This window comes from Rhinolophus sinicus, linkage group LG09, assembly GCF_036562045.2.
Source record: "Rhinolophus sinicus isolate RSC01 linkage group LG09, ASM3656204v1, whole genome shotgun sequence".
Taxonomy (NCBI): domain Eukaryota; kingdom Metazoa; phylum Chordata; class Mammalia; order Chiroptera; family Rhinolophidae; genus Rhinolophus; species Rhinolophus sinicus.
The window spans coordinates 5,612,939-6,766,371 of NC_133758.1; the positions used below are offsets into that span (position 1 = coordinate 5,612,939).

The window sequence follows — 1,153,433 nt, forward strand, 5'->3', positions numbered from 1 at the left end:
AATTAGGCTTTGTTGTTTGAATGCCTCCCTCATCGTTACCACTATTTATATAGCACCTAGATAAGCTCACATACTTTACCCATTGCCATAAAATTATTTTTAAAAAGCAAATGTGCTTTGTGCTATAGATGCTTTCTGTACCTTTCTGTTTTGTATTCTTCCTGAGCAGTAATAGTCATCCCACATATGTTATTTCCACTTCTGGCTAATTACAATTTCTGGTTCCTATAATCCAAATAGTGTTGCTAATATTTTTTATTTCCAATTCTCTGAAAGTTTTAAAAGAATTTTAAAGATTTTTATTGACTTCACAGCTACTTGGTGTTCCAACTATAATAGTAAATCCTCAGTTAGGGGGTTAGCGGGATTTATAAATGCCTAACTTCTTAGTTGTGACAGAAGAAAAACAGCCAATTTAAAGGTTTTAGTGTCATAATGGAAAAACAGACTATGCATCATTATTTACCTAGGGGCTACTAGGCAACCAACCAAATTTCTGTTTTACAGTAAAAATTTCAGAGGAAGTTTTTATTATGGTAAAGACTTCTATGCACAAGATGCTATAAGATTTCTTTCTGGTCTAGTTTTTTCAAAGTTGAAGTTTGCAACCTATTATATATTAGTACCTATAAATTCCAAGAGGACAGAAGTCCTTGTTTCTTTTTCAGTGTAGCCACTTTGGAAAAGAGTCTAGTAGTTACTCAAAAAGTCAAACACAGAGTTACCATATGACCCAACAATTCCCCTCATAGGCATATACCTAAGAAAACTGAAAACATATGTCCATACAAAAATTTGTACATGAATGTTCATAGCAGCATTATTCATAATAGCCAAAAAGTGGAAATAACGCAAATGTCCATCAATTGATAACCAGGTAAGCAAAGTGTTGTATATCCATGCAATGGAATATTATTCGGCCATAAAAAGGAATGAAGCACTGATACCAAGCACATGGATGAACCTTGAAAACATTATGCTGAGTGAAAGAAGCCACCCACAAACGGGAGCGTATTGCGTGATTCCTCTTATATGGAGTGTCCAGAATAGGCAAATCCATGGAGCCAGAAAGTAGGTTAGTGGCTGCCAGGGGATGGGGGAAGATGAAGTTGGAGTGACGTGGGGTTTGGGCGGGAGCGCGGATGAAGTTCTGATATAAGATGGTGCTTATTATACAACCTCGTGACTGTGCTAAAACCACCTAACTGCTCATGGACGTGGGGTTTGGGCGGGAGCCGTGATGAAGTTCTGATATTAGATGGTGCTTATTATACAACCTCGTGACTGTGCTAAAACCACCTAACTGCTCACAGTAAAAGGGTGAATATCATGGCATGTGAACTAAGTGTCATAATTCAAAATATATTTTTCAAAAAATTTAAATGAGATCAGCAAAAAATAATCCTGCCCATTGCATTACAAGGAGGGAAGCATTAAATGGTGGTTAAGAACTTTCTTAAATTATGAACTCCTAGATTTCGAGGGCAAGGATTATGTCTTATTCATGTTTGGAAGCCCAGCAGCTATTATGCTTCCTAGCCTGTATACTATACCCTCTGCATCAGTTAAGACACTTCCCATTATCAGTTAAGGAAAATGCAACTCAAATTCACCTAAATAATAGAAGAATTATTAGTCCATGTGACTGAGGAAGTCCATACTTCTTAGACTTCAGGTAAGGTTGGCCCATCAAGGACCCAACTTCTCTCCATATCTCAATTCTGCTCTTTGGACAACTTTGACCTCTGACGAGATTCCTTCTTGCTTCCAGTAGTTTCTAGAGCTACAAGCTTCCTCGTTTACTTGTCATCCAGGAAGTGATAACTGTTGTTCTTTCTTGGGCTGACTTGGGTCTAGCACCATAACAAAATGAATCGCTGAATCCAACAGGACAGGGCCAGAGAGCAAAGCAAGAGCCCAGAGCTGAGCGGCAAAGCCGAGGTCGTTTCCTTGCTGGGAAAAGAGAGCCACTCACTCAGAAAGCGACTGAAAGAAAAAGGGACAGATATACAGCAATAAAGAGGTATTTATTCCACAGTAGCAGAAAGTGTAGACTAAGTGTTGAGTATTTGTGGCTGTGAGGGATTGAAATTCCTCCTTTTGGTGGGTCATTTTTAAAAATTATGTGACAAAATGCAGGCGTGGTTTTCCAAAAGGTCTCAGGTGAGCTACTTCAGACTCTTTCTGCCTCTTACAGGAGGCGCTTTCCTCTGTAAGATTAGGGCTAGGCAATTATGAATATTTTTTTAAAAAATGGTGAGCACGTGTTGTTTGAAATCAATGAGGTTCCACCCCTGGATGGTAGGTGGGGTCAATCCCACCAACAGGACTTTTCTGTGAGAAAGAGGAGTGAAGAGATGGTTGTTGGAGAAGTAACCATGTGTGCTGTGCTCTCCGAATTCATTCACCCAATGAGTAAGAAAGGCAAGAGGACATTAAGTCTGACCTTTGACAGCAGCTCACCAAGGAAGAGAAGTACACGAAGACAGGACCGCGTTGCACGGAGAGTCCTCAATCTCTTGGAAAGAGACCAGTTTTGTAGGCAAGAGACCAGTTAAAAATGTGCTAGTTTTAGCTTCAGTGACTTACCTACTAATATTCCCCCGTCCTTCTCACATTTAGAGATCTGCAACTTAACACAAAAATGACTGAAATGCTGTCAAGTAGCGAGATAAGTCTTCACTTGCTCAACTGGGAGTCCACTTCGCAGGGAAGACTCTGTGTTGGGAACAGCAGAGAAAACCCCAGAGCAAAAGCCTTTCTCAAGGAAAATCGTCCAGAGCAGCTCCCAAAGCACCGAAGTTTCACCAGCAAAAGGGGCATCAACTACCAACATTTTCGGTCTCCTCGTTCTGCAATGGCCATCTTGCTTCCTGTGTCCAACACTTTTGCCAAATTTAAAACTGATTTCTCAATTACTGAATTTTTAAAAGCCGGTGGACAAGTACACTAAGTAAGAGTTTACAAATGTGTTCTCAACTGTAAGACAAGGCCATTGTTCAACAAACGTCAGAATACAAGTTTCAGAGTCAAAAAGAAGAAATCCTGTCTCTGCAGCTCACTGGCCTTGTGACTGGAGCAAATCGCCCAAACGCTCTCCTGTCCCCTTAAAATGGTGGCGACAACATCCTCCTAATAGAGTCACATTGAAAATCAACTGAAATAATGCCTGTAAACCACACAGCCTAGTGCCTAGAAAAATCACTCAATAAATACTTGTTGCTATATTGTCATTATGATTATTCATAGGAAATGTGTTCCACACACCGAAATGCAACCATTTATGTATTTAAACATTACTTAATATCCCCATGACTCTAAAATGTATACATCTGAAAAATGAAGCAGAGCTTCCTTCATCTATCAGATGCAAAGATTGAGGACAGAGGTGTGTGTACCTATACAGATAAATCTGTAGCAGGAACAAAAAACAAATTCCCTCGTATCAATGGTCTATACAACCTAAAACTGCCAAATTATGGGAACACATTCGCAGAGCAAGAGAGAATGCATTGACTAACTCCATTGTTTAACTGATGTAACTATCAAGGCCCTGAACATCAATAGAGGGCAGAAATCAGGCCAATTATTATATTTAATGATCTAGCTACTTAAAGTAGATCTTGTAGCCTCCTCATAAAAGCATAAAAGTAATAATAATAAGCAATAAGCAAATATATATATATAAAACTGTATTTAAATTATAATACTCAATATATACCAATAACATAAGATGAATACAAATTATGTCTGACTTCTGCAATTACAAGAGGTGCTCAAAGTGGTTACCATCAGCGTAATTTTAATACAGTTTTTTTTGTTTCTTAAAATGTGTAGACAGGGAGCCAGCCCGGTGGCTCAGGCGGTTAGAGCTCCGTGCTCCTAACTCCTAAGGCTGCCGGTCCGATTCCCACATGGGCCAGTGGGCTCTCAACCACAAGGTTGCCAGTTTAATTCCTTGAGTCCCACAAGGGATGGTGGGCTGCGCCCCTGCAACTAAGATTGAACATGGCACCTTGAGCTGAGCTGCCCCTGAGCTCCTGGATGACTCAGTTGTCGGTTGGAGCGCATCCTCTCAACTACAAGGTTGCCGGTTCAACTCCCACAGGGGATGGTGGGCTGTGCCCCCTGCAACTAGCAACGGCAACTGGACCTGGAGCTGAGCTGTGCCCTCCACAACTAAGACTGAAAGGACAACAACTTGACTTGGAAAAAAGGCCTGGAAGTACACACTGTTCCCCAATAAAAGTCCTATCCTATTCCCTTTCCCCAATAAAATCTTTTTTTTTAAAAATGTGTATACGTTTTGTTGGCACCAATGTGCCTGCTGATGCTGGACCACAAAAGACTGCCACGTGCATTTGAAAGCCAACCAGAAAGCTCCCTCTCCCCTCCCCACTCCCCGCTCCCCACTCCTACCTCCACAGCTCTTCCAAAAGTCCTACCCTAAGAGAACGTCCCAGCCAAGTAGGACACTAATCAATCAAACCTGTCTTAAGACTTCTTCCTTTTATGCTATAAAACTCACTGTCCTTCCAAGTCCTTTGAGTCTCTAGCAGAAGGAATGCAATAATCGCTGACACCCTTACTACAGACGCTTCCTGACTTAGGATGGGTCGACTTATGATTTACCCGCTTTATGATGGTGCAAAAGCAATACGCGTGCAGGAGAAACCATACTTGGAATTTTGAATTGTGATCTTTTTCCGGGCCCGTGAGATGCAGCCCAATACTCTCTCGTGATGCTGGGCCGTGGCTGTGAGCTCCAGCTCCCAGGCTGCCAGGCGATCCCGTGGGTAAACAAGTGCACTGTGTTGCCAGCATTTTATGGATACTGTGTGTTGTGTTTTGGCATCCCATCATGTCTACAAAACGCTCAGCTGCGACTCCCGCTTCTGGTGAGAAGAGGAAGGCAGTTACTCTTGAGATGGGACTGTGGGTAAAGGAAGTGTTCTGAGCACGTGAAAGGGGGGCTGGGCTCAGCTCTGGTGTTACTATGTTGGGTGCATTAAATGCTTTTTTTGACTTATGATATTTTTAACTTACATGGGTGGAAGGGAATGAAACCCCATTGTTAGTCGAGGAGCATCTGTACAGAAAACTCTGAGTAAACAGGCTTTGATGAACTCTGTAGGTGGCCTTCAACCTTTCAATAATCCTCAACTTCCAGCTCCACATGGTTAGTTAACATCAGTTGTGACAACTCCTCAAAATCAGATATGGCACCTGTATTTGTTTTTCCCTAAAATTCCACACTCCTTTGTGCAGTTTACTTTCAGAAGAAAAGGGGAGGAAGTTACAGGTAGCTTGCACAGAACCCAAGGTGCCTCCTTGGGCGTGTCTTGCTTAGGAAGGTCTGTAATGTGTGTCTCCTGGGGAAAACGTTGAAGATTGCTGAATATTCAACTTTAATTCTACCTCAGTGTGTTAGTCAATGCATTGCCCTCCCCACAGTAATGGTTGTGTATTAACATTGTGAAACAGCGGCCTGAATGATCCAAGACTGAGTCACTCCAGCAGACTCAATAAAAACTATTGCATTGGTCCATCTGTCTTGATTCAATCGCTCCCATCCCATCTGACCTCAGCTACTCATTCTGCAGGAGTAATTCAAGCCTGCTCTCATCATACCAAATCAAACAGATTAAACTCCCCTTGAAATTCTTACAGTTACAAGCCTTAGAAAGAAGGAAAGAAAGGGAGGAGGAGGGGAGAAAAACAGGAAAGGAGAAAGAAGGAAAAAAGGAAGAGAAACCTGTTTTAGAGTCTTGCTGAAAATGAAGAGGGACATGACCAAAGATCCTGACAGGGATATAGCCTCCACATTTTAATTTGAAAGATGACAGTCAGAATGGCATATGACACTGGTCAGTTTCTCTCTCTTGCACACCCCATCACATTTCTCAGCGTTTACACAGAATTGCTGCTGTGCTTCATGTATACTTTTTCTCCAAAGTTCCTAACAGATACTTGTGAACCATCACTCAATTCTGAATCAACAAAGCTTTTACAAAAACAAAGACCTAACAATGCAATGCCCAGTCAGTGCGGTGGTCCTTTCTGTCATTTGAAATAAGGTGTTGGAGTTTCACTGTTGGTATGAGATTATGAAATCCAATAGGAGGCATCAGCTCAATACAAGCAACGCCTTTCTGACATGTTATTTGGAACTGGCTGCCTTACGAGATCACAGTGTCTTGTCTTTAGATGTCCATACAAAGAATCTAGAGGGGGTCTACTGGGATCCCTACAGGTCGGAAGTTAGAAGAGGTGACTTCTCTAAGTCTTTCCAACTTGAAAATTTGAATAAGGTTTCTAAGACAAAACATAAATACAGAAAAAGAAGGAAAGAATGGGGGTGGGGAAGTTAGGAGAAAAAATATGTTCCCATTATATTATCATGATTGAAAAAGGCTGCCCCCCTTGAGTCCACTGGTTTGGAATGCCTGTTACACTTTCGGTTCCCAGAATAAGAACCTTGGGCTGCTGATGCAATTGGGCTGTGCATACAGCATCTCTGTGGCTCTGTTTGAATACATTGTTGACCTGTGGCCTATGACACCATCAGGAGTGTTCCCACAGACCCCGCCAGACAGCTGGGTCAGGCACAGCACAAAATGGGCCACCTGGTGACTCAGAAGTTATTCCTCAGCCTTAAGCTCAAATCGTCTCCAGCTCGGGTCAGGGCTGAGGGCTAGATCCAAACAGGAAGCCAGGAGGTTCAGGCCCTGAAGCAGGGAGCACAGCACCCCCAGGATAAATCTAAGAACCCTCTGACAATCCAGTGACTTCTGTCCTCCTAAACGCACTTATCATCCAAACGAACTTTCTCTTCCTCACCAAAAAATGGGAATAGATGTAAAACTATGCACATAAAACAAGAAAACAAACTTCAGTGCTGCTCAGAAGTAAACATGAAGGAGACGGCTACTGTTGCTTAGTCGCAAAAGAAAATAAAGTGGGAGATTCATTTCTGACATCTAATCATTTTTACTTATATTTACTACGGCAATAGATGTTGAAAGCAGTGACTAACAAATGAAACACACACGATAATTGGCCTGCCTGTGAAGGGTGTGGTGTCACTGCTAGTGGTTTCGGCAATATCCTTTCCCTATTTGATCCTCACGCAGAGAATTTCAATGTTTACAGGAATGGCCATATGTCCAGGTAAAAACCTACAGTCTACCACACTCTCTTATAGCTAAAGGTGTCAGGGGCACATGGTTTGGGGCAACCAGATGTATGTTTACTGGGGTTTCTGGAAATGTCCCCACCTTCATACAGCCTTCTCCTTCCTCCTTCATCTTCTTCATTCCTGGAATGCTGACATCATTCTTAGATGCTCAGTAACTACTGAGCATGAAAGACAGCAAAACAGAAACATAAAATGAGCCTGGCCTGGGAGCCACTGCACTGGCCCTGAAACGACCACCTCCATGCTTTTTGCAAGAAAAAATAAACCCCTTATTAGTTTAATAGTAACCAAGTTTCTGTCACTCTCAGTGAAAGCAATCCCAAGTAGAGAGTGTAGATCAAGAAACACCAACATTGTCCAAACTTCTCTGGGTTTTATTCACATCAAACTGTTCCCTTTGTTTTTAGATGAAAGAGAAAGACGTGCCGGTGGCCTTCACTGCAACCACCTGACCCATGAGGAGGAAGACAGGTTTGGGGTCCTGTCATTGTGATGGCAAAGGTGAAACTAAACGATAGTGACTTCATCACACTTCTCTTCCAAGATGAGCTACCAAATTCAGTATCTTATTGACTACAACAAAAACAAAGAGAAATGTCCCTGATAATGATGCCAGTATATGTTTCCTATATTCTTGTCAATAGGAAACTATTAGAAAATTAATGCATCGGTTGATTGTATTGTATGTTGTCTGACCACATGGTTATCCCACACCATTCTTCAACTATTTAGAGCCAACAAAACACAAATTTCAACATAAAATCAGAGAAATCAATGTAAAAGCAAGGAAATAATTTAAAAGGAGAGACCCATGTATTTCAGATGGACTCCAGCTATCAATGGACCTACACCAAATGTGCTTTGGACAGAAAACTTACAGTCCAGGCACCTTTGGTCATTCAGCGCCCAGAAATGACAGTTTTCACATCCAGTTCCTAGAATTAGAAGCGTTAGCCTTTTCACTGCTCATCCCTCATTTACCAAATCAGTAGTATTAATGGTTGCCTGTCTCCTTCACTTGGCAGTGACAAGAAATGGATCGAAGCCAGTATGATTTCCCCCCTCTATCCCTCAGCCTGCACAGTTTTGTAGTGCTGTACTGAGCAAACTTCAAAGCAATTTAAATAGACATGTTTATCCACTCATGTACAGGAGCTGATTACCTTTCCAAAATTGTATAAGAAAGTTCGGAACCCCATTCTTCCATCCTAGGCAGAACTGTCAACTGTCGCGATGGTGAGTTTGTCAGAGTCCATCTCCAAGCCTTTGGAAAACGTTGGCAGGCAATGATTTCTGTGAACGGAGTAGAAAGGGAAGAAAGAAATAGAGCCAGTCAGTTGTGACAAAAGCTTTGGTTGCTGATTCCCCCTCCGTCTCCTTGCCCACCTTCCAAAGTAATTACTGTAAAAGGAAGGTGCTCCCTTGTCCCGTGACCCTTGCATCTCAGAGGCCATGAGACCCCCTTCTGCCCAAATGGACGGTAGAGGGACTTCTGGGAATGATTTCTGTTTCTGGATAAAAGGAGAAAGAAGGCATGTTCTTTCCTCTTGCCATCATGACAGACCCCCTACTTCTGCAGTTGTACAAGGTCAGGTAAAGATTTGCTGTCTGTAGGTGTGGTAACCATTCAATGACCATGAAGCAACAAAACTACAGACACAAACTAAATGTGCTACTATAGAGAGTGAAAGAAAAGGAAGAACACGGCACCCCCATGACCATGACATGACATAAAGTCACCAACACACCTGGAAACACCGACCTCTAAACATCTTACTGAGTTTACAATAAATGTCCTTTCTTAAGAGGTAGATTGTTCCACCCAGTCTAGTATTCTACATCTAATAAAAGCACATACTGACTCAGATTTAGTATTGGGATCTACAAAGTCATAGGGGTTCTGAAAATATAAGATCAAAGTAACTCAAGAACAATGCAACAGTAACAGGCAAACCCTTGAATAACCAGTCTAAAACAGCTTGTTCATTCATGGAAATATTTACCTGGCAGAGTAAGAATCAGCTGGAACAATTCCAAGACTCCTCTGCCTCCAGGTCAATTTAGAATAAATGCCAGACTTCTCTGAAAGGAATTTCAAAAACACCCCGTTCATTGAGAAAGTGCTTACACATCTTGGGTCTTACAGGCCCAGACATAAGACCAAGGACATTATGAGAATTGTTTCTTGTATTTATAGAGCAAACCTCTCTGGAGAGATTGACAATGTCATTTTGTTTTAATAATAATTAATCTTTGCAATATCCTGGTGGGGATGAGGAGGGATAAAGGATAATTGCTGCAGTTTTAGAGGGGAAAGGATACAAAGAACATGAAAGGAAGTGACTACCTTTAAACCATAGCCAAAATGTAGCCCCATGTAGAACAGCCAGTAAACCAGCCGAGGTTGGATTCCAGAGGTCTTAAATGCCATCTAGCCTCTGTCCCTCAGGCACTTTCCTGATGATGACACAGCACATGATCCAAGAGAGCTGCTCAGCCCTTGCACCTCGCAGGAATGAGGCTAGGACACAGACAGAACACAGATGGAAAAGGCAAGTCTAACCAGCTCATTCACTTCACTGTAATTAATGCACCCTACCCATTTTCTTACTTCTAAACCTTTGGGATAAAAAGAAAAAAAAACAGAAAAGGAGAACAAAAGTATAAGGAAAGTGACAATACAAAGGAATACACAAGAACTCTTAAAAGTCAGAGAGATTTTCAAGTAATGTCCTCAAAGCAAGCAAAAATGGAATAAATAGGAACAGCAGAGAGGGAAGAAATATTTTAGAACTATATTAAGTACTACTATTTGAGAGTTCACTGAGACTGAGTCAGCATGTTATTTTCATTTGTTAATAAGGCTTACTACAACTCTTTCAAAATATGTGAGGTGGCTTGAAATAAAATCTACAGAAACCAGAGGGCCTTTAAAATACAAATAATACTGCCCGGGTACAAATCCTTGGCCACATGACATAACCTCTCACGGCCTCAAGTTTACCGATCAAGTTTACCATAGGATTAGCGTTTCCAGGTGGGAGTTCCTGCTGGTTCTCAGGAATTCTTTTTCCACTTTCCTGATCCCGAATCCTGAGAAAAGTTGGTCGGGAAATCGGGAAAATTGGCTTCTTGTACCCCGGTGGTTGGTAGTATCAGCCATCACTTTGTGGAAATGATTCATCATGGAGAACAGAAAAGAGTTTATATCTCAGGATTCGGGAACAGGAAAGTGGAAAAAAATTCCTGAGAATGGGCGGGAATTCCCGCCTGGAAACCCTACATGGGATCAATGATGGCACCAGCCTCAAAGGGCTCTTACCTCATTTAAGGGTAATTTTTCAGAGGAAGCTCAGAGAACACCAAGCAGGATAGATGCCAAAACACGAAAACAAAAACATACACCTACACATATCATTTTCAAACTACAGAGAATCACAGACAAAGAGAAAATCCTGCAAGAAGCTGAGGGGTGGGACGATTCCCCTTACCTACAGAGAAACAAAGATAATTATATCTCACTTCTTAGAAATCATGGAGCAGGAAGAGAGTAAAGAGGCAGATCTAAAGTACTGGGAGAAAACACTCCACCCAACTAGAATTCTGTACCTGGAGAAATTATCCTTCGAAAGTGAAAATGAAATAAAGACTTTCTCAGACAAACCAAGTTTGAGGAAATATGTTACCCACACACCGGCCTTGCAAGAAATGTTAAAAGGAGTTCTTTAAAGAGAAGGAAAATAATCTAAACCAAAAACTCAGATCTACGTAAAGGAAGAAAGAGCATCAAAGAAGGAATAAGAGAAGGCAAAATAAAAAGTTTTCTTTTTTTTATTCTTAATTGCTCTAACAGGTAACAGTTTGTTCAAAATATTGATAGCAATAATTTATCCAATTACATATGCTTATGTATAGACATGTGCTGATGTATGAAATAAATGACAGCAATGATACAAGGGACAGAAGAGAAGAATTAGGACTATTTTGTTTTTATAAGGCACTCACACTGTCAGTGAAATGATGTAGTGTCATTAAAGGCGGACTTGAGTAAGTTGTAAGTATATACTGTAAACTCTAGGTCAATCACTCAAAAAAAAGAATAATCACTATGCTACGGAGAGAAAATGGAATCATACACAATGTTCAATTAAAAACAAAAAAGTCTGATAAGGAGAAGACAAACACAGGAACAAAAAAAAAGGTTAACAGTCATAAATATGGTAGGTACTAATCCAACTGTATCAATAATCACTTTGAATATCAACGGTCTAAATGCATCCAGTAAGAGATTGTTGGAGTGTGTAATTGTTTATTATTATTAGAAGAATTGAATAACACAATTACCAGATAGTTTTTAACAATATTCACATATATATGTATTTAATATAAACATTTGGGAGATTTAAAGAACTGATCATATCTTAGGACACTAAGAACATTTCAATAAATTATAAAAATTATGTGACATAAAACATTCTCTGGCCATAGTGCAATAAGTAACCAATTAATCATTTTTAATTGGTAAAATTTAAACCCCCTGCCTCCCCACTCCAATCAGCCACCACTGAGTAAGACATCTTGTTTTATGGGGCTGGGGCATTGGTTATTGGTGGTCATTTTTCCTGCCATGCATATGTGAGAAAATTTCCTCTTTTCTTTTCTAAGTAAGATAGTAGGTCTGAAGGTCCTTGAGTTCTGGATTCCTTGCCTAGAGAGGAGCTAACATATTTGTGAGCCACATTTGGGGAGATGAGTCTTGTTCTGAGGGTGAGAAGAATGTGGCCCTTCCTGGGGGGCTGGTTGAGGGTTTCTGTAGGTGGATGACATGGGCTGCAGGCTGGCTCCTCCACCCCCAGTAGAGACCTGAGCACTCTGGGTTTTGGAGCTTCAGCCGAGATCCACAAGCACCAATGTGATGTCGCTGTGGAAGCCACCATTACAAATTGCCTTCTAATAAAATATTGCTGTAGACATCTATTGTTACATAACAACCTACGCCAAAGCTTTACATTGTGGACTTAGGACAAAACCCAGTTGAATATATCTCATTCTTTGTGGGTCTGGAACGTGGGTAGGGATCAGCTGGCTGATACTTCTGTCCTGTGTGGGGTTGGCAAGGATGAAGGACGACGCTGCATTCAACGGGCAGATGGGCTGCCTGGAGAGCACATGGCTTCATGCACAGGAAGCCTTTGCCCAGGCAAGGACGGCTCAAGAACCAGCATAGCTGGGTCTGCTGAATGGAGCACATGTGACCTCCCAGCACCCAGCACGGCGACGGCAGTGTAGTCAGGCATCGTACCTGCTGGCTCAGGATTCCAGGACTGAATAAGGCAGAAGCAGCATGGTCGTTCCATCCACGCATGGGCCACTGTGAGCTGCACCTTCCCCAAAAGATTGAGGGACGACTTCGAGCTGATGGGTCCTGGAGAAACACACTGTTCCCCAATGTTCCCCAATGAAAAGAAAAAAATTGCAAACACTGCAATTTCTTTTGTACCAACCTAATACTAACATGTCTTAAAAAAATGGTTTTACTCTACTCTCCTCACATTTAATGGTTGGGTTCTATAAACTATGCTGGGTTGGAAATCTTTCTCCCCAACTCCAAAGTGATGTTGAGATTAGAGTGAGGATGGTGTGAAGAGTAGTCTACACGGCATCCTGTCGCAATGGAGTAACAGAGAAGGACAATTGTGAAGGGGAGTTAGCCAGTTAAGCAGAGTCCACCACAAGCATGTTCTCAAGCAGATGACTGTTAGAGTAGACATGGTACTGGAGGATCTGGGAAATGATTCCCTTAAACTAGCCATGCCCGCATATTTTAGGAGTTTTCATGCACTTACCCTCTAGACTTTCATACCCTTAGCCCAATTTGAAGACTGCAATTCTAAAGAATCAACTCTTCCTGGAAGTGAGAGACCCAAGGGGTAGAGAGACATAAAACCCCTGGCTTTCTCACTCTCTTTTTTACTTACCATCCCTCAGGACCAAAAACAAAGAGCTTTAGATATTTCTTCTGTATCACACTCTCCCTCCATCCTAGAGAACAGAGGTAACAGCAGCTGAATGACCTCTTTGTGATTCTGATGTTCAAAAACTCAAACTGGTCTAGTCTAGAATACTCAACTGTAATGATCAATGGTCACGGTTTTCCTTTCTTATTTTTTCCTTGTAAATTTATATTGGAAACTTGGTCCCCTTTGCTACATAGGAAGAATTTTGAAGCTATATAACATTATAGATTGTTTTTAAAGATTTTTTTTTTTAAGATTCATGATTAAGAATTCAAGATAAGGAAGAAAAACTTCTAATCACCCAAACCTTTACTATGAACAATTTTGGCATACTTGCCTGCTAATGAAAATTTATTTCTAATTGTAGCAACATTTTAAAGTAATCAAGTCCTAGACACTGGATATTATGGCAATGTTATAACCTATTTTCCAAGTTTTTATAATCTCTTTGTGGAAACCAGAGTTATACAGTGAATATTTAAATAGTCTATGATTAACTGCTAAAATGAGGGCTATAAACATCCAATAATCAATTCAGTATCACGAAGGACCTAGGCTATTAGGAAATTGGCTCCAGAACTTTATCCTGTGATCTATTTAGATAAAAATAAAATTTATTACCGTGTTTTCCTGAAAGTAAGACCTAGATGGACAATCAGCTCCAATGCGTCTTTTGGAGAAAAAATTAATATAAGACACGGTCTTATTTTAATATAAGACCCGGTATAATATAATATAATATAATATAATATAATATAATATAATATAATATAATATAATATAATAAATATAATATAATATAATAAATATAATATAATATAATATAATATAATATAATATAATATAATATAATATAATATAATATAATAATATAATACCGGGTCTTATATTATTGCTCCAAAAGACACATTGGAGCTGATTGTCCGGCTAGGTCTTATTTTCAGGGAAACACAGTAAGCTGTAAGTTTGTGAGATACGCAATTGAAAAAGTCATACTAAAATTCAAACGGATTACTTTAATATATATTCAACTTCTGAGTCCAAGCATATTCATTTCTAGCACAAGTTCTGAATAAAAACAAACATGATTATTAAAGCGGAATTTTTACCTTAAATAGTCTATGAGGCTAACATGGAAATGAAATCTGAAAAAAACAGTACATGTATTTCTTTGACCCAGAATTTCACTTCAGAGTTTTTAATTATTTGAAGTTTTAGACTTAGGCATCATGCATTTTAACTTCCTCTGAGAACAACAGAAAGAGACTCCCACCCTGTAGCCTTATCACCCAGCTCCTATAGAAAAATCCTTCCAACTGAAACAGGTTAACCTCAAAGTTAAAATCCAAGATTCTATCAATTAATGATGCAGTTTAGCAAGTTAGTAGTTGATAAATGTTAGTTAATGGAGTTAGATGAACTCTTGCATGCCTTGAACTAGTAACTCAAATTATTTACTTAGTTAAATGCAGAATTTAATTTAATCTTCCCTTCACATGGCAAAAAGAGACAGCATGAAAAGCTACAAATGAGTAGAAATAAATGTGTAGGTATTCCAGTATATAAAGCCAAACAGAAAAAGAAAAAAAAAAAAAAAAAACAGTACCTTGTTCAAATTGTTCTGAAAACTCAAGTTCAGATTTCCCCTTCTAGTTGACACTGGCTGAATTTCTGGATTCCACCAATTGTCTTTAAATTCTAAACAGTGAAAAACTACTTCCTCGGACACAGTGGAAAAGGAAAAAAAGTATTGATTTGTAAGTTTGCCTTGTGCTTTGCCATTTTTTTTCTCATTAAAATGGCTTCGTTTGGAGATCCAGGAGGAAAAGCAGTGCTGTACCAAAGGAAAGAGGTTGTAGATTTTTACTTTTAATGGAATAGTTTGAGCAATTTAAATGTCCTTTTACCTTTAATTTATTCACGTGAAGACTGGATGAGTGTGTGTGTGTGTGCGCACGTGCACATGTGCACTGGAAACCTTTCCCTCCTCTGGGCTGGGCTTTCTGATCCACACGCAGCAGCCCCTCCAGGGAGCCCACTGGCTCAGCACACCCACCATCGCTCCACCTTGTAGAATGACCCTATGAAGGGGTCGATGAGGATCAAAATGTGTTTGACAAACAACGGTGTAAGTTTGTCAAGTCCAGCTTTTACACAATTCTTGAGGCCTGACCATTCTTCCCACAATTTCGCATTCCCACCGCCAGGAGCAGACGGATTAAGCAGGACATTAAATGTAGTCAGTGCTGCCAGCTGACACCAGCTCTGGAACATCAGAACGTCACGTTATTTGGATTCTATTCAAGTCACAATTTGTGATACTCTGAACAAGGTCATTTTAAAATTTATCTTTGAATTAGCTAGGATGAAAAAAGGACCTGTTAAAAAGTAGAACAAAATTTTCAAGTGAATGTTTCACCCAATGTGGTGTTTTAAGAACTTTAAAGTGTATCATTAAAATCCAGTGGATGTGAGAAATCATTCTAATCTATGAATTTCTAAATGACTTCTACACAATGCACTTTGATAACCTGGTTCCAGATCTATGGAATACCATTAATGTTTTTCGAAATGTCACGATCCAAACTTTTTTCACCCTAATCTTCGTTTAGTGAGGTTTTATGACTGTTAATGTCAATGAGCTTTGTTCAGAGGCTCTGCCAACTGCTCCAGCCTTCATGTGGGAGGCACAAGGATATTAGCAACACCAGCGGCTTCCTAGTTTATTCGATGTCTCCCACAAATGACACTTCGCTTATCCCTTTTTACTAAAACTTGCTAGTCCCTACCCTCCACGCTCTGCCCAGTTTATGGGATATCCAGAAATAATCTAGTTCACCCTGTACTAAATAAAATCTGCATCCGGGTATTAAATAGACTACAAAGCAGATCTTGTGAACGAAATTTTTATTTACACACTGTATCTAGAAGCAGATACATAAATTCTTATACAATTAATTTCCAAAAATGTGCAAGAAATTACTATAATTTGTTTACAAACCAAAACACGTATTAAAATCAATGGACTTTGGATACTTCATTCTGTGGTGTTCTCAGTACAAATGGTACACACCTGATTTGAAACATACAGAAAAAATGTAAACTACAGCAATCTGGATTGCAAGTATTAATTTCATGGCACTCCAACGACTATAAAATTTCTTTAACCCAACATGGATATTTATTACAAAACGTTGTAAGAATTCTTCATTTCTGGAGTTTGGGATCACTTTTCAGAAACAGCAACTACACATTTGCCATGTTGTGACTAATAAAAAGGATGTTTATAAAAAACCTTCCTTACAGGATTAAAAAAGTATTCAAAGAAACCAAATTTGTGATTACTAGCGTACCAATACTTTATTTTAGAATTTTAAAGTTATTTATGGAACTGGTGATTGTTCCTTATTAGAGTTTTCAACGAAACTGTCTATTGCTGGTAGTGATTTCATTTTCAAATTAAGACTTCACATTCAATGAAAAGCCATTGAGATTGAAAATATATGACTTGAATCATTCATAAAGTATCTCTCGTATACAATGTGAAATGCACAATGATTAACACTGGTGTTTCCAAAAGCACTGCTAAAAAGATATTTAGACTTGTAGCATGAGCAGAAAACACTGCGTAAAACCTATGGAAGATTTTAGTAACTTTTATCCTGTTTCAGTAATACTGGCTCAGAAATTATAATGTATACTTCGCTTTATTTCCTATACGCCAACGATTTAGCCTTTTGGCATGATTTTCTTCAATAGCAAGATGGTTGCCCTGTGTAGCTGGTTTCCTTAAAAACTATTTTAAGTTCTATGATCATTTCCTGTGATATAATATTTTTGTCCTTCTAAATCTTCAGATTATTGCACCAAGTAGAAAGAGAGCAGTTTTCCTTAGAAAGAGAAAGAGGGAGATATTTTTAAAGTACTTTCCATGCTGTCTTTTTATAAAAATGCATAGTGTCCTAGTAAGCCTGGAAATAGCTTCTGGCCTCCGTCATGTTTTGTGATGAAATAGTTGATAAAAACAAAACAAAACTCTGATTCATTTATTATGGCAAAAGGATAAAACTTTCCTGTCTTCTTTTTCTTGCCTTGAGCTCAGATTTTCAGAAGCACATATTTAAAAATCATTCACAAGTCGTGTCCCTGTCACCTAAGCCACGGTTCAACAGAATCCAGAAATTTACCCAAATTGTATCTAGACCGAGGTGCAAGATGAAGGTTTACCTCTTTTTCCGGGAACTTTTCCATTTTCACCCCGGTCTCAGTGCCCTAGAAAGCCAATCGTCACATTACATTCTGCTGCCCACGCCAAACGGTCCTCTCTACGCAAAAGCAGAAACTATCACAACATTCCTTTGCTTGTAAATAATTTCTTGGCAAATACTTTTTATTTTTATCGATACACTATCAGACCCTAGCCATTTCAAATTGGATTAGACTAGGACATTTTGCTTTAAAACCTTTAATAGTCCGAATATACAAATGCACATGGATTTTGGCTTTCTAAATTAGAACAGTATCAAGACTTGCCCTCCATAAAAACACAAAACACCATTTTAAAAACATTCGGATGAAAATCAGAATAATCTTAACTGGAAACTAAAAGGCTAGATCTTCAACACATTTCCATGAGGAAAACGTGGGGGACAGGCTACGCCCACATGCTGAACCGGGGCTTGGGGGTTTGGGGCAGTCCAAAGACCTCTGTGCACCATGGTCTCGCAAAGCGTACATGTAAATGCTTCTAGAAACACGGAGAAGCCATCTCAACACCTATTATTAATACACAGTGACTCTGTGACAATACCTGCCATCTAATATAGATGCACAGGGGCTTGTAACTCACCCTAGATATATTTTAAATTGTTTAAAAATAAATAGTTTTGCAAAAAAATAGTTTAAATGTCTTGCATTAATTTGATAGGTTTACAACTCTGTAATAGTTCTTAATCCAAATAGCTTATAGTGAACACTTAAATTATATTATTACAGTATACTCAATATTCCATCTTATTAGGTGAAAACATCAGAAAGTGAAAGAGGAGTCTCTGTAACAAGGTACAGTCAACATTCCACCAAAATTAAGTACCTTTTCCCCTTGAAGTCAAAATACCATATGATAATTGTGGCATTGTGCCTTTTCTTGTTAATCCTCAGTTCCAACCTCAAATAAACAAAGAGAGAGAAAAATAGGGATACTGGTAAGTGTGAACAAAAACAGCCATTAAGTTTGACCTATGACCTTTACTCTTATTCTTAAATGGAGGTAAGAGCTACTAGGAAAACTGAGTGGCAAAGGAAGAAATGTCTTAAATTATATATTTCATCTGAGATGGAAACATTTTCCTTTGAAACGGTATAGCTGGAAACATTTTCTGGTTGGGACAATCCTAAAATACTACACTAAAGAATTGGGGAGTAAATACTACATTTCAAAACAACTGAAAACTATGGGGATAACACCTCCCTCCCCCAAAAAAAAGGACTGAATCAAAAAGATAAAATAACTAATGATGCCAATTTACTTAAGACTTAGCTATATTAAAAAATAAACAAATAGAAAACCTATTTTTAAACGGTAGTATGTATGATAGGCAATAAGACTTCCATGTATGATATGGTTTTAATATTTTTCTTACATGGTGTTCCACAATTTCCACAATTTTTCAGCTGAAGTCATTGGGTTTGTTTTGTGTTTTTTTTCAGTGGGATGAATATAGAGTCAAATCTAGCACATCTTAACAGTGACTACAAAAAGAAAAATATAAATCCAACTTCAAAACAATGTTTTCTTTCTATTCAAATTTAAGTTAGAACTTTATATAAACTTTAATGTTTCAAGAGAATCTAGTCCATTTATGAAAATCAGCTCTACATCAAATTTACCCAAGAAAATGTTGACTAAGCTAAAGAAATCACAGATAAAATATTTTACCAAAGGAAAATATAGATAACACAAAAAATTGCTATCACAGGAAACTATGATCATCTAGTATTTCTTTAATAATAGTTCTAGTTCCATAGGTCTTTATATGTTATGCCAATTTGTAGCAGAGCTAAATGACAGAAAAGGCAACAATTTCTAAATTGGTGGTATACATCTCTTTACAATTTTTTAATGTAAGGCCATTTATTAAAACAGACAAACCACAAGATGAAAATGAAGGCAACAAAAAAATTCAACTTTCCACAACCAGAAAAAAAAAATTAATAAGAAAACAGCACAATTTTAAAAAGAATTTAGAAATGAGTGTTGTAAGAGATACGTGGCAGATCTGCATTCCATGACCCAAGATGATGTCAACTCATAATGCTAAATAAATCTCCCTAAAGTTGAAATTAAAAATCATTTTCAGTGTATGTGTAAATTCTGTGTTTTATCACACGGGTATGTTTACTCAACACTATCTTTGAAAATATGGGCCATTTAAAGAGACATAACAATTTTCATTCTATAAGTTTCAGTCAACTTTACTTAGGGTTGAATACACATGAAATGTGCTTTTGATGCATAAAAATCACAGTGGATAGCAGCAAAGGACGGGGAGGGAGGTTAAGGAGAATCTGACAATTCACATTGTGATTATTCTGCACGACGATGAAAGAGAATGCACACGTCTAAAACCTCAAGACTTCCCTTTTTAAAGAACCAAAATAAACCCAAGACACCTTGCCAACGTTTCCCCGCCCCGAAACAAACCGATTACTCTTTCACACAAAAAACCGAAATAGTATGGCAGCAAAAGATTTTGATAGCGATGAAAGTTTGTAAACTGTATTTCAATCTCTTTTTCTTATTCCCAAAGTGCAAGATGCAGGGTTCTCATCATCTTTCAGTAGTGCTTCTCCTGTAAATAATCCTTCATTTTGTTTGGCAAAGGCAGTTTCTGAATGAGGTCTATCCGGGTGTACTGACGGATAACAAAACGACACAGGTACTGCAGAGAGCGCACCTGCATGAACCGCGACACCGGGTTGGTCAGCCGCACCGGGTAGGTTGCAGACCCAGGCAACCGAGACCTGGAATAACAGAAAGCTCCATTTTCAGAGTCCCTGATTGAATGCTCAATTAGATCAACTATAGACGTATGTCCTTCCACGTCTGGCTGTTCGTAAAAGCTAAACCTACCATTTGAATGTTCAATTCTAGTGTGAAGTGTTTTGCCATGGGAGCGAAAGCTCAAGCTTAAAAGGTAACGGTCATCAGAACTATCCCGCACAAGGAAAGAACCATCTGGCACACTGGCTAGCTTCCCTTCTGCCTCCCAGCGTGTGATTGGTCCCCAGTACCATCCTTGTTTCGCAAGTTTTTTCAGCTCCTCTGTAAGGCTTGTCACAACCATGGGCCCACTACTCTGCACTGAGTCATAAACTCTTGCAACCCCAGGGGCAGAGTTAGGATCAAAATTCAAATGACAGCGCACACTTTCGGCCACGTGGGCATCTGTGCCGGTGAGCCCACTGAAGTTCCTTTGGCTCTGATTCGTCTGCATTGGAGGTAGCAACGGAGAGAGTGGAGGGACGTCATCGCGACTCGCTCTGGGGCTCTGCAGCATGACTCCCGTGGTGCCGATCAACAAGCCGTTCACCGACTGGTCCACGAAGATCTCGGGGGCCACGACAAGGTCCTGGTCCCCCTGAGTCTCGTCCTCGGGGAAGGAGCCGCCGCCCACCGGGGCAGGGACTGCAGAGACCTCCATGGGAGAGGAGCTGTCCAGACAGTAGCTGCGCGAGCCTTCCAGAGGGTACATCCCCTCGTCTAAAGGCACAGTGTACTGGATGTAGTCCTGAGGCATAAGTCCAAAGACGACAGGCACATGTTCCTCGAGGTGGAGGTGCAGGTCCCCACTGGGGGACTCGGAGCTCTTCAGTGAGTGGCCTGGCTCTGGGCACACACTCTCAGACTGAAGGTCGTGGAAGTCCTTGCGGACCCCGTTCAGTGCCGGGCTGGGGCTGGCGGAGTGAACCAGGGCTTTGACTCTCACCTCCATCTTGATGCACGTCTCCTCGGAGTTGGTGGGCCGCAGGGGCCACGGCGTGGGGCTGTAGTGATGGGTGCGGAGGGAGGTGGACCGCATGGGCCTCTGAGCTCTCACGTCCTTAAAGACCAGCGGTGCCGAGGAGGACGAGAAGGTGTCCTCGTCGGCGGAGCTCCCAGGCGGGGCGCTGCCCTTGCCCTTGTGCTTCTGCTTGGCAGACAGCCGTCTCTTTAACGTACCCATGAGGCTTTCACTTTTGGAGCGCGTTTTCCCACCTTTTTCATCTTCACTGTGGATATCGCAGCTGGTCATCTCTTTCCCGTAGCAGCTACCAAATAAGGAGTCATCTTTTCCAAAATCACTGGCCAGTGAGGGCTGTTGCACTACCATGAAATCCGTTTCTTCTTTACTTTTATTCAAGTTGAAAGACTTCCGGAAGGTCTTCAGACTAATTTTCTTCATTATGACTAATTCCCTAATCCAAGGCGGTCAATTTCTCTCTGGAATATCAGCCTCAAACATCCGGGCAGGCTGCATGTAATGCTGCATCTACGTATTTCTCCAGCTTCATTTACCCTTTGGAGCCATTTTCTAAAAAGAAACAAAATAAATTTTTTAAAAACGGCACATGAACAAAATCTCCACAAAAGTTTTACTTTACTCAGTTTTAAGCCCTTAGCGTCTGAACAAGGACATCTAAGTACGTACCCCTAAGAGGGTCAGTTAACTCACCGGTTTTTTCCATTTCACCCAGACGGTGCGTCACTGCCTAATACGTGATCAGCATTGGACAAATATTGGAGAATGCCTGAAGCACACACCCTAACCTCCCTGTTTTCTTTTTGCACCTGCCTTTGGTCTTCTCCTTAGTTATCAGTCAGAGTGCCCGGCTTTCCTTGCACGCCTCTTCAGCACTAACCCACGCAGGGCCCAGCCACCAGTCTGCATCCCACGAACAGCAACCACTCCAAGGAGGCACTACGCTGAAGTGGGACAGTAACAAGTCCGGCTGATCCCTCAACAACTTGTACACATTTTTAAAAACGTAAACATCTGTACAAATGAATAAAAAGCATTCCACAATCTGTGATAAGGTATCTGGCTAAAGCCTAGCCATGTCCCTCTAGCCCTGCGAGTTCACTGAGAATAGAGGCCATTCACCTTCACATCCCCAGAGCTTGGGTGCAGCTTGGGAGGCGGCGGGGGGGAGGAGAGGGAGAGAGAGAACGCTTGCAGCTGGAACACCGTCATGGCTGGGGCTCTCCCATAACAACTAGGTATGTCTAGTGGAGATCTATTTGGAAGAAGATTATGACGCATATTTCCAGAATTGTTATGTCTTCCTCTTCTTTGCAATTTCCCATGGCAAATTTTTACTTCTGTATCGAGAAATATAATTTCTAAACTTTTTCCATCACTGAAATGATAGGATTTCAATTCTGTAGACTTTCTGAAAGTCATTTCTGAGGAAAAATGTTGGCCTCATTGATGACAGGAATGACTGCTCTGCAAAAACGTTGTGCTTAAACTACGCCGACTTTCTTCCCTCCGTGGTCATTTTCTGCAGCTGTGCAATCATGGAAGTATAATGTCATAACAAGTTCATTAGCCTGAACTTGAGCAAAGTAAAACGAAGACCAGGAGTCTGATCCCCACCCACCAGTTAAGCACCACTCAGTTTTTTGGCGAAAGACAACAGCTCTCACCTTGATGACATTCATTAATTCACTACGCATTTACGAAGCGCCTACTACATACCCAGCTCTGCACATGCGGATTTTATAATAAAGTGTTTCTGGCTTCATACTTCAGCAGGAGAGAGAGCGATCTATGAATGGATATATTGCAATACAAACCCATTAAGAATGTAGTGATTACCAGACGGTGGGAGTTAGGAGGAGAGAGAGATCTTACCAATGTTTACTTCAGTTATAGACAGGATTTGCTTCCTCTGTAGACAGAACCTACATGCAATCATCTGTACTAAAAACCATTCAGATCAGACAACCTATTAGGGGATCAGTAGTATCATTTCCATAAAGGAAGAAGCAATTTTAAAAAGTCTTAGCTATCATGTAGTACGTTTTTGATCAAGTTGTAAGAAATAAAATAAATATAAATATTTGGAGCACGAGTTATTTTAAATGTTATTGTGTATCAGATGACCTCACTATGCATGTACTATTATCTTCTACGCAACATAAAGATGTAACATTTAAGTTATCAACACAGACTATTTGTTTGAAAAAACATGGCCATTCATTAACATGAAGGAGATAATACAATGACAATATACTTTACCTAGCGAGTCACTGCTCCTAAGTAGACAGTGTGGGTTTTGCACTCAAAGTACAAGAGATCCCAATCTAATGTCTTTAGACAAGAATAAGACGCCATACACTGTGGTTGTGATAAGTACATTTGTAAAGGTAAAACCATCATGTAATGGAATTTAGATATTTTGCTGATACATGAATAACATGAATTACTACCTGCCATTAGAAAGCAGCTTATATAAAATGTAAGTAAAATAATCAGTTCACTTGGGAATAACAATACCTATAAAATTATGTTGAAATTTTAAAGTCAACAGAAAAAAATAAACAGAAATAGTAGGAGACAAGGAAGTAAATAAATAATATAGTGAAAATGAACACATTGGCTTTCTGGTAAAAATCTGTACAAGGTATTTCTGTCATGTGCGCCAGACCTGGGAGCCTGTGGCTGAGCAAGCCCCGGAGCCTCACCACTGTGTCCCACCCCCCGAGTGGCCAATCCTGGAGGTGTCAAGCAAGACTTTCCACAACTTACCACACTGAGCATTTACATACTAACTTCGTATCAATTTGCTTTTCTACAGAAATATTTTAGGAAGGTATATCATCTTCATGAAAACCTGCACATTGCATGTTCAAACACCTTCATAATAAAATGAAGCTTTTAAAATGTTTGCAAGTCAGTGACAAATTCTGCTGCAACTAAATGATGATCTAAAGTAATATAAAACCATTGTGTAATGTTACAAATATGTCTATCATGGAAATATTTGTAGAAATCATTGTGAACAAAGAAAACACCATCACACACAGAAGCAGACCCATGTATACATGGAAACCTGAAGACAGAAGCCAGGCCAATGGAAAAATTGATACTAGTTAATAGATGGTGCCAAGACAACTGGTTACATATCTGGAAAAATAATAAAAGTGGATTCCATACCTCACACCATAAATGAAAATAAGTTATATGTATATTAAAGATCTAACTGTGAAAATCTTAAGTTTAGTTAGAATAAAATATAAAATTATCTTTACAACTTTTTTAAACAAGGCACAGAAAGTATAAACAATAAAACTTCAGATCAAAAGATGCCACAAAGGGACTGAGATTTCATGTGTTAAACTCTTTTGTGAAGCTGGGAAAAACAGGACAACCTAAGTACAACAAAAGCTTCATTAACTTTTCTTAATCAGAGAGAACTTTGAAGCACAATTCTTCGTAGTAGTAGAAACTAGTAGTATTTGTTTGTCTTAACAGGCTGAAAATGGTGAACTGAAGGGTAATAAAACCTCTGTGTACTAAGTGATAATTTTCTGGCTCATTAGCAATGAATCCAATTTTGTCCACCAAAAACTGGGCATCAATTCACACAGAGCTTAAGAAAACTTAATTACCAATGTCCATAAAACTGAAGCACGTGAGTAAAAGAGAAAACAAACATGTTTAGTCCCAATAACAGAGATGTTGCAAAGAAAGTATTATTTATAATAATCGAAAATCAGCAAATTCTTGACAAACTAGATCAACGGATCAATAGCTGGAACAGCTTATATGTGGTCGGTCTGGAGTGTCACCCCAGCATCTCTACTACTCAAGTGCATAAATCAACCTAAAGCTGCACCTACAGGTCAGGCCCAGCTAACTCTCCAGGAATGGTACAAAATGTGAGTTCAGTTTCTATCTTAATTACAAAGGCTTTGATTTTCCTGTTGGTACCTGGGTTATGCTATTTCCTCCTCCTGATAAATGGTCTTTTCCTCTTTCTTAATCCACCTTTGAGGGCATTCCTTAAAAAAGATAACACTTCCTCCTGAAATCTGCTCTGCTCACCCAGCCAAAAGGGAGTTCTCTCTCCCTTCTCTGGACTCCAAATACTCAATCTGCACCGCTTCAACAGTGTGTCACATAGTGACTTACAACTAACTGACTGCGGTCTAGTCATATCTCCCCAACCAGATGGTGATACTGAAAATGTCTTATTCATTTTTATATTCCTAACCAGGAAATACCATTAGATCCTTAATATATATTGCTAAAATTTTTTGATACCAAATAAATATTCCTTGACTATCAAGTAAAATGAATAGATAGGAAAATCCACGTTGTACAAAACTGGCTAAATCTCTTCTCATTAAAATGAAGCAATCTGTCTCCTATAAAACTCAAAAGTTATTATTACAATTGATCAAGGATTGACAATTCCATCTAAAAAGGTCACACATGAAACACTTGCTTATCAGTTAACACACCATCTATTCCCATCCTTTCACATGGTATGTGTTCAGCCATGTAAACACTACCAAAGTTCTACCCAATAAATACCAGGAAAGAGAAGGAAATATATTAAATAACCACCTCCCCCCCAAATACTTAGTACTATGTAGTTGTGTAAGTACATCTAAAAGTAAAAATGATCTTTGATCCCCAAAGTTGAAGATGGATGAAGAGCATAATGGCACTACCTCCACCCGGGACGCGCTGGCATCAGGCACCAACCGAAACAGAAGCCTGCACTAAGTATCCGAATATTACGGTAAATGCTACAGACTGTAATTTCTGCTTATCAGCCATTTTTCATAAAGCCCTCTACTGCCCTTTTTCTGCTCCGTTTGTAAAGTATTTTACTAAATCCAAGAGGGGTTAAGACATTTGATGCAAAACCAAGAGATAAGATATTGCAGGCTCCAAGACAGGTCAAAGAAATGACAGGAAAATGCTGGACAGAGACAATCTGATAAAGTATTCTTAAGCAGTAAATCCTGACATGACGAAAGACTACAAGCTGTGGTATAAATCAGACCAGATTATAAATAAAGACATAGGGGAGGACACGGTGATTTGTGACTTTGCTTCCGAATTGCCCCTACCCGCTGAATGATAGGGGGGGGGGGCAAAAGCTATGAGCAGCTCTTAGAGTCCCTGTGAACCCCTGAACTCACAGCCTGAACAGTCTGTGTTCTTTTCTCATCCATCACTGTCCGATCCTCAAAGCAGTCTTGACCCAAAAGGTCTATCTTCAGAGAAAACTTAGTAAGTGGGAAGAACGCTCCTTGGTAACAGAACGCAACAGCCCTTGCCATCAAGGATCACCATTTCCTGGGACAGGTCGTCTGGGCAGCGCAGACACAAAACCAGTAAACCAAGGAGGACGTGATGACTGGTCATTGAGACAGACCCATGAAGAAGAAGGTGATCGGAGAATATTGGGGTCCCTACTCTAGATTCCATGAACACCTAAGAGCCCTCCTTGGCCTCTCTGACGAGCCAGTATTCAGGCCGACGCGGACTGGAGAGAAGGAGCCAGTCATGCAAAGGGAAGGCTGAGGTGGAGACGTGTACAGAAGCCCTGAAGGAGGAACCTGCAGATGCAAACACTGAGAAGCCCGATGAGCCTGAAGCCTGGGTGTGAAGGGCGAGTGGGGCACACGACGGCCAACTTACGGTATTGGGTCTGATGCCAAGGGCAATGAGAATTAAAAGGTTTTCAGTATCAACACGGTCTAGTTTACAAGCACACTTCCCAGTTTTGAGCCCACACATCCTCTTCAATACCAGGAATATAACTCTGATGACCACCCCCCCACCCCGAAACCCTTGTTTAAAAAAAAGACGTAGAATTCCTTAATAAAATGTAAAATGTTAAAACAATCACTAGGTGAGTACTACTCAAGTTTCCTTAACAGGCCACAGGCCTCTTAAATCTTTCTAACAATGGTTGGGTTGAGATCAAGTTCAACATAGACTCACTGGAGAGGCTCAAACATGAGGCAACTGAGTATGAAAATTTTATTCATACCTGATTCCCACTTGCAAGTAATTCTCCATAATGCCCCAGTTTTGTGCTATAATTTTAGTGACACTAAAGTAATGTTCCACTTCAATTAGAATTATTAACCGGTTGCAATATGACAGTTGGTAGGAGACAGTTGTAGGTGCAGACCCTTCCGGCATACTCGTCATTACATTAGACGTGTGTGTGTGTGTGTGTGTGTGTGTGTGTGTGTGTAGACACTGACAATGCAGCTAGGAATACATACAGACGCATCTCAGGGTTGGGTGGAAAACATACGGAGCACACGCGACACACAGCAAGCCCAGGCTTAGGGGTCCCTAATTAGGTAAGCTCTGAGAAGTAGCTACAGCAGCTGAAGACCCAGAGTGTGATGTGGGAAGCAGGTCTGAATGCGACGAGTACAGTGGAGGCTCTGGCAGCCCATCAGAAGGCAAGAGCCTCATCTGCTGCCCATATCTCTCTGGTCTTTCTCAAATCCAGCAGCCAAACTTCAGGAAGAGTAAAACTCCCAGTAGCTTTCCATGGCACTCAGTGAAGAGCCGGTCTTCACAGAGGTCTGTAAGGAAGCCCTCCTACAAAGGCCCACGGGGCCCCCATGATGGAGCTGTACCGTCCCGACACCAGTGTGCCCTTCCGTCTCCACTGCCTCCGTGAGGCGCTGACAAAACCGCAACATGCTGCCATTCAGGCTTGTGCCGGCTGCCAGTGTCACACAGCTAATCCCCTCACTTCCCTCAAGTCTTTGCTCAACTGTCACTTTCCCAAGGAGACCTGCCCTGACCGGGCCATTGAAGCTGCAGCACTAACCCTCTCACCGTGTTGTATTACTTTTTCCTAGCATACAATAGGGCTTTCTGATTTATTATGTTCTTTGTCTTCCTCCCCCTTTATATTAAAGAATTTAAGCTTTACAAAAGCAGGATTTTAACTGTGCTTTAGCCACTGATGTGTCCCAAGAGTCTAGGAGCGTCCCAAGGGCGTCGAGGTGCTCAGAAATTATGAATAACTGAATTTTAGACATGCGATCCCATCGGCACAGTGATGAGATACCCTGCCCACCTCACCTCCCTCACTCCCCGCCTCGCCTCAAGGAATAACTTGTGGTCATTTAGGATAAAGTCACGAAAGGCCTTACCATGCACGGCCCGGAAGGCTCTCTACTTGGTGGTGTCTGCTCCAGTCACACTGCAAGCATTCATCTTCACGTTCTCCTAACACGCAACTTTTTAACACACTGGCCCTTTAATCTGAAATGAGTCCCTTTTCATTCTTCTCTGATTAACCGGTTCAGACCTCAGCTCACCTGTCAGTCCCTCCCCGGCCACACCCTGCTCCTCCTGCGCAGGTGACACTCCCAAGCGCAGGCTCGGAGAAGACCGCGGACCTGTGCCGCCTAGAACTTCCATCAGCAGGTGTGCTCAGGCCTGTCTGTATCACTACTGGACTGTAATCTACATGAAATCAGAGACTGTCAACTTTTTTTCTCACGTTTTACCCCCAACACCTAGCTCATACCTGGCCCAAAAAAGGTACTCAGTGAGCACGTGCTGAATGAAAACAGAGTGAGTGGAATGAGAAGAACACTGCGCCACAACGACAGGTGACCTACCTGCACCTGGGGTCCACGTGGTGCTGCTCCCCACTACTGAATTCACTTCAGAGAATGAGATTGATAACCACAGGAAAAGTACCTGGTAATTATCTACTGCATAATTATACTTTTTTCAACCACCAATCCACATGCAACTCAATACTAACATTAAATAAACAAAATTCAACTCTAGACCTTAGAAACCATAAGTTCTATTAGGCCATATGGTCTTCTATCTCTTCCCTTCATTTTCTAGGCAAAGATTACTCTGGAATTTTTAAGAGTATCTGTTTTTCTGTTGCACTTCCAAAAATATATGCCATCTTTTTATAGGATTACCATCTGTCTCCTCATGCCTAAGTAAATGTTCTGAATTAGTTTTACTGCTTTTCTAATTGTAAAATTTTAAGTTTACACATATACTTGGAAATGTGTATAAAGGTTCAAGGGAAAGGTTTTAGACATGAATGTTTTATTCATATGGGTAGCAGGTAACATCTTCAAGTAATTTTAAAATCTCTTTTTTAAGAAGTGATTGGATGGAGCCACGCCTGTCACTGTAACACCTAATGAAAAACTTTCTGACAACATCAAACTACTTAACTTTCAATGAATAAAACAGCTTATTATCATTTTACAAGTGAGGAAACTGGGTCTCAGAGAGAATAAAATCTGCCCAACCAAGTTAAATAATTTGCCACCAGGAAACAGCAAGTCCAGAATCTGAACCTGGCTGCTACCCCCAAAACTCACATCCTCCCACTGTACAAGCTGCTTGCCGGTCGGTCTACTGCTTAAATCAGTGGCTCCCAAACGTTCTGGACTCAGCACCCCTTTAACCTCTTACAAATGACTGAAGACCATAAAAAGATCTAAGTGGGTTATACCTGTTGAAATTTATCCTATTAGAAATTAAAACTTCTAAATATTTTGTAGGAGACAAAAATATTTAATTGCTAATTCATTTAAAAATGACAATATACTCATTACACGTTAACATGAAAAATAAATATATCTTCTCAGACAATAAAAATTCACTGTGGCAGGGCAGATGGCTCAGCTGGTTAGAGCGCGAGCGCTCAACAACAAGGTTGCCGGTTCAATTCCCGCATGGGATGGTGGGCTGCACTGCCTGCAACTAAAGATTGTAAACGGCGACTGGACTTAGAGCTGAGCTGTGCCCTCCACAACTAGATTGAAGGACAACGACTTGGAGCTGATGGGCCCTGGAGAAACACACTGTTCCCCAATATTCCCCAATAAAATTAAAAAAATTAAAAATTCACTGTGAGAAGTGGTCGTGTTTTACCTCATTGTACATCTTTTTTCTGCCTGACAGAAACAGGTGGACTCTCAGGTCTGCCTCTGCTTTCAATCTGTTCCAATATGTTGTTTCAGTTAAAGCATAAGAAGCAACTTCAACCTCCTACAGATATATAGTTAGGAACCGGAGGAACGTTTTATGCAATAACCTTTTCACATGAGTGTGGACATTTTCCTGTGATACCACACAAAAAATCAACAAGTGACAGTGTCTTAAAAGTTAGCTGCACTGAGAAATCTGAGACCATATTAAGAATTTTACTTTGAAAGTTACTACTTTCAAATCCATTAGTCTAGCTTGCATTTTGAATGAATCTTTTCCGCATGCCTGTTTCTGTAACATCACATACCATGTCCCCCGAAAATAAGACCTAACTGGAAAACAAGCCGTAGCATGATTTTTCAGGATGACATCCCCTGAACATAAGTTCTAATGCGTCTTTTGGAGCAAAAATTAATATCAGACCCAGTCTTATTTTCGGGGAAACACGGTATTAGTTATTTCATTATACAATATGAAAAGCTTACATTTGTTATATTACCACCAATCTCATTAGAACTGGGAAGCAGTTCAGCTGACAGTATAGATATAAGCTTTCCACAATCCTAATTTGTGCTTGAAAGCTTGAATTTATCATTGGCATCAATACTGTCAGTGAAGTGACAGGCTTACTTTGATCATTTATGAGATAATAACTACTAAAAACTCAAGCTGAACAACCATAGTTTGTCAATTGTTTCTTTAGGTAAAAGCAGTGTTTCATGAAAAAGTAGCTATCTCAGCTAGCAACTCAAACAATGACACAAGTTCCCTCTTGAGACACCTTTCTTTGGTATGTGATGGAAACTGCTTTCTACACACTTCCATTTCTGCATAAAGATTTTGAAAAGATGTGTATCCAGCGTCAAGATTTAATACAATAAATAATTTTTACAGCTTTATCAATGACATTCTTCAATGTAATTAGAACGTTCTTTTTACAAGTGCTTGGAGGTAAAGAGCACATGACTATCGTGGAGATTTACTACTGTTACAGCTAGTGCCTTGTTAGTGGTCAGACATCATCGGTTTTATCCATCACTGCTTGTGTACCCTCAGTGACAACGGCTACACAGTGGAAAAGGCGAATAATGTTTTAGCATTATTATGTTTTAGCATTCAAGAGGATCCAGAGACCACACTCTGAAAACTGCTAGCTTAAATAATCTGTGAAGACAGTTTAAAAGAACAAACAGAAAGATTTTTAATGTAAGAAAAGCATCCATATAAAAAATTAGCAAGACAGCTCTGTTTACGGTGGCCAAGACAAGGAAACCAAAATGTCCTTTGGTAGATGAATGGATAAAGAAGTTGTGGTGTATATACACAATGGAATACTATTCGGTGGTAAGAAAAGATGAAATAGTACCATTTGTAACAACATGGATGGATCTTGAGATTATACTGCTAAGCGAAATAAGTCAGATAGAAAAAGCAGAGAACCATGTGATTTCACTTATATGTGGTATATAAACCAAAAACAACAAAACAACAAGACAAATGAAGGAACAAAAACTCAGACACAGACAACAGTTTAGGGGTTACCAGAGGGCAAAGGGGGAGGGGGACTCTAGAAGATGGTAAACAGGGTCAAATATATGCTGATAGAAAGAGAACTGACTCTGGGTGGTGAACACATAATGTGAGATGTGAATGATGCATTACCGAATCGTACACCTGAAATCTATGTAACTTTACTAACAATTGTCACCCCAGTAAAATTTGAAAAGAGAAAAAGTTAGCAAGGGAGATGCTGTCGCTGTGTCCTTCTGCACTAAAGGTCGCACTGCCAGTTTCTGAGCCAGATTTGAGCCCTGGTTCGTGCCCTCCCCTTTCAGTTCCCTGGATCCTACTCCAGTGTCCCCAAACCTGCCAGTACACTATTGCCGTTACCTTCATGAAAAAGGAAAAATAAAGAACAGACACTAAAGCCTTTTCAGAAAAGAAGTAGAAAGGAGGGAAAGGTAAAGACCCTACAATGAAAAAGAAAAGGGCAATGGCCAACATGACATGAAATATGATAGAATTTAGGGCCCAATGTTTGTCACGCCAATAAACAGGAATGGGATAAACTATTAGGGGGGAAAAAAGATGTTCAGATCTGGTTTTAAAAACCCAATCATACTATACGGAAATGCCACACTAAAACCAACTGTTCCAGAAAGTCAAAACTACCACAAAATCTCTATTAGCTGTCCTCTCTACAGCGTGCCTGTGAGTCTCTTCTTTTATCAGTGAATTGTATCCAGTTGTATTCTACTGGAGACGAGAAACATCATGGGTCTCGGTCACTTGTTATAACAATTCCTGGGCGTGGCTGGTGCTCCTCCAAACTTTTCTAAATTTATGGCATGATTTAAACATGCAAACAAATAAGTATATATTTTTAAAGTTCTTGCTATAAAAACAGTTAAGTGATTTGTAAACACCAAATAAATGCAGATGGCTAAAAAAATTTTCTGTGGAATTAGGTGTGGCAAAACCACTCTAAAAGACAAGAAAAACATTACTTAAAAAAAAAAAAAAAAAAAACACCACCACCTAGGCCTTTGCACAAAAATTGTTTTGCAAATATGCTTAACTTCTAACTCTACTTAAAAGAAGAGCCAAGCTAGAAATCATACTGGTGGGAGGAAACAATTCCAGGTGCATCCCAGGATTGCTAGCATGGCTGTATATCTGTAAACTTAGTAATATATCATAGATCAAACAAGCAAAATCGTATTATCACAGCTACCACACACACAAACACACAAAATTCAAACATCAATTCTTGAACCCCTCCCTAAAAAACTGTAAAATACATGATACACGAAACAAAATTAAGAGCCATAAATAATGAAGAAATGCTGAAAACCAGCAATAAGGATGCCAATTATCAATACCATTAATTAGCACTATTTTCAACATATAAGCCAGTTAATTAGACAAGAGTAAGAAATAAGTATAAATATTGGAAAGGAGGAGACATAACTGTCATGTAACTGAACAACTATCAGGAAAAAAAAAAAGAGAAAGAACCTGGTCAAGGAACTGATTATAAAATTTATAGGTAAAAATCACTTAGTAATTATTTTTAAAAAGCTGGTAGGAAACTATAATAAAAGACATTGTATTTATAATAGTTTCAAGAAAGATTGAATTTAAAAATGTTCAAAACTACATGAAAAACTTGAAAACTCCTCAGCAGATCATCAGTGTTCTGGGGGGCAGGGGAGGAGAAAGAGAAAGAGAGAGAGAGAGACCTTGCTGTTAGATAAAACAATTCAATCCCTGTCAAAATACAAACTCAAGATTCCAATAAAACATCAACAATGGTTTTGCAAGAAACCTGACAAAATGACAGAAGCTAAGTTTGACATATAAACAATGAAAAGAGTAAAAAAGAAAATTCTAAAGCACAAATGAGGAACAATGAACTGTACAAAATATTAAAACATACTGCAACAGCTTATACTGGAGGGGGGAAAAGACTAGAAAGTCAAGAAATAAACCAAGATACGTATCAAAAGAGGACGTGACTAAGGACATACTGCACTAGTGCAGGACAGACGGATTCTTCAAGAAATGATGACGAGTGAGCTGGATAACCATTTGGGAGTGGAAGGGAAAGCAAGGCTTGTACTTTACTACATGAAAATAAACTCCAGGAGGATCAAATATGCAAACATTTTTAAAAGTTGGGAAAAAATATTTAAAAACAAATCTTGCACTGCAGAAAGTCTTTCTATACATAACATAAAACCTTGAATCCATAAAGGAAAAGATCAATTGAGTCTAACACAAAATTTATAAATTTCTAGGTAGCCAAAAAATGGCATAAAGCCAAAAGATAAACTGGAGAAAAACTGCAAATACCTATGACAACATAGTCTACGCTCTTAGAAATCAGTGAGAAAGGCACATAACCCTAAGAGCAAACGGGCAAAATGTACAAATAGTTCACACAAAAAGAATGACAGAAGAAAGACAGAGAACAAGCGAGAGAGGGAGAAAACTAATTCCAGTGACCAATGAACACCCTAGAAGGTTTTCAACTCGTTAATCTCTTAGAAAGCAACGGAATTTGGGGGTGAGGGGAACTGCTCTAAATCTTGGGTGTGGTGGTGGTTGCATGACTCAATGCACTTGGATAAACTCAACAGCAACCTATAAAGGGTGAGTTTCACTGTATGGAAACTGGGCCTCAACTTTAAAACCACTGAAAAGGAAATTCAAAACAAAACAAGGTATGTTTAGCCGATGAGTGTGAAAAGTGCAATCAGTAACAAGGTTGGCACGGGTGAGGAACTGGGCACTCATAACTAATTGTTGAACTGTAAACTGGGACAATTTGTGGAGGATTATTTGAAAATACTTATTAAAATTTTAAATTTGCATATGCTTTAACCAAGTAACATGCGACTAGGAACTTGCCTTTGGGATACATACTCACTCACACGGAGAACAAGGACAGAAGGAAAACGAGGTGCCCACAGCGCTCATTTTTGAACAGGCTCATGTTACTGGATCATCTCCCTAGTACTGGCCTACGCCTGGTAAAGACAGACCACACACAGGCCAAGTAGGTGCTGGGCCCCCTCTGAGGCCATCTGAATACAGCGCGTCTCAGGGAACCCTGACAACCCTGCAATTCACTGCTATGCACGAAGAAGTGGACCACAGAGGGAGCACTCCTCTGGAACCCGAATGCGTGAGTTCTCGGATATCCCAGCTCCACCGTTTAACATTGTGTGATCTTAGAAATAACAGTATCGATCACTCAAGTTAGCTGTGAGGTTAAAATGGGTTAATACCTGTATGTGATGTCCTTTAAGAACCGCCTAGCACGTAGTAGGCTATGTAGGTGCTAGTGGAACAGCAGTAGTAATATTCCCATTGTATAGATGGGGAAACTGAGGCAGGGATTAATGCTCTTGCCTAACATCACACAACTGATTCTATACAACGAGCCCACTCAATCAGTACCCTAGACTTTTACTGCATAATTCATTTTGGTAAAAATGTGGAATTAACCTAAATATTAGGAAATGACAGTAACACACATCAAAAACCAGTAGTCTAGTTTAGTAAGCTATAATCCATCCATACAATGAAATGTTATGCAGATAAAGGAAGAGGTCCAAGATACATTACTGGAAAAAGGCAAGCTACAAAACGGAATGCAAATATGGTCCCATTTGTGTATATATTTGTATGCCTAAATATGTAGAGTAAATGTGTCAAAGAATATCCAAATACAGTGATTACACCTGCAGTGAACAGGAAGAGGGACCGGGGGCCCAGGAGACATATATTTTCTATGCTAGGTCTCTCTGTAACCATTGAACACGTTTTACTTTACTACAAAACAACCGCCCTACCACACTTACAGAAGAAAACAGGCAGTCCAGGTACAAGCACCTGTCTGTTTCAGCCACCTGGAATCAGGAAAGGCAGGATTCTGACGCCCTCGGGGTCAGAGGTCTCCACCGCTTTCCTAATCCTTCGCCCTAAACCTTCCCACTGTTCGCCATGCTTCTAGCTTCTGACCTGACGATGTCAAGTCATCCCCTCCACACCTGCCTGACTCCAGGGACCTCACTTCCCTTCCACAACCCAGACTCTTCTGCTGGCTCAGCTCCCTGTGGGCACCGAGGACGAACACCGTATCCAAACAAATACCTGACCCCTAACAACCCCGGCATCCGCAGTCACCCCATACAGCAGGTGTTCTCATCACGCACTGCGCTTTCTGTACATTTGCTTACCTTCCGCCCACCTACTCGCCTGCCTCTCCTGTCTTATCACTCCAGGTCATAGTCCTGTCTTGACACTGATAAAACACTCCAGTTCCTTGAAAAGCCTAAGGAGACAGCTGCAGAGCCATAGTGAAAACACGGGCATGAAAGATGAAGTCCTTAAACTATCCTCAAGGACCCTGGATGCTAGCACAGAATATGAGGAAGCAAACATTTGCAGAAGACTATGGAAGAGAAGGGCTGTAAAAGAAAGATGTTTAGGGTGAACCATCATTTGGAGGAGATGCCTGTCACACCAGGAAGGGGGCAGGTGTCCTGCCACTGTGGCTACTACTTCTGTAGCTACTACCACCATGCCCACCGCCACCCATGCAAACGTCACCGTGTACATACTAAAAAATGCACATTAATCTTGAATCCGCCCAAGAACTCTATTTGGAGTGTACTATCTTTAGCTGCATTTTAAAGAGAAAACTAACCCTTAGAAGCTCAACCATTTGCCCAAAGTCACAAAGGAGGCTGCCGAGTAACAGACACAGAGCGGACCCCCTTGGCACACGACCCAGAAACTGCAGGTTCCCCGTCTGCGTTACTGTAACATGGGCCTGGGAGGACTGAGCCCAGTGACTCAGGGCACGGATCCTGGAGCCACGCTGCCTGAGTTCAGACCACAGCCACCGTCTCCCCACGGTCCCATCCACGCCTCAGTTTCCTCATGTGAAAAAGGGAATAAAAAAAGTATGTACTAAGGGGGATTCACTGTGGCGTGATGGAACAAAAGGCCGATAAATCCTCTCTGCAAAACACAACTCTAAAGCCGGGCCAAACTGTCCAAAGCAACCATGCCAGCACTTTGGAGACAAACAGCATCCACTGAGAAACTCATTCATGAAAGCCACTGAACTTGGGGACTTCATTAAAATTCCAAACTTTTGTGCTCCAAACTGCATCATTAAGAGAAAGACAAGCCCCACACTGAGAGGAAATACTTGCATATCTCATATCTGATACAGGATTTGTTCCCAGAACATAAAAACCTCTTACAACTGGATTATACGACAAATAATCCGATTTCTTAAATGGGCAAAGGACTTGAATAGACCTTTTACCAAATTTAAACATACAAATGACTACTGAGCACATGAAAAGGGACTTGCTAGTACCTACTGGTCATCAGGAAAATGTAAATTTAAACCACAGTGAGACACTACTATATACCCATCAGAGTGACAAAATCTGGTGTTAGCAAGAAGGTAGGAAAACTGAACCACTCAGACATTGCTGGTGGGAATGCAAAGTCAGTTGGCTTTCAATCAACATTTTTCTTTTTTTCTTATGTGGAAAAATGATTTAAATGCATGGTCCAATATGTAGAACAAAAACACTTAAGAATACGGCAGGTACATTTCAGATTTCTAGAAATCCCTCCACATCAGCTCACACAGACCTACTTTCCTTTTTCTCCAGCTATAGATAGTACTTGTGTCTTGATGTTTTATCCTTTTTGTGGTATCTTGAGGAACAGAAGTTTCTCGTTTTATTTTAGTCAAATTTGTCAGTCTTCCTTTCTTGTTTGCCCTTCTATTGTCTTAAGAATTCCTCTGACACTTGAAAGCATATATTCTCCTGTATTTCCTATAAAAGTACTGAAGTTGTGCTTTTCACATGTAAGTCCTTCATTAATCTAGTAATAACTTATGTGTGAGGCAGGAATTAATATGCATTTTTCCACAAAAACAACCAATTGGCTCAACGTATTTCCAGAAAAATACTGATCCCCATAAGACTCAAAGATATGCAAATTAAAATAGTAATGATTTTTCACAAGTGAAATCAGCAAAGATTTTTCTAAATAGTCATTACATGAAAATGTCTTAATCTAGTTGTAAAAATATAACTTGGTTATATATGCAACTCTTAAAAATATTCATACTCTGACCCAATAATGCTGTTTACAAATCTTAAAAGAAATAATATGAAACCAAAGTATAAAGTCCCCTGCATTACTGTATATGATAAAAAATAAATTTAACTTTTAAATATCAAAAGAATCCTAATTTCTAACTGTATGACAATTGTAAACAAAATTCTGGCACATCTGCACAATGGAACTTTAGGGAACCACTAAAACTGATATTTATCCAGAGCTATAAATAACATGGGGGAAAATTTCATATTGTTCATTTGTTAAGTGTAAAAACACAGGAAACAAAATTGTATGTAAAGTATGGTCTTGATTATGTAGAAAGAATAGGGAGGAAAACAGCAGAAATGTCAACTGGATTGCAGAAATTTTTGCAAGTATCATTATCAATACTTTAGTTTCAAAATATTCTATAATAAACATGGATGTTTTTATAATAGAATCTGTGAACTTGTTTGTTCTTAAGGTATTTTTTAAAGAGAATGCCTAAGTAAATCCATTAGGTTAAAGCAAAATACAAGACCTTTTCTTGGCTTTCAGTTAAGCCATGACAGCCAAACAAAAATATAAATTAAAAGATAAGAGTATTGTATTACTTTTATTTGATTAGAACCTAGACAGCCTTCTCTTTTCTCCTCACTCCAGCCAAAATAGCTTTTTGTACATCTGACATTTTGTTTGGTGGGGCTGAAATAGTCAAAGTCTAAAAGACAAGAATAATAACCCCACCAACTTTTCATGGTCCCTTTTTCCTTCCTTACTTCCCTTATTTTCCACAATTAATCATAATCATTCTCTAGCACATACCCTTAATCCCCTTCCCTCACTCTCACGCCGAAAAACTCTTGGCAAAACCACAACATTGGTTAAATCCAACTCTGCCTATGCCACGCCTGTACCCGTCCTTACAGGGGAATGTGGCTGGAGAAACACATCACCGCTGATTGGCTCCCTTTACAGTCGAGCAGGAACTTCAGGTGGAGCCCTAATGCTGCCTGCAAATCACACGCCAGTTCCCTGATCCATTCGCGCTCTCACTGTCCTGGCTGACCATTTCACATCTTTCCTCATACCTGTAACACTTACTCCCCCATCCTCCATCCTCCATCTCAGCTGCTAGCCCAGCTTCCTGTTTCACTGAGAAAATTAAAAAGATCACAAGACAACGTCCAACTCCAACACCACTTGTTCTGACATGGTGACACTGGCCTCCACGTCTGTTTCCGTCCTGTTACTGCACAGACGCACGTGCCTTTCCAAAGGCTCCCCTCCCAGTGTGTACCTGGTCATCACCTCCCAACGACTGGCCCCTCTCCTCGACAACTCCTAAAAATGTCATTTCTCACGTGTAAACACATTCCTGGACCCCTTTCCCACCAGCTGTGGGTGGGGAAAGAGGTCCCACGTCTTTAATCCCGCTGCAGCAGAACACTTGAGGAGAGGCATGCATCCGCGAGACCTACAGTTCTGTGTGGGGGAATCCCACCCTGGAGACCTACTGCACCACGCTGCAGACGCTGTAACGTCCACACTGCGATGCAGCACCGATTCTCAGTCCCCACGTCGGCGCTCCAGCAGCAGCGTCGACACAGCGGATCACTCCTCAGCCTGCCTCCACATCTCATGTGGGGGCTCCCCAGCTCCGGACTTTGGTTATTTCTTCTCCATCTCCTCGTGCCTCTGAGCAACTTCACTTGTTCGCAGGCATGTCATCCACTCCCAAATCTCTCTCTCTTTACTTACCCTACTGATAGTCAACTCCCTTCCTGACACTGCCACGTTGTTCTCATAGATGTCCCAGAAGTGACATGTTCAAAACAAAACTCTGGGTCTTGCCCTTCCCATGGCCGCACCTGCTCTTGTCATCTTTCCCACTTCCATTTACGGCCACTCCATTCATTCAACTGCTCCGATAACCAGTGGCTCCTCTCGTCCTGTCACAGTCCACATCCAGCACATGACGAAATCCCAGTCTCAGCTATTTTCAAAATACATGCAGAATCCAATCATGTTTTGCCACCGCACTGGTCCAAGCTTTCCTGCATCGGCCTCCTCGTTACTTCCATTCTTTTCTCAGCTTGGCAGTGGTGCTCAGGGAACTGGCACAAACGCTGACACCCTGGCTACTGACAGTATCCTGAAGAAGGTCCTTTATGTCTGACTCAGGAGCATCATGTCTTGTGGCAGCAACCAAGTAACTGATTCAGGCTAAGCAGTTAGTCTGCACATAGGGTAAAATCTGCGCTGCTTCACCTTCGAGACAACTACATGCAAATAAGAATAACTGAAACATAGTGAGGGCAACAGAATCACTTGGACTTCTTTTAGGACCTCTGGATCTTACCCCAATAAGCTTTATTTTGAAAAGCAATATGAATACTTGTATGGTTACAGGTGGATAAAGAAGTTTAACGATAACCAAGTAAAGAAAAATGGATTTAAAGCTGTCACACAATTTAAAATGTAATAAATTAACAATGAGTTTATAACTACAGCAAAAGCACTAATAAATTTTGAAGTGATTCACTCCCACTGTGTAGGCTATTGACATAAAAATATAGAGTAGGCAGCACTGAGTCTGCTGTGTGACCCTGAGTCTCCTAAGTCTGTTTTCCCATACACAGGCTGAGTTCTCAAACACATCCAGCTCTAAAAGTACCTGATTCAATGAAAATAAAAATACGCAGATACTTAGAAATTTAACCTGCAGAGAACTTTCACACGAGCATTTCTAAGCATCTTTTCCGATGTGTTCAATACATTCCTATTAAATTGAATATGAAACAAATGTTCATAAACTCATTTAAATGTCAATGACGCTGGCTTATACGAATTAATGAAATAAACTCACTCCTTAATTTCCTAATTTAGATTTTTAACATGTTAGATTTAAAAAGTAGTACACCTACGTAAATCATCACTGTCTTTATATATATGCATATTAAATTTTTAATGTATATATTTTTCCACCATTCTAGGCACTTGCGAATATTTTAGCTAAAAAGGTAGCATATGCCATAAACAACCTCACTACTTTCACTGCCTATGAGAAATGACCTCACTGTTTAAACTATCAAGTAAGTAAGATCCTTTGAGAATTTCTCACAAATGCTGATGATTAAGTGTGACCCAAAGATCTGTTTGCTGTTTTGTTTCCATCCTGCGGCGGGGATGCTGTATGGAATAGTGCAATGCTGAAGTTCCTGCACTGCTTTTCATTCAACATTTTGAGTGATTTGTTTATACACATAATCTCTTCAATATGTGGAACGACTAAATCAAAATTTTTTAACTTCTAAAGGCAACATGCACATAAAAATAACTGAAACTTGACGCAATTGCTTTGAATGCTCTCAGCCTTTAGATCTTAACACAAAAGCTCCAAATGAAAAGCAGTTTATCAGTTATTCAAATGCTTTTGCACAGAACATATAAGAGTTGTTCATTCAGTTTGCGTTAGAGAATATGAGCTGTCAAGAGAAAAGATCTTTCCTCGTGTTCTGTAAGTGCACTGAAATTAAGAACAGCAGATTTAGGATACAAACATAATCCACCTAAGATTTAGTAAATGTATATTAAGAGCAAAACATAAACCTCATTCACTGATCTTTAGAGACAAGGTGGATCCTGGAGAGCAGTAATTATTCAAATTTCCTAACACAGCCCCAGTGAGCAAATAATGCAAAAGCTTACAAAATGGGAAACATTACATGCACAGTAAAATAACGGTCAGAAGTAATCACTTAGAGCTGGCCAAACATGGGATCACTTCATGATTTTAAAATGATCCAACTTAAACCAATTTGTGTTACCCACTACAGATCAGCAAGCATTTCATATCTAAGTCACACGCAGCTCAGTGATATAGATGTGCTTTCGTGACAACACTAACTGAAAACCTTTATTTAAAGAAAAAATAAACAGGGATTCCCCCAAAGTAAAAGGTTTTCATATTCACTGATGCTAGCAAAACAAACAAAAACTATTAAAAAGAACAAAATAACTTTGGATGAGCTTCTTATGAAACACTTCTTTATCGCCTCTATTCAAAAAAAAAACCCAGGGCAATGAAAACTGGAAAGCAAGTGACAGAAGATAACAATAGTGTTAACTGGCTTAGAAAACCTGGAGAAAGCTGAACTCTAACCCTCGTGGAGGGAAGGCAAAATAAAAAAAAAAACAAGTCTTAAGAAAAGGTATCACAAATCTGAAACAAGAGTCATATGCTATTTATTTTTAAAAGTGGGGAGGGAACAGTTAGAAAACAAAAACTCCTAGTCAAAATTAAAAATTCAAAAGAAAAACAGAACCCCGCCCCCCTGCAAGAAAAGAACAAAAAGGCTGAGTTAAGAAAAAGCTAAAAAAATTAAATTTTATGATCAAGTCAGGAGGTCCAACATCCAACAAAGAGCTTCAGTCAGGAAAAGAAAAAAATTTAAGGGGAAGTAACTATAAAAAAAAAAGTTTTAATTTTCCCAGAATTGAACAATACAAGTTTATAGATTAAAAAGGATCCAAGAAATCTCAGTATGTCCAAAGGAGAAAAAAAAATCAGGCACATCACGGTAAAAGTTTAGAATTTAGGAGATAATACAAAAGTACTATAAAGCTTCCAGGAAGAGAAAAAATTACATATAAATGATTGGCATGCGGATGGCAACTGACTTAGCAGCAGCAATAAAAGCTGAAAGCTGGTGAAGCAATGCCTTCAAAATTCCAACAGGAAATTACTTTCAACATGGCACACAATCTGGTCAATGACTTCTCGTGTGCTTCCATCTTTCTCCACGTCCTTGCAGGGGAGTAAGACTGGTTCTGGCCAAAGCACTGTGAGCCAAATTGATGTGTCGCTTCTGCTCCAAATATTTAAGTGCCAGCCTGTGACCTGTCAGCTTTCTTTGCATGTGCTGTGGAAACCTGGAGCCACAGGGTGACAGGAGGGGGGAAGTGAAGGTAAAAGCAGACTGGAGCCAAAGGAAGACACCAGAGGATCCCCAGGCTCACAGCAGATTTGACAGCAAGAAATAAAGCTTTCCTTCCGTACTGAGATTTCGGAGTTTCTCTGCCACTGCAGCATAACCTACCCTATGCTGATTAAACAGTAACCTAGGATTCTACACAGCCAGACTAGAAATCAAATATTTAGAATACAGATGTTTTGTGGCACGCAAGGCCACACACACACACACACGAAACTCCCCATCACCTGTCTAGGAAGTTAGTAGGTGAATGAGCTCCATCAAATCAAGGAAGTAAACTAAGAAACAGAAAACAGGCAACCCCACTTACGAGAGGAAAAGAATCTCTAGGTTGATGATATACATAACTCCTGTTGTTCAGCCTGTTTGACATAACGTCCCTGCCATCTATGCCTCTTCCCAGTCACATACAGGTCACCCTCCAAGAGCCAGCTCAACTGTGACATCCTCCATGAAGACACAAATCCAAACTCCCTAGCTCCCAGGAGTAAATGAAAACATCTTGCGTCAATGTCAAGAAGGGTAACACACACCGGACTCCATTCTGAAATCTGTACTGTGGTATGTGACTTTGGGCCGATTACGTAACCACTCAGTCTCAATTTCCTCATCACCTGTGTGAAAATGAAGCTGGTTAATAATCAGAAGGGTCCTTCTAATTCTACAATGCAGTAATTCTGCAAATGTACAAAACCACCAAAATACTAAGACAATTCTGTTTGGTACATGCTTGCATATTATGACAGTCTGTGATACTTAGTACTAATGTTATTGTGTGTGTGTGTGTATTTTCACTTTAAAAGCAATGTCAATAGACAAAAATGACTATTGTTAAAGGGATATTATTTCCTTTAAAACCAAAATTAAGCTTTAATAACAAACACTTTCATTATTACAAACACCAAAACAAAATTCACAAAAGGAAAACCATACAAAGTAGCAAGTCTACCAGAAACAATTTATCTTACTTTAAAAGTGTATTAACCCTGCTGCTTCCACTGTCCAGCCTGTTACTGGTGTGGCCAGAATAACAACTAGCACTACCAGTATAAGCAGCGCCAAGTCACAGGCTATCTGGAGAACTTCGTGCGTGCACCTCTTCTAAACAGTTCTAAAGAACAACACGAAACTCCTAAAATTGTTTTGGACGAAAACTTTATCTAATAGGAACCATATATTCCTCTGCCTTCTGAAAAAAATACTTTAAACACAAGTGTGTATATTAAATATTATCTCAAATTGCCACTAAAGTGCTGTATATAGACAGAGGCCTCTTCAGATAACCCAATTTACCTGTTGGGAGATTTCAGGAAGGCATAGTGACACCTTCAGGGTTTCATGATGCTCAGATGACTGTTTGTCTCCCAGACCTTCAGAGGGTCAGTTTTGTCTTCTTTCTTCTCCTCTACTCGATAGTCTGCTCCCAGGGACAATGGGATAGCCACTGCTCCCCAAACATAGTCTCCAAGTGTGATGCCCTTTTAATAATTTTAAGAAAAAATTTCAGTGTGATAGTTGTTAAGAATGATAAAACAATATTAAAACAGTATGAAAACAAGAACATGGGCCTTGCAAGGCCAGATGTGGTACCTTTTTGTTTCTAGATCTCCCAGCAACCGAATGCAGTGACCCAGTGCCAAGCGACCCGATCCCTGTTCACTGCAACCATCTGCAATCCTCACACGTCTAGTGGCTGGTCCCATAAATACTTCTGTCGACTCCCCTTCTCTCCCCTCTTTTACTTCCAGTTTTCTTGTCTCGTTGGTCTCTCACCCTTCCCTCACAAACGGCTTAATTAACAAGAAAAACCAAGTCTTACAGAGACATTGCTGATAAACCAGAATATTCCTTTTAACTGATCACAGTGTAAACTAATTGTTATCATACTATTAGTACGTGTTATATTCCAGGCACTGAACTCATTCACCTACATGCACTATCTCATTTAATTTTCACACCAATGCTGAGAAAGGCATGAGTTTACAGAAAAAGGAAACAAGATTTAGAGATTATTTTAAAAACCTACCCTATGACTTTCTGCAGAACCAGGCAGAAACCTGGCAGCCCCAAGGTAAAGAGCTTGCATTTTACTTTAAACAAAATATATACTCTCAATAACTGTCAAGCGGATTATTAGCCCTCCTTTAGCCCCATATAAGGAATAAGACTCAGAGGGGATATAAAATGTGTCCAAGGTCACAAAGCTAGTAGTGTACCCTCTTTCCTAAAGATCTAACACGTCCCAAACGTCCTGTGTGTGCAACGCGAGAACTGAAATCTTAAATGACTTTACCTAAGTATGTCTATTCTTGAAACATCAACAAGACCAACAGTCACCTAAATACAACTCCCAAATAAGTAAAATTAGATGTTTGTATGAATCCCCAAAGACACTAAATTTAAAGTAAAATGTGCCCTCAGTCCTCAAGCCTTCACTACGTATTAGCTAAACCAACATGCTATACGGCGTAATAAATTAGCCATAAAAAACATTAATGACAATTTCACTCTCGGTACAATTCAAAACATGTCCCACTGCTGTTTCTATTTTACCCCCTGCACAACTCTTCGGATCAATCTAGTCATACAAAAAAGTTTCTCCTTTTTATGACATATACTAGCATTACAAGTTCCTCCCCTGCAGAAGGAATAATTTTACAAAGGTACTCAGGCACCACAGATGCAGCATTCCCTAAACTGGAAGGAAGAGGTTAGGGACGAGGATAGAGAGCTGACATAGACAATCTTCACTTCCAATAACAGACGCCAGAAGATGAACTCAACTCTAGGTCACTTACTATCTACCCTTGTAAAGGATTAGTTCTATTAGGTTATCAGTAACATGGGGTTTTGACCTCATACTTCGACACGGGTGTGTGTGTGTTTGTGTATCAACCCATTTCACAAGACTGCATATTTCGAAGGGAATAATAACAGTAATCGCCACAAACTCAGACATGGACATAAACATTTCCTTTTTTCAGAGTATATTATGACATTCAAATAAGATGACACAACTACTTCTATGAGTAAAATAAAAGATACTACTAGTAACACAAGTTTCCCAAAAACCGACCACAGTGAAGAAAACTACCAGTTTTCTGAGAAGCAATGTTACATAACAAGACAGTCCTAAGATACTTGCTTCTGTTCCCTAAAATGAGAGCCATTAAAAGGAACACTGAGGGCGGTAAAATGAGCAGGAATCCAGTCAGTACAGTGGAGCTTTTCCTCCCAGGTCACAGCACAGCCCAGGTTGGCTGCTGCCCAGGTCAATAGCACCCAAACCCCTTCTATGTGGCTCCCTCCCTGCTAGGTGCTGCTGAAAGGGCACCAGGTGACACCTGGGGGTGTGCCCCTGGATCCTGTGGGGGTCACGTTTAAGGCCTGCCAGTATTCCCTTTAAAAGATGGGGAAGCCCTCCACAACTAGACTGAAACTACTACTTTACTAGGAGCTGATGGGTCCTGGAAAAACACACTTAAAACAAATAAAAATTTTAAAAAAAAAGGGGGGCAGGGGAAGGGCACTGTACTTCCCATCAACTCAGAAGGTATTCAACGATCCTAAGAAAGGCTAAGAAGGGAAAATGTGTTTTGAAGAGTTGCACAAGGGAGCCCCCAAACAGGTCAGGTTCAGGTGAGTAACCTGTCTGACCCTTTCCCAGGCGGAACAGTGCAAAGCACCTGCCGAACCCAGTCAGTTCTTCTAAGACTCCTGATTGTCCCCCATCAGTGAGCCGGCTTTCCCAAAGAGAGCAAGAAAACATTAGGGACACTGTTGGAACCAATGGGGTGAGGCCACCTATTCCATTTACAGCTGGAGACTCGAAACCATATCCAGGCCAGGTGATGCAGCACTTGACGAAGGAGAAAGCACAGGGAAAGTATGTGTCACAGGCCACGTTCTGGGCTTTTACCTGTGAAACTTGGCCACCAATGCCACTCATGTTTTTAAGTAACGCTGACTCTCCAGAGCACTAAATATTCCATTTACAATTCATTCATTCCAGTAAGCCGGGCGTATTTCACGTTGTGGTATTTGGTGGGTTAAAAAAAAAAAAAGTCAAGCTAAATGTATGAACCTCTTGTGGTTGAGAACACCTCGGAGATTTCACGTTGAAGTAAGTAGATGGCTGTTTACCTTGGTTGGTATAATTATGTTTTTACTCCAAGGCACACATCCAACGAGAACTGTCTTTGGGAAACGTTCTGGGCCCATTCACACGACTGCTGACTACTATGTCCTCACACCAGCAACAGCCTCATCCAGGGCAGGACGTTCAAGAGGCCTGGGCTGACCTGAATTCCACGCGATGGATTTCATCCCGGAAGCCTGAGTTCTACCTCCCATTCCCACCTGGTCCTTAATTCCACAGCGTGGGGCCGCGAACCCCCAACTGCACGTTCCCACTACACGTGAAGTTGGCACACAGACGGGTGCACACATTCCAAGTTTTGTGGCAGGACCTGCACTGAGCAATGTCAATAGTTCTGCTACACTGAGCCACCACGGTGTCCCTGAAGTTGCCAACTCCTGAAACAAACTGAGAATCAAGGCCTGTCTCGGTTCCAGGGCCATGTGAGACGCCACCGTCCCCACACCCGGCCGTGCACGGAAATTCACCCCCGCAGCACCTCCCGCCGAGAGCAGGCTGCGGGCCCGGCGGCCGCGACCTCCGACTGGGACGGGGACGCCGCGGACGCGGCCGGGGCCCTGCCGAGCGCCGCCCGCCGGCCCCTGGCCCCGGGCCCGGGGGGTCCGAGGCTGCCGAGCGGCGGGCGGTGGAGCCGCGCAGGCCCCGCGCCGCCGCCCCAGGCCGCGCCGAGCCTCGGCCTCTCCTCGGCGGGCTGCGGGCAACAAAGGCGGCGGCCCGGGCCCGGCGCGGCGCGCGTGGCCGGGAGGCCGAGGGGCCCGGCGGCGGCGGAAGCAGGCCTCGGCCCTGCCCGGCGACTCCAGGCCCCGGCGGCCCGGACGCCGCTCCCCGCCCGCCGGCCCGGCCCCCGCCCGCGGACCCGCAGAGGCGGCGCCGGGCCTCGCGCCGCCAGGACCCTCGCCTGCAGCCGGGCGGCCTCCCGGCCCAGCCCGCGCCGGATCCGGCCCCGCCGCCCCGAGGGGAAGAGCGCCCCGCGGCCGGCGGCCCGGTCACCGAGGAAGGCGCAGGGAGCCCCGCGCAGCCCCGGCCCCCGACTCCGCTGCACGGACGCTCACCCGGCAGCCGCCGCTCCGCTTCCTCGCCCAGCGCCGGCGCGAATACGGCGCTCGGCCGTCCTCTCCCGCAACTCCTCCTCCCGCCGCCTTCCTCCTCCTCCCGAGGGGCGCGACTGCGGAGGAGCCGAGCGGGCCGCCCCGCGCCCAACACTCGGCCCGCGGCGCAGGCGGGCGTCCGGGCGCGGAGGCGGGGGGCGGGGACGTGCGCAGGGGGCGGGGGCGGGAATGTGCGGGCGGGTCGGGAACGTGCGGTTGGGGGCGAGGACGTCCTGGCGGGGGGAGACGGGGGCGTCCGGGCGTTCGGGGATGGGGGGCGGGGGCGTCCGGGGACGGGGCGGGGGCGTCCGCGGGCCGCGATGTCCGGGGGCCTCCAGGGTCGGGGGCGCCCCCCGCGGAGGCGGGTGCGGTGGGCCAGGGGCCGGTCCGGGTCCCCCTCCCGCAGGCCGCTTCCCCTGCGCTAGTCGTCCCCTTCTGCTCCCCTCTTCGGGGGCCCTGGCTCACGCGGGAAGGACAGTCCCCCCGGGCCTCTGGCGCCGGCGACCCCGGTCTGTCCCTGCGGGAGGGAGAGACCGGGGACTACCCAGCACGCACGCGGGAGCAGGGCCGCCGTGGAGAAGCCCTTCCCCGAGCCTCCTCGGGCTTAATCGTAGCATTTGCTTGTTGAAAGGAAACTTACTGTTTCAAGCCTTCTACTTTTCCGTTTAAGCCCTTTTTAGCCCTTTTCACTACGGCCTGTGCGGCGGAGTTACAAGGAAGTGTGATGTGAAGTTGCTGTGTGATAACTTCACTCGTTTCTTTGGGACTTGGCTGAAGGTGCTACTAATGTGTCGCAATAACAGCAAATTTGATTTTTGTCCATGAAAATCAACAGGAAATTTTATTTCTCTTTTGATGAAAAGCGATTAGAGGTAAGTATGAAAATCTAACGTAAGCATTGTGGACTTGAAAAGTTGTGTGTCTTGAATAGTATGGACCTTTTAAAAAAGGAAACCAATAGGCTAGGGGTAAAAAAGTCTGTAAGTTGTTCACGTGTGAATTTATATCTGAATTTATACTATACTTCAAAGCTGCTGGTTAAGAAAAGTTTAGGTTGGTGAACACACAATGTGGTGAATAGATGCTGTATTACAGAATTGTACACTTGAAACCTGTGTAATTTTACTAACCGTTGTCGCCCCAATACATTTTAATTAAAAAAAGAAAGAAGAAAAGTTTAGGTAATCGATCTTAATTCTGACAAATGTCTGATAGACCATACTTACCTAAACACAAAATCTAGTTTCATAATTTAAAAATTGGATTGTGTGACTGAATAGTATATATAAGGTCGATGTCATTTGTCGTGTGATTCGCCAGACCACTGTCATCTTCAGTTTATAATTTGTTAATAAATCTCACCATTACTGTTAACCGTGATTTAAATGCAACTCAATTCACAAATAACTACTGTGTTTCCCTGAAAATAAAACCTAACCGGAAAATAATCCCTAGCATGATTTTTCAGCTGAAAATAAGCTCTAATGCAACTTTTGGAGCAAAAATTAATATAAGACCCAGTCTTATTTTTGAGAAATATGGTAATCACAGAGAATGTAGACTAAAACAGAATGGTCAGAAAGGTTAGTGGTAAGAGATAGTAATTCAGAAAGAAACAAACTTTGCAACCCCACGACCTCTTCTTTTAAGCCCTGACAGCAGAACCATGGGACTGATGGGAGTATCAGGGACACCAGTGTCCCCTTACCTGATCTCGAGACTAGGAGGAGGAGCTTCCACAGACTAAGCTAGCAATGGGCTGAGCTTAGTAGGAGACACGAAGAGGACCCTTGGCTTCTGAGTCTGGCAGAGCTGGTCTGGCATCTCTGCTTCGACAATTCATGTAGTTGTGTAACTGTAACCAAATTTCTCAGTTTCTACTTTCGAAGAAAGAGGGGTAGGGTGGGAGGGGGGGCTTGATATTACCTGTACCAAAACACTGTGAAAGAATGCACAAAAACTACTTAACCTGGAGCTGGTCCATAATGATTATTATTACTAGGTAATGTATATTTTAGGGGCCAGGCATTGCATTAAGCTCTTTAGTATATATTATCTCCTTTAATTTTAACAATAATCTATCTATAAAATCAGTATTATCATCCCCCACATTACAGATGAGGAAACAGGCTCCTTGTATATAAGTATAAGCAGCTCCTATGGGGCAGAGCTGGAATTCAGACTTAGGTTTCTATCATTCCAGAATATGGGCTCTTAACCACTAAACTCAAATAACAGTGATAAGGATATAATAATACAGCAACAACTTTAGTGTAGATATACTAGTGGCTAGATTCACGATTAAAATCTCCAGGCTTGGGGCGACCCGTTAACTCACTTGGTTAGAGCACGGTGCTCTTAACAAGGTTGTCGGTTCGATCCCCACATGGGCCACTGTGAGCAGCGCCCTCCACAACTAGATTGAAACAACCACTTGACTTGGAGTTGATGGGTCCTGGAAAAACACACTTAAATAAAAGTTGGAAAAAAAAAATCTCTAGGCTTGGCTGAGTTCCAAACACTCCTTGGCTATAGACATGTGTTCTCATGGCTGTCCATTTTCCAACCCTTTTATCAGCAATTCAATCTCCCTTTGGGGAAATTTTATCTTTGCTCCACCCACACCCAACACAGCTGAAAGGATTGCCTGTGGATGAGACTAACCCTGGACTCTGATCCTTGAGCAAGAGATGCAAACATGGATGTGGAAGAGAGAGGGGACCAAATCCACCAGACTGTTCTTGGTGCCAGTCCCCAAGAGTCTTATAAACCTTGTTTTGCTCGAGATAATCAATTTCTGTTATATACAACCACAAGTGCTGTCTGATACACTTGCTGAACCATGGGGATGGTAAAGGGTCCTATTGAAAGTACCTGGGCCGGCCCGGTGGCTCAGGTGGTTGGAGGTCCGTGCTCCTAACGCCAAAGACTGCCGGTTCAATTTCCACATGGGCCAGTGGGCTCTTAACCACAAGGTTGCTCGTTCATCCCCGCAAGGGATGGTGGGCTGCGCCCCCTGCAACTAACAACAGCAACTGGACCAGGAGCCAAACTGCGCCCTCCACAACGACGATTGAAAAGACAACTTGGAAAAAATCCTGGAAGTACACACTGTTGCCCAGTAAAGTCCTGTTCCCCTTCCCCAATAAAATCTTAAAAAAAAAAAAAAAAAGTACCCTAAGAAGGGCAGTGAAGCACAGTTCTCTTCCTCCTAACGTCATAGATTATAGAGCCAGAAAGAGCCTTAACAACCATCCTGAACATCCTCATTTTAGAGCGGAGGAAACAGACTCAGAGATCATGTGATGCCCAAGGTGACAAAGTTAAAAGCAGCTGAGTCATGACTTGAACTGCTATCTCCCCAATTCAAGTCTGGCTTGATTTCTTGTATTAAATGTCTTCCCTTCCTCCAGAAGGAGAAAAGAGAGGAGCCCAGACTTGAGAAAACTGAGTGGAAACAGGATGGATACAGTGGGTAGCCTAGCTACCTTGTCCTGACATTTCTATTCAAAGCTCCCTCAGGGCCCCTGGGGAAACCTGCCAAGCAAGCAAAATTCCACAGCCTCCACTTCTCCCTGGCCTTTCCATTGCCCTTGGCTGCCTCCCTTCTCCTGTCTGCGGATCACAAGCCATCCACCCATTCAAACTTCCCTGTTTGGTACACGTACTGGGTTGAGGAGTGTGCCCAAAGATTGATGTCCTCCTGGAACCTCCGACTATGACCTTGTGTGGAAGTGGGGTCTTTGCAGATATAATTAAGTTGGTTATGAGGCATACTGGAGTAGAGTGGGACCTGGATCCAGTATGACTGGTGTCTTTATAAAAGGAAAAGAGAACAGAGACAGACATGTAGCAGGAAGACCGTGTAAAGACTCGGAGAACACCACGAAGGTAGAGATTGTGGTGATGCATCCCCAAGCCAAGGAATGACAAGGACAGCCACCAACACCAGAAGCTAGGAGGGGCCAGGAAGGATCCTCCCCTATAGAGCCTTCAGAGAGAGCCTGGCCCTACCAACACCTTGACCTTGGACTCTAGCCTCCAGAACCATCAGAGCACCGATTGCTATTGTGTTAAGCACCCAGTTTGTGGTGCTCTGTGGTGGCAGCCATAGGGAACTAACAGTTCTCAGAGGCCTGCCTGCGCCCCTAGCCACACCCCTCCCACCCCAAGTGCCATTTCTCTGTAATGAAGTCTCCTCCCAATCAAAGCTTCTCTGCAGTTTCCCAGTTACTAGTGTCACCATAGTTTTTGCCCAGGACGATACCAGGTTATAACTGTTGTTCTGGCACCAATATTAATAGTTCTACCTTTCATCTCCAAATTGTTCCAGTTCAAATAATAAATTCTGTGTTCACTCTGCCTTCCACCTAGAGTGTAAAATGTTGACTCAGTTACGTGGTATTCACAGCTCTCCAAGAGTTGGACCCTACCTGCTTCCCCATCTTCACAATCCACTGCTTTCTTCCTTATATTACATTTCACCGGGCCAAGCTGGGTAACTTCATCTCCACACAATCCTGGCCCTGTGCCTCAGTTCATGTTTTTCTCCCTGTCTAGAATGTTCTTCCATCTCACCCCCACCCTCTAGATTGTGTCTATAATATATTAAAAATCTCATCCATCATCAGTCAAGGTTCGGATCCGCCCCATCAGAGCTGACGTTGTCCTACTTAGAAACCCCACCGAGGTGAGCCTCCTTCAGAGCACGCTGCATGCTCTGCCCTGATGGCTGCAATCCGCCCCTCCCCTCCTTTGAATGCAGATGCTTTATTCATCTTTGTGTTGTGCACGCTAGGGACTCCACATGTTTGATGCATAAATGTGAATATGCCATTCCTCTCTCCATCTATTCAAAAGGAGCCTGGTGATAAATGGGCTTTCACAGTGGTCAGAGATCCACTTTGAGAGGAAGGGTGGCTGGTTTGTCTTTTGGGAAGTGAAAAGTACCTGATTTCCAGGTATTAGGAAGGGGAAATGTGCTATTTCCATCAGCAGTGCGCCTCTACTAGCTGACAACCTGCAGTCAAAGGAATGATGCCTACCTCCCAGAACAATGCGCTCTGAGGATTTGTAAGACCTGGCACAAGGTGTGTGCGTACCTGCTTGTTTACTCAGAAAGGTGGCAAGACAAGAGTCTCTGGTACCTCAGGCCCAGCTTCACACTCTAGTAACATTTCAGATCAAAGATTTTTATCTGCAGACAATTAAAAACCTCACTCTTGTCTGCCTTCTCTCTTCCAGGATCCAGGCCTCTGACGGCTTCGGCGCCTTTCACTATGTAAGGTCACCCTGTTTACTTAGGGCACAGCAATCCTGCCAGTACCCGTGTATGAGGAGTTCATGGCAGGTGTTTGCCTCTTCTGGAAACTTAGGAGGAGGTATGTCATAGCGTAGAGAATAACATTACATACCCCCCCCCCCCCGCCCCCTTAACTCAACAAGGGAAGAGAGTATTGGAATTCTTCCCTCCAACTGGCAGAGAGCCAGAGCTCCCGTGGCCCCCCGAGGGTGGCCTTGAACTACCCTCTCTTCCCAGCAGGACTGCTACCTGGGTAGAACCCCATTTCTCAAAGTTCCCTTTTTTATGGTAAGATGGAGTGAGTTGTCAGCTCACTGAGTTCAAAAGCGAGGACTCCCTAGCAGGGTCAGCATTTACAGATAAAACAAATTTCTACCCGTGCTTGTGATTCTAAAGCAACAGGAAGGCCTGACAATTTAGATAAAAAGAAGAAAGGAGGTATATTACCTCCTACGGCATCGACTAAAACTCCATATCAGAGTTTTGTTCCTTTAGGTTCAGAATTATTAAAGTACAAATAGCTCGCTGGAAGCAATAGCACTTTTAGGTGTCATGAGTTGTTCATTACCCCAGGATCATGTATTCCTATCATATTGTTATTTGAGTCTAGCATCATTTTTAACTTTTTATATCTAAGTGTTCCCCAGCTGGCCTGTGCAATTTCATTCCGAGAGTTTCTTTGTAATTTTGATTTTAAATTCAATTTACAATTCATTGTAGATTGCAATGTTATAAATGGTCATTGGATTCCCAGATTAGCTCCTCTACCCAATAATTGGATAATACAATTAAATTATACTGCTAGAGTGAATATTAAATCTTTCTAGTGATCCAACATGGGATCCCTGCTGGAAATAGGGATAGCTTTGTGTGAAAGCTATTCCACTGCATTAGTGGTAGGCTCTTCAGAAATGACTAGCAATTGGCAACCAGGGGGTTCAATCAGAACTATTAACACACCAGGTTTCAGCCCCCATGAGGCGGGGTTTGGGAGGGTATCAGAGCCTCAGATAAGTAAACTGCCTGGAGCTGGCCTGCAGTCTAAGCAGGGAATCTGAAGTAGGGGCTCACAGAAAAGTCAAAGTTGAGAGGAAATTTCCCTTTGGAGCCCCCAGTGTAAGTACTGTTGTGGGTTGAATTGTACCACCCAAAAGATATGTTGAAATCCTAACCACCATACCTTTGAGTGGGACTTTATTTGGAATTATGCTCTTTGCAGATGTAATCAACTTAAAATGAGGTCATACTGGATTGAGCAGGCCCTAGTCACTGACTGATTCCTTAAAAGAGGAATATTTGTCAAAGACACACAGGGAGAATGGCCTAAGAAGATGGAGGCAGAGATTGGAGGGCTGCAGCTACAAGCAAAGGCATGCCAAGAACTGCTAACAGCCACTAGACGCTGGAAGAGGCAGGGAAGAATTCTCCCCTGTAACCTTCTGAGGGAGTGTGGCCCTGCGACACTTTGATTTCAGATGTCTATCTTCCAGAACTGCCAGAGAATATATTTCTGTTGTTTTAAGCCGCTCAGTTAGTGGTACTTTATTACAGCAGCCCCAGGAAATGAACACCGCTGGCTTAGCATGCCATCTCATTTAAGAAGGCAGAAACCCAATCAGTAGACTGGTGACACTCATGGAGTAACATTGCAGCTTTCATTTATTAATGGTCAACAAGTATGGATTGAGCATCTTCTATGTTCCAAGCATTGTTCTAGGTGCAGGGTGTAAGGGGATGAGCAGAGGAGATCAGGTTACCTGCCCGGAAAGAGATTAATTTAATAGGAATAGAGAAGAAAGGGGAGGGAAGAGGCAACATCAAATTATTAAGTCAAGGAACAAAAATTATAAATATGCTGTGGAGGAAAGAGGGGGATGAGGTAAATAGTAACTGGGGGAGGGGTTTGTGGCACTTACGTGACTTAATCCAGTAAGGCCACTATGAGGAAGTGACTTGAGGGATTGAGGATGAGACAACAGTGCAAAGGTTTGGGCGGGGAAGCATTCTAGGAAAATCTCTGAGTTGTGACAGAACTTGTCATATTTGAGGAAGAAAGAAAACAGGTATGGCTGGGACACGTGGAAAGTAATGAGTAGTTAGGAGATGAAGTCATAATGGAGCAGGGCCAAGTCATTTCAGGCCTTATCAGTAAAAGGAGTTTCAGTCTTATTCTAAGAGTGAAGGGAAGTAAGAAGTATTTTAATCAGGAGATGATGCGAACTAGTTTACGTTTTTAAAAGATCTCTTTTTTTGCCTGAATGGAGAATGGATTTTAGTAGAACAAATTTGGAAGTAAAGGGAGGAGGTAGGAGCCCAGGGGAGAGGTGATAGCAGTTTGAGCCAGGGTAGAGGTCATAGAAGTAAAGTGAATGGATTTCGTTGGAGTTAAAAGTTTAACAAGTGAGTACAGCACTTTAAGAGCAAGGTGAAGAACTTGTGATTGTAAAACGTATCTAGAAGTTCTTTGACACTCCTTTTTGTGTGTCTCCTTCCCTTGAATCCTAGCTGACTATTATAATTCATCTTATACCCACAAAATGCATACACATTTATTTAAGTTTTATGTGACACGTGAGCCTTCATAAAAGAAATAAGATCTGAGGAACTGTTTAAACCTGAGTGTTTTCATACTAGGTTTGATGAAGAGTGGAAAGTTGTGGGAAAATACGATAGGACAAAGTTTGAGTTAAGTGTAGTAAACTGAGGAAACTTAGCAAAGTGGTTTCAGATTCCCGTCTGTGTCCATTTGTCTTTGGAGGTAAGGATGTTCTTTTTCTCCGGATATAAAAAGAAGTTTGATCTGCTTCATAGGTAGGTCAGAAAGTCTTTCCTAGTTTTTATGACCTGCTTCAGGGAAAAGTCAGACACTCCTTCCTGCACATCAAATTCCTTCAGCCTGAACTTTTCAATATGTTGGGGTGCCATATTTTGAGGTAACATGTCCTGAGCTTCATCAATAAAAATCCAATTCCCTTTATTTGTTTCACTGTTATTTTTTAGAGCATAGTAACCCAAAAGATAGAAGAAGAAAAACTTCTCATCTCTTTAAGTTCTGTCACTGAGGCATGCAAATTAAACTGACAAAAGACCAATTAACAGAAGAAAAGGCATGTAAATTTTTTTTATTGATGTTGGTATTTTATGTGCACAGGGGCTTCACAGAAAAAAAAGTGAAAACTGAGGCAGCCAGTTGGTTAGAGTGCAGTGCTCTTAACAACAAGGTTGCCGGTTCGATCCCCACATGGGCCACTGTGAGCTGCGCCCTCCACAACCAGATTTAAACAACTATGTGACTTGGAGCTGATGGAAATAAAAGTTAAAAAAAAAAAAGTGAAAACCCAAGAAAGCAATTAGACTTGGGGGGGGCTTATATACAATTTCAAGAGAGGGTGACAAATTACAGACAAGTGACTAGACAAAGGAAAAGGGTGTTTGGGTTCCAGGGGCAGTAACCGGTGGGAAAGTGACTAGGAAATGTATGGTAATTAAAGGTTGTTTAGTAAGATTTGTTACGCAGACTCATCTCAGTTTTCCTGGACAGGGGAACACCTTTATAAATGGAAATTTATGTCACCTATATGCCCTGCTTTTAGACAGAAAGCAGGATGGCAGAGAGCTCTACTTGTGTCTGCTCTTGTTTCCCAATTGCCTTCAGCTCAAAATTATCAGTATGCCAACTTGGCATGTTTTGGAGAGGCATACACTGATCCCCTTCACAAGCTAAACACTGCTGGATCGGCAACAATTATTTTAGGGTGGTTGTCTTTGAATTTACCGTTCAGCTACATTCTTAAGAATGAAACTAATTACAGATTACGAAGTACCTTAATTGTGCCAAAAGTCAGATTTATCTCATTAGAGGAAAAACTACTGTAAAGGGGCAGACATTGCACCTGTAATAATGTAGTGTTACATCAGCTAATGAGCAACCCAAGACAGATATATAGAATGTAAACAGTGATGCTTACCACCAATCAATGATTATTAAAGCTTGAGTATAATTTATATATAAACTAGTTTTTCTCTTTTCGATTAACAGCAGACATCTTTGGAAAGCGTGAGATTTGTGCTAGGCCAAGACAAAACATTGGTCATTCCCATGTCTTGTTGCATACCAATAACAAACATACCTGTGGTATTGGTGTGTGTGAATTTCCTATGGGAATCACATGGCAGCAAAAGACTTGCGCTCCAAAGGCACTCTCTTTGAAAGAAGTCCTGTGAAAGCATTTTCAGTGAATGGCTTTCTTGCCAGGACCCATTTTAATGTCCCAGTTGGCTCAGAGTTTTGGCAGAGGTTGGGAACAATAGGTGCTAAGCACCCTTGTATTAAGTGCTAAACTACGCCAGACTTGCAAAAGCAGTGGCTCCAAAACCTGTTTTGCTTGAATTAGCCAACCCGCCTAGCTTCAGGGTACACAGGAAAGGAGGCTGTGTGGCCCGTACTCCAAGGAGGTAGAGAATGAGTTGTTTCCTCCCCATTTTAAGCCAGAGGATGGGAAGCTTCAAGAAAACCAGAGGGAGAACTTCACCTATGCCCTCAGCATTTGAATTGTGGGGGCCAGATGTCAGGCTCACACAGGAAAATGCTGAAAAATAGAGACTGATTAGAGCTGCCCTGATCCGGCGGCAGAACGGAGACAGGCCGGCACCTGGCATGGGGGAGGCCCAGCAGACCTGTGGGCTCTGTGTACCTGCAGACCTGCGCTGGGGCTCTGTGAGGAAGACCATATGGTGATAGGTTCTGAGACGACTCCAATAGGGAGAGGAGAGTGGGCTTACCTCTGAATACAGGAAAGACAGCTGGGGATTTATAGCCAACCAGCAGAGTGAGGGGAGGTCAGTGGATGGAAAATCACTAAGAGGAGACGGGAAAGGGAGGAGGATTCTTGCTAAACCATCACCCTCTTGCTAGGAGACTCGAGTAGCCTGGAGAAGGCCACATGGGCAGGAATGGAGGCCTCCTGCCAATACAGGCACTGCGTGTGTGAGCCATCTGGAAACCCTAGCCCCAGATAAGCCTTTAAATGACAGCAGCCCAGCCCACACCTTGAATGAAACTCTAAAAGTGACTCCAAACCAGAGCCACCCAACTAAGCTGCTTCTGAATTCTGAACAGCCCAAAGAAACTGTTCCATACTATGTGTTTAGTGTTTCAAAGCCCACTACTGTAACCGAAGGCCAAAGGAGTCCAGGGCTCGTGCTGCCTGTGCCACTCAGCCAATAGACCAAACAGGAGCTGGCTCGTAGAATAAGCGTTTATTATCAGAGCACCAGTGGTCCAAGAGGGCAGCGGGTAAACACCTCAGAAAAATTGCCTTCCATTCTTAGACCAGCTGGGAGTATTTAAGGGAAAATCAGGGCATTCTCCCAGAGGCAGCGTGTCCTCATTTCATGACGCCCCTGTGTCATCGTATCTCTTATGGGGCCAGTGGTCTGGGAATGGTGGGGGAGTAACCAGGGGAAATGCTAAGTGATAGAGTTTGTAATTAGCAAGCATCTACAAGGTGATCTTCTAAGATAAGGAGCGGGAACCAGGACAGGGCATCTGAGAGGCGTTCTGAGCTCAGCCAACAAGGGTGTGAAGCCATCCGGGTGGGAGGGTGGGGGGGCAGGGCATCCCGGAAGCATTCTGAGTACAAGGGGCCCAGCTGGGCCCTGCTTCACCACCTTTGTTATGCAGTACTAGATAACGAATATCCCCCATTTTACAAGTGAGGAGAGAGTTTAAATAGCTTGCCCAGTGTCCTGCAGCTAACAGTGGCAAAGTCAGGATTTGCTCTCACACCACTGGGTGAGCACCCCTCCATTACACACTGGGCCTCTGCCCCTTAAAGAAAGTGAGGCGTGATGGTCAGAATGGGGAGGAACAGGAGTTCCATGTGGCCAACAGGTGCATGAGTATGCCCAATTTTCTTCCCCCAGAATTTTAGAGACTATTTTTAGAGGAGTTTTAAGTTCACAGTGACCAGAAAGTACTGATGTGTCGCGTCCCACGCTACAAGGGTTGTGGGGAGCGCAGAGGGTGGAGCAGGGTTAAAGACAGTAGCTGAGAGTAGTCTGCAAGTAGGGCCAAGGGACTCCAGCCTCAAGGACTGAGCCCCGCCCGAATCGGGCCTAGCATTAGCTTTTATTAGTTAGGTGAGGATAAAGCTTGTCAATCTCAAGATCTGTGAATTCCATACATCATAATAAGAAACTGATTCAAGCCAATCACCCTTGCCTGCAGGCAGCTGAACCATAAGTCTCAGGATGCATGTTCTTCCCTAAGGGACAAAACCTTTATGTATATGAATAGATGGTGAGCACATCATTGAATCTCTTCCTTTGCAGGTTGTGGGAAGGAATGCACAGGGGAAGGTGGGGGGCTGAGCCCACTTCTGTGAACCCCGTGGATTCTCTTGTTGGTCCTCACGCAACTGCGCCTGACTTGAGTTGTCCCCCGCGTGGGGAATCTTACTCATCATTGGCTAACCAGCCATCGTTCTGGGACCAAACAGGGAGACAGAAGGTGCAAGCACAAAGATAAAGCAAAGTCCCTGAAAAGATCCATCTCACAGACTCTCCTTTCTTTAGGGGCAGGTACGAGGAGACAGACGGGTGGGCTGCTGTGTGGCAGCACTGATGGTTATTTTGTAACTATCAAGTCTTTGCATGAATTTGAATGTATTCAGAAACAGATGAAAATTGAATATTTTATAATAAAGATTCTTCTGTGCTCGCTTCATTAATTTGTGTGTGTGTATGGAAGGAACATATTTCTTATACCCTGATTTGCCTCTATTCTCCATTAATATTAACTTGTATTAAAATTTAATTGGTAATAGACTAGATGTTTCATTTGAACAACATAATGAACTATTAACATTTTAAGAAAATAACATCCGACACCCACTGGTGAGGGTTCAAAATACGTAAACTGCTTAATATCTTAACCCCATGTCCTCATAGAAAGAAACCATACACTCTGACCATATCCTTGCTCTCTTTCCATTTTCTCTTTAAACCAGAATAATCCCCTTGCCATGTCCATGGTAACGGTATGTTGTAGGGAAGATATGCAACAATTACATGAAAAAGGGATGGGGGATCAAACCAGTTTTCAATGCTATCTCATTCCTAAACTTTTGATCAAGAGGACCTGGGGATAACTGGAAGGTGAATCCAGGTTTAGCTGTATATTAGCAGTTATCACAGCAAGTTAAGTGCTGAGTCAGCCACCTGCATCTTTCCCATCTCCTTGTATTACCTCTAGGTGGTCATCATGAAAAAATGTGACTTCAAATGAGACCCAGAAGCAGGAGAGGCTGGGCACCAATTTAGGAAAAGCACTTGGCAAAAGACAGTTCTTCATTATGTAGGAAATAGATGAATGCCTACCAATAAATACCTATTTGAATATTACACCTTCATTGGCATATAGTGTATACTTCATTCTAATAGCAAACTAATAACGTCTGTTAAAAACAGTGAATGAGCAATTTTGACTGAGATCTAGAATAGTTTTCTAATAGATTCTTCCTTTAAAATATTGCTGAGTGTACATGTAAACTCAGGAAGAATCTGGCGCCTCCAGGATTTAACTTGAAAAGAGAAAGCAACAAAAGACCTAGGGAGCTATTAAGGAAACATTGGCGTGATTCAGATTTCCTTCTGTCACTAACTATTTTCAGGTTCAGTTTTGTTTGAAAACAATTCTCCGGAGATGCTGGTGCAGACAACAGCAGTCCAAGTACTTAGCTCTCCTTTCCAGAGGACTCGGTGGATCCCTGGGGGTCATCGCCCGAAATAGAGTATCTCTCCTCCTCTGAGTTCCTGGAAAAAATTAAATGGCAGCGGGATAGACATTTATTCCCGACAACTGGCTGGAGTGTAGGTAAGTCTTTATTTCCAGATGGTGCAGAGAAATAGGCTTACTTTTAGATAGGTCGAGGGGTAGGCCCACCATGTGTTCATGCAAAAGTTGAAGAATCAGACAAAGAGATCTAAATAGAAGATTCTTCCTACCTTGGCCCATGGGTTATCCCACAGCCTTCCTGAGAGAAGGGCCACAGACCCTTTAACGTTTTACTTCTGCTGTCATACCAACAAGCAAGGAAAGGCCCCAATATCAAACCTGTGCTTTAACATGGCAAACATTTTACCCTAAAACATTTGTAAAGCAGTTGTAAAGCAGCACACAACTCAGACATTCTCTGTGCAATGAAATTAATTCTCTTTATATTTTCTAGAACTTATTTACTGCTTCTTGTTTATTATACACCTTGATATTCCTTCTTATTTTGAAAGAAGAGGTGAAGATTTATATAATAAAGATAAAGAAATACAAATGCAGGTTTAAATAACAGCTAATTGTCAGAAATCCTATGATTAAATATTTTAGCATTAAAGTGTGCATTTAGAATGACCTATTGTCGCAACATGTTTTGTTTGAATATTTATTTTACTTTAAATTAGGAAATAGAAGTAGCTAAAAGATATTTTCCTCCCTACTGTTATTTATGACATTTAGTATTTTACATCAGGGGCTCTTAAATCAATTATCGGATCAATTACCTGATATTACATTTTTTAAAATTCTATTTTGTAATTCAAGACTGTTACCAGAATGAAGTATTTCCTAAGTAATTACTCCAAGAGAGGAAAGAAAAATTGCAATTTTTTTTACACTAATTCATACTTTATAAGGCAAGACCAGGGCTTTCCTGTTATTTTTTTTTAACTAAAAATAAAAGAATAGTAGGCAAAATTGTGGCAATTCCTTTCAGTTTATGAAATTAGTGGAAATACACTGTAAAGTTGACATTCAGTCCTAGTTAAATTAATTGATACTCATAGCTTAGCTATGAGAAACTCAAGTAGGTTGTAGAAAGCCTTACATGGAATCTTCTTCTTTTAGTGTTTCTTTAAAAAAGAGTCAAATATTTGTCCAAGAGTAGTAATTAAATTATCAGTGTCGGAATAAAAATTCCAAACCTTAACAATTTGGAAAGAGGCCAAATGGTGTTTTGTTTTGTTTTCTGGTGGGTGGGTGTAGAGTGGGGTTTTTTTTAGAGTATAAATTAAAACTATAGTCTGTAAAGTATCTCCCAAAGCCACCCAGGGTCACAAAAATCCAGATTATCTTTCAAGAAAAAATTCTTTCTCATCCTATGTGTGGGGGCAGAGCCCCAGAAAGTAGTTTCCAGGCTCTTGGCCTCACGTAGAAAGATGCTGGCTCAGGTAGTAAATGGCCATCAACTGTGATGGGATGGCCATCAGCTGTGGCTAGTTGGCCGTCAGCTGTAACCAGTGAGCCATTGGCCACTAATATAACTGCTGTGGCTACGCTAGGAGAGAAAGAGAAGAGAAGAATGGGGGCTAGCAAGAAGATGGCGGCTGGGCTGGCAAGTGTGGATGGCGGTTTGTGGACAGTGTGGATCCAGCCTCCAGTGAGAGTATAGTGCCGCCAGAGAGAATATAGTGGTATGACTCCCCTACCTATGGCTCCGTGGGTGTTCCTTTTTGGCCTCACCATATCCTGCGTTCTTGTATGGGGAGCGGGACCAGAGACCCCGCAGGGTCTCCCGCATGACACTATGGCAGTATTAATAATTTCTTGTTATTGGAAATATAGCCAGATTACACAAAATACCACTTAGTGATTAATACATAAATAGAAAACCCCACCACTAAATTAGAAAAAAATAAAAACAAAAAAATCTTTATCTCAAGGTTCAAGACATTCAACAATTCAACGATTCAAGTTTCATTTCATGAATATCTGCAAGATGTCACGGACAGAGGAAACTGGCTTCATTTTAACCACGGTTAAAAATTCCTGAGAGAATGTCTAGAAAAAAAAAAATTCTCTAAAGCCCTTCCCAGGGCTGGCATCATGTGCTTGGGACCAGTGCAGCTGCCCAGGTTCCCACAGTCAAAGGGTCCCACAATGTGGCTTAGTGCTCCACTGTGGAATTCTGAGTCTGTCTGCTTGAATTAGTTTTGTATGTGAAGTCCCATGGGACAATGGAGCATGATCTGGGGGCTTGGAGCCTCAGATCCCACCAGTCAGGTTCTAAGTCACCTGGTCTAGGCCCCTGGCCCCGGGACCCACCTGTTTGCCCCCTCCTGGCTGCCTAGCGTCCACCTGGGCATTGATGTGGGAGAAGGGACAGGCTAGATGTACATGCGCTCAGCATCTCGGTGTGAGCCTTGGCGAAAGCTGCCGCCACCTCGGGCCGGCAACATCATGGCTCCTCCAGGGTGATGGACAGGGTGAGGCCCTTCCCCTCCCTCCTTCCAGGTACCTAGTGTGGGGAATGAGCCAGGAGAGCAGTTTCCAGGCTCTCCGCCTCACGTGGAAAGGTGCTGGCTCCGGTAGTAGATGGCCATCAGCTGTGACTAGTTGGCCATCAGCTGTAACCAGTTAGCCATTGGCCACTGATACAACTGCCGAGACTGAGCTAGCAAGCGCAGATTGCGGCAAATGCGGTGAGCAAGCGGGTTGTGGATTGCGGATCGTGTTGATCCTACTTCTTGGCCGCCAGCGAGACTGGGGTGCAGGAAGACCCCTTGTTGGGGTACTGGCAGATGTTTGCTTTTGTGTCTCAACCAGCTGCCATTGAGAATATAGTGGTATGACTCCCCCATCTATGGCTCCATTGGTGTTCTTTTTTGGCCTCACCATATCCTGCGTTCTTGTCCGGGGAGCGGGAGCTGAGACCCTGCATGACACAAGTGTGCGTCCTTTGGTGGGAGCTATAGTATCTTGGGTAGGGGCAGCAGGCCCATGGGCAGGAGAGATGCTGCCTTGGTTTCTTTGCCCCCAGCCCATGCAAGGCTTGTTGGTTTGATGGTGGGGTCGGGTGGGGTGAGGAGAGCTGTGGAGGGAGCTGGCAGTTGGTGGGTTGCACGTGCACCACGCAGGGCGTGGGGAGCACCTGTGAGGGTCTGCACTTGCTCTGCAAGTGTCCTGGTACTGAGGGAACATGACATTAAATAGCAAACAAAAACCACCGTGTTGGGTAGAGGGACAGACCCTTAGGAACGATTACCTTTTGAGTAATTTAGCATTTCCCAGAAACAACAATCATTATGTGAATCTGTTTGGCTGGCCACCTAGGTCGTATCAGCAAACGTCCTTTTAAAATAAAAGTCTGCTATTGAAAGAGCCGTTTTGTTTCAGATTGACCACTTGTGCTGCTTACTCTGTTTTCCTCTCATATCCACTCCCCTCCCTGTCTGCTCAGTGATGTGTTCTATTCTAGGACGCTGCCCTCCATGGAGGCATCCTGTGGGCTTCCATCTGCCGGTGTCCGAGTAAGTCCAGCTGTGTTAGGAAACTGTGTGAGTGGAGATGGGGAGCAGCGAGAAGTCAGGGCGCTTGACCCCTGCCCCCTCCCTGAGGGGCTGCAGCTTGGACACAGCCTGCCTTCCTTGGCTCTAGGTCTTGTAGTGATGCCTCTCAGCCATGACTCCTCACTGGAGCTGTTCCCTCCTTCTGCCCAATGCAGCCACTTCGGGTGGGAATGGCTTCCCACTGTCGCTAGTTCTGGTATCACCATCCCTTGTTAGTCCTTAGCTCTTCTCACCAGTCTGTGCACTGTCCCTTTCTCAAACTTTCTGAGGTTAAGCCCTTTGGGTCTGCCTTCTGTTTCTGCCAGCACTTTGATTGATACAGCAACCCCTTCTTCACAGCAGGCAGATGGATGCGATTCAGATTTGTAGCTTGGAGGAGTTTCATTGGAGCATACGTTTTACAACTGGGTTGTCATTTCATTTCTGGGTAATCCCTAAGTGTCAGCTAGTGGCCTGGCAATATGCTAAATTGGCTAGGCTGGACAACGTGTCTCAGAATTCTTGGCCCTGTATATTTCTAGCTAGGGTGGGCCACAGAGACATTTGAGAAGGGAAAGTGGAGTCACAATTGTATTGCTCTTATGCTGCTCGTGTATCAGTGGAGAAGCGCAGGTATTGTGGCAGCCGACGCATGTTGTCATTTACCTGCCAGCTCACCTGGTCTGTGTCGGCAGTACCTGGGCCTGGACCTGCTCCACCACACCCCCACCCCCACCCTCATTGCCATTCTCTGATGCCTGGGCCAGGAGTGTGTTTGGCTCTAAGAGGAAAAGTGCCAGCTTCCCCTGCAGGGCACCGTATCACCAACCAACGTTGGAAGTGATGAGAGACTCTCCGGTCTGTCTTTGTGGGCTCCCCTTCAGGCTCAGTGATGAGAGACTCTCTGGTCTGTCTTTGTGGGCTCCCCTTCAGGCTCAGGGTTTTCAGTTTTCCTTATTCTCCTCCATGTTTCACCGTTTTCCCTTCCTGCCTCTGGCCCTGCAGTCTGAAGGTCAAACACTAAACGGAAAGACTCCAGCCTGACAGAGACTGCCTAACCAGTTCCCATGATTGTGTAAGGTCAAGCCTTATATCAGTATCTGTATGATAACACACGTAGTGGTTCTGTGTCTCCAGGAAAACCCTCACGTAGTTAGTTATACCATCATTTTTTTATCTTCCCATATATACAAAGCATGTTAAAATACTTTATCTTCTTTATTAGTGCTATTTCAACTATAATTTCAGAGCCTCATTACCTTCTCAAATATCTTAGAAATAACACTGTGAAATCGTATTCTCATTGAGAACGTAATTAACTAATTCGTATCAATCTGGATGCCAGCTTTGAGGTCCCTAGCTTCCTCACAGAGGTTAAGATTTGGAAATTAAACTAAAATTCAAATGAGCTATTTTTGTTATTTCTCAAACTATTATATGATTATTAGGTTTGTAAAATTATTTTTAAAATCACTAACTTATAAATTTTAAGTGATCTGTATATTTCATTTATCCATATTAATTCCATTCTTTCTCTCTCTCTTTTTTTCTTTGGTTTACCGAAGCCTAAATTGGTCAGAAAATGGTGTTATTTATTCATTTATTAAACTACTTCTAGTAAACTGCCTTCATTCCAGTGTTTTGTCAATGGAAGGTAAAGATCTTCTTTCATTGGCCAATAAAAATTCCTCCACATAAGCTCTTTTCAGATTGTGACATTTGTTGCAAACACACAAATTTTCCATATTCTTCTTATAGATTTTTTTTCACATATTTGAACTCATTATTATGTCACCCATGTCCTCTGTGTGTGTGAAACAAAGTGTCCTAATTAGTCTACTTGTGTGTGTGTTCTCGAAGTGGCTACGTGCTTGTTTTCTTTCTTATTTTGGAATTTATTCTTCGAAGATTCATGCATAGAACATGTTCCCTATCTGATATCCATATCTGATAGAAAATGAGACATAACATTAGGTAATAACTCTCAGAACAATTATGTGAGGACTTTCTTTTCTATGAATGCCTCTCTTTTTGTGGATCATGTAATATTGTGGATTGTATACAAACATTTTTATATTATAAAAGGGAAAAAGTTTATTTTCATAAAGATAAGGATAATAAACATGACCAGTATATCTAAGAATCACCAGACCTTTTGTTTATTTCCAAAAAAAAGGGAAAAAAACAAAATCTTAATTTATCAATTTGTGAATTTAACACAATATTGAGTTATCGAATATAACACAGTAAATATTTAGAAAACAATTATACTTCACAGGCCTTTTATATTCACCAGCCTGAAAAATATTATTTAACATAACCAGTAAAATATGACTTTCTTTACTATGCAAGCTCCCTCTAAGATAAATAAGAACATTCATATTAATAAGAATATGCATTATCTTATTTAATTAAATGCCATTCACATCTGAAGAAGATAATGGACTCGGGTAATATTAGACCATTATAGAAACTAAGCCAAGACTTTCTTCTAATTTAAAAAAATTATTTTCTAAATCAAATACTCATATTGGCACAGTTTTCATTTTAGTTAAAAATGATTTATTTTAAAAGTAATTGGCACAGACCTGGACAGTGTTCTAGTCCACTAATTTTATAGTCCTGGGGAGCTCACTATAAATGAGTGAAAAGCATGATCAGAAAACCTGAGCCAGAACTTTGTTTGTAATGAACATAAAGTGTGTTTAGATGGCGTGAGGGGAGAGAAGGGAAATAAACTCATAGAAAGGTCATATGAAATTAACATTAAACTTTCCATAGTAAAATATATTGTTTATAATTTACTACCAACAAATTGGTTTCATTTGTATGATATATATTCCATAATTTTCTAAACTATAGGTTATCATGATAAACAATACCAAAACCATACTAATTACCTAGATTTAAAAACAGTCACTGAAAAAGAAGCAGACAATTTCTGTTTTGTTTTCAATGGGGAGAGAAAGGAAGAGATCAATGTATGCATTTGATTTAGAAAATAATTTTTTAAATTAGAAGAAAGTCTTGGCTCAGTTTGTATTTTATTTGTTGCTTGATGTGACAATTGGACATCTGGGGGTAAAAAGATAGATATTTCAACAGAAGATGAAAATTACCAAGTAATATTTAGATCCAGAATTCCTAATGGAAATCCTATAAATGAAGGTAAGTTTCAAATTTCCTTTTCAGGAAAACAAAAGAATTAAATAATCCTCTTTTAAAGAGGATTTTAAAAAACTTACTTTTGAATTGATATTATTTGACTTCAGTGTTTTCTATTTTGTAACAATGAAATGATCCTCTTACATATTGTGATAATATTGAGCATATTCTTTTCTTTGGATTAGATGACCAGCATTCTGGTCCATATCAAGTTATTTATATATTCACTGTCAATTCCCCCAAACTTAATTATGAATGTCTGCTCTTTAAGTGTGTTAATACCTTAAAAAAAAAAAGTAAGTGCATCAGTCCGAGTGTATTTATATGTCTCTAAAATTTTGACTGCATTCCTTACTCTGTTGGTTTTCAGCAACAGTAAGTCACAAGAGAAGTTTTGGGTGTTTCACTACTGACTGATTTTCCTGCATGAATTCGAAGACAAAGACGGCGCTGATTTAGATCTAGGAAAATGTATTGCCAGAAACACTTCTTCAGTTTTCTAAGTCTATACAAAAATAGTCATTGGACTTTTTCTCACTCATATTTTAATTTTATGAAGTAATGTTATGTCGACTCTACAGCATGAATTTTTCAAGCCAGAATATAACTTGGAATGCTAAAATTTTAACACAGACCAATCTATTTTTTGGATTGCCTGCCATGAAATTACTGAGTGATCCCTTTGGTTGGACCTTGTTAATTGATTCCTCCTCACTCTGTTTAGATAGATTTATAGACCTATCAGACATCACATAAAGCTAGTGATGGAGAAATGTTATTGAATGTGGCTGTACAGCACTGTTACAAACTAATATTAAAATTTTAAAAGCAGGTTTGGAGAATTGGACTGACTTGAACAATTTTTTTTTTCCTTTAGAAAATTGCAAACCCTTGAAGGTAATGAGAACTTGTTAAAAATATATAACAATTAAATGTAAGAGATGCATTAAAAATACAAACAAAAGGTTCTCTTTTGAAACTAATCATTCTTATTGCCACTGATTATATTTTCACACTTCTACAAAAGTCATCCATGGTCAGAGCACAGTAGAAATTTAGAAAATTTTAAATAAGCCAGTCTTACAATTTAATATTTTATCGGAAGTTTAAAATAATTCTCCCTGAACATATTTCATGTTTACTTTTTAGAAAGATCTCTTTTTACATTGATAAATGAATGGCTTGATATTCAGCAGTCTGTGAACTCCTTGGAAAAGAAGCCAGAGTCATAAGACTATGGCATGGTTTCACTAAAAACAAGTGATGTCACACTAACCATATTTCTTTTTCAGACAGTGTGACCAAAGGGGTAATTCAGGGACATGCTATAGATTTAGGGTATTTAGACTTCAGCAAAGCATTAGACAAGGTCTCTCATATGATATCTTTGAGGATTCAGTGGAGAACTGTTAGCAAGAGCCAAGAACGGTTTGACAGACTGAGCTCTGGATGAATGATCAGAATGAACAGATGTCAAAGGATCATAATCAAGGCAAGCTATGTCTTTGGCCCTTTGCTGATCAAATTTATTAATGACTTGGATAAAAATATAGAGCCCTTTACATTTATACTTAGTATAAAAAATGGAATAGAAAGATCTGGACAACTGGGTTGAATTTTCTAAGATGGAATTTAACACAAGTTCTTGATACTTGGTCTTAAAAAAATTGAACAAGTGTGGTTGGAGGAAATGTAGCTCAGCAATTTTAGTGAAGATATGATTCGACAGTAAGATGTGACCTTAGCAAAACTATGCTGACTTTGGGCTGTATTACTGTATAACAATCATGTGCGGTTTGAAGAAGGCAATTGTCTCAATCCATTCATCACACCCCACTAAGAAACTATATTTTCTGAGTGTAAATTGGAGCTTATTCAAAAGACAGTGACCAGAATGGTGCAGGAATTCCAAAGCACGTGATATGAGAAACAGCTAAAGAAATGGGAATGTTTTAATTGGTAGACAAGAAGACAGAGGGACTCTAAAACCATGGCTTTAAAACATTGGAAGGATGGTGAAGAACAGAAGGATTAGACTTGTGCAAATCCCAAAGGTGTAACAAACCATAGAGAAGAGGAAACGTTCTTTGTCCAGATCAATATTAGCTTATAAATGTAGGATTGATGGAATTTGAAAGTCACCATTTTGCAAGTGCCATTGAAATCATTGACTCAGACAGGGATAATCAATGGATGCTAAAACCAGGAAGAGAAAGGTTGGTGAGAAACAGGGAATTCACATGGTGTCAATGTAACAACCCGCAGGTGACATTCTGCTTATAATGCTTGTTTTAAAACCACATTTTCATTCCAGTGTGATTAATATACTAGGAGACAGTGTGAGCATACCACAAATTTCACACTTGCTTATGCACGAGTTCATTCACCAGAGTCATCCGGACATTCACAGGCAAACTTCAGGTCTTTTCAGGAGAAAATGCCTTATTTATATAGTGTTAATGTATTCTTTAACAATTTAACATGTGTAAAACTGTGCGACCATTTTATTGGGTTTCTTTATTTCCCCTAGTGCTTTTGCGTGTGTGTGTGTGTGTCACTGATGAAGATTTTGTAATTCATGTCTCTGCCCCATTTTCATCATAAACCCTGTAGCTTTTATTTCACAATTTTGCATAGCTGATGATTTCTAGGAGCACATTTTTTGAGTCATAAATGACTCACATTACTTCTTCATCACACTCTTTAAAAGTACCTGCAACAGAGCGATCTTTCTCTGCCTTATATGGAATGTCTTACGGTAATCTGATATTATATACTTCAAGGCATGCAATCTGAAGTACACACATCACCTATAAAATAGCTGGAAATATGTAAATGGAATCGAATCAAGCTTTTACACTTATACAAAATTGAATATATATTTTTACATTCACATACAAGATTGGCATAGAATTTTCAGTTAGTACAAATATTACATTTCATTTGAAAACAAAAAACTAAAATAAAACCAGCTATAAAAAGTGTTTGCAGAAAATCAAAGAAATTTCAAAATAGTATTAGGGAATGATTATTAATTGTCTTAGGTAGGATAATGGTATTGTGATTATACAGGAGAATATCCTTTTTTAGATGCATGTTGAAATGAAGTAAAATGTCATGATGTGTGCAGTGTGGTGATTCACTGTACTATTATTTAACATTTGTTTTAAAATTTTAACAATAAATAGTTGAAAAAATTAATAAAACAACCCAAAAGGTGAATGAGTGTTGGAAAGTAGCTATTATTGATAATGGCATTTCAGGTGAAATATAATTTTTGTGGTCTACTCCTATTTGAAATTTCCATGTAAATTTTGAATGTTATATACAGAGGGTGCCAAAAAAATGTATACACATTTTAAGAAAGGAAAAACCTGCATTGATTGTAATACTCAATATATATCGATAACAAAAGATGAATACAAGTCACGTCTGACTTCTGCAGTGACAAGAGGTGCTCAAAGTGGTTCCCATCAGCATCCATACACTTCTGCTTAAGGCGAACTACTGCTTGAGCATAGATAACATCTCTTAACAAGTGTATACATTTTTTTGCACCCCCGTATACATTCAATTTTGTTTTCTGGAAACAAACTAGACTCATTACTGTTAAGTCAATACGTGCCTGGTATTAAAATGTATAGCTTCCCCTCATTGAACAATGGGCTTCAGAACATTGTGTTGAAAGGCAGTAAAGAAACTATTTCTTCATGTGAAACCTAGGATGATAAAGCAATACAAAGTGAGAAGGGTATTCTGAGGAACTACAGCATTGGTGTGAAAATGAGCAAATGCTTTTAGAGACAATTTGTTAAAGTAAAACAAAGAACGAATCTATGAATATGTTTGTACAAAATAAGAGAAGAATTGAGGAGTCGTGGCCTGCTGCTCTTCTCTTGGGCAACAATACATGTCTTGCCCCCAGCTGCTCTGCTCCAAGTTACCTCCCTCTCAAGTGAGATTACTGTATATCAGAGAAAAACGACTGTTTATCTTAAGTAAAAACATCTTCATGTTGTTAATAATATGGATTCTTTTTGAAGGAGCAAAATAAGACAATGTCATTTGGGAAATGTACTAGTTATGTGGCCTATATCATACAAATCTGATTTTACTCTTGCTTTAGCTTTGAAACCATGTGTGATAAACTATAATCACATCACAGTCACCTGTGATTTTTATTACAGCTCTTAACCACTGGTAGGGCTTTGCTTTTTCCATACTTTGGCTTCTTTTCAAATTGTTAATCGTTTACATTTTCTCTATCAATTAACGGAAAGTAGACTTCTGTTTACATAAATCTAAAACAATTTAAATATGAGATCTCCCAGTCTTGAAAGTTGATGACCAATCTAGTCAAAATTAGAAAACAAATTGTTCCATTCTAATTTTTACTCAGAACAAAATATTCACGTAATTCACTTGACTTCTGTCTCATGGAGTCCAGATTGGGCTGTGATTAAGGGAGTGACAAGTGATGCCTGGTTCTGGTTGTGTCTGAGGCCAGGGTGGGACCTTGAAGGGGAGACAATTAGGTGAGTTCATCGAAAAGCCACGGGGAGAGCATTCCACGAACTGACATCTTGGGGATGAATCTTCTTCACATTGTTGAGTGCCAAGGTATGTGTCTTATTTTTAAGTAACAAATGACTTATCTCTTGCTCCCTAAAATCTGTAATTCCTGGAACTCTGACATCTCAGTTATATAATAAAAGATAGATGACCATATTTTATAGTTTCTTGATTTCAAGTTTGAAGCCATCGCTAGGTCCTCCCAGGGCCTAAATCCTCTGTTTTAGAGGGACCCATTGTTGGAGCAGTGCATGGGAAAATAAAGAGGTTGATTCAATTTTTTTCCACCTCTTCTCTCCATTGGTTACTGCTAAATTGATCGGCACATACACTCACTCTACATTCTCCCCCCAAATTTCTGAAGCAAAAGAGGAAACAATTTCCCCTTTGCCTTTTTGTGGCCTTTCTTTTTCCTCAAGGGAGCCTTAGAAATTTATTTAACTAGATTCCAGCTGGACAAAATTGATGGTTGAGAAAAGAAGGAAGCACATAATATGATTATGTGTGCCCCAATACTTCCTAGAAATAGCCCTGTGTACAAAATTCCCCTAAGGAGATGTCTTGCTGCTGTGTAATCCACAGAACATCTTATAATTATACAACCATTTATTCCTTTTCCTGTTTCCAATTCCACTGATTGACTTATCTAATAGTGCCATTAAAACCCACATATCATTTTTCACCATTAATCAGTTATTCATGAGTTTTATCCATCTCTGAAGTATATTCATCAAGAAAAAGAGCCTCAATTTGCATTTTAATTGACCAATGTACAGTGGTATATGGTAATACAAATGGTGATTTCTGGTTAAGTAGAAGCTTATGCTTAGTAAGATTAAAATGATCTTTATGTTGTAGTTCTCTATACGATTTTCATAAATGCATTCAAGTAAAAAGTAGGGATTGCTTGCATGCTGAACTGGTTTTACCAATAGTCATACAACCGGGGTTGCCCGATAAAATATAGGAGTCCCCACTGAATTTGAATTTCAGGAAAACAACAGACAATTTTGCATATAAGTATGAATACAATATTTGGGACATATCTATAGTAAAAATATTCATAGTTTATCAGCCCCTAATGTAGTTCTGATGTCCAACTAGATTTGGAACCACTGGCCACTATCTAATTTCTGTGTCCTCCTCTCAATAAAATATTGGACTATTGGCTAGATAGAAATTACAGCAAAGGCTGCAGGGTCAGATAAAAAGAATTCTGTGGAAATCTTCCTGTATGATATTATGGGAAGGTGGGTGTTGCAAAAAGGAAATGGTAGGCTCGGAAATCATGATTTTTTTTATGTAGTACATTTTTGGCATAAAAGTGTCTGAGTACTGGGCCGGCCTGGTGGTTCAGGCAGTTAGAGTTCCATGCTCCTAACTCCGAAGGCTGCTGGTTCGATTCCCACATGGGCCAGTGGGCTCTCAACCACAAGTTTGCCAGTTCAATTCCTTGACTCCTGCAAGGGATGGTGGGCAGCGCCCCTTGCAACTAAGATTGAACACGGCACCTTGAGCTGAGCTGCCTCCCGGATGGCTGAGCTGCCGCTGAGCTCCCGGATGGCTCAGTTGGTTGGAGCGTGTCCTCTCAACTTCAAGGTTGTGGGTTCAACTCCGCAAGGGATGGTGGGCTGTGTCCCATTTACCTAGCAACGGCAACTGGACCTGGAGCTAAGCTGCGCCCCCATTTACTAAGACTTGAAGCTGAGCGGCACCCTCCACAACTAAGATTGAAAGGACAACAACTTGACTTGGGGAAAAAAAAAAGTCCTGGAAGTACACACCGTTCCCCAATAAGGTCCTGTTCCCTTTCCCCAATAAAATCTTAAAAAAAAAAAAAATGGTTATAAAAAATAAAATTGAGTACTTTTTTTTATAGAGTACTGTGCACATTTAATAGATATTGATAGTTATATCAACAATCTACCTGTGATCCCAAGCAATGTATTACAGCTGATGATACATACAATACAGCTTTTTAAGTTAAATAAATGATTATTTTTAAATGCACTCCCATACTTAAAATATACACATGGAAAACCATTGATATAAATTCATTTCATTTTTATGTCTATCATCTATCTATCTACCTATCAATCATCTATCTATCTATGTCTATCTCTACATATCTATATCATGTTTGTAAAAACAAAGAAAAGCACTAATTGCCAGAATACCTTAACACAATCACTATGTTAAAAAATATTGACTTACATTAATTTTTAATACGTTATCCTTAAATAAAGTTTCTTAAGTCTTTGCTGATTTTTTTTAATTCTGAAAAAGACCAATACATTTCATTTTTCTGTATGCTGATTTTTCTATAGATCAACTACAATGTTTGGAAAGCATTTTTCTACTAAGTAAAAAAATAGGTACACTTCTGTTGTTACCATTTCCACCCACTAAAACAACATTCCATTGCCACTTAAAAAACATCATATTTTTTCCCAAAAAACATTGTCTGAAATTCCTGTGACATTTTTCCTTTTTATTTTTTTAAATTCTTTGCTACAGTGGCAGTGAGTGAATATTATGCTGTACACCTTTGTTTTATGTAGATCACAATTAAGTATTGAGAAAAATAATTTTGAATAAGCAAAGAAATAAAGCACCAAGTATTTTATTTGTAAACACAATTAAATCATGTGTGAGCTTTTGCTTCTGGATCTAGGAAAGGTAAACAGGACAATTCCTCTCACAATGATGAGGCAGATTCCATCAAGTTTTCCTGGGTGGCCGAGTTAGTGAACAATGTCATTTCTTGGTATTCATTGTTACCACTGGTTTTCACACAAATTCAAACAGCTGTGTTATTTGGAATTCCTTCAAGCTTGGCCAATGTGTTGCTTTGTATTGGAATGCCCTACAAATCTCTGTAAAGAAATCTTTCATTATTAAACAGAGAATAAAGCCTTTAAAAAAATTACTTCAAAAGTTTCAATAAGACTATTTTTCATTTGTTTCTGGCTGCAATCTGAACATCAGAGTAAGCAGCTCATTAATTTGCAAGTTTTCCATTGTCTGTGAATGAGGAGTCCTCTACCGCTTTTGTTTTTATAAGCCTTTAACTTCACACTGACTGTGGTCTCTACCACACCCTCAGTTTTTAGTAACAAAGACACACCTTTGAAAAGTATGCAGGATGTACTGTCATTTTTTCCTTGTTGTAAAATCTTACCATTGCGCAGGCTGTTTAAGCAATTGACTAAAGCTGTAGTGAATAAATAATAATTTCTTGTTTATTCTCATGAAAGAGCAGTTGTTGAAAAAAGCTGTAAACGTTCAAATAGGAATCGCACTTTCCCAAATACCTTCATTCACTTATTGAACATGGCCTTCAAAGAGATTTTTATCTCAGATTAAATTTTGTTTCCTAACAAATTGGAGTTAAGATGGCCAGGAGGCAGGGTTTACAAACTGAATTTACAGAGTTTTATTTTATTTTATTTATTTATTATTTTTAGGTTTTGCTAAATGTCCTACCCACTTGTTTCTTTAACCCAGAGAGAACAGGCAGGATGTACGTTGTGCCTAAGGGGAGATGTCCCGGGATTCACGGGTTCTCCAAACCAGCGGAATACCCCTAACCCTCTGCTTCAGGCAGGGAGAGACAGTGCCCCTTCTCATCCATGTTACTGATTCTTCTGTGGGAACTAAAAAAATTACCACTTTTGTTCCCACCTTCTAAGTTCTAGCTGGGCTAATGATCAGATTAACAGAGAGAGATTAACAGGAGAAAATCAAGTTTTAATATATGCACATGGGGAATTCACATAAGCATGAAAATTCCCAAGACAGTGAGGCAACATGAATATATATGACATTTTTTGACAAAGGAGAAGGGTGGGGGAGGAGCATTAGATTTCAGAAGTGGTTGCAGAAAAGCAGAACATACCTGGGGGAAATTTTTTTGTTGTTAGACCATTCAGACACAGTGAGACACAGAGGGTATCTTGCTTACAGGCCTGGAGTCTTCCTGACTAATGCTAGCTAGGGTGAAGATTCTTAAGGTGGTCAAGCCCAGGCTCCCTTCCTGAAGCAGGTTTTTCTGTTTGAATCTCTTGGGCAGGAAAGGGGAGGTGTTTAAAGCTTCTTTTTGAGTCTTGTTCTTAATAAACAGCTTAAAAATCAATATCCTCAAAAGCAGCTTCAGGGTGGCAAAACTTTGGTTCCCTTCACCTTCCAACAGTTACACACACATATACACACACAGCAGAAGAAAGATTACAAAACTTAGAAAAACCCCAGAAACTATGCAGTATTGATATTCATTCAAACAGATTTATGTGATATTCGTTAGTCAGGCTCTTAGGCACTTAGGACCCAAAGTAGAGAAAATACAGACAGGCAGTTAAAATACACAGTGATTAAGTCTTATTAGACAGCATGCATCTACTTGGCAACTCTACATAATGCACTTTTTTTTTTTTTTCCACTATGTGTTACCGAATTTAACTTGCTTCCGGAAGAAGGATAACAGTTTCCAAGTGAAAGGTGGTTTTTCTGCAGTAAAATAAACACTCTAGCACAACAGGATTCCCTGCCCAAACTGATAAATACTTCCAAGTGAAAAAAGTAGTTTAATGGAATCACTGAAACTTGAAAAAGAAGGTCATTATCTTTCCTGAAATACTTAGGAATAGCCAATGATGCAACACTGTTTTGAGAGACAGCTTTTCCATAAGGATCAACACCTTGTTCATTCCCTTATTACTTTGCGTGAAGAAAGGTGAATAAGCCATGAAAAGCTTGTCTGAAAATAGCCACAGAATTTTAGTGACTGCGATTGGGAAATACCAGGGTTTCGGTTCTTTAATGCAAAGTCACACTGCGTAAACTATCGACGTGGCCACGAAGGGACTTATACATCATTTGATACACATTTACTCACTTTTTAAATCTTAAAGTCATTTTCCCTCTCTTGGGTTGTTTTCCATGATTTTTTTCAAACCTGAAAATATAATCATTGTGGAGAAAGCAATAGTACTTTAACCACATTGTCAAAAACAATGCGAATTCTTCCTACACTTATTTTTGTAAGATCTTTGAACTTCGGGAACTCTCATGCCTGTTTTGTTGATAGGTAGAAGCTGATCCTTGCTTTTTCTGGTGAAGGCAGAAAAACTGCCTTGGAGTTGTGAAAAGTACCACGAGTGGCCTAGACTTAGATTACTCAACGTCAAGGATAGATGTTGTTACCAGACACGGGCATAGTTTTATTCATTTTCCATCTTGGTGATTGACTTTCACTTCAGACCTAGTACTGACTTTAATTAAAAGAATCATGATAGGCATGGTCATGAAGTGTGGAATTGGAATATTCTCCAATGTGAAGAGGAAGGGGCGTCTTAATTTCATGTTATTCATGCGGAAGAGAAGTGCTACATCCATGAAAATAAGTGAACACGCTTAGCTTCTTTTGTGACATGCTGTGGAATATGACGCCAGTGTGCAATATGGTGGACCCACATTTGGGAGCCATCAAAAGGGTGAGATGTGCGGGACCTGACTGGTACTCCTGGCTTTGCCACTAACTCTGTGACCGTGAGGGGTTACTTCTTGCTGGATCTCAGGTTTTTCTTGTAAAACAGAAAAGGCATTGGATTAGATAACTTCCAAAGGTTTTCAGTTCTAAAATTTTAGGCTTTTACATTCTCTCAGGAGTCTGCACGACTCTTCCATTGTGCCTTTTGCTGACTCCAGCCAGTTGCTCAGCATTTGCAGCCCACCACTGCTCATTAGAAACGATATACTGATTTTTGTATGCACTCCCTAATCAATAGAAGGGTATCTCTGTGGGGGTGGGTCAGCAAAAGAGAGATAGTTGGGGGTGGTGTCTCTAAGAGCTCCAGCAGAACAAATGAGCAAGTGACCGAAAGAGATGGACAGTAAGAATGCAATAGAAATGGTGCTTCTCTCTCTCACCTTGATTTCCAAGCAAACTTGGAGTGAATTCCAAATAATAACTTTTCCCTTGTCATTGTGACATCCTTCCATTCATTCACTTACTCATCCATTCAACACATTGTACTATGTGTCAGGTATAGTGGTTGATACTAGAGATGGATCAAAGGTTTATCTAGCTTCCGGACATGGCAGACCTGTGAGAGGGTTCAATTCATGAGTAATAACCAACACCTAACAATACGTAGCAATTGAATCCTGAGCAGAGAGTAAATTGACAGCTGTGGGGAAATTGGACACAGCAGGTTACATTAGGAATTTGAGGGGCATAGAAGGAATATCTCTGGAAAGACCTCTAGCGTGAGGCTGGATTGGACACTGTCAGGATAGGTGCAGAGAGTGGTATGGCTTTACTGACCTGGAAAAGTGCTTTAACTTTTTATGTGACCCTCTGTATATTCTTTAAACAGTCTTTGAACATGTTATCTAAATGAATAACATGATAGGCTCATTAAGACAAGATGCAAAGTGTCATGCGGGAGACCCTGCTCGCTGCGCCATGTGTCGTGCGGGGAGTCCGGTGGGGTCTCTGCTCCCGCTCCCCACAAGAGAACACAGGACATGGTAAGGCCAAAAAGGAACACCCACAGAGCCATAGGTAGGGGAGCCACACCACCACATTCTCTCTGGCGGCATCCGCCTCTCTGCAATTCGCTCTTGCTAGCTCAGCCATCATCTTCTTGCTAGCCCCCATTTTCTGCTAGCATAGCCACAGCAGTTATATTAGTGGCCAATGGCTCACTGGTTACAGCTGACGGCCAACTAGCCACAGCTGATGGCCATCCAATCACAGTTGATGGCCATTTACTACCTGAGCCAGCACCTTTCCACGTGAGGCCGAGAGCCTGGAAACTGCTTTTTGGGGGTCTGTCCCCACACAGAGATTAAACCACGGATATACCATTACAAAATCTGCAAATGTTACACCTCAATCTGAAAGCAGGTCAGTGATTATATCAAACATAAAAAGGATAAATGCACATGAGGGATCGAGCTAAAATCTGAGATTTTACTGAACTCTAAGTTCCACTGAGGCAGGAGCAGTAACTTATTTATGTCTGTATCTCTTCAAAAAGAAGTTTTGAATGGGCCAGTTGCTAAATACATACTGATTGTTATTTCAAATGTATAAAATAGTTAAAATCTGGACATGTATCTTTCAAAAATATTTTCACAAATAAACCATGTATCATTCCTAATTATATTCTTTGTGAGAAGAATTTCTCTTGCTATAGTAAGCAATTCTTGCATATTCTTCTACTACCACAGACTTTAAAAGATGTTATTATTTTAGTTACCAGCTATATAATACCAAAGAATATTATGTTGATATTAATAGCATTACTTTGAAAACATTTTATAGTATGCAGTAAATAGATCTTCGTGGCCAATCCTATGTTTCACTTCAATATTATGATGCAAACCTGCTTTACATTAAAACAGGGAAGATGTTACCTCAGTGAGTAGTGGGTTTTTCCCAACTCTGTGGTCTCATTTAAATTGTCCGATGTCTGCTTTTCTATGTCCAGGCTCTGTTGTAACAAGTCATACAGAGTACATTAAGCTTTATTAACATTGCGTATTTCTGATTAATTATTAAAACTTCCATATAGTCATGAATTTCCACTGATATTCAGAAACAATTCAAGCTGTACCCTCTGTGATGAATGATGTTGGTGTATTTCCCTTGATAGTTAAACTTAGCTTTGCTCTTCAGAAGTAACTAAACACAACCAGTATAAAATATATCTTGAATGGGACTCATTTTAAATCATAGTTGAAGTATTTTAGTAGGAGGATGGAACGGAGGACAGAATTTACAGCCAAGTTTATACCCCATGGGATAGAGATACAAATTTACATGGCAATACATGAGAGTGAGCCTTCTTAGGTTTGTAGGGAATGGGGCAGTAACTAGAGGTTTAATGTTTAGAAATATCATTATATCCTAGGAGGAATCACCCAATAAACCTTTCTGAAAGCCTGGTAACCCCCGTCCCATGAACGCCACTGCTCCCTGCTAACTGGAATAGGCTCTTTGCTGCTGACCACTGCTTCTTGCTAGAAAGACTACGCCCCATAGTGTAGCTAGAGGACAATTCTAGTCTACTAATTTAACCACCACTTCTTTGGAGAATGGTGTCACTTGGCACAACACCTTTGAGACTTATTGGAAAAGTGCAGTTTCCGGGCAGTGGGGTCTTCATTTACTGAACCACTCTGGCACCTTCCTTATTGAACTATGCTGTTCTTTGGTATTGTGAGGTTTTTCAGCCAAACCTATTGATGTGTGTTCATTTAGACAAATTGTCTACTAAGCACCTGCTTTCCTGAGAAAGGATCTTATTACTAAAACACAGCTAGTTCTTGCCAAGAAGAGGGCTTACATTTCTTTGGCTGGCTTGATGCTTTATCAGACTGCCTGTTTGGTCTTTGTGGTCCTTGTGCTGAGTCCAAATGTCTTCCTTCTCCTTTTGTTCTGGGAAGGTCCTGCTGTGAATCGCTCTCCATCATCCCTCTCGGAAGCTGGACCCTGCTGTGCCAAGCTCGGCATCTAGATTGTGCTCTGATAGGAGTTCAATTGTTCTAGTTCCTGCCTCCATCTCAGGGGAGTCATTTGGGCCAAAGGACATCCAAAGACTTGCAGTCCACACCTCCTCCTCCCCCACTGCTGTCAGCAAACACTGTATCCTTTTACTGCTTCTATTCTGACCATCCCTCTCCCTGCCTCATTAAAGGAATCCCACTGGAAGCAGTGAAGCCAGGACCAGCACAGTCAGGGATTGTACCACAATCCGTTCCTTTGTTCCAAGGACAGCTAGTGCCAACACTGCCTCTTAAAATTGGAAATACTCCCACAGGGGAAGTCACCTGAAACTCAAAATACCTTAGTTAGAAAGAGAAGCAGAATCTACTACAGCTAACTCCGTGACCTTGGGCTTGAAGCCGCACGTCTTCAGATCCCAGTTTCCACCTCTGAAAAACGTGACAGTGGACTAGATGTGTTTATTTTCTGCAGGTTGATGGAGTGCTTTGGGAATCTGATGAAAGCCACGGACTTTCTCCTTAGAATAGTGCTCTTGTGCAGATAAAAAAAGATTATATACAAAAGCTGGGAATGATGGACAACTGGGAGGTTCATGCTCACTTGGGTGAAAATAAAAAAATAAACAAGCAAACAAAACCGTGAATGGGATCTCTAAATTCATTTTGCAGCCTTACATTCTGTGATTCCAACCTCTTCATCCAGGTTCTTGACCTGTTCTGAAGGTCCTCAGTACTGATATGTCCCTCATGCCTCATTCCTGTGTGATGCTGCCGCATGTTTGTTTCTCCATTTGTTTACTGTAAACGGTCATATTTGGGCAAAATCATGAAACTGTGATGAGACAGTACAAGGCCCTATCATTGCCCCTTTTTGTTTTCACTTTTGAAATGTATGTCTCTTTTTAAAAAATTATTTAAAAAGTTGTGGGAAAGTATACATTAAAAAAAGTTTACCATCTTAACCATTAAGTGTACAGCTCCGTGGCATACATCCATTCACATTGTTGTGTAACCATCACCACCATCCATCTCTAGAGCTTTTTCGTCTTCCCAAATTGAAATTCTGTACCCATTAAGCAATAACTCCTCATCTGTTCAGCTTTTGGCAAACACTTTCTGTCTCTGTAAATTTGATTAGGTACCTCACATAAGTGGAATCATATAGTATTTGTCTTTCTATGTCTGGCTTTACTTACCATAATGTCTTCAAGGTTCATTCATGTTGCAATATGTGCGAAAATTTCATTCCTTTTTAAGGCTGACTAATATTTCATTGTATATATGAGCCACATTTTGTTTATTCATCCATTCATGGACACTTGGGTTGCTTCTACATGTTGGCTATTGTCAATAATGCTGCTATGAACAGTGTGTACAAATAACTGTTCAAGCCCCTGCTTTTGTTTATTTGGGGATTCAGAAGTAGGATTGCTGGATCATGTGGTAATTCAATGCTTAATTTTTTGAGGAACTGCCATGCTATGTTCCATAGCGGCTGCACCATTGTACATTCCCACCAATAGCACAAAAGTATGTCAATTTCTCCACATCTTCGTCAACACTTGTTATTTTCATTTAGGTCTTTGATCCATTTTGAGTTAATTTTTTATATGATGCGAGGTATGGATCCAAATTTATTCTTTGCATGTGGATACCCAGTTGTCCCATTTGTAGAACAAGACTATTCTTCTGTCACTGAATTATCTTGGCACACTGTTTGCCAATCAATTGACTGTAAATGTGATTGTTTCTGGACTTTGAAGTCTATTCCATTAGTCTATATGTCTGTCCTTAGGCCAATACCACACAATGTTGAATATTGTAGTTTTGTAATAGGTTTAAAATCAGGAAGTGAGCTTTCAACTTTGGTCTTTCTGAAGATTGTTTTGGCTAGTCTGATTCCCTTGATTTCCAAATGTATATAATATTAATATTTCCAGATGGATAAAGTTATCAATTTATTTTGAAAGGCAGCTGGGTATTTGATAGGGATTGCTTTAAATCTGTAGATCAATTTGGGAGTATTGCTGTCTTAATAATACAAAAATCTTCCAATCCACGATGATGTTTTGTAATTTTCAGTGTAGAAATATTTCATTTATTGTGCTAAATTTATTCCTAAGTATTTTAGTCTTTTTGATGTTATTGTAAATGGAATTATTTTTCTTATTTTTGGATTGTTTATCGCTAGTGTACAGAAACAGAATTAATTTTGCACATTGATTTTGTAATTTGCAACCTTGTTCAAGTCTTTTCTTTGCTCTAATAATTTCTTTGTGGATCCCTTAGGATTTTCTATATATAAAGTAATCTCAACTGCAAATAGAAATCGGTTTATTCTTCCTGTCTAATCTGGATGTCTTTTATTATTGTTTTCTTGCCTGACGACCCTGAATAAAACTTCCAGTACAGTGTTGAGCAGAAATGGTGATGGCAGACACCCTTGTACACTTCTCCACAGCTATAATTAAGACCCTTATTTACTAAACTGTGCAAAGAGAACAGATTTCAAATTCATGTTCCTGTGCTATTCGAAATGGGACATGAATATACCTTGTTTCAATCCTTCCACTTTAAAAGAGCATCAAATGTTTATTAACTTCCTAGTATTCCTAGTATTAACTTCCTGGTATTGGGCAGATAAATTAGAATTTTATAATTTCCTTAGAAATGAAATATTATGTAAATTCACGGGACAATGTTATGAAGTATGATTAGGAAAATTCCTAAGTGGGGAACAAAACCTTGGGCCACAACCATTTTCCCTTGTTAGAGATCAGAATTATTAAAAATCATGATCTTTATTTTGAAATAAGACAGGCTGTGGTCCAGGTGACTTTCTGGGAAAGCACACAAAATGTTTGCCTGCCCTCGGGGACCATGAATAACTTCCACACATCTATTGGATTGATCCCCCTTTGTTTAGGAAACCTGCTAGCGTGTTCTTTTTATACATTGTCTTCATAAATAAATTAGTATCCCAATTAAATGTACAAGTAGCTTATAAAAGGATTTCCTCCTTGGGCCAATAATTTCTTCCTTCTGAAAAATGAGGAAGAAAGGGTCAGAGCAGTCCCTTTTTTGGCTGGAAATTTTGCCTGGATAGGCCGCACAAAGGCTGTAGCGCTTCTGCCTTTGACGGCTCTCAGGCTCTCACTAACCTACGTGCAAGGCCGTTTCTGGGCCCCAGAATCCCTCCCACGAAGGGAGGGGCTACTACCTGTGGCTACACTTGCAACCAGTACTGAGATGTGGTTGGACATTGCGTTTGATTCCTAGAAAGAGGGTTATTTTAGTTCTTTCCGGCTACTATAACAAAATACCACAGACTGAGTGCTCTATGAACAACAGACATTAACTTCTCACAGTTCTAGAGGCTGAGAAGCTCAAGATCAAGGTGCCAGCAGATTCAGTATCTGGTGAGGACCTGCTTCCCAGTTCATAGATGGCTGTCTCTTTTCCGTGTCCTCAGATGGCAGAAGTGGGGAGGGAACTCTTTGAGGTCCCTTTTATAAGAGCACTAATCTCATTCATGAGGGCTCTACCCTCCTGACTTAATTACCCCCAAAAGGCCCACCTCCTAATACCAATGGGGATTAAATTTTAACATATGAATTCTGGGCGAGGGGGTGGGGGTGGGTGGGGCAGAAACATTCAGTCTTTAGCAAAGAGGCATTAAGTTTGACAGACTCTAAAAACAGCTATTATTTTTAGTAACTACCTACTATGGAGGTTTGGGATAAGTGCAACTAAGATTGAAAAGTGCTTTCTCTAAGTTATCTCCTTTGATCCTCAAACAATCCTATCCATAGGCAGTTTTATTAATCCCAGTTCTACTTGTAGAAGCTGAGGTTAGGGGCAGCCAGATGGCTCAGTTGCTTAGAGTGCAAGCTCTGAATAACAGGGTTGCCTGTTCATTCCCACACGGGTCAGTAAGCTGCACCCTGCGCAACTAAATTGAAGACAACGAGCTGCCACTGAGCTGCTGGAGGGGTGGCCAGATGGCTCAGTTGGTTAGAGGGTGGGAAGCTCTGAACAAAAGGGTTGCCGGTTCAATTCCCACCAAGGGATGGTGGGCTGCACCCTCTGCAACTAAGATTGAAAATAGGGACTGGACTTGGAGCTGAGCTGCGCCCTCCACAACTAGATGGAAGGACAACGACTTGGAGCTGATGGGCCCTGGAGAAACACACTGTGCCCCAATAAAATTAAAAAAAAAAAAAAAGAAGCTGAGGCTTAGAGGTTATAGAGGCATTGTTTTTTTTTTTTTTGGTTTTTTTTCCCCCCGTACCCAAGTTTCTTCCATTTTCTGTTACTACCACCCCTTTCCTTAACAGAACTATTCTGTGCAACTCCCTGAACTTCTGGCATGGGTCAGAGTGTGAACAAGTAACCTAGGATCAGGTAATCTCCTAATGATGATTCTGATGGGGACTTTACCGTGGATTTTACATCCAGGTGTTGAGAGGGAAGCTTTTTCCTTCTAGGGTCATTACATGGAAAGAGGAAGCCTGGACCGCAATCCTCTCTTCCCCTACAGCTTGGGAGAATCCGGCCAGTACTGCAAGAGAATGAGACAAACACTGAGAGAAGCAAAACCAAGACACTGAGAAAAAGAATACTGATATTTTTGGAGTCTCTGAGGCCAGATCCTTTCCTAGAGTGAGATGATAACTCATTTTTGCTTACCTGTTTGAGTTAGACCTTTATCATTCGCAAGAAAAAAGTTAGCTTACACACACGAAATTGAGAAGGTTGCAAAGCTAGTGTTAAATCTATGGCTGTCTGGCTCCAAAGTTTGTGCTCTATTCAGTATCTTGTTTAGCTTACAGGGCTATGAGGCAGATATTTCACATTAGTCAAGTAACAGAATTAAAGGGTATGAAATGCCTATGATGTCAACTCATAAAACTACTGTCCATAACCCCAAATATTAAAATTCATGTCCAAATTATGAGGAAGAGCAAAAACGCACGACTTCTCCAAGAGAAAATAAGGCATTATTTTTCTCTTAGAATAAAACACCACAGATAGTAATATGAGTTCTTAGGTCAGAAAGATAAGACAGTCAAGATAAAACGGGTAGGAGCCAAGGGGGCAGCCCTTTGACTCCCCAGGGTAACTGAGTATTTCCTGTGACTTGGGGCCAAAATATCTTCATCTAATCTGAATGATCTGACACAGCAGACTGAGTGGATGACTGCCAGTGATTTATGGATCTAAGAGGTTGAAGAGTGATTGAGAATGACTAAGAATGTTACAAGGAAAATTAAGGTTAAGTCCCGAATCCAGCACTTACTAGTTGATAGGACCTTGGGTGACTCACTTCTTTGAGATTTTAAGTTCCCGTTTGTTTTTGCAAAATAGAAATGGGAACAGCTGCCTTGACATCCCATTCCCAGGGAGATTGAAAAGATCAGTGAGATAGAATGTTCTATAAAATGCAAAATACGTTACACATTCAATTTTCTCATTGTTACTCTCCCATTGCTCAGAATTTTTTCTCTATTTATTCAGATCAACCGCAGTGCAAAAGTCAACTGTGGTGCGTTCAAATACTAATTCAAACCCTCCCCCACACTTTACTCTTTCTAAAGTCCCCTTGTTTCTCTTCTGTTCACTTCCTTCCTTCCCTCTCCGCCCACTCCCATGCTTGACTTTGCAGGTACATGTCTCAGTTAGAGGGTAAGTCATTCAGTAACGCGGAAAGGGGGCATCAAAACCAAACCACACCCCCCAAAATTCTGCATTCTAGATTGTGAAGCCCTGGGACCTCAGAATGCAGATCGGCAGGGTCACAAACGAATCCCTCGCAGAGCGAGGATGAAGCGCCGGACGGGGGCGTCTGACACCGCGCAGGACCCCGCGCTCCGACCCGGGAACCCCAGACAGGCGGGCGCGGCGGCGGGGCCGGAATTCCGGGAAGGGAGCACGGCTGCGCCAAGACTTCAACTCCCGACGTGCACGGCGGCTAAAACGGGCTGTACCTCTGTTCGTCTCATTCCGGTTCTCAGTTCAGAAACTTCTGTCTAGTAACTGCGTGGTCGTAATTATAGAGAGACAATAAGCTCCTCTCGCGGCGCGGGGGCCGGGCACAGCTCACGGAACGCCACTCACGCGTTGGGTGGTTCGCCCCGGCTTCGCGGAACCCGCTGTCCGCCTGTCCGTGTTTCCGGGGGGACATTAATTGTGGCCGACGCTGTGGCGCGGCAGTTTAATTCTCCGGCGACGGCGGCTGATGAAGCGGGAAGAGATGGTCCTGACTGGGCTCATCAGGAAACTCGGTAACTCGGAGTTGCCCCTCGCGGCGTCGCTCCGTGTCCTGTCCACTTGCTGAGCGTGGACGTGTCACTTTTCCGAGTCTGGGCCACCCCAGTTTCTCGTCCTGGCTTCTCCAGGGCAGCTCCTGGGGACCCATCTCGGACTGGGTGTCAACTCCACCGGTCGCATCCCGAGTGCACAGGGCTTTGCCAGTGGGAACAAATTGGTTTATCTCCCTCTTAACCCCGCCCTCGCCTCGAGCGTGAATGACGGTTTGTAGGGTGAACGCCGGCGGCCGTGTCTTCGGGGCCGGGAGGTAGCTGTGCGCCGCGTGTCTCTGACAGGTCACCCGCTGGCGGAGATCCGGGCCCGCGCCCTCGCGAGTGTCCTCTGCAAGGCCGAGCACGGCCTGGTCCGCGACGCCGATCTCATTCAGGACAGGCTGCTTTTCCTCCATCTGCTGGAATGGTTCAATTTCCCGTCGGTGCCAATGAAAGCAGAGGCTCTGAGCCTGTTGAGCAGACTGGTCAAGGTAGGATCATTCCGAAGTAAATACTCCGAGGAACGAGTGCTTCTTAGTCATTTAATTGTAGCATTTGTTGAAAACTCAATTAAAGAAAATTTTTTTTTAAAACAACTGGGGAAGTTGAAAATTCATTTGGGTGTTTGAATGCCCATCGTTTCCCTCGTATGTGACGTTGAATCTCATGTCGTCTGTGCGCTGAAGTGACCCAGAAGCTCCGAGTCCAGGTTTGTTCTGGTTTTTGGAATCATCATTGGAGGCGAATATTTGTCCTTCTGTTTTTTCTTTGTGTTCTGTTATATGCATGTTGAAAATTAAATGTGTCTATGAAAGAGAACACGTGTAAAGAAAATGTTACAGACCATGATTAATAACTAGCATAAGTGTGTTACATTGCTTTTCCCTTATCTGTATTTCAGATTTATGTTCTTCAGCCTGTCTTGAGAATAGTTGGTTGTCAGATGTCAGAGGTCAAAGCAAATTTAACCTTTCAGAACTATAAATTGCTACTCAGTCGTAGGTGATTATTACTTTGACATTCTTTGGTTGGAGGAGAGGATAGGCTGAGTGTCACTGGAGAGAAGTGATCTTTTTAATAATAAAAGTACGAATCGATAGTGTGCATTTCTATTGTTCAGTTTCTGGGCTTTTCTCTCATAAATGTTATCAAATGTTTCATGTATGTCTGTATAATCTATGTCCTATTCATGAAAGTTCTTTACTTTTGGGTATATCAGCACAAGATTTATTTTTTATAAAGGAACGTCTGGTATACCAAAAGCAATGTTTGTGTTTTGGTTGCAGTAACATAAAGTCTAGAGATTTCGATATTCATAGTTATGCTCAGGACTCTCCTCTGCTTATTTCAGTATCCCCCTGCTGTCCAGCATTTAGTTGATCTTGGTGCTGTTGAATTCTTGTCTAAGCTTCGTGCTAATGTGGAGCCAAATCTACAGGCTGAAATTGATGGCATCCTGGATGGACTCTTTATTCTTCCTTCGGAAGTTCCTGCACTGTGTTCTGCATCTTACCAAACGAATCAAACTGGTAACTCTGCAATCAATCTGATGCATTGGTTAAAATATAAATGTATTGGTTCTATTGATTAATTGTTTTAAAATAATTCAAAAACTCAAGCGAAAACATTAATATTTGAAAAGAATAAATTTTACTTTTATAAAATAATAATATAGTAATACGTATATATTTTTCAGAATTGCTACAACCACCAGAAATCTTAACGGGATATTTTCCTCAAGACAAAAGTAGTTTCCAGCAGACGGAAGTGCCTCCACGGCCAGTGGGTATGTATATGTAGGGACGTAGGTCTGTTGACCTGGTAAGTCAGAAATGAATGTAATTTTCCTCATTGTGTAGCTATACTGTGGTCAAACTCACATGCCTCAGCACTGAACTAAATGTTTCCATTTCCTCAAATTTAAGACATAGAGTCTAAGTGGTAAAATGTTGTTATTCGAAGTGCATTTGAGCAACCACCTAGGTGTGTGGAAATGGTGGCAGCAGTACTTAGTGCTTAGTCAACGCAGATTCTTTGTCAGGAGCTGTGCTGTGCAGTCTGCATTTGTCATCTCATTCTCCAGTTCACTCAGTATACTGCCCGTCCAGTCACTGGAGCCAAAGACTCAGGGGCATTTTCGTTTCTTCATTTGTACCCCAACATCCTGTCGATTCTAGAGTTCCGATTTAAGAGATCTCATGCAGTTCTTTCCGTGCGTGGCTGTGTCCGGCCTGCGCTCACATGCCGCTTCCTTAAAGGGAGCTTCCTGAGAACTCTAGCCAGTGATCACCGTCTGTGTTTAGTTTGCTTCCTAACACACACCGCGATCTGAAGTTACATATTTGCTTCTTGTTTCCCTCATTGTAAGCTTAGTGATAGCTGCAAACACTGCTTTATCCCCCGTGTGCAGAACAAGGTCAAAAAGGACTTAGGTACTCAGTATACCTTCTTTGAATAAGTGAGATTGATAGTATCAGTATCCCCATTTTACTGTTGGGGAAACCGAGGCTTAGAAAGGGTGAAACCTTTCTCCTAGGGGCTGCAGGTAGGCAATGGTTAAGTAAGCACACACTTCACGTTTTATTGCCTGCGAAGTTGAAATGAACAGGTTGTGTCCAGGGTACATCTGCTGATGTCAGGGATTGGATTTAATTCACATCGGAAGCCCTCTGTTATTAAACATTTTTTAGAAACTGTCAGGTTGAATAAGCATAAGAAAGACCAGAAAGCTTGTTCAGCTATTAAAATGCTCTGTCTTTCCTTTCTGGAAAAGTTTTGTGAGGCTTTGGTTTTGAGACAGTAGTTCTTTGTGTATGTGGCCGAGAGGCTTCCCTGAGTGACAGTGAGAGATTTCTGAAGGGAGCGAGTATCTCCAGGGATGGGAATGTAGGTATTGGAGTGAAGCTGTTGAAAACAGTACGGACATGTGAGATGGTAATGCTTTGTTCTGAGTTGCAACTTGTGGATTGGTGCTATGGCTTGTTTGGAACACACCTCTATGTGTGCACCATAAACCTGCCCTTCCCTCCATGCCTCTTGCTTCGCCCTTAGAAAGGAAAGCTTGCTTTTATGTTAGCATTTTGGAAAGAAGCCACTGTGCTGTATTTGGGAAGTTAATAGTACTGTTATCTGAATTTAACGATACTGTGCTCTTTTCAAAGCATTTGTCAGAAAGACTGTCATTTCGAAGGGCTTATGTAGGTGCTATTTCTCAGTGTTGCCACCTTAACTTGTGCAATCTAAGATGTGTTAAAATGCTAAGAGAGTAGACTTTCAGTGTTCTTACCATAAGAAAAAGGTGGTAGTTATGTGAGAGGACGGAGATGTTGACTAACTACTGTGATAATCATTTTGTGGTATGTGATGAATCAAATCATCGGGTTGTACATCTTCAACTTATACAATGTTATATGTCAGATATATCTCAATAAACCGGGGGGGGGGGAAGGGAGGTGTGTGGAAAACCTGTTAAAATGTAATGTGAACAGTAGTCATTTAAGATTGTGTTGATTTCTCTTAAATTTGGTGCACTGATGTTTGATCTTCAGCCTCATGGTCTTCAAGTCATCGTCAAAGAATTATAAACATCTAACACCATTTAGGATATTTGAACATGACTAATTAAATATAGTGTATGATTATGTTTGTATCATTTTTAATTTCTCCAGTTAAAGATCTCCAAATGCCAGTTCCTTTTATGTTAAATTTAAGCTCTGTGTTCTGGTCCACCAGTAAAATAGAAAATGTAATTGAAACTCTAGATGTTATTCAATACTGGTTTGTGTTGAATGCTTTTCTTCTCATAATAATATGTGAGTTCTGTTTAAATTGAGAACAAAGAGCTCTGTTATTTATCCTGTGAGGGAATATATGTGCAGCTCACTTGTTTCGAACATTTTAGTTACTGTACGAGGTAACTTTATTTGGGGACTTGTTTTAAAGCAGAAGCCTTACTGTTAGCATTCTGTGTCTGTGAACAGTGTCTTCTTTGATGGAGTAAGTTTTGCTCTTCCATTAACAGTGAGTCAAACTGTGAAGTGTTTGAAGTTTTCTACGTTTCCTTGGCTACCTCTGACCACCACTGACAGACACGTTCTCTCCTCTAATGAAAGGTACGGTACCTGATGTATTTCAGGTATTTGGGTCCATTGATAGCCATTAAATCTGGTTGTTAATTGTATACATTTTCACCAGTCAAAAAGATACTAAGTGGCTGTGAAAGGTAGTGATGGGAAGATGGGAATGATTTTCAGTATTTCAAGGCAGGCCAGAAAATTTGTTTGCCTTAATCAGGTCACACATGGAGTTTCTTTTCTGTGGTTGGAATCTTATGTGCTCATTGGTGACATGAGTCATCTCTTACCAGAGTCTCTGATTGGCCATTGCGATGCCTTTCCTTAAGAAAAGTGGAAAAATTAAACATAAATGCAGTATTTTTAGTAGACAGTACATTTTAAAACATGGGTTCTGTGATCAGGTTGGGACCTGTGATCTTACGTAATGGATGTTAGTTGGTTATTAGCCCCCAAAGTAGATAGTGGATTTATAGAAGTTTAGAGAGTGTCTAAATGTCTAGTTTCATTTTTTTGCTGAAACTTTTAATTTATGTGAATGCCACAACAAATGAGTGTGTCTTTTTTTGGTGAGAATCTGGAAAATAAAGAGCAACTTGCGAGAGGTAGGGCCAGAGACGGGGGAGGCTGCTGAATGGTTTTTGATGGCGGCACTTCCGAGGGCTCAGTACATTCTCTTGGAGCAACATCCGGAAGAGGTGGCATGTACATGGGGGAGGGGCAGGGCGGACACAGTGGGTCAGTGTGAGTCAGTCCCTGAGGGAGACGTGCTCTGTGGTGCACTCCGTGGTGGCGGGTGGTGGCTGGTGGGTAGTGGACTGGAGCTGGGCTGAGGCAGGGGGTTCAGTGTCTTGGGTGGGGGATGAACAACTGCTATGCCCCTAGTAGGGCAGTATTGAGGGGTGTCCCAGTGTAATTTACCCAGAATAGGGAAGAACAGTAAGGAATCTAATTCCTAGGATTTTACTCTATACTTACTAAGATTTTTTTCTGGTTTATTTCCTAACTCGTTTGGTGGATTCCATTGGATTCTGTGATAGTTTCTGGGCGGCCACGTGGTCCCTGTTCTCGAGGAGGCTCTAATGGGGGGATACAGAGTGAACATGCAGTTACCATGGTACCAAATACACGCTAGGCCTGTGGAAGAAGCACCTACCCCAGAGTTGTTTATTGATTAGGGAAGAGATCTAGGAAGGCTTCCTGGGGAAGGGATGTCTCAGCTGAGACCCGAAGGAGCTGGACAGAGTCATCACGCCACTCGGTTACTTGGAATCTGGTCCAGGGAAACCCTGCAAATGAATATACTATGTTTTGTAGCTCGCTGAGAAGTAGTAACCACACTTTAATCTGGAACACCTGTGAACTATTAAAGGACGTCATCATGCAAGATTTTCCTGCTGAGATTTTCCTTCAAAGGCCAAAAATCGTTCAGGTGTGTATCGTCTGTAATTGTTTTCAGTTTTGAAATAGAGAACTTTTTGCAAGGAAACAAACTTGCATTGTAGGTGTCCTCGGGCAGGAAATGTGAACTACCATATTTAAAACTGAAGTATTGGGTCATTTAAACCATGCTTATTCTCTAACTTACTTGGGAAGTGGTAGTTCTGACGGGAGGTGGTCTCACTGGACACAGGCAATCCAGTTGTACCCCTGGAATTGACCGTTTCTGGGTCACCTCAAGGGGGAAGAGACTTGAGAGATTGAGGTTGGGCAGCAGTAACCCCTCTGAACATTAAGAGTAGCATCTGTGTGTGTCTGGCACGCGTATGGCCCGGTGCTGGCGGCTGTGGAAGAACCAGATGGTGGTTCTGAGCAGCAGAGCTGGATTCCTTGCAGTCTAGTCTGCGGCTGATACGTAGAGCCGTTGGGACCCAGGGTCGGGGATGGGGCATATCCACAGCATCTGGCAGGGCTCAGCGCCCTGGCTCTGCCATCACAGCACTGAAAAGCGTGCCAGTGAGTGGCAGGTGAGTCCACAGGTGGCCGTTGTCAGTGCTGTTACTAAAATGTAGCTGTCTGCGATGCAGAAGCCTTGATGTGATTTCTGAAAAGTACTTGAGACTTAATGTCTCCAATGGGAACTAATTCCTGTGTTCTCAGAAGAGGTCCTCACCTAACAGATTGGAATATATGCAACACTGCTGTTGTATTTAAATTGTATCTTGTTTTGACCCGTCTTCTTGCATGATGCTAAATCGTCTCTGTTTCTTATGTCTTATAAAATTTGGCAACTTGCTTGCGTTCTTACGCTGCACACTCTTCTCTGAAGCCCAGCCTTCTTTCCCTGATGGTGGTCACTGCTCTCGTTCACTTCAGAGTCTCTTCCTTCTGCTGAAACTGGCCTTCGGAGGAGACGGGAAACATCGCCTGGCCCTGCAGTCAGCGTCCTGCCTGCAGCAGCTGTGCGCCTATTTGAGAAACAGACTTAACTTCCACCGAGACCCAGGGTTTTTCTCTAGTAAACAAGGTATTGATGTTTATTTATTTGTCACTGGCGATGTTTCCAGATTCTTCTGAGAGCCCTGTTACACTTACTGTATATGACTTTTCACAAGGCAAATTCCCCATTCCTTGATGTAATCAAATTATCATCTTTGAAAACAAACTGCATGACAGAACCACTCGTGATCCAACCCCCCTGCCCCCCTCTCTTTTTGATAAGAGACATCTGTAAGGGGTTTATCTTTTTCCTCCATGCATACATAGTGCTGGAAGTTAGGGACTAGGATTCTCAATCCAGCTATTTATGTGGGATTTGGGCTATGTCAGCAAGTTATATGTTATGTTAATAAGTTGCTTTAGTTGAAAAATACCAATTTGTATTGTATGAAAATGATGTAACTTGTGATGCTGTTAATATTGTATGGTCACAGGACCCCACTTTTCAGGGAAAAAGCACCACCTAATGGCCACATCGAGCACTATGCTTTCCTTGTCAAACCTGTTTATAATTTAGGGCTTCTGTGCACTTACACAGTATGCATTGAAAGTTGGATATTAAATTACAGGGATTTGTGATCATGCTTCACAGTTAATCGCTGTTCTGTTGCGAGTTTCTGATCCTATGCAACTTGAATATTTATGCTTCACATTAGCTTTATTACAGATCTTAGGGTGTGGGGTTTCCTCATTGTCCTTGAGATGTAGCATTCTGCAAATGCCTGGTAACAGAGAGCTTCCAGGGACCCCATACTTCATCAGAAAAAGAGTTATAATGTTGATAAAAATAGATTAAATCTCTGAAGATTTCTCCAGGAATTAAATATTTATCACCTACTAGATGCCAGTTTTGGGGGGGTATAACACAGAACAAAACTGGGATGAGGTTCCAGCCTTTATGAACTTACATTTTAGAAACTTGGGACAGGTAATAAACAAATTTGTTCAGATAAGGAGAAGTGAATGAAGGAAATGAAGGATGGCTGACAACATGACCAGGGAAACGTGGCTTGCGTGGATAGGAAGGTCAGGGAAAGCCTGTCCGAGCAGATCTGAAGGGTGAGAAGGCACCACCCACTTGAAGAGCTGCAGGAGGAGTCTTCCAGGAGGTCAGGGCCTCAGCAATGAGGGAGACATGCTTGAGGAACAGAAGTTAGGCCGGTGTGAGTGGAGAGTAGTAAACCGGGGGTGAGGGGCGGTGTAGAGAGGGCAATGAGGGGAGATCAGAGAGGTCCCGGGCCAGAGTGCACTGGGACTTGTAGGTCTCGGTAGGACTTGGTATTTTCTTTGAAGTGCAGTGAGAAGCTCTTGGAGAGTTGGTTTTTTTGCCTTTGTTTTACCTAATTAAATGCCTTTATTTTACCTACTTAAAAAAATTATGGTAAAATATACCTAACAAAATATGTCATTGTAACCATTTTTAATGTGCAATTTGGTGGCATTAATTGCATTCACACTGTTGCACAACCATAACCATTATCTGTTTGCCAACTTTTTTCACCACTACAGAAACTGTAACCATTAAGCAGTACTTACTCCCCATTGTTCCTTCCCCTGCAGCCGTGATAACCTCTAATCTGCTTCCTGTCTCTAAATTTGTCTATTCTGGGTACCTCATACAGGTGGAATCGTATAATATTTGCCTTTTTATGTCTGGCTTATTTTACTTAGCGCAATGTTTTCAAGGTTCTTCTATGTTGTAGCACATGTCAGAACTTCACTGCTTTTTATAGTTGAATAGTGTTCCATTGTATGTCCATTCCACATTTTGTTTATTCATTTATGTGTCGGTGGGCACTTACGTTGTTCCCACCTTTTGGTTGTTGTGAATAATGCTTCAGTGAACACTGACATATCTGTTTAAGCTCTTGTTTTCCATTCTTTTGGGTATGTACCTAAGAGTAGAATTGTTGGGTCAGATGTTAATTCTGTGATGAGCTGAGGAACTGCTACACTGTTTTCCACAGTGGCTGCACCGTTTTACAGTCCCACCAGCAATGTATGAGGCTTCGAATCTCTCCACATCCTTACCAACACTGCTGCTTTTCCTTTTTTTAATCACTGTCATCCTAGGCGTTGTGAAGTGGTCTCTCATTGTGGTTTTGATTAGCATTTCACTAATGACTACTAATTAATAACTAGTTATTCCCTAGTGACTTTTCATGTTGGCTTGTTGGCCATTCATATATCATCTTTGAAAAAATGGCTATTAAAGTCCCTTTGCCCATTTTTCAATTGGGTTTTTTTTTTTGTTGTTGTTGCTGTTGTTGAGTTTTAGGAGTTTATATATCGTGGATATTATTAAATTCTCATCAGATGTATGATTTATAAATACTTTCTCTTCTTGTGTAGGTTGTCACTTTCTTGATGTCTTTTGATGTATGGAAGTTTTTAATTTTGAGGAAGTCCATTTCTGTATGTTTTCTTTAGTTGTTTGTGCCTTTGGTGTCATATCTAAGAACCCAAGGTCATGAAGATTTACTCCTATAGTTTCCTCTAAGAGATTTATTATTTTAACTGTCCTTTAGATTATTGATCCGTTTTGAGTTAAGTTTTGCGTATGGTTTGAGGTTGGGTTTCCTGCATTGTCAGTCTCTACTGTATAAGCAAGTAGTATTGGCTAGAAGGTTCTGTATAATCGGGTTACTTAAATGTAAAGCTAAACGTGCTAAGTGAATACGTGCAGAAAAGGTTGACCTTTACTTTTACTTTTACTGCTATAGAAGCACTTCTACTCTCTTAATATCTTTGGAAATACTACATAATCAGTAATCTGTCTCTATTAAGGGATAACATTCTTCTTTTTTCTTTTCCTAGACACAGTTTCTCAAAATTCTTCTGTGTCTTATTGTCATGAAGCCAGAGTTACTCGCCATTCTCAGAATCCTTCTCCTGGGAGCAGCAGCCCCCGGCCGTCTGTGGTTGGACGCACAGGCCAGCGACCCAGAGGAGATGGCCAGGATTGGGATGCAGCGTCTTCCAGGTGACCAGACAAGCCTCGTTAACTTGTATGTGTGTGTTTTAATTTCCGACGGAGATCATTATTTTTCTGTCTTCTCTTTTGAAACATTACCACAGGTTTCGGCCTTGTGTTAAATCTGTGGCTTTCATATTTTGTTGGCCATGATCCTCACTCAGCAAGAAGTAAATATTACATTGTAACTCAGTCCCCAGTACACAGACACATACTCTGTATATGTGTGTGTGCACGTGTGTGTACGTGTATGTGTACCTGCCTGTGCCTGTGAATGTGTGTCCACCAAAACAAAATGTTCACAAAATAGTACTGATTCCGTGTGCTATGCAGAGAGTGGCATTTTCTGTCCATTCTATTTCATTAAAAAAGGAATGATGATTCTGACCCACTAAATTGTTTTTACCAGATCCAAGTGGAATGTGATTTAGTTTAAAATTATAGCTTTAAGTGATAGATACATTTTGATAATATTTTAAACTCATTTTTGTAAGTCTAATCATAATTTAAATGCATCAGTGTTTACTATTAAAGGGAATGATTGGAGAATCTGTAAAACAAAGACTCCTTCAAAGTGTACAATTGATGGTATTTATTTGTTTGTGTAAATGCAGATTTTCTTAAAGGGATTGGCATGGTGTTTGTTACCATATCCTTAGGCTACAAGCATTTTAGCATCGCTCCTCTCCGTGGTGTCATTCTAATAAACGTCTGTTGGCTCGATCCTTTCCCTGTGACATTGCTGAAAACTAACCCTGAGTCATGCTTCCTGTCGCGTGGCGTCAGACCAGGTGCTGTCCTGCTTTATCTCCTTTAGTCGTCCTCATACCCTGTGGTGGGCCTGGTGATGATGATGATGACGATGATGGTTTCCCAGGCAGACTTGAGGTTTGGAGTGGCCACGAGCCTTACCCCAGTTTGCACAGTTGGTAAAGAGCAGGGCGCGCTGTGGACAGAAGGATCTGAAGCCCGTCTCCTAGTCCTTCTGTGGTAGCTGCTGTGCATCGGGCCTGGCTTTTCTCTTGCGTCTTAGAAAGCCTTCCTCCCTCACTCGACGTTCTAGCCAGTGTGCTGCCTGCTTGTGACTTTTCACACCTGAGTGAACAACTTCCATACGGGGCCTTTCAGAATTTCAGAGAAGCTTGGCTCATTTCCATATTATGTGGTACTTGGTATATGAAAAAGGAAGAAATGACAAAACATATTAAATTTTGGGAATGCTACCTGTTCGATAGCGTTAGGGTATCTCTGTGACTCAGCTTCAATTGTGGATGACATCAAAAGTCAATATTTTAGGTTCTTGGTAAATGTGAGGTTCCTGCTTTTCGGTAGCACTTTTATCCCCACCCCACCACTTTATATACAAGGGGAAATATTTTTATGAAGAAAGCCAAGAAGGATGGGGTGTTTCATTTTTTGGTGTATTTTCCAAATCATTATGTGATGTTGAAGGTATTAAATATTAAATAAAGTAATCCATTTCTCATCATGTTTTTTCTGGCATTTTCTAGCATTCTTCATGTGTTAACATTGCCTTGTTTGGAACATTTGGTGAGAGTCACTGCAGGGTGGTTAGTGCTAATGTTGACCGCTGCATAGGAATGCTGGCACATGCTGAGAACATCAGTCTGAAAAGCAAAATAGAAATGCATTTTTGGTTTCCTTTAGAATTTGGAGCCCTCTTCATGGTTTTAATCTCATAAATTCGTCAGGGTTTCTGCAGATCTGGCCAGAATTGTCATAGGAAGCAGTCTAGCTATGTCCACCACGAGGCTTGCACTGCACCAGGCTGCAGATGCAGGGAACGTGCATGTGGGCTGTTTCTGTGTCCGAGGGTTGTCATTGTATCTTTCGCAGTGGGAGCAGCAGTCACGCTCACGTGAACTCTAGGATCTCAGTCCCTTCACCCTTGGAGATGACGCACATAGACCTTCCGGAGCTGGAAACCGAGGACACCCTGCAACTGCAATTCCAGCAGCTCAGCCTCCCCCAGTTCTGTGTCTCCGTCCTGGAAGCAGCAGTCCCTCTCTTAACAGGTGAGTTGTTTTGGACGTCATAGTTCTTTTTACATAATTTGTGTTTGTTTTGCAGTTTCTAGGATTCTTTTTTTCACCATCTGTGTTAGGACCTTTCGGATGTGTATTCCCTTATCTGTTGGGTTACCAGTTCCTAAGAACCTAACATGGTGTTTAATTTAATCTCTTAGTGAAACGTGGGCGCTGTGGAACGCTGTTCACATTGAGTTGTTCTCCGCCCCGTCCATTTATGGCTTTTTCTGCACAGGCCTCACTCACGTCTGTGTGGCTGTTTTAAATGGAAGCACTGAAAAGTCAGTGCAACTCCAGAAAGTGAGAGAAGGTGGATCGACATGAGTAGACCAGGATAAAAAAGGCTGGCCTTTGCTCTTTAGAAACTTTTTGAGTTGCTCATTCTTCCTACTCGGTTGTTACTTAAGCTATGAAACATGTTAAAAACGAGGCTACAACTGAATTCTTACTTTTGCAGTAATTTTTCTTAACAAAATTAAAAAAACTGGAACGTTTTACATTTTCTTTCAAATGTGCCAGGTAAAGTAGCAAAGCTGTACTTCACTATTCACTGGGTTATCGTTGTAATGTTAGTAAAGAGGATTAAGAAAGGTAGCACAGTGGCCGATGCCCGGCAGCCTGGAAATCAAACAACGGTTACCATGTGTTGTGTTTCTGCTGTGCGCGGCTCTTGTACGTGGTTTCGTGGGCATTATTTGATGCACTCCTCACACCAACCCATTTTATCCTTCCATCAGTGATGGTTACTGCTTTTATTCCCATTTTACGAATGAGGAAACTGAGGCTTAGCATTTTGAAGGTAAAGAAGATAGAAATGCAAAATAAATGAGTTTTGTCTTTTTTTTTTTGTTTATACTGGCTGAGTTAAAAATGCATTGAATGGGCATGGTTCTTTTAAGTCCCGCTTGAGGGACATGTATATGTATACATATATATATATTATATATGTTTGTCAGCATGGTGTACTGAGAAGAATGTTTTTAGATTTAATGATTTTGCATTTAACCTTTTCTTAATTTGCTGTAAAAAGTCAGATTGATAATTATAAAGCTGTACCTTGGTACATTAAATTTTCTAAATGTTCTCTTGCCCTTTTGTAGTAAATTATTGCATAATTTGTAATTGTTCAAAAGTCATAAGCGATTTCTAAAAGAACTTTCTCCAGCTGCTCTAATGACACAATTAATTTGGAGCCTTCTGATCGGGTAGTTTATTTTACTTTTATTCATTAGAAATTGACCTTTGTATGTGGAACAGGAAGGTCTTGATTGAATGTTCACCTCACTTAGAATTGGGGACCGTGTTATGCCTTTGTCACTCTGTCTGTGTAGAGAAAGGAGACGGCTCTGGGGGTGCAACTGAGCAGTTTCTTTTGGATTTTTTTTAGAGCTGAAGGTGAGTATAGGCTTGAGAACCCATTTCACATGGAATTTCCTGACGTTTCTTCAGCAAATGCCAGTATGGATATTTATACTTTAGTCGCTCCAGTCCCAGCTTAACTTCCCAGGCAGTTCCTGTGTGAGAAAATACTCGTTTATAATGAGACTTAAGCCTTCAGTACGAAATAGGAAATTCTTAGAATGCATTTTCTGACTGACCTGGTGCTTTGTCACATACGAGTATTATATGTAATGTGGATGGTCTCTGAAAAATTATTTTAATTTGTCTTAGATTATTGCTACTCTTCTATTTTTTTTTTCTAAGTGTGTTTTTCCAGGACCCATCAGCTCCAAGTCATATAGTTGTTTCAATCTAGCTGTGGAGGGCGCAGCTCACAGTGGCCCATGTGGGGATCGAATCAGCAACCTTGCTGTTAAGAGCACCGCGCTCTAACCAACTGAGCTAACCGGCCACCCTGCTACTCTCGAGCGTCTTTCCCACTTATGAGCACATTTGATTTGCTGTAGTTAAATACTGTTGTGATCAGAACGAAATCTTTAATGGTAGTTGTAGACTGTGACTTCCCTATTCATCTCTTTCAACAATTCTAAAAACATCAAAAAAAATGAAAAGAAATAGGAATTGGGGGGTGTGACTAGAGGATTGAGCCGTGTGATATTCAGCTGTGTATTTGAAAGTTCACTTTTTTTTCTTTTCTCTCCCGTTTGTTTTCCTAGGTAGTAGACAGATGATAATACGAGTTCTGGAATTGCTTGCAGAGGATGTGATCCTTATTGGTGAAGCAATTTCAGCAGATATCTGGGATGACAACAGCCTTTTTGCTATAGATATGGTGAGAGTCCATGTTCTCCTTGGGATGTGGGTAATAGCTTTACATTTCATTTTACTTTGGTTCTTTTAAGGTTGTATCATTGTCTCATTAGCTTTTAAAAGCTTTCTGTCTTTTAGACACAGTATATCCCAAGCTTATTTTGTATGTAGTCTGGAACGGGCCATTTTTTCAGAGAGTCTGGTTACTTTCAGTGGGGGAATGCATATCAAGACTAAAACGGGCCATTATAGCTGCTTTTAGTTACTGTTATATCATTCTTTCCTTCTCATAATAGAACTAGAAAATATGTATTTTTAAAGAGTTGTGAGTCTAAATTGCTATTTCTCTGATCGTAAACTTGTAGTTTTTTGGTTGTACTTGTACTGTCGCTGATAGAAAGTCTTTGATTTTAGCAATATCAACATAAATACTTATTAGCTTTACCCTCAGGATACATTAAGTAGTTTCAGAATAGCAATATTAATATTAGTATAGTCCATAACTAATAAAGTTCAAGATTTCCCTGCAGTTCTTTATGACTTAGAGTAAATCTCACTAAGAATATACAGTCAAAACGCTGTGTCTTAAACTCCTTGGAAGAATTCTTTTCTATGTTACCAACACAACATACAATATACAGTCAGATTTATTTCCGTTTATTTTCACTTTTGGGAATTGTTTTCTCTTCAGAGAACTAACGTAGAGATGTCTGTCTGCCATTCTGTTCTTTCCATTTTTATTTTACTTTCTGCAAATGTGAGCAAATAAGTGTGTAGATTCTTATTCCCTCTCCCACGTCTTACATAAAAGGTGGTATGCCATATACAGTTTTGCACCTTGTTTTTACAACCCAAAAATGCATCCTGTATGTGTGGAATAATAGGTATGAGATTATTCCATGTCCATATGTGGAGATCGTTAAGTCTCCTTTATAGGCTGCAAGTGCTTCATTTTGTGTTTATTCACCCAGTCTCCTATTGATGGACGTAATTGCAGATATAAATTATCTGAAATGAAAAATGTGCATGTATCATTTCATACAAGTGTGTCTAGGGTAGACTTTTTTATTTTTTTATTTTTATTGGGGAATATTGAGGAACAGTGTGTTTTTCCAGGATCTATGCGCTTCAAGTCAAATCGTCCTTTTCAATCTAGTTGTGGAGGGCGCAGCTCACTGGCCCATGTGGGAATTGAACCGGTGACCTGGGTGTTATGAGCACTGTGCTTTAACCAACTGAGCCAACTGGCCGACCCTAGGGTAGATTTTTAAAAGTGGGATTTCTGTATCAAAACATAAGTATTTTTAATTGTATATATTGTCACAGTCTCTTGTACAGTTATACTATTTCAGTTACTCACCAGAAGTTTATTAGAATGTGCTTTCTTCTACGGAGTCAGCAGTAGGGTTTATAGTCAAACCTCACATTTTTGCCATTCTGATAAGTGAGATAATTGTATGTCAATGTAGTATTAATTTGCACTTCTCCAATTTTAGTATATGTGTTGCCGAAGCAAGCACTAATTTGCACTTCTCAATGAGTAAAGTTGAACACCTTTTTTGTAACTCTAAGGTCCATTTTCATTTCTTTTTTTCTAAATTGTCCAAGTCTTTATCCATTTTTTTCTTGGGTCATTGATTGGTCATTTGTTCTCCTTCTTGATTTCTAAGAGCTCTTTATATATTAAGGACATTAGCTTTCTGAAACAAGTTGCAATTTTTCCCCTGGTAGTTTTCTTGTTTGTTTGTTTTTTACTCTCCTAATGATACTTTTGGTCATGCAGAAGCTTTTATTTATTTATTTTTATGTAGCTGGATTTATCAGTTACTTTCTTTTTAAACACTTGGTTCTGGATTTTGAATCATTGTTACAAAGATACTCTTTACACTTTGGGAAAAATGTGCTGTATCTTTCCATTTTTTGAAGTCTTGATTTTTTTGTCTCAGGAATATTTTCTTCATATAGCTTTTGCAATATTTCATATTGTTCATTCATATTTGTGTATATAAAGGTATTTATGTGGGCATTTAATGGCTTTATTGATGTATAATTGACATATACAAAGCTGCATATGTTTTTTAAAGTTTTTAGATACATTTTGACAATGGGTACACCCAGGATATAGATTAATTTGCATTTTTCTAGAATTTGATATGAATGAACTCATTGTTTGTATGCTTTTTTGTCTCATTATTTTCCTTTCAGTATGATTACTTTGAGATATAGCCATGTTGCATTTATTAGTGGTTCATTTTATTGCTTGATGGCCTTGTTCTTTGCTATTGGTATTTCACTAGGGAAGATATTTTTGGAAAATATGGCATTGTATTTTATTTTTTTTGAAGTGTTTTGATATGTAATATTTTGCATGAGTAATTAACACATGTACAAGAGCCTCAGGGATATTATATTACAACACAATATTTAAGAAATCTGTGACCTATTAGAGTATGTCTCCATGGAATTGTAAATCAAATCCTTTTTTACATTTAAATACATCTTAAATCATTTGTCATTTTATATATGTTATTTTGAAATTACCATCAGATAGACTTGCTTTCATTGGCGAACTGGTGTTCTGTCTCTTAATGTAAATTGGTGACTTATCCCCCTTCCTCTCTCCCTTCCATTGTCAGAGAAGTGGAAGCAAAATTTATTTAGTCATAAAAATATATCTTGACTCTCATGATTTTCTAAATTTTTTCTCTTTATGTTGTTTTGATCTAGGTCTGTCTGTGTTTTATTAAACTTTGTTATAGGCTGCCTGAAATCCCTGTGAATAGAGATTAGAACATGAAAAATAAACAAAATACTGATGTTTACCTGATACCAGTACCCATGTGTGAAAAACTCAAACTTTTTTTTTTTTTAATTTTATTGGAATATCGGGGAACAGTATGTTTCTCCAGGGCCCATCAGCTCCAAGTCAAGTTGTTGTCCTTCAATCTGATTGTGGAGGGTGCAGCTCAGCTCCAAGTCCAATCACCATTTTCAATCTTTAGCTGCAGGGGGCACAGCCCACCATCCCATGCGGGAATTGAACCGGCAACCTTGTTGAGAGCTCGCGCTCTAACCAACTGAGCCATCCGGCCGCCTCCAAACTTTTTTTTAATAACACAAATTTCTTGAGAAGAGAAACAAATTAAATATTTTATCATAGGTATATTGTTTCAAGTCTTTCAATTTCTTTATCTATAAAAGAGGGATGATATTTCTTAATCTTAGTTTCTCTGTAGTCCTTAAGGTTATTACACTATTTTTTAGTACTTTTAGAAGATTTTCACATATTGAAGGTTTTCAACAAGTGATTTTTTCCTTAGAAGTGTGAAGACTGTTTTATCAGTTGCTTCTTAAATTAACTTAAATTTTCTTGGCCAGAACATTTATCTGTAAAAGTTAGTCATTCACTTTTAACTTTTGGCTGCTGATCTTTTATGATTCAATGAATTATTTTTACTTTAAAGGTTAAATCTGTGGTACAAGTGCCAATTGGTATGTTAGAAATGTTAAATAAAGCAGTACTGCTTGAAATTGTTTTTGATTTACTTTTACTTGTTTAAAAGAATAAATGCCTCCTAGAAAAAAATCTCATTATGTTGACTATATATCAATAAAAAGAAACAAATAGAATTTCTTACTATTGCCAAGTTTAAAAAGAAAGAACCAGAATTTTTGGTGAGTCATTAAAGGGACAAAATAGTAAGTGTGGTGTTACCAGTTCAGAAATTAAATACCTGAGCATATAGAATCAAATCTCTAGATATTTCAAAATACTCCTATTTCCCCGAAAATAAGACCTGGCTGGATAATCAGCTCTAATGCATCTTTTGGAGCAAAAATTAATGTAAGACCTGGTCTTATTTTTACTATAATATAAAATTGATATAAGACCGGGTTTTATGTTATATTTAAGACCCCGTCTTATATTAATTTTTGCTCCAAAAGACGCATTAGAACTGATTGTCCGGCTAGGTCTTATTTTTGGGGAAACAGGGTAATAACAATCACGTCTGGAACTCTTAACTCAGTTTGTGTAAGCATAGTCAAAGAAATCCACCCCCCAACTAAATATTTTTTTATTTCACTCGACGTAAATAAAATAAAAAATATTTTTACTGAAATTTTTATATTTTGTTAACATATTTATTGGTAAACGCTTGTGAAAGTTAGGTTGACCTGACGTACGTCACTGCTTCTTTGCTTCCCTATGAGATCAAGTCTGGTGTTTCCTTGTTCACATGGTAAGTTAGGTTCAAGGAGGCAGAATCTTCAACCGTGCACATAACCCCAGACTCCTGGGGCCATGTTCTATTCATTTTTTTGCCTTCTCTCTGTCACTCCTGTCATTAAAATGTCATGAAAAGCAGCCTTTTTATCTTCTTTATGACTCGCTGCTTCTAAATTTCCAGTTGACCTGCTGTGAGCTGGTAACTTAGAAACCAGGCATGTTGGAAGAATTGCTGGTTGGAGGTCAAGTGGGGCCCAGAGGGTTGGAAAGCATCTAGAGGAAGGGCTTTGTATCCAGTAAGGGTGATTGGACTAGATTGCGAGTTTATAATTGGGTGAATGGGATCTCTAACTAGCATACGCCTTCCCTCCTATTGCCACAGTCCAGAGTTAATTTAGTTCACCATTGTTTGATTGCCTGTTATATGGTAGGCACTGGGGATACAAGGTGAATAAGCGGCAGTTTTCACTCTTGTGGGAGATACTTCTATTGTGACATGAGTAAAACAGATGGAAGCATAGAGGAAGGATAAACAGTCATACTTTAAATATAGCGCTTACTGTGTGATAAACATCAAGCGCTGTGTTTATGAGGTCATTTAATCATGACCCTGTAAGGCAGATGACCCATTTATAGATGAGGCAGTGGAGACACAGGTTCTTTTTCAAGGTCACTGCTATGTTTTTAATTACGTTTTATTGCCAAGGATGCTTGAAAACACTCCCAACGTGGGATCTCAGGGAGGGCTTTTTGTATGTCATGACGGAACTGAGTTTTATGTTATGATTATGACTTGGCTAAGCAAATAACGGTAAGCTTTCTGATCTAGCAGATGGGAGGAGAATGAGAAGGGGGAGTGGGTAGTGGTGGCTGGTGGTGAAGCGTAGGGCTAGTGGGGGATGCAAACAACTGGAGCACGACCTGTGCTAGAGCTAGAAACGATGAGAGAGGCGGCTGGGCTTGACAAGGCTCTGCTTTCTCTCCTGCACATGGTGCTGAGGAGCTTGGCCATCCGCTGGTGCTCTGAGGGCAGGGTCTGGTGAGGTTTGCACTTGCTACAGCATGGGCTGCAGTGTGTGGGGCGGGGGTGCGGCGTGTGAGGCTGGAAACATATGGGGGAGAGCCTGTGCCAGTCGCTTTACAGAATCACAGTCTGTTTTGTAATGTGCAGATAGTGGAGAAATTATGTTTTTACTATAAATTCTGTTTCATTGGGAATATTTAGGTAATATGATATTTTAATTCTGTACCTTCTTTTGTAAAAGCTGTGAATATTCTCTGAAAACTGCCACCCTCATCAACTACTTCACAGGAGTTTAAACATTTTTCAGCACAATGAATTAAAACTGGACCACTTACTATTTTTTGATCCTTTCTTTTCTTAAAACATGGAAAAACAAACCCACTTTTATTTGGCTTAGAAATAGTAAAAATCACAAGACTGATTCACATAATACTAGTTCTTCCTCTTCATACTATTTTGAGAAACACTCAGTTCATCATTAGAATCAGCAAGGTTATTTGAAATAATTTCATAAGTACACAGACCTAGTAAAAGCCCTGCAATACTGAGACCTTAAATCTATTCATTGCTTTAGATTGTGAATTGTCCAAGTTCATCTTGAGTAACAGAGATATGTTGTTGTAGTTATATAAAAATATTATTTTAATGAAGAAATACTGTGGAAGAATTGCCTGTCAATATAACTGTCACTGTGTTTCTAAATTGTTTTCTCTAACCCAGTAGTTATTAGTATAATGGCTATTAAATTTTTCTGTTTTAATTTTGTACAGGTTGCCCTACTTTTTTTTGGTTTACATTTTTATTTTTATTTCCTTGGGATCAGAGAATATAGCCTTAATATATATATTGAAGTTTTCTTTGCAGTTAGGTAAATGGTTAGTTTTTGTCAATGGCTTTGGAAACTTGAGGAGTTGCATTCTTTGAAATGTTCAAAGTTTATATCTATTTTATTAATTAGGTTCGAAAAGACTGAGTTAAAACTGGTAAAATCCATGTTCATTTCAATAACAGGTCTTACTTGATGTTGTGTGTTATTCGGTCCACAAAGACTCATTCATAATGGGTCTTTTCTCTTAATTATGCATTTCGTCAATAGAAAATGACCTGCTTTATCCAATTTTTTTGCCCCGAATTATTAAATTATTATTCACATTTCATAGATGTTTTGTTAGTATTTCACTACACATTTAATTTTTAACCTTTTATGCACAAAGATGATTTCCCGTAATTTTGACCGTAGTTATCCTAATGGATGTGAAGTGGTGTCTCATTGTGTCTTTGATCCTTGATGTGATTTTGATAGGGCTCCTCCTACCTTTTAGGTTTGCTTCCTGTAGGTTTATCCTTGAATACAAAAATTTCTGGCAGACACTCGCTTTGCATCCTTAGTTTACAGGTTAGATCCCATTTTTATTTCCATGTGTGTTCAATGGAAAGGTGAGAGTGAGAACTCCAGTGCTCTTTCTGTTCTAGTATCGCACTGGTGCTGTCCTTTTACCAGCTAGTTTATGAAGCATGTCAGCATATCTAGGCTATATTTTGGTCTATACTGTTATGACTTGCAAGTTAGTCTACAACACTTTAGCTTTTTCTTTATTTTTTATGCCTTTCAATTTAAAAGTATAACTTCTGTTTAAGTAGTAAGTTATCTAGAAATTCATGATGAAACAACCTTAATACTTGACGAGAGAGAACTTATACAATTTGATATTTAATTGCTTTTTATTTATTTGACTTTCCCTGTTTCATCTCTTTAGTAATTTGGGGATCATTTTGAGGGCAGGGGTCATGTCTTGTATGTATTAGTATGGGTTTTTCCTGTTATACCTGCCACTCACTGTGTTAAACATACAGTAAGCTTAATAAATATTTGATTGAGAGATTTACATGTAAATGTTTAAAATTGGAACAATTCAACACAGGAAACTAGGAGAAATTTATGGTTCACTAAGCTTTTGTATTTTGTTTATTTCTATTCATTATTAGAAGTCATATTAAATACTTAAAAACTGTTAGTTTTTTAAAAAAATTTAGGTATGCTTATTATTCTTTTGTACTTTTAAAATTATCGTAGCAGGTATTGGCTATTCTTATAGAGAGAATAAAATTGTATTTTGGTTTGTTTTTGTTATTTAATGATAATATTCAAAATTTGTTCTCCAGGACCTTTACCTACTGGCCCCTAAAATTGGTTGTTTTCCTGTTTGGTGTTTAAATGTTTGCAGAAAGAGAAACTGCTCATGGTGTTGGGGTCCCTTGGAGAAGCCATGTGCCACCACAAAAGCAGTGTGAGTTTGGAACACCCAGAGGCATTGCTGGTTCACCACAGGACGGCCTTTGTCAGCATTTCTCTGTTGGCTGTTCGGCTGCTGCAGACGCTTCTCCCGGTGGAAAAGGTAAGGCAGGTGATGTTACTTACTTGTAGTTTACTGAATGTTACAGTAAGTGCTCTGTTGTAAATTCCTTCTGATCATTTCACAGTGTACAAAGATTACATTGGAAATGTGGAAGTTGATAAATGACTAACATTTTTAACAAATCATTTGATAGGGAGAAACAATTCTGTAAAGTTTTTTTTTTTAGTTTTTTTTTTTTAGGAACTTTAAAAAATTGTAATGTAACATATATTTAGAAAGAAACGCAGTTCAATGTATTTTTACTCAGTGAATATATCTGTGTTTAAAAAGTGACACCCCCTAGAACGTGAAATAGACTATTACTGGCGTTTCAAATGCCCCTTCCCATACCTTACCTCTCCTTCCTCTCTCAGGGTGAATTCTTTCTTTCTAACTTCTGTCACCAAAGATCATTTGTCTGTTTTTGAACATTATACAAATGGAACTATAAAGTTTGTACTCACACAAGACATATATTTTTTTTTGAGATTCATCACTTTTATTGCTTGTAGCAGTTGTTTATTTTTATTGCAAAATATTATTCCATTAGATGACTTTATCTTAAAGGTGATTTTAATAGGTGTAAATAATTCTTTAAAATTGTCTTATTGACTGTATTTTTAAATGTAGATTATGTCTCTGAATTTGAATGTTAGTAGTAAAAATATGTGAAATGACAAGTGTTTGGTAGTATACTTATTCCAAAAAGAAAGGTGTGGCATGCTTACATTACTGCAACTAAAGAACTCTTTCCTGTGCATTTTGTTGCCCTTTGTTGTAGCCATTTGCCCTTTTGTTTCCTAGGATTCTGCAGAGCGTATAGTCTAAATTCCATTTTTTAAAAAAATTTTATTGGGAAACAGTGTGTTGTTTCTCCAGGGCCCATCAGCTCCAAGTCGTTGTCCTTCAATCTGTTTGTGGAGGGCACAGCTCAGCTCCAAGTCCAGGTGCCGTTTTCAATCTTTAGTTGCAGGGGGCGCAGCCCACCATTCCATGAGGGCATTGAACTGGCAACCTTGTTGTTGAGACCTCCTGCTCTACCCAACAGCCACCTGGCTGCCCTAAACTCCACCTTTTAATAACAGTTACATATGAAATATTATCAGGTCATCTGAGAAAACAAGGATAAAACATTAAGTTTTAAATACAGTATTTTGCTTTAGGGAAAATTACATTTATGTTAATTTAAATTTTTAACTTTTATTCATTGTTCATGTTTTTGAAGAATTTTTCTATTTTAAGGAGTGATATTTGTCAAGGCATAAGCATTATAAATTGAAGAGTTCTAGTCATATAAGACAGGAATTCCACTTAAAATATAGGTTTTTCAGTTTACATAGTAATATGTAACTGAAACATAATAATATATAACTGAAAAATTAGTCGTGCTAATTAGTAGTGCTACAATAACTTGTTATTTTGTATTACAAATGATCCAATTATCTATAGGTTGAAGTATTGATGGAAAACTTATCTATTGTATCATGTAGCTTATTTATTGCTTTTTTGAAAAACTTTTTATTTATTTTAAGTGTGTTTTCCCAGGACCCATCAGCACCAAGTCAAGTAGTGTTTTCAGTCTAGTTGTGGAAGGCGCAGCTCACAGTGGCCCATGTGGGGATCGAACTAGCAACCTTGTTATAAGAGCACCAGGCTCTAACCAACTGAGTTAACAGGCTCCACCTATTACTTTTTTGATTTTAGATTTTTTTTCATCTATGTGATTATTTGGATAGGAATCAGTTATATAGAAATCAATAATTTATTTTATTTTGACTTACTTTAGTGTTAGAACAATGTAAAGTCAATTCTCCATACTTTTTTTTTTTAAGGTAGTTATTATTTATTTACTTATTTTTGTTTTTGAAGGCAAATCAGTATCTGTAATCTTTGGTAGCTCTTTTAAATATATAACTCGGAAATTCATTAGAATAATAGATAAGGTCATTGAAAAGATTGTAATTAAGGTATTGGTTTATAATGATTATGATTGCTAAACTTGATTAACTTTAAAATGAGATCTAAACAAAAATGCTATTCCATTGCTGTTAAATTTCTCCTTCAGTTTATATAAATACATGGTTATGCTGCCCTCTGCCTGTTGCTAACCCACCAAAAATTGAAGTAGAATTTGGACTGTGAATTTTCTACCATGAAAGTGGTTTTTAAATATTTGAATTGCCACTTATCAAATATGTCATTTGGATGGTGGAAAATGATAATATGAATCTATGTGGAGATTTCTTGAGTTTGAAAGTGACTTTGAAGGCCTGTTCTGAAAGTGATAATTACTGACTTTAAATGATTTTGGAGAATACCCATATACAGGTGAAAATAGTGCATTGGTAATATTATAAATGTTATGGTTGGATAAACCAAATTGATAAAACAAATGAAGGGAACTTTATTTGGGGGAAACATCTGGGAATTAAGGGGTGAAAATACGGGTCCTGTGCTGGAAGCAGGATCCCAGGGCGTCATCCAGGAGTCTCTGTGACCCTTTATTAAAAAAGAAAGAAATGGGCCGGCCGGGTCGCTCAGGCGGTTAGAGCTCCATGCTCCTAACTCCGAAGGCTGCTGGTTCGATTCCCACATGGGCCAGTGGGCTCTCAACCACAAGGTTGCCGGTTCAACTCCCGCAAGGGATGGTGGGCTGCGCCCCCTGCAATTAGCAATGGCGGCTGGACCTGGGGCTGGGCTGCACCCTCTACAGCTAAGATTGAAAGGACAACAACTTGACTTGGAAAATAGTCCTGGAAGTACACACTGTTCCCCAATAAAGTCCTGTTCCCCTTCCCCAATTAAAAAAAAAGAAAAAAAAGAAAGAAACAAACCAAACAGTCTTCCAGTTTAAATCAATTGATTTAAGGTTATAAAAGATACAATATTTCATTTGGGCCTGTTGATTTTATACTAATTAAGGGTCAGTCTTCTCTGATGTTCTAGAGCTGTTTTAAACATTATGTTCAATTTCCCCTTTCCCCTCTAAAATACAAACAAAACCAAATAAATCAATTTCTGTTCAAATCAATCTTTAGTTATACTTGATTATTATTCAATTCAATGTGTAGTTATTAAGCCCTGGGTCACATGTTCAGCTGTGGTGAGGAGCTGTTCCTGTCCTCAGGAGTTTATTGCATTTTTTGGCGATTTGTGTGCCTATGTACCAAATACTTGGAGAAAAAGGCCTGTAACTTAAATTCAGCAGCAGAGATATGAACAGGATGCACAACCTCGGGGGAGAGAGTTCTGGGTGTTGGTGTGGGGAAGAATGAAGTGTCCTGTATCCCAGGCTTTGGGAAAGAGTTGAAATTCGCATTTGAGATATTCTGGGCAGAGAAAAATCGCAGTGAACAAGAGCATGCAGATAGATGATGTGTTGGGGAAGAGAATTTTCTTTGGAAAAGCATAGACTTTGTGATAGAGAATTACTAATAAAGTTGAACTACATTAAGATTATAGTCTACCATGTTTATTTAAAACTGTTTTTCTAAAACAAATTTAACAAATTTTTTTTTTTTTTTTAAATTTATCAAGGCAAGCCACTTTATACCAGAGACTCTGTCAGCAGCGTTGTTTCTTGTTTCTTTGGACATGCCTATTTCTTTGGAGTATCCAAATATTCATGATGCTGTTGTGGCCTATTTGGAACAGCTGAATTCTGAAAACTACAGTATTTATAAACGAACTGCCGAGGCCGTTTATTCAATTGAATGTACTTGTAACTTCCTGTCTGATGTTGGGAAGGAGGTAAAACGTTTTGTTAATGTTTCTTTTACGTTCCTTTGATAAAATATTTAGAAAATTTAACCTATACTCTTCAAATTGATGGACAGACAACTGTTGAATTGTTAGAGATGGGATACCTTATTACAGAGTGGGTTAATTATCAGATTAAAGACTAGGATTTGTATAACAGTAAAATGAAGACTTCAGATTAATGAGTAGTATATATTTGTGAGGCCAGTGATATTAAAAACAGCAGTAATTATCGGTGTCATAATATTTTACAGGGAGTTCTCTTCTTCGAAGTGGCTTACTGTGTATGAATAGAGTGACAATTGATATAAACAGAATTATAAGGGCCATTGCTTACTTATTGACACATCTTTCTTTTATCATTTTATAGGCCCTTATTTACTCACACACAAAGCCTGATTTTTAAAATTAAAGTTATGATTTTTAAAATTAAAATTAGAGATTGTAGGATAGTAGGGTGACTTTAGGTGCAATATTGTAGCAATAATTATGCATAATTCTTTATTCCTTTTAGAGCTACTGTTAGGATATTATTTAGTATGTTATCAATGAAAGGCTTAATGAGTCCTAAACATTGACTACAATAGTTGTTTACTGTCTGAAAATACCAAAATGGGCCCTGAAAATCTTGAAAAATTGGGGACAAAATGATTACTCCTCTTGTCCTCTACATGGAGTCTATCTGAACCTCATATTTCTAATTTGCCTTTATTTACTCACTTTTTCTTTTTGCCACATCTTGATGCCACTGATTTCTTGTTTCTTTCATGATAGAATTTTGAATTGTCTTTAAGTTGAATTCTTCCTGTGTCATTCTGCATTGTCAATTACATATATGATTGTCCTTAGAAAATGTCAGGATGTTAGAAAGGGGAAATGGATCATACAAACCTGAGCCCTGTCTTGAGCTATAGTTAATGGGGAGGTAGGGCTACACATACGTAGTCAAAGGATCAGGCCACTTGGTAGTAACTGAAGCTTCTTAGAGGTAAATAATAGCACATTTTCCTTCCTGAGCTGACATCTTTAGTTTGCTTGTTGAAAAAGTGGATTTAAGCAAATGTGAACAATCTCAGGATCTCTGAATGATCTAATTTCTTGAAGCTGCTTAGTTAGCTGTAGAGAATTTTGTTGTACATGAACTTGACATTTACCGTTTTATTCTTTTTTAGGGAGAGAAGAATCTCTTAGAATTAGTGGAGCTGGCCGACCAAGCCTTGCGTAGCTTTTCTTATCATCAGCATTTCCCCCTAATAAAGGAAATCATCTGCATTTGTTCAAAGATGTAATATTTTTTTTCTTAATATGATTATGTGCTTTCAATCCACAGTTGGGAATTGCATATGTGAAGGGCCAACTTAAGTTACAGGCAGATTTTCGACTGAGTGGGTTGTGGGTGACTCTAACCCCTGAATTGTTCAAGGGTCAGCAGTGTTATTATAGCATGTGTCTGTGTGTGTGTGTGTGTGTGAATTTAGGAGCAGTGAAATTCAAATTGGTCTTAAATTTTATTATGATTATATTTTAATTTAAATTTGTATGTGTCTGACCTTCCAACTGTACATGTACACATGCACTAGAACAGTTAACTGTTTTATTCAAGAGTAAACTTTAAAAATGTCATGCCTCTAATCAAAATGAATTATCCTTGGATTTTTATACTTTTGTTTTGGTATGCATTCAAGCCAAGTATTCAAGAACATTTGATTATTTACTTATCTTTTAATTGATAAACCCCCTGCTCCTGGCAATTACATTCTACTCTCTGCTTCTATGGATTTGACTGTTTTAGATCCACATATAAGTGAGATCATGCATTGTTTATTTTTCTGTGTCTGGCCTATTTTACTTGGCACCCTGTCCTCTGGTTTCATTCATGTTACAAATAAAAGGATTTCCTTTATTTTTTTATTTTTTAAGGCTGAATAATATTCCATTGTGTGTACACACATATTTTCTTAATCACCCATGGATGGACACATGGGTTGTTTCCATATCTTGGCTATTGTGAATAGTGCTGCAGTGAACATGGGGGTGCAAGTATCCCTTCAATATCCTGATTTCATTTCCTTTGGATATGTACCCAGAAGTAGGATTGCTAGATCACATCATTCTATTTTTAATTTTTTGAGGAACCTTCATATGTTTTCCATAATGACTATACCAGTTTACATACTAGACATTGATTTAAAAAAATTTTTTTTTTTGTACCCTTTGAGAGAATAGTCTCAGCCTTGAAACAAGTGTGTGCTTGGGTAAATAGTAATATTGGGTGAGTTACATAATATCACAGTCGGAGAAACTGGAATAGGAAGAAATCCCTTCTAGTATGCTTTTCAACGTCTTTTGTGTAGTAACTTCCTTGCCTTAGAGGTATTGGATATTTTTTCTTTTCACCAGCTCAAAATCTGCACAGGCTAGTCCATTACTACAAGGAGAAAGTCAGAAGGTGTTTCTACGTATGTTGTCTCACCCATTGCTACAAGTGAAAGTTGAAACTTACAACTGCTGTTTGGAAATTATTAAGGTGAGTTCTTTTTTTTGTTTTTTTTTTAAACTAACTGAATTCTCTTCTTATAACTCCAAAATTAAATTACTTGACCTTTTGGATGAGATATAAGAACTGTTACCATAAAAACAGGTGGTAATTATTAGTCAACTCTGAGAAACTTCTATTAAATTCCCTTAGTAAGTCTAGCAATTGAGTTGCTTTATTAGAAGTTTTATTAAGAATTACATTTATGTTGTGTTATTTAATGATGGAAAAATTGTAAGTAAAAGTTGACTTCTACCAGGTATTCAAAAGTGATCTCTATGCTCAGGAAAAGTTTTAGATTATTATGTATTAAATTTTATAGTTTCAGGTCTGTTTTCTTAGTAATGTTTTTCTTTTTCTTTTGAAACATATTTTCTGTGTTTTTAAATTATAAAATATTTCATTGTAGAATAGTACATTGAATATTAACTGTTTCAATATTGAAAAGAACATTGTACATGGGACAATATTGAAAATTATATATGTTCCTATGTACTCTTGAAATTGTCTTGTATTTAATACTCTTGTAAGTACTAGCTATATACAACAAATGTTTACATTTTGCCATTTTTACTTCTGATCCTTTTTTGTTCAGAGAAATAAAAAATATTGCAGTTATAACTGAATCTTCTTTCTCTTCCTTCTTCCTTCTTCTACCAAGATAACCGCCCTTATAAAGTTGGTGTTTACCCTTTCCATCCATTGTTTTATAGATTTTTTACTATATATGCATGTCTTTATATGTAATATATATTATTGTTTTGTCTTTTAAAAAAAGGGATTTTTTTCACACTGTGCATACGTTTTTGCTGCCTATTCCTTTCATTTAATAGGATTTGATATTTACCTAGGTCATTTACCTTAACTACTCTTTAGTTTGAATATACTTCCTTTATTGATAAATATTTAGGTTCAATCTACTTTTTACTGAAATAAATTTTTCAATATTTTCAATGACAGTCTGTGAGTAATGGTATATGTGTTTGAAAATGTTTTGATTTTCCGTTACTCTTGAATGATAGTATAGCTGGTTATAGAATTATAGATTGGCTGCTATTTTCCCTTAGCACTTTGTTGATACTGCTTTGTCCTTGTTCAGCTTCTATCATTGTTGAGAAGTCTGCTATCAGTTAAATTATGATTTCTTATATATTTTTTCCTATTTGCTTTTAAGATCTTTTACTTGTCTCTGGTCTTCTGCAGTTTTATTGAGATGTTTCTTTGTATAAATTTTTATTTTTAATTTACCTTGTTTAGTACTCTTTAATCTGAAGACTCACGTCTGCCTTCATTTTTGGATAATTCTCAGTCATGATTATTTCTCTTAACCTTGCTATTTTCTCCCAGTGGAACTCTCGTTTGATCTGTCAGAAGACCTTTTTATTTTACCCTTTGTATCTTTTAATCCCTCTTTTATATTTTCCAGATCTTTTTTTGTTTTGTTTGGATGGGATTCCTCAGTGCTGTCATTCAGTACACAATTTATTTCCTCAGCTATGTTTAATGCTTTTTAAAAATTGTGGTAAAATATACATAACATACAATTTACCATTTTAACCCTTTTTAAGTGTAGAGTTAAGCGGCATTAAGTACATTCACACTGTTGTGCAACCATCAACATTATTCATCTCCAGAACTTTTCAATTTTCCGAAATTGAAACTGTACCCATTAAACAATAGCTCCTCATTCCCCCTTTCCCCAGGTACTGACAACCACCATTCTCCTTTTTATCTGAATTTGACTATTATAGGTATCTCATCTAAGTAGAATCATATAATTCTGCCTTTTTGTGTCTGGTTTATTTCACTTAACATAATATCTTCAAGGTTCATCCATGTTATAGCATAGATTAGAATTGCATTTCATTTTAAGGCTGAATAATATTCTGTTGTATTAGGTTGGTGCAAAAGTAATTGTGGTTCAGAAGGTTAAAAATAATTGCAAAAAACGCAATTACTTTTGCACCACCCTAATATGTATATACCGCATTTTGTTTATCCATTCATCTGTTGGTGGACATGGGTTATTTCCATCTTTTGGGTATTGTGAACAATGCTTCTGTGAACATGGGTGCACAAATATCTGTTTGAGTTCCTGCTCTAATTCTTTTGAGTATATAGTTTATGTTATTTATTTCTTTTATGTCATTATGAACAACTTTAAGATAGTTGATTGTCTCAGCAGTTTGGTTATTTAACTTATCAAAACTCTGCTTGTTGGCAGAAAGTAACATAATGCATATCTCATATAGACTCAAAAATGGTTAGGTAGGAGAATCTTTTCTTCCTCTTGAGGTAAAAGAAAAGTTTCAGTGAAGTCAGAAGTAAAATTGGAATTGAATTATAAACAGAAGATAGGAATTCTTTCAAAAAAATCAGTGACACTGATTTTTAAAAACTTTTTGTTTTGTTTTATAGGAATGTTTAGGTGTCCATACTGTCGCTAAACCTGTGTCTTCACTTTGTAATGGAATTCATTTTCTACTCCACCCAAAAGTTCTGTATGAAATCTCTGCATTCGGCATTCAAGAGCCCAGAAATGAGGTATGGCTTGTTTAAAGTAAGTGCCAAAAAGTGCATAATTCTTTAGATACTCAGCTAAATCAAGGTAATATCCTAATATAATTAGATAATATGATGAGAAATGGAAAAGAAACCTGTCTTTGATGCATGGGTTTAGTTGAGGTGTTTTTTTTATTTAAGGAAAATAAATGTTAAAGAAAATGTGAGACTCAAAATACAGGGCATATTGTTCTCAAAGAATTCAGATAAAACTGTTTACTTATGTTTTTCACCTAAGATGTAGAAAACTATACGGTAATTATAATAATCAGTTTATGTCATTGAGTAACATTTTTATTCAGTAAAGAATATACCTTAAAGGTAAAAAAAGGAAACCATGAAGTGGGGAGAGACTGGTTGAGAGCAGGATGTAAGCTGGTGCTACGGCAATATGAACATTTGAAAGAACAGATGTTAATTATGGCAGCTTTCCGGATTTTGTATGGTGTTCCAGGTACGGAAGGTGACTTGGTGGGACCCCTTGTTCTGTTGGTTATTCTGTGTCGTTCCACAGGTGAATGCTGCCGCCAAGGCCATCCTGCTGTACCTGCTGCAGGGACGGTTGGTGATGACGGCTCCGACCTGGAACAAGTTCATTGAGGCTCTCTGTCCCGTCGTTCCTGTGCTGCAGGTACTTCTGCCGTTCCTTGGCTATAACGCCATTTATTCTTGGTGAGTGTGATGGGTGTAAGTGCAGCAAACAGCGGAGCTGTCCTGTTGGGGGAGAAGCTGTGAAGGCACCCTGGGAAAGTGCACAGGAAGTGGATGGCTGTCATGTTTCTGGCAGGAGGTTAGACCGGGAAAGCTCATTTGTGTGCACCTGTATATCAGCTACGTGCACCGTTAGCTTTGCCCGAAAGCCTTCATACAAGGCTGAGTTCTGCTTTCCCCAGTCGCTGCTAAGTCACACCCAGTCATCTGGGCGTGCGGTTAAGGAGTGTGCGCAGGCATTTCGCAGTGACTGGGAGAAGTAGAACTCAACCTTGTATGAAGGCTTTCGGGCAACGCTGTGGACACAGGTCTGCACATGTGGGAAGTACCTCAGCTCGGGAAGGTGCCACCTCTAGAATCTTGGAAAATAGAAAAATTGGCAAGTGTCAAGAGAGTTGGCATGTTTTCCTGAAGTGCTTCATTATTATTTTCTAAATACAATTGTAGGTAGGCTTCGTGTAGGTTATTTTGAAAAGTGACTTTTCAACTAAATTGAGAGAAATTTATGAGTTACGTGACAATTGAATGAAAGTCTTATTTTCAAGTTAAGAAGTTAAGAAATAATGTATCAGATCAAACGGTGTTTTGTGTTTGTGTGAACTGTTAGGGCTACGCTGACACAGAAGACCCTTTGGGTAACTGCATTCTGCTTCTAAGCAAAGCGAGTTCGGAGGGAGGCGAGGGGCTTCTCCCCTGTACCGCCCACTTCAAGTCCCTGCTGCGACTCCTGCTAGTGAAGAAGCCATCGTAAGTACAGCAGCGTCTTCTGAGTGTGAGAGAGTCTAAGAAGGTGCAGCATGGCCGTTGTGTCAACCTGCGCCAGCGGGGCTGCAGGCGGTAAAGGAACGTGAGTCTCCACTGTGAGACCAGAGGACACCAGTGTGTGAGGTTGTAAACAGATCCAGGGGCTTCGAACGTTTCCTGCCACGTGGCTGCGTCTTCCAGCCCAGTTGTCAGATCAGAGTGAGTTCCAGCAGGGCTCAGTGCAGTTCAGGAGTGTTGTGGGCAGGCGGAGAGCCAGGAGGCAAACAGATTGCGGAATTGTATTAGAGCGTTCGTCTCGCTCTTCTCTAGAAATTGTTAGCCTCCTGAGGGATCCTTTTCTAAATGTTTGTTCTGAAAATTAAGTTTTTCCTAAAAGCGTAGTGGACCAGTTGCCTCCTGCCCCAGAGGACGCAGGTAGTTTAATCTCGTTTGGCTTGTCCTCTTATTTGAGGACACTGCAAAAGTGTCCTTTCCGCCACCATTAGCGTAATGTAAGCATCGTTTTAACTAAAAGAAAAGGAGAAGCATGTTGTCTTCCTCTCTCTCTGTCAGTGCAGCATGAATGTTCTGTGTTACTCTCTTTAGGTTAACAGTGGTTAGGTTTTCCCTCACTGAGAAGAGCAAAAAAGCTGAGAGTCAAGACGGAGAAGCAGTGACGAAGAGGAAGAGTCAGTTGCAAAGGCTAGAGGAGCACGCAGCTGTTCCTGTGACAGGGGGCAATTTTGTTCTCCCAGTCCTCACATCAGGGTAGCACAGTAGCTTATTTATAAGTAGATGATCAGACTGAAAAAAAGAAGTAGGAGGAAAGAAAATAAAATCTTAAGAGAATGGGAGGAGGAAAGCTGAAAGGAGAGAGTGTACAAGCCTCTGTCGCGTAGAGTTCAGTTATGGGGCCGCAGGAAGCAGCAGGCCAGGTGGAGAGAGTGCGCCTCGGGGCCTGGCCCACACAGCTCCCGGAGGCCTGGGTGGCATCCTCAGCGAGGTGCCTCTGCAGTGCGTCCTACCTGAAATTTGGTGATTGAGTACAGTAGAAGTTAATTTCCTGTTCACCTTTGGGGGCCCAAGGTCTCCAGGTAAATACAGACGTGGTTATCAGGCAGGACGTTCCAGGGACTTGGAGATCCCCTCCCAGGAGCTGAGGGCGAGGCCAGACCTCTCTTTGGCACGGCTCTGTTACACAGAACTAGGACAACATGAATTCCGTCTTTGTTTTCATTATTTGATTAATTCTTCCCCATCCCACCCGACCATAAACTCCATTACACAGGAACCCTGTCCATTGGCTAATCTTTACATCCTCAGTACTGCAGAGACTACCTGGGACATAAATATGCTCAAAACATAGTCGTGGAAAGAAGTAAGTTTAAAGGAGTAACCGGCCTCTGGTGCCTTAGGCTAAACCTAAAAAGACTAAATTTGCATTCAGTGGAGGAGATGCATAAATACATACTTTCCATATCCCACTCTACCTGTCTTACTGGGGTGGTGGCTGTCCCTAAACTGACAACCTCAGATTTTAGTACTGATAGCTTTGGCTTATAAGGAAAGGCACAACGGAAGAGCATTATGTAGGTATTAGCTGTTCTCAGCTTGCAGGAGGTAACAGCAAATGGGGGAGGGAGTTTGCCTGACTTCCCACACCATCTTGGAGTAAATGTTAGTCCTCTGAAGTTGATATTAACAATATTATAGTAAATTACTGCTTAGATTTCGGCCACACTTATCAAGTATCTACTGTGTACCTAGGAGCCGTGGTTGGCTGTGGGAACAGAGCGGAGGCACTGCCCTTCCTGAACTGGGCGTGTAATTCAGAAGAGAAAGCTTATCAGTTATACTGATAAGTCATTGCAGTAAAGCGAGATCAGTGTTGTCATAGGGCGACTTCACAACAGTGTTATGATAGGCTGACAGGACACTGCAAGGTGACCCAGCCGTGGCTGTGTGTGGGGGGGCCCTCCCTGGGCATCCAGCTTTTAATTGTTGTCTTATAAGTGGCAGTTAAAAACCAGAACTTGGATTATCTCTTAAAATTTGCTCAGTTTCCATGTAGTTCGAGAACCTGTCAGAGGAGTGATAGGTGACTGGTTCTCTCAGTAGCTTCCAGCACAGTGCCCTTTGTCCACTTGATGGGTTTTTCGTTTTTCTCTCATTGTCTGATGTCATGCAGTATTTAATTTTTTTTTGAAATCTCCCACCTTTCACTCAACTGACCTTAGTCCTGATCCATTCCAGATAAAATAGAATTTCGATGGGAATCAAAAGTATTTCCATTTTCCTATTTGAGGGAATCTACTTGATCTCCAGTGTAACATTTTAATACATTGTTGTGATATCACACTTTAGTTATCAGTGTGATTACTGGCCTGGAGGTTTGGCCTCATGTTTAGACTCTGTTCATGGGCCGGTGGTAATTCTCATGACTGATACAGAGCATTAGACTGAGTGAGGAGTTATACTTTGGTTTGCAGGTTGGCTTCCTGAATTTCACTCTCTTTACTTGTAATTATTGAGTAATCTTTATTCCTGATGCTTATTTGTAAACATAAACTGAATGAATCATTATAGTTATACACTAAATGTTTTCATAGAAAAGTGAAATCTTACCAGTAATGTCAGTATAAGCATGGCTAATTATTGTGTTGCTATATAATAGTTTGTTGTGATTATAGGGCTTTCTAATTTATAGACATTTGTATGTTATAGAATGGTGACTTACATCTTTGTTTCTTCAGGGTCCGTTCGCTGGCATTAAAGCTTCTAGCATGTCATCTCACAGGGGAAGAAGGGGCTGATAGAAAGCGCCCTTCAATCGATGCCCGAATTCTCTCCCGAGTTACTAATTTATTTATTGTGAAAAAACCTATTGAACTCAAATTGGATGACAGAAGAGAACTGATCATTAAGGTGACTGTGACTTTTGAGTTTGTACTGTGTGGTTGTTTGATACATTTGTACATCGCGTACCTTACGTTTCCTCCTTCAGTGGGTGTATGCACCAGGGAGGGAGAGCAGTGGTCGCTTCAAGTGTGGTTATTCATGACTAGTTGGAAATTGTGCTCTGACCCTGTTTGGCTTCTGGGTACACTTATGTGTGGAACAGCTATTACTTGAGTGCCTGCTCTGTAACAGGCAGGATGTCCCTTTTCACTTAGTATATATGTTGGACATGCAATTAATTTGAACAGTATCTGAGGTTCAACATAAAGCTAACCTAGTGGGAAGAAATTCTGTGATGACTCTTAAAAATACCTATCCCTCACATAAAACTATTGGGGATTCTTCTTGTTCTTATGTTGGAAATTGCCTATAACAGCAAAAAAGGAAAGGTTTCCTATGATAAAAATTTTCAGCCTCTTCATTATGAGTGGAAAACAAGACTACGCTGGCAAAGGCAGGTTCTCTTTTAGGTGCAGACCAGCCCCCCAGCCTGTGGCAGTACTGTGGAGCCTCATGGGACACAGTGGATTTTTAAGAATGGGAAACACATTCAGTGCGCTTCTACCTCGATGTTTGGGGCCATGTGACAGCCTTGGCAGGAAGCCTGCAGAACCTTCCCCCGGCCACATACCAGGTCCTGTTGGGGACTCCCTGAGCGCTATGCACTGGTCGTCACTTCTGTGCTCTGTGTGTGGTAGAGAGGAAGGCGGGGAGGGGCTGTTCTAGAACTGCCTTGTGAGTCCATGTGAGGGCCAGCAGATAGCAGTGGGGCCCAGAAAGGAGCAGTGTGGTCTTTGTTCTCTTCTCCACTTGGCCCCCGAGTTTTGCCACCTCAGCCTCTGTCCTGGCATGAACTGACAGTCAGGGACTGGTACTGGGGGTGGCTAGGTGGCCCTGCTGGCATCATGTCCCAGAGATCTGCCTGCTGCGAGGTCTGTAAGAGGGAGGAAAGCGAGAGCGCCAAGGCTGTTCCAGCTGGCAGCTTCTGGGAGCCGCAGAAAGTCCCGAGTCACATGTCTGGTTGCTGGTCTCAGGGTTGCATGGTACTTATTACCTGCGGATGTTTCCCATGAAACTGTGTGTAGGTGGCTAATGGCTTAGGAATGACCTCCTAGTAAAAATATACATCAGCAGAGGCTCATTTGACAGGATGGCTCTTTGTTTTAGGTCCTAACTTCCTCCCTGACCTAGCACATCATTGTTGCAAGTTTATATGTAAATATATCAGTTACTTAAATAAGTTAACTTTTTGAACTTTTCTTCTTAGGGTATGAACTGTAAAATTTTATTGGGAAATTGGAAGTAGATGAAAAAAATTTATTTTGTTTTTGATTTCCAGTTGGAGACTGTTGAAAAGGTGTATGAAATCTTTATCTCAGATGACGTTGACCTTGTTTTGAGAAAATCGGCTGCAGAACAGTTAGCTGTGATTATGCAAGGTAATGTCTTCTAAAACAATGGCTGCCTTGTTGATAATGGGATTTTAGATTGCTGTGTAGTAGTATCAGGTGGGCGAGCCAGGTTTTGTGGGCCAGAGCTGGCCTGTGGCCAGTCTTTCTTATAGCTCTTGAGTTAAGAATGGTTTTTACATTTTTAAAGAGATTTGTTAAAAAAACAAAAACAAAGAATATACTACAAAGACCATCTATGGCCAGGAGAGCTTAACCCGTTTATTATCTAGATCTTTACAGAAAAAATGTGTGGACTCCTGGTCTACATTATCATTATTTGAGCTGTAGAATGCCATTTGATAGAATTATCTTCCTTCTAAAATATTGATACAATTCTAACAGGAAATTGCATATTCCTTTCTCAGTTTACCTAGTACATGTTTTCAGTTTGTTCCTTCTTGCTTAGAGAAATCAATCAAACAATACTTTGTGGGTGGGTAGAATAAAAAGAATGTACTATAACTATGTATTTCCTTTAAAGGCTTATTTTTAAAAACACCTTGTAAAACATACTGTTAACTTTGTAGTGTTGTTACTCCCTAGGCTGCCATTCTTTGGGTTAGTTTTTTATTTTTCCCTATATGTGATATATGTAATTTATCTTTACTATTTGAGAGAAATGATAGCTTTGTACTTACATAAAAAGATTTTTTTCTAACTTGGAAGATGGGGCATGGTTAACTTTTCTATCCTAGAATTAGTGGAAACTGGAATGAGAGAATAATTTGAAAAAGTATATGCAATATGTTTTTGGCTTTGGTAACAATAATACAGACTACAGACAGTAAGGCTCTAGAAAATGTGGAGAGCCTTGGCTCAAAAAATAAAAGAATTGTTTTAGGAAATATTCTTTCAGTGTTGTTAACATTTCAAAAGTGCAATGTATACCTTCGGTATGTACTACACTGGGGGGGCAGGGGAAACTTCTTTTGTTAAAAGTGGCAGCTAAAGGTAGTTACAGTGATAGTTTCTAATTCAATATGAGTATGTACATTTGCATATGTTTTTCTTAACTTATGTATTCACTGGGAATATAGGAGAACAAATTAAGAAAATTTGTCTGCAAGTTTTTAAATACTTGTAACTAATCCATAAGCAACTAGAGTATTTGGAGCCAGTAATATCGAGAGAGAGTGAGAGTGAGAGAGCGGGAGAGAGAGAGAGTTAGTTTATGTCTTAGTCTGTTCGGGCTTCTATACTGGAATACCATAGACGGGGTGGTTTATAAACAACAGAAATTTATTTCTCCTAGTTCTGGAGCCTGAAGGCCAAGATCAAGGTGCCAGTAGTTTTGGTGTCTGCTGAGGGCCTACTTCTCCCTGGAAAAGATGGAGAAGGGGCAGGAAAGCTCTTCAGGGTCTCTTTTCTAAGGGCACTAATCTCATTCACAAGGACTCCACTCTTATGACCCAATCACCTCCCAAAGGCCCCGCCTCCTGTACTACCACAGTGGAAATTAGGTTTCTACATGTGAATTTTGGGGAGACATAAACATTCAGTCCATAGCAATGTGCAAATACACGTATGTGCTTATAAAAAGAATTCAATTCTTCAGAAGTATATAGAGTATGTTATAATCCCCGCCCTTTTTTTTGCTACTGACAGTTTGAGGTTAGCGATCTTTTAGTAATAGAAAAATGATCATGTTGCAAGTCATATGTGTATTTACACATTAACTGAAGAATTCTAAACATTTTGAGGTGATGGATTTAGAGAAGAGAATTGTTAATGAAACAATGTAAAGAAAGTAATTTGTCATATACAAACAAAAGGATTCATCTGTATACATAAAATTCTAGTACTTTTCAGAGTCTGAACTAGTTCATTTTTCTTTTTTAACAGTTTTATTTTTTACATTATAAGAGTATGATGTGCTTGTTACTTAAAAGTTTTCAAGTTGTTTAGATGTATATTAGGTAAAAAGTTTAAAGTTTCATCTTCTAATTTCAGCATCAGGTATAACTATTTTTAATAGTTTGAAAATCATGTGGATATCTGTTCTGTATTCTTAAAACAACAGAAAATGTTCTTTAACCTTTAGTAACTTTTTTTGTCTACAGATATTAAAATGCATGCTGTGGTGAAAAAGTTACGCTTAATTGACAAGATAATTGAGTATTTAAATGAATGTGTGGGTCAGGATGGTGAGGTAAGACTAATGTGTATTTTTACAGATTGGTATTTTTTTTAAATCAGATCTGAAAGTGAATTCAGCTGAATTTGGGTAAGTACTTGGCAGTTTAAATCCTGAATGACACCCAGTGCCTTGTTCATTTTTTTATTTCTAAGAGTAGGGTCTCTGTAAAGCAAAACTAATCTTAACGTTTCTATAAAATATGTAGCAGAAGTATATACAAAGCTTATTTTCAGTGAAAAATTCTTAACATTTATTTGCATTTTTGTTTCACATAGTTTTGATAAAAAGCATAAAATTTAGGATAAAAGTATAATACGAATGTAATGTACAGACATTATAGCATATTTTATCTCGCCTTAGAACGGATGACAATCAAATAATGGTGTTTTCCCCTCCTGGCCAGGTCGTGGAATGTTTAGTACAGCCGAGCCTCACGCTCCTGAGGAAAGTTCTTTGTGGTGACCCCAGCCTGCGTGTTTCCCTCTCACAACAGTCTTCTCTCCTGAGCCTGTTATTCAGAGGTGAACAAAACACATTCTTCTAATGCAGTCAGTCTTGAGCTTTAAGTGTTCTTCTTTACCTGTAGCTAATATTTATTTCCATTTTCCTAACAGAATAGCAAAGATTTTAGTCACTAAAAAGCCATTGCAATAGAAAATGTTTCCCACTTTTGTGGCAGTTTCCTGCCAGTCCTCTTACTGAGTAGACCTTTGAGCTGAGAAAGGCTGAAGCCCCATTGTTCTTTGTGCCTCAGTGGAACTAGTTTGGTGCTCAGTTAACTGTTATCTGTAAAGAGGAAAGCTGCAGCTGCCGTCATTACTGCCTTCTCTCTAGCATATTTCCTCATTCTTGTTTTGTTTGTGCCTCTATGTCCTGACCCTTTGGTATGATACCTGATTCTGTTGTTAAACTGGCCCAGAGTAGACCCAATCTGTGAGGAGTGGGGACTGGACCAAAGTGAATGACTCTGAGCATTCATTTATTTACTACATTTTGTGAAGTGTGATTTTTTTTTTTTTTTTAAACCTATTGTGGTTTGGCTATAATTTAATAATTTGTTAAGATGGAAAAATTCCGTGCAATTTTGTTATTCTTTTCTTTTGACTATTCTCAATAGAAAGCTTGGTAACATTTTTTGCTATTGTCTTTCCTAGAAGTTTAGGCCACTGCTTTTAAATATTCTGTAAGGGACCTCTTATTCTGTAAGGGACAAGGGTCTCAATAGGCTTAACCTTATCAATTGTCAGATATGTGAGAGCTAAATGATATACTCGCATGGTCCGGAATATTTTCAGAATATGGATTAGAACATAGTGATTTTATTTAAGCATCTTCTTCTAATGGTTTCTGCTTGCCAAGTGAACAGGACACAGTTTATTTAAGAGCATTGGTAAAGCTCCAAACCAGGTAAAGTTCTACAGACTTAGTGCGTTCCGGCTCGTAACATTTTGAATAGAGTGTAAAATTTTGTAATTATTTTATAGGTCGATCTGGAAGAGTAGCAGCTTTCAGTATCTGGTTTTCTTTAATCCTGTGAATAATTGCTTCTTAGGAGCACCTGCTAGAGTCAGAGCTTCCTTCCTGAGGCACCATCATTTGTCCTTTGGGTATTTAACAATTTTTCTATCTCCTTGATGTTTGCAAAAATTAGTGAGTCTGAAAATGGGTTTCAGTATCTCTCATTAATGGATTTAGTTTTAGGGTAAATTTAGTTAGTTTGTTTGTTGTTCTTTTCCCCTAAAAGGAAGTGTTTAATGAGCCCAGTGCTTGCCAGAAAAAGGGCCGTGTCCTGGGGCATGAAGCCCATTCCAGCAGCAGCAGCAGGGCTGGATGCAGAAGACAGTGTGTTCCCCCAAATTAGCTTTCAGCCAGGTGCTCACCCAGGAAAATACATTCCTTGGGAAACATTTATTGGGCACATACCGTGTGTTAGGGGCAACATTAGACCCTTGGGATAGTTTGATGAGCCTGGTAAGTGACCCTCGTGGAGACTGAAAAATAACTACGTAATGCAGTGTAATAATAATACCTATAATAGTGGAATTCATGACCCAGTGGAAGTGCTCCTGAGTAGACTGGGTGGTGGGGAAACATCAGAGAATGCTTCCGGGAAATGTGACATCTAAGCTGGAATTTCAGAAATGAAATACAAGAGAAAAGTAAGAAATTTAATTTGCTTTTAGTGACTTACAGGATTTCTTTTGTAACATAAATATAAACCCTATGCCTGATTTTATGTGAATATTTTCTTCCAACTTTTCTATCTTTTAAAATGTATTTATTATATCTTTAAATATTTTATGGAAATATATAAAGCTTTTCTGTTACAGCAGCTGGGGTTTTCATGAGGCTCTGAAAGGAGGGCCTACTCCGATTCCAAGTTCCAAATTCCAAATATGCTTCTGTACTTTGTCCTACTATGTTTGTAGTGTTGTTTAAAAAGCATCTTTAATCTCCTTCAAATTGATTTTGGTATATAGTGTAAGGCAGGGATCTGAATCTATTTTTTCCATATTGTAGGCAATTGTATTGCAATAATTTCATATGTATTTGGACATACGGCTCATTCTGTTTCCACTGATATGAAATGTGTATGTACATTATTACAATTTCGTACATGTATCTGTTTCTTTATTTTTGATTTCATTGCTATTTTTAATTATGCCAATGACATAATGATGTGTTCCTTTCCTTGCAGTTAGGAAAAATACCTTCTTTCAAAACTAATTTTTTTGTGGCTTCCCCGTATTTGCTAACTGTGTTATGTTGTCATTCCTGCATGATTGGTGTAATCACCATACGTGTTTGGTTAGAATTTCTTAAGTTTCAAGCACTGAGAAACTGGCACTGGGAATGTTACAGACAGAGGTGAAAACTGAGGCTTATTAATGTCAAGGATTTGACCAGGCCGCTTAGCTGAATGGGAAGTGGTTGGTACCCACACTGTGTGTATTAGTTTAGACAACTTTCCTTTCCCATCAGCTCGTTGTAATAAACAGGACATACAAACCGAAACGGCATCACCAGTACAAACTCGTTTTAAAGTCAGTCCCAAGTTCTAGGATTATATGTATAGGAAAGGGCAGATATTATGAAATAAGGAGAGCTTTTAGTGAGCGAACTTTAGCTAGTTAGATGACTTGGCAAATCCTTCCTAGATGCTGGGTGAGTGTGCGTCTCTGGTGAACTGAAACCAGGCGGTATCTGGTGAGTGGGTCTGTGTCCTCTGGGCCTCACAGCCTCACCCACACCCACGGGTCAGCAGCTCTGTGTGTCACAAGCCCGTCCAATGATTCACATGCATTTGGAAATTTGAGAGCCACTGTTTTAGTGATGTCAGTTTACCTGGGTTAATGAGCATGGCGTCCCTTCCCTTCGAGTTAAGATATTTGAAATTGGAAGTTCATTCTTTCTGGAGGTAAAAATATTCCATAAAGTTATGCTTCTTTTTATTTCCCAGTTTCTTTGATATTTCACGAGGATTGTACCGTCGTGACTGAGGTCGGAGCATTATTTTGCCTACTTTTATTTGATGAAGTATCAAGAATGGATATGTGGTGAGCTCTAAAACTTAAAACATTTTTTACTCTCAATTATTTAGCTGAGGTTTCTGATACAATCTTACATGACGCATGGAAATCTCTGACTTATGCAGCTTATGCTTTCTAAGGTAGATACACCACGATATGATTTTTGGTTGAGTACGTAGCATTGAAAAGCCCATTGGCTGAAAAAGTCATCCTGAACTTGTATTTTTGAACATTACTAAGTACAAATTTAAACATTGCAGTAATTTTTGTCAGTAATACATTTTTCATCCATACTCTCAAGTTTGCATGCATTTTTCTTTAATATCTTATTTAAAAAAACCTTTAGGAAGATGGTTAGGATAACAATGCCTGATTTACAGTGACCATGAGCAGGGTCAGTGAGGGCAGCAAACACGTTACACGTTATGACTGTAGTAAATGGTACCGCCAGTTGCAACTCGTGATTTGAGTTTCAGTCAGGGGAGTGAAGCAAGTTGTATTTGTTGGACAAAGCTCTGGTCCACTAAGTTGTTTCTTTCCTTTTGTGTGTGTATGTGTGTTTTTTTTTCTTTCTTTCATGAAACAGGTCTGTTAATCCTCCCAGTAAACCTTCTTCACCATCAGTCTTCAGTTTGCCTGTTTCAGTTTTTAGAAGGTAACATTTATTTCTTTGATTTTCTTGAAAGTAAACTATTGTTATGGAAATGGATGTCAGAATCTATAATTTGTGACAGTTTTTGTGTAGCATTTAAACCACATGACTTGTAGTGTTTTAATGCCTCCTCCTAGTGGTGTTTTGCAGATTTCAGTGGGTGTATGTCTCCACCACCAAGTGTTTATTTTGGTATTGTTTGCGTCTACAGAAAAGTTGGAAGAACTACACATGAGCACCGGCATATATCCTCATCCCAGAATCAGCAGTTGTTAACTCATGGGCCTTTTTTCTGTCTCTCTCTCAATATACCTATTTATTTATATATATTTTTTTCTCCTGACTCATTGGAAAATAAGTTACAGACATAATTTTACTGTCTTCCTCATTATTCTAGCATGTACCTGCTTAAATCTTAAATTAAGGTACATTTTTCCCACATAACCACTATACTATGCAGGATTTCATGTAAGAAGATTAAAAATAATTCTGTAACATGATTCAGTTTCACCTGTTCTACCCCAACTATTCTGTATAGATTTTTTAAAAAAATTCAGGATCCAGTCAAGGTCCTGAATTGCATTTGGTTTCCATCTCTTTTTAGACTTTTGAAAAAGTGAATTGTTTTTAGTGAAGTATAACACACACAAAGTATAAAAATCGTAAGAGTATTGTTGATAAATTTTTCCAAAGAAATCCACGCATGTAGCTACTATACAGATTAAGATACAGACTCTTACTAGCATTCCAGGAACCCTTTCATACTTCTTTATTACTTTCTACCATTGCCAGAGGTAATTCTATTTTAATTTTTGTTACTGTACATTATTTTTGCCGGCTTTTGGGCTTTATAAATGGATTATACTTTTGTATTTGGTTTCTTCTGCTCACTTGGAGAGATTTTGTGTCATCTCATGAAGCAGTAGTCGGTTCATTGTCATGGCTGCGTAGTGTCCAGTGTAGGAATGGACAGCCCTGCTTTACCGTTCGTCCTGTCACGGATGAACCTGTGCTTTGTTTCCGGTTTGGAGCTAAAGCAAACAAATGACTAAGAGCATCCTCGACACACAGGGTCAGAGAGTATTTCTCTGTGTAGTAGATGCTTCCACAGTCTTCCAAGTGGCTGTGCTGCTTTGAATCACAGCAGCTGTGTGACAGCACCAGTACCAGCTGCTCTACCCTCACCAGCCCTGGTGTTTGCATCACCCACTCTGTTTTTCTTTGTGTAAGAACGTCCGTAACAGCTTTATGTACAGTCATCATAAGCTAGAAACATCCCCATGTCCAACAACAGGGAGAACTGATAAATGAACGGTGCTATGTTCATACAACGAATTACTACACAACCTTTAAAAACTACTCGTCTCACAGCGGCATGAGTTTGATAGACATAATGTTGACTGAAGGAAGCCACAAAAGAAACATACATTTCCATTTACTTAAAGTTCCTCAGCAGATCAATTGATCCATGGTGAGAGAAGTCAGAATAGTAGTTACCTCTTGGAGGAACGTGAAGAGAGTAATAGACAAGAAAAGGAGACAAAGAAACTTTCTGAAGAGACGGAAATGTCCTGTATTTTATTCTGGGTGGTGGTTACACGTGAATACATATATAATATAAAAATTCATCAGGCTGTCCACTTAAAATCTGTGTAAAATCTTAAGAAAACGGATTAATTTAAAAATAACATTTCATTGCTTGGCAGATATGTTACATGCAGTGTAATCATTTTCATTGCTTATAATATTCTATTGTTAGACTATACCACAGTTTGTTCATTCTCCTGTCAAAGGGTATTTGGGTTGATTCTGGGTTTTCGCCCTTATTTGCACTCCTGCAAACATTACTGTATGTGTCTCTTGGTATATGCGTGGGAGACTTCCTCTTGGATATATTCCTTGGTTGTAGACATGGCCCGCTCTTCATCGTCTTCAGGTTTGGCTAATAAAACTCACACGACGACAGGAGGTTATGCTGGGGATGAGATGCCACGTGTGGGTGCTGCAGCTGCCTTGGCTGAGAAGCCCCATGCCCAGTAGAAAACGTGACCCCAGTGAGTGTCCAGGGCCCACGGGCCGCGTCTCCAGAGTACAGCACTGAGGGGTGCTCCGCTGTGGCCTCCCAGTGCATTTACACGGCTCCCATACCTCTCAGGCAACACGCACGGCCATTCTCATTGAGCAAAGCAGCTTAGTGACCTTGTCCACATCCATATCTGTTTGGTCGTCCCGGGGGAAAGAGCAGAGAGTTAGTGCAAGACCGTATCTGTCCCCAGGGGGAGTAAAGGGTTTTGCTATTGCTTCACACACTGTGATGCTGTCATTTTTATAATCGCTGCCCATCTGGTGGATGTGCACTGGTTCTGGTACCCTTTGCTTGTTATTATTTTCTTCCTTCTGTGTTCTTTAGGCTTAATTTGTAGTTTATTTTCTAACTTATTAAAGGATTGACTGTTGATTGATAGTCTTACCTCTTTCCATTTAGTGCAAGTCCTTCCAAGTAGGCGTCTGTCTTGTCCTTTTGTCATAGCCCCATGAATTTTTCCGTACTTTCTTGCTTTCTGGGACTAAGAGATGTCCAAGGTTCACCTTTGATTTCTCGGTCTCAGACCTAGCATTAACCATTTCTCTAAGGAGCCCTGGTTACATTTGTGGATAATTCTAATTTTTAAAAAAATTTATTGGGGTGACATGTGTTAATAAAATTACATAGATTTCAAGTGTACAATCTATAATACATCATCCGTATATTGCATTGTGTGCTCACCACCTAAAGCCGAGTCTCCTTCCATCACCCTTTACTCTTTCTACCTTCCCTCTTCCCCCTTTCCCTCTGGTAACCACTATATTGGTGTCTGAAAATTCCAATTTTTAAAAAGTATTATCTTTTAAATTATGCATCCTGATCTGTAGATAGAACTCTACCTTAGCCTTGTTTATTGAGATGCATGAAATGGAAAAGCACACTAAATTTGCCCATAGAAATCTTTAATATTTAACATTAGTCACAAATGTGTGAATTAGGGGTTTGGGATATATTTTATTAACAATATTCCTCTTTAACATTTGAACATACTAGTAGGCATTGCTGTCCTGTTAAACACTGTTAAATTAATTTTGACTGGTTTAAAAGATATGGCTATTAAATCTGTTCTTGGATCAGAACATGTTTCTGGGTTCTCTTGGTGACACATAGTGATCAAGCTTAGTGATCATGCAACTGTGGTACCATGTGAAAATAGTAACTTGTGCTTCTGTCACTAAGTGATGCAGTGAACATAGGCAATTCATTTAGCCTCTGTTAGACTCATTTTCATTTTCTGTAAAATGGGTACCTTGTTGCTATGCCATGTAACTGAATGAATGATAAACAACATACAGTGTTTGGTATAAAGTGGGCATTCATGTTTTAGCTGAACACCTTTCACTGTAGCTGTGGGTCTTGGTTTCAAGGGGCATTAGTCATCTCGGCAAACAACTCTAGTACAACGTAGAATATGGTAGGTCCTCAGGTAAGAGTTAATAAAGTATTTTGGGGAGTTTAATGGATGACAAAAGAATAGTTGAAATAGTATATAAATAAAGCATGATCACTATTCAAAATAGGAACCATGAGAGATCTTTGCATATTAGCGAATGGGAGGCATAGAACTAGCCCGCATTGTGGCTCATCCTTTTGAGTAGCATTTAAAAATTTAACAGTTGGTAATTGTTTTATACATTTTCTTTAGGTATCACCTGCCAGTCCATGTACTTGGCCACCATGCTGTGAGTCCTTACGCCATAGTTTTGCCGTTATCCGCTGATTGTTTGGCCTTGAAGCCCGTCTCAGATATGCTGAGAATAGCTTGGAACCTATCATGGTATCACGGGAGTGACAACCTGTTGAAGCAAATGAGCTCCGAAACGAAAATCCAAGAGTAAGCTCTTACGTATAGTAGTTGAAAAAGCATTCACATTTAACTAGTTATAACTAATTAATTAGGTTTTATTTTTCCTTTAGGTCAAGTAATTTTTTTTTTTTTTACTTATCTGATTCTGTTTTTGCACTGAAGATTATAATTTTTACTTTGTTTTAAAGATAACATGTGTTCATTACTTTTTAAAAACTCTCACACAAGGAAATTAAAAAACAGTTCACCTATACTATTTTAGAGATTATATAATGTTTAGTTAGTTAATAGATATAAATCACTAGGAAGAATGCTTTGGGTTACAGTAAAAGGTCAGTAACTATATGTACGAGTGTTATCATAACCGTGATGATAATGCTGATTACTTCTGAATATCTTAATAGTCTAACCTGTCAGTACTTTCTTATTAGGATGAAAATTATATCTGTGCAACCAGGAAAATGTCAGTATAAACTCTTAAGAGGTTGGTGTAAAAGCCTCATATTGACAGGTATACACTTAATATTGACTCTTTGGCTATGAGTCAACCTTTAATTAAAAGAAAATGGAGATGAAACAATTTTTGGGCAAGAGCTTATAAATAAAATTGAGCTTTTACTTAAGTAGCTTCATGTTCCTTTCTTTTTTTCTATTTGTTTAGATTTTTAGATGCGTTGACATTATCCTCAGAGGACACCCTTGCTCTGAAGGTGACACACACAGCCAGTGGGCTGAAGGACTGTCTCCAGGCCATTGTGCAGGCTGCAGCCCACAGGGAAGTGAGGGCTGCTGTCACAAGGATGAGTTTTTATTTTCTGAATGACAGATTGTCTCTAAAGGGTGGCACTGGCCCGTGTGGCGTTACCTTGCAGTCCCTGGCTTGGCACACCACACTGAACAGGTCAGTGTAAGTGCACGTCTGCCAGTTTCAAAGACCCAGATTGAATTGTGTTTGGGTTCGTCTCCATACCTTTGACCATAGGAGTGTGTGTTCTTACTGTTGATATCATGAGAGAAATGTTTTTATAGAAAGAAAAACCCCACGATTTTTATTACCTCTAATAACTATCTAATAACAGCAAAAGAGAACAATTTTAACTTAATCTCTGCATTTTGGAAGGAATTATTAATAAACATAACATTTAAAAAATATCCTACCGTGGAAGCTTTTATAAAGGTAAATGACTAGGATAAGACATGAATGAGCAAACTGAAAGTTTATTTTTGTTCGTATTACAAACGACCCAGGACAGCAGTAGATTGGCTAGCAGGCTCGGTGCACCTGCAGCAGACTGTTTTGTTTTGCTTTTGTTTTTATTCCATAAATAAATCCTCTCATTTTTCTTTTTACTTTGCATTTCATGAAGCTGATTACCACGGGGAGGTGCATTAGTAGCTATGGAAAAGACTCTAGCTTGTCCCGAGCAGCAGAGGCCTGTTGCCTTTGAAACAGATAAGACTGATACGCAGGGGTTGGCAGCAGTGTTACATTTTAGTCTTCATGTAACTCTGTTATAAAATGGGTAACTTTCTTATTAAACAGAAAGTGTGCAGTTTTCAAAATTCAAGGTTAAATGAGTTTCCGAAATGTTAACGCATTGATTTAGGTGAGCTCTCACAATTTAGATGTCTGACTTGGCTTTTCCAGTGGTGGGCTGGAGCCAGCCACCAGAGAGCTGGTGGTTAAATTGTCAGGAATTTTGAAAGTTAGTTGGTTTACACAGAGCCGTTCTTTAAAACTAAATTATGTGAACTTACAATTAAATGATATGAAAATAAAGGTAATGATTATGCAAACATTGTTATTCCTAATTATTTTACAACTCTGTACTCTCCAGGTTGCTTGTATCTGTTATATAGCTGTGTTGCAGAACTGCTATGTAACTGTGCTACTGAGCATCTCTCCACAACTCTGTCACATTGGGGCTTGCAGTCGGCCATGGGGGTATTTACACGATGGGAATTGGCAAACAGCAAATCAGCACCCCGTTCCTCAGTGGTGTTAAATATTTATCAACATACCATAGCACTCTAAGAGCTAGAAACCATAGTTTTTGTCTTCTTTATTGTAGGTTTTTACAAGTGCTTCCTGCTTGCACTGAGGATGAGAAACTGCTAATAGATATCATACATTTTTTAAATAAGTTATTGAAGGAACAAAGAAAAAATTCATCAGTGGAACTTCTAACCTGGCTTCTAGAATTACTTCTTCGACATGTAAGTGTCATTGAGGAATTTGGGTTTTAGGTTTGATGAGTGGTTTATTTGAAAATCATTAATGCTACATTATGGAAAGGATCCTTTTTATATAACGTGTGCTGAGTAAAGTAGTCCTCGTGTTGTAAGAGATAGCTCATAGCAACATGGCCTTGCTGGGATCGTGACTAGGTTTATTACTGAAAATCTACGGAATGAATGAGACCGTCTGTCTGGGTGCTTAACAAAACCTATTATTCTGTGTGTGAGTTTTCTGCTGCAACTGTATTTTTAAGTGGGGACCTTGGGATGCGGGAAGTACAGATAGGCACGTGGAGAGGAGGGGGAGCAAGGCAGATGGAGGAGTGAGGGGTATATGATGGGCAGTGGGAAGGAGTCAAACGGTGCTCAGGCTGCCGTGGCCGTTACTGTAGTATAGTACTTACCCTTCCAGCCCCCACTCCTCTCAGCGGTTTTAGCTGGCTTTGTTCTAAGAAAGTTGCTAAGCAGCTAGCTCGCTATCTACTGTTGGTCTGTTTTTGTGTGTGTGAATACCATATGTATTTACTGAATCTTGCAAAGATAAACCTTTGTACAAGTGATCATGAAAAAAACCCAGCCTGAGCACTGAAATATTATTAAAAGAATCTCTGAAGCTTTTCCTAAAGAAAACCAGGTGACTTACTGGGGGAAGATTTAGGAACTTTCTGTTACGAAAATTTTGTTTATGTGTTTTACCAAAATATTCATTTATTACAAACATTTTAATTCTTAGGCATTTTAGGAATTTGTTGTACCTCTAATCTATATTTTAATGTAATAATACTTTGTTCATATGTAGAATAACCTAGAAGTAGTGAGTTTGAGTACTTTTTTTACAGAATGGTTTTTTCGGTGGCAGTTCATAGAGTGAGGCCATAACTTTTTGGTGGGAGGCTATTCTGAACGACACTGCGTTTGTCTCTTTTCTGGCCGCCTGTCTCAGGCACGTGCACACTTAGAGTCCATGGTTGGCATTGCATACCCTCCTGTTGTAGGTTGCTGGTGGATGGAGAGCTGGATGCGATGAGTGGTACCTGTGTGCTTGAAGAAAATGAGCCATCATTACAGAAATGGCTGCCTTTGGGAGGTTAGCAGTGACAAAACAGTGGGCCAAGTAGTTGGCGTAAAATTAGGATTGACTACCACTGTCTGAAGACAAAACCTTCAGACTTAATTAAGCACTTGAGATTATTAGCCATCAGTAGAGACATCTGTTCCACTCTCTACTGTTCTTGAGGAATGGCAAGTCATCCCCTATCTTAGACGTGATGTTGCTAAGGTTCCAAATGTTAATTAACATGTTATCAAGGGGACATGTCTCAGCAATTTACAAGCAAAAACAAGTTATGACTAGAATGAGATTCTTTGGAGGAGTCTTAATTTTAGGTATATACATACTGCGTCAATATATTCATGTAGAAATCAGTAGCTTCTATTTAATTTTTTATCTGTGTATCAAAGTGAATAATTCTGGGTAGTAAAATTATATTTTACCAACATAGGATTTGCATTAAAAGAAGCTTGTTCATTTTGTCAGTGTTATAGGAATTGGAGGGAGTGTGGGCGGGTGTAAGTCAGCTTTTAGCTTTGTGAGGCTATAGAATATCCGTTTTTATGATTTTATTAAGTGTGTATGTTGGTTGTTTCATTCATGTATGAAACATGGAAGTTGTAGTTGTGTTTCGCATAATTTTACTTGATCCAAATGAGGCAGTTCTTGTTCAAGATGAAAGGAAAAGCTGGAAAAACAAAGCTGCTTGGGTGTGAAACAGTAATGTAAGTTAAAAGCAAAACATCTCTCCCCAATACTTTGCAAAGGCTCTCAAATATATTATTTGTAATTGTGTGTGCCTGATTGAAGTATAACGCTACATACTACATAATGTAAACACTTGGAATTTTCTTCCCATTTTTTTCATTTCTTTTCCCGAAAGAGAACGTGGTTATTTTTGAGTTGAGTTCTTTAGGTGAAGGATTTTGAAACAGCAGTGATAAAATTTTGGCTTTATCTCTCTTTATATGTTGTAATATGCACTACTGATGTGACATAATGCTGGAGAGAGAATATTAACTAGCTTTGAAATAAAATGGTTCTGAGATGAAGTCCTTGCTCTGCTCATTCTTATGGCTTTGGACAAATTACTTAACCTCTTTAGAAACCTTCATTTGCCCATGTGTAAAATAAGAAAATGCGAATCGTCTAGTTTAATCAAAAAGTTACATGAGATCTTTTCTTTCTCTTTTTAGCACTCTGCCTGTGCCATTATGACGGTTAATATTCCGTGTATCAGTCGATGCTGGGGGTTAATATAATGTTTTCTATTCTAAATATTATTAGAAATAATCATACCACATTTTTAAAAATGGAAAACAGGAAAAATTTTAAATAGCATTAGTTTTATTTGTATCTTAGGCTATCAAGTTGGCAAAGATTACGAGTCATAATCAATCCTCAGCCTTGATTGGATGCTGTGGGCCTTGTCACACCCTGCTTAGCTGTGTGTGTTAGTACACGTTTGGCAGGGACAGTTCAGCACTATATGTTGACAGCATTAAACTGTTACCATGTTTCAATGTAGTCATTTCATTGCTTAGAAATTACACAGGACCTAGTCGGACTTGAGCGCATTGCTGCAGCTCAGTGAAATCGGAAGTCACTGATTACCCAGTGGCTGGTGTGGGACATCCTCATGGTTGCACAGCAGTCAGGTATTAAAATGTTTTTGAAGAACTACTGATCATAACTTTAAGGAAGAAATGGGTATAGTGGGTTTTTTTCACTAGATCTCAGTTTTGTTAAAAATGTAGAATTACATTATGTTTATTTATACTCACACACGTAGAAAGAGGATTGTGTACCAGTATACTGAAAGCTGCCATCTCGGTGAGGTGCGATTATGGGCGTTTTGTTTTCTCATTGTGTGTCTCTGTGTTTTCCATCGTTTTCTGTATCATATATGCTTTCCTTTTGTTGAGGTGACATATGACGCACCTTTTGAGTTTAGAACTCTCCATTAATGCAGTAGAGATCCACACCTACTAGTTAGGTAATAAAATTCTCAATTAATCCAGACCATGATTAGCAATAAAAACCTGTATTGGGAACAAAGTATAGCTCAATTGAGAGTAAATATATTTTTTTACCAATTTCATTTTCTTAGAGTCCAAACCCACTATTAGACCTGCTGGTTCTGACAGAGCCACAGGCACGAGAGGAAACAGATGACATCCGGACTGCTGTCAGGCAACAGCTCCAGAAAGAACTGATTGCTCTTTTCAGCACCTTGCTGCTCAGTTTCACGGCCGTTACTGACAGGTACCCTTGTGTCTTGGAAGGTTCTGGGACAGCGATAGAACTGAGTTTTCTTTTGATTTCCAAAGAGTTTTACTTTTCAGTTGCTTCAAATGAAGAGGAGGAAAGACTTGAATACTGATCAGTTGTGGGGTCTGTTTCTGACGTGGCCTGTTTGCAGTTTCACACACAGCATTTTGTTGTTCTCTAGGCTTTAGTTCTTGGTCCTCTCTGAAGTCTCTTCATAGTTACCTGAGTAGTCATATCCATTTCTATGACTGCACAGACTAGTTTTGCGTTAATGAGTTTTAGATGTATATCTGTGGTTCTGACTTCTTTTTTTTTTTTTAGGTTTTAAAATTAGATAAAATCTCTATGTTTTAACCATTGATGTCTTTTGGTATTTTCACTGTGTTGTGCAACTATCACTATTTAATTCCAGAACGTTTTCATTACCCCAAAAAGAAACCGTGTCCATTAACACGTTGCGTACGGATCACGAGAATCTTCACAAGGGATTTAAACCCACCGTATGCAACGTGTTAAGCAGTCCCTCCCTAGTTACCTGTTATCCAGGCCCCTGACGACCAGGAATCTTCTTCCTGTGTTTATGGATTTGGCAGTTCTGGAAATTTTATATGAATGGAATCAAACAATATATGGCCTTTTGCGTCTGACTCTTTTCACATGACATCGTGTTCAAGGTCCATCTGTGTTGTAGCACATACCAGTGCTTATTTCTTCCTATGACTGAATGTAATCCCATGTGTGGATAGACCACATTTTGATTATTCATTTATCTCTTGGTGGACGTTTGAGTCGTTTCCCCCTTTGACTATTTTGAATAGTGCTGCTATGAACATTCATGTACAGGTGTTTGTGTGAACATGTTTTCTGTTCTCGCGTATATACCTAGGACTGGAACTGTTAATTCATGTTGTCACTCTGTGTTTCATTTTTGAGGAAGAGCCAAACTTTTATCCACAGCATTTATACCATTTTATTTGTTTGTTTGTTTGTTTATTTTTAAAGAAGGTGCAGCTTACAGTGGCCCTTGTGGGGATCGAACCAGCAACCATGGTGTTATCAGCACCACGCTCTAACCAACTGAGCTAACTGGCCACCCCTGTTTATACCATTTTGCATTCCCACCAACAATGTATGAGTATTCTAATTTCTCCATATCCTTACCAAGGCTTGTTGTTATTAAGTCTTTAGAGAAATCATCTATTCCAGTCCTTTTCCTATTTTTGAACTGGGTTTTTTGTTGTTATTAATGAGTTTCTTTAAATACTCTGGACATTATTAATGCTTTATCAAATATATGATTTGCAAAATTTTTTCTAATTCTGTAGGTTGTCTTTCACTCTCTTGATAGTGTCTTTTGATGCACAAAAGTTCTTTATTTGATGAGGTCTTCCTGTGCTTAAATCCCAAGACTGTGCTGGAGGGGAAGACCTGATCCCACACACATGACATTTTAAACAAACTGAAGTGTCAAAACAGCCCTGATTCAGCTCAACACCTGACTGGATCCAGAAGATCAGCCCCTAACCCAAGTGTTAGGACCAATGGGCAAGCCATTTCTGTGAGAAATTATTAGGTACTTCATGCTCAGTAGCTCTTTTATACAAATGTTTGATAGACAGTCACAAATGAAGAGAATTGTGAAGAAGCAGGACCTCATCTCCCATGATTAAGAGAAAAAAGTCACTAGAAACAGATCCACAAATGTCAAATATGAGAACTTTAAAACTACCATTATAAATAATGATATTTTAAATAATAAATATAATAGTAGAGGGAAAGATGGGCAGGATTAATAAAAATATGGAGAATATCAGCAGCAGAGAAATAGAGGCTGGAAAAACTAAATGCCAATTGTATAACTAGAGATACAATTTCTAAAGTAAACAATCGCATTGGCTTAACAGTAGACTAGACACAGTAAAAGAGAGAATTAGTGAATTCAGAATACAAGTCAGTACAAATTTCACTAGAGAGGGACCCCTGGGAGTCTTCCGTGGTATTGAGAATGTTTCATATCTTGTTATGCTTGTAATGCTTGTAATACGCTTGATTACATGATTATATACATATGTAAGTGATCATGTAGTGTGCACATAAAATTTGTGAATTTTGCTGCATGCAAATTATGCCTCAGTAAAGTTCTGAAGACAAGAACAAAGCGAACCCAAGGATATTAGAGTCTGTGCATCTGGACCTAGAATGTGTAAGAATCTCCTCTGGGAGATTGTTAAAATATTAACATCAGTTGCTCAGGAATCTGCATATTAAATAAGCATTGGCCTAGACTTTGAGAAATGATGATGTGCACTATTCTTTAGGTGAGTTTTGATGTCAAGGAAAGGAATGTGTGAGACACCTTTCATGTGTTGGTCAAGAGCAGTTAGGATTTTTGGTTGTTTTAGGGTAGAAGATATGTATGTATGCTTATAGGTTGTTGGTCAGGTTCCTATTGTAAGGGGAAATTAGAGGAAAAAGAGGTGGAAGGAAGAAGAGGCAGGTAGGTAGGTAAGAGGAGAGAGAGAGAGCAAATGAGGGGCGGGGAAGAGATGTATATGGAGGAGAGACAGAATTGAGCAGTGCATTAGAAAAGAGCATGGGATAAAGACAAATATGGGACAAGATAGGTCAGGGAGTTAACTTCTGATAATTTCATTTTTCTCTGAGATGGAAGGCAAGGCCATTTGCCAAGAGGGGACGTTGCATGGGGATGAAAACAAGGTGGTTGTGGAGCTTGGGGAAAGTTTGCAGGGACCAGGAGCGGGAACTCATTACAGATATGCCAGAGTTTAACTGAGGTTGGCGGTTAGACATCGCAGTAGCACCAAAGCCTTTGGTTGTATGGTTATTCTCCTGTGGTGATTAAGGTAAGAAGAGCAGAAAATGAGACTGATTTGTATATTAATATATGTATATTACATGTTTTAAACTAAGAACATTTTTAGTGGTATTAATTAGATTACTTTGTTCTTGACCTGTGAGATACATGAATTTATATAAGCATTTCTAAAACTTGAAAAGTCTCTGGATGACAGGTATATAAAAATTATGATCCCTAAATATCATATATCTATACACTTTTAATATTGGGTTGAAATAGGTAATAATATAGTCAGTAGTTACCAGTTTTGGAGTCTAAAGATCTGTAAAACTGAAGAAGTTTTAGATTTTATTCAGTATTTTATTATATAATGATATCACTTCTTCCAGGCATTACATCTTTGGATCCATGCCTAGCTACTTAATTTCAGAAATTTTGTTTTCTAATAGAATATGTCTCTTGATTGTTCTGACAGTTTTGTATAAATTGTGTGTCAAACTCATTAAAATCTTTCTTTTCCTTTTATTTTAGCTTTCTGAAAGAAAATATATTTTAGCCAATTAAAAATTCATTTTTTAATGATACTGAATGATTAAAGTATAGGTTTAATACATGCCAATTAAACTCACTTATAATATGCATTTAATTTTTCATTCCAACTCCAGTATCCATTTATGTAGTTTTTCAATGCAATTATTATTGGTATTTTACATCATATACCCAAGATGGTGTTTTAACTGTGTTTTTTTTTTAAAGTTCTGCCTGAGATGGAGTATCCTCTGCCTTTTCCCCTAGATGATACTTTTCTGATTCAGGAAGTTGTTAGGAATCCTCTACTGCCATTAAGACAACCACCCATGAAGCCCCTCCGCTTGTTCTGTGGTTGATTCTTTCCTCCTTTACATATGCAGGAAATGCTTGGAACTCTTTTACGTTTTCCAAACGCAGCTGGCTCTGAAGCTGCTCCAGTGTCTGAGAGTCACGGATGCTCCTCACTTCTATGGCCTGCCTTCCCTCCAGAGGACCTTACGTGGGATGGCTCACCTCACAGCACTTCCGGGGTGGAGCTCACATTCTCCTCTCACGAAGCCACTGGAAGTTTGTGTGAAGTACTTGTCAGGGCTCCTGGAGGTAAGGAACGATAACCAGTGACGATAGCAACGATAATAACCACCCCAAAGATAGTTGTTTTCTGTTTATTGCTTGCTTCCTGTGTGCCAGGCACACGTGCATTATTATATGACTGTATTTAATGTAGGTTATTAGTCAGTGTGTATGTGACCCATCATAATGGTTAAATGTTTTAACGATTTTTAATGTAAGATCACTTACGATGTACTCATTTTCAGGAAAAATAGACTAAGGCTTACATTTAAGGCTTCTCATTAGGGTAGTTTGTTCTTTTACTTACATTGTTTAACAGTTTTATTTGTGAAATACAACACATATTATGCGGGAAATCCATAAAATGTAAACACATAGCTCAATCACTTATCACACTGTGATTCCCATATGACCACCCCCAGCCCAAACTGAACATAACCAGCACCTACCAACCTCTGCTCCTCTCCTGAAGGGTTTTAGTATGTGAGTTTTATGCTAATCACTTCTTGGCATTACTTAGTAGTTTTACCATTTAATTTTGTGTCTGTATAAACAACAATTGCTAATTTGTTTGATTTTGTAAAGTGGAATCGCATGTCTGGCTCCGGTCAGCCTCATGCTTATCAGAGCTGTTCACTTTGCTGCCTGTAGGTGGAGTTAGTTTAATGTCATTTTTGTGGAGTATTTCCTACTCCAATGTTAAAGGACATTCGGTTTTTCTTTTTCTTCCAGTTTAGAGTGGTTTTGGATGTTGCCGCCGTGAACATTCTTGTCTCTCAGTGAAATGAAGTTTTGTAATTTTGTTTTCAAACTATTGTTGATCTGTGGAAATACACTCAGTTTTCATACATTAACATGTACCAACAATCCTTGTTTCCACAAAGCAAAGGCTTTAATTTTTCACTTTTCAATATGCTCTTTATGGTAGTTTTTTCAGTTAGTTAAACAAAAATCAAATTTAGGAAGTTTAACTCTGGTCCTAGCTTGCTAAGATTTTTTTAAATCATAAATATGTATCGCTTTTTCTGTATCTTTTAAAATAATTAGATGATTTTTCCTCCATCATTGCATTAAGATGATGGATTTTAAAATGTTAACTTTGCATTTCTGGAAAAATTTCAACTAGGCTGTGATGTATTATTCCTTTTACATATTAACAATTTTGTTTGTTAATATATTAAGACCTATTTTCTTATGCAAATAATGTTTTTGGAATTATTGCATCTTGTTTTCTTACAACACTTTTGTTAGGTTTTAATATCAAAAATCATTCCACTCTTATATGTATATTATTTTCTCTTTTTCTTTATATAACGTTTTTCGTCTTTGGAAGAGTTTATTTGAGTTGGTCTTATTTCTTAAATGTTTAGGAGAATTAGATGGTGAAGCAATCTAGTCATGGAGTTTTCTTTTTAGGAAGATTGTAAATGAGTTGAATTTTTAAAATCTAGAATTATTCAGATTTTAAGTTTTTTTGTGTCAGTCTTAGTAAGTTACATTTTTCTTGAATTTTACCTGAATTTTCAAATTCATTGCCCTAAAATTATTCGTCAGATCATCTGATTTTCAAAATATGTGTTAGATTTGTAGTGAGGTGCCACTTCATTCCAGACATTAATTATTTCTTCTCTGTTTTGTTGATTGGTTTTACGAGTGGCTTACAAGTCTTTTCAGAAAATGAGCCTTTGGCTTTGTAGATCCCTTCCTTAATGTTTTCCCTTGTTTTATTAATTTCTGCTTGTACTACTTCTCATTTTGATTTAGTTTATGGCTCTTTTCCTAGCATTTTACGGTGAAGTCTTCATTGATTTTTTTTTTTTTTTTTTTAGCTTTTCTCAAATACCCATTTTCAGCTCTAACTGAAATGGATGACATTAACTTTACACCTCACATTCTAAGGATGACATTAACTTTACGCCTCACATTCTGATATGCCCCATTTCCATCATCATTTAGTCGGGTGTGTTTTCAGTATGGTGTTATAAGTGTAACAAAGATGGGGTTCTGTAAGAGAGCAGCTTTGCCGCAGGGCCCTGCCAGTCTCACATGTATGCACGCAGTCCACAGAGGCCCAGCTAACTGCAGCGTGTCTAAGTCTTGGCAGAACTTTCTGTGATCCTTCTGGAACATGAGAGGCTTGCGAGGAAGTGCTACAAAGCCTTTTCTCGTTTGCTTCACGCTCTAGTAGGAAGTCTGTCATGAGCCTGTTTCCTTTGCTTCCTGGGTTCTGATTGGCAGGGAGGAGGTGGGTGCTTTCTGCCTCACTCTCTTGGGGGACAGCTGCAGGAGTGCCCTACCATCTATGTTGCTGCACAACGGACACTGGGAGCTGGCACCTTTGGCTGCGCTTGCTTTGCTGTAATGAACTGTCTCAATCTAAACATGGCTGCTTGTTTCCTTACTGCTTGCTTGGGTTCAGTGACAGCCAGTGATTGAATGACAGAGAGGGACTGGTAACTGTGTTAGGACTTCAGGAAAGGCTCTTGGAGGAGGTGGGGTAGAGATAGGTTCTGAAAGATAAAGGGACTGATCAGTAGTGATGGGTGTTCCAGTCATGGGATGATTTACCAAAAGTATCGATAACTTCCTGTCCTTGTCATGCTGCACGTTCCCACTTGCCATCAAGCCTTCTCTGTTCCTACCAGATTATCCTTCAGAAACAAACCTTTCAGTTCAAACATCCTTTTTCTAGTGTGTAAGACTCTTTATAATCTTGTATTTTGAGTCTTAATCTCCATTTTAATTTTTTTTCATATCTCTTGAAGTTTCAGTTATATTTGGATATTCTCATTATATAAAAAAGCTTATTTAAAGATATATTTCCTTCATATAGTTCCTTTTCTTTATTTGGGGGAGGGATTGACAATCTCTACACAAAGTTTAAGATCTCTCTGATTCATTTACCTTCCTTTAGTAAGCCTTGTTTTATACTTTCAGACATAGACACTCAGGATATATTACTTGACTGACTCACCTCTTCTATAGATGATGTACCTGCGGCAGCTAGGATGTACCACTGTTATGGTGCTTGATACGTTGTATTCTTATTTTGTTTTTATGAATTGAGTGATTAGAATCTGAGCTTGTAAGAATCATCTTTGGATCATTGCCACTGTCCCATAGCTCCTCATTAGCCTAGCACAGTGATTTGAACGTGGTAGACAGATAACAAATTTTAATTTGTATTGTCTTACATATGGTTTTTAAATTAGAATACGGTTTAAATAACTAAAATGTGACATAAATGAGTATAAATTATATGTGTTTAATTTTTGTGCTTTCATTATTAAATCTTGCTTTGGGTGATGTTTTTATATTCAGCTATAAATCATGCTTCAGATGATATTATCTAGAATTTCTTCCCCAGATTACATCTTGCTTTTTAAGATTTCAAAATTCTAAAAACTCGTAGCTGAACTATAAAATTTAATATGAATTTTAGTGTAGCTACTCTAATGAAGTGAATTTTTTTTCTCCTGAATAATTATGAATACTGAAAAAGGGCATACTGTCAGTATATTAATTAGTTATCCCATGCTTCCAGATGTCTGTGATCAGAAATGTATGAAGTTTTAGAATGGATATTAGCTAAAGATGTAATATTTTTTTAAAAAGCCAGGTCCTCTAATACATTTAAAATATAAATCAATTTACAAGTACCTAATTTATAGCATTTGTTGTTACTGATGGAAATGTGTCAAATCAGATATGGGGGCTAGAAAAAGTTGACAACTAATGATTTAAATAAACGTATACTTAAATACGGATTAGAAATCTAAGATTGCTCAGAAGTGGGAAAAATGTTCATTTACATTTAAACCATAATTCTAGAAAATCTAGCCTAACCCTGGTAGTCAATAAGAGTTTTATATAACTAATCATTTCTAAGTATACTTTTCAACAAGATATTTGTAAACTCTTTTACTAAAAGGATACTATAATATTTGAAGAATGTTATGAGCATATTCTAAATCACAAAAATCTTCTAGGAGGACAGCACACATCTTTTGTATAAATTGCAATGGGAAAACATTTTAAACTAAGAATATTTTAATTGTGGTAAAATAACATAGCATAAAATTTACCATCTTAACCATTTTTAAATGTATAAACTGAGAATCTTATATACTGGGATACTTTCAATTCAGACGAGTCAGTAGAAAGTAATATATTTATCCTTATTTATCCCTCAGAGTAAAGCCACCATGAAATTGTTTACACTTGTTTTGCAGGTCATTACTTCTTTTTATGTGGAACGAGGAGGAAATGCCATGTCCTTCATGGGGAAAGGTGTCACCAAGAGCACGATTCTTTGCTTGCTTCACTTATCCCATGAGATGATGGCCCAGGACCAGAGCTCGGTGAGAGCGCCAAAGGCCGCCTGTCTTCCGAACAGTTGCTAGAAAAGGAATGTGCGATGTCTAACACATTTCAAGTTTGCTATGTGAAAATGTCTCTTTGGACTTTTCTTTTCAGGAGACAAAAATGATTTTTCACAAAGACAGTTCTTAGAAGTTGTATATTACACAACTCTGAATTTTATTTGAAATTTATTTTGATTGAAATCTGCATTGTAGGCTACAGTTTTTTCTAAATCTGATCTGGAAAATAGCTGTTTTGAAGAAAAAGCGTTATATTTAACTTTTTAATAAGAAGTTGAGACTTTCGTTTGCCTTGGTTTGGCTAAATAATGAATTATAACCAAGTCTTAAGTACATTTTTACTTTGCTTGGATTTTTAAAAATTCAGAGTTATTTAAAACTCCCTGTGTTTTATCCTTAGAAACTTACTGTGTTTCTGTTTCCTTTTTGTGTGTTCTAGGAGTGGATGTCACTTTGGTTCTTGCCTTTGGGTAGTCACAGTGAAGAGCATGCTCCTGCTCAACAAGGGTTGGCCTGGTTGATTCCGTTATGGGTCGATCGAGACCCAGAGGTCAGTGTGAAGAAAAATCGAGTCCATTATGTGTAGATTACACAACAAATGAAACAAAACATATATGCAGATACATGTTCATAGTCTCCGAAACGAGATTATTTTAGTGACTCTCCCTTAAGCTCTATTTACCCCCTTGGGCTGCCATAACAAATAGACTTGGGGTGGGGGACTTGAATGACAAAAATTTATTTTCTCACAGTTCTGGAGGCTCGAAGTCTGAGATCAAGATGTCACCATGGTTAGGTTCTAGTGGGCGCTCTTGTTCTGGCTTTTAGTCGGCCACCTTCTCAATGTAGCCCGTGTCACCTTTCCCCTCTTCCTATTCTTACAGGGCCACCAATCCTATTGGATCAGGACCCCACCTGTATGGCCTCATTCAAGTCTTTGACCTAAAAACCCTAACCTCAGATACTGTCTCATTGAGGGTTAGGGCTTCAGTGTGTGGATTTTGGGGGACACAATTCATTTATAGCACCCTCTCTTCAGTCAGACTCCTTAGAATACAGATTAAAAATAGAAAAAGAGAAAGATTATAGAATCACTTTTTTGAAAGGACAGTGATAAATTACTGGAAAAGCCCAGCCTTTTTCAAACAATTTAGGACAGCTGCCAAGTGACATTTGAGCGTCATTTAGTAGAATAATACCATTACAGTGCAGTTTTATATTATTAATGAATTTTCCAGTTTTAGCCATTTGTGCACCAGTTTTTCTTTCTGTTTTTTCTTTCTTTTTTTTAAACAAACCACTTTTTGGGGTATGATTGACATGCAAAAAGCTGTACATATTTAAGCTTGGAGATAAGTATGCACCCCTGAAACCATCACTGCAATGAATGCCATAAACAATATCCTTCACTTCCAAAAGTTTCCTTCTGCCTTCTTTATTTATTTGTTTATTTTTGTGATTAAAACACTTAACATAGCATCTTCTCGCTGAGCAAATTTTTAAGTACCTAATATAGTACTGTTAACTGTATACACAGTCCATTAATTTCTAAGCAAGAAATGATTAGATCCTATTATAATAAAGCTTGATTTGTAGAAATGTTTCATTTGAACCTAGAGGTTACAATCTCCAGACAGATTGAATTTGGACTTGTTGCTTGACTATATTATGACTACATTATTTTTTGTTTTCTTATAGCAATAGTGAAACTCTATTTTGGTATCAGAATTCAGAAGTTTACCAAAATGCATAGCTTGAGCAGCTGTGGCACTATGCAAATATATTATACCATGCCAATCTTATTTGAAACATTTGTTTTACTTTAAAATAATTTTTGGGATAATGCTAAATGTTTTATAGAAAGATAATTCCATTACTTCCTTTTGAAAATAAGTTTCAAAAAAGTTAAAACCATTTGCAAGAAATACTGAAAAATTCAGAACAAAATGATAGATATTCTCTTTAAAAATGAGGAATGAACAGGAATAAAAAGATATATAAGCACTCTATGCTTTCCATAGAAAAAAAGCTTGTGAGGTATAATTTTTATAGCTGATTTTGACTTTTTGTGACGTTTGCTTTTATTTAACTTTTTTATTTTCTCTACTATTGCTTTCTTGAATTGTGGAATAGAATTTTGTTCATTAATACACTTACAGGACACTGTTTTCTATTACTGTTTTTTATAATTTAGGATCATCAAGACAATCTCATTAGAGTATGATTTTTATATACCATAATCATTAATAATTTATGTTAGGAAATCCGATTCTTTGACATGACAGCCTTTTCTTTCACTTGGACAGGTGAGGTTCACGTCCCTGGGATTAGGATCAGCACTGACCACCCTTGAATCTGGCTGTGCGGCCTTGGCGAACAGTTGTCAGAACATTTCGGGTGGGCTCTGGGGAACTGTGGTGAACATCCTCCTGGACCAGTGGGAATGCAGCATGGTGCGCCGGGAGGTATGCCTGTGTGCCTCCCACCGACTTCCTCTCTCCCCTGGAAATCCCTGGGAGGGGCCTCATAAACCACCCCACGCCCTGTTCAACATGGTGGACTGGCCACTGCCCTTTGTCTCTTCTGCCTGCAAAAAACCCAAATAAAATGGTGGTAGGGAATTGCAAAGGTATTCACAGTAAGTACTAGCGTGCTTTATTCTGATAAGGTTAAAGCAGAATTTGGTGTATTTTAATATGAGCCCTTCTCTTTTATTACACGTTGAAAAGTAGTTCACAGAAAAAAAATCTTTTACATTACCTCAATATTTATCAGTCTCTAATGCTTATAAAGCTTTAGTTAAGATAAGGGGCTGTCCAAATACTCTATAGTATTTATCACGTGCCGTGTAAAAGGAAAAGTAAACCCTATTCTAATTCTTTTATCAAAGTCATGAGTGATACAAATAGTTTTAAAAACAGTAATTAAACCATGCTTGGAGTCATATAAAAGACAACAGCAGATTCTGGGCCAACGTTAGCCACTTCCCGGTTCAAAATACAAAGGCTGTGTTTGTTTTTTAATGCAGTGCTTGAAATTGTAGTATCCTCCTGATTGACCAACTTTAAAGTTTATCTGTTGACTTCCAGTTAAGATGGTTGAAAATTTCACTCTCTTTGGATCCCTTGTTACCTGTTATTTTCCCATTATATTACAATCTTTCACTAAATAGACAGTGTTCGTACTTTTTATGATTATTTGATTTGGTCATCTTTAGGACCTAGGAGGTTTAGTGGAACATTTGTGTTTTATATTTCTAGTTAGCAAATATTTTTATTTCAGAGGCCTTTGTATGAGAGAGGGAGAAAAACGGGGAGAGAGAGAGAGAGAGAGAGAGAAGGAGTGTGTGTGTGGTCTGTAGGGGACGATAGCAACATAAAAATGTGTTTCCTAAATGCTACCAGACAGTTTATATTTTACACATCAGTTTTGGAAAAACAGAATTCTGAAGTAGGAAGAACTATACTTCCTGATGAAATAATTTGTCTTGTTAGGTCCTTACCTAACAAGAAGTGCAGTTTGGCCGTTCTCATAATGACGTGTCAGCGTGGGCAGTTGGCCAGTGATGTGTTTTCATTAAATTATAATATATTGGTTATTTCAGAGATGACAGCAAGATGGCAGTATTGACTTTTGTTTTTTAAATATATTTCAGGCTGCGTTCATTCTTCAGAATCTCCTTGTAATTCCAATGCCTTCAGTAATTATAAAGGATTATACTTGGCAGGTGGGTGACTTTAAACAATTATCAGCCTAGATTTTTAAGATTAATTGATGATAAATTGAGATTAATTATGATTAATTTGAGTTTAATTGAGTGTATATATATATTTAATTACTGATTAAATTTTATACAGGGCAACAGGATCTCTTAAAAGAAAATCTAGGAATTTTTTTTATGCTTGATCAGATTTATAAATTCATCTCTGTAGTGTTCAAAATAATTTTAAGTGGAATTAGTAATAGCTGACATGGTGTTTACTATATACTAGGTGCTCTTCTAGGAGCTTAACAAGTATTAGCTGTGTAACTGATTGTGAACCATTATTATCCTCATTTTGTAGCTAAAGAAACTCTAGTACAGAGGGTTTAAATGGTTTGCCCTGAATCACACACCTTTGCTGTCACCCTGGGCAGTCTCTCCTTTACCCATTCACTGTGTTGCCTCTCTAATTTAATAATAACAAATGTGCTTATGGTTAAATATGCATTGATACTGGCATATTTTTTCCTTTTCTGGGTTAGTGCACAGTTCAGGTGATAATTAATCTTTCTTTGGTTCCTAGTGGATTAATGTTTTGTTTCACGTTCTGACTATCAAGTCTCGTGGTACTTTTAACAGCCTGCTACTTGTTAGATGATTTGGAGGATAGAAAAGTGCTCTCCCTGGGGAGATGAGAGGCGTGTGTTTTCCCTACCCCGTTTCCTGTCCATCGATCCTCATCCTGTATGTGTGTGTATTTATCCCACTGTTGTATCTCACTCCCCAGGGTCCTAGATAAATCAGAGGTTTCTGTTCAGATTTTCTTTAGAGTGTGTCGTTGGAGGACCGTCTGAATCCAGTGGACGTGCAGTGAAAGCAGCCTGTCAGGCATTCCCCTGCAGCATGAACCCAGGTGGTCGTCAAGGCCGGATCTTACTTAGCTCTGGGAAGGTTCACTTTTCCAAACTTTTCCAAACCCAGGGCATCTCCGTCAGTTACTGAAAACCCCAGGCCACTTATCCACAGGTTCCTCTAATTTGTTCAACATTGCCTTCTGATCATGATTGCTTATTCACAGTCTGTGTTGTAATACAACCATCGGAGACAAAACCGGAAGGCGTACACAGGATTAATATTTATATTAACAATGTGGTAGTTTTGCTGCCTGTTATCCAATAGCTAAATCTTAAAACATGTTGTTTTTGGCTCGTATACAAATCATTGCTACTCCCCTTACTAAACTACTGACACTTGTATACGCTAAGCTTGGTGATGTACTGCCAACGAATGTTGTATTATTCAAGTAAATGGAATGTAAAGGCAAGGTACTAAGATCTGTGGGTTCTGGGAAAGCTCTTGGGACACGACACCATGGAACCACGTGTAGATGCTCATATTCTCGTGCAAGTTAAAGACTGTACAGCTCCTTCGTGTTGCTGCCGACATGCTTACTGCAGCTCGTGGCTTTGGTTCATCTCCAGTTGTTCATCCAGAATTAATTTTCTACTAAAAAGTTGATCTAAGTGAGCTTTTGGAGTCTTCTGCTTTGCCTGTTGGCCAGAATAAAAAATGTTTGAGAACTTCTGTCACCCCACACAGCACTTGATGATGCTGATGACACTTTTGCTAATCTGAAGCACAATTAGAAAAATAAGTCTACTCGTTTAAAGTGTTTTTTAATAAATTTAGATTTTCTTTCCTTTTTTTTGTGCTCTTTGTAGTTATTTTTTGTTTTTAAGTGTCCTCACTTAGCAGTATAAATAACTGGTAACCTAGTATTTGTCCCCCAATTTTGAAACACATTTAGTGAAACTTTAAATCCCAAAGTGGAAGCAGCTGCTGTAAGAAGGGAGAATGGTAGTCCTCAGAGCTAGGTAATGGGATTTTATCCTCGCTAGGAAGTTGTGACCTTTGCCAGTTTATACAGCTAGAAAGAAGGTGCTACATATCCAGTACTCTAAAATTGAAACTATCTTTGGTGGAACGATGAAAACTCTTATTCTACACAATGTTTCATTAACTTACCTCGGTGGCCATTTCCCAGTATTTTGGAGGACATAGCAGGAAGTAGCACCAGTATCTATGAGCCTTGTAAATATTTTATTTGGTTGAGGTAGATATTTGATGAACGGTTTTACAGAGAATTGCTGTTAACTGCTTTGCACAGTTTCGGTGCTGAGTCTAAATCGATGTCCTCTGTACTCATGTCCCTTGTCCCATGGGGCACTCTGCAGTCTCTTCTTCGTGACTACCCTTCCCACTTCTTCCCCCATGCACACCTCCATCTGTGTCACTGTCTGGGACTGTACTTCTCGGTGGTAATAATTTGTATATATAAACTATGAGTTAGGTAATTTACATATGGGTTTTCTTTTATTGTTGAGTGCTAGAAGTTTACAGGTTTCCTATCCAATGTGGCTCTTCTCCTATTTATGCTATTTTTGCTTTATTCCTGGTTCCAGTGTTGTCATACCTTTGTTTTTCTTTCTTTCATCCCTGCTGTACTTTTTCAGTCGTGTTATGATTTACCTTTCCTCATAATAGGCCCTAAATCTTTTCTGGAACAAGGTGTGACATAAGTCATTTAAAACTTTTAAAAATTAAAAAAAAATATATTTATTAAAAATGTTTAGCTGCTATAATCCACCCTACTCTTCCTCTTCTTTGAAAGGCACTAGCATTTAGTGTCTACACCATTAAAGTGGTTCCTTTTCATGTATTACCTTTGCGGCCTTTTTTCTTACCATTTAATTTAATCTTTCTAAGTAGAATGTATGTTTCAGGACCATATCTTTAATATGTTTTGTGTTTCTCTCAGCCCCACCGCAGAGAAGATAGCGCTCCATCAGTCTTTGCTAATGCCTGAAAGTGTGCAAAGCATTCCATTTAGCCCATTAGTCTTTAGATGTTGCTAAGTAAATAAAGTTAAAAACCGGGTCCTAATTTTTGTAGTAGCACAATCCCCCATTTACTTTTTCATGGATGCCGAAACGTATTCGAGGTGGGTGATCCTGGAGAGTAGGGGCCGGTAAAAGCCTGTCGTGCCATCGCCTCCCTTGGTGCCAGCGTCCCTAATGGGGGCCTGGAGACCAGGCTCCTGCTGCCCGAGAACCAGCTCTGGTGTCTCAGCCCGTGGTCACCACAGATCTTTTCTATTCGGGGCACTTTGTCCAGAGTGGTGTTTATAAATATCGGTCTTTCTTCGTTCAAGGCTCTGTTCCTCTATCCGGGAGAAAAAGCAGAGACATTGTCTAAGAGACCCTGTACTGTGTCATGTGACCCACCAGCCCAGAGTCTTTTTAAATCGGTTTCCCACAGTCTGACATGGATTCAGTACTGCTGGGTTTCGTTTGGGGACCATTGTCACAAGTCCAGGTCCCTGCAACTTTAGCAACCAGCGTAGAATTTTAGAGTTGCTTATACAAGGAGTCTGTTGGTTAGATAGGAATTATCTGTGTAGTTTGTTTCAGTTCATTTCTCTAAACCTTTGTTGAGTACCTGAGTATTGGGGACTCACCTATCAGATTTAATGCTCTAGGGCTCACGGTGTGTGGGGCAAGACAAACATGCCCAGGGACCATCACTACACTGTTTCAGTGTGATGGTAGTAGTTTACGTGCAGCTTTTGTTTATGAAAATTGTATCGAAAATTGTATCACATTTAAATGTAAAGGTAATTTCATGCATTTAAGTAATACAGTGAGTTGTCAGTTTGTGATGTAAATATACTTGTTTGTGCTTTATTTAGTTCCTTTTCATGTTTGTTATAGTATTTTGACTTGGCACATGTATTTTTTTTAATGTTATTTTGAAAAAAATTAGACTTATGAAAAAGTTATAGAAACAGTACAATTTTTATATACCCTTCACTCAGATTGCCCAAATGTTATAATTTTACCAAATTTGCTTTAGCTCTAATACCTTTTTTCGGAACTGTTTCAGTTGCAGACATAACACTTTTTTTCCCCATAAACACTTAAGTATGAGTTTCTTGAAAACAAGGACATTTTCTTACAAAATCACCATATAATTATCAAAGCTAGGAAATTACTCAAATTTTTCTGATTGTACCACTGCTGTCCTTTATATAATAGAAAAAGGGAAAAAAAAAAAAAGCCCCAGTCAGAATCTAGGATCCGATACAAGAATGTATATATGGTTTCTTTCATCTAAAATAGTTCCTAAATCTCTAACATTTATGACCTCAGCATTTTTGAGGTGTGCATGCTATTTAAATAGTTTCCGTAATATGCTTTTAATTAGGTTCTTCTGTTTCCTCATGGTTAGAGTCAGGTTATGCATTTTTGGCAGGTGCATTCTTCTTAGTGCATCATATGGGGAGACATGCTATGTCTCTGTCCTATCACTGGTGATACTAGCTTTGCTTACTTGGTTCAGGTAAAGCCTGCCTGTTTTCGTCATTGTGGAGCTATAGCTTTTCCTGTGCAGGGAGACACTTGGAGACTAAATATCTATTTCTCATCAACCTTCTTTCACTAGTTTTAACTTCCATTCATGATTCTTGTCTGAAACAATTATTATAGAATGATTGTCAAATGGTGATTTTCTAATTCCATCGTTTCTTCTATATTTATTACATTTTACTGTAAGGAAGAGCTTTCTGTTCTTCCCCCTTTATTTATTTATTCACTCTTTAAATTTACACTAGTATGGACTCAAGAAAACTTAGTTTGTTTCATGAGTTAGAATCTGTTTTCTATTATTATTTATTTCCATGTTCAGATTGTTCCAGATTTAGCGAGGAGGAGCCATCGTGCAGACGTGTGTCCTTGTAGCATGTCTTCATCAGTCTTGGAGCATTTCCTTGCTGTCTGGCATAGCAGGGTGTCCTGGACGGCCCCAGTCCCAGCCTGGATCAGACGTTTTCTCACAGCCCTGATTTCTCTCAGTGCAGAATGGTCCGGAATGAGAGCTGGGGCCTAGAAATGCTCATTGTACTGGGGTCACTGTGTCCATGCACTCCCACTGGCCTCGGCTTCGAACTGTCTGCATGTGTGTGTGTCTGTGTTGACTCATTTATAGTGATACGTCATTTTCACGTTTGATGTGATAATTACCAATGAATATTTTTCACCTTTTGATGTGTTCATCGTGAATCATCATGAGTATTGATTTCACAAAACAATAAATACTTGGTGTCTGAGAAGCAATATCATTTTAACTACATTCGTAATTTGTATGTAGTTAAGGATTTTTTCTGTAACTAGTGTCATTTTCCCCCCTATGTCTGGATTACATTACAGCATTTAAAAACTTGGTTATATTATCAAAGTATTTCTTTTTTGTTCTTGAAAATATTAATTTATTCTTCTTAAATGTAATTTTCATTTTGCTTCTAGTGTCTTTTGAATCATAAGCTAATGGCTATATTAGTACTCTGACACTAGGAGTAAAATACATGTTTGAAAATTAACATTATAGCTTATTGCATCCTTGAGAACAATATTTTAAAATTAATTGGAGTGTTCTATGACCTACTTAATTTGCTGTTTTCTTTGCAAATTTGTAATGATTTGAAGAGTTTCCTTTCTTTGTACACTGTCCTCCTCAGCTCTCCCTGGCAGTTTTGTGGGTGATCTGGCAGCCGCAGCACTCACCTGAGGGCAAAGCTGGTAAGGATGGAGACATCTTGAGACAGTAATTAGACCATGCTTATTTCCCCACTACGCTGGGAGACAGCCCCTTCCATTCCTGACAGTTGCGGAGTGGAGCCTGGCATGGGCGTGAAGGACTTCATTGTTCCGGCCCTGGGACCATTAGTCATCTGTGCAAAGCTTGAGTCAGACCATCTTTTGTGCATATGCTGGGCTCGGCTGCGCTGCCATAAGTCAGGCTCTGGTGCTAATAGGCTGTTGCCAGTAGGAAGCTTGGGCATGTGGAGAGTGGGGATCCAGGTTTCATGCTTAGTTAAAAGAAATCAAATAAAAAATAAATAATAGATAATGGTTATGCAGTATGTACATAGTCCAGATCATGTGGTTTTCTTGGAGAAGTTGAAAATATTTTGAATGGATTTTCTGAATTTTTAAAAGAAATTATTTTTTTTGAGTAATAAATACATATGGTTACAAAAGCTCATATAGCTTATAATGAAATTCACTACCCCTCTGCATTCACAGAGACGGATTTTGATTCTTCATTATGTTTGCAATAATATGTTTGCTCCTTTACTGTGTCCATATGTCGTATTTATCTCGTTTAAACAATGTCCTGCCAATATCGTTGTTACCTTTCTTAGTTTCTCCACTGGTCATCCCTGCTGTTTCTGCTCATGTTCTCTGGGGATCTTATCTCTTGGCTCTTCGTTTACAAGATAAGATGTGGCTAAGCTGTTGCTATCCTTTCATCATATCTCCTCCCCTCTCTGCTCATCTTTGCCAGTTTTATTCTCACTTTTACTTTGCGAAGGCTGAGTACATTCACATTCTCTTCCGCAGCCTCCATTTATCTACAGAGAGGTTGATTCTAAAAAGTGAAAACCAGCAGTTCCCTACAGAGCCATTTGGTGGGCTGCGTTACACTGTTATTTCTGCTTCCTGGACCTTGAGCCCTCTGGCACGCAGATGGAGAGTCCTGGTATTTATGTGTATATATGTGCACGCATGCATGCGTGTGTGTGTATTAAAAATTTTAATTTGGGTGATTTTTTTCCCTTAGAGTTTCTATTTATTTTTTCTTGCATTCTTAATCCATATTCTATCTCAAGCTTTTCTAAGCCCTAAAGCATCCTTTCTCTTTAGTTAGAATTTCATTTCCTAGTAATCATTCTCAAAATAAGTGTATTTCTACCTTGAAACAAATGCAGGAGTGATAAGCTTCTGGAGTTCTTGCATATTTGAAAATGTATTCAACTTCAGTGAATTGATAGTTTGAGCCAGTTACCAGGTATTAGATTGAAATTGTTCCTTATGAGAATTTTGCTCCATTGTCTTCTGACTTTCTGTCCTGCTGCTGAGAAGTTGGATACCTATCTGCTTCTTACCTCTTCATGGCTCACTTTTTCTTTTGCCATATTGTCTTTCTCTATGATGTTCTAGAATTTTGTGATTATGTGCCAGTCTTCATTTCTCTTGCTTGACATTCATTAAGCTCATTAACTTAAAAGATGGATTTTAGACGACAGTGGGTTTGCATCCCCTGTCCTTTTAGCAGATGGTGTAACCATCAGCCTTTGCAGGCCTTTGTGGAATAAAGAATCAGCAGATTTAAGAGCTTTTGAAGAGCTTGTTTTTGACAGTTTACATTCCTTCGTCTATTTTTCTTAAACCCTTGTGAATTTTGGACTGTGGCTGTAACTCATCCAGAAAGCAATTCTATAGACAATTTTGCAAATGTAAAAGTTCTGAATAATTTCATATAATCTATGTAATAAAATATTTTCACATTCTTCTAGGCATATTATGAAATATATTTAGAAAACTAGTGTTGCACTACTTTGTTTCACAATTTTATTTTATTGATTTTCTGAGGTTTGTTCGGTAGTGGGAGGTAAGCTAGTAAACTTAGCGGAAAGATTTATAATTCTCATCTTGTGGTGAATTCCTTCCCTGAATTATAACAAGGAGGGCTTGAATTTGTGGTGTTCGGCAACTATTGCGAGTCTCTTGTGTGTTTGACATGTTTTATACGTTTAGGGATGTTGTAAGTGGCTGCAAAGATAGGACGTTTTGAAGCTGTGACTGTTAGAATTGCTCGGAGGTTGTGCATGGCTTACTTCATCCTGGGTAATTAGCTAAGGTGATGCAGGAAAGGGCCCCGCTGCCTGGAACATAATAATTGGGAGCACGCAACCCTGTTCTCCTGTCCTTCTCTCTGTTTCACCTGCTTCTTCTAGACCTCAGCATTGCAAGTTACACAGTGACCATCACGTGCTGGCTGCCCGGGAAGTAGTCTTATTTCTTCTTAAATATGTAAATTCCTCTACTTATAAGGAGTGCGCTCACAGTATTGGATAGGTTTATTAGAACAGAACAGTAACATTCAAAACCATTAAAGGTATTTAATATTAATTTTAATGATAGTATCTTTGAAAAGAGGGTTAACGGAAATAATCGTATTAATGTAATTCTACCTTTAACTTGTAAATTATTTTATCTTCCTGGATAGTAAGTTTTAATGCTCATCTTTCCTTGGTGACGAGGAGGCATGAAAGTAGAGACACATACACAAATCTGACAGTTAATGATAAATTTTGAATATGTTTTGATCATACCTTTCCTGTTGGCACTTAGATTTCTGTTTTCTATCTTTTACTTTTCTCTCCCTTATGATCTGTCTTAAAATCTTTATTTTCCAAGAAATAGAAATATTTATAAGTATTTGGGATTATTTGCAAACTTGAAACTAATCCTGTTGCTTGACTTTTTAACCATTGGATAGTCCAAGAAAAGTAGTGACTAGCAGTGCAAATAGTTATTTGAAGAAAAGTACAAAGAGGTTAAAATTGAGTAATGGCAGATTCTTTTCAACCTCTTGGTGGAAAGTGTGTCTGATGTGCATGCATTGTGGGCGTTTCCTTTGCAGAGTTCATTTGGTGGGAAGTTAAGTGACAGACAGACTTGGATATTGATGAGCCTTTACATCTTATCTAGCTTGTTGATAGGTATAAAATACTTCTGAATATAATTACTTAGACTACAATATTTCAGATATTTTAATACTTATTGTTCTGTGTAGGTTACAAAATATTGCTTTTATTGTGTTTGTGGCTCAAGTATGTAATTACTTGTTTAAAAGCTGTACCATTTCATAGAAAAATTTAAAACTAAACGGCCCCTCGGGAGACAGATCAGCCTCTGCCTTGAGTGGATTTTTAGGCTCAAAGCCCTAGGGTCCTGTGAGATAATGCCCTCATCAGGCTGCTGCCAGTGTAGAGGCCGGAGGCAGGTGAAGGGGGTCTGGGGGCTTTGGAGCTCCCATGGGTCTTTGCGAGGGAATTCCGTCATGAATCACCGTGTCTCTCTTTTTCTTCCTCCTTCCTATAGGGCCCCTGCGTGCATGACGAGGACTCTGGCCTGTCGCTCGTGGGAAAACCCGCCCTTCAGGCGCTTTTCTATCACTGCCGTTTTTATGAACATTTGAATCAGATGGTAAAACATTGTTACCTGGGACGGTATACATTTGATTTGAGTTGTTCTGCTCTTAATGCAACTTCAGAAGGCAGTGATTTAAATGGTAAGTACATTATATTTACATTTCAAAAAGATGTAACATTTTTTTAAACAGTTAAAGAGACCCATGTGTTTGTTACAAAATATTTGAAAAATAGTGGCAAGTGCGTAGGACAAGCGTTCAGCCCTAGTCCCACTACCCAGAGGTTACCTTGGCTGACTCAGGTGTATTTTCTTCCAGTCTTCGTTCTCTGTGTAGCTTTTGTTTGTTTTGCATAATTGTGTTCACATCTTACGTACATTTTCACTAAACATTGCCTAAGCACTTTTCTAGGTTATAAATTCTTCATGGAAACCATTTTTGAAATCATATAAATGTTTCATAAGTTATTTCATGCCCTTCAGCAAAGTTCTATAGTTTTGTTCTCTATTATTATCTTGAACTTTGGGAAGGTTCCTCCTAGGCAATCAAGAATGAGAGAATGAGACCTTTTCCTACTAAATTTTCTAATTGTTTTGCTAATGAAAAGTTGTTTGTATTTGTCATGTTACTCATTTGTCAAAATATCTTGCTGAAACCTTTTAATTTCTATTTTGGAGTCCCTTGGATTTCCCAAGTATGAGATCTTAGCACATATAATAATAATTATGTCTTATAATAATTGATAATAATTTAATAAAAATAAATTGAATTTTAAAATTAATTTTTAAAGTAATTATTAAAAATCTTGATGTTATTTCACACTTACAGAAAAAGCACAAGAATAGTACAGAGAATTCCCAAATGTTCACATTTTACTATTTTTGCCCCTCCGTGCCATGTGTATGTATGCATATGTGTATGTGTGTATAAATAAAGTTTATTTATGTGCACATATCTGTATGTATATATTTTTGTGAACTGTTAAAGAGTAAATTGCAGACATTAAATTCCTTTACTTTGAAATATGTAAGTGTAAATTTCTAATTCACTTTTCTCCTTACTTCTTGGAGGAAAATGACATTTGATAAACTGTTTGAACATTCTGAATAACTGCCCCTATTAGGAAAGGGACCCATTTAATCGTTTGTCTGCGTTATTCAGAGCATGAACCAACAGCATTGAAATCTGCTGTGAGCTTGTTAGAAATGCACATTTATGGCCCCTACGCTGGTTTGGGGGAAATGAATTTCTGGGAATAGGACCCAGGAACTGTTTTCACAAGCTGTGTGGTTCTCATGCACGTTAGTGTTTGGGGGCTGATGCTCTTGAAGAATTGCGTAAGAGTAAGCTAAAGCACAGTCAACTAATTGTCATTAAACTTTTTGTGAAACAAATTTTATATATGAATTAAGAAAATAAAAATTAGCAAACCTCTTGCCGTAGTTCTTAATTGGTTTCAAGTAATGAGTGTTTTTTCTGTTAATGTTACAGTACCCAGGAGACTATTCATGCTGACAGTTTTCCTGTTGTCACAGGTTTAGATGACTCATTCAAGTTTTGGAGGGCTCCATCGAGGATGTCCAATCAAGATCCAGCTCCAAGTTCTCTCTCCACCTCGGAGACAATGGTACTTCCAAAGAATTCATAGTGCTTCATGGTGAATCTGACAGTTTCAGTCCACACAGTGGAGAGATGAGAATGGACAGGAAGCCTAAGGTCCGCTGATAATGGCTGTGATCTACTTCAAGTGCTGTCTGCAGAACTAGGGCCTCCCTTGCTGGTACCGTCAACCAAATATCCTTTCAGACGGGTTTTCAACCTCGTCCCTACCTTTTTGGATAGACTCAACAGTTAAAAATGTTTATCAGTAGTAGTAGAAGAAGAAAACAGATCTCATGTGGTTAATGTTTGATTACCCTGAAATTTTGCTTAAGGACAAGGCACTTTGGAGAAAGTTCCCATTTCAGTGATTCCACTATGGTACCGATGCACACGCTTCTAATTCTACAGCGTCAGATAGAAAGCTCTTGATTATGTGAAACACCTGAAATTCATGTGTCTCTGCTTGTCTTTTTTTCTCCTTTTTCTTTTCATTCATAAGTTACTTTGTTCTGAAAAGTTTGAGACACTGAGTATTTGTAAATTATAACTGATACCTGGTTTCATTCGTTTTACAAGGTATAAAATCGTTCCTTCTCAACTGGGAAACATTACTCAAGTGTGAAGTGTTTTTGGAACATTGTTACTGTGTTGTAGAAGCTATTAGGAAGGCACCCCTGCTTCCAGGAGCAAAAATAGAGGAGAATAAAGAATATACAGCCGTTAATTAGACGCACTTACTACAGCTTCTCAAGAGGCTGGTACTTTTTGCTACAGTTCTAAGAGTCTTTATTTTTTTCTAGACTCAGAAGAGTTTTTGAACATTCTAAATAAATACAATGTTTTATTTTGAGTGCTTGAAACTTTATTTGGAAAGATAGAATCATTACTCCAGTTCCACTAGATGTCATGCTTTCCTTTCCAAGCTAGAAACAGTATATATCTTTGTCTCAGTAAGAGAAATAATGATATGATTAAGTGCAGAAAGGAATGCTGGTTATTTAGTTCACAGAAGGACAGTATTAACATATGCTTAAAAGTAATTCTTGGATTACCTTGTTTGTTTAAGGGGCTATTGACTAACCTGGAAATCTTTACATTCTTCAATTCTTTGCTTATAGTAGGCACTCAGGAGAAAGCAATTGCTGTAATTAACTCCAAGCTATCTTAGCTATTTTGTAGATATCAAGTTGTATTTATCCTATACAAGAAGACTGAAGTACAAAAAGAAAAAGCAAACAGAACTTTTGTATTTCTTTATAATAATATATAAATATTATAGATGAGGATACTAGATTTTCCAAGAAAAACTTTGGAAATGTTATTTCTTGTAATCATTATTAAAATAGAAGCACCTCTATTAATGTAGATGTCTTTAATTTGTGTTAGGATGTCACATACACTTTTAGAAATATACTAATGAAATCTGGTTTTTTTTTTGGAATTGTTATATATATAGTTTTATGTAAGATTTATTTTTTGTAGTTCCTCAAAAGACTAGTATTATCTATTAGAATTTTTATAGTCAACTCTTTTTTTCTTTTTTTTTGGATTCCAAACAGAGTAGTTTTGGCAGTGGTGGCTTCACCAAATTCACCAAATTGGTGACTTTTAGTTACAAAAGTAGTCTAATTACACCAGTTCTACTAATTGTCAGTGTTTTCCTTTTTGTGCCAGAGATACTATGTACCTTTGTCCCAACAGGAGAAAAATGTAGAGAATTTATTTATTATACCAGTATTACTTCTAACCTCAACTGTCAGTACCCAGACCAACTAAACTTTCTCAGGTATAAGAAAATGTTGAAATTACAAATTGAGCTATCAGTTGAGTGGATGTAAGTTTCCTAATGCACTCATCTGTTTATTTATATAATTATTTTGTGTATCTCTTAGAATTGAGAAAAGATGCAATTTGTTGAGTGGTTTGTTTGTTTTTCTATTTTGTCTTTCCAAGGAAAGCATTATGTTTTGATTTGCGTCCTGTCATCCCTTGTGCTGGATCATTATCCATTCTCTGCTGCAGATGCCACCATAGGGACTTTAATGGTCTATCTAATGAATATTGTTCAGTTGTTTGGCAAGCTCGGCATGGATTGCCACTGGTATGTTTTGTCAATTACAAATAGAGTAAGGAGTGTCATTGTCACCTTGGGGGCATTGCCCTTATAAAGAAGCTCTTCAGAGGCCTCCATTCAACCGAATCTCTCCTTCCCCAGTAGGGTCAGGCATTAGTTGTTTTCCTCCTGAAATCTCATTTCCGGTTCTCAGAACCCCCAGACTAGTTTATGCCCAGCACATACCAGTGTGCAGTGACAGCTCTGTGACCAAAATGTGGTCTTTTAAAAAATACATTAAGAGAGAACAAAGGAAGAAAATAAGGATTTGTACTATGGAAAAAGGTAGGGTACAAATCTACTCACATACTTAAAACATGGCAAAATATAGGGTATGAAAAGTTTCTGAGGGATTTGAGATGGGGATCAGCCAGGAGAGCTGTCTGTTTTTGGATATGAAGAGGTAAGCTATAATAGCTATAAAGACCTAAAGCTATTTCAGCAGAGTAACATGGCATGAAACATTACAATGGACACTTGATTGGTGGTAGCTGAAAGTTTGTTATAGAATGGAGAGTAGGTTGAGGACAGTTATGGCAAGGATGGATCTAAGAGGCTTTTACAAGGGAAAGTAGTTTTTTGTTGTTTGGTTTTTTGTTTTCTTTATTAGTTTCAGGTGTACAAAACAATGCAATAGACATTTCACCCCTCACAAAGTGATAATCTCCCATCCCCCAATCTATTGCCCTCTGACATCGTATATGTCTATTAAAATTCCATTGGCTCTATTATTCCCTATGCTGTACTCAGTATCCTGTGACTGTATATAATAAATTATAGTTGACATTCAATATTATTCAACCTTAGCTTCAGAAGTACAGTGCAGTGGTCAGAAATCTACACCGTCCCTGAAGTGGTCTCCCTAATAAGACATGTGCCCATCTGACACCCTACAAAATCTTTACAACATTATTGGTTATATTCCCCAGATGGTTACTAGAAGGGAAGAGTGTGGGGATGAGGGAGAAGGGGAAGGGATTAGACAGCATACATTGGTAACTACAATATTGCCACGGGGATATGAAAGGGAAAGTAGTTTTGACGTAGGGGTCAGCGATAGGGCCTGCACAGACCTCTGGTGTGGTGACCCCAGGAAATCCTGGGGAGATGGCAGTTTGCATGAGAATGGAGAGAGAGAAAGACAATGATGTATTTGTTTAAATAAATTTCAACTGCCTACAGATTACCTGGGATCTAAGAACCTGCGTATTTTAGTTAAAAGGAACATCAAGTGAGATTCTAGTTCCTAAGTGTTGGTAATACAGGCCCGTGGGCTGTAGTACAGTGAAAATTCACAAGTGATTTGTTTTTGGTATGAAACCTCAATGTCAGTCTATTAATAAAGCTTAGGTATTGATGTTTCGTGATATCTCAATTTTTTTTTTTCTAATATAATTTTTTTGTATGTGACATTAGAATGAATATGACGGCAGATAAGAATAGGATATTATTCTGTTCCATGTGCATAGCACATGCTATTTTATAAATATTATTTAAAAAATTATTAGAAGGAGCAAATAATATATTTTTTTTTGTTTTTTTCTGTATTTGGTACTCACTTTGGTAAGTGTGAAGCTTTCCAAACTGAGTTACTATAGATTGATAGCAGTTTCTGTCAAGTGCAAAGATTTAAAGAAGCCTACCAAAACATTTTGAACTAGATTTCAACAATAATATTCTGCAGGAACTGTAACTGAAGTAAAATGGGTTTGAGTCTCATTATATATTTGTACTAAAATATACTTTCTTAATTTGGATAAAAATCAATCGTTTCATATAGTAAATGTTAATGTGTGGAGAGAGCCGGCATCTTGGCCATTAGAGCTCAGATGACAACACGCGCTGCTTTGCTGTGACCTTCAGCCCCTGTGACCTGCCACAGATGGGTTCAGTCCAACCTGCACCATTTGAGGGCGGTGCCCTGTCACACATGGAGAAACCGTGTCTTAGAGCACTTCCTGTGTGGCCTGAGATCACAAAGCCAATAGGGGTGGGATAGGACCAGCACTAGGAAACGCGTTCTCTTAAGTTAGTGCAGTACAGCTGAGGGACCCAGGGCAGCGTCCCGGTCATAAACGGCTGCCTGTGAGTAAGCGATCTTAGCCTTAGGCAGGCGAGAAGCTTCTGTCATCATCTGCTCCTTCCTTCAGTGGTGTTTTTCTGAGCTTGTTTTAAATTTTATAGTGTACACAATCTAATTTGAATCATGAATCTGTACACCTAAAGTGATTTGAACTTCTTGTTACAATTTGGTTACAATTAAGGATTATAAGTTGTGAAGCATACCTAAAATCCCCTAGAAACTTCTTATACCTTCTTTTTGCTATGTGTTAAAAATGTGAGTAGATTTTATTCTTTTTTTTTTTATACCACAAATCCTCATTTTCTTCCTTTGTTCTCTTTTAATTAAAAAAAAAAAATCAAACAGCCTGTTTAGGCACCAATACTGTTTCTGATGAAAGAGGATGGAAGGTATTATAAAATCATTCTGACAAATAAAATATGCAACTCCTAAATTAACTTTCAAAATACTTTAAAGTATCTAGTGAACTCTTTTGTTTCTGCAAGGCAGAATACAAAGAAAATTATCTCTGAACATTTGATGTAGTTTGTTTAGATGAAAGAAAAAAAATTTTAAACTCAAATTCTACTTTGATGTGGTAAATGACTTTGCTACTTCCCGCTATTTCAAAGCAACTCTTAAAATTATAACTGCATATTTTACAATGAAGCATGATTTAGAAAGCTTCTTTAGTTATCAAATCTATAAACACATTGACAAAAAGGTTATCTTTTTTAGTTTTTATGAGCAAAATTGGAGTCTGTTTTAAGATAGTAGCTTGAAGTAATGTCAGTATCAATCTATCTGCACTAACAGGCTTTTTTTTGCCTTCTGTAATACCAGGAGGTATTGATAAGGCTCAGTGTTATTTGTCTGATCAAGGGAACATAAATTGAAAATCTCAGGATGTATCCTGTGACATATGTGAAAGTGAGGGAAAAATCTAGATTGCGGTTTTGCTCTGGGTCCGTTTTGATGAGTAGAGCAGATGATAGAACAGGACTTAGACTCATTGTTACAGAAGGACAACCGTCGCCCCGCACACGGGGCTTCGTACTTTCTGTGGGGTAGAGAGCAAATGAGAATGTGTATTCTCCGCTGTGGGGAAGAGAAGGGATGACTGAACATGCTCAGTTTGCTCTTAAACAGCCAACCCCACGTCCTCCACCTGGTAATGAGGCTGGAACTCAGTCTCGCTGAAGTTTCTCCACGGAAGGAGGAGACTGGGGGGAAAGAAGCATGTCCTCTCGAACAAGGCTGGCCAGCATTCTGCAGGCGTGTCTGAGGGCCTCCTCTGATTGGAGGAAGTTTGTGCTGTCACGATTACAGCCCTGGTCTCAGAATCCTAATTAGAGTTTACATTTGGGCAGGTCCCTTACTTGTCGTCCTTACCTCTAAATGAGGACGTGGACTGGATCAGGTCTTGTCTACCTGTGGCTTTGGACACTCATTTGAACCTCCGCCTTCCAGCAGTTAATACTTGAATTTCAAAATTGACTAGTTGTTACCTGGATTTCAAGGTGACAAGTAACAGATTTACAAATTAATGCGTATTGTTAAATATAATTAAATACATATCCACTGAAGATTATTTTCAGGCAAACAAGGATTTGAGCATAGAACTAGAGTTCAGTTTAATATTTTTGTCTTATTAAAATATACTAATATAGCAAATTAAAAAATATGGATGGCTCGTAGAAATATAAATCACACATAATCAATTTTTAAAACAATACATTACTATATAAAGAAGTCCTTCCGTTATCTCAACCATGTGGGGTAGGTTGTAATACAACTATTAGGTGCTTTCTAGAATCCTATCTTCTAAATTTGTGTATCCCTTCATTGGACTGTAAAGGGAAATCACAACTTTTCTTAATGCTTGACCTTCGGTCACGAATCACAACTTTGCTTTCTTCTGACAAGCCAGGTTTCTCATGGGCCCTTAAACACTTCTCTTCCTGCTTTAGATGCTGTCTCTGTTTTTATCAGTAGTGAAGACTGCTCATGTGTTTGTCATTTGAAAGGATGCTCCCTGAAAAGATAAAGGATTCCAGCCTCATTGTCTTAAATTTTCTTGTACAAGCAAAGGAGCTTGGGTGGCAGGAGCAAAGTATATTAGTGAGCTCCTGCAGAGCTTGTGCTAGCCATCTGGGTGTATGATTGTAAAATTATCTGCATGTCTGTTGGCTGCTTATCTATCTATCTATCTATCTATCTATCTATCTATCTATCTATCCAATATATATATTTATAGATCTCTTATAGCCAATCATAAGCAAATATAATTAAAAAAGAAAATTTTAGGTTTTTTTTCTATTATGTGGATCTAATATTATATAAAATAAGGCGTATATAATACATTCCTGCTTATGAGTTATTTATTTAGACCGAAATTTATCTAGGTTTAGTTTTTAGATGAGTTTATATACTTAGCTTACTTTTTTGGCTACACTTTCCTATCACTTATTTCTTGTTATTGTAGCGTGTACTTTAAGCGGTGAGAGATGATTATAATAGGCCTTAAGCTGAAAGAGGGGATTTGAAAAGCTGTCTATTAATTTCATCTCCCATTTTCTTGAAATTTATATTCTTTTTACTATCAGAAACTACAAATGAAAATAACCTTGGTTTTTGCTTTCATTCTATTATATCAATCTAAGATACCCTACTTTAAGTATTGGGATAAATATGCAATCTATACAAATATTATGCGCAGTATAGTATCTGAGTTTGTGTGGGATTGATTCAAAAATTCATTTGACAGCCCCTGCTGTGGCACCCGCTGACCTGGACCTTACCCAGGTGTGGGAAGTTCATGCCATCTCAGAGAAAACAAACTGATGGTAAGAAAGAGAGTGATATCGCCCCTCTAGATAAGGTATTTTTTCACAGAGGAGGTGCCCAACCCATCAGTTTGGGTTTTTGCAGTTTTAGGAGCCCACACAGTCTGCTCATCTATAAACCTGTAGCGAGACTGTGTTTGCCTTCTACAGAATTTCTGTTGTGTTACATGTTTTAAAAAATGTTGCATTCTGCAGTGTCAGCATATTGCTTATTTTTTTAAACACTTCTTTTGCGATATGGGGAGAAGTAGAGAAACATTTTTTAATAGTGCTGTTAATTTTTTCAAAGGCACTATTAAAATTTGTGTTTGCTGTTTGAAACTTTAAAAAACTCTTATTAGGCGTCATGAAATGCAAGAAATTTATCCAAAGAAAATGAAAACATTAGCTTGAAAAGATAGCTGCACCCCCATGTTTATTGCAGCATTACTTATAATAGCCAAGATATGAAAACAACCTGTGTCCATCGAGGAATTAATGGATAAAGAAAATGTAATATATACATACGATGGAATGTGATTCAGCCCTAAAAAATGAAATCTTGCCATCTGTAACAATATGGATAGACCGAGAGGATATTATGTTGAGTGAAATAAGTCAGACAGAGAAAGACAAATACCATGTGATGTCTCTTATTTGTGGAGCCTAAAAATGAATGAATGAATGAATGAATGAATAAACTAATAAGCTCATAAAAAATAAAATGAAAAATATCTCAAGGACACAGTGAATGATAGTTAAAAGTAGTATATTTTAGCTATTCAACATTTGGGTAATAAAATAGGCCTTATTGGGACCTTAATATCCTTAGTGGGTTTCAAGTTAGAACGTCACTCCTTTGAGTTACTGCTTTACATAAACTTAACATACCCTATAAGAAGAAGTAGAAAATGCCATTCAAAAACTATTATAACTATCAAGATATGGGATGTTTTCCAGTTAGACTAACGGGTATGGTTTTGTTATAAACCTGTTTAGGGATATCTTTCTTGTGTATGTATTAGTTGTGTTTCATTTTCCATGTAACACTGAGTGATTGTTGTGAGTAAAGTAATTGTTTTGCTGATCCGTAGGTGACGCCTTCATCCGGGAGTGCAGAGTTTTCACCCCTTGCGCCCTCAGCAGCACCTCGCCCTGAAGTCTCACATGACCAGTTTGTGGCTCAAGGTATTCTTTTAGGAGACATTTTTCTTTCAAAACGGAAAATGACAAGTCGGTCCAGACAGATATTTTGAAAGAACAAAATTAAATAAGTCACAGACTAAAATGTCTAGATAAGAACAAAATGAAATGTCATGGAACATGATAGAATAAATTAGAATAAATATATCAGAAAGTAACAAAACAAATCCTCTTAACTAATAAACAGGAATTTGGCCCATAGATAAGTAGTCTGATTGCCATATGGTTCTTTATCAGTTAAGCATAGATATTTGGTGTTTGAATTGGGGAACTGATGGATATTAGTTAACTTCATTTTCTCCCCTCTTTTGGGAAAACACTTCAATTTACCATGGTAGTCCACTTGAAACTGAAGAGAATTTGGTCCTGAGTATTTTTCAAAAGCTATGCTTCCATTTTAAAGTACACAGAACGTATTGAGTATTTATTTTATTACAAATACATGATGAGTCGTGTAGGATTTATTTTTATTAATGGCAGTATATAAATTTTACACTTTGCATTAGGGACTGCTGTATTAGGGACTGCTTCCAACTCTATTATGCTTACACCCACACAAACACACACATACACCCCCCCACACACACACACTTGTATTTGAAGGTTACAACATAGTATTCAATTTCTAACTGTAAGGAATAGACTATCTAAAAAGAAGGTAATTTTAAACACTGAAGTATAAGCATCTACAGAGAAAGTGCTTTCTGAAACTTCAGAAATACTTGCTTCATTAAGTCTTTACTCTGAATTTTCATTACAATATTCCATACCTTCCTAAACAATGTCCCATTTTAGTTTTTAGTAATTTACATTGACAATATGCAGAAGTGTTTAATTGTGAAAGTACTTACTCCATTCTCTTAAGAACAAAAGGAGCAAACTCAGATTGTTTAAATAGCTGCAGACACAGAGCATGAAATGAAATTTGGTAACAAATTTCAGGAACATTTATCTCTAGAGGTATGTTACATTATTCTTTTTTGAACAGCTTTATTGAGATATAACTCACATACCACACAACTCAGCCATTTAAGGGTAAAAACCAATTCATTAGTTTTTAGAGTTGCACAACCACCACCACAATCAGTGTTAGAACATTTCATCACCCCAAAACGAAACCCTGTACCCTAATTAGTAGTCACTCCTCGTCCACCCCATTCTCCTCAGCCCTAAGCAATCACTAATCTACTTTTCCTCTTTATAGATTTGACTGTTTTGGACATTTTGTATGAATGGAATCATACATTCTTTTGTGGCTGGCTCTTTCACTTTACATGTTTTCAAGATTCATCCATGTTGTAGCATATAGCAGTACTTCATTTCTTTTTATTGCTAAATAATATTCCACTGCATGGATGGACCGCATGTTATTTACCCATTCATCAGTGATGGGCATTTGGATTTTTTTTTTTTTTACTTTTTGGCTATTATGAATAATTTATGAATATCTATGTACAGATTTTTGTGTATATACACTTCTGTGGGGTTTTTTGTTTTTATTACTCTTGAATTTATTTTATTGTCAAGGATTATACTTAGAATGTATATTTATGCACAGTTTTACTGATTATCATTTTATTGTGTGTATTTGATAAAAAAAAAAAAGACTTTTAGTCTTTTTGTTGAACCTGCCAAACGTCTTTGAACAGTGCTGGAAAGCGTTAAATATATGCTGTCGATGAGCCTTAAGGCTAGCGTGAGTTTGTTGTCTTGTGAGACGTCTTTCTGAATTCTCTCTCTTTACAGTAACATTTAGATGGAATTATTTTTGGTGATAATGAGATTTTAGTTCTCTCTGCTGGAACATCTAGCAGGCTTTCCCAGGGAAGCTGGTTACTCCTTTCTCATCTTATTCCGTTAATTCTTGATTAACTCGGGAATCATCACGTCCCAAAGCGATTTAAAACAGGATAAGAAGAATTTTCTCTCGCATGTACATTAGGGCCACTTTAGACATCCAACTTTTCATTTTGAAATTTAGTTTCTAACTTTTATAAAAGAAAAATTCCTTTATAAGAGAACCTTTCACAGGGTTTCTCATGATCTATAAAGCTACATTTGATTTACAAAGTTGAATCATTACAAAATAAAAATGTTAGTATATCTGAATACTATACATAGAAGTAACTGGGATCATTCTCTCCAGATAAAATATAAAAATTATATTGAATGTATTGAATGACTTTGAATTTCCTCAATGCTGTGCTCTTCCCCCTTTACTGGTATTCTTTCCTTCTATGTGGTTGCCCTAGAAATGCTGAAGACATGTAATACATATTGTGTGAATAGTATTTACATTTTTTCCTTAAAACCATTTGAACTACTTCTGTGGAATTACCTAAATTGGACTTTCCCAGTTTAATTTGGTTTCAAATATCAACTCTTTCTTGACAATATATATCCCAATGTGCCCCCCCCCCCCGCCAAGGTAATTCATTAATTACAGAGGGAAAGTGATCATTTACAATGGAGAAGCGTAGTAGACAGCACAGGAATCAGATGGTCAAGGTGACCACCACCAGCAGTGGGACAGATAGAGCTGATCATGTGGAGACACCAAACATCACACGTTCTACAAAGCAACTGGCCTGTGTTCTTCACAGAATATCAGGGTGCTGAACCACAAAGCAAGTGTGAGGAACCTTCCAGTTTAGAACCCATAGAGACAGGGCAGCATGATGCAAAGTGTGATCCTGAATTGGAGCCAAACAAGAAAGAGACCTTTTTTGCTTTGCTATAAAGGGCAGTAGTGGGACAATATCCAGCATTTGGAAAAGGTCCATAGATTAGATAAGGCCACTGCATCCGTGTTAATTGCCTAGTTTTGGTAATTGTACTGTGATTATAAAAGACAGTCCCTATTTAGGAGATTAACTTAGGGTAAAAGGGGCATTAAACTGCAACTTACAAATAGTTCATAAGAAGGTAGGTAGGTAGCTAAAATGGGGTAAAATACTAATATTTCGGGATCTGGGTGAAGATATGTGGGAATTCTTTGTACTTTTTGTAAGTCACAATTTATTCAAAATACAATATTTCTTTAAAAGAGACGTGAGGAGTGAGGGTCATGAAGGAAGGTCTGAGGCAGAGCAGCTCTCGTTAGCAATCCCCTGCTGTCTTCTAGGAAAGGCCCACAGTCCCTATCTTCAATTCTAATACCAGAATCTTGAAGACTGAAAGTTTTCTCAAACTCCCTCGGTAGTAACCCTTGCCCACACCGGAAGACATTGGGCTGCAACACCTGACCAATACTGGTTTGGTTGCTTTTGCTTCTTTGGTCATCCTCTTACTGTGGTTGTGCGTATGCTACACTGCAGAAATACTGATTGTGCTGTGGGGAGTTGCCCAAGATCGCATTGGAGGTATTCATTAATGTATGTGCTATGTGCACCTTAGTATTTTTCTCAAATCCGAAAACATTTTGAATTCTGACTGGCCCCCAGAGTTTCAGAAGAAGGATTGTGGACCGTCTGTTTGTTCCTCAGTGTCTGAATGCTTGAGACACAAAACTGTGCTCTGCCCTTTTTGTCTTGGTGTTGGCACTTGCACCCGAGGCAGACACACACATGTGCACGTACGCCGGCACATGTGCACACACACAGACATGTAGTGGAGGACGGGGCGTCCAGCTCCTGGCCACAGGGTTGAGATGAGGCGAGCACTCCGGGAATTGCCCAGCCGTCTCTTGTGGGCACGGCCAGGGTCTTGCCTCTGATTGTCAGCACTCGGGAATATTGTATGTAACCACGAGGTAAAAGCATAGTGACGTGTGTACGCTCATCTTCAACACTAGGTCAGCACGAAACTGCGTGTCCACGGCTTGCTCACGACCCGTGCCTGGCTGCTCCTCTGCCCAGACAGTGTGTCCTGGTCACCCCGCCTCTCCTTTCCGCCGTGTGCAGCCTCCTCGACAGCCTCTTGGTGGTCGCCCCAGGAGACACAGCAAATGCTGTCCGGCACGCGCGGCTGGTGGAGCGTCTGTGCAGGTAAGACGAGTGCTCCCAGAGGCATGGCGTGGACAGGCCCCGGTCACCTCCAGGTGTGCTGGTCTAGCCTTGTGCTGACTCACTGCACGGCAGGCTTGGCTCTGCCACAATCGTCTCGACAGCTTTTATTTCAGATCTGTGAAATTGCTTGTATTGGTTTGCTGTGTTGACTGGTAAGGCAGAGGTTCTAAACCTCATTTGTCCTGCCACTCACTTAGGGACTGTTCAGTCCCCTTGTTCATCCCAAACGGAAGTGAAGGAGTTTGGGGATTTATCTCCGTCGTGGTCATACCAGAATTATGTCCATGATTGAAAAATAAGTTAAAAAATTCATTTGGAGTTACTTAGTTATGGGAGACTGAGCTTTTTATTGCAACGTATTCTGGTAAAATTTAGGGAAATCATGATTGGGTTCTTTCAGTGTCTAATGTGAATAAGCCTCTGACATAACTCTTTCTGATTTTGTCATTGATGGTATGCTGTAGTAAAAAAGGCCTTAGATACTGAATTCCGTCCAACTAAGGTCTGGTTATAGGTCATTCACTCACTCGTGTTACAGTCCTGGGAAAGTTAACTTTAATTTCGGGAGTGTCACTGGTAACACCTACTTAATGGGCTTACTGCGAGGACTAAAAGTGATGCTTTTCATAAGGTTTCATTAGGTATTTTTCTTCAGAATTCTTCCCACATGTATCTGATAAGATTTTTCCCTGTGTTGGATAGTATTAGGTTGGTGCAAAAGTAATTGCAGTTTTTGCAATTGCTTTTAACCTTTTAAACCGCAATAAGATACTTTTTCATAAACATTTATTGTCTTTATTTATAAAAATCCAGGCTCTTGAATTCTACTCAAGGTTACATTCGAACTTCAGATTCTGATTTATTAATCTTTAATTAGAAGCCTACTAATCTTCAGAAGGGTTTTCTTTCTCTGTCCTCCACAGTATTGCAGATGCCACCCTCATAGAGGCATGTGTCCAGGAACTCAGGGTCCCGCTGCCTTCGTCACCGCCCGTTGAACACACCCAGGCTCAGGTGAGCGTCTCCCATCTCCCTGTGGCCTCCTGTCTGTGTGTCTGTTTGCTGTAAGTGGCAGAAACATAAATTCTGCTGAGGTTACACTAACCATAGAAGACGGGGAGAAATCTCTCAGGATATACGTGGTATTATGAGGTTATTTGAAATACGTTACTTAACATTTCAGTGAGACACCTTTGGATGGGAAAAAAAAGCAGTGGGGTTTGAAGACCTAGATTCTATTCCTGATTCCATCGTTAACCAGCTATAGATGTTTAACCAGCTAGCTTTGAGCACTATATTAAGAAGGTGGGTCATTGTATAGCCCCCCTCCCTTAGCCTTCTGTGATTTTAGGCTATCTCTGTCATTTTCACCCACATTGGAATTGTTAAAATACTTAGTGATTAAGTTCTGTGTCTTTTCAAAACCCAGTCTAATAAGACTACATTAGTTTTTGTTCCTTCACAAGTATTTTTAAGTCCTTGCCTATAGCTAGAGTCTATCTGTAAAGTATGTTTAACAGTTGCTAACAGAAATGTTACCTCAGAATCAAATTTTAAGAAGGGCTACAAGATTTATTTGGGGTGCTAATTAAAGGTGGACTAGACCAGTATCTCTTGCTTGGTGATGTCTTCTTTGAGTTCTCTGAATAAGGGAGACCCCCTCTTACAAGGCTGGGGGATACTATGCTGCCATCGTTGAAGCATGTGTCCCACTGCAGTGTTCTCATTTGTGACTGTGCTTATTGCATAATGGTGATACCCTCCATTTTCCTGTCTGTCCAGCCAATAGTCGTTATCAAGGCCCTACCATATACCAGGATCTTCCCTAAGGGAATAAAACTAAGATCCTTCCCTCAAGTTGGGAGAGCAGACCATGGGCAAATCCATATATGCCTGATGACATCTTAGACAGAGAGAAACTAAAATGGGGACAGGAAGTGACGTCAGTGTTGGGAGGGTAGGGTTTTTCCACGTAAGAAGAGGGCCTTTAAGACAGTGACCTGTGACCTGAAGAAGTGAGGAAGCTGGTCCTATCGGCCATAGCAGGGCCCCGGGATTGGGGTCCATTTGGCCTTTGTGAGAGACAGCAGGGAGGTCAGAGTGGCTGGAGCAGAGTCTGTGAGGGGAGGGGAGGTCAGAGGGCACTGTGGGCGCCATGAAGGCAGGGCCTGGCTGTGACATCCTGAGTGTCGAGCGCAGTGCCAGGCTGGGGGCAGGTGCTCATTCAGTGCTTGTGGGATGATGAAGAGTAACAGCAATAAACATTTACGGGTGCTTGTTTGTATGAATTCATGGAAGCCTCAAGACAGTCACATGAAGTGCTGTTAGTGGCCTCATTTTATAAAGGAAATGACTGGAGTCCAGAGGTGAGTAACTTGTCCAGGGCTGCTCACACAGTAAGAGGCAGGTCCAGGATTCTAGCCCACACAGGTTGGTTCCAGGACCCACTCTTCACTACCTGGTCTTACGTAGCCTAATTGCTTCTTGGCTATTTTTCCTTACACAAGGTCATTCATTCATTCCAGAAAAATTCTGGGGTGTCTGTTCTGCCAGATGGTGTTGTCGGTGCTAGTGCATCTGAGCAAAGCAAACACCCCCCCCTTCCACATGACGTTTGTGTCGTAGGTGCCAGAGACAGTTAACGGTCATTAAAATGTGAAGTGTTTTATTAGATGGTGACAGGTGGCGTGGAAAACAATAAATGAGGATGGGAAGAAGTGGGAGAGCTTGTTTATTTTTGATGGGGTGGTCGGAAAAGGCCTTGTGAAGGTGAGATTTGAACAGAGACCTGAGGAGGGAGGAAACAGGTGTGGGTGGCTTGGGCAGAGTGTGTAGACAGAACTCACGGTGGTGACCTAACTGTCAGCCAAGGTTCGTGTGTGCTGCAGTATGTGGTTGGTTAGGGGTCTGTTTTTCTCACGAAAGCGTTTCAGACATAAGCGTTTCAGACATAAAGAGCTCCTTTGTGAACTGTATCAATATTTTATTAAATCTTCAATATGGTAATTTACAAAAGAATCTTGAACAATTCAGCGGTTCTGTCTCTCTGATGCTCCTTATCGGCTCTCACTTTCCATGGTTTATGTATTTACGGCAGCACTTCATACATCCAGAGATCAGACTTGCTGTAAGTTCAATAGTTGAGAATATGACGGGATCACAGAAGATTTCACAGCAGTAAGGAAATAAAGTTTCACATTCTACCTAAGAGGAGAAGTGTAGAGCCATCTGCACGTTTATGTAATTTAATTGGGCAGATTAAATGAAGGGGGAGACATATGCATTCGGAGAAGTAGTACAGAACTATATTTTGAAATAGTCTGAGGCCACTTATGTTACAGGCACATATCCCTCCGTGAATTCATAACAGCCCCTGACTCGCACCACTGCAGAAGGACACGATGGGAGGAAAAATGTGTGTGTGTGTGTGTGTGTGTGTGTGCGCGCATGTGTGTGTACACATACATGTGTGTACATAGAGGGAGAGGGTTTAGAATGTCTCCCTAAATTTGATTTTATGGATTCTCTTATTGCCTGAGGATAATGGATAAATCACAGCTTTTTCTTTATTGTCCAGGGAATTATCTTTTTTAAGTACTTTTGCCAGTTAATACTTGTTATAATATTAGTGTCAAGAGTTGGTTTTATTGGCAATAGTGGGGAAGACGGATTTTTTCTTTTATAATTAAGAGTAGTATTTTTATGCTGAAGGATAGTTGAGGGCAAATGTGGAACAATTTGCATTTTATTTGTAGAAATAACGAGGCTGTTAGGCCAGCTTCCCCCACCACCCAACTGTGCACTTGGAAGAGTGTTTTGTAACCTTTCTTCCTTTCATTACAAAATTGTAGGCTTTATGGCTTTGGAATGCCATTTTCTGCTTCTTCCAGAATATTGATTCCACAATATAGCTACTTGAAAAATTATATTTATAAGCCTTTATAAGCCTTTCTTTCTCTGAATAGAATTCAAAATTTGGCTTTGAAAATATTCCTTGGTTTGGTATTATTAATATTATAGTTGATGGTGTTTATGTGGCCATTAATGACATGCTTATAAGAAAAATAATGCTTTTTTTCTATGTATTCATTTGGTCTTTAGAAATTACAATTAATATTTTATTAATTTTTTTGTTAAGTTATAAAGGGTGAGTGATTATAATGCATAGAAAAGTAAAATCCTTTGTCACCGAGATGGCCTTTTCAAATGATATGTCTGTTTTCCTTTATCTCCCTTTCCCAATAGGTGTCTTTTCTCCTCGAATACCTGTGCTCCTTGTTCAGACTTCTGCAGTCGTGTTTACTGGTAGATCCTGACCTTGTGATTCAGGACGAGCTTCTGAAACCTCTCACCACAAACATCATTGGAGTTCTCACCATATGCACCAAAGATCTATTAGGTAAGCTTTACTGTTTTAGTTTAGGGTGGAAGTAGATAATACTGAGGAAGGAAAATCGTACTTTGCAACAGACATTCACTTCGGGGTTATGTGTTACATTCGTGTTCTTTGCCAGCATTTTGGAATGTTTTATAGTGTATTTTATAGAACGGCTGTTATAAGTGGCTCCAGGAGACCATTTGAGGTGAGTGTGTAGTATCATGAAAGACCATCCCCTGTGCTGTCAGCTTAAATGAGGGTGAAGTTCTTCGTGCAGTGTTAGAATGTACAGTGAGATTTAGGTGTGAACTATTCTTACAAACTATGGCTAAGGCCAGATGACATGCTAGTAACTCATTTGCAATAACAAGGGTAAGCAAATCTAGCATATAATATCAAAGATTTCCTAAGGTCTGAAATTATTGAAAGATAAACTGATTAAAAGTTGAATATAGTGCTTAGTAGTAGAAACAATGTGGGACCTTTATCAAGATTAACATATTACAATTGTCTAAAATAGTTTATAATGAAGTAGTTGACCATTTGGTAATTCTCTTTGCTGTCAGTTCACTCTTATGTAGTCCTTTGAATGTTATGGATTTGCTTGGTGTTCGGCCTGGGAAGTGAAATGTTCTGTGATGCTCAGCAAAGCCGGTCCTCAGTGTCTCATCGGTGTTAAAAATTATCCCAGTGCTATAATAGAAGCACAGGAATTCTTTACTGGGAGATTTTATAAGCAGCAGTGATGTCCTAATTGAGCTAGTTAGGTAAGGTTAGGCCATGCATTCTCTACCAGGGTGATAGCACCCCCCAAGGAGCAGAAATTGACTCTTGGGGGAAAGGGGCAGGGGACAGTATTCTAGCTGTTACAATGGCCTGTGGTCCCCCAAAGCGCAGCTCTACCCAATGGCATCTTATTCCAGAGCACTTAATTTCTCTTGGTGGGTTTTCTTGGTCATCACTGGAGAAACATTGACATTGCGCCCATGGAAGGTACACACGAAATGTGCAAGATCAGTGCTAGAAGTCTGATGGCTGTCACTGGAGGACTTTTGAGTCAATGCTTGATCCCAGAGCCACATGGCAAGAGTGGCCTGTACTTCTTGGCCATTGACTGCCTCGTGGATGTTTTTATCGATTCTGTTGCTTTGGTGTGACTTGGGCCTTGAGAATTAAATAAAAACCACATACAAAAGTAGTATACATTTTATTATTTAATTATGTAAAAGCATTTAACTCATCATTAATCATGTCAAGTGCTGAAAAGAAAACTGTGATATCTGAATGTATATCTAGTAAGTGGTTCAAAGTTATTGTCTTCTATCTAGCAGAAGTTAAAAGTTCACTGAAATATGTTTTAAGAAATTTTCTTTTCTTGGAAAAATAAAAGTTTTGAATAATTTTATAAATAATTGATTATATTTCTAGTATATATATTTATACGACTTGCAATTTTCATATATAATTTGCTACATTTTAATGTATACGAATAAACAAATTACATTAGAAGTTATTCAGCAAGCACAGTTATAAAGTTAAATGTTAATAGCTTTTGAATTTTTAATTTAACTTCCAACTTAAATATTTTATTTGGCCCTCTTAAGCCTGTATTGTATGTAATCAGTAAACTTGATACTTACTGTTTTTACATGTAAAGTACAGACATATAGGTAGTACATAAACAGATACATGGTATCTGTGGAATTAACATTTCATGGGGCTGGGGAAGAGAAAACATGTCTAAAAGAATCTTACGGAGCCGATAATAACAAAATGGCTGAGAAACACGAGAACTGTTATAATCCAAGCTCCCTGGGTGGTACTGTTTTCAGGTGCCTCGTAGGTGCAGATGAACACGGAGGTGAGTCTTTGGTGTGCGTGGGGATGCAGTTTGACACAAGCTGGCAGATGTGGACGCAAAGGGCAGTCCTAAGACTGCGAGTGCCCTCAGCTCCCACTGGCCACGCACAGAGAAGGGCAAAGCTGTCCATACCTTAGAAGGATAATGGCTGCATCGTCAGCCCTGGGCAGAGCTGCAGAATCCTCTTTTGTATCAGTTTCCCTTGTGGGGCAATACTCTTCTTGGTTCTTCAAGGAAATTCTCTTCTGCCATGACCAGGGCACAGTGTGCTTTCCTCTCTCATCCCTGCTCAAAGTTGCTAGAGGGGATAAAGAAAACAGGAGAAACTTGACTTTTATAGAAATCACACAAGCATAGTTCTGAGGTTATGACTTAGTATTCAGTTTGTCACACTTTCTGTTTGTTATTGAATGTGATTTAATAAGAAGAGGATGTGTAAGTGTGTATTTATTTGTCTAAAGGAGGGTGGAGGGGAGATTTCTTTAAGAAACAATGGAAAAGTAATTGAAGTAAATTTTGGATTATGCTAAAAACATTTGTGTTCATTTGACAAGACATACCTCTTATTTTAAGTGTAATGAAGTGTCTGGTGAGTTTTGTGTTTTAAAAGGCTCTTTTTCTTCTTTGTGTTAATAACTTGAAATGTTTCGATTCGTTTTATAGATGTAGAGTTAATATCGGCATTTTATCAGACGTGGACACACTTATTTAACCTTCTGGCCACACTCCTGAGGAAAGCTGGTGCTGCCTCTCTCCCGTCGATTACCATGGGGCTGGCCAAACACTGGGTAGCAGTGATTGGTAAGATTCTCTTGCCAGGCTTGTGGTTTGTCTGCTAATAAGAAATAAAAGTTAAGATAAGCGTGATTTATGATTTTAGATAGAGTATATTCTCTAAAATTAAGTATTTACGGTATGGCATATAAAAGAGAAACCAGGTACTTGCTCTGAGATTTTGCAGTGCGCTTGAGGAGCCTAAAACGTGTAGTTTTGAAAAATTGAAACCCATTTCAAGATACCATAAAAACAGGTAAGAGAAGCCTGTGGTGTAATGATGATACGTATGACATTTTATAAAACAAGGAGGTCGATTTTCTTATGTTGGCGTAGAAACCAGTCTCTTTCTTCCCAGGTATGCGCTTACTGCGAGTGGGTGAATCCACATGTATCGGAGCCTGTGTACACGATGACATGGGAGGTTACAGTCAAAACAGTGTCTTGTCTCAAGACACAAGGATCTCCTTATAGCACAGAAATGAGTACAGTGTAGTTAATGATTGGTGTGTTTTCCGTGTACTAGTTGCCTGCTAGAATAAACAAATGATTATTTTGTAACATGATTTTTTAAGTGCCTTTAATTTTTCATAGTTATAAATTTTAGCATAGCAAAAAGCCTTTTTTTACAGCAATGTTTGTAAAAAAATGTATGTTACTTTTTTAAAATAACCAGTTTAAATGTATTCAGAATTGAGTTTTTTAAGTTTCACTAATTCACTATTCAGTTGACTTTTTCCCAATTTTATTTTATCATTTGGTCATTCTGTCAATTAGATGTATGATATATCTTATAACCAGAGTAAGAGTTATGAAGTAAGATTTATGGGGAAATCACAGGTTGAACAAGAAACAATTGTTAGGTAGCTGGGTATAGGAGTTCTGAGTTTATTCTAAAGGGAAATATATCCATTTAGAGATCATTATTTTGTTAAAAGAGATTAAAATGGAAAGAGATTGACTGAGTGATTGAAATTGAGATTTTCTTCTTGCATCATGTTGGGGAAGGCTAGTCTGTGAAGTAAGATGCTTTATGGGACCCATGGGACACCTCAGCCAACTGGTCACACTGGGTCCACTGCCTGTTTTGGTAAACCCAGTTTTATTGGAACATGACCACACTGATTCATTTACTTATTGCCCAGGGCTGCTATCATGTCACAGTGGTGGAGTTGAATACTTGTGACGAAGGCCTGTGACCCACAAAGCATGAAGTATTTATTTACTCTTTGGCTCTTTGCAGGAAAAAGGTGTTGACCCCTGATTTAAACCTGTTGACCCAACACTATTTTCCTAGTGATGAAATAAAGACATGTTAAATTCAAAATCTATACAACATGCACACAGTTTTATATAATAATGGTGCCAATCAAAAATAACCTACTACATAAACAGTTAGCTTTGATAATAGTCATGTTAATGAAAGCATAACTAATAAAAATGATCATTGATATTCCTTGCCATGGAGTTGTTTTTCGTTTTTATTTTTCATCCCCATACACCTCTAAAATATCATAGGGTCACTCTGTAACTTACGTTATCTATAACAATATTTTCTCAAACTTGACTAATATTTAGACATTTAAATGAACATAATTCTCCTGAAACCCCATGCTGACTAAATTATTTTTCTTCCATTACTTAAGAACATAAGAATTTCTATAACCTAAATCTAGGCAGAAACTCTCTGGTTATAACTCTAACACAAGTATGAATCCAAAATAATATATAAATAAAACAACAAAATTATAAACCAGTGCTATCAAATTAATAAAATTAATGTAATTAATGTTCTTTTGATTCATTGAGATCAGTGCTCACAACAGGAAATGAATGAGTGATTCAGTGCAGATTCTTTTGTACTGGTTTGCCTGTTCTTCCCGCTCGGTTATATTTGCAGTTCGGTTCATCACCACTCTCGCTCTGTCTCGGAGCTGCCACAACGCCATTGTTCCCTAGAGTGCCGACACTGCACACTAAGCCCCGTTTTCAGTAGTTTGCCATCAACTTGTGTGAAGCAGAGACACAATCACACTTACAAGGTGGTAATCTAGGTAATCCAGACTACAGTTACATTACTATTTTTTAGATTAGCACTGAAATAAAAATTAAGAAGTTGAAAACTCTAGAGACTTTGTAGATCCCAGTAGATCCCAGAGGGATCAATGCTCATCTGTACATAATCCTCTTATTTTGGGTCTTAGCCGATATCGTGTATATGTGCATTTGTACATGTGCGCGCGCGCGCGCGCGCGCACACACACACACACACACACACACACACACACACACACACCCACCCACACCTGTTCATATAAAAAAGAACTCATATAAAAAGGAAAATGAAATAGGTTGCTTGATTCAGTATGTTGTCTTAGTACTGTTTAAATTACCTTTAAACACTGGAGGTTATTCTTGTGATAATTGAACCACTGACTTGTATTATTTTGATGAAACTTTCAAACATTTACATATGGAATTCTTCCTCTTCTAGATATGTTGTGCAGTTGTGTGGGGCTGTCGACCACGTGCCCCTCCCTGTATACTGCCAGCCTGCAGTTCCTTTCTATTCTCTTGACTGAAGAAGCAAAAAGGTGTCTATGGGATAAGGATAAAACGAATTTATGTCACAGTCCAACAATAGCTTCACTTCTTGATAAAACTCAGGAAAATCAGAAATCTCTAGAACGATTTAATGAAGTAATTATTCAGGTATGTGATTTCTTGATTTTTTAAAACTTTCAGTGTTGGTCTTGTAAAAAATGTTTTTCAGTCATTTGAATTAAAAAATAATGCTCGTTTTGACCATTTACATACTAGAAGAGTATGTCAAGTTAAATGAACCATCTCCTCTCCCGTCTTATATCCCTCTGATATTGACCAGAATATGATGTAAAAATTCAAAATTAAATATTAATAATCTAAGTCCATCAGTTTATCAAAATAGTGTGTCATATCATGACCAAATTGGGTAGATTTCAGGAATGCAGGTATAATTAATAACTTACTGCCATTTTAAAGACAGTTTACATCTTTGAAAATGTGTTCACCTCAGTGACATTTAATTTATAGAAACGAGCTACCTATATTTAAGGTGGTTATGTATATAGAGGTAGGCAGACCTGCGTTGTCACACTTGTGAGAAAATGTCCCCTTTCCAAGCCCTGAGGCCTATTTTATCTAACTTATTTTTTTCACTCCTAAAATATGAACCAAGATTTTTGTTTCATCAAAAAACATTCTGAAATCACTAAAGTATTGTTATTTCATAAATAGATTAACAATAATAAAAAAAAAACCACAGAAATGTTTGCTAAGTTGCAGAATTATTTTTTACAAATAGGAATATTACTAGATTTTTTTTCTTTCTTTTTTGAAAGATTTTATTGGGGAAGGGGAACAGGACTTTATTGGGGAACATTGTGTACTTGTGGGACTTTTCTAAGTCAAATTGTTGTCCTTTCAATCTTGGTTGTGGAGGGCACAGCTCAGCTCCAGGTCCAGTTGTCATTGTTAGTTGCAGGGGGTGCAGCCCACCATCCCTTGTGAGAGTCAAGGAGTCGAACCCTCAACCTTGTGGTTGAGAGCCGGTGCTCCAACCAACTGAGCCATCTGGCCACCTGGGAGTTGAGCGGCAGCTCATTGACTTCATTCCAGTTGTGGAGGGCGCAGCTCGCTGACCCATGTGGGAATCAAACCTGCAGCCCTGTTGCCCAGAGCTCACGCTCTAACCAACTGAGCCACCCGTCCGCCCCTACTAGAGTTTTTTCAATATTCACAATCCTCCTTTTTTATAATCGTGTGGCTTCCTGATTTTTGTCTTCTCACTGAAAGGTGGAAAATGGTAGGCTTGTACATTGAAATTTGTTTCTGCATTTTACAGACAACGTTCTTCCTGGTCACTGACTTATAACTCTCGCTTTACTGCTCAGGATTTGGGGATTTTTGCCCTTTTCTGCCTGTGAAACTCGCGGCTGTACACCTCTTTCTGACCTGACCCTTTGTGCGTTTGCCCAGCAGCCCTGATGATGCTGGCATGCAGACACGGCTGGTAGAGGCCAGGACAGCTCCCCGGGCCGCTCAAACCTGCCTGAGCAAGTGGGCACAGGGTTCCCAGGGCAGTGTTGCCTCCCTGCCCAACAGATGGTAGTTGCTTTCCCAGCACTGATAAGATGTCCCCCGTCATTTTCTCCTCTGTCTCTAGCAGCTCCTTCAGAAGCTGGATCTGTAGGGATAAAAGTCCTCAAAGCATTTCTCGAAGTCACTTCTTGGGAGGCCAGAGCTTCCCAATAGCTACCACCCTATTCTCATTCACTGAGTTTTTCCTAGTTTAGTGCCCAAACCGGACACTGTCCCGTCTTCTCTTTCACCCTCAGAACATCAGGCTTTGTCCCCCCAGTGGTTGACTGAGCCCTGTTTTACACTTTAAGGAATACTGTAGGGAGAAAACTCAAATTCATGCCTTTGAAAAGCTCTCCCCCAGCCCCAATCCACAGTGTTACTAAGTTCCTAATTGGCTCTGGTGGAATGCTTATCTTCTGGGAGGGGCCTTTGCTCTCCTGGTGCTTTTCTCTTCAGGGAACTTAAATGAATCGTGGAGCCCCCATCCATTTCCTTCCCTCAGGGAGGCTGGTGCCTGCCCCCTCCCCACCTGGGCCAGAATGCCCAGCAGCTCTGGGAGCCAGACCACAGCTATGGCCATGGTTCCTGCAGCCAGTTCTGGACCTCGTGAAGTTTCCAGGCCTCCCTCCACTCAGGCCAAGCCACGGTGTCTGATTTCCCTCCTGCTTTATCTTGCTTGTTAGTGGTGCTGTGTTTCAAGGAACCACAGTTCAACTTGTGGTAAATGTGGGTCCATATAGGGATAACGAACCAGATTAAAATAGTGCATGTAGGAAAAACTGCTGCCGGGTTTTGCCGTGTTTACCTTGCCCTTATTTTGCCCTAATAGTTTACAATATTATTTATTATAAAAGTTATTGTCTATAATCTTTCTCTGTTACCTTCCTTGGCCCAGGAAAATGAGCCACAGGGTATCTCCGTGATTTTCCTAATGACTAGCTAATTTTCCTCTTCATTTATTCCAAATTGCAAAAGATAGAAAGTATTCTGTGTGAATATGGACACATTAACCAATTATTTATACTGTGTTTCCTAGTAAATCATACTCTTTTTGTTTATGGAAACAGGAGACTATGGACATACGATGTTTGTTAGAAGGGCACAGGCGAGTTTAAGACAAAGAAAGTAAAGATGGGAATCAGACCTGTGACACACTTGGGAGGAAATGTATGCCTAACGGAAAATGGGATACTCACTAATGAGCTTATTTGACTGCAAACACTGTGTTTTCTTTGCTCTGCCCTATATAAACGTGATATGTGAATTAATATATTATTAGACTACATTGAAGAGCCACACATTGTGTTTCTTAATATACGTCCATGAGGGCTATGGGTAGTGCCAGGTGTTATGCGAAGCAAAGTAAACTACAGTCTTTAAATTAGCAGAAGAGATAGTATTCCAAAATTGGTGCGCTTCAAAGGAATATTTAAATCCTCTGTAAAATGTGCTAAAACATGGTAGATGAGTGACCCCAGACATATCACTTAACCTCTTCTGATTCAGTTCTTCAGAATATAAAAATGAGAGGTCTGTGTGGCATTATTGCTAAGCTTCGGCTGGCTCCAAAATTCTCCCATCTCCTAATCAATTATTGTACTATAACTTCAATTAAGCTGTCTTGGCAGAGAATCTTTTCAATGGCTGCTTTACAGCATATCCTATTGGGGATACATGTTCAAAGTTTGCTTTTGATAGTTATATCTTAAATAATGTATAATTTTATTTTTTCATAATTCAGTTTTACAGGATTTGAATACTCTCTAAGAAACTATTAGCTGTGTTTTGACCACAAAATATTGAACACACTTGACTTAATGGTGATTTTGCCTTCCCTAGTGAGATACTCAATACGTTTCATTTGCAAATACGTAGAGATAATAAGATTAACACGATCATGATGAGTTTTGTCTGTAACTGAGATGTCGGGTTTTTACTCTTTATATTTGCTCTAATATCTAAGGATAGTAATGCAAGGAAACAAACTCTTATGTCCCAACTTAGGAGGTATATTTTGCATTAGTGTTTATTGAGTGGTAAAATTTCAAGAGTAAATAAATCTGTTAGAGATAAGGCGTAGGTACTTGAGATACTGCTGTGTTAATGAATGTTTACTGTAATTAAAGAGCCTCTTTATCTTAGTGCCCTTTGGAAAGAAAGCAGAAAGTCTTGACCTAGAATTCCAAGATCCCTTAGTGTACAGACGGGATTGGATTAAAGAGCCTAACATTTAAATTACATTGATCTTCTTATTTTCTTTCTACCTATGGTTAACACAGAGACATCTTGTGTCTTGCTCTGTATCCTCTGGATGCATTTTCTTGGTGCATCCTCCAGTAGCTAGTGGTCTGTGACTTCAGCTGTTAATAAGACGTGGGATCTTAGCCCCCACCTCCCGCCTCCAGGCTGCTCCCACTGGCTGCACAGCGCCTGCTCTGCACTGACGCTCAGACCTAATTTTCAGTCTGTGCTACGTGCTACATGGAAAACCATAGGAATTAAATTCTATGCTCTGAACTTCGGCATATGTTGAAAAGTGTGTGGATTTACTATAGGTCAGTCCTGTTTATTTCTTGTTTGTTTCTTTTTAGTTTGGGGCTTTCATGTCAGGTTTACCATGTATACAGTTTTATAAATTTTGTTAGCCAAAGTAGGGTACTTTCTCATTTTCCTCTTTGAGCTTATTGTTTACCAGTTTCCCTTCCGTGTCTCCAGATAACGTACTTATATTTCTCTAGCTGGGTTATTCAGTTTTGGACATGATCTGTTGATTTCCTACTGTGGAAAATGAGACTGTAACCATCTTTCCACCCCCCCAACCACAATGGGTTTCTTCTTATTACCCCAATGTTATATATCTTCACGTTGACTAGAGATTACACAGCATGTGGTGTTAAATCCGTGAAAGCAATATACACAATTGAACTGCGTCGCAATGTTTACATTTCTTTTTCTAAGCTCATGTTCTTTGCCAGCGATTGAATGTCCTCTCAGTGTATTTAGAAATGTCAGAACTTACATCAGCTCATCTCCCGGAAGAAGTCTCCCGGTTCCTTCTGACTGCTTGGTGCCCGGTGTCGTCCCGGGGTCCCGTTCACCTTTTTCCTGGGGAGTCCCTTTAGTCTGTACTGTTTCATGCCGTCTCCTATGTCCCATGTCTCCCTTTTGGTAGAGTCCGTCCTCCAGCAGCTTCCAAAGCCTGCAGAGGAGGCTTTTCTGAGATGGAGACGTCTGAGCATCCTCATCTACACTCATGTTTTAGAGTTGGGTCAAGTGAGCATTCTAGACTGGAGATCATTCACTTCAAAATTTAGAAGGCATTGTCTATTCCCTGTAACTTCTCTGGTTACTGTAGAGAATTCTGACACCGTCACGATCCCTGGTTTCTCTCTCCTGGAAGTTTTCAGAATTTTTTTTTTTGTCTCTAATGTTATACACGTTCCTGATGAAGTGCCTAGGTGTGGAATGGGTGTTTTTTTATCCCTTGTGCTGGGCTCTTTCCACTGTAATTACCTGACATTTCCTCCACTTTGTATGCTGTGTATGTTTGCAAGTCCTGTTAGGTTTGCTTCTTCCTAGAGAGTCTCTCTTTTCTTCTTTTTCCTCTATTTTTGTTTCTGTTTTCTGGTTAGGGGCTTCTCTCGGGTCTGGTCACCTTGGATGACTGCTGTATTCAAAACTGGGAGACTTACAGCAGGTTGGAAGCTGAGCATGAATGGAACTGGTCACCCGTAAACTGTACTGGGTCGTTCTATGACTGTCTCCTTGAGCTTCTCAGATTTCCTAGAGAAGAATTTCCCAACATCCTGAATGGAGGTAAAAACCCTCCTGTCAAGTGTTTTGCAGCAAAGTAGGAGAAGAGAGCTGGGGTATTAGGACTTAATTTGCACAATTTCACTTAATCCTTCCTGTTTTCAGTAGAATATACTCACCCACAAATGAGCTTGACATCTGCCAGCATAGACTCCTTCTAACTCATCCTCTTCAGAGACTGAACCTCCGGTCATTTTAAGGGTTGAGGAGGAAGAGTGTGTTGGCTGCACAGAGATTGGTGGGTGGTGGGCAGAATCTAGTCCTCTCACTGCTTTTCAGAGATGTTTCAAACAACCTCCCTTCACTGTCTGGGGGAGGTAAGACATGCAGATGCGATGTGAGGGTTTCACTGGGTCCTGATTCCAGTATACCAATTGTGGGAAAACATTTTTGAGCAAAACAGAAAATCTGAATTTGGACTGGATATTAGTTAATACCAAGAAATTTTGTTAATTATGTTAAGCATGATGTTGGCTTTATGGTTATATATACTGGAGTGTGCCACTTTAAAATACTTCAGCCAAAAATATTTAAAAAGACAGTATGGAGGTTTGTTACTCTGTTTTCTCTGCTCTTATAACATATTTGGAATTTTTTTATAATGAAAAAAATTTTAAACTCATAAATTCAAATGCATAAAGGAAATATATCAAAATATATCAGTAGTTTCAAAATTACAAGTAATTTTTCATTTACGTTAGAGTAAAAAAATTAAGAAATAATGCTTTTTTGAAAAATGTATCACATGACAGGTAAGTGTTACTACAGAAATGAAAGATGGACAGAACCAAATCACCTGAGGTACAGAGGTATATTGGGTGGAAACCGAGGGAGGGGAATGTGTCTCAAGAAGAAGAAAGGAGTAATTTGATGACGGTTCTCCTGCTCAGCAGTTTTCCAACTGCTAAAGTTGGAAATAAGTTAAAGATGTGTGTGTATATTCTCTGGTCAGTTTGAGTAAGTGCAGGAACTTGCTCTGTGTTATACTAAAATGTAGCTTTTTTCTTTATATGATGAGTCTTTGAGACTGATTGTTGGTCTTAGCCATATTGTAAGTTTCTTAGTCAGTCTTATCCACACAGAGCATTCTTAAATCTGAATGATTGACCAGATTCCAGTGGGTTCCATGGACTAGTCTAAACCTAGCAATACCTTTTAAATAGAACACGTCTCTTATTCACAACACTCTTGCTTCCGAGTAAGCTTTCCTTCAAGGCAGTTTGATATGTATTCTTTGCAGAGCTATGAAGGGAAATCCGGCAGAGATACTCTGAAAAGAGTTGCTGCGAATGCACTGCTGTCACTCCTGGCGGTCAGTAGAAGAGCCCAGAAGCTCGCTTTGGAAGGTGAGCCGCACGACGGATGCGTCAGATGCTTTTGTGGTCTGTTTTCAGCTCAGAGACTTTACTGCTTGTTCATTTTAGTTTTCTTTGGACTCAAAATGTAAAAAACCTTATACTCTCAGGGTCGCTAAAAGTAGTCAAATGTATTACTTCTAAAATAAAAAGATACATGTAGATTATTTTTGTGCAATGATTGCTGCTGTAGAGAATGTATATCTAAATGTTATAGAGGCTTAAAAACATCACTTAATTCTATAAAAATTAAATCTTAATAACCACGCGCACATGTGGCATACCTGAAAAAGAACATAGTTTTCATAGTAATAACAATAGATGGTCCTATATTGTTATATAAATTTCCCCCATAAAGTGTTCTAATTTCTCATCTGGAATCAGAGTAACAGCAACGTCAGGTCCATTAGTTTCAGTTGTGATTTGCTCCTCCAACAAACTGTGTGCCTCAAAATGTAACTTAGATGTTGGGAGGATTGTACGAACCTGAAAACAAGTAGGTTTTAGCATTTTTGGTTCTCATACAGTTTTTCCTCTGGTTCGTTAATCTCACCGAAAATACGAAAATGAAGTTGGTCAGAAATGTAAAACATTTTTTTGAGCGTGTGATCGCTGCATGTGGTTTGGACTGACTTGGAGATGGGGTTTCCTTTGATGGTGTTGGTGTTGCTTCTTAGCGGCCCTGATAGACAGCTGCATGGAGCGGATGAAGCATGTTAACGCACAGCTGAGCCTGGACACTCTGAGGCCTGGGAAGGCCGCGCTCAGGAAGAAGGTGAGCAGCGGGGACTTTTGGGACGGACGGAGGGCCACTCCCAGATGGTCGCTGTCATGTCCGCACGCTTGTGAACGACCGATGTGGGGTTGACACGAGGGCCTGATTTAGAAGAAAGGCAGCCAGAGACGTTAACAGGCTTTCCGCATGAGCACGTTGGGGTCGGGGTTGTGTGGGTGTGTCTTAGTTCTCCTGTGAATGACTTTAAATGAAAGGTGTATGTTACATGTTGGTTGTTAATAAACAGTCTGGGCCAAGTGCTGCTGTAAACATCTCATGTTTATTATCTGACGCACACTCAGGACAATGCAGTCCTTTAACTGGTAATTCATAAAGCCAGTATTTGCCCAGAGCTGGGCGGTTGATTCTTTCCTTCTGTGACTTCTGAATGTCTCTAGCATTGAGTCTGCTGGACTCATGTTCATGGAAACTGTAAATAACACAGTTTTTATGTAAAGCAGTGGTTAATAATAGTAACTATGGTTAAAAAGACCCGCCACACAGGCTTACTGGGAAAATGAATGTGCATGCGTGTTTCTATGTACATAGCGCAGGCCATAGAGCAGTGATCTGTGCCATAACTAGTTTCTGCTGCATTTGATTGGTAACCAAGAAAAAGCCATATTAATAATTTCATTGACGCAGGGGGTCACATGTTTTTCAGTTTCTTTTCTTGCCTCTTTTCCTCTCTTGGCAAAGGCCCTTCATCACTGAGAAAGAAAGCAGCTCCTGATGTGATTGAAAAACAGTCAGCACCTGCCTCACTTTATAGAGATGAAACATGGAGCTTGTAATGTATCTCAGTTCCTCCATGCTTGATAGAACAGAGATAGCTTTTTCGCGGTGGCTGCGCTTCTTGAGATATGCTCATCTTTCAGAGATCATTAGCTTGTCAGTCCACTCCCAGTTATGCTGTCCAGGCGCAGAGAGCATGGCTCACTGTCATGGGACCCAGAGGAAAGGAACAACTGTCTGTAAAAAGAGGGATATGCCATGTGTTCACATCTTTCACCTGCTTTTTGTTTAAACAGGAGGATGGTTTTATTAAAGAGTTAAGCATTGCCATGCAGCTTCTAAGAAACTGTCTTTATCAAAACGAAGAATGTAAGGTAAGTAGAGTTCCTTCTCCAAATGTTGACAGCGGTGCTGGCACTGAGCACTTTAATTTCCGTGTGAGATAATGTAGGAGGGAAAATGGAAACCTTTGGATTTTGTTTTAGATGCGCAGTTGATTGTTCCTCAGACCCAGTGTTAATTCTCACAGTCAGTGCACTTAACCTAGTTATTCTTCAACGCTGGTGCCGTTTCTTGTTTCAGTCAGCGTGTTTGCTTTGTCCCTGAACCTGACTTTGGGCAGCTCAAGCTTGGAGCCTCTTTCTGCTCTTCAGCTTTTCTACGAAGGTGGAATGGATGGCTGTGTGTGTCTTTCGAGGCAGGGTGTTTTCAGAGGTGGTTGTCAGACAGCTGTCCACGGGGGTAAGTGCAGGGGTCTGTGTCCATGAGGAAAGAACGCGAGTGTGTCAGAGTGCCCTCCATTCTTGCCGAGCGTGGCCCCGTCCATCTCAGGGAGCCAGGCTCCACTGCCAGCTCTGCCCGCTCCCGGGGCCCCTGCGCTCAGCCCCTCTGCCTGGGAACCACGGGCGTGTTTTGCGTTGTCTGTGAGCTTTGATGCCGTCATTTAAATCACTGCGTTAACACCGTTACACAGGATATGACGTCTGGAACACTTGGATTTGCTTGTCGCAGTATTACAACACTTTTGAAGCACTGATTTTCACACAAATAATGTAGAACATGAGTAAGACAAAAAGAAATGATAAAAGCTCCCTTTAAAAAAAATTCTTACCCCTTTTGCTTTTACTTGTGATAAAACTGGAAAAAAATGTACTGTCTCTACAAATAAATATCTTGAACACATATTCCTTAAACTGTGTTAAATGATTTGTGCAAGACGTATGACTAACAATTTATATTTCAAAACAGTTTGATGGGAATTAAGTATTTATACATTTCATTAAAATTCCCCATGTATGAACTTTTTACTCAGAATATTCTATCATTTACTAAATTTATGATCCCTTATGCTAAATAGTATCCTAGTGACTGGATACAGTTAATATTTTTCCATGACACCTTACTACTCAGGGAATACTCTGGAACACTGTTGTTGTTTTTTTTTAAACCAACAATATTTCATTTATTTATTTTTAAGCTTTTATTAAATAATACAGCTAACTGGAACACTTTCTAGGTAGGATCTGCTTCTCTAGGTTTATGAGATGCATGCTTGGGTACTGGTTATAAATGTAGTGTTCACGTTTGTAACACATGAGATGTCTATAAAAGTGTAATCTCTCAATCAATCAAAGCATTTCTGCATTTCCAAGTTGTTGATAAGGAGTAAATCCAAAGAAGAATGTTTAGATTGCTCTTGAGTACAAATGCAGTCTGATGGGGCAAAGATTCTTAATTTCTTTTTCTGCTCCCACTTACCTGAGCTTTATGACGCACTCCCATTACTCGTTGTTGGTCCCTCTTGTGGAAAGTCACCGAGTAACCCACACCTACACCGTCCCAGTGTCTGTGTTTGTGTGACATTGAGGAGTTTTCATACTGGGAAGATCCTGGTGGCTGTGAGTTAATGAATTGAATGCTGGGTAAGGTTAGAGGTAGGCAAGCAAGGTCCAGGCAAGAGGTGAGGAGACCCTAGCCAGGGCAGGTGGAAAGCAGAAGGAGGGGAGAGTGAATCTGAGATATGGAGGAGAAGGCAGAGAAATGTGGAATAACTTCCAGGCTCTAGTTTAATGCAAGAGTGCCTAATAGAGCAGAGCGTTAAGTATGAGAGAGCCTAATGTTTGGGTTTGCATGTTAGCATGAAGTGTCTGGGATATCCCGGTGGAAAATGGCTGGTACTCAGTAGATTACATAGATCTGGGGCTTGGAGGGGTGAAACAGGGTATTACTGTGTTTCCCTGAAAATAAGACATAGCCAGGCCCTCGGCTATAATGCATCTTTTGGAGCAAAAGTTAACATAAGACCCGGTCTTATTTATAAAACGGGGTCTTATGTTAATTTTTGCTCCAAAAGACGCATGAGAGCTGATGGTCCAGCTACGTCTTATTTTGGGGGAAACAGGGTAGGAGTTATCAGCGTATAGATAGTGTTTGTGGCTGTGACTATTGTTGAAATTCCCCAAGAGAGTATCTAGTGAAAGCCTAGGTCAGGTCCTTGGAAAATACAACTCATATTTAAGAGAAGGCATCAAACCACTGAGAAGAAAATGCTGGAAAGAGTTTGGAGATGACCCAGGATAGAGGGGCTCCATGGAAGTGAAGAAAAAGAGACCTTCTATAGATGCCACAGTTCCTGAAGGTCTGGTAACTGCAAAGATAGGAGTGGTCTTCCCAGCACTGTCAGGGCAGACAATAAATTTAAGCCGACAATTAAATATGGGATGGGAAATGAAAACAGTAAGAGTATTCGTTACAGAAGCTTAATCATTGAAAAGCAGAGTTAATAATTTAGGATGCACAGCACTAAAGAAAGTTAGTCTGTGTGTTTGTCTCCTCACCTGTAAACGGCTTGAGTGTAAACAGAAATGAGCAAGCTGGGGGCTAATTACTAAAGAGACAGGAGGAAAAGCACTAAGGGACAGACCAGCCTCCCCGAGGGGGCGAGCGGGCATGTGTTCCAGAGCCCAGATGGACATACAGGTGTCCAACGAGAGGAACAGCTGCCCTCACTGCTGGGCGGGAGGCTGAGTGGGCGGAAACACAGGCAAACTCTGGACAGAGTGGGAGAGGAGAGAAGGAGCACACGTCATCGTTTCTGTCTTCTCTGCGGAGCCGGAAGCAAGCCGTCTGCCACAGTTGCAGGGCTGTGTTCAAGCTTGGGGGGCAGGGGAGGCGAGGGGAAGGACTTTGGGAATAACTCTGGGAATGACTTCTGGGCTCGTGGAGAGTGTGGGGAGCTTGGGGAAGGGCTCTCCATTCTCTTCTGCCATTGATGCTTCATAAAACCGTGCAGGGCCCACAGGTGTTCCGTGCCCGTGGGTCTGCAAATTGTCTTTCGTTTAAAATCGCTGCATTTATTGCAGGTAGTTATAGCTTTATCTGTAATATTGTCCACGTGGTAACTGATCTGCGTAATAGAGACTACGAGTTACTTAATTCATTGATTTAATATCACATTTTGACTGAATTTTTCTATATTCAAATTATTTAAAAACAGTAATCTTCCTCTGATGGATCTTTTTCTGTCTGTCCACATGTACCAGCTATATGTACACACATATACACACAGGGAGAGAGGGTGGACCGGAGAGCTCAGAGTTGATGGGGATCTTGAATTAACCAGAAAACCCCGTTTCTTAACCATATCAGAGCATTTACCGTTTATTCAGTGTGTGAGCTAGCCCTGTCTTGCTTTGACTTCCATGTTCAGAAGCTGGTTTTCTACATTCTTACCTAAGTCGTATGTCCTGGCCACCCCTGTGTGGCAGGGACTTCCTGACACTGGCCAGGCTCACCTGGCAGCTGGGCAGGGTGCTCAGACCGCCCAAGGGGGTGGGTGGCAGCTCGCACTGACCAGAACTAAGACAAACTCAGTTTTTTCTCCTTGTGTTCATGACGATGGTTTTGGCTTTGATTCTAATTTTACATTTGCGTAGAGTCAGACTCAGGCTGTCCTTCTTTCCTTCCTGTGCAGGAAGCAGCCCTGGAAGCCCACCTCGTCCCCGTCCTGCACTCGCTCTGGCCGTGGCTTCTGATGGATGATTCACTGATGCACGTTGCCCTGCAGCTACTTTGCGTCTATACTGCAAATTTTCCCAACGGTAAGTAGAACCCAGTACTGCCTTCCAGTCGTATAATATACTCAAATGCCAATTTTATGCAATGTTGTTAAAATGGACTGGATAAGAGTGAAAATTATGATGGTAAGGCCTTAAAAACCAGGTAAAGGTTAAAACTCATAGATTGTAGAGCAGCACACTGGCATGATGAAAGGTGGTTCTGGAGACTGTTGGTTTGGTGATAGCTGGCATCATTGGGGTGCCTCTTTCACTCATTCATCTGACAGACATTTTCTTGAGGACCTACTGTGGGCCTTGCATGTTTAGAGGCCAACAGCTGAGAGTGAGCACAGAGAAGGGTGATTTGGGCACAGAGGTGATTTGAGGAGAGAGGAGAAGGCGTGAAAGGGCTGCTGGAGTGGAGGGAAAAAGCAAGCCTGCTAGGGAGATGAAATAGGTCTGCTGGTGGTGTTAATTTCCCATTGAAAACTCAGAGTGATACAAACGCCAGTTATAAAAACAGCCACGGGGCATCGGGTACAGCCCAGGGTATCTAATCGGTAAGATTGTAATAACTAGGTACCGTGTCAGTGGGTACTGGGCTCACTGGGGTGATTGCTTCGTAAGTTATATTCATGTCTAACCACTGTGCTGTACACCTGAAACTAATGTAATGTGGTATGTCCTCTGTCATTGAGAAATGTAAAAAACTTAGAAAAAACAAAACTCAGGGGCATAAATTTAAGGCTTAACTGGTCTGCAGGTGTGTGTGCTTTCCGCCAGCAAACTCAGCAGCTTAGCACCTGGGCTCTCCAGTATAGCGACAGATGACAGAGAAAGGGCTGGACCGGGAACAGGTCAGGGCCCATGTCGCCAGTCCCCTGCCTGTGCTGGCTTCAGCTTCCTCCTGGTGGTTGGGCACCGGCCTTGGCCTCCACTCGGGAGCTGTCCATTTCTGTAGCCCCTCAGCTGTGTCCGGCCTGGATGACCTGACGTCAGCAGTCCTTCAGGCTCCTGACGCCGCTGAGCTGGCACTGCTGGGTGTGGCATGCAGCACAGTGCAGGCGCCTTGTGCACCCCCTGCTGCTGCACCGTCTGTCCCCACCCCCCCAGGCAGCGCCCCCCCCCCCCCAAGCGTTACATCTGCACATGGTTCTTCTCTACCCCGCCCTTCACTCCTTAGTTAACGGTTTAGGGAAATAAGGAGAAAAAAGAATCAGTTGCTAAGTACTGAGCAGAGGAAACGTTTAGTATCTACCTTTTGAAACTATTATCTATGTTACTTTTATTCTTAGAATTGATGTAACTACTAGAATGTGATGAGGTTACTAAATGGAGGAAGAAACTTTCTACCCTCCTGTCTGGTTTGTTTGCAAGCAAAATCGCATTGTTAGTGACAGTTTCAAGTAATACTGTGCGCATACAGCGGTATTTGGATACTTTTATATAATGTGAGCACAAGAAAGCTCACTGTATTTATTTGTGTTTACTGTGTTTTGTGAGTTTATTTTACAGAATGTATTTGATTCTAATCTAGTCATACTTGAGCTGGCCGGCCTCTGCTGCATGGACTTCCCCAAGTTAAGCACAGCTTGGGTTTATATTCCAATACACTCGCGTGCGTTTCTAACTCTTCTGTGATTATCCTTCTCCCTTGGTAAATCCCCTGTGGTTTAATATACTGAGAAGACACTAGACTTTGGAAAACCAGTGGACGCCACTGCTGGTCGTTGCTTCTTGTGAGCTGTGTGACCTTGAGCAAGTCACTGACTTCTCTGAGCTCTGTACCTTCATCTGGAGCATGTGGCTGGTAGCATTTGCCCATCCTCCCACCCCAGAATTATTGTTCCTTATTTTTTTTCCCCTTTGTAAAATGAAGGCATTAGATCAAGTTACCTCCCATTTCTAAAATTCTGTTCTTCTATATAGGCCTTTAATTAGGTGTCTTCTTTAGGAACTATTAAAAAACCTATTATGCTTGTTTTATTATTTAAAAAAAAATAAACCTAGTGTTTTTCAATGCTCTATTGTGGTCATTAGGCCGTTAGTGAGGACCGTCCATCCCTTATGTTGAACGTGCTCATCACCAGTAGCCTTCGGTGCTAATTTGCAGTTCACAGGTTAACAGCCAAGTCGTCGGATACACTGATAGGCTTTGCCACTTTGGGTCTTTTTTAACTAAGCAGTGAGACTGAGAAGACCTTGTGATAGGCTGTTCTTTTTCAAGGTTGCAGTTCTCTTTGTTGGTCAAGTTCTGGACAGTATCCTGTGCAAGCTGTCGGCAGAGGCGCGTCCGGCAGCTCCCTGATGCTGTGTGTGCTGAGGCTGGCCTCCCAGACGCCACTCGAGAACGCTGCCGTGCAGCACGTGGCTTTCCTGTGTCTGTCAAACTTGGCCTTGTCTCACGACTGCAAAGGAGTGATGCAGAAAGTAAGTACTGAAACTTCCTTCACATCATCAAAAGGATAGTAAAATACTTCCAATCCAGGATATATGTGAAGCACCTAGAACTCATTTTCTAGGATTAATTTATTATGATTTCAAGACATTTTATTTTAAAGGATTGTAAAAGGATTAAGAGCTTCACTTTGTTTGAAGCCAGCTGGGACATGACCCATGACAAGTGACAGAAGATAGAACACGATCAAACCATTTCTTTTAGTTTGTCTTCTTAGCTTTGGATTATATTTTATCACTCTCAAAAATGAGTGTTTTAGAAAGACAGCTGTCTTCCGCTTATTTGAAATCATAAAAGTAATATATTGGCCTTTAAACAAGACCACACTGAACAGTTACAATTTCAGTTCCATTTACATTGTCAAAGTGGTTTGTGAACTCCAATCACAGCCCTTTTCTCCATGTTAGACCTAAGTTCTTTACGGCGCCCAAACTCAACTTCCTATCACTGATTTTATCTTAGGGTACTTCACAAGGGAGTGGCTGGTTGAGTCAAATTCTAGTACAGCTATTCAGTTAGACTGTATTTAGGTGTGTGTCAACAGAAACCCTAATTTGGAAGGTCCCTTAAAATTTTAATGATTAGATTACCTATTACGTCCTAGAACATGGTTATTTGAGAACTTCTCTTTCTTTCGCATAAAGGCCAAGATAAATTGCAAAAGTTTGCAGTATTCATAAGAATTGAGTGTCCTTTTCCTCTGCTGCTGCATCTCCACCCCCACCGTGCAAAAAGCAAACAAACAAAAAAAGCAACAAAACACTTTGAGGGCAATCGCCAAATAAATAGCAGTCTTACTCAGGGAAGATCTTTTCAGTGCTGTGTTGGAGCTAGCTCATGTTGGCTCAGGAGTGTCGGCGTTAATTTCAGGAATTTTGGAAGCCGGTTGACATCACGGTGGTGTCTTGAAATCAGCCATAGTGATAGTAGTCACACTGTGTTAATTGGCAAAAGGTGCAAATCAGGGCTGACTGCTCTCACTGGAGCTGGCCGGGTACTTACCAGCACATGGCTGATGTCTTCTTCGTGTGTGTGTGTGTGTGTGTGTGTGTGTGTGTGTGAGAGAGAGAGAGAGAGAGAGAGAGAGAGAGAGAGAGAGAGAGAGAATGAGAGAGAGAGAGAGAATGAGAGAGTGAGAGAGAAGGAGAGAGAGAGCACACCCAAACAGGGGCAGGGGCAGTGCTCACGGCCACTTCCTTCCAAAGCACATTGGTAGGAAGCAAAGCAGGAACGCCCAAATGCAATGTAAGTGCCAGCCTCAGGCTCAGGTGTGACTTCAAGCTGGAGACTGATTCTCTTCAAGCTTCAGAAGTTCCTTTGTTTTTAGGTTACACAAAATGACCGCTTTAGCATCTTCAGGTCCCCATTTCTGATTCTGGAACTGTACTGAAGCCAATTTTGATATAAGGTGGTCAGACTCTGTTTCCTCTGCCCTAAAGACCTTCCCCTGAGCCTTCTCTGCTGCACTGAGTTACAATGAGCCCTGGGCACTTACTCTGGTACCGCTCGGTTACTCGTCTGCAGACGTCAGAAAACGTAGCTGATGCTGTTGTACAACTGAGATTCCCAAAGGCCTGGTGTCTCTCTACCATGGCCTGTTTCTGTGTATTCTACCTGGTGTAGGAAATCATTTCAGTGCATCCTGAGGCCCAGCAGCAAGAAAGAGCGCCCACAGCATATTCACAGTGTAAAGCACTGTCGTGTATTTTATCACTCTGGTCAAACCCAGGGCGCCTGTACCCTGGAGATTCTAGCTGAATGGGAAAAGCAAGGGATGGATCCCAAAAGCACTAGTCTGGGCTGACAGGTGGGCGGTGGGTGTGGGTGGCGGCCCGCACAGGGCACACAGTGGACGGTTCCCTTGTTGCTGGGAGATGCTGCTTATCTTTCTGTAGCTTGCTTCGTCCGTGTGCTCCGAGCCCTTCACATACAAGTGTTAAATTTATATCGTAGATTCGAGCCATCGTCTTGATTTAAGTGCAGGAGAGCCCAAGAACTAAGCCAGATAGGTTATGAAACCGGGAGAGAGATGAGATCTCCTGGGCAGTTAGGAGAGTTCAGTGGTCACATTAGGAGAGTTCAGTGGTCACATTTCTGCTTCCTGATCAGGTGTGCGTGTGGCTGTGGTTGCCGCACTGCCTGGACGCCTTCTGGATAGTGTCCCTTCCTGCTTTCTTTCTGTGTTTGCATAGAGATTACTCAAGACAGTAAGTTACTGTCTTTCACCTACTTAAGAGTTTCGCAGGGTTTTGTGGCAGGGGTGTTATTTGGACACTGAAATGACTCTTAGAGTTCCAGTAATAGACTTGTCGCATCTGTAAGTTTACTAGAATGACATGTAGCCCTGAGAAGTCGTCTGTAATGATAAGCAGCTGGGAAAAATTGAATGCAAGATGCACCCACAGATTACTTTTTAGCACACTTGTAGCTATAAAGATTCAACTACCCTCAGTACTGCCAGAGTTGTTAACTGGTGCTGAAGGTTTATTTGGATTATGTTTCTTTTTTAATAACATTTTGAATAATTTTTTTATTAATACATTTTTAATGAGTTTTTAAAATAAATTTTTATTTATCTTTCATTTATTTTTTTATTGAAGTGTAGTCGACACACAGTGTAATGTTAGTTTCAGATGGACGCCGCAGGAGCTGACATTTATATACCCTGTGACATGATCACCATGCTCTGTCCCGGGTGTAGTTACTACGATAGTTTAGATTGTTTCCCCGGTGTTGAACGTTACACCCCTGTGGCTTATTTATTTTATAACTGGAAGCTTCTACCTCTTATTCCCCTTCACCTTTTCACCCATCCTCCCACCCGCCTCCCCTGGGGCAACCATCAGTGGGTTTTGCTTATTTTCCCTCCCCACAGGATAGCTTTTAATGAGCAGCAAAATGGCCAGAAGACAAATAGAGAAAACTCAGGAGGCTTGACATAATTCCCAGACTGAATTATCAATCCTAAATAATTAAGAGCAAACTATGGTTACTTTATCCATCGTCAGAAAAGAATCAGTAAGAGTTAGAATGGGAGCGCTATTTTGTTCTCCTTAGCTTTTCCACTTGTACCTGGAAGCAGTATCGGTGGAGTATTTGGAAGGGGTTGGAGGAAGGAGACATTACAGTTGAGGAAAAGAGCAGAGTGCTGGTTGATCGGTCTCCAGGGGACTAGGGAAAGGGTGCAGAGACTCAAGCAGAACATGACGTTCTCTCTGTTCCCCACAGAGTAACTTCTTGCAGAACTTTCTGTCGCTAACACTGCCGAAAGGAGGGAACAGACAGCTCAGTCACCTGGCCGTGCTCTGGTTGAAGCTACTCCTGAATATGTCCCTGCGGGAAGACGGGCAGCAGATGATCCTGAGGCTCGAGGGCTGCTTGGACTCGCTTGCAGAGCTGAGCAAGTTCAAGCACAAGAGCAGCCCTCACCTGCCTCTCCTCATTTTTCATAACATTTGTTTCAGTCCTGCCAATAAGCCCAAGGTCCTGGCTCACGGTGAGTGTTCACACACACACACACACACACACACACACACACACACACACACGCGCCCATCCATTGCCATGTGTGGTTATTCACAGTGTACTCTACTCATATGAAAATACAAGATGGTTTTATAACTAATTCTCCAGGTACTTACTTATTAAGCGTCCATTGTGTTTAAGGCACTGTGGGGGGCAGAGGCTGAGAATGAATCAGGCGGGACTCTCGTCCCCAGAGATGAGCCAGACGTGGCTCCAGCCATCAAGGAGCTGCCAGGAGGCTCCCAGGGTTAACAGGTCACGTCATGGAGGGGCCCGCTGGATCCAGGAGTTGGCGGGAGGCAGAGCGTGAGCGGGCGCCTTGTGGCTTCACTCCACTCCTCTCCTCTGCCCTCCCCTCGCTCCTCTGCGTCTCTGAGCAGATGCTGCCCGGTCAGTGGAAGCTGCAGTGGCCGCCATGCCCTTCCAGCCTCCTCTCCCTTCTCTCTCACTCTTTTATCTCCTTAGTTTTCCTCCACAGCTTTCCCACCAGCTCATACTGTATGTGTTTTCGGTATGTGTGTGTGTTCCCAGTCTGCCCACACTAGAACAGAAGCTCTAACAAGGCCAAGAGGTTTTGTCTCTTTTGTTCACGTTTATTTGTGGCACCTAGAACTGTGTCTGTCACGCGTGAGCTCTCAGTGAATATTTGGGTGAGATCCTGACCAGGCAGGAGCGTTCAGAGCCAAAACCGCAGGGGGCAGTTAGCCTTAGGGAGACTTTCTCTGAGACGCAGGCCGGACAGGTGCGCACTGGCGAGCAGCTGGAAACACTGCAACAGAGAGAAACGGAAGCTCTGTTTCTGGAACCGTGTGCTGCTTCTGTGAGGACTGTGACTTTCATAGGAGGCGCTGTGTTATCGTAAAAGAAGATGAGGTGGGTTCTAGAGCCCACAGCCGGCGCCGCACGCCAGGCCCTTCGGCGCTCAGGCCTGTGTCACCTGGGGCAGCTTCTCTGGTTCCCGCTTTGCACCTGTAAAAGAATTCCTCCTGGACTGGTTCTGGTAGAGACGAGTTGGGAAACACACGCAACGCACCTAATGCAGTTTAGAGTACGTCTTAGATGCGCCAGATAATACTATCTTTTCCTTTCATATGTTTCACTTAATCTTTCCTTAGAAGTGTTTTTCTATGAAACACGGAGTTTTCCAAGTGGATGGGAATGACTCTGCTTCCATTCTGCGATGGGTGTGGTCGTGACCCTGTTTTTCTGATAATCATATTAAACGCTAGAAATACAGGGAAAGGTTTTAGAAGTCCGGTCAGCTTTTAGCTGATGAAATGAACTGCGGCTCTGCACGCTGCACCCCACACCCCACACCTGGCTCTGTGGCCCCCGTGGGGGTTTGCTTCACGGCCTTTGTGTCATCCCCCTTCCCTGGGTCTGCCTCAGTTTCCACAGTTGTTAAATGAAAACGATCATGGGCCCTGCCTTTAGTTTTTTGCTAAAAAACTAAAGGAAAAAAGATGAAATGGACACTTGCCCTTAGAAAAATTTATTTAGGAGAAAAAACCCCCAAAAAACCCAAAGTCTAATAACTATGAAAGACATTGTATTAGTTGGAAATCTAACTGCATAGAAAACCCTAGGTCCCGATAGCTTCACCAAATGAGTTCTACCTAACGTTTTAGCAACAGGTAATTCCAAACAGACCCCAACTCTTACAGAGAAGGGACGGAGAGGAGGTAGTCGCTCGTTTTGTGAAGCTAGCAGAACGTTGTTAGTAAAACCTGACCAGGACACCAACGACTTTTGCTAAATGTTTAACTACTTGCTCTTGGGTGAAGAGGGGGTTGGATGTATATTGAGTATGTAGAAATTTTATTATGTCTATACTAAATGAATATATAAATTGATAAATTGTACTGGCTTAAAGCATACAATTTAACAGATTATGGTACAGTATGTGATACTCTTTCTTTTCAATTCTGTGTGGCCAGCTCGTTCTCACACAACATCTGCACTGACTTCAGCTGGACTCGTGTCCGTAGCCAGTCTGGTTGCAGTTCAGTCATGATTTGACAAATGGAACTGCATCCCAGTCTGCTCTTTTCCCAAGAAATTTATTGTCATTACATCTGATATGTACTATATTGTTAAAATGCTCTCTTGCCCTGATGCAACAAAACATTCATAAAACTGAAACCTCTTGTAGCTTTATCACTAATTCATTTCTGGTTTGTAGCATTTGTTGATTTTCATGGTGTAAATACTCTTCTGGTAGTTGATTTCAGGCTATCAACATGACATCCCTAACCTTATAATTGAATCAATATCATTAAGAAAGGTAATAAATATTCACAAGCCTTCACTTCCTAATTATTTAACTACGTTTTACTATTATCTACTCTCTCGAGATTATGTGGGAGTTTACTTCATACCTGTTTGTTAAACTTAAAAATGTTTTATGTGCTTTTTGAAAAAACTTGAAGTATAGTTGACGTACAATATCATTAGTTTCACGTTTATGTGCATTTTGTATACGTGTTACATTTCACATTAAATGTGTGAAATGTGTGAAATATAACACATTTAAAAAAAATTTTTTAAAAATTGATCGCCTTGCATTATCCAAAGGAACACCACGTTAATTGACCTATATATGTACTTTTTAAAAGTTTTTGAGAGCTAGTACCTGACTAGTAATTAAACTTCTTTGATCATGGGTAATATGTTCTGAGTGTTGGACGATATATAAAAATATCCCTCGATGATACTATCAGATGGAACACACCGTTTGATGACGTGCCCTAAGAGTATCAGCTGCCACCTGTAAGCTCACATGATGAATTTGACCAGCTGACTATACGGGCTAGTGTGTGACACAGGAGAAGCAGGGGACCGGAGGATGCCGCTGAGGTGGTCAGGCACTAGGGGTGCTGGCGGGAAAACTGCGGCCCCCACACTGTCCCTCCACTACACAGCTCACAGAGCAGCTTCTTTTTCTGTAAGAGATTTTAAATTCCTTAAAATGTGTATACAAAATCTAAATAAAATCACTTAAACAGCATTTTTGTTTAATTATAGAGTCTTTCACTGAACTAGTGTTTATTGAGCCCCTAAGATAAACTGCCACTGTGGTTGGAATATCCACCACAGCTGACACGCTACCCTCAACCAGGTCACAGTATAATTAGATGCATCCAGTGGGGTGGGGAGTGGTTAACGTGTGTAGAGAGAGTTCCCAGTAACAAGAGTTTCACCCTTAAGAATGCAACACGATTTTAAAATCACATGATAGAGGAAAAATAATTTGATAGTTTAATGGTATAAAAGAATAAGTAACAATGTAGGTTCGTATGTTGTTTTGAAACATCGTGACCAACTGCTTGGGACTAGACTTCGCCATCTTCACTTAGAATGAGGAGGCTGCTGCAGGTCATGTCCAAGTCTTGATTTCACACTCTGGTTAGCTTTGCAGAAAAAGAGATGTGTCTTGTGTGTTGACATGCGTTTAAATCACTTTTTACACACACACACACACACACGTTTCTCTAAAATGTTTAGTCCTTTTTTTCAAAGACTGAACTAATATGGTATTCCTTGATGGTTATTTTATGCAGTAGCTCATCCAATTGATAGGTTCATATAACAGTCTTTATAATGTATCACAAGAGCCAGTCTGTTTTCCTGCACACCCAAATATGAGCCATAATTGAAGAGCTCATTAATATAACTCATTGTGTAATTACTTACTTCTCCAGTATTGTTGTCTTTAAATGAATGTAGCATTGTTGAATTAGGGGCAGAAAAACGAGGCAGCTGCTGCTTCCCTGACATTCTCTGACTGTCAGGACAACATTTGTTTTGAGGTTGTCTTCCCACGTACCACACGGTGTAAAAGACTGTTTTTTTGTTGTAGTCCCGTGACACCAACTTTGTATGTACTGTGATGGGGTAACAAAAGACTGTCTGATTCGTCTAAGTTAAGAATGCACTGAATGTCTGTGACTGAACTTTTTTTTTTTTTAAATGTGTTTATTATTAGAAAAAGTCATTAGTGTGCTAGCTGCCTGTCTGGAAAGCGAGAATCAAAATGCTCAGAGGATTGGAGCTGCCGCGCTTTGGGCTCTCATTCACAATTATCAAAAGGTCAGTTTCTAAAATCGTTGTCATATCTGGGAAGCCTCTGAGGATGTATCCGGGGACCTCAGAGGAGCATCAGCAAGAGAGAAAAAGGAAGCCAAAGACCCATGTTGCCCTGTGCGTTTATACAGTTAGTAAACCGTCGTTGACATCTTTTTCATTAATTTCAACAGACTGTCTCATTTCAGAAGTGTCTCTCTTTTGAGTGAGTGAATGTTCCCTGTGAATATAAATTGATTTGCCGTATCAGTGTTAAGTTATTGTAGATTATTTCTACTACAAGATGTGTCAAGGATAAATGCATCCTAAAAGAAAACCAAGTGACAGAGTCTTATCCAATTGTGTGATTTGCCTTTCTCTAGTATGTGTCATCACTGACATATGCTCAGGTCTTGGGCTGCAGCACCCAACCCTCCCTGGGGGACCCTCAGGCAGGTGGGGACTCGACTCGGCACCTGCTTTCTCAGGCCTCTGGTCTTCTCTTTCATTGCAGACGTCTCATTCCTGAGAGAAATGCCTGCGTGTGTCTAGTGATTAAACAGTGGCCAAGTGACAATGTTAGGATAGATAGCCCTCCCTGATGGTGCCCTCAGCGAGTTGTCCCTTGTCTACACAGCGCCTTCTCCCCGCTGGATGGCATCATTGCACACAGGGACAGAGGCTGCTGCTGTCACTTTCACCCGGGGACCCTCAGGGCTTAGCACAGGATTTGGCACTTTGTAGTCACTGAGTAAATATTTGTTGACCGATTGGTAATGTTTGATATACTTGATCTGAAATCTGAGGTTTGAGGGAATATGAAATAAGATAATAAGTTTAAAATAGTAAATTGAGGCTAGGAGAGAAGGGATAAGAGGAGAGGGAAGAAAGAACATGGGACGGTAAGGAGAGAATCAAGTTAGGGAAGGATGTGGCGATGGCCCATTAGGATATACTAATCTGAATTCTCTAGCGACGTCGTTAGAGCTTATAATATCCTGTTTACACTGTAGTCAGTGGCAGAATGAGCAACGTGGTCTCCTGATCCCTAACACATAGAAACAGACCTAATGAATGGATTCTGTGTTATCTTCAGGCAAAAACGACTTTGAAAAACCCATCAATAAAAAGAAGAGTGGATGAAGCTTATTCCTTAGCAAAGAAAAGTAAGTGTCATTATGAAAGGCATTTCAGTTAAACTTGGGAGCTGTTCACTGCGTTCTCGGATTAATGAAATGTCTGCTGGACAGTTCACAGCAAAAGGACAGTTTTCTACATTGACAGTTTACAGTGATGTGCGACGAGCTTTTTTGTTGAAACGTTGTACTGTGAGCCGGTATTTGGTCTGTGCTTTTCATTATAATAGTTTTTAAAGAATAAAATATAGTAGTTTCTCAAAACATGTCTGTCATCTTTCTCCAAGTCATTTTTTTCTTATATGAAACTTGCTTTGCTGATGGCTACCACTCTGCTAAAGTGTGTTCTCAGGTGATAAGAGCCGGCCCCAATAGCACTGACCTTGGACAGACGACGGGTCTAACATCTGGGGATTGAGTCACAGTCTTCCAGAAATAGATCCCGTCTCCCCAGAATCCACTCCGCCCAGTGACGTAATCACAATGAGGCAGGGTTTTCCTCTCAAAGTGCATTTTTCATTTTAAGTGACACACGTTTTCATAACATGATTCTCTGAACCTTTTTAATGCTGAGACACTGAGCTGTGTCTTTCCTGTGCTGTACTGGATCTGGGCTCTATAGTCCGATTTTTCATAAGTGTCTCGTGGGCTTTTTTGTTTTGTTTCTAGCTGTGATGATGACCTTCTGGAGGTAGTGAGTCACTGAGTTATGTTAGCGTTTATGTGTTAGGAGGAATGGTACATAAAAGAAGCAGGCATTCCTTTGGGATTGTAGATAGTGGGATCCATTATGGAGGTGCATTGAGTTTTGTTTATACTCTTCGGCCACACCATTAATAAAAAATAAATACAAATTTTGAGACTTCTTAATTTGTTTACAGTGTACAGTATTCCTATAATGCTAGTACATCAAGACGTTAAACAGAACTTGAAGTTACATGTAAATCCTGTTGATGTATGTTGGTGTATATGTGTCCACGCGTACATGCATGTAGTACTAAGTTTAACAAACTCTTTCTTCCATATTCTTATTTTTCTCTCTCAGCTTTTTCAAGCTCGGAAGAAAACCCTCTGAATGTCTATTATTTGAAATGTCTCGAAAGCCTCACCCAGCAGCTGAACTCTTCCTGAGGACCGGGGCTGCTCACCACGGACAGATGAGCCCGCCGGACGCGAGTGTGCACAGCTGCTGCCTGAGACAGGCCGAGCCTCTGCAGCGGGGGTGCCTCTCTCCTTCCCGAGAGAAGTGGCCGCCCCTTCATTTCATACCAGCTCTCCGAGTCAGAGCAGCCGACTAGAAGGTGATGCAAAAAGGCATAGAAAGTTCTGGGAACATAGACATTTTTACCCTTTTCTATGCACCTTGCTTTGTAAAAATCCTATTTAACAGTTATTTAATAAACTATTTTTAGAAACTGAAAATTGAATAATCGTTGCAGACTTTTATCAGTCTCATGAATATAAACTTCAGGAATTGAAATAAGACATTATGTTCTGATACCCTTTTTTAAAAATTCTTTTCCATGAAATTTGGCTCTTGTCAATACAAATGCTTAGTTTTCGAACCTTTCCACTGTCCAGAACATACATAGTCGTGAAGGGATATTTGTATGTGAATGTGTATAATTTTGTGAGTAGCTTTTTTCTGCAGTTTCTAGCGATTAACTCCTTCCGTTCAATCTGTAAATCTGTTCTATTTTATTCTCTTTACCTTTCAACTTCCGAAATGCTATGTAATAAAGAAGGAAGGAATAGTGTTTATGGGTTTGGGTTCGTATTCTAGCTCAGCCCAAAATAGGAACGAGACTGAAAACTCCAGCAGCAGAAGATCAGCCGAGTGCTCTGTGACGTCCCTCTGAACTAGTATGTTGTGTAGAACTCAGAACTTAAATCAGAATCAAGTCGATTAGTAATCACTTCCAGCAGGTTTCCCAACACTTTGGAAAGTGAGAAAATTGTGTCTAAGAAATGAAAAATAAAAGGTGATACGTGTGTGTGTATCTGTGTGTGTGTACACACCACACAGATACACACATTCATTTAGGAAGACGTTTTCTAATTGAATTATGGTAAGAAAAAAATCAATATTTTTTATTAAGTGCTGTTAGCAAATTGCTGTCATTAATAAGATAAGCCAGGTGATGTTATTTAAGCTGGAAGCATGAGGACAAAATATATGATAAATACTGAAATTGAAGCAGATAAATTTGTAGTGTCTGAAAATTATTGATTAGAGATCTGAAAAATAGATTTAGGAGGTTCAGAGGTTTCTGGGAAGCCCAAGTTAATTTGAAACAGGACATGCCTATAGTCTGAAACATTCACCAGTTCTAAGAGCAGGAATCTTAGGAATTATTTCTGCCTTTTCTCCTGGTTTTTTACATTTTATGTCATTTTCTCAATATTGCCTTGTCAGCCCTCACTGATGAATAATGCGCTGGGTTTCTTTGTAACTTCCATCTCAAGAGCTTCTTATGTGACTGGCACTAATCTGAGAATGTTTATGATTTAACCTATTTTCTATAAAGTACTTCTGTTATCCCTATGTTAGAGGTGAGTAAACGGAGGCTCAGAGCGGCTGGTGAGTACGAGGTTGAGATTGGAACCCAGGGTCACTGCCAATAAGCCGATGTTTCTAAACCACTGTGCTACACTTCCTCCTTGTCTTTTCTCCTCATTGAAGTTCCTGACTTTGTGTTTGGATCTTACAGATGACACACCATTTTTTAAAATAAAACTTGGGGCTCTTCAGGGAAATGGTCATTTCCTTTATGGTTCATTGATTGGTTGATTGATTGACATATCGTGGCGTGTGTGGCCTCATGTCTCTGGAATTAGGAAGAACTGTAATTTGTCATTTTCCGTAGCAGTCCAAGATAGTGCCATAGGGGGGTTTGGAACCCAGCAGTCAGAAGCAGGGACCTGTGCTGCCAAGAAGGACCACCGCCCCTGGAAAGAGGAGAGAGGTAACGGCTTCTGAAGACTTGCATGTACCTCTGTTGGTGTCCAGGGACGTGAACCTCAGGCACGTCGTGCGCTAGGTCCGGGATGTTGGTCCTTACAACCTGTGGATCCGGTAAGCAGAGGGCCCTACGGTGACTGGCCCGCCATCCCCCAGCTGCCACCATGCTCCCCTGGGGAATCACCAGCCTCAGAAGCGCCCCCCCCAATGTTTGTTGAAATGCAGATGCGTGGGCCCACTGGACCACAGTCATAATGTCCAGGAGAATGGTTAGCAGACTCCCAGGTAAGCTTTACACCCCACTGTTTGAGAACCACTGATGAATCCCCCTGACTTTGCAGAAAACTGCTTAGAACATGAAAATCACTTCCTGTCACTCAACTACTGAGTGATAAAATCAGGACTTGAATGTGGGTCTCCTGAATGCTATCGCACACCCCTAGTTTAGGCGAAAAGCCAGAAAACAGGTGAAGGGCCTACTGTGTTTCCCTGAAAATAAGACCCAGCCAGACAATCAGCTCTAATGCATGTTTTGGAGCAAAACTTAATATAAGACCCAGTATTATATTAATATTATACTTATTATTATATTAGGTAGTAAAATTATAGCAAAATAAGCCCGGGTCTTATATTAATTTTTGCTCCAAAAGACTCATTAGAGCTGATGGCCCAGCTACGTCTTATTTTCAGGGAAACACGGTAGTTCGTGCCTTAGGGTCTCCAGAGTTCGCATTTCCTGGCGTCTTGGCTTGGCTGGTTCGTGTGTGTCTAAGCTAGGGAGGCACACACACAAGCTGTGCTGTGCTGACCAGAACGTACACAGTGAGACAGGCTTCTGGACTTCAGGTTGAGCAGTTTGGGGGCGTAGGCAGCCGCTGGCTGTTGGAAACAGAGGAAACAAGTAGGATAGTTAGCTGACCTAGCTAAAGCCTTTCCCCACTCTTCCTGAAACCACTTTCGAAAATGAATACTGGATATACTTTTCTTTGGTGTTCTGTAAAGAATGGGTGAAAAATAGAACTCGCCCATTTAACTGCAGGTCACCGATTTTCCTTTGTAGTGTGAAATATACTCATCGTCTGCAATAATTTTCCGTCATTAGTCTTTGTGGCTGCGCCTTGTGTGTCTCATTTCCTGAGATCTGCTTCTTGACCCATAAGGTTCCTCCAATTTGCCAGGCTGACGGGGAACGTAGTGACCAGCACGCCTGCTCCTGCCATAACGAGGTGCCCTCGCAGGGAGCGGGACACGGTAGTAGAGGGTTGTGGGCTCTGGAGTCCTGTGGACCTGGACTCAGCCCTGCCCTCCCGCACACAGCCATGGAGACCGTTTCTTCCACTGTCCCTGGGGAGAAGGATGCCTGCCTTGTAAGTTCTGCCTGGTACACAGTGGATTGCCCCTTAGATGACCAATAGTAATTGTTCCTATAAAGTTCTCAAAAATTCATCCTCTTTCACTAAAATGTTAATCTTTTGTGTCCTTGCATCCTCTATCCCTGTGGGGAGGGTGCTGTGCTGGGAAGTGAGTTGTGTGGTTGGAACACAGGTCCCCACATTACGAAAGGATGGTCAGTTTCTGGTGGATGTGTGTGGCCACTGTCCTCAGGTCCCTGCTGGTACAGACAGCCGGTCGGCATAGAGAGCCTACGTCCTGTGCTAAATACACTTAGGTGACTTGGTACATTTTATTCTTCTGCTTGTCAGGTTGTCTTGATTGTCAGTTGGTAGAATATGGCCTGTGTCTATTTGAATTGAGATGGACAATACAACAAATGATAACCTGAGTAGCCCAAAGAAAACCCGAGTTTAAAGAATCGTTCCTCTTGGGAGTAGCCATCTTCCTCCCTGTTGTTGCCCTGTGTGCTCCCAACACTTAAGGGGAATGGGTGATAAAACGCTCTTGTTCCTGTGATTAGGACACTTAGTTCAGGGGAACTAAGAGTTTATTCTTCCTGAGTTCAAAGTTATTCCTCACAGGAAAATTCTTACAAAACCCAAGTAGGAGGTCAGCTGGGACTGAGAGAGTGCGCTGGGCTTGAGGCTCAGGGTGTACGGGAGTCTGTGCCAAGACCCGGGAGTTTGAGACTTGGCAGCCAGAGCCGAGGACTGACCCTCAGCCTGATCCGGTGTGAAGTGTTCCCGACAACGTTCATCTTGGTGCTTCATCTGTTTCTTCGGCATTTGTGAAATCGGCTTCAGGAAAAAAAAAATCTGCTTTTTCAAAACGATGGTCCGCAAAGGATCCATAAAGTAACATTCAATAAATTCTCATTTTGCATAAAAGCCAAGAGAAAAATATGCGCTCTAATGTCGACTCCAAGGAAATAAGTTTCCCATGCACTTCTCCTTCCTCAGTGATGTTTCCCCTACGGTTTTACCTCTGCCCGTGGCTGTGCCTTTGGAGCGACTGCATCCCATTCGTTTCATCTGGGCAGCGACAGTCCCCATTCTCATAGCAGACTGCTCGCAGTTCTGGGAAAGCCTGAAATGGGATTTCTTCAGATATGCTTTTGGAACATTCTTCCCTTGGCTTACCGTGGGAAAAGACATTATAAAATGGAAAACTACTATTTTTATCGCTTTCAGATGATACAAAGATTGGATTGCAAAGAATCAGTTTATGGGTATGACACCTGGTTCAAGTTACCTTTTATATCTGTTAGGCGAAGCCATGATTGCACAGAGTAGAAAGCCCAGAATAATAACAGCTTCAGTAAGAGAGAAGTTTCTTTTTCTTTTTTCTCTTTTGTTGCTTTTTCCACAGCCAGGGAAGCCCCAGGGGCAGTCCTTCACTGACGGTGTCCTCAGGGACTCAAGCACCCATCCTTCTGCTCTGCCGTCGTTGATGCATGCTTCCTTCAGCAAGTTACCTTATGGATGGTGGAAGGAATAGGACAGAAGAGGATTTCCCCGGCTCTGTTGCCCTTTGAAGGAGCCTTCCCCCAAACACTGGTCCAATAACCTGCCCTCATGTCTTCTTGGACAGAACACAGTTGTGTGGTCACTCCAAGGATTGCAGGCCTTACCTGGGCTCCCTGCTACATCCAGCAGTGCAGGCTGGTCGAAAGGGGTTGGGGGCTCCATTAGGGAACCGCGCATCCCTGCCCCAGGGGCCCACGTTCCACTTAATTTAATAGAACAACATATGATATAATTCGGGGTAAAATTGGTGATTAATTCTAGGTGCACTTAGAGCTAGAAAAATTAGTGTCAGAGAATGAAGTAAGATGACTTTCCAATGTGAAGCCAGACGCTCTGTGTGGATCTCATCCCCACAACATGGAAGCCTCAGCTGTCAGAACTCATTGACGTATTGTGGAGAAACATGGCTGGGAAGGCAGATCCTGGCACTCTCAAACATAGTAACGAAAACCTGGCTAATTGAAAAATAAAATGAATTGAAAAATTAATATGTGTACCTTTAGCATTTTATTTCAAATATGTAAATGTGTATTCAGTATCTCATCTCTTATTTAAGGTCTGGGGCCTTTTCTGAATGTATTTCCTGTGGTGTTCACAGTGTGTGTGTGTGTGTGTGTGTGTGTGTTTTTTTGGCATAAATCACACCTAATGCATCTGGACAATTTCCAGTTTCAGTTTCTGGAAGTGGAGCAAAAAATAAGACAGTTATTAAGCAATCAAAACTCCAACCTCTTCCCACTTTTTTTTTCTTTTTTGCTATTTTATCCAGGGATTCTTTCAGATTTCTACTGTTTCTGACTTTCTTTACAGTTAACTCAGCACACCAAATTCAACAACAATTTGTGACTCCTTTGTTACCAGTTCTTTGCAAAGAGGCCAGCTTAGTTCTTACAGAATTAATTACTTTTCGTCAGTATTTAACCAAATTCTGTGATTCCAATCTGAGTGGTACCAACGGTTTAGGAACAAGTCCACCCAGATCTTGGTCAGCATGAAACTCGCCTCCGCCAGCCCCCGAGCTCACGTGTCGGGCATCAGCCAGTGTGTTTATTGGGAGAATGGAGAGAATTGTTCAATCTTAGCAAATCCATTAAGGGGTGGCCAATCAAGAGAGGTTCTGTTACACTCTGAGCTTGTAAGACGTCTTGAAACCTTGAACTTCTGGTCTGTTTCTGTGGCTCATCCTTGCCGGGCTCGGTTATTAGGAACAAAGGTTGCCAGGGAATATGTGTACTTGCTCAGATGTCATTCTCGATTCACCTACCTTCTTCACATCCTCTAGCGTGCTAATCCATGCCCTTTCTTCTCCTACCTCTGTGACTTAATTCTCTAACTTTCCTCCACCAGTGTGCCCCCACCCACCTTCACATTTCCTTTCTGTCTGCTTTAAAAGGCCAAGATCAAATGTCACCTTTCCCATGAAGCTGTGTCAGATTCCCCAGCTGGGAGGAAATTCTTTATTCTCTGAGTTTTCACACCAGTTCAATTTAGCTTAGTTTTTTTTTTTTTTTTTTTAAGCTTTTACATCAGTCCTTTCCCCTTGTATTACGTTGATTTGCATATAGTCATTGTTCCCACCATCTGCTTGACATGACTTCTGATTCAACTTGTAACTCCCTGCTTCCCACAATGCCTTGCACAAAGCAGGTGCTCAATTTATATTATTTTGAATGAATGAATCAATGAATCAATGAATCAATGAATATTAGGCTAAAAAATTATGTTGACTTTGTCCAAATATGCACTTCCATAAGTATTTCTTTTATGAGAATAGATTTTTGTTAAGTTGATAAAGAATAAAAGCCAAAAAGCACTGCTTAAAAATGCTTTAAAATTCTTAGAATATTTTTTAATTCAGTAGAGAAAGAGAAAAAAAGCATTTTAGATATGATTTGAAAATATAACCAACACCAACATGAAACAAAGATACTAATCTAAACTTTCAGGACCCATTGCTTACTAGGAATCTTCCTCAGGATATTCTTTTTGGGAGATAGAGTTTAGGTACCAGCTTTTTGAAACCTGAACTGTAAATTCTGAAAATTGTGTGAGCTGCAACTCCAGCAGTGTGGAAAACACAGAAGCCAGGTCGCATCAGCGATGCTGTGTGAAAAGCACAAATCAACATGTAACCTGCAAGCTTCCTTCCAGTTCCTGTATCCTAGTGCCCACATTTGGCAGCAGCAGGCATTGTAGGAACCTGACTTCAGTTCACAGGAATGTGACACTGCTCTGCACAGACTAGAAGAGGTGGCAGTGGGAGAGGCCGAAAGGCAATTTTCATAGTTTGACTTCATGAGAACTGGGGAGAAGGCTTATTCTACTGGTACCATTGCAGTCGGGAATGACGTCTAATTGCACCCCTTTAAAGCTTCCAGGCACATTTCTTCTCCACGCTGATCCCCCACAGCTCCATCTGCAAGGTGAGCCTGCTACAGCTCCTGCACAGTGATTGTGAGTTTCGCTCCAAGTAGGGAAGCGTTAAGTGCACAGAGTCTAATCCAACATGTATAGCATTTGCTTGTATGATTTAAGATTTGAAATTGTTAAAAACACAGGGGCTGGTACTAACCAAGATGCTGAACTCTCAGGACTGCTGATCCCTCCTGCAGAATTCACTCCCAGGGTGGACTGAGAAGGGTGAGCTACCACTGGGTCACAGGTGGAGCTCACTGATGTCCACCATGTCCTGTTCCCTGTCACGTCCCACGCCCAGGCTGAGGCTCTGCAGTCTCAACAGTGTCTCTTCCTAACACTGCTTCTCACCGGGGGAACGAAGGGTGATGACCTGCCTGGGGGTGTTTTTGGAGCGAGAAGTGGCTGGCTGTGATCCACTGTGCCCAGGACTCCCCACCACTCCCCACCATTGAGCTGTCTGAGGCTCATACAGACTACGGGCGGCCTTCACGGTGTTTGCCTGAAGTTCCCAGGGGAAAATGAGCTCTCATAACAAGACATTTGACAAGAACAACCACTTCAAAAGGAAAATAGCATGCTGGGAATTTTCCAAAGGAAGCAGAAATATTAAAACAAATGAACAATAATTTTAAATTAGCCACAGAAATGCATTAAAAGAGATAAGGAAGGAATTAAAAATATAAGCCCCAAAATGAGTCATAAAGAAGGGACAAGAAAACATTACGTATGACAGATATGAAAGCTGAAAAAAGACTTTAATAAGTACTGCAAATAGTAGAATGAATCTAGCTGAGTTATGAATTAGAAAACAAGATTGAGGAAGCTTCTGAAAAGGAAGAAAAGACCGAAAAATAGAAAATAGAAAATAAAAATATAAAAAATAAGAGATATGGAAGATAGAAGTAGAAGTGCTCACATTTGGATGGCAGGATACTTAGAAATGGAGAAGAATAAAAATGAAAATAAACACTTGAAGAAATAATGGAAACACATTTTCTAACACCAAAAAATGTTGACAGGGCCGGCCCGGTGGCTCAGGCGGTTAGAGCTCCATGCTCCTAACTCCAAAGGCTGCCGGTTTGATTCCCACATGGGCCAGTGCGCTCTCAACCACAAGGTTGCCAGTTCAATTCCTCGAGTCCCGCAAGGGATGGTGGGCTCCGCCCCTGCAACTGAGATTGAACACGGCACCTTGAGCTGAGCTGCCTCCCCGATGGCTCAGTTGGTTGGAGCACGGGCTCTCAACCACAAGGTTGCCAGGAGTCCGGGAGGCTGGACCTGGAGCTGAGCTGCGCCCTCCACAACTAAGACTGAAAGGACAACAACTTGAAGCTGAACGGCGCCCTCCATAACTAAGATTGAAAGGACAACTTGACTTGGAAAAAAGTCCTGGAAGTACATACTGTTTCCCAATAAAGCCCTGTTCCCCTTCCCCAATAAAATCTAAAAAAAAAAAAAGAAGTTGACAAAGTTTATTTTTAAAGAGCTAGAAAGCCAAAGAAGAGAGGGGAGGAAAAATATATATCTACACTCATTGCAAACTTAAAGAATATCAAAGGCCAAAAAACAAAAAAAAATTCCCAGGAGAAATGATAATAACCCCAAACTGGAAAAAGCCCAAATGCCCATTAATAAAACAGATTTTTAAATTATGGTATATTTATGCAATGAGATATTGTTCAGCAACAAGAAAATAACAAAATACTTATAAACACAGCATCATGAAAAAAAATGTCAAAATGTTAAATTGAGCAAAAGAAGCCTGACAAGAAAAGAACATACAAGTACTGGATGATTTCACTTAAAAGAAGTTCAGTAACAAGCAAAACTAAACTCTGGTGACAGAATTTCCTAACAATGGTAAGTTTGGAGGGTATGTTGGCTGGAAAGAGCACAGAGCAACCATCTGGCTGCATTCTGTATCTTGATCTATGTTTTATTTCTGGATCCAGGTTGTAATAACACAGGTGTATGCATATGTGAGAAGCCTTAAAAATTGTTCGTGTTACTATATGTGTATTATGCTTCCATAAGACATGTGAAAGAAAAATACTAAGTTTAGATAATATCAACATGGTGGACATTAGTGAGGGGAAAAACAAGGCTTTAAGAGAATGCTATATTATTGGGGTGGAGAATGCAGATATCAAAATGTTTTCATAAGAATAGATAAAAAAGAAACAAAAAGGGGGATAAATTGAAAGAATAAATTAAGATGACAAAACACCCAAATATATCACTAAAAGTAAATAGACTAAACTTACAAGTGAAAGAGCTCCTTGAAATATTGAATTTAAGAAATCTAAGTATATACTGTTTACAAGTTTGAAATAAAAGGGTTAAAAAGCAAATGTAATCAAAAGAAGACTGATATTAACAGAATAAAATTGACTTCAAGATAAAAAAATTCAAATAGAGATGAAAAAGGTCACTATAATGACAAAACATTCAACTCATCAAGGTGAACGCAGCAATTTTAAACATACATGTACCTAATAAAATAACCTCAAAATATATGAAGCCAAAAATGGCAGAATTACAGGATAAATGAGTCTGAAATCACAAGTGTGGCTTTCAACACATGCTCTTCGTTTTTGATAGATCAAGGAGACAGTAACTCAAAAATGATGTAGAAAATCCGAACACAATAGCACTGACCTAATAAATCTATACAGAATTCTGCAATCAGGAATTAGAGAAATCACCTTTTTTTCCCCTCAGTGCACATGGAGCATTTACAATTGATCAAGTATCAGATAACAAAGAAAGCCTCAATAATTTCAGAGTAGGTCCATATAGAGTAAGGACTCCTACCACTATGTAACTAAGTTAAAATTTAATAACGAAAAGTTCAGCAAAGTATCTTTGTATATTTGAAGTGGAAAGACATACTTTTAATTAACCCACAAATTAAAGCAGAAACCACAATGGAAATTTACTGAACGATAATGAAAACTCTATGCACAAAGACCGGTGGGATGCAGCAAAAGTGAAAGTTCTCTCACTTTTTTATCCTCAAGAGAAATTTTTAGCTTTAAATCTGCCTAAAAGAAGGCCTCAAAATTAAGAGCCAAGTATCTATCTTAAGTTACAAAAATAATGACAGAATGTATCTAAATTAAGTTGAAGAGAGAAAACAAGAGCAGAAGTTAATGAAATAGAATCAAAGGTATTGCAATATAGAAAATGAATAAGGCAAACATTCATTCTTTGGGGGGGAAAAAATAGCAGTAGACAAATTTCTACCAAAAATGATCAACTGAAAAATGCTAGAAAAATAGGCAAGAATCATGAGCAGGCATTTCAGGGAAAAGGAAACTCAGTGGCCAATACACATTAAAAAAAAAAAAATCTTCAACTGCATTTTCATTTAGGGAAATAGGAATCAGACTAACAAAAAATAAAAAGTCTGACAATAACAGGTGTTGGAAGGACGTAAATCCACAGGAGCTTTCTGTGTATTGCAGGGGGCAGTGCAAGTAACTGCAATCACAGTTGAAATAATTCGGCGTTCCTTCCCAGAGCTGGACATGAACAAGTAACAACCTAGCAGGACCTCTTGAATATGAGCATCAAGAGAAACGTCAAAAGTGTCAATAGTAAAGACCTGGAAACATTCCAGCACCCATCAGCGTGAGAGGCGATCAATTAGCCGTTTACACAATTCCATTTACACAACAGAATATTGTGCAGCAGTCGAAATGAATGAACAGTAACAATATCCGGCAGTCTGGAGGCATCTTGGTGGCAGAGCTGTATTATTGTGCTATAAAAACATATAACCCTAGATTTTCCCTACTGACAATATTTTAGGTGTAAAATAGTTTTGCCCTCCTCTGCAGATGCACTTACTTGGCCCCCGTCACCTTGCGCTGGGCCATGACACCTACCACAGCTTGAATGTCAACGGGCTCCCACAAGTAGGGTATTTCTGATTATACAGTGGTCTTAAAAATAATTGTCACAGTCGGATGCCAAACATTTAATCACCAACCTGACTGCCTGAAAAATCTTGAGTGTGGGTTGTTATTTTCCTATGGCCCGATGACAGTTAAAGTTCTGTCTCCCCTTCGCTTATTGTTCTTAAGAGCACAAATCAAGTTAATACAGTCACCACATGAGAAAGAAAATGACTGCCGATCTGTTTCTGTTCCATACTCAGAGGTCTGTAGGTCCCAAGTACTCAGAAAACAGTCACTAATTTCCTTCCCTTTGCTTGAGGTATTAGGTGAGATGTTTCATATATTTGAATTCAGTGTGTGTGTGTGTGTGTGTGTGTGTGTGTGTGCCCTGTGGAACCTGAATACTATTCTTCTAGCATTTCAGGATGGCTCAATTGGTATTGAGTCTCCAGATCTTTTTCTTATCTAGTATACCTTGCTGGTGCTCTATTTCACAGAAGAGAAATATGATTATTGATTGTTTGTTATAGAATGGTTGCTAAATTGAAAACACTTGTGAGAAGGACTATGTTTCACTTTTATTTCCACTCAGCTATGTACTAGTTCTCATTTCTGAGAACTGGAACCCACCCTAAGATCTGTCTTCTGAACCTTCTAGGACCCTTGAGAAATTTTGAGGTTTAGGATTTGGTCTGGTGTTTTTTTATGGTTTAGTTTTACTATAAACGTCCTTCAGTTCTTTTTCCTCTGTGTACCTCCCCCAAGATGTCATATCACCTCCTCTGACTTGTTATTGACTTTCCTTGGAAGACCCCAGGTCTCCTTGTAAACCTCTCATTCTAACTATTCCTTCTGTCCATCCATCTTCCTCCCTTCGGGCCTGATTTTTCATGTCCTTTTAGATCTAAGTGGCCCCTCTCTCCCAGGGGACTTACTGTTTTTTCCACAGTCCAGAAACACACTGCAGAGCCATCAGGCATTGACATTTTCTCTTATCCCTTAACTTCAGTTTACTTACGTTGTCATGGCAGCCCTCACACCACCTCATATTGATGGTCAGTCACAGCCAGATGTGCAGGGCTTTTGGGGTCTTCTTGTCTGTAGATTTTTATGGAGACTTATGTGAATGAAGAAATAATGAAGAAATAAATGATTGACCTTGAAAAAGAATGAACATATACTACAAATAGTCCATGTTTATCTCCTCTTCTAAAATGTTTCCACATCGTCAGTGGGCAACAATTTTGCTCTCAGATCAGCTGACCTTGTCAAAATGACAGCCTGACTGAGTGTGCGTCATGGTGGTAGCACCTAGAACCTTCTCAGACATGGGCTAGTCTTCATGTTCTACTCCCACTTCCTCTTCAAGGGCCTCAGCTTGTTAGACTCAGAGAGTTCACCGCACCTCCTTCTGTGGGTTGCTAAAGTACAAGAGCCTCAGTGCCCCATTATATGATCAAATACAGAATGTTGCTAATATATTTTGAGCCCTGCAAAGTAAAGCTAAAACTCTGTCTACAGAGCCACATAAAAATGGTGTAAGCTCTCTCATCTGCGGGTAACATGAGAGGGAAGGATTCCAGCTCCTCCTGAGTGGGTCCACCTAACAGACACTTGTGGGTGACATGAACATTTCAACTAGACTCCAGTTTGGGGCCACTTCCGGTCCCTTTACTGTGGTGTGTTGCGTGGGACATGGCTGATGCTTTGTCCTGAGCAGGACTCCTCCCATCCTAGCTGTGGTCCTTGATGGCAAAACCACGTTGGGATATTTGCAGGACAAGCAAGAGCACGGTGCTTCATGGTGTGGATGCTGTGACCGGAGAAGGGAATTTCCCACGTTTGAGAAGAGTTTGGGTGGCACTTGGCAAAAAAACTGTTCAAGAAAGCAATGATGGGCATTTACATGGTCATCATGTTACCACCAACGATCAACTTATAAAAATCATGATAAACAGATACTGGGAGGGTGGGAGGAGGAAGGGAACAAGAATGTGTGTAAAAGAAAACATGTTCATTACCTTCCAAAATCGATACATGTTTTGGAAACAAAGTAAAGCTACATTCCCCAAGCGTGTCAGATGAGGGTAGACAGGTTTAGGAGAAAAGGCTTTCGCATTTCTGAACCATCAAAACAATCACGTTTTGCGTGCCTCTGAGTTTGAATACATTTTTCCTTCATGTGTGCAACAGAGATAATGTGCTAAAAGAGGGCAAAGAATAATGCTTAAAGCGTCCTTGTGACTGGTTAAATTTACTTTTAAATCCTAGCTCTAGAAACCATATCCCTCTCTCTCTACCCCTCAGAGACCAGGCTTTCCCCTCAGGTAATCAGCCGCCCCCAGGGCAGCAGAAGACAGTAGCACAGACGCAGCTCATTAGTCTCCTGGTCTGGACCTCTGACAGGATAAAGGTGCATCTTGATCTCAGTTCTGTTTCAGAGCCCTAAGGTGGAATGACCCCCAGGCTGCTTTCCCATGAGACCAGAAAGAGGGATTCCAGAAAAGACCTCAGAACTGCCCGCAAGCCCTGAAGAAACGATCCATTACCCTTACGCCACCAGCCCCCGCCTAGGAGCTGCCCAGGCCTGTCGGTCTTGGAGGTGGAGGCTGTGACCGGGCACCACCAACCTACAATGCTTTGTTTACAGCGTAAGAAGTGAGGAATTGAAAAGGTCTGGATCTGGAATTTGTTCTAGTTTTGGAAATCGAAGACATCTTCTGGTAAGTTTTCGCGGGTGACCACCCCAGGAAAAAAAACCCTCTCCTGGATTTGGGGAAACCTGGCAGGAACCAAAGAGGGAACCGATTTCTGAGAAATCTTATTTATCTTATCTCGAAAGAAGGAGACACTTCTATGCTTGCTCTGCTAGTTTGTTTAAAACTGTGTTTGTTGGTCAGTGAGTCTGCCTAGTCTCTTAGTAAGCAGAGCTCAATTGTCACCACAACTCAGCAGACATAGGAGAAGCAGAGCTCGACCTGGACTGACTCCGGGCAGCCGTTTGCCGATCTGGGGCGTGCTGGGTGGACCTGACATTTGTCCCCTTGAAGGAGCTAATACTCAGGGTCCAAGGCATGGCCAGAAGTCTGGGACACCCAACCCCACCTGCTGCCCTGTCTCTGTTGTCTGACTTGCCAAACTTGAGGATACAAGGTTGACCCACTTGCTAGATCTTGTAACTGTTTGTTCTGTTTGTCCTCTTTGTAAAAAGTGTCTAATCCTAGGACATTGAAATTATGTGGTGTGTTTGAACCTGGCCGTGGAATTTTCTCTTTTATTTGGAACTTTTAGTTGAACTTGGTCTAGAGCTGGCAAATTAAAGCTGAAAGTATTGTGTGTGGGGGAAAATGTGTGACTGTGAGTGAGATATGCTGTTTGTCGATGTTACTTGTTTTTAGTGATTTGACTTTTAGGAACTGAATTTCTCAGGGATCATAGTGGACTCCCTTGTAAGAGCCCCCTGCCCCATAGAAGAGAGGCTCTGCTCTCACCCTCTGCTCCTTTGAACCATTCCCAGGGGACTGGGGACTTCATACACCCCTCCTGGGCTTCCATTGTACCAGGTCCAGCAGCCAGCAGCGTCTGGGGCTCACTCACCTGAACTTTGTTGGTGCCGGAGGGGAATCCATGTGGCCCATGGTCAGAGTTTAACCCACACATCTCTGGGGCTCTAGTGGTTAGGATTTGGCGCCCTTGCCATTGCAGCCAGCGTGAAAGGGAAACATCCCTCTCCTTTTTGCTATCTGTCCCCCGTTGAGGGGTAAAATGGTGTCTGAAGCTCCTCCTTCCTCTCCCCCATCATCTCCATCTCCAGACACGTGGCAGCTGCCATCTTGTTCCCAGGCTCCATCCTAGCACCATCTTTCTGCAAGAAAAGCTGCCAGTTAAACTCAGATGTTCTGAAGCCACTTCTTTATCGTCTAAGCTTCCCACCATTGTTGTGTGCACTCGCTTTCCGTTTTCTGTTGTTTGTGTTGGTGGACAAGTCCACCTGAAGGGGCACCATTGAAAGAGAGGACCTTAGGCTTCTTGGAGGCAGTGGAATGCTTTCTATGATTGATTATAAATTAATTTTTAAATGGCTCTAAAGGAATTCTTATATCATGCAAAGCTTTGTCATCTGAATCAAATCTTAAGTTAGTCCATCCGCCAGAAACCTAATTTGGATCCAGTTCTAACTCTGGGTTTTGCATTGTACCGGGGACACGAAAGCTAGCGTTTCAAATGAAAGCTATGAGATCTCTGTTTATGTTTATCTGTGTGTTTATGTATGTATGTTCTAGATATAGCGTATTTCCACTGCTGGATATTGCTAATTTAGAATATTAAATGATATTATTTTGAGTTATTTTGCAAATAAATTAGTCTTAATTTGGCTATCTTTGGTAAAAATAGGTGATTAGAGAGAAAAATAATGTTTCAATAGAAATTGTCGTATACCTTTGTACATATTGGATTCTAGGGCTGTTCATTGTTTTTTGGGTTTTGTTTTCTACTTGTAAATTGGACTGGATCCTGAATTCTGCTAGTTTCCTCCAATAGCTGTCTATGAGTCTCCCAACATGTTTCCAATTTCCTACCATCCTTTGACCTGGAATCAGTGAGAACTAAAGCTGCCTTTCTCCAAAGCCATGTGAGCTCAAGATGGACAACTTGATATAAAATTCCAAAAATCGCCACAACGGCTCATGCTTAAACAACCTTAGTGATTGATGCTGGGTAAGCCTTGCAGAGAGTTTACCTTAGCACCTGATGACGTCTTCAGAGATATTTCAAACTATAAAAGATGCTTCCAGCCTTCTATCTAGAAATCTCGACCGACAGACTTACAAACTCAGAAGCTGTTTTATAATTTGCTCTGATCATTAACCTTTTTTTGTTTGTTTGTTTGTTTTGTTTTCATAGACTTAGTTCTTATTAAATACCTGATATTAGGGAATCTAACCTGTATAGCCATCCATCCATTTGGCCTGTTCTGCTCAGGCTCAGAGACGACAACAGACCACCTCACAGTCGTCAGCACATGGCTCCTTAGATGATAGGCTTGCTTTAGATTACTTGCTGGCAAAACCAGGAGAAGTCTGTGCCGTGGCTAATACAACATGCTACCCCTGTAACATGCTACACAGTAACACCTGTGGGGACATGGGACTCAGATAAATAGAATCGTGCAGAAGGAGACTTAGCTACAAGACATGAAAAAACAAGACTTGTTAAACAATCTCTTTTCCTGGCTACTTTCTGGAATGGAAGGCCTCTTTCGTGGGTTATTACAGGGTTGCATTACATTGATAATCCTTATCATATTATGTTTTCTAACTGTTAGAGCCTGTATGTTTTGACTAAACATCTCACCTTTAGGACTAAAAGCAGGGCTCCCAGGGAAAAAGCAAACATTATGGTAGAATAGAGTATCGATGGTAAATTGGGAAATAAAGAATATTTTCAATCGAATGTAAGATAGTTTTGTTCCTCTGACCGTGACCTCCACCCCTTTTCAGCAGGAAGTAGCCAGAGCGGGTGCCGCCCCTTCTCCCTAGAGACCAAGGAATAATCAAAAGAAAGGGAGGAATTGAAACCCAGGGTACTTACAGCTTTGATTAATTTAGTTTTAAATCCTAGCTCTAGAAATCATATCCCTCTCTCTCTATGTGCCTTGGAGACCTAGCTTTCCCCCCACATAATCAGCAACCCCAGGTAGCAGAGTGGTTGCATAGTCCTGACCTCTGGCAGGATAAAGATACATCTTGACCTAAGTTAGGTTTCACTTCCTGAGCCCTAAGGTGGAACGAACCCCTGACCACTTTCCCATTAGACGGGAGAGAGGGACTCCAGAAAAGACCTCAGAATTGTCCTCAAGACCTGAGGAGATGACTCATTACCCTCACCTCACCTCCGACCAATCAGCTTCCAGCACCTCTAACCCACAATGTCTTGTGAGTTTGCCCCGTAGAATCTGTAAAGTACCCGGCATTGGGGAGCCAGGTCTTTGAGCGCGAGCTCACCTGTCTCCAGGTTTGGTGCCATTTCCTTAAATAAACCTCTACTTTTTTTGCCACAAACTCCCATTTGTATCTCCTTTGGTTTGGATGTGCGCAAGCAAATGAACCTCTTGGTTTTGGTAACATAGGCATATTGCTACGGAATGTGACATAAGAAGAAGCACTCAGAGATTTGAGAATGGTGGTTCCTAGGACCAGCAAGGCAAGGCAGGGAGGCACTGGGTAGACTGAGTTGTGCAACGCCGTTCAGGCTGCATGACTCTGAGAACGTCCTAGAAATGTGTTCCAGCACAATCGTCGACGGAAAGTATTTCAGGACATATAGTTACAAAATGCTTTCCCTCATGTGAGTGGGGTGGGGTGTGTGGAACCCTCATTCAGAACCAGAATCACAGCCATTAGTGCAACATAGTTGGGTGTTTTGATGCTTGCTGCAGCCAGGGAGGCCACCCACCCGGGCAGGTGGTGGGGCTTTGCCAGAGGAGGTGTTAGTGCGGCCGGATGGTAGGACTTAACTTGTGTTAGGGGATGATGGGGGTTCGAGGAAGGAGGGTTTGCTCTGGATTGGGTGCTGTGTCTTCATGGCAGGAGGTGGGGGAGACGGGGAGCAGCTCAGCTGTATATGATGTGGAAGCAGCAGTCACCTTTGTTAGCTGGGACGGGGGTTTCGTGCTCCGTGTGCTTTGCACTTTGCACTTGGTTTTCGTCTGTGCCCAGAGAGGTTAGAGAATTGTTCCATATGTTCGCTGTCTCAGGCTGCAATCAGCAGTTTCCCAAGGAGCCCTGGTTTCTTTAGTAGAGGATGCAGAAACCAAGCAGGGCGTAGGGGGCACGTAAGTTTGTACATGGCTGTTGGGCTGTCACTGCCTGTAGACCCACTGGGAGGTGAACAGCGTTAGGAAACATGTTTTTAAGGTTCGTGAGTTTACACTGATTATGTCAGTTACCATCAGGAACACAGTTTTTCTTCTCCTTTCCTGGTTCCATATTTGTATATCTCTTCCTCACAGTGAGAATCCTGGTTCCCTGCAACAGCAGAGCAAATGCATCTACTCATTTCCTCTGTTGTACAACTGGAGCAAAATAGTTTCAGAATCACTAGATGAGGGACACAACCGACAAGTTGGTCCTACTTTACTACCTAACATCAAGATTTTTGGTTTTGGTTTTTTTTTTGGCAATTATTTTGGTGTTTATAATATAGTCCTAGTACTAAAGTTTGCAGAAACCTGAGTTCCAATTGGTTGGAATTCTTTTTTTTTTTTCTGTGTGGCGATATATTTGATATATACTTAGGTTAATTTTTCGTTTCTAGTCCATTTTAATTTGATTTTTTTCATCCTTTCATTGAATTTTTTTCCTTTGAATATGTAAGGCATATACATAACTCAAAAGTCAAAGTCTTATAAAGAGGTATGTTCAGAGAAGTTTCATTCCCACCCATACCCCTGTCCCCGCACCCGCTTTCCACCAACCCCGCAGGTAAATAGCATCATTGGTTTCTGATTTATCCCTTCTGTATCACTTTTTCAAAAATAAGCAAATATGGATGCTTTTTTCCCCTTAAATTATCCCTTCTTTCTTACAGAAAGGGCAGTATGCTGTACACATGCTCTTTTGTCTTTTTTTTTTTTTTCATTTAAAATATATCTCAGAAGTCACTCTGAGTTCAGACAGATCTTCCTCACTGTTTCTCCATTTCATGGATGCATCATAGTTTATTCAACCAGTTTCTGCAGGCTGAGTATTCAGTTCCAATGTTTTGCTATTGTAGATAATGCCACAATTATTAAAAACCTGTTCCTATGCTGATTTGTATTTGTAGAAATACATGTTCAGAGGAGATTCCGAGGAGAATTGCTGAGATTCCGAGGAGAATGCATATGTTGCTTTGCTAGTTCCTTCCAAATTCCTTTGTTGGGGCCTTGCCTTGCACTCTGCCCTACCCCACCCTCCCTGGGAAAATATGGGGACCCTGTCTGCCCAGAGCTGCCATAGGACATGCTGTTACATACTGGCCAACTGGCCTCCCTGACTTCTGCAGCTGCAATAGACTGTTGCCAGGCCACCTCCAGCACCTGAGGGATAAGCAGAGTTCACTAGGCCCAGAGGGGAGGCCTTTTTCACTGTGAAAACATAGAGTTTGGAAAGAATGGTTTGTATGAAGAACAGTGTGAAATCTCTGCTGTGAATGTAACTGGAGTGTATAATTTGGGCACTCATAAGGAATCATTGTGCTCAAGTTGTGGAAGGCGTCTCTGCCATTTGCAAAACACATATCAGATAAGAGTGTCTGCTCTGTGTGGGTCCCTATGCAAGTCACGTGTTCTTAATGAACTGCCTCAAATTCGTACCATTGTTATCTGTCTGAAATTGACGTCAGCAGTGACTTTCTCTTCCTCAGGCTAAAGCACACTCACCTACAGCCATGCTCACCTACTTTCATTTAGAACTTATTCAGCTCAATCAACACTTATTGAAGAGTTTTGTTTTCATGGGTTGTGCTATCATAGTATGTTCCATAAAATTTGAGGGTAGCATTTATTAATCCATACAGTAAATAATTATTCATTTTCGTTTTCATTTAAAACTTGCTTATCTGTAAAAATAATACATTTTCAAATGAAATTTGTAAAATAAAAAAAATTCATGAAAAATGTAAAGATTGCTTTCAATGCACTGACTCAGATATAACCACTACTATTTATGTCTCAGTATCATTTTCATTTATTTAATCCCCCAATAAAGTAATCCTCTAGTGGCAGAAAAAATGTCAGATTCCTTTTTTAATTCCTATGTTATTTTATATCTATATCACAGTCTGTCTGAAAACAACAGGCAGTGCCTGAATTGTAGCTTTCTAAATACTCTTCCTGATGGCACCTAATAGGTGAATGAGTCCCCAGTCCCATCTCTTGGCAGGACATGCTTGGCAGGGGAGCACCAAAGGACTATAAAAATTATGATGCGTTATTGCCTTCTCTCTTATTTAATAGAAATTTTTATTGAGATCATTGTAGATTCACATCTGTGAGAAATTCGCAGTTGTAAGAAATATACAGAGAGAGTCCATATATTCTTCACCCAGTTTTCCCCCGTGTAACATGTTATAAAATATAGTGCCAATATAGTACAATATCACAACTGGGGCATTGACACTGGGACAGCCTGCCTACAGCATAAGTGTGTGTGTGTGTGAGTCCTATTGTATTACGCTGTATAAGATGATGATTATATTAATACAAGAATCATTGCATTGATTATATACATTCTGTGGGATTTGCTCATCTGTGGAGGAGAGCATATCTACCACCACTGTCAAGATACTAAGCAATTCCACGGGGTCCTTCAGGTTGCCTGTTATAATCACAGCCCTTTCCCGTCTACGTCTGGCAACCTCTAACCCCTGCTAGAATTTCTACATTTCTTTAATTTTATCATTTCAGGAATATTATATAAATGGGTACATTCATTATGTAACTTTTGGGATTGGATTTTTTGTTTACTCAGCCTGGTGATTCATTCAAGTTTTTGCATGTATCAATTAGTTGATTTTTTTTTTTTTATTGCTAAGTAGTAATCCATGGTATGGATGTATCACATACCTAAGTCTTTATTTTATTTGGAGTGATTCTAAATGGTATTACGTTTTTAATTTTGGTTTCCTTATGTTCATTAACATATGGAAATGCAGTTGCTTTCTGGGTGTTGATTTTGTTTACTGCAAACCTGCTGACCTCATTTATTAGTTCTAGAAGAATTTGTACATTTCTTGGGTTTGCTACATGGACAATCACGTTATGTAAAACTAGCAACAGTTTAATTTCTTTGTAATCTGTATGCCTTTTATTATTATTTTTTTTTTTTTTGCCTTATTGCAATGGCCAGGACATCCAGTACTATGTTGCATAGCAGTGCTAAGAGCAGACCTTCTTGCATCTCCCCAACCTTAGGGGAAAGCATTCCATCCTTCTAGCTATAGGTTTTTCACAGATGAGCTTTATCAAGCTGAGGTAATCCTCTTCTATTCCTAACTTGCTAAAGGTTTTTATTGTGAGTGGGTGTGAAATTTTGTCAAATGCCTTTTCTGTGCCAATCAGTATGATCGTGTGATATTGCTTTAATTGATATATTAAATTACATTAATTTGATTTACAAATGCGAAGTGACTTTGGACAGCTGAAGAAGGGAGTAAACTATGCAAGACTTTGAAAACAAAGCCGCGATGTTTAGATTTGAATCCACTGCATAGCATTTTCCAATGCACATTGTGTGGCATATGCTGATAGAGAGTAGATATATGGAAATATAATTTCACCATCAAGCTCGTTTGAGAAGCAGTGAGTTAAACTAAGTTCAGTAGGTTTCTTTGCTGCTGCATATTAACACGTTGCGTACGGATCACGAGGATCTTCACGAGGGATTTAAACCCCGCCGTCCGCAACGTGTTAATATGCCGCCCTGAGTGAGTTCTGTGTTTCCAAAAGTGGAACACAGTGTAAAGTTTCCCAATCCAGTTTATCTACAAAATCCACATTTTCCTTAATGCCTGTGGTAATTGGAAGGTGTAATTCGGGAAACATTGCCAGAGGAAATAATTTTTTCGGTGACCATTTCTTACCTGGCGATTGTCATAGAAGAATGGCAGTATGTTATGATGGCTCTTACACATGGGCCTTTAAGCCAGTTTCCTAATGCTGGAGCCTCATTATCTGTTGAGTGGGGGAAAAATCTGACTCCCCTGGGTGGGCAGTGAGGTGTTGAGGGGAGCGGTGTAGGCTCAACAGTCAAATATCTGGGCTCACGTCCTGGTTTTGCTACCGAAAACGTGTGGGGAAAATTGGAAAAGTTACTTAACCACTCCATGCCTCCGTTTCCTTAAATGTCATGTGAGAATAGTAACAATTCCTATTCTGTAAGATTTTTTAAAGGTTTAATGAGTGAAACATGTACAGCACTAGAGAAGTGTCAGGCACATAGTAACCATCCAATAGCCGTTGTCTGTGATGTTTGTAGTCAAAGGATTAAGTGCGACAATCAGAAAAGTACCTGCCAATATCATTACTCTGGTAGTAGTGATTAGGAAAGGGAACAGGCAGGATGAGTCAGGAGCAGGCGAACCTGTGGTCCTCCACAGGTGCTTTGGGGACCACGATGGCTGAGGGTGCAGGGTGGAGAAGTTGCTTTTAAAAATAGTTTCTTGGACTCTTCAGTATTTGGGGTTAACAACGATGACTCAGAGGTGACGTCAAGGTTGAATACGAAATGCGCCCTGGATATTAACGTATAAGCCAGACGATTTTAGCATTCTAGTTTAAAAATAACAGATATTGTAATTTCTGGTTTCAATAAATTCAGGAAAATAAAGAGTTTCAATCTCTTTATGCAGAAGTCTGAAATCTAATCAATGTGGGCAAAGGAACGTCCGATTGCATAGTTGGACTCTGAGGGAAGCTGTGCCCATGATGCAGCCTGAGCTTTGAGGACATCTCAGCTTTTTATTTAGGGCGCTGAAGTGGTGGCAGTGTTGCTCTGAGAGGATATTAGGAGAGAGAAAGGCACTCTGGTGCTCAGAATGGAGACAAACAATGCAAGAAGGGAGAAATGGAGAAAGCAATAAGCATAACTTAAAGAGGGAGAAGAGGAACATGTGGTTGTGATAATGGAGAAAATTTAAGCAAAGGGGAAACTTAGTATAAGTCACTTAAAAGAAGCCAAATGTATACAATTGAATACACGCTGCATACACAGCCATGGACTTGACTTTGAGTTAGGATGTAGCCCATTTTGTTTTCAGCTTATTTTCTTGTGTGGTGCCTTTGGGTCCTACCCTTTGGGAACAAACCCCCGGAGCCCAGAATACTATTATCAGAAAGTAACAAGTCTAAAAACATTGAACAAGAAATATGTTAATGAATTTGTATTTTAGTTAATAAATCAAACGTGTGTGTGTACATGCATTTGTGTGTTGCTGAACTTTAGTTTTTTTCTTTCTTTCTATCTCTGTTTTTTATTGTCTCTTACCTCAAACCATCTTGTCCATCAGCTCTCAGGACAACAAACCACAGGGCCGAACCCCAAGAATGTGTTTTCCCACATGACACCGCTTACTTCTGTACCACGTATCACAGTCAATACTTTGGGGAAGAATGAAGGCAACCTATGAATTTGTATTTGGCTCATGTGGTCAGCAGAATAATGACACCCCAAAGATGTTCACACCCTAATCTCTGAAACCCGTGTATATTTTACCTTTCACGGCAAAAGGGACTTTGCTGATGGGATTAAAGGACCTTCACGGTAGGAAGACAAGCCTGGATTGTCCTGATGGGCCCAGTGCAATTACAGGGTCCTTAGAAGTGGAAGAGGGAGGCACTGAGGGGAGTCAGAAGCCGAGAGCAGGGAAGAATGGTCAGAGAAATGCAATGGAGCAGGTGCCCCGCCGGCCCCTCCAACGCCACCTCCAGATCAGGTGCAGGAATTTCCAGGATGATCCTGTGTGTGGGGGCGTGCGGGAAAGGGGACTGCTTCACATCTCCTATCTGCAAAGCCCTCACATCTGCCCACCACAACAGAAGAATAACAAGAGACGGAGTACGGGAGTCTGACATCAGCTCAGCAGAAATGAAATCCTACTTCTCTTTTGATGTCCAGATCTTATCCAAGAGCCTTTCCTTGGCAAGATCTAACTTGGGATCCTGCTGGCAGGGGTCTGGTAAATGCAGGACCCAATGTTCCACCCCTGAAGCACAGGAGGAAACAGAAGGAGAACATGATGCTTGGCCAGGAAATGAGCTGGCACATCTGGTCAGCCAGGGTCCTATCTCTCCCAGGAGACGGAGAGCCCAGCAGGAGGAAGCCTTAAACTTGCCCTTTGAGCTGAGACTCATATTTATCAAGTTCCTGTTGGGCATTTTGACACCTTTCCCCTCTTAATTCTAAAACTTGCAAAGTAAGAGTTAAGTTGTGTTGGACAAGTGCTGTTTATGGAACACCTGCTCCATGCCCACTGCTCTCGGGCTGGGAGTGCAGCGAGGGTGACCAGCTATCCAGGTTTACCTGGCACTGTCTTGGTTTCAGCACTGGAAGTCCTGTCCTGGGAACCTGCTTGATGCTAGGCAAACCAGGACAGATGGTCCCCATGACACCACCATGAGAAGGCAGTCTCGGCGCTCAAGGGACTCACATTCAAGGTGGAGGATCCAGACCCAGACACAAGGCAGGTAAAAATGAGACAAAAGGCACAATGGGACATAGAAGGAATGTAAAGTGTTTACATATTGGTTCATCTATTCATTTTGAAAACAGAGCTGGCTCCCTTTCTTTCTAGTGGGTGAAAGAGAGGGTCACCCGAGACATACTTTTGCTTTCCAAAGGCTCAGTGTTTATCCCTCAGAGTCAAGACTCATAAGATGGGCAGATTCCCACTGCTCTGAGGTAAGGGAATGGAAGGACTGTTCTGCCCTGCACAGGACCTGCTGGCCTTTGGCACAGGGTTGGCACCCTTCCAGGGAGGCCACATGCACCCGGAATAGGCAGCCATCGACGCTGGTCCTGCCTTCTCAAGAGCCAGCCTGTGAGAAGCTTCCTGGCAAGAAGGGCTGGGTAGAAGAGACACCACAGCCTCCCAGGTGAGCAGACCAGGAGCGAAGGGGGGCTGCACCTGGGTCCAGGACCCAGGTGAGCTTGCTTACTGCTGTCTCAATGGCGACCAAATGTCCTGGTTTGTCCAGGATTGAAGGTTTCCCGGGACGGGGGACTTCAAACCCACAGCTAATGAGAGTGAGTTTTATGGTGACCACAGAATTTGTCATGCAAAGCAAGACACTTCTGAGAGTGAAATGAGAGGCTGCTAATAAATATACCAGTTCAACCAGATGTCTACTGGAGCCATCCTGGGGAGCCAGAGAGATGCGACTCTGTTTACGCTATACTACGTTGATCCCCAATTCCAGGTCCAGGAAGATGGGGCAACACTGTAGCTGAGGCAGGAAACTTTTACTTTCCCAGGCACGCTGCCATGGTGATGGGCGATCGGACAAGACTGGTGCAAATGTTAACTGAACAGCTCAGATATAACCTACAGTAACCAACCATGGACAAAATTGTCCTCAGGTACCAGCAAAGCAGGAGAACAGCCACTAGGACAAGAAAAACAAAAGTTCAGAAAGTTGCAGTAAAAATATCTTGCAAGAATCTAATGTTTGGAAAATAATTTCTTTAAATTACCTGGGATGCAGCAGGATGGAGAGTTCAAGAGGCCAAAGAAGCTTTTCAGTGCGAGTCCTGAAAGGGTGGGGTGCATGTGCCTCCTCTCCCCCTGGGAATGGAGAGTGGGGCTGCCTGCCTTGGTGTGCTGCCATCAAAGTGCTGGGGACTTGCGGTCCCCCAGCTAGTCCGAGATGGACCAGGACTTGAACTCAAGTCTCTGCATAGCCCACGTTCTTTTGCTGGTGGAGGGGGGACCTCTCATTCTTTCTCACTAACTGACTGTAGTGCACAGGGAATGCTATCAAATCATAGCAGCACAAAGTCATATGGGACACAGAGGAGAAAGGAACGAGGTCAGTGCATGGCTGGGAGGAAGAGATAGAAGACATCTGTACATCCCAGGCCCTCGGTGGAGCACGGCTGTCTCCTGCTTCCTGAGGTCGAGAAAAAATTCCCAAAGAGGAACTTAGCATGCCCCAGGCTTGATACTCGGGGTCAAGAGTCCTGAAAATGTCTGTGCATGTATTGATGTCCTTGAAACCTTGAGACTACCAGGCGAGGGAAGGTTTATACTCGAAGGAGACAGAAGAGGACGGGCCCGAGGGCATCCTGCCGTGCCCTGGCTTTGTGACAGCCAGGACAGACGCAGGCGTGGGCTCCCACTCCAGGCAGCGTGTTCCAGGTGGCTCCTTCATTGTCTTCTGTTCATGGCCATGTGTGTGCTGAAAACAGTTCTTTATGTAGCATATTTGCCACAATATCGGTCATCCTTGTATCCTCGTCTTAGCTATACATGTAATTGAGAGTCTTCTGGTGTCTTCTCATCAAGGGGCTAATCAGTTTTCTTTATTGTGCTTATGAAATTCCAGTCACTGTGAGTCTTTCGTTAGGAAAGGATATTTAAAACTACCAATGGCCTTGGCATTTACTGGATTCAGGGATATTTCTTCTGTTAATCATAACTGCCGTTCGTTTGCTGAGAACCCGAGACGTGTTCTGTAGCATCTCTGCTTTCTGCGTTCAGTTCATTGCTTAATGGTGGGGCCCTTTAACTCGTTCTTCTGTTCCCTGTTTCCATACACGACTACATAGTTCCTTCTAGAGGCCAGATTGGGTTCAGGGTCAGTTACGTTGGTGAGAGCACTTCCCAGGTGGTGCTGTTTTTCCCTCCTGCCTCATCTGCTGACTGGTGGACCCATTTTGGACAGGTTAAGGTCGATCAGAGGCCTCAGGTATTGTCAGTCAGCAGCTTTTCATTATAAAGTTCCCAGTAACTTTTCACTTACTGGCTTCAGCATCTACTCACAGTGGTCTCAATCTATGATTTTAGCGGGAGCTGCAAAGTCGTGATTTAAAAATGATCTATTATTGGTTTTTCCACTTAGGAGCTGAATTTTTCTATAAAGAGAAACTTAGGTCACCCTGAAATGCAAATTGCATGGGAAAGGCAGGATAAATGCTTGTTTTCCCTTCACTTACTATTTGTTAGAACCATGAGGTGGTGCCCTGGTGGCCTTAGAGGAAAGGAGGCAGGAGTAAGCTAAGAAGATGCTGCCTCCGTCGACCAAGTGATGGTTTCTGCAGTGTTTCCTGCGTCTGTCAGTAAATGGTAATGTTCAAGAGTAGTTTGACTTTTAAACTGTTGGAAAGGCCCTTAATTTGGGTTCCTAACAGACACCCGGGGGTAGGGGTTTTGTCCTCTCTGAGTGGTAGATGAGCTTCCTTCTGCCCCACTAATTTACCTTCTCGTCACCTCCATTTGTCTCCTGGTTGGAACGTTCAGGGCGACTGTTCTCTGGAGGCAACAGGTAGTTTCATTTACCTCAGGAGGTTTTTACTGTTTGCTTTGGGATTCATTAGTGATCGTGGGATCTTTGAGGAGTTCCTGGAGGTGCTGAGGCAGGTTGTGTAGCTTCGTGTTGGGAAGAACAACGCTGCGGTCTGGGGACCAAGACATTGGGAAGCCCACGCCCCTGAGGGAATGGATCCAAAGCTAATTGTTAGGTTCTTCATATTACAAGGTTGCAATAGCCCCCAAGAAGAAGCTCAAGAATCCAGACAGAATGGACCCTACAGAGACACAGCAAAAACTGTCTCCATTCTTCCTTCCTTAATAGTAGCAATAACTTTATTATAGGACATGAGTGATAATGAGGATGATGGTGGTGGTGACGTGTGTGCATGTGTGTTTGCCTGTGGATGGCTGAATTAGGACGTGATTATAAGAGATAATTGGGGAGAAGTACCTGTATAGATCTGAATTTTGTGAGTCGGGGAGTCGCAAACCAAGTATTCAGTCCTAGACCCCAGAGACGTGCTGTTACAGTGGCTCAGACGCTCATGGCATGTGAATCGCCTGGACAGACATTGACTGTTTCAGCTGATGTTTGCGGTCAGTTCAGGGCCCAATGAGCTATTCTGAAAAAGCGTTGGCTCAAATCAGGCAAGTTTCTCTTTGGGTTTGTCCTGCAAGATCAATGTGCCTTTGGGGTCAAGGCCTCTTTTGTCTTATTGATCGGAAAATACATTGATGAGGCAAAAGAAGAGCTAGCATTGGAAACAGGATGGACTCTGGATTGTAATCAGTGTCTGGACCACATGTGGTGGCACCTCACAGATAGAAACCATTGCTCCGCCCGCGTGCAACAAACACTGACCGAACACCCACTCTGCCAGGCTCAGTGCCAGGCTCATAGTGCAGCAGTGGACGGGACTCGATCCCTGCCTGGAAGGGGTTTCCTGAGCTGCAATAAGAAATGCAGAGAAGAATGGGACATTACAAAGAATGTGGTAAGTGTTTCAGAACGAATATATCCGGGGTTCTCAGGGAAGCCACAGGAGGAATACCTACCCCAGTCTTGGGGGGGCTCAGGGAGAGTCCCTTATAGGGGATGTCTGAGCTGAGACCTGCTGCTGGAAGAGGGATAAGAGAAGTTAAGAACCCCATGTGCAAAGGACTGTGCTGTAGAATATGTTCCCTAAATTTTAAGCTACCAGCTGGGTCTGAAGTGGAGGGTGGGAATGAACGCACTGGTAAGACTCAAGAGACTGGAAAAGACGGCAGCCATGAGATGTGTCTGGCCTTGTAATCAGTAAGCAGTTTGGATTCTCTTAGGGTGGTGAGGTATTGAAGGGAGTGACACGGGTCACGTAGCTGCTGGAAAAAGCTACCTGTTTCTCAACAAATGCTCAGAAATCATTTGTGTCAGGAAACGGCATTTCTTTCTTTTCTCCTGTGCTTCCAGAAGGATGAGTGGTCTACAAAGTGGCCAGCCCTGCTTCTGTGATGCAGGCTAAATGTGCGGGCAGGTTGGCTCCCAGCAAATGCCTTCTCCTCTGTTGCACACGGTCCTTATTTCCACGAATTGCACAGAGTCAGCTTCAGCCACAGTCCCTCCTGGTGGTTTAAGCAATAGGAAACCTCCATTACCCAGTACTTCAAAAGAATAAATGAAACCAACTCTGCTGTCCTCTGGAACAGCTTAGAAACTGTCCTGTTTCTAGGACACAGGAGCTGCTGAACTTGGCGGAAGAGTTCTTAGGCAACACCATCTCACGTACTTTATGTGTCAGAGGATGGGAGATTGAAAACAAAGCTGTACAGCGTCTCTAGAAGGTAGGACTGAAACACACTTAGATATGGGCTGAGATAAAGGAGCTTCCTGCACTTTAGAGACTTCTGACTCTGAGGTGCTTTGATTGGCAGGGAAACAAATGGGGAAGAAAAGGCAAAGTAACCAACCCTGAGTTTTTTTGTGTGTGTAGTTTCAATTTAGAGTTAGAACATAAGACAAGAGGTTCATCTTTTCTAATTGTGGAATCTTCAGGGGGATAAAAAGAGAAAGAACTCCATCTGGGTTTGTAATGAGTCTGAGTAGCTAAAACGGTAAAGATGGTTCCAGAAGCAGGTACACTTCTGGGCTGATTTTAATCCTTCAGAAAGCAGTGCTTAGTGAAAAATTAGTGCTTTGCTTCAGCGCCTGCCGGAAGGAGTTTGGGTGGAGAGAAGAACTCAAGAGCACGGGAGAGTCAGGCCCTGGGATGACAGCCCCTGCTGCTCCAGCAGGGCCAACTCAGGAATGAGGACAGTGACAGGGGGTGAGGCTAAGAGGCCACGATAAACAGGAAGCCCTTCACCAAGACACACATCGGGAGAGAAGAGTTAGAGCGAGCAGGACTCTCCCATCTCAAGGTCAGTAACCTTCTAGAAAAAAGACTGGATGTGGCTGAGTTCACACTTTTAAGAGTAATTGTATGCAGAGTGGGGGCTGTTAATAAAATGGTATAAGGAGATACAGTAGGAAAAGAACTATGGGGAAAAGCTGTAATTGGCCGAATGGTTGATCTCTATAAACCTGTAAGTGTGATGAAGAGTGTGGTTTAGTAAAAGGATGCTGTTTAGTACCTTTTCTTAGTCTGTTTCTAGAAGAATTGTATTTAAAGTAGATCTGAGAGCATGGTTCTTGAGACTTAAGTAAATGGAACTAATATTTCCAGAGTCCAGCCTACCAGGGTCAACTTTCCTTCCCTCATGAAAGATGAGCAAGGATGAACTTAAATAATGAATGTTCACTATCAAAATATTTGTTATTGTAGCAGATATACAAGATGTCAGAGGGGTAGTCGCTTGGGGGAGAGGGGCTATCACTTTGTGAGGGGTATAAATGTCTAATTATTATGTTGCTTTGTAGACCTGAAACTAACAAAAATATTTTATTATCTTATCCGATAAAAGTTCGTGAAAGGGTCAGACAGTTAATATTTTTGGTTTTGTAGACCATATGGTCTCTGTTGTAACTCTCCATTGTAGCACAGCCATAGACACTGTGTAAACAAATGAGCCTGGCTGATTTCCAGCGAAACTGTTTTCAAAGATCGGACAGTAGGCTGCACTGGGCTCATGGGCCTCCGTTTGCAAAACTCTGTCCTGGAGGGTTCCCACTGAACCCCAACTGAAGCCTCTGCTTTGAATGGAAGTGAGTTTGTTTCTCCCTCAGAGGCAGCCTGCCTTGTTGGGGCAGGTCTATGACTTGCCAGAGTCCTGCGGTGTCAGGGTCTAAGGGAAACCACATGTCCTGCATTGGGAACATTCTCTTGAGGAGACTCTGAGGCAGGGAGCAGAAATCTAGCCTGTAAGGTTCCAGTTGAAGTCTTGCTGGAAGCACGAGCCTCTTACCAGCTAGGACATCCCGGCTGAAGGCACACTGTCAGACTCTGGCATCTGAACAAAAGGGAGGGAACAGAGGACCGCACACCCTCAATCTTCCCGGCACCAGTGTTTAGTTTCCAAAGGTTAGCACAGGCTTTCTGTGTGGCAATCTTTTGTTTTCCAGCTTGTCGATAGCTGTCTGAGCAAGTGTGGAATGGAATGAGAACAGGAAGGGTCCCTCCTCATATCGGTCCTATGTTTCAGCCTGAGCTGGGAAAGCCGGGCACATGACCGGTAGCAGGAGCAATGACACTGGGAAGACAGAGACGTGTCTGTGTGGATAGAGCAAGAGAAGAAAACAGCACATTTGAAGATTGTCACCCAGCCCAGGTCCCCTGGGGGCCTGCAGTCTGTGGTGAACTTGTGAGATGAATTCACACTTACGTGGTTTGCTGACACGTGTTCAATAGTAGAGAACTCCAGTAATATTTTGATTAATGATTTCCTTGAGGATGAAACTCTTTTATGCAGACAGCTCTATTAGAAAAGAACCTCAAGCCAAAATCCCTTCATAAATCATGCAAAAATGGCTGCCTACACAACAAAAATAGCTCAAGCGTACTCTCTGTTTGTCTTTGGTTAGATGGTGATAAATAGGGTTCATCTTTAGCAAAGTGGTAACAGCTGAACTTGATCTTCAGCCGCACGTCTTCCTGCACCTTCCATGCCTCTGTGACCTCCCTTGATTTCAGTCACTTCAGAATGCAAGTGCACTTGTACTGTCTTCATCTCAGCTCAGTTGGCTTTGGATGCGTTGGGAATGAAGGGGTTACTACTAGTTATTATCAATTAGTACTGCTTTTCCAGTAGTTCTCCCACACACCTTGATCCCTTACTCCTCGCGGGAGGGAGTTCAGTGAGGAGCTGAGCGTAGGAGCTACTGACAGCGGATGACGCTTTGTTACCTCTAATTTCTTTTAGAATCCACAGCACGCATACTGTAGCAGGCATCTGCTTTGTCCCCTTGTGCCTCCTTCCTCTCTCTCTGCACCTCTACCACATTTTACCCAATCCTCACAGTCTTTCTTTTCCTGGCAACACACACGCACACACACGCACGCACGCATTCACTCACTCACTCACAATATATGTTTTGACATTTGTTTAATACACACATAATGATGTTTTTATATCATGAATCATTTATCTGACAGCCTGCACTATGATCGTCTACATGACTTACTTCTAGCTGTTGTCATAAAGGTGTAACTCAGAGTGTCACTGTTTTCTTTTTCAGGCCCCCTTCGCGATTCTATAATATATGGATCTGAGGGTCAGCTTTTCCACTTCTTCACAAAAAGGCCATTGAAATTTTAATAAAGATTGCATTGAACCCGTAGATTGCTTTTTTTCCCCTTGCAATTTGGATGCCTTCACATTTTTTTTTCTTGTTTCGTTGCTCGGGCTACAAGTTCCAGTCCAATGTGAATAGCGGCGGGCATCCTTGTCTTATTTCCTGATCTTAGAGGGAAAGCTTTCGCCATTGAGTATGATGTCAGCTGTGAATTTTTCATAGATGCCTTTCACCAGCAGTAATTTAAGTTCTCTGAGCATCAGTTTTCCCACTTGTCATTTGCCTTTTTTTCTGATAGATCCATCCCTTGACTTTTCGAACATCTCTGGTAGGGTTTATTTCCGCCTTGGTCCCAGCTTCAGTCAGGCAGCCTCCACAAAGAGTCCTGGCTCCTCCCCTGCCCTCTAACCCTAAGGGCAAAATGGATTCCTCCTTAGACTCCAATTTGAGTTTTCTCCCCACCCCTGTTTGGCTTTTCTTGCCCTCCCATTAGCCTCTGTAGTAGTTTTTCTTATGAAATACCCTCTATTGAACCAGTGGGTATGGGCTCTGTTTTCCTAACGGGACCCTGACTGGGATACACGGAGTTAAGGAGGCCTATCATTGTTATGTCTCTCTGGGGTAATATATGATGTCTTGGCAGTCATCTCTCCTCATCTCGGTGGGAATCACCCTCGTCTAAGCCACCAGTCTGTCTTGCTCAGATTATGCTAGTAGGATCCTAAATTTGGTATCCCTTTAGCTTCTCCGCAATCCAGTCTTCATGCAGCAGCTAGAACAATTGTACCGGTTCAGATGTATATGGATGCAGGAAACAGAACGTGGTTTTCTAACTGGCTTATAAAAGATCGAAATTTGTAACCTCACACTGTGCTTCGACTCTAGCATAGTTACTGTGGATTCAGTAGCTCAATGATGCCATTCGAGACCCAAGTGTATTGCTGTCTCTCTCTGCTATCCTCTTTGTCCTCAGGCGGCTTTTCTTCAAGATGGGAGCTTGTGGTAACCGGGGCAGCATTTTTTCTTGTTCATGTACAGTAAGATTCCAGAGAGAGGGAGAGGGAGAAAGGACAGGAGAGGGAGAGAGAGAGACGTGTCTTTGACATGGATTGTAAATGATTACCTTTGCTTTGATTGGGTCACCTCAGTTCAGGGTTGGCTTCTCAACTCTACCCTCCCTCATCCCCAATTAATCATAGTAGTTAGTGCGATGGCTTAGATTTGTCATAATATCTTTGTGTTTTGGGAGAAGGAGTGGATATCCAAACAAAGTTATGTTTCTGTTAGGAGTGAGGAAAGAAAAATGGGTGATGTTCAGTTATCTTTCTAAGAATTTAAATCAGACCATGTCATCTGGTTCCTAAAAACCTCCAGTACCTTCCACTTGCTCTAAGAATCATATCAGACTGTCTACAAGGGCAAACATTATCTCACCCTCTCTATCTATATAGTCTAATCTCCTGTCATTTTTTTGTCCCTATCGCCCCTCAATTGCTCCAGCTACAGCTTTGAAAACTTCCTTCAGAGTTATATTTATGCCATAGAAATATGTCCCAGGAATTGTGCTTGGTGCCGAGATACGGATGTATCTCTGATGGCTACACATAGCCTCTGATGGCCAAGTTTGAACTCTCTTGTGTATGTCATTCAAGGCACTTTCAACCCAGACCCAATTTCATTTTTGTCCTTCCCCACCTGGAAAACTGTAGTTGAACCATTTCCTGATAATGTCCCATGTCGTCACAACTTTATTTCGTTCTCCCACTTTTCTACTTGGAAAGTCTTACTCAGGTTGGAGTGCCCCGGGTCTGGTGTACTTTTTCTATGAAACCGTTCCCAGATCTATTAGAATGAATTGTTCCCTCTGTGATCAAATGACTTGTATAGACATTATCAAGTTTTATTATAATAAATTGCCTCTGTAATCTGTCTGACCCAATACATTGTGCATGATTTCAGGGCAGAGACTTTCTTGCTCATGCTTTGTCTTCAGGGTCTAAGCAGGGTACTAGCACAGCCCAGTAAAATGTTCAGCCTATTGTTTCATTAAATTAGTTACAAAACAGAGGTAACAGATATGTAATGTGACTGTCACAAAGCTGTTATAGGCACAAATAATATCACAGAGGTGACAGGTTTTGGAAAATAGAATGCTATGTAAACATCAGGGGGCACCATACGTTCTTATACGCACACATTATAATTTTGTTCTGATTATCGTTACATTATTCATTCCATGTTTCTTTAAAAAGTTCCCCATTAGATACCAATGTTAAGTATGTGAACACCTACTGACAAACTTTTGGATTGATCGATCGCATAGGAGGTTCAGAACTGGCATCATGCAAAATTGTCCTAGTGGTTCCTATCCTGCTTATTCCCAGTTCTTACCCGCGTTTTATTTTGACATTCTCATCAGGGGCCAAATGCATTCATCCAATCCCTCTTGTAGAGACAATGCTGTATTTTTATACTGACATGGTAATATGTTCCTAACAAAGTCTTAAGCAATTGAACTGTTATTTTGTAAGAGGCAGAAGAGAGCAATGATGACCCTAAGAAATCAATCACTTTTCGATATTGTGCTTTATTTACATAAGATGTAAGTGTTTGGGGACACTGGGTGGAGGTTCCACGGGACCTCTCTGTACTGTCTTTGCAAATTCCTGTGACTCTATAGTTATTTCAAAATAAAAAGTTAAAAAATAATCAGCCATAATGGTAGATGTGCACATGCCCTGAGCCATGACCCATTTATATCCAGAGGGCGTTCAGTGGTCCCTTCATCACCGAAAGCCAGTGCCTGAGGCACTGAAGGCCGCCCCCGATGGGCTGTCCACGCTGGCAGAACCTCAGGCTCCTCCCCTTGCTCTCCAGTCTCTGCTCCAATCTCACTTTCTCAGTAAAGATTTCTGGGGCCTTCCTATCAAAAGAGAAACACTACACTTTCCCGCTGTGTTTTTCCTCATGCAGCTACGACCTATCACTTACTATTTACCTCTTTGTTTTACTTTCTGTCGCTTCCTACTAGAATGTAAGTTCCATCATGGCCAGAATTTTTCTTTTTCTTTAATGTATTGTTGCCTCTTCGTTGCCTAGAGCTTGGCACAGAGAACACACTCAGCAAATATTTGTTCAATGAATGAATCTTTGCAGAAAATGAAAGCTTGAAAATAAGCTATTTCCCCGAGAGAGAAGCAGTTCAAACGTGCCCATCCTCGTACGAGAGCAAACCTGGCCTTGAAGCTAACATCTTTTTCCTGTGTTCATACTTCAGAACAAGAAGACATGACTGATAATATCTGAGAGGAAGGAAACCGGGCGTTGTGCTGGGCCTCTGCATGTAACGTTATAAAAATTGTCTTTTTTATAGACCAGCCTCCCAGGCACTTTCCAAAGATGGATTATCTTACTTTCCTCTTGGCTGTTCTTCATGTATACAAAGGTAAAGATAATGTCTTCATTAAAAAAAAAAAGAAAATTACTCCTTTCTTGATCTTATAGTGTGACATGTTCAGAATTTATACTGCTGTTCAGTTGGCTTAGATAAATTTTCACTTGTTCAGGAAAACTAAGTTCTAAATACCAATGACCAGCAGTGGAAACCTTTTTAGACTCAAGTAGAAACTGTTAGCCTTTACCATGATCTCCATTTGCTATCTTGTTAGGTCTTAGAAAACTTAGAATAAGCGTACGATATCTATTTGGCGTTTCAATCATAAAGTCTAACTGAATTAACATGATGTCTATTTCAGCTTTATGTGAAGAGATGGTTTGGGACACAACTGTTAAACTGGCTGAGAACATGACGCTAAAATGTGTGTATTCTTCCATGGGCACCGTCACCCAGCTGGAGTGGTTCAAGCTCAGTACGACGGAGAAAGTGTCCATAGCCATCTTCAGCCCCACTTACGGCACGGTCATCAGGAAACCCTACGCCGACAGGGTTCACTTCTTAAATTCAAGCCTGTCTCTCAGCGACGCGACCTTGTCCTTCCATAATGCCTCGGACGCTGACACGGGCTTCTATCTCTGCCTGTTTGATATTTTCCCACATGGACATTGGCGAAAGGTGGTTCAGGTGGTTCCATCAGGTAAGTGCAAATTTTATTTACATTTTCAGCCATCTACAACGTTTGATTTTATACAGCCCAAGTAGAAGCTGTATCAATTTTTGTGATATTTTCTAATTTCATTTCTAGAGTCTATGACTACTGTTTCAAAGAAATAATACTGTGAATTAATTTTGTTTTTCTTAATGTGCTGTCATCTCTGAGTAGAAGAAGCATCTCATACATTTGAATGTAGTGGGAGAAAGCACAGGTCATATATTGTCTTAAGGATAACTTGACCCTAGATTAACCTGATGTGGGCAGCGTTTGGGTTTAGTAACCTGACACTTTCCTCTTAGTGCTTTATTTCAGAGACATGGTTCCATATCCCTTCTCTAGGCAGTCGGTGCTGGCTTCAGCTCCTGACGTTCACAGTCCTGCTTACAGTACCAAATCTAGATTGCTTAGTGAATCCTGGGCAGGGACCAAGCATTGGCTCCATCTCTCACTGTGTCCAGGTTTTACTAGAAAGGACCCTTCAGAAGTTGTGAGTTGTCGTTTCAAAAAGAGTCTAATGATCTCTTGGAGCGTTTTCTCTGTTGTGTACCAGCAATTGTGGTTTGCTACTTTGCGTGTTAGTCCTTTCAGTAATAGCCCCACGGATTTGTTATGATATACTGGAAAAACTTGGGTTTTATAGCCTTTACTTTCTATATAACCTTATGCTAGCTGCTCAGTGTCTCTGAACCTTGGGTTCCTGAGTGGTAAATTGAGTTAATGATGCCATTCTCTTTGTCGAATGATTTAGGGATCGTATATTTAAAGAACTTAGCCCATGGTAGTCAGGGAATGGTAGGTATTCTTATCATTATTATTATTTCCTATGCTTTTCATACAAAATGACCAGTGATGAATTTTTCGGCAACAGTGGAGAGGGAAGGAAATAATTTGGAGCCATGTGCTTATTATTTGGAATCTCCCAAATTATATCCCACATTATATCCCAAATTGAGCAGAATGCTTTATATGATATCTGATATAGTGCTTTCTTTTTAATGGATCCATATTAGAGAAGAATAATTTACAATATGATATAAGCAATAGCAAATTGTCAGGAGGTAAGACAAATGTTCATGTGTTGGTTTTCCCTTTCTCTGTAGGTGTAGCTAACCTCAAGGATAATTGTGTGTAGATGAGTGACACAGAGCATCAATTAGCACAATCTCTTTAGTTAAATACTTATTTACTAAAGACTCCATTTTACCACACAAGTCCTCGTTTGCTGTTGTGTGCAGTCACCTGTAAAATGCTGTTTGTAAGTTTTTAATGTTTGGTCCACTTCTGATTAGTCACACAAGCGAAAGAATTTGCAAGAGTCTTTAAGTCGAGGGAGCCTTTCCACACGTAGCCCAAGCCACCCTGGCCAGAGCAGATGGGCTTCCCTCTCTGTCTCGTGTGGCAAGCCTGTGCACTTGGGTCCCTGACAGATCAGTTTTTCCAATTTCTGTCAAAGTGCAACCAACGAATACAGATAGAACAGTGGTTTCCAGGGGCCAGGAGATGGGGAAATGGGGAGATGCTCGTCAAAGGGCACAAAGTTGCAGTTATGTGGGATGAATCAGTCTGGAGATCTAAAGTACAGCATGGTGACCCTAGTTATAATACCGTATCAAATACTGGATATTTGCAAAAGAGTAGATTTCAGGTGGCCTCATCACACACACACACATACACACATACACAATGTGAGAGGATACATCAATTAGCTTGACTATGGTAATAGTTTCACTATGGGCAACATGAGGTAGTGTTTCAAGGCAGCCCTTTCATGGCAGAATTTGTGGTGAAAGTGGAGTCATGGAGAAAATGACCGAAAACCATGTGTCAGTGGCTTTACTTTCTTAGTGTAGCTAGTTGACTTTACTAGTCAGTTGAAGCAAATGTAGTTATATTTATGGAAATACCCCTCTCCCCCCAAATGGATGGCCCACACAAAATACTTCCACTACCTAACTTTTATTGGGTGCCTTACTGAAGTAAACAAATGTCATCTCATTTAATACTTATGAAGCACTGTGGGAGAGGTAATGTGTTCCCATTACATACGTGAAGACCCTGAGATTCAGGGTCGCAGACTAACTCAAAGTTGCCCAGCTGCAGTACCAGGGTAAAACTGCGTGATACTTCTGAAAGTGCCAGAAATGATATGAAGAGGAGCTTGACTTCAGCAGAGTAAACCAAGGAGACTCAAGGGAGGGACACGTCATGTCCCTAGAGAGGCTGGGGTGAGGGGAGGAGCCAATGGAGAGAAAGGGGTAACTTAGGGGATACTGATGGCACGGAGAAGGGCACAGTGGAAGTTTAAAGCTCATGCAGGGGACAAACTCACGCTGTTTGACTGGAGGACAGCGCTTGAGTAGTACGTGGCTCTACCCTGGGCTCTGAGGTCCTTCATTGTCACTAGAGGTGGCCTGAGAGGTGACCTCAAGGGTGAGGAAGAAACTCTGAGGATGTTTCTTTTGGCCTGCACCAGCAAAAAAGCTCCACGTATGATACATTGGGGTTCCAGATAAGATTTTATACCGTAGACATGGTATAGATATTTCTTGGTCCAAAAAAAAAAGAAAGAAAAAGCGAAAAAGAAATTGAAGCCCAGTTGGGCAGTAGAACGTCAGAGAAGAAGGTGGGAAGTTAGGGCAGCCTCTTCTTGCCCAATGGGGTGTGAGCGTCCCATGGGAAGTCACTGAATGATGTGTAATAAACCAGCTTTTTTAACCACCTGAAAATTAAACTCGTTGCAGCCTTATAGGAGGGGAAGAGTTAAAGGGAAGGGTGTGCAAATAGTATTTTATAGATTAGAAGACTTATCTACTGTAGGAGTGTAAATTGGTGCAACTATTGTATTGTTGCTGTTTGTAATATTCAGTGTTCTCCAGAGAAACAGAACCAATAAAATGTGTTTGTACATAGAAAGAAATTTAATGTAAGGAATTGGCTCGTGTGACTATGGAGACTAGCAAGTCCAAATTTTCAGTGTGGGCCAGCAGGTATACACACACACACACACACACACACACATACACACACACACACACACGAAAATGAAGAAGGATTCTGTAACATGTTACATTTCAGCAGTTTTTTTTTTTTTTTTTTTTTTTACTTAAGGGAAATGATATTAAATAGTACCTATAAGAAATAGTCAACTGTTGAAACAGAAACATTTTAAAGGCTTAGAAATCTCACTCCTTAATGAAATAAAATAGTGTATAGAGAAGGCAGGTGATAAAGAGCCTTTTAAGACTCGTGGAAAGCCAGGTTATGGTTACAGCCCTTCTCCAGGGTGAAGTGAATGGGAATCTGAGAGTGGACTAGTCACTGGAGCCCGTGCCGAGGCTGTTTTTATTGCCCTGCTTTTCATTGGCTCAGACAGAGAGGAGTGTGCTTGAGAACACAAATCACCGTAAGATTCAACTCTTAGGCTTTGGGTTGAGGCTCTGGAATCAAAAATCAAAAAAGAAGAAACAACCCACTTCTAAAAGCAGACAATACTGAATTTATATACATAATTAAATTCAATAATTGGATGGCTCACAAGGTTAATGTACAAACTCAAGGACGTGTTTAGGTTTTACGAGAGTCGTCTTCTGTTTGTCCATCTCCGGGCCCACGCGAGCCTCTGTCTGCCACCTACGTGCCCTGAAGGCATCCAGTTTTTACACTCGTCAGCCATAGGAACATCCAGAAGAGAACTTTTACTTTAGACTTGTTGGAAAATGCTCTCAGGCGATTCAGAGCAGGGGATAGGGTTGGCTGTGACCTCTGCATGCAACGATGGCTTACACAAACCCTATCCTTCTCTAGGTAGAGATTTTTATTCCCGAGATGACCCTGGGGAGGGGCGTATTTGGCTGAATTGCTAGAGGATGAACTATAGCTGAAGTTGGTGAATGCTGCCCCGTAGCTCTTGAAGGTTTTCTTAGTGTAGCTGGAGGCAATACAGCCCTTGGGTTTTCCTCCTCTTACTTTCAGTAGTCAGACAACTCCCACCTCCTCTATAGCTCTTAACCACAATTACCATTTCCCCAGCACCTAACGTGCTGTCAGCACCCACTCTGAAGAGTGAGTTTCCTCTTCAGAGTGGGTGCTGATGGTATGAGTGCTACTGAGGGGAAGGGAGTGCGGCTTCATGTGTAAGACGCCACCCAAATGACTGGAACACAGCCCACACAAGCTGAGACTCTCCCCTGGCCCTTCTGGGCTTCTGTATTCTTATTTAAAATTCCTCTCATCAAAGGCATTGTTCTCCAGCAGTCCTCTGGGAACTGTCTCTAGGATTAGGCAGTAGGTGTCAGTGACCTTCAAAGTGACCTTGCAGGAATGCGCCCATAGACAGATCACCACATCAACTGACAGTACAATTACATTTATTTATTTATGTTGTATTTTATGAGATAAGCACAGTGGCTTTGGGATGTTCAAAAACAAACAAACACAATAGGAAAAGAAATAACTGGAGAAAGGAGGGTAAAATCAAGCTGTCAGCTGACCAGGGCGGCATTCGCCGCTCAGTGTGTTTCTGCTTTGAGCTACTGCTTCTTGTGCAGGTTGAGCTAGCAGGATAACAAAGGCTTGGTTGCTAAACTACACTTTTGGTTGCTGGTTTCTATTTTTGTTTGGTTTTCTAGGGTGTGGAGACTGCAAGCAGGGTGGCTTCTCCTCTCCTTTGAGAGTTTCTGAAAACTCTCAAAATTTAAGATTTTGAAACCCGTAAGAATTTTAAGACTATCCAGTCAAATCCTTCAGAGATCAATGCCAAAAACATCTCTTGTACTGACCCCACAGTAGTCTTAATTAAATAACTCAGCTGATGCGGCTTCGGTCAATTCCCTTGAGAGAGTATTCACAATCCAATAAATCAGAATGTGAGAAATTTTTCTCTGACTTCAGCTATTTAACCAACTTACATTAAAAAAAAAAAAAAAAAAAAAGCCGCCTTCATAATCTGTCCAGAGAGAGGCCCATGTTCCACAGAAGAGTGATATCAAAAGTTTTCTAAGGATGGAGATATAATATGCAATATTCACATTTAATAGCACTGTGAATAGCTTATGTGATTCACACCTGCTGATTTAGTGGAATGATGATTGTAGCTGCTAAGAATGATGTCTGGGTATGAATTCTGTCAGCATTTAATTGCACCATTTAACTAGCAGAATATTTAAGAAACAACATTCTCATTTCAGCAGGCTAGCTCTTAAGGACGTATTTGTCCCATTTCTTGGCAGGCTACGTGAAATTCCATGTGATCCCAACACTGACATTTCCAGATTAGCTTAGTGAAGGTGTGTGTGTGTGTGTGTGTGTGTGTGTGTGTGTGTGTGTGTATTCCGAGTGTATAGGACAATTTCCTTCTTGACGTACAAAAACTTGAAACTTCAGAAAGTTTTAGGCCGTCCACCTAGTCCAACCCCCTAATGGATAGAGTCCACTTAGTTTTCTTTACAGACTGAATGCTACAACTGCAAGTGCAGTCATCTTCCTTTACCCATGATTTGGCTTCCCCTGGCTTCAGTCATCTGCAGTCGATAACAGTCTGGAAACATTAAATGGGAAATTCCAGAAATAAGCAATACATAGGGTTAAACTGTACACCCTTCTGACTAGCATGATGAAATTTCTTGCCACCTTGCTCTGTCCTGCCAGTATATGAGTCACCCCTTTGTCCCATGTCTCCATGAGGTATGTGCACTACCCGCTCATTAGTCACTTAGTAGCCATCTCGGTGATCAGATGGACTTTCATGCTGTCACAGTGCTTGTGTTCATGTAATGCTTATAGTCGCCGAACGTGACGTCACAACACCTGCCATTCTCCTCACTTCCTCTCATCATTTCACATCATCACAGGAAGAAGGGTGATTACACTGCAATCAGGTAGTTTGAGAGAGAGAGAGAGAGAGAGAGAGAGAGAGAGAGAGAGAGAGAGAGAGAGAGACCATATTTACAGAACTTTTGTTACAGTATGTTTTTTAAATTGTTCTATTTTATTATTAGTTACTGTTGTTAATCTCTTACTGTGCCAAATGTATACATTAACCTCTATCATAGGTATGTTTGTATATAGTATATACGGGGTTCAATAATCCAGTGGGGGTTGTGTAACATATCCCCCCATAAATGGAAACTACCGTATGCCATTTTTCATCAGAGAAAGAGCTAGGGGATTCAATTATTGTCCCTGAGACAGAGCTCAGTGACGTTGGTGTATGAGACAATTGAGACTATTTTGCCTTTCCCATTAGCTTATGACACCATATTTCTCAAAACATCTCTCTGTTTTCTTTTAGGACCCACAGTTGCTCATTTAAATAAGTGAGTAAATATAAATAAAGAACCTTTACTTAGCATAGTTAAGTACTGTGTTATTTCTTCCTCTATTTTTCTTAAATCCTAGAAATGATTCCTAAAAGAATGAACATTTAATAAGATAGAAACATTTCTAGTTACTGACATTTTGTTTGAGTTGACACTGTGTTCGAGTTTTTATTTTTAACATAGTCTATTATGTTTTCAGTGAAAATAACAGAATCAAGCCAAAGAGCAAATTATTAAACATTGTTGCTCAAGTGACACTTTGAGGCATTAAAGTCTGTTTTATTGGGTGAATGTTCATAATAGTAATTTTAAAAATTGTGTAAACGCTTTCTAAATCCATTGACCAGACATTTACTGTTTGCTGTGAGAAGAAAGATTGAGTAAGAAGGCCTTTGTTTCTGAGAAGTTTCTAATCTCACGGGAGCTACGTGCTACACATTATGTAAACATGTGGGCCAAGCCACCATGATGCGCGGTGGAATTTGTTAAGCAGCACAGAACAATGTTTAGGATTCCAGGTTGGGAACCAAGGAAGGTGTCTGCACCAGCCTGGAAATCTGGGTGTTATTCTAGAAGGAAGATGCGTCATGAAAGGCATTATATAAAAGGGAAACTCTTTACAATTGGAACGTATGAAAAACACATTTTTGTCACAGGCTTAGGGGAAGGTCAGTGGGTGGAAGGTCTAGATTTGGGACTTCATTTGGGGATTAGTCAAGATTTCAAATAGTGTAAGTCACACGTCAGTCAGCACTGCAGCCGTTATCTGGAGCCATTACTCTAGCAACTGCATGTGGGATGCTTCAGAGGTGGAAGAAAAAAAAAATGAATGAACAAAAACAACAAAACAAAACAAAAAAAAGAAGCAAAATGGTAGACTAGAAAACAGGCCAGAGGCCTGTAGTCCTGAAATGAAGCAGGGCCCCTGCCTCCTGTGTACAGATGGCCAACTAGTGCGACTGTCACAAAGCCTGTTTTCCTTCCTAAATTACAGACTAATAAAGGTCCCCACCCCAAGTTCTTCCTTCCCCTTCGCTTCCCTCTTTCATTTACGAAATGCGATATTGTCTGCTTTCATTTGAAGGATGGGGCTTGGGAAGCAGGCAGTGAAGGAAACACTGGGTGGAATGCAAGGACAGTCGGTGACATCTTGTCAACACAAAGGTCGCCACAAACAGCATCTGGGGCAGTGGAGAAGGAGACATTTTTTTCTCATTTTAGGAATGGGGGAGGGTTTCTTAGCTGTCCCTTGAAGGATGAGTAGTATACGGAGTGAAGGAGTATTTGAGGGAAAGAAAAGACACAAGCAAAGACACCATCACCCCACACACTCCCGACGGTGCCGGGCACACCGTGGCACTCAGGAGATTTTATTAGGAGTTTGCTCAATCAAACAGCAAAGGGTGGGGTGAAGGGATGGGAGTGATGCTTCCATAGAAAATCAGAAGCACCAACCCCTAATTACTATACAGGAAAGGCGTTCAGTCCTAATATGATTAAATGGAACAGAACAACTCTTATGAGTACCCTTCCAGGAAGTGTAGAGTACTTTCTAGAGTTACAGCCCATAATATGTAAAACATAGTTTGAGGTATTTTTTGGTGTAGATTTATTTCCCTAAGTAGTTTAATGATTTATACCTAACTTCATTCTAAAAAGTAAGTAAAGGAGATTTCCCCCCCTAAATATACTGTTACCATGGAGCATTGATTGAAATATATTTCCCACTTTCCTGCATGTTTCATAGCTTACTGAGCTACCTTGGTTGTTCATCCAACTAGTTTGTTATTTCACCACCCACAATATTTTAGTGTCATTTGCAAGGCTTTCTTATGGTAATTTACTAGCAAATTACTTGTAAAGATATTAAGTTTAATATATCTGTGTTCATAGAAGAATTACTCACAATAGCCAAAAGTTGAAAGCACCCCAAGTTTTCATCAAGGGATGATGGGTAAACAAAATGTTACATAAGCACACAATGGAATATTCTTTAGTCTTAAAAATAAAGAAAATTCTGACACAGGCTACAACATGGATGAGCCTTCAGGACATTATTCTAAGTGAAGTAAAAGTCACAAAAGGACAAATACTGCATGATTTTTTCATATAAGGTACCTAGAGTAGTCAAATTCATAGAAACAGAAAGTAGAATGGTGGTTGTCAGAGGGTGGAGGAGAGGGGAATGGTATAGAGTTTCGGTTTTGCAAGATAAAAGGAGTTTTGTAGATTGGCTGCAAAACAGTGGGTATGTACTTACCACTACTGAACTGGACACAAAAATGATTACGATGGTAAATTTATGTTATGTATATTTTACCACAATGAAAACTTTTATGTGTATGTATAATGGTGAGTTTATTTCCAGGATTAATTTATGGGAGACTTCACTGTTCACAATTTTCTATTTAGAGAAATTCCTGCTCTCTGTTGTTTTGCTTTTTGTCTTCATAATGGTAAGAACAAAGATGAATTTCTTCTTACTAGTCCTGTGACATTTGGAAAGTTCTTTCATTTTCTTGAGCTTTGGTTTACTCATTTATAGAATGGGAGTAATAGCATGTACCTTATGGGCGGGCTAGAGAATTAATGACATGATGTGTGCAGGTCCCTATGAGAGTATCAGGCACATCACAGGCGCTCAATACATGGCCATTCCACGGAGTCCCCCTTCTGTGATCCCTAAAGAATCACATGTTCTTGTTCAGTGTGAAACTTCAAGAGTATTTCCACAAAAGGGGCCACTAGAGCCCCAGGATGGCCATGTCTTTCCTCATTGTTCAACGTTGGGGTGGAGGGGTGTCCGACATCTAAAGGAGGAGGAAGAGTTGACCAAAGAGGGAGCAGGTGTGTCTTAGCAATAGAAAGAGCATGTGCAAAGGTCCAGAGAATAAAGAGTGTGAGGGATTTGAGGCTGGAAAATGAGCCCATTATCCCCAAACGTAAACTATGAGGTGGGCTTGGGGACAAGTACAAGTGGAGAGGCAAATAGGGGCCGAATACCAAGTGGTTCTATGTGCCAGGACCTGACAATCTACGGAAGGGCCTAGCGTAGAGAGAGAGATTTGTCATGGAGAGTAGTTTGTATGGAGGAAGCCTGGGGGACGAAGGCAGGACGGGAAGCTGTTTTACTAATGCAGGTGGGAGAGAGTGGTAACGGACTAAAACAGCAGAGTGGGCATGTGTCTGAGAAAGATTTAGAAAGTAGGATTGACAGGACCCAGCAACTCATTACATGAGAGCGTAAGGGGAAAAAAAATTAAAAATGGCACCGTTTCTGCACAGTGGGGAGAATGGGAAGGTGTTGGTTTGCAGAGAGGAATACGGCTTTGGGGTATCTGTGGATGGAACGTAGAGAAAAAAATGTTGAAAATCTAAACAAGTTGTGTCCCTTGATTCACCTGTCCCACATGATTTATCTACTCAGGAAATTCTAGAAGGTGAGTTAGTACTCTTTCCCTGTGCAGAGATCACGCTGCAGTCCGCATGCTAATTTATATCTGCTTGTGTACTAAGGTCTTGTTCCAGAACATTCTCCCAGTTTTGAGGACAAGAGCAAACCTCAGTGGCGTTAATTTCTTGACCTACCTAGAGTCCCCCTTTCGGATGGTGCCCATTGGAAAGTTCCTTGTTCCAAAGCATGGCGGCAATTTGTAAATACCAGCCATACCTTTTGTCAGACAAGCTCACGTCTGGCTCCTCCAGAGCGACCTGGGTAGAGGTTCCCTATTCCTGGTGAGGTCATTTTTGTCCCCTCCCTGCTCAAGGGCTCATCATCTTTTTTAAAGTCACATGTTACCTATCTGTTCCAACGGAAAAATTTGGGAATTCCCTAATAGTTTGCTCCATAAAAATTGAACCAAATAATTCCTGAGGTGTCCTTGTCATTTTCTCTTTATTCTCTGAAGAACGTGTGTTGTGTATGCTATTTGTAAATGCTGTAAGTTTCTCTCACTCACCTTTTCTCTTTGATGTATTTGAAAACTTTTCGGCATTTATTTTCGAGTCTTTTGCAAGGTGTTTTTCAAATACTCTTTTGGTCTAATTCCTTACCTGTATTGCTTCATCACTGTCCCAGGTGAGTGGTCTTTGTTTTTTGGCGATCCCTTCATCCTGTCTGGCTCTTTGACTTTGCAAGTTTAGCCATAAGGGGTTTTATTTCATACAACTAGCCCTTTAGATCTGCAGCATATATTTTTTTCTGGACTTTCAAAAAGGTGTTTTTCAGTAGTCTTCGTGTTTCTCTTGAGATTTTTATCTTTTCAACTATATGTTTTATTTTTTTTAACTAGAATATGTGCATTTTATTATCATTTCCATTTTATGCAAAATTTCCAATGCTTTTTTTCCCATTTATTTTGCTATTCTAGTTAGAATTGCCTTTAGTCATTTTGATCATGACAGATGCTTCAAAGTGTATGCGTATAATGTATGTATCTATTCCATTCCACAATGTGCTATAAATTGCAATGCATTTTTATTTCTTGTGGATTCAGGGACCAGTTATATGTGCAGTCCAAATGTAGTAGGTCTATAGCTTTTTCAGAGGGGGAATTCAAGCTCAAATGTAGATAAATTTAAGGAATCCACCAGTTTAATTTTTCAGTCTGCTCCATTTTGCATAATATTTTTCTCTTAGTTTTATAGTGTTGGCTAGAAGATCTATAAACTAACAGGAGCTAGTAACCACCTTGTAAAAATTTGAAGTTTCTGTAGCTGTTGTCCATTTATACATGATTTCGGTGTACGCTGTCCTTTATAAACATTGCTGTATCTATCTTCTAGAAACGTCTTTTTTTTCCAGTCTGAGTGCACAATACTCCATTGATTTTTGTTGATTAACCTCTTTCCACCCTGAATCATATGTGTCACTTATATCAAGCTTGTCACTTTTTTGCAAGTTTCCCATTAATCTACTTAATTTTTTCAGGCCTCCAGGATTTGTGGAGATAAAGTTATAAATTTCTATTGGTCAGGTCCCAAAGACTTCAATAGGGAACAGCAAATTAAAAAAAAAAAAAAAAGAAGCCCAAGCTGAGGGCTTAAGGAGGGATAATGGAGAACTTTCTAGCAATTGCTGCTAAGATACTTGAAAAATCATGTGCCGGCGGGGTTCCAGTCAGTCAAAACTGTAGCCCTCCTGTATCGAGCTGCCATCGATCTTCCAACTTCCTGCAGCCCGACCCTCCTCTCCAACTCTATGCTGCACGTCGCTGTCCTATTACCATACGTCCCCTTCAGAATTGCTCTCAACGCCTCTCGCTGGCATCCTCCAAACACTTTAACTGTTTTGGGTAGAATTGGCTGGACTGTGGATGGCCCCAGGCATTTGTTCTCAGCACTGTGTGTCCCCAGCGACCTGGGTCTCAGTTTCCTGACTTTACGGGGTAGTGACGGGATGAATCTGAGCTGCTAGTGAAGTGCAGATTTTCTAAATCAGGCCTTGGGCTCTGCAACGGGAATTGCTTTTGTTACCCTCACTTGTGTTTAATGTAAAACATTTATAGACACTCAGCAAAGACTCGAGGCCTTTCTTCTTGACAATGAAATTGTTTCTCATTCCTTAGTAGGCCCATATTATTAATATTTGAAAAAGAGTATTTGTCCTTCTTATTAGCACAAATTACAAATTTTGCAATATATTTGCCACACGTTCAATGCTGTCATGAAAACCTTCTGAATGTTTACTGTTCCAGCTGTGTATGTATGCTAGTGCTCCACTTAGTAGCTGATAACTGGTCGTTTATCATGAGGAATTTCTTCTGTTTGATGTAACTGGGCGTAAAGGGGTAAGAAAAACAGTGAGGATTCTTCATACTCCCTTTAGTGTAATTATCCAAAGACAGAAATGGGACCTTGTTTTTAACTTCCACACACGCATACCCCACCCAACCCAAAATGAAACAAAAAACCTGGAGCAAAGAAGTCTCTGGGGTCATAAGAATAAAGAATATCATGGAGGTAAATTATACCAAACAGCGTTGGATAAAATTTGGAGTTGGTAGGCCATAGAATGTTTGAGTCCTTAACTTTGATTTAGTTAAGTAAATTTACTAATGAGCAGATAAGTCACGTGAGGTCATATTTACAGAAGGTAAAGCGAGGGCGCTCATGAGTCTTCCCACTGGGCACATGTTATATTTACATGAACACATGGCTCAGCTTGGACAGGGGGTTGGGAAGGTAAGAAGATCGGTGCCCCCTTCGATGATTAAGAAGCCACCCCTGCCCTGGAGACGCCCACTACCTAGCAGCACTGTAGGATGTGCTGACGTCATCGGATGTCCTGAGTACAGAACTGAGCACATGAAAACTGTACCTTTGCAGCGAAGTCAGAGAACGCTTCACCAAAGTTCACATTTGAGGAGGTTTTCAGGGTGAATGTAAGTTTTAGGGGTCCCCACAGACAGAACAGCACAAAGCCATGGAGGAGTGGAGGAGTGTGGTGAACACACAAGGGCCTTGAGTGGCCAGTGAGGACTGAGATTTCAGGCCATGGATGGACGTGGTGAAGAGGTGATGAGAGGTGTTGTAGCAGCTCGCGCGTGCATGAGGCACTGCACACTGAGCTGCAGGTTTGTGAGTAGAGAGGGCCATGGTCAGATTTACACTTGGGAAGGACGGCTCTCTCAGAGTAAAGATGGGTATAAATATCTATGGCCTCAGCATGGAAAACAAATGCATTTTAGGACAGCAGTGGCTGGTTGTCTATAGATGGGAAGAGCACAGATCCACAGCACAAGTGAGATTACATTGGTCTTCAAAGGGCTCCAGAAGCAGTGGTCTGTAGTTGTCACCATAGGAGTCATGCTGACAGGTGAGCTATACACCTACAACTCCAGTATAATGAGACTTTAGTTCTACTAAGGAGCTGAATGAAATGTCTGGGTTCAAATACTGACTGACTCTGCCTTCACTAGCCACGGCTTTGTCACCATATCTTTAAAATGCAAATAATAATAATAACCCAATAATAATAATGATAGTGCCACAAATATAGGGAGAAGAAGTCCCTGGAAAGTGTTGGCCACATCTCATGTCAAACTGTAAGTGTCTAGGATATATTAACTATTATTATTAATTGGCCAAAGTAACCACATAAAGAGGAATGCACCAACATTGCTTTCTTTTGAAGAATCATGAGTAGAGAGAAACACAGAGGACATACCTTTCATGAAAGCAAAAAGGAAAAGAGTCAAGATTTTTTAAATAATATAAAAATGAAGAAAGGGATGCATTAGTAAGTGACAGTAAGGGACAGTAAGTGATTATATGTTAGAAACTTCACGGGGCATTCTTTTATCTGTGTCTGAATGGACAGTTGAAGGTTCCAGGGGGTGAGTTTTCTACGGAAAATTCCTGTGTTTTAAAACACATGAAATGGAGCTTCATTAAAATGAAGACAAAAGACACAACTGGGCCACCTTTGTCAGACCAATGGAGAAAGAAGTAAGTTCCTTTGTAAATACCTTCCTAAGGTAGGCAAACTCTTCAGGTCATCTTCAGTGTTTCCCACTTCCGGTGTTGGGTTTCAGCTTGTGTGGAAAGAGTGAAAACAAAGTAGATGAATGTTAGGGGAAAGCTCACATTCCTTAAGGGAACTAATTGACTCCTTTTGGGAAGAAATGAATGTTTTAAAGCCTTCTGCAGTGTTGGGTGCTGTTCAGCAAACCACGTATCTTGTTACGAGCTCTTGTGCATCAGTTGTGATAAACAATTCTGTTAGGACTGACAATCTTGCCCTGCGTTGCTCAGCAAAGTAAGATGGAAATACCCTTTGCTGAGCGCCGTTTACTTCACACAGAGATAATACGCCCAGTCTCTTCTGCGTATATTTGTTCCTAAAACTGAGATAATCTTCTTGTCTTCAGTTCTTGCAAAAAGTAGAGTTGTTAGCTTTCTTTTGCTATGAGACGTTGTCTGAAAGGTTTTTATCTGCCTTCCAGACGGTCCTTTAAATATTGTGGTGAAAATGAAATGTTCTGTCTTATGTGATAAAATTCCCTGGTTCAAAGCTTCTTTCGCAATATTTTACATATTCTTTTTAGTCATATAAAAAGTCAGTTTTTCTCCTTTCTGGAATGTTTGTGTTGCTCGAGCTTCTCCTGGATTCTTCCGTACCATGAGCATGGTGGAAAAAGAGGCCGCAGCCAGTTTTTGATTATCCTTCAGACATGAAGCGGCAAATGAGCCGCAATAACATCCAGTACTCATCGAATATGAACGTGAAGCCTCCACTGCCAAAACCTTTACTGTTTAAAGTTTCAGCCTTTGTCTGTGTTTGACATTTCTCTCCCTTTTGCTGCTTTCTCTTGTTTTGGTTGCCAGATTCTCCAGCAGCAACATACATTCTCAAATGCTCCTTCATCTTCCAATTTCCAGCTTTGGGTGCTTCCTACGTCCACACAGAGTACAGCCACCAGCTCGCTCTTACTCAAGTGTCACTATCCTGCCCCAAACATTCAATCCACAAAACTAAGCATGCACATATGGGCTAACATTCCAAGCCCTCTCCTTTCCACTTGTAGTTCCAGTGAGTTCCCCGTTTGCCTCGGGGTGTCCCTCAGGGTACTCATGGTTGTCTACCTCTGGCTTTGCTCCAAGTCCAGTCAAGACTTTGCTTCAATGCCTGGATACAGCCCCTGTCCCACTGCTTCCCCTCTCCTGGCTCACATCACCGCTGTATCCAGGCATTGAAGCAAAGTCTTAACTGGATATTGTTACGACCTGTTGAATTATGTGGCTTTCTTACTGGTTTATAAGCCCTGTGAGATTAGGGGTCACGCCTGTCTTATTTTTCACTGTACCCCTAGTATCTTCTTTAGTCCCTCTCATAGATTAGGTCCTTACTGAATATTTTTAAGTAGTGATTGAAGCAAGTGATCCTTCTTTTGTAAGCTCCTCAGGGTGGAGATACCGGTAGGTCTCACTCATGTTTATAGCTCATAAATATGTCTCAAAAATCTTTTGACAGTAGGTTGTGAAGGGTTGATTTGCTTAATTGAGATGAAGTCACCTCAGTGTTGAAAACTATAAAAACGAAGTAACATACGGGGCTGCCCCAAGTGTGCCCTGCTCCGAGATTGGTTGGGTCTGGTCAGCATACACTGGTGTGATAGGCCCTGGACAGTCAGGGTTAGAGGGGTGTGACTCAGCTTCAGGGTTTGGATAGGGACTCTGGAAATTATAGAGTTTTCTTCTCCTTTCAGAGTAACTCAAACCACTCACACTTTTCCTTAGCCGAACTGCCCCCTGCTGTCTCAAACATAGTGAGCAGTGGATTATTGTTAGACTGTGGCCACAGTCTTTCATCCTTTTCAGGGACATTTTTGTCCCAAAAAGTTGTATGAGGAATTAAAAATATGTTTATACACATAACTCAGAGCATACTTGACTTTCTGGATGATGAAAGAGAGATGAAAGCAACAATTTGGGAAAGTAAGCTCAAACTAACAAGACGAAATTGAGTAGAAAAACACGTAAAATTTGTTTTATTGGAAAAATATTGAGAACTATATGTGAGGCATAATTTAGGAGTGGCACTATGAATGAAGAGGGAAGTCCAGGGTGAGATATAGGACTAAAGTGGAGGAGGGGGCTTCATCTAGTCTGAAGAGCAGAAATGTTATGGAAAAGCTTAACAGAAGAAGCCACACCTGGCCAAGCTTAACGAAGAAGCCAGAGGGAGTAGGCAGCTAGGAGAGGGTAAGCTGGGGCTCAGAGGCAAGACCACGTGTGTGCTATGCGGTGGAGGACCTGAGAGTCAGCTCCAGGACAAGGTGAATGGTGGACTGAAGTTGAAGTTCGGCAAAACCAGGACCAACTCTGTGAGACCCTATCATATACGCTATGAAGTTTGAACTTTATTGTCAAGACTGTGAGGATGCCTTCAAGAATTTTAGGCTAGGGACTTACAGGGCCAGATTTGTGTTTTATAAAGATTGCTCTGGCTATATGACAGGATGGATGGAAGTGGCGTGGACATGAGTGGGGAGAATAATTACCAGGCTGCTGCTACAACCCAGGGGAGAGGTGGTAGGTAATAAAAACCCGGAAGAGCAGGATGCAGAGAAGTAGGCCGATTTGAGTCTCTTAGGGAGGAAGAGTGACGGAACTTGCAGGTGAGTTAGAAGAGAGGGGTGGGCAGTGAAGAAGGGAAGGCTGCCTTCTCATCATGGAAACAAACCTGTGGAGATGCACTTACCAAGATAGAGATAACCGGAAGGATACCATGTCACAAAGGTTCAGAATTTACATGTGGAAAGTTATGTTGTTACTTCAACATCCCTTGAAGGAAAATTAATGGGAATATAATGAATGCTCATTGCATTCACATACTGAGTATAAAAATCTTCTCTGGTGTTCTTTTATATCTGAAAGATATAAAAGGTTCATGCCTTTAGTAGATTGTACTTCCGTTGATGAAGCATTTATTCATTACACAAGATGAAACTAGTTCACTAGGAATGATTCATTAGAAAATATTATTTTGTGGTTTGACTCTTGTCTGAAAATCCAGAAAACATACTTTTAGTATACAAGTATTTTTTACTGGTCAAATACATTACTCTGTGAATCAAACATGTCACTGTTTCTGGTTGAGGTGATACATGTTTTGAGCTTTGATACATCAGAGCTTTCTGGAAAACATTTCGTACAGATTTGTCTGAAAACCTTTTTTTTTTTTTACCTTTTATTTTTAATTTTTAAAGAAGATATATTTCATTTTCAGAGTTGAAATAATATTTGGGAGAAGGAAAGTGGGAATGGGTCAATCTCATACTAAGTTATTCCCTAAGGCTAGAGTATTCTTAAATTCTACTATCTAAAATTGGTTTTGTTTTATTTGTTTTATATGGTTTAAAAGTAACTGTGCCCAAATTCATCTTTCCCTGGAGTATGCAGTGAGGTTTTAGGTTTTATTTGTGGTACATCACTGATAACTCACAAACCATCTTGGTGGCTGTCCCTGGTTCCTGAAATCACTAGTGATTTATTTACATACACCATTTAGATGCCTCCTTTAAGCCTGTGAGTAAATTACTTTTGCTGTTGAATACAATTGAATCTATTGACAGGCAAAAAAAGATGCTTTCTTCTCCTGACTGTTACTCTACACAATGGACCTCCGCAAGGAAATGGTATAACAGTGTTAAACCTCACCTTGATTGAAGCCCATTAGGGTATCTTAGTAACTGCCACCACTGGCTCTGACACATCCTGTGATTAGCCCCAAATCCCCCGGTTTTATGGCCTTTTGTTTTGTTTTGCTTTTAAAAGGCAAACCCATAAATGTGATAAATGTAACTCCAAGATAATGGAGTTAGGAAGCCATTACTGAAGGCAATTTTAGAGGAAAATGGAGAGTGTAAAATGATGACTTTAAAATATTTAAAATTATGGAGGTGGAAATTAAATTGCAGAGTTTGGAGGGAAGTGTGTGCCCTGCCGGGGAACTAGAAGTCATCCCTAGTTTAGAGAGTTTACACCAAGATAGGAAAGCCAGGGAGATGTCAAATGTGGAGTTTAAATATTTCACAAGTAACCATTTAATTAGTTTCTGTATTTAAAAATGGCATGCAGCAATGGGACATACGAATTCATAAGCCATTTTTAATCTACGCTCCTCTGACCTCGCTTCAGACAGTGTGTTTAACTAACTGTACTCTGAAAAAGAGTTCTGTTCCTTTTTCCTGTTTCATCTTTGTTTCCAAGTTTAATGTGTTTACAAGTGTAATGTGGCTTTTAGGTGAATTCTAGCAAATGGAGAGCCATAGCACAATAAAAAGCACTCAGCATCTTTGGTTCGTGAAATTAACATTGGATTCATTATTTAGATTAAAAATACATGATACAAGCTCTGCAGTCATTTACTAGATGCCTATATGTGCCTGAATATTTCCACTTATACTACTAATACAGTAAGTAGCAGTAAGTTTGAAAACTAGCAAATCCAACATTCTCTTTCATAATAAATACTTTATCAATCCCTTTATGTTGAAATCATATTCATAGATAATGAAAACTATCTACACATATAATTTCAAAAGAAGACATGTAATGCTCTAAGTGTAATATAAAGGAGAAGTAAGAAAGCAATTTATAATAATATCATCTGTATTTTAACATATAAATGTTCAGGCACTATAATGCGAGAAGGTAAAATGAAGTGGGTACATGGGTCCACCTTTATTTAGTCACCAGTCACCACGACCACACACACCACTGAAGACTCAATTGCCTTGAGTGGCGTGGTCATCAGTGCTGCTGTTGTCAACAACGGGTACAGTTCTAATACTTCGAAGGGAACCCTTCCCCTGATGTAAACCAAACAGGAATATAATTCCTGAAAAAAGTCAGGGAATGCTAAAAAAGCTCGGAAATATTTTGTGGACTTTTTCTTGTACCAATTACTTTCAGATGAGTCAGGATCTCTTACATTATTAATTGCAATTCCTTTGAAGGTTGTTAGGTTTTGGCCCAGAACTCGAAACATCATCTTAAATATAGTAGGCCCTCAATTGATGGTTATTTGTGTCTAAGTTACATTGGGCACGAACATCTCTATTTTATTGAGAGTAATAGAGTGACAGCTGAATGCAGCTGAAATGGTTTCGGTTGTCGTTGTGAATTAGAAGAAGAGCCAAAAGCCTGGTCTGTCTGTCTCTTCCTTCTTTTCCCAATTCCTTTTGATAGAAATACTTTTCTAAAAGAGCAACATATACAGGACCTGGCACCTACACAGAACCCTGCGGCTCCCCAGTGGAAACTTAGAGACTGAAAGAGTCCTTGCAAGGAAGTGCGAACCACAGGTTCAAGTCAAAATTAGAAAAGAAATACTTTGTCCGGGGTCCATGGAAAAGATGAATGTATTGATATAGGGTGTTTATTGTGAGTTTCATTTCTTGTAGTGATAAAGACTTTGAACTAAGCTCCTCTTATTTATCCTTTCATTGCCAGTGGCGCTAATACGGTATGAGGTCGTTGGCTGGAAGCAATCAAAGAAAATCTCATCCGGGTCCTAAGATTGGCGAGGGAATTCTCAAGGCTTCTTAGCAAGTGCTCCTCTAACACACCAAGAGCCACGGAGCCGTTTTGCATGTGTCCTGTTGGATATTGTTGTAGAAAGATTGAGTTTCCGAACCAGAAGCCTTTTCCTGCCTGACTTAATATTTACAAGCCAAACTCTTTGACACTATAATAAATAATAGACACTTAAAAAAAATAATAGACACTTTGGAGCATTGCTCTGAAATAATGCTGAGAAAATATGATCACAATGAGACAGCTTTCCAAATTTTGGAAATGTCTCTAACTGAAGTGATGTATTTCCCCCAACTCACTTTGTTTCCGGAAACTTCATAAAGAGCAACAGGAATTATAGAGAAGGCACGGGATGCTAATTTCCTCCTCCTATACTTTGCTATGAAGCATCTGCTCTCCTCCCCGTCCCTTCCTGTGAGGTCGCGTCTCCCGCTCCGGTTGGTTCTCTTAGCCTGTCTGAGGTTCCTCCGGGTCCGCTTGGGCCGTCCCTTGGTCGGTGGCACGCAGGCTGAGCGTGTGACTAGGGCATCTGAGCTGTAGGCGATGCTTCTTCTCTTCACAGCGGCTCTTCCTACCTATGAGATCACGCTGCTTACGGCCCAGCACTGCCTCCTCTGCACTGCTGTGGGTGCCCACCCCACACTCAGAATTTAGTGATAAATGACAGAGGTTGGCACGATGCATGGTTTACCAATTTGGCCCTAGGATGAGTAACTTAAAAAACAACACTCACACGTGAATGCATACACTAGATGAATGAAATTCTGCAGTTGCTTTAGGCCGTCTTCCACTTCGATAAAAGTACATATTTACAGAATAAACGTTTGTTTTATTTTCTGGTTGTGGCCAAGCCAGTCCTTTTTCCACTTTGAGAAATCAGAAACTTAAATGGCAAAATAATTCGATTTGTGATGTGTGATAATAAATCCTTTAAGCTTATTTGTTGCCTTAATTAAGGACTTACTTCATTTTCAAAGCTCTGCCAATCTACTTTCTAAAATGTTCCCATGTTCCTTTTTCTTTCTACGATATGCTGGATCTTGTCCAGCGGCCTATCTCTCGTTCTCTACTGCTTTTGAAACTGTCACGGGGAGGACATAACAGATCCAGGCCGTACGTTGCTGGTGGACACAGGGTCAGCCATGGGCACTTTTCCAGAGGCAACACACACCCCCGGCTGGTGCTTGGGTACTGTGCCCATCAGATGTGATCCTTTCTATTGCTTTTACTCTCGATAAGCCGATTGTCACGTAGGTCTGTGAGGACCTTATTATAGTTGTAAGAAACCAGTATATTCCACTGTTGGGATTGGTTTCCTAGATGCTCAGCATCTGCTAGCTTCTTACTGTGCTGTGTTCTCCCATCTACAGCTGAGGTGATGTAGAAACGTATCGCATTTGCTATGTGGGATTAAGTTCAAATCCTGGCTCTTCTCCTGACAGCTCTGGCCTTAGTTTCATCATCCATAAAATGATGCTAAGGATAAACCCCTGACTGGATTATTTTAAAAACTAAAATGAGATAGTGTATGCATAGAGTAGTGGAAGCAGACAAGACTGCTCTAGAAAGTATGGCTATTATTCTTATGAGCTTAGTCCTGCAGATAAGATCATCATCCTTCTGGATAGGGACCAGGAAATGTAGGCGAAATGCTCAGCAAATCAGGGTGACAGGTACAGCCCTCAGTGGGGAGGAGTTTTCAATCTAGAATTTCTAACATTGTCATCTTCAGAGATGACCTCATGGATGTATTTATTGCCCAATATTTTTTGAGCCTCTTAAGGTGTGAGGTATTGTGCTAAATATTGAAGACAGGCCATCTGTAAGGTGTCGATAGTTTCGTAGGGCAGTGAGAAATGACAACAAAGACAAAACAATACATACAAGGTAGAGAAGTAAACAGAGGAGGGAGTGGCTAGCTCATCTTGTACAAGTAAGAAAATATGTCTTCCAAGTAGGTGGCGTCCCAGTTGGGTCTTACAGGATAAATAGTGGTTTTCCTGGAATGGGGTGGAAGGAGTATATTAGGTGTTCTAGAAGAAGAGCTGGCCGATGCAAGGTCATGAAGGCGAATACTATTCTTGGGGAAACTAGAGTATATGGTAGACTCTACCAGGAGATGCGAATGGAGACAAAGGCAGGGGTGAAAATCATAAAGGATTTTACTAAAGAGTGTGTAATTTGTCCTGTGGAAAGCATGATCAGATTTGCATTTGAGCTAAACAGTTTTGGATGCAGTGTGGATTGGGGGGGGAAGATCATTTAGGCAACGCTTCTCGTGGTCCAGTAGAAGAACATAGGGGAAGCTCTGGTAACTCAGTCTTGTATTTTCATTCTGGTTGGTTTACAAGTCATTCTGTTATGCAGGTTTCTCTGATGTCATGCTTCACTCCTACAGGGGAGATAAATGAATTAGCAGGTATTTAACGATCATCAAATACGTGGGAGATATTATGTAAGGTATTTCCAGAGATTGAAATAAGTGTAATTCATGGTACAATTTCCTTGAAAACTTTGGGAACACGGTGGAGTAACAAGCAACATACAAATATTTTAAAAAGTATTATTTCTGCCTCCAGGGAGCTCAATATAACTGAGAAAAGCAAGGCCTAGCCACGGAAATAGAAACCCCAGCAGTTTATCTTTCACAAGGGTAGTAAATTGTTACACACAATTATGCAGCAGTAGGAAAGGGGGGGAGGGCTCAGTGGATGGACGAGGGGCTGCTGTGGGCAGCAGTGAGTCCTGCGAGGCGGGTAAGAGAGCGGGGCCTTGCAAGGAAGAGAATGCAACAGAGTGAAAGGGTTTTCAACCGGCTCAAGCCGTGTTCCCTAGGTTGGAAGCCTCCTCCCTGCGTGTTGGTGTAAGTTCAGATTCTAGCTTCCAAGTAAAATTTGGGAGAGTCCCAGAACGTGTCTGCCTTAGGTTGCTGTCCCTAGAAGCAGTCCCAGATAGGAGGATAAATGGGAAAGAGACATATTAGGGACTTTCTCGGGAACGTTCCGGGATGTCCCCCTAAAGTCCATTAGGAAAGTCGCAGGATAGGCCAGGAAGGAGTCCGGGGGAAGGAGCCATGGAGGTTACCTGTAGCTCACGTGGCAGAGGTGCTGAGGTTGTCCTGATTGGGCCAGCATCTGTCACTGGGTAAGGGTCCCTCCCTCTCGTGTGTAGATTCCCAGGCAAAGCAGGTCCCAGCGCCCAGGACAGTCCCCCACCCCGCCCCACACTGGCAGGCGCTCGCTGTTCTTCTGGAGCCTGTGCTCCTGGGAGCATGGCAGCCTGTGACCCGTGAACACGGTGGCCTGGGACAAAGCTGGCTCCCGGCTCGCCTGTCCCTTCCTTGCTACCTCCCTTCTGTCGGTGGGAATCTGCTTCCTTTCCTTCTACTTGGAAAGCAATCGAATGGATGATTTCACACTGATGTGTCGGTGCCTGCCAGCAGCTGAGGTTGTTCCGTGCATTTTAACAAGGACAATAAAACAATTGATTTCTAATTATAGGATTTAAGGCATCATAAAATAAGATGTTTAGGAACAGGGGCTTCCTGGGAGCCTGTTTTTCCTCTGTGAAATGCAGCCCAGTTCCAGGGTGGAAAGGAGCCCTCTGAGTGTCACCTGTGGTCCCTTAACTGGGAGAGGATGGCAGCCCTGCCTGAAGGGCAGCTCCATGAGCCTCCTACCTGGTGGGCCACCCTTCTCTGCCGTCCAGCAGCTGGGTGACTTCTCTCTGGGTCTTCGAGAGAACTCAATGTGTCAGTACATGTAATGCACTTAGTGCCAGCACATAGTAAGGACAAATTCACGGTAGATTATTTAGCTTTGAAAATATGTTGAAAGTGTTTAGTGTATAGGAGTCAAAGTGCTTAGTAGCACTAATGGTCTATTCTCTAGCAGGGGCTGATTAAGGGTGGTGTTAACCTCCTCACTCTTTTTCTGTAAAACTCCGTCATGCAGAAAATCTACGATACATTTCCAGATCTGAGGGGGGCCAACTGCCCACATTTCAGTAGAAAAGAAGCCGGAAGTCCTGGGCTGCCCTGTGACCTCCTGGTTCCAGACCCTCTGAACTGCTATTTAAAATTCTTACATCCCACGAGTCATTTTTTTTTTTTTCCTGATGGAGAGAAACAGCAGAGTTGCTCAAAAGTGAAGGCTTTCATGTGCTTCAGCAAACCTATGGTACCGACTGAAACAAAAAGCCATTCTCTCATCGTACCGTGCCAGAGAGAGTGAAACTTATCTTTTAACAATTCAAGGCTGTGAGCATAAGTTACAGTGTAAGGACCTGTGGGGACCCTTCAGACAGACCCTCTCAAGCTTTGGGGAGCTCCCTGACTCTGTGGGGGGCAGCCTGGGGTCTCCAGCCAGGATCCAGGACCCAGCAGTTGCTTTGAATCACAGATGGGCTCAGGCCTGGGTCGCAAGTCTTTTGCTCTTTGGTGCTCATGTTGGGGATGGGGGAGGGGGGACATCACATGTTGGACGAGCTGCAAACCTTCTTTGAGTGGGTGTTTTCTGGGCCCAGCCCTGCTTTGCTGTCCAGGACGCGCTCACCTTACCCGAGTCACTTCTTTCATTTAAACGAATGGCTTTGCTTGGCCTGTGTTTCTGCAGGCTTTGCCAGGTGGTGGTTTTATCTCTCACAGCAGCTCTTGTTCTACCCGCTTTATCTGTGCGTTTCAGTCAAGCAATCTTTTAGCTTACTTTTATCTTGTTTGGTTCCTTTACCTTTTATCTGCACTTTAAACGAAGGGCAGAGAATGGAAACGTGTGGGGAGGGGCGTGGAGAAGAGCACTGATTCCCCTAACCTGGCAGGCTTGCTGCTTCTGAGCAGTTCTGGAGAGATCCAGATTGTCCCTGAAATGTCGGCCCGGTGAAGTCCTCACCGCCCGTGGGAGTTTGCTGAGGCTGCCACCGACGGGGAGGCTTACACATTGGAAATTGGTCGTCTCACAGTCTGGCGGCTGGAAGTCTGAGATCAAGGTGTAGGCAGAGTCGGTTCCTCCTGAGACGGTGAGGGAGGAGCGGTTCCAGACCTCTCCTCGGCTTCTCGTGGTTTCTGGCAGTCTTTGGAGTTCCTTGGCTTGTGGATACTTGACCGTGATTTCTGCCTTCATTTTCACATGGCCTTCTCCCCGTATGCATGTCTGTGTCGCGATGTCCCCTTTCTATAAGGACACCGGTCACGTTGGAGCAGGGCCTACCCTCCTCCAGGGTGACCTCCTCCTAACTGATTCCATCTGCAATGACTGTTTCCATATTCGGTCACATTCTGACGTGCTGGGCGTTAGGGCTTCCATGTATCAGCTTTGGGAACACCATTCAACCAATAACACCCCAAACATCATCAAGGAACATTCCAGCTTCTTAGAGAAACGCCATCTACTACTTTTATTGCCTTCTGCATTTGAAGTGTCCACAGCCAGGGAGTTTAGAGGATGGTCAGAAGTGTGTGGTCCATATGGCCCAGTCTGAGCCCTACTGTGGTGCAGGCTCAAGGCTGCTGTTTGCTCCTGTTTCACGTTTGCTTGGAGCTGCTTGACCCTTCAGTTCAGTGTCCACCAAGACTGCCCTTTTCAGTTTCGTCTGCCACAGGCAGAGCTATGAGAGCCACAGCCAGACTCAGGAAATTCAGCCTGTTGGGTCTGTGCTGCTGCTTCTGCCCTCAGTACATCTTCCCAAACTCCATACCCTATGAGTGTCTGAAGCGCCACTTCTCCACTTTCCGAACCTTGTTGCCTGCTTATAATTGGAAATTGGTGTGTCTACTTTTTTTTGTTTGCTTTCCTTTTTGTTATCTATCTATCTATCTATCTATCTATCTATCTATCTATCTATCTATCTATCTATCATCTATCTATCATCTATCATCTATCTATGTATCTATCACAGTATAACTGACATATAACATTATATTAGTTTCAGATGTGTATGACTTAATATTTGTATATATTGTGAAGTGACCATCTCAGTCAAAGTCAACATCTATCACCATACATAATTATAAAATTTTTAATTTTCTCGTGATGAGAACTTTTAAAATTCGCTCTCTTAGCAATTGCTTGCTTATTTTAAGGTTTCATCTCAGGCCACATTAGAACATTTCCTCAGTCCTCAGGTAGACAACATCTTATTTTCCATTTCTATGAGACACTTTATATTTAAGAGTTTTTAGCACATCCGTGGCCGAGGCGCCATCGGGAATCCACAAGGTCCCTACTATTATCGGGTCTAATTGGCTGGGGTAGTAGAGCTCCTGCAGGTAGCTTAGGGCAATGCTGGCTACTTACTTTTTAGCCTATTTTAAACATGATAAGAACAAGTTTTTGCCTTGTGCTTTAAATACCCTGTGGAGAGATCTAACTGAGCAGGAGCTATTGATTTGGACGTCATCTGCACACAGGGATGGTTGACAATTGAAGAGTCCGGGGGATGACCCAGGGATGGTGAGTGCAGGGGGATGAACAATGGAACCCTGGGGAACAACAGCATTTTAAAAGAATAGCAGAGAAAGAGGGACTCCGGAAGGAGACCATGCAAGACAGTCAGAAAGGAGAGAAGACAAGCGGGAAAGTGCAGTGTCACAGAAGCCAGTGGGTTTCCAGGAGGGCATTATACATTTGGCCCCACCCACAGAATGTACAACACCAAGAGTGAACCCTAAGGAAAACTATAGACTTGGGGTGACTGTGACATGTCAGTGCAGGTTCATCCTTGGTAACAAATGTCCCATTTGGTGAGTGATGTTGACCATGGGAAACTGTGTGTGTATGTGTGTGTGTGTGTGTGGAGTGGGTGTGTAGAGGGTATGTGGGAAATCTCTGTGCCTTTCTCTCAATTTTGTTGGAAACCTAAAACTGCTCTAAAAAAACTATGTTTTTAAAAGAAAATTAAAAACACACACACCACAGTCTATTCTATGTTTATGTTAAGAATTAATGCATAACTAAGTAGAAACATAAAGTTCACTGGTTTTTATTATTTTTGTTTCTATTCTTAGGGTTAACTTCTAATCCAGCCTGTTCTTTCCTGTTAACCGCAACATTTTGATCCCTCGTATCAGCAGAATCATTTTCCAGTTCCAAGCATGTCAGGATGCCAGGGTCCCCTTGTGCATTTTCATGGTCATTGTGTGTGGCTTTACAGGTGCCAAGCAGGAGGTTTGGGTGAGCAGAACACACAACATGAGAGGCAAGGCAGATTCTGCAGACCTCTTTTGGATCTGTATCTCATCAGTCACCAACTAGCTATTCTGCTTATCAGGAGAGGTGAATGGGGGCTACTGTATGCTTCCAACCGTCAGCCTCTGGAGGGGGGCCTGCTGCTTCCAGGTTCAGTCTGTATCTGTTGACAGGTGGGTCTGGGTCCTTACGTAGAACCCATGCTGTGAAAACCTCCGTGCACCCTGCTCCCACCGAGACCCGCTGGCCAGGCTGTCCTGCTGGATTGGTCCTTTGTTCTAATGTAGACACTCCTAAGAGAGGACCCTACTTCAGGCCAACAATACTTGGGGTTGCTTCCTGAAAGCAGGTTTTGGTTAGATAGGAAGGTGAAGAAAGTTCTGAGATTGGAGGAGAGCGGCAACCACCGAGGAAAACAGAACAGGCATTGAAGACCAACATCAAAACTGCAGCAAGGGCAAGCCTGCCTCTTACTTGCCCGGGTTTGCCACAGCTCATATCAAAATTGGACTCTCTTTCTTTTTGTCATTTCTTTTCCGTTCTTGCATTTGTCCAGCATCATGTGCTATCAGTATCTGGTTTCGCCTTTTATTTCTATTTTTCCCTCATTTCTTTCTCTTTTCTCACGCCTTCTTTTCCCTCTCTTAATTTTATTCTAATTTCTCGTGTGTTTCCTTTAAGGTTTTATTTTCTTGTTTTTTTCCCATTTCTTGGGGATTCTCTCCTTCTTCTTCTGTTTGTGCTATGCTCTTGTGTTGGCTTCTTACTTAGACATGAAATGTTTCCTGTGTGCTTGTTATGTGGGTAACGTGTTAGTGTCAGTAAATGGTTGAATGGTTACAGACCGAAAAACTGGAGTGTTGTGGTTTTCTCTTTCCAACAGCTTTTTGACACTTGGGCTGAAGAAACACTCGTTTTTGGTGGAAATGAAACTCGTATTACACACAATATTCTTGAATATAGGTAGCAAATTGTACTGTATGCTAGACTTCATTTCTCTCTCGTTTTCAAGTGTCGTTTCTTTTCTCCTCTTTTTCTTTCGTCTCCTGTCCTCTCTTTCCTACTTGTCTTTCCCTGTTATTGGAAGTCAAGGAAGTGGGTCCCAGGCCAGCCCTGAGCAAATGTGTGACACAGAGAGGCCGGGACAGATGCTCTTTGCTTTTCTGCATTTCTTGTCTAGCGTTCCTGTGCTTTGTGACACCATCACTGCCCTGTCGACTTAAGCGGTGGTCAGAACTCCTCAGCAACAGCAGCAAAGCTGTCATATTAAAAACGTGTTAATGACCACCAAACAGCCTGACGCGTTGCCACGCTGGGCTCTTGTAGTAATTCCTGAAGTTTATTCTCTAGATCAGGTGCTTAAATTATTTGGTCTTGGGATCCCTTTATACTCTTAAAAAAGACACATTGTAAAGACAACACTTAACATGAGTTCTTACCGCTTAACAGCTTTTTAAGTGCACAAACAACATTGGGATCTATATAGGCGCTATGGTGTGCAGCAGGTCTCTGGAACTTACTTGTCTTGTATAACGGAGATTTTATACTCGTTGGCTAGTAGCTCCCCATTTCTTCCTTCCCTCCAACCTCGACAACCGCTCTTGTATCCTTTGCTTCTATAAGATGGATTATTTTAGATTCCTCATGTAAGTGGAATGATGCAGTATACGTCCTTTTGTGTCCGGCTTATTTCACTTGACATCAATGTCCTCCAGGTTCATCCACGTTGTCTCATATTACAGAATGTCCTTCTTTTTTTTAAGGTTGAGTAACATCCCATTGTAATATATGCCACATTTTCTTTATCCATCCATTCATCCAACACTTAGGTTGCTTCCACGTTTTGGCGATTGTAAATAGTACTGCAATAGTACTCTCTGGATGAATATCCAGAAACGGGATTACTGGGTCGTATTTTTAAAGTTTTTGGGGAACTGTCATGCTGTTTTCCGTAGAAGCTGTACCGTTTTACAGTCCTACCTACAGTGCAGAAGGGTTCCAATTTCTCCACCTGCTCGCCAGCAACTGCCTTTTTTGTCTGTTTTTGTTTTTGATAATAGCCATCCTAACAGGTGTGAGGTGATATCTCAATTGTGGTTTTGATTTGCATTCCCCTGATGATTAGTGACATTGAGCATCTTTTCATATATCTTTTGGCCATTTGTATATCTTCTTTAGAGAAATGTCCATTCAAGTTGTTCGCCGATTTTTAAAATTAAGTAGTTTTGGATTTTTTTTTTTTCTATTGAGTTTATAGGAATTCCTTATATATTTTACAAATTAACCTTTATCAGATATGTGGTTTGCAAACATTTTCTGCCATGCTGTGGTTGCCTTTTCTGTTGATTGTTTCCTTTGCTGTGCAGGAAGCTTTTTAATTTGATGTAGTCCCACTTATTTATGGTTTCCTTTGTTATTTGTGCTTTTGGTGTCGTGTTCAAGATATCACCGCCAAGGCCAATGTCATGAAACTTTCTCCTATGTTTTCTTCTGGGAGTTTTACAGCTTCAGGTGTTACAGTTAAATCCTGAATCTATTTGGATTGATTTTTGTGTGTGGTGTAACATAAGGGTCCAATTTCATTCTTTTGCAATGTATATGTCCAGTTTTTCCAAACACATTTGTTGAGGAGACTATCCTTTTCCCATTGTGTATTCTTGGCATTCTTGGTGAAGACCAGTTGACCATATATCAGTTGACCATGGATTTATTTCTGGGCTTTCTATTCTCTTCCATTGCTCTGTATTTCTGTCTTTTTCAAGTACCATACTGTTTTAATTACTGCATCTTTGCAGTAGAGTTTAAAATCAGGAAGTGTGATGCCTCCAGCTTTGTTCTTCTTTTTCAAGATTGTTTTGGCTTTTTGTGGTTCTACTGAATTTTAAAATTGTTTTCTCTTTTTAGTCATTTAATAATTATTGAGGACTCCAAAGAGTTTTTGTTTATGTGGGTTATAACTATCAATATTTACTGTATTAGAAATTAAAATTTAGCAAAATTTAGAAGACCAGAATTTACAAGCACATATCCCATTAGCCATCATAGACTGAAAAGATCTACTATGTATTCTTATAGGATAAGAATGACTATCTAAGAATGTATGTATGTTCTTATAGAATAAGAGTTAAAGGTAAATTACCGTGTTTCCCCGAAAATAAGACCTAGCTGGACAATTAGCTCTAATGCATCTTTTGGAGCAAAAATTAATATAAGGCCCGGTCTTATTTTGCTATAAGACCGGGTCTTTATAATATAAAATAATATAATGTAATATAATATAATATAATATAAATAATATAATACTGTGTCTCATATTAATTTTTGATCCAAAAGATGCATTAGAGTTGATTGTCCGGCTAGGTCTTATTTTTGGGGAAATAGTACATTTTAATATGACTGTTAAAATTAGTTTGTACATTCTCAGAGAGGAATACAGGGACCCGCTCAGCTCCTCAGCCCAAACTATGAGAGCTGCATAATCTCTGATGATTATGCAGTGAGTGCTGTGTGCTGAGGATTCCAGCTGTGGTGGGAGGAAGGTGGGAGAGTACTGGAGGGCTTTCAGGCATTCACAGGACATGTGGGTCCGTACGTTATACATAAGACAACGTACATCTGAAAAATGGGTTTATGTGTATTCAGTGAAAACGATTTGGTATCACTTTTAAGACCATGAAAACCCTAGGTGATATGGTTCCAATCTAGATATTTGAGCCTGAGAGTCAGTGTGGGAGTCACGGGCCCAGCGTCTGTACGGAACAGTCTTGTGAAACTCAGCCCCTTGATATGATCTCTACTAAGAAAAGCACCAGGGTTTTTGATGATGTTCCTTGTTATATGGTTAACCAAGTAACACTGAAGAGAATATGTGTGAACAGATTCTGTCAAAAGCCTTTTTCTTACAAAATTGTGGTGTAAAGATACCAGTTTCAGTTGATGAAATGATGTTAAATAACATCACCAATCACTGTGATAGAATTTTCCAGGTAGCGTCTACTACCTTCGTATGAAAAAACTTGAGGACCTAAATGTAATCAGTTGCTTCTTCTTTCCAGATAGTTTTGAGATCAATGTTTCATCAAATAGCCACATGGTCTCCTCACCTGGAGAAAATACCACTCTCACATGTGAGTTTCACATGAAGTGGCCAGTGCAAGAGGTTACATGGGAAAAGCTCCAGTCTCATCAGATCGACCACTTGATCACCTGTAACTTGTCCCAAGGAAGAAGTCACACCTCAAAGCACCAGAGACAAATACTGAGCAACTGCAGCCAGGGGATGAATAGGACTTTCATCACCATGCCCCACGTCACGGCCTCTGACTCAGGGCTTTATCGCTGCCGGTTCAGGGGTGGCCCAGGAGAAAAGGAAACCTTCGTGACAAGACTGACCGTAACTGATGGTGAGTAGGTGACACCTGTCTTCAAGTGTCAAACAGGGAAAAAACCAACCACGGTGGGTTGGTTTGTGTTGTCTTTTTTCACGGCTCTATTGTTCAAAATATTTTTTAATGATCGAATTCAGCTTTTGAATGTTTGTATTCAGTATGTCTTTATCTTGCTAATCCATCCCTCCCAGATTTAACAATAATAGGATTTTTCCCCCCATTTTCTTGATCTGCCACATAGTCCTGAAATTTAAAAAAAAAAAAAAAAAAAATCAGTGAGTCTGAAAAATATATGCTATGAACAGCCTACAAGTTTCAGCTGTATAATTCCCAGTTTTTCAATTACATTGAAACTTTTTGATGGTGGTGACTAGGTTTTAAGATCTTCGTGTATCCTCAGCAATAACAAGACAGCAATATGGGCTGAATCAGTGTTGAGGTGAGTGGAATTTAATGAACGTTTGATAATGTGGCTGCTGCTTGGCCAGATGGCAGCTTTCAGGACCTCAGCTGTTTTCAGATCTGGCAGCAGAAAGAGCCTGGCCTTGAGGCTGCGGAAGCTGATCTTTGGGGCTGCTCCCCTGCGCAGGCTCCTTCCAAGGCCCAGTACTAATTCTATGTTAGTCATTGTTTCTCGTGTCCTCATGAAGCCCTGAACTGTGAGTTCAGGCCCCACCAAACCTATGTGAGAGTCAGCGATTTTCACTTACTGAAGTGCAAATACAGAGAGGCCTGAGAGGTATAGCAGTCTGTATGGAGGCCTGAGTCACTACTGAGTGGACCAGGCTCTCCCAGTTCTGCCTCTGGGCAAGTTTACTCACGGCAGAGGGACACGGCAGAGGGACACGTCAGAGATGATAATTTCTTTTCACTGGTGACAGAAAACTTACTTCCTCCCTCTCTCCTTCCCTCCTCTCCTGCCATCTTTCTTTCTCCCTCATATGCCTCCGGCCAGTTCATGTGCCTTGGCTGGTGTGTAGATTTTAGAGCCAAGGCTTCCTGAGGTTTGGCTGTCTCGTCATGGACAGCTTATACTGCAGACTGATGTTTCTTCCTGCTCTGGAAAGGAAGAAGAAAAGGTTTTGTGTATACAGTGGCCTTACTGCCTCAGTGGCCACAGCAGTGGTGTGTGTGACGAGAATGGCCATTTTTCATGCATATGCACAGCTCTTCCTACTGACAGTGGGAGCTGGGGTGAGACAGAGAGAGGGTGCTGAAACAAATGTATATGCATTTTAAGAAAGGAAGAAACTGTATTAAAATTGTCATACTCAATATATACCGTTAACAAAACATGAATACAAGTCACGTTTGACTTCTGCAATTACAAGAGGTGCTCAAAGTGGTTGCCATCAGCATAATTTTAATACAGTTCTTTCCTTTCTTAAAATGTGTGTACATTTTTTTGGCATCCTCTGTATATCATTCTTAGAACTTGATGCAAAAGTATTGATGGACTATTTGGGGGAGAAAAAATTAACAGAGATTCTTCATTTTAAATGTTGGCTCCATTCCTCAGACACATGTAGAAAATATTTCTTACCTAAAAATCACCTTGCATTACAGAAGTGGTTTTTAAACCTGTCCAGGAAAAAGAAAGAATAAAAAGTCACTGATCTCCTCTCAGAAACCAAGGCCAGAAAAGTTCTATTCAGAAAAATATCATAAAGAACCATTTTCAAACACATGTGAAATAAAATCTTGTCTGTTTTTTGTTGAAGAAATGATTACAAACATCTTACATAAGAGAGAAATGGAGGTAATAGATTTTTAGGAGGTATAGTTACTTAACACATACTATTTAGTGAAAATGTCTTTTCTTGTCTACACATGACAAAGTTTCTTGCACAAAACTTCATTTTCTTTATACATAAGCTATAAACCAGGTTGAAAATGAAAGTGACTGAACAAAATGGTCAGTGTTGTTAGTGCCCATGTGTTTTGAACACCCACAAAATGGCTTTTTGACATTCAATTGACAGGTTGAATGAATAGCAACTGGAACTACAGTAAAAACATTGGAAGTGACAGAAGATGGCAGCTGCTCACTGTGCATTTTGGTTTAATTCCTTTTTAAAAGAACTATAAATAAAGATTGGATATAAAAAAATCAGATGGAAGCAAAAATAGATCAGTTGCGTTTTCTCTGGTGTGATTTGATTATTTCAAGTCTTAAGGCTGTTTGGTCAAAAATCAATGTAGAGATTAAAGTAGAGAGACAGGTATGAGATTGTGAAGCAGATTTAATTTATTTCAACTGTCAAGGGAAAGGTGATTGTGGCACAGATTTTATAAACTGCTATGAATCCTTTTGTTAGCGCCCATCAATGTCTTTTACAGGATCCAAAAGAGATTTTCAGGATCTCACAGTCTATACACACTTACGCGGTGGTTCCTCCCCTGACGTTTTGCTGCCTGCACTCATCTTCAGACAAGTACCAAGTACTCAGAGGTCACCCAAAGGACAACACAGTGTCAACCAATATGTTACATATCCAGGAGTTGATATATTTTGACCAGAGAGAAAAAGGGGCAGAAGTATGAGTTGCACCTGAATTTACTATTGTCTTTCTTTGCTGAATGAAAAGAAATACTTGTCTCCTGTCTTTTGTTCTCAGAGCCTGAGGCATAGTGCAAAATAGTGCCAGACTGACTCTTCTGAATGTGAAACTTGTCTAGACTACAGGGGCAAGAAACGGGGGCGGAAATGTGTGTATACTGATGGTGGCCGAAACTACTCTTGGCCCTTAATATCCTCCAGAATTTCATCAGTCATGAGGAAAGTATTTAGGCTTCTTCCTAAAGAATTTGGGAAGTTTTTTCATATGAATGGAAGGATGTTCAAACGACTGCTGTGTCACCTGTGTTTATTGATTATTTAAAAAAAAAGGACCAAAGAAATGAAATTGGCTCTCTGAGAAAGTTTCTGAAGGAGGCTAGTTTTGGACAAAGTTCTCTGCGCTACTGATGAGAAGTATAGTTACTCGTGTCCTTCGCTAACCTTCGGAGCAGAGGAAAGAGACAAAACAGGGTACAGGGAGTAACGCAAAGTATGCACGTGTGGAGGAGAAAGTTGTGTATGGGTAACCACAATCGGATGACTAGGCAGGTACGCAGATTCTGCGTTAGGGGTTAATATAGAAGGGGCAGGCTCAGTTCAGCGATAATTTGTTGAAATTCTGGATCTCATGTAAGACCAATGAAAACCACTATCAATTCTCGCCTAAAGATGGCAAAATAGTATTCAAGGATGTGTAAGTCAAATAGCTGAGTGAAGAATAAAAAAGAGATATTTGAGGCAGAGGAAATGAGCTAAGAGTCAGTTGGATTAGTCAGTGCACGAATGACTGAACTCTCAAACTAGATTACCACTGTTGCGTACTAGGTCTTTGGGCTGCAAAGCAGAGCCCACTCCAGAGAGACAAACTTCAAGTGGTGCCTCCTCTGGGCAGACAAAGTAGAAAAAGGTGCACTTTCGTCTGGGTTGATGTAGACCCAAGCTGGCATGCAGGCTTGCTGATGGGCCCCACACCCTCCCCCCTTGGCAGGGCACAAAGGTAGCTGGACAAAGGGAAAGAGATGTTAGCCTGACTGAAATAACCGCTCATGCTTGGCACCACTTTGACAGTCACTCACACATTCATTCCTACTTTCTCCTTTTTCTCACCAGCCTACTCACTTTCACCACCTTTATCTCCATTCCTTTAGCATTTCCATCAGATCGCACCATCTTCAAGATTTTTCCACATTACCCAACACTGCCTCCCTGCCATTGAGCCATTAAGCATCTTGAATTTCTCAAGCTTTTATAACTTGGAAAATTATACCCTCGAGTCACTTAGTAAGTGCATCTGTGTGCAATTGTCCAGATTTCTTATATTAGAAATGATTTGAGATTAGGCATTATGGCATCTCTGCTTAGAGTTGTCCAAGTCTCTTTCCAGAATATGCTCAATAAATGTTCTTGACTGATTCTTTGTATATTAATATTTTGAGATATTCTAGTAGAGACTGTGTTCATTTTGTTTTCAAGTTTTCTAGGTGGATTATTTCTAGATTTTTTTTCATTAACACTTAACATTTGAAGTTTAGTGATTGCTGATCAAAGAAACTCTCAGAAGATTAATTGCAAGGTTTGGGAAAAAATTTTCATCAACTTTGTTTACATTCATATCTTTCAAAAACCCTATTTCCCTTTTTAACTTTATTTTTCTTGTTTTTGCATATTCCAGATAAATGGTGCATAGTTGCTAATCACCAGACTGGGGGATGGGGTTTGTAAATGAAGATTATAGAGTTTTCACTAGGAAAGCATGGGACCAGAGCTAAGAGAATCTTCCCATGTGTGTCTTCTGTGAGGCATAGGGTTCATTAATCCAGAACCTTCTGTACCAGTCCTAGGAATTTATAAGTGATGTGAATATTGTCGGCATGGGGGTTGCCTGAGCTGATCTGTACAGGGCTGCCTGACATATATCCGTTTCCGTGGCGTGGTGTGACAGACCTCAGCCTTTCACTATCTGTAGCTACGAAGAAAATAACGCCCATCACAGTTCATTTAGATGATAAAACCACAGAACAAGAATCCCGCAACACTGGGGTCACTGCTTGCAAGTTAAATCGCCTCTAATGAAATGGATCAACTGCAATTTTCATCCCAATTTAGCTATGTTTTTAAAATTCTGGATGACAACTGGGTATCCAGATGAAACTACTGTTTCCCACATCACAAGTGAGTTGATTACTCAATCATGGCCTATTATGTCGTTGTATCTTTACAGTTGCCTCTGCTGAAATCAATTCTTCTAGGAGACACTACGTTAAAAAAAAAAGAAAAAAAATGCAGCCGGCCAGTGTGTTTTGTAAGCCCCACATAGTGATTTATTCGTCTTTCCTGATGCACGTAGTCCTGGAAGTTTTGCCTGCAGCCATTTTTTATTCATACCATATTTGTGTAGATAAACCAGATATTGAATTGAATAATAAGAAGTTAGTATCAGAGGGAAGGAAATTCTGAAAGCGGTCATCTTAAATTGATTGGATGATTCTATTCAGTAAGGCACACTGTTGAGTGTATCTTGCTACCTCAGGTACGGAAAGCAAGCTCTAAATGAGCAACATGATACACAGTGTAAGTTGGTGGTATTAGAAAGCAGGTAATGTCAGGAAATGCTTTCCTTTAACTATTTCTTTATGATCAGAGTGAATTTCAAACCCTTTGCATGAAGTTTTCCTCTCCCTAGGAACTTCGAGTACAGATAGGGAGTCAAATTCAGACAAATGTACTGATTTTCTTCCCACTGCAAATCTATGGCCACGGTTATTTGAGAGACCTACCTAATGACTCCAGCTGCAAAATAGCCATTTATACTCTTTTGGAGGCATGAGATTTTTCATTTGAAAGCATCTGGGAAGTAATAACAGCTTGGGGTTATCTCTGAGAGCCTTATTAGGAACAGAACATAGATGATTGTGTGAAATTTTCCCCAAAGGCAACTAGAAAATAACTTATAGTTAAAAAAAATTAGTTCTGCATATAAGATTAATGGCATTTCATCCCTAACAGCAATTCTAATTTTAAGTATTACAATGCAATTAGTCAACTACTTCCAACTGGAACTGAAGTATTTCAATCATGTACTGACCTGACTCTTGGCAAATATTCAAAGATGACCCACCAGGTTTGCAGAGGGCTACATTGTTTAAAAGGACAGGAAAGGAAGAATAAACATAGATACATCATTTGTAGAGATACATTTTTGAACCCTAATTTGTATCTTCAAGTTATTTACACTCAAATGATTCAGGGATTCTTAAAAGGCATTTATCAAACAGAAATATTTGGGGATAACTTTCATAAAGTAAATATTTTGCAATCCTCATAGGCCACTCTAAAATTTATTTCCAGAATTAATTCAATGTATTTCACTTTTGCTAGAACTCAAAAGTAGTGGTGATATTCATATACACATATTTTTTAAATAGAAGAGTCGCATTTTATTTGATTAACCCACAAGAAGACATTCTTCCTTTCACAGATTTAAGGTTGAAATGGTAATTTTCTTGATTGGAGTGGTGGGGAGTGAGAAATGGCTTCAGCTAAGGTGAATAGTGACTGAATTGAGAAATCCTTATCATCTGGATGACGGATGTCGGCAAATAAAGAGTAGATACTGAGAGGAGGAGACTGCGCTGACAAAGGGAGGGATATTGTGTCTGCAAAAAAAGCTCAAGGACGCAATGGATGTGCAAATGATGCCCAAATTGGGGCCACAAGGAGACAAGTTTACAAATGCAGAAAAATACAGGCTTGCAAAGTGTAATTATCGTCCTGATGTTAAGGTGCCTTCGGTTTTTCATGTCTATAGAGCACTGAGGTATATTCTTCACTCTTAATTTGTGTATATGTGTGAATTCCGATGTCTGTGAACATTTGTTAGGAGGAGCAAGGATCATATTATTCAAGCTGCCATATGATAAACATTCGATAAATACGGGTGATTGTATGGGCAATTTTACACTCACAGGAAACACGTACACAGGTGCCAAATCCCAAACACTTGAATCAAAACAGGTTGTTTTGCGTGTGTATTGACTACTGTCTTCTCTGCCTGATCCAGTCGATAATGGTATCAGTTCTGAAATCTAATCATGCAATTCCTTTTTAATCACTGGCTATTTTTAAAAAGGAGAGATGAATGAGTAATTAAACTCTAGAACAGAAAGCTATAGATTTTGAAATTACTACAAGAGATCTTGTGTTTTACAGCCAGGCATTGGCTTTCATGTGTCTTTTTTTTTTTTTTTTTTTAAGATTTTATTGGGGAAGGGGAACAGGACTTTATTGAGGAACAGTGTGTACTTCCAGGCCTTTTTTCCAAGTCAAGTTGTTGTCCTTTCAATCTTAGTTGTGGAGGGCGCAGCTCAGCTCCAGGTCCAGTTGCCATTTTCTAGTTGCAGGGGGCGCTGCCCACCATCCCTTGTGGGAGTAGAACCGGCAACCTTGTGGTTGAGAGGACGCGCTCCAACTAACTGAGCCATTCGGGAGGCAGCTCAGCTCAAGGTGCCGTGTTCAATCTTAGCTGCAGGGGCCAGAGCCCACCATCCCTTGCAGGACTCGAGGAGTTGAACCGGCAACCTTGTGGTTGAGAGCTCACTGGCCCATGTGGGAATCGAACCGGCAGCCTTAGGAGTTAGGAGCATGGAGCTCTAACTGCCTGAGCCACCGGGCTGGCCCCTTTCATGTGTTTTATAGAGCACTTAGTAAACATTATTTTAAATGAAATGATTTAAAATCGGATAGACTATTCGGAGATAAATATTCAACCCGAAGCTTGCTGTCTGCTTCATATTCTGAAAAGATCTATATGACATTTAGAACACATTTATATATAGGCTTTTAGAAATGGCATATAGTTTGACTTTTGACGTTTTCTAAGGACCCAAGGGAAAGTTATAAGTAGCAGTTATAAGGATTAGGTGTCACAGGCCTTGTCTTGACTGCTATATGGAAAACTCACAGGTACCGCTTATATGTGTGCCGGTTACACTAAGAATTTACTGATAATTACTCGTTTAGTTGTCACAACAAGTCTATTATTACTCTATAAAGTTTACAGGTGAGGAAAGAGAGGCATGGAGAGGGCGAAGAACTTATTCAAAGCTTCGTAGCTCGTAGGGAGGGGGCTGGCTTCAGAAATCTTCACCATGACCCTGTGTTGCTGCTCCAAGTGGAAGAAAAAGTTTCATTACCATCAGCAACAGATGCATCGCAAGAGAAGCTGGCTGCTGGAGTTCCACAGCCTAACACCCTCCCTTTTAAGAGGTTTATAGGTGCACTAGCTCTCATACAGAGCAACTATAGGCAAGGGGATGGGAGTTTGATTTCCCGCCCTTTTCTCTCAGCTCTGTGTGCTTAAGTGTGTTCGGGTCACCACAGGTGCTGTGGGGGGCTCTCCACTGATGTGTCCCCTTTCCTGGGGTGTGTGGGTATCATGGAGTAACGTGAGGGGGAGGTTCTATACAGTCACATGTGGAACAAGCAGTGAGGGAGCAGGTAGTAGGCACTGGAGGGGGTGCTGGTTGCTGATGAAGTCAGTTGCCCACCAGGAACAGACAAGGGGAACTTGAGCAGTAGCCTCTGCACAAAGGACCATCAAGGCTCTTGCTGGAGAGAACTGGTCCTAGCTCAGCTCTCGTGTGTCCTCTTGGCTTTGTGAAGCACTTGCTCAAGGTCTCTACCAGGTCTGCTTGCTGGACTTTCCCCTTGTGGGAGAGCCCACTCCCTCAGGCGACCTCCCAGGTTCTGCTCAGGGTTCCCAGGGACGCCCTTGCTCCGTCTAGGGCACTTCTTCCTTCTGCTTGCCCGCCAGTCCTGCCCTCCCTCTAGCTCTTGTATATGGCCGATGAGTTATTAGCCGTCAGACTCCTACTTCCTCTCCCAGCAGGGGCAGCGAGGGCTGAATCTTCAAAATCTCTCAAGGGAAAATAAAAGTTTATTTCCCATATGCAAATGTTCAGAATAGTTATATTCCCTCATGTTTATGGACCTTTATAGTGAACAGCTAAATACATCAGATATTGAAATGGTGTGGTATGCCAACTGTGTTTTATCGCACGGGGAACATGTTTACCTTGATTTCAGCAGAGCATTTGAAAAGTTTCCTGTTATATCCTTGTGGATAAGTGAAACGGTGGCTCTGTAATGGAGAGTTACAGTTGGTTAAACAGCAGTAATGATAACAGTGTATTGGGGAATTATAATGAGAAACAAAATCTTCTCCCTACCCAGAAATTAGCTCCACAAAGGTATGAAAGAAAGAAAACAATTTTATTATTGAGTAAGCGTTAAACTAGAGTCGTGACACGGACCACAGGCAATCTGCTGTGAGGTTGCAAAAACAGACAGCATCTCACCTTGTATAGAGCCCAGCAGATAAAGCCCATCACATCCACATTCTCAGGGGAAACAGTAACTACTCCTCACGTAGTGGACTTGGTAGCACCATTTGTCACACAGAGTTCATCCTCAATTCACCTGGTAACTGGGGTGACCATCTGTGTTAGTTAATTGGCTTTATCCAAAAAAGAAAAATGAACGTCTTACATCTTTCCCGCAGGACGTGGTCTTGTACGTTGGAATCAGGCACCCACCGGTTAGACTCCTGCCCTCCCACAGGATTGGGACATGGGGGCGCTCTCTTCCTTGACTGCATTCCAAAAGCATAGCTTTGATTTATTACAGCAAAGAGATAGGACGCAAAATCAGGAAAGGGAAAAGGCACATGGGGCAAAGTCAGAGGATTAACGGAGTCCCAGCAGGAAAGCAGGTTTAGCATAAACCACATTGTTGTAAAAACAGTTGAGACACTATAACAGGGAATGGTGGGAAAGCACCCACAACCCTGTTTCCAACACGAGGCAAGGACCAACCTTGCACGCAGGCCTTTGTAAGGACAGCAGTCTCAGGTCTGCTGCATTAACTTAAGACTAAGAAATATTTGGATAAAATGGGGAGATATCTTATATGGTGGAGCCAGCCTTGAAAAGTTTCTCAACAAATGTACCAAATCAAAGGTGGTCACCATCCCTTAGATACCTTTGGCATCACCAGTCGCTGTAGAACAGTGGCCCACAGTAGGACAACGTGCACATAATGACACCAGAACATGTAGCTAATACAGTCATCCTATATTGAGTAGGTAAACTTTACAGCCTCTCTTAGACTTTGTTTCTCAACTGATGTAAAATCTTTATGTGCTTAAGTCATTTGGGAAACTACTTCCCATCAAGAGAGGCAAACCCCCTGTAACAAAATTTGAACCCTGGGTTGAGAACTTGGCTCCTTCATTGGCTTTCTACAGGACAATTATTTAGATTCTCTGTGCCTTCTCTTTCTCAGTTACTATCTGATAATACTTTCATGTTTGAGGGCAGGTAGTTGCTATTCACTCAGAAGAAATATGAAAGGTTGATGTCGTGGTCCTTTAATTCTCTGAAAATAATTTATTCCCTAGGACCTTCTTGCTATAAAACAGGGAAAGGTTTCTAAAATACAAAGAGTATAAAATTGATTTGCACAAAGGAAGTTGACCTTTGGAATAATATTACCATACCAATATCCACTTGATGCGTATTTCAGGCATACAGGAAAATTCATCCTTCAGGCTACCATTATTTCCCGTGGTCCTCCAAAGCTCCACTTACTGAACACGTGCTTATCAACGCTACCTCTGCCTTTCTCAGGAAGGTAAGCATGCTTTCAGGAGCAAGCATCCTCTGTTATACATGACTAGTTCAAGGTGAAATTTCAACATGAAAAAGATGGAAATGAGTTATGTATTTAACCCTGACTTTGAATGAATGTATACAAAATACAAGTAGGCTTTTAATAGTGTCTATATTACGTGGTGATTAATACATAAAGCACCTCTATATGTTTTATCTAAGCCCCATAGCCACTCTTGGGGTTGGTTTTATCATTTTTCAGTGGCCAAAAAAATAAGCATCTGAGAGAACAAATATCTTATGATGAGATCTTCCAGGGGAGAAGAAGGAGAAGACAGGACCAGGCGCCAACATATCTCTACTTAATCTCTGTTTCCCCCCCCCCCCCCCCAGTAAATCAGTGTGTAATGTGGGTTGGAGCTTGGATATTTATGTTATATATTAAGTCAAAAATTGGAATTGACCTCATCAGGCTGACTCTGTGCGCTCCTACATCTCTACCCTGTGGAAAGTCACACCCTGTGTATATTCCATGTGTACATAGAATGAAATCGAGTATTTCGGTGTCTCTTTTTCATGAGGTGAAAAAGTAAGAACACCTTGAACAGGTGTCTGCCATGACCTACCCCGGGCTGGCTAGAGGGTTAGGCTCTGAGTTTTTCCTCGTGTGTTTTTCAGTCCAGATATTTCGGTTCTGAGTGACTTCCCTCACTCATCTAACCCCACTGTTTCCTCCTTCCCTAACCCCACCCCAAGCTCTAATAAAGCATAGACAATAGACATAACGCCTGCTCTTGCCCAGGTGGCTCTGAGGGAAGGACCCGGCAGCCCTTCTCCCATGAGCCTTTCTAAGGGTTTCTAACAGAGCCATAAATACTCGTCACTGGCAAGAAACATCGCCTGGAGGGTCTCAGTCCTGGAGAAAATTATTCATTTCTATATCTCACTGACAAATTGTTTTAACTGTATTTATCTTCTCTGATGGGAGGGAAAATAATGGCATTATGGTTCATGACACTTTTGTCCTCCTATGAATCAACACAGCATTGGGGTTGCAGTAAAGAAGAAACATCAGCACAAAGGTGGCTGCTGAGAGTAGACAGTAATGCTTCTTTCTTTGAGAGAGGAGCTTGAAGGCTGACATCCCTTAGCTCTAAGATCTACTAGCAGAACTTAGGAAAAAGGGAACGTTACGACTGCTGATTGGCTCCCTGAAGCATCCATACCCATTTGCTTTCCCTATTCCCTTTTTGTTTTCAGCTGTCTGTGCCAAGCGTGTTGCTTGTTTGCACCAGCCTGGTCCTAAGTATCATGGTTCACATTTATGCAGCAGTGGGGCAGGGAAACGGCTGGCTTTAGGCTGGGGTGCTGCAGGTTGTGCTGTCTCAGGAGGGCGATTGGCTTTCTACCCGACTCCCATGGTTTTACCCTATTTCTTATGGGAAAATGCTAGTTCATGCATGTTTTGAAATCACCTAGGCTCTTTCAAAACAATGTACACTCTTTAGATCAAGTACTGTGAAGTATTAAGGAAATATCTGTTTGGTATCGGACCACGGGTCCTTTCCCAGAGCTCCGAAACCTTTGTCGTTTCCTGAGTGATGGTGCTAGGAGAATCCTTTACTGTATTTGGTTTTAGTCCCTAGTTCCTGACAGAAGAGCTTCTAATACCCTCACATATCCAGAGTGCAGTGTCTTTTTGTATGTTAACATGGTGACTGGTGGCTGAGAGCTTCGGGATGGGGGCTGCTTGCCAGAGGAACACACCATGTGGTTAGAGGGTTGGAACTTTTAGCCCCACCATCCCCTGAGTTCCGGGAAGGGAGAGGGACTAGGGATTGAACTGGCCACCAATGGCAAATGACTTAATCAATCATGCTATGTAATGGACCTCCACGAAAACCCTAAATGATGGGGTTCAGACAGCGTCCAGGTTGGTGAACACAGGAGGTGTGGGAGGGTTGGCACATCCCCAGAGGGCATGGAGGCTCCGTGTGTACCCTCACCCCACACTAACTTGCCTTAGGCATCTCTTCCTGTTGGCTGTTCCTGACTTGTATCTTTTATAATAAACCAGTAGCACTAAGGAAAGTGTTTCCCTGTTTTATTTCGGGTTGGTTAGAAGTACAAGAGCCCTGGACTTGTGATTGGAGTCTAAATGGAGGGGGCTTACCCAGTGGGGTCTGTGCTAACTTGGGGAAAGTTAGTGTCAGAAGTGTTGTGTGTAGAAAAACAGTTTCCTCTAGTTGGTATTTTCCCTTTAGGCACCAAATTTGTTTTTACTCACCACTTCATCTATAATGCCAGGTATATAGTATGCCTTGAAAAGCTATGTGTTAAAAAAATGAATGAATAAACAGATCTGACTCCAACAGGTCAAACATTACTAGACGAGGTTAAAAAGAGATGCACTGGAAATTTGGATTTAGAACTGAGCAGCGGGAAACAAGCGCTCATCCTGTTTAGTGGTTTCTACTTCTTAATTCGTATAATTTAGAGGTTCATAAGGAATGCCATCGTTAATTCCTGAGGAATCTGTGTGCACTTCTACGAAGATGCTCTCTACATCCTACACTTCAAAAATAACCACTAAAATTGGGCAGATTATTCTGTTTTAAGCAGGCCGACCTTTGGATTGTGGGGCTATTGTTTTCTGATTAATAAAAGCAACACATCATTGAGACAGTTTGGAAAATACCAAAAAGCTTAAAGAAATAATTGCCTTTAATTCTACTCCCTGAGGCTCATTATCTTGAGAATTTGGCCCGACGTGGCCGTGCGGCTTTTCCCCATAAGTTTTATACTTGATTGAGATAGTCTAGCACGTGCAATTGTGAATCCCGCTTTTGAAGTTTTACTTAAGTTTATATTCAGCAGTTTTTTATGTATAGACATCATTCCCGTGTTTATAGCCATGATTTTCAAAGAGTGGACCCCAGACCAGCATCATGGCCATCACATGAGAACTGCGAATTCTGGGACCCATCCAGCCCACCTGAATCAGAAATTCTGAGGGTGGAGCTCAGCAATCTGGGGGTGAGCAAGCCCCAGGGTGATTCTGGTGCAAAGTCAGTTTGACAGCCCCAGCTACGTAGCCTTGCTGAATAGTCTACTGTTGGGAAATAAGAATTTTCTTTTTTCTCTTATAAATTTTTGAGTATTTCTTTAGAATCAAGTAATTAATCAAATGTGCAAGCACCTAGTGAAAGGGTATGACACACAGAGACCAGTTTCTTTCCAGTTGTCAGTTGCAGCAGTTTTTACTTCCCAAATGGAGTTTGATATCATTTATCTCAACACAGTCTGCTTTCACACAGACTTATTCTCTGTTGTTTGTATCTCTCTTATTGTTTTATGTAGCTTTTTCTTGATAACAAGATACATTAAAGCTGCTATTGTCTTTACATGTGTCATTTGTGATAATTTGACCTACAGTTATTTTTCATTTTGACCTGGTCAATCCTGTATATTTATTTATTTTTATAAATTGGAAGTCATTTTTCATTCTAGAAATTACATAATATTTATTTCTGTTTTCTTCTAATGTTTACACGAAAAAAATTAGATATCTAGTCCACCCACTTTTTTTTTTACTATAATAACAATCTAAATAGTATTTTAAAAAGTAGTTAAACCATTTTCCCAGAACACTGTCAATGAATTCATTGCTAATAACTTTCGTTTTTTCATTATGACTGCCTGTTTGGTTTAACTTTGGCATCCACTATATTCAAATTATTTCAGCATAGTAAGCACAGTCCTTTTGTAGCCCTGTGTTATAATGCAAAATAATTTCAGGTACTTTGTTTCTTTATATTTTATAATGTGCCAAGAACTTTAAAAGGTTAATTTCTTATTTGATGGGGAGAAAATTTCATTGTCGCTTTTGTAGTGGTGGTTCGATGTACTTTTCTTCTGAGTAAATTTCACTTTCCCACTCCCCATCATATTCAGACAAAAGCCATTTTTAGACTGTATGTACAAAGTCTTTAAAGCATTAATATATTTTTCCACTTTTATTCACTTTATAAATTAGACAAATTGAAACATAAAATAATGTTTATTATTTGACAGTTTCTCTTTGCGGTAATGCTTACAAAAGAATGAGAGGATATAGACTTTGAGCTTTTATCGTGAAAACAATTGCAGCACAGTAGTGGATGAGGGAGGAAGAAATGATCTGCAAGTGTGCAAAAGCTTCAGTGAAAAGTGCGATTTTCAGGTCGCTGTAGGATTCCACACAGCTTGGGAACCACAGTACAAGCGCTGGAGCTTGCAGTTCAAGATGGAGGGAAGTTACGCTGTTCTCAGTCTCGGCCTGCCCCCTTCCTGCAGGAGGGAGGCTGGCACGTCTTCTGTCCCAAGGAGAGAGGCAATTCAGACAGCTCCTGGGTTTCCATTAAATCCCATTCCAGTCACCAGCACGTATTGAGGGAGTTTCTTCTCAAAAGTAGCTCCGTGCGTGGCCATGGGTGAGGTATACCATAAGCAGAAGGGGATTTTAAAAATAAAATGGTCTCTGACGTCACTGGGGTCAAGCTCCAGAGGTGACGTTTCTCCAGCAGTTCACTGCTCTTTTGAATACTGCCTGGTTAGATTCTTACCACAATTCTGTGATAGAATTAGAATGGTTGTTGTCATCATCAGTTGACAGGTGAAGAAAGGTAAGCAGAGAAGGTTCAGGAATTTGCTGGAGGTCAAACAGCTAAGTAGTGAAAGAACCAGGATGCAAATTACAGATTCCTGGACCATGGTTCTTTCCATGTAAGCACAGAGCTGGAGTAACACTTTTTTCTTGATTATTTTTATCATTAACTCCAATTGAGTAGAAAATATTTCTTAAACAGAAGTCTACTTGTAAACATCAAAGTTACATGCTATTGTGTGTTGAATGTATGTACTACATTTCTGTACTATTTTGGTAGTTATTTTTTTCTAATAAAGATTTTATGTGTGTGATTTTATGTATGTTCATTACTATGAAGTAATACCTGTCTCCAACATAATCTCTTTCTTTTCTTATTCTTCTTAAGGTGTCAAATCCAATCTTAGGAATCAAGGAACTAATAAAAATCTATGAGGAGTCAGAAATATTTAGGAGACTCTGAAAGAAAAATATGTTTTTTTCCTTATGTCGTCCTATATATTTTTTTGTTTGATTCCTTGTTTGTTTTAAATTGTTCCTCTATGATGATTGATGGACCCTTTCTTCATTTTCCCACCTTCCTTTTTTTTCCCCTGGCTTTATCTGAATTCCTAATTCCTACTATGATTATTTTTTTCTTCTAGGTGAAACTGATAACCAATATATCTACTTCATCGCTGGAGGGACGACTTTATTGTTGCTGTTTGTTATTCTACCTGCCCCTGTCATGGTCATCCTTTATAACAGGTGAGCATTGCAGCTCCTTCCGAATCGTGTTTACCCTGAATAATTCTGATGTAGAAGAAATTCTCTAACATTAATAACATTAATACCCCGTCGTTGGTCGAGCTGTCTTAGCACTCACATACATTTTTGGGGGCATTGTTCTTACAGGAAGGAGAAGTAGTTGTGCGACTGTTGGAGGAGAAAGCTCGAGTAGTTCATTTAAGAATTCGTAGGATGTAGTCGTCTGCCCCCATATTAACAAAGCTTTCATATTCGGGGCAGCCAACTGCCTGATGCCTCTGCTGTCTCTCCTACCCGATCTGTCTTCCTTCTCCTTGAAGAAAAAAGGCTGCTGGATGAGGGGGCAGTGTGTGTGTGTGTGTGTGGCAGAGAGATTCTGAGGGGGGAAAAACAGGGCTGAACAGCAATGACTTATTCATTCATTCATTCATTCATTCGTTCATTCATCAAGTATTTATGGTGACAGTGGTGAATGGGATGTGATGAAGTGCACATTCTAATAGCAAACAACCATTTTAAATGGTTCTATATTCTCTGAAACAAGCAACCTAGGTGCTATTATTAAAAATCATTGAGGAAGAAAAGGGTTGGAAGGGGCTATCGTGGAGGAGCAGGTGGCCAGTTGGCCTCTGAGCTGCCTGTCTTCACTGTCCTGTGCACACTTGAAAGTTTCTGGTATATTCTTGGTTGCTTCTTCCTTCCCTTTCCAGTTCTCCCATGTTCATCAACTCACTTATCTAGGTGTTTGTTGCAATCTTAGCTGTAATTATATTGGGTTGTGCTCTTGTTAAGGGAGGAAGGGACCAAATGTTCGATGTCTACATTTTGCACACCTAGCACATTGTAGACACTTAAATATATATTTGTTGAGGGAATGAATATATCCATCTCCACTCCCTTCCCCCAATAATATTTCCAAACACACGCACGCACACACTCACATGCGTGGCTTATTGATTGGATTTCCAGTGGGTTTCTCCATCTTGTCTTTATATCCCTAGCCGCTAGCTCTTCACCACTTCCCTGATTTTAGTAATATGCTCCAATCTGCTCTCTGGCTTGCAGGTATTTCCTCTCTTGCTAATTCCTCTCTCTCTCCCCCCAAAAATGTGATTTTCCCTCGTTCCTCTACTAAGAGCTAAGACTGGTCATGTCGTCCTCCTGTTTAAAACCTAACATTACCTTCCCAATGGCACCAGAACAATGGTAAACTCATTAACACTCTCATCAGAGCTTTCCTATGTTCTGACTCCAGCCTTATTTTCATTCCTATTTTCTACATTACTTACTTCTCCTGATGTTGACAAATTTTGTTAAAACTGCAACTTTTGTTCTGTGAGAACACTCAAATCTCTTCCCACTGGTATGCCTCCAAAATGCTGTTATCCCCATCTTTGGCTTTAATGCTGTGGCTCATTCACGTGTGGGGCACTTGTCCCCTTTGGAAAGTCTGTCCTGCTTCGCCCTCCCTGTGGAGACATGTTCACCATCCCGAACCCCACGTCCTCGTCATCTGCTGCACCTCACAACCAGCTTTGCAGTTTAGTCATCTTCATGCTGCTCTTTCCTGAGATTCATAATGGCAGGGGTTGTGTTTTATTCAATTTTCAGTGTTTGATAACATTTAGTGCTAATCTTTCCAAATAAGAATAGTCAATAAGCATTTGCCTAATTAAATTGAAACACGGAACTATTGTTTTTCTGTTCTGTCCATCATCAAGCTGCCCTCAAGACTGTCTCTTGTCAGAAATTAGCAAATGAAGTAAGGAACGGAGGGTGTTGGTGACACTGATTTCTCTCCTGCTTCACCTCGGTTGATAAAAAATGCACTGAGGGGAGATATGACAGCAGGGAACACACAGGATGCGGGCAGCATGGCTAAGAGAATGTGAGTGACAGAAGTGACAGAACAGCTCTCTGGAGGGTCACAGGTGTTGGACATAAAGAATTTAGTTTCATAAAAAAAAGCATCACTTTTATATGAATAGCTAAATTGAACTGTAGAATATGTTGTCCCACTTGGTTAAACGTGATAAAAAGATTAGTGGACTGGAATGCATGATCATGGCCGAACGGCACACAAAAAAAGCAGTTGTTCTTTCTGCCTTGTCATTAGTATCAGTTGGTGTTGTTACTTAGAATGGGAATGTTTTGAAAAATGAAGGTCACAGGGTTAAACTGTGACCTTCTGTATTCTGTTTTAGTGACCGTTTACAATAATCCTGTCCTATTTGATCTTTTCTTACCGCTGAATAGTATTCCTTTGTGTATATATACCACAACTTCTTTATCCATTCATCTATCGAAGGACATTTTGGTTTCCATGTCTTGGCCACCGTAAACAAAGCTGCAATGAACATTGGAGCACACATGTCTTTATGGATAAATGTTTTTAGATTTTTTGGGTAGATACCCAGGAGAGGGATTACTGTGTCATACAGTAATTATATTTGTAATTTTTTGAGGAACCTCCACACTGCCTTCCATAACGACTGCACCAATCAGCATTCCCACCAACAGTGTATGAGGGTTCCTTTTTCTCCACAGCCTCTCCAACACTTGTTACTATTTGTCTTGTTGATGATAGCCATTCTGACTGGGGTGAGGTGATATCTCATTGTGGTTTTGATTTGCATTTCTCTGATGATTAGTGATGTTGAGCATTTTTTCACATGTCTATTTGCCATTTGTATGTCCTCTTTGGAGAAATGTCTCTTCAGGTCCTCTGCCCATGTTTCAATTGGGTTGTTTGTTTTTTTGTTGTTGAGTTTCATGAGTTCCTTGTGTATTTTGGATATTAGCCCCTTATCGGAGGCACTGTTTGCAAAAATCTTCTTCTATTCAGTTGGTTGCCTCTTTATTTTGTGACAACATGGATGGATCTTGAGATTATAATGCTAAGTGAAATAAGTCGGACACAAAAAGCAGAGAACCATATGATTTCACTGATATGTGGTATATAAACCAAAAACAACAAAAGAACAAGAGAAACAAACGAGAAACAAAAACTCATAGACACAGACAATAGTTTAGTGGTTACCAGAGGGTCAGGGGGGAGGGAGGTGGGAGATGAGGGTAAAGGGGATCAAATATATGGTGATGGAAGGAGAACTGAGTCTGGGTGGTGAACACACAATGGGATTTGTAGATGATGTATTACAGAATTGTACACCTGAAATCTATGTAACTTTACTAACAATTGTCACCCCTATAAACATTAATTAAAAAAAGAAAAAAATAATCTTGTCACTTCAGATGTACTGACTTGGATAGAAGCCCAAATAAATCACAGTGTGCCCGAAGCAAACCAAATTCTTCTCTGTCACCCAGCCTAGGAGGAGCCAGAGGCATTGAAAGTACTCTCTCTTCTCCCACTTGGTGTTGTTTCCAGTTAGATCAGAATAGTAACACGGTAAACATGGCTGGCGGAAGTGTGGAGCACGGGTCAGCCTGGCAGTCTATCCAGTGACACCTGTGTTTGTAGGAAGAAATTTAATACTTAGTGAGCAAAGTGTTCGACACTTATTTTTACACTTGCTGTCAACGTTGATGTTCACGACATGTAGGGAGTCTTGGTTTGCCTGGGACTCTCCCAGTTTCAGCGCTGAAAATCCCTCACCCCGGGATACTCCTTAGAATTAAGCAAAGCAGAACCATTGGTCAACCTACAACAAACCACAGTATGTTTACTACCTTTGCTTTACAGATCAGGGGACTGAATTTTAGAGATGCAAATAGCTAGTAAATTGCAGTGTACAAGTTCAACACAGATAATTTACTTTTAAGCTTCATGTTCTCTTGAAAGCATGTGAAATATATGTATATGTGTGTGTGTGTGTATATATATATATATAGTGCCAAAAAAAATGTATACAAGTGGACACTTTGGTGAACGTTGCCCAAGCAGTAGTTCTCCATAATCAGAAGTGTCTGGACACGGATGGGAACCACTTTGAGCACCTCTTGTAATTGCAGAAATAAATAATTCCTATGAACACCGAGAAACATGACTCACACGTAGTAAACTTACACATTAAGTAAGTGTTTAAGTAACACTTCAGTAAATACGTAAGAGCACATGGAATAAGGTAAGTTTGTGATTATGTTGACTGACATGGTAGAGGGTTTCACAGCAACCAGAGGAGACCATTACAGCCAACATCTACCATCTGCACAACATTTCCTGGGACAGAGACTATCTTGCCTGGTTTTCAAAATTTCCATGAAGGAAGACAGAAAACAAAAACTCTGCGAGTTTTCATCTGACCCATCTCCTCTGTTGTTCGATAAGAATCTTTTATTTTGGGCGAAGAGAAGAGATACTCACCATCTCCCCGTAATAACTTTCTATACACTTGGATATAGTTATTTGGCCTATTGCATTCAGTGACAGTAGCTTCTTTCCTTCTTTCCTTGTATTTTCTTGTCAGAGATCCCCCTAAAGTTAGGTTTTTGTAGGTTTAATTGGAACCTGGAGTGTTTATTGAATAGCAGGGCTCCAGACTGCCCATTAGCTTGTAGCAAGGTGACCCCAGAAGCAGGAGAGCCTACCAGTCATGCGGGAGGGCTGTGGGTTCCAGTTCTGCTACAACCACTAACTAACCATGTGGGTTAGGGCAAGTTACCCCTTCCCTATGCCTCAGTTTAACTCTGTTAAATATAGTTTTTGATGAAATCTCAATAGAATAATCCATATAGGTGGTATGGTAAACACCTGGAAGCTTTTACAAGGCTTACTTATGTTATCATTGTCATCCAAGAAGTCACACTGCTGGCGTATAACAGGAAGTTTTAATTGTGGGTAATCTCTTAAGTCTGAGATGATTTGGAGAAGGTTGTAAGCCATTTGTGTAATAAGCCACTATGAATCATTCTTGCGTTACCTTACTGAGATTAATTATTAATGTACACCGGCTCAATATCCATCCAGTTGCCTTTATCATCTGTGAGCACATTGGAGAAGGTAGGGAAAATGACAAAAATTAGGTGAATGGAATTTGGGATAAGTATGTACAACGTAACTGTGGCAAGCTACTTCGTCATACTTACAAGGGCATGCGGGCTGGGGTACAGGTGAGGCATAGAGAGCATTTGAAATAATACAAGTGCTGGAGTGTAATTCTTAACACCTCTGTTGAATATGTATTTCCAGAAGGAGAACGAGGCGCAAAAGAGTCCAATTTAAAGGGTCCTGGGATACAGAGAATAAGGTAATTTTTCTCAGAGTTGTCATTTTCCCCCTTTCGTGCATCATGAATGTGTCGTAAAGTCAGTCCATTTTATAGTTAGCAATCTTCCTTTTTATTCTCGTGTTAGTAACCTGGCTGCCACAAACAAAATTACCACAAAGTGGGTGATTTATAACAACAGAAATCTATTCTCTCACAGTTCTAGAGGGTGGAAGTCCAAGGTCTCGGCAGGAACACTTTCTTCTTGGATGAGAATCTGTTCCTTGCTTCTTTCCGAGCTTCTAGTGGCTGTCGGCAGTCCTTGGCTTGTGGCTACGTCACTCCAGTCTCTGGCTCTGTCTTCACATGGCCTGCGTGCGTGTGTGTGCGCACACGCACACAGCAACCCTATTTCCAAATAAGGTCACATTAAGAAGGTCTGGGAAGCACATACATTTTTGGGAGATACTACCTGACTAAATACAGGGCATAAAATATTTTTATGTTGTAAGGTTATTGTGAGGATTAAGTTGCATCAAACAACTAAAAAGATCCAAACATAATAAGCATTCAAGAAGCAAAAGGGACATAGTCCAATGTGTTCATTATTGTTATGTATGGATTCATTCATTAATAAATGGATGCTGAGATTATAGAGCTAATGACTTTTTGGATGGGCTGAAGAAGTCTGATGAACTGTGACATTTTTTCCTCCTGCCCCTTTTTGTCTACTTGAAAGAGTAGAAAATTCCTTCTGCACCTGCAGATAAGAGGGGTACTTATTTTCATGCTCACTGTCTCCACTGTAGGCCAAATATTCTCTTTAACACATATTATTCTGTTTACAAAATTTTACAATAAAACATTTCCCTGAGTATTATCTACAATTACATCCATTTCTCTTCAATTTAATTATTCACAATTGGATTCACTTGGCCAAAATGCCAAGTACCAAACAGTGTCTGACAATTCAATATGTGTGCTTCAGACTTCTATCAGTTTAACTTTTTATTCTATTAAGTAGTTACTGTTTGCAAAACATTTTTTTTTTCTGAATGATTCATGGCTTGCTTCTTGGCACCAACTGTAAAGACTCAAGAAGTCTTGTTTTGTTTCACCTGCCACGCTGGCATAGACTAAAGCAATGCTCTGTCATAGACAATTTTTGGATTCCTTCTTTGTCACTAGCTGTTATCCACTCAAGCCAATCCAAAGCCAAATTTGCTGCTGTGAATTTCAGAGGAAAGGAGCTTTCCAACTTCCTACATTATGTTTTCAATTTTTTTCAGGCTTTTGTAGAATAATTGTATTTTGAGTGATGATTAGAAAATTAGACATTAAGTTGGACTGCGAAAGATAAAGAAGTTAGACTTAATTCTTTGGGTTTTTTCTTTTTTTTTTGGGGGGGGGGCAGTCTATATAAGTAACAATGACACTGGAAGTTTCCTTTTGCTTTGTCCTTGCAAGCACCCAAACCATTCTAATGATTACATAGCATCATCTTCAAAGTGAGTCAGTTTATTTTCTTAATTTCTTTTATTGTGTTCAGTTGCTTATTTTAAGTCAGGACACCATACTTTAAAAGTATTGTTTATTAAGACATTCACTCAACAGAAATTAATGGGTACCCACTATGGGAAAATATAATATTAGACTTCCCATATAAAAAATGAAAATAATTGTTCTCATCAAAATAGCCTGACATTAGGGGAGGGAGTTCTACATCTAAAGGGTAATTTCAAGAGCCCAATACAGCAGATGATTATCTAGACTTGGGCTTCTGTTGCATCTCACCCAGAGCCTTGTAAGTCAAGAAGGTGAGTTCTCACAGAAGTTCAATACAACGAAGAGAATGTTTTATGGTATTAATTGTAATAGGAATTTGACTTATATTGTGGCTGAATTGAAGAGAGATTTGTTCTGAGTGTCTTTATTAGCCGCTGACACACAGTGAATTATTGACCCCTCTCTGCCTGTCTTTCTAGGCATCCAACAACTACAGAAGTCCCATCTCCATAAGTCAACTGTCGGAAGGTGCAAGAGAGGATATTTATGTCAACTACCCAGCCTTCTCTATGAGACCAAACCCTAGAGTCTAAGATTTTTCCTTGATCTGAGCAAATTTTTGAGGACTGTTAAGTACATGGATCTTTATACAATTTCTTGCCACTGTTCAGTGTCTACCTGGAATACCAGTTGACCAAATATATTTTATCTGATGAGAAAAATACTACATTACCTAGAGAACATTCTTAACAGAAACATTTCAGAAAAACCTGACTCTAATTAGCTTATACAAATGAGTAAAAGGAAACTTACTGAATCATATAATCAAGCAATCTAGGGCAGATCAAGCTTCAGGCAAGGGTTCTTTATCAGGGCTTAAATGTTGTGTCTAAAATTAAGTATGGGCTTCAACCAGTCTCTGGATTCCCTTCGATGGTGTTGGAACCAGTTCACTGGTGGTAGCCGAACGCTCATTCAGGCTTTCCCCTTGTGTTTCCAAGATGGCTGCCAACAATTCTTGGCAATTCACAATCCTTATTTCTGTCTGGTAGAGAGTTTAGTTATCTGATAGAACAAACAAATTTGGTTATTTGTCTATCATTAAATAGGTAGCATCACCAGAAAGGATGAAATGGCTTCAGTCAATTAACTCTTCACCTCTAGAGCTAGGAGTGGAGCCAAAACACATTTATGGGAAATTCAGTGTATTGTTAGAAGAGGGAAGGGGAGCCTGGAAACTGGGCTGGCTACCAACAAATTTGGACTGCAATGACATTCCAAGACATCTCTTGTTGATCGACTGGAAAGAAAATATGCAGGGGGATCTTGGTCAGCTCTCCCCCCCCACTTTAAAACCTGCTGTGTCCATGTAGTCCAGAAGAGTACTTGACAATCGAATAAATGAATAGTCAAGGGGAAAATATGTGTGACGGGGAAATCTCTTCCCTTTCTGTTCTCAAATAAATTAATCTTTGATTCCATTTGAATTCTTGCCACTATCCCTGGCCTAGTCTTATGAGCAAGTATAGTAGATGGTCCAGTAATAACTTAATGTTTTTGATATTGAATTTTTTCTACTTTTGAGAATTATTTTTAATATATAAATTCTATCAAAAGCATCAGGTACCTAGGCATTATTAGTTTTGTTTTCTACATAATTGTGTGAAATCTGAATACAAGAAAAAGCGTGATAGTTGGAAGTGGTGGTATAGGGTGGCAGCATAGAAAAATGAGAGGGAAAAGAGCATAAGGGAGGCTCTAGGGATCAAAGGATGACAAGATACAGTGAGAAACTTGTCCTGCTTCACAGTTTGGCCACAGACAACCTAATGATATCACTATAGGACAATTAGAGGCCCTGTCTGCCGTTGTCCAAACGCTAGGTGGAGGCAAACAATGAGAAGTGTTTCTGGGCCTAAACAATGGTTGTGATCACCTTGAAACCACAATGGGCATTGCCAAACATAGTGATTATTCACGTCTCAAATAGTTTTTACTCTTCTCTGAAAAACTCATCACAAAGATTAAAGTATCAAAGTTGTAGACTTTCATGATAGTCTAAGTGAGCCCAAACCAAATTCTCATGTTGTCCTGACAAATTCTAAGCTGTAATTTACAATTTTAAGCATGTCAGTGGATATTTCATGATTTTAGCTTTAAATACTGTGCATTCCAAACAGTGCAATTATTCTGTGAATTACAGAAATTGTGAATGCCCCTACCTGTTTCATAAGGGAACAAATTAAAATGACTACTTTCCAGTTGGACTTACGTACGTGCAAGAAGAGTCAGCACTCATTTTTATTTTGTGTGCTTCAAGATCTTTATATCTGGATTTGTGGTGTTTCCATGAACAGATTGGTGTAACAAGGTTGGAAGGCACATGACTTGCATTCATCTTTTGTTATCGGTATATATTGAGTATTACAATTTTAATACCGTTTTTTCCTTTCTTAAAATGTATATATATATTTTTAGACACCCTCTGTATATATATTCTACTATATACAGTATATGATGTATATGATAATATGTATATATATATACCCCCTCCCCCAATCTCTTGTAGCTACTGTTCTAGTTGTTACGAAGGAAAGAGATCAAAACAGATCCACAGAATAAAAAGTTGGAATTGAATTAAATTATGTTTTAAATCTTTTTTGCAAAGTGCTACTTAATAAGAAGTAAGCTGCTTCCTAAGATTCTTTTTTTTGCATATATAATTTATAGTGATATGTAATACATTAAACAAGAATTTGTGTTTCCTTCAAATACCATTATTTTAGTATTTATGTTAAAGTAACCAATTAAAGGGAATTATTGTTTGATGATAAGGTAGGTAAGTTTGTTAAATGTCATTATGGAGTACATAATTTTGTCAGGGAAAAATTGCATCTAATTAATCTACCATGAGTAGGTATTGTTATATCATCATCAGAGACACCCTGAAACATCACTTAAATGCCTATATCATGCTGAGAAAGTGGAATAGAAATTTCATTAACTTGTAATCATGCTTATGGTAGATGACTGTGATGTTTAGTTAGTAAATATTCAAATTTATAGAATGTTTTAGGTAAAGCAGTTTATTAGTAAAATACATATAGATTACACTGATTATTACTTTACAAGGTAAAGTGAAATAAAAATAATTTTAGTAGGTTTACTTCAATTATAAACATCCAAGTTATGTTGGTTTATATAGAACTATATTAATGAGAAAACCACACCTGCATTGCATTTTCCAAATTGGTGGAGTCCACATTGTAATTAGAAATCAATGTCATCAAAATTATGTCTCCTTGATTTATAATAATGTGCTATATGTTTGTACTGCTTGTATGAAATTTCAGCAAGGTTAAAGATATTGTAGAATTAAGATGCTTATAAAGTATAGGTGGAGATGCACAGATCCACAGAATAAAAAGTGAATACAAAATTTAGCTTCTTTCCACAATAGTGGTAAGAAAATATCTTGGAAAAATACAAAACAACATAAACATGTAACACCATTATTTTATCATCTTTGCTATTGACTGTTAGAATGTAGTGTCTAGTAAGGATTGACCTTCACATTCATGCTTTTGCATAAATTAGTGTATTTTTTTATTGGTTTTTTTAAATTGGAATCATTCCAAGCCAAATCTCTAGGTTTATACACATTTATCTGAAAAATAAAAAATGTTTTCTTCATTTTTTTTCTATTGATCTAACAGGCAGAATTGGGACTTCTAGATTAACTGCAATGCTTTCTAAAGAAATTCTATAAATCTTCAAGGTTAGTTTACATATTATGTTTTTCTGGGTTTAAAGCACTAACTACCTGTGATGAAAGGTATTGTAAGACAAGATCTAAGTTGGGAGGATGGATGATAAGTATCTGGAATAATTCCCATTTATTGCCTGTTGATCCTGTTTGAATGATGTTAAACAGTTACCTTCTTTAGAACATTTTTTTTCCAGGTTTATGTATAATTTCAGACTCTGGTTTTGTAGAGCATGCAAACGTTTGCCTCCATGTACTGTATTCTATTGTTTGCATGAATAAAATGCAGTGCTCCATGATTATTTGTTTCATTTGCTATCAAAGAATATTAGGCAAGAATTTCTATAAAATAATGTTAACATGAAGAGTTAAATGCAGAAAACAATTCAAACCACTGACACTTTGTAATTTCTATCTCAATGCAGCATTGATGCACTTTATAAGTGCACATAGTTCAGAGTCAAAGTGCTGTACAAGGGTTTTCTGCAAGAAATAGTTACCTGTCCTTCCGGTTTTCCCTCCATTGAGATAAAATGTTTCACTTCTTCTAACTGATGATTTAATTTCTCTCTAACTTTCTGAATAGTGCTCTAATATCACTATCAGGTTTGTTTTTCAATTTCAGACATTCTTTATTGATTTATTGACGTCTTCTTCCCAAGAAACTAAGCACATGAGAACACCTTTCTCATATGCCAATCCTTCCAGAATATTTGTATTAAAATTTGAGTATTTCAATATTTGGTGTTTATTTTTTTATGACCGTGTCAATACTCTTCTCAGTTGAATCACATGGTAAAAATAACTTTCTCACCTACATATTTTTGCTCACCTAGAGCTAAAAATTTAGCTTTTAGCTTACTATTTTTTAAAATTTACTGTTTACCATGAATTTATCTCAGACTCTGTACCGATGGTGTAAATGATCTGTCCAGAGCTCTGTGATACACGATATTCGCACAATCTCATCTTCCAAAAAAGTTACCCTAGAACTAGGATTTGGGCCAATAAGTAGTTGTTCTTTCTGCATACCTGTTATCCTGATGACTCCCTCCATCCAGAAAAAAGAAGAGAGAGGAACGTAAAACCTGGAATCAATTCTAGAAAATTTCCCACTGCAAAAGGATATGAGGTTTCAGAGTATAAGTATTTAATCAGTTGCCGTAACAAGGAGCAATAAGAAGCCTGCTGTATTTGGGTTTGTGGCTGTCAAAGTTGGGGATATTGGTTGTAAGCATTGGAAGTTGATGCTATGTTATAGAAAAATAAAGTTAATTAATTTGAATAGTATAAGTTGTGCATAGCAGTTCCAGGACACAATGGAATAAGCTTGGAAAACACGGAGACAGTGTGGAGACTCCAGTGGGCCCCACAGCAGGAAACACAACTACCACTGTGCACCTGAGTCCTCCACCTGGAACACTGTGCTGCAAACTGACCTCCCCAACACATGGACGAGATCTGAACCCGCTTTTATTTGCCTCACATATTCCTGAATCAGTGTCCCTGAGAGACATCAGCGAAACAGTATCTGCCCCGTAAGCTTCCACAGTAGCAGGTAGGTATCACTTACTTTCCAAATAACATACAGGACGTGGTTTTCCTTCCAAGATTGCTGAAGAACTTCGGCCACTCTCCTCACTTGGTGATCACTTTCTTAATGGTAAGACTTTATATATAAGTTCTGGGCCTGGTACAATACCTGCATTTATTACAGATGTACCCAAATACATCCAAGATTGTTTTGCAATAAAGTGGTGCATAAATAAATTAAATTAGTATCTATAGTAACACTTTCAGTCAATAGTCTTGGAATAATGGTTCAAAGTTCATTTTTAATAACATGATGGAGATTGGATTTGGATACTAGGATTCACCAATCATCCAAATAATAGACATATCACATATTTTTGTAGACTTCAACTTTGTTCATTGACTTTTTAAAATTGCCACTTATGTGTAGACAGATGTATCTTTACACAAAATATCAATTTCTTTGTAACATACTACCTCCAAAATTCCATGTAAATTGACCCTTGTCCATTTTTTTAAAACGGAAAACTGCCAATTAAAATGCAAGAAATTATACCAAGTGCTGTCTGACCTATAGAAACAAATCTTATTAAAGGAAGAAAACAGTGGGAAGGCAGTGTCAGTCTTTTAGATGAGCTCAAATAAGCAAACGCCTTTTCTGGATGAAGTTCTCATGAGTTTAAAATATCAAGCAACAATTCTCCAAATCACTGAAGTGTGGCGCCAAACCGTATTTGTAAGACACGAAACTTAAGCATCTCTGATAACTTTCTTCACTCTTCAAAATTTAAATAATCTAAACTAATTTTGTATTTTCCTGGAAATCCATTCTTAAGATGATCTTTTTGTTTATTAGTTTATTCATTACAATCTTTATTCCAGGTATTCTAAAGTACTTGTGGTCAATACGACCATTCTTCTTCAATCAGCTGACTGGGCGAGACTTTGAGCTCTCCAATGAACTCTGTTATTACAATCTCTTATTACGGCTTTCCATTTGGCTTCAGTTGAGCTGATTTACCTTACTTTTTATTGATATGAGAGCATCAGGAGCAAATTCTGATTTTTTTTTTTAGCTCACATAAATGTACAAAGAAATATATATAATTTTTCATGTCTGATCATTATTGCAATAGCTAGTGAATAGCTAGCTATTGTAAAGTTTAGCTATTGACAAGATATATCATTATATGTTTCTGCTATGTACTATAATTTTAGAAACAATTTCTTATACTCGTCCATTTGATTCTTGAAACAATTCTAAGATGAAGGCAATATAAATATTATTACCCCAATTGACAATTGAGACAAAATAGAGTCAGCTGTTAAAATTTTTATGGTACATGAAAATTGGGTACAAATAATATATATAATGCAATCTGAAGATGAGGACCTGATACTCAGTTTCCCTGACTATGCTCAAATCAGCATTGGCTTCATAAAATTTTTAGTCCTGAAAGAAGGAAAAGGTAATAAATTCCTTTGATAAATCACAAGCCACAAGAAGACAATGATGTGTCAAGTCTACTCAACCAGCAAAAACTATATCAGAGGAACTGTCACAAACACTCACTGATTACAGAACAAAGTCTGAGGCACCAGGTTTAATAACCGTATTTTGGATTCTGCTAAAATGGAATAAAAGAGTTTCCCTGGTCACATGTATTTAACATTAGTTATTTTAAGGTTTAGTGGCACAAAGGGTAAATGTGAGTTAGAAGAATTCCTGGGTAAGAGGAATCAAGCCACTAACAGCATGGTCAAGAAATATTTTATTTCTATTAGTAATTTGTGTCTTCTCTCTCTTTTTGGTTGGCCTTGCTAGACCATTTTACATTTTACATCTCTGTTGAAGAGTTAGAAGAGTTAGGAAGGACATGAAGGATGGAATTCCATTTTGTTCACGAATATAGTGATCATTTGGTGCTGTGTGCAGTGTTGATTTTACCTGAGATGTCAAATGTCACCCCAAGTGACTCTAAATTGTACACAGTGTTAATTTGAATGCCCAGCTCTTAGAAGATTCCATTATTTCTTTTCTTCCCCCCCCCCCCAGATTTTATTGGGGAAGGGGAACAGGGTTTTATTGGGGAACAGTGTGTATTTCCAGGACTTTTTGTTGGGGAACAGTAGTGTCTTTTTCCCAGGATTCATCAGCTCCATCCAAGTCAAGTTGTTGTCCTTTCAATCTTAGTTACCATTGTTAGTTGCAGGAGGTGCAGCCCAACATCCCTTGTGGGAGTTGAGATGTCAAACAGGCAACCTTGACAGGCAACCTTGTGGTTGAGAGCCCGTGCTCCAACCAACTGGGCCATCTGGCCACCCGGGAGCTCAGCGGCAGCTCATTGACTTCATTCTAGTTGCGGAGGGCAGGGCTCGCTGGCCCATGTGGGAATCAAACCTGCAGCCCTGTTGCCCAGAGCTCGCGCTCTAACCAACTGAGACACCAGTCTGCCCCATTATTTTCAATTGGATTTCCCCCCCTTTCTTCTGCCTCCCCCTACCTCAGGTTCAAGCCTTTGTTTCTCAGTCTAGTTGTGTGGGACACAGCTCCTTGGCCCATGCTAGTATTATGAGCCAGTTGAGGCAGTCGGTCACCAGTCATCGGTGGGTCACTCACGGTAGCGCGGCAGCTTACCTCCTGCTGCTCACGGCAGCCGACCTCCAGGGAGAGCTGTTGTTCACAATCTTAGCTGTAGAGGGTGCAGCTCACTGGCCCATGTGGGAATTGAACCTGCGACTCCCACGTTAGGAGCATGGCGCTCCAACCACCTGAGCCACCGGGCTGACCCCTTCAATTGGATTTTAAAATACTATGTATATTCTGGCTACCTTATAACACACATTTGCAAATATTAAGAAGAGTGTAAACTATGTACAACAGATATCTATAATTCACATGTACATAGAAAATGAGGGCAAGTATATATTTGTCTTATGTGTAAGTTTGTGTGGAGAGGAATAGGGAATTTTAGAAAAAGAGTTTAAAAAAATTTATACAATTTGAGTAGCCAGAGATTGTTTTGGAGTTATGTTAGCCTATGGATACTGTATAATAATTCCCTGTGATTGAAAAAAACAACAACCCCAAAACCAACAAGGTCTAACCAAGGGGAGGAGGGAGGAGGAGGGAGGGACGAACGCAGAGACAGCCTCAGAGGAAAGGACCTAACAAGCTCATGAAGGTGGGCTCTCTTGCCTCCCCTTACTCCTCATCCACAGCCACCACCATGTCTTCTCCTAGGGAACGCCACACACCCCTCTGCAGTCAGAGCTCCCTCCTGACCCTGATGCACATCAAAAGGAATTGGAAGGCAGGGAGAACCACGAGCCAGGAGATACTGCATGCCCTTTGCTCATGCTTTGCAGGTAGTAAGTGCTTGATAAATGTTCAGTGACTGACCGTCTTTGAGATTATGGGATGGGAAATAATAAGGAAGTCGTTGGTACCTAGTGCAGTTATGACCGCATGCTTTTCACTTTTGATCTTGGATATTTGTCTACCAAGTGTTCATTTGCTGTAATTTCCTTTCCTTATTAGAGGGAGAATATGGTGCTAGAGGAAAAGCTGTTTTCCAGTTGTGTGATGCTGTAAAAGCCACTTAAGACTCTGGATGCCTCTTCACTAGAAAATCAAAGTGTTGCTCTCCAATGTCATTTCCAATATTAACATTTTATGATCCCACCAAAGCAGAGTCAACCTAATAAAAATGATATTCTATTATAATATAAGGTTAGGAAAACACTGGAAATACATAATAAATTCTCAGTAATCTTACATTTAATAAAGGGCCTTCTTTTACTTTATTTTGAAAATAAGCAAGCCAATAAATAAAGGAATAATTGACATTTTAAACGTTAGAATTGCAGAATATGATTGTCAGTATTCTGTTTAAGTACATAGTTACAATTCATCACATGATAAAAACGTAAGGAGCTCATATAATATTACAGTGCTAACAATATTCAGGAATTCCTGGGTAAAAACCATCAGTTTAGATGTTCAAATCTCAATCATGCAAAGTTGTGCTGTAAAATAGTATTTTTGAACTGCTACCTTTTTTTGAAGCAATGGAGGGAATTTTAATATTGCACAACTATAAATGATCCTCCTGGCAGCAATCAGATTTCTTATAATTATGACTAAGATGTTAATAACAATAGACTAGTTTATCTATTGAGAATTGAAGTATAGAGACCATCAATTCAGAAAAAGTTTATTCTTTAACTGTGTATTTCATGTATTTGTGCCAAAGGGGAAAAATCACACAAGACGGATTTAAAGACAATTTAATTTCTTAATTTTATTATTGCCTCATTATTATAATATTTTCTGTTCTGCCAGAAATTTACATTTAGGTTCCAGGGACAGAATTTCTTTACATTCCATTCCAAAAGGTAGCTCAGCTAGTATTTAAGTATAGATGTCCCCAAACTATTATCTGGAGTAGATTGTGATTAAAAATAAAGAATATCAAGTCACATATTTTTCCAATAGGAACAAATTTGTAATGTATTTTACTTCTTAACAAGGGCTTAGCATCCAAAGTTATTTTTATCAAAATGATGATAAACATTATATTTACTCAATGACAAATGACATCTCTTTATAATGTACAGTATAAGACTTCACAAAGTATATAAATTAATTTAAAAGAATTTACAGAAAGCAAATATATAACCATAATTCAATGTATGTTGAAGATTCATAGGGATAAGGATTTTGCAAGATGGGATAATTCTGTGTGGACTTAAGAAAAGGAGTGTGTGTGTGTGTGTGTGTGTGTGTGTGTGTGTGTGTGGAAAGGGTGCTGGGGAAGTATCCTGTGGTCTGTAGTGAAGATGATCCTGGCTCTCACTTTATTTGTTGTCAGGGAGCAGACTGATTTGTTTCTGTGATTCACACAATGACCGCTATAAGGAAAATAATACAGTGTCATAGAACTGGAAAGAATCTCTATTTTCTATTTCAGGTCTTCACAAAAATCTGGAGCTTCTTTTCCCCCGCTCCACCCGTGGACATATATTTTTAAAGAAGAATAAGCATTGTTCCTTGTATTATGCAATAGATATGTAAATCAGAATTTGACTAATCAAACTATTTCATATTGACCTATATCATGTTCATTTCTGATTCATATTGAATATCAAGATACTATTATTTTATTCTTCATTTCCCCTGCCTTTCAGCCCCTCTGTCAAGTAGTGAATGATATTGAAAAACCATAAACGCCCCTCACGATGCTTTGTTTGAGAGAAAACCTGCAGTGACTTTAACAATGAAAATCAAATCATTGTCTTGATCTTCTTTTCCTGAATTTGCATTTTTAAATCTTGGATGCCTGAAAAATAAGCAATTCCTCTGAGGCTGTGGGTCACGTGGGTGAATTAAGACAGCAATCAGATTCCAATATAGACACAACCACCCTGTCATGGTAGATGCCTTGCTTCATTTGCCACACAATTCTGGGTCTACAACAAGGGTTGATTTATGCTCTTTTTAAGTCTAAAATCATCCCGAAAGCACAGAACAGATTGAGAACATTAATTGTATCAGCTACTGAAACTAGCCCCACATAAAATTAAAAATTTTTAAATCCATTTATTCCTTTTCAAATTGGAATCTGGAACATGGGTTAGGGTAGCAGACATAGAAGGTGAAGTAAAATTCAAACTTAGTAAACAGAATTATTAGGAGGAAGTTGACATATTCCTATTACAAGTGTGTTTTTCCTCTCCTTTAAATGTTTACAAGATATTAAAATTTTACACTAGGGAAAAGTGTAAAATTAAAAATTTAAAATTAAAGTGTATGAAAATCACAAGTAAAATGTGGTTTTCATATTTAGTAATTTTAACTTATTTCTAATTTATCTAAACTTCAGTTAAATAATTGCCTACTGAGGTGTATAAGGAAAAACTTGCCGTGTAAGGTATTTTAATGTAAAAAAAGCATTCCCCAAATTTGAAATGGAAGTTTTTCAAAGTTCACATGGAAAAAAAACAAAAAAACGTAGCCCTGATGTTATTAATTCTTTAACAGAGTTGTGACAAATGCCACAAATAATTAAACCAAAGTCCTACAGAGTAATAAAGGTCCCCAAATAATAATCATAATTACAACATGATAAATTAGTAGGAATACAAAACATCGACACTTACTTAATTTTTTTTTTCAGTTTTACTATCATTTTAGGAAAATTCTGAAATTTCCAACAAAGAACTGCATGACAATGTAAGAATAGTAACACTTATGCCAATCATTCATGACCCACAACACGTCTAATGAGTTGCCCCATAAAGTCTCTCTATTGATATAGTCGTTGGTGCGTCCAGGAAGAGTTAGGGACATCTGAAAAACGCAGGAGACCACTTACATGTACAGGGCCTATGAGCTTACAGGCCACGTGGCATTTCTCAAGTCCCATTCCATCTCACTGGGAGACCGGATGGAGCCGAGGAAACATTCCCGGACCAGCAGCCTGAACTAGGGGAACCTATTCCTGACTGTTTCTTTCCTGTAAATAAATTACACCATCCATGGGTTTCGCTTTTGTCCCAAGCGGAACATAAAATCCGACTTTCCTTCTACATGATTGCTTCCAGAGCTAGCTAACATTCTGCTTGTCTAGAAAATGGGCCCCAAATCTCCATGGAAGTCTTAACTATCTAATGCCTCATCTTGTAATAAATTGTAGAAATGATACAACAAAGGGTCACATTCTCTAGTAAGAAAGGAAGGGTTTGTGGTAGTTTCAGGCAGAAAAAGTGGGTTAAGCTTTCAAAGTACATTTACAGAGAACGCACACATGAGACTGTGGATCTCTTCTGACACACTGAGCCCCCAGCCAACCTCACTGATACTACATCTTCATGTTGAAACTCCAGTGCTCGACCATACAAACGTGAGCCTCACGCTGCGGGAGAGACATGTTACCATGGGGATTTTGTTACACATTGTTGTGCGCTAAATACTTTTCACTAACCTAAAGGAGCACACTTGTTGGTAACGTGCTGTCTTTGTGTGGTAACTGAACCACGTCTTGCATACTTAGTACTCCGTGGAACTTGCATACTTAGTACTCAGTGGAACTAGTAAAGGTGACCTGGGACATGGAGCTGAAGTTAGAATGTAAGGAAGGTGTTACGCTGGACATGTCATTGGAGTCTTTCCAATCTTACCTAAATGGTTGTCCTCCTGACTAGTTTCTGTCCTCCTCTGTACCCCCTCCATGGGAAAGGGCACTCCATAAATTTCGTAGGCTAGGAATTCATTTGTGTGACACATCATCGATTATTGCAATTATTGATGCATGTCTAGGAGGCAAAGTTTTATCTATTTTGAGAAGGCTGAGGTTGGGGGCATTGTAAAGTATAGTTAATTATTGGTAAAGTAATCTGAAGTTGTAAGATAGCAACAGGCACAGTATGTTAACAGAATTGGAGAAAAACACATACTTTTCACTTTGAGCAGTTCTTAGCATAATATTTGTTATAACGTGAAGTGTTATAGGCCTTTTAGGCTCAACCCCACTGAATGTATACTGCCCATTTATTGTGCTGTGTCATAATAATCAAAACTGGCCTACCGTTTTTTTATGAGAATATAATTTGCTTAGCTTGTTTTCACTGTATCATTAACGGCCCATTTTAGGAAGTGTCTCAAATAATCTAGGGAATAAGGTACTCATGCTTTTTAACAGTTTCTGAGATATTGGCCAAAGAATGAGGGGCAGACTTCATGTTTTTTTTATGATGTGTTTTTAATATCTACTAGAAAAATACCACATGCAATAAATTGGATCTGTAGAAATTGCTAACAGTATAAAGTTATTTATCAGCCCACTGTTTCTATATTGGACAGAAAGTATAGTGGCTGACCAGTTTACAGGTGATAACGATTTTCAAACATAATTGCCCAAAGAAGAGAAAGGAAAATTGTACAAGATACGAGAACTAGTTACTACTTGGTGAAAAAGGTGACATTTACTATTAATAAATATGTTTCACTTTATTTCACATGCTCTATCAAACAACATCTTCCCTAGCATATAAGTAAATATATATTTCTTATTTCATTAATTTCAAATTGTGGCTGTGGCCAGAACCTATTAATTCATAAATATTTGCAACCTGCATCAATAAATTAATTCTGAGTGCCTATTACGCATTCAATGAATAAATGAAAGATGTGTTTTTATTCCCCCATCAGAATAGTAAACCATTGGGTTACAGTTATTTTGGACTTTTCTGCATTTTAAATATAATATCATGTGTACAACAATATTATCAGAAGAAAAACCTGGGGACTTAAAAAATGAATCCCCTTGTGTAAAGTTTCTGTGAAATGTGTGGCCCCCAGGCTGTTCCTGGTGTCAGAAGAGCCTTTACAACTGAGTTGGGTTCCTTCATCATTCTCTCTTCCAACCTGATATGGAAACTGTGACCCTCCCCTTTCATCTATCTCAGTCTGGATGGAAGCCCCAATTGAGTCACTTTCAGAAGAAACCAAAAGATGTCTTTGGTTCATAGCCTGTCACTCCCTCACAATGAAAAAGTCATGCGTATATTAAAGATACAATACAGTTTCTGAAGGGAGAACAATGACTTGCAAGATATAGAGGCATCTTCAGTCAAAAAGCTACAAGTGTAAGGGAGTTGAACACTTGCCTATGGCCACTCTGGTTGCTCCAGTGGAATTGATTTTACGACGTTCCAAGAGACTGGTTCAGTAACATTTCATCTTTGGTTTTTGCAGACAATTTGTCTGTAGACGATTTATTGTTATTACAATGCACACTGCCTTATGTCAAAGATACTAGGTTATTATAAATTCTCCTATCTGTTCATTTAGCAATTTCGACTTAGCTACAATTGTAAGTAGAGTTGGAGGCGTCTGCTAGAATAAATCTCCAAAAATGTACCATGACAGATTTTACAGCATTATTCTCATTGTGATGAGATTGGATAAAGACGTGGAAAGGAAATTTCTACCTCCCAGACTCTTTCTGCGGCCTGATGTTCGGAATGAACTGGCCCAAGGTCATGCCTGTTCTTTGGTACTCTCTCAGCTGTGCTCATGGGAAATAATGACAAGCAAATGGTGTCCAAGAACTCATGCAGGTATTGTGTGTCCCACCTAAAACACATGAGAGCAGACTCATCTAATTAGCAGAATCCCTCCTGGACTCGCTGTCTGTGCTTCTGGCACATTAATAAAGCTGAGACACTAACCAGGTCCCTTGGGGGCCTTTCCCCAAAGTCCCTTGCAGAAACTTGTGGTCTCTAAGCAACAGCTCGACCGAGTGAGCCGGCGAGAGGCTTGCTCTGAATGTGGCACCACTAGGAGCTGTGCTCAGTGGTCTCAGCTGGGAGTTGCTCTGGTGGGTGTTACTAATGGCATTTCAAAAGCAAATGCCACGTCCTAAAGGAATTCAGAGGTGTCTAACTCTGAACGCTGGGATTTCAAGGGAGGCTGTATCATTGTCACGAGCCAATCATCTTCTCTTCTGCTGTGTCAGCAAAATTCACAGTGCCGGGCACTGGAGTAATTTTCTTTTTATCCATGAAAGCTTAGGATAATTATTTTTCACAGCCACATTAACTCTTATGATTAGCATCTTGATGGGGTTTTCATACTTATCTGAGAGATGCGGGTTGTCTAGGTAGTTGCTATAATTGCAGATTTATCAAGGAGACACCCAGAACCATTTAATTCTGCAGTAATTCTCTGGAATGAACTGTCGACCTGCATTTAAGCTAAGGATAGGGATGAAACAATATCTTATCGCAGATCAGCAAAACAGGCACCCTTTCAACAGACTAACTTTGACAGTTCAAAAAAATGTTGCTTTAGGGAAAAAAAAATCAGGTTTTCATCTTCCATGACCTGGGCTCACTGCTGTTTCAAGGCCCCTGGGGATATTTGTGAGCTGACCATCGAGGCACGTGGCATCAGATAATGTGTGCAAAGTCATCTTTATTTTTACTCGCATGAACTCCACAACTGAAGGCAAAACTACCTATGTTGACCCAAATTAGCCAAACTTCCTTAAGTCATGTGGAAACCACCAATTTCCTTTAAACCTTGAAGGTTTGTCATTACTGTCAGGGATGAAAAAAAATGATGATTAATCTATTTCCTCAGGAGCCCAGCCTGCCCACGTTCAGGAAGGAAAGCAAAGCCCAGCAAATCCTGGTTGCTCATAAAAGACAAGGTCCTGTTGGCTCTCTGAGGACAGCATGTGTGCAATTTTAAATGACATCTACAACCCCTGCGTGTTGTCCCCATGACTGCAAAATAGCTCGGTTCTTCTTAAGGGTATGTTTATCTGAACTGTCTTAGAGCCTTCTTTTTCTCGGGATTAAATGGAAGCCGTCTGGTGAGCACACCCGTTCTTCCCCATGTAGCTCAGGGGCGTGGCCAAAGGGAGAAACATTATCAACACAAGGGCACACTAACCAGAAAGACAGAGAGGTGAGGTGTCAGTGAGGCGTGGGACAGTTAGACCAGTTCTTCTGCTTCCCAAGTGTACCCCTTCTCACATTCTCACTCTTGTCACAGGAGCAGAATTGACTATATAAATACTTTTTCTGATAAGAAGCTTTTTTTTTTTTTACAGCACTATTTTAAAAATAGCTATTCAACATAACAATCTTAATTTTAATGCACCAAATTACAGTTTTGACAATTTAAGTGAGCATATCCTGTCACCCTCAGCACACATTTGATTTATGCGTTAAATATAGATGGATATAGCAATATCCATATCTATATTTGTGTACACACACACACACACACACACACACACACACACACACACGTAGAGCTACATGGCCCTGCCTAATAGTGTGTTCTAAATATCGCGTTCCTTTCATTTCCACTGGGTTATTTATATGGAGCTTTACGATGCCATTTGTGGAGCTTACTACATTTGATCCTGCCAAAGCCTTCCAGGCACACAGCTTGTGGTGGATCACCTTCTGTCTAGGACCGACCCTGCCATCAGCCAGAGGCCTGAGCCATGAGCACAGGGGTTATGCCCACCACCCAGGGGTTATGCCCCATGTGGGCACCTGTCACAGTGCCCCGGCTACTGCTACCATCGGACCAAAAGAATGTTATTTAAATGACTGCTCATACGATTTGGATTCTATTTTTGTAAAACATAGATTTCCCCCCAAGAAACTCAATAAGTAAAGGACTTAGCCACGGAATCAAGGAAGCAGAACTCCAGTTTTTAACCTTCCACTGGGATTGGGGCGAGACCCGACCCATTTCAACTTTTACTGCAATCGGTCTTCTAGGAGGCAGAGGGTGCAATGACCCTACTAGCAGGTCCAGGACAGACTGTCTCTCTGGTCAGCAGTGGCTCTCTGTGTGTCATTGAATGAGGCTGGAGCTGTAGCTGAATCCATAGCTGCTGGACCGGGACAAAGATTGCTGAGTCTCTTCACTCTGCTCCGAGGCATAGCTGGGAAAGGTCTGTGCACGTGACATCTTCGCGGAACCAAACCCGTGACCTGGAGAGATAGGCAGGAAGGAGAGCTCTACTAAGAATCAGATTCAGAAAAGCAAAAGGACATATTGAAACAACAAACAAACAAGAAGCCCTCCTAGCTTCTGTATTTGAGCTCCAAGTGAGTAGGTAAAAATGGAGAAACCTGGAGCCTTATTCCTTGCTGAGTTAAAAATGTTTCCTTCTGGGCTTAATCTTTTCCTCAGAGGTGTCATGTCAAAAAGTCTGGATGCCAGAGAGCTAGGTAAATTCTCTAAGGAACTCAAACTTCTACTGTCGTTCAGCTTTGGAAACAAAAGCAGACAAGCTTTTCAAAAAGATCTTGTTTCTGATAAAGAGCCTCTAAGTTTCTTTCTTTTCTTTTCTATCACTGTCAGCCCACAAAAGCAAATTACACACTTTCTCAAAACCTTTTCAAGTAGGCAAGCCATACTTTATCCGAACTATCAATTATCAGGAAAGGCTTTCACAAGGAGAGCGTTTGAGGCCTTGGGTTATCCTAACAGATCTGTAAGTAACTGAATCCACTTCATGATCTAGTTAACCCAAATGTGAACCTTTATACTTACTAAAATAGCCCAAATGTTAAATCTGACAGAAGATATATTTTAAGAAAATTCTACCAATGCTTTTTAAGGATATGTTTATACTGTTTATATTAAACAATTTATATCAAACAGTTTCTCATTTAGAGTCCTTTTTTTTTGAGGTCACATGGAAACTGGTGATCACATCCAGTCTTCTCCATGTGGTTCAGTGGGATGGCCAAAGGGAGAAATATTGTCAACACAAGGGAATTACCAAACCCCTGGGATGAGAAATTGGTCCAACACACATAAAACCAGAAGTGATTACTGAAAATCTTGTCAGAATGCTAAAACTGTAGGGAGAAAGTGTGCATTCTAAGGCTTCCGATGAACTTTCTCCCCATGCTTCTTATTAACCAGTAATTAATAATTCTTCATAGTTGAGAATGATAATTATCTAATAGATGAGCTTAGTGGGGAGAGAAGAAAAACAGATCCTGTGAGCTCTGCCCTTTCAGAGTGTGTATTCAACCCAAAGGAAGAGCTGTATTGAGCTTGATTGGTATTTTTCCTGGTCTCTGTGGTGAAGACCCCTGGGAAGACAATCTGTTACACAGAAACACTGGACATCTCGCCAGGCCCTCTGGTGGTGCTGTCCTTTGCAAGGTTGCACGCTTAAAGCCATTTCATTGTCAGGAGTGCTTGGTGACTTGGAACATATCCTTGCAATGTCTGAAACTCGGGATTCAGGGAGGAAATGCAAATAAATTGGGTAATCAAAAGCTAATTAAACTAGCAGAACCCCTTAATGTTAAAAAATCATGAGAGCAAAAATCTTGTTTTCTAACTGAAAATCATTTTTGATTCACTGTTGGCTTGGTTCTCTTGCTGATTGAGATTCAGCACGCAGATCAGGGAGCAGAAAGATGTGGGCACTTCCTCCTCGTGCCCTCTGCCCTCCTGTGGTCCTGCCACCCAGTCTCCTCCTGAGCTTCCAGACATTTCTGCTCCTTTCTCTCTCTCTCCCAAGGCCCCTGATCCTGATTTGCTCCTTCAGACCTGAGGGCGGCAATGCATGCGGCTGTTACCCTTCCTTCGCAAATCTTTATTGGTTATGTAACTGGCCACAGCTCTTTCAATTGTCCACTAAATTCTCTTAAAATCTGGGAATAGGCAGAAGACTGGAGAAGTCAGAGGGGAGGTTAGGCGTGGGAACTCAGGAGTTCAAACACCATATGCCTCCTTTGCTATGTAATAGGTGTAACTAACCTTGAGATACTTACTTCGTCTCTGGGTTTCTCAGTTTCCTTATTTGCAGATTCTGGATGACATTAATGGTATTACACGGTTCTTTTGAGTATGAAATCAATGTATATAAGTTGAATTCATACATGTTAAGTGCTATTACCATAGTAAGAGATCGGCTGTCACCACAGACTCCAGCAGGGTCATCTATATGGGGTGGTCAGTGCAAACCTGCCTAAGAAGGTGGCATTTTGACCTGATGTTTATATGACAAGGTTGTGATACACTAATTGGACATGGGAAAAATCACATAAAATTTTTAACAATTTTGCCTGTTTAATTTACCATTGACTTGCTAGATGATAACTCAGAGTTCCTTTAAGTGGAGATACTGGCATTTATAAGCATAAATCAGGTGGAAATTCTAATATTAAGGCCACGATCCTGGCCTTGGTTTTGTCCTTTTATTTTTTTTAAAAAATCAAGAAGTTATCTGGAAGAGAGCAATGCTGAAGCACGCCTTTAATTCATGTTACTTGCGGGCTAAAAGCTAAGGATTAAGTTGCAAACTCAGAAGAGTCTTTGCCTGTGCACACAGTATTTTTACCCTAGACTCTTGGGTGTCAAAGGTGAATCGTGCAACTAATATTTGCCAAACATCTGCTAAAACAATTAAAACTCCACAGCGGAGACAGAGTAATGGAAAGTATGATCCCTGACTTTACAGGGTGCACAAGCTGCTTTGGGAATGACCATCAGACAAGGACAGACAACAATAAATATGAAATGAAGAGTCCACACAGCCTATGCGATGCAAGGTCAGAGCAGGACACTAACGGAGCTTAGAAGAGCCAGTTATAGAATTGTACACGTCAGTTCGCTCTACAGTGTGTGCAAACACCACCACCAGCACCACCGTGGAATTCTGAAGCATACTGACTTGAGTTCTTTCCAGAGCTACCGTCCCTCTTTGTGCTTCATTTTCCTGCATGGAGAGAACAGATTTTCCTGAAGTGTTTTGAAGATGAAATGAAATGCATATAGGAAGACACCTGGGATGGTAGGTACACAATAAATGTTAGTTTCCTCCCTTCTTTCTATACAGAATGGGTCCACATTCTTATCGTTCTTTTTGTTCAACGTCTATACTTCCTCCATCATCTCAGTGTGCTGTCCCTCACCATGACAGGTTTTGAATGTTATTTCTCTTTCAGGGTCAACATTGCTTTCTTCATCTCCACCAAGAACAATTTCTAGTCTAATTGGAAATTAAATTATGATTTTCCTTACCTCAACCACTTCTTTACAGACAATTCACAAGTGATGCTATTTAATATTTATCACAAAAATAACATACCTCAATCAGAACTGTACATATGAAGGCTTAACAAATACTGTTTGATTTTGACAACAATAAGTATGAGAACAAAGAGAGAAATAATTAAGCTTTTTCTCAACATTCATTTGAATTATGCCCTTCGGCACTGTTGATGAAAACAAAACAAAATACAGAAATCAACTTTGTGGCTTAAATGAAAAACTTTATAGACTAGACCTGTTCACTCCACTCAACAGAGACTCTATTTAAATGCTTCCTAAACTTTTGCTTCAGCTCCCCTGCTAAGGGCAGATAAGGTGACAACAAATTTGTTAACAGCGATTAGTCTATCTTAAAAGACTTTTTGCATTTTGTTTTCTACTTCATTGTATACTCATATTTGTTTTAATAGAAAACACTTCCTACCCATATATTCAGATAACACTGGCAATCTGGGAGAACAACACATCACATTTACCTGGCGGTTGGAAGCGTACTCTGAAATGACACTTCATACGATCCCCTCACCCTGTCTTCCCAAGCTGAGAAATATAGTTCTACTCCACAAAGAAGGAAACCTATTAGATATAGAGATGTTCCAAACATTTGCATTATTCTAACAAAAACATGACTCCTCCCAATTCTGGAAACAAGCATACCACGTGGTGAGAAAGGTGACGTCACTCCTGCTGTAAAGGAGAACCTTCCCTGCTGCGTCATAAAAGATGCAAACCAGCAATAAACTAGGAAGAACACAAATGCAGCAGAAAAATAACAACCACATCGGAATGCATGACCAGCGCTCACATCACATCTAGGAAAAAAGAGGGAGAATGACAGCACCTTCCTAAGAGCCTGTCCTTCCCCAGGAATTTAGAAACCCGCCGCTGCCAGTGCCGTCAGCAGTCACCACTGCTCAGTTCCTTTCCGCGCGCCTCTGGTTTTCTATGCTTCCCAACGTCTATTGTGTTCTTTACATAGAAGTGGGGACTGAGCCCCAGAAAGCAGTTTCCAGGCTCTCGGCCTCACCTAGACAGGTGCTGGCTCAGGTAGTAAATGGCCATCGATTGTGATTGGATGGCCATCAGCTGTGGCTAGTTGGCCGTCAGCTGTAACCAGTGAGCCATTGGCCACTAATATAACTGCTGTGGGTACACTAGCAGGAAGAGAGAAGAATGGGGGCTAGCAAGAAGATGGTGGCTGGGCTGGCAAGCGTGGATGGTGGTTTGCGGACAGTGTGGATCCAGCCTCCACTGAGAGTATAGTGCCGCCAGAGAGAATATAGTGGTATGACTCCCCCATCTATGGCTCCGTGGGTGTTCCTTTTTGGCCTCACCATATCCTGCGTTCTTGTGTGGGGAGTGGGAGCAGAGACCCCGCAGGCCGCCCCGCACGACAATAGAATATAAAGGAACTTGTTTCTCTAGGAAGTCAGAAGAATCCTGAAGCATAAAGCTTGTGGTTATCAATTGATGAGAAACAATGGTCTCAGTAAGGGGACTTGACTTGAATTTATGTGTTTTATTACTTCGTTAGAATCTGGGGGAGAGGAAAGGTGCTGCCCCTTTAAATAATAAAACAAAACTTTAAAAATCAAAGCAGAGAAAAAAAATGAAACAGTTGTTTCATGAGGGAGGGGCCTAGAAAGACACAGAGGAGATGCTGCCTCCAGTTAACCAGGGGTTTCTGGCCACCAGGGGGAAATGCGGAGGCAGAGGGCAGACCAGGCCGGGATGCTGGAGGTTGGAATGGAAGAACAAATGGGGTGTGAACTGAGGTCTCTAAGGGCTCTCACTGCAGTGACTCAGGGGCCACAAGGTTTCTATGGGTAGAAGTGACCTGGGCTGTCTAAAGTATCTCGGTAATAAGCTACTGTATGTTAGTTTTGCTTAGACATACCAAGGACGCGTCGTCAGCATCTCTTCTGTAAGCTGTAGTATTTGATTTCACTCAATTCATTTTAATTACAGCTCAGACCAGACTGTTTTGGTTTGATCTCTGTGCTCTCCTAGGGGGCGCGTCTGAAATTCCTGTGCACATTCCAGGGTCCCAGTAGCTTCATGACCCTTGGATAGATTTCTTGGGGTTATGGAGGCTCAGGTTCAGCCCATTTGAGCCAATGAGGAGTAAAGATCACGGGTTTCAACCCATAAAGAAAGTGATTTGGCAAGGCCGTGATATAATGACCACTGTTCACTGAGTGCGTATTCATGCAGACCTTATGCTAAGTACCTTAGAAATGTTGTTTTTAAAAGTCCTCATATCAATTCCACCAGGCGAGGTTATATGCCCTCGTTTTACACGAGGAACAAACAAAATCGAATTCTCCAGGTGTTTAATGACTTGCCAAGCTGTTAAGTGGTAGAACAGAGTCAGACCTAGGTCTGCTGGAAACCGAAGCCAAAGCACTGCTCCCGATGAATTGCTACATTTCCTCATAGAAGGGCTTACACATCTATCTTACTTCAGGAATCATAAAGTACGTACACATTTATACACACATAGCTTCAGAGGAGAATAAATAACTGTTTTCACAACCCAGTTCCTAAAAGCTTGATTGACGTGCCTCTAAAGTGGTGAAGTATATTGGCAAAGGACCAAACAATTCAAGCAGCTAAAACTGTCTCAGGCAGCTCGGGCCGTGTAACAAAGCACCACAGGCTGGGGGCTTAAATGCCACTTGGGTATTTTCTCATCATTCTGGAGGCCAGGAGTCCAAGTCTTGAATGGGAAATATCCACTCGTATTATTAAATTTTATTAGTACCCAGCCTACAGGTATAAAGAGATTGGTGGGTTAGCAAAAACACCCTAACACAGAAAAATATCAGACACAATGTAGATGAAAATATTTTAATTTGCCTTAAAGATGGTTTAATTTCATTCATACAGAATTACATGTAATATTAATTTCATAAACTCTCTAGAGTAAAAATAGTGTTATATGTAGTATTCTGGTTGATGTGGCATTCATTTATTCCTGTTACCTGCATTTAATTTCTCTTGTATTCTAATTACCTACTGGGATATTAATTTTCTACAACTGTGATTTCTTTGTAACACTTAGCGGAACTCTTCACTATTATCAGAATTCATTTGAATAATTGTGGAGTTTATAAGCACTCTGTGGCAGCCAATAAAATGGTAAATATTGAAATGAAATAATCTAAGTCAAAACATAATATGGGGAGTAGAGCATACATGAAATGAAACTTCATTAATGTTAATCAATAAGAAGGATGAGGAAATAGTATATAATGAAAAATTCAGATATGTAGTTTTTGAACTATAAATATTTCATTGCTATTTTCAAGGGTTCAGTGATAACATTTTGAATGCTATGCTATGTTAACAAAAACAGAAATATGTATTAATATATCTTTGTTTCCATTTCTGGACATATTATTTGTCGATAGTTTTACCAATCAAAGACTATTTAAGTCATGAAGTAGTGAACTCCCAGTCCAGTTGTCCCATAACTACAATCTGAGGAAAAGTCACATTAATCGCCTACAAACCAATAACAAGAATACATATACTGAATGGATTGTCCTTAAGATGATGTCTTAAGGAGAAAATGGAAAGTTTTACTTGCTATAATTCTTCTCTATAAAATTTAAACTGATGCAAAGAAACACTTTTCCATGAGAACGAGATTTCCCTACATAATATGTACTTAGAGATTTGAGTTACAATAGAAATATTACAGCAAAATGTATGGAATATTACATAAGTTTACACAGGAGGAAGTTTGCAAAAAGCTTAGACTAACTATGAGGAACATTAACAAAATTGTTTAAAATTTACTATGGTTTTCACATAGTGCAGCACAATTTTATTCTACAGTCAATACAAGGCTAAGCAGACATTTAGTCTGAGGATTTCTGAAATGAGTTTGAGGATATGAGTCAAAAAAATTGCTTAGCCCTTGATAACGATTTGATTTTTCATCTCATTCTCTGTAGAAGTTTGCCTAGAGCGGTTTCTTCTAATTAGGTTGATTTTTCAGAGATCTGTGAAAGCATTCTGATAATCACAAACAAAATTTTGTCTTCTTATGCTTGTAAATATTTCCTTTGTTAGCATAAGACCCCAATGCCCAAATGGTCATGGCTTTTAAACTCTTTGTGTCTCACCATTATGGAGTAAGCCCTCATGATGCTAATAATGAAATATAAAAATCCAAATGGTGAGTGGTAGCAGATGAGATTGGGATACGGACAGGGGACACGTCATGGAGAGTTTGTTATGCACTACTAAACAGATTGGATATTTTTTCCAGTAGGTGACAGAAAGCTTTTGAACGATTTTTAAGGTGAGTGATTGGATCAGATTTGGATCAGCTCATTCTAGGGGGACTGCAGAGTAGCTGTTCTCAATCCTTTTTCCACCATAATACATCTGATGGATAAAACTTAGCCCCAGATGGAACAATTTCTCATGGAAGGCGATTTCAATGATAAAATGATGCCTCTGGGTTTATGTGCATTTCCTAGGGTTTATTTATAATTCTTCTCCATTTTCTCCAACTAATCAGTATTCCTCCAGGTCCAGGAGGAGAGCTGATAACTGCTGGTTCTGATCTTGATAAAAATGAGGCCAGAGGAATTAGGTGTGGTGGGCAGTTGAAGAAGTTCATCCTCCTTGAGAAAGCTCTACAAGTATTTCTTAGTATAATGAAATTCAATAGTCTAAGTTCTGAACTATACAATCAATAGACTGCAGTAATTTCAGGACCTGGAAATCTGAAATCTAGACAATGTTCTGGTTAGCAGCCTTTCCTGGAGAGTAGACACTGCAGTGTATCGCTGTTAGTATTATAAACATCCAGGTAAATAAAGAACGAGATCTGCGGTTCACGAAAAAAGAGTCAAAGTGCATAGGACAACGGAGGGATTCTGTTGACGTTTCTTAGGTTTTATGAGAAACTGCTGCAAAAAATCGAAATTACTTTTCTAGGCAGGTTGAGAAACCCTTGGTAGGTATTGTATTATCATTGTACCCAGCAGGCAGCAATACAAGTCATGATCTTAACCCTGTGTTAGGTTTCCATTTTTAACGAATTATTTTTATTCTACTCTCCCTGCATGGGAGGCTGAGATATATTTTTATCAGTTATTTTTCATATTAAGTACGCACGTCAAAAGGCTAAAAGAAAGTCTGTTTGGAATATGTAATTGCCATTTTACAATGTCATGTTGCCTGTACTGATTTCATTGAAAACCAGCCAGACAGGGGAGGGCTGGGGAGCAGAGACGCTCAGGCCAGTCCTAGCGCTCAACAGATGACTGACTTTGGGTCTGATATGGTCGTGCACCGAGGAGCAGAGTGCCTGGCTCAGGATGACACTGAGCATCAACATTTATTGAGCACTAACAACGTACCCGGAAGTTTCTCTTCTGCTGATTTATTTAATCAGGTGGCCTTCCAGGGTTGGTGCTCTCATAACTGCAGAAGCAGCTCACATGGCTCTATGCTGTTTAATGAGATACCGAGCTGCTTTTCAGAGACAGTGGACCAACGCCACAAGTCATGCAGCCGAAACAGGCACAGAGGAGAGAAAGGTGACCTCCAGCTGTACTTCAACTAAAGTCCCACTCGTCCCACCCCCACAGAACCAAAGGACTAGGGCATAACTGGAATGTGAACACAGAACCCTTTCAGAAGCCCAGGTTCCCCTCCCCAGGAAGACCCAGGGCTGATGCCCCTTTCCCATCGATGGCCGCGTTCTGAGGTCCTCCAGTTAAAACTTCCTCACCAGCACTTCTGCCTACCTGTTCCCTCTAACCCCTTAAAAGCCCCTTATCCTAGTCTAGCGAGCAAGATGGACTATTAGGTCTCCCATCTTCTCGGCTGGCGTCTTCTCCATCGATAAACCTTTCTTTACTCCAAACTCAAACGTTTTGAGCTTGGGCTTTTTGAAGCATCGGGCACGTGAACTTGGGATTTGGTGCCAGTTTCGCTGTGACTCTGAGGTACACAGATGCTGACGTGGGGACTCAGCAAGATACGTGGCTCTTCACCGATCCCAGAAGGTTAACTCTACCACGGCTCAGAGCGACGATCAGGAGAAGGGCATGTTTTGCCAACAAAAACACATTTTAGAGGCAAAGCTGCAAGCAGTCCTCATCATTTTTGTTTTTTTCCTTTTCATTCCACACAGTTTTCTTGAGTTTCAAGAAAACACAGGGTAATCTGAATTATTTGTATTTCCTATTACTTGACAAGGAGAATGTGGAAATTCACTATTTTTTTCAAAGGGTTTCTATCCCTTCAGGTGTTTCACTTCTATATCATAAATGTGAAAGTCAGAAATGTTAGTTTTTATCATTTATTTTTATATTTAACAATCATTTATTAAAATAGAATGCTAAATCTTAGAAAGTTACAAGCTATAAAGTAGCTGAATTGTTTTTGGACTATGTCGCTCACAATGAGTTCACCAGTGTTTCTAAATTCACTTTATGTCCACGGCTGCTATAGAACTTGACTATTTTAACGCAAACCATTCATGTTTATATAATTAATAACACTCACTTACTATAAACTGGTAAATCATATAAAGATTACATTTTTTCTAAATCTTAACTAAGTCCAAGACAGCAAAGGTTTATGCCTGCTGAAGTCTGTACACCTCTACACCGGCACATAAGTCTGTATAATTCAATCAAATTAAAAAAAACAATTCTGGTACTGGGAAATTTGGTTAGTTCCTTGGAGAAATGTGTTAGTTTATATTCTTATCTACACTGTGTGTGAAAATAAATTACAGAGAACTTGCAAACTAAGTGAGAAAATAAGCATCAAAAAACACTGGAAAACATCTTGAATCGGGAGATTTTTCTAAGTACGAAAGTAGTTGAAGTTAAAGTAAATGGTCATTTGTCATATTTTGACACGAAGTCTGAAAAAAATCAAATCCTGAGTTTAACTCCTCTAGACCTTGGCAGCACTGGGTGACCACCAGGAAAGGGTGATATTGCCGTCTTTTATCAGCTGCTATTATTATTATTATTGGGGAATATTGGGGGACAGTGTGTTTCTCCAGGGCCCATCAGTTCCCAGTCGTTGTCCTTCAATCTAGTTGTGGAGGGCGCAGCTCACCGGCCCATGTGGGAATTGAACTGGCGACCCTGTTGTTCAGAGCTCGTGCTCTAACCACTGAGCTATCCAGCTGCTGCCTTGTCAGCTGCTATTTACATTAACGCTTCATCCTGGATTCACCGAGGAGTCATGGCAGTGATGGTGGGTGGGCTTGAAGTGATCAGAAAACTAATTTTTGTTAAAAATGGTAAAGGAAAGTATATTTTTCCTTAAGACAAGTCAGCCTGATATGAGCACATTTTCCATTTCCTTTGCTTTGGTCAGAGGCATACATGTATCCTTTCAGGTTGGCAGCACTACCATCTAACAGCTGTAACTTTTGATCTTTAGTTATACGTGTTTTGACTTAAAATGCCATTTTTCTGGTAGATAGCCCATTCCACACATAAATCCAATGAAATGATAATGAAAGCATCTCTTAGTGGGGAAGAGTGAAGCAACTGAGACAGAACAGGCCTCTTGTGATGCTAGGAGTATGGAGTTATAGAAGGAAGGTCGCAGGGGGACACTGAGAAAAGAGAAAGGAGAAAGAACTCTGCTTCACAAGCCACCCCTTCCTCTTCCTCTTAGTTTCCTTTCCTCCGTTTTTGTCTTTCAAGGAGATTGGAAAAACCAGTGGGTGGCACCAAAGATGAAATGGGCTTGTTTGGCCATTATCATACATTCAAGTTTTCAGTAATACTGTTTCCTTTTTATAGTTTCAAGTAATTGTGTGCATTTTGCAAAACCTAAGCTGAGTCGTAAGTCATTGTGAGTAGCCCACGTTAGCAGTTCTAGACTCAGATAGAGTTGGTTGCAATACCGGCTCATTCACTTTCTGGCTAGTACTCATTCAATAACATGGCACGTTCCTTAGCCACTCCAGACTTCACTTATGTCACCTATAAAATGAGCTTGTGAACCAAACATGTGAGCATTTGATCAGATGGTGTATTTAATGTGTCTAGCACAAAATATTACATTTTGTAGGTACCTAAAAAATCAGGTACTAGTATAACATGAACTGGGTCCTAGGAATTTGGTAGTAGTGTTATATGATTTGGCCCTATCAAATAAGCCCTTCTATTTCCATCAATCTGGAGGAAATCAGAAATGTGTTTCTTAGAAAGAAAATTAAAGAGAGAAGCTCAGATGTGTAAGAAATATATTCCTCCCACTTATGAAAGAAATGCCTGGAGGACCAGAGATGGACCCTGAATACTGCTGATACTGTCAGACTTACAGACTTTATGTCACTTAAAATTTGAGCAGAGTTATGATATAAAGGACTTAAATGATTTCAGCAGGTTTAGGAACAAGACTGAGATGACAAAATGCTATATACCTTTTTGAGTTTTTGAAGAGAAATATAAGAAAGTGTTAAAAACACATTTCAGGGCGTGGTGGACTTGAGTTCGAATCCAGCCTCTGTAACTTAAATCTTAGGTTTCTGATTACCTGTAAAGTGATAATACTACTAGTAACTACCCAGTGTTGTGAAGATTAAGTAACACAATGTAACTAAACTTATGGATAGGCGAAAGCCCAATAAGTTGGATTAGTTCCTTCAATTTGCTTATTTGATATTTACCTTGATATTGTTTAATTTACTAAACAACTAGGTTCTGATAAATTAAAAAGATCATCCCCCCCCCAAAAAAAATAGAGGGTGGAGGCAGCTTTGGGGTTCATGACTGGGCAAGCCCAACAACTGGCAATCTGACAGCTGCAATGTCCTCTATCACTTATAGACAAAGAATGAGAGGCTTTTAAGATGAATAAAACCTTTGTGCCTCTCCAACTTGGCATCCTCAATAGAATAAGACAGCCTGACCAGGAAACCAAAACATGTCTATTAGTGAGAAGCAGTATTTCAAAACTGAGCCCATCGTTCTTCCCTACCCAGTTTCCCTCTCCTTACTTCAGTGAATGGCACCCATCAACCTGACAGCCATGTCAAAGAACTGCAGCCATTCTGGTCTCCTTGCCTTTCCATCATCTCCCCTCCAGCCATCAGTCATCACGTCCTATAGTTTCTGCCTCCTGAAAAACTCTTGACTCCATTTATTCTTCTCATGCTCACGACCCCTACATTGAATTTCTCATCAGGTCTATGACTACAGCCACCCAACTGGTCTTCCTGCAATCTGTTCTTTGCCAAATTAATTATGCACACCTGGTGGTCTCCCCCGCCCCCTCCCCCGGCCCAATACCTTCTTAGGATAAAGGCAAACTCCCTAGCATAGTAGTTATGGTTCTCAATGGTATGACTTTGGGTTTCTTTAGTTAACCCCCATGTGCAAAAACCATCAGTTCCACTCCTCTCCAGTAAAAATCTATGGAAAAACATTGTTTTTGCTTGCAAATATGGTTTCAAGACAAACGTTCCAGCGTTCCCTTCTAACCAGATGATTACCCGTAAACTCTTCCCTGTCTATATATGTAAACATGTATTGGAGCTTCCCCTAAGGATTCTTTGTGATTTGAATTGTGCTTACTTCTCCATCCTGTGGCATGGTTTTCTCCTCTGCTTGGAATGTCCACCCTCATACCCATTTGCCCGTCAACTCTCCCTTTGCTTTAAGAATTCACTTCGGAAGCCTTACACGTTCTTCCACTATCCCTCCCAGCCTGCGTCAGGAGTCACTCCGCGGTGTTTTCTTAGTACCACCTGCATACGCGTACCTCTAGCTTATCTCTCTACCTGGTGTCGCCTCCGTGAGCTTCTACCGAACTTGAGGAGAGGAAACTTATTTACTTTTGCATCTTCGGAGCCTTGTAAAATGCCAGGCTCATGGCAGGCACCCAGTAAATATTAATGAATAGAACTATGAAAAATGCATTCCGCTCCCTCCTCTGTGCACAGACAGAGTAGAACATACAGAGAAATACAGCTATCTTGGGGATTGCCTTGCTGATCTTTGAAGGTCAGTAATTATCTGTTGAATCAAAGTGATTTAATTATGTGGCCTGGTCCTGGCTCATGGGAAAGGACAACACTTTTTTAAATGGAAATTTAAATAATATAAAGCTAAAAGTGATTATGCAATGTACACTACAGGTATACATATGAGAATAAGGAAATGACTCTTTTAGCTTCGTTATACACTGGTCCCAACAAATGTACCAATTTAAAAAGGTTTAAAAGATCTAAACAGATGTGGACTTAGTCAGAAACGGAGGACAAAAGACCTATGTAGTGAGAGTTTGTTGGCAGACACTCCTCCATGAGTCTCTTGCATTTCTGCACGTTTTGTGAGCAGAAGCATTGATGGTCTTTGTTCTGGATTATCTTTCCAAGGACATCTGTAGAGCAAACATCAGAAGATGGAGACTGTCTTCCTCTGGAGCGCAGGGAAGATTTGTTTGTGTCCAGTATAATAAAGACAACGGCTCCCTTTGGAACAACTGTCAGGCTGGATTCGCCCATTATAAAATACTGAGGTTCCCTAAATGTGTGGTTCCTCTCCTATAACACCAGTTGTTTCATGTGCCAGTGGCACCTAACTCTCTATGCATCTCCCTGTAGGATCTGGGGCTCAGGAAACCAACATAAACGCTGCTGTGAGTCATAAAATACTCTTTGTCTCTGATCCAAGCATCTCATGACTTTTGCCAAAACCCATTGAGCTGTGGCAAGCTAACTTGCTGGCTTACACATAGGGTGAACTCTTAAATCCTTAAAACTGCTTGACAATGTTAATAAATAGTAATGTTTAATGATTCCGATGCTAAGGGTTGTGCCTTTGGATTTTTGTTGGATTTTACAGTTACTCATCATTTAGGAAGAGTCTGCTAAGTTTCAGTAAAATTCTTCCTTATCTGAAATACACATCATGTCTTAATGAGATAATTTACATGATAGTGACTAATAGGATAGTTTCATAGAGAGAGCTGAATAGCTCCATGATATATGAGAAAGAAAGAATAAATATGGGCAATGTTTTCACTAGAGAATAGAACAGTAGGTAAGAGGCCTCTTACCATTCAAATTCATGAGACTCAATTCATAATGATTAATCAAAATTAATTTCCAGGAATGACAGTTCAGTCACCTGAGAAGATATGCTGCAAATATTTATTATAAGGCAGATTTGGTTGCTGTCATTCTTTTCATGGGGACAGTCTTTTCTTCAGATGATTTTTTTTCTTTTTGTTTTTTTTTAACAATAGCATGCTGTCAACATAAAGATAAAATGGGGGAAAAATCAGAGAGCTCATTTGATTTTCACAGGGAAGAAAGAAACATTTATTTTAGGACAAACACAAAGCAGAGAAAATGAATGATTCCTGTGGTTTTAGAATGAAGCTTTTATCCTGTTAGAGCCTTTGTTGAAAACAGTGAAGCATGTTTTAATTCTGAATATAGAAAATTGTTCTCAAAGATTTGCTGCACCTTAAAATTACTCTACGAGACTACTGCTCCACCACAATAGGGTACTTTAAAGATAGAAAATAAAGAGATTACAGGGCAAAGAGCTTACAAGCTGTGCTGGTTAACATTCAGAGGATGATTCTCTGGACAATATATCTCTTATCGGAGTTCTTTTGTTAAGATAGTTTCTTTTTGTTCCCCATGACAGTTGAACTGAACTAAGAAGATGCAGTCATGTGTATGTTAGAAGATCCTGTACTGGCTGTTAGAATGCATGACGGAAAGCAGAGAACTGTGGTCCCCACATGAAGTGTGGGGAACATGGGATTTGAGAAGCAAGTTGAATATCAGGTGTACTTGTTCTATCGATAACTGTCAATTACTGACTTTTCTCATGAGTCTAGACCATTTAATGATTATGTGCAATTTTCACAGGATGGTTGATGCTTGATTCTATTGGCAAAAATGTGATAATGTAATAAATGAATGGTTTATTAACCATTTATGATAATGGTTTATTATCCAATGATTACGTTCTTTTGATGTTTATGAAAGATTTGTCTTTTTGGCGTAATAACAGTAGGTTCTGGTGTGTTTATATGTTGCATTTGTATGTTTAAGTTTACGGTTTAGCACTACTTTCAATCTTTGTGTGGAAAGAGATAATGATATAAAAATAGTAAATTTAAGGTCAAATGTCCCTCCTAATCTTCATTTTTTGTGTGTTAACCTATGCAGCCTGTGGGGCAAATCCATGCAAGAGGCAGCCAGATTCTTGCTTGACATTCACTGGTATATTATTGGGAAAACTTCATCAGTGACTTGCAAAATTATGCGTGGTGTTCTGCCTTTTGCTCTCTACTGATAATAATTACTTTAGAAAGATTCATGAAATCTGCATATATATATTTATCATATTTAAAAAGACGATATTTAGTTTTCTTTGTAGCAGAAACTACAAAGAACAATACTTTTTGTTCATTGAGGTCCTCGAGAGTTGGGGTGTTAGTGTGGGGATTCGTGTAGGGACTAACTGGTGGTTAAGATCATTGCCTGAAATCACATTTAGCCTCTGGGATTGGATGTGCTGGAATGGAAATTGATCTAGGACAAGTTGCAGTGAGACCCAGGGCAAAAGAGCTCCTCACATTCTGTGTCACATCCAGGATCCAGGGGTGGTTGCTTGTTTGATGAGCAGCAGCTTTGAAAATTTGCACCAATGAAATGTATTTCTCCAGACATTTTTTTTTTTTTCATTGCATGCATACTTTTCAGCCATTGAGAAGAATACATGCTGAAATGAATGGCTCTTATCCCAAGACTAAGATAATGACATGGATTAGATTGTGAGACACATTAAAGTGAAGAAACACATGGAGCTCAACAAAGAAGCACAGCTTCGAGCATTTACTCCTGATGAAATGGCACTGCCTAATGCACCTGTGATCCTGTAAGAACATTCCTTGCTCCTAGAATACCAGGCAGGCATTCTCTTATGCAAAAACTAACAATGGTAAAATCAAAAACTCCCTTATACGTGTGTGAAACTTCTTTTTTAACTTCTATACACATTTTTCTATTGAACCCTTCCAATAGCCTTCAAAGGGGAGTCCAGAAGAGAATTACTACTCAGATTTCACTGGTGACAACTGGAGGCTTGAGCGACTGCATTGTGACCCTCTTTGCTTCCTTAGGAGGTCACCAAGGACCCTTTAACATTCTGGCCACAAGATGGCCAGTTCTGAGTCCACTTCCTACTTCCTGGGCAAAAAAGCAATGTGTGAGAATTCTTCTCTGCTCTGTCAATAAGCACCAAATAGGGACTTGGGGTTTTTTCCTTGGGGGTTTTCATCAAACTCCCACTGGAAGACATTGCTGAGATACCATCTTCATTTCTTGATGATGACTTTGCTTCTCTTCTCCTCCCATGTCCTATTGGCCTAGCACTCAATGGTCAGGAACAGTCCCAATACCAATATTTTTATTGATTTTTCTCAAGGTCACTAGGTTCTAGGCCAAAGTCTGTCCCTTCCTTTCTCCCTGGGAGGGACCCTCCCATCCCTCCTCTCGTTCCTGGAGCCCTACCCCAGCACCTGCCATTCCTGTTCCTCTTTTGCTACAATGGTTCTCTTCTGGGTTATATCCTCTTGGCCACAAGCGACATATTTGACCAAAGTAGTAATATATCTGCATATTCCTTTCAGGCTTCATGATATTTTCACAGGGTTTTCCGAACACAGACCCCAGGGCTCCGCCTGTAGAATTTCCCATTCACTAGGTTTGGGGAAGGGCCTGAGAATTTGCATTTCTAACAAGTTCCCTGGTGATGCTGATGCTGCTGCTTTGGGGACCACATTTTAAAGAACTACCGGCCTATGTAATTTCTAAATTCCATTAAGTTTTAACCATTGTGACTGGGAGTAAAAAGATAGTAGTCACTGTCAGTAAACTCTTAACAAAACTGTAGCTTGGCACTTCTGACAATGAGTAACTTAGATGGAGTATGCTCACAATATATCCACGGGCTTCTCCTGACCAGGTCTGCCTAAAGCTTGTTGGGGATCCAATATTGGTTTTATTTTCCATTTGAATATATGATGAACTTGAATGACTACTGTTTACATAACAGAGATTTGTAGAGACATAAAAGCCAATTTGCATGCAATCTGATTCCCGAATGAGCTTGGTGTTGAACATAATAATGTTATATAATAACCTGCCTAGTGGGGTGAGTCTCCAATTACCTAGCCTGCCTTGTAAAATATTGATTCTTGAGGTTGATGGTAATGAGAATACAGTGATTGATAAATGGGATTTATACTGTAATTCAGGATCTCAGAAAATTAAGCCCCAAGAGGAATTTATTTGGGCTGTGTAGCTTATTTCTAGTCAAGGCTGCAGCTGCAAAATTTATCTTTCTTATCTATTATTCTGTTAGGTTCATGGGTTCTCAGGGAAATAATCCTATTTTCCTGCTTAATAAATACAAGGGAAGCTCATTAATTACACTGAGATTAACGTGGCATTTAGTGCAGACACTAAAAAGTGCATTACATTAAATATTTGACCTTTTACAGTATTAAAATATTGGCATGGGCTAAAACTTAACATATAGCACAAGTCCAAAACTAGAATTAGCGTGCTCCTGCAAATTTTTATATTTTGTTCTTCTGGCTTCCAATAACAATTTATAGGCAGCAAAACCATCTAAAAAAAACATAAATAAAACTAATTTTCTGAATTATGTGGCTACCATTAAATACATCATTTATTATATTAATTATAACAGAACAAGTAATTCTCTTTGGCTGGGGTCTTACTATGTTAAAAGACTAAAAAGAGCCCAGATAAGAAAGACGTTTAAATGGATTAATGCAAATTTTCAATTTAAAACTTTGAAACACACCCAAGAAATCTTGAAAGAAAAGTAAACAGTAAAGCATAGAACCTATTTTTTCTTTTTAGTACACACACACAAATTCTATCCCTTCCCTTAATAATAAATGAAAAACTTGTTTGAAAGTACAGGTGCAATTCAAATGAATTTTCTTAATATTTATTCATATATTTGTACCCTAAGAAGTTTCAGTTAAGCTTGCAAACCTTTAGTCACAGCTTCAAAAAAATGTGTGTTGCTTGTTAATTGACAATTCTCAAACATTATCATATATATGCTTTATATTTGGGGGAAGATCTATTTGGAAATACTTAGGCCTATTTGGCTTTTTCTTTTAACCTTTCCTCATGTGTGTATCAGAGGTCTCTTCACTGTGTTATGGTTTTCTGGAATGTTGAGTGAAGACTATGAACTATAGACACAGCTTCAGTCAAAACGATGGCCCCACCTAGTTTGTGTGTGTCTACGCGTATTTATAAAAAGGGCTACATGTATTTTATTTTTCACAGGTTATGTCATCAATACCCTTATCTCTTGGGTCATTACTTCTCAATACTCACTTCTTTTATGAAAACCTTTCAGTGGCGCTGACACCTTCATAACCTTTTCCTCCCGTCTCCACCCCCATGAAAGGACAGACCACGTGAAGTAAAACCACCCTAGGAGAGCTCATGCACTTTTGTCCTCTGAGATGACAATACTGTCTGTGATGATGAGTTTAACATCTCACCAGCAGCAGGCCTCCGTTAGCTTTTAAGGCCCAAGTGGAGGAACTGTGTCTCTCTATGAGCTCTACAGGTTCAGACTTCCATTGACAGCACTTACTCCTAACAACAGTTCAATGAGTGGGTTTCAAAGCACCCCACCGAAAGCCTGCATGTGGGCAGTGAGAGGACGCTGAGTATCTTTCTGTAATCGTTGAATCAGGAGCCAGGTCAGTCTCTTTTGAAATTGATTCATGCCATGTACTGTGCATGGCACACACTACTTTTAAGGGTATGACTGTTAATATCCATCAGACCCTCCCAGACTGACAAAGTTCCATCAAACATGGGGCAGTCTTCTGTCCTTAGCAGGGTGGTATACAGGTGAAAGCCGACAGACAGAAATTGCTGTCATTTTTGCCAGATCCATGGGTTAGACTTATATATATATTAAAATAAATCAGTTAGAACTGAGGGGAAGGGCTAGGAGGGCACTCTTCAAATATTAGCACAGACGTTCACAGCAACCCTTTTTCATCAAGCGGAAGGGCAGAACTTGGATGAAAGAAACAGTGAATGTGGGTCCCAAATACACCAACAAAGCAAGCCAAACTCATGGGTGCGTTTCCACGCCCTTTCTCTGGAATTCTCACTCTTCACACCATGGTGTTACTAGGCTCACCTCAAAGTGACAGGAGGTGCCAGGGTCCAGCCCTCCTCATCCAGTAACTGGGATTCTGGCCACAGCCAGCTTTCCCCAAACTGTTCACTGTCCCGATAATTGCTCTGACATTTCATTTCTCTTCTCTCGGCAGGAAACAGTCAAGCAGAAAGCTCATTCTTCTGGAAAGCACTCAGGCCCTCCGTTCCAGGATGATTGTGGTTCACGGTTCGCTGGTTAGTTCTTTCTCCACACGGTCCAGGATGGAGTCCCACAGTTTGATTCCTCGGAGGAAAAATAAACCTGGGCAGACACAGACAGCTGTTTCTCTCTTCTTTCCCACTTGTCAAGAGGTGGTTAAAAGCAGATAAAGCCTCTTATTAAAGACCTTTACTTTGAGTGCAGTAAGACATTCTATTTATCCTGCCTGCCAAAAGGGTAAAATTCCCCAACGCATTGTAGTAAAGTGAACCAGTTCGGATAATGAACCAACTTTGTTTCCCAGAAGACCTGGCACTTTGCCGAGCACACAGTTGGTGCTCGGTAAACATTTGTTAAGTGAATGCAAGCATTAGAAATTGGACCCTTGTTCTCACATCAAGCAATGCTGTTTCAAGGTTTTTCATCATTTCTGCTTTCTCTGGTGATCTTTCTATGCATCACTATTAAATTTTCCCAAAATGTTTGCACACACTGTTTCATAGTTCAAAATAAATAAATTCTTAGTGCTACAGAAGCACCCTCATATCCTTTAAAACATGTTTTAAGAGACTGAAGGATTTCTACCACCATGGTAAAACATTCTGAATAACGTAAGTGGAAGGGCTAAGCATTTTAAGCTTAAATGACCTTGGCTGTCATCTGGTATGTATTTTACAGGTGACGTCTACAGCCCAGAGAGGCTAATCAACTTGTTCAGGGTTGTGCAAGAAGTTAATGACAGAACCAGGATGACAACCCAAGTTTCCCGACACCGACAACAGTGTACTTTACATGATACCTGTCAATAGGGTATGCTGAATGCAGTGAGGAAGCATAAAACATTACTCAAGTTATTTGGCATATGTGTTCTGAAACCCCCGAGTTTAAATCTCAGTCTGTAAAATATGACATGTTGCCACTACTTCTACTGCAATAATCCTAAGCCAAATTGCCACTTCATTTGAAGAAATGATTACATTAGATTTTAGAGCTGAAATATCATAATGATGAAAAAACCATGTTGGTGGATTTGAACATAGGCATTTTCCATATGATTACCTTCTTTGCCCAATGACATTAACTCGTACCTCTGCGAGAGAGAGAGTGTTTACCCTACAATGCCACAAGAAGACAGATTATTTTGCAGAAACCAAGCTACTATGTATTTGGATATTTGATAGAACTCTTTACAATGAAATAGTATTGGCCACATGGGTGGGCGAGATAGGAAGATGGGACCCAACTGATATGAAAAGTGGGCAGGATCCAAGTGACCATGAGACAAATAACAGCCTTTGGTTTTAATAGACCATACTAATTATCAATGGAGACAATTATTCTTGTTTTTCTATCATTTGGAAGATTTAAAAAAATGATTTCCTGAAGGATTATTTACCAAATGGTTAAGGACAACAAAACCTGGATGAGCATGTCATGTGTTGTAATTGCAAGGCTCAAAGGACTGAGTATTCTTATTCCTGGGACATTCCCCTGCATACCAGGAATTCCCCTGCATTCCAGGATCTGCTTCACAAAAGCAATGCAGCCCTACAGGATTATACTTCCTGCTAAATCCAGACAATCAAGGTCTAAACATCTCCCATACTGTTTCTAGAGGTATTTAAAATAGTCTTACACAGAGTGTGCGTTAATCAGAAAGCACAATTGATTACAAACTCTTCCTAGATTTTATTTTCTAACACATTTTTAAATTGCAGAGGTGCCTGGTGCTTCCTCTGCTGGAGAAGGAGACAGCGCCTCCTTTGAGAATATCCCTGATCACAGACACCAGACGACCTGGGGTTTCACTTGTACTCTGCTCAACTCCGAGGACAGCGAACTTGTTACAACACTGCAGCAACGGAGGCAAGTCAGTGGTGCCTTTTTGATGACATGCACTTGAAAGCACAGGATAACAAGTATCTTTGAATCTTAGAAATAGTTCCTCAGACTTGTATTGCAGCATCTCCTGAAGTGATGACAGCTGTGTAGAGACCTTAGCGGCAGAATACCTGCTGGATATTCAAGTTAAGCAGACAAAGGTTTAAAATTTATTCTGACGATAAGATCCAGCTGAAATCTTAGGAGCTAGCCATAGCTAGATTTGGAAAAACTGGGTTTAATCTAGCTAATCTGGTAGTATGTGACTGGCAAATTGGTTAATATTTTGTCCAAAGAAATACTGCAAAGTCTGTTTGTATAAAGTTTTCTTAATATGTTCTTTGTGGCAATGCTGACAATCCGTGTGTTCAGTTGCTTACCACTCTCACTGTCACCATACAAGACCCGTGTACAATTAACCTTTTAGTTATAAAAGAATAAATTTTGGGGATCAATAGATCCCCATGATACAGCATGGTGATTGTGCTTAAGAATACTCTATTGTACACTTCCAAGTTGCTAAGAGAATAAATCTTGAATGCTCTCACACAAAAAAGGGGTCATTATGTGAGGTGATGAATGTGGTAGCTAACGCTATGGTGGCAATCATTTCTCAATATGTAAGTGTGTCAAATCAACATGGAGACCGCAAGCTCTAACTTAACACAACGTTATGTCTCAATAAATATGTTAAAAATAAAATAAGTAAAATGAAAACAGATGTATGGTTAAAATGGGTGATTTCTGTGTTGGGTTATTAAGACTTAGAGATAATAATTTAGTTTTTCTGTTTTTGACTCTAGTAATATCACACACACACACGCACACACAGACACCAGACCAAATATAATGGTTACACACCCATTGTCTTCAGATTATAAGTGCTTTTTGAAAATTTAGGGAGCTGTACTGATGTAATATAAGCATCTTTAGGATGGAAAGAAGAAAATGGAACAAAAGAAAACCAAAAGATGGGTCCTATAAGATACACAGTTTACTTGTAAAACCAGATTTCATATACACATGAGCATATGTATGTGCATATCCACACACATATATGTAGATATATGCTATGTATTTGACAAATGTTAACTAATTTTCATAAGGCTTATGGATAAGTATTAATCTAGTGAAAGAAGGGGTGCAGAATCAGAGCGGTGAAAATTGCAATATCTTCGTTTTTCACAATTGTCATATACATTTGGACTTTTATGATCATGTTTGTAAACCAAATATATGGCTTTGGTTCTTATTAGATAGATGGTTTTAAAAATAGCAAAACATTATTTATCTTGCAAAAACTGCAAATAAATAGCACTACTTTCACATTTGGAGGGAATGTGCATTGGGAACGCTATCCTTGTTGAAATGAGACAAAAATGATGCTTTCTATTGTTTTATAACGGGCACATTATTTCTGTACTTTGCTCATCCACAGGCAAACATTTCCATTATTTCATGAGTCAGTCTTGCTAAAAGTGAAAGCACAGGGAAACGCAACCAATTTTTTACACTCCTACTTTACAAATTGGGACATATTACGGGGTCAATGAGATAGCTCTTTTTGACGAGAAAGTCCTCCTTCATTACCTGTCGTGATTCTGTTACTGACAGGGGTGTGTTTAAGAGGCATTGCAATCACAATTTACACATTATGGTCACACTACTGCATATTGTTTTATGCCAAACACTTTTGCCAGTGTTCCAAACGATCAGTTAGGACCCTTGGATAGCTTTACTCACTGTTTAAGTGCCAAGTTTAAATGGATCATATGCTTCACATTGTTTTAATGTTGGGATCTCCACTTAATTTTTGTTTGTTACATAACAGTGGAAAGTTCCATTTACCCCTCTATTCCAATACACAATGTAAATGAAACTGAGCCGTGTAATTTCTTCTCATTACCAGGAGCTCATTTATGCTTGTAAGTTGTGAGTACATGTTGCAGGAAATCAGTCATGACTGTGTTTCTGAACATGTACAATGGTTTGGGTGAGCGAGAGAAGGGCTTAGGGGAGTTCTAGCTTCCTGTTGATATTGGCACACACACTGGCAGTGTGGGGTTCTGCTACCTTGTCGGTGTTTAACCTGCGCTGTGAAGAAGGTATCAGGGCCCTCAGTTCAATCCAGGAGGGAACCAGATTACTCTCAGTGATTCTAAATGCTTGTTAGCACTTTGAAGTGGAAAAAATAGAAGTGCTAGATGAAATACAGATTTTTGTGACACTTGAGGATTCCGAGTTTAAGCCATGCTCCTTTACTGGCTGCAGGACAGCTGTGCGATTGGAGGATTTAAAAATATCTTCCAGCTGTCTGGTGACACCGAAACTTCTTCAGGAATACTCTGATGGGTGCTAAGCATCCGTCAAGTAAATTAAAACAAGGTTATGTATACTCTCAGAATAAAAATTAGCATTGAAGCTTAATGCGTTTAGTCTAAAACACACATGGATAAAGCATGGAGGAAAATAGAAAAGAATGATAACTTTTTAACATATTTACAGGCAAAAGAATCAAACTGGATTTTTCTCTTATACCATACACAAAAGTCAAGTAGAAATGGATTAGAAACTTAAATGTAAGATATGAAACCATAAAACTCTTAGAAAACAGGAAAAAAGCTGCTTCACATTGGCCTTGGCAATGATTTCTTGGATGTAACACCCAAAGTCCGGGCAACAAAAGCAATAACAGACAAACGGACTATACAAAACTACAAAGCTTCTGCACAGCAAAGGAAACAGTTAACAAAGTGAAAAGGCAACCCACAGAATGGGAGGAAATATTTGCCAATTATATATCTGAAAAAGGGTTAATATTAAAAATATATTTGTAACTCACACAACTCTAGCAAAAACAAACAAACAAAAACCCCAAATAACCTGATTAACAAAGAGGGAAAAGACCTGAACAGACATTTCTCCAAAGAAGATATTCAAATGACCAACAGGTATTTGAAAGGTGCTCATTGTCATATTCATCAGAGAATTACAAAGCAAAACTACAAACAGATACCACCTCATCTCTTAAAATGGCTGTTATCAGAAAAACAAGGACCTGGAAAAAAAGGAACACTGTATACTGTCAGTGGGAATGTAAATTGGTACAACCACTGTGGAAAACAGTCTGGAGGTACCTCAATGGATGTCTCCAATTCTATTATGTTTTCCTGAAGATATTTTAATTTGCATTTAGACTAGTTGAGTCTAAATGACTTACTTTGAAAGTTTAACTCTGAGAGAACATTATCCTTTTCACCAAAAGAGCAAAAGGAGTGTTCTAATCATGTTTTATCAACATTCATATTAATAACTGTATACCAAGCCTCTATCCACAAAGTATTTGAGGTGACTGATGACATAAATCATAAAAATGAAACAATAGAGAAATGAAGAAAGAATAAAGTCATGTCAGGAACGAGGAAAGAAAAATGAGAAATATGGCAACCATGAACATTCTGATAAATAAAAAAAGACTGTGATTGAGTTTTAAATTTGGTAACTGAACAACAGCAGAAATTCTAGAAGATGCTAGATTGATCCATGGACTAATGGCAAATATACCCACTAAAAGAAGATTCCCAGTAAATCATATTTTTTAGGGGGGAAAAAATCCGTCTTTGATTTAATGTCTTGACTCTCATGTATTTTTTACTTGAATTTACCTTTCTTTGTTAAACCATAGTGGCCTTTGCTGCAGAATGAGTGTCACTGAAGTTTTTATTAAAATCTAAATGGAAACCAGCCACAGTCATGCAGTCAGAGGAAAGAATTATAGATAACGGGCAAAACAAAACCAAAAGAATTTCAATGTGCACTATAAATAAGTGTTTGTTGTACCAAAATGCATCATTACAGACCTGCACCTTGGAATTAAATTCCAGATTTGAGAGATGAAATACTCAGCAAGACATCACCCAAATTATCTTTTTAGTTTCCAGCTCCAAACAGGTAATCATAGACCCTCTTGTATGTCAACAAAACATTGCTGATGTTGGCTTGTCATCACACACATACAATTTCTGGGAAACAGAAGCACTTGCTGAGCTCTGTACACTATATGACAGCAATACTGCAAAGGCAGGTCACCAAAGCCTGTCATTTGCCATCTCCACAAAAGGATACTTTAATTACAGTGCTTAAGATGCAATTATGTTTTTATTTTCATTTATTTATTTTTTAAAATTTTGTAGTTTTTTTTTTAGTGAGTCTAGCCAAGGGTTTGTCAATTTCACTAATCTTTTCAAAGAACCAGCTCTTTGTCGCATTAATTTTTTCTATTGTCTTTTTGTTCTCTATTTCATTTAGTTCTGTTATGATTTTTATTATTTCCTTCCTTCTGCTGACTTTGGGTTCCATTTCTTCTTCTTTTTCTAGTTTTTTAGGATGTAATGTGAGGTTATTTATCTGGGACTTTTCTTCTTTCTTGAGATAGGCCTGTAATGATATAAATTTCCCTCTTAAAACTGCTTTTGCTGCATCCCCCAAATTTTGATAGGATGTATTTTCATTCTCATTTACTTCTATGTATCTTTTGATGTTTCCTGTTAGTTCTTTGACCCGCTCATTGCAATTATGTTTTTCAGTTTGCAGTTTTGCCTTAGTGCTCATAGAATCAGGTTTTGAACTGCATTTTCAGCACCAGTGGGTTGATCAAGTGTTTCTGGCTTTGGGATTTATAATTGTACCAAAGAAATAGTAAAGTAAATTTTACCTGCATTTCTTTAAGATCAGTGATGCATGACCAAGAAAACAGAAATTCTGATGAATGGTATTTTACTTTTAAAAATGTGATGTAACAATTTTACTTAAAAGCAAAAATCATCTATCTTCGGAAATAGATTGTTTTCCCCCTATGGGATAAGCATCTTACCATATTTGACAGGTGTTTAGAAATATCTTATGAATCCAATTGCATTCACCAACGAAAGTTTTTTTTTAAATTTTTTGGACAGGAATAAAATGTCCAAATAAAGTGATGATTGCTAGACATTTTCACTTAGTCTTGTGCAATTCTGTTGAAATTAATCTCAATTTTACTTGCATAATAAGCTACAACTGTGTAACAATAGGACCCGCCTTCACATCTGAAGAAAATAAAAATGTATATATATATGTAATTTCAGAATTACATATATTTTGAGATTATTATATATATGTAATTCTGAAATTATAGTTAGGAATTAAGGAGATGTTTCAGTAATACAAATTAAGAAATTTTAGTGGACACAGTCTCTCTTTATGTATAGCAGATAAGGTTAAACAATATCATCTGCTATGTAAGGGAGTTTATTTATGATACAATTGAATCTATGGCTCGGGAAATTATAAAATGGAGCTGAGATTTTAAGGGAAAACCATGTGATCAAATTTTAGATTTCTGAAAGTTTTCAGGGTGGGAAAAGTTTCATTTTTCAGGGGACACGAAGATGTGGTTATTTATGAGCTATCTACTTACAGCCCCATGTGGTAGCTATGGGACTTCTAAGTTTAGCCTAGGGAGGTCTCCAGTGGTATCGTTGTTCACTGAGTGACAGATGGTCAGTTGTAGGAAACATTATGGCGTACAGTATGCCTTGGCAATACCTGCAAACACTCCCAGCTACCAAGAGAAAATACTTTGAAAATAGGGTTCAGATCCCAGCCTATCATCTGCTTAGCCTCTTCAGAATGTTCAAAGGATGATGTCAGAAGATCGTTTTCCTTGACTTAAATAATTTGTACTATTAAATGAGAGAATGTTTTCTTTAGTGCTATAAAAATCAGATTTTCCCAATGGAAGAGTGAAGCACATAGAGCTGTTAGTTTGATGTTTTCTCCTGGGACATTTCCTAGATTTCTTGAAGAAAATTTATCCTTGCTTATCTAGGCCATCACCCACCATCTGTTCACAGGATACTTTTACATGTAAAGTATCTATGGCTTGAAATAATCTAGCTCTGGTTTTATCATCCATGTGAATTATAGATATGCTGTGTGTGATCAGAAATAAATGTTATTGATGTTATGATTTATCATCAAAACATGATTATGCAGAGAAGGTGAAAATAGGTAAAATTTATGAAAAACACTATTAGCACTAGAAGTACATAAATATTTTTATATTGTACAAATAAATAAATGTCTCAGTTACTGATGGAGAAGATAGGCTAAAAAAAGTACATTTAGCATGTTATCACATGGGGTTACATAATTGGTGATCATTTTAATTGAACTTTGCAGTAAACGTGTTTGAAATCATTTTGCCTCTTACTTTATACAAATAAAATACTTTGGAAGGTATATTTTGTAAAATTGTGAAGTCTCCTTTGTCAAAAGAAAACTTATCAAAGTAAAAATGACCTTTTCATTTAGAAGATAGCCTTAACATGGTATTTACCTTTGAAAGAAAACTTTGTTATAGTATAAACAACTAAAATTACATCTTTTCTAATAAAAGAGAGATCTTTCATTAAAGAAAAAGAGTTCTTTCCGTAATTGGGCAGTTCACTATTCACATTTGTGATATGGAGTTAGCTTAGGCCAAATAAGAAATCAGAAAGAATAATTAACAGTTCTATTATGGTCCACAGTTAATAAGGCATTTGAAAAAAGCAGAAATTTATAGAGAGAATAGATGCACTTAGAGACGACAGAAAGAGTGGACATTTTGAAGAAGTGAACTCCTCTTTTTCTGTCAACGGGTAGAGAATTTTAAAAATATAAAGCTACCTGGAAATTTCACGTGTTCTAAGATTTTCTAAAGCTTCATGTACCTCCCTGAAGACACTATCTTAGGAGAGAGCTGTACAAGGATGAAAGAGCAAGTTGTTCCAATAAATCATTCCTACTTTTTCTGACATTATATTAAAAACAGGCCAGAAATGATTTAACTTAGAAGCTTGCTATTCACCCCATTATTTTTTCCTGGGTGTGACCCACCCTGTCTCCCCTTTCTGTGGGTTCCCAGATTCTCGTTACACTAGCCGCCCATGTGCCATGTAGCCCAGGAACCTTGGAAGAAATGAAGAGCCTCCCAGCTCCAGGAGTGTCCACACTGATGGGCTTAACTGCTTGGTATATTTTATTTGCTTGGTCGCTTTCAAGCACTAATAATACTTTTTATTTTTATCTTACAATTCAGAGATGAATAACTTGGGATGCATTTTCTCTCCATGGCACAGTTTCCATGATCACAAAGCCACATAATTCCAAGAAGTTAATAAATGGCAGCATAACAACCACAGAAACTTCTTGCCAGAAACAAAGTGCTTTTTGTCTAGACAATGTCCGTTCTGTAATATAAGCGTTTGTGAGGCGCTATGCTAGGCAGGTAATGGGGAAGGTGAAGGTATTTTCTACTGTGATGCACTAGTGGGCAGGTGGGGTCTATATGGAGAGAGATAAGAGTAGCTCACTTTTCTCTGGACCTTGAAGCACTTGTAGTGAAATCACAAGCAGAGATGGGGAGAAGGCATTGAGTACAAGTAATAGCATGAAAAGAGGGTAGAAATGGGAAACTACATTCCCATTTGGGACAGTTACATCCCTGGCATGAGATTTCCTGAGGGAGAAAATGCTGGGATGATAGATGAGGCCAGAGTATGCAGCACCATAACCACCATCAAGAAAAGTCTAGAGATTATTTTGAAAGCACTGAGCACCTAATGCTTTCTTTCTTTTTTTTTCTCTTTCAAATTTTGTATTTTAAAATTGCTTTTTAAATTCCAAAGGATACATGATTTTTGTAAAACATTCAAACGAAGCCGAGATGAGTCAGTGAGATAGTCTATCCACCTTTCTCTCCCCAGTTCTACTCACTAGGTGGTGGGATTTGAAGCTGCCAGTTTTAACTACAACAAAGAAACAAACAAGGAAAACTAATAACAAAGGCAGTCAGTGTTGTGCTGTGTGTCCAGAGGGAAGCAGCCGCAATCTTTTAGGTTATTTCTTCTGATATTTGCCTTCATGACACTAAATAAACTTGTATAGTGAGCTCGGTTTTGTTGCTTTTTCCTTTTCAGATATTAAAGATGTTTTTCCTAATATAGAATATGAAGATTTAGTTTTCTGGACCGCTCCCTACCTTCCTCACCTGTACTCTTCCCCACATTCATCCTCTCAGAATGCTTATTTACATTTATAAAGTAGTATTTAGTGTTTGGATTCGTGTCACCCATCCCGTTTCATTTACGCCAGCCACATGATTGACAGTGGCTGCCTGTCTGTGTTTCCCAAACTTCTGACTTAAGTTTACGTCCTTTGTGTGTGAGTTTGCTTGTTTCCATGGTTTCATTATGCCTTCTGCATTGTCTGTTTCTTCCACGTTCCTTTTTTGAACTTTATTTGCTCTGGCTTCTGTTTTTCGTTTCACACTTTCCTCAAATATCTGGTGATCATAGACTAGTTAACTCTTGTGCATCTGAAACTATTTTAGCATCGGTTTCTCAGAGGACCTAAACTAGGTCTTCCTTTATTCCAGCCAAGAGTGTTACATGTATCTTGTCATCTGTATCTATCTATCTATCTATCTATCTATCTATCTATCTATCTATCTATCTATCTATCTATATCTTGTCATCTTGTATATATATATACATTTTTATTTTCTTCAGATGATATATATATATATATATAGATATATATGCAGTTTCTGTACTATTATTTTTTCTGTTTCTGATTGAATCCATTTCTTTCTTACTTTACTTATGCCTATTACTTCCTGAAGTTGTTATAGACTCTTTTTAGCTAAAATTACTAAACCTTTAAGTGCTTATGAAATAGGTTTCTTTGTGCAAAGGATTTATTGTTACTTTCAATTGATTTTGCTAAGCACTCTAGCCCACTTTATATCCTTTTTATTGTCTTATCTATTCTTGGATTTCTTGCAACTCTTTTAAACTGCTCTTCAAACAGTGTATCTTTTCACTGTTTTTTTTCCCTCGTTTTCCCTTTTGTTAATTTTCTTTCTCCTTTAAAAGATTTTTATTGTGTACATGCAGACGCCATTTTGAATCCTTCCTGCAATTGTTTGTTGGTTTGAAAAGATAGTTCTCTCTATCCTTAGACCTTATCCTTGTTCTGAAGTGTGGGGAGGAGTGAACCGTGAGGGACAGGATGTCACTTTGACATGGATATGTCAATCATAAAGGGCGTGGTTCTTTGTGCTTCATCCAGATGTTGCCTTCATCAGAAAGACAGAGCAGTCTAGAGGGTGGGGTGGTCTATGAAGTCTCCCAGACTTCTGAGTGGTGATTTAGTGATGACTGCCATTCAGCTGTCTCTAGTGGAATGCTGCAAAGCTTGCTGTCTTTGTTCCTCTTTCTAATTCACCCCAGAACCTTCTCTGTCTAGTACTCTGAGTTTCCAGGCATATTAGGATGGTGAGTCAATGCATTTATCCCAGTAACATTACCTGCCATGTTGCGTGGCATGTCAAACCTCACACCACAGAAAGGAGCCTTGCATCTATCTCTCTTCTTGAAAGTGAAACATGACAGCGACTACGTCGTCCTGCTACCTGAACCTCAGAGCGTCCTCACTTCTCTCTTTCCCAAAGCCTGGGTGGTCCCCGTTTCCTTCTTCTGCCTGAGCTGTCACATTTTCTTAAAAGAAAATCCTATTGATAAGCGTCTTTGGGTCCCAAAGGCTGGAGAGGTTTGTTCCAGTTTTTAGTCCCTTCCACTTACATAAACTTTCCTATATTTAGCAGACATTCTTAAAAGTCTGAGGATTAAGGTTCTGTTTCCTACTTTTACCAAAGTGGAAATTTTCTTCCCTTGTTTGAATGTGGACCCCTAGGTTTCAGGTTGGGGAAAGCGTAGCCAAAGTTTTAGTCTGTCACTTTTTTGTTGCGTGTCTCCAACCAGCATTGTTTAGCAGAGGAATGGTTCGGTAAAAACTGGTCTTTCCAATGATCACTCGGACTCTGGAGTGAAGGATGCAGGGAGATTAGAGCTGGCAAGAGAGCAAGAGGAATTCGGAGGGGGCTGGGAAGAGGCTGACCCAGGACAGCTGCAGGCGGCCAACAGAGACTGGACGTGAGGTCAATAAAGCACCGGGGGAAAATAAGCCCCACTGTGTGCACTTCCCGGGCAGAAACATGACCTGACTCATCTTTGTATCCCTAGAGCCTAGCTCAGGTCCGGCATTGAGTTGGCATTTAAAGCTTATGGGACAGAACCGAATCATTTGATTATTGGAGTAAGAAAGCATTGAAAATGACTGATGCTTTGTACGTCTTTATAAAAGGGCGATGTCAGGAACTCGACTAAGGAATTACAGGTGAAAAAGTGTTTTGCTAAATAGTTTAGGTGCACACAATTCAAAGAATTATTTCAGCATAAATAATGGGATTTGGAATACCATATCTCAGATTAATGCAGTTCATCAAAATTTTTTTCTATGAGATTTTAAGAATGGATAATGTAAGGAACTATTACCAGAGCTATCCTCAGTAAGACATTTTTCTTAACAATTATGAAAATGAAAATGTTAAGGGAAATCTATTTATAGAATAGCAATTAATATATGATTATTGCTGGAATGCTGAAGCTTCAAATATGAGTAAGTCAAATTTGCTTTTCTCCCCTCTTTTTTTTTTTTTAAAGAACCAGGATAACTCATGTAGGAGGGAAGGAAATTGATATTGTAAGTTGTATGTGAGTTCATTTGTCCTGAATGGTTTGTTCACATCCCTTCTGGACCATCTCCTCCCCCTAACACCCGGCACCTGGCAAACACTGCACCTGTAGTTTTGTCTTTTCTAGAATATTACATAAGTGGCATCGTTCAGCATTTGGTTTTTGAGCTTGGCTACTGTCCCTTAGAACAATGCCTTTGAAATGCCCTCATGTTCTGTTTATCCATTTATGTTTATCTCTTTACTCTCTCAGTCCTTCAGGGAAAATTTCAGTTTCCTTTTTGTGGAGAAGCCACCATTTGTGGGCCACCTGGATTTTGTTTGACAAAAGATATTATCTTCAAATAAGTTCTTTCTTCCTAGCCAGGATTCCTGTTTTTCAAATCTGTATTTCTGTTCTAATTGCAATAGAGGGCATTCCTGACTTCAAGTTTATAAAATGGTACTTGTAGATTTTTGGTACATGCTATTTTTTGGGGGTAAAGAGATTACTGTCGATCTCTAGAATACCCAGCTTTTCTCTCTCTCTCTCTCTCTCTCTCTCTCTCTCTCTCTCTGAATAAGTACTGAATTTTATCAAATATTTTTCTATACCAATTGAGAACATCACGTGGATTTTAGCTTTAAGGTCTTAATACGAAATCATTTGTTGATATTTTATTGTTAAACTGTCCTTATATTTCTGGGATAAATACAATTAGGTTATGAGGATGTATTTTTGTATCTATGTTTACAAGTGAGATTGGTGAATTTTAATGTCCTCATTTGACCTAAAGAGTTGCATGCTTACCTTATTAATTTTCCATCCTAATTCTCTTCTAAATATGGATATTTAAGGGTACACAATTTCTTTTAACTACCAACTTAGCTACATTTCCTAAGTTCTGATGTAATGTTTTCATTTTCTTATAGCACCAATATTTTCTAAGTTCCCTTATTGTGTCTTTTTTGATTCAAGATCATAGAGATGTGTATTTAAATTCCAAAGGACAGGGCTTTTTGGCTTTAAATCATTGGTTTCTATTTTTACTGTATTATGACCAGAAAATGTGAGCACATGATATATAGGCTTTTGATTATTTTATACATGTTGTGACATGTTTGCAACCTCACATATAGTCAATTTTTATTAATGTTCTATGAATATTTAAAAACAATATGTTTTAACTTATTTTTGGTTTTGCTCAACCTTATTTTACGTTGTTTAATTTTTTATTTCCTTAGAAACTTTTCTCACATTATCTAACAATTTTATCAAATGTATCTTTCACCAAAGCTCATTCTGATTTTCAATTTATTTTGTATTTTAGGTTGAGCCAAACGAAATTGCTGTTATGTAACAGTTAATGGCTTACAATAGTGGCAATTTCAATTGGTCCAACCTAATAAAGTGAAACCACAATGGAGGAATATTCTTATTCCTGGGGCAAATCGATTCTCACAGAAATACAACTTTTACTGAAGACGAGTTCATAATCAAATGTTAAAATATATCCAATGGAATGTTTCCTCAAGACTCAGAGTCAGCAGACACACATAACAGGAGAACCAACATACCGATATTAAAACAATTTCAAAGAAACTCTAAAATAAATATGACATGTTTAGCATGTAAACGATAACATAAGAGGAGCCACTCTAAAATGGAACTGGAGCTGCCATCCCAGAGGAACTGCCTTCCACATTTTATGCCTCAAACCTTGGAATGTTAAGACAGGGCAAAATCACCTTTGCACTAGGCCTATGCAACCTGGCTTCCCAAAGAACTGTTTGCAAAGATAACAAGAAAGCAGTTATTAAGACTGGTGGACTGATGGCTACTGGACTGAAATTGAAAAACATCACTATGTTCTGTTCTCTGCACCAGTAGAAATGCCTTCCTTCTATACGTGTAATTGTTCCCCTTCTCATTGTCTTTGTCTCCTAATCAGAACCCTATCTGGGCTTCTGCCTGAATCAGGGCTTCCCGAATATCTGTTCTTCTTGATCTCAATAAATGCTTAATGACTCTCACTTTAAAAGGCCTCTTTTATTTTCAGTGTAACAATTACAGCATTGTTTATAATAGTAAAAAAGCAGGGAATCATGTTCATGTGAACAAGAGAACAATAGTTAAATAAATTAGAGTTTTGAAATGAAATACTATGCAGTTCCTAAATGTCATATAATTAGACTTTGTTCTCAATATAATACACAACTTAAAAACATAACAAATAGTTTCACGTGAACGGTGATCTTAATCTTCTAAATATGTATATATATATATATGAATTCTATCTCAATTTCTATTTTTGTCTATATTGCTATATTTATATTCTAAAAGGTTAACAATATATGGTTGAATTAGTGGTGATTTTTACTTTTTTTATCCACACTTACCATGTCTTGAGTTTTCTCAACAAGGGTGTATTCGTTTTGCAATTTAAGTTTTTGATTCATTTCAGTTAAATTCCAAGTACTCATTCTTGGGAATTTTGGCAGTTTTTAAGAAATAATACTATCTTAAGTTAAAATTAAATCACTTTTCAATGGAAGACACAAACATTGTTTCTTTAAGGGAAATGAAACTTGATCAAGAAGACATTTACACTCTGATGGAAGCTACCTGAACCAACAACAACAGGACTGCTCTATATGTCAGCATTAATGCCTACAGAAAAAAGAAGAAAATATTCAGGGGGGACGAAAGTATCAGAAATAAAAATGATTATTTGCTATTGGAAAGTGACTTTGAAGTCTCCAAAATAAAACACTTTTAAAGAAATTGAAACTGAAGGAGACACATTGGAACTTGCTGTAAAACTTAGTTAAAAAGCTTGAACAGTAATAATGAAAAGTAATAGCAACTCTCAAGAGTTAAACCAACTAATTTACATACCCAATGTGCTTTAAATTGTTCCACAAAGAGAGCAAAGCTGTTAAATGAAATTTTGAAAAGCAGTGCCCCAGCCATATAGAACTTGACTTTGAATACAGTGGATTTGCCACAAATTGCTTAGATGGCTTCCATCTGGGTTGTCTCATTTAAAGCACATTTGAGAATAGCTTTTGTCTGCTCTTCAGAGGAATAATTCTTATAAATCTTGATGATGATTCAGAGAGAATGAACTAGGGCAGAAGGGTAGAGATTATGAATGTTTTATTCTATCTTGCATTAAACTCTGTTACCCTGGGGCAGTTACATAACTTTCCTATCCTGGTGGCAATCTAACTAGAAAATTAAGGCTCTGTGGGTGTTTCTAAGCCAACATCTTTTTTGAGTACATACAGAATTCTAAAATGATACGCTAGGGCCTCAGACAATGGCTGGTTCTCAACGGACACTAGAGAAACAACATCCCAAAATCATTCTGCGGAACTGGATTTCCTGATAAAGGAAAGGCTAAGAAGTACAATTTCAGTCATAAAGCTGTGTTATCAGTAAGAAAAGTTTGTTTCAACGTCATATATCTTTATCTTGAACATATATGTAGAAGACATTATATCGCTTAAATTGGACATTAAACTTCTTTCTTGTATTATGAAAATAATACCAAAATAAAGTAAAGGTTGTGTAAACTCCTTACCAAACCAATACGATACAGCAATGGCAACTGAATAGTTCTAAGAACTTGCCCAAACTATAGTATCTTTCCTGTTGTAAATACAGGCATTAAAACACATGTACATGGCTTCAATTCTTAACAGAAATTTCTTATACAAACTTACATATACTACTGTACTTCTAAGTTTCAAAATCTTGGATGTTTGAAGTTTGAAGAGAGGGTACCAAGAACAGGTACACACATTTTAAGAAAGGAAAGAACTGTTTTAAAATTACGCTGATGGGAACCACTTTGAGCACCTCTTGTAATTGCAGAAGTCAAACGTGACTTGCATTCATCTTTTGTTATTGATATATATTGAGTATTACAATTTTACTACAGTTTTTCCTTTCTTAAAATGTGTATACCTTTTCTTGGTACCCTCTGTATTATTTACAGGGAAGTGAGTCAGTGCTAGAACTTCACTGATAGGTCACATCCAGGCTTAAATCCACAGTTACTCTGCCATTTGTTCTCTGGCTGGTATAATTTGAATGATGCTAATTTCCTGATGTTTCTCATCGTGTTCTCCAATCATCAGATCTCCAGATGCCAGGTTCTCTCTTTGGCAGACGAAGGAAAATAAAGGGGAAAAATGTGCGAAATACAATTATGAAACCTTTAACCAGGGATAGGGTACATTTAGAAGAAGGGCCAGAGATAGAGATGAGGTTAAAAAACAGCAGAACAGGAGAAACAAGAAACAGAGGTCAGGGAGAAAATACAACTGAATAATTTTTTTCCTAAAGGTTCTTTTATGTAGTTTATAATTTGTGAAGCATAGCCTAACAGGTACATTTTTGAGGGAAGCAGTATATGGTGAAATAGCAATGAGCAAAGTGGTTGTGTGTGTGTGTGTGTGTGTGTGTGTGTGTGCAAGCACGTGCAGGCAGGAATACACACACACACACACACATTAAAAGGACAGCTGAGCTTGTGTTGTGGTTGTATTAACCTTTCCCTGAACTAATATTATTTACTATATTTATTCCCTACTGAATAAATGGAATATATACATATATTTTTTCCATAAAAGTTAGATTTATGTAGAACTTACAATGTTACCTATTATACATAAAAAATTGGGCAGGGGAAGCTTGATAGAGAACCAGTTTCAGGTCTAATTCAAATCTGAAATTGAAGTTTCAATTTCAGGTTTGAATGGAAGAGCGTGAAACAGTTTACTTTAATAAGACGACTGGTAGATGATACTAATTCAATATAACACCTGGGAACTCTGAGTCTTTTAGTAACTCCTTTCAGGTGTCTGGTAAACAAAGATTAAACGGCGGACTAGTTGTTTTCATGCTGTGAGTCCTCTTCAGAGTTTGCGACGTGCTGTCAGGAGAACTAAATGAACAATCAAGTCTTGCCTTTTACCTCTCGTCTGGCCAGTAGACTGTATCCCGTGAGAGAATAAATTGAGCAATAACTAGCTCAAGCAAAGCTGGTTACATTAGGAGAGAGGCTGGTGCCCAGTGGAGGAAGAGAGCTCTCCGGGAAGCTTCTCAGGGGTCAGGGTAAGCTAATTAGCAAGGATCCATCTTGGGTGGGAGAGTGGGTGGGGGGAACCTCACTGAGCTGAGTAAAGTCATTCCAGGAGTTTCCTAAATCCCCGGCCTAAACACAGGGTCTAGTTTCCCTCATGTGGGTTACCTGGCCTGAGCCATGTAAGGCTTGGGAGAAGGGGTTATGCGATTAGGGGTGCTGTCTTGTTTACGCTCCCAGGTGGGAGGAAAAAAACAACTGAAGACTGAAGCCTGACGTGTTCCCTGATACATGTTTTTTTCTTGCATTAAAAACTTAGGGTTAGGTTGCGAGTTAGCTCTAGGCTTTCTAGAACTTTAGAAAAGCCAGAAACCATTTCTATAAAAGTCCGTAGAACAAAACCAAATTCCTCATGAGTAGTAGAAATGATAGAATAATATTTTAGACACTAGAATAAATTGGAGAACATACTCCCGTTTATTCAGGACAGAAGGTTCTGAGTAGAAATTTCATTGACTTCAAAATCTTGACAGTGGATGAACTCAGTTAAGTACTGTGATTTTTAGATTTCGAAGCATGAGGCTTCGGAAGATTATGTAAATTGCCCAACGTCACACAAGACAGCAGTGACAACGTTAACCTACATTCACAGCTTGGCCTAACTCCCAAACTCAGGATGTTCATCTGGACAGGCAGTGCCTTTCCCAACGATGGGGCTGAGCCGGGGCAGGAAAACCACTCCACGGTGACACTTCACAATCCACTGAGAGAAGCACGTCTATAGCAGATACATTGATATATTCAAGTCACACATAAAAGTCTGGGAGCATGGCAGAGGGAATAGTGGATTACAACTGCAGGTTGTGAGGACTGCTTCACACTGACAGTATTTTGAGCATCCCTGTCTTTAGAAACTGGTACCCTGGGAGACGTTGCCTGCCTTTCCCTTACCATCCTTAAGGTAAGGACATGCAATAAACGTTCATAAAGAAGGGTTAATAGACAGGAGGTGATGATTCTAGAAAATGGGGAATGTTTTTAAGGGTTGTTGCCAAATGGTCACCAGCAGGCTTGGGCCTTAGGAAGAATGTGTGTTGAACTTGGGTATGACTGATTCACCTGGGACAGGATAGATCAAATCCTGGGAAGATGGTAGCTTAAACACATACAGTTTCCTGTTTACTACTGGTGCTTTTTCTTTTTCTTTTTCTTTTTTTTTTCACTTGCTACAGGAGGCGTTTATTAACTTTGCAGTTTGGAAAACACCATCTAATAAAAATTTGAACAGACGATCTCAGTGGAAGCAATTTACATACAATGCGAACTTGGAACTGACTGGGCACAAAGAAGAAAGGAGGGTCATAGCTGAACAAAAAGTAAGTAAATCCTTTGATTTACCTCCTAATCTACCTCTGAACTCTATTTACCGGTTTCTGAAGGTTATCTCTAATTCTAATTGCCTGTTTGCTTCCTGTATCTGTAAAGAACTTGGAGCCACAGACGCCCTTTCGGTGAGCATAAAATGCCTCCTGTGTAATCGGGTCTGACACCATGGTCTATTGCTTAATCAGATGCATAGAGGGCGAGGGCGGTGGGCACTTCAGAGTTGGCATTTGAATATTAATCAGTGTTAGTGAAAGCAGAACTCCGAAAGGGACCCCCTTTACAAATGGCATCCCCAATCATCCTTGATTCAAAGAGTGAAGTTGTTCAGGCTGTTCAAAATGAGTCACCATATAACCCATATCGTTCTGTGCAAAAATTAGTCACGAAATGTAGCAGGGAATGTTTAAGTAAGGATAATATACAGTCCCAGAAGCCGGCTCCATTGTTGGAAGCTTCCCAAAACTGGGGACATTTTAAGCCCACATTCTGGGTTCTTCTTCCATCACTGTAGCACGTGGAAGAACTAATCCCAGAGGGGCAGCCTCAGGTGGAAAGAGATAGGAACTCAGCCATCAGGTGACAGGGATAGACCTGCAGTCTCTCACAGCACTTCCTGTGCTTACCACAAGAACGTCCCAGTGGCAAGTGTCTGTGCTGAGTAAATGGGGTCCCAAAGCAAGAAGCAGACCTGCCGACAAAGACCTAACCGTCTGCAAGAACCTGGGCTGCCCGGGGTGCGTGATGTGTGGGACTAGACACTATTCCTGGCGACCCTGGTTGAAAATTTTCCTCAGAGAAGAGATGAGGTAGGGATGTCTTCCCCTCCATGTATCCTTGATCATGCATTTTCTAGTTCACTGTTGCATTCAACAAAGACTCACTGAGGGTCTGCAGTGAGCCTGGTGCCCTCAATGGTTTTTACTAGTTTGTCATTTCCAATAAATGCTTACATCCTTGGCATCTTCATAAAGCCTGATTGAAAGACCCTGCTATATAGTGTCATATAAATATACAGAATGGTGATTACAGTCAAGGTGACAGCATCAAGGTAAGAAAAACTCAGACCTCCTTATGGGGCCTTGTTTTCCCTCCTTCCCTCTTTCCCTCCTTTTTTTTTTTCTTTTTTGCTTTTTTGAGGGTTCCTTATGCTGCCAGCACATTTTCTGCTGAAGGCCTCAGAACTGAAGCCACAATTCCATCAATGTTAAAACAAGTGGCACGTTTTAAGTGTTCACTCTTGAGTCAAGAGTTCCTTCCCTTCAACAGCTTAGGTTTCCCTCAACTTACAGATAACATACATCCCTAGCCTGGGTTGTGACACAAACAGTTTTCATAAATGCAGAAATTAGAGCAATATAAACATAAAATTACCTTCGAATACTAATCAATCATCCTTCTTATCTGGCAAAAATTGAGAAAAGGTGAAGTTCTTGGTTACCACGTCTGCAAGAAGAGGCCACGTAACTCAACCCGCCCCAAGGTGTTCAGGGGCAGAGCCTGTAAGCAGCAGCTGCCTGGAGCTTAGCTAGTGTGTACTTGTGAAGGCTAATTATTCTCTGTCTCTGTCTTTTGGCTCCAGAGACCTAGAGTCCACAGGCAGAGCCATAACGTCTGCTTTCAGAGCACCATTCTGGGAGCAGCGTGGAGATTGGGCAGATTGTGTCGAACTTCTGTTCCAAGCACTAAAGTCGATGCAGTATTGATATGCCAGTCTTTTGGCATGTGCCTTGCTTCTAGAGTTACTGAGTGGATGGCAGAAAGGAACACAATACAACCCAGCAGAGTACAGTTTGGAGGGTGACAGGCAGTGGCAGTGATAGGGCAGTATTACTATAGGCTGGGATTGTTCTCATGCCATGAATGCTTGCTTGTTTAGGTTCTAGTACATTGCTGCTTATTAATGAATCCCCATCTATTAAGCGTTAAGTATGAAAAACGATTCCCCCATTATCTTCTCAATAAAAGCCCGCTGAATTTAATTCAGATTGCTCTCCGTTTCACAGTTAGAATATGAAAATATGACGAAAAAATTCTAAAGATGTATTTTTATTCCTCCAAAACTACCTCTGATATCCCACCTGCCATCGCCGAATTTTTCCTTTGACTTTGGAAGATCGGTGATGGTGGGTGCCCGTCTCTGTTTTCCTGTTCTAGGAGCACAAGTGAGGAAGTGAGACACAAAATAACCACTCTGTTAAATGCAGTTTGGTGAAAAAAATGTAGGTGCGTGTGAAGGGGTGCTGAGGTTCTGTGTTTCTATTTTTATCTTTTTTGGTTGCAGTAGTTTTATTGGGGCATAGTCAGCGGAGATTACACCCCAGTAACAAATTGTGGTCAAAGGCTCTGGTCCTCTGCTTACCTTGGCTGCCTCGACAGAACAAAAGAAAATAAAATAAATTGCTTTTGTCAAAGTATCACTAACAAGCTATTTATCGATATATTATTCACCGATCCATAATCTAGGTATGTATGTATCTACCTATCTAGATATTTAGATCTCTATAGATGACATAAACTTAAAATGAGGGGCTTATAAAATAGTAAAATGTATTGATCTAAGAAGTTACTACATAAAAATAAACCCACAGTATAGTAAAATGTAATTTACATCAAATACATTCTATATTCATCTGACCTACAGTAATTACCTTAATCAGTCCATATTTTTTGTTACATTAAAAACAAAAACAGGCGACAAACAGCCAAAGAGGAATGTGATGTAAGACCATATAAGTAAACTGTTCTTCATAATTGATAAGATGTTTCAAGTCCTTAACTTTGCTGAAAGTTAGCATTAGTGAGATAAATCATAGCGTATTCTAATTGGTTATTGATTATATTTTATTGTGTAAATCCACATTGTCCTGCAATGAGTCTCTGGCAATGTTTCAAGAAATCTCAATGCATTCTGGCATTTTTTCTTGGATGCATATGGAATTATTTCTGAAGTTGTGTATCAGTCTAAATCTTCGCCCTCCTATCAGAGTCTTTTATTTGCTGGTATTATAGACCAAACCCCTGTCAACATCCAAAGTTATCATTACATTGGTTCCAACCGATTTCCAATTTATTTGTATTAACAACTCACTTTCCTTTTGCTGAGAAATTTGTTTTTATTTTCTCACTCAAATAGTCCATAGTTTCAGTTTTTCCTATTGAATATTAATATTTACTACTTATATTTATATTTAAATAAAAATAACCTCATGTTAAAAGTATGTTTTCTAATTGTTTCTAAAGAGGCAAGATTAATTTTACAAGGTCACGACTCAGGAAATGTAGTGTGTGGTTCCTGGCATTGGTGGAGGAAAGAAAAAGAGTGAGAAGCAAGCATCAGCTTTCAGATTCGTGAAATTGTCAAAACAATGCTCCTTCCTTGTCCCTATTCTCGAATCTTTATCCCACTGTTGAAAAAGAGACACCAAGCCCAAAAAGGAGTCACTTGTGCTAAACTCAAGTCACTAAACTGAGATTTAATCTCTAGCCTATTTGCAGTTCCAACTTCCCCCAGGAATGTAATCTTAACTGGTCAGTCTCAGTCAGTACTAGTGAGGGAATCTGCTTAATAGACCCTATTATACCCCCAAAGGAAAGTGCCTGGAATAATCCTTTCTTTTGTTTGACTTCCGTGTCCCACCCCCTTTTCCGCCTTTAAAAACGTTCCCTTTTCTGTAGCTCTTTGGAGATCCTTCTTATCTGCTAGGTGGGATCCGCGGCCTTATTCATGAATCTTTTAATAAAGCCAATTACATCTTCAAATTTACTCAGTTGAATTTTTTAAACACTGTTAAATATTTTCTCATGCAAATAAATAATATGAAAAGATAATAGCTACCTGCTAAATACAGGTTGTCATGTTGGCCATAGAGGGTTCGTTTAAAATATTGAATGCAATTACCTTTAATACGTGACTAAAATTGCTCTGATTGCTTTTCCTTGTAGAATGTATCGTTAATGCAGGCAGATAGTTGTTGTAGAGTTCTTTCATTTTTTTTTAAAAAATCTCTTAGTTCTCTTTCTTCTTCCACCTGAATCATTTCTAGATTTCTATCTTTGCGCTTGCTAATTCTCTTTTCCGTCTGGTCTGCTTTATTTCCAAGTATTTCTGATGCATTCTTCATCCCATGAATTCTTCAGCTCCATAATATCTGTTTGGTTCCTTTTTATAGTTTCCGTCTCTTTGGTAAAGTCCTCCTTTTGTTTATTGATTTTATTCCTGAGCTCACTGAACTGCCTTTCTAAATTTTCTTGTATCCTGTTGAGTTTCTTCATGACTGCGATCTAGAATTCTCTCACTTAAATCAGTCTTCCACGACTTTGAGTTTAGTTTCTGGAGACGTGCATTTTCTTTCTGTGTTACTGTGTTACCTTGGTTAGTCAAGTTTCTTGATGGATTGTTCCTCTGCCTGCACAATTGAGGCAGTGAACGCTTTTGTTGTTTAGATACCATTTTGATCTTCACAATTCAGAAGGTTGATAACTAGAGGTCTTTCTTTTGTTTTCCAGTAGATGGTGATATAGCACAAGTTTTTCCTTTCTCTGACCTTTGCTACTTGCACCTCCTGGGTCACGGTAGGGGGTGTCCTTGCGATGGTGGAAACTGATGACCAGCAGGATGGTGGGTGTCCCTGCTGTGCTCCTGTCACCTTGGTGTCAGGGCACCAGCACTATGGTGGGAGGGTGTGGCAGGCACTGAAGCTGCCTCTGCTCCTCTTGCCCTCTGCTGGGTCAGACTGTGGGGGCTGCACCCCAAGTACTTGCTCTATTGCTGCATGTTAGCTGGGGTCAGGGTGGGCGCCAAACTGTGTCTGCGGACACCGTCCCTGTCGTTTCCCCCACCCTGTCTCCATTGAGTGTTCCACATGAGCCAGTGTGTGCGTTTCTCAGGCGTGTTTGTGTGCTGAGCAGAGGAACCTTGGCTGGGTTCGAGATGTCCAACTTGTTCTAACTCTAAGGGGACACATAAAGGGATCTTACCACTCCATCATGAGGCCGACTGAACTCCCCAGAACGTATCTTTATGCATTAATTCCCACTGATCAAACTCTGTCATTCTAGGATTGAAACCATGGCAAGCAAATATTGCTTTAAAAATACACTATTTCAGTTTGCTTGTAACACATTTCCCCCCCCAAAACATTTCTAGTTGTTAATATGAGCAAAAGCTAAAGCACAAAAGGATAAAACACTCTGAATGCCTAACTGCGTTGAAGGTCACGATGGTCATTCCTTCACCAGATATTTATTGGGTGCCTATTATGTTCAACAAATGCTTGTTGGATGAGTGTGTCCAACTATGTGTTGTTAGCCTTATTTTTCTTAGTTCCTGCTTCCTGCAGTCTTGGCCCGCTGAGCTGTCAGTCAACTGCCTGTGGCTGAATATTTTTTCTGAAGGATAAGATTATTCATTTTAGGGCAAAGGGGAGGACTAGGAAGAGAAGCATCAAAGGGGAGGTTTCCGCTTTTGTTGACTAAATACCTGCTATCTATTAATTTGATTAATCTGGAAGGCCATTCCCAAGCGAGTTAAGCACTTATCATTCGGAAAACTACAAAGTATTTACAATTTTGTCTTTCTGTCCTGCACCCTCCCAAATGGATTCTACATCAAGGCTTTGGCTAAACCTTAAAACTTCTGTGAGGAGGTTTATGTAGCATGTTATTACAGAGCCTGAAGTCATCCTCCCGAATTTATATTCCATCCTGTTATGGAAAAAAGATGCTAAGAAAGAAATACTTCGTAAAACACAGCATGAACTAGACCCTGGCACTAGGTCCTTTCAGCTCCTGATAACATGTTTGGTATAAAATGCGTGAGTCAAGCTCCTATGCCAAATGGGGTCCTCAGCCCTGGGTGATTTTTGGAATTATTTTTACGAGTCTCTGAAATGATAGCTTTAGGAACATCGCTGTCAATCTCTGAGTCCCCACTAGGGCCAGTGACCGCTGATAAATGGAAATGGAGGAAAAGCAAGCAATGCAAATACAAAGCAGTTTGCGTGACTCCTGGTTCACCTGGAGGACGGGAAGGGCAGTACTGCAGATTGATTTAATGTTACTTGCCTTGCAAACTGTAGATCTCGCCAACGCTGTTCTGACGAGTGATATGATGCCAGTATGCGCTGCGAGGAAGAGATATTGACTTGGATAACGTCATTGGCTCCGTCAAGCTTGTCTGAAGCTGAAAGAAAAGGAAAAGAGGCCTTAGGCTTTATTTAAAATATTAAACTGAAATCTGCTCTTTTAAAAGTTGAGGATGAAATGTGGGTGACGTGTAACAGAATCTGTTATAGATTCTGGCAGGATTGGCTGTTGAAGGATAACTTTTCTTTCACGACTGAAAAAAAATAGGAAATGAACACTTGTAAGCAACTTAATCCCACCTATTAATGAAGAAGGGCATAGAAACATGGAACAACGGATTCCAAGTTGATTTTAAAGGGCATTTTGTCAACCAGGAATGCTGGTCGATAGTCACACCGATAATCAATTGTATTCCACCAGGCGAGTTCGTTTGCATTTCTATTGCAAAAAATTCCTTGCTTTACTATCAGCTTTCCACAATTTATTGAACTGTAAAATAGTTGGAAAAAGAAAAGAAAAGGAAATGGAAGTCCCCTCAGAAACAGATACCCTGACAGAGGATACCACTTCCTTTATACCCATTTCTGTGTCTTAACATTTTTCCTAACACCTACTTCTACACTTACTCAATGGCTCTTTTCTCTTGCCTTGCTCTTATGATAGAATCTTGTGCATGTTAAAAGAGTGTTTTCTCCCAGAAGCTCTGTGATAAAAGTGCGGCCCATTTTTTTATTTGAAACAAATTTAAGGTTAACTGAAGATCCACACACACAACGTTGCATCACGCGCTCCGGCATATGCCTAGTTCAAAGAGAACAATACTTGACATTGCATTTTCAAGAAAGAAACGTGTTTTTAGTGCTTCACACCAGGTTTTTAAAACACATCCAGAAATGGTTGTATTTGTTTTTTTATTTTTATTTTTATTTTTTACTTATTGGGGTGACAATTGTTAGTAAAATTACATAGATTTCAGGTGTACAATTCTGTATTACATCATCTATAAATCCCATTGTGTGTTCACCACCCAGTGTCAGTTCTCCTTCCATCACCATATATTTGATCCCCTTTACCCTCATCTCCCACCCCCCACCCCCCTTACCCTCTGATATTTGGTCTTAGTACACTTCTCTCTGATGCAACCTGAGCAAACGTTCCCTTTCCCACAGACAATGGACAATCCTCTGATCAGTGAAAGCTCACATTTCCCCCTTGTTCAGTACCTGACTTGGCAAAACCTGGAGCTGTAAAGATCATCTCTGTCAAATCTAGCAGTGGAAGCCTGTTTGCTGGCTGGGGTCTGCGCTTCCCCTCTGTGCTCCCCTCCCCCTAGTATCTCCCTTACCTCTGCATCCAGTGTTACCACCCTTCATAGAAGACGCTGTCAGGAATGTACCTGAGAGGATATGAGGCCCTTCAAAGAAAAACTAAGCACGCAAAACTAAGAAGCATTTACATTTTAACAGCAGGTGAAGCCAAAGGGCTTGAATGCATTTACTTGATTTTACTTCTTTAGTAGTGAGGCATTTCCAGAACTGCTACATCTTGGCACAAAAGTGCCCTATTTAGTTTATGTAAAAGTATGGGCCTGTTGAAGGTATTTTTTTTTTTTTTTTTTTTTGTAAGATGGCTCCAAATAGGAATGTTGCAGCCATTTTTTATATTTTTCAAAATTTGCTATGTTTGAAAATGTTTCTCCTTCTTATGAAAATAGGTGTACTAACCACACCCACGTCTCGTGGTTGGGAGGCAGGCAGTGTGAGGAAGAAGTCAGATTTCTAGGTTACAATAAGGCAGTGCTTTTCAGAATCTTTGGGGTGTTTGTTAACCATGCATATTTCTAGTTTTACCCCAGACTTCACAGCTGGAGAATCTCTGTAAATATCCTATACACACTAAAGCCATCACTCTACTGTCAGGGGTAGAAGCAAGGCTCATTTTATGAAATGTCACTGGGACCAAAGGGCGTTCATCTTTAAAGCCAATTTCTCATGGGAGGGGTAAATGTAATTAAGCACATAAGCCTTTAATCAGTGGAAGCAATGCCCATTAATAACATCAAGCAATCCATAAAATGAATCTCATTTTAATTGCTCTTCTGTCTACTCTATATTCTTTTTTCTAATGTATTATAATTTATTACTTAGCATACAGTAGACCATCAGTGGTAAATTCATCTTCCTGAAATTTAATGAAAGTGCTTTTCCTTCTCTTTTTTTTATTCTGGGAAACATGTTTCTTTTCAAATGGTCAGCCTTAAGCATCAGGGAAATGCAGTAAACATTTTGTCTGCTGGAAACAAATAACTGAAGTCACTGAGAATAATTTCCTCCATACACTCGTCAGCTGAGTTATCCCACAGTGTTTTTTACCTCCTTTCCCAATTTCTCACTCATCATTGTTTTCAAGTTCTAGGAGACCTTTCACAATAGTCTGTTTCTTCATTCATTCATAGCTCCTCTTCATTCTAGTTCAATCTTTAATTGCAGACAAGTGGAAAATTTGTATTGAAAAGTTGAATGTGGATATTCTCAGGATCTTGGCCAAAGGTACAAATCTTGTCCACACATCTCAGATGTTTATGTCTTCTCCTAAACACTGGAGGATGCATTCATCATCCAACATTCAAAACTATGTACAAAGTATGGTTATGAAGTGAATTGTGTCTCATCCAAATTGATATGCAGAAGCCCTACCCTGCAATGGGATTGTGTTTAAAGAAAGAGCTGTTAAAGAGGTAAATTATAGCTAAAGGAAGCCATAGGATGGGGCCTTAAGCCAATAGGACCCGTGTCCCTATTAAAAGAGGAAGAGACACCAGGAATGGGTGTGCTGAGAAAAGGCCATGTGAGGACACAGCGAGAAGGTGGCCATCTGCAAGCCAAGGACAGAGGCCTCAGGAGAAACCAACCCTGCTGACACATTTTCTTGGACATCTCAGCCACCAGACCTGTGAGAAAACTACTGTCCCTTGTTCAAACCACTCAATCTGTGGCCGTTTGTTATGGCAGCCCTAGCAAACTAATACAAGTATTTTGTGCCACTGACACTCTATCAGATACTATAGAATGCCTCTGATTTATCCAGCAATTTTTAATTTCACTATTACATTCAAGCAATGTATTATGATTTGGCCTTTTCGATGTGCACCATGACAATGTGCCAAGCCTTTTTATGAGTGGATTTTATTAGTTTTAAAGTCCTTCCGAAGCTTCTCTTGGTAAGAGGGTTCAACAAAATAAAACATATAAAAATCGTCCTTAACTTTTCATATTATAACAATGCTTCAATTAAAAGCATTCAGATCAAAACACAGTTTAAAATGCTATAGTAATTTCTGAATTAAAAGAGTAATAATGCATCAGTTTCATCTGTAGGATTTTTAGGATCGTGTGTATCTATCACAAACATATAAAACAATTTATATTTATATTGCAAATAAATGCCTATGCTTACATATATAAAAGAGAAAATGACATTGTGACATTGTTTCTAAACAATTGCTGTATTTTAAAAATTCACAGAAGATGAATCCATGTCTTCATAGTTCTTTTGCTTCTTATCTGTGAGGATCTGTTCTGATGACTCAGTTGCTTCAGTCAGTGAGAGATTCCTTCGGAAACTGTAAAAATTCTGCAACCATCTTGCCATAGCTCCCTCAGCATCTGAACTTGGACTCTTCCCTGCAGGCAACAGTCACCTGCTTCTTTTGCATGGCGTCAGGATTCAGAAAGGATGCTCCAGCTTAGATGTAGACATCATCTAGATCCGGAAACAATTAATTCCGTTCTTGACACACTTGCCCTAACTATTTGCCATTTTGGCACTAACTTTCTTTCAGTTTCATTCTTCTTGAAATAGCAATCAGTTCACTGAGATACTGAGCAATGAACCAGATGTTGCTTATTTAGCATCTGGAAAGAGTACAGGTCACAGCTCACTAAGACTGGATAGAAGTTAAAATATTCCTATTTTATTCAAAAGCTGCAACTATGCATCTCTCAAAGCCCACAGCCTAAGAGCATGATTTTGGTCTAAAGTGTGTCCTTTGGACATACAGGTAATTCCTTTATCTGAGCATCATATGGGTAAGTCTTAGGTCCTTCAGTGGATGAGAAAGAAAACCCAAAGCAAGGAACCTTGTATTGAGAAGACTCTCATAAAGATATAAATAAGGGTTGGCTGCTTCTGCTCATTCTCATTTAGGCCATATATATATTTACTTATTTTTTATTTGTCTACATCTGAGATTAGCATATGACGTCAAAGAGCGATCACCATACCATTTCCTGCTGCTACCCTCTTCCCTCCCTTCCCTTAAACTTCAGAAAACTCTTTTGAAAATGTTTGGTTGAAAGGGTAGTTGTTAGGAGATCATTCTTCCTGGGTCACTCAGGTTTTGCATTTCTTGTGACAAGTCTTATTCTTTACTATAGTTTCCAGTATGTTCATAGAGCAAACAGCCTTGGGAGAGACGTGTCCTCAGGGCAGAGGGCAGATTTGATTCCTGTCCAGGATAACACGGGTACTGTTTTCTTCCAGGGCAAAGGTTAGGCAGGTTTGCTGGCAGCCACTGTATATGATCAGGAGTTCCTAAACTCAGATTCCTCAGCTGTGACACATACATGTAGCATCCTTTGGGGCTGCTCCACGTGGCCTGAGGGACTCGGGGACAGAACTGCTGGAGCATGGAACTCGTGCTATCTGCGGTGCCATGAGTGACAGACGCCTCTGTTTCTGATCCAGGAGTCCATGTTTGCTGCCGGTATCCATGAACCGTAGCAGGCAAAGGAGGTGGGCTGGCAGGATCTTCTCTGCTTTTGCTCATCTCTGGCTGTCTCTGCTCTTCCCACACCTTGAATCTAAATTACCTTATTAAATCCTCTCTATTGAGCTCCCCACCATCGGCCCTATTTCCTTAAACAAACCCTGACTAATACAAAAGACCATCTCAATATGCCCCCAATATTTCAACACATTCACATTAAAGGTTTTCAAGTTGTTTCTGCTCTTTTGATACTAGAAACAACAAGTCTCAATATTAAAGGATATCGAGAAACTTAAACAAAAAACCACAGTTAAGTCAGTATCTTATCTAGGGGAAATTGTTTATGTATATACAAGTAGAATGACGACCACTGCTTCCCAAAGAGTCATCACTTCTCCTAAAGTTACTTGGCATTTACATTTTTATAAAAAAAGCATCACGTTCTCCAACTTCAGAAAATAATTTTGCCTATTTTTATAAGTCCTTTCATAGACCTAATTTCTATATTTGGGTTTTACTTTGGATAATTTTTTCTATATTTAAAAATTTTTCTTTTAGAGAGATTCAGATTTTTAAATTTATTTATGTAATTTAAATTTTTCAGTTTTTCTTATATATTTTGCTTTTGTCCTAATTCATTTCTACTGTCTGGTCTTTTCTATCTCTTCAAGTTGTATATTTGTATTTAAATTCTTTTTTGATTATTGATGAAAACATTTACTTCTGAATGTGACTTTGTCCACTTCCAATGGCTTGATAAGTAGGATAAAAAGAATTCTTTCCTAAATTTCCTCTTCTATGCAGAAGATTTCTTGTGTTCATTTTGTTGAGATGTTGTTTTTTTGTGCATATATTATTAGTTTTTAATTAATAATGCATTGTGGTCAGAAAACATGGCCTGAGTAGTTTCTGCATTGAAATTTATTTTTCATTTTTATCTAATAAACGGAAATTTCTTTATATGTGTTATAGGTACTTGAAAAGATGCAAAATCAACATAGGTCCTCTACACACACACACACACACACACACATAGACACACACACAATTCACTCTGTATTTCCTTCTCTATATATTTGCTTAGTTTTAAAATCTACTTCATCAGATATGAAGGAAAGTTTTAATTTCAAATTACTAATTAACATATTCCTGCCTATGTCCTCTTGTATATTGTAGTGCTATTTTATACATGAAAATGGACTTCATTTGACACACAAAGATTTCTGAAAGTTTTATGGTTCTATAACTTATTTTCCCAGTCTTTAGTTATATTTTTAGATTCTACTTATAAAAGTTCTCCCTGTCCCAAGGTTCAACCTCACCTCCATCTTTTAGCCCCACTCTTCCAAATAAATGGGTTAATAATCTCCTCTATTCTCCTAGAAAGTCTGGGCTTCTTTCTCAAGAAATGGCATTGTTTTTGTCCATTAAATCTCCTTGTTTCATCTGCACTTGGTCTAGTAGAAATTCCTAGGCATTTCCAACATATGTACAGAAAATGCCTTTTCTTTATTTTTCAGCTGAATTCAACTATTCTATAATTTTATATTCTTTTAGTCATTTTACCTGGCCTTTGGCCCAGAAATCATTTACATTATCTGGTTAAATCTTCATAAAAGTCTTGGGAGACAGGAAAGGGGTGAAGTGTTCCTCTTTAAAATGAGAGGAGGCTGAGACTTTGAGATAGTAATCGACTTTCCTAAGGCCATATATCCTCTGGAAGCATTGAGAATAGAATTGCATTTCTGTTCTGCACTTCTGTATTTTTTTGACCATCGAGAAGGTCTGTGTGATGTCTTTCAAATGAAGATGCATCATAAATAGTGTGACATGTTACATTATTTTTGTGGAAGATTGAAGATGGTTGCAAATTCTTGAAAAACCTGCATTCAGAAACAGGGCTTCTGGTTCCATGTTGTTAAATCTGGGCTGGCTGGTGACCGCTTTGACCACTAACATATGGTTGCTATGACACCATGTCTGTAGTGGGCACGTCTTTTAAGACCTTCAAGGCAGTTTCTTCGTCCTTCCACTTTTGCTGAGTCACCGTGTACTCTGAGGCTGCCATGATGTGAGGAAGCCCAAGGTAACCATGTGCACAGGCCATGGAGTTCAAGGTTGGAAACCTTCTTAGAGAATCGAGCAGTTCTCATCTTACAGACGGGAAACTAAATCTAGAAAAACTCGGAACTTCGCTCAAGGTAAAATCCCAACTATAGAACTTCGAATAGAAAACAGTTTTCTTGACTTCTGAATCCACTGCTATTTAGACTTCGATGCTGGCATGTAGTGGGAAATACGAGTTTCCTTCCCAGATATTACATTATGCGACAAGACAGCGTCCTACGTGGAGAGGATCTGTGCTGCAAAGAAGCAACAGGTAGGGCCTGACAACTGCTGTGATTTTTGTGACGTCCTGCTTACCAGCACCTCTTCCTGCTTTTACCACAAACATTTTCCAGGTTCCCTTGTTGCCTTTTACAATTTCCCTTTACTGTTTTGAGATTCTGCCTCCCCCTGAGATGAACATTAATGCTAATTTATATTTACCCACATAAAATTCATTTATATAAAAAATGTTCACAAATTAATTTTCCTTTTGCTCTGCATCTCCTTAATTATTGCCTAGAATTTAAAAACTGTGCTAACACTTGAGATGCAAATCTGCACAATTAGGAAAGGAAAAATTTAGCATTTATAAATTAGCCTTTCTGAGTCATTTTCTACGTGCCTGGCAACGTGCACAGTGGTGTCATACATTATCTCATTCACTATCCACATAATCTGCCAACAAATATGCCATCTGAACTTTACAGACGAGGAAAATGAGGCTCAGGGCAATGAGATCCTTTGCTCATGGTGATGCAGGCAGTGAGTGATACCTCCAAGTCCCCGGTGTTAGTCCATGTTCACCCTAACTCACTGTAAAGGAAATTACTGGATCCCTTTTCTTCAGGGAGCAGATAAGATGAAAATGACACCAACTGGGTCAAATCCCCTGGGCCAGGCAAGAAGGTGAATGCCGCCTGCTTATGCTGAAAGCAGGACAGCACAACGTGCGGCTAAGTTAGAGCTGTCAGCCCAGGAGCTGTGCTGTCAGCAGACCTGTTATCAGACATCATCTCCACAGCTGTCCAGGCATTCGACCTCAGGCAAGGTACTTGCACTGTTTTGTTAAGGTTCACCTTTTCCTTATCTCTACATTGGAATTAATACAATCCACCTTAAGTGTTATAAATATTTTATACGATAATGCTTTTAGTGTGAAAAGCACAATGTTTTCCTGTCTAAAGTGCTTGGTAAAGATGGCTGCATTATTACGGCTACTACTGCCTGCGACAGGTGGCTTAGATTAGATGCGTCTAGGTATACATGTGGTCAAGACGTGGGAATCTGTCCAAAACGAGCTATAAAAGAAATGACAATGACGGCAGAGGCATACACTCAGATCTAAGAACTTAACAGAAGTTCAAAATCCAAGAAATCTGAACATGAGGAATTGTTAGTGGGTATGCGCAGGTGGGAGAGGTGGGACACGGGTGGGAGGCAGGTAAGCAATGCTGGTAGCCGGGTGTGTGTGTGTGTGTGTGTGTGTGTGTGTGTCCAAGTGAGGGTGCCCATGCACTCACATGCATGCATGCATAACAGAAGCTGGGAGGGGACAGTCACCACTTTTTCTGTATGGTGGAGTTAAGAAATGCCTCATATTGGGGGGATGTGTCAACACGTTGCCTGGTATGTCTGAGACAAGAGGGATTGGGTAGGAACATATACTGTACATTGGAAGCACTACAAAAATACAAGTGGTTAGGAAACAGGCTAGCGTGATGTGTGGCGTGAGAAATGTATGTCAGGGTAAGAAAAAAATGTGGTGCTACTTCATATGGAAATGCTGAATACAAGTGCAATCCCAGTCGAGCACATTTAGTTGTATTTGTTTTTGGAAAGGAGCTCATGAAACTCAAAACGTGTATAGAAATAGGAACCCCAGAGCCCTGTAGGCAGCCAAGCTCAGCACTGTTTGGATTCATTTAAACAGTGACGTTTGAAGGTTTATGGGCACTTGGTTTCTCACACATTTGACTTCATTTTCAGTAGGGGACACCTCACATTTAATCTTCCATTTTATTCACGATAAATGGGAAGGAGTTAGAAGATACATTGCTGAGTCTGTACCAGACTAACAAATAAAATGTAGCTTATATAATCACTTAATGGAAGCTGCGAGATGTCATTTAAAATTAGACTTTATGGAATATTATTTTCGCTAGACTTGAAAAAAACCTGAATGTTATTACATATTATAAACCATGCATTAACCAAAATACTTTCATAGAGTATGAAAAAGAAGCTAGGCTTTAGAATAACATCAGAAATTATTACAAACATCTTCACAAATACCTTGAACACCATTCTTATCTGTAATAAGTAATGCTTTTAAGAATATACATAGTGTCGGTCATCTAGCTAGCCATCCATCTGTAAGTAGGTGCATTTACAGAGAGCTAGTGTTTGATTATAAGAAACAGAAGTACATGTTAAAACATTATTTTTTAAGGTGTTTTAAATAAAATTTTGCTATCATTTGATTTTAAAATACGTAAATATCTACTTTATATAATTGATTTCCAATGTCTGCATGTAATGAGAGCTGGGATGAACTTTTAATGATGGTTATACAATTTTACCTGTTTAAAAATAAAGCTAATTTTTTTTTTCTTTTTCCAGCCATTTTATGAATTACCTAACAATAATTGAGCTTTTACTAAAGACAAGGAGGTATCCTACCCCTCTGGAGTAGATATTATCATTGCTCCTATTTCCTTCTTTAAGAAGAGATCACCACGACACAGAGAAGGTGACTTGCACAGGTCACACAGCTCTGTGAGTCTTTCTCTAGACGACGTGGTTCGCTACTATGCTGCACTGCTTCAATTAATGCATGAGCATTTATTAAATACATGCCAGGAATTCATGACTAAGCTCACAGTCTTTGAATATATTGCTTAATTATATTGCCATGCAATTCATACATCAATTTATTAGACTTTAGCTTGCCCGCTACTGGCCTACATGTTTTTTGTTTTGTTTTGTTTCGTTTTTTCCCTTTTCTTCTATTTTACAGCACTGTCTCAAAGAGAAGGCAGTCAGATTATTTGGGTCATATGTGTGTATGTCATAATTACACATTTGTATGCTGACTGTGGGGCAGAGCCAGGAGTGCAGTTTCTAGGCTCTCGGCCTCACGTGGAAAGCTGCTGGCTCAGGAAGTAAATGGCCATCGACAGTGATTGGCTGGCCATCAGCTGTGGCTAGTTGGCTGTCAGCTGTAACCAGTGAGCCATTAGCCACTAATATAACTGCCGTGGCTACGCTAGCAGAAAATGGGGGCTAGCAAGAAGGTGGTGGCTGAGCTAGCAAGTGGCGGAGTGAGGGCTGTGGATCATGTGGTTCCTGTTTCCTGAGTCTCCAACCCAGCCGCCAGCGAGACTATAGTGGTATGACTCCCTTATCTATGGCTCCGTGGGTGTTGCTCTTTGGCCTCACCATATCCTGTGTTTTTATGTGGGGAGCGGGAACAGAGACCCCGCCTGACACCCCGCGTGACACTGAATCATCTTGGTTGACCTTTGAAATCTATTGTTTTACTTTAAGGAAATCATTTTTGTTATTGCCATGAACATATTGTATGCCCACGTATAAATAAGTCTACCCTACTTAAAAGAAAAAAAGAAAAGAATTCTTGTAGAGTTTCCTTATTATTGCTCGATTCTGGCAATACAAATAAAAGAAACAAAATTGTATTTTTTAACATGGAAATTGCACTCTTTTCTGTTAGGCAGTCATTTTCCTTATATGTTATCAACTCGAATCAAATCAATTAAATATAAAATATTATCTATCTATCATTTATCTATTTATCTTTCTATCATCTACATTTTCGAAAATGACATCTAGAGTATCCACAACAAATTTTGAGGAAAAAGAATGTGATGTAAATAAAATCCTTACCATTATATTGTGTTACAGCATGACTTAGTAGAAAACTTACACACGGCTTTCTCAACATTTCCTTCTCATTTGTGTATTTATGCAGAAATGTGCATTCTTCTTTGTGTTTGTGTGTTGGTTTAAAGACTAAATTTTCTTTAGTATTCTGAAACTGGAACAATAGTAAGTGAATTGATTAATTAGCATCATGGGCCCACTTTAATTGTTGACTATAGTAATTTGTTCTAATTGAGCTTGTGTTGGTTTATTGCAATCAGTGTCTATCAATCAGTAAAATTAAATTTCACAATTTGGCATTTCCCAGCAGAGAACTGGTCATTGTCAATAATATTGAGGGCTCTTGTCTTATGATTAGTAATTGATAATAGTGAGCAATAGGTTCATGAATAGAACTTTGAACAAAGGATTTATTATCAGATAATATCTACATATTAGATATTACATACCATTTACAATCACAAATCACACATTTAAACTTTTCCTAGAATTTCTTAAACTTCTCTGAACATACTTAGAAAAGAGATTGCAAAAAGTGTTAAAATTTTTCTGTGTCCTTCTCAGCAGACTATTATGCTTCCAGATTCCTCACATTTTCAATGTGGGAAAACTCATTATTATTATTATTTTCATAGCTGATAGGGATTCCTGCAGAATGTGGGTATGAAGAATGCTTTCACTAAAAGGGAAGCCAAATGGCTTAGGATAGAGCCCATTCTGGAAGGCTTTCTCATTCCTTCAAAAACTAAAAATACATACATGGTGCTCATACCCGTGTTAGATATACTTGAAAGGAACTGAGAGGTATTATTTAGCCACAGTAAGGAAGAACAATTCAGTGTCTTCACAATATGCCTTCTAACAGGTATTATGGTGTTTTATGCACTCTAAGATGGCATCAGTTGACAGATAACATTATTTTATGAGGCCCCATGAAAGAATAGTGCTACTAATTAAACTGAAACTCACATTTGACTGGAGAGATATTCAAATGTGAAAACAAATGTGCAGTTTGGAATTGACGCAATATAATAGTATTTCCCCATTCATGCAACTATTTAGACAACAAATTATTTCATAAGCGGAAAGTAGTCAATACTTGGATATGTTCCATGATCAAATATAAATCCAGAAGAGCAAATTCACTTCATGTTGAGTCACTATTTGAGTTTTGCATGAAGCTAGCCACTTTGTCCTGTGACCCTCCCCACTTTGCCTTCTGCTCAGATCGATGTGGCAGCAGCCACATCTCCTTGCCGAAGAGAACGGCGGAGTAAGACAGTGCTGCTTCTTCATCAGAAATGTCTTTTCATCTTACACTGTACACGGAAATAAGATAATTTGTTTTTAAATGATTATTGTTCAAAAGAACGAGAATGATCTCTGAAATGGAAACGCGTTCTAGAGGTGCTGCTTGTTTAAATATCTAGCTTTAATAATATCTCCACATCGATGAATCTCAGGAGTGTCTCAGAAATAGCACCAGTTTAAAATTCATTGCCGTGGCTCCATTCTCCCACACATTCCCCCAAACCAAGACTCTTTTTAAACGAGACTGGATTGGGATGAGTAAGTCAAGAAAATGTTGAGGCGACTTAAGACTGCTTTCCCTTTGTCTCCTATGAACTTTGTCCGTTCCTCACTTAGTAGGTAGAGGAGTGAGAGGCTGAAGCAAAAGGGGGCCGTTGTCTCCTTGTACTGCAGAAATCAAGGGAAGGGAGGTTGGACTGAGGACCTTCCAATAAGTTGATTATTCAAGAAATCAGTCAGGCTCCATTGTCATGATTATATGAATAAGCCCAATGGGTGTTTTGGTATCACTGACCAACATTTGGTGACGGTGATCTCTGACCCATCTGATTCAATTAGTTACATTAAGGTGTAGAAGAGTTTTGATGTTTTAAGGAGTAGAAGAACATAAAATAATCTTAGTCTGGGTTGTATTAACTATTCGATCCCATAAAATTCTGGGCCACTTAGAAGGAAGGAACATTCTTATTCTTCTCTTGTATTCCTTATGCCACCACGCAGAGCACTGAGCACAGAGTAAGTGCTCTATAAACCTGTGAATGGTTAATGACTAGCTAACCTCCATCTAAAAACTCCTTAATTGAGTCAATTAATATTAATTAATTCTTTCGTTATCATTCTCAGTGAAGGAAACCAAAATATACACTTTTTACAGCCTTACCAATTTAGCGATTCTTTTTTATCCAGTACCGTCAGTGCAAATGTACTGTTTAATTCACACTGTTTTTCCAGATATTAGATTCTTCAAGCAAGAATAGAAATATTGCCTAGCTTAGATTATGGTGATATATCAAAATATGTTTATTCATATGTTCCCCTAGAAGGAAGGTAATAAACAAGGGCAAAACAAGGTTTTACAACCATATGATGTGAAAAGATTTTATTGGATTCTTTCTCTGACAGTTAAGAAATGGTTGTTGAACTATTTCTTATTCATGTTTGTTTATCTATCAAGGTAGTAACACTCCAGAATCACCTGTCTTTAAAAAGATGCAAGCAAATGTTTCAGTTGCCTGAGAATCTATGTTTGAAGCACTCATTGCTTACATAACTCATTGGTAATTTAATCTTGTAAAATCATTTTAATCACATTAAAAATATATAAACATTTTCTATCAGATCAATATTAATCTCCAATGGCCCAGTTTTAAAACTTGGAAGGCCAATGAACAGGGTCATCTTATTTTGTATTAGATACATACTAAATGAAATGCACCATTTTTATATTTTAGATAGGTTTTCTGGTACCTTTCCAACTCCCAAGTTACACTTTCGTCTAGTTTATAGCACAAACCTTCATTTTATTTTAAATAAGCAAATGAAGAGTTACTGCTTCATAAATATTTCATACTTGTTGGAACTTTGTTTTTAAAAGAGACTTGTGCATGTAAAGGCATTCTCTTAAAATAAAAAGAAAAACTTGTGTCTTAGCGACCTGGAAACCTTTGCCTATGTTTGTAGAATCTGGGGAACTTGGACAGCTCTCAAGTTGTGGTACCATGTCCTCTGAAATGCATCATTCAGAGTTCAGCTTACTCTGAAAGGGGACCAGATCTGGAGTAATTTTATTAGTATCAACCTTCAGAGAAAAGCATAGCTGTGCAATCATTTTTTGAAATTCAACCAAACACTCCTTTTACATGTATGTACAAACGTGATGGAGTCTCTGATTTTGTGATTTCTAGAAACATTTGGATTCTTTGTTGAGCTGTACTGAGGCTGCTATTTCAACATCTGCCCCGCTCCCCCTTCTATCTCAGAGCACCCAGGTCCCTGGTGGTGTCCTCCAGCTTTACACTCCCTGAGACCTTACTAAGTGGACCGACCGTCTCTAACGCCTAATTAGAGATGACAACTCCCCTCCCCGGACTTGTTTCTCAGTGACACAGGACGTGATAACACACAACAGCATCAAGAGCAAATCCAATGAAATTTGGTTTTGCAAATTTTGGGCACAAGTTGTTAGACATACTTGAAAGGGATGAAAATATATTAGTTAGCTACCCTTGGGAAAGACAATTTAGTGTCATCACAAACATTGCAAATCATAATTATTCAAAATCACTCCTACAGAGGGGTCATCATCATAATAATGAATCTTTTCATGGTATTTTCTATGTGCCAGGTCTATTCTCAGCACTATATATATATATATCTCAATGCACAGATACCTCATAACAACCAAATAAGTAGAACTAGTATGTCCCCACTTTACAGACAAAGGAAAGTGAGACATATAGAGAGTAAATAACTCACCCAAGCCCAAATTTACGCAGCCAGTAATTGGAGGAATTGGGAAGCCCGGACAGACTGAGTGCTTTCCTTTATGGCACACAATGATGGTGGTATGCAATATCTCTTGGCATTTCCTTCATGAAAATATAATTTAAATGACTGTACTGATGAATATTTTGCCTGTTTGGAACAACTATAAGTAAAGAAGAACTACAACTGTTCACTAACAGCAAGTGACATCACAATTTTTAATTGTGGTTGCAAATGAGCTTCAGCAGATTGCAAATATGGGCTGATAATGAATGTGTAAGATTCTGAAATCATTTGAAATTTGGTAGTTATAGTCTTTCATCTGATTTAAGCCACTGGAAAAAATGTTATATTAATTTAGATGACTGTTACAATGGTTTAAGTTTATCCCCAATCTAGAAGACTAAGTCATACCAACCTCTTATTGATACATCCTTAATGAATCCCATAGTCATACTAATAATCCTAGTAATGTTCAAGCTATCCACTCATCCCCGTGGAAGGCTAAATGTCCTGTCTGAGCCTGACTTGACTTGTCACCCTTCAGTATTAAGAGAGCTCTTTAAACCTCATCCTAGATAAAGAGACACAATTATATATGCAATATTGAGAAAATTACAAATGCACTAAGAATAATGTTAACATCATTTGCTAAACTACTTTGTTATATTTGAAAGAGACCTTTTCTATTCTTTAAAATGTTATGTAACTGAGAATTTAAAAAATCAAAACTCATATGATACTAGATCTCTAACTCCTTTGTTGTAAACAGAAATAGAGTTACAAATGTTCTTCTGATGAGTGACCCACCCATTTTCTACAGCTTCACTTGTCCTCTCACGGATACAATATAACGCATTTTCATAAATCCTGAAGAAATAGAGAATATTCACCTCTTAAGATTATAGCCAATAATCATTCCATTGTTTGCTCTTCAAAGTAGTTAGTAGCAAAGCTTATAATTTTTTCCAGCTACTTGTAAAATTTACTATTTCAGGTTGTTTACTAAAGTATTTCTTAGTTTGATCCTGAAAGTGTAGGTAGCATATTTCCAGGACAGGATCATAGACAAATCATTCTGTCGGTAAACAGTGTAACCTCCTTCTGCAAACATTTTGTTATTGGCTCTGAAATATACACGGGAAGAGCGAGACATTTCAGAGACTCTAGGATAAAGGTAAAGACCAGAAGAAAAGTGGAATCCTTTCTGGTACTAACTTAATTTTCCTAGTTATTCTGGGCCGACATTTAAATCTCTGTGGAGATATGCCCCGAGCAATGCTTCTTATTTCAGTCTCTATGCACTCCACCCCTTTTTGGGTAACGGTGGTAACAGGTCATAGGTAGACAGACGGAGTGCAGAGCTCCCTGTTAGCAGCCATAAATTACTTCTTTTGTCATAAGCTGAATAGGGTATTAGAGAGATGAGATTTAGTAACTGGGATGAGCTCTTGGGGCTGGGGTGGGGGTGGACACTGGGGTACGGACATGAATGGACCCACATATAAACGATGTGCATGAGACCTCAGTGACATTCATTTCCAAGCTGTTCGGTTACAAAGGAGGGAGCCTTACCCGGGCCTTCTGTTCCATTTCTAGCATTAATCTTTCATGTTGCTCAGCTATGGCCAGTGTCGCAGAATGGACCTTCTGATAGATCATTTCTCCTTCCCTTGTTTGAAAAGTGAATAGTCCTTCTCCTGTATCACACATTCTGTGAGAATAGAGATAGGGAAAGAGATGGGTCTTCATGTGTTCAAGTGCATAACGGTTTGCCATGTAAAAAATACCCTCGCCCTGTGTTACCCTCTTCCTGGACTGTCACAGGAGGCAGTGAAGCAGATTCCTCTTTGATCCAACCAATCAACCAACCAACCAACCAACACGTGTTTAAATGGCATATGAGAATGGAACTCAGGGTGAAAATCCATGTACATTAGGATTTTTAAAGATGCAGTGTTCACAACAGTGTAAAGGAACCTATAAAAGTGGTTTAGGTTATTGCAATGCACGTCTTACCAATATTTAAAGAATAAAAATGAAGTCTTTTTTTTTTACAGGATTTTCACATTTGTGATATCATAGCACTATTTCCTATGACTTGATAACTCTTGAAATTTAAAAAACTTAAGAAAAAATTTGCAATTATATACTCATTGCAGTAGGAACCAATGAGAAGATTACAAAATTTTACTTTATAAATTTGTATTCATAGGCTGAAACTTTTATTTAAACCAAGCAATCCTTAAGTAGAATCTTGGTGTAGTCTAGGAAATTCACATGGCATGAAGGAGACTATTTTATTTGGTTTGATTTTTGGCTCTCCCACTTACCAGAAGTGTGACTTGGGGCAAGTTGAATAACTTGCCTGTACCTCCTTTCCACGTCTCTAACACAGGAAAAACAATGGTACCCATCTCATAAGATCTTTACGACACTTAAAAGTCTTGATATGTAAAATATTTGTAGTGTAACTTAGCACATATTAAGTGCTCAACTATTTTCATCATTGATAAAGTGTGGAACTAATTCCAATATCTATTTTAGAGAAATGGTTAGCTTAATTATAGTATTTTTTTCTGATGGACTATAATGCAACTATTTCTATGTCATTTCTGAGAACATATAATACCTTAGACATTTTTATTATGTAAACTCAAGAGGAAAAGTCAGAGTATAAATTCTTTTTCAATTATTTAATTCTAATTATCTTTTTAAAACATAATTTTTTATTGGAATAAAACCACTGACAATTTGTTAGGCGATAGGATTATAGGTAAGTTTTATCAACAAAGGCTAATTCTAACGTGAAAAATATTTTACATTATTATTTTAAGCCAGCTTTAAAAATGCGTTGGAGGCCTTCAGAAAGACTCACTCACTATCAAGATGTCACCGCTCAGATGTTGGGTACAAACTGGATTGCTGTGTTGCTGGTTTTCAGGTTTTACCATCAAAAGATTTGCACAAAATGTTCATGAAGCCAAACTACATCTTCCAGCACCCAAAAGATTTTCAGATCCTTCTCTATGATTCTCCAAGGAGTTTTCAGTAGAAACGTCGCAAGAGGCTTCAAACATTACAGAGCCTGTGACTACCACCCCTTAGGGCCCCATAGAGCCAGCACTTAGCTTCTGAGAAAGAGATCTTAATAAAATTCACACAGCGTGAAATGGAAAGTCTGGGGGAAAAATGAAGAGTTTTCACAAAGTGAAACAAATGAGTTTTCTTTGTCGATTCAGACGAGTAAAGAAACCCAGCAGCAGGAGCAGGAAAACCACCGATAAGTAGTGAGCACATTTGTTTGAGGTGGACTTTTGTTCACTGTCATGTGAAAAACAATGCTTATTAGCCTTCGGAAATGAGATAATGAAGACACAAATTGTTATTTCATGCCCAGTCATTGAGATACAAACGTCTGACTCGTATCCACTTCCTGGGACTTAAGTCTGCCCAGTGAGGAAGTTTGAAAGTGGACAGAAGGGTTTGTTCCAGCCTCTGAAACAAAAGCTACTGTAAACTTCATTCTTTGATCAAGAAAAAGAAATGACAACACACAGGCATCAAACAACAAAGACATTTTAGGTGACTGTAATCTAATTCAATCCAGGTACCAAAAGCTAAGATGACATCAACATTCTTCCGTAAAACTGGCTTATTTTTATGACTTTTGTCAGCCATGTTGGAATCATCAGTTTAAGTTTCTTGTTTACTGTTTAAAACATGCTCTCTTGAGGCTGGTAAGGAAGAGCTACGGAGATGTGTTTTCTTACAAGTCTACACAGTGTTGTGGTAGCAAGACAGCACTGGAGAAGACGATTAGGGCACAGGTGACATCATTTTGATGGCCATTGTCTTGGTATTCAATGTGTGGTCCACAGACCATCAGCCCCTGCCGTGTTGGGTGCCTGTCCAGGCTACTGGATTGGAACCTGCGTTTGACAATGGCTCCAGCCAATTCCTATGCACATTACAGTTTGAGAACCACTGGTCTGGAGAAGAACTCTTTCCACAGGTCACTATTCATGAAAGGGGACTGGGAGATGACACTCAGGACGCAAATGAGTTCAAATTAGAAGCTACAGCTTAAGACTGACATATGAGACTGAGGGTTAGAAAGAAAGAAAGGTGACCAAAAAACCCCTACCAAAAACAAAAAAGAAAAACACCTATAAGAATCCTTTTCTTAACTTGGGAACATGTAAGACAGAGGTGCTAGGGACATTTGAATATCCTAAGCCCCTTGTTTCTAAAAGGCACATTCTTTTTTTTTTTTTAAATTTATTGGGGTGACAATTGTTAGTAAAATTACATAGATTTCAGGTGCACAATTCTGTATTACATCATCTATAAATCCCATTGTGTGTTCACCACCCAGAGTCAGTTCTCCTTCCATCACCATATATTTGATCCCCCTTACCCTCATCTCCCAACCCCCTCTCCCCTTACCCTCTGGTAACTACTAAACTATTGTCTGTGTCTATGAATTTTTGTTTCTCATTTGTTTCTCTTGTTCTTTTGTTGTTTTTGGTTTATATACCACATATCAGTGAAATCATATGGTTCTCTGCTTTTTCTGTCTGACTTACTTCGCTTAGCATTATACTCTCAAGATCCATCCATGTTGTTACAAATGGTCCTATTTCATCTTTTCTTACCACTGAATAGTATTCCACTGTGTGTATATATACCACAACTTCTTTATCCATTCATCTATCGAAGGACATTTTGGTTGTTTCCATGTCTTGGCCACTGTAAACAAAGCTGCAATGAACATTGGAGCACACGTGTCTTTATGGATAAATGTTTTCAAATTTTTTGGGTAGATACCCAGGAGAGGGATTGCTGGGTCATACAGTAATTCTATTTGTAATTTTTTCAGGAACCTCCACACTGCCTTCCATAACGGCTGCACCAGTCTGCATTCCCACCAACAGTGTATGAGGGTTCCTTTTTCTCCACAGCCTCTCCAACACTTGTTACTATTTGTCTTGTTGATGATAGCCATTCTGACTGGGGTGAGGTGATATCTCATTGTGGTTTTTATTTGCATTTCTCTGATGATTAGTGATGTTGAGCATTTTTTCATATGTCTATTTGCCATTTGTATGTCCTCTTTGGAGAAAAGTCTCTTCAGGTCCTCTGCCCATTTTTCAATTGGGTTGTTTGTTTTGTTGTTGTTGAGTTGCATGAGTTCCTTGTATATTTTGGATATTAGCCCCTTATTGGAGACACTGTTTGCAAAAATCTTCTTCCATTCAGTTGGTGGCCTCTTTATTTTGTCGATGGTTTCTTTTGCTGTGCAGAAGCTTTTAAGTTTCATATAGTCCCATTCATTTATTTTAGCTTTTACTTCCATCGCCTTTGGAGTCAAATTCATAAAATGCTCTTTGAACCCAAGGTCCATAAGTTTAGTACCTATGTTTTCTTCTATGCAGTTTATTGTGTCAGGTCTTATGCTTAAGTCTTTGGTCCATTTTGAATTAATTTTGGTACATGGTGACAGATAGCAGTCCAGTTTCATTCTTTTGCACGTGGCTATCCAATTCTCCCAGCACCATTTATTGAAGAGGCTGTCTTTTCTCCATTGTATGTTTTTTGCTCCTTTGTCAAAAATTATCTGTCCATATTTATGTGGTTTTATTTCTGGGTTGTCAATTCTATTCCATTGGTCTATGTGTCTCTATGTCTGCCAATACCATGCTGTTTTGATTATTGTAGCCCTGTAGTACAAGCTAAAGTCTGGGAGTGTGATACCTCCAGTATTGTTCTTTTTTCTTAAGATTGCTTTGGCTATTCGGGGTCTTTTGTGGTTCCAAACAAGTCTGATGATTTTTTGTTCTATTTCTTTAAAAAAATGTAATTGGGATTTTGATGGGGATTTCATTAAATCTGTATATTGCTTTGGGTAATGTGGTCATTTTAACTATGTTGATTCTTCCAATCCATGAGCACGGAATATCTTTCCATTTCTTTGTGTCTTCTTCAATTTCTTTTAAAAATGTCTTCTAGTTTTCAGCATATAGGTCCTTCACATCCTTGGTTAAGTTTATTCCTAAGTATTTTATTCTTTTTGTTGCAATTGCAAAAGGAATTGTTTTTTGTATTTCTTTTTCTGAGATTTCATTGTTAGTGTATAGGAATGCAATGGACTTTTGTACGCTGATTTTGTAACCGGCAACTTTACTGTATTTGTTGATTGTTTCTAATAGCTTTTTGGTGGAGTCTTTAGGGTTTTCTATATATAGCATCATGTCATCTGCAAAGAGTGACAATTTCACTTCTTCATTCCCAATTTGTATGCCTTTTATTTCTTTCTGTTGCCTGATTGCTCTGGCAAGGACTTCCAACACTATGTTGAAAAGCAGAGGTGATAGGGGACAGCCCTGTCGTGTTCCTGAACGTAGAGCAAAGGGCTTCAGTTTTTTACCATTAATTATGAGATTAGCTGAGGGCTTGTCATATATGGCCTTTATTATGTTGAGGTATTTTCCTTCTATACCTATTTTATTAAGTGTTTTAATCATAAATTGATGTTGTATCTTGTCAAATGCTTTTTCTGCATCAATTGATATAATCATAAGATTTTTGTCAAAAGGCACATTCTTAATTGCATTTATGCAGAGAAAAAGTGAAAATATGGACAGAATATGTTTGTCCTGGTTTCAAGGTAGAATTTTATTGAAATTTATAGATAATTGCATGTTATCTATCTTTAGAGTCAACAAAGTATTTGCATAAAATTAATACTTTGTAAAATCTAAAATCATGTGTTAAAAATATTTCTAAAGTCCCTCTGAGCATTAAGGAGTAGTTTGGGGACTCGTAGAAAGTCTAAGATGATAGGAGTGACACACTTATGTCTAGGTGTTTTTTTGTTTTTTAGACCTTGTGATATAAGGGGCATTATAATAATATAGGATTCCAAAGACAACGGGCACAAATTTCAGCCATCATGCCATGGCCCATCATAGCCACTTATTTATCAAGTACTGTAAGCCAGGCATTGTCTTGAGCCTGGGGATGAAAAGCAGGGGGAAAATATACATGGCTCATTGACTCTGAGCCTTTTCAAGTAGTGGGGAAGCTTAGCATTGTTCAAACAATGGCGTAAGTGCCTCCAGGGAGAAGTACGGAGTCCAGAGGAAGACAAAAGGGGAATGACCTGAGTGAGCTATTTCATCTCTTTACCCCTCATCTATAAAAGGGGGCAACAGGACTTTGTCACAGGATGCTTCTTTTAACTGAGTGATGTGATGTATGTGACAGGGGAAGTGTAATACAGCAGGCCCGGTTTGTTTAAACCCTGCACATATTCCAGAAAGGCCTGTGTTGGGGATGATTCCTTGGCTGACTTCTGGAAGGGAACCTCTGACTCTCTGGAATACTCAGCCTGATGAGAGTGTTTTTGTGGGCCTGAGGCCTTGAGCCATGCTGTAGCAGTTTGAACATATGACGTGATGGTCACTGACTGTTTTGCTCTGGTGGGGGGTGGAGTTGAGCAGCTCAGGTCCATCCGGCAGAAATCGCACGCTTGTATGAGTGACCATCAATGGAAACCTCGGACACTGAGGCCTGGGATGGCTTTCTTGGTTGACAACACTTCATGTGTGTTGTCACACATCATTGCTGGGAGAATTAAGCACGTCTCCCAGTGACTGCCCTGGGAGGGGGCCCTGAAAGCTCACACCTGGCCTTTCCTGGTCTGCATCCCTGTCTTTTCTTTTGCTGGTTTCAGTCTGTACCTTTCACTGTAGTAAACCATAACCATGAGTATAACCGCTTTTTCTGACTCTTGTGAGTCTTTCTGGAGAGTCATTGAGCCTGACGGTGGTCTTGGGGAGCCTCCACCTAAGACAGCCAGAGTGTGGTAGGTTGTCAGTACATTTTTTATATAAGAATCTAAAAAATCCTAGTCTTTTCCCTACATGGCTCTTTTTCAAGTTCCATTCCTCTAGGAATCTAAGACAATATCCTCTCTTTCTTTATCCCAACCCACCATTGACTTCCAGAATCACTTGAAATAGCAGTACTGTCAGTCTGGTGTCTGCTGTGGTCTAATAAATAAGGAATACTAGAGTTCATGGGGTGTATGTATTCGCAGGAAACGGACCCCCCAGTGAGGTGATCCACTGGCATGCTTCTCGTAGTTGCCTTCAAGCGGAGAATCAGCCCTAACATACGGGTCCTGAAAGAGATTTCACTGGAGAGTAGCCCCTACTCCTAAACCATGGCTTTCCTTTCCTGCCTTTACATCTCAAACTTAGCTCTTTATGAAGAGCGGCTTCAAAATTCCAGTCTTTCTTCCAATGGCAAACAAGAGAAATTTACCAAATCAAAAGTTAAAGATGCACTGTACTTTGAAAAAGTGAAAATGGATCATTTCAAAGAATTCTCCATGGGTCTTTAGATCAAGTCTTGCTACAGACGAATTGGTGCACCATTGGCGATTTTGTCCATCTTCACAGCTTTAAAATTTCATTCTCACTGTACGTTTTGCTATGTTGTATATATATTTAATGACCAAATATTTATTCTTCATGCACACAGACCTTTTAAACTCTCAGAAATGGAGTAGAGCATGGTTACTTTCTTGAAAACCCGGTGGTGTTTCTATTCACTATTTAAAATTTAATGTTTAATTATAGAAAGTAATGAAATTCTTAAAAGCACAGCTTTTCTGCAGTGCAGTTAAAACCAATTAACACTTTCATTCCATTAACAGTTTAATCTTTATTGTCATTTAACAATACTAGCAGTTTATACATTTTTTTTTTTTAGCAGCTATGAAAAGGCTGCAGATTTTCTCTAAGAGCGCTAGTAAGTCAGACTTTGATCCATTGTAAGCACCTGCAAGCAAAATGGACCAATAGACAAAATCGACAGTATAAAGGTCCAGAAATAGACCCAAATCTTTTAAGAGTTATATATGTGATGAAAGTACCATTTCAAATCAGTGAGGGAAAACTGGACTCTTCAATAAACTGTGTTGGACATGAGCCATTTGGAAAAATATTTGGATGCATGTTTCTATCTCCACTAATGTAAATTCCAGAGAAAGCAAATGGAAAAAAAAAAAAAAAAGTACTAGAAGAAAATAGAGAATTCCTGTATAAATTCAGAAAAAGGAAGGGGTTTCAAGTTATGATCTAAGCCAAAAAGTCACAAAAGAGAAAAATGGAAAAATCTGCCTGTGAAAAAAAAAATTAAAAATAAGAAAGAAATCCTAAAATACCCAAAGACAAATAAAAACTAGGAAAAATACTTGAAACTTGTAACACTGATAACTTTTCATCTATAAAATAAACAATATCAGTACTTTATTCACAGGGTTGTTTGAGCATTAAATAAATTAATATGTGCAAATCCTGTAACAGTACCTGTAACATATTATTATGTATTGCTATTTTTCATTACTACTATTACTGAAATAGTTAGATCTCTAAATGAAAAAACAAGGTTAAAATAATATATATAGCGTGCTAACATTTCTTTAAAACAGTGTGCATGGAAAGAATTTATATACGTCTTTGGTTATATGTACATCAAACTCTATAAGAATGCACACAAATCCAGTAACTGTATTATTTGTTGAGGCTGCAGTAACCTTGACAGATGGTGTATAAGTATGAAAGGGATAATTTGCACTGTAAACAATCAAATTCAATAAGGAAATGTTATTGATTTATTAATTGAATTGAATGAATCAAGATTAAATTAGCATTAAATTTTAAAGCAACGGTCAAAAGACTTGCAGGATTTTGGGGAAGATGTAGTATTTATAATATGCTTAGCTCAGTCTTTGTCACTTGGTAAATATCCTTTTACTATTAAACTTAAAAATACAGTACTGATCACTAGGGCCCTGCCTTCTAATTTAACCACGTCCCCCGCCCCACACATACACAGTATGTCCATTTACATATGCACTTAATCTCTTTCCAGTGTAGCACAGACATCTGATGTGATTTTCAAGAGTTCTAGGCTTGCAGAGCTCTGGTCTGTGATGCATTGCAATAACAACAACAGTCACAGCAGTGATGAGGATAATAATAGCTAGCTTTCACGGAGCACCGACTCGTGCCAGGCTCGGTGATCCGTGCAGCACGGGCATTACCTCTTGAGCTTCTCTACACCCTACAAGGCTCCCAGTGCTTCCCATTTTACAGAAAACACCATCATCCTAGGAGGTTAAGAAACTTGCCCAAGGTCATTAACATTTAAGGGGCTGAGCTGTGATCAGAAGCTACCTAGCCATGTGATTTTGGAGGGTCAGCTCACGATCACTAAGCCAGATTGCGCTTATTCAAGATGGGCAGAAAAGCACACATAATTCTTAAATTATAAAAATTTTTGTAGTGGATATATAGAGAGAGAGTTCAAGACAGGGCTTGGGCTAAAACATTTTGAAGGCTCACTCCTTTTCTTTCAAATCATGTTTCTAAGACATGGACCTCAACTGGTGCACCTGTAAAATGCACATCAACGTAAATCAAAGAGTCAAACTGTAGAACTGGAATTCACCGCCCCCTGCACTCCCAACCTCACACCACGTTCTTTGTAAGGAGGAAGGTGTAGCAGAATGTTTGCCATCCTCTCTGCCTCGTGACTGGGTTACTGTACAGCCCCAAATATTTAATGCAGACAGTGGCTGTTCTTGGTTGATTTCGCTGTGGGTACCTTAGGGTTACAATGCTTTTTATCAAACAGGGTGGAAACCTGAGTCTACAAGGAGATCTGGATTTTAGTCCAGGCTCTGCTGCACATTGGCTTTGTGAAATGCCATTTTGATCCTTTATAAAATTAAAGTTTTAATGAAAGACTTACTCTAGGGTACACTGTGTTCCACAATTCTATATAATTCCTCCCCCATGGGTACCTAGTGATGGTTTAATCACAACACATTATTTAAAATAGCTACATCTTTTCAAAGTTTTCATTCTATTCTATTTACTTTCTCTTACTTTCAAATTTTCTCTTTCATTTTTTCATCTCAATGAAAAAGTCAACTGAGTCTCTCTGAAATAGTCCAAAGTTTTGGCTTTAGGGAATCCTTGAGGAGAAATACAAATAAGATGCTCTTCTATTTATCTTCCTTTCTGCCTCAAAAATTGAGAACTGAAAAACCCACCAGGTGAAGATGGAAAGTTAGTCATAAGACTTCAGTTGCTATTTAATTACCTCAGTACATGATCACAAATTATTACCATTATCATTATTACTACTCTGTTCCATTATAGGTTTATGAAGGTTTAGTGAAAAAAAAACTAAAAAAGGTTTACAGCTAATTTTACATTCATCCCTTATACATACCTTCCAGTAGCTTTATTGCAAAAATATTGGAAATTCCTTGAGAATTAGGAGTTTTAACATCTTTAATACCCAAGTGTCAATCACAAAAAGTACTTAATGCACCTATGCTTATGGATCAAAATGATTTGAAAATTATCAATACATGGTTACCTGATAGTATTGATTTTGTAGTTCTTATAGCAAATATTAAAGCAAAATAAAATGCAAAAGAAACATTTTTTATTTTTTTTTTAAAGACTGATTCCCCGGGTGTTAGTCTTCTGATGGAGTGAACCACAGAGTCAAAAGGAAAATGGAGAACAGATACATTCTTATGCTGCCAGCTGACGTACACTTAGTTCTATTTTAAAATTGTGTGAGGGAGGCTGTGTGTCTATCTCATGAAACAGCTACCAATATATACTCAAACGTATTTTTCTGGGGAAGCGCTAATAACAAAGTAAGTCAAGCGAAAGTTTAATTCTAAAATTCTATCGCCTGCAAATTATACTTCTCTTTCAAAGTGAATTTGACTGCCAAGTTATGGTTGGGAAAGTTTTACAGTTTAACATGCAAGTTACTAATATTCAGTCACTGAATTAGAAAGGAAGAGTTAACGCTTCTCTTCACCATTTTGAAGGGAACCTAAAAATGAGATCATTATATTCCCTCAGAGCAAAAGAGCATGTAATCAGGGTTTAGAAATTACATTTTTATCCTCTTTTTGCTCTAACTATGGCTAATTAAGGTAATTTTTAATTATGTGAAAGATTCTTTCAGTATCTCAAGTGACTACAAAAGAGTTTAAATTAGCCAAAATAGAAAAGAAATTAAAGACTATACTTGATTTTATCTTAATTAAGTCTTGCCTTTTCTTCTTAGGTTGTATTCATACATTCATTAAATTTTTTTGGACCCCTATCGCGTGTCAGGCACTAGATTAGCTTCTGGATATTTTTAAAAATCATATTTAAAATAAGTAAATAAACATTAATTCATGAATTGCATATGCTTGTTATACAGATGCTATATATATACCTTTTCATTTAAAAATTCAGCAAATGAGTAGATGGTTATATGAAATACATAACTTAGTAACACATTTTGGAGATTGAGAACTGTTAAGTTGGTTATCCTTATTGTGTTAAATTTTCTCTAGAGGATTTTAGTTGACATATCACTGAGAGAGTATAATCTTCAGTCTTTTATTGCCATTATCAAAACAGGCCACCCATTAAAATGGTACAACACAAATTATTCTAAGATACTGAGGGCAAATCCTGATTTCTATTACGAAAGATGTGGGTATATGTTTAAGCTACATCTGTTTTATTTTTTGAAATAGAAATTAAAATTTAGTGCTATGATGAAAAAAACGAATCTACTTAAATCTTAAAATTTAAAGAATTTCAAGTTCAACTGCCTAGATTTTTTTTTATAATGTCAAATGTCATCATTCCCTGTTAGTAAATGTTAAACCTTAATTTTAAAACTTCATTTAACACTTTAAATTGTATTCCTTACAAAAATATAAATTGAAAATATGGTGACCAGATCATTTGAATCACCTTGAAAACAGAAGCTGAGAAATGGCATCACTATTTCCCCATCATAAATGAAAGTATCAATAATGTTATATTATCCCTTGATGTCTTTAACCTTCTCGGGTGTAAGATTTTAATGTTCATCAAGGTTGTTACTGGTGTATTCTAGTTTAAGAAGTCAATCGTCTGTGTTTCCGCTGGTGAATCAGGTACAAACTTGTATTACAGTACTTCTAGCATCTCCTCATCCTTATTATTACATGCCTTCTTCCCGGTTAGGCTCTTATCCACTGAAAGCAGAGGTGGGTGGGGATAGAAAGAAAAATGAGAATAAACCGTTAGAGCCTAGACCACTCAGTCCACCAAAGGGCATGTTGCTATTTGAGACTGAAGTGGGGGTTCCCACCCAGGGTCTTGCAGAAGTTAGAGTAGAACACCAGATAGCTGGGGACAGTTAAATATTGACAGACTTAAAAGAAGAGGTATGAGAAAATGGGGAGAGCAAGGCACTAAGAGACATTCTTATACTTTTTTTGCTTCCTAGGAGTTGTGTAGTTAATCCCCCCTTCACGATTCCTCTGAAAAAGACTGGTAGTAATTACCTATGATACTTTTCAAGGCATTTTAGAATTGTGTTTATATTTATTTTGGGGGGTTCTACTTCCAGTATGGCTGAGTAAGCTCCTCCCAGAATCTGTCACAGATGACAACGATAAATTTTACCTACAAACCAAGCAACCAACCAAACAAACTCTTTCTGCCCACAACTCCTTCAATTCCTCCACTATATAGTTTCTGCCCTCTGCAATCGCTTGGGGGTATGGAGTGTACTGAATGTATTTTATTTTGATGGGTGTTATTACTAAAGAGCCTCTTGTCATTTTCAGAGCCAAAACCAAAAGTGTATTCTTAGATATTGGTCATGGAGGATGATAGTTACTACAACAAGCTCCAGTGACCTAGATTTCAGCCACTTCAGAAGAGTCCTGCTGAAGAAAGGGTCATTGGGGCAGGAGTATGCGAGCACAGGAATCCTTTCTGCTGTGACCATTCACAACTGCAATTATGACAGCATGAATCAGTAAACTAAGAATGATCTCTCATGTGAGATTAATGCTTGGGAAGAAACTGGAGACAGGTATGTGCGGACAGAGAGAGCAGCAACAAATTAAAAAAAAAAAACTTAAAGAAAAAAAAAGATGCTTTGGAAAGGTCAGTCAGATGGTGATAAAAACCAACAAGGATGGAGTTGAGAAAATGATTCTTCCAACAAGAGCATCTTTCAGCGATCAAGTTGGCTGTATCCTGAGGACAGAAAATGTTCCAGGATCCAGAAAGGAGGGAATAGAGATCAGAATAAGCAGAGGACACAGAGTCAACTTTAAAATGTAAAAATTATTTTCAGAGTCCCATCATCAGAGAATATTCTCGATGTATCTCTCCCTGTTCATCCTGTCCATAGCCCTGGCTGATGGTACTGATGGCATTTCCCTGATAACTTAAGCTGCAGGCAGGTGAGATAATGCAATGTCTTGAACTACCAGACAAGGCAGTAACAGCATCAGTGTTAGAGGGTCACTTGTGAAAAGAGAGATGCAGGACAGGTGAGCAGATCTTGGCCAGAATGGGTAGCGTCTTACTGAATGTTTAGCTTTCTGTTCCATTTTGTCTGAGGCCAGGTATACTTTGTTTCATGTGTTTGGATTCCATAAGATTTCAGATAACGAGGACTGAGTCCATATTTTACATAAACATTCTAGGGGATACTTCTGCATGTTTAAGATTGAAACTAGTGCTTTTTGAGCAAGCCCAGGATGGTTTCCTGCTCCACTGAATGTAGAGAGAACTAAGACTGCACAGAGCCTTCTCGCAGGACCAAATTTTCATTAGTTTATTTATTCATTTAACAAACACTTATCTGTCATTCATTGTCTGCAAGATGCAAGGCCCTTTGCCCAGCCCGGTACCTGGCTGCGTGGTGATGGGTGGTGACTTGGAAAAGTTACCTGAATGAGTAAGATTTTGGAGCTTCTTTTGAGTAATTTATACTCTCTCTACCGCCTCTTGTTCACTATGTCTCCATACTTGGGTCCAAATATATTTCTTTTATATTTCCAGAAATATCATCAATCGTTAATTAAACATTTTCTAGAGAGTTGAAAGGCTGGTGGTAGGAATGAATTAATGACTTACGTAATTGAGAAGTATTTATAGAAATAGAGTTTTGGTTTTCCGGAGCAGGCAATTTCCTATTTTTAGAAGTGAAAACCATTATAGCATTCATTGGTTTTGCTAGCCAGGGGGCTGCCTGAAGATACGGGTTTCGTGGTTGGTCGGGAGGAGAAAAGGAGCAGATACAGAAAATCCTAAGTAACAGATGATGCCAACTTAACATTCTTTATATTACATTGGTGCAAAAGTCATTGCGGTTTTCAAGTCAATTATTTTTAACCTTTTAAACCACAATTACTTTTGCACCAACCTAATCATTTTGGCCAAAGCTGGTTCAGGCGCCTCATGCACGAATTTAAAACCTGGACCCCTTCTAGGCTTCCCAGATTCTCTCCTTGAGTGGCCAGGCAGAGATGGGGAGACAGATGAGTTGGCTGCCCAGCATCCTCTCCTGCCACTGTCCTGTCTCAAGATGGCACACTGTGGGAGCATAAAGGAGGTCGGAGTTTTCCTTTCCACTGTCCTCAGTCAGCACCAACTGGTGTAAAGAATGGAATAAAAATGCCAAAGGAAAGCAGTTGAGAGAAATTTACTTTTTACCCTTGAGACCTAATGGGAATTCAAGCAGTATACATTTTATTTTATTTTTCTTAATGGTCAAAGCCCTTGGCTGCATATTGTAAGTACCTGTCATGGATTAAAGCAATTTTAGTGAGAGATACTCCTTTCAGCTAGTTGTTCAAGCTCTGCGATCCGCTCATTTTAAATGTTATCTTCTCCAGGAATAAAAGATCATTTGCTAAGTAATACTTATATGATTTCATTCTTTTTATTGCATGTAAGGACGTTTCAGAGTCTCAATTATGTAATGTTTGGAATTGTTCTGTTGTCGACAATCTAAGTGCTTGAGCTGTAAAGTTACCTTATGTCTATATAATTCATGCTACTTTTTCAAGGCAGGGACTGAATTCTCATTTCAATTCCCAATGATTATTTCTCTCGCTATTTTCATTAGGGTTTCCTATAGATTCGGGGGGAGAAGGAATCAGCCAGGTAGAAAACAAGAGAGAGAACTGGAAAGCACATCTCTTCTCAAATAGGATTTATGTCAAAGGAAGTGGTAAAGGTTTTGAGACCAGGGGAAGAGATGGAGCAGCGCTGGGTTGCACAGCCAGTGGGTAGGGAAGACGATGCCCAGGAAGGCAGGTAGCATCCTGGGAAACACAGATGAGGACCAAAGGGCTTAGGCTTAGGTTGGATGCCTTGGAAAAGCCACCTGACCTGCTAGGTTCAGCTGCTCACCTGTACACCTACGTGTTCGACACACCTTCTAGGATGAGGGTCAAAGCGTGAGAGCATTTTGAAAGCACCATGAAAAGAAAGATATTGGTGTGATTATGAGAGATGGTCTCACCAGCACACTGCTGGACCCGGAGAGTGAAAACATCCTCCTTAGCTAATGTCTTCTGGCTGTGCTTTTGATCTTGTCTGGCCTCTGCCACAATGCCGCTGATGTCACATTTTCTGTGTTTGGCGATGGCATTTCCCGTTCTCAAACTGTGGCCCACAAGGCCTCTGGCGGGCCCAGTCGCACCCTCACGTGTGCTCTGTCAGACACGCAATGGCCCCCGTCAGAGAATCTGCCTGTGAAAAACTGCTTCCCCCGGTTAAGTGGCCGCTTTCCATTGGGGGCATTTGCCTCTGCTTCCACCAACACAGACAATATTTGTGAAGGGAACAAAAGACAATTTGCTATTTCAGCAGCTCATGCACAGGTCATTTTTCAACCTGTTTCTCCAGCAGTGGAAGGTTTTGAGTATAGAGCTCTAGACACATTGCCTTTTTGGAAATTCATTTATGCTCTCAGGGGCTGGGCTGTCTTCCCCTCTACCCAGTTTCATTATATTTAGTGCAGCAGAGCGTGCAGATAATGTGGTTAGAATTGCAGGCAAAATAACCCATCACCAAACCTATTGTCAGCTTTCTGCCTATTTAATAGAAATGCTGTATGCAAAAAAATATTTATAGATGATCAGCATTGGAATAAATTGTAAGGCTTAGTTTCTGATTTGGGATTTGAGTGACTTTACGTATTTTGCTCTGGGGTTCTATTCAAAATATGGCAATTACCTTGGCACAAAAAGTAAGAAAACAGAATTTCTTTCAGTGAGAATTTCTTGTTTTGTTAGGGTTTCTACGTAATTGTAGAGTTCATTTTGAACCAGTTTTACTAGTAAATAGAAAATAATATATATATCTGCAGAATACTGGGCTGTCATTGTACATTTGGGTGCTGAATATTTGTTATTAATATTTTTAATTAACATACATATGAATAAATTTAACTGTAGAGGTGTGAAGTATTTTGCTGTTATTGCAAACAAATGCCAAAGAAAATAATCTAATAATGTACCATTCAAATCTGCTAGCTGAAAAAAAAGAGTTCTGGATTCAGGCTCTATAGATGGGGGTTTCTTTTCTGGGTGTGCTAATAATGACTTATGTGACCTTGCATGTATCAACTATTCTCTATTTGTTCCTTGATAATTCTCTATCCTTTTCTGTCTTGTCCGTCTGGCACTGTACCTGGGAAGCTGCCTTCTGCAGGCCCAGGCTTGCTTGCTTTCTGGTTTGGGCAAGGGGGACATTGACAGAAGACAGAAGAGTGGGAGGGAGCAGTCGAAGTATTTTTCCTACCCTGTCTTTTCTGGCTCAGCACTGTGTTCTGATGGTGTTTCTTCCTCCAAGGATCCCCATTCACTCTGGTTCTGGTTTCCTTGTTCCTTCAGGGCAGGGGAGGGTAAAAGCTTCTTTGTTGTTCCACGATTGTTCCCCAGTCACACCAACACAGTTTTAAATACTTCCTCCACTGAATTCTCGCAAACTCATTGAGTAGCTTATTTCTTTATTGCTGGGACTAACCTTAACTTATAGCAGTTCCTTAATCTCTCTGAGTCTCAGTTTTCTCATTTATAAATAAGGGAAATGATATCTGTTCATAGATCTCAGAAGGTTGCTATGATGACCAATAGCATGGTGGTGCTAATAATATAATAATGACCGTAACGATAATACGTGGCATGCATTATGTACCTACTTCAAAGCTCACCCTCCCTATTCATGATACCACGAAGAAATAATGGAATGCAAACATGGCCACGAGCTACTTCTCATCCTGTATTCATGCCTTCCAACGTGTCTTTGATGCTTCTCCCATCAAAGGTGGCAATTTCTCCATCCTTTTGATGCTGTGCCAGCCATGTGGCTTGCTTTGGCCAATGGGAAATAAAAAAGGAGACTTGATTAGCTGTTTACAAAGTGCCTGTGCACTTGGGTTTCCTAGCTTGCTGCTCTGGAACCCTGCAACCACGTGAACAAATGCAGGTAGCCTGCTGGATGACTAGACACACGTCCCGGTCATGCTCAACTGGTCACTGCTCTAGCCAGCACACGAGTAGGAGACACCTTATTAGATCATCCAGTCTCCAGCCAAGGTCAGTGGAACCTTGCCCAGTTGAGCAGAATGGATGACCTAAGACAAACACAAATGGTTGTTGTTTAAGCCATTACATTTTGGGTGACTTGTTACAACAGCCACTGACAGCTGATGGAACCATTCTTTGCAAATACTAAAAAAACATAAAAAAATTATTTTATATAAATGATTGATTTGTATCACACATTATTATTATCAATATATTGTGATGGCAGAAAAAAGATGCTTCTGGGAGGTCTCAGGAAGATGTGCAGTCTGGAACGTTCACAGCAGCTGGAGCAATTTTGCTCAGAGTACAACACTTGAGCATTGAAGTTAAGTGGGAGAAATTTTTTTGACATGTAAGCTTCTAAAGGCATGTTGGCCATGTGTGTCAACAGATGCATCTGGATGTTGTATTTTAGTTAAATTTAGAAATTAAAAAGAAATGTTATATAATGAGGACCAAAAAAGGGAATTAGATGGCAGAAGAGAAATACATTTTGTGGACTATAGTCTTAAGAGAGAAATAGCATAGAGTTCAAACATGTCAGGCAGGGTCTTGGCTTAGAAAACTTCTCAAGTTCAGTCGAAGAGTGTATCTAGATGGAAACTAATGCCGTATAATCTTGTATTTCGGATAGAAGGTTTAGGTCATTGCTAAACCCAGCAGAATATGACAGTAACTGTCACCCAAATATTCTTCTACCCTGAGCCATGATTACCTGGGGGAAAAGGAGCTCATTTTGTAGTCTTTCAGGATCCTCCATAAAACTGTGACAATGACTAGGCTGAAAAATTCAAGAGCAGCATTTTTTTAAATTGGATGTGTGGTATATTGAAAATATCATGCTGGTCCAGTCCAGATTAAGTCTCTGAGAGAGATGCCCAGGAGACGAGCACTTTGGGGAGAAGACATCATAGCTGTCTCTACAGCTTGATCACCATGTCCTCTTAGCTTTAGATCAAAGGAAAAGCATGGCCAGGCTGCGACATCAGCTTTACATCCTATGCTGATGTTAACATCGCCGAGGAGTAGCGAGGCTGTCTAAAGGCATTCATCTGAAGGTCAGAATAACTTCCTTGGATAATACCCTCTTTTATAAATATGAACCCAAAGTTCAAAGGAATAAATGTGAATAGCATAAAGCATCATTTTCTTCCCTGAAGAATGTACTAAGAATATCAAAGCTCTTCAACAGTGACCCAAAGTGACACACAGACTCAAACATATTTCACTTTATAAAATGGAATTAAATGAAGATCTCCATTGAAAAGAGGTATGAAACAACACCGTATCTTTTTTTGAGAGAGCTTTCGACTTCCCCCAAGCTACCGTATTATTCCAAATCCATAAGCCTAGAACTGACCCTTTGCAGTCTAAAAGTGCCCTCATAAATTGAGCCTCTTTGTTTAAAGATAGATCATAGTGTCTCCATAGTCATCACTAAAGAGAATAAACTTATAATAATTCTTTAACTTCATTCTAGTTAAATAGATAGCTGTGTATGTATACATGTTTGTATGTATGTATTCATTTATTTATTTTTAGGTTGTCTTTTGTTAACTGCAAGAAAAATAATTCTTTGGTGGTTTTCTCTATTTTTTTTTTTTTTGTTCTCATCAATAAATGTATGAAATACATACTTTAAGTAAACTCATGATAATGCTTCCACTGAATTTTGAAAATTCCTTCCAAGGGAGCTGGTTTAGGAAAGAACTAATATAATTAGCATTTTTTGATGGATGACTCGTGTCAAGACCGAGAGATGAAAATGCTTATTGTAGTTGGAGAATACACATGAACGTGTGCTGCCTGCAACTGCACGATGTGAGTGAAGAAAGTAAATGAAACGTACTCATTTGTTTTAGATAACCAAAGCATTATTTTTCCCCAGTTTTATAATTTATATTGTCATAAACACATTTTTATTGAAATATTTGTGTTTAAGTTTTGGCCAGATTTATAGCTACCTTGGAATCAGTGGTAAGTATATCATCAAGGCCCTGCCATTTAAAAGAGGAGATAAGCCAAAAAAAAAAAAAAAATTCTAACTCTTCAAGTAAATATTTGACTTAGGCTACAAACATCTTTAAATAATTATGCAAATATTCTTTTGTGTGCCTGTGTGTGCCAGGAATCCATATGTTGGAGAAAAGAACTTTCAGAGAAGGACTTTAAGTATATATTCTCTGACACTAATTGAAGTGATTTTTTGACAATAACAAAGGAGGGAACATTTTAATCTAGACATTTGTGTGATAGCCTAGGTACTTGAGGACAGGCTCTTCTATTTATGACCTGATGAAGGCAAGCTTTGGAATTTATATGCAATCTTTGTGCTCATGAACACAAGAAACATTTAGGACAACAATGATAAGAAAGTCAAGGTTGAATCTAAAAATACATTTTTGGGGCAGGCTGTGTATAGGACATTTCTAAGAGAAAAGGAAAATCCCTCCTCTCTGGTTGTATTTAGTCCTTTACGTAGGAATTTACTTGTTCCACCTCTTTAGATTTTAAAGTTTGTCCATTTGATTAAAATTGTCACTCTGGATGAACTGTCTTACAAGAACTCTTTTGAAGCTCTGATTTTGATTTCAAGAAATCGTTTTTAAAGGGAACATGATCATGAAACCAGCATGCTAACTATAATTCAAAAATCAGAAGCCAACACCTGTGAAATTGTATGATTAGATGAAGAGATAAATGAATTAAGTATCATGTCCATGTATATTATGTTGAAAGATAGATGGGAGACTTTCAACTGTGGGAACTCATATCTATCTTTCAGGAAATCAACTTTGATATTCTGGGCCAATGGTAACTTAGATTTAAACGATCCACACTTTGTACTAAAATTTTCTATTTTTCACTTTAGTGACTCTTCATTGTTGTAATCAAGCACATTTAAATTCAGAATTAACACAGGATCAAAGGGAATGGCAAACATTGAACTCTTCCTGACTTACCACTTGTCATAATCTTATTATCCGGTAAATTTCATTTCAGTTAAGAAATTGGGAGATAAAGGTAATGAATTGAAAGTTGGCCTAATATTGCAATAGTAAAATATTTTAACAAATACACACTATATAGAATTATCACGCTTGTCAATGTGTTCTACATTTCAATATCCTGAAATAGGATTCAGAAAATTTTAATGTCTAAAAATAACACATTTTGGGGTTGGATCAAGTTACTTCTTATTCCCTATGGTTATCCAGTGGACTCAGCACCATTTAGTAAAACGACTGACTGTTGGGCCCAAGGTTCTCCAAGACCAACTTTGATGTAAAACAAATGCCTGAGTATGGAGGTTTCTTCAGGTGGCCAAAGATCTATTCTTGTGCTAATGCTACCCTGTCTTACACAGTTTAGCTTTATAATGTGTCTAAATATCTGGTAGGACATGACTTTGGTTTGTTCTTCAAGAATGAATTGGCTAAATCATATGAGTTTTTCTATTTTTACTTCCATATAACTTTCAGAATCAGCTTTTTAAAAAGTTTCACATCTTTACTCTTTTCTTTTATCTTTATTCAATACTGAATTTCTAATCTTCTGTCTGGGCACAGTTTCTTTTTGCATTAAATATTTTTCTTTTAGTATGTCTGTATTTCCTTTGGTGAAGGTCTGCTGTCTGATTTGGTTTCTATAAAATGTTTTTTTTTCACATTTATTCTTGAAGAATATTTTCACTAAGAATAGAATTTTAAGGAGACAGTTATTTCTCTCTTGTGCTTTCATAATTTCTGTTGAGCTATTAGCTGTTAAGTTACATTGTAACTCCTGAAAATAACCTGTCTTTTTTCCTAAGTGCTGTTTGCTTTTTATTTATCCATCCTAGGTTTAGTAGAAATTCTTGATTCTATGGTGTGATGTCCTTTCTCACTTTTGAAAATTTTCAGCCATTATACCTTCAAATTTTTCAGCTGTCCAATTTTCTCTTTTCTCTTCTTCTAAGACTCCAATTAAACATTAAGAATTGTCTGTGTTTCTCATGTTCTCTTCCAGCTTTTTATCAATTTTTTTCCTGTATATTTTCTTCTGACCTTTTTTCCCATTAGTTAATTATTTCTTCAAGTATGTCTAATCTGCAATTACACACGTTTGGTTAGTTTCATAATGTTTGCTGTTGTATGTGTTGTATGGACATGAAATTTTTTGACATTACTTCTATCAAAAAAAGGAGTCTTACAACCCTTCTATTGAATTTGAACGTGTCTTAGTGATTTACTTCTAGTGAACAGGATGCAGCAGAAATGACACTGTATGACCTCCAATACCAGTTCCTAAAAGCCAGCTTCCACCTAACGACATCTTTCTTGAGATGCTTGCTCTTGGAATTCAGTCGTCATGCTTTGAGGAAGTGCAGACCACATCAAGGAGGCTACGTGTAAGTGTCCAGCTTCCTCCCCAGTGGAGATCTAGGGTCACATCACCTTCCAGACATGTGAGCCGGACAGCCCTTGAGGTGATCGCATCCTTGGCTCCCATCTGATTACAGACCCGTGAGAGAACTGAATGAGCAAGAACCGCTCAGCGGAACCCAGTCAACTCAGAATTGTCAGAGATGGTGAGGATGGTGATAATAACGGGGCCAATATGGATTGTTGTTGTTTTATACCACTGGCTCAGATGGTAGAAAGGCAAGAGGACCGTTGCATTTCTCAGTTCTGAAATTCTCATTTGCTCATTGTTAAAATGGTTTCCAGTGTTTTGTATACATTCTCAGTCTTGTCATTTATCTCTTTAAATATCGTATTTATCTTAAAGTCTGTGTATGACAACTCCAGGATGTGGTGTCTCCTTGGGTTTTGCTATGGTCTACGGTTTCTGTGAGTTCTTCATGTTGTCTCGCCTTGCTGTGTTCTGACTACTTTTTATTGTGTGATAAACTTCTTATTGAAATAATTTGAGCCCTAAAATGCATGTTATCTTCTTTTTGAGTCAATTTGTGTTTGTCTTCTCCAAGATGCTGCCATTGTAAATTCTGCACTTGGAATTAGACTTGCTGACAGAATGATTCCGCAGATGAAGGACAACTTAGTGAATTAGACCATCAAAAATATGTCTTTTGCCTAAAATAAGGACAGTCACATATCTTTTCAGAAATAAGTGTAATATAAGTGAAGACTTATTTCTTTGCAATTAAAAAAATCATAGTACTTTGAAAATCCATTACTCTAGAATTAATTTGTATGTACATACACTGAAGACACAGATAAATAATCTATAGCCCCAGCATCCCAGAGCTTCTTCAGAAGAGGCAAAAATTAAATAATGAACGATAAAAAAATAATCTAAGATAACAAGGCTGTAATAGAAGTAGTATGCTGTGCTAGGAGAGTGCTGAAAACTGCTAGGGAAGGCTTGGGCCACGAGACAGGGCTGACTATTGAAGGAGTTACCTGCATAAAGGAGTAATGGATAAACAAATAAAGAGTGGATGTGTGAAAGATCACTAAGAGCTAAGATGTGTCATTAGAGACCATGGATAAGATCATTCACACACTTGTTTTCCCATTTACTATGCCTGGATGTGAAAGTTGGACAGTGAAGAAGGCTGAGAGAGAAAAAATTGATTCACATGAAATATGGTGCTGGAGGAGAGCTCAACGAATACTCTGGATGGCCAGTAAGACAAACAAGTGGGTCCTGGAGCAAACTAAGCCTGAAACATTGCTGGAGGCAAAAATGACAAAACTGAAGTGGTCCTACGTCAGGCACATCAGGAAAAGGCAGGGTTCTTTGGAGACAATAATGCTGGGAAAATTGAAGGTATCAGGGAAAAAGGAAGACCAAATATGAGACAGATTGACTCCAGAAAAGAAGCCACAGGCATGAGTCTACGGGAGCTGAGCAGGGCTGTTGGGGACAGAACACTGTGGATGTCACTCACTCAGAGGGTCACCAGGAGTTGGAGCTGACTCAACGGGCATGTAACAACAAATACGTATCTCTCTCTCTCTTTGTTTCTCTCTCTCTCTCCTCTATCTCTATGTCTATCTCTGTATTTATATCTAATCTCTATATAGAGAGAGTTAGAGAGAGAGACACACACAGAGAGACAGAGAGACAGAGAAAGATAATTCAACAGTATAAAAGTATAATTATACATAATATTTGGGGAAGCCAATAGCTAGTATTATGCTTAATAATGTAAATCATGTTATAGAAATATATATATATATATACACATATATATACATATATATGTGTATATATATATATATATATATATATATATATATATATATATGATCAATAATGCAGGTCTTGTGCTTCCTTAATCATGGTTCCACGCTAATTTTTAAAGCATGTTTTGTTGGTGAGAATTAATGCTAATGTGAACTACTCATCAACCACATGGGGCCCAGAACTTTAGGTGTCAATCACATTTTGCTTTCAACAATTTAATTATATTCTTTCTTCCTCTAAGATTATAGAATTAGTAAGCTCCAGAATATATTAAACCATTATTTTGCATCCTTGATGTCTTTGCTATTTAGATTTTGAGCTGACTCCAGTTTTCCTTTTGTCAGAGTCGAGCATATGCACATATCGCTATGGATGGCCAACCTCATTCTCATTTTCAGCACTCACCCAGGTCAATGCTGTCCCTGGTCACATTAAAAAATCAGAGGCCAATGGAGAACCAGCGGATTGGCAATGAAGCGTTCGTAGAAAATACTGTTGGGCTTATCTGAGTGGTAGAATTCATGAGGAATATGAAAGTACCAGGGAAGCTCTCCTCCACTTAGGAGAGATAAAGCGATTAACACAATAGAAAGGGATTCGTCACTCTCTGATGGGCATGGCATAAAACAGCCTTCCTTATTGGAAACTAAATAGGGGCCTCATCATCATAACTGACAAACATTTTCTGTAACAATTTTACACCCTTCTTACTTCCAAACCTGCCTCATAGTTCCTTTGTTGATAAAATGTGCTCTATCAATACTTCTAACTCGCCTAAGAGTTTCTGCTTTCTGAATAGAGGACTAAACAACTCAACACTTACTGCTGCATGGAAATTGCTGGTTTTCCGCAGCTTTCAGGCTGCTGCTGTGTGCTCTCACTCCAACTCTTTCCTTCTATCTACCCAAGTCACTTCAGCAGCACGAAGAGGCAAATCTATTCCTCAGTGTCCCCAGGGCTCAGTGTGGCTACCACAGATCCCTCCACCCTTATTCCCATCACCTGCGGTGACATGGATTTCTGCCACAGAAAGTCAGACAAGGCAACTCCCCACTGATTTTACAGAGCACTGAGTTATATTTCTTAAAGGAATATACTTAGAAAACATATTACTTTGTTAACTATGTCTTTTTTCTGTGTTCTGATGCTCTAACATCTAGGGCACTGCAGACTCTAGAGAGACGGCCCCTCCCAGAGTTAGCCAGTTCCTACAGATAGTAAGAAACTCACCTGCAAGCACGCTTTTCATATGCAAACCAACCAATCCAGGGCCCACACGTCAGCTACTACTTTTGTGGGGCTCTCAGTATCCACCTGCCTTAATCACTTCAGGCCCAGGTGCCCATCAACTGGGGATCTGCCCTATGCCTCAGAGCGCACTGAAATTATTCAAACCACCAATCTCAAGTCTGCTTACCCTGCCTCACCAGCTTCACAATAAAACACTTGCCCACAGTTCCCTGTCACCCGACCAACCCTGGTGCTCCCCTGCGTGTCCCCACACCCCCATGACATCATGGCATATCCCTTCCTCTTGGGAACTATAAGAAACAAACTGTCTTTTCAAAAGCAATCATCTCCTGATCTGTTGACCTTACCATACTTAAACAATAATAAAACCTATTAAAACAATTACCCAGGTGCTCTAAGTATCTTTTTGTTTGTTTGTTTATAAACATTTATTAGGGGCAACATGAAATATATTTCCCATATTTTCTATTGCTTTCATAAAATACTTTTTATTTCTCAAAGTTTATGTTTCACTCACAGAGAAATATATTTTAAATGAGACTCAATGAATATTTTTACATGTTAACCTTTGTATTATGAAAGCTTTATGTGATGAAATAGTACATTGTACAGGGATTAAAATTCAGAGATAAATCTACATTGGACAGAAATTTATGGAATGAATGAGTCAATCTCTCCATGGTACAGAAAAAGTGAGAGAGAATTTTCCTTAAAACCAGAACTCATGAGTTTATGAAAAGCAAGAAACTAAAATATGTTTAAAATTCTCAACTGGTGAGTGGATAAAGGATTTGTAGTATATTCATACCACAATAAAAAGAAATGAACTCCTTTATCTGAAACACCAGGGAAGAAGCTGAAATGCATTAGGCTAAGTGAAAATAGCCAGACATGCATTTAAACGGCATTCTGGAAAAAAACAAAACTATAGGGATAGAAAATCAGATCCATGTTCCCTAGGGGCTGGGGGGTGGGGGTGGATGATTTTGCTCACTTGGTATCCATTTGGAAATTAGAAATAATTCACAGATTATTCTTAGCAAAAAACAGCGGAATTTAAGATCCCAGTCTAGGGCACGAGTCATAAGTAACCAGAGGAAGACATTTTTGTCAATTTTGCAAAGAGTCTGTTATCTAAAGCAACTGAGCAATTGAAGCTATCATCTGAGAATATTTTCTAAATGAAACAACACTGGGACAATCTAAGGTAGACCAGAACAGGAAAAGAACAATATGGATAGAGTAGAGAATCAGCAGAATGTGTACAAATAAATAAATGAAACAAAATGCAACCCTGGCTATTTTCTGTTAAGGTTTGCACCATTTCCATAGGGAAGAGAAAAGACAAACACCATATTAGAAGTTCACGGTCATGTATTTATAGTTTGTCACTTATAATTATAGCTGAAGTTAGCTGCATATCAAATTGCCCCATAGTTCTGATCATCTAGTGCCATTCTCTGCTAAATTTTTCCAATTAACTCCTCAAGGTGGAGCTTTACAGAATAATATGGACAAAGTGGGCTTCCAACAATTAATGCTCAATCAGCTGGTAGACAGGAAAGAATGCTTCCTCAAGGAGGCACCATTTCATCTGGGAGCGTTTTATGTTACACTCTGACCTCCTCAGGAGAGAGAAATTAGTTTTTAATCTACTAAGCAAGGTTGGAGGAAATATAAATGCATCCATTTCAATAGAGCTGGGATTCGGCTGCTGAAATGATGTTGCTAACACATTCCTTTTTCGTTTGATTAGACTTTATATTTCAAATAAATTAGTTAATTCCAGCAGAATTACTAATGCTTTTGCTATCTAGCTCTCTGTTGAATGAACCAGTTTCTGCCAATTGTCTTAATAGTAATATCAGGAATGCAAACATAGTAGCCTCAGAAATCACGTGCACAAGCAGAATGGGTTCTGAGTGGTAATAGGAAGGCAGGTATCAAGTCAGTCAGGGCTTTCAATGCCTACATGACCAATCAAACCCTGATTTGACTTGTTTCAAATACAGTCTCTTTACAAAGCAATGAAGCATGAGTCTTTCAAATGGAAGTCTAGAGAGACTCCATTATTTCAAAGACCTTAAGTTTTTGGAAGAAATCATTGCATCTGCAAAGCCAAATGTCAAAAGCTGTGTTTCTCATTCCTCCTCGGGCCTGTGGTTAACTATGCATTTGACTGACAGTTCTGCCATGCAGAACAGCGTGTGGGAGGTGAGGGAACTAACGCCTTCAGCTTGAAAAGTTGTCAGCATCTGCTACCTTGTTTATTATCATGGGTGTGCAACACCCTGGGACCTGATTTCTAATTTCTCTTTCAAAATTGAAAAGTCTGGAGTCCTTTAAGTTCAGATATTGCCTTAAATTTACAAAACAAAAGACAACAATGGGTCAAATTAACAGTAACTGTGGCTCCCATTAGCTGTGTGCTCACTGCATTTTAGGCAGTGTGGTCATTTCTTCATATGTGCATCATCTCATTTCATTCTAAAAAACAACCTATGGCCTCGGCAAAATTAACCTCCCGTTTTCAGGTGAGGAAACTGATGCTCAAAGGAGTTACGTATGTCGCACAAGGGAACTTCAACCTGTGGAGTGCCTGTGGTTTCATATTCTAGTCTAAACCACTTAATGTGAGCAGTGTATGACATTATAGGGCCAAGTCTGGGCAGCTATAAAGGCTTTTATTCCAGTGTTTTCCCTAAGGAATGGGTTCCCTAAATAAAAACAAATATATAAAATGAGTTTCTATGGCATAATTTGATTTACGCACACACACATAATACCTCACATCAAATCCTTCTTGATTCACGTACTTTTGGAGTAATTCTGGAGCCCATGAAAGCATAATTCAACTTATCCAGTTCTTCATATATTGACAAATAGACTCATCGCATTTTGGAGAACGTCATTACATATAAAAAATGTTTGTCATATAAAAATATTGGTAAATATTTAATGATCTAGATAAATGACCCTGCAAAAGCGTAGTCTCAGCTCTTTTTATCCAAGTAGGTGGTACATTGGTATTAATAAATATCTATTTGAAACATGTAAATTATTTATTATTTTTTTATCTGACCCAGACATGTTGCTAAAGTTTTTTTTATAAAGGATTACTCATTTATAGGGAACATGAATGGATCATATTTTCTGTCCTGAATTTATTTTACTTATTCTCTGTTAACCATTTTTAAGCCTATTGGAGGTGAGCCAGGCCAAAGGGTCGGATTGTCAAGAGATTTTAAAAGTATCAAATTTTATGAGGCACCCACAAGGCAGGGAGAGGTGTGGGCCATCAGCTCTTCAGGACTTTCGTTCTGGCTTTGGACGTGCATGGTCCCCTGATCCATGAGGTCTCTAAGTGAAGCATGTGACTGGTACACCCAGCAGGGAGCTCTGAGTTAGGAAATATCTTTTTTTTACATCCCAAACATTTAGTTTAAGTGGCACTCTCTAGGGAGCTCTGTCTCATCAATTCATAGCTGTGGTCTGCTCACCACAGGTGATCCTAAACTAGGAGCATCCTGCTAAGAGCATCCACAATGTGGAATATCATTAGTCTGTTTATCAGGAGGCCACTCAGCATGTTTATGAGATTAGACCGGATCACTTGCTTTCTTTCTATCCCTGCACTCCCCCGCCTCCCCTCCCCCCCAGGTCCCTTTTGTGTTACTCGGGAGAGAAAAAGATGGCAGATCAGGTACTTTAACTCCCTTCTCCTTAGCTGGGTACACTATTGAATTTATACCTTATTTTTATCACTTTGCGTGGAGCTCTGAATAAATTTAGAGCCAAGATTGGCGGTTTAATTCCTATGTGATCCAGGCAGCAATGTTTCATGGTGAGGTACCATGAAACCAATGCAGGCCACCATCTTGGGAGTGAGTTCTATTGATTTCATTTGGAAAGGAGGGGGTGAGGAATAGGTAGATATGTTTACACAAATCCAGCCCCTATATTTGGGAAATAATTCAACAGATACAAGAGTGTGCAGGTACAGATCCAGGTTTTTGAGGGGCCCAATGTTTATATAATTTTGGACGGTCTTTGAATTTAATAAGAAGAATAGAAAAATATTTTACCTGATCATAAATATCGTTCACATTTTTTTTTGCAAGACGTCTTTTATTCGAGAGGGATCCTGAAGCCACAGCTCACTAGCATCTTAGTAAATCTGTCTATAGGTGAAAATGATACTTGTGCCAAAAGACTTGTGTTCAATAGTTAGGAAAACACATAAAATACGTGGAAGAAATAACTATTTTTAGGTAGAGGTGAAAACAAAAATAATAACATACAAAAAATGTACAGAATAAAGCCATACCCATTTGCAAAGGGTCTGTGGTGGCTATTAATTACCGAACACCTCATATGTCTGGAGTTTTTTAATTGTCACAGTGACACAAAAGGAAATATTATAACCTCTACCCTAAAGCCAGACACCAAAGTAGCCCCCCTTATCTATGGGGATGCGTCTACGACACCCCCCCCAGTGGATGCCTAAAACCACAGATAGTGCCGAGCCCTATATATGTATTTCTTCCCATTCACATATACCTATGATAAGATGCAATTTATAAAATAAGTACAGTAAGAGAGTAACAACAATACCTAACAATAAACTAGAACAATTAGAACAATATAGTGCATTAAAAGTATGTGAATGACTTTAGGGCCATTATTTGGTAAAATTAGGGTCACTGACACCAGCACGGGGACAGTGCCACAGCTTATCTGATAACCCAGAGAGTGACCTCGTGACGAAGGGACAGGAGTGTGCACAGCGTGAAGACGTTGGACAAAAAGATGCTGCATGTCCTGCAAGGGATGGAGCTGGGCGGTGTGCGATTTCATCACGTTACTCAGAACAGCTCACAATTTAGAACGTAGGAATTGTTCATCTGTGGAGTTTTCCAATAGTTTTGGACTTTGGTTGACCGTGAGTAACTGAAACTGCAGAAAATGAAACCGCAAATAAGATGCGGGGGACTACAATAGCATTTATTTAAAAGAAAAGAAAGAAGTGGAAGGAGAGAAGAAAGGAGAGCAGAGGGGAAGAGGCGGAGGAGGAAGTAAGGAAAGAACGGCAGAGGGGTGGGGAGGACAGGAAGGAGGAGCAGGAAGGGAGATATGCAAAGCAATATTCTGTAAACAACCAAGTGTAGGCAGAAATCTCACACAGTGTGAACTATCATTATGACACTATGTCGTGCAGGGAGGTCTGCGGGGTCTCAGCTCCTGCTCCCCACATAAGAACGCAGGCTATGATGAGGCCAAAAAGGAACACCCACGGAGCCATAGATGGGGGAGTCATACTGCTATATTCTCGCTGGTGGCACTATAGTCTCACTGGAGGCTGGATCCACACTGTCCGCAACCCGCCACCCTAACTGCAACCCGCGCTTGCCAGCTCAGCCACCATCTTCTTGCAGCCCCCATTCTTTGCTAGCGTAGCCACAGCAGTTGTATCAGTGGCCGATGGCTCACTGGTTACAGCTGACGGCCAAGTAGCCACAGCTGATGGCCATCCAATCACAGTTGATGGCCATTTACTACCTGACCCAGCACCTTTCCACGTGAGGCCGAGAGCCTGGAAACTGCACTCCTGGCTGTTCCCACACACGAGGAACATGTTTGTTTTTTGCCAAATTCATCCTCACTTCAGGAAACAGGAATATGTTTTGAGTGTATCTACAGACTAATACGTGTTTGTTTTTTTTAAAGTCATGGGCATTTAGAAAAAAAAAGAAAATAATCCTATTTCCTCATCCTTGTTAACTTTTCTTTCGATTGATGATACTGCTTCATTTCTGATTTTGTTGTAATGTGATCCCAAACTGAGCTCCTTCACTCCTATTCAGCGAAGAAAATATGCGACAGTTGAAAAGAATATCTGAGATTTTTGTTCTCACCTCTCTGCCTCATAAAGTAGCATAATTGTCGGTATTATCTCTGCTGTCTCGTTAGAGTAGAAATAGCGTGACTAAGAGACTTTTTTTCTGCCTAACATGGATAATAAAGAGACTCTCGGAATTGGTGTCACGCTTCTGATTTTCCACTTGGCACTGACGGGTTCCTCCAGAGCCTGGTGGTCTGTGTCCCCCTTGCCCTTCATGCCCTCCCTTATTCCTGTGTCTTTTTACTCATTTCATAGACTTTTATATTAGACACCGGGCATGTTGCTGGGAAAACATCTCTTAAGGACTCGTGGGCAGCATGGAATGTAATGTGGTGTACAGGGCTTTCCAATCAGTGTACTCAGTGCTACAGTAGAGAGATTTTGTGTAAGTCGCTAAAGCAACACACCTGTTGTTGCTCCTAGGTCAAGGAATGCTGAACAATTGTGTGTGCATCTGTGTGTGTGTGTGATCTGAGTAGTGGAGTGGAAGGAGAGGGCTACTCCAGGTAGACAAGATGGCAAGGATGGGGGTGCGAAAATAAGAAGGAACATGGCATGTATATAAAATGATGGGAGCCAAGAATGTGCATTTGGGGTAGAGGGGCACTTCAGAACCACTCAGATTTGGAGAGAACCTGAGAACATTATAAACAGGAGCATGTTAGAAGAAGCATTCCAGGAGAACCCTCATAATGCCCGCATATGAGTACAGCCACTCTGAGTGGTACAGGAAAAATATCAGAAGTGGGTGTTTGAAGTGGGCATGTGCATGAGCCTGAACACTGCCTGGCCCACTCGTGGAATGCAGGGACGCCTTGAGCTTCCATGATTAGAAACAAGACTTGAAGGGCAGAAGCCTGAGGTAGGTTGAATCCAGAGCAAAGGAAAATGGGTCAGACCACAGGGTCCCCTGTTGGTGACTTGGCTTTGGTGCTAAGTGGCCATCCCACCTACTTCATTTCCCTGGTGGGTTATTCACTCTCTTAAATATTCATCATACCTTTTCTTGCATCACATCTCAAATATCTCCTTCCTCTAGACTCATAGTCCATTACCTTGCTTCCCATTTCACTAAGAAAAGAGAAACTATTAGAAGACAACTTCTACATGCCTCTATCATGACCCCTAAATGTCAACCTCCATTTATACCTCCATTATACTTTATCTTTTATTTTATTTTTTCTAACCATAGCCTCTCACTTGTTCACTAGATCCTATTTCCTCTCATCAACTCAAGAATATTGATTTAGCGATGTTTCCCTCTTACTTCTGCTGTATCACTTTTTTCTCTGTACAGTATGATTCTCATCAGTATGAAAATGTTATGTAATATATATCTCATCTTTTAAAAAAACTTTCCCTTTAACCTCACATTCTCTTCTCGCTGTAGTCGCCCTCCCCTTATTTATGGAGGATACTTTCCAAGATCCCCAGTGGATGCCTGAAACCGAGAATAGGAGCGAACCCTATACTTGTCTGTACTATGATTTTTTCTACACGTAAAGGAAGCACTTCCCGGTTTCTCTTTGGCATATCAAAATTGCCAGCATCACTAATTTTTTGCTTTGAAGCCATTAATGTAAATAAGGGTTACTTGCACACCAGCACTGAGATACAGCGACAGTGGATCTGATAACTGAGATGGCTACTAAGTGACTAACAAGCGGGAGCATCTACATCATGGTGACACTGGACAAAGGGATGATTCACGTCCCAGGCGGGATGAAGCAGGATGGCGTAGATTACACCTGCTACTACTACTACATCACACTACTCAGAAAGGCATGCGATTTAAAACATATGAATTGTTTATTTCTGAAATTTTACACTTAATATTTTTGGCCTAAGGTTGACTGCAGGTAACTAAAACCACGGACAACAAAATTTCAAATAATGGGAGGACTACTGTATTTCCCTATTTCTGTGTTATCTTCACAGCAGAACTTCTGGAGTTATCTGTGTCGCTGATTCCAATTTCTCTCCTCCTAGTCTCTCTTGATCCCATTCCAATCTTGTGTCCCCACTACTCCACTGGGACAGCTCTCTGTAAGGCCTTCAGTAACCTCTGATTGGCAAAATCAATGTGTCACTTCTCAAGCTTCATCTTACGTGTGCTCTCTGTAGCATTCGCATGGCTAATATGATCAACTTCTTGAAGCCCTTTTGCTCCAGGGATAAGTCATGATATTTGTATTTTCTCTTCTTATTTATCTGCATGCACTCCGTAAATGAGGCATCCAGACATGTGACTTTAAAAGCAATCTAGATGCTGGTGACTCCCAAATGTGTACCTCCAATCAGGAGTCTCCCTCGATATCCAGATATGCAGCCACCTTCTGAAACTGAACTTGAACATCCATGAAGTATCTCAAGGTTGCCAGGCCAAAACATTTTCAACCCAATCTTTCACCCCTCCAGTATTGCATGTTACTGTAAATGACGACTGTATTTTCCTGGTTGCTTGGACCAATTCTTGAAGTCATATACAATTAATATATTTTTCTCACGTTCCACACCTGTTCAGACTCTAACTTTAAATCTGGCAGCTTCCCCTTCCCTCCTCTGCTGCATCTTTGCCCTATCCTCTCTTGCCTCGGTTACTGCTGTAGAACCCCTACTGTTGTTGCTTTCCTGCTTACCTTCTGCAGCATAATCTCCATACAACACCTAGAGTGATCTCCTTTATAACGTGAGATGTCTGACCTAAGTACCCCAAAGCCTTCCCGTTCCATTCAAAGTGAAACTCAAAGTCCTTTATCTGACCCAAAAGATGCCACTTAGTTTGGCCCACAGCCATTGTCTGTCATCTCCTACAACTCACTCGCTCTTCTCTGGCCTCACTTTCTGTTCCTTAAATATTCAAATGCTATACTGTTCATGGCCGGGTTTTTAGACCAGATATTTCCTCAGCTAAAAATGTTGTTTCTCAAGTAACCACCTACAAACCTTCTTAGGTATGTACTGGAACATCACCTTAAAGAAGAGGCCTTGTTTGGCTACCTTATCAGTAGTACCCATCCACAGCTCATTTAACATGTTTTTTCCTCCATAACACTCATCAACATATGATATATTATGCACATTTATACCAATTTGCTTATTTTGTTCCTTTTCTGCCTAAATAGCTTATAGCCATCATTGTTCTCTGAGTTATCCCAAGCATGTAAAACAGTGCCTGACATATAATATGAACTCAATAATTATCATATTCTTTCAAATATAAAACACCAAAGATTATAAAACCCACCCTTATTTTATGTATCACTATGGAAAAAATATGCCAATTACATTATCATACAAAGTTTTCAGTAATCACTTAAAAATTTTTATATGTGTTGAAAGACTCAGGCTTACTTGTCATGGGTATATCAATTACATGCATGCATAAAACACAAAATATAAATAAAATAAGCTAAGGAATTGCTAAAACTTTCACACATACAGAGTTCAACTCTTGTGAATCCACCTTTGTTTTTCTTTTTTCACAGAAGATTATTTTACTTGCCATCGGGAGTGTTAGTGATATAGATTTCTTCATTGAAGAGTATACTGGTTTCGACTTAAGATTTTCTTCTAAACCACTGACACATATTCTACAAGTTTTGTGCTGGTTGGTGCTTACTTTATCTTCCAGAAGGCGTTCATAGTGAGTTTGTAGACAGCACCCAGGGCTCACGTTCCTTTTTCAAATGATTCAAAAAGGTTTCTTGACCGAAACATTGAAGAGTTGCAATTAAAGTGAAATATAATCAAACTCAGGATGTGAGGCACTACCATTGCACATAATGTCAATGGAAGTGAAGAAAACATGAGTATCTATGACCAAAGCTGCGTGCATGCAGCCAATGGTGACTACCTCAGTGTCATGACCGGGCAGCAAACAATGAATGATGCCATCCAAAATAAGATGTCATAATAGCAACAGAATATATCCCAAGTTCAGAACTGTGAAAATATGTGCACCTTTTGAATGAATGAATCAACAGTCAGTAAGTGAATGGTTCAACTGTTCTACACAAGCCAGCTGGCAGTGATCTCCTGGTGAGCTGTGAGTCTCACTGGTGGAGGTGGTGACCCCCCACCAATCTGAGGTGATCAAACCAGAACTACATCTCTCTCTCCATTGATTTTTATCCCTTTGATTCCAGCAATCATTCCTTGATTTAATGACTATTACTAAAGTTTAGAAACTTTCTGAAGGAGAATTAAAAAAAAACCAACCTAAAAGGAAGGCCAAAACTGTCATTGGGGTCCCTATAGACCAATTAATGAAAAGCAATTCACACTAAAGTACGTGTAGGTTCAATAAAAATGTATTGAACTTTAAAGTTAATGGAGCAAAAATTAAGATCAGAGTTTCCATTTCTTGATAAGAACAGTTTCCTAAGTCATTTAATTAATGCTTTATCCTAGGGGGAAAAATTAGTCCCAGTATTATACTAGCAAGAGATTTCCAAATTAGACACAGGAAAAAAAAAATTAAAAAAGGCACTAAGTTCCTAAAAGGCTTTGTCTTAGCATTACTTCTTTGCAATCACAGGGTGAAGTTGTATAGACATATTATATCTAAACATCACCTATTTCCCCGATACAGATTTTCAAGGAGTATGCCTTTCTTATTCCCTATACAACTAAAACTCAATTGAACAGTATGACTTAACTATTTTTGACACCAAAAACTTCATTTATTCTCTATGATGTTTTCAATCATTTGGCAAATACTGTGCTAAGAGCTAGAGAAATAGAGATAACTAAAACATAATCCCTGCCCTTAGTAAACTCATAGGGTACTTAGAGATACAGATGATGGGTGATTACAATGTAATATAAGTATTGTTAATAGGAAGAGATTTATTTAGTGAGTGGGTATTAAAATCACAGAAGGGATTAAGAAAATAGGTTAAATTATGACTGCAATTTAAAAATACTAATGCTAACTCCAAATTTCCATGGCTTAACATAACAAAGGTTTATCTCTCACTCCAGCTAAGTCTGATGTGGGTCTGGGCCAATCACCAGGGTAACTAGACTCAGAAACACAGGCTGCTGTGAATGGCGCCTCAGATTTCATCACTAGACCACTTCAGTTCCACAGCAGCAAAAAGGGTTGGGAAATTCTGTCACAGTCATCCTCTGGACTGAAATGGGCCCCCTACCACCCCCAAATTCATGTGTTGAAGCCTCAACCCCCAATGTCGCTATATTTGGACATAGGGCCTTTCTGGAGGTAATTAAAGCTAAATGAGGTCATAAATGTGGGGCTCTGACCCAGTAGGATTGGTGTTCTTGTAAGAAAAGATCCCAGAGAATGTGATTCTCCTCCCTCTTTTCTACCAGGTGAGAACGCAGTGAAAAGGCCGCTGTCTGCAGGCCAGGAAAGGAAACTTATCAGCCGCCAGCAGCTTGGTCTTGCGTTCCCAGCCTCCAGAACTGTGAGGCAGAACACAAGTACATTTCTGTTAAGTCACCCAGTCTGTGGTGTTTTGCTAGGGTAGCCCAAGGTGACTAATACAAGACTTTTAAACAATTTGGCACAGAGGCCATGCATGTTACTTCTATGAGCAGCCCATTTTGCTGGAAACTCTCACGTGGCCCCACCGAACAACAAGGGGGTAGGTAAACATGGGGTAGTAGGTGGGATATTTGGGAAGTACGACTGTCTCTGCCACAGTCATCGCCTCTGGTCAGCAAAGATCTCTTTTCTCCCTTCTTCCTACACACGCGATCGTTCCCTGAGGCAGACAATCCCAAAAGCTATCCATCCAGCCACTGACTCTAGCTCCAGCTGGGTGACAGGCAGCAGCGTCTACATCAGTTCCAGACAGGGCCTCTCTTGGTTCCAAAAGAATGCTCTAGAAAGAAATTTTCTTTCCCTACCTACCCCAACCCAATGAAGAGTGGCTGAAGAAGAACAGAAAGCCTATCACCAAAGCAAATGCTCCCCTTCAAGCAAAGAAGGAACAGGAAGAGGTGGCAGGCAGGACTGGCCCAGGTCATGCTGACACGCCCACAGAGAGCCTGTGGGTCCTTGACCCTTCTCTCCTCTGAGGGTCAAGTTGGCTGTCCTACGTTCCCCTTGGCTCTGCCCTCTGCCCTCTGGGTTGATTCTCCTTTCTCATTATCCTCCTTGGCCATATCTGAAGTGGGCACTGGGAATGTGTTCTGCTTGAGGCTTAGCACGTGTTTTAGCCCACGTTCTGTCCTGAGAAGGTTATGCGAGAGAGCTGATGACTCTAAGTCTTAAAAAGTCACAAACATCTTTGGTTTAGGGTTCTTTTCCTCTCATAAACAGCTGTCAAAATATTACTAGGTGGCTTATATATTTAACTCCAGTTGATCTTATGGTCCAAAGGTCATTTTTGGAGTGTTTTTTGACATACTTCTCAGATTTATTGTAATATTTTTTTTTCCTCTTCCCTCAAAACTTTCTTTTGATTGACAAGTGCTACCTTGACTTTACCAAGTTCTGAGGAGTACATTCAATCAAATCCTTACCATGAGTCATTTTTATCTAATTAAGATCATACCAGGCACCACGCCCTTAAATTGAGGTTTACCCTGAGATATTTGAATCAGTTGAGTGGTTTTAGCACCAGGTGTGGAGACTACGCAGGTAATCTGCTTTTTTCCTTGAAGTTGTTTTAACTTACTTTTGTCACTCAAAGAATTTCTTTATTTTATTTCCTACTCTTTGGTGACTCAACATAACAATCTTTGCCAATTTTGCAAGGTTTTTTTCATTTTGGCATGCAAGTTCTCAATTTTTTTTCTTTTTCAGTAGTACCTTTCCAACCAACACACACTATTACCATTTTGCTTTCTAACTTCTTCCCCTGGATGTTATTGGGAAATACAATTAAGAAACTATTTTCCCAATCCAGAAATCAACTCCATAAAGATCGTAGAGAAAGAAAACATTCTTATTATTGAATATGGATTAAAGGCGAATGTCATGCCCATCACAGGCTATCTGCTAAGAGATTCGAAAGATGGAAAATCTCACCCTTTTAATAATTAAGCAGGTATAACCCACCACCTCTATTTTCTCAAGATAAACAATAACTGGTCTCAAATAAGGGACTTGACAGCACCATGTGTCACATAGCTCATCTGAGATTCAGCTGGTAATTGGGATGACCATCTGTGTTAGCTAGGTGGTTTTATCCAAAGGAAAACTAAACTTCTCACCTCTTTATGACAGGAAGTAGTTTGCAATTTGGAGCAAGGGGTCCACTGAAGTTAGGTACCCCCCCTCCTACTGGAAACTGGGAGTTAAGGGCGTCTCTCTCTAAAGGTTACATTTCAAAGAGGTGGCTTCCTGAGTCCTTGAGAAAGGCTTTCTTGGGTCCTAAAGCTGACAAAAGACCTGTTCAGTCCTCAAAGAATTTATATATACTTCAAAGGTGTTAAGCCATATTCAGGCCAGGAGCAGAAACCTTATCTTAAAAGCCATCTTGTCTTGATCCTGTCTAGCTTTATCTCCTAGGGGCCTGTATCAGTGGGCCTGGGCTGGCCTGGGGCCAGGGTGTGGAGCTGGAGGGCTTGGTCATGCCCTGAAACCCTTTGTCAATGAAAACCCCCTGAAGCATTGAAGGAGGAACAGCCTCAGTTACCCCTTCATATAAAACTCCACACTCTTCTTTGCTTGGAGAGGTGATGGTCTTTTCTAGCCTGACTTCCCCCAGCTCAAATGCACCAAATAAATCCCAATACACCAATTAGTCTCCATGACTCATTCCTCCAGTCGTGCCTAACAAAAGGGAGGAGAAAATACTTACAATTTTAAGTTTTCTAAAGTTAATTCTCTGAAAAAGGGAGGAGAGAGCAAGCTTCCCCCTCTGCCATTTTCAACAGGGAGGATTAAGCCTCATTTTGTAATCTGTATTTCTTTCAACCTAGAAGCTATGTAGATATGCAACCAGCCGACCACGTTATCACATTTCACCCAGAGGCAAGAGTCTCCTGAAAGGTCTCTCTACTGCCTAACACATTCTTCCAGCTGCAAACTGCTTCCCTTTATTCCTACCATTTCAGTGCTACATATGGTAGGGTTGTTTATTTATTTATTCCTGCAGCATTCCTCTGCTAGCAATTTCTATCAGGATCAAATAGACTTATCTTTAAATAACAAACAAAATCTTAGTGGTTTAATGCCACAGGAATATCTCTGTCATGGTGGTTGGCTTGGTTCTGGGCAATTATCCTGGGCGATTAGGACAATACTTGAATAAAATAATAATGCATTCATTTAGGATTATATCACTTCTGTTCATAGCCCTTTGTTGGAACTAGTCACATGGTCCCCCACATTGCACTGGGCGTGGGGAAATGGAGGGAAGCATGAGATGTTTGGAGAGCAGTACTGTGTAGACAGAAGAGCACTGAATGCAATTTTAGGGACTAGGAAAGGTTTACTGAAGGAAAGAGTCTGCAACCTGAATCATAAAAGATAAGCTGAAATTATTCAAGTTAAAATGGGAGGGTGGTGGGAGGAGGCAGGGCATTGGGATGGATGGACAGCATGGGAAAGTGTTGATGTGCTTGATTAGTTTATTTTGCTGCTGGAGTTTTAGAATTAGAAGCAGGAAGTAGGCAGAGTTTATTGGAAAGGCAGATAAAGATCAAAACCAGGAATGTTTTTAAAGCCATGCCAAACAAACAAACAAACTCGATCTTTATCTTATGGGCAGGAGGGAGTTGTTTATAACACAGGCAAATAAACATAAAATTTTATCTAGTGCTATTGTGGAAGATATCTTACTAATGAATCCGTTACTCAGTAATTTCAAATAAATAGAGTAGCTAGGTGTCTTAATCTGTTTAAGCTGCTGTAACAAAATAGCATAGACTGGGTAGCTTATAAACAACAGAAATGTGTTTCTCATAGTTCTGGGGGCTGGAAGTCCAAGGTCATGGCACTGGCAGGTCTGGTGTCTGGTGAGAGCTTCCTGGTTCATAGGTGCTGTCTTTTCACTGCGTCCTCACCTGGTGGAAGGGGCAGGGGCTCTCTCAGACCTCTCTTTTCAGGGTACTAATCCCTTTCATGAGGGCTGCTCCCCCATGACCTAATCACCTCCCAGTGGCCACACCTCTTAATACAATCACCTGGGGGGTAGGTTTTCAACACGAATATTGGTGGGGGACTGTGGGGACAGAACCCCAAAAAGCAGTTTCCAGGCTCTCGGCCTCACGTAGACAGGTGCTGGCTCAGGTAGTAAATGGCCATCAACTGTGATTGCATGGCCATCAGCTGTGGCTAGTTGGCCGTCAGCTGTAACCAGTGAGCCATTGGCCACTAATATAACTGCTGCGGCTACGCTAGCAGAGAGAGAATGGGGGCTAGCAAGAAGATGGTGGCTGAGCTAGCAAGAGCGGATTGCAGAGAAGCAGATGCCGCCAGCGAGAATATAGTGGTATGACTCCCTCATCTGTGGCTCCGTGGGTGTTCCTTTTTGGCCTCACCATGTCCTGAGTTCTTATGTGGGGAGCGGGAGCAGAGACCCTGCCGGACGCCCTGCACGACAAATGGTGCAGCAAGCAGGGTCTCCCACACGACAGGGACACAAACATTCAGATCATAGAACTACTTCCTTGTTCTCTGAACAACGAAGGTGTGACTAAAACACTGAGGAATGAACCACACACCTGAGACCCGACTTGTGCTTCCACCAGCCGCTTTCCGTTTGACCTCAGGTACACCTTCTTAACCTTCTGAGACTTGATTTTCTCATTCATGCAAACTTGATAAAAATGTTTTCTGCTATGTCTAACTTCAGTGCTGATATGAAGATAAAATGAAATAATGTAGTCTGAAAAAGGGCTGAAAGCTATTAGATATAACATATTTATGTATGAGAGATGATTAAATTCAGCAAACACATTTTTGCATGTATAGCCCTGGACAAGGCAATGTAGGGGTCAAAAATGTTCCCTTGCTTCGAAGAAATCAATATTCTTCCATGAAAAAAGGTGAAACACCAGGGTGTGATTTTGTAGTATCAGCTGCAGGTTGTAATTACAAAATAGATATTGTATTTTGTACAGTCACATTCAAAGGGGCTCTTTCTGGGGAAGTAGTCACCCAACCCCTGACAAACACCATTCTAGTTTCTGCCTCTATGATTTTGACTATCCTTAGTATGTCATGTAAGTAATATGATACAGCATTTGTCCTTTGTGCCAGGCTTATTTCACTCAGCATAACGTCCTCCAGGTTCACATGTGTTGTAGCAGGTGTCAGAATGTCCTCACTTTGTAAGATTGAATAACGCTCCATTATACCGTGTTTCCTTGAAAATAAGGCCTAGCCGGACAATCAGCTCTAATGTGTCTTTTGGAGCAAAAATTGATATAAGACCCGGTATATTATATTATATTACATTACATTACATTATATTATACTATACCCAGCCTTATATTATAGTAAAATAAGACCGGGTCTTATATTAATTTTTGCTCCAAAAGACACATTAGAGCTGATTGTGCGGCTAGGTCTTATTTTCAAGGAAACACGGTATAATGGAGCATTATTCAATCTTACAAAGTGAGGACATTCTGACGGTATATACAGCACATTTTAAAAATCCTTTCATCCTTGGATACTTGGGTTGCTTTCATGTCTTAGTCACTGTGAATAACGCTGCTACGACCCTGAGTGTAACAAATATCTTTTTGAGAACTTACTTTCAATTCTTTTGGGTGTATTCCCAGAAGTGGAATTGCTTCATCATATGGTAATCTTATTTTTAATTTTCTTGAGAAACCACTATACTGTTTTCCACAGGGACTACCATTTTACACTTCTATCAAAAGTGCACAAGGATTCCAATTTCTTCACATCCTCACCAATACTTAATATTTTCTGTTTTTTTTTTTCTTTTTTTGATAGTAGCCTTTCCAATGAATGTGAGGTAGTGTGATTTGAATTTCCCTAAGGATTAGTGATGTTGAACATCTTTTCATGTATTTATTGACCATTTGTATCTCTTTAGAGAAATGTCTATTCAAGCCCTTTGCTTATTTTTTAATTGGGTGATTCATTTTTTTATTGTTGAATTTTAGAAATTCTCTTTATGTTGTGGTATTAATCCCTTATAGGACATATGATTTGTAAATATTTTCTCCCATTAATGAGTTGCCTTTTTACCCTGTTGATACTGTCGTTTGATGCATAAATTCTTTAAATTTTCATTAAGTCCAATTTTTTTCTTTTGTTGACTATGCCTTTTATGTCATATCCAAGAGACCATTGCCAAATCCAAAGTTGTGAAGCTTTACCTTGTTTTCTTCTAATAATTTTATAGTTTTAGGTGGTACATTTAGGTCTTTAATTGAGTTAATTTTTGCATATGGTGATAGACAGGTATGGGGACAGCCTTATTCTTTTCATGTGTATATACAGTTCATCCAGCACCATTTGTTGAAAAGACTGTCCTTTCCCCATTGAATGGTCTTGGCATCCTTGTCAAAAGTCAATTGACCATATATGAAAAACTCCTTTTTAAAAATTTATTTTTAAGTTAAAAATTTACATATAGTAACATTCACTCTTTGTATTATACAGTTCTCTGGGTTTTGACAAATGTATAAAATTTCATATCCGTGACCATAATCAAGATAAAAAGGAATTCCATTATCTTCCCAATTTTCTTTATGTTGTTGCTTGTAGTCAGTTCCTCTCCACAACCCATCCTTGGGCAATCATTGGTCTATTTTCTATCCCTATAGTTTTGTGGTCCTTCCCCCCACCCCAGAATTTAATATAAATGGAATCATAGAGTATGTTGTCTTTTGGATCTGATCTGGATTTTTTCACTTAGAACAATGCATTTGCGATACATCCATCTTGTTGTACGTATCAGTCATTTGCTCCTTTTTATCGCTGAATAACACTCTGGATTTACCAGTTTGTTTATCCACACACCATTTGGTGTGTCCAGTATTGACAATGATGATAAAATGGTTATAAACATTCATGTGCAGGTTTTTAAATGAACGTATGTTTTTATTTTTCTTGAGGAAATACTTAAGAGTAGGATTGCTGGGTCAAATGTTAAGTGCATGTTTAAGTTTTAAAAATGCCAAGATTTCTTTCCAAAATGGCTATATCACTTGGTATTCCCACCAAAATTATGTGAGCGTTCCATCCTTGTCAGCACTTGTTATTGCCAGATTTTCCTTTTTAATTTTAGCCATTATAATAGGGATATAGTTATAATAGGAACACAGTATCTCATTGTAGTTTTAATTTGCATTTCCTTAATGATTAATTAAGTTTGGAATTTTTTTAGTGTGATGATTGGTCAACCATTTATCTTCTTTGGTGAGGTATCTGCTCAGATCTTTTACCTATTTTTAAAACGGGGTTGTATTTTTTCTTACTGTTAAGTTTTGAAGTTATTCATATATTTTGGATACCAGTGCTTTGTGAAATACGTGACTTTCAAATACTTTCTCCAGATATGTCTCTTGTCTTTTCATCCCCTTAAAAATGTCTTTTGAAGAGCCAAGGTTTTAATTTTGATCCAATCCTATATATCATTTTTTTTTCCTTTTTGGATCATGCTTTGATATACCATTGTTTTACCTTTCATTTTTAACTAATTAAAACTCATGCATTAGAGGAGGACGGATTTCTCTCTGTATATGTGAACAAAAAAGGTTTAGGGATAAATTAAGCCTATGTATGACATCACAGAATCCTTGATTATAGACTAAAAGGTGTGATTGAAAAATACGGTGAATATTTACGTAAAAAAATTATTACAGTAAAGGACACATTGCCATTAATTCCCCTCAAAACACCCCCCACCCCTTGCTTCAAACACACTTATCCCATCATTTTTGCCACTTTCTGAAGCAGTTCTGGAAGTCCTCTTTCGTGAGTGTCTTTACTTCATCCTCCATCATGACAACGCTCCATGTCACACATTACTTCTTGTATGGCAATTTCTGTCAAATAAAAACGTTATGATGTGTCCTCATCCACCTTGTTCACTGGATCTGGTACCACACGACTTCTGGCTCTTCCCCAAAGTCAAAATGACCATGAAAGGAAAACGTTTTAAATGGATTCAGGACCTTGAGGCATCCTCGACAGTGCAACTAAACACACTCACGAAAGAGGACTTTCAGAACTGCTTCAGAAAGTGGCAAGAATGATGGGATAACTGTGTCCAAAGTGAGGGGGATTATTTTGAGGGGGATTAATGGCAATGTGTCTTTTACTGTAATACATTTCTGTTTGTATTTAAACATTCACTGTATTTGATGATCTCATCTTGTATATGGCTACTTCCGTTAACCATTTTCCCATAGGAACTGTAGTGAGATATTTAAGTATTGCTTTACATTTCCAGTTGTTAAAAATCTGTAACCAGATTTTCCGCAGGCTTCTAATAGAGACAATGCCATTACAGTTAGTAAGATGCATATTTTAAACATTAATTTTGTCATAAACATTGTGCTGAGTAGGGAGGTTACGTATTGAACACTAATTTTATAAAAATGGATTTTGGGCTCACTTGAATTCTGTTATGCAGGCATTTGAACTTATCCTGATTTTTGTTTACAATATTTATGAGATTATATGTGAAAATGCCACATCAGCAGTTAAAAAAAGTCATTTTGTCTTTCGCAGGATAAATTGCAAATAATCATGAATCCTATGACTTCCTCTGCAGGTATAGGTATCTTTTTTTTTATTTTTTTTGAGGATCTAAGCTTGCTTGGCAAATTGGTTATTTTTCACTCTAAAAATGAAAACTTGCCATCGTTGGTAAAAGAGCCATTGCTCTAAGCTGGCGTGGGACTATGAATTCATCTCCCAAAAGCCATGCCCCTCTGAGGACAGGACCCGGGCAAGCTTCCTGGTTCTTGTTTTCCTTCTGTCCTCACTCTCGCGGTGTGCTCCCTGAGGCTTATGGGGTGTGATTACAATCGTGAGTACGTATGAGGTGTGTTCCTCCAGAAAGAATGATCTAGACCGTTTCCTAATGTTATTTTTATATTTTGGTGCTTCAGTAGAATTTAACAATGCAATTGAAAAAAAGCCTATCAGTGAAAAAAATATTTTGACATCCAATTTGATTACTTTTCAGTACATTCAGTACTACACATACATGGTTAAAAATTTTTACCAAATAATATACCTGTGCAAAGAGATTTTATTTCTCTGGATCAAGCATGGACAAAGCTTTCTGCCCTTGGCTCCTTTAAACAAGACTGAGATTGTCTGGAACTTGTAACATAGATGCACAAAATAATGGTCAATATCCCAATTATTAAAGGGCAAAGGACACCCAAAATTCAGAGAAGGAAAAAAATACAATCGAACAGTATATATAGGGACAACTCTCCAACTATAAAGAGAAAGGAACAAACAAAAGAGAAAAAAAATCAGATATCAGAGTCTTCTATCAAAACAGAAACATCTTAGATCATCATTTTAATGCTTGTATTTATGGGGTGAAGAATAGCCCTCTCTGTATCAATAGAGGGTATATGAATTGATGTTTCCTTGAAAACGATTTACTGTATTGTGAAGAACCTTGAAAATATTCACGTTCTTTGACCCAGTAATTCCTTCTTAAAGAGGTTCTGCTAAGAAAATAACCAAAGCTTTGCCCATGTTTTCACAGGTGGTCAGTGTGCCTTTATTTATAATAGTTCGTTTTGGAAACATCTTCATGTCAAATTAAGGATGGCACCCCCATATCTAATACGGCCATTAGACTCCTGAGTTTAAAGGACTCAGAGATTACTTACCAATACAATATTAAGTGGAAATATATAGGATAAATATCTTTATTTATTGATTTTAAAATATAATGGAAAAAAGCACACCAAAATATTAAAAGTTCTTATCTCAAGACGGAGAAATTCTGAGGGATTTTAAGCTTTTCTTTTCAGCTTCTCCCTCAAAAGTCGGTATAACTTTTTAATCTGACAATATAAGGTATTAAAAAATATCGACACTATGGGAAAATGGAGATTTACAAAGAAAAATCGTAAAGTGCAAAATCTGCCCAGGTTACGAAGATAGATTTCTGATGTTACAGGACCTACATAGGAATAAAAGCCTGATATGCATCTCACAGCTTCAAGATCCCTGTTCACAAAATACTCGGGGCTCTCTCTCCTCCCTCGACCCCATTCCTTTTGGAGGAAGTGTTTTATTGTAAGAATAACAAATGCCCATTGTCAAAAATTCAAACAGTATAAAAGAATATAACACAAGAATTGCAAATCCCCTCCTACTTTCTTTCCCCACACTTATTTTTACTTCAAATTATTTGGGGGTATAATGTGCATATAAGAATACTAATATTTAGTAAATAATTCCATGCTTTCTGACAAATGTCAGAACACAGGGCATTTCTCATCACCCCCAAAATTTCACAGGTGCCTCTTTGCAGTCCATTCTCTCTCAACCCCCAAATCCAGGAAACCACTGATTTGCTTGCTGTCACTACAAATTAGTTTGGCCTGCTGACAAATTTTCTGCAAATGGAATTATACACATGGCTCAGAATAATGTTTTTAAGATTCCTCTATATTGTGTCACTGGTAGGTAATGTTGTGTTGTATGTGTATAACTATATACTGATTGGTTTATGCATTCATGGATTGACAGCCATTTAGACTGTTTCCGTTTTTTGACTGTTACAAATAAAGCAGCTTTGACCCTCCAGGTACAAAGTTTCTTTTTTTGGCTTTTTTTTTTGTTGGAATTTTAAAATTTAAACTTTTAAAATTTTTAATAATTTTTTAATTTTTCAATTACAGTTGACATACAATATTATATTAGTTTCAGGTGTACAACATAGTGATTTATAGACATTTATGGACATAAGAATTTATTAGATAGCTATGTAATTTAGGAAGTGATCACCCTGATAAATCCAGTACCCATCTGACACCATACAGTTATTACAATATTATTAATTATGTTCCCTGTGTTATACTTTACATCCCCATGACTGTTTTGTAACTATCAATTTGTACTTCTTAATCCTTTCCCCTTTTCACCTTGCCCCCCAACCACCCTCCTAGCTGGCAACCATCAAAATGTTCTCTGTAACGATGAGATTGTTACTGTTTTGTTTGTTTGTTTATTTTGTTCTTTAGATTCCACATATAAGTGACATCATATGGTATTTGTCTTTCTCTGTCTGACTTATTCCACTCTGCACAATACCTTCTTGGTCCATCAATGTTGTTGCAGATGTCAAAGTTTTATTCTTTTTCATTATATTCCATTGTATATTTGTACCCACCTCTTCTTTAACCATTCATCCACTGATGGGCACCCAGGTTGTCTTCATGTCTTGCCTATTATACAGGTACAAGGAATTATATGTTGTTTTGGGGTGGTTGGTGGGTAAATATCTAGGAGTAAAATTGCTCTGTCATATGGTATGCATACAAATATACCCAAGTATTGAGGTTGTGTTCATTTTCTTTCTTTTTTTTTTTAAAGTTTATTGGGGTGACAATGGTTAGTAAAGTTACATAGGTTTCAGGTGTACAATTCTGTATTACATCATCTATATGCTACATTCTGTGTTCAAGTGGTGTTCCATTCTCCATTCATGTGAATGATGAGAGAGTTGTTCCATCCCCACTTGACCTTGTCAGTTTGTGTGTGTGGCACAGAGATGCACTGGTGTCTCTCTGTGGTTTTAATCTATATTTCCTTGTGATTAATGATGTTGAGCATCTTTTCTTGGCTGTACTGTCTATCAATATATCTTCTTTTATAACCTGTCCAATTTTTTTAAAACTTATTTTATTACTGAATTATTTGTCTTCTTATTTTGGATTGTAAGAGTTCTTCACGGATTATGAATATAAGTTCTTTGCCAGTCATGTTTTGTGAATTTTTTCTCCTGTCTATGGCTTGACTTTGCATTTTCTTTAGAATGTCTTTTGAAGAGCAGACATTATTCATTTTGATGAAGCCCAACTCATCAATATCTTTTTTTATATATCTAGATAGTGCTTTTGGTGTAGTATTTGAGAAATTGTTACCTATTCCAAGGTTATAAATATTTTCCAAGTTTTCTTCTATAAGTTTTATAATTTTAGCTTTTATATTTAGGTGTATATACATTGGAGTTATTTGGGGGGGCGATAAGGGTATGGTGAAGGGTATCTGTCAGCTTTAGCTGCCATAAAAAAATACCATAAACAGGGTGGCTTAAAGAACAGAAGTTTATTTTCGCACAGTTCTGGAGGCTAGAAGTCCAAGATCAAGGTGCCAACATAGTCAGTTTCTGGTGAGGACTCTCTTCCTGGATTGTAGATAACTACCTTCTCCCTGTGTCCTCACATGGCAGAAGAGAGAGAGAGAACGAGCTTTCTGGTGTTTCTGCTTATAAGGGCATTAATCCCATCATGAGGGTCCTACCCTTATGACCTAATTTAAATGGAATTATCTTCCAAAGGCCTCATCACCAAATACCATCACATCGGGGGTTAGCGCTTCAACATATGAATTTCAGGGCAGGGGGACATGCAATCTGGTACATAACAGTGAGATAAGCGCTGAAATTCATTTTTCTCTCTCATGGGTATTCAGTCATTCCAGCACTGTTTGTTCCTTTCCCACATTGAATTTCCTCAACATATTAAAAATAATAAGTTGGCTATAGATGCAGGTGTCTATTATTTTTGAACTCTTCATTCTTTTCCATTGATTGTTAGGTTTACCCTTATATCGACACCACACTGTCTGGATTACTGTAGCTTTATAGCAAGTCTTAAACTCAGGGAGTGAAAATCCATCAGACATGTTCTTTTCCTAATTGTTTAGCTATTCTAGGACTTTTGCAATTTTATATACATTTTAGAATCAACTTGTCATGTACTTCAGAAAAGTCAGTTGGAATTTTTATTGGGCTTGCACTGAATCTGTCAGTTGATTTGGAGAGGATTTTAATATTAACAATATAGTCTTTCAATTCATGAACATGGTATATATCTCCATTTATTTTGATCTTCAGTTTCTCTCCGTGATGTTTTATGGTTTTAAAGTTACAGCTCTAGCACATATTTTATTAAATCAACCTATGTATTTCATATTTTTGATATTATAAGAGGTATTTAAAATATTTCCCTTCCAATTATTCATAGATTATATATAAAATAAAATTGATTTTTATATATTGGCCTTATATGCTGTAACCTCACTAAATTCATCTGTAAGTTCTAGTAACTTTTTGTTAAGATTCATTTAGATTTTTCCTTAGTATTTTAAGGGTATAGAAGTTTGATTTTCTTTACTCTACATTCTGATTCCCCCATGGGCAATAACGTTGGAGTGTGAACTCATTCCAAAGGATTACACATGGTAAATTAGAGAGTTCTTGTCTATCTGCTGATTCTTCCATGAAATAGGTATCCACTAACTCATAAATTTGGCTTCAAGCACCACTTATGATAAACACAGCCACTCAGGTTTTCCCCTTGCTTGTACTACAAAGTTTTGTTGTACTGGTCCCATTTTCACCTGGCCTCAAATTCCTGACTCATGACAGGTAAGACTTCTGTGTCGAGACATTGAGTTTATAATGATCTCTCCAGCATTTGAATGCAAGCTTCTCCCAAGCTTTTTGCTGTGTTTCTCTCTCTACATTTCCAGTATTTTGGGCTAAGGCTATATCTTAGCAGAGTTCTTTAGGAAAAGAGATCTTCAGACCTAAGTAGGAAGTTCATTTAGAAACTAGAAAAAGGCAAATTATATACATTCTGATAAAGAGTAGGTAACTGATTCTTAAATGCCCATTATGTGACAATATTGTGATGTATGCTTTTTTATATATTCACTAACTCACTCAACTTCTCCATGCACATCTAGAAAGTAGAGATTATAAATCTCCTGATGCAAAGAACAAAACTGAAGGCCAGAGGGGTTAAATGGCTAAATTATTAATAGCTGTGATCTAAATGTAGCTCTTTTCAATTCTGAGGGCAAATAGGGGTGGGGGTGTCAAGATAATTTCTAGATGTTAAGATACTTGTTTTTTAAAGAGGCTTTATGGCAAAAAAACACACAAAAAAAACCCTTCTAAACCAACAAACCACACAAAAATCAGAAAAAAAACCTTGAGGATTATACACCTTATCTGTTCTGATATATTTATATTTTTCATGTTTCTTAAAATTACTAAAAATCATCAAGCTCAAAAGACTGATTAGTATGGAATGTCAGATAAACCAAATTGTATGCCAAATAATTTAATGTTTTGATGGAGAATATTAATTTTAAAACCTGTGGACAGCCAGTATAGTCCCCTTAAAGATTTTGAAGAAACAAGAAATTGGTAAAAACTAACGTGGACAAGTGTCAATGGAGTGAAAATTCTGTATAACCACTATAAAAGAAAATATAACTACTTTTGAAAAAAAATCCCAAGACAATGAAATGAGGGAACAGACAAGGTAGTTAAATTGCTCCACATAAAAATAGGAAAACAGAAGTACCCAGGAGAATGATCCAGGCAAGGGGATCCTGGAGGTAGTGTTGCTAAAATGATGAAAAACAAACCATTCCTTTTTGTATATAATGTATACATTAATGTTTAAGGTGAGTAAAAAAACATTATCATAAATTTTAGGTGAGTGAATCTCTAAGCTATAATGCCTTTTGCACAAGCATATAATTTTTTAAAATAGTGTGCTTGTCTATAAATATTCATTTTCTCATGAGGATTTTTATATCCTGAAAGTTATCTAAATGTGATTAGTATTACACTGTCAGTATCTAGGCAGACAGAGGTAGACAGCTGAGTGAACCCATAGTCTCTAAGTCAACTTAGGGTTGGAGGCTTTTAGTGAAATCAGTGTGATAGAGACTTTAATATTACCTTAGTGCAAAAAGGTTCCAGACTCATAAAATTACTTCAGTTCAGTTTTTTTTTTCCCTTAAAAATTTAAAAGACATCTGGCCTACCCTAGATGGATATTATTAGAATCTGACTTTGAATAGGTAATTAACAGTTTTGTAGAAATTTTGTAGAAATAAGAAAGTTATGAAATTAAAATTGCTATATCGAGTGCAACAAAACTTCACTATAATTACCTTATATACCACAAATTCATTTTCAGACTGTGACAAATCATGTCTCCATTGTGAAATCAGATATGTTAAACGTCTCTTACATAGAATCCCAACACCAAGGTCTTGTCTTGGATGACCCCAATATCACAAAGAGGTCATAGCAGACATTTATGGGTTCCAACCATATGCTGCGATCAAAAACCTACATATTTGCCTTGACATACTAAGTTTAGAATCTGCGTTACACATTTCATAAATTATGGATATGCGAGTTTCTTCAGTCATTCTGAATTAATATTTATACTTAACTAATGTTATTAATATAAACACATAGATAAATGAATACTGCATTAACTTCTTTCAAATCTAAAAAGCAATCTTTCAACAATTTTATACAAAACTTCTTTAAAAATTGTTTGCATATTTAAAAAAAAAACTCTCAAAAATAATGCCAGCAAGGATATGTTGAATTTTATGGGAACGCTATTATACCAAAAATACAGTAGGGTAAAACAAAATATAGTATTAAAATAGTATTGCAAACTATATTGCATGATTAAAATAATTATGACACTAGTTGGATGCCAGCGTGAGACTGAAATGATTTCTAATGGGGTAATTAACCTGTCATAGAATTAATACAATTTTATTTGACTATCAACAAGAATCTGGAGAAATTCTGTAGTTGGTGAATTCTACCCTTTATAAAAACAATGGTCATCCTGGGCATTGATGACAGAACCTTTCCTTCAGGAGATTAGCTGTCACACACCTCCTACATTTGGTTGTCACATGTAGAACTTACCTTCCTGATTCAAAGGTGAACCACGTCGAGTCCCGCCCGTATCTCCTCAGTGAGCTGAGAGGCCACATCACCAGTTTGACCTTGGCATTGTGGATATCCCAGAGATAGATATTCTCATGAGTGATCTGCATTGTGCATTCACCATAAATATCCAGATTTGGTGTAGGCATAAGATACACATTGAATCGTTCTGCAAAGAAAAAAAGAATGGAGGAAAATAAGTGAAAAGAGGTGTGACTCTTCATGGCAGCACTGTATTAATTTGTGCACCTACCTACAGCCTACTATGTGCCTTGGTGTCACTGAAACACACTGCAAAACACTACATTTTTTTTCCCATTTGGTATATGAAAGAAGGAGTTAAAGTATTCTTAATTGTTAATTCTCCCACTCATTCTACAACTTTTTGTTGTATATGCTCTCTACAGTGGGGATTAATGGTTAAATTGTATGATGGAAAGAGAAGGGGGAAAAGCTAAGGGGGTTTCAGCCCAAATGGTGCTTACTGTCTGCTTCTTCACACAACTCAAGTGGAATTCCTTCGAGGAGTGTCTGACTTAATTTAAACAAGCATGTACTCATTTTCACTTTTGAGTCATGAAGTATTCAATGCACACTCAGACTGGCTCTTAAAACACATTGTATTCATGGTCAAACTCAGCATATAATAATACCAGATATTCATTACTACTTTCTGCAGAACTTCAGACATTGTTTTAGTAAGCAAAATAAAAATACATAGCCGCTCTCATTCCTGGATATTTTATAGCTGAAAATCTGATTACTAGGCAATAATTTCAAACGTTGCTTTATAACTTTTTGTGTATCTCAAAGGCTACCACAAAATTCTGCAGCCCTTGATTCTCATTTAAATGCATTATGTGCACTTTGTTTTGAAAATAAGGTTAGTTCCTAAGTTCCAGGAATTAAGACCTTGGGATGATCTATAAAGTGTACTATGAAATAGCTCTAGTTCCTAGGACTGTAGTCTTGATTTATAGTAAGTGATAAATAAATATTGGTCAACTTTACGAATAAAAAAATTTATGCCCTGATGATTATGGGCTGCAAGATTTGAGGAATTGTAAAAAATAATGACTCATGATAATGAAAAATTAAAGAATTACTAGCAGATACATCTTTGTGAGTTTGAATTTAATTGTGAATAGTGCTTTAAAGGCAATGCTGCTGAATTAATTATTTTAAGAGGCATAATGATGCAGCTGCAGTTGGAAAAGGATTGATATGCTTAGGAATGAACTATCATCCATCAGAATGCCTCGATTTTAAACACTGGATGCTCACTGCTACTGAGTTGGCATTGTCTGTATAATAGAAAGAATCTTTTCTGTGCCAGGTATTTTGCAGAATAACGATTTGTTGATGAAAAAAAAAAAAAAATCAGATTCCAAACCAGTTAAATTAAATTTAAGGATGACAGTTTGAAATTTAGTAACCAAATGGACAATATTCATATTCAAGTGTCTAGATATTTTTGATCAAAATAATCTAACGATTCAATTTTTTACTAGATTATTGACCCATAAAAGTAATAAGTATATGGATTTCACATTCATTTCCTAAAGAAAGGACAAAATTAGATAAGTTTTATAGCTGAAAAAGGAAGAAAGACCAATGTCCTATTAATTATCTGCAATAAAAAGCATATATATGTATAATATACTACATCTGATTAAAACACAGTGAATGTTTTTTAAAAAAATATTACAGTAAAAGATACATTGCCATTAATCCCTCTCAAAAACCTCCCCCTCATTTTCAACACACTTATCCCATCACTCTGGCCACTTTCTGAAGTAGTTCTGGAAGTCCTCTTTCGTCAGTGTCTTTATTTGCGCTGCCATGGCTGCCTCAATGTCCTGAATCATTTTGACTTTGGGGAAGAGCCAAAAGTCGCACGGTGCCAGATCCTGTGAATACGGTGGATGAGGACACACTGTAATGCTTTTATTTGACAGAAATTATATACCAGAAATGGTGTGTGACAAGGATCGTTGTCATGATGGAGGATGATTAATGGCACACTTGAAAACACACCTTCTCTCAACCACAGCTCACACCCAACTGACTGCACTGAACAAGTTGAAAACTCGTCACACACTGTTACTAAGGTTCCATGTGCCACTTCCCATGTTGAAGATCCCTGCCTTTCTGTTGGATGACACTTGGCAGCAGCATTCACTGTGTTTTGTGATCACAACAGAAAGGCTCCGTGTCACACATCACGTCTGGTACAGCGATTTCTGTCAAATTAAAACATTACAGTGTGTCCTCATCCACCTTGTTCACTGGATCTGGCATGGTGTGACTCCTGGCTCTTCCCCAAAGTCAAAATGATTCAGGACATCGAGGCAGCCCCAACAGAGCAATTAAGGATACTCACGAAAGAGGACTTCCAGAACTGCTTCAGAAAGTGGCAACAACAATGGAATAAGTGTGTTCAAAGTGAGGGGCGGGTATTTTGAGGGGGATTGATGGCAATGTGTCTTTTACTATAATAATTTCTTTTAAATTTAAACATTCACCGTATTTTATGGTCACACCTCGTATATTCCATAAATTCTAAAATTCCTTTATGCAATCAAGTAAGGAAACAACATTTAGCGTTAAATACATCACTCACATTACCACTCCAATTTCTACTGCAATGGGGTTACAAGTAGTAAATCAAAGGGTCTCATAAAAGAGTATAAATGTAAATCAAAGGGTCTCATAAAAGAGTATAAATGAAACTTGGACCCAACAGAGAGACTCAGGAAGATAGAGAATGCCTGAACAGCAGTCTTCTTTTCTTTGGTTAAGACCCTTTTGATGAAGTTCAACTTTTACATTTGGAACTAGTCATATGTCAACAGTGACATCTAGTCAACAGTGGCATCTGTTGTGCATAAGGAAACTATTGTTATACAAATGAGGAGTAAAACATTCCTTTGAATTCCTTCCTTTCCATGAATTCCAGAGTCTTAAGATATCAACTGAAGAATCACTGCCAAAATGCCAAGAAATAACAACACTTCTCCAAAAATGTTGAAATATATGAACACCGTTAACCAATTTTACTGTTGCTGAATGCTGCATTGACCCTTGATATCCATATCCGTAGTTTGGTAATTGAGGGAAAAAAAGAAAACAAAAAAACAGGTCATGTAAAAAAATAATCCTGATATTGAGGGCCCTACAGATAGATGGTACATGAAACATTACATGTAATCTAGAGAGTATTACAGAGGACTCAGAAAAAGCATTATATTTTCCCAGAAATATCTGTGTTCTCTAATGTTAGCAGATGAAACCTAGCAATAACAAAGACAGAAAAAGTACAATCATCACAGTGGACACTAGAGAAAGCTGGAAAATAATGAATATGTGAATTTAATAAGATACACATGACACAGAGCTCTAGATATCAAAATCATTGAGGCACATTTACAAACAAATACAAAATGATTGAATAAGTTGCCATAAAGGAGTCCTTCCAGGCCAGCTCTAGGCAACATAAACAGGTGAAATGTACCTATGGTGTCCCTTCCCTCTTGCTGGCTTTCTAATTCCCCAGTCTTCACCCACTGTGACCTAGCAACTCAAGTTAACCCCTTCTTGTTATGGTTTGGAATGCTCCAATCTTCCTTTTAATGCTATATCTAACATCTTAGGAAAGAAATTATCCTAAGAAATTGTATTCTCAATTTTTAAATATTCAAATCCATCTTCCCTCATGGCTGATTTCCAAGGATTTGAGAATCAATTAAAAAATGGACTAATGTAATCCCGCAGAAAACTAGGCACATAAAGATGAGGACAGCACATCAAGTTATCTCGTAAGTTCTACTTCTTTGAATTCCATCGTAATGGAAGGAAGGTTTCTGCATTTGCTATGAATAAATTATTTTATGCCCTTAGTAATGTAAAACATGCTGCTTTGCTAAATAAAATTCTGTTTCCCATTGCCATAGTTAAAATTGGCTCCACGAAATGACTTTTTCAAATGTTTACTTTTGTGAAATAATTTTATTAGGCAGGTGTTTAAAACCACTCTCTAATCATGTCACTTTCTTATTTAAGGAACTGCATTTGGTTTTTCTGCCTAGAGTACTGGTTTTCAGGATTCAGTGTGCATCAGCGTTACCTAAAGGGCCTGTTTAAACACTAATGGCTGGGCGTCCTCCACCCTTATCATTTCTGACACAGGCTGGGGCTGGACAATGTATATTTTTTCTACATGTTCTCAGGGGACGTTGATGCCACTGTCCTGAGGACCACACTTTGAGAACTGTTGATTTGTGAACCTCATCTCAGAATATCACCAGGAAGTAGCAGCACTGGAGAAGCCATGAGGGATGCTTTTGAAAAGTGATGTCATGTTCCAGTAGAACAAAGCAGCACATTTTATTCAAGACCGTTCTCTGATGTCTGCTTAAATAAATTTATCCTCAATTAATTCACATACTATAAGAAATTAATCCATCTCAATTGACTCGTGACTGATTTGGCAAGAAAGAGTTCCTGTGCCAGTTGGAACAAAAGAAGGGAGAGAGGCATAGACAGGAAGGAGGTTTATGAAAGATACAGTTTATAATTCATGAAGATATGTATATTCTAACTATTTTAAGATAATCAACAACAATAAAAGGACTATTAAGGAGCACTAAACAGCACATTTCCTAGTATCCAGAAGAATTAGAAAAGAAACTAGTTGTCTAAATAAAGATAATAATACCCTGAAACATAAATAAAAATTCTCCTAGCCTGAAGGGTTATGAAGACTGCTGAATGTGTGAATACATTTTTGAAGAGGCTAGTGAAAAACATATTAGATCATAATGTATTCACACATATAAACTACAGAATTCTAGAGTGGAAACAAATCCCAAGAATATTGCCTGTGAAATTGTATTTTGGTAAAATTTATGTTTATATAATGGCTGATATGTAAGAAAATAGAATTGTATTTTAAATGGCCAAAAACAATAACGAGGTGGAATAGTCATTAAACTGATTGTTATGTCTAACAAAGATACTACTATTGAATCTGCAGTTACATTTACATGGGCATTTTTACACTAGGGCTGAATTAAGAGGTCCAAAGGGAGAGACCATGCTTCAGAAGGCCTGGGACACAGGGTTATACTCAGTTCCAAGAACAGTCCCAAGGAGACTACAAAACAAGATTTGATCAAATTGAATTGAACAAGAACTGGTGAGAAAGGGCAGCTACACTCAGGAGACATGGTCCTGGAAAAGGAACAGTGAGACCCCAAGCTATGTGTGGGAGATTGAAGGGGTCATTGGCCCTGAGAAGGATAGAAACCTACCTTGCTCAGCCAGTGAGGACTCACACAGGTTGAATTCAGGGCAGACACTAATCTACCTATAGCAATTAGCTTGAGCCTGGTTGGTGGAGGTAAGTGGGGAGCCTAGCTGCAATAGAAAGCAGAGGATCGGTGATGGGGTTTCTGACATGAAGCAAAACCCCATTTAGTGAGTAGAAATAAACAAAAAAAAACCAAAGGGTTATGAGCTCTTCAATCAGTTTCTCAATAGTGCAATCACAATGTCTTAACAATATTGAATATTGCAATCACGATCATGGTTTATCGCTCATTTATTTAGGTCCCTTTTAATTTCTCTCAGCTTTCAGTGTAGAGGTCTGGTTATATACTTTGCCGATTTTATATCTGAGCATGTGATTTTTTTTGATGGTATTACCAATGATATTTTTATATTTCCCTTTGCAATTGTTTATTGCTAATATATGTGTATAAATATTATATATATATCATTATATATGTGCAATTTTTTGCATATTAACGTTTTATCCTGCAATATCTCGGAATTTACTTAGTTGTAGTTGCTTTCTAATAGATTCCTTAGGGTTTTCCAAGTACACAATCCTAGCTTTTTATTTTTTACCAATCCTTATGATTTATTTTCTTTTCTTGTCATATTACACAAATTGAATCTTAAATAGAATATAAGTGGTGAGGGAGAATATCTTTGTCTTTATTCCAATCTTATGAAGAAAGCATTCAACATTTTACCTTCAAAATGATACTTTTTGAAGGTTCTTCACTGATGTCTTTCATCAGTTTGAGAAAAATCCACTTCTATTCCTAGGTTTTTGAGAGTTGTTTTCATAAATGCATGTTAAGTTGTGTTTATCAAAAGTTTTTTATGGATGAATTATAATAATCATGTGATTTCCCCCCTTAATCTATTAATACAGTAAAACATATTGATTGATTTTTGGCACTCTGCATTTCTGGCAGATACCAACATTGATCAGAGCGTATTTTTTATGTAACACTTTAGTACTCCTTTTACTAATTTTTAAAATAATTTTGTACTTACAAGCATGAAGGGTATTTGTCTGCAATTTTCTTTTTTCTTTTAGTACCTGGGTTATAGTATCTGGGTTATAGTATCTTGGTTTTAGTATCTTGGTTTCACTCTGCTCTCCTGGGATATGCCAGCTTCTGCTTCCAGATGGTACCTGGGGTCCAGTGTGGGCTGACAGGAAACTTGGGCACCCGCTCCATGCCACACTCAGATTTGAGACAAGTGATGCCATCTTTACCTTCCTACACCTGGCTGGGTTCTACTGACATCTATCCATTAGGCTTCCTGTGTTTGTCATCAACCCCAATGTGACAAATCAGATTCTAGTCTTTTCTCTTGAAGTAACCTCCAGTTTATGATAGGAAATGTAAGCATGTGCTTCTGTCTACTGACCTCCCGTGGAAAGGGGAAGGGCAGGGCATTTATCTCTTGCTCTCCACCACATGCATATTTTCAAAGTTCCTCTTTTCTTCTTGCCGGCAGCTGGGAGATACCAGTAACTCTGGATTCAGGGTTCTTCCTCAAAACTTTTTTTTCACAGAACTATGAGCGCTTTTCAATTTGCATCTTTGTTCTCCCTGTGTTTGTAAAGGGGATGTTTCCAGGGCACAGGAAACAGGACAGGTCCTTTGGTGTTTCAAGGTATTTCTTCTAGTAAGCATCTCACTTTGTAATGACATGGTTAGAGTTAAACAAATGGATCACTTAGAGTTGGCAGTGTGGTAAGAGAAGCACTACAGAATATCTTTGGTTTCTCTGAAGCACCTTTGCAAAGAGAGGCATATATATATGTGTATGTATATATGTGGCATTAACCTTTACTCCATTGTATTGAAGACCAAATGGGAAAGTGGTGGTTTTAACCGGGTGTGTTAATTTATATGCATTCTCTATATTGATTAAATAATGAGATTAAAACAACACAACACAAAGCTAGGCAAATAGAGCTCATTCAAGACTCTGTGTTGCATCCATGATGTCATCTCATTCCTGCTCGGGTGGCTGCTGCCATCACCATCACCCTCCGGCTTTCCCTGTGCATAATCACCTTCATTGCTTACATTGGCATTTTCAAATATGTGTTTCATGGAATGTAAGTTCCACTGGATATGAACAGGTTTTATGTGTAGAAAGAGAAACATAAGTAAAGTGAGTTTGGGAAATGTTGCATTATACGAAGTTACACAAGATCTTAATTAGGACTTCTCAACAGTTTTCCTCTGCTAACGTATACTGGCACCATCACAGAGGGTTGGTATTAGTTTTCTAGGGCGGCTGTAACAAAGTACCAAAACCTGAGTGGCTTAAAATAATAGGAACCTATTATCTCCTGGTTCTGGAGTCAGGAGGTCCAACGTCAAGGTGCTGGCAGGGCCATCCTCTCTCAGAAGGCTCCAGAAGGAGCATCCTTTCTGGTCTCTTGTAGTTTCTGGTGTCTGAGCATCCCTGGCCTGCAGACACATCACTCGTCACATGGCCGTCTTCTCTGCCTCTGTCTCCAGATTTCCCTTCTTTATCAGGATGTGTTGGCTATATAAGGGCTCAGAAACTCGCTTATCTCTGAAAGACCCTATTCCTAGTGAGGTCACATTCTGAGGTACCAAGGGTTAGGACTTTGATATATCTTTTTTTGGGGGTACACAATTCAATCCACAACAGTGTTACATAGTATTACATACACTCCACTGACTCTATCATGAGAGAGCGCGCTGTTGTTATATTTCCTGGAACTCACTTTGGGAAATAGTAGTGTATGTGGATGGCATTTTAAAAACCCAAACATAGGTATTCATTGGTTCCTTTCCCATGGAAAAGTTGGTTTTGCTCAGTGCTATCCTATGGACAAAAAAATAAACCTCTAAAATCCTTTCATTACTGGTTATAAAGAAAAAAATCAGAGTGAATATAGTTCACCCCAGATCATTTTTGAAAAACTGAGGAAAAGGTCATTACAATAGAGAAAGGGGTCTATTGTTCCTGTTGTCATTTGTTTTGTCATTAACTGGTCATTTTCCACAGGAGTAACCTCCTGCTAATATCAGCTTTAACTATTCACAGACATTAAGAATTTCATAATTGCCTGATTGAGAAAGCGTATTTGGGGGACTCAAACATAATTTTAAAAAGCACCTATACCACAGTGCTTTTCTTTTATCATTATTTCAGCATGTATTTTAGTATACCTCAGATGGTAGGTTGGATCACTTTTTCCTCTATTCTTCACTTCCTCTCCATGTTAGATCCTACGCTCTAACCCATGTCAGGGCCTCACAAGTGGAATGTACTTCTATGCTCCTTGACTTTGGCCTTGGCAATAGCCTTTGCTTTGACCAACGGAAGTCAGTGGACTCCACACAAGCAGAGACTTAAACTGTGTGGCAAGTTTGGGCTTGCTCTCTTGCCGTACTTCTTCTTTGTTCTGAGAATACCCGTTCAGTAGTTATTAGTGTAAGAGGATGAGACACAGGGAACAGACACCATCAGAAGCTTGATGCCAACTTCAGCAGCGCTCAGACTGCGTCAGCTGAACCCTAGCCAACCCCCTACGCACGAACTATAAAGACATGCTTCCAGATTGCTGCTATGGAGATTTTGTGTAACCAGCCACACAGCATTATTTAAAAATGTAATGATCGATACCCCTTGTTTATAGATTTGGCTCCCTTGCTACTTTGTGAGCTTCTTAAAAGTACTGACTATATTTTGTATAATTCGACATTTCTTCAACTTAGTCATTGCATATCATAGCCTCAAAAATGTTTGATGGGTGAATAATGAATGAGTGAAAGACACACAAGGGTGTGTGAGTGAAATGGTTGCTATGGCGACGCAGGTAAACAATTCCAAAACAACGCTGGAATACTGCTCTTGTTCTGAAGAAAGGCTTACACATTCTTAGGCTAAAAGTTGGAATTCCTGACAATTCTCGTCCATTCATAAGCAGGGACCCTAGGTCCTGGACATAGCCAAACCCTTAGATCTGACTTCATATTCACCAGATGGCAAAGTCTGAGGTTATTTTTCCATTTTCTTCCAGATGGTGATCTCTTTTATCAATAACAAATTGGACATATGTTCGGAGTCCACTTCTAACTACAACTGCAGCAATTCTCTACAGGAGTTGCTTTTTGGTTATGATGCTTACTTCTGCTGTTAATACTTAATATAGAACATTTGTTTTCTAGAATCACTACTGTGTATTGTGAATCCTTTACAAAGAACTATGATTGTTAACACCATACATCTAAGGTCAGTGTAGGCCGCCTTAAATACTACTAAATGAGGTAAAGATTCAGGAAAGTGTAAGAATTTAAAGTTGGAAATGAGTACTTGATAATGACTACTTTCTTGTGGCAGTGTTATTGAAGTCTAAGAACAAGTGTGTGTGTGTGTGTGTGTGTGTGTGTGTGTGCGCGCCCTTGTGTTTGCTTACCTTCCCCTAAAACCATGTGTGATCCTGAGTCGATATGAAAGCAGCTGAAAGCACTAGATAAAGATGATTACAGCAAGGAATTTAATCAATAACTACTTTTATCTCAGCAATACACCTTACATCTTCAAAAATTATTTGCACAAATGTACATTTTTAGCTAGTCGCAGAGTAAGTAAGATCAAGCTGTCTGAAGAGTCATCAAAACAGTGGAGGAGAAATAGTCATTTTGAATGTCAAAAAGCCCTGCGGTCAAGGCTGAGCAGTGAGTCACGCCTTGATGATGGGGTACCGCCAGACCACCACCAGCCACAAGAGGGTCACTTATTACGTCAGTTCTGCACACGTATGCACCTCATCTCTGAGGAGAAATTTCAAACTAATTCCAATACCTCAATCATAAAATAGTAAACTCATTTTTCTGATGAAGAATAAGTTAAAATAATTTAATACGGGCATGCCTTAAGGAAAAAAACAAAAACAAAACCTGAATCTGTAATGACAATCTTTCAAAAAGGATTTATTCCAATATTTACATGTTAATATCTTCAAACATGTATTAGGAAGTTTAAAGACTTTGTTTATTTTATGAGGTGTTATGCTTTGAAGAATCTGGAATAGTGATTGAAGGCCATGAAAGGACAGCTTTGAAAGATGACATTATTCTTCCAAGACTATAATTAGCTAACTGAAACAACAAATACCTTCCCTACAAGTAGTAAAATGAATGGGTGTGCTGTCTAAGGAACAGGTGTGTGCCTAGCAGTCAAGGGCCCAAAGGAGAGGGTTCAAGTTGGCTAAAGAGCATTTTCAGTCTTTGCTGTGAGACTGAATAGACTACTGGTAGTTATTTCAGGGGGAGCCCAAAATGGAATTACCTTACTTATGGGAGAAGTTTGTTTATTAGGAAGTGAGAAAATTGGCACATGCAAGCAACAAATTGTGCCAATCTCTCTGTGTGTGTGTGTGTGTGTGTGTGTGTGTGTGTTTAAGTAAGATTACCAACTTCCTTTTAGGTTACCATGTACTTTTAGAAGGTCATCTAAGTGAACAAAATACTACCTTCTCTAATGAAACAACTACTCATAAATGTAAAAAATCTATGTTAAAGCACTTGTAGTTTTTATATGAGGTTAGAATGATTAAACAAAATAAATCTAATATCCCTCAACCTTTTTCAACACGAGCCATCAAAAATGAGCAACACTGGGCTGGCCCGGTAGCTCAGGCAGTTAGAGCTCCGTGCTCCTAACCCCGAAGGCTGCCGGTTCGATTCCCACATGGGCCAGTGGGCTCTTAACCACAAGGTTGCCAGTTCAATTCCTCGAGTCCCGCAAGGGATGGTAGGCTGTGCCCCCTACAACTAGCAACGGCAACTGGACTTGGAGCTGAGCTGCGCTCTCCACAACTAAGATGGAAAGGACAACAACTTGACTTGGAAAAAAGTCCTGGAAGTACACACTGTTCCCCATTAAAGTCCTCTTCCCCTTCCCCAATAAAATCTAAAAAAAAAGCAAAAGAAAAAAATTGAGTAACACTGAAAAATTTCTGTTTCCATACTACTAGGTTATCTGGTGGTGATGGTAATTATTATTTTTTTAAATGGAGAAAAATAAGCTCATTACATTACACTGATTTCATGGTTTAGAGGTGCTGCTGAAGAATGTTCAGCATAAATTCTCAGTAGGTATCAGAAATGCCTGTTAAAATAGAGAACAGTGAAGGAAGTAAACTCTGTGTGCCACATAAATCTCAATGTTCTTACCCTCTGAGATTTCATACCCTGTACTTTCCTACTTGTAGTTGCTATGGAGTGAATTGTGTCCTTCCCACCCTCGCCCCGTTCCAAATTCATATGTTGAAGTCCTAACCCTCCAAGTGACAGTATATGAAGATGGAGTCTTTGGGAACAAATTGAGACGAGGTCATCAGGGTAGGTTCTCATAATGGGACTAGTGCCCGTATAAGGAGGGACACGATTAGAGCTCTCTCCTCTCTCTCTCTCTCTCTCTCTCTCTCTCTCTCTCTCTCTCTCTCTCAGATACAGGAACAAGGTGACTGTCCGCAAGTCAAAAGAAGGTCCTCACTGGTCACTGACCTTGCTGGCACTTCAATCCTGGACCCCAAGCCTCCAGAACTATAAGAAATTAATTCCGGTTGTTCGAGCCACCGAGTCTATGGTATTTTCTTATGGCTGTCTAAGCTAAGACATCATATTAGCCCAATTCCCTGAAATCAATTGATAACACAATAGGCCAAAGTTGTTAATATAGAATTTAAACTATAGTAACTCTCGAGGAAGAAAATATAGGAATGTTTTACATTCAAAACCTAATATACAGTGAGTTATTTATTTAGATAAATGCCAAGGTCACAGAATGAGAAATCAAGATACCTGGGTTGTATTTTAGTGTTTTCTCTAGTTGCTATGCAACCTTGGGAAAATCTCTGAACAGCTCAGGGAGATCAGTTTACTTTCCTTCAAAATGATTGGTCTGCCATATTTCTGGGCTGCTTTTCAGTCTCAAAGTCCTACAGTTATGTGTCCTTTAAAATGATGGGAGGCGACGCACACTTACCGTTCTGTTCCCTCTGAACTCCTGCCGCCAGAAGATCCGGTTCCCCAAGGCTGATGTCGTTCAGCCTGGTCCCCAGACATTCCATACAGAGATGCTTGCACCACTCCTCAGCCTCCAGCTCTGAAAAGGACCACATGTCATCAGTCAGCCAGTGCTGCATAGGGATGATGGAGTAAGACCGCCTCCTGGACCATTTCCCCAGGTAAGTAGTAAGAGCTCAAAATTTACCCAAAGAAAACATTTTAGATGATTCTGATGCACTTTATCTGACTTACACATAATAACAAGTAGAATATTCATTTGTTATCTGGTATATTTTAGATTGATCTGATTTTTTTGGAGGGAAATTACTTAGAAAAATTAATTAAGTATAAAATTAAAATACATACATGACTAGTGGAAAAATGTCAGACTAGGTTTAGCAAGTGAATGTTTTCCTGAGTGTGACTTGTATTTGTGTGGGTGGAAAGTCTGAGCCCCAAGTCACTCTGAATTGCAATGGGTCCTAGACCAACACAAGCATGTGATCCTTTTTCTTTTGTAAACATCAAAAGTGGCATCTCTTTACTTTAGACAAAAAGTGGGATAGGATATTAAAAGTAGCTTTCCGCTTTAGAAAATTCTAATTATCTAAGATACTGATTTGTTAACCACTCTTGACTCTCATTATCTCTCAACTTCTTTATATTCTCAAGTTTGTTTTTTTTTTTTGCTTGAAAGATGAGAACATCTGACATCTACACAGAATCTTGTAATATCAAACACTTTCATGAACATAAATGAATTTGATTTGAATATAAGCCCTGTGTGGGTGAGGTGCCTAAGGGTTCGAGTCATACCTGGGTCCCATAGCATATCATTATCTTTGGTCAATATCATGACTAAATTGGAACCCAGGTCTTCTAGCTATTTTTAATATGCAGAGATCTGAAAGAGTATGAGGTTGAGAATTCTGGGCCAAGGACCAAAATCGCTGCATGGAAATTAGATAAGAACTTTCCATTGACACCTGCCCAGAGAAATTTCTGACTTTTCCGTGTAGCATAAATCTATACCAGAACAGTTTAATATAGATTTCCTTCATATCTTTTGTTACTCTCCATGGATGACATGCCAACCTTTGCCTTGGCATTTTCAATTCCCCATAAAAAGTTATCTGTGACAGGTTTTTTTTTGACTCTGTGGATTTAAATACCAACTGCTCTGCCCCACGGTCAACACCATCAAACTGGGTAACGTTTCCCTTCCTGTGCTAGTCACACTGCCTTAGCATCAAAAATTGGTTTGACCAATGAGATGCCAAGGCAAATTTGTCATTTATTTTTTTGTTTTATCAAGACCATGAAATATCAAGACCAGAAAATCAAGAAAAAGAGCATGCAGCCTCTCACAGGATACAATTTTAATGCCAGTAATAGTTCCCATGTTCCAACCATGAAAGGCATTTTCTTTACAAAAGGTACGGTCAGCATATTTCAGGGGCCCTCCTCTCAGGAGTGAGAGATGCACCATCTACATAAGTCAAGAAGGTAGATTCTCAAGGGAAACTGGTCCCTCACTCAGGGGGAGTCAGAGGCTGGGCTGGGCTGCTTAGCCATTTTCTCAGAACCCTAGAAAGCAATTCTTCCCTCCTATAAGGACACTGATATAACAAGTGGGCAGTTGCTGAGGACCACAGCTTTCTCAAATAAATTTTTTTTTCCTTCCAGTGAGGGAATGTCAACTTTCATAGTAAAAAATTTATGGGAGCAACAAAAGCCTATATTAAAAATAATTTTCATTAGACATATGAGTTTGATTTATAATATTTGTAAAAATTTTGAAAGCTTTGATAACAACAAATCAAAATCTAAGCCATTTCCTAGAAATGTCTCTAGGAAACCTTGACATTTCAGCTAAAGGAGACAACATGACTATACATTTTCTCTTCACATTTTAATTTTTTGAATATTTCTCAGGACTCCAAATTAACATTTAATTCAATTTGAAATCAGTAGTAGATGCACATTCAGTTAACATCTCATCTGCAGGGCTCTACTGAATGGTAGTTCCAGTCTGCATAGATGGAGATGAGAGTATTTAACATGCTGTCTGGGGTAAAAATCAGAATACTAACTATGTCAAAGCATCTTTGTGTCAATATTCCCATTCACTTGCAGTACTAAGTCATGCCCAGAGGTTAAAGAAATGTGTCACTCACTCCTCCTCACTCTTTTGTCCCAGGATTTCATGAGACAAAGAAAACAACCATATAGTAAAGGGCTTCTATGAAGTCAGAACCCACTCTTTCATGAAAAAAATGTGCCATTTCTGTGAGGACCAGAGCCAGAGATGTCCCCCATTACAGCAGTAACAGGTGTTTGTGGGCTTCCCCTAGCCAGCAAAGATGTCTTTGCCATCAGTCTTAAAAATCACATGCTTCGGCATTTCAGTAGTGCAGTAGCCATAGCAGTGCAGTAAGAAATAAAAACAGAAGTAACAAGAGTAATAACAAAGGCAAGAGTAAACCAACAGAGTAGATACAGTCATATTAAAGCCTGAACTATAAACCATTTCAGAGAGAGACAGAGAGAGAGGAGGCCATTGCAATTCAGATGTCATCCAAAGTTCATTTCAATTTTTTAAAATTAATTTATTTTTATTAGTTTCACGTGTACAAAACAATGTAATAGTTAGACATTTATCATTTACACCCCTCACAAAGTGATAACCCCTCTCCCCCAATCTACTATCCCTCTGACATCACATATAGCCGTTACATTTCCACTGTCTCTATTCCTAATGCTGTACTCCGCTTCTTGTGACTACATATATGTATATATATGTATGTGTATATATATATATATATAATTATAGTTCACATTCATTATTATTTCTTTTTTAACAAGCATTTACTTTGAGCTCAGTATAAGCCAGGGACTGTGCTCGGAGAGGTTATATGAAAAACACACACTATCTGTTTCTGAATAATCTTCCAGTCTAGGGGTGGGCAGGTGAGTTTGGGGGGTGGTACAGAGGGCTGCTGGCTTAGCTGGGGGAGGGGCAGTGATGGGCACTGCTCAGCAGTGTGGGGGGTGGTTGGAAAGGGATCTGCAGGTCATGCAGGAGGAAGGAGCTAGTGTGTGCATGTGTGTGCGTGCGCGTGCATCAGTGTATGTGAGTATGTGTCGTGTGAGGTTATTTGTGAGAGTGTGTCAGTGTACCAGTGTCTGAGTGTGTGACTGTGTGCGTCAGTGTGCTTGTGAGTGTGTGTGTGTATGCGTGAGTGTGTCCGTGTGTGTGTGCATTTGTGAGAGTGTGTGTCTGTATGTGAGGAGGGTGCGCAGGCACTGAGATGGGAGCACCTCTCCAGGGCAGTGAGAGTGACATCCTGTGAACAGCTGGGGACAGTCCTGAGTTCGTGTAGTAGGACTGACAGACAGACAGCATTCGGCCATCTCCTCATTGCTTCATGGTGTTCAGTTCAACTGGGTCAGCCCCAAACCTTCATTTTGCAAATACTAACCTTTGTAGTCTGCATACCTGATCTAACAGTTTTGCTGCAGCAAAGTTTAATTTGTTTGAGTATTATAAAAGATTTTGTTTTTGTCAGTCTGGTTTTGATAGTCACCTTTCCAATAATTATAGCTATGCCTTTTCATTTGTTCTTTTTCAGGCAAACTCTAGGTATTAAAGTCCTTTAATCTCTTTATTGTGTTAGTTTATTTGTCCCATCATTACTTAATTAGTGATTCTGTCTGAATTGTCTCCTGTCTTTCAGCTTTCCATGTTATTTTTTTTTTACAGAAATGAGCAGATTAAACACCAACGTGGTAAGTGGAACCCCCTGCATTATTAACTCTTTATTTTCCCATAGATTAGGTGGTGTTTGTCTTTCGTTTTATTTTTCAAACTTCTATCGTAGTCTATACACAATAGTGTGTAAATAATTACATTTCTTTACGGAGCAATAAAGGCATACATATGCTCTACGACATCTGCTATGTTTTTCTCTTTGTGATGGAAGTGTTTTTTCATTATTTTTTTTCTGAATAGCTTGCAGCTATGATATAATTACTAATTCAGGTAAATAACTTTTTCTCTAGGACAGAAACCTCAAAAATGTGTTCATTATGTATACAATTAGTTTAAATGAAGAAATTTGATAGCTTCCAAAAGAAAAACTGAAAGATATTTTGGAATAACAAGACAAATGGAAAAGAGAGACTGAACTAAAGGAGTGAGTTATGAGACAAACAGGTTTATTGATTGTAGGGAAAATGGTGATCAGAAATAGTACAGAATAGAAATAGAATTAAAAGTGGATGTCTCTCCCCTGAGTTTCTTTCCATCCTTTCTTTACAAAATTCTGTGGAGAAGATGGTTATATCACTTTGAATCAGAAGAGGTCTTTACATAGCAGACCCTTAATAAATGCCTATCGAATAAATGATTAAATTCAAGCTTTATTACTTTCACTAAAACTACTCCTTACTATAATAAAATGAAAGTTGAATGATCTATATTTGAAGAAATGGACAATTTTTCATCACATATACAGAAAATAGGCTATCAGTCAGAATCATAGAGCAGAATTAAAAATAGCACTGAGTCAGTTTTGTGTTCATTTATTGTAAGATGCAGACAAGACTAGTTTTGTGTGGAAATAATACATTATTTTATTTAGTCCTTACTGGAATTAGCTTTTATAACAATCTTGGGAAAATGTAGGTAAAATCATCCTGTTTTTACATTCAGCAAAATTAGCGATTCTTAAATATATATAATTCTGACATTCTGTGCAGATTTGCTATGATTTGGTGATAAATATTGTTTTTATGTTTACTGAAGTCTTCTTAAATGATGCTTTACTGGAAAGTGAAGAAAATATCTCCCTGTGCATACTATTCCTTAAAGAATAAAAATCTCTCACTTATTGTCATTTGAAATTCACGGAACTTTTAAAATATACAACATGTTGAGGATGCTTTTCATTCTTGATTATCGGCACCTACTTGTTTCTTAACTGGCCTTTGTTGATATTTTATGGACTTTTCTTTTTCTCTCACTTTTTCTGTAGTAGGAAGAGAAGAAACCAGTTAAAACCTAAACACTGGCTCTAGCAAAGGTAGAAAGAATATGTCTCTGCTTAGCAGGAAACAGAGAAAGAACCTTTTCTGGGGAAGTCAGGTGGTAGGATTGATCAGTTTCAAGATGGGGGGTAATTTTCAGTTTTTTTTTCCTAAGAAGAAAGTGCATTTAATTTCCTTTCTCCGAAGTGCCCTCATTTATACACTAACACATTATCTAAGACATAATAATCCTGTAAAACTGGTTTCAAATATGACCTTCTCTATACAGCTCCTTCAGATCCAAGTCTAGATTTGACACCTTTCCTCCGTATTTCCACCACACTCTGTACATACTGTCATCAGCCCCTGTGTATCGTTGACAAATTTGTCTGCCTTCCCAACCAACCAATTTAAGATATTGAAGTGTGGTAGACATACTTGATTTAGTTACTCTGGAGGCTAGCAGAGCACCTGGATATGGAAACTAATAAATATGGGATGAGTAAGTAGATATTTAAGCAATTTAAGACACATTCTAGAATCAGTGCAGATATTCTGGGGAGTAGTCACTTGCTGGCTGTTTTGAAGTCTCTATCCATCTCATTTAAGTGGAGATGATAAATTGCTATTTACAGCTTGCTTATCCAGATAAAAAAGATCTTTGATGAGGAAGGGGAAGGAAGAAATATCAATTATGGTTTTCCATTGAACCTCAGTAATTATAAAATAACTCCCATTCAAAAGGTTTCTTATTTTATTAAGCTTTTTCTTTTAGCCTTATAGGTGGTATTTATGCCAAAATGGAAGTCTTATATAACTCCCTTTGATTCTGTATGTGCTAAACTTTTTATCAAATTAATATTTTCTACAGAGATATGGCAATGGACTCTTAGAAAAAGTCAACTTAGAGCCAAGGATATGAACTACTACCTAAGTTTATTCCATCTTTTATGTAGATAATCATAGCTTAGTTTTCTTAATAGCAGGTTGATGTATGAGATTTTTGGATTCAGTACAGAATGCCTTATTCTGCTACTTCTCTCCTTTTGTGAACTGGAGGCGTAAGGTGAGGCTTTCAGAAGTGGGCAAGACAAAATTGCTTCTGCCTACTCTCCAAAGTAGCAAATGACAAATAGCAACAAATGACAGAACCATTGAATGTGCTGCTCTTTTTAGCCTGACAAGAATTTGCTGCAAAATGATTTAACGTGGAGGTTAGTAAATGACACGAGAGCTTAAAATGATTCAAAGAAAACAAGAAAGAACAGCAACCAACACTTACAAATAGTTGGAAAATGATGACATGATGATATGAGCATGCGTGAGTACACGTGAGTGCGCGTGTGTGAAACGGAGATGGAAGCAGGATGGTAAAATATTACAAGATTAGAATGGCTCCTTCGCGTGGACACTGAAGCCCAGCCCGAGAATGAGTATTTTTCTGCAATGGAAAGCCAGCATCAGCGTGCAGTTCTTCCAACCTGTGGAATTCTTAGATACCAATAGAATATTTGATGCATGCCTTTCAGGCTTCTCATGAGAACAGCGATGAAGCAGGGAACATTTTGAGGAAGAGGTGCTGTCAAGAGCTTTTACCATAGTCATGTTCTTATAAGGCCAAAAAGCAATTCCTTTCTGTGCAACAATTGTGAGGTGCTTGGGTCAGAAAAGAAAACATGGAGAAGAACTATTTGTTGGAATATGAAAAGGTTGCCAGTGCCATGCTTATCTAAACTAAATCTGAAATCACAGAGATCTAAAACTGTTTATCTACAATGACACAGAGATGTAAAACTGTTTCTCTACACACAGTCAAATTTATTATAAAAACATTTGATAATTGTTCTCATTGAGTACAGAATTGAATTTGGCCAACAATGCCAATCATCCTGGAAGGGTATTTGTCCCCAGAGCTTCCAGGAAGGAACCTGCCTGGTGACACCGTAATACCTGGTGAGACTGGTGTTGATCTCCTGTTCTTCCGGGCTGTAAGATGACACATTTGTGTTGTTTCAAGTTGCTGCATGTGGTAATTTGTTATATCTGCAACTGAACCCTGAAATAAATACAAAGGCCAAAGAGTCTAGACCTCTCTGCTAGGAAATCCTCCAAGCAAGCCGATTAATTCATGAGATGTGATCCACGAAAAAAAATCAGGAATATATACAGACGGTGCCAAAAAAATTTATACACATGACTTCTATTCATTTTCTGTTATTGGTATATATTGAGTATTATAATTTTAATACAGCTTTGTTTCTTTCTTAAAATGTGTATACATTTTTTTTTGGCACCCTCTGTATATGTGGAAAATGATGTGATTAAATTTGCCTGAAGCTTAAGAAACTAAATAATCAAGAAGGATTTCCTGATTATTAACATTGAGGTGGGGGAGTCCCAAGACAGAGAACGCAGAAACTATGAGATTCTACAAAGAAAAAGAGGAGGGGAGTTAGAGGATGGGTGCCAGCCCGAGGACTGAGGGAGAACTGGAGCAGTCACCCAGATGAGGTCCACGATGAGAAAGGACTTGACAGATGGGTATGTGCTTCATAAGGCTTTAGAGAAGCAAGAGTGATTTTCAGGGACAGTCTTCAGTTTCATCGCGTCTGAGAGGGACAAAGGCAAAAACAGAAGGGAGAAGTACCCTGCGGCAACGGGGGAAGGAAGGGGAAACAAAGACGAGTCTGGATTTTGGGGGTTTGGTTTTTTCTCTCCAACTGTTGCTTCCAGCTGTGCCTTGTCCAACAGTCCTTTCCGCTCCTTAGCCACAATAGTGATTTCCTGTCCCCTTTCTTGTTTTACATTCCAGACCCATCAAACTTAGACTCGTATCTGAGATCCAATATGGAATTCTTTTCCTCTCCCTAGTTTACACCTCTGGGAAGATGGGGCATGACCTTTCTATGATCTCCTGGCCCTGAAATTCCTCGCTTCTCCTTTATGATGAGTCCTGAGAATGGGGATAGAGGAAAAGGTGTTAACATCTCCTCGGTGGGCTAGTGTTGTAGTCGTTCTCTCTTGGATGCTCAAGGTCTCTGTGTGGCAGGTTCCCTTCGCGTGGGTCTTGTGAGAATGTTGGGATGTCCTGAAGATGGCCTCCTCACCACGCAGACACTGGTGTGAGTACAGATGTGCTTCCACTACCGGACTCTTCACTATTCTGGTTCCAAAGTCCCTAACCACATTCTGATAAAAAATGATATACATTTTCTTTAAAACATTTCTTTAACTTACAGCATGCATATATAAAATGAATTTTTAAATTACTGAGAGTTTTTAGGAGATTGTTTATAAGAATAAAAGGGGTTTATCAGACACAATTGTTGGGAAAATATTGTTCAATAGTAAGGTATGTTTTGCAGTCAATGCAAAACACAATACTGCTCCTGGGGAAAAGAGTAGCAAAATTCCCCAGTTCTTTCCAGAAATATACATGTCCAGAATTTCGTAGAGTTTTTCCAAAGTGCAGTACTCTGCAATGTGTGTGTGCCATCATAATCAATCTGAGGATTATATATGGACCACTGATTACTGTCTCTCATTGGGAGCCATTTTCACATTCCAAGTGGATTTCAGGCTGCAGGGACTTCCTGTACACAAATGGTTTGTGATTCTAATTTCTCTTGGAGGATCCTAACATGAAACTTGCAGGATGAGGTGAATGCAAAATTGCTTCAGGGTACATTATGGGTTAGGAATTTCCCTGGGACCAAGGAATTGGCCGGATCTGTTCCAGTTCTTAATTATGTCCCAAAGAGTGACATTATCTAGCAAAATCTTCAGGTAGAAGTTGTTTTTCATCTCCTCGTTATTATGAATAACTGCACTATCTTTTAAGGGACTTGAGAACCAAAACACTGTTACAAGAAGGCAGCGTGAAATCATTTCTAAATGGCTTAGGGAGAATTCCAAGAAAGCCTCCTTTGGTTTTCTTCATTGGCTTTGGAGCTAAGTGAAAAAAATGTCACCTTGATGGAAGGCTGGATCCATTCTATTGCTTAAATTCATTTGTCCCTAGTAAGTAAGTGTTTCTATGAAAGTGACTATTTTAACTTGGCTTGAAGATCTGTTTTGCAGCAATGAATTTAGTATAGCTGTTCCATCATCGCAGAGTTGGCTATGGGACAGTGTCGTATTGGCATGGCACAAGAGATTAATCTTCAAATCATTACCATTTTGCTTATTTATGGGTCACAGTCGATTTTTCAAACAGACTATAAAAAGTTCCAATGGAAATCTATTGCTGCACACTCTTGCAAAATTTGATTTAATTAAAATGGATCGATGTGAAACTGTGTTCCAATATTTTCTATTTGTTCAAAGATGATACCGATCTCACAACAAAGACATTAAGATAAAAGACCCAAATAAACAAGAGGGAAAGAGCCTAGAATTTGGACAGTATAGTTAGGGTAGGAGAAAAACATTTTGAAGAAAAAAGCCCTCTTTTTAAGAAATGAAGGTTAAAAAAAAAGCAGTAAATTACATTAGGAGCGAGAGACCTAAAAGTATCTGAGAGAAATGTACATGATTAAAACGTGAGAGTCTCCAGGCAGAACTATGGGAGAATCAAGAGAGGAGAGAGAGAGAAAATGAAGATTAGCTCCTGAATGAAAATACAGTTGGGGGATTAAATTCTGGGTTATTTAGAAGAAGTATGGTGGAAAACAGGCGAGCTGCCTCTCTTTTGATTAGTACTTTTTTCTCTGCTAAATCCAGAAGTGTAGCTTCTCAGAATAGGCATGAGGTGCGTGTAATTCAGATTTGTGATTGGACAGACAAGTAAGAAAACACCTGTAATGTGTATTTACAGTTAAGGGTAATTGGTGACAGTCCATGTGACACACTTTATGGAAGCTTTCTGTGTTTGTATTCCGTTTAAAAAATTAATTCAGCAAATTAAAGCTGTATTTTACTAAACAAGTATTTAGGTGGGACAATCAAAGTTGATTCGATGATCATGAATCATGTCACACTTTCATATTCTCTGATAAGAATGAGCTGACTCTTTGCACCATCATCCTGACAACTACACATCCGGGAACCTTGAACTGTTAATACAGAGTAATGGGAAGGGGGCACACTGTTTTCCAGGAATTCCTGAGCAACTTACCTGGGATTTCTGAACACCAGTTTCTTACTTAGGAGATGCCTATGGTCTCTTGTTTCTTGTTCCTTAAATAAGTGCTTATGCATATAAATTGATAAATTCTAAAGTGCCATTCCTACCTCTTAAAACCTTCTGTATCTGCTCTCTCCTCAGTTGAATTTGCAACCCAAGCATAAGAAATATCAAGTAGAGATTAATAACGTGGAGATAATGAACAGGAAGAAGAACGTACTGCTTCTTACGATAGTGTGAAAACTCCAAAATTTGTTCACTTGAGGTTATGGAGGAATGCATCATAAAATTTAAGTCCTGATGAATGTATCATTAGAGAGAGAAACATGAAATGATTTTAGTGATTGCCTGAAGACCAATATGAAAAAAAGTCAATATCCTGCATTAGCACACACCATTGTAAAACAGTGAGAGAAAATGGTCAGCCTCTCTTGAGATTTGTATGGTAGAGTCAAAATTGATGAGTTAGTGGAAATTTTAGTCATTAATTTTTATTTGAATAAACATGCAAAGAGACGCTTGCATCCGATTCCTCTCCATATAAAAGGTAACACACTTAGCAAGTCATTGAAGTTTCTGTCTCCATAATGAACCATTTATGCACATCGCAAGCTGGCTCACACAGTGTTGGTTTCAGAAGCACAGAAACCTCCTGGCAAAGAGTGGCCTTCAGGAAGGAAGTCGGGGGTCTGCCAGCCAGCGCATGTTTGTTTCTGACAGGCAGCCTGGCCTCTCCCGAGCAGACCCCATCATGCACGGAAAGTGAAGCCGATGGCACAGCAGAGCTGCCACCTTGCAAAACTCCGACACACCCAAACGATTTGCTTCCACAGATTTAGCAGTTCCACGGTTGACCGCTTATAATGAACCACCAGGAGTTTTGATTGTTCATGTAACAATGTTTAAAATCCAGCATTTATTCAATGTTCAGAGAGACAACATCCTATCAACTAATTATAGGTCCACTCAGATGATGGTCCTTTTTAGCCATTTCCTGAGACACTCCCCAAATCTCCGTGGCTATAAAACACTAGTGGATGCCTGTTATCGCTGCTCTGATCCTCTTGGCCGGGGCCCTGCATTTAACGACTGGCTTGCTCATGCTGGGGTGCCCTGGACTTTATCTCAGGGTGCTTCAGAGATAAAATTCCTCTGGTGAATGTGAGCAATGTCCAACTTCTCAGGGAATTAATTCCTAAGTAACCACACGAAGAAACACACTGGGCAGACACATGGTATGTTATTATGTGATCTTCCTTTGTAAAATGAATATATGAATGCAGCATGCAACCATCTCTTTTAGTGCTTTCCTGCTCACTTTATCTCTTTCTTCTGGGCATTTTTTTTTTTTTTTTAAATGTTTTGACGGTGCCTCTTTCAGAAGATAGCATGTGGATGTGGATAGTGATGACAGTTTTTTTTTTTTTTAATCACCTATGTAACAGGAATGACTGGGCTGCTGCCCACTTCTTCTGAATGAAAGGTCAGAGAGCAGAGAAAGTGAACATAGACAAAATAGGTTAGGAGGCTCGAGCAGCTGAGACTCAGGTGCCAGGAGCCCATTTCACCTCCAGGACTCAGTGGCAGCAGAATGAGATCCAGTAATTAAATGTTTACATCTTCTACCATTAGATTGCAGGGAGGAAGAAAGCTTTCACACCCTCTGTATTTGGTCTGTTCAGAGTAGAAAAAAGTCTCCCTTCAGGCAACTAGATGACACAGTGCTGGAAGTCTCCAGGGCTGGTCTTTGCCACTCCCGTCTGTCAAAGGATAGTGTTTAATTATTGTCTGCAGGCTTGTTTTTATAGCTGCTCTAAGCATCAACCAGGAAGAGTGAGACCAATGGACTATTACAAACCCATTTGCCAATGAACTTTTCCCTTTATTGGAAAAAGAAAGTTCTATGTGTAAAAATTAAGCATTTTGAGTCTCTCTCTCTATTAGCTTGTGCTGTATTCAGGGACATTGAAAAAAGACACCAGAAAAAAAAGATGTGTTTCCATTTCGGACCTAAATGGAGGACTACAGAGAGCTGCTAGGGGAGACGTCAGGAGAGAAGCCCTAGGGAGCCGGGGGACCCTCCGTTCTGGTCAGCAAACGAATCGGCAGAACTCAATGCTTGACTGGTGTCTTTTCCATGTTGTTCAGAAATGAAATGAGCTTGTGCTGTAATAATAGCAAAAGTAACAACAGTTGTTCTTGTCATCGTTCTAAACATTAAAACAATAGTTATTATTTTAAAAATAGTGTGCCAGATATAGTCCCAGGAAATTTACAGTACACGTGTTAACTGATGTACGCATCCCACCAACGCTATGAGCTTGTCAATATTAGTTTCCTAATTCTACAGATGAGCTAACTAAGGCTCAAGGCTTTACAGAAACTTCCACGTCCCCACCTACCACGCGAAGGAGCCGCAGGCAGCAGTCCAGCCACAGACTCTATGCTCTTATCCATAAGAAAAGAGTCTGGTTAATTTTTATCTTAGGTCTGATCGGATTCCAGACCTAACTTCAGAATTATAGGACACGTAGGTGAAAACCTCCCATCATGTTAGTGGATTTGTTATTTATCTCATATATTGGGTCAACTTCCCCCTTATAATGTTATCAACATAAGGCTTCTGTTTGGAGACTATTTCATTAGGAGTATAAAGGCTGAGGACTATTAAACTCTACTTCTAATAAATATTTTCACTTCAAAAATCTCATTACATTACACCAGCTTTCTTGGTTCGCTTTTTTTTCTTCTTCTGTTATACAGAGGGTGCCAAAAAACTGTATACACATTTGAAGAAAGGAAAGAAAAAACTGTATTAAAATGGTAATACTCAACATATACCAATAACAAAAGATGAATACAAGTCATGTGTATACATTTTTTTTTTGGCACCCCCAGTATTTTTCTGTATCAGACAACCTTTGCTTAGATAATGCTGTGGTAAGAAATAGCCCCACAATCTTAGAGGATTTCTCTGACAAAAGTGCTTATGACCTTGGATGCAAGTCAGCTTCAGCTCTGCTCCAGGTTTTCTCCTTGTGGGACCAGGCTTGAAGGGGCAGCCTTTTAACACCGTCTCAATGTAAAGAGGATAAAAGCAAAGACAGAACCGTGCAATGCTGTTAATCTCAGAGGAGTCAGTGAAACAGTGGTTCCTATGTTTCATTGACAAAATCAAGTTAGTGGGAAAGAAGGTTTAATATCCTAACAGCGCAAGGCAGGCAGTAACTGGAAACAGCAATGCAATCTACCCATGCAACTCATCTTTTCCCATTGCTTTACTTTCCATCAATCTGGGTCCTTACTTTTATGTACATTTATCTTATAACAAGTATGTAACTAGATTTTTAAATTCAATGTGAGATCTCTTAAAAAAAACGGTAGTTATTTATATTTATTTGGATTTTATTGACCATTTTGCATCTTCTACTTAATATGATACCTTTTTTCTCACTTCCCTCTTTGCTATCTTCTCCACCAGAGGCTCTTAGACTTTACTGTGCCTTAGAATCACCTGCAGAGCTTGTTTAAGTTGATTCATGGACCACCATCTTTGGAGTTTCTGACTCAATAGGTCTGAGGCGGGGCCCGAGAATTTGCATTTTTAACAAGTTCCCAGAAATGCTGATAGTGCTGGTCTGGAGACCACACTATTCTGTAGTATTAATTGCATTTTCTTTATTTTCTCCCTTCCCCATATATAAGGAAAAAACCCCACAATGACCTTAAAATACTGTAATAATTTCTTCTCATCTTAAGACCATATTATTTCCCAATATTCTATTTGTACCTTATTTTAAGTCTTAAATAATTATTATTCTTTGCATTTTATATCAATGTGACTTTAAATTTAGCAACATCTTTACCTACTTCTTTTAGTCCATATTTATTGGACTTGTACTATGTGCCATGGCTTTGCAAGTATTGACTTGCTTACTCCCCACTAAACAAAACACACAAAAAACACAAAACAACAACAACAAACAAACAAAAACTATGATGTGAATATTGTTAGCATTTTTATTTTTATTTTACATGTGGGAACTGAGGCTCCCAGAGGTGAGATGACTTACTCTGAGTCACACAGCACCCACACCCTAAAACACTGTGATATCATATCACCCCGACATTACAATTTGTACCCCTCTCTTTTCCGTTTTCAGTTTTCTTCTTCCTAAAGAACATATATTTTGGTGCTTCTTTCTGTGACAGCTTATGTTTATAAATTTCCTTAGTTTTTGTATTTCTGAAATTTTTCTTCCTACGTTCACCCCTGAATGGTCATTTATTTTGATAATTATTTTTCCCCAGCATTTGAAAAACATCTTTCTAGTGTCTTCTGCTTATTGTTGCTAATATTGAGTCAAATGTTCATCAGTCATTTCTTTCTAAATGTCATCTCTTTGGGGCAGCCAATAAGATTTTTTTTCCTTTATATTTAATTTTGCACATTCACATTAAGTGTCTACATGTTGGCTTGATGTAACTCTCAGACAATGTCTTTTCTTTTTTTCTTGGAGTTTTTCAGCTATTATCATTTATTATCCCTTTTTCCTATTCACTCTTGTTTCTTACCTTGGAAATCCTGTCAGATGTATTTTGGGCGCTTGCTGGATATTCTCATTTATCTTTCATATCTTTGTACCATATCTTAATATTTTTATCTCTTCATATTTTGTGCTGCATTCCTTGTATTTTCAGATTTATTTTCTAATTAACCAGTAGTCTCCTCTAATAGTTTAATTTTATTCACTCCTTTCCATTTCAATGGCTTTTAAAAAATATTTAGAAGTTCTAGTGGTTTATTTTGCATATGTTTTTTATATTATTATGGCCTTTCAAATACATCTCTTTATTTATTTTAAATATAATTAATTTATATTGTTTTAAACCTTTTCCTATTTTTTACGGTCTTGGAGTGCTAATTTGCCTTTTTCTAAATCAGATGACTTTCTTTCTCATTGTGACTTATTCACATGGTTTGTACTGTTTTATTGAGCGCTCATCTTCGGGAAGATTTTCTCTTCTGGAAATCTCATAATCCTGTGATCCTCAAAGCCACTCACAACAACATTTAAACATCGCTGCCCTCGATGCCCTACAGAAGAGTTTTGAGTTTACTATCAGCTTGGAATTCTTTCCTTACGCAAAGAGTTTCTATTAGCACAATATTCATGTGTGGGGTGAGCCTTCGTCCGGATGACCATTGTCCACCTCCCTCAGAGACAGATGTCAGCCCTTCTCGTCGCTTCTGCAGGGCGTTGAATCCTGTTGTGCTAGTCCTTTCTCCAGGAAGGAGAGAGCACTTGCAGAGCCAGATTTTATGCAAAGAATTCAAGTCCACAGCCCCTAATACATGTTAATACAACGTCATTATCGTATTTCCTACCCTAGCCACGTTTACAATTGTGTGTGTGTGTGTGTGTGTGTTTAGACTGGATATTTCTAGTGACCCATTTTTCAGTTCCCCAATATACTCTTTGGCTGTTTTTATTAAATTTATTAAATTCATTTATTACATTTATTAAATTCTAATTTCATTTGTAATGTGTTCCAGAATTTCCATTTGATTCTTCTTTATAGGTTCCAGTTCTCTGCTGAAGTTTGCTACCTTGTCATTCAATTTTGAGCACATTCATCACAATTATTTTAACTCCCATGTTGGTACATTGCTTAATTCCAACATTGGTTAACCTATAGTCCTGCTTTTCTTGATTATTATTTCTCTTGGCTCCTTTTTTTTTGGTATGATTGTTGATACTTTGTTGAAAGCTAGAAAGTATATATGAAACATTGTAGAAGCAGCTTGAGGGTGTAGTTCAGCTTCTTGCGAGTGGTTAGAGACTTACCTACTTCATCCTGTCCGGGACTCAGATGATTTACATCTGGGTTTCTGTCTTTGTCAGTATTGGTTTATATTTAATTTTACCTTTTTCCTAGAGTATACTTCAGGGTTTCACCAGAACCTGGGATGTTTACAAGGGTCCCTTTTTCTTGGTGGACACTGGAATTTAAATTTGACCCCCGATATCTTGTTGAAAACTCTCTTAGCCTCCACTTTCAGTTTGGCTTCTCAGACCCTTAGTGGTTACTCACCTATTAACAGGTACCTCAAGAAACAAAGCAGCGTCAAATGTCAGGCTCACTTCTCTCTGCATCCTCTCCAAGATCTGCTCCCTCACGTTCTGGTTGCCTTGGTAGTTATCTAAACTTTATTATTTTAATTCCTAGTCCCATAAGATTATCAAAGGCTCTTCTTAGCTATCAGCTCATGGCCTCTTCTTTCTGCCTGGGTCTCAGCCTTTGGGATCTATGCTACTTATGAATTGGTAACCTGGTGCCCATGTTTCATGTAGAGGCCTCTTTCATAGGGCGTCCTCTCATGAAAGATCTATTTTAGGATTAGTGTTTTTTTTTTGTCTTTTAAATCTAATTATTGGGATAACATTGCATGAATAGATGAATATAGAATGAGTTTTTTGTTGTTGTATAAAGATTCACATATTTTTTTATTTAAGTCTTGCACACTTCTCAAATTGTCCGCTCTTAGGAATTTTATGGGAATTTTTGTCATTGGAAATAAAGTAATTTGTTTCCATTACCTTATCTAGATATGTATGGCTTCTTTGTAAGTCCTTAATTTCTGTATATCGATCTTTTATCAAGCTACTTTACTAAACTCATTAATTCAAATACATTTTCAATTGATTCTTTTTTTGCATTTTCTAATTATACAATCATAGAATTTGCTATGACTCAACTACTTAAAAAAGCAGTTATGCAGAAAAATGTCCTCACAATATAAATTAATTGCCAAGCTCTGAGAACATCTATTGCAGCTGATAACTTAAGTTTCTTCATCCTAAAAGAAGTGGGCAACCCCTTGGCAGTGAAAGGATGTAACTGCAGGACATGTCCCAAAATAACAGATCCCTTTTCTCATTATTACCAGGGATTTGTGGAAACTTGGTCCATCCAGTGAAGGGCATCGTTTTTTAGACCTCTGATGAAGAGACTTGGTTTACACAGCCATGAATTACTTCTCTTTGATAGGAATTTTTCATTGTAGAAACAAAAAAGTCTTTGAGAAAAGCCTGTTATAACAATTTCTTAAATGAATATAGTTTACTATCTTTCTTTTCTATAATTAGAAGAGCCTTTGAGATTTTATGAGTGATCAGTATTGAAAAAAATGCTAGTGTCCCTGTCACGTCTGGGTTTGCATGTGTCCTTACAGAGGGACATAGTCACAGGCTCCTCAGATGGGAAGCCATGTGGATGGTAAGAGAAGTGAGAGGAACTTGTCAGGAAATGATTAGGACCCAAGAATACGCCATCTGGATGCTATGCTCTAATAATATTACCTCCAGTGGGATTAAAGCTTAATAGAACAAACCACATCTCTGTCTCTCTTCTTTTTTGTGAAGATTCAGCTCATGTTCTCTCTCTCAATTTATAGACTTCTTTTTATAATGTACATCTGAAAGTGGCCAAGGATTTGACCTTCTGCATAGGAAACGATAAATAAAAAAGAACTTCCTGTTCCCAATTGCACGAACAGCTGTTTCTCTGCAGATGGCAACAGGCGTCTATTCTGATAATTTTCTCCAAACTCTGTCTACGCACAAGCCGGACGTGCACTGGCATTTAGCTGCAGACAGCTTGCGTGCTCGGGACTGCTGCACTCCAGGCTTGAAAGCTCTACCCACCAGTTCACAGGCGGTATTCAGTGCACATGTTTTCATACCCTCATGTCTTCTAATTCTAGTCCATAGTCTAGAGGTATTAGCAAGCTATTTATAATGATTATTAAACTTCCTGGTAAAAGGGCATTTTCATAAACTCTCAATAATGGATGGTGAATTCATCCTTTCAAGCCTTCAATGGAAAAGAGAAATGAAATGTACTTTTTGTTTGTTTGTTTTATTTTGTCAGGAACAAATACGTAGCACCTTCATTTGTACCTAACTTACAAATATTCTGAAATTCAGCACAATACAATTTGAATTTATTTCTTTTTAACAGTCAGCTTAACTACTATGGTAAATAACTGTACGGAACCAAAAGGTTTATAAAATGTGTATGTGATTATAGTTGCGTTTTCTAGGTGTGTGGAGACAAAAGTTAAAGGTAAATCTTGAAAGTACTTTTTAACAATAAAAGATAAACAAAGAAGATGGCAAGCTTCATGATGATTTTATACCTAAGCAAGTATTTAAGAGTCTCTTAATCATTGTAAACCAGTTCTAAAATAAAGCAGAAGAGAGAGAGAGAGAGAGAGAGAGAGAGAGAGAGAGAGAGAGAGAGAGGAAGAGAGGAAGAGAGGAAGGAAGGAAGGAAGGAAGGAAGGAAGGAAGGAAGGAAGGAAGGAAGGAAGGAAGGAAGATGACTTCATTCTGAGTCCCCTGGGAGCTCCAAACTGTAGCCTTCACTGGCAGGGTCCTATTTGACATGTTCCTGCCTGAGTCAGAGAAGGGACTTGCTCTGGCTCCCTCATCCAGTTTTTTGCTGTCATCTGTTCTCACTCTGATGGCATGGAGTTGAATCTATGGGACGGCAATCTCCAGAACAGTAGGAGATTTAAACAAGTAGGAGACATAAATTTCCCTATCACTGAGGACTCGCCAATGCTTTCATTCCTTCTTTCCATGAATTCTGCTCAAAGTTTATGGGAGTACCGGGAGTGAGCAGAGTGGGGAGTAGAGTGTTGAAGAAACAAGGGCATTATATGTCACACACACACACACACACACACACACACACACACACACACACACACCTCTTTAAAGCCTGAAGCATCTTATTCAGCCTGGTGACACTCATATACTTTCAAATCTCATGGCTGTCTGTTTGCATTTTCATGTACTGATGGAGTCACCTGCAGGAAGTGATGTACTGTGAACCGGCAGCTCTGGGACCTCCAGTTGCCTCATTTCTCCACATAAACCTGCACCACCATATGCCTCAACTAGGCCAGCAACTGAAACTGCAGGCTGATAACATAATCAGGAAGCAAAAAGTACTATAAACTTCACTTTACAAGTACGTTAAAAAACATCTGCAAGTACAAGACCACGTGTGGAGTCCATAAATGGAGAGGGGGATGGGTAGAGACGTGGGAAAAGGAGCGAGTGGAGCACGGTTAGTAATGTGAAACATGAGTTAATTCACTCACACAAAGAGGTGGGGGTCCCACGATGACAGAAACACAGAATAACAAGTGTATTTGCTACTTGATGGACAGAAAAGGGCTTGTGAGGCTGGAGGACTGAGGGGCCAATCTCATGAACACCTGTGCCCAGGTAGCGGTGAGCATCCCTCAGAGGTTTGGTGGTAGAGAAAGAGAAGTAAGCAAGCAATGAAAAGTAACATTCCTCAAGACGCTGAGGGAGTTAAAATTAGCAGACACCCAGCCCTCAGCCCTGCTCCCCCAAATGCACACCCACAGAAGAATTAAAGTGAGTCAGTCTGTCCTTTTATTCCGGCTTTCCCCTGCAACTGTTTGGAAAATACAGTATTTACAAATGAATAGAAAGCAAGGCAACATCCATACAGAGCTACCAAAGAAATACATTAGAAAAAGAGATAAATATATTAGCTGGTGAAAATTATTTTCTCAAAAAATAACCAGAAAGCAGAAGAAAACGGTCACACAACACCCATGTCTGTATTAAGTACCTCAGGCGACTGCAGATATGATAAAAACTAACATCTAATATCAAAATGTCAAATTTTGGAACAGATTTAGAAGAAATATGGACACAGTTGTACAAATAAGGAAAAATAATTCAAATATGCATAATTGGAGGCCTGAAGAAGAAAAACAAAACAGTGGGATAGAACTAATATTTACCTAAGAAAACGAAAACTTGCTGCAAATGAAGGCAACCAGAACCTACAGATTGAAATGGGCTATTATGTATTGGGGAAATTTGAAAAATGACCATTCCTAGATATACTATAGTAAAACTATGGATTTTAAAAATAAACAGGAATTTTTTTCAGCTCTCAGGTTTAAAGACCAAGTCCCTTATAAAGGAAAGAAAGATACCTGCAATCAGATTTCACGACCACAAGAACAAGACAATACTGAAATATTCCCAGAAGAATCAAGGAAATAAAGTGTTAAGGGGCCTTTAAACTCTACAGGTCATAGACATATATTTTAAACATGAAGAAAATATATATAACCCCCAGGAGATACTGTTCTCAGAAATCTCCTAGAGGAGAAACTTTATCCAATAAGGATACATATCTGAAAAGGATGGATTTTGAGTATTTAGGATATTGAGTTATATATTACAACTATAATACAAATTCAAACCTTTCTAATTACTCCCCAAAAGACTCCCCCAAAGAAAACACAAAAGAACAAGAAACACGGTTAACATAACATACATAGTGAACGAAACATGAAATGATATGACAAAGTAGAGACCAAGTGTATCAGACACAGCAATGATTTTAAAGGATTTATTTCATGTACTAAAAGAAACAGATTTTCATATTTGTTTACAAAGCAAAATACATGCTGGTGGGAATGTAAAATGTTATAGATATTCTGGAAAACAGTGTTGACACTTTTCTTCATCTTAAAACTGAAACCAAATGCATGCTTACCATATGACCCAGAAATGGCACTCCTGAGCCTTTGTACCAGAAAAGTGAAAACCTATGTCCACATAAAACCTGTACAGCATTGCTCATAGGAGCTTTATTTGTAATTGCCCCAAATGAGAAACAACGAAACCATTCCTCAATAGGTCATCGTTAAACAAACCCTGGTACAGACACATCATGTCTGTACAAACCCTGGTACAGACACATTCCAATAAAAAGGAATGAACGATTGACACACAGCTTGGATGAATACTCAGAGAACTAACTTTTGACACATGCAACAATTTGAATGCAAATATCTAGAGAACTGAGTGAAAAAGCTACTCTCAAAAGACCACATCATTCCATCCATTTATGTAACATTCTTGAAAGGACACAAGTGTAGAGCTGGAAAACAGACCGGTGGTTGCTAGTGGTTGGAGATGGTCAGGGGTGGATGGTGACAGAAGCACAGGAAACCCTGGGGTGATGGGGAAATTCTGTGTCTAGACTGCAGTGGTGACTACCCAAATCTATACATGTGATAAAACAACAGAAGTACACACATATATAGCAGCCGTATCAAATTCCTGGTTTTGACGTTGTCCTACACTCATAAAAATGTAACCATTGGGGGAACTGGGTGAAGGGAACACAGGAGCTCTCTATATAATGTCTGTGATTTACTGTAAGTCTATAATTATTTCTAAATGAAGTTTCAAACACTGTTTTATCATTGGTCTCTCCAATGCATTATTTCATATCGTCTAAGAAAGGGAGATATGTGTCAAGAATTGTGAAAGAGCTGAGATTTTGCTTTACTGAGAAGCTCACAATGCCTCTTATTACTCTTTCATGGATCCTGGCAGATGACAAGAACTCCTGTGTCAGAGAAAATTAGATTTCATCACCGAAGACACAACCATCAGCAGGAGTATGAGCAGGTTGTGAATAGCTAAAACAATCTTGACAAAGAATAACACAGTGGAAGGAATCACACTCCTACCCAGTGTTTAGGCTTATGAGATAGCCACAGTAATTAATGGGGTAGCCTTGGCAGGGGACAGAGATGTAAATCAAGGGACCAGAAGAGAGAATCCAGAAACAGACACACACAAATATGCCCAAACGATTTTTGACACATGTGCCCAAGCAATTCAATGGAGGAAGGACAACCATCTCATTAAATGGTGCTGGAGCAACTGGTCACTCACAGGGAAGAAAACCTCAGTCAAAGCAGCCCCACACCTCACCCAGAAGTTAGCTCAAAGTCAATCGTGGTCTTAAGTATACAGAGTAAAACAACAACATTTATTAAAAAGTAGGAAAAAAATCTCAAGGCATGAAGACTAGACAAAGGGTTCATAGACTTGACACCGAAAGCATGACTCATAAGAGGAAAAAATGATACATTGGACATAATCAAAATTAAAAACTTTTAAAAGTCCACAAAAAGAGAATGAAAAGACAAGTTATTAGCTGGGAGAAATTAACTGCAAACCACCTACCTAACAAAGGACTAATATTTGGAATATATAAAGAACTCTAAGAACTCAATAGTAAAAAGATTTAAAAATTCCAATTGGAAAATGGGCAAAAGACATGAATAGACATTTGAATGAAGAAAATATATGTGTGACAAATAAGCACATGAAAATCTGTTCAAAATCGCTCATCATTAAGGAAACACAAATTAAGCCCACAATGAGATATCACTACTCAACTATCAGAAAGACTAAAGTTAAAAAGAAAATCACAACAGCAAATAAGTATGTGAAAAAACTTGACTATTTATAAACTGCTGGTGGGAATGTAAAACAGTACAAGCACTCCGGAAAACATTTTCTCATAAAACTAAACGAACATCTACCATATAAACCAGCAGTTGAGCTTTTGAGTCAAATGACCTTTTCATTTATCTTCATTCATGATAAGTGAAAACTAATGTCTGCACACAAACCTGTACATGAATATCTATAGCAGCTTTATTTGCAGAGGTCCCAAACTAGACACCTTCAGTGGGTGAATGGCTAAACATACCCTGATAAAACCACATCATGAAAAATACTCAGCCATAAAAAAGAACAAACTATTGATACATGCAAGGATGTATCGTCCTACCCATCACATGATTATATCAAGATACACTAGGCAATTATGTTGAGTGAAAAAAGACAATCCCAAAAGATTACACATTGTATGACTCCATGTATAGAACATTTTTAAAGGGCAAAATTTTAGAAACGGGGGACAGATGCCGAGGGTTAGGGACGGGAGTTGGGTGAGGTAATAAAAGGGCAGCAGGAGAAATCTTTGTGGTGTTGTAGCTGTTCAGTATCTTGACTGGTGTGTATACACACACACACACACACACACACACACGAATAACACGAATAAAAGCAAGATGGGAAAAATTTGGATTGGTGAGTTGTAACAATGTCAATATCCTGGTATTTATATTACACTATCATTTTGCAAGTGTTACTAATGAGTCTGTTATTTCTTTTTTTTTTGCATACTTTTATTTTATTTATTTATTTTATTTATTGTTTTAAGGAGGGCACAGCTCACAGTGGCCCACGTGGGGATTGAACTGGCAACCTTGGTGTTATTAGCACCACGCTCTAACCAAATGAGCTCACTGGCCAACCCTTTCTGTTATTTCTTATAACTGCATGTTAATGTACAATTACTTCAATAAAAATTTCAATCAAAAAAAGAATGCCAACAGTAATGGTTTATAACACATCAAGTATAAAAAGTCCATACAGATAGTGAAATCAGACAGCAATCAAAGAAAAACTACACACAATGAGGACGACTTTTCTTTGCATACCAAGGTCGCTTAAAAAAATCAAAGTAATGATAGAGTCTCCGTTTTCAATTATCAATGTGATATTTGATTCAGACAGTGATTCTCAATGGATTCTTCATCTATTTGATTAATATTTGTGAGAAAAATAATATAAATTACCAATGGAAACAGTTACTTTTATAATAGGGAAATCCAGCAAAATCTACCGTAACCAAGTGACTAAATTTATCAACATCCTGAAGGGCACAAATTGACATTGTGTATCTTCTAATGATGGGCTGTGAGAAATATGTGACATCACTTCTTGGAAAGAAGTGGAAAATGTTTAACCTGAGGAAAAAATATAACCAGTGTAGGTTGGGGGACGTTGTAAAAGACAAGTTTCTATACTCTTCCAAAAGGTCAATACTTTGAAAGACAAAAAAAGGGGGCGGGGGGATGAAAAGACAGGTAGATTAATCTAAATTAAAGGAGACTAAATGTGACAACTAAAGCAATTGTGTGATTGAGTGATTCTTGAGTGAAATCTGGGGCAAACAACAAAAATATAGATTAGTTTGAGGAGAAGAAAACATGGACTATGGACTGTATTATTTTATTGGTATTAAATGTCTTAAATGTGATAAGGTATCATATTTATGTAAAAGAAGGTTCTTTAATTAGGAGACAAATATTGAAATATATAGGGTAGTTTATCACAATGTCTGCAACTTACTTTCACAAATTTATTTAGAAAGTACAGAGGTAAATAGAGAAAGGGAAAGGGAAAGAGAAATAAAATAAATATCCCAGAATTTTAACCACTGAGTTCAAGTGTAAATGAGTCTTTATACTTCTTCTTTTCCTTCAACTTTTCAGGATTTTGTGATTTTTCAAAATAAAAAAAAAGTATGGGTTATTAAATGACCCTAAAGAAATAAAAAAATATGCTGATATCTTTGCTCTCAGTCTATGTGAAGGTGGCTGGAGGGGGGACAAAAACACACACAGTTTCACACAGCAGATAATTGTTTTGCGTGGTGCTCCTCACGTTTTCCATGCTGCTGCTTGTGCATGGTGAGGTGGTCGTGGTGGCAGCTGGTTGGGGATTTAGGATATTCTGTCACTAACACTGTTATCTTTAAGGAGCTGGAGTGAAAATTCAAGTCAAGAGACCATATTTTAAACGAACAGCCATTTGGGGGCTGCAGACTCTCAAACAATGTAACTCGTGTGGACAGCCAAAATCTAGCTCACAAGTGAAATAATGATGATGGTAGGTGTGAAAAAATATAATAAAAAGATTAAGTTTCAGCATCTGCTTCTTTGAAAATGTAAATTCTTAGGCCTTGTTCCAGACTTAATAAATTAAAAACTCTGAGGGGGGGGCGTTATTCCAAACTCTAAATTATTATCAAATTCTTCCAGTAATATTAATCAGCTCAGATCTGGGAACAATGGGCATAAGGTGTTATTGCATTGTTCAAATATAAAAATAAATGCAATTAAAATTTCCCATTAAATATTTTGTAATGTCTAGTCAAGGATTCAGTGGAAATTGCATGTGGGGCAGCATTCGTACTACTTTCTATTTATTCTGTCATTAGAGTTGAGCTCAGTTTTTTTATGAAGAGAAGCAGAAGACACATATTTTAAAGCACACAGAGAGCCTCCAATTATACTAATTTGTTACTGGGAGGCTGGCATTGTTAACAACAGGTAAAGAGTCCACTGTTAAGAAAAAAAGAATAATGAAAAGCGTTCTGAAAGAAATGTCTGATTGCTAAATGGTTATATTTCGTTATACAGCCTCGGAATAGAGAAGCAGAGGGTGCCAAAGGAAGGGGAAAAAAACATTAAAATTATGCGGATGGTAACCACTTTGAACACCTCTTGTAACTGCAGAAGTCAAACGTGACTTGTATTCATCTTTTGTTATTGGTATATATTGAGTATTACAATTTTAATAGTTTTTTCCTTTCTTAAAATGTGCATACATTTTTTGGCACCCTCTATATTTTAGCGTCTGTTAGTCATACCACCAAATAAAGATACTCTGCCATTTTCTATAATGAAGGTCAAATGCTATGATTCTGCAAAAGCAGTGACCCTTCTGTGAGCCAGGTGCCCCTTCCTTCCTCACACCACTCGACCTGCCCCCTTTTCTTCCCACCCCCATGGCAGTTTGTCAGTTGCCGCTGGCCACACAAAATGAACTGAGACGCTCCTCTCAGAAATTTGCAGGTTTGGAAACAGAGACTCCGAATGGCTAGGCCACTGGTCTGACAGCATTGAGCTGAATGTAGGGAACAGTCCACACCTCTCAGATTCCAAGGCACTCTTCTTATACAATTGTGCCTCTCATGAGATAAAAATTGCATGAAAGGAAAACACTAACCAGCAAGGCAGCTTAGGAACAGTGAGATTCTCTTTGAGATCGCCTTGGAGAGCCCATTTAGAAACACAGAGAATTGGTAAGGAAAAGAGCGGGAACTGCAGACGAGGTCATATTGGAGGCATGTTTGGGAACAGCAATTTCTCAGTCAGTTGGCAGTAAGAGAGCAGCACACAAACCTGTACTGGGTAAATGCTAGACAGCCCCGTCCTGCCCTGCACACACAGGGCTTGAGGGCCAGTCAAAGAATTCAGGTTTTACTAGGCAAGGTGGAGACATGGGAGGCTTTTATTAGAACTGTGCTGTAGGTTAATGTGGCATTTGTGTATGCACAAATTGACCAGAGAGTCTGGAGTCAGGGGAACCAGTTACAATGATCACTAAGAAAAAGTCCTTTTGCTCAGGTGGTTATGGTTACATTAGCTGGGATACAGGCCATGGACTCTTACCCTCAATTAATAGGGCCACGATCCACTTGGAAACATCAGAAGAGGACCACGGGCTATGGGGAAGATAACTCTACTCTGGCTTGGTTTAAGAACAGGAAAGAAATAGGAATATAAGTGGTAGAGATACTCAATTATCTGTCGCTTGGCCAATTAATAATGCTAAGAAATGTTTGTGCACTGTTGACATTTACCATTTGTTTTCTTTCTTTGCTCTCTCTTTCTGCCTCTCCTTCCCTTCTCTCTCCCTCCTGCCTTTCTTCCTTCATTCTTGCATTAATTCAGTCAGTTCTTGACATTAGATACGGTGCTTTGGTTGGTCCCTAACTAATAGGGAATAAAACAATAAATGAAGCATCTCGTTAGAATTCTAGCGCATCGTTGTATATGTGGTGAAAGGTGCTAGAAGGACAAGTGAGTAGTGGCACTCAGAGGAAAGCAGATCGGGCTGTCAGAAAGCTATGGAAAGGACAGCTGAGAAAGACCTGATAAGGAGACAGGAGAGGAGCCAGCTCTGCTGGTTCACAGGAATCCTTCTTCCTAACTGGCCCTCTCTCCCAAATCCTCCCTCGGGTCCATCAAGTGTGGACTCTTGACCTTGGTTTCTCGGGTGGCAGAAAGGGTCCTGCACTGCTGTAAAGAGTCCGTTCTAAGACAATTAGAGGATTGGCAGTCATTTAGGGAAATATTTGCAAACTCTGTCTCTTACTTTCCCCAGGACAGTGACAAAGTAGCTCGTAAGTCTTGGATTTCCTTCTAGTCACAGTATTGGAGAAATGAACACGGTGATTAAAAAGTTTTTTTCTTGGTTCATGTTTCTTCCTAGCTTCTGTTATCCTTCTTTTTCTCATATCACCTTGACTATAGGAGAAAGGGCACAGAATTTGAAATTTAAAGTCTTAAGTTTATATCCCAATTCTACTTACCGGCTATGTAACTAGAGTATAAGTTTCTTCAGCTACAAAATGAGGACAAAAGACCTACCTCCCAGGATTGTAAATATCAAATGAGAATAATGTACCTTGTCAATTGTGTAGTATCACATTAATGTTGATTAAGTTTTAAATTGCTTTATAAAACCCCATTTTTAACTAGCCATCATCTTTCCTTATAAGACCATATATACATGACATTTTCTTAAGCAAGCATCCAGTCCTTTAGAGGATGCTTCTGGATCCTTCTTTGAGCTATTCTGATTAAATAATGAAAAAGAACCAGGAATTAATCATTTAAGAGTTCATATAGGAACCAGGAACAGAAACTAAACCACAAATCGATGCTCTCAATCAAATGAATCTGCTAAACCAAACTGAAGCCAAATATTAAGGTTCTTTTGTCTCAACCTTGACCTGATACAAGCTGGAAAAGTTATTATTAATCAGTTAAAAACATTTGTGGTTTTCTGATATTATAAAGCAAAGAATAACTGTACCCTAGACCAATGTTTGCCAAACTGGTCTCTCGGAAAAGAAAAATCACCTGTGATATTTGAAATGAATACATATTCCTGGGCCTCCCTCTAGCTCAGAGTTGTAAAAGGGTGTGATAGGTGCTCTATAGCAAGAGTTCACAAGTTCACAGTCCACAAGTCAACTCGTTTGCCTCCTGCTTTTGTAAATAAAGTTTTATTGGAACATAGTTATATTCATTTATGTATCACCTATGGCTGCTTTCACACTATAAGAGCAAAGTTGAGTAGTTTCAACAGAGACTGCGTGACCTGCAAAGCCTAAAATATACACTACCTAGCTCTATATGGAGATGTTTGCCAAGCCCTAGCATAATACTGAGCAGGGAATTAGGGGCTGTGAGTGTTAGTCCCTGTTCTGCCCAACGGCATGGGCCTCGGTAAGACAGTGAATCTTTTGGAAATAAAAGCATGTTATCAGTGAGTGATTAAGCATGGGCAAAATATGCATCTCCTGTCCTTGGGAGATCATGGAAATAAGAAGTCATTGTTTTTTTTCTAAAAACTTAAATGTTTGCCAACTAAAATATCAAGATCCTTTGCTATTTTGCTGAAAGTATTATTAATGCACCTAAAGAAATATGTAACTCACATTAATTAAAGGCTTTGAAAGATGACTGTCCCTTTGCTGAATGAAAAAGGAGAAATCGTCATCATTTATCAAGTGATTGGTAGAACATGTCTTTCGAAATGTGTACGTATGGGGAGTTGTTAAAGTATAATGTTTTTTTGGGGGGCGGATAAAACGTTTGTGAACCACTAGATTAGATACTCTCTCGGGTCACTTTGAATTCTAAAATTCCGTGAACACAAACATGCTCCATGGGCACTTCAAAGTTATTGTAATCACTTCTCTGTCTTTTCCCTCCATGAATGACGAGGTGAAACAGTGGTGGGGGGAGAAGCAGTTAGAACAAAGATAAAATGGAGTTATGTAGGTCCATAAGTTTGGCGACTGCAGAATTGAATAAGGTTAAAAGTGTCTTTTTATTACTTTTTTACTCTTTTTAAAGCCTTTAATATGTAAATGTGCCTGATGAATTTTCAAAAGGGGAGACATATTACACTGTATTTCCCAAACTCATATAACCATGAAAATTCATTTTCCTGAATATGTCTTGGGACCTCTTTTCTACAGAAAATATTCTTTAAATGTCGATCAACGGGCTGTTAGGTCGATTTATGACAGAATTAAAGTGAATGGCAAGGGTAATTTGTCTGTCAGGCCGACGAGGAGCTAATGTGGAGGGGGCTATGTTTGAGGGTGCTCTCTCTGAAGGCTTTTGGTAATGACGCTGGGTGCCAGACAGTGGGTGTGGGCCTCAGAGGTGAGATGGGTGCTCTGCCATTCAGGACTGAATATAAAGTTTTTAAGACACACACACACACACACACACACACACTCTCATCCTAGACCTGTTAATTACTACACCAAAGTTAAGTCATTTCACCTACGTACAACTTCACTCCCCGGGCTGCATTTTTGCCTCTCCAACCTTTTTTGGCTTTTAAGATGACTCTGGGCTTCCTTGAACTGGATACATGTATGTGTTTGCAGTACTGGAACGCTTCATGTGACTTACAAGTGGTGCTATCTCTGACAGCCCGACCAGAGGTTTAGGAAAATACTGACAGTTGCAAAGAGTGATAAAGTAACTAAGACGTAGCCGTCAGTAGAAGGGATAGGGAAGGGATACAAATCTTTGAAGGTGGCAAGGAAGTGTCTTAGCCTGTGTGACCCCAGAAAGCAGAGCCTGAGGCAAACAGTTTTGGTCGCTGAGGAGACTTTTCTTTCCCTTGTCCTTCAGGGACCCCCGTGAGTGAAGTTGCCACGTGGCACAAGTTCACCTTTGGCCAGCACAGATGGATCTTGCTAACTAATTTGTGAGGCACGCCTGAATTGTTTGCCTTTTCTTCTGTTGGTCATAAAGAATCTTCCATGAGGCCACAGGTAGGGGATGAAAGAAAGAGGCCAGGGCAAGAAACACACATGCCATGGGGTCTGTGCCACCTGGTCTTGTGATATCTTGTGTTGTCTGTACCTGCTAGGATTTGATCCCAAATATTTCCACTGAAAAGTGCACTGTTGCTGTGTCCACCTCACCTTCAGATCTGATAGGTGGACTAACATCCAGCTCACACAAGGTGCCTCCGGTCACAGAGGCACTCGGGGCCCTATGGTCCAATAGTTCTTCTCTACTAAGGCCAGGATCATACTTGGGGCGATTTGAATATGGAGAGCAGTCCTCCACAAATGGCATGAACTTGATCCAGACCACAAGGTCTCTGCACTGCAGAAGTCCTCTTGGGGCTTGCCAGGGGCCGAAGGCAGCATTCTTACATATCACAGAAACCGGCTGCACAATCAGCCTTAATGGTCACACAGGGCCTGGGACAGATGCCTGCCACACAGCACGGGCATGCTGAAGAGCATCTTCTCATTCTGAACTCCACTGAAAACTGGTGAGCTTACAAGCAAACTGAGGAATGGCGTAGAAAAATACTCTGAAAAATAGCCAAATCCAAAGAAGCCGCTCCCCACTGCACAAACACAGAGCATCTTTCTTAGTGGTTGGACCTGATAAAGATTTCTTTAACTTCAAGGAAACACATTAAAGGTTGTGGACAATGGCACTTATTCAGTATTCATGTAGTCAAGAGAATATAGTATTCATATTTGAAATCTGAAGACATGAAGTGACTCAGAGCTTAGTTGTGTCACCAACATCATGATTTTTAAATCGAGTAAATAGAAGTGAGTGTGACAAAAAGGGTCAGAGTGAAAAATAAGTGAGTTTACACAGACAAGAGCATTTTGCAGGAAAGAGGCATGTGAAATCTAGAGGCTAATGCTTTGGTTTTGGGACAGTTTGCCTACATGGAGGTGCACACTTACATTTGTTAGCAGTAGTTTTCAAGACAGATGGTTGTAAGGATAAACCATTCTTTTTCCTTGTGGGTGTAGTCATAGGATCAAACATCTGCTATTGTGTGTCTGAATAATCTTCAAAGCATTCTAGCTACCCTGACAGGTGCCCACACGGACAGTGCATTGGTGGGTGAGTCCTTCACCCCGTGAAGATTAGGGAGTTTGTTGGTGTGGTGATGGGCAAGGTAGTGGAGTGGTTAGCCTGTGTGCAAGACGATGCAGTGTGCATGACCCAAGTGGCCACAGAGAGATCAATAAGTGACAGATGATGAAAGCTGGTGTTTCAAGTTAGGTACAGGAAACGACCACGTGACTCACTGAAGATCTCCTGGGCTCAGCCAGTCATCCATTATCTGTCAATGCCTCAAATTCTACTTACAAATTATTGTCAGGGTTTTGCTGGCTGGCGATTCTCTAGGGAATCCAGCAGCCTCGGAAGCCACTAGGCTTAAACATTAACAATGATATCTTCTCCCAACTCCTGTTGATCAAAGTTCCGCATCCAAAGGGGACAGTTAGCCAACTATTTTCTTAGACAGTCTTTGTTTTGTGTATACTTCCTTAGTTGTTGTTAGACTCAGGAGGGACACTGGAAATGCGCATGATTGCAAAGGTAAGAGCTGTTTCTGCCAAATTAGTCTTAGCTGGAGATCCTGTATTAGAACAGGAATCACTTCCTGGCCATGAAGTGCATCCTAATTCAACAACAAAAGTCATATCCTGATTGTCAATTATGTAACAATTTGAGTTAACGCCTCCAGGCTGCCACACTGCTCCTCAGTTACTTACATGTCTAAACATTGAAAGTTACTTGGGGGATCTACTTTTTATAGCCTTAAGAAACTATCTTAAGAAAAGGCCTATACATTTATATTTTTCAGAGTAGCATGAAAAGTGTTCAGCAATAGTCAAAGCATTTTACAGAAGCATTCCATGGGGACGCGAGGCAGGTTTATAAGGGACAATGCAGTACATGTAGTCAGAACAAAATTTGACTATTCAACAGAGAACAAAGAAATCCAAAATAATGCCGGGGCTTTTGAAAATAGAAATGAATATAATGATTAATGCTTTGTGAAACTTGGGGGACATTTCCTTGGGAAGAACTATATGTCTACCCCCCATTATTATGATTTCAATTTTTTATAGCATTTTACGGTAACAGCAAGCCTGTTAGTCTAAATTCAGCCCTTTGGCTATATTCTGACAGTCTAGTTGTGTTCTGATTTCATGAATAATAAATGACTGAATGTGAAGAAATACACGGCTTTCTTCACTCAGGCAGTAAGTTTTAAAGCAAAATGCATTTGAACATAAATGTGACTAAATGATTTTTAAAAATCCAAAGGCATTAAAATTTGACAAGTTGGGCCATTCCTTTTATTTTTTATTTTTTCCTTTCATTCTGAAGAAACATGGTATAATAAGAGGAAAAATGGAGTCAAGAAACCCAGGATCCACTTTCCAGCTGGTTTTGGGGACATCTCCTTTAAAATGATCAGGGTTTGGTTAGGTCTTCAGGTCTTTTCTGTATATGTGCTATCTGCTTGTAGCTACATGCCAGGTGGCTACGTGTGCAGGGCAAACTTGCATTACATAATTGGTTTCCATTGGGAATTGAAAAACTGTTAAAAATTACTATCCCATGCAGAGTCGCCTGTATACACCTATTACAGTTTCTCCTGGAAGGTGCTGAAGATCTGAAGGTACACTAAGGACCGCTCCTGGGATTGGTCCTTTAGGATGGTAAGTACAGATGCCGACCCCTAACTCTAGAGGGACAGGCTTTCCACAACCTCCTTTTAAACACACCACTTTCTCCTCTTACTGCCATGTTACTACGATATATCTAGTTCCATAGCAATGCTTAATTCCAGTGTCCCCGGTGATGGGAAGAATCACTACCGGGCCATCCCAAGTGGAAACTTGCATAGGACAATGGGTCTGTTGTGGCCGGCGATGGAAAAGAACAATATTAACTGGTTTCTCAATGCCAAGTCCTGGAGAAGGTTTTTATTCCACTTCTAAATAAATTAACATGAAAATAAATTTACATTGAAAATTCCTCTTTCAAAAGAATGACAGATGCAGGGAGCGAGAAGGATGTAGGAGAAATGCCTGTCAGACTGCCACTCTTTCAATTAAGTACAGTAGGTGGCATGTGAAGTATGTCAGCAACAAGTTGAATATGTGGTCATCTAGTATGATCGAGAAAAATAAGCAACAATCATTTTTAATATCTCACTCTGAAGTTCAGCAAGCCTCTATCTGAGCGCTTGTACACGGAGCAAATTACAGAAATATTTCCCCTTGCTGTGTCTCTAAAGACCACAGCAGTCTTCTGTATGGCTCCAGGGGAGACAGGCTATAAAGACCATAAAAATGAAGCTATTGCAAAGATTTGGAGCTGCCTGAATACTCTCAGAACAGCTGCCGGGCTCATTTGGCAGGAACCGCAATCCTCAAACTGGCAGAGACCCAGCACTTGGCTAGGACACCTTAAAACATTTCGGCCTTTGTGAATAAATCAGAGTGGTTTTTACTACCATCGGATCACCCCCGCCACCCCCCCCCAGGGCTAGGTGCCCTCTGGTACGTGGATAAACACTTAACCTTGATGTCTGTGCTTGCTCATTGCTCCAGGAGAGCCCCAGCTGACCTCAGTCACCTCCAGTTAACTCTTTAGCGCACATATGTGTAAGTCCTGCTCCCCTCCATCTAAGAGACCTTTCTCCAGGCAGGTGAGGATTACTCTCATACTTAGACCAACATCTAAGGCGTTTCCAAACTAACAAGCAGCATAAGTGTTTCTATATGCCTCTATAGAATTCCAGAGATATAGTCAGAGGTTACAAAACAGAGAAGACCGTAGTCAAATGTTTAGGAAGTATCCCTTAGAGAGACCTAACTTACCATAACATAGTAAATGCACTGAGGTGTTCTATAATAAATAAAATCATTCACCTCTGCTTCATCTAGCATTCTTCAACATTTGATCACTCAACACTCCTCTCTTCATTTAATATCTATTAAACTTACAGAAAAATGAATAGTTGATGGAAGATAATTTGGGGGAAACACTAACGTAAAACAAATTTCTTCCAGTGTTATTTATAAAGGAATGAAAGTTGGACTTGATTCTACAGGAATCATTTCAGGAAACAGCTTTTTTGTATGTCGTGTATAAAACTCATTTAAAGGGGCAAAATCTTCTATCTTTCTACTTTCTGTAGATTGATGAAGTGACAGCTCTATATTTTACATACAAATGAAAGTTGTGGATAATTATACTGAAGAGAGCTGTCCCAAGGATTCAGTTCTGAGGATTGCTACTTCGCTTAATTAAGTATCTTCATCCTCACACTTGATTTGACCTCTGTAATGTTTGTGCTCGCCGATCATAGAAGAGTTTAGGAAGCTTAGTTATTCACCAAATACCCCAAACTCCCTCTAACATACCACGCATATTGCTCCAACTTCTGGTTTAATGTGCGTGCAGACATTTTTTAGTGTCTCTATCTGCTCCTTCGGGTTTCATCAGAGGCTGTATCCATGTGTAATCCTTTGGCTTGTTGTAAACTGACGTTTCCTCCCTCGTGTGCCAACAGCAGCACAGCTCTCGCCTAGTTTTACTTCACTGTGTCTCTTTGCTTCTTCTCTGTGTCCCTTTTTGCTCCTGGGCCCTGCTTTTCTCCATTGTTGAAGAAGTGTGTATCACATCTCCACATGGCAGGGCGCCATGTCCTTGAATGCCTGTCCTCTCACCAAGCCACCATCTTTTCCCAGGTCTGTAAGGTGACCGAGTCTTACATTGCCCTCAGCCTGACGCAGGGCCTCTGACCTCCGCTCACCCCTGCCTCAGCACAGACTGCAGATGGCTTAACCGTAGAGGCCTCTCCTCGCCCTTTTCTTAGAGCACTTACTTTGCCCCTTTGAGAGATGAGTCTTTTTAAGAGCCCCATTGTCAGTTTTACCAACCAAGAATGACCTGGGAGCCATCCCTCTGAAATGTGGTCATAAAGAAGATAGCAGCCCATCTCCCAGTCTCTATGGGAGGGAAGGAGCCTAACTTCCCTAGATGCCTTGCTCCTGTCATAAAGATATAAGCAAGCTTACTTTTCCTTTGAGTAAGGCCAATTTTTCCTGCTCCTGCTGATTTTCTTGGTGGCACTTATCACCAAGTTCTTAAACATTTTACTTACTTGTAGTGTGGATTTTAAGTTTGCTCCCACTAGCATATAAGCTTCTTGTAGACACTGATTTTTCTCTGCTTCTTCACAGCTGTATCCCTAACATCTTAAATCAACCCTTTACATGGTTGACATATCTTTTGAATGAAATGAGTAAAGAAAGGAAGAAATGCAGGAAGGTGAATATATTCTTTTCTCTGGTAATCATCACTAGCGAAAGTAAATGTGGATGGATTGAGTGGGTGTTTAAAGTGATGCAGGGAGAGGGATAAGGGCACAGGTGACATTACTATGTCTTTCTAATCAGCAGAGAGCAGTGGAATCCATCAGGTGTTATCTGCAGTCACGTGTGTTGGATGCATCCTTAATGTGAATTTTAATACAGGGGTGCCTTCACTTTGTCCATGAATGCAGATACGGGGCCCCATTTCCCTGCTCCATATTTCAGAATTCACTTAGTTCTAGCCATGAAAACACTGACTTACCAACTGTTCTTTTAGGGACTTTATTTTCACAGAGCTAACATTGATGAATTAAAGTTTTGAAACAAAAATTAAACAGGTTTCAAAATAACTGAGTCTGAGTCTACAGACGTTTTTCATAGAGTTCCAATATTTTATGTGACTACTGAGTCCTGGGCCTGCTCCACAGAAAACACACAATAAATGGACATAATGCTGCCGCCGCCATAGGAAACAGTTAACTGATTTGCATCTCTTTGAAAGCGATTAAGAGACCTACTTACAAAAATACTTCAGAAGCCTTGAACACGTTTCCTGTCTTCAGGATTTCGACTTGTACGTGTGAACATGCCCATTTGAACTTACACTGGAGCAAAGATAAATATTTCTGATCAATAACAGACATAATGAAACTACTGCAGGGTTGACTGGTACAGATGGACCCTCATTATGTATATGAGCTACTGTGAAATTTGTTCTTAAAAGCAGAAGTATCAACCAAGGCAATTTAAGGTGAATCACCCTTCTGAGATGCACTAGCTGAGAACTTGACCAAGCTGTAGATTTTATTTCTCTGACAAATTATAAAACAAACTTACTGTCTGGCCATAAAACACGCTCCTCTTAGGATTTTGACTCATGAAAATGCAATAAAACAACTCCAACTTGTGACCTTAAAGTGAATTGTAATTTGGTCTTGACACTAAAAAAGAGTTTACTGCATTCTTAGGTCATCTACAGCAGTGCTTTATAGCCTTTTAAATGGCATTTTGGGGCATTTACCTACGTAAGAAGGACATGGAAAATGCTAGAAGAAATTGAAGCAAATCAGTTTTTAGATCTTCTCTACAATTGCCTAGTCAAGTTGTCCTAGAATGTATTTGAGACTTCAGTGTATTTTAATAATTATTTTGAGAGCAGCACTGAAAAAAATAAAAATATATGGATGATACCCAGTAGAGTGGGATACAGGTGTATAGAAGCTTTGAAATAAAATTGATCTTCAAAAGTATTCATAAAAACAGACGGGCAAAAAAGATCACATTTAATAAGATTATGTATAATCCCTATAGCAGACAGTAAAAGAATGCACAAAGACGCTATTTTATACTTGCAAGTTGGGAAGAGCCTGGCTTCTAGTCTGTATGATGAAATGATTCTAAACCTAAGATTCATGATAAGTTTAATGACGAATAAAAATGGCATTGTTAAGGAGAAAAAACACACTCAGAAATCAGTTAATTAAATTGAAAATACGGCCCCTAAAAAAGTTCAGAAAGTACTTCTCTCATGAAGTTAATTCCTCGCTAGGGTTTTGTTGGGTTAATTGCATGTGGCTTAGGGATGTGATGGGATGATGGTCCAATGATTAAAGGGAGAGATTCCCGTATTTGTGAAAAGTGACACCAGACAAACAACTGACACCAAAAAGTGACACAAACAATCCCTTTGCAAAGGGATTATGATTACTTGGACATTTTATCTGATTGCAGAAAAGTGCTGCATTTCTATTTGATTTCATATTACAAAGGAATACAATTTGAAAGGTCTTATTTCTTTGCTGCTAGTATTTGTTATAAAAGTGGCTGTAAAAGCTTGCTATATATAAGGAATATACTAGGCAATTGCCTTTCTCTACTGATCAGAGATAGAAGTAAAAATTAGGATGATTTGCTAAATCTTTTGGAACCATGAGAAAACAAAGATGACTGATGATGGTGATGATGGTGATGATGGAATATCTTTAACTCATTTAACTGAGGATAGGTTTAGGAAAGGGGAAGAAAATTTCAGGGGCCAATAAATAAAACAAATTCATTTCTGAACTGTTTTCACATTTATTAAACATTAGAATGCTCCAAATATTGAAATGGCATTGATCCTTATTGTACATCAAGAGTTGATGAAAGAGGTAGCCACCTGAGCCAAAAAGTGTGGTAGTTACCATTCACTGTGAGTTTAGTCTCTGCCAGGCACTTTACATCTGTCATGTCTAACTGTTAACAACACTATAAATGATTCCCTTTTGCAGATGAAAACACAAAGACTAATATGTATATACGTATATATTTATCAGCTAGGAGTGGAGGTTCTGGATTTGCGTCCTGGCTCTAGCACTTACTAATTTTGGGACTCGCAGCCTCTCTGTGTCTTTATCTTCATTTCATTACCCCTAAAATGGAAATAATAACCTTCTATGAGTTTTGTGAGCATTATTATGAGATTTAAATGAGTTGATGGCATAGAACACAATGCTGGAAACGCAACAGTATTTGAAAAATATCAGTAGCCATCATTAGAGGGATTTAGTATTTCATCTAGGGTCCCAAGCTGACAATTGGCTGAACTGGAGTCATCTATTTCCACCACCCATCACAGCCTTACTTTCTTAGAAGACACCAAACTTTTCTTGGAAATATGATTACGCACATTATGAGCCAGTATCATCTAGACAACACAGATGTTTAATAAATTATTTAGACTAAGTTCAATTTTGCTTTCCTAGTTATGTGTTAGGTAGATTTTATCACCTTTTCCATTCACTAAAAATATCCCTGAATATAATGCCTGGTGTACACAATAATTATTACAATGTTTAAACAAAATATTGTGGAAACAGGGAAATGGCGATTCTAACTCAAATGTGTTTATTTTGCTTTCATATGATTTAGAAGTGGTAGTGGTGGATTTTCTCTTCCCAGTCAGGTACACGCCTATAAATTCTTATCTTCCTAAAATTCCCAAGTGGGAACAAGTCTCAAGGTCAATGTTTTTCATTTATTTATTTTTCACTTTTTACATTTGTATTCCTTAAACCATAATAACACTTTTTTGGGTGCCTACTAGTCGTTCAAATCTCTAAATCTCAATTTTCTTTGTGTCATTCTGCAATTTCCATTCAATGCCTGCAAGCTCTTTATCTAAGGACACCATGGTGACCTGCATGAAATCTAATTTGCTGTTGACATCTGCCTCACTATTTAAAAACAAATTCAGTATAATTTAGTGAGCCACAACTATGTTGTTAGAAGCCGTACATTTAAAGACAGGAAAACATAGCTTAAAGTAAATGGAAACAGGGTACTTAAACACAAAATCCTACTGCTTATTTCATGGCATTTGTAGTGACGCACTAAAGAAAAATGCTTTTGGCTGCAGACATTAAGAGGCAGCTTTGTGATATATTCTGCCTAAGAAATTAAAGTTACCGAAACAAATAAATCCTGTAGATGTCAATGTGATGTGCTTCCATAATACAAAGCTTGAATTCACAGGAGACAAAGGTTATCAAACTGTGGACTTCAATATAATTCTCTAGTCTCTATTTGCTCTCCTTATAGAGCTGGAGAAGGTCATAAAAATAAGGCAGTGGGGTTTTTAAGCTAATAAGAAAGTGCAAGCCTGGAAAACACATTAAACAGAAAGGACTTCTTCTGAAAATTGAATGGATTTCCGATGTGATCTTTCTTAAGAAGGTATGAGGTGCAGTGGGTGTTATATGTTTCTGGCATCTAAAGCTCTTGAAACTGAAAAATTCAAAAGGGACATTAGTGCATAATCAGTTACTGTACTTAGAGTATTTGCAAGTTATAAAATTACTGTATGTTTTGTAAAAAATAAATTCTCCTAAGAGCCAGCACAATAAGTACATTAAGCTGAACTTTTCATTATGTTATTTTAAATATACTTTAAGGTCATTTTCCTTCTTTGAAAGAACACATGATCAGCAACAGCTCTTCTGTGTGGATCTACTATGTGCAGGGCATTGTCTTTTATTATTGAGGGAATTAACTATTTCCAAATAACCAAAGTTCTCATCTTTCATGAAAACAATTTTTGCGCATCAGCTTCAGACCAGCATCTCTTTCCAGTTTACTCTAATGAGTGTCACCATTCCCACCTCTTTGAACTCCATCGGGACCACCAATCCACTGCTGATTCTACCATACGTTCAAATTCATCACCACCTTGCCGTCCTCTCTCCCGTCCTGATCCAGTTTAAACTTTACTGTCAACCATTATAAGCACACCCAGGCAAGCAATGTCAATCCTTGACTCTCCCCATTGCTTCCTCATATTCACTTGCCAAAATCTTCACAAAACAAGACAGGAAAATATATACATTCCGAAATACTCTCTTAAAAAAGAGAAGAGGGCAGACAAATACAAAGTATTAGTAACGAGAAGAGAATGTGTACACCAATGAAAGGAATAAGCTCCAGTCCCCCTTGCTCAGTGATGAATAATTTTTAGCAGTTTCTATAATTGTCCTTTTAAGGATGTTAAGGCCAAGGTTTACAGAAGCAGAGTCACTTTCTCCCAAATACCCACTAGAAAGTGGGGAGCCAGCATTTGAACCCAGGCAAGTCGATACCACAGGCTATTGTTATGCCTGGTTGGATACAAAAGAACCTGAAAATCAGGACAAAATGGACAGTACTCCAGGAAAATCAAATTGCCAGAATGCATTCAAATAGATGTAGAAAGTTTAGGTGGCCATGAGGTTTGTAAACAAAGCACCCCTCAAAAATGTAGTAGGCTAAGATGGTTTCAAAAAGCATTCCAGGTGTTTTCTTTAACTGCTCTAGAGCTTAAAACCTGGAACACCAAGACATTCTTTTTATGAACACCAACAATATCCTGAGGCCAAACCCTGTCTAAGAAAGTACAAAATATTCACCGACTGTCTCAACTGTGAATATAGTTGTGAATACCCTCTGTGTAACAGAAGAATGAATTTAAAAGTCTATTAAGGATAATGTTTCAATACGCCCAATTGGGATTGACTCTTGAAATATAAAGATGATAATATTAACTATCATTCGTCAAACACTTAATACGTATCGGGCATTGTTCTTTTGATATTAAACCTTCACTACAGACCCAAGAGGTGAAATGGCCCCATTTACAGAGGAGGAATCAGGGCATAGGGAGAATTTGAACTCAGAGAGCCTGGCTCCAGAATATGCTCTTTAGCACAACTTTGCAGGAGATGTGTAAAAGTAGTTTATTCTATTGTTTAAGGGAAAAGAAGCACATAATCATACTGATGGAGGTCAACTTTGTGTGAGTGGATATAGTTTAAGAATAGAAATTAGCCATCAGAAATACAGCACAATATAACCCTGTATTGGTAGAAAATGAAGGAACTAGGGCCATGTTTACCAAAGTGGAAGAAAGTCACAAATATAACAAGGAAAAATGGCAATTGCCAAAGAATGGAGTAAAAGGAGAGTATGGAATATATTTATATAAATTTCAAAACTATGTTTAAAAAAAACAATCCCATGATTTCTAGAAATAAGTATAAATATAATAAAAGTATACATCACAAATGTTTACCAAATAAAACATGCAAACCTTTATAATACAATTTTAGGGATGATATAGTTTTAACAAAAGCACACATCACATGTTTATACTGCATTTGATTTATTTCTTGAGGTGACCGGTACGTGCACAGGTGTTCGTACTACTATTATTTATATTGTTATCTGTGTGTGATCTTGTAATAATACGTAAAATAATTAAACAACGCATACTAATTACAACTTTTAAAGTATAAAGATATAAAGGGAACATCACTGATACTCCCTCACAAAAGCAAGTCATTGATGCGAATTTTCAGTATGTTATGTTTTATGACGGTGTGTGTGTGTGTGTGTGTGTGTGTGTGTGTGTGTATACGTGCAAGCACATGCCTGTGTGTTCAAAATATAGTGCTCAGTTGTTTACGGTATATTTTGCAAACTGCATTTTTCACAAAATCTGCATCTTTTCAAGTCAATAAATACAAATTTATGTCCTCAGTTTTAATTGCTGCAAATTATTGGTATTTTTTTAAAAAATCAATGACAAACTGATGGACAATGAGTTCATTATTTTTTTCCATTTTATAAAAAGCAGTGCAGTGATCATCCTCATCCATAAATTTGTCTATTTTCTAACTTTTACCCAGGGCGCCTGTTTGCTTATGAGTTTGGTCATCCTTGCCGGTAAATCCCTGTCTCAGAGGTTACACATGGGGATGCTGAGAGGTCAGTGTCACTGACGGAGAACTCCCAGTTCTGTGTCATTTTAGATCAAGGCCTGGGTTTGCGGTCATGAGGGGGATATAATGGCACAGAAGTGCCAGTAAGGCAAGTATGGGCTTGAAGTTTTCACAGAAGTGTCACTTCGAAGAGGAAGTCTCTTAGTCATCTTTCTTTGTGGCACTGGAATGTTGTTCTTTCATCACTTCTTATGGAAAGCCCTCAATTCTATTTCCCCAACTTGTTGAAGCCAAGGCCTGTCTTGCCGGCAGCCACAGCTGGGAAGGTGTAGTCTGCTCCTTGCTCATTACGGAGATAAGGCAATGCTCCAGGTCCCATCACTCCTTTCAGCTTTACTCACTCGAGCTCCAATTCACTCCCTTTGAAAATTCGTTTGCTTTAGCTTTTTGTGGCACCTTTTTGCTTTCTTGTGGGTGGAACGACGCATTTAAATGTTATCATTTACTTAGTACTTATTCTTCAGGATTTTCCATAGGTAAAGCCAGCCTTATCTTTGAAGACAGAAAGCCTGTATCACTTTGATCATCAAAAAGAACAAGTCATTCGCAGTTTAAAAAGGAAGAACTTTAACTTGCCCCATTGTGTTCACAAACAAAGTCCAAACTCTGGAGCTCCTCTCCCTGTTCCCAGTTTTCTGCCCCTGCTCCCAAAACTACTTCAGAAACACAAAAGATTTCATCATTTCTGGTTTGCCTCTATACACGAAATTCCTTTTTCTCTTCACCTTCCTGTTGAGACCCATTCAAAGTCCATGAAAGACACTGCTTTTTAAACCCTGATTTGGAAGTGCTCCATATTAGTACGGGGACCACCATAATAAATGATCACAAACTGGGTGGTTTAAAACAACTGAAATTTATTCCCGCACAGCTCCCAAGGCGGGGAGACCAAAATCAAGGTGTCAGAGCGTGGGTGTCTTCTCCAGGCTGGGAGCGAGCACTTGTCCCAGGCCTACCTCCTGGCTCTGCCGGATGTCATCCTGGGCTTTCCCTGACTGTACCTACATCTTTCCAGTCTCTGCCCACATCTTCACGTGGCTTTCTTCTCTCTTTGTTTCGTCTGTCTCTGTATCCACATTGTCTCTCCTTTCTCTTATAACGACACAAGTCATCGGACTTAGGGTGACCCTAATCAACTGTGACCTCATCTTGACTTAATTGCATCTTCAAACACCCTATTTTCAAATAAAGTAACAAGGGTTGGCAGTTAAACAAATTCTTCTGGGGGGGCGGACACAGTTCAACCTATTACAAGCTCTTTTTACCGTAAAATGCTGTTTTGTGCTACCGGAGGACTGACTGCATTATGACGTTTTCCTAATCTGTTTATGGTGAATCTTTTACAAATATATAGATACAAAAGATACATTGGCAAAAATGAATAAATAAATAAATAAATAAATAAATAAATAAATAAATAAATAAATTCGGTCTTGAGGCCTATTGCACTATTGAATATTCATTATTTAAAACATTTTTAGAAAGTTTAAATAAAAAGCCTTACATATTTTTGTTAGTTTACTGAGATGAGTTGCCGCTTTAAGAAATACAGTCAAATGTTAAGTCCTTGTTGAACACTTCAACTAAAAGTTTTTTCACCCATAAAAATATTCAAACCATATTTCTGCATCAAAGATTTCAAAAAGTCTGGCACCCAATTATACATGGCTTGATTTCTTGGAAAAGAACAGTTCCGTATAACAGCATAGCATATGGTATAATTTCAGAGTGACACATCAAAGGTAATTTCTTTATGTAAATCCTGAAAATAAAGCAAAAGCACCTTTTCTTAATGTACAAGAATAAGGTATGATGATGACACCCCCCCTATCGGACCATTTTCCAGCTGACGCTGTATGTTAACTGTTCATAAAACTTGAAAAATACTTTGCAAATTTTCGCAGATACAGTAGTTAATTCTAAAAGTACTTTCTGGAACTCGATTGACTTTGGGGGAAATCTACTTGGTTGGCTTAGAGAAAGGGCAAAAGAGTTGGCTAGTGCTTCATTGTATGATGTGATGGGCAGAAAACCACGCAGGGCAGCCCTGAGCAAGGGCAGCGTGCTGGAGGCGTGGATGGCGAGACTGGGATGAGAGGGCTGACTGACACTGCAGGTGACCAATCAGCTGCCGCTCTTTTGACTGTTCAGAGTTCAAAGGCAGGAAACTAACTAGGACCAGAGTGAAACTGAGAAAACCAACCATTGGAATTGGGGCATAAAGGAAGACTACCAGAATGTATACTAGATTTTATTCTCAAGCCATTAATTTCTAGAGTTTATCAGTCTTCAGTGGGTGATTAAATCAGAATGTATCAGTATATACATGTTGCACTTCACTGTATATGCTTAAGTTAATTGTTAATCAGGTTACACATTTTCCTCTCACAGTGATCTCATTCCTCTTTGTTTCCAGCATCCCAAATCAAAGAACCTCTTTTAAGTATGGTGAGCTAGCCACGGTCAACCTAAGTCCCGTCAACTCACCTCAGCCATGGGTGTCTATGCAGGGACTGCCCTGGCCTGCACCCCCAGACCGTTTCATGTATCTCTGTTACACACCAGCACCTGGGCACTGCAAAGTAATCAAGCTTTATAAACTTCTGCTCCAACCACTTCTGATTCTTATTTGTTTATCATGCCAACCTTAGAAAACCGTGACCAAATTTTGCCAAATTACTTTAACCTTTTTATGAGAGTGCAACTGGAGGTTTGGTATTTTTATTCCATGTGAGTCTGTGAAGAGCATTAAAATTTTAAAGTCTCATTAGACTGTCACTGCTACCCAGCATTTCCCTTTCTCTAAAGAAATAACTTCAAAATCCCAGCACATTTCAGATCACATAAGGCCACTAGATTCTGTTTGGTTTTGTTTTTAAATGATTTCTTCCAAATATCTTAGCAGGACAGCTTAGAAGCAGATGGTTATAAAGCAGCAATTCTATTCCACAGTGACTGAATCAGCTGGAAATATAAGTTGTTTCAACTTCATTCAAGTTGTCTTTTGTATTGGACTATCAGTAAACAGAAATGTTTCCCATTATCCCCAAAGCAAATGGACTGCTCACCCAAGTGCTGGGCTGTCATCACTTGAAACTGAAGTACTATGTTTATCTGCAGACCACGTAACTCAGCAGTGAATATTTCTCCCAATGGCATGCCCTAATTTGACTTCTTAAATGCAATAAAATTGATTTCCTCCTTTGTACTGGATATAAACCAGCTGTTATTTTGGGTTATCGTAAACTATATTTTGACAATTTAAACTCTTATTTGACTATACAAGTGAGTAATCATTAAAATCTATTAATTGTCTTACCCTCTTACTTCTAGTAAATTAGCTGCATTACCACAAACGTGAAGAGTTCTATGATCTGTAGCGGGTGCCCAAAGTATAGGACCTTTGTATGAGGGATCTCATTTCTAATGTCTATGGGTCGATACCATCGGTTTCCTAATTGCATATATAATAAGAATGCTAATGAAAACAAAGGCTTACAAGCATGCTTACTACCTTTCATGTTGAATTCAAGAATGATTTTTGACTGCATCCTTTTGGGCCTATTTGTGGCATGAAAGATTACACGAAGCCTGAGAAGCAGATAACCTTAGAGAAGATGCTTTTTTATAGCAATCAGTCATCACATCGTAAGATACAAATATTTCTTATTGACTAATACAAACAATTATGGGGAAGTAAGGTAATTTTAGAAGATAATGTTCTCTTAGGAAAAAAGATATAGAATTTATGAAATATAATGAAAGTAAACTGAAATGTAATAAACTGATATCCGGATAATTCAGGTACAAAGAGATACTATGCCAAACTTAAAAAAAAAAATAATTACATATGTGGATTTGGGTTTTCCCCAAGTGTTTTTTTTTTCATTTTTAATATGGGGGAGTTTATTCATTTGTGAATATTTTATTGCCTATTTTGGATGGAAGAAACTATAAAAATAACTTCATTATATTAGAGAATAAATTCAATGCTTCAAATAATTATTTAGGAAATTAATCAGGTTGTTTAGACTTGAAAGACTATTTGCCCTAAATTGTTTAGGGATAAGTTTTCAGGTTTCATATACTGACAAAGACAGACAGCACGGAGCTCTTTTTCCCCCTTTTTCTCTCTTCCTTAATGAAAGCAAGCACAATCTATTACCCAAACTCTGGGTTTCGTTAGACACTGACTTGAGGCTGAACATAAAAGAAGAGGGAGAAGAAGAAGAGAAGAAGGAGAAGAAGAAGAAGAAAAAGAAGAAGAAGAAGAAGAAGAAGAAGAAGAAGAAGAAGAAGAAGAGGAAGAGGAAGAGGAAGAGGAAGAGGAAGAGGAAGAGGAAGAGGAAGAGGAAGAGGAAGAAGAAGAAGAAGAAGAGGAAGAAGAAGAAGAAGAAAGCTCTTTTAACAAGCACTAGGCAAAATGCAGACTTTCTCATTGGTATCCAACAAGAACTCATAGAGTTCTTGCAGCAGACCTGGTGGACCATGGCTATTTACACCCTCATGTACACACACACACACACACACACACACATGCTCACGTGCATGAATGCAGCACATTGGTCATCGCCCCGCTCTCCCAAACACAAAGTAATCTGTCATTTGGCAATTTAAATAATTCCATGGGGCTGCCCAATTAGACTCTGAAATTTGTTTTGAAAAAAAATTCTCTTTGTAAAAGGAGAATGATAAATATATCACTATAACAAAACTTCAGCATACATTTTACTGATTCGTTAATTCATTAAGCCAACAAATTCTTATTAGCACTGTGGTGCTGGGAATTCCAGAGTGAGAAAGAAAGTATGGTCATGTCTTCATCAAGCATAAAATCTAACAGAGTAGAGAGACGTGAAGTTCAAGTTCAGGGTGTTATGGAGCATAGAGCACGGCAGTAGTAACACAAGGGGGCACGAGACACCTATGATGACAGAGTAAGGAGATGAGATGGCCAGGTGAGCTGTGTGTGCCAGGAGCTCGGCAGGCAGGGGGGAGCTCATACAAGGTCTCAATGTTAGAAGGAGCAGGACACAGACTATGCACTTGAGCACACGTTGCTTTGTGTTCGTACAACATACACAGGCTATACAGGCACACATTTGGGATGATGTTTTGTTGTGTGTTGTTACTGTTGTCAGTTTCTTTTTACTATATGAGAATATACCAAACACTTCTTCCCTACAACGCTCCCCACCCTGTTTTTTAACTTAAAAATGCATCATAGGTGATCTTGCAGATAATAGATACAGATCTAATTTTTATTGCTAATTTATTGAGATAAGCGCAGTAGAAGATACTGCAGAGAGAGCCTGCATACATTTTGCCCACGTGCCCCCAGTGACTATATTTTGCAAAACGATAGTAGAATAGCACAACCAGGATACTGACATTGTTAGTGCCCTGATCTGCTCAGATTTCCCCAGTTTTGCTTGTGTTTAATTGTGTGTGTGTGCAACTTCTGGACCATTTATTACCTGTGTAGATTGTGTAGGTACCATGACAATCAACAACGGCTCAGTTCCAAGACAAATTCATGTGCCCCTTTTATGATTTTATACTCCCAGACCCACACCCCAAACCCCATTCTAACCTCTGGCATCTAATCTGTCCTCCGTTTCTAAAATCTGTCATTTCTCAGGTATTATAAAAATGGACTCACAGCGTAGGTAATCTTCTCGGATTGGCCTTTTTCCCCCACTTGGCATAATTTGAGATTCTTCCCGGTTGCTGCCTAGATCAATAGTTTGTTCCTTTTCATTGTTGAGGTGTTCTTCACGGTATGAGTGTACCCTGGTGTGTTGCAGAACATTGGGCTCTTTCCAGTTTTCAGCTATTAAATAGCTACTATGCACATGGTTGTACAGATGTGTGTGTGTGTGTGTGTGTGTGTGTGTGTGAACATAAGTTTTCCTTTTTTTCTGAGATGAAGGTCCAAGAATACAGTTGTTGGATTGTGTAATAATTACAAGTTTAATTCTGTAAGAAGCTGCCAACCATTTTCCAGGGTGGCTGTACCATGTTACATTCCCACCAGCAATGTCTGAATGTTCCACTTTCTCTGAAACCTCACAAGGATTTGGTGGTGTTACTGATATTATTTTTTTAATTTTAGCCATTCTGATAGGTGCATACTAATATCTCATTGTGGCTTTAATTTGCATTTCCCTGATGACTAACTTAAAAAAAAATTGGATGCACTCATATACACATTCACGTACGCATAATTTCATGTAAATGGGATAGTTTACATGCTGGGCATTTTCTTCTGTTCTTTTTAGTTTCTTACTGTTCCTTTTTTGCTTGTGTTTATTTCCCATCTTCCTTTTCCATCCATCTCATTATCATCTTCTGCACCCTAGTTAACACTTGTTAAAACACACACTCTCATTATTTATTTTACAAAATGTGATTATTCGGTATATACTTTTCTGTTGGTTGTTTTTGTAGAAGAACTAGAAATGTCTTCAAGTTAATTGGTTTAATTAGAATTCTTCCTAGTTATTGTATATTATTTTGTGATAAGAATATACCATAATTTGTTCAACTATTTTCTTGACAGGCATTCATTGGTTTCCAATTTTGATATCATTACACATAATGGGCTTAGAAACACATCCTCCTGCACGTGTTTTTAGGATATGTGTTCTGAAGAGGTTCACCAAGTCAAGGGTATGTATATTTATTCAGTAACAGTTGCCAGTTTTCTTGAAAAAAATAACTGAAACAACTCGCATTGCCACTAGACATTATGAGAATACACTTTGACCTGTGTTTGCATTAGAAAGAAATGAGAGTTCCTTTTAATATTGGCTTTAAGCTTACTATTTTGATTTTCACATTTCTGGCTTCTTTATAGTTTGTGGTTTGTTTTTTTCCCCATACAATTTGCCATTTTATCAACAGATATGGACTACTGCATGTTAACATCTATCTAAAAATACAATTTTCAAGAAAAAGTGGTCAAATTTGTTGTTTATCTATTTCAAGTACTTTCTTTTGTTCCATTGACATATGCCATTAAGCTAAGACAGTTGTTTTTTAAATGTGCTGTTGTTTCTTAAACATAATTTATACTAGCTATAAGGACACTGCTATTATGTCTTTGCACAGAATATGGTTTTAAAAAACAAATAATGCTTTGAAATAAGTCATAATTTAAACAAGCATTTTTCTACTTTTATATTTGGATCTAGCTTCAACCTCACTCTCCAGAAAGTTTTATCTTGGAAATTAAAGCCATTCTCTTTTAACAAAGAGCCCTACATTTCTAAAAAATCTTACATGAAACCATCACTGCTACCAATTAATCAATCAATCAATCAATCAATAATTTTAAAATGGTTTCAGTTTTAGACTTTTGGGTTACAACTCTGAGCCTGCATTTCTGAATTATGTAGGAACATAATTCCACATCATTCTTATCTTAAATATTAGACTTCAGTGTTACCCATGTATCCACAACATGGCTCTACAATTTCAAAACTGTAACACAGTAGTGAGAATTGAAACCTGAAACATACCACCAATAGTGACAATTACCTTTTATCTTTTTTGGAAAACCAATTTTCTGGTTGTTACTGGTTTTAATACGAGACATTATTTAAGAGCTCAGAAAAAAGTGGCTAGACAGCTTTAACACAGTGAACAAGAAGGTGCAAATACTTTCAGATATTAATATATGACGCCAGCAAGGTTGGGACAGGATTTAGTGCACAATTTATATGACCAATTAACAGACTTCTACGCAACTCCAAAAAAGTCGATTTTACAAGACTTATGATGTCAGATGACAAGTATAGCAAAAGATATAATGGCATTCAAGGAAAGAGGAACACTTTGATAAATTCTAATTCCATTTAGTAAAACTAACATAAGTGTAGGAGAGGATCCGTGAACAATTTTATTTAGGAAAAGTGATATGATCAGTTTTAAAACAACATAACCTGGTATTATCTATTCCTATAATCTTTACCTATAAATTCAGGAGCTTTACTTAAACAAAACAAACAAACAAAACTCAATAAAGCTTCTCCTAAAGATTTAACTATTATTTTAAATTTATATCTTTCAAACCCTGAGTGCTTTTTTGCTTCCATCCATTATAAAACAGATGCACCATTTCATTAAGCAAAATCTTTAAAGAGCTATCATAAGCCAACTAATATATTACATAGCAGGGGGATTCCAAAATGAAAAACACTGCAAGTTCAAACTACAAACTGCCTTGGGTCTTAATAACGTCAGAGTGCTTTATGACCCGGGATGCTCAAATGCAATCTGAAATGTATTTACTTGCAGTACTGAGAATACATGAAACCAACCAACTGCTCAGAGTTCTGCTTCGAAACAGCTGGGATGGAGGCTGTGCTATGCCCCACACTCCTGCAAGACAGCATTATTATTGGCCTGCCAGATGCCCACAGCCGCACTCTGCACAACCAGAATCCAACAAGTCACAAGCTTGCCCTAACGACATCTCCCAGGCATTGTTCACTTAAGTCTCCAAGCTTGAATGGAAACCTTAACAGTCCTTCTACCACCTGGGAGTGAAATCCAGACACAGACAGATAATAAACAAGCACCACAAACATCTGTAGAAATCAATATGTTGAGCTTCTTACTAAAGTCCTCTATGGTGCATTCTCATCACAATAACCCATCCTATTCAGCGGAGTATCTTAATCCATCTGGGCCACTGTCTCAGGATCAGCTCAATTTCCTCAAGCTGTAGACGGGCCTATGATTGCTTACCTGACTCGCAGGCAAATGTCTTGGACGTTTCATCATGAAAGATAATTGCCACTGCATGCTTCTTTGTCTCTCGAGGCAGTCTGGTTATATTTTTGATGTTGTGCAGTTCAGTTACCTTGAAAGAAAAATAGTTTTAATTCAGTGTACAATGTATACTATGTACCAGAGTGCTTAAACAAAATCATCTGTGATATTACTCTCTTAACCCACTTTCTAATAGATGTCTGTATTCCTTCCCAATTAACTGTAGGCAAAACCAATACAGAATAAAGCAGAGTGTTTTCACTTATGACTCAGTTTTGGTCATTGTTTGCTGAGAGTTGAAATAATGTAAAATTACGTAGACTAGCTCCCTGAAAGCAAGGACTCTGTGCTTTTAATAAAATTCTATCTTCTGTAAATAACAACAACTTGTGGCACACAAAAGTTTCTCAATACATTTTTGTTAAATATTGATGGGATTTAATATCTTGCCCCTCTCCCATCTCCCACCCACCATGCAAGTTCCTGGTAGGACTATAGTCATGATGAAACTGACACCTGTTGATCGGCAGACAAAAGGACTCTAAAATGTTGGTGTCATTAAATATAAGTAATGGATCTGCTTCTGAGAAAAATGGTCATGGTGTTCATTTTACCTTCACTTATTCCTTTTTTGTTGCACTTCCTCTCTTTACATAGATCCGACCATCTAACCTATATTAGTTTCCTTCTCTCTAAAGAACTTTTTAAAACATTTCTTGCAAGTCAGGTCTACTGGCAACAAATTCTGTCAATGTTGTTTGGCTGATAGTCTTTTGCTTCACTTCTGAAGGATAATTTTGCAGGGTACAGAATTCTAGGCTGGAGGTTGTTTTTTATTGTTGTTGTTCTCTCAACATATTTAATATTTCACTCAACTCTCTTCTTGCTTGAATGATTTCTGAGGGGCTGATGGATGAGATTCTTTTTCTTTCTCTCCAGGTAAGGTGTTCCCCCTCCTCTCCGGCTTCTTTCAGGATTTTTTTCTTTTTCTTTGATTTTTTTTTTTTATTGGGATGAAAATTGTTAGTAAAATTACATAGATTTCAGGTGTACAATTCTGTATTACATCATCTATAAATCCCATTGTGTGTTTACCACCCAGAGTCAGTTCTCCTTCCATCACCATATATTTGTTCCCCCTTACCCTCATCTCCCTTCTTTGATTTTCTGTAGTTAGAAAATGATATGCCTAGATATAGTTATTATTATTTTTTAAAAATTTATCCTGCTTGGTGTTCACTGGGCTTCCTGAATCTGTAGTTTTGCGTCTAACATTAGTTTGGAGGAAATTGTTGGTTATTATTGTTTCAAATATTTCTTCTGTTACTCTCTCTCTTCTCCTCTTTGTATTCCATTATGCATGTATTACACCCTTTATAATTGTCCCATAGTCCTGTATAGTCTGCCTTTCTTTCTCTTTGTTTTTTTCCTTTTCTTTCTTTCCTCCTTCCTTCCTTCCTTCCTTCCTTCCTTCCTTCCTTCCTTCCTTCCTTCCTTCCTTCCTTTCACTTGTCTTGGTTAGGAAGTTCAAGTGTTATACTAGATTATAAAATGTTTTAAAATCATACCAGAAGGTGTTCTAAGGAGTTTTCATATCTTTGGAACCATCCCTCTTCAATTCAATATATATTTCAAAAAATATTTTGAATCAGAACAATTAAGATCAAGATCTACTATGTTTCAATCTCCTATCCTCACTTTCCACTCTTACTATTATACAGATTCACCATCTAGTATGAAAGTGTACTTTCTTAGATGAAGACTTTTAAAATAATGTTTTTATGTGGTTTAAAATAAAAATGTTTTGTTAGTCTAAAACCTGTCAACGTGACATCAAAATAATTATCAACATTTATTACGATTGTGAAATCTTAGAACATTTCAATAATAAATCAATAAATTATCGCATTATTTAATAGTCCAATATATATTTATTAAATATTGATTTTTCATATGGTTGTAAAAACACAAAATATTAAAGTTTAATAAAAGCATTATAATAATCACTTCAAATAAATATGAAATTAACATAATTTAATTCAAGGAAAATTACTTGAAAATGATTCAGGTTGATTAAACCTAAGTCAATAAATGCCATGGTCAAAAATGTAAAATATTGAGGTCTAATAAGTGACACAATTAAAACCCAAATATAAATATCCCTAAATGATGACTTTGATAACAGGTGTTAATTTTTATTTTAAGGGGTGATCCCTAAGGAATCCATGGTGATAAAGTCAAACTGTTCAAAGATGAAGCACATAGCCTTTTTCTGTAGGACTTCATAGTTCACAAACAGCAGTGACAAACCCTGAGATTGAATTAAAAGCAGAGTTAAGAAGCACAGAGGAGGATCTGGCCAGGTACACTGGCGATATTGCAGGTCCGGTTCCAGATCACCACATCCAAGCAAATATCTCAATAAGCAAGTTACAGAAATTTTTTGAGTTCCCAGAGCATATACAAGTCGTGTTTACCCTGTATTACACCACACTGTAGTCTATTAAATGGGAAATAACATTATTTCTAAAAATATATACATCTTTTAATCAAAACTGTTTTATTGCTAAAAAACGCTAACCATCGTCTGAACCTTCAGTGAGTCTAATCTTTTCACTGGTGGAGGGTCCTGCCTCGATGTTGATGACTGCTGACTGATCAGGATGGTGGTTGGGGTGGGTGTGGAAATTTCTTAAAATCCGCTAATTGTCTTAGCTAGATCTAACCATATATGCGTGAATTTGTAGATTTCTTTGGGTACTATGGACATTTTAACAATATTAAGTCTTCTAATCTATGAACACAGGATATTTCCATATGTGTCTTCTTCAATTTCTTTCATCCATGTCAGAGTTTCTGTGTACAGTACTTTCAAGTCTTTGGTTAAATTTATTCCTAAGTATTTTAGTCTTTTGATGCTATCGTAAATAGGATTGTTTTCTTGATTTCCTTTTCAGAGAGATCATTGTTGGTGTTAAGAAATGCAACTGATTTTCATATGTTGATTTTGTATCCTCCAGTTTTACTGAATTCATTTATTTGTTCAAACAGGGTTTTTGTTTTTTAATGAAGTCTTTAGTTTTTTACATATAGGATAATGTCATCTACAAACAGAAATAATTTTACGTATTCCTTTCTGATTTTGATTAGTTACTTTCCTAAGGTTATGAGACCAATTCTAGGTGTGATCCATGAGTTAGCTGCCAATCATATTTAGCTAATGTTTACCTATAGCTACAGCATCTAGACATATATTCAGGATTATTAATGCTTTTTTTTTTTTTTTTTAACATTTTATTGGGGAATATTGGGGAACAGTGTGTTTTTCCAGGACTTGTCAGCTCCAAGTCAAGTCGTTGTTTTCAATTGTTTTCAATCTAAAGGGCGCAGCTCACTGGCCCGTGTGGGACTCAAACCAGCAACCTTGGTGTTATGAGCACTGCACTCTAACCAACTGAGCCAACCGGCCGCCCCTATTAATGCTTTTTAATTTAGTTAAATCTATCTCTATATATGTATATCTATATCTGTCTATATGTATGTATGTATGTATGTATATATGTATGTATGTATGTATGTATGTATGTATCTATCTATCTATCTATCTATCTATCTATCTATCTATCTATCTATCTCTATCTCTATCTTCAAGTAATAGAACAGCCAATTATCAGTGATTGAAATCTGCAGTAGGGAAGCTACAGCCTGTGGGCTAAGTTTGGTCTCTCACCTGTTTTTATAAATAAAGTTTTATCAGAACACAGCACAGCCATTTGTCTGCATAGGCTCTATGTCTGTTCAATGTAGTCCTACTGCAGAGCTGAAGAGCTGCAAAGCTGCAACACAGACCTTATGCTCTGGAAAGCCTAAATTTTTTATGATCTTGCCATTTCCATACTAAAGCTTGCTGGCCACTGATTTAAGCAAATAGGACCTTATTTTTCTCTGATAAGAACTCTGACATCGACAATTACTAGTGTTGGTTCAACAGTTGATGATATTAGAGGTGGCATCTCAGGCCCAAATCCTCTTGGCATTTCTCTCCTGCTGTTTTCTTCATGGGTGCAAAATGGACGCTGCATTTCCAGCCCTTATGCTTTCAATTTGGAAAAAAGAAATAAGGGACATTGCTGGCCATATCAGAAAACATAAAGATACTTTCTATACCTTTCAGCACACTTAAATTTGTATCTCGTCCAGAAATATGTACCTCCCTAACTGCAGTAAGTATAAAGAAGTGATCATTTAGCTTTCTCAGTCTCTGTAGTGTACATGAGAAAGGAAGAAGTGAGTTATAAACGGGTGTTGAGTTAGCAATTATTTAAATTAAACCCATGCCTGAATGGAAATTGCATTGTGTTTTGTTTCAAATACAGTACCTATAATGAGGGAAAGGTGACTCTCTCATTTGCCAGACTGAAAATGCCCTTCCTAAAGAAAAGATAAAACCAAAATTGAAATAGTACTCCACTGGAGTTAGATCACAGCACAGACACTCCGGGCGTGTCTGACTAGTCATGGGACCTTTTAAAAGCAGAGCGTTCTCTCCAGCTGGTCACTGAGGAGAAAGTCAGAGGTCCAAAGCTTGAGAAGGATTGGTCTGCCGTTGCTGTCTCGGAGAGGGAAAGAACCAAATATGTCACAGACTGAGGGCAGCAGCCTCAGTGGCTAAGAGCAGCCCCGGCTTGACATCTGGCAAGAACACAGGGCATCAGTGCCACAGCTGGTAGGAAGTGAATTAGCCAGCTACAAAAGGAGCTTGGGAGCAGAGTTTTCTCCAGAGCTACCAGAGAACAACTCAGTCTGACTCCTTGACCTCGGGCTCCTGAAACCCTCATCAGAGAACACAGATAGGCTAGGCCTTTTGACATACAGAACTGTGAACTCAGAAATGAGTGTCTTTTGAAGCCTAGAGTTGGTGGTAACTTGTGATGCAACAACAGAAAATGACAACAGCCTGACAATTATTGCTAGTGACTGAACTGCACAAAAGATCCAAACTTGGGGATAATGATGGGTCTAGTTGCATCAGTTTACTTGCAAGATAAAACTGGGATAAAAGATAGGAAAGTTGACTTTTAGCCCACCATCAGAGAATCAGATGTACCAGCTCTAAGACTAGGAGAATGTCATGGTAGCCCCAAGCTTAGTAGGACAATTTTCTCTATACCAACGCAAATATTTTAGGAAAGGATAAAAGGATTACAGAAGAAATCCATGCTACTGCAAATCAGGTTAAAATTTAATTTTATAGTACACTGGATATCTAAATATGATTAACTTGATTCAAAGATATAGAAAAGGAGAGCTAGAGGAAAATAATTGCATTTTTAAGCAAACACTTAAATTTCTCTTTCCCTGTCTCCAAATAAATGAAAGTAAAAAACCAAAAAACAAACCCTTATTTTCCTGAATATTATACAGTAGCAATTTAACCATTTCTTCCAGAGCTCAAATAATGTATGAAAAAAATTCTGAGTAGAAATAATGCAACAGTTATCATCAAAACAAGTCATTTCATTGACTCTAAAAACACAAGGTTCTTTAAATTAAGAACCTGTTCTCTAATCAATAAAATCAGTCCAATGGCTGCTATTGGTTTGTAACCTAGGATTGTTAATGGTTAATTAAAATTTTAATGTTTTTTATAGAAGTATTAGATATGAAAGGCTTTACATTTAAAAAATATTATACAGTTTGAAATAAACATAAAACATTGTTACTCATAAAAGTTGTTAGGTAGATATTATAGTGAGGAACAAAGTATTAATTCATGAATGAAGTCTCACTGAAATATGTTTCAAATTGTAAATAAATATGCAGTCATTACTTGAGGTATAATATATAACTTTCCATTAATGACAGAAAAACAGCTTATCCTCAGTGAACCACTATGCAATAAGCTTTTCTCCTGTTGCGTCTGTCAGCTATTGCAAAATCAGCCAGACTGGTAATGGGTAAAAAAACAGAACCAAAAATGCAATGATGATATTCTGCAATAATAATTAATGGCATTGGATCCATTAATTAAATGTATAAGTGCTTCAGAGATGATGAAAATAATGTCATAACAGATTTGTACTATTGAATAGTCTTTCTAAAATTACTGATTTACCATGTAAAATGACTTGTTTGAAATTATAATTTACTTTACCATGCAAGTTGGTCTCAACATTTTTCTAAAGTTGGTATGAATTATTTCCCTGGTTTCAGAGAAATGACTTGTACAACCATAGTCATTTTACATTTTGTATATAATCTTACATTAAATTATCATCTCACTTTGTGAGATATGATATTATTTGCATTTTACAGGAAGGAAAAGGGGAGAAAGATATTATTTAGGTCAAACCATGCTTCTTCTGATGTAGTACCATTATGGGTGATTCACACGCACACACACACACACACACACACACACACACACACACGGATAGTTTTGAAAAGTGAAATAAAGACAGTCATTTGCTAACATAAGTCATACTTCTGTATCCTCTAAGTCAAGCCCAGACCAATCTTACAGACATTTTCTAAGAGTCTGATTCCTTGTTTCTCAGTGAACAGACATCTGTTGTGGAGCATTAGGTTATAAGCAAAAATCCTGATTGCTGAGTGATCCATTTTGCGTGGCGTCCCTACGCCGCACAGAGTGATTCTTATTGGAGATACCTTAACTGTTTAGATGTCAATTCTAATTGTCCTTGAAGCAAACATTACAAAATGAAGTTTAACTCTGGGGGTTCCCTCTTATTTTCAGTTCACAACTTTGTCGATTGCCTCCACCAGAAGGTCTTAACTCCTGGTCTCACCTGCTGATATCTGGCTTTAGAGATGGTCTCATTCACAACCCACCCATTTCTGGCAGAGACACTGCACAAATGGTGCAGCAGTGTGCTGTGCCTTGGGCATATCCCTCTATCTTTTCATCCTACCTAAAATCAAACGTTTTATATTCCAGTTCTTTGAGTCTTCCCTGAATGACTATCATGTGATCATATGAGTAAAACAATTAATAATGGATTAATGTGCGACTGTCCCAAGAATGAATGTGTTTGTAAATAAGAGCTTATGTTAAAGAAAAAACACACACACACAAAACAGACCTCTTCAAGATAAGAGATTACAGATGGATGAATAAATGAACGGATGAATGAACTAGTGAATAAGATGCCTCAACCTCAGTAAACAATTATCACTCTGGGATCTTCTAGCAGTATCTGAAGAGACACCAAACCTTTGAACACCCTTCACATCACACCAAGTGTGTGCCCATCCAAGCGTGTGGCCAGTGGAATAGAAATGAAGATGTTCAATGTCATGCACGGTACACATGCCCTGTTTCCATACTTATCAATGATTTTGCTTCTATCTTTAAGAATATGGTATATTCACAGGTGACTAGTTTTCATGTTTTTCAACTTTCTCAGGTGTTTGCTCTACACAAAATACTGACAACTCCAAATAGGAGTAAACCAGATGGAATGAAATTATGTTTTCAATGTCAGGTTATAGAGGATTTAGAAATAGCATTGGCCCCAGTACAGGCATTGCTTTTCTGGCATCACATAGTTTTCAGCGCTGGAATTTCACATAGTTTTATTTTCATTCATCCTTCTAAGGGACTTTATATTTTCCTCCCTATGGACAGCACTCATATTTATTTTATTAAAATTTCTATAAACTGTTTCTTTTTCATTTGCTTAGAAAAAAATAGGAAAATTTATTAGCTGATTCTATGTAAATTGCTTTAGTTCAGTTTTCATTGAGGATAAATTTGTTTTGAATATCTGTTATGACAATTACATACAGCTAAATTTTCAACCCTAATGCATTTTTAATAACTTCCTTCAGCAGCTAGTGATTTGAATTTCAAATTTATTTCTATCAAGAAGTAAAAAAGAAAGTATATACGATTTTACAGCAGTTTTATATAAAAATTGATTTATGCAGCAAGATCTCTCTCACAGTAAACATATCAAATGTCTAAATGAGACCATTAATACTCATAAGCTTTGTAATATGTATGTTCCAGATAGAGCACAGCACAAAGTCGGCAAAGAAATAATTGTGCCATTAGCTTATTTTTCAGAAATCCTTCACTTAGATTGGAAATATTTCACTCATTTGATCTTTTTCTTGATTTATTAATATTGAGCACCAGAGCAGATAACTGGCTAACCACAACTTTATATTTAAACATTAAAAAAATAGAACAATTGGGGAAATTCATACTAGTCTTATTTCTTAAGTCCATCTTGAAAATGAGGAATTCCCCCCCTCCCCCCAATTCTGGAGATCCAATATTTGGACTGACCATTAATTGCCCAAGAGAAAATAAAGTTGAAAATACACCAATCTTTCTCATGAAAAGGTCTTCCTTTATTTACCTGACCATCAGAGAGAACTATGAGAAATGTACAGCTTTACAAGTGTTCACTTCTAAAAAAAAAAAAGGGGGATTCATAATTCAACTAATGGAGAAAGCCCTGGGAAGTGATGGTTTAGTTTTTGATTTGTCAGGGGCAAGAGTATATTTCAGGATAAAAATATCATGAACATTTACGATTGCTCTTGTTTGACTTAATGACTGGTTGTCCAGACCTTGGAGAAATTAACACCCCCTGACCCCTGGGTTGGCGTTCTCTGTACCTCGCACTCCCACCCACCCTGTCATAGGGAGAGACAGCCCCAGGGGAAAGCGGGACACACACAGCCTCTAAAGTTTTGTCCTCTCTCTTCTTCAAACCCTTTGCAAATGTCAGTAGTTTCTATAATTTTCTTTTTGGTAAAATAAACAATTATCTCTTTAGAATTATTATTTTCACTTAGGGGTATATTTAAAGAGTCTTGATAATTACTATACATTTCATAAATTTGTTTAGTATTTCAACATTTATTCTAACAGTTTCTCACTTAAATGGCACTATTCATAATTTTCTATTATTCCTTGAATTAGCTGATTTCTTTTTCATTCTAGGGCCAATTTTTTGATTTGTAACTCTTGATAAACATACAATTGAAATACACGTGAAATATTCTGAATGTCGCCATACGGCTGGTACTAAAAGCCCATGTCTTTTAGAAGAAACAGTTTTATTTTGCACTAATCAGGCTTTCACAGAGAGGTGTTTATATACACCCACTTTATCATTAATTCGATTCAATAGATTTCCTGGACAATTCCACTACAACTGGTTATACTTCTAATTGTTTAATGAAATACCTACGTGGAAACCTCATAAGTACGTCAAAATCTAACCTACCAAGACCGACTTCTTTTCTTCACCACTGAAAACTCTCCTCACACGGTCCTGCGTCGAAGCACCACATGACTATTCGTATGTCACCCAGTCTTGAAAAGATATCAGTCTTAATCCTCCCTCTTTCATGTTTCCTATAGCCAATGAGTTACTTAGTCTTTTTAATTCTATTTGACAATACCTAGAAATATGACCCAAATCTATCTCCCTTCCATTCACTTTACCTTTCTCCATTCAGGACCTTGCTGTCTATTTTGGGAATGTGGGAATATTATAATATTCCGTTAACTCATTTTTCTGTACACAGTCTCTCCCTTATCCTATTCATGTGATGTGATGCCATGCAAATTATTTTTTTCTAAATATATACTTGAAGAATGAAAAACCATTTAAAACCCTTCACAACTTCTCTACTGCTTAAAGGTTCAAGACTACACTCCTGAGTAAGGTATTTATCGTTCGTCATAGGCCTCGGCCACTTCTTTAGAGCGTATCTTCCCCCACACTGGTCCTCCTTTCAGCATTTGTCAGGACCAGATTGCTCAAAATTTCTTCAACTCACCCTGCAGTGTAACTTTCAGGACACGAAATCCCGCTTTTTCCTCCTCGTTTAGTCATGCATTCCTCTCCATTATTTTGCTTTGTCAAAGCAGAGTCATCTTAAGAAGCCCTTGACCGTCACCTCCTTTGGAGAGTTCTAATTGCTGGAGGCAGAATGAACTGTTCCCTTATACTGTTATAACCGCACTGTGCATGTCACCGTATTTCATCATAGTTAGCCATTTACAAACATTATTTCCTCTGATTGCAAAATCTCCAAACTCTTAGCATAATAATAACTCTTAGCATTTCCTGACTGCTCCAAACACTCTTTAAAAAAGTTCATTTGTAATATCTTATTACGCCTCATAATAGTCCTAGGGAGGCGGGCAATTCTTGTCCCTATGGTGTGTCTGTATCTTCTTCATCTTCTGAGCCTCGGTGTCTGTCTTGCCACTAGACAGGAGTCTCCTGAAAGTCTATGTTATATTAAAATAGTATTTTATTTATTATATGGAATTGGATTGAATAGTAGTTTCCTAGTAAAGTCTCGGTAGCATAATGGCAGTTACTCTCAGAGGCAGGACACAGCCTGTCTGCTACTTACTTCACCCAGTGAAAGCAAATATGTCTGTTGAAAGTATTTCCTTTAATTTGAGCAAGGTTAGAATTGCTTAATGGTAATATAATTTTGATCCCAAGATGGAATCAATCACATTCGAGTGATGGAGACTGTCATTATAGAATAAGAGAAGAGATGATACAAGAGAATTTTAGTAACACTCCATGTACATTCTAAGAAAAAAAGATGCAAAAAATCATTGTCACAGAGCTAGCTGAGATTATAGGAAGAAGAAAAGTAGTGAAGTTGGCACAAATATTTTGGTTTGAATGCCTCATAAACATTTCAATTGAACATGTCCAAAGGCAATGCTTCTGATATTTACCTATAGCCTATACTAAAATAGCCAGGTAGAGGGATTAGGCAAAACTTACTAAAAAGAACCAAAATAAGAGAAGAGACCATTTACATACATTCTTGAAAACAACCCTTAATATTTTTTATTACTGATGAATCATGCCCACATTATTCTCTCATATCAGGATTGGTCAAATTTTACTGTCTTAGTTCATAATCATTGAAGAAAAAAAGTCCCTGAAAGAAAATTTAAATCACTAGGAAATGGAATTAGCCGCCCAAGTACTATGAAGAGTAAGTTGCAATAATACAAACATTAATCTTCACATGAGAAAGGTAAATTTCAGCCGTCACATACACTGATTCTAGTTATTAAAGTGCTTTAGGGAGCTTCCAGTTACAGTCTATGACATCAGGTTAGCTATTTATTAAAAGATTAACTCTTCCTATTCTGCATTCCTCTTCATCTTCGGTTGCTTAATTTTCAGATTGGAGATAGAAAGCTACATAGTCGTGCATAAAGTGTGCATGTGTTTTTGAAGTGTTAGTCATAGTTTTCTAGTATTAATTTTTATCCAACTAATTATATCTGCACTCATATTCTAGTCCTACTTTTTTGCTAAAATGAGTGATCTCTGGTTCTCTGAAAAACCAAACCCTATAATTACACACAGGCACCTTCGAATCATAATATTTTCCGTCTACTAGACCATTCCTATTGGCATACAGGTGTGTTAAAATATATATCGTATTTCAAAATAAACATACTTGCTACATATCTTGGCTCCGTTTTACAGCAAAACTCGAAATAAAATGCTTAAGTAGCTGTCTCCTCCTCACTTCTCATTCTTGCATAAGTCACTTCAAGAGAAATTAGTCCCCATATTTCACTGAACTTGCTCTTGACAAAACCACCAATGGCCTCCATGTTATAAATCCAGTGGTCCCTTCTCCGTCATGTTTTTCAGTCTCTCAAACTAGACATAGATGACCACTCGCTCAATTTTTTAACACAGTTTTCTCTTGGTTTCCAGTGATTCACTCCAATGTTATTCTTTTCATCTTGCTGCCTGCGTTACTCTGGTTTCTATCCTGGTTCCTCCACCTCAGCTAATCCTCTAAATGTTGGAGTGTTAATTACCTCCTTTTTCTTCATTCTCTCCCCAGGACGTTTTGTCCAGTGCTATGTAATAAACTACTACCATATCAATATACCAATGACAGCGAAATGAATCACTTAATCAATAACACTACCCCCACCCAAGACCACATTTGTTTGTCTAATTAACTACTTGTCATTGTTATTTGAATAGATATTTCAAAGTTAACACATACAAAGTGAAAGCGTGTGATTTTTACTCAAAGTCTGCCCTTCTCGTCATCTCCATCTTCATGAATTGCTCTCTGCTTATCTCTGCTGCTGAAGCCCAAACTCATGAATCACCCAGGAGCCTACTTTTCACTTACACCCAATATCCAGTGCCTAAGTACATCCTGTCAGTTTTCACAAAGCATACCCAAAATGGGTCCTTTGGCTCCTAATTCAATATTAATATCTTTGTTCAATTCACCATCACATCCAGCCTAGATTACTAATGGCTAGCATTCGCTCCATCTTGCCATATGCCAAGTAAGCAGTCACAGGCTTAGCTATAAAATTTCATTGTTAGTAACATCTAGTTATATTTAATCTCATTATACGTCTATCGTTCCACTTATTCTTTACAATAACTCTCTTTGACGGACATTATTATAATAATCTCTCAGAGGAGAAACATTAGGTACAAAGAGGTTAAACAGCTTATTGGATTTTTATAGTTTTAGCATTTACGTTTAGACTGATGATCTGTTTTCAGTTTATTTTGTGTATGGTGTGAAGGAAAATCCCTGTTCATTTATTTACATAGAGACCACCAGTTGTTCTGGCTTGGTTTGTTGGAAAGACTGTTTTTTTAATCTATTGTCTCATCTTAGTATCTTTCTCACATGCAATTGACCATACATGTGTGAGTTCATTTCCAACATCTCTATTCCCTTCCATTGATCTACATAGATATTTTCTTGCAAAATCATTTTATCATGATTTCTGTAACTTTATACATTATACAATATCTATATGGGATGAGGTTGTCAATATCTACACAAAAAGACTCCTGAAATTTTGATTATAATTATACTAAATATATATCAAATTGGGGCAAATTGACACCCAAACAATATTGAATCTGCTAAGAATATTTTATATCTCATCATTTATTTGTATCATCCTTCCTTAATTCTCTCAATTATGTTCCATAATTTTCAATGTAGAGGTTTTACATGTGCTTTGATAAATGTATTCAGAATTATTTGTTGACACTATTGCAAATTCAGTTCTTTCTAAAACTTTAATCTACCAAGTATTAACTGCTATTAAAAGTGCAATTAATTATAGACATATCATTCACAAAATTTGTTCATTAGTTCTAGGGCTTTTTTTGAAGATGAGCAAGGATTTTCAACAAACAATTATGTCACTGAGAATAGAAATGGTTCTTCCTTTTTCTTTTCAATGGGTTTAGTTAGACACATACACTTTTTAAAAAAATTATTAGTAAGGAAGTTCACTCTATTCTTAATTTTCTGAGAGTTTTAAATCATAAATGAATGTTGAATTTTGTCAAATGCCTTTTCTGTATCTATTTAAAGGATCCTATGATATATTTTCTCTTTTGTTCTACATTATCACATTGATTGATTTCCAAATGTTAAAACAACACAACCTTGAATTTCTATCATAAATGTCACCTGGTCATATGTTATCCTTTTAATATATTGTTGAATTCGATTAGCTTGTTAAGAAATTTAGGTTCGTAGGGATATTGGTCAGTCACTTTCTTTTAATGTCTTTGTCTAGTTTGTTTTTCACATAATACTGGTCTGATAGAGTTGAAAAGTCTTCCACCTTTTTCATTTTCCTTAAGTATTTATGTAGATTCTTTTTTCCCCTTAAATATGTTGAGGTATTCATGAGTAAACTAATATGGACCTAAACTTTTCTTGGTGAGAAGGATTTTAACTACACCTTCAATGTTTTTATTAGATCCAGTGTCATACTGAGTAGTTTCATTGACCTAAAAATTCTCTGCGCTCCCCCTATTTATCCTGCCTGCACCCCCTTACCTCTGGCAACCACTCTGTTTAATAAAAGGAGAAATCAGATCTGTATGTCACATAAAATAAATTCCACAAATTCATTCCACTAGTCAGGGTAGCTTACTCTACGTTATACCCAACGAGGAATAGGTATCTTTACTGAGCTTATTAAGACATTCTACCAACGAGCAACACTGTTTGACAATTCTGAGTCCTGATCATGACTCTTCCACAGTACTAGCAAATACGTAACTGTGTTTTGATGTTATCCTCAAAGATAACTTGAGGCAGCATATCTAGCATCATTGTAGGGTTATTTCTTACATACTTTTAATTCTTAATAAATTGGTATTTCATTCATAGAATTTCTGCCACATCTGTACACATCAGCATGTTTGATGTTGACCACTGTCTTACTAAGGCTGTAATCAGCAAATGCCATGTACGTTAAGTGTCATTAGCACTGCTAACTCCATCCTCAAAAGTTTTAGCTCCCAAATATTGCCGACAGTTGAAATCAAAGTAACAAATGTACAATTAACCTGAACAGACGGGAAATGCCCACTCAGCACCTTGGGAAATGATCTGGTTGAGTTATGAGTCATCTCATTTTGCAAAGCAGCAATAAAAATGAGTCTTTCATTTTGCAGAGGTACCACTGGCATTTACAGCAGATGATTAAGATAAAGGAGAAAAATAACTTTTGCATTTTATTGGAACAGAGACATTTTATCCTGGCCATGCATTTTTGCCTCTGCAGATTTCATCTATCAAAAGAAATGTCTCCACAAGTTGTTGCCAAGGGTCCAGTTATTCCCCAGCAATTCCAAAGACTGTTAACTTACCTTATGGAAATTTCTGAAATACGCTGCCTTTTCATCTGGAAATTTTTCTAGTCTTCTGGGTCCTTTACTAGAAGCCTTCTTGAAAACCAACCAGCATCGTCTGAAAATCTGAAAGGAAATAAAGGAATCTTATTATCTATCTTTTTACATGAGTTTAGTAGCATCAGGAATTTATCTATTTAATTAATCCATTGGGAATAAAATTTTTAAAATGCACTTTAAAGAAAATAACAGAGAATAGTATAATATAAAGCAGATAAAATGCTCTTAGCAATAGACCTTGTTCAGCACATAATAACCATTATGGATATTTGCATACACTATAAAAATCATTGCTTGTACCGATCTATTTTACAGTTTCAAACAATCCCCATGATTTTGAGAATTATGTTACATATAATATCAATAGACAAAACGGTTTAAATATTCCATTGAATACAAATGAGTTCCTGCTAATTTCACAATGGTTTAGATATTGTTAATCAATATACCTATTTATATTCATCAATACACAGCTGACAACAAAGGCGGGGAAAGCATCAAATTTACTCTCTTCCTAAAATTACTCTCTTCACAATATACCATGAAATCATTTTTGCATTGAATAAATCATTTCACTCGGTCTTTAATATACATTACACCTGCTTCCATTAAGATTTAGGGTATTTTATTGTAATGCCTAAGAATACAGTTTTTAAATCAGAACAATTTTATTTTCAGTGCTGGTTCTGCTATTCATTAAACGCCTTGTCTTGCAGAAGTTATTTTAACTTCTCTAAGACCTAACTTCTACATCTATAGATTAAGGTCAATACACCTCAGGAAGTTGAGGATTTAATAAGACAGTCAGCAGAATGCACCCAGTATATATGTTTGAAGTGTAGCCCACACACTCTTAACTGAAACTCTTGGGTTTTGGTAATGCTATGAATTGAATTCTGTCCTCCCAAAATCCATGTGCTGAATTCCTCACCCCCAAGTGATGGTGTTTCGAGCTGGGGCCTTTGGGAGATCAGTAGGGTTAGATGAGGTCATAAGGATGAGACTCTCAGGATGGGATTAGTGCCCTTAGAAGAAGAGACACCAGAGAACTTGTTCTCTCTCTCTGAGCTCTCACAAAAAAAGAGGTCATGTGAGCACACTGAGATGGTTGCCATCTGCAAATCAGGAGGGAGTCTCTCCTCATAACCTGGTCATCCTGGCACCTTGATCTTGGAATTCTAACCTCCAGAACTGTGAGAAAATCATTGTCTGTTGTTCAAGCATCCCCCCCCCCCCCGCCCAACCCCAGTCTATGGTATTTTGTTATAGCAGTCCAAGCTAAGACAGATATTTTTAGATTTTATTTTTATTGGCAGAAATGGTGGTGGTTGGTAGTTGAGGTAGTTGTAGTGGTAGCAAGACTGTGGACGTGAAAAATAGTTGCATGAATCTGAGTAGACATTTGAGAGATTGGAGGCAGATAAATAAAAAATATCATTTGCACAGTGGGATGTATTTATCTTTTGGCTATTTACTAATGGATTTTGAATCTCAGTTGAGGTGGGAAGACCCTCTTTGAATGGAATTGAGACTAACCCTGGTAGTATGGTTTCTGTTCTTTCCTAAGGAGGAATGCTTTTCCCTGCACCCTTTGCACTTTATTGCTTGTAGCTCAGAAACCATGTGCTGTCAAATGAAACCTTATAATACTCATGGAGGCACACAAAAACACATATTCACTGACTGCGATGCCCCATCTTGCATGATTGTAGTTATTTTCTATTAAGGCGTGAGTTAAACATGAGTCAGAACGTTTAAGTGTTTCCATTTAGGTACTCAGTATTGCTACAGAAAAAACCTGATAATGGATAATAAGGAAAAATAGATTTGGTATTTTAAATAGTATCTTATCCTTTGCTATTACATTAACAGAGGCAACTACATATAGATAAAACTGATTGTTAAAAGACTTGATGTAATAGACTGCTTACCAAGCTGAGGCCTTTCATTTATTATTTTCTTATTTTGAGATTATTTTAGATTTATAAAATATTTGCAAAAATGGTACAGAGAGTTCCCCTGAAAACTTTATCCAGATCCCCTTAATGTCACATCCTAAATAATCACGGTACAGTTTTCAAAACTAAGAATTAATCTTGGTAAAGTAATTTGATCTAAACTACAGATTCTATTCAGAAATCACCAGTTTTTTTCCACGCATGTCCTGTTTTGTTTTGGGATCCATTCCCAGATCAGCATTGTATTTACTTATCCTGGCTCCTTAGTCTCCTCTGATCTTTGATAGTTTCTCAACCTATCTGTTTTTTTTGTTGTTTTGTTTGTTTGTTTGTTTGTTTGTTTTTTGCTTTTCATGACCTTGACAGTTTTGAAGATTACTGGTATTGGTCAAGTATTGTGTACAATGTTTCTCCATTTCTGTTTGTTTCAGTTAAGCTATTTTGATATATCAAAAGTCTAATGATAATTTGTTGGGGAAAAATAATGTGAATTCATCATGGCTACAGAAAAGTTATATTCTGATCAGCTGCATCCTTGAATTTTTAAACTTAAAGTAATAAAATAATCATTTAATAAATGCAGAGGTTTTGTTGTGTGTGTGTGTTTTGTTTTTGGGGGCATAGTTTCTAAAAACATTTTTCTTTGTGCTAGGAGTACAATAATAAAACGGGCCTGGAAAAGAGAGTTTGGAAGTATCATTTTGTGTCAGTGCTGTCAAACTCAGCATGAGTCAGCACCCTTTACACTGGAAGAACAAAATCAGTGGAAGCATGAGGAGATCACCTCTCTGTGACTCTTCATTTAAAAGGGTTTTAACAGTATACTGTGTTCTGGGTTAGGCCCTGGATCTGGTGCTTTATATGAGTAGCCAGGAGAAATTTCAGAGATGAGCAGGAAAAATGACGGCTTCAGATCAGGAAATCAGTCCTCTGAGAAAAACAAAAAGGAATAGGTTTTATTTTGCTTGTAAATGAAAGATACAAATTCTTCGACAGCATGAAAGAGAACCATATGAATGAAATTAGGTACCTTATTTTTATTTTTGTTCCATGAGACAAAATACACAAATGTCCTTCATTAGCAGTATATGGGCGGAGACAGTGCAGTCTCTTCAAATAACTGCTTGGCTCTTCAAGGGCATCGAAAGATGCAGGTGAGCAGCCTATTGGGCTGGTTCGCAGCAGAATTATTGCTTCCAAGAAGATTCACCTTCTCCCACAGTTTCTCTTGGAGGATGACACGCCTGCCTGTTCATCACTGTTGAGATGCTGTTTCCCTCTCTCCTGGGGAAATAACTGATTTTACCTTCTCAGAGTTATGTTCTCCACATGCCAGTTGTCTCCTCAAACAGGATCCTGGGTACCCTTCAGATTTTCCTTCTAGAAAATTCCATGTTGTTGCCAAAATTCCAGAAATCCCCAGGATCCCCAGCTGCTCCCCAGCTTTTGTTTTCTACTGCATTAGCCCGCAGAGCAGCTTGCCATAACTACACACCCTCTTTATTGCTTCCCATTTTCCTTTAGATCCAGTCCTTTTCCTTAGTGCTTTCTCCTTTCCAACATGATGTTACACAAAGGACATACTCTGCCCATTTAAGACTCACTGTGAAGTAGATGGCAGATTTCTTGGCTTTAGTTCATAACCATAATTACATTATTTAGCTAAGACCTATTCACAAGCTTTAACTTCACCAAATGTCACATTTAATGGGCCTGTTCTATCACCAGCTAGTGACCTAATGAACCCTGTACTTCTAAAGGATTTTGGTGAGGAACTTGGAAGAATTTCTGATGACAGGAGTTGTCATACCTGAAGCTTCCATTGCACTGAAGGGAGTCATAGAAACTTCATCTCTAGAGATTTTAAGGGATACAGAAGAAAGTGGCGTATCTGGGTCGGCTTATGTTTATGTTCCCTTCTGAAAGATACTATACTATATAAATGATAATTTGGGGTGTAGGATTCAATTATTTATTTATGATGGTGTATCAGATGAACATATCCAGACAACAAATAGATAAACAAATAAGCAAAGCCCATCCAGGAATAGTTATTGCAGGCTTATGCTCTGAGGAATTTCAGTATTTTGTCCTGGGTCTTCGTCTTCTCACAAAATATAGATGGTCCTATTGAAAGACACACTTTGCTTTTATAAAAAGTAGTTAATATACATAACTCTATATGCATCTATCTCTGTATAAACACTCACCTATTTAAATATAAATTGCAGGACCAAAAGATTAAAAAAAAATGTCTTTTTTTTCTCATTGGAATATAACTTAAAGTTCATGTTTATGAGAAAATTCTCACCAACTTTGTAACTCACAAGCTTTGCATCATTCACCAATGTTTAATGCAAAATATAGATACTGCTATCCATTAACATTAGAAAAATGCTTTAAGAGCAGTATGTCTATCTCAATTTTTCTCATTTCATGTAGTTGGAAAGACCAAAATGAATGTGTTAGTGTTTTCTGATTCTATTATCTTGCTTTCTCTTTATCCAGAAAAACAATTTTGAAATTCCTAAGGGACAGATAATGATGCCAAAATTGGCACCCGTGGCAATATTTGAGGAGGCCAAGAGTTTTTGCTTTTTTTTTGACCTGAACACAGATAGTTGTCTCGATTGCATTTTTCTACCATGCCATCAATAAAATACAGGGAGAGAATACACATATGGTTTAGAGTCACAGCCAGAAATGAAATGCTTCCCAGCAGCAGTAAGTTTTCAGTTGAGAGTGTGAAACTGTCATCATTATCATGAGAATGAAAACTAGTTGAAGAGTAGACCTGCTGAGAAGTACCCCAAGAAGCAGCAATTTTTAGAAACAATCACAGCACTGGAAGGGTACTTACAATTTCGCTCTTCCACCTCCTTGCTTCCAGAGAGCCCCACACAGACATGATAGGAAACAAAAAGTCCTTTCGCTTTGCTCAAGATGTTCAGGAAAGAACGATGTCTTTTGGGGTTTAGTTTCTCTAAGTGAGAATATTCTTTGGCTCTATATCAACATGTTATTTGAAATTCATGGTGTTTTATTTTCATCAGTCAGTTGTAGAGGTGGAACTGAATAATCAGTGAAAACTGTATTCCCCTGTAGAACCGGTTCATTTTTATGGGCCCAATTAGCATAGAGTTCAATCATCTAAAGACGCAATTCCTGAAGTTTCAGGATCACAACTTCCAGCTGCCATTTTGACCAGCAAGTAAATCGAACCTCAAAATACTTCCTCTTTAGTTGACTCCTCCTCCTCCTGGATTTCTTATTTCCTCCATTTGGTAACCATATTTTCAGTCACACAGAATCAAATCTTGGCATTGCCATTGATTTTTTTCTTCCTTTACCTAAACTATCTTAAAATCTATGGGCAAAACCCCAAAAGGAGATGCCCCTGTGATACGGTGAGAATGGCTTGCAATGAGGAAAAAAACAAAAAAAAAGGACATCTAGGAAAGAAGTGAAGATTAAAAATAAAAATGGCAGAGAACCTTAAAAATCAAAGACTGTTTTCATTTGGTGCAGTGGAAAATGGGAGTCAATGACTGGTTTTATAAGATAGTGATATTATGCAAATAAAATTTAAAGAATATTAAATCAGTAGCAGAGTTAATAATGACCATGAACATATAAAAATGTAATTACTACAGTCGGACCAAAAGAGAGAGAATACAATTCAATCAATGTTGAAGACAGTGGAGAGAGAGAAAAAGAGAGAGAAAGAGAGAGACCCAAGATGAAAAACATTATGGAAAAAATTCAGACTTTCACAACAAACTCAATATGAGTGAATGAGAAAGATGAATTAAAGATAGATCTAAGTTTTTGCATCTATGTAACCAAGTGAATGATGGCATTTATGCAATTGTCAGAAACTTTAAGAAATGAGAAGTTTAATTTTAGGTATATTGAGTTGGATATGACACTTAAACATTTGCATAACCAAAACTGCTCTTGAGAAAGTTATAAACTGCAGCCTTCCTGTAAAGTGGATGCTTTCTAGTCTAGCTCTTAGAATAAATTCTTACTATTAAACGTGTCCTCCTTGTAGACACATTATCTTACTTCAGTGTCTTGATGTAAATTTGCATACTCACCCAATGTTGACTCTTCCTGCTATCAACAATTAGTGCTTTTTTGTTGCCTCTTTAAAACTATAAAGTTTAATACACTTAAAATACCAAATCAGCAAACAGATTCCCATGACTTTTTTCAAATTTGTATATCAACTTGGCTTACGTGTACATATCTTCTGAATTATCCTGAATGAAATGTTTAAAACTAAAACAGGATTATTCAATGCCTCTAATAATCCATTGCTCTTTAAATGTAATGATGATATTCAGATGTTGGTTTCACCTGGGGTACTTACACTATCTTTTCAACTGATGTGAGGTTTCTGGTTACTTGATTTATTTCAATGGACCGTAAAGAGTTGCTGTACTTGGTGATGAATTTAAGGAATTACTAAAATGTCAATTGTAAGGAAAGTTTGTAATGATCTAAAAGAAATTTCAGAGCTTGTAAGGTCAGTAGTCACCACGAAATAATTAAACTCTTTTGGATATATACTGCACACCACATAATACCTTAATGTGCATCCTTCCAATCAAAGACTTTATATGTCCACTTTATTTTCATACCTTCATAAGCAATATTTATTAGTTTTTATATTTTAAATTTCACATTAATAGTATAAAAGATCATGAAGAAAACACTAAGAAACCTAATTTTCACATCCAATTATATGATTGAGCTTCCCCATGTTGATATATAAGTTATATTTGTTTCTTTTCCTTCTTGCTTGTTGATTTGTAGGAATTTTAAAATGTCATTTAATTTTAATTCCTTTATCAGGCAGATGTGTTGGAAATACCATTCTCCTCTATTGTAGCTTGACTTTTCACTTTTTTGTAATTTAATTTTCCATGCAGAAGTTTTTAATTTTAACATAGTCAAATATGTCAATTATTTCCTATGTGGCTGTACACTTCTGACACATTCTATTTATCAACAGAGATGCATAATCCACTTACCTTTAGGTGGTTAGTGATATAACTGAACTTTTCACCATCTCATTTTCTATTTTATTCTTTTTAATATACTTATCTTATTCTTTTTCTAGTTCGTGATTGGTTAATAAAATTTCTACATTGCCTTCCCTTTTTCCCTCAGCAGCCATTGAAACTATTTCATCCCACTACATTAAAAAACACCCATTTAGTTGCCATAATACAGTTAATCATCCATGTAAAACATCCCTCCCTTTCATTTTTCCCTACAAAAATCGAATGGAATCTCACTTTAGAAACACTGCTCTAGTAACCTCCCAGCTGATCTCCTGCCTTCACACTTGTTTTACTCTAATCCAACCTAACTGTTGCCATATTCTATGTCCTAAAGCACAGCCCTGGTAACTCTTCTGACCAAGTTACAAATGAACAAAGAACAACAAATGCCTCACCATTACCCATCGCTTATTAAAGAAATTCTGAAGCTTGCCATTAAAGAACTTTCATGAACTAATCCCAAAGTGTCATGAAACAAGTTACTTCGCCCATTAAATCCTCACCTAGAACTGCATTTCTCTGTCTTCCTTCAAACCCACCCCTTCTCCTTTGTTTTCTGTTGAGCTAATCACAGAGAAATACATCCTACATCTCTAGAAGACAGTCCTTATTCTCAAGAATTGGAAATCAGCCAGTGAAAAATTACTCATTTATTCTGATACACTGAAAACTTCAGCAGAGTTGCAACATTTCATGTCTGAAAACTCAAGTGATGGGAGAGACGAAAAAAGACGACTGAAAGGAGTGAGAAGAGACAGGGTTTGAAACCTACTTTCCTCCTTCTAAAACCAGGGACCTAAGGGTAACACTGGGTTTGCTTGTGATGAAACCAGGGAAGAACTCTGTAAATCCATGTGTTTAGTTACAAATAAATTCTTGCCCCCAAAAAGACTGTTTTAAAAATATGTTTTGGACAAGCTTTGTAACTTTTCATTTTAAGGACATAAATCTTATACAGTAAATAAGTGATGTTTAAAACAAAAAACAAAAACAAAACAAAACAAAAAAACAAGCTTCAATGAAAACATCCAGATCTAAACTAAGTGGCCTTTGAAAGCATAGGTGCCTTAAAGCCTGAGGAATGAATCCACCTCAGTCCCTGAGAGAAGCTTCCTTCCTCAGAGAATGAAGATATGAAAGCTCAGGACTTCGAAAGCCCAGGAAAAAATAGCTTGAAGGATGACTGATTTCAAGTGTATGAAGCTACCTTGGAAGGAAACATTAAGCAGGAGTTTTTACTCAGAAAGGTAGTTAATTTCTTTGCAAACTGTATGCAGTGCTTCTTATCTACTGCACACTTTTATTTCTATCATTTTCTCTAATTTAATTTTGCCTGCCAGGTAAAAATTGCACTGGTGCAGTGGTCAGGCATCTACACAGTCCATGAAGTGAAGTTGAATGATATTGAATGTCGACTATAATTATATATAGAATCACAGGATGTGGAGTACAGCATCGGAAATATAGTTAATGGTATAGTAACAGCTATATACGATGTCAGGGGGGCAATAGGTGGGGGGTTATCATGTTGTGAGGGGTGTATATGTCTATTATATTGCTTTGCTAATATTGAAATATTAATATATTAATAACTATTATTATTATTAATATTGTTTCCCCACTGTTCTAAGGACTATACAAATATTAACATAGTTTAAACCACACCAAAACCCAATGAGGTAAACAATATAATTATTATGGCTTACAGAAAGGGGCAGTCAGGCAGAAAAGTTAAGTAACTTACTCAAAGTTTGGTATAATACTGTAGTAGTATCGTTATAGTTTGCTAACTGGGCTTCCTACCTCTGCTTTCTCTCTACTGCAAAGTGTTCTGTACATCACCATCAAAATAATCACCCTAATGTTTTCTCCATCCCCTGGCACCATTGACGGGTTCTGCTTGCTTATCAGGCATAAGCCTAGCATACAAAGCCTTCCACACAATATCTACCTTAGCTTTCCCACATATGTCCTACTTCTTTTATTCAAACTAAGCCCTCTAGGAACTCACAACTCCCCAGCACAAACAAACGAATCATATGCTAGGCGGGACAGCGTGAGATTCCATCGTGTTACTTAGAATGGAACACAATTTAAAACTTATGCATTGCTTGTTATTTCTGGAATTTTCCATTTAATATTTTTGCACCTTGGTTGACCGTTAGTAACTGAAACCATGAAAAGCCAAGCCAAACTGTGAATAGGGGGTAATACTCTACGTATACATTGTGAAATGAAACCACAGTCCAGCTAACTAATACATCTGTCAGATCACATAGCTATCGTTTTCTCCTTTTTGTTTTTCTTTGTGTTGTTTTGAGAACACTTAAAATATACTCTCAGCAAATTTCAAGTATACAATACAGTATTGTTAACTATAGTCACCACATTATACATTCAACATTTTCTTTGTGCTTTCCAGATGTTCTGCCATCTGGTCAACCTGATTCATTTTTTCTATCAATATAATACTTAGTTTTCAAGGAAGGAAACTTAGGACAGATCAAGTTTGCCTGCTCATGATAATGCCTCCAGTCTCCCCTTTTTTATGGCTTATATGTCACAAACATGTACAAAAATATAACAATGTTTTCAATCTTTTTGGGTAATGCACATTATTTATGCACAGGTCACAGCCAAAAGCCACCTTCTTGATCCAAGTCTTACATGTTCTGTCAATGTAAACGGCATCAATTCCTCTATCATATGCAAGTAAATATATCTACTTAAAAATTATTCAAGAGCATGAGAGAAAATTAAAGTAGGTTGCAATTTTAGTGGCTTAACTTATAATTCAAGTTGCATAATAAATTAATGCTGACAATATGCAAAGCATGCTTAAAACAGGGAAAAAACTCATACTTGTCTTCAAGGGGCAAACAGTTTGGGGAAACAGAGCAAAAATAAATATAATATTGGGTCAGTTAATAAAAGTGTAATGATATATATGTGCTAACAGGATAAAAATACACACTCTTTTCTCCCCTCCTCCTTCCACCACTGAAATGAGTCCCCAAACCAACATTATACTTAAAAAAAAACACACATTATTTTTGGTAATCAGGATTATAATAAAGATTCCCTTTAGCAGTATGACAATTGACATGTTAGCAGAAATTTTAACCACTGCAATTAAAAAAGAGAAATTAGAGATAGAAATATTAGAAGGTAACAGCTAAAACAATCTGTAGATGAAATAACTATATTTGGGAAACTTCATAGAATCAACTGCTACCTATTATAGAGCATAAGAGAATTATTTTCACTAAGGTAAAAGTTTATAAAATTATCAGGAATCCAAAATCTTAAATAGAACAAACAACAATCATTTGTAAAGTAGAATAGAAAGCTCCATTTACAATAGCCACAGAAATGTTAATAAAAAGTCTAGAAATGCACTGAAAAGAAAGGCTAAGACCCACACACACACACAAAAAAAAATTACAAAACCTTTCTGGAGAACATGAATCATGATTTAATGCAAAGAGACACTGTGCTTGTGGTAGAAGATAAATAATCCTATATTAGTTCAGATTTTTAATGCAATAAAACTTAAATTACTCTTTCATAACTAGATACATTATTTAACTTATGGTAAAACAGCGAATAGCCAAAGAACCTCAGAAAAATAAGAACATAGTGGGGGAGACCTAAAAGGTATTAAAACATATGATAATGCTCCAATCATTAAAACAGTGTGGTAATGGCACCTGAATAATCAGATCAATAGAACAGAATAGAAATTTTGAAAAGAGTATACCAAAGATAATGAACACTTTTAGTTTGAAAAAAAATGTATCAAATTTACACACATATGACTTTGACTCATAATTTCCACATTTAAAATTTATACCATAGATACATCTGCATTCATAACAATGTCATATGCATGAGTTATCTATTGCAGGATTGTTGACAATAGCAAAATATTAAAAATAACACCAATACCCATTAATAAGGAAATTGTTAAATAAAGTATGGCACACATACACAATGAAATAAGAGTTTCCTATGTATGGATGTGGAAATGGCTCTAGGATATGTTTACATGTGAAAAAAAAAGGCACACATATATGGCTTTTGTATAAGAAAGACAAAAACTAAAAATACATAGCCATGCTTTCTTGGATCTGCATAAAGAAAAACTAGAACTATAAAAAAGAACTTTATAAATTGGTTTTCACTACAGGATTGGGGAACTCATACACTCAATTTATGAGTTATGTGCCAGTAATATTCCTTACCAGACAAGTATATGCCTGTCTGGTAAGGAATGTTAAAATATGATCAACAAGTGTTTAATGTTTCACAGAGATGTATTTTTGGCTTTTAAAAGAAAATGTATATGGACTGCCATCTGAAGACTCCATGCTCGTCTTTTTGAATGGTGATCTTGGGTGGTGGGGTGCAGAGTAGTTTGATGAAGAAGAAAAGCCTGAGGCCAGGATGTCCCTTAGTTGACTTTACTTCTAATAACAGCTGATACTCATGAAACAATTTCTATGTGTCAAGCACTTTGTCATTTAATCCTCACATCAATAGGTACTCCTAGTATTTCCATTTTATAGATGAAGCAACTGAGCTCAGAGAAACGGTCTTCTAGCCTAAGCGGACCACAATAGCATTCTGCACGGGACATGGGGAGAGGATGGATAGGGGAAGAAGAAAGGGGCAAGGTTGACATCTAAAGGGAAATGGGGAAAAGGGATTCTGAGGGAGATAATCAGAAAGGCAACAGGAGTTCAGTAGAGAATGAAGGATCCCAGCCTATAAAGGATGGTGTAGTAGAAGAGAAGGAAATCATCTAACGTGCTTATTTTAACTATTCTAATTGGGGAAAATAAAAGGAAGGCTTAAAAGAAATGATACTAAAAATTAGATGCTGGGTCCACAGTGGGCACTGCTGTAATCTAAATGTATAGGCCTTGCTAAAAGACTTAGCTTTCTCCTCACTCTTCATATTTATCTTCCATGTCGTTTCTCATATGACAAAAAAAAATTCTGTTTGCAAAATGCATTTTCCTGACCAAGATGATACATGGGAAAAGAGCCTATTTACCTAGTATTTCAATAAAATAATGATAGCCCGGTAACTTCTACAGTACTTTTCATATGTCACAATCATAAAACATCAAATTGAACATGACAGTTTTATTTTAAAATCTCTGCTTAGGTACAAGTCCTTTTAAAAAATCCTTCAATCATTCCTCTAGAAAAAAAATAACAATACTCAAAGCTTTCTAAGGAGCTTATTTTTACTCAAAGCCGTATCGCCAGTATATCTTGGACATGTTGGCGTGTACTGTCAATTTCTTTTAAGAGACACTGTTATAAAAGTCATATAAAAGCAGAGAGAGTTCCTCTGTAAAAGAGATTTTATCGGGATCTTAGACAGGTAATATTGATATCTCTGAAATATGTTTGCCAGATAGAAGTCATAAATTGTTTCTTGTTCAAAAGCATAAGATCAAAACAGAAGTAGAAGTTTGCATATTTGTGTAAAATTTACATACTCTTCTAGACATAAAGGAATGACCCAGCTCTTTTCAATACATGCTACTCATAGTAAATACTCAATAATTACTTGAGTTTATAGATTCCTAAATGTAACTCAATTAGTTCAACCAATATTCACAGAGCACTTAATAATATAGGGAACTGTGCTAGGCTTTGGGGAATATGATAATAAATACATCCTGACTTGAACGACCTTGGAGTCTAATGGAGGCAGACCAACATGTAAGAATAATTTCAAATCACTCAAGAAAGTGCCAAGACAGTAATATTCTGCAGGTGGAATGAGACAAAGAGGGGCCCATGACAGCCTGGGGAGGAAAGGCTGAAGGAAGGAAAAGAGATTAGAGTGAGATTCAGTTAACCAGGCAATATTGGAGGCAGAAAGCAGAAGTCCAACATTCAAAAGACTTTTATAAGTGAATCATCAAAGTGAATCACCTGTATGAATCACTTTATTAGTCATTATTTGAATATAATTTAAATAGTTCTTTCTTGTATGTCAATGTGTATATTTTGTCTGCATGACAATTATGATGAATTAATTTAAGATTTATTAAACTGATCCCTTGTTCATTCAATCACTAGCCAGTGATATTGGAAAACCTTTTGAGCCTCTTGGACTTTCAGATTCTCTCCTGTAAAATGAGGGAGTTGAACTAAATAACAATTAAAAGTCCTTTTAAAACAAAAAATATTGTGATATGCTGTGGATATATTAATACATCTACATTAATAGGCTTAAAATTAATTAAATTTTATTGTTCAATTTAATAAATCAGAATATGATGTGATAATTCTTTGTAAAAATAATGACATTTATACTAATTATAAAAATTTCAAACATGATAAAATTGTAAAGAAGACAGAAAAGGCTTCACCAAATGGGAATAACTATAATTGTTAAAATAACCAAGGTCCTATAAAAATTCTTTGGTCATGTTCATGGTAAATACATGGATATTCAGAGTTAATTTTATAAAAATGAGATATATTTAATAAAACTATATTTAAATAGAGCAAAATATTCATTTTACTTTTTCATTTTAACTATATATATATATGTATTTAGCAGTTTGTATTTCATTAGTCATATTTTTACATATCAAATTCTATGGTATTTATCTTGCATTCTGCTCATAATTGACTAAATTATCTACAGATCAATGGATTCAATGCTCACCAAATCCTTTTGCCATAGATTCTTTCTTCCTGAGGTTCCCATACCCATACGTGTTTCAATGGTCCTGCCTTTATAGTCAAGTTATTTGTTCCAAGAAGAATCTGTAGGTATATTCCTTGAGTTCTTACGTCCTTGAATATGGCCATGTGTCATTATATCCATTGCCTATTTGACTGGATTAATTTATTTGTAAATCCTTGATTCTGTGAGACCGTGTGCTAATTATGTGGTCTTTGGAGTTGGTCCTTTCCTTATGTCATCTCCATTTAATTTTTGGCAGGATTTTGCATTTCATTATTATTTTTCAATAATTCTTTCTAGGTGTTATGTTTAAGATTTTTCATATTTAGGAAGATGTGCCTATTTCCTTGACATTTGGACAATAATTTGGCCAAATACAAGACTTTTTGGATAAGATTTCCTATTACTCAGAACTTTGTAGGTATTGATATATTATTTTCTGGACTCAAAAGTTCCATAAGAAAATTTGAGGCTTATCTGAAGGATCCCATTCTAAGTCATTTTCTTTTTGGCTTGGAATTCTGAAGAACTCTAAATATTTATTTTTAATATAGCCTAAGAAAAAGTAGAAACATTATATTTAATAGTAACAAAATATAGAAGTAATCCCCTTAAAATCAGGAACATGATAATAACAAAACACAGAAGTAATCCCCTTAAAATTGGGAATATATATATATATATATATATATATATATATATATATATATGGACATTTTCATCATACATACACATACACACACATATTATACATATGAAATTCTTAGAAAGTTCATTAATCAAGAAAAAAAAATAAAAACTACATAAGGGTTAGAAAAATGTAAGAGAACCCAAAACTGTCATTATTTATGGAAATTATATTGCCTACCTTAAAAAAAAAACAAGTGAATCCACATCAAATTATTAGAATTATAGAAATTTCAGCAAGTTAGCCAACAATAAAATCAATGTACAGTAATAAATTGCTTTCCAATTCACCAGCAACAAAGATGTAGAAAATATTAAGATGAAAAGATAAGTTTTACAATGGCACTGAAAATATAAAACAGGATGAAATCTAAGAAACGTGATTAAGACTATCACGGAGAAAATAATCTAACTTTGTTGAAAGATAAAAGTCCTAAGGAAATGAAGAACTATATGAGCAATTTAATTCATATTGATTCTCCTTACACTAATCTATAAAAGTAATTCCAACCAAAACCCATACATGCTACTTTGCTTAATTTTGGAAATCTAAGATCATGGCAGATACTACAGAAGGATGAGGTAAAACTTTTTCCCTTTATGATATGAAGACTTCTTAATGGAGGTATAATGATTGATACAGTGGGGTATTGATGCAGGGATAGATAAAGGGGCAGGTGGGGATATTCTGGAGCTCCTAAACTCGCACACAGATATATTGAATACTGATGCATTACAGAGCTGGAATTTACAACAATGGGGTGAAAGACTAGTCAATAAACAGCACTGGGAAAATTGGTTATTCACCTGGGAAAAAAGTATTATTCCAATGTCTCACCATATACATGATCAGTCTCTGTAGATAAATATTGTAAAAGTCAAAAGCAGCACAAAAATTTTTAGAAGCAAATATAGAAAAATAAATTTAGTACAGTAGGCTTGAGAGGCATTGTTTTGACTGTACATCAAATATACAGGACAGAGGTAATGCCTGTTAAATATAACTATATTGAGTGCAAAATGCTATTGGTTAAAATATATCATTCCTGGAGATGATATTTGAAACACATTAGAGATGATGATGAAACGTGGATATTTTGAGTGAAAGCCAGTAGTAAATCAATACATACGAAGGCACACACAAAGGGTGTTTCACTGTGCAGATAAAAATTTTTTCTTAGGCTTGTTGGTTGGAGAATATATAAACATTGATTTTATTATTTTTTAAATCTTTGAACAGTTCAAATATTGCATAATGAAGATTTTTAAGAGAGAAAATTTAAAAATTCGTCATTTCACATCAGTATATTCCTTCATTCTAATTCTTGCTAACTCTCAAGCTTGGGAAAACAAAAGTATTATTGCTTATAAGATATGAGAGTTTCTTTCTCTGTAATAAGAATCAGAAAGAGCTATGACTGTGAAAATTTATTGTTCTAGTGGGATAGTTTTAATGCGCTAAAGATTAGTTGATTAGTTGAGGTAAAATTCAATGCATTTCACTCAAAATTTACAACATATAGCCACTGTACAGCAACAAATCCCTGTTAGGTTGAATTTGAGCCTGGGTTGAAGCATGTACCAAGAATACAAAGAATAAGGACCACAGTTAGGAGAATGAGAGAAGAATGCAGTGACTAAGGCAAAATGCGGATGAACTGAGGTCCAATATCACAGACGTTACTGAAGCAGAGCACAGAACCATAAACACAGATTGGCAGTGGCGAGGTCAGTGTTCAAAACTCTTAAGTACCTTGTGAGAATCTCATCTTTCATTTACATATTCGCAATTTTGTATTCACATTTATCTAATTGGTAGCCATGACAATTGCTTTAGGCAGATGATAATTTAGGGCATGGCCTCCCCACACTATGGACTGACCTGATCACACCACATAAGCATATTCATACTCTCACTTTTCAGGAAATATATATTAATAGGATTCATTTTGAATAGACTTTTATATTAATTATATTCAAATTAGAAATGATTCTGTCTGGTTTTTACTTATTATGATGAAAGTATCAGGTGTTTGTCTGTAAATGTCATGTATCTAATGAGATCATCTGAATCCTACTTTTAATTTCACAGATGACAAAATGGAGACTATAATTTCGCTGAAATCACTGGGACTTCTTAATTAAATATTTAAGATTAGAACTCAGTTCTGGTGATCCTGGCCTAGTATGTCTCCACTATTTCATATTCCCATTAAAAAGTGAGACAGTTATATCATGTTTTATACAAGTTGCATTTTTGATTAGTCAATTTTATTATAAATAAAATGTCACACTTAAATGATGAACATTTAATGACAATCATGCAGAAAGGAAAAGTTATATACTTAAAATATATACAATAATATATTGGAGTCACAGTTTAGATTGTATACCTTTAAACAAAGACATATACAAATCAACTGAAAGATTAAACACAATAATAATATTAACATTTTGGAACAAATAAACAAAATTATGCAATTTTTCTTGTATCATTCAGAAGACAATCATCCACTATGTCAAATTTATTTGATGTCAAGCCTACTGTTAGAACTGAGGAAAGAAAAAGGTGCCTTCAGCCTGTAGGGAAACATTATATTTCATAACAAGCTCACTTCTTCAACACTGTCTCTAAACTATAATAAAATATCACATCAATGCTGAATGTTTCATTTATAAAACACCAATCTACCAATTTAGAACACACACCATTAGCCTCTGCACATTGTAATTGCTCCATGTTAAGAGCAGAAATGAAGAAATATACACATTAAGATCTTTAAATTAAAGGTTTAAGTATGTTAGATAAGCTGTGTGGGAATTATTAGGAATTCTCCGATTAAAAATAGCTGCTGGTATCTTGAATATACTCTGGAAGTCAGGGTGATTTAACATTTACAAAAAAGCCAAAGGAAGAGCTGCTTCCTGCAGCTAAGTGTCTCCCACAGCCGTGTTGGGAACCGAGGACAGGTTAGTGTGACATAACCACGCTGTCCTTGGATTTTGCTGCTGGTTACCATAAACTAGCCTAGCAGAGGAGTGTCAGCACTTAAAGCTGTCAGCATCTGAAAATTCGGTTAGCCCTTTTGTGTAATTACAATCTGACAACTCTGAATTCATGTAGAATATTAAGCATCGTATTTTCTGCTCGTTATAGAGAAATGTAATTTTGGAGAATTGACAGCTAGAGCACAAAGACGCCTGGGTTATAAAATGCTACTAGGAGCAATAGGACTCGTAGGTGAGTTATTTACTCCCACAAACTCAGTTCTGCTAAATCCAGGTGTAAGAGAAGGGTGAGTCATCTGACTACAGTCAGGATAAGTTTTCTTGTCTGAATAATGAGGTAAAGAGGTAAGATGGAGGCATAAATATTGGAAAGAAGGAAGGAAGGAAGGAAGGAAGGGAGGGAGGGAGGGAGGGAGGGAGGGAGGGAGGGAGGGAGGCAGACATATTTTTAAGTAAATAAATTGATTGATTTATATTAAAATATACAAGCATTTATTGCAAACCAACTAGATGCAAGACACTGGATTTCAAAGAATGGATACATAAGGTTTGGCTCTATGCAGATCAGCTAAACTAATTATAAAATAATATAACTGCTGTAATTTAGATTTACACAGAAAGATATAAAACCATAAAGAATGTGCATTTTGTTCAACTGCTTTTCTTTTCAATATTTTATCTTAAGTAACTGTAGAACTAAGATCTTAAATGATAACTCTCTTTAGAATAATATACCACATTTCATATATCCACTCTATCAAAGTACAAAAACCAATAATTTAAGAATTATAAAAAGAAAGATAATTACCTTGATTTTCAAACCAAGGGACAAATAATTGAAAGAGGAATATAAGCAGTTTATAAGGATCTACACTTACAAAATGTAGAATTCCTTATATTGTAACTTAAGTTTAAGTCCTTAATTTTTCTACCAGATATTGAAAACAAAATAATGATTTTGTGCATATGGAATGTATTCTAACACACACTTCTCATACTAATCATTTAAATAAAACAATTACTAAAGTTCCTTTCCTGCAGTTGTCAGGTGAGTGATTATATTTGCATAATATGAATCGATTCCATCTTTATAATCTAATGTGACATAATGCCTAGCACCTTATTTTTATTTAATTTGACTGAATAGAAAAATCTGTTGACATAGTGTTAGACATGCCTTATTCTGTATTATAGAAGACACGACAAGCCACACTAAAACAATTTTTTAGAGGATAACAAGGACACAACTGGAATGGTTGAAAAAGAAGGAAAATTTTCAGAACTGATTTTGAGTTAAGATTGGAATTATGTTAGTAATGAGCAATATTTTATATATATATATATATATATATATATATATATATTCATTTAAACATATGCAGTTTACAATTTAAAATAAATATGAAGCAGTCTCCAAATAATGTAGAGGACTGAGTGTTTTGTTTCAGTTTCAATCCTTTTTATCTGAAGGAGGATAAAATATTGGGTCAACATAACTGAACATGTGATATCTTTTTTTTAAAGAGCATAGCTGTACTTTCATTTCTCCTTATTTCTTTTAGAGTATCAAAAATGTCACCACCTTTCAAAATGACTGTCTGTGTTTGTTTGGTCCCAAAAGAACAGACTTTGAAATTGATGGTTTTTCATAAGGCTGTTGGCGGAGAAAACAATGCACACATTTATGAATATTTAACCACCACTGATATTTGAGTTTTAAAAGCACATTTATTTCCATAAATATCTTAAAGCTATTGAATACTCTTAAAAAATATTATCTAACTTGTTAAGAAAATTATTACCTAATGTATTCAATGAGAGTTTTGAATGGTTAAATATATTCTGACTAAAATTGACAGGAAAATTTTATTTTCACTTTTTAAAATGAGAAAATACCCTTTCTTTGGTTAACATATATAGCATATATGGTTTCATGCAGAACCATAAAAGTATTTCTGTGTAGACTAGAAATGATACTAACAACGCTGCCAGTATGTCTGATAAACGTGCTTCTTCCCCAAGGCAATGGCTGTAAAACTGGGACGGGACCAGAGCTCTTTGTTCAAACAGAAGAGAGGGCTCTCAAGTATTACCAAATTTTAATCGAAATCTATGAGATGCCCATTTAAAAGGAACACCCAAATGTTCTCAACGTAGTGGCTATATTTTATTGAGAATGGAAATGCTATGGCCAGAGTGAAGAAAAGTGGGGAAAACAAGATTCAGATGGGTGACATCCAGGGGCTTAAATGATAAAATGGTAGAGGAATCTCAAAAGGACTGAGAATAACATTGGGAAGAGAGAGCACAGACTGAGAACAAAAGAATCTGTATGTGCTGGATGTTATGAGGTGGAGTCGATATTGAAAACATATATGATAGAAATGAAATCAGGAGTGGGAGAAATACTACAGTCACCTTGATGAGAAATTATATCGTCTTCAATCAGTGCGGAAAGTGACTAGAACAAGCTGAGAGAAAATAAAATTCTATAATGCTCTCCATTTCTATTAATATTTCACCATAAACCAAAACTGTGAATTGGAAATGAAGACATGGATTAGTCTCAAATCATCTAAGATAAATTTCCATGTAATCTCTACAGACTAAATGTAATGATTTAATGATACCATAGTTTAACCTACTTAAGTCAGGAACAAACAGTAGGACATGGGTAAAAATCACATAGAAAATTAACAAATTTTTTTGTGTTTATATCTGAAAACATTACTTTCTTTCCTTATCAAATTATCACAGGAAAAAAAGTTCTGAGTTTATTAACAGCCAAACAAGAAACTAAATTTGGCACACGTTTCAAAGGTCTTGACTTAAGTTAATAATAAATTGCGAAATCAAGAGGTTATTCTTGATAAGTGCCGTCAGCCTACAAAAGTACTGCCTGACAAATCTTGGCTCTCCAATGAAAAATTCATTTATAAAATTCAAGCAGCCTTAAGAAATAAAAGGCTACACTTATTAATGGCTCTAAGTGGCTGGTAATATTCTTCATTTGAGAAATTTTCAAGCAGGAATATTAACCAATGGACTTATGCATTTATTTGCAAAATACTTGTTGGTTATGAATTTAAACCTTGCTCTGTAATGACTAGCCAATTAAAATTCCTTAAGCAAAAATTAAAAAGGAAAAGCTATTGTAGTTTACAGAAATTTTTTGGGTGACACAGTATTTTTTGCTTAGTCAAAATAAAAATAAATATGGTATTAAGATGCTAGCATACATGCATACATTGTTTTCACCAATTTAGAACTATATATAAGAATCTGCCAAAAAGTTAGAATGTTTGTATTACTTCCTGTCATCATCTTTCATTGAAAACATTTTACAAATATCTAGACAACTAATTTTCTCCTTAACTTTGAATAACTTGTGTAAGGTCTAATAATAGTCTAGATTGAATCTCTCTGAGCTCCCTCCCCATGAGGGTAAGCTGGTGAACCAGCTATGAGGACACACAACCTTCCAGGGCAATGATTCTCAAAGTGTGGTACTCAGCCCAGCAGTTTCAGCATCACCTGGGAACAAATTATGAATCCAAATCCCTGGAGGTGGGCTGGGGGTGGGCCCAGCAACATTTGTTCTAACAAGTTCTCCAGGTGATTCTAACACACATGGAATACACTGATTAAAGATATATTTTGGATTGGGGTGACTTTTGACCAAAATGGTGTTAACATTGCTCCCAGCTTGATTAAACTTCAGATAGTTCTCTTCCTAACTCTAGGCCCCTGATCTCCATTTTCTTAGCTCATTTATTTTACAAAACTTCCAAGTGCCAATTCTTTCTCTGCCTGAGATTTTCTCCTAGCCTCTTGACAGGTTTATAAAACAGGAATGTCTTTCTCAAGGATCTTGGAATGATCATGAAATGTAATCATTAAGACAGGGCCCCTATCTCCTAGTTCTGTGGGACGGAAGGAGCCTAACTTATGTACCAGGTAGCAAACACAGATGGCTTAGTCACATAGACAAACTTCTTCCCTAATGCCCTAGCATTTTTCTTCTAGCCCATCCCAGTGCTCTGAAGTCCTCTTGGTTTCAGAGGAGTTGTGTTCAATCTCTTTTTCCTATTGCGATAATCTTGACTGAAGTCTTTCTTGCCTGTTTAACTCTGTCCGATACAATTTTACTTTGCCATTTCTCATCCTTCTTGGGTCGCTAACCTTTGGTGACTCCTTTAGAGCAGCACCTGCTGACAGCCTCACTTTACCTGTTCAAAGCCTAAGGTTACCTTTAGATTCAGGTGGCTTTAGAAGCCAGTGTTAGATGTGCAATATTACACAAAATGAAACATATGGGGCACGCCAAATGTTTTTGCCCGTAAGATGCAGGTAATGTCTGCTCAATAATTACAGTATAAAAGATAACCCTTCAGTCATGAGAAAAATTAAAATGTACCATAGACAATGCAGTATGGTGCTTAGAGGCAGAGAGCTCTGAAATCAGAGACCTGAGCTCTGCTCTTTATTAACAGTGTGATCTTGTTTAAGTTCCTGCACTTTTCATGCATCAGTTCAGTAGTGTATAAAATGGTGATCATATAGATAATAAGAATAATATTTTGAGAGCCTTTCATATGATCACATGTATTATCTTATTTTATCTCCAAAATAACATTATGAGGCACCATATTATTTCCAATTTGATAGATTTGGAAGAATGGTTAACAGATTAGCCCAAAGCCACTCAACTAGAAAGTACCAGACACAAGATGCAGAGTTAAGCCTCTCTGATTCTAAATTCGATATACTGAAGCTGCAAAAATGAGATAATGTGTCTTAAGTGGCTAGCATGTTGCTATTATAACAACATGTGAGAGATCTGTGGAATTGTGAAATAGAGGAGTACCCAAAGGAAATAATATTGAACTTTAGGAATAAGAGTTCGGTTTGAATTTGGTCTGTCACCGAAGATTTCATGGAATAGAGAAACATTAATATTAAATCTAAGCACATCGAATTTTAATAAGCTAAGTAGGCAAAGGAGTCTTTTCTGTTTAGTAAGAATTAACTTGAGCAACGATTTAAAGGAAAAAAATACAAGGGACATTTGGGGCAGAGAGTGGACTTACTCTGTTGTGGATACTCATTGTGATATATTGCAATTATTACTTAACATAACACAGGCTGAGACTCAGCAAATATTTGTACTCCTTTCCACGTCAATGCCACAGTGCCTAAATAAATGTTAGTTGCACAAATAAATTGAGACTGCAGAGACTGTAGACAGGGAACCTTCTTTGGAGAACACAATTTGAAGTCCATTGAGAAATGAAACCAAGGTCTGAGATGAATTATAAAAAACTGTGGGGATTTTTAAAAAATAGCCAGTACAAAAAGTCAAAATGCAATGAAAAAAAAATATTGGTTATTTGGGTAGGGGAGTGAAGGAGAAAAAAAAAAAAATCAAAGAGGAATTCTGATTATTAAATAAAGACTAGAATGGAATTTACAGAGCATTCAATAATGCCTGGTGTATAATTATGATTCAGTTTAGGCAGTGAATAATCTAACTTACTATATAATTCCCTTTCATTGCAGATAGTATAGACAATATGCACCAAGGTGTGCATGCATAAAGACAGAAAGAGAAAAGAGAGAGAGGCATAGTAAGAGTACTAAACCAACACGCCATACTCATTGCAAGATTTGACTACAAAAGAGCCAACAATCCAGAAACGTGGGTGATTTATGCAGTTCTTGATCCCTTTTATACAGCTTTTTGGACCTTTCAGAGCAACACAAATTCACTTTTGTTTTCTCCTTTCCTGGCAAGAGAATGATAGTGAATAATATAATGTAAGCACTGCCAGTGGCTCTAATGAGATGCTGTTTTAGTAGCTTCAAACCAAGAGACCTGTTGAGTAATGGTACGTACATCAGGATTGTGCTGAAGATTAATTAATGAGGCCCAGGGAGAGTTCCAGCATTAATGATGGATACTTAGATTACGGAGATCCAGTTTTATTAAACCTTACTTTTAAATAGAAAGTCTAAACAAATAAAGGCTGGAATGGAGGACTCTAGAGTTTCTTAGCACTGCCCAGCTGGCAAGGTTAGAGCTTTCCTTGGGAGAAGTATTTTTACCAGCAGCGAGAGCTGGGCAATACTTCAGGGAATCTCCTGGAAAAACGCCCAAAACAGAAATCAAAGTTCTCCCTGCATTAATTCACTTGATCCAGAAGTCTAATATGTTATTAAAACCTAGTAAGGAGTGAAGTATTTGTTAGTTCCTCCTTATAGTGACTCTAGGTGTCTTAGAAAATTTAAAATTCTGAAAGGAATACAAGTAGAGACTATTAGTTATGTTTATGATAATAATTGTATCTGAGAGAAATATAGGCAAGAATGGTGAGAAGAACACTTTTCCTAGAGTAGCCTATTATTACTTTATGTGATAGTAATAATTTACTGCACAGATCTCCGTCTTAGTTTATCACCTGTAAGATGAAGGACTTGGACTGGAAGATGAATTTTACGATTATGCTTATAGCTAAGTTTATTAATGGTGACTGTAATTTAGGCAGGTGAAACACTCAGAATCACTAATTTTTATAAGTACGAAAGCACATCAACAAAAGCTCAGCATTTGCCATTTTTAAGGAGGCTCCCTTTTTATGCAAATCAGCCATTGCGGAAGACTTTCAGTGGAAAGCATGTATACCCAAGAAGGCCCTTGGAGTTGACTAGATAATCTGACTGTATTTCAAATGTATGAAGCAATCTCACTAAAGTGGGTGAGGTGCTGATTTAAGTAACCGGAAATGACTAGACAGTGTAAGAACAATGGCAAAAATCACTAAGCGTATTCTCTTATAGATAAAGCTGTTTCCCAGAAGAGTACAGGTTAACCACTATACATGTGATTCTGAAACCACTATACATGTATACTGAGATTAAACAACTAAGCAATAGATGGAGGGTGGTGGGAGCCAGGTTTCTCACTGTGGAAGTGGGAGGTTACAGATAAACAAGAGAATGAGGCTAGAATGACCCATGTGATAATGGATGAGATATGGAAACATCAGTGGGAACTTAAGTTTGACTTAATATAGAGATAAATAGTTACATAGAGAAATAATTATATATATGAGTATATATACGAATTAGTATACAGACATGTATTTTCTTGTTCTTCCAGCAACTTAATGTGTAAAATACACATTCTTCTCAAGTGCACACAAAACATTTTCCAGGGTCAACCATATGCTGAGACATAAAACAAACCTTGACAAGTTTAAATGGATTCAAATCATACAAAGTATGTTCTAAGACTGCAATGGAATAAAATTAGAAATCATAACAAAATAAATTTGGCAAATTTCTATATGACTCAGCAATTCCACCCTTATGGTTACACCCAAGAAAAAGGAAAAATATGTCCATATAAAAACTCATACATAAATGTTGATAGTAGTATTATTTATTATAGCCAAAAAAGTAGAAACAACCCAAATGCCCATTACCTGATAAATGGATAATTCAAATGTAAGATCCCCAGACAATTGAATACTATTCAGAAACACAAAGGAATGAAGTGCAGATACATCCTACAACAATGATGAACCCTGAAAACATTCTGCTAAGTGAAAGAAGTCAGTCACAAAAGACTACATACGATTCTATTTGTACTAAATGTCCAGAATAGCAAGTCAATAGAAATCACTAATCAGTAGTTGCCTAGGGTTGTATTGGGGGCTTGGTGATGAAAATATTCTAAAATGGATTGTGGTGATGCATGCACAATTCTCTGAATATACAAAAACAACATTGAATTATATACAGTAAATGGGTGAATTGTATGGTATGTGAATTATATCTCAATAGAGGTGATATAAAAATTAGTAAGGAAGTAGGGGTATGTATAAATTTATTGTAAAATGACATGTTTCTATAAATATAATTAACGAATACATTTTAAATTGTGTAGCTCAGTCCTTCTCAAATTTTACTGTGCATGTACTGTTGCCCATACAAAGAACAGGATATAGGTCAGATTTATGCATGACTCAAGAACCAAGAATGCTTTTCACATTTTTAAATGGTTGAAAAAATAAAAAAAAAAGGTTATTTCATGACAGGTAAAACTTCTATGAAATTCGAATTTCAGTGTCCATAAATAAAGTTTCATTGGAAGCCAGCCATGTTCATTCATTACGCATCGTCTATGGCGGCTTTTGCACTACACTGGCAGAGTCGAGCAGTCATGACAAAGAGTTTACAGTCCACAAAGCCTGAAATATTTACTATCTGGCCTTTTGCAGAAAAAAAAAATTGCCAAAGTTCCCAGTCATGGCGAGTAGCCCAGAGCAGGGCTATCTACAGCCAAGTACAGTAGTGAGTGTCCAAATTAATGCAAATGCAGTGGCTATGAAAAAGGAGATATCGGGTTCAAATTAAATTGGACAATAGAATAATTACTCATTGATCTTTCTTTACTCCCACTAAAGTCGCTAAATAGTCAGAATAGCTCTGACCTCGTAGATTTAGTTACTACATTGGTGATCACACTTGTGTAAATAAACAATATTTCGAACCTATTTAGACAATACAAGACACTTCATGCCATATCCACACGCCAGTTGAAGTCACTACGCTTCCCACTCTACGTAGGGAATGTGGGTACAATGAAAGTGAATCCCTGGTTTCACAACAGACTCAGTAGAAGTGCTATTAACAAAGCTCTTAATTACATACAGTATCACATGAAATTAGGAAAATCTTTAGTAAAACACACTTTCTGCTACGGGGTTATGACACCTCAAACAGTTGAAAGCACTGCTCGTTTCATTTTTCTGTTTAGGTTGCTTAATCTAATACAATTTTAAGTGCTTAATTTTCAATAATTAAATCTCTCCATAACTTCAATTCTTATGGAGGATTGTCCAATTTGACTAAAATAATAATAAAACCACAAAGTGAATGTGTTCCTCAAGCACAAAATAAACACAAAACATTGCAGACTTTCCAGGATATGAAAGCCATGTCATAAGGCAGACAAGTGTGGATAAAATCTCTTGTCCTAGAATTAGACTTGTGCATCTGAGCATTTGCAGACATCATCCCTTCACTAACCCAACTGCTGAAACCCTGAGATGGAAGTTGGAGAGACACTGAGGACTGTACACCTAAGAATTGGGAACTAGCTCTTACGTCGTGTTCACCTAATGCATTTGCAGATCACATTCATACATTTTTCTGTAGGTCAGATGACTACAACCATTACTGTAAGGAAAAGAGTTTCATGGAGTTAGCATCACCACAAACGCATTACTGGTGCTGACAAAGCAGTATTTTCTTGGCTCCTTTACCAAAAAACACGTAAAACAAACAAAAACTATGAGACGGGAAAAAATTATATGGAGGGAAAAAACGTCTTCCTTTCGTGGCAGATCAATATCTACAGCATCTGAAAAAAACCATTAAAGTGAAATTATTTTTAACCATCAAATAAAGCATTTGTTTTGAAATCAAAATAGAAAAGCTTGGATAAACCCAATCGATCATTTCTGACATGTATTACACTCAACCAGTTTTAGAGTTTAAATTTAGACTTGTTTCTTCGGATGATAAATAAGGCAGTACATTATTTTTCAAATGAGGTATATATTATGCCTATTGTTTTATTTTCTAAAAAATAATTGGAACCACTTAAGGAACATAAATGTTAAAATATGTTAATACAAAAATTCCAATCAAACATTTCATTGTATCATGTCTTTGTTTCATTCTTTAGCCACATTTTATAAAATAATTCTTCTAGATCAAGATGGTGGCTTTCTTGGTATCCTGCTTCTATTGTTCACCCTATGTCATCCATGAAGGATGCAAAACTTTACTTACTGAACACTCAGTATTATACACGCACCTGTTTCATACCAATAATTCTTTATATGATCGTTGTGTGTTTGGGTTTCTGCCATTGTCACTAGACCAGGCCTTATTTTAAATTAAAAAAAGGTAACATCTTAATCTGCAGCATGTTGGACAATGTCTAGAATATAAAACTTTGTTGGATGAAGAGGACTTTGTAAAACCTTATGGGCATGTCAAGATATACAAGACATAGTACCTGCTCTCTGCCAGTACATTTGCAAGTCTTGTAAACTCTGGAACAGAAACTTAAATCATATTGGGAATTATAAAGCTATTGATAAGTAAGAATAGGTCAGCCTTTTCTAAATAATGAAACCAAAATAGTACACGCTGAAGTAAGTATCAGTGAAAATGAATCGGTGGTCTAAAAAGTTTAGAAATGCATAATCATAAATCTGTTTGAGAACTTTATAATTCATATTAGCATGCTTTAAAACTCTGAGCTCCACAATAATGAAACAATCCTTCAGTTGTAAGACATTTCAAAACTTCTTTGATCATAGATTGAGAGAAAGAGACATATGTGGGGGGGAAGGGGGAGAGGGGATTATTATTATTCTGTGAAACTGGTCTTACACAAAAGGTTTTGTTTTGTTTAGTTTTCTGAAAAATGTTGACATAAAGTAAAGTTACTCAGTCAGGATAAGTGAGAGTGAGATTAGCATCCATATATTTCTCACTTCCAAGTTATTTCTCTCTCCATAAACCTCTCTGATTTTTCTCCCTTTGTCTCTTTTTAGAAGTGTTTATTTTTTTCATCCATTCTATTTCTGTTTCATCGGAGCTGTAGCAGAAACAAAGGATATTAAAAATAGCTTTTATCTTTTTAGCTCATGCCTGGATCCCTCATTTATTCAGCATGTCACTGGCTTTGTGGTAATGACATCTTGGATGGCTCAAAAACAAAGGGGAACAAGACAAAGAATTGACCAAGTGATAACATAAAAGGAGGTTATCTAGTGACTATCAGAAAACATTGAAGCTGACAGGCAGCTGAATTTATCAGGTTCTCCTTAGATTCAGAAAACAACAACAACAAAATAGTTCTCATTCCTTTTATAAGCATTAGAAAGGTTATCTGACCACAAACATACGGAGATTTCTCTTTAGTTACACATATTTACACAACACCTTTGTATTCTTGCCCCTGTGATCTAAAAGACGTCTGGGAAGAAATGATAGACACAACAAATTGTTTAACATGTTTAACACAATTAAACATGCTGAGTATAAAAATTTTGATGTAAACCTATCTGTCTCATCTTATGTGTTTTAATATTATAGTGAAAACAGATAAGCACTTTAAAAAAAATGGGAGACTGACATCATCCTAACATTAACAAAAGCATCTCACCTATGAAAAGGCAATCTGAAATAATTAAGGATTCAACATCAGTCATTTTAATAATTTCCCACCACGTCATCTTGTTAACTGAGCAGAGCTTCTAATGACTCTGAGATTATGGACAGAAGACAAAGATGAGTGTTGGGTTGAATGGCCCTACCTACCAAGCTCAAACACACACACTGATGACCCTTATCTTTCAAGAAAATGGGGAACTCCAGCCATGAGTAGTTCACAGACTGGGAGGGAGCATATTGCATAATCACATAGGGCAGGGGTAGGCTTTGTCTTCCCTGCCAGCAAGAGCTGTGACCTGATTTTGAAATAAAAATGGATTAAAAGAAAAATCTATCTTAGTTTTTTGAAATGAAAGATGTGGGTAAATTTACATACTTGGTCAAAATCATGTCAATCATGATTGTATTCACAATATAAATTAATGAACCAACCTCCTGCTTGCTTATTATCAACAAAGGCTCTGTATGAGTTACATGGACTGTTTTTATTTTAAAGTTTCTGAATATATAACATGATTTATTCATTATACTTCAGGATTCACTCAACTAATATGGCTATTAGACAATTTTACAACACAATGTCCTGTTAAGATTTTCAGGAATGTTACTTTCTCCCACCTTGGAAATTTGGCATGTAGAGATTTGAAAATAATAAATACAGCACAAAAGGCAATTCTTGTTAATTTTTCAAGATGATGGCAAAGGAGGAATCTGTTTTTAAGTGTTCCCTTCTTTCTTCTTCCCTCCCTCCCGTCTTCTCTTTCTTTATTGTTTTCTTCCTTGTTCTTTATACTCATTTGTATTCTTATATTTGAATCAATATTTTAATCTCAAAGTGATCAGTAAAAAAATACATGGATAAATCAGTACTAGAATAATACATGCATATTACTTCAAGTATTTACATAGGAGAAGTAATCAAAGGATTGCAAGAAAATTTAAAGACGAGAAATTTAAATGAAAAATATCTGATTTATTAAATATATAAGGTAAAATAGTGTATTTTATTGAATTTAATTCTGAGATCTATTTTTATTTTTATAATTATAATTAAAATAAAAACTCACTAAACTTGATGCCTATTTTAGTTTAAATATTTTATATTTGAGCAGTAGATATACCAGTTTCTATTCATTTGTTTGTACTACAAAAATCATGGGAGAAAAATTTTTGGTCTTATTTAAAAAAAGCGGAGGAATAAGCTCTTAAGATTTTATGATTGTCGTCCTGTTTTAGTCAGCAACTATATTTCTATCCCTCTGTCAAAAGCTTAAACTAATTAAGTTCCTAGCCTGACTGCTAATATGTAACTGTCAGACATCTACACTTGTACTCATATATACATGTGCGCACACACGTGCATGCCCACACACACACACACACACAGTCTCCAGGCACAATCTACCCCAATACAACATGTCATACTGCGCTATGGGAAGTTCCAGTCATACCACATAATGGGGAGTTCCAGAAGTAAGTAGTCTTCAAAGAAGGAGAAAACCCTTTCTTTTCTAACCAACTTGACATTGGTGAAGAACAGTATTTTTCTTTTGGTTCCAAACTTACATTTCACTGTCTAATAAAATACATAGAGACCTTTCTATATTTTGAAAATATCACATAACAGGAGAGAGTTTTGGCAATTTGTGCATTATGGTAAAATTCTTAGGCAGCAAAGCAAAGGAGAGGTAGTGTAGAGTTCATTATAATGAGATTTTTTTTGTTGGGCTAAATTGCTCACCAATGAATAAATGCAATGAATACATAGTTCTTACTTGCCAAAGGATCAACCTATTTCTCGGTATTATAAAACTGCAATATTATAATTTTATCAAAAAAGCTAAACCAGTGAAAATACAATGTATAATTAAAATGTTATTGTGTTATCTCCTAAACACTAAGCTCTCTTAAATAAAATATATTTCACATTAATATTTGACAGATTAAAATTTAATAAATGTTAAGACTATTTTAAGATTAAAATACATATTATTTCTGGTTATTTTAAAAGTCAAGGTATATAACTTATTGAATGTATATTTAAAAGTATTATGTAACAATCATTCAAGAGTCAATATATACAAAAAGAGTCAATATATACAAATCTAATGAGTTTTTATTTTAATTATAATTATAAAAATAAAAAATAGATCTGAGTTAAATTCAATAAAATACACTATTTTACCTTATATATTTAATAAATCAGATATTTGTGATATATAATGAAAATAAGGTTAAAATTTACGTAGCATTTATCTCCAGTAGAATATATAAGACATCTAAAATATGAGACATAGCTAAAGAAAAGTCACACAGTTGGGGTACACATACCAGGTTTGTTTTCTTTAAAGACACAACCATTTTTAAATGAGGGCATGAGGAGGGAGAAATTGGTTGACTAATCAGAGACGATATCCCTTGTTAACAACGCAGGAAGGGCTCAGTTCAATACTCATTATATTAGTTCATTTTTTCTCCCAACTATCAAAATAAACTCTTTCTTGGTGGCTTAAGGAGAAAAGGCCAAGGAGAAACTCTAATAGGCTTGGCTTGGACTAAATGCTGACACTTAACTAAAATACAATGCCCCCAAATGGGAATACCTTTACTGGCAAGGCTTGAGTGTCATGTTCACATCTTTGTTTATGGCAGTGAGTTTGGGGGAGTATTGAGATAAGGGAGACCCATCTGAAAATATGCAATGTGATTTCCGTAAAGACAGAATGCTTTTTATACCAAAAGGCTATAAGTGTGTGTGTGGGGTGTGTGTGTGTGTGTGTGTGTGTGTGTGTGTGAGTTTGCGAGGCAGGGGTGAGGGGTGGGGGGTAAGTGTGTAAACAGAAAAAAAAACAATTGATATCCACTATAAACAGTACTACTCTTATTATCAGGATCAACTCAAACATCTGCCCAAGCATAAACCAGCTAACATTACCAAACAAATCTCTTTCCTTCTACATCCACACCATATCACTCAGCGTATTTCTCAGGTTTATTTCAAATTCTGGAATGCGTTATTCCAGGTGCAGTCATTTCAGTCTATTGGATGCTTAATTGGAATGAAAGTTAAATGAACCACATTCTAGAAGAGCTTTAGTGAAAGAGCTACAGATTCAATGGTGATATTAAGGTATTTACATTGTACAACTAACAAGGCATATTGTTTAGTATTTTGTAGGCTATATTGCTCACGGTAATATTAAATGTGGAATGACATTGGTCTGTGGTAACCATGAATGGGATCAATAAATGAAAAACCTTTGATATATCAGTATTACCATGTACCTTACCTGCCTATTGCTATTATTTATTGTGCTATAAAATAAGGATAATAAATTGGAAAAATGACAATGTGCTTAGAACTCCACCTCCCTAGTACCTTCATGGGAATAATAAAATTGAAGTAAGGTTTTGAGGGATTTGAAGATTTCTTACTCTTTGTGTATCATGAATCCTTCAGTATTTGCCCTAATTCCTAGGCAAGTAGTTATTAGATCTTAATTCCCAAATGAAATGAAGGTTGAAAGAGAACTGAAAAGAATTAGTCATATGATCACACCATTACACTTGTAGATCTGTACCTCAATCCTGATTTGATACAATGCATTTCAATTAAAAAAAAAGAAGACTGTCATGATGTGTGAGAGAGCAATATGCTAAGATATAAAGAGCAAATGATATCGGATTAATGATGGTTCCAAGTGATGATACAACATAAACAGATAATGTTGTAATAATAGGATGTGAACTATATGAAGGAAGTAATTTTAAATATAAAGAAAGTAACAAGGATGGAGGTATCTGTTCTCTCAAATCTCCTCCCTTTAAAATCCATTTCCTCTGCTAACAAGTTTTAATTTTACTTTTTTTGTAAATAAGATAATGTCACCAGAATGATTTGTAGTCTTCCTAATCTCACCCACGTAATTTCATCTATGATTTGGTAACATTTATAATTTTGCCTAAATACAACATAAAGAAGAGAGGAGAAGAAAAAGTAAAACTAACCAATTAAAACTAAAATAATTTTTTAAGTCATTAAAATAACATAACATCTCAAGTTAGAATTAGTTTTTAAATATGATTTTCTAAAATGATTGACTAAATTGATTAAATCAAATCTGATTTCCTTTATCTTTTATACCAATTAAGAATTGTACACTCTTTATATTTTGCGTTAAACAAAATTTCAAACATGTTAATTCCTTGTATTTTGGCCAATCTATAGTTATATAAGTCACTTTGGACAGAATACAAATTAATGACATTCACTTTAGCAATTTTCATTCAGAAAACCATAAAAAAATTTAAAAACAATTGACTCAGTGTTTGGTATTGAACTCAACCACAAAACTCCAATTTATTTCCTTCATTAAAAAAATATTTGGTATGAATGTTTTAAAAGCAATTAGTGAAGAAGTTAATATAAAAACAGTAGTGCATATTCACAAAAGCAGAACTGATGATATGATCAGTGAGACATAAGGTATCCTGTCAAGTGATTGAAGATGTTTTCATTACTTAATGGCTGCTATTACCTAAAAACAATATTGCATGATTCTAATAGCACCAAAAAGAAATATACAAGTCATAAAGAATTAAACAGACAATACCCAGCAGCTCCAACTCCATGTAATAAATTTACATTTTATTGCTTTCTGTGCTTAATAAGAATTCTGGGATTCATTTGTTTCAAAGAATTATCAAATGTTAGCCAAAATGATTCTAAAATAATAATAAGCTCATGAAACACAAATTAGAATATTAATCTCGTGGGAGAGTAATGGTAGGGTAAAATATACACTGAATCACCATTCTTCCATTAGACTTGTGTGTGGCAACACTGATTTAATAAAACGAGCATCCAGACAGAGCATTTCGATCAAGTCGAACATTACTAGCAAAAAATCTGCTGTTTCTGCTGCTGCTATTTCTGTTCCGAAGACTGGAAATAATGACAACTTTTACATGCATTTGCTGTTGCATCAATACACAGCACCCCGAGACTCTCAACGATGGCATAATAGCAATTTGGTTGCATTCACCCAATAATAAAATTCTGTAGGGACTGTTTTATTTCAATATGAGCTCATATATATTAAGTGAGCAATTTGTTTGGGAATGTGTTATCGGAGGCAAGGGGAATTAAAATATGTCATAACCAACAACTTCTATGTGAAAATACAAAAACATTTAGTTTTGGTCTCTATTAAATAATGTTATATCCAAAGTCTTCAACTTTTTATTGTAATAAAATTGAAATATTGGTGGAAAATTGGGGGAAAAAAACCAAAGAAACACTGAGATATTTGTCATGTGGAATTTCAAAAGCCCTGGATCACAAAATTTATAAATTATCTTGAAAATTTCTCTTAATTACTCCTGTGTCTTGATAGTTTATGGCAGGTTTAAACCATCATAAAGTCATATTTTATATATTAAGCGTATATAAAAATATGTTACTCTTATTTAAGAAAGAAAAAAATGTATTAATTCTTGAAAGGACTGATAAAAAATATACATTTTCAAACATACAAATACGTTTTTAAATTTGAATATTATTCATTATATCCTGTTTCCCATTTTGATATCCATGTTGGATGCAAAATGTTATTCATATATCTAATAAATCCCTTGCGCAAGGTATAGAAATATAATAACAAATATTAAAAAAAGCAGTAACCAGACATAGGTTCAGATATATATAAGGCATACGTCTCAACATTAAAATACTTATATACCTTCTATTCCTTCTTTATGTTAGTTTCACAGAAAATTGTGTTTGTAAGGAATGAGTTGGTAGATTTGTTTTAAGCAACTGTGGTGTCACCCACTTGCTCATGGTTTGTTAAAATGGGGGTAGTTTGGACAGTTCCAATTAAGACTGAGAGATTTAAACTTAATAAATCTTTTGAACTCATATATTTATAAAAGACTTTTTTGGGGGAGTATCTCCTCATCTAGCTGCCTAGATGACATGAAAGTTCTCTGTATGAAACTTACCCCATTAACTCTCACAGTAGACAATCACCTAGATTGGTAATTGGCTTAATATTTGACATGGAAATCTACCGTATTATAATTTTCCATCATGAACCCATGTGGAAGATATAACTAAAGATGCTATAATCGTCAACAATTAGGAATAGCCAGTTAATTATAAACTAAAGAATAATATGAAATGTGCTGACTCCATTTTCAGCTACATTAATTTTTGTTGCTTGTGTTTATATGCCACAAACCTAAACATCAATTCCCTAGCTTCAGATACATCCAAACATAGCACAATTTCCTAGCAATGTGTTTTTCATTCTAGAGTCCATTAGACATAAGTATCACCTCTCTTCAAACTGAGATGCACATTTGAATACTTTATCCCATTTTCTAATCTTCATTTAAAACCTATTTTGGAATTTCTGTATTTCTAATACTAAACACACATTTCTTCAAGGACATGTTACATTGAAAATATATAGGGTAGTTATTCAAGTTTCATTAAATGGTATTTATAGCTAATCATGTCTTTGCTTCTCAATAGATTATTTGACATGCCATTCTGGAGAATTTCAGTTTCTAAAATACATTTTTTTCAGGTTAAGAATTGTGACAGATTTCTTTTTTTTTTTCTTTATATAGTCTGCCATAATAACATCTCCCATCCCGTACGTTCTTCTGCAGTGTGACCTTGCATCTGTCCCATTAGGGAGAGGGATTGATGTCTCCGCCTTCTGGAATCTGGGCAGACCCTCAGACTGCTTTGCCTGGGCATAAAGCAGTCCCAGTACCAGGCACAGCAATCAACTGGCCTGAGAACCTCTGCTCCTGTTTTCCAAAAGCCAGCTGGCCTAATGTGACTATACAACATAAACCAAGCTGTGAGGTGCCTACGCCACAGGGAGACGCCCCGAGACTGAGACTAACATGAGAAAAGGGTAAGGGGTCAGGAGCCACGAGGAACCAAGCTGTGAGCGAAGGAACCAACATCCTGGAAATAGAACCTCCATTTCCCATCACTCCTGACATCCCATAAATCAAGGAGAAGTCACCCAGCAAGCCCTTTCCAATCCTGGCAAAACATCCATAAAATAAAGTCATTGTTTCTAGACACTAATTTATGAGGTAATTTATGTCGCAGCAATAGAAAAGCAAAACAAACTTTACTGTTTTTGCTTTTATTTCTAATGATACATATTATTTGAAGCTATCTTCAGCTTTAGAGGTTTGATTTATCCAGGTATGAAACTCTTATAAACAGTTCCATGTGGGTCAATTTTCCAAGGCATATAGCCTACTTGCCTCTTTCCTAGTTGCCAGAAAGTTTGTCTAAGGCTTAAAAAAAAAAAGAAAAGAAAAAAGAAAAGAAAGGCATTGCAATTGTTTAATAACCAATATGCTGAATAAAAAAGCAAGAAAAACATTTAAAAATATGAATCTTTGTCTGATTGCCAAAATTACTCATTCTACCTTCCTAGACACAATTTTTATCTATAATAGTATACTGTGAGTTTTTTCCTAAATATTTTTATGTTTCAGTATGTCAAGTGCACAGAAAAAATAAGATAATTCTAATAGACACTGAATATAAAAGTATTTTCCTCAAAGGCCACAGCAGTTTTATTTTTTTTATCAATTGATTTTCATCCATCTTTAGACTTTTAATCCACAATGTAACTTAAATATTAAACAATGGAAACAAATGTGCTTCACGAGGGAAATAAATGTCAAAGGCTCAAACAACACTACAGCAATTTCCGTCAGTGATTTAGACTTTACTGTCAAATATTTACATAACATAGTTTAAATGAAAGTAAAAAACATGCATTTAGTATGAACGAAGTGGCATTTTTCCAGAGGGTAACTCTAAGAGCTTGTTCAAAAATCTATTACAGATGCTTTAAGATTTCATTGTTTCAACTCTTTTGATTCATGCTACTGTAACGCATTTCTGCATTTTTAAAATTCCTTTATTAGCTATCATATTTTATATATACGAGTACATAATTTTATATTTTCTGTATTTATTATCATATTACAATGAAATTAATAAACTACCATAAGTTATGCTTTCAGTGATTGACTTTTGTCAACACTGATTTCTTCATGAAAAATCCAGCTCTCAAATGTATAAAAATGACATTATAAATTAGCATATTTATTTTAAAACTAGAATTAGATGATTAAAATATTCAAACATCAAGTAAATGAGAAGATATTTATCACAAGTGGAGTCAGTTGCTAAGAATAGTCCTTCAAATATGTATATTCTTATATTCTATTGAAATGTCAAAGAGGCTGGTTGTCAAGAACCTCCAATTCTATCTTTTAGTCTATAGATCTTAAATTAATTTAGTGATGGACATTAAGTGGTTTTCTGAAAAATATCATTGGTTTTCAAATGATTTTTGAAATCATTTGAAAGGTAGCAGAAACTTTTTCTTTTTTGTAACAAGGCTATCCTCACAGTTGCAATGAATGAAACAGCTGAGGATATATCTCTACCCTAGGAAATTGAGGCTATAAGTGGACCATATTCCTGCCTAGTTAATCTCTCCCTTTCTGGCTGAGATCACTCCTAAAGCATTTCTGTAGATGTCTAGGGTTCCAAGCACACTGTTTGAACACCACTGTACTAGATCAGTTCGTATCACTTGATGAAAATCAACGTATTTTATGGAGTGAACAATGGGTTTAGACAAAAAGTCACCCCTACTTGTCTACCTCCTGCAAAGCAAGTTACAGGGCACACATTGACCTGGTTGCAAAACATTTTCAGGTTATAAACAGTGTTTAATCCCCATCACAACTCTTTTGAAAGAGTTTATTAAGTGTTCCAGCTGCTCTCTTCATATTTTCTGGCCCTGGGCACTTAAAGGGGCCACGTCATGACTAATCTGTAACAGCAATTTATGTCACCTTCAGCTTAGTTGGTGAAAAGCTCATTCAAGGTCCTGCAGTCTCTTAATCTTCTGTGACAGCAACCAAGCAGAGAGCTTGCCTCAGTGGTGCATGCACAACATGGTGGTGCCACCATGAGCTGACTCCCAGATGAACATAATGGAGCAGGGCCCCTGAACCAAGATGCTTGTTACATATTTGCTTCAACTCTTCAAATAGAGGAGTAATCTTGTCTCCTAATTCCATTCTCTTAATCTCTGACTACTTTTGACACTGTGACACATAGCTTGATGACCACCTATCTAGCAGACCTTTCCAAGAGTGTGTTTAATCTAATCGTGAGTCATTTTATCTCCTCCTCCAACTGATGCACAGATTCTCCATTTTTTCAATATTTATACATTTAACTCTTGACTACAGTCCTTGATAGAAAATGATTTTTTGAATTTAAAGCAGCTTTGAAGAAACATTGAGTAACAAAATCATTCGACAAATAAGTACTGAATAATTTCTAAAATATGGAAGGTAGTCATGAGACACTTGTTGTAAGTAAATGAGTAATAGTGCTTGTGAGATGATCTTGGGCTTGTGAATAAATATTACATTAATTACATATAAATTAATTATATATTGATATACTATAAATATACATCTATATGTAATAAATATATAAATGTATTACACATACATATAAGCACATATACATACATACACACATGCATTTTTAATAATATAAAAATTATAAATGTATATGTACATTTATAATATAAAAAGTATTATAAATATACATGTAGTAATTTTTGTAATTATTTTACTCTAGAAGGAAAGAAAAGCAAATCTGAGACCATTCAAGGGAATATTTCCAAAAATTAGGTTATTAGAATTATCTTTTCTTTTGTGGTTGAAGAGGCAGAAGAAGAAAAAAATATAATGGACGTCATCCCCTGTTTAGGGCAAGCCATGCAGAACATTTGGGTTTGAAATTTTAGTAGAATCTAGGAATATTTTGTCTGGTCACTTACACCAGATCAGAAAAATGTTTTCATTCCTGAAGCACTACCAATTCTATCTTCCTAAGAAGGATAAACCAGGTTAGACAGTAGTCAACTCAGCCTTTCTCACCCTTCTAAAGCCTCTTAACACAGAATGATGATTAAAAGGGTTAAGTCTTCACTTCTCACACACAGACTTGGGAAGAGGGATCATTAGGGGCAGATGGACAATGAGGGAGCTGACTACAGGATACCTGCTGCCCTCTTTGCTCCATATTCTGGACCCATGCGAGAGAGTTAAACGACACCCAAAGCCATGCCTCTTTTCTTTTTCCTTAAATCTCCTATCTATTAAGAAACTTTATAAAGTACATGGTAATAAATGTCTAAAAAACATGTATAACATAGAAACCCATTTAAAATACAATTAGGTTATATTTTTATAAAAAAATATGACAGATCTAAAATCAGTAGGTCAAATTGCTCCAAAGCCTTGAAGCCTGGTATCAGACTTTTAGCCCCAGCTCATCCAGTCTGGAAACCTGAGCGGCGTCCCCAGGCCACCATGGGCTGAATTGCAGATTGAAAGGGTCCCAGATCAAACCTCAAAAGGATGTCTCAAGGGTAGGTTGTGGAATAAAGTTTGTCTTCGTTATTTCCAGACTCTGTATTTACGAATTCATCTACTCATGAGTCGTTTTTGTAAATCCAAGATCAGTTGGAGTCAACCGACGCCTGCATGTTCCACGCCGAGGCCCAACAAGACATGGCGCCGCCTTCGTGTTTCGGTTTCCTCACTGTAATTAAGTGTCTTTTTTCGTGGCTCATTTAGTAGCCATGCTTTTTCCACATTTGGGTGCTTTTTGTTGGTGGTTTCACTGTTATAAAAGGCCTCAAGCGCTCAAGGGCCGCCTGGTGTTTCTAAGCCCAGGAATGTTGTGATGTGCCTTAGGGAGAAAATCCATGTTCTAGCTGAGTACATGCAGGCGTGAGTGATGTGCTGCTGTCCATGAGCTCCATGTCAATGAACCCACAATATGTACCGCATAAAGTGTCTTTAAACAGAAACAGGCGTAAAACAAGTTTAAGTATTGATCGGTTGAAGGCAATGTTCTGACCAGAGGCTGGCAGGCTGACCCAGCTATGTTTCTCCTAGGAGAAGTGTTTTAATATTAGCTAATTCAATGTTCTCCATGGCTGTATAGAACATCACTTCCACGAATAATGAGAGGTAATCGTATAAACAACTCTTTCCTCATGTAGAATCCTTGTTGTTTTTTCTTTCAAGTAATCCTAGAAGCCGTTTTAAAAATGTACTTGAAAAATACACTTCTTATATGTTTCGTTTTCATGGGTCAGGAAGAACCAAAAATATTTTAAAATATATTATCTTATGATGAACAAAGCTTAAAATCCTTTTAGATTTTTCTATATTGATTTGTTAACTCTCTGAGCAAATATAAAATATAAGAACCGAAAATGTGTGGAAGTATTTTAGGGCTGCACTGTAAAAGAAAGATAGCTTCTAAATTTAGACTTTGTTCCCATCACCGAAAATAAATCAAGCGAGTATCTCTGTGCATACTTATGAAGTTGAGATATTTATTTGGATTCCTTCTATAAAATAAATATTTCAGTTGCTAACAGCAGAGACATATATTTTAAAAATAAAGCACACATATTATATAGAAATCAGTTCAACAGAGTGTTTTATGAGAATGATATTCCATCCAGTCTTAGTTTTGGGAGACCTACTGGACATTTAATTTACCTTTAGAGGTAAGGCTCAGGCCTTGGGATTTATAAATTAAGCAAATGAAGATTCAATATATATTAAGGTCACGATGTTAGCAAAGAGGAAAAAGCCCCTAGACCTGCTGGTTTCTGATATCACAGAAAAAGAAAGAATTAGAAATAATTCTGAAGTAGTTAAACATGCTTGTTTATTTGAAAAAAAAAAAAGATTTAAACAATCAAATGAACGAACCCAATTTGGCATGAAGGTTATTGGACAGAAAAATTTTTTAATCATTAAAGGAAAGCAAGTAACTTGAAAATGGAGTCTCTACAACAAGTATAAATGAAACACGAAGACCAGTGTCTTCCTAAGGTCTTCCTTTCCTAAATTTTGTGGAGTCAAGTATTAGTTAAGCCTACAATCCTGCTAAGGCACTATTTGCATTATGCAGGTCTATTCTGCACAATTTGTTATCAACACCGGGAGGGAAACGATTCTTGAGGTTTCAATGTCACCTGACATTAGTTATGTAAAACAAAGAAAGGTTTAACACAATGGGGTATATAGATGATGTATTACAGAATTGTACACCTGAAACCTATGTAACTTTACTAACCATTGTCACCCCAATAAATTTTAATTAAAAAACAAAAACAAAAATAAAGAAAGGTTCAGAAGAGAAGAGAAGCCAGGAGATGCCAAAATCAGAAGGAACCAGCAGAAAAGTGACGACTCTGTCGGTTAAAACTCTGTGGAGGGACAAACGTCCCATCCATCCAAACGGCCTTGAATCCTTCCTATCCAGAGGCCTTCAAAGATCGCTTTTTGTAAACAGAATGAGTCTCCTAAGATAGAGGGGCCTCAGGGCTACTGCACGGTATTGCATCATTAAAGGACAGTAACTAGTTAATAGATATTTACAGGTTCTTTTATTCATATGTCTTACATAATTATTTGATTTCATTCTTTTTCATAATGTCCCACATCTTCTAGAATAATTTTTAAAACAGAAAAATTCCAGCTAGCAGAGATAGGCATATGCTAAACAACCCAAAACTTTTAAAATGGATTCTTTCCATTCTGCTATGAAATATTAATCTGTTTTGTCATTTCCATTTTTATTGTATATTTTCTTTTTGGCAAAACAAGGAATAAACTTCAGCAGCAGCTTGAACCCTACAACAAAAGCCAACTCAATGTCCTAAAAATTAAAAACTAGCCCTCATCTATACCACATTCCCAGATATTATTGTCCCACGGTCTGTGATCCTGTGTCTATTTTAAAGTCCTCACACTGTACCATGTCCTCTGTTTCATCAACATCACACCTCCTTCCCTTCCTGGGTTTTATGTGTAAGATCTTCCTCACCATCACAAGATGCTTTCAAACACTGTCCAGTCCAAACCAAACTGTTCTGGTTAGGGCAGATGTCAAAAAAAAAAAAAAAAAAGAAAATGCACTTGTTCACCTATAAAGTTGTTTACTGAGCTCTTCATTTAGGTAGGTGTCATTTGCCTGTTTACAAGCACCAATATTTTACATCAGAGATGCTAAAGTTTTTGAAGTTAAAGATCGTATCTCTTTACCTTGATATGTGTACTCAGGTCATGCTTTTACAAATAAAACTGAAAAGTTTATCTTAAAGAGATTAGATATGTTACTAGCTTTAGAGGGGTGATATCAATTCAGAGAATTATATTAATTATAAAAGAGGCTATGGAAATATTATAGATGAGCTAACCTCATTTCCATAAAATAATTTAGTCAAGAATGTATAACTAATGAATGAAAAATGTGTGAAGTTCTTGTCACTGTGGTAGTCTATTAATATTCATATCTTTGACATTCATTTTGTCATCTCAAAAGTTAGACAAAATTTGGAGAGGAAAAGTTTCCCATATGTATTACTTAATAGCTTTAACCTTATAAATTGCCCAACAATAAGCATATCTAAAATGACAGTATAGTCCAGAAGCCATTATTTAAAAATTGAATACTATAATTTATTTTTAGATTAGTTAAAATTATTTTTAGGTAAATTATCACTGCTATGAAAATATATCTATTTTACCATTTCAAGTGCTCCATATTTGATTAATAGCAATGTATTCAGCTATATTAATATGCTAACAAATAGTCTGCAACATCTCATTAGTTTAGATGCTGAAGAATTAAATGAGTTCTGAGTGTGCCAATTTATTAATAACTCTTGGAATTGACCTGCTTCCTCTTGATTTATGTCTAAATTTATTAGTGGTTTTGATAATTAAATTAAAATCAGGTCACTACCACATACTCGCAAGAGACTGAACAAATGCAAAAGAAATGTTTAATCACGTTAGGGTTATGCTTAATTCAAAATACTTTATGAATTGTAAGTATTTCCCTAAATTATTTTCATATCTCTACTTAAGAGTTAAATACTTTTTTCTCCTTAGGGGAATAAATTATAATTCCATTCTTATTGTAACCATAGGAGACAGAGTATTTCCTTTTTCTAAAAATGCGCCAAAGTTAATGAATAAAGTACCTAGAGAAGAATGCTTTAACTTACATATATTAATTTGTATTATTGGACTGTTTTTACTCCAAAGAGCTTACAGTTCAATCTCTAAAAATTTATGATGGTGACCACATTATAGAAAATATATCTGCGGCAAAATATAAGTAGAGAAAAAGATTGTACTCTTATATCCCCAGAACCCTTCAAAACTTGCCTCTGTATTTACTGCCATCTATCAACTGGCTTAATGTCCCATATATATTGAAGGCAAGGTGAGGGAATCCCATCCCTCACTTCCTGCAGCCCATCCAGTTAAATGTATTACCTGTTGCTAGACTGTATATCAACTTATATTATCCCAATCTCTCTGGGTATTCCAGAACTCTTTATTGAATTTCATTCTCACATTTTTAACTTTTAACTGGAACCCATCTGGACCAAAGTGGTCCAGATAAAAAGGAAGATGAAACATAAAATTTTAGAACTAGAAGAAACTTAGGGACTACTAAGCCCATAGCATTTTCAAGACATCACCTCTATAACTCTTCACTTCTTGGTAAGACCCAATAGTGCCAGGATCCCCCAGAAGATGAAAGTTCTTCTAAACTTTATTTCAAACTTTAAATTTACATTTCACACAGCATTGTCACCATAGGGTTATCATGCACTCAGTGAAACACACAGCAATACAAAAAGTCATCACCCTGCCAAACCCATCTTTAAATATAATACTGTCCCGGTGCTACAAGGAGCCTGTTTACGAGGCCTGCTATGCAAATAAATCCAACGATGGCATCAGTAATGGAACTCACATCCTCATAACCTCAACTGATAAATCCAAGCAATCCCTTACTGTGTTCATAAAAATGGTAATTATATCCTACGTTCAGAGTCCCTCCCTCTCTCTGTTCTCTGGCTTGCTCTGCGTCCCTGAGGCAGATCTGTATGGATGGCAGAGCAAGTCCCTGTGCTTCCAGCTGGTTCCATTGGGGTTGTGACAGAGGAAAGTGCCAGCCAGCTATGGGAGGGAGCGAGGAGTGGGATTGCCTCGCTTGTTCCCTCACTTCCTCTCTCAGGTCTCTGCAGGCACTGCTACTCGCTTCAAAGCCAACTCCATCGGTGGTCCCTCCATCAACTTCAGCTCCAGTGCACTTGTCCTTGAGGCCCAGGGATGGCAGAGGCTGACTCTTGTTTTCTCCCGCCTCTTGTCGGTTTCCCTTCACCTGTCCATTAACCACTTTTGTCCACGGTGAGATTTTCCTAGTCACTCCTTTTGAGAGGGCCACCTGTTTCCTGCAGGAACGCTGACTGACAAAGTGGCAATTGTGTGTCTTCCAAGAATCCCTTATGTGCTGTCCCACTCTTTAAGAAAATAGAAAACACGAGTTCTCAGGTACTTACACTCATTATCAGACAAAGACTTTAGGAATATCTAAAAAATGTCTTGCTCTTGTATGTATTCGTTAAATATGGAAACATCACATATGTGCGTACATCTACAAAAGAAATAATTCCTATGTGCTAAAGAACCATATTTCGAAATTGACAAATGGATCAAATCAATAATACCAAAGTCACAAAAAAGTACCTGTGGGGAACTACATTTAAAATGTTAGGTACCTGTGATGAGTAGCTCAGACTGTTTCATGCTTGTTTAGTAGAACTAGAAGATCAGCATTTATAAAATAGAACAGAAAAAAATCAAAGTCTTTTAAGCAAAAGCAGGACAGGGATAGCTGTCACATATTTGCTAGAAGAGCTGATATGTCTGAAGGAAAACAATTAATTTTCACGCAGACATATAGCTCAATACGATGACAGGAAGAATCAAGCTTTGCTGTTTTCAGGAATACAATTTCTGGTAAAGCTGAAACAGTTTAAACGAGGGTTCACTTACAAAAGTGTCAAAGGCCATGTTTGAATTTCTTTCTTCAAAATATTTGCCAATTCTGTGATAAATGTCTTCTGTTTTATACCTTGTTTCATATTTCTAATTTCAAAGTACTTTATTTTTCACTATCTCATAATGGGCACATTACAAAATATTAAGTAGGTATTTGTCATCAGTACTGGTACATCTCCACAGGGTCTGATCTCAATGCTTAGTTTTACTTTCTGCCTTGTAAATTACTCTTGGTAAGATTAATACTTTTGTTTTCTCAACTTTCCAGAGGAAATAAGATTCTAATGTTATCTTCTACTTAACCACAGTTTTTTTCTTTTTTCTAAAAAGGTTGAGTATGTTATATGAATACTTTTCTTATTGTGCTAATGTAGATTATGATATGGAGGTATATGATTGTTATTTATTAATTACATTATTTCTTCAGTAATGATTTATTGAACTTTTCCTTAATATGCTAAAATAAATACAAATGTGCCCACTGGAAATTCTAAAGTTAAACATCTATCTTGTTCAGGTTTTATTTAGGGACATTTATATTTAAATTTTACCCAACATAAATATTTTAAAAAATATATCTGGAAGTAATACATTGGTGTTAATAAAGCATTACATTGTGTTATATCTTTTGCTTTGGTTCTCCTTTTTTACTTATAGATAATTAGTATCATTGGCTGTAGTATTTCTGAAGAGATTATTTTAGTTTAGTATTGGCAAGAATTATGGGACTGCAGTAGTTTTTAATTTTTGAAAAAATTACCCTAGCTCTGTATACACTGTAAAACATTGCATTGGGAAGCCTTTGGAACTATTTTTTGGTTATGCTATGACCAAAGATTTTCTTGCCAAAGAAGGCCTAGGCAGTTCCCCCAGGGAGTTGTATATAAGTTGGTTGAAAAATGAAAAATGGCATTAGAAAGAGTTTTGACACATTTTCTAATGAATAGGCCCTTGGAATATGTTAAACGTTATAAAAACCATATCAAGAGTCAAATTCAAATTACTTGTAGGTAAAAAAAAAAATTATTTTATAGCTCTAACCACATATTTTCTGAATGAGTTCAAATAAAATGAAAGCTTCTTATTCATATTAGAATAAAGCAGCCTAGCGTTTGCCTTATACCTCAAAATTCAGCATCAGACTTGTTCAGTCTTTCAAATAATTCTCTGTTTTTCCAATATTCAGGGAGCCATGTTGCTTTTATAATTACGCACACACAATGATATGGTTTTAAAAAAGAGAGAAGACAATGCACATATGCATGTATGACAGAGAGAGAGAGAGAGAGAGAGAGAGAGAGAGAGAGAGAGAACACCACTCCCCATACACACACTCATCATAAAAGCTGTATCATGGGAGATTTTAAAAATAATTTTGCAATAGATTTTCAATTCCTGAAAATCCTGCTATAATGAAGCTTTTCCATGGTTTCTATCCCTTCAACAGGAAGGATAATACTAACTGAAATAAAGGGGTCATTGAGTCTGAAAGCTGGCTTTCCTGAATCTTTACCGGGTCTTAAAAGCTTGGGATGTTGAGAAACAAAAAAATATTCCTCATTTTTACAAGCCCATTTTACACTCAAGAGGAAAGCATTAGCCATTTGTTAGAGGACAGGGCGGAGGCTAAAATATAAGGGCCATTACCACTGACAGGAAGCTGCCCTCTACATTAGGAGGAAGACAGAAAGCAGAGAGAAAAATCAGGGCGGGATTCCAAAAGGCCTCAGTCTTGTTTCCCTCCTGTTAGGTGTGAACTTCTGGTGGGGTGGTGATAAAAAAAAAGAAACAAACAAACAAACCCAAGGAAGGGTGAATAGGACGCTGAAAGCAAGAAGCACAGGCACATATCCTGCTTCCATTTGTAATTCTAAGAGACAGTCCCCCTCACAAGACTCCACAGGAGGCTATTCGGCTAAAGCAATTTAAAATAGTTCCAGCAAATATTTAGTCTTGAGTCTCTTTCCCTAAATAAGTTTGTGACATAGAATGGACCCCAAATCCCTCAAACTACCCAGCAGGAACATGGGACGGTCTGCAAGGAGCCATTGCAGTGAGGGCGCAGTTGACCCCAGAGCAGACACTCACACTGGGGGTACAGCACAGAGGCCAGATGCAAAAGAGAGTGACATGGGTGGGAGGTGAGTTTCCCAGGTGACAAGGTGAGTGTGTGAATAGGGACAGAAATCATTCTACCTACTGGGAATATATCATCGAAGGTCATTCCATTAATGGGATTATGTAAACGAGTTTGAGACATTTAACACCTTTTTGTTATTTAGCCTTTTAGCTTTTAAGTAAAAATAGTTTTATAATTAAGGTTATAATTAGGGTGGCCAGATTTAACAAATAAAATTACAAATATTGCACAAGAGTTTTACTAAAAATATTCATCTTTTATTTGAAATTTGAATTTAACGGTGTATCCTACTTTCGACCTGACAAGCCTAGTTGTCATTAAATGAAAGTCTGAATTTTTTCGCAAACTTGGGAAGCATGACTATATTAGCTCCATAAAATAAAGAGTATTAATTTTTTCCTACCTAAGTCTGTACTTGTTAAACTTTCACTGTATGATATGAGATAAACATAAAATGCTTTTCCCTCCGATTCATATTAACACTGCTGTGACAGAAAACAAGCAAATGCCAGCAGCTGTTTCTGAAGAGGTTTCAAATAGTATCCACGGAAGATTCTTCAATATGGATAAAAACAGGGCAGAAATTACAATGTGAATAACCCACGCTTGAAGACTTTTGTTTCTTACAAAGAAGTTCTTGAATTGGATAATTTGTCTGCCTCTAGGCCAGACTTTATGACTGAGGACAAATGGAAAAGGAAAAACAACAACAACAAAATGTTTCTTTGAAGAAATAATGGGATCATACATGTGTCCTTTTTTTGCCCCAGTTTTTCTCTTGATGAGGAAATGGGAACGAAGATGAAGATAAAATGGTTCTAGAAATAACTGAAGAACCCTCTCCCTCCTGGGCCTACGTGAGTACTAGGATGAACAGCCCCAGAGAGCTGGCAGCAGGGCAGAAGTACCAGGTGCCAACAACAAACAAAAGCCAATTGCAAGGCAGGCTAACCAAGGGGAACCTGGGTAGTGGACGTCTCCACAGGAACCCCAGACTCAAAGGCAGGAATATTATCCGCCACCTTTGCTTCTATGGACGTCAAGTCCCTGGGGAATCTCGTTATGGGGATGCTCAGGAGAGCGCAGTGCCACAAGTGGGATGAGGGAGACCCTTCCTGGGAGCAGTACCAGCTCCTTTGCCTGAGTGTCACACCCAGAATCTGGCTGCGGTCATTAGTCAGGGTCCACCTAGATTTGCTGTGTCTCCTTAGCCTCAAGTGAAGGGGTATTCTAGATAGTTTTCTGACACTGATTTCTGGCTTGTCCTAAAAGGAACTGGAGGAACCATTTCTTAGGTGAGGTGATGCCTCTGTTTCCTTATATCTAAAAAGGTGACATTTATGTCACCTAATTCATAGAGTTCTCTGGGAAAATTATAGGAGACAATGCATGCAAAACACCGAGTGCAGTCCCTGCTCAATGTATAAATAAAGCCAGTACAATAATAACTTTTATATTATTACTGTTATTCCACAATCAATGTTATAAGGTAAGTATTGTAATGAAATGGAGGCAACATGGGGATAAGACACCACCTTGCATGGAACTTGTCATGAAAAAATAGGGTAAATCAGATTCATCAGCAAGAGCATGGCAAATTTCATCAGGTGCTTTGAAAGTTTTTCTATATTTTCTACTCAGTGAAGAACTATTCTCTGTTTGAGGTACTAGAAGCAAAAGACCATTCATTCATTCATTCATTCATTCATTCAAATTTTATTGATTAGAATTTTATTTCAGGTGTGATACTATCAACAGTGTCTTAAATAGTCTCCCTTTTTCCTTTCTCTCCTGTCCTTTCAACCCCCCATCCATTTTTAAGGTAGCAGCCAGAGTGATTCTTAAAAAACATAAATCAGATAAGGGCAAATCTCTGCTTAAAACTGTCCATTGTCTTCCAGAGATAAAATCCGAGCAGCACACCACCGTCTACACGTCCCATTTGGTTCCCCACCCGCCAGCTGCTTCATACTATTTCTCAAACACACCACGTCCATTCCCTAAGTTCAGAATGCCCTTCCTGCACACTTAAAAACATTCTTAGATAGCATTTCCCTTCCTCTATTTGTTGAGTATTTTTTCTTTATCTCTAAAACAGAAGTTCCAGAGAACAGAACTCCCATGTTCAAACCCCAGCACCTAAGTCAAAATCAACAACTATTAACTGAATGGGTGAACATTTTCTTCTACTTTTGTTTTCTGCTCCTTTACTTACATCTTTTCCATGCAACTTTTGGAGTAGTTCATAAATTATATGTATTTAACACCCCCTCCCCACTGAAATTAGATTCCCATCTCTACTAACTTCTTAATTACTTTCCCCATCTTTCAAAGCAGTTACACAAATTTCAATTATTTGAATTTAAAATACTGTATTATTTATACTAAGGATACGGATATGATGCTTTATTATTAAACTCATATTAAAACTAAGAATTGTAAACCAATAAGAAATCAGAATACAATCTACCTGCTTTATGAAATAATCAGTACTTAGCAGACACTGGAGATTTATAAATCTGTATTTCCAGTTCTGAGTCATGGAACCCTGTCCACAATTTCTGGGTGCCATTCCATACTGCTTTTCCTTGTTGAGTTGAAGTCAGTATAAACAATATCAAACTCAGTAAGTTTCTACGCAAATCCATACGTTCTTCAGTCTCATCACCATTATCCTCAGATGGATCAGCTATAAAAGATATTGTGGGGGCAGAGCCCCAGAAAGTAGTTTCCAGGCTCTCGGCCTCACCTAGACAGGTGCTGGCTCAGGTAGTAAATGGCCATCAACTGTGATTGCATGGCCCTCAGCTGTGGCTAGTTGGCCGTCAGCTGTAACCAGTGAGCCATTGGCCACTAATATAACTGCTGTGGCTACGCTAGCAGAGACAGAAGAATGGGGGCTGGCAAGAAGATGGCGGCTGGGCTGGCAAGCGTGGATGGCGGTTTGCGGACAGTGTGGATCCAGCCTCCAGTGAGAGTATAGTGCCGCCAGAGAGAATATAGTGGTATGACTCCCCCACCTATGGCTCCGTGGGTGTTCCTTTTTGGCCTCACCATATCCTGCGTTCTTGTGTGGGGAGCGGGAGCAGAGACCCCGCAGGCCTCCCTGCACGACAGATATCATCTTCAAAAACGACTCCTCCCACACCTTTGTCCTAAATATCCAAGTAGTTATAAAATCCTGATGTAGCTTGCTCTGAAGTATGTCATGGGTTCTTCCTTTTTTATGGCAAAAAACAACTTGCCATTTTTACCCAGAGCTGTTTCTCTCATCGTATTCAAGCTATTCTTTATACTTTCAGTTCGTTCTAGAATTTCACTCATGAATGAACTGATCCAGAAAGTACTCTCGTCCATCTTGTATGCAGTAGCAATTAAATCCTTCAAACTGATTGCTAATATCACACTGGTATCTAAGTCTGAAACCTAAAATGGCCCCAGATATTATTAAGATTGAACATGAGACACTTAATGTCTTTAGCTTCTATTTCTCTTTTCCAGCCTCATCTCTGCTTCTCAGATCTCAGAAAATGGAGGACAGAGAAATGGATTAGAAATATGTGGATGTTTTGTGTTCTTTTATGAGGTGGTCAGTCAGGTATAGCCACAAGAGCAGACAGAGGATAAGCTCAGGAAACAAAAGTTTATTCTACCTATAGGTCCTGGAGGCAGGTGACATGGTACATGAAGGGCCACATAGGAAAGACGCTGGGGTGGTCAGGAGGCAGAAGACAGGAGGAGGGGAAAGCGTCAGGCCACAGCCCACCACTGGGGTCTCTGTGGGGGAAAAGCAGGGCCGGGCAGAGTGAACGGTTTAGGATTGGCTAGTTGAATTATTTCAGTGGGCTTTGGGCTACAGGGCTGGTCTCCAGGTGCCACGCACCTGGCTCTGGGATGACTAAGGCAGACAAATATTGCTCCAGGGGGGTGTGGGCCTGAAAGAGGAGCTAAGGCATGCTCTGGGTGGGGTCCTTTGATATCCCTAAAATTGGTTTGCTGGTGCAGGCGGCAGTCTCTCCCAGCCAGAAAGGTTTTCTTTAAGATGTGCAAACAACATAGCTGTTTTGAAAAAAAAAAAATTCAGTATAATATATATAATTGTATATACAATATATACACATATACTATATACTATATATAACGCATACACACTGTACACATACAATACAGCAGAAACCCCATCTGTACATAAAACCATACAGTCTTACAGGGTATAAACACTGCTCCTCACCTCTCATGGGACCTGGAGCATCCTAGGCAATGACATTTAGTGTGTGTGTTTTTAATGTGTTGAGTTTCACTGAGTTTCAAATTCTAAGCTGAGCAGAATTTAATGGAAGAATCTGCTCAGTGACATGTTTCTATTTGTTAAATTAAGTATTCATAATTTACTTCCTGAAATGCAGAAGCCTCCTTTACTGCATACAAGGAAAGTAATTCTGTTGTAATGAAAAATATTAAATTGCCACCATTATATAATGGCAACTGCGTATATAATACAAGCCAAGAAATGACACATGAATCATGATAATCACCTAAGGAGGATAAATTATGCATTAGTAATGAGGCGCACAGTGAAAAACAAGGGGAATTTTCACTTCACTTGAAAATGTAATAAAATAACTTCAAAATTAAAGCATTGCCTATTGCATGGAATACTGCTTTTTGAAACTGCAAGCCATTTTTCCATGCTGTTACAGTACAATTAGGGAGCTATCATACTCTCTTTAAACCCTTTGGTAACTATGTCCCCCATCACTTCAAACACAGACATCACAGTAATAATAATTGTAAATACCAAGACAAACAGTCAGCGTGTATCTCATAAAAATAATGAACACAAATGATACAGGAAACTGCACATTTAAAGACTTTTTGAGTAATTCTGACATAGTAAGTCGTTATCTGGTGGCATATAGAAGAATATGTTTTAAAAAACAAATTACCAATTTCTTTCATTATGCAAGAGATATAAGAAATTAAACAATTTGATAACATTTAGATAGCTTTATAGAAAACACATGCTAAATTATTAATTTATACAATAATATGAGTCAACTTTAGATTTTGTGCGCATGCATGTATGTGTGTGTGTGTTATAATCTTTATCCTCATATTTGGGTTCAACAAATTAGACTTAGATAACATGGAACTATATTGAATGAAGTAAAATTTCTTTTGTGAACAAAAATATTTAATAGCCAATTAAGTTACATAAAAATGCTACAGGACATACAAATAATTTGAAGTAAAAGTTAATTTGAAGTACATTTGTAGAGCATTTACTTTAACAAGCATGATCTGTTATTTAAAAATAGAGGTAGATTCTTTAGGCCCTGAATAACTTTGTGTAAAAATGTCATATATGTTCATAGGTATTTCATAATTTACATTGTTAATTCAGGAGGGCCGTACTCACAATTAACCCAAAATGCAAAAATTTTGTTGAGAAACATAGGACATCCACAGTGTTTTATCTGCAGAATTTTATTGATTATGTCTACCAGATCTTATAGGTCATTTTCTTTCGTTCATTTTTCATAGCAAAATTCCTCCCTGAATATCTATGTCTCAGACTGGCGATGATGAAATAAGAATGTCATTATATATTAGCCTCCGGTTCTCATAATCTAATACACAGTCTCATTTTTAAAAAATATCAAACTTGTCATCAAACTGTCAGCATAGTTGAAGATAAAGGTGTAGACAACTTGGGAAATAGGTTTCCCCTTAAAGAATATAAAAGAGGATTGTAATAACTAAAATGTAAGCAGCAAAAATAAACATACATCCTCCAGTGTGATGTACATCTTGTGTACAATCTCCTGAGACAAGTTTTCAACTAAAAAGGTTTTAAGAAAATGTCAATCTCACATGAGGATATGTGACAGATTCCTGGAACTCACATTGATTAGAATATTTCTTTTCAGATGTGAGCCTATCATTGTGCAAACATGTTTATGAAAACCACACTCATGCTGTCCGGGTAGTATACTCATTAAGTGTGCTACAATTTACAATTACATTTGAAGCCCAAGATTCACCGAGCACTTTAAAAATTGCCCAACTTTAGGTTGCCCAGATCGCTTTGCTTTTAGGCCCAGAGTTCAGAATGCTAGAGCCACAGGAGGAAGCGATTTAAGTAACAAAATACTGACAAAAGTCAACAGTAAATATTATTTTCAAACCAAAGCAACAGTAATTACGATGATTACAATTTAAACTTTATTTGCTATCAATAGGCTATTAAGCACTATCTTGATGGTACAGACACAGTAGCATGAAATCTAAATAAGAGAGAGGGCACAATTAAGATTAAAACACGTGCTGGAAAGTGTTCTGTGGAATTCCTTATCAAGTGCCTTCTAGTTTGATGAGGAAACTTGAGTGTTTCAATACCAACACATTCCTAAGGTGAGTGGGACAGGGACAGGCCAACAACAACTAGCAATTCCACAAGCAACTGCTGTCTGTCTCTAAATGCGAAGCACTAATAAAATCTCGCGAGGAGACGAGAGAGAGAGAGAGAGAGAGAGAGAGAGAGAGAGAGAGAGAGAGAAGAGCGAGAAGGGGCGTGGCCACAGGGATTCCACAACGCTAGCCATAGACAAACTTCCAAGTAGCAGGATGAGGAGAAATCACTGATGAAGGTAATGAAAAGCAGGCAAAGCTGTCAGTCATTCCCCCTGGCTCAGAGAATTTAAAAGACAGGACAATTCTTAATGGCTTGAGTTACTTGGGCATAGAATTAAAATAATTGCTCAAGCTCCCAAGAGAAACCATCTCTCCAATGCTTAAATGCTATTAATCTGGATTTGTTGAATTCTGTACAGATTTGAGGGTTTTGTAATCTTCCAGCAGAAGGATTAATTAGTTAATACCCTACATGAATGCTCTACAAAAACATTTTTTAAGCCAAAGCAATTCACTAAAGCTTTTAATAACAATAAAGACCAAAAAAAAAAAAAAAAAAAAAGACCAAATAAAACCAAAAAACCACCCAGGACAAATAGGACAGTCTTTCTATCATTTATAAGAATGTGTTGAATAAATATACCTTTAAATACCCATGACATTTAGAATTTTTAATACTGAAATGGAAAGAAGCAATAGTATAATCAAAATATTCATGGAAAGCTGATGTTTGAGGATACATTTTGTAAATATTCTAAACCATCACAGCCCAAGGGGAGCTTGGAGGACACACACACACACAAACACACACACACACACACACACCTATGCAAGACTAATCACTAACATTTTACTTTATAAATGGTTGGTGAATAACCTCTATTTGCCAAAACCCAGGCTAGATCTTGAGAACATATAGTTAAAAAGCACACGATGCTTGCTTTCATGAACCTTATAATTAGTGGGAAATACCAACCAATAAATAGTTAGACACACAAATAAGAGAAGTTAAAAGGACTAAATGTAAAGCAAAATGTGCTGCTGCTTTGGAAATTCCAAAGTGAGCATGGTCTGACTTGAGAGGAAACTTCAGAAAGATGGAAGTGGGCTTTTAAAACAATGTATTTTAAATATGGAAAGAACAAAATGTATATTTTTAGGATAGGAACCACTACTTTAGCAGTTCTGCACAAGTTGAGAAATAATAGATTCAGTGGCTTAGTTGGAAAGTAATAAATTCACAAAAGTGTCAATTAATATAAATTTTTCAGACCAATGAGTTTGCTAGATATCTATGAGTTTGCTGCAATTTCTTCACTGTCTGTGGAAATGTACGAATGACTTCACATTTAATTACTGTTTCAGGATATGTATATAGAAACATTATGTATGTAGAAACATTTATATATATATATATATATATATATATATATATATATATATATACACACAAATACATTGGTCAAGCCCATCAGTAATTTTATGTAAAGCAAAAACGTATAGTTATACTTGCATAAAAACTTATTGGTATCTTTCTAATTATTGTTTATATATAATATAAATATACCATATCAATGTATTTATTATGTTATTAAAATTGTATATTATTGATATTATATTACTATCAACATATATACCTCCTAGTTATTGCATCATATCAGGATACAGTAATATCAGTGGGCCCATTCTTGGTGGTAAGTTTTATCATTTAAATTGTGAATATTCTTTTTGCTAACTACTTTCACTCAATGATCAGTGATGCCAGAGTGACTCAATTATTACTTTAGTAATTATAAAAGAATATTTTTTCTATTTCTAGCACTCATTTTGAATTTTTATTGCACATTCCTTGGTAAAGAAGAGTTTTCTCTTTTCTCCAATACCCTTTATATATTGTGTCAGAAAGTAAGGAAGTGCTTAAAAGCTGATAGGAGAATGTGAAGAGGACACACAGAAATTAGTTGGAAGAGGCTCTCACTGGCCATACTGGGGACAATTTCAATATCAAAATGAATAATGAGAGAAATTGATTATAAACTGAGTTTTTAAAGGAGTACTTAAGTGATATTAAAGCGATAAGAAACAGTTGTTTTTAAACAAACATAACATGCTAATAGGAAAATAGCTCCTTTGATGACTTGTAGCCACAGATACATAAAAAAAAGTGTTGTGTTCTTTAATAAAATTATCTGAAAGGTATATCTTTTTATGCATTATGTATATTTAAGCCAAGTATCAGATGTAATGAATATACAAGTATTGCCTTCATAGTTCCTGTTGATTCTTTCCTGAATTGGAATTATGAAATAGTATTCACTGAGCTCAATGACAGGAACAATCTCACTAGAGTCGCAGAAGCTCAGTCATGGAGAATTAACTACAGACACAGAAGACAGTACTCTCTGCAACAATCACCATCAAAAGCAGTAAGCAGAATGGTTTTGAGCACAGCTTTTGGGGACAAAGTTGACTGGGCTTTAATCTTGTTTTAGAATTTGCTCGTCACTCAGCAGAACCCTGACTTTCCTCAAATACACAAAGCGGTGAGCATTAAATTATTTAAAAAGTAAAGCCAGAAACATTGACACATGTGAAGTATTCAATAAAGGATAGCTATTGATTATCATTGGTGTTATCAATTCGATACCATCAGGACCAACAAAGCACACAAAAAGAAACTTGCGGAGTTGATATAAATCGAGAAAAAGTGCCAACCATTAAGGAATACTGCTGAGCCCAGAAAGTCTACAAGGCAAATTTCAGTTGTTACTAAAGTTTAATTTATTGAGTTTAGAACACAATAAATTTAATGGTGCTTTAACAAAATAATTTATTTTTGAAATGTATTCCTGAATCAAGACAAAATTTTGGTATCATTTAAAAATAATACACACTTTGGTGTGGTAGATATGGTTTCTGACTATAATGCTTGAATGACAATTTGTTTTTATTAATATGGTAGAAAGAAATTTGAAACCTTGAGTCTCCTCTGTTTCAAACAAATCTGGAGTCCTTAGTCCCTCCTTTAAATTAAGGTTTTTAATCTGGATACACTATAGTCATGGAACTCTCTTTAAGAGAATTGTCATTTCAAACTAGTTGTTCATTCTTTTAGAAAAAAAAAGATTAATGTTGTCATTATTTGCATGAATTTAAAAAAGATAAATGAGTTCAAATTGCCCATAATTTAGGTTTTTGAATATAAATGACAAGTCCTCTGCCAATACAGCTGCAGGTAATTTTACTGAAAGAGAAGGATTGCCAATATTTTACATTTTGTGCTGTGGCATTTACCCTTAAAATGTTCTAGGCTTCCCACCTTCTGTCTGATAAAATCCAGATTCTGAGAGTGTTCTTTGATACGGAACACTCGACCAAGACATAGTATATTTTTCTTAATAACAATAATTATGAAGCCCTTATTTTATATAGATTTCTCCTCAGTCCAGTTTGGAACCATTTACTATCTCTGTTCTGAGGCTCAGTCTCTGCTGAATGTCTCAACTCCTAATGTCAGAGGTCATGTCACCAATGGTACCTCAGATCTCTATCACTTTTCCTGTGATGTGTGCAATCTGCCTGCCCTGAAACCCTAAGATACCCTTATCACATTAAATATGTTTGAGAATTAAGACATTTTCTCACTTGTCTTTATTTTTAAACATGAAAAGCTTTTACAAAATAGCCCTATATGAAAAAGTGTAACTCTGAAATAGGTGTTCTTACTTCTCATGGATGTTAATTTTTATGACGTGCTTTTATGACTTAAATCGAGTTGATGGATCCCACGCTCCCACCAATTACACTGTTTTTGTCTCTCAAACAACTTTCCTCAGCCATTTGCTTCAAGAAAACCCTGTATTTCAGATTGTTAACATGATTTAAGCCTTAACTCAAGGTTTCCAAGCTCTGAGCACCAGCGTATATAGTGGAGAGGAAACGATCTGGAAAGACCTTCAGTTGAGTCTGTTGACTTTCCAGCACTGTACTTGGTTTATAAATTGAGTATCAAGTGCCAAAAGGCTACTCCATAGGGTTAAGCTGTATATATAATAAGATAAAATATGCAGCATGCCTGGCTCACGGTAGACCCCATGCCCTTTACCTATTGATATTGGTATTTCTAAACAACAAACACTGATTTGACTTGCCCCCATGAAGGAGCATCATCATTTTGGAGTTTCTATATTTAATATCAGCTTTTTGGGACTGCACTTCTCATTGCTTTGGGCAAAATACTAATTCTTTGCTGGGTTTTGTACTTGATACAGTCAAAGGGGGAGGGTGTAGTAGGATTTTAATCCAGAGCAATTGCTTCATTAAAAGTGTTATAGACACACTAGTCTGGACAAATGACGTGCATAGGTTGGTGTGCAGGAGGGTACCGGGAACCAGCGTGGAGGTTGCTAGGGTGATGACGCCTTGCCCGCACCTGCATTGAGGCTGCTGGTCCACCATACTTCCTCCCCTGGCGTGTTGGTCTCCTAGTCAGTTCTTTTCTGTCATTAAAATTTTCTTTAAATGTCACTTCAATTTGTGTCTGATACCAGAAGCTGAGATAGTATGACTTAGGAAGCCTTCCATTTATATATATATAAATAAATATATATATATATATATATAAATATATACACACATATATATGTATATATATGTATATATGTATATATATGATATTATATATGATTTTAAAATATATGATACATATTAAATATATATAATATATATGTATATATGACATATATGTATATGTGTGTGTGTGTGTGTGTGTGTGTATATATATATATATATATATATACACACACACATATATATCACCAATTTCCAGCCCTAAATACACTTCATCTGCTCTAATATCTTCTGTCACATCTGCATGGGACGCAAGGATCCCTGCACTGTTCCTCCCTTACTTCCCACCACATTGTTCACTGGCTCCCTCATCTCCTGCCCTCCCCCCAACACCCACCCTTGCCAGAGTTCTCTCGATGGGCTGCTTTTTAAAAATCTTACCCTCTTTTCCTTACAACCCTTATTTAGTCCTGAGCCCCACAGTTTTAGTCCCACATCTCAAAAGATGTCTCTAAAGTTGATATTTCAAAGTTAATCTTACTTCCAATCTCCAGGTGTGCCTGCCCAAATGTCTGGGAACCATTTCCTGCTTGTTACCTGTAGTGCACCCCAAGCCAATGCATGAGGCTGTTTTTCTTCCAAACTCGCTACTTCGTCACATACAAAACGTATGTTAGTAGATACTTCTATTAGCACTGACGCTCATTTCAAAATGATCCAGTACCAGATCTCAGACCCTTCCTCTGAGGCACTACAAACAAGCAAACGTCACATTTTACTGGTGTCTCCTGGGAGTGTCATCTGCGGTCTCTTTCCAGTTGAAATCTGCTTCCATAACTTCAGGCTCAAGTATTGGTAAGACTTCCCAATGGTTCTTTTTACTGCCTGCTCCATTTATCCTCGTATTCCTGCCAGATTAATTTTCCTAAATTTCAGTTTGAAACATATAATTCTCCCTCTTAAGTTTTCCCATGGTTTGGCATTACCTAGAGCAATAATTAAAGTTAAACTTGTAATTCAAAGCTATCCACAATACGTACCATTGTTTCATTTAGGGATTTTTAAATTATGTAATATTTCAAACATACTGGAAATTACAGAGAATTATATTACAAACCGCCATATACCAACTACCCATATTTTACAAATATTATCAAGTACATTGTTTTCTGATTTAAATTTTTTAAGGTAAAAAATGTTGACTTGAAGACCCATTTGATCCCTTTGCTATTAACACACTCAACAGTTATATTGAGTATTGATCTGTTACTGTGTTGATTAGTTAGTTCATGTCAATGACTGCATTGCCTTGTATTGCATGAATAAACCACACTTCTTCTGTTAGTGGACATTCATAAGGTTTTTCTGTCTTTGCTATTATAAACCATGCTTAAACAAATATACTTATATAATTCTGTTTGATCACATGTATCCAGATTCCTCCAGGGTATGTGATGTGGATATATGTAGAGTTGCTAGTTTTTAAAACATGTATATTTTCACTTTACTAGATGTTTCCAGATTGTTCACAATTGTTACAACTTATAAGCCCAGAAACAATGAAATGAGAGAAATTCTTTTATCCTCAGCAGCAATTGACATTGCCATATTTCTTTAAGTTATGAATTCTTGCAAGCATACAGAGAACATAAAACTTTATAAAAAATAACCTTTTGCTATATTTTGGCTGAGTAATATTCCATTGTATACATGTACCACGTCTCCTTTTCCCTTCATCTATCGAAGGACACTTCAGTTGTTTCCACGTCTTGGCCACCATGAATAATGCTGCAGTGAACATGAGAGTACATATATCTTTACAAATAGATGTTTTCAAATTTTGGGGGTAGATACCCAAAAGAGGGAATGCTGGGTCATAAGGTAATTCTAGTCTTAAGTTTTTGTGGAATCTCCATACTGTTTTCCACAGTGGTTGTACTCATTTGCATTTCCCTAACTTTTAAAACTGTTTTACTTTGTTTAGCATTCTTCATGGCCCTAAACTTAATCTGCTTTGTATTGTACTAATGATTAGATTATATAAAATGATGAGACCACAATTTATGTACAGCAGGGAATACAGATTATAAAATACAGAGTTGACGTCTGTTCTAGCCCAGTGAATGGCAGGATCAATATGTAAACTCCAACAAAATTTTTACTTTCTCACAGTTAATACAGGGGCCCACAATTTTCAGTCTGTTGACTTATGGATATTATATACGTTGTTTAATAAATCTCCTGTTGTTGGACTCCCCTCACTCCTTGGATAAGGCCTTAGAAGTGGAATTATTGGGTCAAAGTTATGTATTTTTAAATTTGAGATAATTGTACATAAAAAGTTTACATAAAAGTTACAAAACTGGTACAGAGAATTCTATATACCCTTCATCTAGTTTTCTTTTATGTTAATATCTTACATAACAGAGTAATTATCTTAAGTTTTTGTTTTATTACATGTTTAAAAACAGCATCCTGCTTTTAAACATTGTGCTTCTTTAAAACCACAGCCTATAAATTATAGGAGTCTATATAAATTATAATAACCCCCAAAAAAGAAAAGAAAATGAAAACTTGAAAATATATTAAAATTAAACACTGAGACATTCCATAATATAGTTTACAATTAGTGAAAATTTCCCCCCAAAATTATTAAACTCAACAAGTTTATAATTGCAATCCTTCTAAAATGATAAAAGATAGCAGACCTGTAGATAAACTGAGTGCAAGAATGAAGACTAAGCAAATTTTTTGTATATAATACTATTTTGAGAAAAGAGAGGGAACACATATGCATATTTCTGTATTTCAACAAAGTTTTGATATGCAAAGTCAATCTTATTCACAGTTTAGTTAATTAAATACTGACTAATGCTAGCAGTAATACGTTGTCAGTGTTTATGCCTAGAAATTAGTGTTCGAAGTTTATAAGTTTAAACTCTCCCTCAAAAAAGAAAAAAAGAAAAAAATGTTATTAAAGGAAGAAAACAAAATTTTATTTAAACACATATTAATACAATTTTAACATGTTCATTAAAAAACACTTATTTGGTCATGCTTCAAACATATATAATGAATTAAGCTAAAGAGGAGCTCCCTGGGATTTCAAAATTAAAGATGAAGTGAGTGTGCATTATATTTTCTGGCCAAATAAGTGTTATTAAATCAAGGCTCTAAGGCAGTGGACATGTCTGCTTGACTTCAGAACACTGATTTGCTTGTTTTAATGGTTGTCTTTGTTGCAAAGTTTTTGAAAACGGTGGTGTAAGTACAATTACAGACATTGTCTTCTACTCAGTTTTGTTTAAAGAGCTTGATGCTGTGTGTGCTAATGGGTTTTAATCTAGTTTGTCAATGTTGGTAAAATCTGAATCAGTCTGAAGCTGGACACTGGATGTGCCATCCATAGATGTCTGCCACCTGCACCAGGCTTGGAGATGCCTGGGAGAAGCCAAGCTGTGAACCAAGGCCAGCTGTTGCTAGTGCTGGGTTTAGGGCTGCTCAGCAAGAGGTATGGGACACGCAGAGGCCACACACTGCTTGTTTGGGTTTCATGAACTTTTAAGAGAATTCAGGAAAGTCTACAGCATCAGCTAAGACAGTCCATTTGTATGGAAAAGCCACTGGAAGTGGACACCCTGCTGTAGATAATTGTTACAAATTGAGGCAAGGGAGCCAGCCGTCCCACCCCATATCAGCCAGTCATAGACTCAGGTTGTCCCCCTCCAATTCAATAACCAGTGATGTTTACGGCATCATCAAATCATCAAATATTTATCTGCACTCGGTTGGAGATACAAAGACAGATAAGACTGGGTCCTTCCATTAAGGATATCGCAGTGAACTGGTGCGGATAGTCTAGTAAACTAATAACTTTGGAGCAATCTTGCAGAACTCATTGTAAAAATTGTGCTTATGGGGACACAGAACAGGGCATTCTCATTCGAGTGTGGACATAGAATGGAGACGGATTCCATGAAGATGTGGATCTTGAAGGGGCTTTGTTTTAATAAGTCTGGATTGATGATATGGTCAGAAGTTCAAATTGCAGAACAGCGTTAAATATCCTCTTTGCTCCTTAATGGATGTTTTTAAAACATTTCATTTGCTTATTTTTGCCTAAAACTTTTCCAATGTATTTTTTTCTTCTTCAAGGAATATATGCTATTTGTACACTAGGAAAACTATATAGCTTTATTTTCAAGTGAGTATTTTTCACTCTCTTTTTCAGTTTCATCCCTCTGAGGTATATCTACTCTTGTCCTTGTTCATATGTGTTTTTCTTTAGGTCTACAGAGATAATATTTAAATCATTTAGGATCATACCTCTTTATTCTCTGTTATGAAAATGGATACTGTTAGCACACTTATAAATCTCCTCTTCTTTCTCATTTTTGCCTACTATTTTAACTTATTAGATTCTTTAATATCTACGTTCTTATAATTACAGTTTTTTCACCTTTAAAAACCTATATTGTATATATTTATATACATACATTATTATATGATACATATATATGTTATATATACTATATATATTCATATGTAGTTATACATTTAAATTTATGTGATATTCACCATCACAGCCTCTCCATTGTTGAGTTCTTAATTTTGGCACATATATGAATTTAGCTAGATCTCACCTTTAAACAGTTGTTTTCAAGACAATATTAACAGTAGTCATGGGGATGTTCTCTTACTAATTGTATATGTGGAAATGTCTTCCTGGTACTTTCATACTTGAAAGAAAATTTAAGCCTGAGTATATTTCTTGGGTTACAGTATTTTTCAGACCCCTTGTGTGGTCTCAATGTCTTCTAGCATTTGCTTTTCCTGTGGAGAATTTTTGACTGAGAGTTATTTTACTTTCTATACAATTATTTTTTCTCTCTCTCCTAGATTTCAGTTCTTATTAAACAATATGTTTTGTTTGTCTAGACTTTGACAAACATTGAACATGAAGCAAAAATAGATGAACTTTATTTGAAACTGCGATCTTTGAAGAGAAAAACAAGTACATTGTCTGATTGATGTTTAATACATATATTGAGTGGGTAATGAAATTTAGCAGCTCTTGAAGTACTTCATATCCCACTATTTGATTCTCAACAGACTAATTTAAATATTAGTTGACTACTTTAAACTTTAGAAATTATAATACAATAAAGAAAAACACTAAAATTAAAGTCTTTAAATTAATTCTATATACCTCCTTATTCCTGGTAAATTTTGTGTTTTAAAAATTCATATTAAATCAGTCCTAATAGCTGACCCAAAAACCACCCTTATATCAATACGAGATAAATTTAAAGTAACATTTCATTGCAGTTTTTACTATAATACTCTGTTACTGTCAACCATAGTATAAAAGTGTCACAAATATTCTACTATAACAGTGCTTAATTTTTGAAATCCAATTATTACATTATTCCTTTTCTGTCCATCTTATTATCCTGTGGTAGGTATTTTGAAGACATTGAAAGCCAAGAGAAAATAAACTCAATTTTTCTCTGTATATAACATCTACTGATGTACAACTTAATATGAATTGTTTTGAACTATGTTTCTTATAAAGAAAAAATTTTTTGAAGAAAAAAATTTGAAGGCCATACCAAACCTAACCCCGATGCCTCATTCAAGCATGGCTCGCACAGATAACTTCAATTTACAAGTTATTTCTGAATCAGAGAGTTCTATTCTTTGGCCCACCAGAACATGCATTGGACAGTGTAGGGAGTAAATGGAGGTACAAATCTATTATTCTTTTTGACAATGGAAATATCAACAGCCAGGGCATGTGCACAATAATTGTTCATTCAACAGCTGTTGCATGTGAATAACACTGCAGGTGTTCTGTAATATAAAGAGATGGCTCAGGTAGAAATGAAACACAAGTATGCATAATGCAACACCCAGTGTTTCGAGGGCCTTAAGAAAGAACCAAGAAAGTATTTTCAATATGGAGAGAAAATAACAAATTGTTATAGCTGGAAGGAGGGCAGAGTTCAGAAAAATTCTTTAGAAAGGAGATAACATTTAAGCTGGGGATTAAAGTATGGCTACCTTGGGATATGCAGAGATGGGGTAAGAGAACAAAATAAAGGGTTCAGAGGATTTGGATAATCCTAAATTGTGTACAAATCCTGCATAATTAATCAGCCTTCCTTTTACCTTGTGTTTTATTCTTTTTTAAATTTCACCATGAATGTTACTTTTGACTTGTTTTATTTTCTTTCCCTAAAATAGATTAAATTTGCTCATCTTATGAATGTTTACAAAATCATTTGGAATTATCTTTTATGTGATTTTAATTTTTAACTATCTTTAAGAATTCTTGATATGCTTCACAAATTATTTTTCAGCAATAGAAATTTAATTTTTGCTTGCTACTTCTTTATGAGTACATGCTGTCTTGAAAGCACTTGCATTTTCCCTTGTAATGAATATCACAGTCTTTAATTAGATATCTGTGTGAATATCTTATTAATGTTTCTCTCTTCCACTAACTAAGTTCTATGAGGTTAGGGGCCACTTTCTTTGCTTCTCTCTACATTCTCGTAGCACAGGGCTGACCTATGGCAAGCACTAAGTACTTGTTGAATTAATACTCAAATCAGTGGAGGGGAAAGAATGTTGCTTCACACTCATTTTACCTAAAAATAATGAAGATGACTCAATTTTTTTCATTTGGTGTAAGGAAGATACATATAGGGTAGCGTACCTTGCAACGAATGCACCAGTAGGTTCAGGATATGAATTAATTTCCTTCAAAGTCAAAAATTATATTTATATAAAGCTATAGAGTTCTGCACATGATTTTTACATACTGATTTTTTAAAATTTCTAGATTTTTAGAAAGATTTTCATGTCTGAACATGAAAGTTGACTACCTGCTGAATGCATAGTTCCTCTCTCAGCAAGCAACTAGACACAGAGCTTTTAAGAGCCCTTGTAAGAATACCATGGCTTAGTGGTGAAGTGCATAGATTCTAGAGCAAGACTATCTAGAGTTGAAACCCTGCTCAAGCACTCACTGGCAATGTGACCTGGGGAAATTTATCTCCTCTTTGTTTTCCACTCTTCTCCTTGGTAAATGGTGTTGGGGTGATGACTGAATCATGTAAATCATTTGGAAAAGTAAGGCAAGTACAGTGCTATAAAAGTGTGTGTAATTATTATATTATTATAGGTACCAAGGGACCCCACTCTTCCAGCCACAGCTGCTTAGGAAAGGAGTTTCTTTTTCTAAGATAGAGAGATCTGAATCCATAGCTGCTCTTTGGATATCTCTGCCTGCAAGAGAGTAACTAATGGAATACTATACTTGTTCCCAAATTCTGTTATCTGACTTGATGGTGCTCTAGGTGAAGTCTAAACTCAACATGACTTTACGCCCCTTCAGGGGCCGTCCCTTGCCTCTCCAGTATTTCCCTGTGCTGCTTTCTGCCCCTTGTACCATAGACACGCAGAATTACCTGCTGTTGCCTCTATTATGCTTTGGTGAGATGCTGATATTACTCCCTAAACACAGACCTACCCTATTCTTCCTACTGCATTTGCCAAATCCTCAGATATTACCTCCCCTAGAGGTGGTGATCCCAAGTCTGGGGTAGAGGTTTGGAGTAAATTTTAAAATTGGGAATTGAGTACTCCAATTTCGTTCTTCTTTATCACGATTGTTTTGGCTCTTTGGGGTTACTTAGAATTCCATATGAGTTTTCAATTATATGCATTTTTGCAAAAGGCCAATGGGATTTTGATAGGAATCTTCCTGATTATGTAGATCACTTGAGGGGGGTGGAGTACCATCATGTTCACACCATTGATGAACATGAGATGCATTAGGTCTTCTTTCATTGATTTTGGCAATATTGTGTAGTTTCACTGTATAAGTCTTACATCTCTGCTTAAATTCATTCCTAATTATTATATTTTTGATGCTATTAATAAATGGAATTGTTTTCCTAATTTCATTTTTAGATTGTTCATTGCTAGTGTATAGAAATACAACTGAATTATGCATGTAGACCTTGTATTCTGCCACTTTGCTGACTTTGTTTATTAGCAATAACAGGTGTGTGTGTGTGTGCACGGGTGTGTGTGTATTTTAGCATTTTCTATATAAAAGATCAGGTCTTCTGCAAACAGAGATACTTTTGCTTCTTGTTTTTTGTGTGTTTGTTTTTCCTTCAATTTGAATGCCTTTGATGTCTTTTTATTGCTTAATAGTAGTTCTGGCTAGACCTACTACGGTGTAGATTACCAGTCAGTAGCCAAAGTGTTCATTCTCATCCTCTTCCTGATTTTACAGTGAAAGCTTTACATCTTTCACCATTGAGTATAATGTTGGCTGTGGGTTTTTCATAGATGCTCTTTATTAGGGTAAGGAGGTTTTCTTCTATTTCTGGTAGATAGAGTGTTTTTATTATGAAAGGCTTCTGGATTTTGTCAAATGCTTTTTCTTCATCAATTGAAGTGATCATGTGGCATGGATTTTTCCTCCAATCTATTATTGTGTATTACTTAGATCAATTTTTATATGTTGGGCCACACTTGCATTCCTGAGATAAATCCCACTTGGTCATGGTGTATATTTTGTTTAATATACTGTTCGATTCAGTCTGCTAGTATTTTGTTGAATATTTTACATTGATTTTCGTAAGGAATATTAGTCTATAGGTTTCTTGTGATTTCTTTATTTGGCTTTGGTATCAAGGCAATTATTTCATAATAGAAACAGTTACCTGTGTTCTCTCCTCCTTTTCTATTATTTGGAGGAGTTGAGAAAAGGTTGGTGTTAATTCTTGTTTGAAAGTTTTGCATAATTCACCAGTAAAACTATCAGATTCTGGACTTTCTTTTAGGGGAGGAGGTTGATTACTGATTCAGTCTCTTAAACGATTATAAATTTATTTTCATTTTCTATTTCTTCTTCAGTCAGTTTTGGTAGTTTATCTTTCTAGGAGTTTGTTCATTTCATCTAGATTTTCTAATTTTTTAGCACACAATTGTTCATAGCATCTCTTACAATCCTTCATATTTCTGTAAGCTCTGTAGTAATGTCCCCACTTTCATTTCTGATTTTAGTAATTTGAAACTTCTGTCATTTTTCTTTTATCTCTGCTTAATGTTTATAATTTCCATTTTTTCTGCACTACTTCAATACTTAGCCAAGCCATTCACAACTCTGCCTCAGCCTTCACTTTGTGCTTGCAGGGAGTCTGAAGGTTAGAGGGTAGTGAATGCTGTGGTAGTCCTCAGCATTTTTTCAGAATAGATTTACAGCCTTGGGCATGTGCCTGGTCTTCTCCAATTTTAGTATATGTGCTGCCGAAGCGAGCACAGTGCCTGGTCTTCTCAATTGCTCAGTATGCACACATCATTTAGAACTCTTGTTTTCCCTCATGTCTCTTTTCTGAACCTCTTCTTCCCTGACTTTTTGGTCTATTGCACCCTCAGAATACTAGGGTGGGAGTGGAATATATTGTCATGAAAATATAGGCAGTGGTGAGGACAGGTATTCAGAGAAGGCCCTAGAAATCAGTGTGCAAGAACTGAGCCTTCATACTTAGATTGTGTTATCTCGCCTTCCTTAAAATCACGGTCTTCCATGTAATATGAAGATGATATCTGCCCTGCCTATTGAAGACTGCGCTATTTTAAAGGGGAACTACATGTAAAAGCATGTGGAAAACTGTAAAATAGTATAAAAACACAAGTTGTTGGGATGATTTTTTATGGAAAATTCCTCTTGCTGAAAAAGTTACCACAAGGGTCTAATTCACATACTATTTGAAATTTTACAATCGACATTAAAAATACATATACACATAAATAGTGAAAATCGCAACTGAAACAAATAAAACATCACAATATAAGAAGTACACCTGAACATAATGTTTCAGAGTATTATTTTACGTTTTTTTTTTTTTTTTTTAATTTAGGTAGCCTGTAAACCAAACTTTATTCCCTCCAAAAATCTAATGCACTTTGGAACTTTTTTGTTGTTGCATGGTGTGTTCTTAAGACAGCTGCATTATAGTGCTTTCTCAGAAAATCATTAGGTGAAGTTAAAAAACAACAACAACATATTTTGTAAAAATAAAGCATTGAATAATATCTTTTAGGTAAGATACATTTCCAATTACAGAGTTTGCCTTGCAATTCAACTGATATTTCTAAAGCTAATCAGGAAAGAGGAAAATACAAAGTGCCTGCAGGAAGGCACTGCCGATTCTCCTGCACACGTCAATCAAAACCAGGGTAGCACAGTTTGCAATGTGAACTTAACAATTTAGCAAAGATTTATTAGCTGCCCTCCTTTGTGCCAGGTTGGACTAGTCTGGCACTGGGTTTAGTCATCACTGTGCCCCCTGTACACGGTACATACTGGACTCGCAGGTATTAATGCCCATTTTTCCTTTGCTTCTTTTTACTGCTTCATCCTTTAAATATTTCATATTAATACATCTCTACTTAATACAGATTATGTATTTATGTATCTTTGGTATTTTTAACTAAAAAAAAGTGCCCAATGTGTCACAGATTGCAACCGCATAGCAGTTACCATTTATTCTGAATCTTAGGTGAATCACGGACGTCCAAATGCTTCAGGTGTTGTTAAGCTATTTTTTTTTTTTTAAAGTCATTTTATTGCTCACCCTTCACTTTCTATGTAGGTACTGAAATTAACCTGTCAACAGAAAGCAGAACAACTGAAACTTCTTTGATGTTTTATTTGGGACTTGATTCACTTTATATTCTGGGCACTTATATTATCCTTTAAAAAGGAGCTGCATCTAGGTATCACCGTAAGTATCAAAACAGCTAATGACACTTTGGATGGGAATGTAGCTAAGTGGTCTTTCACTGGAGATACAAAATTAAATTTCATTGAAATGCTACTGAAATTTTATCTGCTTCTAAATAATGGTGTTTTCTAAAATTTGGACGTGGTGACTCATTCAGAGCTCAAAATCAAAGGCAGAAATGTTTTGCACTGCTCTTTGTTTCTGGGCTCAACGGAGTGTTCGAGCCACTTGGCTCCCTCCAATTAAGGTGTCCTGTGGGCAAATGTAGCTTATGTAAATCTCATTTCACAGACAATGGAAACTGCAGCTGCAAAATGACCAACATTTATATTTTTCACAATTCAAAGGGAGAAGACCACATGAAATGAAAACGCTTCTGCACAGCAAAAGATGCCATCAACAAAATGAAAAGGCAACCTATGAAATGGGAGAAGATATTTGCACATCATATATCTGATAAGGGGTGAGTATCCAAAATATGTTAAGAACTCATACAACTCAATAGCAAGAAACCTAACAACATGATTAATAGAAAAGGACAAAGGACTTAGGCATTTTTCCGAAGAAGGCATTATAAAAGGCCAACAGGTACATGAAAGATGCTCAATACCACCAGTCATCAGAGAAATGCAAACCAAAACCATGATGAGAGAGCATCTCACACCTGTCAGAATGGGCATCATCAATATATCAACAAGCAAGTATTGGTGAGGGTGTAGAGAAAAGGGAACGTTTGCCCACCGTTGGTGGGAATGTAAATCGGTGCAGCCTCTATGGAAAACAGTATGGAGGTTCCTCAAAAAATTCAAACTAGAACTACCATACGACCAGCAATCCCTCTTCTGGGTATTTATCCAAAGGAATAAAGATCAGGAGCTTGGAGAGATGTCTGCCTCCCTATGTTTGCTGTGGCATTACTCACAATCAGCTTTCTTTGTTCAGAAGGGCTGCACAGATGTGTGTTCCTTTCAAAGGGCTGTCCCAGGAAGCTGGCAGTATGTGTCAGTTCTACCTTTCAAGGGTTTTGAGCATCATAAACCAAGCACTGTTTTAGACCTTGTAAATAATACACAATGTTAATAAAAGACAGTGAGGTTGGTGTTTTTATCCCCATTTTACAAATAAGAAAAGTGAGGGAAATATTTTATATTTCCCACAGGTTACACAATTATGATTAGCTGTTACTAATTAAATCCGGGCTAGCTAATGCTGAAGATGGTGGTCCTTCAATTTTTCTAAACTACTCCCACTATAACTGTGCCCCCAAAGGCCACTTATTATTTTTGTAAACTATGGATGTATTTTAATGCCCCTCTTACATTTTTCAATTAAACATTTTTATTTTGAGATAATTATCGTTTCAAATGCAGTTGTAAGAAATAATACAGAGTGACCTTGCATACCCTTTGTTCCCATAGTTTCCTGCTATGGGAACAGCTTATAAAACTATAGCACAATATTTCAACTGGATTTGACATTAACACAGTGAAGACACAGAGCATTTCCATCACCACGAGTACCTGTCACATTGTCCTTCTGTCAACACACACACACACACTCCCCTCTCTCTTCCCTGCCCATCGCCCCTGCCTGCTACTGATCTGTTTTTCACTTCTGTAAGTTTGTATCTCAAGAATGTCATGAGAATGAAATCACAGTGTGTAACTTAGGGGGATTGTTTTTTCACTCACTTAACACAATTCTCTGGGGATGCACCATTGCGTGCATCAATGGTTCTGTCCTTTTTGTTGCTGATACTAAAATGGGATATGCACGCACCACAGTTTAACCACTCACAATGATGGGCATCTTGTTCGCTTTCAGTTTGGGGAAATTTCAATCAAGCTGCTATGAACATTGGTGTGCAGGTTTGTGTGTGAACTGTTTTCATTCCTTTGGGATAAATGTCCAGGAGTGCAATTAACGGTCATATGGCAGTGGCATAATTAGTTTAAGAAACTGCCAAACTGTTTACAAGAGTGTCTGAATTATTTCACATCCCCAACAGTAATGTGTGAGTGGTCCAGTGTCTCTGCCGTCTTTTGTCAGCATTTGGTGGTGTCACTGTTTTTCATTTTAGCCTTACCAATAGGTATGTATTGCTATCTCACAGTGGTTTTAATTTGCATCTCCCTAATAGTATTAAACATCTTTTCATGTACTTGTCATCGGCATATGAACTTTTGTAATATGTCAGTTCATGTATTTTGCCAATCACCTAATTGAATTGTTGCTAATTTTACTATAGAGTTATGAGTTTTTGTGTTTGTTTGTTTTTGTTTTTTGCACTAGTCCTTTCTTATATAATTTGAAAGTATTTTCTCCCAGTCCATAGGTTTTTCTCTCAATCTTTTAACAGACTCTTTCACAGAGCAAGTGTTTCTGATTTTGATGAGGTGAATTTTTCATTGTTTTCATTTTTATGGATCATGCTTTCGATGGCAAGTTTAAGAACTCTCTCCCTAGTCTTGGTTCCCAAACATTTTCTTATATGTTTTGTTAGCAATTTCATAATTTTACTTTTTACATTGAAATTCATGATCTATTTTGGATTACAACGTGTGAGGCTTAGGTTGAGGTTCTTTATTTTGCCTAGAACATGCACCTGCTCCAGCAAGACTCGTTGAAAAGGTATCCTCCCTTGCCTGAATTATTTTTGTACCTTTGTCAAAAATTCATTGGGTGAGTCTCTCCTTCAAAACAAACTTTTTCCCAATGCCATGATCTGAATGTGTGCTTCCATTGGAGTGTCAACACTTCTCCACGAGTGAACAGAAGAGTTCACTAATGACGCTTTAAATGTCTGAGCCAGGAGTGACTACAAGAGTAAACGAATTCTCATGTCTACATACTGTTCAGAACAACTATTTAACATTCATGACTCTAAAAAATTATTCTAGTATATGACTTCTAACTTTAATTGGGTCACTTCCAATAATGTCATTTTAACCATAGGGTGTATTAGTTGCTATTAGGTATAATAGAAGCTGACACTGGCTGGTTTAGACAGGAAGAGATTTATGAAATTTTTCACGACTTCAAATTAGGAAGAAAGGCCTGGAGAACCAGATTTAAGACTAAGTGACCATAAATGATCCCTGAAATCATTAAAGCAGCTTGATGAGGCGATTGCCTTTGGACAGTAGATGCACTGGTTTGCATTGGTTCTACTTTTGTATCACTCAATTGATCTAGTAGAAATGATTACTCTGTCGTCCCCTGTGAAGACTTCTCCACTAGGTTGCTTCATCTGTTACTAGCACAAAGTCTGGTCATATAATTGGCACAAAGTCTGGTCATTCTAGGCTGTTACCACAACGTTCCACACCTACCCAGACGCATATTATTTACATCTGCTATTTCTTCTGCATGGAACTCCTAGCAAAGGCTTCTTCACTCACAATTTCTCAGCTTGGTGGTGCCTTTCTCTGTAAACAGCTCATACTCTCTATCTGAACGCTTGCCATGTATTGCCTCAATTCTCTCCCGTCACCTGTCCATCCACACCCTATCTCAAGTAGGAAACCATGAACAAAAGAAAGAACAGAAGAAACTTCCTAGGTACCAGGAATGAGGTGGTGCGCTGCAGTGAGTGCTTTGCATAGCCCTAAACGCAGACCTGTGCAAAATAAAAATGAACTCTGAGCTATAGACGTGTATTCTTTAATAAAGTCGGAAGCATTGACTCTCCAATAAGGGAAACCATTAGGACATCATTCAAAACGTACTGATTCTTGAATTAAGCAGCCATGGTATTCGAATTACTTAGATTAGAATACGCACACTGGAAGAAGGAAGTCTTTCTGGAGGAGTCCCGTTGCTGGTAGAAATACCAGCCGGACATCATGACAGCTGACAGAAAGAATATCCAGAGTCTTTAGGAAAGTTTAAGTTATGCCCACCAGATTGCTTTCGAAGTGAGTTTCTGTCCCTCAGAGAAATTATTTCATCCTTTTCCTGTTCACATTGTAAAGTGTTATAGGCTGTCAGCAAATTAGTATCCCATCACTGGTGTATTGGACAACTGATGTTGTGTTTCAGGGATGTCAGCTCAGAAGTCTTAGTACTACCGCCTGTTTTCAGTAGTTTACAGTAGTCTAGCATAGCACACATTTTCTTTATTTCCCCCAAATCCTCACTGTATGGCACTGGTTATCACCTGCGGCACCACATTACAAACCCCTGGGGAACTTTAAAAGCATATCCATGCTCAAAACCCAGTCAGATCAAATCAGTGAGGAAAAGCCCAAGCTCAAGGGGTAGTCATAGCCGAGGCCATTTTTTAAAAAATAGTGGACTACGTAATGTAGATAATGATCAAAGTATCAGAGAGCAACAGTATGTGTTAAGTAGCCTTCAGAATTTTAAACAGTTATTTTAAAGGTGTAGAAGAATGCATTTCATACTTATACCTACATTTGGTAGCTTACAGTTAAACTCGGTATCATGATTTGGCACTAGATGGATGTACTTTTGTCTAGAAGACTCACCAGGCTAATACTTAATGATTCCAAAGTGTAATGAAGGCTCTAAACATCATCAGTAAAGTGACAGTTACTGTCCAATGGCAGAGCCCCAGGGTCCTTAGAGCATTCAGGGAGATGTATTCCTAGTTCCTAGCAAGGTAAATGAAAATGTATATTTTTCAAAGTAAATGCCAATATGTAAAAAGTATGCTTTTATTCTTTTTCTTGAATAGTATGTGAAAAATTTTACTAGACTTATGTAAATAGAGATAAATACAGAATTTTCTCTAACTGGTTGCCAACCTTTAAAAGTTCTATAGTTTGTGAAAGATATGCTGAGTTTCAATTTTAGACTAATATTAAATATTTTTTCCAAATAAAGAATAATGTGAACATGCAACAATTTATACAACAAAAACTTGCCTTGGATGCTATTAAGACATTTTATGAACACTTTCTTTTCCTGGCGGGGTGGGAGCTGGTAGTATTTATTTTTAGGAAGGATAAAAATTCAATGTGTATGAATACTAACATCCCATTTGGAAATATACACATATTATGTTTAATATATAACATATACTAGATTATGTATGAATGTATATATGTACCTATGCACAGGCGTATACATACATACATACATACTGTAAAAGATAATGAATGGTCAGAGAAAAGCAATTTCATATGTACAAAGAAAAAATCATGAGGAGGAAAGTAACTGCACATTTATATATGTCATATAGCTTACATAAAATGTACACATATAAATAAGAGAATGGCATATAGCCAATTTAAAAAACTACTGGAACTGGAATGAAAAGGCACATAATTTTATGGGTATCTATTTCAATTCCTGTCCTTTGAAAGGAGCAAGCATCACCATAAACAAACAACCCCGCCTCCCAGGTAGAGGTCTCGGTAAAGTTCTCTCCCGCCCAGTATTCAGGCATCAGCTAAGACTATCATGCTATTCACTCCACGACCATATCACCACAGACCGATATTTGATTTGCCAAATCCAAGCAAATCTCTCCTATGTTTGAAACTTTCATTTGTCTTTAAATGTACTTATTTTTCATTAAATTAATTTAAACATAATCCTTTATATAACCACTTTAACTGAAAGATCAGTTTTTTCATAAAGGTAATGCTAAAATAAATAAACATATATTTTTTAAATGTTTAAATTCTACCTAGACATGGTCAGCTGGATTTTGGAGCCTATTTTCTTTCTTGAAATGAGAAATCCACTGGTTTTTAGATTGGTGCAATGAAAATAAAATCATGTCCATTCAAAGAGGCGTGGAGAAATATCTGTATAGTATCTCCTCACTATGGCATAAATTCTTTCACTAATGAGCAATTCTGTCCAGTTTTATTGAATAAAATTGACATATAACATTGTATAAGTTTAATGTGTACAACCTAAAGATTTGACATATAAAATGGTTACCACAATAAGTTTAGTTAACATTCATCCCCTCACAGTTACAATTTTTTTCCTGTGATGTTTTCCTGGATGAGAACTCATAGAAACTTTCCAATACACTGTACAGTACTGTTAAGTACAGTCACCATGCCACACATGCCATCCCTAGAACTTATGTACCTATAACTGGAAGTTTGTAACTTCTGATTACCTTCACGCGTTTCTACCGTCTCCCACCTGCCAACAGCACTTTATCTGCAATATAAATAACTTACTGAGTCGAGTGAATGATATTACCTTTACATTACATTACCAATTAAAGAAAACATGTGTACGTTGAATAGTAGATATTACTGCGATGCTACCTGTCTATATACGAGTATGTATATTGCATAGCAGAAACTGTCACAACGGAACTTGAAATTATAAAACGTGGACTTGAGCACACACATTCCTACACACAAACCCAATCTATGTCTCTGTAACTCTGGCTGATTCATTTTGCTCTTTTTGGATTTTAGTGTATATGTAAGATGGGAGTAAAGTTAAACACACTTTCCAAAGAATACTGAATGATACAATACATGTAAAAATTCTTTATAAGCTGTAAAATTTAGGGTACACCAAAATGTGACATGATTATCCTATTATTATGAAGCCTCAAATTGAACTTTAAAGTGTTTGCCGTCTCAGTCATTTTACTGATAAGACAAAATATTCTCATTGAGAAATGGTGTCACAATATATAAATGAATGAGGCAATAATCCTGCTCTATATCTTAGTATATAACTAATGGAGATTTATACACAAAGTTGATGAAAATGTTCTCTACCTAGAATTCTTGAACACTCTCTGGACAAAGGTACCAGAGCTTGAAGAAAAAAGAAAATACTGTGCGTAAAGTAAGGCAAAAGCAATAAAACGGAGAGTAAAGAAATTATAGTCTGTCTTTCGTTAGTTTGCCTCATTCGATATAAATGACTTTTTCCTTAAAAATAGCACTTCAAAATTTACCAAATCTAGAGATGATCTGTAGACAGTAAGAACACAGGTAATTTTCTTGTGTTGCCTGATTTTTGTCTTCCATGGTTTCTAAAATGACGTGACTATAAATAAAAACAGGCCAAATATATGGATACTTAATAGTCCTACTCAATAGTATTCACACGGCTTATTATGATCCAAACAGAACAATACATTATAACAAAAATACTTCAAAAAGATGGCACCTATTTAAAACACAAAGCTTTCAAATTAAACCACTTCCTTCATGTTATTTCAGACTGATCCAAAACAGCAACCATTATTAAGCACTTCTGAAAGACATGTAAAGAAATTGGGACTGTAAATATTGCAAAGACCACTGTATAATTACCCTACTCACAATTTATTTCAGTCATTTGAAAGATGTCCCTAAGTACTGCGCATAATCTTAGTTATCTGAGACAACGCAGTCTTTTAAGGTTCACCTTGCCGGCAGTCATGTGCAAATCTATCAAGATGAAAACTGACACGTGGATTCATATTTCACTGCTTCCCTCAGGTATTGCACAGACGTGATCATTAAATACCGAAATCCAGCAAATTGTCTGGGTTTCATTTTTACAGTTAGGCTTACTTTTATTTTTGTTGTTTTTGGCTTTAAGTCTTGAAAATTCAAAGCACATCAGGCAGGCCCATCTGCGCCCATAGAAGTTTTTAAAAAAAGAAAACAAAAAATGCCACTAATGTAGGTAACAGAGTTTCTAAGAATACCTGAAATGTCATACACAAACATACAGTTGTAAATACATTAATATATAGGGATTGGATAGAAGCTTTATAAGACCTTTCTCTACTCTAAGATTCTAAGAATTAGGAATTTTTGTAGATAGATCAATAGATGAGAGATAGACATTATTGACAGATAGACAGACAGATAGATACAGATAGATACAGAAATAAGTGGCATGTGTACATCGTGTTCACAAATTAAAAATAAAAATAGTTCAAATAATTAGAATTTTCATACAGTCTAGATCCATATTTAATCAGAAAAAGATAAATGATAAACAACCATGGATAAAATGGACCCATTTCAGAAAGCATTGCCCAAGATACACAATATTCTAGAATGAATAAAGATTTAAACACACCCAATACAACTTCTACATCTTAAAGCCATAAATTGAGAATTCATATCAGAAGTAATGATCCTGAAGGTTCTTTTGAACTTTTGAATGGTCAAAATTATTAATTATAAATTATACATTTTATCTTAAATGTATTTATTGCATCTAATTCTTGGCAAATTGTTAATGTATGTCATATAAGATACAATCTGAAACTTATATAATGTTATTAACATGTTATCCCCAATACATTTAATTAAAAAAATATAATCTCTCTTCACAAAGTAGTTTCTAGAGATTTGTGACACCAGAGAAATTTTAAAATGCCCCAATCAACCAAAAATATACGCAAATGCACACTTAAAAATTTTCACTTATATTAATAGGGCGTTTCTATAAAGGGGTAAATTTTCATAAATATCTCTCACGAAAAACTACTCTTTTCCATCATCAGAGGAAAGCTGTTTGTAAGACAGGAAAACTCTGAGAATTTCTGGAAGGAGATCAATAATTAAGCCAGGAATGGAGGTGTCTTGAGGGTTTAATAAGGAGGGAAACAGGGCAACATGTAGATGAATTCACAATTCATTTTGAAAAAGATGGAGACGATGCAAAGGAGAAAATCCTGAACACACGTTCAGCTCATCGAGTTGGTGCTCATCACTCCACATGATGGCGTGGTCCTCAGCGTTTTCCCGCTTCCCTTGCAGCCAGGTTGGGGCAAAGTGACTATTACCAGACTAATGTAATACGAGCAGGAGTGACATAGTGGTATTTATTGTTAATAAGCCTGACAACGAAACATGACTCCAGAACACACACACACACACACACACACACACACACACACACACACACACACAAGCATTTACCACCTGAAAAACAGTACATGTTCCACGAGCATGTGCCCATTTGTTGAATGTGTAGATGCCAACGCTATCCTGAGACTCTCCTTTGACATCCACACAACCCAATATAATCCCTCACCTGACTTGGAGAAAGAAATAGAAAAAACCTTGAGTAAAATACTATTTGTCTGTGTACAGTGTTTCTGTGAATATTCCCATTGGTGTATTTGCACAGAATTCCTTACAACGATGTGAGGGGTGAGGGCCGAGTCTAGAATTAGTCAGACTGTGGCAGTCTGGAATTTGCCCAATGATGTCCATGATGGTGAGGATGACGTCACGCTATAAGCTGCATTTACTTTTGCTCCATTGATAGAGTCTATAAGCCGTGTATAAAGTTATTAATGGTTTCAGTGGTTGAGTTCCTAGTTTATCTGCCAACCCAAAACAAGTTGGTTATTTTGTAATATTTGCCTTGCTCACTAAATGTAACCCATCATTGGTCAGAAGAAAATAGCTGTAAGGCTAAGACAGAAACAATATTGACACATATGTTTTTGTTATGCTTTATTTTTATTAGTGGTTTTAGGTACCCTTTAAAAAAAATGCTGGCCACCATGGTACCTTGTGAATAATACCAGTCATGCAACCAACAAGTAAGATGGCCAGAGGAACTAAACAATTGTAAAGGCTTTTAAATCCTGCAGAAGGAAAACAATATATTCATAGAAACAGTGATATGATGTAATGAAAAATTAAGGCAGAATTTAAAGAAATGACCATGAGTCATGTCATTATACTTTTAATGATTTAATACCTTTAAAATTTAATGATTTAATAAACATTTTTAAAGACAAGAGTAAAACTCAGGAAAATGATTCTGGTTTTTTTCCTCAAAATTATTTTCCTAAATGGAAGAAAAGTTGATTAATGAGTTAAGACAAATTTCAAAACAAACATTCAAAAAAAGAAAGAAAGAAAGAAAGAAAGAAAGAAAGAAAGAAAGAAAGAAAGAAAGAAAGAAAGAAAGAAAGAAAGAAAGAGCTTTGTACTTCGCCCAAATAGTTGGCTAAGCAACTATCCTCAACAGGTAGCACTAGGTTCTGTAAGAGCAGGTGACAAGAGCCGTTTCAACCACATCAACCCGGAAGCCCTTCTATGGGAGTTGACCCATTGCCTAGAGGGCAAGAAACATTTTTCTGCCCTCATTCAGCATAATACTAAGCACTACTTGTGAGGAGTAAAGGGTACATTAGAACATTTCATCTCAAAATATGTTTTCATGTCATAACAATCTCTGACACATCTGGCCTCATACTCAGGCTCCCCCCCCCCCATTAGCACACTGTGTTTTCCCAAAAATAAGACCTACCCCAAAGTCAGTCCCAACTAAGATCTCAGCCATATGGAGGCATTTAGTAAGTTATGACGATGTTCTAGAAGAAGATGACATGACTGTATTTGAATAAATGTAGATTGTTGCAAATGAAAAAAATAAGACATCCCTGAAAGTAAGCCTTAATGGAGCAAAAATTAATGTAAGATCCGGTCTTATTTTCAGGGAAACACGGTATTATAAAATTTGGTTTTTGAAAGCATGAGTTCTGTCCATAACAAATCAAATACCTGTGTACATTTCATTAGAATTATTTTTGAACCTAAATTTCATTTTGAACCTAAACCATAAAAGAATCATTACTTATCTTTTGAGTTAAAATATTTTATTTGGAAAAGTCCATAGTTCTGAGTCCATAAAATTAGTACTATGTATTATTATGAAAATGAAATATGATTACATAATTCCTATACCTATGATTTGGGGCATGACTGTACATTTTCATTTTTAAGGCAAACAATATTTACTTAGAGTTTTATTATCTCATGGGACCCACTTAACTTACTAAGCTTCACAGAACCACGTGTGTTAAGTTTTGTTATTTGAATTCACCCTTCTGAACACCAGAATATTTTGAATAGAAATGTCTTCATAGTTTCTTTTAAATAAGTAATATTCTCCCGAAGAGTTAAGGTTAATTTAGTTTAATATTTTGGTTTAAGATGAAAACAAAACTGTTTCAACAGCAAACTCTGTGAAGTTCACAGTTCTCAAGTAGAAATAGAAGACAAAAGCAATTAATCTGCCTAGAAACATGCTTTTGTTTTCTGTGAAGCCTCTCCTTTACAAAGGCATAGCTCTGAACAGTGAGTATGGGAAGCGCAGCTTTGAAAACGTCAATACTATACATTTACACACATCTTTAAGGGGAAATGGTGCTCTAAAAGGACGTTTCAAAGGCTGCGAATGCCATAGTTACCCAAGAAGGGTGCAATGTTCTTTCCTTGCATTCTACCTTTTAGTTCAGCTGCATATTCAGTTATTACTGTAAGCAATCCTGGAAAGCTCACGTGGGGGAGGAATCCTATGGACTCCAGGGCCAAGTGCGCAAGGAGGAGGGTTCTCAGTGTTATATTCCTTAGTCTCATTTTCAGGTTCACGGTGACTCTGTGAAAGCAGATACATAGCTCCCCGGGGGATTTAAATCATCCGTGAGCTTATAACGCTTGAGGTGTCCGACACAATTAAGATTCCAAGACTGAGAAGACAGAGAAGGATGAATAAGCACCGTGTGGGAGAGGAAAAGCTTCAAAGGTCAACTTCCCGAAAGGGTTCTCCCTCCAGCTCTAGCTCCGCGCCTCCTTTGTTGGCTGATGGCTGTGCGGGTGACAGATTTGCACACTGCATCCCGAGTGCGAGAAGCCATCAGCCTCCTGGACAATCACAGCTTTTCACGTGCGTTCTTCCTTAGCTCCCGGGGAAAGAATGAGGCGCATTCTTCTACCCAGGAGCAGCTCCTGAACCCCTCTGAGGGTCTGCATCTCCTCTCCCCCGGCGCCAGGCTAGGGGCAGGGGACTTTGTAGTCACCCAGTTTTGTACTCCCGGCTTCTACATATCTGCCGAGATTCCAGAATAGGTCCCTTGTGTCCTTGGGGTACAGTCTGCGCCTTGAACGTGAAACCCAGCAAAGGCAGCACAAAAAGGCAAGCCTGACTTTTCTCTTCCTCCTGCCTCCAACCCCTGTGTCCACCAACTCCCCACAAAGACACTTCTGGATGCTTGGTGATTCTTCCTCTTTTAGGGACTCGGCTCGATTTTCTAAAGATATATTTAGTTTCTCTCTCTCTCTCTCTCTCTCTCTCTCTCTCTCTCTCTCCATATATATATATATATATATATATATATATATATATATATATATATATATATATATATATAATTTGTTGAGTGACAAAATGAACGAGGTTCTCCCTCCTTCCCTCCGCCCTCCAAGTTGTAGTATTATTCCTCCATTCAGACGGGAACGCAAGGAACGTTCACGTCCAAGGCCGCTTTGCCCCAGGATTCCGGAGCTTTCAGAACTGGAACTTTGAGACCAGTGAGGTATAGACAGCCCCGGAATCCAAAAAAGAAAGAAAAAGAAAACAAACGGGCACTTTTTGCCCCCAACTGGAGTTTTCCTTCTGGTTCCAGTGCCCACCTCCCACTTGGCGTGCCCCCGGACCTCGTGCGGGTCCCTCGACCTTCCCCCGCCCCCTCATCGGCCGAGTCTGGGCGGCTCTTGGTCCAGGTACCGCCCCTCCTCTCCTGCCCGCTCCTGTCCACACCCCAGGTCCTCTAAGAGCATCCACACGTCCTTCTTACCTCGTCTGGTCACTAGAGAAGTTTTGAACCTTCAAGGTCTACACTGTTTCTGTCCCAAGTCAGGCAGAACATCTTTCAAGAAAGACTAAAAAGGTCTCCATAAACTTTGCTGTCGCGAAAGCTCCCGTGCCAGCAGCCGTGAGCACACACCTACCTATACATGGGAGCAGGTACACCTGTCGAGGCGCACACACGGCCAGGGAGCCAGCCAGTGGGTGACTGTTCTGGGCTCACACAACTCGCTGGCAACTGCCGGCGGGGACACACGGCACCGGTTAGACATCAAAGAGAATTTCAAAATGGGCTTGGGAAGAGGGTACTAGACAATGATGATTCTAATACACACACAGGAGCATCTGCCCACCTCCCACCACAGAGCAGTGCTACCCGAAAGGCACACACTTTTGAGAGGAGACCATTGTGGGTGGCACTGTACATAATCCGCCCTCCGGGGTACATTTATCTCGGAACTGACAGTCCCTGTCGCCTACAGGACTTCTCAGTCTGGGTCCAAACCAGCCCCTGGCACATTCGGCTGTGGACCAAGGTGCTCCCGCAGCCCTCTCCCCGGTGTGCACAGCACCCCTCCCCCAGGCAGGTGCAGGCCCCCAGCCCCGCGGAGCAACAAGCGGGCTGTCTGCGGGAGGCCCGGTCCCTCTTTGCCCCTGTCTCCGCGCGGGTCACCTCTCCCCGCCCCCCGCACAGCCAGCCGCGCCAAGCGGACATAGGGGAAGAAGAAAGCCGAGCGAGCAACTCACCCCCAGCTTCCTGCTGCGGATTTTCACGTAGCCCTGCTTGACTATGTCGTTAAAGTTGGAGGCCATGGCCAGCGCGTTCGGCTTCTGCGAGTAGAGAGCCGCTGTCCGCTGCCAGGTCCGCGCAGGTCTCGCATCCAGCCAGCCGCCGCCTGCAGCCGCGCCGCCGGGTCCCCCCGAGCTCCGGCCGGCGGGGATGCGGGGTGGGTGGCAGGGCGCCCGCGGACTGGGAACGCAGCCCTGCGCCCGGAGCAGCGCCCGCCCTCGGCGTGCGGGTCCTCACCTTCGCCCCCGCAGCCAGCTGCGGGCGCCCCCAGCGCGCCACCGCCCCCAGCAGCTCCCACGGGCGGGCGCCTCACTCGGCGGCGCACAGCTGGCCGGAGCGCACCAACGCGGCTCCCCGGCGCAGGGGGAGGGGAGGGACGGCGGGGCGGGCCGATTCGCCGGGCCCGCTCCCTCCCCCTGGCCCGCGGGGTGGCTGGGCTGGAAGATGCTCGCAAGACGCGCTCCATCACTCGCCACTCAGGCGGGGAGCTGCTCCCGCCCCCGGCTCCCCGGGCCGCTCCCACCCGGTTCCCTGGGCCCGCGTCTGCCGGGTGCCGGGAGGCGGATTCCTGAGGACGCGGCTCCTTATTCTGGGGCTCTTAGTCTCCACTCCCAAACTGGACACCGGGAAAGGGCGGTGGGGACGCTTCCAAGGAAGAAGGCAAACGGGGCAAGACAATGATGTATTTCAATGGCTGTGTTTACAGTGCATTTTTATTCCTAAGCACACGCTCGCACTCCAGGTCTTGCCCCGTTAGGAAGTGTAAATCGACGCCAAGCCCTTCCTGGTGCACACAAAGAGACCAACGGTGCGCATGTGTCTAAGCCGCTGCTGCTGAAGACACTGAAGCAATCAGGCCAGGCAGCCCGTCGCGGTCGCCTACGTGGTCTCCCGAGAAGCACCAAGGACCAGAGTGGATTGATTTATGCCCGCGTTTTGGTTAACTGACTAAAAGTGGCTCGTGGCTTTTCATCTTCTAGGGGAAATGGAGACCGTAGCTGTTACCGGTAGTGGATGCAAATGATTTATTCAAATGCTCAACTAGTAAAAAAATACAATGACGAACTTTCTCTCCGTCGTGTAGGAACTCAAGACATTTAAGAATAGGCTATTCTTTATTGTAAAGAAACTTTAATTTAAAAATTATATCATTTTTATAAGATTCAAGGGAAAATAGGGAGGATTGAATTTTCGCTGGAGGCAATGTATGGATTTTTTTCTATAGGAATATAAGAATACTTAGTGTCTTACTAGCTAATGATGCTTCTAATTAAGAAAAAAAGGATAAAGATTAAAAATTTTATAAGTAGCTATTTATAAATAGTCTATATTTAATAAAAATTCTAGAGAAGATCGTGTTCATTTCTACTTATTATACGGAATATTTTTTTTCCTGTTTTCAGTTAAAATTTCTTAGCCCTATTGGGAACATAATATTAAGAAACTACTTAACTAAGGAAAGAAAAAAAATACAAACTGGAAGGACCCAGTAGCAAGGCCCTCCCCCCCAACCACATAGACCACCCAGGTTTGATTTTTTTCCCCATCATTGTTAGGAGTCTCCATCTAGAGACCATGTAGCCCAATGGAAACTCGAGCTTGCCCTATCAGCATGATATTCCGATTTATTCATTTATGTAGCAAACCTTTGTTTGGACTATCAACCATGCAGAGCACCAGATGCTGGGGAAGACACTTAGAATCACACCGCAAGATCCCGCAGGCTGTCACTCTGGAAGAAGCTCAAGCTCTAAACTTGCCAGAAAACTTGCATGAACTCCCTAATAACTTGATGTGATTCCCCTCCTCCCAATACATGGGCATGTTGCCTATTCTACTCATTTCTTATGTTACATATACTACATGGCTGTTACTCCTTTTCCTTATATGAAGACTATTTTAGATTTGCAGATGCTATAAATAGATTACTTCACTCAGGCTTTATTGCAACCCCATGTGTTAAGAAAAAGTACTTGCCATTTAACAAATGACGAAACTAAGACTCAAGATACCTTCAGATACAGAGCCATAATTTCAAGATTGGTTTAGGGTCCATAATAATTTCCATAACCACCATAATTTATATAATAATCTTTTCTCACAAATCAATGGTGAAATATTTAAAGCCATGGATTAATTTTGTCTCAGCAACAATCTCAATGGTTACTTAAGAATGAGTTATGGTTTGTAAGTCTGTTTTTAATAATTAAATAATGATTATGCCTTTGCACATGTGGTTATGTAGGTTTTTATAACACCCTAATATGATTTAAATATTCTCCTAGAGTTATTAAATCTACAGATTTAATTCAATCCCTATCAAAATACCAATGGCATTTTTCACAGAACTAGAACAAAGAATCCTCAAATTTACATGGAACCACAAGAAAACCTTGAGTATCCAAAGCGATATGGAAAAAAAAATACAATTGGAGGTATCATGTTACCTGATATCAAACTATACTACAATTCTATAGTTATCAAAACAGCATGATTCTGACATAAGAACAGACACATAGATAAATGCAACAGAATAGAGTCCAGAAATAAACCCACACTTATATAGTCATTTAATTTATGACAAAGGAGTCAATCTTATACAATGGAGTAAAGACAGTCTATTCAACCAACAGTGTTGGGAAAACTGGACAGATACATGCAAAAAATGAAACTACTGTATTTCCCTTAAAATAAGACCTAGCTGGATAATCAGCTTAATGCCTCTTTTCGAGCAAAAATTAATATAAGACCCAGTATTCTATTCTATTCTATTCTATTCTATTCTATTCTATTCTATTCTATTCTATTCTATTCTATTCTATTCTATTCCTATTCCTATTCCTATTCCTATTCCTATTCCTATTCCTATTCCTATTCTATTCTATTCTATTCTATTCTATTCTATTCTATTCTATTCTATTCTATTCTAAAGACTAGGTCTTATATTGTAGCAAAACAAGACCAGGTCTTATCTTAATTTTTGCTCTAAAAGACTCATCAGAGCTGATTGTCTGGCTAGGTCTTATTTTCGGGGAAACACAGTAGGCCACTTTCTTATACCATATACAAGAATAAACTCAAAATAGATTAAAGACTTAAATGTCAGACCTGAAACCATAAAACTCCTAGAAGAAAGCATAGGCAGTAAACTCTTTGATACTGTTGTTAGCAATATTTTGGGGGGTATGTCTCCTTGGGCAAGGGAAACAAAAGAGAAACAAATAGGACCAATCAAACTAAAAAGTTTTTGCAGAGTGATTGAAACCATTGACAAAACAAAGACAGTTTACTGAATGGGAAGATATTCGCCAATGACACATCCAATAAGAGGTTTATACAAAATACATAAAGAATTCATACAACTTAACACCAAAGAAACAAATAATCTGAATTTAAAAATGAGAACACCTAAATTGACATTTTTCCAAAGAGGACATACAGATGGCCAAGAGACATGTGAAAAGATGCTCAATGTCATTAATCATTAGAGAAATGCAAATTAAAACCACAATGAGATACTACCTCACTTCTGTGAGAATAGCTATTGTCAATAAATCAACAAAAAACAAGTGTTGGCGAGGATGTAGAGAAATAAGAATCATTCTGACCTGTTGGTGGAATTGCAAATTGTTGCAGCCATGATGGAAAACAGTGTGGAGGTTCCTCAAAAAATTAAAAACAGAAATACCATATGACCCAGCAATCCCACTTCTGGGTATTTATCTGAAGAAATTCAAAATGCTAATTTGGAAAAATATATGAACCCCTATGTTCATTGCAGCATTATTTACAATAGCCAACATATGGAGGCAACCTAAGTGTCCATTGATAGATGATTGGATAAAGAAGTGGTACAAATATGCAATGAACTATTACTCGGCCATAAAAAAATGAAATCATACCATTTGCAACAACACGGATGGACCTAGACAGTATTATGCTAAATAAAATAACTCAGACAGAGGAAAAGCAATATCATATGATTTCATTGATATGTGGAATCTAAAAAACAAAATAAACAAACAAACAACAAACAAACAGGAACAGATCCATAGATACGGAGAACAAACTAGTGATTGTCAGATGGGAGGAGGATTGGGGAGCTGGGTGAAAAAGAAAAAGGGATTAAGAAGTACAAAATGGCAGTTACAAAATAGTCATGGGGATGTAAAGTACAGCATAGGGAATATAACAAATAATATTGTAATAACTATGCATGGTATCAGGTGGGTACTAGACTTATCAGGGGATCACTTCATGAGTTATATAAATGTCTAACCCTTATGCTGTACACCTGAAACTAATATAATATTGAATGTCAACTGTAATTGAAAAATAGAAAAATAAATAATAATTTATAAGAGGTACCATGTATATTACATTAAAAGGAACAAAATGTCTAAATGTCCCATCAATTATAGGATTCAAGTGTTGTCAGCCTGATCGATACATTATAAAATTCTCCACCAACCTTGCAGCCACTGATGATTATTGTTTAGATACATTATTTTATTAGGGATTTCAAAATTTTTATTTGCTAACTTGCATTTATTCCTCAATTTATAAGCCATTTTCTTATGAAACAAAACAAAAATTTCCATTGCAAACTACAGGATTGCCCTGAAATAGCTTCCTTATAAGAAAGGCAGGGGATATGCCTGATTCTTAAGTTCTATCAAACATTTTTTTCAGAAATATTGAATGTATTATAACTAACCCAAAAGGAAACATCATCAAAAATGGAGTTCTTGTATTTCAGTCCATCACAGTCATTATTCTTTTGGTGTTTAAATTACCCCATCCTTGACCAGCAGGAGCTGCATCAGGTGACATTTTTAAAAATTTTTTTATCAGGTACCCATGGACCTTAATAGGTTTGTTGTGATCAATCAGAAGACATTTCAGGCCCATCTTGTACATTTCCAAATCCAGACCTGGAATCCATCATTTCTCCTAGGAACCTCTGTTCGTTTTAATGGAAAGTGAAATTCAGTTTCCATAATCTAGTTACTAGGGTGTTTTTTGTTTTTAGTTTAGCTTTGTTTTGTTTTGTTTTTGCTACTCTTGTAAGCTGTTTAGTTACAAAGAAATGAAATACTCTTATTTTAGAAATATATTTTAAAAGAGAAAAATTATCAGTTTTTACAGATATTTCTGTAATTAGATATTTCTAATTCAAGTTAAGGTTGACAGTCATATTTAATGATTGCTTTTTTTTCTTTTGAGGTTGTCTTTATGTGAAATATTTACAAGTTGCCAAAGTCAAACCTACCAAACAAGGCACACTGAAAGATGTAGCACTAATTTATCCCTTTCCTCTCTATTTTCTTGTTCTCTTTTTCAGGAAACCAGTTTTATGGGTTTATCCTTCCTATTTTATGGGTTATGCTTTTTGATGATATAAGGAAAAATATGTATGTGCTACTATTTGTTTTTCTTGTACACCAAAAAACTGCATACTATATTCACACTTTTATCACTATAGTAGATAGTTTCTAAACTGGTCCCCAAGTATCCCCACCTCTTGGTATGATGTTCCATGTAATTCCTCCTGATTATGGACTGGAATTTTTTTTTTTTTTTTTTTTTTTTACTAGCTTCTAATGATTAGAATGGCAGGAGTGATGGAGTGTCCATCCTAGGTTAGGTTATAAAAAGACTGTGGCTTTTATCTTGGTTGATTTTTATTGGATTGCTTGCCCTGGGGGAAGCCAGCTTCCACAATATGAAGCAATTCTGCAGAAAGACCTATGTAAATAAGCTTAGAGACAGATCTGAGACTTTCCAACAGCCATGTGAGTAAACTCAGAAAAGGATCCTCCCCAGTCAAGCCTTCAGACCACTGCTAGCTGTCCCACACTTTGGGAGAGACCATGACCCAGAACCAGTCATCAAAGCTGCTACTCATTGTTTCTAAATAACAGAAACTGTAAGATAACAAATGTTTATTCTTTCCAGCTGTCCATCTGTTCACTTTGGGGGTATTTGTTATGCAGAATTGGATAACTAAAGTAGATATTGGTATATACAGAGGGAGAGCGCTGCCTTAACAAGAACTTTAAAATATGGGAATGGGTTCTGAATCCATCAGTGGCCTTGAGAAGGGTGTTAGTGAAAGCTTAAAGTACCCTAAACACAGTTTGCAAAATTTTGGACATTGAGGACACTGTGAGTGAGGTCTTACAATAAAGTCAGGAAACTATTATTGGAAATTGGAGGAAGGAGCATTCTGACTATGTAGTGGCAGGGAACTTAGTGATACTGTTTCCTGCAGTTATGAACCCTAGAAAAAGTACCTAATACATTGTGTCATCCAGATAAGAAGGTTTCTCAGAAAAGTGTTGGTGGTACAGCACCCTGTTTCTTCTTGCTGCTTATAAAATGACAGAGGAGAGAGATAAATTGAGTGAAGATGCATTAAACAAAAAGGATCCAAGAACTGATGGTTTTGAATATTCTCAGCCTCTCTAAACCACACAATGCTAAAATGGATAAATGGCTTCTGAACAAAGATCTAATCCTGGGCACTGCTGTGAAAATTTGGTCTACAGGTAAACCAAAAAGTTCTTAAAAGAGATCTGTATGCTGAAACATCATCAAACACAATCCAGAATGAGAGAGGCACTTGGACTCCCAATATTTTACTGGCAAGAAGCAGGCTAAGAGCAAGTTAGATGGTACAAAGGGAGGAAACAAGTGCTAGAGGAAAGAGTCAGAAATCATGGAGACATGTTCTTGACTTTGAGAAGTATTCCAGGAACTTCCAAAACTTTCCCCTTGGGATTTTAGGACTGTGTGGATCTGTGACTCTGTGTGCTTCTTGTGTCACTTCTTGAACAGGAATGTGTATAGTGGGGTTGTAATGTGCTTGCCCCACCATTGCATGCTGGAATCCTGGGAGGAAGATCACCTGTCTCTGTATATTCAAAGGTCTACAGTTTGAGAACAAGATCCACAGTTGAAAAACTGTGCCTATGGTACTACACCTGAGGAACCTCACTGACACACGAGCACCTGAATATTATATTGACTATGATGTTAACTTTATAAATAGTCTTTGTTAAGGAGATTCTTCCATGGCTGGTTTTCTGTTTGATTTTATCATGAACAGATGTTGAATTTCATCAAAGGGCAAAAAAACCAGTGACACTGTAAGGAAGTTGCATGCTAATTTTTAAAACTTTTTGCTTCACTCTTTAAACCACACTGGATAACTTCAGAATTCAATACATTTCTTTATGGGGGAAATGGGCCACATGTTAATACTATAATATTTTATATACTCTCTCTATATAGTATATAACGTATAATATGGATTCTTGGGTTTTAGTCCTATTATCTCTGAGATCTGTATGTGATATTCCATAATCCTCAATTTACAGTGTGAAGATAAGAATGCAATGCCAATTTGACTTTTTCTTAGCTTTAAGTTTTTTTTTCAGACTGAGCTTGTAAAACATTCTCTTTATCCTTGAATTTTATGAACATAGTAGGATTGTACCTTGGATGTTTTCTTTTTAAGATGACCTAGAATTTGTTTGCACTGTTATTTTATTAATATAATAGAAATATTTTCTATTGTTATAACTGCTGTTTAATTTTTGCTACTTACATATTATCCTATTTCTCCTTCTGGAATTTCTATTATATCCTGGACCTTGGTTCTGGTTCTTTTTTTCTTTCTTGTTTCTTTTTCCATTTCTTCATTTTTTGGCTCACTTCTTGGAGACATTCTTTGTATTTGATCTTTCAGACCATAAACTCATGTATCATCAGTAGTTTTGCTCTCTTTAAGTCATCTTCTAAATATTTGATTGGGCAATCATGTTTCTGTCTCTTGAAAGCCTTTTGTGTGAATTCAGAAAGTTGTCACCTAGATGTCCTCATATTGTTCTTTGTATTATTTTATTCATATCCAGCTGTCTTCTCCAACAATTGTGCCTTGTGTTTTCTTCTGATTGCTATGCCTAATCTCACTGACTTCTGGGCACTTCCAGTCTTTTTGAATGACACTTGTCTAGATTTTGTACATTGATAAACGGTGAGACTCTTGCTTTGATAGAAAGTAAAGTGTTTTCTTCCTTCTGGGCTAGATATTTAGAAGCAGGCTATTATTTCAAATATTTCAAAAGCATTTTGATATGTATTTTAAAAACTGAAGGAGATAAACTGAAGCACTACCTTTTGATTACTCCTATTTAAGATGGAGTTCAACTAACTTTTACTTCTATCAATTGTGCCCTCTCCATCTAGATAGGGCTTAAAATATTAATTGGAATTAATTGGTTATTTCCAACATATTTTTTCTCTTTCAAAATACATTTGACATTTCATTCAGATTTATGATCTGACTTATTTAAATATAAATAAAGTAATTCATTTTTCTCAAATCCTAGAAAAAAATAATTGTAATATTATATCTAATTCCCATTAAAACAAGTAAGTAGATTCAAGGCATTAAATGGTGATGTTTGACTATTAAACTTAATTTGGAATTTAAAAGTCTCTGTTAATTAATTGACATACTCATTAAGATATAATACTGACTGACGTACTTACAAGACTTGTCATTCAGTAAAAATAAAATCATTTAGTCAGCTGGAGATGGAGAGATATTTACTTAGTTTTTAGCCAGATATGTCTAATTTTGTAAAACCAGTAGTTTGTTTTCAGCACTAGGGACTTTTATTTTAATCTAGAGTTTTTTCTATAAGAGAATGGTATTTTTAAAGTATAGCAGATATAAGGGAACCAAAATCAGGGAAAGTTATTTTTCAATTTGGAAGTAGGGTCCACACGGTGCCTTGAAGCAGAAAACAGAAATAGGAACAACACGTGGGGAAGCTTATGATGAAGTCCCATGACCCCTGAGGCTGACTTCCCATTAGGACTCGGTAGACATTATGTTCTCAGATGTGTCTTGCCCATGATGAACATTTTAACACTTCTGTTCTGTCTCCAATAGCTTCTTAAAAAATCTTTTATGTTAACTCTTACATATGCTGTAAAGCTTCCTCTCTGGTATTCAAAAACATCATTGATCTCCGCCACTCACAATCACCTCTGAAAACTTATTTGTTGGAGAAATAGCATGAGCATCAGAGCAAGACAAACTACCCCTTTCACGAGCTTCAGTTTTTCCCAATTAACAAAGGTGAATACTAATGATTTATAGATGCCTATTAATATTGGGTAACACTCATCCTTCACACAGTGGCTCTCACATAGTTTATATAGAATAAACATGAATTGCCTTTTTCTGTCTTAAAGAATTATTTTGGTATGAGGGTTTGTCCTCCCCATATTTCTAGGAACATTATATCTTGAATCACCAACAATCAATGTCATCTGCACATATCACAGCTATTGTCCTCATTTTTCAACTCAGAAACTGGTAAACTGTTCTATTTTTAAGTTGCTTATTTAGTTCAATCTAATGACAAGTTCAAATATATATTTTACGAATAGGCAAGGTGTATAACTTATTAATTGCAGTCAAAATGGTTTTTCTAGTTGATTCACAGATATTATTAGATTGGTGCAAAAGTAGTTGCAGTGAAAATGTTAAAAATAATTGCAAAAACCGCAATTACTTTTGCACCAACCTAATATACGCTCAGGTCTTTTAATATTGTATATACAGCATTTCCCAACATTAATATAATAAATAAAACATTTACTATCATATTACAAAGTACAGTATGCTTAAAATGACAATATGTCCAACAGAGAGGCAACTTGAAACTGAGTAAAGACTATAGGATTTGAAGTCACATGCTATCATTTAGGGTCTTATTTCTGCAACCTATAATCTCTGTGAACTGTGAAAGTTTGGCCAACTATTTATCTTTTCTGATGTTAACTTTCTTTGGTAAAATTAAAGTAGGGATCCAATACAAGCAAAGTGTTCCAAATAACTGATATGAGGATCAAATGACAGTTGAATGAAAGCAATATAAACCTTAAAGCACATTATAAATATAAATTGTGTTATCTATAACTTTAATTATCACAAACCACTTGTAAAATATTTAGAGGATAGAAAAAGAATATTTACTTCACCAAAGACTGTGGTTAGCTTTCTGATAGCAGACTTAGATAAATAGCATAGATATCTTCTTGTTCACCATGAGGAAAAAATTCAACATATCCAGTATGGGTCCCTGATCATAGCTGACCAACTAAACAAGCAGGAAGCATTACTAGATTGAAGTATGCAAAGCAACTTGTAGACAGTTATTTACAACACGTTTTTTAAATAAAAAGAATATTGATTCCAAAATAAGAGAAGAGCTATTGTATAAAAATAGAGTTGGATAATTTAAGGAAAACCTTTAAGAAAAAGGCGGAGGCCGAAAACTTCCATCTGAAAGAATAAAAGTCAGTATCATCAAAAAAGAAACAAATCAGTGATAAGAAGTTTATACTTAAAGAACATTCAAAGAGTGAATAGGAAAAATACAGTGGTAGGATTTTTTTCCCCTCTAAGTATATCCCAGCATACACTAAGGCGGAATGACAGGCTATCTGGCTTAATGAGTCATAGGAGATTTTGTAGACCACACCATGGGGGCCAGACAAGGCTGCGGGTCAGTCATGACTCAGAGAAGCAATTTCTCACCAAGGTTTCAGAAACCCCAATGATTCATCAGTGTCTTCCTTCTTCAATCCCTTCTCATTACTACAGTAATTCATATAACTAAAAGAGAGTCAGAAAAGGTGGCAGAGCTTATCTTGTTCCTATTCCCTGAATTTTAAGTATCAGCTGGAACATGTTTCTATTAGAACATAGGTAAGTTTCAGGTGCCTTATGTGACATTTAACTTAGGCAACAGAAAGGAAAACAGGATAATGGGAAAACGTCTCTGGGACTATCTGACTATTCAGAATATTTGGCATTTATGCCACAATATCATTTCCATGGCAGATAATTAGGGAAAGAACAAATTCAAAATTTTCTGCCTTCTTGAGTTCCCTTCAGTGCTATTTGAATATTAGATCTTCTTAAGATTAATTTTAGGCCTTAATCATATCAGTTCTCTGAAAATGATAGCAGGTTAAGAATAGTCTAGACTATAAAGATAGAAGATAAAATAAAAGGCAAGGGATGGCAAAAAGGAGAATCATTTTTTATCTTAAGGAGAATCATTTTTAAAAGATAAAAAGAATTAATGCCAAAAACGATGGCTTTAAAAGTAAAACTTTGAACTGTTTCACTAAATATATGTCATATTTTATACCTTATAAATCCACAATATATCCATGAGACATTTATAATTCAAATATAATTATATTCTAGGTAATATCTCAGTTAATTAAAAAAGAAAACCCAAAAATGAACAATAACATTATATGACATGAAACTATCAAATTTTAATAAGCCTGCAAACAGCAGAGGAAAAATAAATAACATTTTACAAGAACTTGTAACCAAAGTATATATTAACAGTAAAATACTAAACAAATTCAAACCACTCATTTTTTTTTTTTGGACAGCTATACTAGTCAAAAACTGTTTTGGTCAAAGAAATAATTAAGTTTCAATCGATTATTTAAACTATATAATGAAGGGACACTATATAAAATATGTATTAGGGGCCATATATTCAAAGCTTTACTGAGATATAAATGCATGGTTGTAAATTATATCATTGTTAAAAAAATAAAAGAAAATAAATGGTAGATAACATATAGAGCGCTCTTTGTGTGTCAGAGACTCTTCTAAGCACTTTATATATATGGACGCATTTTATCCTTACAGAAGTGCTGTAAAGTATTATCACCATTCTGTTGATGGAGAACCTAAGGGGCAGAGGGATTCAATAACTTGTCCTAAATACACAGTTTCTGTGCACTTCAGCTGTCTGAATTTGGAGCTTGTTTTTACTGTTGTAATTTTCTTTCTCAAGAATTGAAATAAATAAATGAATATTCAACTAAAATACATTTTAAGTTAAGGCAAATAGAAAGATTATTGCAGCAAATAAAAGAAAGTACTTGTAAAGAATGTAACTACATAATCAAGCTGATAAATCCAGGAATTTATTTTTTGAAAATGCTGCTTCAATCATTAAAAGGAGATGTATTGTAAACAAAATTGAAAATGAGAATGAGCAAAACATGTAATGATTTTTAAATGAAAAGAAAATAGGAGTATATAAAAAGTTATGCTGAACAACTTAATGAGTGGAAAAAATTTCCATAAAGATACATAATCAAAACTGTCTTTACGTTATTCATTCACTGAAGTTGTTAATTAACACAGCAGTTATACCCTGGGCACTGTCCTCAGAGGCAGCGCGACAGCTTGAGTAAGACAGACATGGCCAGACTGAGGTCTTACCCCATGCCTGTTAGAATGCCTATCAAAATGACAAGAAGCAAGCGTTGGTGAGGATGTGGAGAACAGGGAACCCTCGTGCCCTGTTGGTGTGAAGGTAAATTGGTGCAGTCACTATGGAAAACAGTATGGCAGCTCCTCAAAAAAATTAAAAATAGAATTGACATATGATCCAGAAATCCCAATTCATCCAAAGAAAACACAAACACTAACTCAAAAAAGTATATACACCTACATGTTCATTGTAGCTTTATTTACAATAGCCAAGATATGGAAGCAACCTGTGTCCACTAATGGATAAATCAATGAAGAAGATGTGGTATGTGTATATACAGTAGAATATTATTTAGCCAGAAAAAAAGAATGAAATCTTGCCATTTGCAATAATACAGATGGACCTCCAGGGCATTATGCTACGTGAAATAAATCAGACAGAGAAAGACAAATGCCAAATACTGTATAATATCTCTTATTTGTAGAATCTAAAAACAAAACAAGCTCATAGATATATAAAATATGGGTAGGGATTAATGGTGCCAGAGGTGGGGGTGGGAGAAGAGGTGAATTACTTTTACTGATTTTTTTTTTTTCAGTTTAAATAAACTGAATTAAAAAAAAAAAAAAGACAGACATGATTCCAGCCCTCATTTTTAAAAGTACAATCTGAAGAAATAAACCAACTACCATGGATGAAATTGGAAAAGTTATCATAGAATAATTTCCCAGTAATTTGTTGATGAAACCAACATATATCTAAGACCGGATATTGGTCAGCTTGTTAGCAAACTCTTTCAACGTTAAAGAACAGATTATTTACGTATTACAAAATGTGTTAGAAAAAATAAATATAAAAAGTGTTCAAATGAATTGTATATAACTAACACAACATTTATGCCAATCTGAAAAAAATACTAAGAAAGATAATTAAAGGGAAACTCATGATGAGAATGTGTATGTTGTCTCCAGCCCTGTCCCTATTAGTTCTCGTGTCCCTTTGGGGAAATTCCTCATCATAGATAGTCTTAAGAAAATTGTTATTCCAAGGAGATGCCTCCCATTGACTTCTCAATGAAAAGTTAAGGTTCCCAGACCCCTTTACTAGTCTCTTAGATCATAAAAAAGACAAGCACATGCTACACCTGGGTTACTAAGACATTCTCTCTGGGGACTTTGCATCTGGAGGAAATATCCAAAGAGAGCACTTTGGCGGAAGAACAAGAGTGTTCCTTTGTGTGTCCTTGGCTGTCAGTTGCTGTCTCACCATTAGAACTCCTTTGGTTTCTGTTTGACAAGCCCGATTTCAGCTTTCTGACAATTCTGTGTGTCCCCAACATCCACCTACAAGTTTCCCATAGCTTAAGTTATCTGAGTTAATTTTTGTTACTTGCAAATAAGAAAACTAATTAATAAAATATAAATATAATATTCCAAAATAAAATGTGAACAATTAAATCAAGCTTGAGTTACAAAATAAGATATTAAACATACTCTTTGTTACCCAAGACATTTATGAATAGGTTCTTAGGAATTTCTTCTCAGTTAGTCAAAATAGAATATGATCATAGGCATTGCACTGGGTGATAATAATCTGTTTGGCAAAATTCAATATCTATACATCTAATAAAAACGCTTAATAATAGGAGGGTTCTTTCTTTACACAGCAAAGAAAGTCTTTTTGTGGTTTGTAAATTGTTTTCATTTTTTACCCATTTTCTTTCATAATAAAAGCAAGTCATACTTATTGTTGAAAAATGGAAAATTATTAGAAGATTAATTTACACAAAGCTTTTTAAACAGTTGGAAACTATTGGCCATAATGTCAACCTACAATGTGTGACGGTCACAAAAGTTGCCCAATGTGTGTCCCCAGGTTCCTCCATAGAGCGGAGTCCAGGGGTCCTGATTGTGGGGACAGCATGTTGCCCTTCAGCACAGCACTTCTAACCTTAGCTGCAGTCCCACTACTACATGATAGTCTTTGATTAGTCTAATGAATCATTTAATTGCTATCTGATTCTCTAGGTCCATACTAACCCTTTTTACCTACTCCCTTAGTCTTTCTGGCCCACTTCATCTCGCTTGTTGATTTTGTCCTGTAGGCATTCAATTATTCACTCAACGTGTGTTTACAGAGCACTCATAAATGGGGCAGGCTCTTCCAGACACTTGGGGAAACAGTGGTGAACAAGACAGGCAAGAACTAGTGCCTACATGGAACTGATAGTTTCATGAGAAAACAGAAAAACTAATTAAAAGGTATAGTGTTTTACATGGTAAAAACGCTAACTTTAATTCTAAAGAGAAGGAAGCAAAGCATTCACAACGATTCTCCCAATATCTTTAGAGGGTGGGCTGGAGACATGAAGTAGTACTGTTACTATCATACAGGTGAGGAATTAACTCCAGAGAAATGAAATAGCTTAGGGTAGAATACATGGATGCTGCTCTAGGGCCAGATGACGCTTGTGGAGATTTTTTAAAAGACATATTTTCCTTGAGTTTTATTGATTTCATGACAAGGAATTTAAGCTTTAAAGGAGGGAGAGAAGAGAAAGGATCTGATATATCTGTAATACTGGCAGAATGCAGGAAATCTTGTATGTCAAGGGATAAAGAAAATCAATATAAAGAAGTCTCAGCAGTTCCTGGGAGAAATTATTGTAAAATGTGTCAGAAATCATGTTCATGACTGTGGATGGCATGATGTCTGGATCAGAGATAACATGAACTTTGGATTCAAATCTAAGTAGAAAAACAATCACAAATGTATCACTGAGTCCTGAGAGCTAAGATACAGGCATGTAGAAATGTGCTCTGTTCAAAAGGAGTATGTCTGGCAGAAAATGTTCCAGTTATTGATGGCCATTTAATTACGGAAGGCATCTAACTATGCACACCTTCATATACCCAAGAATATAAGCATGGTAGAGTACATGTGAATGAAGAAGAGAGAAATGGAGAAAAGAAGTGAGAAAGAGTTGAAAATACAGGTAGACACATAGAGAAGGAGAGAGAGGGAAAAAGGGAGAGAGAGATTGTAGGAGACAGAGAGGAGGGAGAGAGGAACAGAGGAAGTGAGAAAAAAAGGAGAAATGGAGGGGAGAGAGAGGGAGGGAAAGAGGGAGAACAGGAAGAGAAAAAGAAAAGAGAGGGGGTAGGGGAGACTGAGACTAAAGCTATTCCAGTCAGATGGAAAAAAACACACCACATAGATGATATGAATAGATGATGGATTTCCAATAACCGATTGTGATATGGAAGGCTACATTTTGAAAGATGTGTTTGGATTGAGTTCCTCTACTAAAGTAAGATTTATAATTACCCTCAAACAAGTATTTGGAGTGAACGTATGAAAAACAAAAACAAAAACGTTGGAGTATTTGTGCTCTTAGAGGATAAAACTGAGACAGATAGATGGAAGGTATACGAAAGGATATTTTTTTCTCAATTTATTATAGTCATTTAGAGTTTGAGCTACTCAGAAACAGCCTACTATATTATGAGATATAGTATTTTCCCACTATTACAAGTTTCAGGAAGAAACTGACTCTCTTGAATGTTGAAGAAGAAATGCACGCATTTATCAGAAGGTTGTTTTTGATGCCTCTAAGGTCACTTACAGCCCATGAATTCATGAAACGCCTTACTAAAATCAAAGAAATTTCCCATGGATTTCTCAAATCTCTGATTATTTTCTATCTCAATTCATCTTACCTGACGTGTGTTCTCCCTGAGTAAAGGTTCTTTCTGCTTTTCAGAGCTTTCCTCCCCATCTGTTCTCCTCGTTTATCCTCTTCCATTCCCCCTGCCATTCCTTACCCTATCCCTCTGAACTCCATCTAACTCACCCCAAAATCTACTGGCTTCCCCTGCCTTTAAAACGTTCTCTGCGATTGGCCACTACCTCAAAGTAGCATGTTTTTCTCATTTCTCTCTTACTTCACGTCCACCCACATCCACATCCCTCACTCACTACAGCTCTTTGCAATTTGGTCTCTGTATCAGAAGTTCAATGAAACATATTTTCATAAATCACAAACGACCTACTATTTTCAGTTTTTCTCTCCTGTTTAAGAAGTGACCAGGAAGAAGCTTTAGTAGAATATTGGAAAGAGATTTTTAGAAATTAGATAAATTCAGACATAGAATTGGTAGTATCAGAAGGCAGTAATTTCCCAATCACCCTTTTCTGCTAATGTACAAATACAAGCTCCCCTCTCTAATTTACCTGCTTCTGGTTAGAGTTGTCCCCACTGCGTGTTCTGGGTGATGCATCAAATGAAGGCAAACTGAAGGCAAACAATCTGAATTATTTCCTGCTAACGCAGGCACGATATAATTTATTGGAAAGGTCTGGAGGGCTCATGGAATTCTGGGAGCCCTGGTGATGGTTAGGAACCCAGGTGATTGGGGAGTATGAAGTATGGCCCTGTTCCATTAAAAGCAGGCTCCTTAGATTGATCCCTTTCCTTGGGTTTTAGCAACATTAGTTCAAATCAAGTGTTTCGTCAGCCTTGGAGATAGCACACAGCCTGACTCCTTTCCCTTCCCAGTTTTAAGGAAGATCTGACCCCGTTAGTATCTATAGAGGAAGAGAAGCGCTTGGATTTGCATATAAAGGAGAGTTTTTAAAAGCCACAGTAAACTAGCTTGCTACTGCGGAAAGGAGAATGAATGGTAAGCAAGGAAAAAAAAGAAGACAAATAGCCACTTCAGAAACAATAAAGGCACCTTACAATCCTTTCCCAGTTAAAACCTGACCTGAGTAAAGGCTCAGTGTCACACAAATGGTCGTTACTCGCTCTCAGATGAACTTGGATCTCCTTGGGAGCCTCACTGGACAGGTTAAAGATTGAAAACTCTTTTGTCAATCTCAGAGGTTTTGGGAACCACCGTGACATCACATCTGGTCTTTTGAAGAAAGCTCACCACAGATAATACTACTACTGTTGTTTTATGTAGTATGTAGTAAAACACATTACTGCTCAGCTCTTCATGTTTGGGCTCTGTTCTATCTGCTGATACTCAGATTATATCTTTATTAATGAGAGGTTGTCACATCACTGACACTATGCCAGGCTTTGCCACAGCCCCAGGGTATCACTAACACTAATGCTCGGCAGATGGCACACATTTGTAATCCATAGTGTGTTGCCTTGTGGTGTTGCACTAACTGCTTCTCAGCATCTTAGCCAGTAAGTACCCTTAGCGGGAGCCTCTAATATCTAACCAATAGCCTTGAGTGTTTGTTGCCTGAAGCTATCCCTCCCTGTTTCATTGTATTTCTTTCTCTTCTTCCTTTCATTATTTTTGCTGCCAACTCAGTCCATTTCCATAGAGCAGGGAATGGACTTAACAGTCCTTTCTTGAGGAAATGAGAAAGGGAAAGAAACTATCATTGGTCATCATTTTTCTCTCTGATCCCTGAGATGTGAGATCCACTAGACTCCTTGTGAATACATGAACGGTACTTCTGTGTACTTCCTCTGGTGGTGAGAGACATATTAAAATCCATTGTGCTTACCTAGCTTATTTGTTTTTTGTGACAAATCGTTAAATTCATTGCTCCCTTCATAATTCTCCAGTAACAATTGTTTCAAACAAGTTTAATTTTTAATTATACAAGCAACGTAAGTGTGGCATGGATATTTGAAATCAGACAAAGGAAAGAAAATGCATTGGCACTTGCACAGTTGGGAAAACTACAGAGACGTGAATGTGATATTAACTGTGACACAGTCATCAACCCAGGGGGTCAAGGTTATGTGATCAGAGATTGGCAAACCGGTATTTCCAGATTCTCACATATGAAGATTGGAGAATCCAAGATGTCAAAGTACAGTAGAAATGAGTTAGGACAATAGGATGTGGAAAGTTTGGTGGTGGTGAGGGTCAAGAAGAGCTAGCACACCTTCCTCCTATTATATTTTTCATTGTCTTTTTAAATATTAATATTTATAAATAAATTCTATGTCTTTTAATTAGCACCTGGAATGTTCTATCACATAATAGGGATTCCATAAACATTTATTTAATTGAACCATGATTGAATGAGTAATATAGAGGCATTCAACATTTAAACATTTGCAAAAGGATAATTCTCACGCTTGAGGCATTAAACTATAGTGGAAAAAAACAGAGTGCTTTAATGTTGCTAAATATTTAAATGTGCTCCAAAGGTTGTTTCTGAAAGCCCATTACTGCTTTCTTTAAGAGAGCAGTAAATTGTGAATGCATTTAGCTTTGTTCTTCCAAATGAAAACATGATAAAAAGGAGTAAGGCTTTCCATCTTTTGATTTACGAAGAAGGATAGGATTTGTCCTTTGGTTAGAGTCAACGTGGAAAATAAGTTCTACATGCCACCTTGCTTAAAAAAAAAAATGTTTCATGTGTCTGACCATATTGAATGACAAACATTATTCCCATAAACATTCATTTTATTCATCATTTATACTATAAGTGCATAATAAAAACATTTTCATACAGTGGGCATATGTGCTGAATAAAGATTCGAGAGAAAAACTGAACTAACTGTTTCATATCACTTTGAGCCTATAAACACTGCTTTGTGGGGAAAACAACAGAAAACATGGATATTATCAAGCAAATAATGTATTTTTTTTAGGATATGCTATGTTGAATGTTCTCTAAAGAATAAAGGAGGAAATTACGTGCCCAAATGAAGAAAATATGGAGAAATTTTGAGTGGAAAGTACATGCAAAGAAACTGGAACTGTAAATTCACTGAATGTAAAGAAAGTGAGGGCTGATTAGAACATTATTAAGCATCTAGAGTTATGTGAAGAACAAGTTATGAGGACTAAGAAACAGAAACCAATGGATGTAAGACTGGAGGAATCCTAGAAGAAGAGACCAGGTGTTAGAAATAAGAAGAATGATCGAGTCTAGTGTCCACGGTCCTTATCAATCATTCCTCCCCTGATCGGTCCTTGTGGCTTCGTCTCCTTCTGCTGTCTGTTAATGACCACTGGTCTTTAACGCTGTCTTTCTTAGACTCTGGGAGCTTCTTCCTTATCTGTGGTCCTCAGTGCTCTCATCTGAAGTTCATGACCGAGAGATACCTCATGGGAGCTGGTACAGACACGGGACAGACGGTAATGTTAAGAATTAAACAATTACAGTCTTTGAAAAGGGTGGGATTTCTGTGGCAGTACCACTTCCTCAAGCTGTGGCAGGCTTCATCCATGAAGTTTGTCATACATGTAGGTCTGAAATCTGATGAATCTCCTCTGTTATTTACTGGGGCTGGTGTTTGCAAGTCTTTGTTGCCCTCAATTGAGTGGCAATTACCTGGAGGCCATGTGAAATAATAGACTTGGGGGAAGAGGAGACGTCCTTAATTGGTACACTCGGCTGGCTCTTAGAAAATCACATCTCTTGTTTCTTGGCTTACACATACACAGTCGGTTTTTATAGTTCTGTAAAGCTGTAAATTACTGGTCTCTCATTTTAAATGGCAGTCAATAGTAGAGCGGGCTCCCGTTAGTAAAATTATGTCCCCTTTCATTTTTCTCAGTATCTGGCTAAGTCTCACCTTCGCATATCTCATGAAATCTTGTTAAAAGTATCAAGAAGCAGCCAAGGTACATAAATACTGCAAACTTTTCCAACCTGTTAGCTACAGACATTAAGCAAAGTTTCTACTCTTAAATTCTCCATTTAACTCTAGCCAGAATTCATTTGAATTCTTCCCTCACCCTCATATTCAATCATCGTGTACCACGTCCAACATACTTTAATTTCTAATTACTTCTCAAATGCAATAATAATTTCCTATCTCCCTATAAACATTTGGACAAGCTGTTTAGAAGAATGCTGACTGGAGGCAGAAGTCATTTACAAAATAAATTATGTTTTTGATAGACAAACTATATTCAAATAATAAGTAATGACTATGTATCATAAATATGTTGTCAGTTTAAAATACATCTGCATTAGTAATTTCCCAAGGCTGATATTCAACTGTATGAAATACAAGAATCATACATTAATTTGCGTAAAATATATTCTTAAATTGATAGACTCTATAATTTCTTTTATTTAGATCCTAAAAATGTCCACTAATGTTTTCCAGTATGAACTATGGAAATGAAGATAAATATGTTTGCCCTTTGTTGTTTAAGATATAAATATTAATTTGTTAATTTAACATATATTTACTTTTGTGTGTTGTTTGTCCTGCATATGTACCATGCTACATCCTGAGAATACATTTGGAAAGACAGACATGGAGACAGAGTCTGATAGAAAGATAGACTAAATTGTTGAAAACACAAATGAATAATGTCAGTAAAAAAGCAGAGAAGTGTTATAATAAAAAGTAAAACCAAGATGCTTGATATGAAAGAGCATAATAGAAAGATCTATTTAATACTGGGTTATCAGAGCAGACATCTCTAAGGAAGTGTTGCTGAAGGCATTTTATTTGTTTATTTATTATAACTTAACATTCTTATATTTTATGGACGTGCATTTTTGGAATCCATCTATTGAAAACAAGCATATAAGATATACTCTGCAGAGGTTAAACAGAAGTTTCAGTGTGACTGCTTCAAATAAAAATCTCAGAGGACTACTATAATATTGAAAACTCACTTCAAAATATTTTCATATTCCAAATAATTGAGAAAATACTGTATTATTTTTCATTACACTTTTCTCCCTCCTTCTATCCTTGCCTTCCCAAAATTTTTCTTCACAAGTCAAATGAAAGTGTTTTTTGTAAAATTTTAAAAATCTTATCACTCCTCTCCTTAAAGTCCTTTGGCACTTTATTTTGAACTTAGTATAAACCCAAATTTCTTCTTTCAGTCTACAAAATCTCCTGTATGATTTGTGTCCATCTCCCTCCAATCATACTACCCCATTTCTTCTCATCCATTGCTGGAGAAAATGTGATTGACTAACACTTTGAGAAAGTGTTGGCCAAAGCAAACTAGCTGCGTATGGTAAAATTAAAATTACAAAATCACTTCAACCCACCATTTTATTTATGAAATGTAGAAATAATGGAACTGGTTATAGAGTTCTACATATATAGATGTTTAATGCCAGAGTTCTTTGTTGTAGTAAAAATCAGTTAACAAACAAACAAATGAACAAAAAACAAGCAAACAACAACAACAAAAAACAATCCTGAAAACAATTCTAATGTTGATCAGTTTGAAAAAGACTCTTGGAAGTTATTTTAAGGAAACGATTGTTGCCAACTGTTAAAACGTATTTGATCCTAGGATGCATTTTTTTCTTTTCTTTTTTCTTTTTCCAGGTTCCTGAGAATAAACTTGTCTGGGCAAAGATCTGCTGATGTACAGTCTACTGGAGTTGTCACTCTAGAGACAAGAAAATGTCTCTCGGCTGACGCATATCAACCAGAAACATGGTTTTCCTCCACCGTTTCCTCAGGGCCCCTGCCAGCCAAGCTGAGCATGAGCTAGTGGAGAGCGTGACGTCCATCAAGCTTCAGTGCCCTTGTAGATCCATCATGAATAATTAGTGCTAGTTGCTACTGAGGTCTGAGGCAAGAAGGAAAAAGGAAGCCAGAGAGAAGAAAACGGCATGCAGAGGAAGAAGAGAGAACCACCCGGAAGAAGAAAGCGAAATATGGTGTCAAATCAAGTATAACTGAATGAAGCCAGGGTTTCAGTTGAGATGAAACATAAATGGGGTAGATTACGCACAGGTATGTAGTTAGCTCAAAGATGAACTATATTACCAGTAAACTTGCTCTTTTATTCACAAATTTGAATATGTGTTAAGAAGTTTCATTCGGGCCTTCAGCCAATGATTCTGGCTGAGGGTTATACAGCTTCAAATTTGATAATTTGTATAAGGACAATCTATATACTAGGATTAAAATTAAGGTGTAGAGATAACTATAGCAATTCTGAAGCTAAAGGGCAGGAGTATGAAAGAGCTTTATTTTTTTTGTGGGTTCAATGTAGTGTTTAGAAAGTCCGGTCTAGGTCGTGTTTAGAATTGTGGCTCAGACTGTTTCCTGTAGTGGCATTCTCTGCCAGCTTCGTTTGGAAGCAGCCAGAGGCTTCTGACAATATTTGTTCTGACAATTTTCTAAGGCTTCAGCTGATTTTTAACCTGGAAAAGTTCAGCTCTGTCTGGACTTTTCAAAAGTCAGCCTCATCTATGCTTATAGGCCTCCTGTTATACTCCATCATTGAGTTTCCAGTGCAGTTGTTAAGAAACAACCATTCTACTCATGGCCAGCTTTCGGAATTTCAAGATGAAGGATGACAAATTTCTTTTTACTAGAAATATTGTTGAAGCTTTCCTTCAGACTTAACACAGTACCAAAAATAATGCTTTGCAGAGTTATTGCTTCCAAAAAACACCTGCAAGTTTAGAAGGCGTGGCTTCAGAATAACAGAACGGGACTGCCCGTCATTCCAGCCAGGGCAACCCAGGAAGGTTATCTCTGCAGACTCTCCTTCAGTTGCTTTCTGCCATGCATCTTGGTAACACTATGTACTGAGTTCTGTGAACACAATTTTCCTTGGGATCACTGTTCTAAGGGCTAATGATGATCTTATTTTCCAAATTTGATGCGGATGGAAAAAACAATTGATAATATTCAGTGTTTTGCGAATCGCTTTAAACCAACAAAAGTAAAACACTTGAGAGATTTGTTACATCTCTAATTTTTTAGACCCTGAAGGAACCACACCCATTAGAATGAGACACAGCCCAAGCCATCCCAGCTGCTGTTAAGAAACACAGGGTAAAAGGGATCAAATATATGGTGATGGAAGAACTGACTCTGGGTGGTGAACACACAATGTGATATATAGATGATGTGTTACAGAATTGTACACCTGAAACCTATGTAACTTTACTAACAATTGTCACCCCAATAAAATTTAATTAAAAAAAATTATTTGGTAGAATTCACCAGTGGGTTTGGGGGTGGGAGGAAGAAATACACTTCTAGGCAGTCATCAAGAATGCTTCTGAATGAAATAAAATTGAGCATGACGATTTTTTTCAGAAGTTTAACATAGGAATTTTGGAGTTTAGGTTTTTAACTTATAAGAGTAAACTCATTGATTTTCATTGCTTTGGACTTTTATTTTTGGATTTTCACTTAAAAAGGGTTTACATATTTGATCTTTAATTTCTTCCTGGGAAGTTTTTAATCGCGTAGGATTAAAATCAGGGGCATATTTCAGTTGACATTTTTAATTGGAGTTCATGCATTGTTCTTTATATGTTTCATATTATTTTTGGCTGTAAACACCGTACTTCGTAGCTGGACATGATTTTGGATAAGAAAAGGAATAGAATGGAAATGGGATAACTGAGGAATTGGTTGAAATCATGTATTCTTTTCACCCAAGTTAGAGAACTGAGAGGGACTGAATCTAATCTGTCCACCAGGAATCCCAGAAGGCTATGCAAGGACCTGACTTTGGCAGAAGAGGGAGAGCTTTTTGAAGGAGGAGGCAGGGCTACCTTGATAAACTGCTCACCTCCAACTGTGGGGAGAGCCATATCCTTTGTTACAGCAAGAATAATAAGACAAAGAAGTCTCAGGACAAAAACTGTCTGAGATGGATGCAAACCTCAATGTGACAGGGAAAACACCTTTTCCCACTTTCTCTTAGTTTCATGAAGAGAGATTTTCACTAGACAACTGAAAGCTGCTGCACCCTTTGTTTTCTTCACCCACAGAGAGATACACATACAGAACGAATTGGTAAATTTGGGGAAAGTAACTAGGTGTGCATAGTTCAACTCTGCCCTCATTTTCTCTTTTGGGAATCAGCTGCTCACAATGAGGCTATCATGTGTTTTGCTGTCAAATGGGTGGTGAGTGTTCATAATTTTGAGGTTTAGTTGACATCTGTCTTTTACCAAAATATACACTTCCGTATAACTTTAGTAATAAGTTGATGTTTTGATTGACATAGTTGTAACTTATTCTCAAACTGTTTAGAATCTGGTGAAAGGTGTGACCTTTATTGTATGATCTTCTCCGGGAGACTCTGAGCAGTAAGTACTATTATCCATATTTTAAAGGAGCAGAAGTCCTGAGTTTAAACTACGATGTGTGGATCACACAGATAAGTAGATAAACTGCATTTGAATCCATGTAATCCTTCTCTAGAGACGGCATTCTTAACGGCTATGTTATATTGCCTTGGGGAAAAGTTGAGTCCCTGAAAATGTCGCCCAAAACAAAACAAAACAAAAGATGAAAGCCCAGCGGGCTCAAGAAAAGCATTTTGAGACTATGTTGACCTGACTGATTTTTCGATCTCTCTCTTGCCTTCTGGGCTTAATTTGGCCAAGGCTTAGGGGTTGGTGGATGTAAGTGAATGTCTCGGCTCCTTCCTGTTGGCTAATTGGTTGTGCTTTTGTCCCTGTGTGACACAGGTAAGTGTCTGGAGACTAATAGTGGGTAATACTGAAAAAGGAATAGAAAGCTATGGATCTTTTAAATTAAAGTTTATTGGGGTGACAATTGGTAGTAAAGTTACATAAATTTCAGGTGTAGAATTGTGTAATGCATCATCTATGTAACACATTCTGTGTTCACCACCCATAGTCAGTTCTCTTTCCATCACCGAAAACAGGTATTTAAGTACAAACAGTTTATTTGCAGGTGTTCTGAAGGAACAGATACAGAGGAGCGGGAAAGCAAGAGGGTGAGGAGAAAGAAGAAAATCAGGGCGAATCATCAAGCACGTCAACACATTGGGCTGCATTCCTCTGGGAGTTTCGGGCCACGGCACAGAACGTGCATCTCAGAGTTATGCCGACAGACATGGAAGGCAGCTGGGCAGTTTGCTGCTATTTGCTGTCGTCCCTAATCCGTGATGACTGCGTCCTTATAAGAAGAAGAGAGAGACAAACAGGTGTGAACATATTGTGACGATAGAGACAGAGCTTGGATTGTGGCATCTACAAACCAAGGAACACCCAGGATTGCCTGTCAGCAAACACCAGAAACTAGAAACGGCAAAAAAAGTGTTCTCTGAAAGTTTCAATGAGAACATTGTCCTGAAGATACCTTGATTTGGGATTTCTGGCCGCCATAACTTTGAGGCAATTTAGTTCTGTTGTGTTAAAACACCCAGGTTTTGGTTCTTTGTTATGGCAGCCCTCGCAAGCTAAATTCAGGTGGGGTGTGCTCCCTGAACTGGTTCTAATAAAGATAAATTGGAGCAGACTGCCCCAAGTGAGTGCGATCGGGCAAGTAGCGTAATAAACCCTTGTTGCTTTAAGCCTGTCTGACTGACCCAGAACTTGTTAAACTTGACGCTGTGTACTACTACTTAAAAATATATCTAAAATGTGTAGAGTTTACAGACGGGAGGGAGGTGGCAGCAGGTGGTGACAAAACTGGTATTGGAAGCAACAGCACTAACTGTGTGATCAAATTTAGGCACCATCCATAATGGTAAATGCTGTAGGTCTCGCTGAATTTTGTGGCCTGAATATAGGTGAGTGTCTAAAACATTTTAGCTAACCATAAAACTTGATCATGTTTTTTTCAATAACAGCCTATTTATAACACTCATTATGTTAAAAAAAAAGTCAGTAATTTGTCTAATGATAATACATTTCTAACATTTACATTGTGTTCAGTCATTGCTTAGACATATAAACACATACATATATATAAACATGTATATATATATAACATGTATATAAACATATATATGTTAGTTGTTGTTGTTTTTTTTTGCCTGATGCAGATAATCCTGCTTTTTGAGTATCACTGTGCTTCCTTTGAGTAAACCATTCACAAAATGTTCAATTCTCTTTTTCATGAAGGCCCATAAATATTTTCTGAGCACCCACTGTGATCTAGGAACACAAAAATAATAGGAGATAGTTCTAATCACCATCTTCTGAGGTTTAAGAGTGTTAGGAGACACCAATATTAAACAACACAAATAATATATAAAAATTATTGTGAATATGACAGAGTATTATTTTCAAATAGTATTGGTCAAGTCAGCATTTTCTCCAGGGGGTATTTAGGTCCCAGGTGCCTTATGTCATTTGGGGGAGAGCATCTGGGCTTTAGGTTGCAAATGCCCATGCTGTTAACAACTAAGATGGACGTGATAGGTTATCCTTGTTGGGGTTTAGTTTCAAGATTACTCCATGTTGGAATCCTCCAAGATGTTTGGATGAAATGAGAGTTGTTGGGAAGGTGTGTTTATATTATAGGAATAAAGGATAGATTGAGATAGGCTGTAGCAGCATTGAACATTAACTTAATTTCACAAACCTTTCCTCAACATTCAACACATATGTTTCTTGTTCTTATTAGTAACACAGAATACCAGAAGGAACTAAAGTATTCATGTTCTGAGAGAAAATGATTAGAAGCTAACATTCTATAACTATCCAAAGAGTGGTGAGGGACTTATTCATAATGCACGGCCAAGAAATACACCAGCATGCAATATTTCTGAGAAAAAGGTGACAGACAATGTATTCCATTAACCTGCAAAATAAATCCAAGAAAGAGGGAGCTATGGGCTATATAAAAAAATGGAGAACCATATGATTAAATCTAAATTATTGTTGAAAAACAGCTTTTTAACTTAATGCAAATAAAAATACGTGTTTTAAATAAGAAACAAGACAATTATCTTACAATTAAATTAGAAATCACAGCTGTGGAAACATTTTTGGGGGAGTGGGAGGACAAAAGATAATATCAGCTGTGTTTAAAAATGCAAAACAGGAAAAAAAACCACAATGAACTGTATATTGTTTAAAGTGACATGGGACACCAATCTGTCTGTCTGTCTGTCTGTCTGTCTATCTATCTACCTACCTACCTACCTACCTATCCATCTATCTATCTATCTATCATTGGATATCTGTGTCGAGAAAAGTTAATGCTTAACAGAGAAGATACATTTTTCTTAATGTCTACAAAACATTTAAAACAATTCACCATGTATTAGACATGAAAAAAAACAAAACACAATAAAGTCTATAGAGGTAAAATCATACATATTTAGCCTCTGAATATAAGATAAAACATATCAAAAAAATTAATTGTACAACCTACTACTCTCTAATTGTTAGATTTGGGAGTTAAAATAAAATCTTCAACACTGCTAATCTTAATATTTTGAATTACATTTTAAAAATCAAAGTAAATTTATTACAAATAAATGTAACTGAAAGCATTAGCTATCCAAACTATGGAGCTTAAAACTACAGAGGCTAATTAAAAACCTACATACAGTGGTCAACCTTGCCTGTGGTTTCATTTTCCGCAATTCCAGTCACCCACACTTGACCATCGCCAGGGAATACCAAATGAAAAGTTTCAGAAATAAACAATTCTGAAGTTTTAAACTGTGTGCCCTTCTGAGTAGCATGATGAAATCTTGTGCTGCCTCATGGGACATGATTCATCCCTTTTTTTGTAGCATCTCCGTGCTGTTGATGTTCCCTACCTGTTAGTCAGGTAGTAACCATCTCGTCATCAGATTGACCATTGCCTTATCGTCCTGCATGTGTTCAACTCACCCTTATTTTATGGAATAATGGCCCCAAAGTGCAAGAGTAGTGATGCTGGTAGTTTGGATATGCCAAAGAGAAACTGTAAAGTGCTTCCTTTAGGTGGAAAGATGAAAGTTCTCAATAAGGAAAAGAAATATCATACGCTGAGGTTGGTAAGAAGGAAGTTTCTATCTGTGAAATTGTGAAGAAGGAAACAAATTCGGCGAGTTTTGATCCTCCTTCTGACGTATTCGCAGAGGTCACAACGCCCACGTCATTCTCCTCACTTCATCTCAGCTCACACGCGCTGTAGCATCTCACGTCATCACAAGAAGGGTAAGTACAGTGCAATCATATTGTGAAAGAGATATTTACATAACTTTTGTTACAGTATGTTAAAATCCTATTATTATTGTTGCTAATCTCTTATTATGCCTAATTTATAAATTAAACTCTATCATAGGTGTGTATATATGTATGTATAGGAGAAAATAGTATATATAGGGTTTGATACTATTCATGGTTTCAGGCATTCACTTGGAATGTATTCCGTTCAGATAAAGGGGTTCTACTGGGTCATAATTAGATAACAAAATAGACTGAAGATAAATAAAACACCTTTACATTGAAGATTTAGGAGAATAACAAAATAATTATTAAATAGGTAATAGGGAGAAATTAATATAAAACAGAAATTGAAAACTAAAAATAAGTATACTTTAGTATACAACAACAGAACTATTTTCCGAAAGAACCAATTTTAGCAGATTTGATCTGGGGGAAAGAGAAAAACAAGAAAATCTGAGGCAAAAAAAAAAAGCTGACAAAACTACAGATAAAAATAAGACCAAAAATAATTCTAAGAGATCACTTTGAACAAATTTATACCAATGCAATTGAAATTATAGATGAAAAGGATGATTAACTAGGAAAAGCAATGATTGCCAAAGAGATTACAAAGAAGGCAGAAAACTTATGGGAGCAATAGAAGTAAAAAGTAAAGAAAAATTTGGAAAGATAAGGAAAATGCTGGTCTCCAAAAGTGCATCAGATCAATCATTTTAACAGACTGAATTCTGACACATGGTCAAGAACATCATAGCTTTTTTTAATAGTTGCAGAGCATAGAAAAAAATAGAAAGCTTCCTAACTCGTTCTATGAGGTTACTAACCTTGATGAGAAGTGGATAGGGATATTCCTGTCAATATGTTTCCTGGATCTCTTCTCTTTTCTCTTTACTAGTCTTAAAGTTCACGGTTCATGATTATTAGCCCTCCATTCTGGGAAACCAAGAGTCTCTTGCCTTCTGTGTACCTAGCATACAAATCTTCAACACTCTTAACTTAAATATCTGCTTTTTTTTTTTTTAAGGTATAATTAACATATAACTAAGTTTAAGGTGTACGATGTATTGATACATTTATATTGCAATATGATTGCCATTGTCGTGTTAGCTAATACTTCTATCAGACCGCACAATTATAATTTCTTCTAGTGGTGGCAATATTTACGATCTACTCTTCTAACAAGTTTAATGTTTATGCTACAGTTTTGTCATCTGTAATCACTATGCTGTGTATTAGATCTCCAGGACTACTGCCTACTTAGTTGCATATGTGTACCCTTAAACAACATCTCTCTTTGATGCTGAACCCAAGTAGAATGAACCTAGTAGTTCTGGAGGAAAACAAAAACAAACAAACAAAAAACCAGAATGACAAGTTATTATTTAAATGAACTATCATAAGCCTCACTGCCTGGAATTTCTATTCATTTTTCTTAAGCAGGATTTCCAGAACCTTAGTTATTTGTGTACTTCCTTTATGATTTTTCCCGATATGAGTCTATCTTGAATTTATACTTATTAATATTTTTCTTAAAATCAATTGTTTACAAAAGTGAATTCAGTTAAAGAAGGAAAATTTATTTCACATCATAAATTGAAAACCAGAATTATTTGATATAAGTGCATGGTGATTGTGATGATAAATATGAAAAGTGAAAAACAAACAGAATGATGTTGTTTGACGAGATACTTTTCTTATTCGAGGAAAAAAAAACTCCTGAGAGGACTAATAAAAATGTACATATTTTTTTACAAGTCCTAACCTTTGACTGCCATTTTCTACAACTTTTAAATTCTCCTTTAGCCATCTGGCATTTTCTATCTTTGATTTATAACTTCAATGACTCTCCTGCCTCATTCCCATTTCCAATGCTCTAGTAATTTATTTAACAAATATTGACTATGCAGTGCTACGTGCTATGCACTGTCCTGCATTGTCCTACATAATGTGAAAGATATTCAGTATTTCAACAGCAATAGCAACTAAAAACACCTCTTCTACACTGAGAACAAGAGCAAGACTACTTTTTTAAAAAAGAAAACCCACTCCAGATCGGTGGGCGACATGTTTAACAAGCAAGGGACGTTACTTATGAGGCGTGTGCTGGGCTCCCACAAGAAGAGGAGCCTCCGGAATCTTAAGAATTTATGTAGAGGCCTTACTGGGATCAGCTACTACACAATCCAGACGGTCTCAACAGCACATTGCTCTTGTGAATGAAAGAGCCCCATCCAGGGAAACATGAGCAGAGCGTGCATTCTAAGGATAAGGGTGGGGTGACAAACGGTAGATAATCTTTCCCAGGCGTGAAGGGGTTTGGTGTTCTCAGGAACATAAACATGTCAACCCATGGTTAGAGTTGGGCAGTGGCTTTCTCCCCAGACTTCCATGCCTTCACAGTGTTGGGTGACTCAGCTGGGTTCCCAGTTTGGCATATGGGGCCACAAGCCCTACTGGTTGATCATTCAAATGTACTGAAGCCTAGGAGAGTTCTTTAGTTTATCTGGCCAAGGTGGTTTTACCTGTTAGTAATTTAACCCGCCGCTTTATATTCCATTTTTTTTCTTTCTACAAACCCTGCTGCCTTTGGGTTATAGTGGAGATAGAATCTCCACTCAGTGTCATGTTCTTTTGGTCAATCTTGCATATCATGACCCTAGAAATGTGACCCCTGATCACTGTCTAATTGACAACGGTATCTGTACATGGTAGTCAGCTTCTCTAAGCCCCCGATGGGGGCAGCCCCATTTGCATGGCAACGGGGAAAGCTTGGCTTAGGTAAGATACAGTGTCCACACAAATCAAGCCGTATTTAGAACATTAACTCAGAGGGAGGGGGGCAACATAATTAATTTGCTAATCCCTCACCGGTTGGGAACTCCAGTGGATGGCCCAGAACTCCTTTGAATGTTGTCTTGGGTGTCGTTTAGAACACAGAGGATGTGTTGCTACTGCATTAAACAAGTCACTGTGTTTCAAGGGCAGTCTGGTATCCTTGGCAATATGCCCTCGCATCAGGTGCTAAGGTTGACGCTCTTTCTATGTACTTAATCTGCTCTATGTACTGAAGGGTCAGTTGCTAGGGCTGGTACCCAGGTTTGGGCATCCACTTTCCGATTGACATGGTGTGTCAGCGCCTTATGTGCTGGGATGTGGAAGACAGTGAGGATGGCCTCAGGCTCCTGAAAGCGGACTCCAAAGTCTTTCCACATATCCTGACCCCACAAGGGCTTATTCATGATCATCCACTCACGTCGCGTTGTCTAAGCCACAGGGTTAATCACTTTAGGACAGCCCAGCTGTCAGTGCAAAGGAGTAATTAATGGCCAGGGCTCATGAGTGGTCCCCTGCCAAATGGCTCAAGTTCAGCCCACGGGCTTGGGGTGGGGTTTGTTCCCGTTTCCGGCCAGATGGTGTCAGTATTGGGCTGAAAAGTGACTGCAGTCCAAATGGACACACTGCCCCAACTAGACCCATTGTGTACCAGGCATCAGTGGGCAGCAGGGGCCACCACAGGACTAGGCGCAGGGGCACTGGAGGATCTACATACTGTATAGGGCCTAGCAGAACCCACATTTCTAGAGACGGTGAGCTGGCAGACAGGGCTCCTCTGCTGCCGGTGAGCATGCCATGTGGTCTCCGTGGGGGGTTGAGCCATGACAGAGGTGGGTCAGTAGAACATATTCTCCCCCCTCTCCCCCTACACGGTGGAAGTTCTTACCATGACATGCTGTTCCGTCTGAGAGGCTCTAACGAGAAGAATGGTGTGGGCACCGTTGGGAGGTGTTGCTCTATGCGGGTATATTGGGTTTCTGTCCCCTTCTAATGCTGGGACCGAAATCCTAGGGGTACCCTCTCCTTCTGTTGTTTCTGCCACAACGCCTGACTCATACCTTCTGGAGTCACAGATCCATCTAACTCAAACGGTGGTCCCGCTCAGGAGATACCCAGGGAGTTAATCTGTGTCACTAGCATGTTTGCCTCCTCACAGGTGAGTTGTTGCTCAGATCCCCAGTCCCACACATGCCCTGTCTTTACCAGGTGGCATAAGGAATGCAGGCCCTGTGCCAGATGGGAAGTGAAAGTCCAACAAATCCCCAAATTCCTACAAAGGCTTGTTTCTCTTTCATCTTCTTGGGGGTTGGACAGGTTTGCACCTTGTCAATAATAGCTTTTGGGACAACACATGTGTCCCCTGACCAAATAACTCCCAGAAACTTTATGGCAGTGTCGGTGCTTTGAGTGGGTTTATCTCCCACCCCCCATCAGAGATGTTCCAGCGAAGTCTGCAGAGTGTCCCGAAGCAGAGGCAAGTCTTCACATGTCAACATTATGTCATCAGTGTAATGGCCCATTTTACTGATGTAAGGAAGGGGGGTAGGGGTAGCTCTCGGGCTAGCATCCCATGACGTATTATGGAGCTGCACTTGCTGCAGAAGTACTTGGAACATCCATTGTTATCCCTCCCATATGAAGGCAAATTGGTCTTTTACCCAGTGGCCAGGGACGTACTGAAAAAAGCATTTGCTAAGTCCAGTACAGCATGGTCCATTCCCAGGACAACGGCCAAGGTATCCAACATGGTGGCAATGTCAGGTATAGCTGCATGGATGGAGGCACCACCTGTTCAATTCTTGGTAATCCATGGTCATCCACCATGAGCCATCTGCCTTTTTTACTGGCCATACTAGATTGTAAGCACTATGTTGAAATCACTATGGGCAGGTGTATAGTATCCATTCAGTGCAGTTCTCAGATAGTTTCTCCTATTTCCTTATGCCCCCCCCTACGCCCCCAGGCAATTTATATTGTTTGACAGTTACCACTGTCCAAGGGTAGACTTACTGCTTCCCAGCTGGCATTTTCCCTCAGCACAGGTTTGATTACTAACCCAGAGGTGGAATTCATCAATATTGGTTTGCAGAGTTTGACCTCGTAGGTTGTCAATGACCATATGTTCTCTGGTACTGGCAAAATAAAAACCTCGTATTCTCCTGGGGGAGAATGCCCAGCTTGCAGTGTCAAAGGGACCTTCCTGACCATAACCATTTGCTCTCCATTGATGGCACTGACGGGGCCAGAAAACTTCTGAGGGTTACCAGGTAGTAGAGTACACTCGACCCCAGTATGGACCAGAGCCGTCATCTTTTGTTTATTTCTGGGAAACCAGTGAACAGTCAGCTCAATAAGGGGCTTCCTATCACCCCCAATGGCCCTTACCTGGAGATGATCTTCACCTGTATCTCAAACCTGGGGTAGGGAAGGCACCCACCCCAAATAGGATTGTATCCCTCAGGACTCTGCTAGCACTTAAGGGCAGGTGGGGGAGATCTGAACTGCTGTTCAGGTTTTCGGGCTTTCCACAGGCCTTCCAGCCAATGTAGCATTGGGTTGCTGGTCTGTCTTTTCAGGTGGGGGTCCAGCAGCAAGGAGGTCAAACCATATTTACTTTTGGATTACTTTTGCCAGACCCCTTATACTTGATTGGGATACCCTTTGGGTTGTGAAGCTCCCTCTATGTGTTGGGTGTTTCCCACAGCCTGTATCCATGCCTGGGATTTGTCAACTTCCCTCAGATCAGCAGTAGATTTACCAACATCATCAACGTCCCACGACTGGACTCAGCATGGATATCACAGTCCATACCAGGTTCTGGGGACGGAATGTACCTAGGCTTTCATTCCTGCAGGGAACGTGGCCCGATCCGGGCCTTCCACACAGCGGTGCAGATGGCCTATTTCATTCCTAACTCCCTAAGAATCTGTTGTACCTCCTCTATAGAGTTCCTCTATTTGCCTAGGAGATGCCCCATATTACGCCAAGCCTCCCTGCAGGCTGGACTAATCCAATCTGTGAGGAAGTGAGCTCCTTGAACCCCTCCCATGTAGGTACTGCCAGAGGACAAGGGGTGTGGTGATATCCTTTTTCTCTGCCTCCAGCCTGCTCAGAGAAATGCCCCCCTGCCCCCTTCCCCCAATCCCATAGCTGCACTAACCACACCTGGATACTTCTCCAGGTCTTTGGCGGGACTTGGTAGCTACATCACTACACTCAACCAGTGTGGATAGTCTCTCATCATGAATGTGTTCTTAAGTGGGTGCCGCTCCACTGACCACAGCTGTCATTACTATGCTTTTGTTTTCCTGTGTATGAGAGGTCAGATGGCACAGTTTGTTTTGTTTCATCCGTGTTATGGCTCTTATCACATATTTTTGGGTTTAATCTGATTAATCACTTCACTATGACACAGTCAGAGAACACTGTTCTATGAAGATTCTGAAGATTCATACTCTTTTCTGTCTTCATAAAGGTTTTGTCTATATTTTACAAAATTCAATATGAATTCTCGTTTTCAGTGAAGAAATCCTAGAAATTGTATTTAACTATAATACAAACTTTTGCCATTAACATTTAAAACATATTCACCTTACTACAATACAGGTATTTTATAGCAGATTTGAAAATTTCTCTTTTCCAGGATTCCCGATGCAAAATAGTAATAAACATTTATATAGTAACAATATACAAAACTTGCCCCAGTGATAACAAGAAATACTAAATTAAGTTTCTGCAAATCATTTAATAAGGTTTATTATGGATTTTATTGATTGATTTAAAATTTTTTATCTGTGCTAGGATTTACCTCTGCTAGGACTTAAATAATATTTCCTAATTCAAGACTTATTTAATTATGCACATGAAAAGTTCAAAAATGTTTTTTCTTGTTTTGAATCTCTGCACACTTAAATGCTCTTTTATCCAATGCTCATGAAGACATTAGATATATGCCAACTAAGAAGTCCAGAATTTTACCTTTAATAATAATTCACATAAGGATGCAATAAAAGTATTTTTGAATGGTTCAGGGGAAAAGACTCTGCTTCTGTTAAATTTATGAACTCTGTTAGAGGACTTACCCCATGCTTTCTTTCATTCATTCAGAAGAACTAATTGAAAACTGTAAATGATGAACTACTTAATTCCCATGGTAAGGAGGAAACACCAGGGGTGGTGGACGAAGGAAAATGAAAAAAGCATTTTTCATTGCTAAGATTCTCAACTGTTTCCTCAATCTGTTGTTAAAAAACATGCCGAATATGTCTAAAATGCGGTGAGTATAATTGTACAGTCCATTAAAATACATTTATTTGTTTGTGGTTTTAATTATATATAATAAAATGTAAATGAAATAAAAAATTGAGGAAAAAGAAGCTCTGTGGAATAAGCCTTGTGAAAAGATAATGGACATTCGGCCATGGTACAATCTAAGTTAGAATGCAGTAAGAAAACGCTTCCTTTTTATTGCACCTGGAAGCTAGAATTCTAGCGTAGCTATCCTGCGCTTCTGATTCTGTGTCTGTTCTGAGATATGTGGGTTCTCTCCAGTACATCACCGAATCCTGGGGAAAATTTTGACAATCTTCCAGCTGTGGACCATTGACCAGATATTCATAACCTGGGAAATAACAAAATTATAGCATCAAGGGAGATAGTTGTTATGGAAGAAAACGCATTTTCTTAGACTATTAATTATCTATAAATGTGTAAAAAAAATAAGTTCTTTGAACCAAGAGAAACCACTGGTTTCCTTTCCATAGCATGACAATTTGTTTCTTCAAGGTCAACTGAAGGGCATTCTCCTATTTTGAATCTCTCCTTTCAGAAAAGGGCTGATTAGTTTTGATTCACCGAGGGTAATTTCCCTTTGGATTAACTCAAAGTCAACAAGTCACAGGACTAAAATCCAAATTTATTCTTAATTCTCTCACATACTCAAAGGACGGAGATTATATAGTGCAGGTAAACCAGAGTGGAGGAATCTTGGGGTCATCTTAGAATTCTGCTGGCACAAGTTCCAGTTGCGAACAGAGGAAAGGACATGAGAATTCAGACTATAGGAACAACCAACAGTTATAAAATGAAGGACTACAGCAAAAAGTCTGATTATTTGTTTAATGGATCTGTGTTTGCATGTTTTATTTAGTCTTTAATTCACCTGTAAAATTAGGTCAATCAAATTTTTTTCCTAAATATCAACCTTATTATTTGTATAACAATTATTAGGTAACCTTCCCATTCCAACTGACTTGAAACGACTTATTTTTAATATAGTAAATTACCCCATGTAACAAATGCTATTTCTGACTTTTATTGATGTGCCAAATGGCTACTTATTTGAGTTTTATTATATTTTATAATATCAGCGAGATCTAAACCATAGCACATACCCCCAATTATATATTTTTCCTAATTGTTTTTGCTTTTTTTTTCCCCTGCAGGCTAAAGAGTACTACCATTCTCATTTATTGAAGCAACAGATATTTTTAAAATTATTTTGATAAATGCATATTTTCTAGTTTATCTCTTGTCAGTGGCACTAAATTTAGAAGCTGAAGTTAAAGCCTATGTAATAGACATTGAAATGAATTTTTAATTTGGATTATCTATCATCAAATCTTGGTCATATTAATGATTATACACCATATTTTTCCATAGTCTATTGAGCCTAATAAAAGCTTGAAAAATAATTCATATTGTCTGAAAATCATGAGGCTTAATGAAACTCTTAATGCGATATTTTATCACAACTGAAAGGTACCCTATACTATTAATAAAAGAGCACTAGCATTGACCTGCTTAATTGACACTAAAAATTAACTTTTATTGAGATTAATAATCACTAGTATTAAAACTTATAAATAGGTTAATTTTCAGGGCTAATGTAATTAAAAATGCTTTCATCAGTGATATGTAAATTTATATTGTCACATTTGGATTCTAATAAAATGGTGCTAAATGTACTTTTAAGTTTATTGAAATAATTATAAATTCTTTAACAATAACTAATTTTAGCCTAATGTGTAAATTGATCATTAAAAAGTGATTTCTAGGTAATTTTGAATTTATATGAATATTTGACAGTTTCAAGTTAGATTGTTGTATGTTTTACAATTTGTTTGGTTTTATTTTCCCATTTCAAGACTTTTAAATCTATGTGAGAGAAGGAGAGAGTATATTATAAATAATACATTATGGACAACTGAGACAATTTTCAAATAGAGTCTTTTACATTTCTTCAAGTTCTAGAGAACAATAGTGGCATTTTCATTATTCTTCCTTGCCCTGAAAAACCCATTAAATTTATTGGAATGTGAAAAATCTTTTTAAACCTAACCTTCAGTTAGGAGATCTATAAATAACATCAAAGGAAAAAGGGGGATGGGTAGTTGTTATGCAAATGTACATATTTGTAAATTCTCATTGGACTGTACATTTATGATCTGTTTATTTTATCATATGTAAAATTTACCTTAAAACGAAATATAATGGCAAGGAATTTTCCTCATCTCCTCAGAAGTTTCCCTTTGCCTTCTTGCAGGTTATTCTCTCCTTTCCACAGGTATTTCTATTGCAATAGATTAGTTTAGCTGTTCTCAAACTAAAGAAAAAATTAATTGTATATTATGTCTTTCATGTCTTTATTCTTTCACTCAACCTAGTGTTTTGAGATTTATCAATATTGTGTGTACCAGTAATTCACTCTCTTTAATTTTCATTATTGTATGAATGTACCAGTGTTTGTTTATTTATTCCCATTTTAATGGACATTTTGATCATTGACAAATTTGGGATGTCACATACTAGTACTAGTGTTTTCTGAGGTCATAGGTATATATGTTTAAACTTGTAAGTTTCATTGATGTCCTGAATTGATTCAAAACATTTACCTCTCATGGTCATTCTGACTTTGCGGAAGAGCCAGAAGTCACATGGTGCCAGATCCGGTGAATAAGGTGGATGAGGACAGACTGTAATGTTATTTGACAGAAATTGCCACATACCAGAAGTGATGTGTGACACTGAGCCTTTCTGTTGTGATCCAAAAATACGGTGAATGCTGCTTCCGAGTGCCATCCAACAGAAAGGCAGGGATCTTCAACATGGGAAGAGGTGCGTAGACCCTTAGTAACAGTGTGTGACGAGTTTCAACTTTTGGGTGCAGTCAGTTGAGTGTGAGCTATGGTTGAGAGAAGGTATGTTGTAAAGCAGGCTGTAAATCATATTCCACCGTGACAACACTCCATGTCACACATTGCTTCTGGAATGAGGCAATTTCTGTGAAATAAAACATTACGGTGTGTCCTCATCCACCTTATTCACTGGATCTGGCACCATGAGACTTCTGGCTCTCCCCCAAAGTCAAAATGATTCAGGATATTGAGGCAGCCACAACAGCACAACTAAAGACACTCATAAAAGAGTGTCAGAAAGTGGCAAGAACAATGGGATAAGTGTGTTTGAAGTGAAGGGGAGTATTTTGAGGGGGATTAATGGCAATGTGTCTTTTACTGTAATAATTTTTTAAAATTTAAACATTCACCATATTTTTAGATCACACCTCCTGTATATGTGAGTGTCTATTTTTGAACTTTCAACTATGATACATTTGGGATGTATCAATATCCCAAATGAACAATTATCAATATATAAACACAATAAACCTTCTTCAGTGCAGCTATATGTAAAGCCTCAAAATCCCAGAGTTGAGTCCTTTGACTTTGTCTTAATTTTCAGAGATTGCTCTAGTTATTTAAGGTCTTTTCTATAATGAGCTTATAGAGTTCTACCAAAACCAGTCTGCTTATTGATGGAATTTAGATTAATTTATATATTGTTTTGGAGAAATTTGACATTTTAAAGACAGCATCTTAAAATCTATTAACATGGTATATATATATATATCTCCACCTATTCAGTTTTTCTTTAATTTCACTCAAAAGTAACTTTTAATTTTCAATGCAGTATAGTTTTCTATATAATCTTTCAGTCTTACACATCTTTTAAAATTTATTTATCAATGCATATGTTTTGATGCTGTTCAAATCACAGGGGTTTTTAAATAATTTTCCAATTGTTTCCTATATAGGAAGTGTATAGGTAGTGTATAAAAATACGAATGGATTTTGTATACTTATTACTGATCTCATGTTTCTATAATGCAGCAAAGAGAAAGATGGTGAAAGTTGTTCCTGCTCATTCACAATATACAGACTCACAGGCAATCCCCGTGAGTCTTAATTTGAAGGATAAGCTGTTTTACACAATATTTTGCCTTGAAGTTTTCGCAGTTAGCCTCCAAATAATACATCAGTTGTACTTTTATTTCCCACTGTTTGTCCTCTGCGATTGTTTTAATACATTTTTGTTTCTTTATATGTTATAAACCCCATAATACATTGATATCATTGTTTGACCAATTAATCGATGGTCTTTAAAGTGATTTTTTAAAAGAAAAAATAAGTTATCATATATATTTACCCTCATGTTGATTGCCTTTTCTGTTGCTCTTCGTTTCTTTCTTAGATGCAAGTTTCCATATGATCTCATTTTCTGTCTTCCTATAGAAATTCTGTTGTCATTACGTACGGTTTAAGTATGCTGGTGATAAATTCTCTCAGCTATTGTTTTTCTGGAAAAGAGTCATGATTTTGCCATTATTTTTGAAAGCTATTCTCACAGAGTGTAGACTTCTGGGTTGACAGCCGTGAGTATGTGTGTTTCTTATATCACTGAAAGCATGTTTCTTCATTGTCTTCTGGCCTGCAAAGCCTTTGGGTAATGAAAAAGTTATTTCACCTTTGTCTTTGAAAGCTATTTCCTCCAGGTAAAGAATTCTCATTTGACACTTTGAGCTTTCCTTTAGTAGTTTAAACGTGTTGTTTATATGGGTAAATTTCTGTTACCACTGTTTACTTAGGTAACACCAGCCTCTCAGCAACACAGTTAAAATTTCAATTACCACAGTGTATTAACTGTAAGTAAATTCATAAAGTACAAACATAGCTCCCAGGTTTTAGTCCACATATCACTATGTAAAAAATAGACACATATCATGATTAGTGTAAAGTCACGTCACTTCTTTCAAATTCTGTTGGTGATCAATCACCATGCATCTGTTACTCAGTTCACACATAGACGGGAAAGAACAAAAGTGTATATTTGTGCTCCCAGTCATAAACCTATGTGATATTTTACAATAATGGATAATCAAAAGAGGGAATTGACTAACAAAAAGAAAAGTGCAACAAAGAGATGAAAAGTGATAATGTTGGAAGTAACATTCAAATGGAACATAAATCGAGTCATGGAAGAAATAGACGATTGTGGGCATGTTGACCCTGCTGTTATTTAAGAAATTCTAGATATGCAGCCAGAGGAATTTAGTGAAAGCTAATTTATTGATGTAATGTGGAAAGTGTTTTTTGACAAATGGGATCAAGATGTCCCACCAGAAGTCAGCACTGCAGTCTGTTTGTTTCATTCATTCTCTATAGTGGTTCTAAATAAATATTATGATTTCAATCAAAATTTTATTACTCTGCCACTGACTAGAAGAATATAATTCCTGTTATTTAGTTCCAGAATATGGTTATTTGGAGGAAACTCATTTCCATACATCAAATCAGATATGTAATTTTTGGTGTGGACTATGATGCTTTTTACATGCATGAAATAATCTTTCTACCGTTAAAACAATCTTTCTATGACCCTCCAAGCACAATCAGCTGTCTCTTCTCCTTCACAATTATTTTAGTAAATGCCATCCCTCATCCAGGAATTTTTTGTTGTAATAATGGCTTATCAATCATTTATTCACTTCTACCTGCTTACTATGTCTTTGTTGGCCAGGGGCTTTGACTTTCAATTACAAAATTGTCCTTGATTTACATATTTTCTGAATGCTTGTGTTGAAATGCATTTCCCCTCCTATATTTTTACTATGTTATATTTTGGTTTGCTAACTTTACTTAGAATTAAGAATTACTGAAAAAATTTGTCTGCTTCAATACTACCAGAAATGTAAAAGAAAAAAAAAAGTGTATTCCTTTTTTCCTAGAATTTTCTGAAGGAAAAAATTATATAGTGTTTCTTTTTTAAGGAAATTTATATATGTATAGTATACATGTAAAGGCATTTTAATTAGAAGATGCCTGGGTTATGAATTGAGAATTCATATGATTATGAATTCATAGTCAGAAGACACATTTTCATAAGTAAGATTTTTTGTGAGCTAAAAATTATAGCTTTTAATGGTTTTAGAGTGAAAGTCAATTATTACTTCTTATAATATTCATGTGAAATTTGCATTTTTAAATTGTATCCTCTTATTGAATATTGTTGCTGTCCAAAAATATTTATCTTTAAAGTGATTCTAGAGGGACTTGGGAACCAACTAGAGTGTATTGAAAATAACCTTCAAGGGCTTTTATTGCAAACGAGTAAGAGGTACTGTTGAACACATTAATGATAATTTTCAATAAAAACATTTCAGATGACTTAATTTAATCAAACCTAGGAAAAGCTGAATCATATAATAATAATAATAATAATAATAATAATAATAATAATGCATGCTGTACCTAACTATAGAGTATGAAATAAAAATAATAATTTCCAGTATGTTTCCTTGGAGATTAATGACTAAAAAAGTAGCAAAACATTTCAACATTTTTTTTATTTAACTTACTCTGTTTACAGCGCTGGTGTGTAAACAGCATTGGATTCTGTTCTCAGTGAGGGTTTTGATTGTGGTATGGTGTAAGATGTAAAGTAATATGTTTTGTGAAAGGAATATTAATAAAGTAATATGGAAAATTGGAAAAAAATAAGTGAAGTCTGATGGTAAGTAAATAAGGAAAGCTTCAGAGAGAAGTTGTTTGAGCTTCTTTAAAATGGTAAAATAGGGAGCATGCTAAAATATAGAAACCTAATCCAATATCAATGTGAAAATGGGGGAAATGGACAATAGAAAATAAACCAAGGTATGTATAGATACCCAACAATATATAACTTTGACTGACCTCCTCCCCCTTAAAAAAAAAAAAAAAAGCATGTATTAAAGGGACTAAAAAATGTAACTGAACGTATAGGTAGAACTTGATCTCCTAGACTTGCTAAAGGCTTGGACTAGATTCAAGAAAGGAGAGATCATCTGGCTTTTGAGCTGAAAAGTGCTATGATCCGAGCTGTGCTTTAGAAAACTTAACCAAAACCTTTGTACAGAATACATTTTACAAGATGGCCACTGGAAAAGATGGCCACCACTAGTGACACCACTAATGTCACATATACTTGTATTGCCTTTACCTTCATTTTCTAATTTTTTTCATCTTAATTGGTTCTAACTCCATAAGAATACAAATGGAGTTGTGTTGGCAATTCAAACTAAACTGCTGTTGTTTTTTTGTCTTAATTACTTATTTAACTAAAGAAAATGAAGGAAATCCTCAGCTATAGAGCTGCTTTATTGCTCTGACAGGAAAGGAATTATATGTAGGAGATCAAACAATCACCAGCATATTCCCGCCGTCCATGCCACCATGGCCACCGAACCCAGAACTCTACATGCACACCTACCAGTTCTGTGAGGGCATTATGGGTAAGAGAAGAAATAGAGCCTATGAGCCCAGTCTTCATAGCGGACACATTTCAAGTCCATTCCAGTAACCTGGAATACTCTGCCCAGTTCCAGCTGGACAGAAGACTATTCTTGCTGTCAAGATGATAAATGAGCCTTTATGTTCCACATATTTATCATATCTAGACTCAGGCATTATAATGTGCTTTATCTGAACATTAACACAGCAGGCAAATAAAACTGCAGTAAGCACAAAATAAATCGGCTCACCCACTGGTAGGAGCAAATCCCTCATAAACATAAAAGCAGACATCCACTACCCCCAAGACTCCTCAGGTGAGAATTTTACATATTCAAGGGTCCAGATGACTCTTTCATGAGTGAACAGTGCCCCCCCCCAAGTTCATAATATTTCTTCTTATGAGTCAGATTTTATCAATTGCAGAATCATCTACACCAACACCATTCTAAATTGGAATGTGACATGAAGGAGTAATATTCTTGGAAAAGAAAAGAAGCCATTTTAACATTAAAGAAACTGATACATAGCAAATAAAGTTAAGCAAACACCTGGCAGTAATTTCCCCATTCTTTCATAGAATTCTGTCTAAATGATCCCTGTTTTGTTATTTGCACCATTTAGAAAGGTTCTTTTAAAACTGAGCCATATTTCTTCCCCATAGTAAATCATGCATAAAAAGATTTAGGAGTGAAATTTCTCCATCCATGGCACCATTTGCCAACCTGTAAATCAAGAGGTTAGTTAGTTTGTTTGATTGTTTTTTTTTTTGTTTGTTTTTTTTTTCAGGGCAAATTTACACTAAACTGCACAGATTAGAAGTTAAGGTTCATCAAAATCTTCAATGGGTATATGCCTCACTATTTTAAACTATATTTTAACTTTTAAAATCTCATTCTCTGGCTGATGAGAGAGCAGGTTGTCCTGTACCTCGTGTTTTGGGGATGCAGGCCTGTATCTATCAGCTGGCTAGATGGGAATGACATTTAGTATGTGGAAGGCTATGGTGAGGGCAAAGCCATATCTGATCTTGTACAAAATAATGTAACACATTCTTACCCTGCAAACTACCTGAGAGACATGAGGAAACTTTTATATTTTATGCTATCTTATTGTGCAATCTGAGAAGTAAGAATATGAAATAATATCTGGCGAAATTTGAGTATGGACTCAGTCCCGAGTGAGAAATTTTCCTAATAGTGAGGTAAATAATGCATTGCTTCATTAGATATCATACTAACAAATATGTTGTTATGCATATGTTCCATAGTACATAGCAAATATTTTAAAATATAAGTTAGGATTTTGTGGAATATCTTTATGTAAAAATAGCTCTCGACTATTGATGCCTATAGAATATTTATACCATTCTTAACAATTTCATAGTACAAATATTTTCCATGAGAATATGTAATTTATTCATATTTGAAGGAGATTATAAAACACAGACAAATAAGAGGCTTTCACAAATGTCTCACTATTAACCACAGAGCCAGAGAACATATTTTCTGACTCAAAAATCAAACAGTGCAAAGAGACTTGTTTTTCTTAAATGGGAAATATATTTATAAGTAGCTTATTCAATTTTGGTAATATTTGATTGCAGTTTTCTAAAATTTGTAAAGTATTATCCCTGCATATCCCACAATGGAATTTTGAGGAAAAATTAATTTTACTTCCACTTCTGGCCATGATGGAATCAGAGACATCATTAGCTACCCCTCCACAAGCAACTAAAACTGGACAAAATAGATTAAACAGCTTCCTCCCCACCCCAGATATTGGATAACAAGTTGTTCAGGTTTGTAATCATTGAGAAATGGGAATAAAATAGGAATAACTTGTTATTTCCTTGGCATTCTGCCTGGATGCAGTGACTTACACACACACACACACACACACACACACACACACACACACTTGTTATTTTATCTATTTTAGAATGGGATTATTTTAAAAATTTACATTATTTTATTTTAGAGCAAATCTGTCAAATACCATTTTACATGAAACTGGTATATAAAAGAAATAAAAAAAAAGAACTGCTGTGTTGAAGAGGGAAAGGAAGTTATTTCTATTTTCACCTTCAACATATTCTCTATGGCAGCTGTCAGTGGAACTCTAGAAAATACAGCTGGAAAATGGGAAGAGGATACATTTGTCTTCACATTTAGCCAGGTTGTAAATTCTTGGTTGCATGCATCGGTTTTATATTCTGTCTATAGAATATTCCAAGTTAAGTGGTAATATTTAATTATGTAATATCAAATTGAAACACATATAGGCATGTCATAGGATCTGGGCTCTGTCCATGTCACCATGGGAATTTGAATGAGTCTTAATATTTTATTGACATGGACCAATCTGTTTGAACAAAGTCAGCACAGTTATTGCAGCAATATGACTTACCCATTAAATGCATGTGCTTTGCATTGAATGTGGGTACTTGTGATCAACCAGGTTTACTGTTGGGGGGGTGAAAGGTAGTTTCTGCTCCTAATTTGTATTGTCCTGCAACTACAGCCCACATTGTTGATGTTTATATTTAGTCTGAATTATAATAATAAATTATGATTAGTTGAGCATTCAGATTTAAGTGGATGATTAATGTAGGATCTATTTAAAATGATGGATTCAGGTGCTCTATAATGATAGTCTTTTATCACCATGATTTATCACATCTTTCCACTAATATAGTCAACCTTCTAAAACATAACTTTTGGGGGAAAGTGTATGTTTTTCTCATTTAAAAAAAAATCACTTTAAAATTAACTACACATTTTAAGCAATGACAAAACAACAATGGCTTGCCTTGAATTGTCATTCATTGAATCATTTAATTGTTTGTCTTTTAATGTTCTTACTTATCTTGAGATTTCAGAAAGAAAGGAGTTTGTGATTAATTTTCAGTATACATACAGGAATTTTCACTTCAAAATTATTGTTCTGCTACTTTCTGTTTTGTCTAAAATGTGTTTCAAAACCAGAACAGGACTTTTATATTTATTCTAATAGGGACTTATCTAATGATTTAACATTTTAAAGAGCATTTTCAACATACATGAACTATATCCAGTATTCTCTCTGGATACCCTTGATAGGAGAAAATGAAAAACTTAAATTTGAAAATAGTTTCATTTCAGTCACTCCAGAACCCACATATCTTCTGAATTTTAATTATATTTATTGGAAAGTATTTCACATCTTCTTGGGATTGTGTGTGTGTGTGTGTGTGTGTGTGTGTGTGTGTGTGTGTTTGTGTGTGTGTGTGCCTACATGTGAGTGTGTGTATTAGAAAGAAAAATAAAGCTGTCTCTTCTTATAAAACGTATACATTTTCAATCTTGATAAAGAGGACATCCGCTCCTAAAGTGCTCACGTGTTTTTCAATATTTTCTTACAATATTGTATTTTGTTCTTATTAGACTTAAGCCTTTAAACTATCTGTAATTTATTTTTAGTAATATCTGAGAGTGGGGTCTAAATTATACTAACCCAGATGGATATCTAATTGTGCCAACACATTTTGTTAAGTATATCCTACTTTTCACACTTGCAATATCACATTTGTCATATGATATGTTTTCATATATACTGAGTGTTATTTCTGGATTCTGTATCATGATCCATTAGTCTATTTGTCTATTGGCATGCCAATGTAATGTTTATTTTATTGTGTTAACTTTTTCAGTAAGTTCTGATATCTAGTTTGGTAAAAATGTCCCCTTAACAGTTTTGAATCACTTACTTTGTAGATATTTCCTGATTTTTATACCCCTAAATATAATACACAATTATCTATTTGCTCGATTGATTAAAAAATACATAAAATCATCCTTGACTTCTCTATTTGACCTACAACTAATGTATATTCCATAAACTATGCCTGCTGGCTTTGCCTTCAAAATATTTCCTCAATGAAATTAGTTTTCCCTGCTTCCATCACAGTTCCCTAAAAAAATCCACAACTATCTCTCTCTCTCTCGTTTCTTTGTTTTCCTCTTAGCTCTCCTGCTGTCATTCCCACACAACTGCTAGACTTGGCTTAATATGTACATCAGAACAGATCATTCAGTTCCTGCTCTCAACTGTCTAATTCCTGTCGATCACAGGTGGAATAAAAGCCAAACATCATTTCATACAAGAATTTAGGAAGTCTGGTGTCTGGCTATTATTTGGACGCCAGTTCCTGCCATCTTTCCCCTTACTCATTCTGCTTTAGCCACTGTGGGGATAGAGCCCCAGAGAGTACTTTACAGGCTCTCGGCCTCATGTGGAAAGGTGCTGGCTCGGCTGTGGCTGATTGGCTGTCGGCTGTGGCTGGTTAGCCGATTGGCCACTGGTATAACTGCTGCGGCTACGGAGGAGAGCCGAGGACTGCCGAGGACTGCTGAGGATTGCCGAGAAGCTGAGCAGAGCCGAAGAAAGGGGAAGAGAGGAAAGGAACAGAGTCGAGAGAGTGGAGGAGAGTCTTCGGTCGGTTGGAGGAAAGGCGGACGGCAGGTCGCAGTCCGGTGGGCCCAGCCTCCAGTGAGACCGTAGTGGTATGACTCCCCTACCTATGGCTCCGTGGGTGTTCCTTTTTGGCCTCACCATATCCTGCATTCTTATGTGGGGAGAGGGACCAGAGACCCCGCAGGCCGCCCCACCTGAAAAATGGCGCAGCGAGCAGGGTCTCCCGCAGGAGAGCCACCATGGTCTCCTTGCTGTTAAAACACACATTTTTTTTTTTTTTTTTAACCTCAGGCATTGACGCTAACCGCTTATAATTCTTTTCCTCCACATCTTTACAGAGCTTAATAACTCAACATGCTTCACTCACATCTTGATTTAGATGACACTTCCTCACAGAGACGTTTTCAAACCACAGTGTATAAAATAAAATCTCTCCAATTTTTTTAGCACCTTTTCTTGTTGTTTCTCATAGCATTTATCCCTACTTGACAGTATGTTATGTAGTTTTAAAATGAAGTTCTCCTCTCGTAGACGATAAACACCAAGAAGGCAGAGACTGTGTGGGTTTTGTTTCCTCTGCATGCTTGATGACAAGGGTAATGCCAGGCCTGACGTGTATATTCAACAAATGCTGTACAACAAATGAACACTGTTTTTCTATTCTGAAAAATACTGACAGGATTCTTTGAAATTGTGTTAAATTTAACTATTGAGTTTTGGAATAATTTACATTATACAGTTTTCAGTTTTCACATTTGTGGAATGTTTTTCCATTTGTTCACATCTTGTTTTCCATGGTAGTTTTTATAAAGGACTTGTATAAAGGTCTAGGACTCCATAAATGTATTTGTGACTATATTATAATTTATGTTTTCAGTATGATGGAGTATTTTTTTTCCTTACTTTTGTTTTATATCCAGCCATTTTCACAAAATACTTGTCTAAAAAATTCTAATTAGCTCATTTTTCAGTATAAAAATCATATTAGGAAAAATAATTTGTCATCTACTTAATGTTTATAATTGTTATTTTATTTTGTCTTACTATTATTGTTACAGTCCCCTAGATAATATTTAATAATAATGGTAATCAGGCCATGCCTAACTATTTCCATATAAATATTTTATTTATTTCTTCTATTTTATCTTTACTTATTTTCCTACGGCTTGTAGGATTTTTTTCACTCAATATTCCAAGCTTATTTGGGGGTTTTTATAGCTACCCTCCTGTACTCCAAACTACCTAACGAAGATTTAAAATTGTGTGATTTTTTTTTTTTTTCATCCAAAAGGCAAATTATTTTGTTTTGGTTGCTGCTTCCTTCCGTCTTCATTTCTGTCTTGTCAGGACGTAATTTAAGTGTTCAGCTTATATTTTCTTGAGACGGGCCTATAGACAGATTAATTTCCTTTCCTTGCTCCTTGGGACTGAGGTGTAACTGCCCAGACATATTATGTAGACCAGGGCTGGGAGGAGGTCTTCCCTGTGTGAAGGGAGTTTCCCAGATGGCAGGTTGGAGCCACACGAGCTGCCTATGCCAATCAGGAGTACTCGAGGGGCAGGATCTGACCTCCCACCCCCAAGTAGACAGATGCAGGAAAAACAGGCAATGTCAGATTCCTGCTGGGAGATGTGGTGGTCTAGCCATCTCTTATGGGTCTCTGGGGGCTACTGTCACCAAGCTACTCATTAATTTCCTTCTCCTCATGCTGCTTTCTAGATCCTTCCTATCCAGTTTAAACATCTGCAACTGCCTTTTCAGAGGTAGCAAGAGTTTTATTCATCTATCCCTGTTTGCCGGCCTAGTAGTTCTCCAAAGACCCTGATCTGAGAATGGATGGATCTATTGATAGACCCCAGATTCTCTTAAAGTATCTCTATGATCATTTTAAAATATGTGAGATTGTATAAAATTGCTAAGCTTACATAAAATTAAAAATTAGACAACTCAGTTTATTTACAATTACATTATTTTGCAGAAGATGATACTGTAATATTTTAAATGCTTTTACTTGCACCTTAGATGTATAATTTTGTTTTATGTTTAAACTCAGTAGGGATTTAAGAAATGCAGTACTTATAGTACTTGATATCAAGAAAACCAGCTAAATTATCATTTTATATATGAACAACAGATTTATAGTTTAATTTTTAAAGATGAGAAAAAACACATTTATGTTCCTAAGTTATCAAATTATCAGAATACTGAAAAAAAAAAAAAACTTCAAAAATCAGTTAGTCCCCAATAAGTTTTAAGATGTAGCCATAACTAAGCTACCAGATGGCATGATTACAAGAAGTAATCAAAATTTTATGAGCATGTAGTTGGGACTTTAGGAGCTGTTCTGTTGTTATAATGGTGCTGGAGATTTTAGTGAACTGTTAATTATGGTTTTGAAAATAAATTAATTTTAGGAAATCATGGAATTTTTCCCTGAGGGTTAGAGTTTAATGTCATAGTAGAGTATAATTTAAAAATTTCATTCTGTCTATCAATAATGTTTTTATTTAAGAAAAAGGAGTAAGATAAAGAATTTAATGTTTCAATATGAACTAAGAGATCATCTCTGTTTAAAATGGTGCTCTGGTCCCTAGATGCTTGTTGTATCATGATATATGATGGTCTCACTCTTAATTAGTAAGGCATTAAAGGATATGGGAGTAGAGAAATGAGTCATGTCTTATGTGGAGACTCGCTGTCCCCAGGCTGTCCTTCCTCAGGAGCCCTATTATTTTACCTAGTTCTATGCATGGCCTCAGGCATTTTGGCAGATGTTGAGCTTGTAGTCAAGGTTAAACATCTTCTCTTGTGCCTCACAACTGCTATCGGCTGACATGAGCGACCCAATTAGCTAATTTTATACTTTAGGGCCTCATTTTGAAATAAAGTCCTTCTATATGATTTAATTGAAAATCTTCTCTGTCTTCAACAAATTAGTAAATCCACTACATGCCTTCCATCAACATAATGACTCATTGGATTAGTATAATTTTTGTATTAGTATGTCCACTAGAAATTTTCTAATTCATAATTCCTATCGCTGTGCCTATAGCAAAATACCTCCATTAAAGTTAAATGAGAAAATTACTGGGAACCAAATTCTAAAGACCACTTTTCAAGTACGACAGATATTAACAACTCAATTTTGAGACTACTTCAAACTTCGTGTTAAAATTTCTTTTATGGACCTTGGGTTCAAAGAGCATTTTATGAATTTGACTCCAAAGGCAATGGAAGTAAAAGCTAAAATAAACGAATGGGACTATATGAAACTTAAAAGCTTCTGCACAGCAAAAGAAACCATTGACAAAATAAAGAGGCAACCAACTGAATGGGAGAAGATTTTTGCAAACAGTGCTTCCGATAAGGGGCTAATATCCAATATATACAAGGAACTCATGAAACTCAACAACAAAAAACCAAACAACCCAATTTAAAAATGGGCAGATGACCTGAAGAGACATTTCTCCAAAGAGGACCTACAAATGGCAAATAGACATATGAAAAAATGCTCAACATCACTAATCATCAGAGAAATGCAAATAAAAACAACAATGAGCTATCACCTCACCCAAGTCAGAATGGTTATCATCAACAAGACAAAAAATAACAAGTGTTGGAGAGGCTGTGGAGAAAAAGGAACCCTCATACACTGTTGGTGGGAATGCAGACTGGTGTAGCCGTTATGGAAGGCAGTGTGGAGGTTCCTCAAAAAATTACGAATAGAATTACCATATCAGCCAGCAATCCCTCTCCTGGGTAGCTACCCAAAAAATCTGAAAACATTTATCCATAAAGACACGTGTGCTCCAGTGTTCATTGCAGCTTTGTTTACGGTGGCCAAGACATGGAAACAACCAAAATGTCCTTCGATAGATGAATGGATAAAGAAGTTGTGGTATATATACACAATGGAATACTATTTGGCGGTAAGAAAAGATGATATAGGAACATTTGTAACAACATGGATGGATCTTGAGATTATAATGCTAAGAGAAGTAAGTCAGACAGAAAAAGCAGAGAACCATATGATTTCACTGATATGTGGTATATAAACCAAAAACAACAAAAGAACAAGAGAAACAAATGAGAAACAAAAACTCATAGACACAGACAATAGTTTAGTGGTTACCAGAGGGTAAGGGGGGTGGGGGTAGGAGATGAGGGTAAAGGGGATCATATACATGGTGATGGAAGGAGAACTGACTCTGGGTGGTGAACACACAATGGGATTTATAGATGATGTAATACAGAATTGTAGACCTAAAATCTATGTAATTTTGCTACCAATTGTCACCCCAATAAATTTAATAAAAGAAAAAAAGATTTCTTTACTTCCTAAAAATTATTTTAAAGAGAAAGAAGGAAGGAAGGAAGGAAGGAAGGGAGGGAGGGAGGGAGGGAGGGAGGAAGGAAGGAAGGAAGGAAGGAAGGAAGGAAGGAAGGAAGGAAGGAAGGAAATGCATGTACTTGCATGTATACACAAACATAAACACACAGAAACAGCACATAAACCCAGATTCTGGTTTCTTTACTTCCAAACATCTGATGATGTTTTCTCTACCCAGGTTTACTACGTACTCCCAAAGTTATACCTATGCCTTTACTTTTAATAATTAAACAATTTCCAGTTGTAAATTATTCTATTCTCTCATCCTTTTGTGGCTAATATTAATATTATGTATCAGTTTGAGTGGGCCACTGAGAGGTCCATATTAAACATTGTACTGGGTGTGTCTGAGGGTTTCACGATGACACTAGCATTTGAATCAGTGGGTTCAGTTGAGTAGACTTCCCTCCCCAACGTGGTGGGCACCATGTAATCTGTTGAAAGCTTGACTACAACAACAGGAGGAGGAAGGAGAAACCCAGCCCCCTTTTCCTGACTCACTGATTGAGCTAGGACATCTCATCTCATCTTCTTCTGCCCTGGACTAGGATTTGCACCATTAGTTTCCCCTGGTTCACAGGCCTTCCGACTCGGACTGAATCACACCATTGGCTTTTCAGGGTCTCCAGCTTGCAGATGGTGGGTGATGGGACTCCTCAGCCTCCATCGTAGTGTGAATCATAGATAGATATGAGTACATGTATCTTCTATTGGTTGTGTTTCTCTGGAGAATGCGGACAAACACATGGCCAATTCAGAAATCCTTGCAGCACGTTAGGACCTCTAATCCACCATGCCAATCACCATTATTACCCATGCATTCTCATTTTTTCTTCCAACTGAGGTATAATTGTTCATGATGACAAACATTCTCCTGTGTATATCCTCAAGTGCGGTGTTTCTCAGCTTGCTCAGGTAGCCACCTACTGAATACAAACGTGAAATCCAATGGAGAAAATCTGCAACTATATTGAATAGTCTCATCTTAAATGTATCATCCCAAACCTCAAGTGACATATAAAAAAAATACTTTTAATACTGTCCTAGTCAAATCACTCTCCTATTTGCTAAAGTAATATTTAACCCTTTCTTCAGATTTTTGACACTTTTTCTCCCCTGATCACTTCCAGATAATTGAGTCTTCGCTCAATGATAAATTACCAGAAGTAAGTTAAGAACTCTATTTTCCCACTACTAAATATGCCAACTGTGTCTGTACTATCTTCCTTTCTGTTATAATAGATGAACATAGTAAGCAGAAGAATGTCCCCTAAAGATGTCCACATAGCAAAATGGAATTTGGAGATTAAGTAAGTCAAGGATCTTGAGATGGGGGAGATTTTCCTGGATTATTTCAGTGTGCTCAATGTAATCACAAGGTTCTTTAAAATTGGAAGACTAAGGCAAAAAGAGAGTCAGGGAGATATGACTATGAAAGAATGGTCAGTGATGTGATGTGCTGCTCACTGTAGTGAGAAAGAGAGCCACACGCAAGGAATGTGGGTAACCTCTAAAAGCTGATGAAGGCAAGGACACACATTTTCTCCTAGGGCATCCAGAAAGGACAGTGGCCCTCCTGACACCTTGATTTTAACCTAATGACACTGGTTTCAGACTTCTCATCAACAGAATTGTAAGATAAGAAATCTGTGTTGTTTTAAGCCATTAAATTGGTGACAATGTGTTAAACAGCCATAGGGAATTAACACAATAACTTTATTAACAAAAATTTATTCCCATCTACAGTCAAATCCTCCACTATATCCTCTCTTCTCTTGCTTAATTGATGGATATGCTTTTAAGATTTCCTCTAAAAATAAATCCTGTATTATCAACTTTATCTATCTATCTATCTATCTATCTATCTATCTATCTATCTATCTATCTATCTATCATCTATCTAGCTATCATCTACCTATCTACTATCATCTATCTATCATCCATCAAAAATATAGATATAGATATATCATGCTATGTATTATACTATAATATAACTATATTTTTGAAAAAGGAGGAAATCAAAATAAAAAATGTGTAGACCTCATTGCTCACCCCCCACAATTACCACTCACTACCACCTCTTCTCTCTTTTCTTGTTTATCACAAAATTCAAAGTAGTTATATACGCTTGGTATATTAATCCCACATATCACATTCTTTCCTCAAATGACTCTCTTTCCCATTTTGCACTGAAGCTGTGCTTGTAAAAGTCACCAAACTCTCCACATAGTTGAAACTACAATCTTTTTAATACTTGTGTCTCTTGACTTCTCAAAGGCATTTAGTTGAACTCTTTTTCTTCCTGCTGCTCTGACCTCACTAAATGCTCCTTCTTCTGTTTTCCTTGCTCCTTCTCTTATTCCTCACTTTTAAAAGATGGACGGAGGCAAGAACGAATCCTTGAATGTTACTTATACCTATTTTTCTAAAGTGTTTCATCCGGTTCCATGGTTATAAGTACAGCTTTGAGGCTGATCACTCCCAAGAATGTATCCAAAGCCCTATTTTCCCCATAAAGATGTTGTATAAAATATGACCCTCCTAGAGGCATTGAGATCTATTCAGGCCAGAGTGTTACCATCCTGAAAGGGTGAAAAGAGAAAGGGTGAAAGATGAAAAGAGAGAGGATGAAAGATCAAAGTCGTAGGCACATGCCAAACATCTAATAAGTGAACCAGATCCAAAACCCACATCTTATGACTGTTGGTTGGTTGTATTATACCATCTATTTTGTTCCTGTTTTAATACTATTGAAATATATATTTCAAAAGTTTTATATAAGCACCACTGAATATTGTACACTCAATTAGTTCATGTGAAATTCATAAACGGATGACTGTGTTCTCCCTTCAATATTTAGCGAAATTCAGGGAATGAAGATATCATTTATAAAACTAAGCAAAAATTTTAATGTAGGTAAAGAAATCAAGGCCATCCATTTTCAAGAAAGCATATGTGTTCTTGTACTGCACTCTTTAAAAGCATGCTTTCTACGCTTACAGTCATGGCACCAAAATCAGTCACAGATAACCTTTGCTGAAGTGTCACAGATAAGGGGATCGCTGTTTACTTCTCCTGACTTCCCTCCATTTATTCAGCTTATCCTGCTAAAGTGCATTTGCTATCTCCTAGTTTTGATATATATCCTTACTCAGTGTGGGTCTCACAACTTGCTGGAAAACATGAGGCAATTACTCAAACGGTGTCAGTTTGTCAGGAAGAAAGCCAGTGGCCGATGCATTTTTACATGACAAGAGCAGATGTGATTCTGAGAATACACCTATTGACAAAAGCAGTAGGTACATAAGGAAATAATAGCTAAGGTTACTGGTGCCCACTCTTCAAAAAATTATTAAATCCAAGCAATTTCAGACAAGCTAGGAAAAAAAAATGTTAGGAAAGGAGAGATTTCAGAGCCTATTTCCCCCATAAGTGTCCATAAAGCATCTCTTAACAACACATTTGTCTCTAGAGGGAATAAATCTGCTTCTGCCTAAAAGGCTAAGTAATTTTAAAAATAAGTAAATTTTTTTATTTCAGAATAGCTTTAGGTTTCCAGAGAAGTTGCAAAGATAATAGAGTCCCTCCCTGTACACCCCTCCCCTAGTGTCCTGCACTGTTAATGAACTCTGTAACTATGATGCATTTTCACAACTAAGAAACCGACATTAGTACACTACTGCTGCTAACTATACTCCATACTGCATTCAGGTTTCCTTAGTTTGTACCCAAAGTCCTGTTTTGTTCCAGGATCCTATTCAGGATTCCACATTTCATTTTGTTGTCATGTCTCCATAAGCTTCCTCTGGTCTGTGAGAGTTTCTTGGATTTTCCTTATTTTGATGGTGTTGGCAATATTGAGGGGTACTCTGGGTTAGCCTGTAGAATGTCCCTCAGCTTGGTGTTGTCTGATATCTTTCTCATGATCAGACAGGTGCCATTCCCATGATGTCACATCAAGGGCTCATACTATCAGCATGACTCCTCACTGCTGACGTTTACCTTCATCACCTGGCTGTGACAGTATTTGCCAGGTATCCATCTCCACGGTAAAGGTCCTTTTTTTTTTCACTTTCCTACTCTACGCTTTGGATGCAGACTTCTTTTTATTATATGCAGTTGGACAATTAAGTTCGCATGAACCCATCCTATAAAAAAGTGCTACATACCTCACTACTGAATATCACTATGGTCACCTTTGAAGTACTCCCCTTGGGAAGCTATGCACTGATGCCAGCACCTAGTCCACCTTTCAAAGCAATTTTGGAACTCTTGTTCTGGAATGGCTATCAGAGCTGTTATCGTATTATGCCTGATGTCCTAAATGTCATCAAAGTATCTTCCTTTCAATATTTTCTTTATCTTTGGGTAAAGAAAGAAGTCATTGGAGACCAAGATCAGGTGAGTAGGGAGGGTGTTCCAATAGTTATGTGTTTACTGACTAAAAACTCCCTCACAGACAGTGCCGTGTGAACTAGTGCATTGTCGTAATGCAGGAGCCATGAATTGTGGGCAAAAGGCTCAGGTCGTCTAACTTTTTCATGCATCCTTTTCAGCACTTCCAAATAGTAAACTTGGTTAGCTGTTTGTCCAGCTGCTACAAATTCACAACGAATAATCCCTCTGATATCAAAAAAGGTGGGCAACATCATTGCAACTTAATTGTCAGAACTTGTATGTAATACATTAATTAAAGGAACCAAAGCATCACAGGACACAAGGGGCACCCACATAACACAGCTGAGTAAGATTCCAGTGTATTGCAAGGACCTAAGAAGACTTCTCTGGCAGCACCTTTTATGGTAAACCTTCCAAGTGGTCAGTTTCAGTCGTTTCTCCTGGTAGATGGATGCTACCAATGCCTGCCGTTTAAACAGTCCTTTATTGCAAAGGAAATAGCTCTTCCACTGAAAAGGCAACTACGAAAGTTCCTCAATTTTCCCACTGCTATTTGCACAAAAATAATTAAATATTCTGCTTTCTATATTTGCTCTCTTGCTTAGGCTCTTTAGAATAGCTGTGTCCCAAACTGAGGTTCATGGTGCACCGAACTGCAAGAAGGAAATATTCCATGAGAAAATAGTTACATGTTTAAATAAAAACGGGAAAGGTCTGAGTTGCAAAGGTAAGGTAAAAGAAGAATTTTTTGTTGTTGTTACCACAGGCCTTTCACAGTTTTTAATATGGTGTTATGCATTGTTAGTAGGCAATGGTGTTACATTATATATTTCCCAAACTTACAGTTAGAACATTAAAACTTCTATAAAGTATCACCTCCAAAAAGCACAGTTTGGGCAATTTCTTTTGAAGGTAAATTGAATAACTCAAAGAACTGAAAACATTTTCAAACAAGGCAGTTCAGCTTGAAGATACATAACATATATACAACTAAGAATGTGAATGATATTTATATAATTTCTTTCCAACTTTACAGTTGAAATATACGAACTGGTTTTTTCCCCATATCTGACCATCCTTCACTGCATTTTTAAAAAATGGACATAAAAAAAAGACTTTATTTTTCAGAGCCATTTTTGGTTGACAGAAAAATTCAGCAGAAAGTATAGTAGATTTCCCATATAACCTTTGGCCCCCACTGGTAACATCTCACATCAGAATGGCATATTTGTGACAACTGATGAACATACATTGTCATGTTATTAGAGACACATATGTAATTTTACATTAGATATTTACATTATTATCCACTCTTGATGTTGTAAATTCTATGGGTTTTTGACAAATGCAAAATATTATGTATCCATCTAATTATAGTGTCACATAGAATGTTTTTGCTGAAACAAAACATTCTAAAAATCCTCTGTGCCCTGCCTACTTATTCCTCTCTCTCTACAATCTATGACAATCACTAGTTTTTTTAATCTCTCCATAGAATTGTCTTTTTTAAGAAATGTTATAAACTTGGAATCATCAATATGTGTCTTTTTCAGATGAGCTTGTTTCACATAGTAATATGCATTTAAGTTTCTTCCATGTCTTTTTTGGTTTGATAGTTTATTTATTTTTAGTGCTGAGAAATATTTTGTATTGATGTGCTATAGTTTATTCACATATAGAAGGAAACCTTGGTTGCTTCCAAGTTTTGGCAATTATGAATAAAGCTGCTATAAATGTTCATGGATGTAAGTTTTCATCTCATTTAAGTAAATACCAAAGAGTGTAATTGCTGACTCGAGTGTAAGAGGATGTTTAGAATTATTAAAAACCACCAAACTGTTTCCTAAGTGGCTGTACTATTTTGCATTCTCAGCATCGATGAATGAATGTACCTTTTGCTTCATATTCTCACCAGTATTTGGTGTTGTCCGTGCTTTGGATTTGGACATTTTAATAGTGTTTGTTGGTATCTCATTGCTGTTTCGATTTGCATTTCCCTAATGACATATCACGTTGAGCTTCATTTCATGCACTTGTTTGCCATCTGTAGATCTTCTTTGGTGAGATGTTTGCTCAGATTTCATCTATTTTTTTAATCAGGTGGTCAAATTCCTTATTGTTGACTTTTAAGAATTTTTTTGTAGATTTTGGGTAGCAGTCTTTTATCAGCTATGTCTTTGACACAATTATTCTCCCAGGCTGTGGCTTGTCTTCTAAATCTCTTCATATTGTGTTTTGCAAGCAAAGTTTTTAATTTTAATGAAACCCAGCTTCATTAAATAAACAGTTACTTAGTTATCTGTTCTTGAGGAGAGCTAAGTATCTCCTTCATTTGTTTTATAATACTGAGAATTTATATACATTTTCTCTAGTAATTTCTCTGGAAAAACTTTTGCCCAAATTCGCTTACCTTCCTTCTTATAGCAGTAAGCGATGTATGATTTGCAACAAGATGGTAGAAAGATGTATTTCTGATTTCATGATTTTCACTGAAATAAAACTAGAATTTTACTAATTAAGAAATAAACACACACACATAGTAGCACACAATCAATAGTGCTGTTGGTACTTGGTCCAGATTAATTCTTTCTATTTATAAATGCAATGAAACCTTAACTTTTCTTTTCTCTTTGGTCTATATATGCCAAAGTCAATATTCACAATATTCATGACCTTGTGTGTTATAAAAGTACTATTCATGTTTGTGCCTCATTGACTTTGGCTTTAATACATCTCTCAAACTTTCAATTAAATATGGAACAGATATTTATTAATTTATTTCCTTTCCTCAGTGTTTCAGCTCAGAGATTTCAGCTTATTACATTTGCAATTTGAAAAGGTTGACATAATTGATCATAAAACACTGATATTAAAATTTATTTTCATTTTCAAGTAATACATCTTATGATTTTGAATGTACGACTGTTATTAGATGTGTAAATATCTTAATTTTAGCTGTTCGTGAAAACTGAGTTCTATAAGCATAATAAAGATTTGTTATAGTTGTTATATTAACTTGCAAAGCATGCTTGGGGAAGTGAGAGGATGAAAAACTTATTTCCGAGTATAGGACTTCTCTTGAGCTTCAGAAATATTTCAAAGGTTTTTCATTTCAGGGACAGCTGGCAGAAATTCATTTCTCAGGATTAGAGCCAAATTAATGATTTAATGAGGGAAATGAGATCTTGATATAATTGCTGAAATGTGCATTGATAAGTAGAATTTCCACTCTGTCATTTAGAGGGATCACCCTACAACACAAACCTAGTAGAGACCAACTCCCTCAAGTGCTGGTTAGGTATCTTTCAAAAGTAGCCTGTTCTCCAAACATATTGAACTTCTAACACCACCATCAAAGTAGCTACCAACACCAGGCGGATACAGCCACTGTTAAAAGTGCAATAAATGTTCTGAGAACCAGCAATCACTAGGCACTGTACTAATTTTCGCTACCTTTTTATCAGTTATCATTTCAGTGATCAATTATCAATAATTATCAGGTCATATCTCCATTTTACAAATGATAGAACCTGAGTTTCAAAGAGTCTACGTCCATAACCAGCCTCAAACCACACTCAAGGTCTTTGCAAAAGCCAGCTGATGCTCTCTTCTTTATGGCATCAGTTCATGATGTGCTGCGTGACTTAGTGCCTGGTTTTTATCCCAGATGACATCTTTTCTTTTCTCTTGTCTACCTGCTGAATTCATATAATTTCTTTAAGAGTCATCCCAAACATCTCACTCAGCTCACGTAAAGTCCTTTACTTTCTCTTAGTAAAGTCCTTCCGAGTTAAATACTCCACCCTCTCCTCATCTATTTCATACTAGCTTTGACAGATCTGAACCTCAGGAAAAAGCAAGGTTACAAAATCCCAGTGTTCCGCATTATTTGTCTTGCTGTTTTGTAATGTGTAGCAGGGGCTGGGCACATGCATACTAGTTGTGCAATAGGGATTTTTAAATTAAACTGATTATCTACGGTGTCTGGGTATGAAAAGGTGAAAATCTGGAGGAAAACTTCCACATGTGCACTTAGAAGATATTTTCACTGTTATGTGAGTGGGCTAGTACATCCAAACAAAATGTAGGAGGCAGCCAATGAGTATTGCATCTAAAGGTTGAGCTGATAGAGTATATATCAAGGGCTTAAAAATTAAACGGAGACCCTATTGGGGATGGTTGGGAAAGTCTCAGTGCTCCCGTGTTCTATTGACGTAAAAGGACAGATAAAGAACACCGTAACATACTCTGGCTCTTCAGTTGTCAAATCTGACTCAAAACAAGAGTTTTATTAACTTAAAATTATTTTCTCTAGATGAGTTTTAGGAGCTCAATTTTATTACTCAGAAGTAATCTCTGATATGTATGGAAACTCATGCACATAGAAGCCTCCTAAAGTTAGACAAATATTTTATTTCACATCTCTTCAAAATAATGAGGATTTCATGAGACCAGATAATTTGCATTTGCTTAGTACTGCGGCGACAGTTTGAATCAGGGTCTTACCAAAGAAGATGTTCAGGTGTTTTCCTCCACTTTTACTGGATTCCGAACAAAGAATGCTCCTTGTAAAGTATTCCTTAAAAATGTTGTAAAGTGACACGAAACCCTAAATGCTTAGGTGCCAATATGAATTCCTAAATGATTTTATTTAAATGATTAATCCATTTGTACTCTATGGGAAATGCGTTTACTGAACATGTCTCATATTTTGTATTATATGCAGAAATGTATGTTGTAATGACTTCTTCTGTATAGAGCTCAAAATCTATTAATTCATATCTATAAACAAAGGAATTCTCATATGTGCTCCAAAGAAATATGAATCAATAATTCATTATGTTTTAAACACCATTGAAAATATTTTAATGAGGAAAAATTAAACTTCAATTTCTTATAAATGCTATTTAAAATTATCAAATTAGTGACTGAGATTTTTAGTCACAAAATTCTGCTAGTTATGAAGTTTCTTTGTCCATATTTATTGAGAATATAAGGTCAATCTTGTCACAGATTCTTCATGGTTTCGAAGAACCTTATAATTTTTAATGGAAATAATAATGATTCTCAATGAATAAAGAGAAAAAGTAAAGTTTAACTGTATTAACTTAGAGAAGAAAGACACAAGAAAGCTTAAAGAATAGAAATGAATTTCTAATTTTGGTGAAGTTTTGTTTATGAGTTCAAAGCATAAAGAAACAAGCTTAGGTTCTAGAATAAGAATTGAGGTGAAAAAATTCTAATAATTGTGGTCTACTAATATGACAAAGGCAAAAGGAAACAAAATAATAGCCTCTCTACAGAAATTTTCCTAAAGTAGAGTGTACTTAAAATTTGCAGCCTTCAAGTATTTCCCTATGGTTGACCGGTAAATATCGTGTAGTTGGAATCCAGAGCAGGAAAGGAAACATAGATCACACATTTCAAATTATTTTATTCACCTAACATATTCCTGAGCAATTTCACATGCTAGCTACAATGTTAGCTTTGGGAACGCAAAACTGTTCCATCAGAGAATTTATGACCCACAAATACGGAGAAACAGGTAAATGAACATGCTATAATAATTGGATAAATGCTGCAAGAGTGGTAATGATAGAATGGATACTATGGAGGCGAAGACTTCATGTGGCCTTAGGAAAGGGTCAGGAAACACTGCACGGAAAAAAAGGGATCACTTAAGTACATGTAGGACAGGGGTCAGGCATACAGGGATCAGACAGAGGTCATCCGGAGGACAGGAAGGAATAGAGACCAAGATATATAGGAACACTCATCACTCTGGAAACAGAAGATGGTTCTAGAACAGTGTAAGGGATGAATGCTATTTCTAGAAGGGCCTTCATATTTATTATGCTAAGAAGTTTGCATTTTATCATGAACAAATGGTTAGTCATTATAGCAAAAAGTATCCCGAAAAAGTTTTATGAAAACACTGACACAGGGCAAGGAGACAAGCAAGAAGGCATGTAGACAGTGGTGTAATAATTTTTTCAATAAAGAATGAAAACTAATTAAGTGCAGTTGGAAATGGAGAAAAAGATATAAATGTTTGAATATATATTTGTATTTATATGCATACCTGGTAATACATATACAAACCTCTGCCTAGTATAACCCTGGTGGAGAACAAGATATTGCTCTTTCCTCAATTAAAACACACATCCATCTGAAAATAATAGTAATTTTAAAAAGCATAGAGCAGCAAGGAATTACATCTCACAAAATCATATTCCCCCATCACTATATGCAGCTACAGAGTTAAGTTCATAAATACTTTGGATTGTTTCAATATTGTCCTATTCTCGTTAGTCTTTCTAAAGGACAGAAACCTATTGATCTCTTATTTCTTTTATGAAGTTTACAGTAAATTCTCGCATATATGTATGTAGAGTCACTTTGGGGCCATATTACGACATCTGACATGATGCTGTAGCATCAGTGAGCAGGATCCAAATAACAGAGGCAGTTAAGAGTCAGTACCTGTTGTTTCTGGCAGGTCACTGGAAGCCATACATGAGGGACTGCCGTGAGAGGTGACGTGCCTATTGGACCAGTGGTAGAAATGGATGGAAATAAGTGTGAGACTGTTGATCAGTGACAGCACCCACTGGCCGTGAATAGGTTTGTGACCACCCATGGGGTCCCATGGACGTGTGGTGAATGGGTGCATGTGTGTGTGTGGGGGGGTGTGGTCTGGGGGCCGTGCAAATCTGCAGCTGCCACAACTTTGAGTCAGTGAGCCCTTGTGCACCAGACACTGGTTAGCCTGGACAAATTTGTCTTATTTCTATACTAAGAAAATCATTCTCTCTGTTCTTTTAGTTTTATCTTTATAATCTTTTTCAAGGATCATATCATATCTACTCTTTAGTTTGGAAGTCATATAATGGATTTGTCCAACACCAATAAAATTCTTACTTGCCTATGAATTATTAAACACTGCAATGGGTCATTGAGAAAACCTGATTTTTTTTGAAGGGAGTGTTTTACTTTTTTCTGGTTCTTTTGACAAAATTAAGTGGGGTTGTGGGCATTCCTATTTTCAAGTAAGGGAATGGTCCTCTTCAGTTTACTCTTTAACTTATTTAATGTAAAATTGCATAATGCCAAACGAGCCTTAAATTTCATGGAAATACTTCCTTTTAATCAGTCTTCTCAACTATTGGGTTTTGAGCTTGACTCAGGCTGTTAAGAGTTAGGATTTTGGCAGATGGAAGCACATTGTTGTATTGTCAGGAGCTTTTCCATTGAACTTCATTGCCATTGGTCTGGCTGGTCATTTGCAAAGGGGCAGACGGCAAGTACAGATGTGCTATTTCATCAAACTGATGCTAGGTATTTGCAAGGTGGGTTTTGTCAGCCCTCAACTTGCTTGTGTTTTTAATAAGCCAGTCTTTAAAATTCCATTTTACTTGAACAAGGATATGACTCAGAAAAAGTAATTTATCATTATACTTTTTTAAATGTTAGGTTTGTGATTGTGAAACGGATCTGAGGGGTATGGAAAGCAAGCCTGTTTCATATAGTTGGAGGTCACATAAGGCCAGTGTCCTGGTTTCATGGATTTGAAAGTTAACATTAAGTCTTTTGAATTGTCAGCATGAAATATCCATCATGAAATGAGCCTACTTGCAAAATTTCTGTGTAGTTTAAAGTCGGAGGAAAGGTCTGAAATCAACTTAACAGATGGAAACTGGCTAAAGTAATTAAGCATTGAAAATTCAATCCTTCTTTACACAGCTGCACAGAATGTTAAATCTGACATTTGACCAATGAGATCAGGCAAAGAGAGAAATGCATTTCCACTCACAATCATCCTCATATTTAATATATTCAAAGTACTCCAGAACTAGGATGTGGACCCTAGATATTACCTTGGTAAAAGTAATCATATTTTATACTATTTGAATCTTGCACAATATGCCTGTGGGGAATTTTGAGTTCTAAAAGCAATTATTCTGTTATTATTTGTTCTCAGTATCTTGTATTTTAGTTCAAATACAAAGAATGCTTCTCTAGTTAAATCCATCTTGTCAATTCAACTGCCAAATAATGAAGGACATGGAAAGAATTAGGCTTGTTATTATTCAAGCAGGTAACCCTGAATAAAATATTCTATCTATAGTATTACTTGGGAAATGTATTTCTCTGTGATTTTAAAATAGTAAATTTTGTAATCATAAATGCCATAATTATGGTCAAGAAAGGATTTACACACTCAGAACATCTAGTCTGATTTATTGAACTAAAATAATTTTATATAACATTTGATTATAACAGATTTAGCTTTTGTATTGTATTATTACTGATAATTAAAACACTTTCAGTAACATTATCTTCTAATACAAATTTATTTGAGCAGTTGGAGCATAAAATAGCATTAGATTATAAACTAAAGTATGAAATACATATCCACGAGTCCATACTGATACAAATAAATGATTGAATCCATAAATAAATAGGGAGGAGGGTACACATCTCCAATGCAGAAGAATTTTAAATAATTTATGTCGATGTCTTGCCCATGAGGAGGGAAAACATCATTCCCTGCTTCGTAAATATGGGCTGTAGATAGTGGTTTCCTTCCAAAGAGACAGCACGGTAGGACAGGAGAAAGCATAACTTGACAGTGGAGATTCTGACAAACATTTCCTCAATCAGGTGATCAAGGTCAATACCAACAGTGATAAGTCATGTTGGTAGCGTGTATCCTGGGCAAGGCATGAGGACATGGCCCTTTGCCTCTGTGCTTTCCTCCCCAAACATAGAATCCTGGTCTAACCGTGAGAAAACCAGCAGACAGATTCCAGTACAAGGACATACCACAAAATACCTGACCTGTATTCCTTGTAGCTATCAAAATCATCCAGAACACGAGAAGTCTGACAAACTGTCACAGCCAAGACGAGCCCAAGGAGACATGAGGCCTAAATGTAATACGGCATCCAGGATAAGATCCTGGAACAGAAAAGGGACATTAGGTGTCAATTAAGAAAATCTGAATGTTGTACAGACTTTGGATAGCAGTTGTGCCTAAACATTGGTTCATCAATTGTAACAAATGTACCAGAATAATGCAAGACGTAAATAATAGGGAACACTAGGGGCAGGGTATATATATTATCTAATCAATTTTTCTGTAAATCTAAAACTGTTCTAAAATAGACTATTTAAAATAATGTGTTAAAACACACACACACACACAAACACAAAATTTTAAAAATTCATTTGAACACATGACATAGTATGACCAATAAGCTTACTACAGAAAAATAATTCATAATTCTCTAACCAAAACTTTTAGTGTCATATGTTTTCCTTCTTTATTAATTGGGAACAATTGTGAACTTCTTGATTTGGGGGAGATTAAAACACCAAAGCAAATGCATAAATTACAAACTGAAGAGTGAAATACTACCTACTGACAATTTGCTAAGAAACAGCCCTCTGATTCTCAAATGTGAGTGTTAGGCCCTTCTTGCTCAATTTAAACGTTTGTTAAAGGCAGAGGAATTTGTCTTCAAGTTACTTTCGAGCTTTCTCATTCGTATGTCATGAACATTTTCTGCTTTGCACGGCCTTTGAGAGTTGAAGGAGTGTGTGCAGATTGACTTTCAGGAAGGGCTGATTGGTTGCAATATACTCTTGTTTCATCACCATCAGCAAGTTAATTTTTTCCTCTTCAGGACTCCGACAGCACTTTGTTCCTAATCATATTTCAACAACATCCACTGTGAAACTTTTCAAAAGCTCTTCTGTCTTCTCCACTTTGCACCTGTGGTAAGCAGAAAGATGGACCCCCACAGATGTTCACATCCTAATCTTCAGAAGCCAGGAATTAAGTTGTTATCTCCAACCTTAAAATAGGACTGTCATTCTGTATTACCTGAGTGGGCCCAACTTAATCACAGTGGTCCTTACAAGTGGCAGAGGGAGGCAAAAGAGCATCAGAGAGAGATGTGACTAAGGGAACAAGGTCCGAGAAATGCAGGATTGCTGGTTTGAAGATGGGGGAAGTAGGTCTTTAGCTAGGAAATTCAGCAAGCCTGCAAAGAAGTTGGAAAAGGAAAGGAAATGGATTCTCACATTGAACCTACAGAAAAGAATGCACCCCTGCCGACCTGAGACCAGCTGACAATCATCAGTGAGACCCATTGCAGACTTCTGAACTAGAGCACTGATAAATAATGAATTTGTGTTGTTTTAAGACACTAAGTTTTCAGTTATCTGTTATGGCAGCCATAGAAAACTAATACAGTGCCCCAAATACGTTATGCTGTGCACATATTTAATATAGCATCCCTTTAAACTTTAATGCCTTGATTTGTTCATTCCTATTTTCCCCAAAGTTTGCGAATTCTACCAGGCCAGGAAGTATTATTATTTGTAATTGTAAGTCACCAAAATCATACTTTTGGCCACATTTTCATGCTCCGCAAATAATTACTGATGAACTAAATACAATTCTTATAGCACAGAAGTAAAATACCCCAGACTTTATAACAGAAGAAACTGATTTTCAGTTACCTCATATATAAAAATAAAAATTGTGTAATTTTGGTTATGGATTGAATATTATTATGTAATTGAATTTTAAACTGAAAACATTATGCAGATATGGAGTTTTACATATTTAGCTCTATATGGCAGTTGGTTGTCTGCTTGTAATAGCCTTTTCCCCAACTAGTCTGGTAAATATTTAAAAGTAAACACCAGTTGTACCTCATTCATCTAGATCTCTTCTGTGACACGTATGATATGGACTTTTTTTCAATTTATTGTTCAAAAAAACTACATATTCAAATCAGTTTAATTAAGTATAGTAAGGATGGGTTTGCCACTTCCTTCATTCCCATCTCTGAGATTTTTCTAAAACTGTAGTTCCTTTCTTATCCTTAGTGTCTTCATTATCATTCATTGGACCTAAAAGATGGGTACATGCTGGATGGTGACAATGATGTAATGATAGAGTCATATGATTTATACAACTTCTACAAATAAGAACACATATCTGTGCTTGAATTATCCATATCTACAATCTCTACTGATAAACTACATGGCCCAATGGTCCATTTCTATATCGTGGTTTAGCCAAGTTCTTGCCAAGCATCCTTCAGTCAGAGTTATGGCAATGGAAGGCAAAATTTCAGTGCAAATATGCAAAATGTTTGAGATGGGACCTTGTACGAGTACCTCAGCACCTCTTCTTTCTGAATTCCTTTCCTGTATCATGAAAACTCCATCTCCAGTCGAGTGGTCTAGAATTCTCCTGTCGTCACTGATTTCCTCCTCTGCTGAGATCTGGATCAAGGGAAGTATCCATCCTTGAAGCCTACCAGGTAACTTGCAGTTTAAGATTTTCAATTAATTCTGGGATGAAAAGATTCAACTGTGGGAAGGAATTTCAGCCATCAATTGGGCCATGTAGTTTATCAGTAAAGACGTTCTTATTTGTAGGAGTCATTATTTTAGAACCAGAGATCTCATGTTGTAAAACCTCATCACCTATGAGGCAGCATATCCTGCACCCTTCTGAGGCCAGTTCTGTTGTTCTAACACTCAGCACATCAGTTTCAGGACTTGGAAATGTCCTTGACCTTGAGAAAATAAGCAGAGTTCCAATGTATCAAATCTCTGAAAAAAATGAAGTTTCTAATGAAAATCCTTCTTATAGTACTTCATTATCAGTGTTCTTGTAAGATTTAAGTAGGTTATTTTTAAAGCATGTTGAGATCTTTTAAGGATGAGTTTACCAATAAAAAATGTTTTCTGTTACCTGCCATCTTCTATCCTATGATACACTAGAAAAAATATACTTTTTGATATTTGAAGGGAAGAGGTGCGTATGTGGGGGCTTTGCTGAATGCTTTATGATAGAATAATGCAGATATATGAAGTTAATTCATGAACACAAGCAGTTTTACAATGCAGGTCATAAAAACTGTACTTGATGAACAGTACTTGTTCAGAATTAATGTTCACATTTTCTCAAATTTGTGTCTGTCATTTAGATGGAAGTGATTTCACTCTAGATTTGCCAGTTCACTTAACCTCATGATTCTCTCCTATAATGTTTTGTCATTTTTCAAATTTTCAATTTCTATACTGCTTTATGGCAGCAATGATTCACTGCCTAGGAAAAAAATGCTGCAATATGTTATATCATAAGCAAAATCTTCATGTTACTTAAGATTTTCCTTGGTAATTTAGTATCACCTAGAAATCCTAAGACAAATTTCATATTTTGGGTCATTTCTAAATTTAGCTGTTAAGTTAGAAGTTGTGCTTGTTTAGTATTAATTACATCTTTCATCCAATACATGAAAAACAATCTGTAGGCTATTTGAAGTAAATTTGCTAAAACTGATTCCAAAAGCCAAATTAGTCATTTATAGCCTTGAGCCTGGAAAGGGAGAAGAAAACAAAGTTGTTGATAAGCTACTTATGTCCAAATGCCTCACTAATTATAGTTGACTAGTGTGAGTCATAATGATCGAACACTCCAACATCATTTGAGAACACAGACAAATAGAAAATCTTACAATGCTTGGCTGTGTTAGCTGCCATACTTTCCTACTCAATTTTGATGATAAGGTCAATTTTTGCTTGGATAGTTACCATTACAAGTTCCAATAATCAGTACATAATTTCTTTCTTTGAATCCTTTAGTTTCAGCGTACACAAATGTTCAACAAATACATAGCCAGAAGAAAAAAGTACTCCTTAATATTTATCTTAAACAAATACATTTATACCTAAATAGCATTTTTCAATGAAGCTACTTTAGTCTTCATTTTCTGCTGAAACCCAGAAACGTAGATTGTACATTTCAAAGGAGGATTCAAGACATCGCTGTAATTCTTTTAAAGGTGGTTTCTGCAAATATCATCAGTCAACCAAAGAGAATGGAAGGGCTACAAAAAGGTTGGAGATTAAGTAAAAATTAATTGAAAAAGTTGTTACTATACTGGGAGTCCCTTCTCCCAACCCAAAACCTAGAGAAAGGGGCTTCACTGGGGTGACCTAGAAAATGTAATGTTTATTTTCTAGATTTTTCAAAAATATAGTGCACCAATATTCAATTCATGCCTGGGAAACAAACACATAAGAAGTTGGCTGTCTAGCTTGTGATGGCAGAAAGAGGAGAGATGATAGAGTCATGTACTTTCTGACTGTGAGGTCAAAAGACATGTGAGGGCTTCCCATGGGTCATGAGTGAGAGAAGATCAGCATGGAGTCACCATAGCTCCTGTCTCGAATGGCATCCTGAAGACAAGTGGGAACTACAACAAGGAGAAAGAGAAAGAGAAAGAGAAGAGAAAGAGAAAGAGGAAGAGGAAGAGGAAGAGGAAGCAGAGAAGCAGAAGCAGCTAAAAACATATGAATAGATGCTTAGATCCTCCACAGAGATGGGTTACGGGGGAGAACTGCACTAATCACCAAGAAACTCCGAACAGTGATCTCCAAGGAAAAAGAGTCAGCTCTAAAGAATAGCCAAGTACAAGACCAAAATTTGCAACTGTGCCTCTCTCAGTCATTCTCCTCGCAACCTGGAATCTAAAGGGTCCAGAAGTAAGAGTCAGCAAGGCAGAGTGGAAACACCAGGTAGAGAAAGAGAGAAGGTAACAACCTCATCCCCTTTTCATGACAGGCTTCCAGCAGGCCAGACTGGATCAGGGTTTACTTTGGATGTAGTTTAAAGATTATATATAATTGGAATCAGAAATATTATTCATTTGAGAGTGTTTTTGTAACTAGAGGTAACCGAAGGCCTTTTTATTATTTGAAAGTAGCTAGAGGAATCATGGGCAGTCACTGTATTTGTTGTCTAACTGAGCAGGAAATGAGTTGTCATGGATGATGGAGTGTGGAGACACAAAACAGTGATTTTTAGATTCTCTTCTATGAGGCCCTCTTTTCAAACCTAACAGAACACATTTAGGGGTAAAAATAAATGCGTAAGTGAATGAACCAATGAATCAATGAGTAAATAAAACAAACAAAAACAAATAAAGATCACATTTTCCGAACCCAGTTTCTTTTTCTGCTAGATTCTCCTAGCCCTTTCTATTTACCTCTCAATTCTAGCCCTTTTTTTTTTAAAAAAAAATATTACTTTACATATCTTCTACTAGAAATTTCTTGAAGCTAGGGACTGTTTTTCATTCCTCAAAATTTTTATTTGTGTCTACATAGTGTCAAATTGTGTATTTAGAAGCAACTTGTAAATATAAAAAAATTCCATAATTTAATGGCTTTTTATATATTCAGACACCCATCCTCAATTACATTTATTAATTTGTAATGGCACTGCCACTTATACTCTTAAGGTTTCTTTATTATGAGACATATAAACTAAAGTCATAGATTAAATTTAAATGACATTAAATTCTGTGAGAAATGAGAACCGTTTTCAAAATTATTACATTAAAAATCATTTGAGTATTCTTATCTGATTATATTATTTAAATTTATATTTACTTTATATTACTTTAAATTTATAAAATGCATCCTCATAGACACATTAATAATTAGCTAAATTAAGGGTGTCATGTTCATGCAAATAAATAAAATATATGTGAAATACATAAAAATTATAAGTGCATTAGTCAGATAACTCTGGAAAGTCAGTCATATGTCATAAACATTTTCCATTGGCATTGCCAGTTTCCTTTCATTTTCTTTCTAAAATACCACTTTTTTTGAATCTTCTATTTTTAATAATCACCACTACATATATATTACATAGTTATTTTAATCATTATTTCAATAATAGCAATTTTAATGATTTTGGTAAACATCAAGATATAGAAATATATTTCAGTTTTCATATCCATTTCTACCACACACTTCAAATCTGTTAATGCTTTAAAATGATGGGATATTAACATTTATGGCTTGAATTAAACGATCATGATGCAAGTTGTGTATGAGTACGAGAAATAAAGGCTAAATTGTTTTCAATAGGGAGTTGAGAGAATGAGCAATTTAGCCTATATTTCCGTGAAATAACAGAAAAGATATACAATACTAGAAAATATATATCCTCAATAATAGAAAGTCTGTATCCTCAACAACATAAAATGAAGTGAACAAGGTTAAGAAAGTCAGAAAATGTGATAAATTTCTAAATATAGAAAGCACAAAGGAATGACATAAATACAAGCAGAATAAAAATAAAACAAATTATATGCAGCAGAAATGGTGCAGAAACAGGAACGTTTCTAAGACATTTATATAAAAGACATATGGGGCAGTGGGACTTGGTCATTGATTTTTTAAGGTTTCTTTGTTATGAAACATATAAACTCTTTCAAGTTATAGATGAAATGTAAGTGACACTAAATTCTGTGAGCAAATTAATCGGGAAGCAGCATCGGACTCTTATGCTCATTACGAACATCAGTGGTGTTTGCCCCACCCTTCCCCTCCACTCCCATCATCAAAGGCAGTACTGGGACTAAAGGGGAGCCTCTCCATACACAGCGGTTCCTTGTACAGGTGTCATTGCTTCTAGGCATTTCGGCACCTGGAGCTAGTAGGAAATATAGTAGTATGTTGTCGTTATGAAAAGACAGCAGCAAAGACGTTTTATTTAAATTGGTCATCAAGCAAAATTGCCCTGGGTGTGGCTGATGCCAGAAATGATGTGTTTAGCTGTCTGGTTAGCCTGCCACATAAACACTGAATAAGCGCCATGATTGAAAATGTATGTTTAAAATAAAGACAACTGACAGTAGTGATCCCCAATTATTAGAAGGCAAATGAGAGGAACTTAACAGGTGAATGGATCAATATTTTCACTTTGGCTTGTAACTCTTTCTTATATCATGAGTTCTTGGTTCCTGTAGAATATCTTTTATTTTCAGATGATGTTGCTTTCTATTATGGACTGCGTTTTGTGTCCCCTCCTCAAATTCATGTTGAAACCTTAACCTCCAATTGGATGGTATTTGGAAGTGGAGCTCTGGGAATATAATTAGATCATGAGGGTGGAGTCCTCATGATGAGATTAGTGCCCTGAGAAGCGATAGGGGAGAGTTTGTTCTCTCTCTCTCTCTCTCTCTCTCTCTCCTGCTCTTCTTCACCATGTGAAGTTATAATGAGAAGGTTGTTGTCTATAAACCAGGAAGAGAGCACTCACTGAAAACCCAACCATGCTGGCACCCTGATCGTCAACTTCCAACCTGCGGAACTGTGAGAAATAAACTAAACGTTTGTTTTGTAAGACACTGAGTCAATGGTATTTTGGTATAGCAAACCAAACTGACTTATTTGCTTTCTCTAATTTTGTCATTGCAGATCACGACTGGGAAATCCAGGCATGCAGTCATGCCCTGCAGAAGTGCTGGAGATGAGAAACACAAAATCGAGGACTTAGATTCTAGCCAAACTGCTTTGGAAGACTTAAGAGATACTTTGGAATGATTATATTGTTAGAGAATTATGGAGTGTGAAAGACATTTGGCATGATATTGAGAGATCAGGTCTGTCCGTCGGTAATGAAGTCACAGAGAAGAGCATCAAAAAACAACCTAAAGGACATTTTGATAAGGACCATTCATAGGAACTTCAGGATGCACAGGTGTCCAGCTTAATCAGCCTGATGGAAGCTTTTAAAAATGTCACTGTCATGAGGAAAACTCAAGTGATGGATTTATACTTCACTTTTTCTAAAACGAATTTAACTGTGTTCCACATCAGAGAGTTCAATTGTTAAGGTGAGGTGGCACTGGATAAGTATGGACATGAAATAGTTAGAAAAATGGGCTCATAATCTAGTGACAGAAAATTCCAAAATGGTTGGCTGTGTCTTTACTCTCAGAAATGATGGGAAGATTTTTACAGGGAAAGAGCAATTCTAGATTTTTTGTGTGTTATTTATATGTAAGTTTTGTTGGGCAGGGTTGTCCAAGTGTGATAAGGCTGTAGAGTAGTTTAACAATGTGTTTCAGTTTTGATGTGTTGAGGGCATTCTTTCACATAGAATGGTTCCGTTGCAAGTGTGTTTAAGGAACGGCACTCCACTAATCTTAATGTCTGAAAAAAAAATAAAGTAAAGAGATCACCGTTTATTTTTATGAGAGATTGTATTTAAAGTTAGGAAACTAATCTGAATTTTAGATTATATGTAATAAGTTAAAGAGGTACCTATCATGTGCAATTATAGAGAACTCTTTGCTAATTTCCTTTTCTTCTGCACCTAAACAGCACCAGGCCTACAGTAGGCACACACATATATACATAAGTTACACAAATTATTTCCAAAAAGAATTTAATTTTTTAATTTCTCACATGATCCTGTCAATCTCTCCATTCCCCCAAAGAGTAAGTCATGGATGGTATTGGCAACCAAAAGTTGAAATTTAAAACCAAAATAATACTTTTAATGTCCAGGAAAAAAAGCCACATAATTTTAAAAATAAATGTTTGCTTTTCTCACAGTAAAACAAGGAGAAGGCATTAGTCACCTGCACTTTACAGTCTTCAACCCTGAAAAGGAATGGAGGCCTTTCTGGGCTAAGAGAGGCCTGGAGCAAACCATTTCCTTCCTCTGCAGTCTCTCAGTGACTCACCTGTTATTTAGGTTGTCGTGCATGACTTGTTTCTCTTTTTTGAGGAACTTCTTGAGAATGAGACTCTGGAATTTCTTAATTTAGGGTTTACATATATTTTGGAATGCAATTGTTTGGGAATTAAATACTGAGTTAATTATTCTTTTAAAAATAATAATTTTTGTATGTACATTTTCTTTATCAATTTATCCATTGATAGATATTTAGGTTACATCCTTATCTTGGCTATTGAGAATAATGCTGCAATGAACATGAGAATGCAGATATTACTTCGAGATTCTGATTACGGTTCTTTTATATGTATACCCAGAAGTGGGATTGCTGATATATATGACAATTCTGTTTTTACTTTACTGAGGAACTTGCATACTGTTTTCATAGTGGCTGTACCATTTGATGATCCCACTAACAGTGTACGAGTCCAGTTTCTCTACATTCTTGCCAGTACCGTGTTTCCCCCCAAATAAGACTGGGTTTTATACTGTATTTACCCGAAAATAAGACCAGGTCTTATATTAAGTTTTGCTCCAAAAGATGCAACAGGGTGTATTTTCAGTGGATGTCTTATTTTTTCATGTACAACAATCTACATTTATTCAAATACAGTCATGTCATCTTCTTCGGGAACATCGTCATAACGTACTAAATGCGTCTGTCTGGTTGATGATCTTAACTGGGGCTTATTTTCAGGGTAGGTCCTATTTTCGGGGAAACACAGTGCTTACCTGTTTTCTTTTCTTTCTGATAACAGCCATCCTAATAGCTGTGAAGTGATATGTCATTCTGTTTTTGATGGGCATATCCCTGATGATTAATGATGATGAATAGTTTTTCATATGTCATTTGGCCATTTGTATGTCTTCTTTGGAAAATTTCCATTCCAGTCCTTTGCCCATTTTTAAACTGGGTTATTTATTTTTGTTGTTGTTTATATTTTGCTGTTGAGTGGTAGGAGTTGCTTATATATTTGAATATTTATCTCTTATCACATATATGGTTTGCAAATATTTTCTTCCATTCCATGAGTTGTTTTTCACTGCGTTGACTTTTTTACCTGGATGTACAGAAGCTTTTTAGTTGAATGTAGTCACACTTGTTTATTTTAACTTCTGTTGCTTATTCTTTTGGGGTCATATCCAAAAATTCTGTGCCTAGATCAGGTCATGAAGTTTATCCCTTATTTTTTTCTTCTAGGAGTTTTACAGTTTCAGATCTTAAGTTTAAATCTTTAGCATTCAGCCTTAAAAAAAAAATCCTGACATATGAGTATGTGGCAACGTGGATGAGCCCGGAAGCCATGATTATAAGTGAAATAACCCCATCGCCAAAGGACCAATACTTCATGATTTCACGTATGTGAGGTATCTAAAATAGTCAGATCTATAAAACCAGAGAATAGAATGGTGATTGCCAGAGATTGGGAGGATGGTGAAATAGGGAGTTGTTGTGCCACAGATACCAAGTTTCAATTACGCAAGATGAGAAAGGTCATGAGATCTGCCGTACAGCATCGTGCCTATAGTTAACAATACTGACACTGGTGCACTTACTGTTATGTTAGGGTAGATCTCATCTTAAGTGTTCTTACCACAGTAAAAATAGATAAAATAATGTTTTAATTGTTTGTTTTAATAGTCTATGTTCTTAGGAAATGAAGATCTCACATGAGTCAAGATTGATTAGATCATCATGACTACTTCTTACTTAAATGAATCTAATGGTAAGATTATATTTCTATGTTGGTGACAAACTCTACAATTAATCCTGGCGGTGACAAGGTATAAAATACATCAAGAATTGTATGATCTAAATAGGAAAAAAAATACTGTGTTTGAAAATGGTACTGGCACAAAGCAGTTTAGAAGGTACCAGTGAGTGTCAAAGTTGTTATGTTTTAACTTATTACATTTAATTTTTTAGTTTACCTGCCATTTATTTTGTTCTATCAAGTGAAGTTAGACTAACTTAATTATGTTTTTCCAGAAAGGATAAGCAATTATGTCTGTATCATTTTTGAGTAATCTATTTTTCCCATTGCTTTCTATGCTTCATTTTACATATATTACATCATATTAATGTGAGGAAAAGAAATAGCCCAATGATCATATGGAGGAACTCTTGCTCAATATTACAGATACTCCTCTAATCACCTCTCAATTCCACTACAAACTATCACCATAAAATCCATCTCAACAAAATAGTGACAGGGATACTAGTAGAGCCTTTGTGGAGTGGAGTGGTAGTGGTGGTGATTATTTTCTTTTTCTTTTAAATATCTTTGAAAATTCAACTTTTCAAAAGTCTCTGGCTCCATGTTTTTTAAGGAAGAAAAATTCAGACTAATTGAGAAATCCTCTGACACAAAACTTAACTCTTACTGAGCAATCCTTCATCTCTTTCTTAAATTCTCCTCAATAAACAACATGATAAAAGACATGGAGAATGCAAATATGGTAATTTTTCAGAATTCCCCATTGACTTTGTTGGCTTGGTCTTTGAAGGATGTCTTCATATGACCCAGAACGTAGCCACGAGCAGATCCACTTATAACCACTCTGAATGTTATTTTGTTATTGGAACATATCCTCCCTGGTACTTTGTACAGGGTGACAGATCTAGAGAAGCTATTTCTTTTCTATTTTTCCCTTGAATGACCAAAAGTGTTTTGTTTTTTCCAAACAATAACAGCAACACGCTTCTAGGATTCTGCCTCAAGGTCATGTAAAGTTCGTAGTCCTATACTCCAAAGTTGCCCATCAGCAAGTTGATGGATTTACTCTCTCCTAGGACACTGTCCTTGTCTGTTAAATTTATAACACCAAGTATGAGATGACAAGTCCTTTATGCATGGAAGAGGAAGAAAGCTAAGCCTTATGAAGATCCATCACATTTCTAAACTTTCTGTGCATCTGGTGACTTAGGACACACAGGGGTAGCCTCAGGGATGTGAAGAGCAACTAACTGCATCATGACCATCAGACCGCAAGAAGGCATTAGAAGGATCAGTGTAACTCTTTAGGTATTAAGGAATATAACCCCGAAATGGGTGACCTTCTCCCCCTCGTTTATCATATGACCAGAAGAACTGTTTGCTCTAATACAGGAAAATCTTTACAGGTTCACTAATGCTTGAAGTGTCACAAAAAGGGGGTACATATTGAGGTCTGTGACCAAATAGAACAGCCAAAAAAATCTAGGAATTTGGAGCAAAGCCATACATTGTTTATATGGATAAATATCATTTGGAATAGAGAATTTGGCTTGCTGTAGGATTCTCCTGGAATCTAAATACGTGACCAGGTAACTTTTCAACCCAAGCTACACATTCAACTCATAGATAAATTACCAGTCTTGCAGCACAGTTGATTTACGCCAATGAAGTTATTTTAATTGTAAGTATTATTGTTTTTCATTTCCATAAAATGTGTGTATTTTCTAATTCCTTATTCTTTTATGTTTTTCCCATTGAACTATGTCTGACAATAAATCATTTTGAGATTGAATTTTTCTGTTTTCTCATTTCTTTTGATCCCGGTCCATGGCTATTTGAAAAGAATAGGTGAAATGACAATGAAGGAAAAATAATTACTAAATTCATACTTGAAGCTTATTTTGTATTTAAACTCAGAGGAAATGTTATGCATATTTAATGAAAATTGTAGGACAATAATTAAACATTAGAACACTCAGATTATCTTTAGTAGGTTTGCATATTTTATATTCAAAGTCAGTATAAAAAAATCATCACTCTATATGTAGCTGTTTGGTAGGTCTTCTGAAGTGTCTCTCCAGTGATCTAATTTCATGCTGCTTTATGATATCCCTTTTTTGGGGTCTTAAATGTTTCACCTTGCTCTAACACTTATGGTGAATACAACATTTCATTTGATAATTAGATATCTTAATTCATTTATTCACATATTAATATTAATTAAGCATTTTGTACGTTCAAGAATCAGTGCTAGAGTACTGGAGACTATGAGTAGGCTGGTAGTTGGCATCAAGATATTTAAAGAATAGGATAAGCAACTCTAATAAATAGACTATATTAAATTTTAAAAAATCACAGCAGAGGTACCAAAAGTCCTAGTGGTATTAAAAATTAGTTCTGGTATGGAAGTTATAGAAAGTAGAATTTCATTTGAATGCTGTAAGCTTTGGATAGTTGAAGATAAGGTAAAAAGTATTCCAAGTATTTAAGAACGAAGGAATAGTTTAAGCCAAGTTATAGAAAATGAAAAGTATTCAGAATGAAATATAATTGGGTAAGACTGGGATATAAAGTGTATTGATAGGATGAAAAATTGGATGAAAGGTCTGCAGACATAGTTTGGGAGCTTTGTAAAGAATTAGAATTTTATTGTATTTGCAATGGCAAATGATTATTTTTTAACGATGGACCCAACATTACCCAAGGTGGTAACATGCTGAGTGAAAAGTCCATTACTATAGTGCTGCACGTTTATGGAGTGTGGTCCAAATGCCATTCTCTGAGTTATGACATTGCTTTAACATTTCTCTGGTTTCTTCACAGAACATGGCAGTCTTACTGAACTATACGTACGAGGTTAAATGGACCCTTTGTATAAGAACAACAAACCCAGGGATCCAGAATCTTTCAAACAAAAGGCTAGAGGGTTTTGACGAAGGCCTGGAGACTAGGTAAGAATTCCAGAGATGGTTAGCATGTGTACATTTTCTGTAGGAAAACATTAGAAATGTTTAAGTATGCAATAAATATGTGTGTAAGGAGAAGCTAGGTTCTCAGTGGGCCATATCCAGACCAGCTAGAAAAGTTACTTAAAATGTCAAGTGAAGAATGTCACTTGAATGTGATCAGTGAGTGTCAAAACTTCTAATCTAAGAGGGACTAGTTTGTGGGTAGGGCAAAGAACTATAGCTATGACTGGAGCAGACTTCGCACACCCCAAGCTCCTCTGTTTAACCTTGACTAACCGTGTGACTCAGGATTATGCTTGTCAAGAAAGAATAAGAGATTGGATCACTGATGCTCTCAATCTTAACCTGAACTTGTCATGACCATCACCCTGTTTCATCACAAAACCCAAAGTGTTAGTCATGCTCTTTAAGAAACTACAAAATGAATGCATTCATCCAAGTGAGTGAGCATTGCATCTAACCTTTCTCTTCTCTGCAACCTATTATCTGCAGCAATGATAAAATCAAATGTAACTGTATTAGCACAAATGCTTTGTTGGGTTTTGAGTTATTTTTAATTTTGATTTTACTTTTTGCAACTCTATTATGGGATAATTTTAAGTACATCCCATATTTGGATTGTATACTATGCATATAATTTGAAATCTGGTACTATATAACATTAGTAGGATATTATTTACCTTTTGTTTTGAAGACAACCCCTAAGAAATAGATTATTACACTTCCTTTCCCTGTGTTTTTATTCACAATGGAAACAAAACAAAAGGAGTATGACTAGAATGTACAACATCCCAGATAAAAGTGACATATCTAATGAGGAGAAATTAGCACCATCTCTTAGATCTTAGGTTAGCCAGGCTCCAGTGTTTCACCGTTCTCGGTATTCATGCTCTTGCGTAGTCCCCCTCCCCCCCCCACCTTGAGTCTGGGCCAGTTATCTGTAATCAATGAAATGTAGCTAAAGTGATGCTGCTTAACTCTATAGCTAAGATATAAGAAGCCTTGCAGCTTCCACCGTGGATTTCTGGAACATTCTCTCTCGGAAAAGCCAGGTTCTATAATAGAAATGTGAACATTGTGAGGAAGCCCAGGCTAGCTATGTGGAAAGACAATATGGAAAGAGAGCAATATTGGCTATGGCAGCCGTCCCAGTGAAAGTGCCCACTGCATGAAGGAGCTGTTCCAGCAGATGCCAGGGTGGAAGAACCAAGTGTCCAGGCATATTGCTCCTGCAATGCCAGCCTTTCTAGGTTTTTGTGCAACCCCAGGCCAAACACTGTGCAGCAGAAATGATCAGTTCCCGCTAGGCCCTGCCCACATTTCTGACCCACAGAATCATGAGTGTAATAAATACATTGCTTTCTAATGCCACTAAGCTTAGGGTTATTGTTTATGCAACAACAAATAACTGCAGAGGTACCTGAATCAATGATTTACTTTGGAAGTATTTGGGGAAGGGAATGATGGGACTTTTAATTAGTAAAGGAAACTGAGAAAATAGATAGTCTACTATGACTATTCTGATAAATCCAGGTTACACTAGGCTAGGATAAAATAAATTTTCTTAACGTGTTAATTGTGAAGCATAAATGTTTGAAAAAGAAGTTTAAGAAATCAGAAGGATGTGTGTATTTATTTTAAATTAAGCAATACTTTAAAAACTGTCATTAAAACACATAAGTTTGTATTAAATACAACAATTACCATTTTGGTATATAAGTATTGATTTACAACTTTCAAACAAAACTACTGTATTATGAAATTATGAATTTATAAATAACTTGTACTTTCGAAAGGATTTATTGTCCCAAAGGAAAAAGATAAAACAAGCTTCTAAATTTAAATATTTTATATGTGGTGAGTATTACAAAAATCACAAAATATGAGTGGATAAGCCAATTCACACTTGCCTGATAGACTCAAGATACCACTTTACTCATTGTATTCTTCTCTGCCCGTCATCACTTAGTGTCTAGGCAATAGACCACTTCTGAACTCATTTCAAAGGGCACTTCTTCTGTTGTGAGCCCTGATGGATCTGGTTGGCTGTGTAAGAAGTAGGAACTTGCGTTGTATGTCTCCTCCACTACATAAAGAGTACCGGGGTAGCAGAGGATGGGTCCCTTGCCACAGGAGATTGAGGAACTAGCTGCAATGATGGTTCTTTTGCCCCACCCACAAAGGGTAAAGCCTGAGGAAATGAGGGAAAGAAAGAAAACATGAGGCTCCACAAAGTTTGGTTTTTTTTAGGGATTGGAGAGAACTGAGCTCCTTTTAGGAGCTGACAGCCACTCTGGTTTTCCTAGCCTGTGATGACAAGGAATGGATCCTGTAGATTTTTATATGGGTCCCAAGAAAAGAATAGAAGTAGTTGAGAAATGGAGCTGAGAGTCCAAGTGGGCACCCTGTAGAGCCCCCACAAGACCGGAGAGATCAGAGATCATTGGGTTACATCCAGCATGCATTTGAATTAGAATCAAATTGCCAGGAGCCCAGAACCAAACAACCATGAAGGTAGGAGTAGCTGAGGCCAGGAGACTAATAAGGGGAAAAGAACATTAAGGAAGTTGACACCAAATTTGGGGCCCCCATCCCTATTTCCAAATGAGGTTGCTAATTTTTCTCTTAGAATAGAACCAGTGTTGTGGGATTGGGTAGTGTGTGAGAGAGTGGACAACGAAACTGGGAATCCGTCAAATTGGTCTTCTTAAACTTGACCAAAGAAAACAACAACAACAAAAAATCCTAAGAATTAGACTAAATTTACCAGAATGTATTTCTATGAAGTTAACTGTGATAAAGCAGGCAGAGACTTCAGACTTGAAAATAACATCAGTTAAAGAAATACAAACATGACGCTTTTAAAAAACTAATTTTATGCCTGTTGAAAACCCTTGCATAGGTGTCTCATCAAGTTTAAGTTTTCCTGGTCAGTGCTCTGTGTCATCTTCCTGTAAGTGGTAAATAACATAAATTGCTAACTGTAGGAGGCAGAATGACTCCCCAGAGATATTCAAACTCTAATCACCAAACCCATAAATATGTTGCCTGGCAAAGGGACCTTGCAGATGTAATTAAATTAAGGGCTTTTAAATAGGAGATTAGACTGGATTATAAAGGTAGGCCCATCTAATCCTCCCAGGCTGATGTCAGAAGAGAAAAGCAGAAGACATGTGACAGAAGGGGAAGTGTCTGCCTTTGAAGATAGAGAAGGCCATGAGCCAAGAAATGGGGGAAACCTCTGGAAGGTGACAATAATCCTGGCAAACAGCCAGCAAGGAAATAGGGACCTCAGTCCTACAGCTGCGTGGGTTCTGCCAACCCCATGAATGAGCCTGGGATCTGATTCTCCATCAGCCATCCAGATAGCAGTCCAGGCCCGGTGACACCTTGATTTTGGCCTAGAAAGGCCTAGAATAGAGAAACCAGCTGGGCCTTCCAGATTTATGACCTACAGATGTATGAGATCATTTTTGTTTTGTTCTGTTTTGTTTCCAAGCTTCAAAAAGTATGGAAATTTGTGACAGCAGCAATAGGAAACTAATAGACTGACCAACAAAATGTATTTTTGGTAAAACAAATTTGAACTTCAGTAAAATATTATTTTATCTGAACCTTGAAGGTAGGCAGCAAAAATAAGTGGTTGTCTAGGACTGATGTGAAAGTAGGAACTGACTGCTAAGGGGCGCCTGGGTTATTTTAGGGATGAGAATATTGTTCTAAAATTAGATTCTAATGATGGTTGCACAACTCTGTGAATACATGAAAACATTAAATTGCACACTTTAAAAGGGTGAGCTCAATGACATATTCATTACATCTTATTAAAGTTGTGTGAAAAGACAAACAAATAGAAATCTTAATGATATCCCACACTTTTCAGTTTCATAAAGACCAATATATGAAACCCATGGTTTTACACACGCAAACAAATTTAACTTTCAATCTCCAAATAATTAAAGCTCTTTCAATTGCCGTATAGGTTCTATTATTCTATTAATAAAAATGACTGAGTAAAAAAAATTAATCCAAATGTATTTGTAACTATTACTTTCACAAGTGGAAAAACATCCTTTTTATCCTTTTCCTCAGGGGGACAATTAAATGATAGGGGGACAATTAAATTTGGCTTTCATGGGCCAAATTCTAAATAAGGCAGAAATAAGCTTCAGAAAATTATAATTCAATCAGTCAGTAGGAGAATGACAGACTTTGTATGTTCTCATCATTTTTTAAAAAAATTCTAAACGGGATGAAAGTTAAATTTATATTTATATTTATATTTCTTCTCACATCAATTAAAAACGTTTAATATGCTTTGAAAGTTTATGTACCAGGGGCTGTGAAAATTGACAAGTGATATTCAAAAACATTTATCTTAAAGATATCTCAGTACATATAAACTCCCTGAATTGGCCCATAAGGCTTGTGTTATTAGATATGCAGAAGGGAAATGTTTCTATGACACTCTTCATCTTATTATTTAAAAAATAAAGAAACACATTAATGCTATTTTCTGACAGGATTCATTTTCAAAAATTTTTTTTATTAGTTTCAGGTGTACCAACAATGTAATAGTTAGACATTTACATCCCTCACAAAGTGATAACACCAGCTCCCCCAATCTACTACCCCTCTGACATCTTATATAACTGTTATAATACCATTGACTATCTTCCTTACGTTATACTGCTATACTCCACATCTGGTGACCATATATACATATGTATACATATACATATACATATACATATATACATATACATATATATATATAATTAGAGTTGACATACAATATTATTCTACTATTATTCTACTTCAGCTTTAGGTGTACAACATATTGGTTTTTAAAAAGTTATCACAATATATATAGAAGCATCATTTTAAAAATTGTGTTAACAACCAAAAAATGGTAGTGTTAGATCTTTGGCTGTTTAATGTTAAATGAATGATTAAAATGTTTATTGAACCTTGTCTTTTTTGCCAAGAAAGAAACAAAAAATGTTGAGAAATAACAATGTAATGCAATTTGTCAGTATTTTTCATTGTTTTTCCTTTAAAAACAGTATTCACCAGTTACATTTCTCTAAAAAGAAGCACCAAGATTATATATACTTCACTTACGTGTGGCATTTAAGATCCATTGCTTTTATTTGTTTTGAATTGTTCTTGTTTATTTCTTTCCACATCATCTATAATGCAAAGCCTGTCATAATGGCGTGGAATGCATGTTTTAGAACGGAAACCATTTTAGAAGTACCTTCTTAGCCAAAGGTAAAATGAAGCATAAAAAAGCATGTAAATTGATTCAACATTTCCCCTCAAAATAAGAGCATTGTAGAATTCTGAGTCTGCCATTGGACATGTTTTAGGCTTAGAGGACTCAAGAAGTAATAGAGAAAATGCTGTTGCTCAAATTTATTCCTCAACGTTGAATACAATTGTGGAAACTGTGATTGTTCCCATTGTGAATAAAGAAATTCAAACAAAAAAGATCTTTTTAGAATTAAACATATTTGGAAAAATACCATCTTCATGTTAAAAAGGAAGAAATGTAAAAGAGAAACACACATTTTCCCAAAGTTTTATGCTTAGGTATATATATATATATATATATATATATATATATATATATATATATATATGTAATCATGCTAGGATTAAATAAAAACAATAATGTGTATATGAGATAAAGATCTGAAACCACATCTGAAATTCTGAGTCAGTTCATGATCAAACTGGAGTTGAGATACATTTGAGAACATTTCCTGTTATTTTCAAATAAATTTTACTATAAAGAGATGATATAAGGTCTCTTGCTGTAATAAGGTGTTATCAAAATTCACAATGTGAACTGAATTTTGCTCAAAGGTTAACCCAATTAGGATGGAATTTAGAATATAATATTTAGATAGCAAGCATGCTAAAACTGCACTAGTTTAATTTTGGTTCCATGCTAGACCTGCATTCGTTTGCTCTGAAGGTTGGTATCTGCACTGGGGCTCAGTTGGCAATGGAATGAAATAAGTGCTTATTAAAACTGAAATCCCAGACACTGAAAAAGTCAATTGAAGGTATTTATTGGGAGGAAAAAAAAACCAAGTTGAAACAACCGATATTAATAAATTCCTAAAATAAATAAATAAAAAAAATCCGGGTCTGTTTATTACCTGTTCAAGCAGGTAATAAAGACAATAATAACTAGTGCAAGTCAAAACAGCAATAGAGGAGTCCCAATGCAAATATTAGGAAAGTTTAACTCATTTGGTGGATATTTATTTTGTAGTATTTTGCTACACAACCAGAAGAACAGAATTGATCAAGAGAAATACAGTTCATTTTCTCATGAAATTAGCTTGTTCAGGAAAAAGAAACCTATCCAGTCAAACATGGAGCATCAGAGGAGGAGTATGTAGTGTTTACTGCTGAACAGCTGGGGCAGTGAGGTCAGCAGCATTGCCGATGAGGGAGGGGAATCATCCAGACATCCAACTACTGGTAGATTGTTGGAAAAAGTGAGCCTATGAATGTCAAAGCAAAATCTAGTCAATGAAACGAGGAAAGTATTGATTTAGGGTTCTGTTTGTGCTTCCGAATGATAATAATAATAATAATTTGAAAATAGTAGAAGATGATTTTAAATGCAGAATGGGATTGAATGCACAGGCATGCGTTAAGTGGATTCCAGGCAAAGTGCTATGTAGGACAATGCAGGTGAACAAAACCTGTATTGGCATGTATAAAATCAATAATAATGGATGAATTGAAAAAAACAAAACAACCTAGCAAGTATTGAGTGTCTATTATGTGATTAACGTGTTAGAGGCTCTGGGAACCTTTTTCTAGATCAAGTAAAATGATAAACATAAAAAGGCGATAAAATGGTATAAAATACATTACTAAGTGGTTAGTATGTGGTACAGACCAAAAGAGAGATATTCACAAAAAAAGGGTCTAGTAGTTTATGGAATATTAGGGAAGGATTTATTGACTACCTGGAGAAATGGCAACAGGAAAGTGCTCTGAAAATTGAAGAATTTGAAGAAATTAGACATGAGAAAAGTGATAACGGGAAGGGACCACATGACCCAAATATGTATTTGCAATATTTGCAATGAAAGTATGTGCAGTACCATTAACAGTAGGTAAAGCAATTAGCAGTTAGAATTGGAGTTGTATACAATTAAATAAGAAGTTGAGTGAGGAACTTCAGGGTAGGATGGGCCTCAAATGGTGGTACTTGATTTATAATGAAAATTAAAAAAAAGAATGGAGTTAAATAAATTAGAGACTTGGAATAAATGAACTATAAGAAAGATTAGTCTGAAAGGTAGACCCACATTTGGGAGAAGACTTAGATAAAGAATGAGTTGCTGGTCTTTACCTAAAATAAGCAAGGCAGATTAAGAAAAACAAAAAAGCAACCTTAGAAATAAAATTCAAATCAGTGTTTGTTTTTATAGAGACATAGACATTGAGGACAAAAAGACCTGCTAATAGCATGTTTCAAAATGTACATGCTAGTGCCAATGCAGAAAGTGAAACTAAAAAGACAGGAAACAACTTCCAAAGTAAACAGATACCTGTTTTCTTATGAAACACATTAAATGGGTCTGTAACATGAAAGTGATTTAGTAAAAGACTCAACAATACATTCTGTAGTATTACCTTTCATTTTTGTGTGTGTTATTATGAACTTGTGTCTTTATAGAATCAATGTTTTTTCAATTAACTAAAGTCTTTATTCTTTCTTGATTGCTGCAATTGTTAACACTTTGTTCAGTGGGAGTCCCTTTTTGTGCACTTTCGATACAATTCCACTAACCTTGGAAATGTACCCTGCTTTCTGGCACCTGGAATGTTATAAGCTCTCCTTGGACAGATGGAATTTTCTGTATCTTAACAGAGCTCTTGTTCTTTTTAGTGGATAATGGTATGGACCCCAAGAATGACATTGTCCCTTGGGGCCATTTCAGTGGACAGAGGGAAGACTCATGAGAATTGTATTCTATTTTAAAGACATGAGTTCATATTAGAATTTTCAATTCGGTTCTAATGTTACAGTGTTCCTCCTAAAATGTTTTGCTTCCGAGTGAACTTCATTTTCTTTTGTATTAAAAATATGCATTCTTAAAAAGTTTCAAAATAATAGTGATATGAAAAAATAATCTGTTTAATGGAGTTTGTGATTTTTCTCTGAGGTTCTTTTTGTCCTTAGAACACACAAGGAATGAGCATTTAAATTACTTTTTTTCTGCTGACAGTCGATAATGCCTTATCATGATGGTTAGTTTTGTTTGGTTCTGTCTGTTCTTTTTCAGTTTGAATTGGTTGACATTCTAAAGGGGTCCAGCTCTAAACTCTGATAAGATAATACACTTCAAGTCCTGATTCCTTGGTTTCCTTTTATTTTCTTGCCTTTTTTCCCCTTTGTTTTGGTTTTTGTAAGTATATTAAGCTATCAGAGCAGAGAAGTGAGTCTCTGCCAGTCATCTGTGAGACAACTGGAAAAAACACAAAGTTTTAAACAAGATTTCCATTTTGCTATGAAAGTCCATCTACCATTTTTTAAAAAAAATAGTTGTATTTACAATATTTATGCATAACAGTTCTGGCTGAACAAGTCAATTCTTCCTTTAACTTTTAAATTTTTAGTAATATTAGATTTTACTAGTTTTGCATACTGAAATTTTTACTTCACTAAATTTTGCCTTTAGTTTAGATTTTAAATTGATTGTTATCTCATGTCAGAGCCTCAAACTTTTCTTTATATTATAATATAAAATACCCCTTTAATATCACATTTAATGGATTGTGTTATTTATTATTATATTACGGATATTGTTCCAATGCTTGCTATATATCACTTCAAATGCTTTCCTTGGGTGGTATTGTTTAGACCCAAGAGCAGTCAAAATTTTTAAATTTCCTGTTGAGAAATTAAGAAGGTGACTCCTCTCTTGGAATTCTCCACGACTATTATGAAACACTATATGTAAATACATGCTGTGGAGGTTTTGTTAAAAGTCTCCTTTTGAATAATATGACAAAATCCCATTTTATTTCAGACATCTTTGTTTTCTGAAGCATTCTTATTTTAACTACAAGAATCCCTACTGTGAAATCCAAAATTTCCACTGGAAAAATATCCATATGCATATCCATGATAAATTCTTATTCCCACAAATTAACAATGTTAGGAAAGAGAAAGTATATATAAACACTATGTAAGATTAATTTTTATTTTACAGAGTCTATAGGTTCTGTTCATAAATTCACATTTCCAGAGTATTAACAGTTTGTAAAATTCTAAATCACTTAAGCCCTAAAACCTTTCAATGACAATCCTAAATTCCTATTATATTTACACAGGAATTTATGTACTTCAATTTTGTGAAGAAATGCAAATTATTGCAGGAAATTAGTGTGTGCTATGCCCCCAATTCTCATTTTTTTATTACTAGTAACTGTGCACATTTCCATGAAGAAAAACAGACTATTCTTCAAAAACAACCAAGATAAAACATTAAACTTTTCAGTTTTCTTATATGCCTTTTTAAATCACTTTTTCAAATTTAAATAAAATTTCATATTCATCTTCCAAATTAGAAAATGGTTTTGAAACACAAAAGGATTCATATATAATTCTTTAACCAATGGATGGGGTTGGAGGAAATGTTGATTCCTTTCTAAAATCCGGGCTTTTGATATTTGATTTAAAACTGATTCTTTAAAGAAAAAGACCTTCTAGCTTTGGAGAAGTTAATCCTTTTACCACCTTCTTGGCTTGCAGCCTGCTCTTATCACCCCATTAGGTAAATTTCTTTCTAAATATAAGACTGTGCTTTTAAAGAGAGAGAGCCTTTTTAGCTTAACACGCTCACTGTCTATCATTTTAGGTTCATAAAAATGACGCACAGCCATTCTGTCTTTTTAGCTAGGAACACATACATTTAAGCAAAGAACGTAAACACCAGTCTTCATAGTTTTACCCACAGAATGTGTTATTTTCCATTTTTTGAAAAACTGTGCTTTGGGAAGCAGCTGTCCTGGCATCTTCCATCTGGCACTCCACACCTACTGTGCCCTCTTCCACCTTGTCTCACCTGCGGACACTGACTTCTAGGGGCCTCATCAACAGGGATCCTCTCACTTCCAATTGGCCAATGGAAACCCCAACAGATGGTCAGAGAAAGGAAGAGTGAGATGAGGGCTTTCATTTCTTCCAATCCCTTCAAAGTAACCTTGGGTCAGAAGCGTCCCTCAAGACCTTCCGTCCAGGACTCGCTCCTTCCTTGCTCTGCTAACTGTGCTAGTCCGAGGTTACTGGAATAGCCCTGCGATGCCTCTATGCGCCGATCTTACCTTGGCAAACATCACCTTTGTTAAACCCTCCCTGAAATACACTAATCTGATTGTAACACCACTGTCTATTAGGTCTCTGCCTGTTCCAGGAGTCTTTCCAAAGATTGCTTCTTGAATCCTCAGCCCTCTGAATAATTTTTTTTAAATTCAATAAACTTATATTTGTATGAATCACAATACTTCTGAGTTCTTTCTGGAGCCAATAAATCCTTAATACATAAAATAAAAGAGCACTTCAGATATTAAAACATAGTTGCTTATAGTTATACATCTTTTAGTTTGGTCTTTACTCAATGCTTTTTGATTAGGATATATTATTTCAAATTCAAACAATCGTTTTACCCTTTCATCTTAATCAATCCAGGCTTCTTTTAAAGGAAAACTTCTCCACTTTTGTTCTTTCCAAGTTTTCAGATTTCAGGTTCAAAATCTTAATGAATTAATTTAAATCAAATAGCCTTCTTCTTAGTTTAATTATGAGGGTGAGGTGTTTGGATTACTGTATTTATTTTACCGGGTGAGTTTCAAGACTTTAAGTTTTTGTTTGTTTGTTTGTTTTGTTTTAGCCATAGCAGGTCTCCTACTGGTTTGAGAACTTGCATTATCGTGTCTGTAGAGGTTAATCTTAAACTCAGGTTATGCAACAGAAGCATTAGTGACATTCAGGAGATGGGAAACTGAATGAGGCGATTTTAATGATCTTGGGGAAGAGAAGGAGTGAGAAGTCAATTATCTACAAGATCACTAGGTCTTCCCAGTGTTGAGGGGATAACATTGTCAGTCTTGTTTTAAATTTTTAATGTTTTTTCTCCCCTTAGGTGGGAGAAGATGGATAGAGAGGGCTAGAATTGGGTATTTCCTTTCTCCTACAAGGAATGCTGCAGCAGCTTGATTTGGTTATTTCCTTTCCCCTAGATGAGTTAGGCTCTGATAATTCCCCAGTATTAGCTCTGGTTAATGAGCTTCCCCTGTGGACAGGACTTGTTAAGGAGAACAAAGTGCTCTGGGCTATTTCAAAATGGCTCCTTCTTCCATCTCCCTGCAGTTAGCAGGCCAGGATTTTCCTCCAGTATTTACTGTGTGAACCTGGTCTAGCTCCTGGAGGTAAATCACAGAATTGTGAGAGTCCCTTTGTGACCGGGTCCCCCTGGAGTTCTCAGTTCACAGGGTTGTCTACATGGAACCTGCAGCAATTCATTCATTACAATTGGCATTTTCCTGTGCCGGCGCTGGTTCCTGTTGTGGTTTCCGCTTGCCAGTCTCTGCATGGGTGAGTTGTTATGTTCTATATTTGCCTATCGGTTTCTCCAGTCTCGGGGGGCAGTAATTTGCCATGTGTCCTTGCCTCTCTTATGGATCCAAGGAGAGTTATTGAATCTTCAGTCTGTTTAGTTTTTTTATACTTGTTGTTAGGATGGAATATGGTGGCTTCCAAGGTCATTGCATATAGAATTGGAAACTGGAATCCCCAGCCCCCTTTATTTACTTTTAAAGTATTTTCGTCTTGTTTTGGTTAAGTAGGTAGCCAATTTGTTTCTCAGTAGACCACGGTCCTATCTTAAACAATTGTTCAGATATTCTTACATCTTTGATATTTTACCTGCCTGAAAATCCAACCCTCCAGAAGACATCCTTTGTAACCAAATCAATCTTGAAGGGGCCCTGAAGAATCACAAAGGGTTTGTTCTTTCATCTTGTAAAAAGAGAGGTGTTAGAAATGATTCGGTTTACTTGACGTGGTACTATTAGTGGCTTGCATAGGAAATGTCACAGGAGAAGAGATGCTAATATTCTTTAGGTTAAATTGGTAAACTATGATTAACATAAATAGTTCAGAACTGTAGGCTGTATGGGAAAAGCTAAAGATGTGTCAAAGCCCTGATTGTCCATAATGTTTCTATTTGTCAGAATCCTGGTGTTGCTTTGCTTAAAATTAGATAATGGTATACTGCCGTCAGTTATAATTTCAGTTATTATTTTTTAAATGTTAACCTGGTTACAATTTTCCTTCTTTAATTTGAATCTAGCATCTTCTTGGTCACTGGTTTTTAGTTGGGGATACATATCCCTTACCTTTGGAGTTTTATTAATGTATAGATATTTAAAACCTCCTGCAGACTTGAATCTCTTTACTTGGTTATCTTGATATATTAATGGTATGTTATCTCAGGGTATTACGTTTTATACCAGAAGGTTTCTTCCTCCAGAAAAATTTATGTTCATTTAATTCTATAAATCTGGATAATACCCACGCTTCTTAGGAAATAGGAAGGCAAAGATTTCTTGGGTTGACTTTATTTTGTTTTGCACACTCCAGAAATAACCAAATTCCCATGTCTGTTGCATTATTCTTTTAACAAACTCACATCAGAGCTTTCACTTTTGAAAATTATCAACAAAAGATAACTACAGCCATTGTAAGACATTTATTATCTAAAGATAGTTTTTGCTTTATTCTGATGCTTTCCCGAAAGCTTCGCAAATCAGCCACTGGCCCGAATGCTTCATCTTCAAAAAGGATTGTCTCAGAGCCTTTGTAGAAAAAGACTGTGTCAGGTACTTTGAGGCACAGGTTTATGATGGCATCGTTTAAACAGCTTTGAGACCATAGCTGTGTACTGGGTTAGGATTTATAGAACTCTAATTGAGAAGCAGATGGAGTCATGAGACTTACTAACCCAAGATCAAGGGGAGCAAGAATTCATTACAGAGGCCTGAATGAAATGATGATGTATGATTTCAATTTTTGTTTGGAATATTGTAGGTGTTTTAATATTGTATTTTCTGAGTATAAAGAACCCTTTTCTCTTAAGCTATTGATAACACATAGTATTTTTGTAGACTGTACTTTGGTAAATGAAAATGAAACATTTATAAACAATATTATAATCACCCTGCTTGCCAACTCCAGAATTTAAAAAATCTTATGGAGTATTCTTAATTTAATGGAACATAATCATTTGCATAGATTCAATAAGGACCTATACTCCTTTTTTATCAAGACATAATTGGCAAAATTGTGTATGCGACCAGGCTTTCTTGGGGATGCCAGCCATATTTGAGATTGATACTTATTTAATGCAATATGACTGGACAACAAAAATTGATTTATGGAGCCAATGCTCACAAAACCGTATTAAGAAAAATGGGCGAGTATCTGGTTTAAAGTTTTCCTGGCCTCACAGGTAAGTAAGGGGGGTCACTTTGTAGTAGTTTTGTTTTTATTTTACATAAAAGGAGACCTTTCCGTATATAGCCATGAAGATTGCCTTTCTTGTTTTTATTATGACTGAAAATTTTGTTAGTATTAAATCTAATGTTCTGTTGGAGTGGAAGACAGAGAGTTCCACATATGTTCTCTCTGCCTTCTTGACCCGGAAGTCCACTTTCTTGAATTCTCTGGATCCAGAAGTCCAGTTTGCCAGAATAATTTTTAATAAACCATGTTACCCATTTTTTTGTGTATGATAAAGAACTTAGAAATGAGATTTTGTTATTGATCAGTAGTGGGTTTATATTTTTCTTAAAATTGGGCAAAACTCTTTTGAAATGTTTTCAATGTTGGAACACCAGTATTGGTGTCATAATTTATAGTGTCCCTCTGTTTTATTTCTCAAAGTTCTCATAGTCCCTCGGTCATGCCAGCTGTAAGGAAATCAATTCAAACATCAAGTTTCAGTCTTCGTTTTCAGTTCAAATACCATGAGTCAAATATTTAATGCGAAGAAGCTGAACTATACACTGTAGGCTTTCAAAAATAATTAGAAGGAAACGTTGTCAATACATTTTGAGTAATCAGACACCTGACAATAAAAGGCAAATCTTTCTTCTTTAGAATAGAGACTTCTTCCCTCATATAGGTAAACAATCACCTACGGAATTCAGGTCAATGACATGTGGATGAACACACACAAAAACCACACAATCTTTTTCCTCATGGAAAGGGAGAAATACAGGTTTAAAGAAGTCAGCCAATCTCAGGAGGTTATTTCAGCAGTTAAAGGAGACAGATGCTAAGGTAGAAGTCATAAGTGACTTAGCTCATAGTTTGGAAAGGAGACAGGTTGATCTTTAATTCCTCTTGACACAGAACCAATCCAAAAATGAAATTAGGGCTTTCGAAGGTGGCAGCAAGAGAGGGAACTTGAAGGAGATTTTGTACTGCTTGTGTCCTCAGAACATGGAGGGCATTTTACGGATGTCCTAATTACTTCTACTGCCTCACCCTGTTTTCTGTGCCTCCTTTTTTCAGGGTTCATCTCTAGCACTCCCTGATTCCACTGTCTTCAAGGTTACCTGCTGATCCCTAAAGCCCAGGGGACCCTCTCAGTTCCTCTCTAGCTGGATCTTACTCTTCCTTTTGATATTGTTGTCACAATGCTCATGTGTGTGCGTGTGTGTTACATTCTTTTCCTGGGCCTCTTTGACAGCAGCCTTTTCTCTTTTGCACTCGTCTCTTATTGTCTTCTTAAATTCTTCCCCTTGTAACTGCCACATGAACATCAGCGCTCAGAAGGTCTCCATCCTGATTTCTTCCTAGATAATCACGCCCACACTCAAGTCTTCAGTTCTTACCACCGTTTACTGATAACATCTGCATCTCTAGGTTCAGCTGTTGATTTGTCTTCAGTAAGCACCTCAAATTCCACAGGCACCTCAAATTCATGTCATCTCAAGGTCTCTCCTTTACTTACAACTGTGCTGTTTGTTAGGAACCCTTCCACACTGAAAAACAGCACTATTTACCCCATTAACCAGAACAGAAAACAAGGAATCTCTGGTCTCTCCTATCTTCTGGATCAGTGCTGTCTGGTCATTTGCTAAATCATGGTACATCTGTTTTTTAATTCACTAAAACACATCTTTTCCATTCATAGCACCGCTGTCTCTGTTAAGCTGTGCATCTTTTCCATTTGTATCAGTGTAAGATTCTTCTAGTAGTGTGAAAGCGAAAGTCGTGCTGGACAAAGTTAAACAGGCAAGGAAGACTTTATTCAAAGCTGTTGAATTAGGGAAGAGAGACCCCAAGTTAGTGGGTGCTCCAGCTGGAGAGTTTTTAAGAGCTTGAGTTCAGGGAGAACTTGGCCATCTGCATTTGTTAATTGGCTTACAGGAAAGGAAAAGTAAACTTGCTCTCATCTTCATGACAACATGGAGAAAGGTGCTGGTGGAAATTAGGTTCCTAGCCTCCCACAGAGACTGGGAGATAGAGGCTCTTTCTTTCTGAATAATTAGATTTCAAATCCCAGGTCCTGGAAAAAAGAAAATCCTGGGTTGTAAAACTGGCAAGAGGCTTTTAACAAGATTTACATCTCAAAGGAGCAGAGACTGTGTTCTAAAGTAAATATTCTAAGTAATAAAAGCAAATGACCATACCTTTATTCCAGAAAAACTTTATTTACAAAACGGGGCCATAGTTTGCCAAACTCTGCTTCCGTTGAAAAAGATTATTGTTTAGAGCTAGGGATTCAGTTCCTTACACATCCACGGGCACGTTGACATAGTAATATCATAATAAGAACTCAATATATTTTTCTAATTCATTGTTTTTGTCTGGTCTACTTTCAGAACAGATATGAAGTAGTGATATATTTATTGACCAATAAATGAAATAATTGTTTGGCTTTTTTTACTCAACTGTTTATCAATTAGAACAACAGAGACAACCTACTTTTTCAGAGCCAGTTTAATTCTCTAGAACTTCCAGCTTAGCCCAGAAGGAGTGAATAGATAAGGTACAATATGTCACTTGAGGGCCATCTATCATTTCCTGAAATTTCACCTTTGGTAATTCATCATTTGGTATCTTGAAAGCTTTCCTGTTTTCAAGCTCCTCTTACAAATGCTTAGTTCTGAAGGAAGCAATAATTTAAAGCAGTTAAAGAAAGATCACTAACAACTCTGTGAGACCAAGGTAGGGTCCATGAAAGTGGAAAAGAAAATTTGATAGGCAACTGAGAATAAAAGTTACCTTTCTTACCAAATTCAGATTTTGCTCTTGTTCTGATCCTTTTGCTTGAAAAGAGGATGTTTAGTTGAAGTACAGAATCATATTATCACAGCATTTGAATTCTGGAAGGGAACTTATATATGAGCTAGTCCAACCCCTTCATTTAAAAAAATGAAGAAGCAGTTCCATAAATTCAAATATATTGCAATCCAATCTATAGGAAAGATTCTTTCTGTGTTTATTACTGTTCAAGCATAGCCAAAAATGCGCCTTAGAAAGTAAATTGTGATCTAAGTAGCAACCCAAATTGCTTTTACAGAGTGGCAACTGGGGAACAGGGTAAAACTGAAAATCTATCTGATAAGTAAAATGGTATTTCACTTATTAGGATAGCAGTTTTTGACAGTACAGAGAGACTGGATTTGGTTGGTTCACAGGAAAGAAATATATTAGCTGTCTGATATGCATGCTTTAGGATTTAATTATTCAATCAACTTTCTTAAAAAGGAATAATGCAACACTTTCACTTTGGGGATTAAATTTAGATGAAAGAGAGAAAGGAAAGAACTGTAGGTCTTGTAATTTAGCAGTACTTTACCCTACTTCCTTATTTTATGTTTAAACTCCTGTGTTTTTTTTTTTTTTTTGGGGGGGGGTGTATTAAAAGAGGTAATGTAACATTGTCAGAACTTCAAAGAGCCAGTGAAGGGCATACCGTCAACTGCGGTCAATCAGGAGGACAACAAAGAAATGGAGCCCTGGACTCAATTGCAATTCCCTGGGTGACATCACGTTGTACAAAAGAAGCTTGGTGTTCATTGGTAGCAAGTGGAAACTGCTGATCCATTAGAAACGGTTATAACTGCAACTGGGTGCTTCCTGATGACATTTAGCAATCAGCAAGGAGTGCACTAAAAATAGACAAAATCATATAGCATATACACAGGTCGAGCAAAACTACAGAACCTCTAAAAGTGCTATAGCTAGAAAATATATGATGATGATGATGATAATTAGCTTTGCATGTACATGATTTCAACCACTAAACCCCATTCATAAATACGACTGTCTTGCAGAGTTTAATAGGGGTAAGTTAACAAACACGAAAATGATAAAGTGCAATCCAATGGATCTATTTCATGGTAACATTCCTTGCATTCTTTGTCCATTCACCCAAGGTTTTTCACCTTATGCTGCCGTGATACACCCAACACGGTGCACTGCTCATTGAAATGCAGTAACTAATGATGTCTGACCTCTATAAAAAGGATAGGTTGGGCCAATGCAATACTCAGTGGGGAATTAGAATGTGTAAAACTGAGAAATTGACATATGTGGTGGTGGTCCATTGAACTCATAACCATGTGCAAGCTTAGCTGATGAGGAAATGGCGGGTAAGGAAAAATAATGGAGTCAACATGTGGAAAGAAGCAGTATGTAATGTAAGGAGGGATTTTCAGCTTTCAAGAGCGTGGAGTTAACAGATTTCCAATTCACTGATTTAGATAGGGAAGTGTGGCATTATGGGATTCCTGTTCTTGAATTTCCATCTCTCTGATCCACTTCACTTGACTCCTTGCCAAGACTTCCCAGTTCTCCCTATGCTAAGCTAACTGAGTGAATCTCTATGCAGAAAACCCCCCAAAACCCCATATAGTTCCAATACAAAGGGAAATAGCATGATACAAGGAGAGAGACAATCACCTAAGCTCATGATTGCATTAAATGTAACTAATGCTTTTCAATTTTACTAGATGGTTTCATTCTCCAATACTTTCATTCTATTGTTGACTTTTTTCAGAAACTTTTCAATTTTTCTGTTTTGCTTCATAGTCATGGAATTCCAGACGGATACTGGAACCAAGTATGCTTTAGAAGTTAATAAAGTTGTCTTAAGTTATACAATACAGAAAAAGGGAAGTTACAGTGAACTTCCAAATTAAAAAAAAGTATATATATATATATATATATATATATATATATATATATATATGTATGTATTAACAGCAGCCTATTTTGAACACTACCAAATCTGTTAAAACACAGATTATAAATCAAAATAGTTATTTTGGAATAGAGAGGAAGATCTCTATTGTATCACCTTCCTAGATCTACACCCGGAACTCTTATAGTTTCGGATTACCTAGAAAGATGATTAAGCCTTCTCCTTGTAGGCAGAATTGCTATATATTAAAAGATACTAAATCTGGATAGTTCTCTAGTTTCTCTTCCCTGTGGCCTCCATCATAGGTAATCGGGAGGCAGGGTTAAAGTTTTGTAGGCTCGGTCATCTAAAACTTCTCTTTCCTTCCACACACAAGCTTAATTCTTTCCATCACCAGTTAGGTCCACTATCCCATGCAGCCCGTTAGTATTGGGTTTTGGCTCCAATGAAGTGGAGACGTTAATTGGGCTATATACTAAATTGTGCACTTCAGTCCAGCTATACCTGAAGTCTGGAGTGAGTATCACAACTCAGCATAACCTAAAAGAAAAACGTTTGGTGGCCGCTTTTTCTTCCTTACGGATCTTGCCTTGGAGGGTTGGGGAGGTACTGAATTAAAACCAGATTTAGACATTCCTGAGTTTCCTAGCCAAATACCTTCCAAGAGTGTCTTAGTCCCACCATAATGGGTAACACATGCCCACTCTATTAGTTCATGGGAAAGCTGTGTAATGGATACAGTGCAGTCACAATTGATGTTAGTTAGATTCCAGAGGTGATTCATAAAGTGAAGATTGCATAAAGTAAGCATTTCCCTTGAAAATTCCTCAGGAAATCTCCACACTGGAGACTAATACATGATTTGTCACTAAATTTAACAGTTTTCTCTCCAGGATGAAACAGATCACTGTTCTTTTTAGGTGAGCACCTGATGAAATAATTACCTTGCATTCAGGGGCGTGCTGTAAGAATACTACCGACCATTGACTCCACGGGATCACATTCAAAGCTTGAGATACTCATAGATAGACATGGAAATGCTGGAGGTAGACACTGATTCATATGCCCTCTCACATCCACTCAAAGGCAGGTGTTCAGGCACTAGAAGATGGGCAAAATCTTCATTACTTAATTTCCCACTCTCTTTTCTGTCTTGTACGTGCACTACATTTACCTAAGTTGAACAGGTATATGTTATCATTTCATCGCATAAACCATATGGATGGCACTATTATAATAATCTGAGAGGAAAAATGAAGAAATATAAGGTACAATCTTTGGAGAGAAAATACACACATAAACATAAAACAAGTCAGCAAGATGGCAAAGGACTTTATAATTGATTTATGCAGAAATAAATGATATAGAAAGTAGCGTTAACACTGCTTCCGAAAAGATTGTTGTGCAGTGGCAAGGAAAATCGTGAAAGATATATTGGTCCTTTAAAAAAAAGGAAAAAAAAGGGGGCCATTCTCAGTCATTTATGGCACTACTTATTAAATGTTATTTTCTGGTAATGTGTAGGCCAATGTGTTTGGAATCCTGATCAATCTTCTTTGGCCTGGGGACTGGCTGTTTTCCTCATACCCGCTTCCGTCCAGCCTGTGGGAGTCATATGTAATCTAGGGAACTGGTATCCAGCAGCAGGGAGTTTCTCAGTCCTACTCCCTACCTCAGCTTCCAGCTCCATCATGAGTTAGCTACTTACCAGGCAACAATAGTTATGACCTTGAGTGACAGCATGGCATAGTTTGGAGACAGTTTACATGGGTTTGAATCCAGCCATGAACACATATTAGATATGTGACCTAAACCCATTGCCAAATTATTGAGACTTGTCTTCCTTAGTTACCTTAGCTGTAACATACACATAATAACAACATCTACCTCACGGGGGTAATATGAAACTCAATGAAGTCATACTTGTAAAGCACTGACACATATGTCGGTACTCACTTTTAAATGTTGACTCTGATTTATGTTATTCTGTAACTAAATGGATTATGAATGTGTATTGTCATTCATGAACATTCTTGAAAATCACAAAAATCTGCTAATGTCTACCAATGATACATACAGAGGTACTTTACATACTGAAATGATTTAGTTTACTGGCTGCTCTGCCATTTATTTGTTTCATTAAGCAGTTGTTGCTACAGGGCATGCTGATCTGTTTGTTATTTTTTCCCCTCACTCCTTATTTCTTGTTATAAATAAGGCTATTACTTCCTCAACTGACACAACCTTCCTCATCCCCGAAGAGCATATATCAGGCATCCTCTCTTTGAAAAGTCTTCTCTGGTATAGTTCAGGCTTGGCAAAGGATTTTATTCTTATTCCATAAGTTCCTGGATAAATTTTATCATGACACTTTAACATTATACTGAAATGATGTGTTTGGCAGGTTGTAGGTAGACTGAGAGAATCTCCAGATAAGGGTGATTTTGTTCTGTTTTTTGTATCCTCAACACTATTTGTAGTGTCTGACACGTAAAGGATTCTTAATTAGTGTTTGCTAAATTGACCTTCGTTATGATCACAAAAAGTACAGACTATTAAGAGAATTCACAAGGTCAAAGTCTGCACATACAAAGGTATATTTGTTAACACAGATAATTCTTTTTAAAGAAATCAATGAAGAGGTCCAGGAAAAGAATGGAGCCCAGCATAAAATAACTTTGTTTCTATTTCTTAGTGTAAAATTACATTCCACCTAAAATAAGGGATGAGACACATTTTCTCTAAATTGGCTTCTGGAATATTCACTCCTCCTTTACAAATTATTCTGCAATGAACTTATGTCTTCTCAGGGATGCTGGTTTCTGTACTTAAAGGAAATTATATGCCTTTTCTTCAATATTAATTGTGACATAAAATAAATCCCTCACACAACCACATCATAAAATGTTCAATCTTCTTGTCCAAGTAATTATTTATACTAATTCTGGTCATTAGGATTGGAATTGGTGAAAAAATATATATACACAAAAGATATCCAGACATTTTAATAGTATGTGTTAAACATTAGATAAGGTTAATAAGAGCATTAAAAGATGTGTTTAACAATGTAATTAAATGACAAGAACATTTTCATTATCTTCAAGCAAGTGCAGATCATTTTTTACAATAGCTTGGAGCACATGTCAAAAGACAGGAAAATAACAATTTAGTGATGGCACACTTTAATCAATTAAAAGACCATCACCAAGCTTCAAGTGACCAAAAATTTTGGATTAGATAGAAAACAGGGATGAGATTTACTATATAAATATTTTCAAAGAAGCTGAATATTTCAGAGGCGAAATATCATGCAATGTCACTCAAAAATACGTTTGTCTAAATTATAAATTGTGAATCTGATATAAAGTTGTTTGTTGATTTTTATGATTTTCCAAAGATCTTACTGTTCCAGATCAATTAATTTTATTCCATATGTCATAAGGATTCCCTAAAATCTATGCAATTGTTAAATTTTATAATCACATTTGATAGGTAAATATATCTTTCAAATAATATTGTTATAATTACATTTAATTTTTAAAAATTTTGTCTGGTTTTAGTTTATTAAGATGGATACATTTTATGCTCAATTTTCATAAAAGCTTTCAATAATTGGAATATCCCAGTATTCATAAAGTGAAAATAACCAGAGGAACTACAAATTTAGAAATGTTTACATTTTTTATTACTTCCTGTTATACGTCTTCTTTTGAAGTCAGACTAAATTGCCCTCCTAAAATTTTGGGATTCTGATTATAGAGTTCCTTGGGAATTAGATTCATTAGATTCAAAATTTGCTTAGTTTTGACTTGTTTATTAAATTTCCTCAAGGTAATTGCATTAGGCCCAGTTGAATAAATCATACACCCTAATTGGTATTTGGTTTTCTGGCTCTTCAGAGGGATCAAGACATTCCTGGGATCCAAAGAGGTCTAGAAAGGTAGTGGAGCACATACTCCTGAGAAGGGTTCAATTCTGGGGACTTTGTGTCAATATAATGGGGGTTCTAATCTGTCCAAAGTTCCAGAGGTATTTTTGAATAATAACCAACAACATAGCCATCTCCTGGGCTCTGCTCACAGGAGCGTAGCTATCTTAGGTCAGACATAGTTCCTCAGCTGAGATGACTGCATTAAGTGCTACTGAGGCCCTGGTTGTCATCCCCAGGGGCTCAGGGAAAAGCAGACAGGGACTCAAATGCTGAAAGCTGAGTACAATTTAGTTTACCTCATTCAGCTTTGCCACCATTGTGTCCTAATTCATGTCCCCTGGCTGAGAGAGAACCGTCGTATGACACATTGGGGTGATAGCAGGCATGCAAGGACTTTTTGCTCTTTGTTGCTGCCTAGCTTCTCATCTGTCATCAGCCATTTGGGAGGCTGTGACTACTGTAACATTTATTATAGTCAGCAAAACAGGAGTGGGAAAGAGATTTCTGTCCTGCTGGCCAAAGAGCTGTCTTTAGGAGATCAACCTGTCTTTTTCTATCCTCTTTGGTCAAAGTGAAGGCCAGATGTCACACTGAGTATTGTATAACTTGCTGACTCTGTGAGTGTTCTAGAAAACCTAAATGCTTCTAAAACTTAGAAGGCGTTTTCATGTGTGAAGGTGACAGCCATTCCTGTGGTGTCTTTCAGGTCCCTCCCACAGAACCTCCTATAGGCCATGTCTCAATGCCAGAGGGGATATCCAGAGGCGCTACTGTCAGTAATTCTAAGGTTGACCCTTAACTTAATATGGCCACTTCCAAAAAAAAAAAAAAAATTAGACTTGTTCAATCAAGTCTTGATAAAAACACATCCTCTCCCAAATGAATTGTGTGGCCTAACCCCAGATTAAAAAGCTGGGGTGCCTCTGTGAAAATATCAATGGAGAATCTTAAATATATTCTTAAGTAAGATAGAGTTAATAAGTCAGACTTTGGATTCCTGGAAGTGAAGCTTGCAATGAAATGTCAGCAGGCGCAGTTCCAAAAAGAGAAATATTAAAAACACAAAAAAAAATAATAAAAAGGGAGAAAGAGGATTCCAAAGCCAGTCCTAAAGAGGGAGATGCAAGGTGAAGAAAATGAGAGGAGAGACTTGTACTTAGAAACCAATGATAGCAGAAGAACGTGAGATGAAAGGGGTGGTAAAACTGGCTAATCAAAAGATGAAACCAGAACGAGTTGGCTATTTATATCAGAGGCCAGAAAGAGCACTTATGATTAAAGCAAGAAAATTAGATCCTATCAACCCAGTGAGGATTAGAAACAGTTCAGTGCAGAGACAGACTGTGGAATTGCGGTGGATGACTGAGAAGGAAAACAAACTCATATTCCCCGAGTGCTGCGAGAGGCTGGTGCCACCCCAGCATACATCCACTCCGGCACATGGCACACAGCAAGCAGTCCATGCCCAGTGACTAATTTGAATGGAAAAAGCTCCGAGTTACTGCAAATGGGGGATCAGGAGGTGTTAACGCTGTGATGTACGAAGTGTCTAGTGGCCACGTTTCTGAACAATGAGGAAATCTGGTTTTAGATTGTGCTGTAAATAAGAAACCACCCTTCCCCCAATCTAATTGCACCCCAGCCTGCAGAAGCGGCAGAATTTAAATCTCCCTACATGTGCGGCCATGAAGGGTGCCAGCTGAGTGTGTATAAATAGAAAGTACAGGTCCAATTGGAAGAGAGTGGAGTCATTCCTCAGGAATAAGTATAGAAAGAAGGCAGTGGTTAGTACAACTTACTTACAGGAATGCCTCCTTAGCAATTGTGTGGTCAAATCCACACTATGGGGAAGTATAAAAGCAGAACTCGGGAACAGCACCAAGAAAACTGGTGTCAGCCTGTCCCAGGGAAGGATGCAGAACACTCAAACCTAGGGGAAAGTAAATCTTGATTCTACCAGAACACAGACCAGCCAGGGGATTCAACATGTTCCTTGGTGAGGAAGAACTAGACATTTCTGCTTGACCTCCTCACTGCAGCTTATGTACTTGAGGGACAACCAACACCGGCCGGGGCAGCTGTACTGGTTGTTCAAATAGTTACTGATCGGTAAACAGCTACTGAGCACGTCAGTGCTACCTGCTTCCTTGTCACTCCATCCCCTCCCCCTCTGCCCAACTAGGTCCAACTCCCAGCTGCTACTCTTCTGATTGGTCATTGTTTATGTCAGTCAGATCCAGGAAAATCGCCCTTCTCAGGTGTCCCTTCTTGGCTTTCCCTGGGGACTTTGGAGGGACACCTTCCTCCATCCAGCCCTGGAAGCCCCTAGTAGGCGATGTCACTGGCCACCATAAACCTCACCAAAATACTACCAGGGCTCCTTTGGAGCAGCACCCATCACTGCCACCCCCTAGGTCCCTTACAGTCCTGGAGGGACTTCACTGGGGGAGACAAGGCCTTTGGCAGGGGTGTTGGGGTCTTGCTGAACCAATGGTCATCATTCCCTGTTGTTGAATATTTTTGATGTAGTCGCTGCTGTGTCTGCTATAATAGCATTTTAGACATGTCTTTTTCAATTCAAATTGTAGAGAAACATGTGAGTGTCATGATTAAGCATGTGAACTTTGGGGTTTTCAAAGTAGAGACAATAATTGTAGTTGTGTGTCCTTAGTCTCTTGAATGCTCAATTTCTTCACTGATAATATGCAGATAACGTTCTTTATTAATTGAAGATGGTTGAGAGGAATGAATGTGACAGTACACAGAGAGCTGAGCAGAGTCTGGAGGGCACTACACAGGTTAAGTCACTGGTGTCATCGTGACTGAGAGCATCATGACTGCTCCTGTTCCTGAGACTTATGTGGCAGGTGAAGGGGCCAGGATGTGAGCCTGCTGGCACACAGCGTGTTGCCCTAGATGTGAAACAGTGGCAAGGCCAGGTAGTGTACGTCAGCTTTCAGTACTACCAGGACTTCTTTCCACATGCCACAAATTTTTATTTCTGGGGTTTCTCACAGGATCTTTCTTGATCTGGGTCTTTAACCCTTTTAAGTTATCCAGGTCATTCGTGCTAACCAAGCAACAAAACTGCCTGGTGTTTGTAGAATTTCATGGGAACCACTCTTTCCATTCTGTTTGTGATCAATTCTGTCACTAAATTATTTTTGGAAAATTCGCTTTCTGGAAAAGGTTGTTACAGAAATTTGTGGGTTCTGTTCTGATCATTGTTGAGGTACTATAAATTATCTCTGGTTTTGTTTACCATGTTCAGGACAGACACTTTGTACATTCATAAAGATGAACATGTCCCCTCCCCTTTCACATCTGCCCTACGCTTGACCGTCATCATTCATGGAGCCAAGCCACCATATGCCTGACTACAAATCCTACTGTCATGCCAGACTCCATGGGTTTATTGATATGACACAGAGGCCATATCTCTGCGTCGGCTAAGGATATTCTTAGAAATGTACATCTGCAAAGATCTGCTCTCAACCCATTCAAACCAACATAGGATTACAGGATATTTTATGAGATAGAAGAGTACATTAGAGGTAATATAATTTAGCAGTGTCACACCCATTGAAGTAATGAAGTAATCTTTCTCAAAATCTGTGATAATTGGTCATTAAGACTGTCCATAATTATGTCTAAAATATTCCATTTCACTATGATGAATATGTCTATATAGTCATATATATGTGTGTGTCTTTATATATAGAGTGCCAAAAAATGTATACACAACTTAATAAAGGAAAAAACTATTAAAATTGTTATACTCAATATATACTGACAACAGAAGATGAATACAAGTCATGTGTATACATTTTTTTTGGCATGCTGGTATATATATATATATATATATATATATATATATATATATATATATATATATTATATATGTATATATGTATATTACATATATATACATATATATCAGAATATTTTTCTTGAATGAATTGAAGTCTATCAGCAATTTAAAAATGTACAGTAGGGATCTTAGTCTAACCTGTGTCAAAAATCATCTCATGGGGAAAATAAAAATAAAGCAGAATAAAAAAAAAAAAAAAAAAAAAATCATCTCTACAACAGTTATCTGGCTTCACCATCCTTTGTATCAAGGAAAGTTTATGTGAACTCTACTAGGTGATCAAGACAGGCCAAATGGGTTTCCAAGACCCAATTTCCACATGTATGTGTGGGGTTCCCCCCCACACACCAACAAACAAGTCCCAGAGAACAATAGGGTGTCCAAGAATTCAACTCAATTCTGACACTATCTATGGGGAGATAACATTGGATTCCACGTGTGTCCCACAGGCCCTTGCCCCCTACACACATTTCAGAAGCCAGCTGCGAGCCCAGGCTCTTACCTGTGCTTCTGACCATAGATTGGAGATTCTGACATCCCCGTCCACCTCAGAATGCCAATGGCAAGACCAGGTTGGTACTTGTATTCCTGACCGACAGGTTGTAAAACAGATGTTCCCACAACTCACCCCTGGGATACAATTAATTTGCAAGAAAGGCTCACAGAGCTCAGAGAAACATTTCACTTCCTAAATTATGGTTTGTTATAAAATGATATTAAAGGATACAAATTATTTGATGAAGAAATACATAGGGCATTGTCCCTGAACAAAGGAGCTTCTGTGTTCATGGACTTTGGGACCTGGCACAGTGACACATGGAAAGTCTGCAGAAAAGAACCACGTTGCTGTTGCTGTCCTCCTGTGCATCCATGGAAGCTCCCTTCCATAGTCATGGCTGGCACACTCACTGGCCATTGGAAATTGTGCTCAATCACCAGCCCTTTCCCTCTCCCCAGAGGTCTGAGAATTAGATTTGAAGTTCCAGTCCTCCATCACCTCCCTGATTGTCCTGGCAATGAGCCCTATGCTTAGGTGGAGGTCAAAAGTCACCTTCAGGAACATAACAAAGACCCATTTATCACTTTCAACACTTAGGAAGTTTCAAGGGTTTGAGGAGCTGCGGGCCAGGAGCTGCGATGAAGACCAGATATCCTATAAGTCACAGTATGGCACAGGCAAACCCTGGAGCTTCACAGATACCCTAGGCAGAGTTTCTGCCCTCAAGATGTTCCCAATCCACTAGGAAAGGCAGACAGACACACAAGCAAACTAATTTGATTAAAGGGTGGGAAAGACAGTGGTAAATGAAGGGGCAGAATAGAATGACTCCGTAGAATAGGAACGCCATCCAGCCTGACTAATTGTGGAAGAGGAAGAAGTGACTCAAAGAATCAAGGCCTCTTATGAGTGACAACAATCCAAATGAAGTAGCTGGAATGAGTTATAGGGAATGAGAACTGGAAAGGCGGAAATGTGTGCAAAGGTAGACACGTGACACCAAACTTTCCCATAAGAACAAGCACTTCAGTGTCACTGAAACTTCAAGTCAGAGATAAACACTTTTCCCTGGGCTTCAGTCTCTTATAATCTCCTTTCTCCTCCACAAGGCCGCTCAGTGGTCCTCGAGCACTGCAAACCCTGCACTCCCTGTCAACAGAAGCTATCAGCACCCCTGAAGGTGCTCTGTATTTCCATCTGAGTTAATGTCACCATCATCATGGTTGATGCACAGGCTGGAGAGTCCAATGGATGGTTCAGCCCCTGTTATCTGGCTGATTCTCTGAGCTTTAAAACCTTATTTGCAAAATGGCCATTAATGAATATACCCACATGAATTACTGAAATTTGAAGTAATCCGCTGAAGTACTAGAAATATTAAATAAACATTCTATGATGAGGGGAACATAGGACCTTGCCCATAATAAGAATTCAGTGATGAAACTATTGATATTATGTATATTAATGCAATAACAATATCAATGCAAGTTGTTACTGCCATTGTCGTCTAACCATTCAGTCTAGTTAAAAACCAGGACATGAGCAGGAACTCTTGCCTCTCCATCGACTTCCTGTTCCCCTACAGGAACGCGTCAGTGTGCAAATGCTCCTCCCTCTGGTATCTCTGTTCTTTTCTTATTATCCGATAAATCCTCTTCCACATACACATGATCCTGTGCTTTTGACCAGTTTGGGATCTTTAGACATCCTTCTCTTAAAGGACACACCAAGACAGGGTCTGTACTGACGGATCAATGTTTCATAAGCACTTTCTAGGTCATATGTACATGGTATGATTCCAATGGGAACAAAATGGAACCAATAAAGTGACAAACACAAGTGTTGAGGAACTCCTGGGAATGTGCACATTCCCTAAAGAAAAGCTTTCCCTTGACAAAAATTTTTAACAATGTTTCTAAAATCAAACTTCAGCAACCCACTTTCTCTTCGAATGCTTCTTTGCATTATATCCCCTTTCAGAGCACACTTGCCTTCGAGTGGTCAACCTTAAGTGCAACTCTGACTTGTTACAGCCTACTTGAGCCTACTCCATGGTGGCTGACCCATTCAACGAGACTGAGCTGAGGACATTAGGTGGAAGCTGTTTTTCTCCAAACAGTTAAATCTGCTTTCTTTAAATTTCATGCATCTGCTGCTATGTCTGTGTCTCCTACTATGTTATGGCGGTCTCTGCCGTGGTGACTTCGTCCCACTGTTCCTACATTTCTAGTTCACCAGTTATTTTTCTACTTTAGTCGTAGGCCCTTTTGTTGAACAAATTTCAACACTTCTGTCTCTGTCGATATTCCAACCATGACAAACAAACTTCTCTCAAATAGGCCCAGAAAATAGACATTACATGCCTCTCGTGTTGTCTTTCTTAGGCAGATTTAGTCTTTTCATTTCCTTAGCAATTCTATCATTTTGCAAATAATTCACTTACATTATTGGTTTAAAATTACATATTTTCACGCCCATTATTCCTTCTAGAATGGGAGGCTATTCAAGGGCAGAGGACCTTTCATTTATTTTAATCCTTTCAACCCCTAGTACAAGGTCTGTCTGAATGAGTGCTGGTTGAAATTAAAAATATAATAATAATAACGCATGTAACGCCACATATTTATCGAGTTCTTCATTCAGCGAGGGGAGTGGAACACCAGCTCTTCAGGAAGTTCATCCATCTCTCAGAAATACTTCTAATCTTACTTTCTCACCTAAACTTTCCCTTGGTTAGATATGAGAATATTTACCTTGTCTGATAAAATTCAGTACTCTCAGAAATTTCTTTTCTTATTCTATCACTAAACTACCTTAATATTTATCTTATTTCTCCAAGGTTCTTCTGCAGAGGGTAGCAAAAGGTACTTGGATAAACCGATCTCAACCAACCTGGTAGAGAATTCATTGTCCTTTTAAACTTAATGTCTTCAGCTCTCTACAGAGCGCTTAAGGGAACTAAAAGGGCTCATGATGTTGGAATTCGGGAAATCAAAGCAGGATTTTGATAGTTATTTTTGGTCAGGAGGACCTTTGGACTTGCATCACATTGTACCTTGTTGCTGGAAGCTCTCTGTTCATGTTCACAATGAGGCCAGGGGAGAAGAAGCCCGTCAATCATCTCAGTAATGTCTGCTCCTCCCAGGTCTGCAGGAGAGGGGTAACCCACAGGTGACATACTTCTGGACAGATCACTCTGAAGGCTTATGCCTTTCATGCAGTACATTTTCCTCTCCCTCATAAATCAGACAGGTTCCCACTATGATTTTGTAACAGTCCATTTCACCCCTGTGTGAGAGAGAAGGGCTAGGTTCATTAATCCTTCCCTGCCTAAAAAAGGTTTGAAAAATAAGAGAAATGCAAGCATCTCACATGGGAACTTTATAGACAAATACATGGAAATGGGATTTAGAATTATAGCCTTAGTTTTCACGTGAACATCAGAATCCATTTAGACACTATAGACATAGCTTGACATTAATACTTTATTTCAAGAAGGAGGAGGTGGGGGAGTGTCTACACCTGTAAGAACCTGTCAGGAGCTAGTAGAAGGGAAATGAAAAAGGCATCATTCCTTCTCTCTTGGAGTTTACCTTCTACTCAGTGTAGAATTCTACAAAATTCTTTTAGATAGTCAATGTTCTTAGGGAATTTGTGTGTTTCAAAAGAAGTTGCAATTATGAAAATAATTGAACAATGTAACACCTTTAAAATTATGAAATGATGAGAGGGAAGAAAATGAAAGGCCTTAGCTTATGGTAATACAAAACCCTTCTTTATTAAAAAAAAAAAAAAAATCTCAAAATAATAAAGGAAGGAAAAAATGTGATTGCCTCCCCTCTGTGGACTTGAAATATTACCAACATTGCAAAATTACAAAAGCAAAATTATGACTTTTTAAATAACTCCAATAAATGCAAACTTCAACACATCAGGGGCTGAAAGAAAGTAGGCGTTTCCCCCAAGTTTTCCTGTGAAATGAAAAAAATACATACCTACGAAAAATCTATTTTCAATTTAAAATAAATTATAACCATTTGATTTGCATTTCTAAAATCTCCTGTTTACCTGAATCTGTTTCGATTTTTTAAAATCTCACTGTTCTGGAAAAGTCTATCTGGTGGATTCCTGGTGACACTGCTTTGCTGCTTGAAGTCTTGAGTTGGACTTCATCAACACTCATAGACAAGGTCTTACACTAGTTCTAAATATGAACTGTCCTCGTTCTTTTGCCAACTCATAATTTTTTCTGTATTTTTACTCTTTTCCTGATTTCCAGCAATGCATGGATTGGCCAAGTAAGGCTTCCATTTTTCTGCAAACTGTCAGTATAGTAGATAAGCTTTGCCATCTGCTCAGCAGAGAAAGGTGTTTTGGTTGAGCATGTCAGAAGGGCACCTCTCACTTCGACAACAACAGCTGCCAAAAAAAAAAAAAAAGGGGGTGAATCCCATACACCTGTCAGGTCTCCACATCCCTGATAGGATGGAATCAAACCAGGGCCGCCAGTCAAAGCTGTAATATGGAATGGATGGTTAGTGGCTACATCTAGGTTTTTGCAGAATTATGAAGGGAGGAAAAACCTAGATTTAAAATAACTTCATCCTCATGTTTTTCACTTATTTATGTCAAATCTGAGCAATAAAAATAAAAAAGGTAAAAAGTACCACTTCATTCCAAATGATAGTGTCATCCTCTAAACCCACCTCAGCTTTCTTTATTCTACTTGCAACTTTCTAATTTGCTGCATAATTTCTAGGCAATTGCTTTAAACCCTTCATGTTGAATCATCCATCTTTGCCTCCTCCAACATCTAAGTCAATGTCTTGCACATTAATTAGTAGGTGTTTGATAAACATTAATATCTGGTGAATGGATGCAAAATAGTGCAAGTGGTTGGCTATGCTTATAGCCTAGAAGGTGGAGAATACATGGTATGTACACATTCACAAAAGAGGAAAGAGGATTGGAAGAAACAAATTGTATATGTTGTGTGTAGATGACACGTTTTCTTCTGTAGGGTAATTTTGTATATAGAAAATTTGTTTTTAGAATGGCTTTGATTACTTTACGTATGAATATGAAAATACATTTATGTACTCACACATATACTATAAGACTTTCTTAGAAAGACATATTTCGATTACTTATCAAGTGCTAGCACCATACTAACGAGTACTAATGTCACATTAGTTGTAAAAGGAGTTCATTTAGATTTATAATTTTTTCTTATACCAGTTTGGGGAAATAAATGTAAAGATAATATTTCATGCTACGCACTCAATTAATGTCAGCTCTTTCTCAACCTAAGTCACAGTTAACCCTGAATGAGATGCTAGAAGAGAATGCTCTCTCTGTTTTCAGAGTGCCTTATTACTTTCAGTTGTGTTCCTTTTTTTTTTTTAATTTATTGGGGTGACAATTGTTAGTAAAATTACATAGATTTCAGGTGTACAATTCTGTATTACATCATCTATAAATCCCATTGTGTGTTCACCACCCAGAGTCAGTTCTCCTTCCATCACCATATATTTGGTCCCCCTTACCCTCATCTCCCACCCCCTTGTGTTTTACACGGTCATTGCAATTTCTTTGCTACAGCATCTGGTTGAAGTCCCATTAGTGCTGGTTTAGAACTGTGCTTCAAATGTTTGTGCTTCGCTTTGCCCAGCTGACAATCGTGTCCTCCCCGCAAGCCATGGCATGTGGTGCTATGTGCTTCTTCCCTCCTTTGGGTCCTCATGATACTTGTATATTGGCCACACTTTTAAGGTGGTATTTATATATTACACTATATATGATTCCCTTTCTTCCCAATATAACCGAGATGTCCCCAAAGTCAAGAGTTGAGAGGTTTTCATGCCTATGGCCCCTTTGCCTACCAAAGAGCCTGACATATAACAAATATTAGCATTTGGAAGCTGAATGAAATAGTAAATCAGTCATTGTCCTATAATCCCTGAATAGGTTATTTTATTATCACTTTTATATGTAATTGCAATATGCTAAATTAGCATAACATGCATTTGATTTAGAAAAGTGTAATTTATAGAGTACAGTTTGAAATACCACAATGTGAAAGCTTTCCAGAGAACAAATTGACATGTTGATGAATTAGATTTAGTCATGGATAGTGGATAAGATAAGGGAAAATTATATAGTAGATAATATTTGGCATTATAAAACATAAAGGTGCAAATTAATATATTCATTTTCAAAAGATAACGCAAACCATATTAATAGTTTCCACTTGTTTAGTCTCTCTTATGAAACACACACAGCGCCAGGTATTTTCATATACAACGATGCCAGGCAGTTTTACTTACATTTTCTAGATGAAAAGACAGAGATTCAGATGGTTTATTAAATCAAGGAGCGATATTAGAATTTGAAACTATCACTCATTTTCTCTGATCCTGAGCTTGTCTCCCTAAATCTCTCAATCATAACTAAATCATGTGAGACTAAAGTGATTTGTAAAAAGAAAACAGACATCATGAATATTTTGAGTACCTCTTTTTGTTACAGAACACATTGTTCCTACCTTAGATTGTAGTGATACCATCATGCTATCCAACTTAAAGCTTACACAGAAGATAAGTAGAAAATAATAACCAATATTTTATAGTGCTCTACAGTTTAAAATATTATTACATGTTGTGTTCTTATCAAATTTATTTGAGTTTTGTTTTAAGATATTTCAAGGAGCAACGCTGCTTAGATTAAGGTTCAAAAAAGAATGAAACATTTCCCTGCAGGTTCTGAAATCCCACCAAATGAGTTTGATTTTCCTATCCAAGCTCATTTCCCAATAAATATGGCTGTGCCTACAGATTGTCTGTCTGTCTGTCTGTCTGTCTGTCTGTCTGTCTGTCTGTCTGTCTATCTATCTATCTATCTATCTATCTATCTATCGATACATATATATAGTATACATATTATGTTAGTAATACATTATATCTCAATTTAACAGATAATCCTTTTATAGAATTAATCATCCTTTAAAATTGGTTATGGAGAATAAGGCCAAAAGTTTCCTTCAATGGTTCACTGGAATATAACATGGGTGCCCAGTTTCCTAAGAGACAGTATCATGAATATTGAAATCATAAGTAACACGGAAAAGATAAACTACTCTTCTTACATTTAAGGAGCCTGAAATCTAAGTAGGGAAATATACACACTTAAGTATAATTGGAACACTAAAGCTATCCACCAAAATTTAGATCCAGCAATCAGGTAACAAAATTGTACTTGTGTGTGCATCGTATCAGCGTGGCCGATAGAAGAAGCCAGTATTAGACATGGCTCCTGTGTTCTAGGGTGTGCAGTCAGGTAAATATCCTCTAGTTTAAACAATGACAAACAGAAAAAAAACACATTTCCAAATGAACGGTAGAGACCAAAAGAGATGGATTCAAAGAACAGAGAGATTTATGGAGGGGAAATAGCATTAATGCTTTATTGAAGAGAGATGGTTTGAACTGGGTTTAAAAGGACACACAATCTTTTGGAAAAAAGAAGAGAGAGACTTCTGGGTGTGGAAAAAAAATATATAGAAGGGAAAGCACAGGGATATGGTAAGATGCTGAATAGCCCAGATGGGCCATACCGTCTTTCCCCGAAAATAAGATCTAGCCAGACCATCAGCTCTAATGCGTCTTTTGGAGCAAAAAATTTAATATAAGACCAGGTCTTCTATAATATAATATAATATAATATGATATGATGTGATGTGATGTGATGTGATGTGATGTGATGTGATGTGATGTAATATAATATATGATATACAGGGTTTAATGTAATATAATTTAATTAATATAATATAATAAATATAATACCAGGTCTTATATTAACTTTTGCTCCAAAAGATGCGTTAGAGCTGATGCTCCAGCTAGATCTTATTTTCGGGGAAACACGGTATTTGAGGATTGGAAAAGCTGAATAATGGAGAGATGATTTAAAAGCCAGTTTTTAAACCATGGACCTATCTTAATTGGCTGACCATAGAACAGTACTTTTAGTAATAGACCACTGTTTGGTTTCAAATATCCAGGTAGTTAAAGTAGAGTCAAGACTTTAGAAAAGTGTTCTAGCAAGGCAGAGTGGGCATTTATCTCTAAAGTTTGAAATTGTACATTTACCCCATAAATTAAAATATGCAATTTCAGATTTAAAAAAAAAATGGACAAAGAAGAAAAAAATACAATAACAGAGATATAAAAAAAGAAACACAAAAATGTATATAGATAATAGATCCAAAAGGAATTTCCTACTCAAGTTTTCATAGTTGATTTATTTAAAGTGAACAATCCTAAAATCAATGAAAATATAAAATTATAACTTTGTTTTTTATAAACATTTTTATGTACCAATTAAAGATTTTCCATTTATCTTATAAATGCAGTTCATGATTCTTTTCTCTAGCATAAATGAATTATGCATAATATTAGTGTATAAAAGCAATTCTCTTCCTATGGTGTAAAGATATTAAGGATTCAGAGTTTTTTAAAATATAATTTTGTGAAAAAATAAAAACGTTTTTAAATAATTTAAGAGAATGAAACAAAGACAACCATTCATTTTGCTATTAAGCAATGCATTTGTCTTCCATGGACAAAGGTAATTTAAAAAAATCATAAAATCATAGCATATGGGCAGAAAATGTTGACACTTACAAATTTTAAGAAGTGGGACATATTTTACTGAAAGAATTATAACTAAAAAAAAAGAAAGATTAGTTAACAGAGGTACTTCTATCAGACAAGAGTACGTCCTTTCATCCCAAATGCAGTACTGAGAAGAGAATATGCATTGATAGGATAAAATTCTGTTGTGTGCATCCATCAATATGTACTTATCTCCCTCATTGTCAAATAAGAATTTTGTTGTTGCTGGTTTTGAATAAATATTATGTCTTTAGCTCATAATGGCATAGGTTGGAATATGGAACTTCCTCTCTTTCCTTACTTCATATGTATACATAGTCTACCCTCAGAAAATTATTTTGCTTTATTCTTCACATAACATCTACACTAATTTGTTAGGCAGGCTGAAATAGGTGAAGTAAACGATATTTTATTAAAGGACTAATATTGGAAAACAAAGAAGTGTAAGGATAAGAGTTATAAAGCATGAAAATTCAGTAAAGGAGTTTAAAGAGGATGAAGATACTTAAAGTAATTTTTGGCAAGCATAGCAATAGTTAGCTGAAAAATTTTATATGTAATTATATAATGAAATGCAGCCAGCTGGCTTTGTAAAGTTTTAAACACTCTGTGAACACAAAGGCATATGGTCTTTTGACTATGTCAGCTGATTTCGAGCTAGTTAGTATACTTGCATGTTCCCAATAGTTTCAAATTTTTCCAGAAATTTTCCACTGGCTAAAATAATTATTCAAATAAGTTATATTTTATCTGACCTATGCCAATCACTTAGTCGCTTCTATATTTGGGCAGAATATAACAAAAATGTCTCCTCGTGTACTTTTGCCATTCATCTAATAAATTAATAGATGACATTTGTTTTATGCTTTTGAATGATTAAGAATAATTAAATATAATTCTGAAATTAGAAGTTGCCAAGAAAATATCTTCAATTTTGGAAGATCCATTAAAACAAACATCATCTAGCTTAAGATTTAATAAAGATTGGTGCTGCTGGAACCTCTCAATTTTATTGATTTCCATTCTCCAACCTCACAAATTACTAACTTTCCAGAAACATGTATCGGCTAAAACCTGTCAAAGCTTTTTCCCTTCAAAATTAATAAATAGGAAAATTAATTAAAATTGAAAATAAAATATTGTTATTTAATAATGGTGGTTTTATATCCACTTTAAATTGTATGTTCTCTTAAATTGAGGAATCATAATGCTACAGCTAATTTAAACGTACTTTTAGTCTTTAAATAACTGAAAACGTTTTCATATTCCCAATATCTTAACTGGAATCAAGTATTTCTAGAAAGCATGAAGCCAGTCAGAGTACACAAACTTCTTTTGTTTATTAGTTTTATATTTGAAAAAACACAGTTGGTTTGAAGTTTGCTATTTATAGATAAGTGACATTGATTTTTACAGTACTGTTTTTTACATTCTAAGACTATGGCCGATACCGTACCTTTCCTTTATTTTTGCTGTTACCTTCAATATAAAGTATGTAGCCATATTTTCAAAGGGAAACTATTTGAAAACTATACAACCACTTTATTAAATCTCCTTTTGCATAGCTATTCCTGAACAGGTCTCTTTTAGTCTGGTCTAGTCCCCTTTTCAATCAATTTTGTACTCTACTGCTAGAAGAATACTCCTTGAAAATTTCTTCAAATGTCTTCAACTTTTTCTTTTTTTTAATACAAACTTTTTAACCTGGTAGTCAGTTTAACATTCTATGCTTTCTTTTGAATATTCTGTTGTCCATTTCAACTTTTTGTTCTATGATTTCTCTTTAAAAATCATCTGTTTTAGCCAAATTGTACTGTTTGCTATTTTACTGCATCGCATGTTCTTATACCTTGCAGACCATCTCACATGGTTCCATAGTCCCCTTCTATTTTTACATGCTAATTATTCCCCCATTCAAGGTCATTTAACAATAGACTTCCTCTGGTAGCCCTCTCTGATTTCCGGCTCATAAAATGTCTTGTTCTCCATACCATGGATGGTACTTCCTATCCGTCACTTAACTTATTCATTTATAGTTCTCCAGCTCTATCGGCAGGTTATTTTTATTGGATTAGAGGTTTCTTGAAAACACTACCTTTCTCTTTCCTTTGGACATATTTGTTACTCAATATTTTTTGATAAATGATTTTTCCCCTTGTCACATTTCTTATTTGGCTTGTCATACCTTCTGGACACCAAAGCCCCAGGAAGCAAAAGAAAACATATGTGATTGACTTGCAGGTTTTGGTAGCATTTGAGAAATCATAAATAACTACTCCATTACTGTTGATATCTATAAATAATACAAACACACACACACACACAAACACACACATACACACACACACATTGATTTTCTAATTCACAGAAAGATTATAGTTTAGGATATAAAACCAAGTATTTTCTCTCAATTTTTATCCAGTAAAGCACATTTGGTGCTAAACTTTCTAAAGAATGCCTATGATAGTCTTAACTCTTTTTGTGTTTGACATTCTGAATCATCCTGATTTTTTTCTTTTCTATTATGTATTGGATGTTTGCTTTTTTCATCAATATGTTTGCATATAAGAGTTTCAGCATTAATTCTCACTTTCATTTAGCTATGTTATCTCTTAGTAACAGTTATCTACTCTCTTATCAGTGGATATTAATATAAAGCTGAAGGTGCAGAATAAACATTGTATCTTCTCTAACATATTATTGAATAGAGAAGTCACCCAAATTGCTGTTTGCATGAAATCAATAAAATACATGAAATTGCCATAGAACAATTGCTCTAAGTTGTTCCAGCTATTTCAATGAAGCCTACTTGTTTATGAAAATCCCAGTAAAATCTGTGCAGCCTCTTTAACAAAGGAATGGTATATGGAAATAAGGTAACCCTATTTTAAGAACAGCAATTTACTTTGCAGGACTCTTTTTAACCTTTTTCACATGCCAAACATTAACATCATCAGATTTAGCTAGAGCTTCTGGAGAAGAGGATTAAAAATAAAACGACAGGTATACTTCTTAAATTAATTTAAATGTGTCAGCGAACACTTGCAAATGTAACATTAGAGCGTTTGTAATTATAAATATGAAGAAAACAAGTTCTAAGTTGCATGGGTAAACAAACAGAAATAGTCTTATAGTGCAAAATAGCCACAAAAATTCAAGAAGAAGCATAAAGAAAATGACTTTCTTCCCCAGATCATCTTTTCGGCACGGACTGAACCTACTGGCTTTTATTCTAGGCCTTGGCGATGTCTGTTGTGACCTAATTCTTTGACACATGCAAAGAAGACTAATGTGATGCTCTTTCTGAGATTCCTCAGGCAGATACAGAGGGTGCCCCCCAAAAATGTGTACACATTTTAAGAAAGGGAAAAACCATTGAAATTACGCTGATGGTCACCACATTGCACACCTCTTGTAACTGCGGAAGTCAAACGTGACTTGTATTCATCTTTTGTTATCGGTATATATTGAGTAGCACAATTTTAATAGCTTTTTCCTTTCTTAAAATGCGTCTAGATTTTTTTGGTACCCTCTGAACATAATGAAAGAACTGAACCCAAGAACTCTCCTTCCTGGTGGTCCGCATAAGCACCAGGGAAAACATTACCGAAGAAGCCGAGTGTATGTGAATAAGTATTACAGGACGAATGAACGCACGGTATATTTGGAGGGCACTAGAGTAGAATCCTGTATGAAAAATGATAAAAACATGAACTTTATATTGTCTTTTTTTGAAGTCAAGGGAGGAATTTCATTCTCTTTCTTTGAATCCACAGATATAATGCTCATGTTCGTGGTCTCAAGCATGAAACTGGAATATACAATCTAATCCCACAATTTAAAATTTGATTTACTCACGATTAAGAACTTTCTTGAATCTCTGTGATGTGTTGCCAAAGTATCTAGATAATAGTGCCCCAAACAATTCCACTGCCAGAAGAATGCTCAGTTGCTACCAGACCGTGTGCTGGGGCAGGGATCTTGCTGTTTCTTCATTGTTGTGTCCTCAGGTCTGGACTAAGTGTGGCTTCCAGTGGGAGCTAGACTGAATGAAGGCATTGTCACACAGAGACGGGAAGGTGGCACTGTGCCATACACGATACCTGCTTTTAGTTTTGTTGTCAGTTCACTGAGGAGATAACATCCTGAGAAGAAAGCAAATTTCAGAAACTAACCATCATTATGTAGAAGAGAAAGCAACCCCAAGCAACAGTGTTGATGAAGAGCTGGGGGTTCGTGGTGAATGTCACGGGAAGGAATCCCAGGATGTAGGAACATAAGCCATGCAAACAGTGCCAAGCAAGCCGAGCAAGCCCAGGGTTTATTAAAAGAAAGAAAGAGGACATACGCTCCCAAACTGTGCACATAGGCAGGCCAGGAAAAAAGGCAACTGCTTGGAAGAACAAAGAAACTTAGGGTTGTATTTGAATGAGGGCGGAAGATATTCAGGGCTTCTTCTCGCAGGCCTTCCCAGGGCGGTTCTTTGCTGACCACTCCTTCTGATCAGGAGGTGGGATTCCCTTGTGGGAACTGTCCTGGTGACACAGGGGGGTGGAGATTTTTCCCTGCCCCAATGCTAACAGTATTATAATCCAGTAAAATTAGCTGGAGCGGCACCTTTTCTTAGTAAGAATGGTCTCCTCCCTTCCCTGTCTCCTGCTTTCCTCCCTTCCTTCCTCTACCCTCTCTGGCTGTGGCCCTGTGCCCTGTTCTGTCTGTCTACAATAACAGTAGAGAAAGATCCAATATGGAACATTGACGTATTCTGGTAAAAAACGTATTTGTATTACAAAACCAATAGTGGACATTAGGCAGAATACTTTGAAGGGAAGGATGGCTTTCAGTAGAAAACAAAAGATATCATATTTAATGATTGTATTTTGAATATGTCTGTTACCAAACTATAAAGATATTATGTGACTCATAAAGGATTTGAAACAAGAATAAACATCCTAATGCAAACTATATCACAGGTTAGCAGACCAGGAAAATTGGACAGTGGAGCGAGGACCATAAAATAATAATTGTCTCGATCACAATAAATAATAGTGATACCAGCTCTGTGGGGATGATTAATGGAAAATGTTAATTAGAATTCTTCTGTTATAGTATTAGTTGTACTTATTTGTATTTACGCTGAATGTAGTCTGAATTAAATTGTACATAGACCTCTTTCCAAAATTTGGTTTCAGTTATTGGAATATCATTTAATCATGATCATGGTACACAGTCATGGGTTAAATAAATCCTACCTCTGTAGGATCTGAATGTGGGCATGAAGGCACGCTAGAGGTAGAATTAATTTTCATATTATGGCCAGGTTTCTTATTTCTAGCATGAATAAAAACAGGCAAGCATCACCCTTTGCAGAATCCTGTCAACATATAAATAAATTCTGGCCAGGTATATTATTCATGACTTCTATTATCCAGCCTTTTGCTCACTGTTCTACTGTGATGAAATACAACTTTATCATAATGATTGGTATAACATTTTATATAATTTTAATTCAAATGTTATGAAATCATGTTAGCTATCCATACCTAATATTTCTTAAACAATGGCTTAAAGACTCCTACAGTGTAGAATATGTAAATGTAAACTCATTTGCAAGGGCATTAACCTCCATATATAAACCATTCGGAAAGAACCTCTGTTGGCTATGTTGTTATTGCTAAATGAATGGAGCTGGAATCCTGGTGCTGATAAAGCAGACATTTTACATGCAAATATTTGTCTTCTGTTGTTTTTATCCTTATGCCTGTCCCAAATCAAGATTGATGAGTATCTACCTGAGAATGCTAATTAGTTTGCCAGTAGAAACAGAAAGGAATTGCAGATAACAATGCCATAAAACAACTCTGAGCAGGTGTAAGAAGGTATATGTATATTTATTTGCTGGTTTATTTGGAATCATTGCTGAAAATGATTTTGGACTAATGAATGAATGATACTCTTGCTTCCACAATCACCAAAGGATAAAAATTTAAATTTGGCTATCTTAGGAATTTAATGTCTTTTAAATAAATCTTTTAAATGATAGTTTCAAGGCACTTAAATTTAATTAGTAAGTCTTTCTGCATGAGCAGAAACTGTATCATTTTAACAGCTTTCTTAAAGGCGATGCATTTTCTTTTTAAATTTCTAAACCCCAAAGAAGTTACTGATTTTCCAAACATTTCCTTGTCTCACCATCTTTCTCTTTCAATGAGGAGCAATTGCTCTACCTGTTATCCAAGCATACAGTAATTATAATACAGACCAAAGGAAAAAAAATGCGGTGTCTGCGTTAGAATAGAAAAATAGGGCATTGTGAAACAGAAAACAGATTCCGGCATAAGAAGGCATTCCAAATCATTTGGGAAAGATGGACTTTTCACTAAATGAGGGCAATTGAATATGGAAATAATAAATTTAGAACCCTACCTCATTCCATACATTAAAAATAGAAGCAAATGATTTAGGAAGCTGATAAGAAAACTGAAACCTTAAGCGACTAAGAAATGTTGGGGCTATTTATTTTAAACATCCTGGACCACCCCAAACTGTGGTTTGGAAAATGCAGGGAGGGAGAGCGAAGTTCACAGATGGCCGACCCTGGTGAACTCTGGCAGTCAGGTTCAGTTTGAATGCGGTCTATTTCTACTAAACATAGAAGGAGTGGTAAAGGGGATAAAGAGATTATTTAGGCCAGTTGTTCTCAATCACAGATACGCTTTAACATAACCTGGGAGGATTTAATATATATACCTATGTCTCAACCATGCCTCCGGAGATGCTGATTTAATCGGTCTGGACTGCGAAGTCATTGCTTTACTTAAAATCTTTCTGGGTTATTTAAATATAGCTAAATTTAGGGATGACTAATGTAAGACGATGTGATTACCAGTGGGAGACTTTTCAGTAATACATCTTCTGTTTGTCATTCAAAAATACTGCATTTTAGTAAAATTAAAATCTAGCAAATTAAAATGTACAAAATGTACAGTTGACTAATAGTCATTACTCTGGCCCCAATGTAATCATTTTGGTATAATACAAAGAAAAAATATATAAAAATTAACCTGACCCATAGAGTGTACAACGTCAAGAGTGGAACTTTAAGCTAAAATAAGGACTTTGAGTGATAATGATGTGTCATTGTAGTCCAGCAGTTGTGACACATGTCCACTCTGGTGAGTGATGTTGATAATGGGACAGGCTGTGCATGTGTGTGTGTGTGGGGTGGGGGGAATGAGAAATCCCTGTATACTTTCTCCCGATTTTGCTGAGAACCTGAAATCGCTCTTAAAAAATTGTCTTTAAAAATTAATCCAGAAAATTCATTAATCTATTTGGAACATTTATTTATTAGCTTTTATACCTCAGCTACTGTTTCACTCACTGTGGATGTAGCTATAAAAACCATATCCTTGACTTCATGGAGCTTACCTTTCAGGGATGGGAGCTTGTATTCTATTATAGTTTATTTTATATATATATATATATATATATATATATATATATATATATATATAATTATTATTATTATTCATGTAAGTACAATGAATAAAAGTAAAGCCAGGTAGAAGGGTAGAGATTTCTATAGAATACTTTTTTAGGTGTAGTCAGGGAAGCTATTATTTATGAGCTGATATTTGACTATAAAACGATTCAAATTATTATAAATGTATCACTTTAACAATAATTCTTTTCATCTGCAAGCCATGATTTTATTAAAAATGAGTAAATGAAGGAGATGCATTAAATCTCACTGTAGTACATCCCTAAGGTTAGCAGTTCCAGGTAGCAGCAGTTTAAAGATCAAAACATCTGCATTCTTGGAGGCACCCTGTATCAATGTTCCTTAGAAATAAAGTAGCAACATTGCTTTCAGTTATTTATACACAGATGCTGTTACATACTCAGGCCCACTTGTACAGAATGAACTGATTTAGGAGACTAAGGCATCATGAATTGCATATTTTTCATTGAATATGAATTTGAGAATATACTTTGGCACACCAAGAAAAAGCTGCCAGACTGGAATTATGTAACAAACCCTGCCACGTGTGTAGAAACCACCTACCATGAGCAAAGCATCCATTTGTTTCAAATGCACAAGGAACATTTTATAATTTAGAGCACATTCTGGGCCATAACAGTAAACTAAACAATTTTTAAAAGAACTGAAATTATAAAGGTATATTCTCTAACCATAAAAAAATTAAACTAGAACTCAAAAATAGAAAGATATATTAAAAATTTCCAAATGTTTGGAAATTAAACAAAATAGTACTAAATAACTTACAGGTTAAAGAAGTTAAAAGAGGCATTAGAAAATCTTTTGAATTGGCAAAAATAAAAGCAACGTATTATTTGTGGGATGCAGCTAAAAGCAGTGTTTTAAATGAAATTTATGTCGTTAAATGTTTCTTTTAGAAAAGACTCAATTCAGTAATCTAAATTTCAAGTCAAGAAATGTTGTGTTGTATAACACACAATAAGTTAAATTTTAAGATCCATAAAGCCTGGGGAAAATAGATTTTATTGTACTTCTGTTTCTTATTCAGAGTGTTGTTCTTTTTTCTTTTTCTTTTCTTTTCTTTTTTTTGCTTTTTGAGTAAATTCTTCACTTTCGTGAGTCTGAGAACTCTGATATGCCAATTTCTTTTTCAGCATCTTTGGATGTTAAGTAGTGCTTTTGGACTGAGAAAGCAGATTTTCTTCTCTACCCTTTTAAAGCCTACAGTGTATCTTTACATATAAAAAACAAATAATTTTCATTTATTTTAAAATAAAATATTAAATGTTAATATAATCATATAACTATGTAACATGCTATATAACCATATGTAATCATTGTACATTACTTTTTATTTAGGAAAATTTTGAAAATATAAAAAAAAACCTGTAAAACAGAACAAAAGAGTTTATGCATATTTTGTAAGATTAAGTCATTATTTAAGGTTTGCGTATTGTTAAGGAACCAGTGACAAGCATTAATTAGAATATAAATCACATTTTATTATATCTTATGTTCAGATGGAAAGAGAATATTATTTTTTCCTTTATCTCTTCTTCCATGGAGAAAAGACAGAAATAGGGGCATACATAACAAAATACCCAATCTAGGTCTAATTAAGATGACAGTTTTGTTTCCCATGCCACACTCATTTAGGTGTGTACACACGAACAAGGTCATGTACATACACACCCACGAAACACACATACACATTCGAAAGCATCAGGGATGCGTCTCATTCCCACTAGATGTTGTTCTTAAGTAGCTGCCATGTCTTTCCCATTAATTGCTCGCTGATAGCACTCATTCTTCAGATTCCTCTCAGGAAATTCTACAAGTAAATGATGGGTTCTTCCAACCTTACAACATATTTATGAGAAAAGGAACATTTTATTTCCTAAGGAAGATTTTAATAGGTAGAAACAAGTAGTGAGATTTTTTAAATAGGCAAATCTTTGAGCCTTTAGATGCAACTTTTACATAATTTTGATCAAAGAAGGGCCATCCTTTCATTTTGCTGAGAGATAGCTTCCTTTATCATATAAGGACTTTCCTTCAGACAAGTCTTAGATGGTTCATTTTCTTATATTTGATAAGGTCACATCATTGAGAATATAAATTACATATATCACATATATATGATTATGTCTAGTCTAATCATTTATTTCTAAAGAAAATAACCTGCTGCCATTTCCTCATTTATCAATTTTATATTTCATATAAAGAATCTTACTAGAGCATATGGGAATTTGTCTCACTTAAGTGTCAATTCCTCCCCAACATGGCTTTCCTTTATTTTTCAATACAACTAAACTTTTGTTTTTGGTTTAGTTTATTATTGTACATATTATTTCTTATGTTTCTTTTCATTTAAGAATGTGTTTTAACATTTGCAGTTACTGTCAAAGCTAGGCCTATATTAATTGTTCAGGCTTTTCTAATATTTAAGTGTTTTCTGTGCTCAAAATTAGTTTTCTACACAATGTTTTCCCTATTTTGATTATTAATATCGCCTTTTTTCCTCACTGCTGAAAGTTTTAATGATTCTTTTTCCCCTGTGAAAATGGTATGTGTGTTCTACTTTTTGAACACTGTATGTATGTGTCTGAGAGTGTCTCTTTGTCATCAACATATATGAAAGTTTGTCAGAATTTTATATTCTTTATTCGTGATATTATTCCTCTTCAAATACTGAGTACATAGATCTATTGACTTCTGACATTTAGTTTTGCATGGAGATCTTTGAAGCCAGTATACCTAAGCTTCCTTCCCAACTTTGATGAATAATGCATTGAACAGAATGTTTACAGGATTCTTTCAAACTCACACATACAATTCATAATTATTGATGATATCTTGAGATGAAACCTTTACATCTAATTTTGATCATTGAAGGGTCATCCTCTCATTTTGCTTAGAGATAGCTTTCTTTAACATAGAACTTTTCTGCAGACATGTCTGAGATGATTTGTTTTGCTTTATTTGATCTAGTCTCTGCATTGGGAATATAAATTATATATATGTTGGCATTTTGTTCCCTGACTTTAACATTTATTACTTTCTCATCAGTTGCATCTGTTTGTTCTTGTTCGTGTTTGTAATAAATTTAATCCTCCCCAATGTTGAGTCCAGTTTTTCTGTTTTTATAATCTTATAGCTATCAGTTGAACTTTAATTCTGCTTTCTGAACTTTTAGTTTCCTTGCAATATTGTCTTATCTTACTCCATTGCTTTTATTTCAATCCATGCCTTTTCAACTCAATCTGTGCTCACTTGGCTTTCTTCGTTAGCTGCAAGGAGAACACCCCTTGTATATGCTTTTTCAAGGATTCCAAATAACTTCCTGAAGTTTTCTTCTGGATTTTTTAGAACATAATTTTTAGAGAAACTTTCCTTTAATTCTTAAAGGTAATCATTTACTTTCAATTATTGCACAGTTTTCTTTACCCAGAAGCCAATGTTACTATTTTTTTCTTGTTTCCAATTCTTGAACAATTGAGTTTTGTTAAGAATATCGTCTGCCAACTGACGATAACTCTCTTTGATTTATACTGCTGAAGGAGAGGTTTTTGAACTTCTTAAAAACTCAGTTTACAATCTAATATCAAGTTATTTGTCAGCTTAACCAAGGACTCTTCTCATTGACAGCGATCGTATTTTCTCTTGGCCTCATTCCTTAAATATTTTAACAGTCATCTTTCTTTGTAGCGTAACAAACCCTCAAAATTTGTCCTAACTATAGGTGGGAAGCTTAATTTTTTTTTTTTTTTAGTAAAGATACGTGTAAACATAACAAGAGAATAAAAACAGAAACAATGGTAAACCCTAGAAGCCTCCCTTTTTACCTTTTCTGGTCCCTAATCCCCCCAGTAAAAAATACCTGACTTATAATGCCATTGAAAACTTTAGCCTAATTTTGAATTTTATATATGTGGAATATCATAGTATATGTTTTTATATCTGTGTTCCTTTGCTCCAAATTGTAGTTGTGAGGAGTTGCATGTAGGTACATTTCATTTATTGTCATTACAGTGTAGTATTCCATTGCATGAATATATCTGTTATGGACTGAATGTTTGTTTCCTGAAAAATTCATATGTCCAAGTCCCTACCCCTAATGTGATATTTGGAGGTGGGGCTTTTGGGAAGTAACTGGGATTGAATGAGGACATGGGGATGGAACCCTTATGATGGGATTGGTGCCCTTATAAGAGGATGAAGGGATCAGCGCTCTCTCTCTGCCAGCCACGAGGATACAGCTAGAAGATGGCTGTTTGTGAATCAGGAAGCGGGTTCTCACCAGACCCTGATCTTGGACTTCCAGCCTCCCGAACTGTGAGTCATTAATTTCTGTTGACAAGCCCTTGAGTCTATGGCAGTTTGCTTATAGTAGCCCAGGCTGACTAAGACAATGCAATTATTTATTAATCTGTTTTCCTGTTGATGGAAATCTGAGTCATGTATAACTTTAGGTAGATTTGTTTGCTTTTCTTTTGGCTATATACTGATGAGTCAACTTACAGAGTAATAGGAAATGGATGTATTTAGATTTAATAAATGGCTAATGAGTTTCAGCAACTTTTCTCACACGATAGTTATGTAAATATCTTTCTGTATGCAATGTCTGTGTAAGTCGTTTGCCATTGTTTCATTAGCTTGCCTGGCTTTTACTTCTGACTTCTGAAAATTCTTTATGCGTCTTTAATAGACACATGTATTAAAAATATCTCCTGGTCTGTGGCTTCCCCTTTCAATCTCTTAATGATGTCTTTTGATGAGAAGTTGTTCATCTTAGTGCAGCCCCATTTATCATTTTTCCCTTATGGTCAGTCATGTTTACGTCTTGTTTATGAACTTCTTTCCTAATCCCACAAGGTTTCTGTAATCATCGGCATTACCACGTGCTACTGTATTCATCACGCTACTGGGCATTTCCCCTCAGACCTACTCCACATTCGCAGTCTGCTAGAGTGTGTAAACTCCCCGAAGAATAATGTACCACTTTCATTCATCCTGCCCTTTACTTTTAACCTAGTTGTTTCTCGGGGACTTGCTGATAATAATTAATATTCTAAAATTGTGGCAACAGTGGGACCAAGAGAGTAGGAGAGGAATTTGACATTACTGGCTACTTCACAAATAGGCTTCTTCAGACCTATTCAATATTTAGTAGTTCAAGAACCTCGGTCTCTAAGTCAAGAATTGGGAAGGCAAAAACAACGTTATAATTGTGCTACAGACTGAGTCATATGAAGCAGATCTCACTAACTACCCTGTTATATAAATTCTGGGTAAATTGTGTGCCTTCTTTTAGTGTAAATTTCTGACAGCTATTAGAATTTATGTTAGTATTACTTTTCATTGTATTGAAGCTATATCTTGGGGACACTGTTTGTGCTTGTTTATTTTTGAAATTTGTTTATAGTAATTTTAGTGGGAAATGGCTCCCCATTTTCGCTAATGCCAACTATCTCTGTCTCTAAGGATATCTATGTGAAATATTGCAAAGCCTAAAACACTCTGAATTTGTGTGTGTGTGTGTGTGTGTGTATTTGCTAGAACAGATTCTCAGGAACATAGTCTGATGGAAGATGATACAAGTCTGAATAAAAATAAGTCTCAAAACTTTAGGAAGTACCACAGAGAAATTTAAGTATGACTTGATTAAGGTAATTTAGTAATAACATTTCAGGGAGAGACTAGTGACCTGGAAAGGAATTTAATTGGTAAATTCAGCGAAGATACAGAATTTAAGGTAGGTTTTGATTGGATAAACTGCATTAACGTCATGAAGTAAATACTCAGGTTAGAGCCAATGCTTATTTAAAAATCTAAAAGGGTATTTAATCCATTTCCATATTTTCACTGTCATTGAATTAAAACACTAAGACAAGAAGGTTAAAATATAAGCTTCTTCGCATTTTTAAAGGGTAGAGGAGAGTAAATGAAGATTAAAATGAATTATGTTTCATTTATGTTCTTTCACAGGAGACTGAATTAATTAGTACTAACCTTGTGGCTGATTCATTATAAGATTGATTTTTATGATTCTAGTGTATGTAATATTATTAAACCAAGCAAAGATCAGTTGTGTTATTTGCCAATATTTGCTTTTTATTTTCCAATCCTTGGTAACCCATTCAGATCATGACTGCAATCTAATTGAAAACTTTCCCTTTAAAGAATACGAGAAATATAAAATTTAACTGCTGTATATGTCTAAAATTTTTTTACACATTTCTTTTAATATATTTTCTCTAAATACAATATTTATATTACTGTTAAATCAGAGCTGTGATGCATGTGATTTGAAACAAGCTTTAGTTTAAATATGAGTATTGAAAATTTGAAAATATTTGCATTTGAAAGTTAGTTTAAATTTAAAACTAGCCTTAAGCATCAAAGAAAAAAAAAAGCAACAGAATCAGTATTAGCTTGAAATAGGCCATAGATAAGAGTTTACTTCTTCTAAGTTGCTCTTTAGCGTAACACATAAGGAGTTGGGCTTCTGAGCCAATGCAGTGATAACCTCAGGTCCATAGCTTCTCTGCGAGACCAAAAGAGGCTTCTTGGCAACCAAATGCCCACCACGACTCCATAAGGACTGCTGATCCTTCAAAAATATCGGACATGCCTCAGGAACTATTTATCTTTACTGCTTTCTTGGTCAATTGCATTGAGATCTCTCCTTCTGCAAGTCGAAACATTCAGAGTCAATGTCTCTGGAATATTCTTCTATAAGCCTGCTTAGGCTTATTCCTTAGAACATCTTGGAGCCAGTGAAACTATGTGTTTTCAACAATTCCAGTGTTTTAAAATTAAGTGGCTCACTTACTTTGCATGTATGATTCACTTGAACTATTTTAAGGGTAAAATATATTAATGTTGAATCCTTTAGGTCTAAGCAAAGCGGATAATCAGAGGTAGAACAATGAGCAAATTAAATGAAAAATAAAACATGACTCCAAGAGTGTGGCATGTTTCTTCTCCTCTTTCTCTTCTTCTCCTTCTCCTTTTCTATTCCCTGTTACAGTACTTATTAAAAGAAGTAAAATGTTGTATAACACTCGAAAATATTTACTTAATGCAAAAGAAAGCAGTTAACGACAGAGGAACATAGATGACAGGAAAGGTTTGCCAAACACAAACTAAACTACAAGCCATAAAACCAACTACATATACAATAACATTAAATGTGAATAAATTAAATGATCTAATCCAAAGGCAGAGTTTGCCAGTATAGTTAAAATTAACAATATCTGATTGTATGCTGTCTACAGGAGATATACTGTGAAATTGAAAATACAAATGGATTGAAAGTAAAATGATATAAAAATATACAAGCAAGAAACCACAGGAAACTAGAGTGGCAATACTCATACTAGATAAAATCAACTATAAAACAACAACAAAAATGTTATTAGATATAAAGAAAAGCCAAATGAAAAAATTTCATCTAAATATCCATGGGACAAGATGATAAAAATTGAACGTCACAGCATACCTACGCATAAGTGGAAAATCTTGTTAAAACTCCTAGAATTTGTCTGGAAATGATTCGTCTAAAGATTATCACTGTAGTAGGAATTTACATGGCTCAAAGGGTTGAATCCAACTTAGAATCTTCTTAATAGTTGTGTGAATTAAGCTGATTCAGGGTAACCAGGGTCGCTGGCCTCTAATGTAAAATGAAACATGATTTAGGCCCTAACAATTGTTTTTATACATTTTTTCTTTGGCAATGTCTGCAGCTTATTAAAAAATCATGCACAAGTTGACAGGAGAGCATGAACAACCCAAGAGAGCCAATAGAGCAAGAGGAATATGATATTACAAAAGTTTTAAGAGCATAGTTTAAGCCAATTTATAGCAATGTAAAGGAAAATTTGTATAAAAATCTAAAAATTACTAGTAGAATATTAGTTAGTAATAGTTAAGAAAGGAGAAGAAGGAAATCTGAATAACTAAAGTCAGATTCAATTCATAGTCAACAGTATTTCCATATTAAAAACTTCCAACACAGCTGGATTCACTGATGAATTCTATCAGACATCTGCATAAAAGTAATAAAAAATCATATACAAACTCTCAGATTTAGAATGAAAAAAAGAGTAAAATTTCCTCTAAATATTTTATAAGGCTAATCAGCACCTTGAAAAAAAACTTACCAAAGACAGCAAAATAAAAGAAAATCCCAAAGCCAATAAATTTTACGAATGTTCATACAAAAATCTTAGGCAAAATATTAGAGAGTGAAGTGAATGGTAATTCATCATGACCCACTTGGGTGAACACAAGGAATGTGTTAAATAATTAATGCAATTTGCCACATTGCAGATTAAAGCAAAGAAAATCGTATTATCACTTATATACACTTTTAATTGCTTCCTGTTCAGCCCGTTGTTAAGGAAGTAATTCCCACCCTAGGGTTATGGGGATGATGGCCAAACACAGCTGAGAGGGAGGAGGACCACGCTATGCAGGGCCACTGGGAGCAAAGGGAGCACCGGGGCTGTGGGAGGTAAATTCTGCAGTGTCAAGAGGGTGCGGTTCCCACCCCCTGGTTCCCACCAGATTTAATTGGCGTCTTGAATAATTCCATGAACTGCCAAGGAACTGACACCCACTCTCCAGGATAGGCAGGAACTGTACTGCTACATTCGTGAAGGAGGGTTGTTTGGCTGGGGGACCCTTTCCTTGAGTGTAGAATGGGGAGGGGACCTTGCCGTTAGGCCATCAGACACCCTTCTGACTGTACCAGATGGCAGCACATAATATGGAGCATTAATTTTAGGCCTTGCACCGCAGATATATGAAGACGGATGTTTATACAGAGAGCATACTTAGAGTCCTCTGTTTGTTTAGAGTGGATTTTCTCGTGCTGTGTTACTTTCAGCTGCAGTGTGAATAATCTTATAGCAACCCTACGTCACCTAGTTTTATCCTGAGGTGAGTGAGAGGGTCCAAGTAAGGGTTAAGAGAAACATGTTAGGGTACAATAATAAAACCACACTTTGTGGTTGCTTCTTCCCTCTTTGCTCCTCCATCTCCATTTTTAGCCTTTACAACATGTGTCTGGTTTTATCAGTGTCTTCTGTAAAAATTCTTCTCATGAAGCACCTATAACTCATGTAATCTAAAGTGCGTGAAAATGAAAGCAGGCCGGGAAGGCAGACTGTGGTAATTTTGTTTCTCTGACCTGTAGGGAAATGCAGCATTACAACAACACATGTAATGCAGGCAAACCCACAGCCAGGTGTGAGCAAAAGATCGAAGGGGATCAAGTTTGAGTTTTCTCAATTATGCTAAATTGATCTCCTCAGGACACTCACTGCCGTGTCCCCACTCCAAGGCCTCTTCTCTTGACTACTGAGCTGCCTCACACTCATCCTTAAGGTAATCTCGTTTTCCCAGCTCCAAGTTCATTAATAAATTCGGGAGATGTGATTTGGAGGAGGAAGTGCTGGCATTTTCAAGATACTTTAATAATTTATGGGAGAGTGAATAAGACTACTTGAAATTTCTGTTATTTTAGAAGTATGGTACATGGATTAGTATTCCTGAATCCTGCCATTCTGCCTCTTTACCCATTGCTACCAAAAATTAGCTGACCTGAGATTACTAAAGTAGAAATTAATATGAATAGACAATCCTCAGTAAAGCTTATGGGTTGTCGGGGTTTTTAGAATGTTTAAAACATTTTGCCTATTAACCCTTCTAATTCTCTGATTTGTGCAATTTATAACAAAGTGGAGTTACAAAGCTATATTTTTCTGTGATGAAAGGTTGAAAGGTTTCCAAAGATAATATATTTTAATGGACTCCCCCAGTATAAATAGTTCCACTTAAAGGATGAGTTCTCCTTCAACCACAATTTTAAAACTCATCAAAGAATTTATCCATTAAATGCAGTTTTTAATTATTTTGTATATAAATTCCTTTGATTTAATTCTTTTACAATCATAGACAGATCTTTAATGACTATCTAATTTTGCAAAAGTGAACTAGACTGTTTTTCTTCCATTTAATGGATGTTTTATATCTTCATTTGGAAAATAATTAGATCAGTAATTAAATATTAATATTTAAAATGTTCAGAGGAGTTCCACTGAGGTCTAGAACATGGTTTAATTTTTAAACAAGGACTTTCATATCTACTCTTGAGACAAAGAAGTATTATTCAATTTATTTTTACTGTCTATGAGGAAATTAAAATCACTTTGAGTAATCACCATGTACTGTTTATTTATAAAATATTCTATACCATGAATTGTTATCATGACTGGCAAAGACATATTCAAATATATTGTAGATTATGAGTCTCTGAAATTGCCTTGAATAGGGTGTGAAATGCCAGTTGAGGTTCATATAACATGTCACTATTAATTAGGTGAAAAATTCCTCCTGAGCACTTTATAGTAGGCAAAATAAATGGTTTTCATTAACTAGTAATTAACCTGGCTACAATATGAAGGTCAAAATTTAGTCAATGGCATACAACACTTTACCCACAGGTTTCAAAAGATAAATTTATCAATCTAAATACTCTCTGGATAATGCAGGTAATGGCAGAGGAAGAGTCACAGTAGGTCAGTAAAAGCAACCACAGCAAAATTTCAAATAGAATAGAGTTACATGTTATCTATAATCAGAAGAAAATAAACTTGTATTCACGACTCACTGTGTATCTTGTATTATCCCTTATGTCATTATCTTATTTAATTTTCAATAGAAATGTGAAAGATGATTCTATTATTACCAAGTTTAATCCAAGGAAATAGAGGTCCAAAGATGTCATTTTTCCTGTCACAAAAAACATAATAAGTAGAAAGGGAAATGATTTTTGGTCAGTCTATTGCCAAATTTGCACGTCCTAGTAGCCGGGAAAAAATAATTTAAAAAGAAATAGATGAAAAGACTAGTATATGACTATACAAATAATAGATTGAGCAATGAATAAATTAGCAAAATAGTTAATGTATATATTAATGTATAAGTAGACGACATATTTTTTTCATGACCAGTTTTAAAGAGTGGAAATTATAGTGGTGGACAAATCTAGAAAAATGGTGGAAGAGAGGGAATAAGAGTTAATGCCACAGTATTGCAACTAATTTTTAAAAAGTGAACATTTGGGCGTTGTATTTAGGATTTAATTTTTTAAATGATGACTATAAATAACCTTAGGGTTAACTGGTTTCTTTATTGAGAATATAGGAAGCATGCGTATTTCTTAGGTTGGAGTAGAATTTTTTCATGATGTCAGTTAAAACACACAATTTTCCATTTTTAAAAAGTTTTTAATTGGGGAAAGAAATTAGAATGGAGGGGTTAGTTGTTTCCTGTAAGGTTAAGAAAGGTACTAAGTGTGTTCACTGATAAAGAGAGAGCTTAAATAATGTGATACCGTGTATGATCTAGCTACATATTCCTCTATCTGTGGGGAAAAGTGATAGCATCTTCAGGACATTATATGTGTCAGTGCCTATAAGAGAAGCAGGTGTGGCAGCTACAGAAATATTACTCTGAACAGAGATTCAGCCCATATTGGACTATTCACCTTCGGGGTCATAGTATTGAAGTCCTTCAGCATCAATAGGACCAACTGGGCAGAGCATTAATGTTTGGCTATACTAGCACTCAGCATAATTTAAAAAATCAAAATGTAAGAAGTCCAAAATAATCAAAATATCAAAAATTTAAAAGTTGAAGCTAATGAAAATTTTATAAGTTAATTGCAGGCTAATATTTTAAAAGTACTTTGAAAAGTATTTCCTTCAGAAGAAAATAACATTATCCAGGTCTCTATAATATATCATTCACAGTGTCAATGGTATAATCCATATTAGTTAGAGCTCTCCAGAGAAACAGACCCATAGGAGACATACAGAGGGTGCCAAAAAAATGTATACACATTTTAAGAAGGGAAAAAACTGTATTAAAATTATGCTGATGGTAACCACTTTGAGCACCTCTTGTAATTGCAGAAATCAGACGTGACTTGTATTCATCTTTTGTTATAGGTGTATATTGAGTATTACAATTTTAATACAGTTCTTTCCTTTCTTAAAATGTGTATATGTATTTCTCTATCTATCTATCTATCTATCTATCTATCTATCTATCTATCTATCTATCTATCTATCATCTATCTATCTATCTGTTATGGGAATTAGCTCATGTGAATATGTATTCAATACGTTTTTAAGATTTGAATCTTCAAATATATATAATTTTCCAATCAGTTATTTACATTTTACCCTTTTAAATTTTACAGCTTAAAACACCAATTATTGGAGGTGTTAAACACATTGTAGCTCTTTCGCTCATGTCATCTCACTGACATGTCCAGGTTACAGTGCCAAATACGTTTTTATCAGGGAGAATGCTAATCTAAGATGAGCTGTTTCCTCCTTTTCCTCTTTGCATGTTTTTCATCCTTTACACATGTAAGATGAGTGGAGTGAAGCAACTGTTTGTACGAGTCTTGAGCTACCTGAGGAGGAGGCATTAGGAACCTTGCAGTTCTAAAAAGCAGAGAAGAAATTCTCATTAGCAGGATTGCAGGTTGGGTCCATTACACTTGGAAAAACCTCACTGCTTTTTATTCGTTTATGAGGCAAAAGTAAAGGACATTTAAAGGAGAAACAACCTTTACTGAAACGACAGAGAGGAATGCTTTACAATGTGCCTTAGAAAAATTTACTATCTCCCAACTAGTTAGTTATGTGAAATTAATTATTCACTTGGCAATGACACAGAAGAGAATATATTATGAAGATACAATGTGCACGCCCCATTTTGTTTATCACACACATTTAGAAGCTTTAGAAGCAGAAAGTAATGACCCAGGAATTCGTCAACTAGAGAAAATGCACCCTTGAGAAAACTGTGTTCACCCATTTTAGGAGAGCTGCATAAACATTTCCAATCAGCATTGTTTTTAGTAGTAAAAATCTGGAAACAATCCGAATATTCATCCACTGAAGAATGGGTGAATTTAGTATAGTTAAACAATGGATTAAACTAAAATTAATAAAGGGTACATCTATCAAAGCCAGGAAACTTCCAATAAATAATTTTAATAAAAAGCATGTTGCAAAATGATCAGACCGTGTAGTGCTATATAACTTATGTAAAAATTACTGACAGTATATATTGTTTATAGAAACACATATATGTAAAAATATATATGCACGTGCATGACCACGAATGGACGAAACGTGTTCACTGGGCTTCTCTGGAGAAAGATGGCAGGGAGTGTGAAGGAGGTAGGGTATAATTTCTGCAGTATATCCGTAAAGCTTTTTATAACACAGGAAAAATATATGAGACTACACATTACAGTCGCTGGGTCTGGGTAATCATTATATGGGTTTCTGCGATATTAATCTCTGTACATTTTTTATCTTTGCAGAAGGCTCTTTGGGGAAGGAGAGTTGTAGCTACTAATTAGAGATATTTGCGTCAAATTAGGTCTTTCACAAAGGAAATCAACAACAGGCAACTCTGTTTTATTTTAAATCAACTCTACCTTCCTCCCTGAAAGAAATAATTTTGTTATCTATCAGAACCCCCTAAACTGTCTAAAAAGAAGAGCTATGGATGGTACAGAGATTCCCTGAAAAATATCAGTCTAACCGTTATACTTTTTGATACGAACTGAGTACGTTATGCTGAATGATAATGACAAAATAGTGATCAGTGTGCATCTGTGATTCAATAATACATTCAGGTGCACGTTAATATTTAATCTGATATATATCCTTACTTAAAACTCAAAAATCATAAGTATATTCAAAAACAGTGTAATGTTATTCTTATAAACACAGTCCAAAGGAAATGTTTTCAATGAAGAAGAGCTATTTAGAGCACGGTGCGTTCCCATAAGAGAGTGAAATTCTATAAATTGGAAGAAGAAAACCTACAATAATGGAACTAATAAAATCAGCTTGCCTGTGTAGTGTTGCCTATAGTGAATGAGAATTGAAGCCTTATTTCTCCTGCAAACATATACGTTGAAAATGGGATTACTTAAGAGCTCCCTGCTGCCCTTATTGGAAAGGCAGTTAGAAACCATACAAGTTCCACGTCATACTTATCTCTCATGTCACATTTAATAATATAATCTCAAATCAGGTCCCATAATGAGGCATGATTCTGTGCAGAATAAAGAAGTGTCATTTTAAGAAGATATTCACAATAAGCAAAGTGAAATTGCTCACAGATTCCCAAAGCTGGCTTTATATGTGTTTTTTACCACTATCAAATAGAGTAGGCAGAGCTCAAGAAATCATCCAGAAGATGCAATCATTGGAAAAGAAATAGGCATTTTCTTTGTAGACAAGAGAAATTACTTAGAAATTTTATTAATGTGGCTATTCTACCACTGGGATTAATTTATTAATCATAATTTATTTGTATTTTCCATGTAAACAAAATGATTCACCAGATTAGAATAATAGAATGGAGAAATGGAGAGAAAATAAATGGACAATAAACCAATAATTGGATTTTCCCAGCTGCTTTGACACATTTCTATGGAATAGTTTTGCAGTTAGAGAATATTTAGTAAAAACCCAACAGGAAATTCATAATCACACATAGTTTTTATGAAGTACTTATAATGTGCTCTACCTTAGCTTCTAGACTAGAATATTAGATTTGGATGGAATCTCAATCATATCTGGTCATGTCTTTGATATACAGGCAAGGAAACTGAAGTCCACATAAGTCCATGGACTTAGCTATTTGGAAGGGGAGCTGAGAGCAAAAACACCCCAGGCTGTGTTCATTCTGGACCACCAGGGAAAGAGAAACAATGGAATAAAGGAACAATAAAGCTCCATTAAAAAACACACACAAATAATTGCTGTGTTAGTAATGAGGATATTTTTTATATAACAAGGGAATAAAAGCTCCCATGTCAAATTATCATCTTAGAAAAGTATTTAAAAAAGACTACCCGTCAGAAACAATCACAGAAGAGTCTTGAAAAGATTGTTCTTTCATTGTGTTTAATAACAATTTATAAAAGCTTTAATGTGAAAATAGTTTTATGCCAAGATTTGTGCTAGTGGTTGAGAATACAAAGATCGATAACACATTCTCTACTTTTAAGGCTGTCAAAAGCTTTTGTGAGAGAGAGCGACATGTAAAAATATAACAAGGGCAATGAGGAAAGTGCTATAATTCAATTTGGTAGAATTGCTATGGAATATTGTATTACAGGTGGAAATCAAGGGAAACTTCACAGGAGAAGTAACCTTTTAGTAGTCTTGAAAATGCTATGTGAAGGTTAAAGCAGAATATAAAGATGGCAGACAAAAGAGTGTTCTGCAAAAAGAGAGAAGAGAGAACAAGTAAGTTCTCTTCATGAGAGACTGTGAATTGGTGATGTGTCAATGGTTTGGGAATGGAGCACAGGCGATGGACTGGAAACGGACAGGGGCATCACTTCATTAACTGTGTCTGATCCAGGGCACATGTCATTTCAGCCTGACGCCCAACACTGGGCACACAGGAGTGGAGAAGGGAGGCAAGGCTCATCTTTCGCTTTGAAAATGTTGCCTGCCATATTGGAAATTGGAATTTATATTGTGATTTGGGAAGAAGGGTTGAAGGATTCTGAGCTGTTCAGTTACGTGATCAGCTTTGAGTTTCAGAAAGCTGATTCCGGTAGTTTTGATATGGGTGAACTGAAGGGGGCTTCATATTCTAAGCAGAGGAACTCAGTTCTCAGACTGAGTATTTTTTAGTTTCCAGGAAGACTGACAGTGAAAGGGGTGCAGGAAATGTAGGCTATTTCTGCCCCACCCTCTGCACTACCTCCCCACCCCCCCAAAAAGACCACCTCCATATATTGAAGGAACAACCTTTGCTAACATTCTCTAAGGTGTGTGAAAGAAGTAAAACGAGTTTCCTAAATGGGAAAAGACACTAAATGTTGGAGAAGAGATAAACAGGGGCACTGTCTGTATCAGCTCTGGTACTGAGGAATGTTCCCTCGCTCCCAGCAATGGGACATCCTACTGCGGTGTTAGTGGGATGCCTTTCCTGCCGTGTCAGTGGGTCAGTGCCTCCTGTGAGGCTTCACTTGGCCGTCCATCGGCCACCCAACTAAACCACTCTCTCCGATAGAGCTTTGATTATTATGACAGAGCTTTCTATATTATTAAGTTATAGAACGAAGTATTAGCCATCACGTGCTCATCTTTTGTATTTCTTAATGTGTTCAGAACCAAGGAAGGGGAATGCTATTTTCTGGTCTGTGGGAGCTTCCCACGCCTAGTAAAGAGTAGGTATTCACTAGATTTTTTGCTGGATGGAGATAACACTCAAACTCAAGAAGTGAGAGAAACATGTAATTTGCCTTCAAGTCTCATAAGTTCAGCTATATTTTTAAAACAGTGTGCTTGCAAAAGATGATGATGAGTCTTTTGCAATGGGCTTTGTGAACGTTTATCTCTTCAATATTATGTAGGAGGCAAATTAGGAAAATAATGGACCATGCAAGTTCAGTGGCAAAAATGGCAGGTAATTCAGAGGTTTAAAATGATTACAATCATAAGTGTAGGCAACTAGGAAAACCTACATGTTAAATGAGAAAGGAGAAAAAAATGTTGCCAATTTCAGTATAATCCAATCATGGGGTAAACTGTGGTCTGTGCTTTCACAAAATCTTTTGTGCCTCACCACCCAAAAGATCACTTTTAACCACACCTCGTGTTGCCAACACTGATTTTTAGCATACTCTAAAAGTTCATTTTACTTTAATGGTTGAAAAATTTGGAGGATATTTCTATTCACCCGTAACTGTTATTCACTGTTAGGATGTTTATGGTATTTTAGATGCTTACAGAGACAACTTGTATCACACAAACAATTTGAGGAAGGTTAACAGCAAAACTGAAGTGTTGCTTTTGCCGTAGGCACAAACTTTAAAATCCAGTTATTTTCCTCTTAAATAACACATTTCATTTTCACAACTTTGTTTTTTTTGTGTTGCCTTTTTTTTTTTTTTTAGAAAATAAAAATGGGTGCTAGGTTGAAATTAAGATTTGTTTTAAGAAAATAACATTCATGGATTCACGGGAACTACATGTCACACTTGACGGATCACATTTTTCATCTATAAGCATGAAAATTCCGTGTGAATTTCCAAAGAATTAATCATTTTTTATGCTCAGTCTAACTCTGAGGTGTACTTTAGTTATCCCAGGTTGCTCTTCTCAGATATGTTTGTCTGCTTCACACACACACACACACACACACATATACACACACACCCTCTGCAGATGCCCTATGGACTGATTTTGGACAACTATTCCTCTTCATTTTCTGCTTCTATAGAATCCATACTGGTGATTTTGGTACTTAGCTTCAAACAGAGATTTTTGTCACTTTTCTGATCTCAAAAAAGGAGGGACATTGTGACAAACAGACTAAATACTAAAATCTAGAATAAATCAAAATGCTCTAAAGTAATACAAATAGGTAAGAACACTTTGTGCTTAAAGAATTAAGTACTATTTGAATGAGAATTACGTTTCAGGCAAAAGCTTCCAACCATGTACATGACTGGATATTTCCAGTAATTTCCTCCTGCTGAGAAGGTTTTCATTATTGTCCATACAATCGAGAAAACAGTTCATGGCTTCCGTTAATATAGGCTGACCAGGTGTCATTCTGTCTCCCCCACACTTACACATCCCCTAATCAGTGTCATTTCATAGAAGTGGCAGATCATCACAACGGTCATATTGAGCTCATAAAGGAGCTTCCTAGTTTAGAGCAGGGGTGTCCAAACTGCGGCCCGCGGGCCAACTGTGGCCCGCAATCCATTTTTTATTGGCCTGCAGCAAATTCCAAAAATATATTTAGTTTACTTAAATAAACCTGGTGAGGCAATATGTACTTCACCTCGAGTGAGTGGCCCGGCTGTTTGTGTATTTTACTGCATATGGTCCTTGGTAAAAAACGTTGAAAAAAGTTTGGACACCCCTGGTTTAGAGTATTGAAATTCTCCAGAATTATCGCATAACCAGATTCCCATTTTTTTTTTCAAATGGCTCAGACTTAGGATGTTTTTCAAGGACTGTTTCCCCTTCACCACTCTCGGGTCCCTGAGGTCTTACCTAAGGTCTTCATGGAAGAGACTGCTGTCTGTGGTACTATAGTCTGTGAAACCATTACCCTGTTAACGGGACACCTTATCAACTCCCAGGATGGTCAGTGTCATGCAGCTTGAATCAAGCACTGTGATGTCACAGCTCAACCTGTTTTTCATTGTGGTTGTTGTTGGTTTTGTTCATTCATTAAGCAAATACATGCTCAGAGTGCTCTGTAGTTCAGTGCACTTGTAGGCACCGGACGGTTTTCCCATGTTATGTAGATGAATTCTGAAATGAAGCCTTGTTTCCTCTGTCATGCCAGAGTGACATTTAAACATTTTAAGACCATAAGCTATATTGTCTCTAAAGCTGGCCCTTAGCTACCCCTCATTTCCTCTTCTACATTGTCACTGTGTGTGTGTGCCTATTCACATGCAGACAAATGACATGGACTTACTCATTGTAAATTTATCTTTCCTTCTAGGCTGTGAGTTATTCCAGAGCATGTACTTTTTATGCCCCAGATTTAATAGTTGTCCAAAAAATGTCTAGGAAAAGAATGAATAACTTCATTTAGTTAAGAATTTAAATATATAAACCTATTTTAATTAAAAATTAGATAAAGTGATATCCTAAAACCGTTAAATTTTTAAAAATCTATTAGATTTATTAGAATTTATATATGTTTCATAGTAATCCATTTTAAAAATGAGTAGAGCTGATTTGCAAATTACACAGGATTGGTCCCTAAAAGACTGATTTCTATAATTCAGTACAACTCATAGTTAATGTGTTTAATTAAGACATCTAGCAAAGTCACCAAAATATGTCCTAGAAAACTATATGAAAGCTTTAGTTTGCATTCCATTAATATTTGAACCGGTACCAGTCAATGGCAGGTGCTGATATGGAAATTAATTTCAAAGGCATCAGAGCTCAGCCTCCAAAACAACAAAATCCCAGATACATAGCACCAGTCATCCTCTTCCTTTTTGTCCAAGAGATGCAAAAAGTCATGGAGTTAAAAGGATAAGAGCCAACTGGAAACTGTGTAAAAAATGATATGCCCCAAGTTCTAGCCAATGTTCTTCTTAGGATACAGGTACTCCATGTATTTCCAAGCAATTGCCATTCTCTCCCAACAACAATTCTAATTTAGTGTTAACACTCAGGCATTTCACACAATTGTTAGGTCTTTCTGGTTTAAAATCTCAGCTTAAGTTAATAAGTCCTCACAGGGGGTGGAGGGGAGATAAACATATATTTAGTGTCTCTGATTAGTAGAGACACAAATTAGTCTTAGTCAGGTTTCAGTATGGAGCTCTTAAATTCCTGAAAATGACATATGTTGCATTTTGAGAACCATTATTCTTGAAAGTCTTTAAATGTGTAGCAGTTATAGGTAATTAAACTATGACATTCAGTTATAGGAAAACAAATAAATAAAAATTAGGAATTATGTTGGAAAGTAGTTCTGAGATAATCCATTTTATTTCGTTTGGGGGTAATTAATAGTGTAATGCATTGACTATACAGGAGTAAGTTTTCTGTCCCTTTTAACAAGATGAGACAGGGCCATTATCATAAAAAATACTCTTTATAAAAACATCCACACCTCTTCCAGAGAGTTGTGGGCACACATACTCATATACACAGTGTAAGCATGATTCATTTACTTATTTAGTCATTCAAAAATGTTTATGAAGTGCTGAGTCTGGGCCAATAATGGTTTTAGTTACTCAGCAAAAACAGACACACTCTGCTTTCGTGGCATTTACAGTCCGGTAAGCAAGATTGTGGGAGGGATATGTCATAACTTACCTGTTTTTTTTGCTGACACTACAAAACAAAATGCTTCTAGACATCAAGTATCATTCCTCATGCCACCACCCTAGGCCATGCTGTAGGTGCACACCAAACTAGCCTTTCTAAAAATATTTTTTCTTAATATATTTGTTAAAAAAATATTTAGCTCCTTTCTTTGATGCTCAGACTAAAATCCCAACTTTGTTATTCTGGTCTTTAAGATCTTTCAAAATCTCATTACCCTCCCTGTCCTCTGACTACTCTCCTTTCTAACCTGTTACCTGTTTCTCCTCCTGTAAAGCACTTAACACCATCAGAAATGATTTCATTTACTAGAATGAGGCTTTTGAAGGCAGAAGCTGGGTTTGTCTTTTTCACCCTCTCCCCCCACCCCAAACACACATATACTTGCCAGCATCTAGGAGAGGATCAGGCAGACAGGTAAGGCTCTATAAATATGCTGACCAAACTCCTACTTTCCAAAACGTTTCCTCCAGGTGGCTAATTGTTGTCCTTGAAAATATTTTGCTGCCTGAACTTTCGTGCTCACTGTAACTGCCTGGAAAACCTATGCAGTGATTCTCACCTTGTTACTTTATTCAGTCTATCAAGTATTTTCTCAGTCTCTCTCTGAAATCACATCATCTTTAATTAGTATTTCACCATTAATATTATCCCCGCTCATGAAAACTTTCATTGTTTTTTTTTTTTTTTCTTTTTTTTTTCAGTTGTTACTTAAATATGCTCTGGCTTTATCCTTTGTCTGATTATGTTTTGGCTTCCTAACAAGACTATAAGCCCTTAAAGTAGGGATAAGATACCACTTTATTGTAGTATTGAAAACAAAACTAATAGTAATAAAATGATTGCAATATTGTATTTATTGTGTGACTGCTCTATATCAGAGCCATAGGTCGTCTTCAAAATGGATCCCTAAGTGTTTGGCTCATTACATCATAGCATCTTCTAGTTTGTATTTCCTCTTGTCTCAAGTAAATATGTCATAAGGATTGATTTTATTTCCAAATAATATAGCAGAAGACCTATTGACAGTAGAAAAAAGTAGCAGCTAAGAGGTGGCTAAATGGAGTTATATAATAAGAGCTACTTTGGACTATTAGGGCAGGGGACATATTTGCCTCTCATTATGGCACAAGTATCGTGATACCACAATTATTAATGTGAAAGGTGGCTCTGCAGCATTGGCCATTCTGGCCACCAGTTAGTGTGGTCTCCTTGAGGTCTTGGGATTGTGGAACATACTTTTGAAGTTTTCCATTAAATAAAATTTAACATACAAAGAAACAGGTAGTAAAGATTTAGGAGATTACGAACTACAAGGTTGGCAAAACAAAAAACGCGTGCAATGAGCAGTCGTGCAGTCATGAATACCAACGACGACATGCAACAACGGTCACACAATATTGCCAAGTGGGACAACTCACGTCTGGACAGGTTTGATTTGCCAGTTATTTGTTCCTCTCAGCTTCAACCCCCACTTCTCTGTCCTACTTAGTGACACGGGGCCTGGATTCTGCAAACTCAGTCTTTCCTTTGCCTGCTGGCTCCTTGTGTCTGCCTCTAGGGGTCCTCTGGGGAGACTGTGGGCGGAAGGAGGTAGCAAAAGCTTTCTTTTCTTCTTCCGGTTTGTTTTTGTTTTAGCTTTTTTCCTGTGGTGGCTTTTGAGTGCTTCTGAACTATTAGCATCCTGGTGGCGCTAGTCTGCTCTGGGGGCAGCCCCTGCCATGGCAACAACACCCCAGCAGTGGGGCTGTGTTCTCACAGCAGCCATGCCACCACAGGAGACTCAGTGTCTAATAAATTTAGGAGACTCAGGTGTCCAGTAAATCTCCATCTTTGGGTCCTCCTCTAAGTTTCTTAGAATCTTTCTTGTTCAGTTTTGCAAGTTGGTAAAATAGGACCTCTTGGTGGTCTTACTCTCAGAAGCCATTCTTAGAACCGGTTGTTTGTTTGTTTGTTTTAGCCTGCATTCTCAGTCCCCCTGGCGTTGGACTCCCAAACTAGACATTGAAAATGGCGCTTATTTTCCAAACAGTGAGTTAAGAAAGAAACAGCCTGTCACTTGTTCATCCTGTGCCCACATAGCAAATTATGGCATATCTCCTTCTTTTCCTCCTCTCAGTCTCATGAGGCAAAGACAGATTCAAGAAGATCCTGTCTGGGTCTAAAATCTCCTCCCGTCTCTTGCAAATAACAGGATGGTAATTTCTGAGTCCCGTTAATTCATGCATTCTGAATACTTTGTAAAGGGATATTTGTTCAGATTAGTAAATTTAAGAACTTCTTTTAGTACTTTACGTCTTGGAATACAAGGATTAAAGAGAGGGCTTTATATTATAATATAATGTAACATGGGCAGCAATTAAAGAACTAAGTAGCTTTTATCTTCTAATTTTAAAATTGCATTCATGCCAAAAGACTATATTTTTAGTAACTGCTTAGAAGGAGATGCAAAGTAAACAGAACAGAATTCCTGACACAATTTGATGCCAATCAAAGAACAGCATGTAAAATGGCCAGGAGTAAGTCTTTGTGTAGAGAAAGGGTTTCTAGTTACATCTTCCTATTAAAGCTGGCAGAAGATTAATAGTAATTAATTGTTAAACAAGTTCAGGATGACAGAGCACCACCAATGAGGCAAAATATCAGATGTCTTCCAATATTCAGGTACTATGAGGTCATTAGAAGAGTGATAAGGTGCAACCATACAGCGTCCAGTTGTAAAATGGCACATTTGCTGCCTAACTGTGAATCTCAGTGTTCTCATAAGCTAAAACCACTGATACATTTTTATTGCCACTTGTGAATGTGTAAATATGGACTTAGTGTTCAAGTGAACTCTCAAATTACTTACTTCATTACTGATCACTATCATAAAATCATTTTAAGGGATATGAATATAGACTTTCATAAATTGAAAAACTTTAAAAGTAATCAAAATAGCTAATATTTATTGAATTTTCTCTAAGTGTTGCTCAGTATTACAATTGCTTTAAATCTGTAAACACAATTTTCATGAGTATCATTATTGCCCTAGACTTGCAGAAATAAAAAACGGAAGTAAGTTGTCCATGGTTACATTTACTAAGTGGAAGAGCTGAGATTCAATTTCAAATATTCTTATTTATAAAGGTCATGAATTTTCTGCTATACTATCTTCTGCTATACCATTTATGTATTACAGATATTTTAAAAAATAAATTGCAGCATCTATGAAAACAAAACATACTATGTACAGTAATTTTGCACTATTTCTGATAATTGAAATAAGAAGTAAGTTGAAAATAATTTACTCTTGGTGATGGTTTTTAAGACATTAACAAATTCTTTGATATATCTCCCTTCAAGAGGGGGATAATTTCTTTATTCTTAAGTGTAGACTGTACTTAGTGACTTATATGTAGAAAAAGCAAAAATGATAGGATGTCGCTCCTGAGATTAGGTTATAAATAGACTGTGGCTTTCACCTTGAGTGCCCCCTCTCCCTCTCTCGTTCTTTCCCTGGGATCACTAACTCAGAGGGAGCCCATGTAATCTGCAGGAAAGATCCACATGGCAAGGAAATGAAGCATCTGGCTAACAGTTACTTAATTGATCTTGGAAGCAGAACTTCATTAGCAAACTCTGAGGTGTTGAGACTGCAGCTCAGACCTACAGTTTGCAACCTCCTGAGAGGTCCTTAGTGAGATAATCTCCATCTAGATTCCTTAGCCTCATTAACTGAATGAAGTAATAAATGTTTGAGTTCTTTAAAATGTTAAATTTTAAGGCAATTCTTGCACAGCAATGTTCAGTAGTATACTGTATGTAGAAATTAAGATTTACCTCAACATAAATGAGTTTGTGATTTAATAAATGAATGAATGTATGAATGAAAGCCCAGGTCATTGGAGAGAGTTACCTTTTAAATTACTAATATGCAGAATGCATTCTTTTTATGAGGATGTTATATAAAGAATATATATCAATATATCTGTTGATTTGTCACAGGTATCAGTTATATTTTAATATCTCAGAAGAGATGAGAAGGAACTTAGCAAAGTCTTTTTCTGTGCAGTCACTGTCCACCATCCATTGTTTTGCTTTCCTCAGTTTCCGTTACCAACACTCAACTGTGTTCCAAAAATATGAAATGGAAAATCCCAGAAATAAACAATTCAAAAATTTGAATCGCGTGCCATTCTGAAGTAGCTTGATGAAATCTCGTGCCATCGTACTCCATTCCACCCTGGACGTGAATCATCCCTTTATACAGCTTATGCGCATTGTATACACTACCTGCCTGTTAGTCACTTAGCAGCTGTCGGTTATCAGTGATGCTGGCAATTCAGATTCGCCAAAGAGAAACCATAAAGTGCTTCATTTAAGTGAAAAGGTATGTATATATAGGAAAACAAACCATAGTACATGTAGGGTTTGGTACTCTCTAGGGTATCAGGCATCCACTGGGGTTTTTGGAATGTGTCCCCTGAAGATAAGGAGGAACTACTGTATTTCATTTTCACTAACGGGGATGACTAACTAACTTATTGAAGATATAACTTAGGTGACTATTGATGATATAAACTAGTAAATAAGTAATCTATGTAAAGCTCTGTGCTAGGGACTGAATTGTGTCCCTCTCAAAATTCATATTTTGAAGCCCTAACCCCTCAATGTGATGATCTTTGGATATGGTACCTTTTGGAGGTAACTGGGGTTAGATAAGGTCATGAGAGTGGGGACCTCCTGATAGGAGTTGTGCCCTTATAAGAAGAGGCACCAGAGGGCAGGTTGCTCTCTCTCTCTCTCTCTCTCTCATCCTCCCACTCCCTCTCTGCTATGTGAGGAAAAATTGAGAAGGTGGCTATCTGCAAGCCAGTAAAAGGGTCCTCACCAGAAACGAACAAAGCTGACACCCTGTCTTGAACTTTCAGGATCCAAAACTGAGAGAATATATTTTTGACGTTTAAGCCACTCAGTCTGTGGTGTTTTGTTATAGCAGCCTGAGCTGATTAAGACACTCTAAGCATGATTTTTGACACATAGTAAGTAGATTAAGTGATGTTAGTAGTAGTATTAGTAGTATTAACCATTTTAATAGTGGAATTAATATTAGTAGGATTAGCAGTATTAGTATAGAAATAGTAGTAGTAGTATTAATAATATTAGTAGTAGAATTAGTACTAGTAGTATCATTATTGTCATTATATGCCATTCCTCCACTAATGGAACAAATTCTGGCAGAAAAATACCGGGGGTACCAAAAAAACATATACAAGTGGATATTTTGGTCAATGTTGCTCAAGCAGCAGTTCACCTTAATCAGAAATGCCTGCACACTGATGGGAACCACTTTGAGCACCTCTTGTAATTGCAGAAGTCAGACGTGACTTGTATTCATCTTTTGTTATTGGCATATATTATTACAATTTTAATAGTATTTTCCTTTCTTAAAATGTGTGTACATATTTGGGGCCCCCTCTGTATATGTCAAATAAGTTTTATCCCCTACCTCTCTCACTCAGTTTTTTCCTAAGTTTCATAACTCTGCTGATACATACATTTCCAAAACCTTACTTACCCACATGGCTTGGTCTCTCCAAAGGCTCAGGAAACACCTACTGCTAACCCCCACACCCTCACCCACTGTATACCCCTTAGTTTGTTTTGTTTTTCTCTATAGAACTGATTAGCATTTGAACTATTATGTGTATGTGTGTTTCATGTCACCCCTCACTAATACATAGGGAATTTTTTGAAGAATCAAGACAGTTTCTCTTTTGTTCACTGCAGTTGCCTCAGTGCCTAGAATGTGCATAGCATCCATTACCAATGTGTAAATTAATAACATCTGGAAGATCTTTAAAATTCCAAACAATCTAGATCTACTTTATTCATTTTTAATGATTTTACATTTTATGGATATATATTCATTTATTTACCTATATTAATTTGGGGGTCATTTGTTTTTATTACTAACTTTCACTGAATTTTACAATGTATTTAAATTGATATTTTCATATTTCAAAGCTGTTTCCTGCTTCAGCCTTCCCATTTCTAGTTCGTACTTTCCAGAAACAACTGTTTCAATTTCTTAGCTTTTTCATTTGGTATTTATTTCCATTGTCCCCGATAATTTACTAATATTGATATTTTCATTTAATTTTTCATTTTCAGTGTTATCATGAAAAATTGTTATCACACACACACACACACACACACACACACACACACACACACAGCACCATTCTATCTACTTGGCAGTTGGTACTCTGAATTTATGTGACCGAGCAGAATTCTAAAGCTTTTTTCTTACATCAACACATTCATTTATATGTATACATGGAGAAATATTTGGGGAAGTGAAATATTTTTCTCCCACTCCCATTAGGTTTTTGATAAGAGGGCAATGAAAAGTAAATCCTTCTAAATCTTCCAGTAGACAGAACATTCAAAATCAACATTATAGAAAGGCTCTACAGACATTACCTATGACTTTTTTTAAATTAGTTTCAGGTGTATACAACAATGTGATAGTTAGACATTTACACCCCTCACAAAGTGATAAGCTGCCCACCCCAGTCTACTATCCCTCTGACATCAATGAGGTACCACCTCACCCCAGTCAGAATGACCATCATTACTGTATCAACAAACAACAAGTGCTGGCGAGGATGTGGAGAAAAGGGAACCTTCGTGCACTGTTGGTGGGATTGCAGATTGGTGCAGCCACTATGGAAAACAGTATGGAGGTTCCTCAAAAAACTGCAAATAGAACTACCTTATGACTTATACCTATGACTTATAATATACAGTCCTGGACATGATTTCAAAGAACATATGTCAAACTCTGTCCACATGTCACCCAGTAAGATCCCGAGAAGAACTGTAAGGACATGAGGTAAAGATGATGTGATCATGCTGCTTTATCTACACTGTCCATTAAGAGAGCGCACCTTTGCGAAACACAAGAGAAACCTATGTGCCTCATGTTTTTATTCTGTATGTGCAGACCTTGAGTACAGGTGCTATTGCCATGCCCATTCTTCTTCTATGTGACTCCTTGATTTTCATATTCATGGAAACTACAAATACTATTATCTTGTACTTGCCATCATTTGGTAACAAAGAAGGCTCAAACAGAAAAAGGACTTTCAAGTATAGCATCTGTCTAACTGATAAAACCTGCCCTGCTTATGATTGTAGCCTTGAAATTATCATTGCGTTTGGCACTTCTGACATGGACTGACTGGGTGAATCACTTTTTTTTTTTAACTTGAAGAAATCACTGACTTCCAGGTCAGATTCACATTCTGACAAGTATAATTGTGTTTTCAAAATGGTAAACTGGCCTTCTTTACATTTTTCTGTAGCTTACCATGGAATCAAACCTTTTATTTGATATACAGTAATTGGAACAAGACAGATGACAGTTGCAACATTTTTTTTATATAGAAATGTGCTGTGTGGGCTCAGTGCCACTCAGCCTCCCACCTGGCTTAGCTATCTCTCCAGCTCACATGCTTCTTTTCTTAATTAGAACTCAAACATGCCGACAGTTTTCCTTGCTGTAAAATTGCCTCTTTCTTTCTTCTTAGTGTGGGCATCTGCATGTTAATTTATTATGAAATAAAATCTTGGACATTTTACTAAAATAGGGTCTCTTTGACAAGGAAATTGCTTGCCTACCCAGCAACATATCATCTCATTATTTCAAGTATCTTAGTTAATAATGATATACCCTTTTGCATTTCTATTGAATATTGAGGGTTTTTTCCCCCTTAATGACAAAATCAAACAAAAGGAAAGATATTTATATTCCTCTCACCTAAATATAGTTTTCATAAACTTGAAATGAGTTAGTTGTCAGGAGAGAAAAACACATAGCATCCATTTTCTAGAGTCCTTTAATTTAAGGTAAATGCAGCTGAAAAAGAAAAACAGAAAAATGGTTAAAAACAAAAGTGTATAAGCACATTTTTGTTCATCAGTATTTAGTAAGAAACAGTGACATAACAAAAAAATCTGATTTCTGGCTTAATCATGGAACAATAATAGAAGAACCTTTTGTAAACCAAAAAACTAAATCTAAATAATGTAGCTGAATGCCTTTCGTAGAACTGAAGGCTTTTTTTTTCTCTAGAAGTAATTGCATAACAACATGGAAATGTCAAGTGGTAAATGATATATAAACTCACATGTGGATCAGAGGTTCTTTTTGATGAGACTTAGTCATTAGGTACTTCAATATTGGGTCACATGTTTTCTGAAAACTAGAGTATGTACCTTCCACTAAGATGAATCCTCAAGAAAAGTGATCCTAAACCAAGCTTAAAAACAAAGCATAACCTTTGGAAATGACACCGTTGCTCCACTTTTTAACCCAACTGCAACAGAGAGTGCATTATCTCAATCAATTTTGAGAAGCAGTGACTATAATATCAGCTGCCACCTTGTGAGTTCTTGGGCAGAATGAAGTGTGGACATCATTTTCAGAACTGGTTTTCGGGAGCACAGATCTGCAAAGCCTAGCTCAGTCCGTAAGTACAGAAAGGCATTAAATCCAATCAGCTCTCCATCAGTGTCTCTCCTGAGGAAGAAGAACAAGAAACAGGCAAGAGCAGCTTTAAGAAGGCATCTCCACAGCCATAATAACCTCGCAAAATTGGAATGGAATTAATTGATGGACACTTTCAGTCCTAAAGACCAACTGAGAAAAGCTTTTAAAAAAGAGAGGCAACTAAAGACAGCCCTACTGAAATGGTAGGCATCAGTAAATGTTTGAAGTGCTTAATGTATGCAAACATACTAAAATATCCTTGTTCCTAACAGGAGAAAGGCATATATAATTGTCTTCATTAGGCATAAGAATAATACACCAAATTGATCAGTTTTTCTTGGTCCTCTAAGAAGAAACTGGGGGCATTCAGTATTCTGAGACTTCACAAAGATGACGTTCGGGAGGGATACCCCTGTGTCATTAAATTGATAAAACAGGAAAGTCCTTTTTTTTTTTTTTCCAGTCATGTTACCCTCCTCATTCTGTATTTCAGTTCAGACTGTGCCAACGATCCGGTTGCATGTCTGGTCTAATGAAACTTGCTTTCAATTAAGTGGCTGGTGACAGCTTGAGAGTCATTGTCCTGTGATGCAGAAAATGACCCACTTTTAAATGGGTTCATGATCAAACATTAATGAGAAAACTAATTGAGAGCAAGCCAGCTTCTATTAGTACTATTGACCATACAATGGTAATTGCCTCCTTCCCACCTTTTGAAATAAAATGCTTCTTTTTAATTTTAGAACACTTAATTCTAAAATCTGCACCTTCCAGAATATTGTCCATTCCATCCCTGTTGTAAATACTAGCTGCTCTATAGTTTTACCCCGACCGACTGAGTTGTGCTCTTCTTCCCTCACACATACACTCACATCCTTGGGGACCGCCTGCTCTCCACCATGTTGCACAGGTCAGTCTCTTCTGAATCTTTCTAAGTTGACTCTTCTCTGTACTTGCACATCTGCCTCTTTTAGCACCTTCGTGTGTTGGCTTTCCTAAGGAGCAGTACCACAGTTTGACTCCCAGGCTCTCCTTCTGTCCCTTGGATCCAGCCATTTGGCTGCACAGCTACCAGCCTGGAGAAGAAGCTCACGCTGCTTCGATATGGCCAGTGTTGACGGCTCTAAGTGTCAGTGTGTTTCTCATTTGCATTAACACCATAAACACACAATGGAAGCTTTTTTATTTTTTTCAAACTTGCCATATTTTATAGATTCAAACATGGTGTTCTCCCAACACACACCCCTTCACCGTTTTCCTTCAAAAGCCTTTTTTAGAGCAAAAGACCTGGTGCGACGGAAAAGGGGTTCTTAGTTGGGCTGCTGGTGCATTTAGGCTGTGTGGAAGAATTTAAGAAGTACAAGGTGGGGCAAAAAAATAAGTAAGAGCCCCCCCCTTTTTTTTTTAGAGCAAATGAACAATGAAAAAACACCCTTCCTTGATTCTATCTAGGATGATATTTGAAAATGCTATTGTTTAAATGGCATCCTTCACCGAGAGAATTTCTTAGGCTGCGCTGTGCTGAGAATATCAGTATTACAGTAACTCCATTCTTCTGGGTGCCTAAAATACAGCAATCTGACTTTCAAATGGACTTCCTTTCATTAATAGATTTCAAAGTGAAACCAGTGCACATATTTTAATTAAATGCACCACGATGCAAAGTGTTTTAGTATCTGAACTTATGATTTTGCCTTTATAAAAATCATGCATACATGACCTCTGAATCACAGCTATTTTTCAATTCTCACTCTGTATTCCAGAAGCTATCTTCACCAGATGTGTAGTTATTTGCATCATAGAATATATATTCAAGACTAGCTAAAATATGTTAGTAGATCCAAGTCTTACATTTCCTGCTAAATATTTACTTCCTTGGATTTTGGGGTAAGAATAAATAGACTCAGCTCTGATTCTTGGTTGTAAATATCCGATCCCTATTTTGGCTATTGTAAGCAGATAGAATTTATGTTGAGGGTATCAAGATGCTCACAAAATCAGCAGAAAGCTGGAAAATCATGTTCAGAAAATGGGGAAAACCAAACAAACAAGGGACACTGGGATACAGAACCACAGTCATCTCCTGCTTCAGGAAACATCTGAGGGCACTAGTGTTGGCATGCTGGCCCAGCGGCACTCCTGGTGGACATGGTCAATGGGCTTTGGGCACGAGTACCTTTGACTGCAGAGTGTAGATGACGTAGACACAACCTGGCCACCAGGGGGAGAGAGAGACGTTACAGTTCATGGCAGAAAAAAAAAGTGGAAAACTCTTCTGTCACTACGTCTGGCTGATATGAGATAACCGCATCTATGAAAGGAGTTTACATGATGGACAGCAAACAGTACACATCACCAGTGAATAGTTTCTAAACAACGGGAACCCTCAGGGCTTTCCCCCAAACGATGATACAAATTATATTTCTTGTTCATTGTACACCACGTTGAGAGACCTGGTTATCATCTTTGACAACTCACAGCTTTTCTGTAGATACTGCCTTCAAATGAGTATTTGAAAATATATGCATGATGAATTTATTTATCTTCAAAAATCTCTGATTCTAGAATAGGAAATTAAAATGATTTCTTGTGGTGATGGGCAGAATAATGCCCACCACCCCATCCCCCAAAATGCCTACATCCTAATCTCGGTAACTAGTGATTTCTTACCTGCAAAAGGGACTTTGCAAATGAGATCAATGTTAAGGCCTTCCATAGAGGGAGATTATCCTGGATTATCTGACTTTCCCTCATCAAAGAAAAGTAAACATATAGATGAAATATTTACAGGTCAACTCCATCCTTAATACAAAAACTAGCTTTCATTTGAAAAATCAAATTCCATTTAACAAAAGCTCACTTCAGTATAACTGAGAATAAATCCATAGAAATTTGATGAAATGTACCAAAAGATGATTACCTACACATGTTTTTCCCACTATAACAAATGTACTGTCTCATGTTTCAAACCAACTTCCACGACATTGAAATAAATAATATTTTGAACACATAGAGGTCTCCATACAGAAACTACAACTTTTTTCCTCTGTACTGTTTGACCTAATTATACCATTAGTTCGATTGTCTTTTCTAGTTAATTGATTTAAAGGAATTTTAAAAGAGCTCTTATATATAAATTCTGAAGACCAACCCTATTTTCCTCTGAGATACAGAATGCCAAGCACTTCATAGCCTCATATTTTAATAATCTTTTCTTGGAGATGTGATATACATATATAGACACAAGAGCAGACATGATGGCTGTATAGCTCAAACAATTTTAGCCACGAAAACACCATCTGGATCAAGGAAGAGAGTATTTTCAGCATCACGGACCATCCCCCACACTTTCAATTGCCACTTTTCTCTTCAATAAAGGTACCCACCATCCTGATTTCTAACACCAGGGATGAATTTTGCTGATTTTTGAATTTTGCATATGTCATACATGTTTCCTCTCCCATATCTGTCACCTTCTATGGAATACTGCTTGAGACATCATGTTGTTGTTACTTGTAGCAGTTTATTTCGTTTTTATTGTTATTAGTCTGTTTTATGAATGCACCAAAATGTATTTACCCATTCTACCTTGAAAGGAATTGGTAGTGTGTTCTGCTCTTGCTGTATAGTGTTCTCATTCAGTTATGTCTTTTGGTACATATAACATATATGTGTGTGCATTTGAGACCAGGAGTACAATTGCTGGGTCATAGGGTATGTGTTAGTTCAGGTTTAGAAGATATGGCTGACAGCTTCCTAAAATGGATACAGGAATTTACATTTCAATAGCAGTGCATGTGATTTCCATTACCCATGCCTGAACTGACACATAGATTCTGTCTTTTTAATTTAGTCATTCTTTGGGTTGCATAGTGGTATTTCGTTATGAATTTAACTTACCCAATGGCTGAGTTTGAATACTATTTCTTATTTAAAAGTACTGAGCAAAGATTATTTGATTCAAGCAACATAGTGGGTCACACAAGTCTGAAGAAGGTGCTTCAAGGAAGTCTGCATGTTTGAATTCAACATGGAAGCGTAATTGTACAGTTTGTTTAGTAGATAAAAGTGAATTGAGGTTGAGAGAGGTGCAAGCATCTAAATCCTAGATATTAGGTGGCAGAGTAGTGATAACTGCTGTGAAAAGAAACATAGGCCTGCAAATATATTAATCCATAAGAACTTCTGATGAAACCAACATTTCTAGGGCATAGAATAAATGGAAGGGAGGAATGGAAGAAAAGATTATGGAAGAAGATTCGAGCTACATTGGGAAAAAGACTTAAATGTCATGAGTAAGGAGATGGGGCTCTGTTATTTATGAAATAAATATATGAATTTTGATGTAGTGGTAGATAGCATTGATTACAAAAATTATCATAATAATTAAAACCTGTTAAGATTTCTAAATAACATAGAACACATTTTATGTTCCTGAGTGATTAGATTTATTTCGCTTATTTTTGCCTTACCATGTAACAGTCTCGTCTTGTAAAAATCTCTGCACGCCCATAAGGAAGACAGATTTAGATACCATTAATGATTAATATTGTTTCAAAATTGAAATCCATGATTCATTGTTTGTACAGAAGTGAGCTCTAATATCATGAATGAATAATAGAAAATATTACACAAAGGAATTCATATTCATTCTATGAATAATATGGTAGACAGCTTTTGGATATGCTGCACAAGTTATTTTTCTAAGAAATCAGTGTGTGTACAAAAAGGAAAACTGAGTTGAGGGCAATAGATTAAAATTATGAATGCAATGGAATTTTATGTTTTAAGAACATTTGGGTGAATCCTGCTTCCAGAACCAACATTATTTCACTTCAATTTGTCATGAACCTGGAGTTAGACCATCATGGTTCTAAATGGCTATTTATAGGTTTATGACCTTCACAAATTTATTTAAACCACCTGAGCCTCATTAGTCCTATCTAAAATATCAGAATAGCTCCATATACAGAATTTTCAAAAAATTTAAAGAAGGGATATCTGGTACAGAATAATATTATCACATTAGTTGATGGGTTAGTTTTCTAATTGCCACTTATTTTCTCTGATTCTTCAGGCCACCTCTTGTTCACTTTCAAGTATTTGGGGATTGGCTGAAAGGAAAACAACTGTATGTTTCTACAATGTCAGTGACAGACTTGATACGTTGAAAATTGGGGGCTTTTTATAAAATTCTATAATTTATTTAAGTCTGCCATGGAAACACTGTAAAGTTAAACACATCTGTGGATATTTGCCTGAACTTAGAGGATTTATAAAGTTCTATGCAATCAATGTTTACTCACATCCTTAAAATTCTTGACTAGTCAAGTATAGCTGATGCTTAGTATTATAAATTGATAAACTGACTATAGATTTTCGTTTTAAATTGTCAGTGACAGGGCTCTTTATTTAAAACAAATGTGATGAAATGCTTCTTTTTTTTTAAACCACTGGCTTGTATCAGGCTTAGGATCACATAGGTCTTAATTCTTTTTTAAACCAACTTAATCTTTAACAAGTAAAAGTGACTTTTGGTGATACATAGCAATTTTTATTGTTTCCTCATCATTGACACACCTCATTAGGTTTGTTTCTTTTCAATTCTGTAACATGCCTTCTGTGTTGTTCTTCAGACCTTCTTTCTATATTTGCCTCTTCAGAATTTGTATTCTTACTTTACACTACCCTATGCAATCTTTTAGCCACAAATACATTTAATATCTAAATACTGATGACCCTCAAAAACGCACACGACACCCAGTCCTTTCCCCTGACCCCCAGTCTTTATATCTACGTTTTTCATACCTCCACCTGGGCAGAAGAGTCAAGTCTAAATGAGCGTGTCCACAACAGAGAGTATGGCCTTTGCACTTATTGGTGAAGATCTTTACCCAACCTGCACGTTTTCCTGGTTGAGTAAAGGACATCGGTGTACATCATGTGATTCAACATAGAAACCTGTGTGCTACCTTTAACCTACCACTCTCCGCCTTGCCCTGCTCATCGCCATCAGCTTTATTTTGTGAATTACTAAATCCTGGGTGCCTGCCTCATCCATCCACGTCTCTTAGACCTCACTGTGATTCTCCTGGTCTTTACTATACAACCCTTATTGAGACTTTGCAACAGCATCCTGTTCGTTACTTGTATCCCCACCTGGCACTCCACCCATATATCATCCTGTCAGTATCCTAAGTGGCAGTTATTACAGAATTAATCTATGATCACTGTTCTGTTTAAAATCATTTTAAATTTATTGTGAAATATGACTAGTGTACAACACATGGGATAGAGGTAAAGAGCAACAATCAAACAGCTGTGTACCTACCACCCAGTCAAGACGTAGAACAGGAAGGGCCGTTTCCAGAACCCGCTCTTCGACATCTTGTTTTCCCCCTCCTTCCCAAAGCACCATCTTGGAACCTAGACCCATGACTTCCGACATTTTCTATCTTTCTTGTTATCCAACGATGCATCCCCAATTAGCACGCTATCAAGTGTTGTGTGTTTTAAACTCCATAAAACTGGGAAACATAACATGTTTATCTTCTGAGACACATTTGGCTGTACTTGATATTATGCTTTTGAGTGGGCGATTTCTGTTTTTTCGTCTGTAAAAAGTTGTTTCGTGTTTCGTGCCTGAAATTGTATAGGTTTATTTATTGTGCTCTTTTTAAATTGGTTGGTAGAAAATATTTATATTTTCTTAAAAAATTCTTTGACAGAATATACATGTTTATCTAGTCTTCAGAGTTCTGCCCTGTTCCTAGGTTGTAAAATGCCCTTCTCCCTTAAATTATAAATTTTATCAATTGTGTGGAGACAAGAGCATCTATTGAGTTGATTAAATGGCTTTCCCCTTAATTCTCAATGTACTCTTAACATTTTAAAATTGAATAATTTTAAATAATTTTTGAATAAGCCCTCTATTCTCAAGCCATATTATTTGACTGTACAACTGAATTTATTTGCTAATAATGAATTTAGTAAATTTGCATCTATTGCTTTGAAGTATGTTTATACTTTTCTGTGTTTATGTGTGACTTTGCTGTTGCTCAGTTATTATAATGAGTATTTTCTTTTTTTACTGCAGAAAGCTTTTATTCTATATTTTAAGAAAATATTTTCCTATGTGAAAGAGTTTGTTTTGAAGGCAGTGCAGTCAAACAGTTAAGCCTACATTATAAGAAACATTCTAACTCACTAGGCACAAATCTTAGCTTGTTATTTGCTGGCGGTGTAACCTTCAGCCATGAATATGTTAGCGGTATATGTTAATTGTTCCACATGAGGTTTTCTCATTTGCTCATTCTTGAAAGAGCAAGCAAAGCTATAATCTGGCACAATTTAGCCGTGACTCTGTAGCAGTAACATGGCAGAAGTTAAGGCTATGGACAGTGGAGACACAGTGCCTGATTTCAAATCCTGTCTCTGGGAGTTACTGGCTGTGTGATCTTGGGAAGCTCATTGTGCCTCTGCCTCAGTTTCCTCATCTGTAAGATATACAAGATGACAGTGGCCACCTCATAGGATTGCTCTGTAGCTTAAATGAGCTCATAGTTGCAAAGCACGTAAAGTGCTCTTGGTACCTAGAAAGTGCTGTGTAAAGGGTTACTGAATAACTAACAAAGAGGATGCATGGATCCCTTTTCATGTCCCTTGCCTCCTGATCTGTTGATGCCAGCGCCACTTTCTCAAATCCTGACTGGAAAGTAATTTCAAATGTGTGGCGCTTACCTACATGTCAAGTTCTATGGGTACACCGATAGTACAGATTTTGTTTTTTCTGTATCTAGATGAGTTGCTTTCTGATGTTGCTTTTTGTTTTTTAAGTACTTTAGAGGTAAAAATAACTTCTTTCTTAAATGATGCTTTTCTTCTCCTTTCTGCCATTATTTGTCACTGATGCTATTATTTCTGGGTGGTTATTCTCCCCTACTCTTTCTCACTTTCCTCCATGACTGACACAATGAAAGTATCTCGCCCTTCTCCTGACTTGAGTGTTGACAGATACCTTGGTGCTGACGAGCACAGCTGAGTTGGAGAGAGACCCACATGTGTCCTTTAAGGCTGCATCTCTGTCCATCTCCATTTTGTTTCCTTCCCAATTTGGGGGAAAGCATCATGGGATGCATTATAATTCTTCATCTCGGTGTTGCTTTCTACTGCGGCATTGAAAACATTGCTTGAATGTTCTGTCACTTTGACCCTTGTGCAAAGCACCTCGACCATGAATAATGCATAGGAAATGCACAGACACGCCGACACTAGCAAAAGGTGTGTAAAATACTGTTTTTTATATCGGTTTCTCACTACAAAGGACTAGGTCTGATGGTGTATGCAGATGAAATTTGTACCTAATATATATGGAAAAGGAAATCTTTATTTCCTAGTAACTAACTGCCATGCTTCGTTTCAACCTGAATATGCACGAGCTGTTGTCAATCACAGTAGCAATATTCTTTGTTATCTGATGTCCTAACTCTCAATAGAGAAATGCCATGATCACATGGAGTGTATGGCTCCCGTTGTACAGCCCTGTAACTCACATTGTTATAAACTCATCCTAAGGCTTCTTGACATGTGTTTGATCCCAAGAATAGAAATATAGCACATGAAAAATACCTTGCCTACATTAGGCATTTGCAGTAAGGTATAATTATCTTCCATTGTCTCTTTCGTGAATAAAAATAGGTTCAGCGCATCTATACAATCTCCAGAAATTTCCACTTGTAAAGGTCAGTGAGACAACTGAAGGAGAGGGACTTAGAACAAAAACAAAAACCTTTTTCATAGAGGATAATAATCAAAATTTTCTGTGATGCCAGTGGTTATAGGAAAAAAGAAATCTATTTTGAAAATGAAAAAAAGAGAAACTTCATCATTTCAGTTTTTACATGATACATTATATTCTCAAGTCTTTTACGAAGTGTTTTGCCAAAGTTCATTTTAATCTTTAGTCTCGATTTCAGTATTAGTTTCATCGTTCTGGCCTTTTGGGGCCCTTTCTTCATTCTCAGCCCTAAATATAGAGTTGTCAGAACAGAGCATCCTTAAGTTATAAAACTATCCTCGGAATCCCCTTGAATGAAACTCTCTCAGGCTGCACCAGGAAGGGAACATTGGGGGCTCCCCCATTACATGTTACAGAGAAGGCATTTGAGTTATCTCTGAGATACATTTGATATTTAGATAGCCATTGCCATTGCTTTTGGTCTGAAATCCAAAAAAATTATCCCCAAGACTGATGTCAAGAAGCTTACTGCCTATGTTTTCTTCTGAGAGTTTTATGGTTTCAGGTCTTATGTTCAAGTCTTCAATCCATTTTCAGTTAGTTTTTCTATGGGGTAAGATATCCAGTTTCATTCTTCTGCATGTGGCTGTATCTCCAGACATTATGTACTAAGAAGGACACAATATAATTTCAGAATTATTTCTGTCAAAAAAGCATAACTTGAATATAATCATTTTAATTTTGGGATAATTTGTAAATTACTATAATCTGAAAAATATCAATAAGCACAAAAAATGCTTAAGAACTATTTCATACAGGAGCCTTTAAAGACATGTCAATTAAATGCAGTGTTGGATGTCAGTTGGATCCTGAGCTAGGAAAAATGACTGTTGTTGAAGCAGAGAATATACATCTCACAAGAAAAAGGATATCCCATGCCATGACCACAATGCAGTTATCAATTTCAGAAAACGTAACATTGATACAATTACTATGTACCTCACAGTCCATATTTAAATTCCATCAGTTGTTGTAATACTATCTTTTATAGTCACTTTTCAGTCATTTTTAATTTGTAGTAATATACCAGGGGTGCCAAAAAAATGTATATACATGACTAGTATTCATCTTTTGTTATCGGTATATATTGAGTATTACAATTTTAATACAGTTTTTCCTTTCCTAAAATGCATATACATATTTTTGGCAACCTTTTTATATATGAGTAGAGGCATGATGCCTCCAATTTACTCTCATTTGATACTACAGACATTTAATATGTATATATTGTATATGTTTGCGTTTATGTATATGATAGTGTGTGTATAGAGAGAATAATGAACAAAATAGAAATAACTGATGAATTCTGTTAATGTGTATATAAGAGTTCCTTTTATTATACATACAAGTTATCTGTAAGTTTCAAATGATAACAATGTATAAAAGTTCATATTAAAAAATATCAATTTCAACAATATGTAAAAAGAATAATACATCATAACAAGCTGGGTTTGTTCTAAGCAGACAAGGTTGGTTTACCATTTTTACCACAATCAAAGGAATTCACTATGTTAAGAGATTAAAGGAGAAAATAAATTAACACTTTAATATATACTGAAAAGGCTTGTGATCAAATCCAGTAGTCATTCCCAATAGAATTTAGAGCAACTAGGATTCAAATGCAACTTCTAAAGGATAGCTTCAAGTCTAAGGTAAATCTTGTATTTCTTGATGAACTGGTAATTGTTTGAGGAAGACCAAATCGACCAATGTAACAAAGGTCCCAGAAACAGTCACTTGCACGTGTGTGTGCATGTATGTACACATGTTTGACAGTGACATTGGAGGCATGGTAGAGCACTGATGAAAGCATGTTCTTTTCAATAAATTGTGCTATTACAGCTGCTTGTTTTTCTGGGAAAATAACTCTTGACCTTGACTTCACACCATACACAAGTTTAAATTCCAATTGAATTACAGATCTAAACTTGAATGAGAAACAATAAAGCTCTTAAAAGATAATGTAAAAAACTATTTTCATGGCCTTAGATTAGGAAAGTAATTCTTAGGAGAAAAAAAAAGCACTATCCAATTCCAAAAGAGATTGATAACTGTTATAATATCAAATTAAAACTTCTCTTTATCCAAAAGCACCACGTACAGAGTCAAAAGGCAAGCAACAGATTGGGAGAAAATGTTTGCAATTAGTAATCTGTTAAAAAATAAAATAAAAAACACCCACATATCAATAAGAAAGTGATACAAAAAATTAGGAAAATGGGCAGAAGACTTGAAATTACGTTTCATAAAATTATAAAATATATAAAAATGTGCTCAATCCCATCAGTAAACTGGGAAATCAAACTGTACCATAATGAGAGAGCACCACAAAAACACCAGGACGGCAAACACTAAAAAGATTGCAAGACTTCGTGCAGAGGCAGAGTAATAGGAACTGTCCTTCGGTGAGTTGGAAAACTGATGGGCCTCATTTTCCAGTGTTAAATATCCATACCGCTGACCCTGCTGTCTCCTCCTTGCTGTACATCCAACAGAAATGTGTGAGCTCACGGACCAAGGGACCTGTATGAGAACTCTCATAGCACAATTATTCCAGAAGTCCAGACTGGGAGCAAATCAAAAAAGCATCAACTGTAGAATATATAAATAAATTGTGATACCGTTATACACTGGGATGCTCTCTAGCAAAATCAATGAAAGAATTCCAGCTACATACAGTGCTAGTTCATTCTTATAGAGATATTGAACAGAAGAAATAACTCCAATGAATATGTAGTGTTTCATTCATGTTTATATGAAGCTCGAAAGATACGAAATGAAAGGCTGGGGATACATACTTAAGTGATACAAATATAAGAAGAAGCCAGCAAGTGATCACTGTAAAGGCTTAGGACGGTGATTGTACTCAGCAGGGGCAGGCTGTAATATTCTGGAAGGGAAACGGTATGTAATACTGGACTTGGGTCCTGTGCTAATGACGTTCTCTGTACTAATTGGTTAAGCTGTACATTTTTACTTTGTTTTCCTTTGTTCATGGTATTTGCCCAGTTATAATTTTAATAGTAACAAAAGATTGCCTTAGCATAAAGATTCAAATAAATGCAGAAGCAAAAGAAAGATAAAAATGTTGATTGCAAGTTAGAGTATTTTGATTAAAAATTAAAAAAAAACACAAGCTCATAGATGCAGAAAACAAATTGACGATTTTGAGAAGTGGGAGAAATGAGTGTACTTTTTTTTTTAGGTTTAAATCAATTGAATAAAAATTAAAAAACAAAAAACAAAAAACACACAGCCAGCCTCCAGGCCCTGCCCTAGCAAGGCAGTCCAGTAAGCTGTTCATTCAGGGGAAATATCACCTATTTAGTGGGTTAGCGTTTGTAAGTTGGCATATGCCTGTTACCCCCGTCCCCCCATACAAATAAGTAGATAGATAAATAGCACAGCGATACTTAGATAAAATTGACAGTTATGTTTAATTTTAAAGAACAGGAAAAGTAATCTAATGCTCTTCCTATTCCAATTCTGGCTGATCTTTAAAATGGAATTGAAAAGTCAAAATTATAGCTAAAGAACTGATAGAAAACAGAATCATTATGATGTGTATATGAGATGTATGTGCCAGACTGGAATTATGGGCAACAATAGAAATGATTTTTGTTAAGAGAAGGATCGCTAATTATACTTTGAACCCCAAGTCAAAGAAGCTTAAATTTAAGCAAATTTTGATCAATATTTGTAAAAGCTTGTTGACTTAACAAGCTTTTACAAAAACATAAGTTTTCTAGAAGCTAAACTGGGAATTCTCAAAAATGTTTACATTTGTTTTCAAATGTTTTTTCAATAATTATAACTTTAAACAGACACTATTACATTAGATCACATGACTGATTAATAAAGAACACTGTAGCTTGCATTTCCAAATGTGTACATACTTTATAGATTGAATTTACAGTAGAAGTTCTTGGTTCATTTAATTAGTTCTTGCATTGGATTGATATTTATGTTGCATATGTTATGAATTATTATTGATATCAAAATAGCTCAACAGTTTAGAAGGAAAACGTAGAAGCAATGGTTTGTGACAATTAAATATTTTGAAAATTTATGATTATCTCCTGTTTACAGTCAAAGAGTAGGGCACACTTTCCTTGGCTGACTCTGGTCCGTGTCATTGTCTTATGATTGGAAGCCATAATGAACTCCTGTAGGATTTGTAAAAGACGGTGAGGGAAACACAGTATTTATACTTACGCATTTCAGGTTATTCCTCCAACCTCTAGTATAGTTCACTAGATATTCATTTAGGTGGGACTTTGGGGTAAGAATTTTTAAGTGAATTAAATAATCTAAATTCAATATATTAATTCCTTTTAAAGGTATTTGATTATATAATTAGTATGGACATAAAAAAACAAAAACAACAACAACAACAACAAAAACCCAACCTCAAATTAATGACTTAAAGAAGCCAGTTAAGTCTGTTTGGCTATTGCTACAATTCTCAAGATAAAAATGAACTCTGAACACATTTTGAGAAAGGTTCACGTGGGACATTTTTTTCTAGTTTCATCCACAAACATAAGAAATAAGAAATGATCAGGAAAAAAAGATGTTTTTATCCCTGTGTTGAATGAAGATTTTTCCCAAAACAAAAATAGTGTTTTTATTTCCACTTGAAAAAACAATCTCCATGTCTTTAGTACAAAAATTAAGAGAAAACAAGAAGAGACATTTCAAGGTATCACTTAAACTGCCTAATACAACAGCAACTCCTAAAAGTTAATTTGTATGAAGGGAAAGAAAGAATTTGCCTTGAGTCAATTCCGAGATGTTTCAGCGGAGATGAAAGAATGTCCCTGTCTGAGACGTCACACTTAGAGGATACAGCTCCCTCATTACCTGCATCGCACATCCCAGGAGCAGTGAAATTGTAAGAGGGATGCTTACCTTGGTCTAGAGCAGAAGTGTCCAAACTTTTTTCAACGTTTTTCACCAAGGGCCATATGCAGTAAAATACACAAACAGCCGGACCACTCACTCGAGGTGAAGTACGTATTGCCTCACCTGGTTTATTTAAGTAAACTAAATATATTTTCGGAAATTAAAAAATGGAATAAAAAATGGATTGCGGGCTGCAGTTGGCCCACGGGCCACAGTTTGGGCACCCCTGGTCTAGAGTGAGGAAGTACTTGGTCCATGAGCTCACACATTTCTGTTGGATGCATAACAACGAGGAGACAGCAGGGTCAGCGGTATGGATATTTAACGCTGGAAAATGAGGCCCATCAGTTTTCCAACTCACCGAAGCACAGTTCCTATTACTCTCTGTCTCTGCACGAAGTCTTGCAATCTCTTAGTGTTTGCCGTCCTGGTATTTTTGTGGTGCTCTCTCATTATGGTACAGTTTGATTTCGCAGTTTGCTGATGGGATTGAGCACATTTTTATATTTTTTATAATTTTATGAAATGTAATTTCAAGTCTTCTGCCCATTTTCCTAATTTTTCGTATCACTTTCTTATTGGTATGTGGGTGTTTTGTTTTTTTTATTTGTTAACATATTACTAATTGCAAATATTTCCTTCCAATCGGTAGCTTGCCTTTTAACTCCTCAAAGACATGAATGGCATTTTTTAATTTTTTCCATGCTTGTATATTCTTTCAAAATCATGGCCATTAACACTACCAAGGTAATAAATGCAAAAAGCTTGCACCTAAAGAGAAGAGGTTTTTTTTAATATAGCAAAATGGATGTGAGATGGTGCTGAGATTTATCCTATTGTTTTGTATTAGTCCTTCAATAATTGTCTAAATCCTTTCATTGCTACTCTTAACCCTATATGGCTGGTATCCCTGTGAGAGGGGAGGCAGACTCAGGGCAGCTGAGGATGTGAAGATGGAGGCAGAGATTAGAGTGAGGCATGTACAGGCCAGGGACGATGGGGATGGCAGTGACCACCAGAAGCCAGGGGGAGGCAAGGAAGGAGCCTTCCCCAGAGCCATCAGAGAAGGAACCAACCCCGCCGATGTTCTTATCTGAGGCTGCTAACCTCCAGAATGGGGAGACAACACCATCCTGTTGTTTGAAGCCATTGGGGTTTGGTACTTTGACTTTTTCTCCTCGTGGTGTGACATATGAAAGTAACCGAGAACTGACATGGCAACCACAGGAAACTAATACAACATATATGCGAAGGTCACACTTGTGAGTGAAAGGGCCTGGTAGGATTGCCCCTTCGCCCTCTTGGTCAGGCAGTAATGACGGGGAGAAAACTGTCCTTGCTCTTTCAGGCCCACCCGAATGCTTATGATTCTGAGCTCCCCACAACTTGAGCAATGTTGTGAGAAGGTTTTGTATTAAGTAGATGCTCTGATATTTGCACCTGTCTGTTCTTGTTCTGAGTTTTGGAGCTACAGGGCACAGATTTGCTACCCATCAACATCACGGCTCTTACACTATTTGAAGGAGCAGGTTCCCTATGCCCTGCATCTTCTCCTCTTCTCAGATACTTGGAATACAAAGGACTAAAATGTTCATAGTCACTTAGTAAAAGATATAACCCACTCCATCGTTATTATAATTGTGTGCACGCACACACACACGCACACACATCTGTCTGCTTTGTAAAGCAGATTTTTTTTGGGAAAAAAATCCATTCAGTCTTAATAAGCAGTATGGTAAAGTCTGAAGGGATAGCAAGAAGAGGCTTCAGTCGTGAAATCAATTCCTAAAGGATGTTTCCAGTTACAAGGAGCTGCTGCCAGACTGAACAGCGCAGAGTCAAGCTGAAGGAAAGCCTTTGCATAGCCCTCGGTGAGAGTGTCACGGCTTGAACTGAATGAGTTCTGCGTAAACACTAATTCAAATTGATTTATTATTTGGGTCATAGTTCGGCAAAAAGAAATGCAAAGTCATATTTACCCTTTCTTTTGCATGGCTATTTGTTAGACTCTATAAAGAATGAAACTCATTCAAAAATAATCACAACACCCCTAAAACGTCTGGCTATGGAAGTGCCACCAAGGCAAATCAGAGCCACATTCCTTCTCATTGTCCTCAGTGCCAGCAGCTGGTCCTCCGCCGTGTGGCTTGTCCAGATGCAGAAACATAAAGTGTGAATGAGCATTAACTACCAGATGGCGTTTCTTCCCATACTTTTCATGTTTCTGTTTGAGATTCATGACATGTTCTCTCTTACTACATTAATCTCCTGTAAGAGATCTTCCACTTAAGAAGAAAGAGAAACTGTGTTTGTGTGGGGGTTGGATGGATGGATGGATGGATGTGTTTGTGTTTATATAATGAATAGTCAGCTGGACTTCGTTCCGAGCATTTCCCTGTAGGTTTATTTTAGGGCAGTTTGATTTGTGATCCGACCACTGGAGGAATCTGTGGTTGAATGTCACTTGCTCTAATATCTGCCCTGTCTTGCTTTCATACGGTCGCCTACTCCATTCTTAGGTGATGCATTTTGACACTCCATCTGGTGCTAAAAGCCTTCACAGAGCTCATGATAGAACAGCTTGTCTTTTTGGTAGCTGGAAGTCTTGAATAATCCGTGTCTTCCCTTCAGTCATTTGAATATTTGTCCCGCATTTTCATAATAGTAGTCAGCCCTTGATAGCAATGCATGAGAATGGTACCTCCAGGGCCTCCACAGCCGTCTGTCCCCCTGGAAACAGCAATTACCAACCTACCTTGGATGCTGTGAGGAAGCCCAGAGACATTGAAGGGGAGGCAGTCAACCAGGTATACACTGTGAGATTTATCCTAACGCTTCATATGTATGGCGTAATGGAAGTTATTTCTCAACTATGTTAGATATGTATTAGCTACAGGAAAAGTATTTGTTTTAGAAGCTTTAATTCTGAACTGGGATTGTAGATTATAATTTAGACTGCTGATGCATATGAGTGACAAACTTCATTCATATGTATGAAATCTGATGTTTTTTGGCTATTTTCTTCTAGTATTAAAATATATGGGATGCATAATGTTTATAACGCTCATTTTTTTCTTTAATTCATTGCTTACTTTTAAATTTTAAGACACATTAATCAACTCTTCGAAATCATAAGTTGCAATTTGGGATTTTTTTATAATACACATTGAAATTTATTTTTTCTTATTACCCTTTTCACCTTTGTCCATTGAATCAATTATCACACTGAATCACTATTGTAATATGTTTTGCAAGCACTTGGTTAGGATTTCTTTCTTTTTTTTAGTTAAAGTTTATTGGGGTGACAAATGTTAGTAAAGTTTAGGATTTCAATAAATAAGTTGATTATAAAAATGTTGCATGTGAATTTATTTCTATTTAAAAATTGTTTTAAAACGCTGAAGGTACCCTTATTCTAGTTTAGGTGAATAAAATCAGAGTTTACCTCTTTATGGATTTTATATTTTAACCTTTAACCAAATAAAATGCTACATGAACTTCCTCAGATTTTAGGTGTTCAATATACAGACAATAATAAAAATAAATCAAAGATCAAATGTATGTTTCAAAAGATAAAGTACATTTATTATTTTATTATGTTTTTTTCTGATTGTAAAATGTAACTTCAGATATGCAGATGGCATAAGTAAAAATCACACTGCTTAGTACCATTCACTGTTAACCTCTATTAATCTTTTAGAACAGTGTTTATTTTAATTGCATACAAACACGTGTGTATCTCTGTCTACATGTAATCAGCACTCTTCTGATCGCTTTAAAAATGTTCAGTTATAGGGCTAAAAGCAGAATTTACTCCAGAAAGCCTAAGACTAGAGATTTTGTACACATCAACCATCAATAATGTGTCTTCAGGTCATTTATTTTCTTTCAATTTCACTCTTGGGATGTTCATCTTAATTTAAAAAAATAATTTTTGTAGTTCATACTTTCAGTGGCTAGATAAACCCAAACACGTACACACAGTAATGTAGACCATCAGTAGCTGAAACCATCTGAATGCACTTCTTGGGGACTCGCTAGTGTCTGTTTAGTTAATGGTAAGTGTGAAGGAGCACTGGCGTCGCTATTATCTCAGGAATCAGGAAGACCTCCTGAGATGAAGCAAGTACTAGAGCCGTGTTTCCTAAACCTATGAATCACAGGGTGATTTTGTTAGAGTGTAGGTTTTGCTTCAGTGGGTCTGGGGTGGGATTGCCGTTCTCACAGCTCTGAGGTGCTATGATGCTGCTGGTTCGGGGACCACATTTTAATAACAAGGTGCTAAAGCGAGAAGGCCTGTTGGGTGGACCCAGGCTAGGCCTGCCATGCTCAGCTCTTCTTTGGCCAATTCATAAAGAAGAAAAGTATCCGTGGTCGTAGTTTTATAGGTGTACTATGCATACACAAGTAAATGCGAAGCATAGTGATATTTCCCCATTTTATTACAAGCTATATACCATGTAGTAAGTTGGTGCAGATGACACAGTATGAAACATGGAAGTTAGATGTAGGTTTTATGGCTTATAAAGGCAGATTGTGTACCCTTATATGCTAATTTTGCTGAATTTTCAGAAAGATGCAGTTGGGATCATAGGAGGTCTAGCAGATGCCCCATCAGTGCTTTTCATTTATCTGGTAGGTCTTCCTGGTGCATAGACAGAACACCACTGGGATCAACACCAGCCTTTCTCCTGAGAGTAACTAGGAATACTTGAAACATTACGTACTATCCTCCACCTTAATGGTATTTGAAAGAATGTAGCCTTTGAGCTTATCACAGGCAAGAGTAACTTCTGTAGATTTGCATGCCAGACGCTCAGTTTGGGCAGGACTTAAATCCAGTTATTCACGGCACTCTTCACTAGAAAATCAAAAGTGATCTCTTGGTTCAAGCACTCACAGGGTAACAGCAGGGAGGTGGCCTCCCAATTTTCTGAATGGACATGAGTCTGGGACTGCTGATAGTTCAGGATCATAGGGCCTTATTGCAGCCATTTAGTGTGGAACAAAGTGTGTATAGGTCATTAGACTAGAGGTCAGTGTGCCTGTTAACACAGGTGTTCCGATTTAATATCCATAACAGACATATGGACTTCATTCTTTTTTTCTTTTCTGATGAGGATCGTGGAGTCAGTCAGATTAAGTTACTTGTCCAAACAGCGTGGCAGGAATTAAGAGAGCTAGAACTTGATTCTCTGACTCAATGTTCCATATCACACATGCTTGTGCTTCTGTAAATACATCATTCATTCATTCAATCATTTGCTTGCTTGTCAGATATTTGTTTATTTATCTGTTGGTGTGTATTAAGCGTTGGGGCTTTCCCAATATAATGATTGAACAATCTTTGATGATATAGAGTATCACTAGGGTAGTGGTGTGGTAGGTTCAGTTAGAAGGAAATTATAGTCTGTAAATCCCAAAGGGATGCCTATCCCCAAATATACACATGTTACAATATATTGTGTCTAGTTAGAATGTGTAGGCTGCTTGGTTAAAGGTTTTCAGATAATCTGTTGAGAGATTCCATCCCTGTGTAAGACATCTAGAATAGCTATTTAGGGAGAAATCATCAGGAAGCTTGTCAGAGTTCCTTGGGCACCAGCTATTAGCCAATGTGGTGAGAAAACCAGGCGCTGTCATCAGAGAGGTACCTCTGTGCCACTCAACCGTATCCTGACATAAATAAAGTGCAGCGGGAACATGAAGCAAGGGTTGTGTGTGGGTGCCTCGTCATCAGTGTGTTGTCTAAGACTCAGACCAACTCTGCCCCATTTCTACTAGTTTCCTCGGTAACATTTAATGGTGCCGTAGTTAAAATGTGTTCAGTGAAACTTACACCAAGGGGCTATATGCTCATTGTGGAGGGGAGGCGAGGGAGCACTTTACAGAATCTGATACACAGAAGAAAAAGCAGATACAACTTGAATTCAACCATTCTGACATCTATTGTTATCTAGTAATGAAGATGAATGACAAAGTGAATTTTAGATATTCTGTGGCTATCAATTTGAAATGAGTGGAAGAAATAATTCCTTTAAGTCAATTTAGAAAAGAATATTGGATAATAAAATAAGCAATAATATATTTCATATTTTTCATCAGTGCTGCTAAGAAGTCAACTCAAGTGAATGTTGCTACCTGTGGTTTGTGTCTGCACATAGGGATTCAGGCATCTGTTGTTTACAGCCAAGATATTTTTACTCAATATTAACAAAGTTGGTATTTCTTAAAAAATAAATTAGTACAGTTGTGAACATTTCATTTTATACTGCCATATCAGTTTTATACTTCTCAATAGTAAAAAAAAAAAAAAAACAAAGCAAATGAAAAAACTGTCAAAGTGATTTCCAAAAATATTGATTATTTTTCTTACTGCAAAGAAGCACTTGCCTAGGCAATAAAAACTTTTGATTTTTAGTATTAATTCTAATGAGTAAGTAAAGAAATTAGGGCACAAAAGTTCAAAAAGTAATATGTTAGCAAGTAAGCACTGTGTTTAAATAAGGGACTGCAGTGGCTCCTAAAATACCGAGCAACAACGTTATGTATCACTAAAGGCTGTACGCTCTCCATTGTACAGTCAGCGGTGCCTAGGAACCCTGTGATGATGGCTGTGTGGTAGGAAATGACTGATCACATGATAACCTCTCCTCCATTTAGAAACAATGGTTTCATTTACGTAAATCTATTTTTCCTGCCTTGATGAGATATAATTGACGTATAATATTGTGGAAGTTTAAGGTGGACAATGTGATGATTTGATTCATGTATGTACTCTGAAATGATTACCATAGTCACATCAGTGAACCCATCCCAATGGATGTTTCAACTGTCATTAAAACACGGTATTATGGCGTGAGCTAGTCCATTGTGTTCCAGTGGCTATAAAACAATTGTCTCCCAAATTAGTTTCGTAAAACAACCACTCATTTTGCTCAGAGTCCATCGGTTAGACATTCAAGGAGGAGTCAATAGAATGGGTTGTCTGTGCCTCACAGTGTCCAGGGGCTCACGGAAATGCATGAAACGAAGGCATGGGATAATCTAAAGGCTCACTCATTCAGGTATTTGGTGTCTGGCAGTTGATGCTGGGAAGACTGAAACAGCTGGAAGCAGGGCTGTGTGGGCATCTATCCTTATTCAGTGTAGTCTTATGATCGCTCCAACAAGATGGCTTCAGGCTAGCCAGATACCTTGTATAGTAACTCAGGGCTCCAGGTCACATGTTGCAAAAGAATGGAACCTGTATCTCCTTTTCTAACCTGGTATACCAGCCATACACAATCACTTCCAATGCTTTGTCTTTGTTAAAAGTGAGGTACTTAGGCTGTCCCATATTCCAGGGGTGGGGAGATGGGGGAGTGACTCTATCTCTTTACGAAGGGTGGGTCAGAGATTTTGTGGAATATTTTCCAGCTACCATATATTGTTAGGAGAAAAATTCATCTATAATTACAGAAAACATGGGAACAAAGACATGAAATATTTTTCAGTCTTTGTAACGTGCTCTTTCACTCCATGGAAAAAGCAAAAGTAATTGCATGACATCACTGACAATCTTCTTGAGTTAAAAGAGAGAGGCAAGTTATTTTGAGAGCAGAAAGCTGTGATTAGGTCACACACAGGGAGAGGAATGCATTTCTGTCACTCCCTCCTAATAGGACTTGTGTGGAAGGATGGGTGGGGATCGCCAAATTCTGCCAGAAAATTTTCCAAACATTTCAAGGAAAGCAGAGGCCCGAGAAGTCAGGAGATGTAACAGAACATAATGGCAATTTATTCAGAAACCCTCTGTAACTCCTGCCTTTCTGCCTTTTTTATTCATTGACTTAAAGACTATATATCAATTAATTTGTGGCCTGCAAACTAGATGGGCGTATCTCCTGATCTTCGGTGATAAATTCCCATAAAAATGAGCGAGACACATGTAGCAAGAATTTGTCTCTAAAACCAGACAGGCCTGTAAGTCATTTTCACCTGTCCCAGACTTCACCTTTTCTACGCAGCAGGTGGTCTTAAGTCCAAGTTATGTTCAGGAAAGGATGTAGAAAAGGATATTCGGTCTACATCCTGGTCACTTCAAAGTACGCATGTGCCAACACTCTTTGGTTGATTTATATCTCAAACAAAATAAGCAATAATGTCTGGGAAGGGCCACAAGGAAATGGAAGCTTAAAAATTCAAAACTTGCAAAGGCACTGCAACTAAAACAAAGCTTAAATATAGCTACATGTGCATTTGCACAATTTAAAATATGATAACATCAATTATATGCCTTGATAAAAGAATAAGAGTTTATATAAGTTAATATCTTCAGACAATTTGTTAAGAACAAATTTCACCTAAAAGTGAAATTCTATGACACAAATATTACAAGTTAGAAAAGGGATGCTTATTTAAATACAATTATCAGTGAAGTATCAGAGCTGTTACATGAATACAGTTTTTTTTATTTTTAATTTGTATATATGAACTATTTCTAATGTGTTATATGACCTCTGACATTCTAAATTAAATATCACAGACTTGGGTAATTTGAGTCAGTTTTACTAAAACAATAATGTGTACACATGCAGTGTCCAAATGTGCATCTATATGTCAATTTGCATTATATTTGTTTAAGGGAGTTTAGATTTATAAACAATTCTGTATTTTTTTCTTTTTTATTAAAACATATTTGACAAATAACTGTGTAAATTTCAGGTGTACAGCATTCACACACATTGTATGAGTTCATTTCACACACAAAATAAGTAATAACCTCATAAGTGCTCTGTTGTATAGGTATTAAGTCATGGCAGGAAAAAGAAGGGGCTATTAATGGGGAAATAATCAATAAAGAAATATTGCAAGTACTGATGGATTACAAGGACCCCGATTTTTAACACATCTAAATCTGTGTAAATTCTTTTTCTCCATCCTCCATCTATGTCTGTGAAAACACCCACAGTAGCCCCTCACTTACCTTTGAGTAAAAGTCAAATTTTGGCATATCCTTGCTTTCACCTATGTGAGTTTTGGCAATAATATAGTTAGACCTGACAGAACAATTTTATCAAATACGAAAAAAAAAGAAGAATCTTAAGCAAGGTTGAATAGCCAGTATCCTTTCCACCAGATGAGATTTATTATTTTGTACTTTTCAGGTGCACTGAAACAAAGCAGAAACATAACGACTTTCAGAGAATTCTCTCACCTTGCCCATGGATGAACAGAAGAGTTCATGATGCAAATTCATTCACTTTTGATTGCATTAAGTATTTTCCCCCTGAAAGCAGAACCCTGAAAGCTAGTTTAAAGCCATTAATGATGTCCTGGTTCTAATAACTTTCCCAAGAAAATGTTATAGAATCAATGATTTATTAACAGAATGCAAGGATGAAATCAGTACTCATTGGAATTAATGTAGCTTTTACTTAACACTTCTCCTTTGTCTTGTAAAAAGTTTGGGGATTTGTAGCTACAGGGTCATTTAGGTCAGCACAATTACATGGAGGCAAAAATGAAGCACTGAAATGGAAATATCAAACTAGGGTAGAAAGCCTTAATAGAAAAACTGAACGTGACTTTTAGATTTGTTTACCTCTTCTGTATTATGAAGGTATAAAGGAAGGAGTAAGACAAATGCCAGCTTATTTGTGTAAAGTAGAATTTATCTTCCTTAATTTCCATCTATTTACGTCTCTACACACACATGTGCACACATACATGTGTTGATACTCATATGTGCAAGAAGTAAAGATCAAAACTGGAAAGAATGAAATTTCCTTCAACAAGTGTAATTTCATAGGGTCATGTCAAGGGCTGATGCGTACAGCACAAAACCACACTCAATTTTGTCTATACTTTTGACTCACCCGCTTTTCAAAATTATTCATTCCCATAATCAAATGATTGCAATAGAACAACAAAACCAAAATGCACATGAGAAACACCGAATAGTTAAAACACCTTTACTATGCTCATGTGGACAGTGTGGTTTCATTAAGATGTGGGACTTTTAAAGGGCTAATGGCCGTCACCTTTGATGCGTGAGACTGCACGGAGGGCTTTCACTTCTGAGTTCACAGGGTATTTTTTTTAAATCTGTGGAACCATGGATGATTTCACATTCTATTTTTGCTTTTCTGTGTTTTTGAAATACAATTTTAAAAAGCCATCCCCTAATTCAATTAAGTTTTCTAAGTCTTGGAGAGGTGAGCCATTTCTTTATCCAGGGTGTTTTATGTCTGTCGAAGTCGATCTATACTGTAGAATAGATGAGTCATGGGAAAATGGTCTCGTACACATGTTTTCAGTTTTGTTTCATTTTCAATGAGAAGTTAGATGACTCCTAATGTCGATAATTAAGGAAGAGTGAATGAGCACCAGAGTCCAGTTGAAATAAAGTGGCATTCATGAAATCTGCACAGGTCATTTCATTTGCCCTGGCGTTTTTCTTTCTTACTGATAAACCTTAGACAGTGAGGAACAGATAGTCTCTGTGGTCCCGTTCAGCTGGAATACCCAAAAGTGCGTGATTGTGTTGCATGTAGCATGCCATTGATACCAGCTGTGCTGTCTCCCCTGCATTTTAGCCCTCAGTGTGCCCGGAGAGGTCTCTGAATTCCTGGGGTCCTCTTCTTTCCTTGTGATCATTCTGATCAGGGTCAGAGCACCTCAGCGGTGATGCCGGAAGATATCCAGACTATTTTTTTATTGCTTTCAAAAAGATTGCTTACTATTATGGGAAATGAGGGCATGGAGTTGATAGAATGATAGAATTCTATCTCTGAGTTAGAAAAGCATTGTTTATGTGTCTGGATAAGGCTTTTTAAAAAAAATACAAATCTTCACATTTATGTACATCATTTTCAGACAATCCACACTCCCTATTGTGTCAATGTCACAGATTGAAAAGCATTCTTATTATTGGCTCATCTGTTTCAAGACCTATTATATTCAAAATATAAAGAAGTATAAACCTGATTGTCCAAAAAGGATGTGCAATGTAGTTAAATTTTAGAGATTTTGTATATCAATCCAGTGTGTCTGCAGAAATAACAAAATCACAAGAAGTACTTTTTTTTGTTTCACTAAAATGATGGTGTTTTTAACAGTTGACACATCCTTAGAGGAAGTAGGTGCTGAAGACGTGCTGTAATTCCATCTAGTGACACTCTGTTTCAAATGGAAATGGACTTTGTCTGAGTTCAATATACATAGTGAAGAGTTATTTTACAAACAATTATAACAGGTTCTCAATTAAAATCCTAGTCTGTACTCACTTTCTGAAATTAGATGGCTATCTCAATAAGACATCAAGAACGTTTCAAAATCATCCGTAGTAAGCCAGTCTCCCTCATTGTGCAAACTGGAAAACAGGCTCCAAGACATAACAGCAACTGCCTTAGACAGCTTGTTCCAGGAGTGTGGGTTAGAACTTGTCCAGAGACCTTGCTAGTGCAGTCTCTGCACACACACATACACACACACCACACTTACACTCACACTCACACACACACTCTTCTCCTTGGGTATTTTTCCCATGTTTCATCTGCTTTTTTATCTACTTGCTACATATTTTATCTACATCTATAGCTTTAGTTCCCTATTCAATAAATACATTAAATATATCTAATTATGCTTACAGGATTATGTATTTATCTCTTTACTATTCACCTATTTTCTAAAAGACACATTTGACTTATAGGTTTAATATTTACCAGGAGAGTATCCTTGACAGAAACATCTAAGTCACCTGCAAGTATAAGCTGACATAATATACCCTGGATTTGAATACATATTAAATGTGCATTATATATAACGTACCTGTGCCTGTGTGTATACACATATACACATGAATGCACTCATAGTTATGAATCAACTATGAAGAAGAGTAATAAAAATGCTTGATGAAAGCAAACAGCTCTCTGTATCAAGATACATATTCTTAAATGCTTAAATTAAACTCACACAGATATTTACAGTCTCTTCTACTGACTTAAAACGCTGTAGCCTCACGGCAGAGCTACATGTGCTCTGAGGTGTTACTTGGCTTAGTAGGTTTACTTTACCTGCTTGGACATCCCACAGACCCTGTGGCACTGTCTTCCCCACACAAGAAGGACACACAATGGATTCCCTGGACTTCAGTGCTGAGAGTGAAAATAAAACAAGTGAAGCCCTGTTCACCTCTTCTGTTTTGTTCTATTAAAACTGAGCGTAGCAATGCAAAATACTCTCGGTTCTATTACCACGCCAGCAGCACAGATCTGAAGGCATCAGGAAATCCATCCCTGGCTGTTCAGAGAGATGGGCAAGATGGTTCTGGGTCCATTCATTTCCAGAAGAAAGGGCAAGAAAAAGCATTGAAAAATGTCAACCTTGCTACTTCCCCAAAGTCAATTACCTTCTCTTGCTGAAACATCCAGAGGGAAGAGGAGGCCTAGAAAAGCATACAGGGCATAGCCTGGCTGCTAGAGAAAGGTATCCAGAAAGATGGTGACAAAGACATGGCATTTCCTTGCTAAGGAGGACATTGGGGAAGTTATTTATGTGGAACAGTGAAATTCTTTGGTAATAACAAAATGTGGATTCTTTGTGATCCGGCAAAATTAGGAACAATATAAAATGTTAATTGTAATTGGTGTGCTTTAATATTAATTTTAAATGTGCCCAAATGGAAAAAAAAAATATGTCATTGGGGATTTGATAAAGATGAACTCTATGTAATCAAAGGGGATACACATTTGGATACGTCCAAGACTGCTGGTACCTCTCAATATCCATTTTCACTCTCTTCTCACTAATACTGTCCCAGTTTTTATTGCTGTCCTTTGCCACTTGTAGTGAAGACTAGAAGCTCCTTTGTTGCTACATGTGGCCCTGCGCCTAAAGTCTGGCCAAAGACATGTCTGCAGTTTTGTCAGGTTTTGTCAGTTGTCCATTTTGTCAGCATCACTTCCGGGATGTCGCCTTAGAATGGGGCACCTTCTTCTTGGGCTTCCAACCCCTGTCTCTGTAAAGCAGGTATATGACACACAGCTCAGTGTCGAGTGCTTATCAGAGAGTATAAAGATGCAGACATTTAGAAACAGGGGTTCCTGCCAACAACAGGAAACCACTTATCAGGACTGGACTGCGTCCTAGAGATTCCTTTTCATTGTAGAACAAATGACACTTCTTTCTTGTTTAAGGAGCTTTCTCTTGTCTCTCTCTCTCTGCAGGCAGACATATCCTAATTAGGTGTTATTGTTTACATCTGAAAAGATAAAACAACACTTTGCTCACGGTGACAATTCTCTAACAACACCATAGAAGCATAAGGATAATGTGGTAACAATCTATATTTTTATGGAACCTCAGAATTTTACAGTTAGGGTATATCTCACATATTCAAATTCCAAATTTAGTCACTACGGGGAATTGGCGGATGCATACATTTATGAAAACATAATAAAATTTACAGACTCTGTTTCCTTGGTGAAGAGACTTATCAGAAGGGGGACGCAACCCAAATCCTAATTTGTGGTGTTAAGTGGATTTACTCTAGCGGGTAAACACCAGTTATCACAACTAGGACTTCTTGAATGTACTAAAAAACCCCAGTCTCCATACCACTGATAATTTCATTTAATTGTCAGTAGCAAATTCCTACAGAAAGAGAGAATTGTCATTCCCTTTAGGTACAGATAACATCTTTGGGTCTCATGTAGAACAAAATACCATTTATTTACATAACTGAGATTAACAAAACAGGATGAATCTTGGGAGAAAACTCTCAGCAGTATTATTTTTATGCCTGCACAGTCCATATAATCATGAGACATAAGATACAATGTAAAAAAAATATAGCTTTGAAGCAAATGGGATTGGCTGAGTGATTTATGTAGTTATATGCAATTTGCCTTCTCCTGGTAGAGAACTATTTTGCTTGAAATTTGTTTTGGTTCAAAGCAAAAGATAAAAGGGAACTTTCATATTTGATTACAATGAAATCTCTCTGTATTATATAGTACACTAACCATCATCACGGAGGTTGTTTTTAATACCTAGCACAGAAAATTATTATCTTTGCTGGTTCTACAAAGGAGAACAATACAGATGCTCCTTGACTTACAATGGGGATATGTACCAGGAAACCCGTCATCAGTTGCCAACATCATAAGCTGAAAAGGCATTTCATACTACACTGTAGAGTACCACTTGTTTACCACCGTGGTCCCCTGGCTGAGACTGGGAGCTGCAGCTCACAGCCACTGCCCGGCCTCAGGAGAGAGTATCACACTGCACATCAGTCCAGGGAAAGATCAAAACTCCAAATTTGAAGTACAGTTTCTACTGAATGTGTAGTGATTGCTTTTGTATCATTGCAAAATCAAAAAGAAGTCTAACGCTTGTAAGTCGGGGACCAGCTGAATTGTGGGTGCATATTTACATTTAATTGACATTATCACCACGCAAGTATTGCTTTTACTAAAACTCTTGTTTTCTCCTTTTAATTACCATGGCTTCTGTGCTATTAGGAAAGTAGGACAGGGAATTAATTACTGGAATACCTCAGAGATACTGTGAGTTGGCTTACAGACCACCACAATAAAGCAAGGAGTAATCTTTTTGCTGGTGTAGGATCTTGCATTCCATTTGTAAAAAAAAAAGCAACACCTGTGAAACAATAAAATGAGGTATACCTGTAATCATTTTAATAAAGTATGACTTTCTTAAAAGATAATTATTAAATGGAAATTATGGATTATCAGCAAAATATTAGCTTTTCCTCTTGACATTAGTTTCAAATTGATTTGTCTTAATAAAAGACAGTTGAATACTTTTCATGTTCTTATGCATTAGATCTACTGTATAATAATTTCCATTCTAAAATTAGATTAGCTTTTTTTTAATCCCCCTAATACCAATTCAAAGGATTTAAAACTACTTAAAGACATGTAAGTAAAACTACTTAAAGACATACACACATTCAATCTCCTGTATCTTTATATTACTGGATGTTTATATTTACAGTTGAACTAAAGTAAACGTTCCAGAAAAAACAATGATGGGGCAATAGGCATAATACTTTTTCTGTGGCTCTTGAAAATAAAGTTAATTTAAAAATATTTGCCAAGTGAAAATCTAAATTCCTTAACTTTCAAAGATTTGTTTCTGGCCATTCCAGTGATTATGAATGCATATCTACATTTAGGGAAAAAAAATAATTGTTACATAAAATTAAACACTGACTTTCCAAACCAGTGAAGCATAATATTTAAAGAGAATAAAAATATACACTGATTGTATATCCAACTACATTTGTCTGGTTCTTTACTTTCTTCAACAATATTATTGAGGTAAAATTTACATACCATAAATTTTCCTATTTTAAGAAAAACAATTCAATGATATTTAGTAAATGTATAGAGTCATACAATCATTTCCACGATCTGATTTTATGTACCAACCCAAATAGATAGAAGTAATAAGCCAGCAAGGGAGCTAGATGGTCGGAAGCCCTGTTAAAGCAAAGTATAGTCCTGGAGAGACAAGAAGTAATTCTCACTGGATCAATCAACATTTCTAAATAATTGGAAATATTACTTCAGTTAATGATGCCAACTTTAAAAAAAGAAAAAATTCATTATAAAAAAGTTAGCAAATAAGTTTCATTTAAAGATTAAAATTTTAAAAATGAACAATCAAATGATGGGCTTCGATTTCCAGTTCCTCATGTAAGAATCTTGGAAGCTGCTACTCTATCCTCACAAGTGAAAACCTGCACAGACTGAAAATTCAGTAACTCTTCTTGCATCTGTAAAGAAGGACACAGGTCAAACCAGTGTCCCCAAGATTGAAGAAAGCGTCAGTGTTCACCAGTGATGGGGTAGAAAAACCAGAACTGTAATTGATGAATTGTTGGACGCTCAGTGCAGGTAACTAACTCTGAGAGTTACAAACTCAAGGACATCCCAGTCACTGGAGAGTACCAACAAGATTCTGAGATTTATCTCCAGGAGCTTAACCAAGTTCCCACAGGAAATATTGGAGAAAAATCCCCTTGACCTTCTAGCAGGGAAAGGAAAAAAAAGGAACCATACATTCTGGCCTCAGGGGAAACAACTTATCCGGAGCCTAAGTGACCTGGGGAAGAACTATATGCAAACTCCAGCTCATGCTAGCCACCTTCTCCCCATTAAGGGGAGAAAAATGACCCTGAGAAACGTTATGAAGCTCACAGTCCAGAGGCACAGGCTCACTAATGACGGAGACCTAATCTCAGGACTACAGAACACTTCCCCTCTCCCACCCCTCACCACATCATTACAAGGCTATTTACAGAGTTCCTTTTACCAGTGCATCATGCATGGCTCTCAAGAAAGAAAGTACAAGGCAAACCAAAAGGCAAAAACACAATTTGAAAAGACAGAACAAGCATCAGGTAATTTAAAACAACTGTGATTAATATAGTGTGGATTCTAATGGATAAAGTAGACAGCATCCAAGAACAGAGGGTTGTTTGATCAGAGAGATGAGAGTTCTAAGAAAGAACCAAAAATAAATGCTAGACATCATCATCATAATAATAAAAAGAAACTAACAGAAATGAAGAACGCCTTTGATAAATTGATTAGTAGACTGGACACCATTGAGGAAAGAATCTCTGAGCTAGAGATGATATCAAGTGAATCCTCGTAAACCAAAAAACAAAGAGAACAAAAACTGAAAAAAAAAGAAAATGAAAACAAAACAAAACAATTTGGAATAGACTGTCCAAGGACTGAGGGGTAGCTATAAAATGTGTAACTTACGAGTAATGGGCATACCAGAAGGAGAAGAAAGAGAGAAAGAAACAGAAGAAATGTAGGAGACAATAATGACTGAGAATTTCTCCAAATTAATGTCAGACACCAAACCACAGATCCAGGAAGCTCAAAGAACACCACACAGGCTAAAGGGAAACAAACATTGAAACCCAGAAAATTACACACACCTTAAAGCATAATAAACTTACATAGACAAAAATAGGAAAATACTGATTTTCCGTTATTTAACGTCACATCCCCATTTTAGAATGGTACATTTAATTTTATATAATAAAATTAAACCAAAAATCTTAAAATACTGAACAGTAGCATAATTTAATTAAACTTCACTACTTTTAAATGATCACATTAAAATGGGGATGAATAAGTACCTTTTCTGAGCAGTTTCTCTTCTGGTTTCTTCTTTCAGTGAGACTCCATGGATGTTGATAAATTAAATGGCATTCATGTACTTTTAATTGATTATACTTGAGAGGGTTTTGTGCACCTGGTGAAATTCTAAGCAGCGTTTAAATGATGTGAATCTTCAAGGATATAAATTGACAACCAGCTGCCTCCAAACACTAGTTATTAAACAGACTCTTTTACAGATTCCTAACACTGCCACTCTTACCCAGTTTTTCTGCTTGTCATTTATTCTCTTTATAGTAGATAAAAATAAATTAACACTTCATCTTCTAAATTTGAATGTATAGGCTCTGTCCATGTGTGTCGTGTACTATTTGGATCACCTCTATTTTAACATGTTGCATAAAACATAAACTGAATAGATACATAAGGAATTTAAACAGAATGTTACATATAGCCTCTTCCTCAATTGTATGTGGACAATTTTTGCTATAGTTGTTAATTTTCAAACAGATGAATGTATCTGTGTTTATTTAAATGTGATTATAAGTAGAATCAGAAGATATTTATGTGCCTGCCATCTTGGCTAGATTGGGCAGGGAAATCGCAAAGAGAATTAGAAGTGTAAGTAGTTAGAGGAAAAACAAAATGGACTGCTTTGATATGGGTTGAGTCACAGAGAAAATCTTGAAAAGAAAGACTGGGTGTAACGGGAAAAATAACCTTCAGACAGTTGACCTAGACTGTATACGTGGAAAAAAGATGTCAGAGCATAGAAAAGGAAGAATAAAGGAAGGTGCTGTAGGGTTAGGCTGGTTGTTTGAACACAAAGTAGTGGCAGAAAGCAACCACAAAAGATTGTATTCCTAAGAAAGGAAGGATGGAGTGACTTGATTGAAAGTCAAGGCACAGAAAGGATTTCAAAAGACTATCTTTACCAGCTGAACCTAAGCAAGCAGGTCTCTCTGACTAAAATGTGTGTACTTTTTGGTTCGTAGTGCAGTTTGTATAGCAAGAAAATGGTTTCTTAGACTAAAAATAAAATCTGCATGAAAGATAAAAATAAATTGCACACCTTCTGAATTTGAATTTATAAATTTCATTGTATATCATAGATTATTTAGACATTCCTATATTAAAATGTGAACTGAATGAACCTCTGAGGAGAACTGAGGCAGAGATTGTATTCTTTGTTTTCAGATTTCTCACAGCGACGGTGAGTAGAGAGAGAGTTCTGTGTGAAAGCAGCCCTCATGCTTCCTAACTTAGGGAAACCACGTCTATGTGATTGCTTGTGAGGCTGCCATCCATTACAGGCTTGAAGCTTTTTAGCATTCAATTAGACAGGTATACAAATGAAGGATATGGGAGTGTATTGCCTGATGGCTATTATTGGATGTTCTTATATACCATTCAGGGAAATGATAGAAAAGCAGCGAAATTTCAGAAATGATCTGTTAGGACCTCATGAAAGGAACAGATGGCAGGTACTGCGTGGATTCATACCGACACTTCTGAGCATTGACAGTGACTGCTCAGCTTCAGGTTTTGAGGTAAACAATCATCTAATTACCAAAAATGCCTGCCCATTAAAATAGGAGGATAAAGTGCAATGAGACAGAGCCACCTCATTTTCAGTAACAGCTGCAAAGGCTGATCAAACCAAGCAATGCTAATTAAAAGTGGGAAAGAATACAGCAGTAACAGACAGCAAACAGATTCTATAGGATAACGGCCACTGAAAACTGGACTCCATCTGACAAAGACGTGGCCAATGATACCACATACTACAGGAGAAGGGGCGAGAAAGCACTGGCTTTATGAGAACTCATGAAAGGGATGCAGTAGTAGTCTACAAGTGGGAAATTCTTTCAAAGAAAACATTATGTTCATTAGAGGAGACATTTTGAAGATTCAAAAGGAATTTAAACTAGTTAAAGCCAGAATTCCATAAGCAGTGAATGATGTCATCAGAGGTCTCCTCGGATTAGTGGGAAGAGAGCTTCAGGAGAATCACACCAGGGAGTCTGAAGTCTTCAATAAACACCGGTGCGATTCGTACTTCTTAGATTCTCTGAAAGCGCTATTCAAATTATGGCCTCCAAATGGGTTCTGGTCCTTCAACAAGATAAGGAATTTGTGCCAGAATGGACAGCAACTATAGATAGAGCACTAAGTGTAGTGTTGACTTCAGCTTTTTAAAATGACATGTACACACATATAATCGATAGCAAGACGTTTTAGCAGATCCAGATTTTGCCAAAGACAAGTTTCAAAGCAGGTACATTTGTAGTACGTCTAGAATTCATTTTGCTGAGTAATGACAGTAATAAATGGTACTAACATAATACTCCCACTAAAATACAGTTTTTATTTTGAAATAGGCCCATTAATAATTTAGATATTATAGCTTTTGTTACTATGAGAATTTATTTCAAGGGCCCTGCCATCTATCTATCTATCTATCTATCTATCTATCTATCTATCTATCTATCTATCTATCTATCTGTTAGAGTCCAGTCAAGAGACAAAAAACCATACCAGTATTTGAACAGGGAATTTAGAAATTCTAAATATAGAATATAGCCATAGAAATAACAGCTGTTTGGGCAATGTAAAAGAAAATGAAATAAATTTTGATATCTCATTAATTTAATTTTATAAGAAAACTTTCACCATAGAATTTAATCATTACCTATGTTTCTAATACTTTTAATTACAAAGATAAACATCATTGTAAAGTAAATACTCAACTTTTCAGAGAAAACCAAGGTGACACCATTTCCAGTACTGTTCCCAGAGTAAAATTTGGTGGTTAACTGATTTACGATTTTTCTGTATGCCGTAGGTTGTCTTCTGTGTGCCGCCATATGTTGAGCTTCACATTTACTGCATGGTATCTCCCAGCCTCATAGTTGTTTCTCCATGCGCAGTTTGCTTTAGTTGGAAGTAAAGACACTGACAGCAGACCATGCAGATCATTCTGGATGCAGCAATGACATTCATTGTAGGCACTCAACTCTCCATCTATTCTAAAACAACCCATGACTTTCTAACTCAGTCCTTATACTTCTTAATCGCCCCAGATTTTGTACTGGAGCAGATAATTTATTCATAACAGACAACCTTCCACATATTTGTTGTAATAAAACCAGTAAGCCATATAAAATGAGTTTTCTATGACAAGGTTTTCTGACAGAAATATCCATCATGTTTAATTTATCCTCTTAGATTAGAAATTATCAAGTAAAAGTTATGCATATCAAATGAAGTAGAAAACTCTCATTTTAAATATACAGCCATTAATTATCACAGTGTATATATATAATACCTGCTTTTTAACTAAGATGTCTGTAGAATTAGATCACTAGGCTTTCTTTTAAAGTCAGTTACTAAATTAATATACAAATCTGTAACTCAATCTCATGGACTCATTTAAACCACACTTAAGAATGGTGTCCACTGTTTCATAATAAAAATAGGAACCCATGGGGTAGCTTCCTTGTTCCAATCCACTTGTCCAAGGCTCACTCTGTGTTTCAGCACCAGTTAAATTATTTACTCTTTATTGATCCTTGTCTGAGTTCATCAGTCCTTAACAATTTACCATCCCCTCACACTTCTTGCAATTATTTTTAGCTTTCAAAAAAGTACCGCTTTTTACTTATCAGACTAGATCACAAACTTTTTAAGTCTAGGGATAATGTTATATGTCACATTGTCCCCCAAGGAACTGTGCTGTATTTGGTTCATATATGGTAACCATTATAGTGCAAAGCCTTGAGCAGGCTCTACCACACAACTAAGCCACAAACTCAGGACGAACAGACCCTTTGATTCCCATACTGACATTCAGAGACACTGTATGAGGGGAGATGCTATCTTTATCGTAGCCAATGAGATATGTTTTTTTGTTTTCACACAGTGATCTATACATAGCTACTGCCACAGGCATTATAAGTACACTACAGAGAGAGAAACTGCTGTGTGTCAGTAATTATAGTACATGCATCTGAAGAATAGCAGTAGAAAAAGACAAGCATAGAGGTAATTGTCTCTGTGTAATCGAGGCAAAGAACTCCTGTGCTCAGTAATGAATTCTGAGCATTTAAACAATTTCCGGAACATTCTCATCCGAGAGACTCCTCAAAGCATCCTATTACACAGAAATCTGTTACCTTTTCTAAACACAACCAAACTTAGAGTATTATTTTGAACTGCTTTTGATACATGTTAGGTGCTATATAAACAAACATATCAAAGCAACATGTTATTTTACTTTTTACCAAAAAAAAAAAAAAAAAAAAAAAAATCACATAAAACCAAGTTCATTTATGTTAGATATTGGAAATCTAAACCACCCAATAAAGAAAACAAACACAAAATATTTACTGGCTGCCATCATGGCATGGTACCTACCCACTGATCACGCACTGTTGCACTGTGGTTTTCCGGTGGCCATGGCAGCCATGGCAGTATATCTCAAGTCTGCTGCTACAAGTTTGGAAACTTGGAAAAGGCATTATAAACATCTGGTTTCTTTTTCCTGAAAAAATATACCAGGGGTGCCAAAAAAATGTATACAAGTGAGCACTTTGCTCAATGTTGCACAAGCAGTAGTTTACTGTAATCAGTAGTTTCTGGACACAGATGGGAGCCACTATGAGCACATCTTGTAATTACAGGAGTCAAACGTGACTTGTATTCATCTTTTGTTGTCAGTATATATTGAGTATTACAATTTCAATACAGTTTTCCTTTCTTAAAATGTGTACACATTTTTTTTTTTTTTTTTGGCATTTTCTGTGTTTTGGGATCAGAAAACAGTAGTGATCTCCAGTTTGAGCTTTGCAGCTTCAAGTTCATGTGCCATTTATAGTGACAAAATCTATCACTTTATGGACTTATAAAAAAGTTAAAAACCTAATACCTCTCCTGCACTCTGAGAAAACATGTGGGGTATGCCTGCAGGAAATATACAGCTCATAAAATGGACTACATCACATCCCCAAATAATCTCCTCTCTGCTCTTGGGTCCTATATATACTTCCAGTTGAATGCTGGTAATATTTGTAGATAGCACAAATTGACATTTTTGATATAAAGTCATTATATGTTTGTCCATTCTCCACATAAAACTTGCTCCACTTCCTTTACAAACACACACACACACACACACACACTCAGAGTACAATTGTGAAATGGGTGAATTATATCTAATGAAGACTTCTCCCTCTTGTTCTCATCACTGTCTCTAAATTCAGTGGTAATAGAGTTCAGGGAAATTCAAACGCTAAATATTTTCTGGACCCTATTTCTAAAACCCGACCATCTCTCACCTAGAGTCGTGTAACCATCTTCTAAATGCATCCCTAGCTTTAAGTTCCCCTATTTTCCTTAAACTCTCATCATGCTAAACTTTTCCAGTCCTCAGTCTGGTATAGCCTAGACTACGTATCATATTTTTCCAATTTCGAGGGTGCACAGAAAGTCAAATGAAAATCAAAATGTGTCTTAGATGTTTAACTGGCCTAAAATATAGGTTAAAGTCAATTTGATACATTGCTCAGTGTTGTCATGTTAGAGTTTTTTGAAATCATTTGAGTCAGAATTTATTGATGGAGGTAGCAAATACAAACAAGTATATTGTTTTTTAATTAATCCATCTAAATTAATTATAGCAGGGATGACTTCCAGCCACATAAGAATTACCTGTTTTCCCTTCTATAAACTTTACGTCGTACTCCTGGGACCAAAGTCTAGAGATTGGATAACTTCTTATAACCGAATCACGTCAGTGATATGGGGATAAATTGTTTGTCATTATTAAAGATGTAATACAGCCATGTGAAAAACGGTTGATTTAGAACATTATATATATTTAATCAGAGACACATATATTTGCTTAACGTGCATTGCAATATGAGGTCAGACAATTAAGTTTGTGAACTCATCCTAGAAAAAGTGCTACGTACCTCATTGCTGAATATCACTACAGTCACCTTATAGTCACTACTCTCCTTGAGAAGCTATGCACCGATGTCAGTGTCTCGTCTACCCTGCAAAGCAATTTTGAAACTCTTTTTCTGGAATGGCCATCAGAGCCGTCGTCATATTACCCTTGATGTCTTGAATGTCATCAAAATGTCTCCCTTTCAATATTTCCTTTGTCTTTGGGTACAGAAAGAAGTCATTGAGGGCCAGATCAGGTGAGCAGAGAGGGTGTTCCAATACCGTTATTGGTTTACTGGCTAAAAACTCCCTTACAGACAATGCTGTGTGAGCTGGTGCACTGTCGTGATGCAAGAGCCATGAATTGTGGGTGAAAAGTTCAGGTCATCTAACTTTTTCACGCAGCCTTTTCAGCACTTTGAAACAGTAAATTGATTAACTGTTTTTCCAGTTGGTACAAATTCATAATGAATAATCCCTTTGATATTGAAAAAGGTTAATAACATCGTTGCATCACGTTCGTGAACTTAATTGTCATACCTCGTATAAGGTTGGAGTCTGGTGTTGGTCAGGTATATAATTCTGAAAACTATGAAGAACTAGGGAAAATATATCCTACTTGGGGATATCTGGGATCATGATAATGAGTGGAAATAATGGAAATGTTTACCGTGTTCCTCAATTCCTTTGCATACATTGTTTTACTCCCAAAGAATATTAGGTGGATCCATAAAGTTCATCTACAGATAAAAATTATGTGTTATACGAGTATTAAATGTTAAAATAATAGTTTAAGCTATAATTACTATTTGAGCAATGTAATTTAATTTCACATGAGTTTAAATATTATCAGACATGTTGCACCACAGCAACGAACTTTAAAGGATAGAGCATCTATTATAAGAAAATAATGAAACATCTTTAAAAAGAAAAGATACCATTAATATTGTAATTATTACTAATTTGTGCTTATTGTTAGAGAAAGGAATTCAAAACCTGAGGAAAATAATCCCCAAATCATTGATTACATCTTCTGCCAAGTGTACCTATATGTGTAATATTTTATGAACTCCTGTCACTGGCTTTTGCACCTTAATTTGAGTTAATCATATTTAAACACAAAGGATAAAACAAAATTCCTTAAGTTACTTTATTTGCTGATTCCACTTACGTCCAAATATATGGTGATGCTTATAACATGATTATTTTGTTGAATTAAATCTCTGGGGAGGAATGTTCTCCGTCACTAAGCAGTTTATACAGACCTGGGTGTGGAGAAAGAACTTCCTAACGGAAAAGGTATGGAGTACATACAAACATCTTGTGCGTAACTGAAAACACACAATTCAGGCCCATAGTATTCTGTGCAGATTTCTGTCACAGTTTACTGAAAATTTAAGTTCATATCTATCTTCTTCTTTCACTAGAAGTTCTAACGTGCCAAAATGTGTCACTGTTTGTTCACTGTTCATTCCCTTGTGTCTAGAAAAATATTTGGCTTATCGTAATCAGACAATAAATCACCAAAGAATGAAGGAAGGCTGAATGAATGAATGAATGAATGAATGAATGAAGTGTATCATGATTTATTTGTAATCTACTTGCTTCCCACACATTAAGTGTCCAATAAATGTTATTGGAGTTGACTGACACGTGTATCCAAAATTGAAGACTCCCAGGTTCATTAGAAAATACTGAGCAGGACATCAAAGCACAGCTTTAATTTAGTTTAATTGTTTACTTATTTAATGTTAATTTGAATTTCTTGGGAAAATTTTACAGTAACAATGTATATTTTTAGTACATGTACATTACCATTGGTGCTATTGAGTTTGATATCTATCACTTATTCCCTTTGTGACATCAATTCGTTCATTTTAATCTCTAATTTGGAAGGCATGACGATTAAAATTGACAGTTCACAAATGTTTTTGAAAGAAGATTTTAGGTGTTGAAATAATTTATATATACATACATATGTTTTTAAATTTTGCTTTACCGGGTTCCTTTTTTTTTTTAACTCATTTACTTCAGTTGGGAGAATAGACAGTATGTATTTAGAAAATTATGGAACTATATAGATAAATATATATTTCCATAATTTTGATTCATATTAGAGATTAAAATAAGGAACAGAAGATTGTACAAGTTTTATTGTATATGATCAAAAATTGGATTTCGTACTCATTTCCATTTCCACATATTCTAAACAATATATCTGCAGCCAAATTGTGATTCTGCGCCAAGCAAGTACCGTAGGGCAAAGGTCATCCTGTAGAAATACTAGTGTTTTAACTTCCTCTTCTGTGAGTGGGTTAATGCCATGATACAGATGCCTTCCCCGTGTAGGTAAGAGAAGATAAAGGAAATTGTATTGAAATTTTAATGTTTTCTTTGTCACTGGAATAAAATCCATTGACGTGAGGGCTTTTTTACAAAGCTGTTCTATGTGAATAGAAAATACAGACAGGTTATTAACCAAATGTAATTGCCTGGTGATAACAGACTCTTTGAGTCTCTATCGGACCCATATTTAACTTAAAAAAAAACAACACACGAAAAAAGGCTACCAATTAGGACACCACATTTATAGCGAGTAGGAAAATTATGCGTGGACACTTTAAACAAAAAGATGACACTTTTATAAAAATAGAACTTATTATTTTGGAATACCAAACTCTTACTTTATATTGTTTAAAAATGAAAGAATGTAATACTTTTTTTTTTTTTTTTTGGTCCCCTGGTGCCAAAAAGCATGAGGTAACTGAATATGCCCAGGCATCAGATGCTGTAGAATACCTGTCCACAGGTCATGTTGCCCTAATCCTGGTGAATCTGTCCAGACAATTGAGGTGATGACTGTAAAATACAGTGTGTGTGTGTGTGTGTGTGTGTGTGTGTGTGCAGTGTGTGTGTGTGTGTGTTCTGTGTTCCTAGCAATGAAACGTGCTAATTAGAACACTCAAGGTGAAAACATCATTCATTGGCTTTGTAAATCTGATACTTAATTTTGAAGCGTTACATCCAGAGCATTTTGTGTTCAGTGATGTCATCATATTTGCATTCTGGGTGGAGGTACGGGAGCTCCCGTGAAGGAGGCAGCAGTGATTAATGGAAGAACACTGACACAAATCAGAGCCCAACTCCTAGCTCTACAGAATGACTTTTTTAAGATAATAGTTTTGAGGGCTTCCCCGCTGGGACAGGCATCCTTCTAAACACATAATAGATATTTACCTCATGAGTTTAGGAAATCATTTAATCTTCCTAAGTATCTAAACACATGTATAACAAAACACTTAGGGGAGAAGTTCTCATGAGTCCTGCTCAACATCGTTCTTCTGCTTTTCAGGGTTTTCTTGTTTTTGTTTTTGATTTTTGCATGAAAAAGGGAACTTAACTTGGTCAGTATGATGGGAAAACCCCATATTCAGTAGAGACACTATAACTTTTTTTTCTTCAGATTTTTTTAAATTAAAGTTCCTTGGGGTGACAATGGTTAATACAGTTACATAGGTTTCAAGTGTACAATTCTGTATTACATCATCTATATATCACATTGTGTGTTTACCACCTAGAGTCAGTTTTCCTTCCGTCACCATATATTTGATCCCATTTGCCCTAATCTACCATCCTCTTCACCCCTTACCCTCTGGTAACCACTGAACTATTGTCTATGTCTATGAGTTTTTGTTTCTTTGTTTGTTTGTCTTGTTCCTTTGTTACTTTATATCACACATATCAGTGAAATCATATGGTTCTGGACTTTTTCTGTCTGACTTATTTCGCTTAGCATCATAATCTCAAGATCCATCCATGTTGTCACAAAGGGTACTATTTCATCTTTTATTACCACCGAATAGCATTCCATTGTGCATATATACCAAACTTCTTTATACATTCATCTGTCAAAGGACATTTTGGTTTCCATGTCTTGGCCACCATAAATAAAGCTGCAGTGAACATCAGAGCACATATATCTTTATGGGTAAATGTTTTCAGATTTTTTGGGTAGATACCCAGGAGAGGGATTGCTGGGTCATACGGTAATTCTATTCGTAATTTTTTGAGGAACATCCACACTGCCTTCCATAACGGCTGCACCAGTCTGCATTCCCACCAACAGTGTATGAGGGTTCCTTTTGCTCCACAGCCTCTCCAACACTTGTTATTATTTGTCTTGTTGATGATACTGTAGCCATTCTAACTTGAGTGAGGTGGTATCTCATTGTGGTTGTTATTTGCATTTTTCTGATGGTTAGTGATGTTGAGCATCTTTTCATATGTCTACTGGCCATCTGTATGTTCTCTTTGGAGAAATGAGACACTATCTCGAGAGATCAGCTTGAGATGGTGACTTCTCTTCCAATTGTGCTACTTACTCCATTTATTGTTGCTTCCTTCTGGGCCGAGCATCATGCTTACCATTAGATGAAGTGTGATGAACAAGATAATGGGTCCTTGTTCTCATATATCTAAGAGTCTCCCTGACTTACAACCGGATTAGTAAACTGACACCTGAATTGTTCCTTTGGGACAGACCTTGCAGTATTTTTCTGTCCATCCCATTCAACGAGAAACAAAACAAAACAAAACAAAGCAAAAACTGAAGGCCGCTGCTTTGTCATATGCTCTTTTCACTTTCCATGGGCCAGATCATGAAAAATAAATCTGAGAATTGTTATTTTGGTCAGGTTCAACAAAAATATATGAATTTCTTAAATATTTTATGTTTGAAATTGGTATCGTTTTCTCAAGCTATAAAAATTATTTATTTCTTAGCATTCATTTGAGCTACATTTTATTGCAAAATCATTTTATGTTATGCTTTCCTTTTGAACTCTAAGTTCAGATTGGTGCAATGTTTTCATTTTCTAAGAGAGATAACAGGGGCTGCGTTTTTGCAGCTGACAGCCTGTGATTTGAACAGATGGGAAAGTAGTCTCTGGTGATATCTAGAGCACCTTTTGGGGCTAGGCAGAATAGCCCCAAGTCTGAAAGGAGTTGGATACAGCTTCTGCCACAGATGATTAGCATTATAATATTCTAGGACTAGGCTGGGTCCAACTGTACACCATTCCAGCCTGCCTATTTTCAGAGGAGGCAGCCCTCCTTCCCTTCCTACAAGCCTGTGGACAGATGCCCGGATCAAACTTAGAAGCCGAATGACCTGGGACCTCCAGCACCTGCCTTCAATGTCCTGTCCCTCCAAAAGCATGGCCGACTATTTTCCCAACACCACCCTGTAACTGCCTTTTGTCCCCTGGTCATGCCTTGTGCATTCTCTCCTCATGTCTTTGCTCATGGTCCCATCTTTTTATCCAAAGCTTGTTGCTGCTGAAGTGCACATCTCACGCTCACATCCTCCCTACATCCCTCCTGGAACTGTTTATCCTACATAGATTATCCTGTTTGGAACTCCTATGACATCCATTCCATGTATGTGACATGCAACTATGTCTCTGTGGTAGCTCTTCTCTTTCTGTCTCGTGGCAGAGCGGCTGCCCTGTGATGGAAACTTACACATCAGTGGATCTCCTCTATTATCAACGAAACTCTTGGGATGCTTCAAATAAGTGTCCAGAGTACGTGACACCACTGATAGTGATTCCAGACAACAAATTTCCAAATCTTTTTGATAAGCCAACTTCATTATTTATGTTTTGCATGTGAGTCTCATGGGAGGGTCAGGTGCAAATTCTCATAGTCAACATAGGGACAGAATCGATGCATGTCTGTTAGTTATACACTAAGACAATACACTTCTTTAAACATTAACAGTAAGAGCTAACATTTATTGAAAAGAGACAATGGGTCAAACTATTCCTCATTTTTAGGGTGAGGAATCTGAAGCTTAATGAAGTTTTAAGTCATTTCTCCAAGTCACACAAGTAAAGGAAGAGTCAGGACTCAAACCCAGGCCAGACTTCCTCCAATTTGCTTCTTCTTAAACATAGTTATCTAGGGAATAAGTATGTTGATCGTTAGAACACAGGGCACCAGGTTTCCCATTAATACTTCAATCCACTAAATCTGTTTACTCAAAATTATGACATTGCATGAGATGAAAACGCATCTGACATAGCATCTAAAATTCAAGATAATTTTTACAATCTTGGCTTTTACTTACTGGTAACATGAAAAACTATTGTAACCCAGTTTTATGGAGGAGGAAACTAAGTCATCACATAGTTAACGAATGTGCATACTGTGACTTCCCTATTGAGATCTTTCCATGATCTGGGCAATTTTTCCAACAAACTGATGTACTGTACTTCCTATTTCTCTGATGCTTCTGCCAACCTCGCTTACCCAGCGATTGTCTCTTCATCCCCAAATGACTAACCAGGTATCATTTTCATTATGGAGTTTTTCCTGAATACTTCCTCTGCAAAAAAAAAAAAAAAAAAAAAAAAAAAAATGTGCTTTATTTATTTTTCTATTGTCAGCATATAGTAATTTTATAATAATGTCTTTGGGTTAAACATGACCCTGTAATTTCAAAATTATATGTTTCTTTAAAGTTCACATTTTTCTTTTCTTATTTTTCTTATCTTTTTATTTTTATGGCAAAATCTGTCAGCTTTCAAATTTGGATTAAGGCTGTTATTTCCCTTTAAACATTACTAACATTTTATTCAGGGATATATTCCCTTAGTGAGAAAAAGCAGAATTTGGCATAATAACAAGTAGCTGATTCAGCAAGAATGCACCTGGCAAACTGAGTTGATTTTGTTTTATACATACTTTTAGGTTTTCTGCTGTGAAAAGCTGCAATGGGTCACAGAGTAGCTGAAGACAGAAGGCTCATGCAAATTAGATTTTAATTCCTTATAGTATTATATCACCTATGTTGATTGCGTTGATTAGAAGCTTTACATAACATATATCTTGGCTATATAAGTCATGTAAGACCTGTTTTATTTTAATTATCTCCCTATATAAGTTCTTCCATTTGTAGAATTAAAATTAAGAATTAAAAATTAAACCTGCACATATGAGTCAATGATGTAGCCAGGTCATTATAGGCAGTTTATTTTTAAAATAGAAACAGTTTTATAAATATAGAATTAAATTCAATAAGAGATCATGAATGCTTTAAAATATATAGCCATATTCTAGAAGTAAAGACCTTAAAAAAAACATAATCTAGCATAACTACATAAAATGTTTCAAAGATTTTTACCAGCTCTTGGCTGAGATATGAGTGGTAATTGTCCCCAAAATAATCAATAGCAAACTAAAATTGATTGAGTTTCTGCAGTGTCCTAGGAATTATGCCCAAATTTGTACATTTTAAGCATATTTTACTATCAAAATAATTTGATGTAGTAGATATGATATCCTTATTAGAGATATGGAAGTGGAGGTTAAGATTAACTTTTCAAAATCACACATCGTGTATGTAAGAAACCAGGGGAGTTAAGCTCCCAAATCTATACTACATTATGTCCTCAGTTTAGCAGTGAAAATGTAGCACAGTTATTTGACTATTAGAATAAGCTTTAGTTTTTTTATTTTTAAAATTTATTTATTTACTGTTTTTTTCTGTTTATTTTGAATGACTGTGAGAGTGTGGAGAACATTAAGAGGGGTTCACGTTAGTATCGGAAACAGCAGGTCACTCTTTACCATAGTGAAGAGAGGGTTTATATCAGCTGAATGTAACTGGAATATAATTTCACAGTTTTTGCTAAATTCTATTTAAAAAAATTACCTTTATTTAATAAACTACCTTTATTGAATTAACAAACTCCCTTTGTTAAAATCCTATGCTTTTAAACAGATCATATATAAAAATAATAAGGAATGTGAGGTTTTAAAAATAAAATGAAATTTAGTATAAATTAATGCAACACACCAAAGATGAACAATGTAGAGAATAATAAAATGCCATTTATTAAAAATACTAGTCATAAAAATGAAGTCTATGCTGTTTATATTGTAATGGTTAAAATTTCAAGCCAGAAAATCATTTTTCAGTTGTAGTGTTGAAAGAGTGCGTGGATTTGGTATGTTTAAATATTGAATGTAAATTTTGTAGTTTTAAAAGAAAAAGAAAAAACAAAATCCTAGGTTAAGGATCCAAGTCTAATTCTAATGGAGGGTCATTTCTATGACAAGATGTTTGCAATAATTACAAAATATTCTGAATCAGAAGTAGATTTCCTTAATTCAATGGTTACCATGTCACAGGGGCACCTCTCATGGAAATAAAATGCAGCATCCGACGTCCCACTATTCTCCTTCAAATATGGCAACATCCTTGGGGCAGGGCCCAGAGTGGTAGTGTAACAAGTGGATGGGAAATGGACTATGGGAGCTGGGCATAACGGGCTTGAAAGTCAGACCCACCTTGTCCTACCACCCGTCTGCCACTGGACAAATTACATCACATGTGTGGAACTGGATTTATCTGCCCACCAATAGTAACCAATAGTAACCTCTCCCCATGAAACCCACCGAGTACCGTGGACAGTGCACAGGAGGAATTAAATGCGGTGGCTATTTAAAAAGTAATAATTCACTGCGTAGTGGTGTGGTTGTGTGATGAGGTCTCCTTGCCTCATACGCACATCGCACCTATGTCAGGTGTGAAGCATACAGAGGACGAAGCTGGTGTCCAGGCAAGTTCTTAATAAGAAGTCCTGTTTCTAAGCCTTGCCATATAAATAAGGTTTTTGTGAGTCTTTCGAGTAGAATATTATAAGTATACAGAGAACCTTATGCTGATATTTGACATATGTAGGTGGAGACAACTTCCAGAAACATCTCTGGGTCAGCTCAACTCAGCATCAAATGATCCAGTGGGAAAGCAGAGAAATGGAATGCATGGTTATCCACTGATTAAGCCATATACATACACACACACAATCAAACACAGAGTCAACCATAGTCTGTTTTTGAAGCAATATAAGAACAGGTTTAAAATTATTTAAATATTATATAAATGTGATATGTCACATGAAACAGGACAGAATATCTCCTCTCCCAAGCAGACTAAATTGAGTATAAACCAATTAAATATGATAATACTATGGTACCTTAGATAAAATAAGATAGAAAAGTGAGATAAAATAATAACAATAAAGTTAATTATTGAGACACTAATATAAACCATTAAACACACAGAAAAAACTCAACATGTAATTGATCACAATATGACCTAAATGCTTAGGCTGTGTGAGGAGAGCAAAACGTTTGTGTGAAAGAATGACATTATTCGACACTCATGATCTACAAACGGTGATCTTGGAAAGGTTGCAATGCCATCGAGCAGATGATGATAGCCAGTTACAATCACAGAATGAACAGCATCCCAGCTTTCTATTCCATTTTTAAACCTCACAGGATGACAGTCTCGTAACCAAAGTCATCATCTACAATAAGAGAAAGAAAAAATGAACATTAAGACATGTAAGAAGCCAAAATATTAGCAATAAAGTGGACGGAAATGTCATTTCTTCCCTTTATTGCCTTTATGAGTCAAAGTAAAAGTGAATTTTACTAGAGCTTTAGCATACATCTGCTCACAGGAACAACTATTATCCCGATCTAGAAAATATCCCCCGACTGAGAATCTTACACAAATAACCTGAGACACGGAGACGTTGCTGAATATATTAATTCACAATTGCCATGTTTCCCCGAAAATAAGACCTAGCCGGACAATCAGATCTAATGCGTCTTTTGGAGCAAAAATTAATATAAGCCCCGGCTTTATGTTATATTATATTAGATAATACCCGGTCTTATAGTAAAATAAGACCAGGTCTTATATTAATTTTTCCTCCAAAAGACGCATTAGAGCTGATGGGCTGGCTAGGTCTTATTTTCGGGGAAACAAGGTATATAGTTTATAAATAACTGTATCTAACTTTGGATGTTAACTCTCTCTAAAATCATGTGTCAGACCAGAACATAATCTTGCCTCCACGTACCAACAGACTAGTTGAACTGTTTTTTTTTTTTTCTCTCGTAAAGACAGGAGTAAAGCTATCAGAACCTGGGCCTGGGCCTCTGACAGCAGCAGAGGCTTCTGGCGGCTTTGCTAGAACGATGCTAATGCAGGGGCAGTTGTGTGGGACTATGGCGGGAGTTTGCTCAGCTACACGTTCGCATCTCCATTGGGCACCTCAGTGAGTCCTATTTACCTTAACCCTTCAATGACATTTGTGGCCTTTTAGGAACCGCTCTGCTTAATGCTGGTGCCACAAGGTGAGACCGCAGAACAAAGAAGAAGCGGTACAAGGAGGGTATTGCTGGGGTCTCAGTGTCTGTGTGTCCCTAGAAACTCACGTGAGAATCCCGGGCCCAGTGTGGTACTGTTAGAAGGTGGGGCCCACGGGAGGTGATTAGGTCACCAGGGTGGAGCCCTCATGAGTGGGATTAGTGCCCTCAGAAAAGACCCCACAGAGCTTCCCAGGTGCTTCCACCCTGTGAAGATACAGAGAGAAGTCGGCCATCAAAAGAGAACCCTCACCTGGTTATGCTGGCAGGCTGCTCTCAGACTCCCAGACACTACAACTGTGACACATAACTGGTTTTCTTGTTGTTTATAAGCTACCCGGTCTGTGGTAATTTGTTACAGGTAATTTGTATATCTGAAAAGGCTAAGAGAGCTATAGATAGAGGTGGGATTGAACTTATTTTCAGGAATGAAATCAGAAGGAAAATGAGATGGGATATAATTTGTGCTAGCTGGTCCCTCCCCGCAACCCCTGCCTGCCCTAGGAGAGAAACAAACAAAATCAAGGTAAAGGAAAAATGGTATATTTTTAATGACACTAATGTTTTATCAGTTTTCACCTTTTTTCTTTACTTTTCTTTTGATTAAAGGAAAATCCATATTGTCACTAGGATTTTCTTAACCCTCTAAGTAAATAATATCTTTTGATACAAGAAATCTTAAGATGTACAGGTATTTCTGATGTTAAGGCTATATGTTTTAGACAAAGAAAATACACCTGGGAAAGGGCTCATTAGTAACGCGACTGATCCTGGAAGGCTGAATGCGTGAGTTTATAAACACGAACAATGCGATCCTGGGTTCTCCTGGGATGTCCACAAGCTGTTGCTTCCTCTGGTTTGATCCAGGAGGTCTCTGTAGTGGCCTCCCTCTCTCCTTCCTTCCCTCTCCCCCTCTCTCTCTGTCTCCCTCTCTCCCTCCCTCCTCCTCCCTGTTTCTGCCTCTCTGAAAAATAATTTCTGTAGGTTCAGTCATGACACAATGTAATTTCCTTACAGATGGAAGCTTGTCGTCTGAAGAAATTAAAACACATTCAGCAGATTCTCACCTGTAATAAAAAGCTGTCAGAATGTCTAACTGCAATAATATACTTAAGGAAATGGATAAAGCATATGTATCTTTTTCCAGCTTAGATATAAGTATCAGGCATAGTTTCTTGTTGTTTACAAGCCACCCAGTCTGTGGTAATTCTACATAATTCTGAACATAAACACCATGTTTCCCTTTATAGAAGAAGAAGCATATTAAGTAAAAACCATCACTTTTCAAAAAAATTTTTTGTGGTGAATGTTTTACTAGTCCTTCAATGAATGTTTTACTTCCCTTAAATTATGTAACCACTTTCAGGGGATTTGGAAATAATTATTTCAGTAAAAGGCTGTAGAGCTCCTGAACATGCATAATTTCCCTTAAGAAAAATTAAATCAGGATTATATAAGTATATCACTACAAATCCATTTGGCCCCAAGGCAGTACGTGGAAGAAGTAAGAATGCAGCAAGCCACCAAAATCAGGTTGGCCTCTAGCTCTGCTTATCCTCAGCAGTCTTCCTTCAGTGACCATTTGGAGGAAGACCAAAGGTGAATAAACAGTCCATGGCCTTGGAAAGATTCAACAATGAAAAGCAGTAGAGTATTTTAGCAAGAACCCCACACCTAGTAAGAAAATGAAGGGGAAGAAATACACTGTATTAAAGGGAAGAGAGGTTACATAGTATCTACGGAATATAGGTTTGACCTCGTCCGTGAAGCCAAGTGATTCACAGAAGGAATCAAAATTAGCAGTGAGACAAGTTGATGTGAATGAGAAGTTTGCATTTATCAAATTCTTTGTATGAATGGGAATTTCTCCTTTTCAAACATAGGTCATTTGAAGGGGTTTTTAGAAGCCTGTGGGAATATTTAAGAGGTCATGAGATGTCCTGGTCAAACTATATTCTCAGCCATGATATTCTTTATGTTATTACAAATATTATAAACCATAAAGTAGCCCCAACCATCTCACTATTATCTATGCAATATTCTGACATTTCCTGTTGAGCACGCAACATTGTATGTCATTTTAATCATATTTGCATCCATGTGCTGTTGCCCTGATGCCCACACATACAGTCACACCCAAACATCAATAACCATGTCTGTCTAATGTGTCCCCAGATAGAGTACAGTGTCTGCACCTTGCTAGATGCCAATTATATATTTGTTTATTTGATGAATGGTCACATGATAGATCGAGGGTTAATGCCCTAACAGCCATTGAGATACCTTTTCATGAGGGACTATAGATAACACATGTCATAACGTATTAGCTGCTCCACACTTCAACTCAGAGTTTCTATTTTTAAGGAGTTTCTCTTAAGTTAACAATGAGAAATCAGAACAGAAATTTGTATGCATAGATATTTACTGCAATGATATTTATAATATGTAAAGATTTGACAGCAGAAAAGAGTTTCACAATAGGGGAATGACTTGAGATAATAGTATATTCATACCTTAGAATATTATAAATCCATTAAAATGGTATTTTAAAAATATTTTTAAATAGAAAAATATTCCAAATATAATTTTGGTGGAAAAGTGGGCTCAAATCTGCATAAACATCATAACTGTGGTTATAAATATAGATAGAGTCATGTACTTAGCATATAGGTATATATTTAGTATATGTATGAGACGGAGAGAGGGAGAGTGCGTGTGTATGTCTATGTGTGTGTGAGTGTGTATGTGTGTGTGAATGTGTGTGTATGTGTGTGTGTGAGTGTGTGTATGTGTATGTGTGTGTGATTGTGTGTGTGATTGTGTGTGAGTGTGAGTGTGTGTGAATGTGTGTGTGGGTGTGTGTGTCTGTGTGTGTGTGAGTGTGTATGTGTATGTGTGTATTGTGTGTGTGAGTGTGTGTGTATGTGTGTGTGTGTATAGAAGAAACATTACCAGTCAGGCTGCCTGAATGTGATTCCCACGTAATGAGATTTGCCATGTAACAAGCAAATTACTTACCCTCTTTTCCTCAGTTTCCTCCTTTGTGAAATAGGGAAAATAAAAATAGGGTTGATGTTAGGATTATATGAGTATCTGCTTGAAACAATGCATAACAAAAAGTCACATCCAATTCTTAGCTATTATGATTATCTAAGTATACACACGTTATATGTACACAAAATGGACCCAGGTACATACACAAACATTCACAAAACTATGTAAAATTGAGAAGAATGCTTTCAGTGAGTAGTTTTGGCTTTTGGATACCTTTTGAGTTTTACTTTACATGTTTTTCTATTTTCTAAGTTTTTCTAGAATGAGCAAATATTGCTTTTATAATGAGAAACCAAAATATTTTGCATGGTGTATAAGAACAGATGGATTGAGTCACATATAATGCATATGTTTAAAATATAATACTGTCTTAAAAACACAGTAGCGCTTAAAACAGGGCTCAGTACACAGTATGCATTGCAGGAGGGTTTGTTAAATTAATGTAAACAGTAGTTGAGGGATTGGATAATTATTAGTAATTAATTACTTTTATTAGTAATTAAAGAATATTCAACCCAAGAGATTTTCAAGAAAAGAAGTTATAGAAAAAAATTAGGGTTGTAAGAGAAATTAGTATCAGTTTAGCCACGTTTGGATTCTATAATTCTTTCTAAGCCTTAAGTATATTTGATAGGCAACATTGGAAAAGCCCACAAAAAGGGAAAGCTAGAAAATCCACAGAAAGTGAAAATAAGTGTTATGGCCAAGTCCAGATTCTAGATAAGCTGGAGAAAATAATATCAGGGCAAAATAGAATAATTTTGTTTTAAGGAGGAAAATCTTTTGTAAGATCCTGGAGTAGGGAAGGGAGGGCTGGATATAGGTATACAGAAAGTTTTCTTTAAAAAAGCAAAGAATGTACCAATTCAAGAATTGATGGCTTTATAGACTCTGAAATCAGAAGTAAGGTGGTCACTAAGAAAGGGAGGCTCTGCAGAGAATGCTGATGGCTTCAAGTAATAATACCGGGGGGACCGGGCTCCATAGTGGCAACGACCTGGGTCTGCTGTGAAGTTCCAGTGCAGCAGGCACTAGTCTAAAGGGAGCTGCTGTAGAAATGATCATTCAGATATATACATATGTCTGTCTAATCGGGAGAATTAGAGACAATTGTAGTAAAGACAGCTAATTGTAACTGAAGTTATTGAACAGTCATAGATATGGTAGGAAAATATCTTATAAAAATTTATGGAATTTCAGCTTAATTTTAAGACAATATACTGTAATTAAAAGAAGTTCACAAATATTATACAATATAATAGATTACAATTTAATAACTCACATTCTATATTCCTTAAAGAATGGTCAAATATACTTGGGTGTAAATTGTTTATTTTACATTAGAATTGAAAAGCAATACAAAATCAATGTTTCATTACCCTGCATAATTTTCAATTAGCTTAATCTGGTTACTGTGAAGAGCTAGAGATCCTTACATTCAAGGCTAATTCTCTTATCTTTGGAAATCATTGTGGCTAAAACAAGGGGACGGTATTCCTTTAAATAGATCATACTCCCTGCTTTCACTTTCTAAAACATATTTCTTTTTTTTTTAGTTAAAGTTAATTGGTGTGACAATGGTTAGTAAAGTTACATAGGTTTCAGGTGTACAATTCAGGTGTACAATATAGGTGTACAATTCAGGTGTACAATATAGACATCATCTATATATCACATTGTGTGCTCACCAGGCAGAGTCAGTTCTCCTTCCATCACCATGTATTTGACCCCTTTTACCCTCATCTACCACCCCTGCCCCCTACCCTCTGGCAACCACTGAACTATTGTTTATATCTATGACTTTTTGTCTAAAATATATTTCTATGTAAAAACCTAGCAATGAACTAAGATATGACTTGAAGAACTGATATTAGTACAGTATTTAGAGGACATAAATTAAAAGGAATATCATATAAGGCAATAATCCAAATAATAAATTATATTTATCTTTCCACATAAATATACATTTTACCTGCCTCCTATCCTTTAATTCTTTTGACCAAATGCTATTTAATTTTATATGTTAGAAGACTATAAGAATGCTGTTATTAAAAAGTGTAGCTGTGTTGTAACTCTGTGAGTCATCTGGCTATACTATAACATAGAAATTATATAAGATTTAATAAACAATGTGGTTATTCATTCATGAGGTGATTACATTTTTGTATTGTCTCTTTTCATGAAAATATAGTTAACATACAATAAATATTATATTAGTTTCAGGTGTACAGCATAGTTATTCAACACTTAGGTACCTCAGGATGTGATCACAAAAATTAACAACCAACTATCACTGTATAAAGATATTATATTATTGATTATATTTGCTAAGTTGCACATTATATCCCCATGACTTATTTATTTTATAACTGGAACTGTGTATTTCCTATTCCCCTTCACTTTTTTTGTCCGTCCTCTGTTTCTCTCCCCTCTGGCAACCATCAGTTTGTTCTCTGTATCTACAAGTCTGTTTCTCTTTTATTTGTTTTTTAGATTTCACCTATAAGTGAGATTGTGTGGTATTTATCCTTCTCTGTCGGACTTATTTCACTTCTCATAACACTCTGTAGGTCCATCCATGTTTTTGCAAGTGGCAAGAGTTCAATCTTTTTTGTGGCTGAGTAATATTCCATTGTGTATATGTGTGTACATATGTATATATATGTGTACACACACACACACACACACACATTACTAAATGAATAACCACACTGTCTGTTATAACTGGTACCTACTTTCTATGTTACAGTATGCCAAATATCTCACACAGTTACAATGTAGCTACAATTTTAATAGCATTCTTATAGTCTTAAATCTGTTTCTTAAGACTTTGATAAAACTCACCTATAAAATTCAACTATAAAACTTGGTTTATCTGTTTCAAGGAAGAATAAGGAATCTGATGTATGATTAAAGTATTTAATAATAATTATGAGGTTACTCGTATTTTTTATGTATTAAATATGGAAAATTATTTTGTGGAAAATTTTAAATATCTAAATTTATAATTTTAGGGAGTTAAAGTTTTCCATAATCTTTAACTGTATTTCTTTTTAATGTCAATTATACTGGTAGTTATGTTCTATTTTCAAATGTTTTTAAAGTTACTTTGGTATGTTTCCTCTTTTTTTAGTGATCAATTTTGATAACACACTTTTGATTTGATGAGAAATTTGGGGGATTGTGTGGTCGTCATGAGTGTCTTTTCTCTCCTCCCTCACTCTGCTTTCTAAGAGGGGATTTGGGTTCTTAATACTCTTAGCGGCATACTTTCACTCCTCATGGCCCAGATTTGGATGCAGAGTCAGGCAAAACCCTCGCTGCAGCTACACTGTTGTTTTGTGTTTCTTCTGGCTAATGGAGAGTCTTATTTGTACCACTAAACCTTGCTATGTTTCTTAGTGACTTTTTAGAAATAGGTTTTACTTCCCATTGCTATGTTTAGAGCAGATAAATAATGCATAATCCTACACTATTTTCTTGACAAGGATTGCTTACATCGTCTTATGTCAACAATCATTTTATATATGCATGTAAAAATGATTTTCCCAATAAGATGTTAGTGTAATGTCTAAAACACCATTAAATCACATTTGGTTTATGTTTTTATTCAGCCAGAATCTTAAAAGGATCAGATATATAATTAGACCCCAAACACTTCCATTTTCCTAGATTAATGTGCTCTATAGGCAGCAATTTGGAAACAGTAATTTATTGTGCTGAAACAATAACTCATTTCATGGGATCTGAGTGACCCATAAAAGTTAATGCAATTTTAGAGGTGTCTAGAATAGTCACAAAGAATAGCTAAGAGAAAGTGGGTCACTGTGCAAGCAGACCTCTATATCCCAAAGAATAGTGGTGATAAAAATGATTCAGGAATAGGGACCAAAGAACCACAATAACAAAATAATTCAATTTTGCACATTGCTTCATGCATATAAAAGCAAATAGCTGTGTCTGTGAGTGGTGTCTCATTTTATTTATTTCAAAAAATGTATACCAGTTCTATAAAATTATTTATTACAATGGGCAGTATTAGAACACTTTACTTAAAGATTTTTAAAAAGATTCCAAATATATTTTCTCCTTTTATCATGTTACAACCTGAGATAAAGTACAGATGTTTCTAAATCGCACACACACGCGCGCGCATGCTGAGATAAAGTGGGTGAGTGGATTTTCCATGTGACATATGAGTCTACTAATTCAAAAGAGTTACTGTATTTCCTGTCATGCATACTTATACACTCAAAATTTTCCTTTCATTTTTGATAATAAGATAATTAATGGGAAAATTAACACTATAAAGGTTTAATTTTTTGACACATCTTTCTTAACGTTAACTAAAATAGAAGACTTCTTTGTTTATATGAAGTTGGTTTTTAATCGGTTATTTTCACTTGGCTTTAAATCAAAATTTCTTATTTGTAGTGCATGCAAATGTGAGTCATTAATAAATATAGGGATAAATAAATCCATCCAGTATATAGCTTAAAGAATTCCAATGATGATAAAGCATTCAAAAATGGAATGTCATTCCTTAACATTTATTACAATATAAGAATAATTTTTGTTTTTAATTGTATCTTTGAGTGGTTTAATTTCAGAGGGAACTGCAAAAGGAAAGAAAATGTATGTATGATTGTTTTCAGAATTGTGTTGGAAAAGTGAGAGAACTATTGGTATACGATTATAGGTAAAATAATCCAATATAAGAATGACAGTTTTCTTAAATAATCGGAAGTTTCTGAAAACAGAATAGAATTCTTTGTGAGGTAGTGAGTTCCCTAACACTGGAATGATTTAAGTGCAGGCAATGGTATCAGAGGGATTATTACAATCACATGATCAACAGATTGGTGTCTTCATGGTTTCTTCCAGTTCTAGTTCCCTAGGATGCTTTGCAAATTTTGATTCTCTATTAAGCCTCCAAATGTTGACTTTTAAAACTCCTTCATTTCCTCAGAAATTCAATGAATATTAGTTTAACAACTATGATGTTGCCACATACCATGTGGAAGCACTAGGCATAGAGTGGTAAATAAAATAAAGACATGACTCCTGTCTTCACGATGCTTACAGCAGTAGGAAATATGGACGTTAGACAAAAGCATGTACTGGTTTATCAGTAGGAGGTCGTATCTCGGGATAAGACATGAACTAAAACCTCAGGTGCTATGAGATTAAGGGTCAAGTTCTATGTGATCAGGGAATGCCCACTGAGGAAGTAACATTGAAGCTGTCACCTAAAACAAGAGAAAGAAGTCAGGGGAAGAATGATGACCATAATGTCATGCCCATAAAAACAGATGGTGCTAAAGTAGAGTTGTGGGTAGAACTTTGCAGTTTCAGGAAATTAAAAAAAAAAAATGCTGCTGAAGCATAAAGAAGGAACCGAGATGAGCATAGAAAACCATTTAGCAGGCTTACATCAGCCTAAGTTTTATAGGTCATTGTAAGGAGTTCAAATATTTATTTTAGTTTAATGAGAAGCTATTAAAAAGTTTTCACCTGGAGAATGACATAATATAAATTATATTTACGGAAAACCTCTTTAATGTAGAATATGCACTGGAACTGGAGATGTGAGTAGAAAGCTCGTGTAGGAATCCACAGAAAAGACCATGGTAATCTAGACCAGAACAGTAGCCCGGAAGAAGGTGTAAAGTGAAAAGAAGATTTAATCTCATTTTCAGATTCATTAGGGAGTGGATGAAGTAGATGACAAAAACTTGAGTTTCTAAACAAGAAAAAATAGCTGGTATCAGATTTATCCAACTGCCTTAAATAATTATTAAAGTGGGGCAAAATGTATAAAAACACATTTGAAAGCATTGGACTATGATACAAATTTTAAGAGAAGGAAAATACATGAAGAGAGACCCATGCTAACCTTGGATTTCTCACTGGGGGAGTTTTTCAGAATGCTGCCCCGAGAAATAGAGCCAGATGGCAAACACTGGTCTCACTATGTGGACAAACAGAGCAAATGAAAAAGCAAGACCAGAAATTCAAGATGTACAGGAAAGGAAAATACTCATAGTTGTGGCTGAGAACGTGGCTCAAGTCTGACTCACATATATAGTCATGTTAATATGAAGTGTGGATAATGAAATATCCAAATTGTCAGTGAAACTGCATTGAGAGGAGGCTGTGGTATTCAGGGAGGAAAAAATGCATGTGTGTGTCTGGTGGAGAAGAAAGAATTAAATTGTATCTTCCATAGTGAGAAGTCAACAGATACTGTAAAGCGTGGGGGTGGGGGTGGAAACCACGACAGTTAGAGCTTAGAAGAAAAGATCAAATGAAGCAAATAATATGCCAATAGTCGGGAATACTGTTTATGTCAACAAACTTGAAGGAATAGTTAATTCTATAAAATATGTGCATATTTAACTTTGATTAAAAAACAAAATTTGAGAGTAATATGCTTTGTATAGGTACGGTTTTCAGAACATATTATTTCACAAATGCTTCTAATGACTCTAAAAAGAAAAATCCACTGAATGATGTAGACTTTTAAGAGGTGTGTACCAATAAAATTAATCTACAAAAGAGTGCATATTGTCTTGCAAATCGGAAATTTTAAGGTACTTCTAAAACTTATGCATGGTATAACTTTCCAAATTGGCTCATAATGTGTGAATGTAACAAAATTTGAGAGGTGCACAACAAAACGATGAAATGCAAAATACAGTTAAATTTGCATAACTCAGATTTAAATGGTCATTCTTCTTTTAAGATTTGTAATCAATGTAATGTAAAATGCTATTGACAATGGATACCTTCCTTTTCCACACAACATATTTCTTTTATTCTGAAAAAAAATTTATACTCCAGAAAGTAACTGGCAATAAGAAAACAATTAGAACAGCGTGATGACTGATACTATTTTTCAATATAAATGTAAATAATCACAGAATTCATTTACGTGCTCAAATTTTAGACAGAGAACAGTAAAGACAAAGCATAGGAGAACAGTGGTGGAGATTTTTAACTTGTGGCTTGAGGTAAAAATGACCATTTTAAGTGGTCCAGATGAAGCCAAAATAATAACAACAATAATAATAATAATAATAATAATAGGAACATGTACGGTGATGGCAGGAGACTAGACTGGGCGGTGAGCATACGATGCAATATACAAATGGTGTATTACAGAATTATACACCTGAAACTTATATAACATTATTAATCAATGTTACCCCCAATACATTTAATTTAAAAAAAAATAATAAAGGAACATAAAATTTTAGAAGGCTGTCATAGCCGATAAACTCCCCAAATACAAATGATCAGAGTGCCAGGCTGTGGGCCTCCATCTTTCACTCCCCCAGTTCTTAAGACAAAGGTCAGTTGAATCATAGAAATAATTCAACAGGAATGATATATTTTCACTTTATATCTTAGCAATGTCCACTTAATATTAGTGCAAATGCATTGTCAACAGGACATAATCAAGGTAAAAATCTATAACATGATATCCAAAGATATATTCCTATTAGGTTCAGTAATTATTGACCTAAAGACTTTCACTCCACATAAATAAAACATAAAAAGAAGGAAGCATAAATGTATTTCATAAATTATTTCTAAACAGAAATAGTGTTTTAAAGAATTTAAATTGTGGAGGTTATGAAAGTTAATATATGTGAAGACATTGTTCCACTGGTTTAATAATTAACAATAAGTAATTTCTATCACTTCCTTTATTATATTTTCCCAGAGACTCCCTTATGACAATAAGCCATTTGTCAAGTTGCATTTTGATATTGTCTATTCTTTATGTAAGGTTTTGTGGTGTAAGAGGAACTTGTTATTATGTTAATTATAAAGTCAGTGCCAGGGATTATGCCGATGCTTGTGGATATATTTTTTCCAACCTCCATAACAACCATAAAATCACTAGTATTACATTTTTAAAGTAATTTTTCCAAGATCTAATAATGGTAACTGATAGAATTAAAATTGAAATTAAACTGAGATTCCACCAATAGAGCCTGTCATGTAAAAAGGAATGTAAAATAAAGTTATTTCAAAGGGTTACAAGTCAACTATTTATATCAATTAATTATACATACATGAGATTTAAATATGTGTGTTTACCTATTAGAAATGCCTACAATATGTCAGAAAACCATTTAGTTAATTGAGTTTATCTAGAATAGACAATGACTGCATTTTTTGCTGTTCTCTTTTGTAAATTATAATCTTTTAAATAGATAACTTTATATGGAAAGTATTAGTTAGTATAAAAATAAACCTTGCTTTTCCCCCAATTTTTATTACTATAAAGGAAAGAATTTAAATATTATCTACCTCACAGCTCACTCCTGTACTTTCCAAGATGGTAGCCATTAGCCACATATGGTCACTGAGCAGTGTGGCTAGTACAAACAGAGATGTGCTGCACTAAGTATAAAATAAATACAAATTGAAAAAAAATATTTCCTTTTTCTTGAGATGTAATTGCCATGACATTAGTTTCAGGTGTACAACATAATGATTCACTATTTGTATATATTGCAAAATGATCACTGTGTAAGTCTAGTTAACACTCGTCACCGTATATAGTTACAAAACTGTTTTTTCTTGTGTTGAGAACTTTTAAAATTTACTCTTTTAGCAACTTTCAAAAATGCAATACAGCATTATTAACTATGGTCACCGTGCTGCACATTACATCCCCATGACTTACTGACTTCATGACAAAGTTGGTACCTTTTGATACCTTTCACCCATTTTGCCCACCCTCTACCAACCACCCTCCGCCTCTGGCAACCACCAGTTTGTTTTCCTTATCTATGAGCTTGTTTAATTTTAAGATTGCACATCTAAGTGAGATCATATGGTATTTGTCTTTCCCTGATTTATTTCACTTAGCATAATGCCCTTACACTCTATCCATGTTGTCACAAAAGGCAAGATTTTATTTTTTTATGGCTAAATATAGCCCATGGTGTGTGTGTGTGTGTGTGTGTGTGTGTGTGTGTCTGACATTTTCTTTCTCCATTCATCTATCAATAGACAGGTTGTTTTCCATGTCTTGGCTATTGTCAATAATGTTCCAATGAACATGGGTGGCAAATAACTTTTCAAATTAGTGTTATCATTTCCTTTGGATAAATACCCAGATGTGGAATTGCTGGATCATATGGTAGTTCTATTTTATATGCTTGGAGGATTCTCCATACTATTTTCCATGGTGGCTGCACCAATTTACATTCCCACCAACAGTGCACAAGGTTTCCCTTTCCTCTATATCCTCTCCAACGCTTATTTCTTGTCTTTTTGATAGCAACCATTCTAACTTGTGTGAGGTCATATCTCATTGTTATTTTGATTTACATTTTCCCTGATTATTAGTGATGTTGAGAATCTTTTAATGTGTCTGTCAGGCAATGGTATATATTCTTTGGAAACATGTCTATTCAGGTTTTTAGTTGGATTGTTTGTTTTTTGCTATTGATTTGTTTGAGTTTACTTTATATACAGAGGGTGCCAAAAAATGATACACATTTTAAGAAAGGAAAAAAAAAACTGTAATAAGATTGTAATACTCAATATATACCGAAAAAAAAAGATGAATACAAGTAATGTGTATACATTTATTTGGCAGCCCCAGTATTTTGGATATTAACCCATTATATGATTTGCAAATATTCTCTCCCACTCAGTAGGTTACCTTTTCATTAGTTGTTGATATTCTTTCTGTGAAGACATTTTTTAGTTAGATCTAGTCCCCCATTCATTTATTTTTGCTATTGTTGCCTTTGCTTTAGGAGTCAGATCCAAAAAACCAGCACCACAACCAATATCAAGGAGTTTACCAGCTATGTTTTCTTTTAGGAGTTTCATGGTTTCAGGACTTACATTCAAATCTTTCAGCCATTTTGAGTTCATTTTTGTTTGTGGTATAAGATAGTGGTCCAGTTCATTCTTTTGCATGTCCAATTTTCCCAACACCATTAATTGAAGAGACTGTCATTTCCTCAATTATACTCACATATTCTTGGCTCCTTTGTTGTAAATTAATTGACCATATGTGTGTGGGTTTATTTCTGGGCTCTTTATTCTATTCCACTGATCTGTGCGTCTGTTTTTACTCCAATATCCTGCTATTTTGATTATTACAGCATTGCAATATAGTTTGAAATCAGGAGTGTGTAGCCTCCAGGTTTGATCTTTCTTAAGATTGCTTTGCCTTTTGTGGTTCCATAAAGATTTTAGGGTGTTTTTATTTCCATTTCTGTGAAAAATGTCATTGGAATTTTGATTGGCGTTGGACTGAATCTATAGATTGCATTTTAACGATATTAATTTTTCCATCCATAAGCATGGAATATCATTCCATTTATTTGTTTATCTTGCATGTCAGAAATGTTGAGCTAAACTATATTATTACAGTTAATTTCATCAACTTCTTTTTTTTTTTTTAATGTGCCTTATATCTGCCTCATATTGTATTTCTGTGAATCAATGCTGTTTGAAACTTTAATTTTCAAAGCTGGAAAATGAGTAGAAGAGAGAGTGAATATTTCTTCTGGTCAGCTCCCTGTTTAGAAAGCCCTTCATATTCTGGAGTAATACAAATATGCTGATCTAATCCACTGTAAAAGCCACAGGGAAAATCTTAGAAATGAAAGATTATTCTATACATTAAATAATTTTTATTTATTTTTAAGATAACATATTACACTGTTTTATTATCAATTATTCTCTATTTGTTATACACTATATTAAATCCCAGGTAACATTTAAATGACCTATAGCAACTACAGCACAATTCCAGACCATAAACAATTAAGAAAACATGTTAGCAGTTACCTATCTTTGCATAACTTTACGACTTTGTGGCTATACAAGACACAAAGTACAGAAGTTGGATTATAATGGATAGTATAGAAATTGTGGTATAAAACATACCACAATCAGGGCCAAGCAGAAAACTTTTAACACATAGGGTCAGAAGTCAGCTATTTATGCCATATATCCCAAAGTAGTTTATATTCTTACTCTTTTTCTTCTCTGCCAAGAGTTCCTGGTGGAACAGGAGGAGAGAATTTGGCAGAAAATGGTAGAGAGCAAAGGTATTATAGAAAAGTGGAAACCATTCATTTAGTGATATAAGAGCTGCCAGCAAAATGCATACTCTTCTGAACTAAAGGTCAAAGAGAAATGAAAGTAGGACAGAAAGCGGACAAAGTAGGGATGTATGTGGGACAGAACTAGAGAGAAGGAAACAAAGACCCAGGTGAAGCTAAAGATGGGAAGTCAGGTCCTGGCACTTCCTGACAGGAATTCTGTTCATTCTCCATACCACACAATTATAGCATACTATTTTCCACTGCTGCTGAAACGTTTTAAGATTTTGGCACTGTTTAATAGGTATTTTAATAGGAAGGTGTCGGAGCATTTCAAATATGACTAACTGCCACATTGCTCTAGACCTCATTGCTTGAAAATCAACAGCTGGAACAAATTTTATTCTTATCTCTAGTCCCTATGACTCACTGTCTAAACTGTCAGGCTAACTGTCATTTTTCTTATAAGTTTGAGCTAGTCATGTTTTCTCTATTCTATTAGGATCACATATCATGAATTCTACAAAAAATTCAGTAGGTAATTTGACCTGAGTAAATATATCCTCATATAAGAAAGATTAAATCAACAAAACAATTAACAGGAAAAAATTAACAGCAAGGACATTTGATCAAAGAAAAATATGAGACTAGGAAAGGAAGTCAGAACATTCAAAGAAAACATAAATTTTGAAATTGTGTATTTCTAATTCTGTTAGGCATCGCCTACAAGATGCAATGAGAAATGGCCTTTGTGATGGAGGCATGAGGCCTTATAAGGAGAGGCTATGTTTAAATGAAAAAAAAAAAAAAAAAAAAGACTGAAATGAAAAAAAAAAAGCTAATTTAAGAGGAACATAAAAGAAAACCTGTAAAACAGACTTCATAATTGTCTTGAATCAGAGTACTAGCAGCAATAAAAATGTAACAAACTTGAAAAGCTCTCTCACAATTCAGAGGGAAGAAAAAAATCTAAGAGTTTAAAATTATTGGAGAGAATGTTAAGTGATACAGAAAAAAAGGAAGCACAAACATATATTGGCATTGCTGAAAGAATAATTCATGATCATGAGGTGGGAAGAAAATGCAGAAAAGTAAAAAGACATAAATAAATAATAATTCATCTAAAATCTTCCTGAGCTGAAATATAAAGACTTGAACATACAGACTGAATGTACTTTTCCTAATTATATTCAAGTTACTAACTACATACTTACATTAGGATTTTTCTGTGTACAAAGTTCAAGAATAAGATAAATTTTAGCACTTTGGTAGGAAACAAAAGTATACTTTCAAGGGGAAAACATTAAACTGATGACAGATACCTTTTCTGTAATATCAAGATAATAGAACGGTGTTTGTTGATGGCAAACGTGTTAAGAATTGTCTACAATCCATGTTCTTCCCTGGTAAAAGCAACAGTGCTTGTTTACCATTCATGGAGAAAATTACGGAAGTATGTATACCCAATTACTAAGGGAGGAACTAAAACAAAGTGGTCAAAAGCAGGGAGAGCTAGCTCAAAAATGTCAATAAAGATTTAAAACTAAGAATTCAAAATATTTAAATATGCTTTCATTTTATAATTAAAAATACCAAAAACATTGTAAAAATATGTATGTCAAAAAATACCAATTGGTCTAATATGGGTCTAAGTTAATAAATATGAATTAGGAGTATGAGCCTTATTAGAAGTTTACATGTATATAAAATTATGACTATTTAGCTGGAGGGTAAGGATAAAAAAGTGCTCACAGAACTGGCCCCACCCACGTGCACACACAAATAGATTTCAATCACGGGAACAGTGACATAAATTTAGGGATTCAAGAATATGGACATTGTAGTATAGGTTGCCTGTTTATTAACATCAAAAAATGATTTATCATTGTTTGCAGTCTGAAGCATACCAGTTACAAACCGAGTCAGGGTCAAATAAAATTTACTTAATAAAACTATGAATTTATATCTCCATCTATTTTTACTTGCCTAGTTTCTAGAAGGGCAAGACGAACAAGAGCATTGTTTTTTCACATGGGGATATTTAAAACGTAATTGTATTCTTAACATTAATTACAGAGATGTAATTCAGAGATTCAGGATTTTAAAAAGAACTGAAATGATTCTTAGTAGCAACGAAATCGGTACGTGGCACCGAAACCACGTGCAGAGGAAGCGCAGCCGAAGCCCTGCAGGAAAACAGGGATTGGACCGCGACATCCAGCGCACACAGCAACGAGGGAAGGCAGCGCACTCATGTTTCATTTATGACATTGTCGTGTTAACGTTTTAAACCCTTTTCATAAAAGAGAAAACTCTCAGGTTGCCTTAAAGTAACACCCATGTATAGTCGTGTAAAAGAGGCCCAGGAGTGAACGTGGAACAAGGGAAGATGGCAGTTTGAGCGTGGCCCCCCCGCCTGGTCCCTGCCCCGCATCTGCTCTCCCCCCCAGAACCGCACCCCATCTCTGCGATCACACAGCATCGCGGAAACAGATGGGCAGCTCTGAGGGCTGCTTCCCAAGTTGTGATTTCCACCGGAATCGTGGGAGGGAAGACCAGTGTGAGATCACCTGTCGATGGAACTGCGTAGGGGCCGCAGGAACAGATGCAGACCGGCCTCCCCGGGGGCCTTTAGTTCCCGGTAGGAAGTCCCTGCTCAGCCACCCATGTCCCTTAGTGGAAACTGTGTGCCGCACTGTGGTTCTGACGCCAAACAGCCCCTTCACACCCTGAGGAGCTGGTGAGTTTAGGGCATGGCACTGGTTGTGTGCCCGTCTCCAAGGCTCCATGGTGGGGAGAGAGATACCACTGGATACACAGGGGATGCGAGCAGAGAGCTTTCTCCCTGCAAGTGTGTGTCAGCAGCATGTGTCCCAGCATCTCCAACATGACACACTGTTAGAGCAGAAACTGGTGGGCCTTCCAAGACCATCTGGTTTGCTGCAGCTGAGGGATCAGCTGAGGGACTCACATCCTCAAAAGAATAGCGACTGAGGGAACCGAAAAATCATAACCAAAATGATCCACAATGGTACGTGGGTCAGTCTACAGGATAATCCTATGGGGATGAAATGAGAGTGTGAAAATTACGTTTTGTAACTCACAAAAGTGACATCATAGTATCCTTTTCGATTTAATTCATGGGACCGCCACTTCAAAACAAGAGAAAATCGATGGCCCTAGGCCAATGCTACTGCCAACAGCTAGAAGAAAAATGGCCAAATTGCAAAATCATATTTTTAAAGCCATCTGAAATGTTTAGATGAAACAGAACTAGATGCCACCAGTCCTTTTTTATTGTTTTGTTTTCCTGGAGAAGGCGCCAGTTCCGAGGATGGCTTGGCTCAGGCAGAGAACCACTGTTAGGGTTGGGGAGGGGCAGGAAATGTGCCATCCTTTTAGGGACCACAAGGACTGAAGCGACAAACTCGAGACTCGAAGGCCAGCTTTCCAAGACATTGGTGAATTCTGAGTCTATTTGGGAGCCAAAAGTTCCTGAAAAGAAGAGTCTCCCACAATCCCACTAGAGAACAAGGACCGGAAATACCACAAATCAGAGATGACAGCCTCAGAGAATGCTGAGATGCACCCGAGGGCAGCTCCAATCCTGGGTGAAGCCAGAGGCATGAGAATAGTAAATGTTGAAACCAACAGACAAGACAGTTGTACTGGGGAAGAAACAAGAAAACAACAACAACAACAAACCAGAATGAAAGTAAATGTTTACCTATTATCTTCAAAGATGTCAAAAAGGACATTGCACCCATAATACGCAGATACTTTTCAAAAAACAGAGAACAGGCTTAAAATTAAAGGACTAAAATTTTTACCTCGAATCATGTCATTTTTATTACATTATGAGTGATATACTACAATGAATAGGGAATCAAGCACAAAAGCTAAGGACAAATAATTTAGGAATATTGGAAAATAGATGTTCCAAGGTGAGGAGCGGTGCCAAAATAGGGATCACTCCTGATTACTTTATCACCTATCATTGTTCATATGGAATTAATTTATAGAGTAATAAAAGTAGTCTGAAGGAAAAAAATAATTAAATGGGCGCATAGAAAATTAAAGAAGAAAATAAAAATGAGAGGCAATGATTTCCATGATTTTGAAATGGATCGTGTTGAGAGAGAAAAATGTATGAAAATAGAAATAACTATGCTCACGCTTTCCTCTCTACCTGGTGTGATGTCCCCAACGTTCAGCCACGACGAGGAGAGCTGCACAGCTACGGGGGCGAGGATGCTCTGGAGATTATTTGATTTCCCATGTCAATGACAGTCTACATTTTCATTCCTAGAAATGAGCAAGGGCCAGGCCAGGCCAGGACCAGAAGGATTTTACATTTTGGGGGACAATGTGTAGAATGCATGATAGGGCTGCACTCTTGTTTAAAGTCTGTGCAACAGCCCCTCTTGGCATGTGGAGACAAGCCTGTATTTTCAACAGCCTGACTTCAAATCAACTGTCTTAACAGCTCCTTTCTTTCATATATTTTTATTAACCTCTATAACAGCCATGTCATAAGACAGGCAGCCATTATTGAAAACAAGAATAAAGACAGGAAAACTATTTTCTGTGTATATTGCTTCACATTTTACATAAATAAATCTGTGGCACTTTGCAATAAAATATTAACTTTCCCTATTGCAATCTTTTTCTTTAGGTTGTTCAATATAAACTACGCTGTAGTCAATATAAAGTGACTACATTTCTATTTTTAAATGTTTATATTTGAACTCAGTTGATTTACCAAATAATGCATAGGGGGTATTTTTAGAACCTTGGTGTTTCTTCATTAATGTAGTTATGAGTTTTAATTCTAATTTAAGGAAAATATTTAGATTTCAATTTTCTTTTTTTCTGAGATTTTTCAAGTATTTATAATTTAAAAAATGTCCTTAAAATGACAGATAATAACATTTAAAGGGAAAACTTCAGATTTTTTTCGTTTATTGGTAAATCCCTGTATTTTCCTATCAAAATATTGTGTCCCTGATATAGTTTTTTTTAGTTTAATATACAAGAGTTTCAGGTGTGTGATGTCAACATTATTATTATGAAATTGTTTAGCATAAATGTGAATAATTTTATCAAGAGATTTCAAAAGAGGTAAGAACACATACCCAGCAAGAGACTACAGGTTTAAGTAGTTGAAATTGAGGGCATAATTACAGTCTTAAAATTATCTGTAAGGCATTTCCAAGATTTCTTTAAAAGTGCACTTTGCTTTTTCCACAAAAAATTTACCTTCTAAATGTATTTGCTCTGCAGAAAATTGATCTCTAAAAAGTAGAGTGAGATAAACTAATATTTGTTGCATGTTTATTCATGTCAGGTGCTGTGTCAGATGTTTCATTATTTCATCCAATTTTTGAGGCAGTATATGGAGTTCTATTATAAGCAACATGCTCAAAGTCACAGAGCTGATACATAGCAAAGCCCATCTTCTGATTTAGCTGGAGGGATATGGGCACGAGTAAAGGCCAATCAAAAGTTAGTTTTGGGGGTGAATTGTCTGCAAAAAGGGAGGGCGACACCATCTGGGATATTCCTACACATGCACATGGCTCTTTCCATAAATCCGTGGGTTAAATTTCTTCTCCTCTTGAATTAAGTCACATCCTCACAAGGGATGGCCCTGTGAGCTGCTTCGACCAGTAGCATCTGGAGAAAGGGGCTGTGGGAGTCCCCAGAAATCCTCTGGAAAGCCACCACCCACGTGAAGAACCTCCAGACTGACCACTCAATGGTTACACGGCACAAAGGAGAAGCCCAGCCCGTGATGGCCATTCTCAGCCCAGCTGAGGTGCAGAGTCGTGAGGGAGCTCATCTGGGACATTCCAGCGCAGTGACCACTCTATGGAATGTGGCTGCAAGAGTAACCTCGGCCACTTCTATTTAAAGTAGAATGAACACCCAAGAAACCCAGAGAACTATGATGAGCCATTTGTAAAGGTTTTAGACAATTAAGTATTTGGGTAATTCATCTTGTAGTCATAGATATCTCAAACATACACTGGAAGTGAGGTGCCTGGAAGTGAGGTGCTGCCATAACAAAACCCTAACTTTTGGTTTAGGGACTGGTTTAGGGACCCTGGAGAAGCAGACACAGGAAGCGCTGAAGAGACTGTCAGTCTGGCTGTAAGAAAGTGAGGAGATAGTTAGTGGAGGCTGGAGAAAGGGAGACCCACATGGGCCCTGGGTCAACAATTAGCAGTAGTGTCACGGGTGAGAATATGGAAAACATAAGCATGGAATAAATCTGTGCATCTAACGAAGACGTCCAAGCAAAACGTCAAAGTGTCAAATGTCTTCTTTTAGTTTATGGATGACAAGCAATTGTAAGAGAAAAGTAACTTGAAATATTATTCAATTTTCAAGCACATTTTAGGGGAAATAGAGGAGGTAAAGTTGTCTCCAGGTAAAGATAAAATCAAATTGGCCATAACACAACTAAGAAAGAATTGAGACAGGGCTTAATAGCAGTTCATAGGTAGAGAAAGAATATAAAAATATTAAGAGTATAATGCACACTAACCTGAGAAGCACAAAGAAAAGAGACGTCTGCTTTAAAGGAATATAGATGTGATTTGTGGATCACGGATGTACCGTGTTTCCCCGAGAATAAGCCCTAGCCGGACAATCAGCTCTACTGCGTCTTTTGGAGCAAAAATTAATATGACCTGGTCTTATTTAATTATAAGACAGAGTATAATATAATATAATATAATATAATATAATATAATATAATATAATATAATATAATATATATAATATAATATAATGTAATATTATTTAATTATTAAATAGCCAGTCTTATTTTACTATAAGACCAGGTCATATAATATATAATATAATATATAATATAAAATATACCGGGTCTTCTATTAATTTTTGCTCCAAAAGACGCATTTGAGCTGATTGTCCAGCTAGGTCTTATTTTTTGGGAAACAGGGTAGTACATTCCGGTAAGATTCATACAAAACTCTCAAAGATTTAAAGAAAGTTCTACCAGGAAAATCTCCAATAGTGTGTACTAAAATTAACTGAGTTAAAACTGAAAGGAGGCCTCTTTTTCCCCAATATTCTATGGCTAAGATGCAGGAGAAGAGAGCTAACTGACAGCCAGTGTGACCATTTAAAAAAAATTTTTTTTCAGCTTTATTGTGATGAATTGACAAATATTGAATGCAGTCTTTTGATGAAGTCTAGTATTCTGTTTTTGACATTCAATATTATATTAGTTTCAGGTGTACAGCATAGTGATTAGACATGTATATAATTTATGCAGGGATATCCCTAAGTTTAGTAGCCACCTGGCACCATACATAGTTGTTAAAACATTATTGACTATATTCTCTGTGCAGTACTCTACCTACATCCACGTGACTATTTTGCAACTACAAATTTCTACTTCTTAATCCCTGTACCTTTTTCACCTACCCCTCGAACACCTTCCCATCTGGTAACCATCAGTTCTCTGCATCTATGAGTCTATTTTGTTTGTTCTGCAGATTCCACATATAAATGAGATCATATGTTATTTGTTTTTCTCAGTCTGACTTATTTCACTTAGCATAATACCCTCTAGATCCATGCATGTTTTTGCAAATGGTAAGATTTCATTTTTTTAATAGACCAGTAAAATTCCATTGTTTACTCGTATATGTACCAAATATTCTTTATCCACTCATCTATTGACAAACATTTGGGTTGCTTCTATATCTTGACTATTGTAAAAAACATGGCACTGAATATAGAGGTGCACATATCTTTTAAAATTAGTGTTTTGAATTTCTTCAGATAAACACACGGAAGTAGAATTGCTGGGTCATAAGGTAGTTTTATTTTTAATTTTTTGAGAAACCTCCAAACCATTTTCCATAGTGGCTGCACCAACTTACAATCCCACCAACAGTGCATAAGGGTTCCCTTTTCTCCACATCCTCACCAGCACTTGTTTGTTGATTTATTGATGATAGCCATTCTGAGAGGTGTGAGGTGCTTTATCATTTTGGTTTTAATTTGCATTTCTCCGATGATTAGTGACATTGAGCATCATTTCATATGTCCATTGGCCATCTATATGTCCTCTTTGGAGAAATGTCTATTCAGGTCCTCTGCCCATTTTTAAATTGGAGTGTTTTTTTTTTTAAGTGTAAAATTATCTGAGTTCCTTATATATTTTGGATATTAACCCTTTATCAGATGTATCACTGGCAAATAGCTGCTCCTATTTAGTAGGTTGTCTTCTTGTTTTGATGATTTCCTTCAGTCTGCAAACTTTTTACTTTGATGTAGTTCCATTTGTTGTTGGTTTTTTTTCCTTTTGTTTCTCTTGCCTGAGGAGACATATCAAAAAATATTGGTAAGAGCAATGTTAAAGAGCTTACTGCCTATGTTTTCTTCTAGGACATTTATGGTTTCAGGTTTTACGTTTAAGTCCTTAATCCATTTTAAGTTTATTCTTGTATATGGTGTGAGAATGTGGTCTATTTTCATTTTTTGGCATTTATCTATCCAGTTTCCCCAACACCATTTATTGAAGAGACCACCTTTACCCCATTGTATATTCTTTCTACCTTTGTCATAGGTTAGTCGACCAGGTAGATGTAGGTTTATTTCTGGACTCTCTATTCTGTTCAGTTGATCTCTGTATCTGTTTTTATGCCAATATCATGCTGTTTTGATTACTTTGGCCTTGTACTATAGTTTGATATCAAGTAGTATGATATCTCCAAATTTGTTTTTTTTCCTCAATATTTCTTTGGCTATTCGAGGTCTTTTTTGGTTTCATATAAACTTCAAGATTATTTGCTATATTTCTGTGAAAAGTGTCATTGGTATTTGATAGGGATTACACTAAATCTGTAGATTGCTTTAGGTAATAAGGACATTTTAATTATATTCTTCCAATCCATGATCATGATATATCCTTACATTTATTTGTATCTTCTTCAATTTCTTTCTTCAGTGGCATAGTTTTCCAAGTACAAGTCTTTTACTTCCTTGGTTAAGTTTATTCCTGGGTATTTTATTCTTTTTGATAAAATTGTAAATGAGATTCTTTTCTTAATTTCTCTTTCTGATAGTTTGTTATTGGTGTAAAAATGCAAATGATATCTGAATACTAACTTTATATCCTGCCTCCTTACTGAATTATTAGTTCTAATAGTTGTGTGTGTGTGTGTGTGTGTGTGTGTGTGCAATCTTTAGCATTCTCTCCATATAGTATCATGTCATTTGCAAATAAAATTTTACTTCCTCCTTTCCAATTTGGATGCTTTTAATTTCTTTTTCTTATTTGACTGCTGTGGCTAGGACTTGCAATACAATGTTGAATAATAGTGGTGAAAGGAGACATATTTGTCTTATTCCTGATCTTATAGAAAAAGCGTTCAGCTTTTCCCCACTGAGTATGATATCAGTTGTGGATTTGTCATACGAGTACGGTATCTGGACTTTTATTATATTGAGGTATGTACCCTGTACCCCACTTTACTGAGAGGTTTTTTTTTTTTATCATAAATGGATGTTGGATTTTGTCAAGTGTGTTTTCTGCATCTATTGAGATGATCATATGATTTTTGTCAATCATTTTGTTTATGTGGTGTACCATGTTAATTGACTTGTGGATATTGAAACAACCTTGCATCCCAGGAATAAATCCCACTTGATCATGGTGTACGATTTTTCTAATGTATTGGTAGATTTGGTTTGCTAATATTTTGTTGAGGATTTTTGCATCTGTGTTTATAAGGATATTGGCCTATAATTATTTTTTGTAGTGTCATTGTCTGGTTTTGGTATATGACTATTATTTTGAAGGAAGAGTGACAAGCAGGGATCCAGAGGGTAAAGCTAAAATTCATTTTATTTACACTCTTGGGAACCTGCTGACATTAAAGCAGTATGGGCTTCTCTACTGCATAATGAGAAACTAACTACATGGAGAAAAGGCCTACGACACAGACATCCCAGCCCATCCAGACCTCTCAGTAAAACCATCTTGGACATCCCAGCCCCAGTCACTCTCCCAGTTTGATGTAATCTCAAGAGTGGCCCAGCCAATATCACACACAGCAGAACCAATTTCTCAAGCACAGTCAACCCACAGGATCTTGAATAGTAAAAATCATTGTTCTTTCAGCCACTAAGTTTTGGCATAATTTACTGCACAGCAAGCCATAACTGAAGCAACATTTTTGTTCCCGACATTTGATTGGGTAGTCATTGAAGCAAGTTACAGTCTTAAACCGTTACCTAGATAAACCAAATGTCCGCTAAGTAAATCCCATTCCTGCAAGAGGATTGATTAATCCGATTCTAGAGCTTTCTTCCACAATCCTGTCTGTTTAACCCACTGCCTTGATTTCCTCTTTTGGTTTTGGAGGGTAGCAGTAGGCCACATCACAGGTCTCATGAGGATTAAATGAGTAAATATATGTGAAGCACCTAGAATAATGCTTTGCATTCATAGCCCTGTAAGTGGCAGCTGTCAACAAGAGTCTGTGTGGAGATCATGGAGGGAGCTACCCCACGTGCCTTCACAATAGTGAAACTCTAGAGCGGACACGACATAATAAGAATATCAGAGGTCACTCCTTTTTGGCTCTGGGATTGTGGGAAGAGCAAACATTCCAGAAGAGTCTTTCATTTCCCCTTTATGTGTCTCGGTCTGGAGATGGGTTGTGTACAAGGAATTTCTACAGATGGTAAGTTAGGCGTTGAGGGATAGGGGCAGGCAGACTTTGTTTTCCACTGTATTTGGAATCTTGGGAGGAAGATGCCTCTCATTGCCCCACACCCATATGGGGCAGAGCCACCAAAAAGCGGAGGAACATGGGCCGGCAGGGGGAGGTGCTAATATTGAGTTTCTCGAAGCTGCACTCAGTTCTCATTTGTGGCTGAGATGAGAGCCCATCCTGGGGTCCACACTGAAGGTCCCGGCAGGCGACTCTCTCAGTCTGTTGGCTTGTAGGGGATGGGAAGGGAGACAACTGAGGCTACACCAGAAAGAGCCAAGCTATCAAGAGGAAGGTGAGGCAAAAAGAAGAGGGCTCACCTTTCATTGTGGGAACGCAGCCAAGTACACAGTGACAACACGGACTAGACATTATACAGACTCGTAGACACTCAGCAGTGCGTACTCAAGGGCCAGCATAAGGCCAGCAGCTGGCCACTTTCCCCCCAGTCCTCCAATACCTATTAGGCAGACTTCCCTCCAAGTTAGAGAAAGCAACAGGCAATGGAGGGGCTCAGTGAATGACAAAGACTTTTAGAAAAGGAAGCTTAGTTATCATATAAAAGGAAGCTTTATTCACTACTCAATTAGTAAGCTTTCACTTTTCCCACTAATCAGTGGGGGGATGAGGAAAACCAGGTATGTCACTAAGGACATACCTGACTTCATTTGGAAATAGCTACGTGCATTTATATAGTGTCTTTTTAAAAGTAAATTTCTTTCTTAATAACTAAAATATGAAGCAGTATATTACACCAAACGTTTCAAGGAAATATTCCTCTAAGTACAATTTAATACTTTGTTCATACCACTAAGAGGGAAATCACAGCTTTATTTCAGCCTGATTTGTATCTCGATACCACTTTCCAATGGTTTACTGCAAACTGTCTACCCAGATAAAACTCGAAAGCCCTTTTAGTTTTCCACAGGTGCTTAATGCTTTTCCTTAGCTTTAATCACAATCTACTTACTTTTCTGAGAATATTTATATAAATTAGAGTGACATCTTGGCTTGCCTTTTCAGTCTCCTTACAATACAAATCACATTATTTGACACCTCTGCCCACTTTTGTCTTATATCAAGAATTACATCATGTTTATTGTTACCTCTTTAGGGTGAAAACGTTTTTCACACAACATGTCATCCCACCGCGTAGATAAAAAACACATATGCACAATCTATCAATTACTTAAACAAACCATTACTTTCACTTAAATACTGTGGTTCTCTTTATCAACTACCCAGCAAATTGTATGGTTTGCAAGTTTTTCCTCACAGATAATATAATTCTTTCAGCTTTATGTGAAATGTATTCTGAAAGCTCCTTTTGCCTTTCAGAAATGTCATACCTTTTATAACAAAAGTTGTTTCTTAAATGACATTTAAATTGCCTTTACCATAACATACAACATCTATTAAGCAAAAAATAATAAAAGCTAAGAAGTCCATCGATTCAAGTATTGAATATCTGTAAGTTCCTTTCATTAATATTTCTAGTTAACAAAAATATTACTGATATTTAAGAAAATATGAAACAAGATATAAAAAATTTTTAATCTAAGTTCCCAATCTTGAATTCAACATATTTTGTGAAATAATTACCTGTTTTGTAAGTGCCTGAGTTCAATTTCCAAATTTTCATTTGCTTCTTTCTGTTCATCCAGACATCTTTGGAGCTTATGGATCTGATTCAGGAAATCATCAAGCTGAAAGCAAAGTAGAAAAATGCTTGAGTTAAAATGATTAAGATGAGACAATCTTTTGTAAAACAAGCTCTATTCCTTGCATGGTACATTCTTATCATGCGTTAGTTTCATATACGGGGTGCCAAAAAATGTATACCCATGACTTCTGTTCATCTTTTGTTATTGGTATATATTATCACAATTTTAATTTCGTTTTTCCTTTCTTAAAATGTGTGTACAATTTTTTGGCACCGTGTGTGTGTGTGTGTGTGTGTGTGTGTGTGTGTGTGTATATACACACATATGAGAATAATCATTTGTTTTCAACAATAGACTTAATGCATATATTCAAAATAAAATAAACATCTACATGGACTGTAGAATAGTTGGCAAAGTCTTTTCTATCTAAGCCGCTTGCCCGATTTCTACCCCTGCCTCCCTCCCTGTGTGAGTGACGTACTGATCCTGTGCTTATCATTCCCATGACGTTGAAAATGTAGTTTTAATACATACATGTAAATGCATGTAAATATTTAAGTATAAGATACGAGTATATGTGTATATATACATATACATATGCCAAGTGTGTATGTATATAGATAGATAGATAGATAGATAGTATATTGGTGCAAATATTTTTTAAATGTATGGTTATTTTTGTTGTGTTTTACTTAAACAAAACAAATGGGTATATGCTAACACTAGCTTTTTAAACTCAATTGCTAAGACACATCTGTGCTGGCATCTCACTGCGGTGTGTTAGCTGTTTTCCATTATGGCATTACATAAACAAGCCGTGACATTACACTACCCGTCTGCCCTGGAGGATTAAAGTGTTTGCACCCTTATGCTGCTCTGGGCATTCTTGTATGTGTCCCCCGATGCATATGTACAAAATGTTCTCTTGAGACATATCTAGGAGGAGAACTGCCACGTTACCCCTTTTTAATGTTTAATTTTACAAGACAATGCTAAATGTCTCCCCCAAACGTTTTACTAACTTAATCTCTGAAAGGCAGTTAGAAGGGGTCCTGTGTGCCAACACTGATGCCATGAGATACTAAACTTTGCCAATCTCTGAGCAATAACGTTGTTTGGTACCTCTTTATGTTTTCATTGGTGTAATGTTTTTCCTCTTTTGTGCCTATTCAGGTCTTCTGTTCAGTCTTCTTTTTGGAGCTATCATTTTTCATCTGTAATTTTTTTGTGACAATCTTGATAATAATTCTTTGTCAGTTATAAGTGTTTGAGGTATCTTCACCAAGTATAGATCAGGTTCATAACTTATTTTTCCATTTAAGAGAGCTTTGGATGAATAATTATTAAATACAATTCATCAATACTTTATATCAATATCAATATTTAGGATGTGTTTAATAATGCGAAAAAATACTTCTCTGCTCAAAGTTTAGAGAAATATTAATTTGTATTTTCAACTAAAATTTGTTAGTTTTGCATTTGTCACTTAAGTCCTCAAACAAGCTGGAGATAGTTTTTACATATGATGTGAAATTAATGCCAATTTTATTTTTTCTATGTAAAAACATTTTAATAGATGCATATATTGAATAAATTGTTTTCCCTATTGATCTGACACATCAATCTGTCATACATTAAAATTCCATATATTCTATGCATAGTTTCTTTTATAAAGACTACTTTGGGGTTAATTTATTTGACTCTTCATACTGAATTACTAGAGCTTTAATCATAAATCTTGACATAACATAGGCAAGCTCCATTCCCCCCAGCTCTTTTTTCTCAGAAGTAGTAAGGATATTCTTGTTTACTCATAATTTTAGAAATAGTATCGTAAATCCCACAAAGAAGCCTATTTGTATTTAGCCTCAAATTTCATTAATTCTATAATAAAGTATATTTGACATCATTTTGATATTTAGTGTTTTTGTCCATGAATATGGTATATTTTAAACTTTGCAGGTCATTCCTAAAGTCACAAGTATATTACTTAATTCATTAGAAGTTTTACACTATACTTTATTTGATTTTTTTTAGGACTTTTATATTTATGGTATTAAAAGGGAAATTTTATAGTTGTTTTTCTAAATTTTGTTTATGGATAGTAATTAGATTCTTATTAATTGAACTAGTATTCTATAAAACTTATGTCTTCCTAAATACTCCTTGTATTCCTAAAAATTACTCTGTATTGTCCTTTTTTTTTTTGACATAAGTAGTTATTTTAAAATAAGTTCTATTTTATTTTGAAGTGTGACTTTAAGTTTTGAAATCAAACAATTAGGGTCCATTTTGCAGTTTTTCAATTTGTGTCTTAAGGCAAGTTTCTTATCCACAGTCTCAAATCCCTGACCTTTAAAATAGTTGTAATTCCAGTACTTATTTTACAGGCTTGTTGAAAAGATGAGATAATATATAGAGAGCATATTGTGTGGCACTGGATATGTAGTGAGGAGCCAATATATGTTAACGAAACTTGTTTTATTAGAAGGATAATGAGAATTAAAGTCTAGGGTGACTCTTGGTACTGCGATGATGGGTGACGCTTCCCAGTGAAGGTACCATCATGACCAGGAATGCTAATACAACCAAATGAGCACATACACCTACAATGTGGAAGTCACTTAAAAGATAGATTATTCAGCAAAAGTAGAAAGGGCAACAATTGACTTCATCTAAGGTGGTAACTAAAATGTAACAGAATCAAAAGTTAGATGTTTCCAACAAGTGCGGTGCACATGAAGGTTTAATCTTATTGAAATGACATTTTCTCTCTATATTAACAAGTTGAAATGTTGCAAGCCTAGTGAATTGGAGTAGCACATACCTGTCTGCAAGGTGCTCCTTCACCTCGTGGTTCCTAGATGGTATCATGTTTCTGGAAATGCAAGTGTAAGCAACCGACCCTGGCACACTCTGAACAAGCTGAGGTCGTGGCGTTGAACTCCCCTTCTTAGGAAAAATTATCTTCCTCAAGTACTATTAATTGTATTATTCTAACTTAACCATTAAATGTTTTTAAAAGTATTTTCTTCTTTTAAAGAAGGTTCCATGGAGTAGGATAGTTTTACTCTCCTCACTCACAATTTTTACTGTCTTCCTCACAATTTTCTTCTCAGCCTGGGTAGAGGATACATGGCATAGAATAGTTTTACTCTCTTCCTCACAATTTCTAGCAACCATATTCCTCTAGGTAAATATTTCAAAATCTTACAGTAATATCCATAATTTTGAAAATCTCAAGCCTCAAGACAAAAATCTTGCCTCTCCTACAGATTATTTTACTACAGTGCCTATGGCACTACAGTAAAATAAAATCAGTAATTTCAATATTTAATAAAACTATAAGGATAATGAAATCTTCCTTACTATGTACAAAGTCAAACTGCTGCTAAAGATGACCCCCAATTCCAGTTCCCTGATCCCTCGGCCAGTATTATAAAGTTAAATCACTTTAAATATTAGAAACAACTTGATAGAGTTAAGTTGCTGCCATTATTTTCCAGGGAGAAAAAACGTTATTTTTCTTCATACACCCATGGAGTAATACCTCTCTATAAACCCTTCTCATCAATTGTTTCTGTCTATGAAATGAACAATTTATTAAAGTCTATCAAAATTGACACCCAAATATGAATTGATTTCTGAGTTTCTAATATATGGACATTTTTAGTAATACCCACATTTTGGAAGCCACAATTTTTACTCGTATACACCTCATAGATTAATTTTATATAAATAGTCCAAGTTTACTTTCTTAGTATAAAACTTCTCCCTTCTCAAACTTGTGCAGGTCTTTGTAGGCCACACTTTTCTTAGTTTCCTCCTTATATAGGTAAATGTTGAATTAAAAAAAAAAAAAAGCAGATCTTCTACATTCCTCTAGTTCTATTTTTCCTCATTTGTTAATATATTAGGCTTAGCTTTCATTTTAATCATATTTCACTTGAAGTTATTCAAATCAATAGAGTGATGTCAGCTATTAGATGAATGTTACCAAATTATTTATTAGTGTACAATTATAGCCTATATATTACATAAAATATTTCATAAAATTTTAGGCTGAAGATACAGATTGTTTTTTGCTTCTTGTATATAGTCTTAGATATTTTCATTATTTGGGGAGGAGTCAGAATACTCAACATTTATGTCTCATTAAAGATTAATTTTCAGAAATATTACAATCCTATTCTATATGATCAAGGTAAATATTAGAATAAAGTAATGGGCTAATAATGTTTGACTAATATTATTCTAGAACCTCAGATTATTTCACATTTTCATCTTCTTTCCCAAATCTCTTTCCCAAAACAAAACAATACAAAACAAAACACTTATTTGGCATTAGTGTCAGTTCATAAACGTTTAATTCTTAATAATGTTATCTTTTAAATATTTTTCAATTTATACATTTTCAGTTTTTCTACCATTTTGGATTTTAATACACCAGTATGGAATATATAATAAATATTTGGAAAGCTTAATAATAGACTATTAGATATTTAAGTAATAGTCTCGTCTAACTATATGAAAAACATTAGAGTTTGAATAGAATACTGAAAATAAATAAAAGTTATTTTAATATAATCAAAATTGGAGTAATCAAAGTATATAAATTTTGTAATGCATCTTGGTGATGTATACCAAAATTCTTAACATTCATATATTTTTATTTATCATGTATTGAAATGTCTGAAAAAACAATCAGAAACACGTACTAACCCATTTTGTACAAATGTTTTTTATTAATACCATGAAAAAGTCGAGTTGACCTGAATGGTTACTAACAGCATTATATTTAATTTTTGTCCACCACTCTGATAAAACAGTCTGCAGACATTAAAATCTTTATTTAGCTTTTAATAATGCTTTCTGATGTTATTTAACAAAAAATCCTTACAACATTGTAAGTAGTGCATAATATTTCTTCTGTAAGATTATAAAGAGACAAAACAAAACCAAACATGCCCAAATACTGGTGGAGGTATTTAGATGGCTTGATATTTTCTAAATTGGTGGCAAGCTTTTATAAACTTTACAATAAAAAATAAATGAACTTTTAACTTGAAGAGTGGTTTAAGTGCAATGCAAAGTGCCGAAGGTGCAAATAATGATTCAGTCAGTCTCAGAGGGGGCTCAAGGCTTTTGCATTTCACCAAGTTTCTGGGTGACGGTGACGCTGCTGGTCCTTGGAACACACTGAGCAGAAGTCAGCAGCGTTACAAGGCCTGCATGATGGCGCTTCCCTTAGGTTCTCCATCAAGTACTGCTGCTTACCTGTACCAATCTATCCAACTACATTATAGTAGTCACTTTCAGTCTGTATCTCTCACCAGCTATGTAAATGATTCATTTTCTTGAACATCTTTAATGTCCTGACTCACATCTGAGGCCAGACACCATATCTAGTACTGCAACCTGTACCCAAAGAAAGAACACTGATATATATATATATATATATATTTTTTTTTTTTTCCACCAGTTACGTGATTTATATACGAACTGTCTTGGTCTCTCGCTTAAGGGATATTTCTTTTATTCATGTATGTATTTCAAGTGCTTGGAAGAGTGATTGCATGAGAAAGAAAGAAAAGAAGAAAAAAAGGAAAGAAAGAAAGAAAGAAAGAAAGAAAGAAAGAAAGAAAGAAAGAAAGAAAGAAAGAAAGAAAGAAAGAAAGAAAGAAAGAAAGAAAGAGATGCTGCATCAGCTAAGGCAACATGCCCTTCCACTTTTGTTAAAAAATCTTCACCAAAAAAGCAGACATAATTTGTAAAGTTCTATATTATTAGTATCTTAAAACATATATATGCCAGATAAATCCATGTCAGTATTTACTGTGAATACAGAATAATTGCTTTGTCCCTATTGGTATTCTGGTGAGGCCCCAGGGAATCTGGCTAAAATCTATGGAGGTTCCCAAAACTTTGTAATTCAAGAAAAATATATTCAAGACATAACTTATAATCTGATAAAACTGGCAACATGACGAGGTCCCAGCTATAACTTAAGCGTTGGTGATACAGAGACAATGACTTGAACTGAAAAGGAGCTGAGATTTCTGGAAAATATCAATTCCTATCATTGGGGGGGAAAAAAAAAGGAAAATGAAATGAAAAGAAAGGCCGGGTAGATGCGGCAGACGACAGCACATAAATTTCATTTTGATTTGTATTATAAATCCATCGCAATCTAACTGGAAACACTTGATAATCAGTTTTGATACAACTTCCCATTAGCCATTGAACAGAACCAATTCCTGTCACAGAAATTGAAGTGACATGTTGAGCGGTGGGCACTCTGGCAAGTCCTTCTGGCCAGTCTGCTGCAGGGCATCTGCTGCCCGGTGTCTGTCATCTTTCCCGCTTGGAATGTGATTAGGCTAATGAGGAATGATGGCACAGAGTCAGTTGAGGTTCCTGCTCACCCATTTCCTAAACCCGGCTCATGTAACCCAACCCAATGCAGCCTTTAGAAGAAATGAGCGGGCATGACAACTTGCCAACTTCAAATAATTAAGAATAATATTTGTACAGCTATTTACCATTGACACTAAAATATTCTAAACAATTTTGTGAAGGATTATACCGCAACATGCTCTTCACCTGGAAAAAAAAATCAGCAAAGTCAGTGCGAACATTTTCCTAAAACTTCTCGGTGATCTCTGATGGAAAGTGGTAGCCTTTTGAGAAATTTGCCAACTATATAGTTTGCTGTACATGATTTCTATTTAGTTTTCAATGTCAGAATCATTTCAAGTCTTTATAATCTCTTACTACTCCCTATGTGGAAATGATTGGATCATTTAAATTTAGTGGCTCCAAGTAATTATTACATAGATATTCAAAATTAAAATGTGATCTCATTTTGACAGGATATGAAATGTCTTGTAACCCTTGGTGATACGTGTGATTTACCAGAATTATTTGTTTCCTTACTGGCCTTCTTTTTTGTATATATGTCATTGGCTGTCACAAGACTTTCAAGCTTTTGTGAAACTGACTACTAGATTTCTACCAAGTACTTTCCATTTAAAGTAAGTAGCTTTATTGTCTACTGGACAACTGTTAAAATGTTTAAGAAACAGTAAAGAAGCAAGCACTGGATACATGAATTGCTGAAATGAGTTATTGACTTTTGAGGTCTATAAACTCTAATTTTCTAATGAGCTGAGGTAACAATGCAATTGCTGTAGGTATAGGGTTAATACAAGTAATGAGTGTGGCTTAGGTAAATAACTCCATCTGTGAGTTAAATTCTTTAGAACAGAAGGTATAATGTTCGCTTACAATTGAATTGGTTTAATTAGTAATTCTACAAAGAATGACAGAGGTTCAGATTTGAGAGATTCTCTTTTTGATGAAACTATATTTTTGGAAACCTGGAATGAATGGTATGATGACAGTTACATTCCCAATGACTTGAACCAATTATTTCCCAAATTCTTTACTGTCATCTTAGTAACCAAAAACCAGAATAATTTTTCAAGTGGCTATGCTGTAGTGCTAGTGTTTCTTTCCTTTGGGAATACATGTGGGTAACTGTGTGATGAAGCTCAACATTCTTAACCAATGAAAGTATAAAAACAGGAATAAAAGAATTAGAAAAAATTAATTTGGAGAACTGATACTTTCTGATTAAAATGCTTATGTAAAAACTAGAGTAATAAAGACAAGGTTTTACTGGCATAAGGATACATATTTAAATCAATGGAATAAAACTGTCCAGAGTCCAGAAATAAACTATTACATTTATGATCAATGGGATTTTGGTTTGGGTGCCAATACATTGCAATGGGAAAAGAATAACTTTTTTAACAAATAGTCTTGGGACAACTATAATAGATATCCACAAGCAAAAGATTGAAGCTGAACCTCTGCCTTGCTTCATCTATAAAAATCAACCCAAAATGGACCAGAGATCTAAATATAAGAACTAAAAGTATAAAACACTTAGAGGAAAACAACAGAAGTAAATCTTCATGTCACTGAATCAGGCAATATTCTTTATATACAACACTGAAACCACAAGCAACAAAATAAACAAATTGGACTTCATCAAAATTATTTTTTAAAGCTTTATGCTCCAAATAAACCCGTCAATAAATTGAAAAGACTGTCTACATAATGAGAGAAAATATTTTCAAATCATGTATCTCAGATGGGATTTAGAACACACAAAAGACAAAACTTAAAAAAAAAGTCCCAATTAAAAAATGGGAAGAAGATCTGAATATATACTTCTACCAAGAAAATATACAAGTGGCCAATTAGTACATGAAAACATGATTAGCACCATAAGTCATTAGTGAGATTCAAATGAAAACCACAATGAGATACCACTTCATCCCCATGAGGATGGCAATAATCAAAAGATGGACTCTAACAAGTACTGCTGAGAATGTGGGGAAATTGGAACTCTGACATTGCTTGTGAGAATGTAAAATGGTACAGCCACTTTAAAAACAAGTCTGGCATCCTTAGAAATGTAAGCATGGAGTTCCCATATAATCCAGAAATTCCAAGGGAATTAAAAACACTCTACACAAAAGCTTGTATATGAATGTTCATACTGTGTTTCCCTGAAAATGAGACCTAGCTGGACAATCCGCTCTAATGCATCTTTTGGAGCAAAAATTAACATAAGACTGAGATTATATTATATATTATATTTATTATATTATATTATATATTATATTTATTATATTATGTTAATATTATCTTATGTTAATTTTTGCTCCAAAATATGCATTAGAGCTGATTTTCCTGCTAGGTCTTATTTTCTGGGGAACACGGTAGTAGCTTTACAGCCAAAAAGTGGAAGCAACCCAAATACCAACCAACTGAAGAATGAAGAAAAAATGTGGTATATCCATACAATTGTATATTATTTGGCCATAAAAAGAATGAAATATTGATCCATGATACAATATAGAAGAACCTTGAAAACATTATACTAAGTGAAAGAAGGCAGTCACAAATGGCCCTATCTTCAATGATTCTGTTTATTTGAAATGTCCAAAATAGATAACTCCATAGAGACAGAAAGTAGATTAGTGGTTGTCAAGTGCTGGGGGTAAAAGGAGATTGAGGAATGACTGCTAAGAGTGTATAGTTTCTTTTTGGGAATATGAAAATGCTTTTAAAATTAGATTGTAATTGTTGCGCTAGTCTATGATTTTACTACAAACCACTGAATGAAATCAAACACTTTAACTGGGTGAATTTTACAGTTTATGAATTAGATTTCGATAAGGCTTAAAATAAACAGGGCATGCATTTCAGTTACTATAATATTCATATCTTAAGCCAAATTGAAACCAATTCTTTGTAGACACCCTAAAATTAAGTCAATTGAATATATCCGGTGATTCCAAAGTTCTTAGGATGTTCTCTTAAATAATCACATCACTTGAATCAATATTTCTTTGCTTTATGACTATATAATGAACTTTTAAATGTTCTTTAAAATTGGATGATGAATGGACACTGGTGCCTTAGTAAGTCTAAACAGCATCGGCATTGCTTTAAAATGTATTACCCTAGATAATCTTATATGGTTATTGATATTTATATACAAAGCATCCTATTAAACAGTTTATTCCAGCTCAGAGCTGTTTTCCTGCTCAGTAAATTAGACCAGCATCATGAGCAGTGGAAGTGAAGTGCCTGACATCCTACAATGCTGGTGACTTTTAATTTGTGCCCTGAGGGACTAATACTGAGAATTGGTTCAGGGTACCATAGCAACTGCAGAATCGATACAATGATATATCATGTGGCAAATTTGCAGCTGAGAGAACACTTCAGATTGATGGGTCACCTGGGCAGCAATGTTACCGGTGTTTATGGGGTGGCATCTTGATAAGGAACATTAATTGGTGTTAATTTTATCGAAATCAAAGACAGCTATAGAGTATCTCTTTCCATAGCGTAGAATATTCTCATCAGATGTGTGGCAAAAGGGTGATTAAATTGTAACCAGTGTCTCACAGGGTTTTGATATGGACCTTTACTAAAACTGACTTCAAGTTGCATTAACCTGTGTCATGTGCTAAAGCGTGTGTGCAAAGAATAACAATACCTTGGCTGACATCAAAGAAAGACAAAACATCGTCAAATGATATTAATTTTAATGACAACAGCATTTGTGTTTGATCATCACAAGATGTACATATTTCCACTTGCCTCTTAGAGAAACTGCATAGCAGAGAACACCAATAAAGTACCCAGGGAACAAACAATCTTTCCTTCTGTGTTTTACCCAGTTAACACACAACAGATATCTGCTTTCAGAAGGAAGCTTTTTAGGAGCACTGGGCTTAGGTGCCTCTTTGCCTCTGGATATTGGAATGAATTCCAACATCATGAAACTCAGTGGAAGAAATAAAAGTGGCATTTGTGTCCCAAATTTCAATCTGTTTTCACACATCATGAACCATCTGGCTTAATCTCCAACTAGTACTGAATATGGGTCTAAAAATCCAGTTACTCTTCTTCATCATTTTAACCGAAAGAAAAGGAGATGGCAGAAACATCAGTTAGAGAAATGCAAAGATGAAAGGAGATTACAGTTATAAAACTCTCTTAAAGGAATTTAAACATTAAGAAGAGAATTCAATACAAAATGACTCTATTTTATTTATTATAACTTGATATGGAAACTCGTCCTCAACGCTCTGCATTCTAGCAATTCAGCCCAATTATTAAGCCAGTGACTGCCACACCATAGGCCATTTACAGAGGTGACAATCTACTAGTGAGTCAGAGAAATCTGCTTCCACAAAACACAGGAAACGGCAATTTTGTTAAGAGCCACATGACCGGTCATCATCCACAAAAATGAAATTTTTAAAAAACAGTGAATACTCTCAGTTAATTGATTATAACTAAGGCTCAACCGCTCATTAAAACAACAATTAGAATTTCCAAATTAGAAAGAGAACCAATGTTATTTCAAAATAAAATTCATGAAAAGAATAAGTAGAAAAGAAACACACAAAAAATCTTCAAAAAGCTGTTCTATAAATAAGCAGATTACGAAAAGTAATACAATAAATACAAACTATGTGAAGGGAAAGCAAGTGATAATTTATGATTGACTAATAAAGCCAAGGATTAAATACTTAATTCCCCACAGAGAAAAGGGAGGACATTATAATTTAATATATTTTTTTAATATAGAAGTGAACCCCTAAGTTTCTAAAAAGGACTACAATGATGAGAGGGATAATGCATGCCAACAAGAATAAATGTTTCCCTCTACAAGACAAGTGGCTGTCTGGAGTACAATTTCCATAATGACAAAAATATATGCAAATTACTTTTCCTGCACCTTCTCCTTCATGAAGATCCTTGGTTCATAGGCCTTCATGTGGGATTCTTCTCTGGGGTAGACCACCGTGTTTCCCGAAAATAAGACCTAGCTGGACAATCAGTTGTAACGCATCTTTTGGAGCAAAAATTAATATAAGACCTGGTATATTATATTATTTATGTTATGTTGTATTGTATTATATTATATTATATTATATTATATTATATTATATTATATTATATTATATTATATTATAGACTCGGTCTTATAGTAAAATAAGACTGGGTCTTATATTAATTTTTGCTCCAAAAGACGCATTAGAGCTAATGGTCCTGCTAGATCTTATTTTCGGAGAAACACGATATGAGCATAGAACAAAACAAACGAAATCCTTCTTTTATTGAATAAGGTTCAAATAAAAAAGCATATAATAAAAAAAAGTATACTCTTCCATTTAAAGAGAAGATACATACCGACTAGTGTATGAATTTTGCATACATAACCTATAAGCATGGCTTTTGGCCACATTGTTAGTTTCAAAGAAACTGAAGGGATGCCAAAAGTGCAATGTTTCTAACAATGTTTCTAACAATGTTTCTGAAACAGAAATGGGTCCCTCATTATTTGTTGAATTATATTTAATCTTCTGAGTTCCAAACTTCCTGCATTTGTCTACTATAATTTTAGTAGTGATTTTGTACCTGAACTGATGGCCGTATCTTTCCTGATATCTCTCCACCAGGAAACTTTAATGTCCTCTGAATAATTTTGATGACTATTATTTGAAATAATCAGCATTTACAGCAGTAACTGAATTGCTTAATATAAGAGAAAAAAGGAATTAACTGCACATTAAGAGAAGTGTTTAAAATATGGTGAAAATACTTAAATATTTTATTTTACATATTTCCTAGTAAAAATAAGTTTATGATCAACTTAGGTTCTTCTGTATCATCAAGTTAAGCAACTTTGAATAACAGGAAGGGAATAGTAAATGGAAACGTCATGCTTTACAAAATGTACACAGTATTGAAATATAAAGAAAACATTTCTTTCATTAAATAGTAAGTAGATGAAAGCTGGCAGACTTTTAGTTTAATTTAATTCCAACACATCACTTCCAGTCGTAGTGTTAGTGATATTACAAAAGTCAAAGGAGACTTATTAGTGCTGATGGGATAAAGACAGATAACCAATATTTAAAGCGCGTTCCTTAACATAGAAATCCCATTCTCATCCTCAAACTGAGAAGATAGTAAGCATTCTTTCAGTAGAGCAACATTCAGATTCCAACGTTTTAAAATATTTCTCTGCACCTTTCTTTGAACATAATTGTTGCCTACCATCTCAGTCACTGGAACCAACTGTAAACAGTTTTACCTGCCATTTATTTTGTATATCAATACAAAGTCCATATGGTAAAAATGGCAAAAAAAAATCTGAAAATTATTATGAAAGTAATTCTGACCTCACAGCCCTCCAGAAAGATTCTCTGGGACCTTCAGAATTGAACACTTCTGGTTTAAAGAATGTTTTCTTAATAGAGTGCATTCCAAGCTGAATGCGCTCATGATATGACTGGTTTACTTTGCATTTGGCTAGAAGTTTCTAGAAACATACCAAAAAACACATTATCTGACATATATCTCCTTGCATATAAGTTACATTTAATTCGGAAAGTGCATCATCCAACATGGTAGAGAATGAAGGGCTTCTCATTTAGAATGTCACATAACAATATATGCTGTAAGAGCTACCAGCTTGGAATGCTTCTGTTCATTCTTTTAAGACTATCTGTAAATAGTTTTAGAGATTTATTTTGCTAATATTGCACAAGTTCTAGCACATTTAGCCTCCCAATAAGGAAATATTAGGTAAGTGAATAAACGAAAGCAAACAAACATGCCTTAAATGCATATAAATGAGTCAAGTGAAAAATGGAAGGAAAAATTTGTGAATGCTATTGGCCATCCAACAGGGTAATTACTGCTTTCCTTTACAACACACCCATTTTTTCCCTCCACACAGGCCAGCACGTGAACCCATTTCATGCAGAGAGGTCAGGGAAAGACTTTGGACATCTATGTGATGCGATAAAGATCACGCAACTCCTTGGAGTTCCTATTTTTCCTACATTTGGGTAAGTGTAATCTCATTTAACTATTAACATTTTAAAATATTTTATATTAAGATGACCAAGGACGTTATATTTAATAGAAAGGAAATTGTGATTTAGAAAAAAAGAAACTGTACCCATCAAAGAAATGTTGCATTTCTAAGGGTTACTTGTTCACTCTGTTACTCAAGGAATTTTGTGAAAAACTGCCACCATGATAGGTTACCAGTTATTACTTTTATAAGAAAACTCTACTTACCATATACCTAAATTTAGGAATGTAATTATACTCCTTTTGAATATTTTTATGTAAGCTTTTTTTTCCCCCAAAGACTATATTCTAACAGACAATATGCTGCAAAATATTTAATTTTGTATACTTAGTACTTAAAAGGAAATGCAATTTTTGGGGGTACTATGGATACTGAAATTAAATGCTATAACACTAGAGATGTTTAATTGACTACACATTTAAGAGACTTGTAGCATGTGGGCATTTAAGAGACTTTTAATAGACTTTGTGTAAATGTGAAACGCTCTAGAGAATAAACATTGAAGGGACAGCAAAGAGTTCCCACGTACCCCTGCACCCCCCATCCCCACCTCAGCTACACCAAGTATTTTATTAGCATAGAACGAAGGATAATGGTGACATGAGCAAGGCTGGCAGTCATGAGGGTGGAAATAAGTGGTCACACTTGTGATGTATTAGGAATATATGACAAAGAAGGTGAAGCTTAATCTTATATGGAGTGAGGGAGGAAGAGATGAGTCAAAATGTCTCCTGAGCAATGGAATAGCTAGAGGAGCAGGTTTAAAGATATAAATTTGGGAGTTGTCAGCAGAGAGATGGCATCTAGAGCCATGAGGCTTAACGCCATCCCCATTGGGATGAGTCAGCTCGGTACAGGTAAGTGAAAGGATATTGTGGAGACACTCGCACATGTGGAATTGGAGACGTGAGGAGAAATCAACAAAATTGAGATCAAGAAGGTGAAGGTGAAACCCAAGAAATGCTGATTCTTCTAAGAGCCTGGTGAGTAAATTACTTTCAGAATGGAACTTACTGGCTGTGTCAAATTACTATGATATGTTGAAAAAGATGAACACTCAGAATCGACCGCTGGCCTTAAAAGTGTGGAGTACAGTTGTGACTTTGATAATTTTTCTTTTGGTAAAGAGGTGGTGGTCAGAATATCACTGGTGTGATTAGAGAGAGAATGAAGGTTGTGAAGAAGTAAAATTTTGTAATAGCGGCAATGGAATGTGTGCTGAAAGGGAGTTGGTTTATTTTAAACACTTTATATATAAAAATCTTTAAATATACATGTATGTACACACACAGTTTCTCACACTATCCGAATTTAGAGCATTTCCATGAAAACTTTCATAAGCCAAAATGGCGTAAAGCAGAGTAGCCCACTTTCTGAAAGTTCCTGTGTGGGGACTTAGTCCCAGAGAGCAGTTTCCTGGCTCTCGGTCTCATGTGGAAAGGTGCTGGCATCGGTTATTAGATGGCCATCAGCTGTAATCAGATGGCCATTCGCTGTGGTTGGGTTGCCATCAGCTGTTACCAGTTAGCCACTAGCCACTGATATAACTGCTATGGCTACGCTGGCAAGGGGGTTGGTTGGTTGGCAGAGAAGCAGATGGTGGATTGTGGCTAACAAGTGGGGTTAGCAAGTGTGGGTGGAGGACTGCGGATCATGTGGATCCTACTTCCTGTGTCTCGCCCGGCCGCCAGCGAGACTGGGGTGCAGGAAGACCCCTCGTTGGGGTACTGGCAGATGTTTGGATTTGTGTCTCAACCAGCCACCAGCGAGAATATAGTGGTATGACTCCCCTATCTATGGCTCCATTGTTGTTCCTCTTTGGCTTCGCCATATCCTGCGTTCTGGTGCGGGGAGCGGGAGCTGAGGCCCTACATTACATCCTGCTCCACCACTTGGCTTTGAGGAAAGACCTACTTTAGTGGTGTAACAGCTTTTTTTCCCCAGGGAAATTCTCACACGAAAGACCCACATCAGTACCTGTTTTCGCTAACCACAAGAAATCCAAAGAGGATTCTCACTTTTACAAAGAAAGCAAAGCCAAAAGTTAGACAAGAAAAAGCTCACAAAAGATTGTGGTGTAAGCCATTCCATATAAAGGCCTTAAAACTTCTTGGTTTTACTCAGGTCCTATCTCAGCCTACATTTTCTACTCACACACAACTTAAACACGAGTTTTGGCTGAGAAGATGGCTGCATGATGGGTTTGGTTTATTCCTAAGTTCTGACGCAGAGCGGAAGTGCTGGACAGTGGAGGTGGCTGGTGAAGTGAAGAGAGAGCAAGGCCATGATACATGATTGTGGGAAATGGTCGCCTTCAAATTATCCATGAATGTGGAATGAGATTATTAGAATGACTTCAATTAGAAATACAGGAACACTGGGTTGCTGGATTTTTACCGTGCCGTTGTGACTATGGTGGCATCATTTTAGACACATCCAAGACAGCTCTACTGAACGCTGGCATTGTAGGGGCATAGTTGGAGCTGGTCCTTGCTCATCTATTGCAGTTAGGGTGTCAGACAATAAATAATTAAAACAAACACGTAATTACAAATGGCCCTCATGCAACGGAAGGAAAAGAAACAGGGCAAATTGTTTCTAGGAACCCTGTGAATACGACCATCTTGACATTTAGTTACGTTTAAGTACATCTATTTGTGTTTGAATACCCTCTGCTATGATAAAAACCACTTAAGAACACAAATACTTTCTAACATAGAGGTTAGAAAGTACTAAATATTAAATGAACTGGGAGGTTTTGACAGTTTCGTTCATATCCTGGGTCTGTGTTTAATGCCTGTCTCTGGGTGAACTTGCAGCTGGCCTCTTTCTTTGTTATTTCTTTCTAATTTTACCTGAAACACTTACCACATCTTTTTCATAGATAAATGTGAACTTCAGTTCTTAAAATTAGCAGGGTGTAAATTAATGAGATTTTACCAAAATACATTTAGGTCTAGGAAAGGATTTCTGCATCCTTCCAAATAAAGACTTGTTTAAAAATCAGCTAATTTAGATAATTAATGTTCTGTGGGTTTAAGCAAAGTGTCTCTCACATTCATCATTGCTGATGATATCAGACTTTTGCAAAGATTCACCTTTTTGACACCAGAATGCATTACAATGTGAGGCCAGAATTAGCTAAGCTGAACAAATAAGGTGATAATTGCTAAGTGTAAAGCCATACTAGCAATGCATTTAGCAAAACACTGAGTTTCCATGTGAACTTACAGCACCCACGAGTATCTTATTCTTTCTGTTTAAGTGATTTTCCATCTCTTGAAATTCTATCAAAAGTAGAAGGCTTATATTAATTTTGCATATTACAATTCTAACAGGTACCAACTATAATGGGGTTCTCAGTGGCTAGCCATTGTATTTTCTACTGGTAAAATCTGTTATCACAAATGTGTGTTCAGTGGAGACCAAAATTATGGATTTGAAACGTAATGGTGGTAGCCTTTTCTCATTAGACCAGTGCTTCTGACATTTGACTAAGCATTAGAATCATCTGAGAAGCTTTTAAATGATACTCATATACAGGCCCCATCCATACAAATTGACTCGGATTCTGGAGATGAGACTTACATATGAGTATTTTAAAATCTTCCAAAGTGTTTCTATATGCAGCTTGGTTAGAAAATCATTGCTTTAGACGTTAACTGGGAATATATGTTATCTATCTTTATTAATCTTATATCTAGAATTGTACTTAGCACCTAAATCAATAAACACTAGTTTAATGAAGAAATCTATGAATTACTTAAAGCACAAATGTCATCTAAAAGGTAGCGATTCTTCTCCTTGCCATAGACCTTTTATTTTGCAATTACTGTGAGCTAACTCTCATCCTCTGTAGCCTGGTTTGTGAATTATACGCATTACAGGCTAGGCACTACTTTACCCCTGATTTACATTTCTTTTAACACAAAACTATTCACAATTTTGAAAGTCCACGTATTTATAGAAGCTATTACTAAAAAATAGAGAAAAGTCAAGAGTAAGCATAGAAAATGGGTAATACTGTACATATGAAAAGATATATTATATTCATACCCTTTAACCAAAGAATTCCACTGACAAAACTTTTTTTTCCCAATAAGAAAAGTGGTCTCTACATAAAAGTAGTCATAGTGGAGTTATGTTGGGAAAATAAAATCCAAATGACTTTCAATGAGGGAGGATTAATTGATTAAATAAATTTACATCCAAGGAATCAAATAGTACTGCATCACAACATGAAAACTGGTTATATTGACAAAGCAGAGTACATTATTTGCAAATAATGATGGCAATTATGCATAAAAGTACCTAAGTGTTGGAAGTTAATATATTGAAGTAATATAATACCACGGTGCGGTGACAGTTGAATTTTTCCCTTTATTTTTCCTTCTTTATGTGATGTGATATTGTTTCACAAAATTTAAAAGATTCTTTGGCAAAGCTTATCTCATTCTGTCCTTTAGCCTTCCCAAAACTAGTGCTACAGAGCAGAACACCCATTACACATTACTAAGACTAGTAATAGTATATATTATATACCTTACTTCTACAGACATAAACTTGTGAGCTCAGTTTGCATCTGTTCTAACAACTTTGCTTATTGCATTATATTATTTACTAGACATATTTATTAAAGTGGTCAGTTATTTTGGTATTTAAATGTGGGTACATGAGTATATGTAATGGGTCCTGCACCATGGTATTTGTTTCAATTAAATTTTGTCATTATATGTGATATACAAGATGTGAATATTTTAAATTTAAAAAATCTACTATAGTAAAAAACATTTTGAATTTGTTTGTTACTACAGGAACACTTAATGGTCTGTGATGGTCATTAAAACAACAACAAAAATTTAAATTACATGAAATTGGCTCCAGTGCCAAAAGTAGATGGTGAGGAAACTTACTGGAGGTTGGAATGATGGCACCCCATTTGATGGAGTCTTGAAACATCTGGCACATTAGTTTCCCACAATACCCTGGGAGACAGATAACGTACAGAAAGAGGTTGTGGTTTGTAGGAGAAGAGGTATGTAGCTGGTATTTCCTGCTTGCTATTGGTGCATTTGACAAGTATATAAAAGAAAGATAACTCAAAAGAATAGTCGAGTTTTCGAAGCGATATGAAAGGTATTACAGACATTTAAGCAGTACTGTGAGTTCTAGGGTCTGATTTTCATTTTCAAATGGTAAAATATAAAACTAAGAATACCTTTGAACACTAACGGTCAATTAAAGCTGAGCTTTCTGGCAAGGACCGCATCTATGGTGTGGCCATCAAGCCTGTTAAAAGTTCTGCATCTGTTAAGGTCTTTCCCTGTAAATTCTTTAAGCTAAATAAAATGGCACCAGGGAGAAGAAAATGAGATTGTGCGCCTACCAGAATACCTTATAAATTCAAGGGAATGCACATAACGCAGACAGTGGAATGTCTCCAAAAGAATTGTAGATATGACAGTAGACCTGTGGAATTTACTGGAATCAAATAGAAAAAAAAGACTTCTACGTTTTTGTGAAAATTACAGGTGGCATAAAAGAGACTGGTTTCTCAAGATTGGAAATAGTCTTTCATTCCTCCATCTGTGCCCATGGCAGGGAGGTGACTGAACACGCTCTCAGCCTCCTGAGAGGGAATCTCCACTGCCATATTCAAATATGGCTATGGTATGTAATAATCATATAATAAAGGACCTCCTGGAGAGGAGAACCAAGGACCACAGGAAACTACAGAACAGACAGCTATTTTCAGGGAGCAGAACCTGGGCCAAATAAAGAAGCATTTTCCACGGGCAGAATAGGAACCCCTTGCAACATCTGCCAAGTTAGATTTCATAAATATTTTGTATTTATTCCTTCTTTTTCTTCAATATATTTTTTGTCAATTGCAGTTGACATATAATATTATTAGGTTCCCTGAGCAGACAGAACCAGTTTAGTCACACAAACAAAGCTTAATTTAGCTTATTTTCCAAGACTAACTTAATCTTGGTCATTTCTTGCTTATGTGAGATCATGGACAGAACTTGAACTATTTCCTAAGGTCAATATGATGTAACCACTAAAAATTCTAACATTGTAACCAATCACTATAAAGAATAAACAGGCCCCCCCCTCCTTGGTCTAGAAGCTGCTTTATAACTGTAAACTCCTGAGCCTCATTCCATGTTGGCTTTGAGTACCCCTGGTTGACAAACTATGTTTTTGGTGCACGCATGATAAATTTTTACAAATTCCTACCTCAGTGATTCATTGGTTCTACTTTGGCTATTTCTGAAACTTTGATAGAAGCTGTAGGACATGCATTAAAAAATACACTGTTCGCACCACAAAAGTGAGCACATTCATTGTCTATGTAACATTTTTCTCTTTCCTGACAGTCATAATTTTTTATTAGTGTTTAAAATGGATCCCAATTAATGGTATATGTGAATAAAGGAGGGACTTGTTTTCTATATGCTATAAAACATTATTTTGAAGCTGTCTAGCATAGGTTGCCTTATAAGGTACCTTGTCTTCTTTTTGGCCGAGCCTCTGTTTTAGTTCTTCTACTCGGAATCTCAGTTTCTTTACTTCGCCTTCATTTGGATCCCCGCGGTTGTTTGCATGAGTCTGCTCTGTTTTCGCCTGGCACTGTCTGCTTAGTTCATGGTGGGCATTTTGAAGGCCCAACAGTTCCTTTCAAAAGAACACAAGGATTCCATTGTTTATAATTTACCGTGATAAAGTCAGACGAGTAGCGACTTCTTTTGACAAAGGAGAAAAGCATTTCAGGAAGAATTCAGACGATGGCTCTCTTCATCTGGAACGCACGCATTTCTGCAATTAACTGTTATGATTATCAGACAACTATAAATGAAGATGAATTTGTACATGGCTAAAACACAATGCAAACTCTTTGTGTTCTTAAGTGAATGATCCATTTTGCATGTTATGGAAATTTAAGTTTGATGTATGTTTTCCAAAAGAGGACATCACATCTCCATAAATGCAGAATATAATAATACTAAGTGCAAGAAGAGCTGTTCATCTGCTAAATCAGCAGAAGGATTAAGAGTTAGCAGACTGTCTGCTTTTAATTATTCTTCTAAGAGAAAGGTTTTGTGTTGCTGTGGTCATGTTATTCCTGACACCCTTCTGAGAGCATGTGGATGCAGCACAGAGACTTGGAGTGAGCGGCCTGTCCTGTGCAGAAGCAGATTTATCATGAAGTGATTGGCTCTTGAATCCATCTTGTTATAATTAACACCATACAAGATATGAATTAACAGGCTACATTAATTGGTCTCAGATTATTAATGTTGCTTCTCATTTTTAGTTAAAATTTTCTGTACGAATTAACTGTACTGTCATTGTAGAAAGCATCTTTATTAAAACTATAAAGAAAAACACTTCTAGTTCCTCATAATAATACTTTAAAAAAAATCCAAGGATATTTAATTTCCTGAAAAATACAAATCAAAACCACAATGAGAAATCACCCCACACCTGTCAGAGTGACTATTATCAAAAAGATCAGAAATAGCAAGTATTGGCGAGGGTGTGGAGAAAAGGGAACCCTTATGCACTGATGTGGGAATGTAAATCGGTGCAGCCATTATGGAAAAGAGTATGTTCTTCAAAAAATGAAACTAGAACTACCACATGATCCAGCAATTCCACTTGTGGGTATTTATCCAAAGGAAATGAAAACACTAACTCGAAAAGATATCTGCACCCCATGTTCATTGCCAAGATATGGAAACAACCTGAGTGTCCATTGATGGATGAATGAGTAAAGAAATTGTGATATATATATATATACAGTGGAATATTCAGCCATAAAAAAAAAAAAAAATTGCCATCTGTAGGATCTCACTTATATGTGGAATATAAAAACAGAAAACATTTCATAAAGAAAATAGATGGTGGTTACTAGAGGTTGGGGGTAGAGAATAGGGGTGAAATGGGTGAAGATGACCAAAAGTACAAACTTTCAGTTATAAAATAAATAAATTCTGGGGTTATAATCTACAGTATGGTGACTGTAGTTAATAATACAGTATTATATATTGAAAGTTGTTAAGAGAGTCGATCTTAAAAGTTCTCATCACAAGAAAATAAAATTGTAACTGTGTGGTGATGGATGTTAACTAGACTTATTGTGGAGACCATTTCACAAAATATACAAATGTTGAATCATTATGTCATTCGCCTGAAACTAATATAATGTTATACGTCAATGATTAAAAAAAAAAAAAAAAAAAAAAACTAAGCATAAAGGATTGACCAACAGGGCCACAGGAAATGAAATTAGACCAGATAGGAGGCTATTGTGATGAGTCAGGTGAAAGTCAAGGGCCTGGCTACGGAAGTAGCAGCAGAGATACAGAGGTGGAGACCCCGTCAAAGCTATTAAGGGATAAGAACCCACAGAATTTCTCCATTGGTAGGATGGGGATGGTAAGAAAAGGGATGCAGTTAAGAACAACTCGTATTTCTGCTTCAGCCCTGAGTGGTGGTGGAGTCCTTCACCAAATTAGGACGTACCGGAAGAGGAGGGGCTTGGAAGAGGAGACACATTCAGTTTGCAAAAGCTGAGCTGTATGTGCTTGTGGAACACCAGGGACAACTCAGTAAGTCACGGAATATTCTAGTCTGTACTGGCTAGGCAGAGAGAAACATGGAAGAACTCGGGTTAGAGGTGAAGTTTGCAGTTTACAGTTATAAAAGTCAGTAAAATTCCACTGAAAAGTAAAAAGAATTGAGGTTACGATCCCAAGATCACCAACCTCAAAGGAATTGAAAGAGAAAAATGAATCCACACTGTTCAAAGGCAGGGCTGCTCCAGAGACGGGAGAACAACAGAGTACTGTGAAATATAACAAGAAATTTAAGAAAATGGAATATAATAAGAAATTCAAGAAAGAAGAAATGACTGACAGTATGAAATGCTTAAGTGAAGTGAAAAGAATCAAAATAGATCTGTTAAATTTAACATTTAGATCATTGTTGCTCTAACCAAAACACTTCAGTGGTTGAGCACAGACAAAGATTAGAGTCCAGTGAGTTGAGAAATATATAGAAAGGAAATAGAGACAAAGAGCATAGGCATTTATTTTAATTCCAGAAGGTTGACTGTAAAGAAAGAGAAAGACACACAAATAACCAGGTAACACAAACTTAAGGAATGAGAGAGACACAATTGTGTTTCTAATGGAGAGAATTACACTTTATCTTGTATCATGGATTTTAAAAAAATGCACATAATCTCTGACCCAGACATTCTATTTCCGAATACACATGCAGTTGTGCAAAATGCTGTATATATACGGGGTATTCACTGTAGTGTTTTTTTGTTGTTGTTGTTGATAGGGAATGATTGGATACTAATCTATCATAGGGAGTTAAGTAAAGAACTATTACCATTAAGTATAATACGGCAGCCTTTCTGTATATTGTTATGATAGCTCCACAATATTCTATTAAGTAAAGGAAAATGCAAGAGTGTGAAGCATGTGTTACTATAGGAAAAAAGCTGATGTATAGTGAATTTTAATAAGATATCATTAGTGACCAGCAAGCTCATGGCCTTTGTGAAACTCATAATTCCAACCAGAACACGTAGACATGCTGGGGCGGAGAGAGGGGTGTGGAATGGAGGGCAGGACCCGGTGAGAAGCTGCTGGCCACCACTCTTCTCTCAGGAAGCCAGGGGGTCTCCAATGCGGACCACCACCGCCCCCACCATCCAAAGAATGCACCTCCCAATATCCTTTGACAATGTGAGTGTCAAGAAACTAGGACTTCCCTGGAATCTTGCAGCTGCCCTGCAAACCCCAGCCCCCCAAAGGAGTCAGAATCACAACCACGGTGTTTAAATCTGAAGAATGATGAAGGGAAGCTGGGAACTAGGAGATTTGGCTGGGCAGGCTTGCCGCGGATCCTTCAATGTCCTGACAGCAACATGCGAGCTCATGCCCTCACTGCAGTGTTTTACAGAATTACATCACAAATCACATTTAGAAATGTGAACATATTTTCCCTTTCTTCTCTTCAGGATACAGTTTTTCAAAGATGAAGATATATACCTTATTCTTTTACAGAGAAATTAATAGGGAACGGAATTCTATTATTTGGAATGACAATGGAGCATTTAATTAAAGATTTTCTTGATCTGTCACATAAAAATAATTTGCCACCAAAAAAAAAAAAAAGCAGAACTTATTGAAAGAGTTGTAACAAATTTGCAAATTTCTTAGGAATTATGCACCTAGTTAGAACTATTTAAACACATTTTTCTTTTTTAAATTTTGTTTTATTAAATTTATTGGGGTGACAATTGTTAGTAAAATTACATAGATTTCAGGTGTACCATTCTGTATTACATCATCTATAAATCCCATTGTGTGTTCATCACCCAGAGTCAGTTCTCCTTCCATCACCATATATTCGATCCCCCTTACCCTCATCTCCCGCCCCCCACTCTCCGCCCCCCTTACCCTCTGGCAACCACTAAACTATTGTCTGTGTCTATGAGTTTCTGTTTCTCATTTGTTTGTCTTGTTCTTTTGTTGTTTTTGGTTTATATACCACATATCAGTGAAATCACATGGTTCTCTGCTTTTTCTGTCTGACTTGTTTCGCTCAGCATTACTCTCTCAAGATCCATCTATGTTGTCACAAATGTTCCTATATCATCTTTTCTTACCGCCGAATAGTATTCCATTGTGTATATATACCACAACTTCTTTATCCATTCATCTATCGAAGGACATTTTGGTTGTTTCCATGTCTTGGCCACCGTAAACAAAGCTGCAATGAACATTGGAGCACACGTGTCTTTATCTCTAAATGTTTTCAGATTTTTTGGGTAGATACCCAGGAGAGGGATTGCTGGGTCATATGGCAATTCTATTCGTAATTCTTTGAGGAACCTCCACACTGCCTTCCATAACGGCTGCACCAGTCTGCATTCCCACCAACAGTGTATGAGGGTTCCTTTTTCTCCACAGCCTCTTCAACATTTGTTATTATTTGTCTTGTTGATGATAGCCATTCTGACTTATTTAAACACATTTTTGATTTAGCAAAATTACTTCTCTGAAGGTCAGCGCTTAGTCAGTAGGCATGTACAATTCTCTTAGACTGGTTTAAATGGAGTTAAGTAAAAACAACCATTGAGGTGTATATATAGAAAGACAGACAGACAGACAGAAAAGAGGGAGGTAGGAAGGAAGGAAACCTTGTGTCACCCTTGTAGGTAGACCCCTAGCATTCTTGCTCTACTGCTTGACCAATTGCTCTGGGAAGGTCGCCTTATTCTCAGGCCCAGGAGTTGGATACCGTGTTTCCCTGAAAATAAGACCTAGCTGGACCAGTTCTAATGTGTCTTTTAGAGCAAAAATTAATATAAGACCTGGTATATTATATTACATTAATTATGCTGTATTATATTATATTACATTATATTATACTATACTATATCATATTATATTATTTAAGACCCGGTCTTATATTATAGTAAAATAAGACCGGGTCTTATATCAATTTTTGCTCCAAAAGATGCATTAGATCTGATGGTCTGGCTAGGTCTTATTTTCGAGGAAACACGGTATGTATTAGTCAAAGTCTGTTCTCAGCGCATGGTTGCCAAGACTTCAGCAGCACCTGGGAACTCCATCCAAGACCTACTTGGGGCCCAGCAACGTTGGGTTTAAGAAGCTTTCCTAATGTCTCTGATTCAGCATAAAATTTGAGGACCACTAGTATATGCCAAGTGTAGTAAGCTTTACTCTTGCCAGTAACTGTCGTTTAAGAAAGTAGAAGGGAACCAAACTGATCAATGAAATATGAGAAGTCTCCCTGAGTGGGAAGAGATGGTCTAGAATTTTTTTTTTAGCGCTTAAAAATACACAAGGAATATATATGCTGGCGGGTACGGGGTGAGGGTGGCACAACATTCTGGGCCAGTTGGGGCGTCCTGTTTACAGCTGAGGTTTGCTAACCTGGCCTGGCCATGTTTTGTTACTTGAGAAAATATATCATATTTTATCTATATATAGCCAAACATTTTAATTATGTTCACAGGACACCTTTACTTTCTAGAAAGTCTAATAAAGGTGAAAACTGGGTATCACTTTAGGAGAAAAAATATTTTATCAATACAAAGATTTTTCTTTTTTTAATCAGTTTGGAGTGAAAGGAATTAGCCAAATACCTACTATACACTAAATTCTTCACACACCTACTCTCTACTGTTTTTTCTATTTTCCCGATTCAGTCTCCGTTTACACAAATTGCTTATGGCCAACCTAGCTACACTTTTCATTTTATCAGAACAATATACCATGGCTGGCTTTAATCTTCTTTTCAGGCATTATCTTCCAAGGCTTCACAAATTCTTTAACGTTTTAATTCATTAACTCACCACCACCCCCATTTTACTCTCTGGAGAGAGATGGGTTTCTTCTTTAATTCTCAAAAACACATGGTACTTCAGATTACCTGTCAGTGTATAATCCTCTGTAAATCAAAAGCTATACAACCTGACAGTACACATGACTCACAGTCCTTTTATAAGTGGCTATGAATAATATTGGGTCTCGATATAGAAAATAAACATATACAATGTTTATATACAAATATTTTTGATAGGATAATGTTAGTTTCTCAAATAGACTGATTCTCTAATGATGTATAGGATTTGACAGCAGGCTTTACATTTGTATATGGCTGATAAACTCATGTATTAGTTCATGCTCTTCTAAGTAAGGATATTGCTTTCTACCTAGAATTAATTTTTTTAGCTGCTACATAAAGTATTGAGACTTAAACGATTTTGATTGTAGGAAGCTGAAGGGACTAAAATACATTTTCTTATAACTTAAAGTGATACAATGAGAGGCTGGTAAAAATGAATCAAATAAGTTTATGTGTATCTATTTGAAGGAAAAGCAAAATGGCATACAGGAAATATTAAAGTATTATAATACATGTTATTTCTTAACTTCAATCTTTTGTAATTATCATTCAGGTCCTAGTTTAAATATAATTTCTTCTGAGATGCTTTCTTGATTAACCAAATGTAAACAATGATTCATAGTATTATTTTAAAATTATCTTTCATCTGACTTTTTCATTTCCTTCATAGCCTTTATCACAGGTTGAAATTTATACCTATTTATGCATTTAAGATTCTATTTTCCTACTAGGTAGTCAGTAGACAATTAATGCACCTATATATGAAAAGTAAAAGCAATTTAAAATTGTGTGGGGATGTGAAAATTAACCTAACTAGTTGTCAGGTCTGTAGGAAATTGGACCTCTAATTGTAGAATTTGGGAAATAATAGTGAAAATACTGTAAAGACCTTAGAAAGATAGTCAAACCTGTTACTAACAGAAAAGATGTGACCTCGATTTACCTATAAAACATGTGTGTGTGTACACATACGTTTAATTTTCAAGCACCAAATACATCAAACAATTTTTCTAAGGATGATCACTTTTCCAATTTGCCAACATATCATTTAATATTATTTTCTAAAATATTATTAGGTTTTTAAACTAAACTTACCCTTCTTAAATTTTAATTCTATCAATTTTTAATTATCTTAAGTTTAGGATTAACTAAAAAAAAGATTAAAATCCATGACTGTCCACAATTACTTGAAATACGTATTTTTTCCCAGTGTTTAAAATATAAGTAACATTTTAAACACATTTTTAGGGGTAGAAAATTGATAGGATTTTTCAAATGACAAATAAAAAGAATAATCGTGTTGTTTAAAATATGTCCTTTGTGTACACATCACTTACATCATCATAAATTGTTGAATTACTACTAAATGATAAGAGCATAAGATTTATTTATTCTTATATATCAACTGCTATTTATTTTTATTTTGTTCTGGTTAATCTGATAGATCTAAAATACTATCTTCGTGAAAATATATGTGGAGACATGCTTGGGGGAATATTACTTCATATATTTTTTATGGACAGACTTTTATTAAAAAGTAAAAGACAAAGATAACATTGAACGCAAGATGACATGAAGGTGACATATCGGAGGGAGGAAGGCATGGGCATGTGGGAAAGCTTTTAACAAAGTGAAAAATGGAGCATTAAGTATGGAGGAATGGGTGGGGGGAGGAGCAAGGTGATATGGGCAGACTGCGTAAAGATCTTAAAGTCCTGGTATACAGAGATTGAAATTCTAAGTTTTGTTTTAAATGGTGGAAGAGGGACATGGAAAGTAAAGGAAAACATTGATCAAGAGAGTGAAAGATCGAGTTTCTAAAAGGAAAAGTAACTTCTGTCTCACTTGAATGACAGAAATAGAGAAACCAATAAGGAGAAGATTACAATGAGGCTGAATCAGTTAATATCTTTCCTGTAACTAACAAGAAACAAAACAAAACAAGAACATGTTTCACCTTACATAAAAAAATCCTAGAAGTGACTTCACTAGTTGGTTAATTTAGCAGTTCGAGAACTTCATCAGGGACTGGGCTCTTTCCATATTTCTGCATTGCAAACTTTGGTAGCCTGTATTGTTTTTCACAAATGTTTGATGCTCCTCTCTAAAAGGGTGATTATGCATCCCCCTGACAAACTAAGGTATGGCCATGTGACTTTCTTTGGGCAATGTAATTAAATAGAAGGGATGTTGGTTACCTTCGGGCATTTGAAGTGCACTGTTCACTTCAAAGTTCACTGTTCATATATATATATGTGTGTGTGTGTGTGTGTGTGTGTGTGTTTTATTCATAGCTGCTGCTTATTATTATCACAAGAATATACTGTCCTCACTATACTCTAATCATTGGCTGCACATGGAAGAACATGGAGGAATATACACAGTAAGCAGTCAATGTATTAATGTCTGTTCTGTAGTGAGTAAATAGAATGTCATTCCACGTATTACATTTTTACTGTTCCCAAAACGTATGTACCATATCAATAGTAAAATAATACATACTCTTTGTCTCCAACCTTAAACAATCTACCTGTTAAAGTGATTTTAAAAACCACCTTTGCCCTTGTGCAGCATTCTGATACACTACAAGTTGCTGGTGGTTAGTGTGAACTAAACAGTCACTGTTTCTACCCTCATAGATGAAGTTTTAGATGTAGGCAACTGAACAACTAATAGGAACAGAGTTTAGTCAGTGCAAGAATATGTGTGATAGGGGCACATTTGAAGGTAACACAAGACAAAAATGAAAGATTTGAAAAGACTTAGATATTAACTAATTGTAAAAGTCAAGGACTTTGCATAAAAAAGAAAGAAAGAAAAATAAACAAAAAAACAAACAGAAACCTTTTTGATTCTATGACCAATTTAAGATATAGCATATCTCTAGTCCCCTTCAAAGTAAAACTTTCTGACAGAATTTTCTGTAGTTGTTTTATCCACGTGTCCATCCTCAATTATTTATTTAATTCTATTCATTAGTACTTATTCATGTGATTCCAGAAAACTAGTCTTCTTTCTCAAGGTCACTAATGACCTCTAGAAAGCCAAACACATCACTCACCTACCATATCTCTAACCCACTTGAACTCTCAACAGGGTTCTCTATTTTATAAGGATTATGATCACACACACACACACACACACACACACACAATTCAATTGAATACTGAGGTCTAGAGTTGCATACCCAACTATCTACTTGACATCTACATTTGGATGTCTAATAGACATTATAACTGTAACAAGATTTATTGCACTAATAATTCCAATGATATGGAAAACTTAAACAATGCTTTTTGCTACAATGCATACAAATATCATTACACTCTGAGAAAGTAAAAAATGGGACAAAGATATAAGGCCTAACATGTAGTGCTTATGTTTTAATGTTCATGTTCGTTCAGTAGATGTGATATTACACCCAAGTGAAAAAGCAAGCTTGCTTCTTCCCATGACAGAGTATAAACAAATTACTCTCATAAAAAAAAAAAAAATCACAACTCAAAGACTTCGGCAAGCCCTGCTATAGAGGAGCAAAGGTAACCACCAAGTTGCAAGCTCAACCTAATTGCCAAGTGAAACCTTTGGAATACATGGAACAAACAAACTCCAAATGACTCAAGAGCCTGGGGTTCATGGGCCCACAGAAAAATCAATCTAAGGGCAAAACTAGCTAAAAAACAAAGTTTCAAACCATAACAAGTAATGATTCAATGTGAAGGGGAATAAACAAAAATAGGAAAAGTAGCATCCCAAGAATTTGAGCTACAGAAATCTGAAAATGCTATAAAACAATCATATCATTAAAAGATTAAAGGAACATAAATTATAAGAAAATAACAATACACTGAGACAACAGAAAGCAGATTTGGAAAAGAACCAAGTAGAACTTCTTGAAAAGCCAAATGCAGTTCTAGAAATTAAAAAGTCAATGGATGGATTAAATAGGTTAGACGTTATTGAGGAGGAAACTAATGAACTAAACAACAGATCAGAATTAGATTATATGGAATACAGCAAAGAATTACGAAAAGACTCCAACTATGATAAAGGATTAAAAGACAGATACTGAAGTCCAGGCTTGCATATCCACTGTCTACTTGACACGTACACTAGAATATTACTTCACTTCACAAGTCCACAATGACCAGCCCTGAAGTGCAGCCATCACTTTCACCCACATGCCTTTGGCCATGACTTACACACATGATCACCAATAAGTGAAGGGTGACTGGGAAAGCCACACACATATGTGCCCAGGAAGAAGAGGAAGTAGGTTCTTCATGTACCCATCTCTGCCAAAAGAATAGCTAAATTCAAACAGTGTGTGTGTGTGTGTGTGTGTGTGTGTGTGTGTATTCATGTATATGTATATGAGGTGTGATTAAAAAATATGGTGAATGTTTAAATTAAAATAATATATTACAGTAAAAGACACATTGCTATTAATCTCCCTCAAAATATTCCCCCTCACTTTGAACACACTTATCCCATCGTTCTTGCCACTTTCTGAAGCAGTTCTGGAAGTCCTCCTTTGTGAGCCCCTCTACTTCATCCTCCATCATGACAACACTGCGTGTCACACATCACTTCTGGTATGGCAGTTTCTGTCAAATAAAATCATTATGGTGTGTCCTCATCCACCTAGTCACTGGATCTGGCACAGTGCGACTTCTAGCTCTTCCCCGAAGTTAAAATGACCATGAAAGGTAAACGTTTTGAATTGATTCAGGACATCGAGGCAGCCACGACAGCACAACTAAAGACACTCATGAAAGAGGACTTCCAGAACTGCTTCAGAAAGTGGCAAGAATGAAGGGATAAGTGTGTTTAAGCGAGGGGTAGTATTTTGAGGGATTAATGGCAATGTGTCTTTTACTGTAATTTTTTTTTAAATTTAAACATTCACCATATTTTATGATGCCACCTCATACACTATGCAAGATTCAGCTAGACCAATGCTTAGAGGCCAATTTATAGTATTAGATACATTTAGTAAATAAAATGATGATTGAAAATAAATGAATTAAATTACAAATCATGCAACTTGGGACAGTTAAACAGATTTTTAAAAACTGAAAGCAAAACAAAAAGAATTAACAAAAATAAAGAAATGAAGAGAAAACATGTTCCTTTTAAAATTACATATAAAAATGGGTAAAAGTCTAAGAAGATTGATTTGAAAAATGACAGGAGGAAAAAATTAGTAATACCAGGAATGGATGGAGATAGAGTAGATAATTTATAAATGATTTAAGAACCCTAAGAAATATATTATAGCAACATATACAAAGACAAAAGAAATTGAGTTTTTTAAATATACTTTATCAAAAACTGAACTGAGAAAAATTAGAAAAATAGAATGAATGATCATTAAAAAGTTGAACAAAAAAGGCTCAGAAAACATTTGAGATAAGTTTTCCCAAACCTTAGAGGAATCTATAATCTGGCTCCTATATAAAGTATTTCAGAGCATACCCAGCCATCAAGAACATCTATTTAAAACCCAAGCAGTGTGGCAGCACACTGCAGGAAGTAAGTGGGCACGGACACTGGACAGCAGGTTGGCAACGTCCCTCAAATGTGAAGAAAGACATTCACAGCAGTCCCCAGGCCCAAGTGAAAAGAAGTGGAAGAAGCAGGAACGGACCTGCAGAGTCCAGCCACAAGGCTTCTGAGCCTAAGAGGTGACTCTGACCTTCTCCATGAACCCACTGTCAATACAGATCTTATTTGGATTGGCAGAAGGACAGTGGCTGATACTCATTATCTGTACGAATGCAACAATGAATGAGCATAATGCAAGTATTCAGGGCCCTGTTCTATATAACAGGGTTGCCATGGGAGGCCTGAACTTCTTTGTCAAGCAATTGTATGGATTATTTAGATGTTGATACGTAGTGACGACTGGTTATTTCAGAGAACTGAATCAAGAGGAAAGTAAAAGGAAAAATGATCAAGGTCTTCTAACTCTAGACTGGCGTTCAAATGTACCTGGAAATATTAAAGAGAAAAATTACAGGGACTAATCGGCAAGCTTATATATGTTTTTACCTCATATTTATATACGTGTTTGTATATGTACTTAGTGAGTATACCTCACGTGTATCTCATGCACAGATGTAAATTAGTCTGATGAGATAGGCTAAATAAAACTAATGTCCCTTTAGACTCCATTTCATAACAGGCATTAATCACTAATTAAATCTACAAATAACAAAGTTCTACAACAGCAGGCAAACCATTTCATCTCTTATAACACATGTCCTGACTGCGTAATATTTAAAGATTTCTAAAGAATTGCAAATATGGCTATTAACCCTGTAGCTAAACCGTAACTGTAAGTTTCAAATGTAATTTAGTATTCGTACAGCCTTCTCTCTCTCTAAAGAACATAAAAATATTAAGTTAAACCCTTAATGGTTAGTCACTAAAATTGTAGATGGAATCACAAGTTCTTTTCTATTTTACAGGCCCCCATGGGGACTTGAAAGAGAGCTCACTGACTCATTCTCAGCGGGGAATGTATTACTCCTACACAGTTTTTCTTAAAGCCATGCCCACTTAGCCAAGTAGCACTCTATAACTAAAGTTCCCAGCCTTCCCCTACCCACACTCAGCGCTCTGTAATTGCAAAGCTACAAACGTTCAGAGGAAATGTTTTTTTTTGTTGAAATTGCTTAATATCATTTGATAAATCAGAACTTCCTGAGTCCTCCCTGCAGCCCTTTTATGTGACAGTGGTTCTGCCCACAGCAAACTCTCCTGATGGATAAGGCTATTGCTTTTGCTCATAGTTCTAGGAAATAAATAATTTAAATGAAATGAATAGACTTGTGTGCTGAGTTTACAGACCCGACATCCAAACGATTCCTAGTTTCACTTATGGAAGAGAAAGAGCAGAAAGACCAACAGAGGAGAGAATAAGGGAGCAGTCAGAAAGGCAAATAGAAATAAAACGATAGTAAGTGTTCACAAACATGAAATTAGGAAATAATCCAGAAGTTAAGATCAAGATATACAAAGAAAGAAAACTCACGGAAAAGGGAACACAACAACCCAAAGAATTTTTTTAAATGAACAAGAATATTCATATAAAAATGGGTAAAAGTCTAAGAAGATTGATTTGAAAAATGACAGGAGGAAAAAATTAGTAATACCAGGAATGGATGGAGATAGAGTAGATAATTTATAAATGATTTAAGAACCCTAAGAAATATATTATGGCAACATATACAAAGACAAAAGAAATGGAGTTTTTTAAATATACTTTATCAAAAACTGAACTGAGAAAAATTAGAAAAATAGAATGAATGATCATTAAAAAGTTGAACAAAAAAGGCTCAGAAAACATTTGAGATAAGTTTTCCCAAACCTTAGAGGAATCTATAATCTGGCTCCTATATAAAGTATTTCAGAGCATACCCAGCCATCAAGAACATCTATTTAAAACCCAAGCAGTGTGGCAGCACACTGCAGGAAGTAAGTGGGCACGGACACTGGACAGCAGGTTGGCAACGTCCCTCAAATGTGAAGAAAGACATTCACAGCAGTCCCCAGGCCCAAGTGAAAAGAAGTGGAAGAAGCAGGAATGGACCTGCAGAGTCCAGCCACAAGGCTTCTGAGCCTAAGAGGTGACTCTGACCTTCTCCATGAACTCATTGTCAATACAGATCTTATTTGGATTGGCGGGAGGACAGTGGCTGATACTCATTATCTGTACGAATGCAACAATGAATGAGCATAATGCAAGTATTCAGGGCCCTGTTCTATATAACGGGGTTGCCATGGGAGGCCTGAACTTCTTTGTCAAGCAATTGTATGGATTATTTAGATGTTGATATGTAGTGACTATTGGTTATTTCAGAGAACTGAATCAAGAGGAAAGTAAAAGGAAAAATGATCAAGGTCTTCTAACTCTAGACTGGCGTTCAAATGTACCTGGAAATATTAAAGAGAAAAATTACAGGGACTAATCGGCAAGCTTATATATGTTTTTACCTCATATTTATATACGTGTTTGTATATGTACTTAGTGAGTATACCTCACGTGTATCTCATGCACAGATGTAAATTAGTCTGATGAGATAGGCTAAATAAAACTAATGTCCCTTTAGACTCCATTTCATAACAGGCATTAATCACTAATTAAATCTACAAATAACAAAGTTCTACAACAGCAGGCAAACCATTTCATCTCTTATAACACATGTCCTGACTGCGTAATATTTAAAGATTTCTAAAGAATTGCAAATATGGCTATTAACCCTGTAGCTAAACCGTAACTGTAAGTTTCAAATGTAATTTAGTATTCGTACAGCCTTCTCTCTCTCTAAAGAACATAAAAATATTAAGTTAAACCCTTAATGGTTAGTCACTAAAATTGTAGATGGAATCACAAGTTCTTTTCTATTTTACAGGCCCCCATGGGGACTTGAAAGAGAGCTCACTGACTCATTCTCAGCGGGGAATGTATTACTCCTACACAGTTTTTCTTAAAGCCATGCCCACTTAGCCAAGTAGCACTCTATAACTAAAGTTCCCAGCCTTCCCCTACCCACACTCAGCGCTCTGTAATTGCAAAGCTACAAATGTTCAGAGGAAATGTTTTTTTTGTGTTGAAATTGCTTAATATCATTTGATAAATCAGAACTTCCTGAGTCCTCCCTGCAGCCCTTTTATGTGACAGTGGTTCTGCCCACAGCAAACTCTCCTGATGGATAAGGCTATTGCTTTTGCTCATAGTTCTAGGAAATAAATAATTTAAATGAAATGAATAGACTTGTGTGCTGAGTTTACAGACCCGACATCCAAACGATACCTAGTTTCACTTATGGAAGAGAAAGAGCAGAAAGACCAACAGAGGAGAGAATAAGGGAGCAGTCAGAAGGCAAATAGAAATAAAACGATAGTAAGTGTTCGCAAACATGAAATTAGGAAATAATCCAGAAGTTAAGATCAAGATATACAAAGAAAGAAAACTCACGGAAAAGGGAACACAACAACCCAAAGAATTTTTTTAAATGAACAAGAATATTCATATAGAAATGGTTAAAATGACAGTCTCGTACATTGCTGAAGGAAAATGTAAATGTATTGCGGTGAATTTTAATTTTACTTTTTATATGTTAATCTTCATTTTTAAAGTATTACAGGAGAGCAAAAAATTCAACATATTTTTGTCCAAGGATGTGTGTCTTTCCAAGGGAGTCAATAATTGCCAATAATCCAGAAATGTAGAGAAATATAAAAACTAAATAATGGAGCTTGTCTCTGACAAATAAGCATTCATTAGTGAATTGTGAAAGAATCCTTTTCGTGACTTTTTTGGGAGAGGATAATTTACCAAAATGTAACACCAGTTCTTAAAATCTATCCTATATATCATAACAATTATTCTAGGAAAATACCAAGGTATATATGAAAGTATATTTAGGTTCAAAAATATTCACTCTGTTATTTCTTCTAATAAGTATTGAAAATAATCTATATAATCAGGCCCTCATTGAATAAATTATAATTAGTCCTTACAGTATAATATTGTATGCCTTTAAATTATATGGGAACAATTTTTATGACACAAAAAAATGAGGCTAATATAATGAGGAATAAAAATGCACAATTTTATGTGCATAATGATTTCAAGTATGTATGTGTACACACAGTAACAAGATATACAAGAAATAGGGTTTTTCCTCTTGTCCAGTTTTACCTAAGGCATCAACACTGTAAACAAAGGAATTTTAGCTTCCTCTCATCCTAAAACAAACACATAAAATAATTAGAAAGAAAAATAAAAGGGTTGGGATACTGAGAAATCTGGTCCTGGCCATTAGACCCTGCCCCACCTGGGGGGTGTATAATGGGTGAATGGCCTGATACCTGAGCCCTTTGAGACAACAGGCGTGATACTTGAGCCCTTTGGCCCCTTTTCTCTGCCTTGGGAAAGAGGGGGAGGTTACCTGCCCCACGTGAAGCAAAATCAAGGGGGCTCAGAGAAACCATAACATGTGTCAGCTGTATTGTGGGACAGATGGGTGCCTCACTCACGCCGGGAAAAGTCAAAGCACCCTGCTGCCACAGGGCAGGGAGGTCCTCACTGGTAATTTCCTACATGTTCAGAATTTGTTCCAATAAGCAGCAGTCATTAGGATGAGTCATGAGTGGGCCCTGCAGAGAGGGGCTGAACTTCACCATTAAGGGGAAAAAATACCCCATCTGAAGGACCAGTTGGCTGGGGGAGAAGATGCCAAGGACGCCATGTGAAAGGGGCTGTAGAAGAAGGCAGCATGGGGTGGTCAGTGGGTAACAGGGAGAGGATCCCAGTGGCAGACACAGCCTTTGAGCATCTAGCGGCCCCTGGAGTCCCAAGGTCTGAACATCCATGCCAGAGCCTAGGACTTTTCCTTTCTTTCCTCTTTTCCAGCCGTCTACTCCAGCCCTGAAAAAGCCAGAGGCAGCCTAGTGGGGGGAGGCGTGTGAGAGCAAAGTGGGAACGAGAGACACAGACACTGCCAGTCCCACTGCAGGCTTCCCTGCCTAGGGCCAAACCCAACATATGCAGGGGCTTTGACCTGGATGAGAGACTGAAACTTTGATTATTGATGGCCTGGATTTCTTAGGCACTCATAAATAGACCTTACGTTAACATCTGGTAATAACGCAGACATGCTCTACTAGTCCTAGATTTTAAGTTTGAATGAAGGATGGAATTTTTTTTAGGCAGTCAAGTGAAGAAAATATAACTGCTTTCTTTCCCATGTGCAACTTGGTGGATTAATCAAACAGTCCAAAGTGTAGACAGTTTTTAGACTTTTCACTTCAAATTATGATAGTAGAAGACTCTGTTATTACCATGTTTCCCCAAAATAAAACCAGGTCTTATATTAATTTTTGCTCCAAAAGACGCATTAGGGCTTGTGTTCAGGGGATGTTATCCTGAAAAATCATGCTAGGGCTTATTTTCTGGTTAGGTCTTATTTTCGGGGAAACACAGTATGTTGTTGGCATATGTAGTTCGGAAAAAATATGCATATGGTTGCATATGTAGTTGAGACGGATCCAATCCCCCTGCTCACACGCTTGCAAATAATTAAAGTTGAAAAGGTTTGCTTGAGTTCCTATGTCCACCTCCTCCCATTTCTGTGGATTTTACAGGGTCAGTTCATACAAGGTAACTGAACTAGCCCTGTAGTTGCATCAAACCATTTGGTCCATTAAGACTTGACTTAAGCTGCCAAGTGACATTTTTCCTGCATAATATTGTTTGTCATCTGCATTGATCAAATTAACTGGTCACTTGCCAAATGTCCACTTCACTCTGGCATGCAGAGAAAGATTATGGGAGTGAAAGAATGATTTATTTAATGTCTGAAATTTACTAAATATCTGAAAGAGTTCATATATTCATCCAAATTATATAAATTATACTTAAAAATTACTTAGTCACCCTTTAGGATACCTCCCAAATTAATGAATACTTCCAATTATAGAATAAAAAAATTACTAAGAATGGAAACTGAATAATATACGTATATAATCAGATGACAAAAGTACTTCAAAAACTATATTTTAGGTGAAAATGTTTGTGGTTTGTGATGCTAACTAGGAAAAAAGTGAATACATTTAAAAATTTCTATCTACAGGATAGTTATGTACAATTGTGAAACAAAATAGACATGTATGATACATTATAAAATTCAGAAATCTGTTATTAAATTGTTTCTGTGGTATTTCCCTAGATTCTTAGTCATTTAAAGAATATTTTTCATCAGTTATTACTCCCCAAAAAACTGTTTATTTCTTACGGAAGGAGATTATAATCTAGAAGGAAAGACAACGTATTCTAATCACTAAACTACAATGATTAAAAACAAACTGGCTTTATAACAAAAAATGGTACCTAATTGCCAGTGTCATCCATATAAAATTAAAATATAATGCCATTATTTTTTTTAATAAAAATTTTAAAATGTACTAGAAAATGAAAACTACATTTTTATTGTTGGAAAAGAGAATTAGATATATCTGTTGTCTTCAAAGAGAGATATGCATGCCAAATGAGTGAGCCTGGATATAGTTGGAGGAACAAAATATCACATTTTAATGTGTTTAGATATGTCCTGGTATATGTATGTGTACTCCTTAAATATATATCTATCTTTATGTGTGACACACACACACACACACACACACACAAACAGACATATGTATCTATTAACTCTAATACACAAACTATTGATTCTAATACATCATGAATAAAAATATTCATATATTGGGCTTCATTTTTTTACATTGTTAAGGATGAATGAAGATAACATTCTTGAGACTATTGGACTACAGCGATTGAGTCATACATCTTAATCTGAGAAATTCTGCATGGAATTTTTTTAGAATAGGCTATGCAATCTTATCAACAGGTAAATGTGCTATGTCACACCACATTATCTCTAGCTCACAGGCTTTGTTTCTCATCCTCAAAAGAATCTCCTTCTGTGTGAAAAGTTGTTTTCTGATCTCCCCACTTTTTTTTCTAACTGATTCTAGAGCCTACTCAATCTAGAGCTCCATTTTAAAGGTCCATTTTTCATCTCCTTAGTAGCAGGAACAAGTTATGATATAACCTCAGAAACCTCTGTATTGGTCCCTTAATAATTAATTCAACACCCCCATGAGGCCAAAGATCTGGTGTGTTTCTTTCAGGGCCATGAATCTGGCACCTAACACAGAAATAATTACAATACTCTTAAGTCAACACATATTGCTATGATTTTTTTCTTCAGAAATTTATCAACCTACATGTATACTTTATTGTACGATTACCACTACTGATAGCATTTTGACCATATTCTACACAGTTTTAAATTATTTATAAAATATAGCATAAAGTATACTAATTATACTGTTTAATAAATTTTTAAAAAGTGGATATGCATATGAACCCACCACCCAGATCAAGATACAAAATGTCACCAACATGGCAGAAGCCACTTGTGTCCCTTCTCCTCACCATATTAAACGCTGGTTTGCCTCCTGTCATGGTAGGTCAATTAGGCCTGTTTGTAAATTTTCTCTAAATGAAACCACATGGACTACATTCTTTTATATCTGTTTCTTTCATTCTACATGATATCTGTGAAGTGCATTCATATTCTTCAGTGCTTTGCTTTGGTTCTTTTTTATTCCTACTGTGTTTCCCTGAAAATAAGACTGTGTCTTATATTAATTTTTGCTCCAAATGACGCATTTGGGCTTATGTTCAGGGGATGTTATCCTGAAAAATAATGCTAGGGCTTATTTTCGGGTTAGGTCTTATTTGGGGGGAAACATGGTATATAGTTTTTCACCCGAGAAATAACACAACTAATTTAACAATATTATTATTGCCAATGAAAATTTTTATTATTTCTAGATTTGGGCCATTATAAAAAAAAATGCTAATCTCTTTCAGAATAATTATTTGATGAATAATTTTCTTTTCTGATACAGTTACATATTTAGGAGGATGATTTGAATATCTACTTCATAGACTTTATTGTATAAATATTTGTTGTTAAATTCTGCTGCGTTACGGCCTACATAATTCTGACTGAAAATATTTGAGATTTAATTTTCAATTTTTGAGATTTATTTCTAGAAAATTATTTTGTATTTAGATTTTATTTTAAACAATTATGTTTATGATTGTTCCCTTTGTACACAAAACCTCATTCTTAGTTTGAAATATAAACACTGATACATGAGTATAGTTACCAATTTTAAGCACAAATCAACATATTTTAACATCTAAAGACTCAGCCTATTTTTATGCCCCATTCTTTCATCTCCAATTTTCTGATATATGCTGATTTAATCTAGGATTATAGATACTAATAATTGTTTTTATAATATAGTTTAAAATTTAGCTTTTATATTTGTTTCACTGTTCAGCATATTTTATTTTCTGTTGGAAACAGCGTATTTATTTCTCTAGAAAATATGGAAACAAGATGCTAGTAACTGTTTGTTAGCCTGATGTCAAATTAAGTAAGTTGCAAGTAGATTTTTTTAATCATCAGAAAAAGTTACCATCTTCCTGCGAGTTCAGTAGGCAATGTGGTACTCAGGCCTCTCCAGAGAAGAGGTGAGAATAATGTAACTGAAGAAGGAGTTACTAACAGGAATATTAATACCAGCAACTATTTACTAAACAAGTAATTGTGTTGGAGTCACATCGCGTGCTTCATTGTCTGACAAGGCTTGCACTGTTAACTCCACATTATGCTTCTGAAAGTAGATGATTCAGGGGTTTCTGTAGGTAGCAAGGGACTTAACAGCTCAGGTTTGTATATGTCGGTACCTGCAAGGTGATGGCTTCCACTATTTCCATTTATGCTGAGCTTGACCAAACAAAGATTGACAGACTGTAAGACATGTGCTTTCACTAGATAAACAAATGAAAAGACCCTTTCAAAGCCCATGTTGAATGTTACATAATTTCAGAGTTTAACTGCACCTGTATTTTCACCCAAACCAATAAGTTCCCAAGACCAGAAGCCAATCATAATAGAATCTAAAGAAAGCCATATTGTACTGATTCACTAATTTATATAAAACCGAAGCATAACTCTCCTTTTCACAAAGCAATCAAGTACATTTAGAGATTAGTGGATATAGTGATATACATGTTCCTACATCCAGAGTACATTTGGCTGTCAATGTAATGATAAAATGCATTTTCTAAGCTAGTCAACAAATATTTGAAATGAAAATAAACTTTGCAACTGTGTATGAAAGCAAATTAACTATAAATTGATCAATTCTAAATTACAATTTTCATTAGAATTTGGGAGTTCTTTATAATAATCCTTCCTGTAAAACACTAAATGTAAGGAAGAAAACCGAGTCTTCTTAATATAAGCCCAAAACGTATTTGATTAAAATTTAAAAACTTAGTGTAAAACATAAAAATTCAGTAAATTAGAAAAAGCAGGATATTCATAGACTCATATAAGTCTCCAGAATCAATCAACCATCAATATCATCATCTTCATTATCATATTTGTAAAATATTACACCATGCCTATAAGATCAGGAAAAAGCCTAGGATGCTTGTTTGCAACCGTATTTTTCAGTGTTGCTATATAAATTTTGGGTAAGTCAACATTTTAGAATATTTAAAAGTCACAAATATTAAAAATATGAGGATAAAAGTCAGCATTCTTTGTGTAAGTGTATTAATAATCTCACCCCAAGATTATAAATGGAAAATATGAAAACATATTAGGTCTCAATCTGGTTAAATGTTACAAAATAAGTAAATATAAAACATAGCATTTCTTATAGATCAGAATGACCTGAAAGGAACTATAATAAAAAGGAGATCCAATTAATGTTAGCCAAAAAAGGTATAAAATATCTACAAATAAACTGAGTAGGAAATTCATAGGAAGTATATGAACAAAATAAGGAAACTTTCTAAAGGGGTGAAAAAGATGTGGCTAGTGTGACCAGTTACCAATGATGTATAGTGCCAACCTCACAAATTTAATGTCATCCATATCGACGGATTTTTCTTTAGGAAAATAGAACAATAATTTAGAAAATTATCTACTAATATGAGTGTGATAACAGAGCCAATAAAATTTGAAAAAGATACACACTGCAGTCCTTGCTTTGTGAATTAAAATATAGCACAGTTACAATACTAAGACCAGGTGGTGTTATGGCAGAAAGAGACAAACAGATGAGTTCAAAGAAGGCAAAAACCCAGAAATACGTCTAAAGAGTCATAAGATTTATAAGTTAGTTGTTCATTGCTAGTGAAAGTAAATTGATACTATTTTTTTAGAGACAATGTTGGCAACACAAATATAATGAAAATGAGCCCAATTTTGAACTAGTGACTGCAAAAGAAATAAGGTATGTGCTAAAAACAACCTAAATATCACTTACTGAGCTTCAGTTAAATGCATTATTCTGTACACATCATAATGTATCCATTAAAAACTGTTTTGCGGAATTCAATTATTTTATAAAATGTTTCTTTTAATGTTTGTGATATTTTCCAAATTTTCCACATGAATCCACATCATTTTTGATATAAAAGACCAGTAAGACCTGTTTTTACTATGCTAGACATACTTAGCTAATTTTTTAATATTGACACTTAATATTTGTGGAAGTGTATTAGATTTTTAGTGTAATTTTGAATCTCATTCGTTGAACAGTTGTTTTTGTATAGATTATGTACAAATAGGAGTCTAAATATCAATTACTTGAAACCCAAACCAAACCCAAGAGAATATTTTATACTTTTTAAACTTTGATATCATTTTAGCAACAAAGAAATAATGTCATCTTACTGAGAATAAGGAATTTTCTACTGGTAATGTCTCTTCAGAGCAAACTTCTCTGAAAGGTGTCTGGATTTCTATTGAATCCTGTGAATGTGAAACTACAGTTATTGCTACACGTACAAATAAAGGCGAAATGTCCCAGAGAGAGGAAAATTATTGATTGTGAAGAGGTCTGAAGAGCCTGAGGTCCAATGGGACTGGTCTACCGATATCATTTAGGGAAATTAAAAAAAAAAATAAAATAAATAAGAGCCACTTTAGGAGAAGGGATGTGCTTTTTTCCTCTGCACATAACAGGTGAGAAAATGATCAAATGAAAGAAATTACTTGTAAAATGGCCCAGGACAAGAGTGCAAATTCTTGAGGCAACTGATTATGAAATTATACTAGGTAAAAATGATGGGACATAGGAAAGCAGGTCAAAGTTAGAAAATATCCCCAAAGCACACACTTCAACTTGGACATGGACCTGAAATTCAGCCTTATCATTTATGGATTCTGTCAATACAATAAATATCCAAAATGACACTCCTCTAACGACGAGAAACAGTTTGACTATATCTATGATAAAAAAGGCTGGAGGTAAAATTAATTCACAAAGAATTCTCCAACATGCTTGTGGACTGCACAATAGGAACCAGCTTCCTTCCTCAAATATTTGGTGAGATTTCAAATGTACGATGAAGTGCTCTATAATCTCATTATTGTTTTCTTAAGACAAAAAGAATAACTATTTAATAATTGAACTGCTTTCCCTTGACCTATGGAATGCTCATGAAAAAAGAATGGTTAGAAATTTTAGCCATAAGAAGGAAGAGGCTTGCAAAATTTCCAGAATAATCAATCCTGAAAATTTAATTTCATAGTATATGTAAGCGTAGATGGAGTTGACATTGGTGACTAAGGTAGGTACGTATACTGCCCATCTGACTTTAGGCGTTGCTTCTTGCAATGTAATCACGTTGACACGTTTTAAATTCTCAACTAATTGTCCCTTGAGGTATGTGATGTTTTACAGTTCCTTAAATTTCTCATAACATTTAGCACAATTTTTCAACATAGTATAGGATTGAAGGACATAATTTTGATAGACTTATATTTTCCCAAGTATTAAAAAAGTCCTATCTAAATGTTATTTTTTAAATAAGTTTTTCTTTTAATAATGATTGGGGGAAAGAGACACATATGTAAAGATGTCATGTGGTTTCTCTCACAGATCATAGAGGTTTTCTTTCTCTATTCTTGCACCATATTCTACCTCTCTTTTCTCTTTACTGAGAGTCTACTTATAGTTTTAGTATTTGAAGTATAATCTCATGATTATATGGAGAAATTATGAAATATCAAGGTTAAAAAGCATTCAAGAAAATCAGCTGTTGTGTGTTTAAGAGATTTTCTATGTATAAATAACCATATGCAAAAAGAATCACTTTTTCTTCTGTGGATAAATGAGAAAATACCCCTCCCCCAAAAAAGATGGCGTCCAACAGCTGGCCTGTAATATTTAAAAAAAAAAAAAAGGTGTTCAGTAGTTGAATTTTATTTTACACCTCACTAATAAAATGTCTAAATATAAATCAAATTGCCAACATAATTGCTTATAAAATCACCAAGGATTCATAGTTAGTTGCTTTATATCAGCTTGAGTATTTTTTTATATAATTTGTATAGAGAGTGGCTCGACACTTGCATAGATTTGAGGCTAAAGCAGTTAAAAATGCAATGGGTTCAATGTTTCTGGATTTTGCACAATAGTGCAAGCAGACCTGTGACTATTTTTGTGTTACGAAAATAATTAGTCAGCGTTTAAAAACCTAGTTCCAAACAATAAGCACCTTTGCCATAATTTTGAAGTCTTCTTTCTGAAACAATGTTCTCTGTGAAAGAAAATATGTTATTTATGCAAAAATTAAAGGGCTGAAAGAATCATTATATATTTGTGAAAGCTAGCAATTTAATGTTGTTAAAAATAGTAAATAAGTGTTTAAAGACACTGTATATTAAATAGGGTAGCCAAAATCAGCTTTAAGCATCCCAGACTGATATCAGATACCATGCCTTTGGTTGCTCAGCTTAGTACATTATTTTCTGCTTCGATCTAAAGCAGACACACTGTTGAACAAACAAGTATGTCAGCCTTGGGAGTAGTGTGGGTTAACCCCAGACAACTACATCCTACAATATCATGATCGCAGTGAAGAAAACAAAAACGATTTACTATTTTGTGGCTGCGTAACCATTTATGTATTGCCCTGGATTGTATTTCACCTTATCTTCTAGTTTGCTTTGTATTCAGAATTAGACATGGCCTCAAATAACAGGTTTGTTTTCAATTACATGGCTATTATATAAAAACACTAGAAGAGCTCTGCTGATCAAACAAGGAACAAAATGCAATCCTTAAATTACTGCAACATTCCATTATGTATCTGGCCTGGCTATTTAAGGATTAAGGACTCCATGCTCACTGCAGCAAAATGCAAATCAGGAAGGAGATGCAGGGATGTGAATGTTTTACCACTAGACCACCTCCTGCCCAGATCTCACTAAAAGAACATTAGAAATCTGCTGCCTGTATATGTAATCCTTTCTAAATGAAAGCATCCCGTGAGGAATGAATTCATAAATATACTATATGAAATGGCAAATACATGTTCCTTTTCCTTTACTACTGTAGATCTTTAACAGTTAACTATAACCTTGAAACAAAGAGAAAACATCTTTGTTCAAAGAGCTAAGAAAACTACACAAAGAAGAAAGATACTTGCTTTAAAAAAGTAGAGCAAAAACTCACCATGTCATTACTTTTTAATTAAATTTGAATAGAATCATTAAAGAATCCCTAAAATCTTCATCATGAACATTCAGTTAAACTTATAGTAATATGTATTATGTCATTAATATCTAATTTTTTCCATGCATCTTTCTGAAATCAAAGGTCAATTTACTAAAAATCTATTAATTTGTTCAGAAATATTTACTGAACACCTATTATGTCAACTCTGTACTGGGATTTTAAGGGCCCGAAGAAATAACAAACCTTTTCCCCATAGTTCAGAGCCAGTTGAGATAGACAGATTTGAACAGATAGAAATCAAAATGTTAGAGAAGCTGGTTTACTTGCAAGGCAATAATGGAATTCGTAAAATTGGTGGACACACAGAAGCACATGTGTCCAGCGCACTCAGAGAAGTGTGTAGACATGCTGCTCCAGGATCCCCACTGGGAGCTCAGAAGGTGGGGTGTGTCCTGCCTGCAGATCAGAGGACAGAGGCAGGGACACACATGCCTGCTTCCTGCTGCCAAAAATATCCATCAGATCACTTCCTCCTGCTTCTGTGATCAAAGGAGCTCACCTGGAAACAGGAAGCAAGGATCAATAGTCCAGGCCCCAGATTCCAACGTCATCTTTGAAGAAAAAAGTTCAGGATGCAGTTCCAAAATTGAGTGTTGGTATTTTTTGTTTTGTTTTCTTTTTTTTTTTTTTTTTAAGAAAAGAGATACCTTCCTAAGTATTATTCTAACACTTCTACTGACTTTCACCTTGTGACTGAAGACGTGCTTTACATGCATGTTGTAACACCTTGGCCTGGGGCTCTGGACATTTGTTTTTATCAGGTACCTTTGCAGGAGACAAGATGGTGCAGGCACACTTTCAGTGCTATGTTGAAGGGGACAGAAAAAGGGGAGAAAGATGGAGGGAGAGTGACAGGAAAAACAGTTTTACAGTGGATACCCATATATTTTAATAATGGGAGCAGTAAAAGTTCACAGTATTGACTTTTTTTATAGAAGTATTTTTATATATGTATATATGAATGTAATTTCATTAGATAATTGCTGGGGACGGGGGAGACCACATGGATGAATGTGTGAAAAAGGGAGATTGCAAGGAAGTAGAACTGCACATAAATCTGCAAAGTAACAATGAGTGAAAACCAAGCCCATAAAACAACAGTAAGATGGAGAAATGGTTTGGAAAATACTTTTGCAGGCACACTTTCAGGTCTACATACCAGGGATAGAATTGAGTATGAAAAATTGGAGCTAATCAAAACGAGTTTGATTAAAATCTCATTAAGAATAAATTTTGATAAAAGGTTTTTAAATGAGTTATTATTATTCCTAAAGACAGTATTCTCCCTGAAAGTAATGTTTTTGTATTCCAGATTTCACTGTGTTTTTCTTGAACACTACTACCTTGAGTTAACCAAATATTTGTTTTCAGATTCATATATATATATATGTGTGTGTGTGTGTTGTGTGTGTATATATATTCTACATATATATAATATATATTATATATGATATATATGATATATATCATACATATATTGTGTGTGTGTATATATATATATATATATATATATATATATATATATATATCATATGTATCATATATATATACACACACACACTGTGTTTCCCCGAAAATAAGACCTAGCTGGATAACCAGTTCTAATGAGTCTTTTGGAACAAAAATTAATATAAGACCCAGTCTTATTTTGGGGGAAACATGATAGATAGATAGATAGATAGATAGATAGATAGATAGATAGATGATAGATAGGTAGATAGCTCACAATAAAATCACCTTTAGTTTATTTACCCCTTGAGTCAAATTTGGAGAGTCATATTCACAGCAAAACATTTTTCAACACAGCACCTATGATCCAGGATACAAGCACTACCCTAGGTACCTACTACTAAAATTATTACAGATTCCACACGTGCTGTATTTAACTTCCTAAAGTGTTTCAGGTTAGACAATTTTATTCAAAAAAGAATGACCAGGCATATTGCGTTTGGAAAATAATAATATCAGTACATTATGAATTACTTCTGGGCTAGAGGCTCTTCTATGTTATTAACAAAGGTGAAATCATCTAATTCTGTCAACAATCCTGGTAACTGTGATATTGCCATTTTACAGATGAGGAAACGGAGGTAAAAACAAGTTCAATATTCCCAAAGGTACACTGCACACATGTGGGAAGACTAGGGAGGAAAAAATAAAAGTACATGAGACAATTGGAATACACGCACATAAATAATTTTAAAGACTATAAGAATAGGTAATTCTCTAAGCATATCATTTCCCCAAGTTTGGCACTGAAACATAAATATCAGTTGTTTTACTGACAAGGTATGGACAAATATCTTTAAACGAAGAATTATGTAAGATAAAAATCATGAATATTTATGCTACTTCTAATTTATAGAAGTTCTTGTTCTTTATATTTTGATTTATTTCATCTAAAAATAAATTCCTAGTTATATTCTTCCCGTAGGCAATAAGTGATATCCAAAGTACTTGAAAAATAAAGAAATAAGTGCTCTTTAAAGATTTACTACTAATATTGCATCTCTGTTTACTATTGAAATACAGTCAGTTTATGATTACCATAGCAATAAATATGCTAAATATTTTTCATTTGCTGGTATATTTTATGAAACTCTCTCTTTCTGACAGCTTAAAAGGAACCTAAATTTCTCATTCTCAAATTCAATAAGGAAAATAGCCAAGCCTAACGGATGTTTACATGATGTAAGATTTGCTGAAAAGTAATGAAATTCTATTTCAAGGCTATATAATTTGCTCTTACCAGAAGAAATATGTATATGTTACACTTTTTTTTTTAGCCTTGGTTAACTAAGTAATTTTATAACTATTGATAATGGGGGCACTAACATTTTTGATGATTATATACTTCTCACATTGGTAGATTAAAAAGGAAAGACCATCAAAAAAAGTCCCGTAATAAAATTGATAATTCAGAAAAAAAAAAAGATTATAGTTTAAAGTACTGAGAATAGCTTTTGTCAACCTGTATGTTGGAAAAAATCAAGACCCTGAAAAATAACACCCCAAAACAAAAAAAGTGAATTTTGTGGCACATATTTTATCACTGTATATATTGTGGTAACTCAGATACACTATTGAGTCCAAAACAAATAGTATTTGGACAACTACTCTGTACTAGGTCCTGTATAGTTATGAACAAAACATAGGAATTAACCTTATAGAGCTAGCGGTTGCTGATAGGAAATCGGGCGGGGTGGGGAAGGAAGAAAAAGAAGACACTACTTTTGAGTGTCTCACAGACACTACTGTGAGAGAGGCAGGGATCCATGCTCGGTCCAGATTTATATCTGAGAAAGGGCAAGACACTTGAGCAGACCACTTCCCTGATGCCCAGCTCACAGTGGCTGCCTAAGATTGATGACCAATCAGAACATCAGGGAATAGAGGGATGAACTAAAGTCAAGGGGTAATAAGATATTGAGATGAACCCTCGGACATTAACCAGTTCCTCAAACACCCCAAATCTGATTAGATTAACATGATCTCATAATCTAAAGGCCTAACAGAAGGAAAGGCTTGCTCATTTCTAGACATAAAAAAAAAAAAAAGTTAAATCTAAAGTATTTATTGTGCTATGAAACTTATCCAGCTTTCAACAAAAGATTATGAGATATCTCAAACGTCAAGAGGACAATCTGGGGAGAAAGCAGTCATCAGAGTCTGACTCAGCTGTGACACAGTTGTAGGAAGTGTCAGACAGAGATCACCAGTAGACGCGCAAGTCATGGAAAGAATCATGAAACTGAAGATAAGTCATTGAAAGTTAACCAAATTGAAACAGTCGGATAAAAGAAAGTGGAAAAACAGAACACAGTATCCAAGAGGTATAGGAAAGTATCAAACAGTGGAAAACCACACCAAAGTGTCAGTGGAGCCCATGTGGGGGTAGTAACCAGGTACCCCCATCTCTGTGTCACGATACCAGGAAAGGCCCAGCGGTGGGCTGAACTCCTCCCCATGCCCAGCAGTACCAAGGAGTCTCACCCAGGGGTTAGAAAGGCTGAGTGGGGAAATGGGACTTTCATCAAAACCTGAAAGTCCCAAGGTGTGTACCCTTTCACCTCCTGGGGTGGTGTCAGGAAAAGCCAGATAAAGCAACAACTTTAAATGAGCTCCAGAGTCTCATAACATACCACCCCAAGTTCAGATTTCAATAGAAAACCACTCATTATACCACAAACCTGGAAAATCTCAACTTGAATGAGAAAAGATCATCAGCAGATATCAGTACTGGGATGCCACAGATGTTAGGTGTATCTGACAGGGATTTTAAAGATACCGTCATAAAAATACTTCAAACAAGCAATTACAAACACTTGAAACAAACAAAAGTAGAAACTCTCAGTAAGAAATAGAAACTCTCAATAAGGAAATAAAAGATGTAAGAAGCATCAAATAGAAATTTTAGAAGTGAAAAGTAAAATAACCAAAATATATATTTTTTAATCAATGGATTGGGCTCAATAGCAGAATAGAGAAGATGGGGGTGGCGGAGGGAGAATCATTGCATTTGAAGAAGAAGAATATAAATTTCCCAAGGAATAACAGATAGAAAATAGACTGGAAAATATGAAGAGTCTCTGGGACTTGTGGAACTAGTACAAAAGGTTTAACACTCCTCTCAGTGGAGTCCTGTATAAGAGGAGCAAGATATCAGGGCTGAAAAAGCAGTAGAAGGAATAATAACAGTCATCAGTTTATAGATTCAAGAAGGTGAGAAGACACCAAGATACCCTCAAAGCAATTCATGTCATGACACATCATAGAGAAACTCCTGGTAATTAAAGACAAAGAGAAAATCTTAAAAGCAGCCAGAGTCAATAACCACTTACCTACAGGTGGAAAAAAAATCAGATGACAGCAGGTATCTGATAAGAAACCATTAAATGTGATAGGATAGGGCTAAACATTTTTCAAAAGCTGAGGGGAAAAAATGTCAGTCCAGAATTCTGTATCAAGTAAAACTATCCTTCAGAAATGAATAGGAAATGAAGACATTTTCACATGAAAGAAAACTGAGAATTTGTCAGCAGCAGACCTATGCTAAAACACTGGCTAAGGGAAGTTCTCTAAAAAGAAAGATGATGAAAGAAGGCATCTTGGAACATGAAGAAAGAAAAAAAAAAATAAAAAGTAAAAATCAAAGACTTTCCTTCTCCACTTGAGTTTTCTAAATTATGCTTGATATTTAGGCAAAGATCATAATTCTTTCTGATACGGTCTTCAAGGTATGTAGGGGAAATACGTAGTAAGATAGTTCTATCAGAGATGGAGAAAAGTACAGATGTAAAGGAGGTTTCTATACCAGTTGAACTGATTAAATAGTGATGCCTGGAGCCTATGTTATGTATACATAAGATGATTTCACTAGATATGCCCAGTTTTCTCCAAATCAGGTAGTTCCCATTTCTTTAAATTCTTCTCATATGTGTACTGTTCGACTTTTCATGTTTGCCAATCTACCGTGTTTCCCCGAAAATAAGACCTAGTCGGTCAATCAGCTTTAATGTGTCTTTTGGAGCAAAAATTAATATGACCCGGTCTTATTTTACTATAGACCGGGTCTTATCTAACATAAGACTAGGTCTTATATTAATTTTTGATCCAAAAGATGCATTAGAGCTGATTAGGCTAGGTCTTATTTTCGGGGAAACACAGTAGTAAGTGTGGAAAGGTATTGAATATCATTTGAATGTCCCAGATGACCAGGACAGTTGGGCATCTTTTCAGGCGTTGATTTGAGTTTCCTCTCATGCAAATGCCTGTTCAATATTCCACTTTCCAAAACATGGTGAAAGGGTGTTTAGTGCCTCGATGTGTGAATGCACTACTAGCTCTAGGACCTGAAAAAGAAGTTTGGGATTATTAAATAGAATTTGCATGAAGTTCACGGGTCCCTGAACACGAGATTACTGTACATCAAGGTGGAGTCCACAGGAGCATTGATTTTCCTGATGAAACTAATGTTATTTCCAGGTTACACGTCCCTATTGGTGAATGCATTATTTTTGTCCTGTGCAAACTATAGTCCAACCCGTGATTAATGATCCTGAAGTAAATGAAGTAGTGGAAGCCCTGAACAGCCATGGTAAATGGCCTCTGCTTATGACTTAAAAGGCAAATATTGTTAGACTGGTTAGAAAAGCAGGTCCTAAGTACATGCTGTCTCCAAGAAAGTCACATTAAATATAAAGAGGTAGGTTTTGGTTTTTAAAAAAGAAGAGGATGGAGAAAGAATGTCAGGATACAACTGAGCAAAGGAAAATGGGTCAGCTATATTCCTTTCATCCATATACAATTGTTGTGGTCTCAAAATTTGTACCGCCCCAAAAAATCGTACATTGAAGCTCTAACTCCTAATGTTCTGGTATTTGGAGATGAGACCTTTGGAAGGTAATTTTATTTAATTTTAAAAAGTAAAAACAAACAAACAAAATAATATGTCATTAGAGTAATGGGATCGGTGTCCTTATAAGAAAAGGAAGATATGCCCCCGCTTCCTGTTTTCCCTCCTCTTCTCCTTTCTCTCCCCCATCCCTCTGTCTCTACTTAGTCTCCCTCTAAACCATTCTAATGTGTAAGGCTGACACCTAGTTTCTTTACATTTACAACTGCTTGGCTCCTGGGAGCTCCCCATCACCTCCTGACTCGTTCAAGTCATAGCACTCTCTTCACATCTTCCAAGCTGGCTATTCTCACACCAGACTGGGAGTTTCCTGCAAGACTGCGAGCTCCCTGAGGGTAAGACTGAATCTCAATCATTGCCAGTCGTGACATTGCAGAAGTGTAGTGCCTGATGTATGTAGCAAGTGACTATATAAGGACACGTGAATAAAGGAGTGAATCAACGAATCTATGCCTTAAAAATAGAATGAATAGTTTAGATTCCTGTGTAATAGAAAAAGGGGAGTCATACAATGTCTTTGGGGGGGGGGGAACAGCTGCTGAGGTCAGTGTGTAGCAACCATTGGAAGCCAACCTAGAGACTGCCACAGTACATGGGCCAGGATTACTGATGGCAAAATAATGGAAACTTGGGTGATGATATCAGACATATTCATAAGGAAAACATCAACAGGATTTGAATGGCATCCCTTATTTACTTGACTCTAAGCTCCATGAAGGCAATAGTCTTGTTGGATTTACTATGGTATATCCAATGCCTAGCCAGGACCTAAACATAAGTGGTCAATATATAATTACTGAACATCGACTAGGAGAATGGATTGACTGGAAGATGGATAAAATAATAATCAGTAAATCAATTAAAAAATCAATATTCGAACATAGGCAGTGATATTAAACTGATGGTATAATAACTAAAATGTTTTGAGTACAAAATAAAGGAGAATATTACTGCAACCCAAAATCATGATTTGTCTGGAAATAGAAATAAAAAGTGGATGCCATTTTGAGGTGTTGGTAGGTCATCCAAGATCATTCACTCCTTGGATAGTTGCAGGTAGAAGGCTGAAGAAGCATAAGATAACCGAATACACAGATTTGTGAGGTGCCACGCAGAGTTCAGAGCTAAATCCAAGAGACTCCAGAGAGTACATGGAGCAAAGCTTTGCTTTTTAAAACCGTATCACAAAACCAAGGAAACTTATTGCCTCAGCTTAATTAAAAGAAAATAAAGTGAAGCAAATCAAAGGATGGAATACATTTTAGAATATATTAGAAAATATTACCTTTCTTAGGATGACATTTCTAAATACCAGTTTGGCTGCTCTTTGGAAAAGTAAGAACTAATTCCCCAGGATCCATTAGCAAAAACATCTAGTGAAAAAATGTTTACTTTATAAGACATATACTCAATACACAAAAATAGTATCTGCAGTGAAATGTTCAGAGATCTTACATCTTATGAAATTTAAAAATAAATTTACAGAGTCCCACAAAGGATGAATATATAAAAGCACATATAATTCTATTCAGATCCATAAAGTGGTATGTTAGTTGGTATCAAGTTATATACCCTTTTGGAGAACTTGAATTACAATAACATTTCTACAAAAATGATATTTTTATATGTGCACATATAAAATCACAGGCACAGAATATTCAATATGAAAAAAGCTACTATACAGTTGGTAGAATGAGAAAGTATAAAGATGAATTTAAAGCCTCCTATTGATTTCAGATAATTTTGTTGGCAGCATAGCTTGATTATTTTATAGGTACATTCTAAATTTTTATACTAAATGATATCTCCCAAATTCCTATAAATTTAATTATACTCGTACACTCAGAAAGTACTATATAAAAGAATATTACTGTAAATTCATTTTAAAGACATGTAATGTTTTGTCTTATTACCAAAGGAAAGTATGATTTTATATCTAAGATAGAAAATTCTAATACCATATGTAATGTAGTTTGAGACATAATATCACCATTGTTTCCATGTTAATGTGAATAATTTTGTATAGAAAACAATTTCGTATGAAAAATAATCACTTATTTCATACTTTAAAAGTCCTGAGAAAATAAATACAAATTTGCATTTATTATGCATGTCTGTGTGGCAATTTAACAATTCCTTTAAGTTAACATTAAAATGCATTTGTTTTACAACATTAATAAAGTAGTAATACATTTGTTTTCTAATATTTCAAACCCAGATTTAAAAACAAAACAAAATAAAACAAACATTCACATCTTAAAAAGCAATGGGATGTTTTTGTTACTTGGCTTAGTTCAGTGAGGTGAAGTTTGCAAAAGGAAAATGGTTTGTCATCATGTTTTCCTCCCCTAATGGAAAATATGGTCTTGTATTCCTGTGATGAGTGGCAGGTGAGGGTCAGTGTCGAGGAGAAAACCCAAAGTCAGACACTTCTGCCAAGATCCAGGGCTGTCACAGCATTCATTACTGAAGGACCCGTAACTCAATTAGCTTGTCACTCTGAAGATGTTTCAAAAATTCAATCAAATCCATGAGAACATTTCCCATTTCAATAAAAACTTTAAAATTACAAAAAACACACACGTCTAAATAAAACTTCTATTATGTATTATATTCAAATATGGAATGTTGGGGCTAGAGACATGGAAGGAGGAATTCTTTCCTCCATAAGCAGCCAGCTGGAATCCATACAGCTTCTACAGGAAACCTAACATGTATAGCCTATTGCACAAAATGAATTAACTGGGAATATACAACACAAATGTACAGTTTTTATTTTAGTCATATAAAAAAGCAGACTTTATGGAGTCCAAACTTGACTATTTCTCTTTGAGCTTACATGTATTACCTCCATTATTCTGGATATAGACACGCCTTCTCAAGTAGTTATGAAAGCGTTACAGATGTAGAATTCACACTTCCAAAATAGTACTACAGTATGAAAAATGTTACATGCATTTAGCTCTATTGTACAACAGCTTAAATTTACTGAGGATTGGTTTTCCAAAGAAATGATTTCGTGTTCTCAGAGACAATAATTCTAACCTGCCAATAGAGGGCGTATAAAGTGTGCAAATGCAGACGCATTAAGAGATTTAGCAGCAAGACAAATTGTCTATGTGGACGCTCATGGTTTACCTTCAGCACAAAGTGACTGAGGGGCCACGACTTAATCTTTTCAGTTACATAAAACATAAAAGAAAGAAAATTAATACTGCTGTTTCCAGCATAGAGGGGCAGAGTGTAGCAGAATAAATGGAGAGGACTGGTAGACATGAAGAAGCAAAAATAGAAGGAAACACACTTGACTACTAGAAAAGTAATGACTGTATTTAAGTCCTCCAATTTACTGAAACACACTTCATTGACTTTCCTACATGTGAGGGTCAAAGGGGAATCAAATGTATGGTGACAGAAGAACTGACTCTGGGTGGTGAACGCACAATGCAATACACAGATGATGGATTATAGAATGTACACTTAAAACCTACATAATTTTACTAACCAATGTCACCCCAATAAATTTAATTAAAAAATAAAGTAAAATGGAAAGCAATCACTTGTCTGCCGCCCTGTGCATTCTTCTGAATACAGATTTTCATGCATTGTTTTCTTAAGCTGAGGTATACTGTGTGGTTGTCTGTCTCTACTCTCCCTGTGAAGTAAGCTCATTTAAAAATAATGTTGATTTTCAACAATTAATAATGTAGCACCGTTTGCTTTAAGAATAAGTTTCTAAGTTGACATTTGCTTTACAAACAAGTGATTTTTCTGATTCCAAATTCAAAGCCCTGTGCTATAGAGCACTGCTTTTCTGATGGAAAAGGAGAGACAGAGATTGGATGCATGTAAGTCTGACTTTGCAGGAGTCGTCTTGTGTTACATAAACATAAACTCAAGTAGAGACTCAGGAACGTATGCTATGCGGCTACAATATTTTCACAACATACAAAAGGAAGATATGGAAATGTTGGTCACTAATATTAACATCTCTGTAGATAAATTATAAAGGCTTTTCTCTTATCAGCAACCTTTGGAAATGCTGAGCTTTAACAAATGGTTACTGTGGGAGGGCGGATGGTAACTCAAGCATGAAAAAAATGCTGAAGGAACGCGAATTTCTGAATTCCTTAATCAGAAGTGAATTCCAGCAACCTACACATCATGCTCATAGAAATGGCCAGACTGCTATCTGGGTCCAATCTCCTCCAACAATGGCATGAACATGTCAAATCCTAATTAGTTTTGGTAGGAAAGATGTCATTCACATTATTTTTCTCCTGTATGAGTGCTGTTGGCAGAGCCCATTTAACGTCTCTAAATATGAAGTCTTCCCTTTGTAAATCAGACTCTTAACAATGGTTCTACAGGTGTGTTGTAGATTCATAAATATTAAATTATGTAACATATGCAGAATGCTTAGCACAAAATATAGAAAGTAATGGATGTCTGAAAATGTGTTCTTCCTATTTTTTCCTTTCTTCCATGTGATTATTATTTTTGTATTACCCAAATGTAAATTTGAATTTGTTATAGTCACGCCTACAAAAAGGAATAAATTAAGATTCATATATTAATTTTTTAAACTAAATATAACTGCATACACTACTTGAGAGTAATCTAGTTAACCATGTTTAGTGCTATAGATACTGCCTAGAGCATTGTCATTAGTTTTTAGATAAGTGAAAATGTGAAATAAAACTGTGAGAGTTTTATTCTTTATTTGAACAGCTGGGAAGATAGTCCCATAGGTCAGCATTTCCTGGAGACGTGGTGTCACTGCTATCAAGCAGCACATCATGTGGCCTCTGTCATTGAAGTGACTGCACTCGAGCATTGCTTCCATACTGAGAAAGTATGTGACACCGCAAATAGTCAAGTGAAGAATGAGAAAGATGAAGCAATGCAGTAGCAAGTCAAACATAGACACTAATTACTTATTCATTTCACTAATTCCACAACAGCAAATAAAAGTATACAAAACAGGATTTTTTACACAAAAATAATGAGTCCAATCGGTCTAAGCGAAGCATAAAATAGATCCCCAAATAAGCTTTCTAATTGCTTGCTTCATTCTATTTCTTTCTTAGGACAGGAAAATTAGTCATTTAAACAAAAATCAATTCCTAAATTTAAACATGACTTCCCTTTGGTAAAGACTATTACCCAGGAAATGGAATTCTCCTTTCTCATATAAAGTGTTACATACTCGTAAATATAACAGTCTCTCTCGTGACATTTATTGTGGCCACTAAATAGATATTTACTCTAAACTCATGTGATATTTCATCTAACTTTTAATGTAGTGTTAGATGCATTTAAGTATATGAGAGCTGTGAAACACATACTGAAATGAACACCCGCCAACCCACAACAGACTTTAGAACTAGAACGTTATCAGTACTGTTATGTCCACCTGGGTGTTTGGCTCACCTCCCATTTGTCTGCCTTCTCCCCAAAGTAAACACAAACCTGAACTTTATGCTTACCATCTTTCATATTTTTAAATACCAATTTATCCCATGCCTATATTACATGTTACTAACTATAATACACACACACACACACACACACACACATATATATGTATGTATATATATATAGTTTGGATCTTTGTCTTTGATATTTGTAAGAACAGAATTATTCTGGGTATGGTACTCAGACTTGTTTTTTTCTCTCAACGTTATGTTTCTAAGATTCACTGACGTGTCTCATGCAGCTCTACTTTACTCATTTTCATTCCTTTAAAATATCCCATTGTGTGTCCGTATCAAAATGTATTCGTCCACTGTCTTTTATGGGAGTTTGGATTGCGTGTGTTTTGCTACTTCATATGGACTTTCTACGTCTTCAGTCTACATGGACAAGAGTGTCGGTATGAGTTGATGTCTCGTGCTAGGGTGGTTGACCGCTGAGTAATGCAAACTCAAGCAAGATAACGCCAAACTTCTTCCAAAGTGGTTACATCAACTTAGCTTCCCAACAACAACATATAGCAGTTTTTGTTGACGCAAATCCTTGATGGCACTTGGCATGACCAAGCTGTAGAATTTTTGCCAAGTAGTGATGATAATGCTGTATTCTCACTGGGGTTGCTTAGGGCTTAACATTGCCCGTTACTTATCCAATAAACTTTGGCTTCAGCACACTCCAGTCCAGCTTCTCTCCTCACTACAGCCTCCTAAACTCTGGCTTGTCACCAAGTTTGATCAAGCAGTAAAGCACACCCCCACCCCCCAACAGTTCATTCTGAGAACTTGACTTCATTCTTCCTGGTTCACTTATCCCAGAGAGATATCAACTCTACAATCTATTTCTGCCCATTCTTGCCAATTTTCAACATGTTTTAATTACTTACTAGATTGTCAAAATTTTGAAGAGTAAAATTAGTGGTGATTAAAGAGGGGCATGCAATTCGCCATCTTTAAAATTTATGTAATGTAGCAAAAATCACTTCAGGGGGCACGGAGAAGAATGAAAATCAACTCGCCCATCTCCTAATCCAATCCATCTCCTATAGGGTGGTATAATATGGAAGAATTTGTTTTTAAAGTTCACATACGTCTATGGAAACTGATGGAAAGTAAATTAAATGATAGGAATCAGTATCTTCCTCTGACCAAAACCCAGAACTCCAGTAAATTCCTAAAGAAATCACGTGCACGTGCCATGTCATTTTTACAAGCAGGAAAATACCTGCTGATTTTATAGGGTAGAAAAGGGAAAACATTAAATACTTGTTTTATTATAGACATATTTAATCTTTTCAAAATGGGTGAGTAAGGAGACTTACAATCACTCTTGTTTTAAAAGATTTTCCACTTTGCCAGTGAAATATATTAAGTGATGTATTCATTACGTGGACAAATGAAAATCAGAGGTCTGCTTACCACTCAATTTTAATTTCTCAAGATGGACTCTGACTCCTCAGCTAGACTCAGAGTCAACTGCTTCCCAAACACTCTGTCTGAATTCTCATTTCTGCTTCTTTCTCTGTATTGTAAATTATTGTCCCAGGATCCTCTTCCCCTCATCTGTTTTTATTGAGGTTCTATTCATCCCCCCAAGACAGCAAAAATTGCATCCTCCACAAAATCTTGCATCTCACTCTTTTGATGCCCATTCCTTCCACACCATGTTTGAACCCTACTCTATCAATCTCTCCATCTGACTAATTCCCTGAAAAAGTTAACTCTCGCCTGCACATATTTACATTTCCAGGACTAAGATAGTCCCTTCACTTAGTTGATATGTTGTTTTCCATAATACATTTTACTACGTGGAAGCCTATAAATAACTTGACTAACTTATCTTTTATGTCTATGCCTTGTCATCAGCATGTTTAATTTTCACATACAAACATACTCCTAAGAAAGCAGGTTTATTCTCTTAGGTGATTAACACATCTCTCCTGTAATAAATTAGCAAACCTAGAATTTGTTGCTATATTTGTGAACCTCTGAGGTTTATGCATAATGATTTTTCAGAAAGTGAACAGGCTGCAACTTTGGGGTTATTTCTTCCTTCACATCCAACACACTTCTATACTTTTTAAAAAAGTATAATCTATATAATGGAGGTGTTGGCTTCTGATGGGAGAAGGGTTCTTCGCTCACTGTAGCAGGAGGCAAAGAGGAAAGTGGGTGAAGTCACATCATAAACTTGGGAGATGAAAAGATGACTAAGTACTTAGTATTCTGTTTCATGGAGGAAACAGAATACCTATCCTCACAGAAACCAAGCATGGCCCTGCCTCATAGTATTAGTACTTGCTGCTTCTTCCACACGAAACCTCCCTTCCCTGGGTACGTCCATGGATCCCTCCCTCCCTCATATCTATACTCAGTGCCAGGTGCTTTCCCTAACCCTCCTGTCCAAAAAGCACAGTAACAATAGTCATTTCCTACCCCGCATAACTTGTTTTAGTTTTCATTGACTTACCACCACCTGGCATACTGACGACTCTTTATTTGTGGACCACAATCTGTGTAAGAAAAAGGTCTCTGCATGTTTTGTTCACAGTAACCAGTGCCTGGCTTGTAGGTGCTCAGTAAATCCATGTAAAAAGACCTATGTTGATTCTGGTAGTGGTGGTGGGGACCCAGGGGGGCGGGAAGACAGAGCAGGCACATCAGAGGTTTCAGAAGAGTTGAAAGATTTGGAATGAAAAGGGGTGAGAGTGCAAAAGCAGGATGGCCAGAGAGCTGAGGCCATTTGCAGACCCATTTGTGGACTCCTGAGGATGCAGTGATCATGAATTCATGGTAACAGCATTTTCCATCTTTCATTAATTTCTCCAGATGTATTTCAGTTATTTGGCCCAGCATGGAAAAGGCCAGATAGTGAAGAAAATAACAAAAATATAACACAAGATAGCATATGTTACATATTAGCAAATAAAAGAGAAATAGGATATTGAACAATAAGGCTTCAATAAAGCTTGTAGAGTGGGTAAAATTAAAGGAGTGCCTGAAAGGGAATTATCTGTCTTAGTACAACAGACGGGGGGGGATTGGGAATCTAGACTTAAGGGGAAAAAAAATAAACAGGTGCAAAGCAATTACCCTATATATCAACAATGTGTTTCAATTGTAATTCTAATTTATTTTCATTATTGTTATCATGGAAAAAATGTGTTAACTTCTTTCATATTGTCATATGACATTTCAGAAACCATGAATTTCTAATTAATTAGCTTACGCGCACACGCACAGGCACTAATTAATCAAAAAGAAGTTAAGACATGTCAAGTTCCCCTTCTTGAAGAATGAGAAAAATAAGTATGTGTGGAGTTGTGGGGGTGGCGGGAAAAACTTGCAGAGGAAAGGCTAGAAAATTGAATTTATCTATTACTTAAGAGGAAACCACTTTAGCAAATACATCACACTTAGTTTCCTGGCTTTTATATGAACAATGGGGAAATGTGAAATGAACACAGAGCAAGACAACTACTGGATCCACTACAAAATAAAGAGACATAACCACATCTCTTTCTCTCCATGTCCTTATTTTGAAGATGAAGGGTTAATTAGATGCTCCCTAAGATAATTATAATGCACGTGCAGACATTATATTTGGGGCCGTGTAAGTAAGTTTAGGAATACTGCAAATATGAGCTTCAAATTCTAGTCAGAGGCTCTAACTTTAAGTCTTTTTACTTTGATTATTCTATGACTTGGTCACCTGTATCAAGAAATGCAAGCGATGGGTAACTAATTAGATGAGACAGCTGTTCCAGAAATTGTAGGCCATTCACAGTCCTCTGTCTAATGTGATGCAAGAATACATCAGCCCAAGTTGGTGGAGAAATAAATGCTTCACTCCCCATAAAAATGTCACAACCATACTCACTGCTTAGCCCAAATTCTTTTGAAAATTAACGTTAAGGCATTTTGATATTATGGTTAAATAATACTGTGATTTTTGTCCTGGAACATACATTATATATCCAATTCTCCATTCCTATAAAAATACAGCATCTTGTGTATTGTAAGACCTTTGCTGGTCCGTGGGCATTATTATTGTAGAAAGTAATGTACAGAAACAAAATTACTGAAGCATGATTGCAGCCACAAATAACACAATTTTCCTGGAAATGGTGTGTGATTACACAGTCCACTTTGGGATAGAAATCTTCATCCTCGTAGTTAAATTAGTTTTAAGAAATCATATTGAAGTATAATTGAACAGCTATTTTACATTCACAGCTCTTATTTTATGTTCATAACTCAGGGAATGCGAACCAGAATACCCAAAATGTAATTTTGCCATGCCTCAAATAATCAAAACCTGGTTTTGATCGATTATGTGAAAAATTGAGAAATTCTTCTACCGTACTTAGCGATACACAATCTGTAATTTATAGATTGAGATGACAGAAAATTATTTCAAATGATATTAAAAGATGTCAGATCAATTTATGTCTACATATATTTATGGGCGTGCGAGTGTATGTCTGAGGATGTGGTCGCATAGCCGTGAACATGAATATGTGCTGCTAAGTAGAAAACGGAGGCTCAGCCTTACAGGTCTTGTTGAGTACACGGGTATGTGCGGGAGAGATCACGTATGCATCAGTGCAGGAAAAGGCCTAAAAGCACAGCACAAGATGAACAGCGGTTTTGTCCAGGTGGTGGAACAATAGATGAGCTTCAGGGTCGTTTCAATAGATTTTCATTTTTGCGTTTGCTGTAATTTTGGAATATGAAAAATAATGAAGCTACAAAGAAAAGTTACAAAGCACTGAGCAGCGAGAGATATGTAAAATTAACCAAGCCACTAAACCAAAAACTCAATGAAATATATTAGAAAAGAACAAAAATAGGAAAATGAATAAACAGTGTATGTGAGAGAAGTGGAAAATGAAGTGATCATTTTAGGGAAGGCCTGTCTTTAAAAACGCTCCCCTCCACCCCCCAAAGCCAACAACAATACGCAAGGTCAATTGTTTTAATGTCTCAGATCAGAAAATGCAGTGGCAATAACAAGCCACAATTACAAAATCAACATTTGAAAGCACAATTCTTAAAGGATCCTATCATAGGAACAAAGTGTATGGGCATGCTCTCCTGGGAATAAACAAGGGCAAATTGTTTTATTGCTGTTCTACAAGAGATTTTCCACAACATTGATGAGGGATACCTGGAGGTTACATTGTAATAGCATGCTTCAGTAACCAACACTATTAAAAACAGTTCCAATCCATTATCTACTGGAAATCAACACACTATAAAATACTTTGCCAACCAGCAAAACAAAGTCAGGTCAAGTGAACTAGGTGGCTAACTTTGACATGAGTCTTTGTTAATTGGGGAATTTCAATTGTCAATAAGAAATTCTTTGTTTTGCAGCATAGACGTAGGTGGATAAAGGAAGATTGCTTCTAAAATTGTGATTTGCTCATGATAAGCTCTGTGACTAAGGGCAAGTTTCCTAACCTTGCTAGAACTCTTATTTCACATCTAATATTCATCGTGCAGTTATTATTAATATGATTAATATTAGATGATTGGATCTACATAATATACTAATTCAATAGCTGGTGTTCAGTAAACTGTTAAAGGAATGGCAGCTTTCATTTATGTGCATGACTTAAAATGTCTGTTTTGTTCTACTTTTTGAATGAATCCATGTCATGATGTTACAAAAAATCCCTCCCCCCCAAATTTTATTTACCATAGCTATAAAATAAACAGGAAAATGTGCTCTGACTGCAGAAACAGTCTAGAACTGAGTAAAGTGCCACAAGGGCATTCAATAAAAGTATGAGAAGTGACCACAAAATTATTTGCACAAGGATGTAGATAATTACCCACCCAGCAATACAACAGTTAGCATAGTCAATTAAAAATCAACTTAATATGTATTTTGATTCTATCAGAAACTTTATAAGTCAATACGTACATAGACTCTTAAAGTTGAAATACTATTATTTGGTACAAAAATCTGTCCCCACAAAGTCAAGATATCTCTAATGGAAATTGAAGTTGCCTTCTGGCTTTTAAATATTATGTCTACAGAATCATTTCATGCCTACGGAGTTCACTCCACTGTGAATGTATAGTTATTTTAACAAATAGTAAGTGACCTTTTTCAGTATGAGCTGGCAAGTTTCAGGGTCTTCTATTATTGTAAGAGGCAAGATAATGAATGACATTATCCTTGTTTTAAGTAACCCCATACCATTGGGACAGAGGAAAAATATGTAATACAAATGTTTAATGTATAATGTATTTAAAATCAAGACACAGTACATAGAGGAGATATGAAATTTTTCCTTCCACGAAACATCCTATTGAGTATAAAAATCCTGTTATATTTGTTAAAAACAAATTCTTAAAAACAAAAACAAACAAAACGGTCAGTTCCTCCATACTTTTCACTTACCTTACAATATCATTACGCATTACATTTTAATGGTTTTTGCATATAGTCCATGATTTCTCAGAAATATTCATGCTTTCCACTGAGTCATCAACAAGTATGTCACTAAGCATCTCTGTATATATTAAAACTCACTTAAAACAGTGACTTAAATAGCAAAAAGGCCTCCATTCACTGTCAAGTACTATAGTGACCAAGGACTTTTGCCACCTTGTGAATCAATATAAGGAACAAATATATAAGTGGGAACTGGTTGAATTAGAGCAGACATTTTAAAATTTATTATTCTTATACCTTGATTATTATAAGATGTTTGGGAACAATGAATTTAGATTCAGCTTTCACCAGGTACTCTAAGTCTTGGTCCCCATCTTCAATAAATAAGATAAACCCTAATTTAATTAACAAGTTAAATATTTCTGATTTGGGTGTCAAATAAATATTTAATTATTTGACTAAATAAACGTGCTTTAAATTTCTGAGTTCTTTGACTCTTCATCTCCATAGTAATAAATGAATTTCCTCCTTTGTTTCCCTCACCTCTCCAACACCTACTTGAAAAGTCGTATGTTTTCCTAAATAAAGGTTAGCTATTAATAATAGGTGCATGTTCCTGAATTTTATTTCTTCTATTAAAATACATATCACATAATATTATATATGTAAATATATATTACATATGTATTACATATGTAAATATTATATAATCAATGCTAAGTGTTTGGCACAGTAACTGGTGTTACAATTTGATGCAAAAGAGGATCGCAGATATTTCCTCTCTTTACCTAAGTTTCAGAATTTATTTGTTAAATATGATTATAATACTTTGGTCGGAAGAGTTGACTCTTAATAGTTGCTCTCACCTGGCTGAATCATTAATCCCTTGAAAATAAGGTTCACATTGGGAAATACACTGATCTCTGAAGTAAGTTTACTTCTGGTGAATTTAATCACCTGTGCTTTCTAGTTTCAGTAAAGGCACATCGTTAACTACTAATGCCAAAGCAATGACCAGATTCATAATGTAATGTGATAAAGTTGCATTGCATACATTGATTCCAGCCCTTTAGCTTGTTTGTTTGTTTTAAGTGCCTTGTATACATTTTTTGTTATTATAAAGGCCAGTGCATTATCCTGCTTTAAATACTGGCTTATCTACAAAGCTCTTTTTCAAATGTCTATACGAAATAAATAATAGTTAGGCTTTTCTCCAAGCTTGTAAAGACAAAGAAAATTCTCATGTATTGAGAAATGTGATCACTCCTAATGAGAATTCATTAACTTGTATATCACAAGCTTTTCTGAAAATTTCTAGAGCAAATGTATATATAATCAAAGAGTGAGTAAGCATTTCATGTAATAGACCGTGAAATAATGTTAGCTTTCATAAGATTTTCCCTATGTGCAAATGATTCATTAATGTAAATAAATAGTCTGAGCATAAAGACAGAGTCACAAAGTCAGGATACTTTGGGCTGTCGAGAACAAAAGAAAAACAAGTATGACAAGTATGTTCTCTGCTTTACTTGTAACACATTTGAGAATTCAAGCATTTAACAAATACACACTTCCAAATAACACATATTTATGATAATAAAGGCTTACTATCTAAAATTATATTTCATATGCCACGCACGTGTCCAATAAATCATGATTACATATACTTAAGAAGACATTATGCCTCTGTGTAGATGTCTGATTTCACTATTCTTCCCAAATATTTCTAAATCCCCTTACTTAGTGTCATCTAACGTTTTTCTTTCTCTATTTTCCAGAGATCATAATATCTAAAAGATGGAACACTGAAAAAATGGGTGTTGGAATTTTGACCTGGAAAATATGGAAAACAAACTTAAATCAGGTTATGTTAGAAATGATGTTGTCAATGTAACTGAATAGACATAATTTATAGTAGGCAAAAAAATACATCAGAATTGGCAGGTCCATATGTTCAAATGATTCATTATTACTCATGGGTTTATGTGCCTTAATGGAGTGAATTATCTCATAATGCCACTTAATCATAAACTATTAAGAGTCTCCATGAGTGCATTGGGTTAATTTCATTCGAGTTTTAATCTGTTAAAAAAGAAAGAAAAAATAGATGAGACATTTCACTGAAATGCCAAAAGAAAATAAATAAAAAAATATGTATTATTTGTGACATCTACTATCTATTCTAACTTTGTATAACTTATTTTATTCTAGCAGTAACTTCTAGCATGTATGTGTCTTCTATAGTAAAAACAGCTTTCCTTTCCACTAAAAAATTAAAAATAGCCTTTATTTTAGCCATCGAATGGAAACTCTGAGTAAAGATGGCAAGTTCTTGGGTTATAAACTTGACTTTATAGATATATCTGAATCAACAGGTTATCTTCATCAAGAATAGTCTTTAGTAGAGTATAAATATGTTGTTTTCCCCTTAATTTATGACAAGAGTATGTAAAAAGTACCCCTGAAAGAGTAGTAAAAATAGATAGCATTTAAAAATATAGAGAGAGATATCTAATAATATACAGTCTTTTCCTTTTTAAAAAGGTTAATTAACAGAACTAAGGTCCCCAAAATGAGAATAACCAAAGGCAACAACACTTGATAGGCAAAAACATTTGTTACTTCACATCTGTACACTCAAGAGTATCAATTACTTACTGGGGTGACGTATGTTGGTTAATATCTGTATATAATGAGGAGTAGGATTAATTGCTGATTTGTGTTATTCCAGTTTAAATATAGCTTCCTCCTTTAAAGAGAACATAGCCATGCTATAAGAGAAGACTACTTTTGAAAACAAATTTCAAAAATTATTAAAGATTTTCATTCCTTATTTAAAAGATACATCTAGTCAGTTCATCATAGAAACCAAGAAAGCTAAATTTATCAGACAATTTTCTAATGATCAAAAAACAAGAACAAAATTTTCAGCCTCCTCAAAGCTTGCCAACAACTATCTTAGTAAGTAAGTCATCTTAATTTAAAATTTGCAACTTAAAGCATCTCCTAAATTATTTCCCGCTACACCAAAACATTCAGTTAAATTACCTCTCTACTCTAAGAATAGAGCCTGCATAGTTGGTCAGTTCCTGCTGATGAAGAATGTGGGCACAGCAGAAATCAGCTGTTTTGGTGACAATTCTTCATCAGTAATAACTAAACATAGGTGAAAGGACATTTATCTAGTGACATGTGAAAAAACTCATTGCCTCATTTAAAAAGACTGATTTTAGTTGCAATGTATAAATAGCTCTCTCTGGCTGTCAAATGTTCCTTTAGAATACACTGGTAGTAAGAAATAGCATTCTTACGAATTTTGTTTGTTTCACTTGTTCTGCTTGTTATGTAATGTTGTTTTTTTAATTCAAAATTAAGGAATTAGAAGAGTTTCAGCTAATGACAAGTATCCTAATTATATTTATATTGTCATATTGTAAGAATCACAACACATGAGCTTCTGCTATAATTTGCTATGATTGTAATAAAGCCTGACACTGTATAATACAACAGTGAGTTTTCAAACTGATATTCAGTTCCACTAACTCATTACAGAATATTCTTGAACAATCTAAGGGAATTAGAGCTCCACAATGAACAATTATACACATACTCATCAAGTATTTTGCCCATAAGTCTTCAAATTCATGAAGGACCGCCCCAATATCAAGGTCCTGTTGATTTGGCTACAGATCCCATCAAGATTATCTACTTTCCCAAGAAAGTCAAATGTTACCAGTTAAAATGTTAAGATATCTGGAAATATTTTATGGAGAAAATGAAAATTATACATTATATCTAAAATTAAGAATTCTCCAGAAACTTTGGAAAAAATTAGAAATGATAGGTACAAATAAATCCATTTCCTTAAAATTTGACTTCAAATTGTGAACAAACAAGCAAGAAGATATATGAGAGCTCCCTTTGTTAAATGTTTCTGCCCAGGTTATGGAGTAATCATTCAGAGGTATGGTGGGTTGACCCCTGGAGTCAGCCAATCCTGCATCCAAACCTAGCTCTTCACTGGCAAGCTTTGGGTCTTCCTTCTACCTCAATTTTCTCCTTTGAAAAATGGAAATGGTAAAAGAACAATCTCTTCAGGAGATTTTTGTGAGGAGTAAATAAAATAATACTTTTAAAGTGCTTAACATGGAGTTGAGAAAATCATAATTACTCAACATACTTTGGACAGGAATACACAATAAAAAATGAATGTGCACTACATTTTCAGTTGAAAATAGTGAAATAGATACCACTTCTACAAATAAAACTCAGCGTCTGTTCTCAAGATGCCATTGAACTTACTTGTATGTCCTTCAAGAGCAGAAAAGAGATTTACAAAAAGGAACTATTGTGTATCATTTGTCACTAAAGTGGAAGGGATTATAAAGTCCACTTAAAGAAGGCCCTCTATTTACTCATGAAGAAATAAGACAAAGATTGGTTTACTGACCAATAGGTTTCAAAGTGAGGGCAGGTCTGGAACAAAGGTTTTTGATGTCTTAGAATAGTGTTAATTTTTTTCCTCCCCAAACCATATTACCTTAAATCTAATCCTGAACTAAACCTTTTTGGAAAAGAATAGCATTAGTCTTTAGAATTTGTTTTTTCCAGAGGACTGTGTTAAGTGGAATTAAAACAAAACAAAACACTAATCCAGTGAATACAATAAAATTAATTGTATGTTCCAAGATTGCATTTTAAGGTTGTCCAGGTGTCTTTCTCTATAATCTTTTCCAAATAAGCAATCCAAAACTACACTGTGGTATACAAAATTTGACACGTGGTTATTGTAAAGCAAAGTACTGCTTCTTCATTCAAAATGACTTATATGCCTATACAAATAATCATTCAAAGAGAAATTAAAAATTTAAGACGTTTATAGATTAGTAATGAGCCATTTTATATAAGTTCATATTTAAATGTCAAAATATCATACAAAAAGAAGCGACATAGAAAAAGCCTAGACTAGATGCACAGAAATACTGGTAGGTTATGTAATGCCAACACTGAATAAGAACCCCATAAACGTGAAATGGACTCACAATTCTCCATAATTGGTCAAAAATCCACTGACATGATCTACAGAGCTGGGATCTGAGTTAGAAGGAGCTGACACAGGTCCATACATCAGCTCAACAAACAGTTCAGGAAACAATCACTGAATGTACACTCTGTGATAGGTACACACATATTAATTGGAACGTAAAGATCACTAGCTATTCACCAAAATGCCTTTGTCTTGTTCCTGGACACACAACTAGATGACATTTCCCAGTTTCCCTGATAGTTAGCTATAGTCATGTGACTCCATTTTAGCCAATGGTTATGGATGAGAATGTTTCAGGACACTTCCATGCTTGATCATAAAGTGCTTCTACACATATCCTTCTGCTATCATCTTCTGCTAGATAGAAGCCACACACAAACGCAAGGCCCTAAGACAGTATATCTCAAACCTTCCTGCCCATTAATACCATCCTTAAGGAGCCTTTTTAGACATTTTATTCCCTAATTTCCTTCCCCGTGAAATTTTAATACTCTGGATATACTATATATATGTTTACATACTGTGGCCTTTTTTGGGGGGACCACAGACTATTATAATATCTCAAATTGTTTTCACCCTTGCCCCCTTAAAAAATCTATTTTACCCCTGTGGATGATATGGCCCATGTTGAGAATGCACGCCCAGGAGAATCATGAAATGGCAGAATGCAAGGTTTCAGCATCCAAGTTAGATGACGATAGGAGCGCAATATAAATTCCAGTATGTTGACTCATTACACATTTTGGGTCCAATGCGTTATAGCAGTTTAGTCTGTCCTAAGAAATATGAATGTTTTAAAATGTGTTTATAGAAAGTTTAATCATATGTTTTGCCTGTTTAGCTAAAGAATCCAATAGTTGGCAAAAGTCAAGAGCAAACCGTAAAGCCCCTACTATTCAAAACAAAACAAACAAAATTCCCTAGATAATGCACTAGTGACTTACAGATGATATTCCCCTTTAAAAGATAAAGTCTACTCACAAGGTCGTTAGGATGTTGGTGTATCCATTCAATCACAGACCTCTCTCCAAAACAGACATAAGAGTGGGGTAATGAGGGGCTTAATTACTAAATAACCTCATTAATCTCACTGTCCTTGGAGCTGTCTCTCTAGAAAACTACTCATCATTTTATAGGATATCCAAAGGCCAGATATTTCTTACTTTGTACACATAGCATAAAGCATAATAATAAAAATATTCTGCAGTCCAAATAGTCCACTTTCATGTTTCCACAAAAATACAAAAGCTTATCAAAATGAAATAAAGTTAGAACCCTCAAAGTTCGCATTTACATTAATTAGTTTTCAAATGTAAAATGTAACATTTTACATAATTATGTAATGCAAAATAACTTATTTTAAAATTTTAAATTGTATGATATAAACACAACGAATGCTGCCTGAATATAAATTGCCCTCTGATATATTTAATTAGGTAATATAAATTCTTATTACTTTCAACAATTAAATTTCTGTTGTTTCCTTCCAACCATTTTAATTTTTCAAATATATAAGCAACTGAAGGTTCAGTTGAAATTCTGTCAAGTAATGACAATTTATGCCCTTTTTTTTTTAATTGGAAGAGAGGGATGGCAGATTTCCCAATTCATCTATTATGGCTTCATGAGTGTGAAAAACAACCAGCTTAATAGCATGTGTCACTTAAGGGACCAGACTTATTGAATAAAAGCAATTTCTTCAAGTATATAGTAGTGGTATTAGATTAAAAGAAGCAGAATAAAAATCTTTTTCCTATTATACAAAAGTGGTGTCAGATTAAAATAAGCATTAAAAAAATCTCTAACCAAGAATTTGTATTATGACTAAGAAACTTGATACTCTTAAAAAAATAAAATTGTAAAACCTACTTACATATCAAGGTGTCCGAATTATTGAAATGTAAAAAAAAAAGCACTAAATGTATTGATCGTGCCTCTAAATGAGATGTGGTACAAAGTAAAATCAGAATAATTGAAGGGTTCTCTAGCAGCAGAAATGAGATAAACTTTTCAAATAAATCACTTGTTCATTTGAAATAAATGTCTGTGCATCTACAATTGCTATGGTACCTTGTGTGTCCTATAAATTACTTGGCATTGCACCTTAATAATATTTAATTCTTAGTCTGGCTTTCCTAATGCAACATCCCTACATTTAACCTAAGAGCCATTTGTGAAAGTAGAAAATTACAGTATCCACCCAAAATGCGAATTCCTGGCGATTTTCAAAGGAAATCCCTCTGTCGATGCTACATTTGGACCCTTCCATTTACCCAATGTGCCAGTTATGGCACGTGGCTTCCATGATGCCTTCACATAGATTTAGCAAGTTATTCCCCAGCAGACACAGAGTGGGGGAACAGAGCCCATGACACGAAGAATGTGGCACAACCTTCATTTCAGCCCTGGTTCAGGTAACCTTCAGCAGAACCCAACCTGCAGGGCCACATGTAACAAACATGAACGCGTGTCTCGTTCACTCATGCATCACCGTTCGGCCACGGTGCCATTCACGGATTCTCTTCCTTGTGACGTTTACGATTAATGATCTATCGTATATCAAATTAGTAAGGGAGTAAGTCAGGAAGTTCTGCCTTAACTAGCATCCTTAGAATACCTGCTCTAAAGAATAGCCTATAAAAAAGGCTGATACATCTTACATACTTATCTAGTTGTTAGTCAAAGTATCTGGGCCCCTTAGAGACGGCTTTGCCCTATGGTTGCCTATAGACCTTTCCAGCAAGGTCCGTGATGATCAAAATCCCATTCTTTGAAACTTCTGATGACAGAAGAAAAAGGAGAGAACAACAAAGTGAAAAACATACACCAAAGAATCTAATGCTGCTATAGATGGTAGTGTGATTACTGTTTTGATTTGTACAACTGTGTGGTGATTATAGCAATACATTTTGCCATAATATTAAAGATATGAGTAGGGTCAATTTGGTGATTTGAGATATATTACCTGCACGCTCACACATACAATTTGTTCACTTTTCATAGCCAAATTACGTTCCATATAAGCCACCTCTACTTGGTCTAAAAACGGTAGACTAAGGAAATTTTATCAAATTATTAGAAACTCATTCTCTCAGATACTAAGAGACTCTGGAGGTGTTTGAGAATTTAAAATCAGATGAAGTTGATGAAATGGACCCGTTAACTTGCAGAAATTGTTAAGCAAGATGGAAAAGACTTTAGGTTGAGACACTGACTTAACCACTGCACTGTTTTCAATGCTTAACAGACTCGGGTCTTCCGGTGTTTCTGCCCTGCAGAGGGGGAAACTGAAGCTTCCAGGAGTCCGCCAGCAGGGACTGCCCTAAAAGCCATTTTTTGTCCCCAGTAAAACCAATGCAAATGTAGTCTGTTGAAAAACTCAGCAGAAGGATAAAATTGTTCCATTTCAGGTAGAAAACTCTTTATACAGACTATCCATCCATTTGCTCAAAACGGAATTTTTTAGTTCTGTGAGATACTGAAGGTTGAAATGAAGGCTTTACTAGCTTTGACACCCAGCTGTGTGGAAGTTCGGAGAGAAAAGGCCTCTGATGGGCCCTATTTTATGCTCCAATTTTTAAAACTTCTGTTCTAATCCAAAAAAAGTGGACATGGAGTTTGTAGGTGTGAAAAATATATAACTTTATATCTACTAATCTTTAGTTGTGATGATTTAAAATATATTTGATTTAAACCCTAAATAACTCATTGGGCACAAATGCCTAATCTTCCAGCTGATCTGTTGTATTGCTCCCGTCACCACCACCTGAAGACACCTGTCCTGCTACTTCATCATGACCTCCAGCCCTTCACCCTGTAATTTCTCCACCACTTATTACTATTGAGCTTAGAAACCACGATTCATCATTTCAACTACTTTCTTGTCCTACAATAACCTATTGCTCCCCTCTACCCAAAATCCACCTGCCCAGAAATATATCAGTTTCACTGTTGAAAGAAAAAGATCCCAGCATCCCCATGTCTGGTCTTCCTCCCATCTTATTGCAATAGAAGAGGTGACCCCCTCCTATTGCAGCCAATTCAGAAAACCTGAATTATTGTTTCTCTTTTCTGCCATAATTTCAAACTCTACCTCCTTACTCATCAGCGTTAAAAAGGTTCACGACCCTAATAAAAATAAAAAAAATTACTCCACTACCCAATATAATCATTATTCTCATTTTGTGAAATTTCCCAGTCAAGTATTTTAAATAGTCTTTAACAGTTTCTTCATTCTTTTCCCCTTTCCCTCCAATCTATTCCTGTTCCATCCCAATCTGGCTTCTGTCCCCTGTTACCATTCTGAAAAGCTCTCTCCAACTAGCTCATCAACTACCATGTCACTAACTGTTGAAACAGATATGTAAAAAAGGCAGTGCCACAAAGACAGTCATTATATAATGAGATTTAATAAGTCATTTATGGAAATGCTGGCAATCATAGTCATTATGGAAATATTTTCATACTACCTTTGGTATTCATGACTTGTACGTGAAATAACACTCAGACATTTACTATCTTTAAGTCAACTGAACAATTATGTCTATTGTAGTTGTTCTAAAAGATAATTATTTTCAACTTAGCTCCTATCTCCTTTAAAATTATACTGTTTTTTAATATTAGATATCAAAGAACAAATAGAACATTTAAAATCTGTTTTGCCCTAATGTATGTTTTTTAAATAATTATACATGTTTGGTCTCATAATCTAATTCAGCAATTCTGGTCCAAAGAAACAAACAAACAAACAAACAAAAAACATTTTAAAAAGCAGATGCACACATAATTTTAAATATGGAACCATATTTGATGGAACAGTTTAAAATTTTTCTTTAAATATATTTATATTCTTTTGTTAGTTACCTTTCCATGTTAGATTTAGAAACTTTCCTAGCCCTTATACGTGTAAAACTAATCTACACTGATAGTTATTATTATAGCCAATATTTAAGAAAATACCATGAAATATTCCTGTACTGTCTTTCTTACCACATGTTAGCAAAAACCATAATATATCCATCTTGGCTTTCTTTCTTTTCATCCTGATTTTTCATCCAATTTTAATAATATTTTGATAATATATTATGCCTGTCAATGAAAACTCTAAAATTAATTTGTAAATGTCATATCAATCAGAATATTTCTGAGGATTTGTTTATAAAAAGCAATGTGTGAAGTAATATGTCGGTGTATTATTAATCCAGTCTTTAAAAAATGTCTCCTAGATTTTGTGTAGCTAACACAACCCCAAACAACTGAACGATTCGAACGAATAGGTGTCCCCTGTAATGATGCACCCCGATTTAACTGCTCATCAGTGGGCTTTGAGGTAGGGGGATGCCAACTGATTGGGAGCTATGTTTAAGGAGCGCTGAGGTATCTTCCAGACACACATTGGCCCCACTACATAAACATCACTGCTGCTTCTGTGAATTAGCAATCAAATGTAAATACTACAAATACAAGATGAAATACTCAATGCAATAGCCTGGGGAAGTACTGACACATAATAGATGCTCATCAAACAAGAACAGAGATGCTACCAACAATATAAAAGGGAAAAAAACAACTCAAAGGAGGAAAAAGCACCTGGAGGAAGCTTACCTGAGAGGAGGTTCAGAGGGAGGAGGAAAACAGCTACTTGCTGCATCAACGCTCTTCCACACCCATCTGCACTTCACTTCCAAGGCTATTTATGGGTATTCTGGTGGGTGTGGCATTGTAATTGTTAAAATCAAAAACAAATGGAGGCTCAAACATTCCACGCAGACAAAACCAAGTCAGTCATGCAAACAAAGTGTAATTCAGTTTACAGTGCTAGACGAAGCTGACCTGACTCATTTTTTGCTGATGCCTCTGGAAATCATGAGGAAAACTTATACCGTTTCCCAAAATGGATAAGAGGTAACCACTAGTGTCCTATCCTTTAAGGAAATTCTAATATAGCCAATCACTGTGAAGAATAAACAGGTCCCGCCTCCTTGCTCTAGAAGCTGCTTTGTAACTATATAATCCTGAGCCTCATTCCATGTTGGCTTTGAGTGTTCCTGGTTTGTGAACTGTCATTTGGTGTGCGCACGATAAACTTTTATCACCGTGTTTCCCTGAAAATAAGACCTAGCAGGACCATCAGCTCTAATGTGTCTTTTGGAGCAAAAATTAATATAAGACACGGTTTATTTTACTATAATATAAGACGGGTCTTTAATATCATATCATATCATATCAATATAATATAAGACCGGATATTATATTAATTTTTGCTGCAAAAGATGCATTAGAGCTGATTGTCTGGCTAGGTCTTATTTTCGGAGAAATAGGGTAATTCCTACTTTGGTGATTCATTGGTTTTACTTTTGCTATATCTGAACTGTTGCCTTTTGCTATGTCTGAACTGTGTGGCTACATATTCTTAGGTTAGCTATGCACTGAGCAGAAGGGCAGGGTCTCATTTTGAAGTCATTCATTGTCATCATTTGGGGAAGATACTTGCTCGGTGAGAAGGAAGAAACTGGTGAAATGAACTTCAGTTTGGTGAAACCTTGGCTGTCTGGGCCGTTGGGATGGGGGAGACCTATGAAAGTGCATCCAGGATATAGGAATGAGATGGGTAGTTGCTGGATGCATGCAAATTTGGGCTTTCCCCCCCTTTTGGGCTTGCAGTGGTACTATACCCTGGCTACGCATTACAATCACATGGGCATGAGGGTGGGGCAGGGAGTGGGGGTGGGAACAGTGGGTGTGGAGGGGAGTGAGGCTTGGGGGAGGGAGCCTGGAGGGTAAAGGGGCGTATCAAAAATAATGATACCCTGCAGCAGGCCGGACTGATTTAATCAAGCTGTCTGTTGTGTGGCATCTGAGTATTCCTGATTCTTGCCACGTGATTTGAATGTGAAGCTGGGGTCGGGAACCAATGGGGTATAACCCACTTCTGTCAGAGAGGCTGTGGCTATACATGTATAGGATGGAAAGACCTAATGGAATGGTTATCCACAGCAGAATAAGAGAACTGCCATTTGGGGGAACATTTCTTATTCCTGATTGTCCATGCATCCTTTCTGAGCACCTTAGCATCCTGTGTGACCTCCAGACCAGCAGCAGGAGCCGTATCACATGGGAACCTGTTAGAAATGCCAGTATCAGACAGGCCCCAACACAGACCTCCATAATCAGCAAATCTGGGGTGGGGACCAGTAATCAGGGCTTTAACAAACCTTCTGGGAGCTACTAGCAACTCACTAACACTTGAGAAACATTGGCATCAGAGAGGTGTTGTTACAACTCAGTTAAGTTAAAGGGTGGGGGGTGGTCAAGATAATTTATTTCTCTGCTGCTTGAGAAGTGTCTTCTGTGGACTAGCCTGGGCCAGCATGCAGATGGCAGTGGGAACTCAGTAAGAGGCCAAGGCTCGGGGACGTGGATGGGTAGTCAGGTGACCTACCTGCTTCCTCTCACAGGGATGTTTTCTCTCCCATTTGAAAACCTGTGAATCCAGCCTGTTTTGATTTGCACTTTTATTGAGGTCTCCAACCACATCTGGGTGTGTAAGGAAAATGTGGGGAGAGTCAGGAGAAAAACGTGGGGAGAGTCAGGTACTTCCTAACTCTCTTTCTCATCTCAGATTTATCAAGATCTGGCCTACCACATTGTCAGACACATCTCACATATTTGGTATGTAGCTCAACAAGTCTGTGTGTAAAAAGAAAAAAATGTAATGTGTGTGTGTGTGTGTGTGTGTGCATATTTCTATTGTGTGCACATATGTGGCAAACAAAATGGTTGGGCATATTCTTACATAACTGGTGTCACCCTGCCCATTTTCTACTTGAAGTGAGATTATTTTCAGGTTGTATCCCAATAACAATAACTGATTATAGTGTAGAACATTTGGAATAAACAAAGAGAAAGATACAGAGCAAAACATAGCCATTCTTAGGTAAAGCAGTAATGAACAAGTATTTTACAGAGGATGCTAACAGAAAGCTTCCAAAATAATAATTTGACACAGACTTGCTAATTAAAGAGACTAAGCTGTATCATTAGCATACACAGAAAAGAATCTGAATCGATGAATCAAGTACTTAAAACAAGTATAATTTCAGTGTAAATAATTTGGACAGAGAGGAACAACAGGCTCCAAAGAGAAAGCAACTAGAAAAGGTCACACCATGACAATTCCTTTTGCTACACTGGTATAGCCACCAGATGCTTCAAGGGGAGTAGTTAGGAGATTACTTTAGATGACGCCATGCCTGCTTTTTTTATGCTTTCCCCACCATGTCCACAGCACATGAACCTTTGCTGAGCATGTCTCCTCCCTCGTCTCACCAGCAGTCATCACATCCTTCCTGGGAATTCTGTCACCAACCCAAGGACTTGTGAGGTAGTGGACACAGATGGTAGTATCTCAGAACCTTGGCTTTCTTCCAAGTATCTCTGCCCCAGAGCCACTGCTCTCCCCCGTCCTGAGATAATTTAAATGATCTCATAGAAAGGAAAATTCATGCTTTTCAAGAAACTTGCTTTCCCCCAAGTAGTACAAACCTTACCGGAGGTAAATGAGTCCTTGTTCTTACTCACCTGGTGTGGGATGCTCTTCGATGGCTCTTTTCCAGGTAGCGCTCTACTTTCATCTTTCTGATCTCAATCTGAACCTTCCTTTCCCAGGAGGAAGCAACGACATGAATCTACTAATTTGCAGCATTTAGCAGAGTTGCCATCATCGACTGTCGGTGTTTTGATCTGAGTGCAGGCTTCATGAGGGCAGCTCTTACACTGCGTGTCTCGCCAGGCTTATGCCCCATATCTACACTGGGTGTGTCTGAAACACACAGCAACTCGGCTATCTCCACATCCATTCCAGATCCCTCCTAGTTTACCCTCTTGGAATGCTAACCAGCTACGTTTTCCTGAGTCTTTAGAGCTCCAGATAAGATTTAGATGCCGGAAAAGAGAGGCACTCAAACGAGGCCTGGACTTGGAGCTGATTTCGGTGGGAAAAGAGGCCATGAGGAGTTATGGAGCCAGCAGGCCTCGTCCTAGGGAAGACCTTCTTGTCCCCCGCTTGTAGCTAACGTGGGATGGGCATGGAGGCAGTCGCTAGCAAAGGGGCATCCACCCCCAGCGCTTCCTGATACCTTCCCAGAAGGAACCCACTCTTTAGTTAGACCCCTTCCCTGCCTCTATTAGGAGTCATTCCTGTACAGCCAATGTAGTCTGGTCCCCCAATCCTTCCAAATCGCCTGACTCCGTGTATCACATACCTTACTGGTATTTATCCACCTTCTGATACCTACAATGAAACTCTGAAAACACGGTATTCAGTGTTTGTTGAATAAAGTATGAGACAAACAAGAGTAGACACAACTGACTTTAAGTGAATTTTCTTGTCCCTACAATCGATGAGATAACTTGCACCTTGTACAAAATTAGGTCTTAACAGTCTTCTTTTGTTCTTTGTAAATTATGCGTTATAAACTTTTGTGAAATAAGTAATGCAGTGGATTGCAACATTGGAAAACTCATCCTGCCTACATCACAGAAAAACTCTGAAAATCCTTTTATATCATTTTGAAAAGAATTCTTAATTTATACTTCCTTTACAACTATTAAAACTAAAAACTGACTGAAATTGATTTTTTTCTTTAAATGTATTACACGCTAGAAAGCAAAAAGTGGGTAAGACAAATCTAATAAGAAGGAAAGAGGTATTTCTCATATGGTAAAAGTTAGGCTAATAAGCAGTGACTCATACAAATATAAAGACTAGAAAACTTTAAAACTCAGAGAATTATCTGGAGAGAATAGCACATTGGGTTTAAAAATTAGTAAATCCAAATTATCTTTCTTTTATTTTCCTATATGGTACATCCAGCCAAAGGACATAGTATTAATTATGAGATGCTCATTAATATGGGTAAAAAACACACACAAAAAAACACTCCATCTACATAAGCCCAAATTGTGCCAAATAGTTTCTTTGAGAGAAACTAGATTAATTCTATCTGGCGTAAGGTAGGATAATTAGTTTTAACTGTATTAAGGTAAAATTATTCTAGTAATGCAGACCGAGACGGCTAATTATTGCTCCGTATGTTACTAGCAGCTCCTCCACACCTGTCCAACCTCGGCATAGCAGACCTCTCACCTGTCACTGCTCTTTCCTACAATGTCAAAGACATGCCACGAACACAGCCACCAACCTGCCCCCAGCACAAAGAGAACCAGATTTTCAAACATCAGTGTAGTAAATCGGAAAACAAATCTCATTTGTGATATTTATTCAAATTTACTATGAAGTGTATGAAACACCCTTGAAAATAATTAATATGAAATTACAATTAACAAAAGATATTTATCCTAATCAATGTTCTCCCTGAAGATACACATGTACAAACATATATAAACACACACACACACACTTCAATAAAGCCAAACCAGAAATAACCTGAAGTCATTTACAGTTATTGCAAAGGGTATAACAACGTATTTAGGGAACAATGGTATTGACTTGTGATTTTGCAAATTTTAGTACACATAAAATTCACCTAGCTACTTATTTTAAAATATATGCATTCCTAGTTCCCAAGTTACATGCCTACTAATTCAGAATTTTTATTTTAAGGTAGAGATAGAACCATTTTCCAACTTTAAGAAACACTGCTCTGGGAGATAAGAACATCTAATTTATTTTTAAATTCCTTCTCTTCACCATGTAAATTCTACAGAACATACATGGAATAAACTCCTTTCAGAATAATAGAAAAGAAACTGAATGTGAAATATGAATGTGATTTGTAATTATTCTTTCTTGATTGACTTCCTAATCATTTGCACTAAAATAGAACCACCCTCACAAAAGAAAAAAAAAGGAACGCTGTAATAGAAAATTAAATCAAAGTTGGTTAAAAGCAAAGAGATGATTCTTGTTAGTTACTGATGTATTGATGCTTCCTCTCCTTTGTTTTCCTAGAATTTACAGAGAATTAGAAAGGCTGCCAAATGCTGTGGGGATTTAAACTCCATTAAATTAAGTATAACAAAATGATAGGGAAACAGAAAGTGATGGCCAGTAGCAGAAAAATATGAAATGAAAAAATCTCTCAATTATGTCAACAACCATATTAAATTTAACTGTGTGAATTAAAAGGAAATAAATTCAGCATGTGGAAAGAGTACACTAAGCTGTATCAGGAGGCAACAGCTATTTTAGTGAAAATAAACAAATTCTAAAGAAATATTGCATTGTCCTCATGGACACAATTTATGTCTTTATTTAAACCTAGTAGCTATGTTTTGGAAAATGTAATAGGTTCATGGAATTTGGATCCTGGAAGGTTCTTGGCTACTTATTCCAAGCTCTTCTTTGAAAAATTAGGAAACTAAAGCACAAGGAGTATTACTTGGCTAAGATCGTTCAAAGATTGACCATGGACCCAGGATAAATTTCGTTCTTCCATTCTCTAATCTCTGGTCCCATTTTCCTGTTAAATATGAGTGGAATCATACATTTAGCAGTTACCACTTTCTTTAAATAAAAATGTGGCATGCTCTCTGCAGCCTCTTTTATAACGGCACTGGTTCCATACATGAGGGCTCCACTTTAGACCTAACCACCTCCCAAAGATCTCATCTTTAATCACCATCACATTAGGGATGAGGTTTCAATACATGAATTTTGGAGGGACACAAGCATTCAGCTCTCAGTACTCCCAAAACTTATCTACAAATTCAATATAGTCTCTATAAAAATCCCTGTGGCAATTTGTGCAGAAATGAAAAAGTTGATGGCCAAATTCATATGAAGTTTCAATGGCGCTGAATATCCAAAATTATATTGAAAAAGAACAAGAAGTTGGAGAATTCACGTTTCCTGATTTCAAAACTTACTACAAAGTTATTAATCAAGACAATGTGACACTGGCATAGTGGTAAATGTGGCAACAAATGGGATAGATTGAGAGTCCAGAAATAAACCCATAGTCTATGAACAACTGATTTTCAATAAAGGTGCCCAGGCTATTCAATAGGGGAAAATAGTCTCTTCAACAAACGGTGCTGGGGCAACAGGATATCCACATGGAAAATAATGAAGTTGAACCCCTATCTTACACCATATACAAAAATTTACTCAAAATGGATCAATGATCCTAATATAACAGATAAAACTATAAAAGTCTTAGAAGTATGAATCTTCATAACCTTGGATTTACCAATGGATTCTTAGAAATGAAACCTTAAAATCACAAGCAACAAAAGAAAGGATAGATTAAAACTGTGTGCATCAGACGACATTATCAAGAAAGTGAAAAGACAATCTAAAGAATGGCGGAATACGTATGCAAATCATATATCTGATAAGGGTTTAGTACCCAGAATATAAAAATAACTCTTACAACTCAACAGCAAAAAGGCAAACAACCCTATTACAAATAAGCACAGGGTTTGAATAGATATTTCTCCGAAGAAGATATATAAGTGGCCAACAGCGCATCGAAAGTGCTATCATCATCATCAGATATGAAGGAAATGCAAATGGGAATCACAATAAGATACGAATTCACACCCATTAGGATAGGTATAATTTTAAAAAAACACAAAACCAGAAAAGGACAAGTGTTGCTGAGGATATGGAGCAATAGGAACTCTGATACATTGTGTTGGGAATGTAATGGTCCAGGCAATGTGGAAAAAATTGTGTTGGTCCCTCCAAAAGTTAAACATAGAACTACCATATGACCCAGAAAATTTTATAATTTATAATACTGGAAAATGGGTACTCAAATAAATATATGTTCATGCCTGTTCACAATAGCACTATTCAAAAGAGCCAAAAGATGGAAACCACCCAAGATGCATCAGTGCATGAATGGATGAAAAATCCATAGTGACTGTCTCAGATCTATTAAAGTTAGCTGAGTTTGTCACTAATCTTACAGTACCATTTTCAATTTGAATTTTAGTTATTTTAAAGAAATATTATAACCACAGCCTTTTGTCATTTTAAATGAGAAACTAAATATTATTTTTATCGCTGCTTTAATCAAGCTAATATAAATCAACTGATAACAGATATGTGAACTGCCAATCATTTTATAATAATATAGTGGATTATTAGTAGGATGCTAGTTATATCAAACATAAAATAATATAATTTCATATCTGAATGACAATTTATATTATAAAATTCCATAAAGTTCTAATTATGTAAAAGGTAAGTGACATAAAGTGTCAAAATTTGCATCTTCATTTTAATTGGCTATGGGATCAAGTATCATTTATCTGATATACAGGAATGAGATATTAAAGGGTAATATAAGCCTCTAATAACCTCATAGACTTTGGTACCCTCTAACATTTGCCTCGTGATGGAAAAAAAAGGAGAGTATCAAAATTAAAGCTAAATCAAAATATACAATGAAATTTAAATAATGAAAATGGAAGCATAAATACATACATTTATGTATTCATTTAGCATACATTTATGAAGATGTGCCAAACACTGTAGTAGGGCCTGAGAGTTAATATTCATAATTTTAATTTAACAAGACATGACAGCATTTGGTGTTTTAGTAAAAGGAAGTGAAACCCCACCCAGCAATATTTACCCCTAGAAATAATGGTTCATATATACAAAATCATATCTGCATACCTTTGCTCCAGTGGGGAATCGCAATACAAGAAGAAAAAGAAAACTCTTAGTTTAGAATAAAATTTGTAAAAATCTGTTCGCTGTATGTGTGCATGCAAGCACGTGCATGTGTGTGTGTATCGCAGAGTGGGTGACAGCAATCATATTATATTAGAGTAAATACCACCCAATTTTGCAGTATATTGATTTATTTCTACCTAGTGAGGAACTTTAAGTAAATACCTTCCTTATGACATTAATAAATGATACTTAAGAGTGGGTCTGCTAACTTCAGAAATTCTTAAGCAAAAGAATACTGTTCTGCTCAACCCATACAATCCCATTCACTTCTGTTTAAATGCATACAAAACCATGGATGTGTTTCTAAATTTTATTAAGAAACTAAATTATCAATTCCAAAGACATCTAGCCTACTATTTTGCTACAAACAAAATATTCTTCAAAATCAATTATTTTCATTTTTATAAACTAAATATAACATATTGTACATACAAAAAGGTTTAATTTTCCATATAGCTGAAAGTCTCCATAGTAATATAAATTTTTACTAATAGGTATATTGAAAATTAAAATTTCTAGTATACATCATAACAAAATATGTAAAAAAAGTAAAAGAAAAACATGAAATGATCCCATATTATTTTATATTTAAATTATTGCTACTTTATAACAGTAAAATAATAGATATAATTAATTTTTATTCTTATGTAATAATTTTATGAGTGAAAAAGGATTTGGAAGAAACATAATGAGTGGGGAAAACTTAATAAAATCATAGGTTTGCCTGCTAAATCACTGAATGGAAATAAAATATATTTGAAGACAAAGTTCTAAACAAATTAAATATAATGTCATTTACTGACAGTAAAACAAATTCATTAGGAATTGGCTTTGATGGCCTTTCCACTTTCAGATTAATTCATCATTTTCCTGAGACACATCAATTACCACTCTGTCACAATAATTTTCTGAAAATGACCCATTATGTGACCTGAATGAAGGGATTCAGTTGCCAGAATGATTTAAGAAAACAAGCTTCCAGAGCATTTCATGAGGTGCATGTTGACGAGTTCACGGGGCTTAACCCAACAGAACACTGACGACTTTCCCTAGGAACTTTTCACTTTAAAAAGGGAATCTCTGCCTTTCAATTCATAGTGCAATTTAAAATGTGAATCTTGACATCTTGACCTTCTGTGGGGATGTCTAGGGCACAAGGATTTTGACCTGCAGCTACTCCGTGATAAGAGATTATTTTGATTCGTGTAGTGAGTCTGAATTCTTAATGCCACCAAAAAGATAAACACTTAAAGAATAGTCTTCTGACTGATGTGCATGCCCATTGATTTTGCCAGACATTCCAGAATCTTCCCAGTGTCCAAGTTCTGTCTATTCTAGGCTGAAGAACAACATTGGTTCCAAAGAGCCCAGCTGTGAGTTCCATGTACCCTGTTGACAGGACATGCCAATTGGCACAAATGCCAGCTCCAGACAGGCCCCAATTAGCCCTCAGATTTCCTAACTGACATACTTTGCTGTCATGACATTTTGATACAACTAGAAAGGCATAAAAAGGAAATAGAATAAATTACTTCTTCATCTGTGTTCCCATTCTACTTTATTCTTAGCAATCATCACAATGTATTATTGATGATAATTTACATGTGTATCTTCCTATGTGGGCTCTAAGCACACGGTGGGCAGGACCGATGACTCACCAGTCTTCACAAGGCCAGCATTTAGGGCAGTGACTGACACGGAGTATAACATAAGTAAGTGCTTGCTCTGGCTGAGTGAATCACAGGGAAACAGATCTTTTGATGATCAAAACTTTGTTTCTTAATTGAAATAATTCTGTGGTTTCACAAGAAGAAATCTGTAAAAAGTTCTCTGTATATTTATCGTGTATGTGTGTGTTTGTGTGTGTCAGAATCAAATACAGTACTATGGATGGTTTATGAATCCATGTAATAGTAAATTATGACTATGCCATTCAATTTTAGGTATCTGTATTGCCAAGTCATGAAACACTATTGCAATTTTATCTTGCATTTGCAATAAATCCCTAGAATCACAAAAAATAAGGAAAAGTGAGATGGATTTCAATTTTTCTGGACATTTAGTGTTTAGAGTTCATATGAGTATGAACTACTTATATAGCTCAAAAATATGAACTTATCAGACTCACTATTAACTCACTGTTAAAGGCATTGAGTGAAAACACATAATTGTGCATTAAAACACTATAGGTTCATTAAGGTAATAAATAGAAACAAGATGTACATGTTTTGCAGCATACTGACACTAGAACACATAAATTACAACTTCCACTAAGAGAATATTTTTAAAAATCTACAAACTACTTATCAAAAAAATCCCAGCGGGAACAGTAACTATGTCTATTGGCTTTAGGATAAAACAATTCCAAATGACCCAAGTTTCCTGAAGTCAAATTTGAATTTGATTCTAGTTTTAACATTTATGTCACAGCCTATTAAAACCTATTTGCATTCATTTGACTCAAAAATAATTTCCTGAAACTAAAAAGGAGCCAAAGTAGAGTGTACTTCAGCTGAATCTAAATGTTTACGCAGATACCATAGTACTTACCACTGCCATCGACACATGCAATTGTAAGGTCACTCCAACGAATGGAGAAATACACTCATTTAAAATAAGATCAATTATTTGGACAACACTGAGACAAAGCTGTAACAGGAAACCAAAAACACAAAGGTCCATCCCTCATTGCATTTTGTTTTTCTTATGGAAAATCTTGAAATTGTCAGATTTGTTTTATTCTAACATTATCTTATGAAATTTGTCATACTCTGTTTTCCCATACATGAACATTATTTTGTGTTACAATAAGAAAAAGAGCAAGTCATCAGAGTGAAAGGAAGTATTCAGATTTGGAGGTCTGTACAAATTAAAACAGTATCCTCCCACACACTAGGAAGGGACTCTACCGGGAAAACATTTGCCTCCGACGGGCACCCATACCTTGTTTTTTTCCTGCAGTTCAATTTGTGATGTCTTGAAATCAGGACCTTGAGAGCTTGCACTTAATCTATCTTTCCTCTTGAGGAGCTCTTCCATTTCTTTCACCTGGACCTTTAGCCTTCTATTTTCTCTCTCCAATCCTTGTTTTTCTGTTTCAAGTATTTCTTTCTTGTCCCGTTCTGATGTATTTTCAGCCTGCAGTTTCTCTAGCTAAACAGAAAAGACAAAGAAGCAGCATATAGCATTTATAATTGCTAAAAGGCCAGGCACACAGCAGAGTTCTCCACTAAGCAAGGTTCACGGGTATGTCCATTTTCACACTTACTGAAAAGAAAACTATTTGTCTGAAAAGCTGAGAGAAACACAAGTGTCCTACGACCAGGCCATGACCTGCATTAATACACTGTTCCTCTTGGTTCATTTGACTATCTCAGTACCCATATGGACTATATTTGTCAAATATGTTCAGTGAAAAACTGATGCTATTTTGCCAACAATCTTCACTCAACTGATGAACATTTATCAGTTGAGAAAGCACAAAATCATTCCACGGGTGATTTTGATTGGATGGGTATAGCCCAGGTATTCTTTCACTATTCATTGATTTATTTCCTATACCTCAACTTCCAGGCACTATGCAAATCACTGCGATTAAAGACAAGTGACTGTAATAAAATATTATAAATTCTGTGGTTCACATACTATAAAACATAATCAAAGTCACATGAGTGAGTGGCCAAATTGATTTTCAGCGAATAGAGGTTGGCAAACCATGGCCAGAGAGCCAAATCTGGCCCCCCTATTTTAGTATGTTCCATAGTAATGGTGTCCTTTTTCTAATAGCTGAAAAAAGGTCAAAAGAATATTATTTCTGACACATTAACATTATTTAAATTAAAAATTTCAGCTTCACAGGTAATGTTGTATTGGAACACAGCCATGCTCATTTGTTTACATGTTACTTCTGGCTGCTTTCACACTGTGATGGAGAGTTGAGCTGTGGGGACAGAGGCCATAGGGCCAGTAAAGGGGAAAATATTTCCTACCCAGGCCCTTTCAGAAAACGTTTGCGCACCTCTGCCTTTTTTGTTCTGAATTTTAATCCTGAGCCCTGAGTTCTACTTCTGACTTCATCAATTATTCTTATGAAGCTCTGGCAGGTAACTTCATCTGTGCAGTGTGGACAATTTATTTTCCAATCTTACAAGATTTGTGAGAAGTGAAATGAATTCAATTGATAGAAAGCCCTTCGTATCTAAATCCACGACTCAGATTAGGAAGCTTGTGGTGATACAATTTCCGACAAAGAATTCTGTATGTGTTTATCCCATGTATTTGGGCACATGTATATCTAAATGGCAAAGACACTGGTGACGTTACTTGGTAGAGTGAAGCCGCTCTTAGTAGAAAAGCTAGCAGAACCCAGTCCTGGTTCTGTCACTTACTCATTGGTTGACTCTGGACAAGATCCTCTGTCTGTGCCTCAGTTTTCTTAACAAAATTAGAATGAGAACTCTAGACTCATCAAATCTGTGGTATTGTTAAGGACATAATGAGCTCCATTACTCAAAATGTTTTGGAAACTATGTAACATGATTAAAATATGAAGCATTTTAAAATTATTTGTTAAGGATGAAAATTCCCTTTTTTTATATCGTTAGTTTTAAGTGACTGGATTGCAAAGTGTTAAATAGTATTATATGATTATAAATTATTTTTCATGATATTTTAAATACCAAAAGAAAAATCAACTTAGCATTAAGAAAAATGTTAGACTTCAATAATATCTTTGAACATGAGTTTTTATTTTAAAAAGTCTAAAAAATGATTTCTCATATACATACAATTTTACCATTATTGTAGAAAATGTTCTGTTCCCAAATCTAAGAGAGGCTCTGGCTTATAAAAAAGAGAAAACCCAAATTATACTCTTGGCACTAGACCTTGTTTATCAATTAAACATAATAAACTAAGGAATTGAATTTTAGGTAATGTGGTTTGACATTTGGGGGTGCCTGTTTAGGGATATGAGGTGAAAAAAGTATTTCACAGTCTGATTTAGAACATGATATTACTTTAATTATTAAGATTAATGGTTAAACTTTTGACTGTCATCACATCCCATATCAGAATGAAAATAATAAAGCTGTAACAAAAAGTCATCGAAGAAAAATGAAAAACTTTTCATGTCTTTCCACTGTGTTCATTTAATCATTATACTACATGTAGACGAGGATAATATAAGAAAAATTATAGTCAATCTCACTCATAAATATAGTAGAAAAAATATTAACCAAATACAAGAAGTATTAAAATCAGTGAATAAAAAAATTGATTTGTCATAGGAATGAAAGGTATACGATAACATTAGATCATCTATTATGCAAATCAGTACACTAAACCCCGTACTAGGAAAAAAAAATCAAATCAATTATGTGGTTAAAGTCACATAAAAAACAGTTGCTACAACTCCATTCATGATTGTAGGGAAAAACATTTTGGCACTAGAAATCAAAGTGGATTTTGTAAACCTGACAGATTTAGCAAAATTATGGAACAAATATTTTGTTAGAAGTGTTTTAATTCATTAATTTTAATTTATTTTATTTAATTTACTTTATTGCTTTCCATTTCTACAAGACTCATTGGGTAAGTTATATTTTTATGGTGAAAATTCATTTTATGTAAGATTTTATTTTTGTTAGTGTCATCTCTTCATAGTGTTTGCATATTTTGTAAATCTCTTCTCTATCGAAAGCTGCATCCCTTTTTTATTACTAGTATTTTCTAATTAATTTTGCCTGAAATTCACTTGGGTTTTTGTTGTTGTTGTTGTTTTTGTTGTTTTTTATAAAACAACTCTGGCTTTGCTGACAATCTCTATTAATTTTCTTTTTGTATTTTATTGATGCCTAATATTTTCTTTCTTTCCCTCTTTCTACATTCATTTTTTTTCTCTCTGCTAGAATATTAGCTCATTAATTTTGGGGGGAGTGTCTCTGTTATTTTGTTATTCTGGATATTCCAAGAAGCAACTCTACACTGGGATTAAAAATGCAATAAATGTGTTAGGGGGATGCATCTGAGAGAAAATGAAGAGGCAGTCAGGACTGACAAAGCAGTCAGGACAGACTTGGAGTGAGTGCGAGACACGGAAGGAAGGGAGGCTGAGTGTTATTGCACATCGGTGCTATCCAAGGAAAGTTCGGGAATGCCATGGAAGAGCTTGAGTCAAAGTCGCTAGTGAGGAACACTGCACTTCCCAGAAACAAGGAGCCCTTCTCCTGCTGTGGGAAGCCTGGTCTCAAAGCCTGATTTCAGAATACAGCAGCTGGCAATCTGGATTAATTCCCCTCCCTGTAAGTGAGATTTGAGAAGCAGGGGGGACTGTTTCCTAGTACAATCATTGATGTCACAAATACCCCCTAAATTTTGCAGCATTCCTCAAGATTTCTGTGTCTTTATCTTTCAGTCTTAAATTCCATTAAATTTCTTTCTCTGACCTGTGAGTTACTTATATGTGTTTCCAATACCCAAATAAATGAGTTTCTTCATGTTACTTTCTCTAGTCAAGGCTATCATAAATGACCATCTATTGTCAGAAAATGGTACCCTTTCAGAATCACACAGTTTAGAACAAGACCACAGATTAAATCTCTCTCTCTCAATGCAGCCTCCAAAATCATAAAGGAAAAGAAATAAAATGATCCATTCTACAAACATGAGTAAGAGACTTACTGTAATAGAAACCTTGATTCACATGTAAGAGGGAACATAAATAAATAAACAAACAAACAACGGAGAAAAAAGAAAAGAAATATAGGAAGCAGCAGAGTGTTCACTAGAGACAACATGGGAGCAGTCACATGGGAATTGTCCAGAAGAGGAGACACAAACCAGGGCGGGCAACCTCCACAAGTCACATCACCCGACAGAGGGAAATGCTGAGAACAGAGCTGAGACCTGCAGGTTCAGAACACTAGCTACTATAAGAAATGTCATACAGGAGTTTATAAAATACAGGGGATTCGAGTTTTCAGTCTTGGGGTGGTACCACTAATGAAAGAAGGGGTGCCATTTGCATATTTCAAGGTAAAGGGAGATAGTAAAGCAAGAAGTTGATAGTAAGGCCACTATCAAGAAACATCAGAAGATAGATTGATCTACATTCTTCTCCCCAAGAGTCTGAATTAAAATCCAACAACCCAACCCCTTCACTGTATCAACAAAAGGGGACACTCTGGAACTAAGAAATTAAGTAGACAACACACACTCTGGATTATTCCACCTCCCTGCATAGAACTGCTTGTCATTGTGTATTCTTGCTCATCTACGAAAAACCCTACCCACTTTATCACAAATATAAATAAAAAGAAATGCAATCCATACAAAACTACTAGAAGTAGAAAATAAAATGAGAATCTAAACTTTTCAGCTGCTGAATATGCTGCTCTTAAAACCACATGACAAAGAAAAACGACACCACCACACTCCCACATGAATTAGATTAAGTACAAAAGAGAAAAATCAGTAAACCCTAAAACTGGATGCACCTGGACTTAACAAATTGTACATCAGTTACATAACCCAGGATAAAGCTTTTTAAGTGATTTTTTAACATGGAACTCTCATTTACTATCCAGTGGGATGTATTCTCAGAACAAGAAGGATTGCACTCAAATTTTACACTTCACTCAAGAGGATTATTGTGGATAGTAACACTGAGTTGTAAGTTGTAACAATTCTATGTATATTTGAAGGTATCGTAAATAATTATATGCATCAACATTATTAGGGAACACAATTTCAAAGAGAGACAAATAAACAATTTTAAAATTGGGACAATCACTTTGGAAATTGCTTTGGCAGTTTTCTAAAACAAAAATAACTTTTATGCCTATATGATGAACCAATTATTCCAGTCCTAGAGAAATAAATTCCACTCCAAAGATTAATAAAAACATGACCACATAACTACATTAAAAGCTTTATTTATTATACTCAAAACTTGAAAACAAACAACCAAACAAACAAAAAAACAAATCTTCATCAACAAGAGAATGGATAAACAACTTCCAGCACATTCACACAATGAAGCACTATTATATTGTTGCTAAATAAGAAGGAACATACCATTATTGATTAAAAAAAAAATAAAAACAAAACACACACACAAAACAAAATATGATGAACAAAAGGCTGGCACAATTGAGTATTTATGATGTGTTTCCACATGAGGTTCTAGAATAGGCAAAAATATTCTATGGTGCTCTAATATAGGGAATTGACTGGGAAGGGGCATTAGTAATCTTGAGAACTGTTCAAGGTCATGGAAATACTCCACATCTTGGTATGAATGCACATTATACAGATGCTGGCATATCTCATGATGCATGGACCAGTATCACTCAATATCTGAGCATTATGTTGTGAGGAAATTACACCTAACTAGAAAAGGTCAGCAATAAATACTTAATGCTAAATTCAAATGGGAAATTTGAAATAGGAATGTGAATGTAGTTTTCTATCTCTGTCCACTGAAAGAACGTGGCAGAAATTATACTGCCAGGGAAACGAACATGCCCAGCACGCAATTCTTTCCAATACGATAAACCTGGGTCTTTGAGAAATGTTTGACTCCAGTCCTGCAATAAGCATGTACACGATAAACCCAGAACATAATCATGTCTGAAAACAATTAAGCACTCAGTGATTAATGGAAAATGTCACAAGGACACCAGTCCCAGCTTCAAAGGGTTCCAAGTGGCTAAACTGGGAACAATTCAAACATCAAAAATGAAAACAGTATCAATTTATAATGCAACGAATAAAAACAAATTCATGAGTCTATAATATAACCAAAGAGAGGAAAAAAGACAAAGAGAAAAAACATTTTTAAAATGATTATTTTATTTTCTGCAGAAAAATGACAGTTTAAAAGTGTAAAGGGATAGTAGAGTTAGAACTTTTGCAACCACCCATTATAATAATTAAAATCAGTTCAAATAGATATCATCAATGGGTGCCAAAATCATTAGATAAAAGGTTTTGGAAAACAGGATACTGTGAGGATGTCAGAGAATTACCCCAAAGATCGCTTACTAATTTCAAAATAAATATTATATTGGAAAAACTTGGCAGCCCAGGCCCGAACCAAGTGACTGCATTCAGCGTCACTAATAGTAGAACGATACGGCATTTTGTTCATCTTGATGTGAAGCATAAGGAATCATCTAGTCACATCTGATGCGGTGCTACTGGTATCAGGTAGGTAGAATCCAGGGACACTGCTACACATCTTACAATTCACAGGACAGCACCCCACCCCATGCCAACAGTGCTGAGACTGAGAAATCCTGATCTAGACGTGCCTTCCTGTTGACAGGAAGTACAGGACATGGGAGAATAATGGATACCATGGTTAATCAGTTAGACACATCCAAATGTGGTACATTCTGCCACAGAACTGATCTGGTTTTCTAAAACATCAATTTATGAGAAAGTAATGGGTGAATCTGTTCTAGACTAAAAGAAGTGATTAAAAAGATATCACACCTTATGAATTAAAAAAACTAGATTGGATTAAAACAAATAGATATAAAAGATATTCTTGGAAAAACAGAGGTTATTTGAATATGAACCAGATATCAATTGTAATAATTTATTAATTTCTTAGGTTTGATAGTTGTGGTTGTACAGGAAAACACCCTTATTCTAAAGAGATGCATGGAAAGCATTTATGAAAGAGAGTCACGATGAATTCAACTGGTGTTCAAATAGTACATGAATGACAGAGTTTAATCTTAAAACATAAAAGATAGGGTTGAATATAAAAATTAATAAACAGAATGAGATCTATGATAATGTCACTTACAAAACTTTAAAATTTACATTTTTCGAGAACATATATAAAGAATAGGTACATACTACAAAAGCTGCCTATGAAGGGAATGGGGGTAGGGGAGGGATATTTAGATAACAGAAAATGAACGAATAAGGACAAAGAGCAGAGAAGCTTGGTAGAGACCCATGGTGACAATGTGCCATGAACTAAGGCATGTTGCATAATATAGTTCTCTGCATCTGAGTACAAACATAAGTAAACACATCCATATATCAAAATATAAATATCACTGAATGCTTGAGTGCCATGACATAATTTAAAGAGATAATTGTATTTAAAAAAAGAAACTGGAAAATATGGTTGACTCTGGCAAAGAAATTAAAAGTGAGAGAGGATGAAATCTGTTTTCTTCCAACATTCAAATTAAGAGAGCTGTGGCCCCAGAAAACAGACCTCATGGATGTGATTCTGCTACTTGGACAATTACTGGTCGGATGGCAGCAGTGATGCCATCCCTGGTGGCAGCGGGGGAGAAACTATCTCCCTCGTGGTGTGTAGGATAAAGTGGGGGGAAGCATGAAGTTGAAGAGGAAATGTTTTATGTAGTAGCTTGGCATTTAAATAATACAGAGGCGATGGTAATTATGTGGATTTTAAACTTGGCTGGATGTTATTAAATGACTTGAAAGCCATTAAAAAAAAATGACTAACAGGCTCAGGTCAGCCAACTTTCAAATCAGAGAATGTTATTAAGGCTGGAAGTTGTCCCTTACAGTGTTTAAAGAAGCTTATCTCCTGAATCCAGAGGGCAGATGGAGTGTGCGCAGGGCCAGGAATTGACCTACGTGAAAGAGCCGCAGAGGAGACAGAATGCTTAGTATTGACACATCTACTGAGCTAAGGCAGGGCCCCGACAGGAAAGGAATAGGACTTTGAAAACTGGTGAGAGCTTCTCTCAGTAGATGGGCTTGCCCACCTTGCAGCAATGCCCAATCCCAGTGGGACTGATGAAATGAGTGCCTCAGAGACTGTACAGATACAATCGACCTGTGTGGCCCTTGGAAACATCAGACAAATGATGGGTGATGATGGACAACTGTAAATATAACCAAGGGGTAACCCAATCTCACCTTCTTTTTCCAGAGGTTATATCTTTTCTGGATCTCAAATGACCCTGAGTTTCTGCAGAACATCTCATTGGTTCATTACATTGAAGACATCATGCCAATTAGACCTGAAGTGGCCAGTACTCTGAGTGCCCTAGTCAGTCATAAGCATGGCAGAGAGTAGCAAATTCACCCCACACAAGCTGCCATTCCGATGAAATGTGTAGGGGCCAGTTTTCTGGAGCATACAGAATCATCACCCCTAATGTGTGAGACAAGTTACAGCACTAAGAAAGAGGCAGATTGCTTGGCCAGCCTCTTTTTTGGACACTGGATATACTGCACCTGGAAATAAAGTTCTGACCCATGGGGTTGCTTGAAAGCATGGCATTTTCTGAGTAGGGCCTAGAGCAAGAGAGGGAGCGGCAGTTCCAAGCTCTAGTGCAGGAATTCCTGCCACTTATTGCACTTGACTCAGAAAACCCAGTAGAACTATGGAGCATGTGTTGTAGATAAGCAGCTCTGTGGAGACTGGCAAACCTCAAGGCAAGAGTCACTAAATAGACCCCTAATGTTATCAACAAGACAATGCTTTCTGCAGAAGGGAACCACTTTTCATTTGAAAACCAGCTCCTCATACGCTAAAATCAGTTCAGTAGAGAATGAGCTCCTGACATTGGGGCATAAAGTGACTACCTGGAACGGCCCATCACAGCCTGGGTACTAAAACATTACCCAGTTATAAAATCAGGCAGACTTAACAGCAATTCTGCATATAATGGAAATGGTATATTTAGGATCAGGCCCAACATGTGCAGAGAACAACAGTAAATCACACAGAAAGGTGGACCAAACCTTGAAGTCACAGATCTATATTCCATGGAGGCCTCTGCTCACATCTATATCTTCATGGGGAGTATCATTCAATGAGAACTCAGGTGTGATCCATGAGTGGGCCATCTTGATATGCTAGCATGAGATTAAAAATGGAAAAATCCCAAATGCATGTGTGCCCTGAAGAGGACCAGCCCTAGAGGGCATCACAGTGGAGGTCTTAGGCAGCCTGAAGACATCAAAGAAGTGCAAGGTCCTGGCATCAGCACTTAAATGGAAAGGAACTTCTGAAGCTACCTTACTACACACCTACTTGGTGGTGGCCCTGAAGGGTGTTGGTGAGAAAACAGTTGCTCCCAGTACTTGGAGAAAACACACTGGCCATCAACACTGAAGGAAGGGATGAGAGACCTAAGGTCTGGATGTCCACAAAGGACTGGAAAGTGGTGAATCACTTGGCTTCTTGGCCAGGAGCCTTCGCAGAGCAAGACTGGGAGACTAAAGACAAAGGTCTGTGGAAGAGGCAAGGGAAGAACCTATGGATTTGGGCACAAAAATGTGTGACTTTTGCCATATCTGCCACTTTCCACCACAGAAGAAGCATTTAGCAACAAATTGGGCAGAACGAAGCATTCAGTCAACATCAGCCATTCTCGGTCCTTCACCAGCCCAGGGCTTAAATAATGGACAATAATTGAGTTGTCATAGTATCAGGTCGGAGGTTACGTGCGGTCCAATGGTAACGGCTTCCTCTCAGCAAAGCGGATCTAGCCATTCCTGGGCTGAATGGATGCCTGATCTATGAGACTCTGAGAACCACCATTTGGTGACAATACACCAGACTCTTTCCATAGTGGACAACATGTAGTTTTTACTAGAATTGGAAAGGACTCTAAATTTGTCTTCTCTTTTCTTGTCTCTGCAAGCACCATGATCTGAAGGATTACAGAGAAAATGGTTTACTAACATGGATTCCTGCAAAACGTCACCTGCAACCTTGGGCACATTTAACAGCACAGGGGAGAAAAACAGTGGATGCATTGCCAGAGGATGCACTAGACCTCCAAACAATAATCCCAAGTCAACGACTAGCCTGAAAAAGTGAGAATGGTTTGTTGAAAGACATTTGTGTTTTCCAACCTCAGGGAGACACTCTACAGAGATGGGGCATGGTCGCCAACTTGTGGCACATGCATTAGACCAATGGTCAATGTATGGGGCTGTGTCCCAGTACACTGAATATCTATATGTCCAGGAACCATCAGATAAAAGTAGTCTTGGTTCTTCTTACCATTTTTTCCAGTGTCTCACCATTATTCCCAATGCTTGCAGAAGTGTATTCATACTCTGGCAGCGATAGATTAAACATCTAGGTGAAACATGCTTTTCCACTGTGCATTATAAATATATTATGATTTTGAGATGTTTCAATGTTTTCAGTCACTTGGTCAGGTTAAAAGTTTAAGATGCTTGACAAAAATATTGTTCTGAGCTTTGATAGCAACATTAGAGATGTACTTAAGTGCAGCCTTATATCTATAGTTTGTTTTCTCTTCTAGAAGAGGAAGAATATTTCTCTAAGTGTGAGGCAGCTAAAAGGATCGATTACTCAAATATCTCAGTGAGCCAAAGTCCAACATGAACATTTGTCCAAATTCAAAAAACAAATGTCAATGGCTATGGATCGATTATGTGAGAATCTTCAATTCACCTGACCTTTTTACTGAAAAATTCTTAGACATTTATGGTAGAGGAAAGAATTTCCCAAAAGATTTGACAAAGGTCAAAGTACAGACTCAAGGATTATTTGAAATTTAGTCCGATAATTATTTATGATCAGAATTCAAAATCACAAGGAAATTTTTAAGTGGCTCTCTATCTAGAACCAGGCAAATTTCCTTTGAGTTTCTTAATATACTTGTATTTACCTCAACTCTCTACCTCACATTTCCCCACCTCCCCACAAAATAACAGAGATGGGAGAAAGAAGGACCCTCTTCCCTCTCTCTTTAGAGGTAGTGAAAGTGTCAAATTAAGGAAGAGTTTCAAACAACAATGGTTTCTACTAAACTTGGATTAATGTATAAGACTTACATGAAGGTCTGGATCTGATTCAGAAGAAGAGGAAAAGAATGGAAACATTTAAAGGCCGGAAGCCTTTTAAAAATTGTTCAGGATTGTGGGATAACCTTACAAAAGTCACTGGTACAAAAAAAAAAAAAAAATTATAAAGACTTGAAATCTAAATGTCAGGAAAATGACTAGCTTCTGTGAGGAGATTATTAAAGGAAAATAGAACCAGATCAGAGACTTGCTTAGAAACATGTCACTAAAGTCATTGCAAGGAAAGACTCTGGATGCACTGATGCCTGTCATTTCCCATTTTATTTCTCTGTCTACGGGACATGAATTTACATTGAGTGATAATAATTGTCTTGTTTATTTGCATTCTTACCCAAGTGGCTCAGTTTCAAATTTCCTAAAGTGCAGCAAAGCAAAACCTGCTCCTGTAATGCAAATAATCATTTTTAAGGATGTTTGATGATTTTTCAGTTGTTGGAATGATATTCACGGTGAAAATATCTTAATTTTTTGAAGAGAAACTGTTCATATAATCATGTATTGTATCATCATTGAGCCATATCACATAGCTATTTTTGCTCGATTTGTATATTTTTGCTTAATATTCTAGCATAGGAGAGTTATGTTCCAAAAAATGCAGAAAAATAAGTTCAAAACAATAAATGACAAAGTCTTAAAACAGTTGATTTTTGATGGTATAAGGCAGCATCATGTAGTGGTTAGGGAGTAAGGTTTAATTCTAACACTGCCATTTACTAGTTGTGAAGCCTTGGGCACATTCCTTAAACTTTTTTATATATAATAAAATATATATATTAAATATAATATATATATATATATATAATGTTTTATATATAAAATAATGTTTTCCTTAGAGAGCTCATGGGCTGATTAAATGAAATAAAATATATTAGGAGCTTATAAGGCATGTGGAAACTACAAACTTTCCAGAAACATTTGTAAATATTAGCTATAAATATCTAGTGACACTCAATCTGAAAGAAAACAGAGACATGTATTTTAATAGCCACGTGTGCACCTTCTATTACTTGTTAATATTTAAGGCAAGGATATATACGTTAAATGAGTTTTCTTTTTCCTTTCTCTTTTGACCTGCTTTTTCATTGTATCCTTGTTTACCTCCAAATGACATCTTCCATTTTTTGTAAGCCATTCTCCATTGGTTGGTAAAATAATTTGGAAGGATTGTTTTGATTTATTACCTGCCTGATTTATTTCTTTAGTAAAGCAATTACTGTTGTGATTACAAGAAAGCCTGAAGTAAAAGATGCAAATATAAACTAAAGAGAATTTTTCTCTACGATTCTTGAATCCTTGCAAATACACAGGGGGCAAAAGCCTCAGGCTATAAGACTCATATAATTCCAGAATAAGGGTTTTGAACTTGAACAGATCAATACTGGGGGAAAAAAACAAACACAATATGGTCCATCATATTTTTAAAAATAACTTTCCCTATAGCCACCTGTGATTACCAGGATTAAACATAAATATAAGCAAAGTTACTATTCATATCTTTATAGAAGTTATCTAATTAACAGCAGTTCCACTGCTGCAATATTTAAAATACAGATGAATTTCTAAAAATATTCAAGAGAACCATCTTACTCCAGTAAAGAACTCACTGAATTCAATGAGAAGTTCAGAGGTCACTGAATTTCTTCAATTAACTCCTCAAAGAGGTATTATGTGAAAATGAGGCTTGTCTTATAACTTAGGTGCCCAGCCACTAGTTTCTTAATATTCTTGTCTCTTAAAACATTTTACTCACCAATCTGTATTAGTGGGCACATATGAAACCAGTATGTTTGCAACATATTAAATATAGTCAAATACAGAACACATCAAAGCGTACTGTACATGAATATCCAGTTATGCCCTCGCTATGTTTTGATTGGATTGGATTTTTTTCTTTCAGCTTCATAGTAGGTTGAAATAGAAAGCTCTCTTCCCTTGGATCGGCATTTGATCTTTCTCCTCATCCAGTCAATCGACAGCCATTTGCTGGGCACCTGCTATGAGCCTAACAGACTTAAGAACTCCCCCATCTGAACTGACATGCCGCTTCTTTACCTGTTGTGACACATTCACGGTAACCTGGGACTTTGGCAGCAGAAGTGAAGTGTGATTGCTTTCAGTTCAAGGCGCGTGTTCCCAGAGGTCTCTGCTCGTACGAAGACACGTTTTGTAAGGGAAACATTTGAGGATGATAATAGGAAAGTTCTAAATCCAATGCCTCTAAAACAAAACTATTTATCTTTATTGGAAATTTTAATCCTTTTGAAATGCAACTCTAACTGTTTTAGTAAAACAGTTTTGAATTTAAAGCATTGACAGTAATTGATAATGATATGATGTAAAAGTGTAAATAGCCTATTAATATAAAATTGCTAAGCTGACTTGTTGCCCCCACGGAAAGCCATAAACAGGATCTTGAAGGATTTGGACAGAACTAATGGGCCAAAGGGCCAGGAAAAGTCCCAAATGCATGTGTGCCCTGAAGAGGCCCAGCCCTGGAGGGCATCGCAGTGGAGGCCTTAGGCAGCCTGAAGACATGAAAGAAATGCAAGGTCCCTGGTATCAGCACTTAAATGTAAAGGAACTTCTGAAGGAGAGAGTTGGGCGGATCCTAAGACAGACTAATATTTCACCGTTTTAATTAATGCGGCTCTTTTATTTCCCACTCAGAACACAACCTTCAGGAGGTGGTTCCCTATCCAATAAAAGACAGTAAGGAAGTTATGGTGGAAGGAAAATTTTTAAAAATCTCAGATTGCAATTATATCATCAATCTAACTTAGCTAGAAGGGTTTTGCAAAGACCTGGCCACCAGGAAAAGCTACTACTGGCAGGATAGCTCAGCTAAGGAGGATTTTTACGTTTTGTTTTTCAAAATTTTGCTTGTTTGTTTCAGGTGTACAGCATAGGGTTAGACATTTATATAATTCACAATGTGATTCACCCTAATAAGTCTAGTACCCACCTGGCACTATACCATATTACCATATCACTGACTATATTCCCTATGCTGTGCTTTACATCCCCATGACTATTTTGTAACTACCAATTTGTACTTCTTAATCCCTTCACCAAGGATTTTTTTCATCCAGCTCCCCAATCCCCCTCCCATCTAGTAACCATCACTTGGTTCTCTGTATCTTTGAGTCTGTTTCTGTTTTGTTTATTTTGTTCTTTAGATTCCACATATAAGTGAGATCATATTGTATTTGTCTTTTTCTGTCTGACTTACTATTATTATTACTTAGCATAATACCCTCTAAGTCCATCCATATTGTCACAAGATTTCATTCCTTTTTATGGCCGAGTAATATTCCATTGTATACATGTACCACCTCTTCTTTATCCAGTCGTCTGTTGATGGGCACTTGGGTTGCTTCCATATTTTGGCTATTGTGAATAATGCTGCAGTAAACATGGGGATGCATATATTTGTTTGAATCAGTGTTTTGGATTCCCTTGGATAAATACCCAAAAGTGGAATTGCTGGATCATATGGCAGTTCTATTTTTAATTTTTTGAGGAACCTCCATACTGTTTTCCATGGTGGCTGCACCAAGTTACAATCCCACAAACAGTGCACGAGGGTTCCCTTTTCTCCACATCCTCACCAACACTTGTTTGTTGATTTATTGATGACTGCCATTCTGACAGGTGTGAGGTAATATCTCACTGTGGTTTTAATTTGCATTTCTCTGATGATTAGTGACATTGAGCATCTTTTCATGCATCTGTTGGCTACCCATATGCACCAGCTAGGAAGTTTTTAAATACTTTATTCCACACTATATAATTCCAAACATTTTTTTGAAAAAAATAATCTGTTACTCAAGGCACTTAATACTTCCTGGATAAAGAATCACAGGCTTTCATCTATTGTTCAAGTTTATATTTATCAGTTTTCTGTAAACACAGGACAAGTCACAGTTTTAGTCTTGGATAATTGGACTATTTAGACTTATATTTGTCTAAATGACTAGAACATGCATCCATGTGTGACAGTTTGATTTTCACTTTTCCCAGAATATTATTTTTCTCTCATGGTTTACTCATGTCAAATATCATTTTATAGATTCTGTCTCCTGAGTTTTGTCAATCTGAACTCAGAATCTGTCAGAAGGCTTAATTCTGTATCACTAACCCTCTTTCAAAATTAACCTGCTTGTAACAATCAATATCCTATTTCAAAATTATATAACCTTTCTGAAACGTCCATAGTATTCTCAGTAATTTGTAACACGTCTCTTTGCTAGACCATGTAAAGTCATTAAAAGGTATGAAATAGAAGAAATTTAAATCACTCCTGTTCAACACCTATTGTGGCAATCTCAGAAAATTAAATTATGACGACACTGGATTTCTAATTATACAACACTCTTCTCATCAAAGATGACAGTGTGTAGGTAAATACAATCTCAGGTCTCTATCTAAAATTTCCAACATGGTTAACTCTTCCCACATCATGCACATCTGCTGGGCAGCTCCAATCCAGCTGAAAACATGCACTTAACTATGGTTTTTGATGACTCCTTCACTGAGGGCAGTACTCTGGGGGCAGGTCCATTTCTACGTCACACATCATTGAACTACTAGTTCTTAGCACCGTAGGTCCTATACAATAGTTGCAGAATTAAAGACTGCATTTATATTTTATTTATTTTTTATTTTTTGAGAATGTTTTCTTTGTTAAACAAAACATTTTTCTGCCCTTTGTAGTTTTCCCCACCTTGCCCTAAAAAGTCTGGTAATGAATTGCTCCGCATTAGACTATGTTGCTCTTCTAGTGATCAAAACATTCCCCTAAATCAACATAATTCCTGATATCTATACTTGTGTAAGAGGAAAAATGTTTTCACTTCAATGTCAATATCCCCGCATTAAAAATAAATAAATAACCTTATTCCCCTACTCAACAGAAACGCTCTAAAATTGCTACAGCTCAGACCACCCTTTTAATTACATGTATTCCTGCTAATATCGCAGCCTCTTTCTGTGTCGCCAGCTACTCCCTTTTCACAGACAGTTCTCACCTACCTTTGCTCTTTTCCTGGCTAGCTGCTATCCATCTTTCTTGACATCTTTCCTATATACTTGCATGGATCACTGTACATCACCTACCAAAGTACACAACACACTGTAGTTAACTGTGTGGGTTGGTTGGTTTTCCTCCACGGCCCTCACTCCATCACCCTCCTGAAGCCTCACTGCTGAGCACACTGGAGAAGGTTGATAAATATTCAGGGAACAAATGATTGAGTAAGATAATGAATGAATGAGCGTACGAACTTTTCATGTTTATTGTCTTGTTTTGCTTTTCAGTTCACTATTGCTGCATTTGGCTGATGCAGAGAGGGTCCAGTTGGTTCTCACATGCAGAAAAGTTCCCTCTTTCAATCCCAATCAATAATGCAATTTCCGAATGTGGGGGGGGGGGGAAGACGTAACAAAATGTTTATGTTTTATCTTGCATAAGCAAAATAAAGAGGACTACTTATATAATCACTAAATCTAACATTTTACCCATCTGGGCCTTTTTTTCTCAATTAGGAAGCAGCATTTTAAAAGTGAATGAATGTAGACATTCTGGAAGGGAGGAAAAAACCCCAAATGAATACATTTGGTCCCTTCCATTTAAATCCTGTTGTATTCAATTAGGATTAGGAAGAAAAATAATTAGTCATGTCAAAAACATTTTCTTATACCATGTGGAGGGATTTTAATCGTAATGAAGTTTATCAGAAGTAACGTGTGCCGGTGAGGGAACGCTGAGCTAGAGCTGGCGGAGCCTAGTCAGGATAGTTCACTGACATCGAATGGAATCTGAGAAACGAGGGATTGGAACATGCTCTTTGCAGCTCAAGATCTACATGGCTTTCAGCTATGTAATCAGCAAAGTTTTGCCTAAGCATCAATGCATGTGGAGATCTATGCGAGATTCTAGAAGTATTCTGAACTCTGTATGGGACATAACAGAATTATGTACTGTGTTACTAATCTCTAAAACTCTGGATGGTCAGTCCGATATAGCATATCCTAAATGAAATTTCACTGACAAGGTAGAAACATGTATTTATTCAGTGCCTTCTACACACAATGCACAATTTTTAGCACTTTCTGAATACAAATGAGTGACTCATTTGGATAAGGAATTACTTAAACACCATTTTACAGGTAATCAAAGAGGCTCACAAAACCTATATCATTGCTAGGAGGTCAGTGAGCAAGATAGTGCCAGGATAAGACCTTGGGATCTCGTGGATCCCAAAAATAGAAATAAAATGAGGGATGCATGTTTTCAGAGGCGTATGTGGAAAAGGTGGAACTTATCACACAAATTGAGACGATTTGATTTTTAATTCAATTTTTGTTTTGAGACAATCATAGATACTTAAGCAATTGTAAGAACTAATTAGGATTCATCTCACACTCCCTTTACCCTGTTTTCTCCAACGGTAACATCTTGCAACTCTATCATAACTAGATATCAACAATGATAGAGTCAAAATACAGGCCATTTCCATCATGACCAGGAGGCATCCCTGGCCATTTCACAGCCACACCTACTCCTCAATCCCTGGTAAACACTCATCTTTTCTCCATTTCTACAACTTTGTCACTTCAATAATGTTGTATAAATAGAATCACTTGGGATTCCGTCATCTTTTGGGATTGCCATTTTTCAACATAGTTCCCTAGAAATCCATCCAGATTATTACACGGATCGAGAGTTTGTCCCATTTTATTGCTGAGGGGGACGCCGAGATATAGGTGTTCAGGCTTGTTTAATTGTTCACCCATAAAAGTCATCAGTGTCGTCTTCAAGTGTTGGCATTGACAAATAAAACTACTTTAAAGATTCATGTATAGGTTTTGTGTGAATATAAGTTTTGATTTCTCTGAGAGAAAGGCCCAGGAGTGTAATTCCTTGGTTACATGATAGTTGCTATTTGGGAACCTGCCAGACTGTTTCCAATGTGACTTTATTATTTACATTCCCTCTAGAAAGAGATGATTGATGCAGGAGCTCTGCAATCCCCCCAGCATCGATCGCTGTTGTCACTATTTCTAATTGAGCCATTCTGATAAGTGCGCAGTTAAATCTCGTTGGAGTTTTTAATTTGCATTTCCCTGATGGCTAATATGTTGAATATCTTTTCATGTGCTTATTTGCTGGAGACAAATTACCTTAGTTTTCCTTTTTCTGAAAATGTCCTGAAGGATAGAGCATTTGGAGTTGACAGTCGTTTGACAACTTGGACAATTGTGTGCCACTTCTTTCTGGCCTCCCTGGTTTCTGATGAGATATTCGCTGTCATTTGGATTGTTTTGTTCTCTATAGGTCAGGTGTAATTTCCTTCTCGGTGCCGTCGAGATTATTTTCTTCACTTTCCGTAAGTTTAACTGATGTGCATTAATGTGAATATCTTTGACTTCACACTGTTTGCAGTTTACTAAGCTTCTTGACTGTATATTTGACCCTTTTCCTAAATCTAGAAAATTTTCACCCATTATTTCTTTGAGTACTATACTGCCGCCTGCTACTTCACCTTTCATACTGGCCTCCAACAGCACAACTGTTTGATTTTTTTGTTATCATATAACAGGCCCCTATCTCAACCACTGGTTAACAAAGGCTCTATTTCTTTCTTTCTTTTTTTCTGGACTATTTTTTACTGTCATTCAGATGGAACAATTTCTATTGCTCTGTCTTTAAGGTTACTGATTCTTTCCTCTGTCCCCTCCATTTATTTTTCCTTTTTTAATACAGTTGTTCTGTTTTTCAGTCCTAACTTTTCCATTTATTTCTTCTTTGTATTTTCCATTTCTCTACTTAGAATTTCTATTTTTTTCATTGGTTTCAAGGATGTTCATGATTGCTCCTTAAAGCATTTTTATGATGGCCACTTTAAAATCCTTGCCAGGTAATTAAAACATCTCTTTCATTTGGTGGTTGGTATCTATAGACTGTCTTCTTTCATTCACTTTTAAGATATTCTGGTTCCTGATCCAATGAGTAATATTCAATTGTATCCTGGATATTTTAACTATTATGTTATGAGACTACAGAACTATATAAACATTCTGTTTTAGATGGGTTCCTCTGACACTGTTCTGGAAGGTGAAAGGGCAGCACTTCCTTATTTACTTCCAGCTGGAGTAATACACCTGGGAGTGAAGAAATCCAGGTTCCCCACTAGACCTGCATTGATACCCAACTGGTTACTGGTGGGTGAGGACAGGAGTTCCAATACCCACTCAGCCTCCAAGCTGGGAGAGGGTGGAGGTGGAAATACCGGCTCCTATGGGTTTCCAGACACCACCAGGGCCTGGGGCCTTCTTACTGCCAAACAGAGAGGAAAGTCCTGCTCCAACTCAGCCTTCTCTGCCACCACATCAGCAGGGAGGACTGCTCACCTCTTCTGTACCCTGGCAAGGGCGCAAGTCCAGTCTTTGCACTCAGCTTTGTGAATGGGGGCTTGACGTGGGGCACTGTTTATTTGTTTTTATTGTTTGTTTGTTTTTTCTGTGATTTTGAATTAGAGCAGTTATTATCTAACAGCTTTCTGGGCAAGCAGACTTGGGTGGTTTTTGTTTGTTTGTTTTTATCTGTGACTGTTGGTATTTAAATGTTGTTCGCTTCTTCAGCTCCAATTCTGGGAAATATGTGGCAAAAACAAACTTCAGGAACCTCATCACTATGTCACTTTTTCTGTCCCAAGTCACCTAAGTGGTATGTCTCCTCTCTTCAACTTTGAGAGTCTTTCTATGTTTACTTTATGTATAGAAAATGTTCAGAGTTTTAAGTGTACTTACTGGGTTAAGTAGTTAAAAGTTTGTCTATTCCACCTCTCAAAGTACAAAAGGAATAGCAGGAAATGTGTGAATAAGTGTGCAGACAAAAGACTAAACCATAAATAAGAAATAAGAAAATAAGAAATCAACATTCCTAAGAATTTGAAACTGAAATGTTGGTGTAGTTTTTAGGATAATACAAGAATGAAATAATTAGTTTCTCTTGGAAAACATTTACTCCAAAAATTTTGGCCTAAAATATGTAAAAGGAGTATTTCCTGATTATGAGTTTGCTTTCAAGCAGCAGCCAGATTGTAGAAAGAAATCATGATTTCCTGATTCAAAATACCAGTTGATTTCCATTCTAAATAAGCGTCTCATTTCCAGTTCGAGGGACCTTGATCTTAAATATGGAGAAAAGATCAAATGTCTCCATTACGCATATGCATATATGCAGATATTGAAACATTCATTTATTAAGTGACTCCGGGCTCAAAGAACTCACTCATTACACATTAACCAGATGAGTCAATTATTTAAATACCCGGGGGCCTTTTTGTCAGGGCTGCACTTTACGTTTCTTTGACCAATATGATTTCCAAAATGGAAAAATCATCATCAAATTACATCTGAAGAGATTGGACAGATTAAGAAATCAGTAGAACGCACTTTCAAGAGAAAATAATACTCTTATCAAATTGGTGGGTGTTAGCAGCAGTTTTTAAGTTGTCCACCATACATGGCGATCAGCAATGGTTAAAAAAATTGCAATGTCTGGTACTCAAACACTATTTTATTTTTCCAATTCCAATAAAATTCCTTGAGAATCTATCAAATTTCTGGAGTCACTGCTTCGGAAACCCACATGATGACAAAAAAGCATGTTAGCAATGTCACATACTAAATGCTGGCTGCATTTGGTTTCTGGGTTTGTAACTCATTAGTGGATTGGCCTTTGGTAAGTTGCCTATCTTGCTTAACAACCTGAGCTTCCGTGAGCACCTCTGAGAAGCTAAAACTAAATAGGATCCCCGGTAAAAGAATATTTCAATAATGTTTGAGATTATTCTCTAACCTTGACCAAGGTGAGTTCACTAAGGTTAAGGTTCCTTTAAATGTGACTAAAGATACGCAGATCACAAGAGTGTCAAAATGTTAAATGAGATCTAATATCACAATGGCCCAGCACTATCTATGCAAGTTCTCAGTGAATGGTAATTATAATAAACACTGTATCTATTAAAATGGCAAACCAATAAAACATGTATAAGTTTAGATCAATAAAATGCCAATTATAATAGCATTTTTAACCTATCATCTAGGCACACACTAAAAATAACAATATCTACTGTTGTCCATATAATAACGAAATGAGTATATTTATATACTACAAGCAAGTAAAAATGTAAATTGACACAATTTTTCTAATGTACAATTTGGCAATGTGTATAAAAGGTTTTTAAAATAAAAATTCTCTTGACCAAACCATATCATTTCTAGGAATTTTCCCTAAGCCATTTTAAATCCAAAGATTTATGTGCACATGCATACTTACTGCAATGTTGATTACATATCTAAAAATAAACAGATTTTTAAAAATAAGTTATCTTTTTAATTAAAGTATAATGCATATATTACATAGAAAAAAACCTTTAAGATTCCACAAAAAAATGATAGAAATAAATGAATTCAGTAATTTTGCAGGATACAAAATCAATACACAAAAACTGTTGTGTTTGAATTCACTAATAAGGAACTACCACAAAGAGAAATGAAGAAAACAATTCTATTTACAATTTTATCAAAAAGAATAAAATACCTAGAAATAAATTTAACCAAGGAGATGAAAGATCTGTACTCTGAAAACTACAAGACATTAAGGAAAATTATAGAAAAAGACACAAATATTCTATGCTCATAAGCTGGAATAGTTAATATTGTTATAACATCCATATAATACTGTTATGACATCTTATTTTCCCAGAAAATAAGACTGAGCCAGACCATCAGCTCTAATGCTTCTTTTGGAGCAAAAATTAAAATAAGACCTGGTATTATATATTATATTACATTACATTACATTATACCCAATCTTATATTAAGACCAGGTCTTATATTAATTTTTGCTCCAAAAGACGCATTAGAGCTGATTGTCCAGCTAGGTCTTATTTTCGAGGGAAACACGGTACTACACAGGGCAATCTACAGATAGATTCAATACAGTCCTTATTGTGGCATTTTTCATGGAAATAGGATAAATCACTCCAAAATTAGTATGACCCTACAGAGCCAAAGCAATCTTGGGAAAGAAGAACAAGTCTAGAGGTATCACACTCCTGATTTCAAACTGTACTACAAAGCAATAATAACCAAAACAGTGTGGTATCGGCAAAGAACTGTCACATAGATAGATAGAACAGACTACAGAACCCAGAAATAAACCCACACATATATGATCAATTAATTTACAACAAAGGAGCTAAGAAAATATATTGGGGGAAAAGACAGTTTCTTCAATAAATGGTGTTGGGAAGACTGGTCAGCAACAGACAAAAGAATAAAACTAGACCACTGTCTTACACCACACACAAAAATTAATGCAAAATTGATTAAAGACTTGAATGTAAGACCTGAAACCATAAAACTCTTAGGAGAAAACAGGCAGTAAGCTGCTTGACATAGGTACTGGTGATTATTTTTTTAATCTGACACCATAAATAAAAGTAACGAAAGCAAACAAGTGGAACTACATCGAACTAAAAAGTTTCTACACAGCTAAGAAAGCCATCAATAAAATAAAATGGCAACCTACTGAATGAAATAAAATATTCACAAATCATATGTCTGTTAAGGGGTTAACATTCAAAATATAGTATAAGAACACGTATGTTTCAATAGCAAAAACAAACCATTTGATTTAAAAATGGGCAGAATTTCTGAATAGACACTTTTGCAAAGAAGACATACAGCTGCCCAACATGTACGTGGAAAAGATGCTCAACATCACTAAACGTCAGGGAAATGAAGTCACAGCCATAATGTTTATCATCTCATACCTGTTAGAATGGCTACTATCAAAAACACAAGAAATAAAAAATGTTGGCAGGGGTGTGGAGAAAAGGGAATCCTTGTGCACTGTTGATGGGAATGTAAATTGGTGCAGCCACTATGGAAAATAGTATGAAGGGTCTTCAAAAAACTTAAAAATAGGACTAACATGTGATCCAGCAATTCCACTTCTGGGTATTTATAAAAACAAAACAAAAATACTAACTCAAAAAGATATATGCAACACTATGTTCATTGCAGCACTATTTACAGTAGCCAAGATATGGAAACAACCTGTGTCCATTCATGGAGGAATAGATAAAGAAATTTATATGTATAATGGAATATTATTCAGCCATAAAGAATGAAATTTTGTCATTTGCAACAACAATAATAGACTTGACGGTATTATGCTAAGTGAAATAAGTCAGACAGAGAAGACAAATATTGTACAAACTTACATGTGGAATCTGAAAAAAAATAACTCATAGGCTGGGGTGGAGGGTGGGAGAAGTGGGTAAAGGGGGTACTAAATTATAAAAAAAGTTATGATACGATTTTAAGACCTAAACATAGCCAGTGTCAAAAAAACAAAATAATGCAAAAAAAGTGGTTATCTGTCTTCTTCCAAAGTAAGGAGGTAGCTTCTATCCTACTTTAAAATTTAAATATACACATATGCTCACATATAAAACTCTCTCTCTCTCTCTCTCTCTCTCTCTCTCTCTCTCTCTCTCTCTTACATTCACTGTTTCTCTAAGAATCTGTCCCAATATGTGTTTCTTTTGAACAAAGCCTTCTTTCTGCAATTTCATGCAATTGAATTTACAATTCAAGCGCACATAGCAAAAGGCATGGCCAATTCATGTCTACATTTGCTTTCAACATTCAGTGCTTTGTTAAAATTTGTTAACTCGAAAGATCATGTGTCATAGTATTTGAATGTCTTCTGGGAGATGGCCTTAGGTGGGTGAAATGTCTATATCCTAATATAAGGAACACAACTGAGCTCTAGGGATATGAAATAGCTTAGTCCAGGCCACGTAACTAATGAATGAGTCACAGGACTTTTTATTAACTCTAACTTAAAAAGATGCATATCAGAGCTCCCATATTGCTGTGGCTCCCAATGTATCCTGAGAATGATGATAGAAGATGATACCTTTGGCTCTCAAGGAGAGTTATCATAGACCAGCATAAGTGCTTTCCTGTTTTTGTCTGTAACTGCTCAATAAGTTTTTATACCACATGTTCTGCAATGCTTCATCAAAGACGCTTCCCAGATCTCAGGACCAAGGAAAAGTGGCCCTACCCTGATGGTTTGATTCTTGTTAGAAAACAAAAGATAAAATAGCCATCATCATTTTCCCTGACTTAACTGCTCAGAGGAGTTATTTGCAACCGTCTTTCTCGTCATGGATCTCAACTGAACTCAGCACCTCTTCTGTGACTCAGAGTAGAAGAGGTGGCAAGGGATGGCGGTGATGCAGTTGGGACAACACAGGGAGAGCTAATTCTCCTAAACAGCTTAGCTCATTCCCAACAGTAAAGCCTTCTGCCTCAGACAAGTTTTCTACAATAGGTAATCTTTACAAAACTCCTGTGTGATAACTATTATTATTCTTATTTCCACTATTCCTGTCTGTAAACTGAGACTCACAGAGGCTTAAGGAGTTGATCTGAATAAAGGAATCCATAAGTGAGGGAACCGCTTCTGGCTCCAAAATCTGTGCATTTTCCATCGTGCTATGTTCATCTGATGTAAAAATACTGTGGTGTGAGTTGAGGACTTAGAGTTTTCTAAGGAAGAAACCATCTAATACAAATTGCTTTCGTCCCAGCCCGTATGTTCACTAACTTAGTTCCATTTGCTGAAATGTTCCTACACGTTTGTATCCAAGACATCCTGCAGGCTTACCTGGTACGAAAATACATAATTCATGATTTCCCACTTGTAATGGACTAACAGAATTTTCTAAGAAGTGCAAAGAATTCAATCTCCCCTCCTATCTCTAAAGATGGTAATTCTTACTTTATCAACAAGACACAGAAAACAGAGTTTACAATCTGTGAAAATTAATTTGTTGGTGGAAGTAAGAGTGCAAAATAGATGTTTCCACTATTTTAGTGGTTATAGCTAAGAAATAAATTAACTGTAACACAACTCGGCTTACCCTGCCTGTTGCTCACTGCCAGCAGCAGAAACTACCTGCAATACATCTTGTACTGGTCCTGACAATATCTTAGCACATCAGATCCAGCAGCTGATTGAACTTTTAATAAATTATTTAGTCACATTAAGACTTGTACTGGATACGAGGGTGGTTTTTTAGTCAAATATTTTGTCTTTCTAATGTTCAGATAATTTAGATCTAGTGAAAAGCCAACACTACCCCACAGCATTTAAAATCACATATAAACCAATCACATTATTTGATTTTCAATAGCATTCTTCTTCATCAAGTACCAAAGTTGCCTCAGTTATAGCTCTTAGAATAGTACATCACTTAATAATCTTCAGATATGTTTTAGTATTATACTCTTTATCCAGTATCTTACCTCTGCTCTTAACTCATAGATCAGTCTATCCTTGCTGTTTTGGGATTTTGTTCCTTCCTTTATATCTCCTGACATTTCTTCTATTGCATTTTTATGTAGACCATGAAGAACGTTAAACTGAAAAAAAAAAATTAAAATTATAATTACATGATGCAATAAAGGCTGGTTTCAGGATAATCCACATTAGTGTTTCATTTTGCTATTAGTTTTTTGTTGTTTTTGTTTTTAAAGGTGGATTCTGGCAGGTATTGTGGTTGCTCTTGTAATTATTGAGGTTGAACCACTTACTCTTATAGTTGAAAACTCCCAAGTTGTTAGAAAACAAACCAGCAATTCCCATAAATCCAAATTCATCAATTGAAAACTGGGCAAAAGTCAGTTACTTCCATAGACTCCTGATAAGTGACCAATTGGATCCCGATCTTTCAGTCGTGAATATTAGTACCGCAGTACTCATTGTAATCCTACCTATGCCTACTTTCTATGAAGTATAAAGAGTATATAGATTGTAACAGAGACAAACTAGAGTAATATACATACATATAATGCTGGAGCTGGGAAAATATATGTAGAACATCTATAAACGATGCCAATAAATTGCCATAGGAAACTACTTCAGAAAAACAGGATAAGTAAACTGTGGTCCACCCAGACAATGGAATGCTATTCAACATTGAAAGGAAATAAGCTATCAAGCCATGAAAAAGACATGGAGGAAACTTAAAAACATATTATTAAGTGAAAGAAGCCAATATGAAAAGGCTACATACTGTATGATTTTAGCAATATGATACTCTGGAAAAGGCAAAACTATGGAGGCAATAAAAATATCAGTGGTTTTCAGGGGATGGGGAAAAGCAGGGATGACTAGGTGCAGCACAGGGGACTTTTAGGGCAGTGAAACTTTTGTATGCTACTGTAATGGTGAATACACAACATAACCCCACAGAATGTGCAACACCAAAGGTGAACCTCAAGGTAAACTATGGGATTTGGGTGATAATGGCGTGTCAATTCAGGTTCATCAGTTGTAACAAACATACCACTCTGGTGGAGGACAGTGATAAAGGGAAGGTTATGTATGAGTGAGGTCAGAGGGCTTATGGGAAATCCATGTATCTTCCGTTCAATTTTTCTGTGAATCTAAAACTGCTAAAATATAAAGTCTATAAAAAGAAACATACGAAAGTGAGAAAAATCCTATAAGCAAATAGTGATTTCCCCTCATAGCTGTTATAATTAAAAGCTTTCGTAAGAACCATGAAATTGGATAAATATATAAATAGGTAGATACATACACATATGCTGTTTTTTATTAAATTCATTGGGGTGACATTGGTTAATAAAATTATGTAAGTTTCACGTGTACAATTCTGTAATACATCATCTATGTATTGCATTTTCTGTTCACCACTCAGAGTCAGTACTCCTGTTGCCATGTATTTGACCCCCTTTTCTATCTTCCTCATTCCCCCCTTTCCCTCCAGTAACCACTAAACTATTGTGTCTGAGTTTTTGTTCATTTGTTTCTCTTTTTCATTTGTTGTTTTCTGTTTTATATTCCACATATGAGTGAAATCATATAGATCCCAACTTCCTGTCTGACTTATTTGCTTAGCATGATAATCTCTAGATCCATCCATGTTGTCACAAATGGCAGTATTTCATCTTTTCTTAAAATGGCCAAGTAACATTCCATCGTATACATGTACCACATCTTCTTTATCCAATCATCTATCGAAGGACACTTTGGTTATTTCCATGTCTTGGCCACCATGAATAATGCTGCAGTGAACATATGGGTATATATATCTTTATGGATAGATATTTTCAGATTTTTTGGGTAGATATCCAGAAGAGGGTTTGCTGGGTCATGTGGTAATCATAATCTTAATATTGTTAATAGAAATATTAAACATATACTAGTCTCCAGGAATAGGACTTGATGTATATTTCCTTAATTAATGCTAATAGTAATCCTGTGTACAAGTATTATTATTATTACCCCTACCTTAAAGTAAACTGTATTTTTACTAGACTTAAGCAATCTTCCCAAATTCACAAAGCTAATAAGTGGAGGTAGCAAATTTTAAGAACAATCTTTACCTAAGTTCTTCATCATAAAACAATATTGTATCTTCAATTATAGAGCTAAAACACATTGTAATAATTTTCTGAAAGTTAGAAAGCTTATAGGAATAGATAACAGAGGGAGCATAACAAACGATAACATAGTCCCAAACTACTAGAAACGGATTACAGTGGAGGTAGGGGCTGTTCTGCCAACTGCAGAGAGGCTTCATGTTCAGTCAGTGCTGTGGGGAGCGTACCATGGAAGGCGAGGGAAAACAGAACATAAGGCCATGGAGTGCACAGGTAGTCTATCTAAGCATGTTCCACCCCACTTTCATGTAAGGTAAATAGACTGCGTTAATCTCTGACCAAAATAAAATAAAAATCACTTGTCTGAAAAAAATAACACATTGCAAGGGTAATAGGAAAGCAACAGGTTTTGCTTTGGGTTCACCAGCGTAAAATCCAACCCATTCTGGTAATTGAATGTTCCTAGCTTAACTTCTGTTAATTCTCAGGGAATTAGATCAATTGATAAATCCTTCCATTGTCAATAGAACTTCCTATCAACCGTATCACTCAAGTGAGAGAGGAGAGAGGCAAACAAATTTTCATTCACAACAATTGGTGAGGGAATCCACACCAATTAACTGAAATAATACCATTTTCATTCATCACTATGAGTGGCAAACCAAGGATCTCTGGGCATATGAAGAACCAAGGATGTGGGGGAAAAAAAAAAGCTAAGATTTAAGAAATAGAATGTCTGATAACAAACAAAAAACAGAAAAATGGTACAATTTAAGGCATGAAAGAGAATGTTATTTTAATGAGTCTAATATTAAACTATCTTCAAGAAAAATGAATATATGTTGCATTCGTAAATTAAGGACAGAGCAGTTTCAAAATTTTAATGAATAAGAAAGGATAATCTTCTAGAAAAATTTTTAAATGTGTCTAGTCATCCTTCCTTTAAAAAAATTTGCAAAGACATTGGAAGATAGCATTGAATGTTGGAATGTGCCAAAGCTCAGCCCTTGTCTCTGCTCTCTCTGTGCATTCACTCCTCTGTACACATGGTGCTGCATACTACAGAACGCTGAAAATCTCCGACTTTCTAGTTCCATCCTGTAGTTCTCCCCTGAACTTTGGACCCATGATCCAACTGCCCACTTATCACCCCTGTAGGCATCCCAAACTTAACACATTGGAAAGACAAGGTAAGAATGTCTCCCTTCAACCTGTTTCTCTGCCTGTCATTGCCGTCTCAATAAATATCAACTCTATGCTTCCTTCAGCTCAGGTCAAAAATATTGGATTTATGCTTACTCCTTTCTTTCTCTAACATGCCACATATACACTAAAAAACAAATTAATTCAATCGAGCCTTCAAAATATGTAATAAATCCAACCACTTTGCTCTACCTACACCTGTACTTCCCTGATTGAAAATCACCATGGTCTTCCACGTCAGTTATTTTAATGTCCGCCACACTCTCTTTCTCTCCAATTGGCTATTCTCAGAATAGCAACCAAATCAAGCTTTTAAAAAAGTAATTCAGATCATTGAACTCTATTGCCCAAATATTTCCAGTGGCTTCGCCATCCATGCAGAGCGTCAGTCACAGCCATTGTCATCTGCTTGCTCCTCTAACTGCTCAGTGCTCATCCCTTATTCCTCCCCCTGTTCTGCTCTAGCCACTCGGCCCTCGCATTGTTCCTACACACTCCAGGCAGGTAAGCACAAAAAGAAAATAAAAGCAATAAATGAAATAGTGTACAGTTAAGGTATTTAAAACAATATAACTGGAAAAATCTTTAGATGTTTATAATACGCAACAAAAATATGTATATGAAATATGTATGTATATATATATATTATGACTGTAAGGCTTCAAATGTTAAAAAAGTTTCTTTTGCATTGAATTATTTTAACAATTATTACAGGTACATGGTTGCTTAAAATGGGACAAAATAGCACATATTGTGATAAGTGATTATTAAAAATAAACTAATCATTTACTGGAAATTCATCTCTTAATGAGATGAACAGATACACTTTTTTCCATTAGGTTGTGTATCCATGGATGAAATTACTTATTGATAGAATGAAATAGGAATTATCTTTAGTTTTATTTATTCCTTCTTAAATGTAGGCACTGGGAAAGTTGATCACACGTTGATAAAAATGGGAAAATGTTTTGTTACAACAGAGTCATCATTTGTGTGGTTTTTTAATCTTCCTAAATATATGGCAATGAGACATTTTGATCTTATATCAAAATTAACTTTTATTATCTATAAACTGACTAATCCATTAGGCCTTGTGCCAGTGTTTTTTATGAAAAACATTTTTAAAAATGTAGAAACCACCTGAAATGAGAAAAGTTTTGTGACCCATTAATTAGTTGGCTTCTCAACACCAATATTTCAAAATATCTGTCTATTTGGTAATTCTGAGTTTTTCCTACTCTGGCAAAATGTTCTAAAATAACACTGAGGATGGGAAATAAGTGTGCTTTTCATTTGAGAAGTGGATGGTGGGTAATTTGGGAAAAGAGAACTTGTTTGCAATGTATTTCCTTAGGTAGATCAAATTTTGAAGACCAGATATGGAAGCTGAGTACCTGGAGTTGAAAACCATGTAAATATTCCTGGAAATTGTGAAAAGGTGGCAGTGGTGTGGTGTTGGTAATTATTTCAATGTTTGCAAATCTCTCCATAAAAATAGGCAGAGCAATGAGAATAACCGTATCAAAAACCTGTGGATACCGACAGCGAAATCAGGTGACACGTTTCCCCTGTAAACCCTAAGATACAAGTAGGTTAAGACAATCCATTCACAGCTTCAACAACTGCAGAATATCAGCACCTGTTTGCAAAAACTGAAGGGAAACAATATGCCTCGAGAAGAGGAGAACCCCAAATTGACTATAGACATTCCCTGAAAGTGTGTCAGGTCTTGTGAAACTCACAGAGTTTTACACATTCTGATTGGTAAGTGAATGCAATAGGGCCATAGTGAAATCTGAAGAACTGCAACAGTCTGTATCTTATATACTCTTAAAAAATAACAGGCAAAACTTCCTTCAAAACACACCCTACATTGAAAAGGAAATGCTGAGAATAGAATCTGTATTGAAAGGAAGAGTGGCAATAAAAGCAGAAAAAAAGCCTTTTAGGAAGACAGCCAGGAATTTTTGGAAAAGACAGGGACACAATTTAGAGCACTTCACACAAATATTAAGTAGTGAGCTCTAGAGCAGTGAAGCTAGAAAATGCTTCTGGATCCACCCACTGTCTATTGTAAGTACAAGAAAATTAAATCTATGTAAGAATGAGCGACAGAAAAGGATCTAGTTAATCACGTGTAATGTTGTTACAAGGAGAAAAGAATAAGGAGCAGAATAGTGTTCTTTCAGACAATGAAAGTACCTACAGATAATGAGAACATTCTAGAAATACATGTCCACTAGAGAAATAGAAAAAATCAATTTTTTTCAATGTGACCTAAACAAAAGTAATAAAATTATAAATAATATGAAAGAAAGAGCAACACAACCAAGAATTAGAAAAACCTAAAATTAGAAAAACCTATAGGTCCCAGGAAAGAATTAGATATTAATTTTTTTCTTCCTTTCAGAATAAGCTAGTAGGAACACAAGAGTAAATAAATGCAACAGATAATGTCCTACAAGATAATAAGGTCAGCAGGAAAAAAAAAAAGGATTCTAAAAATCCAAAGGTAATGAAGACAAAACATTCAAAAAATACCAGAAACTAGGATAAATGGAGGAGAGTAACAAAGATGATTCAACATATTTATAAATTTTCCAATTCTTTCTACTGAAATTGCCTAGAAATAATGATAATCCCCACAGCAATGTACATACCTATTCAAAGATTGGGGTCTTGAGGGATGTCCCCCTATAAGAACCCAGGACTCTGAAGAAATAGCTTATTCCAGGTCTAAAAAAGGATAATCCTCGTATAGCTTGTCATACCATAGAGTAAGCAAACCATAAAAGATTGCTAGAGTTGTTATCAAATGTTCTCAGTAGACAATATAAAGAATATTCTGCCCTCTAACTATAGTACTTTTTGAATATCAGTAAAGATAATAGCTACAGTAGATTAAAGCACATCCAATAAGTTTAAATTCATAAATTCAAATGATTCTAAAAAAACTAATTTGATGAACACTAGGGAATGCTAGTGATCCAATTCATTATTTTATACATTGATAAAGAAAGAATATAATGTACATGTCATGCGAGGCTGACTTTTTTCTTTTATATGTGGTCATGAGGGTGTAGGAGAATATGAATGGTGGTTCATCAAGAGTTATAGCCCGTCATAAAATTATAAATAAACCATATTAAAAAAAACACCCCTATTGTGTCTAGTGAAAATTACTTAAAAGAACATTTTGAATCTCACCATTTTGTAATATGTACTACCAACTTTCCCAGTTGCATTAAAGTTCAGGCTCAGTAGTTGCTTCAATAATCCAAGGCTGATAGCGGATTTCTGTCCACAGAAATCATTTTTGCTAATAACTGATTTCTGTCCAGAGTTTCTCAAAGGCCAAGGGAAAGCCAATGCGAGTCCCTCCAAAATAATTTATTACTCTTAACAGATTTACCCACAAGGATATCACGATGGACAGTAGAGGACTAATCATGGCTTACAGAGAACATTCATCTGAGAAATTTAATTTGCGTTTCATCAAGAAGTTAACTAAGCGTCTATTTTAAATAAAATAATACATTCAATAAGGGAAAACAAAGGAGTGTAGCTCTTTATGTAGGAATTTATCAACTATATAACATATATTTAGAGAGAGGTGTATAAAAACTTGTTTGATCAATAGGAAAAATTACTTTGTACAATGATTGACAAACAGGTAATTCAATCACTTTCCTTTATTCCATTTTTAATCTGGAAATATTGCTTTTTCCCCCTCTTAACTTTTGCATTAACCATGTCTAACAACTTCAAATACTAAATTAACAACAACAAAAACCATTTTATTTCTTAGTCACAGGCTCCAAAAATAATGTCTAGCATTTTATACAAGCATAACTAACAGCACAGTGGTCAAAAAGATACTGGGAAAAGATCAGGAAAGCTGTGGTCTAGAATTGCTTTTGCTAAAGCCGTTCTATGCAACTGAACAACCAGACTTTTAGACCACTGTTACTTTACTTCCCATAGAGGGAGGAAGATAAATTAGATTTTTATTCTAAGTAACTTTCCAATGTGAATATTATGTGACAGTGAGAGACTGAAATTATATCTCTTGGTAAATTAGCAAGAGGAACAATGATTAACAGCTTAGAGACTATGAACAAATAAAAGGTCACACAAAAGAGGGTAATGCTCTTTGTTCTTCCGGTTCAGAAAAAAATACCTTTAATAAAAGTAAAACAACATTATTTAAGCTAGTATGACTTATCAAAACATTCACAGAATATATGTGAAACATATTCTAAATAAAAATTAACTTTTTTTAAAGGTCATATTTAAAGGGAAACAAGATGGAAAACCATACCCAGGTTACCTAGGTTTACTCCTATGTTATCTTCTGGAAGTTTTATAGTTTTGTGTTTTACATTGAGGTATGTGATCCATTTTAAGTTAATTTTGGAGAAGGGTGTAAGGTCTGTGTCTAAATCCATCTTTTTGCATGTGGAGGTCCAGTTGTCCTAGCACCACTTGCTGAAGAGACCATCTTTGCTCCATTGTGTTGCTTTTACTCCTTTGTCAAAGATCAGTGGGCTATATTTATGTGTGTCTGTTTCTGGGCTCTGATCTGTTCCATCGATCTATTTGTGTATTCTGTCCCCAGCACCACACTGCCTTTATTACTGAAGCCTTATAGTAAGTCTTGAAGCCTGGTAGTGTCAGCCTTCGAACTTTGTTCTTGCCCTTCAGGATTGTGTTGGCTACTCTGTGTCTTCTGTCTCTCCACATAAACTTAGGAATCAGTTCGCCAATATCCACGAAACACCTTGCGGGGGTTGGTTATCACTTGAATTGCATTGAATCTATAGATCAAGTTGGGAAGAATTGACGTCCTGACAATATTGAAATTTCCTACCCATGAATAGAGCATCTTCAAGACATATTTTTTAATGTGATACTATTTTAATTATTGCTTCTAAGCCCTTTAAATAGAGCATATTGTTCTCTAAGTTCACAAACACACACGAGTACACAGATGTGCACGCGCACACACACACACACACAGCCTCAAGTCCTTTCGCTGACAAAAAACATGAAATATTAGAACATCAAAGTTCTTGGGAGGAAAATGTGTTCTAGATTTTTGCTTTTAGATAAACAGAGTTTTTAAAGGATTAGCATAGTTTAATTCTTAATTAAATATTGCCTGAAGCTGCATGTAATTACTATAGGATAAAACTAGTAAAACTCATGTTGGAATATATTTAATTCGAGCTAAAGTATGTATTTAACTACAGCAAGTAAAAAATTAGTGCCAACTTTGGTAAAAAGGAAAGACGATCTTACATTTCTGCAAATCCTTAGAAATGTAAATGTTTTCTTTATTTTCTGACTTAGTCCTCTATTAAAGATTAGGTAGCGGATTGCTTGTCTGTCAAAACCAAAGTATTCATTTAAGAAAGAACAGTATTTGAAAATGTTTATCTCTTGCTTCAGACATGCATAAAACAGCTAAATGTTAATATTATATTTTTCTTATGGGAAAGAGAAAATTATACCTCCTAATATTTTTATCTAAATGAGGTTTTCACTTTAAAAAATGTTTATGTTCTTTATTGAGTTGTGACAGGAATAGCTAGTAGGATAGCAGATTACAGAAACTCTATTCAAAAATCTACAAAAATTGAAAGAAGACAGTAATAAAATTTCATTTATTTGTAGTGTCTAGAATAGGCAAATCTATAGCATTAAATTAGATTAGTGATTACCTCAAGCTGTGCGGGTGGGAGGAAAGTGAAAAGTGAATGCCAATGGATACAAAGTTTCTTTTTGGACTGATGAAATGTTCTAAAGTTGATTATGGTAATGATTGCACTATGAATATATTAAAAACTACTGACTTGCATTCTTTAAATGGATTAATTGTATAGTATGTGAATTAAATCTCAGTAAAGCTGTTAAAAATATGTAAACAGCAAAGATTGTTTTAATCAAAAGAATTACAGCAATCATGCCTTTTAATTTAATTTTAAATCTCAAAGAGCTTCTGTTAGGGGCACTAATCAAACAATCTGAAGCACAAATGAGCTTTCACCTTTAATTTGTATAATTGGCACCCCTATTTTAGGAAGAATCAAAAAGCCTACTCACTTCTCTCTGTATTTCATAATTCAACATTAAGATTGTCGTTCAAAGGTAATTTGAGAAATTTCACACTTCCCAAACTCTCTTTCTCTCTGTCAATATTAAAATGGCGGTGAAATTTATGATTTGAGTTTAATTAAATGCATATGATGCTATTCACTTTTTATATAAATAAGTTACTCTTGGAAATACTCCATCTTCCATAATTTTTCACTGATTTGGTGACTTGAAATTTGTTGATGCATTCCTACTCTCCCCTAACATATGGCGTTCTTGAAATCTTTGGAGATCAGAGGCTGACCTGTGCAAATCTTTTCCACAACCAAATAGCTGACAAAACCACTTTTCTCCTTGGGACTTTGTGCCTTTTTGTGTAAATAATGCAATATCTTAGAATCAGCAAAAGCCATCTATATAGGAGGTGGAGTGGGGGGAAACAAAACAATGAAAAACAGGCCAAAAGTAGTCTAATCCTGAGGCAACTTTCTGCTTCCCTTGCTCTAAGACATTCACTATCCACCTTCATTAAGTCCATTTGCAAGTATGTACCGACAACTTCTCACTAAGCCAGACCCTGGGGTAGTGGAGAAGCCCCAAGGGGTCTCTGCCCTCAAGTGGATTACTTTCAGGGAAGCTGATAAAAAGCCAACAAGCACGCAGTGATGCCATAACTGGATCCCAGGCATGTGCAGAGTTATGCGGAAGAGCGCCAAGGAGGAATTTTGGAGGTTGAGTCAAGGGAAGGCAGAGGAATATGAGTAAATTCAGGTTTTATGAAGCCTGAATTTTCTACAATTTGGGGACTAAGCCAAATTAGGAGTGAAAGTAAATATTTATTTAAAATACTGATTTAAATAGTTATTTAAAATAAATTTAAATATTTATTTTAAATATATACATTTAAATCTTATAAAATCAATGATCACAAAAAATTCACAAATTTTAGAAATCTGTCAAATACCATATCACAAAATCTTGAAAAATATAGGAATTAATAGCAACAACTACTAACCAATAACTAACCATTAGATTTTTTTCCTTGCTTTTTGACTGCATATCAATTTCAGTATGACAGTGACTTTGTAATATCGTTTTCATAGACAGGGTTTAGCGTTTCTTCCAGAATAGTAGATCATTTTTTGGTTAATGAAATTGGGATAAATAATCCCACAACATAACACAGGCCTAGTTGCTGTTTGGAATAGTCACTCTTTGAAGTTTGTACCCCACCAATATAGGTATTCTAAAAAATGATTTTTCATGTGATTTCATTTAAACATATGGTACATTATCAAATATGCTTCTAAGATTTCCATATCGACTAAGTATACATATAAACAAATCCAAAAATATATTCTACCATATACAAACTGTATGTATCCTCAACACAATTTGGCGCGACCCAAAATAGTTCCACAAGTGCTCCGTGTCCAGCAGAGAAGAGATCAAGGGGACTGGAGAGAAAGTCAGAGAGGAAAGAGACAGAGGTTTAAACAAATGTGTCTCAATTATCTTACTTTTCCAGACATATTTACATCTTGCAAGGACCTCTGCCAACCGCCAGAGAGGGGTCTGGAACTCAAACTCCTTCGGCCTCTCTGTAGGTCCACCTGTGCCAAGGAGGAAGCACGCCCTGTGTCCTCGGTACAACTGGACATGGTTTACTTCCAAACCTAAATCACCAAACACCAAGTACCTTTTTTTTTAGCACAATCTTTTCTCTATAATACATACATAAATTATTTCTAAGTCAATCTACTAATCGATACCAAAAGTTAGTTAAGTAAAATATGTGTGGCATTTCCTAATTGATGTTACTAATTAGGCGTACATGCGGCTATTTCAGAGGAATAACACAACTGGCAACAGAAGAAAAAAAATGTTGAGCAGAAAAAAAGCCAGGACTTGCAGTGAGTAGCTCTGGACTAGATAGATGATAGATAGATAGATAGATAGATAGATAGATAGATAGATAGATAGATAGATATTTTCACCATAAGGAGTTGGCTGACATGATTATGAAGGCTTTCCATTCCCAAGATCTACAGTCTGTAACTGGAAACCCAGGAGAGCCAGTGAAAATGCCTGAGAACCAGAAAAGCTGCTGGTGTAGTTCCAGTCTGAGTCCGATGGCTCAAGACCCAGGAAAAGCTGATGTTTCAGTTCAAGTCCAAAGGAAGAAAAAATCTGATGTCCCAGATTGAAGACAGCCAGGCAGGAGGAATTCCCTCTTATTTGTGCAAATGTCACACGTTTTGTTCCATGCAGGCCTTCGACTGGTTAGATGAGGCCCACCCACACTAGGCAGGGCAATCTGCTTTACTCAATCTGTCAGTTCAAGTGTAATCTCATCCAGAAATACCATCAGAGAAACACCCTGAATAACATTTAACCAAATATGTGGGCATCTCATGGCCCAGTCAAATTGAAGCATAAAATTAACGATCATAGTTGGTTTGGGGGGACCTCATGGTCCCTCCTCCTGGGCTCTGTGATCTGATGCTTTAGATCAGATTTGGGGTGCACATCAGAATCATGAGCTTCTAAAAACCCAGTTCTATGAGATGCACCCCTAATCAATTAAATCAAAATCTTCAAAGAGAGACCCAGACACACACATCCATACACACACACACACACACACACACACACACACACACACGTTTCCAGGTGAATCTAATGGATTCTGTTAATTCAGTACAACTGCATTGAAAGATCATTTACTGTTTTTTTAAATAATATTCAGACTACCCTGTGAAAACCCTCATGAGATTCCATCAGCATCTCAGTTTGTCTGCCTTAGAAGATGTTTTATGATGAATATAGAATTATATCTTCCATTGGCTTTGATCATAACTTCAGAACTATATTACAAAGGAAAATTGCCTCGAGTGACAATTATACATTCTAAAACGCATTTCAAAGAATACTGTGTTCCAGTATGTCATCTGCACCTCTTCAGTCCTCCCATACGATCCTTATAAAAATACCAGCTTAATGAGCCTTCTGTGTTTGTGATTTCTTATCTCTCATGAGAAGTACTGACACCAATCCGATGCACCGCATCCCTGGGGAGGTGTTGGTGAGGCTCTGAGACTTCACCACACCCTCAGCCTCTTCTCCTGAGAGCAGCTACACTGAGTTCCTTGCACGTCACGTACCGGGCTTTGAGCTGCCTTTTGAGCACAGTCCTGTATGCCTCATTCAAATGCTGCTGTCTAGAGGGTGGCCAGTGACCTATGAAACAGTCTGAGACAGGAACGCATGTCAGCAGGGGGTAATAAGTAGGAGACTGAAAAACACACAGAAAGCTGCACCTGGGTGCTTATAGCAGCGCTAGTCATAGCTGTCAGAACACAGAAACACTAAGATGTCCTTCAGCAGGTGATGGAGAAATAACCTGGGGTCTGTCCAGACCATGGGATGTCATTCAACACTAAAAACAATGAGCTACCGAAGCCATGACTAGACAGGGAAGAAACTGAAATGCATGTTACTACGTGAAAGAAGACACTATTAAAAGGTTATATATGACATGCTTCCAATCATATAATATTCTGGAAGAGGAAAATCTATAGAGACAGTAAACAGATCAGTGTTTTCCACGGGGTCAGGGGAGCAAAGAGGGACGAACAGGCAGAGCACAGAAGATTTTTAGGACAGTAAAAACACTATGTATGTTAACATAATAATGGATACAGATCGCTATACTTTTGTCCAAATCCATAGAACGTAGCCACCAAGAGTGAACCTTAAGGTAAATGATGGACTTCAGATGATTATTATGTGTCAGTGGAGGTTATTCTTGGTAAATAATGTACCATTCTGTTGAGTGACGTTGACAATGGGGGAGGCTTATATGTGTAGGGGCAGGAGGCATATGGGAAACCTCCACTATGGAGAACTATAGAGGGTCCTCAAAAAATTAAAATAGAACTATCATGTGATCCGGCAATCCTACTTCTGGGTACATATCCAGAATAGTTAAAGTCAGGGTTTCCTAGACATTATCTGCAGCCTCATGTCCATCGCAGCATTGCCCACGGGAGCCAAAATGTGGAAACCACCCAAATATCCACTGACAGATGAATGCATGAAGAAAATGTGGTATAGACATGCAACAGAAGGTCATTCAAGCTTAGAAGGAAGGAAATCCTGCCCCTGGCAACAACATGGATGACCTTGAGGACATTGCATTAAGTGAAATAAGTCAGGCACAGAAAGACACATAATGTATCTTTCCACTTATGTGAGGTACGTAAAACAGTCACATTCATAGATGCAGAGAAGAGAATGGAGGTTGTGATGGGCTGGGGGGATGGGAAATGGGGATTTATTTTTAAATGGGTATAAAGTCTCTTATGCAAGATGAGTAGGTTCTGGAGATCTGCTGTACAAGACAGTGCCTGTAGTTAATATTATAGTATTGTGCACGTTAAAATATGTGAAGGGGATAGACGTCATGGTAAATGTTCTTACCACAAAACGCGTGTGCACACACACACACAGAAGAACACGAGGGGATTTTTGGAGGTGATCGATACGTTTAGCACCTTGCTTGTGGTGATGGCATCGCAGGTGTATGCATATGCCCAACGTCAGCAAAATGTGTACATTAAGTGTGTGCAATTTTTTGTATATTAAATATACTTCAACGAAGCTAAAATTTCATTAGCAATACTTGGAATTTCCTAAAAAACATGCCACCTCCCAATCCCCAAAATGTAATGAACTCCTAACTCCAACGTTCTTGTATTTAAATTATGTATTTGGGGGAACAAAAAGGATTTTATATAGCAACAAATGATATGTAAATATAAAAAAGATTAGACACTTTTAAATTTCTCATTCCAGATTTTTTTATATCATGGAGAAATTTTTAAATGGTATACTATACGTCCCTTTTTTATATACTTTCCTGTTTTACTTATTTATTTATTTATTTATTTATTTATTTTTAATTAACGTTTACTGGGGTGACAATTATTAGTAAAGTTACATAGATTTCAGGTGTACAATTCTGTATTACATCATCTATAAATCCCATTGTGTGTTCACCACCCAGAGTCAGTTCTCCTTCCATCACCTTATATTTGTTCCCCTTTACCCTCATCTACCACCGGGGGTGGTATGCATTCCTGTTTTAAATCCGATTTTTTTTTCCTCAGTAGTATACTATCAATACCTTTGGTGAGGGTGTGATGAACATACTCTTAAGAAAAAGAAGGCAGATGCCTTGGTCCAATCGCCTTTCTGATACAAAAACTGCTCCTGCAGGAAAAACAAAACAAAACAAAACAAGAAACCTAATGCTATTTACTAAAAGGAGGACCCTTATCTCCACAACGGTCTTAACTGCTATTCCCGCATAGTGATTTCTTATAGGGGGGAAAAAAAAGGAGAATCTTTGTTCCTGAGGCCTCATTACTGGACAATAACCTGTCAGCTAGGATATAAAATAAAGATGTTTCCCAGATCAAATGCCCCCTACTACTATGTGGAACCATTGCCACTGTGTGATTCATTTTGAGACCTTATTATTCATTTCTTTTTAACCTTTTATCATTATTCTCAAATTATTAATTTCTATAGATGAATTAAATATCAGCTGAATTATTTGTGTTATGTTTTAAATGTTATAATAGTATTGCTTAACTTAAATAGATGTTAAAACATCTGCTTTCAGCCTATCTTTTTCTTTACCATTTTATGTTTCTACAAGTAACGCGTATTCTGAATGGCCTAGTTTTCTTTCATAATTCTTATAATAGTCTTTGAGTTGAGTAAGTCATCTCAGTGTTCTGAGGGTTATCTTGGCAATGTCTATAAATTCTTTTCTATTAGTTCAATTAATTCTGACGTACATAATTTAGTGCCTATATTATTCTGAATTGCATTTGTTTAAAAAGATCTTGAAGACACTTCTATCAGCAGAGTGGGGTCCCATATGTTCACTGTTCTTCTCTATTTTCAGAATTCTAACATGGTATTTTATCAGCCTTCCTCTTTGGCCTGATCAGCTCATTTGTGTTTTCCAAAGAACAAGCTGTACATATTTTCATGATGGCTAGGATGTGAGGGGTGAAGGGTCACTCGAGCGTCCTGGAAAATCTAAAATCTTGAGGGATGTAGAGCCTCATCGAGCTAAGAAAGGACAAGCCTGGGATTCCAGCGAGTCTCCTTTCACAACAGCCACAACCGCCATTCAGAAACAGAAGTACAGGAGCTGGAGAAAGAAGTGTTGGCAACCACAGATGACAACCCCCTTTATTCAGCACCGGGCAGAGGGAGGGGCTAGAGCAGATGTGACCCATATTTTCATCAAGCTGACAGTTGAATGGGAAAGGCATGCAGTAAACAAGCAGAGACATTACTGCACATCTTGGTGAGGGAGGTCTCTTAAAATCTTGCACATTTCTTTAAGGGAAAATAGCGAAGGAAGATATGTTTGGATTGAAACCATTCCTCTTTAGAAAGTGATGTGTAAACTGAGGTTAATGGCAAAATGTGACTGGCCAGTAGAAGGTGAAAGAGCTATGTATGGGTGATTGTTCTAGAAGAAAACAGGATGGGCCTAAAGGTGTTGGTCAGGCTTCTTCCGAGAAACAGAACCAGTAAGATATACTCGTATATATATATATATACATATATATAAAGAGAGAGAGAGACGAAGGTTTATTATAAGAATCGACTCATGACGTTACTCAGAAGTCCTGAGATCTGTAGATCTGTAGTCTGCAAGCTGGAGACCCAGGAAAGCCCGTGGTGTAATTCAGTCTGAATCTGAAGGCCTGAGAACCAGGTGAGGCAATGGAGGAAGGTCCAGTCCAAGCCAAAGACCTGAGAATCACAGACGATGGGATAAGCTCAGTCCAAGTCAGAGAACCAGGAGTGGCGATGTCTGTGTTTGCCAACACTTCTTTCTCCAGCTCCTATGCTGGTGTTTCTGAACGGGCTGTGGCTGTTGTGGAAGCCTAAGCACCAGGAGTGGCGATGTGTGAGGGCAGGAAGAGATGGATGTCCCAGCTCAGGCAGAGCGATGTGCCCTGGCTTTGACCTTCTGGTCTATTCCTGCCCTCAGGGACTGGACGATGCCCACCTGCATTGGTGAAGGTGACTTTCTTTATGGTAGTCTACCCATTCAAATGCTAATCTCTTCCTGAGACACCTTCAAAGACAACCCAGAATGACTGTTTTACCAGCTATTTGGACATCCCCCTTGGCTTACTCAAGTTGACACATAAAATTAATGATCACAAGTCCAGCCTCTGTCAACTTGGCACCCACACATATTTCCTTAAACCATACTTAATATTCAAATAGAAACAATAACAAGGTCATAATTCCGCCTAACTTGATACAACTATCTGCATACAACTGAAAAAGCATTATTTCCTGAGAGAGAGAGAGAGAGAGAGAGAGAGAGAGAGCGAGAACAAATGTATTCACAACAAGATAAGGAGGAAATACTCGTGACAGCCACAGTGCTCACTTTTGTAACTGGTCACTGGGCGTAGCTACCTTCCTCTACTGTCCACTCTGTATTCCTTTTGCATTTAGCAAGGCCTTCAGCTGGTCATAGTTCTTTACCTTCATTCTTGAAGGCTTGGCCCATTACTAACCTTGCTGCATTGGGTGGTTGTAGTTTTTCATGGACCGTCTTCACAGGCCATGATAATACTCAGAGAAGCCGTAAGGGACAACGCTTCCTCACCTCCACAGTGGAGGAGCAGTCCAATTTCCTGTAAGGATCGGTCACCCCAGCTGGCACAGAAACTCCTTTCTTGGCCTGTTGATTCGAAGGCACAAGGAGTCCCAACCAGCCAGGTGGCAGTCTTAACTTCCAGTTTAGTGGACTCATTGTTGCGTCACCTGGTAGAAATACCTTCCCTCTGGAACTAAGACCTATAGACCAGCAGACTAATGTCTCGAGAACAGAAAGCCAACATTTTGCTAGAGAGTCACTAGGGATAATAGTGATGGGTACCAGTCCCATTCCCACCCCTAGTGTCCTGGACCTGTGGATCCTGGCTATGGGACAAAGAACACTGCATATCAGATGCTGACTCCGAGCATATAGACTTCTGGAGAACTCTGCCGCATCTCTGCCAGGTATTGCCACCTAACCCGTGCTGTGCCTGGTCTTCGAAAGGCCTTTTCATCATTCTGTCAAGTCAGTGGCTTCGGGACAGTGGTAAGATCAGTGAACTTGATGAGCAAAGACCAGCTGCTCCATTTCTTTCACTGAGAAATGAGGGCCTTGATCAGAAGCGACGCTGGGTAGAGTATCATGATGACAGATAAAGCATCCTGCAAGTCTGCGGATGGTAGGGGAGGCAAATCTGTATTTAGTGTAAGTGTCTTTTCCATGATGGAAGCACCAATGTAATCAACCTGCCACCACATAGCTGGCTGGTCACGTTGGAGAATGGTGTCATAGCAAGGGCCCAGTGTTGGTTTTTGCTGCTGCAGACTGGGGTTGAGCAGGACAAAGTTTGGTTGATGTGATGAAATGAATGAAGCCAGTAGAGCTGGAGGTTAGTGTGAACAGGGAGAATGACAAAGAGGAGACAGAGGAGGCACAGAGATGTGAAACGCTCCGCTGGATTAGAACACAGGAAGCCTCCCTGTAGCCTCCTCCGGAGTGAGTCGGGAGGCTTGCTGGTAGGTGAAGGAGACTGGGGGAGTGAGCTCTTGGAAGTATGACCTCACTCTCCAGCTGGTTAAAGGAGGAGCAGGCGGAGAGAAGTCACGCATGTTCAAGGACCCTCTCTGATGTATGCAGAATAGCTCCCATATGACATAATCATTTTTTAAAAGCAAAGGTATCAGTGTGGAATTTTAGCAACATGTAACTCACAATTCTAACCTTTTTATTTTCCCCAAATCAGAAAGGTGCTTGGAGGCGTCTGAGACAAGGCTTCAATGTAAGGTATAAGTACCATAAAGCCTGCGTCTCTATAAATATTTACTATACATTTTTATAAAAAAAACATTGTAAATTATAGACTACTAGAAGCATTGTTGTTGTCACAAAACAAAGATCAATTTCTTAATAAAATCCTTAAAATGATACCAGGTAAAAGCACAACATTTTTGAAGAAAGATTAAAAAGTTACATTTCATTTCTCAGCTTGAAACCAATTTTTAAGTGTTAGCAGTGTCCTCCACAAACAGTAAAGAATAGCTTCCTTTATGGAAAGAACCAGTCATTTATTGTTAAAGCAACGTACATATATTATTTGTAATCAGGATCACTTACATGAACATTTGATTTTCTAGATCGTGAGATTTCATACAAAATGATCATTTCAGCATGCTTGAAATTTATAATCTAATCCCAAATCAATATTAACAGACTTGCAAAGGAACAATAGAATTAGTATGAAATTCAGCATGGGGATACCATTTTGAATGTAATCATCTCTACTACTCATTGTCTTGGTCACATTCTAAATATGTATTAGATTTACAATTAAATTCTTCTATTTACTTGTCTCTAAATGCCAGTGATTTGAGAATTATTTCCCTCTAAAGCACACCAGACTTTCAAATACATTTTTTTAAAATCTTGGCCTATTAAGCACATCTGTTTCCAACTCTAAAAATTACTAATCTTTCTATCAGCAGTTCTTAGCCAGGAATGCATTTGCTTGTAACAGTTTTAGCATCTAAAAAAGAATTACACTGGTATTCAAAACTTTCTACAGTAGATGAAGAGCCACAGTAAAGTGAAGGTCATTTTCAGAATATTTGAAATGTGAAATAAGAAAGAATTCGTATGAAATTCCAAAAGATTCATTAAGACACAATTTTTGATTGTCAATCAACTGTATAGGAACTTTGAATATTTTACTCTCATAATTACTCTACGTTGCCATTTCTAAATGTAGCGTAAAGATCTTGTCCTGTTACCATCTATTATAAAACAATTAAACAAAGCATATGTAAATAATTACATGTGACTAAGAATTTTTATTTATTCAGTTTTAACTATTATTAAACATTTCATAATATTTTATAAAAATAACTTAATATGTGTGTACCACATCAAAAAGTTTCTAAGAATATCACAAATTCCTTCTTAGGAAGTAGAAAGAGATATTATAAAAAATAATAATACCCATATAAATAATTCAAGCAATGTTTTTCTTTATCTCTGATTAAGTTAACTTTCCGTCATTTACAATTAAAACTCTTTCATTTATTGTCACTTTCATTCATTGTTCAAATTCAGAGTTTATCTAACTAAAACAAGCACTCAAAAGTTTAAATAATTGAACAGATTTTCCACAGAAATTTTGAACTTTGCACTGTTCCAACAACCCTATCCTCATTTTAGCCAGTAAAAGGATCACATATATATGAACACACTTCTGTATGTGCATCAAAATGTAGATCCAACTTACGCTTTAAAATGTTACACTGGTTTTACTTTTTCTCATCAATAGAGCTTTGTTAAGCAACTCAAAATACACACTTTCTTATGATACCAAAAATTTCATCTTTGAACAGAAAACATTAAACATTTAAAAATATCCATATTGCTATTGCTTTGTAAACCAGCTCAAAACCATGACTTTTCCAGAACAGTTGCTACACAAATATTCAATTAGTTGTAAGAAAGGAAGTTACGGGACTAACATTATCAAGTCTGCACTACCCACTGGTGGCAAGATACAGTAAAAGCATGTTTCTTCTCAAATTAAGGCCATTCTATCCTAAATATTAGCTTTCTCAATTAAATTGGGAGCCCATTACATTATAGGGAACCTACACATACCTTCTAAGCATAACATGATTTTTGTTGTGAACTACTTTTCCTGCATAAAATTAACTTACTGTAAATGTTCACACCCAGAGACATCACATTCAGTTAGCTACCTGTCAATATAAACACGGAGTCCACATGAGTCCATATGTACACACACTATATCCATCCAAAAGTCTATGCCAGAAACAAAATGACTCTGACAATCTCACATGAAACCCTAAGGGAGAAATTAAGGGAATCTAGCTCGTTAGCTTCGTTTAATTTACCCCTCATTGAGAAATGTTCTCAGACTAACCTTGAGTGGTTCTCAGTGAAATGACTTTTCTTTACAAATGATTTTTAAGCAGGGGATATTTGTTTAAGAATATTAGAAAATGCTGGTCTTCTTTTCGAATCTCAGAGGTCCTCAGGGTGAACATAGCTGACTATTTTTGGACTTGTGCATGATAATTACTGTGCTCTCTGGCCATTGGGGTGCCTGTATATGATGCACAACTAAGCATATGCTGGCGACTAAGGTTCTGGAACACTCCATCGTATGAATTCAGCAACTTTAAATTAATGCCCCTAAACTTTATCACTTGCTAGAAACAAACCTGAAGCAACATTCATATGAGGTTTCATTAACAAGGAAGAGTATCACTTACCAAGTTAACAACTGATGGAAGACTGCTTTAGAGTAAGGCATGATTACATAATTGACTTAGATACTCAGTTTCTTGAGGCGTCTGTCAGCATACATATGGTTTGTATAAGTGCGTATGTGTGTATATCTGTATATAAACAGTCATATATTGCATATGCATCAACTAAGTGTTCAGTCATTTGAGAATATTTAGCTTGTCGTTATTTTTGCTCAGAATTTTTCTTCAATTTGCTCATCACTCTGTCCCCCGTACTTACCTAGCACAATGCTTTAGTACACCGGATATGTACAATTAATATTGTTTAAATAATGAATATTAAAAATAATTGGAAGGGAAATGTTTCATGACAGAACGTTATTCATGCAAATGCAAAAGAAAAAACATAAAGGGAAGTGGCTGACCCTGAATGACGATAAGGCCAATATGGAAAGAACCTAAATACACTTGAGATTATCGATATTTTCAGACTGCTTTACAAAAGAATAAGATGAAATTATTTAATGTAGATGTTGTGAGATAATGACATCTTCAGCAGCCCTCTCGCGTGTGCCTGATGTGAATAGCTAATTGTGTCATGTGGCTGATTGTTAAAAATGTGTTATTTCGAACAAGACTGTTTATGACCTGAGCTGGACTGAGTCCACTAGTGACACTTGAGTTCCCATATGCCTCTTACAGAGGAAATTCAATGTTTTAACCTCCTTTCCTCTTGTCTATGGAGCCTTCTGCCTCTGCCCACATGGTTACACACTGGACAGAGAAAACCCCAGTTTCATTTATTCCTTTATATTGCATGTCTCCGTACCTCGTTTACGTTTTTTGGCTTGGATTCTTTCAGGTCTTCATACTTCTGTTTCCATAAAGATACAGCTGACTCCAGTCGTTCTATTTCTTTTTCCAAAGATGAGCGCATTCTAAAGAAATAAAAGCAGAATAGACTTACAGTTTCAAGATAATTTTAAGAATGTATTCAATTTGAGCTGTGCTATTTCCCAACTTTTTTATATTTATATATGACCATTGTAATGACAGAAAATCTTTCACAGCTTAATAAAATTTTAAAACATTCGATAAAAGTTGGTTTAATTTGTTATTCTGTCAATTAGCTTTATAGTAGGTTAAACATATTTCATTTAGCTTTGCACATATCAAAATAATTGACTTTCTCCTGCTTTCTCCTATATTTTAATTTATTGGAGCTACATGCGTAGAATATGGGAATGTTTCCTTCTCAGGAATTGAAAGAATTTAAAGGAAAAGGTATATATAAAATATATTAACAATTTTTATTAAAGGATATTGATTACATTTGTGTATTGAAGCATACATTAATAAATTTTCTCCTTGAAATTAATTTTGAGAATTATTTTATTTATAAATAGAATAATGTAAAAATTATACTTGAAATTTTGAAAAATGTCCAGACTTTTAAATTTACAAGTTCAAAGTCATATTTGTTGAAAAATCAATTCCAGCTTTTAACGTTATATTTTAATAAATTAAATGATAATGTTAGCCAGAAGAGCTCACATTAGCATAAAAGTGACTTATTCTTACTGTAGAATAAATGCTAACCCTCAAAAAGGTCATCAAAATTACTGAGGTAACTGTTCCTTCTAGGATGTTATAGGAAGTTCAAGGAGAATATTTCAAACTAGATATTCATTAAACTTTTAATCTTAGTTAAATATAAATATAAATACGTTATAAAGATATAATTATATCTAGATTATATCTAGACTTTGCATATGTATTCCAAGTTAGTTCACAAAATAAAAATAATGTAATGTTTTCAAAATGTATAAAATGAATAGTATTTGTATTTCTTATTTAAGGCAAATTAGCATATTTATCCTCTTAGTATGTATCTTAAATAAAACAACATAATTATTACTTTACTGAAAGAAAATTTGTATTTTTATTATATAAAAAGGTACAATTTACTCAGAGAGTTGAGAGGACAGGCAATTCATAAAAGTTAATGAATGTTTGAATATTTTCTAGTATAGTCTCATCAAAAAAGTTTTGTGAAAAAAAACAGTTTTGTGACTATGCAAGCAAGCATTAAGACATTGCACATTTAAATGTATGCAGCAGAGGGCACTCTTTAAATCCTTAATTTTCTGGGCTAATCAATTTATTCTACGTTTTAGAGAGTTTTCCATAATTGATTATTTAAATGGTTAAATATGTAATAAAATTTTAAACTATCATCATACTATTTGAACTACAAGAAGGCAAAGAAAAAACTAATTTTACACTAAAGGATGTTGCATATTTTATATACAATTCTTTTAACAAAACTAAGACAAAGCTCAGCAAAAATATAGCATGTTAATATGATGATGTAAACCTTTAAAAATCAAATTGCTAAAATATATAAAATTTTCAGAATATAGAGTGTGAGCCAAAATAATTTATAGGGAAAGTATGATTATATTTCTATGCAATCTGCTGATACTTTAAACTTTCATGATCCCATAATAATAGGGCATAAAATTTAGACATTGAAACAGGAAGATTGAACAAAATATTACTCAGGGATAAAAATTCCTGAAATATTAATATCCAAGAATAAATATAAATAATTTATAAACTATGTGAAAATTCATTGTAAAATATCTAATCAATATTTTCTTAAAGGCTTTTAAATGTCAAATATTTTTACCAGAGAAAAATAATCAACTTATAATAACATTTAGATATTCATTTTTCTATTAGTCCAAAATGTAAACCAAGTATGACACTATGAATAATAAAAATTTTTACAAATGTACTTTCAATGAACAACACATTTCCATGGTCTAATTGAATTCCCAGCTATTTATAATTAAAATCTTTCAGCATCTCTTCATTTTCAGGACCTCTCAGCAAATAGCCAAAGCTATATATAGTTAATTTAATTAGAAAAGAGCTATATATAAAGAACCCTGTTAAGCTTGGAGAGGTCCAGGAGGACCATTGACCAAGGCTTGGAGGTGATGCATCCAGCTCACTTTCCACAGAACTGGTTGTGGGAAGACCCCACTGCTGTCACCTTCCCTGCCTGTTGCCTGTACACTCTTCTGGTATCAATTAAGTGCTTGACAAACAAAAATATCCATATTAGCTCATTTAAACAGAAGAGGATATTAATCGTTGAAAGAATGTCTGGGAGAGCCAGATAAGCAAAGGGGAAACCCAGGAAGCCAGAAACAACAAACATGAAGTCATTGAAATCTTCCCATCAGCACCCAGTGAGGCCCCCATTAGGGTACAGACAGCACAACATGACCTCAGTGCCAAGTGGAGACATAGAATGGTGTCAACAGAGACCGGAGCCCACTACTTCCTCTGGAAATAAGATATAGCTGCCACCATTGCCTTCCTCTTCACCAGGATGAATTCTGGGTGCTCTCTTCCTTGCAGCACTAGCTTCTGCTAAAAAGACCAGGTGGCTACCACCGAACAGCTACTCCCAGATCTAACGTCTGCACTCCAATTGTAAGGGAGATCGAGGATCTTGAAAAGAGGTCTGCACTCCCATGTTCATTACAGAATTGTTTACAATACCCAAGATTTGGAAGCAACTTAAGTGTCAGTGGACAGATGAATAAAGAAAATTATATATAGTAGAAAAATTGTTCAGCCATAAAAAAGAAGGAAATCCTGCCACTTGTGACAACATGGATGAACTTAGAGGACATTGTGCTAAGTGGAATAAGCCAAAGAAAGACAAATACTGTACGATATCCCTTATATGTGGAATCTGAAAAGTTGAACTTATAGAATCAGATCATAGAAGAATGGTTGCCAGATGCAGGGCAGGTGGGGAAAGTCAAAGGTGTTTCTCAAAGGGTATAAACTCTCACTTATAATATGAGGAAGGTCTTGGAATCTAATGCACAGCATGGTGACTATAGTTGACAGTACTGTATTATATACATAAAATTTGCTAACAGGGTAGCTCATAAGTGCTGTCTTCACACAAATAATAACTTTGTAGATGGTAAATGTGTTAATTAGCGTCATTGTGATAATCATTTCACAACATATATGTACATCAAAACATCACATTGTACATCTTAAACATATACTAACTTTATTCATCAATTATACCTCAATAAAGCTGAATCAATACATAAATGCCACAAATTACTTTTTTTAAATGCAAAGATTTACTGCATTAGTAACAGTAAATAAATTATTAAAGTAGTCCTTACTTTCAAATTTTTAACAATATTACATTAAATAATATTAACCAGGTTTGCATGCCAATTTGTTCATTGTTTGAGAAACACACACACACACACACTTATGGATTTTTAACTAATGCTTATCTTTGAAGCATTTTTACTTTTCTGTACCCTCTTACTAAGATTTTTAAATCTCATTTTATTAAGAAAAAATTCAATATTTAATGATGCAAAGCAAAATAATTAAAGCATTCTACTCTTTTTACACATAAAACAAATTAAGAAAATAAAACTGAAAGGGAGAACTGAAGCTCAGCTTAAATGGAAGCAAACGTTTTCTAAGAGATACAGGTACCATCTACAGTTTAATTTGGGAACTAATTCTAAATGTTAAAACAGTTCATCAACATATTTCACCTCATCATCTGCCTTACTTGAGGTTTGATATTGCCAAAGTTTTTAAATGTTTAGGTACACCTAAGTTTCTGAGAGGGTCAGGTCTCCCGCCCTCACCTCAAATTTTCTACCTGGGAAATCTTTACCTAAGAGATCAGAAATATACAAGTTCTCAGTACCCGAGGAGCTTGCAGATGCTAGCTAATTACACAGAAACCTGAACAGCACTCTGATTCAAATAATGTAATAAAGTTTAGTGTATTCGGGGAGGAGGTTCCAGTCTGTGCCAATGGCGGAGGTGATGCCCTGAGCTCTCTCGGCTGATTCCAGCGCTCCAGTCAAGAGCATTTTCCCACTGGCTGGGAACACAGAAAAAACCACATTCACATCTTCTCAACCCCAGCCAACTCACTGCTGAGATTCCAGGAGGAGGAATTTATATGATTAGACAGATTTATAGTAACAGTATATTCTATATCCTTGGGAAACATTCTCTGGTGATATAAAAAGACTGTACAATTGCCCCAAGCGTATCGCATGCTAATGATGATTCATGGACACATAACACCCACGGGATGGTTTCTTAAAGCGGAGAATGAGAAGACCAAATACAATCAGAGACCTCTGTTCCCCTTCTCCTTGGCCTACGGTTTCTAGATTGAAGTTGTTGACAACTGGAGAATTTACTTCTATGGAGGTTGTTAATTTATTCCAAGGAAGTCACATATACATGTATGTGTACATGTGTATGAGCGAGAGAATACAGATACATATGCATATCATTAAAATGGGCACCTTGGGGAGTTTATCTCTAGGAAAGAACAATTTCATGTTGTTCCAATTACATTATGTCAGTGAAGTAACTGTGTGTGTGGATTTGAGAGAAGTCCACAGCCACTAAAAAAGTTAAGTCCTTCAAGAAATAAAACACAAGAGTTTAGAATTTGACTGAAACCTACAGTTCCAGATAAAGTTAATTGTTCATATGGGTACAGACCTAAAAATTAATTCAGTGTTATTCCCTTTGCTACTAATATTGATTAGCTCTATTGCAAATCTATACTTGACGGTAGAATAATAAATATTTGTTCTATGCATAGATGATTGTATTATAACAATCTATTCATATAGTGAGGTATAGACAAAGAATCTGAAAAAGGAGTGGCACAAATAAATTTGAGAGGAACTGATGAAAAACTTCTGGCTGAGAGAAAAGGAATGGCAGATAAAAAATGTATAGTATTTGTGCAATATTTGTGAGCACACATATCACACTGTTTCAATCCATTTAAACCATGGAAATTGAAGCCATTATATAATACATAAATATATTCATATATACATATATAATACTCCCTTTTTTTGTTGTTGTGCCTATTATGAGTCTTATAACTAAAGAGATAGAAAAATGTCTTCAAATTGGGGGACCACCTTTTAAAGTGCATCAAATATTCTATAACTATTCCCTCAAATAGGAATAAAAAAGCATATTGAGTAATTCATACTAGAGGTCACTTTCCCAGACATTGTTTGTGTTTGATCCTTATAAGAGTTCAGTGAAGACGCCAGGGCAGATTGCATTTCCCAAAGATGGCTGCCACAATGGTCCCATCCTACATGCTCTTATTATAACATGACCTTGACATTCCTCCCTTTGAGGGTGCCCCTCTTCCTTGAACCCAACTCAGCCTTTGAGACTGTCTCCACCACAGCAGAAGGGATGCTATGTGACTGTTAAGACAAGATCATTAAAACACCATATATTTCTCTCTGTACCTGTAAGATGTTCACTTGCCACCTAGCCACTACACTGTGAGGAGGCTGAGAGCCACACGGGTAGGCCACACTCAGGGGTTACCACTGAGGCCCAAGAGGAGAGCCAAGATCAGCTGCCAAATTTGGAAGTGAGTGAGGCTTCAGATGACTCCAGCCCCCAGACAGCTTTTGAGCTACCCACCCCTTCGGAAGCCACACATAGCAAAGCCATTCTCAAGAGTCATGAACAGATACATAGGATTATTGTTTCAATAACCATTGTTTGGGAAGTTCTGTCACAAAACAATAGAAAACTGGAATGTAAGCATTGCTATCCATAGTTTTACAGAAGAGAAAATAGCACACTCGTGGCGAAGTCAATATAATATAGCTGGAATATATCAGAACCAGCATGAATAGCCAGGTTATTTCATCTTAAGTCTCGTGTTTCTTCCCTAGATACCAAAAATGGTCAATACCTCACAAAATTGTGATTTGTCTTTATTAATATTAACATATTTTCATTTTATTGACTCACTGAAGTCTATAATACTGTAAAAAATAGAGAATACACTGGCTATTTTAACCATATTATATTAATAATTCAAATATAATTAAGGCAAATCTACTGGAGATGACAAAAGGTTATGATAAAAGAATAATAATGAATAAATTATAAATTACTCTTTAAAATTTAAAAAAGTGAGTATATATCAAACTCATGTTTTAAGTATTAGAACATAATGACTAATCATGGATAAAATGCATTACCAAATGGCCAGTTTTCTAGACTTAACACTTTTAAGAAGTTTGAAAATCAGACTTGGTTAAGCGAAGGCAGTGATTTAGCACTTACTCTCTTTCTTTGCATAAGATTTTTTGGAACTCATCCAATTGCACCTGCAAAGCTGAAATTTCAGGCACTTCATTCTCTGAAGGCAGATTTAGTGCTTGCAGTCTTAATCCAGCTTTCATCGCACAGTTTTCAGAACCACTGTTCTTGAATAAATCAGGACAATCCAAGTTGAGTTTCATTTCTTCATTTAATCTTAATGGGTCAAGAATCAAACCTTCTCCCTAAAAGGAAAAGAATAAAACAATTATTGTTGAATTTTTAAATCTCTCAATAGGAAAGTCATTAAGAACATTTCAGTATTTTTGAAAAGAAACAAATGTTATGATTCAGGATCAAATTCATTATTTTCACTTCTTTATCATTCTCTAATAGTGTCATATGACCAAACTTTAACTTGCATTCTTGAACCATTTTTATCCCTATGTTCTACCTTATTATAATAAAGTTCATTTCTCAAAAAGTCTGCTTTAACTTTAAGTCTTCTTTTTTCTAATGACAGCTAAAAATAGCCACACATAAACTTGAACAGCTGTAAAGAGTTATTTAATGAGTTTATGAATTTCTCTTTAAAGTTTATTTTGTCACAAGACACTTGAGAGTTTCAAAGTAAAGCCAACTGGTTCTTTTTTAAACATCTTTGGAGGACAGATAGAAAGAATTTTCAAGGAATTCTTGAATGTTTTAATAGGCTTGTTTATTGAACTATTTTTTAGATCACTAGCTAAATCTCAAATAAAATTTAATGGGACATTTTAATATAAATGAACATCATGTATCAGAGCAACACACTGCATCAAAATCTTATATCATAATTCCAAACCTTCACCAACCTCATGCTATAGATATTTGTCTATAATTTAAATTTGCCCTAATTTATGGGTTATAAGATAAAGCCAAGTTCAAATAAAATCTTATTTATTTTAAAAATAGTACAAGGATGTTAGGTTACTACTATGACTTTTCATTCTCTCAAAATTTAATAGGGTTATTATGTATATTATTTTGAAAAATAAAAAGATGTGTTATTATCCTTGGAATATACTGTGATAAGGCAATCCATTCATATATAAGTATCTTTTTTATTAGTCTTAGAGTTGGCAGGGGGACTGGTAAAAATAAAAACAACTACTTGAAACATCTTCAATAGCCTATACTTATTTCACTACCATCGCAAGGAATTTTAACTATGAGTGTGTTTCTTTCCTAAAAAAACAAACTTTTAATAAATACCTACTATGTATGATCTGTTCTTGACACTGAGGATACAAAGAAATTCCAAATAAAGTCACAAGATATTGATAATTTCTCAGAAAAATTTATGTGGGGCATCTTTCACATTTTCAAATGTAGTATCTATTACTTGTAATAATAAATAATTTGTACATTCAGAGAAACTATGTAAGCTATATGCCCTCATTTCCATCACTACATTGAAATGCATACATAAATACAATTGAATTTTGAGAATGTTTAGCATTTTCCCAAACATATACACAATGGGACTAACAGACTAGATGTCATATTTAAAAAAAAAAAAAAATTAAACAAACCTGGAAGACTGAATAAGCATAAGTAATTTAGATTATTGCAATTTTTTAATTTTTTTCATTTAGAATGAAATTTAGGTTATATTTACCAGAACTTCCATATATCATGGAAAGGCTTAAAATTTTAGAGCAATTTTATGTTTTTAGAGATAGAATTACATAGAATGGAATAACAATATAAACTGATCCTGTGAAAAGAGAAAAGTTTCCCAAAGTATAGGTGTTAATAATATTTACCAAGTTAAAGAAAGGGAAGTGATTCATTGATAAATATCTATATGAACTGCTGGACTAAATAAAAGATTTTAAAAGTTTATGTTGTGCAGAATTTTCAGGAATTTCAAGATTCTAAGTATACCAAGAAATTCCAAGAGTATGAAGCATTGCTTAAAGGTATCTGCCTGTGGTTCCCATTTTACAGGAATTCACTGTGACGCCACAATCCCAAACCACACTAAATGCTCACACAATAATTCATTATTACTGACATAATTAGGATAAATGGAGAGAAATCTCTCCAAATATTTTCTTTTCCCATAAAAAAATGCTGGGTTAATTTTTGCTAAAAAATACTTTTAAGATCACTAATATGGGTTGAATTTTGTCCCCTCAAAATTATGTCCTCTCAAAATTCCTATGCCCCCTCAAAATTCCTCCAGGACCTCAGAGTGTGACTGTATTTGGGGACAGGGTCCTCCAAGAGGTCATTTAGTTAAAACGAAGTGATTAGGATGGGCCTCACGACGGAACACTTAGAAGAAGAGGAATCTAGGGCACAGACACATACAGAGAAAAGACTCTGTGAAGACACAAGGAGACGACGGCCATCTCTAAGTCAATGAGAGGCCTCAGAAGAAACCAACCCTGCTGACACCTTGATCTCAGACTTCCAGCCTCTAGAACTGTGGGAAAATTAATTCCTGATGCTGAAGCCACCCAGTCGGTAGTACTGAGTTATGGCAGGACATGCAAACACAGTCACTACCGGATTTATAATTCTCCCCTTTCTCTCCATCTCTATATAGGGCATTTCAATAAACCACAATCTCTGGATTCCTCTGAGGGTTTTTTCCTTACCTTACTATTTGTGTTCTCCTTTGTAGGAAATTCTCTTTTCACAAAACACTCTCTGATAGACTCACATGTTTGGGAATCAATTTGAAATTGATCCCTTTGTGCATAGGACATTTCTATGAAACCAGGACGCTTCCGGTCCTGGGTCACACTAGCTTCTGACACCTCCTTTTGACGTGGCAAACTCTGCTTCTTTCTCAGTGCACTCAATTCTTTCATTGTCATCTCTAACTTTATTCTGAGTTGTCTTCCTTCCTCCCTGGCACTGTTCCTTTCGGCTCGAACTTTACTCCACTTTTCTCTCCAGTTGGCAGTGCAGTCTGACCACCAGCGCATGGTCTTCTCCATCTGAGCTGCTCGGGCCTTGACTTCTTCAAGTTCCCGCAGGCGAAGTTCTTCACAAATATCCCATTCGGTGGCGTTGCTTGAGCGAGCACAGTAGTTGTGAGTGGCATGCGACCGTAGCCCACCAAGTGGCAAACAGGAATTACAGGTATCGCGGGGGCACGAGGCAGACGCTACCATGTCACAAGGTGGTTTAACTGATGACGACTGCATCTGGAAGATCTGTGTTTCCTCAATTAACCGGTAAATGGAATCTAAATTCATACTTATCTTTTCAGGCCTAAGAAAAACCAGAAAACATAATTAATATTTGAATTTTCTGTGCAATTCTAAGAGCAAGGCTTGCATTTAAAAAAAAGAGTGGATGAGAACAATGCATCTTTTCAATAGTGCATATTTACTTTTCCACCATAGCTAAAAATATAAGGAATTTATGATTTGAAATTATCCCCAAGGAAACAGGAATTGCTCGTATTGAATCTTGCCAAACAAACCAAAATAAAAATATAAAGATGCAGTTGTGGATAACGTATGATATGATGAATTCATTTTAACAAATCTAATTCTATTCATGTAATATTTATTTTAACATACATCATCCATTCACAACTCAATGGTCCCCATTTCCCCTGTTAACTAAAGAACAGTTTGTTCAGGTTGAATGCAGAATCTATTGATCTCTTAGAGGATAAGGCCCTGCCCCAGTCCCAGAGACTCAATCATGATTGGTCTAAATCTTTCATGATGACTTCCATTTTATTGAACACTCACTGGTCTCAAGGAAGCATATGACCTGGTTCTATCCATGAAAGGTGAGGGAAAGGCTGCTGGGAAAGTTTCCAGTCTACAAAAATTTAAAAACATCAGAATGAAAACCGCTTTTTCCTCTGCTTTCTTCTTGCCTGAAAAAAGACATGATTCTGAAAGAAGGTGGGTGTAACAGCCACCTGTAACATTTAAAATGGTGGGACAGAAAGATGAAAAGAATTTAATTATTGAGTTATACATGAAACCTAGAATGAATACCTCTGATTTCCTTGCTCTATAAGAATAATTACCTACATTCACTTAAAGCGATGGTCATTGAGTTTTCTGTTACTTGTAGTCAAAAGGATATCTAACTATTAACAATACATGAATTAACTCCTACTATGGTTAACATTATGTTAAGTTATAAAAGTAAAATATTTTGAATAACACATGGTCCTGGTCCTTAAAGATTTTATAGGCCAGAGAATGAGAAAAGCATATATAAGAAAAAATACATAATTCACAGTATAAAACTATATTTATTCATCATTTTTCTTCAGTACATATTATGTGTCAAGTCCTAGGGGGCAGACAAGGTGCTCTAAGAGCCCAGCTAAGGAAGTGATGAACTGTCTTTTAGAAATGAAGCGTCTTCATGGCATAGATAACACTGAACAGAGTCTGAGCAATTTCAAAGCTTTGTAGAGAAATTAAAAATAGCTTTCAATATAAAATAGCAAAAGACAAATTAATTGATAAGTGTAAACACTTCTTAATCAAAACACATGTCTATTACTTACTCAGTATAGCAACACTGCTATATTGAGGATATAGCAATTAGAATCTTTAAAATAAATGCTTAAAATGAATAAATTCTGTGTTTCTGCAAGGTTACCCATTTTTATTATCAAGTAAGATCTCCTGGTGTAAATAACATTTTCTGTGCATGACATTAATTCCTCTCATTTTTTTTCATTTGCTTGTATCTAGTTACAGATCATAAACTGTCTCTTTGTGAACCATCCATTTAATCAACTGAAGGGGTTTCATTATACCACCGACTTACAAAATAAGTCTCTGTTCAGCAAAAAATATGACTATATAATATTAAATGTATATCACTTTCAGTTGTAGAAAAAAATAACACATTTTAACAAGTGTTTTGTAGAGGTGCCAAACAAATTCACTCCTCACTGTAATACTTATTACAATAGTATGGGTTCATGGTTGTAATTACTTTTGTTAGCATTGGTATATGTTCAATCATATCTTAACTAATGCTGATTTGGAGCGATTGTTCCCTTCATTTACCGTAATTTAGAGGGCAATGAGAATATAACCAACTACATTTCTTGGATAATTAGTAAACCAAGACCAATATTAAAAAAGAAAAGAACAAAAGGAACTTTTAATTAAAAACACACCAATTATTATATATATGTTTATATACATATTCATTATTCACTATTTAATGAATCATTCTTTTTAGTTGAAATTCCAAAATGAAGACAGAAAATTTATTTCAGCATATTAAATTTACATTTATCCTTGCTATTTTTCAAAATAAATCAGTACCATAAAATTGTAATGTCTTTTAAAATGTCTCATTAACTTTTATTTCACTAGTGTTTTGAAGACTATATAATTGGATTCTGGTACATTGAGATCTTGCCTACCAATTAACTATGTATTTTTTCACATCTGACTAAACAAAATGGAGTTAGGTTTAATCATTCAGTCCTTGAACTTGAATAGTATTTCCTATTCTAAAGTGTTTCTCAAGCAAGTATAACAGGATATTTAATCCTCATGTGTATTTATTACATCATTAGTTTTCCCTATACATACATGTGTACACTTCATGTTTTATTTTAGATGACTGTAGAAGTATTTGTCACTGGTTGTAGCACAAAGCCTTTGATGTATGAAGAAATATTTTAATGCTATTGACTCTTTAGTTTCTTGATCTAATTTCTGCATTGTTCTCACCAAAAAAAATGGAGGAGGGACCATGAGGACACTCTAGGGGGTGATGGATATGTTTATCACCTTGATTACAGTGCCGGTTTCATGGGTACATGCTTATGTCCAAACTTATCAAATTGTATACATTAAATACATGAAGGGTTCTGTATCAATCACACCTCAGGGAAGCTTTTAAAATATGTTCATACAGTCAGGAGACCATGATTACACCAAGTACTTTTGAACATAGTACATAACCAAATAAAAAAAAAAATTGATAGCTACACATGTATAGGTAATATTACTAACCATACTGTTTCTCACTAAACAGGAGGTTAATGTGTAAGACACTGGGCCCCCGACTCTATAGGTTCAAGTTCTGTCTGAGCCACTTTCTAAACAGATGATACTGGACAAATTCTACACAAACTGCCTTTGACTCTATCCTTATTTATAAAAAGAGACGGGCTGCAGACTGGCTGGCCCATGCTGTCTCTTAGGCACGGTGACAGTTTTCCTCAGTCCTATACAAGTCACTAATATATCACCTTGGCATATTGTATTAATTTTTTTCAGTTTCTTTTCTCTCTTTTGAAAGAGAAATGGTGGTATACTTAAAAAAAAAATAGGGAAAGCACTAGAGAAATGAAATTTACAAAAAAGTTCTGAATTTCATTTAATAAAAGTGCCATCTCCATTTTATATCATATTAACGTTATTCAGTGAAGCACTCAGTGCTATTGTCTCCATCCAAGAGATGAGGACCTAGGGCTGAGGGTTCTAATGGAAGCAGCGTGAGTCATACACGTCTTCAAAGAGGCTGACCCATTTTGGGAATGAAGGACATTTGAAAACAGAGCCACTGCCTCACCATATCAAAAATCTATAGCTTCAACCTATGTGTTTTCACTATAGGGAGATCATCTTTTAGACTATTTCATAAATATATTTGGCAGACTTCCATTCTGAATATTTTTATGCTCAACTATCTCCCAATAAATCACACTACAGTTAGTCAAATGGCCCTGACATTGTGCTTTGAGTGAATTCAATCTCCTCATCACAGCTTAAGGAACTGCTAAGTCTGGGGCTTGTCCATCCCTCTAAACACCTCTCTGCCATGCTGCCCCAATGCCACATGCGTCCACCACCCTGTTGGGTCTACTGCGGACACAAACCTCGCCTCAGCAATATCCCTCATGCAGCTTGACCGCTGTGCGGTAGCACCGTCTTTTCTCTCTGCACACCCACTCCCCCGGCTCCACCTCCTTCAGGCCGAGCCAGTGGGACCTATCCCTGACTCTCCTCCATCGCTTAGAGGCCCTACATCTGAGCAGAAAATCCAACTGTGGCCTCCTCTGTGACAGTGAACATGGCTTCTGCTATCCTGGGACCTTGTTACTAACCAAAAGCAATAAATCAAATGAACAATCATCAATTTCAATTGTCTTTGAAAGAAATAATCAGTGTATTTTGATTCAACACATACCTATAGAGTTAGTTACAGAAGTTTCTCAGAAGTGAGGCTTATGTATATTATCTGAAGAATAAAGTGGACCAGAAATAAAAGCATTTTTGGCAAAAGTTACACTATCAGGGAAAAATAAAATAAGGACGAAAGGGATTTTTGTTTTATTGTTTATAGTCATTGCTTTCCATTAACTTATATGAAATTAATTCTAAATGAAACTCTTTTTAGATTTTTTTTTTCTCCTAAGAAGTGCAGGACCTCTAGAACATACACAATAATGTTAATAAAAGCCATAAGCAAGGAGAAAATAAATGAATACAGATTCAAAACATAATGCTAAGGAACAGCTGTTACTACAGATATGACACCATCCACTCTGATAAAAAGGGGTGGGGGGAAGGATCAATTTTTAATATTCAGGAAAGTAAAACATCATATTGTATTTTAAAATGTGGCCTGTCAAACATGGATAAAGGATTGGTATAAAACCATACATTTTGTATGGGTCTAAAACAGAAAAAAATAATGTATTTTTAGGGATGCTTTGTAAGAAAACATGAACTATTAAAAGTGAAAACTGCAGTTGTGACAGTGATGTAGGTGAAACCATTCTAGTGAATGGCTATATGACCTCATTTCTATATAGTTCCAGTTTTGCCCATGGTTAAGTACTATATTTAAAAATACATACACTTTGGCAAATGATACAAAGAGTTAGAGTCTACATTTGTTACTGTGAATGTGAGAAATTTGAATCATACAGAGGCAGGAAATACTTGCACAAAGAAGGCAACTAAATAATGTAAAATAAATTTGTACATGTTGCCTGTATCTTAAAGCTTAGATACTTCATTTTCCAAAAGCACTGTAGTATCAGACAAGCATAAATGCAAACATTTAAAACCAAATATATTTGTTTGAAAGAATCATTACTAAATTATCAATTGTGTTATCTGATCAGATAGAAATTATCTTTACTTTAAAGAATTGGCATGGATTTCAGATGATAAGTCCTGCCTATTTTTAGCTGACTCTTCACTGCTTCCTATCTCTTTAACCTCTTACTCTTACCTAGTATAGTTGAAGCTGTGTATTACTGTTTCAAATCAATGTAATGTCTTTTCTGTGGTTTAGGTTTTCAGTAAGTAAAACGTTATTTGAGAAAAAGATTTTTCTTAGTTAATACTCAATGATAAAAATTAACTTCATTTCTTTTAAAATAAACTGTTTCAGAATACTATCTCCAAATCATATCTTGATATTACTGCTCCATTCTCAGACAATAGCAACATTTTCTGTGTGTTTGAAGAAGAAAAATCTACCTTATAGGTCAGAGGTATAAAGCGATTCATCATACTTCTTTGGAATATGAATAAAGGAATAAAGAAAGATCCAAAATCCACAATCCACAATCCACAATCCATTTTATAAAGTGCCAATGTATAATTTGTAATGAGCCTTGGAAAAATAAAATTTCTCTTCTTTGGCAGGCCGATCATCTTGAAGCTGTTAGAGTGCTTTTCCTGCCAAGTACAAATTTAGGTTCAGATAATCTAGAATTTCTTGGAGGATATAACATAATTTAACTACTCTTGTGGAGTTCTTGGGGCTGCCAATAGGTTCAAGAAAATTCTGCCTAAAAATATTCCTCAAATGTCTCATTCAGTGAACAAATATTAAGATATAATGGCAGTTTATCTAATATCTGAGTTCACAGCTTAAGTATATTTCTTCCATATATATATGTGTGTGTGTGTGTATACACACACACACACACACACACACTGTGTTTCCCCGAAAATAAGACCTAGCCAGACCATCAGCTCTAATGCATATTTTGCAGCAAAAATTAATATACAACCCAGTCATATATTATATTATATTATTTAAGACACAGACTTTTATATTATATTACACCCAGTATTATATTATATTATATTATATTATATTATATTATATTATAGTAATTAAATTATATAAGACCCAGTCTTATTTTAATATAATGACCGGGTCTTAGATTATATTAAAATAAGACTGGGTCTTATATTAACTTTTGTTCCAAAAGACACATTAGAGCTGATTGTCCGGCTAGGTCTTATTTTGGGGGAAACATGGTATACGTTTATATATCTATATCTATATCTATATCTATATCTATATCTATATCTATATCTATATCTATATATATTCTATGCTACTTAATACCTATTTGTTTGGAAGCCTGACATTTGTTCAATTCCTGAGCATTCCTTAATATTTATGTTTATTTCAAAGTTTCAGTTAACAAACCAAAAACTATCGCAATATTCCAATGCAATTTAATCCAATTTAATAATGCCAAATAAATAAGCCAAAACATTCGTTGAGACCTTGAGCCAAAAGTGAAATTAGTATTAGCTGTGGTGGAATTATAGGGCCCCATCAAATCTTATTTTCATATAAAATAATCTTGCTACTATTCCAGGTGGCGAACAGAATGCATATTTTATTGGAAAGAACACTGTGAAAACCTGGTCATGTCAAAGATCCCACCACTTTTCAAAGTTGGACAGGTGACCTTGATATCACAGGGATTATTCATTATGAATCTGAACCAACTGGATAAACAGATAACCAAGTTTATTATTTGGAAGTGTTGAAAAGGCTGTGTGAAAAAGTGAGACGAAAACAATCTGAACTTTTCGCCAACAATTTGTGGTTCTTGCATCACAACAATGCACCAGCTCACACAGCACTGTCTGCAAGGGAGTTTTTAGCCAGTAAACAAATAACTGTATTGGAACAGCCTCCCTACTCACCTGATCTGGCCCCCAGTGAGTTCTTTCTTTACCTGAAGATAAAGGAAATATTGAAAGGAAGACATTCTGAAGACATTTAAGACATGAAGGGTGATACAATGACAGCTCTGACGGCCATTCCAGAAAAGAGTTCCAAAATTGCTTTGAAGGGTGGACTTGGCGCTGGCATCAGTGCATAGCTTCCTAAGCAGAGTACTTAGAAGGTGACAGTAGTGATATTCAGCAATGTGGTATGAAGCACTTTTTCTAGGGTGAGTTCGTGAATTTAATTGTCCAATGGGTATAAAAATCATTTTCTATAATTTTATAGAATTTAAATAATATAGAGGACAGTGTAACTGTTCCCATAGATATTTGTTAAAAAGATATTAAAATAAAGTCCAGATGAGCACATAGCCAATAAATCAAAGTTACAATTATCTTTAATTTACAATATGAGAGCAAATGACCCTATGAAACAATTCCTATTTCAGCTCCACTACAAACCAGGTGGTGCTGAGAGGGGGTATGCATTTTTTTTAAAGTTATTTGTTAAAATTACAGATTTTACTTAATATCAAATTCATCAACATTTTTCAATATTTATGTTCATTTCAGAGTTTCAGTGAACAAAATCACAAACTATCCCAATTTCCCTATGCATTTCCTCAGCAGAATTCCTAAGCTATGTACCCTACTCACACTTGCTCTTAAAGAATTCTTCCCAGATCTGGTTATACTTTGTACTGAACAAGAGAAAGTCCTTTTATGTCAGTATGGTTCAGTAATATTTTCTCACACCCATCTGATGGAATGTGCAAAGCTTCCAAACTACTTTATGTTAGGTCTCTGGAAAGTTTTCACAGGCTTACTAATTAAGTTTGGAGAACACAGCCCAAATGGTTACCATATTGACTTTTGAAAAGCAGTTATACAATTTTTTAACAACAACAAAAAATTCACTTTCCCAGTAGTACATTATTTACATTAATAATCCAAATTGGCTAAAATGTATCCCCCATCAAAAAACTAACAGAAAAAATTGGAATCAGAAGCAGCAGTTTACAATGTATTTAGACTTTTGTGAGCCATACTTATGCAGCTTTCACTCACCCTACTTGCTGAAGCAGAGTGATATTCATATAAAGTATGTATGAGTTGATATTGTTTAAGTTTTATTTATTATATATGATCTGGAATTTAATTATCAGTATAAAGATCTATGACCACCTTGGTGGCAGAGATTAAAATTCACCCTTTTGAATTATGAATCAAAGAAAACTCTATAAAAGGCCCAACCACCCCAAATCACAAGATTTCTGGTTCATCAAATGTGATAGAGAAAATCTAGAAATGATGGGGCAAGATAGGTGTTTTCCTGGGCAAGAGAAAGGCCAGATTTAAAGAGCCTACAGCCCCTGGAGTTCAAGAGGCTACTTGGAAGCCCTTAGATTTGCAGCTATTCTTTGTCAAGGGCTACTGAGGGCCTGGGACCCAAAATATTTGCTACAGTCATCTTCAGAAGTTTCAAAAATACCTCCCCAAGAAGTTGTGTAAGAATGTCATCCTCATCTTGATGGTCAAGAAAAGCAATATTTTAAATATAGAAGTTAGTATTTAATTTATTTATTCAGTCTAATCATTATACACTGCCATGATAAAATAATTTAACCTGAGCTAAGGGGCAATAGATAATTCTGTGCATAATTAACATGGCCAAGGTGGTATATTAGTTTCCTATCACTGCTGTAGCAAATAACTACAAACTTAATGGCTTAAAATAATAAATGTATTATCTGACATTTCTGAAGCTCAGAAGCCCAAAATAAATCCCTCTGGACTAAAAATCAAGGTGTAGGCAGGATTGGTTTCTTCTAGAGGCTTTGAGGGGAAAATCCATTATCTGGTCTCTAAATCGCCTGCATTCCTTGGCTCAAGAGCCCTTCACCACATCACTCCAACCCTTTCCTCCCATCACCACACATCCTACTGCTAACACTGATCTGCCTCTCGTTCTCCGTAAGGTCTCTTGTGATGACAGTGGACCCTCCCGGATAATCCAGGGTCCTCTCCCATCTCAAAATGCTAAGCTTAATCACACCTGCAAAATCTCTTTTACTGTACACAGAAACGTGTTACGGGTTCCAGAGATTAGCATGTGAGCCTCTCTCCGGGTTAGCATTCAGGCTACAACAGGTGACATAGTGAAAGGACACTGGACTTTGAAACCACATGGATATGACTTCAAATTCTTGCTTTCTCATTTACCATCTTGCGACCTTAGAAACTTAATTAAACTATGTGAAGAAGTTTTATCGTCTATAAAATGGGAATATTAATTGCTTTGTGAAACGGTGGTTTCAGGGTATCACATGAATTTTCCCGCTCTCTTGGATCATTCCCTTCGGCATACCAACTGACTGTCATTACCGCCTTCCCCACCAAGTCATGTTCCAGTTCCCCACTCCCATGACAAAAGACACAGTTTATCTAACGTTGTTGTTTATTTTCACTGCTTTCATTTCCTCGCATCCCATTCTCTCCTCAACCCAGTTCCACTGGAAATCTGGACACTCCGTTCCACCGAAATCCCACTTGCCAAGGTCACGAATGACCTCAGTATTGCCAAACCAGATGCTCCTTTTTTATCCTCTCCTAACTTGACCTCAGCCGTATTCAAGAGTTGAAAATCCTTTGCTCTTCAAACACATTTGTTTGCCTTATCACCACACTCTTCCAATTATTCTGCTGCCTCCTGCTTCTTGGTCTCCTTTGTTTCTCCCCTCTGCTCCTTTCTAAATATTGGAGATTCCGAAGCTTGATGACACTAAGTCTTTGCCACTGACTGCCAAGTTCATATCTCTAGTCCTTTAAACCTCCCTGAGCTCTCGACTCGCATAGGGCAGTAGTTTTTCCAAATCTCCATTTGGATGTCTGATAGGAATCTCCCCCTCCACTTCATCAAATTGACCAAATTGAATGCTTCATCCCCAGCCCTTTGCAATTTTATTTTCCCATTGTTAACATTACAGTAAATGGCATAACCATCCATCCAACACTCAAGTCAAAAACACAGTTTCTCTCTGACCCACATTGAGTCAACAAGTGCCATCATCTCAGTCCTTCAAATTATTTCCAAGATACATGCACTTCTTTCCACTTCCATTGCCTCTGTCCCATAGAAACAGCCACCACACCTGTCAACATCACCGCTATTGAAATACCTACTAATACTTCTCTCTCTGTGTATTTGGTATACAGCAGCCAAAGAATCTTTTCAAATTTTTAAATAAGAATACATAACTCCCTAATTAAAACTTATCAACGCCTCCCTCTTACAGTTAGAATAACATTAAAATGTTTAACCACCGTCTCACTTTCACATGGGCTGGCACCAGCCTCCTTCCCTGACCTTGATTCTTACCCTCCCATCCCATCTATTCCCTTCCCTTCTTGCTCTAGTGCTGCTGAATTTCCACAGGGTCATTCCCACCTTAGGATCTTGGGAGTAGCACGCTCTTCCCTCAGATCCTTGGATTTCAAGGTGTTCTCCTGCTCTGAGTATTTAAGTGTTAAGAGGCATTGAAGGTTTAAACTAAGAGGATAAAATGCTAACAGTAGAATTTCAAACATCAACGTTCAGATGTAATAACTCTTTACAACTGCATGATGTATCTATTATAAAGGTACTTTTAATGTGCATTTTGCATGATGCTTACAGAAGTTCTGTTGGGTAGCTGTGGATGCCTGGACAAATACCAGAAAACTTGCTAAGTGGCAGACACAGGGCTTAAGTCAGATCTTTCATCTTCAAGTTCAGAGCTATGGCCCCTTTACCCAATCTTTTGTTTCACAAATATTCAGGATAAGTGCCAGCAGCCTGACCCACACATCACAGCAAAGTGTGTGGTCTCCTGGCCACTTAACTTAGGAAGTGAGGGCTGAGGTAAAGAATTAGTTTCAACCCCCAACACCATCCAGAAGGCCACAGAACTCAGCAGCCAATACCACCTTCTAGAGCTTCTTATAAAAGAAAAACCTCAAGGCCAGGAAACTGGGCGAAGAAGAAGGTGGTGGCACCAAAGCTCCTCGCCCTGTTCTCACACGCTTGGCCTCAGAAAATGCTCGTTTGGAGCCCAGCTCTCCTCCATGCACATACGCTGCTTGTTCAAAAGAAGGAAATTAAGGAATCAGGTGTTGATACCCTTAAAGTGCCTTGCCCAGGTCACCTCAAAAAACATATACCACACACATATACATGTGTCTGTATATGCACATATATACGAGTGTGTATATACACAATATATATACACACATACACACAGTACACACATATATATTTTCAGCCTAGTTGTATGTGATCTTAATATTATTTAGCAGATTGAGAAAAACTTTTGTGTATATATAGGAATGATGGCAGTACTTGGAAAAAAATAATTCCTCTATGTCAAATCACTTTTCTGTTTGATCCATTTTCATTACAATTATATAGGAACAAACAAAGACTTAAGAGGAAATCATAGTTACGTTCAATATGTTTTGGATATGAACTTCTATGTATCATTGTTTTAAAGGTTCATGTCACATGCTTATAAAGTCTTTTTTCAGGTTCAAAAAATATAAAATGTCTCCATAGAATATCAAGTCCTCAATAAGCGTTCATTTCACTGAAAACCATAAATTCATAATAACTACTATATATTAAGATTATATTTTTACATCCAAATCATGCATGCTTATTAAGCATGATTTATGCTGTAATAAAAAAAAGACCAGGACTTGGACATTAAAAGACTAGAAATTTAAAAATTGTTTGACAGATCTGGTGTAGATGAAGTTGTGTGGCTGAAATAGTTCACTGAAAATTTACTCTCATTAAATACTAAATAGTAAGCAAAGGCAATTTTATAGATTTACCAAAAATACGAACAATTCTTCCAAAATAAAGTAAAATTTAAGAGGAAGAAAAGTTGTTGACTCTGAATTAACATTAACCAGGCTGATGTTCAGTGCCCTTCAATTGCCACCGAGTCATCTCCAACTCTGTATTTGTGGCATTTAGAGTCAAAATGAGAAAACTTCTTGGTATTGGTCAGAACCTATCCATCATTGATGTATGTTGAACTTCAAACTGAAACTTTTGGTTCGTGACTTAGTCTACTCTCGCTAAAAGAGCCCCGAAAGAAGTAGCTCAAGAGAGTTCTTGCACATCAAATACAGAAAATTAAAAAAACAGTTTAACATATTAAATTATAAACATATGGATGGAATTTCCTTTAAATTACTCTTGAGTCTAAACCTTAAGGGTAAAGAATTTAACGAAACGTTTGCAGTTTCTGTAACACAAAACATTTGAATAGTTAGTCAGGGACTTCAACTACCCCAAAGACAAATGAGATTTCCACTCTAATATTGAGTAAACTGAACCTCTCTCCTACTATTTTAAAATATCTGTACCCTAACAATTAAAATATCAATGTTTACTATGCACTTTTGTAATAAATAATACTGAATCTACATATTAGAGAGTAAAGAGGTTTTTATTGGTTTTTGCATTCTGGAGCCAGGAAAAGTGAGAAACCAAGAGAAACATGCAAAATAAGAAAGGTATATATTTTAAAACAGTAATTCTCTCATACTTTGACCTATCTTTGCTCGCCTAAACTATAGCAATCTTTTTCAAATGATTATGCTTTTGACTAGTAAGTACTTCATAGTATATGGGTACTTAAAAGCAGGGGAGATTGAAAAATTATGCACCAAATTGGGACATTTTTATGCTCAAGTCCTTTGCCGTCTCAATGGTGAATTCCTTTTTTTGGTATCAACCTCAAAACTATCAGATTTTGCAAAAGTGACTGAAATTAGCTTATGAAAGAATGAGACTTCCATCTTGCTAGCACTCTCTCTATTGCGCCTTCTCTTGGTTACTCTGATGAAACCAAGAGCCGTGTCAACGAGCTTTCCTCTGGAGAGGTTTGCGTGACAAGGAACTGAGGGAGGCCTCTGGCCAACAGCTCGTGGGAAGTTACATCTTGCCCAGGAGCATGTGAGAGAGCTCGGCAGTGGGCCACCCCAAGTGCAGCCCAAAGCCCACTGCAGCCCTGGCTGACACTTTAATTGCAGCCCTTTAAGAGACCTGTGGCCAGAGGACATATGATTCCTACCTGAGAAACTCTGAGATAATAAGTGCTGTTTTAAGCCACTACATTTTGGCAGAATTTGTTATGCAGCAATGCAGTAACACAACATATGACTACTAAAATCACCTTCTCAAATGATCGATTATTGTCATCCATTACGATTTTGTGTAACTTTACACAAATGTATATGTACTTAAGAAATGAAATATTAAAATTTACCAATTGAAATCAGGCTCAATGGGAAAAGTAAAGGCTATAAAACGAGGAAACAGGAGCCAGTAAATCTCAATCCAAATGCCAATCAGAGGATTAAGAGTAAATTCATTTTATGGTGTTTCTTCAGATAATATCAAAATATAAAGGGTCCTTGGCACTGAAAATACGCTGTATTCAAGGGAATGAATATAAGAAATATTATATTTATTATTTAATTTAGACATGTTGACATAGACAAAATGGGCTGGTCTTTTTGAAAGTTATCACAAGAGATACCCCCGTGCCATTAGTTTATAGGAAGAACATTATGTAACCAACCCAGAAAGGGAGGAAACCGTCACAAACCAAGCAAATGAGGTACATGATCAGGTTGATAACCACAAATGAACAAAATTACCTTTTATCCTTTTTTTGTCCATTGTACTTAAACTAACTGAAGTCCACATACAACTATAGCGTCCATAGACAGCTTCAGTTTATTAACCACTCCAATAAATTGTTGCGCTTAGTTTGACAACAGAGAAAAGATTCTTTACAGATGACTTTAAAATAGCTACAAGACTGCAGTCTTCACCAAAAATGTGAATCGTCAGAAAAATGCATTTACAGTTTCTGCTGATATTTAGGAAATCAAAGACCAACAAGGCAGAAATATCCTGGGTTTCCATTAGTATGTTTTGGCCTTTTGAAATAATAATCGTTAACAGGAAATAGAAATTGACATGCAACAATGCCTTTATCGACTTAAAATGAGAAAATGAGAATGGGGTACAGATTCATGTTCCTAAAATGTGTTGCGAGAGTACATGACTACTTATAATTACAAAAATTTGAAGTTGCTATACTCTATGGTACACTTAAGTCAATACATTCGATTTTCCTTTCTAGTGATAAGTAAAAACGGGCATGCTCATTTTTACATTTTGATATTCGAATAAATTTATTTATTGAAAAGTATTCTTTTTTAAAGGGCAACATATTGTTTTGCTTTTGGAAAAGTAAAAAGTGACTACTAATTATTTAGATTTTTATTTTCCATTTCTGAATGCAAAGTACAACAGTCTGAGCAAAGCTTTCTATTCAACAGGCCTTTATTTAAGTTCAGTAGTGCTTATTTTCCACACAGAAAACAGCATTGAAATCTCTTAAATTCTTCAGTTTCATCAATCAAATCACAAATATTAAGTAAATATTCATTGCTGAATGAATGAATAAATGAATGAGTGATAGATACTTAAGACAAAAGTCTTTAAAATCCAGCAAAGATTGTTTTAAAATAATTTATAAAGACGATAATTTCATACCAGGAAGTGATAACAATTTTTCATAAACTTTTCCAGATAAAATGAGTGAACACACTGTAATTCATTTTATTTAATTCCAATAAAACATTTGATGAAATTTGTATATGTGACATACAATGAAAAATTTAGCTTTTTTCCCCCTCTAATAGTGTCTCTTTAATACAAGGGAACATATCACGATGCACTAGTTGACTCCTCCTTTAGTTATCCAACCACCCAGATTAAATTCTCCAGATGTTTCTTTGTCTTATGAAATTAATGCTCATTGAAACAATCACCTTCAGATTATCAGAATTTCATTATCAACTATACATCTCCTGACAGAAATGAAGGCATGAGGCTCAGCAAACAAATGGTTTGCAAAGCCCTTAACAAGTCTTCTGACAAGCTGTCAATTGTCCTGCTTGTACACACACACACACACACACACACACACACACACACACACACACAATGATCATTTGCTTCAAAAAAATAAACAGTTATCTTTCTTGTCTTTATAAAAATGTTAAATTTAAATAGATAACTAACAAAACTCTCTTAGCCTGCTTCAAAATAATGAGTATTAAAAACACAAAGATAATTGGTCTTGGGGGAAAAAAAAAAAACAAAACCCAACCCCAACCAATTCCCCCATCATCTTTGAACATATTTATTTCCATTTCCAAAAATTCAGGACACATAAGAATAGAATCAAGACAATTATTTTGCTATTCAAATGCTAAAATTAAAATGGAAAATGTGAAAAAGAAAGTAACTAATATTTTGGAAGAAGTCTAAATTCAAATGTTGAGTTCCGCTTGTTCATTATGTTTATGAAAGCCAGATCTCCTTTTAAATTTCTAACAATCTTTGGCAGCATATAAGATCTGACCTCAGAGTCCCAAGTCTCCCACTGAGTCCTGTTGCATAAACTCTAGAAAACAAACCCATATTCAAATTTCTTTTAGGCTTTAAGATTGTTTGTTCCATTACAAATCAAAAGAATTCTCAGACATCTATAATCATAAGTCAATTAAGCATTTTATAAAAGTAATGATAAACTGAAGTAAAAAAATGGAAAAAACACATGTAACGTTTTATAAGAGCAGATTGAACCTACTAGTAAAAGAAATGGAAAATAACACACACATATATATATATATATATATATATATATATATATATTTTATTTTTTTATTTTTTCTATACAGCGAGGAGTGAGTGTTCTGATTACCTTGGGGACTGTTCTGGCTTAAATACAACTCTGAGCTTCTCCCCCACCCCCCCACAGCGTTAAAAAAAAATAAGAAAAAAACAAGCACATCTTGTTAATCATACCAGAAGTTAACTTGAATACAAAAACATTTTCTTTCCCATTTTATTATACATTAAAGTCAGACCAACTAATCCTTTCTCTATTTACTGCTGCTTTTAGCCATTATTACTGATTTCAGAATAGCTAATAGCTCTTCAGAGAAAATTTCTGTAATTTCTTTTGTTGCTCCACAAAGTGAGAAGGAAACAGGAAACAGAGTATAGTGAAAAGGGATTTGATTTACCTTCTGACCAGGTGTGAGACCTTGGAGAAGTTAATTTTTCCCAGACTCGGTTTTAACGACAAACCTGGCGTGAGAATACCTACCTCATGAGTTTGCTTTGGGAATGCAATGCTACAATATATATAAAAATCCAGGCACAAGGTAAACATTCAACAAATGGTAGCTATTATTTTATGACTGATTCCTTTCACTACATAAAATTCCCTTTCTGTACATCATGAATCTGTGGCTGAAATTAAAATACACACTATAAAACCAATGTTCACACATTTCTAATTACTAGTACCAAATCTTTAGTGAAGTAGAGGATATTATCCCGAGAATCAGCTCTTTGAACAATTTATTCTATTTTCTATCCCTTCATTGGGCAATGACCTATCTGCTAAAATGAAATTGAGGGAAACTGAGATTAATAAAATTCAGAAAGCAAAGCACTTAAAGAGAAAACAAAGAACACGATATAGGAATATAAACAATCCAACTTCCAAATTATCTGAAGCTATGGAAACAATGAAATGATAAATTGAAGTAAACAACTCATACTGCTTTTTTCTTGGTTGCTGTCCAAATAGGATGAGCATTTCAGAGACCATACAAACAGTCTAGTATTTTGCTCTGACCGTGTCACCAACTCTTAGCTTGCACTTAACAGTATATGACGCACACAGTCTAGATAAAAAGATGCAGATCCCATGCCTATAAAAATATGTTGGTGCCAAAACTATTTGAAAACCAAAATAGAGTTCAATTTTTTAATTTGTCTGTGCGTCTATGCATGTGTAATAGAGACGGAGAGTGGTTAATCAGGAGAGAAATGAGGGGTCTACACTAAGCTTCGCCGTCAGTTTGCTCCTCCCTCATCTGTGGCCCCATGCTCTGGTTAATTACTTTATTCTGGATTTATGACACAGCCTCATCATTTTAATATATCTGTTTCTACCACCAGTCCATGAGCTCCTTAGGGCAGAACCTGCATCTTATTTCTATCTGAGTCCTCACAGTGACTAGACTACAGAAGACACTCAATTAATGAATCTAGAGACAACTAAACCTACCATTCAATTAAAAGAGTTGACAACTCCCCAAATTCAAATGCATGAAATTATGTTTATGAATGTCCACTGTGCCATAAAAAAATAATCTGATTTCATTAATTTGGAATCCTCAGGCTTGTTGTAAATGATAACTGTGTTTATGTATGTGTTTATGTGGAAATGGAAAGTATGCATTTTGCTGCTTCGGGCAGTTTAAGGAGAGCCCTTTACATTTGTCATTCTATAAATAACTCTAGCTTTCCTCCATTTTTTTCCTATTTATAAAATTCACCATCATCCTTTCAGCTTGTGTAAACATAAATGTAGACTTCCCTTATTCATTTTTCATCCTCCAATCGATGACCAAATTTTGTTCATTTTACCCTCAGAGAAGTATTTATCTCTGCTCACTTTTCTCCAACTCAGCCACCTTAGTCCAGGTAAGGTCAGCTCTCTCTTAGCTCACTGAAACAGATTTCCACTGTTCCCCCTTCCAATACTATTTACCTCTCAACAACTAGAGAGGTTTTTAAACTATATTTTTAACTTATTTTGTCTTTGCTGCAACCCTTTCAATTGCTTTCAGATTATTCTTAGGATTAATTTCCAAGTCCTTATTACAGCTGCGCTAGTCTTATCCACCAGCCTCCTCCCCTCTCTTTTCCTTTTCTTTCCATTTCTGTATCTCCAAGTTGCCTCTGCTTGGACACCCGGATAGATCACTTTTGATTCTCGCTTAGATTTTAGTCTTGAATTACCAAAATAATTCACCTTCCTTTGGGTGACAATATTCCTCTGTGTTAATCCTTCAGAAGGAATGATTCCTCCTCTATGAAAGATGTAGAAGTACCAGCTTGAACTAACATATGTATGTTTCATATTTTAAATAGAAAATTCTTGAATATTCATTAGAGTTGATTTCTTTTTCTTCCTCTTGATTTAGTCAAAACATCAACCTACTCAACTTATTATACTCAACATCTGAAAGACATTACTTTCTTAAGATATTTAATGCTAACATATAGACAAGCTATTCAAATTCATTATTATGTTCTTTAAAAAACTTCCCTTTTGTATCATTTAAACTAAACCACCACATGAAAGTTGTTTTCTAATGCTTTATAACTTCCATAATCCGGTGATCACATAGAGCCACAATTTCTAAATGATTATAAAGCACAAAAGACCTAAAAAGAAAATTTCTTCAGAAATAAATGCTTTAACTTTTAAATTTTTGTCACAAAACACATTTTTTTAAATTTAACACTTTGTTCCTGAAGTAGAACAAAGACCACTTGACATATTAATGCAGTGTGGACCTTTCAGATATTTTCAATAAACTTATTAAAATAGATTTTTCCATTAAAATACTGAAACCTCTTAATGGAATGATGAGAAAGAAGCTGATTTTCCTCTCTGTAAACCCAACTATGACTTACCGCTTTTACAATCTCCTTATTTTCAACAATAGAGTATTTAAAAAAGAAAAGATTAAGCACCGATCAAGTAGTGATGAAAATCTAACACCATAAGTATATTTATGCTTATACCTCATGGGAGTTTTACCTTATTCGTGTTGGTAGGAGAATCTTACATTGATTTCCAATATGGATAACTTAAAAGTTACCCGCATTTGGTGACAGAATCTTTTTCCCATTTAAGTGAACATAACATACTCAGTGCATTAAGTGCAAACTCAGTCTAACACTCCTCTCCAGCTCGAGCCATTCACTTTTAACTCAGCTTCTCTCCCAACCTGTGACAGATTGCTGTCCTTCATGCTTTATGAAAGCCCCGAAATCATCACCTGTCATGTCTGCTATATGTCCACGCTCAGGTCTTCCAGAAAACCTTCTAACTTTCAATCACTTAACACCTTGGCTATCCTTTCCAAAACTCCCTATTTCTTAAAACCTCCCCTGCCTGCCTAAATTGCTCCCCTTTTTAAAGTTTCCATTGTTTTGACACAACAGGAAACTGTTTTCTTGCAAGTTTCCATGGAAGCTACTTGATATATATAGTTTTACATTTAGTCTTTCTTATTAAGAAAATTCTTCAAAATAGAGTCTTTCTTTTAAAAAAAAATCACTAAATTTACAAATACCCAGAGAATATCCTGTGTTCAGGAAGCATTAAGACACATTAACAACAGAGATTTTATTTCTAGATTAATGCAGATATGGGGAAATTTTTTCTAATGTCATTGTGCAAATTGTTATGGCTGCATTTTCATTTTATTAATAATTAGAAGTCATATGTGTGATGCATAGCTACCTCTAAACAGGACTTTATCACCTGCTGAATATGTTTATGCAAATAATTGCCCATTTATGAAATCGCTTCATTGAGGCTTACAAATAACTTCCTTGGTTTAAAAAAAAAAAGGAATCAAATCCATGTGAAAAACACTGCTATCTCTTGCCAAATTTTTGGTCCTATTAGGTTTTTGTTTACTTTTTGCATTTTTTTAAACCAAGGTCCCTTGTACATAATGCACCCTATTCCAAGAAGAACAGTCTTGCATATCTCCCTGTAGCTCTAAAGTTGACTGAAAAATTGTTATAAAAACTAAACTACACAACCAAAAACATGTAATGGTAAACGTATAGTATTAAAAGATAAACTAAGGCATAGTAACAATTTTAAGAGTTTATCTGAGCAAGAATCCATTGAAATCTGGCAGTGCCGAAGCAGAAGTGGTTGGCAGCACTCACTCCCAGGAGCTCAGGAGAGACTTTCACAGAGGAAAGACAGAAGCAAAGCAAGGAAATGATTGATCAACTAGAGCTTAACGCCTGGCTGACTGTGAGTGGTTGTCCTTAAGCTTTCCAATTTCATAACCTTGAGCCATTCACAGGCTTAGATTTTGGTGCACTCACCCATGCCATGGCACAACAGCCACCTCAGTCTCATGGCCTCCTTCATTAATTCATTTTACGATAGTAATTTTCAAAAAGTTAAAGTACCATGTACATTTCCATTTGTCTTTACTTCTGTTTTCATCCAGTTTAGGGTTTTAAAACCATTTCAACAACTCATGAAACAAAGTTAAAATAAAAGACACACAAACCAGCAAAGGCATGTAAAACAATGTATTTTGATGACTGTTTTATTAAAAACATACACATGAATAAACAATAAGGCCTATGCATTTCTTCATGTTGCTAAAGTAGAATAAGAATAAACATCTCTTAGTTTTGGGCCTTGAATATTCACTCAGCAAATATTTATTGAATTTCTACTATGTGCCAGGCCCTGTTGCAGGGTTGAAGGTGCATCAATGAATAAATCAATTTAAACATCTGTCCTTGTGGAGCTTTACACTGATTACAAGTGAAATCTGACTCATAGAAATTCAAATGTATTATTTATTTTTCTCCAAAGATGCACTTGTAGCAAATTATCTAGATGTTTTCCCATTACTCAATGGAACAAAAAATTTTGTTATGAAAGAATCAAAGCAAATTATTTAGAACAAGTTGGAAGAACTGGAAATAATATTCTAGAACTGCATAAACTATAACACAAACAAAACTAACCCCATTTTTGTAGTTTAATCACGTATTCCTGATTAATCTCCTAAATATAAATATTTACACATGTTCAACTCTTCATCCTTTATGAAAAACCTCTGGGATGAGAGTGAACTGAACTTTCTAAAAGTTTTCAAAAATATTTTAAACAGGAAACCAGCTGCTTCCACCCACCCATGGCAATGTGTTTAAAGTGCAATACTGCCCGGCTTCATCTTAGTCCTTGAATCCCCCAAATTACCGCAGGTCAAATTCAGTCCTTGAATTATATGCCTTTAAAAATGAGACTGCAGATGACATTGAGAAAATAAAATTATTAGTGAATATGGACTTACCCACGTTTCATAATTATGTTTTTTCTTAAAATACATGATTAATCTATTTTGAAATCACAAGGCTACCTACCTCTTAATATAAAAAGCGTAAGTTTCAGAAAATACCTGGTGCCTCTTACAACATGAACGGAAAAAAAATATAAAAGGAAAATGCAAAATTGATTCTGTGTATAATTAAAACTATATTCATTTATAGTACTATATTCATTTAAAATGTTATAAGGATATTGAATCAATTATTTTCTCTGGCTAAGGAACATTTTAACATTCTGAAAAGTTGAAAATAATATAGAAAAAGCAAAAGAAGAACAATGGAATTGTTCAAAACTGAACATTCTTAATTATGTAACTACATAAGGAGAAATATTCATGTATACATACATGTCACCACAAATTATCAGAACTGCAACTAATAATATATTGATGTTTAGACAAAATGATGACTGCTTATCTTAGTCACTGGCATTAGATTTATAGCCTTGTTATATTTCTAAGGACTGTACTAAGATTAATATCAATCATGTATTTCATTCTTTGTTTTCAATTTTAATGTAAAATAAAACAAGTATAATAATTTTCAGATATATTATTTGGAGGAAAATAACTTCCCCAGAAAAACACATATGGTGGTTATGCAATACCTAAGTTACTTCTTATAATAATGAGATCCAAAATCTTGATTTCACTGGGAATATTTTATTTATAAGGTTTTGCAATCTTAAATAAAGGACATGAAATATTTAAAAATGTAAATGTTTATATGTAAATATTTAATGTAATTAACTGCAAATATTTAAAGATGTAACTGATTTGATGATCAGTTACTATACTTGCTAGTGAAATTTTTCCCTGTCCATACTTTCTCCATTTTAGACGAAATGTATTATGAATAGTAATTTTTTTAGACGTAGAGTCTCTCACCTTCTCCAATCATCTTTTTAAGTGTTGATATTTCTGGGTTTGGCAAAAGAGAAAATAACACTAAAAAGAAAAGCAATTTAACTATATAAAGCAGAGTTCTTAACACAATTGCTAATCGATCTGGTGTCGGTTTTCCTCTTTGTTTTTATTGTAGGCAGAGTGTTTTATTTCCTTAGTAAAGGAATTGAATTGAAAATGTCAAACAAACAAACAAACAAACAAACAAACAAACAAACAAACAAAACCAGGAAGTGAATAGCTAGTGTTTATATTTCTCTAAATATCTGGCTTTCCAGGCCCTAAAATAGAAAATGTAAGACATGTGCAATGAAAACTGCAAAAAGTTGAAGACCAGATTACTCATACATTCCTGAAAACTTGCTTTGTTTTTATTTATCCTCACAATTGCATAAATATTTTGTTTCCAACTCTTCCCCAAGTAATCCTTATAATGCCACAATTATAAATCTTCCTCTAAAACTCTGTTTTATTTTTTCTTTTCCTATGATGTCCCAGATTTGTATCTTTCATTTAATTTATATTTTTTTTAAAAAAACGAAACAAAAAATACTAGGAAATGTGTGGATTCCTAGAATTGGGTTTCATCGTTGCCTACTTCACGCCAATTAGGTTTTCTTTAATTACAGCGAGGAGAGAACACATTAGTATCAGTTATTTCCACAGGTTGTCACATTTTTCATACTTCTCAGTAACAATATAACATAAATATATTGATAAAACAATATCAAAATAGTGCAGGAGAAGCCAGAGAATTCTGAGTTCAGAATCAGAACACCTGAGGTAAATCTGTCCCTTGGAAAGGTCACTCAGACACATACTTTCATTTAATATAAGGAGGTGAGTCAAATGCCTTAAATATGACCTATGGTTGCTATGATACCACCCTGTCATTGTTTATATTTGCGAATATTATAGCCTGTGCTATCTACTATGCTAGCCACTATTCAGATGGAGCTAGTGAGCTCTTGAAATGAGGGCAGTCTGAATTGAGATGTATAGTAAATGTAAATTTGGCACAGCACAGAAAATAACAATTTAAAAGAGCTCATTAATAATTTTATGTGGATGATATTTTGGAATGATAATAATTTTAATAAGCTGAGTTAAGTAAAATGGTATTAAAATTAATTTCACATTTATATTTAAACTTTTTAAGTGACTTTAGATTGTAAATGTTGTTTGAATTGTATTTCTACTGGACAGCTCTACTCTAGAGCATGCACAAAATTTAAGTTCTTTCTTTATAGATATTTTCACAGAATAGCAGACTATGTTTTGTTTTTTTGAAAACTATGTCCAGTGTTTTGGGGCAATATTTCTGTCTCTACAGAGGTTTGCTATCTATATTTTAATTAAGATGATTACTGATAACATTATTTACAAATATACTTGGAAAATGCATTTTACTGATAATGGAGATACACACCAAAGCAGTCCTGCCTGCCATTCAAACATAACGGAATAGGACATTGTCATTCTGTCACATGGTCACACAATGCAGAAGAGGTGATGCTGCAGTCATCACACTAAAATAACATGGACATCATTCAGAACACTGGATATGACTGTCCTCTTTCCTACTTAATCGATTTCTACCTCTCTCCTGCATCGTCCCCATCAGCAAATGGGTGTGCTGCATGTAATGCCTTTGACCTTAGAAATCCTATGTGCTCCAATGTTCATTGCAGCTTTATTTATGGTGGCCAAGACATGGAAACAACCAAAATGTCTTTCAATAGATGACTGGATAAAGGAGATGTAGTAGATATACACAATGGAATGTTATTTTGCCATGAGAAAAGATGAAACAGTACCATTTGCAACAACATGGATGGATCTTGAGATTATAATGCTAAGCGAAATAAGTCAAACAGAAAAAGTTGAGAACCATATGATTTCACTGATATGTGGGATATAAAACTGAAAACAACAAGAGAACAAGACAAACAAATGAAGAAACAAAAACTCATAGACACAGACAATAGTTTAGTAGTTACCAGAGGGTAAGGGGAAGTTGGGCTCTAGAAGAGAGTAAACAGGGTCAAATATATGGCGATGGAAAGAGAACTGACTCTGGGTGGTGAACACACAATGTGAGATACAGATGATGTATTATAGAATTGTACACCTGAAATCTATGTAACTTTATTAACAATTGTCACCCCGATAAACTTTAATTAAAAAAAAAATCATTATCATGCTCCTCAGCCAGGGCCATCCCACCTATAACACACCAGAATTGCCACAATCAATGCTTTCAACCCACACAATCATACGTTTTCTAAGTTAAGCTTTGTTATTAAGAAAAGAGTAGAGAAGCTTGGGCAGCATCATAGAAAGGGATAAGAGCAACCCTAAGAAACATGTCCCTGACCCAACTCAGTCTTGCCATTGACTATGCTCACCAGAAGGTTCTGAACTAAAGATGGATGAAGTGTATCTGAGCCCTTAGGACATCCCTGTGATTACTCTAGCTCCAAATTAGGAACAGCTTGCACATAGAACCTTCCAGAACGGCATTAAACGCCAATGGATTGCCTGGTGCTTCTACATTTCCCTCTCCTCTCCTTTTCCACCAAGTGTTATCCTCATTCCACTAAGCACTTATAATTCACACTCTTCGTTCGTGAGCTATAGTTTCATCTCATCCCGAAGATGAGCAAAGAAAAGATAGGAATCCATGAATATACACTGAATATTAAAGCCATTTGACCTCTTGAGGCCCTCATAAATTCAAGTGTTGACATATGCCTTCATAATCCTAAATTCACTAAAGGAGTAAATGAACGATTATATGAAAACCCCTCAGAACTATTTCCACATAAAAACTAGTCTAAAGTTATCTCAGGCTTTTTTTCATTGAACATTGCTGCTTTGCCTCACACTACATTTCCAAAGTGTTACTGCATCTTAGAAACGCTCATCAGCCAATGACTGATGGGCTCACTTCTGTTTTTTTGTTTTGTTTTGTTTTGTTTGTTTTTGAAGCTTTAGTTCCACAAATTAAAAGCAGACATATGACAAGATACCATTTGTAGGTTCTGCAACAAACATGTTTTCTACTCAATATAATGGATATCTCTGACTTTAGCTGTCAAAAAAACAAACAACAACAAAAAAACTTCTATCAGAAGTTTAACATAAAATATTTTTATATCTTTGCTACATATAACAGCAATTCTTAGCAAATACCATTGCATATAAATCACTCAGATAATATTTAGATATATGAGGTCTGACAATTAGGTTCACGAAATTATCCTATAAAAAGTGCTACATATGTCATTGCTGAATATCACTGTGGTCACCTTCGAGATACCCCCATTGGGAAGCTATGCATTGACGCCAGAGCCTAGTCCACCCTTCTAAGCAATTTTGGAACACTTTCTGGAATGGCCATCAAAGCTGTCATCGTATTACACTTGATGTCCTGAATGTCATCAAAATGTCTTCCTTTCAATATTTCCTTTATCTTCAGGTAAAGAAAGAAGTCATTGAGGGCCATATCACGTGAACAGGGCGGGTGTTCCAATACAGTTATTTGTTTACTGGCTAAAAACTCCCTCACAGACAGTGCTGTGTGAGCTGGTGATTGTCGCGATGCAAGAGCCATGAATTGTTGGCGAAAAGTTCAGGTCGTCTAACTTTTTCATGCAGCCTTTTCAGCACTTCCAAATAGTAAACTTGGTTAACTGTCCAGTTTGTACAAATTTATAACGAATAATCCCTCTGATATCAAAATGGGTTAGCAACATCGTTGCAACAAGTTCAGGAACTTAATTGTCAGACCATGTATAATAATATTAATAATCCTCTGCAAGGCTTTGGTTTCGATAGAATGGCCTTGAACACAACCCATCTGCTTTTCTTTGATCAGCTGACTTCCCCCAATACAATATCCAGTTTTCCTATTTACAACCAATGTCTCAAACTCACAATCAATCAAAATCAAGCATCTACAACTGGTCAGGACACTGAGGACAGAGCACTGGGTATACAAAAGGCCCTCTAAGGAATACAGTCTTGAAATACAGCAAGACCTGTGCAATTAAAATGTCATAAGGTCAGTGACCAAACATCTAAAATGACAACAAATTTATTGTTTTAGTAATGATAAATTTAGAAAATGGATCTTTCCATTTCAATAATCCTCATCTGTTTGGGTGCATGGCAAAAAAGCATTAGTCCAGTAAAACCTACTTAAATGACAGTAAGCTTCTAAAACAGTAGATCGTACATTTTGCTAAAATGGCAGCATAGATACTATATTCACATATACATATCTAAATAATATGAATACATATATTCAAAAAATCTTATGAGATAATTTTATGTAACTGAAAACAATGAAAAACAGAAAAAAATAAAATGAGTACTATTCTAGATACTAGTCCTATTCTATTTAGAGAGAAAGTGAAATAGCATGTTTAAAGTTGGGCTGTATGAGGGGGAAAGTTTTAATAACTAGGATCTATTCTTTTTACTGTGGATATACTGTAGTAACATTATTAGCAGCATATATTTTATAAATGCTCTTCACCCACTGAAATAAAGCCTAGATGATACTTTTCTTTGATAATAATTTTTTCCCCATAATTTTAAGAAAGTGTGGTCACTAAGCATTCATTCATATCACACATCAAGAAGAAACAAAGGAAACCCATGTGTTCCCAGTATTATTGCCAGTCACCTCACATATTTCATTTCTGGTACTATCGATAAAAATCAGTGATTAAATTTTCTGAGACATCAAAGCTGTCTTCTTTGAATACAACATTCAAGAAAATGAGAGAGAAAGAAAAGCATAAGAGTTGAATGTCAGCACAGCCTGTTTAAATGTAAAAAGCTTATTTTCAGTATCAATTTCTCTTTCTATCCCCAAAGGAGAGTGGACCACCTGAGAGAATTGCGATTAGCCTGGATTTGCAGATGTTGGAATTGATCTTTGCCCATTTTCTCACTGCCTCCTCCCTGCACTCTGTTACCCCAACGCCCATTCCAAACCATCCTGCTTAATTTAGGCCGGATTGACATTCCTAAAATACCAGTGCAACATAGTGGAAATAGCTCCGGAGCCAGACAGACATTGTTTGAAATCCTGGCTTCAGCACTTACTCTCTCCGCAGCTTTCAATAAATCATTTCATGTTTCTGTATATCAGATTCCTTCATGTGTAAAAGGAAGACACTTTGCAAAATGAAATTCATTTTATTGCACGACTTTCAAAATTGTACTCATGTATGTAAATTATCTTGCACATAGGAAACATGATTATGTGCTGGCAGGGTGATGACAATGAAGATGATGATTACTCAGGAGGCGGAGGAGGAAAGGGAAACAAGACTCCATCTCTTCAGAAATTTACAATTGCCCCCATTGTATCAGACAGAGGACAAAATTGCTCTGTGCATTTTCAGATGCTCCACGACTTTGCTCTCTTCATGGAGCTCAATGTCTGCTCCTCACAAAGGTGTGTTTTTCCTGCCTCAATGAGGCAGGGTACCCACCTCTCCTTCTCTGCTTTGTCTTAATTCATGCCTCAACACCCTTTGCTTCAACTACTACAAAGTAGAAGAGAGAGTCTTTTTGCTTTTCAGCAACTATCCACGTTCCACTGATTTTTCATGGCTAAGTTCGGAAAGCCAGACTTTTCTTTCAAGCCTTCTCTAAAATCTTTCTAAAAAGGGAATTTTTGAAGATTTTCACATTATGGCAGAATTCAATTGACCTTGTAATATCAACATAAGGGGCAGGATACTTCTTCAACTAGAAGTGGCCTGAGATCATTTTCAATTTTAAAGAATTACTGCCATTATGTTTGTGACTCTAATAATTGGATGAAACCCTCCATAAATTTCAAGACCACACCCATAGTGAGGCACCAAGAAGCTATGTCCCATGATCAATCAGTTACTGAATCCAATGAAAACAAATGAAGAATGCAAAAGAGAAACCATTACATGATCTGTTATTTCACAAGAAAACTATTTTTAACGTTTTGAATGAAAAGTAATTCATATCAAACATTTCTTTCTAGATATCATTCAAATACACACATGGATATTTTAAATTGATATTGCAAAATCACACAAAACATACATATATTGTATCACTAGCTTTTTGAGATTTCTTTGTAATCTAATGCTTATATCAAAATATGGATAAAAGTGAGAATTCAAGAACATTTAATGTAGATGTGAGGATATTTGACTATAAAATGATTAACAACAAAACATTTAACCAGAAGTCGTAACAACACCCTATCCCACAAAGTATCAGCAAAAGGGTGTTTACATGATTTTACAAAGTAGAAAAATTAGTGTTTATGTAAATGAAAATATCAAGAAATATCATTGTGTATTTCAATACCATATGTTACTTACATGTTTCTAATTACGTTTTTAAGAACATCTTCCTTATATTTCTATTTAATAGACACCCACTCAACATTTATTTTATCATTTATCTTTGCAGGAAACATAAGCAAATACTGCCCAATGGTTTCCGGAGATCTCTTTTTCTTCAGTTCTGTAAGCACTGTCTATAGAGTTAAGCATCCGTTTCCTTTTTATTATGCACAGGATCTCATTATTTTATTCTGTGTCCCTATCTCCTCCCCACCACCCAGATAACTTACATAAAGAAATCAATATTACTGCTAAGTCTGAAGTATGCTTTTCAGTTAACAATGGCAGGAATTCAGCATGAAAACAGCTCTAAGTACATGAAGCGTAACGTATGGGGGTTTGCATAACAATTTTACTTTTTTCTTACTCTAACAATATAGATTACTTCAAACACATTGACTAACTTAGATCCACTTGGAACCACCAAACAAGGTTTTACTATCCACATATCATATTGCTGTCTTAATTTAGAGTGAAACTCTTACCTGAGTTTTGTTTAGTATACAGTTTTTTTTTTAAAGACAGGAAATATATGACAAGCTGTCAGGATAAATAATGCCAACAGTGGGAAATGGAAGAGGGAGGGAAGAAATCAAATCCACTTTAAGCAGAAACTCCAAATCCCCCTGTTTCCCAGACCTACAGTAGTTTTGTTCTGCATCTTACAAGTAACTGTCCTTCTCTCTGCTCCGAGAACAACACATGCTCTGCCCCAGCAGGAAAATATAAAAATTAAGTAGAAAACCACAAGGTTATTAAGCATCTTACCCTCTGGGCTTGCTGGGCTGCTCTAGCGGCTCAGTGTTACAGACACATGCATAAACAACAGAATTTCCTGCATCCTTTTCTCATCTGTGGAGCTCTGGGGTCCTGGCCAACAGGATTATTTCCAGCATTAAGGCCACTCCACACTAACTCGAACAAGATTCCCATTGGTTGTGAAGTTTTATCAAAACCAATACCACAACACCCTCTGTGGATCACAAGTGAGCTAACCAAAATGAAATCATTTCAGTGTTCCCTAACAAAGCATGGTTAGCCAACATGTTGCATACAACCCATTGGAAACGATGTACTGTGGATGAAAAAGAAAACACCCCGCCCCTTCATCCACAAGTTTGTTCAGTGTTTAATAACAATAGGCATAACTTGTAATAGTAATAGAAACAGAAAAACGGCAAAGCAAAAAAAAAGAAAACAACAAAAAAAAACACAAAAACAAAAAAAAAAACTGAAAAAGGGTCTATCTGCCACGATCCCAAAATCACAGGGACAAAAGAAAGTATCATCGTTTTTCTCATGATTTTTAGTATACTGCCCCCCTGAAAAAGAAAAAAAAATATATTTAATGAAACCTCTGATTTCAGTCATGCTGGCAGGATCTGGAAGCTGCAGGCTCCGCAGCCCCCAGCCAGAGCTGTCTGGCCCCTTTCCTTGGGGGGGAAAACACGGCCTGACTTTCCAGTGACATGACACAGCTGTCAGGAAGTGTTCTGATGGAGGAGTGATGGTAGACCACATAAAAGACAGCTTCTCTGGTTGAAACGAACAGCACAGAATGCCCAAAGAGGAAGAGAGGGCAGAAGAGACACAATCACTACACTCCTTATTAATAGCATGAAAGCAGCATGTGAAAGTCAGGGAGTTCATGTCTTAAAATTATTGTCTTCTTCCTCCCTTCTCAATTTGGAGGATTAGTCTTAGCTGAACAACGTCTGCATCTTCTCTTTCTGCTTCACAGCATCTTTTCCTCCTTACTTCGGAGACGGAGACCACTCTCCCGTAGAAAGTGAATCCACTGAGGTTTCCTGTCCCCCATCTTCTCAGGGAATAGGATCGCCCACCATTCTCTCTCCTCTTTCTTTGAACTCTGCCTTTTGTCTGGATGTTCCCATGATATTTTAAACACCATAAATTCTTCAATTTCATTTATGTCAATCAATTTCACTTTCAATTCGCTCATTTTCCTTGTAGGAACCATACTCCCCGCCTCTCCAAATTATTCAGAGCTCTCTCCAACTAAGAATCCAAATAATCTGCCACCTACTCCCTTTAAGGCAGCAACGTGACTGTCTCTGAAAACACACCCATGTACACACAGACACACGCACTCATGCACGTGCATATTTTGTTTTCTTTTCAGTGGAGAGCGTCCTCTCAGTCCTCACTCTACTTGCCATCTACACAGCCTCTGATGCTGTTCACAATCCTGCTGACATGAAGATTCTGTTCTCCTATCCGAGCACAATGCTCACCAGGGCTTCCTGCTCCCTGCCACTGCCTCCCTACTCCCTGTGGTGTGGCCTCTCTTCCCTCCAACCCCTCGCGTACATCAGGTATGCGCTCATGGAAGTGTATGATCTCCCTGGATAATGGCACCCATTATCATGGCTACAGGGATCATCTTTCTTGGCCAAGGACTCCAAATTATCAACATTTGGATCCAATCCTCTTCTGAGTCTCCAACACTCATGTGCATCAGCACACTAGAAAATACCACACATATGTCATCAACATATTTAAAACTGAAATCATCGTTTCTCTGTGAACTTGCTGTGTTGTTTATCTCAATCATGCCAACCAGGCTTATGGTTTACTAACAAAAATCCTGGAAGCCTTCCTTGAATCCTTTTCGAGTCTGTATCCAACCCAGCATCACTGCCTTTTGATTTTCCTTCAATACTATGCCCAGTTCAGGCAACCATCATAATCTGGATTTCTATGTCCCCCTAAGGTATCTACCTGCCCTCATGCAGGTAGTTCCTCTACATCTTCAGCAAGAGTGACAGCGGGCTATTTCCAGGACTCACGCAAATTCAGATCTCTGAAGATTTTAACCCCTTATCAAATCTCTTCTTCACAATGTATTTGCCAGAATTCAATGGTTCTGGATTATTTTTTCTGTCTTGTGGACCATGCCATGTACTTACTCCGTCCTTTATTACTTCCCTTTCCTTTCAAGGTGGAATACCAACAAGCAACAATCGCTGGTCCTAGTGTCACCCCACATCCTTTGTCAGGGTGACCCCATGTGTTTTGTGCCCTCTTTTGTCAGACACATTGTTGCAGGTTGAATTGCAAACCCTAAAAAGCCCTGGTGCCTGTGTATGTGACCTTATTTGGAAATAGGGTCTTTGCAGATGTAACTCAGTTAAAAGGAAGTCGCAGTGAATTAGGGTGGGCCTTAACCCCATGGCCGGTGTCCTCACAAGAAGAGGGAAATTTAGATCCAGAAACACAGGAGAGGACACCATGGGAAGATATAGGTAGAGATTGGAGTGATACATATACAAACCAGGGATTGCTGGGAACCACCACAATCCAGGAAGAGGCCAGGAAGGTTACTCTCTCTCTTTAGAGGTTATGGTCCCGCTGACAACTTGACTTGGGAGTTCTAGCAGGGGGATCCAGAACTGTGAGACAATAAATACCTATTGTTTTAATCATCAAGTTTGTGGTGATTCATTATGGAACACTAGCAAATACAGTCATATACATAAAATTCCCAAATATATATGGCCGGCCCAAAACAGTATATCAAGCTTTGGATCTGTATTTGTAACAGTCTAATGAGAACATTCACAGGGAACCATTTGAATCATTAATAATCTTCAAATGCCAAATCTCACATTTCTTCCAAAACCTTTACTACAACTTGTATTCTCAACCTTAAGTGACGATACTACCATCCATCCAGGCTGTCAAGCTAGCAACCTTTTTGTTATTCCTGAGCCCTCACACCTTTTTATCCTTCAAATATGATAGCTTGCATTTGTAATAAAACCTGAAAGAATTGTCCGTTCCTCTGTCTTCATTTCCTCCCATCTCTTGAACCTAGACCAATCAGATTTTTGTTTCACCACATCAATTTTTTACAGGCAAGTGTATAAATCACTGATCAGTAAAATCGGGACATATATATATGGAGAACACTGTCTCAACAGAAGCTTTGTCAAATTAAGGTTCTTTTTCACCCCCACAACTCTACTTTCTTAGGGTCAGAAAGTAGAGTAGGTGTCCTGCTTTGTCCTTATTACTAAGTCTGGATCACAAATGCTGTTGACTGACAGTGTGGGACCTACCAGTGTCATGGAAACAAAGTTATTCAGTGTCTCCATCTTAGTTCAGAGTAACTGCCACCATGGCCACTCACTCTCTCTCTCTCTGCCCACCCCCTTTTACACACACACACACGCGTGCACAAAACTCTTCATTACCTTAACACTACATATCCCATAACAAGTAATAGGAGCATAAGAAAAAGAGAACAGAAAATTCAGCCTTGGAGTTTTCATACCTTGTTGGCCAGTTGCCAGCATCACAAGGCACTGAGCACACATCAATATGGGCTGATTTTTGTGTGCATGTGTGGATTCCAATTTCATTGTACATCTCAAGTCCTCCCTGTGAATTCTACTGTTTGCTAACCTGGAATCGTTTCTCTGTCTCCTCCCCACAAAAATAAATTTTATTTTTATTTGGGACAACAATATGGGCAGTTTTTTTTTTTAAAAAAAAGCTTATATTATTATACCAAGACCCCGATGACAAATACACTTCGCTCCATGGCACAGTTTTGCTGGTGATACATAAGTGGAAGCCTAATGAGCGTTTGTGGAAAGTTCTGTCTTCCTGATATGGATGCCACTACATTGTTTCACTTTTTTCTTCTTCTTCCTCCTTGAACAAGGCTGGGAGGCTGAACATAGAGAAGAATTCCTTAACTGATCGTAGGGTCACGACTCAGACGGAAACCACACTGGGAATGGCAGGAGGAGCCAGGACCATGGTTGCCAGCATGCAGGCTTTTCGTGATGTGAGGAAAAGACAACTTGCTCTGGTTACACCACTGTCATCACATTTCTCTTGTGGCCTTTATATTAGATTGGGACCCACAGGCCAACAGAAAGTTGTAACAGGATCTAACTGCAGAAACAATGGGGAATACATATTAATCAGAACTGATGTTACCCCAGATCCTTTTCCATCATTCCAGAAGAAACTATGCGAGATTGCAAACTCCCACAGCAAACCTGACCCAGTTTGACAGCTATCTCTCACCGTGTCTATGAGGCTTTTCCTGATTCCCACAGAAAGAGTGAACACTACAGCCAAAGGTTATAGCTGTGCACTTATTTACACGTCTGTTTCCTCAACAAACTCAATTTCTTAAGGAGATAATATTGTATTTTTCTTTGAATGTTTTGCAAATAAGCCAAAAAACTAATGGATAAGTGAATAAGGTATAAATGGATAAAGGGATGGATGAATGGCCGTTCTATGAAAACATTAGAGAAAACAAAATTAATGAGTACTCTGGAATTGCACAAATTGCGGAAAAAATAAACTAGAAAGGTATACCTTTAAAACACTGAATGGCGACTTTGACATCTATGGTGATTTTAAAATTTCTACTAATTTTTGTCCTACTTTTATAAATTGAAAGAATTAATAGCACCAATACCACACATGTGTGTCTCATTGACAAAATAAGAGAAACAGAAATACAGACAAAGTAAGACAGACAGAAAAGATTTTCTGTGGACTTAACTACTTGCATCAGTTGTACCATTAAATCTTAATTGCAACAATTTCAATGGCTTTAACAATATTTGGAGAATTATTCTAAAGCAGCATATAACTGTTGTAGCCATTACTTTAACAAGTATTTATGTAGAACTAACTACAATATCTACAAAATGGTTAAAAGGATATTTTCATATTCTAAAAATGAAAATTAAGCAAATGTAGGCATGACCCAGCGTGATGACATGCCTTTTTTTCTACTCGCTAAGTGCTCACTTTGTAGTCATGACCTTGTTCCAGGACCCAACACTTAGGCCCTGACAAAAACAACTAGACCTATCACTTATGCTTTAAGAAGTATATGATAAGTTTCTCTCTGTGAGATTTTCTGAAATTATAATGCGTTTATCTTTGTGAGTCTTTGAACGATTCAGGAACTTCCCTTGGGAATACCGACCTATGGGAAAATGGCACAGAGACAAACACTTTCTTTTTAAATAATCAGAAACATTTTATATACTCAGGATTAAAAGTTTAGCTATTGGATTTTGACCAAGCTCATAGCAGAGTAAATGGTTAAGTGTTCTTTCCCTGGTTAATAACGGTGTAATGTACGTCATGTTTCAGAAGGATTTCTCAAACTCAGCACTGCTGACATTTGGCCGAAATAACTTTGTTACCTGGGGCTGTCTTGTGCATTGCAGGGTGTTTAGCAGAATTCCGGGCCTTTACCCCCTAGATACCAGCAGCACACTCTAGCTGTGACAATCAGAAATGTTTCCAGACATTGCCAAGTGTCTCTTAGAGGGTAAAACGGCTATCAGTTGAGATCCATTGTTTGGAGTGATGGGTTAGTGGAAAGATGAGACTAAGACATGGCTTAACTCTGCTAGTACCCATATTAGCTTTGTTATCCAGCTGTGGTCCTGGAAAAAGTGACTCCATCAGTCCAAGCCTGATTTCCCCATAGACTGCATATAGAGTCAGGAAATTAGGCTAGATAATCTTGAAGGCCTATCTTACTAAAATATTAAGTGTCTTACTCTCTCTCTCTCTCTCTCTCTCTCTCTTCACACTTTCAAACATAGTCATTGATGTAGTCTTTATACATTAAGGTATCAAATACACAAGGAATAAAAACAAAATGTTATATAACCCATTTCTAATGCAGTGAACCTATTTCTAACTCAGTTTTACAGTGCTATAATGATTTTTTCTTGGTAACTTCAACTCCAGGATTACCACATACACAGAAACAAAAAAGCCTTCTCCTTGATATGTCCAAATTGATAAGGCCAAGCATTGTTTTCTCTCAAAACAAAAACAAAAACAAAACACGACTCAACATTCATTACATGAATGAAAAGTACTTTTCCTTCTCAGGAACTATATTAAATCCAGTTTTACTTGTTGACCAAACTGAGGGAAAACAGTTCATATAGAGAAAAATGAATTTTACTAAGATGATTCAGCAAACATATCTCATTTCTGAATCCTTAAACTATGACTGTGGGACAACCTTGCTAAATAACCTCATTCAAAACAGAACTAATCCTCCTCAATGCATAATTGTTCTGATTCATGTTAATAAATATAGCAATAGTAAGCAACTACTTGTGAAGCTTTATAAATAAATTTTTTCTACCTAACACAGAATTCACTATTTTCAAACTTTGCTGCTTTTTGATAATCTATGCTTTGGAATTCTTGTAAAAATGAATTACCCGCACGCTGTGAAAGTAAAAGATGCTATTTCCTTAGATTATAAGGGTTTGCCATATTTTCGTAATAAATCCCAGCTATGAACAAACTGAAATAAAAATTATCCAGATAGCAATGCTTCATAGCATAATCTACTGTTTCAAAGAAAATCTGGATCAAGTCCTAGGAACCGTGGTTTGATCTTGACTCCAACCTGCTGCCTGAGTTAGACGGTACGTTAACGGCACTGCAGGAAAAGTTGAGACATAAAAACGTATACATGTAAGCAATTATTTGTCTCATGTTATAAGGATCTCTATAAATGGCAAAACATACTCTTTCATAAAAACAGTACCAAGCCTACCATAACTATGAGTCACAAACTCTTAAAGTACTGTATTCAATTAGCCTTTAAATTGTTGTATAGCAGGCACTATTATCACAGCAATCTCTTAATAAACACTTAAAAGTCAGAGTCAATTTGAGACAGTAGAAAATTATCATGATATTGGTGAATTCAAATCTCTTTTATTTCACACTTTAGAAAATAAGAGAGTTAAAATGCATCTCTGAACTGTGAGAGGGGAATACACCTCTGGTCCAGACTGAGCTTGACTTGAGAGTATTAAACTCTAATGTTAAAGCAAAAGACACACAAAAACATCCACTTAATTTAAATAAAAGTTAAAGAAGTAGTACCATTAGCTAATTAAATAAAGGAACTAATATTTTCATTGCATATCTCCCACTTCCCAGGCAGAATTTTTATTGACTTCAACAATATATGGGAGAGGAGGAAAAAGAAAAAGGACTTGATGTTCATATTTAAAAAAATATATATATATATATATATATATATATATATATATATATATATATATACATATATATTCTTTTGGTTATTCCCACATAATGACGTCATAAAGATATATACATTGATTTTTTAAATGAATTTTAAAATGTCCCAAATCAATAAAAATAGAAACTTTGCTGATGAGCCAAATAAAAATGTATAATTTCATCTAAGTCCTAGAAGTACAAAAGTAAAATTAGGCCTATAAATATTATTAAACATCTTTCCAAAAGAATTCAATGATGGTAATGTGTTTGGTAGGTTAGTATAAGAATAGAACTGCAATTTTTTTTCTTTAAATATAAGTTGCATTCTTATTGGTTCGAACTAATGAAAATTTATCTTTGTGGTTAAATGACAGAAATGAACACAAGATAGCTATAATAAAGGTAGCTGCTGTAGCTACAATCTCCGGTTGATTTCTAGAAACCCTCAAAAATACCCCAATGACTATTATTCTATTTGTATCTCTGATATCTTAAAAATTGAAATTAATGTATATTATCATTTTAATTAAAATAGTCTACAAGGGATCAGCAATACATGTTATTATTAAAAATTTTTAAATACCCACAACCCAATACTTTTGGCTTCTACTTATTCCCAAATCTTTACACAGGCCAAGATTAGATAATGTTCTAGGCAATTTGAAAAAATAACAAAATAATATTTTAATATTTTGACAGTATAGTCAGAATTATCCTAAGAAATTATTTTTTCACATTGGCTTTCAAAATGTTTTTAAAGTAATGTCCTTTATTTTAAGAAACATATATATATGTTTCTTAAAATAATATATATATACGCGCGCGCGCGCACACACACACACACACACACACACACACACACACACAATACAGAAGTCATGCACATCAAAAGTGGAACTTGTCCCAATAATGCTTGGAGAATGGACTGGATACCTGCCCACTTGGAAACTCTCCTCTCATCTAATTTCCTCCAACGATGGCCCTTGGAGGTCATCCATTAACTCCCAGACTCTAAGGAGCACTTGGGGAAACAGCTAATATAATAAAAGCATTATTTTACAGATAAAGAATCTTGGCTTCAGTGAGAAAAAAAATTGTATGTTCACATTTTTTTTCTGTCCACCTACCCACTCCTTCTTTATTAATTTTCTGGGAATTCAAATATTTTGGTTTAAAAATAATATTTACTACCTAAGTAGTAGATGTTTGTTTGAAAGCGACTAGAAAATATAAATAAGACTATGATCCACAATCCCGAGGAGCAGATATGTAGTCAAGACATCCTGTTATGTACCATTCACAACACTGTTAGCTAACTACCTCAGATGACAACTAGGTCAGTTAAGCTTCTTTACCATGGTGGGAGATGCAAGGTACATCAGTCTGAATGTGTTATCCTGCACACCTAAAACTTTTCTTCGGCAAAAAAAAAAAAGAAGAAAGAAATACTAATGCTATAACATTGAGGAAGCTTGAAAACCTTATGCTAAGTAAAAGAAGACAGGAAAAAACCAACATACTGTTTGACTCCATTTACATGAGATGTCCAGAATTGTAAAACACAAAGAGTCAGAAAGTAGATTATCGTTTCCATCTAGTTGACCTTGTAAGGAAATGGGAAGTGACTGCTAAAGGGCGCAGGGTTTCTTTCCTGGTTTTCTTTTATCTTGGATGAGGAAAATGTTCTAATGCTGATTGTGACGTGATGATGGTTGTACAACTCTGTGAATAAACTACAGCCACTGAATTTATACACTTTAAATGGATCAACTGTATGGCAGGGGAATAGTATCTCAAAAAGGCTGTTTTATTTAAAAAACCAGCCCATGTGTGAGGCTCTAGCTTGTCTAGGTTATCAGAGCACCGTGCAGTCAATGGCAAGGCTCTGGACAATTACTAACGTAACCGCTCTCTAGAGTCAGCTGTATTATTACTGAATTTTTCTGCCCCCCACCGCATGATTTGCTGCTTCTCTACTTTAGTAGCCTCCATTTTTGATTATGCAGTTGTCCATAAATTACATTTAGTATGAACCCACAGTGTAAGTACATGGATTCACTTATAAAATATGTTCCTGTACTATTACGCCAATATGTGAGATGTTATTAAACTACTATGAAAACACAAATTGAAGAAAAATGAGATTTTTAAAATGTAAGTAACTCTTTATGAGTCTCTTTATACTTTCCAATTGCCTTGAGCAATCCAGCCACATAGTATGTGGAGAAGTCATAATTCCTAGGATGCACTGCTGGTAGGTTTCCTATTGTTATGCTCGCTTATAATTCTTTTCTGATGAGGACAAGACTTTTCATAATTTCCAGCTACTGTGCCAGCTCACACACCTACATAAAGACACAAATAACATGTGTGTGCACAAAAATTTCCTGCCAGAGTACATTTTTGTGATTTGCAGTCTTTGTTTACCAAAGTATTGGGGTTGGGAGCAAGGTATTAGGGAACATTTGTCGACTTCATAGAAAAACACTGTCTAGTTCTCTGGGTGGTATATGTCATTTAACAGGAATATTTAAAGCATCTTTGTACTGTTACTAAAAATAACCTCTATCACATTTAGGGTAAGTCAGATACTCATCCTATCTCCCTTATAATTGATTGTCTTCAGTGCTTCAAATCTGTGGCCCTGGATTTTCTGTTTTTGCTTTGTTCTGGTGTTTTCCTGAGTTTTCTCCATTTTCATCTTTGCACTGACAAATTTGGAAAGGATGATGCCTTGAGTGCCAAAACTAGAAATGACTCGGTCTTTTTTTGTTTATTACTTATTTAAAAAGAAAAAAAAGGATTTGGACTATGGTCTATGATGTCTAAAATCCTGCCCATCTCTGATTTAGTCACACATGATGAGACAGCAAACTAAAACTGGGTACATCTCACACCAAATGGTGGCAGCTACTCAATTATAAATAAAAGATTATCAGAAGTAAAAAAAAAAAGGCTTTCTTGGCAATCAGATTCATACAAAAGTGCTATATATTCAATATGAACTCATAAAGAGTAAATAAGTTGATTAAAAAAGCAAAGACAAAACTTAGATAGAGCTAGATTATATTATATATGGAATATTGATCAAGAAAATTTCTTTGCTGACAAAGATTTTTGACCCTGTAATCGATAACTTTTGTCGCTAAAAGAAATATGCTAGGACAGTAAGGCAAATAGGGAGGAAAACATTGATTATTTCAAGATCTCAGAATACATCAAACTACCATGAAGTTGTTTTTCTATTATTAGAACATAGGTACAAATATCTTGATTTTTTGTCTCTTATTTCCTTGCCAGAAAGTGCTGCCTCACTTGTTAAATTTATTGGCCAGTGGTTTAATATACCCTCATACAATCCATAGATTTACATATATTTTAATATATATATATAACATAATGTACATATATTATCAAATATTTTACATGATATATTAAAAATAAATGGGTCAGTGGTAATATTTTAAGTGACAAGTATGAGTGATATTTATTATATAGTCAATATATATTAAAAATTATAGAATAAAGTATATTTTTAATTGACATCTATTGGAATTATTGGATAGAGAGAACAGGATAGAAGTTAGACTTTGAGTGTACCTTGTCTAGTAGATTTGACTTTGGGACCATGTAAAGTTAAATTAAAAAGCAATCAATCTCTAACACTCCAAAATAAAATGAAACCAGTCCACTTACATGTATATCCAGTCAGTGGTATAACCACATAGTGATTAACGAGTTATTTAAATCATGATAACTTGACCAAAAAAATGCAAACATTTTAAATTATTTTCAATGATCCTGTTCTTGGAGGTAGTGTTGACAATGTTCAGACTGTTGTGTGTATGTGGTGGATAAAATGAATGAGATAAGCAATCTGTGATATGTTAGTGTTATCATTTCTAGTGTCTTCAAGAATCACGATTTATCTATGTGAAATTATATAGTTTATTATATATATACATAGCCTAGCTCTGTTAAATAAAAAGACCTAGGAATAATGGCAGCCCTGTTAGCAAAGATTACCCTCAACACACAAAAAAAATGGTCTTCAACTACATTTCCCATTCTAAGAAACCAGAATTAAAACTGGAACGATTTAAGGATGAATAAAAATAATAACTTCAATGTTGCCTGTTGGAGCATGCTAGTGAATCAGCTGCCAAATTTTAAGTTTTGGAGTGTTTTAATGTTTCCTCTTTTTTTCATTAGATTTTTAAACTACTAAAATGGTCACTGTTACTTGAGCCTTTAACAAATAATAACTACTTTGGGGGGAAAAAGTGTGTATTTTTCCAAACTTTTTTTTTCTCTTAAGCAAACAAAATTTCACTCATGGGCAAAATTCATGACTGAATTTATAAATATAGTATTTTACTAGAATAATTATGGTTTACTATTATTGTTATTGTTAAAAGAAAGAAATGGATGTTTGAAGAAGAGATTATTTAGTCAAAACCAAGTATGTGCTGAAGTGAAAATCAGTTATGGCATCTTAATGTTTTTCCACAAAACTATTTTAAAACCAGTCAACATCAAACATGCTTATTTTCCAGATAACCATCTTTAAAATGAAAGAATTTTTTAATTCTCTCAAAATCTTTACCCTTAATGATAGTCAATAAATATGCTTTATTTTATATACTTGAAAAATAGTTTTTATTAGTAAAAATTGTATTCAATTTTAAGAAATGATATATTATTTTAATCAAAGCTGCTGAAAAACAGTTGTACTTTAGCATTAATTTACTATGAAGATACATTTGTATTAGGATGCTATGTAGCAAGGGTTTTTAGTCATTTAATTTTATTTTGAATTTCAGTAGATACATTTATATAAAAAACTTTATGGAAAAAATTAAGATATAGACTATTAATTTTAAAAGCATTTATTTGGGTAAATTGTATCTGCTCTTCACCACATCTGAAGTAAACTAATTTCTTGGATGCTGCAGGACATATCAAATTAACCTTCCCTTTCTCCCTGGCCCCGGTCCAATGTTACTAGTACTTCATTCTGCCTCACTCTGATGACTTTGGAGTGCAAATTATTTACAGCTGTAGTCACCCTCTAACACGAAAACAATGAGCAGGTTTATAATTTAAGGGAGAAACTCAATCCGATTCCTTTGTCTTGGCATTGTTTTCTAGTTCTGAAGAGATTACTTCCAAGAATGACAATATATTACTTTGGAAGAAGTCCTTATAGCTAAATGATACATTTTTGAGTGCATGCTGATATTGATTCAACCCTTTTCTTCAATTTGTAATTTTTCATTTTGATTCGTCCTTTCATAGGCCATGTCCAAGGAATCAAAATTCTGTCACATTTATTTGCCCTTTTCCCCCTTACCAGAAAGCTTTAACTTCCTTGTCCAGACTCATCCCAGTTTGGGTCTCTCTCTCTCTTTTTTTTTTTTTTTACATATATTCTTCATCTGCTTTATAGCCTTTCTTCCAGAAAGTGTTCTGTTAAACTACGGAGCTTTCTGGGAATGTGTACCATCTCTCCCAAAGAAAAAGGTTAAACCTATTCTTTTAATTGTATATTTAGAATGATCGCGACGAATGTGGCTATACTCCATTGTTAACATTACTTATTTCCTTGGACTAGACAAATCATTTCTAAATCTCAATTTCCAAATAAACATAAAATTAATATATCGATTATGTAAATCACTTATCAAGAGATAGTATAGCTCAATGAATAATAAACAACTTATTAAATAGTTCAGCTTTATTTTACAAAATTAGGAACAAATTACCCAGTTTCTTGGCAGTCCAGATTTTGCCCAAGCCTGTAAAATATAAAGCAAATGGAAAGTTGGCCATAATGCTGTGGAGAGAGCCAAGCCAGACAGTTTGGGTCAAAAAGTAAAATGTGTACCCAGTGCTTAAATATTAGAAGTTATTCACAGCTGCAGATAATTTGTGCACTACACGTTCTAAGAATATGGTGCTGACTACAGCTTTGTCCTAATTATCTGGTTTGGCTGCCTATGTTGACCAGCTTCTTAGGCTTATTTCCAACTTTCCGTTTCACCTTGTGCTGGCAACAAAAAAGATTTCAGTAAATAAATCCATTTGAGTGAATAAATCTTCATTGTGTCGAATGGTACTAGATTGTGTACAAGGCTCTGGCGGGCTGTGACTTTGATAGTCGAGCCAAGGCGTTCAAATTTGGGGTCGAGAACTCTTGGATCTATGGCTGATGTCAGGGGAGAAGAATTTGATTCTGCTCCTCATTACATCTGATTGTGTACCTTGTTACATTAATCGCTAACCTTGGAGATGTGTAGAACTGAAACAACAAAAATCAAAACAACTGCACGACAAAACAGTAATTTGAAAGCATTATCAAACAGGACAGACCTATTTACCTTCAGAGGCTCTGACCAGACATTTAAGAACTAAGGATCTTGAGAATTCTTATTTCCAAATGATATGCGTGCGTGTGTGTGCGTGTGTGTGTGTGTGTTTATATTTCATAGTAACAACTCAGATGTGCAGAAATGTAAATTTCCCTCTTGTGAATCAGCTCCATTTCTAGGTGATCTCAATTTTGACCCCTACTTCCACTAACGGCAGAAAGCTCTAATTTTTCCCAATTCAAGGTAACTCAGTCACTTCCAGATTGGAAACGGAGATTTTGTTGGTAGATATCCAAATGTTTTCATGGCCACATGTCTGCATAACTCCAAAGCTCTTGCTCCCCTGACACCACCCCTCCTCATTCTATAGAGTAAGTGATCCCACAACCCCTGTTCTACAAGCTCACCCCATGTGACACAGTAACACAAGCACTAAAAAAAAAAAAAAAAAAAAAAAAATGGATTCAAGATGTCTCCAAACCTCCTTTCAAACCTCCTTTGCTTTTCCCTAGGACTCACCTGAGTCCCAGGGAGCAAGCAGTAAGGAGAGGTGCGTGACTGTCATTCATCCTGAGCTGGAGATGTGAGCCCCTAATGCCTGAGCCTAATGCCTAATGCCTTAGTCATTGCTATCTTGTGACATACTACATCCTGAAGATGTTAATGTGTTGGGACACCTCAGTGGCTGTCACTAGTCCCTTATGGCTGCTCAGTGTGGCTTGCCATACATTCTACATTTTTTCATTCTGATACAGGTGTCTTCTAAAGACTTCCTCTCCCCGTTACAGGCTGGGGAACTTTGGGATGCCTTGACCACACACCCTGGAGTATATCAAATTCTAAGAGCTATCCTCAGGACCATCTGCATAAACAGCATCCTTTAGCCACTGATAATTTAACCAGACTGTATGTTTTGCCTCTTGCAATCTGCAAAGCCAGGCACAAATGCCTTAATCTGTGACTCTTCCAATCTATCGCCTCCCTACTCAGAGGCTTTCTTAATCCACAGCATCGATACCAGTCTAGGTGGCCTCAGAACCATCTCTTCTTACGTAGGGACTAAAACTTTTCTTTGTTTCATGGTAAAGCAATAAGTATTTTACAATATCAAGTATTTTTCCTTTGGTAGTGTAAAACTCTACACTCAGTAGTCTGAGCTTGGCTATCAATTTTTAAAACTTAGCTTTTAAGAATCACAGATAATCTTTTCTGCTTTCTGCAAAGCCTGAATTATATGAATCAAAATACATTTGGCTTTCCAACATCATCACAACTTTGCAGGTGAGAAAAACTTTACAAAATTACGTAGATTTCTTCATAAAAGAACATATCAAACATCCCTTTAAGAACAACATACACAGAAAGGAACTGCTTTTCACTGAACAGTGAGGGAAGAATTGGAGCAAAAAGAATTGTCAAAAGTATGTCAGGATTTTTTTGGAAGACTATGACCAAGCTTAGTTTTTGTGGCAGGCTGAGTTATTGGCCACAATTCTCTATTCCCCTGTAATAGTATGTACCACAATCATGCTGTGGCCGCACGGAGGCAGAGCACATTTCCCCAGTTCACTGACAGTGGGCTTCACCATGCAACTTGCTTTGGCCAGTGGAATACGGGAGGAAGTAGCACTCTGCCACTGTTGAGCCTCAGTCTTCAGATGCATCAGGTTATTTCTTCCTGTGCTTCTGTCATTGCTACAGAAAGGGCTTTACCCTGGTAGCTGCTGCAATGGCAGCCTGAGCCCCAGAATAATGAACCAAGGATTATAACTGAGCCCAACCACCGGTGGGGATCTAAGCACAGTCGGACCTGCATTCTCTTCTGGAAGAAACCACAGCAGAGCTTAGCCAAGATCAGCTGACACACAGATGCATAAGAAATGAACACTACTTGCTGTATGCTACTGAGACGTGGTGGTGTGTGTTAGGCAGCAGTAGCTGACTCATACTGTTCGGAATGGAGAAATACGGGTATTATTTTCCGTGTACTGTGTCAACTAGTAGAGATTTAAAAGCAAAAGAAATTGAGGAAATCATGACATTCAATAAGAGATTTCTTGTCTTTTAGTAAAATAATCAGGCAGTCTCCCGAGGTTATTCAGAGGAGCCAGTATAGTCAACTAGTCCAATCTTCCATTAAATATAGAAATGTTCTTATTCAAATTGCAGGCAAGGGTCCTATGGCCTCTGCTTCCAACTTCCTATCCTAAGCTACCACTCTTCATCATCTCTAAACCCAACCATCTCCCAGCATCCACTCTGGTCACTACCTACTCTTTTCTAGTCTGTTCCTTGTGGTAATATGTTTAATGCAAATATGACCATATGGCTCCATAGCTTAAAATCCTTCAACGTTTTCCCATTTGCTTTAGGAGAAAGACCAAACTGTTTAGCATGTCCTACAAGGATCAACATAATCAGGCCCCATTCTACCTCTCCAGCCTCAGTTCTTAAACTCAGCCAAGCTCCACGCAGACCAGCCATAACAATTACCATCCGTTCCGGGACCAGAATTTGCCTCCTTTTCACTCACAACCTTCACGTACCACTAGTCAGTTTGCCTAATGCCCAATGAGATCTGCAATCCTACCCTGAGAGTCTGCCTTCCGGTGCCAAACCCTTAGTTTGGGTCCTTACTGAAAACAGAGCCTGAGACAAAAGTTTGGGTGCAGTTAGGTTAAGTGGGGTGATGGGGTGATTCCAGGAGCAAGAATAGGAGTAGAGAGAGTGAGAGACATAAAAGGTAACCTACAGTGAGCTATGAACTAAATTGTGTCCCTCGAAAATTCCTATGTTGAAGCCCTAACCGACTGTGTGATACCATGTGGAGATAAAGTCTTGGGGAAGTAATGAGATTTAGATGAGGTCATGAAGGCAGGACCCTTATGATGGGACCAGTGCCCTTAGAAGAGGAGACATCAGGGAACTTGCTTCCTCTCTGTCTCCACCATGTGAGGACACAGTGCGAAGGCCGCCGTCTGCAGGCCAAGAAGAGGACCCTCCCCAGGCAACCTGATCAGCCAGCACCAAGGTGTCTCCCCAGCCTCCAAAACTATGAAAACTAAGTTCTTGTTGAAGCCACCCAGTCCACAGTATTTTGTTATGACAACCTGAGTGGACAACACAAGGTGCTGACAAATTTTTAATTATTGAAAATCTGGTAGGTTTTTAATAGTAATACCGGGGGAAGGGGGAGGGGTGCCAAAAATATGTATACACATGACTTGTACTCATCTTTCGGTATCGGCATATATTGAGTATTACAAGTTTAACACAGTTTTTTCCTTTCTTAAAAAGTGTATACATTTTTTTGGATCCCTGTGTATGTTTTTCTCTTTGGTTGAAGATTTTTATGTTTTGTGAAAGACATCCTACCCTGCCATGCAGAGGTGCTATCTATCTACTAAAAGGTGTTTTAGTTTGGCTTTTTAGGTGTCTGTGGTAATCTACCCAGATTTTTTTTAAGATGTGAGGTGGGAGTCCAATTTCATTTCTTCCCTATGGGTATTCAAATCACTCTGGTATTACCTCCTTCCACTCTCCCGCCACAGACACACAGATTCATTTGCAGACCACTCCACAGTAATCTAGTTATAATGTAAGCCTGACCAGGTGGTTCTCTTGCTTAAAAGCCTTCAATGGTCCCCCCCATTATTTATCAAATAAAGTCCAAGTTCCTTGGCATTTCACATACTGTTGATTATAGAGACAGCTCCCAGCATATCCTTCCAATTCCTTACTCTCTCAGCACACTAAATTACTTTATTTCCCAAATATAAAGTTATTTTCTCAAGGTATTTACCCTTGACTTATAAGAGTAACCTTCTAATGACATAGACTCTGCACAGCTAAAGAGGAAAAAAAAATAAGAAGCCAATTTAAGAGTTAATATTTACAGGACTGAAGTATAAAACCAGAAACTCAGAAGGAGAATTTCAGATGTAAATTTCTGCCTATTGAGATAAAAGTGGCAAGATTGTATTTTTCTTAAGATCAAAGAAGGTATTGGACTATCACTAGTAGTTCTGAGGCATACCATCACTGTTCCTCAGCAATCGTACGGCTGGGGACTTTGTCATTCCTTTGTGCAATCCCAGTATGGTTTGGATTAGAAAGGAAACATATCACATTGGATAACACACTGTTTAAGATTCCTTTCTGAGAAAAAGTTAATAAATCTTCCAACAGCCCTTTGAAATTTTTTTTTATTAGAATAGGATACCCAGCTGAAAATACTTAGGGTGTTTTTTTTTTTAGTAATCTTCAAATACTTTATCTCCTCTTCAGGTGATGAATTGTATTCAGACATAGTTAAAGTAAGGGTAACTCTAAGGATCCAGAAATTATGCAAAGTTTGATCCTTTCGAAAGAAGCTCTTAACATGAGAGTAATATACTGAGTGACTGGTATCCAAGCTTACATCTGGATTCCATTTCTGAGGATTAGGACAAGATGTCATACATTTATACGTATATATTTTAATTTGCTGTAAGTTAGTAAAAACATTAAAGATTTACTCTCTGCTGTGTTAGATAATTCACACGACTATAAACAATATGGTTGAGTGAATGACAGAAATACAGAGGAATTGTTTTAGCATCTTAAGGAAGCCCCATAAACGGCACCCTTCATCTCCACCCAAGTTCTGAACATAATAAACATCAGGTTAGGATCAAGGCCTTTGGAAGACAAACCATCATCTCTTTTTCTCACAAAAGTAAGTTGCAGGAGGGAGCACACGGTAGGGGGTAAAATAAGCTATCTGACCTGCCACTTAGAGCTCCTCACAAAAGAAGCTTGACCACCAGTATTCCCTAGGAGACCTGGTCCCTCTACCATCCCACTCCCCCCAAGCATATGGCAGGGTCAAAAGAAAAGAGAGTGTGAGTGGCCTGTGGTCAACCTTGTTCCCAAGGAGGGAAGCTGAACCAAGCACAGCCCGTTTCTTCTCAATTTCCCGCAAGTGCGTCTCTCCCACTCCCACCCCTTGGAGAGTGACTGAGAAGGTAGAGAGGCCAGGAGTGTGGAAGGAAAGTCTCTCCTCCCGACTCCAAAGGTGGGCCAGGATAGGTCTTTCGCAGCACTGCTCAGCTTTCTGTTCTCTTAGCTCACGGGGCCACCCCAAGGTGCACAGGGCTCTGGCTGATCTTCTGAGGAAGGAAAACAAATATCCATCAATGTGCTGCCTCGGCCTTCAATGGGTCGCACCCCAATGCCGCCTACTGCTCCCGTGGACAGACTTCCGAGTCCATGTGCTGGTTACAGCTGCTGCATAACTAACCAACCACTCCAAACACAGTGGTATACATGGCTTTTGAATGCTCACAGAGTGACACAGTGCAGACATCTCATCTCCGCTCACTTCTCCAGGCCAGCTGGACAGCTGGGGAACCCGGATAGGTGGGGACTCACCTGGAGGCGTCCTCACACATACCTGGTGAAATGACACTGCGCGGCAGAAGCCGCTGGACTGGAGCTCAGCTGGTGCCATTGGCCGGGGCACCTCACAGCGTCACTCCATGTGATCTGAGCTTCTTCCCGGCATGGAGACCTCCGTGTGCTTGGATGTCTTACACAGAAGCTCAAGGCTCCAAGACAAGTGTCTCGAGAGAACCAGGTGAAACCGTACGGCTTTTCCTGACTTAGGCCCATAATTTTGGGACTTCACTTGTGATGCATTCTGTTCTTTACAAGTAAGTGACTAAAAAGGTCCAGATTCAAGAGGAAGGAACGTAAAGCCCCAACTCTCCTGAGAGAGCCATCAAAGTATTTTCTGACATGTTGTAAAACCTCCACAGTTCAATCATTGTTTGTGTTGATTTTGTCTCATAAGGATCCAAAATTAGTCAGAAACGAATATACTAACTTCAAGACAAGTCTGCCACCAAGGCTGAAAATTACCCCTCCGTTCTATTTCCTGTGCAAAGTGTGTCCAGTTACGTAATTCAACAGAGCATATCAGAAGATGTTCAATGAGATTAAATGACAGCAATAAGATATTCCAATAATAAAATTCCAACAGCACAGAAAGGTTCCTTAGGTTGAATACAGTTTCTCATTAATAAAATTCCCAGTAAGAAATTAAATGCAAATACTATAAGTTTTCAAGTTCAGAGACTTCAAAGGAATTAAATTCCAAAGTAAAAATTTCTTGCACTTTTAAGTTAAAAGTTCAAAGAAATCAATGCTTCCCCAATGTCTTTTTCTGCTCAGTTTTAGCTAAAAGCATCCTTACAAACTGGAGAGACCTGAGCTTTTCTCTGCAGCAGCAGCAGGGAGGAGAATTGTTCCCTGAAGTGACAAAAGTCCCTGCAGCCCTCAAAACTGGCGTTAATTCCATCCCAGGTCTTCCGTCAGCCTCTGCAAAGATCTCAGGAGTACAGATATTTGAAAGGACACAGCTCCAAAGCCCTTATCAAAGGCTGTTATTAAAATCGAAGGCCGTGATCCATTAGAGAAAGAAAACAGAGACAAGGCAGGTTCTGAGGCTCCGAGTGAATCCCGGGGCTCAGCCTGGCGTCCGTGCGCATTTGCACCCATGTGGTGTCTGGACTGCACCGACAAGATATGTGCACTGACTACAGGCTTCCCGAGAGCTCGAGGCAGAAGTTCCAAGAGATATTTCTAATGTACTTCTGGTCATGTAGTCAGGCCAGGGTGTCTAACCCATGGTGTCAGCTGAAAACCACAAGCAAACAGACTAATCCTAATGTTCGGAATATACCCAGCACTTTATAAATTCTATGATCTTTATCGTGGTCAAGGGTCAAAGTGAGACATCCAGGCCTCCCCAGAAATAAAGGAAGAGCTCTCACAGACCAGCTGTAAATTTCCTTAATCCTACACAGCCTCCCTCTTAAAGCATTACAACATTATCACTACACTGTCCTTTTACCAGCAGATTTAGAAAACAAAGCAATCTGCAGCCCCTAAAGCAGTTAAGGGACACAATTCTGTTCATCTTACCTAATACTCAGTGATGCCAAAGGACATGGCAGAAACTCAGTAGCATTGATGGAAGGAGGGTAGATGGAGAAAATTACTGCTTTCAGCTCTACCAGAAAACCCACCAATCTGTGGAGGTGGGTTTAAACTTCAACTTATAGTAAGGATAAATTAGCCATGAAGAAGGTAATTCTGCCATGATGTCTGTCTTATAGCCAGGCATAAATCACTGGTGTCAGGGAGTGGCCTATGGAATTGAATGGTCTGTTGTGGGTTGAATGGTGTCTCCAAAAAGATATACTAAAGTCTGAACCCCTGGTATCTGTGAATGTGACCTTTTCTGGAAATAAGAGTCTTTGCAGAAGTACTTAAAATGCGAGTTAAGGTGAGGTTGTACTGGAGGAGGCTGGGCCTTTAATCCAACACGGCTGGTGTCCTCATAAGAAGAGGAGAAGAGACACACAACTCGGGAACAATGCTACGTGAAACCAGAGGCAGAGATAGGAGTGATGCTTCTATAAGCCACGGAATGCCAAGGACTCCCGTAACCACCATGGGCAAGGAAAGAGGCATAAATCCAATGCTTCCCTCTGAGCCTCCGGAAGGAGTCAGCCCTACAGACATCTTGAATTGGAATTTCAGGTTATGGATCTGAGAGACGATACATTTCTGCCATTTTAAGCCCTCCGCTTGGGGTCACTTGTTACAGCAGCCCTAGAAAACTAGTACAGGCTTCCTAGCCCTTCACTTTATTGCACTTCCCTTCCCAGATGTTGCATTTTTCACAAATCAAAGGCAAGACCCTCCACCAGCAAAAAGATGATGACTGGCTTTATTGCAGTGGTCTGAAATTGGACCCGCAATACCTCCAAGATCTTCTGTGCACACCTGGCCTCCATTTCTTGATGTTTGACTACTGACAGGTTTTAGGCCTCACTTCTCCCTCTTCTGTTCCTGACCCACATTTGAGAAAGCAGATAAGAAGGTCCAGTGCTCCCTCTTTTGGCACCAGTGGGGATTTGAAACCACTTGCAGGAACCCTTGCTCTGACTGAACCCACTAACCGCAACAAAACCCTAAGCCAGTGTCCTTTTCCTGCTCTCAAGCCATTTTTTAATTTGCTGTGGACTCACCAGGCTCTCAGCAGAAAGCCTCGTTCCATGAGTCATAAATATTTTTATATCTTCTTTGAGTGTCTATGGTGTTATCATCACTCTTGACATCTGTACCAAATTTTAAACAGGGGTCCTTTCTCTTTCTTCAGAATGACAAAATATGGAACCAACCTGCTTGACTGCAAAGCTGACATAGTTGCAATATAGGCAACCCTACCCTTGAGTCTCATTTGCAGCACAATTCTATGCTGTTCACGATATTCCAAAACTCTTCAGGTCTATGATCCCATTGAGACCCACATTTCTGCTGTCCCAGGATTGCACTGAACGTGGGTTCTGCTTACCAGCAGGGGCCTCTCATTGGTGCTGCCATGAACATTCGCTAAAGCTCGCTTCACTCCTGGGTACAAGTGACAGAGCTGGGCCCAACTCTGCAGTTGGCTGTCCTTGATTCTACTACCTGTCCTCTTACAGTTTCCCCAGAAACTGTGAACAACTAGAATCCTGGAGAATCTGAGCCTGCATTGAAAATCTCAGTGTGGGAAGCATGCACGTGAGCAGAGCTGGGGCTGTAGTGAATACCTATTGGGTACCCAGGTCCCCAGCAGGGCAGGTCCACCAATCCCTCAGCTGGCAAAACTCACAGATGACACCTTTGAGAATCTCCCCCAGCCAAGCAGGAGCCACTGTACCTTCCTGGTCACTTCCCAACTCCCCGAGGGCAGATTAGAGCCAATAACCAGCTGCAATGGGGTGTGAGGTACATAGCTTGAGTCTTTAGCATGAAGACAGGAACAACTCGTGAGCCACTGACACTCTAGGGCTGTCCTGTCAAACATGGCAGCCACTGGCCGCACGCAGCTACTGAACACTTGAAATGAGGTATGTTTACATACTGGATTTCAAAGACTTAGTATAAAACAGAACCTATTTCATCAATGTGTTTAATATTGATATATGCTGTGATGATGATAATATTTTGACCGTATCAGTTTAAGTAACATGTGTTTAAACCATCTGTTGTTCCTTGTTATCTTTTTAAATGGGCTACCAGACAGTTTAAAATTACATGTGTGGCAGGCAACTCATGTAATGCATTTTTCCTGGGCAGCATTGCCCCAGAGCATTCTGAGGGACCAGCCTGAATCTAGTCTCCAGATGAGACCACATTCTTGCTGGGCTGGAAGCCCTTGTCTCGTCCTGATTCCCCCAGAGCTCTTCTACGGAGAACACAACTCACGGAATCTCCGAAACAGAACTGCACCTCAGAACCAAACCTAAACACCTGATGTTCTGTATAAGTTAGGTCGTCAGGGCTCTGTCAATAAGTACATACGATATGAATCATCAAGTTAAAAGTATATGAAGAAAACCTCGTGCGTATATAAGAACTAGCAGTATGGTGTCACAAACAGATTCCATCAGAACGACGTGTTTCATTCACAGGAGAAGTGACACACCTGCACAGTGACCTAAATAATGACTTGGGTCAGAATGCTAGAAAACCACAATTTAAAGCACATAGGTCTTATGCTGGCTCCTACTCAGTCAACGTAATTCACTCTCTAGTCAGGAAGAGATCTCGTGTTTTACAGATGCCACCCGTGGGCGCAATATTTAAGACGATCACCGCTGCTTTTGACATGCAAGTAAAAACCCACACATCATTCAGACTGTGGGAACCCACAGGATGTGATTAGGATTCAAATTTTAAATGACCTTAAATCTGACCTTCTCAAAAACGACATCCACTGGGAGTGCTGTACTTTTGATCTAGGGCAGAACTGTTACACCAAATCCTTATTTCAAAAACATGTGTTTTTAAAATTCTGAAAATTCTTGTCCAATTTAAGTTCAGCATACAGTGATAAAATATTGTTTTGGTATAAAAGGTATAGTATATGGTTTAAAAGTGCTACTGAAAAAAAAGTTTATCCGGTCACTGAAGAAAAGTAATTAAAAGGAATATTGCTAACAAGCCAGCCTGCATAACCTCATACTACCACACGATGTCGCTGTAACCCAAGGTTTAAGGATGGAGTATATTCTTGGGAAGAGATTGTCAAAAGGAATATAGCCAATAACATTGTGATAACTTTGTACGTTGACAGATGATTACAGACTTAGTGTGGTGATCACATCACAAGGTATGTAAATATTGAATCACTATAGTGTATACCTGAAACTAATACACTATTGTATACCAACTGTACTTAAATAAACCAATAATTAAATAAATACTTTGCAGATAAAAATGTTCAGCTAGAACTATTGTGAGCAACACGAATCTTACGTTTGATGTTTCTAATGGGTGGGTTTATATTGAATCTCATGTCTCAATTATCAAAAAACAAAGCAAACGAACAAACTTCCTGTAAGAAAGTTCTAGACATAGAACTGCAGCGTGGTGAGGACACCTAGTAAGGAGTTTCAGTAGTTCAGGAAAAATGGGGGGCTGTACTTGAGTTTCCTCACCAGATCTGCCTTCCTGCCAAACAGCATGCATAAAAAACATACACCTTGAAATGTTAGAGTGAAATTTAAGAACATCAAAGACCCAGGATATAAAATTCATAGATCATAATATAATCTCTCTATATACTATACAGTATAGTATATGTATGTGATATATAATACACAGTATATATACTACTCCCCATATTATACAGTATATATAGAGATTATAATATATTATATTACATATTGTGTTACATTATCTTGTTATTATATTGTATATTATATTGTTATCATTTCTATATAACAGATATTATAATCATATATCATTCATCTATGACATAGATCATACGTTTATAAAGCTTAACGTGAGTTAGAGCAGGTCAGCTGCAAAGATACAAGGGTCAGGATATCAGGAAGCACAGGAAAAACAGATACAAGAAAACGAGGACTAGTATGATTTTAAGTATTTAAGGAAATAATTTAAGATATGAAATTATATACCCAAGCAAACGTCCTTTTAAATACATTGTTATAACACAAGTGTATGTCAACAGTATAAAGCGTCAGACATTTTTCTACACAAACAAGTCCTGCAGAAACGTTCGTGAAGGCAATACTGGCAAGAGTTGCTGCAAGAGACAAGGTCACATGTCATCAAGTGTCATGTGGTGTAAATAACCAAATTCCACAGAGATTCAAAAGAAGAGCTGTCCACGCAGACTCAGTTCTACATCCTATTACACAAAGAATCAATGGGTGGAGGAGGAAGAAGATACAGTAGCCACATGGACCTTTCACATACTGTCTTTGTCCCGCTGAGTTGTGGGAAGTAAGATGGAAAATGTCTAGAGAATGGTAACTAAAATGACCAAGTATTTCTTTCAGGAAATGCAATTAAATGGTTATGATCTCTAGCTTGAAAAAATGTCTGACAGTGCTGACATTTATAAAAGTCTGAGAAGAAATGAGTGTGGGGGACTCATTTTCAGAAAACTGAATTAGGAGGCATTGCTTTAAGTCTGAAATAGACTTAAAACTATGATACACAAAAAACCCTTGGCATGTATGGATTCCCATTCATGGTTTAAATATGTGTGACGCATAACATTTCTCCCTAAGGCAGGTGATCTCTTGCTACTGTCATCCAGTGGCATTCAAAACACACCATCATGCTGACTGTAAAATGCAGCTTGGACCTTAAAACAATATGACACATACCGGTACCCTGCTGTTTAGGTTAACCTCTACAGCCCTGATGCAGCTGCCTCCGGTAACAAATGCACTCCCAGACACTTCTCTATAATGTTTTCAGAGCCGTGCATCTCCTATCACCCTGGGACTCTGAATGAGCCCTGAAACCAATACCTTGGGGGCAGCTAACTATTCTTTTCTAGTCTCCCCAGAGGACAGGTTTCCTTTCGCTACTATAGCAACCACTGCAAACTGCTTCCTGACTTTTTAAGCTTCTTTAGTAGCATGGGTTTCTTGGCAAAGATATTCTAGCCGTTTTCAGCTCTTTGAAACTCTTGCCTCAAAGAGCTGGGCTTTGTTCATAGTAAACCTTTATTATAAATAAAGTGTGGGCTTTGTTATTTCTCCATTTGCATGTATATCTGTAACCTCTCCTGGGAAAGCCAGGCAGGACGTGGGTCAAATCTGTCAGCTACTGTTTGAAGCTGAAACACATGGTTCCAGCAGAGGTCACCATTCTTATAACTAACAAAAATTCAAACCTAAAGGTCCTTCCAGGATGATAGAAAGGATCTTAGCTCTTACGAGGAAAATATCCTCACAAAATGGAAGGAGTAAATACATGCAATCCGGTATCAATTTCCTTTTTAAGAACTGAATTTACAGAGGATGTCAGTTGGGAGGACTCTTAGGTAAGATCTCATTTCAGGCCAAGTTATTGGTAGTTTATTTCCTAAATCTCGGTGTCCTCATCGATAAAGGTTATCAACTCCTAACAGTTGAAGTTGTTATAAATGAGTTATATGCTAATATAAATGCTGTGCCTGGCATGCCATATGTCTTCAATGAATGCAAACTGACTTTGCTTCAAGAGTATAAAGTTTGATTTGGCAAAGCCAAATTCTGAAGGACTTGGCCCCTAGGTGGTCAGCAGTGTGAGCAAGACAGTGTCAACAAAATGACAGACTCTTAATATTTTATTGGACAAGCATGACAGTCTCATTGGAATCTGTATGTCAGGGCTTCTTCAGGTTTCCTACCTTAGGACGGAAGGTCAGCCTCCCTCTCCCTTGGACAGTTAGTATCACAAGGCCTTCTCTTCCTGCCAGGTTGGTGACCACAGGGACTGTAATTCTCAAAGGTACTTAACCAGACTTGTAATTGTGATGTATTAAGGAACTAATATGTGACGTGTATTTCTCCCCTCTCCTTATTATTTTCCCATGTGTTTCTTAATGAATAACACATTTTAAACTCTGAGTCTGTGGTTTTATCTTCTAGGACAGACAGACTATATGAGAGGTCTGTCACGGATGTCTTACTTTCGGACCCATATTATTATCCCCCTTCACTGTCTGAGGCTGGCCTGGCTGGCTTTGGCTCCACATCTGAGCTGAGTTCAGAAGGCTTGTGAATTCACGTAATGATCATAAACTAAGTCTGTTCAGCCCCTGCATAACCTTTTCCCCAGCTCTTACATCCCTACAGAGTTCTCATAAATTGGATGTCTTCCTTTTGTCCCTAGGTTAGATCATTCTGTGGGAAGTTCTTGGTCCAAAAATCGGGAGGGGGGCAGGGTGTCCTGCCCTTGTTCCACTGCTGTTAAACCATCACGGTGCCTGGTCTGGAAACTTGTAATTGGCATAGCAGGAGTGACTCAAAATTACAGTCTTCTATTGAAGGGGTTCAGCATAGGGTTCCCCAAGATGCGCTACCCTGGCACGTGGATTATTTTGAGCTGAAAGCAATTGAGACCCTGTGGGCTCATGAGAAACTTTTACCTCTCCCTTAAAGATTTTAAATTGGGGCGTTGTCCATAAGAGTTATTACCAGAAATAACTTTTTATGACCTATCTATATGGCAGGACAAACATCTAATTACTGAACATCTGCTCTTCTTACTGCCCTACAAATGAACCTCTTCCCCCTCTGAAGCCCCAATACCGTATACACCCCATTTCAACTTTCTGTCTTTGACGCTCCTGTATGTGGGGTTCCCATATGTACATACGTAATTAAATTTGGTTATTTTCTCTTGTTAATCTATCTCATGCTAATTTAATTATTAGGCCAGCCAGAAAAAAAAAACCTAGAAGGGTAGAGGAAAATTTCTTCCTCCCCGAAACTATCCATAGTTCTGTGAGCCAAAACATCTTGATATATTTATGACAAGGCTGGAAAACTTTAACCCTGAATAGATGAAATCATGTTATCTGTGGTCAGGTGGGAGTTACAAAAGAAAGATAACAGGGAGACATTTCTATGAAAAGCCCTCAAGAAATGTCAAACACTGACTTAGAGGAATGAGACCTCTAGGTATGATTACTATTTCATAAGCCCTTTGTGGGGTCTATCCTAGAAATACTAGAAGTACTTAAACGACAAAGGGTACTTACACAAAAGCCTTGTATGCCAATAAACTCTGGCCCCATAAAAGAGGTTCAAGATTCCTTCCCCAAAGCAGAATTTTACTGATATTAACTCTTCTATTCTCTGAACTTTAACATTTGAGTACCTGAACAGTTACCAAAATAGAGAAAGTTCCTCAGAGTGATCTTAGAATGCTTAAGTCAGAGGACTGATAAGTTATTTTTATTTCAAAGAAAAATAGGAAGTATTTGATAGATTCTAAAACTTAAATCTGGAAAAGTGTAAACTATTCTTCTTTGACCTGAGAAGTAATCATAGTTTTATTAAAAAAAAAAAAAAAATTGTTTCCTTCAAAAGTAGCTTGAAAAAAAAGAGCTCAGACAACACTGACTCATATAGTTTTCTAAACTTTTATTAAAGGAGAAATGGTGCTCAGAGATTTCAGAGTCTTAAGAATAACTGCCTCTTTGAAGAGCTTCCCTCCAAATGAATTTGACAAATGACATATATGTGAATGAACATTAATGTGTAGCAAATAATGTAACAGGTATGTATTTCCATATATATAATATATATGCCATTATTAATAAAATTAATTGTCCCTCCCTCTGTCCCCTGAAATGGCCCAGAGGCAATGGCATCTCTAATAATGTAAATGTAAAGCCCACTTTCTAAAATCAATTTTCTGTGAAAAGAAACCAGGGTTTTTTGGAAGGATACTTGATTCCACGTCCAGGGAGAAGATACAAGAGAATATAGATCTTTATCAGAAGCCAAGGTTTAGTGAAATCAGATCAAAAGGATCCAGGAACCAAATTCTAGAGGTTTGACTGTGACCATATTAGCATCAAAAATGGAATAATGTTTGTGGTTTATTAAAATACAATAAATCTACCAAAGGCTTGAGTCTATGATACACAAAAAGATAAACATGGATTTAAATATACCAAAGAAGGTCAAGAGATCAGAATATATTCCCACTGGACCTTATTTCCCAGTCCTTTGGCATTGCTGGCATACTCATAATATTCATTGACACATTCATCATCGTGATGAATGATACAGAATCTAGTGGGTATTAAATATATCATTTTAAAAATATTTTCTGACTCAGGGGAATAGCCTCCTAAGTGTAGCATCCAGTCAGCTGAAGATATGTGACATCCAAATTCAATCTGCTATCATTAAAATCAGAAAGATTTGCATGGTTTTAAGTATATGAATGAGTACAATATTGTATTAATGTTTAAAAGTCTTTAAAGTTCAGGCGAAAGACATTTACGGATCTAAGTGTTCTAACCAGCTTATCCTCGGGGGAGCTGCAGACTTCTACAAGCAGACAGAATTATCACGAGTGAGTCACTCCTCTGTTGAAATTATGAACAAACTGGCATAATAACTAAGAGGAAGGTTCAAAGTGTTTCTTCAGGGTCACAGACAAGAATCTAAGTTACTCTCCTGGTCTAACTCTCTGGAAGTGAATAACCTAATTAACTAGAATATTAACTGACTTCCATAACTGGTTTTGCACCTTTCAACCTTAGGGAGACTTAGAAGTAAATACATTTTTATGAAAAGGAAAATAGAGCATTAACATTTTTATATTGTTATGTTTGTAATGGGTAAGAGAATCTGACCTGTTATAATGACAGCCATGCATCTCATGTGAAATACATAATTAAGGAATTTTCTAAGATGAAATCTTAGGTTTTATATTTAGTATTAAAACATCTGAGAGAAACTTAGGTGAACTGTATTCATACACATAAATTTTACTCATATCAACAGTGAGAATTGCAATGTTTCACAACCATGTACAAAATGAAAGGAGAATGGTACGTCAGTGAGGTCTTCCCGGTTTGCAGACAACTCCTTCTGGCTGTATTCTTACATGGGGGAGGAAAGAGAGCTATCCTGTCTCTTCCCCTTCTAATAAGGACACTAATCTCATTGTGGGGGTCCCCACTCCACCGCATGACCTCTAAGCCTAATTACTTTCCCAAAGGCCTCACCTCCAAATACCATCACATTAGGAGTTAGGTCTTCGAATATGGATTTGGAGGGGCCCAATTCAGTCCATAACTGCAACATATCATCCAAATGGGATAGCTTGGGCTACAGCCTCTGAGTTCCAAGAAGGCTCGTTCAGGCTTCCATTCAAGTATGACCTTTTCCAGGTTGTTTGAATGGATTGGGCCCAATAGTATCCTTAAACAGAGGATATGATTTCTCCAAAGGCCAAACAGGCCTATTACTCATTAGGACTCTTTCGTCTGAGGGGTAGGGAGCAAGAACATTTTATTCCTGGTGGTCTGCAGTGTATCACAAGACACACCAGCCCACACAACCCTCCCAAATGTTATAGTCAATGCAAGGTCCTGGATTTTTTCAGGGTTCATTAACCATCCTCAATCAGTCATATGATTTATGATCACAGTACACTCATTTTTAGCTTGATTCTCAGCTTCAGAAATAATCACAATGCCATCAATACAATGCACTAGAATGCTGTACAGCTGCTTTACACTGGTTCTGCCTCAGTAACTTGTGACAACACCCAGGCAAGTTCAAATATCCTTGAGGCAAATGTACATCAGGAGCCATTCCACATGAATGCACATTGCTGTTGACTCTCCCTAGCAACACTTATTGAAAAAAAAGGCACTAGTTAGGTCAGCTAAAGAAAACCAGTCAGCTTTAGCTCGTGGAAGTAATCTATTCAGCAGCTGAAAAATCTGGACAAGCATTAGGGTTACTGTTTAATGGCGCCCACTGCACCCCAGGGTCAGCCCCCATCATCCATCAGCCTGCTCACTGGCTTTGGGTTATTGATGAGCATATGGGCACTCACACATCTGCATCCAACACATCCTTAATTAGGGCAGTAGTTTTGTGTGGCCCTAAGCAAGCGATAGTGCTTCATATTAACTCTTCCAGTAGGCTTGGGTAACTCCCGTTATTCATATCCAATTAGTACTGGCTTTTGGACAGACCTACAAGTAATTTTTCTCATTTTACTCAGTAGAGGGGGAAATTTTTAACCAATCATTACATCCACTCCAATTATACATTCAGGTAAAGGAGACATCCCCACAGTATCCTTTTTTAAATCATATATTTCAACTTTTAAGGAGAAGTCCATTTTTATTTCTTTAACAGTAGTATCTCTTAGTTCCCCTAAACTAATTCTATCACCCCTAAGGGGCCCATTAGCAATGCTCTTGTATTGAGGTGACTAAAATTTGCAGGCCGTTACACCTGCACATTTGTAAAAGGCCTTGGTTCTCCTACAGGGATTTGGTCAGGAGACCCTGTCCTTCACATAACACTCTTCCTCCATGACCACGTGTGGTCAGTGGAAGTCTAAAGATGTAAAATAATAGATTTCTGTTGTTTGAAGCTACAGTAAGTAGAAAACTGGTATCGTTCTCCAGTATTAAAAGTGGCAGTTTGGAACTCTATGCGGTGGGCTCCTAAGAGACTTTCTCTATCTGAAATTCCTCTAATCTCGGACAAGACAACCATATCTGCTTTGATATTTTAATATCTTGGAAAGTCTAAGGAGAGGCAGTATATTTCCTTAGCCTTCCATAACATTCTATCAAGGTTTCTGCCAATTTCCCCTTTTTAATGCCATTTTAAATTGGTCATTTAAAGGCTTCCACACAGGTAGGTCCTGCTGTTTTCTTGTTTTGATTTCCTTTCTTTTGTAAAACCCTCATCTTTGTATTATCTTGAAGTCTCACAGGAGGAAGCTGGGATAAAAGATCCCAAACTGCCTCTTTTTACATCCTTTGAGGTCCTGTGAGCAAAATCACAGTGGTGTCCATGGTGGTGGGGCTCCTTTTATCATAACCGGGGTGAGGGCCATCCCATCCCATCCCATCCCATAGGAGCTCACTTCATGGTCATCTAAGCCAGTCCAGTCCTGTCAGCATCAGCAGTATTTCTGCAGCTTCAGGAGATACTGACATTTAAATGACAAGGGAGGAGCAGACCAATCACCCTTCCTAGTATGAATGTCCACCTTAATCCATTCCAGTCAGCAAGGATTTTTCCTTGAACTATCCCCACAAAAATGGCAGCCAACAGAGTATCCAGTCTGAGTGAAAACATCTCCCTTAATTCAGTGGTGTTCAAACCCAGAGATCCTGCTACTTGATCTAACATTCTCAGGAGCCATTTTAACAGGCGTCATCAGGAAATGACTGTGACAATCTGCAAAATGGCTGTTTCATCGCTGAATGATCCCTTGCTGATTCCAGCCCTTTATCACCAAGCTGCCCCACTTGAATTTCTTAGTTAGAGTGGGGCTCAGAGGCTAGGCCGACCCATCAAAAATTATGAGTGCCCATGTCCCTTTGGTTGGAGCTCCATTTGCCAGCCAGAAAGGATGAAGTTCCAAAGGACATTCTGAACTTTCACTTTTGCTAACGCTGAAAGCAGCAATTAAGAAACTGATTTAGCTAACCTGCCATGAGTTTGCACTTGTTTTCTAATGTTGCTAGTTCCTGGTGTTCAGGTTCTATCATTTCTAGATTGCAATAGAAAGTCTTATTAGTAACTGCTTTCAAAGCCTATGTTACTTCAAATCAAGTGTAGCTTAACAATTGTGTCTGCATCAACAGTTCATTTTCATCCCCTTTATCAGAATCATCCTTTTTCTTTCTCAATAAATAATGCCTAAGCTGTATTTTTAGCAAAACATGAGTCAGAAAGTCTTCTTAGCAATCTCATCTCTAATGCCAACCTACTAAAACAGGGTTCAACTGCTAAGGAAAGAAGGCTGTTGGGACCCCAAATAACAATACAGATCTCCAGCTTATTGGGGAAAAAGGAAACCATATGACAACAGTGATAAAGTAGGATTTAGATCGCTGTCAATAGATGGCTCACAGCAAGAGGCCTAGGGGAGACCTGGTGCGAGCTCCTACCTGTACCTTCTATGCAGGTCACGGGTCATGCGTGCACGCACTGTCTCTTTTGGATCAGGAACCACGTACATGTGCATAGAACACCTTAGAGCTAGGTAGTTCAAGAATCTCGCTGGGTTTTTTAATATTTTGCTAGTCACATATGCATATTACTGCTACAAAATCAGTAAAAGCTACCCCAAATCTTCCCGGATCCATGGTTGTTACAAAAGTAATGTTATTAACCAGCATGTTTCAGGTGTTGGGACCAGAGCTTAGTGAAATGCAGAAGCTTTAGCAAAACAGCTCAGGCTAATTCCAGAACTTCTGGAAATTAACCTGCTCAGCACACCATGAGGAATTGTCCTTCCATTCCTAGTTTACTGTTATGATTGATAGGGAGTTGACATGGATCAAATTCTTTTATCACGTTTATCTAAATGATTACATATTTTTCATCTCTTATCCTTTGCTGTGGAAAATTTACATCAATTTTCTTCTTCCTAATGTTAAACCATTCTTGCTTTTCTGGAAAAAACCCAATTTTATCTTTTTTTGGTGCATTGCTACGGTATATCTGATTTGGTATTTGGAATTGTTCCTACTTTTGTTCATGAATGAACTGACCTGTATAATTCCTTTCTCACACGTGCCTCCTCTGGTTTTGTTACCAGGTTTACACTAGCCTTATTGAACAAATTGGAGAGTGTTTCCTGTTTTTATATTCTCTGAAGACTGTAACATTTTTTTCAATAAAAGATAGATAGCACAATTTCTTTATGAAACAATGTCAATCTTCTGATTCAACTTTTTTAATGGCTATCCAATTATCTTTCTAGTCCTTGAACCAATCTTGGTAAGCTATGTTTTTTTAACTTGTTGGTTTTAATTTTTCATGTATGTTGTGATAATGTTATTTATTTATTTATTTTTTTAACCTCTGTTGTCTATACCTGTGTCCTTCTTTTGGTCCTAGCATTATTAATGTGACTAATATACTGAATAGGTAATAATGTCAACATAATCAAAATATAACCAATTGTCCTCCCATCATTCATTAAATATTTTTCAGAGTGGATTTTTTTTCCCCCAACCCAATATGAAATTCTAACAAGCCCAATTTGAGTGATAGATAGTTCTAACTAACTTCAAGTTGTAAACACAGTCTAATTAATAATTGGCACATCTGGTCCTAGCATTAATCAAAACTCTGAACTAGATTTACCATCGAAAAATTTTCTCCTTCCCCTCCTAGAGACTGTTTTAGGCTGGAATCCCGCAGTGGGGTAGGGGTGTTGATTTACCTTCTCTCTTTTTGGCCTTCCCAGCTAGCTAACCGGGGCTGGCCTCGTCAAGGGTTGGTGTTTGGTAGAGAGGGAGAATGGGGGAGGTGCGGGAGCTGTCTTACCTGAACTGGCCCAACAATAAACTGGCTTCCGCACCACCGGTGCTGAAAGGTGATTCAGCCTGCATCTCAGAAGGTGTCCTGGTGATTTCTGGATGCTTCAGATGTTTCCTCGCTTCTTCATTATCTCTCACATGCTCTCACTCTATTTCTGAATTCACTATAACAAAAAATTTGTCCATTTTATTAGTGGGTTCAAAAAACACACTTTGAGACTTGTTTGAATCTATTTTATCTTCTTTTACTCTCTCTCTCTCTCTCTCAATGAGTTCATGTATGTAAAGCATTTAGAACACGGCCTGACTATACATATGCCACATACGTGATAACTCTAATAAACCACTAGGGTCAATTTTGTCCAATGTTATCTTCTCAATGCATAGAACAGTTTCTGGCACAATAAAATAAAATGAATGTCCCTGTTAACCTTTTATGCCTTCCTTTCTTCTTTGTTGTTTCTCTTCTTAAGGATAAAATTTAGCTCTATTATTTATTCTAAAATAAAAAAGCATTTATGTCTATAAATTTCTCTGAATGAACAGATTTTGCTGCATGCTACAATTTTAATGGGCATATTTTCTTTCTCGTTTAGTTCTATGTATATTTTAGTTTCAATTATTATTTTTATACAAAGATGTAATTTATAAGTGTTTTTAAATTTCCTGATTTGGGTCATATTTTTATCTTTTGTTATAGATTTATTGTGTTGTGGTCAGAGAATATATTGATAATACTACATTTTTTCAATCTGTTGAGATTTACTTTATGATATCCTATGTATATGATATTCTTTTACCTTTTCCACGAGTGCTAGAGAAGATATACATTCCCTGCTTGTTGAGTTCTGTAAGTGTCCACTTTGTTTACAAACTTTTTGTCTCTGGACCGCTGTACATTCTCAAAAATATATTGAGGACTTCAGTGACCTTTCTTTTTTCTTTTTTTTCTTTTTTTTTGATGTGGGTTATACCTAACAATATTGAGCATGTTACAAATTGAAACTGAGACATTTAAAAATGTGTATTGTCATTTAAAATTAACAATAAAACCATTACATATCATTAAGAAATAACTGTAAAAACTTGAGTCTTTTTTCTAGATTTTTTTTTTTAACCTCATGTATTTTATGCATAGCAATCTAAAAATGACTGGTATTTTCTGGATTTATTTTCCCTCAGCACCACTAAATGAGGCCTGCAGGCCAGAAGTAGCAGCATCGCCTGGGCACTTCTGAGAAATGCAAAATCAGACCTACTGGCTCAGATTCTGCAAGGAGTGGTCAGAAACTGTTCTACCAGGTTCTCCAGGTAACTGATGCTTAGTACAATTTGAGAAGCACTGCTTAACACTGTATAATGATCATCCTTCCTTAAAGAAAAAAACAAAAACAAAACAAAAATGTACATAGCTTTAGTCCTACTTTTAAAGTTTTGTTAGAATCTATACACAGAAAAATACACAAAGTGTAAGGGCAGAGCTCAGTGCATTTTCACAAATGTGTAACTAACACTTAGCTCAAAAAATAAACATTACCAGTATCCTTGACTTTATACTATTCATTAATTTGCCTGTTTTTGAGCATAGAACATACAATGAGTGACTTTCTTTGGTTTCTCACTTCTTTTGCTCAACATTTTGTTCCTGATATGCATCCATGTAGTTCCCTATATGGAAGTTCATTCATTCTCACTGCCATATAATATTCTGCTATATACTATGCAGTATACAGTATTCTGTAGGAATGCAGCACAACTTGTCCATTTTACTATCAGAGATTTGAGTTGTTTAGCTTTTCACAATTACAAACACACATGCTCATACATATCTTTTGGTAAATATGTGTATGTATTATATATATATATATATATATATATATATATATATATATATATTTAATATGTAGCTAATTGAAAGGTTTTTTTTAAAAAAATGCTTGTCACATTTAATACAGAACATTATAAATCTCAAGGAAATTCATCACTGCTGTAGACAAATGAGCAGGAAAAACACAAATGTTTCATCAGTTAAAATATTCTATATTGTAATATGAACTTACTAAATACACATTTTAGCATACACAAATTTAGCCTGTTTTCTGTACAAAACCTTTGAAAAGCTTGTTTTGTTTGATCATTTTCCGACTGCCTAGGTCAATAGTGTGCAATGGAAATATAATGCAAGCTATATAGTATTTAAGTTTTCTAGTAGTCCCATTGGAAAAAAAACTGTTGAAATTAATGTTAATATATTTTATGAACTCATAGCTAAAATACTATAGTTTCTACCTAATCAGTATAAAATATTGAGTAATTTTACATTCTTTTTTATACTGTCTTCAAAATCCAATATATATTTTACATTTATAGTATGTATCATTTCACACTCTAAAATTTTTTATTATTCGGTATTTAGATTTCATAAAATTTACAGTTGAAAAAGTAGATTCACATAACCAGGTTTTTCCAGCCATACTTAAAAGCTTTCCAATAACTGAATCAAGTATCAGTTTTAAACTTATTAAAATTAAGCACTAAATGTAGATATTGAGTTATTCCATCACACTTGGCACATTTCAAGAGTGCAACAGCCATGAGTGGCTTAGTGGTTACACTATTCGAAAGCACAGATCCAGATCAAGAGTAGTTTCTGTTTTCCTCCACAGGCTACTTGAAGCTGCGATGCAAATGCTAAATATATATATTATTTTAAATGTGGAAGACAGAGAATTTTCAAATTAGATGAGAATGAATATTTTTTTAGTCTACTTCTTTTTGGGGGGATATCTTTGTACTTTCCTTTCAATTTTTCTGTGAACCTAAAACTGCTGTTTAAAAAGTAAAGCCTTTTTAAAAGAAAATGCAACATGGAAATTTTTGCTAATAACGTTCAATTTAACTTATGATGAAGATTATGTTACACAAGGTACATGGGATGAAAACTGCATGGCTGATTCAGCAGGGAACTGTCACTCGTGTGCATAGTTTGGGGAAGGTGGGACTAATGGGAGAGAAGTTGGAGAAAATAGAGTATGAAAGTACTTGCACATAGTACAAATCTATGATTTTATTCTGTATTCCAGGGAGCACTGTTAATGTTTGAAGCCATCATCTATTTGGATACAAAAATACAAATACCTATCTAGCAATCGATGCACAGGATGACAGGGAGGAAGGTGAAAGTAGAGGCTAGGGGCCCAAATTAGGAGGTTAGTTCAATTATCGAAGCAAGAAAAAACTAGAACCTGACCTTGGGATAATGGAGATGGAGAAACGAGGGAAGATGCAAGAGATATTTAAGTGACAAAAGTAGCAAGATGTGGTGACCAGTTGGATACGGGAAATATTAAGTTGGGAAGTACCCAGCATAACTCCCAGGAAAGTGACTGGTCAAACCTTTGCACCATTAGCCAAAATAGGATGACTGACAAAGACAGGTTAGAGGGATGGAGATCATTCTAGGGCAGAAAGAAATCCTGAGAGGCAGTGTAGTCTGAGACTTTGTTTCAAATAGCAACTCCATCATGTTTAGTTATTAAGCAAATTATCTTCTCTGAGCTCCTGGATCCTCATTTATAATATTTCCTACTTTGAGAACTTTTAAGAGGACCAACTATTAATATTTATGAATGTCAAACTCAGAATAAACTAGATACTCGATTTGAAATATATATTTGAATCTGAAGGTCTGCATTGGATACTATGCTGTATATGCATGAAAGGGATGAACCCTAGGGCTTACCCTCAATCAGGTAATTTAATCTTACAGTCTTTGGAAATAGCAGTGTTTATGAGATTTTTGCCTGTTGGAATTTTGAACCTAAGGTGACTGAGGCTGACATCACAATCTATTTCTGTTCTCATAACACACATTCAATGACTGACTTAACTGGCATTTTATGTTCTATAAAAATGTGATATAAATTAAATGTAGTGACTGCTGCAGGAACCATCAAATTAAACTACATTACTTTTATAAATCATCTTTGTTATGTAGAAAAAGATAGCAATATAAATATCTTATAGTATTTTATCTCAAAAAGAAAAGAGGAACAAATCATCAAAAAGTATATCCTATGATCAAATTCATTTTCTTCAGGTTTTAAAGATAATTTTTAAAAAGGGACTCCTTTAGTTGCCAATAACGTATTAACAGAGCTTTCTACTATGAGATAGGTCTCCCATTTTGCAAACTAATTCAAAGAAGATTCCACAGTCATTTTTGAAATACATGGAGGGTCACACAGCACAGCCGTTGTATTCTTTCTAACCACGGCTAACTTCCACCTGTACAGGAATTTCATTGCACACTGGACGTGAGCAAGGGAAATATCCGGCAGAATTCAACCCCCAACTGTGCTGTCGGAGTGGACTTCATTTTTCAAGTTTAGCGGGTATTTAACTTCCTGGAAACGCCCCCAAGCCACACACGCCGTTCCGCTCTCACGTGACAGCGACCTCACGCTAGATTTCCCACGCTCCCGGAGGCCGCCGAGAAAGCAAATGCTTTGTTTTAGAAGGCGACTGAGCATGCGCTGCAGTTCTGCGCACGCGCTGTAGTTCCGCGCATGCTCAGAGGCTGAGGCCGGCGGGGCGCTGGGAGCGTCGCGGAGCCCGGCCTGCCCCGCCCCCGCCCTCAGCGCCAGGCTTCCTAGGCGCCCCGGCTTCCCTTTCCGTGAGTGGAGCGGCGGCCGTTGGTGTGTTTCTGCTCCGCAGAGGCCGCTTGCAGCTCGCCTGCGGCGACCATGGCACCTCGGAAACGCGGGGCCGCCCTGCGGCTCTGCGCCACAGGTAACGCCCGCGCGGGCCGGTGTGGGTGGGCGCGGGAGCCTTCCCCCGGGTGGGGTCGGGCCTGGTTGCGGGTCTCCGGCCGGAGGTGGAGGGAGGCTGCGGGGTCGCGGAGATACATCCTCGCGGTCAGGGCCCCTCTTGACTGAGCCGATGGCTTGGGGTCCTTCCCCCGACGCATCTTTGCCAGAGACCGTTGCCAGGGGCGGAAAAGATGCGGCTGCCTTCTGTGTGATTCTAATTCTCAGGGTTGCAGGAAGTTTCAGTAGCACTGACTTCACTGATGGGCGTGCAAGATGCCATCTTTTCAGTTCAGCTTGTAGCCAAACCATGCTTTGGCTTTGGGTTCCCAGCCTTGTCACGTCTGAAGGACTGTTACCCACCCAGGGGCTAAGGGAGGGATGGCCAAGGACAGAAGGTGGTTAGGGCGTCGGGACTATGCAGCGTGAAAAGTGACCTGTGGGTGTGTGGGCCTTTCTCGGCCTCCCCACGCCAGACCAGGGGCTCTGGTCGTCACTGTGGTGTGTTTACTTCCTCGGCGACCGTTTAGTTCCCACTGGGTGCCAGACACTCTTCCGCAATAAGCATTACAGGTGTGGCTTCTGTACATTTTGGGGCAAAAAACGAATAGTATTTTGAATGGCATTTGGAGTTTATACCGAAGAGATAATTGCTGCTAGAGGAAAGGGAGAAATACAGAAGAATGAGTTCTGTCTATACTCCAAAAATAAAAATGGAATGGTAAAAAGGAAAAATACCATGAGAATAAAAGTGTATTTTAAAACAACCTCTGTGCTTAGATTGACTTGCTTCACTTGCTTGTCACACACAGTATGGCTGCATGAAGAGTACGTATTTGTTAAACACATGATCTGTCTGTTTTTGTATCACTTTGCCCTGGGATGGCTCAATACTGAATTTTTTCGTAGGTTGTAAAAACAAAACAAAAAAACACAAAAATAAAAGCATTTTATAGGTGATTAAGCATATAGTATAAGTCAAATGGTAACTCAGCATTTATCATACGCATTTTGTCTTTTTCAGTTTTTTTACTTGATGTGGCTTTCTGTAAAGGATTTGTGGAAGATTTAGATGAATCGTGAGTATATACATTTGTAAATAGTATCCTGTTCCAACTCTGAGTATTTGCGTGATTCTAAGCTTTTAACACAGATCGTAATGACCAGTGCTTATACAGCACCAATTTTGTCCTAGGAGTCGTCCTAAGTGCTGTATATGTACAGAATGGGGTTGTGCTCAAAATAATTTTACTAAGTTATGAGATCAAAAAAACTGCTAAACTTTTCTATATTCTATTGTTTTACCTTGTGTTTGTTGCTTTTTTTTTTTCCCCTGCATTAATCACCACTAAGTGGATGCTGGACTTTGGGAACTATGCTAGAAACTTCTTTCATAGCATCACAGCGTTAATCACAAGGTGTTCTTACAGCATGCGAGGAGTCCTGTTCCAGCCCCAGACCCTGTATGTGATCTTTTAGGCAGTTACAAGGCTTTTCCTGGCAGCCCTCACGGGGCAAGCTAGCCTCCCACACCAGGCTCGGTACACAGGGAGTTGTAGTCATAGACTCCGGCCTCCTGGGCCGGCCATGCTCATACACGTGTTTGTATCCCTAGCCCAGTTGCCTTGTGGGGTTTTGGGGGACTCACCCAAGGCATTTCCCAGGCACCTCTGCTGAGACCTCCTTGCTGAGGGTCTTGGCTGAAACACTTTACTCCACTTGGACTCCATGCCTTTCCACTCCTGTCCTTTTGTCCTGGGCAGATACAGTGTCTCTGCCCACGGGTCCACAGAGAGGCCGAGGCAGAAGCCTTTGGCCTAGAGCTCCTCAGCAGTGAGATGAGCTCCTCTGTGCTGACCCGCCTGACTCTTGCTTGCTGCTGTTCCACTTGGAAAAATGGACGCTGAGGAGCTGGCACCTGTTTTGCGTCTTGGCGTGGCTTGGCGCAGTAAGTGAATAAAGCCTGGGTCATCACTTTTAGTTTGGCTTGTGGTCCTAGTTAGTTGACCATGTCTCCACCACAGGACTGGGGTAGCAGCCGGGTGGTTGGTGGAAAACAGCATGGCTGTGGAGAGCAGAAAGCCTAGGGGCCCATGGGCCTTTCACCAGCCATGCTGTGGGGGTTACGGAGTACTGGCAGGTTGTTTCCAGCAATGTTCCGGTTCCCAGAGGAGCCGTTGTTACCAGGGCAGTAATCTCCTTAAACTGCATCACTGTAGACCGCCTCCATGAGAATGCCCTATGAGCAGTGAGTTTGGGGAGGAGGGAGGAGAGATGAGCAGGTGCGGACACCAAAGACCCTCCCCCTTGTCAGCTTGGGGCTCTGGAGACGGACAGATTTGGCTCCCCACCATGTGTCTCCCATCACCGAAAAGCAGGCCTGGCCCACGTTCCCAGAGGCTGTAGAGAGAGGCCCTGCAAACCATCCTGGTGATCCCTTGGGTCTGCAGTGAGGGATTAAGAACAGTGGATAATGAGATTGGTAACCAGACTCCAATTTCTAGGTGTGTCCTTGCTCTGCTTTTACCAGACCCAGTTAAGTTCTCTGGAAATCGGTTCAGTTGGTCTGTGACACAGCCCAAGTCTTAACAGACAAATTTCCAGTCCTGGAAAAAGCAGCCACCACAAGGTAGCAAAGATGGAGCAGCACAAAGAGTGACAGAAGAGTTGGAACCGGCACCCTCTTCTGGGTGACCCAGGTGAAAGCCTTTCAGAAAAGATCTTCAGGTCTGGTTCCTCAGTAACAGAGTCTCAAAGGAGGAGATTGGGAGCCTCCTCACTGCGGATCTCACGGCCAGATTCCAGGCCATGAGGGGAGTGATGGCTGGTCCCACAAGGGTCAGCATGATGACAGCACCTGTGACTATTACAGGTAGTGTCCCACCATCCTGCCCAGTGAGTCTGGAGATGAGTCAAAGAGCCCTGCAATAATTGCCCAGACCTTGGCAGTTGTTAGGGTGAGGCCCCTCTGTCCCGGTGGGGCTAGAGAGCCTCCGCCAAGGTCAGAGTTCACTGGGGCGGTGGAGAGAATTGCACTTCTTGAGCCTTGTGGCCATCAGTGCACAGATGAGTGTGATTCCTACAACCCGTGCTACCGGGAAGAGGCGGATACACAAAATGCTCTTCGGGTCGTGAGTCTGTGGTGACCATTCCCAGCACCCTTGCCCCTGCCTGGTCCTGGGTGAGTACTTTCAGGCCCCCACTGCTGAATGTATTATTGGGGTACATGCATTATCTGTGTGCACTCCCACTTATCTCTGTCCCCAAGCCCCAGTGGGAAGTGCTGCACTGAGGGCCATCTTAGTGGAGCGTATGGAAGACTGAACGTACCCAACTGCCAGCCCTTCTGACATTGTCTCCCAAAAATAATACTGGCTGCCTGGCGAGTAAAGAAATAACTCCTGATCGCTGAGCTGGAGGAAGCCAGAGAGCTCTGGAGACTCTCCATTCATCAGCCCCGGGCTCATGCATAAACCTTAGGTGCTGGGAGACCCGCTGTTGATGATAAGTGCCTCAGTACCGTGGTGCTGCCCTTGACTCTGGTTGCACCTGACGTCAGGAAGAGGCTTGTAGAGGGAGCTTGGTCTTTAGGTGTTGACATCACAAGTGCCGTTTTCCAGCATCGCTCTCCACTAGGCTGATCAGAATTAATTGCCTTCATGTGTAATGGATTCCAGCACGCTTTTAATGTCCGTCTGCAAGGCTGCCCTAAAATTCCCCACCTGTCTGCTGTCGATGGGTAGCTCGTGATCTGGAAAAAGTCCTGCTCCTGGAAGGAGCACTGGCCTTCCACTGTGTTAATGACAACCTCCTAGAGGGCCGAGATGAGGGCAATGCAAAACAAAGACTGCACGCCATGGCAACACACAAGTGGCAACATGGCTGGGTCATTACCACAAACGAGGTACAAGGACCTGGTACACTACTGAAATTCCTGGGCATGATCTGAGAAGCAGTACAGCATCTCATCCCGAAGAGATCATTACCGAACTTTTGGCCCTTTCTGATCCCAAAACAGAAAAGAGGGCCAGGGATTAATGGGCCTGTTCAGCTGTCACTGATGCTGTCACATTGGAGATCTTGATGGTACCCATCTACCAGGTTATCAGAAAGGCCACTGCCTTTGAGTGGGACCTCAATGAACAGGATACTCCAGAAGCCCACCAGCAGGCCTCCCTTTTCTGGATCCCATGGACCCACATTTGCCATTTGAGTTACACGTTGCAGCAACCTCTCAGTTCACTGATGGGAGCCTGTGGCAAAAGGACAGTACTACAGGCCAGCATGAGCTCCCCAAATGGGCTGAAACATAAACACCCTTTGAGAGGTACTTACTGGTCTCTCATTGGACCTTGCTGGACAAGTGCAGTAGTAAATTCATGAGCAGAAATTCCAGTCGTGTTGCTGAATAGGGTCAGCTCTGGAATCTGTAGTGAAGTGGAAATGGCACATATGGTACCTAGCTGGAGTCTTACAACCCCATGAGAAGATCTCATGGGTGCCCTTCCATCTCCAAGGAATAACACCCCAGGAGCCTCCTCTGACCCTATGGGGACCCAGAAATAGAGACTATCTGGATCACCCCTGGTGGGTCCTCCTGGTGAACTTATACTGGAATGGAGTTAGGTGTGGTCCCCATGCAACCTGACAGAGACCTGTCCTCCAAAATGGTAGAGGACTTTCGCACAGCGGGCAGCTTCATGCGTGGTGGGAGGCTGTGCGATTGTCTGCCCGGCCGTGCTCCCACCTCACTCCAGCCCCAGCACATAAGCACTGCTAGATTTTCACTGACTCATGGCGCTGTGGCTAATGGCTTGGCCATTTGGTTGTGTGACATATAAATAGGACCCCCAATGCAGATGAGACATTTGGATAGAGATTGTTTCTGCTCCTAATAGTTTTGTTACCTACGTGATGCTCACCAGAAAGGCCCCTATTCTGACAGAGAAACAACCAAAGAGCGCACCGTGCTTGGCAGCTGAACGTGGAAGCTGAATTGTTCTTCAGAGCAGGCAGATGTGCAGTTAACTGCCTCCCAGATCCATGAGAAGATGGCCCACGGACATTCAGACACCATCCCAGATGGGGCTGGAATACATGGGCTGACACTGTTGTGAGAAGACACCAAACTAGCATGCAAAGCTGTTCCGCTCGTCAGACCCTGGATAAGGCTGAACATCCTCCCCAGGAACAGATTGTTCAAGTGAATGGGCCAGGGCTTTCACAGCAGTCCAACACCGTGAGCCCCTCTTCCCGTCCACAGTGTTCTGGATCCTGATTGCGGTCGACACTTTATCCGGGTTTGGCCTGGCCACCCGCATGCAGTCCGCTGACTCAGGCCACACTGCCCAGGCCCTACAGGAACACTTCGTTTCCTGTCAGGTCCCCTGAGAACACTGCATCTGCTAAAACCTTGGATTTGCAGCTCAAGCAACACATCAGTGGGCCTACTCATGGGGCACACAGTGGATTCTCCGTGCCCCATATCATCCCTAACCTGCCGGGGTGGTCGAGCATTTCAATGAACAAGTAAAGGGCAGGTTTAGTCAGCAGATGGGAGGGGACACGATTACCCCAGCCTGGATTGCACACCTCAGGACAGCAGTCTGGGGTCTCAAAGCAGCAGTTCCCCAGTGGGGTACTTTTCATTAGTGCTGCATGTTTGACCAAGGTGTCTGCCTGCTTCTTCGAATTCTGTGCCCTTTTACTATTATTAACACTTGGCGTCTCCGTGGGGAACCCAGTAAGGGACTTCCTTACCCGTCACCTCCTTCCCAGAGACTCCAGTTAATGGGAGAAGAGGATGGCTGCCGAACATCAGGGAGTGGGAAACAGCAACGTCCTCTGTTTATCTCTGGGTGCAGAGCTTGGGTTTCGCATACAAGGTCCTCAAGAATAAAGACCATCAGTTAGAGAACCCCGGGACACCAGTTTGCTTAAGGTAACCATGCGGCTGTCTTGGGTCGCTCCACAGGGTGGATATCAGCATATAAAACAGAACTTTTTCCTAAACCACAAAAGGATTCGGATTCATCGACCTGGGGGATTAAGTGCTGTTCTGGCCCGTGGTACAGAACAGGCTTTTGCGGATGGATGATGAGAGCTCCTTTGGACCTAAGAGCTCAGATATGGGGGATGTGCTCTCTCAAACTGTAGGTTTAAGAACCTCATTAAAATACCACCTTAGAGAACGTTTGCCATACAAGACACTAGGAGATGGAACAAATACACTTCTTTCCTCAATTAGCATATTTATGTTTGGATAATATGTGAATAAAGACAACCTGTGGAAGCTGATAAGAATCGAATAGAACAAAGATGAGTGGAGAGATTGTTTCTAGCTGTGAGGAATTTAGGAAGGCGTTCTGGAGTAAGGGATGCTTTTCCCTGGATAGGATTTAACATGACGAAAATAGAAAGTCAGATAAACATTGTGAACTTAGCTGTCATGGATACCAGAGTGTGATTAGAAGTCACAGGTGCTTACATTTGAGTGAAAAGATAAGTTGGAACCAGATAAGTATAGTGATTGGTGCTTTTTTTGTTTGTGGTGGGAGAAGGCCTACCAGGTGTCAAATAAGAGTCACATGATTAGAACCGTGCTGTAGGAAACTGCTGGGTATGGTGTCGGGGTCCCCAAAAGTACCCCCAGGTTCTGAGATTGACTCGGAGCACTCACAGGACTCAGCCTAAGGTCGGGGTCACAGCGATGATTTATTATAGCGAAAGAACACAGCACAGTCAACAAAGGGAAGGAAGCCGTAGGGTGAATTACAGGCTGTGCTTCATTCCTCTCTCAGGAGTCGGGACCACGTGCGAACCAAAGAAGCTCATCAGAGACTCAGTGCCCAGGGGTTTTTATTGGGGATTGGTCACATAAGCACCCCTCTGCCTACCAGTACCAAAAGTTCAGGCCCCCAGAAGGAAAGCAGCTGTTCTCACAAAACCACATGGTTTGCACAGTGTAAGACCAACGAGCCACCACTATCAGGAACTGAAATTCAAGTTCCCAGATGCCAACAAGGGCAACCAAACACATGCAGAGCTTTGTGAGGAAAGCAGCCCCAGGTGTCCTGTGTGAGCTGTGATACACACACGTGTAAATGGAGGAGAGGACCCAGGCGCTGAGGCACCATCCGTCTGGGTCCTCCAGTGCAGTCCGCTTTGTTGCTTTATCAGTTCTCTTCTGCTATTAATGAGATGTTCAATAGATAAGATACATAGAGGTCACTAGGTAACATTTTTACATAAAAATTGGTTGAATGAGTTTGTTCCATGCTCCTATGTTTACCACGTGATTATCTGCACCAGTGCTATACTGGTGTACTATACAGTTGTAAAGTGGAGACATACAAAGATTCGTTTCCTTGTTTTTGTTTTTTAGGTTTAAAGACAATCGAAAAGATGACATTTGGCTTGTAGATGTGAGTATGTAAATTTTTTGTACTAGTTAAGCACCCCTACCATTTTAAGTGTTATTTTCTGTTCTCCACCCATGTACACACAGTTAGTACTTACGTATATTACTCAGTGTGTTTTCTTGGGTAGTACTGTTTGGGTTTTTATATTAAAAATGAACCTCAGAGCCTTATGGTTCCTGGAAAGAAATCTGTTTTTGATGAAATTCTAATGAGGTTGACTAGTAGATTATATCTGAGGGAAATTATGATATGATTTTATTACAGAATTCACCCTCTTTTTTTCATATTGTCCAGGAGATTGTGTATAGTGATATTACTTGGCAGTCAAAATCATATTTCATCTTAATGGTGAACAAAGTCAAATTTTCAGCTTCCTTTCCTCACTTTCAAGTTTGGGATGTATTTAAACCTTAAAATATTTTGGATTCATTTTAACATGCCTCAGTAAAAAAAAAAAAAAAAAATGTGGCAGCAAAAGGGATGAAATACAATGCCACATTGACGATTATTGAAGCCAGGCAATGGGGCAAGAGGGCCCATTGTTTAATTCTTTCTTTGTGTATATGTTTGAATATTTCCATAGTGTAATGTTGAAAAAAAATAGGTAAATCTTATTTCACGAAAATACAACAAGCAGCTTGTTACACCATTTAACTGGAGGTACCTAATTGCCACCCCAGCCATCTGGTGATTCCGAAGAAGGAAGAATTGTGGTTTTAGTTTAATCAGCCTGACTCGTCCCTCTGCCAGAACAGTCATCTTAATGATCTTCCATGTCTTAACCAGTGGAGACACTTAAAGCAGCGAAGTTACCTGCTGAAATTGTTGAAATTTTTGTAGTAGAAATAGGTTGATGTTTATCGTTAACACTTAAGGGGTGTGTATGTGTGTTTAGTGTTCTCATTTTATATATAATATGAACACACTCACTAGGAAGCAAAGATGTTTTTATTGTAAGTCATGTATCTATTTTTAATAGATAGCAGTAGTCATTTAAAATGAACTGAGAGTAGTGTCAATACTAAGAGTTAACCTGTCTAGGCTGACATGTGTATGTTTTATTATGTAACCACTTTGAAAATTATATTTGGATTTTTTTGGTCTAAAACAGGTTATTATCAAATCATTTAGTCAGAGATTCTTTAAAAATGAAGATTAATATCCACAGTAGCACAATGGTTTAGTGGTTGTCTTTTTTTTTTTTTTAAACAAGTTTTATGCACCGTGGTGTGGTCATTGTAAAAAACTGGAACCGATTTGGAATGAAGTTGGTCTTGAGATGAAAAGCATCGGTTCTCCAGTTAAAGTTGGAAAGATGGATGCTACTTCCTATTCTAGTAAGCATTTACTCAGTTGATTATTTCACTGTTCTCATAATGAAAATGTTTTAATTATGCAAAACAGCATTCAAGGTAGGAGGAAGAAATATGTTCTTTTCTCACGTAACATTAAAGTTATCTTAATTTAAGACTGCATGTTTTATGAGTTAAATGAATTTAACCACTGAATGTGTAATGTCCAGTATATGCTAATCTGATGTCGAACAGAGATGGACAAGCCATTGTTCCTGCTTGGAGCCCACTTTTGATAATCAGTGACCTGAGACAACTACACAAACTTCAGTATTAAGCCATTGATGTTGTGTGTGAATTAAGAATGAGCGTCCGTCGTCTGTCTGAGTAGTCGGAAGTGGCGTGGTAGAGGAGGAAGTGGGAATTTGAAGGATGCGTTGAGTTTAGGATAAATAGAAGTGAAGGTCAGGAAAGTATATGCACTAGAGAGGATATGAAAGCAAAATCAGAGTTGGTAATTAGCTTAATAAATATGTACCAGAGAACAGAATGTCTTAAAGCAGAGGTTGGCAAACTGCAGCCGTGGAGGAAATTGGCCCGCTTCCCGTTTCTGTAAACAGCTGTTTTGGAAGACAGCGATGCTCATCTGTCCGCTATTGTCTGTGGCTGTTTTTATGTCCCCGTGACAGAGTCGAGTAGTGGAACATATGCTGTATGCCCCACAAAGCCTCAAGTATTTATTTTATGACCCTTTACAGAAAAAGATTATGAACACCTGTGTTAAAGGATTTGGGAAAAGACAAAATTAAGTTTAGAGAAGTATGAGGTACCACAGAAATTTGGAAAGAGCATGGCTTCAGAAAGCAAGCCTGGATTCAGATCCTGGCTCTGTCCGCTACTTTTGCTGTATAGCACCTGGAAAGCGTCTTAACATCTCTAAGCTTTAGTCTGCATGCTGAGAAATATTTATTGTAATGCCTCTTTTATTGGTTGTTCTGAGATTTTAATGACAGTGTATGTAAAGTCCCTTGTAGTGTTCAATAAACGTAGATTCCCTTTAACGAAGTAAGTGGAAGTATGCCATGTGTGTTTCATTTTAGGAAATCAGTGTTGTGCTCTGGGTACAACTTTGGAACGAGACAGACCTATGTTTTAATCCCAACTCTGCCGTGTCCTATTTTTGTGGCTTTGAAGAAGTGCTTAACCAATCGTAATTTCAGTTTCCTTGTCTGAAAATAGAAGGGTGATAATCCTCTAAGTTGTGGGGATTGCGTTATTTCCAAAATCCCTGGCACAACACAATGGTTTATACATACCAGGAGGAAAGAGATAGTGCCATATTTTAACGGCTTCTGAGGTCGGACAAAGTGTTTTAGTTGTTTATTTGTTTTACTTTTATTAGCATTTATTTGATGCTGAGTTTACTCCCGGGCCACAAGTTTCTGTTTCTTCAGTTCCTTCTGGGAGAAGAGATGTTTTTCTGTGCAGCCTCCTCTTCTGGTTTAGGCCCATCCTGCTGTTTGTCAGTGAGGACCCTCTCAGTGTGGCAGGGGGAGCTCAGGCGTGGGTTAACCTGCGCTTAGCTCTGTAAGTGCTGCAAAGCATGCTGGAGCTGTGTTCACCTGGCTGTGCTCAGTGACCAGAGAGTCTACACCTAGACCTGTAGGTTCAGCATCACTCTGCATTTTTAAGCGTGTGCATTAAAAATTCCGCACTCTTTTTGGGCCACCGACCCTGCATCCAACCCCACTGTTCGGCTGGGCACACCTCCCAACTCCACCACGGTAACGAAGGAATGACACACCTGTAACGTGACATCCTTTAGACACTTGGTGGCTTTTCGGATATGCATACCCTTGATGGCCAGGGCAGTTTCACGAGTGTTCTTAAACATGTAGATTTGAACCTCTCGATTTACATGATTTCGTGGGGTTCTCTGGGTTAAGCATATAGCGAACCATTTGCAGAGGTCACCTCAGGCTGCTTACGGGAAGAGCTGTTTTAGTTTTTATCAGTTATCGATTGAGAAGTAATATACTTGACAAGGCACATGATTTGCAGAAATGTTTTTGGCAGCAATATGTAGGATGGAAAGAAGAACAGTTAGAGACGAGAAGATTTTTAAGTTGACCTTTATGTACATCTGGGTGGGGGATGCTGGAAGCCCAGACGAGGGTGGTTGGCGGTGGAGCCACGAGGAAACAGTAAAGCAAACAGACTTTTCAAGGGTGAAATCATGGATATGATAGATTAGCTCTGTGATATAAAAACGAACAATTGAAAATAATAGTACAAGATTCTTAGTGTAGTTACTGAACTACACTACCACTGGTTTATATGGAAAAGAATAATTAATTTTGTGTGCATTTTCATGTTAGCAGCTGTTTTGAATTGGTGGTATTTTGCTTTATTGATGTTTGGGAATAGGAAACTAGAGTGTAAGTAAGATGTTAGAGCTGGAATTACTGAGTCGCAGAAGTGAATTGTTGAAACTTGGAGAGGAGAAGCGATCAATGGCAGGAAGTTATTGAAGAGAAAGAGAATAATATGCTTGAATTGATGATTCTTGAAATAAGATTTTAACGATGTTTAAGAAATTCTTTTCAACTGTTGCTCATGAAAGTAAATTATTGTGTCTAGGCATATATGCTGACAAGTGTATACTATATATTCATTTATATCGTCATTCGTTCATAGTCACTCAGTATTTACTTGCTAACTATAGTGTGTCAAGCCCTGTACTAGTCTCTACAGATTACAGAAGAACCAAAGCAAATCCTTTTTGTCCTGGAAATGCTTCCAGTCTGTTTGAGGGAGAACGATGAACAAACCGACAAGTACGTTACAGTCTTAGCCGTGGAGCAGTCTTGCGATCACTTGAATCGTTCACTGGAGTAATACCGCACGAGGGAATGTGGGAGTATAAAAAGCAGTAAGAAAAAGAGTAGCTGGAAATCAGTAAAAATCTTACTGTGACGCTACAGTGATAATTAACAGTTTACATTAAGTCAGAATTTTTATAGTACCTAATTCGTTTGCTTATCCTTCACTGTTTATTAAGTGCTCCTATGATTAGGGAGAAAAAGAGCAAGAGTTTTCCTGACTAGCTTGAAGAAGAAAGTATTTTAAATGCTGTGACTGAAAAGTGATATTGTTACTAGGTCTTAAGACTTCATATAGCTTTTTACATACTTTATGATGGAACCTTTTTTTCATTTCATTTTCATAAACCATTAAGAGGTTTAAATTTTGCCTGTGATGTCATGATAGTGATTTTGTGTCTTGTTTACTTAGCATTGTGTTGAATTAATAGGAAAAGAAAACCTCTATAGAGGTTGCAGTGTATGAAATGCATAAATGTAACACATGTCAAGCAAACCATCTGGCATTAGGTAACGGGAAAGTGGAACTGCTGTCTGCGAGACCACCTTCTGCCAAGCAGGTGCGACACACTTCCCACCCTTGACTCCGTGGATGTAGAACAGGAATGCTCCTCTCCCCCTCTGCCAGCCTGCTTGTAAATCCTGTGACTACTTGAGTCGTACATAGTTGATTGAAAACCCACTTATTTATTCACCAGGTATTCAGTGAGTGCTTCCCTTGTGCTGTGATATGCCAGGCACCTCGCGGCATTGGTGAGGCATTGGTTTCTCCTCTCGTGGAATGGGTGTTCCAGTGGGGACAGTACCCAGTGACCATAAGTACATTGTCTGGTGGTATTGGGTGTTTGATGTCAGTGATAGATGCATTTCCCACTTTGTTATATAATCAAGGAGGTCTTTTATGTGCTGCGGAGAAAGCGGTATTTGTCGTCTTAGCCTTTACCGCAAGTTGATAAGTATACAGAAACTACTGTCTAAGACGACCGATAGATTTTTGACATGTAATTCTTAAAGGTTCCTTAGATACTTTAAGACAGCTTCAGTACAGGTATTTGAGTAGAACTTGGAATCAAACAGGTAAAGAGACTGAATTTCTTTTTCAAGCTCACTGCCAACATTGTTCTATGTCTGACTTTAGAATACTGAAGGCTTGGCTGTTCCATAGATATCGCTTCCGTCCCCATAGGTCACTTTTCAGGCAGTCACAGAATCAGTATTTCTCAGACTTTAGTCTGCATACCTGCTGCTTTAGAATTACTTGGGTGCTCATATAAATTCAGATTCCAAAGGCCCACACCAGACCTACCAAATGAAAATTTCTGAGATTGGGTCATATGGGGAGAATCTATATTTTCACATGGACTTCACTTGATTCTGCTGTGTGCTTAAGTTAGAGAATCACAAAGTAATGTATTATTTTGGTGAATAATTATTTATAGGACTTTGGTTTGGGATGGGATAGGATTATTCAGTGATCAAGTGTAGAACATCTCTTAGAGAGTATTTGAGGGTACCTTATTTCACAATCCTATAATTGCAGTGATAGGAAGCAAATGCCATCACACTCAGTCCAACAAATCTCTGTGCACAGAATTCTTAACTAGAAAAACAGGAACTATTGTGATTATCCTGCCCTGTGGGTTTGGAATTGTACCAGAAATTTCTTGATGCATGAGTTTAATAATACTATAACCAAATAACATTAAAGAAGTGTATAATGTCCAGTTTAAATTCAGCTATATATTTTAGCTTTTTGTACATACCCCTTCAAAAATGAGTGCTAAAATGGTTTCATTCAGAAGTTAAAATATGATGTTAGCTGTAATGATGTATTGATTTGTATTATGAAACCACTGCAATTCTGTTTATTCCTCAACCTAAGCGTGACATGGTTTTATGTAAAGATCGTATTTTATCTCTCTCTCCTTGATGTATTAACTTGCAACGGCATTTGCGCAATAACATTGTTATTCTGATTCCTTGTTCACAGATTATATTTGCATGTTAGTTTTGGTCAGTGACTATACTTGAGGGTTGCTCAGACTTGGCACTGCTGACATTTGGGGCCAGATAATTCTTCCTTTGCGGGGAGAAGGGATTCCTGTGCACTGTGGGACGTTTAACAGCACCCCTGGCATCTGCCCACTAGATGCCAGTAGCAGGCTTCTCCTGGGGGACACAACCAAAACTGACCCCAGACATTGCCCAGTGGCTCCTGGAGGGCAAACTCTTCCTCAGTTGAGAACCACTGCTATAGCTTTTCTCTTTTCATGTCAGACACATAGTGACACTAAATGCTAAGAAAAATCGTATTCTTGTGCTGAAAAGCACTTCGGATTGAGTTCGCCGCCTTACTCCTTCCACCCTCCCAGTGTATAGAGGAAATGGCAGAAGGTAATTAGTGGTGAAATGACTTGGAGTAATTTCAGAAACCGCAGTTAGAGGCAGAAGCAGAACTAGGCCCAGAGTCCAAGGTCACCGTGGTTCACCTGCAAGCCTGTCTCTACCGTCATGTTGTCATTTCAGGGAGAAAACAAATGAGATGGGGGCTTCGTGTTTAACCTCAGCTTACGAACATTTAAAATTACAAAACTTCAGAGGTTATTTATTTTACAAAATGAATTTCCATTTGTAAAGAAATGATTCCCAGCTTTCTATACAAACCATTCTCTAATATGAAAAAAGAAAGAAAAACGTTAAACTCAGGCTTGAGTTTCAGTCTCAGCCTTGCTACCTAATGAATGCTTGCCCCCAAGTTACCACATCTTCCTAAGTATTCCATCGTTATCTGAAACATGACGTTAGCACCTTTTCCCTCTCACAAAATTGTTTTCAGGTGTAGTTGAAGGTGTATCAAAGACAGTATAAGCTATCCTACATGTGCTGATTCTTATTAACATCACCTGCACGTTGAGGCATCGGCAGGTAATTACTCAGCACTGAGATCAGGATCAAGAATAGGCAGGAAATGGACCTTGCACTTGAGCAGATTCTCTGCTAGATTCTTTTTCACAGGTTTTCTTATTTTACAACCCCAGCCATCGCCCTACAGGATGAGAGGCGTCCTCCGAAGGGGAAGCACGATCAGAAGTGAAGAACCTTAAGCAGACTGACTGCACAGGTGATAAGTGGAGAAGTTAGGGTCCTAACGCAGATCCACAACTCGGGCTTTGCTGCTCTGCTTTTTTTTAAATTATACAGCCATTTTCCTCTAGGGAATCCTAAGTTTGAAGTTTTAGGAGTCACTGTCGATTGAAATTCTGTCAGAAATGAAGGGTAATGCTGAAGGAGCCAAGGGACTCCAGAGTGGGTGGTGGTCTCCATCTCATCGTGTAGGTACTTGCGAAACTGAGGAAATTAAGTGACAGGGTCAAAGTGTGCTTTTAAGTGATGTGGTTAAGTTTCTCTCTGAAACCTCTTGTGAGAAATACAACATCAAGCTGTAAAACACCACCACTGTATTGTCTCATCGATTGCCTATTTCATTTGTTTAATTTTATTTGTGTATCAGAAAATTTTATGCTGAATTGTATAAGGAATTACTAGTGGATATACCTTCCTCTCCAGTCAATTGTTAGTGTTTATGTTTTAGCAGTTTCCAGAGAGTTTTAGTTGAAAGTAATGAGGACTTGTATTTATTTACCTGCCTCCTTAATTTGGGATGGAAAGCATTAATAACATACTTTATTCACATAGTCTCCCCCGAATAATTTCTTTGAAGGCAATCTCAATAACAGCAGCCTTCAGTTAGAATATACCTGACAATTCAGTTCTAAATTAGAAATGGGCACAAATTAGGCAATTGGTCTCTGAAGAGTCAGGACTTACGTCTTTAGAACCTGAGTTCTCATTTTTGTTAACCTCTCATCAAATCCAGCATTGATCACTTTCCAGTCCCCTCTCTCCATATGTTTAAGGAGAAGCTCTGGAGTTGACAAAGGAAGGCAGAGAGATTTGGGGATATTATTTTGCCACAAATTCACTTATTTCTTGTGTATTGGTGGGGAGTGATTTGAACCCAAAGATTAATGACTATTAAAGCGATTGATAAACCAGGACCCATATATATAGAAGTAGTTTTCTTATACCATAGTGTGGTAAGAAAATATCCTCGAAATGAAGAAAATTACCACAGGGAGAGCTCATGTGAGTAAATACAGTATACTTTACATATGCAAGTATAATTGTGTAAATATATTGTATATTGTCTATTAACTGGGAACATTTTATTTTTTCTTTCCTGTTCTAATTGCCTTGAATCTGTAAAGTGACACAGTATTAATTTGCTATTGTGATTTCTATAATTTATAAAGTCCTGATTCTCTATCATTTGCTTGTTTTTGTTACTGTTTCTTTCCCTCAAAAAGATGCCATTGTAGCAACTGTTGTCTCATTTTAACTAAGGATTTCAGAATAAACTTTGGGACAGTTGGAATTATTCTAGGTTATCACAAAAGCAGAAACTTCTAAAACAAGTAAAGTTGCTTTTAGATCATATATTGACTATAGGAATTAAATAAATTTGCAGATATGGTTTATGTTTTTAAAATTAAAATACAATGCAGTTCTTTTAAGACTCAAAACATTAAAAGGAGAGATGGGCCTTTTAAAGAAATATTTGTCCTGGAAATGAAGTCAAATGAGAAGTGAGACTTTATATATGTGTATATATTTTTTAACAAGAATATCTTATAAAATAAGTACTTTAGAGATAAAATTTTAACTACTCTTTTGGCACTTTTTACTTATTTTGTCATAGTATTTTGTGCGGGCCATAAGTTAGGCTATTAAGTAATACTATATTTTGTATGAGAATGTCATGTTTTTTTTTTCTTTTTTGTGTGTAAGTTTATATTCTTTTTAGACTTAAAAACAAAATATATGAGTTTGTATAAATATATCCATATATTTTCTAAGTAAAAGGCTCATTTATTACTTAGTTTCTCGTTTTTTAAAAAAATTTAGAATTATTTATTCTTTTTCTTATCAAGGCATTGCTTCAGAGTTTGGAGTTCGAGGTTATCCAACAATTAAGCTGTAAGTTGAGTGTTGTATGTTTATATGTATATTTTTATTAGTTCACTCTACTTACGTTTTATTACATTAATTTCTAGTAGCTTCCTTGGAGGATTGAAGATTTGAGTTCAGCAGTTCTTTCTAGGTGCAGTATGTGATCAAAAGACAGGGACTGCATCTTTTTTTATGCTTTTCTTTGTATTTAGGTAAATGTGTTGTTCACGGCTAATTCACTGAACGTGTCTGAGTACTAACTGTGCAGGACAAGGGATACAGTCGCAAGTGATAAAACGCTTTTCACCCATGAGCTCAAGAGTGTGTTCCGCTTTGCCACGTGAATCCTGTCTCCTAACAAGTTGTGCTTTTCTGTAATTACAATAGACATTGCATTTGAGATGAAAGCAACAAAGAGAATCAGATTTGTGAATGTTAATTCTAATCTGGAGGTGTTGATCAAGTCTAATACAGAGTGTCTAAGTGGGAAGAAATGGTGTGGTAATTCTACAGGGCTTATTTTATAGTGGCTTTACTGAATTTTCTCAGGAGTTTCATCCGTGTCCTTATTTTGATAATGTGGGGAGTTAAATTATTTTGAAACTTATTTTTATATGAAGTAAGTTTCTCAGTATTTTAAAATCTCAAATTTCAAAATTTGAGTAATTTTGATTTTTTATTTCTTGGGTTTTGTGTTGACCTCCCTCCCACCTTCCCCCACTTTTTAAAAATGTTTCCTAAACCTTTTACTTTCTTGTGTTATAAGTATATTATCCTGTCCATTCTTGCTGTTTAATTGTAGATGTTGTATTGTGCTTTTACAATTTTTTTTTTTTTTTTATCTCAGTTGGACACAATTCATTGGTAGACTTTTGGAAAATTATCTAATTTTCCAGAAGGGGTGTTTTTACGCTTTGTTTTACTCTGTAATCTTCGAGCATCTATCAAGTTACTACTTGTTGTATTGCTTAAAATTGGTTTTACCTCTACCAAAATAATTTTAATTCCCTGTTCTTTTACTTACTTTTTAAAAGAGAAGATAGTGAGAATTATAATGCTTTACCAAGCTCTTGACCATGCATGTGTAGATTATTCATTATTTAGAAGACATAGATACAACTATTGAATACAGAGTAAAATAGTATCATGTGATTTTAATAAAATACAGCCATTTTCTTTATATTTTGGGTTTCTGGTCTCCTGAAGCCAGTTGTCTATTTTATGTGGTTATGCTGCTTCTGAAACACCTCTGCATTAACTGTTTTATATATTGTAACTTTATGTAATAAGAGAGAGTGATTAGCATTAACTATTAACACAGTTGAAATAATCCAAGCTTTTTTCTTTTTCCTTTTCTTTTTAAGATTAAAGGGGGACTTGGCTTATAATTATAGAGGACCACGAACTAAAGATGATATTATTGAGTTTGCTCACAGGGTATCTGGGTAAGTTTTTACTAGAAAAGGCCTCTACTATATGATATTAATATTTGGAAATTAAATGTTTTTTAGTAAACCATTATTGAACACATATTTTTAGGGACTTAACCTAAATAAAATGTGTCTATTTATGAGAAAAGAGGGTTATGTAGCATATGTAAAGAGATCCTTTAAAAAAACAAAAGGGTCTGTCATTTTTATTATATACTCATTAACCTCATATTTAAATTTTTTCAGTGTATAGAAGAATTTTTCCCCCAATTTTTAATACATTTTCAAAATTTGATTACTTCTAACAACTTTGTGAATCTTAATTTTTATTCTTTTTTATAGTTTTGCTTTTGTACTCCCTGGTTTATCTCTATTTATTTATTTATTTATTTTTTAAGATTTTATTGGGGAAGGGGAACAGGACTTTATTGGGGAACAGTGTGTACTTCCAGGACTTTTTTCCAAGTCAAGTTGTTGTCCTTTCAATCTCAGTTGTGGAGGGTGCTGTTCAGCTTCAAGTTGTTGTTCTTTCAGTTTTAATTGTGGAGGGCGCAGCTCAGCTCCAGGTCCAGTTGCCGTTGCTAGTTGCAGGGGGCACAGCCCACCATCCCTTGCAGGAGTCGAACCGGCAACCTTGTGGTTGAGAGCCCACGCTCCAACAACTGAGCCATCTGGGAGGCAGCTCAGCTCAAGGTGCAGTGTTCAACCTTAGTTGCAGGGGCAGAGCCCACCATCCCTTGCGGGACTCGAGAAGTTGAACTGGCAACCTTGTGGTTGAGAGCCCACTGGCCCATGTGGGAATTGAACCGGCAGCCTTTGGAGTTAGGAGCATGGAGCTCTAACCGCCTGAGCCACCGGGCCGGCCCCGTCAATTTATTTTTATTGTTACCTAATTTCAGAGTTTTAAGAGAAACCCCACAAGATTATTATTCTGAATAGATTTGGGCTTCTAATCCATAACCTGTGATACTAGATGCAGCTAAAACACTCTCCCTGATCTGCATCATGCTGCTTCATGCCAATTGTGAGGTATTATTGCACATTTTGCTTATAATGTGACATAATTAGAACCCAGAGATCTATTTGAGTTATAGATCTCTGAAGTTTTACTGACAAGGAACTGAAATTCTTCCATAAACATTTCCTGTTGGTTTGTTTTGAATGCAGTAATTTTGCCTTTTAAGCTGCCTGTTGCTCTGGTATAAAGAAAGTTGGTGTTTATAATTATTAAAGTGATTATGTGCAACTTTTTGAAGACAACATTCATTCAAGATAGGTTAACCTGTATTGACTTTGAAAGTATAAGCACTTTCTTATGAGTGTGACAGGATATATTCTATTGATAGCTTTCAGTAGTTTTAAGGTAAATTGAAATAGTGGGATGGATTTCTTGGGTGGCATGACACCATCTGACTTAAATTTTTCAGAAAAGGCACAGAATTAGGAATGATCTTTATATATGTTAAAGTTTGCGAAGCTTATAATTTTTACTGTATTTTCTCATTGGTTGCATATTTCATTTTCTCTGTTTGCTTTGTGAATAAATAAATTTAGAGATAATATATTTTGGGATTGCTGGTAGCATGTATTTTATTCCTCCACGATTTACCTTTTGGCAATTTGTAATGAGGTTTAGATTAAGCTTAGACGTGCTTCTCCTGATATAATTAGGGTTGACTCTTTTGCAAATGAAATTTCAAGAGTCAGTTCTGGAGTTGCATCAGTTAATTACTAAAGTAAAAATAGGACCTAGAGTAGAGTGATGCAATGCATCTGAAGAATTATGCATTTTGAAAATATGTTTGCCTTTGCAAAATAAGTTTTGTTCCTTTTGCAAATTTGGTGGAGTAAAAATCTTATAACACTGCCTCTTAGTTTTTTTAACAATGTTTTGTAAATGATATGTTTTGTAATAACCTTTGGTGTTAATTCATTTCTGAGTCTATTTGGCTTTGAAATATGTGTATATAATAAAATATTTGCACTGTTTTCTTTTTATGAGTTTCTTAGGTACTATTATGACTACCATTTCCGTTTTATTTTTCCTGAAAGGACTAACATACTTAGGAAACATTTTAGATTTTAACCTCTATAGGGTATTTTAAAACTATGTAACATTTAAGTGGACAGAGTAAGACATAAATATTCATAACATAGTATAATCTCCTGGGATAGTATTTCATAGTGTTTGTGTGAATGATCTTTTGAAAAGAAGAAAGAATAATTCTCATGTGGATTGTTTTGTTTTTGCTGAGGACTCTAAATAAATGTTTTTGCCTATCAAAATATTGGCTATGATCATACTCTTTAAAGGGATGTTTTTGAAACTTATTTTTTAAACTGATATTAAATGATAGGTGCTATATTTGTATTATGTGGATACAGTAGTGGTCATGGGCTACAGTTTTATTAGATTTATGTGAATTGGATGATATACTTAAAATGCAGTTAATATAACATTTAAACTTTATAGCTTTAGACATGATAGGCTATCATGTAAATAGGAGTAAATTGTGCACTATCCTTAGTTCAAATGCAAGTTTGTTTTTTGTTTGTGTTGCTTTCTTTTTGGGGGTTTGGTTTGGTTTTAATTGTGGTAAAATACACATAACACAATTCACCACTTTACGTGAATCGTTCCATAGTGTTACGTACATTCACATCGTTACGTTTGTGTTGCTTTCAAACAGAGCTCTAATTCGGCCACTTCCAAGTCAGCAAATGTTTGAACATGTGCAGAAAAGACATCGTGTGTTTTTCGTTTATGTAGGTGGAGAGTCACCTTTGAAGGTATGAAGTGATTTTATGTTTTTAATCTGAAAACACAGACATATTGTAATTTAATGTTCTGTATAGTCCGAACTTCACCAGAGACTCAAAATACTTCACACTTATTGGAAACACTTCATTTCAATCTGAGTATTTTTATAACAACAGTACTTTATATTTTATCCTCTATGGTGTTTGCCTTCATGAAACCGAAGTGAGTAAAAAGTGGGTAGATGTCACCTGCCTTAGTATTTCTCCTATTATTGACTTGGTTGTTTAAATTTTATATTGCTTTTTAGCATTTTGAGTCTTTGAGACTGCACAGTGTTTTTGAGTGTAAAATTTTTAAAGGCAAAAGATGGTTGTATTAAATTATTTTATATATGTGTGTATACATACACATGTCTCTTCCTATAATCAGCAAATCAAATCACTAACTATAAATTCAGCTTATGTTATGTTTAAAGAACTTTAGAGGATGAAAGTACTTAGTTACAATGGTTTTGTACATTAGAAACAATTTATTTCATTTGCTTATATCCCATCTTCTTACATTAGAGGACTTAAGGAGGAAAATTGTGACAATACTACTTACTCTGAATGTTTAAAGAGGAATGAATTTTGATCTTAATATTTAAGTTGCCTTTTTTTGTTTGTATTTTCACAGGAGAAATACATAGATGCGGCTTCAGAACTAATTGTGTATACATACTTTTTTTCTGCCTCAGAAGAAGTGGTTCCTGAGGTAATATTTACAATTGGATTTCCATCACTTAATTTCATAACACTGCTTTTTATCCTCTAATCCTGTGCCATGCGCTGTGTATTAAGTCCCCAGTGACGGTGAGGTGGGCACAGGATCTGATAGATGGAGCTTACATTCTCATGGGTGGAGGGGGCGACTAAATGCTGGTGTTGGAGGTGAGGTCTTCTGTTGGGTCTTCAGACTGAGATAGTGGTCCTCGGTAACCAAATTATGAAGGGGATCGTTACTGCAATGAGAAAAATAAAGGAACCCTGTGACAGGAGGGGACATTGAGAGGTGGAATGGCTGCTCTAGATTCGTGATCAGGAAATGTGTGTCTGAGAAGAAAATGTTTGAACTGGGACTTACGTGACGTGAAGGAGCCACACAGAGGCCAGAGTCCATGAGAAACGGAACCAGTGCTGCTGGTGCCCAAGATGAGGGCACGCCTGGCATGTCGAGGGGCAGAGCAGTAGCCCCGGGTGGCTGCAGTGCGGGGAGAAGGGACACGGGAGGCAGCAGAGGCCCCTGGAGGCCCCGCAGGTCTGCCTGTTCCGGGAAGTCGTGAGCAGGTGCACAAAGAATTGAATAGGGATGAGCGGAGATCCACAGAAGTCCTTTAAACTTGTGAAATCATATAGGAAATCTGGGCTTGGAGATTAGTAAGAGAACTGGGGAAAAGAGAAAGACTTGTTGTGTTTTGGAAATAGAATTATTTGAGCTTGCTTATCGGGAGGAAAAGGAAGGAGTCAGGGATGGCGCTAGGTGGTTGCTTTGGACAACTGGTAGATGGTGTTTTTATGATCTTGGGGATATTGCAGAAGGAGCAGGTTGGCGGGTGGGGACGTGATCAAGAGTTTTGCGTTGTTCGTTTTAATTTGATTCGGTGAATCAGACAGCCAGGTACACGTGTGAGATGCACAGTCGGATTTAGGGGTCTGGCGTGAAGGCTGTATAAATAAACTTCTTAGTCATGGGATGCAAAGTGTTAAGGAAATAAGAGGGCCCAGGACCTAAAGACAACAAAGGAAAAGGAGAAACAAGAGCCATTAAGTGGGAAAACACGATGAGTGACGAGCCAAGATAAAAGCAGTTTAAAATCGGAGTGGCCAGTGAGTGAGGCTTGTGCAGACTGACTGTGAAAAGGACAGGAAAGCAGCCATGATATCTGTCCACGTGGATGACAGCGGTTTTAAGAGAAACGGTTTCAGGCAAGGGGACAGGAGCTTCATCGGTGGCCTTTGAGAATAGGTGGATAGAGGCATGCAGGTAGGGAGGCGAACGCCACAAGTACAGGCTTCTCTTCAGAAAGGTGTTTCAGAGATGGGGACCTGAGGAATTTGGCAGTAGCTGAAACATGAAATGAATCAGAGTCCTTTTTCTTTTTAATCAGTATAAGTTCTAAAAAAATCAAAATAGTTTTTTTCAGAAAGGTATACCATATTACACATTTACTTTTTTGGTTAATATTTTTTAACATTTGAAAAGATTGCCATGTTTCCCTGAAAATAAGACCTAGCCGGACCGTTAGCTCTAATGCATCCTTTGGAGCAAAAATTAATATAAGACACAGTCTTATATTATATTATATTATATTATATTATATTATATTATACCCAGTCTTATATTATAGTAAAATAAGACTAGGTCTTGTATTAATTTTTTCGCCAAAAGACGCATTAGAGCTGATGGTCCAGCTAGGTCTTATTTTCGGGAAAACATGGCACATTACCTAGAGTATGTGTTTAATGCTTCCTATAACGTGTACATAGATGTTTCTTATAAATATATATATTCTAAAATGGTTTTCAACTCCTTGGGGAACACCAGACAATTTCTGGCCACTTTCAACTCATTTGGGTTTACATAATTTGGTCTCAGAAGTTATTTTGCAGTGTTTTATGTATATGCTTTTATTTGAAGGGGGTGGGGGGAAGATAGGCTGGAAAATTAGCCATACTTACCATCAGATTCTAAAACAAATGCCTCAAAAGTTGAAGAAGCAGTATTTTGGGATGTCTTAGGATATCTTAATGTGATGTAGAGGCCTAGAATGGACTAGAACTTTCAATATACTTTTGTCTCATAAGTGCAATGGACCACGTTTTAGTATTAGAAATGAGAATTCCTACTGGACGCTCATCCGTGAAGCTCTCCAGGCAGTTTCACCTGGCATGCCTCAGAGGGCCCTGACTCCATCTCAGTCCTCACGTGAGGCCGGGATGTCTGAGATGCAAACCCCTGGGACCTGTCACATCTGGGTGGGTACAGACAGTGTCGCTACATGGGCACACTTCTGGACTATCAGGTTGTTTGTTTGTTTTTTAATTTTTATTAATAGCCTTCTTACCTAGTTTATTTAACATTCTTTAATTATTCCTGCAAATATCAATATTTGTCATCTCTTTTTTAATTCTGAGTATGTGGTTGCAAAAGTCTTCTGTGCAAAAGTATTCTGAATAGTTATTTCAGAATAATGTGAGGTTTTTTACTCCCTTAGAGAATTCTGAAATAAGGACAAAAGCCATGATTTTATATTATCCCCAGATTTTGAATTTTAATGTGTGGTCATGCAAAGCTTCCTTAGCTTTCCAACTAGTATTTATAAAAAGCTCAATAAATGGAATAAGGGAATATGAAGATGAAGTAAGACAGTTTCTGACTTCAGGATACTGAATGATGAATGGAGAAGTTTGTCATGTAGACAAATAACTGTAATATAAGAGAGTGAGTTTAAAGGACCACAGGAAAGAGGAGGAGGGATTCAAATACGTGGAAACGGATGGCAGCAAAGTTTCAGCTCTTTAGTAATGTGATGGTGTGGCCCACTCGGATATCCTTGAGGAGAGCGAGGCTGAATATAAGAAATACTTGCAAAGCGCCTTTGGGGTCGAGTTCCTAAGAGAAGGTGGATAGAGGCATGCTTGATGACACAGCCTTACCTAAACTTGACCACTGCCTTTAAAACAGTTATTTTCATGGCGCTGTACCATTTTTTACTAGTCACGTACCAGCTCTTTCTACATTACCTGACATATGCTTCCTCCCCTTTATAATCTTTCCAGGACAGCTGTTTTTATTCTTATTGTTATTTTATGAGTTAGCTACTGAACTGCTTATTTATTTGTTGTTACTTTCCGTATTGCCACACTCATATGATAATTCTCTGTGGCTTACCCAAATTATATCTCTTTTGCTCTAAATACTGATTTCATTATCATAATTTTACTATTCTGATAAAATTACAATACAGGTATAGGAAGCAACTACCTTCTGACTGAATCCCTTATTATCAAATAGCATTGTAAGTTTACATTTATGAAGCAGTTCCCGGTTTAGGCCTCCTCTCACGTCTGTTAGCAGATCTAACTCCTGAGTCCCTGGTGAGGTGGGGGCTCAGTGTCCTTGATATTCAGAGGAGGAAGCTGACGCCCCAGGTGAAGTGATGGACTCGTGACGTAGCCCTGGAGTGGGGGGAAGGACTCGAACCCACTGTGCTGGCTGGTACCTCACGCGCTGCTCTTCCGCCTCCTCCGAGTGCCTCTCGTCCTTTACTTCCCAGGATGTCTTTAGGTCTTAGCAACTCGAAGGCTGTTCCATGGTTTTCTCCATAGAAAACAGGGCGCTGTGCCAGGGGATGAAAAAGTGAGATCAAACCCCGTCCTTGGATGAATTTGGGATTGACTGTGCTCTTTTTAACTGTAACAGTTTTGTCATTCTTGTTTGTTTTTGTCTTGCGTCCTTTATTATATTTGAAATCATAGCTACCAATGGAAATTTTTTTAAATAAAGTTATTTACACGTCTGATTTTTGCAGTATGTGACACTGAAAGAAATGCCCGCTGTGCTTGTTTTCAAAGATGAAACTTACTTTGTTTATGATGGTAAGTGCCAAAGTTTCAGCTCCTATAAAACATTTTAAAATTAAAATGCTGTGTCTATTATAGGACTTAAATGTGGATGAAAGATTTAGTAAATGCAGCTGCTGCCTATAGTTCTCATTAGTTGAATGACTGGTGCATTTTTCTTACCTTTCACCTTTTTCCACTTAGCGTTCTTTGTTCTGGGTTGTGTTTTTTTGTTTTGTTTTGTTTTTTGGTCAGGTCATCTCCCTTTTTGAGAAGTGAATCCTATGCAGTTTCTATACATTACTTTAAAATATTCAAAATTAATGTTTAAAAAAGATGAAACATTTCAGACTCACAAAAAGGTGAAGAAATAAAACATCTTCAATAATGGTGGCGCCCAGGGGTATTCTGCCCTTAGCTCCTCTCCCTGCTGGACAGAAGTAACCACACACCTGCTGTCCAGCATTTCTTCATCAAAGCAAATACTTGGTCTGTTTGTAAAATATATTTCTTACATGTAATATACATCATAGTAAAGAGGATGCTTGAATAATAAGTCCCTACCTACATACCCACTCACCCAGCTTAGAACATTACTGAGATCTTTACCCCTTTTGCTTCCAGAAGTTTTTTTCTATGTTGAATTATTTTAAAGCAAATCCCGGTGGCATTTCATCACCGTGTGCTTCATTGTGTGCCTCTTAGCAATGTGGACTTGTTTTTTATAGCCAACCACATGCTGTTATAACACTTAACAAAATTAACAGTCATTCCTTGGCATTGTCAAATACCTACCCCACAATTCCCACATGGTGCTCTGAGGTCCCTCAGGGCCGTCAGCAAACACACAGTGAAGAATGGCTCTGTGCAGTGATGCTTTTGTACATCCGAGGGTTGAGAATAGATTCCTATAAATGAAATTTATGAACTTAAGATTTTGAGCCTGTGTCCAGCATTTTATGCATACCGCTAGAACAGAACATTAGAAACATTGTAATCACATGTTTACACCGTAATTTACCAACTTTGTTTTTAAGAGTATGAAGACGGTGATCTGTCATCTTGGATCAACAGGGAGAGGTTTCAGAATTATCTGACTATGGATGGCTTCCTCCTGTATGAACTTGGAGACACCGGTAACAAACATACACAACTCTCCATCACTCGACGGAATTTTTCCTTCATTGATTACTTAAATCTGATTCTGTAGGAAATGGGTTTTAAGCTCTGTTCTATAATTTCATTTCTTCCTTAGACCTGAATGCCAGTTGTGTTTTATGAGAATATGGATTAATTTTACTAAAGAACGTAGCTCTGTATGTGAATCAAAGATGAGCCAGAGAGGGCTTGCTAATAGAAGTGAGAGTGACGAGAAAATAGAGCCTGGAGAACAAGGAAACGCGGGACTAAGACAACCAGGAAGCTATACTCAGGAAGCTGATTTTGTGTAATAAGAGTTGAATAGAACTCTCAACCTTCCAACCTGCTTTTCCTTGTGAGGAAAATATGGGCATCAAATTGGCATGGGTACTTAAAGCTACAGGGTTGAAATTGACAGGCAAAGCAAATATAAATACAAATGCAAAAATGAAAGCTACAAGAAGATAACCTGTGGTCTCAAATATGTGAAAACTACAAAACCTATAGGAAGCGAACCATGTAGGTTTTAGGAGGATGTGTTTCATACATTTATAGTGGATTACAAATAAGAAATCATGGTTATTGTTACCACATTCGTCTCTGTTCACATCTTTGTGATAAGTAGGATGGAAGCATAGTTTTAGATTAAAAGAATGGGAAAACTTGACTCAAGGCTCAATTTTTTTTGTTTGAGAGGTAATGGTCATTGGTTTTCACTTCCTGATTTTCTGCACTCCAATCTGATTAAGAATACAAATTAGAAATGTTCGAATGGTTCTCCTGTTATTTTGTAACTCTCCGGGTAATATAGTTGTTCTAGTTCTTGAGCCTGCATGTTTAGCGTTCTGTGGCGGGTGGTGTTTCTGTCTTTGCTTATCCTTACAGAGGGAGGCAGGTATTAGCTCAGGTTGGGGGCTGACTTGTGGGTGTACCTCCTGATGCTTTCAGGCCTGTGAAGGGCAGGGGGGAGATGTGGGAGTAGTCATTTTGCTTTCAGTTATTGTGATCATAGGAGAAGCATGGCCGCAAGGTAATTAAAATGGGCTCTGTTCGTGTAGGTTCTTCTCCCAGGTTGATTTGGAAAGAAGTTGGCTGTGGCAGTCAGTGTTCCTTTGCATGTGCGCCGTAATCATCCTTGTTAGGTATCGCGCTGCTCCTCATTTCACGTGGCCATGTACACAAGCACCGCAACTGACTCCTGGCTCTCGGCGGCTTCAGACACTCAGTGTCTCCCCAGAAATTCTGGTCCCTGCCCCTTGCGACTCCTGCCCAAATCTGCAGTCTCGTTTCACTCTAGTCTTTCCCACCCTCTCCCTTCTCCAGTCACACTGACTCTTCAGTTCTTAAAGAGGCTTTGCATCTTGCACCAGAGCACCTTCATGCATCCTGTTCTTTGCCTGCAATTGTGTAGTTAATCTCTGTTCATGCATCAGAGTCAGACCAAATATTGCTTCCTTAGGAAGGTCTTTCATGGACCCCCTCAAGCTACGTTAGTTTCCTCTGCAATACTCCTATAAAAACACCATGTTCCTTTCCTTCAGAACTCTTCCAGTCGTTTACCTTGCACCTGTTAGCGTGATTGTCTTTCCTCTGGGCTGTGCTGTCCGGTCCAGGGCTGTGTCTGTGAGTGCTTGTCACCGTGTCCTTTGTGACCGGTCTAGGGTTGGGCATGATGCTTGGTGCGCAGGAGTCGTGAAATTGACGTGTGAGAAACAGCCTGCGCTGGCCTGTGAGAAGACGCTCTGTGTATGGTGGGCAGTTTGATAAAAAACTCAAGACGCTCTTGAGAAGTAAAGAAGCATAGCAAAAACCAAGCACTGAATAGTAAATGAGATCACATTTCAAGAGGGGAAATGATCATTGTGAATTAGTGTTTTCAGCTGAGGGTTAAAAAGAGTCAAGATTGTATGGAATTTAAAGGCACGTGAGCAGTACGCAACTAGGGAAGAAGCGTTCAGATGTGGGTGTAGCGCACTGATTTAATCCTACGTTCAAATACCTACTCTGAGCCAGAAACCATTCCAATATTTTCGTGCATATAATCTCATTCAACTCTCCCGTTAACTTTGAAGTAGATACTAGTTTCCAGGGTTAAGTTGAAGTTTAGTGAAGTTAAATCACACAGCTAACAAATGCCGATGCTTCACCCCTCTTCTCTCTGGCTGAGGACGTAATGGGCACCGCTGGATCGCAGGGTCTGGTTGTCTGACTGCAGTGCTCTCATGCTGCCTTCCTAGAGCATATCAGAGACAAATACGATTTACGTTCTGTACAGGGATAAATAAACCCAAATCCATTGTTTCTGGGTTACTACTGGCAAGTTAGTGACCCCTGGTCCCAGATGGAGCGGTAGGTAGTGTGAAAGTCCTCGTTTCATACCATTCTTGCAGAGCTGCAGTACTTAAAAGTGAACTTCTTTTATCAACTTATTTTTTACAGTTTTAAGCCTTTGACAAATACTTACTTTAATCATTTTGTGGGTTATGTTGAAAAATACAACTTGTGTATATGAATTGTTAAACATTTACTATTAGTTACATTTTGAGGACGAGGTTGTGGGGAACTTACCATTTGGGGCCGACCAAGTCACTGATTCACTGAGTATAATGTATAGTGTAATTGGAATTAAATTCTGGAAACATTGTTTACTAATTCCCAATTCACAGCTTCAGTAATAGCTGAAAAGTTTGCATATGAGGGTTATTGAACTTAGATTTGTCATTCTTCATTTCAGGAAAGCTTGTGGCTATTGCAGTTATTGATGAGAAAAATACTTCAGTCGAACATACCAGGTATAGTACCTTGAAATTGTTTTAAGCTTCAAGTGTCACCTAGTTCAGCCTTTACATGGCTTCAGATACACTTAGCATAGTATCTTTTCCTGTGGTATTAGATAAGGCAGCAGACATTATCATTGAATCATTATAGATTTTTCAAGTGAAGAAATGAAACAGTCCTATATTTGTTCTTCTGCAGATTAAAGTCAGTTATTCAGGAAGTTGCTCGGGATTACAGAGACCAGTTCCACAGGTAGGTGCTTGCATTCGGTGTGACTCCTTTATCTTGAGCTACGTTTTATAATATAGGAAACCAAAAGTAGCGTTTCATGCTTCCCGAGATGAATACAGAAATATGAATCGTCTGGACTTGAAATTTGTTGCTACAAGTAAAAAAAAAACAACAACAACAACAAAAAACGCTTTATAATTTGTATTGTACCTGCTTCTTGATAGGATTTGGGATAAGTTTGTGGTAAGAAAATATGCACATATACTTTGAGAGGTTAAACGAGCAATCATGAGTCAGACAAATGGTGATTGTAACAGGAATTAAAACATTAACATAGAAAAAGAAGTGACATTTTTGTTGTGTGCTAAATCATTCTGTTTGTTGCTGCCATAACACACAGTTACAAATTTGTTACATTATTTAATTATTCCCTTTTTGTTCTGAGTCTTCTAATGATGGATCAGTGTATTTCTGCTATTGCACAGTAGGGGCATCTTCTGAGCAGTCCTGTTTTAGAGCAAGTGGGCAGTTTTACTTAAACGTATTTTAGTTAGAAAAGCTTATGTTGCCCTGCATTTTAAACGTAGTACAAATGTCTTAAAATTTGTTTAATTTTACTTGTGTATATTTGTGTCTCGAAAACCTATAGAATTCAACGCCTTTCTACATTAATTATACGTGATTTATATGTTTACAAGCTTACCAAGTTAATTTCTTCTTTTTTGTATTTAATATTGCCCTCTCTCTTTTTTGTTTTTTGTTTTGGTTTGTTTTGTTGTTGTTGGTTAGGGATTTTCAGTTTGGACATATGGATGGAAATGACTATATAAATACCTTGCTGATGGAGTAAGTAAAGTGCTAAATGATGAAATAATTTTTGCTATCAATTCTATCAATTTTTAAATTTCTGTTTCTGAGAGAGAAACAGAAGGACTAATAGCTGAAAAGGGCAAACTTTTGATGTATGTTGATACAGATGTTCTCCCATTAAATATTTTACTTCACTTTTTACATGTATATTTGAAAAAATGAAATTTTCATATTGTTCTGTACTAAAAAAATGTGTCTCCCAATCCAATGTTAATAATTTATAGCATTTTGAAAAGAAGACATCATTCAAAAACTTGAAAATTTTATAGTTTCTGTTTAGTATACACCTTACTTTAAGATCACTTTTAATGAACAAATGTAACTGAAGTAGACAGTTTTTAGTATTCAAGTATTACTTGTTATTCTAGAATAAATTTATTTTAACAGATTAAAATAACTTTATGGGGAAAATACACAATTTTACAATAATTTCATCGGTTCTGCTTATAATGTAAAGATCTGATTTGTCACTTCTGAAAGTTTAAGATACTGGAAAACATTTGCTATACCTATATTGAATTAATAAATTTCAAATAAGAGCTCACTCTATTTAGTGTGTATTTACTGTACAGGTTGGACTATTAGGTTTGTGAACTTGCCACCATGTAAGTGCATGGTGGAAAATCGCGAACTTAACTGTCCGGCCGTGTATGTTACACACTACGTGTGACACTGTTGATGCAAAAACTGAGGAAATTAGAGTCCCTGTCTTCAGAAGCTTACAGTCCGCTTGGTAAGACGTGATCATCACAAAACTGTGTGAAAAAGTCTGTGTAGTAGAGGATTCTAGAAAGACTTTTTAGAGAGACTTTCACCCCCCACCCCAATGCACACTAGGGTGGAAGGGCTCAGAAATGCTTGCTTGAGGAGGCAGCGATTAAGAGAAGTTCGAAAGGATGAGACGTTAGCTGAATGGAGGATGGAGAGAGGCTATTTCAGGCAGCGCGTAAGCGCAAACACAGGAGGTGGGAGCAAAGCGGGGTTAGGAGAGTGCTGGAGCTTTCATGTAGCCCTGGTGCAAAGATGGGGTACGTTCACGAGAGACGGATGTGCTTATCCAGCGGCATCCATCCAGGGCCGCTACGTCAGCACCACTGCGCTGTGTCCGGTCCTGCTAGCGTTGCTCTGTAACGTCGGGGTAGCAGATGCCGTCGTTCGTTGTTGCAGTGTGTGCGGTTAGAGCCTTCCATTTTCCAAGTCAGAACAGTGGGGCAATGAAACCAAACTTAAAAACTCAAAGTGACAGCATTTTCAGTTAAAAGCCTGAAGTTATAAAGTGGCGTTATCTTTCTTCATTTATATTCCATTTTTTAATCTCTATTATTCTGATTTGATGTACCAGAGATATAAAGTACCAGACATAAAATATATGATAAAGAAATCAAGACAAAGGAAAATGTAATGAAGGATCTGTACAATTATTAAAGGTACTTGAAAAATTTGGCCCTGACTTTTTAATACTCAAAACCAAGTGGAAAACCATGATTTAAACAGAGTTTGCAAGAGACCAAAGCAATTTGGGTCCAATAAACAACTGCTTGACCCAGGATGTTGTTCAGAATATCTAGAAATGAATAGACCTTCCCACACGAGTATTATTTCTAATGTGAATTGTGAGATAGAAGTTTTGAGTCAGAGAACAACAGTAATCACCACCAACCCCTTATCATTTGGGTGGGTTTATTGTGGTAGTGGTGTTCATATTGTGTGTTTTGGTTTGTTTTGTTTTTGAGAGAAGAGGGAAGGCATTTTTACGTAGTGATGGTTCCAGAATAATTGAAAGTCCTCATTGAGCACTTACCTTGTGACCAGCACTGGACTAAGTGGTCCTTGTTTCTAACTTTTACAGCAGCTCAGTGAGGTGTAAGCACTATTACTGCGTACATTTTATGTAGACGAGGACATTCAGATTTCTTAGAAGACACTCAAGGGAGTTACAGTAGATGCCAAAGGATGCCCAGCAAGTAAGTTAGAGACCCAGTCCTCAAACCCAGGTCTGTCTTGCTCCAAAAGCTGTTAATGGCAGTAGCATTTAGAGTGACAGATGTTAGTGGAATTTAGTAGGTATTGATGCCTAAAATATTTTTAATTTAGGGCAAATGTCTGATATTACATAAAACAAGTACATTGCGGCATTGACTATATTTTTTTGTTTTTTCTCAACATAGGGTGCTATCAGACCTTTGGTCTGTTAAAGTATTTTTTTTTTTTTTTGTATTGGGTTTAGTGAGTATAATTAAGAGGGAATAGAATCAGATGTTATTTTCCATCGTTATTCAAATTGAATTATTTCAAAACAAATAGTTTCTAGTTTAATTGTGTATTTAACTTTTTCAAAGAAGTATTTTCACAGGAAGGCCCGATTCTAATCCATTCCATAAAAACGGGGGTTTTTTTGCTACTCAGGCATTGTGATAACAAAACTGCTTTCAGTCAAAAGATTGCCTGTTAGTTTCTTATGAACAAAAATGAAGCTAAGTTTTTTTTTGTTTTTTTTTTAATTACACAGGTAACCATTGCCTAATAGTAATAATACTGGGTGGTAAAGCACCCTGATACCCAGTGGCTTCAAACAGCAGCCACTCATTCTGTCACTTGTGTGGGCGTGGCCGACCTTGGCAGGCCACAGCTAGATGCGGCTCCGTCCTGCTGGTTCCCTTCAGGTCTGCTCCCCAGGTCTTTGTGTCCTTGACCCTGAAAAGGTATTTTCCTGGAAAAATAGCAATTGCGAAACCCAAGATGGGAAGCCCAGCCATGCAAGTACATTTCAAGCCTCTGCCTCCTTACTTCTGTTGACCAAGTCTCATGGCTTGATCCAACGTGGGGTCAGATGAGCACATTTTGGGGAGGAGAGAGAATTACGAGCAACCAAGCAGTTCACTGGACTGTTACTTGCATGGTGTTAATTAGTGGTGTGAACTGTTTCTACTGCGGAGTTTTATACTTTTGCATAATACTTTCATATACGTAGACATGCAGATAACCATAAGCTGATGTGCACATGACATACAGAATTAAGCGCCATCCTTTTTTATGATTACGCAAAAACCTGTCTTGGAAAGAAGTGAAATTATTTCAATGAAATGAGACGTACTGGTTATGCTAGTTTTCCGTCTGCAGGCTGGATTGCTGTCTGGTGTGTCGCTGCAGTACTTCCCCAGGACGGAGTGGGGCGCAGCAGTGGGATAGAGGGAGGTAGAGAAGCTAGCGTGGTCTTCACTGAACGTGTTGGGTACAAAGTGCTGTGCTGAATGTGGAACTTGAATTTTCTCCTGTGATTTTTATAACAAGATAGGTTCCTCCCCCGAAACTCACCTTTATTCATTTGCAAATGAAAAACATTAAGCTTAAGAAACTAAATGATGGGAAAGCCCCAGATTTGCAAACACGCAGTGTGACTCCAGAGACCTGCTGGTTACCTGAGTGACATTTCACTGCGATGGCTGGTGTCTGGGTTGTGTCTGATTAACAGTGAGGGTATTTAAATTAAATGTGTGGCAAGGAATAATAGTGCCCAGAGATTGATACTCCGTACATATTAATTTTTATCCTTAAGTTTAATCGTGAACACTCAGTTGTCTGTTATATTGTGTATTAGAATGTTTTTCACATAATCTTATTTCAACTATTGCTCAGTGGATGCACAATTTGAAATTTTCTTCAATGTAGGCAAAGGGAGGCAAAGCTATTAATATAGCTCCTTCCTTTTGTAATGATAGTTACTTAAATATAAATATATATCAGAATATTTGTTATCTCTGTGTTTAACGTGTGTTTTGATTTCTTTGTCTATTTCCAGTGAATTGAAAGTCCCAACTGTAGTTGTACTTAATACTTCCAACCAACAGTACTTTTTACTAGACAGACAGATTAAGACTGCCGAAGACATGGTCCAGTTCATTAGTAACATTCTGGATGGCACTGTGGAAGTAAGTCATTCGCTTCCATTTGGAAGGGATGTTGGGAGGAGATGCAGGACAAAGGCGTTTTAGTCTTTTCTTCTGATTCTGGAGGGGGGCGTCAGCCATCACCAGGGGAGGGGCCAGGCCTCCCCTCCACAGCTTCTCTCACATTGTCCAGAGAGTCCCATTCTGCCCGACATAGGAGGTTCTTTTGTGGGAGACGCCGCTAATGGGTGGAAATGTCCCCCCAAATAGGGGGTCTTTGGGGGTGTGTGTGTTGTCGCAGGGATCGGGATGTGCTGCCGGCAGCAGAGTCGGGGCGTAGGGATGCCAGGGTCTGCGCTGCGCAGAGCTGTCCCGACGACAGTGAGCTTCTCTGGCTCTCAGGACCTTCCTGGATTCCAGGGCACAGTTGGGTTAGGTTATGCAGATTGGTTTTCTAAGAAAACCTGTGAATAAGACCACAGTTTCTTAAGAAACAAGGAAATATATTGAGAATCAGAGCCCCAGTGGAGAGTCCCAGAGCCTATCAAATATTTCTCAGAAAGTATGAACAGGTGGTCTTAACTTTTATTTTTTATTTTTCTGTAAATCTTACTGCAATGTTTTCAGACTGGGTTACAACCCACGTTAGAGGGTCACGGAATCACTTCAACAGGTCGTGGGCAGCCTACATCTTAACTCGGTAGAGTAGAATAACATAGAAAGGAAAATACGAGTCTTCTGTGCTTTCATGAAGTTTAATTATTTGTGAGAGTTTCGTTTCAGCTTCACACGGACTTTATATGAAAGTAGGCTCAGAGTGACAAGTATTTCTGCTCTGAAACTCTGTTAATCACATAGTAGGAATTTCGTAGTTGTCAAAATAATACCTGTGTGAGTGAGAACCTGCCTATTTGTAAGTTAGTGAAGCCCATCTCAAACCGTTTAGCCACTATGCGGTCTTCCCGGGTCATATGGCTTAGAAATTCAAGCAATGAGGCCGACTTCAGGGGTGGCTGGATGCCAGGAACTTGGCCGCTTTCCATCAGGAATCTTTCTGTCTCAGCGCTCTCTGTCTCTAGCTGAGTTTCATCCTCAGGGAAACTCTCCCTACACAGTAGCCAAGATCCTGCAGCAGGTCTCAGCTAAACGCAAAAGGTGGGCAGGCCTGGCCTCGGGTGGTGGTTTCGGCCTTGGTGGGAGGGAGGGAGGAGGCTTTCTTCAGAGGAGAGCCCGCGTTCACACAGGGCAGCGGGGAGGTGGGACGCAGGAAATGCCACATACTTCCCACGTGGCTCTCTCGGGTGCTTTAGTAAGATGCTGTAACAGAAAAATGGAGTAATAATACTCGAATAGCAATTTAATTGTCTTTTCCTGTTAAATTGAAGGCTCAAGGAGGTGATAGCATTTTGCAGAGATTGAAAAGAATAGTTTTTGATGCCAAATCTACTATTGTGGTAAGTTGTGACAGTTTGTTTAATGTCATTGACCATTGAGATTGTATAGGTACATAGGTCCTTTATGTCTAATTTAAGGTAAAATGTGGAATTTCAAAAGATTAAGTAAAAATTCATCTTTTTTAATTTGCAAGGTAAGAACTAGTGTGTATTTACATTAAGAAATTACATTCAGATAGGAAATGTTTCTCTAGTTATTCACTTCTTTGTGATTGGTTACTTAACTGGGATTCAGTCACTTAATTTGACAGCATGACTTACAGTGTTTTTCAGTCTCTTTTCTTGTCCTGCCCTTTTCAGTGCTTGGCGCTGACCCACTCTTGCTTAGAGCTCGCAGAATCTTGCTCACTACCCCACCTCCAGCTCTCAGTCCCCTCGACACAGAAGCATTCCTGAGTTTGTTCCAGCCATAGGCTTGGTTCTCCTGGTCTATCTGCAGCCTCCCCTGCATATTTTCATTCCCTCTGACTAACAGCAGTAATCAGGTGACAGCTGTGTGGCTCCTCTTGGTTCAAAATGAATTCTCAAAGCGCCCGGCTTATCCCATGTGTCATTCGGTGCATCGATGACCTTCCTTTATTTTCCTTCTGCCGCCGTCATTGGCTGGTCCCAGCACATGTGTCCAGCGCTGCTGCAGCTTCCTCTTGCCCTGTGTCCGCTCCATCCATCAGCAGCCACGCAGTTTGTGTCACTAGCCCCGTGGCTCCTGGTCACTTCCCCTCCCTTTGTGGTGACGCTCACCAGAAGGCTCTGTTTGAATGCCGCGTACGCCTGCTATGCTCTCGCCGCACTGGGACCGGCCTGACTCCTACTCTTGTTAAACTTCCGCCTGAAAGCGCCTTTATTTTGTGCGCGTTCTTCTGTATCTCAGTCCACAGTCACCTAGCTCTCCTGTGAATTTGTCTCTGTGGTTCTCAAGAGTTAGGGTCACAGCCCACAGAATGTATTATAGTTGAAAGACCTATTCAGTAAAGTTGCTTTTATTTTTCTAGGAGCTGAGGAGACAGTATATAAATTGAGGGAAATTAATTTAATGTGGCTTTTCTACTAAGCAGATAAATAAAAACTATTTGAAATGTCTGTGAAGATAAGGGTGTGTACCTTCTCCAGGTAAATAAGCAGCCTTCTCAGTGATCAGACTCCTGCTGCCCAGGACACAGCTCCAGGGCTTCAGGGCACGTCGCAGCCATCTCAGAGACCTTTGTGGTTCATGTGAGACAAAGAAACGCATGGAAAAGGTGACAGAGTGCCTTTTTCTGCTGCCGACAGCTGGTTACACGCACATCCATAAAATCTCTCTCCTGCAGTATCTGTAACGTGGTAACTGCAGAGACACTGACATCGATTCATTAAAACTAAAAGCAAGTGGGATGGCAGCCAAAGGAGGACATGTTAGTGGTTTTGGATTCAGGCATGCGTTTTCCGTGCGGTACCTTGAGGGGAACTGAGCTGTGATTCTCTCTTCCACAGTCCATATTCAAGAGCTCCCCGCTGATGGGCTGCTTTCTCTTTGGTCTACCACTGGGTGTCATCAGTATCATGTGCTACGGCATCTACACAGCGGACGCAGATGGAGGTTACATAGAGGAACGATACGAAATGTCCAGAAGTGAAATCGAAAGCCAGGAAGGCCCGGAAGGCAGCAGAGAACAGCAGGAGCCAAGGACTGGAGACTCGCTCGTGCCTGCGGCGCAAGAGCCCAAGGACGTGTTAGAGAAGAAGACCGACTGAGACTTGACCAGGGCAGGACATTTGATAGGACGTCAGATTATTACAGAGTCTATTTATTGACATTTAATCATGGTCCTTACAGAAGAGAACATGCTGTTTGTATTTTGCTAATATAAACTGCATGGATTAAAGTAGTCTTTCTGTAAGTGGGGAGATGTTCGGAGCAAAGAGAGGAAATGTTTAACTAAAACAAACATATCACTCCCTCAAAGTTTGCCTCGTACGTTAGATGTTGTTACAGCAGACCGATTCTATTGCATGTTTCTCTATCTGAATAGTCTGTTGCAGAGCTGTGATTTGTGGGCAGGGTATTTAAATTGGTCAGTCAGGTAGAAGATTCATGTTTGATAGAGAAAAATAATACCTCCACCTCCTACCATCCGTTCTCCTCTTATATGTTGGATAAGATTTATGTGGACAAAATTAAGTCTTTAAAATTTAGGCACTTTAAAGAAAACTAATAACTTTTTCCACAGGTCAATTTAAGATTATGAGATTAAAAATAGTTTGGTTTTATATAGCATAGCAATTTTATTTTATTATTTTTAAAGGAGAGGAAATGTTGTTACCTTTCAACTTTATACTTAGTTGTGTTATAAAATTTTCATATTAGCCTGTAGAATGTCAAAAAAATAGTGTTGTGTTTAATCTTTGCAACATAAACCGTGTTTACTTGGAGCAGTGATTCCAAAGCAGGCCTGGGAACGCTCTCAGCAGGTGTCTCAGCTGTCACTGAGGAAAGGATCTCTGTCACTCCTACCCTGTTCTAGCCTGAACAGCCTACTTTTTTTCTCTCTGTTTCTGTTTTGGGATTTCTTCTCAAAATTTCCTTTGTTAAGAAGCTCTTGCTGCTTTGTAAAGAGTAATAGAGATCATATGTTTATGTCACGGTAACTTATCCAGTATGTATCTGTGTATATACATACACAGATACATACATACATATAAAATATATTGACATGTCTGTTTCATGATTTATGGGCATGACTGTGTTCCTGATAAGTAATGAGTGACATAATCAGCCTGTCAACAAAATTCATGTCTGTTGATTTAAGAGGTCAGCCAGTTACCTTCTCCATCCTCTCAGTTCTGTCTGCCATGTAAGCCAGTGACCTCTCATCTTCTCTCCATAATGAAATAATATAGGCATTCTATCGCAAATAATGTAAAAACATTGTGTGGTTTTTTTTAAAGTAACAGTTTAATATGTTTATTGTAGATTATTTTCGAGGCCTTTGTTTTAGCTAAGTTTAGGATTTTTATTAAGTGACTATTTGGGTGATTATTCACGGAGTGATTGAGTTGTCCAATATTAAACATATTTTTAAACATTTAAAAATGTTTGTAATCACTTTAAAACTGTGTAATTCATGGTCCTGATACTGAAGTTGTTTAGGGTTTGGGTCCCCAAGGGCAGTGTTTGGTCGTTTCTGATGTCATGCTGATCACAACTAACCTGAAACTCTGTATCTTAAGAACTAAGGACTTAGTGATGAGTGTTTAATTGTATCCGTGTGCTTTATTACTACATAATAATTGTTCTTGATGTTTGGCACCTCGTTATTATTTTAAATAATGAAGCTCACAGGGAATTTCAGGAAATACTAGAATGGAATGCTCTTAAGTGGAAATTGGAGATAAGTGGTGTTGACTTAAAAATGGATTCCTCCCAAAGAGTAGTAAGGGATTCTTTTGGAAGATTACGGTCCCTGTTCCCAGTGGTGAAGCCGTGAAAAGCTGAGGTAAGGACAGATGGCGTACTTGTGTCTCGATCTGGTACGGAGGTCAAAGCTTAGCCATTCCCAGTGACAGGAGGAAATTGTAGAAAGTGGCATTGCTCTTTTCTTCATGTTTATCACTCTCAGATGACTGTCATCTGCATATTTTTTATCTTTCCTCAAGTATCACCTACAAATGAAAGACCTCAACATGGAACAATCAAAAAAGAGTAAGAGCTCAGTATGTATTAACAAACACAAGTCCAACAATCTTCAGAGACTTTTTTTTGTCTATAAGCCAATGCCTTAGTCTCTGTTACTTTTTTCACAACTCTATACTGTAGCCCCGTATTCCATTTATGTTTTCAAAGTGTATCTAGCGGAAAAACAAAATGTGTAAATGGCTTATAAGTGAATAATTTGATCTCTTCCTTTTCGTATTAAAATTTTCCTTTTTGCTTGTGTCTAGGATAGTATCAGTCTTCACACAACAAATTAAAATTTTTTTGCTCATTGTGTGTTTTTCCCTTTAGTGTGATATATATACCCTGTTTCCCTGAAAATAAGACCTAGCTGGACAATCAGCTCTAATGCATCTTTTGGAGCAAAAACTAATATAGGACCTGGTCTTATATAAGACCGGTTCTTAAAGTAAAATAAGACTGGGTCTTACATTAATTTTTGCTCCAAAAGATGCATTACACCTGATTGTCCAGCTAGATCTTATTTTCAGGGAAACATCGTATCAGAGATTACTAGGAATGCTACTTTCATTTCCAGAAAAGTAATAATTCAAAATAAATGTAGATTTCTGAACAAATCTCGTGGAAGAACAGAGACCGTCCTAATTCAGTGATAAATCTTACTGTGATTACCTATCAAAAGAGGAAGTATCCTTCAGTCTGTTAGAGCTTTTTGCCTTCACTTTTAGTTGCAATAAAGTTCAACTTCTAAATCTAAAATTCAAAATCCCAGGTGCTTGCTGCTGCTGAAGCTGGTGTGCAGACAATGTTCCAAGATGTTTCAGAAAGAGAAAGTGTGCCCCATTGTAACTTGCAGTCCTCTTTTCATTGTATACTTTAGTATTTCTCTAGCTGCTTCCTTCTGAGACATATTTGAGGAGGATTAGACCTGGACTTTTCATTTTCTTCTTCACACATAGTTCCCTGGGGTCTGATTTAGAAGTAACATTAAAAGCCAGATATCTAGAGGTTGAAGGAAGGGTCTGTATGAGTAGCTAACTGATGAGCTATGTTGTTTTGTTTAGTGGATTTTTGTTGTTTCTTGTGTTCTGTTTCAGGGCTTGTTTTGGTTTGGGTTTTAAAAATGATTTAAATATTTTCTTTATTGCTTCAATATAGTAGGGAAATAGGGCAGGAAAAAAATCACTCAGCTATTCTTATTACGCAGAAATTGTTCATATAAAACGGGGATGTTAAGGTTGTCAGTTAATTGATGGGGTTAGGTTTGCCATTTTATTTTTATAAATACCTATTTTTTTTTTCTGATTGTATCAGAGTCCAAGAGTGGGCAAACAATAATTTTCTACTTTGGACTAATCTATGAAGGTTTTTTGAAAGTCTGTATTAGTAGTTGAAACCTGATACCTGCCTTAAGGCACCAATTGTAAACCTTTGTTTTTCTACAATAAATTAATTGAAAACATGTAATTGTTTATTTTTACTATTTATCCTTTGGGTTTTCACAACATGAATAATTCTCTACAAGCAAAGAGGACAGCTAAGACTGTCCACAATTTTATTTGGACTGACCGTACAAACAATTTTATTGTTCATAATTATAGAATCAGAATTTTAGAGTTTAAATAGACTTGAAACATTCTAATCTTCTCCCCGTATATTACATATAAAGAACCTAAGATTTATAGGTTTGATATATTTTGCATTTGTAAAACCTGATCATTTTAAAAACTGAATTACAGCGTTTAAAGTTAGAACAATTGGATTTGAGTCCTTGAGCAACTGCTAAATTGTGAACTTGGACACAACACAGCCACTCTACACTTTCACTGTCCCACTGTAAAATGGGACTCTCAAGCCTCAAAACTGTCCCTTTTAAAAATAGCATCAAAGGGTGAGAGTAGATGATAAAAAAGCACGACGACATAAATGTTCATTTTTAAATTTATGTTGCATATTTTTGTACTGTGGGCATCTCTCTTATTGAGAATGGCTCTGGCACAAGAGTAACAGCCCAAACGTTGGTCCCACGCAACTTGTGGACGTGTCCAGACTGGCTGGTTAGAATCGCCTATTCTGATAAGAGAAAGCACAGTCAGCTGTGTTTGAATTCCCTGGGAGTTTGCCAGAGGCCCCGTCCCGGCTGAGAGGCTGCCTCGCGTTGGGCGTGTGGACCCTAGTCCTTGCTCCGTCACTTACCTGTGTGAAATTGGGACGATTCACTCCTCTGCTCCGGTGTTTGTAATTAGGACGATGGCACCCATTTCATTGAATTAGGAAGATTAAATGAGTTGCAAATTATGTATATTTTGAGCATGACTGTCATTTCGTAACAGCTCCAAAATTAACTGATACTTAATTTATCCAATTCTTTCTCCTCACTTCATTTGGAATTTATGTCATTGTTTAGCACAAAGAAAAGTCAAGGCATTCAGAATGTAAAATCCTATGTTTACATTTGCTTGGCCTCCTTCTGTCATTTTAGTTCTAACGTTTTGGCTAGAAATGAAAAAGTTATTTCTTTAACATTACAATTACGCTTACAAATATTTAGTTTCATTAACATCTCTGAAAATCGTTTGCATTTTGTACTTTTATTGAAAATGAATAAGCTTAAGGGGATATACGTCATAAGTATCCAGTAGGATTATTGGTGTTGTGTGTGAATAGATAGATATAAATGTGATTGAGACGCAGATTTAAAATATTAGTGGATATTGAATATACATAGGAAAATTATTTGATTTTTCCAAGGTGCCTTCCTGATTATAAGTCCTCAACTTTTCTCTAAACCCATTCATGTAAACTGAAAGGTGTTTTAAACAACTAGTGGAAAAGCGGCAATTACTTTCTTGCTATTTATTTTTACAACAAATATATGTTAAATGTCTTCTTTGTACCTCAGAGGGTACAGCCGTAAAAGGCAGTCATAGCCTCGGTCCTCATGGACTTTTTGAGCTACTATAACTGACACTCAGTTTTTACTTAAAATACTCAATTGCAAGTCTTCTATTTTTCTGTTTTTCATCTTTTCCTTTCTCATAGAATCTGTTGTTCGACATGAAATGGTTTCTATTACGTCTTTGGGACTCAGGGTAAGAGACCAGGGCAACAGAGAAGAACAAATCAGCTTCAAATATTAGGGTGGTGTGACAGTAATTGCAGTTTTTGCAATTATTTTTAACCTTTTAAACCGAAATTACTTTTGTACCAACCTAATATATGGAGGAGTCAGATTTACTCAGCATGTCTGCACCTGTGCCAGTAGTGTGAGTGGATAACGGAAATGCGACACAGTTCAAGGTAAGAATCTCCAGAGATAGCATGGGTGTCCGGGGAGGTTCAGAGGTCCCGCATTGGAACTGGTTAAATGGAAGCCGGACAGCCCATTGGTATTAAATTTCCTTCAGAGACCAAAATTCTGTGAGGCGGTGCATAGAAGCCTAAAGCTACCCGCTGCCCGTGTTTATGACAGTCCCTCCCCTTTCCAACAAAAAATCCAAACAACTCTTTCGCCAGCTTTGACATGTTAAATTTTAGTCGGGTGGAGAAAGCAGTTAAGTGAAATTGAAAAATATGTAGTAGATACAGAATATTTTTTCCACTCTTCCCAATTTTTCACATAAAAGCTCACTGTCTTCATCACTATGGTTACTTATGGATTTATGTAACAATGGTTTTCTTCCATCCAAGTCCCTTTGATACACTCTCGTTTCTGAACGTATGTGTGATGCTATCACTAGATATTCTATACCAAATTGTAAGAACCCAGTCAAAACTACAATAAATGATTAGATTTTAATGGGTTACCCAGTGACAGTTCATATTTTGAGGTTACACACACAAAAGCAATCTGTAATCTGTTGAATTCCTGTATTTCCTTTTTGCAGTCAGCGCCGTTTAACGATGGGGAGCTGTTCTGACAGATGGCGTCTTCAGGCGATTCCGAACATCCTAGGGTGCACTTCCGGAAACCGAGGGGGAAGCAGGGAAAGGGGGGTGTCTCACCTGCTCCTGGAATTGTCCGGCTGTACTTTTATAGGCCTGCCAGCGCAGTGTTTGCGCCATCATCACCATAAACAAGTGAGCAATTGTAGTGCGAGCCCTGACTGTTGGCTTTGATTTTCGTAATGCAAAGTGTCTGACTTAAGCTTTGATTGCTGAGGAATACACTTCAAAGATGCATCCATTTCAAAAAGGTGTCCACTTCAAGGAAGGCTGTCTCAAGTAAACGCAGTGCCAGCCACAGGGCTAGGTGAGGAGCTAGGACTCTTCCCCCCACAGAGGGTCCTTCGTTTTAGGGAGCTTGGTTGATTTCAATAACTGACCATTTGGGCCGTTTGTGTCTTTAGCTTCCCGTGCTTTAAATTCCTGCTCTTGTGTTCTCAATGCACCAATAAAGAGTGAGCCCATGAAACCCTAGGCCCCCTCGCTGGATCCCATTAAAAGCAGAACCTCAGGCCCACCCAAGCTCTCTCTACCCACTAACTTGCTATATGCCCCTGGCATGCCTTGTAGGTTCCAAGGCCTATAAGTAATAAACTTTTTCTTCAAAATTTCCTATGTCCCTGAAGGGCATCTGGGAACTGCATCGATAAGGTAGGTTCAGTTGTAATACGAATTTAGAAAGGGGAATGTGTGTGGAAATGTGTGTGGAAAGCCCACTCTCTCCATAGATGAGGTCGCCTCCTCACCCACACCTTTATTAATCATTCTATATAAATTACACCTCACCTCCTGCTCTCCTGAACCCCTTTACTCTGGTGCTTTATTTTTTATAAGCACTTTTTTATAACATCATGTATTGTTTACTGTCTGCTTCCCCCTTCAAATACACACTAAATGTAAGCTCTGAGTGGTCAGAGGCTTTTTTTTCAAGGCTGTATTCTCAGTTCCTAAAACATCCTTGGCATGAAGCATGCATTCAATAAATGTAGAATAAATGAATGAGTAACTGGATATATCATATTTATACAATGACATGTTTATCACTACTGTGTTAAGAGGTGAAGTTTTCTGACTGTTAAAAATTCAAAAGCATACATTTTAATTAAAGATTTTAAATGCATGCTCTAAAGGTAAATGCTTAATAATTAAGCAATAAGAAAGGTAAGTAACAAAAGAGTCAAAAACTTTGGAAATATTTTGTTGTAATATGGAATCTTCTTATCTTGTTTAGCATAGGATCTAACATCTTAAAATCCATACAGTCATTGAAAATAAGAGTAGAGGTCAAGAACTCTGGAAACTTTTAGGTAAACATATTCTCCATCCCTCAAATTCTACGGAAAAATAAATTACTAGCTCTTCGGCAAATGCCAGTCTAAACTTGTCAGCCTTTCTTGTGAAAGTTACTATATTTAAAGTCATGGATTCTTAAGCAGTGGTGCTCATCAGAATATACAAGTGCCTCGGATCACCTTAGATGATTTATAAAAATATACATAAACCCTAGAAAATCTGGTTGATGTTGGTTGAACTTCTGCTTGAAGCCAAAACAGAGAAAACAACCTTCCCCAGTTGACTCTGATGTGGACTCCAGCTTGTGAAGCGATGGTTTAAATGATGACTAGGAGAAGTAAAAGTGTGTTGCCTTTGAGAGAAGTTGGATTTGTTGTGATTCCCTTGTGAGTATTCAGAGATCAAATATGGTACAAGAACATGATACGCTTCAATAGCCCCATCCTGACCCCTTGGCCTCAGCTTCAAAAAAGTGGTTTTTATTCTTGTAAACAAGAAAGTAGGTTATGTCCAGCTGGGATGATTTGCCTCTCTTCTCGCTCTACCATCCTTCCTCCAGAGATGATCAGTGGCTTGGGGATGGAAATCAGCCTTTGCTGTTGGGACAGGTGTGATGGGGGAGCTTGAGGGAGGCGGGAGCCGCCAAGTTTCCAGCTTCCGGCTTCATCCTCAGGAGTTATTTGTGTAGAAAATGAAACGTAAAATACAAAAGTACATCCCCAGTTTTGCTTCTTTCTTCTACACTATCTCATGTAAAACACGATTTTATGGGACCAGTAACTGGTCCCAGGTATAAAATGTATACCAAGATAATGGAAGATAAAAAGCCCAGGAAAATCCAAAGTTCTGCAGGAGGATGTTTCTGCTCCACCGTCTTGTAGTAAATCAGGGGGAGTTCGTTTCTAGATCATTGGACGTTTGTGATCAAAAGCAGTTTCTTCCCTAGGAAACTGGATTGTATGACTTCAGATTGTAGAATAATAAGAAGAAAATGAGGAGAACTGAAATTCCCAGTCTCCAGGGGGGTGATGCCCATTAGAAGGGGAAAGGAAGGGTACCACGGGTTTGTCCCGATCGTCCTGCTTTTAATCAGTTTTATGTGTTCCAGTGTTTTTTTTGTTTGTTTGTTTTAAACATACTATAAAGACTTCGTATTGTATAGATTTAGAGGGGCAAATAGGTAAAGTAAATATGGCTGAGTGTTTACAACTGGAAATTCTAAGTAGAGGACACGTGGGCATCACGTACCCTTCACTAGAATCACCAATTGTACTAGTCTTACAACTTTTATGTAGGTTTGAAAAGTTTCAGAATAAGTGTTGGTGGAAAAAATAGAGTAATCGTTATACTAAATTCTTGTTTCAGTATGGTACTCTTGAAACCCACAGCTTTGTTTAATACCAGATATGCTATAAATACGCATTTGTGGCTTTAGATAAAATGTACTGCAACAGCAATATACATGGACTTTTGGAAGTATTATAGCTCAAATAACATAGATGCAGAATGGCTTTATGTGCAGTGAAAAGCTTCATATCATAGATGCACATGAAAGGTTTGAACAAAACTAGCTCAGGGAAACATTAAAAAGGCTCCTGCTATTAATAATGAACAAACATGTTTAAAAGTCATGAGTACAGATTGAAGTTTCGTCTTTTTCATTCAACTTGGTAAATAATTACACGTGATTATAGTTTTTTTCAGTAAAGTATTTAAATATTGTCTGACTTACTGTCACTTAGTATATATATCAGAGTATGACTAATTAAAATGAAAAAAATCCAGCCTGGTTCATAAATCATCTCCTCTTTCAGATAATCATGAAGAAAAAGCAAGACCCTGAGTATCTGATAATTGTATTAATTACCTGCTCAGATTTGGTCATTCTAGAAAACTAATGTGTTGGAGGAAATTCACCAAAGTTAGGGAACCTATAAGACAGCTTGCTTTTTGGTAAAATGAACAGTTGCTGAAAGCAATACCCTACTCTTATGAAGCAGGTGTTGTTATGCCCCATTTTATAGATTAAGAAACGTGTAATCAGAGTTTAACCCAGTTGTGTAAGATCGCAAAACCAGAATGTGATGGTCACCAAAACTCATAGCTGTCCCACAGTTTCCCAGTTGGTCTCAGTGTAGCAAGGACTTGAAGTTGTCCTAGGCAGACCATTGTGAAATTCCTCTGTTCCCTTTCTTCCGCTGACTCCTAGTTTTGTTTTTTACTCTGTGTATGCAATCTTCTCTTCAACAATGTTATCACTGCTTTATCCTACAGCAGGATTTCATTCCCATCACAAAAGAGTACGCCTGTTTTGTTTATTTACTCCTCCAATCTATTGTTCCAGAAAGAAACTCTTTAACAAATGCCTTAATCACTTTGGAAGAAAGGAGGTAATGAAATGTCAAGTGAGATCCATCAAGTTAAATTCATCTGTTAATCTATGTAGTCATCTAGTGGAATGAATAAGAGAGGGAAGCCAGCCATCTATATGCAGATTTTACTGGGGCGGATGTATGACCATGCTGTGCAGAACACAGTGAAACTACTGTGCGTATTGTTCAGCTTCCCAAAGCTTGTATCAATTCCGGGAGGTAAGACAAATAGGAAACTGTGTGCTATTCAACAGCTAGATGATATGCGTAGACCAAGTGTAATAGTAACCTGTGGAAATTTGAAAACAATGTGCACATTATACTTTTGACAATTATTTTAATTCCTTTATCTTAAAATAATTGTATACTTGAGAAATAGGTATACTGACCATCCATTTTTACAAACGAGGCATGTAGGCTAAGTGAAAGGATGTGACTAGTGTCACAGGAGTGGAAACCCTTGCACCAGGACTCACAGTCCTTTTTCATTGCGTACTCCTGAAGAAATCTGTGCATTACAATAGTCGGGGTAGGTTCTTGAAGTGAAGGTTATGAAATGATTGTTGAGCTGTACATGAGCATTGGTGAAAGGGAAAGAAATCCGAGATCATAGAATTAAGGCAGGTGACGAATGGATGTGTTGCAGGTAGTAAGTGGGTTAGTGTGCACAGTCTGAGGGGTTTATGTTGAGAGTAATGGTGACTAATGCTGTATTGTACAAACAGCAGTCGATACTGCTTGTTGGTTTGTAGTTTAGACATGTAATATTGTGCCTTTTACTCTTTTGAATTCCTGAGATATATAGATATATAATCTGGGTATATGTAAGCAAATGATGCTGAAAAATGCTAAAGGTAACATGATTCATAACTGATGTATTTCTGAAACAGTATACTGTATTTAAAGCCCAGAAAAATCTAAATATACACTCACTATACCCAGGTTTTTATCCTTTCTTTAGCTGAAGTTGAAATATGATTATCTCAAGGGACCCAGAGTCCATGATGTGATACAAAAGACAAAAATGTCATAGAACCTGAAAAATTATCAGCAGGTCGGTGATTTACTGACCATTCTGTTTCAGCAGAAAGTTGGCTTTAGAAAGTTGGGTGCCCTGGAGAAGGCACAGCAGTTTCACGTGAATAATAATAAGTGTAAATTATAGGAAAGGAATGGTGGTTTACTTCACATTAGACTATTTATTCCAAAGTTTTCCACTTGGTTGAAAAATTAATACTCGGAATAAAACTCTCAAATAATATTGTACAAGGACACCCCACCCCATCCCTTCTCTCTCCTCCTTAGTGATGTATAGAAGCAAACAAGAGATAATCAAGTCCATTTAAATACGGTTCCTCATCAAAAGTATGATAATGACATTGCAGAGAATAAAGATTGTAAAGCACTTAGCAAATCCACAGTGCTTTAGGAATGCTAAATTATTGGGCTGGGCAGGTGGGTGAGTGTAACCTGTGAATCCATTCAAAATGGATTTCATTCTATAAAAGAGAACAAACTGCTCTAGATAGTTAAATTAAGACTGCTATAAAGAGTGGATGTAGGTGTGTTTTCTGGCTATGGCTATGATAATGCACAGAAAAAAAATAGATAATTCCAGTTATTTAAAAACTATACTATGAATAAGTGAGTTGTTTGAATAGAATTCAATTCAACTACTCAGTATTCCTGTCCACTATACACCAAATGCTATGTCTGGAAACTAGAATAAAAAAAAATGTAGACATTAGGGGTCCCTCTCATTCTTGAGCTGGGAGACACATAGGTGGGAAAATTACAGGGGGAGGTACCTAAGACTGTAAAGTGCTTCTTCAGCTGTGGAAGTACAGACTCCAGTACCACCTACACCTCGGCCCACGCTCCGGGAGCAGGGACGGGGCCTGAAGAACGCCTTTGGGGTTGCTGTTGTTGGGGTCCTGTTTCAGCGCTCTGCTTTAACCCACCTGTAGTTGACATTGCTGAAATCGTACCTTATGGATAATTTTGAGGGTAAGAAAATACTTGTCACAAAGATTTAAGTAAATTGTGAGATGTTTACATTTACGAACTGTGGACCCAGCTCCAAGAAAATCTGGACTTATAAAGTGTTAATATTCTGTTGCTTGTTTGACTTAGAGTAAAACAGCTTATTAAAACTAATTTTTTTTTTTTTTAAAGTAGGAAGGGTCCCCAGTACTCCTTTTGTATAGAGCACAGAGGATCTTTTTTGCTGTGTGACATAATAGTGTTATTTTCCCCGTAAACCTCTGCAGATTGCTCTGCTGGCATGTTGCATAGCTTGTGATTAACCTGCCTATTCAAATAGGATAAACAGAATTTCCTCACCCTTCTGAAGAGGAAAAGAAAACTCTTCAAGGTAACACCTTAATCTTTAAGTATAATCTCCTAATTGCTAACAAATGATAAGTAATTTTTATAGCTTGCTCTATTTCATATCTCTATATATCCATGAGCCTGATTTTATTATAAAACAGATTGTTGTTATCTTATAGTCCAATTAATAAATATATTATTTAATTTTACTTTTTGTCAATGAAAATAATCAATATTTGATTACTTTGGCATTTATCTTCAATCTTAAAGAAATTCAGTCTAATAACTTTTCCCCTTGCTCTGCGTAATTATTTCAGTCTTACTATTTACGACTCGTTTTGATCCTACTTGAAATTTTAGGATCAGCTCTTGGCATCTGATTAATTAAAAACCAGAGTTGTAGCTTATGTTGTTTTCAAGAGGAAAGGAACTCTCTGGTGTGCTAAAAATTCCCTCCTGTTGTTTACACTTATTTTTAAAAGTGTAATCATGGCAGCAAATAATACCACAATCTGTAAGTAATAACCTGTGGGGATGGCTGGAGGGGCTGCAAAATGATGATCACGATTATAATCAATAGTGTGGGAGTCAGTGCTGTGACATGAATTATTTAGTTTTATATTCCTTCCGTAAGAAAAAAAAAAAAAAAGTCCAGTGGTTGAGTACACACACGTTCTCATTACATCCTGTCAGTCAATTCTAACCACATATTATCGGGTGGTTATTTAAAGAAAGATTTTATCTGAAGGAAAAAGTACCAACTCTGTGACTCTCCATTTTAAAACATGGCAAGACTTTGAAAGAGCAGGCTTCCAGGGACAAACCAACCCCCGTGGCTCCCCAGTGAAGTTTATTATCTCTAAGCCATGCTGAGAAACATTTCTTAAATAAAATGGTAGGTAAGCTCAGATCCTCTGGAAAGAGTAGGCAGAATCAATGGGAGGATATTAGCGCCTAGCGTGCTGACCTATGGATGACAAGCTCTGTTTAAGGTTATGAATTCATTATGCACGAGCAAACCAGAGGTGGCCTTCCTTCACCGTTCTTCCTGCTCTCCAACCAGCTCAGGGCTTTCTACTGAGAACCAAAGGGATAACATAAAAAGCAGTTAAGGAAGACAATTTCTAATATTACTTACATATGCGATCTGAAAAATCTGAACATATAAAAACAGAGACTAGAAAGGTGGTTACCACGGATTGGAAGGTGGGAGAATTGGGGAGCTAGTCATGGGTATGAACTTGGAACTAGTAGAGAAATGTGCTCTGGAGAGTTAATGCACAACACAGTGATTATAGACGATAATACGGTATTAAGAACTTGAGAGTTGCTAATAGACGAGATCTAAATTGTTCCGACTACAAAAAAAAGAAGTAACTGTGCGATGTGCTAGTGGTGTCTGCTAGCGCTATGGAGGTATTCGTATTCCACATACAAACATATCAAGTCAACAAGTTGTCGGCCTTAAACTTACACAGTGTTATATGTCCATTATACCTCATTGTCTTTTAAAGACAACTCCTCTCTTCCGTTTGACAAGACTGCACTCTCACCTACTCCGTGCAGGCATTAAAAGCAATACAAACAAACAAAGGGGGAAGGATGATAGTATCTTCGGGGTTTGACAGATGAACGTTTTTATATTGTTCACTGCATTTTTGGAAAAGAAGCAAAAGAAAACACACTGAGAGAGGGTGTTGAGAACCCAAGAAGCAGGAGATTTATAGCTGGATCTGGTTCTCAGCTTCATCTACAGATCTGCACAATGACCACAGAGTCCGGATAAATGCCTGAGCTGCCCCAGCTGCCCGCCCCATCCTTCCCAACCAGAAACGGCCCCTCACCCCCTCCACAATGAAAACTGGGGAACCACTGCTGCTTCAAATTGAGTATCATGCTTAAAACTGAAAAGATTCGGGGTAGCACTGGGAGTAGAGAACAGTGAGTCATGTGGATCGTAGTTTAGAACTATCGCATCGCCCAAATGACTTAAATTGAAAGTGCAAAAAAAATGGGGCCATCTCTGGAGGGGCAGATTCGGGCACAAACCCCACGCTGTGCTACCTTCTCCTCACCCCATGGTCAGCTAAGTGAAAACTGCTAAAATGAAAATCAAGGGGTACTGTCAGAGAAAAAGGTCACCAGGAGCAGCCTGGAGGATGTCCATGACAGGGGGATGGGCAGCCTCTGTGACCTATTGTGGGGGTGGCCAACAGACTGCAGGCTTTTGGTCCTGATGTAGTAGCATAGCCTCTCTCTCTGCGCCCCAGTCCTTTGCTCCCCCATTGTATTGCCACCTGTCAGTCCTTTTCAGCTGCTAGGCCAAAATCCCAGACTGAGTGGTTTATAGACAGAAGTTTCTAGCTCTCAGGTCTGGAGGCTGGAAGTTTGAGCCCAGAGTGTCGGCATGATTGGGTGTCCCCCTCTCCGTGTCCTCACAACGTTGATGCTCTTGAGGAACCTGGCTATGGCTGGGCATCTTTCCGGAGCCTCTTTTATAAGGACACTAATCCCGTGTTTCCCTGAAAATAAGACCTAGGCAGACCATCAGCTCTAATACATCTTTTGGAGCAAAAATTAATATAAAAATTAATATAATTATAAAAATTAATGTAAATAATAATTATTTTAATATAAGACCAGGTATAATATAAGATAAGACCGGTCTTATATTAATTTTTGCTCCAAAAAACGCACTAGAGCTGATGGTCCGGCTAGGCCTTATTTTCTGGGAAACACGGTCCCATTTACAGTGTCTCCACCCTCATGACTTAACCACCTCCCAAAGGCCCCACATCCTAATACCGTTACATGGAGCATTAGGATTTCAACATATGGAGTTGAGGGGCCATGCGCAGACTATAGAGCCAGCCTCCAGAGGAGGGTAAATGACCACTGGCCCTTAGTCATTGTCATTGGTCTGAGGGATGGAAGCTCACTGATAAGGTAAATAGGGAAAGAGACCAGGTATAGGAGCAAGGTTTCAGCATTTACATGAGGTCAGCTCTCTGCAACAGTCACATTTGCATATTGACACATTTCTGCAGATTTGATGAAAAGGACATTAGGCACGAATGGCCTTTTCCAACTCCCCTCCTGCTGACATACCTTGTATACACACAGCATGTTTATTCTGTGATCAAACTAGTAAATGATCCTAAGTTTGTTTCCCCTAAAAATGAATCTCTGCTATTGTACACAAATTATTAGTTAAAACTCAGGGTTTTTTATTTTTCAGTACATCGATAATTATGTCCCAATTTGATGCATCACTTGTAAAGGGAATGCAAGTGAATATTTTAACCCTGTTTGATAATCTATGTTACTTGATATGCTAATTTGATACTTTTACGTTTATTAGATTAGTGATGATCACCATTAGTCTTGTTGATATTTACTTGATATTGTCTATTTGTTACATTTTCTTGTTTAATATTTTTCCTTTCATTGCAGATTTTTGCTCAGTTGTTCTTTTTGATTCTTCTAATGATCTTGGAAAGAAATATGTTAAATATATGGCTATTTGAAAAAAATAGAGAATTGTATCTTGAATATTATACTGATATATTTGGAATTTCCTATATTTAGATCAAATGGATAATTTCTGAGAAAATACAAAGTATCAAAAATAGGATAAAGTATGTCAATCTTAGTGAGTCAAAAATGATGGAAGCTATTTAAGAAGTATTCTAGTTTGATCTGTAATTGTGGATATTGGCTCAGTTAACTTAAAGGGAAAGTTCCACCAAACGTTTCAAGTAAGGTTAATTTCCACTGTTAGTTAGTTTTCCAGATGATAGAAAAAGGTAGAGATTTTCTCAGTCTTCTATGTGATGCCAGCATATTGCTAATCCCCAAACTGAACCAAAAAATAAAATTAATAATAAAAAATACAGTGTACAATTATAAACAAAGACGTAAATGCACTCATGGATTTAAAGACTTACATAGTCGCTAAATAAAGTTTATCCCATTAACCTTTTCCTTCTTAGTCCTTGAAATTATCTAACCCTTTGTAACTAATTTGTTTAAACACTTTGTCCAGTTTCTATGCCACCTACTCAGTGATTCCTTCTTACTCTTGTTTTCTAATCTATATACCTGCTCGCTTTCATATCATTTTGTTTTACCTCTTAATGGTAAGTGGAGGGACTTAGCATTATTTACTATATTTCAGATTAACTATATATATAATAGTTGCCTTAACTATATAACTTATATATAACTATATAACTTATAGTTGCCTTCCTGCAAACTTGTGTTCTACTTGAGGATAAAAATACATTTTGATATGCTTTTGAATCGCTTACAATACCTAGCGTTTGTCTTGTATATATAACAGTTTAGGTGCTTAAGTGGTGCTTGTTGAGTTTAACTGAGTTGAAAGTTAGCAAAGAAAAATATGTAATAAAAAAAGTGACAGCAAAGGAGAAGAGGAGAGGGGATAGAGTTCATCATGATAAGTCTCCTAAGAATATGAGACATAGGTGTGAACCTCAGTGCCTGAAACTTCATTAACTTCCAAGTGGATAAATGAATATTGTGAAGAATGAAAATAAAATTATTTCCTTCTCCCATCATTGCTCATGAAGCACTAATCACAACTAAAAATATTGTATCTTTGTGTACATATTTTATTAGAAGATTTTCCCATTGTTTTCCAACAATATGGAAATGAAGAAGCTAGAACATGTGAAAATGTCTGGAAAACAAGATACATCCCTTTGTTTCTGAATGTCATTATGGCTGAGGCCCACAAAATAAAAATGGGTAGGAACCTAGGCAAAAACCCGCTTGGCATTACATGTTTTATTTTCCACAAAGAATATGATCCATGCTTTCAGTCCCTATCTTTAGAAGTATTACTTTCAATGTGCTATGATCCTGTGTAGTTTTTTAAATTTCAATATACTTTTGCAGTTTTAGATTTACAGAAAAGTTAAACAGAAGTGAGGAGTCTGTATAGAACACTTCTCTACCACCACCCCAATCAACGTTTCCCCATTATTAACATCTTGTGTGAGTGTAGCATGTTTATGACAATTAATAAGCCAATATTGATACATTATTATGTTCACCATTTACCTTCACATGCACTGTGTTGTGCATTGTATGGGTTTTGACTAATGTATAATAATATGTAACCACCATTGCTGAACCATGCAGAGTAGTTTCACGGCCCTAAAAATCCCTGGATCAACCTATTCATTCCTCCCTCTTTCCCTGAAGCCTTGGCAACCATTGATTTTTTTTTATTTTTTTATTTTTTTTACAATCTCCGTAGATTTACCTTTCCCAGAATGTCATATAGTTGGAATTATACAGTATGTAGTTGTCTTTTCATATTGGCTTCTTTCACTTAGCAATTTAGGGACCCTCCATGTTCTTTTCATTTCTTTTTATTGCTGAATAATATCCAATTGTCTAGATGACAACGACTTGTTTATCCATTCACTCGTTGAAGTTGCTTTCAAATTGTGGCAATTTGAAATATGAATAAAGTTGCTGTAAAAATAAAGTTGCTGCAGTTTTTATGTGGACATAAGTTTTGAACCAATTTGGGTAAATATTAAGAAGCACAAGTGCTAGATCATGATAAGAACATATTTAGTTCTGTAAGAAACTATCAAACTCTTCCAAAGTGGCTGCACCGTGTTGCGTTCCCACCATCAATGAGTGAGAGTTCCTGGTGCTCCACGTCCTCACCAGCATTTGGTGGTGTCAGTGTTTTGGATTGTAGCCATTCTGAAAGATGTGTTGTGGCATTTCATGATTGTTTTATTTTATAATTTCCTAATGACATACAATATCGAACATCTTTTAATATGCTTATTTGCCATCTGTGTATCTTCTTTGGTGAGGTATCTGTTCAAATATGTTGTTCATTTTAAAACCGGGTTGCTTGTTTTCTTATTGTTGAATTAAAAAATGTTTTTGTGTGTATTTTAGATACCAGTCCTTTGTGATATATGTGTTTTGCAAATATTTTCTCCCAGCCTATGGCATTTATTTTCACTCTTAACAGTGTCTCTTGTAAAGTTGAACTGCGTATTTAAAAATTAACTTTATTAAGACAATTTTTTTACAGCAATTTTAGGTTCACAGCAAAATGAGGGGCAGGTAGAGGGATTTCTCAAACACCCACTAGAACTGTGCATTTTTAACTAATGTAACTTATAGATTAGTATGGTCTAGACCCAAGGTCCTATCTCAGGATGTCATTGGGTCCCCCAGGTTACCAGGTGCTGGTCTCCAGAAGCAGTAGAACTATGCATGCCTGTCCGTTTTCCCTTGTCAGCAAAATGAACTAATTAGGATATTACTCTAAAACTGGCTTCAAGCCCAAATTTGTTAGAGATTATTGCTTGCAGTTTTACTGTTTCCACTTTTTTCCTTTTTGGATCAATTCCGAGTGAACTTTTTATGTTCATTAACTCTAGGTGTGACTGGAAGTAGGGGAGGAAAAAAAAAACGTGGGAAAAGACCCATTCATTTTCTTACTATTTTGCCATCAGCAGAAAATGTCATGAGGCAAACTTGAAAACTCACGTTAACTTAAGGGAGGCCACTTATTGAGGTGTATCAATGTAATTGCACCTGTATCATCTCCAAGAAACCAAAGATTAAACTGTCTAAGTCTTAAGTATTAAAAACATGCAAAATAAGCTGGTCCCTTCCAGGTGAATGCATTTGATTTGCAAAGTGTATAAAATGTTTTCACACTCTGAAATCATTTTCAGATATTCAATGATTTCCTGAAATGGTTAGCAGTTCCTTTAAAGAAGTAATCACCAGCCCTTGAGTTGTATAATACAAAAAATATGTATATACAAGGACTATTTTCAAAGGGCAGAATACAAATAGATCTGCTCGTGTCCCACACATCATCAGACAATTGCTTTCTCCTAATACATGCTCTTCTACTGGGGAAGGCACACAGCTCTAGTGCATTGTATTATAAACGTTGGTTGACTCACTCCAATCTCAACTGAAAACTTCTGGAATGAATAATAGATTTAAGGGCAATTACGTGTGTGTGTGTGTGTACCATTTAATTTTGGTTACAGTGTGTTGAGCTTTCTGTTTCAAAATGGCATGAGCTAGAGTCCTTCTTTTGATGTATGCAGCAACTAACTCTTTTTTTAATGAAGATAGCAATAGTCTCCTGAAGTTTCTAGGGAATTTATATCTACCTGAACAGAAAAGGTCCATAACATGGTTTTGTCATTGAATGGTTTCTCTCTGTGCTTCCACGTCTATATTTACCCTTTACGGTTACTTAACTTCCCACACCTTATTACTCCTGCATGCATGTCTGTTTTTGTCTTTTAAGTGGATACTGCCCCAAACCAGGGTCCAGGCATTAATCATGACTGTTAGGAAATTGCCGTTTGGACTGAGATGTGGGTTAGCACGTGTATTAGTCTGCTGGGGCTGCCATAAGGAAGTAACACAGACTGGGGGTCTTAAACAACAGAAATGTGTTTTCTCCCAGTCCTGGAGGCAGAAGTCTGAGATCGAGGTGTCGGCTGGGTTGGTTCCCCCCCGAGACCATGAGGAAAGGATCTCTTCCAGACGTCTCTCCCTGGCTTATAGATGGCCACGTTTTCTGTGTCTTCAAATCATCTTCCTTCTGTTTGTACTTTTGTCCAAATCTTCCTGTTCTTATAAGGACACCAGTCATACTGGATTAGTGCTCATCCTAGTAACGCCACCTTAATTACCTCAGCAAAGACCTTATCTCCAAACACTGTCACATTCTGAGGTCCTGGGGGTTAGGATTTCACCATATGAATTTCCAGCCAGGCTACCGTTAGAGTGGGTTTGGGGAGTGATCTCTGAATAGGACCTGACACTTTTGACACGGCCGTGGAATTATTCATCCTTCTTGGTGGAGCGCAGCACTAGCTGGTTATGACTCTTGCTCTTAAACATGGTATTTATGCACTTTCTTGAAGCACAATTGCATGTAGGCACAAGAGTAAGTAAAATCTGCAAATTGTTTGTTTCAATCCCCTTTGTTTAGGAATCAACTTGATTCTTTTGTTGGTTTGCATGTCTTGGATGAGAGGTGCTTTCTGCTTTATGTTCCAAATACCACAAGAGACAATTCTAATGGGATTTTACCATGGGTCCCCAGTTTTTCTTTCTCCTGGGAAGGAATATAATATGAATATACTTTGTCCCTTAGCCACAAAATATAGGTAAAGAAAATTGCAATTGGATGCCCTGTCAATCATCAGTCATGACATGAGATCCTGGCAACGTCTAGTAATGGCTGACTGGGTTATGTACTAGCAGTATATTAGCAGTAGTAGAAGAAGTAATAACAACTCATCCATTCTAACATCTTTGGTATTTTTTAATCCCTGCCATCATCATTCTTTCTGACACTTGAATTTATTTATTTGTTTGTTTGTTTACTTTTTCAGCTTTATGGAGATAGAACTGACAAAACTGTAAGATATTTAACATGTACAATGTGATGATTTGGTATACGTAAATATTGTGACAGATTTCCCCCCTTGAGTTAATTAACACATCCATCAACTCACATATTTACCTTTTCTTTTTTGTTTTTTGGTGAGAGCCCTTAAGTTCTTCTCTCTTAGCAAATTTTAATTATACAATACAGTGGTATTAAGTATTGGCGCCATGTTATACATTAGATCCTCAGAACTTATTCATCTTACAACCAAAAGTCTGTATCGTTTTACCAACCTCTCCTTATTTGTCCCACGCTCAGTTCCTGGCAACCACTTTGCTACTCTCTATTTCTGTGAGTTTGACCCTTCCTTCTCCTCCCCTCCCCTCCCTCCTCCTCCCTCCTCCCTCCCTCCCTCCTCCCTCCCTCCCCTCCCTCCCCTCCTAGGTTCCATATATAAGTGATAGCACTTACGTTAAATTCTAAGTCGTAGATAGTAATGGCTTCATTTCATAAGTGAAGAAACTGAGTCTCAGAAAAGTTAATGGGCTTACCTGTTTCACACAGAGTTGAAACTTGAGTTAGGTGTCTCTAACTAACTACTTTAGTACAACATGTTGTCTTCCAGAGTCCTCTGTTTAGTTGGGGGTCAAAAGATACTGACCTGAGTGGTCATTATGTAATTGGGTGGTGTTAAAACTATAAATCACTGTGTAAATGCAAAGTATTATAACCCACAATATCATATAAAGTTGCCCAATGATTTTACCAGTTGTCATATCTATCTTTTTGACTGTGCCTATGATGGTGATTGCTATGTGAAGATTTTTCAGTTTTTGAGTTATATAACCATATTAGTCTATCTTTTTGTTTTCATTGCTTCTAGTATGGTGGTGGTATGGTGGTGTGTGTTGACTTCCATGTCGAGGAAGGGGCTTTTCTGAATATGCATGACGTAGTAATATTTGAAACTTAAGCTGAAAACAACATAACTATGGGATATAAGTGAGTAGAATTTGCAAAACAAAACAAAACAAAAAATTGCGAAAACCCACACAGACCGTTACTTAGGTACTAAGATTTGAGTGGTGTGGCAAGAACAGTATGTGAATGAAACGTCCTTGAAATGCTTAGGGGAAAAAAAAGGAGTGGAAATATCTACAGCTGTACCTTTGAGGCACTGTGAAGTTAACTAACTACAGAATATGTTATCGCTATAAATCACTCTACACATGTGAAGTGTTATAACTCACGGTGACAGATGAAGGTGGCGTCTTGAGATAGATTCTGCTAGTGGTTCCTCATCGTGCTGATTATGCGTTTCCTCCACAGGGAAAGAAAATAAAGATGGAGGTAAATTGTACTCTTTCCGTGGCATGTTTTTTGCATCAATCAAATCTATCCAACACTTGAGTGCAGGGAGAGGCCATGTGCATAATCGCCAAGGAGTATTTGCTATAAATCTTTTATTTGAATTCCACTTAGAGTGAGACTGTTGTATGACCTCATAACAATGCCACATTGGTGGAACTCAGCTCCTCACCCTCTTTCATTTCTAGCTTCAGCCTTGAATGGGTTTTGATCATCTTCAGAAATAACATCCACTTTTCGAAGGTGAGAATGCCTCAATTTCACAAATGAGAAGAAAAATTACACACGTTGTAAAACTGTCCCTTGAGAGTTTGAGAAACAAACAGTATTCTAATACTTGAAATACAACAAGTGACTTTCCTAAGATTATGGAAGACTACTTTGAATTGAAAGTTTATTTATATATAAAACATTACTCTTTTATTTATTAAACACTGACTGAGTTTTCAGTGAGTACCAAGTCAGCCAAACACAGAGGATGCAAAAATTTAATGATGTAGAGTCACAACCTTGCTGCAGTTTGTTCTGTTTTGTTTGGGGAAATTCTTGTGTGTATGTTAAAAAACCTCTTGCTGCACTATTTTGGAGTTATATAACCATATTAGTCTATCTTTTGTTTTTTTCATTGCTTCTAGTATGGTGGCCAGTATTGTGGGTAGTAAAGTGTACAGAAACATCTGATGCTTATTAGCTCTGTTACTAGCCTTTCTAAGCCTTAATTTAGTATCTGTAAAGTAAGGTTATTCACAGATTGGTTTTGAGAGGTACATGAGGTGATATCTTTAAATTCCTCATCCCACCCAGTGCCGTGCACAGGGTAAGCACTTAATAAATAACAGTAGGAAAGCTGTTCTTTTTTTCATTATTTTTGGTCAAAACATTTTTATTTCATCATATTTTTGTGTATTTTCTTTAGTTTTAAGGAGTAATAATTTACTTTTTTCTTTAGTTTTTGGGAGCAACAATATATATATTTTCATATATAGATGCCCCTTTCATCATTTCACACAGAACTAAAGATTCATCTGTTCAGTCCATGTTTAATGAACAACATTCAGTGTAAGAAAACTTAACCTTTGTTACATTATTTAATCCTCTCAAGAAACCTAAGAAATAAATAGTGATGGCTTCATGTCACGAGTGCAGAAACAGCCTCAGATAAGTTAATTGGGTCACCCTATTTTACAGAGTGGAGGCTTGAAATAAGTGAATCTAACTCGGAAATCCACGCTCTACTTAGTACAACATATCGTCTTCCAGTCCTATGTCTTGTTGGGGATCAAAAGATATGGATTTGAATAGTAATTATGCCATTGCTCTTTTATGTCTCCCACTAGAAGGCAAGAACTTTTTACGTGCACTATATGGCCCCTAGCAACTCCTTAATAAATATTTGTTGAATAAATGCCTGGACTATAACAGGAAGCTATATATGATTCCCAACTTTTTATGAAGTTGATATAAAAAACATGCACTGTAAGGAATTAAGAATGTAGGAAGCAGAAGGACCCCAGGTGCAGTGTTCAGAGAAAAGATTACGAAATATGTGGGGGACCTGTTGATTGGGGAACGAGAATGGAGAGGACTTGCCATAAATATATGTGCAAAGGAAGGGGCTAGGGAGGTAGACCAGGTGGCTTGAATAATCCCTCTGCATGACTAGAGAACACATCACGTGGTGATCTGCACGCCAGAGTCACAGGCCTTGAAAAGTGGGTTGGACAGTGGCACTCAGTAGGGAGAGAGGAATTTAAAGGTCATTCAGAGCTGCTTTCTTGGACTGGCTGTGCTTCCAGATTGTGTGTCTAAGTCATCTAGGGACACTGGTTGTACGTTCTATTCCTAAAGATGCCCAGGACCCTCTATTAATAGAAATACAGAGACCGGAAACGATGCACTTGTCTTCGAAGAAACCAGGAAAGGCAGTCGTTCCCTCCCCAGTGCAGAGTTACCTTCTGTCCCAGAGGGGAAGGACGCCTTGTAGTTAGTTACGACGCAGTTTTTCTGAGGAAGGACGACTGACTGGGAGATCAAACTGCTAGTGTTTTGTTGGGTAGTGTCGTGCGCACAGGGGCTGTGCTGGCCTGGGGCTGTTTTCCCCTTCACAGAGGTTACCTGCTGTGCTTGCGGGAGGGCCGGCACTGCTTCTGTGCAAGCCTTACCGTGCATCTGGGCCTCTTCAGAGCGAAAAATCAGGATGAGAGGAGGTGTGATCTCTGAAAATGCAGTAGGTTACATGGATTGAGCGCGACACAGGGAGGGAGATCTGAGCACTAATTCATTTTGATCTGTTTGAAGGCACGTTTCTTAGGGAGTGTGTAATGCCTCTTGGCTAGAATAGTCTAGGCTACTTAGTGGTTACAAAATATGCTGGTACCTTTCCCTAAGTTATTTGCATGTCTCTTCTATCTTTGAAAACACAAACCTCCCTCAACTGTATGTTTTTGTCCAGCTAGACCTCACAGATGAGTTTATGGAAATGGAGCATTTATTCACTCGATAATGCACCCTTTTAACACGCGGCAGTCATTTGTCATGTGGACCTTCAGTGGAAATATTCTCCCAAGACACCTCTCTCTCTCTCTCTCTCTCTCTCTCTGTCTCTCTCTCTCCCCCCCCCCCTCTGAATTCAATAGGCAATTTTCCAATTTATCTTAGTTAAACTTCTGATAGCATTTCCTGACCTTTCTTTTATGTTCTTTTTCCTCCCTTCTTTACTGTCACGTCGCCGTCTCCCATACCTGGGGCTAACCTTTTCCAGTCTTCGTAGGTGCCTCGTTTCTGCTCACCCCATAAATGTTGATATGCCTTAGCGTTCCCTCTCTGATTCTTTCACTCCTCATCATCTTTCAGGTTAATCCCATTTCCTCCTGGATGTTACTATTTTCCAAACCCCTACGTAGACTCCAGATTTATCTCTTAAAATCCTAGAGGCAAAGGAACACAGTATTTCCAAATTTTAGCTCCCTTTTCTCCTCTTCAGTTCAGCCGGTATTCCTGTCTCCTAAATCACGTCTAATATTTTCCCCAGCTATACTACATGGATCCTAAGAATCTTTTTTAACCCTTTAAATCTCTTCACCGACACACCCATTCCTTCCATATCCCACCACGAGCTCAGTAGGTGGAACTCCTTTCTGGGGACATTTTTTTTACACTATAGCTAGAATTTTACACTATAGCTAGAATTCCTTTTTCTTATTAAGATCCAGCTTTAAAATCTTCGGTGGCTTCTCTTTGGTTCAGGATAAGTCCCAACTCTTTAAAACTCTCTTCAATGCCTGTTCTCACACTTTGGCTCTCACGCCCTATGGTCTGACCACACAGATCGAGTGTTAACTTCACAGCACGTTCCTGTGCTTCAGGTAACTTCACCTCCCGTCACAGTTCTCCTGAGTCAGACGCCTGTGGGAGACATCGTGATGCCCTCCTTCCTGAAATCTTCCTGTCACCCTCCTGCGCCATGCAGTTTGGGGACTGCGCCTGGCTCTAGGTAGGGGAGGACGCTGGCAGATCTAAGCTACTGTAGTTCACCCCTCAGAGAGGGCTCCATTGGTCAGTCATAAAATAAGTTTAGTTTGTGTTTCAAAATTAGATAGACTAGAAAACAACAGAGTGCTTTATGCATAGTTATAAGCAGCATTTCTTGAAACCTTTGTTGAAATCCACTTGTAAGGAACATTAATCTCATCCTTCTTGCCAGCAATATTTTCTCTGCTTCCTTTGGACATCATTCCTTTTAACTGTGCACCCCTAATGGCTGTAGTTTCCCTGTTATCGGCCAGAAGATCAACCCAACACGTAAAGCCGGGCTGAGCTGGGAGAACACAGAGAATGGGAGACAGAACTGAAGGATCAAGAAAGCTGTGATGCTCCCCATCCCTCTGAACTTTCAGTTGTTTGATGCAATACCTGCCCTTATTTTGTAAGCTGTACCCTGTTTCGCCGAAAATAAGACCTCGCCGGATAACCAGGTCTAATGCGATTTTTGGAGCAAAAATGAATATAAGACCCTGTATTACAATATATTATATAATATAGTATTATATTATATTATTATATTATATTATATTATATTATATTATATTATATTATATTATATTATATTATATTATATTATATTATATTATACCTGCTCTTATACGAAAATAAGACTAGGACTTATATTAATTTTTGCTCCAAAAGAAGCATTAGATCTGATTGTCTGGCTAGGTCTTAATTTTGGGGAAACACGGTAGTCACTTAATTTTTAATGCTGTGGAATAGCCATTACATGAATATACTGTTGTTTGTATGTGTGTGTGTATTCCCATCTATATAGCTTTTAACTTAACAGTGCATTATCCTCGTTGATGATAGGGTCTTGAACATATTTTTAATATTGATTTTTGCCTGTAATTCTCACTTTAAAGCAGGCATGTTTTTTATTTTATTTATTGTGTAAAGTGACACAATTGCATAAAGACAAGAAAATGTAATTAATGGATTGTAAACCTAGGTTTCTAAGGACTGTTAAAAAGAAGCTTTAAAAGTTACCAGATATGTGAAATATTGTGGATGATAAAAATGCTTGAATGATCAATTTTGCCATTAAAATACATCCTCCAAAATATTAAGGAATTCATTTAGAAAAAAATTAAGACATGCATTTTTATTTCAAAGAAAAGAATAAGCCTGTATCAACTTATCAGTATTAGAAGGTATACCGCAGACCCTTTAATTACTATGTCTTACAATTATGGGAGTGTTACAATATATGGGAGTTTTGTAGACTAAGCTTATATGATAGGGGAATCTCTTGTGTAGGTTTCAGAATCAGAAAGCAATTGTATGCACCGGTCTCTAGATGCTTTTGCACTAGTTTACAACCCTGCTGGGAGCTTTTCATCTCCTCTCTAAGGCTATTCCTAAATTGTTAGTTATCACCACAGGCCACACACTAAATGAGATGGTTCTATGTCGGGGTTAAGTATCAAAAGTTTTAGACTACAAAGAGGGTTGCAGACTTTTCTTTGTGTAAATCACTGTGCACTTAGACGTTTTCTATCTAAACCAACAAAGGGATGCTCAAAAAATGGGTATTTCATAAAAGGATATAAAAAAGACTTAGAGATGAAAATAGCATTCTGTTTATGTAAATAGAGCAATAACATTTGACCATTTTTTGGATTTGGAGTATTCAATATTCCTTTTGTGCATAATACTTTCCTGTTTTATCCACAAACGTGATAGTATGTACATTGTAAAACCAGGGCATTTGTGACCTTGATGTAGGACAATAGATAGTCATTTTTAGTAGGTAGAAGAAATAGATGGCAATGAAAGGACCCACTTAGGGTGTTATCTGGAAACCAACACATATTAGAAAGCCTCAGATGTTTACAAGGAAATCTTTTAGATCTATATTTAAATTGCTAGTAAATTTTAATTTAATATGATTTCAGGTATTATACTTTTTCATAGCACGTAAAGCATTTCTTCATCCATGTGACTGCCCATGAAGAGTGTGTCCTCACTGGAAATTTAGCAGGTAACCAGACGGTGAAGGTATTTTTCCAAGTATTTGACCATTCAAACTTCCCAAACCAGGTATGTATTTTTCCTAATAAGTAAGATGATCTGAGTTGCAGTGTTAGTCTTTTAAAATTTCTGCACTAGAAATAGATCTTGCTCTGAAATGCAGAAACCTACCTGTTTCAGTTGCTGGTAGCTGCCTTTAAGATAGCACCCCTGTGAAAAGTCAAATTAATTTAGATTTGGATATATTCTGCTTCAAATAATTACCAACTTATTCTGTATGTTTAATTTATATATTATGATCCTGTAGGACATTTGTTAAACTTTCAGATTTTTGTCTCTGTGTAATTATAAGTTTCATTTCAAAAGGCCATTGCTAATTTCAGCTGATTATAAATATTGGGTTAACCCCTAGTTAAATGAGGCATTGGAATATAAGTAATATAGAGATCTTCTTCTTCTCCCTGTACTAATTACCACATTTTTAAATAAATAATCTTCCTTTCCTGTATACCTATTTGACAAAGGCTCTGAGAAGCAAAATTAACAGGAAATTTATACAGTATAATTACTATTCAATTTCATGTGCTCGAGGTAAAAATATTTGGATATTCAGTGATGGATTTTTTTTATCATTGCTCTTAAATTTCCTTAACAATAGGAAAGAATAATTGTGCTAGAGAATTTCCTGCTCCTATATTAACAAAATAGGTGGATCCTGTTACACATCTTACCCTTGGAATGGTAGGAGGTCTCAGCAGGCTACTCTAATACAGCGAAAGCACGAGTTTGCAAGTCTGGGTTTTTACATGTTGCCTGGGGCAAATGTCATCATCAATGCATTTAAAAAAAAACACCCAAAAACAACCCATGCTGTGCAAAGCACTGTGGTATGTGTTCTTTAAACAGATCAAACTTAGAAATACGTGTGTACTGTGCCTTACAACAATGTCCATTGTAAGTAATCATTTTTTTACATTTATAGATATATGTTGCTTACTTTTTTTTTTGGCGGGGGGCAGTGCTGAACCCAAATTCTAAAATAGTATCAATACTGGGTCACCTATGACTAAAAGTATTTTCTAGTGGTTTCTTGCGTGTCTCCCACCTAGACTATAAACGCTTCCTCAAGAAATAAGACTTTATATTCTGCTTCCTTACACTCTTCTTCAACCTTCCAAGTCCCACACAGAACATCTGAGATTCGTTAAGATTTGTTTAACAAATGAATGAGGGAAATGAATCTTCATGAAAACTTAATTTAAAAAGAAAAAAAGCCATTCATGTGATTAGTTGTCACCAATCTCTACGCTGGTCTGTTGTCTTCCTTTCTTTTTCACATGAAGTAGTAACCCCTTAAAGCACAGATTTCTTTTGTTCCCGAATGTCCATTCTCCACTTTTTCTCTTTTAATAGGCTCTCCAATTTGTAGTTGGGTTGATAAGTGCTCAAGATAGAGACTGCTTTTCCCAGGCTCCTTTGCAGCTTGGTGTGGCCATGTGACTAAAATCTGCATGTGAGATGATGTGATTTGTGCAGTTTCAGGTCATGCCCTTAGGGGATTTGTTATGCTGCTGAAGCTATAGCCTAAGGACTGCTAATATACATAATATGTGTCATTTTATAAACAAACACTAAATGCCAGGCTGAGATGTTAGATTTTGTACCATACTATCTTTAAGCCTCTAAATATCATAAAGGTTGATATCATTGTTCTCATTTTTCAAACAATTAAATAGACTCATAAGTGTTAGATCATTTGTCCAAGGTCACCCTATAGTATTAATATAAGCATATCCCAGTACGATGTGAGACATCCTTACACCACTCTAGCTCTGCTGTTGAACCAGTTTTGAGCTTATTTTCGATGAAAACTTCTCCCAGCTTCTTTCCACCATCCAACCAGTACCAAAGTCTTACAAGTCATATCTTTGAAGGAGCTCTTGATTCTGTTGTCTTTTCTCTTTACCAATTGCCACTGCTCTAATTTGGGTTGTCATTCTCCCCTTCTTCTGTTTCTGTTCTATCATTAATATTTTCAGCAGAGTCACACCCTCTCATTAGCTGGGTCTTTGAATGAACTCTGCTCTCTGCCTGAAATGCCTGTTTTCTAATTATCTTTTCTGCTTTTCTGTTCTTGTCCCAAATATTTCCTCCTGCGACACCTCCTTTGACTCACAGCTGAGTGTGTCCCTACTCTAAATAGTCATACACATAAATTTAAACCCCAGCTCTTTCCACCATTCTATAGGTATAACTGACAAAATTGTGTATACTTAAGATGTACAACGTGATGTTTTTATACACATATACATTGTGAGATGATTACCATGATCTTGGTAACTAACATTTTCATCACCTCACATAACGAGAGTTACCATTTTTTTTACTTTTTGGCTCTTGTGGTGAGAATATTAAAGATCTACTCTCTTAGTAAATTTCAAGTATCCAATACAGTATTATTAACTATAGTCACCATGCTGTACATGATATCTCCCCAACTATTCATCCTGCGTAACTGAAACTTGGTAACCTTTGACCAGTGTCTCCCCATGACCTCCACCATCCAGCCCCCATCCACCACCATTCAACTCGCTGCTTTTTATAAGATATAATCCCTGTCAAATATACGGTTTGCAACTATTGTCTTCCATTCCAAAGTTGTCTCTTCACTCTGCTGCCGAGTTTTCTTTTTGCCATGCAGAAACTTTTTAGTTTGATGTCCACTTGTCTATTTCTGATTTTGTTATATGTGCTTTTAGAGTCATCTCCAAAAAATCATTGCCCAGACCGATGTCAAAAGAATTTTTGCATATGTTTTCGTCTAGTAGTTTTACAGTTTCAAGTCTTGTGTTTGAGTCTTTAATAAATTTGAGTTGATTTTTTTGTAGGGTGTGAGAAAAAAATTCCAATTCATTCTTTTGTTTGTGTATATCTAGTTTTCCTAGTGCCATTTAATTTAAGAGACTATTCTTCCCCTGTCATGTATTCTTGACACACTTATCAAAGATGAGTTGACTGTAAATATATGGACTTATCTCTAGGTTCTCTGTTTTGTTTCATCAGTCCATATGCCTGTTTTTATATTAGTGCCATACTGTTTGGTTACTATAGATTTGTAACATATTTTGAAATCAGGAACTGTGATGCCTCCAGCTTTGTTCTTCATGAGTAGTATTACTTTGGCTTTTCAGGGTCTCTTTGGTCCTACGTGAATTTTAGGCCAGTTTTTTTATTTTTTATTTTTTTTTATTTTATTATTTAAACAAAAAATGCCATTGGAATTTTGATAGGATGGCATTGAATCTGTAGATTGCTTTGAGTAGTATGGACATTTTGACAGTATTAATTCTTCCAATCCATGAACACAAGATAACTCTTCATTTATTTGCATGCTCTTCACTTTCTTTCATCAACATTAACTAGTTTTCAGTGTACAGATCTTTTACCTCCTTGGTTAAATTTATTCCGAAGTAGTTTATCCTTTTTGATGCTATTATAAATGGGATTGTTCTCTTAATTTTTAAAAAATAGTTTGTTGTTAGTACCTAGAGATGCAATGGATTTTTGTATGTCAAGTCTGTGTCCTGCAACTTTATTGAAAATGTTTGTTAGTTTTAACAGGTGAATGCTGAAAACTTCAGTTCCTCTGTCTTGTGGACCTCACTCTTCTTTGCCTGTCCCAACATAATTTTGATTTTTATGTTTGTCTCCTACCATTGACAGATTTCCTCAGAGAAGAAACAGTGTTTCTGTTCCTTATCCTCAGAGTTGAGCATAAATTCTCAAATGATAATTGTTGTTAAATGAAGATTAAAGAACCAAAAAATTCCCTGTATCTGTTCTTTAAGTTGTGAATAAGAAAGACTGATTTTTATAATTCTACATGTAATTTCATTGGCACTGAATATATGATTGGTGGCATTGGGTAGTTGTTTTCAGGGGCAGACAGTGATTTCATACTGAGGTGGATAATACTGATCGTTCATATATAATTTGGAAGTTTCTATTTTACACATTACATTTTTTTGAAGTATTTATTTGAATGGGGAAGGGTGATACTCACCTGTCAATTTGTTAGAATGACCTTAGATATAGTATCTTCTAAACAGTTTAGTCAATATGTTTTCAAGAAAAATCTTAAACTGACATAACCAACCAACAGCATCTTCCTCCTTTTTTTTTTTTTTCAGATTTCAAGGTACAAAGACACAATTAAAGGAATACATGATTCTCTTTAATTAGCAAAATATACAATAACAAACTGGAACAAAGTTTGTACAATGTGCGTTTGTTTTTATTTTTTAATTCCTTGGTTTATATTCAAAATACAATGCCTCTAGTCCAATTCAGGGGAACATTCTCTAATGATAAATGGTCACCATGGCATGTGCTCCATCCCAGATCTAGTATTACAACATACTAAATGGGGAAGATAAAAACACTCAGAGCTACACATTTTCATTAAAAATACTTTGCTTCTTGCACTATAGTTTTCAGAACTGGCTGCAATAACTCGTAGTTATTTGGGGAAAATGCCGTCTTGAAATAAATTGTAGAGTGTGAATTAAACTCCCGCAAGCAATCCTGAGATGTTGATTCTCATTCTCCATTAAGTACAACTCTTGGTTGTCTGCAAGTTAATATTTAAATCCTCACCTCTCGATGTTTAATTAATGCTCCATCTTTAATATTTTAAAGTGACATTGAAATAAAGTTAAAAGCTCCAGGGGTCTTTACTTCCAGGAGCAACGTTTATATCATCTAATGAAACCCACGTCTCTTTAGCAACAAAATACTGTGAGAATTCTATTAATTTCCCAAGGAAATGTTTCCTGTTCTACATATAGCTTTTATTAATAGCTATGGAACTTTCCTCAAGTTGCTTTCAGCATCTATTGATATCATCATATGGTTTTTCTTTTTTAATGTATTGCTCGGGTAAAATGTGCTAAACAATTTCTGACATTGAACAAATCTTGCAGACCTCATATAAACAATGCATGATGTATTTTGTGTTTTCTTGGATCTTTTTGCTAATATTTATTTGCTATATCTGCACATCTACTCTTAAGTCAGATTAGTTTTAGGTATTACTTTTGTCAGGTTTGGGATATGTTATATTCACAAATAAATTAGGAGTCTTTAGTTTTATGCATGGCCTCAAATATTGTAAACAATATTGGAATTATCTGTTCTTTAAAAGAGAAAAACACTCATTTGTAAATCCATTTGTTCCTAGTGCCTTTAGCAATGGCAAAGCTCTAAAAACTTTCTGAAATTTGTCCGCGTTTAATGGCTTATTCATCTTCTCCTACTTTTTTTTAAAAATTTTATTTTGGTAACGTGTTTTGCTGAAAGGTCATAATTTTTTTCTAAAATTTTAAATTTACTACTATATAAAAGACCTAGTTTTTGCCTTTAACCCCGCCCCATTTCTTCTATTTCTACTTTTCCAATTCCTATTTCATTCCTGATAGTGTCACTTATGCTCACTCTCTTTTTGCCTTGGTAAGGTTTGCATGGGGTTACTCTAATTTATTAATCTTTACAAAGTAGAGTATTTCAGATTTATTTAGTTTTTCAAATAACTTTTCTTTTATATTTCAGTTTCCATCAGATTTACTTTTATTGATTTCCTATTCCTAGTTTTCCTGGGTTTTTTCCTCCATTGTTTTTCTAACTTTTTAAGACAAAAATTAAATTCCTTAGTTTTCTTCTTTACTCTTTACTGATTAAGATATTTAGGCTACACTACTTCTTTTAAATACACCTCTTTTCTGTGTATTGTCAGTTATAGTATTAAACATTCTTTTTTTTAATTTTTTCTTAATATTTGTATGTTCTGTCAGTCATTAGCATTAACTAATAGGTTCTGAGTTTGCATTAAATAATCAAGGTAGACATTAGACTTATTATTTAACTTTTAGAAATATACAGTTTCACTTCATTTCTACATATCTTTATCTCATTTGTAAAATTTTACTGTTTTTCAATGAAATGAGCATACGCTTTAGTAAATATTATTGCTGTGTTTTGCCCTTTGGTTCACATCCCTTATCCCATCTAAGTGTTAATCATAGATCTCTACTTGTTTGCTCCCGAATCTACTGCATCTGTGTGTAGTAAATATCATTAACACATGCAGTACTTGTTATGTCCTGGGTTCTCTTGTAACTCAGATGCTCTTATCCCCATATCACTCAACACTCTCAGGTGGGTGCTTTTATCACTCCAGTTCCCAGGTGAATACACCGAGGCATAGAGATGTGAAATACATTGTCCCTGGTGTTTACTCTTCTGATCACATCACTTTTCCCTTCTCGCCTTTCCTCAGAGGGTGGGCTCCTTGGGTGGGCGCTCTAGTGCTGCCCTGATAAGTGAGGCCCCAGTGTGAACTTGTTGGCATCCAGGCTCTCAGAACATCAAGGACCTGACAATCATTCACTTTCAAAGGTTTATGTACTGATGAGGGTGTTGTTTATATTTTTAAAATATACAACAACACACAATGCTAAATAATTTTGCTTCAGAAATTACCGAAATCTTAAATGTGGAAGGCAGTCTTCAATGTAATTTTATTTGGAAAGCAATCCTTGATCTTGTGGATTTCTCTTGAAGCACAGAAGTTACCTGGGTCAAGAATCCCTTTCATAAAAACTAATGCTATTAGTCTGCTATTGTATAACTAAATGACTTTTAAAAGCTATATTGGAAGGGGATGTTAAAGTTCCTTTTGTATCTACTTGAAGCCTTGATGTATATTCGTTCCTGACTTTTCCCTGTGCAGTTACCATCCAACCTTCTCTGAGTTGCTCTGTGAATCAAACGGTTGGGTTTTATGGAGTGCACTAATGAGGGTCCCTTGCCCCAGGCTTCCTGTAGACACTGGCAGAAGTTGAAGTGCATTGGGAAAGAGGGATGATTGTATTTATTCCTACAGCTGTGTTATTGCCCAGCCAAAGGGTGTGGCTCTTGTAAGACGACTCAAGTGGGTTTTGCTGAAGTCAGCAGGGGCGGGGACCCCTCCGTTTGCCTGTTCAATCCTAGCTGACAGCTCCTCAAGCTGCTAGCATTGGGGTGCTTGACCTTATCTCTTAACCCTTTTTACACCTTTATGATTATAGTCTCTGCCTTAAACTGTTGTTAATCACTAATTTTGTGTTGACATACAATTTCTGCTGGAACCCAGAATGAGAAAATAATGGATACACCGAATGACCGTAAATGGATAGGGCGGGAACCTCAAAGTGGAATTTGGGGATTAGGTTGCACAGATATTTGATGAACATTAGCATGTGTGTAACTTACTTCCAGGAAACACAAGACAATGTCAACATATGTCCTGTGGCAGTGTCAATAACTATGCAAATTACCACTGTGGATGGCATGGGATAGAGAGCAGGTGGAGGGCAACAAATGGAAAGATAATGTGGCTCTAGCACTTATTTGTTATGATAATGAATATCCCAGTTGTAATGTGGCTAGCTGCTTCTGAAGGCCCTAGAAAGAGCACACACAGTCAAAGACAAGTTGAGATTTTACAACTTCTCCAAAAGAGGAAAATCTTGTACAGTAGCTTCAAAAATGTCCCTTCACTCATGTAGCTGTAGGGAAGTTATGAAATATCGCTTAGCTTCAGTACCAATTCACGCACAGTATCATCTGGCCTCTCAGGCCAGGGCCTTAGGGCCTTAGGGTCCTGGCTAAAGGTGGGAACCTAAGTCATGTGATGGAGAAAGTGGGAAGACACTCTGAATCCTAAATTTCTTAAGTCTTTCTTGTTAGAGGAAAACACCTACTATCCTCCACCAATGCTTCTACCCTCAACCACACCTGTACAGAGAATAAGAGCTCACCTTCACAGCATTGTCCATGGTTACATTTGGACAACAGTTTTACAAAAGGGTAGTGATTGCTTTAGGGTTAAACCCTCCCCATCCCCATACCACATTACCTCCATGATAACAGAGTCCACCTGGTACGGAAGGAGATCCCTTATGCACTGAAACAGTTGCAGGATCTTCCCAGTCAGAGTCTTGGGAATATTTATGAGGGTAGATTCGAAGGGCTTCGATTAAGTAAAATTAAATTTAAGATTAAGACAACTGAAATTTTTGACATGGGTATACTCTCCCGAGAGTCAAGGCTTAATATCTTATTTTTGAGCACTTGACAGTCATCTCTGATAGTTGGTGTGATAATTTCATTGAGGAAATGTCTCAGAAGGAGTTCTAATTTTCTTTCTCCTTTATTTAAATGACTATTTTCTATTCCTTTAAGAAATATATGAAAGCTAACATCTTACATAAGCAAAGTAGGCAGTAAATAAATATTGGTTAGTTGATTGGTTGGTTATTTTGAATGTAATCCTCAAATTCCTTGATTGTATTTACGCCTGAATCACCTTAATTTTTCTATCACTATTGACATAAGTTTATTGGGAATAGTTTCTACCTTCAAAAAGCCTATAGCTCATAGGAGACAATACATATATTACAAAATTCGGTATTATGAGATAGCATTATTAAAAGCAAAATGACAAAGAAGACAATAAGTGTATAAGAGTTGGACAAAGGAAACATCACAAAAAGGTGCAGTGATAGCCTTCATTGCAATGTGAGAATTGGTTTGAAAGAAAGGTTAGTTGTAGTTAAGGAGAATAGTTGTTTAAGCCAGTAAAATTTTGAGGGCCTGGAAAAATATATCACATTGTTTCAATGTTTGCTAAAAGGCCAGTTCAGAAGTGTGTAGACTATTTGTAGGAGAATGGTAGAAATAGTTTAGCGAACAACTGGTCACTTGATCATGGGAGAGTCTTGAATATCTAATTCAACAGTTAGAATTGGTTTTGTGAGTAATAATAAAGCATGAAGTTCTAGCACTAAAGATTAGCATATGCAAAGAGATACTTTAGGACGTAAAATACAACAGTGTGGAGGCCGAACGGAAGTATGATGAGCTTGGAGACAGAGAAATGAGGAAACCACAGAAAAGTGAGCAAGTGATAAGGAAGGTCTAGACTAGGTTGGTGAGAGAGGATTTCCCTCTCTGGGCTCTGTGAGAAAGAAGACCTGTGCGGTGGTAACAGACAATAACTGTTGTCTGTTCTTACGATAATATCCCATGGCGTACCTCTGTACTTCCAAAGTTTTAGAGAGTGAAATTAACTCATTTAGCTTGAGAAAACATTTTTGAAATGCTACACTTGTCAGAGCTCCATGGGTCAATCAGGAATTCTCTAGTTTTGTAGATGGAGACATATAGGGTACCCATTGCAGGCAGAGAAGATTTTCTACTATTACCAGGTGGCTGGTAGCCCATGAAAACAGAGTTGGTCAGATGGAGTAATTAATGAAAGGAAGGACTGAAAGGTTGGAAAGATACTTGGAGGAGTTTAGTAAATGTGGATCTTGCATGGTAGTAGGAAAGTGGGGGAAGTTGCAAAGAAGATAAAAATGAGAGATCACAATGAAACTGGACTGGAGGTAGGAGGAAGGATGGGGTGGAATTGACAGGTTTTTCTCACAGGTTTATGCTGTGAGCTAATTACATCTCAACTTTTACCATTAAATTTAGTGCATCAAATTTTAATTGGTAGGCAAACCCCTCAGTCCATTTTTTAAAGTATTGGTATTTAGCTACATTAAATGTCCACTACATGAAATGCTTATCATCTTAAAATAGCCAACTTAATCTGTGCAGTTCAAGTTTAAGAATTTTTTTTTTCAAAGAAAAACAAAAAAACCTCGGAGATTACAGAGATTACACAGCGATTTTACTTTAAAAAAAATGTAAACATTTTAGATTTTTGCTTTTTTCCACACTTATCTGTGGCACAACACCAAATGTAATGGAGTGGACCAAAATGTCATTTACTTAACATTTTTCCATTACCTGGAAAAAAATGAATTTCATAATTTGATGGACCAAACTCATACTGCACATGACTTAAAAGCAAATGAAATTCAATACAGCAAGTTAGTTTCAAGTCAGACTCCGTCATCAGGACCCGACCCGGACTGGTTTCTAATGGGACCAGGAACCGAACCAGTTTCTGTGTAAGAGCCAGACCCGGTCAGATTTTTAAGTCGAACCTAACTCAACTCACCCAGTTTTCGGGCCCAGTCTATAAAAAGAAGACACTCAAAGGAAGTCTGAAAGCTCATAACGCAGAAGCTGCAGAGCTGGGGTCCAGGATCCCAGAAGGACTTCCCACGACCTCCAGAGGCCTGGAGAAAGCAGTGAGAGCTGGGGCCTCATCAGGTACCTACACCTGGTTGCTCGTTGCTCCTGGTGGTGGTGGTGGTGGTTTGGGGGTCTCCTTCGGTTCCCTCTTCTGACAGCAGAACTGTTTAGAGGTATACAGGCATATTGAGTAGTGTAAGAATTTATTTGCATAAAAGTCAATTCCAATCAGGTAGCACCAGACTGGAAGTGGTTAGGAGTGTTTGGCCGACAGGAGCTGGGAAGGAACAGACTTTTACAGAGAAAAGGCAGAAGCAAAGTAAGGACATTACTGGTTGGCTAGAGTTTATGAAGCCAGATTGGCTGTTTGTGATTGGCTGTCCTTAGCATTTTGATTTTGTAACCTGGAGGCATTTACAGGCTTAGCTTTATACCTGCTGCCAGGGCATTCCAGCCAGGTCAGTTTTATGGCCTCCTTGTTTAGTTACGTAATTTAACAGAGCCAAGCTTTATGGTTCCAGGGCTAATACAGTTTTGGTGTTGTGTTAAGAATTTTAAATACATGCAGGGCGTATGTAACCGGACTTCTGAAGCTTAAGTGCTATGGTCTTCAGGATCAATGGATTTCTGAAGCCAACTATGACTTACCCTAGTGAAAACAAGCTTGGGTGATAGCTCAGGCTATTGAAGCTGGTATTTCTTCGCTGACAGCCACAGACCACCATTTCAGTTAGGGTCTCTTCTGTGGGCAAAGCCTGACTCTTTCGGAGACTGGGAAGTCCAAGCAAGGAGACCTATGAAGTGAGGATGATAGATTATTGAGTGTTGGCTCAGACAGTTTACTGGATTGTCCCCTCCCGCCCTCTGTTTTCAGTGCCTCTTCAAGTTTGTTTTCTAAATTTTATAGTCCTATAACTCAAAGGAACCCAATTGTAGTAATAACACAGTGTATATGTTCCACAGAAATCTCTTCTTATAATCAACTTACATATGCAGACGCTTTTCATTTAAAGGGTTTTTATTCTTCTGTTTTACATGAAAAAGAAAAAAAAATTCTATTCAGATTAGAATTAAGAAATGCTAACGTATGTCTTACTGGAATGTATTTTGTTATTGATGTTGACGACCTGCTGTTTGGCTTCTTGCTCTGGTGGTGTGGTCTTAGTTTATTTTGATGTTTTTGGTCTTTTGGGGGCAAGTTACGCAGTCAAAATGTAAGTAAGTGGTTTTTATATGCAAATATCCATGTGATTACTACATCAAACTATTATGTTTACTCTGGAAAGAAATGCAAAACTTAAAAGGTTGGAGATAATACCAAGATTTCAAAATCTCTTTCTCTCCCTCTCTCTTTGTCTCTGAGTAAAATAATTTTTTTAAAATATAATACCAATTGATAAAGATCTTTCTCAGATCATTCCAGCTCACACTCCCTTGCTGAACTTCTGCGTTATAAATATTAAAAATACCAGGGGCATTCACCATGCAATTATGTATCTGAGCACATATGTATTATACTGTGGGTCCCACACAAGAGAAAATACTATTCTGTGATACTTTGTGTACCAAAATTATAAATAGGGCTTAGAGTAGATAAGAGGTTAAAGCAGAAAGAGTTAAAGTGAAGCACATTTTTTTTTTAGTGGCTTGATTGATCTTGAAATGTGATTTCAGTTTTCTCTTTAGTTATTTTTGTTTCTTTTCCCCATTAGCAAAATGGAATCTTCATGTGTTATTGTCATTTCAAATTAAAATGTAACACAATCTCTTTTTCCTGTTTCTTTATTCCTGTCCAATCATAAATAATTATTATACAGTGTTTGAGCTGTACGCTTATATTTGTATGTGTCCTTGAAAAATGTGGTAGCATTTTGTGTATATGTCTTTAAAATTTATAAAATTTATAAAGCGAAAGAAATGTTGAAAGATGCGTAAAATGAAGACTTTAGATTTGGAATCATTAGCATGTTGCCTCTTTTCTCTCTGTCATTCCCTCAGTCTCTCTAGCTTTTTACCTTGGGAGTTGCAAAATAATTTTTTTAACTATTATTCCTAGCTTTCGTCTGTAAAGAACAGTTTTCTCCCTCTCTATCCCCTCCTTTTTGATCCACTGATTTTTTTTTTAATTCAATGTGTCAAAATCCCTTGCTGTCATTTTTCTTCTTGATGTTCCAATTGACCTAAACTTGGAATGTGAGATCCCTTCAGGTGGCTCCTCTGTGCTTTTGATATGATCCTATTATGTCTTCAAGTGCTTCCTGGCTTTCTGTTCAACAAGTTCATGTACTTTCATTTATGCATCTTGTATTTTCTCTGCCCCATATCTGGAATTACTCTGAGGAACCCGGGTTTCTTTTGGTGAGTAATGGAAACAGGCACCAAGGTGTGGGTTTGTTCATGGCAACTGGGATCTTACTGCTTCTAGAGTATTTTTGTGAACAGAACTAAAATACACATGTTTTAGAAAGTATGAGTTCATACTAATACTTGTAATTAAATTCCATAGTAAGTTCTCTCTCACCATCTTCTCTTCTACAGTTATGTCTCCATTCTTCCCCAATGAAAAGAAAACCCTCACACCCAACAACAATATGTGTATATTATTCGTTTGTTTAGTAACATGATACATAAATATAATTTCAAAATTACAACCATGATAGCATCAATAATATACCTACTAAGTTCAATGTTTCTTTGCAATTTGACTTGTCCCATCCAAGTACAAACTATATACATATACCCATTTGTTCTTATTCTGTGAGTCTTTTAGGTATGTGTTAAAGTTTTCTTCATGTAAATGTTGGCGTGTATGTATTTGTAATTATGATGTAATATTGTGATACAGACCTCATTTTGTTTCTTGTTTTCAATCAGGATTATATTAAAACCATTCTGAGATCCAGCCTGTTGCTGGGTTCATCTAGTCCATTGCCTCCGATTCTCGGGGAATTCCAAACTGTGCACCCACTTCCTTTGACGTAGCCTTTTCCCCCAGAGAAGGACAAGTGCCTCAAACCTCATGGTGCTGCATGCAAAGCTGCGATGAACAGGCCCATGGTGTCTCCTTATGAACCTCCCCAAGAAGTGCTCTGGAACATAAATTGTTCAATACAGACAAACTTACTCTGATCATCAGATTATAGTCTAGAACTGATGTTCCTATTAAACTCCGAGCAGAAGTGCTTGAGAATATGTACCTTTCTCCCACATTGGCACCATTGGTCGATATTGTCCTGCTTTCTCTAGTTTGCGAATGTAAGGTTACAAAGTAGGGCCTTGCTGTTTGAGTGGCTATTTCTAGATATTAGTGAGTTTTTAACATCTTTTCGTATGTTTGTTAGCATTTGCATTTCTCCTTCTGTGAACTGCCTGTTCTTACTTATTGCTCATATTTCGGTTGGTGTTTCCCATCTTGTTCTGATGGCAGATGATCTTTTCGGAGTAACATTTCCAGGAGCTAAATGCATTGGTGGTGATTCTGTTTTATTGTTTTAAATAATTCCTTTTATCTATGTTCCAGGGATTCATCTTTTCCCCGTCGCGTACTATCATCTTAGGGCAGATTCTAACATATCCCAGTCTCTCTGGGTTATTCAAATTTAGTCCAGTCGTTTAAAATTTCAGTTTCATATTCTGTTCAAAATGTCTTCTCTCTATTCTAGGGTAGGCTTGAGTTTGAACCTTTTTGTTCACAATTGAAGGGTGTGTGTGTGTGTGTGTGTGTGTGTGTGTGTGTCAGAGAGAGAGAGAGAGAGAGAGAGAGAGAGAGAGAGAGAGAGAGAGAAAAGAAAGCATGTGCTTTTCTAAGTGAAAAAATTTAAAAGTTCCCTCCCCCACATGGAATGTTTGTGGCCCTGAGAATAAAAGATGGAATATTCAAATTCAAGGACACTGCAGGATCAAGTAAACAGAAAAATACCTGATTAGGGTGAATAATTAGAACAACTGTCAACACTTTGCACCTCCTATTAGGAAGAAGAAACATTTAATGTACGTAGCTTGTTTATGGTAACTTCTGAAGATCTGAAGAAGCAGAATTTTAAAACTTAGAAATAATTGCACAGAACTAATTGCACACATATCAAGCTAACTATAGAACAGGCACTCTTCTATGCATTTTACTTACTTTTATCCTCATAAAAAGTCTTTAGGGTAGATACTCGTATTACCTCTGACTATTTCAGGTTAGGGAACTGAGGAACAGTGATATTACTAATATATAACTGTTAAAAAGTGAAGAAATGGGGATTCCAATGCTAGAACTTTAACTCCTAAGTGTACACTCTTAATGGTTATGCAGTGCTGTCTTTTAGTATCTGGAAAGTCAGTTTAATGAGAATGTGCTGTGGAGAATGAGACGGGGGCAACATTACAAGATACCAGAGGTGGGACCAAGCAATGAGTACATTTTAGAATGCTTTTTGTATAGCTTTGTAGATTGTCCCAAAGAAGTGAGTAACCAGTCACCCATTAAGGTGGCTAACTTAATAATGCATCCTGTGTTGGCATCTTGTTTTCCAGCTTTGCTCCCTTTGTCCTTCCCTCCAGCTCCTTGGGATCAAACTCTTTCAGTAAATGGCTCATGCATTAGCCTTTGTCATAGGCTCTAAGGGAATCCAGAGCCCAGGCCATCATCGGTAATGGGTCTATTTCAGGAAGATAGCAGTAAAGGTGGGAAGAGGGATTTATGTGTTACTAAGAGTTTTTTTTTAAAGAGTAAAAAGACTAGACTATTGATTCTCAATCCTGGCTGCATAATAGAATTATCTTGAGAGTTTTGTTGTTGTTGTTGTTATTTTAGGATTTTATTTTTTAGGGCAGTTTTAGGTTCACAGAAAAACTGTCAAGAAGACACAGAGATTTCCCATATATCTCCCCTGCTCCCACCTGAGGGAGACATTTGTTGCAGTTAATAAACCTGCATTTGACACATCATAATGTATAGTTTACATTAGAGTTCACACTTGGTGTTGTACATTCTGTGCATTTGAATAAATTACAATGATGTGTGTCAGTCATAGTATCACAGAGAATATTTTCACAGACATCCTTTGTGCTCCACCCATTCACCTGTCCTTCCCCTCCACTGCCACGTATCCCAAACCGTGACAACCACTGGTTTTTGCTGTTTCTGGAGAGAATTAAAAAAAAATAATTATATTTGTGTCTCATCTTCAGAAATTTTGATTTATGTTCTGGAGTTGGTCTGAGCATCAGTGGTTTTTGAGAGTTTCTGTATGTTAGTGATCTGCAGCCAGAATGGAGAAATCTGGACTAAATCATACTTATATTGTTAAGGGAGGAGTCAAAAGAAGAGGAGGGATTGAAGTGGACTGTTGCATAGTTCGTAGCTTTTTAGAAAAGAAGATAGAATGGGATTTAGGATGCATGTGGAGAGATTAATTTTTGAAAGACAGAGGAACACCTACATGGTAAGGGCTCAGGCATTTGTTTTAACAAGGAGTCTTCTGCACATGAATCACCTGGAGATCTTGTTAACATGGAGATTCTGATTCTTTAGATCTGGGGTGAGGCCTGACATCCTTCTTGTCTAAGAAACTCCAGGTAATTACAGTTATTCTGGTTCATCAGCCACATTTTCATTAGCAAGGATTTGGAGTTTGTGTTTATTCAGGTAAGTGTGACAACAGGGAAGGAAGTTTAGGATATATTTTCAGTAATTCTTATACGATGCTTAACTGATACTGTATGGAATCTGAGCTCAACGAAAAGGGAAGTGAAGATAAAAGGGGACTAATGAACAGGAGACAAATAGAGGAGTCAATGAACTGAAGGTTTTGATGCCCTTGAAACACGGTTGCATTGACAATACTGAAGTAATCAAGTTGGAAAGATAGGTGGGCAAGATGACAAGAGTGGATGTTTGCATTAATGGTACAGGGTAGGAATAAATTTCAGGTGATCAAAAAATATCAAGGGCTCAAATTAATAGGGCGGAGACAGAGTAAAGGAAATCATTGAAGATGAAAAACATCAAGGAATTAAGAGGCCATGATGTTAGATCACCCTTGAAGAAATTTGGGTTAGGGTGGAGAGGAAAGCATGAGCCACACAACAGAAGACTTTAATGACTGAGAAGAACTCATTGATAGATTATTACAAGGGAGGGTAGGGTAGTTGAAGTTAGTTGGCATGAGCCTCAGAGGTGGAGATTTTTTATCTTAGGAACAGTAGTTTCCATTCCAATGTGACATTGGGAGACCTGGAGGATATAATTCCACTGTTACAATCCTGAAGTACTTGGGATGTAAGAGAACAGATTGTCTCTGCTTATAGGCCTACAGAGATTTCAGTTACAGGAAAGGAGATGGAGCATACGGAGTAGCTGAGGATAGAGGAAAGCTTGCCAATCACAGAAACATGTTCTGGCATCCCAGCCTGAGCGGAGCACAGCAGGGGACCAAGGTCAAGAGATCAAGTGTAGATACGCGCCGGGGAGGAAATTCAGTAAAGACATCAGAAGGGCAGGCACCCGGAAACACATTCTTTGGGTCAGGGTGGTTGCCTTCTCATACTCTCTTGGGGAAAGACCTGCTCAGGGGCAAGAGAGGAATCGTGTGTGTTTTGGAGAGGAATCCCCAACCCCTTTCCCCCGAGGAGCCAGACGTTTCCATTCTTCTCAGTCTGCTGATGTTGGCAACTGTAATTGACACAGCAGTAGATGGTGGCGTGGAGAAAATGGGTATAAACCAAGAAGTCATTATTTCTAGCATCTCAGGAGCTACAAGTGTGCAAATGAAGACAGGAGTCTTATTTTCCCCTGAGAACTCATGACACAGACTGTCAAAAGTGGTACAATGTGGTGGCTAAGGATACAGTTTCTAGAATCAGTCTTCTGAGGTCCTAATCCTGGTCCCCCCTCATACTGGCTTCAGGACTTGGGCAAATCTCTAGCTTCAGTTTCCTTATCTATGGAATAGAAATAGTTATAGTGCTTAACTCATAGGTCTGTTGTGAAGATTTAATACATTAATATATGTAAAGCAATAAGAACAGTGACTAATGTAGTGAGTGCTATCCAAGTGTTTGATGTTTTTATTTAAGTAACTGCTGGGCTTATAATATGTTTTGATTTAGAAAGTATTTTTTTTGCGCTCTCACTGCACCACCCACATGTCCTCATGTCTCCTCTCCTCGCTGAAGCCCTGGGGACCAGAGTGAGAAGCCTGGACTGTGTTCCCACATGAGCTGGCTGCCCTTGACCATCATAACTGTGCCAGCATCAACTACAAAGACAAAACAGAATTTAGAAGCTTTATTGTTTGGCTTGAAGACCAGAAAATCAGACATTGTGAGGATGAAGGCAGAGGTAATGTAAGAAACAGCCACAGCAGTGACTGGCCCAGGTTCTTTGATTCAAGATTGAAGACCAACAAGAAGCAACTGACTGGCTTCCTGGTTTACCTGTTAGACATTAGACTTGAATATGGAGATAATGCAAAAAAATATAAGGACTTGATACCTGATAGTACAAGAAATGCTGACCATCCAGCTGAATAAAATGCAGAGCCGATGATCAACCTGGACATCAATAATCCTGATTTGAAGGCTGGTGTCATGGCTGGTGTCATGGCCTCAGATTCAGCATCATGCTGATTACCTGGCGATGCTTAAGGAGAACTCGCATTTTGGTCCAGGAGTGCCTGAGGCAGGATGCGGGAGCTAAAGCAAATCACCAAAGAGCACTTGGCTGTTACTTTAGACAAGTGTGTTCTTCATTTTGACACAGGAGATGCAGTTCTTAATGAAGGTGCTTGAATTCTGCGTCTGCTGCACATAGAAGAGCTCAGAGAGCTACAGACAGGAGTGAGTAAAGCCATAGTCTCTGTGCAGGAAGTCACTGCCCATCACAGATGGGAATGTTCTGGAAGACGAGCATCCTAGGATCTCAGCCTGTCACCTATTTAGGACAGTTGGGAACCGTGTATGCTCCGGCATGTGTTTGCACATCAACTGTCACATTTTTGAGGAATGGATCCCAGAAAGTTGATTACGTTCTAGAGATTTATCATCATGGCTTTTTCTTTTAATAAAATAGGGAAAAACATATATTTTTTTTATTGATGGTAACGTAATGCTCACAGAAAATGCCTAGGAGACAAATGAAATAATGACTAGTAAGGACTCATTAATAGTTACAGCAACTGGAACAACAACTGAAAGTTGCAGACATATACACACATTTCTTTTATGTTTTAGGTAGAATGAAACCTGTCCAAGTGTACCGGTAAATGTTGCAAAACAGAGTGGGGGATTAGATCAGGAGATGCTGTGTAAAGAAGCTACTGCAACCAAGAACAGGAAGAATGAGGGGAGCTGTTAGTTAAAATAACCAGGGTGTGAGAACACAACCTAAAGTTTTGCAGATAAGCCAGATTTCATACTGTGTGTGGGAATGTCAGCCATTCCAAGGGTAGCTGTAGCATCCCACAGGAGGCGAGGCTCTCAGGAGGAAGGAGATTGAAAGCAATTGGTATTAAACCATTTCTTGACTTGTGACTGAGGAAGGCAGCCAGCTGCTCATAAAGAGATTGGTGACTAGTCTTCTGGTCATGTTCACTGCCTCAGCGGAAGTTTGGTACCTCAGCTTCATGCTCCTGACTAGGAGGACAGGCCACCCGCCAACCAAATGGAGAGGCACACATGCCACGTGCTCGGCGAGGCAGAGTCAGCCTCCCAAGCCATTCGATCATCATTTGGTAGAATCAGGAAGCTCAGGCTGTCAAGGTGCAATTATTATTTTTCATTAATTTCCTTTGATTAAATATCCTTTAGTTTGCATTAGAGAGAAATTATACATTTTTTTCCAATCCGGTACCTAAACGCAGCTTTGTCTTTACACATTTTTGTCTTGTCTGTTTTTATGGCTTTCTTCATTCATTGAAGTAATGTTAACTAGCTTTACCAGGCAATGGTTAATCTCATGTGTCAATTTTACAGGGGTCACAAGGTGCCCAGACAGTTGATCAAACATTATTTAGGGTGCGTCTGGACGAGAATGACATTCGAATTGGTAGACTGAGTAAAGCAGATTGCCCTCCCCAGAGCAGGTGGCCTCCCCCGGGGGAGAGGAAATTCCTCCTGTCTGACACCTTGAGCTGGGGTGGTTGTTTGGGTCCTGTCTTCAGACACAAAGGGAAACATCAACTTTCCTTGGGTCTTAAGCCTGCGGGCTCTTGTGCTGGAAGGACACATGAGCTCTCCCAGTCTCCTGCATGTGGACTGCCGATACGGGGACTTCTCAGCTTTCATGATAGTGTGTGCCAGTTACTTTCAATAAATCACTCTGTATATGTGTGTCCTATTGGTTCTGTTTCTCAGGAGAAACCGGAATAATACACCTGTGTTTTGGTTAGTTGTTAGGAGTCGAGCAATTGACAAGATGGCCAAATCCCAAGCAGTTCAAAAGAATTATATAAAATCAAAAATAATTTAAATTTATCCCTAGTGTCAAAAGGGAATTCACAAATTTATGTTATTTTTTCCTCTTTCTTTTGAGGAGATAATGTTTTAGAATCATGGCATTTTTCTGACTCTTAGGGATATTTCAATACATCTGAGTTACCAAATAATTCTGTACTGTATACTTTACACGTTGGATATTTAATTCTGCTAATGTAGTTTGAATTTCCCCAGGTTTGATTTTGAAACAATATGCTAATCCTTGCATTGACAGAGAATTCTCTAACCTAATGAAAATTCAGATCTGATGATATTTTTAAAATAGGAATATTTTTAATTTACATTTTGAAAGATATGGCCCTGGGATGAACAAAACCATAAAAAATAAAAAAAAAAAAACATGGAAAAATCTTCAGACTTCCATACAACAAAAAACAAATCTGTAGTTCAAATCCTACTCACACCAGCTAAGTGAGTACTGAGTAACCTTTGATAATTCACTTCTTTTTTTTTTATTTGAGTTTATAATAATGGGATTTTATACTTCTCAAGGGTTTTTTTTTTTTTCCTCCTGAGTCAAGAAGGCCGCTTTGTCACTTCCTCCTTTGCATATTTCTGTACCACTTAATGCCTTTTATAACTGCATCTCCTTTGGCCCTGGGACTATGCTGTTGTGTTCTCTGTTCCCCAGGAGGGCTGAGGTTCTTCTGAGCCACCAGCAGTCACTCAGGAACCAGCAGAGCCTGGCACACAGGAGGTGTACAGGAAATGCTGGATGAACTGAACTGAATGCTGTGGTCCCTTTAAGTCCTAACACTCGATAATACAGCGATTGACAAGACACTTCAAGTTTATCGATAGCCTTTCCCACCTCTTCTCTAGAGGCTGAGCAGCTTTAGATGGCTAATGAATGTTGTATATTCTTCCGGATGGGTTTTTGTTTTAATCATCTTTTTCACACAGGTGGAACAGTCAGCATATAATTAACGAGACGCTTTTCATATGTAAATATCAGAGTAATTACAATACCAAACTTCACTGGGTGTCAAAAGAATGACTCTTTTTTCTATAGGAAGATTTAAAGATTAGATAAAATTGCTATGACTTTCAGATTTCTTTTATTCTTTCCTGTAGACAATCCTATCTCTCCTTTTTCTTTTCAGTGGACATTCTCCATAGTACTCTTTCCAATCTCCTGGCCTTTAACGTATTCCCATCCTTGTAGTATCTGTGGGGCCATCTGCCAAGCTTGATGAAAATGCTAATAGAGCTTCCTCTGGGCCTGCCAAGGGAGTCTTTGTTCCTCTGGGATCTCATACTCAGAACACATATCCTGATGCAAAATAATAGCAGGAGAAAGTTCGGGAATAAAGAGGAGCAACACATTTTATCAGGAGCTGTTCATTCTGCAACACCGAATCAGCTTTTTTGCATAATGAATACTGATTTCCCTGCGTTAAATGCATCATGGAAAGAGCATTGACCACTGAGCCCTCAGCTCTGTTCTGCATATGCTGCTGGTCTTCATTCACAGAAGCCTCCAAACAAACTTACCTCTAAAAATACTGTCATTATCTACAATTTACACACATTCGGAAGTGAAGGCAGAGTCAGGTTCAGCAGTTTGGGCCAGGCGATGAGCCGAACAAGGAGCCGGCCTGAGTCCAGACACCGGGAGTGGTGACAGCCAACTTACAGAACCTCTGCGGGTACGGAAGGAGTCCTGTCTCCCCACGCCCCTCACAGTGCAAGCCTGTCTCAGTCAGCGGCTGCTTTAGTCCAGGCTGAAAGGAACTCCTGTCTAGAACATTGGCAGTCTTGTCGCGAAGGGGAAGGGACATAGCAGTGTGAGCTGGTTTCTAAAGCTTCTGCTCAGAAGTGACACACGTCACATTTGTCCACATTTCCTTTTTCAAAGCAAATCATATGACCCCTCCTGAAGTCAACAGGTTGATCATACATGACTGTCCCTCAGGGTAGGGCACCCTTCACATGGCCACGTCTGACGGCAAGGAAAGACTCTGCAAGTCGCACATGATTTCAAGTCACACCCCAAGCCTGACACCAGTGGCACAGAGAAGTTTACAGACATCTCTTCCAGGAGGAGAGGTACATATTGTTAGACAGGAATATAGTTTGCTCTGTGACACACATGCTTATAAAACGGTATCTGATTGGGTGTCCTTTTATGTGTTTAATGTATATTAGTTTTGTCTTCTGTGAATTCATAGGCATATCGTTTGCCTTTTTTTATTGGTTTACTTTCTTCCTGAACATATAAATATTTTTCCTATTTCATACATGACAAAAAGGCTTTATTTTAAAAATGGGGACAATAATAAATTACATGGCTGTATTAAGGAATATACAACAGCAAATCTATAGATTTGCTCATTCCTGGCATATGGTAAATTATCAATAAATGAGTTGATCTTTTAATATTGTCTAGATTGCAGGTCAGCACACTATAACCTGTGGGCCAAATCTGTCTCTCTGTCTGTTTTTGTAAATAAAGTTTTATTGAAATACAGCCACACTGATTTATTTAGGTATTGCCTATGGCTGATTTGTGCTACAGAAGCAGCGTTGAGTGATTATGATAGAGACTGTATGTCCTGCAGAGCTGAAAGTATTTATTACCTGGTGGCAAAGTGATTTCAAAGGCTCTGATAAACATTCCTTTTTCTTTGAATGGGAGCGTGTCAGGCAGATCCTTATGACAAGCAAGGTCATTGGGTAGGTATTTGTGTCTCGTATGGCAGAACCAATTCAGCAAGTTCTCTTCAACAAATCTTTTGATTCCATCAGAGGTTGCCACTATGGTTCTACCATTTTAACTACACTTAATATGGGCCATTACTTTTTCTAAGCTTCATTCTAAGTGTCATCTAGCAGTAATACTGGAAAAGTCTCCTGAGACTTCTACCAGGGGGGCAAATCCCGTCTCCTGGGAATGCTGCCATATTGAAAAATTCTCTTTCCCAGCTCTGTGTTCTTCTCCCATTGATCCGCCATGCTCGTACTTACTCCAGGACCACACATGTTTCTATGGTTCATCTCAGCTGTGCCCTGCAGCTCCTCTGGCGTCGCGCCCTGCCGCTCCCTCAGCAGACCCAGCAGTTCTCTTATCAGTTATTTACCTGGTGCCCAGGAGACGGTAGGGGCTGAACTGAGGATGGAGCTGGAAAAATACAGTCAAAACCCAAATTTCTTTCCAACCCAGAAAACCTCTCCACAAAGGCAGATGAGAAAGAAACAATTTCACTATTGAATAAGCATTATAATTGAGTGAGATGTGCATCACAGGAAGTCCATTGACAGGTTGCCAAGACAGAAAGAAATCTCGCCATTTTACAAAGCCAAGCAGATACAACCCATTACACACATGTTCTCAAGATAAACAATGACTAGTTCAAGTCAGAGGACTTCACAGGCCGTTGGTCACACACAGTTCATCCCAGATTCACCTGGTAATTAGAGCGATCCATCTGTGTTTGCTAACTGGCTTCTTCCAAAGGATAAGTAAGCCTCTCGAATTATGATAAGAGGCAGTTTGGCAACTTGGTGTGAGGGGCCTCTGAAGTTAGGCTTCCACCCTCCCACAGAGACTGGGAGGTAAGGGAGCTATTTTCCTTAAAGGCTACATTTCAAAGAGATGGTTTTCAGGTTCTTAAGAGAGACCTTACTGGGTTGTAGAGCCAGCCAGGGGCTTATTTAGCTTTTAAAACATTACAGGGGGCAGCCAGTTAGCACAGTTGGTTAGAGCGCAGTGCTCCTAACAACAAGGTTGCCGGTTCCGTTCCCCACATGGGCCACTGTGAGCTGCGCCCTCCACAACTAGATTGAAACAACTACGTGACTTGGAGCTGATGGATCCTGGAAAAACACACTTAAAATAAAAAACAAGCAAACAAATGGGAAAAAAAATGATTTACATACATTTCAAAGTGATAGAGAAAGAATTTACAAGTTTCCTAAAGTCAATGCTCTAAGAAAACGGAGTGAGAGAAGCCTTCCCTTATTATAAACAAGAAAATTAAGCCTCTTAGTATTAGTTTATTTGTATTTGCCCTTACAAGGCCATGCATTTACCTGCCAGGCAGAGAGAGTCCAGCTGTTCTCAAGCAGTGGCCAGTTGCACAGGCCTGCAGGGTTCATGGGTAGCTGGGAATTCATGCTTTTCCAGTGCATCCACACAGATGCCAGGGTTCTCACTCAAGCTGCCACCTATTCATGGTTCTGACCTTGGTCTAGAAGACATTTTAGAGCCGAGAAGCCAACATTTTCTTTGGTTCTACTACTCTTAAGATTAAGTCCTAGGCCTCAGCCTTTTCTGTTCTCAAATACTGCTATCCAAGCCATCCAACATTCACCTTGAGCTTTAATTGCTAACTTCAGGCTTCCATTGTCTTTTCCCAAAGCATGTATCATTCCCAGCAACAGCCATCCAAGTTCATCATCCTCTTAATTACTATTCCCACCCCTCACACTTCTCAAATGCCTGAAAATTTCTCCATCCTGTGCATCCTTTTCTGCAGGTTTGCCCTCCCAGTTCATGACAGGTGAAAGTTTTAACAATTATACGATTACTGTGTGCAAAAGTCTAGCAATACTCCATGTATCATTCTAGGATGGCATGAATTTTTACCCCAACTCATTTTGCAAATTTTCAAAACTTTGGAAAAGCAGTACAATTGCTGTCCATGTACTCTGTACTTAAATGTAACAGTTATTGATGGTGTGCTGTAGTTGCTTTATATCTTACTCCCTCTTTCCTCCTCTTTCCAAATGTATATAGTATACATACGAGTATATATGTATATAAAGTTATATATATATATACAGATTTTTTTGTTGTAGCATCTGACAGTGACATCATGAAATTAAATAATGATATGGTTTGTACTTTGATAACTTGTCTTGTGGTAAGGGTTTTTAGAGCAGACACACATTTCATAAAACGTTGACTGCCAGTTTCACATAATACAAACTCTACAATGATATTTGCTTCTGTTTGCTTGAATCCATTTATTTAACAATTCTGAAAGCTGCTGCACATTCTTTAAAAACACTTTGTAATATTCTGAAATTTTCTATTTTCATGCAGTCAGTCTTACACCTATGAAAATTTAATCTGTTAAATCAGGAACAAAGCATTTGCTAGTACAGGAATATAATTTGGGGGGAGTAGATTTAAAACCATGATGTATTTGATCTCTATGTTCAAAGTATCTGAAAAGTATAAATAATCACACACAAGACCATATAATTGCCTTCTTTTGCTAATACTATTTCCAATTATGGCAAATAATAATTTTTTTAAATATCCTGCAATACCTGTTTATGTACCTAGCACAGTGCTACATACCTAAGAGTAATTGTCTATCTATAAATCTGTGTGTTCATTTACATCTATGTCTATATCTATGTCTACATATCTGTAAGTTGAGTTAATGAATAAAGTGCTATCCGACAAGTATTTTGGTCCCCCTTGGTTTTCACTAGCTTCACATCAACAATGCCAAACTTCTTTATGCCACTTTGATACTATTCTTAGGTCAATTCATAACACGAAGGCCATCCCCTCTTGTAATTACATTTATGCCTTGGATTAATATAATAATTTGCTTCTAAGGAAGTTCTTCACACATTCTGAAATATTACCTCATTTATCATTCCAACATCCCTGGAAGATCAAAGTTAATCTTATTACTCCTTTCTTATATGTGTAGAAACTGGCTTACAAAGTGTAAAAGGATTTACTGGGAGTCACAGATCATCCACAGGCAAAGAAGATTTACATTTCAAATTAACAAGTCATCTTCAGTCCTGGTTGAAGGACTTGTTTGTGTACTGAAATGGAGTTTCCCTGCTCTGTTATTTCTACCCTTGTCAGGTGGTTAGCTGTGTGTCCACATCTTTCCTAAAACGATTTAGCCTCTGACCCTGTCCTGTGACTCCCTTCCTCTGTATCTTGAATTTGCTGTCTATCTGTCTCCCGAAGTAAAAATCAAAGGTCTTGCAAGGTATGTCTCTCTGGGAAAACTTGCTGTGCTTGCAATATTAGCAAACACTCACACAGAAAGACAGACGTGTCATTCTAGGGGGACTGCAGTTTAGTTAAGTGTCCTCTGCTAATACCGGGATAACTCCATCAAACTTAAGACAAAATGTGAACTGCAACAGAGAGAGGAAAAATGGTCAAAGCAATTAGAAGTATCATAGTGGTTTGTGTGAGCAGGTCTTCCTATAAACCTGTTCCTTTGTCACCGACCCAGCCTCTCAAATCCTTGGCTCTGCTCCTAGGAGTAGCTGCCCTGAATGCAGTGGCTAGCACACACTCCCTGCATGGCCTTCTGTGTTTTAGGTTTCAATTTTCCACTTGGCACCCTTATATCTCCTGAGGGAACACCCACGGATGTTGGTAAATGCTGACGTTGTGAGGTCAGAGGCCATTTTAAATGTCTTGAGGAAAGAGAAGTAAAAACCACCTGGTAGCCAGCTTTCTCAAGACCTATTGAAAGGATAAGAGAGATGGACTGATGCCTGGAGGGGCCAGGAGGGTTCAGGACGTCTTTTTGTTTTTCACATGGAAATGATTAAATGTTGTTAAAAGGTAGATGGAAAGAAAGCAGTTGCAGAGAAAGACGAACCCTGGACATCTAATTCACATTGTTCACGTGTGAAAGTGAAGTTTTGAGAATCCAACAATTAACTTAAAGCAAGTTATTGATTGTCTCATGATGTATTTATTGGCAATACTGGTAGTTTCTAAATAATTTTTACAAGCGGTTCTGACCCAGAATTTTGTATCAGAATAACACTGGGGATTCTACACAGATCTGAAGGCTTTGATTCTCACAAGTTACTATTAAGCATGACAATTTTGGTATAAAAAGGAAAAAAATATATAATATAAAAATAAAAGCCTCAATTGATGGAAGTGAAAATTCCAGAAAAAAAGTAAGTTGGTCGAGTGATATATTTGCATAGATTAGATTGCAGTTATTTTTCTCTGTAAAAGCAGATTCCATACTCCGAGTCTGTGATTTATTTTCTGTGGTTCTGTTGGACTTGAATGTAGCTGTCAGCTGCTCCTCTCATGAGAGCAGTTATTTTCAAAGAAGGTAGCAAGCATGTGGGAGTGTAAACAGGTCTTATTTATAAGAAGCTTCTGCTGATGAAACCCACTTGTCTTGCTGAAAAATTAATTAGAATCTTCCTCACTAATACCAATTATACATACTTTTTTGGCTTTCTCTTCTTCTTGGCCTGGGTTGAAACAGTTAGCAGATTATTTACAGTTTTCCTCCTCAGGCCCCATGAGGTAAGTCCTTCCTACTCTGTGTGGGCCATGCATAGTAGGTATATGTGCACCCTGTATTTATACCTTATATTTACATATATATGTAAAACTAGTCAATGTTAATTTTTCAAGGAATACATATGAATGCTAACATCACAAGCAAAGACCGTGCCTTTTGAAGAAAGAAATAGAAAAAATAACTCTGCTATAAGTCTTAGAGAAAAAATTATGTTTTAAGGGAAATGTGCTCTAAAATCTAAACTTCTAAAATAACCAGCAAATAACATTTTCCCTTTTAAATGTATTTGTTAAGTTTTAAGAGAGAAAAATACTATGTCTAAAATGACTGTTATGAATGTCATTTCTACTTTCAAAAGGAATAAATAGATTCTAAACTATGAGCCTTCAAATCTAGGAAGATTATATAATGATTCAAGTTTACTGTTGTAGTTACTAGAACAGACAATATGAGCTTAATCACAGTATTCCATCTTTCTAGTGTTGATTGTCTTTGACTATCTCAAAATATTCTCCAAAGTAGGTTGTTATTTTTTAATGTTTGTTTTTGTGAATCAGTGGAGATGATTTTACACAACCAAGCAATGAAAACAGAATGCTGAAATTCTAAACATGTTGTGACTCATAACTCTTATTGGTCATTTACAGTTGATGACACCTTGTCCTTCCAATTGGATTTTAAATTTCTAGAGGGCAGAAATTATAGGTTGTACCTGGTTTCTCTCCTTTATACTCTATTGAAAATATACTCTCTAGAGTTCACTACTCACCTTTCAGTTACCACATCCAGGGTCTTTTAAAAATTTGTGGTAAGTTTTTCCTCTGGGAGACATTGGACATTGATTACAGTTTACTCTTTTGTAGACTCTCTTCTAACTTCCCTAATATTACCATGTTTCCCCGAAAGTAGGACTGAGTCTTATATTAAGGTTTGCTCCAAAAGACACATTAGGGCTTATGTTCAGGAGATGTCATCCTGAAAAATCATGCTAGGGCTTAGTTTCCTGTTAGGTCTTATTTTTGGGCAAACACGGAAGATTATCTTTTTTTCTCTTTGAACTCTTCTTTGTTTTAATTCATTCCCTTTTCTGTTTCCATTTCCTAAACATGGGTGATCTGTAGAGTCTAGTGCTCTAACAGCGCACAACGAAGAAGGATCTCTTCTGTGCATTTCTTGGTGCTGTAACAAAAATAAGATGAATAAGACATGCTCTTGGCTCAAGGAATTTATGGCACGGTGGGAAAATATTTCATGCTCGAGGTACAACGTCAAATTCAAACATCCTAGCATTGCTTCAGGGTTTTCCCAAAATGGACCTTTTTCTAAGTAAAAAAAAAAAAAAAGTTTTATTTACACTGGTGGCTTTTTATTTGCCCAGCTGGGTGCTCAGTGTTGTCCATCTTCTCAAATGTGGTGTCTCTGGAGTTTATTTGACCTGCCTAGGTGATCATAGCAAACAGGTAGTCAGGAAGGTGAGCGGTCTTCAAATTTAGGCTCAGGCACCACCGTGGGGCATGTGGTAATGTACCTGACCAAGATTTAGAGGCTCACGGGCAAGGGACAGGGCTTGGGAATCAACATGGCCGGTCTACCACTTAGTCACTGAGTGCACTTAACCAGTTATCCTCTCTGTGCTTATTGTCTTCACCATAAATAATCCTTAATTCAAATGATTGTGAGAATTAAATGATATAATATATAATTTTTTTTTCCCCAACTTGAGGTGTCATATCTTTGTTCAGTTCTGGAAGATTCTTAGCCAAATACTGACTCTATTTTATCCTCTCTATTCTTTCTTTTTGAGATTCCTTTTAGCTAAATATTGAAACTTTTTGATCTATCTGTGTTTCTCTAATCTTTGAAAATTTTCATATCTTTTTATATATCTATGTGTGGCATTCTGGTAATTTTTTTTTTTAATCTACCCTTTTTAGACCCTAATTCTCTCTTTAACTGTGTCTAGTCTATGTATAATCCATCTGTTGTCCCTTTTGTTTCAATGATTGCAGTTTTAGGATTTCTACTTGGTCCTTCAAATTCTTTTTATTTCATTTTCTCCTACTTTTGTTTATGGTTTGATTATTCCTTTTATATCTCTAGATATTTTAAACATACTTAATTTAAAATACCTTTCAATGTAGTTTAGTTGTGAGAGTCAAATCAGTTCACAAATGTCAGAAATTGCTTTTTTTCTATCTCAGTAAAAAATGACAACAGAATTCAAACTGGAACTACTCTTTTTACAGTGATCCTATTTATATAAGCAGAGTTATAATTTCAGTTACAAGGGAATGGTTCTTTGTAATCTCTTGTAATTTTATGTGAGTAAATACTAAAGAATATCACATTTCTTTGTTCACAAAGTACACCTTACATAACAAAATAATTATAAGTAATCTCTTTCTTGTAGTAATAGATCCCCAGGCCTTTATAAGTATTTATGACTTGGGGTTTTAAGAACCTTTGAGATTAGTTAGCAGCCATTATTTCAGTTTTACAACCAAGGTAAGCAAGTGACTCCTACCGCAAGCCGATAGGAAAATAAATTTTGACTTTTTATGTAACCTTGTCCTAAAATAGGCTTCCTAACAAGAAACACATATGATCAGCTCCCAAGGTGTGTGTGTGTGTGTGTGTGTGTGTGTGTGTGTGTGTGTGTGTGTGAGTATTTATATTAGTTTATACTTTCTTCCAGGAACTAGGAAAGTGTTGACATCAATTCAATCACCTCTACTATCTGGCAGAAACAACTACTAACCTTTGAAAAAGTGGTACTACACTAAAGAATCCTCAAGCATAATTTATTATTCTCACATCATCTTGTAACAAAAAAAGAAGGATGGGAAAACTACCATTCTCTTCTTTTTTCTAAGTAGTAATACATTTTTTAAAAAAAGAATAAGTTTTTCTTTATCCAATGCAACCAATAATTATCTGTGATTAATGAAGTTCAAATATATCAAACTGTCCACGGATAAGTGATTTGTAAAAACATAAAATGTAGAAAATAGTAAAATGACATTGAACTTGATTTCTTCTTCCTTTGGATATTTAGAAGGTATTTGGTGGTACTCTAGGACCTTGTTGTCATCATCAAGAAGAATATTTTTTATTGAATCTTTATTGCAGAAACAAGGTTAAAAGATTTTGACTGTAGATTAACAGATAACCCTACTTTAATTTTGGCACAAATCACCCCTCGAGTTGATTGTAGGGTCCTTTGAGTCAATTGTTTTTCTTGATCTCTGTAGAAAACTCACAAGTAGGGTAACGAGCTCCAGTTAAGAATGTTTTTGTGGGGATGGAAGTGGCCCACAGGGTGACAGTGGTGCTGCTCAACTGAGTGCAGGCCCCTCTGCTAGAGTCTGTGCTGATTCCTGCTCCAGGGCTGTGCTTGGGCGAAATGTCTCACATGCAGGGTTGATTGAGTTACACGGCATATGTATATGAGATGTGATCAAAGAATACAGTGAATATTTAAATTTGAAACAATTATTACAATGAAAGACACATTGCAACACACTTATCCCATCATTCTTGCCACTTTCTGAAGCAGTTCTGGAAGTCCTCTTTCGTGAGTGTCTTTACTTCATCCTCCATCATGACAACGCTCTCTGTCACACATCTTTTCTGGTAGAGCAGTTTCTGTCAAATAAAAACATTATGATGTGTCCTCATCCACCTTATTCACTGGATCTGGCACCGTGTGACTTCTGGCTCTTCCCCAAAGTCAAAATGACCATGAAAAGAAAACATTTTGAATTGATTCAGGGCACTTGAAGCAGCCACGACAGTGCAACTAAAGACACTCACAGAAGAGGACTTCCAGAACTGCTTCAGAAAGTGGCAAGAACAATGGGATAAGTGTGCTTGAAGCGAGGGGGAGTATTTTGAGGGGGATTAATGGAAATGTGTCTTTTACTGTAATAAATTATTTTTAATATAACATTCACCATATGTATTTTTTAAATTAAATTTATTGGGCTGACAATGGTTAGTAAAGTTACATAGGTTTCAAGTGTACAATTCTGTAATACATCATCCATATATCACATTGTGTGTTCACCACTCAGAGCCAGTTCTCCTTCTATCACTATGTCATAAAAATCCTATTTGCAAGTATCTTCTGGCAAGTGCAGGGCAGGTAAATGTTTAATCACCATGGGGGGCGGGGAGCGGGGGAGACTCTGATTTGTAGGTTTGATGATTTCTGTGGTGTAAATACTCTCACAATGGCCATTTCAACTACAATTCCTAAAAATTAAGTAATTGGCTCTCATGAGCCAGTACAAGCCAACCCCGGCACACCAATGAAAAATTTTCCTAAATGTAATATAACAGGAAAGAATAAAGAGATTTGATGTGCAGTGGTCCCCTCAATTAACTGGAAACCTCTTGAAAATAAGGACTAAAATTTGCATCCAGAAAACGGCATCACCACAAAAAGACAAAGATAAAAAAAACAACAACTGTGATATGAATCTCCTTTGATCAAGGTGGCATATGTGCTCTGTTTTATTGCTTTTACGGGGATTTATAGAAAGAACATCAGTGTTTTTTGTGTATTAGTCTCTTTTTTTTAATATCTAAAGAAAAATTCTGTCTGCCTGAAAAGGGCTAAATCAATAGAAGTCGAGAGAATAAATATCATTGCTTTCTAACTCCTTCACTTAACGGCTCATAGATTGACAAATAGATGTTTCTGCCAATAATTAATTAGTCTGAAAATATGAAGATATTAAAACACAACAGGATTATGTGACATTGTATGCATTACTACAATTAAACCCATTTAATCTTATTTCAGAGACTACAGAAAGCCCACTTCCTGTTAGTATGACATTTTATTTTTCTTTAATTAAGAAATATCACAGCTGGTAATAAACAGTCGTGGGTCAAAAGTGCATGAATGAAGCAGCAGGTTTTAGATCCTACATCAATAGAAACTGAAAAAGACAAAAGAGACTGTTTCTGTAACTTAATGGTAACTTGCGTATATACCCCTAGATCAATCAGTATTACCTTTGTCTTTTTGTGGAGAATAAACTTTTTGTCTTAATCTAAGGTTAAACCAAAAATGACCCTTCTTGTATCATGATACTCCCTTCTAACATCAAGTTACGTCAAAGCCAGTGGTCATTATGTGACAACTGTTGAGATATTGTTATCTATACTCTTCAGAGAGTACAACGTGCTTACAGGGTGTAAAGTTTGCAAACTTAATTGTCTGACCTCGTATATTTAGTTCTTTATGTGCTCCACAGCACATCTATGCAGAAATGTCATTCTTTATTGTGTGAAAGTGAAGCGTGAGGCTCTTTTTGTTGTGTTTTCACAAGACACTTTTGAGTTAGTCTCCTGAGGCATCTTAAAATATAACAGGTTTAAACTAATTTTAGTGGCTTAATAATGTGAAGCAATGTAAAATGTCATCAGAGGTAATAAAAGTTGTATAGAAATCTGATAAGGGAAAAATTCCTTTCTGCAACTTTGAGGAAAAAGAACAAACCAAATTTAAAAATAAATCAAACATAAGGACAAGATGAAGATGTAAACAACCTTCATCATTTACAATAATTTTGATTATTGTAGATTCATCATTTACGATAATTTTGAATATAATATTATTCCTAAAGTACATCATTTTCTTTTTTTTTTTTTTTAAATATATCTTTATTAAAATTTAACTTCCTTCTGTATTATTCTGCTGAGTCCCTTGGGTATCACAGATGGAAAAATAATGATTGACTGCACTGACATTGGGTGTTGTGTTTACAAGTGAGCTGTTTGTTTATGTGTCTGAATTCCTTTTTTATTCTCCCACTATATAGGCTCCTCCTAGAGAACAGAAAATGGTTTATTTAGCTTAGTATCTATTAAAACTCTTGGTTAACAGAGCACTTACTCAGTAAATACTTTGGTCATGAATGTTCATATCAAGAAAAACTTCCTGAAAAATTACAGCATTACAAAAAAAATATATCAATAGAAGAGAGATACTAAAACATTTTCTGATGTGTGGGCAAGTTTTCATAAATCAGTAATGTTGATGCTGTGTAACTTTCCAAGTGACAGTGGTCATTTAGACATAAATTTCTTTAGAATCCTTTAGAATTCTTTTAGAATCTAACCCCTTCTTGGATAGAGAGAAACTTCAAGTCTCTGGAAATCTAAGCTATTTATCCCGGTATTAGGTGCTAATGATTTCCCACTTACTTGAACTACTGATTATTAATGTACATAGTTTAATTATATGTTACTGTATCACCTGTTAATGTACATACTGTGAAACTGTTATCCTATATGTGTTTTCACAATGGTTATTGTACATAAATGACCTCAAGTTCTACTAGGTTGGTGCAAAAGTAATTGTGGTTAAAAGGTTAATAATTGCAAAAACCGCAATTATTTTTGCACCAACCTAATATTTGAAATTAGGTGGGTTAATTTCTAATAAATACATAGGTATTTGTGATAAAGCACATTGAACAATTTTTAGAAGAACCCATCTTTGCCATCAGTTTAATGGCAATTAGTATTATTTTAAAGACTAAAATTGCAAAGCTCTTCTATATCTTGGGGAGAGTCAGTACCCAAATGCCCTAGGATTATCAAAATATGTATTGGTCTGTGGCAAAGACAGCCAGAGTTGTCAGTTTCTTTTTTTATGTATTGCAATATGGCTTCAACTGTATGTATGTAGAGAAGTGGGCAGGATACAGACCTTCCGTTCTGTGTCCATACAAGGTAATGTAGTTTTTCAGCTTTGGAATGGGAGAAATAGGGTAAACTGTGTCTGATGGAACATTCAGTTCCCAAAATCATTTTCTGCATAATCTTTGATTTCTTATCGCATTACCTCTATGGACTTAATTACTGGAGTTTCCTGTATATGGTATGTGGATAAAGATGAATAGTTTAAACAAGGAAAGCTGTAACTTATGTTATTCTTTCAAGTTCAAGATTTCAAAGACCTTCGAGAGAAGGCAAACTTCCCTAATGGTTCCAGCTGAGAAATTTTTATTCTCATTCAAACCTACTGCCACATATTACCTCTCATCTTTTGTTTCTTTACCATTCTAATACAAAGCCATTTCGCTTGAATGAAATACTTTGATTTTCAGTGAAGGAAATACTTTTAACTCTCTTTTCCTTGGGCTCCCAAATGGAAACTGAACCCCCCATCAGAGTTCATCTCTTTCGCCCATTAATAATCCATGGATCTTTATTCTTCCCTGTGCAAAACTGTCTGCTTGGTTGAACTTTAAGGGAGAATTTCAAATAGTCAGTTTCAAAAATAAGTAATGTATTTGGTACTAAATAAGCCCAACTGGGGCAAGATGTTCAATTTCAATGCAGTTTAACAAGTCTCCTGTCAAAAGTCGTATTTTATCGTAGTAACTCCACGTAATCCACAACACTCATTTATTGTCATTAGTTCAGAGTGAATTCCTTTAAAACAAAAAGCTCTACTTTCTCTCACACAATACTAAAGACCTGTTTACTGTGCCTAAGGCAAACTATATGGTTGTTAATTTTCATTATTAATCATTTTACCAAGAACTATGCCTCAGTTTCCTCATCTGTAAAAGAAGAGGGTTATTGCATTGAATGATCTTTAAGTTTTCCTATAGATATAATCTAAAATTATTCTGTTCTGTAGTGTGTCGGTGGTTAAAAACCACTGTTGGGCTAGTACAAGATCCTTCTTAGGAAATTAAAAACAAGACTTAAGATATTTTAAAATCTTAAGTGCTTAGAAATAAAATCAGTGAAAAAACAAAGAGAAAATAAGGTGGGCATGTAGGAAGGGAGGGGCCAAAGGAGAAGTATGCTGGCCTGGGTCTGTTAATGCCACTCCCCCCTTTAGTGTATATATATATATATATATATATATATATATATATATATATATATGTATACATATATACAAGTATATATATAATATACATAAAGTGATTGGGACAATTTGAAAGTATATATAGATACATGTATACATATATACATGTATATATATATATACACACACACACATACACACACATACACATATATACATATATGTATATACACATATATATATGTATACATATATACATGTATATATATAATATACATAAAGTGATTGGGACAATTTGAAAGTATATATATACATGTATACGTGTGTATATATATATATATACATGTATATATATATATACACACACACACATACACACACATACACATATATACATATATGTATATTATATACGTATATAATATATATATATATACGTATATATATGTATACATATATACAATATACATAAAGGGATTGGGACAATTTGAAAGTATATATATACATGTATACACATATACATGTATATATATATACACATGTATATATATATACATGTATATATACACATATACTTTCCAATTGTCCCAATCCCTTTATTGAAGTCTACTTATTTGAAGTAACACTTTTATCTACAATAACATTTCATATATTCTTGGGTCTGTTTCTGTACTTTAAATTCTGTGGCATTGATATATTTGTCTGTTGTTATACTAATATCACACTTTTTTCAATAACGTTTGAGTGTATTTTAACAAATGGTAAGACAAATCGTTCCTCATAGTTTTTACAAAATACAATAAATAGTTCTCATTTATTTTTTTTCAAGTGAAATTTGGGATCATCTTGTCAAGTTGTGTTTTAAAAATTCAATGGAGGTTTTCATTAAATGAGTAAATTCAGAGATGGTTGAAATATTCATCAGGTTGTGTCTTTTCATCCACAAACATTATACGTCTGTCCTTATTTTCGGTGGTTTTACATTTTCCAATGAAGTTTTATAATTTTTCTCATCAAGGTCTTGGGTATGTCTGTTTTTATTCCTATGTACAATTTAATGTGTCTACTGTTGTTAATTGAGGGTTCCTTTTCATTACTTTTAATTAAATATAGGATAATTATTTCTTTTTGCCAGTTGATTTTGTTTCTAGTCACATTACTGAATGCTATTATTTGTCATGACTACCTTAGTTGATTCTCTTGGATTGTTATGTGGACAATTAAATTATTTACTAGTAATGCCAGTTTGGATTATTGTTTTTCAGTAGCTTACCTCTTATTTCTTTTCGTGTTCTTATTGCATTTGCTGGAATTCTAGGGAAAGATAATAATGGTAATAATATGTGTTCTTAATTTTTTCCTTAACTTTAATGAAACTCTTCTAATTTCCCTCTGTAACTATGATTGTTTATAATCGGGTTTTGCTATATAACTTTTATCAAATTAAGGAAATACATTTGTTTTTTCAATTGTGAATGTTTTTCTTAAACTTTACCAAATGCTGTCTTACCATTTAGGGAGAATATCATATGCTTTTTTCCTAGAAGGGGCTAATATAGTAAATTACAATAATAAATTTTTAAACCTTTAAAGCATCTTTGCATTTTTCCTTAACCTATTCAATCCTGATGTATTTTTCTGCTAATATGTCTCTGGATTTGATGTGTTACTGTTATTTTTAGAATTTCTGCATCTGTATAAATGAGATTTATCTAGGTAGTGTGTGTGTGTGTGTGTGTGTGTGTGTGTGTGTGTGTGTGTACACGTGAGCCACTATTGCTTGGTTTTGTGCCAGAGTTTGGTGAATCTTATAGAATGAATTAGAAAGTTTTCATCATTTTGTAGATTCTGATATGTTTGTTTCTTAGCCTGGTCAAGGATTATTTGCTTATGTAAAGTCTCTCATGGGTACATTAGTTTCTATTGCCGTGTATCATAATGCTGTTATCTCCTTAGCGCTGGATGATTGATGTAGCCAATACTGACTCATAGGAACGTACTTCTGTTGTAAAGTTAGCATATAATTAACTTGCGTTTTAATAATGTAAGACAGATCAAATCCTAGATTACTTATTTACAATAAAAAGCAATAAAATTAATATTTTGGCAGAATGTGCTTATTTAATTATTGTATATATTGCATTTGATTTGTGATAGTAACTAAAACATCATTAAATAACATTGCAGAATATGTTTGAGTTGATATGTTATACATTATTATGCCTCATGGTCACAAGTCTTTCTGTTTCCCTTTTTATTTGTTGTTTTCCTCTTTAAAATTAAAAAAGGGGTGATGATGAATTTAAAGATTTAGCAATGCTTCTCCAGCTTGACTCTAAATTGAGACTGTCTTCTTGAGATGAGTTGCTCATGGTAACCAACTGTCTGATTGTTTTCCGGTGTTTTGGGGTTAGTTTTCCATGGAATAATGTATCCACGTATTGATAATGATCATGATTGATTTTCACTTCATTTTTCCTCCCCATTTTCTATTGGAACTTCAGGTGGAAAGTGCTAAGTGGACAGCTACCATCAAAAGCTTCCTAATTTGTGTTGAATATGTAAAACATAGTACCAAAAGTAGTATTGATTTTTGTGTTAATTTAAATGTATCTTTCATATCTATTTACTTTGCAAAAAGAAAATAATTTTAATTCCTTGGCAGTTTACAATGTACCAAATACAGAAGTTCTCTGTACATATACAAAAATTATATAATTGTACTTCTCCATAGGCTAAAAGTTTTACCTTTCTCATTTTCAAAGCTTTACATTAATCTTCACTTTGATTTTTGACTGTGGGTTTTGGGGAAGGAAAAAAAAAACACCAACTATGTACTTTTGTGGTGTGTGCAAAAGTAAGATTAGAAATACTTTTATATTAGCAGTTTAAATAAATCCAAATATCAATACTTAATAGAAAGACAATATTGATTTAAGTGAAAATGAGATATAAAGCAATAGTTGAAAACCTGTGACTACAAATATTATAGGGATTGTACGTTGAAAGTGATAAAAGGATCCCCCAAGGATTTTAGGGTGATACTTGAAAAACATTAAACATTTTGGGAAAACGTTGATGATATGAAATTTATATAAACTTTTGTCTTATATACCACTAAAAATGAGATTATTGTGCTATTAGAGACAGATGTACATTATTTTTGTCTTTCCAAAATAAGGTTTTATGATTATGAAAAGAAAATTTTCAATGACCAATGTCATTTATCGACTTATTCCTTAAAGTACTCAATCCAGTTTTCCTACCTAAAACATAAAACTGTAGATCCACAAAGAAACTTAGAGCTCACTTAGTAAAGGTCTCTAATATTTCAGAGAAATGCATCAATATCAAAAGCCATATAGCTGGAGAATCGCACAACCAGTTTCCTAAGAGATTTGAAGACTCTAGGGGTATTTTTTGTTTGTTTAATGTCTGACTTTAGAACCTCATACCCTATCACACCACAGAATCAATCAATACATGTTGTCACTTTAAGCACAATCCTGCCCCTAAATTTGTTAATGTTACCATTACTACTTTTGATTTGCAAACAAATAATCCTTTTTTCTTGTTGGACTCTATTCACTAATTGCCTTCTTTATATGACTGTATCTTAGGTGTAACACCTATTGAAAACCACATATAAGGCAGCTAATTGTTTCCATATTTAAATGGACAAATGGAGTCCCTTATCTCAAATATATTATCTTTACCTAACCTTCACCCACGTCCTTGTCTTGGGCTCTGCTTTTAGTGGGAGCCTAACTAAGAGATAAAAACATATATACACATGTATATACATATGCATATATTCAAACTTTACGTATTTATGTGTATACATATGAATCTGTCTTGAGAAATATATTGATGTACGTGATTCTGCCAGTGGAGAGTCTGCCAAGAGACCAGATGCTGCCACTGGAAGAGCAGCCTTCAGTGCCTTGGCATCTGGACGTGCTTGATTTGATGAGGTGCATTTGATTCTGTTGCACTGAGGCATTTTCCTGGCTACCTATCCTGGGATAAGCACAATCCAGCAGACAGGGAGGAATACGTGAACGCTGCTCTTAGGAAACCCAGAATGGGAGTAGAGAAATGGAAGGACAAAGACACTGGCCTTTTCTTCACTCGCCAGTGGTGTCAGTGAGGAACGGTTAATTCATTTTTGGTTTCCTTATCTCTCTTTGTGAATAAACACAGCCCTATACGTTTCTTGCCATCAGATCTCAGGAAGAGGATGCTAAGCTACCTACACCTTAGGAGGGTAATAAAATGACATAGCTAGGGAGTAGCAGAGGATGTGGCAGGTGGATGATGGGGACAGGAGTTGGGACATTTAGTAGTAGAAGCCTGTTGTCTTATGTACCTCCAAGACAGGAAGGTTGGGGCAGGAAAAAGGAGGCAGAGCATTAAGTGCAAAGGGGGTGGTTGGAGCATGTTTTTGTTTTCGTATGTCTGAACTTCAGATACAGATGTGTGCCTTTGTGCTAGGTTTATCATTGAAACCTCGCGGCATGTCTGCTATATAGCAGCTACTCAGTAATGTTTGATGAGTTGAATTAAATTGAACTGATCCACTCAAGTAACTCAAATGAGAAGTCAAAGCTGACAGCATTGAAGAAAAGCAAGATTTGGAGTACGTGACAAGATTTTCTTGAGTTGTTCAGAAGAAGGCATTGGGGAAATAAGCAGAAATGATGTTGATGAAATGGTAGCCCGGAGTTTAGAGAACGGTCTACGAGCTCTACAGCAGGTTGCATTAAGTAGGATTTGTAGTGGTCCCAGGACAGAACATTTGCTATACCTTGTAAATCCATTCAGCTGCATAACTGATGGATTCTACAAAGAGTGTTGAAGGAGACGACTGCAGTGCAGAGCTGTGTGTTTCTCCCCCTGTCCTAGGCGAGCTGGTAGGTATGAGCAAATCAGCAGAATTTTAAAAGAACAACACTTTCCACAAGAACAGTCTTTGCATTCTAGTCATTGTGTGGCCTTCTGTCAGCCTTTCCTCTTCAATTATTTACTAAGTGTATAAATACTTGTCAAATATGGACGTGTGTTTCTAAAGCATTTCTCAGCCAAATTCTCCTGTCTCGCATTACCTCAGGGACTTGTTTGCAGAATTTCCCACCAAATGTGGACGTGGGAAGTTTTTGCTCTCCTGGAGGCAGTGTGTGCATTTTATGAACATGTCCTCATTCTGAAGTACAGTAGGTCTTATCTTCAGTAGAAAATTATTCAGCATTCTGTGTAAATCAGGGGTGCTGTTTTTAAACAGAAGTTTATAAGATGTTTTATGTATAAATTTTAACAGAATGAATTTATTGAGGTTTTGAGGGAAGTAACACTATTTACGTAGGTTTAAGAGCCCATATTTTAAATTTTAAAATAGACATTGGGTTATTTTTACAATCAGTATGATATTTAGGTTATAATAGATTTATCAGTATTCAATATGTTTAATCTTACAGAGGAAAAGTTGATTCTAATTAAAAAGTGAGATAAAGCAGACAGACAATTCAAGATATTGGCAAAAATCAACTAAAAGCTGAGTAAAACTGAGTTGCATTATTAGTTGTGTGGACTTTTCTAAGCAACAGCATCCGTGGTGACACTGAAACCCAAAGATCTGAAAGCAAGGGCTTCAGTTCTGTCTTCAGCTCCGCTCTGTGACAGTCGGAAATCTCTTACCTCAGTTTCCACACTAAACAGACTCGTAAGAAGGGAATGAGGATCAAATGAAATAATTTATATTCCTCAAAGTATCTCAGACCCAAGGTATAATTATGAACATAACAATATCCTTTCTACAACATTTTTTTGGGAGGTCTATAATATGATGTGCTATATAAGCTGTGAAGTCTCTCCTCAATCTAATATTCTGAATTTGTAATGGGATTTCTTTTATATTTGTAATATATTTTAACATTTCTTTTACATTGTATTCAGATATAGGATTTCTTACATTAAAAAATCACTAAAGAACAACACAGCAAGGTTGCTGTCTGTTCTAGGTTGAATATGTTTGCCAAAGAAGCATTTCTAAGAAGATTATAAATGGAATTCTCCTTTCTAGGCTCATCTTCACATTTTTGGTCTAGTCCCTTGGCATAAAAAGTGGTTACACACAGAGAATAGTTCATTAATCAGAAAATTTTTACGAAGGACTCCTGAGGGTTTCATGCTTTACTGAGCCCACTCATAGCAATGCCGTTGTGGTAACGAGCCTCGGTGTTTAAAAATCATAGACTGAAAGTATTTCACCTTTTTGAAGGTCAACTTTATTCAATAATTCAGAGACAAAGGTTAAATATTAAAATACATTTTAAAATTTCAAACCAGATGGAAACTTTGTGAAATAAAATGCAATGTGTACACAGTAAAACAGGAGGTGTAAAACAAGTTGTGTGACTCCTCAAATGACATTCATCACTGGTTTCCTCCTCCAAGAGCAACTTTGGACTGTGCTTTAAAAAAACAACAACAAAAAACAATATTATGACTAACAGTTAGGCTTCTGAGTTCACTTTAAGATTGTTTTGATGCTCTGTTAGTGCTTAGACAATATTCCTCTAAGGATCTGCAACCAAAACACTGTTTGTGAAATTCACTTGAAATTACATTTTTGTCTGGGTTGTTGATTTATCAGCTTCATATGCAGTTAGTTTTATCCATTTCAGATTTTTTCCAATGTTTCATGATTTATTTTTTCATTTATTTTTATTTTATTTTATTACCTATGAATATCAAACTTTCATATTTTGCAAAACAAAACTCTGTCCACAGGAGAATTCTTGGTTCTAGATTGTCCTCTGCTATACTCCTTCTCTCCTCCTCTAGGGAGCCGTTGTCGTTTGTTGCTTTTCCTTCCAGTATTTATTTTTGCGAATATTATAAACACTGCTCTGGACTTTGTTTAAAGCATGTCTAGTTATTGTTTGATATTTTTCTCACTCAGTGTTTATGTCCTTGATGGTGGGGTTGGTTTCATGGGTATATACTTACCCCAAATTCATTGAGTTGTAGACATTAAAAGCGTACAGCGTTTTACACTTTTTAAAGTGGTTTAAATAAGGATAAGAATAATAGTAAATGTTTTCGTGAATAAAGAAGTCTAGTCTAAAGATCACTTTGTATCAGTACACAGATATTTTCCTCTTTTTTGAGGCTACATGGCATTCAATTGTATCCGTGTTCCCTATTTTGTTCAACCATTTCCCTACTGAGGGACATTCTCGTTTTTTCCAGTGGTTTGCTTTTGGAAACAATGCCACAATAACGACCTTGTTGTTTTCTACTTCTGTCACTTTATGTTTGGGATTGTTGAGTCAAGGGGTGCATTCACATGTTTATCATTCCCTGCAGTAATGAACAGTTTCCTCACATGTGTAGTTATGCCTGAAAAATATACTGTTCGTTTTAGTTGCTTTGATATTTATTGATAAATAGTATCAAAATGTTATAAATGAAATTTTAGGCCATTGTATTAGAAAAACCTTATCTTGTTCTGAGTAGCTATAGTTCATTTGCTTTGTACCCTGAAATATTATTGCTGTGAACATTCTTGCGCCTCTACTCTGGTGCACATTTGCAAGAATGTGTGTGTGTGTGTGTGTGTGTGTGTGTGTGTGTGTGTGTACAGGAAGTCCTCACATAGACAGCGTTACCGTCCTCTGCTTAATATCCAGTAATGGCTGCTTATTGTCTACCAGATAAGGCCCAAATTAAAGTATTGCAAACATGTCTAGTTATTGTTTTCAGCCACCCTCCCATGAATAACTGTTGGTAAGCTTTGCCATTCTGTTTCCCATCTGTTACTTGGGGCCAACCAGTTCCTTCATCTGAAACGCACTTTGCCTCAGTTAATACTAAACTTCTACTTCAAGAGTCACATATTTCTACTTCACGTATGTCTTCCACTACCCATTCTTGACCGTTCTTGTGTGGAAACCCCTCCTTGACTAATAAGCACACTGTGCTAAGTGTCTGTATACATAACTGCCTCTTCAGCCTAACTTTCAATCGCTAAAAGGGAGGAAGAAATTCTAGTCGTCATTGTATTACCAGCGTCTAGCGTGGTATTTGGCTCATTTGAGCAGCACTCAAAATGTTGTGATTTTTTTTTAATTGATGAATCAGTATTTTAGAAATATTGAATGTGCATTATGTGAGACGCATAAGATGCATAATATCTTAAATTTTAATCTGGAAAATTCTCCCAATTTGCTGACCCTGAGAAGAGGCAAGCACCCAGAAAAGAGTTAAACATTGGGCTAAGACCCTAACAATGTTAGAAAAAAGAACCTTTCCTGGTAAATAAGAGGAGCCACAAAACCTGAAAAGAATTGGGATTTTTAGAGCAAGAGGGCCAAGAGAAAGAAACAGTTAAGGATTTTGTTTTGGTTTTCCTTAATTGTCTCACATCTAATCTATAACTTTGAAACTCAAAAGGGATGGCTCAAAGGATAGTAGGCCGTGGAGTTCATATTGTAAGTGTTAGAATGAAGAGTAAAGAAAGATGACCATGACCTTTCTCTAGGAGGAAATAGAAAGGATGGATGTGGATGAGGGTGTTCAATGGAAGTTCCTTTGTTCCTTTGTTCCTTCTAGAGTGTCCCAGTCCTATACCCATACAATAAGTCCGGTGAGTTCTTCTCATGTCATCAATAGTTGTTCCCTGGTATCATCTACAGCAATGCCATGTGTTCATGCCCTAGGTTATCCTCAACTCTGAATTGAACTCCCATTTGTCAACAGTCTGAGACATTAGTGAATATCTCCACTTCTGCCCAACTAAAGCTAGAATTCTTGGCATCTAGAAGATCTGTATCTGCATGAAAGAAAATAGCCAAACGTGAATGTCTGGGGAGGACTAGAAAATGGAGAGGGACACCATTACAGCAACCCTGAGAAATGAGTATCACTGTACACATTTTGTAGATGGGAAAACGGAGGTCTGGGGACGTTAGCTCACTGAGCCAAAGCCACACATCTAACAGCTGGTTGAAACAAATTTAAACTCACTGTTGTCTGGCATTATTGAGGATTTGTGTTTAATTCTCCCTATTGAATTGAATAAAAAAGAGATAACTTATTTGGTTTGACAATACAAGCTTTTGCTCTGTCTGCCATGGCAGACTGACCACTGCTTATCTGCAGAGGACAAGTTCCTGCTTGGCACGTGACGTGTGACGATTTATATATTTTGCTTCAGACTTAGCTGTCCGTTCCATGACAGAAAGTGGCTTCTGCTATTTCTTTATACATGGGTGTGTTAAAGACAGAGGGACGACAAGGCCGTGGATTTAATATTAGTCTGAGCGAGTACTTTACTGATCTGTCTTCTTGCAAACTCTCTGGTTCTTAGGCTCCTCCTCTACAGACTGGATAGTACCGTGTTTCCCCGAAAATAAGACTGGGTCTTATATTAATTTTTGCTCCAAAAGATGCATTAGGGCTTATGTTCAGGGATGTCATTCTGAAAAACCATGCTAGGGCTTATTTTTTTGGTTAGGTCTTATATTCGGGGAAACATGGTATATGAATTTATGAAATGGTCAAGTGACATGGTGTTTATAAAACCACTTTGAAAATACAGTGATGGATTAAAGTGTCATTCATTCATTCATTCATTCATTCAACACATTTACTTAGCTACATATTCATTAAATGCAAACATAAATCATATATGTATCTTGTCCTCAGATTGCTTTTCTTCATGATAGTGATAAGACATGCACAGAAATAACTATGAAAGAAGGTGAAAAATCAAAAAAGATGAAAGAAAATAGAGGTTACAATAGTTATGAAACTGAAAAAAAACCACTTATAATGTAAACACTGTTAGCATTTTAAATGTCTATGTAGCAAGAGAGCAAAGATTTGTTTTTACACAACATATATGCTTCCGTTGAGAAAAATAATTTCCCCTAATAAGACTGATGGATTTCACTAGGATTAACTGTAGCCACTCTCAGAGAAATGCCATGGTTTATATATTTTATGTTCCTAGGATACCAAGCCTAGGAGATTTTTACTCTTAGCATTATTAACAATATATAATAATAATAATGATATTTTAAATTAATTGAAGCTATCCATTTTCTATTAGCTTCTACAGAATGGATGATTTATAGATGTGACAAGTTACTAATGTCAGTATTGCTGACAGTGAAGACAGTGAAGCATTATACTCACTTTTCAATAGAACATACATATACAAGTGGCTCTTAGCATTGGTTGTAAAAACACAATAGCCCATCTCAAGTAATTGATTTTCCAATCTTAGTGATAGATTTACTTTGAAATCAAAACCAGGATGTGTGTGTATATGCGTGTATATGTCTTGCACTGCTGTTGAATGATAAGGAAAATAAGAATAAAAGTTAAAAAAAAATGGTCCTTGAAATTTCAACAAGCAGTGTTCATTTCAGTGATTTGAATCCAATTCTCACTGTGCACCTCTGAGCTTGCAATAATCCCAGTGGCTTTTACCCAGTTTCTCCATGCCCACAGGCAGCAGTTGTAGCTTTCGATTTTGTGATATAATTAAGGACAATAAACCAATAAAATCAGCTTAAAACACAATCGCTATGTACTTGGTCAAATTTCTCTTGAGAAATCAGCAGTAGATTTTATAGAACTCTGAAAATTCCAACCCATGCTTTTCTTTTGACAGAAGCCTAAGGCTTCTTTCTCCTGTGTTACATTTTAATTTAGAATCCTGTGTTTTAGAACGATATTAGAATTTTGTAAATCCTCTAAGATTGCATTCTATCATTTCTACCTTGTCAGTTTAGTGTGTGTGTGTGTGTGTGAGAGAGAGAGAGAGAGAGAGAGAGAGAGAGAGAAACCGATGTACTGATCTCTGTGATCCTGCGTAAATCCTCACAAACACATTTTTTAATGGATTTATCATTTAGGAAAAAAAAGATATTGAAATTGGTTTTAAGATATTTTTCTTTGAAATTAACCCATTGATTATTTTTTTTTCTCTTCTCTTATATTCTTGAGAACAGTTTTATTTTCCTGTCACTTGATAACATATTCTACTTCTGGTCTAAAAGTTTATATGTATTATGAGTATATTAGTGAATATTTTATTTTATGCTTCAAGTGATATTTCTTGTTCTTTTTGGGAAATAACATCTTCATTTAATTATATGAAAGAAAATATGAAATATTTTATAATATATATTGTATTGAGCAGATACCTATTTAATTATTTAATGGGGAAAATAAGTGTTTAGTGAGAGCAGAAAAAAGAGAAAAAAACTTAGTTTTAAGAACAACAAATACATAATAAATCAAAAAGTAAGTTAGAGATAACATTTATTTCATACTAAACATGAATATATCCTGACTACACCAGCAATTTTTTCATTAAATAATTGAAGAAAATATGGTAATACCAATTTTGGTAGCAAGAGATATATAAATAATAATTTAATAATTGTTAGTAAATATAGTAATAACATATTTTATTAGTATTTAAGGAAACTTTAATAACTTTAATGAATAGAAGAGGCATTCGAAGAAGAAAAAATACTGTTGAAATTTAAATTCAGTCTTGGTAATAGGTATTAGGAATTGACGAGACAAAGAATTTAGCAAAATTGATTTTCTTTAGCTTTTTAAACAGTCAGGAATCATGTATACTTTATGACAGAAGGCATCCCTTGGAGATTCAATAAGAGGCATATATATATATAATTCTTTTTTAAGAAGAGGAATTTCAAAATGGCCCTGCTACAATGTGTATAGATGAGGATTTGTCTTCCAGTATTTGCCTGTGAACAGTATTTCACCGTGTCTCATAAAATTCTCTCTGATCCTGAGTAGAAACTTTTTTGTTTGTTTGTTTGTTTCACTACCTTCGTCATTCTTGACTACTGTCCCATATTGCCTTTAAGGATAAGAAAGTATACTGTGCCATATATAAAATCAATTCTTGGGAAAATATTGAGGTTATATAAAATATGTTCAAAAGCTATTCCCAGTATCACTTGCTTCTACGCCATTCATTTCTTGGTTGACTTTTTGTTGATACTTATTTATTTTTCTAGTTCTCTTTTGTCTGTTCATTCCATCTTGAGGAGACTATATGATGGAAGCTTATGACATTTATTAATTAAACTAATGCAATTATTTTTATCCAGAAAAAATTGTTTATTTAAAAAAATGATGTGAGAATTCTGCCTCTGGGGAGATGCAGTACTTGTATTTTTTCCTAATCCTCCTAAATACAACTCAACACAGTGGGTGTTACATGTAAAACAAAAACAGAAACGTAAGAAGACTCGGCAATGTGGAGAGAAGGCAGGCTAGATAGAGACTCTAGAACCTGAGTAATGACATGGTGATGGGTCGTCTGGATTTTCCTCTTGCCAAGTATTTCCTAGACTTGGAACTGAAGAAGCAGGCAACCTGGAAAAGTCAGCAGATGGAAGAAAAAAACAAACAAACAAAAAACAAAAACTTGCTTTCTCTAGTCAAAAAATCACCAGAAAATCAACAAAACAGCAAGACGGGTAAGTTTGAAACAGTACCACTCTATTTCAGCCAAAGAACACAGAAAAACTGTAACCGTACTCCACTCATGGTGGTAAAAGTCAAGTAAGGAGACTTTGACCTTCATGAAGCTGAAAGGTATTCTAACATGGCCAGCAGGGAGGCCAAGTGAGGAGCTGGGACTTTCATCACCACCAGCTGGTAACAAGGCCCCCTCCTCAGGGTGTTGTGGAGACCACTTGGGGAGCCTGGATTTCCACCTCACCTGGCAGTAAGGAGGCACCCCTCCCTTCAAGTAGAAGCTCTATCCTAGCCCATCCCTACTCTCCATAAATACACATTTTTGAATCCACTTGGAAGACTGGCATCTTTAAGATGGCCACCAAAAGAGAAGATATACGCATGTATCAATTTGTTATTAGGAACACAAGAAAATAGACATGATAACATTCCAACAGATAATGATAGACACCAGAAAATAGGACTGTGAGTTTATTTAAAAATTCCAGAAAAAAAAAATCAACATTTGAAATCTGCATATTGACAGAGAATACTGTGTCTGGAAAAAATACAATTAGAACAAACAACATTGACATATGTCTTTGTAAAGCTATTTGTCTTTAAAGAAACGGGAAAATAAATCCCTTGGACATCCAGACAAGACATTGAAGGGAAGGAAAATCAGATCATTTTCATACTTTGCTCAATTAATTTTATGCCAGAGTGGGGAGAAAAAAACGACCAATATATAATAGATCTCAAGGAAACAACATGGGAAAAAAACAAGTTATATCCAGCCAAATTGTTGTTCATATGTAAGTATGATAATCACACATCCACACATCTGTGAAGTTGAGGGACTGTTGTTTCAAGGAGCCCTTCCAAAGGAACGTCCTAGAAACTTCAGACCACTATAGCATGATTGGAAACTTTCAGCATTAGGTCTGGAATTATCACTGAATATGTGTAAACGTAGAACTAAAATTTTAAAATGTGGTTAGAATGAAAAGATACAAAATGGGAAGAAGAAGAATCAGAGGAAAGTAGAAAAGCTTCAGGACGATCATAATGCTGGCCAATCAAGTGTCACAGAGAGTAACACCAAGTATAATACACAGGATTAGAATTGAAAGGTGAGGTTGGTGAAGACAAGGGTAGGGGAAGAATTGGATCCCGCTAACTTCAACACTGGAAATCAAATTATGGCACCAAAAGAGAGGACTGTCTAAGGATATTACATAAATAACCAGTAGACAAAGGAAACATTAAAAAAACCTAATTATTAAAAGAAATAGTAAATAAGAACGAGTAAAGATAACAGACTATATAGCATCAAGTAAATAAAATTTAAAAAATTTTACAGAACTAAGACCAAACATATAGTCCCTATGAAAAATACGAATGAATGTAACTCATTTGTTGAAAGAAAAGTCTCAATTTGCCTAATACAGCCAAATTCAATTCTATGCTATATATAAAAGACATACTAGACAGAATAATTCAGCGAGGTTGTAAATAGAAGGATGGGTAAATATATATCAGGTAAATGCCAATAAAAAGAACAACATAGATCACAGTCTTGATGACAGGACAGAATTTGGGTGAAAAAACATTATATACGACAAAGAAGTACAGTTTAGTACTGCAGAATACAACTCACATTGAAGATACATCAGCTGTCAGTATGTATTCATGAAATCACACAACAGCCACTTGCACACTCGTACAACGTAAGTTATGGGTTGCACAGAGAGACAAAGAGCTTAAACCTCACGAATAACAGTAGGTGTTGACACACTTCTCACAGACCTAAATAGGTCAGTGGACAAAGATTTAGTAGGGACATGGAGGGCCCAAACAGCTAAGTCAATAGTAGTTGACAAGGAAGGTGGGTTTGCTATGTGTACACACACACACACACACACACACACACACTGAAAAGGCTGGAATGGGGGGAGATGGATGTACAATGTTAAAATATATATATATAATATGGATTTAATGTATGTAATATATATTAAATCCATATTTATGTATATGTGTGTGTGTATATATATATATATATATATATATATATATATAATACATGATATATAGATATATATAACATTGGGGAAATTAATTATGGGCAGAATTGTAGGAGATACCAAGGAATTCTTCATTTTGTTTGGTGTGAAAATGATACTGTGGTTATGTATGAAGATGTCTGCAGTTTTCAGAGATGCATAGTGGAGCAAGTATTGAAATGATAGCAGAACTCCTTTAAACTACCTTTAAAAAGGCGGGAATAAAACACACGTTTCCACATCGGTAACTGTTGAAGATTTATATTGGTGTGCAGGGGGTTGCCTCACTGTTTAAATTCCAGACTACCCCTTTCTGACTGTAAGACTTTGTGTTCAAACGGTAGCCTTATTTGCATGCAGTGTTCTAGACTGCACAGTGAACCCCATCACGCCTGCCAAATTGGATTTCGGTTACTGTACTCAACAGCAGCTCACCTGCGTACACCGGAAGTGACATGCTAAACACATTGTTCTCTGGTGACATAATTATATCGGCGCTTAGAACAGTGTCAGGCTTATGTCTCAGGATCCACTGTGGACTGTCTTTCAATACAATTTTCTTTGTATTAATATTACTTGTATTAGATGTGAGAAAGTAAACATTTTGGTGCCCTGATGTATTCCTGAGCTTCCAAGGCACGTTGGCCTCTCATTCTAGTAGCCCACTGAGTCAGCTGAGTGAATCATGGACGCTGCTGCTGTATTTCAGAGGTGGAGTCTGTCAGGCCTGCAGCTTCCATTCTGATTACTGCTTTGTACGTTTTCCTTTTTATTCATGAGAGCTTAGAGTCCTACAGGACTGTGATTACTAAAATGATCTGAGCTAGGTGGATTGAACTGGGTCTGGGGAAGGACCTGAAAAAATCTGAGATGTGCTGCTTTCTAGGGCTATGGCTAATATAAAACAAATTATTTTATACAGCCAGAAAATATAAGCAAAAATACCTCAGCCCAGGACGTGAATCCAGCCACTCGGGCTCAGCTAAGGGACATGTAACATCTGAAATGTTATTTCTGGGTGGGGGCTCCATGCTGCCAAGAACTGTTTCTGGCTTGGGGTTCTTAGATTTTCAGAGGAGGCCGGACAGGTGGAGTAAAGGCAGGCAGAGAGGAAGACAAAAACAAATTAACAAACAAAAAACAATACACATTTAAGATGTGCTGCAAAGGGCATAAAGAAAACTAACATATGGAAGTAAGGGCCTGACGTGATTTCCTCTGAAAAGATGAACTAAATAAAGTCATCTAAATATGGCTTTAAGAATGGCGAGTATCCTTGAAGAGGTTAAAAAAAAGAACAGATGTGAGAAATGATTGCTACCTGCGAGAAGAACCAAATGGAACTCCTAGGAAAAAATATTTTTGTCTATAAATAAATCTTTCAATAGACAAGATGCACTCTTACTGAGTTGAAGAGACAAGAAGTGAATTTGAAGGAATTAGAGTGATATTTATACGAAATGTGGTGAAGATAGACGAAAATAATGAACAGGCTCTAAGACACAGGAGTCTTGGATGGAGAGGCTTTAATATCAGTCAAACAAAAGTTCAAGAAATAAATTTTAAATAGATTTTAAAAGTTGAAGAGAAATAGAGACGTGGAAAAAGCCATGGTACAACACAACCTCTCCGCCTGCTGGTATTTGAGACAAGGACCAACCAGCACTTTTGGCAACGACAAAACTGTGGCATCAGGTTGTCAACAGGATTACTCTCATCCATCACCTGACACAGATGCAGGGGTAGCTTTCCCCTTCAGGGCCCTCTTCCATCCTGCAATTTTGTCAGGCAAAGTTTCCCTATCCTGCTGCTGTGTGTCTGGGAGAATGGCATGGTAATAAGACTCTGTCAGTTTGAACACTCTGACACCAGAAGAAACTAGGCAAGTGGGCAGCCTCTCCAATCTGGATTCCTGACCAGTTCTCTCTCCTCAGAGCCAGGACTCAGCCCTGGGTCTCTGATGCCCACAGGACATGAGGGAGTGTCATTGGCTGTGTTTCCTGCCCCTTTGAGCCCCTCTTATCAGGGACTCGGTCTTCTGCAAAATGTGGGGTTGTTTTTCCAAGCTTTTCCTCTCTCGGATCCAGACCATTGAACCATTCTCACCAAGATGTATTCATTACTCCATTCCCTTCCACATTCCCCAGTCCTATGTGCTGGAGATTCTGTGTGGTCTTCCCTGTAGCAGAAAGAGTCAGGCATTTCTCACATAGCCGGGGTCCCAGTACCCAGAAGGTTACATCCATCTTTTAGCTAATACTCACATCGGAAGTAATGAATGGGTGAAGTTTCCTACCAGAGCTCATTCTGGGAAGCTTTTTTCACAAAACATGGGAGACCTGCTTCTGTCTACTTCTCAGAGAGTTGCTTTAAGGGAGCTGACTCACGGCTGCCATGCTGGCTTCCAAGTCTTAGCAGAGGTCTCCGGATCCAGCTCTTCTCTTTGGTTTTATTCTCCGAGACAGTCAATGTGACCTCCTTCTATGCATCCTCCTGAATTAGCTTCCCTAACAGTGCATGGTCGGTACGTCCCTCTGGTCTCCTGTGAAGTCCAGGTTGCCTGTGCAAGGCTTCACTCTCCATCAATCCAGTAGCAGCTTCCATCCCCCTGGGCCCAATTTTTCCAAGCTCTATCACACACTGCTGTGTTTTACAGCTCACAAAAGAGCTCGTAAAAATCTCAACACACACAAAGAGGTCTTTTCTCCTTCCTGTTGATGTATGATGAGAAATTTGACTTCAGAATCTTGGCAGCGCCTCATATAAACAAATGCCTGGTCCAGTCCTGCTAGTCATTCATCCAGACAAAGGAATCTGCTGGTTTGTGACCATACATAATTCTTAATTCGAAGACCTGCAGAAGTTTCCATGAATGTCTGTTATTCTGCCTCCTCCAAGGGCTGTCAGCCTTGTTACATTTCAGCAGCAGGGTCTAACCACAACTCAAAATCCTCTGCTCTGATTTCAGAGTCTTGCAGGATGTTCTTTTTAGCTGTAGCCTTCCCTGCAAAGTAGTGGATCTGGGGCCTCTGTCCACATCCCATCTGTAGGGCTGAGGGGTCCATCCTCATCTGCTGACGACTCAGTACTGAGCCCCTCACTAGGAATCACCCTTGGCCAGAGCCAGCTACCTCCCCCAAACCCATGCCTTCTCCCAGGTGTGGTCTGTGGACAGTGACTGTTCTCATGGGGAAGGAAAGACCTGGCCCTCTGCCTCAGTTTGGGGTAATTCTGAAGTGCCATCCCAGTTCCTGAGTCCCCTGTAGGACCTTCTCAAGCTTCGGTTGTGATCTCATTGCAAGTTGGTTTCTCCCTCTTCCCAATATGGCCCTTTTCAATTCATTACTGGTGTTTTCCAGAAAAATGCCTCCCAGGAAACTTGTCTGCAGTTTTCCATCTCACTGTTTTCTGTGAGCTCAGTCTTAGACAGGTGATGTCAAAAGTGGTCCTAGGTAGTGGCCTCAAACCCAGGAAAATGGAGAAGGGTTACTTTCCCATGACAGGACAAGGAGCCCGTGGCTGGTGGGATGAAGTGTTCATCGCCCTCGGGTTGCCATGGCAGTGAGGTTGTTAAAAGGTTTACCGGTGATGAACTTGGATGGGGAACCAAGGGACGGGGGTGAGGGGTGGGAGGATGGGTGGGTGGTGGGGAGTGGGGTTGGGGTGGGTGCCCTGTCTGATGCAATATCTCTGGCACTGAAGAAGTGTGACAGAAATGGTAATTCAGGGTGTGGAATTGTGTGACTGCTGCTGAGCTCACTGACTCTGTTGGAGAAAGATAATGACAAGCTCAGAGTGACTAATCGGCAGTTCAAGGCAAAATGTGAAAGCCAGATAACCTTTTGATAACATTTAATAAAACCCTAATATCCTGCAGCCAGAGGGCAGGCAGAGCAGAGGGAAGCTCAGAGTCTAATTATGAGGGAGGTTTAGGATATAATTGGGTGGGGAGTGGAACAGTAGAAGAGATTGAAATCTCAGCCCCAGCCAAGCTCCTACACCAAGGTCATGACCTTGAAACTTGAAATGGGGAACCTGGATGATGCAGGTGAGAGAAAGCCTTTAACAGCATACATGTCATACAGGACTGTGTTAAATCTTCTTGCCTCTCTCACAATATAGTGCAAAGGCACCTGGACCATCTGGATACTCTTTAGATGTCTTACTGGTTCTTTACATGAGTGCTATCATGCTAGGGTCATCAGACTGGATGGGCAAGAAGTGGTCAGTGTGTTGGAGGTCTTGATACACGCACTACAGAGGGTAGGAAATAAACCCTGTGATAATTCAGGGTCCTGCCATGTCAGTACAGTTTGTAAGAGTTCAGTGGATTTGGGACATGTTGGTCATTCCTTCCCAGATAAGAGCAGATTATTGCAGCTCACAGCGCTCCAAACCAAAAACATGAGCACAGAGCATGACAAAGCTCTTTGAGTTTTAGCTGCTGCAGTACGTCTGGCACATAGACAGTCTGCTCCCGTCTATTTAGTAGGTACACAGAGGTAGCTAGATTTGACTGGAACCCAGAGTAGGAAAGGCAATGTGGGCCTTGCTCCAAAGTCTGATCAAGAGCAAGACCTCAGTGCAGTTTCCAGGGAATCCCGGTTCAGCAGGGAGGGCAGGGTGGGGCCCCTCAACTAGCTAAGTACATCTGATCAGAGCCATGCTTCCTCTTTTAGGAAAGATTCTGGTTTCTTAGGAAATTGTGTATCAGTTGAGGCTAGCGTAAACCTAAATTCAGCTGGTTATTCCACAGGACAGTGTCTTGAATATGCTCAGTCCTGTCAGCTCACATAATATGTAGTGCTTTCACTGAAATGTCCAAGCATATCGAAATTTATCTACATGTATATCTACATGTAGGTTTAAAAATCTGGGACTAATGAGAGAAATGCGGTTGTAAATGGAGCTTCCCCTGAGCTGGCATTTGTACTTGATTTTGGTCAAAGTTCATTATGTGTGTAGTAAATCAGGATGCTTGTGCAAGGAAGAGGGAAGGACATGGTGCCAGTTACAGTGGACCTAAGAAAGCCATCGCAAATGCTAGGGATTCTTAAAAACTCTGAGTTCAGCATCAGAGCCTTCAGGGGGCTGCAGGGCTCACTCTTCGTACTGGTGAAGGGCAATGCTTTGAGAAGGTGAGACAGCTTACCAGATTTAATTTAAATACGTAAAACCTCAAGTTCGTTTGTCACTGGAGCCTTCACAGATTAACACTAAGCCATTTTCTAAAAAATAAAGTGTTTTATTTTCCAACACTTAAGTACTAAAAGGCAGCGGCCAAGACAAAATTACCTCAAAATGGAAAGAAAATGATTTTTTTCAGAAAGGTGATGTGCTTTTTTGCTCATTTTCCTTTTGGCTAGCGTCATTGATCAATTAGCTACCTGACGAGTCTGGAAGAGAAATGTATAACCATGTCATATATGTTCATTACGCTGTAGTGCAAACATAGGAATACAATAAAGAAGAGAAATGTCATGAAGAGTCTTTTAAGTGGAAAAAGGAACTTAAGCTTAAAGAAAAAAAATACTTTTCCTTAAAAAAATTTGATATATCTCTGTGTTGGTGACCACAAACAGTATTTTGTTAATAGTTTGTTTTTATTTGTTGGTGTTTGTTGACATGGCATGTTATTTGGGGACAAATAATGACCTGTTGGAAAATCACTTTATTGAAAAAATGTTTCAGATTGATAGACATGAGTCTGAAAAAGGCTGAGGGAATAATCAGTAGAGCCACATAGAATTTGACATGGAAAATGAATGTCACCTGTAGACAGTATTTTCACATACGTCCCATTTCTGCATATCTAAAATTGGTTTTCTCTTCTTTCTACTTGCCTCTCTTTTACCATTTTTCTTCTCCTGAATTTCACTGCAATAGTCCAGGGACTCATTTAATATTATACCACCCAGTTGTTGTTATAACATTTGCATAAACAACACAATGCACAATAACTTATTTACGAGTATTTTTCCCTGTTTAAATAATATTTTCAAATCCATTTGTTTTATTTAACTCCAATTCTCCTCCAAATTTCAGCCTTTTTAGCTTATTTTGTTCATTACTTTAAGAACATTATAAACAGAATTAGTATCTATACCTTCATTAATCTCAAAAAGATGCAAAATTTTTACAGGCAGATGTGAGTGAAGCCAAACTTGAGGCACTATGGGTATGTTATTTTTTTAATTGTAATTTTTTTTTTTTTGGTAGTTGTGAGAATGATTGTATTTATCCTGAAATGCATCCCATTTTGAAAGTCTGCCAAATTGGGAATTTTCTTGATTAGCTTTGAAATAAATGATGCACTTTCACAAAAATGCTCCAGCTTCCACAAGCACCAGATAAACAAATAATAAGAAATGGACACTACCATCATTTGTAGTGAAAATATATGTGTCTGTCTGCTTGCATGTTTATTTATTTATAACGTGCCCACTTCAGCAAAGATCTAAGGCAGCTTGATCAAGTGGTATGCTGCTTTAGAATAGGGCATCTGAACTTCTCCCGAATGTAATTTATTGGGACCAACTGCAGTGAACATTTCAGATGGGGCAGATGCTTCTCAACTAGAGAAGATACAGTAATTTAACTATGAGTATTTAGGAATAAGTGGGGATTTTTTGTTTTCTGATTAAGACAACTTTGGTTGGTTGAGATATGTCCTGTGTCAGCTTAACTACACTGGAACCATATTTTCCAGAATTAGCGTCTTTTCAAATTTCTGAGGCTTCAACATAAGAGTTTGGGGGACACATTCAGTCATTAACAGATCTGGACCAAAGACTATTCACTTTAAGATCTGGTTTGAAATGCCTGACAGAAAAAAACTATCACCACTGGTGTGTGGGGTCCTCATTCCTCAGCCTCTGAGAACGTGGGGTTTGACAACTCCTTTCATACCTGCCATTTGTCAGTGTAAGGAATGGCCAAAACTTTGGAGAGTTTTTGTAAGAGTTTGGGCCAAAACTGATGACAGTTGCAGGAAGCAAGATCTCAAATGTTTCCCAGAATAATAATTTTGCAGTTTTTTTTGTTTTGTTTTTTTACATATTTGAAATTAAGGAGAGAACGTAAGGATGATGACATGAGGTGGGAGAAGGCAAGGTGGGATCCTATTACAGGATAGTTAAGATTCTGTGCTCTCTGGAGGGTGGTTACAGCTTCCAGGGGGGTATTACAGCTGGCATTTCAAAGGTGTCTTAACCTAGAAGCACAGAAACTATGGACAGAGCTGACTCAAAAATCCTTTCACGAAAGAAGTTACAGGCCTGGGTTGACCACCTACCATGACCTGCCCAGTTAGGAATTTATCACTTATTACAGCACCCCTTTTTGTCCACACTTTCATATGGAGTCGATCACAGGAGCTCCCCTGAAATGCCTTCAGTGTTCATCTCAGAACCCTGAGATGAGGGAGCTGGACTGAACCCCAGCTTTCCCATGATCTCTGACACTTTACTTTTATTTATGGGACAGTCTACACATTCTCTTGAGCAAAGGATTTTTTGTTTGTTTGTTTGTTTGTTTTTGTTTTGTTTAGCTAAAAAGGAAAAAGTGCTGGAAAAGTACTGGAGGACATTAAAAGGGAGGTTGGTCAATACGATCAGATAGGGGTGCCATCTTTATTGATGGTTACATTTTGGAGGTGTGACTTCCAGGTCCTGGTGAGAGTCTTCTCAGTAATACCAACCAAAAGCAGGCTTGATGTGGAAATGACACATTTTGCATCCTGCCATTTGCGTTGAGCATCTTTGCAAACAGCCTCAAACCTTTGTTGCCTTTATCTCTGTCATTCTTCCCTGCTGTTAGGGGCTGTGCTAACTGCTTCTGTATTTGTGATTTTTCCAGATATCCCTTACCCTCCTCCCTCCCCTACTTTCCCACCCCCATCTACCCCCATTGTACTATTACGTTTTCTTGCTAAATGCCATATTCTGATTTCTTCCATAGACCCTGAAAGGTAATCCTTCCCAATTGTCTATGCATTTTAAACAGATATTGTAAGAAGTGTTTGATTGGCAATAGCCTCAAATTTAAATAAAAAAATAATAATTCTGTAGAGTCACGTACCCTTGGGATGGGAGAGAAATGTTTTCCAAATTTATGTAGGTGAAGCTTCTTGAACAGCTTTAATATTTACATTTAAAAAAAGATTTTCAGTGTTGTTGAAAGAGCACTTTTAAATGTACTGGACACTTATTAAAGACCTGTTTTTCTTCACACTAACCTTGATATCTTTTTCAGTAATTTAGCAAAGGATTTATGATTGATTACTGAATAAGTGAAGTATATCTTAAATACTTCTCAGGGTTATTTAGGGAATAACAAACAAATAAGCTAGTGATAAAATATATTTCAGTTGAAATAAGCACAGTGCTTAGAATACAACAACACAGGATAGATCTTGCTACAGTTTTCTGTCTTTAATTGCCTCATTTTCTTTTACCTTTAATTTTTCTGCTTTAAAAAGTCATTTAAAAATTGCAATGATAATGCATGCTTATTATAGCAATTTAAGCAATGAAGACAGTTAATAGTCTCTCCTTTATCAGTTAGGCATGCTTTGGAATGCAAATAACAGAAAGTCAAACTATGAGAGATGACATTATAGTTTTCTTATATAAACAGAAGCCTTTATGTAAGCAGAGGCTGGTCTTGCTCATTTCCCTGCACTTTGTCTGAGATGTGTCTCATGGTTGCAATGTGATTGCTGAAGCTCCAAGAATCGTGGTTGAGTGTATAGGGGAGGAAAAAAAACAATTTTCCATCTGCTTTTCTGAGTTCTTGACTGAGACCCCTGTAATAAAAGACAGATTAACAGCATAAAAGCACACAGGTTTATGAACATGTATACCTCATGTGTATCTAGGCGATACCCAGCAGAGAACTGAGTGGTTCCACGGTGTGGCCTAAACCACTGGCTTACATACCATGTTCAGCTGAAGACGAGAGAAAGAAAGGTGTGGGGAGGTGACCAGGAGAAGCAGGGAGTGTCGTGCAGATTTAAGTCAGAGCTTCTCCACTGATGAGCATGTTTGTGATTCAGTCATTCTACTGTTCCTGGGACAGAGAGGATGACACCCTTATAAATGGAGCTTTCCGCTATAAATTTAAATTTCCCTTACAGAAGGTAAGTTCTACACTACTGTTTCCAGAGCATCTCCTGTGTCTGCTGCTTCTCAAACACTTCTTAGGCCAAAGAGGTATATTTTGGGGTGACCTATTCTGCTACCCTTCCAAGGTTAAGGCAGGAAAGGAAGGAGGGGGAAGCAGTGTCAGCTGCCTCTGCAACTTGTATTCAGAAGGCAAAAAATTTCTCAGATTTCCTCTAGCTGACTTCCCTTTGCCTCGTTGGCTAGAGCTTGATAGCATGGGCGTATATAATGGCAAGGCCAGCTGGGTAAGTGAATTCCTGAGTTTTCAGCTGGTAGGACAAAAGGAGGTGGGGGAAGACCACTGAGGAGTGACTTTCCTTTAGTCTTGCTCTCCTGGTATAATCCTTTGGTTTATAGCCCTCTGCTTTCATCTATATATGAAACACACACACACACACACACACACACACACACACACACACGTACACGCACACTCTTCTCTACATTATACACATATATTAAATTTTATTAACGATGGAAATGGGATTATATCTGACACATTGCCACTTTTTTCTATGCTATTGTCTATATAATATAAACAAAAATCTACATATATATGATATCTATTATAGCAATAAATATATATGCAATATAACATATTATACATATGTCTCAAATCTTTCCAAATCTGTGTGTATACATATATGTATGTATATGTTTATATATGTAAATGTGTGTGCATGCATATGTGGAATAATAAACATTGGTTTTTATATATGTGTCCTATATATATGGGAATACATACATATATGTTACATATGGGAAATACATACATATATATTATATATAACATATGGATGAATGACAAAGATAAATATATATATATTTTGTAAAAGATATATATTTATCTTTGTCATTCCTCCATATGTGCAAATGTTTTATTTCTGTAAATAAGATTCATTACAGTTATGTCTGCATCAAAAGACACAAACATTATTGCTTTTCCGAGATGCTAAAAAAGATTGTAGCAAGTTATACCTCCACCAGCACTTTATGTGACTTTCCATTTCTCCATACTTTGTCCAGCATTGGCCGTAACGATGTTTCAATGGCTGGCAATCTGATCAGGTACACCAGCAGATTTATTATACACACTTATGAATGATGGAACCAAAGCTCAGAGAGGCTGACTGACTAGCTAAAGGTGATACATTACTTAGGAGTTGGCAGTTTTGTTTCATTTTTTAATAGTTGCTCTTTCTGTTTCTAAACAAGTGTTAACTTCAGCTACCTGATTGTTTTGGGTCAAAATCCTGTTCTTTCTCCACATTGTTCTTGTCCAAATAAGCAACCATAATGTATTCCATTCCCTCTTTCTCTAAGAGCAGTGCCTTTGAGGACCGTACCCCTTCTTCCTTTCCCTGAGCCCCCTTCTCCATCATGGATACAGATTCTCGTCTTAATTCTGGTATCTGGGAAAGGCTACTCAACATTGGGTGTTGCTGTTCTGTGTGCAGTTAAAACTGACTCGATCACTTTTCACCTGGTCAGCTCGTGCTCTGACACCCTTGGGGGTTTGCAGAATGTTGGAGCAAGTATCTCCTGCCCTGCAGGGCTACACTTGCAGGGTATTTGCAAATTCAAACAGCTTTATGTCGATAGAGTTAGTGACAATAGAAATAGGCTGGAAGAGTATTGTTTTTCTGATCCCAAGGCCTGACACATAGGTTTGAAAAACGTTGCGTCAAGTTCCAGTTCGTGTGCAGACATTTTGTACACACAAGGTTTTCTCCATGGGCTGGTAACTCAAGGAGTGGTCCTTCTGCTCCTTTCTTTAGATGTGAAACAATTTAGCTCACCTAGATGTTTCATCCTTGCTCGTGTTACAAAGGTGAGTTTTACTGTGTGTGCTTTAAGTGTAATTTTCTGATATACACTATTTTCTTGTGAAAAAATTACTTACATAAATGTGAAATGCAGGTTATTGGAGGAGTAACTACCTAAGGTTAAAAGCACGTCTCTTTGTCTTAATTCCTTTATCTTTATCAATCGCAATTCAGGGGGAACTTACTTGTGAGACCATAAAGGTATCAGTTTGAAGTTGCTCCATCTTCATCTACTTGGTGGTATCGTCAATTACTGACATGGATCAAAATACTCGTACTGGTGGTTTCATGAGAAATTACAACAAAGGAAAGGTTATTTTATAAATCTGGTATATTTACATTATTACGTTATTAAAAGTTCAAATATATGTTTGGAGATAAGTATGCTTTTTACATGCCAAAATACTGATGCAAACATTTCAGAGTTTTAACTTCCTAAGTTATCAATATACTGTTTTTCTCCACTCTGTATAGAAACAAATCAAATTTACAATAAATGCATTTAAGAGTTCCCTGTTTTTATACAAGTTTACATAATAACTCATGAGTACAATTTTACAACTTTTTATAATGAAGACTATGTTTCATGTTCACAAATATATGAAAAAAATCAATATCCAATTTTATTTTCAAACTGATACATGAAATGAAATTTCAGGATTTATAGAATTTAAAAATTCCAAGTTACATTAAAATCTTCAAGTCTAATGACCCTCATCGAAAGCAGAATTTTTTTCTACAGTATTCATTTCTGCTTGATTATTTTTAGAGACAGTCTTTATATATCAGCCAATTCCAATTTCAGGAAGTTTAAAAAGTGTTAGAAAGTTTTTGTTTTACTCTGCGAAAGTTGGGTTCACTGTATTTCCACACATTGGTCCCACCCTGTTTTCCCGAAAATAAGATCTAGCCGGACAATCAGCTCTAATGTGTCTTTTGGAGCAAAAATTAATATAAGACTTGGTAGTATAGTATAGTATAGTATATGACCCGGTCTTATAGTAAAATAAGACTGGGTCTTTAATATAATGTAATGTAATGTAATGTAATATAATATAATATAATATAATATAATATAATATAATATAATATAATATAATATAATATAATATAATATAATATAATACCGGGTCTTATGTTAATTTTTGCTCCAAAAGACACAGTAGAGCTGATTGTCCGGCTTATTTTCGGGGAAACACGGTAGTTCTATTCCCTGGAACCTCACAGGATGCAATTCATCCTTTCCCCCACAACAGTCCTTCAAACATTTGTGAATAATTCTTTCCATGAGACATTTCTGTTCTAGCTGAACATTTCACTTAATTAAACCTTTCCTCATATAACAAGTTGTCTAACTCTTTTATCATCATGATTACCCATCTCAGCACACAAGCTTATTTTTTTTTAATGTTATGACCAAAATTCACAAGTAGTGTTACTGATTTTCCTCACAGTAGATGGAAACAGGCACAGTGGAGTGAACAAGTCTAGGAATGAACCACACACAACACTTCAAAGGATGTCTGATCAAAGAGAATAGTCCAGACTAATAGCCCCTTCATGAGAACAGTCTGCTTATATCAGTGTAGCCCAGCGCTCCTCAGCCTTCAGAAAATCAACAGTGGAGTGTAAGTTCACACTGAGTTTTCGATTGCCTAAAAGCTGATATTTAATTTTCATAACTCAATAAAAATTATACACCTAATAATGTTCAAAATTTCAGTTTATTTGCTAGATAGAAAAACAAGAAATTTATATTAATAATAAATGCATTTATGTAGCTCTTTTTCTCTTTAAATCAGGCAACTACCATTATTTCCACTTAAGTAATTTTTATTTTTAGCTTAGAGAATCGATCCTCTTGTTCATTCATGTAGCCATTCACTGGTTCATTTGCCACACGTTTATTGAGGTACTACTATATGTCAGATACTGTGGCTGAATGAATGGGACTCTGGGAATGTAACTATGAACACAACAGATATTTTTCCTTCCCTCGTGGAACTTATATTCTAGTGTATGTGCGAGAAGACGGACATTACTGAAATATTTATTAATTGTCTTAAGTGCTGTGCAAGAAACAGAAGCAGTGAGGTAACTGGTATGGATTGTAATATATAGCCAGGGTTGAGTGTCATTTTAGTAGGCTAACAGAGAGGCAGTTTATATTTTTTCATGATAATTAACATCAACTAAAAAAGAAAAGATATTACTTAGGCAAGGAGGAACTGCGATTTAATGTTAGCATTTTGTTTACTATTCTATATCTATAAACTCTTTGAGAGAAACATAAATCTTGTGTTTTTTTTAATAGACATTTGTTTATTTAAAGAAACATTAGTTAGTAAGATAAGTCCATTAAGTTTATTCAAGTAAAGCAGATGGTAGGGAGAGTTAGTTGTACCCTGTAACCCATAACCAGATAGCACTGAAATGATCATTTAGAACGTGAATATGCTTCATTCTTTTAAAATTCATTGGTGGTAGCAGCAGCAGGAATGGAGGACCTCCAAAAATCCTCTCCTCCATGAAATCACTGAGAATACTGGCAAAAATATCTCACTCTGCTGTTTTCAGAACTCTGGAAATTAACCAATGGCTTGTAGGAATCTAGGGAGCACTGATTTAAGGAAAACAGTAGAGTGTAAGACAGTGAGGGTTTTGATCTTTTAACTTGCTCTATACCTTTCCCTTTCTCCCCAGATACACAGTAGATTTGAAAACCAACAGTCCACAATTAGAGTAAAACTCAGCAGCCTGACCTCCACTGGAAGGGGAGGATGGATTTGGAGCTAATTCAAGTCCCATTCCCAGAAAATTGCCATTTTTGGGTCTGTCTGGACGTTCCCTGGAAGCATACTTGCAACCCTCTTTTTTATGTGACCTAACTCAGATCTACCAGTGTGAGGAATCTTTTCCCATGGGGCATTTGTCAAAAGCCATCGGCACCAATTGCTTGGCATCAGAGCTGCTTATGGCAGTGGATAACAGTTGGGACAAATAATAAACTAACCAAAAGTTTGAAAAGGAAAATCTCTTACAAGGGGCCTTGTAAACCTCTGACGTATTTCTGGGAATCTAGGCCACACACATGTGTAGGGCTATATTCTTGCCCTAGACTGTGTGCTCGTTGAGGAAATGCTTGCGTGCACCTCATACTCTGGTCTCTGGCTGCCCTGAGGCTTTGCATAAGCAGGAAGTGAAAGGGAAGGCAGAGTGTCAGCTGCCTGGCTGAGTGTTAGAGGCACGTTCCCGACACACACACACACACACACACACACACACACACACACACACACGCAGCCCCTTGGTAAAGATTCAGATACTTATTAGTTCCAGATATTTAAAGAAATCACTGTCGATAATTAGATTGCCAAACAAATCAAGCTGATATTTCAGTGGCCACAAATGATGAAGAATACAGACTTTCCACAGTTATTTCAGAAAATCACTAACAAAACCAACAGCAACCACAAACACAACATCACTAGCAACAGCAAACCCAGGGCACAGGAGAGGATCTTCCCAGGTTTGTCATATAATATTATTTAACATGTTTAGTTTTCAACGAGAACAACAGAAGTATGACATGCAAAAGCAGGAAAATGTGTTCCATGTGAAGGGGAGGAAAACAGTCACTAGCAAATGTCCCAGAGGAAGCCCAGACATTGGATTTACTGGACAAAAACTGAAAATCTGCTATTTTAGTTTCAAAGAACTAAAGGAAACCATGTCTACGGAACTGAAAGAAATTATGAGTGTGATTCTTTAAAATAGAGACTATCAATAGATAAATATTATAAAAAGAGAACGAAATAGGAATTCCGGAGTTGAAAAACATAGGTACTAAAATTAAAAAAATCCAAAAAAAATCACTAGTGGGCATCACAAGCATATTCTAGCAGGGAGAAGAAAGAATCAGTGAAACTGAAGATAAATCAATTTAGATTATCCATTCTGAAGAACAGGAAGAAGAAAAAAGAAAGAAAAATGAACAGAGCCTCAGAGACCAGTGGGGCACCATCGAGCATATCGACATAGGCATAATAAGAGGAGAAACAGAGAAAGGAGCAGAAAGAATATTTAAAAATTAAAGCTGACAATTGATCAAATTTGATGAAAAACGTGAATCTACAGATTTAATAATCTTTACGAAGTCCAAGTAGGATAAATGAAAAAAAAAAAAAAAAAAGCATATCTAAACACATTATAATCAAGCTATCAAAAGCCAAAGAGAGACTCTTAAAAGCAGAAAGAAAGAAATAACTAATTATGTACTAGGGATTCTCAATTTGATTAATAGCAGGCCACAAGACAGTGGATGACATACTAAAATTGCTGAAATAAAAAAGACTTTCAGACAAGAATTTTATAACCAAGAAAACTGACCTTCAAAAATGGAAAAAAATAAGACATTATCAAAGAACCCCCAAAATTAGTTTTTCCCTAGCAGATCTGTCCTACAAGATTACTAAAGGGAGTCATTCAGGCTGAAATGAAAGGACACTAAACAGTGAATCAAACCCATATGCCGAAATAGAGACCACCAGTAAACATAACTTCATAGACAAATATAAAATATAGTATAAACATTCATTGCAGTTATATATCTACTTCAAAAAAACAAGCATTATGGCTTTTTAGAGATACTAAAAAAGATTGTAGTAAGTTATAACTCCCCTAGTACTTTATTCGAGTTTCCATTTCTCCACACTTTGTCCAGAATTGGATGTAGTGATATTTCAATGATTGGCAATCTATTGAAGTACATCAGACTATTATATAGTTGAAATCATATAGCCTTTTCAGATTGGCTTCTTTCCCTTAGTGATATAAATTTAAGGTACTTCCATGTCCTTTCATGGATTGCTAGCTCATTTCTTTTAAGCGCTAAAGAATATCTCACTCCCTGGATATGCCACAGTTTGTCTGCTCACCTACTGAAGGACACTTTTATTGCTGCCAAGTATTAGCAATTCTAAAGAAAGCTGCTATAAACTTTACTGTTCAGGGTTTTATGTGAATCTAAGTTTTCAGCTCATTTTGGTAAATATCTATGAGTGTGATTGCTGGATCCCATGGTAAGATTATGTTTAGTTTTGTAAGAAACTGCCAAACTGTTTACCAAAGTGTCTCTTCCATTTTACATTCCCACTAGTAGTGAATGAGAGTTCCTCTGACTCTATGTCCTTGTCAGCATTTGGGGTTATCAGTGTTTTGAATTTATAGCCCATTTGTGTATCCTCCTAGCTGAGGTGTCTCTTCAGGTCTTTAGCCCATTATTTAAATTGGGTTGTTTTTGTTTTCTCATTGTTGAATTATAAGAGTTCTTTGCATTTTGGTATTAGTCCTTTATCAGCTAATGTCTTTTGCAAATATTTTCTCCCAGTCTCTGACTTGTCTTCTCATTCTGTTGAGTAATTCAGTATTTTAATTCTGCATGATTTAACCCCACAAATAAGACATTGTTGTTATTGTTATTATTATAAAATATTTGTTTAGATTTATTTGTAATATAAATTATAAATTATTTATATTTATATAAATATAGTTACCTTTAACATTTTCTGTGTTCCTCATTTATTCTTGCATCTCAGACCTTTGTTCTGGGATCACTTTTCTTCTTCTTGAAGGATATTCATTAGAAGTTCCTATAGTGGATGTCTATTGGTGGCAAACGCGATCAATTTTGCAGTTATCTGAAAGTATCTTTATATCCCTCTCATTTCTAAAAGTCAGTTTTGCTAGGCAAATACACAACTCAAGGATAATGGTCTTTTTCTAAAATATTTTGAGTGATATTTGTATATGATATTTTATGTCATAAAGTCTGTTTTTAGACTAATTATGTTACTGTAGGTGATAATTTGTTTTGTTTTGTGGCTGCTTTTTAGTTCTGTTCTTTGGCTTGGATATTGTAGAGTTTTATTGTGTTATATCTAGATGTGTTTTTATTTTTATCTATTGATTTTTAAAAAAATTCTGGTACATTATTTTTCTTGTCTCTGTGGATTCATGTTTTAGATATTTTGGAAATTTAAATTTTATTATAGATTCATGTACAATTTGATTCCATTCTAACTCTTCTTCTATGGGGCTCTAATAAATATTTGACTTTCTTTTCCTCCAAGTCTCTTAACCTCTATTTTCATTTTCTATGTCATATTCTGTCTGTCTCTTTATTATATCTGTTTCATCTCTCTCTACTGCAAACAAGCAATCCAAATATTTCAAATATTTCTTCCAAATCAGTGATCTTTACTTAAGCTGCCACTAATTTCTCTATTGATTGAGTACTTAATTTAAGTTATTTTAGTCTTCATTTCTAAATGTTTTTCTTCCTTCAAACATCCTGGTCTTTGTTAGTCTTTTTTTTCATGGCCTGTTTTTAAGAAAGAAATATATGTTATATCTTTTAACAGTGGCATGCACAATTTTATTTTCTGTATTTGATATTTTTAATAGTAAAGTACCTGGGAATCTAAATCTGTTTCTTGCTATTTTTACCGACTCTTACATGTTTGACTTATTTCTTTGTATTTTTGTTTTTTCTTTGGTTTGTTTTCAATCATAATAATATTTATCTCTATATATTTAGTTGAAAAAAAGGAGAAACACCAGTCATGATGTAACACAAAAGCATAGTCAAATAAAATCTTTCTTGGAACATGTGACTTAATCTGAATAGTCAATCAACAAAGCTCTTTGCTTAAATCAAAGGGCTTTAAATTAGTTTCCTTATCAACACATTATAAAACATTCAGGATAAAGCATTTTGAAAAACAGAGTACTTTTATGTGTAAATGTTTTGTTTCATGATCACCTTTTAATTAAAGATAATTCTTTTTTTAAAGGAAGACTCACAAGAAATAACATTTTCTTTTACAAAGAGAATTTTTTTGGTGATATCAGTAATTATGTGTTGAATTTTTCAATGAATGATAAAAGCAATATACTGGAATGGTCTGATAAAGCAGGAATGTTTACATTCTATTTTTAGAAACAGGCATAACAATGGTTTGATTCTTTTGATATTTTATGGATGTCATTTGGCAAAATAATATAACATTTGAAACATGACTAACCCTTGATCCAGTAATTCTACTTTCAGGTACATTCAGTAATACATGTGTAGCGATGTTCACTATAGCATTTTTCATCAATAAGGGAATAATTACTTAAAGTTGATATGTCCAAACAATAGAAGACCACATGACTATTGGAAAGTAAGCATAATTTTACATTTACTGACATTGAAGTATGTCCATAATATATGGACAGGTGTGTTTTTAACAAGTGGAATGTCATTTCTTGTTAAAAAACCTATATATTAAGTAGACATAGTATGTATCACTTATGCACTGTTCCCATATATATAAACTTTGACATAAGCCTAGATGATATTTCTTTTGAAGTCCTCTCACTATAGTACCGGGGAAGTCTTTATTGACACTCTAACCTCAGTCTAGTGTTGTTACTTTAAAAATATGGAGAAAGAATCATTGCTCAGCCTTGACTATCAGAATTGACTTTTGACGTCAATGGCAGATAGAGGGGATTTGAGAGAATAAGACTTTGTGCTATGAGAGCTGTGATATATTGTGTGAGAAGGCAGTGTTTCTGCCATAAATAATAGATTTGTGAAGAATAGATGAAAAGCCAGGCGACTCTATAAAGGGTAGGTACACATCCTGAAAGCTGCCGGCCTTGGGGGCTGCACAGCAGCTCAGTGCCTCGTCCATGGAGAGAAATCAGTGGGGAGTAGAAATACCCCTGGGAGGCTAAACCTCACAATGTTAATGGCAGTTACATGTGGGGGGTTTGTATTATAGAAACACCTCTTTTCCAAGTTTCTGCATTCCTATACTTTTGACAATTTACAATAAGCAAGAACTGCTTGTGCAGTTTTAAAAATGATGTTCAAAACATAAAACAGAAGGAAAGAAGTATTGAATTTGGGAAGGGGCAAGAATAATCTACTAAAACACATATGTGGTTTTTCCGATTTGTCGGGATATTATGGAGTTATTTTTTTAAGTACGTTTTGTTACTTCTAGTTATTGTCCAGGGATTAATAAATCAAAAATTAATAATTCAAACACTAAACAAAAGACGTAGATGTGACTCTTTCGTAATTAGCAGCAAGCTCGGTGAGGAAATTCGCTTCATGTCCCTTCATGTTATTTTTGAGAGATTAGAAATCACAGGACGAAAGAAAGGAATGACAGGTGAAGGGAAAATGCACCCACAGGGCAGTCCCAGGAACCCACCGGAGCGAGAGTGGAGGCCAGCGGGCTCGAGACGTGACCTGGGGTGGGAAAGGGGAGCCCAGTGTGACGAAGGTGGGCTTTCTGGGGAGAGCCTGCAAATTAACCCCACGGTAGCCGTACCTTACAGACCGTTCAAACTCTGCAGCATGTGTTCTTCCTAAGCGGTTGAAACAATTGCGAGGCTGTGGGTACCGCTGGGGGTTTGCCGAGGCCACGCGTGCCACAAGGACCCCACAGGTGTCGTGCATGTCTTTAGAGCTATCGGGGAGCTGGTGGCCTGAAGACAGCTGGAGCTAACCAGCAGTGTGCTCTAAGAATTCCTGTCCTGGTGCTCTTGGGGTGGGGTGGGGGGGTTAATAAGTAAGTGGTACAACCCGGAGTACAATAGGCAGCAGAGTGACACTGTGGGTTTGGAATTTACATTGTGACCCTGAGCAAGGTCTCAAGGCATTTCTGCATTGGCATTTCTGCGATAGCTTCTCCCTACTTAAAATGCCAGAAATACCCATTTCCACCATTAACATCAGATGTGTGTTATTAGGGTACATGTGATGGCATTTTTAGAACCAGGTACAATTCCTGAATGAATTGTTTTAGATCATAATTATTTTAGAAAAGAAAATATTTCTGTATATATCGGCCTTTTCCAGATAGTGAGGAACTTGCTATCGTACCAGACGGTGGTAATGTCTCAGCAGGTAACAAAACGCTTCCGTTCTACCTCGCACTGTTTGAAACCATCAGTTCCAGACTTACCATACAGGCACTAGATGGAAACAGTAGTAAATATTGGAATATTGGAAGGTGATGACCTCTCTTAATATAAACTTTATTGTTATAAATTACTCTATGGTTAATTTGGTCTTGGGTAATAATACAGAGCAAACCTAATTAACTGTAATTAGTTAAATAATCATCTTAAGTCTCTAATCCAGAAAGTAAAACACATTTTCAGCTTTCATCTCACTTAATACTTGAATGATAATTGTTTTTCCTCCCCTTCTTTTTAATCAAGGAATAATTGCTTCAATAATTAAGTAAATAGTGGACTATACGCTCCTCCTCTGAGAGAAGGTGACACAAAAAACTGCGACATTAACCAGCATACCACTCTATGCAGCATCTCAATGACACACCATGTTAAAACTTTTTGTAAAAAAACAGAGGAGATTTCTTGACCTCAATTTGATTTTTCATTTTCCATGTTTAATAAGGGCATGCTATTTTTCATTTAACTAACTATATGCTCAGAATGCACATATGAATATGAAACAAGAGAAGTAACTTGTGACAAAGAGTTGAAGTTGTGAAGAAAGATACAGAGGCAGATTGGAGAAATCTTTCAGAACCAAGTATAATATTAGGTAATAGAATTGCCATCTAAGTACTTCAGGCTTCATTTCTCTAAAAAGTCCAGTTATGCTTTGATTGCTGTAGCAATTATACAGCAAGTTTCCTGGATCGCTGGAGAATCGTATACACTTGTGCAAATTCAGCACTAGGTTTTTAAAAAATAGCTGTTACAATTCTCTAGTCCATTTGCTTGAGAATTCAAGCCTGCTTTAACTTGGAGGCACAGTACACGTGATGCTATTGCTGCGTCTCATTCCAGGTCCTGATATCTCGAGTGTGAATCTTGATGGCCTCAGAGCATCTCATTTACTCTCAATAATCCATTCTTAACAGTTGCCTCTCTTACACACTCTGACATTGTGAGCTATTTGATGCCTCTCCATTTTATAAATTATTTTCCTGCTGTAGACAAAACTTAGGGGAAGAGAGCCTATCTTTGGTGTAATTTGTTATAGAATTCTAGTTTTATTCGAGCAGGTTTTATAGTCATGTGGCCATACATTATTCCCTGAGGACACCTTTGAAATCTCCCACCTAAAATACCTATCAAGTATAAATGGTTCCAGTAAATTCATTCCACCTTTCTCATTCCACTGATGGTGATCTTTCTGCTTCCAGTTTCTACTCCTATAGGTATCCATAACTCTACAAGATGTATATCTTTCTACAGTACAATTTGATTTCCACTTAAGAAACTATGTGAAAAGGAAGAATCAAGTGGAATTTAGAGACCATAAGCATACAACAACCAGAATGAGACTTCAGTGGATGGTCTCAACAGAAGACTGGAAGGAACAGAGGAAAATCACAGAATAAGAAGATAGAACAAGAGAAATCATTCAATCTGAACAACATTGAAAAATACAGCATAGATTGATCCATTCTTTTTTTTTTTTTTTCCCACCTCTATTCTTATTTAGTTTTAGGAGTAAGCGCTGAGGAGGAATGAGGCT

The 1,153,433-nt window shown here is 37.6% G+C and overlaps 6 protein-coding genes, 1 long non-coding RNA gene and 1 pseudogene across 21 annotated transcripts; 5 read left to right on the forward strand and 3 right to left on the reverse strand.

The window, feature by feature from the left end:
* Positions 1 to 16,105: 16,105 nt before the first annotated feature.
* SOCS6 (suppressor of cytokine signaling 6) lies at positions 16,106 to 48,256 on the reverse strand. 5 transcript variants are annotated; one of them, XM_074339857.1, is made up of 4 exons: positions 48,080 to 48,218; positions 44,162 to 44,346; positions 22,956 to 23,025; positions 16,106 to 21,788 (listed from the first exon to the last, which is right to left on the reverse strand). In XM_074339857.1, the coding sequence occupies exon 4, from the start codon at positions 21,657 to 21,659 to the stop codon at positions 20,052 to 20,054; it is 1,608 nt and encodes a 535-aa protein (XP_074195958.1). In that variant the 5' UTR covers positions 21,660 to 21,788; positions 22,956 to 23,025; positions 44,162 to 44,346; positions 48,080 to 48,218; the 3' UTR covers positions 16,106 to 20,051. The 5 variants fall into 5 exon arrangements, with proteins under 5 accessions (XP_074195958.1, XP_074195957.1, XP_019570736.1 ...); XM_074339856.1 differs by lacking the exon at positions 22,956 to 23,025 and having other exon boundaries at positions 48,080 to 48,244; XM_019715177.2 differs by lacking the exons at positions 22,956 to 23,025; positions 48,080 to 48,218 and adding an exon at positions 47,012 to 48,035.
* Positions 48,257 to 87,040: 38,784 nt separating this feature from the next.
* Positions 87,041 to 213,453, forward strand: RTTN (rotatin). 8 transcript variants are annotated; one of them, XR_012498703.1, is made up of 50 exons: positions 87,043 to 87,271; positions 87,593 to 87,780; positions 88,641 to 88,818; positions 88,986 to 89,075; positions 91,311 to 91,401; positions 92,680 to 92,794; positions 93,679 to 93,829; positions 96,619 to 96,784; positions 98,633 to 98,811; positions 100,941 to 101,056; positions 108,512 to 108,682; positions 112,220 to 112,432; positions 113,614 to 113,726; positions 114,842 to 114,968; positions 117,396 to 117,521; positions 118,054 to 118,170; positions 118,858 to 118,997; positions 121,748 to 121,919; positions 123,292 to 123,391; positions 125,464 to 125,552; positions 125,944 to 126,061; positions 129,001 to 129,097; positions 129,657 to 129,725; positions 133,454 to 133,642; positions 134,277 to 134,516; positions 135,688 to 135,832; positions 139,015 to 139,169; positions 142,905 to 143,124; positions 147,330 to 147,458; positions 147,919 to 148,029; positions 149,786 to 149,944; positions 151,135 to 151,206; positions 160,188 to 160,377; positions 161,772 to 161,863; positions 169,933 to 170,026; positions 173,835 to 174,027; positions 174,972 to 175,062; positions 178,294 to 178,447; positions 180,951 to 181,088; positions 183,556 to 183,773; positions 190,237 to 190,342; positions 191,029 to 191,126; positions 192,158 to 192,235; positions 195,835 to 195,961; positions 198,147 to 198,349; positions 201,606 to 201,873; positions 205,888 to 205,991; positions 207,061 to 207,130; positions 208,146 to 212,685; positions 212,826 to 213,453. XR_012498703.1 is itself a non-coding variant. In XM_074339859.1 (49 exons), exons 1-49 carry the CDS (start codon positions 87,226 to 87,228, stop codon positions 208,229 to 208,231), a joined length of 6,702 nt encoding a protein of 2,233 aa, XP_074195960.1. In that variant the 5' UTR covers positions 87,043 to 87,225; the 3' UTR covers positions 208,232 to 213,453. The 8 variants fall into 8 exon arrangements, 1 of the variants encoding a protein (XP_074195960.1); XR_012498702.1 differs by having other exon boundaries at positions 208,146 to 211,429; XR_012498704.1 differs by having other exon boundaries at positions 208,146 to 210,347; positions 211,241 to 213,453.
* A 23,686-nt stretch (positions 213,454 to 237,139) lies between these two features.
* CD226 (CD226 molecule) lies at positions 237,140 to 301,752 on the forward strand. 2 transcript variants are annotated; one of them, XM_074339861.1, is made up of 7 exons: positions 237,140 to 237,708; positions 243,297 to 243,464; positions 243,775 to 244,113; positions 274,729 to 275,076; positions 290,578 to 290,680; positions 295,833 to 295,890; positions 297,834 to 301,752. In XM_074339861.1, exons 2-7 carry the CDS (start codon positions 243,419 to 243,421, stop codon positions 297,945 to 297,947), a joined length of 1,008 nt encoding a protein of 335 aa, XP_074195962.1. In that variant the 5' UTR covers positions 237,140 to 237,708; positions 243,297 to 243,418; the 3' UTR covers positions 297,948 to 301,752. The 2 variants fall into 2 exon arrangements, with proteins under 2 accessions (XP_074195962.1, XP_074195961.1); XM_074339860.1 differs by having other exon boundaries at positions 243,393 to 243,464.
* Positions 301,753 to 313,438: 11,686 nt separating this feature from the next.
* DOK6 (docking protein 6) lies at positions 313,439 to 585,759 on the reverse strand. The gene is made up of 8 exons (XM_019729346.2): positions 585,379 to 585,759; positions 503,360 to 503,467; positions 488,637 to 488,751; positions 438,373 to 438,492; positions 426,007 to 426,196; positions 374,874 to 375,012; positions 358,706 to 358,823; positions 313,439 to 314,176 (listed from the first exon to the last, which is right to left on the reverse strand). Exons 1-8 carry the CDS (start codon positions 585,442 to 585,444, stop codon positions 314,037 to 314,039), a joined length of 996 nt encoding a protein of 331 aa, XP_019584905.1. The 5' UTR covers positions 585,445 to 585,759; the 3' UTR covers positions 313,439 to 314,036.
* An 89,317-nt stretch (positions 585,760 to 675,076) lies between these two features.
* LOC141573127 (uncharacterized) lies at positions 675,077 to 1,014,331 on the forward strand. Its single transcript, XR_012498709.1, has 3 exons — positions 675,077 to 675,199; positions 821,719 to 821,830; positions 1,014,224 to 1,014,331. It is a non-coding gene; the product is annotated as an uncharacterized LOC141573127 (long non-coding RNA).
* On the reverse strand, positions 779,461 to 979,082 carry CCDC102B (coiled-coil domain containing 102B). Of its 2 annotated transcripts, none has more exons than XM_019729363.2 (9): positions 978,980 to 979,082; positions 949,452 to 950,073; positions 946,828 to 947,048; positions 940,451 to 940,559; positions 918,820 to 918,936; positions 893,515 to 893,724; positions 828,373 to 828,540; positions 808,315 to 808,418; positions 779,461 to 780,964 (listed from the first exon to the last, which is right to left on the reverse strand). In XM_019729363.2, exons 2-9 carry the CDS (start codon positions 950,055 to 950,057, stop codon positions 780,961 to 780,963), a joined length of 1,539 nt encoding a protein of 512 aa, XP_019584922.2. In that variant the 5' UTR covers positions 950,058 to 950,073; positions 978,980 to 979,082; the 3' UTR covers positions 779,461 to 780,960. The 2 variants fall into 2 exon arrangements, with proteins under 2 accessions (XP_019584922.2, XP_019584921.2); XM_019729362.2 differs by lacking the exon at positions 779,461 to 780,964 and adding an exon at positions 803,791 to 804,309.
* A 3,284-nt stretch (positions 1,014,332 to 1,017,615) lies between the features above and the next one.
* TMX3 (thioredoxin related transmembrane protein 3) lies at positions 1,017,616 to 1,058,720 on the forward strand. 2 transcript variants are annotated; one of them, XM_019729345.2, is made up of 16 exons: positions 1,017,616 to 1,017,832; positions 1,018,874 to 1,018,928; positions 1,025,234 to 1,025,273; positions 1,026,484 to 1,026,607; positions 1,034,436 to 1,034,481; positions 1,035,819 to 1,035,899; positions 1,038,575 to 1,038,674; positions 1,039,321 to 1,039,398; positions 1,043,216 to 1,043,282; positions 1,044,284 to 1,044,382; positions 1,047,121 to 1,047,178; positions 1,047,363 to 1,047,416; positions 1,048,185 to 1,048,241; positions 1,052,065 to 1,052,194; positions 1,053,538 to 1,053,606; positions 1,055,077 to 1,058,720. In XM_019729345.2, the coding sequence occupies exons 1-16, from the start codon at positions 1,017,787 to 1,017,789 to the stop codon at positions 1,055,335 to 1,055,337; spliced, it is 1,365 nt and encodes a 454-aa protein (XP_019584904.2). In that variant the 5' UTR covers positions 1,017,616 to 1,017,786; the 3' UTR covers positions 1,055,338 to 1,058,720. The 2 variants fall into 2 exon arrangements, with proteins under 2 accessions (XP_019584904.2, XP_074195963.1); XM_074339862.1 differs by lacking the exon at positions 1,048,185 to 1,048,241 and having other exon boundaries at positions 1,017,619 to 1,017,832.
* Positions 1,058,721 to 1,060,541: 1,821 nt separating this feature from the next.
* Positions 1,060,542 to 1,100,605, forward strand: LOC109446205 (uncharacterized; annotated as a pseudogene).
* Positions 1,100,606 to 1,153,433: the final 52,828 nt, after the last annotated feature.

Excerpts from the sequence above, each read along its gene's own strand:
- SOCS6 (XM_074339858.1), bottom strand. The coding sequence starts at position 21,659 with ATGAAGAAAATTAGTCTGAAGACCTTCCGGAAGTCTTTCAACTTGAAT.
- RTTN (XM_074339859.1), top strand. The coding sequence starts at position 87,226 with ATGAAGCGGGAAGAGATGGTCCTGACTGGGCTCATCAGGAAACTCG. Across the intron at positions 123,392-125,463 it reads GTTAGCTGTGATTATGCAAG|ATATTAAAATGCATGCTGTG; the intron begins GTAATGTCTTCT and ends TTTTGTCTACAG. Across the intron at positions 126,062-129,000 it reads CCTGAGCCTGTTATTCAGAG|TTTCTTTGATATTTCACGAG; the intron begins GTGAACAAAACA and ends TTTATTTCCCAG.
- CD226 (XM_074339861.1), top strand. The coding sequence starts at position 243,419 with ATGGATTATCTTACTTTCCTCTTGGCTGTTCTTCATGTATACAAAG. Across the intron at positions 275,077-290,577 it reads AAGACTGACCGTAACTGATG|GTGAAACTGATAACCAATAT; the intron begins GTGAGTAGGTGA and ends TTTTTCTTCTAG. Across the intron at positions 295,891-297,833 it reads CCTGGGATACAGAGAATAAG|GCATCCAACAACTACAGAAG; the intron begins GTAATTTTTCTC and ends CTGTCTTTCTAG.
- DOK6 (XM_019729346.2), bottom strand. The coding sequence starts at position 585,444 with ATGGCCTCCAACTTTAACGACATAGTCAAGCAGGGCTACGTGAAAATC. Across the intron at positions 488,752-503,359 it reads ATTTCAGAAATTTCCATAAG|GTAACTGAACTGCACAACAT; the intron begins GTAAGTTAACAG and ends TTTTCTTTCAAG. Across the intron at positions 375,013-426,006 it reads TTCACCTTTGAATCAGGAAG|AATGTGTGATACAGGAGAAG; the intron begins GTAAGTTCTACA and ends CTATTCTCACAG.
- CCDC102B (XM_019729362.2), bottom strand. The coding sequence starts at position 950,057 with ATGAATTTAGATTCCATTTACCGGTTAATTGAGGAAACACAGATCTTC. Across the intron at positions 947,049-949,451 it reads AGGAGAACACAAATAGTAAG|GGAGAAGGTTTGATTCTTGA; the intron begins GTAAGGAAAAAA and ends TTTTCCTTTTAG. Across the intron at positions 804,310-808,314 it reads CTCAGGCACTTACAAAACAG|GCAAGAGAAACAAAAGGAAA; the intron begins GTAATTATTTCA and ends ATGTCTCCTCAG.
- TMX3 (XM_019729345.2), top strand. The coding sequence starts at position 1,017,787 with ATGGCACCTCGGAAACGCGGGGCCGCCCTGCGGCTCTGCGCCACAG. Across the intron at positions 1,035,900-1,038,574 it reads TTTGCTCACAGGGTATCTGG|AGCTCTAATTCGGCCACTTC; the intron begins GTAAGTTTTTAC and ends GCTTTCAAACAG. Across the intron at positions 1,039,399-1,043,215 it reads CAGAAGAAGTGGTTCCTGAG|TATGTGACACTGAAAGAAAT; the intron begins GTAATATTTACA and ends TGATTTTTGCAG.